We start from the raw sequence: 1,153,433 nt of genomic DNA, 5'->3' as shown, positions 1-1,153,433 counted from the left end.
AATTTCTCCTTCGATTGCCAACTAACCTGGAACATGAAAAATGACTTATCATCAACTTCCTCTCTTGTTCTACATCATGGAATCAGCATGCTGCTTTGCACTCATACTCTTCAAACCCTAGTTTGAGACTTTGCTGCAAAGTTAAAAATGGTCATAAGACCATAGTTATCACAATCAATGTACAAATATATCAAATGATAAATATATTCAATTGTATATCAAAAAACATCGAAAGCAATGTGACAGTGCAGCGGGTGTGTGGTGAGAAATGTGCTTACTACCCTCATACAAGTGATACACAAGTGTGACAATACGTGACCAAGAAAGTGTGTATCAAGTAAGAACAACACTGCTCATTTTATTCTTATGTACAATCAGATTGGGTCCGTAGAACTAGTTAATGATGTTTCAATCCTTTATACAGCTAGAAGGATCATCATCAGGATTCTAAGAATATATGTGTCTGAGAAAAATAGAGAATGGGCACTAATCAAACATTGATGAAGTCATCAATGTGCTCAATTCAGCTGCACTTGTGCAAGGATTGAATAAACTTTGGGCGCATAAAAGCTTACCAGGACGAACTCTTCTACCGGGGCATTTCTTTTCATCTTTGCAGACTTACGGGGATGCTTGCCATCGGTCCTCCCCACTGCCGCTGCCTTTCTCCACCTCAGTGCGCAGCCGCCGAGGGGTGGGGACTATATCCCCCAGGTGCCCCTGCGGCCGGACGCCGCACACGCCGGTTTCACGCCAGGCGGCGCTGAAAAGACCGCTGGAGTTGCGACAGAGCGGGTGCTGTTTGGAACTTTGGGCGCATTAAAGTTTACCAGGACGAACTCTTCTACCGGGGCATTTCTTTTCATCTTTGCAGATTTACGGGGACGCTTGCCATCGGCCCCTCCTGTGGCCGCTGCCTTTCTCCACCTCATTGCGCAGCCGCCGAGGGGGGAGACTACATTCCCCAGGTGCCCCTGTGGCCGGACGCCGCACACGCCGGTTTCGCGCCAGGTGGCGCTGAAAAGACCGCTGAGGTTCCCGCGTCGCGGGACACGCGCGGGCAACGCCGGGCTAAGCCTGGGCAAAGGGCCGACCGTCTGTGGCTGTCCGGGGCCAGAGGAGGCTGGGTTGGGCCACTCTATTGTCATCTTTACTCTCGGACAGTAAGCTTTAAACATATTTGGACTGTAGCATTTGGCTGAAGGGATTTGAAAGCTGGCTAGCATTCTCCGATAGCATACTGATATAAATTTTTATGCTAGGTTTGATTGTTACGTGATTGTTTAATAATTTAAATTGGACTATTACGGTATCTGTTTAATGGCGGCTCGTGCCAGAAGGGGGAAAAGAGTAGGGGTGGGGGGATCCATAAGTGGTACATTGGATAATTTTATTACCAGGGCGACCTCGGTTCTAGAGCATGAAATTGCCCTAACCGAGCGTCGCCTTTCGGTTGAACCAATGTACGTAAGGAGGTCTTCCCAAGGACCATTAATTCTGGCTATTTGCCCAAATCAATCAGAGGGGCACACCAACAGAAATCTCTCCATTAGTGAGGGAGCTAATTCGGAAAATAAGGAAGGAAGCATCCTAGAAATCTCTCGTCCAAATGGAACTAGCCCCCACGCTATAATATATGCCCCTAGTAATAAGGTCTTACCCGTTAGCGCTACCACAGACCTGACAACAAAGATAAACACATATAAGAAGATAGGTACTGCAAATAGGAAACGAGGAGGGGGTGTCCAAAAGGGGAGTTGTCCAAAAATTATAAAAACCGCAAAAACATCACACAATGCAACAGAAGAAGGGGTGGCTATTGTATACACTACACCAACAGTAGAAGCACTGCCACCTACTCCCCATCCACTCCCAACTAGCACCTCGGGAGCTGACCCAACTATTCCCTTGTCACAATTGTTTGATGGTTTTATGTCACAGGTGGAGCAATTAGTAAAGTCTCTAATCTTACCTCTAGTTGAAAGATCAAAACAAATCAGTGAGAGGTTGGAGAGATTCGAAAAGTCCACTGTAGATAATTTCTACACCTTAAAAATGTTGACTGAGCGTATATACAATAGTAGCTCGGCTATTGCAAACGACCAGAAGCCCAAAGTAGCTCTGGCTAACGAGCCGGTACTCCAAGCAACAGACACCTTGACCTCTGTGGCCCCTGTCAACACCGGTTTAACTACCACAATTCCTGGGAAAGGATTAGCTGGTTCTGATAGAGATCCACGGAGACCAGGGAAGGAGACACAGGCAAGGCTAAAAAACACAACAATCTTGCCTAAGGAAACCCTTACCTTGGAAAAAGACATTAATAACACTAATAATATGTTGCAGAAAAAGTCCTGCCTAAAAACTGTTGATTTACCTTACGACTCGGCCCCGTATGTCGTTGTACTAACGGGGGTTCCAGAGCTAAAAAATGATCGAATTGAAACCTACTCTAAGCTTAAAAACAAGGTAACATTCTGGTTAAACGAAAATAGACCACTCCCAAAATACATCAATGGGGAAGTTCTGTTTGCCCTAGGGTAGGTTGGGTGGGGCAAAGGCCAAAGGACATACCTAGGGAGTCTGTCATTGTAAATTTTAGGGACAGGCGTGTAGTTAGCTGCATTTGCGACCAATACCATCCAAGGGGCAGAAGTGGAATTAACACATTTGATTTAAGCTATTTTTATCATCCACCACCAGCACCACGATCGGCCGAAAACGCCCTAGAAATCCAAGAAAGGGGGGCAATGGGAAGCCTTGAGAACAACTTCTGTGTCCTTATTTTTAATCATTTCACGGAGTTATATGGGATGGAAGGTGTTTGACTGAGAGATCAGGAAGTAAATTTATTATTTGCAAAGAAGGGTGCTCTTGTGGGCAACAATAATAAAATGGCTACCGAAAGACCGCAAATGAAGCTAGCTTGGTTTCTTTGCCTCCAGCTGGTCTCCAGACCGCCAGCAAAGAGGGGGAAGGACTCTGAGTTGAGCGATAAGGTCGTTGATGAAACCTTGAATAGCAAATTTTTTACTGGCAGAGGTGGGGAGACAAAAAAAGTGGGCCCAACTCTACTAGAAGTTACTAATACCCCTGACCTGGAAAGAGCAAATCAGGCCAATAAAAACAAAGACGATCCCCTGGCTAGGTCTGAATTGAGCTCTAACTATGAACCCATGACATCAGCACTACTTGGGAATATAAATGCAGAAGGTGGAATTCCGGACCTAAAGAGTATATACTCCATTAAATTGAGGTCCTGGAATATCGCCGGTCTAAAAAAGAATTTGAGCGACCCTCTGTGGCAAGAATACATTGAGAGTGGTGACATTATATTATTTCAAGAAACTTGGGCTGTCAAACCCCATTATAAAATTGGATTTAGATCTTTTAGTGTGTCCGCTTCCAATGTAAACAAAGGAGGACCCTCAGGGGGTCTGGCAATCTGGACAAAAACTACCTTAGGGCTAGATTGTACACACATTGATTCTAATAGCCCAGATATTCTAGGAATAAGGTTCATGGGAGAAAATAAAAGAGAAGTCTGCATTTTAAATGTTTACAGCAGGCCCTCTGCGGCAAATAAAGAGGTAGAGGTCATCGAGCATTTAGATAATATTATCTCAAATTGTGACCAGGAAACTCTGATTATTATCGGGGGAGATTTTAACAGAAAATGTAAACCCATAATTGGTTTAGAAAGTATCTTTGATCAGGAGGACAATGCTAATAATATCCCTGGAATTGAAACTAAAACACCAGTAGCATGCTCAAAGGCCGCAGCTCAGATTTTGCGTTTGACTGCGGCTCACGGATTGCGAGCCTGCAACGGGCGCCTTCCATCTGATAGTCCAAGTAGACCAACTTTTAAGCGGGGCACCTGCTGTAGCCACTTGGACTATATAAGGGTCTCAATTCCACTCTGGCCGATGGCAATAGACCTTGTAGTGGATGAGCGTATCGAAAGTGACCACCTCCCACTCAATCTGAGCATTGATTCTGCATTATTGAACTTGCCCCATAAGGGAGGATTTCCTAGCCAACATACCAACATTGACCCACTGTTGTCTAATAATCGTAGAGCACTGAAGTGGCCAGTGGTATTGGGGAATGAGAACACTTTAAAAAGAATCTACGATCTGTATGTAGACCTTATGTCCCCTTTTGACAATGTCGCAGTGCATGAGATCCCTATTACACGGATCCATGAAAAAATGACTCTGGGACTGGGAGAAATACTAACTAAAGCCACCAAGCCAATGAAAATAGGCCAGAGAAATTTAGTCAAAGGGGATGTTTAGTACGATAAGGCCTGCCGCCTTTCTAAAAAGGAATTAATCGCGGCTACAACATGTAATGATGTGCCAATGCTCAGGGAGAAAAGGAAATTATATAAGGGGACACTTGCAAAGTCAAAAAAACGTTGGGATGGAAACATTTGGTTGGATCTGCTTGAAGCATGCAAAGCAAACGATCAGGTATCCTTTTGGGGAATGATAGCCAGGGGCACCCCCGCTAGGGATACGTTTCTTGATGCCAAAGTGTGGACCTCACACTTTGCAACATTATACCTCCCGATTGGAAACGAGCTCACACTGGATAATCACGAAATAGGATCAGTCCCAAGTGAGATACCTCTGACCTTTAGTATGGCTGAAACTGTTGCAGCCATTAAGGCAACTAAATCCGGGAAAGCACCTGGGCCGGATATGATACCGGGGACCTGTGGAAACACGAAAATATGCTATGGGCTCCATATATAAATTGCGTTTGTAATAACATGGCAAGGGGCGCGCCAATCCAGGAGACATGGCGGGTGCCGAAATAGTAACTATTTTTAAAAAGGGCGACAGAATGAACCCGGCCCATTACAGACCTATTAGCCTGCTTGACATCCTTCAGAAGGTATTTGCACGCCAAGTATTAACTAAGCTAAGTGCTTGGATGGAGGAAACTAGTACTCTAACCAAGTACCAGGCTGGTTTTAGAGGGAAAACTAGCACTGTCGATCAAGTGTTCAGATTTTTATGTATCACCTGGAAGTACATCAATATAAAGAGGGCACATTTGTATGTGGCCTTTGTCGACCTCAGGGCGGCTTTTGACCTTATTTATTTATTTTATTTAATTGCTTATATCGCGCAAGAATCGACCCATGAGGTATCTCCGCGCTTTGCTCGCAAAAGTTCTAAAATATATTGTCTCTGCGGAGCCACATGGAGAATTATGCCATCTGAAACAGGAAAGTTTTTAAGGCCTTCCTAAAACACAAGTGGTTGTCATTGTGTCTTAGGTCAGATGGAAGTTTATTCCACATGGTTGGGCCTATAAATGATAGGGCACGTCCACCTTGTCTGACTTTTTTTACATTGGGGGTTTCCAGTAGGCATTGGTTGCTGGAGCGTAATAAACGTTCAGGTTTATATATCTGAAATTTTTGTGCCAGATATCTGGGGCCTTGCCCATAGAGACATTTGTGCACTAAGCAACAGATTTTAAATGTGACACGTTGTCGTATGGGCAACCAATGAAGATGACTTAACAGAGGTTTGGACGGGGTCCTTGCGGGAGCATTTAGAATTAATCTGGCTGCCGTATTTTGGACCACCTGCAAACGATTTAACGCCTCCTCATTTGCTGATATGAGGAGGCCGTTGCAGTAGTCTAGGCGACTTATCACCAGTGCCTGTACAAGGGTCCTCTTGTGATTGTCAGGCAGCATAGGGAAGATTCGCCTTAACTGGCCAATTGTTCTAAAACAAGCTCCTGTAACATAGTTAGCATGTTCCTTTAAACTCAAGGTCTGATCTAGTTTTACCCCCAAGTTCTTAACAATTGGCTTTGGGCATGGGACGGGTCCAAGATCTAGAGGCCACCAGTCGGGAGACCAGAGCATGCTAGCTTTCCCAAATAGCATTACCTCGGTCTTCCCGACGTTACACTGGAGGCAGTTGGTGGCCATCCAGTGGGACACTGCTCTCATGCCCTTGGCAAATTTGTTCTTCACATCGGGCGTAAGAGAGTTGAAAGGGAAAAGCAGCTGTGTGTCATCAACATATGACACTGGTGTGAACCCAAACCTTCTCACAATCGCTGCAAGGGGGGCCACATACACATTAAATAATGTGGGGCTTAGACATGAGCCCTGTGGCACCCCCTTAGTGAGTACCCTCGAGGTGGAACGATAGGGTCCCACGCTAACAGATTGTGAGCGGCCGGAGAGAAAGCTCTCCAACCAGGACAGTGCCAATCCTCCAATACCCACTCTCTGCAATCGGCCGAGATGAATCTCATGAGACACAGTATCAAAGGCTGCCGACAGGTCTAGCAGCACCAGAATCATCGATCCTCCTCTATCCTGTGACATCTTGATGTTATCAGTCACGGAGAGGAGCGCTGATTCTGTGCTGTAGTTGGGCCTGAACCCGGATTGTGATGGGTCCAGGCCCCCTGTCGCCTCTATGAACCTGGAAACATGGATGTTTACGTGCTTCACGGCCAATTTACCTAAAAAAGGTAGGAGAGAGATGGGACGGAGGTTGGAGAGTTCTGTCCATGGTAAGGCCGTGTTCTTCCGTATTGGGTTCACAACTGCCTCCTTCCACTGCCGAGGGAGCTGGCCTTCTTTAAAAGAAAGGTTTAGAATCTTTTGAATTGTCGGGCAAACAATTTTATTCAAGGTGGCAATAAGTTTAGCTGGTATCAAATCAAGAGGGGATCCTGTTTTCATATTATTAATTAGTGTTTGGGTATCACTATAGCTAATCTCAGGGAAGGTGAGTAGAACACCTCTAGATGTATCAGGAAAATTATTTATACTGGAATACTCCGAATCACTGGGGTATTGGGCAGTGATAATTTTTTAATAAATTATCTCAATTTTGTCCTCAAAAAATTGGGAGATGTTATTGCACAAAAGTTGTGAGAATTCGTCTGGACTTTCACATACAGTTGGTTTAGTGAAAGTGTCTAAGATTTTATACAACTCTCTGGAGGAATTACCAGCCCCCTCTAACTGTGCATTAATGCTATTCTTTCTTGCCTGCTTAATGTTTTTATAGTAAGCAGACATTGCTTTTTGACAGTTGATCTTATTTTCACGGGTGTGAGTTTTCCTCCAGAGTTTTTCCAGCCTCCTACATCTTTGCTTTTCCAATTTTAAGGATTCAGTATACCATATATCCCTCTTGGCCACAGACGGTTGTTTAACTGTTCCTAAAGGGGCCAGATGGTTCACCATGTCAGATAAGGTGGAATCAAATTTAGACACAGCTGATCCAATCTTATCGGAGTCCAGTATTACGGGCTCAATCCAGACTTCCTTCACTGTTTCTACCTTGATTTTATACCAAGGCATTCGTTTAACGGTCGGTATGCTAGAGGGCTTGTTTAGTTTATTTAAACCTTTAAGAGTAAATTCCAGCATACTATGATCTGACCACGTAACTGCTTTAAGATGATGACAATATACCGAGGTGCAATTAGTGAATATTAGGTCCAATGTATGGCCACCCCTGTGGGTGGGCCCGCTATTCTGTAGCTCAAGACCCAATAAGGCCAAGTCGGATATTAAGGTTTTCGTCTCTGGATGGTCCACTTTGTCCACATGAAAGTTGAAGTCTCCCAATAAGATAAACTTTTCTCCAACCTTCATGTGTTGGGCCAGTAATTCCATCAACGCTAAGGTAAAACCAGCATTAGGTCCAGGGGGACGGTAAACTAAGGCTCCCTTCCAGCACTCCTTAGGTCCCAGTACAATTGAGAATATCATGACTTCCATAGTAAGCTGGGTAATCTGTTCTAGAACAATGACTTTAAGATGTTCTTTATGTATAATAGCAGTACCACCCCCAATTTTGTCCAGACGATCCTGCCGTAGGATTTTATATCCAGCAGGGATCCCCAATGTAATAGAAGGGGTAGTATGCGGTTTTAGCCATGTTTCAGTGAGAAAGCTTACCTCGGGCTTAAGGGTGTGGATAAGGTCCCATACTTGTGCCCAGAGGCGCCCAGTGGTCGAGACTGAGAGACCAAGGGGTCCCTGGGAATATTTTTAATCAGATTATTAATCTTCACAAGGCTAATTACGCCAGGGTGCGATGGGGACCAAATGGAGAATTGACTGAGCGCATTGACATAGGGAGAGGCGTGAGGCAAGGATGCGTGTTGGCACCCACACTATTCTCCTTGTATGTCAATGACATGCCGGACACCCTCTTGGGCTGCGAGCATGACTCTCCCAAGTTGGGTGGTGAACATGTGCCGGCATTGTTATTTGCAGATGACACTATTTTAATCTCACAGACACCTGAGGATTACAAAATCTACTTGATGCCTTTCGGTATTATTGTGATGAAAAAGGCTTGGAAGTTAACTCGTCTAAAACTAAGTACATGGCGGTTAATCCTCACAGAAATTTTAAAAGAACACTAACAGTTAATAACAAAATTATCGAGTGTGTGAATAGTTTTAATTACTTGGGTATTACTCTAGACACCAAAATGAACTGAAAATCTCAAGTGGCTAGAAGTAAAACTCTTCTTGTTCAAAATCTAGTCCCAATAGCCAAGAGACACAAGAATAGCTACTGTAAAGCGGTGACCCCCGCACTAGAGCTATATATATTCATAGCTCAATCTGCTTCACTTTATGGGGCTGAATTATGGGGCCACACAGTTAAATGTGCCTTTATGACACACGAAAATATTTTTTTCAGACAAATATTAGCAATCCCAGGGCGCACACCCTTACTGCCACTTACGATTGACCTGAACATACATCGCACCGATGATCCTGCCACTTTGCGACCGTTGCTATATTGGGTACGTCTCTGGGCAACAGATGAACTAGCTGACTACAGAGATGCCCTAAAGGAAGTTATGAAAATAAAAAATATGACTCGCTGCCATGGCTGAACCACATCCAGGATTGGTTTACAAAGCTCGGGCTATACCACTATTGGGCTGACCCCGATTGCCTGACCCTGGGCTGCAAAAAGCTGTTAAAAGAAAGATATTGGGACTATCTTATTAGCTCCACTCTACGGAACCCGAGGGTAGGTTTCTAACTCTTGAGTTCCTTGGTGTGAAAACAGTGAGCAGTTTCGAAGGTTTCATGGATGAGATTTTACCGTACTTAGCGAAGTTCCTATATTTAAAATTTCGCTACGGCATACTGCAAATTAAGGCTAATACTGTTAAATGGGTGCGTAATGTGGATAATACAGGGAAGGAAGTCTTGGCAAAATGTGATTTGTGCACTTTGGGAACAAGAGAGGACGAGGCACATATACTATTTTTGTGTTCAGCTTACACTCAAATAAGGAAGAAATGGATAAAACCTGTTTAATATGTATATATATTGTATTTTTTATTGTCTTTTATGATTGACTAATCGAATAAAGACTTCTTGAACTGAACTGACTGGAAAGCACTTTGTTTGGGACGCTTTGCTGCCTGGAAAGCACTTTGTTTGGGACCGACCTGCCTGTCTGCCTACTGCTCGCGGAACCCGCTCCGCGGGTCCCGCATCGCGCTGTGTCATCTGCAGCTGCCTTAAGGTTGGAGGGTCAGCCGAGGGAAATCTTTGACGGGGCTGCGAGCGGCGTGCGCTCACGGAGGGACTTCAATTCCCAGGAGCGCCCGCCAGCCCGGAGGAGCAACACCTGGGCCGCTCTCCCCGACCCCTCCCACCCTTCCACCGATCATTTTTAAACAGCACTCCCTGGTTAGCGAGTGGGACGCTTTGCTGCCTGGAAAGCACTTTGTTTGGGACGCTTTGCTGCCTGGAAAGCACTTTGTTTGGGACCGACCTGCCTGTCTGCCTACTGCTCGCGGAACCCGCTCCGCGGGTCCCGCATCGCGCTGTGTCATCTGCAGCTGCCTTAAGGTCGGAGGGTCAGCCGAGGGAAATCTTTGACTGGGCTGCGAGCGGCGTGCGCTCACGGAGGGACTTCAATTCCCAGGAGCGCCCGCCAGCCCGGAGGAGCAACACCTGGGCCGCTCTCCCCGACCCCTCCCACCCCTTCCACCTCTTGTGTGCAAGTCCTATTATAGCCAATAGAACTCCCGCAGCGCGGGAGAGCGCGCGGGAGAAGCCCGGGACAAGGGCGGGACCGTCTGTGGCCGTCCGGGGCCGCTGGAGGCCGGGCTGGGCCAGGTTATTAACATTTAGTACTGTTGTTTGTTGCAAGTCTATCCCACTGTTTTTTAATTACTGTTTGTGGGCTTTGTCATGAGCCAGTCTGCCCCCCCTGGTGTAGGCAACTCGGTTCTTGGTCCACTCGACAAATTTTTTTACAAATCCACAAAGGATGTTGATAAGGACCTACTCCTAGCCGAAAGAAGAGCAGAGCGTCGACGTTCAATTGAGCATTTAAAGAGAATTTCAATGCAGTCTCAAACTGTCTTGAATTCTACCCATGATACGGTTGCTCATGGGTTGAGCTCTATTGAGGCCGATGCTACAGACATCAATTTAACCCCAAGTATATTTAGATTCCCAACTATTTCTCCGCTTTGTGTTAATGCTACCAGTGGCGATCACTTGGGTTGCCCGCCTGTTGATCACTCTAGTTTTGTGGAGATTAACATCCCCCCTACTAATCTTATTGATTTGGACTCTCGCTCCATGTTGCCCACCCCTCCTCTGGTTGGTCTAACTTTAGGCGATGGTATATCTTCGAAGAGTGGATGTAATAGTAGAGCCAAGCCTGCTGTGGCCAAAAGGGCTGCGCAATCACCACCAAGGAAAAGAAGGAGGAAGGGAGGGGTAAAAAGAAAAGGATATAGTGGTCGGCCTCCCACACCAGCACCATTACCATCTCAACGGGTAGCTGAACCGGCTCTACCATCCATCGTAGAGCCCATGGCTTTAGACACTCAGGGGTTGGTAACTAATGAACTATGTAGTGAAGGGGTTCAGGAGGTGTCCATTGCCAACTTAGAGAAGCTTATTAAATCGTACATGCTTCCTGTGTTGGAGCGTGTTAGGACACTGGGGGACAAACTGGACCGTTTGCTGGCGACCATCGAACCCATTCATGCTCCTAGCGGGGATAAGGTAATGGGACCCCCTATCTTAACTCATGGTACACCCCAGGTTGCCGCGAACGTAATTAGCTCTACCAATAGAACTATTAAACCTGCTTCCACTAATGAGAATGCTACTACAAAAAATAAAGCATTGGTTCCAGTGGCTAAACACCCCCCAGCAGCAAGTACTGCTAAAACACATTCCAGGGTGGGAGTTAATAACAAACCTTCTGAGAAGGTGGGTGTATCCCAGCAAAGGAATGGGGTGTTTAAACCCGCCTTTCCTACTGGCAAAATAAGCAGACCCCTCCCACATAAGAAAAATGTTGACTTGCCACCGGACTCTACGAACTATGTCATCGTTCTGACGGGTGTGCCCCCAGTTGCAGAAGGGGATAGGGAAAATTATGATAGCCTAAAAAACAAAGTCATCTTCTGGCTGAAAACAAATAGGCCCCTTCCTTCACATCTAAATGGGGACATCGTTACAGTCAGAAGATGTCGGTGGGTAGGGGTACGCCCCAAGGACATAGAGGGGGATATAGTTATTATTAACTTTAGGGACCACAAAGTCGTATCCCACCTCTCCGACTGGTATGTAGGTAATAATGAGGGTGGGATCTAAACGAGGAACCTGACCTATTTTTATCCAGAGACTTTGCTCAATCCATTAGATCAACCCTCAACTACTATTAGCAAAAACACTAATAGCTTCCTTAAATGGACTAATTTTACCCCAAACTTTTATGGCTCTCAGTTCAATCCGGAGGCGCAGTATCGATCTTACATCCAATCAAACTATAATTGTCCTGACCAGGCGCCAGGATGGGCAAAGATCAATACTCAGATTAAGGGCCCTCCAGTTTTACCCGACTCCTTATTCCCCAACAGGCCCCTGTATCCACCGGTTCCCATAACATCTGTTCCTGCACAGATTCAGCAGTACCCAGGTTTTTTCCCAACACATTCCCATCCTAATATGTCTACCCAGCCCAAGGAGTCTTGGAAGATCCCCCTGAGAAATCTATACGATCCATTATCATGGCTGGCGACCAATGATTGACCAGCACTCTCACCGGGGGTGGTTGTCTCTAATCCAGAGTGCAGGAGGGGGGAGGAAGGTCTGGGTACTTTACCTTATGTTGTTGAGAATCCAGTGGACCAAGGTTATCAATCTGTGGAGGGCTGTACTAGTTGTAGGGAAGAGCCGGAGCTATTAACCTTGTTATCTACCCCCATGTACACTACTGAAGTTAATACTCAAGGAGCAAGTTCGGGGCAAACCTGTTTAGTTAGGTCAATGTGTTTAACTATGGACGGTTCGTCTACAGATGCTGTGGGATATGTTGAACCCACCCCCATGTCCAATGAACCTAGCTTAAATGTTATTACTAATATGTGTGACGAACCAAGCGGGAAGGGTACCACTCTGGGATGTTAGAATGTTGCCGGAATTGATTCATGTGCGTGTGTACCTGATTGGGCCGATTTTATACGTCAGGGGGATATCTGGTCGTTCCAGGAGACTTGGGCGACTGAATCTGTCTATTTTCCAGGTTTCCTGAACTTTGACAAACCGGCAGTTAGAGCCCAAAGAGGCAGGGCCATGGGTGGTCTCACCATTTGGGTTCGTCAGGTAGCTGGTGTTTCTGTAAAGGAGGTTTTTATTGATTGTCCGGACATATTGATAATCAGATTGGAACTAAGAAGTGGCCTAAACATACTGCTTGTTAATGTGTATGCAAGAGGCATTGCGGGAGCCCGCGTGTCACCTACTCTCACATGTTTGGATGACTTCCTGGGTTCCACCCAACTAACTGGTCATGTGATAGTGATGGGGGATTTTAACACCTGTTTTGAACCTTTAGGCAGTGAGGGCGGACTATTAACTGATGATGAGGACAGGACATGGGGGATTCCCACTCTTGAGTTACCCCCGATTCCCAAATGGTCTCAAACAGCAACATTTATTAAAGGTTTTTGTCTAAACTGGGGGCTGCGCGCCCTGAATGGACGCACATGCTCCGATAGGGTAGGCAATTTTACTTTCTTTAATGGCAGACACAGTAGTCGCATTGATTATATCTTAGTTGATATTAAAATGTGGCATTTAGTTCTGGACATGACAGTTAAAATTCGTCCAGAAAGTGACCATGAACCGCTCTTAGCGGAACTAAAGGACATGAGTTTTGCAGGGCCGATCGTTCGACAGACCAATCCCGTACAAGAGGCTGTGGTTTTATCTAATGACATGAGGAGGGTGCGATGGCAAAAAGTTTCTGTAGACCTGGAAGCACGTGCCAAGATCAGAAGCCTGGTATCAAATTCCATATTGGAAATTGATAAATGTGAAAATCAGGACACGCTGATTTCATCAATCACGGATATCCATGCCAGCTTGTTTTTGTCACTAAAAACTTTGTTTGTTAAATTTGTGGTCAACAAGGGTAGGGGGATGGTTAAGAAACCAGCTAACTGGTTTAATGATGCCTGCCGTGAGTCCCATAAGTCTCTGTTTATGGCCCTGAAATCTAAAAAACCAGCCTCAATTAAAATCTGTAGGAAGGCGTACAAAGTTGCTAAATATCGGGCCAAAACCGTATGGGACGACGAGCGATGGTGCCTTCTTGCTGAGGCCTGTGGCTCTAGGAATTTCCAACGCTTTTGGCACCTGCTTAGGTGGGGCCAGTCTCAGGACGACCGCCCTAGCCCTGCATCCATTGAACAACAAAAATGGGTGTCATATTTTGAGGAACAATTTAGCCGTCAAGGCCTTACGCAGGTCGCCATTAACTGGCCGATTTCTTTTGACACACTTGTGTTTACGGCGAAAGAGGTAGAGTCTGTCCTGAAAGCCATCCCCAGGGGCAAAGCGCCCGGTCCGGATTTTATCCCAGCGGATCTATTTCAACAAGATCAGGACCTATGGGTACCATACCTAGTGCATTTGGTAAATGCGCTGGCAGTGGGTGCCAGGGTTCCTGAGTCCTGGGCTGGCGCCGAAATTCTGCCCATATTCAAGAAGGGTGATCGGTCGGTTCCTTCGAACTACCGGCCGATCAGCCTAATTGATGCAGTTCAGAAGATCACCGCTCGCCTTGTTCTGTTAAGGGTTCAGGCTTGGATTGAGGAATTTAACATTCTTACTCCTCTCCAAGCAGGGTTTAGACCCTTTGTGAGTACCCTGGACCAGGCGTTTCGCTTCATGCTCCTGCATTGGAAGACGGTTACCTTGGGCAAAGGCAATTTATATGCCGCTTTCGTGGATCTTCGATCCGCGTTCGATCTAGTCCCGAGGGCCGGTCTTTGGAATTGCCTATTGGATATGGGGATGCCTCCCATTTTGGTCCGGCTTACAGTGAATCTCTATGCCCAAACATTCGCATTTGTACGATGGGGTAAACCGGGTGAGGTGACAGAGAAATTTCCAGTGGCTAAGGGTGTCAGGCAAGGTTGTGTTTTGGCACCGACCTTGTTCTCTCTATATATCAATAGAGTTACCAAGTATTTTGACAACTCTTCCACGGATGCTCCAACTTTGGCCGGCATGAGAATCCCCCTGCTCATGTTCGCTGACGATACTCTCTTGCTCTCACGTACCAGGCAGGGCTTGCAGAATGCCCTGTCAAGGTTCGAGAGTTTCTGCAGCGAACATGAGCTGGAGGTGAATGTCTCCAAAACCAAATTTATGGTTTTAAGGGGGAGAAAGTTAATAAATGCCAGGGTCACCTTGGGGGGTATCCCCCTGGAGCAAACAAAACACTTCACCTACCTGGGTGTTACTTTTAGCGACACTCTGAGCTGGACTCACCAGATTGAACTAATGACCATGAAACAGAAACAGTTAGGCGGAGCATTGATAAAAGAGCACAAAGGGTCATTTACTAGGCCAATGTCTCCGCTCATTAAGATCTATGGTGGCAAGGTTCTACCAGCGATTCTTTATGGTGCCGAATTATGGGGTGGCAGTAATCTGGATTCCTTAAAGCATGCGCACAACAAGTTTTTAAGACAGGCAGTAGGGCTTCCTCTGTCGACTCCAATAATCCCCCTCCTCTATATTCTAGGTTGTCATCCGGTGGTAGACCAGGCAAGACTCCGTCCCCTTACTTTCTGGCGCCATTTATGGACTACGCCAGAACTCCATTACTATGCAGAAGCTTGTTTGGAGGTTAAGAATAGCCCTGGTGCCTCTAACATTGGATGGTTTAGAGACCTTAAGTCTACCCTATTGGCCCTCGGTTATGGTGATCTGTGGTCCTCGCCCGACTCAGCCATTTTTCCCTCTAAAAGGGATCTTAAATTTAGTTACTGGAACTGGGTGACCCACAACATGTACATGGAAACTAACTCGTGCAGCCTCACTGGCTTGTTTATTGTACATAAGGAGATACCCAAGCTAGAGGGGTTCTGGGACATTATTACTAAACCCCTGGACCGCAAATTATTTTTTCAATTTAGATGCGGTTCACTTCCCATCGGGGAGTTTACAAGAAAATGGGGAACAGTTAGCTCTGGCTTTTGTCTCAACTGTCAAGGTATCAGGGAAAGCGTAGAGCACCTGTTATATGTGTGCCCCCTATATTCTGCCCCCAGAGTCAAATGGCTAAAGCCTGTGTGCAGGCATCTAGGAACTAGATTGGCTGTCGAAGCCACAAGATTGTTAAAAGTTACCCTGGATCCCCTCATTGTTGTGGGGGTGGCTAAATTTCTCGGGTGGGCATGGGCGCTTAGAAGCAGGTCCATCAAAAACAATTGTATTGTGACCGCATAGTCTTCTGTAACATGCTGATGTTGGTTGTCCATGTGTGTTTATTCTTTTTGTATAATTGTTTAAGAAGCTGATTAGTTTACTACTGATTTAATACCTGTATTAACTGTTTAATATGTATATATATTGTATTTTTTATTGTCTTTTATGATTGACTAATCGAATAAAGACTTCTTGAACTGAACCGGATAAAACCTATTTGTCGCCTTCTGGTCTTTAGGCACCTTTGTGATGCCGAAAGAGTTCTCAGAAGTGAGACTACTCAATCCATTGTCTTTAGTGTAAGTAGATACCTTTTCTCTGTGGAGATAGTGCAAAGGAGAGGGGGTCTTAGATTCTGAGAACATAGAGTTACAGCCTAGTGTATTTGATGTAATACAGTAGCTGGAAATTGAACACAGGGGACACGAATAGGTGTCAGGATTATTTACATATAGTATAGGATAAGGAAGTAATACTGTTTATATTAAGTATGTTTTAAAAATTGATATTTATTGAAAGACATTCGACTGTATTAATTCTAACGAATGGCAAATGCTTTTTTTGGTTTTAACTAGAAAATATGTATTTATTGTTTTAACATTGCAATCGCCTTCGAAGGATCGTTTTAAGGAATAATGAATGTGAAAGTGGGCGTGATCTGGAATTTCTGGGCTCCAAACTGTTTCCTTTTTTTAATTAATGATGTGAATCTTTTATGGTTTTGTTCAACCGAAATAAAGATATTTGACTTGACTTGACTTGAATAAACTGCCTCAGTCATCAGAAATTGCCAGTGTAGTTTGGATGGGATCTAGGGAACTCTGGTAAGGTGAGCGGGCAGATTGGCCCACTTCTAGAATGTAAATAGACCTCTGGAGGCCCTGGCCCAGGAGAAGCAGCCATATTTTGGAGCACACCCAGCCACCTTCACTCAGCTCTCCTTTTAAACAGTATTGGTTGCTGTCCAGGAAGATCTTGCAGTACTCATTTGGAGGCTTCTAGTTCTACGGACCCAATGTAATTGTACATAAGAATAAAATGAGCTGTGTTGTTTCTACTTGATAAACATTCTTGATCACGTATTGTCACATGTGTGTATCACTTGTATGAGAGCACCAAGTCTGTTCATCACTGCACACCCACTGAGTCTTTAGATTGTCTTAAATGTTTCTTATACACAATTAAATTAATCAGTTGATTATTTGAACATTGATTGCAATGTCTATGATCTTGGGACCACTGTTCTCTAAGCATAAGCTTTCCCAGACAACAATTGGGTTCCATTGTTACCAATAACCTAGCAAAGTTAAAAATGGCACTCATTCAGCACAGATGTTAACTCTTTCCAGGGATATATTTCATTGAAAAAGGAAAAGGTTGGGATTTGGCTGTCCGTTTTGCTGATCTTACTCCAACCCATCTCTCTCACAGTGACAACACTGCCACAAACGGTTTTTGATGAGTGTAAAGTGTTAACTGGGATCCCTACAAAAATATTCTTTAATGCTCAACTACCCAAGTACATGCAAGGCATTCTTTCTCAATGAAAAATGTGTGTTTTTTTGCCTCTCTCAAAGCACTTGACCATGCCACCTTCCATTCATTTTGTCCATCCCGCTGCAATAACACACATACAATACCATATTTATTCACATCCAGAGCAACAGTGCATTCTTTACCCTTAATAAAATACTTCAAACATGGCGTTCGCATAATGTCTTGCTTGAGTGACTCCAATGATTTCCTTTGTGTTTTCACCAGCCAAAGTTGTCCTTCCTCAATGGATTCCCCAGCCTCTTCTGTCAGAGTAAAATGTATTTGTAGCATTTCATAACTTTGTTTATTTTAATTACATAGCTTAAGGACATCTGTGTAGTGGTATATTTGAACATATCAAAGACACCTGGAGTTTCCAGCACTAAAAGTAATTTGAATTAGTTGAGTTCATCCCCACAAGACAATGATTTAGAAGTGATAACTCCTTTGCAAAAGAGATTCACTTTTTTCAAATACTTTGGCCAATGAAAACCTCATACTACATCCTTCAGTCCTATGGAGGTTCACCTGCTGAAGGCAAGAAAAGAGTACGAGGATGTATGCTTGTCTTTTTAAAAGCTTAATGTCCAAATTTAATAACAAAAATCTTTACAGAACCCCTTTTAAAACCAACACTCTTTTGTCCTTCAGGATGCACTTGCTAAAACAGGATGTGTGAATACAAAATAGCAAAGTAAAACAAATAGAGTTATCATCATTGCCCTTTAAACCTTGCTTTCTCTGCCAACATTTCTAGTTCCAGCACATAGAAGGGAGCAGGCCCCATTCTCGGGAACGCACGGGGCAGATGAAGACTAGGGCCACAAACTTGGCCTTTGATGTCATTTGTCACAGATGTCCTGGGTTCTATCCTACTATGGCTTTGCATACTGGGTCAAGTTTCGTCTTTTCAGCATTGACTCTCAGAGTAGCGAGGGTGAGCCGCCGTATTTATCTCTGGGAGGTAGTGTGGGGTACAAGAGCTTAGAACTCAATAATGATCCAACAGACACAATAATATAAGGGTCAACCCAGTGCTTGTTTGCTTGAATAGAAGAATGTACTTTAACCTCAAATTCTATACTACTCAACAGGAATCACAAATACCACATTATGATCGTTTGTATGATCCTGCAGTCCCTCTCAAGTACCGCTTCCCTATTCTAAGAGATCTCTAATGTCAACAGTCCCCATGATGATGCTGGCATAGGCATTAACTAGGCACTGGTGTAGACCGCCCGTTAGATGCCCGACTCTCACCCCAGTGTTCACTTGGGCAAAAAGCCTTACTTTTTTCACATTGGATTCCTCAGCATGCTTTTACTCCCACATTTCATTAGCAGGCCAATCCCAAGCTTACGTACGCAATTGTTGATACAGATCTAGTGGTGTGGCAGGGTCAGCTCATGTCCACACTCTTCACAGTGACAGCTTACCATGGCGGTTGCCTTGCTGTGACCTCCTTTTTGAACTGGAATTGCTGGACAGAGTCAGCGGGACAGGACCTGAGTGGCACCACAACATCTGAAGTGGCACGTTCCAACAAGAACACTATGGTCAGACTTGGCCAAGAACCTAGTGGTCACCCCCTTCAAGAAGGCTTCTTGGGGAGGGAAGAGTTTCTTTAGATCAACAGCACGACTTTGGAAAGAATTACCTATTTCCTTAAAAACGGCCCCCTCCCTGCTGACTTTCAGAAAAAGCTTGAAAACCTGGCTATTTACACGAAATGCATACTTCAAAAAACAATAAACTATTCCTCTGCTTTCAGTCCATCTTTTAGTGTCGTCTCTGTCATACTTACCTCCACTCTAACAGCACCAAGACGTCTTCGGGCATTAGTTACCCTTTACAAATTTATTTACATTACATTACATCTTCTGCAGTTTCTTCCCTCCTGGCTCAGTGCAGACGATACTTAGGCAGTGTAGTTGTAGCCTCTGGGCTGATTTGTGAAGTGACTTTGGCTGTTGCGACCTTTCAGGCTGACTAAGCACCCTCTTCTGCAGTGCCATGGCGCCTCTTCTCCGGCACCAGCAACGACAGTTCCTGGACTCAAGGCAAGCTTCCAGATAACAAGGAGGGGCTCATACTTGGCAAAGTCGTGGTGCAGTTCACACCTGAACTACACAGACTGCAGACTCCCATACAGCACAGGACGTTCCTGGCTTTCCTCCAGTGCTTAATTTGTAAAAAAAAGAAGTGCAGGTGCTGACAATTTTGCCAAGGAGGCCACTGCTCATGTCTTCCTCTGGTGAGCCCCACTTTCAGCAATCTGACTGCCTCAGTCTCTATCTTCTAACCTTGATCTGTTGTCTGTCTCCTAAGTCTTTGCTCTAAGCCTCTATCCTCTCACCTCTCTAATTGTTTTCTATCACCTTTGTCACACCCTGTAGTTCTGATTTGCCCTCTATTAATTTGAGCCCTGCCCTTTTCTCTTCACTTTTATCCATTCTCTGTTCTCTCTCCCCTCGATCTTGGCTCTTTACTATCACTCTCTAGTATTATTAGCTGTGTCTCCATTTTACCATTTTTCAGCTTTTTTCCTCTATCCTGTCCTCCACATTCTTTCATTCTATCTTCTCTCTTCTTAATGCTTTCTTCTTCACATCATAGCTGCTTTCTCTTTGTATCTGATTTTCTCTCCTCCTCTTCTTCTACTTTGCTCCATTTTATCTCTCTCCTCTCTTGTTGTTTCTTCTCCTCTTTACTATTGCTGTCTCTCATCTCTAACACTGCTGCCTGTGACCCCTGTCATCAGCCCGTACATGTCACTGCTATTTTCCTGTTGTCATTCCTAAAGAAGCAGAAGATGATGTGTTTTACTTTCTTACCCACACCGAGTGCAAAAATAAAATGTACACCAAATGAAAATGCTTTTTTGCATATATTGATCAGTGCGGTATGACTGGGTTTATTGCGGAACAGGCGGCTGCTTGAGCACAGCAGGTCACGTCACTGCTAGTGCTGCCTGTAATTAGTAGATCCAGGGATGACGATGACATTGGCATCCACTGCTCAGCTTGCTGTGATCCTGCCTGCTACAGCACAGGCATTGTCCCCAGCAGTAATGCTGCCAATGCCGGTAAGTATGGCTGTGGTGCCTACTGGACTCACTCACGTTCAGCAATTACCATGCTGGGGTGCAGCGCACAGATTCTACTGGTGACACCATAGCTCACAAAAGTTGTGTTGGACCTCAGCCACATTGAGCACATTAAGGATAGCAGCAATGCAGGTCTGCCGGATATGATACTTTGGCTACGCAACAAGTGGAAAGTCCTCACTTACTTTCATTTATTCTTCCTCAAGAGCCCTCACTCCCAAGTTCCAAATGCGCTCTTGCAGCTTCCTTGCCTCAACTCCGTCATAAGCCAGGCCCAGCTACAATTATACAATGGGAGGTTTAAGCTCAGGCAGTGGCAGGGTGCAGCAGACTAGGGGAATAGAATGCAAGTCATAGTTTGTCGATGACTTCTTGGATTTGTGATCAGCGAGATGACATCATTACTAACGTGGTGAAACACAATCATGCCTGCCTGGACAGGCATATGCCAACCTGCCTATGAACATTTAACAGCCAGTCACCATGCAATGTATGTTATTCTTTTTATTTTGAATTGAACAATTAATATTGAGATCACCACCTGCATGTTCAGAAATTGTAGCCCCGGCCCTGTGAAAGAAGTGCAGGTGCTGAGCACCTGAAAGCACCTACTCAAATTAAGCACTGCTTTCCTCTACGTGTTATTTACAGCAGAAAGACGTAGGGCTTCTCCTGGACAGTCATCATCATTTCTGAAGCAGTAATTAGGGGTTAACAAAAGAGAAGACACTGCCTTGAAACTTCCTCACATTGGCCAACAGAAACTGCTGTTCCACCTCTGTCCCCTACAATAAACCAAACTGCAGAACTTGGAAAGAAGGATTCAGCAGCCCTTTGCTAACAAGGTTCTCATGTGGGCACAGTTTTACAAAGACATCACACAATGCAGCGCAACAAGCAAAGTTTGTGTTCTGCGTTGCATGAACTGAGAATGCAGAGCAGTGTCCTGTCTACTAAGATGTGGTGCTTTACTGCTCTCCCCTGCGCTGGTGCACTTTGAGCTGCCATGCACAATTGCAGACACTCTTGTGCCTTAGTACAAGGGTGCCTGTGTTGTGGTAAGCATAGTTTGCATACAGACAGGGGTTCCTTCCTGTGCAAAAACTATGCTTTAATGTGCTCCCCTCTTTGTCTGTGTGGTGTAGAATATAGCCACTTGCAATGATTTGAAAATTGGGAGAAATTAAAATATTTCTCCTCGTTATGCCTGCCTCAGGAAGCCACAGGTGTTCCCTATCTACAGTTCGATGTAGAAAGATATTTGCGTCAAAACCTATGGGAATGCCTACGCAACTTCCATTAAATGGTCTCTTGATGCAAAGTCATGGGAGGCAATGCCTTGCACATATTTGTGTTACTTCAAAATCATTGCATTGATTGTAAATCTATACCTAACACTCTACGTCGGGTTTGCGTTAAAAAAGTATTGCACACCTGACACAAAATCTTTGGGAATGTGTGCCTAAATTGTGTAAGGTGGCCCTGTCTCCACTGTACTCACCTCCGTGACTGGATCGCCACACTCTGGCCACAAGAACGCATGCAATACACTGCCACTGTCTGGGAAAGCTGTGTCCAGCCTCCATCTTGTTCCATGCCAAACCATGGTGTACAAAAATGGGTCGCACTGGTACTCCCACTCTACAACAAAAAGAGTCATACGACTAACCATGTGCTGCAAACTCACTGCATATACACACATTCGACATGCAAACAGAATATTTCGGGTATCACAGAACATGGAAATTCACATAACAGGGGACAAACACACGACAGGAACCAGTGTGCTGCTCTATCCTTGATAGAGAGTAAGTAATAGGCCTAATCATACCACTGATTGACAAAACATATTACCCAAGCACCCAGGGTATGGACAGCAGTCCATTTACCATGCAGGCGACAATAACGTTCCAAGGACTGTCGGAAAAGGTCGTAAGTCAACACCACATTTGCCACCGCCATCACCACGCTACACCAGATTTTTCCAAACAATGGGCATATTATCAAGCAACGGCGTTAACATTATCGCCGCTCTAGCGGCAGAAAACTGCGCGATAATGGGCTTGATAATATGCCCTTGTGAATTCTCATAGAAGCCCATGTTCTGGTGTGAACTTGGGCTTCTATGGGAATTCTCTACGTATTACCAAGCCCATTATCGCCGTTTTAGCGGCAGTTTTCTGCCGCTAAAGCGGCGATAATGTTAACGCCGTGCTTGATTGGCATTGATAGTCTGAGAAATAAGGAAAGCTTTGAGGACTTCTCCGGCCTCAGGTTTTAGGAGTGCTGCACTGTGATTCACACCAGGCTGGTGTACGGAAGCGAGACAGCGAGACACGTCATAGTGGCATTGTGAGAGCTTTGCTTACACATTGCCGGAACATTCTGAAACATTCCCTGAGTGGAACGGACTGGTCTCTCGGATCGATGCCCGAAGCGTGTGTAGCCCAAACCTGCGCCTCCTCACGGGATGAATCAACAGAGTGATCCTTCCTTCCGGGATATTTAAATGTAAGAATCGGAGCAGCGGACTCTTTTAAGTCGCATGACAGTTCAGTGGGTTTTTCTGAAGCCGGTGATTTGTGCGTAACCTGTAAATTAACTTCAGTCTGACCAACTTTGCCTTTCATCAGCATCAGTTAATAATATCACTTAATATACTAGACGTAGGGCCATTTTCATATTGAGGTTTCTGCTACATGAATGGTCAAAATGTGAAATGCCAATCAGTGTGGGCTCTAACTCTCTCAAGGGTGTATAGTAAGAGAATGTAAGAGATTGCAGTAGGTGGAAAATAACTTAATTAACTGACGCATATATACACTGGTATTAAATCTCAGCTAGACAACTGATCCCCTGAGTGAGCACTTACCTGCTCTCTGTACGTGATATATATATACATATATATATATGTATATATATATATATATTTTTTTTTTATTACATAAATGAACGAATGACTTTATCGTCTTCAGCCCATGGAAAGACTATGATCGCTCCCCATGCCTCACTGCTTCAGGGTGGCATATAGAGAGTATGGCATGTCATTTTAAGGTTTTGCAATGCACTAAATGCCTCCAGCTGTTGGCTTCAGAGCACGCAGTATTTATTTATTGTGTTGCTTCTGGTGATTTAGTCACAGACCGTTTTAGTAAGATCATATTTTACCTTGAATCTCGTCTGATCAACTTCCCTATCTCTATTCTGGCGGCGCAGGATTCCAGCTGCACTTGTGCCACCGATTGCCACTGAGCAGCTACCTCCCTTTTAGATTTTAGCTTATATTGTGTAGTAGAAAATAGATTTTCATACGTTTCTATGTGGATTTTTGCTTCGCCATCCATCGAAGGGCCAGTTCTAAGTTAAGATGATTCTATGCACACAGTTAAGGGTGCCATCAGTGTGGAGGGCTAAATTACCCTGATAGGCAGGAAATGTGGTACCATTGCTGGGCTGTGGTGTGTTTGTGGGACGGGGCAAAATTGAACTTGAGAAAAGGTGGAAAAAGATCTGTGCACAGGATATATCTTATGGTTGTATTAGGCTGAGTCAGTAACTGAATTAGCCCTGTTTGTCAGGCAGGTAGACCTGAATTTGATTGTTGCAGGAATTGGCTTACAGAACTGCCATAAGTGTTCTCTGGGTGGCTTAAGTATTTTCTGCAACTTAGAGATTTTGATGGGAACTCCCACTTGCACAGCACTTGCCTCATCCTCTTTCAAGAAGACATTGCCCATAACGTGTGTGGTCTTGTATGGTGTCATCAGTAGCAGGTAATACTCTTAAGTTAAGAGGTGGAAATATGTCAGGGCTCGAAGGGAACTCTCCAACAACATTTATTTCCCAGAATAAAGGAGACAAGCTAAGTACAGCCACCACAGTAAGTGCTCAAACCAACTGTCCTTCCTACTAACATTTCACTACTCAAACCAAACACGTTATAAAACCACAAACGCTCATAGAACACTTATACACCACATACACACCCAACTCTCTGCAAAACCACACACCTTGTATGCTATACACAAGGTAAGGTAAAATAGGAATAAAGAATTTACTCCAAAACAAACCCATGAACTGTAGAAGGCATTTTTTTGTCGCATTGAACCTTTTCCTAAGACACCAGGAAATGTAATTCTAAACAAAGCCCCAAAGATGAACATCGCAGAAACAATCCTTCACCTTTTCTTATTAATGGTCTCATCCATTTTAATTTTGTGCACATTCACAGCATGAAAAACTACGACCCACAACTTAAAAGCAAATATAAATCAGCCATCAGAATCTACCACAAAGGTATTAAAGAAACACAGGCTAAGTTATTTGAGGAGAAAATTAAATCGGCCCAGAACTCCTCAAGGGAACTGTATGCGTTAGTCAAGGTCTTAACCTCCCCAGGCCAGGACCTTCACCCCATAGAGTCTTCGGAAGAGAGGTGCAAAGATTTAGCCAACTACTTCTGAAGGGACCACAAGGGGGGAAGATCAGTCAACAGACTCCCTATTAAATTATATCACTCACCTCCCGCTAGTAGAAGCAGAAGAGGTAGAATAATTGATGGCCAAAGTAAAGTCTGGATCACCTCTTGACCCAGCCCCGCCGCACTTCCTTAAAACAGTCACACCTGTCATTCTTCCTTCGCTAATCAAGATCATGAACCAGTCTCTGGAGACGGGTGTTGTCCCTGCAGCCTGGAAACATGTGATACTCAAACCCCTGCTAAAGAAAAACCAATGCAGACTTGGCATAACTAGGAAACTACTGCCCCATATCTTTACTGCCGTTTGTAGGCAAGCTCGTGAAAAAACACTTCAATAAATCCCAGGCTGAGTTCCTTGAAACAAATCACTTGACTCCATCCCACCCAGATGGGATTTCGGGTACAACATAGCACAGAGTCCGCTCTCTTGGCAGTGGTGGATGAACTTAGAATGACATTGGATCAGGGAAACTCGGCAACCCTACTCCTACTGAACCTGAGTGCGGCCTTCGGCACAGTGGACCACCACACCTTGCGAAGCAGACTCTCGACCATCGGGGTACGAGGCATGATGTTACAATGGCTCATCTCTTACCTGGAGGGAAGAACATTCCAAGTCCAGGAAAACTCCACTCTGTCAAAAATAATGTAATTAAAGTGTGGTTTGCCACAGGGCTCCTCGCTGAGCCCCACGCTGTTTAATGTGTATATGGAGCCACTGTCCCAGATAGCCCTCTGCTTTGATATCGCAATGATGTCCTATGCCAACGACATGCAGTTGGTGATCTCTTTAGACCCAAAAACAAACAGGAATGCATGGAAAAAATCATGGAATGGATGACGAAAAGCTGCCTAAAGTTAAACGGGGACAAGACGGAGCTAATGATCCTCGAAAATAGTACAATCTTTAGGCCATCTATAAGATGGCCGGACTGTCTAGGTAGCCCACCTACGCCTAAGGACCACATTATGGGGCAGATCTACAAGGGCTGGCACATCTCTGCAAATCAGCAGGGATGCGCCAGAAAACTTGCAACACGCAAAACTACCCTTGCACCACCACGGATATACCGCATTTACAATGCGGTGCGCCATGGCGCAAGGATAGGCAGATCAGTGTTGTATCTGCCGGCGTAAGGTTAGCGCAGTGCTGGAGTCATGTTGCAAGCATGACGCAACTCGAGCATTGTTCCAAACCAGCCTGTCTTTCACATTGTGCATCATGCCTTAAGCCTGCTTCAAGCAGGCGCAAAGTTTTGACGCAGTGGCGTTGGAAAAGTGATTGAGTGAAATCTTGTAGATTTCACTCAGGCACTTTCCCGAGGCTTTCCTGCGACGCAACGCCCACACTGTGATGTTAAGCCCACATTATGCCTGACGCAGGTATAATGTGCGTAGGGATTTGCGGCTTGACGCATCTCCCTAGAGTTGTAAATCCGTCGCAGCATGGCTTGCTTTGCGCCACCGCTGCGTCACAGAAGTGACTCAGCGGCGGTGCAAATGCATCGCAAGTGCCATGTAAATCTGCCCCACAGAATTTAGGCTTCTGGCTAGAAAAGAACCTCTCAATAATGACCCAAGCGAAGAAAGTCACTGGTACATGCTTTGGACTACTTAGAAGACTTCGCAAAATCTTAGATTGTATTCCAACACAGTTCATGAAGACTGTAGTCCACTCCCTGGTCACATCACGCCTGTATTATGGAAACTCACTATTTCTGGGCGCGCCAAAATATGTGACAAACAAACTCCAGGTAGTCCAGAATACAGCAGCCAGATTATTGTGCAAGGCCCCAGCTCGAGAATCCGCCAAAAAGCTCCTTAATGGGCTAAATTAGCTCCTGGCGGAGATCAGAATCAAGTTTAAGGGATTGATTATAACGCACAGAGCTCTACACAGTAAGGGCCCTAGGAAAATCAGAAATCTGGTATCCCCATATGTCCCAAATAGAAAACTAAGATCGAGTGGAGAAACACTTTTAAAACCAACTTGCAGCCTCTTGCTATTGGTCCATGTAGGACTTCTCATAAATAATTTAAAAGTTCAAAGTCATACGTTGAAGCCAGAGACTTAAGAAACTCAACACGATCTTCTTTGGTTTCCTCCTTTCCTTTTTTTCTGTTTTTTTTTTTTTTTGCAATTTTATTATTTTATTGCGGGTTGATCAGGTTACACGTATATTTGAAAAATGAGAACAACATAAAGGAAAAAAAAAGAAACAGTAGAGAATGCTTCATATGTACAACATGAATTATGCAAAAAAGAGAGCAAAGACATGATATGAGAAAAAAAAAAGAATTATACATTAAGTAAACAACAGTTATTGTCTCATAAAGCTGATAGTCTAGACTGCTGGCCCACTTTCCCCCTCCATCCAACGCTCTACCGGTTCCCAGATTTTAGTTCCCATTGTCCTTCTTTTACGTTCTTTCGTTCTGTATATAGCTCGTTCCACAATATATCTTGCCAACAGACGCCCTCTCCAGGAGGAGAAGGAGGGTGGGTCTGGGCTAATCTAATCTTGAGTCACACATGAACGAAAAATCCCAACAGATATAAATAGTAACTTTTTATGATCGTCTATCATGGATGTAGAGGATATTCCTATCAAAACAAGCTCTGATGTGAGTATTACAGGAGTTCCAAGTATCAAGGAGAGAAAATGTTGGATTTCTGATAGAATTCTACTTAAATGCGGACATGAAAAGAACATATGTACAATGTCCGCTGCATGCAGCCCACTTCTATTACAAACAGTGCCAGCTGAAGAGCCCCATTTTGAGATTTTGGCGGGCGTATAATAGAGATCATATAGCACCATATAATGTTGAGTTCTACTCCTTCCTGAAAGCAGGATAGAGTTAGACATATGGATGGATTCCTCCATCTTAATTGAATTTGATCCCAATTTCTCAGCCCAAAGATTTTGTCTGAAAAGTAGATCATCAGAATGTTGGGAAAACAGCTGATTATAAAAATAACCAATTTTCCTTCTTTGATACATAGAATCAATCAAGGAAATTCGTTGTAACGATATACGTTCTTGCTCGGATAATGAACTGAAATAGCTATGCCACTGTAGGTATTTAAAGTAGTCAATATTCGTGAGTTTAAATTTAATTTGAAGTTCAGTAAATGATATGAATATATTATCGTGTAGAAGATCACTGAGCTGAACGATTCCACAGTTGCGCCATCTTTTCATAGTACTGTCTGTACCCACAAATGGAAAAATATGAAGAGAAGTCAAGGGAGTATATCTCATGATTCTAGGGATATCGAAAATTCGTTTGATGGATTTCCATGCCCTAACAGCAGCTTTTAAGATTTTAAATTTCGTTCTTTTGTAGTAGCTGGGCTCAACAAATTTTAATAAACAACCCTTTGCCTCTTCCCCTAGAACCAGTTCGTATATAGATGGGGAGTGGGAATCTAGAATCGGAGCCTTATCACTGATTATTAAGGGAGAAATTAACTGCAGTACTGATGCCTCCTTGTTTTCTGGAATAGATTATAACCCACTCCATTACAGTATTTACTTTTTTTCTACATATCTAATTTCCATATGTCTAACTGCAGATACAAAAACTTCAGTATTGGCTGTTTTGACAATGACAATGCATACTAGGTTTTAAATACTTTTAGGCCTGTCCTCCGAGAATAGTGTTCAGCCAGGACCATTTCCGGTGCATTGTCCATATGCACACATCTGCCCATGGTTGACTCTCTTGGTCCATGCAGAATGAAGGTGGAAGAACAGTATTTGACATGCTGACGTTAATATAAAATTGTACGAGAAGAAAACTTAGTGAATAATAAGTTTAACAATCAAAACGTCAGAGCCACCTGAAAGAAAAAAAAGTTAAAGCACTGGCTGATATACACTATACACAGCGTAAATATGTCTACAGCACAATGAAACATAATTATATATAACACCTTAATGAATAGATGGGAAGGCCACTGAATTTCACACAAGTATCTGAATGACAGTCTAGATGGATATAAATACAGGTGTGCCTATTACTGAATTTGACAGTCCGTGTCCAAATCACAAGCACATTACTTAGTACATGCATGCCAATAGACCAGATTCAGGCAGGAAATTCTAGATCTTTTTTAAATAAAAGAAAATCGCTTTATTTTATCTGACTACCGTCTGAAATTGCATTTACTTCTATGAAGTCCATGAAAAAATGCTTCCACCCAAGGCTCTAAGTGGGCTGGGTCTCACTGGTGCCTGGAACCGGCAGTTTTTTAAATGGAGGCCTCGAAACGGGTCTCTATCGGGCTCTGTTTTGTGCCCTGGCACAGGTGGTCCATTTTTTCACAGGCTACGGTGACAGCAGGCACATCATGTGCGCCTGCTCACACTTCTCACTAGGGGAGAAGTGATGGCATGACATCATGCCTGGTGAGCATTGGAAGGGAAGAGAAATCATTTAAAGAGAGTCATTTTCTCTTTGGATTTACCTTCTCTTTTTGGAACTCAGGGGCAGCAACAATGTCGTGGTGTCCACGACAATGTTGCTGCCCCTGAGTTTCAAAAAGAGAATCTAAATAATATTGAAAAAGCTTCCACTTAAAGACTTTAAGTGGAAGCTTTTTCAATGTTATTTACAAGCCATAGTTGCTGCTTTTTTATCTTATGCAACTAACAACCATTGACCAAGCCAATAGTCTTGGCTTGTTGTAGGTATGATGTTACTTGTTGTATTATGTATCTGGATGCAATGACAGAAACAGCAAGATATAAGTTGGGCGGCACACTATTCTAAGCACAGATTTTTAGCGTACGTGTTTTTAAGCCACGCCCTTAATTACATTGGCCACGCCCTTATGAGAGACCCCCCAGTTTTTTCATCCCACTTAAAGCCCTGCTTCCACTGATTTGTTTTCAAAATCCACCTCTTTCCTGTTCTATAAGGTTGGCATGAATGTTTAAGAATAGGTGTGTTCCTGTCACTGGCGGCTATTGCGGGGCAGCACCTGCAGCGTGCTTCACTGGTTTGAGGCTGGATAAATCACATTCACAGTGTTGTTGTGAGCGCTCCACCTAAATAAGACAAAGAAGAGGGGGTGGAAGGTCATTATTTTTTCTGTGCCTGCAGACACTTCGAGCTTGCATGGCATTATTCTGGTAAATAGATCCAAGGAGTGTTAAAGTTCACCATTTCAGAGTAGATGCTGCTATTTTCATCTGAATGGCTGTCTTTTACCATCTCACCCACTGGGCTATTTAACCATGATATTTTAAGGACTGTTGTACAATTTTTAGAAACGAACATAAACATACAGGATGTACAAATCGCCTGAAAGAAATAGCCAAACCCTGTATCAATATGCTATGCATTGATGTACTGATATAGGATCAATCGTCACCTACCTCGTGTAATATGCTTTATCATGGGTTCATATATTGCACTGGGACGCTTTCGGAACTGTAGTGCTGTTAGCGCTCTAGTCGACGCACGCACACGCACCCCTACATCTGAATAAATGGGGGCGTGCGCTCGTGCACGTCACTTCCGACTGGCACTGTGTGTATGACTCAGTCGCTACTGCTGCGCGTCTCCACCCCTGCGCAAGCGACTGATCAATCATCAGGCCACCCTCAGGCCCCACACACAGCCACACAACATTGGCGATGAGCGGAGGGGGCCCAACCCTCGCCCGTACACCTGTGACCCGACGGAGCGGTTTGCTCCCTTCCGCGGTGCCTACCGCGTGTGACCCAGCTGCTACACCTGGTCCACAGGAGCCGGCACGCTCCTCCCTGCTGCCTTCCCACCTGCTGGGACGTGACCCTCCTCCCCTCTGCTGCCCCACGGGAGGAGTGCTTGTCACCGCTGGCCACCACTGCACCTTCGGAACACTTACGGCGACAGGTTGCCGTCCACCACGCATCTCGCGTGGTCCGCGAAGCCGCCGCACCCTGCCATTCCTCACGCTTCTCGCGTGTGAAGCGGGAAAACACCCGGCAAAGTCCCACGCATCTCGCGTGCAACGTGTTTTCGGCCTGCTGAGGCCTGGGGAAGCCTGGTGACGCCTGGAGGGGACACTGCTGGAGCTCTGGAGGCCTGGAAAGATACCCTGGAGCGGCCCCGACTCTCCCAATTCTGACCAGCCGCGAGACACGTGGTGCAGACGGAAGACGCTGCGAGAGGAGGGCAAGCCGGGTGAATCCCTGCACAGGTACACGCGCTGCCGTGGCCTTACTAGGGGACTGACCGCACCGGAGGCCTACCCTCTCCTTAATTGGGAGTCGCCACCATGGGGGACGGAGATGCTGTGGCGCCTGTCATCAACATTCCCTTCCAGCACGCGGCTGCCGGGGTACTACCACCTTTCAGCGAAGCGGTCGACCCATCCATGGCCTCGCCATGATGGAAAATTTGGCTGGAAAGGTTAGAAAATTACTTCGTGGTCATGAGGGAGACGGATGACGCAGTGAAAAGGTCCCTACTTCTCCACTACGCAGGGGACGAGATCTTCAGACTTTTCAAACATCTCCCTAACACGGGTGCTGCAGCCAGCTATGCCACCGCTGTTGCCGCCCTCAACGGCCATTTTGATCCCCAATTAAACGTGGACTTTGAGGTATTCAAGTTGGGGCAAGCACGCCAACGGGACGGAGAGTCCATGGACCAGTTCCACAACCGCGTCAGGGAGTTAGCCAGTTCCACCGACGAGGATCAACCAAGGGCCATAAGGAGACAACTTATTCAGGGGTGCCGGGACAAGACGTTGAGAGGCCAAATCCTACGCAAACCAGGGATTTCTCTGGAAGACATTCTCATCCTGGCCAGATCCCACGAGCTCTCAGACGTCAGAGCAACGGCCATGGAACAGGCCCTACACAAAACCCCCGTCAAGACCGAAACTATCAAAGTAGAACGCGCAGACGCCGTGCGGCCCCGGACACGTGGTCAGGCACAGAAAGGTTACCGGAGAAACTCACCTCAGGCCCGCTGTGGATACTGCGGCCATGAACCCCATGCGGCTAAGGACTGCCCGGCCGAGGGACAAACCTGTGGGAACTGCGGGATCCCAAACCACTTCGCGGCAGTCTGCCGCAGGAAGAACCAGTCCAGGAATCCCAAGAAGTCATGGACGCCCACAAAACCCGTCCGCCAGCTGTCGCTAACCGCCCCGCCCCTGGAGAAGACAGAGAAACACTTACCCACGATCTATGACGATTCGGACTCGAAAGATGAGGAGGCATACGTCGTTTCTTTTGCCCGGGAACTTAAGCAGAGACGACGGCCACAACCGACATGCGTGGTGCAAATGGGACAAAATGAGGTGAAAGCCATCATCGACACGGGTGCCACCGTCAATGTCATGGGACTACAACAATTCAACAAGTTACGCCCTCGGCCCGAGGTCCTACGGTCCAAAACGAGAATCTTCGCCTATGGAGCAGATACACCGCTACCTCTCAAGGGAAAGATCGTGATACCTATCCGAGCGGATGAGGCTGAAATAATGGCGACAGTTCACATAATTGACCGGGAAGCCGACACCCTGCTAAGTAGCCACACTGCAGAGGATCTAAAACTAATAGCGTTCGCTAACCGTATCCGAGCCCACCAAGTGGATGAACTGCTGGAACGATTTCCTGAGTTGTTCAAAGGACTAGGGTGCATTAAATGCAACCCCATCAAACTCCATATTGATAAATCCGTCTCCCCCACAGCTCTGCGCCACCGTCGGATACCATTCCACCTCCGCCCGCTGGTGGAGAAGGAACTTGAAAAACTTGAGAACCTTGGTGTCATCGAAAAGGTAACGGGACCCACCCCGTGGGTCTCGCCCATGGTTATTGTTGAGAAGCCCAAGCAACCGGGCGAAATTCGCCTGTGCATTGACATGCGACTGCCAAACACAGCCATCCGGAGGGAAAGACATCTAGCGCCCACGATGGACGACATAGTGGCTGACGTAAATGGATCAAAATGGTTCTCAAAAATCGATCTCAATGCGGGATATCATCAATTACCCCTTGCGGAGGAGAGCCGTTTCATCACGACGTTCAGCACTCATCTCGGCCTCCGGCGTTACAAACGCCTCAACTTTGGTATATCCTCAGCGGCTGAGGTGTTCCAAAACACTATTAGAGAGCTCCTATCTGGGCTGCCAGGGGTTATCAATGTCAGCGACAACATTTTAATCCACTCTGCCACCGCGTCCGAACACTACAAACACCTTCGAGACGTCCTGAAGAGATTGAGCACGTATGGAGCGACACTCCACAAAGACAAATGCCAATTCTTTCAATCATCTATTGAATTCTTTGGCTACGTCTTTAACCAGGAAGGAATTCAGATTGACCCAAGGAAATCCAAATCCATAAAGGACGCCCCAGCGCCAAAGTCACCAACGGAGGTGAGAAGCTTCCTCGGGATGGCCACCTACTGTGGCCGATTCATACCGGGCCTAGCCACCCGAAGCGAACCCCTACGAGCGCTAACCAAAACGGACGCCATGTGGCAGTGGGGCCCAAATGAAAACGAAGCATTCCAGGGCATCAAAGACGCTCTCCTGGAGAACGCCACGCTATCCTACTTCGACCCTGAGAAACGTACCGAGGTGATTGGCGACGCCAGCCCGGTGGGCCTGGGAGCAGTCCTGACCCAGGAGCACGAGCCCGGCCAATGGACAGCACTAGCCTTTGCCAGTAAGGCTTTGACCCCAACCGAGACCAGATACGCCCAAATCGAGCGGGAGGCCCTGGCAATCAAGTGGGCCTGCAGCCACTTTCACCTATACCTACAAGGCCACTCATTCGTCATGGTCACAGACCACCAGCCTTTAGTACCCCTCTTCAAAGTCACCGCCCGCACCCACCACCACGCATTGAGAGGTGGGTGATCCAGCTTCAATCGTATGGAATGGAGGTGGTGTATAGACCAGGAGCCAAAAATCCGGCTGACTATCTGTCGCGCCACCCGCTACCTCAAGAGCCGGCGTCTATTGATGACGACTGTGAGGAATACGCCCAGTGGGTAGCACTCACGTCCTGTCCCCAATGCATGACGATTGCTGAAATCAAGGAAGCGGCTGCTGATGACAACCTGTACATGAGATCACTGGAAGCCGTTCAGGAAGGATCCTGGGCTAACTACCTACACCCTCCTAACACCTGGACAGCAGCAGATAAAGAGGCCCTCACGAAATTCTGGAATGTCCGCCATGAACTCAGCGCCACGGAAGAAGGTGTGCTGTTGAGGGGAACACGTTTGGTGATACTGCAGCGCCTCAGGTACCGAGCCACGCAACTTGCTCACGGTGGCCACCAAGGCACCACGAAAATGAAGGCACGCATGCGGGAGAAGGTGTAGTTCCCCGAACTGGAAGCCATGGTGGAGGATTATGTGAAGAACTGCATGTCCTGCCAACTGACGAGTGATCCCGAGAGACCGGCCCCGATAATCACGGACGAAGCATGCACGCCCCCGTGGACCAAAGTCAGTTTAGATTTCGGGAGCTTCCCGGGGGAAGGACACACACTGGTGGCTATCGACTCGTACTCAAAGTACCCGCTAATCGAGAGAGTCAACTCCACGGCCTTCACGCATGTGGGACCGGCACTAGAAAAACTGCTCTCCATGTTCGGTTACCCGGAAGAGATAAAGAGCGACAACGGACCACCATTCCAGGGAGCGGAGTTCGCCACATTCCTGAAGGCCCGAGGTATCACACACCGGCGCATTACACCTCAGTGGCCGCAAGCCAATGGGGAGGCAGAAAGATTTATGCGGACCCTCAATAAGATGTTCCGGATAGCGGTGGTAGAACAACCGGATCCTGAACAACGACTGCATGACTTCCTACGGGAATACCGAGGAACCCCTCACTGCACCACCCAGAGGAGCCCGTGGACCCTCATGTTCCAAGGCCAACGCAGAGACCTCCTTCCCGGGGGCGGTGCCGGTCTTGAACAATACGGATGAGACTCAGGAACGGAGGCGACAAAACAATCAGCGAGCGAGCCAGCGCCGGAGAGCAACACCACGGCGACTGTGCCAGGGAGCTCAAGTAGTCATACGAAATAGACGCCCTGGAGGGAAGTTCCAGACCTTCTACGAACCGGGCCCATGGACCGTAACAGCCACGAAAGGGACCATGGTGACCGCTAGAAAGTAGGGGGAGGAAGTGTCGAGGAACACCTCCTGGTTCAAAGTAATATCCCCTGGGCCGAGGACAAACCCAGATACTATGGATGTAACCAGTGAATCGCCCAGAGCCATGACACAAGAGGATGAAGGCGACTCATCAGCAGGAACCCGAGAGATGATGCCTCAGTCAGAGTGTGGAGCCCCAGCCATGTCAAACCCCACCAGGGACACACCCCGCACCAGAGAACGCGGCAGAGGCAGCATACCGAGGTACAACCTGCGGCCCAATCCACCCCCAAGTCAGAAGTTAAAGGACTATGCCTGTCAGCTGAGACCCTGAAGCCGTCACCAAGGGACACGCAAGTACAGAGCAGGCAGCATACCGAGGTACAACCTGCGGCCCAATCCACCCCCAAGTCAGAAGTTAAAGGACTATGCCTGTCAGCTGAGACCCTGAAGCCGTCACCAAGGGACACGCAAGTACAGAGCACCGTGCTCAAACTGTGAAATATATTGGGCACATAATGCTTGGACATTGTGGAAAAATTTGTATAGTTGGATAGGGATGTAGTGCTGTTAGCGCTCTAGGCGACGCACGCACACGCACCTCTACATCCGCAGGCCAGGCGTGGCCTGCGGGGCTGAATAAATGGAGGGCGTGCGCTCGTGCACGTCACTTCCGACTGGCACTGTGTGTATGACTCAGTCGCTACTACTGCGCGTCTCCACCCCTGCGCAAGCGACTGATCAATCATCAGGCCACCCTCAGGCCCCACACACAGCCACACAACAGGAACTACTACTGTTCACTTGCTGAACAGTCTCCTATTCATGGGGTTTCTGTAGTAAGAAGGCTCCGGAAATCGTTGAAGTGAGTAATTGTTTTTTATTAATTATTCAACAGCGCCCACAACCAGACGTTCCCGCCGCATACCAGGATTTCCGACAACTGATTAACATTGTCGGAATCCTAGCACACAGCATCAGATCGTGGAACCATATTTAAGACACTACAAAACAAGAGCGAGGCGTCCTCGTGCTCTGGTCCTGGCACGAAGATGCTCGCAATGGCAAAACACTACAACATCTCCCTCTCCTCAAAGGAAAAACAGAAAACGAGAAACCTTTGGTAGGAGTGATGTTAACAGTAAGAAAGCAAATACAACAAGTAAACTACAAAAAGAAATGCAGAATCAAGACAAAACGTAATCATTCAATTTGGAAGGCAATCTTCTACAACAAATTCCCAATTCCAATAGTAAGGAATAGGTGTCAGCAGTGGTCAGAACAGAACCAGGGACAGAGACACATTCCGGACTGGAATATACAATGGGACACCGAGAGGTGGAGGAATCTTCAACGATGGACGCTGTATCATGTGACCACTGAGTCCAATCAGCAGCCTCCAATTCCTGTTTTGACAATTTGAGTAAAGAACCAGCCTGAGAATCGGAAAGGTGTACCAGCGATCTCTTATTCCACCATCCCTTATTACCAAGTAAGGCTGAGCCCCTGCTGACACCTGTGGTAAATAAATAAATAATACCCTATTTTTGACTAGACTTATAGCATAACAGATAGCTCAATAAATAAGAGTCAAGATTCGAGGTAGTAGGAGTTTCTGCAGGTTTATTACAGCATAAGGACAGGATCAGGACAACCTGCATAGGAACAGAATGACAGGGCCCAGCAGGACAACTGGGGCCCAGCAGGGGAAAAGAGGCCCAGCAGCTGCTGGGGCTAGGTCTGGGATGAGCGCGCTAACATTTAATAACATAACATTGACTTATATACATAGCGCAAACACATAGCATTACATTGCAGTAGGCGTAGCAGTGGGTGGAGCAGAAGGCGTGACGCGTAGCAGTCGCGAGAGATAACAGTGAAAGTGGGTGTAACTGGGAGTTCACCTAGACATGTGATGCGAAACGTAACAGAATATGTCATGAATGGGCGGAAACATTTGAGGGGGCTACCTAAGGAGCCGGGACCTCTAACCTAATGGTGCGCGAAAACTAGCAATGACGTATTACTAGGAGAAGCTGGGGGCTACGAACTCTGTGCTAGGAGCAGAGACTAAAGTCTGGAGGGTCGGAGCGACATGTACCTAAACCCTATCTGGTATCTAATGTTTAGGGAACATGTTGATATAAACTAGAAGTCATGAGGGGAAAGGCTAACTTGATTCTAAGACTGGACCATGCATTATTCTACATGTAGTGCGTGAAGAATATTAAATGACCATTAAATACAGTATTTCTCTAACGTGGAGACGAGAAGGCTAGACAATGACGGAAACTATTGATGCAGTTCAGTAGCTTAGGAATGCAGAGGAGGAGGACTGAACTGATAGCAGGAACTATAACATACTTTTGGCAGACTCAGAGGCAGAGCCGGGGTGCACCGGGCACTGCAAGGCAGGAAGTAAGTGAAGGGTCGAGGATACAGGTGGGGGCTGTATCGCTCCTCAGCGAGGCTTTCAGGAGACAGGAGCTGAATCTGTGGTCCGGGCCCTTTTTGAGGCCTGGAAACGGGGACTTTATAATGGAATAACGTGCACACTGAGAAACGTGGCAACATTACTTACATAGGCCTGATATTCGTAGTATTCACGAGGACTGGAAAATAGCATACCAGAGGTGGACACAACTGTAATTGCGTCTTTAATCAGAAATGGGGAATAACATATGCATATTGATCATGCACACATAACATATGATGGATGAGGCGTAGGGACACAGAACATGGCAAAATTTACTTTTCCACATTCCCTCCTTGTCACTACGTTTCCATCAGGAAACATCAATATTCATGATACCGTCTATCATTTCATACAGTACCATTTGCTCGTCTCGAATTGTCTTGGAACGAGATTTAGAACGGGGCTTGGGACTAGGAATACAAGAGGTAGCACACATGCTGCAAATCGCAGGGCCACATTGTATACAGAGGCAGCAGCTAAATATGATCGCTACTGCAATACCTAAAAAGGACAGGACTTTCCAACCCCACGCGGAAATTATATTCCAGAACCAACCGGACCATGTCCAGGTGCCTGGATCTTGGTGTAACAGATGGGCAATTTTATGGAGTCTGGTTATAGCTGAATAAACAGACGGTGCGTTATTTGGAATGAAAATGCAACAACTAGATCCGAGAATTCTACAGGCCCCGCCCCTATCGGCCAGTATGACGTCAAGGACGAGACGATTCTGTAAAACGACAATTCTCATAAAGGATTGCTCTTCAGTTAAGTTACCTAGAGCAGAGGCAGTCTCATCTACTACTGCTTCAAGGGTTCTTGTTAACCTACGGATTAGCTTACTATTTACAACTGTGCCTAAATAAGGGAAAACACCTTTATCTATATCAATGAATTGCTCTGCGGCGGTTTCAGTATAATCGACAATCGGGAGATTTCTCTTGTGTCTAGTGTGTACTAAGAAAGAATTCCTATGATAGTCAGGTGGGGCTAGAAAAACAGGTGGCAGTAGGAAAGCAATGTAACAGGTTCCCTCCCAATCGAGGGGCAGACGGACATATGCAGTTTGACCACAAATAAAATAAGAATGACGTGAAGCTTTGAAAATAGATTTCCCACTGTCACTATACTGGATAACAGTAGTACATTCACTATGACCTATATGTACAGAACCATAACTACGGACACATAATTCGCCTTTGACTGGTAGTACTGAAATAGCGGGTGAGTCTGGAGTAGTATCAGACTGAACATTCAGGACCATGAAATTCGACGAATAATTTCCTAAATTATATACTTCATTTTCTAAATCTAAACCTGTTCTGTGGGGAAGATCTTGCTTGTCTGGAAAACATGTACTGTTAAGAAAAGACATATCTGTTGAGGATGACGTTAACGTGGACCATGCTCCACACGAACCATTGTGTGAGAATGGATAAGGAAAGAGTGGCAGAACTCCCTTCGGTGTCTGGAAAGGGGGGAGTCGACCACACACCCAACAATTAGTGGCATTGCTGGTCTGGTGTGAATAATGTAACATACGGATAAATGTGTTATTACGCATTGCGAGGCGGTATGAATATTCGTGAGGAGGCAGATCACTAAACATGTGTTCTACTGTAGCATGAGCAGACATATTTACATGAGGAACTGGAAAACACAGATAGAAAGCATAGCTGGTGCAGGAAATCATTAGGCTGATGAATAATATGAAACTCAGAAAAACGATACATTTCATTGAGCTTTGACTGACTCTCTCACTATGGGGGTCTATTTTATACATGTCAGAAACAGTCTAACCGTTTCACCTAGGGGAGGACTTATACAATCAAACTGGCTGACTTATTAGACCTGAGCTTTAACTTATACTCCTGTTGCGGAGTTTTCTCTAACAAGGGAGGGGTTGTAATAGTGTCTGGTGCGGGACAGTCCTTTAAAACAATGTTCTGGCAATCCTTCGAATCCTGGGAAATGTTCTCGGAAATGCTTTTGAAGACTGGTTTCGGTCCTTTGAAAAGTTTTACATGAGAAAGGTGGACCCACCCCTTCCTGCCTTCCAACTTGACGGCAGTTCGGGTGGTCAAGAGGACCTGACGTGGCTCCTTCCAACGTGGTTCCAGCGGACTTGATCTGTCAAAATTTCTGATCATCACCAAGGAGCCTGGAACGATCTCGTGCGGTGCCACCTCGGTATTGTCTGGAAATGCGGCGGCAACCTGTGAACGACATGAGTTGAGGGCAGACATCAAGGAAGCTAGGTAATCTGTCAGCATATTACATGAAACATCGGTAATACTTCGGGGTCTAGGAGTACCCCACATGTTAGGGGGGCGGCCGAAAACGACCTCATACGGGGACAGACCTGATCTGGAATGTGCGACCATACGCATATAAAATAAAGCGACTGGCAGAGCTATTAACCAGTCCACACCTTTGTCTTTACAGACTTTTGCTATACGGATTTTCAGAGTCTGATTATGCCTTTCGACTAGTCCAGCTGCTTCTGGATGGCGTACACAATGGAACTTCCACTGGTACCCTAACAACAGGGAAACGTGTCTCATGAGTTCAGATGAGAATGGCTGGCCGTTATCAGAATATACGACCCTAGGGAGTCCATATCTAGGGAAGAATTCACGAACCAACTGCTTGGCAGTGGTCGCGGCTGTGTAATCTGGGACTGGATATGCTTCTGTCCATCTGGACAAAGCGCATACAACTACAAGGACATACTTGAAACCTCGACATCGCTCCATTTGAATATAATCCATCTGGAGGACCTCAAAAGGGTGGTCAGGGGGCTGGAAACCACCTTGTTCCACCGGGACACTTTTACCTGGATTAAACTGACAACATATCATACAGGTACGAACTTTCTGCTTGGCTGCAGCTCGTAAATGCTTGTTGAACCAAATGTTCTGGATACTGTCTAACATAGCTTTTTCTCCTAAATGTGCTGGACTATGTGCGGTATTGATAATGACTTGAACCATAGAATCGGGGAGGAACCATGTGGCTCTACCCTTCGTTAACCATCCTTGATCTGTCTGGACCCCTCCTTGTACAGACCATTTCTTGATTTCATCAGGAGTAGCATGTGACTGGATATCTATGACATCTTGAGTAGGGTCCTTAACTGTCATGCATGTAATCGGATCTGGAGTATGTGTCATATTAACTGGGATGTCTGGAGTCTGTGCTGTACGCTTGGCTGTGCGGTCTGCTAAATCATTACCTTGGGAAATAATGTCAGTAACTTTCGTATGTGCTTTGCATTTCATGATAGCAATAGATGTCGGTAAATGTATGGCATCTAACAGGGCTTGAATAAGGAGACCATGCTGAATCTTGGTTCCATGAGAAGTCATAAAACCTCTCTCCTGCCAGAGCACTCCGAAGTCGTGTACAACTCCGAATGCGTAACGTGAATCTGTGTAAACATTAACTTTCAGGTTTTTGGCATGTATACAGGCTTGTGTCAGAGCAACTAGCTCTGCTGCTTGAGCGGACAGGGTATCAATACGGTGTGTTTCAATAACTTCAGTGTCAGTAGTCACTGCATATGCGGCGACTAGTTCTCCTGTACTAGTTCTCATACATGAACCATCCACATAAAGTGTCAGGTCAGGATCTGGTAACGGAATGTCTGTCAGGTCTTGTCTTGGCTTTGTCGTAATGTTAACTACTTCCACACAATCATGTGTGTCTGGATTTGAACTAACTGATGGTAACAGTGTAGCAGGATTCAGGACGTTGCAGCGTCTAATTTCTATGTGTGGCTGGAACAGTGTCAATTCATAACCTGTTAGACGTGCAATTGTCAAGTGCTGAGTTTGTGTTCGGTTTAAAAGAACTTCTACTGAATGTGGAACTTGTACTGTCAGGGAATGTCCTAGAACTATAGAATCACTTTGTCTGATAGCTAGTGCTGTGGCTGCAACTGACTTGAGGCACGCAGGCAACGCCTGGGCGACTGGATCTAATGTGCTCGAAAAATAAGCACAGGGCTTGTATTGACCTGCTTGATCTTGTGTAAGGACAGATAATGCTGTACCTTCGCGTTCAGTAACGAAAAGTGTAAAAGGCTTACTGTAGTTCGGTGTAGCTAGAACTGGAGCTTGACATAGGGCTTTCTTTAACTCGTTGAAACTAAGTGTATGGTCAGATGTCCAAGGGAGGACAGTCGATACGGCTGCCTCCTGTGTCGTTAACTGTATCAGTGGCTTGGCTAGGAATGCATACTGGGGAATCCATTGTCTACAATAAGAAGTAAGGCCGATAAAGGCACGTACCTCCTTCTGGGTTCTGGGCTGGGGAAGACTCGCTATTAACTGGATACGGTCGGGTGTCAACTGCCTACCCCTCTTGGACAGCAAGTGTCCTAAGTATACCACTTGCTGGACACAGAATTGAAGCTTCGAAGGTGACACCTTGTGCCCCATCTCGGCTAGAAAATACAGAACTGTAAGTGATGCTCGCTCGCAAGCACGTTCAGAACGGGCTGTGATCAGTAGATCATCGACATACTGGAGCAGGGCAGTGTCAGATGGCATGTGAATGTTGTCTAGTTGTCTCTTGAGTGCTTGACTGTAAATACTAGGGCTTTCTGTGAAACCTTGAGGAGCGCGTGTAAACATATAGCTCCTTCCATTTAAACAGAATCCGAAAAGAAACTGGCTGTCTGGATGAATTGGAACACTAAAAAATGCATTCTTGAGGTCAATAACAGTGAAAAACATGGCTTCGGAATCAATGGCTGTTAACAGGGAAGAAATATCTGGGACAACTGGGTACTGAGGAATAATACATTTGTTAAGCTCTCGTAAATCAATCACTAATCGATATACTGGGGGTGCATTTGGATCAGTACGTTTCATGACTGGAATGATCGGAGAATTACACACATTGGAGTCAGTTTCTACAACTACTCCTTGAGCCATGAGCTCGTCAATAATTTTGGATAAGGCTGCTACAGCCTCAGGTGGCAATCTGTACTGCCTGATTCGTGGTAACACTACACCTGGTTTGAGAGTCACACGATGGGGTGTGATTTGCATGTAACCTACATCAGTTGGACCTTGCGCCCATAAATGCTGCGGAACATTAGACAATCTGGAATCAAAATCTCGTAATACATAGTGACCCTTAAAGTCGCGTAGGAACAGACGTATTCCCTCTGGGGAACAGCAAATAACTGCACCTAACTCTTTCAGTGTCTTAATGCCTAATAGATTTTCTGGACATGACTTAGTAAGTAACAGATCAGTAGTACGGGACAATGGACCTACTTCTAGAGTAACTGGCTTAGATATTTCATTAACTATGGGTTTTCCTGAAAATCCAAGGGAAACATTTCTTGAGCCTGAGAGCGGAGCCCCTGGAACTTCGGCGTGACTAATTGTGGTCCTACTTGCCCCTGTATCGATCAAAAACTTTCTGTCTTTCCCTAATACTTGACTATGAACATAGGGACCTTCTTGGTCTACAGGAATCTCGATGAGAGGCAAGCCTACCTCCCTCTCTAGGCTGTTTCATGAATATGACTGGTACTCTGGATACTCAGACTGTGCATACTGGTACATCTGCGATGTAACGTGCTGTGTTGCAGCAATAGGCTGCGGTACTGTAACTGTCTGTGGTGCATTCTGTGACTGAGGAGTCTGTGAAACTTGTTCTTGTCTCGGCGGACGTGGTCTTTCTTTAGTCTTACCAGTAGCTATGTTGTGTTTCAGAACTGCACACTCGTTTATAAAATGACCTGGCTGTTTACAATAATTGCAGTTCCCTTTAACGGGAGCCGCAGGATGACTGGCTTGATTCGGACCTCTCTTCTGACTGTCTTGAGGAATAGACTGTGCAACTAGCACTTTCATTTTCGTGTCTTTCATACGTTTTCTTTCGTGTTCTTGCTCTTCTCTAATTCTATTCTGGTGGTACTGGAGCATCTGGAGCATCTGGGACGGAGTATTTGCTTGCCAGGTGCTTTCGACTTTCAAAACTCGGTTTTTAATTTGTGGACTTGAATTCTCGACTAATTTGGTAACGAAAAGATGAGGGTATGACTCACTACTTGTCTTGAGACCACTGTTAATACTGAAACATTTCTCGAATCTAGAATAAAAATCACTAATATCCTCATCTTGTTTCTGTTTACAGGCTGAGATTGCATCCCAGTCTTCTTTCCTAGTTGTCAATAATCTGGGTAAAACTTGAATCAATAATTCTGGTAATTCTTTACATTTATCTCCAAGACCGGTACCTGGTACTCGTGCCTTGTCTTCAGCTTCTAGAGCTGTCCAATCGATCTTTTTCTCTCCCACCTCCCATTCTTTTTCCTTTAACTTTTCATACACCCCTGCGGGTAGCAGGACCTTTAACATTTTAATGATATCTGGGTACGTGTATTCTCCCATACGGAGCATGTCTTTTAATTCTCTATGGAACCCCGCTGGATCTTTGTCATGACAGGGGATTAATTTCTTCATCTCGAGGAGTTCCATCTTTGTGATTGGAGTGTATACAAACACTCGTTGCATTTCGCCACCCGTTCCTTTAACTGGGTGGACTTCTCGTAACGGATTCTGTCTGTCTATGTAAAACGGTTTACTTTCTGGGGGTGAGACATGAACAAAATGCGGGTTCAAGAACGTTCTATATTTGTGACGCTGTTCTAGAATGACATTAATTAAATCGGTACCTAGACCTCTCCATCTGTACTGGAGTAACTCGTTCAGGATATCATGTAACGGGCCTGGATCAGAATGTTGACCCTCATACAGGGTAATGAGGTGCTGGATCATATACATACCCACCAGTCGCTGCTCGGCTGGGGGCAGTTTCAGGAACATTTGTGCCACTATTTCGTCTGGAAAAGTGGTAGAATCAGTAATCCATCGGACTGCTGATCGGGCTAGTTCTTGTTCATGCATAGTACTTAATTCGCTATAACCGACTCGTGATTTCAGGATGTGATCAGTAGCTTGAAATACTTGTTCTAAAGAGCTTCGTTCTGGTGCTGGATGATGAAACATAGACTTGGGTTCTGGACGTAAATGGCGATCTGGAAATCTGGATTTTCCTACATACGCTATTCTGGCGGAATTCTCGTCTTCCTCTTCCGGATCAGAGACACTTTCTTTCTCGCTTACTTGTGCTGCTTTACGCTGTTCGTGTAACCTTATTATTTCTTTACGAATTTTCTTGTACATACTTTCCATGGCACTAATGGTCTTGTGCTTACCCTCGGCTATATTATCACTCCACCTTGTTAGGATTCTCATTTCGGCGGGATCTTTAGATGGGTAATCTTGTTCTCTTATTAGACAATTGATCAGGAACTTTAATACCATGAGCTGAATCTCGGCTTTCCTTTGAGACATAATCTCGCCAATACTTTCTGGATCATCCCCTGTACGGATGAAACGATATATTCTGTCTAGATCTTCTTTCATATTTGGTAAGGTGACTAGATACTCGGTCACCCTTCTTACGCGTACGGAATATAAAACCATATTATACTCGCCTGGGACTGTGTCATAGACACATTCGGCAAGGGCTTGTCTGATTTCTGTAACAGACTTATTACTTTTAGGAGTACGCTGTGATGCTTGAGCATGTAATTCGAGTGCTGATAAACGCTTGTGTGGCGGTGGGGTTTGAGGAGGACCTCCTCCTGCGGCCCCTATACTAGAATCGTCGACTGACATTCTTCGTGCTTGCAGGGTCGGTAATTGTAACGTGGGCTGAACTTGTATGACAGGCTGACCCGGAGGTACCGTAACAGGTACTCCGGTGTCTGGAGGAACGGGAAGTGCCTGATTTACAGGGACAGGTGGAGTGCGAACTGGATTTGCATATTCTGGAACTGTATCATCCAAATAGGACGAAATAAAAATATCAGCTGCGGTCGGTTTGTGACGTAGCTTGGTCGGAACTAATGGTGGCGGGAAATTACTGGGTGCCTCTGGGGTCGCTTTTGGCAAACCTTCGGCAAGAAGAGGATACATACCCTTAATAAGGGCATGCCTCTGTCTGTCTGACTGTTCGACTTTGACTTGTTCACCTATCTCGATTAATTCTCTTTCTTGAGCTCGTTCTTGGGATTCTCTACTTAACTCTGACTTTCTGACTTCCTTTTCCGTTCTTCTATGCGCTTCCTTACGCCATAACTCGATGGCATCTTTCTGTGACTGTCTGGCTTTCTTTTTCCATAATGCTTCTTCTACTCGCATGATACATTCGGCATCCCATGTACCCGATACGGGCCATCTATACTTTTCTTCTAACTGTTTGGTATACTCTACCCATAAATCTAGATACAATATGGCGCTTATGCCATGTTTCTGATACATAAAGTGACCTGGACTGTCCCTAGGCGGAACAGGAACTGCTGCTTCCAGCAGACCCTTTCTAGTTTTTAACTGACGTAACTTGGAAAAGAGCGGCATTCTAAACTTGAATCGGAACACAATACAATACACGAAAAACAATAACAATTGGGAAAACAATTCAGGCATACCACGACATTGGAAATACATTAAACAATATCATAACATAACAGTTCGAACAGAATACTACCTGAAAATACTGAAAACAGAAACAGAACAGAATTCTCGAGAACGGAACAGACTAGAGTTACTGGATGCACTGCTGTAACAGTACGGAACATACCGGTCCCATAAAGGAACGCATCAAGACCCGTATCCACCTAGGTGAACACTTCGTTTGTGGGCTTGGGTACCACCAACCCACGGACCAGGAGTCAATTTAGACTGACCCTGTCTAGACACTACCCCAGCAATGGTACTCACCGGGCAGCACGGAACGGAAGGCCTCGGACGGGACTGGACTATGACGACGAACTTCGGACTTCGGACATCAGTTACGGGTGGGCCTCCGGATACCTCGGACCTTGGACTCTCGGCTTGGGCTCTGGTCGGGACTCGCCGCGTTCCTCCACCGTCTCGTTCGGATGCTGGACCGCCTCCTCCGTCTCCTCCGTGGGCCTGAGGGATACTTGAAGCAGAAATATCTGCACTTGGCCAGTATGGTTCCGTCACGACTGCAGAGGGTCAGGGGGTCGGCGTGGCTTCACCGACGCGTGGGGAAAGGGCAAGTCCCTATTCGGGCGCCATTATGTGGTAAATAAATAAATAATACCCTATTTTTGACTAGACTTATAGCATAACAGATAGCTCAATAAATAAGAGTCAAGATTCGAGGTAGTAGGAGTTTCTGCAGGTTTATTACAGCATAAGGACAGGATCAGGACAACCTGCATAGGAACAGAATGACAGGGCCCAGCAGGACAACTGGGGCCCAGCAGGGGAAAAGAGGCCCAGCAGCTGCTGGGGCTAGGTCTGGGATGAGCGCGCTAACATTTAATAACATAACATTGACTTATATACATAGCGCAAACACATAGCATTACATTGCAGTAGGCGTAGCAGTGGGTGGAGCAGAAGGCGTGACGCGTAGCAGTCGCGAGAGATAACAGTGAAAGTGGGTGTAACTGGGAGTTCACCTAGACATGTGATGCGAAACGTAACAGAATATGTCATGAATGGGCGGAAACATTTGAGGGGGCTACCTAAGGAGCCGGGACCTCTAACCTAATGGTGCGCGAAAACTAGCAATGACGTATTACTAGGAGAAGCTGGGGGCTACGAACTCTGTGCTAGGAGCAGAGACTAAAGTCTGGAGGGTCGGAGCGACATGTACCTAAACCCTATCTGGTATCTAATGTTTAGGGAACATGTTGATATAAACTAGAAGTCATGAGGGGAAAGGCTAACTTGATTCTAAGACTGGACCATGCATTATTCTACATGTAGTGCGTGAAGAATATTAAATGACCATTAAATACAGTATTTCTCTAACGTGGAGACGAGAAGGCTAGACAATGACGGAAACTATTGATGCAGTTCAGTAGCTTAGGAATGCAGAGGAGGAGGACTGAACTGATAGCAGGAACTATAACATACTTTTGGCAGACTCAGAGGCAGAGCCGGGGTGCACCGGGCACTGCAAGGCAGGAAGTAAGTGAAGGGTCGAGGATACAGGTGGGGGCTGTATCGCTCCTCAGCGAGGCTTTCAGGAGACAGGAGCTGAATCTGTGGTCCGGGCCCTTTTTGAGGCCTGGAAACGGGGACTTTATAATGGAATAACGTGCACACTGAGAAACGTGGCAACATTACTTACATAGGCCTGATATTCGTAGTATTCACGAGGACTGGAAAATAGCATACCAGAGGTGGACACAACTGTAATTGCGTCTTTAATCAGAAATGGGGAATAACATATGCATATTGATCATGCACACATAACATATGATGGATGAGGCGTAGGGACACAGAACATGGCAAAATTTACTTTTCCACACACCAGTGACTTGCACCGGAGGGGAACATTTTGAGAAACCTTTTGACACTTTTTAGGTCGAGGGACATAGCTCTCACAGCGAAGCAGTGAGGGCGGAGTCCCGAAGGATTCATGTTTTTGAGTTAGGGGGCTTTGAACCCGCCTCTCTCCTCCATTCTCCTCCATTGGCTGGCTTCCTAAACGGAGGCCAGCCATTGAAGGAGAAGGGAGTCACTCCAAACAAGCCCTGTCTCTTTTTGATTCGGGGGCGTGTTTTTGGCGTTCTTTCGCCCTGTGATGTCACCCGTCACTCAGAACCCAAAAACACGCCCCAGAATCCGAAATTGTCGGATGTTTGGGGTCGCAATTTTGCTGCTTGAGCAGCTCGAACATGAGGTAACTATCCCTTGTTCTTAATTTGCGCTGTACTTTCACACAAGGCCTAGCTGCCGCTCTATGTGCTTAACATTCAACAGTCTCAGCTATTCGCCGCAGCCGGTCCTCGAGTGCATGCACAAAGCTGGGGCTGTGCCTTCCCCGCGTCGTGTGTGCCGCTCCGCCTCTCATTCTCACCCCTCTGGCTGGCTGGTGAGTGGACCTCGGGCTTTCACCGGGATGGGGAAGGCGTGCGGGCGGGCTCTCTGGGAGCCGTCTTTGTTTCTGCGGTTGACGCCTTCCCCACCTCCATCGGAACGGGCTGAGCGAGCTTCTTCAGGGAATGGGGAGGGCTGTAGTCTTCGTGTCTGATGGGCTGGAGGGGGGAGAAGCTGTAGGCAGGGATGGTGGAGCGACTGGAGGGCCAGAGACGGCGAAGGTTGGAGGGGAGAGAAGCTGTAGGCGGGGATGGTGGACGGGCTGGAGGGAGAGGGAAGCCGAAGCGTGGACGCTAGAGGCTGGTCTGGGGACATGGTGACGAGAGACGGGGAGGCTGGAGGGCTGATGCGGCGGCGGAGGAGCGCTGGCCGGAGGGGTGACCTCGGGCTGCTCCCGGTGTGCTCCAGAGACCTGTCCGCACAGGGTGGCTCTGGCTCGCCTGAGATGAAAGGCCGCCCCGCTGGCCTGCAGCCGGACGTCTGTCCTTTCATGTAGCCACGGGCTGCCTGTGGGCGCGAGGGGGTGTCGGGGGCACAGACGGAGGCTTGTTTAACCTTGTCACTTAGTTTGCCTCTCATTATTCAAAGGCCCTATGATGATGCCCCGCATGGGAGCACCTCTAATTAATTTTAGGAATACTTGGGGGCTCATTGCTCAATCCACTTTAATTCTAAAGTGTTGCTTTCCCTCCCCAGCAAGATATTGATCACTTTCCTCCAGGCCCCTTCACTGCTACCTGGTTTAGGCCTCGGGGCACAGCACGGATCTTGAATAGCCCCCATGACTGGAAGCGCTTTACAAGACACACAGATTCCCAACAATCAATAATCTTGGCACGGTGGCTGTGCAGGGTTTCCACCGAGCTCCACGTCGCTGTCTTGTAGCTTTTATGTGTTATGTCTGTGTGTGTTTGTGCCTGGAGGCTGGCTCTCCCGCTGCCATTGATGCAGCAACAGAGGCTTGTGCAGCTGCTGTCCTCACTGTGCACCTTTGGATGTCAAACAAGCCCATCGGGCTGCTTCTTGTGTGGTACCTTGTGTGCCAGTGAAATGTGCAATGCTGGCGCCTGCCCACAATCAGCTGGCCGACAATGAGTGCAATATTTATCACACCTAAAATCTCCCACACATCAAGGATCGAGTTTTATTGGGTGCAACAAATACAACGCTATAACGATTAGTGTCTGACAAATGGGTCACAACTTGGATTTTGATGCTTACCACACTGACATCCCCAGGGCCCGTTACTTACTATGCATTTCCCAGGTTAACTTCAGCGGGTTTGACCTGAGGGAACCTGTGGAGGCAGCGGTGCTTACCGTACAACTCACACCTGTGAAATGTACTGTACAGTACCAAGAGTCATCACACATCACCCACTGGGCACAGCATTGATCGGGCCCACCAGAATCAGAGCTCCTGTGTTCTCTCTGGCATAGAGGAATACACTGTGTGAGTCCGTGCTGTGTGCATGTTGACTATGAGGCACGTTTTCACTGTTGCTTTCTATGTTGCATTTGTCTTCAGAGTTTGAGAGAGCTTACACTGCCATACATGTCCTCATATGTGGATGAAGCGGGCACTCCTGCCATGTTTTACAGGCCTGTTTGTTTAGTGAGGGGCAGTGTGCTGTCACTGTCTGCTTTGCGAGAAACGTTTGTAGTACTGCTGTGGGTACTTTAACTGATTTCAATGTATGTGTGTGCCTCCATGTATTTAAAACGAGGCTTGCACTACTGCCTGTGTTTAACTTATTCTGTATGTTCACATGTGGGTGCGTGTGTGAGGTAAAGTTGCACTCTGCTGTCCGTGCTGTACCTTTTCTAAGTGTGAGGAAGCTTGCACTGCAGCCTGTGCACTACCTGTTCTGTATGCAGGTGCATCCTTGTATGTGAGAAAGTTTGCATTGCTGCCTGTGCTGCACCTGCTGGGTGAGGGAAGGAAGCTTGATCTATTGCTAGCTGTGATATATTTGTTATCGCTGTACAGAATCACCGAAAGAGAGCGACCCCTGGAGCTGTGCTGCATAGAAAGGGGAAACCACACCACGGAAGTGACTTCACTGAAAGGTTTAGGCCTCCCTCTCCAGATGTAACCACTTCCAACCATCCAACGATAAGGATAGTGCTGGACGGAAGCTGTGTCCAGCCTGGCAGGGGATGCTGCGTCCAAGCTGCTGCCTGCCCAAAGTGTCGCCCTGCGCACGAGGCAGGCAGACCCATTTCCTTTCCTGCTGTGGTTTACAGTAAAGCTTCTGTGAGAGGGAAGCTTTCGCCAGAGCAGCAGCCTATGTTGCGCATATATGACGTGAAGTCAAATCTTGCAATCCTCTTGCCCATTGCCTCTCATTACATCTTTAGAGTATATGCTCCCCTGCACCAAGCCTTGGAGGACCGTCCACGGGCTTCCCTGAGGGTCCGGCGCCCTGATTCTGCCCCATCACGGGCTGTTTCCTCTTATTTGCCTCATATCCCAGGTAAAGTCCCTTCTATTGAATGCCTGTGTTACCCTATCGTATCGTTGCTTTGCTATTCCTTGCATCCCGAACCCGGGTTACTTGAACACTTTCTTCTCTTTTTTTTTTTCTCTGTGTAGCATCTAGTAATCCCCTGAATTGCACTTTTATCGTAAAGATCCCCCTAACCTGAAAACCTCTATGCCCTCCGTCCTTTTGGCACTGATCTCATTGTACCGCTCCTAGGAAATCCATCTCTTTCCTGTTGGCTGGTAAGAGGCTCTATAGATTTTAGATTATCTTCCCCATGGCTTGCGCTGATGTGAATCTTACCGATTTTTTTGTATCACTTTGTCTCCACAGACATTTTGTTTTATCTGCTTAAGTCTACCGCCTTTTTAAGCCCTTCCCCTATCCATCCGTCCCCTACAGGTATGCGCCCATACTCCTGACCGTTCGCCTCACTACCCCTTCTAGTATTCACTTTGTTCTCCCCCATTGCTTATGGTTTACCTCATCTTGTACATTCTTGCTTGCTCTCACTGGTCATTCCCCACGGGATATACGTCTTTCTTTTTCCCCCATCTACCTGAGAGCACCCTCCTCATTTTCCATATGTTTCTACTGGGTTGAATACGTACTCCTATATCTTTTCGTGCACGTCTGTATCTGGCATTGAATCTATTTTGTCTTTCTATTGCTTCTCTCTACCACTTCATTACCTGCGCGCATCCTGCTTCCTGCTCGGACATATTTTCTCGCTGGGTCGGATTGTAAACAAACAGCAGGGGTATTCTTTTAAAGAGAGAAGAAGGACTTCGCACGGTTTAGAGGCAGGGGCCGGCAGGCTTCTGGAAGATTCAGAGTGGGTCTGTGCAGGTGCACTCAACGGCTGTGAGTGGGAAGTTTATAGACGGCAGCTGCCGTAGCAGCGCAGAGTTCAGGGCCCTATGCAGGACAGCAAGGTAAGCGCCAGCAATGCAGCCTCAGGTTGACACCCCCTGCCTATAGAGATGTCCACAGAGCTCAATCTCCTGTCTGCCTAGAAAGCACAATTTTATGCTTCCTTGTACGCTGCCTATTTTGTTTAGGTTAGTAATGAGAGGAAGAAGAATGTAGCGTGAGGGTGTTTGTGGCATTGACTACAGGAATTATGTGGCATGTGAGGACCACATCACGTGGGTAGGTAGACTGTTTTATCTTAACATGTTATTGAGTATCGTGTGCACGTTGGGTTCATCAACATTAATATCTAGCTACTTTTTAATGCATGACGGTATTACTGTCACGAAAGGGCTTGCAATACTGCAGATAGACCTGGAGTGCGACTTGTTTATCCACTTGTGCCAAATGTAAGAATGTTTACCATTAGTTGATGCTGTGCATTTTATTGCCAATTCGCTTCTTCCGCGCGCGCCCACTGCCTGGTGTGCAATCCAGCATCATTCCTGTAATCACGTTTTGTGGTAACAGTGGGCGACTTAATTGATGAAAGGAGCCCACGGTTTTGGTGCGCTGCCACAAGCTGAAATAGTGCTAGGGCTTGAGATACAGAACCGCACTGAAGTAGGCAGCGGTGTTGTCATCCTGTGGGTGGGAGGCTCTGTGTGGGTTGGGAGGCTCTGTGTGGGTTGGGAGGCTCTGTGTGGGTTGGGAGGCTCTGTGTGGGTTGGCAGGCTCTGTGTGGTTTGGCAGGCTCTGTGTGGGTTGGCTGGCTCTGTGTGGTTTGGCTGGCTCTGTGTTAGTTGGCAGGCTCTGTGTGGGTTGGCTGGCGCTGTGTGGGTTGGCTGGCTCTGTGTGGGTTGGCTGGCTCTGTGTGGGTTGGCTGGCTCTGTGTGGGTTGGCTGGCTCTGCTGGGTGGGTGGATGGCGCTGCTCTCTGTGTGTGTGTGACTCGCTGTGTGTGGCTCACTGTGTGTGTGTTGCTCGCTGTGTGTGTGTGTGTGTTGCTCGCTGTGTGTGTGGCTCGCTGTGTGTGTGTGTGTGGCTCGCTGTGTGTGTGTGTGTGTGGCTCGCTGTGTGTGTGTGGCTCGCTGTGTGTGTGTGTGTGGCTCGCTGTGTGTTTGTGTGTGTGGCTCGTTGTGTGTGTGTGTGTGGCTCGCTGTGTGTGTGTGTGGCTCGCTGTGTGTGTGTGGCTTGCTGTGTGTGTGTGGCTCGCTGTGTGTGTGTGGCTCGCTGTGTGTGTGTGTGTGTGTGGGTGTGTGTGTGTGTGGCTCGCTGTGTGTGTGTGTGTGGCTCGCTGTGTGTGTGGGGCTCGCTGTGTGTGTGTGGGGCTCGCTATGTGTGTGCGTGGGGCGCTGTGTGTGTGCGTGGGGCTCTCTGTGTGTGGGGCTCTGTGTCCGCGAATACTCTCTACTACTCTCTAATGCTCACCTATTGCCATTGTAAATGACAATACCATTTGTGGACTGGGGGTTGGTGCGGACCGGAATAACAGGCGTGGAGGCCGTATATATTTTGCTATGGTAGCTGTTTTATTGAATGTTAGTTATCAGGACAGTGAAGAGGGTAGTTGTCTGGAAGCCGTAGAGACCTTCCCGCGCATCAACTGGACAGTGGGGTCTTCGGGGCGTCTTCTGGTCGTCAGGGGGATCCGGTGTAACCTCGGAGGGAACAGAGAGACAGGGCGGTTAGTCCTTTTTGGCTTGGACCGTCGGAGTACTATCGCCAACACCCGGGTTGTGAGGGGACAAAGAAGAACGTGAGGACGGGGACGGTAAAGGAGGGCTCAGAGGGATGGGGGAAGAGATGGGAACGGGGAGAGCGTGCCAACGTGAGTGAGGGGGTACAGGGACTATGGTACAAAGAGATAGGTGCAGTGACGCTACTAAGTATTTATACAGTGCTGTGGTGATCTATCAGTGCAAATTACTTCTATACAGGTATTTACATATATCTACAGAGGGGCACGGAGAAAAGGTAACAGGGTACTCACGTGCCCCGCCGCAGCTCTCCAGCGAGTCGCGGCCGCTCTCCAGCCACCTCCTGAGGACTCCACCACTCCTTGGTCCAGACGTCCTCCGCTTCCTCGTCGTCGCTCCTCACACTCCTTCCGCTCTACTTCTCTGGTCCACTACGCGCTGTCTCCTGCCACGAGTCCGCTACTTGGAACCATCTCCTCTCTTCGTCGCCGGCTTTTCTGCGTCTCGGGCTGCTGTTAGGGGCGGGACTTCCGGGGTCGCAGGAGGTCGCTTCCGGGTCTGGACTTCCGGGGTCGCAGGAAGCCGCTTCCGGGTCAGTGCGCGATCCCGCTGATCGGTCCGTATCCTGCAGGAAGAAAAAGAAAGGAGGTGTCCTGGTCGTCAGGGACGCAGGAGGGTTAGCGTTCATGAAATCCCTGCTCGGGCGCCGCCTTGTCGAGGTGAGGGGCGCCCCCCTTCCACACCATTTATTTATGTTTTTTTTAAAAATGAAAAAAAATGTCATGAGCAATGCTAATAGCTCTACCTTTAATAATGCCAAGACCATTGCATTGTAAATGCTTGTTTAGGATTGTTTATGAGGACCCAATCACCCACTCTCAAATCTGGAGTACTAACATTTTTTGCAGCGCCATTCGCTGACTTCATGAGACTTCGCTTTTGTAAAACTCGTCGAAGTTAATTACTCGTTTTTCCTTGCGCATACAATGAATCCTGTTCGTTTTTCCTTGTGCTAGCAAGCACATACAACGCGGTGGAAATGCGGTGAGAGTGAGCTCGAATTTTGATTTATTTCACTGTGTTCGGCTTCGGAGGCTTCAGCAGCAGAGGCGAGGCTTAGCCTCTTAGGACTCCCTGTGTGTCTGCGCGGAGCTCAGAGGTATTGCAGACTTAGGACGCTGTTACGCGACAGATTGTTTCACACTCTGGCTGCGGCGGTGAGAGGCTTCTCATCGATCCCGGCGTCATCGGCGGGGAAGACCTGGCAGGAACCTTTACGATCGCGGCGGCGGCTGCCGCCATCAGTCAAGAAGAGCTCCCTGTAACTGCAGAGGAGGTGAGGTCAAGAGCCTGGGGACTACTTCTGTAAGGAGGACCAGTCAAGTTGCTGAGGGAAAGGATAAAGATGATGAGGGGCTCTCCAGTGACCAATCTGTTTTGTTAATTCTCCAATCACTGAGTCTGGAGATGAGAAATGGGTTTGGGGTCTCGGAGAAGAACCAACAAGAAATTAAATCATTTTGTGAAAAGCTAGAGGAAAAGTTTGACGCATTAGCTGTTAGAACTAGAATCTACAGTTACAGATCTGAAATCCCTGGCCCTTCAACACACAAAGAAAATCGATGATTTAAGGCAACGTGAGCAGGGGTATGAGGATAAACTAGAATCTATTGAAAATGCTCCGAGGAGAAACAATCTTCGTCTTTTGAAAGTCCCGTAAGGTGCTGAAGGTAGTAACATCACTGAATTTGTAGTTAAACTCATCAAACAAGCTACTGCGGTGGAAGCCTCGGAACAAGACCTTTTTAGAGACATTCAGAGAGTTCACAGGGACCCGTTTAGATTAAATCTGAATAAAACTAGACCAAGAAGGATCTTGATTCACTTTCTGACGTATACTTTAAAGGATGAGATTCTCAACAGGGCTTTAAAACACAGCTCTTTATCGGCAGAGGGGATTACCTTTCAAATTAGGTCATATGTCTCTTCAATTACGGCATCTAGACAGTGGGAACTAGGGAAACTATTAGACCCCTTCAGGCAGTGAGGCGCAACTGCGCAATTGAAATTTCCTGCATCCTTAAAGGTTATGTATAATAACGAAATGAGGGTCTTTAAGAGAGTGGACGAGGCAGAAGCGTATTTGCATTTCATCTCAGAAACAGTTCGTGAGGTAGAGGTGGGGTAACTTCTTCCTATATTTTAGCGTCTTTTTTCATTTTCATTTATACCCCCGTATATATTGACACAGATCTCTTTCTCTGATTTTCTTTCTGCTTTCTGACTTTTTTGTCTTGAGTATTTAGGCTGCGTAGGAAGCACAGGGAAAAGATTAGAAAAGGTAAAAAATAAAAGGAAAGAGGGAAGGGGGAAAGAAGAAGGAAAAAAAAAGTTTTTTTGAGTGTAAATAAGTCATCCGGATATTGGGAGAGGGAGCCTCAAGGCCAGAGTAGGGCCAAGAAGAAGAAGGGGGGTTCTCCAGGGGAGCACTAGGGAGGGGCAGTGGAGGGGAGGGGGATATGGGGAGGATAGGAGCTGGGCACTGGGTGGGGAGCAAGTGGGTAAAAAAAATAAAAAAATCAATTCGCCAATTTAGGTTATCCAACTGAATATACAATCCATTAAGGAAGCAATGTCACAGGCTAGATTAGCCCAGGATATATATCTGAAGGTCTTAACATGGAATCTAAATGGCCTGAGGGTAAAGCATAGAAGGGAGCGGATATCTCAGTATCTGAAAGATGCACCTGAGCAAATTTTTATTCTCTAAGAGACTCATCTCATAGAAAAAGAGTTAAGGGAGTTTTGTAAGAGAAAAACATTGATTCAGGATGTTATATGTACCTCTCAGCAAGCAACTATAGGGGGGTTGCAACTTTGGTTAAAACGCATCCAGCTCTCATAGTAGAAGAGTCCAAGGTAGATAAGAAGGGTAGATGGGCTATAGTGAGGATTAAGTATCATACATATAAACTTACAGTGGCTGGGTACTATGGTCCAAACTTGGATGATTTGCTCCCGCTTAGAGAAATGCTGCAAGAACTTCTAGATTTTAAAGATCCCCTAATTCTAGCGGGAGACTTTAATCTAGTTCTCGACCCCCAAATGGATAAAACATATAAGGATAAATCCATATATAATTCTTAAACAAGATCTCTTTTGGTGAATGCGATGCATCAGATGAGCTGGATGGATATATGGTGGAAAAAATGGGGGACTAAAAAGGAATATACCTTTCATAATAAGAAGCTAGGACACAAAACTAGACTCGACTTTCTTTTGATTGCTGATGAGTTACGGGGTGTTGTGGAAGATGTCAAGCATTTAGGAGGGCACCTTTCAGACCATTCTGACGTTCCTCTAGTTTTGAAGGTCTCTGGTCAGCAGAGATCTAAAAGGTGGACAATAGATCGAAGTATCTTGCTCGAGAGGAAGTGGCAAAAAAATTGTTGCAAGACTCAGAGAGGTTCTTTGAGTTAAATCTAGGAACCACCTCTATTGAAATCGTATGGGACTCTTAGAAAGCATATTTGAGGGGGGTGATTATCGCTGTTCAATCTATGAGGCAAAACAAGGTTAGGGCTACGATAAGTGAAATCGAGGCAAAAATTGCTAAGTTAGAACATGATCTTTTAGCTCAGAATCCATCTGTTGAAACAAGTATCCGGGGGGAGCTTGTAGCTTGCAAATTACAATTAGAAGAGGTTCTCGATGCCAGAGTAAAGAAACGTTGGCAGGCCAGCTCTCTTGCTCACTTTGAATATGGGGAAGCTAGCGGGAAGCTCCTAGCCTGGGAAACAAAAAAAGAACAAAGCAGGAATAGGATTAAAGGAGTCTTGTTCGGTACAATGCGTGAGATCTCAGAGAATGCTTCTGATATTGAGGAAGCCTTTTTTAACCATTTTGAGCAGGTATATAAAGAAGATCTATCTCCGCAGGATAGGTCAATTCAAGCATGGCTCGAACAATATGCATTGTTGAGGATTGAGGATGAGGCATCCAATAATTTAAATGGAAGTATTAGTTTGAATGAAGTGGCTAGTGGGCTAGTGTAATAGAGTCGGGCAAGAGAGGTAAAGCGCCAGGCCCTGACGGCTTTCCAGCTGAACTATATAAGATCTTAGCACCAGTTATTGCCCCGTGATTCATAGGCTCTTCTCCTTTATTTTTGAGGAAGGAGGGAACATCCCCCGTCTTATTCTTAAGCCATCTAAACCAGCAACACAGTGTGATTCTTATAGGCCTATCTCTCTGCTGAATCTTGACTATAAGATTCTTGCCAAGATTTTAGCAGAGATATTAAATGGGGTAGCTGGCAAACTGCTGCATGGTGATCAGAAGGGGTTTGTAAAAGGTCGGAGTATACAAGACCTGACTCAAGCATTAGTGGGAGCAATAGATTTAGCATCTTCTAATAAGTTGCCAATGGCGATTATTACACTCGACGCCACTAAGGCGTCTGACCGCGTAAATTGGGTCTATTTAGCCACGGTATTGGAGAGATGTAATTTGGGTAAGAACTTTTGTAGAACTATTTCTTCTTTTTATCATCATCTCACAGCCAGAGTATTGGTTAATGGTACCCTTTCTGCATCTATAACTATTAAAAGAGGCACGAGACAGGGATGCCCCCTCTCACCTCTGCTCTTCAACTTATATATCGAGCACCTGGCGGAGAAAATAAGGCAAGACATTAATATCGCCCCCTTTAAATACAGAAATTGGGGAAAAAAGTTTCACTCTACGCTGACGATATGATGATCTATACCTCAGATCCAATACAAGCAATCCCGCTAATTTATAGTGCGGCCACTCAGTTTGGTCACATTTCTGGATATCAGATTAACCAGTCAAAGTCTGAATGTATGGTTTGGAATATAGAAGCTGATTTCCCTATTTTAAAACAGGAGATAAGATATCTGGGAATTCAAATTACTCAGGATATTGAACAATTAGCGGACAGAAATCTTGCTAAAATAGACAAAGAAATTGCTGGCACTCTAAAGGCCTGGTCTCTTCTTCCCCTTACTCTAATTGGAAGAGTAAACATTGTAAAAATGATGCTTTTGCCCAAATTATTATTTTTATTTCAGAATATTCCTTTAGCATTCAAGGAAGAGAAGCTAAAGAAAATCCAAGCCAAATTGAATTCTTTTTTATGGGTCTCAAAGGGTATCAAGATCTCATGGAGGAAGCTGCGGAGGAAAAAAAGCAAAGGTGGCTTGTGTGCCCCAGACTTGAAGCTTTATGCCTGGACATTGCTACTTAAGGCAGGGAAAATGCTCTTCGATAAGACAGATGGATTAGAAGCAGGCACAATGTTTAAGGAAATGGTGACAGGAATTCAAGGATTCAAGGGGGATCTCATGGTTTCCTAAAAAAAAAAAAAAAGGTAGTCAATTAATAAAATAAGATATTTAAGGTCATGGGGCAGGAGATCATAAGGTCCAGAAAAGTCTAAACCAACTGGTGTATTCATAACTTTCCATTTTTTATCAGATAAGAGACATTCAGAACATGAATCAATGTAAAATTTTACCTGAGATTCTAGGGATGGCCAACAATAGTACAGCTTAATGATTTGTGAAGTCTTTCAAATCCCTAGATGACCTTGGTGCGCACATTTGATATCAGATCTGAGACTGAACGGGGGAACAAAAAAATCATGCATCATTACCATGCCGTTAACCAGGGATAATTCAGGTGCTACCATGGCAAAAGCTTTCAACTCATTAGGAAGTTTCCTATTTTCTGGCCAACCCTTCACAATATAATCAGTGACAAGCTTGAGATGTTTATCCTTGTTGTATCCATCCAACCAGGATTGTTCAGTAATGCTGGGACAAAGCTTAGCGGCATTAATAGCAGCAACCACACATTCTGTATCTTCTCAATTCTCAACTTCTGAGGGATAATGAAAAGCCATAGGTGAAAGACAATCAGCCCTCAAGTTTTTACCTCCAGAAATGTGTTTGGTTGAAAAATGGAATTCTTGTAATTTCGAAAGCAGCCTAACCAACCTGGCTAATGCTTTGCCAAGCCCACTACTATTAAGTAACTGAGCAAGAGGCTTGTGGTCTGTGAACAATTCGAATTCACAACCCCAAATGTAATTTTTGAACTTCTCAATTGCCAAACACACGCAAGGGACTCAAGTTCAATAGAGCTATAATGAGTCTTGGATAGTTTAAGCATCACTGAAGAAGAGGGTGTTGTGTGCTCTTTTCCTGAAACCCATTGGCCAATAACCACCCCCAACCCCGTGAGACTGGCAGCGACCATTATAAAACACTTTGAAGAATCATGGAAAGGATGTAGGGCAGGTGTTTCCACAATGAGTTTTTTAACTTGATCAAACAAAGACAAAACGTCTTCAGGCCAATAAAGTTTAGAGCCTTTCTGAAGAAGAACACGCAATGGCTCAACAGTTTGTGCATAACCTTTGACAAAACGGGCATAATGTTCTGCTAGGCCTAGGAATGAGCGAAGTGAGTCTTTGTCTTTGGGAGAAGAAGCATGGCTGATGGCTTTGATATGTGACATCTTAGGCTTAATTCCTTCTGGAGTCAAAGTATGGCCTAAATAATCCAATTGCTGTGTGCCAAATGTACATTTGTCGGTACAAAAGGGGGTGGTGATGGACAGAGCATCTGAACCAATCAAACACTCACACCCAGTCAAAAGATCTGGGTTTGATCCATCACCGTTATTTAGCCCACTCTGCCACCCCAGTTCAGACATGGCTATATGCAAATCAGTCTGACCCTGTGCCTCATGGGAACAGTCCAAATGTACATTTGTCAGCCCTGATTGTCATGCCTGACTAGTTTAATTTGGACAAAACTGAAAATAAATTGCTCAAGTGTGTTTCCCAGTCATCAGCATAAACCAAATTATCGTCCTGGTAGGCCTGGACCCCTGGCATGTTCCGAAAAAGATTATCCATCATTTTCTCAAAAATACTGGCCGCAGAGGCCAGGCCAAAAAGAAGTCTAAGGTACTTTTATACACCGAATGGTGTGACAAAAGTGGTGAACTCTTGGGAATCTACTGTTAAAGATATCTGGTGGTAAACTGAACACTGGTTAAAGATTGAGAAAAATGTTGCCCTCCCCAATTGCCTAGAAGTTCGTGAATTTTGGGAAGTGGGTGGCAGTCAATTAAGATGTTTTTAATCAAGGTGCGCAAACTTGCACATAATCTGACCTCTCCAGATTTTTTTCGAACGGTAACAATAGGAGAAACCCATTCTGAAGAGTTACAAGGGGCAATGATACCATGATCACACAAAGACTTGAGAACTGACTTGAGTTCATCCTTCGCACTAAGAGGCAAAGGGCGTACCTTATGAACGAAAGGTTGAGCATTTGATTGAAGTCTAATCTTGTGTTGAAAACATTTAACGGTTCCTAATTCGTTGGAGAAAAGCCTGGGGAATTTATCCAGAACCTTTTTGAGATCAACAGTGTGATCTGTGACAAATAGACAATCAGTTTTGGGATGTGGATCATTCCTAGAGCCAGCGGGACTGTAGCCCTGGCGAGGTTCACCAAGGGTAATTGGGTTGTCAGAGCGTGGAATAAGATGTAGTCTCATTTTGGTGAGATCTTGCCAACCAATGATGTTGCGTCCCTTAAAAGCAACATATACTTTTGTGAAAATGGAGCTCCCTAAGCATTCGAATCTTGAATTGAAATAGCCTAACGTGTCTATCTTAAATTCACCAAATGCTTTGGGATTAATGTCTGTTTGAAATAATGTAATGGATCCTTGCCATTTCTCAAATAACATGACATCTGATAAAATGGTTATGGGAGAACCAGAATCTGCCATGATGGGAATCTCTATTTCCCCAAAGAATGCAGTTCCTATTGGACCTTTAACACAACAAGGAGTAAAATATTTTTACAAAAGCACAAGACTCAGTACAGTGGTACTATAATAGGATTTTACTAAAGATTCTGAACTGGAGCACTGTTTATTGGGTGGGGAAAAGGTTGAGAGCCTATACAAGACTACATATACACAAGAGGTTGTGCAATGGAATCTTCTTGCTGTAGTCTGCAGCGTTCATCTTCATTTGACAACTTCAACTATTGCCAAATACTGCAGGAAACAGTGCTTAATTTGTAAGACAATAAGTGCCGGGGTCAATGCTTAGCTCGGAAGATGTGCATTATTGTCTGTGGCCCTGGATGAAAGTTTGTCGAGGAAAAATATGTAATGGTCCCCAGGGTGCAGTAACTGACCATGCATGGGTGGCTTTTCATATAAAGGGAAAAGAACTCCAAACCCAAAATCAGGACTTTGCCAAAGGCGAGGAGAAGCAGAGCTTGGCAGAAACTATACCAAAACAAGGGAATGTTTTCAACCTGGTAATATGTTTCGATACCTTGAAAATAGTAGATGATAACCATATAGAGTAAGATCTTAGAGACCCTAGATAAGGAAATACCCATCAAAAGTAGAAAAACCCATCAAAGGCCTCTAGCACCTTTGAACTGTTAAAAGTTTTTTATAAAAACATGCAAATGTTAGAAAGGAAATTGTGCAAATTCTACCTAGAAGAGGATAAACAATTATTAAAGAACACCATAAATGAATACAAAAAAGATGTACACAAGTCAAAAGCGAATTACTATACTACAGTAATTCTAGAAGCAACAAATGAGTTTGGGATAAACGAGAGAGTGAATGTAGAGGATATATTGATAGATGTATAGGGTGAGAAATAGGGCAGTGCATTGGAAAGAGTAGTAGAAAGAAGTTTGAGATGAGTCAGAAAGTTGGGCTAGACGATATATTGAGAGAAGGAAGAGTACTAGAGGAATAATAAACAATGGGAACTGTTCATGAAGGATGGAGGGAGAGGAGAATATGGCAAAAGGAGAGGAATAACAGAAGGGAGAGAGGGAGGGGACATAAAAAGGGATAAAGGATAATGTGGATAGAATGGAACCAGTAATGAAAGAATACATGAGGGCATGGTAATTGAGACATGAAAATTGCGACGTGAAAACAGAGAATAAGAACATTTAGTAGGGTGGAGAAAATGTATGAATCGGCAGAGAACTGGATTCAGGGAATTTTTGAATAATGAAAAATCTGAAATGCAGCGAAATTATAGGGCAAACAGAAATAATGGAAAAGCAAAAAACTTTAAGCCTGCAAATCCACAAACATGAATATGGCACATTCCAATATCTGCTGTCTTAGCGACTTTGCCCTATGGCAGAACCACATCATGAAGAGTTACAAAAACATTAGCATAAGAGTTACACTCACTTCAACTTCGGAAAAAGAATGGGTGGTAGTTGCTCTGATTTTTAACAGAAGGAAAAGGAATAACCTTTTCAAAATAATCGGTTTCGAATTTCAGGTTTAAAAATGGTTGAGATTTCATTACCGATTTATTATAACTATAAAAATGGAAGATATAAAGATATAAAAGTGAAAGACACAGGATCCTTTTATCAGATTAAGAATTTTGTAAAAGGTGCTCCTCATGCTCAAATCCATGCACAGTTTATTTTTTTCTGTGTCACTGTGTTACAAACAAACAAGTCACTCTGTAAGATTTCTGAGCCAAGAGATGGTCACGTGCTGCTAACCCGTACCTGTAAACGCCAATCTGTCTTTGGAAAGATTACTTCCTTCCTAGGAAAATAAACCAGGACCTATTGTTTGAATGGCTAACCAGACATGAGTGCTCAGATTAGTAAGTATTATATGGACTCCCTGTTGTACTGGAGGCGCGGGCGTCCACTGGCACACACCGGGCACCGATATCACAGGGGTAGGTTACCTATTGATTTTTACAACTCTGGTAATGTTCCTTCTAGAGAGCGAGATCAGTGTTTTGTCTAGGAGTAGTTTTGACTCGCCATAAAGAGAGGGTTAATATGTCTGCTGCAAAGAATTCTACCGTGCTGATCACTGGTCTGTTTTTTATGTGGATAGCTGAGCGGATTCCTGCTTTTGTCACAGACATACATCCCTTTGTCACTGCAGTTCATAAGATTCAACCCTATTAAAGAACAATGACTGTTATGAACTGTAATTAAAGAGCTGAATGCAAACTGCATAAAATAGGTTAGGACCTTATGTTTTTTTCCCCCAGGGTTTCATGATCTATTCATAATGTTCCTAAAAAGTGTTTGTTTGGGTAGATATACATTCTTATTAGTAAGTCAGCCTTTAACAGTGCTTTAAAACAAATTAAATATATGATAGAGGTGGGCTATGAAGAGATGATGGGCACTTTTGCCATGTGGTCATGAGGGAATCCGAAGAGAAGGTCATGGGTAGGGAGGGTGCTGAAAATGATTGTCACACCGGGCGTCAACAGCACTAAAGCTAGCCCTGGCACCGGCTGTGTGTGTTGTAGGATGTGTTTTACCTCTTCACCACTGCTAATTGTATCATACACAGGCTGACTTCTTTTCTGGCACTTCTGTGGTGGGTGTCAGTCACTCTCCTCACTGGTACTCCTTTTATCATTTCTGCTTGAATCAACATTTGATCAATTAGTTACACGCAGAGGTCTGTAACCGGACCTGAACCCACTGAGAATTCTAACTGGCTACTTACATCATTTTGGTGTTTGCGGATGGAGGGACGAGCAGGGGTAAATGCAAATCTCAGAAGTGGAGGGGGGTAAAGAATGATAGAATATTGAAGGACAATTATTAATATAAAGAGAACTAATTGCACATCTAAATGTTTTCACCCCTACACTTTCTGTTGTGCACAGTGTGGCAATGACGTCTTGCACCTGACAGTGCTTTGGTTCTCTGGCGGCTAGGGGAGCCTGCTATTGGTGTACGCTGGATAACTATCTTTTTCGTCCCATCTTTGCCTCTTCTGGGATTGACTTAGTCAATGCTGTTTGATGCGCCACAGACTTCGGCATAGGATTGAGGCAGTATGAGGCAGATGTTTGTTTTGAACACTCTTGCCGTCCTCTTCCCCCCTTGCCTCTTCCCCCTCTATTCACCATCTCCACCCTAGCCATTTTGTATGAGAGTAATAATGAGGGTACTCACTCAAGAGGTTATCTAATTGAGCAAATCCAACTAGGGAACCCATCAGTGACTAGTCGTGCCACTCGCATATCTGTATCCTTACCACCGCTCTGCAAAGAGATCCAATGTGCCATTATGTATCACTGGGACCCTGCCTCTGGAATCAGTAGCCATTGTGACTTATAAACCAGGGACACACTTAAAACATTTTGAGACGATGTCCGTTTGTGTGTGTGTGTGCTTGCCTCCCTCTTAAAGCATTCCTCAAAGTCTAAGCCCATGTTCTTAATCCTTTGTCCTGGAGACTCCTTGGGCACCTGATGTATGATATTCCAGTAGGTAAATCTTCCAATAATGGGCTGTATCTGTGTAGTTTGCTCCCTAGAATTAGGGTGACCGTTTCAGTCCAGGTCAATTACAGTCCTGAACTTTTCAGCTGCAAATCATTAATTTCAGGTAGTTTATTACAACTGAAGCAAAAAAAAAAAAAAGACTACGACACCCATACTGTCTTAGGCTATTGCATAAAAGTGTAGGACTGGAATCGGTGTTTAATGACCTGGAGCAAGTGGCATTCGATGTGCAGGTCGTCCTCCTGACCTTTACATGCGACCACCTGGTGAACTGCAACAGTGGGATGCTGGTTACTTGAGAGAGGATTGCCATTCAGAAAGATGTTATATAGACGGGCAAGCATAAGGTGTCCTGCACCACTTTTAAGCTCACATTTGTTTTTAAAGACATCTTGTAACAAATGTGTAAAAATTTAAAAGTCTCTGAAAAATACCAAAAAAGTGTATTTCATTAATATGTAGAGCTTTTCACCTTAGTACATCAGGTTCTATCAATGCATTTAGAAGTAGTTTTTAAAAATGAACGTAGAAATGTCATGGCTCTGCCCGCCCTCCCAATACCAATAGTAAACTAAGAGGTAAGTCAGTTGTAATGGGGACCCCTGTGGACCACCTAGGTCATTTATTATACATGGACAACATTATAGTTTATTAAATCAATCCAAGAGTAGGTTTTGTATCGTGAACTAATGTATTTTAAGGGGGTCTTATATGTGATACTGAAGAAAGAAGAGCCAAAGTGAAACAAAACAATTGCTTAGGATCACACACTTTGGTCAAGTGGGGAAGCTGGGACTACACCCAGGATTTCTATTTTCGCATTGTGCAATTCTATTTCATTCCAATTCAGTATTCAAGTTACTTCGTTTTTACATGTGACTCTCCCAAGGTAGCAATAGCAAGCGGAGAAGGCTTCCTCGGAGTGCAGTGGTTCCATGTTTAAATATCGATAACAAAAATATAGTTAACAAAAATATCAAAGTAAAACTATTGATTACAAAAATATCGACTCCCTATACTTAAACAGGTAAGTACAATAAAATCTACTCAAAAATATAGATGTAAAAAATATAGATGTAAAAAATATCGACTTTAAAAAATAACATAACTTAATTAAATTAATTAAATAATATTAATATTAACAAAATAAATTAAATTTATATTTTAACTAATAACAAATAAACTTAATTAAATAAATACAAACACAAAAAATGTGTACATATACATATATTTACTTAAATACATTTTATTAACTATTATCTTTATTTAATTTATAAACTTTAATAATTATATAAACATAAAATAAACACATATAAAACATTTTAAATTAAATATTCTATATTTAATTAACACATTAAACTATTACAAAAAAGACATACATTTATTAACAAAATAAAAACATTAGTAGTTAAAACATTGGATAGCGAAAGGATAAAAATTACTATTCCCACTGCAGTGAGTGCAACAGTAGGGAAAGCGCTGGATAGCGTAGGGGTAAAAATGACTATTCCCACTCCAGTGAGTGCAAGAGTAGGGAAAGCGTTGGATAGCGTAGGGGTAAACATTACTATTCTCACTCCAGAGAGTGCAACAGTAGGGAAAGCGCTGGATAGCGGAGGGGTAAAAATTACTATTCCCACTCCAGTGAGTGTAACAGTAGGGAAAGCGTTGGATAGCGGGAGGGTAAAAATTATTATTCCTACTCCAGTGAGTGCAACAGTAGGGAAAGCGTTGGATAGCGTAGGGGTAAAAATTACTATTCCCACTACAGTGAGCGCAACAGTAGGGAAAGCACTGGATAGCGGTGGGGTAAAAATTACTATTCCCACTCCAGAGAGTGCAACAGTAGGGAAAGCGCTGGATAGCGGAGGGGTAAAAATTACTATTCCCACTCCAGAGAGTGCAACAATAGGGAAAGCGTTGGATAGCGTAGGGTTAAAAATTACTATTCCCACTCCAGAGAGTGCAAACGTAGGGAAAGCGTTGGATAGCGTAGGGGTAAAAATTGCAATTCCCACTCCAGAGAGTGCATCAGTAGGGAAAGTGTTGGATAGCATAGGGGTAAACAATACTATTCCCACTCCAGAGAGTGCAACAGTAGGGATAGCGTTGGATAGCGTAGGGGTAAAAATTACTATTCCCACTCCAGAGAGTGCAACAGTAGGGAAATCATTGGATAGAGTAGGGGTAAAAATTACTATTCCCACTCCAGTAAGTGCAATAGTAGGGAAAGTGCTGGATTCCAAAACAATATAAAAGAAACTATCAAAATTTGTATTAAATTTAATTTCCAATATAAACATAATTAATATATATATTAAAATATATTATTATTAACAAAGATAATAAAAATAATTAATTACACATTATTTATCACTATAATATCCACAAAACACACCTAAAATTAATTACACAAATACATTTAATATTTACTAATTAATTAATGAAAATTAATATATTATTATTGATTAATTATTCAATACAAAATTAATTACTCACCAGCTTTCACACCATATACACATATAAACACCAGAATACACACCTAAAATTAATCACACAATTACAATTAATAATTACTAATTAATTATTGGTAATTAATTAAAAAATATTTAATAATTATTCAATAAAAAATGAATTACTTACCACCCTTCACACCATTTCCACATATAAACTCCACAACACACACCTAAAATTAAACAATTGACATAATTAATTATTAATTGACTAATTGAAATTAATTAACAACTAATTATTAAACTATTATTAATAAATTAACACATTAATTAATCAATTAATTTTATATAATTAAATGACTTCCCACCCTTTCCCCTATAAACCCACAACCCTCTACAGAACTAATAACGCAAAATTAAACATAAAATAAATTAATAACTAGTACAATTCTAAAACATATAATAAAATGACAAACGATTCCCATTAACAACAATAAAATACATAACATTATTAATAAATCAATATTTTTGTAAGATATATTTTTGTAAACAATATTTATTACAACTATATTGTTGTAATCGATATAACTTACCTGTCAGTCGATATTCTTGTCAACTATATTTTTGTTGTCAATATTTCATCCAAACGATATTTCTGCGGCGATATTAATGTCCCACGATATTTCTCCGTTGATATTCCTGCTCTGTACTGGTGCAGTAGAGGGATGGTATTCAGATATGGCATATACCACATTACTGTCACATTGATCACTTTTCTATTTACTTGGGGCTTCACTTCAAGGGCAGCATGGAATAAAACCTTCAAAATAACTAACTGGCTCACTATCCACATCATGTACATTTCTCGCTTACCTTTATGCCCACCTTACACTCCCTCCAAAGTCCCACTACCTCCCTGCTGGCATCAGTGTGGCTCTCAGGCACATTATAGACCATACTTTTTGGCGTGTTGGAAAAAGTTTGCGAATACCCATGACATGGGGGTGGGAGGTGGTCACCCTAGCCAGAATCATGCTTTGTGTTTCATAACTTATTCTTCAGAGACTGTCCATGACAGTTCTTCACTGATCCACCTCAATTTTACAGCAATCAAGGGTAGCATTTCATGGAGGACAGTTTGTATACCTGCATGGCCTGGTCTCTGGCCAAAAGCCAAGTGCTGCAGTTGCGTATGAGATGGGCATTGTTTCCATCCGTGCTTCACAAGGGCATCCTGTAGCAGCACAAGGTACAAGGGCAAAAAACGATTGTGCTGATGATGTTTGTTTACTCTTCCTTTTCCACTTTTTTTAAAATTTACCTCTGGCTAAGACTGTGATATTGCACCAAAAGCCTCAAAAATTGGACTATCAAAAACTACAAGCCACCTTTCCTGAGATTATCAGCTATGTCAGTGCCAAGTTGTGGAGACTCGGCCTGCTATTTTCGTGATTTGACTGGAGAGAAACTGTTAACAAAGAATTGAAAAAATTATAACAAAACGATACTGGAAAACGCTGCAGTTCACAAGAATACTATCTCAAAGGGTCACAGTCAGCCCCACAGCTGTACACAATTAAGAAAAGAAAAGCAGAGTGTCCAACACGGCGTCTGCTAAAGCACACGTGTTTGAGACTCTGTTTTTCTGTACTTAACTGTGCACAGCTGCGGGCTGATTGTGGGCCATTGAGCGAGTATTCATGTTAATTGCAGCACGTGTGCGCTGCAGCTTACAAGAATACTATCTTAAAGAGTCAAATCACGCCGCAGCTGTGCACAATTAAGAAAAGAAAATCAGAGTGTCCAACACGGCGTGTGCTAAAGCACATGTTGTGTATGAGATTCTGTTTATCTTTTCTTAACAGTGCACAGCTGCGGGGCTGATTGTGGGCCTTTGAGTTAGTATTCATGCTAATTACAGCGCATACTGGCTGCAATTAACATGAATACTAACTCAATGGCCCACAATTAGCCCCACAGCGGTGGACTGTAAGGAAAGGAATGCCGCGGTACAAATGGTCTCAGGATGAACGGTCTCAGGATGTGCGAGCTAAATATTGCACACTGCACTTTTGGGGTGACTTCGGTGAACAGTGCTGGTAGGTCTTTTAGACGATCTGCATAAGCCTTGAAAATTACCTATTTTTTTTCATAGAACACACTACTCATTCATCTACTATGGCAGGGGGTTTCTTAGGGGCAAAACTTACCCCTAAATTTGAATCCTATTGGGATATCATTATCAAGCCGACGGATAGGAAGCTCTATTTCAGCTCAGAGCGGGTTCTCTGCCGTTGAAGGCATTGACCTCTAGATGGTCTGAGGCCAGTACCAACAGCTGCCCGGCCTGTGGGAACCATTCAGAAAATCTTGTACATTGTCTTATTGTTTGCCCAGTTTATGCAACTCCGAGGAGGGTTTGGCTTGTACCAATGTGCAAGCTACTGGGCACTAGTAGGAGTTCCGTAGCTGAAAGACTAACATGTACTAGCACTATACCATTTATCTCAATATCAGTAGCTAAATACTTGGGATGGGCATGGGTTTTAAGGCAGAAATTGATCTGTAGCCCATTGATTGTTTCCGAATAATGTATATAATTTATGCCTTTTGACCCTGTCTAGGTTATTTATCAATTGATCTCATCACTTTTTATCTTTATATTAACTGATTTTACCTATTTTATTGTATGAAATTGGATTTTATACTTCTTCTATTTGCTGCTTGTTCATGACTTATTTTATCTTCAACTTTTTACTTGTGTAATTTTTTTTAACTTGGATTCATGTAAGCCTTTTCGAACTATGTTTAACATGCCTTGCTTTTATGAGTTTTAATCTCGAATAAAGCTGTTTCTGACTGACTGGCATAGAACAAACCTTTTTCCAAGAGCAGGACACATGGGGTAGTTACCTTGATGTGATTTGGATCCACATCTGTAACAAAAAGTGTTCCCTTTTTTAACAAATTGTCTAACAGGTTTATTTGTGGAGACAGGATTGACGGAATTAACAATGTCTTGTGCAGGATTTTTTAAAGAGTTGAGAGATTGATCATGTTGAAGAGCTTTGGAGAGGATGATAGATCTCTCAATGCTCTTAGCAATATCAATTGTTTCTTGGAGTGAGGGTTTTTCTGCAACTGAGGAGGCGTTCTTGAATTTTTCTTGAAAAACAAGAGAAGACAAATTTATCATGAATATAAAGGTCAGGATCGGCCTCGAACTCACAGGTTGAAGCTAAGAGTCGCAATTGCGCTATGTATTCCTCAAAGGATTCATCTTCACGTTGTTTTGTCCTAAAGAAATTGTGTCTTTGAAGCATGATGTTAGACTCTTGGTCATAATGTTTCGCTAGGCGAGATAATGCTTCTTTGAAGGCATTCCAATGTTCAGCATCACCAGCTTCTCCAGCAGGTGTGGGGAATTTAGGTAAATTTTCAAAGACATTTTGTGCAGCAAGACCTAAACAACCATACAAAATTGCAACTTTACGTTCAGGAGAAAACTTGACAGCATTGATGGCAACAATGTGGTTCTCAAAAGCTTTTGCCCATTAACGACATAGAATAATGGGTTTGCCAGATTGTTGTAAAAAGGGAGGAGGTTGTGCAAATTGCTGAGAAGTAGCCATAATATTTAATTAGATGACCAATACCATGTGAAGAATGTGATCTGTAAATAAAATTAGAGTTTAAACAACCTATTCACCACCACAATTAGCTTTTAAAAGAGGTGAGGCTGTTACTGATATTCAGAATTCCAGTCACCGACATTTAGAATTCCAGGATACAATTTGTGTAAACACTTGAAGTAAAATGGCAAGGTGAGCCTATCATGTATTTGAAGGGTCAAACAACTAAAATTGTAAATTGTAGAATGAACTTGAAAGGGTGTGCCTGTCACCGCAAGAGCGTGCAGGCTGGATCCTACCTGGGATTGACGAATCAATGGCGTAAGAGAGACAGGTTGGGAAATATCACCCCTGTGTCTTCGTAGCTTTGGGTTACTATAGTAACCATAACAAAGCATGCAAAAAGATGGCAGCCTGCATGTGGACACTTACGCTTACGTGATGAAATGCTGGCGTGAGGAAGCGTCTTGCGTTGCTAGGCGATGGAGCGTTGCAAGGGCATTGACGTCATCAACTTGCAGCCGAAAATGAAGTTCAGGCAGGTCAGGAAACAAAGCAGATAAAACACGAACCGTATGAAAGGTCCTCCGCTATGAGCAGGTGCGTGGAGGAGCGATGAAAGGGTGGCACAAAGGAAGGTTCCAGAAATGTCAAAATTTGGCTGGTGCTGGGAGAGCAGCTTCATCCGCTTGTCGCCAAATGTAGTAAGAATGCTCCGGATATCGTTGAAGTGAGTAAGCTGTTCTTTATTAATTATTCAACAGCACCCACAACCAGATGCTCCCACCGCATACCAGGATCTCTGACAACCGATTAACGTTGTCGGAATCCTGGCACACCTCATTCAGCATCAGATCGTGGAACCATATTTACATGGTCTGTGACTGCCGGCCACCCTCTGCCTTAACACGCAGACTACAGTTACACATTTAACAGACCAACAACAGAATTCTTTGGAAGGCAGGGGGTCTCGAGCCCGAGACCCCCCGGCCGTATTTATTAAAATATGAAACAAAATTAAAATTTAATAAAATAACATTTACATAATTATTAAATGCAAAATTCAGACATTAGATTTACATCCAGTTTAGACAGGTATGGTGGGCTAACCTTAACAAATGTCTAATACAGCATGGTTCCTAACCGAATCTAACATCCTGATAAATTTGCATTTTAATAATTTCTGGTCCTACGGCAAGGTCGCTAACCGGTGTCAGATCCTTTTACCCAGCTACGCTCTCACGTCCGAGATGCGCATGCACGACAAGGGCCCGTTTACCCTCGTGCGCTCCGTGAACTCCATTTAACCATAACAGGAGGGCCCTTACACTCGCGCCCTTAGCGTCATAGTGCATAGTGTATGTGTGGGGTGGCTACCAGCCTGAGGAAAGCGTTGACTCCCCTCCCCTGCACCCAAGCAAGCGGATATCCTGCCCCTGAAGTTCTGGGAGAGACCAGTGGCCCCTCCCCCTGGGCGACCCCTTTTGTGAATGGGGCCGCCCCCACCTAAGGACCTTAAATTGCTGCTCACCGATTATGACCTTACCGCCAGACACACATAATAAATACGACATTACTAAACTAAGAGGGAAAAAGGGCCTAAGAAAAAAGAGTTAATGCAACCGCAATACACACTCCGAAAACATACACTATTAACCTTGCCTGTAAACGTGGAAAAAGGCCTAAGGAGGAAAAACATTATCCCTACGATATTGCATAGCATCACACCGTATACCTACCAGTGTCCTTACCAGAATTCTGCTACCAGGGGATGGATGGTGGGGAAAATTAAAACGGCCCCACGGCGGGGCGAGGAGCAAGCCTGGGAAGCGCGGGCACAAAGAGGCCGCTTCCCGCGCTCCACAGGCTCTTAACCCCTCCTATGCCGCGGCCCCGCCCCTTGACCCGGAAGCGCAAAACTGCCTCCGGGGCAAGGGCGGGACGCGCGAACCAACCAGGATCGGCCAATAGGGGTGGGCCGGGCCCAGCCATGTGTGCGTGGGGGCCGATTGGCCCCCCCTTTTCTCAGGGTCTGTGAATGCCGGCCACCCCCCCGCCTTAACACGCAGACTACAGTTACACATTTAACAGACCAACAACAGAATTCTTTGGAAGGCAGGGGGTCTCGAGCCCGAGACCCCCCGGCCGTATTTAATAAAATATGAAACAAAATTAAAATTTAATAAAATAACATTTACATAATTATTAAATGCAAAATTCAGACATTAGATTTACATCCAGTTTAGACAGGTATGGCGGGCTAACCTTAACAAATGTCTAATACAGCGTGGTTCCTAACCGAATCTAACATCCTGATAAATTTGCATTTTAATAATTTCTGGTCCTACGGCAAGGTCGCTAACCGGTGTCAGATCCTTTTACCCAGCTACGCTCTCACGTCCGAGATGCGCATGCGCGACAAGGGCCCGTTTACCCTCGTGCGCTCCGTGAACTCCATTTAACCATAACAGGATGGCCCTTACACTCGCGCCCTTAGCGTCATAGTGCATAGTGTATGTGTGGGGTGGCTACCAGCCTGAGGAAAGCGTTGACTCCCCTCCCCCGCACCCAAGCAAGCGGATATCCTGCCCCTGAAGTTCTGGGAGAGACCAGTGGCCCCTCCCCCTGGGCGACCCCTTTCGTGAATGGAACCGCCCCCACCTAAAGACCTTAAATTGCTGCTCACCGATTATGACCTTACCGCCACAGGCCAGCATAGTTGACCGACTATCTGGCCCCCCCCAACCGCCTACCCTGAAAGGTCATATCATCCTAATCAAAACCCTCTACCCCTGTTAGATTGTTACCTATCCATAGGGCATTCCCTGACTGTCAAATGGACCCCTAACCTGCAAGTAGAGACCACCCCTTCAACAATTGCCAACCCTTTTTTGTCAGCCGCTCACTGCTGGTCCCCTTCAAGTGAACCCCCCCTGCTAATTTAAATTGCCCCTCTTGGATGCACCCCTGTGGATTATACTGCAACGAGGTGTTTGAAATAATTTCTCCATCCAAGTGTTGATCCTCTTTACCGAGTGATACATCACCGAGTGATTCCGCGCACTAACAGAGTCAACCCCCCCCCCTTTTCCTGCAGCCTGGGAAACCACTGAGACCCCCTATGATGCAGTCTGGGCATTATATTTTGCTAGCCTTCCTGCTACTGCGATTATCCCTTCCACCAGGACCCCCTTGCCCAATTAAACCCAATCGTTGCTACCCGCAAGTCCGATAATGACTGAGGGTGGCGGGGCGTGCCTATCGAGTACCTCACCTTCCCCACTCTGGACGGACAGACCCCAACTTTGGGGTCCCTGTAATTGCTGTGACCGGGGGTATCCTGGCCCTAGACATATACACCCGACTTATGCTGCTGCGCCCGATAAGACGCGGATACCCATTGTCAGAGCAACTAAAAAATTCTACCCGGGTAACTACAGACCCCCCCCCCCAAAAAAAAAAAAGGCTCCCCCTGGCGTATCGTGAAGTCTGCTAACCTCCCACACCTGCCCACTCCGCTCTGGGAAATGTTAAAAGTATGTCTACTTCTTTACCATGGAAGTCCTCCCTTCCCGACAAGTGGTGCTGAGGTGTTGCATAGGCCTACTACTCCTGGGTTTGCCCAGACTAGCAATGCACACCCTTGTGCATCGCCACATCCCTATCGTTGGCCCCACCAATTGGTAACCTATGAATAGACCATGATGACCCTGGTGGCCCTGCGAGCACAGGCGCCGTTACTGTAGAAATACAATTTCCTGATAAGGCAACAACTGCCATTTCATGTGAAGCAACATCCCGCTACATTACCGCGGCCAGCCAAATCTATGACAACACACCAACAGTCAACCCAGTGTTGTCACCTCCGGCGTCCTTGTTCGATCGCCCATCAGATCAGATGTCGTTGCTTGCCATCATCTCCCTGACGTACGCATCCCTTTAGCTGTCCACCTGTTGCAGTTGTTGCGGTGTGAAGTGCTTCACAGATATCCACCATGGACCCGGCCATACATAAATGGAAAAGACAAACACAAACTGTTAGTGTATCTGGCTTCCCGGCGATACTGCAGTATACATGCTTGTCTTACATTGCCCTCACATGCAAAGTCTTAGATAAGATTAGCGCCATCTGCATTCTCATTAAAACTTCCAACTGGGATGTATTCCTATAGGTACTGTATAGATTCCCCTATTCCTGACCCTGGTTTGGTTAATAACTAACTAGCAGCCATCCAACGGTGCAAAAACCGTTATCTGATTAAGCCACACCACGGCACAGAAGCGCGTTATCTGATTAGGTCATAACGCATGCCATCTAATTAGACAAGCGATATTCCTCCAGCCCCTGATAAGGCATACGGAGTTCTCAAAACAAATCAAACCTACAGCGACCTGGGAAATTCCCATAGCCATTGTTTTGATTTCACCGAGAACTTCAGCAAAAGAATGTGCGAACGAGCCCGTTCATATGACATCCTTATTGACGTATATATGTCCATCCTTACGTCAATCTCGGCACCTTTCAGGTATAAATATTACCGACATTGCCTTAAGCAAACACATGCGGTGGTGACGAGATCGGAGCAGCGAGACGTGCTGAGGAGCCCAGCAGAGAGCGAAGCCCACAGACGTTGCCCCGCCTTCCTGACGCGCTGAGAACGAGACGCTGCCTTTCTCCTGCCGAGAAGTCCAGCTCCGGCGCTTCCAAGCAGCCCTCGCAGGCAGCTGGAATATCAAGACCTGGGATAAGAGATACCAGCCCTCCATCATTCTAGATCTCAGGTACAGAACTGAATAACCCCTTGTAGAGAATTCTGGAGTCAGTCCCTTGGCAAAACAAACTTAACTTAAACTGCTACTTATCTACTCCCGCCCACGTATTAGGCTTAGGTCAGGTACATTGGGGTAGGCGTGGTTAGAAGCACCAGTTGAGTACGATTAGTCAAATGTATATATGTATATATCTATTTTATCCATTTTAAAGTATCATATGGCTCAGAAACCATATCAATGCTTTTGCAGTATTATTTTATAATTCTGTCTCTACTGTATGCACTTTACTTAACTATAAGTATTGCAATAATAGCGATTCATTTCTCTTGTATGAGAAAAGAGACTGATCAATAAATAACATATTTTATTGAACCACGCCCATCTCTTATTTCTCTACAAACTGGTGAAACTAAGAATGCACGTACTGACTGAGTAAAATAAGTTGTCTATTGTTTTCACACGACTCTAGAGATACACTCTTGATTAGGGGAGAGCAAAGTTGTCATGTTCTATGGTTGTCAGAAACTAAATCCCTTCTTGTCTACCCAGGGAGGTTAAAATCCTCCTTGTCTATTCGAGAAAGTTTCTAGTGAACTCTAAGCTAGCTGGCAAACACAAAACTTTAAGTCTAATATCGTCGGTAGAAGACCTAGTTAACCTCTGCCCTAGGTCTATACTATTGAAGATATTATTCCAATGCGCAGAGCCTATTGGGATAATAGGAACTACACTACACAACTGTAAGTCTTTAGCATAGCCTCAGTTTGTGTCCCATGTGGCGTGTTTGCATTAGTGTTACGGAGAGGGTGCCCTGCAGAATTACCTTCATTGAAAAATAGTGAAAAATAGTGCCCAGTGTGAAGTGCCGTGACACAGTGCATGGGGTCCCCAGTGAATACAATAGCGCCTTGATGACTCCTTAAGGATGATACACAGTGTGAAGCGCAGTGCCATAGCACATTCATTGTTATTAAAATTCTGCTGCAGACCAGGACATCCCTTTCCTATTCCTGGTTTTCCACCCACGTCTTCAGCATAGGATAAAAGTTTGCAAGGGACGGTCCGTTTGCCAGTGCCGCATCAAAGTCTTTATGCAAAGGATTAGCACAGCCCCAACCATGCCAGGCTGTAAAATGGCACCAGAGCCATTTTTGATCCCCTCTCTGGCTTCTGGTAAATACCACCCCAGCCAACCTGACATGATCACAAGCATCCCCTGACATGTGTTTCACCCTCCTCAGGGAGATATAACCCTGTCCACCCCCGAGTGCACACCGGGCTTAGGTCTAAGCAAAAACCCCGTTCCGAAAGATAATGCTGTATAATATACCAGAAAACCAAAGCAGAAGACTCTGGATAGTTCTCAACAGGGGACAAAAAATATTCCCTTGAAGAATGTGCAATAGAACAATTTAAAACTCAAAGCAAATAGCACAATACATTAAATCAACAACAGTTTTGCAAAAAATGTTTTACAATTTATTAAAATTATACAATGTATTAAAATACCAAGTGGACAAAAGCACCACTTTACACAAATAAAACCAGTTAAAAAAGTGAGACAAATAATCAAAATACATGGGGTTCAAGATTGACCAGCAAAATTGATACAAATAAAAAGGACAGACAACAGTGAGACATCCAATTGTGCAATACTGGGTGTATATTCAAGCTCTATCTAACCCCCATATGTTATGCACAGTCTGTTAATGTGTCAACACAGGTGTCCGAGTTGAAGAATTATACTATGAAATGCGTCGACGCGTTTCGGTGGTACATATGATTTTGGGCCACCTTTGTCAAGACACTAGGTTCTGTCTGTCGAGTTTCTGGGGTCAGTGAGATCACCCTAGGGGATGAATGTACAAGTAATTAAAATATATACAAGTATGGCGTTCAAGTAAATTCAATTATTCATGATATTCCACATGTTTTGGCGGTTGCAATGCAATAACATTTGCGTTTGTTCATTTATATAATTCATGACCCTTCTCTTACTTAGTCCACAAAACTTATGATATCAAATGTGGTGGAAAGCAGTTATATTATTGGGAGGCATATAAACATTTTTTCTTCTCTATGTTTGATCAGTTAATACCAGTTAGAGTAACGTTTGCATTTGATTAGAAAGTCCTATATAGTTCTGCTCACTCTCTTAAACATGTAAAGGGGCTGGTAAAATTAATAAAACCAAGTACCTAAGCATTGCATATCGAGCAAGATCCATGTTCTATATGAGAACAAATTTTCTAATCTCTTTCGCCATGTCCTGTTCGTTAATTTACAAAAGCTAGTAATACTCTTGAACAAATGACAATCCCATCTGTTATATTCTACACGTGTCCCTGACTGACTAGTGGGGCTGACAAACATCCTATCTTAGTTATCAGAACTTGGTATAGTTATTTAGAAATTCGAATTTTGAAACAATCAACATCCCATGCATATCCCTTCTTGAAACATTCTCTATAATTGCCGGATACAAATCCCTATCATATTTCCCAAGGGCTTACTAAAATATAAGGTAATGGAACCATAATGTTCTAATTTGAGTTGCATGTTAATTCGCTCAATGGATCTAAATGTTTAGAGTTAGCAGGTTAAAAGGAGAACAGAGTGAATTTTCTTTCTCAAATAGAGCTAGTTTTAATCTATTTACCTTAAAACTATCCGTTGAGTACGATCAAATGAGGGTCTATTCTGACGTTGTATTTTTCTCAAATATATGAGATTGGCTTCGTTTTTCGTTTTTCTCTCCTAATTATAAGTAGTCCATTTCATTAGTTTGTTGGGTGTCCTGGCAAATACAATTGTCAAAGGTGATTAGAAGTAGGGCTCGACCTGTAATTGTTTTTTGCTCAATTATAAATCATTATTTCATACCTGTAGGATAGGCGTGCTGTGTCTCAAACATCATTCCTTGTCTAATGACGTCTTTTCTCTTTAAGAACTTTTTAAGGAACCAGGGGCGCTTTCGTCATGTCCTCCCGGTGGAAACAGTCATTTCACTAGGGGCCAGAGTAAAGTAAACAGTGGTTTTTAGTGATTAAAGTAATTTAGAAGAGCGGGTTTCTTTAGGATACCTATCGCGAGAAGGACGCTTACCTATTTTGCCGTGGAGAACTGCCTGCTTCTCTGGTTCTGTTCTATCTACTAGTGGTTGTTCAGGGGTCAGTTTAAATATTGTTACCTATATTTTGATTGGTTCAATTTTGGACCAATCAGTAGCTCGTTTTTTAGGCCCCGGAATTTGCATATGACGGCTCGAAATGCCCCGATCTCATTGGACATTGTCTAAGACCCGCGATTGGTCTATCCCTTTTTAGACTTTACCGCTGTTTATTGGCTGCTTGTTTAAACCATTTAAAGAAAGGGAAGGGAGGTGTTTTACTCAGACTCTATAATTTGGTATATGTTGTGATTGTTGGGCTGATTTACAGAAGAAAAACACTATTATCGTGCATGCCACAAATTATGTTAAAGAAGAAAAAGAAAATTTTTATGTTTTCGCTTGCTTCTGAACCGGGAATTATATCTTTGTATTTTAGACACGGTTCATAAATAAAAAGAATTTCTTTGGAAGCTGCAATGAGGAAATCATAAAATAGACTTTCAAAAACAGAGACTATATTTATGTGGAGATAAATATTTTTGTTCTGCTTTATTGTTTAAGATTGGTACTCACATGCACAAATAAATTATGTTAGTGCTATATGCGTTGGGTCCAGTCTTCTCTGATATTCAGCATTTTTTGTATTTATAGGGGAGGTTGTGTGTGGTATTAACTTGAATCAAATAATTTTTTGTTAATGCTGTGTGCATTGGGTCCAGTCTTCTCTGGTATTCAGGCCATTGCGTATAGTGTCTAAGAAACAGATATACCACTGTTCTCTGATTTTCCTAAGTTTGTTGATGTCACCGCCCCGTCTAGTGGTCCTAATCTTTTCAATTATATTCCACTGTATATCGTCACAAGTGTGTTTTTTTTCTTTAAAGTGATCTGTCAGCGGTGCATTGATCTTACTTGTCCTGATAGCAGACTTGTGCTCCAATACTCTTAATCTGAGCTCTCTGCTTGTTTCCCCCACATAACCGAGGTTGTGACCAACAAGTAAATAATGTTTTGACTTCTACAGTTGTTTAAGGTTTTAGAGTAGAGCGTTTATCCTTTGTATTCAATGCTTGAGCCTGTAATGCAGTGCGGGCAAATAGAGCACGTTCCACATTTGTGGCTACCCATTGCTCTCGATCCAGTTAGGGTAGATTGTGTTTCCGCTAGGGGTTTGTAGGTATGCACTAAGTTGCTTCGAAGGGTTTTATTTCTCCGGAAGGAGAACAGAGGTTTGTCTAATTTGTTGTCATTGTCATAATTTATTATGCACCAGTTTCTATACACTATGTTTTTAATTTGATTACTTAAGTGTGAGAATTGGGTAACAAAAACTATCCTATCTAACTTATTTGTATTCTTAGTTTTATTTTGGTCTAATAGGCTATCACGGTTATAGAACCTTGCCCTTTTGAAGGAGTTTTTAATCAATTTATGTGGGTACCCTCTCTCTTTGAGTTTTTTCTTGATGTTTTCTGAATGTTTATAAAAATCTGGCAAATTAGAACAATTCCGCCTTAATCTTAAGAACTCCCCAAAAGGCACGTTATCTTTTTGTGCCTTTGGGTGGTTGCTTGAATAATGTAGAAGGGAATTCTTATCGGTTGGTTTATTAAAGAGCTCTACTTTAAGGCTGCCTTCTTCTTCCTTGATCTTAATGTCGAGGAATTCGACACTCGTATTACTGTGTGTTCCTGTGAACTTCAGGTTGGGGTCTCCAAGGTTAATCCATTCCAGGAAATCAAATAGTTCCTCGCTGGCACCGCTCCAGACGAAGATGATATCGTCTATGTAGCGGTGCCAGCAGGAGACATTTTCAAAAAAAGGAGCTGCCTCGTTGAAAATATGTTTTAATTCAAAATTACCGACATACAGGCATGCCAGACTTGGGGCACAAGTGGCCCCCATGCTGGTGCCCTTGGTCTGGAGATATAGGTCATCCTTAAACAGGAAAAAATTCCGTTTAAGAATTAGGTAGATACAAGACATGATGAAATCGTCTTCACCTCCATGGAGGTCCTCACTTTTTAATATAGATGATATTACTTCCAGGGTGTTATTTTGAGGAATATTGGTGTAGAGAGCTTCTATGTCGAGGGTGACCAAGAACTGGGTCACCCTATTAAACTCTCTACCCTCAAAGACCGATATTGCATGGGAGGTGTCTTTAAGGTATGACCTATTGTAACCGGGCCAAGGGGCCGCTCCCCCTTACACCCCGGAGTGTGCCTAAACTCTGTGACCCCCCCCTCTTCTCTTCGCAGGTGGCCGACTCCACGAATTGGGCCCCGGGGGCGGTCCAGTATAGCTGTGACGAGGAGGACCAGGAATACGGCCCCTTTAACTGGCCCAGCGCAGGTGATGAGGAGGCGGGACTGAGCTTCCCTTTAAATGAAGCACGAAACCAGGACCAGGTGTGTCTATACACCGGAGGAGCGGTCAGAGAGGTGCAGAGCGGAGGAGCGGCGTGGAGCAGAGGATTCGAGTGGAGTGCGGAGAGGGGAGAAGAAGAGACGGAGAGGAGAGGAGTACATCGGAATTGCGGATTGTCTGGAAGAGCGAGTGCAGAGGAGCTCGACGGATCCGCCGGGAGATCTTACACAGCCCGGACCCCGACGGCTAAAAAGGAAACCGCCGAGCAAGAGAACGAAGGGAGAGCGGCCAGGGGAGCACCGAACAGCGGAGAGGAGGAGGACCCACACTACAGAGAGCCAGACGGGCTGCTGAGACAGGCGACCCCCACGATCCCAGGAGGGCACCGGAACCACGATCCGCCCAGCCACTCCCCCGGAGGGGCGTGGCTAACAGAGGTACGGGGTCGGGTCACGGGGTGGTTGAGGTTGGGGAAAGGACGACCGGCTGGCCCATAGTATAACGTGACCCCCTGCACTCCCCTCACTGATCGTAGCAGGAGTAAAGCCCCCAGTTTTCCCTCACTCCCTTTCCCTTTTGTGCTGGCTGGAGACACAGACAGACTTCTCATACCTCCTCTGTTTTCTGTTTCCTCCCCTCGGTGGAGCCTGGGACGAGACATAGCCCGCAGTGCCTGGAAGGAGGAGCCCGACTCGACGCCGGGACCCCGACGGAAACCTCAAGCCTCGGCGAGAAAGAAGCCGGTCCCCGCGACCATTGTTTGTGCGTCCCACCTGTACTGACAGACTGTTCCAAACAATAAAACCCAGTTTGAACCCAACTAAGACTCGCCTCTTGCCTATCCCCACCCAAACTGCCACACCTATCTACTAGTTCTCAACAGGGGCCAGGATGTGTCGGAATATCAGCACCCCAAGGAAGAGGTCATTAGCGGAGAAGTTCCCACGCGTGTTGTACCTATCAGTTCAGTTGATGCCGTTCATAGTAATTCTAAAATTGAGATGAACTTGTGGGATAAAGGCTTTTCCTTCGCGTGGTTCCCCATGTGTCGCTACCTTGGGTGATCCCCGGTGGCCCCAGCAGTTCTACAGGCTCTAGGCTGTGTCTGTATGCCAATCGTGATTCCTATACCCCTTTCTTGATATCTAGTTTGGTAGACCCCTAGGACTCAACGTATATCGTGATTCCTATACCCCTTTCTTGATATCTAGTTTGGTTGACCCCTAGGGCTCAACGTATATTGCGCTACTTTACCGTGTATTCAATAAGATTACTGACTGTAATTTCTTGCCTCTGGCCTCAAAAGGGACTAGAGGGATGTGTTTAGAACAACTACCTATATTTTATATACACACGATGTGGTTCTCCTCTCATCTACTCAATCCTGAGATTGTAGACTGGTAACACTGGCTGATTTACATACCTCCAAGACTTAGCCTGAAGGCTGGTCTCCACAGCTACCACTAGGATAGCTTTCCCATTAGGTAGTCTTTAACCTACCATCAATAAAGGTCGTTTGGACTGGTGCGATGTGCCCTCTAGAATAGTGGCCAGCATATGCCAGGCAACCTTCTCACACTATGCTCACATAATTCCCGCCCCCCCCCCCAAGGACAAATGACGCCACTCCCGCAAGCACCGCAATGGCTACCTGGTCTGGCTAGATCAATGTTTAAGGCATTCTGCACCATCTACCGAGCATCTCAAGGCAAAGGAGTGCCACTACAAACAAAATGTAAGCAATGCCGACAAAACAGGGCTCTTCGCTCAGAGGTAGCACCTCAGATTCTCAACTCAGGTTCCAATAAGAAATCCACTGGAGGATTCAGTTTCCTGCTCCAAGTGGCCAAACCCTGGAATTCCTTGCCACCTCAAAGTCGTTGCATACGGTAAAGCATAACTTGCTGCTGTTGCTGTGTCTAAAGGCCAAGAAACTAACAATCCCCAGCAGAATGTTATTCCCATATTGATGTGAAGGGGGGGGGCCTAAATGACGGTCCCCACCCATAGATCCGAATCATAGCCTGCGTTCTGGACCAGTCAAAGGCAATGATATCCTTATAATCTGGGAACTCCGATCCCGGCCTGTCTTTTTACCACAACCATTAGTAAATTAGTAAGTGTCGTCACAGGACGGGGAAGATGTATCTATTAAGGAACCCGTGACAGTCCCTACCCATAGCTCCGAATCATAGCCTGCAGTATGGAGCCCACAGAGTACCACTCGATGACACTACAAGAGGTAGTCCTACTGCATCATTATTTATGCGCCCGCACCTCGTGTCTGTTCATATAAACAAAGTAACCTCCAACTGATAGCGTAAAGCGCGCCAAGCATTGCACATAAAATGCGGAAGAAAACTGGGAGTGTGTCTCTGAAAGGGGTGTGGCCAATTTAATTAAGGGCATAGTTGAAAATTGCGTAAGCTAGACATCTGAGCTCATTGCAATATTTTCCATCTTTGCAAATAGCCTGGTTATAAAAAGGTATTCAGCAAGCTGACCACTTAGAGTAATGAAAACACAACTATTAGCGCAGATTCTGTCATACCCATGTGCAGAAACCCCCCCTTAGTCACGCTAAATACCCTTCTATCTATTCCATCTGAAAGGCATGAAAATAGAATTGATTCCACGATTTTTAACTTGACCACTCGATGGTAGCGCAGGCAACTAGATATAGCTTCCTGTATGCCGAAACAGAATCCCATTCTTGATTTTCGTCCATGCAACCCTCATTGTTTTCATCCCACATGTGCGTGTGCACACAGAAATACACACACACCCTGTCTCCAGTCCTTCCTGGACATGCACACATGAAAAGCAAGAAAGGAGCTATGGAGCCCTAGTGCACGGTTGTGTTCTGAGATCACAAATGGTGGTACAGATACATATCTACATAGAAAACGGTGAACCCCAGCAATCTTGGGAAATACTGGCACATGCCCCCAAAACAAACACAGAGGTCACCAAAGGCCACTGAGAACCTACACGCCCGTCTCCGTATAAGATGTAACCGCACACACAGGGCAGCACATTCAGAAGCAGTCCACTGCTAAACCCGCTTCCCAGATATACGCATTGTAGAAATCCTAGGAATACCTGTGCACCCAGTTATAATGCTGCAACCCTAATATGCACGGAATCAGTGTCCTGCCTCCATATCTGTGTAAAATGTTCTATGGAACAGACGAGCTGTTCAACGGTAAAGGCTTGGGACGAAGAGGTGATAATTTTCCAATGTACGCAAGTAGCATTTGCACAGCGTAAATCTCGCCAAAAGGCAGTGCAAAGCTGTGCAGGGTAAAAGGGTATCTTTCCTTCCATGCATGAAGATAGAGGGAAGTGGCTCCAACAATATCCCGACTGTGAAAGTAACTTAACTCCCTATTCCATATGAATAGGACGCATTTTCCGTGTCATATAATTAATAATAGAGGAGAGGTTAGATAGATGCTCTCAGTCGCCTATGACCCAACAGTTCACCAATTACAAACTCGTAATTCGGATGGGCTTGTTCAGGTCTTGCCTGTAACACCAGTATCAAATTATTTGCCCTAAGAAACCCTGCTTACACCACTAAAACCAGCAACATTCCTCACGCATTAAACCAATGTTTAAAACGTCACACATAGCAATCTGGAACCTTGGCAGCTATGGTTTTATATAGCGTGAACATGACACATAGAAATCTGAAACCTTGGCAGCTATGGTTTTATATAGCGTGAACATGACCCGAATCGGGTACCAGAGCGCCTTACATAGCACCAGTTACATTTCATAAGGACAAACCTTCAAGTTTTGGAGATTAAGTGAGTTGCCCAGACTCACAGGATGTTCAGCGTCGATACTGAGGCTCGAACCCACATCCCCAGTTCGCAAGTCGAGCGCCCTAGCCGTTATGCCAACACTCTTTTCCATTCGGAATTACAAATACATCCCACGATAACAGCTCCGGAAACCCGCTACCATGGTAGCGTTTCCTACTCGATTTTTCCTTAACGTGCTCCTGCGCTACTGGTGTGAGCACTTTCAAACATTTTTGTCAACCTTGTCGGGCTCTGGGAGCAGATCGCACTACGAGGAAGCATAGCCTCATAATACACTCCACCCACTGAGCCAAACAGTAGCGCGCCGATCACCCACGGCACCACGGCCAATGGCTCACCTTTTTGCCCGCGTCACGTCCACCAAGGAACTCCGTGCTGGATTGACGTTGTCCCCGCTCCGCACAGCACTCCCGAAAACGTCGAGTAGTTCCCGACTTTCAACTGGGCTCTCTCCCCGACTCTTCTTGCGCCGCACTTCCTGATCCTGCTGCAGTGCCCATCTCTCCCGAAAATTCCGCATGCCCCGATCGCGATGACCTGCAGGGGAGAAAAAGAAAAGAAAATTAAAACGGCCCCACGGCGGGGCGAGGAGTGAGCCTGGGAAGCGCGGGCACAAAGAGGCCGCTTCCCGCGCTCCCCAGGCTCTTAACCCCTCCTATGCCGCGGCCCCGCCCCTTGACCCGGAAGCGCAAAACTGCCTCCGGGGCAAGGGCGGGACGCGCGAACCAGCCAGGATCGGCCAATAGGGGGGGGCGGGCCCAGCCATGTGTGCGTGGGGGCTGATTGGCCCCCCCTTTTCTAAACACTACAATACAAGAGCGAGGCATCCTTGTGCTCAGGTCCTGGCATGAGGATGCTCGCAATGGCAAAACACCACAGTTTACTAGCTTGGGTGAGGTTATGTCACGTATTGCAACATTTATTTTCTACCTTTGTTAGCGTTTTAGATGTATATCACAATTCTAGGTGGGGGAGCAAACATTTTTTTTACTGGTGGTTCCCTAGAACAAGATTAACAGGAGGCCAAGCAACAGATATTTCTCTTTTCCATCGATTTGTTTCAGTGCTTGAATATTGCTCCTGTGGGGTCAGGTGTCTTTTTCAGTAATTCAGGTTTCTCACATCAAATATTGTGAAACAACCTCTGCTTCATAGGACATGTTCACCAGCCTCAGAAGGGGGGGGGGCGACGGGGCAGGCCTTGTGACAGGCTAATGGCAAAGTTGTCAGTAAACAGCAAGTTTATCAAGGTAAGTAATTGTAATTGGAGCCTGCATTATGAAATGGACCATGAACATGCTGCCAAGCCCCCTTTGAACTGACTGGCTCTGGGAAGTGGGAGTGCACAGGCCTTGACACCACGAACTATACTCCCAACACAAATGCATCTCCTGTCATGCTGCAAGCAGCAATAGGGCAGTGGTAGTGAGGCAGTACCTGCTGGGTCCTATAATTCACTGTAGCGCCATCTGTGTTGCACCCTGTCTGGAAAAGTAGTGCTATGGAGGCGTAAGGTGCCAGCTCTTGGCTCAGCCTGGAACTTCCACTCTTCTGCAAATGTATATTAGTAAGTAAGTAATTTATTGACCATTTGAATATTTAAAATCTTTACAAAATAACCAACTAAAATCAGCACCCACCCTCCTTGTCTCCCCCCTCCCTCGAGCCATCCATCTGCCTGGACCCCTATTTCCAACAGTTAATCCTTTGTTGCAAGATCCCTTTTTGCAATTGAGCAAGGGGTTGGTTTCATGTTGCACAAGCATTACAATAAAGCCCATTAAAAAAGATGGTCTCTCTCTTCTTTGCCCTTTGAGAATGTGATTGGCAGTTCCTTGTAGTCCATTAAACAGTCTCTACAATTCTGAGAGGGCGTGAGTTCGCACAGCCGTTCTATATGGTAATGCATTTATGAACACTCTTCTAAAGCCTGTCTAATTGAATGTACAAACTTTGCACTCTTCTGAGAATTTTTTTTTTGTTTCCGAGAGACACCAGTCTGACCCCTCCTTGCATGACCTTATGCTATGGGCCCTTAAAATGGGGTGAAGCAACCTTTGTCGTTCGCTGACCAATTTAGGGCAGCAGCATTATAGGTGAAGCCAGGATTCCCTTTGATAGTAGCAAAGCCGATAGAGACTGTACCATCTTCTCGCACCCATGCTAGATTAAACTCTGAGATTTTAAGGGCCGTGAGCCTCATAAAAAGAATTCTCCTGTGAGCTTGGACTCCTAGTGCTTCCCATAGGTATTGTTTGGCTTTCCCCAGAATATAGGATTCATCCAGTGCCGTCATGATGGTGTTGTAGTAGAGTGCAGCTCGTTCCTTTTCATACGAGATGGAGCAGACTTGCCGCTTCATGGCATTTGACCAGGCCTTTTTCGGAATGTCAGGTAGAGATAAACACTCTACTCCGATATTCCGGGCCCCTCATGCTTTGCCCAGCTTGATGTGGGAGGGGAGTCCACATCCCTGAAGATTGTTGCCAAGTGATATTTGAGGGTGTTGTTCGAGGCTTTGAGGACCCTGATGTGATACTTAATTAAGTCCCACTGAAGTGCCAGTTCTTGTCTGCTAAGCCCTACTTCCAATTGTAGCCTGGTGTTCCTTGTGTACCTGGGTGCTTGCAGCACTGTCTTGTAGGCTTTGACCCGAGCGGCAGCTGTGAATTTGTCTAATAGAAATCAATAAAGGGTTCTGGCCCTCAATCAGCAAGGCAAGGCCAATGGAAGAACCACAACAACACAAGAGATGCCAATACTTATACCATTCATAAATTCAATAGACAGAATCACACTGCACTCGTAGTGATCACAACTAAATTAGTTAGAAAAAAGTTTTTTATTTTGAATTTGTTAAATTTTTCACATTTTTCGTTTCAATTTCTATCTTTGATGATTGATCATTAAAATTAAATTATAATCCGAACATTTAATCGGACCAAACAATAAAAATACAAAATACAAAAATACTCAATAACAAACACAAATTACATTCGAATACACCAAATTACAACAAGCCCAAAGCCCCAACAAAATGAAAGAAAAACAAAGAAAGAGTAAGAAAAAACCAAGGGAAAGTGAAAACAAATGCCACAGAATAGGAAGGGGATATACAACTTTCCCAGAGTATGTAGTTAAAAAGTACAGTGTTCTGGTTTGAATTGCCTACAAAGCTTTTTACTAATACATTGCTTTAAACCCAGACACCTATCATTTATTAGCATACTTATTTAGACACAACAGAACAAAGGTCTAGGCGTTTCAAACCCATACATCATTTGTGGGTTTTCAAGAGGACCTGGGGAATGAGCTGAAAAAAATCAAAAGAAAATAAAGGTAAATGAAAAGTGCATGTGTGGCTCATTTAACCTCTCAAACATTCTCATACACCACTATAACAATGAGCACCATATCTACCTTATTTATTCATTGTGACAGCGCCATGGGTGCTTCACAGCTGTTGGTTTTTCCAGCAACTTTATTCCGAAAGAACCAAAAATTATTCATGATGGTGAACCAAGCAAAGGCAAAAGGAAAAACTGCCTTACTTTAACCACTACAAAGAAACCGATCTAACATACCTTCCAGAGATCAACAAACAATCACTTGCTGGCCCAATCCTACTTAGCCAGAAACGTGGCAGGTCAAAGACGAAATCCAGCACACCACTACAAATATAACTAACAAGTGTCAGTCAGTCAATCACTTTTATTCGATTTATAAAAAATCACAAAAAGACACAAAATACACATCATCAAAAGGACAGTAAAATACAATGATAAAATACATGGTTAAAAATGTCATGTTTAGAATGAGCATATTACATTGATTCGATTAAAACAATATTTGTAATTATATCTTACATCGTCAACAATTTCTTGGTGACAATTTATTACATAATGTTAAAAAAGATGCACGGCACGGTCAAAATATAATTGAACTATCTCAGTAATGTGCCGGTGCATCTTTTTTAACATTACGCTTCTTGTTTATACGAACTCCTGCCACTAAAAAGCTTGCTACATGAAAAGTTACGCGTGCACTGGCCAAAAGTTGTAAAAACAAGAGCGCTGGCCTGACCTGTAAGAAGCCTGCTTCTCGGAGAATTGGTAAAATATTTTTTTTTCTGATTAGTGCATAATGTTCGCAAAACATGGAAAATTTTATGTGTCCTGTAATGAGAAGTGATCGCAGTCACAAGGACTTGCGTTAACAGGAGTGTCCCACGTAGCATAGGAGCCCAACAAGAAGTGTATCAAATTTAAACGAAATCTGGTTAAAAGAAAACGGTGAAATGGTTTGTTTACAAAAACTAGGTAGGGTTCAGGGCCTGAAGCGGTGATGAGGGCATAGTTTCTTCTAACTAGCGTTTTTTTCATCTCTATCTCCTCCCGCTCTGCCATAAATAAGTGTATTAATGTAGATTTTATCACCGTAACATCCTCTTTTTTAATACGATCAGGAGAATAGAGAAGCTCTATACGCCCCACATATGATAACATAGATTTTACATAGGCCGGCCATGGGATTCTTTGAGCTCCATCCAAGGCTAGACAATCTTTGAGGATCAGATGGTTTAAAGAGATTTCCTCATTGAGCGAGGTTTTGAGCCAACAGATAACAGGGGCAGATTTTATTTGGTCTGTGACAAACCCGATGCCCAACTCTGAGTGTGTGGTGAAAGTGGGAGTGGACTGGGGGACTGAAAGCAGCGTTCTAAGAAATTTGGTTTCCGCCTTCTGGATGGTATCAGGTTTTGTGTATCCCCAGATTGAGGACCCATAGGTGGCTATAGCCAAACATTTGGCTTTGTAGACTTTAAGAATAGCCTCCATTGGTCGTGACCCCATTCTTTTAACAAAACTCAGGAGGGCTGCAGCAGATCTTACAACTGCAATTGTTTTTAGCTTGTGTTGCATGCCCCAGGTTCCTCTGTCATCGAAAATCACACCCAAATAGGTGAAGGAAGAGACCCTCCGAACTTCTTTCCCTGTACAAGAGAAGATTATAGGTTTCTTATTCCTGCTATTTAGTCCCACAATCATGATCTGGGATTTTTGGGTGTTTATTTTCAAATCTAAAGAGGTCATGAAATCTCCAAAAGAGGCCAGTAGTTTATTGAGGGCCACACCTGTTCGGGCCAGAAGGACCGCGTCGTCCGCGTACAGGAGGACCGGAATGTTGGTCTCCCCTGCACGCGGAACGTCAACTGCCGGGGTAGTAAGCGCTGGCTCAAGTGCATTTATATATAAAGTGAAGAGGAGGGGGGCAAGGATACACCCTTGCCGCACGCCCCTCTCAGATTTAAAAAAGCCAGTACATCTTCCCTCCCGGGTGACTCTGACAGAGGCCTGTAGTCCTCGATGGAGATCAGCTAAGAAGCCTACCAACGCTGGTTCAATACCCATGTCCAAAAGGACCCTCCATAGCCTCGACCTGTTTACCGGTCGAAGGCTGAGGAGAGGTCCATAAAGGCCATATATAAGGCCCCCTTTTTCACTATGGTATATTTACTGATGATCAGGTGCAGATTTAAACATTGATCCAATGTGCTCCTTTTGGACCTGAAACCATACTGGGCGTTGGTCATGGTTCCTCTGCCATCTAACCATGTTGTTATCCTGCCTAGAATGACTCTACCCAATATTTTGACAGCAGAGTCTATTAAGGAAATAGGCCTATAGCAGGTGGGATCGCCCCTTTGGCCCTTTTTAAAAATTGGAATGATTATGGACCTAGCCCAGGACTGAGGAAAGTTATTTTATCTTGCTGAGTTGAAAACGTTTGTCAGAATCTTGGCCCAGAATTTAGGTGCAGACTTATATAAGTCCGCAGGAACCCCATCAGGGCCCGGGGCCTTATTCTTGAGTGTTTCGTTTATAGCTTTTTCTACGTCTTCCTCCTTGAAAGCTTGAATTGGCTCTAAACGAGGGTGGGGAAAGAGCTCCTGTGTGTGGCCAGAGGTAGGCTGGCTGTAAATATTACCAAAGTGGCCAAGCCACTGCTCGTCTGGGATGACACATTCTACATCATGATTCTCCACCCCCGAAAAATAAGGGTGATTAATCACCTCCCAGAATTTGGAACTATCCCGCAAAACTTCATCAGATTGCAGGTCATTCCAGGCTTGTTCTTTGATCTGGTTTTTCCGAGCATGAATAGCGTGTTTATATTTCTTCCTAAGAAGAGCTATATGTGTTCTATTTCTTGGTTTCTCCTTAAGTCCCTTTAAGAGGGCGGAGTGTGCCTTGGTGCAGTTTGTGTCAAACCACCGTTTTCCTCTCTGGCCCCCTGGTTTTGCTTTGACCGTTAGGTTAGTATTTACTTGTTGACATATTGAATTAAAAGCCTCTACTATTCTAGTGTTGGGGGGCAACAGGGTCTAAGCAAATACTGACCTCCTCTTCGACCTTTGCTAAAACCTCTTTTAAAAAAGTGACCTGGGTCACTTTAGACCATTTCAACCTTCTGCCCTGATCTTTGGTTGTCAGATCAGTTACGCATTGCGTCTCAGAAACTTTAAAATCTAGTGACCCCCCTGAACAACCTCTAATATCACGGGGTTATGGTCGCTAAAGGAAGAGTCTTCTACCCTATAACTTAAAATGAAAGGCAAAATAAAAGATGATAAGAAAATATAATCTATGACTGAACCTGTGTCTTTCCCTTTGAACGTTGAGGGTCTAGGACCTGCAGGACAGCAACTTGATTCATAAAGATTAAAAGAGGCCAAAAGGTTCTCCAAAAGGTTCTCCAAGGCTTCCCCACATTTAGTGTGTTCAAAATGTGTGGGGAGCGAAAAGGGTGGCCCTCCTTTGTCTTCCAAGATGCAATCCAAGTGGCAGGGGTGTATATTAAAATCGCCCAAGAGGATAACCTCAAAACTGTTATTTATGGTTCTATAATTATCTAAGAGTTCCTCAAGGGATTCTAGATGTTGGTTTGTACTGACAATTTCGGGGGAGTTATAAAAATTAATAAATAAAATAGTCGGTGAATTAGGCACTAGCAGTTCTACTGCTAGACAATGAGGGGAGCCTGACTCTAGCTGTTTGGCTGTCCCTTTCAAGTTAAGTGAAATTATAAGGATAGACCTCCCTTTGCTCTCCCTGCCACACTTGGTTTAGCAGGGATGCTTAAGTGGGCAAACCCATCTAAGACAAATCTATCAGCTGTATCCCAAGTTTCTTGAAAGGAGATTATATCAAATGATGAAACAAAGCCCAGCCAATTCTCGTCATGGCTCTTGGATCTAGAGCCGGCAATGTTTCCAGCTAAGAATTCTGCATTTATTTTTTAACTAACAAGTGACATGACTCCACTGTTCTTAAAAATCAAATAAATGTTAATTCCGCAGCTGCTAAGAACGGCGTATAGCATACCTGAATGGTGGCGGATTGAATGCGCTCAACTCTTTCAATATGGGTAGTTCAATTCAATCTGTAACCAAAGATGAAAACTGTTTTAGACTAATGATTACCATTACAGGGTACTTAACGAAAAATGTTTGAAAGAGGATAAACCTCGCACTTCTTATTGCCCGTCTTTACCACCAACGCCTTCCGCTCGTCAAAACGGTTGATACCTCCTACAAGGTGGAGTCACCTGTAGTTGAACGCATATGCGTCAGTAGCGTCATCTAACGTCATCAATGGCCGACTTAAATTTAACGTGTCAATCGTTTTGAAACTTTATTGTACCAAGTGGAAGGACCACTTAACAATATTGTCGGGCTAAAGCAGGTTTAGATGATAGCTCTACCATATTGCGTAACCATAGCGGACCTTTGAAATAAGACACCAAATCCATATGCATCAGTGGGGAAACGTTCTCGAAAATTCAAATACCGCAAATTATAACAGGAACTATTATAATGCATTATTCACTGCCGTAGTCTTGTTGCTATAAAGAACCAAGTATATAAAAGAGCGCATCACAGCGCTAAAGCTCAAGACATAGTCAATGCTTGGCATAGTTAAAGGATCGTCGATTCTGGCATTTTTTTAAACCATTATAACTGCCACTCTTTTCAACAAGCAAAGGGTTGATTTCGGCTGGAACAAAGCTTGACTCAGGGGCATTATTTCCTGTGGCACGTGCCGCAAATATAAAAGGAGACTGAAAAGGGTTGGAGCAACGTTAGATATAACGTCTCATAGACCCTAACTAATGTGACACGACTTAGGATGGTGTTAGAGAAAGATGGAATAATTAATTGCGGAGAGACAGCCTTAACAGTAATGCCCAGTGTGTCCTAGGACAGTTTTTTCAATATAAAATTCCAAAGGTTGTCGTACAGGATTCAGTACCCATGGGGGTTTACCATTCACGTATGGCTACAAGAAGATTGTAAAAAGTTCAGTTGACCACTATGCGGTATACCTAAATGAAAAAACATTCAAGTATGGCTTACATGAAGGTTTTTTTGGTAGTTAGACGTTCCAGATGTAGTTGACAGACCAAATGGTCACATTTGGCTTGCAGCGTTTAGGCTTACAAATTGTAACTCTCAGACAATTCATTGAGTCCATAAACAGCAGTATTGTATTTCACAATCAACATAGCTTTCCTCTGTAACAAAGTTCTTTCAATATCCCCTCCGTGAGGATTACTCTCAATTTTGGACAAAATAGTCCACTTGAGGTCATTTATGTCATGATTTTTTAACACCCAGTGATTAACCAGAGGTGCATTGGCCACTGATCTGCTAATTCTTGACAGATGTTGGGTGATTCGCTGACGTGCTTCTTGATTTGTTTTGCCAATGTAGAGTTTCGGACATTGGCATAAAATTCCATACACTACATTTTGTTTTTGCAATTAGTGAACAGATCATGTTTCCATTTTACGTTGTTGAATTCAAAAAGTCCCACACTTATGGTGCCCCGTAATAGGGGGTAGACTTAACTGAGTTCTTAATACATTTCGAATCAATGGCTTCTGTGGTGCAGCGCAAACCATTGAATTACCCTTTACATTTGTCTTTTTTTAGGGCAAACAACATGTCGTATGTATCTTCTGTACAAGATGCCAATTCGGATTAATCACCCTTTTAAGGAAGTTGGTCCGGGAGCAGAATGTTGTAACACATACCATCCGGTCAGTGGCCTGTTTCTTCTTTTTCTCTAACAATACCTCCCTCGGAGTCCACCATGCGTGTTTTAGTGTCTGTTTCAGAAGTTTTTTTAGGGTAACCTGGTGATTTAAGCTTTTCTAAGGGTGTACAACCTTTACAACGCAACTTTTACCACGCAGTGCCTTTACGACGCAACTTTTGCAATGCAAACCATTACAACGCATTGCGCTGGGGGGCGCTCTAGGATAGGGAATATATTTAATTTACTATCCAACACCTTCCCTAGGTATACAACGTTTACAACGCAATTTTTACAACGCACTACCATTACAACGAAACTTTTACAACGCAAAATCCATTACAACGCATGCATTTACAACGCAGTTATTACAACGCATGACACTATAACGCACACCACTACAACGCATACCATTACAACGCAGTCATTACAACGCATACCATTACAACGCATAACTTACCATCCAACACTTACCCTACTGTTGCACCCCCTGGAGTTAGAATAGTAATTTTAACCCCTACACTATCCAACACTTACCCTACTGTTGCACCCCCTGGTGTTAGAATAGTAATTTTAACCCCTACACTATCCAACACTTACCTTATATGCAATGTAGTGTAATGCGTTGTAATGGTATGCGTTGTAAAAGTACTATGCGTTGTAGTGGAATGCGTTGTAAAGGTAGTTTTAAAGTATTCGTTGTAATGGTATGCGTTGTAATGGTGTGCGTTGTAATGGATGTTGCGGTGTAAAAAATGCGTTGTAAAGGTAGGCGTTGTAAAAGTATGCGTTGTAACGTCATACATCCCCTTCCCTACTATCCACGGGGACTGGAGTTTGAATAGTAAATTAAATAAATCACTATCCAGCGCCTAAAAGCACTATGCATTGTAATGGTGTTCGTTGTAAATACCGCGTTGTAAAGGCATGCAATGTAAAAGTATGCGTTGTAACGTCATACATCCTTTCTAAGAGGCTGCCCACATGGAACATATATTCCTCTTTAGTGGAACAATTGCGCTTTATCCTTAAAAACTGTCCAACCGGAAGGTTATCCCGCAAACTACGAAGATGATGGCTTGTATAGTGGAGTGCTTTGTTTCTGTCCGTTGGTTTTATGTGTAGTGAGAGACGTACACTTCAACATCCAAAAATGTAATAATGCTGGGACTTGAATGTAAACTGAAATGAATATCTGGTGTGTGCTGGTTCAACCAGTTGTGGAACATCATTAATTCAGGTAAGGTACCATTCCAAATTAGGAATATTTCGTCGATATAGCAGACAAATGTGGTGATCTGGGTCCAAAACGGGTTATTATTGTAAATTAATCGTTCCTCAAATTGAGCCATGAATAAAACTGCAATTCACGGCGCAAAGGACAGCCCATGGCTGTCCCTTTGATCTGCAGATAATAATCATTTTCAAACCTGAAATGGAACTTGCAAAATTTGCATTAAAAAAGAACTATTATAAACTCACTTGGGACCCTCACTGGACGAGGCATTTTTCAAGCAATATTTCAATTGCATTCAATCCTTCCTCCTGGGGTATTTGGGTATATAAGGATACCACATCCAGAGTTACCAATAATTGGTTTGTTGGTGAAAACTCCACAGTTTGCATCAGATTGAAAAATCAGTTGTATCTTGTCAATAAGATGGTACGTCTGCTAGAAAAGGTTTTAAAAATTTGTCTAAAGCTCCTGGGTAGACAAGGTGGCCATAGTTAATGGCCGGTATTAGTTTTGCCTTGAGGACCATCAGCATAGGGCCTGCTATCGGGCTTGACAGGCGTTGGCTTAAGCGTCTCAGTGTGAGGATTACGCAATTGGTGTTGGAAATTAGATATTTTGTGTGCATTGCAGGAGTAGCCCTCTCAGATAGCCCTATTTGATCGTCTCCCAGTTTCCAAGTAGCTTGCTTTTTTGTGGGGATATTTACCAAATACCATTATCTTTGTTTTGCTCTGATTGACTGTCAAGCAGCTTTCCTTGTTGTACTTTCCAGCTCCCTTAAAGCTCTTTGGAGGCCCCTCTGGTGTGATCCATCACTACTGTATTATCAGCGTACTGGGGGATTGCCAATCTCTTGGACACTAGACTGGCTTCTTTCAGGGCACTCCCCATATCTGCAGTATAGAAATTGAATAATAATGGGGCCAGGACGCAACCCTGCTTTAGGCCATTGTTAGTTTCGATTCTTGATGATAAGGCTGTGGGGATTATTTTTACCTGGATCCAGGTCCCCTCATAGAGATGATTGCTTTCAATAGCTTTGGTGGAATCCCCCAGGCTGTCAGTTTTTCCCCAAAGTCTGCCTCTATCAACTCTGTCAAAGGCTGTGCTTTAATCTATGAAACAGCAGAACAGCAGCGAGTGCCTGTATTTGACCGCTTGTCTAGAGAGATAGGCTGGGGCCATGATGTTGTCCATTGTTGAGCTTTTTTACCCTGAACCCGGTCTGATGGAATGAGAGAATTCCATTATTGTTTGCCCAATCCCCCAACTCTTTCAGTAGTAATTTTGCATAGGCTTTTGCTTCTACATCAAGCAGGGCCATTAGCCTATTGTTGGCAGGATTTGAGGGATCGCCTTTTTTATGGATGGGAAAAATAACTGATCCTTTCCATGATTGTGGTTTTATTGCCGTTGAATAAGCAGGTTTGTATAGAGGGGTAAGAATTGAGGCAAAAAAAGCTTGAGCTGATTTAAATGCCAGGGCTGGAATGCCGTTGGGTCCTGGAACCCCATCATTTCTCATTGTCTTGATCATCCTTGTTATATCTCGTTCTGAGAAGCCGTTGCCCTCAATCGTCTTTGGTCCTACTTACAGTTTGCTCTTAGAGTGGAGTTTCATATTTCCAGGGTCTTCTTGGAAAGAACATACTTGGCAACTGGTAAGTCTCTAGAGTATAATCCCTTTACATACGCTTCCCACTCGTTGCTTGTGATATTGTTCTACCTTTCTCGTAGTTTGGGAGTTCAGACGGTTGTTATATCTATACAGTTTGGCGGTGTTCTTTTCCTTTATCAAGGCAAATACTGTGAGACGTTTCTGTTCCGTATCCTTTCTCTGTACAGCTTTTACCTGTAAGCTGTTCTCAGTAGCGCTATGGGGGCCGTTTCTGGTGATGTTCCTCTTTTCTATTTTACCCTGAGTGGCTTCATGAGGGTGCGCTTACATTGACTCGGGCACTTCAGTACTCGTGGCTTCTTGGGAGATGATGCCTTGTTGGAAAGCATTTTTTTGCAATGGTTTCCCCCCCAGTTTCTGCCATAAATTGTCTGTCAGGGCTTCCCAGTATCCTATCACCCTCGGGTGGGCCTCCCTCAACAAGCATGCTTCCCACTTTGATGCCCACTGCTGTAATTTAGTTCTGAGCTTAGTTGTCCATTTTATTCTTTTATGTGCTCTGAAGCGTTCTTCTCCTGTGGGTTCATCCACTACTTTCTGGAGGTCTGCAGATTCCATTCCCAAGAGGAAGGTAACACATAGAGGCCTATAATCACTTTCCCCTCTGTCGTCAACCATGAAGTTACTCAACTTATTGGCCAACTTCTCATTAGTTAGAATATAGTCAACACTGGATATTTTCTTAAAGTCCAATTTAGGGCACCACGTGGGTGAGCGTAGTTTCTTTGTATGATGAGTCGAGTGGAGTTTAAAGCTTTTAAGAAGAGAGAGCAACAGGCCAGCCTTGTGCATCTTGCTTAGCATGCCTGAGGCCCTTTCCAGTCCTCTTGAATTGAAATCACCAGCGATGATCACATTGTGATGCTCATATTTGAGTAATACTTCTTTCAGTGTGGTGATGAGGAATTCCATACTAGCTTGTGTTAGTGCCTGATTAATATAGCAGTTTATTAACAGCAGGCGAAGCTGCTTACGGATCACCCTGAGCCCCTCAATTGTCATGGATTGCAGGTCTGGAGAATTGGCTCTTATTCCTGTTATTTTGAGTTTACGGGCATGGCTTATAAAGATCGAGAGACCCCCTGATGGCCATGTTTGTGGAAGCCGGATATGAGGGTTGACGATATTGCCCAAGTTTCTTGGCAGCATATGATGTCCCCTTTTGCATGGTAGTCCTGTGTTTCCTTGTTCCCTGCGCTTTTATGTAGCACTGCAATGTGCCATGATTTAAGGGTTAATTCTTGGTGGAGGTCAGTGTTTGGTGGTTGATGTTGATCTTCTCGCCCCACTATTTTCCTTCCTACACAGCCAAAGATTTGTCTCTGGCTAGGAATGCTGTTGCCAGTGATCCTCCCTTGTTGCCTGCGTAGTTTGGCCCATTAGCAGTCTCCACTGATTAACTCTATGAGAGATAGAAATATGTTATTTGGTATACTTGGTCATTCTATAGTGTTTTCCCTCCACGTTCTGTTGTGGTTTGTGCCTTACAGAATTGATGCTGCCCCCTTCCCCTCATTATGAGGTATGAGGACGAGTGGGTATTTCGGTTGGGTGAGTTCTTTTGCATCAATGCACCAGCTAGATAGTTGCTGGGCTACACGAAGAACTGCCCATTTGAGATTTTGTTAACTAAATCCCAGGAGAGTTGAGTCGCCGTGACTATCTCCATGCGCCCTTTTGAACTTTACCCACTCCAGGTTTTCCGATGTAATCTGAGATAAGGATGCGATATGTCCTAAACGTTGAAGGATGTTGGATCTGTTTAGGATGTCATAAAGGCCTTTCATGTGATACCTGTGGGTGAGCATAACCTCATGTATTGTGGGCATTTCCTTGGGGCGTTGTGTGTCCCGTGTTCGCGGGTACCCCCCCAGGGCTCCGGTTACTTGGACCAAGGCTTGGGGGGGGTTTGTTGGGAATTCGCCACTGTTGTTCGCCAACAGTCCTATTTGTGCTTCCAGCCCAGCTGTCTGTTTGCTTCTGCTCCGTCAAAGGGAGTATGGTGTACCCCTTCTGGCCTTTCTGACCCTCCGGTCTCAAAGGGTTATGTGACCTTGTTTGTGTGGAAGCATCCTCCTTTCCCAGGCTAACCCTGTGTGTTGCCACCTGACCTGGGTCTGGTGTTAGCCCTGTTGGTTGTTGGGCTGCCTGATGGCTGCTTTGTTGCATTGGAGCATCTGATTCTTTGGCTTTATCTTCCAAAGTTCCCCAGGTCCTGTTCTGCTGTTTAAAGTTAAGGATTGGGTAAAGTGGCCTTGGATTGCTTTTCCCCTCAGGCCTGTGGCTGTTCAACATCGCCGGCATGATTGATCTTCTTTTCTTTTTTGATCTCTTCATCTGTTTTTTCATCTTTTTCTTTACCCTCCTAGATAAGAGGGCATCTGTCCTTGCTCCGGCTGCCCCCGGGATGGTCTCCTTCAACTCTGCTCCTTCTTTTGTGTCCGGGATTTCCTTGCTGTCGCTCCTGATTGGGGATGCCATAATCTTTGAGCTTCTTCTCTCATCCTCGGAGTCCTTTGACTCTGGGCTCATGGTTGGGCGATGTTCTCCTTTAAGTGCCATTTGGTGTTTGTCCCCTACCATTGGCTTGAGTGTTGTCAATGGTTCCACCTTGCTCTTGGCTAACGCTACTTTGTCCCCCAATATTTCCGGCAGCTCTGCCTACTTTTCTAAAATGTCGACACATGAGCTTGTGTGTGCTATCATGGCCTGATTATGGATGATTGTTGCCTCCAGTTTTGCCAGCGTGTTGCCCTGGGTTCGTCTGGCATCGGGCTATTGATTGAAGGAGATCAATTTGGACCGCCATTTTTGTTGACTGCCAAATAAGAGTGTTTGCTATTGACTTTTGTGCTTCTCTGATGGTTTTCAAATGGCGGTCATCTTCTTGGTCTTTCTGGCCTGTTGGTAGCCGCCCAGATTCCCAAGGTCTTTTGCCTCTTCCCTTCTCTAAATGGGATTTGGGGTAAGGTCCAAGGCCTTTCTATTTTTAGTTCAAATATTTGTAGAAAGGAGTCGTGAGGTTTTCAGGATGAGTCGAGCTGTCGGCAATCAATAGGTGAGGTGGTTGTAACTGATCGAGGGGTGGGTCGCGCTGATTCTTTTCCATCGTTGTTGTCGGCCTTATTCTCATCCTGACGCCAGTGAAACAGGGCTTCAGTCAATAAGAGGCCGTTTGCCACATCAGTTGGCTTCCTGACGATTTCTGAGGGTTTTATATGTGGCCGGGTCCTCCTAGGCACAGTTTCATTGGCCCTTTCATAGCAACCTTTACTGTTCTTCATCTCATTTGCCACTTGACACCCGCAGAGAGGGGGCTGGGCAAGTGCTTTTTTTTCCTGTGCTTCCTGTTCCTGGTCCCCATCTCCGGAAAGTGGGCAGTTTCCTTGCCCAAGAGTGGAGCTTCCAGCGCGAGACGGTTCCATATGCTCTGAGTTGGGCTCCAGTGCTTGGGGGTTGTGTAATGTAGCCTCATCTACCCTTTCAGAGGACTTGTCCAGGATTGGTGGGCTGCCTGATGCTTGAAAGTAATGAGTATTGAGCCCTTGTTGGGGAGGATGTTGGGGGGAGCTCACTGTTGTTGGCTCCTGATTGAGGAACTGAGCCGTAATTCTTGTGACACTTGTTACAGGATGTATGAGCGCGCTCTCTTCTGCTTCCATCCCTTTTTTTACAGTTCGGTCTCCTTTTCAGCAATATTCTTCAGCTCCTGAGTGGGCAAGGTATTGGGATTTTGTCCCCCTTCCTTTTTTGCTCCCTTCTTTGTGCGCTCCTAGCTCACACCAACTTTGCTAAACAGCCCCTTCTGACCCTTCGGGTGAGACAGCACACACCAGTGTTTTCAACTGAAACTGAATGTGTTTGCCTGTTAGCCGTACGTTTGCTTTATGCTGCCACTGATAAGATGCTGTGGAGGCTGGATAAAGGACTGACTGGCAGAAAGGCTACAGGGAGCAGAAGCAGGGTGCCCCTGGCTCCTACAAGCCACACCCAGACTGTCTGGGCCACCTCCATAGGGCTGCCAAAGGGCACTCTCTTGGGGCGGCTCTCTAAGGCCACCACACTCACTCTGAGACCCAGATGATTGTCCCGGGGTTGAGGCAGACAATGGGCAACAGGTAGGCGGGAGCAGTCTATGTCCAACTGACCGGACTGTGTACACTGGGAGAGATGGCGAGAAACTGGGCTGAACCTGAGGCTGGCCCAGTGAGAGGGTGCAACAAGCCGCAAACTGCTCCCCCCCCCACCACCGGTATCCCAACTCCTGCTCACCTGTGGTGGTGCTGGCCGTAGTGCCTGCAATACAGTCGGGACCAACACTGTCACTGAACCCCCCGGAGCTCTCCCCCGCTGCTCCTCCATTGCTGCCACTGACACCCGTGCTATCTCATTCTGTCTTCTACCGCTGTGTTTCCAAGGTGCTCTGGTGCGGTCCAGTGGCTTTTGCATTTCTAAGCACCTCGGCCTCTATGGTCTTCAACCTGCCCGCCCTTCCACTGAACTCCTCACTTTTCTAGGGGTGACTGCGGGAGTGGAGGCGGGTCGCAAGTCTCGGAAAGCGTGATTGTGTGGCGATGTCCGCAGTGTTCCCTCCCCGCCGGCTCAGCTCCCACATGCATTCTTCTGCAAATGTCTGTGACTGCTACTTTATGTATTTCTGTGGTTGAAGTTTTACATAAAACAGTGCATTTTGGATTGTTTCACTTTAGCACCTTAAAATACATCACTGCTTTGAGTGGTCTTTATTAAAATTATTGAACCACATCCTTTCTGCTGTGGTAATTTTTATTAATTATCCAGAGAAAAATTAGTTGTCTTGTTTCACCCTACATAAGAGTTCTATTTTTTAGATGGAGCAACCTTATGGTCTATTATCCCACACACAAGAAAGGTTGCTTGACGGTACTCATCCTGAACTATTTCAAGGAGCTCTCAAATGTGGTAATCACGGAAAGGAAGGCACAGAGCAGAAATTTAATTGCCTAGGGTCACGCTATTAAGCCAAGCTTGGAAGCTGGGCTTGAAACCAGGTTTACTGATTAGACATTGTGCAATTCAGATCCTCGATGGATATCAAATTATTTTCATATTATAACAAACAGGTGGAGAAAGGGTCAGAGAGGTGTTTAAAGACCTTACCTAGGTTATACCCCCGTCAATGAATATTAATAACAAAAAAACCTAGGGGTCTCAAAAGGAGGAATATACTAAAACCTCAATACATACTAGATGTGGAGAAGTGTGGCTCACTAGTTAGAGGAGGCAGACCTGGAAGCAGAGGTCAGCCCGGGACCAGGGTTCAATTCCCGGCTCGGCGGGGTCTTGAGTCCTAAAATGTCCATGGACTCGACAATTCTCACTCCGGTGCCTACTCGATTCACAGGTTCACACTCTGCGACTCTGGGCAATAGCTTGCTTAATCTCCACAACGGCCCCTCGCGGCGGGATGCCTGGCTTTCACCTTGCGGATACCCTGCTGGGGTTATCTCACAGAGGAATACCAGGACGGGTTCCCTAAGCAAGCGCTTAGAAACCGCTTGGTGATTTGCGCTATATAAATTCCTGTACATTTACATTTACATTTAGATCAAATCTAAAAAATACAATGATTATTGAAGTGGAATAAACAATGTTTAAACAGCAGGTGTGTCAGTGATTGTGGATAGAACCCGCTCAGTTCATGGGATACCCATCAAAGTTTTGTATGATCAATTTTATCATCTGGTCATCCCTCGGAGGTAATGGGTCTCTAGATCATTGAGACCAAATATTACCCTGTAGGAGAGCGGGGTCACTGCCCACAAGCACATGATGACCAAATAGATATAGACCAATGGGTAGAAGTGCAGTGCAAACCAAGAGTGTAGTGAGTTAAAATAGGATAGAGAACAACAATAAACAATTGCCTCATGAAATTGAGGTTTAACACTATCCTGATTCATTAAGTTGTGGGCGCTCTGTTGAGGTGAAGTTTTGACATGTCAGAATTCTGAGGTCCCCTTCCCCTCAATAGTGAAGATAATTTTAAGTATTTATTGGCATGACAACACATGGCAGTAATCCCTAGTCCACCCAGCTCCCCAACTGGGACCATGTAATCCTCATAACGTAATTTTAACAAAAAAGAAATCCTTTCTGTGTATTAGTCTTTCTATAAGTGACCAACAGGCCTACACATTTAACTCATTTGGTGTTACTTTTAGGTTTTAAGCAGTTTTTCAACATTAGTACGCCACACTAGAATATCATTTTGGTTACTCTCAAAGTTTTTTATTTAAAATGTTTTTTTTCGTAAAAACTTTTTTTTAAAAAGAAGAACATGTATATTCACAAACTTTATATCACACTTTAAATCATTTAAAAAGTGTGCTCTGTTACACTTATAACTGCTATCTAACAATTCCGGGTTACGGTTTCTAGTTCAGAGTCACACCTGGTTCAAACAATATTTGTGTATTCACATTAAGTAAATCAAAACAATACAATTCATTAATAATTAATAAGTCCTATTTGTCGACGCGTTTCGGTGCGTAGATTGCATTTGTAGCACCTTCCTCAGGACAGACGAAATAATTAAAACAAACGTGATAGCTTCTTTCTAAAAAAGGAAAAAATAAATATAATCAATATATTTTCCTAAGGAGAGTTTTTATTCTAGTTGTGGACTAATTTACCAGTGGTTACTTTTTAATATATTGGGTCCCCTTACTTGAAATTTTAGGGATTTCAGTCCTTGTATTGATCTTTCAGGACTTCTTTATTCCTATATGGCGTTACGCTTCTCCTCGGTAGCACCAAAATCTTATTCTCTTATTGACTTTCTACAAAAAGAAAAGCAGGGAATTATGCACCATGCTGGAGATAATGGTATTGGCTAGTGCATCCATATTTCATAATTTACTCACTTATAGAGATTTTATATATCCCTTTAAAATATGGGTGTCTGTCAAAGCTGGTACTGTTTTCCAGTCTGGCCCACAAGCGTTTGGTGGTATTACTTTACCACATACATTTGATAATGTTACTGCGCCTGTAGACAACACATTGATTGATTAAAGAGTTTTTGGCCTACTTATTTAAGTAGGTTTGGCTTAGAGGAGTAATTTGGCTGATACCCACCTGGCAAATTATTACTCAATGCTTACACTCTGGCTCTTTCTTTCTTGCACCCTCTCCAGTGGTGTCTGCCAACCTATATTTGGAGTGACATAGTGGTGTATTTAAGTATCATCACCTCCATTATTTTCACCATGTTCTAATAACCCTATCTTCTATGCTTCTAGGGCAGTTGGTATGTCATACATACCTTGTTTAGTTGACGGGTTTGGCATTGGTCCAGAGTGCGCCTTGACTTTTTGTTTGGAGCGATAATCTTACTTTGGTCTGTTCTTTTACCTGAAAGGTTAATAGATCATCTTAAGATGGGAACAGAGACGTGTTGATATTTCGTCTGTATATTGCATCTGCCGCCTTAACATGGGCATCTACTGTTTACTTTTCGCCCAATATCTCGCTCTCTTCAAATAAAGCCCCGTAATCCTTCGTTATTATTCCTGGGAGCGGGTCCCTCACCCTTCGCCTGTTCTTTCAGAACATCAAGCCCCAATTTATGTTCATTATTCTCACTGGCGGTAAAAGTTCCCCACTGTTCGCCTACTCTTTCAATGGTGCATGGACTATTACCGTCCTCCTGCTCAAGTAGCGCAGCCACCATCAGCTTTTGCATTACCCGGACTATTACCGTCCTCCTACTCAAGTAGCGCAGCCCCCGTCAGCTTTTACATTCCCCGAACGCTTACCTTCTCATTGCCGGCACCGAGAAAATTGCTTGCGACCGCTTCCTGCTTTGGCTGCTTTCGATTGAGCTGGTTACATTGTATCCGCCTTAAATACCCATGCGCATCCTAAATTGGTTAGCAATTGTCTCGTTGATTGAAGTAAATTGCTTTATTGCGCGGCAAAATTCGGCACCATTTTTGTAGTTTTATTATCCCTATTTGACTACCGTGCCACGAGTTCGAGTCCCCCGTATTCCCGAATCTGACCCTCATTATTTGATTAATTTAATTTTGCAGGGGCATCATGTCCTTGCATTTACTTTATGTCTGTGCCACATTCTCGCCATAGTATTGTTTTGCCAATTATTTTGCGTGTATAGTTGTCGGCGCCCATCTGTTAGCGCCATTTTAGTAGTTCGTGGTGTTTGTTTTGAACTACAGGGTCTCGAGTTCGAGACCGCTGTGGACGCCCAAACTCACTGTGCCACAAGCTGAATTTTATATTTTGGGTAATCTGGGGCCTCATCTCTAGTCTTGTTTACTCTACCTAGCCCTAGCATGAGTTTATTTTTCCTTTGTTTTTTAGAAAAAGAACGAAGTTACCCGTTTTGTCCATACATTATTTTCTAGACAGAACATTAAAGCCACACGTTCGATACCAGTGCATGCCTCGTTTCTCAAATGGATACCAATTATTGCATTTTTATGTGATTTAGCAAATACCATAGTGATGTTAAAACAATGGACAATTCGTATTTACTCAGCAATGCATGTAATTTGCACTGGTATAAAAGGAGTACAGAAGTACATAGTATATATTTCACTTTATACAGACTTAAGTAAAAATATGCCTGGATTAAAAGTATACACTTAATTTGCAGTGGTACAGACAGAGTACAAGAATACATAATATATGTTTCATTTTATACAGACTTCAGTAAAAGTGTACCAGGGTAGAAAGTATACTGTCCTGTGGGGTAATTACCGAATCATTCTATCCCACTCCTCCCGTCCATTTAATCCATGATAGTATGACTTGAATTTGGACATATAGAATTGTTCCCTCTGTTTGCGTTTTTTGTTTAAATCGCCCCCTCTTACTGATATCTTGATCTTTTCCAGTATAAACCACTTGATGTCATCTATACTGTGATTTTGCGCTGTCCAATGATCAACTAGGGGGGCATTCTTTTTTTTATTTCTAACTGCAGAACGATGTTCCGTGAGTCGTAGACGCATTTCGCGGCCCGTCTCACCAATGTAACATTTGTTACAAGGGCACAACACCAGGTACACTACATTGGCAGTGCGACAATTTACGTGTTCGTTCATCCAATGGGTAATGCCCTGCACTTCTAATTTGTCAGTTTTGATAATATTTTTGCAGTGCGAGCAAGAACCACAAGGTAAATTGCCCCTGATGGGGTTGTTACTTACAACGTCTAGTTGTCCTCCTCTTTTTGGTTCTTTGAAGGTTTGTACTAAGTGATTTCTTATGGTCTTATTTCTTCTGTATGCGTATATGGGTTTACTCATAGGTGTTATTCCTACTTTATTTAGTATGGTCCAATTTTTGTTTATCAGATTCTTCACTTTATTACTAAAGCCATTATAGTCATTTACCATAACGATCTGATCATTACAGTTTTTAGGTTTGGACGATGCTTCGAATAAACTGTCACGATTGTAATACTTTGCACGCTTATATGCCTGTTTTATTAAGCGATTTGGGTATCCTCTTTGGGCGAGTTTTGTTTTTAAAATGGCTGCATGTTTTTCATAACTCGCTCTGTCACTGCAATTCCTCCTTATTCTTAGGAATTGACTAAAAGGTATCCCTTCTTTTTGGCACCTCGGGTGATAGCTTTTATGGTGAAGAAGCGTGTTTTGGTCAGTTGGCTTAACAAATAAGTCCACATTGAGGACCCCTTCTTTTTCGTGAATCTTGATATCCAAGAAATCTACTGACACTTGGCTTTTGTTGGAGGTAAACTTCAGGTTTGGATCCCCACAATTTATCCAGTCTAGGAAGGTGTCTAGTTCGTTTTCCTCCCCCTCCCAAATGAAAAAAATGTCATCTATGAAACGTGACCAGCACTTCACGTTTTCAAAAAAAGGACACATTTCATTGTAAATATGCTTTGTCTCGAAATTACCGACATACAGGCATGCCAGGCTGGGAGCACATGTGGCTCCCATACTGGTGCCCTTGATCTGACAATGGTAATCCTGTTTGAATAAAAAGATGTTATTTTTTAGGATTATTTCTATGCATTCTATAATGAAAGTGTCATGCGTGGTTAAATCGCCATTTTCATTACCTAAAATATCCCTCATCATTTTTACAGTGTCTTCTTGCGGGATATTTGTATATAGCGCTTCGATATCGAGGCACACCAACCATTGAGTGTCCTTATTAAATTCTCTCCCTTCAATTTTTGAGATCATATGGGTGGTGTCCTTGATATACGAGGGCAAATTCGTGACCAGTGGCTGAATAAAGTGATCCACGTATTTGCTGAGGGGCTCAGTTAACGAATCGATCCCAGACACTATAGGGCGCATTGGAGGATCCTCCAAACTTTTGTGCACCTTTGGCAGCCCATATAGTGCTGGGACCTTAGGATTCTCATTTATTAAAAACCTATACTCCTCCTCACATATGAGGTTGTCCTCTTTGGCAAAGTTAACAACATCACGAACCTTCTTCTTTAAGTTGTCCCATTCTCTCACGCTGCTTGGTCTATAGTGTAACTCATTGTTTAAAAGTTTCATCATTCTATTCTCGTAGTCTGTGGTGGTTAAAACCACTATACTCCCACCCTTGTCTCCTGGTTTTATCGTGATTTCCTCACAAGATGACAAGGACTTTAATGCCATCCTTTCTTCTTTTGATAGATTGTTTTCTGTCCAAGCCTGTGTGTCTAATAATTTTTCTAGGCCACTGGTTACTGCTTTTTCAAAAGTATCTACCTCTGATCCGACCATCCCAATATTGGGTGTCCATGTAGATGGAGGTTTTAGGCCAGATTTATTTGTGACATCTCTACCATCTTTTCCCATGAAAAACTTCTTAATTCTAATCTTTCTAAAAAGGTCCCTTACATCTCTTTCAATGTTGAATCTGCAGCCTGTTGTGCTGGGAGCAAATCCAAGACCCTTTTCAAGGACACTGGTTTCATGTTCACTAAGTATTTTGTTCGAGAGATTGATTATTGGGGCTTTTGGGGCTATTCCCTCTGCTGTCTGTCTGCACTCTGGGGGTGTGGGATTTCCTCCTATTAATCCCATTCCTTCTGGCTGCGGGTCCGCATATACGGTCTCCGTGTCATTCCTCCTGCCTGTTGGTTGCCCTGACGTCCCCTCCCCCGGGCTCTGAAACCTCGCTGTTGTCTCCTCTGTGTTTGTCCTAAAAAAACTGGTTGGTATTCTCTGATTGTCTGGCCTCCCTGTCTCTCATCAGATCTGTTTCTCTGATCCTGGTGATTATCCCCTTCCGACTCGGAGCTATTGTAAGAGGTATCAGAGAATGTTACATTCTTTTTGTGATACCTATTTCGATTGTAGTTGAAGTGTTTGCCATTGTATTCTGTTGGAGCTGGTTGCTCATAATAGTCTTTTTGGATATAGGGATACACAGTTTCTATTTTGTAATTGGCTATATCTTTCCGCAATTTGTTTGTTTTTTTATTTATCATGTACTCCTGGTATCCGCTAATATCATCCTTGATCTCATCTAGTTTTTTCTTCGCATCGTCCAGCGCTGTGCTGTCATTCAGCTGTTTCTCTAGGGTCTCAATTTCTTCCCTCTATCACCCGAGGTGCCAAAAAGAAGGGATACCTTTTAGTCAATTCCTAAGAATAAGGAGGAATTGCAGTGACAGAGCGAGTTATGAAAAACATGCAGCCATTTTAAAAACAAAACTCGCCCAAAGAGGATACCCAAATCGCTTAATAAAACAGGCATATAAGCGTGCAAAGTATTACAATCGTGACAGTTTATTCGAAGCATCGTCCAAACCTAAAAACTGTAATGATCAGATCGTTATGGTAAATGACTATAATGGCTTTAGTAATAAAGTGAAGAATCTGATAAACAAAAATTGGACCATACTAAATAAAGTAGGAATAACACCTATGAGTAAACCCATATACGCATACAGAAGAAATAAGACCATAAGAAATCACTTAGTACAAACCTTCAAAGAACCAAAAAGAGGAGGACAACTAGACGTTGTAAGTAACAACCCCATCAGGGGCAATTTACCTTGTGGTTCTTGCTCGCACTGCAAAAATATTATCAAAACTGACAAATTAGAAGTGCAGGGCATTACCCATTGGATGAACGAACACGTAAATTGTCGCACTGCCAATGTAGTGTACCTGGTGTTGTGCCCTTGTAACAAATGTTACATTGGTGAGACGGGCCGCGAAATGCGTCTACGACTCACGGAACATCGTTCTGCAGTTAGAAATAAAAAAAAGAATGCCCCCCAGTTGATCATTGGACAGCGCAAAATCACAGTATAGATGACATCAAGTGGTTTATACTGGAAAAGATCAAGATATCAGTAAGAGGGGGCGATTTAAACAAAAAACGCAAACAGAGGGAACAATTCTATATGTCCAAATTCAAGTCATACTATCATGGATTAAATGGACGGGAGGAGTGGGATAGAATGATTCGGTAATTACCCCACAGGACAGTATACTTTCTACCCTGGTACACTTTTACTGAAGTCTGTATAAAATGAAACATATATTATGTATTCTTGTACTCTGTCTGTACCACTGCAAATTAAGTGTATACTTTTAATCCAGGCATATTTTTACTTAAGTCTGTATAAAGTGAAATATATACTATGTACTTCTGTACTCCTTTTATACCAGTGCAAATTACATGTATTGCTGAGTAAATACGAATTGTCCATTGTTTTAACATCACTATGGTATTTGCTAAATCACATAAAAATGCAATAATTGGTATCCATTTGAGAAACGAGGCATGCACTGGTATCGAACGTGTGGCTTTAATGTTCTGTCTAGAAAATAATGTATGGACAAAACGGGTAACTTCGTTCTTTTTCTAAAAAACAAAGGAAAAATAAACTCATGCTAGGGCTAGGTAGAGTAAACAAGACTAGAGATGAGGCCCCAGATTACCCAAAATATAAAATTCAGCTTGTGGCACAGTGAGTTTGGGCGTCCACAGCGGTCTCGAACTCGAGACCCTGTAGTTCAAAACAAACACCACGAACTACTAAAATGGCGCTAACAGATGGGCGCCGACAACTATACACGCAAAATAATTGGCAAAACAATACTATGGCGAGAATGTGGCACAGACATAAAGTAAATGCAAGGACATGATGCCCCTGCAAAATTAAATTAATCAAATAATGAGGGTCAGATTCGGGAATACGGGGGACTCGAACTCGTGGCACGGTAGTCAAATAGGGATAATAAAACTACAAAAATGGTGCCGAATTTTGCCGCGCAATAAAGCAATTTACTTCAATCAACGAGACAATTGCTAACCAATTTAGGATGCGCATGGGTATTTAAGGCGGATACAATGTAACCAGCTCAATCGAAAGCAGCCAAAGCAGGAAGCGGTCGCAAGCAATTTTCTCGGTGCCGGCAATGAGAAGGTAAGCGTTCGGGGAATGTAAAAGCTGACGGGGGCTGCGCTACTTGAGTAGGAGGACGGTAATAGTCCGGGTAATGCAAAAGCTGATGGTGGCTGCGCTACTTGAGCAGGAGGACGGTAATAGTCCATGCACCATTGAAAGAGTAGGCGAACAGTGGGGAACTTTTACCGCCAGTGAGAATAATGAACATAAATTGGGGCTTGATGTTCTGAAAGAACAGGCGAAGGGTGAGGGACCCGCTCCCAGGAATAATAACGAAGGATTACGGGGCTTTATTTGAAGAGAGCGAGATATTGGGCGAAAAGTAAACAGTAGATGCCCATGTTAAGGCGGCAGATGCAATATACAGACGAAATATCAACACGTCTCTGTTCCCATCTTAAGATGATCTATTAACCTTTCAGGTAAAAGAACAGACCAAAGTAAGATTATCGCTCCAAACAAAAAGTCAAGGCGCACTCTGGACCAATGCCAAACCCGTCAACTAAACAAGGTATGTATGACATACCAACTGCCCTAGAAGCATAGAAGATAGGGTTATTAGAACATGGTGAAAATAATGGAGGTGATGATACTTAAATACACCACTATGTCACTCCAAATATAGGTTGGCAGACACCACTGGAGAGGGTGCAAGAAAGAAAGAGCCAGAGTGTAAGCATTGAGTAATAATTTGCCAGGTGGGTATCAGCCAAATTACTCCTCTAAGCCAAACCTACTTAAATAAGTAGGCCAAAAACTCTTTAATCAATCAATGTGTTGTCTACAGGCGCAGTAACATTATCAAATGTATGTGGTAAAGTAATACCACCAAACGCTTGTGGGCCAGACTGGAAAACAGTACCAGCTTTGACAGACACCCATATTTTAAAGGGATATATAAAATCTCTATAAGTGAGTAAATTATGAAATATGGATGCACTAGCCAATACCATTATCTCCAGCATGGTGCATAATTCCCTGCTTTTCTTTTTGTAGAAAGTCAATAAGAGAATAAGATTTTGGTGCTACCGAGGAGAAGCGTAACGCCATATAGGAATAAAGAAGTCCTGAAAGATCAATACAAGGACTGAAATCCCTAAAATTTCAAGTAAGGGGACCCAATATATTAAAAAGTAACCACTGGTAAATTAGTCCACAACTAGAATAAAAACTCTCCTTAGGAAAATATATTGATTATATTTATTTTTTCCTTTTTTAGAAAGAAGCTATCACGTTTGTTTTAATTATTTCGTCTGTCCTGAGGAAGGTGCTACAAATGCAATCTACGCACCGAAACGCGTCGACAAATAGGACTTATTAATTATTAATGAATTGTATTGTTTTGATTTACTTAATGTGAATACACAAATATTGTTTGAACCAGGTGTGACTCTGAACTAGAAACCGTAACCCGGAATTGTTAGATAGCAGTTATAAGTGTAACAGAGCACACTTTTTAAATGATTTAAAGTGTGATATAAAGTTTGTGAATATACATGTTCTTCTTTTTAAAAAAAAGTTTTTACGAAAAAAAACATTTTAAATAAAAAACTTTGAGAGTAACCAAAATGATATTCTAGTGTGGCGTACTAATGTTGAAAAACTGCTTAAAACCTAAAAGTAACACCAAATGAGTTAAATGTGTAGGCCTGTTGGTCACTTATAGAAAGACTAATACACAGAAAGGATTTCTTTTTTGTTAAAATTGTTGATACCCAGTCCTTTCTGGTCCCTGGGAAACTCTCTACCTTTTGAGATCCTCATAACGTAATCCTCACTAGGCAAGATCATAGAACATAGAACTTGGAACAACACAGGGTTCTATAACACATCAAACTAGAAGACACACCAAGTACAACATATTTCCAAGTGTAATCTTCTTGCTGATGTTTCCCTGATTTTATATTATTTAGGATCAGTGAATTACATTATTGTATCCTTAAATGTTTTTCAAGTAGAAGGAAATATCCAGTTCCTGAGTGACCAATATATTTTCTTAGACCTTCTGTCATTGTCCAGTCTATTTATCAGCTACATGCTTTCTGTGAACATTTGGTAGCCAAGAACATTCTGCTGCTTAATTGATGCTAAGCATGGATCATATATTTTAATATGTTTTAATGTCTTAGTTAGTGCTTAATATGTACCGCTGGCACTCATTTGTGGAGACTGGTGTTTTTCCCATCAACATCTTGCATTGACCCAGAACAAACGAAAGGAAGGCAGAAAGGGTGGAAAGAAAAGGAAACAGTGTTAAAAGGAGAAAACATGGATTAAACAAAACCTGCTGGTGGGACATAAAAGGCTTAAATGTACGGTGATGGAAGAAAGAAGAATGAGGTGGAATCCAGAGGATGCAGCTCTGGTATTTGGCAACCTCAGCATTAAGCAGCACTGGTGGTGAGCTTCTATGAACATTTGGCACTTATTTTTACACTGGTCGAATTGTTTGAGAAAAAGTATGGAAGCTATGTCTTACATCATGTCAGCTATAAGTCAATGCAAAAATAATTTGCAGAACGCTCTCTTCTATTAAAATGCTATGAAATTAAAAGTGTGAAATCAATAAGGACTAGCCTATTTCTGACTTTACACAGACTCAAGACTGTAAGACAGGGTACAAACCCTTTTGTTTGTTCATGAAGCCCTCACCCACCAACCTGGTTGGTGGCATGCTTCATCATCGGGCCCACCCAGTGACACCGAGTGTGTCCCGGGTGTGCTTCGACGCCTGAATACAGCGGAGCAGGTATGTTTCTGAGTGTGCAGTGTAGTGAAGTGAAGTGACGTGAAGGTGAAAGTTTAAAAGCTATACAGGGATCCCAGTACCTGAGGGTAAATTATATTTTAATAACTGGGTCACTGTTAGCATTAAAAAAAAAGGCTGTTGAATGTTATAGGAGTGTTAATTAGGGTCTCCTACATCCAGGTGTAGTCTACATGTTTCAGCCAGGCCTTTATGATTAAAACTGGCTTTCCTCAGGACCAAAGTGTGTAGGTGCAAATTACTTAATTTTAAGTGATTGTGTAATTTTGAAAATGTGTAGCACTCGCTAAGGTGCTTACGGAGGCCACAGAGACAACAAGAGGTTCAACGCAGACAGTGACCGAAAGTTTCGGTCCACTCCTCTGCCGGACTACTCCATGGGGCTAATTTGGCAACAAGCCAACTAATGCTCTGAGAGGGAATCCCCCTCACACTGTTGTAATTTGGCAGCGGCTAGACATGCTGTATTCAGCAACTATTGTAACAGTGTGCAAACTCCATTTTGTATTTGTGGCAAACTTTCAATTGATCTTTAAAGCGAGAAAAAACCTTTCCATCTGCTCCCTTACCTTCAAAACGTCCTTCTCATTCCCTCTCAACTGGTTCACTAACTGTGTTTCTCCCACATTTCACTATGTACAGGTTACATATGAGTCATCGAGGGGCGGAGTTTGAACGTGCAGGTTACAAAGAGTGAAATGTGGGCGAAACACAGTTAGTTTTGAAGGTAAGGGAGCAGATGGAAAGGTTTTTTCTCGCTTTAAAGATCAATTGAAAGTTTGCGCATGCAGAGGGATTGTTAAATTCAGTTCAGCATCGACACGTAGGCAGTTTGGTGTACCTTGCATACTCAGGATGAACACATGGGAATGATTAGATTTATTGATGTTTGACGAAATGGAGGGAGGATTACTTAGACATTTATTAAGATGACAGTGGCGGGATACGGTCACAATTAGCGGGAAAACGTTGAAAGCGTGATTAATCAAGTGCTGAGAAATGTGTTTTACATAATTTAAATACATACTATTTTGCTACTGAAATGTTGTTCTTTAATCTTCAATTGTAGAAATATCCCTGACGAAGGGCCTTGGGCCCGAAATGCATTGGGTTATCGTGATGAAATTTATGAAGAATACCGGCATACACTCCTAGCTACCGATTAAGGCTTCGACATGTTTGTAGCGTATGAGGTTACAGTTATGCTAGTATAATGCCTCGCACGTGTCGTTGGAGGAATCCTACATAATGTGAATAATTTGGATGAACCTTTTTGAATAAACTTTGGAACTAACTTGGTTTGAAATGTGGCAAAATTGACATGCTTTCATTACCGCTGTGCGTCCAGGAATGGGGAAAGAGCTTGCCCCATTGTTTCTTGATGGACATTCATAATTTCGTGGCTTCGGGCAGACCACGACTCTGGGCCAGCACGCGAATAAACACAAAATGGACAAAATAATGAAAAAATAGGTGTGCACTTCGTCATTTCCCTTGGATTTACAAGAAACTGGACACTGTTAGCTCCTCCTACTTGTCGACCCTGCATTTTCTGTATGACCTTATATGTCTCGAAACTCAGCACTCTGTGCGTGTACCGCCTTCTTTTGAGCCCCTGTGTGGGTAAAAAAAGGGCCATGCTCTTTCCATTCAGTGTGCTACTTCATACACTTGCCGAAGGGTGCTGTGTGAATATAGTACCACCTCTTGAGGTTAATAAACTCTGTTTTTTCTATTCCAGTTTCTATGCCAACTTCTTCTTATTTGTCTGAGGACTCTGTGCATGAGAAGGGAGAACCCCTAGCTCTGGTAGGCCCTGCTGAGGCTCACCACTACAAATGGGCGCTTCCAACGTGGGACTCATCGGCGACTCGGATGCCCAAAGGAGTGGTCGTGACAAAGGATTGGAATCTCGCCGTGGACGTGATCACTGTCAGAAGAGACCCGAGTCTTGGCATCCAATGCGTTTTTTCCTTTCTTTCCGATTTGGCCATCCAGGTGGTGCCGGTCCTCGACTGAGATCCCTTCTGTTGGCTGGCCGTGGAGTGGCCATTTGGTCGAATTTAGAACTTGGCAGTTGGAATCTGGACGCCCTGCCTGTGATTGGTAAGAACCGTTCTACGGTACTTGCTGTGGGTTTTGGAAGCCTGGGATTGGCAAGGCAGTTTTAGAATACGCTTGCTGTGGCAAATTTTGGTTTGGTATGACTAGTCATGATGTGTATGTGAAAGAGTAATATATGTGTTACAACACACATAGGAAGGTAATGAGGAGATTTTTCTCTAAGATGTGATTTTGTGATTTTAATTTGAACGGCACAACATATTAAAGATACTTTAAGTGCTACTTTGATTATAATACTGCATATTTTGCACTATTTTTGGCATGTTTGCTTTTAGCGCACTTCGTATGATGTGCTGCTTTTGTGGAAATAACCGGTTAAGACTTGAGGAATCGCAGCCGGCTCCCCCAGAGGGGACGCCTAATAGAGATATGTACATAAAATATGGTCTTTCTTCTATAATGTACAGCACATTATGGAGGAAATACACGAGCAAGGATCCTGAGTTACGTTGGTCGATGTATAGGTCATTTGATATGCGAAAGATTGAGTATGTGGAACAGTGTATGTTGGAGCGGAAATCTAGACAAGATATGTTTGAGTGTGTGCGTATGTGGGTGAAGGAAGTACGTGAGCGTGAGAAACGTGAGCAAGCGCTGATTGAGAAAGAGCAACGGAAGAGTGTATGAAAAAGCTCAAGAATTAAGAAAGAAAGAAGTGAAAGAATTGGAAGAAAGACAGGAGAAGGAGCGCAGATTACAGATATCTGGCCAATATGCTGTTCGGCAGCCTCTTTATCTTGTCCTTAATAAACCACAAGATGATTTTTTGTTACTAGATCGTCCTCCCCCTCCGTATGCCGTTCCCTCTGATCCATCCGGCGAAGATGAGGCCTCTGAGATAGATCGAACGAAAACAGACACTCGCTCCATGCTATCGGTCGATCATGCGGCTGAATTAAGAAAGACCGCTCGTCAAGCACTTCATGATACTGTCACTGTTTCTAATATTTTAGATAGTTTACAGGGTTGGCAGGAAAGGGAGCAATTATATTTTACTGAGCATTTTGCTGAAGAAGTTGTAGAGATGTTTCAGAAAGTTTCTGGTGTTTTAGAACCTGATGATGAAATAACCGATTATAAGCAAATACGTAATGGCCTTTTTACTCTCCCCCAGGTGGCTGATACGATAAGGCGATTGTTCAAACTGCGAACTGAGGCGCTTCGTCTGCGAGAGGAGAATCGGAAAGCTAAATCAGATGAACGGACGGGTCCGATCAACAGGAAACAATCATCTATCTTCGGAGCAGATAAGACTAGTATAGTGCATGCAAAGCCTATGCGAGAGGCAGCGCCTTTATATGTTCCTCCTAAAGGTGCGACACCAGTGATGATAAGTCTTCCATTGACGCAAAGGGATATTTTATTTATAATTGGGTATATACTCCCTGGAATAGGGCACTTAAAGCTGCATTGCCTGACCCGCGGAAAAATCCAGCCGCTTTCTATGAGGAAGTTGAGGGAGCCATAAATTCTTGTACCATGACATTAGCTGACATTGATTTATTTTTCGGGCCAATATTACCGCCTGATATGTGGAGGTCTGTGCGGAAAGTTGATGATCAAGCAGCCTATGGGGCAAAATGGGACGATATAGAGATAGAAGATAAGGAAAGAGAACCAGCGAAAAAGCCATGTAGATTGATTTTAGATCTTCCCACTGCGATATTAATTAAGTTAAAAACGATCATTCCCCCTAAAAAGATTGATTGGACTATTTAAGCATTGTGTAAGCAAAAGGCATATGAATCTGTTTCAGATTTCTTTACGCGTTTTGAGAAAGCCTTTCATGATTTTAGTGGTCAGTCACTAATGGACGATACGGGCCGACATTTGTTTGTAGATAAATATGTTACGAATCTATTACTAAGAGTGGCTAGTCGTTTAAAAGCTATTGAAAGCTCTTGGACTACCTCTTCTCTGGCGTCTCTCCTGACGATGGCTCAATATTATGAGCGTCAGGAATTAGAAGCAAAGGGTAGTGAAGATAAGAAGTCTAAGGATTTAAAAACAAAGGTTATGTTATCTCAGGTTTATGGTTCGCCTTCTAGAGGTAAGGATAGAGGTGGACGTGGATTTAATGGTTCTTCTTATACTCGCTCGAATTTGGCTATTGATCAATGCGCGTATTGTAGGAAATTTGGCCATTGGGCTGATGAGTGTCCACTGCTGCGCTCACAACGCTATGCTCGTGGCCGGGGACCAATGAGAAATCGTGCGGGATATTCAGGTCCCAGGGGCAACATGAACGATCGGGCTAGGTTTGATTCTAATGTTGGAAGGACGCTAGAGCGCAGCAGTGAGCAATGAGCTCCAAACGAGTTCCAGATTCACGAGGAGTAGAGGCGGCGGCTGCACCGGTGGACGCTCTGCTCCGCGGCAGGTCTAAGCGGGGATCTTGTTCCACGCAGCATCACCCATCAACCAGCACCCGGCACCTGTTCCGAACCCGATTGCAGGGGAGAGGGCGAGGGTTAGCCGCGGGTTCTGTGGGTGTGCAAAGGTGAAGACAGGAGCCGCGGGCGAGAGCGCCGCGATTGCCTCGTGCAGGGCCGGCACTGCATGTACCACGGAAGTACCGGAAGAATCCCAGGGGTGGCCAAGAAAGGGCTACGAGTGCTGCGAGTGCCACGTGTGCTGTAAGTACTGTTATTTTTTGGGTGCCATGAGTCTTCCTATGCCGTGGTAACCCCCCGACCTCAGAGACTTTTTTCTGATTTCTTATGAGCTGAGCACAGCACAGTGAGCTGAGAGCTGAGAAAGCTCAGTCTAGAAGGAGCTGAGAGCTGAGAAAGCTCAGTTCAGAAAAGATTAAGAAAAGATTAAGAAAAGTAAAGAAAAGATAAAGACTCATCAAGCAGTCTTTAAAGCTAGGTAAGCGCCGCGATTTGAAGGGTGCTGGTGAATTCTTTTAACGCTGCTGGACTAGCGTGAGTACAGCTCTTTTAACGCGACTATTTTTTAACTTAGTTTCTGGGCTCTGTATCTTGCCGGGTTTGTGGTAGGACATACTTGCACATAAAAAGTTAACTGCACCGCTGTTTAGCGGGTTGTTAGTTAATACCTTGGGGTGGGAGCCATCTTGGGGGAGGAAGTGCCGGGTCGGGACGCCATCTTGGTTTACAGGCTAGTTGCTGCCTGACGACCTCGCACGCTCGAGGCTATTTAAGTTGATTACTTTAGGGTCTCTCCCTGCTAGGTAAGCGCCGCGATTTGAAGGGTGCTGGTGAATTCTTTTAACGCTGCTGGACTAGCGCGAGTACAGCGCTTTTAACGCGACTATTTTTTAATTTAGTTTCTGGGCTCTGTATATTGCCGGGTTTGTGGTAGGACATACTTGCACATAAAAAGTTAACTGCACCGCTGTTTAGCGGGTCGTTAGTTGCTACCTTGGGGTGGGAGCCATCTTGGGGGAGGAAGTGCCGGGTCGGGACGCCATCTTGGTTTACAGGCTAGTTGCTGCCTGACGACCTCGCACGCTCGAGGTTATTTAAACCGGCCCCATGCAAGCGCGCAGCGCACGTGCGCAGCGGGCGCGCCATGGGCACGCCGGAGGCTCGCCAGTGGCGAGCCCATCCGTGACCATCCGTGACCATACGGGACCCGGGGCAACGACCCCTGGCCCGCGTGTCATCTACACTAGCGTTGAGTTAGGGGCTATGAATTGCGGCAACATTGCCATCAGCCAGGGATGTGCTGCTATACTTAGACAGGAAGGATTATTGAAAGTCCTCAGTTCCTATCCAGGTCGGAAGGACGCGCCTAAGGTCCGAGGCCTGCGTTATGGTCTCCTCAACACACGCTCCCTTCAACGTCATCACCTAGAGGTTTTCACTCTTCTGGAAGAAGGTGAATTGGATCTCTTAGGAATAACAGAAACGTGGCTAGAAGACTCGTCAATGCCGGATCTCGTAGCTTCTCTACCAGCTGATTTTTGGGCACTCTGCTATAACAGAACGGAAGCCAGGAGAGGGGGAGGTGTAGCCCTTCTGTACAGCTCACGCCTACAGGGCAAAAGGTTTTTGACCGAAAATCTGGCTGGTGCGGAGGTGATGGGTGTTAAGCTGAAGCTGGGGACAGACTGCCTGAGTATTCTACTAGTTTATCGCCCCCCGTGGGCATTGCCGGATTTCCCAGATTTGTTCCTGAGAATGGTCCAGGACATTCGCTCTAGGTACGATAAAGTAGTCATAATGGGTGACTTTAACTACCACTGGGAAAAAGTCCTGAAAGAAGGTCAAGCGCTACAGATTGAGGAGGCGCTAATATCATTAGATTTGGTCCAACAAGTGAAGGGCCCGACCCACATCAAGGGACACACCCTTGACTTGGTCTGGATGACAGTCCCTACGCAAGGTGCGGTAACGGCTCAGCCGTGCGTATGGTCCGATCACCATTTGGTGAGAGGTGAGTTACTAGTGGACAAACAAACAACAACGACCAGGGGAGGGTGGAAGACGGTCAGGAAGTGGAAAAACATTGATGGAGATAAAATGGTAAATCTACTTCGAACTAATCCCCCTTTCAATAACCGGACGGATAATCCAGAGGTCCTTTGTAGGGAACTTATGGATAAACTTACGAAGGCCGTGGATCGGGTGGTACCAATCCGTAGGCTGAACCTAGCGGATAGAGGCCTAGGGGGCCCATGGTATAATGAACCACTTAGAGAGAAGAAACGGGGGCTACGGAAACTGGAAAGAGCCTGGCGCAAGGACTACAGTTCGGACTCCCGGAGCCGATATATACAGGCACTCACTAGCTATAAGCAGGCGATCATAGCTAGGAAGTCCGAGTTTTTTGAGGAGAGGATTGCAACTGCCACGAATCCCCAGAAAGAAGTCTTCCGAGTCCTCACGGAGCTTAGGAAAAATAAGGAACAGACTCCGGAGTTTATTCAGGAAGACTGCCAAAAATTCCAGGACTTTTTTACTAACAAAATTACAGACCTTGTGGCTGAAATCACGGCGACCACCCAGATTGACTGCCCGCCACAGGTTATGCCAGCTAGAATGCCAGTGATAACCCCATTAACTGCCTTACCCTTGATTACAAGGGAGAGGCTGTCTCCTCTTATGGGGCGGGTCAAGTCGGGCTCCAGGTCTGATCCGTGCCCACCTGAAGTATTCAAACTGGCACTCCCTGGTATAGAGGAAGATGTGCTGAGCCTCCTAAACCTATCTTTACAGGTAGGACAAGTGCCTCTTTCCTTCAAAGAAGCCCGGCTGATCCCCCTGCTGAAAAAAACGGGGGCGGACGTGAAATGTCTGAAAAATTTCAGACCAATCTCCCAGCTACCATTCCTGGAGAAAGTGCTGGAGCAACACGTTCTCACTACTCTGTCGAAGCACCTGGAAAGTAACGTCCTGTTAGAGCCGAATCAGGCAGGCTTTCGTGCGAATCATAGCACGGAGCTTGTCATGCTGTCGAATATAGATGAACTGAGGAACAGAGCAGACAAGAAAACTCCGGGTGCCCTGGTGCTGTTGGACCTCTCCGCGGCATTTGACACCGTGTGTCATAAACAACTATTGTCGCGGATGAGGGAGTTCGGCATTCAGGGCACAGCACTTGCATGGTTCACATCCTTTCTTCAAGGGAGGATGCAGAGAGTGCAACTTGGTGACCTGTTTTCCACAGCAACATCGATCACCTGCGGAGTACCGCAAGGGTCTGCTCTGTCACCCCTTCTGTTCAATATCTACCTACAGCCTCTGATTCTAATGCTCAACCAAATGGACTGCCAGGTGTATAACTATGCGGATGACACCCAAATCATCATCCAACTGGATGATGGCCAGGATGCCTTCACAAGACTGTAAAACATTCTGAGAAGCACAGCCAACTGGATGTCCAGGAATTCCCTAAAGATCAATCCGGATAAGACCGAGGTGTTGCCTATTACCATCGCTGGCAACCCTTGGAATGATCAATTTTGGTCTAGGGAGCTGGGTATGCCCCCGGAATCGGCGGCAGTGGTCAAAAGCCTGGGCATCCATGTGGACGGTAAATGGTCCATGAAAAAACAAGTTACGGCTGTAGTCGGCACCTGTGTCGGCCTTCTCCGACAACTCAGGAAAGTCGCCTTGTTGCTATCCTTCTCCACCTTGAGGAGTGCGGTCTCTGCTATGATTTTAGCCAGGCTGGATTATGGCAACTCGTTGTATATAGGATTACCGCAAAGACTCCTTAATAAAATGCAGGTTGTCATGAATGACGCTGCTAGACTCATCTTTAAAAAGCCGAGGAACACGCATGCATCCCCCCTCTTGCGTGAACTACACTGGCTGCCAGTCAATCAAAGGCTAATGTTCAAGGGGCTGTGCATAGTCCATAAAGCCCTTTATGGTAGGGCACCAAGCTACATGAAATCACGCCTGACTCTCTACAGGCCGGGTAGGGCGTTAAGATCTGCAGAAGCTACCCTCCTTGTTCAACCACGCTGTAGACTGGCTACTGTGGGGGGTCGTGCTTTCTCTTACACACTCCCAGCTCTCTGGAATAAATTGCCACTGGAACTGCAGAAAGAAACCAAGCTGCTGCCCTTCCGAAAGAAATTAAAAACTGTGCTCTTTCAGCAAGCGTGGGGTTGCCCCTGATTCGTGACCAGCTGTATCTTTCTTAACCGCCATGCGGACCCTGACAAAGCGCTTAGAGACCCCTGGGTTATAATGCGCTATATAAATCAAATAAATAAATAAATAAATAAATAAATAAATGCACGAGCACAGAATGGGGACTCGTAAATCAGTTTGCTGCTGAAAGGATTACCTTGGATTTTACTGCTTGCGGAACCCGCTTCGCGGGTCCCGCATCGCCTCTGGACTGTCTTTCTTTTTCCTGGGAGTTGCTGTGAGTGTGGACTCGGGCAGGAGGGCTGCGAGCAACGGGCTCAGGACTCGCTTTCCCAGGAGTCCCTGGAACACCCGCGCCCAAAACACCTGGGCTGCTCTCCCTCACCGCCCCGCCCCACTGGAACGAGTTGAAGAACCCCACCCACTGCACTAACGTGGGACTCGTAAATCAGTTTGCTGCTGAAAGGATTACCTTGGATTTTACTGCTTGCGGAACCCGCTTCGCGGGTCCCGCATCGCCTCTGGACTGTCTTTCTTTTTCCTGGGAGTTGCTGTGAGTGTGGACTCGGGCAGGAGGGCTGCGAGCAACGGGCTCAGGACTCGCTTTCCCAGGAGTCCCTGGAACACCCGCGCCCGATACACCTTGGCTGCTCTCCCTCACCGCCCCGCCCCCTCTTCCAACAGGGGGTTGACTTATATATCTAATCTGTGTTTCCCGCCGCGCGGGAGCGCGCGGGAGCGCTCGGGGCTAAGCCTGGGCAAAGGGCGGGCCGTCTGAGGCCGTCCGAGGTCGGCCGTGGTTGGGTTGGGCCAGATTCCCAGGCCCCTGCTTACAGCTATCTATTTTTATTTTTAACTCACTTCTCAGTCAATATGCCTCTTCGCTCTGGAAAAGATCGTTCTGTTACTTTGCAGACGCCTAAAGGGGTGGTTACCGGTCCTTTGGATGCCTTCATCACAAAGGCTACAGGTATACTGGAGAAAGAGATAGCCGACGCAGAGAAAAGACTGTTAATTGGACCTTGTAAATGGGAAGCGTTTATCCTTGGGGCCACTTGCTTCTGTCATAAGCCCATTACCCATACCCCAGCCTGCTCAAAATTCTAATATTATTCCTGTTGTGGTGGATGTTCATTGTGGAGCAGAAGGTCCTTCACTGTTACATTGCAGCGATGACATTGAAAGGTTTGACACACAGGGGAGTGGGGATGAAGATAGTATTTTGTCTAATAGCCCTTCCCTACTAGCCTCTTCTATGAAGATGAATCCCCACATAACAATCAAGATGGTAAAAGGAAGCGAAATAGGGAACATCAGAGAGGGGGTGTATCTAAACTACCTAAAATGGCAATTGACATGTTGACAGCAAACATTCATGATGTAACTAGTGACACTAATAAGACCCCACTTTCTAGTGATCATGATGTTTCTTTTTTAGGTCCTTCAGTGGTTACGAAAGTTTTTCCAAAAAGTATGGGTAGTAGTGATATTGACTTACTTTCCAAAATGGAGGTTCTCTTCAAGACCCTTTTGTTACCGGTCCTGGAAAGAACCAGGCTGATGAATTTAAAATTAGATAGTCTTGAAACTCTTGTTACCACCAACTGTCGCCTACTCAATCAACTGTCGGGCGTCCAAGCTACTCATCAGGCCACTGCCACAGATAGAAACACTAAGACCCAGGGGAATAAATCTACCTCTATTCAGGCTCCTCCATCTGTTAAGCAATCCCATAGTAAACTTCCTGGAGAGGGTCCTATTACTTTGGTGGCCCGCCCACCAATACCTGAGAGGGCTAGTTCTCAACCTAATGGCTCGCTGCAACCAAGGTCCAACATGCCAATCAATATACAGGCTAAGACTGTCAAAAAGGGAGCAACCAAACCTCATCTACCATCTTTAGGGACTCCCAGTGTTGCAGTCGGGCGGAACACCAACACCAATAACAAAATCCATCCTACCCAACCTCCTAGAAAAGTATTGAATAGAGGTCCACCACCGGCGGACTTACCTATAGATGCCAAGCCTTATATTATTGTTCTCACAGGCGTTGCTCCTCTCAGGGAGGGTCATCCAGAATCTCATGATGACCTTATGAACAAAGTCGCCTTTTGGCTAAATAAAAATCGCCCCCTACCACCCACATCTTCAACCAAGGTCCTGACTGTTCGCAGAGTAGATTGAGTGGGCTACTGCAAGAAGGATTTAGAAGGCGATTGTATTCTCATAAACTTTCGAGACCCATGGGTAGTAGACCACATTCGCAGAGAAGCACGCTTTGGGAGGATGGGGGATGTGCAATCCCTGGGCCTGAAATATTTTTAGCCAAAGCGGCCCGGTGTTCCACCCCCCTCACTCTTCCATATGCATAGACATGCAGGGAGGTACACAGCAGAGAGGACACCTAACTCCCCTTTTTATCCCTGTTTGTCTAATCGGTATGATCTATTGTCTAGCCTTGAGGGTATTGATTGACTGCATCATGACCTAGGGCCAGTGTATACACGTTCTATAACCATGAGTACTAAGTTGAAGAGTTATGAGTTAGTTCAGGATACCAATGAGTGTGTTCCTGTAATAGGAAATGATACTGTAAACCCTAATTCATCTGAACAGCTATCGGACATTCCAATGAGACTAGTTACATTTACTGAGGAGGAACTGTGTGACCTGGAGCCTACTCTTTCCCTTAGTTCAATTGATTCATTTAAGGTTCTCTCTTGGAACATAGCGGGGTTATAGGGTCGAGTTGACTCAGCAGACTGGGCAACTTTTATAGATTCCTTTGACATCATTATCTTCCAGGAGAGCTGGGCTCCCGACCCTATACATCGAGTAGGTTATTTGAACTTTTTTAAACCAGCGATTCAGGGCCCTAAGGGGAGAGCCTCGGGAGGACTAGTGGTCTGGGTAAGACAGTCCATTGGGTATAGACCATCTGAACTCACAGTGGCTAGTCCTGACCTTTTAGGGATCACACTCAGTAGGGTAGATAAACAGGACATAATAATTATTAACATATACGCCCGTGGACGGCCAGGTGGTCGTCGGCCCATTATCCTGGAGGATTTTGACCAGTTGCTTGATGAAATAGGTGGGAACAAACTTATTTTCTTAACTGGAGATTTTAATTGTTCATTTGAACCTTTGTTTAGTGTGGGTAAGGATCTGGGGGTCGATGAAGATGCTGTTTGGGGCGTTCCACCACTACTTATGGACAGGGGTGTGAAGGCCACTGAAGCGGCACTCCTCTGGCTAGGGCTGTGTCTTGAACGGGGTTTTAGAGCAGTAAATGGGCGCACACATTCTGATAAGGAAGGAAACCCCACTTTCAATAACGGGGTCTGCGCAAGCAGAATAGACTATATCTTAATTAAAATAGAATTCTGGTCACTAGTGATTGACATGGAGGTAGTAGTACGACCAGAGAGTGACCATAATCCCCTTTCGTTATCCTTGAAGATCGATGGGATTAGAGGTGAACCTCCTAAAAACCTCTGTCTAACGTCTGAAGCCATTCTGACCAATGATAGAAGAAGGGTTAGATGGCCTAGGGTACTTGAAGACCCCTCTATTATAAGTGGTATAGAACAGGAAGCCTCGATGGCTCTTATTAAGATGGAAGCCCTTAATCTTCCCTCTGAGGACTTCACCCAGATCAGTGACCTCCACGAACAATGTTTTTCTAAACTCAAAATTCTATTAACCAAACCGTTCAAACTAAAGAAGGATAAGGTTTTAGAACACCAACATACATGGTACAACAAGAGTTGTAGGGAGGCACATGGTGGTCTGATTAAGGCGATTAAAACTCGTGTCATTAGTGACATTAAAACAGCGCGCCAGTTATACAAAAGAGTACAATGGACCGCTAGGAAAGAATGGGATGAGCAGCTCTGGTTAGAGCTCCATATGGCGTGCCAGTCATCTAATCATATTAGGTTTTGGGAAACCGTTAAGTGGGGTCTTAACCCGGATTCCATAATTCCAGATAACCATGTCTCCCCAGCTGACTGGGTAACTTTTTACTCTTCCCAGTTTAGGGCTATACTCCCTGAGCAATCTACTGAGTATATGAAGTTGGATCTTCCATCTGATAACTCATGCCCTTCCCTAATTTTCACCTATTCAGAGGCAGAGTCAGCCCTTGGTATGGTGCAGTCAGGGAAAGCTCCAGGAATGGACGTAATACCGGCAGATCTCTTTAGAAGTAATCCACATATCTGGGTCCCTTATATAACTATGCTTATCAATGCTATTGCCAAAGGGGCAAGGATTCCGGTCTCCTGGAAAGGGGCGGAGATTTTACCCATTTTTAAAAAAGGTGACCGTTTGGCCCCGGGTAATTACCGCCCGATCAGTTTGATCGACACAATTCAAAAAATAACTGCTAGGATGATCCTTGTAAGAATCCAGGGGTGGATGGATCAGGCTAACATTTTAACACCCATGCAAGCCGGATTTAGATCTGGAACCAGTACAATAGATCAGGTCTTCAGGTTAACCATGTTGTACTGGAAGTTTGTCCAGATAGGTGGAGGAGCGATTTATGCCGCCTTTGTGGATCTTAAGTCGGCCTTCGACCTGGTGCCCAGGGGTAAAATGTGGAATGCTTTAAACTCTATGGGCATGCCGTCTGATCTTCTGAATTTAGTAATCAGATTACATGACGGCAATTTTGCAAGGGTGAGATGGGGGAAGCAAGGGCAGGAGACTGACAGCTTTCCAGTTACACGTGGAGTCCGGCAGGGCTGTGTGCTGGCCCCTACCCTTTTCCTCCTGTTCATCAATCAAGTAGTGGCGTTCTTTGCTAACACCCCAACAGATGCACCTAGTTTGGGAGGAACCAAGTATCCGATGCTTATTTTTGCCGACGATACGTTGTTCTTTTCTAAAACTCGAAAAGGGCTACAGACCGCACTCAATAGATTTGATGAATTCTGCAGGGCTAATGACTTACAAATCAACATTAACAAGACCAAATTTATGGTCTTTAGTAAAAAGCGTCCCATTAAAAGCACAGTTAGTTTGAATGGTGATAGTGTTGAACAAGTCGAGGTAATGAGTTACTTGGGTGTGACTTTAGATTACCGCCTCACTTGGAAACCCCAGATTGAGGCTCTATACTTAAAATTTGCACGCCTCACTGGTTGCTTAATTCAGGAGCATAAGAAATCCCATACTAAAAGTATTGCTCCAGTACTTAAGATCTATGATGCCAAAATCAATGCTGCCATTCTGTATGGTGCTGACCTCTGGGGTTATAAAGATTTACCCCCACATGCATCAACCTATTTAGGAAGTGCAAACGGTGCGAATCGGTAAATTCGGCCGTTTGCACTTCCTAAATACGTTTTTGGGATGCATGAAACAATTAGCTATTTTTTGCATTTCTTAAAAATGCAAATGCAATTAAGGAATCGCATTTGTGCGATTCCTTAAATGCAATGCATCAATTTGTAAAAAATAGCAAATTTTGAAATTGGAAGTGCAAATTAACACGAGGTTGACCCTCGTGTTCATTTGCGAAAATGTTTAAAAAAGCAAAAAAATGCATTTTTTAAACTTGCATGTTACAGACACACATGTCCTTAGGACATGTGTGTGAAACATGCACTTGAAAATACATTTCAGGGGTGCAGGGGGGGTCCTTTGGACCCCCCTCTGCACCCTTGCAATGCATCAACAAATTGCGAGTGCAAAAAAAAAAAATGCAAAACGGCATTGATCCCTATGGGCCTCTAGGCCCATAGGAATCAATGTAATGCCATTCCTTAATTGCGATTCGCAATTAAGGAATCGCAATTTCCGAAAATTAAGAAATCCTAAAAACTTTTAGGATTTCTTGATGCATAGGATTTTGCATTTCCTAAATAGCGATTCCTTAATTTTCGCTATTTAAGAAATGCAAAATCCTAGATTGATGCATGGGGGGTTAATTCTTTTGACCAAAGTCCAAAATAAATTTTTGCAGAATCTGATAAGCCTCCCCAATCCACACCCACGAAACCACTGCTACTAGATCTGGGTGTTAAACCCATCAAAGAGTTAGCACGGTATCGTTCGGTGGCCCTGTGGCGACAGATCTGGACATCTCCAGATCTCAGCTTATTCGCCAGCGAACTTGCCGAGATAAAATCAACATTGGGAGCTTCACAAATTGCATGGCTCAGGGAAGTGAAAACGGTTTTAGAAGAGATGGGCCTCAATCAGTTATGGTTCTGTCCGGGGACTTCTTTGTTCCCCTCCAAACAGGACCTCAAAGATATGTATTGGGCCTCAGCTAAACATTCTCTTGTAATCCAGTCAGACGATTCCATCAGCCTAACTGGCCTCTTCTTGACCCTTAAAGTGACCCCCCTCCTTGGAAACCTATTGGGATGCGATCACAAAGACCCTTGAACGGAAATTATACCATCAATTCCGTGTCGGATCCTTACCCATTAATTCTTTTACATCGAAGTGGTTTGCTAATTCTTGTGATCATTGTCCCTTCTGTCCAACTCAATCGGAGAGCATGGGCCACTTCCTTTTCGCATGCCCAGCGTACCATGTACCCAGACTGAAATGGCTCAGGCCGACCTGTTGCAGTTTAGGAATTAAAGGGAGTGCTGAAGCCCTGAAGATATTCCGAACAAATACCTCTGAGCTGGTTGTGGTAGACCTTGCCAAATTTCTTGGGTGGGCATGGGTTATTCGAACTAGGAAATTAAATGTATCCGAACCTTGAAATGATTTTATCTTTGAAATGATTTTTTTTAAGGAACTGTTGTCAATGTACTTTTATATTGTCTTAGCTTTTTCTGTACTGTTATAAGTCTTTTTTACATTGTTTAATATCCCTTTTAAAAATTGTCTGTAAAGATGGACTTTTTGATAAGAATTTTGTATCGAATGTCGTTGACTTCTGTCTTTTATGATTTTATTATCGAAATAAAGACTTATGAACTGAACTGGGTTCAACACTTTTGATAGGCGTAATCAATACCAAATGTCTGATTATGCGCAGCCTGATTTACATGATTCTGTTTATGCATAGGATTGCGTAGGATGGGGTAAGGAATCAGTTGAAGTTCCAGCACATGTTTGGGTTCTACTGGTCAGTTTCTGGTTCATACGGGAGCTACTCGTAGCGCTCTGTCTAAACAATTGGTTCCGAGGGCTTCCCTGTCTGGCTTAACGATCACATCTATAGGGTTCGATGGAACACCTTCCCTTAGCCCATTGTCACAACCACTTGCATTTCATGTTGATAAATTTGCTGCTCCATGCCCGTTTTGGCTTTCCCCAAATACACCAGATAATATTGTGGGTCTTGATATGCTCAAGTATTTCAGAGCCACAATAAGATGTTCCCCTGAAGGAGTACGTGTGATATTGAATGATAATTACCCTGTGATGAACAGAGTTTGTCTTGTTAAAGAGGATATTGCATTAGCCTCCCTACCTAAAACTTTGTGGGCTACTTCAGATACTGATGTGGGACAGATGGTTATTCCACCGGTACATATTAGTGCAAAGGAGGGAGCTGTGTTACCACGACTGCCCCAATATAGAATTTCACAGGAGGGTGAGGAAGCACTTGCACGAATTGTACAGGATCTCATTGAAGTGGGGGTTGTTGAAGAAGTTCCATTAAATGTCTGTAACAGTCCCATTCTTCCTGTTTTGAAAAAAGATACTGACACTAGGATTTATAGATTTATCATCGACTTGAGAGAGGTAAACAAGATTGTAGTACCACAGTACCCTGTGGTTTCTGACATAAGGACACTACTTACTTTGGTTCCTCCAACAGCAACTACGTTCTCTGTTATAGACTTGAAGAACGCTTTCTTTTCGATCCCTATTCATCCTGATAGCCGATATTTGTTCGGTTTCACTTTCAATATTCGATCGTATAGATTTTGTAGAGCTCCTCAAGGCTATACTGAGAGTCCTAGTATTTACAGTCAAGCACTAAAAAGACTACTAGATTATTTTGTTCTGCTCGAAGGTGTGGCGCTCATACAATATGTCAATGATATTTTGTTGGCAGCTGATACCCCTGAACAATGTGAAAAATGCACGTCAGGGGGGGCGTCAGATCGTTGGGGGACCTGCAGACACTCCGGTCCTCAGTTTGCTTGCTCGCCCTGACTCACGGACCCACGGACACATCACTGGGCAGCTACGCTTTCCCCCGCCGCCGCTCCTGACATCGCGGCCGTGGAGAGGGGGAAGCGAAGGGAGACTACATTGCCCGGCATCCCCTGCTGCTCACGGGGACGCGAATTGCCGCGTCAGGATCCCGCGCCCGGAGGCGCTTAAGAGAGGGCTGCTGCTGCGGCCGAGTGGGGGCGTCAGATTGTTGGGGGACCTGCAGACACTCCGGTCCTCAGTTTGCTTGCTTGCCCTGACTCACGGACCCACGGACACATCACTGGGCAGCTCCGCTTTCCCCCGCCGCCGCTCCTGACATCGCGGCCGCGGAGAGGGGGAAGCGAAGGGAGACTACATTGCCCGGCATCCCCTGCTGCTCACGGGGACGCGAATTGCCGCGTCAGAATCCCGGGCCCGGAGGCGCTGAAGAGAGGGCTGCTGCTCCCGCCTCGTGGGACGCGCCCGGGCAGAGGGCGGGCCATCTGTGGCCGTCCGTGGCAGACCGTGGCAGGGCAGGGCCATATCCCCAACATCGATCACTCCACGGCTATGGTAGGACTGTTCCATATTTAAGGATTGGGTGCAGGACTATGTTCAAGTAGTTCAGCTGGGGGATACCGGATAAACCCTGCTCACTACCAACAAAAGCATATTGACTACACGTGTAACAGTGTATATACCTGCGCCATAGGGAAACGAAAAATAATGGAGGCCGGGGGAGGGGACGGTAAACCCCCAAAAAAACAAAAGGGAAAGAAATCTAGAAAAGCGGTCAGTCATGCGTCTGAAGGTGTAAAGGACCGAATTAATGATCTTGTCGATGAGTGTAAGGCAATCCTCGACGCTGCAGGGCCAGTGTAGAGAGGAGGTCATAAGTGAGAATGGGGGTGATACACAAAGATTACAAGAAGTCACCAATACTCTACCTATAATACCAGCAATGTTCCGGGCCAAAATAAAAAATAAATTTAGGGTCGATAATGATATAGATAATAGGGATTGTTTGATCAGTCATAATAATGATCAGGGGCATGTAGCCGAAAACCAGCAGAGGCTCACGACTTGTGACACTTTACCAACGGCTGCTGTCCCATTGATACGCTGTCATAATAGGTTTACAGTTCTGGCTGACATTCATACTGAGCCTCCTGTCCATCAACTGCTGCCATTAGAAACAGATCCCACCTCCGCTGAAGGACAGATAGCCAATCTGGATGCTGCCTTTAATCTCAGCAGCAGAAAGGGTGCAACAGCGACTGAAGAAGTAATTAATTTAACAAATCTTGTAATTCTTCTTCGTGATGAAATAGAGTCACTAAAATCCCTAGTAAAGAATTTAACCATATTAGTCAGGGGTGAGGGTGAGCGAGGAAGAAAAACTCAAGCAAACTCAACAATAAGTCTGCAAAACTCCTTCCCTCTCAAACGTAAGACCCATCAAGCCCCAGGCAAGGACAAGTGTAGTGACTTAATTGTATCGCACCCCCTTGACCCTAGTAAGACCAGACCTACTATACAGACAAGCCTACAAGAAACACCTATATCTAATGCTCCTAGAGCTAAAGTGAATGTCCCAAAAACCCAACAGAAGCCAAGAAATACGAAAAGAGGACCAATCATAATACCTGGAGTCTGCGAAAAGAATAAAATACCAGCTGTTAATACTCAGGGGAAAAGAGGGATTAGCCATACTAACAAAGGCCACTCCCCTAATAAAATGTATATGACCGGTGTCCCCAAACTCACCAAAGGCAACATGGAGCACCCTGAATCCCTCACAAATAAAGCCATTCACTGGTTGCGACATGTGAGAGGCAGTCGGTCAGTGATAAGGGAAGAGATTTTGCAGGCAAAACGGATTAGCACCCCAAATCATAAATATGATTCCATAGAGCTCACGAAGAAATATGCTTCTCTTGCTGAAAATCTCTTTGCCCTAGAATTTAGGACCAGTGCCCCTGCACAATCAAAGATCCAGCTAAGAAAATCTTGTCCCCAGCTCCAAGAGCAGTTTTCTCAAACCATGGGTGGAGTATGCGAGAGAAACTGCTCAGGACTGGATAGCAATGATTGACATTTAATATATCCAACGAAAGGGACCGGGGCCATAGAGGAGATCGTGAATGATATAGAAATAATGGGGACACCAGAAACAGTGGATGCCATAGACCTGAGTGCTGAATATCCTCCGAAACTTAACATAGATCTAGGTGTAATCTGTGGGGATACTTTCACGACTAGCCCAAATGGAAGATCTGTTGGTGTAGGTGAGCTGGGGCCACCTGCTACCCGGGCTGTATCTTGTCTTAATGGTGTATCTGAGGACACAGGGGATGATATTAGTAAACTAGTCTCCTGGAATATAGCGGGGTTAGGCTCCAAGCAAGACTCTGAGGAATGGAGAAGCTTTATAAATACCTATGATGTGTGTATCTTCCAGGAGACCTGGCTCTGCGAGCCATGTTTTAATGAAGGCTATTTGAATGATCACATCCCAGCATTAAAAGGCGCAAAGGGGCGACCGATGGGTGGCCTTACTATGTGGGTAAGACAGTGTCTAGCGTAATTGACACCAAAAGTAGAGATATTCAACTTATTAGAATCTACCTGGGTTCTCAGGGTTGGCTTGACATTTACAATGTCTACGCCAGGGGTAATAGGGGAGGGAGGTCAGAAGTTTGTGCGGCTTTGGGTTCCCTCCTCGAAATCCACTCGCTAGACAGCAGTGTTGTGATAGCGGGTGATTTAAATAGAACTTTTGAACCCCTGGCTATCCAAGAAGACTGGGCAGGAGATGAGGAGGATAGGCAATGGGGTGTCCCTAAACTACATCTGAAACCTGTCACTCATTGGTCTGAGGACATCATCTCCTTAAATGCAATATGCTACGAAAGTAGCTTGAGGGCATTACATGGAAGGACCTTGAGCGATAAGTCAGGGGCAAATACCTTTGATAACGGGCGATCCAGTAGCCGAATAGACTACGTTTTATGCAGTTTAAAGCTCTGGGGACAAGTGATCGATATGGAGGTAAAATATAGAATAGAAAGCGATCATAATCCGTTATGTGTCAAACACAAATGGTGGGTTCGAAATAGTGTGGGTATGACACATGAGGTAGTTAATGCCCCTTTAACTGTTCCAACCAATGACATGTGTAGGCTAAAATGGGTATACGTAAAGGCTAACCAGCAAACTATAAATAGTATTAATACTCAGGTTGACGAAGCGGTAAAACTCCTTGAACAAGTAAACCTAAATGATCTAGGCAGTGATAAAGCAACCAGTATTCACGAAAACCTTTTCTTAGCTATTAGGGATTATTTCCAGAAACCTGCAAAAAAAAGTTTATGCAAGAAACGCCAAACCAGCGAAGTGGTATAACGCTGAGTGTAGGCAGACTAGAGCAGCTCTAGGAGCCGCGATTAGGGGAAGGGATCTGGTGTCTATTCGCCTTGCTAGAACAGAGTACAGAAAAAGCATAGCCAATGCGAAGAAACAGTGGGACGAGCTCCATTGGCAAGAGCTAAAGGAGGCCAGTGACAAAAAAGACTCAAGGTTATTGTCAAATGGGGCAAGGGGGGTTTATCGGAGCCTCCAGACAACAATGTATCCCAGGAGGACTGGATCAATTACTTTAAGCCACAGTATGCAGACACTCAGCCCAATAATCTGATGGCTGACTACAGGCCTTCCTTTTATAAAGACAATTTATTCTGCAACAGTGAAGTCATGATGGCCCTGAGCACAGTTTCTAATGGCAGAGCCCCGGGATTAGACGGGGTGCCGGCGGACCTTTTCATCAATGATAAGGAGCGCTGGAGCAAATGCATGCTCCTCCTATTGAATGCGGTTGCCCAGGGCGCTAATATACCGGCGTCATGGCAATGCGCAGTTATAATTCCCATCTTCAAGAAAGGAGACAAATTGCAACCAGGAAATTATAGGCCCATAAGCCTAATTGACACCAACCAAAAGGTGATTGGTAGGGTGGTTGTCAACAGACTCTTGGATTGGGACGAAGAGAACAACGCCTTGTCACCATTTCAAGCAGGTTTTCGAAAATTTACTAGCACAATGGACCAGGTCTTCCGCTTCACCCTTTTACAATGGAAGACCGTATTACTGAGGAAGGGCAGCCTGTATGCAGCTTTTGTAGATTTACGGGCTGCTTTTGTTCTCGTCCCAAGGCCTAAACGGTGGCAAGTGTTGAAGAATCTGGGTCTACCAGAAGAACTTTTAACAATGATAATGAGGCTACATGAGGCAAATTTTGCGAGGATTCAGTGGGGAGGACATGGTATGGTCACTCCAGATTTCCCTGTGGAGCGTGGGGTACGTCAAGGATGCTCAATGGCCCCCACGCTGTTCACGCTGTATATTAATGGAGTTGTTTCCCGTATGTTGTCTGAAAACGTGGACGCCCCATCATTGGCTGGTACCAAGATACCGATTTTAATGTTTGCAGACGACACTCTGATTTTATCCAAGACCCCGAGTGGTCTACAGCGCGCCTTAACAATCTTTGATCAATTTTGTAAGGAACATGGACTTGAAATCAATGTGTCCAAAACAAAGCTAATGGCTTTTAATCCATCTCGAGGCCATACATCTCATATTGTTATGAACGATCACCCACTAGAGACTGTTAATGCCTTTACATATTTGGGAATCCAGATATCAAATGACCAAAGATGGACTAAACACATAGATACTGCAACTATAAGACACAGGCAAATAGCAGGTGCACTTGGCTCTGAGCACAGAAAATCTTTAACAAAACCAGTAAAACCTGTGCTCCAGGTGTATGAGGCCAAAGCCCTAGGATCTTCACTTTATGGGGCCGAGCTGTGGGGTTACGAGAACCTTGGGAAATTGCAAATTTCGGAAAATAAGTTCTTCCGACTTATTACTAGCCTCCCCAAGGGTACCCCTTTATTGCCGTTAAGGTACGATCTGGGCAGGAAGGCATTAACTGATTTAGCAAGACTGAGACCTATTATGTACTGGCGCAGACTTTGGACTACACCTGAACTCTTACACTATGCAGAGTGATTTATGGACATAATCAAGGCAGATGTGCTCCACAAAATAGGATGGCTAAAAGAACTTAGAAAAATGTTGGGTGTACTTGGCCTCTATACGCTATGAGAAAATCCAGAGACTGCCTCATTCCCATCAAAGACTAATTTAAAAGAGATCTATTGGGAGAAGGTGGTCGAACGTACCTGGAATGAAACTAGCTCAGAGACTATGGCGGGAACATTTTTGGAAGTAAAGTTTCTTCCCACCCTCGAACCTTATTGGGATGTCATCACTAGCCAGAGGGATAGGAAGCTGCTTTTCCAGATTAGAGCAGGTGCTCTTCCCCTCAGATCTCTAACAGGCAGGTGGGGAGGCCCATCAAATAGTTCTTGTCCATCCTGTGGAGTGCATGATGAAACAATTGGACATTTTTTATTTGCATGCAAATCCTATGCAGAGCCCAGACATATCTGGCTTACCCCATGTGTAAGAATTTAGGTACGACCAGCAGAGCTGTGGCTTTAAGAATTATATGTACTAATTCTTCACTGTTTATAGCCACAGCCACCTCTAAATTTCTCGGCTGGTCATGGTCCATTGGACAAAAGTTTTTAGACAGATGAATTAAGACGAGGTTATTACCAGAGTGTTTACACTGTATTTTATCAGCAAAATTTTAAGTGATAATGTAACTGATGCATTTTTATGAACTTTTTAGCCTCATTTTCAAAAAATATATATGTTTTTTAATGGTTTTTTAATGCTGCTTGTAAAAGCTTTTATGAGTTAATTCTAGAATAAAGCAAAATTGCATTGCTTGCTTTCTTTCCTTGCTTCACATCATCACAAAGTATCAAGGAAAAAATTACAATATTGTAGACCAAAGGTAACCTACTTAGGTCACCTTTTGTCTAAGGAGGGGCGTGCACTCACATCAGGTCGTATTCAGGCAATTTTAGACACACCAGTACCTTCCACACAGAAAGAAGTTCGAGCATTTTTAGGTCTTACTTCCTTTTGTAGGCAATGGATATTAGGATTTTCATACTTTGTTAAACCTTTGTTAGCCCTTTTGACAAAAGACACTCCAATACCCCTTACATGGACAGATGAATGTGAAAAAGCTTTCCAACAGTTACGACAAGCTCTTTGTTCAGCACCAGTGTTAGGTACTCCAGATTACATGAAGCCTTTTACATTGTACGTACACGAGAGAGATGGATGTGCATTGTCGGTTTTAGTACAGACACATGGTGATAAGCTACGTCCTTGTGCCTATTTTTCAGCAGTACTTGATCCTGTTGTTCGAGCGTTGCCTGGATGTTTTCGCTCGGTTGCAGCAACAGCTGTGTCAATACGCCAGAGTGAAGGGATAGTCTTATCACATAAGCTGTTGGTGCTGGTACCCCATGCTGGTGATGCCCTTTTGAATCAAACAAAGACACAGCATTTAACTAGTGCTCGCCTGACAGGATATGAGTTGACGCTGTTAGCTCCTCATATTACACTGAAGAGATGTGTAACACTAAACCCAGCCACGTTGTTGCCATTTCCGGTGACTCAACCTAAGGCGCAAGAAACACATGATTGTATTTTTCTGACTGAGGAACAGACAAAGGGTCCTATTGATTTGCAAGATACGCCCCTTCCAGATGTAGATGGAGAACTGTGGGTTGATGGGTCTTGTCTGAAGTTACCGGATGGTACAACTTCAGCCGCGTATGCAATTACTACGCTTCACACGATAGTGGAGACAGCTCGCATACCACAGAAGTCAGCTCAAGCAGCAGAACTAATAGCTTTGACACAAGCATGTGAGCTTAGTACAGGTTTGCGTGTGAACATTTATACAGATAGCCGCTAAGCTTTTGGAGTGGCGCATGATTTTGGCCTGCTCTGGAAGGAAAGAGGTTTTCTGACATCACATGGAATGCAGATAATGCACGGAGAATTAGTGCATAATCTTTTAACTGCATTAACATATCCAAAGAAAATAGCTATAGTGAAATGTAGTGCACACAGGAAAGTGACTGATAAGGTGGGACAAGGAAATGCTTTTGTAGATCAAGTGGCACATGAGACTTCGATGCAGCCTAACACTACTTCTATGTATGTAGTGAAGTCACAAGCTGAGCGGTGGCACGATGCTAGGAAAGAAGTACTAGAGATACAGAGGACCGCTTCTGATAAAGAAAGAGAGCAATGGTCTAAGGATGGAGAGTTGGATGATGAAGGTGTTGGCGAAACAAACAGATGGACAAATGGAAGTTACCTATAGCTTTTGTACAACCTATGGTTCAGATGGCACATGGGCTAGCACATGTTGGAGCTTCAGCAATAGTGAAATTGCTTACGCAATTTTGGGAGCATCCAGAAATTGCTAGCACAGCTAAGAGAGTAGTGCAGTCCTGCATGATTTGTCTGCAATTCAATCCTGGAAAGGGGACACGAACTCCAGCAGGAGGGTTTGCTACACCGACTGCACCTTTTGAAGTTTTGCAGATGGATTATATTCAGCTTGAACGCTGCAATAACCTGAAGTATGTGTTGGTGGTGGTATGTGCCTTCAGCAAATGGATTGAGGCGTACCATACAAAAGACAATACTGCAATTACTACGGCAAAGGTGCTTTTGAAGGAATTTTCCCCTCGTTATGGTGTTTGTAGACTTTTGTGGAGTGATAACGGACCTCATTTCATAGGGAACGTTATCAAGTATGTCCTGAAAGGATCAGGGATCAAACAAAAATTCCATGCAGTGTTCCACCCGCAATCAGCAGGATTGGTGGAAAGATACAATGCTACCCTGAAGTTGAAATTAGCTAAAATACAAGCTTCTACTTCTCTGACTTGGCCAGATGCACTTCCACTGGCATTGTTGTCTATCAGATCAGTACCTAATTCTCGGACAGGCCTTACTCCTTATAAAATTTTGTTCGGACGTCCCATGAATATATGGGGGGTCCCGAAACCGAGCTCAGTGTACGATGTACCTTGTGTTTTAATGAATGACTATTTGGCACAATTGACTGATAACTTGGTTTCTATTCATCAACAGGTTCGAGAAGCACTCCCTGACCGATCACAGGTGAAGGCCATAATCTCCGACCTGGCGGCTTCATTCTCATCAAGTCCTTTGAGAGGTTGAGCAGTCTGGAGCCAAGGTGGTGTGGTCCCGAGCAGGTCTTGCTTGCAACGAGAACAGCTGTCCGTGTCACCAACCGGAAAAACTGGATCCATGGGATCCATTGTGGGTGAGAAAGGCCGTGCTGTGGTACCTGACGAATCTGAGGAGTTCTTCCCGGACCCAACTGTTTCTGGAGCAAGGAGAAACGATTTGAGGCCAAGGAAGAAGCTTGCAGTTGTGTAATAGTTGTCAGAACGGTCCCTAGGTTAGTCAAACGGAGAGCCGATGAGGCAAGGGGGGGGGTCAGCCCTGCATTAGAGTAGTGACACCCATCTTGGCACGTGGTGAATAAATCAACGGCTGCCTAGGGGGAAGAGTTCTGACAACCTTTTAGTTTCAGGAAGATTAGTTTTGTACATTTGCTCAAATGGAGAAAAAGAAGATTTTCTGTGCTGTAGGGTTCATTGCTGCCTTAGCGATTGCAGCTACAATGACATGGTTTGTTGAAGATGCAACTCCTGTTCGTGAGTTGTTCGCTGTTACTACGCCAGTGCCGAGGAACATTTTTACTTTAATCTCCCATATCAAGAATTGAAACATAGACAGTCTTACGTGAATAACACTTTCATCCAGATGCTACATCATACGCATACTGCTACGAACGCTACAAACTGTTGGATATGCGGAATGATGCAAGCTCATCTTAAGAAGGGGGGAACACCATTTATACCTCTCCCTTTCTCGCACAATGGTTCTTGTCGAGCCTGGTATACTTTGCTTCTTGCAACTAGGAAGCCTACAGTAGGCAGACTGCTTTTCCGGTTGAATAAAGAGTGTCATCAGGACAAAGAAGGCTATCCACAAGCCAATGGAACTATATGGGAATGGGAGGAGTACCGACCGGACAATGCCTCAACGCCCTACATTTTCACAAACACAAGAGACATTGTCGAAAGCGAGAAATTTGTTATCTCTGTAGCTCAAGCACAAGCTGAATTATGTGTACAAAGTATTGGACATATTCCTGTAGGTGCTAGTGATTGTATCACTGTAATAAATATAGATGGTTTGAAAAACAGTACTTTTCTAGCTTCACATAATACATATTTCACATGTGGAAATAGGGGGCATTATCGACTACCAGCTGGATGGTCTGGGGTCTGTTATGTTGCATTTTTATTGCCCCCTGTGTTTTTGGCCCCTGCATCATAATATAAAGATCTTAAACTGCTGAATAATGTGACTATAAATCGCTATAAGAGGGCCTTGTCCACTGATGACGTAGACCAAACCGATACTAGTCTGCAACAATATGTAGATTTAAATTTAGGACTGTTCTTTTTTGTAGGAGCTGCATTAAACAGTAGGAAAGTGCGGCGATTAACCAGAGTTGTGGAAGCCATCACAAATCAAGCTGCTGCAGCTCCAGGGAACCATACCGAAGAATAACAAATTGCTAGGATTGTTGCTTAACAGAACCGAATGGTTCTAGATGATATGTTAGCAGACAGAGGTGGTGCATGTTGCATTATAGGAAGTAGTTGCTGTGTGTTCATACCTGACCACACCCCATCCGTGTATAAAGCAATCAATAAACTTCATAAGATTGCTGCCGACTTACATACCGATAATGGTACCTGGACTTTGCAGGTTGGTTCTGGACTCTAATCTCTGCATGGGGCTGGAAAGTTTTAACTGGCCTCTGTATAATTGTTGCAATTATCTTCACATGCTGCATATGTATTCATTGTGGTCCAATGTTATGTTCTATGTGTCTTACTGCTTGTATACCAGCCAAGAAAGATGTTGCAGAAATGAAATCACAATACATGATAGACAAAGAAATAGCTGAAATGATGAGTATAAATATACAGGATGATTACTTAGACTATCCCAGAAAGTCGAATGTCTTCAGCTAATGCTGAAAGGGTCGCCTGTTGTAATTTGGCAGCGGCTAGATTAAGCATTAGCAGAAGACATGCTGTATTCAGCAACTATTATAACATTGTGCAAACTCCATTTTGTATTTGTGGCAGCCATTTTGTCTGCCACATGTTGCCATGTGCTCATCATGTGCTCTGTCCTACCTTCCTGTTAACTGCTCTTGAAATCTGCCCAGAGACGAGATATATTTAGACCCTTCCTGTTCTGCACATGCTCAGTAGAGCTTGCAGCTGTTGTCAATTTATATCTGTCAGGATGTGTTTACTAGAAACTGGACACTGTTAGCTCCTCCTACTTGTCGACTCTGCATTTTCTGTATGACCTTAAATGTCTCGAAACTCAGCACTCTGTGCTTGTACCGCCTTCTTTTGAGCCCCTGTGTGGGTATAAAAGGGCAATGCTCTTTCCATTCAGTGTGCTACTTCATACAGTTGCCGAAGGGTGCTGTGTGAATATAGTACCACCTCTTGAGGTTAATAAACTCTGTTTTTTCTATTCCAGTTTCTATGCCAACTTCTTCTTATTTGTCTGAGGACTCTATGCATGAGAAGGGAGAACCCCTAGCACTGGTAGGCCCTGCTGAGGCTCACCACTACAACACATGTAAAGCACCTTAGCGAGTCCTACACATTTTCAAAATTACACAATCACTTAAAATTAAGTAATTTGCACCTACACACTTTGGTCCTGAGGAAAGCCAGTTTTAATCATAAAGGTCTGGCTGAAACATGTAGACCACACCTGGATGTAGGAGACCCTAATTAACACTCCTATAACATCCAACAGCCTTTTTTTAATGCTAGCAGTGACCCGGTTATTAAAATATAATTTACGCTCGGGTACTGGGATCCCTGTATAGCTTTTAAACTTTCACCTTCACGTCTCTACACTGCACACTCAGAAACATACCTGCTCCGCTGTATTCAGGCGTCGAAGTACACCCGGGACACACTCGATATCACCTGGTGGGCCCGATGATGAAGCATGCCACCAACCAGGTTGGTTGGTGAGGGCTTCATGAACAAACAAAAGGGTTTGTACCCTGTCTTGAGTCTATGTAAATTCACAAATAGGCTAGTCCTTACTCATTTCACATATAAAACCCTGGGGATACGGACTAGCTGCCTAGTTCTGTCTCTCTCCTTTGATAGTGATATGAAATTAAAAGTGTCATGAGTTCCCCATACATTTGTAATCCTGTGGAAGTTTCTAGCCTCTCGTCACTCCTTTTGCGAACTCGTTCTATAAATGAAATCCCAATCTTTACCAATTTACATCTACCCTGGCTCTCCAAACTTAAATGGAAGCCCTTCCCCCAGATCCATCTTCAGTATAAAACTGGAATTAAAATCCCGCTCAGCTGAAAGCTTTCTTGCTTTAACCCTGGAAAAAGTTAGCAAATCTATTGCCTTCCTCTATCTCTCTTGTTCTGGGTCAAAATCTGATGATGGAAAATAAGGTCCAGTTCCAAAAAATGAGCACTGGTTCCTGTAACCACCTTGTTCATTTAAACACTCCATCATCAGAAGACAGGAAAATAGAGTACAACTAATTACAGCAATCAACATCTTGATACATTTTTACAAGTTCACTTGTAAATTTGGCCCAGATCCTCTGGCAAGCATAGCTATGAACCAGTTTATCAACACAAGCAGGAAAGACAGACAGGCGCCTCTCATGACTTAAGCAGAGATGATGCTTATTGGACAATATTGACTCCAGTCAGAGACCACATGATTACATAAGTGAGTTCTGGAGCCACCTTTCCCCTCGATGAATACACACTAGAATCCACTCTGTATATTTTTAAAAGGCTTTATTAAATATTAGAACATTGGAATGTTCGGAGCTCCATTGAAAACAATGGAGTGCTCCGTGCTTCTAATGGCCAGTAGAAGCCCGGAGCTCCAAAATTCCAAATGTTTGTTCACAGCTGTTGCTGTGAACAAAAGCCCTCATGGAACCAGAGGAAATTTCAGTCCCCTCGGACCCCGTGAGGCCTTTGTTTTACAAATGATAACATTCTGCTCTCTAGTGGCGGAATGTTCTAACCAGGCCCCAGTGCCAGTGCTCTTTCCCTAAAACTGTAACATGTTCATTTGTAATCCAATTGGCAAGGACTTTAGTACCCCTGTACATCCCTGGTAAATGGTACCTATGGTACACAGGGCATGCGTACTAAAGATGGTCCATATGGGCTGCAGCATGTATTATGCCATCCAAAGGGACCCACACAAAAACAGCATCCAGACTGCCATTGTGCGAAGCTTGAAATGGGGCAAGCTATTCTGAAAACACAGCATTGCACACCCCCTGTGTGCAATGCCCAAGTACACTGCATGTCTTATATGCAAGTCACCAATACAGCAGGTCTTAGAGCCCTAAGGCTGGGTGCATCTTATTACATGTGAAGGCAAATCTGCATGAGCAGTTATGCCCCTGTGATGTATTCTTCCATTACTAAGACATTGCAAGTGGTCAGGAAGCCATGTCAAACATATGCACTGGACACTGATCAATACGAGTAACCCTCTACATGCTGGCTTCACTGAAAATGAAGGTGTTTGCTATCAAACATCTCATCTCAATACCTGTATACTGATGCCAGTATCAGATTTATTGTGACATGCACCCAGAGGGCATATTAGAGGTGTCCCCTGTAAACCTACTAGTCCTCTAGTGTTTTGGCTGACTGGTATCATCCAGCCTGCCACCACAGACAAGTTTTTGACCCCGTGTAGGGGCGAGCCCGTGCACTCAGAGGCCAAAAACAGTCCTGCTCTGGCGGAAGGTGTTCACACCTCCTCCAGCAGATATCTAGTGATTTAGAATATCAAGGTAAATGGCTTCAAAGCATCTGCTGCCTTTGATATGTGATCCCTGCTTCCCCCAGACCTTGAGAAGGTCATCTCCTGCCCTGGGGCCCATTTGGCACCAGAGCAGGCGGGAAATTAGCTAGTCAGATGGTGTGTTACACTTGCAGGCTGGGCACACCCCGAAGTTGGGCTACCTGAAGTGGGCAGTCAAAGAAGTGTTTTACCATCTTGGTTTTGGTGAAACTAGGAACTCTAGGTCAGGATTATGCCCACTCCTTGCAAGAAGTGATCCTATCAGGGGTAGGTTGCCCATTGGCTACTACCCTACACTCCCCTAAAAACCCTAAATTCAGCATTTAGATGTCCCCTTATCACCAGACAGACAGATTCATCTAACTGTGAGCAGAAGAAGGATGAAGAAGAGACAACATTGCAAGAACAGAGGGCCTGCACTGAAATTGGTGCCAAACTTTGTCTGGCTGCTGGTACCTCAACAATTGCAAAGACCCGATTTGTCCAAAAGCTGTCCATCCTCCTCTACACTTGGGGGACTGTCCAGCTATTTGCCAATCATTTAGTATCCCCTTTGCAGAGGAGGAGCCATCCTTCTGCATCTGCAGGCTCCGATTGCAGCTGCCCGGTCCCATCGAGCCCACCGAGGGAGCAACATATCAAGAGGAGGTATTTGTGGCTCTGGGAGGTCAGCCCTGTATCTCCATTGAGTTTGAGATGCTAGACCCTCTAGGAGCCTCCTTGCACCAAACCCTGGGTGTCAGAGTACCTGCATCAACCAAGGCTTGTTTGTGTCTAAACCAGACACCATCACAGAGCAAGACTGATCTGCACTTCGAGGGACTACTAGGTTAGTGAGACTAACAATGAGAGTTCGCCAACTGCCTTGTTTTCCCTTCCTCTGCAAAACCGACGGCAACCGTGAGAACCCAAAACGCAAGTGGCCAACCTGCCAAGTCCCTCTGCACTCAAGTCCCACAGCCCAAGTTCATGGAAACTAATCACATCCCCTTGCTTCAGAGACTCCCACGAGCCAAGACCTCATTTGTGTTGTGCAAATACTTTCCCCCAAGTCCCCACTTTCAGCTTTTTTGTTACATGTATCATTGACTTTAAGGGTGTAGCGCTCAAGGCTACCAACCAGTCCAGCCCCTCTGCACCCGGACACACCAGGGCAGGTAAGCCCCAACTGCCGGTGGTTCTTTGAGCATTGCCACCCTACCACCTTGTCCAAAATAATATCCCCATACACCAACTGCAAGTACTATTTTGCTGTATATGTCTTTCCTCCCATAGGATAACAGTACAGCGTTTGAGGCTCATACCTTAAAAAACTTTATTTGACCATTTTACAGTTTTCTTGTAAAATTCCTAACTCTGAAAGTACTTACATGATCTTGGTGTCTAAAACTACATAACAATATGTGTTAATTTTTTTAATTGATCTCAAATTTGTTCTTTAGTGTGTGTCTTATTTAAACACTTTGTGTGTGCAACAAATGCTTAACAGTACCCTCTGATAAGCATAAGCTGCTCGACCACACTACCACAAACAGAGCACTTGGGATTATTAAATTAAGCCCCTGTAAACCAATCAAGGTTGTCTGAACTGTTGGCATGGTGTGCCCCTACTTTGGCACACTACATAAAAAGCCTGGTTCCGACAGCTTACCCCATTTCAAGGCTACAATAGCGTTTGATACCGCTTCTCACAGACAACCGTGAGAGCCCAAAATGCAAGTGGCCAGACTTCCAAGTCCCTCGGCACTCAAGTCCCACAGCCCAAGTTCACGGAAACTTATCGCATCCCCTTGCTCCAGAGACTCCCACAAGCCAAGACCTCATTTGTGTTGTGCAAATACTTTCCCCCAAGTCCCCACTTGCAGCCTTTTTGTTACATGTATCATTGACTTCAAGGGTGTGGCGCTCAAGGCTACCAACCAGTCCAGCACCTCTGCATCTGGACACATCAGGACGGGTAAGCCCAAACTGCCGGTGGTTCCTTGAGCATTGCCCCCCTAGCACATTAAGTCCAAAATGGTATCCCCATACACCAACTGCAAGTACTATTTTGCTGTATAAGTCTTTCCTCCCATAGGAGAACACTACAGCGTTTGAGGCTCATACCTCAAAAACCGGTATTTGACAATTTTATTCTTTTTTTGTAAAGTTCCTAACTCTGAAAGTACTTACAAGATCTTGGTGTCTAAAACTACATAAAAATCTGTGTTATTTTTTTTTAAATTGATCTCAAATTTGTTCTTGAGTTTGTGTCTCATTTAATGACTCTGTGTGTGCAACAAATGCTTAACAGTACCCTCTGATAAGCATAAGCTGCTTGACCACACTACCACAAACAGAGCACTTGGGATTATTAAAGTAGGCCCCTGTAAACCAATGAGGGTTGTCTTGACTTTTTGCATGGTGTGCCCCTACTTTGGCCCACTACATAAAAAGCCAGGTTCCTACAGCTTACCCCATTTCAAGACTACAATAGCATTTGATACCGCTGCTCACAGACAATTTCCGATTTGTAGTTGAAGTTTCAGTAAAGAATCATTCCATGTAAGTCAACCAGGGTCCTGTCCCTCCGTCACGGAGAGACAATATCATCCTGAAACTGTCCATTTGACTAACATAAGGATTCAGGATCAAACAGTAGAGATGCTTGCTAATCTTGATGAGTGTCATCCTGTAGTTTTGTGACTGGAGATGTGTATCAAGATGAGGCGAAACAATTGATGAAAGGAAACCAACATCTGCAGAGCTGTCCTGTGTAACTAACATCACTCCAGGAAGGAGCTAAAAGAAAACAGGTATTTTTATGGTGGGGGAGGTGGAAATTGCCCCTTACACTGCTCCACCCTCTATGCCAAACCCCCTATTCACTAACAGGACACACATGTATGAATGCAGTGCACCACCAGGGTAACAAACGAAGGTTGAATTAGAAATTAATTCTCTAAGATAAAGAAATCCGAACTGTCCATTTGTAGTGGGTAAAACATTTTTATGTGGCCTAAGTGCATACTCCATATGACCCTCAAGGCGTGTATATGGTCCATTATTGTGATTGAAAGCATCATGAAAATTCCTCAATGAAATCACACTTTTCTAAAATCATATTTCTTGGGTGCTGCTGAATTTTATTAGCATTATTCAACGGGGATTGAAATTCCATTTCTTGCTATAAGTCTGCATCCTTTACTTCAGTCTGGTGGCTAATTTCTTGTTACACACTGGTGGTGTCATGTTGACCGTACCGTGAAAAGCGCCTCTCTGGTAGTTTTTTAAAATTAATTAATTAAGACACAATGTGGATTTCTTAGTAATTAAAATACAATGACAATTTAATCAAACCACGTGATCCCCTCCCCACGGACCACTGCCTACTCCTAAAAAATTAAAAGGAAACTTTTCATTTTCCTTTTTTAAATGCATCCAGGGCTGCATTTCCAAATAAAAAAACAGCTTTATTTAAAAAGCAGTCACAGACATGGTGGTCTGCTGATCCAGCAGGCCACCATCCCTTTGAGTGTTAGGCATTCCCAATGGGCCGCAAATTGAGACCTGCCTCATGAATATTAATGAGACTGGTCCCGTCCGACCCATTGGTAATCCCAAACAGTGTAAAACACACTGTTGTACATACCTATTTGCAATTTCCGAATAACGAATTGCACAAATTTGCTATTAGGAAATCGCTAAGCCAAGTCTTTGTACATCTGGCCCCAAATTACCAACAAGCTCCTCCCGTTTGTCCCCACCCCTTCCCTTTAGTAGAATGCAACAATGTGCTCACCATTTTTCAGGCTGATGGATAGTTTTTTTTCTTTATAATTGCATGTTGAAAAACGATCTGAAATCCTTGATAGAGGGGAATGCATCATTGAGTTGACTGTCCAAGATGAGTGAGTACTTTCTTGTAGTCTTGGGGTCTGAGAGCAGAGTCCATGGATCTCCCTTTTAGTTGCTGCTGAGTATGCAAAGGCACCAAATCACCTACAAGCTCCATTCATTTGGTCCCACCCCTTTAACTGTAGCATTAAGCAATGGTGCTGGCTCTGGCCGGGTTTGCCACAGGTCCTGGCCCCAGGACAGGCCCGGTTGCCAGTCCCTTGCTGTGCACGACCAAAGGTCATGCGCAATGTGGGGTTAGATTACAATGGTGATTTTGACACAGGGCCTGCAGACACCACCTCGCCACGCACAGGTGAAGGCCGTGAGTGATGGGGGTTGGTTTTACATATGGTAATAAAATGTTACTTTATGTAAAAAAAAATACTGGAAATTCACTTAAAAACCCAAAGGTCAAAGTAACGTTTTAAGTAGATATGATAAGAAGATCAATTTTTTATTTAAAGAATCCTTAGAAATTCACAAAAAAACAAAAGGTTAAAATAATGTTATAGTTAGGTAAATAAATAAGTTTCAACATTAATGATTTGAAATGCAAGACAGAAATTCACTAGTTATAGTTTTCAAAGCTAACTATAACTTGCGCTCACACCATGCACTGCTAATTGACCTCACATATTACATTACTCATGACATGTTCTTTGACATCATTTATGACATCAGTGACGACTTCTCAAATAAAATAATTGATGACATTACTGATGACATCACTGATGACATTATCCAAACTTCTTGTGTACACATTACTCTATAAACTAGAATGGCATTGGTGGCCTGAAAGTAAGTCCAAAAAAGCTCGGAAAAATATGGAGCATCATTAATGCCTTCACAGATACAACTCCCTTAAGTGCAGCAAGCATGCGTTCTGTGCAGCATTGACCCAATACCATACTCTTCACGGGTAGCCAAGTTCACATTAGCAATCAACCACAGATATATGGGAAGCCCTCATTGCACACAGTGATCTACATATATGCAACTGTTCAGAGAAAGCCATGTTACTCATGATACTCAATGTCGCCAACCCTACATTGAGAAATGAAGTTGATATGGGTAGACAAGTGGGTCATTAAGCAGTGCTTACCCAACGGAGAGAGTTTGCTCTGTACCACACTGTTTGCAGACAGTGAAATTTTCATGAGAAATATACCACAGAGTATTAAAAAGTACTAAGAACAGTGTACACTGTATGCAACCCTTGTCAAAAAAGACACTTTTCACTTGAAATAACCAAGGTCTGAAGGGTCTAAAGATTATACTACCTTCAGCATTCATACGGTGGTGAAAGCTTTACAGATAGCCCATCTTCTGAAGCAAATGAAGCACAGTTACTTAGGTTAGCACTATTATGTAGAAATGTACATGCTGTGACGATGCTGTCTAATACCTCAAGGCGGTTTACATTACATTACTTTGTACGTAGTACATAAACTTGTGTGGAATATACTGAACACAAGTCGTCAACTAAAAAAAAGCAAAAAAGAAAAACCAAAGGTGATGATGGACGGAGCGTTGACAATGCAAACACTCACCCCCAGTCAACTGATCTGGGTTTAATCCATCATGGTTCTTTAGCTCACTCCGCCACCCCAGTTCAGACATGGCCATATGCAAATCAGTCTGACCCTGTGCCTCATGGGAACAGTCCAGCCCGAACTGCCAAGCCATGTCTTCCCTGGACTGGAATCAAGCTTCCCAGGACCAGTTTCTGGCATTACAGCCGTCTTCAGCCGGGCTTGCTTGACTCCAGTGGCAAAGTGAGCAAGGGACTCACGTCTGAGCATACCCTGCCAACTTAGGGCGAACAAAGAAAAACCAAAGGTGATGATGGACGGAGCGTTGACAATGCAAACACTCACCCCCAGTCAACTGATCTGGGTTTAAACCATCACCATTCTTTAGCTCACTCCGCCAGCCAAGTTCAGACATGGCCATTTTGTAGCACAAGTCGTCAACTATCACCTGTACACAGAGTCACTCTTCAATGCAAAGATTATAACATGCTCAATAGCTCCACACACCTAAGATGTATTAGGAGCATACGTATTTTATAAACACTTATACTGATTAGCTGGACACAAGCTGTACAAAAGTAGGTAGAAAGTAATATGGTAGCTACCCGTTACTGTGTAAACTATAAACCAAATAACCACACTCTTTAGATGATTTTATTATTGATATCATTTTAGATGTCATTAGTGATGTCGTAAATGAGGTCACAGCACATGTCACGAGTGATGTAATATATGAGGTCATAAACAGTGCATGGCGGAGGCGCAAATTATAGTTAGCAATGTTAACTATAACTGTTGAATGTGTTTTTTTTGTTAAAAACATTAATGTTCTGAATGACATACTCACCTCACTATGATTACTTTAGCCTTTGTTTTGTTCAGTGAACATTTACCTACTGGTGATTGCCAGTAGGTAGTTATAGTTAGGCGCCGGTTGATCTTCGCAAAATTTTCAAAACTAGTGGGGCACTCTGGTCCGCTCCTATCCTGAAAGTCTTGGGGTGATTCATGAAGCAGGGGCTGAGAAAAAAGGAGATCCCAAAACGTGTTTTCCCCATGCAATTTTCCATAGGAACTGTTCATCGCGGCTACAGCCCGAATTGCTGAACGGAATTACATCAAATTTGGCAAAGAGGTAGTCCTTAGTTCAGACTCGTGCCTTTAACTTAAATGGTGTGAATACGTTCAGTAGTTCCTGAGAAAATCACAATTAAAAGTACATATATATCTTTGGCCACGGTGGATCCGCGCATCCTGAGTGCATCCTAAGCGCACCGTCCCGATCACGCACTGAATTCTAATTTGCTGTCAAGTAGTTGTCAACAACCTAAACCAGGAAGTGTTGGCACCCATTTTGTGCCTCAGTAGAAGCAAGGTTGAAGAAGTCAGTGGAACAAGTTTGCAAAACGTATAAAGGGGCAGTGTAGAAATACTCTGACCCTGTAGACCTGCTTAGAGGGTCCAACAAGTACTCCCAGGGCCCAGTGCGCTCAGGGTACGTGGATCCTGCCATAAAAAAAATACAACGAAGCACGGGCTTTAATAATTAGCCCCGGGGGGCCAATTCCTGGGGGCAAAAGTTAAACATTGTATGGGGTCACAGAGGGGTTCCCTAGCCCCAGGGATCGTGACCCCCCTGGGCTACAACATTAATAGGTGGGGGATGGCTCAACTGCCACCCCCCCAGCAAAATAGATGGGTGGGGGTTCAAAGGCCGCTACCCCCTGGGGCTTTTTCAAAAATGGTTAAGGGGGGCTAAAGGCCCCCCAGCCCTGGGGACCACCACCCCCAGGGCTTTTTATGTTGTGGGAAGGGGGACGCGTGGCCCCCCTCCTGGAGCCCTCGAGAGCCCTGGGGACCGCCACCCCGCAGGGCCAGCTCCTGCAGTGTCCCGGGGTATCCACCCCCTGGACACTGCTGTTTGCTATGGCAGGGCGTGGGGGCATTGGGGCACCCCCCACGGTCCCCAACATTATATATGAGCCCCAAGGAATGGGGTCCCTGGGGGGAATAGAAATTAGTCATAGGTGCTATTTTTTTTTACGGTAAAATTAGGAGTCGTGCACCCAGCGCGGCGCTCAGCGCGGACCCCTGGGTGCACGACTCTAACGCGTCGGGTGTTCGACTCCAAGCAAAAAAAAGTAATATTTTTCAGATATACATGAAGCTTATGTGTTTAGATCTTGGGTGATCTTTATTGGACCAGTTGCATTTTTGACTTTGGCATATATTAGAATAGACAAAGGCAGTTTGGGGGAAAAGTAACATCAATTCTCCAAAGGTGTCCTTCATAAGCATTTCCAGACCTACCCCAGTCAAAGTGCCTAGGTCATTGCCATCACAGTGCACAATTATGAGGTCAGGGTGTTGGAGATGTAAAAAGGATTTAATCAATGGCATCAGTTGGTGCCACTTTAACGCTCTCTGTCCAATCCATTTAATGTCTACATATGGCAAACCTAGGTCTTTGTCAATGGCTCGATTTTCTGCGTACCTTTGCTCCAGAAAATATAGCTGTGTCCCACAATCCACACTCTAAGCATCTTGAAAGGAGGTCTGAATGCACTCAGATGGTCTCTGTAAATGAAATGGCAGTTTGAAAAGTAGGATTTTTCTAAAATGGTGGCTAAGATGCAGTTTTGAAAAAATAATAGAAATGATTGGCTGTTTAAAAACAATCTAGTCTGAAAACTAGGGTGTATGTTTCTGTTTTTTAAAAGCATGTTTCTTATTGGTTAAGAAAAACTGTTTGAATTACATTAGATAAGGTGATATTTTGAAAAGGCAAGCACACCTGCTGTTTGGATTAGCAAAATTGTGTGCTGAACTTGTGACCTTTGTGCTCAGTTGAGTGTTCCATGTACTGTTACCATGGTAACAGGCAGTAAGCAGATTGGGGGTAGGGTTCAAACGTATGTCAATTGGAAAGGGTTGAAATGTGTAACCAATAGAAATGTTTGTTAGCTTTTGAATTAATGTTGGAAGCAATGTGATTTGATATTTACATGCATATGTGTGTAGAATGAGAGGGAAACTTTGCAATTTTTTGGTTTTGCTGAGTAGTGCAGTCTATAGATTCTGAGATTCTAAATAAGAAAATCTGGTGTGTGACTGATATACTTCTTAATCTACAAATCAATTTTAAAGGTAAGTTATTAATTTGTGAGGGATTGTATGTTGTGTTTTTGTTTTTAATACGATTAACGTGTTTCTCCTGGTAAAGTCCAGGGAGTAGTGTTGCTTGTCTAGAATCACATTGTGAGATTTACAAGCCCCTTGCGCCGGCAGTGCATCACGTTGCGTGACACACCGTTGGCGCAGCCTGCTAAGGGATTTTTACAAGCACAGGTAAAGTCACCCTGCGTGACTCAACCTGTGCTTGTAAATATCGCCGCTGTTCACACAACATTTTGCGTGTTAGGGGCGGGACATGGGTGTTGCTGTGGGTATTCCCACGCAACACCCATGTCTACTGATGCATTTCCAGATTTACGAGAAATCGTAAACCTGCAAATGCGTCAGTTAGCTGCGCCACTATAGGGGTGGCATAGTCAAGCAAAAGAGGTGAAATGTTTTCATTTCTCCTAGTTTTTTCTTCTTTCAATCCGTGATGCATTCAACAGCACGTTTTGAAAGAGGAAAGTGCCTGCAGTGATTGTTTTTGTGCAGGAAGGGGCCCCTTCGTTCACAAAAGCAATCTCCACATGGTGCAGGCATCCTTGCACCATGGTGCAAGGGTGCCTGCGCATGGCAGCTGTTTCTGCACTAGAGCAGGGGAGAGCACAGGAATGCGAAATATCATTGTAGATATGTTGCATTCCTGTGCTCTGAAAGTGCCACAGCGTGGCGCAGCTAAAGGGCTTGCAGTGCCGTGCTGCAGCACTTTCTTGTAGATCTGCCCCGTGGAATGTGTGCAGTCATCTCACTTGTTCCAGAGTAGTAAAGGTTTTTCGGTAAAGTGCAAAGGATACTGTTATTTGTCTAGAATCACACTGTGAGTCAGTGTGCATTTGGGAAAATTGTGAGAGAAGCATTTGGATGTTTCATGTGTTTGCAGACATATAAGTGCTTAAACACCTTTATTGTTGTCAAGTTTTCAAGTATCAATTCACCTCCCATATTAAACATGCTTAAGTCTACTTCAGAGCACAAGTAAGGATCCTGCATAAACCGCAATTAGCGAGAGTTTTGCTATCGCTCCTCAAGTGCAGGGTTACCTTGTTAATACAAGCCTATTGTTACACTCCCCTCTTCCATGTTCATTTGTCATAGGAAAAACTACCTTGCCTCTGGGAACGCCTACATTGCAACTCATTGGAGATGCGAGGCGAGCTGTTACCAAACCGGCTACTAAAATGCGTTAATGCATCTTAAAAAATGCAGTGAAATGGCCCTTTGTTAATATGCCCTCAGGTTTGCTATGACAGACCTGGAACCTCGACTCCCACCCTGCCATAGCAAACAGCAGTGTCCCAAGGGTGTTCCCAAGGGCCCTCGACTGCTCCAGAATGGGGGCCTCGCCCTCTCCAACAATATAAAAAGCCCCGGAGGGTGGTGATCACCAGGGCTCAGAGGGACCTTGGAGCCCTCTGAGCCATTTTCTTGAAAGCTCCAAAGAGTAGCGGTCCCCGGGGCTGGAGGGGGCCTTACCCAAGTATTTTACTGGGGGAGAACCTTTGAGCCCCCCCACCCGTTTATTTTGTAGCACAGAGGGATGGTGGTCCCCGGGCTACAGTGCCCCTCTGGACCCCAATCAAATTTTATATTTTAGACCCCGGGATTTGGCCCCCCCAGGTAGCTAATTTTTAAACAAGCACAGGAGCCCGTGCTTTGTTTCTATATTTTTTTACGGAGGATCCATGCACCCTGCGCACATCTTTCCATTTTTAAAAAAAAAACATGCCTTAGGACATGGACTGTTTTAAACTGCTATGAACTATGCATGTAGTGGTCTAATCACCTTTCCAGTTGTGTTTCAGGCCTACAATTCCCCAGTCAGTATACCTACACTGCAGCAAACACTGCTCTTGCAATGCCATAGTGACTCTTTCAGTACTATGTACTAATCCATTCACTAAAGTAAGACTCAACCAGTTATACATTCGCCCTGTGTCTTTCCCTGTACTACTCCAATTATTCATCAGAATCCATGTACTCATGCAGCGAGCCAGGTCTTAGGACATGGACTGCTTCAAACTCCTATGCACTATGCATGTAGTGATCTAATGACCTTCACACTTGTATTTAAGGTCTACAATTTCTCTGTCAGTATCTATAAAGAATGTGTTTGTACAGTAATAGAAAAGTATAATTTATAAAGTTATTAATATACATTTATTTATGTTTATTTTTTACAGATATTGTTTATCATCATTAAAATAAACTTATCATGCCTGAAAAATCAAGAAAGAGAAAAAGTGAGCTAAATGACAGTTACGTGAAGAAAACTCAACAACAAGTATTGGATGAGCAACATAATGTGGCTAAAAAACAAAATCTTCTGGTAAGACTACTAAGGAATTTATTAAAAATCTTTCTATGCCCAGAAAGAATGTTCAGAATATTGAAACCACTGACAATGCTTCAACCAGAAAAAATAATCAAAATAATATTAAAGGGAAAAACACAAATGTACAATCAAAAAATTCGACATATGGTAAAAGAAGACAAAATCAGTATAAAGAAATAAGCAAAAAACTTATTTTATAATAGAGTAGTACATCATTTGCTGAAAGATATGAAGAAATATAAAAAGGATCACTATTTTATAAAAAGAAGAAGCATACTGAATCCATTGTTGAAAAGGCTTTTGCAGTAAAAAGGAAACTATTCATTTTAGTTTTCCGCAGAATTCGATCACTAGATAAACCGATGCATGTAATGAAAGCCAAAAGTAAGAGAAAAAGATTAATTAACATAACTAATTTTTGTGCTGTTTTTTGGGGTGAATTGAAACAGTTTAAGTTCAGAGCCTTTCTTTAATGAAGAGAGAGTTATTTTCAGACCAATGATTTGTTGCATGCAGTTGACACCAGTGGTCGAGCTTATGAGGTTACAAATGGTTGTCCAATTGACAAAGAAAAAATGGTTCCCAGAAATGCCAAAGAAGTGATAGCTGATGAAGTTCTAGGCAGACGTCCTAAAGCCCCAGTGTACACTTCGGATTGCAGTAGTATTTGTAGTGTACGAAAAGAATCTATTGATCTTTTATGTAATTTCTTACGAGAATATAGTAAAAAAAGTGTTAAACAAAAGATTAAGGTGTTGCAAGGACTAGACCCTTGCAGAGTTAGAAGAAATACTGGTTTGCAAGGTCATTCTCTGGCTTGTCTTTCTAGAAAAGTATGTCAAAGTGTTTTTCACCATTTCAGGATGTTAGCATTACATCATACTCGAATGCGGAAGTTAGTTAGAAGATTATATTATGCAAAAAGTCCAGCACTAATGTTAAATGAGTTGAACAATGCTCTTTTGTGTGGATCAGTATCAGATGTGAAGAAGGTTTGTGATGAAATTGAGTTTTGTTACTTTGGTCCTCAACAAGAGACTGCAGAAACTGATACATTAATAGAAGAAAATGTTGATGAGAATGTGGAAAATGCTACTACAGAAATTTTGATGATCAAATTACAAAGTTTAAGGTGATTTCAGGTGAAAGGCCACATTTTTCTTGTATTTGTTGTCAGCGAACTCACTATAAAAATCAGACTAGGACTGTTGATCTGTATTTAAAGAGTGAAAGACAAAATAATGATATGTGGAAGGAATTTGCAACTTATTTGTTGCTAGAAAATTGTTTTGATTTAAGTTCTGATCAGCGTATTTGTAAATATTGTTATAACAAATTAGAAGAAAATAAAATGCCCGCTAGAGCAGTCCATAATAATCTAGAGTTGGTTGCTATTCCTCCAGAGCTGATGGATTTAAATACTTATGAGTCTATTCTCAATCAATGTGTGCACCCGTTTCAGGCTATTGTTCGTATGTAGCCTAAAACAGGTAAATTGCCTCCTTCAGATTTACAAAGAGGATTAAAAGGAAGAGTTGTATATTTACCATTAGATTTAAAGAAAAATATTGAAACTATTGGTGTAGGGAGTGTAGAAAATGAACCACTAGTTATTCTAGTTAATGGCATTCCTACTAAGAGTAAGAAAATCTGGCAGCAGTTAGTGGATGTTAGGAAAGTGCAGAAGGGAACTTTGCATTTGATAAAAAACAATAATTACTATAAAAATATTTATATGGGAGAAGAAGAAATTCCTGCATCTGAATCTAGGACAACAAGATTATTTGCAGAAGATCCAAGATTTCGACAATGTATCCCTTATATATTTCATCTTTTGTTTGAAAGTGACTTGTCTAGGCTTTCATATGCAGTCAATCACATATTGAAAACAGGAGTACATCTGCAAAATGTTTCAGCGAAGGATTTTATGGATAAAGTGCACCAGAGGGATGATCCCTTAGAATCTCCGCTGATTAATCTGATGGCATGTCAGCGTGGCACTAATAAACATTGGTACCATCGTCATGGAGAACTGAAATGTAGGCTACGGAACATAGGAACTCCTACATGGTTCCTTACCCTAAGCTGTGCTGAGTACCCTTGGGATGATTTACTTGAATTTCTTCGAGAGGCAAATTCCAATATAAACAATATTGAATACAAGACACCTGGAGAATTGTACTCTTTGGATCCTGTTAATGTATGCAGGTATTTTAATAATAGATTTGAAGCTACAACGTCTTTCATCCGCAATAAAAAATCCTCCTCTTGGAGAAGTTTTGGATTTCTTATGGAGAAAGTAGTATCAAGCAAGAGGTGCTCCTCATATACATATGCTATTAAGGATCAAGGATGCCCCAAAATTCGGAACAGATTCAGATGATACTGTTTTGTCTTTTATTGAAGAATATGCCACATGTGCTGTACCCAAAAGCACAGAAGAAAAAAACTTAATACAACAAGTCTTACGATTCCAAAGCCATCGTTGTAGAAAATACTGTCGACGAAAGTGCAAGTCTAAGGAAAAGTTTTATACCAAATGTCGTTTTGGTTTTCCACGTCCAGTAATATTCAAAGGAAGAGTGAACAGTTTTATGTCAGCTATGCGACATACCATCACAAGAAAGTCTCCAAAAAATACCTATAATTTAAGAAGAAGCGAAGAGTCAAAATACATAAATGACTACAATCCGACTTTTCTGTCCATGTGGAATGCTAACATGGATATTCAGTACGTTGCGGACAATTCCATTGCTGTTGCTTAATATGTAACGTCCTACATTACAAAATCAGAAAAGACGGAATTGAAAGAAATGTGGGAAGAGATTTCTCACGCGAAGACTCTAAGTAAGAAATTATACAGTTTCAGTTTGAAGATGTTATCCCATTGAGAAATTGGAGCATATGAATGCTCAGATCGGTTATCATCTGCAAGTCTATACTCCAAATCTAGAAGAATAATTTGGGTGAGTCTAGGTCTTGCTGCAATGCAAAATCGGGTACTGAAATCTATTCAAGAAATTGAATATTCAACAGAAAAAGATCCAGAAAGTACAGATATTTTGAAAACGAATATGTTGGATACATATTACCCAAACAGAAGTCATCATCTTAAGAACATGTGTCTCTGTGATGTCCTGCAAAACTACACCATTAAACGGAATACTACAGAGAACATCAATGATGGAAAATATGGAGTGATTGGTTCCGAAGGCTGTTTGGTGAAACAAACAAAAGGAAATTTGATTAATCACAGGAAGCTGAGTTGCGACGCTGCTGATAAAAGGGAATTTTGCTATTTAGCTCTTTTGCAACTGTTCAAACCGTGGCGTTCAGAATTTGAATAACTTGGAGAATTTCAGAGCTATGAAGATTCCTTCAATGCTTGTAAAGATACCATAGAATGCACTGTTTTTGCAAATTATGTGAAAATGTTGAAAGATGAAATTGATCAAGAAGCTACTATTGCAGCTACCATTGCAGCTGAGATTGCTAGAAACAGTTCTCAAGACAGTCAAAGTTCTGCTGCGCTGAGTCAAGATCCACTAGGACAACCAATTGTTGAACATGAAGCAGCAATCGCCATGAATGAGGTGGAAGCAGCAATGCATCAAGCTCAAGAAGATGTAACGGACTTAGCAAACTTGGAAGAACAACTAAATGTTGAACAGAAAGAAATATATCACCAAGTGAGACAACAGATTGAACATGGATTTCTTCATGAAAAGAAAGAATGCACATGCACATCATTTCAACCTATCTGAATGTATGTGAATGGCAAGCTGGAACAGGAAAACGTTTCTTAATTAAAGTAATCAGCAGTTAGCTACAGAAAACAACTGAGTCACATTTGTCTTGTGTTGTAACTGCTCCAACTGGGGTGGCGGTACAAAAGGGGGTGGTGATGGACGGAGCATCTGAACCAATCAAACACTCACACCCAGTCAAAAGATCTGGGTTTGATCCATCACCGTTCTTTAGCCCACTCTGCCACCCCAGTTCAGACATGGCTATATGCAAATCAGACTGACCCTGTGCCTCATGGGAACAGTCCAGCCCGAACTGCCAAGCCATGCCTTCCCTGGACCGGAAACAAGCTTCCGAGGACCGGTTTCTGGCATTCCAACCGTCTTCAGCCCGGCTTGCTTGAATCCAGTAGCAAAGTGAGCAAGGGACTCACGACTGAGCATACCCTGCCACACTTATGGCAGCCAAAGCGGTATAAAAGGGGGTGGTGATGGACGGAGCATCTGAACCAATCAAACACTCACACCCAGTCAAAAGATCTGGGTTTGATCCATCACCATTCTTTAGCCCACTCTGCCACCCCAGTTCAGACATGGCTATATGCAAATCAGTCTGACCCTGTGCCTCATGGGAACAGTCCAGCCCGAACTGCCAAGCCAGGCCTTCCCTGGACCGGAAACAAGCTTCCGAGGACCGGTTTCTGGCATTCCAGCCGTCTTCAGCCCGGCTTGCTTGAATCCAGTAGCAAAGTGAGCAAGGGACTCATGTCTGAGCATACCCTGCCACACTTATTGCGGCCAAAGAGGTACAAAAGGGGGTGGTGATGGACGGAGCATCTGAACCAATCAAACACTCACACCCAGTCAAAAGATCTGGGTTAGATCCCTCACCGTTCTTTAGCCCACTCTGCCACCCCAGTTCAGACATGGCTATATGCAAATCAGTCTGACCCTGTGCCTCCTGGGAACAGTCTAGCCCGAACTGCCAAGCCATGCCTTCCCTGGACCGGAAACAAGCTTCCGAGGACCGGTTTCTGGCATTCCAGCCGTCTTCAGCCCGGCTTGCTTGAATCCAGTAGCAAAGTGAGCAAGGGACTCACGTCTGAGCATACCCTGCCACACTTATGGCGGCCAAAGCGGTACAAAAGGGGGTGGTGATGGACGGAGCATCTGAACCAATCAAACACTCACACCCAGTCAAAAGATATGGATTTGATCCATCACCGTTCTTTAGCCCACTCTGCCACCCCAGTTCAGACATGGCTATATGCAAATCAGTCTGACCCTGTGCCTCATGGGAACAGTCCAGCCCGAACTGCCAAGCCATGCCTTCCCTGGACCGGAAACAAGCTTCCGAGGACCGGTTTCTGGCATTCCAGCCGTCTTCAGCCCGGCTTGCTTGAATCCAGTAGCAAAGTGAGCAAGGGACTCACGTCTGAGCATACCCTGCCACACTTATGACGGCCAAAGCGGTACAAAAGGGGGTGGTGATGGACGGGGCATCTGAACCAATCAAACACTCGCACCCAGTCAAAAGATCTGGGTTTGATCCATCACCGTTCTTTAGCCCACTCTGCCACCCCAGTTTAGACATGGCTATATGCAAATCAGTCTGACCCTGTGCCTCATGGGAACAGTCCAGCCCGAACTGCCAAGCCATGCCTTCCCTGGACCGGAAACAAGCTTCCGAGGACCGGTTTCTGGCATTCCAGCCGTCTTCAGCCCGGCTTGCTTGAATCCAGTAGCAAAGTGAGCAAGGGACTCACGTCAACATTAAAGGAATTACATTACATTGTTTACTGATGCTACCTGTGGAGCATGAAAACAAATTGGAATATCACAAGCTATCTGGAGAAGCTTGTTGTGAAGTTTCAAGAGTGCTGAAGAAAATAAAACTTCTTATTATTGATGAGGTAAGCATGGTCAGCTTGCTTTTGTGCATTTAAGAATGCAGCAAATTCTTAAAACAGAGTACGATGTCTTGTTTGAAGGAAAACATGTCATAGTTTTTGTAGATCTACCGCAACTTATTCCCGTAAAAGGACAACCAGTATTTAAAACACTTGTGCATTAAGACACCAGAAAGTCTCTGGGTAGTGTTGGAAATGTTAACTTTTGGTCATATTTTGAATTCAAGGAACTCATTACAAATATGCGACAGGCAAATGATGTTGATTATGGAACTACTCTTCAAGATATAAGAATTGGAGTACTGACAGAACATGGCAAACAAGCTTTGCAGAGTCGATTACTTTCCAATTTGTTTCCAAATGAAAATATAGTTCCTGAGAAAATATATATTAAAATTGCAGAAAACAAATCTGTAATCTGCTTATTGCCAACACTGCGTGAGTGTTCTATATTCAACTAAAAACTTTTGAAGCTGGAAAATGAAGAAATAATAAAAATGCAAGCTATTGATAAAATAGAGCATGAAGGAATCACTATTATTATGACAAAACATTTGAAAACAAAATTGGATCAATATCTAAAACTGCTGGTTTAGAAAAGAATCTATTTGCATGTAGAAACTGTCGGGTAAATTTAATGCGGAATTTGGATGTATAAAAAGGTTTAGTTAATGGAGCAATGGGCAAAGTTGTGGATTTTGTTAATTATCCAAATAAAGATGGTATTGAGTTTTTAAAAGATTGAAGAAGTAAAACAAATTAGTCGCTGTTCTGTTTGTTTTTTGCTTGTTAAAGATTTATATGTCCGTAGAAAACAGTTTCCAGTTTCTCTGGCATACGCAGTGACTATTCATAAATCTCAAGGTTTAAGTGTAGACAGTGCTTTGGTGAACATTGAAAGTACAGTGTTTAAAGTGGGTATGGCATATGTTGCTTTGTCGCGAGTCAGAATTTTACCTGGTTTGTTTTCCATTGATTTTGATGACACAAAGGTTACTGCAGATGCAAACTGTGTAAAAGAGTATAATAGGTTAAGAAGAGTGTATGCTCCCAATTTAGGTCAATATCCTGTATTTGAAAAGCGTGTAATAGGTCGAAAAAGAAGGTATGAGAATATCTGTAGTAAAGGTATAGAGAAGGAAAAAAACAAGATAATGTTGTGATTGCAACTAATTGGTTATCAGTTTGAAAATAGTTCAGGTGTCAACTGCTATGCTAATGTAGTGGTCAAAGTTTTTTTTTTTCTTGAAGGTTTGCAACAGCAAATTATGGAGAATCTGGAAAAAAGATTTTGTTCCTTGTCGTATTGGGTTTATGAAAAATTGAGAACTGATAAAGGTAAAATACAAAGGGGTCATTTGGATGGCGGGCGGACTAAGTCCGCCCGCCATCCTATCGGTTATTGGGACCGCCTACCATAAGGGCGGGGGTCCCGTGGGGATATTAGGATGCGCCCGCCACTGTGGCGGGCGCATCCTGCATTTTTAGCATTGTGGCGGGCGGTGCTCTCATTGTGGCGGGCGGTGCTCTCAGCACCGCCCGCCACAATGCTAAAAATGCACGTATGCATTTGCATAAACAAAGTGGCAGGCATCGCGCGGTGCCTGCCACTTTGTTTATGCAAATGTGTGTACCCCCCACCTCTCCTTCACTATGGGGGCCCGCAGGGGGCCCCCAAAGTGAAGACCGCATGCCATGGAAAGGCATCTAAACAAGCCCATGCTAATATGGCTGGCGTGTCTATTAGACACCGCCACCATATTAGAGCTTTTCCGCCCCGGTTGCAAGGCGACCGGGGCGGAAAAGCGGTGGACGGTCTTACCGTCCACCGCAGTCCCCCGCCATACTAATATGGCGGGGGTTCATTTAGGTGAGGATGGCGGGCGGATTGCTCCCGCCAGGCCGGCGGTGTCTACCGCCAGCCTGGCGAGGGCAATCCGCCCGCCATCCTAATGGGCCCCAAAGTGTTTGTGATGTTCGTAATCTTTTGGATGTATGTTCTGGTTCTACACAATTTACTCAGAATATCCAACAAGATCCTCAGGAATTTCTAATGTATATGCTTACTATACTGGAAAATGAAGGAATATAAATTGAAAATCTTTTTGGCCTTTGTTATAAATGGGAACATCATTATGAAAATTGTATATATACATGTAGCACTAACATAGACACTGAGAGATTTATATATTTGACATTACCAGACTGTAAATCAGTGTCTTTCAATGAACTAGTTAAAGCAGCAAATCAAAACATGGAGTGTAGCCAATGCAAATCAGAAATGTTATCAACATTATTTATACAAAGATATGGACAATATATAATTTTAAAGATGCAATGTTGTACAGCTGATGGAAGAAAATTAGACACTTTAATAAAACATTTTGTAGCAAGTCAGCTACCAAAATCAGAAGGACTTTAGTAGCAGTAGCAATAATTTTCCATGATGGTCCTTCAACAACATCTGGACATTACACTGCCTATCTAAAATGTGAAAAAGGCTGGACACTTTGTAATGATGCTCAGTTGGTTTTTAAACAACGTTTGCCTAGCAAATTACCAAATTCCTACCTAATATTTTTAAAGCCAAAATTTTAGGAACATAATTCGGCCTCTGAAGAATTTATTAATATGTATTAATACGATTACTATTGGACAATTTCAATATAAAGGATTTCAATAATATCATTTGGCCTTGAGGAAAGGTGTGTCTTTGAATTACGGACATTTTCTTGCACATTGTCTCAGCGTATATTTTTAAAAAACATTAACAATGTTTATAAATTTAAGTTATACCATTTTCTTAGGAGTAAGCATTTTATATATGTGTGATTTGTATTATATGGAATATTATTGAGGATGCAGTCTTGTTTTTTTTTTTAAACAATCTTATTGATTGTTTTTTTTGCTCGCTGTTATGTGATGAATACGACTGAAATCACTGTGTCTAGTGAAATTCAATATATTCTGAGAACAGCAAAAAAGGGAAAGAAAATATTTTGTAAAATGTTAAAATTATGCTGTGTTGTAAAATATATATTATTATATAATATAAATGTATTTTTCTTTTCTTTCACAGATCCTAATTCTAAAATATAAAATGTTCAGCAATTTAGAATATAAAAAACAACTGAATAAATTGTGTAGCATTTTTTATTTCTATTACAGTGAAGGTAAGATTAACTAGGTATTAAAATGCACAAAGGCCTGTGTTTGCACACAGGTGAAGAAATGGGAGATGGACAGAGTAGATCTGCAAGAAGCTACAAACTATTAATACAGTCTTGAAAACACCCAGTTTATACCTATGTAGTTTTAGAATCTCACTGTTATAGGATATCATGTGACAAAAAAAAAAAGATTTGATTGGTTCATAATATTTCCCATTGTACCTATTGAAGAAGCGCAATAATTTCAATCATTCTTCTTTGAGCATCCTTGGAGAGATAGGTCTGTGCTTACCTCATGTCACTCTTATGCAATTTTTCAAACAATGAACTAGCAATATGTTCCTATTGTAATAGTCTGCTAATACCTAAGAACTTATGGGGCAAATTTAGAAGCATCATGTGCCAACAATATGTCGCTTTTTGTAACATAGTTATAGCGCAAAACAGTCTTTCATATTTACTAAGTATGGATGCAAAATCCGTTCTGCTCATGAAATTTGCGAATTTTTGGCAATTTCACGATCTGCGAATCTCACAAAATTGTTGCAAAATTCGCAAATTCGCTCGCGGGCGCATTTTCTTTTTTTTTTTAATGGCCAGCTCACTCAAGGGACCAAAGTTACAGGCACACACGGTCACTGGAGGCAAACCTTCTGGCCCTTTACGCAGCTGCAGTGTAAGAAAGGCACTATACATTTACCCAACGAGGTAGCACTTACTGATTAGCCAGCAGAAAGTACTCCAGTTGAGTAGAGGTATTGCACATGACAAAACGGTGGCATCTTCGTGGATAACTATGCAGGGCAGGATTCATTCTGGCAAGAGGCTCCTGTCACAAAAATTAAACCTCAACAGGAAGCACTTAAAGCAGGTGCCCAAGTTGTAGCTCAAATTCAGTAACGTTTTCATCAGCCCAAAACATTAGTAAGCACGGTCGAGGCTGGGCAAGTGTGCTTTAACCCCATATGTGCCGTCGAAAATTAGCTGTAATACTCGTGGGAGGTCTTTGAATCCATGGGTTTCTCGAGCGCAATCCCCGTGTAGTTCCTGTGATCAGGAGGCTACTTTCTCCTCACCTGCTGCCCTGCTCGCTCTCTGACCCTTTATACACAAGAGGCATGTTGACTCGCATAGCAGCCCCGCACCACACACTAGCGGTATCAAATGTCTTCCCACCCTTTCCCAACTATGATGGACAGCTCACTCAAGGGACCTCGGCGCCTTTTGGCGCGGTGGCAAAGTTACAGGCACACATGGTCAGTGGAGACAAATCATCTGGCCCTTTACGCAGCTACAGTGTAGGAAAAGCACTATACATTTACCCAACGAGATAGCACTTACTGATTAGCCAGCAGAAAGTACTCCAGTTGAGTAGAGGTATTGCACATGACAAAACGGTGGCATCTTCGTGGATAACTATGCAGGGCAGGATTCATTCTGGCAAGAGGCTCCTGTCACAAAAATTAAACCTCAACAGGAAGCACTTAAAGCAGGTGCCCAAGTTGTAGCTCAAATTCAGTAACGTTTTCATCAGCCCAAAACATTAGTAAGCACGGTCGAGGCTGGGCAAGTGTGCTTTAACCCCATATGTGCCGTCGAAAATTAGCTGTAATACTCGAGGGAGGTCTTTGAATCCATGAGTTTCTCGAGCGCAATCCCCGTGTTGTTCCTGTGACCAGGAGGTTGCTTTCTCCTCACCTGCTGCCCTGCTCGCTCTCTGACCCTTTATACACAAGAGGCATGTTGACACGCATAGAAGCCCCGCACCACACACTAGCGGTATCAAACGTCTTCCCGCCCTTTCCCAACTATGGTGGACAGCTCACTCAAGGGACCTTGGCGCCTTTTGGCGTGGTGGCAAAGTTACAGGCACACATGGTCAGTGGAGACAAATCTTCTGGCCCTTTACGCAGCTGCAGTGTAGGAAAAGCACTATACATTTACCCAACGAGGTAGCACTTTCTGATTAGCCAGTAGAAAGTACTCCAGTTGAGTAGAGGTATTGCACATGACAAAACGGTGGCATCTTCGTGGATAACAATGCAGGGCAGGATTCATTCTGGCACGAGGCTCCTGTCACAAAAATTAAACCTCAACAGGAAGCACTTACAGATATAAATAAAGCAGGTGCCCGAGTTGAAGCTCGAATTCAGTAACGTTTTAATCAGCCCAAAACATTAGTGAGCACGGTTGAGGCTGAGCAAGTGTGCTTTAACCCCATATCTGCCGTCGAAAATTAGCTGTAATACTCGAGGGAGGTCTTTGAATCCATGAGTTTCTCTAGCGCAATCCCTGTGTAGTTCCTGTGACCAGGAGGCTACTTTCTCCTCACCTGCTGCCCTGCTCGCTCTCTGACCCTTTATACACAAGAGGCATGTTGACACGCATAGAAGCCCCGCACCACACACTAGCGGTATCAAATGTCTTCCCACCCTTTCCCAACTATGATGGACAGCTCACTCAAGGGACCTCGGCGCCTTTTGGCGCGGTGGCAAAGTTACAGGCACACATGGTCAGTGGAGACAAATCATCTGGTCCTTTACGCAGCTGCAGTGTAGGAAAAGCACTATACATTTACCCAACGAGGGAGCACTTACTGATTAGCCAGTAGAAAGTACTCCAGTTGAGTAGAGGTATTGCACATGACAAAATGGTGGCATCTTCGTGGATAACTATGCAGGGCAGGATTCATTCTGGCACGAGGCTCCTGTCACAAAAATAAAACCTCAACAAGAAGCACTTAAAGCTGGGTGCCCGAGTTGAAGCTCAAATTCAGTAACGTTTTAATCAGCCCAAAACATTAGTAAGCACGGTCGAGGCTGGGCAAGTGTGCTTTAACCCCATATCTGCCGTCGAAAATTAGCTGTAATACTCGAGGGAGGTCTTTGAATCCATGAGTTTCTCGAGCGCAATCCCCGTGTAGTTCCTGTGACCAGGAGGTTGCTTTCTCCTCACCTGCTGCCCTGCTCGCTCTCTGACCCTTTATACACAAGAGGCATGTTGACACGCATAGAAGCCCCGCACCACACACTAGCGGTATCAAACGTCTTCCCGCCCTTTCCCAACTATGATGGACAGCTCACTCAAGGGACCTTGGCGCCTTTTGGCGTGGTGGCAAAGTTACAGGCACACATGGTCAGTGGAGACAAATCTTCTGGCCCTTTACGCAGCTGCAGTGTAGGAAAAGCACTATACATTTACCCAACGAGGTAGCACTTTCTGATTAGCCAGTAGAAAGTACTCCAGTTGAGTAGAGGTATTGCACATGACAAAACGGTGGCATCTTCGTGGATAACAATGCAGGGCAGGATTCATTCTGGCACGAGGCTCCTGTCACAAAAATTAAACCTCAACAGGAAGCACTTACAGATATAAATAAAGCAGGTGCCCGAGTTGAAGCTCGAATTCAGTAACGTTTTAATCAGCCCAAAACATTAGTGAGCACGGTCGAGGCTGAGCAAGTGTGCTTTAACCCCATATCTGCTGTCGAAAATTAGCTGTAATACTCGAGGGAGGTCTTTGAATCCATGAGTTTCTCTAGCGCAATCCCTGTGTAGTTCCTGTGACCAGGGGGCTGCTTTCTCCTCACCTGCTGCCCTGCTCTCTCTCTGACCCTTTATACACAAGAGGCATGTTGACACGCATAGAAGCCCCACAGCACACACTAGCGGTATCAAACGTCTTCCCGCCCTTTCCCAACTATGATGTACCGATCACTCAAGGGACCTCGGCGCCTTTTGGCGCGGTGGCAAAGTTACAGGCACACATGGTCAGTGGAGACAAATCATCTGGCCCTTTAAGCAGCTGCAGTGTAGGAAAAGCACTATACATTTACCCAACGATGTAGCACTTACTGGATTAGCCAGTAGAAAGTATTCCAGTGCAAATCGCAAAAACATCTCCGAGTTCGCAGACAAATTGGCAAATTCGTTGATTTTTGGGTGATTTCGCGCGAATTCGTGGACCGCAGATCCGCAAAATTCGCCCATACTTAATATTTACAAAGAGAGAAAAAGGTACTGTGTGTACCTTTTCTTGTCCATGTAAATATGACCTCATCATACACACCACTTTGCGTTGAAAGGGTGTTCTATAGGTGTTGCTGTGCGTGTTTGCACAGAACACTCATTGAACAAGACACATCTCCAGATTTATCATAAATCATAAATCTGGACATGTGTGTGAGTGCTGCACCATCCTCCAATTGGTATAGCAAGGCACAACAAGGAGAATTATTTTAATTTTTCCTAATTTTTTCTCTTTGTATGCTAAAATGCACAGCATACATTGCAGGAGACAAATACCTTCATAGATTGTTTTTGTGCAGGAAGGTGTGTCTTTTTGCACAAAAACAAACTCCATACGACACAGATATCCTTGCACCATGGTACAAGGGTACCTGTGTCACTACATGGCTGCAGTTTAAGCAGCAGTGCAGAGGGAAGCACAGACGTGCAACATATTTATGTACATATGTTGCATCCCTGTGCTCCGGAAGTACCACAGCATGCTGTAGCTAAAGAGTTTACTGTGTCATGGTGCAGCACTTCCTTATAGTTCTGCACTTATACATTCACCATACTCCACAAATGCATTTTTTCAGTCAATTATGCACTACTCCTACATTCATCTAAACCTTCACACACTAGCATACAAATGTAGGTCGTTTTTAACCAGAGTAGTTAGTTCTGAAAAAAAAAAATTCGTTTTTTCTTTTTTTTCCATTTTTTAACGTTTTTTTAATTAATTTTTTTCTTTTAAAGAAAAAAAAAGTCAACAGGACAAACAAAACCATGAATTTTGAGGGAAAAACCCCCAAAAAACTAGCATCGATGGTTATCGATTGCCCTGCAAACTAGGTCTACCGATAACTCCCCATACCAAATTAAATGATTGCACTTCACGCAGTGCAATTTAACTTTCCCAAATTGGGGACGTATATCAGGTGGTGATGTTGAAGGTGATACCCCAGAGGTACTTGGTATTCCCAGTGGTGGAGGTGCATTTTGGCGCAGTCTTCTGCATTCTTCGTGAGCATAGTTCACAGGATGCAGAGATTGGAGATGTTTGCGCACACTAGCAGTGCCACAGGAGTATTTTTTGTAGGATCTCCTCTGGATAGGACTGCCTGGCAAATCTTGCATGTCACCTTGGTGACATTAACTTTCTTTTGTCCCTCCGGAAAAGTAAAAAATGTCCATACGATGAATGTGTATCTTTCAGGAGGGGGAAGTTCTGGTAGAAATTCTTCAGCAACAGAATGATCAGAATCAGATGATTCTTCCAGTGGTGTAGCCACTTTTCTCTCCAAAAAAGATATTCAGGTCTCCAATGAACAAAAAGTGAGGTTCTTCTCAGGACAGGTCTTCTCCCAAGGAAGGTCTAAGAAGAGTGATTGAAATGGGTGGGGTTCTACAATAGTTAGAATAGGAAGTGTTATGAACCAATCAAATCTCTTTTTTTCTGGTCACATGGGGTCCACGTAGGGTGCGCGCACGCAGCTTGCACCAAGCGCGACTTCGTGAAATTGCATTTAAGTAATATACATTTATTTAAACTAAAACAATATTATTTTTTTGATTAGCTCAGATAATGTCTTGCCTTAATATTTATATTAAATACATATATATATCTTTTTAAACATTAACATTTTTTGTGGAAGTCGCCCACCCACCGCGTTAAATACGTAGATGGTGTCACGGAAAAACACGTGAGCGTCGCGTAGCATAATCCGTATATGTCACGTATGCGCTTGAAGTCGCGTACGGGTCACATAGCAATTGCGCAGGAAAATTCGCACCATCGCACACCCTACGCGGATCCTGCACAACAATCCTAAAATGGCGCCTAGATTCCGCACAATAGTCGAGTAAGGTGCGCTTTCGGTGCGCGACTCCCTCGCCCAAATAAAAAACAAAAACAAGAAAGAAAATATTATAAATATATTTTAAAAAATATATAAAAAATAAAAAATTAATATTTTTAATTTTCATTAAAAAAATATTAAATTAAACATGTGTAATGTAATTTAAAAAATAAGATATCTAAAAATAAATAGATTTAATAAAGTATTTAAACAATATGAAAAAAAATATAACAATTAATACATTTAGAAATATCATTGAAAAAACCTTTGAAATTCACTGAAAAAAATATAGGTTTCAGGCTTGTTATAGTTAGGAACTAGCATTTAAAAAACCTTAGAAATTCACTGAAAAAACCATAGGTTTAAGTGATGTTATAGTTAGCTGGACATTTCACTCGTAAAAAACCATTGAAATTCCTCCGTATTAGTCAGTTGTACTCACTATAACTCGCACGCCTGCAATCCACTGCTGATGATGTCACATATTACATCATTCTTGACCTATGTTTTTTTCAGTGAATATATATATATATATATATATTTTCACTGAAAAAACTATTGGTTTCAGGGGCGTTATAGTTAGTTGGACATTTTACTCATACAAAACCATTGAAGTTCCCCCGTTGTAGTTAGTTCAGCTAACTATCACTTGCACGCCTGCAATGCACTGCTGATGACGTCACATGGTCAGTGACATATCTTATGACATCACTGAGGACATCTCAAATGACATCATTGATGACTTCACTGATGACATCATCCAGTGAATGTTTGTTTTTCTGAAAATTAAATGTTTTATATATCTATATCTCAAGGTCGATGGAAGAATAAATGGGTATATAAATGTCTAAATGGATGATTTTTTTGTAAAATTGATTGTATAATGGACTGACGAGGTGTATCTTAGTGAATATATGGGTTAGTGAGTAATGTTTAAATATGTAAATATCTGTATCAGTCTCTCACTTTGTGTATAAGTGAGTAGCTACATGAGTGTCTATATGGGTTATTACTAGGTTTTTTGAGTATCAGTATGAGTGTCTGAGTGTCTGTATGGTTCGTTGGGGGGTCTTACATAGTGCATAGATACATGAATGAGTGACTCACTGCTTGTATGTTTTGAAGACAGCATGTGTGCAGGACTGTATGGGGCGGGTGAGTGTTTGTAGGGGTGAGTTAGTGAATTAATGACTGTCTCAATAGTGTCTTTATGAGTAACTACATATGTTTTAAACTAGTATATGTGAGTATTGGTGTATATAAGTGAGTATAAGTGCGAGTGAGAGATTGAAAGAGTTCCTGTATAAATTAGTATGTGTTTCTATAAGTCATTGCTAAAGATAGTCAGTATGTGTAAGTTTCTGTAGCAGTAAATGTGGTAATGTGTGTATAATTGTATATGCAATTTAATTAAGCATGGGCGGATTTTGCGGATTGGCAATCCGCGAACTTGCGTATTTACGGATTCGCAATCCGCGAAGATCCGCGAACTCTAGCGGACTTGCGGATTTTTCCGTTTTTTGTGTTGGCGCGTGTTCGCGCCGATTTTGGGACAAGTTCGCAATTGCGAACTTACTTTTCGGCTTGCAACGGCCGCGACTATGTTGTTTCTACGTCTGGTTTATCATCACAGGTTCACAGCACCCTCTGTTTCACCACTGCCACCCTCTGGGACACCCATGCCACCCTCTAGTACATCCTCACAGGCACCTATTAGGTTTATTTATTACTGTAGATTATGGTGGTTGAAAAAAGCTAGCACACCTGCCCTTCTTCAACTGCCATCAATTAATTTGTGTTTCATTAATGTGTCAGTAATTTTGAAAGTTCCAGTCTGGCTGGCACCTGCTTCCTTCCTTATCTGTAATTTGCTTTTTGTTGCAGTGAAATTTTTTTTTTACAGGACCTTTATGGTGCTATTCTATGAGCCTGCTGTTTGGGTCATAGCAGGGTCATAGAATTGTTGCAAACTCTGGAGGGGCCCATCAGGAAGCACTACCTTGAATGTTACTAATGTTAAGTTTGAACTTTTGCACCTGCTCATTGCTTTCATTTTAGCTAAAATCGTTTTTTTTGCAATTTCGCGCGTTATTTGGGGCGCGAATCCGTGCGAGATCGATTTCGGAAGCCGCGAATACGTGCGAATACAAAATTGTTTTTGTTGCGACGTGTATATTCGAGTGATCTTGCGCGTGTTCGCGAGGCGCTTCTAGCTATTCGTTTGCCAAGTTACCCTATCGGTCGTACACGGGCGCGGCCATCTTGTTGGCGTGACGTAATTCCGTTTCCGCCCGCTATGTGTAATCTCGCAAAGTGTGCTGCTCGCGAGTACAAGTTCGCGCGTACTCGCAAGGAAAATCTCGCGCAAACTTACCCACGCGGTCGTGAACGGGCGCGGCCATCTTGTTTCTCATTCATTGCTATGGTTCTGGGCATGCTTTCTCTATCCTCTCTCAATCTCTGCCATCCTTTGCTTGTTTGAAGTTTTTTTGATCTAATTTTACTTATTATCTAACCCTCTATTTTTCTAGCTCTATATTTTTGTGTTTTCTGCAGCTTTTAGTTACTTTTAAACTACTTTTTTAAACTCTTTTATTTTCTTCTTCACTATTCTATTTCTTCTTTATCATTTAAGTTTATTTCTGCCCAGACCATGGTAAAGGGAGCCGGGAAGCACCCTGAGAAGGGGAAGGGTCCCGCACCCCGTGCCCGGCTCCCGTGCGGGCGTTTAAGGGGGGAGCAAGTGGTCCCGAGGGAGATCTTTAGCGCGGAGGAAGTGGCGGCACTGATCTTCCATGTCCAGCGCCGCCTCCCCAAGACGATCCTGGGAGGCGGCAAGATCGCGACCGGCTATGGCATCCGGGAGCGCCGCCAGCGGTGGGAGAAGGTGTGCCGGGCCATGTACAAGATCTCTGGGGTCCGGCGCACATATAACCAGGCCACCCACCGCTGGACCGATGTCATGGACCGGGAGCGGGACTTGCTGGACGCGCTCGGCGTAGAGGTCCCCGGGCTTGGTGAGTAGTAGTAGTAGTACATTTACTACTCTGTTTTATCCTGCTCTGTTATTTGCAAATCTTTGTTCTTTACCAAGAGCAATAATGCTGCCGATTACATTGAGGTAAATTATATTTCAAAATCTTCTATGCATTTCATTTTCAGGTGCACTGCTCTCCTTCTCAGTAGCCTTGCTTGCTACTATGCTTCTTTGTTTTGTATGTTGTGTTCAGAAGCATTTCATTGGCCTGAGAAATTATGTATCAGTGTACTGTAAAGAAAAGAACTGCGTAATGCTAGACAGTAAGGGTCATATTTTCAATTACCGGCGCATCCCTGCAAAGTAGCAGGGATGCGGCAGTAATTGTGTGCCATGCCACCACCACCCATTGGCCCAAAACGTCACAGAAGCCTTACGCATCTGTGCCGTAAAGGCAGCGCATTGCTGGAGTTGCGTGCCAACGATGGCGCAGCTCCAGCAATGCTCTGGGGTACCCTATCTCCCCAATGCTGCATCAAGCCGTACGTCGGCTTCAAGCGCGCAGGGTTTGAGTCATGCATCATTGTCATAAAAATGACTGATTGACATCTTGTAGATTTCCCTCAGCCACTTTTAGGATTCGTTCCTGCGCAGGTACGCCCTCCCTTGCGCCGGAACGCCCCCTGATGGCGCAGGGCTTTACAACGTGATGCATCGCCCATATGCCCATATGTGTTTTTTTTTTAATATATACGCCGCACCAACACCATGGCGAGTCTTTTGTTCTGCCGCTGCGTCAGAAAAGGCACGCAACAATGGAGGAAAATCAGCCGCAACTTCCGCAAGGGACTTATAAATCAGCCCCAACAGACTGAAGTCCAGTGTCCTTCCTTTAGACAGTCACATGGCTATCAGAAGAAATAGTGGCGGTGGTGGCGGGGGGATTGATAGTTTGAGTATTCACTGATCTGCAAGCAGGATGGACTTTGTCTGTCACGTGTTGTGCACTACTGCCTGCAGTGCCAGGCCTAGGCAAACCTCTTTAGTAGTCTGTTTATTGAGTTACATAGGAACTTTCTAAGTCAACGTTCCGCAAATCAGGCAATACGAATAACGTAGTATACCACATGAGATAGATCCCGTGGAATAGTTGTCTATCTATTTGCTATTTTTCCAAAATATGTTGTTATTGTTCTTTTGAAATGTTTGATTTGGTTGAAAAATCTCATCCATGTTTTATGGTTTTTCTTTCTTTCATGTTGTACATCAGCTCCCCCCAAGGGCAAGAGGACACAGGAGGAGGGTGCTGAGGATGCAGGCCAGGATCGGGCAGGCGAGGGCTCCTTTGCTGGCCCCAGTAAGTTTACATTTTACTAAACAGTACCTATTTTTTCCTAGCGTTCCTCATTCGATTTTTTCTAAATCGTCTTTGATCTTCTTGTAGACTGGATATAAATTCTTATCCTGCCTCGAATATGACTCCCTGTGGTATTACTAGACTATTCTTATTAGTCTGTCTGTGTAGCTAACTAAGATTGGACATTTGGCAATTCCATTGGACTCCCATTATATTCAGCAATACCTCTATGCACTGTCTCCTTACTGACTAGATAGTGTGGCAGAGTCATTCAGCTCCCGAAGTCACCGATTATAGATCCCCAATGATCTCTAGATTATCGTACACAGGACAAGAGAGTAGTACGGAGTCACAGCACAGTCAAGAAGTGTCAGAGGCACTCATGCTTGCAAAAATTCCAAAACCTTTAGCTCATCCACTCTAGTCTAGAGGAACAAAAACCACAGAGTCTATTTAAGTGTAAAAGCTTTATTAAAAGTAAACACATTTATTGAAATCTACTTTGTCATAAAACTATTTAACTGTAAACGGAAAAGTGGTTAGTGCTGACGATTAATTGGACACATTTCTTGTGGTCGAGCCGAACTCTCACCTACTTTGAACTTGATCCTGGTCGTGTTCTTAGGACTCAGGAGTCAAGCTTCTGTCTGTTAGGAGAAAAAGTGGTGCGTGTTAAAAATCAAAAGCAAGCATTCATCAGTTGTGCATAAAAGTGCAGCAAGACAACAGCCTTCCCTGGAAAATGGGACATTTTTACTATGGAGTAGACAGTCACAAATTATTACATTGTATTCTGTTTTTTTAACATTTCTCCTAGACCAAATATTATATAGTAGTGAGTGGTGTATTCTAACTTTCTTAAATGTACTTTGTAGGTGTAACATCTGGTGACGGGGCCAGCGCGGAGGTGGCTGATGTGTTGGACTTGGACTCGGAGGCCTCTGGGGAGGATGCGGCGGTAGAAGAGCTGGTGGCCGTTCCTGTGGGGGATCAAACGGTGGTGGCGGAAACAGGTAAGCTATATATTCCTTACTTATTGAGATTGAAGACTGCATAGTGTGCTTTCTGCACGGGTGTATTACAATTACAAATCAACCAGGTAGTAGCCTCCTCGAAATGTACTTCGACTTAGCTGTGAAGTTTTTGGTGAGAAGAATCCCAATAAGTTCTTAGACGAACGTGATGGATGGGATGAACGAAAAGCGAAAGAAGGGTGTAAGTAAGTGGGACGCGAACTTGTATGATGGCTGGCAAAGAAGAACGATATGTGTTTGCTTGGACCCAGAGGTGGCTGGGAAGGAAAGAATATGGTATGGTGCATGGCTGGGTCAATGATGAAGCAAGGATGGGTGGAAGGACAGCAGCCTGGGTGGGTGAAACAGAAACTGTATGTGTGCGTATACTTTGAATGAATGGATGCCTGGAGCATGGTATTCTCTGACTCTTACATAGCAAATGTGTATCTAGAGAGAGTAGATGGTCGCCAGGTGAAGTAAGTGTTACCTTGAAGAGCATGTACCACCGCACCCGCACGTCCGTCCCAGTGCAGGGAAGGCAAGGAAAAGAAATTGTAAATGTGTCCAATACTACCATGAATAGTAGCAGTACTTTGTATTGCGTTTGCATTCACAGCATATATCTGGTTATTACGGTGGACACTCCGTACCTCTCTTAATAACTTTAGTTTACTTGTAGTACGTCATTCATGTGTGGGTGTATCACTGTGTTCACTCAATATTAAGCAAAGCACCTAAAGTCATCTCATCTGTCATTAAATACGTCCCATGTGAAGTGATAGATAATCAAATTAGTTAGCTTCTTCAGTTTCCTTTTCTAGTACTCATTTGCACTGTAGGGTGAAAGGTAAATTAATTAAGCAGTAGCCCTTGTAACAGAGTATTCTCAGTGCCACCCGTAATAGAAAAGTAATAGCTTCACCACCTGCATGTACTGGACCGGTACAGTAACGCAAGTCTGTCTCCATCATCATGGTGTGCAACTTTTTTTCTCGGGTGCAACTTCACTGTGCTGTGTCCATGTCATTCTGCCGGCTTGCATAAGATAACGTACCCATTTCCCTAAACAAGAGAGAAGAAGAAGAATAAGACTGGTGTACTGTCATAGTCGACTGTAATGGAAGTCCATAGTGGTCGTAGAATTAGTTCATTAAACTACCACTACTGTTAGAGCAAGGATGCAGAAGTGGGAGGGTTACATAGATACTGTCCTCAATAGTTATGTACTGTGCTTTCAATTTGCTACTTGTACTCTGTGACCCAACTTTCGGCTCAATCACTTTGTGTTATTAATAAGGAGCATTGGTTACAGACTATGTCTTTCTTTCTTCATATAGTTGCTCCTTCCAAATCAACAACAAGGAGGGAGCAGGCTAGATTGGCCCGGCAACGGAGGCTGGAGGCCACAGTCGCCGAGTATCGGCGGCTGGTGGCCCTGGAGGAGGAGGAGGACACGCAGTCGAGCGGGGCAACATCTTCGACTGTGACCACTGCATCCTCCTCCGTGACTAAACCAGCGGGACCGAGCCGGGCTAAGAAAGCCGACCGCCACCGCCAAGCACCCGAAACACCAGCTGCCCCCCACAGGAGCTGCAAGGAACGCCAACACCGCCTACGAGTCCGCATGTCCAACCTGGAGCAGGAGGTCCTGAGGTATAAGACCTTGGTTAAGGGCCTCCGCTCCGAGCTTGCCACCCTCCGCAAGGAGTATGATGCCCATGCCGCATCATGCACCAGCACCAGCACCCTCCAGTAGTGGAGTGTCCCTTGCCCTTTTTTTATAGACTTTTGGGGGGTGGGATTTGGGAGTTGGGATCGTTTTGGGACGTTTCAGAGACAATCGTTGGGGTTAGGGTGGGTGAGGGAGATTATTTTGTTAGGGATAAATAAATATATTTTTCAACTACTTTATCTGACCAGACCTGTTTTTTACTGCTTTTCAGTCTGGTGGGTGGGGGGCAGGGGTGTAACAGTAACTTTGTTTTCCTGACCAGTCGTAGGACTTTAGTAGTACAACCGTCAAACTCTTGTCTACTCCGAAATAATACTCCATTATACTACCTCCCACCAAACGCTTATCTTACCTGTAATTTGTGTTAGAAATTAGGGCTAGGCCCAGGGCTGGCTCCAGGTGAAATGGGGATTAACGTTGTCATTCCTGGGCGGGTGACATTTCCTCATTGCGGTGTTACTAGTGGTGTGACACAGTGGCAGTTGCATGCCTATGGAAAAAAAGAAAACGAAACCTTGTTTGTACTCCTTACTGTAGCATTACAACGGTTACGGTACGATCGAGAAAATAGCAGGTGACAGTACACTAGAACAGTGCCATAATGTAGCCTAACAAATGGTAAAGTATTGCAAGTATAACTAGTACTTGCGTTGAATTTATTTGACATTGGCTACTACTACTAGAAGATATAGTACTGAAGCTGAGTAAGTCTAGAAGATATCCTCGTATTCCTTCACCAGCCTGTTGCTGCTATCACCTTATCCTCCCCAGCAAGTGTGTGGAATTATTGATGTCATTTTAGTCAGACATCAAGCAAAACAACACAGCCCGGGGGAAGAGGGTTAGGGTTTGTAAAATGGATGGGAATGGGGGTTTCTTTTTGGGTAGGTTTTGTTGAGAGAAGAAAAAAAAAGCAGAGCATGGACAAACAATAATTGAAGATACAGAGTTTACAGACAATCTTTGGTTACAAAGTAAAGGTAAGCACATGCAGTCACACTCATAGAATAAAAGACAACAATGGATACTGTATCTGTATTGCGTATGTTGTTGGAGTTGTCCTGTTGAAATTGGTAAGTAAGTTGCATGCAGCAAACAATTCCTCTTATTGGCGGCACTCCTCCATTCCAGCTGACGCTTCGTCCATCAATGTGGTGGTGACCACTGACAGAAGAGACACCCTGTCCACTGCCTGCCTGGCGGATGTTGACTGAAACCCGGCCTGTAATTATTGAACGGAAAACAGGAAGTGCTATTACAATACCACTGATAAATAAATAAAAGGTATGTACGCTGTGTGGTTCAAAAAGTCACACTTTGATTTCCCTAATAGACAGTACAATATTTTTGAAATTACGTGCTCTGTCTGAGTCACCTTTTTAAGGATCAATAAGTATGGCCAAAATATTATAGCGGATCTTTCCCCTCAAGGTGGGTGTACTACTGTGTTTTAGAACAAAATTTGACCTTCCCAGCAATGCTCCCACCAAGACCCTTACTAAAGCCAGTCGCAAAAATGTAGAAGAACCCAATCATATCTCCAAAAACGATGCCTAGCAGAAAAATGGTTACAAAACGTACTTTGAAAGTAACAGTAGACCCAAATACAGACCGTGGATTGTATTCAAACCACTTGCCTGCAAGCAAAAGTATCCATAGCCAGCATCGCTCCAACAGTGCTCTACAACAACAGAACCGCGTTGCAATAGAACCCCCCTAAACACATGCAATCCTGCTGCTAGGGCTAACCCTAACGAACCCTAACTTACAAAAAGTGCCAAAACTGGTGTTTCCTTATGGATTTTGTCCAACTAACTTCTAGCCGGTATTAGACCTTCCCAGGAATGCCCCAGGCAAGACCCGCCAACCCACCCGCAAAAAAACACCCGACACAACACCACCAAACAGCGAAAAAGCTAAATCTCATACTTACAATGTCTCTCGGCCTTCGGTCCAAACGCGGCGCTGTGCAGCTAGGTCGTCATCATCATCATCAATCATCATAACTCCTGTTTTCCACCACGGATTTCCTGAAAAGCAAATGCAATCAAGATTAGACTGTCGCAGCAGTGCTTCGACAGAGACCCCGGCCGCAACCCACCCACGAACAGCAGGAAGCCCCCCAAAACGCTACATTGAGCAAGATGTCTGAAGAAATGGCAAAAAAAAGGCTGTTCCTTATGGATTTTGTCCAAAACACTTGTATCCGGTATTAGACCTTCCCAGGAATGCCCCAGGCAAGACCCGCCGGCGCCAACCCACCCGCAAAAAAACACGCGACACAACACCACCAAACAGCGAAAAAGCTAAATCTCATACTTACAATGTCTCTCGGCCTTCGGTCCAAACGCGGCGCTGTGCAGCTAGGTCGTCATCATCATCAATCATCATAACTCCTGTTTTCCACCACGGATGTCCTGAAAAGCAAATGCAATCAAGATTAGACTGTCGCAGCAGTGCTTCGACAGAGACCCCGGCCGCAACCCACCCACGAACAGCAGGAAGCCCCCCAAAAGGCTACATTGAGCAAGATGTCTGAAGAAATGGCAAAAAAAAGGCTGTTCCTTATGGATTTTGTCCAAAACACTTGTATCCGGTATTAGACCTTCCCAGGAATGCCCCAGGCAAGACCCGCCGGCGCCAACCCACCCGCAAAAAAACACCCGACAACACCCCCAAACAGCGAAAAAGCTAAATCTCATACTTACAATGTCTCTCGGCCTTCGGTCCAAACGCGGCGCTGTGCAGCTAGGTCGTCATCATCATCAATCATCATAACTCCTGTTTTCCACCACGGATTTCCTGAAAAGCAAATGCAATCAAGATTAGACTGTCGCAGCAGTGCTTCGACAGAGACCCCGGCCGCAACCCACCCACGAACAGCAGGAAGCCCCCCAAAAGGCTACATTGAGCAAGATGTCTGAAGAAATGGCAAAAAAAAGGCTGTTCCTTATGGATTTTGTCCAAAACACTTGTATCCGGTATTAGACCTTCCCAGGAATGCCCCAGGCAAGACCCGCCGGCGCCAACCCACCCGCAAAAAAACACCCGACAACACCCCCAAACAGCGAAAAAGCTAAATCTCATACTTACAATATCTCTCGGCCTTCGGTCCAAAGTAACGCGCTGTGCAGCTAGGTCATCATCAATCATCATAACTCCTGTTTTCCACCACGGATTTCCTGAAAAGCAAATGCAATCAAGATTAGACTGTCGCAGCAGTGCTTCGACAGACACCAAAAATTACACACAAACCCCCGGAACCCCGCCAAAGAGCACCTCAAAGGCAAGCAAGTCAGCAAAAACGGCAAGAAATTTCCACCTCATATTTGGTCCAAAACACTTTTGTCCATTATTAGAGCTTCACAGCAATGGGCCCAAAACCGTCAACTCACCCGCAAAGAAGTACAACACCCCCACAAGTGCTGAGTCTTTCTTCATTGTGCGTAATCCAGCACTCTGCTTGGAGGGAAATCGCAGTCTGGAGGAGGAGGATAGAGGAGCATGTTCTTCAGAACTTGTGAACCTGAGGAATGTAGACTGCGGCACCTTCAAATCAATAAGCAAACAAGTGAAGACAGTTCTGATGATGGTCTTGTTTTTGGGATTAGGTGATTAAAGTTTGAATTAAATTAACTGTGCAAAACAAAGAAAGAGAGACACAAAGCACACAGGAATAAAAGTGAATAAGGACGAAAAAGAAAGTTCTTGATTGATTGTCTCATTTTCAGGGCTCGGTGTCAGGGAATAAGAACAAGATTTCGTCATCATACTCTGCGAATTCAGGCTGGATGAGGTCAGTGGCACCGAACAGAGAAAAAATCCCCTCATCTACGTTGCTGTCCTCATCGTCTTCATGTGGCGTGCTTTCTCGCACTTTGTAATCTGGTGGTATGAGGTGCTGATTCATCTTGATCATTGTCAGCCGCTCCACATTTTTGGGCGATAGGCGGCTCCGTTTGGCAGTTACAATGCCACCAGCAGCACTGAAAACACGTTCAGAAGACACACTTGCGAGTGGGCAAGACAAATAGTTTATAGCCAGGTTGTAGAGCTGTGGCCACAATTGTTTTTTGCCATGCCAATACTGCAATGGCTCCTCATTAAGAAAGACCACTGTTGAGTCATTCAGATAGTCCTGCACCATCGACTCAAGGTCATCAACTGTTCCTCCACTTTGCTTACTTTTTGCTGTGCCTGTGACATTTTTTAGAGAACCATACCCCATCAAACTTAGCCAATCCTCCTCCCCAGCCACTGTTAGTGTTGTCATTGTGTGTGGTGCAGATGATCCAGTTGCCGGTGTCTTTAACGGCTGAGAGGTCACTTGTGCCCCAGCCACAGGTGCAGAAGTGGATTCTTGTGACTGCGGATGGCCTGCTGATGCTGATGCTGATGTACTGGCTTCTCCTTCAATAACCTGCCGTTCTTTTTCAAACCTCTTGGCTGACCAGGCTAACCAATGTTTGTACTTTTGAACATCTGCATCAGCGAAAGGAAAGAATGCGTTGTCTGCCAGCGCCTTTTTGTAGCGTGGATCCAGAATAGTAGCACAAATGTAATGCTGATCTGAGTTGATGTTTTTAAGACGTTCATCACCACGTAGGCGATGTAATAATTTCTCAGACAAAATGAAATGGGTTTTTTTTTTTTCATCTTTTTCAAACTCAGAAGAAACCGCCATCAGTTGGTGCTCCAGTATGCACAACAATGGGATAGCTTTTCCCAAATTACAGTCCTCCTGGCTGACTGCACGCGTGAAGAACTCAAAAGGACGAAGCATGTCTGTCAGGCTTTTAACTATGGCCCATTGCGCCTTACTCATCCGCAGGTCCTCCTTCTGAGATGTAGCCTCTGTCAAGAAATAGTGATCGAGTACCGTATACTGCTCATGCAGACGCTCAAGCATGTAGAAGGTTGAGTTCCAACGTGTTGCCACCTCCTGGATGAGTGCTTTCACTGGCATTCCACGTTGAAGTAGCAGTCTCCGCAGATGCTTCCGGGCCTTAAAAGAATGGCTGAAATGGTTGCACATTTTGCGGCAGGTGGCCATTACCTCGAACGCTGGACTCTCTTTATCACTCAAGAATTTTTGAACTACCAGGTTGATACAGTGCGCCAAACACGGCACTCTAACATGGTGACCCTGTGACATGGCCTTAACTACATTGGCGCCATTATCCGTGGAAACATAACCAATCTTGCGTTTTAGGGGGGATAGCATTGACAACACCTTTTTGTCAAACTCTTCCAAAAGGTTTTCTGCTGTGTGACTTTTCTCCAAGGCAAACATGGCTAGTGTTGCATGTTTCCGAGCAGCTTTGAAAACTTGGTCTGGGTCAACACCTGCGTTTAGCTTTGCTATAACACCTGAAAAAGAGACCCAGTGTGCAGTGATGCACATGTAATCATCGCCTGGGCCACTGGTCCACATGTCTGTTGTCAGATGTATTGTGTGAACAGCACTCTTCTGCAAAGCTGCCCCAATCGCCTGCAGCACATCTTCATGTAGTGCTGGAACCGCAACTCTGGCAAAATAGAACCGGCTCGGAACCTTCCATTTAGGGCAGAGCGTTGCAACTAATTCAAGAAAACCTACCGCTTCTACAAAAGAAAAAGGTAGAAGGTCCACAGCTAGCATTTTAGCCAGCTTAGTGTTATACAGACGCGTCAGTGGGTGGTTGCGTTCATATGGCACGTCTGAAGTAAGCATTGTTCTAATGTTGGCCTGGACCAAGCATTTACGGGCTGATAATGACTTCGTTGACCCAATTTTGCTCGCTGGTGAACTTTTGTGCGTTGGTGTCTCACTCGCTCCAACACTCTTAGTGTGCCTCACATTGGGTGTGCTGCTGAGAGGGGTACTGGGTGTAAGGGAAGTGTTTGACACGTCTTCTTCCTGCTCGTCAACATCAGATGAAACATCAACGTTTCCTTGATTTTGGCCTTTCTTGATCGCAGCTAGGTGCGCAAACCATTGGACACCGTGCTTTCTGTCAAGATGACCACTCTGGCCGCCGGTACCATAGTTGCTACCTGGCTTACCACGACTAACTGCAAGCTTACAAAGGGTACAAATGGCAAACCTTGGATTTTTGGGACAAACAGTAAAGAAGTCCCAAACTGGGGACTTGAAGTGTCTGTGGGACCTGGAGGAGGCGGCGATACTGGTGGTGGTGGTGGTCATGAAGCTAATGCCAGATGAAGTGGAGGATCTGGATTGGCCAACTTTTGTACGTTTTCCACTTTCACCGCCACTAATTAAGGTCGAGGTTGACGCAGGTCTCTTCTTGCCAGAAAGAAATATGGAAGCGGGACGAGTTGGTGTACTACTTAACTCCAATGATTGTGGTGTTTCCACTGCCTCCTCATCGACAACATCATCATCATCATCATCACGCGCAGCAGCTCTTCGGGCTAGGGTCAAAATGTCTGTTTGCTGCATGCCCGCTGGGGCTGCAGTGACCTTTATGATGACTGGGTCGTCGTTGGCAGAGTCTTCATCAGCAGCAGTATCCGCCACTTCTTGTTGAGCCTCATCACACTCCATAAGTCTGAGACTTTGGACGAGCTTCCTTTTACGCTTAAGTACCTTTGTTGGATCATGGTGTGCCTCACTCTCAGACGGCTGTGGTGCTGGTTCCCAAGTTTGATCCGTATCATCAGAAGGAGGTGTGCTTGAAGAGGATGTAGACACCACCCTTGATCTCTTCCTTGCTAGGGTTGTGGAAGACAATGAAGGATCATCAGGAGGAGTGGCTTCCTCAAATGATACCTCGCCTTGATTGTCGATTTCCTGATGTGCCCCTACTTCGGGAGGAACAACTATTGTGGGCACTTGTTGTGACCCTCCATGCACCTCTGCATGCGCATCTCCTTGCGCTGCCTCTCCTTCCACATGTACTTGGGCTTGTACTTGCACATGTGATTGTTGTTGCCGCTGTGGTTGTTCAACACTCGTCAGATGAGCTACAACAACCTGTGTTGATTGAGGGACATTGCTGCTGCTTTCTTGCGATGAGCCAACATCACTGGTCGATGGTGATTGAAGAAGTATACTGGCTGCCTCTGCAGCACTCAAGGGCTTGGACTTAAGTTGGCGTGGTGGTGGTGGTGGCACTGAGCCCAATGGAGCGGGGGTGCTGCTGCCAGCTTGGTCCCCAGCAGATCCCGCTGCAGCTGCTGCAGGCATACTTTTTTTTTTACTCACAAAAAAAGGGGCGGGCGGCACACCAGTGTCCTTGGTAACTTGCTTCTTCTGCTCCTTACTGGCACCTTTCTTGCTAGAGGAGCTACGGGTTACTTTTTTTGGGGCCATCTTCTTCAGAGCAGGTCAGCAGGCAGCAGTTGCACGAGTTGCAGAGGGTTCTGTGTCCAGACGTGACGTCGCGTGACGTTATGCTGCACACACCGCTGCAGGACTTCTTCCTGGCACTGGTGGTTCTATTGAGTCTTCTTGTGCACCTAAAAGCAATGGAAGACAGAGGAACATCAGTTCAGTTATACACCCCAAAAAATCGACAAAACACAGAAAAATGAGCACAATCCCATGCCATCCATGATGTTTACATTGAAGACACCCCACAGAAAGACTAGGGACATGCAAGTATGCAACACTCACTACCCCTGGGCATAAGGGATGAAAAGTAGGCAAAATAAGTGCAGGCCTCAGACACTGCCTCTCCTCAAAATGGCCCCCTTACACCCCAAGCACATGTTGCCTGTACCAGCCAGCACTCAAGATGGCCACCACCACCACCCACATGGCCAGTCCACATCAACAGTACACCCCCAAAAAACAGAAAAACAGCCAGAAATCACCACAATCCAATGCCATCCATGATGTTTACATCAAAGAGAGTGAGACAACACCACAGGCACACTCAGTCCATGCACCACCACCACCCCTGGGCAAGCAAAAGGCCACACCAGCAGCCCCCCAAAAACGACAAAAAACAATAAAATAAGCACAATCCCAGCCCATCCATGGCCTCAATTATGTTTAAATTCAAGAAGACACCCCACAGAAAGACTAGGCCCATGCAACACTCACCACCCCTGGGCAAAGGGCCACACCAGCAGGCCCAAAAAAACGACAAAAAACAATAAAATCTGCACAATCCCAGCCCATCCATGGCCTCAATGGTGTTTAAATTCAAGAAGACACCCCACAGAAAGACTAGGCCCATGCAACACTCACCACCCCTGGGCAAAGGGCCACACCAGCAGGCCCAAAAAAACGACAAAAACCAATAAAATCTGCACATTCCCAGTCCATCCATGACCTCAATGGTGTTTAAATTCAAGAAGACACCCCTCAGAAACACTAGGCCCATGCAACACTCACTACCCCTGGGCATAAGGGATGAAAAGTAGGCAAAATAAGTGCAGGCCTCAGACACTGCCTCTCCTCAAAATGGCCCCCTTACACCCCAAGCACATGTTGCCTGTACCAGCCAGCACTCAAGATGGCCACCACCACCACCCACATGGCCAGTCCACATCAACAGTACACCCCCAAAAAACAGAAAAACTGCCAGAAATCACCACAATCCAATGCCATCCATGATGTTTACATCAAAAAGAGTGAGACAACACCACAGGCACACTCAGTCCATGCACCACCACCACCCCTGGGCAAGCAAAAGGCCACACCAGCAGCCCCCCAAAAACGACAAAAAACAATAAAATAAGCACAATCCCAGCCCATCCATGGCCTCAATTATGTTTAAATTCAAGAAGACACCCCACAGAAAGACTAGGCCCATGCAACACTCACCACCCCTGGGCAAAGGGCCACACCAGCAGGCCCAAAAAAACGACAAAAAACAATAAAATCTGCACAATCCCAGCCCATCCATGGCCTCAATGGTGTTTAAATTCAAGAAGACACCCCACAGAAAGACTAGGCCCATGCAACACTCACCACCCCTGGGCAAAGGGCCACACCAGCAGGCCCAAAAAAACGACCAAAAACAATAAAATCTGCACAATCCCAGCCCATCCATGGCCTCAATGGTGTTTAAATTCAAGAAGACACCCCACAGAAAGACTAGGCCCATGCAACACTCACCACCCCTGGGCAAAGGGCCACACCAGCAGGCCCAAAAAAACGACAAAAAACAATAAAATCTGCACAATCCCAGCCCATCCATGGCCTCAATGGTGTTTAAATTCAAGAAGACACCCCTCAGAAACACTAGGCCCATGCAACACTCACTACCCCTGGGCATAAGGGATGAAAAGTAGGCAAAATAAGTGCAGGCCTCAGACACTGCCTCTCCTCAAAATGGCCCCCTTACACCCCAAGCACATGTTGCCTGTACCAGCCAGCACTCAAGATGGCCACCACCACCACCACCCACATGGCCAGTCCACATCAACAGTACACCCCCAAAAAACAGAAAAACAGCCAGAAATCACCACAATCCAATGCCATCCATGATGTTTACATCAAAGAGAGTGAGACAACACCACAGGCACACTCAGTCCATGCACCACCACCACCCCTGGGCAAGCAAAAGGCCACACCAGCAGCCCCCCAAAAACGACAAAAAACAATAAAATAAGCACAATCCCAGCCCATCCATGGCCTCAATTATGTTTAAATTCAAGAAGACACCCCACAGAAAGACTAGGCCCATGCAACACTCACCACCCCTGGGCAAAGGGCCACACCAGCAGGCCCAAAAAAACGACAAAAAACAATAAAATCTGCACAATCCCAGCCCATCCATGGCCTCAATGGTGTTTAAATTCAAGAAGACACCCCACAGAAAGACTAGGCCCATGCAACACTCACCACCCCTGGGCAAAGGGCCACACCAGCAGGCCCAAAAAAACGACAAAAAACAATAAAATCTGCACAATCCCAGCCCATCCATGGCCTCAATGGTGTTTAAATTCAAGAAGACACCCCTCAGAAACACTAGGCCCATGCAACACTCACTACCCCTGGGCATAAGGGATGAAAAGTAGGCAAAATAAGTGCAGGCCTCAGACACTGCCTCTCCTCAAAATGGCCCCCTTACACCCCAAGCACATGTTGCCTGTACCAGCCAGCACTCAAGATGGCCACCACCACCACCCACATGGCCAGACCACATCAACAGTACACCCCCAAAAAACAGAAAAACAGCCAGAAATCACCACAATCCAATGCCATCCATGATGTTTACATCAAAGAGAGTGAGACAACACCACAGGCACACTCAGTCCATGCACCACCACCACCCCTGGGCAAGCAAAAGGCCACACCAGCAGCCCCCCAAAAAACAATAAAATAAGCACAATCCCAGCCCATCCATGGCCTCAATTATGTTTAAATTCAAGAAGACACCCCACAGAAAGACTAGGCCCATGCAACACTCACCACCCCTGGGCAAAGGGCCACACCAGCAGGCCCAAAAAAACGACAAAAAACAATAAAATCTGCACAATCCCAGCCCATCCATGGCCTCAATGGTGTTTAAATTCAACAAAACAGTTGTATCATGCACCCATAACCAACCCTGGTCCTACTGGATACTGTGGCTACCCACAATATAATTTATTTAATTTTCTGAAAAAGTTCCAAAATTGTACTTGCAGCAACTGTAATGCCCCAAACAAACTTACTTGTGAAAGTTGATTTCTAATCCAAAAGTGATCCAAAGACAGTCAAAAAGGCCTCAAATCCAAATATCCAGCAGCACCCACAAAAAGTAATCCTTCCAGCTCCAGATCCAAATGAAAGTGACCAGGAGATGGACAAAGCACTGGGAGGAGCCTGCTGGACAGGAACAGGAAGTTGGAGACTGTGGGGCACTTCCTTCCTTCCCCCCCCCCCAAAATGGACTCCTTGCAAAAAAAAAGGCCATGCAAATGTCAACCTGAGGAGTGATTCTGATAAAAATCATAATTTTCTGAAGGTTTATCCTGTTTGCTGGTGATTTTCTTGTGCGAAATTGCAAAATCTCTATTTCGCAAGTGCGAGATTGTTCCTTTCCGCCGCAACTACATGTTCGCAATTGCGAACTCTCGCGAGGTGTGCTGTGCAAGGTGGCAAGCCGCGAGTACGTATTCGCGGGCGACAAACTCCCGCGGGAACACGCAGCAAGATCTAAAATGGCGCGTCACTCGCAAAGAAAAACAACTCGGCAAACGCTAAAATGATGGAAAGTGAACGCCGTGCACCACGCCGCGCGCCGCAACCAAGCAAAAAATCCGCCGCGAGCGGATTCACGGATTTTCGACAAATTCGCGAGCGTTCGCGGATTGCGGATTTGCCGAAAATCCGAAAAATCCGCGAGCGGAGCGGATTTTACGCCCATGCTTAAATTTAATGGATGTTTGATACTTTGTTTGCATGTGTGACTATGTGTGTGAGTTACTGTATGGATGAGTGTCATTGTGTAACAGGATGTATAGGTGTATGAGTACATATGATGAGTGAGTACATGTATCAGTGACTGTATAGGACTGTTGGTGAATGAGTGGATGTGTGTGTATCTTGGATTTACTAAATAGGTGTGTTATAAGTGGTATTGGTATGTTCACTGTTTTGAAAATGTTAGTTTCTATTTTTGAGTGTGTGTATCAAAGTTTATATAAGGGTGAGAGGAGGTCTGCCACTCTATCACAAGGATGATGTCATCAGTGATGTCATCAGTGATGTAATTTGAGATGTCATTAGTGATGTTATGAGTGATGTCACTGACCATGTCATGGTGATGTAATATGTGACGTCATCAGCAGTGCATTGCGGTGGCGCGAGTTATAGTTAGCTAAACTAACTATAACGGGGGAATTTCAATGGTTTTGTACGAGTGAAATGTCCAACTAACTATAACCCCCCTAAAACCTATGCTTTTTTCAGTGAATTTCTATGGTTTTTAAAATGCTAATTCCTAACTATAACGTGCCTAAAACCTATGGTTATTTAAGTGAAAAAAAATATATATATGTACATATATATATATATATATATATGTATATATATATATATATATATACATATATATATATATATTACCTACTGGCGACAGCCAGTAGGTATATATAGTTAGGATTGTTTTCCATAGGGAAATCGCAACATTCTATTGGAAATAGCCCAATGACAGAATGTCCCAGAGTGTTCTAAAGAACAACTAGAGCGCTAACAGTCATCAGCGATGTCATTTGAGATGTCATCAGTGATGTCACAGACCATGTCATGAATGATCTAATATGTGACATCATCAGCAGTGGATTGCGGGTGCGCAAAATATAGTTAGTACAACTAACTATATAGGAGCAATTTCATTGGTTTTGTATGAGTAAAATGTCCAGCTAACTATAACACCACTAAAACGTATAGTTTTTTGAGTGAATTTCAAAGGTTTTTTAAAAACTAATTCCTAACTATATAACTCCTGAAACCTATGGTTTTTTCAGTGAATTTCAATGGTTTTTTTTAAATGCTAATTCCTAACTATATAAGGCCTGAAACCTATGGTTTTTTCAGTGAATATATATATATATACACACACACACACACATATATATATACCAGTAGGTAGTTATAACCAAGTTCCCATAGGAAGAATTCCTTTTGTTTTGCTTATAACTTTGCGGTCGTTTGATGAATCTTCATGAAATTTTCAAAACAAATTCTTTGTTCATATCAGCTCCTATGTTGAAAGTTTGGAGGTGATTCATCAAGAGGGGGCTGAGACAAAAGGGGGTCCCAAAACGTGTTTTCTCCATGTTAATTTCTATAGGAAACTTTAGACAATGCTACAGGTCGAACGGGTGAACGGAATTACCCCAAATTTGGCAGGGAGAAGGGTCTTGGTCTGGAAAGCATGCTTTTGTTTATTTGGTATAAATGTGTTCAGTAGTTTTGGAGAAATATCGAAATTTACAGATATCGATATTTGGAAATTCTGTCATCTGAATGGCTGAGGCATTACAAGCACAAGCGTGCTGCTTATTGGCTGCGAGCGGTTGGAACTAGGAAGTGTTGGCCGCCATTTTGTGATTCCATTGAAGCGAGTAAGGGGAAAAAGGGTGAAAAGAGTAGCAAAGAGGAGGGTAGGAGCGCTGTGAGCTCTGTAGGGTGGTTAGGGTGTGCTATAGAGGGAGTGTGAAGCTAAGTATTTACCCTTAACGGTGTTAAAGTGGTGGTTTGCCCAGAGTGAGATGGTGGTGAGGTGAGGTGCCGGTAAACTCGGGGATGAAAGCTTGCGCCTAAACCGTGAGCTGAGTGCTGTAAACTGATGTGCTGTGGGTGCTGTAGTATACTGGCCGAAGCGAAGTATTTACCGTTACCGGTCTGAAAGTGCTGTTTAGCCTATAGTGAGATGGTGCTGAGGTGAGGTACCGGTAAACTCGGGGATGAAAACGTGCACCTAAACTGTGAGCTGAGTGCTGTAAACTGATGTGCTCTGAGCACTGTAGCATACTGGCCACTGTAGCATCGCTGTGCAGGTGGTGTTAGTATGCATTTAGACTTTAGCGGGAGTGGGAAGCAAACTACTAACTGGTACCGCTCTGAAGACTCGGGGATGAAACTGTGAGTCTAAGTCGTGAGCTGATTGCTGTAAAGTGATGTGCTTTGGGCGCTGTAGGATACTGGTCACAGTACCCACCTGTGTAAGTAGTGTTAGTATGCGTTTATACTATACAGGGAGTGGGAAGCGAATTACTCACCCCTACTGGTCTGAAGACTCAAATGACGTGTTTTAGCAAGCAGGAATAAAGAAATATTCATGAAGAATATAATGTAGAATGTTGCAATGCCACAGAAGACAAATTGTGAAATCAGGTGTGTGTAATAAAGCGATGGAGTTAGAAAGTTATATAAAAAGTGTCTTTATTTAAGTGCCATAAATTGACCCACTGGTGCAATAGCTAAGGCATCCAGCTGAGGCAAACTCTAAACTGTTCTGCTGCATTCCAACATAAGCTACTGTATCAGTGAATTCCACATTACATGTTACAGTTCCATGTGACATCAACAATACCTGTTAGAGTTGAATGACTCTAAATTCTATAAGGAAAATAAAGGTAGGATATGATTACCACATGTATCCTTTAAGAAAGAAAGAAAAAAAAAGATTTTGCAAATTGTAATCATCACTTTTTTCAGGTACCTTGGTACTGCTTTTTTGTAGCACACAATTATCAACACTAGAACAGCCAGGAATCTGTTGTACAGTAGATTCAATCTGGTGCGTGTCAGAATTGGTAAAAGTTCTACCCACATTGGAACTTTGAGGAGGCATACAAACATTGCGCTTCTGAGAAGCACATTCAGTAGCCTTCTGGTCAAACTATAAATTATTGTCTTCTGCTCTTTCAAAAAAAAATGCTTGTGCAGCGAGCTAAGGCATCGAGCTGAGGCAAACTCCAACCGCTTCTGCTGTATTCAAACCGAAGCTCCTGCATCAGTGAATTCCACATTACATGTTACAGTTCCATGTGACATGAACAATAGCTATTAGACATGAATGACTAAATTGTATAATGAAATTAAAGGTAGGATACGATTACCACACTGTGCCAACCAGTTCCTAAACAATGTTGTATTTTTTTATCTTGATCGCCAGCTTGTGAGCACAGGTTGAGGAAGAGTACATTTGTGTGAAAGGGCTTTGTAGATAACAGGCAGGCAGAGAGACGTATGTACAAAGAATAGACACGGTTTCAAAATGGATGTCGGGTTTAGGCTAATTTAGCAAGTAAATAGCGTATTTGCATAGGCCATACATCACCGATCCCTGGTTAGAGTGGAGACATAAGGGGCAATAATGAAAACAGACTTCAAATGCGTGAGCATACTTAGAAAGTTATTATATGAAAATAATTCAATTTAAGTGTATTAAAAAAATGTAAAGGAAAAAGTCAAAATAATTGGAAAAAATCAATCCAAGAATAACGTGAATATCTTACAAGTCTTGGAGATTGCAGTCCGGAAGGTCTTCAGCGGCTTGAGATGCGTAATGTTCCAACAGGTCATTGTTGCCATCGTGTGAGAAAAGGTAAGCAATCCAATTCATATCCTCGAAGGGACAGTAATGTTCCTCGGATGATGAAGCGGCAATTTGAATTGGCAGGCAATCTGCGATGTTGTCAAAGGTCACACGTTGCAGGAGATCTTTCGCCGCTGCGCAGAGATACCATTTCGCCACAATACTTTTTGTGTTGCATCCGCCATTGCTCCACTGCCTGAACAATCAAGTTCATGGTTTTCAAGATACTCCATTACCTGCTGGATATCAGGAGTGATTGTTGGGAAGTTGGCAAGGCATATATCCATTCGCCAGTTGAATGGGCAAGTTTTGCAATAAAAAGATGTTTGCACGCAGATTGCATATGTGTAAATAAATGCCATGTTGTAGCTGGCTCCGATAATAGATAGATGCAGGTAGCCGAAAAGTTATTCCATTTTTTGACAGTATTGATGTAGCTTCGCGTAGAGGCGTATACTGTCAGACATGGTTGTTAGCACAGGGAGCGCAGCCATTTTTTACATGCAAAAAGTAGTAGTAGGATGGCCGCAAAGAGAGCGAGAATTATGGGCACTGTTCCTGTTATTCCATAGATGATCGAATAAATGAAGTCTGGTATTATACCAAAAACAGTTTGAAAGAGTGTGAGAAGGCCGGAGGAGACCGTGTTAAAAAAGTGTGCCAGGCCTTGAGTTTGAGATGTGTTGAAAATTGTGTAACAATTCACAAAGTGTAATGGGAGGTTTGTATTTAAAAGGGACTGTATTTTACTTGAAGTTTGTGTTATCTGCAGTGAATACATTTATTTTGCAGAAGTGAGGGACACTTCTGTTCTGAACAAAAGCTGTTCCACTTTGGTTAGTTTAATGAAATCTGTTTTCAAAGTATGTTTTGAAGGTCAAGTTGAAGTTTGGGAGTTGTTTTGTGTGGGTGGGAATAGACATTGCCACAGGAATTTACTCAGTTTGAAACAGTAAGGGCAGACGGTATGCCATCTCATATTCCAGAGGAGTGCATGTTATTGAGAAGCAGATAAGTGCTGTTAGAAAGCTGTGTGAATGTTGGGCTGATTGTGGGAGTTGGCGTGGTTTTATGAAAGCACGCAAGATTGGGGGCTGTAAGCTTAGAAGCGTTGTGCAGTTGGACATTCTTGGATAGTAATGAATGAGTGCCATTCTGGTCGCACTTTTCACCTGTGAGGAAAAAGTTCTGTATCCTCTTTAAGACAGCGATATGTAAATGGGAGAAAGCACTGCTCGTGAATAAACGCACTACACAAACCAAACATGGAATGGCATCTCTGCCACACAATGTAGAATGCGGGAAGAGATGGGAGCAAAGTGTGTGCAAAGATGGGAAGTGATTCTCGGTTATAAAAGTATACAATGCAAAGTGTTGAGGGGATGTGCAGGACAGACTTGAGTATGCAGAGCACCGACATGTACATGTGAACACACACTTATGGTCTATTGAGTGAAGTAGACAGTGGACGCAACCCTGATAGTACAGTCAGTAGGGAAGATTACGAAAAGATAGCGTGTATGTGCCCCCTCCCCCTCAAATCTTTAGCGTAGTGGGCTGGCTCGGCATACGCAAGGCTAGCGTAGGGGTATAAATAAAAGGCATGTTTCTGTGGGTGTGGTTTTGCTCAGGAATGGCAAACGTGTCTGCCAGGTCTGCGCAATTTACACCGCCATGAGGTTGACCCCGTGAGCGAAGGTGGCTACGTGAATGATGCTCTCAGCCTGCTGGTATCCAGAAACTGTCATGGCCACTGCAATGCACATATGCCCCATAGTTCACCTTTCGCTACTGCATTATGTGAAATCGGGCCCACCACGTGCCGGCGGAAGCTCCTGGGCTGAGGTCTGGGAGGTCGGAAGGTTCCTAAGATCAATGCTGGCTACCGCAACACAGGCACACAGCGCCCAGCCTGAGGCCCAGCACCGTGGAGTGCTCTGTACACTACTAACACAGTAGTTTAACAGGTACCAACTGTGGAACGGTGTCTTGATCGCATAATGGACGATGTTAGAACTGCATCTGAGAGTGGATATGAAGGTACTCCCTTCGACCAGGTGCAACCAACTCTAGGTCCCAACAGTGGAACGGTGTTTTGATCCCACAATGGACGATGTTAGAACTGCATCTGAGAGTGGAGATGAAGGTACTCCCTTCGACCAGGTGCAACCAACTCTAGGTCCCAACAGTGGAACGGTGTCTTGATCCACAAAGGACAATGTCCGATATTACCTGTTGCTTGGTTTTCATAGAACTCTGTTCATTGAGGTGCATCACACTCTGTGCTTCCGTAGTTAACTGCTGCACATGATTATTGGGCTTGGCTGACTGTCAGAACCCCAAGGACTTAATGATCAAGTAATTTCCACCCTCCAGTGGAAATCACGCAAGAAAGACAATGTGCATTTTCCTTTGCGAAATAATTGGAAAATACTGGTTCACGAAATGAACCTCAAGATGGCCGCCGCTAGTGGTTGCGGGTTGGCGGTCTAGTGGTTTGCCGATTTCCAGGTGCTTCAGGTGATGAGAAGCGCGCAAATGCCAACCGCCGCGCACTTCACCAGAAAATTCGCCGAGACTAGTCAAGTATTTCGGAGTTTCCTGAAAGAGTATCAAGAGTGAGTTAGAATCGTAACTTTGTTGCACTTTCGAAGTTCGAAGAGAGAGAGAGGAGGTGTTTCGAGTGTTAGTAATTCTAACCTTCAAGAAGAAGTTATCAGTAAAACGAATTCCTTCTTCAGTCGTCACGAGGCCTCCACCGGTAGCAGTCACCCAGAGAGAGAGAGAAACTACACAGCAGCTACAAAAGACAAGAAATGAAGATTCAGATAAGTCACTGAATTTGAAGCAATATGTGTACCCTGTAGTTATATTTGGTTACAGTCTATCTTGAGCAAGATACGCAAAGCACTTACCTGAGTTGGAAGTTCACGATAATTTCCTGAAAGAGAAGAAGAAGAAGAAATATTAAAATACAATTATAGAACTAGGATAGGTAAATATACACTAATAGAGTAGAGTAGAGTACAAACACTGAGAATAGAATAATAGTAGTTTACTAATAGGTAAATAGGCACATATAAATAGAGTTAGGAAGCAGAAACAAGAAGAACTTACCAAACTGAACAATGGATGATGTACAGATATAAAACTTATAATAGAGGTAAGAGTCCTTAATTTTAGGAGTTGCAGGGTGAACAAAGGAAAATATTAGAAGTTAATAATTACTCTTGTTACATAGGTTAATACAGAAAGGATAAGAAAAAAAAACCAAAAAGACGTAAGAGAAGAGAAGCACATCTCTAGATAAATTAGGTAAAGACGTCCACAGAGTAGAAATAAGCTAGAATAGGGTAGTGTAGGAATTTGAAGAGTAATTAATCTGCTATCGTTATTTAGGTTTCTCTGAATTCGAGTCTGCAGGTCGGACTAGACAAGAGGAAGAGTTCCAGAGCAGTCTCTTCTACCATTTTCTTATTTTATCCACTCCCCCTTCCCCCTGGAGGGTTCAAGAGAGTTAAATTCTAAAACGGGCTCTAGGGAATCTTTTAGAGGGAGTTGGGAACTATCTTCAAGACATACAAGCAAGTTAACAGAAGAGAGAATAGAGAATCATTCACTTCTGCTCCTGTGCAATTTCACAGTGGTAAGAATTCACTTTAGCCTCTGACACTGACGCAGTCGCTGGACTACACCGCGGTACAGCAAGTCCGAACAGTGAAACCGGGTCTTGATTCTATGATTGAGGATGTCAGAAGTTAAAGTCTGTGATAATTTCTGTGTACCCCCTCTGACCAGGTGCAACCAACAGTAGGTCCCAACAGTGGAATGGTGTCTTGATCCCACAATGGACGATGTTAGAACTGCATCTGAGAGTGTAGATGAACACAATATCCTTTTAGTATACTTTCTTGAAGAATTTTCTTTAGATGTCTTATAGGTTCACTACAATGACCAAATTCATCTTGCTAGTCCAAAGGAACACTGAATAGTCTACACTGTGGACAGCAAAAATGGCTATTCGAATTGTTTTGATTTATTTATTGCTGCGTTTTCTGTGATTTATGTTGTTGTATTTTGTGAAGAGGAAGTGAGAAACAGTATTCATGGTTGTCTGTGTGAGTACTGCCTTCAATTAACACTGCAGACTGCAGTGTTCACAATTCAGATTGAGGTCTGCGAGGTCGGAAGGTTCCTGAGATCAACGCTGGCTACCATGACACAGGCACACAGCGCCCTGCCTGAGGCCCAGCACAGTGGAGTGCTCTGTACACTACTAAGACAGTAGTCCAACAGGTACCAACAGTGGAACAGTGTCTTGATCGCATAATGGACGATGTTAGAACTGCATCTGAGAGTGGAGATGAAGGTACTCCCTTTGACCAGGTGCAACTAACTCTAGGTCCCAACGTGTGGAACGGTGTCTTGATCCCACAATGGACGATGTTAGAACTGCATCTGAGAGTGGAGATGAAGGTACTCCCTTTGACTAGGTGCAACCAACTCTAGGTCTCAACAGTGGAACAGTATTGCTTGGTTTTCATAGAACTCCGTCCGTTGAGGTGCCTCACACTCTGTACTTCCGTAGTTAACTGCTGCACATGATTATTGGGCTTGGCTGACAGCAGTCGCTGGACTACACCGCAGTACAGCAAGTCCGAACAGTGAAACCGGGTCTTGATTCTATGATTGAGGATGTCAGAAGTTAAAGTCTGTGATCATTTCTGTGTACCCCCTCTGACCAGGTGCAACCAACTGCAGGTCCCAACAGTGGAACGGTGTCTTGATCCCACAATGGACAGTGTTAGAACTGCATCTGAGAGTGGAGATGAAGGTACTCCCTTCGACCAGGTGCAACCTACTCTAGGTCCCAACAGTGGAACGGTGTCTTGACCCCACAATGGAAGATGTCCGATATTACTTGTTGCTTGGTTTTCATGAAACTCCCTACTTTGAGGTGCATCAGACTCTGTGCTTGCGTAGCTAACTGTTGCACATGATTATTGTGCTTGGTTGACACCAGTCTGTGGAGTACACCTCGGTACAGCAGGTCCGAACAGTGAAACAAGGTCTTGATTCTATGACTGAGGATGTCAGAAGTTCAAGTCTGTGATTATTTCTGTGTACCTCTCCGATTTGGTGCAACCAACTCCATGCTTTAGAATTCAACGGTACGTGGCTGTGAGGCGTTAATGAATAGTGCCTCTGGCCTACACTGTGGTCAGCAGGGCTCACAATTTAGATCGAGTGGTGATTGTTTAATTACAGAATCCAGTGGTCAAGTAACTAGAACTTCTATTGAAATATACACAATATCCTTTTAGTATACTTGCTTAAAGAATTTTTTTAGATGTCTTATAGGTTTACTACAATGACCAAATTCATCTTGCAAGTCCAAAGGAACACTGCTAGTCTACACTGTGGACAGCAGAAATGGCTATTTGAATTGTTTTGATTTATTTATTGCAGAGTTTTCTGTAATTTATTTTGTTGTATTTTGTGAGGAGGAAGTGAGAAAAAGTATTCATGGTTGTTTGTGTGAGTAATGACTTCAATTAACACTGCAGACTGCAGTGTTCATGATTCAGATCGTGTCGGTATTGTAGATGACGCAGTCCTGTAGGAAAAGACATTGCTCCAGTGCGCTCTGTCTGCACCATGCATACGTATCATTACAGGCTCCGCACGCACTTTTTGTTGCTTTGCTTCTGACAAAAAGGGGAGCTCAAGTGCACGTTACATAGCTGTGGGCCCTTGCTGACCGCTCTCTTTTGCCTACACTGCAGACAGAAGTGTTCGCAATTCAGATCGAGAGGTGATTGTTTAATGACAGAATCCAGTAGTCAAGTAACTACAACGTCTATTGCAATATACACATTATCATTTTAGTATACTTGCTTGTAGACAATTTTTTAGATGACTTATAGGTTTAGTACAATGACCAAATGTATCTTGCAAGTGCAAAGGAACACTGAATAGTCTACACTGTGGACAGCAGAAATCGGAATTCAAATTGCTTTGATTTATTTATTGCGGAGTTTTCTGAAATTCATGTTGTTGTGTTTTATGAAGAGGAAGTAAGAAAAAGTATTTGTGAATGTCTGTGTGAGTACTGCCTTCAATTTACACTGCAGACAGCGGTGTTCACAATTCAGATTGAGTTGGTATTGTAGATGAGGTAGTCCTGTAGGAAAAGACGTTGCTGCTGTGCGCTTTGTCCGCACCACGCATACGCATCATCGCAGGCTCCGGACACGCTTTTTGTTGCTTCTCGTATGACAAACTGTAGCTCAAGTCCACCTTACATAGCTGTGAGCACTTGCTCACTGTTCTCTCTGGCCTACACTGCAGACGGCAGTGTTCATAATTCAGATCGAGTCGCTATTGTAGATGACCCAGTCCTGTAGGAAAAGACATTGCTCCAGTGCGCTCCGTCCGCACCATGCATACGCATCATTGCAGGCTCCGCATATGTTTTTTTTGTTGCTTTGCGTATGACAAACTGGGCAGCTAAAGTCAATATCACATGGCTGTGGGCACCAGCTGAACGCTCTCTCTGGCCTACACTGCAGACAGCAGTGTTCACATTTGAGATTGAGTCGGTATTGTAGATGACGCAGTCCTGTAGGAAAAGACATTGCTGCAGTACACTCTGTCTGCACCACTCATACGCATCATGGCTGGGTCCATACAATGCTTTTTGGTTGCTTCGCGTACTGCAAACTGTGAAGCTCAAGTCAATGCCACGTGGCCGTGGGCCTTTGCTGACCACTCTGTCTGGCTTACACTGCAGACAGCAGTGTTCACAATTCAGATTGAGTCGCTTTTGCAGATGATGCGGTGTTGAGGGCAACAGATATTGCTCCTAGTACGGCCCGCCCGTAGCACGCATCATCGCTTGCTGTGCACATGCTGAATGCTTTTGATGTGTCTATGTGAGTGCACTAGAACTGATGGAGCGTTTATGATATAATCTTTTTGTGTATTATTTCAGATCTATTGATTGTGTCCCAGTATACCGCAGGTTGTGGTTCTTTTACTGTAGACTTTTTTCTGTATTATTTCACATCTACTCTCCCTACCTTACTGCAGCACAAATTATGGATTCTTTTAATATTGAATCTCTGTGTGTGATCCAAAGATTACTGTTGTAGTTGATGCTAGCAGCAACCATTCCCTCAGGGCTGCTTTAAACTCACCCCACACGCATCCAACACAGTCGTCACTGGATATGTGTAGTTGGTAATAAAAAGGAGTCGAGCGCACGTGTCCGTACCCACTTCCACTATCTATCTGTGTGTTCATTATCTATGCATGATACTGCCTCTGGGCCATAGTACATTACATTGTACTGTGGACAGCGTATGCAACCATGTTACCTCCGGTAGTGGAGAAAACTTTGGTTATGTAACTTTTAGGTGTATGGATATCACAGGTGGGAGGCTACTTTACAAAGTATGAATATTGATGAAGATGAGGGTTGCATGTTTTGTGTAGTGTAAGATATGTGTACATTGCAAAAAGTTTAGAAAAAAGCTCTCTAAGCAGAACAGGTGTGTCTCATCAAATGCAGTACAGAAATTGACTAAAATGGGTGACGTTTTCCAACTGTTACAATGGGAAATGTTATGAACTAATGAAATGCTTCTTTCTATGGTCACATAGCAATCGCGCACTCAGTGCGCAAGGAGACTGCACCCAACGTGATTTTGAGAAAATATATTTACTATAATATATGTTTATTACATTTAGAAATATATAAATGTTTAAAATATTTTTCATTATCGTTTGCTCTCATATACACTTATTTAGATATAGTTTTGGGACAAAAAAAATGAGGCAATGGCATATGCGTTGCGACACCGTACATCTATGACGTAACACAGGCTGTGGCAGCGTGCACTCGTCATATACGCAACACGAAGCGGGCGCGACCTTATACATATATGACGTAATCGCGCAGCTTGTGCGTGCGTACCCGTTGCATACCAAAGTAGCAGCTGGCGTGACCTCATATGTTCGAGGTAGTACCGTTGCTGCAACGTTTCCCAGTGTTTTTCGCTGATCGCAACCACCGTATTGCGGCCCTTGTTTTCCTGCCTAAAGTGGCTACCAGCGAAGAGCTGTTTGATGATGGGATTTCCCTTCACCTGGATATACTATAGATCCAGCAGTGTCTTTTACTATACAAGCCTTCTTGTTATTAATTGGTGATTCCGCTGATACTTAGACCTCTATGTGACACTCTGAAGATTTGAATCTGAACATCTTTGCAATTAGACGGTGATGGTGTTGGACTCCATATTTGTTGGTCGAGTTCTGCAATTATTCGACTAGCTGTGGCCTGTATACAGACGGCTTCAAAGCCTTGCTAACATATTTTGCCGGATGGAAACACATCCTATGAGCAGTATTTTTCTATGTCCTCCTCAGCCCATGGAGGCATTTGACTCCACCTTCATCCAGTGGCCCTTGTTTTCATCCAGTGGCCCTTGTTTTCCTGCCTAAAGTGGCTATCAGCGAAGAGCTGTTTGATGATGGGATTTCCCTTCACCTGGATATACTATAGATCCAGCAGTGTCTTTTACTATACAAGCCTTCTTCTTATTAATTGGTGATTCCGCCGATCCTTAGACCTCTATATGACACTCCAAAGATTTGAATCTGAACATCTTTGCAATTAGAAGGTGGCGGTATTGGACTCCATATTTTTGGGTTGAGTTCTGCAATTATTTGACTAGCTGTGGCCTGTATACAGACGGCTTCAAAGCCTTACTAAAATATTTTGCCAGACGGGAACACAGCCTATAAGCAGTATTTTTCTATGTCCTCCTCAGCCCATGGAGGCATTTGACTCCACCTTCATCCAGTGCCCTGAAGAAGTTCTGCACTAGGACAAAACGCGTGGGCTGTACTGTGTGTTGAGTCATTACAACCGGACTCTATTTTCTATGTAAAATGAAAATGGAATAAATAGAAAAAACTGAAGAATCCTCTCTCTTTGCCTATTGGATATGGACTTTATAATTGTTCTTATTGATCTACTTTTGTTGTGTGGTGCACCTGTGCTTTTGGTTCATATGTATATGTTGTTACGCGGGACGCTTTGCCACAAACCCGTCGGATACGAAATGCGCATCATTTAAATGTGGTGCATAGGATTCGTGTGCAGATCGAGCTTGGTAGACTACCAGTGCAGGACTGTAGTTTTCTCCCCACCCCAAAAAAAATTATATACATATTTTTGAGGGAAGATATAAAACATTACATAATTTTTAAAGTTAAAAAAAAGGATAATAGAGTTGCAAAATATTCAAACTAATTAGAAAAATTATAGGTTTTATAAATATTAAAATATGAAATTAACATTTAAAAAACCTTCGGAATTCACTAAAAAAACATAGATTTTACTGACGTTATAGGTAAGAAAAAGACTAATATAAAAGCAGAGAAATTCACTAGTTATAATTAGTTGAGCTAATTATAACTTGCACGCCCGCAATGCACTGCTGATGACGTCTCATATTACATCACTCATAACATGGTCAGTGACATCACTGATGACATCTCAAATGACATCACTGATGACATCATCCATGTGATAATCTGATGCACATACTCATGCTCTAATATAAACTTTGATACACCCAATCTAAAATACAGACTACTATTTTTGAAACCGTACACACAACAATGCCAGACGCTACATACCATCGACTGTTTCTAGGTCTATACACACATTCTGTGACTTATACATGCAGTTACTCATCAATACAGTATTATAATATGAACTCATACACCTATACATACAGCCACACTCATCCATAGAGTTTCTCACACACTTAGTCAGTCATGCAAAGATTGCATTATCTACTCATTTACTCATGTATACAGTTATACACACCAACTGAGTTATTTATACACACACCACATCACTTATTTATGCAGATACTAACACATACTTTATACACCCACTCTTCAAATAACTTACTCTCATGTATAGTCATTTATATACTCCAACACTCACATATACTGCCATATGTAGTTACTCACACATATACCACTGAGACATTCATTCACTCACCAACACACCCATACACACACTCACACACCCATACAGCCCTTCACAGATGCACTCTTGAACCCATACATTAGAATCATTTAGGAAAAAACTTAAAACACACCTTTTTATGCTGTCATAAACTTAGCCTACCCTCCCTTCCAAAGATGTATTTCCAGAGCAAACTGTCCAGTGCAAGCAAAAAGCGCAGAGATATCCCTTCGGGAATTGACTCAGGCGTTTTACAAGCATATAAATAAATAAATACACCCAGTGAATCACTCACACATCTATGCACAAAGTCACACCCCTCACCCACCCACACAGACACTCAGGCACCCATACAGATACTCAGACAACAAATCAATAACCCATATAGACACTCATGTAGCTACTCACCAACCCATGCAGCCGCTTACACACCAACTTAGAGATTAATACAGACTTGCACACAGTTTAGTCACTAACCCATTGTGGAGGGGAAACACCACTCACCTCAAAGGGGCGGCACCTGAATGGGGATACCATGGCAGCGAAATATATTCGGCCTCCACGCCTGTTATTCCGGTCTGCACCAACCCCCAGTCCACGCCCATGCATTCAGTAAGACACGTTCAATCACTCACTTATACAGTCAGTCACACACCTACTAAATAATCCCCTTAGGCCCTTTTAAATCCACCCATTCTTCAATACACCTTGGCATAGATATATATGCAAAATATTTAAACTTTGCAGAAATACCCATTTACTGGATGATGTATTCGGTGATGTCGTTTGAGATGTCATCAGTGATGTCACTGACCATGTCATGAATGATGTAATATGTGACGTCATCAGCAGTGCATTGCGGGCACGTGAGTTATAGTTAGCTCAACTAACTATAACTGGGGAATTTCTCTAGTTTTATATGAGTCAAATGTCCAACTAACTATATCGTCCCTGAAACCTATCTTTTTTCAGTGATATATATATATATATATATATATATATATATATATATATATATATATATATATATATATATATATATATATTATAGCAGTTGTGGATTGTGTTTAAGGATTACTGTTAGTATGCGAGTTCAGAAAACATGTTCATCTACAGTTTTGTGAAAAGTGAGACTGTTACTTTTGTTATGCCTAAAATAATGTCAGTGAACCCAGGCATTTTATACTGCAGAGTAGCAGAGTCTGGTGAATTGACCTTAATGTTATCTCTTTTGTGCTTCTCTTTTCAGAAGTTGAAATGCTATACAGCACAATCTCAGATGGACTTGAAGTCTGCCAACTAGAACTAGTTCAGGATTCCAGGCGGAGTGCCAGGAGAATACAGGAACCGGGATCAATGCAGGTAAGAGTAAATCTAAATAGCAACCATGTTCTAGCACAGAGGTAAAATGGCAAGCAAACAGCTGACGAAAGGGCATGGTTTGAATACAGCAACTCCCAAGATGCCTGCCCAAGTTTTGCAAGACTTTACAATCTTACACAATCCTGTATAAAAGTCCTGTAGCAGTCTTACAAAACCTCATTACCATGCACAAGTCTCTCAAATTCTCTCTTCTAGACTTCGAGATCCTGTGCAAGTCCCATAAGAGGTAGAATCCTTGCAAGACTTAAACAATGAAGACCACTAAAGGCCTGTGAGTGCACAAGCATCAGGTCAGGACTCCAGATTACAAATTAAGGGCTCAGGGGTCAGGACAAATCTGGGTCCAGGGACACCGGGTAACACTACGATTGTCGAAGACTAAAAGATGGATCCTCTTTTGCAGGTAGCGCGGGACACCGAGGCAGACCATGTAATAGGCTTTTTGGGGATGTGGTAGAGCTTTGCCCAAGCAAAGTTATGAGGATGCACATGGACAGAATAGAGGCAGACTGCTCAGGCCATAACAGTCCCATCACAATTGCAAAACCATTGTTGCAGTCTGTCACTCTCAAAATGTGCTCCCTTGAGCTACCAAATTGCAATAATCTTTAGAATCCTTTAGGCATATTCTCCCTTGTACACTTGCCCACAGCCATAAGTGGGTTTTTCTTCACCTTCCGAATGCATGGTTCCTTAATCTGATCCTTTGCCTGTCAGTGCGAGTCCCAATCTCGCTCCCTTAACCCTTAGCAGTCCATGCTCCTCCCTTTTGTTTGCCTTGCAGTTCTGATCAAAACAACTCTCCCAATGAATGTTGATTAATCATATTCTGCTACCATATTAAAAGGTTAATAGATATAGCTATTAATGTCTCATAAGCCTAGAGGATCTCTAACAGAGATGGTCTGAAGGCAAAATTCCAGCCAGTTATCCCACTCCTGATCTAACAATGCTAGAAGGTCACTGTGTCATAATGTACCGCTTCTGAATTTTGACACTTCCGATTCCCAGCTACCTGCTAACAAAGCACACATCTATTTCCATCTGCATTATCCGATCCAATTATTTGTTGTCCATGCAATCTTAGTGCCAAGGGACTATGGTCAGGGTCCCCCAGAGGAACCACCTGCAGATCTGCTAACCTACCCCAAGAGTTAAAGAAGGCGGAGGTGGAGGCAGAGTCAATCATTTGAGTTTCAGTATTCATAATATACATCAGGTTCGAAAGATTATCTCCTATTGACTATTTTTTAACCATAATGAATAAGCAGTGATAGAACTACAAGAGTATCTCTATCTGTCACAGATGCAAACACTAATGAGACTGAATTTCTAAATACTCCTCTTCAGTTCCCATATTCCCATCCAGAAAGTTGGCATTAAACATCACATTCCATTAATTATTTCATAGGTGTTATCTCACCTGAATGTATGTAGTCTTGCATGCCTGCATGAATGCAGGAATACTATTGCACATTGAAGGCCAGATTTACTAAGAGTTTGCAGGTTCGCACCAGCGAAACGGTAAGAGGTATTTTATGCTGGAAATGTGCCCTTTTCTCAGATCAAGTAGCACTGTCCTTTTTTGCACCTCTATGCATCAATGAGGCATTGCTTGGTGTAACCGTGGCAAATCAGAGCAAGCAGCCACAGTTTTTCAATCAAAGGCCAATCTACTAACCCTGCACATAGGGAGGATGCTTTAGGCATTTTATTTCACTTAACTGGCATGCAAAGGTTGCACCTAAAATGTAGTTCTCTTGGTAGTCAAAGCAGAAACCTAATCCAAACTTATAAGCTTTGCCTCTACCAAAGGAACTAGTTGGTGGAGGAGAGTCTCCCCCCTGCCAGCAGGGTAACAAAAAAGAAAAAGAATATTATATATTCTGTACAAACAGTAATGGCCGGTGTCAGAGGAGAGGAGCGGGCGGGGGGAGAGGGCAGAAGAACACAGGGAAAAAAACTTACCTGCTGCCTGCAGCTTGCCACATCGCTGTCTTCTGCTCCTTGTGGTTCCACTGCAAGGTAGAGGATCCCAGCCTTCCCTGCGACCAATCCTGAAGCTGCTTCTCATACTTGTGAGCAGCTTCAGGATTGGCCTGAGCACCGAGGATTTGCGCTCCCAGGGAGACCCGGAGCCTGTGCTTTGCTGTCTCCAATCTCTGGCAGCTGGCCAAACCGTCAAGTGGATTGATAACTGTGCATACCACTCCCATGGGTGCCTGTTATCCCTCTGGCCCCGCCCCCCAAGTCTCCAGGAAAACATAAAACGATAACAAACCCAGGTTTATATTGTTTTTGCCTCTACAGTAAAGCCTGTAGCGTGTAGAGCAATTACATGGTTCTGTGTATTTCTACTGCATCTTCTACTGATTTTCATGTTATTGGTCATATTCTCATCCTCGTAAAGACTGATATTATCAGCCGAAGAAAAATGTCACATACCCAGCAATCCCACACTTCCGCTAAGTACCTGGTATGTCTATTGGGTGTGAGAAAGGATATCATTCTTTTGTGATCTCCCCACTTTTTCCCTGTCTGCTTTTTGCCGGCTTAGCTCACTTTTCCCCTATATTGTGAAAGGTGCATTGGTTTCACATCATTGACTTATTTACATTTCTTAGGCCTTACTAAAAAGCACAAGAAATGCACCAATGGCTTGGAATTTAAATGTCACACATGGGCTGCAGTGGGCATTGATACCACCTACATATCTGACAAAGTGAAAAGCTTTGGGAAGTACCATAATGTTCTGGCTGGGCTATAAATTAAAAGGAAAGCGGTAATGCATGGCAAGTAAAAGTGCCTTTGCCATGTAGGAAAACATATTTTCCGTATATTAACGAAGTCACCCCAAAATTATGCCTGGTAATTTTACAGGTCAGAGTGCTCAGTATATAAAAATGGCTTATTCGATACTGGAAAAGTATTACCTTTCAAGTTGCAATCTCCAAAAAGCGTTTTAACTGTGTAGTTAAAGGTGCATTTACCATGCACAGACCTACCTATCAATACATTAATTATTTCATATCTCCACCTGGTAAAATGCTAGAATACAAGTAAAAGTGATTTTCCTGTAGTTGCAAAAATCTAATTAATTGGTGGTAGTAGAATTGTGATATCTTTATTGGAAAAGTAACTTTAGTGTACTTTGTACTGCATGAGGGTAAACCAGTTGAGAAACGATTTGCCTCCTCTGGACCCTACTCCAAAGGCCCAATCCACATTTTTACACATTGTATGGCATCTGAGCCCACAAAGGTAGGGGTGTTGACAAGTTTTCACCTAGCTAGGATTAGCGCACCAGGAAAGGCACTGGACAGCTTTCACGGGTCTTCCTTTGGCTTGGAACTGTCAAATGGATATATGACGTTATAACGCATACTTTTACAACGCATACCTTTACAACGAAATTTTTACAACGCAAATACTATTACAACGCATGTATTTACAACGCATGTTTTTACAACGCAGGTACCTTTACAACGCATACCAATACAACGTAAGTATTGGTAAGTATATATTAATTTTTTAATTGTAAATTAATTGAAATTAATATAATTTAATATAATGAAATTTAATTTAATTTAATTAATTTAATTTAAATTTAATTTTACTTTATTTTTACCCTGTACCCCTGTACCCCAAAAACCCAAAACTGACCCTGAACCCTAAAAATACCCCTTTACCCAAAAACCCAACACTGACCCTGAATCCTAAAAATACCCCTTTACCCAAAAACCCGAAACTGACCCTGAACCCTAAAAATACCCCTTTACCCAAAAACCCAAAACTGACCCTGAACCCTAAAAATACCCCTTTACCCAAAAACCCAAAACTGACCCTGAACCCTAAAAATACCCCTTTACCCAAAAACCCAAAACTGACCCTGAACCCTAAAAATACCCCTTTACCCAAAAACCCAAAACTGACCCTAACCCCTAAAAATACCCCTTTACCCAAAAACCCAAAACTGACCCTGAACCCTAAAAATACCCCTTTACCCAAAAACCCAAAACTGACCCTGAATCCTAAAAATACCCCTTTACCCAAAAACCCAAAACTGACCCTGAACCCTAAAAATACCCCTTTACCCAAAAACCCAAAACTTACCCTGAACCCTAAAAATACCCCTTTACCCAAAAACCCAAACATATAACATTTTAATTATAATTATATACTTACCAATACTTACGTTGTAATGGTATGCGTTGTAAAGGTACCTACATTGTAAAAACATGCGTTGTAAATACATGCGTTGTAATCGTTTTTGCGTTGTAAAAGTTTCGTTGTAATGGTAGTGCGTTGTAAAAGTTGCGTTATAAAGATTGTATACCCTGTCAAATGGGTCTGTCAGAAACAGCTACCATTCATTCCCAGTGAAGTGTGACCCCCAGTTTATTGTGGTCACACCCACTAAATCCCCTAAGCCCCAGAAGACAATTACACTTCTTTTGTAGAACAGAAGATCCAGGAAATGTATCTCACTCCACCCTAATTAAGTTCAGCTTGAGTGAAAAGGAGTGCTTAGAGAAAGACAAACCTGTTAAAGAATCTCTCATTCACAGGTGGTACGCATAGAGTAGTGCCCTAAACCCCTGACATCAGTCCACACAAACAGTAGTTGGTAGTTTATGATATATTTATTTAAATACACTATGAGCCTCATTTATGGGGATTTGGAGTAGGGCAGCTGACTAACTCACCTTGCTGTACTTCCCTACATCAAAGTGAAAAGGGAGGAATGCACTGTATTCATGTCCTGTACCCCCGCACTGATGCTGTTTTGGCAGCCTATTGCCAACGCAGGCACCCTTGCACCATGGTGCAAGGGTGCCTGTGTTGTTGGCAGGATTGTTTTTGTGCAAGTTGGGGTACCTTCCTGCACGAAAACTATCCTGGGAGGCTATTTCCGCTTTCTATGTCTGCTGCACAATGCAGCACCCATGGAAATAGGAAACGACTAGGAGAAATAAAGTGTTTTCTCCTTATTGCGCCTCCCCTAAGAGGCGCAATGTTTTGGTGCATTTCCAGGTTTACATGGTCTTGTAAATTTGGGGAAATGTCGAAAATCCATGGGTGTTGTGTGGTAACACCACCGCAGTGCCCATGGAACGCTTCCTTAGCACAGAGTAAGGCAAAGCTGCAATTTGCGCTGCCTTGCCTTAGTCATATCTATGAGGCCATGCAAAGCCATCAAACTGGCTCTGCAAGGCCTCATAAATATGACTTTGTGGTTTGCCCCACCGATGCGTCACATTAATTGACACTACAGAAGCCCAAGGGACTGATAAATATGCCTTCATGTGTCTAAGAAACATTTGCATTAGAATGATTGTAAATATTACAAACAGCTCAGAAGCAATCTATGTATATTAGGGCAAAGGTTGAATATGTCTCAAATTTGTTTCATCACACATCCTGGCACTACTAGTGTTACCATAGTAGGTTGTAACCAGTCTTCTTATGTTATAGTTGAATACATTTTAGTTCTTTTGTAATATTCCAAGTCATGCAGTGCAGCCGCGGTCCGTGCAGGTAACAGCGGTGGGGCGGTGGGGACATGTAAGGGATGATGCAGAGGACAAATGTATTATTTATTTAATTTTCCCTCTGCACCGTCCCTCGGAATACCCCCTTATACCGTCCAACCGCTGTTACCTGCACAGACCGTGGCTGATGCAGTGTCTCCCGCATATCTTGTGGCACCTTCAGGCTGGAAATCAGAACCCCATTGTCCAGTACCTCCTTCAACAACCCACCCTATACCAGTACCTTCTATATCTTTCTTAGGGATGATGTTCAATAGAGTGAGGTGGACCAGTTCATGCTTGGCTCCTGTATAGATATATGATATTCAAGCAGTTCATTTTGTCCAAAGGTGTGAAACTGAGAGGAAGCTACTGCTACTTGCCTTCCTTCTTCCTAAAGGATGGAATACACAAGGTCATCCATTGACCAGGATAAGGGGGCAGGACCACAAGCCCTAGCACAGCTCGCGGCAGCCGCCGCCCAGGCCAATTATGTCATGCCAGGTGGTGCGTTATTAATCTGCTTCGGGCTCCCGCAGTGCAGAAGCTGCTTTGGGCTCCTGCAGTGCGGGACGCCCGTTGACGAGGACAAGGGGGTCCGTCCACAAGCCTCAGCATAGCTTGCGGCAGCCACGCCCACTCCAGGAGGCACGTTCTTAAGCGGATTTGGGCTCCCGCAGCGCGGGAGGCACCCAGGAACGTGCCTAGGCAAAGAGCGCACACTTCTGCACCCGTCAAGGGCCGACAGAGGCTGGGCTAGGTCAGGTCTCTTGGTTTATAACAACGACTAAGGTACTGTTTTTTTCCATTCCCTTTTTTAATAAATACTTTGCATTTTTAATGCACCGTGACGGCGGCCGTTTATAAGCTGAGTGACCACCTTGTTGGTTTTAAAGAGCCTGTGTAAACCCACTGTTGAGACTCATCATCATCAGTTAGTCTTTATTCAAAAATTTTCAATCATAATAAACACAGTACAACCATAAAAAGTGTCATAAAATATCCCCCTAAAATCATACAATACTTCACAAAATTTAAAATCAACATTATCGAAAAATTCCTAACAGTTACTTAAAGGAAATAACTATAAAATTGAATCCATATAAAATCATTTTTCTACAAATTCTATCATGGGGATGCCCACTTACCAGTGGGCATGATCAAGTAGTGGATGTAGTTCCTAGAGCAACCTCCAGATTTTTTATTCGCAGTACCCAGGTCCAGCTAAGAAATTTCACCATGGCAATAACAATGTCTGTACGAGTGTTTGTTACCAGGATATGCAAAGATATGCAAAGCTGTCATACATGATCTGGTATCAAGATTGGAACACAACGGCTTAAGCCACCTGCGACGCGGACCCTTGTATGCTGGGCACACGAATAATACATGGGCTATCGACTCTACCAGGGATGGGCACGTGGGACAGTTAATATCTAGAGCCTTATTCCATTTTGCCATAAAGGGTCTTACCGGAAGGGTGCCCACTCTAAGTTGATGATACTAGGGGGTGACACAAACATCTGGTCCCCCACCTGGTGGCCCAAGGACTTAGGTAGATGCCCAGGATCATCAGAAAAAGTGAAGAATTTGGGCTTCACTCTTGACATGAATTTATCATTTGAAGCCCAAGCCAGTAAGTTGTCTTCAACACTCTGGTATATTCTAAAAATGATAAAAAAATTACTTCCATATCTACCACAGGATTCACGTAAAACAGTAGTAACAGCATTAGCTTTGGCGAGACTGGATTACGGAAACGGTTTATATGCCGGAGCTAGGACAAAAGTTATAGACAAATTACAACGTCTACAAAATGCAGCAGCCAGACTGGTTCTAGGCATACCTAAATTTGAGCAGATTAGCCATAAACTAAAGACTTTGCATTGGCTGCCAATTGCAAAGAGGGTGAAATTTAACCCCTTCTATGCTAATGACAAGGTCAGCTCGTCATGCAGTACACTGGACCTGTGCTTATGACGAGCTGACATTGTCATGAACAATAGGCTTTTAGGACTTTCAGCGCAGGGGGGGAATTGCCTTAGCAGGCAAGGTGTTAAAGCACTATGCCTGACCTATAAGGCATTTCAGGGAAAAGGACCACAATTTTTGAAATATCATCTGAAACAATATGAACCAACGAGATCTCTGAGATCCGGCCAACTGAAGCTAATTACCGTTCCCAGATTTAGACGAGCAAGCTGGGGCAGTAGAAGCTTCCTTGTACACGCAGCACGCACCTGGAATCAGCTACCTCTTGCCATAAAAACCTGCCCATCTTTAGAATCCTTTAGAAAGGAAGTTAAAACATGGCTATTCTCTGCATAACTTTAGACACCGCTCAAGGAATGGAAGGATTTATCATAGCGCCAAGACGCCCGCGGGCATTCGCGCGCTTTACAAATCGACAAATCAAATCAAATCAAATGATATAGTTTCCTATCACCTGGTTTTGTGATAAGTTTCCAATAGGCTTCTGCTTCCGTTCAAGTTTGTGCTCCAGGAAAATACCTGTAAGGGAGCTACTGCATACCATCAACAGGGTATTCTTACTAATCATATCCCAAAAGAGTACTTTATACTCATTTTTGTAGGGAAATAAGTTCCCTATTGGGTCTTCCCACAGGTGGCTAAGCCCCATATCATCAAGATTGCCCTTAATCTTCTGCAGCCATTTAGTTTTTGAAAGATAAATCGGCTTTCCTAATATACATTAGTGCGTTGGCATAAGGTGCCAACTCGGGTGTTGTTCAAAGCCTCCTCCAGTACGCTAAGGGTCTAAATCCCGCAACCTTATCAAATGAGGTAGAGCCTAAGTCTTACAGCAGGGGCTTAATGGGTGTTGATTGAGGGAGGGTGGTTAGTGATCTCAAAAACTTATTTTGTGCAAGAACTAGGGGAGATAAGTTTTTGAACCCCCAAAGCTCTGCACCATATATTATAGGTGCTCTGGTTTTCCCATTATAGATCGTTAGAGCCGACCCCACCGGTTTAGTATATGAAAATCGGTGTTCTTTTAATAGGGCTCCTGCTAACTGATTGTGCTTAAGAACTAGGGCTTCTAACTGGAATTTCCAGTTCATACTCCTACCCATAGTTAGTCCTAGGTATGTAAAGGTATTCTATTTGTTCCAAACGTGCATTATTCATTTCAACTCTGCCTTTAATAGAATTATGTTTGTCCAACACCATGAACTTGGTCTTGTCAACATTAACTACAAGTTCATGGTTGTTGCAAAAATCAGTAAATCTATCAAGGGCGCGTTGCAGACCAGATTGAGTTTTAGACAAGATTAAAGTGTCGTTTGCAAACTATAAAAGTGGAACCTTTGAACCAACTAGAGTTGTAGCATCGGTTGGAAAATTAGTGTAATATATGATGACCTTATTTATAAACAAGGAGAATAGGGTAGGGGCAAGAACACACCCTTGCCGCACTCCCTTATTAACTGGAAAGCGATCAGTTAATTCACCCTGTTGCCCCCACCGTACCCGGGCATAATTCGCCTCATGCAATTTAATGATAAAACCTAGGATTTCTAATGGCATCCCATCCTCCTTTAGGGAATCCCATAGCTTATGACGAGGCACTAAATCGAATGCTGATTTTAAATCAACAAATGCTGCATATAGGGTCCCCCCTGCTAAAATCACTGTACTCCAATAAATCATCATAAATCTAAAAACTTGGTCGATGGTGCTGACGTGGGGTCGAAAGCCCGCTTGATAGGTAGATAATATATTCTGATCTATTACCCATTCATTAACTCTACCTAGCACAAGTCTAGCCACAATTTTCTGTAGAGTATCAATTAGGCTTATTGGCCTGTAATTGCTAGGACAGGCAGGATCACTCTTTTTATATATGGGAATAATTTCGACCCCACAGCAAGTGTCAGGTATTGGAGCACCTCTGGCCAAGGCATTTATGATTATATGGATGTATTTAGTCCAATTCTTCCTATCTTGTTTGTAAATATCAGCCGGGATACAATCCGGGCCAGGTGCCATCCCTGCTGGAACCCCATCCAAAACCCTTTCTATCTCCCCTGTATCAAATGTTAAAACAGCCTCAGTAGTAAACTCAAGATATTCAATTGAAGTACTTTCCGGGGAAGCAAATTGGGCTTGATAGTGCTCTACCCAGATATCAGGTGGTACATTGTTAACTAGTGTGGGCCTGATCTCCACTACTCCATTTAACTAATTGCCAGAATTTAATCCAATTCTTCCCATTACTGGCGTTAGTTAAATTTAACAAAACACACAAGTTGATTTGCCGGAATGTTGCACAATGGCAAAACATTCAACCCCAGTCACAGATCTGGGTTTAATCCATCGTTATTTTGCTCACCAAGCCACCCCAGTTCAGACTGTGGGTGAATGTTTTGCCATTGTGCAACATTCCGTCCATCATCTTGTGTGTTTTGCTGTTCACCCTATGTGGGAAGGGTATGCCCAGACGTGGGTCCCATGCTCACTAAGCCAATGGAGTCAAGCTATCCTGGCTGAAGACGGCTGATAGCCAGAAACCGGTCCCAGGATGCTTGATTCCGGTCCAGGGAAGACATGGCTTGGCAGTTCGGGCTGGACTGTTCCCATGAGGCACAGGGTCAAGACTGATTTGCATATGGCCATGTCTGAACTGGGGTGGCTTGGTGAGCAAAATACCTATGGATTAAACCCAGATCTGTGACGGGGGGTGAATGTTTTGCCATTGTGCAACATTCCGTCCATCATCTTGTGTGTTTTGCTGTTCACCCTATGTGGGAGGGGTATTCCCAGACGTGGGTCCCATGCTCACTAAGCCACTGGAGTCAAGCTATCCTGCCTGAAGACCGCTGATAGCCAGAAACCGGTCCTAGAATGCTTGATTCCGGTCCAGGGAAGACATGGCTTGGCAGTTCGGGCTGGACTGTTCCCAAGAGGCACAGGGTCAAGACTGATTTGCATATGGCCATGTCTGAACTGGGGTGGCTTGGTGAGCAAAATAACGATGGATTAAACCCAGATCTGTGACGGGGGGTGAATGTTTTGCCATTGTGCAACATTCCGTCCATCATCTTGTGTGTTTTGTTAGTTAAATTTACTCATCTATTCTCATCAAAGTCCTTCTTCGCCTTCATTTGTGCTTTTTTATAATTTGCCCTTGCTGTTTTGACCTATTGGGGTACTCCCGTATTAACTGCATGTGAGAGCTGCCTAAATGCGTCCCCGCATACCTCATCATACCATTTGGCCGATTTTTTTATTGTATGCCTATGTGGTCTCCTATTTTTTGTAAAGAAGGTCTTCAGTTTAGCGAATATTTCTTCATGAACTTTCATGAGGCCCAAAAAGGAATCATATGGGTGACTGAGGAAGAACGCAGTAATAATGTTTCTTCAGTAATTGACTTAATCTGCTTTAAGGTGCTTCCATCTTCTTATACTACTGCCCATTTAACCCGTTGGCAATCTTGTGACATGATTACTTCGCCTATTGCGGTTTCCATGCCAGCCCTCGGGGCTCCAATCCCTTCCTTACTAAAGTTAGTAGTAGGGGATCATGATCACTCTCCGGTCTATGCTGGACCAACATGTCCACAAGTCTGGGCCAAAGCTCTATACTAATGAGGAAGTAATCTATTCTACCACTACTTATCCCATTTGAAAAGGTGTTAGTACCTTTCATGTCTGAATGGGATCTCCCATTGACAGCCCCAAGCCCCCTCCCGAGGGATAAACTTTTCAAATGTAACGCCGCCTCTGTCCATTTATTAATTGGTGGCAGCGATAAAGATGGTATCCCCCAGTTCAGATCTTCCTCCATACTAAGACTATTGTCATCTAGGCCTAGGGGCTCGAAAGTGCAGTTTAGATCACCTGCAATCACCAGGAAATTTAAGCCATCTAAGTCATTTATGAATGTGTCCAAGAGGGAAATAGTTGGTGATGCTTTCCCACCCGCAATCCCTCTCGCATACACTTTAAATAATATCAAATCTGGCTCGCCCTCTGAGCAAACCTTGATGGGAAGGATATTAGTGCTATCTATTGGTAATTCCTCTATTTGAAACGTTAACTGTTGCTTGACCCAAGTGATCAGTCCCCCACTAGGTCTCCCCTTGCCATTTGCGATTGCTGCTTTACCAAAAGCCAGATAGCCTGGGCGACTGATCATATTTACAGACCATGTCTCCTGAAAGGCAATAAAATCATACCCCTCAATAAAACTTGACCAATCAGAAGACAGGGTTTTGGAAAGCAAGCCGGAAATATTCCAAGATAGTAGGGAGATTAGAGAGGGGTGTAAACCCTCAAAATTTACAGAATATGATGAAATCTCCATGCACGCCTGTCTCTTTGCCTCCATGTGATGCATTTCTACCTTGGGACCCAGTAAAAGAGTTGGTTGGCTATCTTGATGCTCTACCAGAGCCAGGGTAGGTGTTTGTAGTCAATCGCATAGATCTAAGTTGGATAATGGGGAAAATCTATTGGACAAAAGAAGCGCTATTTATCTTTGTGCTGATCTAAAGGGTGCCCATGATTGTCTTGCCATCCCTTGACAGTTCAGCTCGTTGGAAGAATAGGGCTCAGGTTTATAAACCCTAGTGGTAAAATAGAGACTTTGTCCGAATATCTTCCTAGATGCCGGCCCAAATTGTCCAACAAATATCTCGTTATATATTTGTTGTTAAAATTAACAACTACACAATCACCATTCCCTTCCTTCCTAGAGGAACCAATCCATGGTGTACATCTAGCCATGATCATATGCTATTAACACCCTCCTCCCAAATCACAACGTCCTTAAGTTGTGTATTAAACCAATGCAAAGCTTTAAGTAATAGTTGTTCAGTAGTTTCAATCTGACCTTCCCGCAAACGTGGGACATTCCTCAAGACAACCACTAGAGAAGCAGCTGCCGGAGGAAGGTGGAGGGCCAAAGAATCGGCTTTGCCAGCAATATGTCCCGAACCTCTGCATCCATGAAGTCCAGAGGATGTACTATCTCGTCTGGCTGAAGCACAGCTTTTACTAATTTTATCCTTAGGTGCATTATTCGTTGTTGTTACAGCTATCGCACTTCTATTCCCCGGAGAACTCATAATGGACTGGGCAAATTCGCTTGACATGTTCCCTGATTCAGCGTCGATTCCATATGATAGGGCTGGTCTTTTGTGTGTTAGCTACAATTGCATCGGTAGGCCGCCTGGGAACAATTGGTTTAGTTACTTGCAAAGTAGAAGGCTTGGGATTGACTGTGACCGAGACTGGGACTGTATTCCCCAGATGACTGGATAAGTTTGCAACATTGGGCTTAGGTTGAACAAGAAGGCCTTCAAGGACAGAAAAAACAGTCTTGGCCTGAGATTCAGCGTTAGTTAGTCGTTCCTCAATCCTGCTCAGTCTGTAGGTAATGGGAGTTAGTAGTGTTGATAATAAGTTTTCAAGTCTTCGCCACATTTCCTCATTAGAATTTGTGCTAGATCCACCTATAGAGTCAAAATTAAAATTCAGCGCAGACGAAAGCAGCATTGTCCAAAGTGCTGCGCTCGTCTACTGTGGCACTTCCTCCATTTTTGTGAATCCTTGGCACTTTGGCAGTAGAAAGCCACAGTGGGCCTCCTCCCCTCTTCCTCTTTACTGCGGGGTCAAGAATAGGTTGTCTGGTTTTGTTTTTGATTTTAGTCATAGATCTAACTGAGGTTCGTTGGGGCATACTGGCGACAGTCTCAATTGCAGCTACTGGTGATTTTACAGTGCCCTCCGATAACCCGGTTGGCAGGGCCGGACTGGGAACTGAAAGCAGCCCTGGCAAATTTTGAGAGACCAGCCCCCATCCGGCGTGTAGCGAGCGAGCGCAGCGAGCGAGCCCGACCACTACTAGGGGGGTTTGGGGGGGTTCTCCCCCCACGAAAATTTTAGAAAAAGACAGACCAAAATGGTGAATTTTACGGCAGTATAAACATTCAAAGCACAGTAAATAGTACATGGTGACCTTAAAGAGCACCAGGTTACCCACCCAGTCATATGTACCCATAGTCATTCTTTCATAGAGCACCAAAAATAGACACAAGTAGTGAATCGGACAGAACAAAGTAAAAGTGAGACCAGACCCCACATGGTGTGTAGCAAGCAAGTGCAGTGAGCAACCACCACTAGGGAGAGTTTGGGGGGTTGTCCCCCCAAGAAAATACTGGAGATCGAAAGGCCAAAACAAAGCATTTTTCAACACATTTTTCTTTACATATTAGATTGTATTAACTTTTAAAGCATAGTAAAGGATTACCTTATGGAGCACCAGGATACCCAGTTATAAATCACAGACATTCCTAAGAGCCTCCAGGTCACGGAGGCCAGAAACTATGGAAATAGCACACATAAGCACCAAGCCCAGAAAGCATGGAAACGGCATACATAAGCACCGAGGTTGCCAGAGGCATGGAAATGTCTCACATGGCACCCTAGCCAGAAAGCATGAACAATTCACACAAAGGCACCCAGGCTAGTGGCACTGGAACACTTTTTAGAGTGTGGGTGCTGCCATCAATGTAGCCTGTACATCAATGAAGTCATGGGATTTTGAAAAATTCAAGAATTACACAAATAACAAGGGTAGCAATTCAGCCATGCCTATTCCGGGACATATACAACTTAAAAGTATATGCCAAACCATTTAAATACACTGCACGCAGCACTCTGCCTTATGGAAAGGGCTTGCACTAGTGGTGACGTCCTGGTGACGTATGTAGTAAAAGGGAATATTTTTAGACCTGGCAAAAGGTTCCTTTTGCCAGGTCAAAATGGCAGTTTTACAACTGCACAGGCAGACTGCAATGACAGGCCCTGGCCTTGACACATGTTTAAATAGGCTACTTACATGGGTAGCACATTAAGTGTTGCACGCCCACTAGCAGCATTTAATTTACAATCCCTGGGAACATGTAGAGCCACATTTCTAGGGACTTACAAGTAAATTAAATTTGCCCATTGGGTGTTAGCCAATTTTACTATTTTTAAAGAAAAGAGCACAAGCACTTTAGCATTGGTTAGTGGTGGTAAAGTTCACTGAGCCCTAAGAGCCAACAAAAATGGCCTATTTTGCTGTAATAAAGCAGATCAAACATGAATTTAATTTCACACTCACCAGGCTGCATGGGACTTTACATATCGAGCCATCCATGGTAATTGGTAAATCAGTTGTGAAGTGACTTCACAACTGATTTACCAATTACAATGGATTGATATGTTTTGTGTTGTGTACACCCTGTATGAGTCGTGCCAATTTGATGCCCTATTGAGCAGGGGCTCTGATTGCTGACATTGTGCACCACTTGCCTGCTCTGAAAATTAGCCACAATGTCACAGGGTAAATTTGAGACGGGCCCCCCCTCACAGAGGAGCTGCAGCGACAGCCCGGGATTTCCCAAAGTCCATGCGCTCCACCAGAAATACCCCACAAAGCCTTCAGCACCGTGAGCAATGGGCCAGCTCCCGGCGGGCCGGCCTCCACCCACAGACCGGGCCGGCCGCACTGTGGCTGACAGACACCTACCAGCCAGCGGCTAATTCCACGTTCGGGGTCACACCCACAGTGAGTGAGAGGGCTCAAAAGACAACAAGGGGAGGCCATTGTCTGCCCACCAATGTGGCCTAGAGAGGAGGAGATGGACAGAGATAAATGGAAGGGTAGACGCAATGGTACAAGGGACAGATGGGTGGATGTATTGAGGTATGGATGGGTGGCTTGATGGATAGATGGATTAGGTAGGTAGTCATGTAGGAAGATAGACAAACAGATGAAGAGACTCCAGCACCACCAATAAAATGTAACTTTAAATGTGGATAGACACTAACATTTACATTTAAATGTAGATAGACAGACGGACAGACAGACAGAAAGACAGGCTGACTGACTCCGTAGAATACATAGCATGGAAATGACTGTATATGCATACAACAGAGTATATCGAAGAAAGAACGTGTGAAATCAATATTAAGGAAGAATTTAAAAAAGAGGGAGTAAACGAAGTTAAACGGAGTAAAATCACGTCTTGACAAATCAATGCATAGTATGTTACTAGAGAGACAACACAGATCACACGAACAGACCAGCCTCTAACACAGAGAGGGAGGCACGCAGGATGTCTTTATGGAGGTAACTGGGAAAATATGTGTTCCTAAACAGTCAGACCCCAGTGTTTAAAAACAGACTAACTGGTGTTTACTCTGAGCACATCTTCAAAGCATGAGTGTGACTCAAGCAAGACACATCATCACATTTAATTAAGGTCATCAAACATATGCCCTTAAAACTACAACTAGAGCAGTTCTCCTTGTGGCCTGCTTGGCGTGAACGCGGGTGCCTTGAGCACCCGCACCACCAACAAGGTTTTAAAGCGCTATATTTTGGTAATGCAATAAGAAATTGTGTTATTGGCATTTTGCTCCATTTTTGTTCTCACTTCTCAGGCCCCATTCAAAGTGCGGATAATGGACTCTGCTTCCTTTGCCCTCACAAAACAACTTCAGCTGTATCTGCCGTGTGTGCCGCTTGCCTGGTGATCAGTCCCAGGTTCTGAGTACTGTACAGACACGGATGGGCGCAGACAGACTTGCCTTTGGCGTCCCTTCAGTACTTCAAAATTTAAAACAGGAAGAAATTGGTGCAGGGTGAGAGGCTATCTTCCAACTGACTTTCAATTGCCACTCACTCCAAATTCCCTCCCCATTCTAAATTCCAAAAATAAACACATTCATTCTCGCTTTCCCTTTTCCAGTTAGGCAACATTCCATCGACAACTCAACTCAAACCTACAATTCTCATCATAAAAATGACGTGCTTTGGCTCTTGGTTATGCACAGATATAGATTTGGAGCTCAGGCAGGGTTGGACTGGAAGATGTTTAAATCAGCTCCAAACTACAGGGGGTCACAACTGTAATTGGGATATGCGGCTATGTGCAGGTCATGGGAGCCCATCCTGCTTTGAAAGCAGCCATCTAGCCTGTAGTCTATTTGGAAAAGAGTGGTTCTGTGTTCAGCTCAGCCCGGGCTCAGAATATTATCCTACAGGCCGTTTGTACTTATGAGCACAGTCAGTTCCCTGTAATCTGAGGGTCTGAGTGGTCGCCTATACTGTGCTTTTAATCTGCGCAGTGAGCCTGGGGAAGCGCTAACCACACTGGATGCTCTGACTGACAGCCATAAATTACTTCATTAGTCCCTATGTAGTGCAGAGCAGTGATAACAAAAATCTGATAGTTTATTTTTTTTCAGCTAAGTAGTGCACAAGGCCTACATAGTTGATTGAGGAAATAGAGAAGTGGCTGCTATGGATTGTTTGTGTGTAGGGATGTGACCAGAGGGAGAAGCTACAGCATATATGTATTGCTATGGCAGCTTTAGTTGGTGATTCTACATTTAGAAATGCAAATAGGGTGAATGTGAACACCTGGAAAGAAACACAGTCCTGACTCAGCAGGAAAGCATCCCCAAATGACTTTAATGGAGTCCAAGCTAGTTGCCAGTTTTCAGTTAGTAGTGAGTACAGTATGGCAACAATCCAAGCCCAAGCCTCATTAGAATGCGCGAATACGACGCTGTGTCCTGCTCCAAGTCTGACCTCATACCCTAGAGCCAGGAGGCCAGGCCAGCCAGTGCAGCCACCACTTCCCCGAACAGTCGCCGGTAGCTTCCTATTGGCAGCCTCGAACTCAGAGGATAGCATGCATCTGTGGATGTGCCTGGAGTCCACAAGAGATAAAAAGAGGCACTCTTTGGTGAAAAGGATGAGGATTTTGGACTGAAATGCCTTACTAAAACCCCACAGTAAGGCCGTGTAAGGTGCAGGGCGCTCTGAAACATGTACAACCCCTTTTACTATAGACTCCCAATGGGAGTTTAATTCAAAAGAAGCCATAATGTCGTTTATTTGGGAGCAAAAAATGCTAATTTGCCGTTGCTTGTGGTTCAATTTGCAGAGTGCCCCTGTTTGTCCAGTGAGGGTATGGGGTGTAGGGGGGGTTTTAGGAGTCAAGTGGCCCGTCTAGTGCTATCTTGAAGACACAGTCTCTACGGCCATCTTCACAACCCCGATATGCAGACAGTCCGGTCTCAGCCAGTGGGCCCCACACCATTCTGCTGTGAACTGTCATCATATTACAGACATAAACATGCTGTAAAACGCGTCCAATCATTTTACTAGTAAAGTGAGATAGCTCAGTGTGTTGAGCGTCTGCGGCAGGAATCTGTGCTTAAGCTGCGGATTTCCAACGAGGCCGGCCTTCATTCGCCCAAAATGAGCTCCTGCGCTGCGTTGCAAAGTTCACCCTGGTGCAAACCTTTATAAAGATCATGTCACTGGCCTCACAGACAGACTATTAAAAAACAAATGAGAGCATGTTGTTTGAGCATGTGGGCACAAGTTCCCTCTGATTATGGTTTAGATTACTTTAATTTAAGGTGTTTCAGTAGAGATTAATTTGACCAACTCTAAAGAGTTCAAATGGGCATGGCTCTGTTCAGAGAATGGGTAATAGAAAGCAATGACTGCATGTGAAACAAGACCCTGACGGCGTGAATTTTCAATTTTACCAACGAAGAATAGTTTATATTCTCAAAGCTCTTTGGAGAGCATACCACTATATTCCAAGAGGACACTATGCTATCACCGAACTGAACAATAGGTAATAACAAAACCTGAGGGTTTCTGCCAGAGACGCTAAAGTTACTGTAACAGGTTTTCATTGAGCACAAAGAGTGGAAAAACTATGGCATAGAAACCAGACCAAAGTAGACTCTGTACCCTGATACTTATAAAATGTATTCGCAAACTGGTCGGTAGCAATGCAAGACCATGCATTCATCTGGATCACTGAACCGTGGCAGCAGATTTTCCCAGCTCTTAGAAAAGCTCAGTTGCAATATTGGGAATTTATTACAAACATTTATACACTGGCAAGAGCTGAGCCATTTTTCAAGCTAATGGCTACCCCAACAAAAACGCAGAATAGAACACACGGTTAAAAATCACACTTTCAAAGGGATACAATATCTTATTAGAGGAGACAGTCCCCTCCAAGCAAACATGTGAAAAACAAAAATGGCAAAAACAAGATAAACTCATCAGTATGATATGGTGTGTGCCTATAAATGTTGGTATCTATTGGTATGTTCAAAGCAATACGCACATGAAAATGTAGAAAAACAAGAATCGAACCGGACTGCTATGTGGGCAAAGTCAAGAAATATACATGCGGGTGGTCAATCATCAAAGATAATCTCAACAGTACCGATAATGCTCACTGTGTTTCTAAGCACTGGAAAGTGCATGATGCATGATTTCTGTTTGACTTGACAGAGATTGGCCTGAACTTGAACCAAGAAGAATTTAAAATATTACATGTCCAGTCATGGAGGTATTACCGAGCCTCCGCTGTCCGCCCTAAGCATGGTTACCATAGCTGCCAAGGTTTTAGATTGCTATGTGTGACATTTTCATCATTTCCGTGTAACTATGAGTGACATTTCAACGACTATGAGTGACACTTTCTCGCAAGCTTAAGTCAAGTAATAAAGATGATGGAAGCATATAAATATCAGAAATTACACCCATTTCACCAAAGAGAAACTTTAAGAAGATCATAATATTACTGCAAAGCGCCTGGCATATTGTCTTTTGATGGGCCCAGGTAGTTACACCTACAAGCATATATGCATTCTCTGAATATTGTCAGTATTATGAAGCGTCAGGTTGTTACTAAAAGCATCAAACGTGGCCCAAATGGTGGTGCATGTGAGACACCACTTTGCATCAGCTGGCAAAAATCATTCCACAATTGCGCCTTCCAACACCATCAAGGAGCAAAATAGTTATACAAATAGATATACACTGGATATATTTCATTCAAAAGCAAACAATTAGCCCTGGTATAATATATAGCAGTAAGAAAGAGGTTGAAACAAATAAAGATGTTGGAGTGTGCGGTACATATCCTGCTTACACAGGAGATGATTTATGTTTGCCCAGTCACAAGAAGTAAGAAGCGTAATTTCCTCTGTGTGTCTGCTGATGAATATATGTGTGAATCAGTTCAAAACATGAATGCGATCACTGGGAGGTTTAGTTATTGTAGAAACATAAATGCTACTAGCAGTGTTAACCGGGCTCCCAATCTTTCATTTGAGCAGCGCAACAATCATTTTAATTAAATGCGGAGCACATTGGCCCAGCAGCAAATGACAGGCCACATGCAAGAGCCCAGGGCCTACAAAGAATTGTTTTTTGCTCAGGGCGACTGGGGCTGCAGTTAAGCTCTTCTCTTCGCAATGGTTGTCACAAATGTGTACCGAAATCCGCTTAACTCTAATTTCAATGTACCCTCCCATCCAACATGCAGTCTACCTCACGTTTTCTCCCTGTAGCATTCTGCATACACAAGCACCCAAGAGGAGCAAGCGCCGAAGATAGCCACCTTCCACGCTATAATCTTGCCATGTTTTACACCTTCAGTCGTTTCCATCAGCCAGCCAATTCTTCTGTTAAAGTAGTAACCGAAACAAAGAAATGTTTTTGAATACGATAGATAACCTGGCTCTGTGTGTTACATGTTCGCTTCTGTCATCAATGTTAAACTTATGGATCGGATGTTTGAGTACTGACGCATGGTCAAAACATCCAATGCCATTGTGGTAGATAAAGGTAGCGTCTGTCTTTTTAGAGATACGAGACTGACAACTACAGAAACAAGCAGTTCTTGAAACATTCACGCAAATAGAGGTGGAAAGAGTTATGACTGGCCATCTTGTTTTACTGGACAGTCCAGTACATTAAGCCGTGTAACAGTGCTTCGGATTAGCAGTAATTCTGCAAATGAGTATACCAGCACTCACTCGTGGGTCTGAGACCTGGCCCAAACAGGATGTGTGAGCCCCCAACACACTGGTGCCTAGTGTTGTCGCAGTTGGGCAGGCAGACAAAAAACAGAGCACCGAGATTGACAGCCAAATCAATCTGGAGAACACCATATCAGGACTCGGGCCACTCTCTGTGACACGACTGATGTCACCCGGCCCAACAAAAGGGATCATGATAGGCCTCAGCGCAACAGTTAGTCACGGACCCACCCACCTGTATCTCGGTGATAGAGCACTGAGTGACACAGACGGCAAGCAGCTGCGCCCTGATCGCGTGCTCCTAGGCATTGGTGATTTAATTTGTGTTAACACTAACAGTCTGGGGTAGCAAATGGCTGGTAAACAACTGTCTACTTACTATTGAATGATCTTTAAGGCCAGCGTGACTGGCGCGTCAGCAACTCATTCAATCCACCTTAGGCTTTCTTAATGAGTCCTGGCTGGCTGACTCTCAGATTCCATTACTACTTTTACTCTCGGCCCGGTTTCGCGACCGCAGCGCAGTGGATTTATTTAGGATTTATGTTGTGAGCACTGCACTGCTCTCACTCAGGAAATCCACTGAGCTGCGGTCGCAGAACCGGGCCGGGGCCTAAGTAATCACCATCAATCAGGCTTTTACTTTTTTTGTAATTCCGGTCCGGGTCCCGACGCCTCCAGCCCAGTCCCAAGACCCCTGCAGACAGTGCCTCACCTGCGGGCGCTGGGCGGCAGATACATTGGGAAATAATTAAAGAAGTGCCTCCAGGTTCTGATACTCCAGCCTCTCTCTCTCTGGAGTAGTTAGTGGCCGTGGCCTCCTCTCTCTGCCTCGCAGTCACGCGCAGCAGACCTCACCCTAAAGGTGAATGTTTACCGCCACGGTGAAATGACATCACTGCGCGCTGCGTGCAGGCAGCCAATCAGCTAGTGGCAATGCGTGCCGGTGGATTTTTTTAATAATAAATGTAGTCCTCCTGGCAGTGGCTAGAAATAACATTTTGGTGACATAACATGCAGCATCATGGACACGGACGGCACCAGCAGCTGCTGCATTTTATGCAGAGAAATGTGCTTGTTTGCTCGTCGGTCACGTCGCCCTCACCGTCCAAATCGGCCTCTGCAACAAAACCGGCCCCCTATCAGAAAACCGGCCCCCACACCATCCAGCCGACCGGGGGATTGCCCGGTGCCCGGCATTGTCAGTCCGGGCCTGCCGGTTGGTGTAGGTATGAGGTCGCCCCCCTCATTATTGTTCGTGGTCATAATAGGGTTTAAAACAGGATGATCTAGGGTGCGGGCTTTGGCGATAGTACCCAGGGACGATCTTTTGGTTAGTTGCGGATCAAGTGATAGACGGCGCTCTATTATCGATGTCTCTTTTTCCAGAACTGAGGTTGCCCTCAGTATAAATTGGTCTAGAGTCCCTGCCACACTACTTCCATGTAGTGCACCTGTCCTCTTCCCCTCTCGCTTGCTCATCTTTATTAATGGGTCAAAGCCCAGATAGTCAACTGTATTCAGAGATATTAAGTACAAGATTTAGTAGTTAACAGGACTAACCTTACGATGTGATCAGGGTTAGAGGGGGGCCCAGCCCGGCCTCGTCCGGTCTCCGACGGGCTCAGACGGGCCCGCCCTTGGCCCGGGCTTTGCCTGGCACGTGCCCACGCGCATTCCTTGAAGCGGGAGGGGCGTGCAGTATTACAGTCCCCGCTGCTGCAGGCACAGGTGAGGCCAATCGGTATCAGGCTCTCAGGCTCCCTGGGACTTGGAGTCCCTCGTTGCACCAGGCGTCCACCAGCAGTGTCAGTGAACCTCGAAGCAACTCAATACCTGGTTGACTTAAGTTGTTGAGATCAATTGTGAGGTTGTATATACATACTATACCTCTGTGATTCTCTATTTTTTTTAACTGTAATTGTATAAGGCCAGTAGTTATGGGAAGAAGGAAAATTACTGTTGGGGCTACAGATAGTGAAACTGTAAATACTATAGACTCCTTTTTAACTAGGGCAGCTAACGTTATTTCAAAGGAGATAGCCTTACTGAGAGGAGGCTCTCTCTGCAAACCAGGAAATTAACTCAGGATTTGATTTTAATGGACAATTACAAGAATGAAGGGGTAACATCTGGTCCCGTTTCACCGCCTGCTGCAATATATTCTACAGAGCTCTTTAACGCCAAGGCTGGCCAGTTATCAGCGGAAGATGGCACTGTCCTGGGGTCCAATTGAAAGGAAGTGGACTGGAGGGAGAAGAGCTCCTCCTATTGCAGTATAAACCTGCATCAGCCATTATTGTTCCTGAACAATTTTCACATATTTTCTTTCCCAGGTTGGAATCTTTGTTTAATATGCTGGGAGCCCCTATTCTGTTACGGTTGGAAGGCATAGAGAAAAAAGCTCAGTTCCTTTTCCCTGCCAGCATCTGGGTCTCAATCCTCCGACATGGAGCCCGCAGGGATCAGTCGTGCGAATAGGCTCACATCCGCTGGTCTGACTAGCATAGGGGTGCCCCCAGTTGTGATTAGTAGCCCAAAGCAGGTGACTCAAAATATGCCACTGACGCAGGGGGAAGTCCAAGGGTCTGGGATTACCCATGCCTTTAACAACTCGGATATTACCATTCAGGCAGCCCATATGCAAGGGGTACGATCAATAAAAGAGAGTACAACCCATACATCTACCATGAATAGATCCCTAGTGGCTCAAATAGGAAACTCAAGTCCCTTCAGCTGCCCCCTGAATCAGCACCGCTAGATGCAATTTTACTGGGAATATCGCCAATCACACAAGGTTCTAAAGAATCCACACTGGATCTTATGCATAAGGTCACTCATTGGTGTGACACTATCGCAGTAAATGGGCAACATCTGTCTCCCCATATTATTATGGCCAGAAGAGTGGGCTGGCTGGCTCACCGGGTAAAGAAAAATGTAGAGGGGGACATCCAGCTCACGCTAAAGCGCTTGTTGAGTACCATTTTATGCAAAACTCCAAAACATCAATCAAGGTTGACTCCCTTCAGCATTTCTGTCCCACTAACATCCTCTGACCACATCAGACAGCCTGTTTTTAGGCCAGTAAGGACTGCTCAGGATGACAGTGACAGATTTGCACTCCCCTTAGCTAACAGATTCAAACCTCTGCTAAGTTCAGATTGATTAGATGGCATTGATTGACCACTGTTTGCTCGGGATGGATTGCAGGACCCAAGGCCTGTGGGTCAGGTGGGTAATGTACCCATCTTAACCCCCCCCCCCCCCACCCCCCCCAAGCTAGCACCTATTTTCCCTCCAAGCCAGTCCTTAATATCCCAGGTCCTTCTTGCCTGAAAATTCTGTCATGGAATATAGCCGGACTAAGGTCTAAAAGAGATGATGTGCTTCGGCAGAGGTCCCTTTCACATTGCTTTACAGGAAACATGGGATACCACCATTTTTCTGAATGGTTTCACCTCGTTTTTTAAATGTGCACTAACTTCAACAGAGGGCAGAGCAAAGGGAGGCCTTCTTCTAGCCTCACCTAAATTCTCCTGTAAATCTAAAATGGCAGATTGTCACTTATCTCACTTGTTAACAGTCGAGTTGTTGTTTAAGAATAATCTGCCACTGTTGGTTATACATTTTTATAATTCTTTTACTAGAAATCATGATACTAAACACCTAGGTGCATTAGAGGGGTTTCCTGTACATTACTGGGTGATTTTGATATTCATCAATGTCATCTTGAATGTATTCCCGTAAAGGATCATGTTTAAGCACCCGGAATCAGGCCATCTCATAGAAGACTCCTCACAGTTAACAATCTGTCCTGCCTAGAACAAACAGGAGTGAATGTTCTCGTTCCCACCCATACAGCAGGGGTTTTTCTAGTATTAACGATTTCATAATGCTCTCTGTACCACCTTTAGCATCTGCAGTCCACAAGCTGAGGGTCTCCTGGAGTAGCCATAGTGACCACAATCCATTATTGCTTAAATTGGTCTACACATTTCGCCCACATGAAGGAGCAGGCACGCATATTTCAAATTCTATCAGCAGCACAAAAGATCAAGCTTGTAGACTGAAGTGGGAGAAGGTGATACCGGACATCTTTCTTGACAATCTCTATGCAGAGTGAGCAGTTGAGATTTCACTCTGTTTGAACACGAGAGCGCAGGATAAAATTGTTTTAGATGCTTTTGATAAATTAACCAAGCTAATAGTTTAACTATCAAGAGCAGCTCTAAATGAGTTAAGGAGAAAAGTTGGTTTGATGGTACTTGCTCGAAGACACATAGGAATTTAATGCGGGCACTAAAACATATCCGAAGGGACGAGGCCGGAGTTAGGGCTTCCAGAAGGGCATATAAGCTTACAATCCAACAGAGGAAGAAGTCCATCAGGTAACAGGCTTGGGAGGCCTTGGTCAGGCCAGTGTACTGTCAGAAAGTACAAAGTTCTGGGAAGTGGTCAACAGCCCCTTTTTCTGATTCAGCCAACTTAAGAACATATTGTACCATAGATGGGTCCAACACTTTGAAGGGATGTATAGTGGTGGTGATCTAGGGAGGTCTGATGTACGATGGGACATTGATACAGCTACTGTTCTATTGCATTACAATACAGACAAGGTACACAAATCCATCCTGGCCACAGCTGGTGGGAAAGCACCAGGTCTGGATTGCAACAAGGGAATAATCTGTACTGACTTGTGCACAGGATATGAGTGACAACTCATCACAGCCTGCTCAGGACACTCCTAATCTGATAAATCTGACTGCTGGAAGAAGACCCATGGACTACTGTGTTGCATAAACACAGTCTCTGGCTAAGCACTACAAGGTTTGTTTTCACACCCATGGGTGACCATAGTGAACTTGGCTCAATGCACCAGTCCTTGCATGTGAAAAACGGGTTATTGTAGCCCTGCAGGATCCTACCCAATGCATTGCTGCATTGGTGCCACCGCTTTTCTGTTACTAACAGTCCCTAAGCAGGGATTCAGGGATGCGCAGGGTATTTGAGAAGCCCTATTTCATTCTTTACAATATCTCTCACACACTGCACTAAAAAAAGACACTTTACCTAAAAAACATTTATTTCAAAAGTCTCAACCTGTTGCTTTGTACATCTAGAATTAGAATAACCACTCAGAATATTATTAAAACAGAACAAATGCATGTTGCGAAAAATGAAAAAGAATGAACATTTCTACCATAGCTAAAATGTCATCAGCTGCCTAACTCCCTAAAACTACTCTGTGCTCTACACTGGAAGCGCATGGAGCAGGGTAACTTGTGAGTTTCTTAGGAACTGTCCTGCATACCTGTTTACAGCAAAATACACTGTAGTTATCAGCCTTCAGAAGAGACTGTTCCTGAGAAAGGCAAACTCCTCACAGGCTTGGCTCGATATCAGCTTTCTATGCAGAACAAGATGCGACAACATGATGGCAGTCTGTCAAGATCTTCTGGCAATATCTTGTGTGATAATTTCAGGTGAAAGACCTTCTTACAAAGGGATCAGGCACCAGGTCTTTTACATTGTATCTTATTTGAAGTTGGAATTTCTGACATAACCTTAGGAATATCTGACATAATCTGTGTGCATCAAGATGCTAGTCTTATATGCATTCTTATAAAAAACGGAGGTAAAAACATAAGGCAAAAAAACTTCCATTCAGACTACACTGTTCATGTCATTGGTTTTTGCCTGACCTTGAAATAGACTGGTATTGTAGCAGATGTTTTATCAAGGTCATTGTCTGTGCATCAAGTGTCTTATCAATGTCATTGTCTGAATGACTTGACACTTTCACAGGTTCTTGGAAAGATAAGGACAGACAACATCCGCGTCAAAGGCAATCATGTTGATGATTATTCAAAAATAGAGAAAATGGGGTCTCGGCCTGCCCAAGATGGAGTCTGGCCTTATGGACTTTACATCACCTAACTTCAGCTGGTAACCATAGAATGAAACTCCTCTCCAATAGTTAAGTGGTTGGCAGGAAGAGGGACACAAACTTAGAAGAACTCCAGATTCCAAGAAGGCCCAACTGACCAATGAGGCTGTACCCTACACAATTGTTAGCAGGTGAGAAACCTGGGGGCATATTCACTAAGAAATCATGCAGCACAGCAAGTCACCTGTCTGAGCTGCGTGATAGGGACAGAGCAGGAATGCACTGTATCTAACATTATATGACACATTCCTGTATTTTCCCCGCGCGGACGCAGAAAGTGCCGCCTAGCACCAATTCAGGCACCCTTTCACCATGGTGCAAGGTTTCCAGCGTTGTAAACAGGATTTCTTGTGCGGGAAGGGACCTGGCCAGCTGTATCTAACTTTGAGTGACCTTCACTGGAGTCAGGTTTAGATCTTGCCCTGCTGGAGGATGTTGCGCATCAAAACTTGGATTAAGACCCAAGGGAAAATCTTTTACCATTGTGTCCTGCTTGGCCTATCCACCCATTGCTCCTTCATACTTGTCCTGAAATCATGCCTAGATCCCAGTCAACTGTGAATTGAACATTTTGGTATGTTAGGGTACGTAGTATGTATGCAAAACAACATGAGCCTGCAGGTGTCTTGGGGCTATAAAAGTGAAATACATGGGCGATGCTGAGATCCTTAGGAAGAGTGTAACAGGGAAGAGCAGCAATAAAGAAGATGATTTACTTTCATATGAGGATTTTTTGATATGTGGAATATTTAGAATATTAGCAGAAGAGAAGCACACATTACGATTGGACGTATATTTTTAGAATTTAAAAATGAGAAAGAAAAGGGGCAATTCTGGATAAACACTTGTAAACAAAACATTAGTGTTATCAATAGGATGTTTTTGTGGATGAGCAACCAGTGAAGTCTGTATAAAATGGATTTTGCAGAAGACAATTGAAGAGCTGGGAAGACAAATCTAGCTGCCTGGCTTTGAACAACTTGAAGTTGGTGAATAGGAATCTCAAGATTTAAAGAATTACAATAATCTATACTAGAGCCTATATTAGCTGAAATTGCAGGCCCTATACCTTCTTAAGAGAAAAAAACAAAGAACAGATCTAAAGTTGCGAAAATCTCGTGAGCATGATGATACTACAGCTGAGATAAGGGTGTCCATTTTAAGTGTTGAATCAAGCTTGACCCCAATACCCTTGACTATTGACTTTGCATGAGAAAATGGAATTAATGCCTAGGGCCAGGTAGAAGCAACCAACAGCTATTGCTTCAGTTTTATATAGGTTTTTAAGTCAGCATTGCAAAGGCACTCCATTAAGGCATCATGGCAAATGACTAGGCCATTTAGATGGAAAATTGGCAGTGTATCAACTGCGTAGGTGTAAAAAGAGCAACACTTCCTAACTAGTTGGGCAAAGAAGAATACACACATGTTAAATAGTTAGGGTGACACTCTGAAGCGCTGAGGGACTACATACAGAGCAGCAAGGGTTCACTTAAAAATTGCTAGTACTGCTCTAACTTAACACACATTTCTCTGAGTAGCTGCCTGTTGCTTGTGACATAGTCAGCAGGGCTTTCTCTTAGGACGGTGGGGAGACCCGACTAGGATGTCTTTATTTAGTTGGTAATGGCACCCACTTTCCAAATTGATAACCCACCTTCTGACATTGGGTATTGTATGGTGACAGCAAAGGGACAAAACTGCAACCATCTGTAGTTAATGTGAACTTGACTTGGGTAATAGAAGACTTTTTTGGGCATACGGTCACGGAACACGCAAGGAAACCTACCAACTCGGCATTTCTGAAAATAGAGATAAAGGGTCATCAAGGAGGAAAATTTAAGGAGGCACAATACCTAAAGATAGGTATTGTGATGAGATGCAACGAAGAAACACCCTGCCCATAGTTTCGGTGATGGCAAGGACTCTCCTGATAATATGGTTTGGTTCGAGGGACCAGGCTCCAGGTCCTTGGTTCTACAGCGTCTATTCAAGGAAACTGAACAATGCCTAACTTCTTTGGTCCTTGGGTAGGAAAAGTATGGTGGAGTTTGATACTTTGATATTACTCGCAAAGTCTGAGTGCAGGGGTAGTTAAATAGCTAGATGAGAAAGAGAGTTAGAAGAAACAGTCATTTAAGGGGTTACATGGTCAAGACTCACTTAAAGATATTCTTACGTTGGGGAAGAACACTCCAGGTAACAGAGTGGTCAATGTAGTGGCAAAATGGCCACCTTTTGTATTGGATGTGCAATTGCGGTCGATAAGACCGTTCAGAAAGATTACAGAAGACGTGTCATAGCGAAATGGAGGGAGGGCAATTGTCAGATTAGTATGGAACACACTCCCTGAATCCACAGAAGTTACACAGACAATGGCAATGATGCTCAGTTTAGTGGAATAGGGAGATTGGTGTATACTCTATATCGAGCCCTTAAACAAGACACAGTTGGTACCAGTGTCAACATAAGGTTTTTGGGGGCCATGGGCAAGAAATATTTTCGGGGTCCCTCTTTGGAACAAATTAGAATTTTAATTATCCATTTTCTCCTACTTAAATCACCATGATGCTAAATAATAATAAATTATATGTTAATAACTTAGAGAAATAGACCCCTCGGAATGTAGGTGGCCCTGGGCAATTGTCCACTTTGCCTATGCCTTAAAACGTTTCTGATTGGTAGAGAAGGCGTAGCCAAAGTCAAATTGATGGCGGATTGCCTAGAACTGATTTCAGAAAATTAATGGGATAAACCTTGCAGGTGAAAAAGTTATCAAGTAACACCAAGTTCAAATGTATTCAATGTAATTACTTACATAGCACCTATTTAACTCTACAAAAGCTGAGTAAAATGTACCCTGAGTGAGCTCTCATGAGACAATCTTGGATTATCAAGATCCAACGTTAACGTCCTGCGTATGACATAGAGCTGCCTGTGCATACAGGCCTTTTCATCAGAGGTTATTTTGAGGTTGTGCACAATTTCAGCTGAACTGGCACTGAAACAGTGCACATTAGGAATAGTCCATGAAAGGAACACGGAAAAAATACAATTGCGGCCTGGGGCTGTTCTGGCCTAAAGACGCATAGTTAATCAATGGCTACTGTCTCAAGGACCGGGGCTTTGTCTCTGCTGGAGAAGGAACATGTTTAATGGGCTACAGCAGAAGAGAGCCAAATAAAAAAGTGACGAAAGATGAGAAATTCACTGAAGATGTGCTTGACTGGGTAGGATTTAGGAAATGTCAGGTCCCCAGATACCTGTCAACCATGACCTCAAGGGGAGCATCTGCTGAGTCAATAATGCCAGAAGAACAGGTGTTCTAACCATTATAGTTTTCTGCAGTGTAGGCGAAGGGAATGCTAATAATACTCTTGAAAAACTTGGGGTCTTATTTATGAGTCCCTTGTGACACTTTTGCGCTGCCGTTGTGTCACTTTTCGTGACTCAGCGGCAGTGTAAATAATGCGCCACATTGCACCATATTTACAAAGCGTCGCATCTAGGGAGATGTGTCACTTTGTAAAGACCTGCGCCACATTCTACCTGCTTCAGGTACAATGTATGCAGGGTGGGCGTTCCCGCGCAAGAAAGCCTCGTAGAAGTGGCGTAGTGAAATCTATCAGATTTGACTACGCCACTTGTAGTACGCAATGTTTCAAAATCGTACGCCTGCCTCAGAGCAGGCGTAAGGGTGACTCAGTGCAATAGGTATAGGCCTCCATCATGCATTGCTGGAGTTGAGTCATGCTCACGGCACAACTCCATTAATGCATGAGTTTTGTACCAGCAGATACGTCAGGATTCCTGACACCTCTGTCAATCCTTGTGAAGCACCGTACAGTAAATACAGCGCATCCATGATGTCACAAGTAGGTCGCAGTGAAAAGTGTCACATCGCCGTTGTATCGCAGCTACGCAACACTTTTCTTAAATGAAGCCCCTGGGATAAAGTCGAGGGGAAAACATATGTTGTGGAGAGAACAATGTCATTGTTGGAAAACATATAGCTGCTCAAAGAGTGGAAGGTGAAAGTCTGTCAGTCCTGTTTAATATGTAAATGTATGTGAGATCAGTGGTTAAGGTGTTTGCTATACAAGCTACTGGTAGTTGAATTAACTTGTTAAACAAGGTGAAGCAATCAAAATATTTTTTTTGAAGTGTCAAAAAGTGATTGCAAGGGTAAACCAAAAAGTTAAAAACGTCATATGTCAGTCTCAATTCACATACTGCGTAGTGCGTAAAGTAGCTCTGCAGTAGTACCTCCAAGTACTACAAAATGATATTCACAAACCGATATGCGCAGACCTCCTGCTCTGCCTGCACTATATTCCCTATGTGGAGGTCTCTGCCAAAGTGGTGGGATTCTCGGCACGCATAAGCCAGATTTAGGTGTAAATGGGAAAGGAACAAGTGGGAGTGGTTTGAAAATGGGTGACATTTTTAAAATGGGAGTGGTTTAGGGAGGAATAGTGAGGGGTTTAGGGAGGAACATGCCAATACGCACACAGGTCCACAAAAGATTATGACCATTGCTATCCTTAGATCCATGGTGCGAGAACTGGTACCCAAAATCAAAACTAAGAAGAAAATTCAAGCCCCTTTAAATGAAAACAAGATTGCAATGGGAAATAAGTCAACTTGGTTTCTTTAAAAACATTTGCCCTAGGAGAGCCTGTATTTGTGGTGAATCATCCTTCTTTGTGGTTATAATCAGACACACCCACTCGCCGATATTTGAATCCTGAAATGTTCACAGTTTACTTGCTATGTTTTTGTCGTGCAGCTCAGTCATAGAGGAAATCCCTCAGATAGTAATTGGGGGTGGAAGGTAATGATAAATGGCCTTAAAATTGCGTAATTTGGCTAATGAATGATAATGGTGTTGGACTAACCAAAATATTCACTATGCTTCATTTCTAGGTATAGATCCTGGATTTGGATGCCTGCAGGATGAGCGTGTGGAATCTTACAGTCTGTTTAACACTCCTGCTGGTGGGTGTGGTCCTATGCAGTGCAGTAGATAGCCGGAAACACCGTGCAGCAGCACGCAAGACAGAACAACCTAAAACGTTGAATGGGAAGAGAAAAATGTGGTACTACAGTATGCCTGTCTGGATGCAACCCAGTACTCGCTGGGGTAGGACAACCACCTAAGGGCTTGCCTGCACCTCTCTGGAATTACAGCACCATCTCCTGTTGCCTTGTGGGCCTTTTTAATAGTAATAGTTAGAACTGGTGCTTTCTTTTAAGGCTACAAGGCTGCTCCAGGCCTAGTCCTGGAGGGTTCTGGCAGACCTGAGACACCTCTGCACCCACCTTCTGCCTCCTGCTCTCAGTTGTTGATGCTCACCAACCACTTCCATCCTCTCTTGCTCCTTTTCCTTTTTTTTCCTACAACAATCTCTTGTAGCTAGAAAATGCAAATGGACGTTCTCTGATAAAAGCATAGAATAAACTTGTAATAAATATTCTTAAAATATACTGATGCCAGGCCTTTGATATTGTTTAACCACATCGCTGCGACGGCTATTCCGCCGCAGCGCTAAGGGGGGTTGAGCTGTGCTTATGACGGAGCGGTTCCGTCATGGCCCCGCCCACTCAATAGAACGCCCAGCGCAGGCGCGGAATCCACGCCGCGCAAGCACGGCGGCCGGGCCATGACGGAACCGCTCCGTCATCAGCACAGCGCCACCGCAGATGATGACGGAGCGGTTCCGTCATCAGCACGGAAAGGGTTAAAGAGAGTCTTTGTTTACCACTTAGCTGACAGGAACACATTTTGAACGCTCCTCCTTTGAGCAACCAGTGGCATCAGATCTTTTTGTGCTAATTCCAACAACAAAAAATCCCTACACTCACTTCTCTCCAACAGAGCACACATCACACCTACAAATCAGATTATGGGCTATTTTATAATATTGGAATTTGTATAGTGCCTTACACCACTTTCTGCAGTCTTGGTATTGATCTAAAATGGCTCTTAAAATTTAATTGTTGACTGGAGTCTCCTTTGGTTTGTAATGGCCTAAACACACACAAATGCTTAAGTTGGGCTGTAATGAAGCTTCAGCAATATGTATTGCTATGCAAAACATACAAATAAGGTAATTATTAATTCATAAGTAGCCCTTGACCCCTGGTCACTGCACTACTCTCCTGCTGCTGCTGACAGGTCAGTCAGCCTGGCAACTATGCTTCCTGACACCACTGCCCCCAGTTAAAGCCCCGCCTCCACAGGTCTGCTTTGCCTTAATTTCTGTGATTTACTTAGGAGAACTGGATAATTTACTAGGTCACTTGCCTAATCTCTAATTTCAGGTTCTGTTATTCTATTGGTTATTTTTAGTGCCAGTAAAGAATTCCATTGGCCTAATTAAGCAGACTTTGTGGTATTACAAGTGGTATTACTTTGGCAAGTGGTATTAATTAGGCTCACTTAGGGGCTCATTTGGATCTCCACCGCCCGTATGGCAGTGGCGATCCGCCGGCTAAAAACAACCGCCCGTTCCCAAATACTCCCCGCCAGATTACCATGGCGGAAGGGACACCGGCGGATGTAAAGACCATCCGCCGGTTTTCCGCCTGGTCATCGAGTCGACTGGGCGGAAAAGCAGCTAACATGGTGGCGGTGTCTGGGAGATACCGCCATCCATATTAGCATGTGTGCGGGTTTCTGCCATTGGGGGCCTGTTGCGGGCCCCCAGGGACTCTGGGGGTGGTGGGTGCACATGGGGGGTACCTATGGTACCCCCAACAGTTCCATGCACAACATGGCAGGCACCGCGCGGTGCCTGCCATGTTGTGCATGGAAGGGCACGACATGCCTTCCTGACATCGTGGCGGGCAGTGCTGAGTGCACCGCCTGCCACAATGTCAGGAATGCAGGATGCGCCCGCCACTGTGGCGGACGCATCCTAATGGCCCACACGGGAACCCCTCCCTTATGGCGGGCGGTCCCATTTTACGACAGGATGGCGGGCGAATCCTAATGGGGCGCCTAGTCTTTCACAGGGATTTCGCTCAAGGTCACTGCCTTTGCTCTATCTTTGCCCTGCCCGTTCCTATTGTTTTTTCATGCTCCGTCACTGATCCCGCTCCCCTGCCCTCTCACCTCCCCGACAGTCCTTCCCACTCCCCAGGACTACTTATGGAGGCTGCTGTGTGGACGAGCCACCGGCATGCCAAAGGCAAGCCCATCAGCGCTCATCTGCACCTAGACCACGCCCAGCTCCAGAACCCCTGGTACTCCTCAGACACTACTACACCACGAGGAGCTCTCAGCCCTGAACCCCAAATGCTGCAACAACAACTGCATCACTTCCTCCCCGAGATCAACCAAAGTACCCTTCACAATCCATCACTGCTGTTTCTCATGCAACACAGGACCACCTGCCCGAATAGGACCCCGCATCACTTCCACACAGAACACCACGGACTACCAAAACTCAGTCCGATGCATCTTACTCAAAGGTGACTCCCTCCGCAAACATGTCACAAAAATATGGGACACAATCACCACCCTCTCCCCGGACGTCGCCTTCACCTACCCCTGACCTCATCATCTCTTCAACCCTAACCACCCCAATAAGTTTACCAACTCACCAATATCCTCAACACCTTCATCTACACCAAAACCTTCCTAGATAGCTAAAACACAGCGAAATCAAACCCCTCCTATAGAAACTGTTGGACCTGGCTTTTACCTCAGGTTTATCCCCAGATTTTTTGCTTTGTGGCCTTCTGCTTCTGACCTTTTTTTGTTGGTTTTATGACTCTGGGCACTTTACCACAGCTGATCAGTGCTAAAGTGCATATTCTCTCCTTGTAAATTGTATGTATGGATTGGTGTTTCCATAATTGGTTGATTTGATTTACTAGTCAGTGCCTAGTACAGTGCACTGTGTGTACCCAGGGCCTGTAAAGCAAATGCTGCTAGTGGGCCTGCAGCACTGATTGTGCCACAGCATTAAGCAGCCTGTAAATGTAACTCAGGCCTGCAATTGTAGAACCTGTGTGCCGTTTAGTGCTGCCATGTCGACTTGGCAAGTGCACCCACTTGCCAATCCTTAACCTTCCCTTTTCTTATGTTAGTCACCCCTATTGTAGGCCCAAGGTACCCCTGTGGGCAGGGTGCAGTGTATGTGAAAGGTAGGACATGCCTGATGAGTGTGGTATGTCCTTATAGTGAAATACTGCCAATTTCGTTTTTCACTAGTGAATGGCTATCTGTTCCCATAGGTAGAATGAGGTTTTTGCTTATATTATCTTAGAAGCATAACTGTTCCTGGGAACCAGATGGGAGAATAAAGTTTAGTATGCCTGAACGCAGGGGGGTCGATTCAGATTCTGGAAAAACCGCTCCAAATAGCTGTACAGAGCGTTTTTCCTGTACGAATCGTACCCTGCAACGTCCCCCGTACGTACGACGAAGTACGATTCGTACCAGGAGCTGGACTCCGTACGAATCGTACAGAGACCATACGAATCAAATCCGCGTACAAGCCTCCCTCGGAACCCACTGTACACGACATCCGTACGGTTCGCGGCTGGTTTTTCCGACCCAGCAAGTACGATTCGTGTCGGGTACACACCGTACGACGCTTTTTCTACGAGAGCCGAAAACATCCCGAGAAGCAGAGTTCGCCTCGAAACAGGTATGGAACAGCCGCCCCGGGTACGGTCCGTACACCACATGATTGCAGGGGAACACACCATACCCCTGCGATCATGGGGTGTACAGACTGTGCGGTGTGTATGTGATTGTGTGCTTTTACGTACGAATCGCCCTTACCTGACGTGGACCGTGCGAATCGCATCCTCATACCCCGGTCCGGATCGTACTCGTCGGGTCGTACGGCATGTTTACGATTCGTACGGAGAGGGCTCCAGATACGAATCATAAACGTTTTTTTTCCAGGATCGGAATCGACCCCCGTATGTTAAAATGCATCCTTTAGTGAGGGTGATTTTAACATTCTGTGTTTGAAAATACCACTTTTAGAAAGTAGGTATTTTTTGTTTAGCCACCAGCCTGCCTCTGCTAGAATGTGTATTGACTGTCTGGCTTTGGAGTAACAGGGGCTGGGGATGTGCAGTGGCTCCAGAGAGTCTGGATGAGTTAGCGCTAGGCTGAATACGCCTGGTCTGCATTTGGAGTGGTGAGAGGAGTAGCACCTACACCTGAATAGGGCTGTTCCTGCCTATCACAATGATGAATCCGCCTCCCTGTGGTGTGTCCAGAGCCAGCGCTCACACTGACAATGGAGGTTGTTGTGCACTTGCAAAGTGCCCCCAGAACTCGTTTGGACTGGGAACAGAGCCCTGGGCCAGGAGAGAACAAAGAGATTTACTGTATAAAAAGAGGTGCCTAGACTTTAGGATCACTGCTGAACTAAGGAACCTGCCAGGAAGAAGGACCGGGAAAGCTGGAGGAGTAGTACTGCCCCTGTGCTGTGTGCTGTTGGGGTTGGCCTGCAGTGGTTGCTTCTGTCTTGGGCAGGGAAAAGACTGGGCTGTGCCTTCATCATCCTGCTGTTAGAGTTTTTTTCCAAGGGCTTGAAGTAGAGTTTGCCTCCTGTTGAAAGTCTCAGGGCTAGAAAATATTTCAAAGATCACTTCTGAGAATCAAGCGGAACCTTTGCCAAGGAGAAGAGCCTGAGAAGCTGAGGAGGAATTCTGCCCCTGTGCGGTTTGCTGTCTGGGGTTGGCCTGCAGTGGCTACTTGCTGCCAAGGAAAGGAGAAAGTACTTTGCTGTTTGCTGTGTCCCCTGCTTGAGGAAGATCTCCACGGGCTTGAAACTGAGCTTGCCTCCTGTTCTGAAGTTAAGGGACACAAAGACTTCACCACCAGCTCCCCTGAACTTCCCTGCTGAGAGTTCTGACCTGCTGAGAGGTGCCTGTTGTTGTTTTGGACCTCTGGAGGTTGTTTCCTGCGGGGAGCTGGGAAAAGTAACGCAACTTCGAGAAGCGTGACACTTCAGCACCTGTTTCCGACGCATCGCCAAAGAAATCATTAGAGCACCTGCCCGCGGCTCGAGAAATTGCGGCACAGTGCATCAAAAGCACCGATCTCTGGAGTACGAGATCACCACACTGATTCCGACGCAAGGCCTGCTGTGCGGCTGCAAGAACCCACACATCATCACGGATCGTCTCATCACATTGAGGCGCCAAGTCTGTCGCATCATTAGGAGACGCTCTAAGAAACCGACGCATCACCTCCCCACGCAGTAAGAAACCAAGACGTTACCGCCTCTCCATTGGGGAACCAACGCATCACCTCCCCTGCGCAGCAGTAAGGAACAGATGCATCACCTCCTCCATAGCAAGGAACTGACGCATTACCTTCCCCAAGTGTAAGGAACAGACGCATCACCTTCCCTGCGACCCTTTTTGTTTGTGTGCGTGGCACATCCAAGGTACTTTGTGTGAAAAGTGTTGCAACTGCAATTTGCTTTAAACTAAACTATTTCTACCATTTGAAAAATATTATGGATTTTTGTTGTTTGGTCTTGCTTGGTTTAGATAAAGATTACTTATTTTTCTAAACTGGTGTGGTATCCATTTGTTGTGTTTTTACTATATAACTGAATGAGTTCTCAAATGTTTTACACAATGCCTCTGAGATAAGCCTGTCTGATTGTGCCAAGCTACCAAGGGAGTGAGCAGGGGTTATTTTAGGAGTGTATCCCCCTTGCCCTGACTAGAAGCAAGGGTCCCTATTTTGTCAAAGGTACCTACCTCTGCCAACTAAAGACCCTCATTTTTAACAGAAACCATCCACCGAACCCAACAACCTCAAAAACTAATGACCGATCTCCATGCTCCCCAACCCAGCAAAAGTACTTGAGAAGGCCATGAGCCAACAGCTCACCAAACACCTTGAGCACAGCCACCTACTCGAGATCTCACAGTCTGGATTCCACTACAATCACAGCACAGAGAGACTGCACTGATCACGGCCACAGCTTTCAACACTATCTTCCACCACACCTTCACTGACAGCAAAGGCATCCAGCAGAATGCCTTGAAATGGATCACCTCATGCCTCATAGGATGCACAAAGAGCATCCAACTGTCCCCTTCAACTCTGCCCCCAATAACCTCATCTGCGGCATACCCCATTGATCATCCTTCAGACCCAACCTCTTGAACATCTGCATGTCTCCCCTCAGAGATATCCTCAGATCCCACAGATTCAACATAATCTCCTATGCCGACGACACCCAACTAATCCTCTCGCTCACCGAAGGCCCCGCCAACACCGGAATCAACTTCTGCAAAGCAATGACTAAAGTAGCTAATTGGATGAGAGACAACTGCCTTCAACTGAACTCGGACAAAACAGAAGTGCTGATATTCAGGTAGAACACCACTGCATGGGACCACACCTGGTGGCCAGTAGAACTCGGACCAACACCCGCACCAACAAACCATCCGCGCAACCTGGCCATAATCTTTGACATCCAACTGATCATTAAACACCAAATCAACGCAGTCACCTCCTCCTGCTGCCACACCCTTCACGTGCTCTGGAACACCTTCAGATGGATCCCACTCGACACATGAAGGACCGCTACTTAGGCACTTGTCACCAGCCGCCTCGACTAGGGCAACACCCTCTATGCATGAATTTCCACCCATCTCCTCAGAAGACTCCAGACCATACAGAACACCACAGCCAGACTGGACCCCCCAAATGGACCCACATCACCCCATACCTCAGAAACCTCCCCTGGCTCCCAGTTCAGAAGAGATGCCAGTTCAAGATCCTCACACATGCCTACAAAGCCCTACACAAACAGGGTCTGTCCTACTTAAACCATTGACTGAAATGCCATCAGTCCTCAAGACTCCTGGGTTCCACCTCACTTGCCCTTAGCCACACCCTTCTGCCTTAGCTGCAGTGGGGGGCCACTCCTTCTCCCACAGGGCAGCCAAGACCTGGAATGGTCTACCCCTCTACCTCCGGACTGCACCCACCCTGGAGGATTTCAAAATGAAACTCAAGACCTGACCTTTTGACTAAGCTTCAGCAGCTTCAGTGTCCAGATAGCCCCAGGGGTGACAGCGACGGACTGATTTATAAAAAATATTGCAAAAAGATCACATGTCTAAGCTCTCCTCTGTTAGGGATCTTGAGAATGGATAGATGCCAGGGCACATGTCCTTGAAAAATAGGGTGCCTAGTCTAAATATTGAGTTTTAAATATCGACCTACAGTAATATCGAGTTGTAAATATCGTAGGGACAGAATATCGAAATCAAGAATATTGACGACCAGAATATTGACCTGAAGGTAAGACACATTGTTTTTGTTAATATCGAGATTAGTAACATCAATAGCAAAAATATCAATGTTACTAATAGCGATATTAATATTAGTGTTATGTATTTTAATATGTATTTATATGTTTATGTTTATATTTTTTGTTAAGTATTGTACTGGTTTTTAAATATACGTATAACATTTTTAGAAGTTAGTAATGTTTTTTTAAGTTAATTATGCGTATTAGTACCATAGCGGGTTGTGGGTTTATAGGGGATTAGGGTGGGAAGTAATTTAATAGTAATTAAGTGATTATTTATTTTAAATATTGGTATTGATAATTAATTTATTGTTAAATAATTATTAACTGGTAATTAATTTGCATTAATTGGTAAATAATTTGTATTAATTAATTAATTGGTAATTATATGAAATGTGTTCATTTATGATTGGAGTTTATAGGGGAATAGGGTGGGAAAATGTAATTCTAATTAAGTAATTATAAATTGTATTGTTGGGTATTGATAGTTAATTTATTGTTAATTAATTATTAATTGGCAATGCATTTTTCATAATTATAATTTTTAGTTTGTGAAATTATTTATTGTTCATTAATTATTAATTGATCATTGTTAATAAATATTATTTATTGGTATTTATCAATAATTTATTGTTACTTAATTATTCATTGGCAAATACTTTTTAAGAATTATTGTTTTTTGGTATTGACAATTAATTTATTGTTAATTTTTATTTGGTGATTCATTTTTAATCATTGATATTTATTGGTATTTATCAATAATTTAATAGTTAATTAATTATTATTTGGTAATTATTTTGTATTAATTATTTATTAGTATTGCTAATTAATGTATTGTTATTTAATAATTAAATCATTATTTATTTTTTAAAAATCTTTTAATTATTTGTTTGTTATTTTTACCACTACGCTATCCAACATTTTCCCCACTGTAGCACTCACTGGAGTGGGAATAGTAATTTTTACCCCTACAACATCAAACATCCTTCCCTACTGATGCACTCATTGAAGTGGCATTAGTATTTTTAACCCCTACGCTATCCAACACTTTCCCTACTAGGGCACTCTCTGGAGTGGGAATAGTAAGTTTTACCCCTACACTATCCAACACTTCACCTACTATTGCACTCTTGGAGTGGGAATAGTCATTTTTACCCCTACGCTGTCCAACACTTTCCCTACTGTTGCACTCTCTGGAGTGGGAATAGTAATTTTTACCCCTGTGCTATCCAACACTTTCCCTACTTTTGCACTCTCTGGAGTTGGAATAGTAATTGTTATCCCTACACTATCCATTATTTACTATTTTAGATAATGTAGTGTATAATTTATTTTATATATTTTTTAAATTTGTTATATATATATTTTATATTTTTTTACATTATTGTTGTACGTGTATGTTTGTATTTATAATTTTTTTAATGTTTTTTAACAATTTATAAGTTATTACAATAAATATTTATAAATATTATTAAGTAAGTATATATATTATATTTTATATGTATATGTTTAATTTATTTTTACATTAAGGGGTCGATTCTGATCCGGTAAAAAGCACTCCGAATCGCCGTACGGAGTGTTTTTTCCCTGTACGAATCGTACCTGTAAACGTCCCGTACGTACGGCGAAGTACAATTCGTACCAGGAGCCGTACTCCGTACGAGTCGTACAAGACACTGTACGACTCTAATCTCCGTACGATTCTCCCTCGGAACCCGCTGTACGCGACATCTGTACGGTTCGTGACTGGTTTTTACGACCCAGCAAGTACGATACGTGTCGGGTACGCACCGTACGACCCTTTTTCTTCGGGAGCCGAAAACAGCCGTAAAAGCAGAGTTCACGCCGAAACAGATACGGAACGGCCCCCCCGGGTACGGTGCGTACCCCCCATGATCGCAGGGGTATGCACCGTACCCCTGCGATCATGGGGTGTACAAGCCGTACCCCCATTGTACGATCGTTGTACGAGCCGTACCCCATGTACGATTGGTGTACGAGCTGTACCCCCATTGTACGATCGTTGTATGAGCCGTACCCCCATCGTACGATCAGTGTACGAGCCGTACCCCCATTGTACGATCGGTGTACGAGCCGTACCCCCATTGTACGATGGGCATACGGCTCGTACACCGATCGTACAATGGTGGTACGGCTCGTACACCGATCGTACACCCATCGTACAATGGGGTACAGCTCGTACACCAATCTACATGGGGTACGGCTCGTACACCCCATGATGGCACGGGTACGGTGCGTACCCCAGCGATTATGCTGGGTACGGACCGTACGGTGTGTATGTGTTTGTGTGCTTTTCCGTACAACTCGCCCTTACCTGACGTGGACCGTACGAATTGCGTCCTCATACCCCGGTCCGGATCGTACTCGTCGGGTCTTACGGCATGTGCACGAGTCGTACGGTATGTGTACGAGTCGTACGGTTCACGGATTCAGCCTTGCAATACGTACGGATCGCGACGATTCGGACGGATTCACGTAATACGGATCGTACTTCGCAACTCGGACGGACGGGTACGATTCGTACGGAGAGGGCTCCGGATACAAATCGTACGGACGTTTTTTTTCCCGAATAGGAATCGACCCCTATATGTATTAGTGATAATTTTAAACATTTTAAAATATTTTCAACTATGTTTCTTTTAATTATATGTATTATTTACTTTATTTTACACTATTTATTAAACAATTATAAAAAAACGATATTTTTACAGAATATTTTTTTTATATATTTTTACTTACCATAATGTAGATAGGACTTCAATATTGTTGAGATCGATATTTTCCCTCCGATATTTTTGACGTCGATATTTCTGTAGTCGATATTCTGTCAGTGATTTGAAAAATAGAAGTGGGGTTGGAAGGTGCACAAATTTGCAAAGGTAATGTGCCATGAAATGACTTCACAACTCTTTCATAAAAATTAATTGTATTGGACTATAGTATAGTCCTCACTTGGAATTGATAATAGTGGCTCTGCAGTTTTGGTTAAGTCTCTCATTCCATAAAAAGAGTTTTTTTTTGGGACTGCTTATAAATTTGACCCATTCAACAAATCTACAAGGAATTTGGCAAACAACTGACACACCTGGCTAAATTTTGAATGGAATGTGAAGTTTTCTGCAGATTTCCTCTAGAGGTGGGGGCTTCCACGAAGAGGTAATAAGATTAAAATATTTGAGCTTTACATTTTTGCTATCATAGGAATTGTAGTCTCCACTACAGAACGTAATTTCATGAAACATGACATGAAACTAGAACTTTTATTTTTCATTTTTTTACTCAAAATATGAGTTTTACACCTATTCATTATGTAATTTTGAAATATTTATGTTACAAAAAGGTCCTTGAAGGACTAAATTATACCTAAGAGTAAGGAACAAACAGTTCACCAGATTGCATGCAAAGGCATTGGCAAATGAACACTGTTTTTTCCTCCTTTAACTTTAACACCCCACTCCCCCCTCCCCTCCTTTATCAATGAATCTACAGAAATTGTAAAAGACAGCGAAAAATGTAGGATCAGTTCCAGTATCTCAGATTTGGTGCATGTCAATAAGGGTAATAGCAAATCAAGGACTGTATGCCCCTCCTTTTTGCTTTGAACATCCTTAAACGATCTGCAGAAAACATGACACACAAAAAGTAAGCTAAACACACTAATGGGCATATTTACATGGGGGATTACACCACCGGAACGTCACTATTTTTGACGTTCCGGTGGAGCAATGCCCTGCACCATATTTATAAAGTAGCGTAAAGCCACTTTTTGTGGCATAACGTTGCTTTGTAAATATAGTACCCTTTCATGCAGGTATTTGTGTGAAAGTGGTGTGCAACGGGTGTTGCTGTGGGGGTTCAACCGCGATACCCATTGCTTTTTGTGTACCTTCCTGCACATAAACAATCATTAAATAATGACAATCTGCATCTTCTATGTGTGTTGCAGAATACAGCACACATAGAAGGAGCAAATTGCCATTATTGATTGTTCACGTGCAGGAAAGGACACCTTCCTGCACATAAACAATCATTCCCTGCAATGCAGGCACCCTTTCACTATGCTCCATATTGTTGTAAATACGGCACATCCCTGCGTTCTGGAAACAGTGGAGTGTGGCACAGCAAAATTTGCCTCAGCAACATGATCCATGGCCCTAAAACTATAAGCACATATAAATGCAACTGTTCAATGTATTATAAAAGACAGTGGTTGGTAGTGTCTATGTAGTTATGGTTAAGTCTCACTTTCCAGTGGAAGTACCTTTTTGGCTCATTATAACTTTGGTGTCATTTGCTAATTCTATGCAGAATCTGCCAAACGATTAGTGAATCTGGAAAAGTATTGATTAGTATAGTGCAAACCTGTCAATGCAGAGAAGCGTTAAAGCAGAAACAAGATAAAAAAATAAGAGTTTTCTATTTTAGCTCCTATAGATATTTTGGTTCTCCGCTCCAGCAAATTGTTCTTAACTTTCCTCAAAATAGGTTTTGTTTGTTGTTTGGTGTACATGCATTATATAGTTTTTGAAAAAAATGCTCTACATAAAGGTGTTAAGTGAACTACAAAGGGTAAAATTATGGAAATGTATTGACCGTTAACTCATGGCTCTTCAATAGATCTGGATCCACAGAGGATTTGCAGGACCATATTTTACAAATAAATTAATCCAATTGGATGAGGGGACATTTTATCTTTTTGTGTGCTTTGGGATCCATATGTTCTTTGAATATATTCTAATCTGGATCCTGTAATTGGTTGGGCTCAACTGAAAACATCTGTCACATCAGCTATTGCCACAAAGAAGGGACAAGGGGCTTTTGAGAAGGTCCAGCATAAATGCCCCAGAGGAAGTCTAGAGAAAAAGGTTATGCTGTTCTTATGAAGTGAGAGTCAGACAAAGGGAGTACAAGCCAACCCGACCAGAGTGGTTCAAAGTTGGGAATCCATTATATTGGATTGTAATGCCCTCACACACACCATGCTTCATTATCGGGCTGCTCCTCGTCAGGTCGGCGTGAGGGGCCTAGTGTGTGTAGATGAACATGTGTGTTAAGCGCTCTTATTAGTAGTTTCAGCACTACCAGGTACTTGACTAGTTAGTTGTATGGTTGATGTGAGTGTGCAGCCACGTCACCATCTTAATTTTGAGTTGTCTCTTGGCAAGAAACATGTTGATCTATCACTAATAAGAGCGCTTAACTTGAGAAATAACCTTAGCCCAGCGCCTTATTTATTCCTTTTACTTAGGGTAGGAGACCCACTGATTACAGTTGTCGTCGTTGGTACTCCCAGCCCTATTTTACAACACACACGTTCATCTACACACACTAGGCCCCTCACCCCCACTTCACCTAACGGCTTTTGGAAAAAGATCTCCGCTAAAGTGCCCCAACTATAGAGAGCCCATCAGGTATTGCACTGCCGACCTGACGGGGAGCAGCCCGATGATGAAGCATGACACCCTACTGGGTGTGTGAGGGCATTATAATCCAATATAATGGATTCCCAACTTTTAACCACTCTGGTCGTGTTGGCTTGTACTCCCTTTGTTTGACTTCTTCTTCATAGGAACAGCATAACCTTTTCCTCAAGTATATGAGAAGTCCCTGAAGGGCAGAAGCAGCCCTCCTTACAAGGCACACATTTTGATTTAGGTGGTGCTGATGAGCCTACAGATTAACAAATCAAGTAAGCCACTGTGTTAACTTGGATTCATAGCCATTGATTTACAACCTGGATCAGGTGAGGTTTAAAAAAGAAAAAAAATCCATGTTTTTTGAGGGGGAAGCAGATTTGTGAAATATGCAAAAATGCATGCAAGGCCCTGTGCCCTCCCCCTGTGCATACCTGACAGACATACCCAGCAGTTATACGCCCATGCGGTACACAGGAAGTGGAACAGGACCTCAACGCAAGCCAAAGTCTACAACAACACCCACTATGTTCAGTCAAAGGCCATGTGCACAGTTCATTATCACATTGGAATCAGCATGCAGTATATCACAAAAACTGAAATAACTTTCTTAAAGGTAAGTTATGACGACCCTAGCTCATGAGTAACACTATTCTACAAACAATCCCAAAAATTGACCTACGAAATACTGTTGAAATGAAGTTATGTTTACAATTTTCAGTCAAGTAGCCACTGAAATCCACAAGTTATGGTTAGCTGTGCAAACTATAACTCACACCCCTACCAAGGACAGCCTGTAAAATCACACACAACATTACTAATGACATATAAAACAACATCCTCAATTACATAAATGATAACAACTCAAATGAGATAATTGATCACAACATTTATGAGTCAGTGATGTTGTCTTTGGGGATTTTATGTGTGATGTCATCAATATAGTAATTTGAGATATCATTGGTGATGTTGTATATAGCTAGGAATAATTGGTGAATTTCTGGTGTCATAATACACCATCAGGCCAAAGGCTGAATGATTTGTAACTGTCAGATGTTTACCAAGATAGCAATGTAAGACCATATCACACATGTTATCTGTTATGTATTTTTATATTAAACATTTATTTTGGGATTGTTGGTTCGTGAAAAACATTTTTCAAACACACAAATAATCATTGAAAAGAGTAAATAAAATATTGAGCTATAATGTTAAGTTGTCTCCAATAAAAAGAGGAGAATAATAGTTATGGATTTACCACACTTGCCACATAATTTGCTCTTTCAGTTGCAGATTTTAATAATAAATGTTCTTTTTAACTCAAATCAATCAAAACACTACTGCCTTCGAACGTTTGCAGAATAATTTAGTAAACCCTGGCACATATTTTGGGCCTCTATTCCTAGTTAGCCCAATAATGGTGAAACTCTTCTAACTGATTTGAGGGTGGACATTAGGATGAAGAAATCCATTTGTCACAGGGACTCATAAAAATATTTTCCATATTTTAAGTGTCACTGTGAAATGTGGGGTTTTATATTACCATTTTGTGCAGTGCACAGTCTGTATTTGCAGTACATAATGTATGTCTATGGACCCTAAGTGAGATAGTGTTTATATAGTCAGAGACCACAGGAATTGGCTTATATGAGCACAAAAGCACAAAGACGTCCCTAGGAGTCAGTAGACATACATTACATATCTAAATAGTGCAGTACACATTTCCTCAATGAGACCCCATAATGTTAATTTTTCATGTCAAAATGCATACACTCTGAACTCTATGAATTATTGAAGTAAAAGGGGCGCTAGGTGGCGCACTGGTGAATGGCAGCCTCTTTGTAAGGCTCCCACAACCTGGCGACCGATATCCTCTCATTGATCCTCTTATCGGCATGTAATCAGGCTGCAACTGCCCTCGCCTGTTCAAGGAAGTCAGCGGAGGCTCCGGTGCGAGTTTGAAGCGGATTGGACGCTGTGCGCCGCCGGTAGAGACGTCCTGACGGGCAGCGGGGATTGCAGCTGGAGGCACCAGCGGACTCGAACGGCCTGACTGGTGACGTGAGGCCGGGGCTTGGTGGGCGCCAACTAGGCCCTGTAAGGCGCGAAAACGCCGGAGGACCACGAAAACTCGGCGGGGGAGGACGGCGGACCCGATTTTCCCTGCACGGGACGTCGCTGCCTGTAGCGCAGGTACTATCCTGTCTTTCCTGCTCCCTGAAGGTGGCTGCCGGCTCTCTGCCTGTCACTGCTGGACCGGCGCGGCATACCTCTGCGGGGAGCGGCTCCCACCTCTGCCGTCTCCCCACCAAGACTACCGGCCAGCTCTGGGTGAGTGTCCTGCTGTCCTCAGACCCTCTGGGGGCCCGACTCGCGTAACCCTCGCTGCAGGGCCACCCCCGCTGGACGACTGCACCGCGTATGACTGGCCTTTCCCTGAGGTCTCATCGCCGGCGGCCATAACCACCGCTCCGGCCATAGCGCTTCATTCTGACCCTGCGCCTGAACACTGGGGTGCGTGGACTGCTGGCTGGGGACTAGAGCGGACAAATCCTACTATAATATAATCCTCCCGCCCTGGCATTGTGGGGGACATATGCTCACTACACGGATTGCTCAGAAGAGCCTGGCTTAGATACTATGCAACGTATGTGCCTGGGGTACGCTTGGTCGTAGCACATAGCGGTGGTGCATATTCCCGCGGTCTTCGGCAATCTGGGCCCGCACCTCTGGCACACCTGCTCCTTGCTTCTGCTCGGCACGTACTCCTGCATGACAGCCGCCTCTCCTGCGAAGGCTGACCTTTCTGTGGTAGGCTCCAGAGTGTCGCACGGAGGGACGGCTGCATCGTTGTGCTCCCGGAGGACTGCTGAGTTTCTGCGCCGGGGGGGCGCGGTGTGCCTGGACACAACGACAGTCGCCTACCTTTCTCTGCTGCCCGTGGCCCCCTCATCCCCAACACGTGCGCAAGTGCTGCCACATATTGGAACGCGGCTGGTGAGTGGGAGCTCCACGGCCTGATCTGCTGACCAGCGGGATTGCATAGACGGTGCGACTCTCCCTGTCTTCCGAATTACGGATTCACCTGTCTTTGCTGGGCCGCTAGGATGGGTCGACCTGACACACGGCAACCGAAGCTTACGTTTGATGCAGCAAAAAAGACGAATCGTACCAGCCCGGACTCTCAGAAACAGATGGAGGTCAACAATCCCTCTGATAACCAAGCGACCACCTCCACGGATACCCAGGAACTCCTTCGTGAAATGCGCCAGGGATTCGCGACCATCGCAGACAAGATGGACAGGATGTCGTCCCGTATGGATGCTGTAGTCCACAAATTGGAGGTCCATGAAGGGAGGTTGACGGAAGTGGAACAGCGGGTGTCGGATGTCGAGGACACCTCCGGACAGCATACAACGCGTCTAGCTCGGATGGATAATTTATTGCGCACCATAGCGGCTAAGAACGAGGATTTAGAAGCGAGAAGCCGGCGTAATAATGTACGCATAGTAGGGATTCCGGAGTCCACCAATGTGGGTAGAATGGAGGAATATGTGGAACGCCTGTTGAGGACTGCAGTGGGGTCGGAAGCATTCTCCCCCCAGTTCATAGTGGAGAGGGCGCACAGATCCCTGGGTCCGGTGCCCAAGCCGGGCATGAAACCAAGACCTATCATAGCCCGTCTATTGAACTACAGGGACAGAGATGCGGCCTTGCGAGCAGCTCGATCTTCCAAAAAACTAGTGTGTGATGGTAACGAATTCACCATCTATCCTGACTTCACACCCATGGTGCAGGAAGAGCGGTGCAAATTTCTGGACGTTAAAGCGAAACTTCGGGCCCTACAAATTGACTATGCTTTACTCTATCCGGCCAGACTGCGAATCACTTATCAGGCACTCCAAAAGTTCTTCACGAACCCGCAACAGGTTGAGGACTTCATTAAGCAAGTGAAACGCTCAGCACACCAGCGCAGGGAGGAGGCGGAAGATCCAGCTCGCGGAGACGACCGGCTTGAAGATGATGATCACTGACCCTGCTGCATCTGCACCGTTGGGTGTTGCGGGGGATCCTGTATGTGAGTACCGATGTAGAGTACGCAGAGAGATGAGGTCTGGGGTTACGGCCCATCTATCTCCCCCTTCTTGATGACTTGGGCGAGGGCTGAGGCCTGGGACATGCTGAAACTGTACTGCGTCGCCAGGTACCCCCCTCTCCCCCGACAGCTGAGGTTGGTCTGCCATGGGCAGCTGGTGGAGAAGAGGGGTTGTTGTGTTGCCACCTAGAATGGTCCCTAACGGGTATTACCCTTGCTGTTGTTGTTGTTGTAGCAGGGATTGTTCCTATCCCTGGTTATTGAGGGAGGTGGGGTGGGTTGGGGAGGGAGCTAGCACTGGCGAGTTGGGGTTGCCTCTGTGGGAAGAGGGAGGGGTCTGGGGGAATGTTTGGTTGGTACGTGATCTGTATGAAGTTTTGATACACAAGCAAAAGGCCACAGTCATTTACTTGAGGGAAGTGATCTGGTTTATAGCTATTTACGCTATGCGATTGGGGAGTATGCACCGGACATTTTTACAGCACAGCCAATTGAACCAATATGGGTGTGGGGCCTGATACTAGATGTACTTTTCTATCCTGGAATGTACGAGGACTAAAAGATGCGCGTAAGCGTCGACAATTGTTGGCCTATTGGGATAGACACGATGTGCAGGTGATTATGTTACAAGAAACTCATATTCCCCCATTAACGACTTCTACATTTGGTGCGAGATGGGCGGGGGTGAGAGTTTTCTCAAATTTCTCCTCATATGCTAGAGGTACTGCTATTCTCATTCACCGTAATCTCCCATTCACGCTGCAGGGGCAACAAACTGATAAAGAGGGTAGATATGTCATTGTCTGGGGGAGGCTGGGAGGGGAGACGGTTACTATTGCCAACTGCTATGCTCCCAATGTTGACGACCCTCATTTCTTCACCCGAATCTGGGGAGGTATAATGGATATCGGCTCCAGGTATCTGGTTTGGGGCGGAGATCTTAACGTGGCCTTACACCCGAGAATGGACAGAGCAGATGGATGCTCCACATACCATACTAAGGCGAGGGACTCCCTTGAGGGGATAGTTGATGAGGGAGGGTTGATTGATAGTTGGAGACACTTACATCCTGATTTGCTGGAGGGCACACACTTTACGTCCTACACGGGCACGTGGGCTAGACTAGATTACATCTTTGTGTCCCAAAATTTAGCCCCGAGTATTCTCACTTCTCGACATTTACCCAGAACACATTCCGATCACTGCCCTGTTTTCCTATCTTTAGATATGCCTGGCTTTCACAAACCACGTCCACCCTGGCGACTACATCCCAACATCCTGATTGACACTGTCTTCTGCGAAGAACTTAGAATCGACATAGCAGATTTCTTCCCCCGAAACAAGGACACGGTGGATAGTGTGGAAACGGTGTGGGAGGCATTTAAGGTCACGGTACGGGGGTGGTGTATAGCTAAAAGCTCGGGGGTGCTAAAAGATATACGACGAACACTTTCCAGATTGGAAGAGGAGCTCAGAGCTTTGGAAACTCGTATGGCGCAGGGGATAGATGGGGAGGCACACAGCACGTTCAGAACTAAACTATCGGAGTACGAAGCGGAAGCGCAGAGAGAGGTGCATTTCAAGGGGAAACACTGGCGAGCCCGTGCTTATAATGAGGGAGGGAGACCAGGTAAAGCGTTGGCCATGGCAGTGAGGATGGCACGAGGTTCTAACACTATCTTGGAACTAACTGCAGCGGATGGGGAGGTACACAAAGACAATGATGGTATACTCAACACACTCCAGGCACACTACGAACAGTTATATACCTCACGAGCCGCTGGGGAGTTTGATCTGGACGGCTATCTGGGGGATGTAGCACTTTGCTGGATCAGTGATGTCCACAGGCAGTTTCTGGGGGCACAACTCGAGCTGGAGGAGGTGCGAGATGCCATAATGTCCCTGAGCAACGGGAAAGCACCGGGTCACGATGGTCTCCCCGCGGAGTTTGATAAATGCTACGTGGAGATTATGGCTCCGGTGCTACGTGAGGTATTCAATGATGCAATGGAAGTGGGGGTACTCCCGAGATCTATGCGAGAAGTAATTATAACAGCTTTACTTAAACCTGGGAAGGTTGCCACACAATGTGACTCATATCGCCCTCTGTCCTTATTGAATTGCGACGCCAAAATTCTGCCGAAGGTACTTGCGACCAGACTTTCCTTACTTATGACCACGATTATTTTGCCTGACCAGTCTGGCTTTGTCCCCACGAGATCCACCTCGCATAACCTCCGTACGGTATTCTCCCTCATTCAAACGGTGCACCCAGAGATTCCCCTTGCCGGGGTTTTTTTGGATGCCTCAAAGGCATTCGATTCTGTGGAATGGGGATTCCTCTTTGCGGTCTTGCAAAAGATGGGATTTCCCCCTGTCTTTGTGGCCTGGGTACGGTTGCTCTATACATCCCCAATGGCGAGAGTGCTTGCGAATGGTCAACTTACTGCCGCATTCGCGATAACGAGGGGGACCCGACAGGGGTGCCCCCTTTCCCCATTACTCTTCGCGGTGGCAATTGAACCATTGGCCTGTCGTATCCGACAGCTCCACAAACCCAGCGCCTTCAATTGCTTTCAGCGCCAACTCTCAATTTCGCTGTATGCCGATGATGTCACACTGTACGTTAAGGATCCCCAGACTAATCTTAATTCGCTATTGCGGGAGTTCGTTACCTTCGGATGCCTTTCAGGTGTCGCTATTAATTGGAACAAATCCCAGCTTTTCCCGCTGACACCTGCAGTCACTGAATTCTCGCTCGATTACCCGCTTGAGTGGTGCACTTCAGAACTACGCTACCTCGGGATACAGATCTCGAGAGACAAGGGGGAGACGTTACGGATGAACTACGGAGTGGCCATCACCACACTGACAGATTCGGTGTCGCGGTGGATCAAACTGCCCTTGTCTATGGCGGCGAGGATCTCCCTTGTAAAAATGGTGGTACTACCGCGTTTCTTGTATATGTTCCTTAATATTCCCTATCACCCAGGCGCATACTTTTTTAAAACCTTACGCTCGGAACTTATCCGACTGGTGTGGGGGTTAGGCAGGCTCGGCTCCGTTGGGCAGTATTGACGCAACCCTATGGAGCTGGGGGTTTTGATGTCCCGGACTTCGAAATGTACTATTTAACTGCTCAAGCGCACTACCTATACCATTGGTTGCGCCCAACTGCTTTCATGCCACAAGTGGCAGCGGAGGACTGGATAGCGCACCCACTGCCGTTGGAGGGAGTAGTACACGCCCCCACAGCCGCACTAGAGATGCACTCTAACACGGTTTCCTGCACGATAGAGGCATGGCACAAAATAGGGACACGATTGCAAACCCCGTTACTTTCTACGACCCGTATGCCACTATCCTACCACCCACAGATAACGCTCTTACGCGAGGTGGGATTCCAACGAATGTGCAGGAGGTTGGGGGTGGGGGTGTGGGGGGATCTATTCCGTGATGGGAAGTTCCGCTCTCGAGATGACTTTTTTGGAGATAGAGCGTATACCCCTCTGGAACTCTTCTACTACCTACGGCTCAGGGAAGGCTTGAGAGCCCTATTACCTGATTATCCTCATGAACCCCCCAGCCTAGCCCCGCTCACTGTAGTGCTGAATAGCCTTGATGGTGCACACCTGGTTTCTAAACTCTATAAGTGCATTCGCGAGGAATTACCTGTGGTGGCTAGTGCGGCTAGAGCGCATTGGGCAGGAGATTTTGGAAGTGATATCACAGATGCACAATGGAAATACTGCTGTGATTTGTCGGGAGAGGTGATGTCTAGCTGTCGCTTTAAAATCATACATTACAAATTCCTCCATAGGTTGTACTACACTCCAGCTAGGAAGTTTCGGTTCGGGCTCGCCGACTCGGACAGGTGTGAGCGATGCAGACGGGAAGGAGCGGACTTCTTCCATTTATCATGGACCTGCCCGCAAGTGCGGGAATACTGGACACGGGTCTGTGAGGGCCTATCCCACATGATAGGTGCTGCGCTGCCGCCAGAGCCGATGTTGTTCCTTCTAGGCTACACTGCGCAGATAGCACGGACAGTTAGGAAGTTCACTAATGTAGCACTACTATTAGCATGGAGACATTTAGCCTGTAGATGGGGCCGGGGCCGCGCTCCTAAGTTTAAGGTTTGGATGCATGATATGTTATACTGTTAGGAGCAGTATGGTGTGTTTTCGGAACTGGTACCTCTGCGCTCGAGACCGGTGGACATCTGGGGCCCCCTGCAGGCCTACCTTCTCGCTAACACATCGCAAGGGGAGGATGACTCTGACAATGCCGACACATCACACACACAGATTATCTAACTGGCTTGTTCTCATTTCACACTTCCTGGCCTGTGCTGGGAGGGGTATATTGGAGGATTGTTGCATTGTTAGGGATATATCCGGTATGGAGATTCCTCTCCGGAGACAATGTATTATTTGATTGATGGACTACCTTTGAAATTGTGCTGCATGCCTTGAATCGTTGTTTTTTCAGGTGCTATCTACCGCCACTGCATTGCCTTGCCCTCCCTGGCTATCCTACCATGCTACCTACTTGCATCGTCCTCACTGGTAGAACTGCATCGTTGTTTAACTAATGTGTAATGCCTCTATCCCCTTGCATTCCCTTCTGCAGCTGAGAACTACCGATTCTGGAATGACATGTCACACCTTCTTGACTACACACCTTCCTCAATTTCTCCCCTGCAGCTATGATCTGATGTGAATGTATTACTTCGCTCGTGTATTGCTGATGGATGACCCTCACTGTACTCCCTGGGTCTGTGAGCTCCATGTCTATGATTGCTATAATGCATGTGTATCGCTGCCGGCCTTGTATGGTTGTAGGCACACTGCTGTGTATGACTGCTTGAATGTTAATAAAAGTTTATAATCCAAAAAAAAAAAAAAAAAAAATTATTGAAGTAAATGCCTGCTGCTTGCAAATTCATGTGTGGTCAAGATGGATAGATGATGTGTAGAGTTTGTCGTTTCTTGTGTTGTGTTGTTGAATTATTGCACTGTTGGTTGGTTGAGTTAAGGTAATGCCTTGAGCAGATTTGGTTAGTTTTGTTGTTATGAGCTGTTATATAATGTTGTTTTGATTTCATAATGTGTTCATGCTTTCTTGTTGTTGTTTGTGTTGTGCTGTTAAGTTGATTTTATTGTCCTCGTATTATATTTTGTGTAGTTGTGCTGTGTTTGTTCTATTTTTCCTCTCTGTTAAGTAAAGTTATATAGTGGTGTTATATAGGTCATATTGTTTTAATGAGTTGTGCATTTGCTGTGCTGTTATGATCCTTTTGTTTTGTTGTTTTTTTTTTAGCTGTTAACATGTTCTGTTGAGGTAGGATGTGTTACTGTGGTATGTTTTTGTAGAATATAGGCTATGTTTTTGCAGATACATATCATAGCATTGGTAACTGACGCTTATGTGGATGCATGACAGTTGTCACACTAGAATACGTGTGTTGTATTGCAGTCAATACAAATTTGTAGTTTTGTGTGTGGATTGGTGCATGATGGTTGCCGTTTGGGCATATAATATGTCATAGGTATTGGTGGTGGCTGTGTAATGTTGGCTACACAGACCTATATTGCTGGCTTCACGGCCCTGCTGTACAAAAATAACCTTAACTCCAACTGTGTTGTCAATTACGAATGCATAAATTGAGATGTGTTTGAGAGAATTGTTGATTATTCTTATACGTTTCTAAAAGGAAACATGATGATGTGACTACAATCAAAGGGAGCCTGCCTTGTGTGTTTTTTAAACTAGCCATTTGTGCTGGGAATCCTTCCCGGTGAATACCTAGGTGGGACAGGAGTCCCAGAGATCCAGCGTACCTGCCCTGCACCTACACCTGCACCAGTGATTGCCGCTACTACCCTGGGAATGGACTGCAAGCCCCAGGGTGCAACTCTTTTTGTACAGGTGCCACGAGTGAGGCGGACTCACTTCTCTTTCCATCGCGCATAAAGTGCTGCCCCCCCTGTGGAAAAGTAAATTTTGCCATGTTCTGTGTCTCTACGTGTCATCCATCATATGTTATGTGTGCATGACCAATATGCATATGTTACTCCCCATGTCCGATTTAATGACGCAATTACAAGTTGTGTCCTCCTCTAGTATGTCATTTCCCAGTCCCCATGAGTAATATGAGTATCAGGCCTATGTAAAGTAATGTTGCCACGTTTCCCATTGTGCACGTTATTCTATTATAAAGTCCCCGTTTCCAGGCCTCAACAGGGCCCGGACATCAGATTCAGCTCCTGTCTCCTGAAGCCTCGCTGAGGAGCGATACAGCCCCCACCTGTATCCTCGACCCTTCACTTACTTCCTGCCTCGCAGTGCCCGGTGCAGCTTGGCTCTGCCTCTGAGTCTGCCAAGACTATGTTATGATTCCAGCTATCAGTTTAGTCCTCCTTCTCTGCATTCCTAAGCTACTGAACTACATCAATAGTTTCCGTCATTGTCTAGCCTATGCGGCTCCATGTTAGGAGAAATACTGTATTTAATGGTCATTTAATATTCTTCATCCCGCACTATATGTAGAATAAATGCATGCTCCAGTCTTAGAGTCAGTTAGCTTTTCCCCTCATGACTTCTAGTTTATATCAACATGTTCCCTAAACATCAGATACTAGATAGGGTTTAGGTACATGTCGCTTCGACCCTCCAGACTTTAGTCTCTGCTCCTAGCACAGAGTTCATAGCCCCCAGCTTCTCCTCGTAACACGTCATTGCCAGTTTGCGCGCACCACCAGGTTAGAGGCCCCGGCTCCTTAGGTAGCCCCCTCCTATGTTTCCGCCCATTCATGACATATTCTGTTACGTTTGCATCACATGTCTGAGTTACACCTTCTTTTTACTCTTATCTTTCGCGACTGCTACGCGTCACGCCTTCTGCTCCACCCACTGCTACGCCTACTGCAATGTAATGCTATGTGTTTGCGTTATGTATATATGCTCATGTATTGTTATTAAAAATCAGCGCGCTCATCCCAGACCCAGCCCCAGCAGCTGCTGGGCCCTGTCATCCTATTCCTATGCAGGTTGTCCTGTTCCTGTCCTTATGCCATATTAAACCTGCAAAAACTCCCACTACCTCGAATCTTGACTCTTATTTATTGAGCTATCTGTTATGATATATGTCTAGTCAAAAATAGGGTATTATTTATTTATTTACCACATAATGGCGCCCGAATAGGGACTTGCCCTTTCCCCACGCGTCGGTGAAGCCACGCCGACCCCCTGACCCTCTGCAGTCGTGACGGAACTCTTCTGCGCAGTGGCAGATATTTCTGCTCAAGTATCCCTCAGGCCCACGGAGGAGACGGAGGAGGCGGTCCAGCATCCAGACGAGACGGTGGAGGAACGCGGCGAGTCCCGACCAGAGCCCAAGCCAAGAGTCCAAGGTCCGAGGTATCCGGAGGTCCGCCCGTAACTGAAGTCCGAAGTCCGAAGTTCGTCGTCATCGTCGTAGCAGTCCAGTCCAGTCCGAGGCTTTCCGTTCTTGCTGCCCGGTGAGTACCGTTACTGGGGTGGTATCTAGACAGGGTCAATTTAATTGACTCTGGTCTGTGGGTTGGTGGTACACAGTCCCACAAACGAAGTGTCCACTTCGGTGGATGCGGGTCCTGACGTGTCTCTTTAAGAGACCGGTAAGTTTCGTACTGTTTCAGCAGTGCATCTAGTTTCTGTTCTAGTCAGTTCTGTTCTCGAGAAATTTCAAGTATTTTCAGGTGGTATTCTGTTCGAACTGTTATTCATAATGTTCTTCATGTATTTTAATGTTGTGGTATGAGTGCGACGTGATTTCGTGTTTTCATTGTGTATTGTATTATGTCCAGATTATAGTCCAGTCATGCCGCTCTTCTCAAAATTACGTCAGTTAAAAACTAGAAAGGGTCTGCTGGAAGCAGCAGTTCCCGTCCCGCCCAGGGACAGTCCAGGTCACTTTATGTATCAGAAGCATGGCATAAGCGCCATATTGTATCTAGATTTATGGGTAGAGTATACCAAACAGTTAGAAGAAAAGTATAGATGGCCCGTATCGGGTACATGGGATGCCGAATGCATCATGCGAGTAGAAGAAGCATTATGGAAAAAGAAAGCCAGACAGTCACAGAAAGATGCCATCGAGTTATGGCGCAAAGAAGCTCATAAAAGAACCGAAAAAGAAATCAGAAAGACAGAACTAAGTAGAGAATCCCAAGAACGAGCCCAAGAAAGAGAATTAATCGAGATAGGTGAACGAGTTAGAACTGAGCAATCAGACAGACAGAGGAATGCCCTCATTAAGGGTATGTATCCTCTTCTTGCTGAGGGCTTGCCAAAAGCGACCCCAGAGGCATCCAGTAATTTCCCGCCACCATTAGTTCCGACCAAGCTACGTCACAAACCGACCGCAGCTGATATTTTTATTTCGTCCTATCTGGACGACACAGTCCCCGAATATGCAAATCCTGTTCGCGCTCCGCCAGTCCCTGAAAATCAGGTAATTCCTGCTCCTCCAGACACCGGGGTGCCCTTAACAGCCCCCCCGGGTCAGCCCGCCATACAAGTCCAGCCCACGTTACAATTACCGACCCTGCCAGGACGGAAAGCATCAGTTGATGATTCTAGTTTAGGGGCCGCAGGAGGAGGTCTTCCTCAAACCCCGCCGCCATACAAGCGTTTATCAGCACTCGAATTACATGCTCAAGCATCACAGCGTACTCCTAAAAGTAATAAGTCTGTTGCAGAGATCAGGCAAACCCTTGGCGAATGTGTTTATGACCCAGTTCCAGGCGAGTTTAATATGGTTTTATATTCCGTACGCGTAAGGAGAGTGACCGAGTATCTAGTCACCCTGCCGAATATGAAAGAAGATCTAGACAGGATATATCGTTTCATCCGTACAGGGGATGACCCACAAAGTATTAGTGATGCCATGTCTCAAAGGAAAGCCGAGATTCAGCGCATGATATTAAAGTTCTTAATTAACTGTCTAATAAGAGAACAGGATTACCCGTCTAAAGACCCGGAAGAAATGAAAACTCTAACAAAGTGGAGTGATAATATAGCCGAAGGAAAGCACAATACCATTGGTGCCATGGAAAGTATGTACAAGAAAATCCGTAGAGAGATAATAAAGATACACGAACAGCGTAAAGCAGCACAAGTAAGCGAGAAAGAAAGTATCTCTGATCCTGAAGAGGAAGACGACGAGAATACCGCCAGAATAGCGTATGTAGGAAAACCTAGATTTCCAGATCGCCATTTACGTCTAGAACACAAGTCTATTTTCCATCATCCAGCACCAGAACAAGGTTCCCTAGAACAAGTATTTCAAGCTACCGATCACATTCTGAAATCACGAATCGGTTATAGTGAGTTAAGTACCATGCATGAACAGGAACTAGTCCGATCAGCAGTCCGATGGATTACTGATTCTACCACTTTTCCAGACGAAATAGTGGCACAAATGTTTCTGAAAATGCCCCCAGCCGAGCAGCGACTGGTGGGTATGTATATGATTCAGCACCTCATTACTCTGTATGAGGGTCAACATTCTGATCCAGGCCCGTTACATGATATCCTGAACGAGTTACTCCAGTACAAATGGAGAGGTCTAGGTACCGATTTAATTAGTGTCATTCTAGAACAACGCCACAAATATAGAACATTCTTGAACCCGCATTTTGTTCATGTCTCACCCCCAGAAAGTAAATCATTCTATATAGACAGACAGAATCCGTTACGAGAAGTCCACCCAGTCAGAGGAGCGGGTGGCGAAATGCAACGAGTGTTTGTATACACTCCGATCACAAAGATGGAACTCCTCGAAATGAAGAAATTAATTCCCTGTCATGACAAAGATCCAGCAGGGTTCCATAGAGAATTAAAAGACATGCTCCGTATGGGAGAATACACTTACCCAGATATCATTAAAATGTTAAAGGTTCTGCTACCCGCAGGGGTGTATGAAAAGCTAAAGGAAAAAGAATGGGAGGTGGGAGAGAAAAAGATAGATTGGGCAGTCCTAGAAGCAGAAGATAAGATACGTGTACCAGGTACTGGTCTTGGAGAGAAATGTAAAGAATTACCAGAATTATTGATTCAAGTTTTACCCAGATTATTAACAACGAGAAAAGAAGACTGGGATGCAATCTCAGCCTGTAAACAGAAACAAGATGAAGATATTAGTGATTTTTATTCTAGGTTTGAAAAGTGCTTTAGTATCAACAGTGGTCTCAAGACAAGTAGTGAGTCATACCCTCACCTTTTCGTTACCAAATTAGTCGAGAATTCAAGTCCACCAATTAAAAACCGAGTTCTGAAAGTCGAAAGTACCTGGCAAGCAAATACTCCGTCCCAGATGCTCCAGATGCTCCAGTACCACCAGAATAGAATCAGGGAAGAGCAAGAACACGAGAGAAAACGTATGAAAGACACGAAAATGAAAGTGCTAGTTGCACAATCTGTTCCTCAAGACAGTCAGAAGAGGGGTCCGAATCAAGTCAGTCATCCTGCAGCTCCCGTTAAAGGGAACTGCAATTATTGTAAACAGCCAGGTCATTTTATAAATGAGTGTGCAGTTCTGAAACACAACATAGCTACTGGTAAGACCAAAGAAAGACCACGTCCGCCTAGACAAGAGCAAGTTTCACAGACTCTTCAGCCACAGAATGCACAACAGACAGTTACAGTACCGCAGCCTATTGCTGCAACACAGCATGTTACATCGCAGATGTACCAGTATGCACAGTCTGAGTATCCAGAGTACCAGCCATATTCATGAAACAGCCTAGAGAGGGAGGTAGGCTTGCCTCTCATCGAGATACCTGTAGATCAAGAAGGTCCCTATGTTCACAGTCAAGTATTAGGGAAAGACAGAAAGTTTTTGATTGATACAGGGGCAAGTAGGACCACAATTAGTCATGCCGAAGTTCCAGGGGCTCCGCTCTCAGGCTCAAGAAATGTTTCCCTTGGATTTTCAGGAAAGCCTATCGTTAATGAGATTTCAAAGCCAGTCACTCTAGAAGTAGGTCCATTGTCCCGCACTACTGATCTGTTACTTACTAAGTCATGTCCAGAAAATCTATTAGGCATTAAGACACTGAAAGAGTTAGGTGCAGTTATATGTTGTTCCCCAGAGGGAATACGATTGTTCCTACGTGACTTTAAGGGTCACTATGTATTACGAGATTTTGATTCCAGACTGTCTAAAGTTCCGCAGCATTTATGGGCGCAAGGTCCAACTGATGTAGGTTACATGCAAATCACACCCCATCGTGTGACTCTCAAACCAGGTGTAGTGTTACCACGAATCAGGCAGTATAGATTGCCACCTGAGGCTGTAGCAGCCTTATCCAAAATTATTGACGAGCTCATGGCTCAAGGAGTAGTTGTAGAAACTGACTCCAATGTATGTAACTCTCCGATCATTCCAGTCATGAAACGTACTGATCCAAATGCACCCCCAGTATATCGATTAGTGATTGATTTACGGGAACTTAATAAATGTATTATTCCACAGTACCCAGTTGTCCCAGATATCTCTTCCCTATTGACAGCCATTGATTCCGAAGCCATGTTCTTTACAGTAATCGACCTCAAGAACGCATTTTTTAGTGTTCCCATCCATCCAGACAGCCAGTTTCTTTTCGGATTTTGTTTAAATGGAAGGAGCTATATGTTTACACGAGCTCCTCAAGGTTTCACAGAAAGCCCTAGTATTTACAGTCAAGCACTTAAGAGACAACTAGATAATATTCACATGCCAACTGACACTGCCCTGCTCCAGTATGTCGATGATCTACTGATCACAGCCCGTTCTGAACGTGCTTGCGAGCGAGCATCCCTGACGGTTCTGTATTTTCTAGCCGAGATGGGGCACAAGGTGTCCCCTTCGAAGCTTCAATTCTGTGTCCAGCAAGTGGTCTACTTAGGACACTTACTGTCCAAGAGGGGTAGGCAGTTGACACCAGACCGTATCCAGTTAATAGCGAGTCTTCCCCAGCCCAGGACCCAGAAGGAGGTACGTGCCTTTATCGGCCTTACTTCTTATTGTAGACAATGGATTCCCCAGTATGCATTTCTAGCCAAGCCACTGATACAGTTAACGACACAGGAGGCAGCCGTATCGACTGTTCTCCCTTGGACATCTGAACATACACTTAGTTTCAACGAGTTAAAGAAAGCTTTATGCCAAGCTCCAGTTCTAGCTACACCGAACTACAGTAAGCCTTTTACACTTTTCGTTACTGAACGTGAAGGTACAGCATTATCTGTTCTTACACAAGATCAAGCAGGACAATACAAGCCTTGTGCTTATTTTTCTAGTACACTAGATCCTGTAGCCCAGGCTCTGCCTGCGTGCCTCAAGTCAGTTGCAGCCACAGCACTAGCTATCAGACAAAGTGATTCCATAGTCTTAGGACATACCTTGACAGTACAAGTCCCACACTCCGTGGAAGTTCTTTTAAACCGAACACAAACACAGCACTTGACAATTGCACGTTTAACAGGTTATGAATTGACACTGTTTCAGCCACACATAGATATTAGACGCTGCAACATCCTGAATCCTGCTACACTGTTACCATCAGTTAATTCAAATCCAGCCACACATGATTGCGTGGAAGTAGTTAACATTACGACAAAGCCAAGACAAGATCTGACAGATATTCCGTTACCAGACCCTGACCTGACACTTTATGTGGATGGTTCATGTATGAGGACTAGTACAGGAGAACTAGTAGCCGCGTATGCAGTGACTACTGACACCGAAGTTATTGAGACACACCGTATTGATACCCTGTCCGCTCAAGCAGCAGAGCTAGTTGCTCTGACACAAGCCTGTATACACGCCAAGAACCTGAAAGTTAATGTTTACACAGATTCACGTTACGCATTTGGAGTTGTACACGACTTTGGAGTGCTCTGGCAGGAGAGAGGTTTCATGACTTCTCATGGAACCAAGATTCAGCATGGTTTCCTTATCCAAGCTCTGTTAGATGCAATACATTTACCGACATCTATCGCTATCATGAAATGCAAAGCACATACGAAAGCTACTGACATTATTTCCCAAGGTAATGATCTAGCAGATCGCACAGCCAAGCTTACAGCACAGACTCTAGACAGTCCAGTTAACATGACACACACTCCAGATCTGACTACATGTATGACAGTTAAGGACCCTACACAAGATGTCATAGATATCCAGTTACATGCTACTCCCGATGAAATCAAGAAATGGTCTGAACAAGGAGGGGTCCGGACAGATCAAGGATGGTTAACAAAGGGTAGGACCGCATGGTTTCTCCCCGACTCTATGGTTCAAGTCATCATTAATACCGCACATAGTCCAGCACATTTAGGAGAAAAAGCAATGTTAGACAGTATCCAGAACATTTGGTTCAACAAGCATTTACGAGCTGCAGCCAAGCAGAAAGTCCGTACCTGTATGATATGTTGTCAGTTTAATCCAGGTAAAAGTGTCCCGGTGGAACAAGGTGGTTTCCAGCCTCCTGACCACCCTTTTGAGGTCCTCCAGATGGATTATATTCAGATGGAGCGATGTCGAGGTTTCAAGTATGTTCTTGTAGTTGTATGCGCTTTGTCCAGATGGACAGAAGCATATCCAGTCCCAGATTACACAGCCGCGACCACTGCCAAGCAGTTGGTTCGTGAGTTTTTCCCTCGATATGGACTCCCTAGAGTCGTATATTCTGATAACGGTCAGCCATTCTCATCTGAGTTGATGAAGCACGTTTCCCTGTTGTTAGGGTACCAGTGGAAGTTTCATTGTGTACGCCATCCTGAAGCAGCCGGTCTAGTCGAGAGACATAATCAGACTCTGAAAATTCGAATTGCCAAAATATGTAAAGATAAGGGTGTGGACTGGCTAGTAGCTCTGCCAGTTGCTTTGTTTTATATGCGCATGGTCGCACATTCCAGATCAGGTCTGTCCCCGTATGAGGTCGTATTCGGCCGCCCCCCTAACATGTGGGGTACTCCTAGACCCCGAAGTATTACTGATGTTTCATGTAATATGCTGACAGATTACCTAGCTTCCTTGATGTCTGCCCTCAACTCATGTCGTTCACAGGTTGCCGCCACATTTCCAGACAATACCGAGGTGGCACCGCATGAAATCGTTCCAGGTTCGATGGTGCTCGTACGTAACTTCGACAGATCAAGTCCGCTGGAGCCACGTTGGAAGGAGCCCCGTCAGGTCCTCCTCACCACCCGTACAGCTGTGAAATTGGAAGGACGCCGCGGCTGGGTGCACCTTTCGCACGTCAAGAAATTCTACGGATTGAAACCGGTCTCTAAGAACATTTCCCAGGATATCAAGACTTGTCAAAACATTGTTCCTAAGGACTGTCCCGCAAATGACATTGATACAACCCCTCCCCTGTTAGAGAAAACTCCGCAGCAGGAGTATAAACAGAAATTAAGGTCTAGTAAAATAAGTCAGCCAGTTTGATTGTCTAAGTCCTCCCCTAGGTGAAACGGTTAGACTGTTTCTGACATGTATAAAATAGACCCCCATAGTGAGAGAGTTAGTCAAAACTCAATCCGATGTATCGTTTTTCTAAGTTTCATATTATTTCTCAGCCTTTTGATTTCCTGCACTAGTTACGCATTTTTCCTGTGTTTTCCAGTTCCTCATGTAAATAAGCCTTCTAATGTTACAGTAGAGCACACGTTTAGTGATCTGCCTCCTCACGAATATTCATACCGCCTCGCTATGCATAACAATACATTTATCCGCATGTTGCATTATTCACACCAGACCAGCAATGCCACTAATTGTTGGGTGTGTGGTCGACTCCCCCCTTTCCAGACGTCAAAGGGAGTTCTGCCACTTTTTCCTTATCCTTTTTCACATAATGGTTCGTGTGGAGCATGGTCCACGTTAACGTCATCCTCAACAGACATGTCTTTTCTTAACAGCACATGTTTCCCAGACAAGCAAGGTTTCCCCCACAGAACAGGTTTAGATCTAGAAAATGAAGTGTATAATTTAGGTAATTATTCGTCGAATTTCATGGTCCTGAATGTTCAGTCTGATACTACTCCAGACTCACCTGCTATTTCAGTATTACCAGTCAAAGGCGAATTATGTGTCCGTAATTATGGTTCTGTACACGTAGGACATAGTGATTGTACTACTATTGTCAAGTATAGTGACAGTGGGAAATCTATTTTTAAAGCTTCACGTCATTCTTATTTTGTTTGTGGTCAAACCGCATATGTTCGTCTGCCCCTCGATTGGGAGGGAACCTGTTACATTGCCTTCCTACTGCCACCTGTTTTCCTAGCCCCACCTGACTACCATAGGAATTCCTTCCTAGTACATACTAGACACAAGAGAAATCTCCCGATTGTCGATTATACTGAAACTGCTGCAGAGCAATTCATTGATATTGATAAAGGTGTGTTCCCTTATTTAGGTACAGTTGTAAACAGTAAGCTAATCCGTAGGTTAACAAGAACCCTTGAAGCTGTAGTAGATGAGACTGCCTCCGCTCTAGGTAACTTAACCGAAGAGCAATCCTTTATGAGAATTGTTGTGCTCCAGAATCGTCTCGTCCTTGACGTCATACTGGCCGATAGGGGCGGGGCCTGTAGAGTCATCGGATCCAGTTGTTGCATTTTCATTCCAAATAACGCGCCGTCTGTTTATTCAGCTATAACCAGACTTCATAAAATTGCCCATCTATTACACCAGGATCCAGGCACCTGGACATGGTCCGGTTGGTTCTGGAATATAATTTCCGCCTGGGGATGGAAAGTCCTGTCCTTTCTAGGTATCGCAGTAGCGATCATATTCAGCTGCTGCCTCTGTATACAATGTGGCCCTGCGATTTGCGGCATGTGTGCTACCTCTTGTATTCCTAGTCCCAAGCCCCGTTCTAAATCCCGTTCCAAGACAATTCGAGATGAACAAATGGTACTGTATGAAATGATAGATGGTATCATGAATATTGATGTTTCCTGATGGAAACGTAGTGACAAGGAGGGAATGTGGAAAAGTAAATTTTGCCATGTTCTGTGTCTCTACGTGTCATCCATCATATGTTATGTGTGCATGACCAATATGCATATGTTACTCCCCATGTCCGATTTAATGACGCAATTACAAGTTGTGTCCTCCTCTAGTATGTCATTTCCCAGTCCCCATGAGTAATATGAGTATCAGGCCTATGTAAAGTAATGTTGCCACGTTTCTCAGTGTGCACGTTATTCTATTATAAAGTCCCCGTTTCCAGGCCTCAACAGGGCCCGGACATCAGATTCAGCTCCTGTCTCCTGAAGCCTCGCTGAGGAGCGATACAGCCCCCACCTGTATCCTCGACCCTTCACTTACTTCCTGCCTCGCAGTGCCCGGTGCAGCTTGGCTCTGCCTCTGAGTCTGCCAAGACTATGTTATGATTCCAGCTATCAGTTTAGTCCTCCTTCTCTGCATTCCTAAGCTACTGAACTACATCAATAGTTTCCGTCATTGTCTAGCCTATGCGGCTCCATGTTAGGAGAAATACTGTATTTAATGGTCATTTAATATTCTTCATCCCGCACTATATGTAGAATAAATGCATGCTCCAGTCTTAGAGTCAGTTAGCTTTTCCCCTCATGACTTCTAGTTTATATCAACATGTTCCCTAAACATCAGATACTAGATAGGGTTTAGGTACATGTCGCTCCGACCCTCCAGACTTTAGTCTCTGCTCCTAGCACAGAGTTCATAGCCCCCAGCTTCTCCTCGTAACACGTCATTGCCAGTTTGCGCGCACCACCAGGTTAGAGGCCCCGGCTCCTTAGGTAGCCCCCTCCTATGTTTCCGCCCATTCATGACATATTCTGTTACGTTTGCATCACATGTCTGAGTTACACCTTCTTTTTACTCTTATCTTTCGCGACTGCTACGCGTCACGCCTTCTGCTCCACCCACTGCTACGCCTACTGCAATGTAATGCTATGTGTTTGCGTTATGTATATATGCTCATGTATTGTTATTAAAAATCAGCGCGCTCATCCCAGACCCAGCCCCAGCAGCTGCTGGGCCCTGTCATCCTATTCCTATGCAGGTTGTCCTGTTCCTGTCCTTATGCCATATTAAACCTGCAAAAACTCCCACTACCTCGAATCTTGACTCTTATTTATTGAGCTATCTGTTATGATATATGTCTAGTCAAAAATAGGGTATTATTTATTTATTTACCACACCCCCCCCCACGGCGCGGGCCGCGACCGGGCCACGCTCGGGCGAAGCCCGGGCCAAGGGCGGGCCTGTCTGAGCTCATCGGAGACCGAAGGAGTCTGGGTCGGGCCAGGTTATTTGACATTTATCAGCTAAATTTTTTTGTTAAGAACGTGTTGGCCTTACGTTGGTAATGGATTGAATTGTAATATAATCTTGTTCACGTAGGGTGCTTTGCTATGAGTAAACACAAGTCACTAACAGGGAAGGGGGTTGTGGCAACATTGGACGCCTTCCTGACATTGGCAGAGTCTGCATTAATTCATCAAATTGCGCTAACTGAACGAAGACTCTAGCTTAAGCCATTAACAGCCCCCCACTTGCCATTCCTCACACAGGAGCCAAACATAGCCCATGTGACAAATCCTGAGGTATCCACGTCGTTCCACTCCCCACAAACAGATCAAGAAAATCCTAAGACACCTATGGCTTTGGAGACACTTCTCAATGTAAATATACTCAATGTTGCAACTAGAGGTCAAAATGCGAGAAACACTCAAGCTAAGAGCACTGCTCCTCATGTAAGAAAGAAAAAGGGGCAGCGCTCCATTAGGCATAAAACACCTGAAGCCACCATGCGGGTGAGAGAGCTGGATCAGCATTCCATACCACCACCAATGCTAGCTTAGGTAGTAGTGGCCAGACAGTTTTTGAGGGGCATGGTGGATAAATATGGAGGAGATAGTTTCAAATTAATTACAGCCTTTACATATAATGATGACTAGCATAGAGGGGAGGCTAATTAGCTCGGAAAACCGCTTAAACCTCCCCACTTGTAGCGAGTTTTAAAGGCCCTTTATGCAGTTTTAATGCCTCTCCCGCCATTATGACTGGTGATTGCGGCTTAAAACACCCCCAGGTAAATCTTCCGACTAGTAACCCGTTGTCCCATCAAGAATCGATCCATCAAGCTTCATCAGGCAATCCAGTACAAGCTAACTCTGGAGCGCAGAAGGGGCTCATGCGCTAGCAACTCGTCAAAAGGGTTCTCACTTCAGACAGGATGGATTTTGTGGTAATGATAATATCAGACCCGAACCCAGATGGTCAACAGAAGGCCAAGAGGGCTCTATAATGGGATTGGGGAATGTGGTCAATCAAGGTTGGGTACTCAAAAGTCTGTATGGTCCACAGGGCCTAAATGTATTGCTTCTCCCATCGGAAGCTACCCCGTACACAGTAGTCTTGACAAATGTCCCTACGTTGACATCAGGAGAGATCGAACAGTAGCCTACCTAATAAAGCCCTGCACTTTTAAGCAGGAAAACAGGTTTGAATATTCAACTTTTTTCCAAATTCAATGGCTCTGAGGATTGGGTGGTTTGGATTGTCTAATAAATCTTTGCCCGGTGATTGTTTAGTACTGTCCTTTAAAACCCCATCCTTAGTTCGCTTAATTCTAGATAGGGTGGGAAATTGGCCGGTCAGAAGTAAAGGGATAAGTGTGGTTCCTTTGGGCTTCTTTCACCAACCCCCCAGATTACAACAGAATCCCCCAGGGTAGGGTTTTTGCTTAGGACAATTCCTGCATAGCTATACTGTACTAACTTACAATTATTTTGAACCCCTTAACAAACTGGAAGATATCAATTTGACTGACTCCCTCTTCCTATGGTTTCCGGGAGCTGATTGCCCCGCCCGCCTCCTGGAGGATTTTTGTCACCGCGCCGTGAATTCAATGAATTGATGAAAATGGACTGATCTGACTTTGCGCTCGTGAGCACCCTGGCCTGGGGACCCTGGACCAGAGCGTCCCCTTATCTTCTTTTTTTCTATTACTTATTGGAGCCTGAGGAGCCCTTTTGTGCATCAATTGCTTATTGTCTTTTTGATACCTTGTGTTGAGCTGGTCTCAACAGATTCTTGATTGTTCTGCTTATTTATCTGGATGACCCACACTAAGGTAGTTCTCCTATTGTGTCCCACATATGCATCTGGTCGCCCTGATGAAGGTGTAACCCACATTGGGTAAGACACCGAAACGCGCGTTGGTGCTGAATAACCTTGTGCTTCCGGATCTAGCTACAATCTCCGACCAAGAGAACGCACAAGAGTACTTTGTCAACACTAACCATTTGTATAGGACCCTCTAGCACTGTGGAATCTTTTTGATCTGTTTGTTGTTAAATTGTTTCTGAGTGTTTTGGATGTATGGGTATGTATGTATTGCCAGATGAGTGCTTACTATGAATGTTTGACTGTGGGACCATTTTATATGTTTTAATGGTATCATCATATTTATGCCCTATGTCTCTGTTTTGCAAATTTTGATAAACTATATCAATGCCAATAATAATAATATTTTTTTTATATATTGTGTAAAAGAAATCCTTTCAACCTTTATTTTGAAAAATTATTGAATGCTAGCTTAACGATGTTTTGACTAATTAGTGACCCTTACGGGCACTGTTTATATTATCCGTAGACAGGTTGGTTCCTTTTGATTGTTATTGGTCCCTCTTCCCAGCACTCAGATTCAAGTGGCAGATTGCAAACGGGCCGTGAAGAGGGGTGTTCAGTTCAGGGCGCAAGCAGAGAGAACCTGACTTTGTAGGGAGTAATAACGATCAAGTTTTGCTGGCTCAGTGTTCAGATCAAATGGCATATGGTATTAGCCCACGGGTGTTAAGTGGCATCGATCAGCATATTTCCCCAGTTGCACTGCCCAGAAGTCCCTTGCAATACCCTGTAGACCCTACATGGAGGATTACCTCATGGAATATCGTGGGGCTGCGCTCTAAAATCCAAGACCCGGCCTGGTGTGAGGTTTTAGCACGTGTCGACATAATGTAGCAAGGTTTCACATGCAAAGTGACTTGTTCATACTCAACCCCCTCGATAATAATATTAATGTACTAACTAACATGTTTTTTCTTATTAATATTGCATTACACGACATATTAGATATCTAGGGGAAGCTTGCCAATGTGGTTTTACTAACTATAATCCGCTTACACTAAAATGGCAGCTGCTACGCAGCATTTTCTACTGCGCATGCGTCTGTCATGCCCACGTGACATGCTTGGTGGGATAACATTTGCTTCTGCGCAATAGAACTAAGATGGCTGTTAAGTGTTCTAATGTGCAAGAAGCTTGCATCGCTGCTTTGCTAAGCTGTTTGTTTTTGATTAATATCTAACGCAATAGTTAAAATAAAATAATGGGAATAGAGTAGAAAGAAATGGTATACAGTGCATTAATTTATTCTGTGTTTCTAAAACTGTTTCTTTTCTATTGTTACATGTTTTCAAAACTATGGGCCTAAATGCTTTGCTGAACTCCATCTTTGGAGAAACTGCACCTGTGCGACAAATGTCCTGAAGCCACAGAAGCTGTAGCCTTGAATCATGGCCAAGACGGACATGGAAGGCAGAGAAGAGTGAACTCCTTGCCTTGCCAGAGGAAGCTAAATTGATTAAATTGTTTAAAAATTATCATTGATACATTTCACTACCGGGAGGAATAAAGAACATGGGTAGATAAAGTTATGGGAGGGAACAGCTTGAAAACATGATTGACAAGTTGCTTCTAGAAAAGTATGGTGTGATGGCTCCTCCTCGTTCTTTGTCCAATAAAATTGTGGGATACAGACATTTGCAACATTTTGATGTGGTACACTGGCCTGAAAAATAGTATAACTAGGGTAGGCTTAGTTAGTTAGTTTGTCCGACTTGTCCGAATAGCTGACCTGTCACTAACCCAATGCACTCAATAGGTAATCGGGAGCAGAGTTGCTGGCGGAGCACACTGTCAGAAGATTCGATAACCCAATCGGGGTTCTGGGGAGGAGATTGATGACCCAATCGGGGTTCGACTGTTAGCTGCAGAGAGGGTTTACAACGCTGGCGTTTTGAACTTTAACTGTGGTGCTGGTCTTAGCCTGTGGTGGTCCTATTCTGATCCGATTTGGTCCGTAACCTGTCCTGATTCTGGCTTGCACCTGTTCTTTTCTGCTGGCACCTGTACTTTGGGATTCTATTTCTTTGACTCAGCCTATGACCAGGGTATTTCATCACACCGAAATAGGTAACTATTAAGTGTGGGTTTGTCATTGTACTGTTTTCCCTTTTTCTCTTACCCACCCTCTGTTCAAATGCTTAACGAAAATTTCTCTACAAGTTATTGCAAAAGTTGTTTTTAAAATATGCATTAGTCTAAACAGAATAAGAAATTAATTTGAGTTTCATGTTTTATAAGTCTTTCAAAGATTTACTTAGATAAAGATTTTAAACCTTTCCCGAGTTTGTGGTTATTTATGAAATGCTAAATGTTATTATTGCTACCTATTTTCTCTCTAACTCCTTTGATCCTTTAAGACTTTAGGTATCGGTGACTTGGATTGGTAAAATAAATGAAATAAAAATCCAAATGGTAAAAACCCCAATTGATTTGAGTGTCGGTTTACCTGTTTAATGTATATATAATCATGTGGGCCCAGGTGAGTATGTTGAGCAGGTGAGCCTGCGCTCTGTCAGTAAATTTGGTAGCAGAGGATGGTTAAGGATTAGTGTAGATAGGTAGTTAGTAACCAAAACTGTTTATACCTGTTTTTATGTTTTGTCTGGAAACCCCGGGGGCAGAATAACAGGTGGCAAATGGAAGCCATTCTGTAGTGAGGTCACTTGTTTGAGGTAGTAAGTGCATGGTTAGGTAAAACTGGAAGCACTGATTTAGGGATTTTTTCTGTATAAATATGTGAATAATTGATAGCAAAGAGTTCGCTAGTAAATCTTTGGTGTGATATCACCTAGAAAGGGTCACACTGGAGGAGTAGCAGGTTCTTCTGAGCTTGATTGACAGCAAAGGGGTTTGTTGGTGAAACTTTGGCCTTGCATAACCTAGAAAGGGTAAGCCCGAGGGAGTAACAGGTTCTCCGATGCTTGCGTGAAAGGCAGACGGAAGGGATCTACTTGTAGTGTATGAAGATTAAACGGAAGGGAGTTACTCGCAGTGAATATAAATCATTCTTTTCTTTGGAAATAGTTACTCGGACACAGTGGCAAATGTTTTTATGTTGTTAATTAATGAAAATGAGCATTTAAAATAAATGCGGCGCTGCGCTGACGTCACTCAGAGCCGCGCTGGTATTGGTTAATACAGCGGGTGTTTAGCTAAGGTAATTTTGTAAAGGAGGGGTGAGTACAGGAGCGTGAGAACTTGTCTCACGGAAAAAAGCCGCTTAACCATCGGTTAAAAATATTTTGGATTCTAATTGTTGATTGGTCATTGAAAATAAGAAACGTTTTGGTATTGGAGGTTTTTTGTAAACAAACTGAGTGTCATTATGAAGTAAAAGCGAAATAAAATCTAAGCAGCATTTAGATCCAGAATTCATAGGATATATACCAGATAGAAAATATCTAGGTTTTGCTAAAGACCAGATGATAAGAGGGAGACCTTATATCATGTATGAAGGCAAAAGAAAAATGACATTTGTCAAGAAAGTTGAACATTTCTTTAAAAAGGATAAACTGATTAAAACCAGAGAAGGGATTATTATTCCACCATCGAATACACCCGCATCATACATGATGGTTTAAAGGGGCTACTATACTTGCATATGGATAGAAAACTGGATAGAATACACAAAAGATGATGGAATTTTGGCATTTCCAGAAAATGGTACCTTTAATGGTAGAGTTTTGTGCAATTTAAGAGCACGCATGAATGAATTAGATCCAAGACCTAGGTTAACCCAATATGAGGCATTGGAGGAATAGGAAACAGAAGCTTTTGAGCGAGACAGATCTAGAAGTGATAAAAGTATTAGTACATTTTATCCTAAATTTCCTAAAGAGACCAGAGATAAGCAGATGAAACAATGGAGACAGTCCATGCTGGTGGAAGGATTATATCCTGTCCGAGCATTAGAAGAACAAACAGGGAGTAAAAGTACTGAGGAAAATGTTTTTTTTATGACAAATGCTGATATGGAAGATGATTACTTGGAGGATTTATGAATGAAAGATCCGCCACCTTGTAATGAGGAGCAGAATCAGACAAATGCTAGTGCTCCGTTTTTAAAGCCACCTTTAGTTCCACAAGTGTTACATGAGGCATCATTAGAAAAAGTGCTGCAGGAAAAGGAACGAGAAGCAATAATTAAGCAAAGGAATGAGTTAATTCAGAAAATTACACAGTTAAATATCAGTCCTGAAGCCTTGACAATTCCGGTGACTATAGGTCCAGTTGTTCCTTTATATGGAGAAAAACAGACTAGCCCCAGACCTCCTGTTTTAACTACACCTGTAGTACAGCCTAGGAAAGAAACATTAATAGTGGATGACCAAGCAAGTGAATGTGGATCAGAAATTTCTTTGATGCATTTACCTATAAGAGAACCAGTAAGTAGCTCAGCTAGGAAAACTACACCTGTAAATACTAGAGAAGTGCAAATAGAAACCTCTTCAGGTACGAGAAGTGCAACTGTAGTTACTCCAGAAGAAATTGAAAGATGGTCCCGAGAAATAGAAAAACCAAAATCACAGTCAAAGACATTGGATATTTTTAAATTAAGAGTTGAATTAAAAGAAATGATTGCTGGGAATGTGGGATTAGATCGATTGAATGCCTTAAATGAAGATGAATTGTTGTTTATATGTCGAAGTATTACTCAAAATACAAAAACATTTCATGAAAAATTAACGAGTTTAGCAAGTGAAATGGGGATTGACATTGGTAAATCAAAAGTGTTACAGAAACGATATCAAGTTAAATTTTCTGACAAAGATTTAGAAAATATGAATGTGTCAGGTCGTAAAGTACAAATAAAAGAACTGTTATCATTGTTGCAAAAACGGGGTGACATAGACAGATGGAAAGCTAGATGGTTAAAGAAAAAGGAAGAAGCTCAAGGGAAAAGCACTGTATCAGAATATATGTTGAAAGAAACTGAAAAAGTAGAAAGGCTGTGTCCAATGAGAGAAGTACCAGGTGGAGGTTATGTGCATGTTCCATGGTCCCGACAAGATATATTGTCATTTACAAATGAATTTCCAAAACTCAGACAGAAACCTGTAGATTGGTACAGACAGGTTGAGAGATTTGTAAAGGTTTCAAAAGTGTTATTAAAAGATCTAGATGGGTTATTTTACATCGTTGTTCCTGTTAATTTATGGACAGAATGTAAAATTGCAGTAAACTGGCCAAATGATGAGAATCCTAGAGACCCGAAAACAGGAGCACTATCAGACGAGGTGATGAGGAAGCATAATCAGGTTATACTGTATTTGAAAGGGAAAGTACCTCCAAAAGAAACAGACTGGACTAGAATAGATAGAACTACTCAGAATAAAGCTGAATCTGTGCATGCATATTATGAACATCTTTTGCAAGTTTTTAAACAGTATAGTGGTTTAGAAAATATTGACACCAAAGATATGAGGCATTTTATCTATCGGTTTGTGTCTGGATTAAGACCAGAAATTTCACAATGGATTAAGGATAATAAAATCTGTTGACAGGCCAAACCTGTAGATGAAGAACTTAAATATACAAAATATTGTGAAGACGAATTGGATAATAAACGAAAGAATTTGGAAGAAAAAGTGATGTGGGCACAGGTAAAATTAGCAGAGCAACAAGAACTTCAATTGAAAAACATTCAGACCCAAGGAGATGGAAATGGTAATAAACCTACAGCTAAATTTAATCGAAAAGAAGCTAAGAAAAAATGTCCTTGTCATGGGTACGGCAAGTTGGGGCATTGGAAGATCGAGTGTAAGGATGTGCTAAATAATATTAATAATTTGAATCCACAGACCAAAATGAGGTATCGAAAAGGCAGCAAAAACAGGTAATACAAAATCAGTTACCATTGGCACCTATGCCAAACCCTGGGAGTCAACCAGCATACAGTATAGATACCACAAGTTAGGAAGGAAGTAGTAAAAGGGACACAGTGACACCCCAATTTCTTTTGAGCGACTCATACTTTGATAAAGATAGTTTCTGACGGTGCCTGAGGGGGTAAGACAAGGAGTGCGAACTTGGCACATCCTTGCAGGTAGATCAGTCAGGTCCATACATTGAGGGAAAAGTTGAAGGAAATTATGTTACCTTTTTGTTGGATAGTGGCGCTACCCGTTCTACTGTGAGAACAGCAGACGTTCCAAACCTACCCCTCTCGGGAGAAGCGATCCAAGTAGTGGGCGTTTCTAATAAACAAATTAGTACCCCAGTTACAGAACCAATGAAAGTTAAAATAGGCAATTTTAAAGAAATGTACACGTTTGTTGTATGTGACTTCAGTCCTGTAAATCTATTAGGCAGGGATTTGTTGTGCAAAATGAATTGCACTATATTTTGTACACCAACTGGTGGTGAAATTCAAACTCCAGATGAATATGGAATTTATAAAATTATGCTAGCAAAACAAGAAACTGAAAAACAAAAGTTTACCATAGAAGACTTACCAAAAGAATTACAACATACAGTAGATCCTACAGTGTGGGATTTCACAGGAAAACATGTAGGATTAATGGCAAATGTTGACCCAGTAAAAGTGACAGTAAAAGAAGGTGCAGTTTATCCAAATATTCGACAGTACAAAATGAGCCCAGAAATAAAAGCAGAAGTCGCACTAGAAATAAAACGTCTAGTCGAAGCAGGAATTTTGCAGGAAATAATGAGCAGTCCATGTAATTCACCCATAATCGGCATCAAGAAACCAAGCGGAAAATACATGGTCGTACAGGACCTCCGCAAAATAAATAAAAATATCGTCCCATGTTGTCCAGTTGTGCCAAACCCTGCTGTGATTTTATATCTAATACCATGGGCAGCAGGCTGGTTCGTGGTAATTGACCTTTGCCACGCATTTGTCTCAATACCACTGCACCCGGATAGTAAGTATCTTTTCTCGTTCAAATTCGATGAACATATCTATGTTTGGAATCACGTCCCTCAGGGGTACACAGAAAGTCCATCGATCTTTAATCAGATCTTGAAAAAATGTCTTTAATCTTTGATATTGCCCGGACAATCAGCCCTGGTGCAGTATATAGATGACCTACTGGTGGCATCTAAGAATCGAAAAGACTGTGTTACTGATACAATTGCTTTGTTGAATCATTTAGGAAAAGGTGGACACAAAGTATCACCAGAAAAATGGCATTATTGTACTACATCAGTGAAATATCTGGGGCACCAGATAGAGAGAGGTGTCAGAAGGGTTACCTCTGAAAGAATCAGAATAATTCAAAACATGAATCTACCTCAAACACAGAAAGAAATCAGAATGTTTCTTGGAGTTGTAGGTTACTGCAGGCAATGGATTGTGGAATTTGCAGTCTTAGCAAAACCATTAATACAAATGACAAGGACAAGAGCAAAAGACCCAGTAAAATGGGATGATGAAAGCGGTAACTGGACATAATATCGACTACATAATATCGAATGGACAAAATATCGACGGAAAAATATCGACATTAACAAAATATCGACTATAGGAATATCGTTGAAAAAAATATCGACTGCAAAAATGACCCAAAAATATCGAATACAAAAATATCGACTTAAAAATATCGACTAGACAAAATATCGAAATATAGTGAAAGTAAAAAATATCGAGAAAATGTTAGAAAATATTGATTTTATAAAATAATATATATATAATATATAAATAAATAGTACCAAATGTTTAGGAGCGGGTTGTGGGTTTATAGGGGAATAGGGTGGGAAGTAATTTAATAATAATTAATTAGTTAATATATGTGTGGTAATTGTTTTAATTAGATTGTAATTGGTAATTAATTAATATTAATTAGTTAATTGTTTAATTGATTAATTAGCATATAATTTAATTGATTAATTGATTATTAATAATTAATATTTTAAAAAAATAATTTGTATATGATTTTCATTGATACATTGGTTATTAATTAATAATAATTAGTGATTTATTGTATTAATGTTTAGGAGCGGGTTGTGGGTTTATAGGGGAATAGGGTGGGAAGTAATTTATTAATAATTAATTAGTTAATATATGTGTGGTAATTGTTTTAATTAGATTATAATTGGTAATTAATTAATATTAATTAGTTAATTGTTTAATTGATTAATTAGCATATAATTTAATTGATTAATTGATTAATTGATTATTATTAATTAATATTTTACAAAATATTTTGTATATGATTTTCATTGATACATTGGTTATTAATTAATAATAATTAGTGATTTATTGTATTAAGAATTAGTATATTATTTACATTTATTAATTGCTAACACATTAATTATAATTAGTTAATGATGTCATTAATATATTGCATATCATTTAAATAAATTAATTGGTAATTAATTTATAATAATGACTTAATTACATTAATTGTATACATTTAAATGTAATGTGTTAATTAATGTTGATGTTAATTAATTAATTGGAATTAAACAATATTAATTAATCTAAATTATTATTATAGGTAATGTGATAATATATTTTATAATAGTTTTTTGAAAAAAATTTGTTTTTTTTATATATTTATGTTTAATGTTGTGTTCATTATTATTTATAGTGTTCTGGCTTAGTTTCATATTTTTTGTTATAGGTTAATTGTTTAGGGTTCAGGGTAATTTTGGTAGTCGTGAGTGAAGGTGTATTTAGTGGGATTTGGGAATTTTTTAAGTTTGTGGGTAAATGGGTATTTTTGAGGTTGAGGGTCAGTTTTCTGTTCTTGTGTAAAGGGCTATTTGTAGAGTTCAGGGTCAGTTTTCAGTTTGTGGGAAAAGGAGTATTTGTAGGGTTCAGGGTCAGTTTTCAGTTTGTGGGTGAAGGGCTATTTGTAGGGTTCAGGGTCAGTTTTCAGTTTGTGGGTAAAGGGGTATTTGTAGTGTTCAGGGTTAGTTTTCAGTTTGTGGGTAAAGGGGTATTTGTAGGGTTCTGGGTCAGTTTTCAGTTTGTTGGGAAAGGAGTATTTGTAGGGTTCAGGGTCAGTTTTCAGTTTGTGGGTGTAGGGGTATTTGTAGGGTTCAGGGTCAGTTTTCAGTTTGTTGGGAAAGGAGTATTTGTAGCGTTCAGGGTCAGTTTTCAGTTTGTGGTTGTAGGGGTATTTGTAGGGTTCAGGGTCAGTTTTCAGTTTGTGGGTAAAGGGGTATTTGTAGAGTTCAGGGTCAGTTTTCAGTTTGTGGTTGTAGGGGTATTTGTAGGGTTCTGGGTCAGTTTTCAGTTTGTGGGTAAAGGGGTATTTGTAGAGTTCAGGGTCAGTTTTCAGTTTGTTGGGAAAGGAGTATTTGTAGGGTTCAGGGTCAGTTTTCAGTTTGTTGGGAAAGGGGTATTTGTAGGGTTCAGGGTCAGTTTTTAATTTGTGGGTAAAGGGGTATTTGTAGGGTTCAGGGTCAGTTTTCAGTTTGTGGGTAAAGGGGTATTTGTAGAGTTCAGGGTCAGTTTTCAGTTTGTTGGGAAAGGAGTATTTGTAGGGTTCAGGGTCAGTTTTTAGTTTGTGGGTAAAGGGGTATTTGTAGGGTTCAGGGTCAGTTTTCAGTTTGTGGGTAAAGGAGTATTTGTAGGGTTCTGGGTCAGTTTTTAGTTTGTGGGTAAAGGGGTATTTGTAGGGTTCAGGGTCAGTTTTCAGTTTGTGGGTAAAGGGGTATTTGTAGGGTTCAGGGTCAGTTTTCAGTTTGTGGGTAAAGGGGTATTTGTAGGGTTCAGGGTCAGTTTTCAGTTTGTTGATAAAGGGGTATTTGTAGTGTTCTGGGTCAGTTTTGGCCTTTAGGGTCAAGGGGTCTTTTTAGTATTTTGGGACAGTTTTGGGTATTTTAGAGTGCTGATGTATAGTTTAACTTAACAGTGATACATTAAATTTATCACACGAAAATAGATATTATTATAACTTTACATTAGTACACTTTATTTAGATAAAAACTATTTATGTATTAGCATGTTTCCAGACAGTAGCTAGAGTGGAGTTGGAATTCTAATTATTAATTGGTTGGTGTCCAGCACCATCAGTAATATTACCAACACTGGAGTTGGATTAATAAAAATACATTGGTTAGTCTCCACCACATTTTATGGTATTACCTTGAGTGTAGTAGGAATAGTAAAATAATTTTTGTTAGTGTCCTGCAGCTTCTATGATTTTAGATTGACTGGAGTAGTAACAATACATATAAAATTGGTCAGTGTGCAGCACATTTGTATACATTTGTTCATTACTGTATATTAATAATAAAAAATTATGCAACATAGATGTTTTCAAATCAGTTTATTAAACAATTTTTAATTTTTTTATTGTGTACTACAATAAAATCAAAAACAAATATAACATCACATTTTTTTTAACTTTTATTATTCACACAATAACATCTTTACATTTATATACATGTGGTCAATGTAAACAATAATTTGGATTACTAGATTCTTTCAGTAAATTTTACATATTCCCATCAGTCATTTACAATTTAAAGTATTTATATAGAAATACATTAAACAATGATTTGTTATATATTTCTTACATTAATATTTAATAATGTTAATATTAAATATTAATATAATAAAATATATAATACATATTTCTTTGTAACAAGTAACATGACTATTATTACATTTCTTAGGATAAATTGAAATACCAAAATAAATTTTCTTGGTGTATATTTCACACAATGTTGTTTTTACATAAAACATATAAATCGCTTTGGTTGTAAAGTTTATAATTGTATAGGGAAACAATATGTTTAATTATAATATCTGGTATTTATCAAATATTAGTAAAGCAATTATATAATTTTGTTATAATTAGAAATAATTATATATTTTTTTTTAATAATTAATAAAAATAATAATTATTTTAATAATTATTATTATTATTAATTAATAAACATAAACATTCATTGATTATTAACAAAAATATATATATTCACAGATAAAATAGAGACTTTTTTCAGGGCATTCTTTATATACTAAATGGTTCTACTTGTTATATTAATAACAATAAATAAGTTATATTATTTATCATTATTAATTATTCCCATAAACATTTATAATGTTTTATAAAAATTATACACAAAATTATTCTTATAAATATACAGAATAACTAAATATTTACATCTTTTATTCAAAGTTTTACATAATTATTTTATATTATTAATATATAATACATATTATATATTAATTAATATTAAATATATTATTTTTTGTTAATAAAGGAAAATTGTCATGAGTATAGTGTATTAATTTGTTACATTATACATGTGTATGTATTATATATTTTTTATTTCACATTGTTTATTCTATTATCCTTTTACACAAATGGGTTAAGGGGACTACTTTTTTACCGCGTAAGGTTATTGCGCTCCATTCAGGACTGGAGAAGCTCGCGGTTGGGAGTTGCTTCGCTTGGAGAGAGGTAAGGTTATTTTGTAATACTAATTATAAGTAAGTGGTCATGTTTGAGGGTGTAATCAAACTCTGTAGTGTTTTTTGGTGTATGTATTATTAGTTTAAGTAGCGTTTGGGTGAAAAGTCTGCGTTATAGATGTGTCGTGCTTTTTTTCCTTCAAGTCTAATTTTAATTGTTCGGAAATGTCTTCTTACATGGTTAATGTTAATTGTTAGTATATTTACTAATGTGAAGGGGGTATTTGTGGGTGGCTTTCGTTATGTATGTTATTTTACAGGTTTCGGTTCCTCGCATGAAAACTACATGGAAGGAAGCGTGTTTTTTAACGGAGAAACAAATGTTTAAGTTATTATGCTTATATTTTGACTTTTATCTCCTATTTTTCGTGTTTGCCTGGAGCGGTTTTTTCACTTTTTAAACCTTTTTCGGGTTTTTTGGAGGGTTTCGAATCGGATTGATACTTTGATATGCGTGACCGTTTTTTTAAAATTGTGTGTATATAACTTTAAATCCTAACGTGTACACACTACTGTTTTCGGGATTTCCTGGAGCGTTTTTTTACGTTTTACAATTTATTTTCGGGTTTTTGAGGGTTTCCCATATTGGAATAGTAAGATATTGGATTGGATTGTATGGATTGATTTTTCCTTGATTGCGTCTCTTAATTCCCAACATTTTTTGTATTTATTTTACAATTTTGATTGGGTGGGAAATGTCGATTTCTAATGTTATGTGTATGTTATAAAAAATTATAAACATTGCATATTTGTTACGAATTTTTTTACATATTTTTTAAAAGTTTGTCAAACAAATATGTTTTATTTATAATTCATTATATATGTTTATGACATGTGATTTTTATTAGTATTGTAAGAAGACATTCGTATATTTACTTGACATTTTTATAGAAGACTTTTTGCTATTATTGCCAGGTATTCTAAACCTCTAGTTGTAGGGTATAATGTGACTTGACTTTGAAGTAGTCGGAACATTTGTTGGGTTTGTTTAGTGAGTTTGGGCCCTATTTGTGACACTGATTGTTCCATTCTTAGTTCCTGATAGCTTTGTTCTTTTTTCAAAGCTTCAAGAAGGTTGTGGAATGTGGGTTTGCCTCTGTTTGTAGTTGCTTGGAAAGCATTATGCCACCCTTCAACACTGTTGTTGGTTTTCGCCTCTTGGTTTAAAGTACTGAGATAGACATTCCACCAAGGGATTTGGAATTTGGGCTGGCGTCGATGTCCTGATCTGTGTAACCTTCCCACCCAAGTGTCTTCAAAATAGTCTAGCAATGGTGTTAGCTTATCCTCATTCCTCTTATAATATGCGCTGTCAATTAATAAATTGTAATGTTCAGCAACATCTGTAACAGGGACGTAGGCCAGGGCTATTAACTTTTTAACTTGATAGGCAAAGGTGCTATCTGTAGAGTATAGTACACTTAAAGTAGATTTTTGGAGATGCCTCCATATACTCTGATTAAAATGATAATAGCAACCCTGGATTGCTGTGTGGGGAAATGTTCTCAAAATGCTATTTATCATAGCTAATTCGAAATCAATAATTATTTTTTCGGGAAAATAATTATTGATTTCCGTTTTGAGAACATTTTAAATTTCGGTGTAGGTTGTTTGCTGTTTGTTGGGTAGCAAACAGTAAATGAAAGGTATGTTAGAATGATGGTATAAACCGTGGATGGAATACAGTTGGTAAAAAGGTTTTGGGCAGGGTTTAAATGTTCCATCCATCATCCATTGGGGACACTGTTGGATTTTTCGTAAATTACTTGCAGTTGCAAACATAATTATTCTGTTTGTACTGCTTTCATTATCAAAAAGAATAAATTTATCTTTATTGTGTGTGATGGCCATTTCGGGTGAAATAATAATTTCTTCAAAACAAGTTGGGTTGGGTTGGGTTGTGCTAGTGAGTCGTTTGGTGCGTGCAATTGTGCGTTTCAGGGAATCAATAGAGGGTAGTTGCCCTGAAGCATGGTTAGGGATTTTTACCAGTTCTTCTTTAAGTATTTGGGTGGTGGGTTTGTCACTTTGTGTGCTAGCACTTTTAATACTTTCTAAGGCATCTCTAATTTCAATTTCGGTGACATTTGGGGGATGATTATGTTCTCTAGTAAATAGCACATTAGTTTCCTTGGTAGTGGCCCTCCCATAACATTTGTTGGAGTAATATTGTGTACACTTCCAAAAAACCTTTCTACCACTTTGTCTCTCCTGATTATACACATAACCCATGTAGCATAATAGCAATTTATTTTTCTGAGACATGACAAATTCTGCACCTTCAGTCATTTTGATTTACTTGTTCTAGGAAAGAGTAGAAAGAAACAAAATCAGTACACATCTTTTTACTTATGTGGTGCTAACATCATTAGTGATGCATTTATACTTACAGTTAATCAAAGTAGTAGTCACAGAAGCAGAAATGTCTTTTGAATGATGTTCTTGTATGTATGTCTTTATTTGCTGTTGGTATGAAAATATAGAAAAACAACGTTAATGTTTATATATAACAAATGTATTTCCTACTCAAAAGCAGTTGTCATTTTTGTCTACTAGTGCATTTGATGTAAACATTACATATACTTACTTGTTTAAATAGTAGAATAGTAGTAATTGCTGGAGTTCATCAATTTAGTACAGGTATGATCTGTAGAGTAGATAGAAGAAATAAAAGCAAAATATTATAATTTTAATACTGAACCGTTTGGAAATGTAACAGATTTAAACGTATACTAACTTCTAAATATGTCGTTTTCTTTGTTGTAGGTAGAATAGCTGTATGATGTATTCAGAATATCTGTAGAGGAAATATAAAATAGATAAGATGTTGTTAAGAACATAGACTGTGTTATTTTAGGCAGTTTTAGAGAAATGATAAATATACTTACATTTTTTACAAGGCGATTCTTCTATATTGGTATATTTTGTGTAGTATGTTTTCATATGATATGTAGAATAGATGTATGATGTTTTCTGAATATCTGTAGAGGCAATTTAAAATAAATAACATGGTGTTAAGAATATAGTTAGCGTTTTTTGTGCCAACATTTTAGCAAATAACAATTATACTTACTTTTTTCTGAAGGGTAATTTTTGTGTTTTGCTATAGTTGATCTTGGATTTTTCAAATGATCTATAGGGAAGATGTAAAAAGCAAGATATGTTGTTTAAAAATGTGCATTAATGAAATTGGCCGTTTTATAACAAACACATCTATACTTACATGTGTAATTAGGTTAGTTTTATCGTTTTTGCTGTAGAAATAGCACCATTTCTGTATATCTGTAAATATAATGTCAATGAAAAATAAATACTCTTGTAAATTAGTGTTTAAACAAAGCAGTTGGTGTGTAACAGAGAATTATTATATACTTACTATCTGATTTTGCACATGAAGAAATATGACCATGTAATAGGAATTGTGTTGGAGTAGTTTCTATCAGAAAAGTAGGAAGACATGAAAATAAAATAAGTCTAAGAGTTAGGAGATGTAAGGAAAATAGTGCACTTCTAATGTAGTTTTCTACTAAAATGCTGTGTTACTTAATTGATTAATTAGCTAGTAAGCTGGATCTTTAAAGATGTTTATTCTGCAACAAAATCTTCAAAGTGTTGGCATCTACTTTCCAGATAGGTAGCAGCAACAAATGGTAGAATGCATGTAGCCCTTTTATAGTATATGTGTTATGTGTGCTTTGATTTGATTGGTTGTAGGATGTAAGGAAGCATAGTATAGGCTAGTTTGAATTTTTTTAAGTTAATTGGAGTGTTTGTTGATGTGAGAATGGTGGTATGTGGTTGTTCCCGCATTAAAGCAGGTTCGTGTTTAAATGAAATATATTTATATGTGAAAATAAGTAATGAAAATGTTAGTTAAATGCAAAGAATAATAGAAAATGATAAAATGCATGTAATAGAATGTATAGTAAATGTGGATTAATAGTAATTTTATGTAAGAAACAGGTATTATATGTGAAAAGTTTTTTTTACAGAGAAATGACTTTTATTGATGATAAAGATGGTATTTTAGAAAGAAAAGTGTGCAAACATGAACTCGATATTATTTTTTTAACGATATTGTGGTAGTCTATATTTTTGTAGTCGATATTTTTGTAGTGTTAGGGCTAATTTCATGTCCAACGATATAATTGTAGTCGATATTTTTTTAAGCGATATTTATGTTTTCGATATAGTTAGTACTCGATATTTTTTAGTCGATATTTTTGTAGTTTGTGTAATAAGTATAGTAAGTCGATATTTTTGTTCTCGATAATTTGTCAACGATATTTTGGTAAGTCGATAATGTGTCCGTCGATAATATTTCAGTGATCCGATGAAAGCATGTCATCTTTTCTAAAGTTACGATATTGTCTGTGTTCAGCTCCAGCATTAAGGATGCCTGACTATACAAAAGATTTTGCATTGTTTTGTGACACACGAGACAATTGTGCACTTTCAGTTCTGACTCAGACTCATGGTCTGATGAGACGACCTGTTGCATATTTTTCCTCTATTCTGGATCCAGTGGCAGCAGCATTGCCAGGATGTCTGAAAGCAGTAGCAGCAACTTGTGCGAGTCTTGAGCAAAGTGATTCTATTATCATGGGACTTCCAGTAACAGTGTATGTCCCACATGCAGTTGTGATTTTACTAACTAGGACTAAAACTCAGTATTTAACACTAAGGGGCCGATTATGATAGCGGTTTTCCCGCATCCTCCGGGCCGGCGGAAGTCACCGCTGGCCCGGAGGATCCGGGAAAATCGCTGCGGAGCCTCCAAAGAGCCACCGCCAAATTAGGATGGCTGGTGGGTCTTGAATTCCGTCCGCAGCTTTTCCGCCGCGGTCGCCTTCTGACCGCGGCGGAAAAGCACTAACATGGCTGGCGGTGTCTATCAGACACCGCCAGCCATATTAGGATGGAGGGAATCACATGCTTTTCCGCGGCGGCTTTTCCGCCATGAAAAAGCATACGGACATTCACTTCGGGGGCCCGTTGCGGGCCCCCTGGGTGAAGGGGGGTGGGGGTGCACATGGGGGGTACTTATGGTACCCCCCTGCCTTTGCGTGCACGAAGCGGCAGGCACCACGCGGTGCCTGCCGCTTTGTGCATGCAAATGCACTGCTTTCATTTTTTACATTGCGGTGGGTGCTGCTTCAACCAGCACCCGCCGCAATGTAAAAAATACAGGATGTGACCGCCGGGGTGGCGGTCACATCCTAATTGCCATGGAGGGACCACCGCTGCCCATGCGGACTGTCCCTCTTACTCAGGGTTTGCCATCATAATAGGGCCCCCAGTCGGCTGACTAAGTATGAACGAATTGTTGGAGGTGCAGAGAATGTGACAATTGCTAGATGTAATATTCTGAACCCAGCAACATTGTTACCTGAATCGCAATTTGCAGAAGTCAAAAATTAAATCGGACATAATTGTATTGATCTTACAGAATATTGTACTAAACCACGCCCAGACATAAGAGAAGAGCCACTAATACATTCAGAACATGAGCTATTTGTAGATGGCTCATGTATGCAACATGAGGAAGGAGGTTTGAGAGCTGCTTATGCAGTTCGCACTCTATGGGGTCCAGTTGAAGCATCATATTTACCTGGAGTAAAATCTGCACAGGTAGCAGAATTAATTGCGTTGACAAAAGCTTGTAAATTTGGGAAAAATCTGAAAGTGACTATTTTTACTGATAGCCAATATGGCTATGGAGTTGTGCCTGATTTTGGTCAACTATGGATGCAAAGAGAGTTTCTGATTTCATCAGGTACTCCAATTAAAGATGGAAATTTTGTGAAAGATTTACTAAAAGCAAATCAATTACCAGAAACAGTAGCTGTGGTCAAGTGTGCTGCTCACCAATCTGGCAATGACATAGTGACATTGACAGACTACAGGGGCTGTCCAACCACCCTGAACCAGGGACAATCGATTATTACACCCAACAAGAGGTTCAGGTGAAAAACTAAAAATCCACAATACGACAATAAACATCAAAGAAATAAAGAAAGCGGGTGAAGAAGCCTATATGTAAACATTGACACATTTACAAAAGCGATTATAATTTAATATACATATACTTTGTTTAAAAAGATTCCAGACAAGGGAGACAATAACGCTCAAAAAAGGGAGATGTTGGCAAACAAAACAAACAATTCACATGCCATACAAGTGGCTAACAGACAAACATTATATATACAAGAAGGAACAACAAAAGCAAAATAATGTGTCCTTTGTAGATTATGGCCACAAAAAGCGTCAACGGCGTTTCAACCGCTGGATAACTAGGCGGTCATCATCAGGACAAGGAGTTATTTTGAGCGTTAAGTTTCTTAATGTAAAACAGGCCAGTCGTGAATAGAATGGCACATGGATAGAGAGTCCATGTGCCATGTGACTTCAGATGCACACACCGCTATGTGTGCATCTGAGGAATTATAACTGCTGATTCATTGGGTAGATTGGTTGGCACAACTATAGGTCACCCACCTCCTTCACTTATTCGGAGATGCCGTCAGGCAGTAATCACACGCCTAAACTGCAAAACATAGGACTGCTCCAATCATTGATTATTCGGAAGCTGGACTCTCTATCCAAGTGCCATTCTATTCACGACTGGCCTGTTTTACATTAAAAACTTAACGCTCAAAATAACTCCTTGTCCTGATGATGACCGCCTAGTTATCCAGCAGTAGAAACGCCGTCGACGCTTTTTGTGGCCATAATCTACAAAGGACACATTATTTTGCTTTTGTTGTTCCTTCTTGTATATATAATGTTTATCTGTTAGCCACTTGTATGGCATGTGAATTGTTTTTTTTTTTGCCAACATCTACCTTTTTTGAGCGTTATTGTCTCCCTTGTCTGGAATCTTTTTAAACAAAGTATATGTATAATAAATTATAATCGCTTCTGTAAATTTGTCAATGTGTACATAGAGGCTTCTTCACCCGCTTTCTTTATTTCTTTGATGTTTATTGTCGTATTGAGGATTTTTAGTTTTTCACCTGAACCTCTTGTTGGGTGTAATAAATGACAAAGTGACAGCAGGTAACCAATATGCTGACCAACTAGCTCAATATTGTGCCAAGAATAAAATGGCCATAAACACAAAAATTGAACCAAAAAGAAACATCTGCCAACTTATGTTGCTTGAGAAAGGGAAAACGTGGGAAGAAGTGAGAGATTTGAAAAAAAATAGGATGTCAGAGAAGGGCTGAAGATGGTGTCATTGTTTACCTTGATGGGAGGCCTGTGTTGCCAAACTGTATGCTTGATTCTATGGCTAGGATGTATCATGGTGATCCTCATCTAGGGTGAGATGCTATGGTAAGACTATTCAGACAAACTTGGTTCAATGCAAAGTTCAAGAACGTTGCAGAGAGTCTTTGCCATAGGTGTTTGGTATGTCAACAAATGAATCCTGGGAAAAGAACTGTGGTTTTGACAGGAAAGATTGGAAAGATAGAAGGTCCATTTATTCGACTTCAGATTGATTTCATTCAGTTACCCCCTTGCAGAGGAATAAAGTATGTCCTTGTCATTGTCTGCCTATTTTCAAAATGGGTGGAAGTTTACCCTACACGTAGAAATGATAGCATCACAGTAGCCAAACTATTACTTAGAGAGCTTATACCACGTTTCGGTTTTCCAGTAACGATTGAATCAGACCGAGGAAGACATTTCAATAATGAAATAATTGGTCTAATTTGTGAAGCATTTAAAATTGAGCAAAAGCTGCACTGTGCATACCGCCCAGAGGCTTCTGGAGTGGTAGAACAACTGAATGGCACAATCAAATCAAGATTGGGAAAGATTTATGAATCAACTCGATTAGAATTGCCAGATGCTTTACCTCTTGTTCTGATGGGACTCAGAAGCATTCCAGACATTAAAACAGGCTTGAGTCCTCATGAAATACTCATGGGAAGAGCAATGAGGCAGGCATGGGTGCCAGGACATAAGTTGATAAATATATCTGATGACTTAGTACTAGAGTACTGCAAAGAACTGGCTGACCAAGTGCATTCTATCTCTCACCAGGTTGGAAAAGACGCTGTCACCAGGCAAACAACTCAAGCACACAATCTGATTCCAGGTGACTGGGTTGTAATAAAAGAACATACACGAGAATCTTGTCTAGCTCCAAGGTGGGGAAAACCAACACAAGTGATATTGGTTACCACTACAGCAGTAAAGTGTACAGGAGTTCCGAATTGGATCCACGCCAGCCATACAAAAAGAGTGTCTGAACCTGATGAAATGGAAGCTGAAGGTTGTGCAGCTGAGGGGTCTCGAGAAAGTGATTTCAAAGTAGTTGATGATGAACAACCGAGCACCAGTCAGGATGAATGGATTCCAGTGATTGACATTCCTGCAGATGTTTTGAGAACCAGATGCCAGACCTATTTAGTTAGACAAAGTGATAATGAGGATGAGATGGGAATAGAAGAACGTACTCAAGTTACACAAATCAAAATCAAAAGTAATTCTTAGGAGGAACAGATAAGGAAAGATCAATATACTCAGACATTCCAAATAGCTGTCACAGTTGCAGAGTCTGAAAAGGGACGGATAGGTAAAAGGGCGAAGGCTCAGGAAGAAGAGCAAGAGATCGAGATACCTGAGCAGGATCAGATAGATGTAGATAAATGTGTTCAGGAAGAAGGAAAAAAACCAAATCAAAGTCAATTGCAGCACATACCTGAACAAGGCCATATTACTATCCAGGCAGAAGAAACAGAAGAAAGACCTGGACCAAGTCAGATAGAGCGGGATACAGATAAGGAAGCTATACAAATTGTGCCACAACTGAATGAGAACAAAAGAACAATTGAAGAAAAACAAAGCATAGTGCCAGCTAAAAGACTTAGAAAAGGAGATAGTTGGCCTGGTTTTGTTAAGTAACTAACATTTTGTCTTAAATCAATAAATGAAGAACCAGAGCAAGTAAACGAAATATCAAACTTAGCTTTCCACAGAACAACCAAAAAGAAAAAGTCTGAGATTGAAAAGACTGAATTATAAGTTCAGAGGTCCTGAATGGACTTATGTCATTCTTGAAGATCTTGAAAAATTAGAACTGAGTGATGATGATGATGATGAATTAGTTGATGAACCAACAGATGAAGAAGTAAGACCAATTTGAAAATTTCACAGGTTGAAATTCTGTGAAAAAGTCACAAAGAGGGGCTAAGTCTACCTAATCGAAAAATGGCTGATCATACTATTAATGGTAAACCGAAAAGAAATTGCTTAAAAACATACTGTATAATATGCACATTTAGTATAGTAATAATACTTATAATATGGTTAGGACTGACAGTAGCTATTCCTTATCTAATGAATAAAAGTGAAAAAAATGATACTAACATTCATGAGAAGATAGATGCACCTGAAACATTAGACACACATGGAAATATAGACAATGTCAGGCAGCAAAGAATAGAAGTAGAAGCATCAGAGGAGGAAGGATTGCATTACGATAAAATTAAAAATAGAAAACATTTGAATGTATTTGCAAATCTATTAGTACACTATGTAGAGGCAATGGAAATAAGCGATTGCTACGTATGTATGGAGCTACCATTGGCTGTAGCGAAAGGCGTCTCTTATGATCATTTGCCCCTGACTTATGGTATTTCATGTAGTATTTTAGCAAGCTTATTTTACAAGAGAGGACCCTTACAATATTATTATTCTAATTTAGATGTGATTTTCTCTGAACTTCCTATCCATAGTAACCTGAATTCCGTACATAGTAAAGGTAACATAGCTCGTTATATGGGAGAATAGTCTCTGACAATAGGTACAATAGATATAGCTGAAGCACACACAAATATTTTAACATGCATTTTACATGAAGAAGAAAATATATTTTTGAATGTAGTTGAGAAAAGGAGAGAGGATTTCCAAAGAAAGCTACAGAACAGAAACGAAAGATTCCTAAATGGGCAGAAAATAAAGAGTACACCTTGAATGGCATAACCCATGCTGCTATGTTGCTGGACTTTGAAAAGAATGGGAAACTCTGTCTCCACAGGGAACAAGTTAATATAACAATATATTCATTGGTTCCAGTGAATGTGAACACAATTATAAAATAATTGGGGGTTGGGGTTTCAAAGATGGAACTGAACCGGTGTTTCCTGGAATTTATTATATCTGTGGGAACAAAGCGTATTACAAATTGCCTGATCATTGGTATGGGAGTTGCTATTTTAGAATAGTATTCCCAAAAGTATACCATATAAATAGAATCACTGGAAGTAATGAAGATACTAATGGACTAATACGTAGTAAAAGAGCTAGTATAGCAGAAATTGTAGGTGACATATTTAGTGCATTGATACCTTCAGTGGGAGTGGTTTTAAATACTCAAAGAATTTGCAAATTACTCAAAGAATTTGACAGTGGTAGATCGATTATTGCCAGACACTGCTGGAGGTTTCTTAATGATTAATACATAATTAGTTGCGGTAAGATCAATGGTTTTACAAAATCGACTTGCTCTTGATACATTGTTGGCAAAAGAGGGCGGAGTCTGTAGAATGCTGAAAGCGCAACATTGCTGCACTTACATACCTGACAAAAGTATAGAACTGAAAGGGTATGTAAGGAATATTACATATTTAGAAAAATAACTTTAACCACTGGAGGTTGATAGTGCATGGAAAAGACTAACAGATGGTCTTTTCTCTATAGGTAGTTGGTTTTCTAATGTAGGGAAACGTTGTGTAGGTAAAATACTCATGCCAATGGTGGGAATAGCCTTAATGATTTCAGGGATAATAATTTGTTGTAGATGTCGCAAACATAAAAAGACATATGCAATAAATAAAATGGGAAAGAAAAGAAATATCAATAAAATAGAATTAGAAGAATATAATAGACATTTATACAAAAAAATGAAAAGAATATTGAGAGAAAAATTGAAGAAATTCAGATGGGTGAAGTGTAAAAGTTGTCATCTGTTTCATTAATTAGTGATGATATAAAATATCATCAAAGAGGGGATTGATGGAGCAAGGTTTCACACGTAAAGTGACTTTTTCATACTCAACACTCTCGATAATAATATTAATGTACTAACTAACATGTTTTGTCTTATTAATATTGCATTACACGACATATTAGATATCTAGGGGAAACTTGCCAATGTGCTTTTACTAACTATAATCCGCTTGCACCAAAATGGCTGCTGCTACGCGGGATTTTCTACTGCGCATGCGTCTGTCATGCTCACGTGACATGCTTGGTGGGAAAACGTTTGCTTCTGCGCAATAAAACTAAGATAGCTGTTATGTGTCCTAATATGCAAGAAGCTTGCATCGCTGCTTTGCTAAGCTGTTTGTTTTTGCTTAATATCTAACAAAATAGTTAAAATAAAATAATGGGAATAGAGTAGAAAGAAATGGTAAACAGTGCATTCATGTATTCTGTGTTTCTAAAACTGTTTCTTTTCTATTTTTACATGTTATCAAAACTATGGGCCTAAATGCTTTGCTGAACTCCATCTTTGGAGAAACTGCGCCTGTGCGACAAATGTCCTAAAGCCACAGAAGCTGTAGCCTTGAATCATGGCCAAGACAAACATGGAAGGCTGAGAAGAGTGAACTCCTTTCCTTGCCAGAGGAAGCTGAATTGATTAAATTGTTTAAAAATGATCATTGATACATTTCACTACTGGGAGGAATAAAGAACATGGGTAGATAAAGTTATGGGAGGGAACAGCTTGAAAACATGATTGACAAGTTGCTTCTAGAAAAGTATGGTGTGATGGCGCCTCCTCGTTCTTTGTCCAATAAAATTGGGGGATACAGACATTTGCAACATTTTGATGTGGTACACTGGCCTGAAAAATAGTATAACTAGGGTAGGCTTAGTTAGTTAGTTTATCCGACTTGTCCAAATAGCTGACCTGTCACTAACCCAATGCACTAAATAGGTTATCGGGAGCAGAGTTGCTGGCGGGGCACACTGTCAGAAGATTCGATAACCCAATCGGGGTTCTGGGGAGGAGATCGATGACCCAATCGGGGTTCGACTGTTAGCTGCAGAGAGGGTTTACAACGCTGGTGTTTTGAACTTTAACTGTGGTGCTGGTCTTAGCCTGTGGTGGCCCTATTCTGATCCGATTTGGTCCGTAACCTGTCCTGATTCTGGCTTGCACCTGATCTTTTCTGCTGGCACCTGTAATTTGGAATTCTATTTCTTTGACTCAGCCAATGGCCAGGGTTGGTCATCACACCGAAATAGGTAACTATTAAGGGGCCGATTCCGATTCGGGAAAAACAGCTCCGAATAGCCGTTCGGAGCGTTTTTCCCGTACGAATCGTACCCTGCAACGTCCCCCGTACGTACGACGAAGTACGATTCGTACCAGGAGCCCTACTCCGCACGAGTCGTACAGAGACCATACGACTCTAATCTCCATACGATTCTCCCTCGGAACCCGCTGTACGCGACATCTGTACGGTTCGCGGCTGGTTTTTACGACCCAGCAAGTACGATACGTGTACGACCCTTTTTCTACGAGAGCTGAAAACAGCCGTAAAAGCAGAGTTCGCACTGAAACCAGAACGGAACGGCTCCCCCGGGTACGGTGTGTACCCCCCATGATCGCAGGTGTACGGTGCGTACCCCTGCGATCATGGGGTGTACGCACCGTACCCCATGTACGATAGGTGCACGCACCGTACCCCATGTACAATGGGTACACCCATCGTACATGGGGTACGGTGCGTACATCCAGCGTACATGGGGTACGGTGCGTACACCCATCGTACATGGGGTACGGTGCATACACCTCATGATCGCAGGGGTATGCACCGTACCCCTGCGATCATGGGAGGTACGGACCGTACGGTGTGTATGTGTTTGTGTGCTTTTCCGTACGACTCGCCCTTATCTGACGTGGACCGTACGAATTGCGTCCTCATACCTCGGTCCGGATCGTACTCGTCGGGTCGTACAGCATGTGTACGAGACGTATGGCATGTGTACGAGTCGTACGGTTCACGGTTTCAGCCTTGCAATACGTACGGATCGAGACGATTCGGACAGATTCACGGAATACGGATCGTACTACGCGACTCGGACGGACGGGTACGATTTGTACGGAGAGGCCTCCGGATACAAATCGTACGGACGTTTTTTTACCCGAATCGGCATCGACCCCTAAGTGTGGGTTTGTAATTGTACTTTTTTCCCTTTTTCTCTTACCCACCCTCTGTTCAAATGCTTAACGACAATTTCTCTCCAAGTTATTGCAAATGTTGTTTTTAAAATCTGCATTAGTCTAAACAGAATAAGACATTAATTTGAGTTTCATGTTTTATAAGTCTTTCAAAGATTTACTTAGATAAAGATTTTAAACCTTTCCCGAGTTTGTGGTTATTTATGAAATGCTAAATGTTATTATTGCTGCCTATTTTCTCTCTAACTCCTTTGAGCCTTTAAGACTTTAGGTATCGGTGACTTGGATTGGTAAGATAAATGGAATAAAAACCCAAATGGTAAAAACGCCAATTGATTTGAGTGTAGGTGTACCTGTTTAATGTATATATAATCATATGGGCCCAGGTGAGTATGTTGAGCAGGTGAGCCTGCGCTCTATCAGACATATTTGGTCTACAGGAAACATGGTGTTTAGATCCCATTCATATTAACAGTTTAAGACGTTCAACACCTGTGCGGTTAAGGGTCTAGAGGGTAGACCCAAGGGCGGACTCTGCACATATATTTCTAATACTTTGGTGACAGAAAGTATAGCCTTTCATGGGGGGGGTACTATCATATACTGGAACTCTCTTTGAGTCCAGTCCATTCTATGGTCCTGGTGAATTTTTATAATAATGCTCCACCGGGGGAGCTGGCCATGGTAACTAGGAAATCAATTGGGGTATTAACTGACATCCGTAATGTGGGTACCAAAGATTGTATGACAATTTTGATGGGGGCTTTCAACTCTAAGTTGTGAAATCATGTTGATAGCAGAATATGTGGATTTGAGAACGATGCTGGGGATATAACTCACACTTTTGTCTCACTTTGACGGGCGATTTGTTTAATGAGCTCTTATTTTCTAACGATTTGGGCTTTTTAAATGATTTTCTAACTCCCCCTATACCTATGCCTAGTACTTTTAATGGCAGAGGGTTAACATCTACCATTGATTTTATGATAGTTTCATGTACATTCGCACAGAGGGTGCTTTCCTTCACCGTCTGGGACAATGCAATGAACAACCACTTCCAGCTATGTCTTGAGGTTACGTGCTCCTCTTAGAAATGGGAATGTCAAAAAAAAGTACCCGTTACTAGGCAACTTTGAATTGAGCAGTGTAAATGGTTACACCATACGGTGGTCTAAAGTCGTTCCCGACGAGTTGGTTATGAAATTAATTAAGAACTGCAAATTGGCTTTTGATAACTGTCTGTGTGAGACATCTTCTTCTGATAGCTTTGTTCACTCTTTTGTTGCTATAGGTAATGAGGTTAGGAGTCTACTAACTGCTAAACATCGCAAAAAGCGCAAAGAGCATGAGTGGTTTGACAAAAAGTGCACCCTAGCCCACTCAAATTTGAAATAGGAGTTGCATAGGCAACCTAGATCCCCCAAATGGGTTAGACGGGTCAGGAGCAGAGTATAAGCAGGCCATCTTGGATAAGAAATATATCCTTCGGCAGGAAGCTTGGGACACACTCCACACAGCGGCCTTACAAAAAGATAGCGTGGGATTTGGGAGAGCAGTAAGGGCTCCCTTCTTACAAGAGGGAGATGGCCCGTCTATTGAGATTGCGATATCTGAGGATGTTAGGGTCAATCATTTCTCCAAGGTGTATAACGGGCAAGAATATTTAGATTCCCAATCATCCGTAACTCCTCCAGCTCAGCTTGATAAGATAGAGTTGCAGGTTACCCTGGATGAAGTGCTCAGAGCCCTTAGTCGTAGTCTAGGGGGCAAGGCCCCAGGTCCAGATGGAGTGCCTGTCGACCTATTTAAATCTAAAATGTCACTTCGGGGCCCCATAATAATATAAGTTATAAATGCTAGTGTTAGGACGTCGACACCAAAAACCTGAATAGAATCTATCATCATTCCAATTTTTAAGAAGGGGGACCGCCATGACCGGGGTGTTATAGGCCGATCTCTTTCAATTATAAAGGTGGCAGGAAGTGTGGTTCTGGAACGTCTGGAACACTGGGCAGAAGACAAAAAGGTAATTCTTGACTTACAGGATGGCTTTCGAGAAGGCCTAGGCACTATAGAGCAAAGCTTAAACTTAGCTATCTTTATAGGTAAATATATACGAGCAAAAAAGGGCTGTTTGTACTTTGCGTTCGTGGACCTTACCGCAGCCTTCGATTCTGTACAGCATGGAAGATTGTCGAAGATCCTATGATATGATATGATATGAAAAGCATTTGTAAAGCGCAGCGTACACTATACAGTTTCTTGGCGCTGGGGAGAGTGACGAAAGCAACAGGCGGAGGGGTAAGAGGGGGGTGAAGGTACGGCAAGAGTGAGGGCAAAAAGGCACAGAGGGAGCTGAGAAGAGAAGGAAGTTAGATATAGTTGTACGCCGAACGGAAAAGGTGGGTCTTGAGAAAGGATCTAAAGTGGGAGTAAGGCGAGGCCGATCTTATGTCCAGGGGAAGGGAGTTACAGAAAGATGGAGCCAGGAACGAGAACCTTAGGCCGCCCCATTTCTTGCGCTTGACTTTGGGGACTTTAAGAAGAGCCAGGTGAGCTGAGCGCAGGTTACGAGAGGGAACATATGGGTGAATGAGAGAGGAAATGAACGGAGGGCCCTAAATCCTAGTAGATTTAGGGGTTGATTCAAATACCATAGCCCTTTTGCAAAGTGTATACAGGGAGACTCTGCTAGTGTTCGCTATGGCCAGGGTGGGGAACGTACTGGTTCATTCCCCATCAAGAGAGGGGTCAGGCAGGGCTGTGTCCTGGCCCCCTTCCTTTTTAGTCTATATATAAACGGCCTTGGCAAAGTATTGCTTAATGAGGGTATAGATTTCCCTTAAATTGGAGGGCAATCTTTTCCAGCCCTCCTTTATGCGGACAATGCGGTCCTAATGGCGCGTACACAAAATGGTTTGCAAAGGGCCCTGGAAACTTTTAATGCCTTTATGAAAGACCTAGGTTTTAGCGTTAATGTCTCCAAGGGCCGTATGTATGAAACAAAATTTTGTTCGCAAACGGCTAAATTCGCAGAATTTCGGCATTTGCGATCGCAATTCAGGTAAGTGGGATGTAACAGCCTCGCAAAATAAGGAATCGCAAAATAGCAATTCCCTATTTTGGGATTGCAACTTCAAGTTGGTGGTAATTTGCGATTTCTTTGAAAAATGCACTTTTTTGCATTTTTCAAAGTGCCATGTGGCACACATACATGCCCTTAGGGATCTATGAATCGTAAAGACTATAATGATGAAGTTCTATCCCAATTGGGAGATAGTAGATACTATGAGAGAATAAGCTCTAATCCCTTAGAAATGATTAAGAATAAAATAAATATGAAGCTTAAGGGATGGTATGAGAACTGTCTTTTAGATCACGATGAGTATCTATTTCTAAAAATTGACTCCCCAAGAGCCCCATGTATGTACTGCCTACCCAAGATACATAAGAACAGACAAAAACCACCAGGGAGACCAATAATCTCAGGCATAGGGGGACCAACTGAGAAACTATCTCAATTCATAGACTCATACCTTAGGCCTTATGTGCAAAACCTACCTTCTCATATTGAGGACACGAAACATGTTCTTAACACAATGAATGATGTAATGTGGGAGAATGACATGATCCTAGCTACACTAGATGTAGTATCTCTCTATTCCAATATAGACCATGAGAAAGGAATACGAGCTATTGAAAGTTTTTTAAACAGTAGACCAGTGGAATATCTGAACCATACATCTATGCTACTTGAGATGACAAAAATGGTATTAGAAAATAATTATTTTCTTTTTGAATCTACCTGGTACAAACAAAAGATTGGGACTGCGATGGGTTCTAAATTTGCTCCGTCCTTCGCGAACCTCTTTATGGGGAGACTGGAGGCGGAGCTTATTTGGGGCCCTAAAGGCAGTCAATGGATCGACCACATATATTATTGGGGTAGATTCATTGATGACTGCTTGCTATTCTGGAGAGGTACATCAGATGAACTAGACTCTTTTTTTGAGTATTTGAATACAAATGATTTGAACATGTCATTCACTACTCATTACAGTAAAGATAAACTGACTTTTCTAGATATTGAATTGTTTGTGGAAAATAACAAACTGGGCAGCCGTATGTTTCGTAAAGAGACCAGCTGCAATGCATTACTTAGAGCAGACAGTTGCCACCCAAAAAGCCAAATCAATTCAATCCCCTATGGGGAAATGATTAGAGCAAGGAGGAACTGCTCTAAAGATGAAGATTTTCATATAAATGTAAAAGATATGGCTAAAAGATTTAAAAATAGAGGATACTCAGATACTGTGATCACCAAAGCGGCTCGAAGAGCCCATAAACTACAGAGAGACGACACATTGAAACCTAAGAGTAAATCTGAGGTCTCGAAAAACAATCAGAAAATTCCAATGATTACCAACTTCGGTAGAGGTAGTTATAAACTTTTTAACATCATGAGTAAATACTGGCAAATGCTCATCTCTGATAAAGATCTGAAGCCCTTTTTAATGGAGCGTCCGAGTATAACGTACAGAAAAGGAATGTCCCTAGCTAATATTGTGAGCCCAAGCTATCCAAAACCAATAACACCAGCGAGCCAAAGCGACTGGCTCCGTACTTGTCCGAAAGGTTTCTATCATTGTGGTAATTGTAGCTCATTCAGATGGGCAATGAGGAAAGTACAAACATTTGAATACAACAATACTGGTACATTTCGTATTGAATCTTTTATCAACTGTGAAACACCGTATGTCATTTATATTATTGTTTGCCTATGTGGTAAAATATACGTAGGAAGCACAGTAAGGAAACTTAAAGACCGCATGATTGAACACTATCGTGCACTTAAGAATGGTGACACAAGGTATCCAATTGCCTCACACCTGATACAAAATGGGAATGACTCTGAAAAGCATAAATTTCTGTACCATGGTATAGAACAAGTGGCATCAGATAGACGGGGAGGAAACAGACTACTCAATTTAAGACGTAAAGAGGCAAGATGGATTATGGTCCTTAGAGCAGTTGAAGATGGACTCAACATAGATTCTGAGCTCCAATACTACTTGGGTGAACATTAAGAATATGATTAAAAGTATCCGTGAATAGAAACTATTTCTTTAAGTTTAGAATCTGTTACATATTGTCTGAAAAAAAGCACATTATGAATTTCGCTATGATGTGTGGATGCTTCAAATGTTATTGCTATGACCCCTCCTGCTGTTGTAACTAATATCTTATTATAATTAGAAACTGTAATGGAATGATAGGAGATAGCTGAAACTCTGACACTGACAATCACCTCTGTGAAAACTTTAAATTACTTATATTCTCTAATTTATGAAAATCTAGAATCTCTTTTCTTTGTATTCCATAGCAATTCAAAAATATGGCATATCAATATTAATATACTCTATAGAGATTAGTCATTGATCTACATAGATAGACCCACTACTCTAATATGGTGGAACAAGATCATGCACTTCGCTAGTAGGTTCTGGCAACCGAGGCTATTTTAGACAGAGTAAACATAAACAGCCACAATTATATTATTATATCTGCGTAACGGATAATATAATTTCTTTTACAAGGTTAAAACGATAAATTAGCGATATTGGCTACTCACTCATAATGTAAATAATATACGAATTTAAAAAATAAATTAATTAATGTAACTCTGTATCGGCAGTATAAGTAAAAAATTGAGATTATATCCGCCTTTACATTAATTTCTATTGCTGTGTATCAAATCGCGGTACTACTTACACAAGATGGCGGCCCTAATCAGTAGTACGCGGCATCGACTAAATTCTAAATCACTTATTTAAGATGGCGCTTAAGATAGACGCCGGTAATACTGAACACGGGAGGATGTAAGAAAAGATATATACTCTTACAAGGTGAGCGCTATTGTATTAAAAGCTGTAGAATTTTAAATACAACGTAGCATACAGATCTACAGATCGACTTTTCAAACTGTTTCTTTATAGACTCTGACAAAGAAATACGAGATAACGCATTGATAAAAGATATACGCGAGCAAAACACAGGAGGATGTAGGAAAAGATATATACTCTTACACGGTGAGCGCTACTGTATTAAAAGTTGTAAAATTTTAAAATACAACGTAGAATATAGATCTACAGTTCGACTTTTCAAACTATCTCTTTATAGACTCTGACAAAGAAATACGAGATAACGCGTTGATAAAAGATATACGCGAGCCAAAGATATACGATACACAAGACTTTGCGGTTTGATCGGTAAGCGATACTTTACGGTACAACTAAAAAGATACGGAAAACACAGAGGACATAGACCTAAAGTCACGTCCTTTTATTTTTACAGAACCTGCAAGAGAAACGCAATATAAAATTAAAAAAGAGCTCGAAGGATTACTTTACTGAATGGACAACGTGAATAATAGAGAGGTAATATAGTACCACTTGTACCTATATAGCGATAGAGTGATTAATCTAGAGAACGAGTTAAATGATTCTGAGTAGAATCTTTAACATATATACCTAGTGGGAAGCTGCTCTCATTTATGTTCTATACATTTATGTTCTACTAGTTGAACATATATTATAATTATCAGTAACATCTATTAGATGAAGTTTAAATGCCGGTGATTCTTAGGACAGAGCTAAGAGTTTCCTTATATCATTCCAGAGATCTTAACTGTTGAGAAAATACTTTTCCTGAAAAAATTACAGATTGGAAATAACGGAAGATAAACTGTTTAACCTAGGTAATACAAATATTTGTCCTTTATGTATGGCGATAGACCCGAATGCTTTTGTTGTGCACTGTTACTTGACACCGGGAGTCACACTTAATTTATTTTAAAGGCACTAATGTATTGGGAACTATGTGCTTCTACTCTCACTTAGGAGGTGCTAGATTAATTAACATTAATACTCTTCTACATCATGAGAGGTGTATGTAGTTTTACAAAAAGTTTATATTTTGCTTTTTGGCTTGCAGCCCTGATGAAGTTGTTTTTACAACGAAACACGTGTTGGCTGATCTGATTACAAAGCTGATCTGACTACAAAGAATATTGTGAATCTGACGAAAGAATAATTGAATCGTGTGAAGTTGAGTTGAGAAGAAAACACGGATCGACTTATACCAGGACTCTGGTGTCTTACTGGTTAATGGACAATATACGGACTTTGTGACTATAGTGTATGAAAGTGTAAACATTATACACACTTTTTGATTGCTCGGCAGGAACTTTGAATTATTTTAATTGCCTGGAATCGGGGAATTAGTTGGGGAGTTAGGTAACCTTCCTATTCTGCCTAGTAGCAATCAGAGTAACTTGTGAACCTAACAGAGCCAAAATCATTTGCAGTGCGCCCTATCACCTGTTACCTATTTTTTGTCTTGTTAATTAGGTTGGGTTGCCGCTTGTGGCTTGTAATAACCATGAATCGTGAGCAAGAAGCGCAAGATCTATTTAAAAACTTAAGTATAGGCTCCTCTATAAATATAGCGGTAGCCTCTACAACACACACCAAACAAGAGGGTCTTAGAGCCAAATTTGTTAAACTTGAAAGGCTGAAAATAGCGGAACTTAATAAATGGTGGGATGCTGTGACACTAAAACAGTACCTAACCACTAACCGAATCCCGAGAGGATTGAGATCGACCATTATACCAGCTTATGAAGATCTGGAACCAGACTTACTAGATAAATGGGAGCACGAATTAACTAATAGTTCGTGTAATCTGATAAGAATCCTTATTGATAATGCAGAACGTAAAATAGCGAAATTATTGATAGAAATACAAACAATTGAAGATGAAATAAAACAGTTAAACTTACCAGAAGCAACCATTAAAAACTATAACAAATTAGATGAGATATTGGCGAATTTACAGGCAGACATCAAGAGGAGAAAAGCACGTAAGATAAAGAGGGATGAACAAGATTATCTGACGGGTAGAGTATTTACCTTTGCCCGTAAATTTGACTATCTATTCCCTAAAGGGCAAGGAAAGACTAGAACTACTACTCCCTTGAGTTCGGCTGTTAATACATCTACAAGTAGCCTATCTACTAATGATGATAATACTGAGGCTCCCATTGTCCATAGTGGAGATAGTTTAACTTCCAACAATAATTTTTTAGTGGAAGTTCAAAGAATCAGAAAAACCAACCGGAATATAGGAGAGAGATATGGCAACAATCAAATGGGAAGACAAGAAGGGGGAGACGTGGCAAACGCAGGAGAAGTGGCCCCAGGGATGAAAGAGAGACTGAGATCATGGAGGAAGTGACTACAGGAACCAATGAGATTGAGGTAATCAACCTTTCATCTATAGAATTGTCTGAAAGTATGACTAATATACTTAAGAAAGGTTTTGGATTTTGTCCTACTAAAAACACAGATTGGTATGCTACTAAGATTGATTTGTACAAATTTGTTCGTCTACTAAAGCTTAAAAAATTATTTTCCAACAAAGATGACATTGTGGCTAAAACTATCAATAAACCTGTTTTGAGTGAACTCACTATCCAAGAACTTTATGATACAAAACTACTGTTATCCCTAACGGAATCAGAAGAAGACCCAATAACCATGAATTCTCTTTTACATGATCTTGAGAAAAACCCAAGCTTAACATCTAGGAGTGGTTTTAAAGAGAAATCTAAGTGGACACCCCAGCTATCCACGGGTAATGTGGTAGATGCTTTTTATAAATCTGTTAATCTGGAGATAGACAATCTGATCAAAAGGGATCACCAGCATAAAAGAATTTTTCCAGACAATTTAAAAATGGATGAAAGGGAAGCATTACGTAAACGTACAGATCATTCAGAACTTATGATTCGTAGAGCTGATAAAAGGTGGCAACATTGTTGTTATGAATCGTAAAGACTATAATGATGAAGTTCTATCCCAATTGGGAGATAGTAGATACTATGAGAGAATAAGCTCTAATCCCTTAGAAATGATTAAGAATAAAATAAATATGAAGCTTAAGGGATGGTATGAGAACTGTCTTTTAGATCGCGATGAGTATCTATTTCTAAAAATTGACTCCCCAAGAGCCCCATGTATGTACTGCCTACCCAAGATACATAAGAACAGACAAAAACCACCAGGGAGACCAATAATCTCAGGCATAGGGGGACCAACTGAGAAACTATCTCAATTCATAGACTCATACCTTAGGCCTTATGTGCAAAACCTACCTTCTCATATTGAGGACACGAAACATGTTCTTAACACAATGAATGATGTAATGTGGGAGAATGACATGATCCTAGCTACACTAGATGTAGTATCTCTCTATTCCAATATAGACCATGAGAAAGGAATACGAGCTATTGAAAGTTTTTTAAACAGTAGTCCAGTGGAATATCTGAACCATACATCTATGCTACTTGAGATGACAAAAATGGTATTAGAAAATAATTATTTTCTTTTTGAATCTACCTGGTACAAACAAAAGATTGGGACTGCGATGGGTTCTAAATTTGCTCCGTCCTTCGCGAACCTCTTTATGGGGAGACTGGAGGCGGAGCTTATTTGGGGCCCTAAAGGCAGTGAATGGATCGACCACATATATTATTGGGGTAGATTCATTGATGACTGCTTGCTATTCTGGAGAGGTACATCAGATGAACTAGACTCTTTTTTTGAGTATTTGAATACAAATGATTTGAACATGTCATTCACTACTCATTACAGTAAAGATAAACTGACTTTTCTAGATATTGAATTGTTTGTGGAAAATAACAAACTGGGCAGCCGTATGTTTCGTAAAGAGACCAGCTGCAATGCATTACTTAGAGCAGACAGTTGCCACCCAAAAAGCCAAATCAATTCAATCCCCTATGGGGAAATGATTAGAGCAAGGAGGAACTGCTCTAAAGATGAAGATTTTCATATAAATGTAAAAGATATGGCTAAAAGATTTAAAAATAGAGGATACTCAGATACTGTGATCACCAAAGCGGCTCGAAGAGCCCATAAACTACAGAGAGACGACACATTGAAACCTAAGAGTAAATCTGAGGTCTCGAAAAACAATCAGAAAATTCCAATGATTACCAACTTCGGTAGAGGTAGTTATAAACTTTTTAACATCATGAGTAAATACTGGCAAATGCTCATCTCTGATAAAGATCTGAAGCCCTTTTTAACGGAGCGTCCGAGTATAACGTACAGAAAAGGAATGTCCCTAGCTAATATTGTGAGCCCAAGCTATCCAAAACCAATAACACCAGCGAGCCAAAGCGACTGGCTCCGTACTTGTCCGAAAGGTTTCTATCATTGTGGTAATTGTAGCTCATGCAGATGGGCAATGAGGAAAGTACAAACATTTGAATACAACAATACTGGTACATTTCGTATTGAATCTTTTATCAACTGTGAAACACCGTATGTCATTTATATTATTGTTTGCCTATGTGGTAAAATATACGTAGGAAGCACAGTAAGGAAACTTAAAGACCGCATGATTGAACACTATCGTGCACTTAAGAATGGTGACACAAGGTATCCAATTGCCTCACACCTGATACAAAATGGGAATGACTCTGAAAAGCATAAATTTCTGTACCATGGTATAGAACAAGTGGCATCAGATAGACGGGGAGGAAACAGACTACTCAATTTAAGACGTAAAGAGGCAAGATGGATTATGGTCCTTAGAGCAGTTGAAGATGGACTCAACATAGATTCTGAGCTCCAATACTACTTGGGTGAACATTAAGAATATGATTAAAAGTATCCGTGAATAGAAACTATTTCTTTAAGTTGAGAATCTGTTACATATCATCTGAAAAAAGCACATTATGAATTTCGCTATGATGTGTGGATGCTTCAAATGTAATTGCTATGACCCCTCCTGCTGTTGTAACTAATATCTTATTATAATTAGAAACTGTAATGGAATGATAGGAGGTACCTGAAACTCTGACACTGACAATCACCTCTGTGAAAACTTTAAATTACTTATATTCTCTAATTTATGAAAATCTAGAATCTCTTTTCTTTGTATTCCATAGCAATTCAAAAATATGGCATATCAATATTAATATACTCTATAGAGATTAGTCATTGATCTACATAGATAGACCCACTACTCTAATATGGTGGAACAAGATCATGCACTTCGCTAGTAGGTTCTGGCAACCGAGGCTATTTTAGATAGAGTAAACATAAACAGCCACAATTATATTATTATATCTGCGAAACGGATAATATAATTTCTTTTACAAGGTTAAAACGATAAATTAGCGATATTGGCAACTCACTCATAATGTAAATATTATACGAATTTAAAAAATAAATTAATTAATGTAACTCTGTATCGGCAGTATAAGTAAAAAATTTAGATTATATCCGCCTTTACATTAATTTCTATTGCTGTGTATCAAATCGCGGTACTACTTACACAAGATGGCGGCCCTAATCAGTAGTACGCGGCATCGACTAAATTCTAAATCACTTATTTAAGATGGCGCTTAAGATAGACGCCGGTAATACTGAACACGGGAGGATGTAAGAAAAGATATATACTCTTACAAGGTGAGCGCTATTGTATTAAAAGCTGTAGAATTTTAAATACAACGTAGCATACAGATCTACAGATCGACTTTTCAAACTGTTTCTTTATAGACTCTGACAAAGAAATACGAGATAACGCATTGATAAAAGATATACGCGAGCAAAACACAGGAGGATGTAGGAAAAGATATATACTCTTACACGGTGAGCGCTACTGTATTAAAAGTTGTAAAATTTTAAAATACAACGTAGAATATAGATCTACAGTTCGACTTTTCAAACTATCTCTTTATAGACTCTGACAAAGAAATACGAGATAACGCGTTGATAAAAGATATACGCGAGCCAAAGATATACGATACACAAGACTTTGCGGTTTGATCGGTAAGCGATACTTTACGGTACAACTAAAAAGATACGGAAAACACAGAGGACATAGACCTAAAGTCACGTCCTTTTATTTTTACAGAACCTGCAAGAGAAACGCAATATAAAATTAAAAAAGAGCTCGAAGGATTACTTTACTGAATGGACAACGTGAATAATAGAGAGGTAATATAGTACCACTTGTACCTATATAGCGATAGAGTGATTAATCTAGAGAACGAGTTAAATGATTCTGAGTAGAATCTTTAACATATATACCTAGTGGGAAGCTGCTCTCATTTATGTTCTATACATTTATGTTCTACTAGTTGAACATATATTATAATTATCAGTAACATCTATTAGATGAAGTTTAAATGCCGGTGATTCTTAGGACAGAGCTAAGAGTTTCCTTATATCATTCCAGAGATCTTAACTGTTGAGAAAATACTTTTCCTGAAAAAATTACAGATTGGAAATAACGGAAGATAAACTGTTTAACCTAGGTAATACAAATATTTGTCCTTTATGTATGGCGATAGACCCAAATGCTTTTGTTGTGCACTGTTACTTGACACCGGGAGTCACACTTAATTTATTTTAAAGGCACTAATGTATTGGGAACTATGTGCTTCTACTCTCACTTAGGAGGTGCTAGATTAATTAACATTAATACTCTTCTACATCATGAGAGGTGTATGTAGTTTTACAAAAAGTTTATATTTTGCTTTTTGGCTTGCAGCCCTGATGAAGTTGTTTTTACAACGAAACACGTGTTGGCTGATCTGATTACAAGGCTGATCTGACTACAAAGAATATTGTGAATCTGACGAAAGAATAATTGAATCGTGTGAAGTTGAGTTGAGAATAAACACGGATCGACTTATACCAGGACTCTGGTGTCTTACTGGTTAATGGACAATATACGGACTTTGTGACTATAGTGTATGAAAGTGTAAACATTATACACACTTTTTGATTGCTCGGCAGGAACTTTGAATTATTTTAATTGCCTGGAATCGGGGAATTAGTTGGGGAGTTAGGTAACCTTCCTATTCTGCCTAGTAGCAATCAGAGTAACTTGTGAACCTAACAGAGCCAAAATCATTTGCAGTGCGCCCTATCACCTGTTACCTATTTTTTGTCTTGTTAATTAGGTTGGGTTGCCGCTTGTGGCTTGTAATAACCATGAATCGTGAGCAAGAAGCGCAAGATCTATTTAAAAACTTAAGTATAGGCTCCTCTATAAATATAGCGGTAGCCTCTACAACACACACCAAACAAGAGGGTCTTAGAGCCAAATTTGTTAAACTTGAAAGGCTGAAAATAGCGGAACTTAATAAATGGTGGGATGCTGTGACACTAAAACAGTACCTAACCATTAACCGAATCCCGAGAGGATTGAGATCGACCATTATACCAGCTTATGAAGATCTGGAACCAGACTTACTAGATAAATGGGAGCACGAATTAACTACTAGTTCGTGTAATCTGATAAGAATCCTTATTGATAATGCAGAACGTAAAATAGCGAAATTATTGATAGAAATACAAACAATTGAAGATGAAATAAAACAGTTAAACTTACCAGAAGCAACCATTAAAAACTATAACAAATTAGATGAGATATTGGCGAATTTACAGGCAGACATCAAGAGGAGAAAAGCACGTAAGATAAAGAGGGATGAACAAGATTATCTGACGGGTAGAGTATTTACCTTTGCCCGTAAATTTGACTATCTATTCCCTAAAGGGCAAGGAAAGACTAGAACTACTACTCCCTTGAGTTCGGCTGTTAATACATCTACAAGTAGCCTATCTACTAATGATGATAATACTGAGGCTCCCATTGTCCATAGTGGAGATAGTTTAACTTCCAACAATAATTTTTTAGTGGAAGTTCAAAGAATCAGAAAAACCAACCGGAATATAGGAGAGAGATATGGCAACAATCAAATGGGAAGACAAGAAGGGGGAGACGTGGCAAACGCAGGAGAAGTGGCCCCAGGGATGAAAGAGAGACTGAGATCATGGAGGAAGTGACTACAGGAACCAATGAGATTGAGGTAATCAACCTTTCATCTATAGAATTGTCTGAAAGTATGACTAATATACTTAAGAAAGGTTTTGGATTTTGTCCTACTAAAAACACAGATTGGTATGCTACTAAGATTGATTTGTACAAATTTGTTCGTCTACTAAAGCTTAAAAAATTCTTTTCCAACAAAGATGACATTGTGGCTAAAACTATCAATAAACCTGTTTTGAGTGAACTCACTATCCAAGAACTTTATGATACAAAACTACTGTTATCCCTAACGGAATCAGAAGAAGACCCAATAACCATGAATTCTCTTTTACATGATCTTGAGATAAACCCAAGCTTAACATCTAGGAGTGGTTTTAAAGAGAAATCTAAGTGGACACCCCAGCTATCCACGGGTAATGTGGTAGATGCTTTTTATAAATCTGTTAATCTGGAGATAGACAATCTGATCAAAAGGGATCACCAGCATAAAAGAATTTTTCCAGACAATTTAAAAATGGATGAAAGGGAAGCATTACGTAAACGTACAGATCATTCAGAACTTATGATTCGTAGAGCTGATAAAAGGTGGCAACATTGTTGTTATGAATCGTAAAGACTATAATGATGAAGTTCTATCCCAATTGGGAGATAGTAGATACTATGAGAGAATAAGCTCTAATCCCTTAGAAATGATTAAGAATAAAATAAATATGAAGCTTAAGGGATGGTATGAGAACTGTCTTTTAGATCACGATGAGTATCTATTTCTAAAAATTGACTCCCCAAGAGCCCCATGTATGTACTGCCTACCCAAGATACATAAGAACAGACAAAAACCACCAGGGAGACCAATAATCTCAGGCATAGGGGGACCAACTGAGAAACTATCTCAATTCATAGACTCATACCTTAGGCCTTATGTGCAAAACCTACCTTCTCATATTGAGGACACGAAACATGTTCTTAACACAATGAATGATGTAATGTGGGAGAATGACATGATCCTAGCTACACTAGATGTAGTATCTCTCTATTCCAATATAGACCATGAGAAAGGAATACGAGCTATTGAAAGTTTTTTAAACAGTAGACCAGTGGAATATCTGAACCATACATCTATGCTACTTGAGATGACAAAAATGGTATTAGAAAATAATTATTTTCTTTTTGAATCTACCTGGTACAAACAAAAGATTGGGACTGCGATGGGTTCTAAATTTGCTCCGTCCTTCGTGAACCTCTTTATGGGGAGACTGGAGGCGGAGTTTATTTGGGGCCCTAAAGGCAGTCAATGGATCGACCACATATATTATTGGGGTAGATTCATTGATGACTGCTTGCTATTCTGGAGAGGTACATCAGATGAACTAGACTCTTTTTTTGAGTATTTGAATACAAATGATTTGAACATGTCATTCACTACTCATTACAGTAAAGATAAACTGACTTTTCTAGATATTGAATTGTTTGTGGAAAATAACAAACTGGGCAGCCGTATGTTTCGTAAAGAGACCAGCTGCAATGCATTACTTAGAGCAGACAGTTGCCACCCAAAAAGCCAAATCAATTCAATCCCCTATGGGGAAATGATTAGAGCAAGGAGGAACTGCTCTAAAGATGAAGATATTCATATAAATGTAAAAGATATGGCTAAAAGATTTAAAAATAGAGGATACTCAGATACTGTGATCACCAAAGCGGCTCGAAGAGCCCATAAACTACAGAGAGACGACAAATTGAAACCTAAGAGTAAATCTGAGGTCTCGAAAAACAATCAGAAAATTCCAATGATTACCAACTTCGGTAGAGGTAGTTATAAACTTTTTAACATCATGAGTAAATACTGGCAAATGCTCATCTCTGATAAAGATCTGAAGCCCTTTTTAACGGAGCGTCCGAGTATAACGTACAGAAAAGGAATGTCCCTAGCTAATATTGTGAGCCCAAGCTATCCAAAACCAATAACACCAGCGAGCCAAAGCGACTGGCTCCGTACTTGTCCGAAAGGTTTCTATCATTGTGGTAATTGTAGCTCATGCAGATGGGCAATGAGGAAAGTACAAACATTTGAATACAACAATACTGGTACATTTCGTATTGAATCTTTTATCAACTGTGAAACACCGTATGTCATTTATATTATTGTTTGCCTATGTGGTAAAATATACGTAGGAAGCACAGTAAGGAAACTTAAAGACCGCATGATTGAACACTATCGTGCACTTAAGAATGGTGACACAAGGTATCCAATTGCCTCACACCTGATACAAAATGGGAATGACTCTGAAAAGCATAAATTTCTGTACCATGGTATAGAACAAGTGGCATCAGATAGACGGGGAGGAAACAGACTACTCAATTTAAGACGTAAAGAGGCAAGATGGATTATGGTCCTTAGAGCAGTTGAAGATGGACTCAACATATTTATTTATTTATTTATTTTTTACACTTATATGGCGCTCAGCTACCCAAAAAGGGTTTCCCGGCGCCTATGACATGTGAGGGAGCAAAGCCATATGGCGATCTGGTTTAGCATAGCTGTTTCTGGAAGAGCCAGGTTTTTATGCTCTTTCTAAACCTGCCGTAGATTTCTTCTTTTCGTATGTGTGGAGGGAGTGAGTTCCACAGAATGGGTCCTTTGACAGCGAAGGATCTTCCTCCCATTCTTGTCAGCCTGAACCTAGGGACTGTGAATTTTGCTGCTGTTTGCGAGCGCAGATTTCTTGCTGGTAAATAGGGAGTGGCTAGAGATTGCAAGTATTTTGGTGCAGTTTTTGATTTTATCCTGAACATATAGGTCAGGGCCTTGAAACTGATACGATTCTCCACCCTGAGCCAGTGCAGATCATTTAGATGTTTTGACACCCTGGCGGTTTTTGGTATTTTGCACAGGAGTCTAGCGGCTGAGTTTTGAACTATCTGTAGCCGTTTGATGACTGCCTGGTTTGCGCTCAGGTAGAGAATATTGCCGTAGTCAATACGCGAAGTAATCAGTGCGTTGACTACGGTCTTTTGGGTGGCATAGATTCTGAGCTCCAATACTACTTGGGTGAACATTAAGAATATGATTAAAAGTATCCGTGAATAGAAACTATTTCTTTAAGTTGAGAATCTGTTACATATCGTCTGAAAAAAGCACATTATGAATTTCGCTATGATGTGTGGATGCTTCAAATGTTATTGCTATGACCCCTCCTGCTGTTGTAACTAATATCTTATTATAATTAGAAACTGTAATGGAATGATAGGAGGTACCTGAAACTCTGACACTGACAATCACCTCTGTGAAAACTTTAAATTACTTATATTCTCTAATTTATGAAAATCTAGAATCTCTTTTCTTTGTATTCCATAGCAATTCAAAAATATGGCATATCAATATTAATATACTCTATAGAGATTAGTCATTGATCTACATAGATAGACCCACTACTCTAATATGGTGGAACAAGATCATGCACTTCGCTAGTAGGTTCTGGCAACCGAGGCTATTTTAGATAGAGTAAACATAAACAGCCACAATTATATTATTATATCTGCGTAACGGATAATATAATTTCTTTTACAAGGTTAAAACGATAAATTAGCGATATTGGCAACTCACTCATAATGTAAATAATATACGAATTTAAAAAATAAATTAATTAATGTAAATCTGTATCGGCAGTATAAGTAAAAAATTGAGATTATATCCGCCTTTACATTAATTTCTATTGCTGTGTATCAAATCGCGGTACTACTTACACAAGATGGCGGCCCTAATCAGTAGTACGCGGCATCGACTAAATTCTAAATCACTTATTTAAGATGGCGCTTAAGATAGACGCCGGTAATACTGAACACGGGAGGATGTAAGAAAAGATATATACTCTTACAAGGTGAGCGCTATTGTATTAAAAGCTGTAGAATTTTAAATACAACGTAGCATACAGATCTACAGATCGACTTTTCAAACTGTTTCTTTATAGACTCTGACAAAGAAATACGAGATAACGCATTGATAAAAGATATACGCGAGCAAAACACAGGAGGATGTAGGAAAAGATATATACTCTTACACGGTGAGCGCTACTGTATTAAAAGTTGTAAAATTTTAAAATACAACGTAGAATATAGATCTACAGTTCGACTTTTCAAACTATCTCTTTAAAGACTCTGACAAAGAAATACGAGATAACGCGTTGATAAAAGATATACGCGAGCCAAAGATATACGATACACAAGACTTTGCGGTTTGATCGGTAAGCGATACTTTACGGTACAACTAAAAAGATACGGACAACACAGAGGACATAGACCTAAAGTCACGTCCTTTTATTTTTACAGAACCTGCAAGAGAAACGCAATATAAAATTAAAAAAGAGCTCGAAGGATTACTTTACTGAATGGACAACGTGAATAATAGAGAGGTAATATAGTACCACTTGTACCTATATAGCGATAGAGTGATTAATCTAGAGAACGAGTTAAATGATTCTGAGTAGAATCTTTAACATATATACCTAGTGGGAAGCTGCTCTCATTTATGTTCTATACATTTATGTTCTACTAGTTGAACATATATTATAATTATCAGTAACATCTATTAGATGAAGTTTAAATGCCGTGATTCTTAGGACAGAGCTAAGAGTTTCCTTATATCATTCCAGAGATCTTAACTGTTGAGAAAATACTTTTCCTGAAAAAATTACAGATTGGAAATAACGGAAGATAAACTGTTTAACCTAGGTAATACAAATATTTGTCCTTTATGTATGGCGATAGACCCGAATGCTTTTGTTGTGCACTGTTACTTGACACCGGGAGTCACACTTAATTTATTTTAAAGGCACTAATGTATTGGGAACTATGTGCTTCTACTCTCACTTAGGAGGTGCTAGATTAATTAACATTAATACTCTTCTACATCATGAGAGGTGTATGTAGTTTTACAAAAAGTTTATATTTTGCTTTTTGGCTTGCAGCCCTGATGAAGTTGTTTTTACAACGAAACACGTGTTGGCTGATCTGATTACAAGGCTGATCTGACTACAAAGAATATTGTGAATCTGACGAAAGAATAATTGAATCGTGTGAAGTTGAGTTGAGAATAAACATGGATCGACTTATACCAGGACTCTGGTGTCTTACTGGTTAATGGACAATATACGGACTTTGTGACTATAGTGTATGAAAGTGTAAACATTATACACACTTTTTGATTGCTCGGCAGGAACTTTGAATTATTTTAATTGCCTGGAATCGGGGAATTAGTTGGGGAGTTAGGTAACCTTCCTGTTCTGCCTAGTAGCAATCAGAGTAACTTGTGAACCTAACAGAGCCAAAATCATTTGCAGTGCGCCCTATCACCTGTTACCTATTTTTTGTCTTGCTTTTCATTTGCACATGGATAATATATAATTTTTGGCTTATTATAGTTTGATTGTGCATCAACTGTTCATAAACTTGCTTTCGTATGATTTATAATGCCTTATACAAATAAGTAAAAGTTTAAAAATATGCTGAAAGGAGAATGTTTGACTTCTGAGGAGATTCAGTTCAGGCAAGCAGAGTTGTAAATATTCCTAGAGAATGCCAGGCTCATCAGAGACAGTTTGCCCTTATTGGCTTGCTGGAACACCAAAACTAAACACAAAGACTGACAGCAACCTTCTAGAAGAGGCCATGGCAAGAAACTCAAATAGACACTTTTAGTGCTTAAGCAGCTTAGCTAGGGGCTAGAAAGGAGGGGAAAGTGAGCAAATATTGGTTCCATCATTCTATGAAATTAACTTCTGAAACAACTGTTACAGAGAATATTCTTAACATAATGAGAACAATGTAATATATTAATGTATAGAGACATACCCCACATCTAAATATATTGTGGAACGTATACATACACATGTAAAGACAATATACTTATACAATTTTATCTATAAAGAACAAATCCCACTATATGAACACCATTATGTACAAACATGGATTATTATTTACACCTGAAAATATTTGCATGTGTGTTGTACATACATAAAAATATATGGGTAATTATTTTTATATCTAAATACGTTGTTAAGCACCTACATGTACCTTCCCTATAATCATATTGACATACAGTGATATGGTATTATTTATCATATAAAAAAACAACACACAAACCCATATGCTATCACTATAATCTATATAATATGACATATGTTTATATGTTAAGCATAAACATATAATTATCGAATCTATTCAAATATATGTCTTTTTTGAAGACCAAAAAAGATATATGTACCTGCATACACCATGTATACATTACATTTAATAATATTTTTGTACAAATAATTGATCCTATATCTCTACAGCCATTTGTACCTGTAATATTTACATGGTCAAACATACACAGGTACACTGGTCTATGTTGAGCATAATTATACATACAGTGGTTGTATTTATTTTTAATTATGTATGGAAGTATGATGGTCGGTGTGTTGGCATATGGTACTATTTATATGGACTTCTGATGAATGTTCTGATGTATGATGGTGTGTGTGTTGACATACACTGGGTTGTTGGAGGTATGATGTTGGTTGTGTTAATACTCTCTATTTATTTGGAGTATGATGGCTGTTGTGTTAGCAAATGATGGCCTACAGTTTTGGTTGCCTGCAAGTATGATGGTGGATGTGTTGGTGCATGATGTTAGTTGTGTGTATGACCATTTGTTGGGAATAGTGATGATGACGTTGGAGTATGATGGTGGTGTGTTAGCATAAGATGGTGGTGAGGTTGCCATATGATGTTGGCTGTGTAGCTATAAGATTGTGGGTGTGTTGGTGCATTTTGGGTTTGTGAATCTTTGATAGTGGGTATTTGGACCTAGAATGCTGCCTGTGTTGATGTCTGATGGTGAATGTCTTGGTGTAAAATGTTAGATGTATAGACAAATGGTTGTGGGTTTGCTGGCCCATGACTATAAGTGTGTTGACGTATGGCAATGGGTTTGTTAGCACATGACAGTAGGTGTGTTGATATAGGTTAGAGAGTGGGCTGATTTATGATGTAGGTGGTGTGCCTGTATGGTGTACTGGCATATGTTGGTTATGTGGATATATGGTGTGGGTATACTACCTATGAAGGTGGTTGTGTGGATATATGAGGTGAATGGCAGGCTGTATGATGTTGGTGGTTGTGTGATAGTGGGTGTGCTGGTGTATGATGTTGGTTCGGTGGAGGTATCATGGTGGGTGTTTCCCCATCTTCCTTCACCCACCGCGTGTACTCAACTACTGTGTTATTAACTTTGATGGTTTTAATCTACCCGAATAAAGTTAAACTTGACTTGACTTGACTACTTTGTCCCTGGATGTGGGCCCCACACCTTCTGCCACATGCCTGTGTGCTCTCCATCTCCTCTCTATCCTCTCTATGTGCCTCGCTCCTCTTCATTTCCTATATGCAGCCTGTGTATTCTGCCATGTGTCAGCTATGAAGCCCTTGGTGCCCCTCTGTGTGTCTCCCTCACCACTGCAACTACTCTCCAGGAAATCTGCCTTTTATACATGGTTGTCCCAGATTGGTCACTTTAACTGGACCCAATTTTTGTTTGCTGGCTTTAAAACTCTGTGCATTTTACCCCTGCTAACCAGTAGTAAAGAGCATGTGCTCCTCCTTTAAACATGGTCAGAGATACTGGAATTATGCAATTGTGCGGCCGCTGCGATTTCTGCATAATTGTAGATTCGCCACATTTGCCACATAAACCATCATTTGTCACATAATCTGCAGATTTGAACAAAAAAAGCATTTTCGTTCCAGTTCAAAAGTTACAAAAAATTGTAGCAACATGTGTTGCCGCACAGTGGAAAGCCCTTAGCAAAGCAGGACTGGTCACCTTTCTGTTGTACAATAAAGAGTGTTTACAGTAGTTGGATAATGAGTGTGTACTTGCTAGGAAGGAGATAAGGAAAATAGGAAGGGCAAGGCGATCGGACGGATCCATGTTAAAATATTGATGAAAAAAATATCGATGTAAAAATATCGATAACACAAATATCACCTCCCTATACTTAAAAAGGTAAGTACAGTAATATCCACTCAAAAATATTGATGTAAAAAATAAAGATGTAAAAAATATCGACCTTAAAAAATAACATAACTTAAATTAAATTAATTAAATATTATTAACAAATTAAATTAATTTTAATATATATTTTAACTAATTATAACAAATAAACTACATTTTATTATAAATACAAAAAAGTGTACATATACATATATTTACTTCAATACATTTTATTAACTATAAACTTTATTTAATTTATAAACTTTATTAATTATATAAAAATAAAATAAAAACATACATCAATAATTACAAATAAATAAAAGTATTTAATATATTCTATATTTAATTAACACATTAGACTATAAAAAAAAATAATAGGTACATTTAATAACAAAATAAAAACATTAATAGTTAAAACATTAGATAGCAGGAGGGTAAAAATTACTATTCCCACTCCAGTGAGTGCAACAGTAGGGAAAGCGCTGGATAGCGTAGGGGTAAAAATTACTATTCCCATTCCAGTGAATGCAACAGTAGGGAAAGCGCTGGATAGCATAGAGGTAAAATTTACTATTCCCACTCCAGAGAGTGCAACAGGAGGGAAAGCGCTGGATAGCGTAGGGGTAAAAATTACTATTCCCGCTCCAGTGAGTGCAATAGTAGGGAAAGCGCTGGATAGCGTAGGGGTACAATTTACTATTCCCACTCCAGTGAGCGCAACAGTAGGGAAAGCGCTGAATAGCGTAGGGGTAAAATTTACTATTCCCACTCCAGTGAGTGCAACAGTAGGGAAAGCGCTGGATAGCGTAGGGATAAAATTTAATATTCCCACTCCAGTGAGTGCAACAGTAGGGAAAGCGCTGGATAGCATAGGGGTAACATTTACTATTCCCACTCCAGTGAGTGCAGCAGTAGGGAAAGGGCTGGATAGCATTGGGGTAAAATTAATGATTCCCACTCCAGTGAGTGCAACCGTAGGGAAAGCGCTGGATAGCCTAGGGGTAAAAATTACTATTCCCACTCCAATGAGTGCAACAGTAGGGAAAGCGCAGAATAACGGAGGGGTAAAAAGTACGATTCCCACTCCAGTGAGTGCAACAGTAGGGAAAGCGCAGGATCCCAAAACAATAAAAAATTAAAATATCAACATTTTCAATAAATTTAATTTCTAATTTTAACATAATTAATATATAAATATATGATTATTAACAAAGATAAAAAAATAATTATAATTATTTAGCACTACACAATCCACAACAAATACCTATAATTAATTACACAATTACATTTAATAGTTACTAATTAATGAATACAAATTAATTTTTTATTATTTATTAATTAAACAATTAATTAATTACCAGCTTTCACACCATTTACACATATATACACCACACCACACATCTAAAATTCATTACACAATTACAATTAATAATTACTAATTAATTATTTAAAATTAATTTATTATTTATTAATTAAACAATTAATTACTTACCAGCTTTCATACCATTTACACATATATACACCACAACACACACCTAAAATGAATTACACAATTACAATTAATAACGACTAAATAATTAATAGAAATTAATTTTAAACTATTTAATAATTAATCAATAAAAAATTAGTTAATTACCACCCTTTACACCATTCACATATATAAACACCACAACACACACCTAAAATAAATTATACAATTAACATACTTAATTATTAATAAACTAATTGAAATAAATTAACAACTAATTATTAAACTGTAATTAATTGATAAACTAACACATTAATTAATAAATTAATTTTACATAATTAAATTACTGCCCATCCTATTCCCCTATAAACCCGCAACCCGCTAGGGAACTAATAACGCCAAATTAAACTTAAAATAAATTAATAAGTAGAAAAATTCTAAAACATATAATAAAATGACAAACAATTCTTATTAAAACACTAAAATACATAACATTATTAAAAAAATCGATATTTTAGTAAACTATATTTCTGTAAACGAAATTTATTAGACCAATATTTTTGTAAGCAATATTACTTACCTGTCAGGCAATATTCTTGTCATCTATATTTTTGTGGTCGATATTTCTTTCAAACGATATTTCTGCGGCAATATTTTTGTCCCACGATATTTCCCCGTCGATATTCCTGCTCTGCACCAATCAGACAGCCATGTAAAGACAATTGATATCTACCGCTGTAAGAAAAGGGATTATGATGGTCTGGTGGTGAGACAGAAGCAGGCTTTATTTCCGTCGAATTAAGATCTGATGATTAGGACACTTCAGGAAAAGGACATGAGGAAGTTCTGAAAGTTGGTCCAGAAAGGATGCTATATGGCTGCCCCACTGGTAAGATGCATGGTGTCAGAATGAGATTGGGTAGCTTATTTAACTAATATTTACAAGCCAAGGGAGTCAATGGTGAGGAAGTGCTGGCCAATTCTGGGGGTGGAAGTTTTGAGGTAATTTTCGATTCAATCTACTGCCAAGTTCATAACCTCGCTAAATTTAACTAAGACAGCTGTACCAGATAACTTGCCAGCAATTGTTATTAAGTCATACCCCTGTGGTGGGCATGATTCTTATTCAAAGCTTTTATACACATAACCAAAACTGGGATCGTTCCTCTGAGTTGGAGGGTCACTATAATTAAACCCATACACATAAAGGTGCTATGAACGACCCAGGTAATTATTGGCTGATGAGACTGTTAGATGTAGGTGCAAAACTGTACTCTAAAGTAATATCAAGGGCTTTAAATAACTGGATAGAGGGAAACTGAATTATTCCCATGGAGCAGGGAGGCTTTAAAGCTGGGCATTCAACAATAGATAATTGTTTCAGTTTATGGGCTTTGGGGCAGAAGGCAAAGGAAACAACTGAAAAAGTATTCTTTTGTTTTGTAGATTTTAGCTCAGCGTTCGGACTGGTTGATCGTAGTATACTTTAGGCTAAATTAACACCACAGGGTATTCCAAATTGGTTAATAGCAATTCTGCAGGAATCGCATACCAGGAACTGGGCCCAAGTGGAGCTTAATCTAGATGGGGCCCTCTTGGGGAGAATCCCGTTGGGAAATGGGTTAAGGCAGGGCTGTGTCCTAGAGCCCACATTGTTTTCTTTGTTCTTAGCCGACCTTCCGGGAGAGTTGGCAGCAGCTCATTCGTTTTCCCCAAAAATGGGAGGTAGACATGTGTTTTGCCTACTCTACACAGATGATTTGGCAATTCTGGATGTTACTCAAGTAGGCCTGCAAAGAAAGTTGAATAAATGTAACCATTATTGTGAGGCTACTAAATTGAAAGTAAACATAGGAAAAATCAAAATAATCAGGTTTGGGAAAAAAGTAAACTGCCAGTTAGGCAATTGTAGGGTAGAGGTTGTGTCCTCTTATAAGTATCTGGGTATGGAGATTACTAGTCAGCGGAGTTGTACCTTGCATAAAGAATTGGTGGAGAAGAGGGCACTAGCCACGACAAGGGTACTTGTTCATTTTAAAAAGACTTAAGGTGGTCCTTCTTGGACCCCCCTTTTAACAGTTTATAATGTTCTCCACGGATTGCATCTACAGGGCTGAGTTACAAGCCATAAGTATGGCTGGAAGTTGGAAGAGGTGTGAAAGTAAATGTTTGAAAACATTGTTGGCTCTCCCCAAAGGTGCAATGTCCCAGGCGATAAGATTAGAAGGAAATTTGCAGGCCTGCAATTTCTTAGCCTATAAAACTACTTTGTGGTCGATTCCGATCTGGTAAAAAGCGCTCCGAATCGTCGTACGGAGCATTTTTCCCCCGTACGAATCGTACATGTAAACGTCCCGTACGTACGACGAAGTACGATTCGTACCAGGAGCCGTACTCCGTATGAGTCGTACAAGACACTATATGACTCTAATCTCCGTACGATTCTCCCTCGGAACCCGCTGTACGCGACATCTGTATGGTTCGCTGCTGGTTTTTACGACCCAGCAAGTACGATACGTGTCGGGTACGCACCGTACAACCCTTTTTCTACGGGAGCTGAAAACAGCCGTAAAAGCAGAGTTTGCGCCGAAATGGTATGGTGCGTACCCCCCATGATCGCAGGGGTACGCACCGTACCCCTGCGATCATGGGGTGTACGAGCCGTACCCCCATTGTGCGATCGGTGTACGAGCTGTACCCCATTGTATGATCGGTGTACGAGCCATACCCCATGTACGATCGGTGTACGAGCCGTATCCCATGTACAATTGGTGTACGAGCCGTACACCCATCGTACAATGGGGGTACGGCTCGTACACCCATCGTACAATGGGGGTACGGCTCGTACACCGATCGTACATGGGGTACGGCTCGTACACCGATCGTACATGGGGTACGGCTCGTACACCGATCGTACAATGGGGGGTATGGCTCGTACACCGATCGTACAATGGGGGTACGGCTCGTACACCGATCGTACAATAGGGGTACGGCTCGTACACCCCATGATCGCAGGGATACGGTGCGTACCCCTGCGATTATGGGGGGTACGGACCGTACGGTGTGTATGTGTTTGTGTGCTTTTCCGTACGACTCGCCCTTACCTGACGTGGACCGTACGAATCGCGTCCTCATACCCTGGTCCGGATCGTACTCATCGGGTCGTACGGCATGTGTACGAGTCGTACGGTATGTGTACAAGTCGTACGGTTCACGGTTTCAGCCTTGCAATACGTACGGATCGCGACGATTCGGACGGATTCACGGAATACGGATCGTACTTCGCGACTTGGACGGACGGGTACGATTCGTACGGAGAGGGCTCCGGATACAAATCGTACGGATGGTTTTTTCCCCGAATCGGAATCGACCCCTATATGTTTAGGTATAAACTTTGGGTCCCAAATGCACAGAAGATATCAGCCTTCTGTGCCATTGAAATAGGAAATAGTGAATGACAGTGGGCTAAGAAGGTAAAGAAAAGATTAGAAGCCATCGCAGGACCCCTAAAATTAGAATTAAAAATATGAATGCATTTCCGTATTTATCTGCACTTCCAGACGCCCGGCTACGATTAGCACCATTAAAATATCAAGTAGCATTTATTGTGCGTTATGTAAGAGCTGAGAAATGTGACGTTTTTTTAGACCAAGAGAATAATTGCAAATGTGGATTGCCTATTTGAAACTTCAATGTTCATGTTTTAATTGATTGCTGTCATTTTTATAGGCTTTGTTCCTTGATTTTAAAACCTTTTAAAAAAAAATATAACATAAATTGCTGCTACGATGCACTTGCACTTTTGTTAAAAATTGCATTTTTTGATGTGGCTTGTGCACTGGCAAAAGTTCTAAAAATATGTTTGGATTAGTGTCCCAATGTGTTTAGGTGGTAGGGGTATGGAGATTTTAGTTTGAATAACGATGAATTGGTATTTATACGGTTGTATATACATATAAAGGGGTCGATTCCGATTCTGTAAAATCCCCTACGAATAGCCGTACGGAGCATTTTTCCCGTACGAATCGTACACCTTCAACGTCCCCGTAAGTACGATGAAGTATGATCCGAACCCACAGCAGATCTCCATACGAATCGTACGAAAGATCATACGACTTAAAAATAAGTACAAATCGCATTTGGAACACGCAGTACGCGATGTCAGTACGGATCGAAGCAGCTTTTTCTGACCCAGCAAGTACGATTCGTTACGACAACACTCCATACGACTCTTTTTCTACGGGAGTGTAAAACATCCGTAAAAGCAGATTTCGACTTGAACCGCGTGCAAAACGGACCCCCCCCCCGGGTACGCGAGTACACCCCATGATTGCAGGGGTAGGATGCATCGGGTTACGGTGCATAGGGGTACGGTGCGAAGGGGTACGGTGCATTGGGGTACGGTGCGTAGGGGTACTGTGCGTAGGGGTACAGTGCATCAGGGTACAGTACGTAGGGGTACGGTGTGTAGGGGTATGGTGCATAGGTATACGGTACGTAGGGGTACAGAGCATAGGGGTATGGTGCGTACCCCCATGATTGCAGGGGTATGGTACGTATGTGAATGTGTGGCTCTCCGTACAAATTGCTCATACGACATTTTCCGTACGAATCCCGTTCTCGGTCCCCGGTCCGGATCGTACTTGTTGGGTCGTACAGCATGTTTACGATTCATACGGTTCACCAAGAGGGTCCTGTGTCATACGGATTTTCCCTTGGTTTTCGTACAGTTCGCAAAGATTCAGTCGTATTTTTTTCCTACGGATCGTACTACGCGATTCGGACGGATTTGTAAGATTCGTACAGAAACGGCTACGAATTCGAATTGTTGTACGGATTAGTTTCCCGAATCGGAATCGACCCCAAAATGTTATCTGATTTTAAAATGTTTTTTTAAAGACTGTGTTTAAACATGAACAAAAACTATCCTCCACCTTTCTGTTGCTTATTGCTATTTTTGGGTGTTAAACTGGTAGTAATGAGGTCCAACCAATGCCCAAACAATGTTATTAAGTTTAAAAATGCTGTAATAATGATTTATTACTATTGAAAAATGTGCCACATTATGCAGCATAATTTGCCTTTTCTTCCTGCATAATTTACTAAATCCTGCTGCATAATTTGCCCTCTCCTGACACATAAATCCAGTGACCATGAACAAGGTTGTGTTGGCATATTCATACATGGTATATTTAATGGGCCTATTGTAGGAGAGTAGGGTCTGCTTCCTATGGTTACCCTCACTCTTTGCTGTGATTCTCTGGTTTTTCAACTTTACTGTGGCTGTTCTCTCTCTAAATTGATACCATGTACTTTAGGGACATACCAGATTGGTTACTGGGTCACCCTTGTGAGCCCCTGTATAGTGTACCATAGGTACCCAGGGCATAGGGCACCCTAGGCCTACCAGGGGCTACAGCATGTATTGTGCCACCCCTGGTTAGCCTTCCAAACTGACACCACAGGTCTGTTCTTAAAGCCTGAGTAAGGTGGTGTAATCACCCCTTACTTAGAAATAGTATACCTATATCTATATACCTATATAGACACATGTTGACCTATAAGCCACTCCTATAGCACACCTCGACAATCCTGGAGGTAGAGTGCTTGGTTTTATGTGAGAGGGTGTCCAAGCATGAGCTGAGCCCCTCTGCAGCTTTCGGAACCATCTCCTTATAGCTGTTCTATGATATAGCCATATCATATACTCTTAAGTGCATTATAATCCGCGCGGTTAATACTAACTTTGGTTTGGCTTTATCAAAACATGTCGTGTAAGGTGTCAAACACTTTAGTATACTACGCCCCCCACCCGTTCTGGCGACGGGGGTAGCATTTCACCCTTCTAGAGGGAGAAGACATGTAGTTACTAGTTTACCCCGTTTAAGTTAAACAGAGCCTCAGCATCACAACATGGATGCTGCTGCCACAGACACGAGTCTGCCCTCTTGCTGCTGGACGAAACTCCAGCAGGGGAGGCCTGGACAATAGGTTTCCTGTCCAGGAAGGGGCTGGCACCTCCCCAGACAGGCTCTTAGTGTATTGGGGAAGGGAGGGCTGCATTCAGTGAATGCTTTCCGGACACTGCCGGGGGCACAAAAGGTGCTCCATGCATTTCCAAGTTCAAACCAGTTACTGGGGCACTCAGCCCCAGCTCTGGCACGAAACTGGACAATGGAGAAGGGGTGTAACCACCCCCACCCCAGGTACACCCATAGGAGGGACCTTAGAGTTAGTCCAACCCCTAAACGTACTGTAAGTATAGAACCCCAGTCCCTAGGACTTTAGATTACCCTGGACGAAATTCTGCAACATATATCCTGGACCTTCGACATTCCATTTCGACTGGAAGATGGAAGAAATCTCCCTTGTGGTCAAGGAGTGACCACCTAAAAATGTCCTCTTTTTCACTATAGCTTTAAGTATAAACGCTTTTCTAGTTTGTTTGATTTAGGAGTGAAACCTGGTATAGAATGACATCTAATAATATAAAGGTCCTGTCATGGAACGTTAACGGACTGCGATGCCCCCGTAGACAGAGGCTCATTATGAAATATCTGGAGCAATCCTCCGCACAGGTTATCCTTCTACAAGAGACCCACTTGAGTTATCTTGAATCTAGAGTTATTTTCAGTAAATATAAGTGGGTGGAGAGCTTTTGTTGCTCTGAACAAACAATGCACAGTAAGGGAGTAGCGGTTTTGTTTAGATCTAACCTAGGAAGCGCCATAAAGGCTACGTTAACTGACCTGACGCAGGTAGTGATAGGGGGGGTGGAACTTGCCATAGTGTCTTACTACGGCCCTAACATTGATGACCCAGCATGTCTCCTTAGAGTGCAGGCCAAACTTGTAGAAGTCACTGTTCCAATAATAATTGGTGGGGACTTTAATGTCCTCCTCAACCCCTCCAAAGATAGGTCTAACCTTGCTGGTATGTGGCAGCTCAGCGTACGCGCCGGACGATGATTGACATGATGCATGAGCTTCGGTTAGTAGATCTATGGAGCTCGAAGAAGGAGGGTGAACCAGGTTTCACTTTTTTTAGTAAAAAGTATGGCCATTCCTCTAGACTGGATGTAGATATCTCTATTTTGCCATCTATTTTATCCGATCATGCTCCAATAACTTTTTTGTATCAAAGTGGGAATCTGAAAGCTGCCCCAAGGTGGACACTGAAAAGTGCAATGTTATCAAATGAGGAGTTAACAAGAATCATCAAAATATCGACTGTGGAGTACTTCACCGAGAATGTGGGTTCAACATCCCTTGAGTATGTTTGGGATGCGTTTAAGGCCCATATCAGGGGAGTGCTTTATAGTTGGATATGTTCCAAAAACAGGGAAGAGATGTCAGAACTTAAAAAGGTGGAGTTGGAGATATCCAGGCTAGAGAAGGTAAAATCCAGCTGTCTATCAGATCAATTGCCACAAGTTCTTAAGGATTTGGAGTACCATCCCTTGGCCTATAGGGATATATTAGATCAAAAACTACGAGCCCAATGGGCAGTTCATAAAATGGAAAATTATGAATATGGCGAAAAGGCAGGAGACACCCTTGCACGGAAGATCAAAGTTGATAGAGCGAGGAACAACATCAATAAGTTAAATGTAGATGAGAGTGGTACGACATCTTGTCTTCAGGAGGATATGCAGAGGTGTCTCCTGTCTCTATTCTAAAGCTATATAAGGAAGACAGGGCTCCTTCTACAGACTCAATCCATGATTGGCTTAAAAGTAAAGCTTTATCTAGTTTGTTAAGGGAAGGCCGGGACCTGGTAGAAGGCCCAATTTCTGACAAAGAAATAAAGAGCTGTCTAAAGAAGATTACAAATAATAAGGCGGCCGGGACAGATGCACTTCCGGGGAAGGTGTATAAGATTTTGGAAAATGTTATAGTGCCCAGACTCAGAGAGCTGTTTAATTGTATCTATAGCTCTGAAGGCAGGATCCCCCCCTTCATGGAAAGAAGCAATAATAGTACTAATTCTGAAGCCCGGTAAAGACCCCCTTAGAGCTGACTCGTATAGACCAATCTCCCTGCTGAATGCAGATTATAAGATCTTTACTAGCATTCTGGCAGGGAGGTTGATTAATGAAGACCAAAAGGGCTTCCTGCCAGGAAGGTACATCCAGGAGCAAATTTTACAATTAATTGGGTGTATTGATCTGGCGGTGGCGCGGTCGGAACCCTTGACGGTGGCTGCTTATGACGCCGCCAAGGCGTTTGATTGTGTTAGTTGGTTGTATCTTTGGGAGACCTTAAAAGTAATGGGCTTTGGTACACTGTTTATCGATACACTAACTAGGTGTTATGAGGGGGCCTCTGCCGTTATTCTTCTTAATGGCCTATTGACATTGAGTTTTAACATTCAAAGGGGAACACGACAGGGGTGTTCCATTTCACCCCTGCTGTTTGATATCTATATAGAGCCCCTGGCCGGAGCCTTGAGACTTGACAAACAGATCACTCCATTTCAGGTATCTGACTATAAATGTAAGCTGGCCCTCTACGCTGATGACCTGCTGGTATATACCAACAACCCAGCAGAGGTGTTCCCCAGGGTGGAGGACACCTTGGTTGAGTTTGGCCTGTACTCTGGATACTCGGTCAATCCCTCTAAGACTGAGATTATGTGCTGGGGCGTTGAAGGCTATTCTGGGAGGCACTGTGGGGAGTTTAGGTATTTGGGGGTCACTTTAACTCACCATATAGAGGACATCCCCATGACAAACCTGAAGAAAGTGTCTGAAGAAATTGATCATCTCATTTGAAATGACAGAATCTCCCCCTTACTATCTTCGGCAGGGTAAGCCTAGTTAAAATGGTTATCCTGCCAAAGTTGACGTATCTGTTTGGGGCTGTTCCACTTGACTTTCCCGGACATTTTTTGGGAAAAATCCAAAGCAAGATAGGGAGCTTTATATGAGCCAACAAAAATTCCAGGTTATCTTGGAAGAAGTTAAAACAAAGGTTAGTTAAAGGAGGCCTTGCGCTCCCTGATGTCTTTCTTTACTCCCTGGCCTTTCAGTTTAAAAATATTCGCTGCCTTCTCTCTAGCCCTCCTGGTTCTAACTGATCTTGAACACCATGGTTCACTTTGAGGGATGTAGTATTGGGTTTTTATATACATTTGGCGCTCCCAGATTTTTCAAAAAGGTACGATTAAAAGTAATACGGTTAGCCCTCAGGATATGACAAAATTTGAAAATGTAGAGGGGAATAAGATATTATTCTGATTTTGCCCCTATCTGGGACTCCCCAGGGCTCCCCGCCTGCCTGAATGATATCTTGGCTATCTCGATTAGGAGGGTGGGAATTGCTATCTGGTCCGATTTGATATCTTCGGATGGAGTCCATCCATGGGATGTGCTAAGGGAAAAAATAGGGGACTCCTTCTCCCGCTTCAAATATTTGCAAATATGTTCCTGGTTTGCTGCTGAGAGTGACTTTATAGGTGGAAACTGGGAGATCAAGAACACACTCCAAATGTAAACCCCATAAAAAAGGAGGTAGGGCTATGGTACAGGGCTTCAATTGATGCAGAAAATCTAGATCTTCCTCCTCCCTACATAGTATGGAACTCATCATCCCTGGAAAATGCCTCCGTTTTTTTTTTCCCTTCATAATTTATATAAGTACGTTAAGTTAGCTTCTTTAAAGAGGAATCATTTTTTTGTGGTGAATAGATTATACTACACACCATAAAAGATTGCTAGATTTGCTCCAAACTCAGCTCCGAAGTGCCCAAGGTGTGGTCTAGTGGAGGCGGACGATTTACATATGTTCTTTGAATGTGTACATCTAAGGGTCTTTTGGGAGAATGTTGAGAGGGCATTGGAGGGAATTTTTAAAGTTAAAATTAGTCCTAATTTGCCTTTAGTTGTTTTTGGTATTGAAAATAACCCTACTAATCAAATGTCTAACAAATCGATTGGTTTACTCCTCTGCTTGATATTAGTGGCCCGCGGAGAGATCTGCAGGTTGTGGAAAGACCCCCGAGCCACCGCACTATGAGACCTGGCTGAGAGCAGTATTGAGTATGGCGAGACTGGACCAAGGGGAGGGGAATATCTGGGTACCATTAATTATCTGGGGTACATAAATGAGGTTGGTTTAACCTCCTACGGTCCAATGATTACACCAAGCCTCGCACAAAAGAAGCTGGCCTGGTCGGCCTAATAGTGAATGCAAGAGCTTGGACCCAGGGCGCCCAGCTTGGAAGTGGATCCTTATGCGAAAATTGCAGATGCTTAAGGTGAAATGAGGACAAAAAAATAAATTAAAAAACATTTTAAAAAAAGGAGTGACCACCCTGTCCAAACAGGCACCAACAGCATCTTTGCTAGTCTGCATTTTCGAGGCTCCTGTCGGACCCCAAAGAATCTGTGACACAGGACATGGACTTCCAGACATCTCTGACACTGACCTGTGATCCCAGCAAAGCTGAGACCTGTGGCGGACACGAGAGACGTGGGGCCAGAACTCCTGGACATGCTGCCTTTTGCTACCTGCATCGACTTCCCAAGGTATCCCGAAGTTGTGCATTGGGGCGCTTGAAGCCCCAGCCCTGAGCACCTTTTGCACTGAAGTTCAGAGGCCCACACTCCACGAGTGTCCCGTGGGCCCGCTTTGTACATTCCCGCTTGATGCGTCTTCACGGTTCCTAGTCCGTTGGCTAGTGAGCCCCTAAGAAGACCAACCTTTGATTTAACTTGCTTTCCTGGTTGCTTCAGGATTGCTCCAACTTTCCTGCAAAGGAGAAGTTTCTCAGACCTTGCTGGTCTGCACCAAAGCCAATCTTGACATCCTGCGTGGGTTGCGTTTGCCAAAACTTGTTGGGTCCAATCCGGATACTGACACCGCAGCCAACTAGATCCTTTGTGGGACAGCTCGAATCCAGCTCCTGGTCATCGTTGACACCTCCTGGACCTCGTGCCTGAAGAGACAAAATACACCTTTTCACTTGAAATCACCCGACATCTGGTGGCAACTTTCTATCGCCGCCCTGGTCACTGGCTAGTGGCCCAGACTCTGTCTCCTCTGCTTTCAGGTTCTTCACATCTCCGATCAACCCTTGGATCCACCCGGACACTTTTCCTCTGGTCGCCTGCAGCACTTCTTTGCAGCTCTCCATTGGAGTCGACGACAAAACCCGACACGAAAAGACACCTATGCACCCGGCTTCCCTGGGTGAGGTAATACGAGTACTCCGGTGCTCCCGTGGGTATTGACTCTCCAAGTGTCCTAATCTAAAAGGGTTTCATCGTAGTTCACCTCCTTGTACCCTTAATCTTTAAAATTGTAACTTGTTCGTTTCCCATAGAGAGTCAATGTTAACCCTTGGCTGTGTTTAGACACTGCACGTGTCTCCCGTGGGCCTCCTACATCCTAACCTTTGGTTGTTCTGCATAGCCTCAGCGATTTCATAGGCTCCGGGCCTGCTTTCTAACTCTCACATGGTTCTTATACCACTATTTTAGTATATGGTTTGTGAGGCCCCTAGGGCAAAACATATACTGTGCAACTTATCGTATGCTAATTAAGTTCCTTGTATTGTACTTTTATCTCTGACCTCTAAAGAGTGCAGAGGGGTTGTGTTTAGAATAAATACATATATATTTGATATATACCTTGTGTGGTGTGCTTTCATTTGGTACTCAAGAGATTATAAATGGTAAAACAACTTGCTTAACTCGTCTCCAAGTCTTAGCCTGAAGGCTGCTCTCCACAGCTACCACTAGGATAGCTTTCTATAATGTTGACTTTATAACCGACCGTCAATAAGGGTCGATTAGACTGGTGCAAGGTGCCCACTAGAATAGTGGACATCATATACAAGGCTAAATTCTCACACCTGTAAGTCCCTGGTATATGGTGAACAAAGTGAACCAAGGGCTTCAATTTTAAATGCCACTAGGATACTGCAACACCTATTGCGCCACTCACTACAGTGGCAAAGAAAACATGGCTTCAGGCCTACCCTATGTAGCTTGACCGCTGTAATTCAACCTGTTAAAATGACCCTTTTTGACAGGTAAAAGCCTCCCTTTTAAATATTAGTGAGTTACTCCTATGTAAGCCTTGTAGACCACATGGTAAAGTGCATGATACTTAAATGTGGGGCATATGGAAAAATATAATTACCGTTTCCCAACAGTAAAATGGCCCACAAAGCTATTTTCAATGTTGCATGGCTGGCTGTAATATGTACAAAACCAAAGTATAACTTAAAATACTAATACTCCATCTTGAAAATAGGACCAGTGAAAAAAATCATTAAAATGCTATTTTTTAGAGTTATTAAAGATCCAACTCAAAGATACCGTCAGATTTGTAATAAATGTTAAAGAAAAATAGCCTTTAGAAAGTTTCTCTTTACCTGCCTGAATTGTCAGAAGGCTAATTAGCATAAGCCTCTCTCAGCTGTCAGCCTTTACACAGCCTTGAATAGCATTGAAGAAAGTGTGAAATGCCTCCCAGGAGCAAACAATCAGCTGACTTGAATAGGCAGAGATGACTCATCTGAACTCAATAGAATATTCAGAGTGGAGGTTGTAGGCCTCCTTTTGATAGTATAGTGTCAAATCCTGCTTCACAGGCCTGTTGACCCACGTGTAATACTCAGGGAGCACATGAAAGGGAAAGAACAAGATGCCAAGGCAATTCTTGTGGATCCCCTGTTTGGTTGCTAAAGGACTCTGTTTTGTCCTACCAGACTTCGGTCTCTGGCTTTGTTGTTGGGGATACAGTGCCTACCTCAAACTGAGTCTAATGTTAGATGTGGGAGGACACTCCCCAAACACACCCACTCCTTATAGCTCAAATTTAGTGTGGATAAAGACTTTGCCATCTTGGGAAATGCCCTCACACATGGCATTTAAGGTCTGTTTGTAGTAAGGCAAACAGGAGCTACTGACAAAAACGGGTAGGGTTGCCCCTGGGAAATTTACCCTGTTGATTAAGGAGTATCCATGAGTCACCCCCACCCACTAGCTTGTTCCAGGCATCAATGAGGCATCCAAAAGCATCCTCTTCAGAACACTTTCTGGACCTGCGGAAGGTCAGAAGAGAACTGGACCTGCTGTTGGTGACCTGAACAGAGCCCCAAAGAACTGGACCGCTCCCTTTAATACCCAGGACAAAGAAGTGGTCTCCAAAAGTCAGTTGCTGACCTCCTCTGTGGCTATAGGGAGACAACAAGAAGCTGAAAAGGCCTTTTCCTAGAAGTACCCAGCTGACCCATGGCAACCAGACCTGGACTATACCCTGCGGTTGGACTCTGCCTGAAACTGTGGTAGTCTCTAAGTGCCCTTCTGAGGTCCTGGATGGCTTTGGAAGTGTACTACTGTGGTTGATTGGGCCCTGAAAAACGAACGGCCTGGTTAGAGTTCGGTGGGCGGGTTATTCCACCTCAAATGTGAACGATATCCCGCCTGCCGTATTGCAAGTACGTTATATCCAATGGCACTTGTAATACAGTAGAGAGGATATGAATGTATGATGTTACAATGCATACATTTACAACACATGCCTTTACAACGCAGTTTTTGCATTGCAACTTCCTTTACAACGCATACATTTACATCGCATACCACTACAACAAATTTTTTAAAACTACATTTACAACGCATTCCATTACATCATATCGTACCTTTATAATGCATACCATTACAACGCATACCATTAGATTGCATTTAAGGTAAGGGTTGGCTAGTGTAGGGGTGCTATGCGTTGTAGTGGTAATCGTTGTAATGACATGTGATGTAATGCCTGCGTTGTAGTTGCATGCATTGTAGTGTCATGCATTGTAGTGACATGCAATGTAATAGATGCGTTGTAGTGACATGCGTTGTAAAGGATGTTGCGATGTAATGACTGCATTGTAAATGTAGTGCGATGTAATGACTGCGTTGTAAAGGTTGTTTCCCACAGGATAGCCATCGCGTTTGTTATGGAGTCATTCATCTGCTGAACTACAAATCAGTTGCAAAAACAACAGTTGATGGATAGAATGCAGAATAATGTCATACATCCACCCCAGTACAGAGATCAGGGCCTAAATCCATAGTTTCTTTGTTCACCATGCCATTCCAGTTTGAACACAGCCACATGCAAATCAGCCTTGACCCTGTGTCTCATGGGAACAGTCCAGCCCGAACTGCCAACCCAGGTCCTCCCTGGACTGAAAACAAGCATCCCTAGGACTGGTTTCTGGGTTTCAACCCTCTTCAGCCAGTATAGCTTGATTCCAGTGACATGGAGAGCACGGGACCCATGTCTGGGCATACCCGTCCCACTCGGGGGGACAAATACAAAAACTACAGTTGATGGACAGAATGCAGAACAATGTCATACATTCACCCCAGTACAGAAATCTGGGCCTAAATCCATTGTTTTTTGCTCAGCATGCCATTCCAGTTTGAAACCCAGCCATATGCAAATCAGCCTTGACCCTGTGCCTCATGGGAACAGTCCAGCCCGAACTGCCAAGCCAGGTTCTCCCTGGACTGGAAACAAGCATCATAGGACCGGTTTGGGGGTTTCACCCATCTTCAGCCACGATAGCTTGATTCCAGTGGCATGGAGAGCACGGGACCCACGTCTGGGCATACCCGTCCCACTCGGTGTGACAAATGCAAAAACAAAACTTGATGGACAGAATGCAGACCAATGTCATGCATTCACCCCAGTACAATCACTGCCTAAATCCAGCATTTTTTGCTCACCATGCCATTCCAGCTTGAACCCAGCCATATGCAAACCAGCCTTGACCCTGTGCCTCATGGGAACAGTCCAGCCCGAACTGCACAGGGTGAAGACTGATTTGCATATGGCTGGGTCCAAACTGAGGTGGTGTAGTGGGCAAAAGAACAATGGATTTAACCCAGATCTTTTGACTGGTGGATAATGTTTGCATTGTCAGCATTCCGTTCATCATTTGTTTGCTGTAAGAACTACAAATCAGGACCTGAGTAAGTCAGTCAGTCAAAATTCCTTTATTCGATAACTTAATATCAAAAAAGACATGGTACAATCAATAACAGTTAAACACTCAGTTAAAAAGTGTGAAATATAAATATTAAAAATACATAATAACATTTCATTTTATACAATATTACAAGGTTTAGATACATACATAGTGACAATGTTAAAACTATTAGAAAAAAGGGACTGCTGTATGGTAATACAAGAACCTATAGCCATTTTATCTAATGGAATTAAAATATTCTACTCAGGGACACTTAGTGTTTGCGCTAGGATGTTGTGCTTTTTCCTAATACGAATAGCAGCAACCAGGAAATTTGCAACATGAAACATTATTCGAGGTGTATTTAATTGCTGTAAAAACACAAGTGCTGGCCTCACCTGTGTAAAACCAACCTCTCTCAGGATTGGGAATAAAAACTTCCTTCTACATTCCTGATAAAAGTCGCAAAACATAAAAAAATGTAGTGTATCTTGAGTAGAAAAGTTATCGCATTTACAGGGATCAGCCTGGTCTGGGGGCACCAAGTACGATAGGATCCCAAGGCATAGTGTATCAGATTGAAGCGGAATCTGATCAGGAGGTACCAATGGTACGGGATGTTCACTGTTGTCAAATAGGGTTCGGGGCCTACACAACTAACCAAAGCATAGTTGGCTCTTACCATTGGTTTCACTAGTTCGATCACCTCTCGCTCCAGTGATAACAGGTCCAACATAGTGGTTTTTGTCAGTGCGATGTCCTTTTTAGTTATAGTTTCAGGTGCGGAGAAAAGGTCCGCACGCCCAATTTTTTGGAAGCCAGATTTTATATAGGCCAACCATGGGATTCTATTGGCTTTATCCAGCATAAGACAGTGTTTTAATATAGTGTGGTTTAGTGAAATTTCCTCATTTAACCAGATCTTTAACCAGTATATCAATGGGGCAGTTTTGATCTGGTCGGTAACATATCTGACTCCCAGTTCAGTATGGGTAGAGAAAGTAGGAGTAGACTGGGGGACAGAGAGGACCCCTCTCAGAAATGTATTCTCAATTAGCTGGATTTTATTCTGAGCTGTGTAGCCACAAATTCCACAACCATATGTTGCCACTGTCAGGCATTTGGCTTTATAAACCATTAGGATTGCTTCTACAGGTCTAGCCCCCAGTTTTTTTGTGAGCCCTGTGAGTCCTGAAATAGTCCTTGCAAACGCCACACAACGGCTATTATTTTGTGGGCGCCAGGTTCCCTTTTCATCGAATACAACCCCCAAGTAGGGGAAAGTAGGAACCCTACAGACCTTTTCCCCGCTACAAGAAAAAGTCTTAGTTCTAGTATTCCGAATAGCCCTCCCCGTAATCAATACTTGAGATTTTTTGGCATTGATTTTTAGGTCCAGACTCTGCATAAAACTACCAAAAGCATTCAGCAGCTTCTGAAGGCCTACCCCAGTACGTGCCAGAAGTACAGCATCATCCGCGTACAGGAGAACTGGTATAGCCAGTTCCCCTATACGCGGAATGTCCGGGGAGATCTTGGCAAGATGGGACTCAAGGGCGTTTATATATAATGTAAACAACAGGGGAGCCATAATGCACCCCTGTCTGACCCCCCTATCTGACCTAAAGTGTCTTGTGCAGCGTCCCTGAGAATTAACTCGGATTTTTGCCGAGAGATCGGAATGAAGAACAGCTAAAAAATGCACCGAAGAAGCATCAATTCCCATGTCTTAAAGTATATTCCAAAGTTTTGTTCTATTGACGAGATCAAACGCGGAGGAGAGGTCCATAAACCCCATATAAAGTGAGCCCTCCTTGGCCACAGTATACTTGCTAATTAGGAGGTGAAGGTTTAGACACTGGTCGATGGTACTCAATCAAAGAAATGGGTCTGTAGCATGCGGAGTCCAGCCTAGCACCCTTTTTAAAGACTGGTATAATTACTGAAGTGGCCCACGTGTCTGGTAAATCATCTGGGTCAATACAATTAAAAACGTGAGTTAAAATTTTTGATCATAAATTCGGAGCTGTTCTAAACAAATCCGCTGGCACTCCATCTGGCCCGGGGGCCTTATTTTTAGACATTTCTTCTATGGCCCTTTCAACTTCATAGACCTCAAAATTTAAAAGGGGGAGATCACTACCAGCCGGCTTATATCGAGGGAATTGGCCATTTCCTGGAAAACTATAGATATTTTCAAAATGAACTATCCATGCCTCATCTGCAATATTACAGTCCAAGGAGGGGTTATCGCCATTTGAGAACAGTGGCTGATTTACTGTAGCCCAAAATTTCCCACTATCTTTCAATACTTCTGTCGAGAGAAGTTTGGACCATGGTTCCTCCTGCAGCTCCTTTTTTCTTTCTGATAGCGCTTGTTTATAGATTGCTCTACAGGAGGCTATAAGCCCCCTGTCTCTGGGGATTGTCTTCAAGGCTTTTAGGAGAGCAGCGTGGGACTGAGAACATTTTTTATTGAACCATCTCCTACCAGTCTGCTGTTTACACTTTCCTTTAATTTGTAGATTTTCATTAACTTGTACACAGATGTTATTAAAAGCACTTATGATGTCAAAGCTCCCAGAATCAGCATCTAAGCAGGTGTTAATCTCCTGCTCTATACTAGGTAAGAGTTCTCTCAAAAGGTTTTCAGAAACCACTTTTGCCCACTTCAATTTTCTCCCCTGATCTTTTAGGATGACCTCCCTCACCACACTGTGGGATGTATGTCTGAAAGTGAGGGAGCCCCCTCGGATTAGTTCAATTATCACAGGATTATGGTCACTAAAAACCGAGACCTCTGTAAGGTATCTAAAAACTTGAGACAAAACAGACGAAGTTAAAAATACATAATCTATGATTGTACCTTTGTCTTTACCCTTAAATGTTGGGATCCTATTTTCAACCTCCACACATCCTGACTCATATAAATTCCAATTCGCCAGAAAGAATTCTAATTCCTCTCCCTGCTTTGAGTTTTCGAAGTGAGACAGTGCGGAGAACGGGGGGCCTTCATAATCCCCACTCCCACAATGATTATCACACGGATGGATGTTTAGGTCTCCCATCAAGAAAATTTAAAAGGAATATTGCTTTAAACTGTAATTAAAAAGAAATTGCTCAATTGAGACTAAATTATTATCCACTTCCATGGAATTGTATACATTGATAAAAAGAACCTTTTTTATATCAGATAGTGATAGTTCCACAACAAGACTATTAATCCCTCCTGAATCGAGTTGTGTAAGAGAACCCTTCATCTCCAAGGAAAACAAGCTAATCAAACCACCTTTCGCCCTCCCAGCAGCACTCTTTCTAGCTGGAGTGAAAAAGTGACTATACCCATCCAGGGAAAAGCAGTTTTGAAGGTCCCAGGTCTCTTGTAGGGATATAATATCAAATGATTTTAGATATGCTATCCATATCGGATCTCCCATTTTAGCCCTTACGCCAGCTATGTTCCAACTCAACATGCGACAGGGTAATGATGGGGCCCCCTCAGCCACCCTCTGTTCTTGGTGGGTAATTAGTCAATCGTTTTCATTCAATCCTGAGAGTGGATGAATACGATTCGTCAGTGTGCATCCCAAGGGATTTAAGTTCTCATTAGTTGTACTTGCAGCCTCTGATATAATCCCTTCTTGTAGCACAGACTGTGGACCCCCCCTCATAAGTGTAGGCAATGCTATTGGCAGAGCCTGTATAGCTACAACTGGGGCAGGTACAACAGCTGGAATCCGAGCGTTGTTCACATACCCTCCGGCTGTCACCGGTGAGAGCCATGCGTTTTTCCCGACCCTTCCTTCTCTTACAGGTTGTAATCCCCTAAGGCCAGGGCTAGTCACAGGTTGTGGTTTACCATGTGCCCTCACTGCTGGAGCAGGGAGGAGGCATGCCCTATTTTGAGGTGATGGGTAGAAGTAGCCGAGGGGAAGCGGCCTGATGCCTGGGGAAGACAAATTAGAACCGTCCCAGAACAGACGCTCCGCTATGTGATAGTCTTTAAAATTAATCACCACACAGTCCCCTTTAAGTGTTTTTCTATTTGAGCCTACCCATCTTACTCTTCTAACCATATTTATATTGGCAGCTATATCCATATCCCCACTACAATACTTTTTGCACCAAAGTTTAGTTTGCTCCATTAGGTCTAAGGTGCTTTCATACTCATTTTTTTTCAATGGGGAAACCCCTGTCAGCACAGCCACTAAAGGAGCGGCTTGAGGCGGTAGATGGACGTTGAATTTACACGGCTGTTCATCTAGTTCATTTGTATGATATCTAGTGTATGCCAGTGTTTAGCTGCCCTGACTGGCTTGTTTATTACCTCCCTGAAGATGGTTTCCAGTTGATGTCACATGGGGGTGCTCTATTTTCCCACCAATTGCAGCGGGTCTTTCAGTTAGCTCTTGTTGTTCCCTTGGGGAAGCACTTTGCAGGAGATTCCCATGCCTACTCAAAAGGTTGCGATATTCTTGGGTGGCAGAATCTAGAGCTTTACATTTCTTTAAGAGGTCTGCTACACACGTGTTTAATACATCCACAATATCCTTCGCAATTTTAGTCAATACTGGTTCTAGGTGTAAATTGATGAGCCCTTCAATTTTGTTGCTCAGTCTATTAATCAGTTCATCCTCCAGAGTTTCAGTTAAAGTGTCAAGGTGCTTAGTCTTTTTGTTACATTTCTTCGAAGGATTAACCCTCTTACACAATTCGGAAGATGTAATCAGTGTGTTCTCCTGGGGTAAAGAGGGGGTCTGTTCGCCATGTGTTTGGTCCTCTATATCCAGCAACACTGTACTAGGGCCCAGTTCAGAGTCAGGAGGAATAAGCGTTTGAACAGCTTCAAGCTCCTGGGACACCCCCTCTAGGGTGACACCCCCTTCTTCAGTCACTAGTGATGTTAAGCCGAGTTCTTTTTCGGCGTTCGCAATCTCCTTTGAAATCACACCCACGGCGAAGGTCAGATAAGAAATTATTGTGTCTGCTTTGCGTGGTATCTTGGCTTTGTTACTTTCTTGACCCCCATTAAATAGTTGTTTGTGCTTACCCATAGCAGGATCTTAGGGGGTTGGCCCGTCCCGTCCCTCGTCGTCCCCGGACAGCCACAGATGGCCCGCCCTTTGCCCGGGCTTAGCCCGCGCGCAGCCCGCACGCATCCCCGAGGCGGGAGAGAGTTGTTCCCTAAATGGGAGTGACGATATGGGGGGCGGAGCCTCTGCAGCGGTTTTGGCCCTGCGGTCTCCTGGGCCTCAGTGCTCAGCCTGTTTGTGTGTTCTTGCCCCACCAACGTTGCGCCCTTCCAAGCGGGCGAAGCGTCTCCCGCAGAGCGGGAGACGCGAGCAGTATTTGATTCCCCCGGTGAAAAGGGGGTGGAGCCTCTGCAGCGGTGTTGGCCCTGCGGTCTCCTGGGCCTCACTGCTCAGCCTGTTTGTGTGTTCTTGCCCCACCAACGTTGCGCCCTTCCAAGCGGGCGAGGCGTCTCCCGCGGAGCGGGAGGCGCGAGCAGTATTTGATTCCCCCGGTGAAAAGGGGGCGGAGCCTCTGCAGCGGTGTTGGCCCTGCGGTCTCCTGGGCCTCAGTGCTCAGCCTGTTTGTGTGTTCTTGCCCCACCAACGTTGCGCCCTTCCAAGCAGTATTTGATTCCCCCGGTGAAAAGGGGGCGGAGCCTCTGCAGCGGTGTTGGCCCTGCGGTCTCCTGGGCCTCAGTGCTCAGCCTGTTTGTGTGTTCTTGCCCCACCAACGTTGCTCCCTTCCAAGCAGGCGAAGTATCTCTTATTTAACTGTGCAATGCGGTGGTTATCGCTGAGAACTGAGTTCCTTGTCAACCTTGTAACGATAACATTAGCACTATTTGTGGTTCTCACTCCTCCTTCAACAGTCAGCACTTCGTCCAAAGGCTTGGCATTATCCTATACTGAATATACATGCAGCAATAACAGGGGAGGCATCACACTTCACAAGCGAGGTCCGAATTCCAGTTCCACACAGGTGAGCTCCAACTAAAGGATTGATCTGAGCTGAGGCTGAGGCACAGTTCTGCTCCGTACTTGTCGTGGGCATGGATCCGCTACTGGCGCCTCTGAGCAACTCGAGCACTGAGGCACCGTTCTGCTGTTGCTGGGGCTGCGTGACTATGCTTCTCCCCTTCCCCTCCACCTGAGTCAGAAGGTACCGGGATGAAACTGGTTGGTGTATCCCACCCATTAACCATTATGGTTAGTATGAAATTGAGCCTTGGTTCCAAAATGTTATTCTGTTTTTCTAACTTATTTTGGGATTTTTCTTGTTTTTTCTTGTTACTTTATTACTACTATTAGTACTGTGTCAGACCTGGCATCATTGGCGTGAGTCTCCCTTCCATTTTTGACGGATTTCCTTCTCTGTTTTGATATGTTTTTGCTGGTTATATGCTTTGGGCACTGTGCCACTGCTAATCAGTGCCACAGTGCAAGTGCTCCCTATGTTAAATTGATGTTCTAATTGGTGATTCCATGATTGGGTTATTTGATTCACCTGTCAGCCCCTAGTACAGTGCACCATGTGTGCCCACGGCTTGTAAATCAAATGCTGCTGGTGGGCTGCAAAACACACAAGATGATGGACGGGCTTGCAGCACTGGTTGTGCAACCCACAGGAGCAGCTTATAAAGTGTGTCTCAGGCCTGCCATTGCAAGGCCTATGGGTAGTCTAGTACTGCCATGTCGACTTGGCAAGTGCACCCACTTGCCAGTCCCTAAACCTTCCCTTTGCTTCATGTTAGACACCCCTATGGTAGGCCCAAGGGCAGGGTGCATTGTAAGTATAAGGTAGGACATGCTCTGATGTATGTAGCATGTCCTAATAGTGAATTACAGCCATTTTCCTTTTTCACTATTGAAGGCTACCTGTTCTCCATAGGCTAGAATGGGCAGTTAGATTATTACATTCTTATAATCCTAACTGACTCAGGAAAGATGCTAGAAATTCGAATTTAGTATGCCTGAACTCAGAATAATAAAATACATCTTTTAGTAAAGTTGGTTTTAATATTCTGTGTTTGAAAATACCTCTTTTATAAAGTAGGTATTTTCTTGCCTAACTGTCCTGGCCTGCCTCTGCTAGGTTGTGCATTCCTTGTCTGGGTTTGTGAGTGACAGGGCTGGGCGTTCCAGGAGACAGGCTGGGGCAGCCCAGTGGTGAATAGAGAGATCTGCATTTAGATGGGAGGGAGGAGTTGCACCTGGGACCTGGATAGGCCTAGGCCTTCCCTCTACAATGCTGGATCCACCTCCTGTGGCTTATCTGATGTCTCTGCCGTGCACTGTTAAAGGAGAGAAGAAATCTTGTCAACAAAGTGCTCCAGAGCTGTATCTTCCCTCCCCTGTGCTGCCCCCACCTCCTGTGGGGCGACTGATGTCTCTGCCCAGGACAGTGAAAGGAAGAAGAGAGTCATGTAAACAAAGTGCAAAGTGCTCAGGAACTGGTTTGGACTAGGCAGAGGCCTCTCTGCCTTCAGAGAACAAAGGATTTTGGGGTATAAATATTGGGACCCTGATCCCAAGAAAATAGATCACTTCTGGAAGAAGAAACCTTTTGCCAAGGAGAAGAACCAAGGAAGCTGCAGGAGTTTGACTGCCCCTCTGCCAGTGTGCTGTTTGCTGGGTTGGCCTGCAGTGGTTGCTTCATTGCCAAGGAAAGGAGAAGGAACTTTTTAAGGACTTTCATCACTTACAGAATATTCTCCAAGGGCTTGAACTGTGCTTGCCTCCTACTGAAGTCTCAGGGACAAAAGACTTCATCTCCAGCTCCCCTCTGAATTTCCTTGCTAGGAATTCTCAACTCCAGACATTTGCGCTTTGCTGGGAGCTGGAAGCGCAACGCATTGAGAGGAAGCGTGTCGCCGCCGCAGCTGAAATCGTCGCATCGCCGGAGAAGCGAGCCTTTGCTGCATCTCCCTAGAAGCTTGTGTTCATCGAAGCTGCCTGCTGTCGCATCACCGGAGAAGCATGATTCCATTGAGAGAGTGGCCATCGCATCACCGGGGAGCATGTCGCAGGCCCTGTCACGGCTCCAAAGTCGTCGCAAGGCTGCCAGGGCGTCTACGCATCATCATTACATCGCCGCATCAAGGGCGCCATCTTCTCGCATCGCAACTGGATCATCGCATCGCATCAAGGCGCCATCTTGCGTACCACAACTGGCCCGCAGGCCGAGAAGCTATGCATCACCTCCCCACCGGTAAGGATTACAACGCATCCCCTACGCTGCGCAAGCATTGAGGCACGACTAGGGGTGGGCGGCCAGCAACGCTCCGTGCACGGAGTGCACGGAGTGCCGTCTCCTACGCATTTTGCGTAGCGGGCGTAGCCAGGCGGCACTACGCGCGCTCCGCAGACGTTGCGTAGCCGGCCGCCACCCGCCTCCCTCCCACCCTCCCTAAATACATAAATAAAAGTATAAAAAGCTTTCAAAAACACTTACCTTGTCTGCCGCGTCCCCGGGGCTCCCTCTCGCCGTCCCGCGCCGCCATTTCGGATCCTAATGCGCATGCGCGGGCGGCCGCGCATGCGCATTTCTCATGAGGAATGCGCATGCGCGGCTGCCCGCGCATGCGCATTAGGATCCGAATCGGTGGCGGCGCGAATCGCGGGACGGCGAGAGGGAGCCCCGGGGACACGGCAGACAAGGTAAGTGTTTTTAAAAGCTTTTTATACTTTTATATATGTATTTAGGGAGGGCGGGAGGGAGGCGGGCGGCGCGGAGTGGGGCTACTCGGAGTGCGCGGGTGGGCGTAGTTGTGTGCCCACTTCGCGTAGCTCCGCGGAGCCCCACTCCACACACTACGCCCAGGGTTAGGCACGACGCATCCCCCCTTTTTGCCAGCCTTTTGTTTACTTTGCGTTACGCATCCAGGTACTTTGCTGAGAACTTTGTTGCATTCATTATTAACTTGAAATAAGTAACTTTGATCATGTTTAAAGCAATCTTAAGTGTAGTATTGTTGATTTTTGTCATTTGTGGTCTTGTGTTTAAGTCTATCTAAAGAATACTTATTTTTATAAAACCTGTGTGGTGTCCATCTGTAGTGTTTTCACTGTATCATTGTGTATATTCACAAATGCTTAACACACTGCCTCTGAGATAAACCTGTCTGCTCGTGCCAAGCTACCAAGGGGGTGAGCAGGGGTTATTAAGGAGTGTAATCCCCTTATCCTGACTTAGAAGTAAGGATCCCTATTTGGACAAAGGTGAATACCATTGCCAACTAGAGACCCCCAGATCTAACATTCTGCATAAATACTTTGCACATCGTCTTCAAGTTAAGCCTGCCTGCTCTATACCATATTATTTACAACAAGGGGTGGTGATGGACAGAGTCTCTGAATTAAGCAGAGTACTCTCACCCAGTCAAGAGATCAGGGCTAGATCCAACACCGTTTTTTAGCTCATTGCACCATCCCAGTTTCAGAACCTGGCTGTATGCAAATTAGTCTGTCCCTGGCCCAGTGCATCATGGGAACAGGGCAGACCAGACTACAAAAGCCAATTCTTACACTGGGAAGGAAACAAGCTTCCGGGGACCGGTTTCTGGCATTACAGCCGTCTTCGGCCCGGCTTGCTTGAATCCTGATGGTGCAATGAGCAAGGGACTCACATCTGAGTATACCCTTCCACGCTTAGGGTGGACAAAATTATTTACAACAAGGGGTGGTGATGGACAGAGTCTCTGAATTAAGCAGAGTACTCTCACCCAGTCAAGAGATCAGGGCTAGATCCAACACCGTTTTTTAGCTCATTGCACCATCCCAGTTTCAGAACCTGGCTGTATGCAAATTAGTCTGTCCCTGGCCCAGTGCATCATGGGAACAGGGCAGACCAGACTACAAAAGCCAATTCTTACACTGGGAAGGAAACAAGCTTCCGGGGACCGGTTTCTGGCATTACAGCCGTCTTCGGCCCGGCTTGCTTGAATCCTGATGGTGCAATGAGCAAGGGACTCACATCTGAGTATACCCTTCCACGCTTAGGGTGGACAAAATTATTTACAACAAGGGGTGGGTCCCTCACCACCCCTTGTTGTAAATAATTTTGGCCACCCTAAGCGTGGAAGGGTATACTCAGACATGAGTCCCTTGCTCATTGCACCATCAGGATTCAAGCAAGCCGGGCCGAAGACGGCCGTAATGCCAGAAACCGGTCCCCGGAAGCTTGTTTCCTTCCCAGTGTAAGAATTGGCTTTTGTAGTTTGGTTTGCCCTGTTCCCATCATGCACTGGGACAGGAACAGACTAATTTGCATACAGCCAGGTTCTGAAACTGGGATGGTGCAATGAGCTAAAAAACGGTGTTGGATCTAGCCCTGATCTCTTGACTGGGTGAGAGTATTCTGCTTAATTCAGAGACTCTGTCCCTCACCACCCCTTGTTGTAAATAATTTTGTCCACCCTAAGCGTGGAAGGGTATACTCAGACATGAGTCCCTTGTTCATTGCACCATCAGGATTCAAGCAAGCCGGGCCGAAGACGGCTGTAATGCCAGAAACCGGTCCCCGGAAGCTTGTTTCCTTCCCAGTGTAAGAATTGGCTTTTGTAGTTTGGTTTGCCTGTTCCCATCATGCACTGGGACAGGAACAGACTAATTTGCATACAGACAGGTTCTGAAACTGGGATGGTGCAATGAGCTAAAAAACGGTGTTGGATCTAGCCCTGATCTCTTGACTGGGTGAGAGTATTCTGCTTAATTCAGAGACTCTGTCCCTCACCACCCCTTGTTGTAAATAATGCTCTATACCATAGCTACCAGGGGTTAAGCTCAAGTTAATTTAGTGGCTTTAGGTATTCACCCTGCCAAGGTCTGTGGTAATTGGGTACTCACCCCATCCACTAATCACCCCGTGGCACAGTTACTAAATTTTTAACCAACACAGGAAATAACAAGGGGAAATAAAGATATTTCTCCTTGTTATGCCTCACAGGAGAATGTGTAGCATTTTAATGCATTCTCAGGTTTACAAGACTTTCTTGATTTGAGAAAGCACCAAAATCTATGGGTGGATGTATGGGAACGCCCATGCTTCTCATATGAAACGCCTCCCAAGTTGAAATGTAACGTAACGCAGTGCAAGCAGCTGTTTTAGGTTATATTTGTTTACAAAGCTACGCAAGGCCACGCAAATCAAAATCTGCTTGGCTGGTAAATATTACCAAAGTCTTTGTGTTGTCAAAAAAAATCACAAATGCTTCATTAATATGGGCCGTAATTTCTTACAGTACTGAACAAAATGAGCTCTTCCTTAGGCAGTTACATGCAAGAGAGGCAGGCATGAGAGGGAGCTAGATGATTGTGGGAGCCTGGGATGATTCTCTTTGTGATCTAGGGCACTAGATCCATCTCCAGTTATAGGAGGAGTTGCTGGAAGCTCTGCCAGCCAGTGGTGTTTTCAGGATATAGTCTGTGATAGCCTCACTCTTTGCTGCTATTTCTGTTTCTATTGCGACTCACATCGAGTTGCTGCAGAAGGCTCAACTGTGAGCAGCTGGCCTGGTATATGATGTCCACTAATGTAAGTGCGCTCCTTGCACCAGTCCAGACAACCCTTATGGTGATTTAAGAGGTCTTAGACAACCTTAGAAAGCTCTCTAAGTAGTAGCTGTGGAGAGCAGCCTTCAGGCTTCGTCTTGTAGGAGTGTAGATCAGCTTGTTTTACCAGAATGTAATCTTATAGAATAGATTAAATACAAAAGAACCACACAAAGTATGTATAAAAATATGTATTTATTATATAACACTATCTAGTACGTTACAGTATCTCCCACACAGAGATAGGCACAAAGCACACAATACTTTAGCAAAGGAATCACAGTAAATAGCAGTAATACAAAGTGGGCCCCAGGGGGGGCCCAAACAATATACTTAGAAAGTAGTATAAGAACCACGACTTGAGTCAAGACAATGTCAAGAGGACGTTGAATTGCTGGGCACCAACAGAACCACCCAAGGTAAGCAGCTAGGGACCCCACGGAGAGCGTGTGCAGTGTGTGAACATGACCGCATGCTCTGATCAAGTCTATGTGCAAGTCGCGGTTAGATTTTTAAATATTAGGGAACCTTCCCAGTGGACCCTGAAGAAACCCAGTGGAAGACAGAAAGTTGGAGAGCCATCCCACCCATGGATACCGTGGTACCCAAGTTACCTATCCCAGGGAGCGGGGTGCAGAGGTGTGAATAGGCGTGGGAAACGGCAGTAGAACCCAATGGAGAACTTCAGGAAAGTGCTGCTGCTGCTGGGAGAGGAGAAAGTGTCCAGAGGAATCCAAATGTGGATTCTTGATGAGGAGTACCTGAAAGCAGAGGGGACAGAGTCTATCTTACTCAGGGGTGACCAGGAGACTTGGAAGACGAATGCCCTCCGATGTTGGGTGCTTCAGGAAAGATGAAGGTGACCTTGACTTTGCAGCTGCGAGGACCGGGCGAGACTGAGGACAACCAGAATATGGATATGAGCTGTCCAACAAAGTATCTCGAATGCTGATGGGTCGGTGTCCGGTGGGGCACCAACAAGCCTTGGCAAATGCAACCCATGCAGGAAGTTAAGAAGGTGCACGGTTGGGACCAGCAAGGTCCAGGAGACTCACCACAAGCAGGGGAGCCAGGGGAGGCCCCAGGCAATCAGAGGAGCCCAAAAGAAACAACTGTGACCCTCAAGTGGACCCACAGGCCAGAGGCACAGGAGTCACAAGAGGAACTCAAGCAGCTCACCAAAAAATGCAGGCCACAATGCACACGATGTGGTGTGGCTGACTAATCTTGTCACTAGAGGTGCTCGAGATTGGGGCTACTTGGAGCCCGAAGATCTAGAAGAGATGGTAGAGCAGGCCTTCGGGACCGGGGGAAACCACCACCTGTGTTGCAGAGGGGCTCAGGATCTGCAGACCCAGTCAACTTAGTTGTGGTGCCTGCGAATGCAGGGGTGTGAGTCCTTCACTCCAAGGGAGATTACGGTGGTAGTCCTTGATGAATCACAGGCCTTGGAAGGTTTCTGTATAAATTAATGGCACAGACAATGCAGCAGACTGGAAGGGAGATGAAGTCAGGCCCAAATGAAGTCCATCAAAGTCCAGAGTGCCCAGACGGTAGAAGTGCAGTGGTTTCAGTTCTGAATCTTATCCCACAATGAATCTAGGGACCTACACCCAGGTAAGCCAAGACGTACCCTAAGGAGAGGGTTGGGGGAAGATTCAGGGGGCACTCCAAAGGGAAGGTCTGGACAGGGGGAGGTTACTCTTATGGCCTTTGTCCAGTTTCGCATGCACCAGAGCAGGGCCAACGGCTCCCAATACTGGTTTGAACTGGACTATGCACAGGGACACCAAATGTGCCCCTCAAGAAGACTTTCAGGTGCTGGCAAGCGTGCCCACCCAGTCCTAATACACTAAATACTATATGGGAGGTGTTCACATCTCCCTGTGACAGGATGACTATTGTTCTACCTTCACCTTCTCGAGCTTGAAATGTGTCTCTGGTCAGCTGCAGCAATTTTGTGCTGTCCAGGACTAGAGGGCTGGTACCAGGAACACTGAGAGCCTAACAGAGGGCTCTTCCAGTGCTTGGAATCATACCTCCAACACCGTTTATGGTGTGGGGGTATGACTCCAACATGTTTGATACCAAACAAGATAGGATTTGTTGCAGCCATTTTCGAGAAGGTCATCACACGATTACGCAGTGCCACTCTATATAGTATATGGCTGTTTCACTGACAACCCGGGAGAATGGACTCTGTAGGCTGCAGGGTTGTCCTGCTCATGCAGGTGCACCCTCTCACTTAGAACCAAGCACCCTGCCTTCAGGATTGTAAAGACCTGCTATAGGGGTGACTTAAAGGTTTTAAGTACAGTGACCCTTGGATATAGTAAACCTATATCTTTAGTAAGTGTTGCATGCAACAACTTACACAGGCTGGAATGACAGGCCTGTAGTTCCATTTTGAATTGTCGCTCATGGGCGGCATAATACATGCTGCAGCCCATGGGAGACCTCTGGGGTACCTATGCCCTGGGTACATGGTTACCATATACTAGGGACTGACAAGGGTACTCCAGTAGCGAATCTGGGATGTTCCTAAGTACTGGACACAATATTTTAGGGAGAAAGCAGAGAGACTGAAGTCCTGATTAGCAGGATCCCAGTCAGACTGGTCAAAAACAGCATCACATCAAGCAAAAAGTGGAGGTAACCATAAGAAGCAGATCCTACTTTCCTACATCAAGTTTCTGGAATTACAGACCTATTTACATGAAATGGACTCCTTGCAAAGACTCCTCATGATGACAGTCACTGAATGGCTAACATTGCGTGGACATGTATGTATGTTTCTGAATGGTGGATTTTAAAAATGATGGGATCCTGCCATGTGCACTGGAAATTGCAAATGTTACTTACAGGGGACTGATCAGCATTTCTGAAGGTGTAGCTGAAAGTCAGGCTTCATGTTAGCCAAGTTTAAGCATACAATAGAAACCAAATTACCTCCTTATGCTTCTCAGCATGTATGTGGCACTTTTCAACGACCTAACCAGCAGATCTAGACATGATTGACCTACATAGGTAGAGAAAGTAAGAACAATGAAGTGCCATTGTTAGGAGTTTGCCAAAAAGCATTGTGAGGGAAGTAACATCGGTCAGACTTTAATAAAACAACTTGCAGAGAATTTTCTGGGTCCTAGACTAGACAATTTTTTGAAAATGTGGTTAAAATTGTGCATCAAAAGCATATTCAAATGGAGTACCAACCAAAACATGATAAGCTACAACCCCTATTTGTAGGTCAGTCACATTTTTTGCCTTATCACCCCCATTGTTTGACTGCTACGGATGGTTACTGACTCCTAATGTGCCCTGGGCTCTGGTAACCAAGCCTGAGCCAGTGTCCTGTTCAAAAGGTATATAGCCATTGCAGTTTGTTCAGAAAACCTACCTGTAAGTCCCGAGTACATGGTAGGGCATGTAGGTTTAGAGGGCTCAGTAAACTTAATGCTTTTAAGTGTGCACGTCTGTGGTGTCTGGCATCATTTAAAGGTCAGCCCTGCCTTTCAGACTGGTTTTAAAATAAAACTGTGTACAAATTCGACTTTGGGATCAAAAGTACTTCCAAAGTCTAAAACTACCTTTTCATCACATATAAGTCATCCCTAAAGTCTGCCCTAGGTGCCCCAAGGGTAGGGTGCCGTGTAATAAAAAGCAAGGAAATTATAAAAGATGTTTTAAAGCCCTGGTGGAAAAAACAGCCAACATCGTTTTCCCCATTGTAGTGCTGCTAGCTCCATAGGCTAACGTGGGAAGGCTTTATTACATTTTTTTAAAGTATGACCTTTGCCAGAAGTGAGCGGACAAAATAATTCAAAGTAACAAAATAATTGTTACAATAAATCCAACAACTTGCCAAGGTCAAAATTATTATAACTAATACAGGAACGTCATTTTGGGACTTGCTTTCCTGAAGTTAGCTAAAACAGCCCCGTAGCAGCCTCTTCTGATTGGCCAGCCTTTGACAACCTGAGCAAAGCTGCTCCATGATTAGATGTGAAGATGCCTGGGGCTAAAACAATGCAGCCATCTGGCGGGAGGAGATCTGCAGCCTGCAGATGCCAAGACAAGAAGGTGGCTGTGGAGATAAACTGTTCTTCAAAGGCAGTTGCTCAGCTATTACAGGAGCCAGGCCTACCCCCACTTCTTGATTGCAGCCCAGTTCAGAGTCCCTCTAATTAGATTATGAGAGGGGCTAAGAGGGTAGTGTAGGGAAAAGTTAGCCTTATTTGTGGGTTGGGTAAGCCAGACCTGAACTTCAAGGATAGATTCATTCCATTTTGATTTTTGTTGTGATGTGCAGTCTGGGACAGAACTTTGCCACCCTTCCCCGGAAGTGGTCATAAAAGCGGGTGGCAACTTGAACACCATTGGTTGGGGTGCCCCCCTCTTTCCAGTCCAAAATATTGAATAAATATGGGAAAGCTACATTGCATCTCAGAACCCTTCATGAAAACATCTGGAGAAGAATGCTAGCCATTTTGAACCTTTGGACTGCACAAGAGAGTACTGCACTCAGAAGGGGTTGGCCTGCTGCACTCTCAAGGCTTCACAACAAGAGGACTTTGCCTGCCTTAAAAGTCAAATGAGTGGACTCCCTGATTAGCAACAGGTAGAAAAGAGCATGAAGAAGCTACCTGCAACATCCACAATAAGTCCAGCTAACCAGTTTCACCTGGATTTTACTTGGATTAACAAAGTGCATTGTAGGATTTATAGTCCCAGACCCCAAGAGGGAAACAGAGCTTCTGAACCCTTGGTTGGTGCTATTGGAGCCCTCTGTACCCTTAAGGAACCTTTCAGAGGAAGATCTGAAAGTTTCAGAACTTTCTGTCAACTTTTGGGAAAATGCTCCATGAGAAGACCAGCATCAATGATGAGAGTCAAGCCGGCGATTTAGAACCAGTACTCGGCCTGACAGAGCAGCTTTGCCATGCTGAAAACTCCAGAGACCCTCGCTGTCAGCACTGAAGACAAAGATCTCCAGGGTTCACCGAGCATGGAGAAGTGCAGGCAGAGGCCTAAAATCAACAAGACCGAGATTGAGGCTCTGAGGGATATAGGATCCGGTGTTGCCATGGTGGTTTACAAACTGCTTTCCCCAGAGCAGATCCTAACTGATGTATTTTACCAGATTACCTATGCAGACAGCAGAACCAAGTTCCATCCCATGGAAATGGAGAGCTGGGAATGGGGGGGTGACTGGCCCTAAGAAGATAGTTACGTCTCCTGCCCTCCCAGTAGGGTGTCTACTGGGAAATGATCTTGAAGCTTCTGATTGGTCTGGGGTGTCCATGTGCAGATGCTGGATCTCCCTGAGTGGGTATGTGCTGTGACTAGGTCACAGACTGCACATCAGGGAAGTGCTGGACATTTGGACCCTTGAAAAATGGGCCAAGTCTCCAGAAACCAGTGAGTGAAAAGGGCACAGGGGCTATTGAGCAAGTCCAGACAGCTCAGGAGGAATCCTACCCTGAGGGGGAGGATCTAGCCTCTGAGGGAGGGACTCCATCCCTGCAAGATCTGTCCAACTTGGCAGAGTTGCAAGGAGCCAGTGGACCCACCAGAGAAGAGCTGTTCAAGGAGAAAAGGATTGTCCCACTCTTGAGAGCCTGAGGCAGACTGTCTCCAAGCAAGAGCAATGGTGGTGTCAGTGGATTCCATGGGGTCTACTGGGAGGATGGAATTCTCTATACTGAGGCAAGGGGCCCCAAATCAGGGGCAACCAGGAGAGTGGTGGTCCCCCAGAAGTATAGAGAGCTTCTCCTCACCTTGAGCCATAACATCCCCTTGGCAGGATATCTGAGTCTGATGAAGACCTGGAATAGGCTTATCAACCATTTCTATTGGCCCAACATATCTGTCAAAGTAAAGGAGTTCTGTAGCTCCGGTGCCACCTATCAGGCTAGTAGAGAGACAGGGGGAAAGACAAAGGATCCCTTGATGCTACTGCCAGTGGTTGGGATTCACTTTGAGCTGGATGGGATTCACGTTGTTGGCCCCCTAGACCCACCAACTGTCTCAGAGAACCAATATATCTTGATGGTAGAGGACCATGCCACCAGACATCCAGAGGCAATACCACTCAGAACAATCACTGCTCCCACAGTGGCCAGATCACCACTTGGTATCTTCACCAGAGTGTGTTTTTCAAAGGAGGTGGTCTCAGATGGGGGGCTAACTTTATTTCCACCTATCTGGAGGTGATGTGGGATGAATGTGGTGTCAACTACAAGTTCACAACCCCATATCATCCGTAGACCAATGGTCTGGTGGATAGAAAGTTTCAACAAGACCCTGAAGGGCATGATCATTGGCTTGTCTGACAAGTTCAGGAGGAGATGGGATGTTCTCCTCCCATGCCTGCTGTTTGCTTACAGGGAGTTTCCACAGAAAGAGGTTGGTTTTAGCCCTGTTGATTTACTGTTTAGGCACCCTGGAAGAGGGCCATTGTGTTTGGTGAGAGAAACTTGGGAAAAGCCTCTCGAGCAACCCAAAGAGAATGTGCGGGATGAGGTTCTGTGAATTCTGAACCCGTGGGTTCCAATTTGTGTATGGCAGCCATTTTGTGGTTGCCCTCCCATAGGCCGATGACTGTGGCTGAACTAGTCTTTTAAGGACATGTACACCTTAGCTCGAGTTCATGCTGACTCCTGTTTGACCTGAGTGAACTGACCCTGTTGCCTGAAGCTGACCTTGTTAGGCCAGTTCCTTGCCCAGTAGCTGATCAAGATTGAGGATCAAAGCACAGGACATTGTAGAGTTTGGTATGCACACACACACCCCTTATCCTGCTTCTTATCTGTTTTCTGTTTCTTCTTTTATGGTCTATTTACGATATGGGTTGTGGTCCTTCTTATTATGGGTTTGTCCGGCTTGTCTAAAGAAGAATGTTGGGTTTGTTCAATGATTGATTATGGGCTTGCAAAATCAAGGACTGCTCCTTACTTTTATGCTGAGTTTTGTAACCCTGAGCATATATAAGGCCTCTGTTCTCTGTACTCTGCAGACTACCTCATTCAGTTGCTACGGCTTCTGTGTGACGTGGCCTCACTTATTAAATTTAATAAAGATGTCTTTTCATATTTTCAGCTTCTGTGCCAAGTTCTTTTTTCTATTAGTAAGTATTCCCTGAGAATGAAGACTATAGTTCTTCAAATGGCGCGGCCAACTTGGGCCTCATCAGAGAAGTGACTATCTGTGGGAGTGATCTTGTCAGAGGACTGAAATCTACTGAGGAGGACAGAACAGGATTCTACTAAGGAGGTACACTGTGCACAGGGATTCTGGAGATTCTTTGTTTCAGCAGCCCAGTATATTTCTGATCTTCCTGATTTTGATCCTCCACATGATGTCACTCCTGACTGAGAACCTTTTTTGGTGTGAGTATTCTAAAAAAGACCATTAGGTCATGTAGAACTTGACAGTTAAAATTTGGATAACCTTTTGATTAGTAAGAATAGGAAGTACAAGTGGGTCGCTACAACGACTTTGTTTGGTTTCTTGGTTTTGATTTGGTTATTGCAATTACCAAAGCCGAGGGGTTGGTTTCTTGGTTTTGATTTGGTTATTGCAATTACCAAAGCCGAGGGGCTCGTATATTTGCGAGTATATCGTTTTTGATAACCCCTTGAAGTTTGAAGCTAGATTAGTGAGCTATAAGATGCCTGGTCTTAGCAAATTTAGGACTGTAACTTTGGAATTTTGGAATTTGTGTTGGCCAACTTTGGATTTGTATAGGTTTGTATATGCGAATTGCAATTTGTGTAGACAGGTAATGAGGAGAATTTTCTCTATTTGGTTTAGTTGAACGGTGCACGTACGAAAAGTACCTTAAACACTATATTGATTATAATATTGTATATTTTGCAATATTTTTGCCATGCCTGTTCTCTAAGCTCACATGGAAAAATGTGTTGCTTTTTCTTGGCGGTACCATAGTGTGATGTGAAATTATTTAGCCGGCTCTCCTAGAAGGAATACTTAAATAGGTTTAAGTATACAAACATATTTCTTCCTTGGTGATTTTGTATCCCCAGGGAATTAAAATATGACATAATACAAAACAAGGATCCTTTGTTCTGCTCAATGTTATGAATGAAGATATGCAGAGCGATTTTTGGTGTTCTGCTAGCCAAAGCTAGTGAATGGAGTGTATTTTCGTTTCTTGGACATACATCAGTCTGTTGGGCTGTTTTTGCAGTCTTTTGGAACACAATTGAGAAGCGTTTCTTGTAAATATGACTTACAACTAGTATTTACAAATGGTTTGGTTTAAGTACAGTCTGTAGGCTGTCCTTTGTTTTTGTTCTGAGTATTGGTTTGTGGGTTAAATGTGTGTTTAAATGTCTAAGTGGTTTTCCCATTAGTGCAATTTCTGTAAATGAATAGCGATGGCGCTATTCACGAAATAAATGTCTAAAGCGCGGCGTATTGTGTGTCCTGAGTGTTTGACCCCCTTTCTGTTTATGTCTGAAATGAGCTCAATGTCTGTTCGTGGTTTTTCTTGATGTTTTCAGTCTATTAAGCAAAATGTCTAAATGTTTAAAAACATAAAATTAAAATTCACATTCACTAGGAATGAAAAAAGCCTCAAAAACGAAAATGTTGTGTTATTTAGAAAAATAAACTTACAGCATTTTCCTTAGATACATTGCATTAGATATTAACAGGCAAACACAACATCTGAATACATTGGACCTTGCTGTATTGCACACGCATTTTGAAACTTGAAATGTCTTAGTTTTAGTTTTAAATAGACAGCCACCGTGCTTATGTTACAAACATTGAGAGACAAGCTAAATAAACAGGAATATTTATTCAGCCAGGACTTTGCCCTTAGTTGCATGGGTGAATCTTTGCATTTCAGAATGTTGTTTTAAAAAGGTTCCAAAACTAAGGTTCATTATTTTGTATTATAGGAAGACGTTTCAATTAAGGGTTTTCCTCTCTTTAAGCATTTTTGTAAGCATATTCTTGGGTCTGTTGCTAAATAAAAGTTGTCCTTTTAGAAAGAAAAAATGTGGCGCCAAATTTTGTCATGTTTTAAGTTAGGCTTTTGTGCTTAGGTTTATAAATGAATGCGTCTAAAATGATAGGCAAGGGATGCAGCTTGCTTTTATATGTGGTATTATCAAAAATGATTGGGTTTATTAAAAATAATTATTAATTATGAAAAATAATTATTAAACATAAGTGCTACAAAATTCGTATTTTACTATTCATGAAGCTTAATGCTCATACTGTGACCTCCTAGCATTATAATTTAATTTGAGTTGTGTTGCACTGCATAATGAGTACATTAGCATATGACATCTCACTTAGCGCAGGCGTAAAAACTCATTTTTCTAAGGATTTACATGAGATATGTCTAATGTCTAATATCTGTAATGTGTAAAGAATATTCTGAGGATGATTAATATGTAACATACTTATAGGATATTTATTTTTTAAGTACCCCAAATATCCAAGTCGAATTTGGGTATTTTTGCCATTTAAAATAGCTTTAAAGTGCCTTAGGCTTCAGTAAAAGCATACATTTAGGTATAATAAAAATGTTCAGGTTGTTCCCATTTGGGGTTTGCTTTAAATGGCTCAGTGAGCCAATGTGTTTGGTGCAGAGCATACATTTAAGGTTGATGAAATGAGTACCATTGCAACAAGCATTTGTTCTAAAACTGGTATGTGTGTTATTAGGTTCACAGTAAATGTTGTTTAATAAATTTGAGAATAGAGACCATTTTTTTTTAGCCCTTAAAAAGGAGAAATTATTTTTCAAAATAGAGTGAATTGTTGCAGGAATTAGGAAGGCCTTTTGTCTTTGGCAACTCCACAGTGAGCAGAAGCTGTGGGCTAGGAGAGCTGCAGAGGCTTCTCAAGTCGCGCTGAGGTGTTATCTTTAGTTTCCCTGTAAACAATGGAAGGAGGCTGTCATGTTGACATTTGTGACCTTTTAAATTAGGGCCTTGTCCCTGTGAAGTGCAGAATGACCTTGCTAAACAGGCCTCTAAAGGGAGGGTTTCTGGTTTCTCCATAAGAACATCAATAAAATTAAAGAACTTAATTCCAAAGGGAAAAAAAAAAGGTTTCTTTGAAAGTCCCAACATCATGTTAAATGCTCTGCAGAACTGATACATTTGTATTTCTGCTCTAAAAAAATAATGTCTGCTAGTTGCTTTTATTTGACAGAAAATGGAGAACTGCATTAAGTCTTAGACAGAAAATAAGACAAAGCTTTTTATTGAAATTTTGAAGGCTACATGCCTAAGGGAGAACGATTTGCCAATTAAGAATTATTTTTTACAGTGGAGATTGTGGCACAAGGCTAACATGGAGTGTCAGTGAAAGAATTTTACTTTTGGAAAGTTAAAATGGCTTAATGTTGCAAGCTGACTGACAAGATGGTAACAGTTTAGTTATGGACATTTATTTTTGTGTCTGTAATGTGTATCATGTTTTGTCTTCTAATTACAAGTTATAAAGGATATTTGTTTGTTATGAGAAATGTCTCTTTTGTATGTTGTGTATTTTTTCTTTCTGCTTCTGCTCACAGATCATTCATGGATTGTTCTGGGTGATTTTAAGGCTGACAAGACACGTGAGTTTGGTTGGTTGAAAAGAGATGTGTTTTTGCGTAATTTCTTTGAAAAGAAATGTTTGTGCATTTTACATATTCTTGCATTTTATCCTTCTATGAATTATTCCTGCTGGTCCTGTGTGTCAGAAGTGACACACAGTAAGTTGCATTTGACAGCCAAATCTCCACTACCTGGTCATCTGCTGTCAAAAAGGAGGGTGAGGATTTTAAACCTGACAAATTAAGCAGACCCGAACATTGTTAGTACATGACCTGGTGTTGTGCGTCACCGCTCATTTATATATGCTATTCTTTTGTCTATGCTTTTTGTGCTTGATATACAGCAAGTATATCTGATGGCTTGACATGTGCGTTTTGTGCATTTTTTATTTTTTTGCATGGTTTCTGTTTTATGTTGCTGCTTCTGATACTATTACAAGTTTACCTATGTTGTGAAGGGATATACATGATGATGTGTATCCTGCACAACAGTTGGGTAGATTTTCTCTGACACTAAATTTCACAGATAGACAACACTTCATCAGTGTATGTCAAATTTGGCCATAATGGTATTTGAAGAAAAGTAAAATAAAATAAATATACAGGATTAAAGTGTGTCACTTGCTGTTAGTCATGCTACTGCCCCCCCTTCCCTTAAGGAACAGGCAGCCCTAAATTTATGTCTCCTGATTGGACGTAAGGATACATTATAGATTTGTGACGCTTGTACATGGTGACCTAATTTCTATATTACATTAGTCAGTTTTGTTCTGCTTCCAAAGTAGTATATGGTTTTGTACCATAAAGGAAACAAGGTTTCATTTTTTTTTTCCTGAAGAAGGAACTGGAACATTTAGCTGAGATTACCGTATATCGTGTAGCGGCCAGCGGTAGAGCTAACATTTGTGAACTATTCTGATTTTGTGGATCACCCCCCACTTTTGGTGTTGTGTCACATGCTTGACTATCACCCAAGTAATTTCTTGATCTTCCTATAGATTTTTCTTTTGTTGCTTCTCCCCTGATTGATGTCACATCGTGCCTAGTAATTGGGGATTTTAGCTGTGACCTAGTCCCATTTCTCTTTTCCATATTCCTTTCACCAGTTAGCCTTCTTTCATTTTTTTTATTATTGTATTAGGTTCACACTTCCGGATTGCAGTAATGTACTAGGAACCCCATATTATGTATAATTCTCTTTTGTATGACCAGATTGTTTTTTAAGAATTTTCTCTAGGCCTACTTCGATATTTTTCAGTCTGACCATCATGGTAGTGAAGGACTGGTTAACTGACTCAATGCTATTATAAGACAAGTTTCCACATTTGATCATTAGCTTGTGTGTTGCATAGTGCACCTGATGCACAGTTATTAAAAGGGAGGTATCTACATTTCCCTGATAATCTGTATTATGCGATTTTTCTTTTGAGATGTTCTAGATATGGAATTTAGGAATACCAAGACTTAATCATGTCGCTATCTGCCCTTAGATGGTGGAGGATATGGTCTCACACGGAAACCCAATTGAAGAGCCTAGAGGCACTGTTTTGCCTACTGCCTTTGTCTTTGTATTGCCTTTGAGAAATGACAGTGTATTCTAGACCAGAATTGTCCCATGGCGTATGGCCACTCCTTTGAAGATTGCAGGCCACCTGCTTGCAGTCCCCTTGTTATACAATGAACTGTTTAAAGCATCGCACTTGCTCCATCAGATGGCATTGGACATCACAGAACCAGAATTTCAGTGCAAAAGAGCGAAAGAGAAGGATTCCTGTTGTTTTGAGGCTTCAGTTTTCCACCTGTCATGTGCTGGTAACCTCTGACAGTGTGCAGTTCCTTGAACCCCTTGGCCTGAGTTTTGGCCACACAACCCCTTTTCCTTTTCTCCAACGGAAGTGCAGTGCACCGGAGGATCCAAGATTGGAAAAAGGCACTACATAATGGTTCCATGAAAGAGCAGCCTGAGCGTTCTCTGACACTGAGTAATGAGTGTTGGAGCCTGAGAATGTAGACCCGGATCTGCATAAGATGATCTGTGCCCTTGATCAATGAAGAGCACACTATCTGTAGTGCCTGCCGCAGAGGAGAGATATTGGTGCACTGCCTTGAGACATTGAGACTTTCAAGTGAGCTGTGAGTGTTTGCCAGTAGGGCACTCCAACCGATACTGAAAAACACTATTTTTCATGGGAGGCCTGAATCAAGAGGCCCATGCAACAATGGGAGAAGATTTGATGGACGATAGAAGCCTGCCAGAGAGGCTTTTGAACGCACTCTGAGCATAGTTGGTTTCACAAGTGGTTTCCGTGTGATTGCATTAAATGGGTTTTAGGAGACTGATTCTTATTGTTTTACTGGCATTGTTTTAAAGTAGTATTCTGTTTAGTAAAAGCAGAATAAAATCCATTCTTTGTCGAAGAGTATCCCCTTTTCACCTCAGAGCATTGATGAGGATCACCACTGTATCACCTGAACATATAATAAGTTACTGAAATGCATAGGAGCCATAAAAATGTTACTAGATAATTTTAGGATTTGCTTTCTGCTTAGGGTTGTGAAAAATTATAATTTTGTTTGTAATAGTGGTCATTACTTTCTCCTGTTGTCTATATGTTCTTAATAACGTGTTTTCTAGTGGTTTTAAGCATGACGTCTTTTGTGGGTTGGATTGTTTTTGCTACCCAATTGACATCTGTACCCACCTCCCAACCTATGTCTCTTCCTACTGCTACTTCTTTGCATTCTTTCCATACTTTACCTGAACATGAACTGGTTAGGAGGTTAGAATTTACTAATAATTCCTTTGTACAGCTTCTGCATCAACACCAGTTAGTAGTGAACACCACTAATTGTTGGGTGTGTGGTCTTATGCCACATACTACAGATAGAGGTATTCCCTATTTGGTTCTGCCATTTAGTTACAATGGGTCTGTATGGGCATATCAGACGATGTTTATTTATGCCAACGAAGTCTATCCCTTGCGTTCCATGAAAGATAACTCGAGTAATAATGCCTTAGTGAAGGGAATAACGGATAATATTGATATCGATTCAGATACAGACTGAGTGATTGCCTATGTAAGGGCAAAAGGAGGGTCTGAAGTTCTGTGAATTCTGAACCCGTGGGTTTCAATTTGTGTATGGCAGCCATTTTGTGGTTGCCCTCACATAGGCCGATGACTGTGGCTGAACTAGTCTTTTAAGGACATGTACACCTTAGCTCGAGTTCATGCTGACTCCTGTTTGACCTGAGTGAACTGACCCTGTTGCCTGAAGCTGACCTTGTTAGGCCAGTTCCTTGCCCAGTAGCTGATCAAGATTGAGGATCAAAGCACAGGACATTGTAGAGTTTGGTATGCACACACACACACCCCTTATCCTGTTTCTTATCTGTTTTCTGTTTCTTCTTTTATGGTCTATTTACGATATGGGTTGTGGTCCTTCTTATTATGGGTTTGTCCGGCTTGTCTAAAGAAGAATGTTGGGTTTGTTCAATGATTGATTATGAGCTTGCAAAAGCAAGGACTGCCCCTTACTTTTATGCTGAGTTTTGTAACCCTGAGCATATATAAGGCCTTTGTTCTCTGTACTCTGCAGACTACCTCATTCAGTTGCTACGGCTTCTGTGTGACGTGGCCTCACTTATTAAATTTAATAAAGATGTCTTTTAATATTTTCAGCTTCTGTGCCAAGTTCTTTTTTCTATTAGTAAGTATTCCCTGAGAATGAAGACTACAGTTCTTCAGGGAGTATATGTTAGGCCTGTGGTCTCGCATGGCAGAGTACATGAGCAGAGCAAACAGCAACCTGGAGGCCACCCAAGAGCTCATGAAGCTCTGGTATCACCAGAAGGCTGCTATTCCTAATTATCAACCAGGACATTTGGTGTGGGTTTTGGAGCCTATGGCCCCTAGGACCCTCCAATACAAATGGACTGGCCCTAGTCAATTTTGGTGACAAGGGATGGAGTCACCTACTTGGTGGACTATGGAACTCCCAGGAATCCCACAGGGTCCAGCATGTTAACAGACTGAAACCCCACCAAGACAGGGCAAAAATGACCATGCAGATGGTCACTGATGAAAAAGCAGCGAAGGAGAGTGAGCCTTTGCCAGACCCCCTCTCCACCAATGTACAAGATGGGTCAGTGAAGGGAGTTGTACTCTCTCCCAAGTTGACAGACCAGCAGCAAACATACTGCAGAAAAGTGTTAATGCAGTTTGTTAGGCTGTTTTCCTTGACCCCTGGGATCATTACTTGGTGTGTCCATTATGTTGACATTAGTGACAGCCTACCAGTCAAAAACAAGCTGTACAGGTTGGCTGACCAGTTCAGAGCTAGCATTATGGCTGATGTAGCCAAGTTGCTGGATTTGGGGATAATTGAGACATCTGACATTCCATGGGCCAGTCCAGTGGACTGGTACCTAAACCTAACCCCTAAGGGGGGAGAAATAATGAAGGTTTTATGTGGACTACAGATGTTTGAATGCAGTCATCAAGACTGACACTCACCCCATACCTAGAGCTGATGAGCTTATTGATAGATTGTGGGCTGCATACTACCTGAGTACATTTGATCTGACCTTAGGTCAATGGGAGTTTGCCATAAATCCAGGAGCAAAGGAGAGTTCAGCATTTTCCACTCCAGATGGCCACTTCAGTTTAAGGTGATGCCTTTTGGTTTGAAGAATGTCCCTGACACTTTCCAAAGGTTGGTGAACAGAGTCCTGTCCGGGTTGGAAACAGTGGGCCCGATTCACAAAGCCAATCTGAGACAAAAGCCTAACTTTACGACTTTTGGTATTCACAGCGGTCATTTATGAGTGCTGTTTGGCTGGAATCTTTGGCTCAAGCCGTACTTTCAGGCTCGGGACAGAATCTCCGGCTTGGGCCGGATGAAGTGTAATCAATGGGCTGGAACACAATTTTTACAAAAAGGAACATAGGGAGGTGAGATAAATTGCAGAGGAAGTCATGTAAATCAGATTGAGCAGGGAAAAGGGCAGTCAGACACTGCATTAGATCACAGAAAAGTTTGCTCCTTTGCATCATGGTACATGCAGTCCACAATTTGTGCTCCCCTCAGTGTTGGCTGTAGTGTTACACCACACTCAGTGTTGACTGTAGTATTACACCAAACTATAGGAGATTTGTTTGGAACTATGGGACCATTGAGGCTCCCTGACAGAACTCACCTCTAAAAAACAGCCCGAAAATGTAATTTGGACCCTGGAGTGTCAGAAGGTCTATGACTCTGTGCAGCGCCTCTGTGGAATGCACACCCTCTTAAGATTCGAACTGAACCCAGCCACTCGAAGTTTCGTAAGCTTCTTAAAACCTTTCTCTTTCCTCAGGATTCCTAATTCGGCATTCCCCTCACAGTATTCTCTGCTCTATTAGCGGTGGGACGCTCCCGGGTAACCACGCGCTTTACAAATTTGCTTCTATTCTATTCTATTCTACATTCTGAAAGGCGGTATGTGTTCAGGACCAGTGTTACTGGGCACCTGACTACACAAAGGAATTTGAGGTGCCAACAGATGCTTTAGAACAAGGGATTAGGGCAGTATTGGCAGACGTGAACGAGGAGGACCAGGATCAGCTAGTCATATTTATTAGCAGGCAACTACTCCCCAGAAAGCAACGGTGGAGTGCCATTGAGAGGGAAGCCTTTACTGTGGTCTGGTCTCTGAAGAAGCTGAGACCATTCCTGTGTGTTTCTCACTTTTGTGTTCAAACTGAACACAGACCTCTCAGATGGCTCATGCAGATGAGGGGACAAATCCTCAACTGTTAAGGTGGTCCATTTCACAGTGGAACACAGACCTGGAACTGCCCATGCCAATGCAGATGGACTTTCCAGGGTTTAACACTTAGCTGACGAGGACTACCAGGGTTTAGGTTAGTTACCCATCACCTTTCATCAGGGGTGTAGAAAAGTAATTTTTGTTGCCTTTATCACCCATTTATTGCCCAATACTGGTAGTTACTGACTCTGGATGTGCCCAAAGCTCTGCTAACCAGGCCCAAGGCCAGTGCTCTGTTTAAAAGGTCTGCGGTAATAGGTGTCATTACAATTGGTAAAGACAACCTACCTGTAAGTTCCTACTATATGTAGGACATGTCGGTTTATAGACCCAAGTGGACTTAATTCATGTACACCTGCACTGATGTGGTGTCTGGTGTCATTTTAAAGCCAGTCCTATCTTTCAGACTGGTTTTAAAATTAGACAGTGCCCAAAATCGACTTTGGGCTCAAAAATACTTCAAAGTCTAAAACTACCATTTTTTTTACATATGTCCCTCCTAAGTTCTCCCCTAAGTGCCCCAAGGGCATGGGGCCTTAATATTTAATAGCAGCAGGGATATTATAAATGATGTGTTATATGCCCTTTTAAGGGAAAAACAGCCAAAGTCATTCCCCCATTGTAGTGCTGCTTCCTCCAAAGGCGAACATGGGAAGGTTTTTATTAAACTTTAATAAAGTCTAACGTAAAAAAAAGTAGCAGGTATATTATAAAAGATGTTTTATATGTCCTGGTAAGGGAAAAACAGCCAAAGTAATTTCCCCCCATTGTAGTGCTGCTTCCTCCATATCCTAACACGGGAAGGTTTCATTAAACTTTAATGAAGTCTAACTTTTGGCAGGAGTAAGCTAGCGACATAATTTAAAGAATCAAAATATTAGTTACAATAAATCCAACAACTTGCAATGGTTGAATTTATTATAACTCTTGCAGGAAAGAGGGTTTAAAACGTACTTTCCTGAAGTTATGTAAAACATCCGTGTAGCAGCATCTTCCTATTGGACAGCCTTTGACAGTCCGAGTGTGAGAAGTTGGCCTGGTATATGCTGTCCACTAGTTATAGTGGGCACCTTGTACCAGTCCAAACAGCCCCTTAGAGGTGATAGGTTAAAGACAACCTTATTTGAAAGCTATCCTAGTGGTAGCTATGGAGAGCAGCCTTCAGGCTAAGTCTTGAAGGCATGTGAAGCAGCTTGTTTTACCAGTCTATAATCTCTTGAATGGCTAAATGAAAGGACAACCACACCGGGTATATATATATATATATATATATATATATATATATATATATATATATATATATATATATATATAATGTATCAAATATATGCATTTATTCTAATTACACTCTGCTAGTTTCTTTATGAGGCTATAGGTAAAAGAACATACGTTACACTTAATATCACACAGTAAATTAGCACAGTATACGTTTAGCCCTAGGAGTGTACCAAACCATATATTAAGAAAGTGGCATAAGAACCACGACTTGACTAGACACAAGGTCTAGAGCCTGTAGAATCGTTGGGGCCACCCAAGGTAGTGACACAGGGGACCCACGAAAGACGCGTGCAGCGTGAGAACACAGCCGCGAATCACCGTTAGCTTCTATGGGGAAAGTCGCTTTTGGAAATTTAAAGATTAAGGATACTTAGGAGAGGACTTTGAGCAAACCCCTTTAGACTTAGGGGGTTCTAGGGCCAACACCCAAGGGAGCACCAGAGTACTCAAGTTGCCTCACCTAGGGAAGCCGGGTGCATAGGTGTCTTTTAGTGTCGGGAATCGTAGTTGATTTCAATGGCGATCTGCTGCAAAGTGCTGCTGCCATCGAAGTAGAAAGTGTCCGGTGTGATCCAAGCATGGATCGAAGATGAGAAGAACCTGAAAGCAGAGGGGACAGAGTCTGGGTCACTTGCCAGTGACCAGGGGCACGATGGACGAATGCCCATGGATGTTGGGTGATTTCAGGTTGACGAGGTGAAGTTTGACTCTGCAGCCACGAGGACCAGGAGGCATCAATGACAACCAGGAGCTGAGTTCAAGCTGTCCCACAAAGGATATCGAGTGCTGCAGTGTCAGTGACCAGATGTGACCCAACAAGCCTTGGCAACAGCAACCCATTCAGAGAGTGAAGAAATGCTTTGGTGCATACCAGCAAGGTCTGAGGGACTCACCAAGTGGTGGAGTGTCAGGGCACATCTCGAGCAACTAGAAAAAACCACAGAAAGTCAAAGTTGCCTTCTCAGGGGCTCACCAGTCAATGGACCAGGGATCGCAAAGGTATCTCAAGTGAAAACACAAAGGGACGGATCACGGAACACTCGTGGAGTTTAGGCCAGCAGTCTTTGGCGGAAAAGGTGCTCTGGGTCTGGACTACAAGTAACCCAATGCACAGCCTCAAGGAACGTCGAGAAGCTAATGCACTTGCAAATGTGCATGGTGTCCAGGGGTTCCGGTTCCATGGTACTCACAAGGGATGTGAGTCCCAGCTTTGCTGGAGACTCAGGTTGACCTCAGAGAAGTCTGGAAATCTAACTCCTGGGCTGCAATTACTTCGGAGTCCGGCGGAAGCTTCAGAGATGCAGACCAGTCAGAGGCGTCTTTGGTGCCTGCCAAGCAAGGGAGTAACTCCTTTACTCCAAGGTATATTCTTCAGTCATCTAGTCGTGTAGATCATCAAAGTTCTAGGATATCTGTAGCAGAGTTTTGTCCAGGTGTATTCTAAAGTCCTGTAGCCAGGGGTTCCTTTCGTATACCCAAGGAAGGGGTCGGACATACTCTGGGGACCCACCTATGAGAGGGTTTGGAAAGAGGGGTGGATATGCCCATTTCCTTTATCCAGTTTCACTCCAGATCAGGGGCTGTAGCCCCTGCAACTGGTTTGAACTGGGCTATGCACAGGGACACCAAATGTGCCCCCAGTTCAGACTTCAAAGCACTCTTGGAGTGGACCCATCCAGCCCCAATACACTAAAGTCTGTCTGGGAGGTGGTTACACCTCCCTCTGACAGTAGAACTATTGTCCAGGCCTCCCCTGCCGGAGTTTAGTCCAACATCAGGAGGCCAGACTCGTGTCTGTGGCTGCAGCATCCCTTTTGTGATGCCAGGCCTCTTTTAAACTGGTACCAGGTATACTAGTGTGTACATGTCTCTTCCTCTAGAAGGGTGGAATTCTACCCCTGCCACCAGGACTGGTGGGGGGGGGGTAGGATTCCAAAGTGTTTGACACCAAACACGACATGTTTCTGTGCAGCCATTCCAAAGTTAGCATTTGCAGCGAGGTTATAATGCACTAAAGAGTATATGGCCTGGCTGCATCACAGAACAGCCCCAGAGAATAGGTTCCGAAGGCTGCAGAGGGGCCCTGCTCATGCATGGGCACCCTCTCACACAAAACTCAGCACCTCAAGATTGATACGGCCTGCCATGAGGGTGACTGATAGGTTTATATGGGACGTGATTTAAGGTAGATATAGGTAACCTATATCTAAGTAAGGGGTGCATGCACCACCTTACCTAGGCTGCAGTAGCAGTCCTGAGGTGTCATTTTACAAGGCTTCCCAGGGGTGGCATAATACATGCTACAGCCCCTGGTAGGCCTCTGGGGTACCTATGCCCTAGGTACCTAAAGTATACTAGGGACTCATAAGGGTACCCCAGTAACCAACCTGGAGTGTACCTAAAGTACTTGGAATCAATTTAGAGAGGAAGCAGCTAGGCTGGGGTCCTGGATAGCAGGGTCCCAGACAGGCTAAAGTCGAAAAACAGTGAAACATCAGCAAAACGTGGGGTAACCATAAGAGCAGATCTTACTCTCCTACACTGAGCCAAGCTGCTTCCTGATTAGGTGTGAAGAGGTCAGGGACTGAAACAATGCAGCCATCTAGCGGGAGGAGATCTGCTGCCCGCAGATGCCAGGACAGGAAGGGGGCTGGGAGATAAACTGGTCTTCAAAGAGAGAAGCCCAGATAGCACAGGAACCTGGAATACCCCAATTGCTTGGCCCCCAACCCCCCAGAACGAGTCCCTCTTATTAGATTAGGAAAGGGGCTGGAAGAGGAGGGTAGGGAAACATCAGCCACGCATATGGGTTGGGTTAGCCAGACCTGAACTCCAAGGATAGATTTTCTCCATTTTTATTTTGTTGCGATGTGCATTCTGGGACAGAAATATGCCCCAATTCTCTGGAAGTATTCAGAACTGAGGGTGGCAACTTGAACCCCATTGGTTTGAAGTGCTCCTTTCTTGCCATGGAATAAATATGGGAGAGCGGCAATGCACCTCAGATCCCTGCCTGAAAACATCTGGAGAAGAAGGACTGCCCTGCTGGACCCTTGGATTGCACAAGAGAGGGCTACACTCAAAAGGACTACCTCTGCTGCACTCTAAAGTTTTCACAACAAGAGGCCATTTCCTGTCTTAAAAGATAAAGGAGTTGACTCCCTGATAAGCAACAGGTAGAAAAGTGCTGGTAGAAGCTACCTGCAACATCCACAATAAGGACAACTCCAGTTGACCAGCTTTACTTAGGTTTTTCTTGGATTGACTATTTGCATTGTGGGACTTGGAGTCTCAGATCCCAGGAGGTAACCCAGAACTTCTGAGCCCTTGGCTGGTTACGTTGGATCGTTCTCAACCGTTGAGAAACCTTCCAGAGGAAGATCTGAAAGTTTGGGATCTTTTGTCAATCTTTGGGAAAAATGCTCCATGAGAAGGCGCATTGACAACGAGAGTCAAGCCAGTGACATCAACCGCGACTCGACCTGACTGCGCAGGTTTGCCACGCTGAAAGCTCCAGAGCTCCTCACCGTTGATGACAAAGACAAAGCTCACCAAGGTATCATGATGCAGCAGGTTGGTATCGTTGAATGAAAATCTGGATCTGAGGACCCAATTGCTTGACGTCAAGAGAAAAAGCTAAAAAAAAGTGACAGTCAGAAGGTAAAAATCATAGCCGACCCAGGCTCCATCGCGGTCAGCCTGAATCTTTCACTTTGCCCCGATCCAGCATGAACAGTTTGCTGTGTGTGGCGCTTGTCACTTTTAGGTGCTAAAAAGCACATTTTCTTTATTTAAATTTTAAAAATCCTTCTATAGCCTGTTCCCTACATTGGCTTTTTGTCATTTTGGTGTCATTATAAAGATAAGAATATTCTCTATATTACTAAAGTGGTGTTTGATTCTTATTTAATTTTGCCTTTTACCTTGGTGATATTAAATGATTTACCAATGTATCCCCCCAGTTAAGCCTGACTGCCCATCAGCCAAGCTACCAAGGGTTGAGCAAGGATTAATTTATTGAGACTTGACTAGGACTTATTTGTAATTGTGGTGTCATTACTAGTTGTAGGCACCTACCTGCACTTACTAATATACCACCATCCAACATTACTTGAAAGCTACCTTCACCTTTCTGTTTGTTTCTCTAGCTCTCATTTTGCTTTTGTCTATCTCTCTTCTCTCTCATCTCCCTTTGTCTGATAATCTCTGTCCCCTCTGCATCTCTTACCCGTTTCCTCACTACCCCTTCCTGTTTACTCCTGCACCTACAAATGTTCTCCTTGGTTTCTCTTTTATTTATTCTCCTTTCCTTTTCTTTGCCTTTCTTTCTCGCCCTCACTCTCTCATTCTTTGTTTTTCTTCTTCTTTATCAAGTCTCTTAGAACCTAGCACTACTTCTGTTTTGCCTTTAGTTTCCCTCGTAATATGACCATTCAATTCCTAGCCTCTCAGCTGTCATGGTTAAATAATGCTGGTAATATGCAGTTTTCTGTGCAGTCTGTCAGACCAATCTGTTTCTAAGTACTCCAAGGATCCATTCTCAAACCAATTTGTGCATGCAAATTGAATTTGCAATTGGCTTGATTTACATGTACAAGGTATTCACAAACAGTGACCTTACAACTGTTAATCCTTTTTCATATGTGTAATATTTTTCTATAAATGTGCAATATTATGAATGAGTAAATCAAATGATGGTGTAGAAAATTGACGTTTGAGGGTGATGATTTTTTAATGTTTACTAACTTTTTTCCAACCTATACCCACTCTAGAAACGATCTAAGCATTACTCATATAAGGTGCCAGGGAGAATTCTGTTTCAAAGATGGGAACAGGCCTGGAACACCTCCAAAGATAGGGTGACATATGAAAACTGGTCTTTCCATTAAATAAATAATTTCCCTATGGACAAACACACTACTGAAAAAAAGGAGAAAACAAAGTTAATAATTATTTTAAAAAGGCATTGTGTCTGTGCTTTTTATTTTAACATGCTATTTCTCTTATTTCCTTGGTCAATGATTGAATATGAGCAGGACATTGGTGGCGCTTTTAAAATTATCTCCTGCTTAGAGGAAAAGATAGCAAAAGACACACAATTGATGGACGGAATGCGGAACAAATCAAAACATTCACCCCCACTCAAGAGATCTGGGTTAAATCCATCATTCTTTTGTTCACCATGCCACCCCTGTTTAGACCTAGCCATATGCAAATCAGTCTTGACCCATTGCCTCATGGGAACAGTCCAGCCCGAACTGCCGAGCCAGGTCCTCCCTGGACCGGAAACAAGCATCCCAGGACCGGTTTACTGGGGTGAATGCTTGACACTGTTCTGCATTCTGTCCATCAATTCTTTTTTTTGCATTTGCACCCCGAGTGGGACTGGTATGCCCAGACGTGGGTCCTGGGCTCTCCATCCACTGGAGTCAAGCTATCCTGGCTGATGAGGGCTGAAAGCCCAAAACTGGTCCTAGGATGCTTGTGTCCAGTCCAGTGAGGACCTTGCCTGGCAGTTCGGGCTGGACTGTTACCACTGGGGCAGGGTCAAGACTGATTTGCATATGGCTGGGTCCAAACTGGAATGGCATGGTGAGCACAAAAACGATGGATTTAGGCCCAGATCTCTGTACTGGGGTGAATGCATGACATTGTTCTGCATTCTGTCCATCAATTCTTCTTTTTGTAGATGAAAAGATAATCAGGAGCATTAGAGAGGAGTAATTCTTACTTTTTTGGTGTTTATCGTATGCTTTAAAAGGTTTCCACTGCCCCCTCCCTCTTGACCAACTGTGAACTGTCTTGTGTTGGCGTCTTTGCCCTCATGCTTGGGAGGTACACGCTTTTGCACTGTGGGGAGGTAGACATTCATTGACTTTGACTGTGGCGCTAATCGCTTTCTTATTCATGTATTGTGATGCGCCTATACCATCCTATGTGAAAGGTACGCCTAGTGACTTTGCACACCAACTCTGTCTTCACTACCAGACACATCATACATCATCAGCATATTATCTGCTTCCTTATAATAGAAACTGAGGAGCGACATCCTGGATTTTAATCTGACTTTATGTCAAACAATGTGTTTCATTTGATGCCAGTATGTAATGTTTTTCTGACCAGTCCACCTGCGCGTTTTCCATCCTTCAAGTAAGGCACCCGCCGGCGTGTATGTTTATTTGACCTTCCCCTTTGAAATTAGCTTTAAACATTAGCTTTTGACTCTAGGGTCCTTTGGAGGTATAGACCACGCTATGGTTTTTGCTCCTTTAACTACAGTACAGTCTCTAACTCACGTTAGGCGTATTTAGGCTTTTTTCCCTCTCGTTGACCACGCATCCAGCGTGAGACGGCGGGCGTGCGCGCAGCGTCCCTTGAGGATTGCTTTTTAAACTGCGCTGTCTGCTCCTAAAGCCGCTTTCTACTTTCCGGATTTACGGCCCCTTCCCCCAGGACAACAGATGAATTGATCCCGCAAGTATCTCATCTTTCTCTGTGATACACCCCGGATTGTTACTCTACCCGTACCTAACTCCCTGTGCTCGGGTGGAGTGGTTGGCTAATCGTGGGTCTCCTTTCCTAGGATTACGGCATGATTTATTGTGTTTAGGCGGCTCTTTGAAATGAAGTCGCAATGAGGAAGGTGACTTATTGAGCCCATCCCTCGTGAGTTGATTTTCACCTTTGGTTTCCATCTCGGCCACTGTGCACTCCCGGTTGTTTTGATTTGTTTCTAATCGCTGCCTTGCATTTCTGTTTATTACAATCCCCGCTGCAGGCATTGATGTACTTTTTCTCCCGCGAATTATTTGAATTGATTTCCTTTCTCCAGGACCCGTGTGTGATTACATGACTCACTGTATTTTAATTTTAATTTTCTCTTTCCACCACCAGGTATTCTAGCTTTGTGGATCCTGTGTGGCCATTTTTTTTAGTCTGATTTTTCTTTTTGAATGTTTCCGGCTCTAGGAAGTCTGCAGCCCCTCCCCTTCCCCTGTCCTGAGGAAGACCCTCCTTTAAGGTCCTAACATTACCTATCTTGTTGTGGGGTTGAAATGTCGACCACTGGTCCACCTGCCAGCCTCTACCCTGAGCGTGATTTATACTGCAATCCTAGAAGCATGGCATAATGTGATTTATGTACATTAATTGTTTATGTGCCTGGCTCTGTTTGGAAGCCAGGTTTAGAAACTGTTGCGATTAAGGTTGCCTGACCTTCACTATACCACTTCCCGAATCCTGCACTAATCTCCTCTCACAGACACCTCCCTTCCCTCACCCTATTGGGGCACTTTTCATTTTATGATGATAACATGAATTGTGTGTATAATATATTTTACTTGGGCGCATTGTGATTAAATTACAATGCACCCTTAAATTGATCTCATTTGTTTTCTATTTCTCACACTTAGTTTTGTCTGTTGTGTATTAACAGTGTTCTGTGACCCCTTCCCTTTGTACTTAAAAGGAATTGCAGTTTGTTTAAATGCATATAATTTTCTCAATAAACTGGGCTTCAGAGTAGCGTGCTACTCGCCGAAAAAGCACTTCAATACCCCATCAGGGATACCAAGCGCTATATAAATGCAAACCTTTTTCCCTCTTCCATCCCTCCACTATCCTTCTCAATCCAAATAACTGACTAACATATCCACCACTCAAATTACTTTTATATTTCACTATACTAATTTACCACTTCCCCTTTATGGGTTCCGGAGTAGAGTCCTACTCACTGAAAAAGCACTTTGACACCTCGTCAGGGGTAGTAAGCACTATATAAATACAATTACATTACAATACAATACCAGCTGACTAGGTGAGTTGGGAGGGGGAGGGCTGGGCCACTTCCACGCCCACTGCCCAGAAAACAGGTGAGCTTGGGTCTGGATGTTGAGTTGAATGGCTTGTCAAAAGAGAAACAATTGTGTTGCAGTGAGCCCGCTAGACGCCAGTACCTGGTACCACTTAATCTGCTGCACCAATGATAGTCATCCCTGTAGAAACTGTTTCGTACAATACACGTTACGTTTTGAAGATAATGCAAAGGTGAACGGGACCAGGCATCAATTGCCTTTTCTAGCCACAAGAGGGAGACAGAGTTCAGCTGATCGGCGGGGGAGCACTCCGACCTACTAGGTCCCAAGTCAGTGAAAGCACCTCAGACTCTGTGAGAAGCACGCATTACTCATGATAGAAGCCACAGGATATGAGCAAGAACTGGAAAGTAATTAACTATTAATTCTTTCTCTGACTGTTATGGCCATCTCTCTCCTGCCACCGCCTCTGAAGGCTAAGATGCTGGAAGGAGCAGGTGGCCCGGACAGGAAAGAGTGCCAGCAGGCTGTGGCCGCAAGAGAAACTCCCACGTCACAGAGCTGAGGGGGACTCTGCTGCCACCACACACACACCCTGCTCTGGAGGGCTAAGACAAGCGGCTCGCGGCTGTAAAATGGTGCAAGCTCGCCCTTCGCGTTGAGGCCGACCAATTAGGGAGCAAAGGCACGCCATGGCTGGTAAGTCCCAAAGTTCCTCTTTGGTTCAGCTCTGTTTTTTTCCATGCTGTTGAATTGAGTGCACATCCGTCCATCGGTGTGCATTATTGCAGGCAGTGCTTTAAATGGGCTGGTACTGAACGGTACTGAGTACCGCCACTTTTTTATTTTAAGAGGGGGAGTACTTGCCCTTCTCATGAGAGACATAATACTTCTAATTGGAGAGGGGGTGTTGGGCTCCGGGTACCTTCACTTTTATTCTGAAAAGACGGGTCTGCTCTACGATCGTGCAGTGTCCTTTTAACGGGTCTACTATGTTTTTAATGGGACAGTACTCGGACGTATCTGTAGAATTACCATCGGAGATGCAAGTAATAGAACAACAGTACCGGAACTTCTCTGTAGATCTTCTGTCTGCTATATATCTAATGAGATAGTACTGGGACTTCTCTGCATATCCGCCGACTGCTATTTTCTTTTGTAGATCTGTCGTGCTCTAGACTCAGTGCGACAGTACTGGAACTTCTCTGTAGATCTACCGACTGCTATTTATTTAGTGAGACAGTACTGAAACAACTCTGTGCATCTGCCATCTGCTATACATTTAATGCGACAGTACTGTGACGTCTCTGTAGATCTGGCGTTTGCTATACATTTAATGGGACAGAGCTGGGACTTCTCTCTACATCTACCATCTGCTGTACATTTATTGGGACAGTGCTGAGACTTCTCTCTAGATCTACCGACTGCTGTGCCTTTAATGAGACAGCATTGAAACAACTGTGTTGATCTACCGTATGATTTACATTTAATGAGTCAGTACTGGGACTTCTATGTAGGTATAGCGTCAGCTGTACATTAAAGGGACAGTACTGGCACTTTTCTGAAGATCTTCAGGCTGCTATAGAGTTAATTGGACAGTAATGGAACATCTCTATAGATTTGCTGTCTGCTAAGCATTTAATGGGACAGTACTGTAATTTTTCTGCAGATCTGCTATACATTTAACAAGACAGTATTCAGACTTTTCTGCATATCTGTCATCTGTTAGCTATTTAATGGGTCAGTACTGGGCCTTCTCCGTAGATCTAGTGTCTGCTGTACATTTAATGGGACAGTACAGCCATGTCTTCTTGGACTGCTATACATTTAATGGACAATACTGGAAAGTATCTCTAGATCTGCTGTCTGCTATATATTTAATGAGACAGTACTGGCACTTCCCCGTACATCTGCTGTTTGTGATATATATTTGATGAAACAGTAGTAGAATTTTTTTGCAGATCTACCTCCTTCTATGCATTTAATGGGACATTACTGAGACTTCTCTGTAGATCTACCGTCTGCTATGCGTTTAATGGGACAGTACTGAGACTGCTCTGTAGATCTACCGTCTGCTATACATTTAATGGGACATTAATGAGACTTCTCTGTAGATCTACCGCCTGCTATTCGTTTAATGGGACAGTACTAACACTCGTCTGTAGATATACTGTCTGCCATGCATATAATGGGACAGTGTTGGGACTTCTCTGTAGATCCACCGTATGCTATGCATTTAAAGGGACAGTAATATGATTTCTCTGCAGATCTACCGTCTGCTATGCATTTAATGTGACAGTACTGGAACTTCTCTGTAGATCTACTCTCTGCTATACATTTAATGGGACAGTGTTGGGACTTCTCTGTAGATCTTCCACCTGGTATACATTTAATGGGGCAGTACTGTCTGGAACTTCTCTGTAGATCTACCCTTAGGCGCACATTTAATGGGACAGTAAGTACTGATGCTCCTCTGAAGATGTCATTTGTTTTTTAAATGGGACCGGGCTGGCACTTCTTAACGGGGCTGTTTGATGGACCAGCACTGACACTTCTCAGAAGGTCTCCGTGCAGTTCATGTGGCAGGACTGGCACCGCTCAGCAAAGACGGGGGACTTTTAAATGACCTGCATCATCCTATGGAATAACAAGTTCATAGTAAACTTTCCAGAATTTGCCCTTAACCCCTTCGACGCTCATGACGAGCTGGGCTCGTCATGAGGTAGCCTCCTCGCACGCTCATGACGAGCCCAGCTCGTCACGTAAAGTGCGGTTTCGCAAAACCCAGCGTACGGGCGGAATTCCGCCCGCACGCATGCGGTTAAACACATTTGTGTATATTTGGAGAAGCGTGGCTCAATGGTTAGAACGGCAGACCCTGATGCAGAGGTCTGGCCCGGGACCAGGGTTCAATTCCCGCCTCGGCGGGTCTTGGGCTCAAAAATTCCACGGACCTGATAATTCTTGCCTCGGTGCCTATTCTAATCATGGGTCCCACTCTGCAACTCTGGGCAATAGCTTGCTTAATCTCCTCAACGGCCCCAACAGTGCTGGGATGCCTGGCTTCACCTTGAGGGTGCCCAGGAGTGGACATTTCACAGGGAAAAGCCAGGAAGGGTTCCACAGTGGTATGCGTTACAGCGCTAGGACACCCATGGGTATTAGTATGCTTTACAAGTACAAATTACAATTATATTTAACGCACAGATCAGGACTGCCGTAGGGTTAATTCGAGAGAACTGGTACTTCTGGGTAAAGATGAGGCAAGCAGTTCTCAGTGAGACTGCGATCTGCCAAATGTGACCCTACCAGGGTCGGATTGGGAGAGAAAATAGGCCCCGGGACCAAAATAAAAGTCGGCCCCATTAGTAAATCAGATAGCTATGCTATGTTGCCCTTGTTTACAAACTGGGACAGTTTTCAACTCCTAAAGACATCCATAGAATTATTTTGCAGGTTATGGAAAACTGCATGGATTTGATCTTGCTGATTGCAATGTTTGTGGTAATATCAGCGAAATAAGCAGTAGAAACTGGCTCAGCAGACCTTAAAACAGACCAACAAACAGCCAGAAAACTGGCCAAGACACTGACCTGTCCGACCAGTCCTCCTGGGAGTGCCAGATTGCTCTATGGGCCAGTCCGACCCTGTTGCTACTCAGCAGCGTAGATGTATGTTAGAGCCAGTACTTTGCCTTAGGGGTGCTGTGCGCTTAATTGGGCGGTATTGGCCCTTTTCAGCATTGCTGGTGTTATGCTTTTATAGTGTTGATGCTGCCACTTCTCAGTAAGGTTTCTGTAAGGTATCTTTAATACAGCAGCGCAGTGCATTCTCATCCTGGCTGTTACATGTCTATTAGTGTTGTACTGGCGCTTCTCAGTAGTGTAATCAAGTTTTTAATAGGGCACTACTGACACTTCTGAGCATAATGTTGGAGCTGTTTGTTTTTTTGCAGAGTTTTATATAGCGCGAACTAGACCCGAACCGAATCAGGTATCAGAGCGCTTTACATAGCACCAGTTACGTTACATGAGGACGGACACACATTCATTTTAGGCACGGGAAGATTAAGTGATTTGCCCAGAATCACAGGAGGTTTTCTGGCGTCGTTACCGAGACTCGAACCCAGATCCCCAGGTCCGAGGTCGAGCGCCCTAGCCGTTAGGCCAACTCCTCTCCCCAGGAGCTGTGGGACAGAAAGTACGGGCAGGACTTTCAGGGGTAGCTGGTAGCCTTTGAGAGTGGTGGGGCGAGCGAAGTGCCCCACTGCTTCCCAAAAAACAAAATAAAACAACCCCTCCCTCCAAAAGCCTAAATAAAAACAATTCAGCTGTGGTTTCTTCATGAGAGCGGGTGAGCGTCTCCCCCTCCCCCTGCTGCGAGCCACACTTAGGTTCCAATTATGATGTTGGGTGGAAAGCCTCCTCCTGGCAGTCAGAATCTCCTCGACTGTGTTGGTACAATATGCCCGACCGATTACTATGCTCTCTTTTGGAAGGTAAACCGCACGGTCACTCTGAATCTGTACTGACTGGCTCTCAAAGTATTCAAGTCAGTCGGTACCGCATCGTACACCCCTATGGCCAGCCTTTCCAACCTTGGGATTATGATGTTGGTTTCCAACAGCTTTTCCCTGTTGGCCATATGTGACACTAAAAGGCAGTCGTGAAGTGGCTTTGGAGACCCCTAGCAGGGCCCCCTTCATCCTGCGGCCTCCAGTTGGGGGGCTAAGGGGTACCTAAGGGACCCCCTGTCAAACCCTACAATGTGGTGCAGGCACAGTGGGATGCCTGCGACAGGGTGCAGGGTTTTACATACACTCCCCATAGGAGCCTGTGTTGTCAGGCAGAACACAAGCTCCCATAGGAAACAATAGGAATCCGACTGAATAGTCACATGATAATCAGGTGGGCGGAACCACCGACCTAGATTCGGTCGGTCCCAGTTCAGAGTTAGTGTCAGGCGGAAAGTTTCTGCTGACATTGTAATCGGCCCATAAATGTGATGAATAAAATAGCAATGAAATGATTTCGTTGTTTTATTTTTCACCGAGGCATGCCACAGCCGCCAGCGTGCACCTGAGCCGGGAGAAATGCGGGGCGTGTCCTCTGCTGCCGATTGGCAGCATAGAGGATTAGAGCAGTGGCTGACTGGACATTCCAAAGTGAGCATGTCAGTTTGGCAAGCTGGCTTACGACAGCCAGCCTGACATGCGCACTTTGGAGTTCTCCAACCCAGCTGTCTTAGACAGCAGGATGGAGAACAAGCACAGGTCCCCAGAAGGAGAGCAGTGTTTGAATTGGTTAGGGGAGTTCTTTGTGCATCTAACTAACTACAAAGTAAAACATAATCACTACACCTACATGCATTACAAATTTCTAATCTATAAAATAAAATAAAATGGTAACCACCCATGGACTGCGCAATCTCCTCTGTGTTCTTCTGCAGTCTGATGCACAAACAGCTCCCCTTAACCAATCCAGATGCTGCTCTCATGCTGTTAACCAACACGAGAGAAGAGCCAGGATTGGATGGAGCAGGTTTGCTGGGTGCTCTTTCTGGCCCTGAAGGTCTTTGCTTGTTCTCCACCCAGCTGTCTAAGACAGCTGGATTGGAGAGCTACAAAGTGCATATGTCAGGCTGGCCATCGTAATCCAGCCAGCCAAACTGAGAAGCTCACATTGGATCATCCAGTCAGCCACTGCTCTAGTTCTCTATGCTGCCGACCGGCAGCAGAGGATATGACTCACATTTCTCCTGCTTCAGGGGCAGACTGATGGCTGTGGCGCACTTCAGTGAAAAATACTATGCCAATGAAATAATTTCATTGACATTTTATTTTTCACATTTAGGGCAGCTCGCAGTGGGTTTGGTGGAAGGCGACGCTCCCCCACCCTCATGAAGAAACCATCACTGACTACATTTAGTGAACACCAGCTCTTCAAATGTCGTCCAAGCCAGTAGGGGCCGGCATTGCTCCTAGGTGTAGATGCGGGCGCGAGGGGTCATGGGGGTGTCACAGGGGTGTCACGGGGGTGAGGGGGTTGCGTGGGGTGTCGCAGGAAAAAGAAATAAAATGAAACTTACCTTTCCGTCGGGTCCCACGTCTTCTTTGCACCTGCTCTCCTGCCTCCGACAGGAACCAGAAGCAGGCAGCCAGGCTCCCTCCCCTAAGCCAATCACAACACTGTAATTGCAGTGTTGTGATTGATCGGGCCGGCACCCAGCCAGGGGTTCGTGGGGTGGCCATGTTCTCCATGCAGGCTGCAATGCAGCCTGCATAGAGGAGGGCAGAGTGTGCATGACTGGTTTGGGCGGCCTGAAAGGGCCGACCAAACAGTCTTTGTGCACTCAGGAGTGGGCAAACCACTCCTCCCCTGCCCTGCTCAAAGAGCAGAGCAACACCACCCACCCGCCTGCCCACAATTCCCAAAGTAAACATAAAATGGTAATAAGATAATAGCGAATGGAGAGGTGCACTGGCATAAGTCCAATAAAGAGTCCCATTTGTATAATAAGACACCACATGTTTATTCTTCTTTTACTTAGGTCCAAATAACAAAATCCAGCGAATGTGTTTAGAACTTCATCAGGGCTTAGAAGTGTAGCATATAATGTATGAAACCAGTACCGATAGTTCCATCGAATATCAGAAAGATAAATCGAAAAGCCAATTTGAACTGTGTCATCAGTCTCCACAGTCGTGTTCATAGTAGAAGGTAATGTGCAATCGCCACAGGAAGCTTGATAAGTATCCTTGTCTGTAATCTCTATGGTCCCAATAAGTTAAAAGCCCTTGGTGCCATTTCTCTATTAAAAGGGGCCCGCCCATGAGTATGAGAACAGATTATTGGTTGAAATGGGCCATGTGATAGCAAACTATGTACCAAACTGCGGCCTTTTTTAAAACTAAGGTTTGATACATCGTTTCCTATCACCTGGTCCATTTCAACCAATGATCTGTTCTCATACTCATGGCACGCCGCTTTTAATGGAGCAATGGCGCCCGGGGCTTTTAATTTACTGGGACCATAGGGATTACAGATATGGACACTTATCAAGGTTCCTGTGGTGATTGCACGTTACCTTATACTATGATCGCATGACAGTGGAGACTGATGAAGTTCATATTGACTTTTCGATTTATCTTTTTGATATTGGATAGAACTATCTGTACTTGTTCTATACATTATACGCTACACTTCTATGCTCTGATGAAGTTCTAAACTCTGTTAGAACGTAACACGTTGTCCAGATTTTGTTATTTGGACCGAAGAAAATACAAAATAAACATGTGGTGTCTAATTATACATATTAGACTTTTATTGGAAGCATGTCAGTGCACCTCTCCATTTGCTATTATCTTCATATACTGCTGGCCAGTGATACCTTACAGCTGCAGATACCGGATGAGTAGTGCACAGAACCCTATTGATCTTGTACACTGTGTTAACGAGGTGCTTTCTCTCCTGTCTGCCATTGTACAAAATGGTAATAACAAAAAATTATTACCATTTTATGTTTTGGCTTTCTCGAACTGAGAGAAAGCAGTGGGACGACGCTCCTTTGCCCTGGTCGAGGAGCCGCCCCTGGTCCAAACGATTCTTTGGGGTTCCAGGCACTGTTTAGAGACGCCCGCATTATACAAGGCAGCGCATCCATTCCCTTATTGTGCACACACGTCTGTCTCACGGAGCCTGGGAAGTACATGAAATCCGGGGAATACCCGAGTTATTAAGAGGTGCAGACATTATTAGGAAGCAGTGACACTTTAATGAAATGCAGGCATCGTATAAGCAATACAGGCATTCAAGGCAGGTTGGCCATTCTTGAAGAGTGGAGGGGTTGCTAAAGGTGTGCTGTTACTCCAAGTGAGAGCAGCCACTCTTAGAGAGTACACAGACGGCTTAGGGAGCATAGGGTTTGTAAGGAGTCGGAGGATTCTTATGCTGTACAGTCATTCCTAATGAATACAGTCATCATTACAAGTACAGGAATTCTTAAGGGATTCTGGAATTCTAGGAAGATTAGGATACAGAGTACAAACATTCTTAGGAAGTACTGGCGTTGTTAGGGCGTGCAGACAAAGTACAGTCCTCCAGGAGCACAAGCATCCATAGTGAGTACAAACATTCGAGGAGGTGCAGCTGTTATTCGGAACTGCAGTCATTTATTTATTTATTTATTTTCAAAGTTTTATATAGCGCGAACAAGATCCTTACAGATATCAGAGCGCTTTACTCTGCCTCACTACTATTATGTATACGTATTATTATGGGCATTTTAGTGCAAGTGGTTGGCGATGGTGAGCACTAGCAGTGATTTTTATGGTTTGGCAGCGCAGCTGTCGCTAAACAATTATGTGAAAATCACCAGGAGAAAGGTTTTGGCTCCGCCCGCATGTGGGGATCAGGAGTACATGTTTTGATTGGGCAGAAGCTGTGGGCTTCCACAAAAAAAAGTTATTGGACTCCACACAACTTTGATCATTTTGTTTATTTATCCAGCTGCCCCAGCTTGACATTTTAGTGGCACACCCATGATATTGTAATGCTATTGAGTGTCTTAGATAACTAGATAATATATGGTGCTTTTCTTTGGCAGCAGCACAAACAGGAGGGCAGCAGTCTACTTGATATGCTTCCCATTGCCACACAACATTCCTTAAAAGCCAGACCTATTGGCATTGCCAATGCTGGTTGAGGACTGGAGCTTTTTGTTTGTCATCAGACTTTGACACCAATCAAGAACAAACTAGATAGAATGGGAGAGAAAAGGTAAAAGAGAAACATGTGACAAAGGGAGAAAGCAGGGATGAGGAAGAATATGCAACAGTGAGATGAAGAGGCAGAAAGTGAAGGATGATGGAAGAGAGAGGCATGAGGAGGCAGAAAGAAAAGGCAACCTGGTATTTGGCAGAGCTGGTTCTGGGCCCCTAAATAAAACGTGGGGCACCAGCCCTATTTTCTAATGTACAAATTAAGTTTTGGCTTAGCAGCATTCTGAGGAAGTCCAGATATTTGCTATACATCCCTCTATGTGGACTAGTACATCAGATATATTTTTTTAAATCATTTCTGTTCATGGTTTTGGTACTATATTATTATTTGTTTCCTCTATAGCGCAGTTTGTAAGGCGCGTCTGCGGACTGCACAGTCATCAGCAGACCAAGAGGTCCAGTTTAATTGAAATAGTAAAGAAAAGGGAAAAACATAAACTTTTGCTGCATATATTTGTTTTATTTCATGTACTTGATTAACGCACAAATCTGTTCAGAAGGAACACAGAGTGCAGTGCACAATAACAGAGCAACTGATACAGTAGTCACTAACGCAGATTTTAAAAGACAGCAGCACAAATAAGTATAAAGAAGAGAATATCGTGAAAATAAAACGTGGAAAACCCAAAGAAAACTCTCTTACCAAACCTGACTCTGACCCCCACCGCCACCTCATGCCATCCTTTTTCGGAACAGCAAATAACACAACAGTGTAGAAAATACTCAGGCATTCGAGGCGCCACTTTTAGGTTTTCTAAGGGAGGTGGCCTTGATGTGCCAGGTGTGTCCAGATGTGGGTTCCATTCTGTGCCACAGGAATCAGGCTACAATACACCTCACTGATGAGGCCCAGCAAGGCCTCACCACTCTGGGGTTGCTTGTGTTCCAGTCTAGAGGGGGCGTGACATGTCAGTTCCTGCTAGACTGTTTAGGTCGAGCATTCAAGACCTCTTGTATATACTTTACTATATACTTATATGTGTATGTACTTTGTGGGCTCTGGAGATCAGCCTTAGGACTTGTCTGCTTCCGCTTAATGACTTTTTTTCTGTTCAACTGCCTCTATATAACTGTCTTGATAGAAAACGACCAGTAGAGGTCAGTAAAATACCAGAATTGCTTTCTGCTGAGGGACTATTTTTTATTTTTCTGGCAACTGCCTCTACTTAACTTTCTCGATAGAAAACGACCAGAAGAGGTCAGTAAAATACCAGAATCACTTTAGCATTCTCTAGATTCCAGTCCATAGAAATTGTCTTCCACAAGCACCCGTAGAGAATAATATTTTTTTCAAATCTTGTATTTTCAGTGATACGACCACAGAAGGCCCTGATTTTATAATAAAAAACAGCTTTGGGCTATACCATTGCCAGCTGAAAGGCAATATTTCTATCCATGTGTTCCCATACCTGGCGTGTCACGCAGTTTGGTGCTTACTTTCCCTCCATGATAAAGAACAGTAGATGTTTCAGCACCCAGGCTAGTGTGCGGCATAGCTAAATACATATAAGGTCCCAAAGGCGAGAACGATAGTATTGCAAATGCTTTTTTACAGGAGCGGGAGCTAAGCTGCTTTGTTTTTTTGTTTGTTCCTGTGTAAGGTGGCACTGTGGGAAAAAAACATAAGGCCTGGAATGCGACCTTGAGTAATTACCAATGACTGCGATTAATTCACGTATTCCGTCTATCACTACTTTGTTGTTTTCAAGCAGCAAACATGACAGTCCCTATTTGGAAATAGAAAGGCCTTTATTTTATAATAGGGAAGGTGCAGTGACACTCAAAGACTATTCTAGAAATGCAGCTGCCCGGAAGAAACAACCTTTCTTCGGTTTCAAAAGAGGTGTGATGATTTTCAGTTCTCCAGACAAAATATTACTGGTAAACACAGAGAAAAAAGCCAATTTCTCATGTCTTTTGTAGTGATTCAGTACCAACGCTAGGTAGTCATTTGTCACTCTATATTGTTTCAGCGGTCGGTCTTACAATTAATAAATAAAATATTCACATAATGCAAAAACAATTAAAACTACGACCCCACAACCAATGTCTTCAGCCAATAAAATCTAGACTGGCATATAGTCAGTATACAACTCATTACCGCCAGCCTATCACAGTGCAAATGCTTCATAAACATAAGAATAAAATAGTATAATTTGATTTCCCTCTAAAAATTATTTCAATAGAATTTATCAAATTAAAATTACAAGCACAAGGCGAGATTCCCTCCCTTTTCATCGTTACATATCTCCACTGTCAATATGTGTACCTCAAATACATTAACCCCTCCCCTGCTGGTGACGGAACCACTCCGTCATCAGCTGCGGTCGTACTGTGCTGATGACGGAGCGGTTCCGTCACGGCTCGCTCGGAGCGCCTGCGCAGCGCGGATTCCGCGCCTGCGCTGAGCGTTCCGTTGAGCAGGCGGGGCCGTGACGGAACTGCTCCGCCATGAGCATAGCGCAACCGCGGCTGGTGACGGAGCAGTTCCGTCACCAGCATGTGCCCGCCGCGCGCCCGCCCCGCCCCCTTAGCACTGCGGCGGAATAGCCGCCGCAGTGAAGGGGTTAAAATAGATGATGTAGTGTTCGTCTGGCAATAATCGCAGCATGGATTAACTAGGTTATGTACAAATTTAAAAGTATTTCTCCACTAATCCAGTATGCAGCTAGGTGACAATGCAAGGTATACTCATACTGCTAAATGAGGCAATGGTACTTTATTAGAGGTATACTGTCAACTGCAGCCAATCAGATCTACTCATCTCCCCCGGGTCAGTTTTTAATGGCGGCTAATGTCTCTTTCATGCACGGCCAAACTGGCCATAAGAGTTAGGGCATTGAGTTGAAGTTAAGTTAATCATCTGTCCTAAAGCAGAACGATAATACAGACCTAATAGATAAAATCTCGCCCAATCTGAACAATGGCTGAAGCCATCTTTTGCGTGCTTGTGCAAGAGGTGATCCTACCCGCCAATCGGGCTGTCACAAACTTCCCATTCCTTGGCACGCCATTCACATTTAACAAGATATTCTGGTGGGCAGGACTCCCAATCTGAACTTAATGTAGAACTTGCGTTTCTGTTTAGAATAAATCAAATCTAAATATAGCTTCCTACCCGGGCACTGCCTACCTTCGAAATAATTAATAATCTAAAATGCTACCTGTCTTTAATGGGGCGAGCTTCATTTTAGTGTAGAATAACGCTCCTTTAGAAGTCCTGCAGTATCCCATCCTACCGTGCTTGGATCAGTCCATAGATCCGCCACTTGCAGCGCGTTCAGGGTCTCATTTATGAAAAGTGTCACATCGCTGGGGAAAAAAAGCGATGCAACACTTTTTATAGTGGCATCCTTGCAACACCATAGATGCACCATATTCACACTGTGGCGCTAAATGTTACATGGATTACACAGATATGCCAGGAATCCTGACATATTTGGTGGCGCAGTATTTACGCATTGCTGGAGTGTGTCTGTAAACTGTCGGAACTCTATCAATATGTCATTACACATTGGGCGAGTTCCATGTAAAAGGCCCTGCATCACTCCTTATGCATCCTTGAAGCAGGCATAAGGATTGTGCTAGAGTCAAGTCATAGGAGTGGCACAGTGAAATCTTATGGACTTTGTAAAAAGGGCGCTGTGTGATGTGTCATAAAGGTTGGCACCATGAAAAGTGTTGCATCGCTGTTTTTCTACAGCAATGCAATACTTTTCATAAATGAGGCCCTCAATGTTCTTTTCACATAGCTGACCAACTCCTCCGGCTTGAACTATCGAACATATCAACCTCTTTCAAGGATTTTAGATACATTGTTTCCATCAGATTCTCACTAATCTAATCCAGTATAACACTGGTTTTAAAGCTGCTTGTCGGTCATTGCCATAAACCCAAGCACTGCATAAAGTGCTAATAGAGGGGGTACCTGACCCTACTCTTATCAAAGCCCTCAAGAAGATATTTCCTGCTATTTGCAAATGGCGTAAACTCCGTATCCCTACAGCTCGGCCCCATAGAGCGCATCAGCTATTGATTTCTGTTAATAAATTCGAAGAATGGCGTTGATACTTTGTGCTCCTGCCTTGTGTCTGTATTTTAGAACTGCCTCAGAAGACTGTGTCAAAACGGTGCATGCTTCAGTATCTGGCCCCTCCAACCTAGGGGTTCTGTAAACCATATCCCCATATAATCCTATTGTTTAACACACTCAAAATGCTTCTCTTAAGTCAGGGGACAGTTTTCACACAAAGCTCTTCGTCTTATTGCAATTTTTCTTGCAATTATATGCAATGCATTTTCCGTTTGGGCCAGTAGGACTGCATCATCAGCGAAAAGCAAAATCGGGAACTTATGCCCAGCAATAATAGGTGTGTCGAAAGGTTCTTCCATTAGTTTAACTACGACATAATTTAAAGAGAGGACTAAAATGTTGGAGGGCTAACACACAGCCCTATTTACACCTTTTCCAACATGGAATAACCCACTGCATTTACCACCCGGGCCGTACCTGACTCTAGCTATATTGTTAGTATAGGGTGTCAATAATGCTTGCACAATATGGCCCCTTGCTCTGCCAGTTATCCCCATAACATTTTCCGATCCATAAGGTTGAATGCTGATATCAGATCAATGCTAGGTAGTCGCGTAAGACTGACCGATGTTACTTTATGGAAGCAACATCTCTGTTTGGGTCTCAGCCTTGCTAAATCATGAAACTGTAGTGTAGTTCCTATATACCCAATAGGCTCTGCGCAGTGGAATAGTATATCCTATAGATTTGACGTAGGACTGAAGTCGACTAGGTCTCCACCGAATATACTAGACTTAATTGTGAGTGCCAGCTAGCTCAGAGATCACTAGAAACTTTCTCGAATACACAAGAAGGGATTCGTTTCTGATAACCGCATAAAAATCACAACTTTGTTTCCCAAGAATAAGAAATCTATCTCTAGAGTCGCCGAAACAATAGATAGTTATTTTACTCAGTCAATCGTGCATGCTTCATTTCACCAGAGGTGCAGAGAAAATAGAGAGGCGGGCGTTTTCAATAAAAGGATTTATTGAACAGTCTTCTTTCTCATGCAGAGGAAATGAACTATTACAATCGTGATACTGGTTGCAAAGTACAATGCGTACAGTATGAAGAGTATTATAAAATAATACAGTAAAAGCATGATATGGTTTCTAAACCATAAAATACATAGAATACATACATTAATGAATAAAGACTAAAAGTAATCAACTGGTGCTTCTAAAATACGCCTACCCCGGTGTACCTAACCTAGGTCTAGTACAAGGGAAGAAGTAAGTGAGGTGTAGCTTAGTTTCAGTATTCTTTTGCCAAGAATCTAATCCAAGAATTCTTTAAGGGTCTAATCAGCTCCGTACCTTGGTTTTAGAATGAAAGAGGTCTGGTATCTCTCTCTCAGGACTCGATTTCCCAACAACCCGCAAGGGTAGGTTGGAAACACTGGAGCTGAATTTCTCGGCAAGAGAAAAGACAGCGTCTCTCAGTGCGTCTGCTGGAGGGTCGGCTTCCTTTGGCACTTGCTGCAGCAGGACGTCGGGCAAGTAGATAGTCGAACAGCTCCAAACCACAGTGTGTGTGCTTGGACAAATGTGGGCATATTTATACCTTGAAGGTGCTGAGTTTGACGTAAGGTTGGACATAATCACGTCATCAAAGACTCAGTTCTTAGAAAACTCCATGAGTTAGTAGATAAATCAATATTCATGCAAGGGGAAGTCCCTGACTGCTGAAGGCGGGTTTTTCCAAGAAATCGTTGTAGATTTTCGGAACTAGTGGAAGTAGCCAAGCCTCATTAGGACTACTTAAGCTATGTCTTAATATGGTTATGATTTCTATGCCTATATAAGGATAGGGTGATTTATACCTATATATGGGCATGAATCTGGAAAATTACACTAGGGTCCTAAATTCATATGCAACAAAACATTCACTATTTAGGGAACATACAGAGGAGTAGACTCCTTGTGAGCCACGTATACTTACAGAAAGATGCAAATTTGTTGTTAGATAAACAGTATGATATCAAATCCCAGCCTTAAGTGGCAACCAACACAAATTAAACAAAAAACAAAGGGTTCAGATTGGAGCCTGTGATGCAAGGCAAGAAGTGAGAACCAACGCCTATATTTTTGATTCCCTAGCACCAATCAAGCAACCTTTATGATTATGGTTTTAAAGGTTGAAACACACACTTACTGCTGCTGACTAACAGAACAATGTAAAGTTAAAACCATGGTACAAAACCAAAGCCTGCACAGCAGACTAGTGGGTGCCCCCAGACAAGAAGAGCTTAACTCACCTAATAAAACACAATTAGAACAGTTCAAGTGGATTGTGCTTGTCTAATGAGATCACAGTGAAAACTTATTATGGAAAAGAAAACTGAGTGACTATGCATAGGAACCTAAGGTGGAGCAAGTTTTTCCACTGTTAAACATAGCCACAACTGAACATAGAAATAACAATCCTAGGCGCAAACACAAAAAAGTAAGTCGCGGTTGCACTATACCGAAAGCTAGTAGAGGCCACCCGGGCTTGAATATACAAAATACATTTTTACTAAGGGGTGAGCATCATTTCTAAATCGCATTTTTAATTTACGTTCAATGTCATCTGAATTGTAATGGATGGAGACATCAAACCCTTCCACTGGATCTTTGAAAAAGTTCTATTAAAGATTGAAACCCATTAGCGACCAGATGCACCCCTGGTGGACCCCACCATTAGGGGCAAAGAGGGCCATCTGGAGAACCCCAGCTGGGCAGATAAAATCTATCACAAAAGCCCTCATTACGAATTTCCAGGAGCAGTATCTATAGTGGATAGCGGTCCGAACATTTACACATTTTCTGTTCTCCTGGGCCCAGAAATTCTGGGTCTTCAACCTCCAGAGCCAATAATCCTGAGCCTGCAGACGATCTACCCAGAGCCTTGTGAGGAGCTGCGAGAGTTTTGGGTAGCCGCTGTGTCCGGCCCCTTCCTGACCTTATCCTTTGGCATGGGGGAGCAGAAGAAGCTCCCCTCAGCTAAATTGAAAGAAACTCTAACCTTCCCCCATCCCGCGTACCCTTTTACCATCCCTCACCAAGGAAAAAACAATTCAAAATGTACCACTTGTTCTAAGTGGGGGTAAATGTGTATGAATTTAAGCCTGTTGTACCCCTGAAAGGCGAAAAACAGGTGGAATTGGACCTGGTAATCCCGGATCTCCATGTTATATCCATTCTGTGAGAATAACTTCTAATACCAATTATCTCACAGGAAGATGCTGGACAGGATCATACATTTCTAGCAACTGTATCTCCTCATGAAGATAATTGGAAACTTAGGATTAGAGCTTTAAACCATTCTGGCACTGTGCTCCTTCAAACCCATATGTGCAATGAATCCCCATTTGGACCAGTGTGTTAAAAGATGTAAAGCGATGTACCATAAGCAAGCAAACTCCTTCCCCAACATTATCCTGGAGGATGCTGCGGCCCATGATTTGGAAGCTAGCTGTCTGGGCACTGTAGAGGGGCTGAAGGGCAAACAATGTAGAATTAAGTTCAGGCTATGTAGGGTTGTGATGAGTAATCTGACTTTTTTGATTTCACTTTTCATAATCACTCAGAACCGCCTTCTCAAATACCTACGTGTTAGAAACATGGGACCTTGCTCAGGCAATATTAGACCAAGGTCTCGGCTTAGCGAGATAATCACTATCATCATGCTCAATCCTCTCAAAGAATCCTTTGAGAAGGATATTTCTAAGTAAGGTATATCTAGATTAACTTAGGAAAATTAGGATCAGGATGATGTTGTGACGTACAAGACATCTGACAGCAAATTGTGGTGCATTAAGTTTGCATTCAGAGCTTGGTTTAAGCTGTCACTGTCCCGCTACCTAGGGCTCTACAATAAAATATAAACTTCTCTTTTTATTCTCTCCTTTCCCTCTAAGCAGGCTTCCACCTGTGTAAAGCCATAATTTAGCTGGTTCACACCAGATGGACAGTTAGATGAATGTCCACTTTACTAAGCGTAGGTAAGTGTTTTAGGCTTGTCAGAAGTAGTCTTTCTTTCTTTTAGAAAAAGGTGGCTTAAGTTTTTTTGTAATACAATCCAGGAATGAGAAGGTTGCAGATCTCCTATTCAGAAGATCCCCCAATCTTTCCTATCTTTCCAAATCACAGCAAAAGTTACTATTCTGTTTATAACCATCACCTAGAATATGGAGCTCATGAAGAAAGTTGATGGTATTAGGGGAAGTGGCGAGCGGGCTTGCTTCTTCCCTAGCCAATAAGAGAAATGGGCGCATGCAGATAAAGCCAGATGATTCATTTGCATTTCTTGCATTGTCCAAATAGTCATTTTAAGTTTGTTTTTTAAGCATAAATTATTAGATTCAGTGTGCATGGTTGTAGGAAGACTGTTTCAATGATAAGCAATCAGGAAGCAAAAGGAGTGACCTCCCATAGGAAAATTTATGGTTTCAAGGATCTTTAGAATCTACACTGACGATGGGAGCAGGGAGCTCAGAGGGTTATAGCTGGTGAGACAAGTCTATTTGAAGGCAGGGCAAGTCTCTAGAAGTACTTAATGAGCAATGCATAGGGTTCTGAATAGAATACACATGTTTAAGGGTAGCCCTCTAAGGTTGGCCAAGTGGAGCGATTCAGAAAAAGTGTGGGCAGGAATGGAGGATGTACTTAGAACATGTTGTGCATTTTGGATGGAGGATGGAGACAGACCTAGTTACAAGGAATTGCAGTAATGACTGATTGAACCACTGCCTTGTGGCAGTGAAGAGGGGGACATTGAATGACCTACCTGAGGTAACATTTGAATTAGTCAGAGATTCCATCTAAATCGCCTGAAAGACAACCACAATCTGCATGTCATTGATGTAGGACATTAGCAGGAAACCAAAGAGGCAATTATGCCAGCTAAAGGATGTTAAAAATGGTTGTGCTGAAGGAAGAGTCATTGGGCAGCCACAGAAGGCAGGTTTAGTTTTATAAAGAAAGGGCGGAGGTGCACTGACTCGAGCAATCCTTAAAAAGATGGAGATTTATTGCAGAGCGATATCATGGATGCTGATAAAAGACAGCAATTTAATGAGGATAGGAAGGGAGACACTGTTAAGTGCAGCACTTAAGTTAACAGGTATGACTGCTGCACATCCTTCTCTTTCCAGTACCAGGCGAAGGGAATGGGTCATTCATAAGGAATAAGAAAACAGCTTCTGTTTCATGCCAAAGTTTAAATCCAGCCTGGAGATTATACAGAAGGTTGTCATATTAAATGAATTTAGAAATTTGAGTATTGACATCCTTCTCTATGATTTTACAGGGAAAGTTAACGAGGAAATAAGGGGCATATGTACAAGAAGTTAACGCTGCCTTAGCTGCACTTTTCCAATGGTTTTGTGGCAAGATTTGTATCGCCTTATGTACAAGCTGCCACTAACCTCGGTTAACAGCAGTTTTCCAGCGAAAACGTCCATTCTAAAAATCACCACTTCTGCTAGCTATAATGACATGCAAGGGAGGTATTCTCTTGCAAAAACGGCCGCTAACCCCACTTCGCGATATTTACAAGGATATTCATGAACTTTGGAGGACCCAAAAAACTGCAGCTAACTGCAGTTAGAGGCAGCTTTTTAAGAACAGAAAATAGCTGGTCTTAAAAATGGAGATAACACTGGGGGCCTCTTTTCAGCAGGTTTTAGTGCTGGATAGCGCTGTAAGAAATGTTGCTGCGGTGCCCTGCAGCAAAACTACAGGGCAGGAATGCGCACCATCAATAAGATAGTGCACATTCCTGGGCCTCAGTCATGAAAAGTGTTGCAGCGCTGTGACAAGACAGCGTTGCAATACTTTTCACTATCCCTTCTTGTGACACCATGGATGCGCTGTATTCATTGGACAGCACTGAATCCTGACCTATCTGTCTGCGCTAAAGTCACGCATTGCTGCAGTCGTGTCACAACCATGACACAACTCCAGCAATGCATGGGGCCAGCCTATCCCTGTGGTACTGCGTCACCCTTATGCCTACCTGATGGCAGGCATAAGGTACTGACCCAGTGCCGTTCTTGAGGGGTGTCAGCGCAGTTGGAAATCCATCGGTGGCAGTTGCGCTCTGCAGTGTCATCATCTGTAAGCGTTGGTGGAGTGGTGGTGCTGAGGGAGATGACGAGAAGTTCTTCGGTGGCCTTGATCCAGCTGCAAGGGGGGGCGATGATGGTGGTGGGGTACGGTGGGCATGGTGAAGATGTGATGTATACAATGATGGTTGGTCCAGGAGAGTCTGGTAGTGTGGCTGTAGTTGAAGTTCCCGCTGGCGGAGGAGACAAGCTCAACGTGTGTCCTGCTATGTGGCATGCTGTGGTTAAATGCTGCTTGAGTCTGATGTTGGGGAGCTTTCCCAGGTGGGGGTGGTGGTCTGGTCACTAGGGTTGTCCAGGTGGAACTTGAGTTTACCAAGTAGGATGTTGTCAGTGGATGGGAGAGCCTGGGGTGCAATGAGGTCTACAATGGTATCGCAAAATGGGGGTCCATGGCCCGGGGGGGCCTGCAGATGAGGGTGCTGCAGAGGATGGGCTTGTGGTTGGGCCAGATCTGAAAGTTGAGGTGTTCTATGGTCACCGTTGGGCCATTAGAGTGTGTGGTCAGTCGGGGTGTGCTTCTATATGTCAATCAATCAATCAATCAGGTCATTTGTAGAGCGCACTACTCACCCGTAGGGTCTCAAGGCGCTGGGAGGGGGGGGGGTGCCGCTACTGCTCGAACAGCCAGGTCTTGAGCTTCTTCCTGAAGGAGAGGTGGTCTTGGGTCAGGCGCAGATTGGTCGGAAGTGAGTTCCAGGTCTTGGCGGCCAGGTAGGAGAAGGATCTTCCTCCTGTTGTCGCTCTTCGGATGCGGGGGACGGCGGCGAGGGCGTGGTTGGTTGATCTGAGGAGGCGCTTGGGAGTGTAGAAGTTGATCCGGTTGTTGAGGTAGCTTGGGCCATGGTCGTGTAGGGCTTTGTGCGCGTGGGTGAGGAGCCGGAAGGTGATTCTCTTGTTGACCGGGAGCCAGTGCAGATCTCTCAGGTGTCCGGAGATGTGGCTGCGTCGGGGGATGTCGAGGATGAGTCTCGCCGAGGCGTTCTGGATCCGCTGGAGTCTCTTCTGGAGTTTGGCAGTGGTTCCGGCGTAGAGGGCGTTGCCGTAGTCCAGTCGGCTGGTGACGAGGGCTTGGGTCACCGTCTTCCTCGTCTCGGTGGGGATCCACCGGAAGATCTTACGTAGCATGCGCAGGATGTTGAAGCATGACGAGGAGACGGCGTTGACTTGTCTGGTCATGGAGAGGGAGGAGTCCAGGATGAAGCCCAGGTTGCGTGCGTGGTCCGTCGGTTTGGGTGCGGTGCCCAGGGCGGGGGGCCACCAGGAGTCGTCCCAGGCGGAGGGCGTGGAGCCCAGGATGAGGACCTCCGTCTTGTCTGAGTTCAGTTTCAGGCGGCTGGTCGTCATCCATTCGGCTACGTCTCTCATCCCTTCGTGCAGGTTGGCTCTGGCGGTGGCGGGGTCGTTGGTCAGGGAGAGGATCAGCTGGGTGTCGTCAGCGTAGGAGATGATGTTGAGGTTGTGTTGGCGTGCGATGGTCGCGAGGGGGCTCATGTAGACGTTGAAGAGGGTGGGGCTCAGTGAGGATCCTTGAGGGACGCCGCATATGTGATGGCAATGCCTCCTCCTGGACGGTCTGGGTGGTCCTCCGGGGTGATTTAGTAGCAGTCAGTGATGGCAATGATGATGTCTGGTCAGGAACAGAGGTTGGTCCTGGCAGGTGATGTGGCGTCCAGGTTTGATGGCGAGGAGGGTGCTGGCGTTGTAGCTGTGGAGTGTCCGAGAGGAAGGGCGCTTTGTGCTGAGCACGTTCCAGGGGCAGATGGACACAGACGGGCTTGCCTTTGGCACAGGAGATGTCCATTACATCTCAGGCATTACATCATAATGCCTTTACAACGCAACCCCAACAACGCAGGAGCATTTACATTGCATTCGATCACAACACGTTGTGAGTTCAGTAATGGGATATTTTTAAGTTTTAGGGTGGGTGTTAGAAATTGGATTTCTGGTTGGCTAGGGCTTGCGCCTCAGCCAGGCAGAAACCACCACTCTAGTCAGGGCAAGGGAGTTACACGCCAAAGATAACCCCTGCTCACCCACTTGGTAGCTTGGCACGAGCAGTCAGGCTTACCCAGGAGGCAATGTGTAAAGCATTTGTGCAACCCACACAGCAACAACATACTAGGCACACCAAAAAAGGAACTCCACACAAGGTTATATCAAAAATAACCTTTATATTATCATAAAACACCTTAGAATAGTAATCACACCATATAAACGGTGTTAATTGGCACAATATTTACAGGGGATTATATACACATGACAGGGCCACTTGGACAACTGTCAGAACTCTCACTTAGTAAAGATAGTAAATGGAGAACATATAATAAACATAGAACACAACCAGTAATTACTCGCAAACACTGTACTCAGCATCATCCTGTAACATAAACCATATTATGCACAGTACCACATTTAGGTGTGAAATACATTCTGCGCCCACCTCACCAACATAAACACATTATGCAATCCTTCCCATAAGTCTTAACACATTAGACCATAACCTCCTAAGCATAACTCACAGGCAGATAACCTAATACCTAAACCACAGTAGAGAATAACTCAAACATAACACAGTATGCAAAACCTCATGATCATAAAACCACATTTAGAGGCATAAAACAGAGAGCGTAAATCATAGTATATAAATCTCATTTCCTAGCACCACATCCATCACATTAGGGCCTGGCGCCCTACAAACCTAACAGTCCCCCTGGCCAGCTGGCTCAAAATGCCCTATTTCCCAAGTGTCAGGGCGGCTGCCAATGCAGCAGAATCCATGTGTGCAATTGCGCAGACCTGAACATTGCAGTTGGCACTAAGTGCTGCACAGCTGTGAAAGTACAGGGCTTAAAGGCGGGCACTCAGCCGCAGAGCTCCTCAGCAGCACAGGCCCACAACAGCGATAGTGATGATTTTTGTAGTACGGCAAATGCGGGGACTCAGCGGCCACAGCTGCAGCGGCCCACAATGGCAATAGCGATAATTCTTGTAGGACGGCACATGCGGGCACTCAGTGGCCACAGCTCCGCAGCTCCTCAGCTGCAGCGGCCCACAATAGCGATAGCGATGATTCTCATAGGATGGCAAATGGTGGCACTCAGCGGCCACAGCTCCACAGCTGCAGCGGCCCACAATAGCAATAGCGATGATTCTCATAGGGCGGCAAATGTGGGCACTCAGCAGCCACAGCTCCCCAGCTGCAGCAGCCCACAATAGCGATAGCGATGAATTTGTTACCACAGGCAAATGCGGGCTCTCAGCGGCAACAGCTCCTCAGCTGCGGCAGCCCACAATAGCGATAATGATGACTTTGGTACCACAGGCAAATGTGGGCTCTCAGCGGCAACAGCTCCTCAGCTGCGGCGGCCCACAATAGCAATAATGATGACTTTCAGCCTGCGTTCCCCGCAGTAGAACCAGAGGCTCTGGAATTCTCAACAGAGGCCGATGGGTGAAGTCTAAAGTCCCTGAGACTTCAGCAGGATGCAAGCTCAAATCAGGCCCTTGGGTAGTAGCTTCAGCAAGATGGATGAAAGTTTCAAAGTCCTTTCCCTCTAGTTACACGGACAGAGGTTTGTCTTGGCATCCAGAAGTAGCATGTTCTTCCTTCAGGAAAGAATTAAAATATAGCGCTCACAAGGCGCACAGAGCCATAGCTCCAAAAGCAAAAGTCCTCAGCAATCAAGGGGGCAATGCAGGGCCCAGGGAGGCAAGCCCTCGTGGCAGTTCCTCCTGGGCCCCAGGAGCACCATGCCCCAGCAGGATCCAGAACAGCACATCATCCTAGAAGAACAACATGGAACTGAACAATTTCATGGGGTCACAGTCACTTTGCTTATACCACTAAAAGACTTTGTTCTCAAAAGTCACAAGTCACTGAACCCAGCCAGAACCAGTTTGGGGTGGTCCTGGAGCACTTTGTTTACAAGGCTGCATCATGCCTTTCAGGAAGAGAGGGTCTGCCATCAGATGCACAGTGGGAGGTGGAGCCATCATTCACCTTGCCAGACACAGCCCTGCTCAGATCAAAGGGTCACCCCTCCCCATACTCCAACTGCAGAGCTCTCTCTTCACTCCACGTCTGGCTCAGCCTGCCCTGTCCCTCCAAAACCAGACATGCAATTCACATCAGGCAGGCGGATACATAGCACACAGAAATGCCAACTTCTAAAAGTGGTATTTCTCACATAGTCATAATGAATCTACGTACACCATTGCACAGCATTTATTCTCACAATTTCATTCATACCAGACTAGACCATACTGCTCCTCTCATAACAGGATTTACCACTGACACACTCTGAGAAGGGAATCCCCTATGAATTCCTATGAGAGGGCAGGCCACTCTCACTTACTGTAACACAGAGCGCACACACTTTACACTGGACCACAGTGCTAAAGGGCCCAGAGGCATAAAACCACTAACAATACACAAAGGAAAAGGCTGGGAGAAATTTAATAAGTTTAGGGGTTAACCTGCAAAAAGGGCCAAGTCCAACAGTGGGTATGGGTTTTGGGTGTTGGAGATGAAAATTGGGGTGGATTATGGGGTAACATTTGAAATGTGGGTGTGTTTTGGGATCAATTATGAAAATTGGGGTGTGCATTTGGATCAAATATGAATTTTAGGGTGTGTTTTAGTGCTCAAAGATGAATTTTAGGGTTCAGGGTTGCTTTGGGGTGCAAGGGTTAGTTTTAGGGTTGCACTCACTGAAGTGGGAATAGTAATATTTACATCTCTGCTATCAAACATCTTCCCTACTATTGCAATATGTCTAGTATGAGTATGCTTTGTAATGGAGAGCGATGTAATGGTATGCATCGTAACTTCATATATACCTTTGGCACACCAGTGGTACGCCCGCTGCGCATGTCCGCACAGCGTCGCTATTGAGAAGTGCTGCGGGGGGACTGGACAGCTGGGAGGTGGGAAACACAGAAAAGGACACTGGATGGATCGTGGATGCGGGGTGTGAGTGTGTGCGGGTGTTGTAAATATTTAAATTAAAGAAATCTTACCTCGAGGCCGGGTCCCGTGTCTTTGTTGCTCCTGCTCTCCTGAGTCTGCTTTCAGGAACAGGAAGTAGGCAGCCTGGTTCCCTCCCCTAAGCCAATCACAACGCTGCCATGCGGCGTTGGGATTGGTCATTGGGGTCGGTACTAGGCGTTCAGCCATGGGCTGGAGGGGTGGGCATTTACTCCATGCAGGCTGTAATGCAGCCTGCATTGCAAACAGGAAGGGCGCATGGCTACTTAGGCCGGCCTGAGTCGGCTGACCAAACAGTCATTGCGCACTTGAATAGGCATGCTAGTCTGCCCCTGCCCTGCTCCGTGAGTGGAGCTGTCCTACCCACCCTCCTGTCAGCAAAGGAAACATAGCACGATTACATCAGGAAGTTATCATCATGTGATGATTTTTCCTCTTCTTGCACTGCTTTAAAGCAGTTGGGTGACGCTCTTTCATCATAGCGGATGAGCCGCCTCTGGGGATGCGTCAGCTACACGTACTAGGTCTGGGCAACCCGACCCCCGGGCCTCTTCCGCTATTGTCAGGATCCCTAACACCTTAGATTTAAATTCTACAAATGTCTGTGACCAGAAAGACTCTTGCGGTATTAAAGGGCTGAAGACTGGACAACAGTGGTCGAGTTGGTGGCATTTGCGCAACTGCAAGATGGCCGCTAAGGTGCTGAGGTCAGTGGTCTAGTCTTTTTACAGATCCTGAGTGAGGCTGATGTGACGCGCGCACACCTGAGGTATTGCGCACTTCACTGAAGCATTTACCCGAAGAGGTCGAGTCTTAGTGCTCCCATAGAATTTGCAGTATAGATTCCCAGAGAGTATTAGAGTTTCGGAGCAAGGACAGGAAGGATTGAGGTATAGATAACGTATTCAGAGTTGTCAACATATCCAGAGTCCGTGTTGGAGATAGAGGGAGAGAGAGACAACCTCGACGTGTCTACGGAGCTTCGCTCATTCTTCTGAGGCAGAGACTGGCGGAGCTTCATTTCTACCACATCAATAATCAGACTGAGAGCTAAGTACCAGAAAGCGAGCTTTCTTTTGGAACTAATGTAGATAATAGTTTTATTCTGTTTAATGAATCGTCAGAGCTGACAAGAGACTGTGAACTTACCTTTTCTTTAATATTTACGATGTATTCCAGCCTGTGAAAAGAAGAAAGCGAAAAATAAACGACAAGAGACGTCGGTTAAGGCAGCGCAGGGAGCAACACATTCATAGAGAGGAAACGATAGTGAAGAAAACTTACCTGAGATATATTCCGTGTGGTTACACGCTAAGGAGAAAAAGAAAAGAACGCAGCATTAAAATACTGAGATCAATAGAACACTTAATAGAAGGAAATCAATAAAGTTAATACCAGACAAGAATAAGCATAAGGAAAAATCCTTCCTAAATACCTGGTAGGTCACAGAATTGAAAAGAAACATTAATAAGAATATAGGGAGGAACTAGGTGACTGACTCCATTCTTAAATGTCTTGCAGATGTAACACCCAAACTTCATATTAAATCAGAAAGACGACATCAGGCATATAAGAGAGGCAAGGTGCTAAGAACTGTGGGTAGGTAGTCATACATAGGAAAATGAAATAGGAAATAAGGTACTAGAGTAGAGTAGTGAAGGGAAACATATAATTGTTGTGTGCTTAGTTTCCTCTGTGTCTTCGATAGGCTGAGAAAAGCTGAAGAAGAGTAACAGACGGAAATTAGAAGGTTCTGGACCTGTCTCTTGTTGTTCTTTATTATTTTATCCACTTTTCCCCCTTCCCCCTCGCTGATCAGTTAGCGGCAAGATCCTTTCTGGCCCTGAGTGATTGGTAGTGGGAGTCGGGAAGTTAGCAGCTTCTGTACCCGTGCAAGAATTACAGACAGAGCAGGAAATATTAAAGGTGAGCTCTGACAGAGTGAAGTTCCCACGTCTTTAATCTTGCACCTGAGGGATTGAATTTGCAGACCTTAGGGTCGGTCTTAGAGGCAATTCAGAAGGAACTAGTAGCGGTAAAAGAAGAGAATCAAAGTTTAAAGCAGGAGGTCATGAATTCAAGAAAAGAGACTGCAGAATTAGCACAGAGAATAAGGCAACGATATCTAGTTGGAAGGGAGGGTCCGACAACATCCATGGGAGACTTAAATAAGTTAACAACGCAGGTTATACATTCCTTGTCACCAGTTATACCTTTGGCAGCACCAGAGAGATTCAGTGGGGATCCACAAAAAGCGCAGATATTCATCACGCAATGCTCACTCCATTTTATGTGTCGCCCTTCTATCTTCCCTGATGCGCAATCTAAAGTAGCCTTTATTCTATCGTATTTCAGTGGAGATGCGGTGGCATGGCCGATGCCGATAGTTTCACGAGATGATCCATTGTTGCAGAATTTTGACGAGTTCAAAAAAGAATTTCTGAGAATCTTTGATCTAAGACGAATCTCTCAAGCAGTGGATAATGAGTTGTTAGAACTGAAGCAGGGAAATAGAGAGTTAGTGGCTTATCTAGCTCAGTTCAACAAACTTATAATGGAAACCGATTGGCCAGAAAGCAAGAGAACTGCGATTTTTTATCGAGGTCTGCGCGACGAATTGAAAGACGGGTTGGCTCAGATACCGAACCGACCCACTGAGATATCTGCTCTTATAGATCTGGTCTTAGAATTGGATTTCCGGCAAGCGGAGCGGAGAGGAGAGAGGAAGCAAGAGTACAGAGGTACAGTCCCATGGTTTGATAGAGCCAAGACTGAAGTTTGGAAAGGCGCAGACAGCCCCTCTGGAGCAGAACCGATGCAAATTGGAACGATTCGGGGTCCACTTACAAAAGAAGAAAAAGAGAAAAGGCGAGTCAGTAATTTATGTATGTACTCTGGTTCCAGTGGACATTTTGTACGGAACTGTCCGAAGAAGCCAAAAGGTTCATTTAAGCCGAAGGAAAACTCGCAGCACCACCTGTAGAAGGAGTTGTGTAGGTGGATGGGAATCAAAGCTGCACAAGAACATCGGTTGGCGAATACCTTGCAGTCTTCCTCACTGCATTTGATTCTATCTATGACGGCAAAATTTCGTCAAGAAACTATGAATGGAGTAGCGGTTATGGTGGACTCAGGGGCAACGGGCAATTTTTGTAACCTGAAATTCGCGGCAAGAATTGGATTGCAAGCAATCGCCATGGTTAAGAGTGAACCAGTGAGAGCCATTGACGGAACAAATTTGTCATCAGGGCCTATAGTAAGTCACACTGAACTGGTAGAGTTGATCCGTGAGGATGGGCATAGAGAAGCGATACACTTTAATTTGATCGATGCCCCCCAGTTTCAACTCATCTTGGGACTTCCATGGCTCACGGAGCATAATTGATAGAAGGGGCGATCTCAGAGGGCCAGGTTGTAATCACCCAACCACCCCAGGACCCACCTCTCCCACAGATCTTGCCGAGTCTTATCGTGAGGTCCTCACCGGGGAGGACTTCGAGTCTAGGATCGTACACACTGAGCTCACACCACACTTACGAACAGACACCACAACGTTGAATTTCAATGACAAGTTCTTTATATGCAGTAAAAAGACGGAAGCACTCTTATTTACAGAAAGGATCGAGGAATAACAGAGTCTCTGAGGATTCGGGAAGAGGGAAGCGGGACAGTCTTTAGCCTTTGGGCCAGTACGATGCGTACCCTACGCACAGCTCTCAATCCTCGAGCCGGGGGATACGGGATGATGGTGCTACTGGCTGCTTCACTCACGTCGAGTCGGCTCGGGTCGTGATGGTGGTTTCGATGGTCCAGCCGGACCATAGTACTCCTCGAGCCGCGACGAGGTCAGCAGGGCTCGGTCCGGAGAAAGTCTTGAGGAGCCGCGACAGCGTCAGCAGGCTCAGGTGGTCGCTAGTTCAAGCTCGAGCCGCGACAGCGTCAGCAGGGCTCCGAGGTCTTAGAGAGGACGAGCCGCGACAGCGTCAGCAGGGCTCCAATGGTTGCAGGTTCAGCTCGAGCCGCGACAGCGTCAGCAGGGCTCCGAGGTCTTAGAGAGGACGAGCCGCGACAGCGTCAGCAGGGCTCCGATGGTTGCAGGTTCAGCTCGAGCCGCGACAGCGTCAGCAGGGCTCCGAGGTCTTTAGAGAGGATGAGCCGCGACAGCGTCAGCAGGGCTCCGATGGTCTTAGAGTTCAGCTCGAGCCGCGACAGCGTCAGCAGGGCTCAGGTGGTTCAGTTCCGTGTTGCGAAGAGGGAGCCGCGACAGCGTCAGCAGGGCTCAAGGATGCGAGGTTGAGTTCGTCTCAGGGTCAGCCGCGATCAGATCAGCAGGGCTTCAGGTCCAAGATACAACTGCCCGCTAGTTGTCGAGCGGGCCCAGATATAGTCCATTGGTCCTTTGATGTCCGGACCCTCGCAGGCGGAGGTCTCATGCCCTGGGGGCTGGTCGTTGGCGAGGTCCGGCGGTTGGCTCTTTGATCCTTTGACGATGGGTCCCAGACGCCAGCGGGTCTGGAGCCAGCACTGGGGGAGGCCAGAGGTGTGAACAAACTGGCCCACAAGGGAAGGCCAGAGGTGTGACAGATACCGGTCTCTCAGGGGAGGCCGGAGGTGCCATCGAAACTCCCTGGCTTATCTCACTCGGGGAGCCCTTTACCCCCCAGCCGGGACTGGCGCGCCTTTGGAGTCTGGGTTTCGCTGGGGCCGGGGTCACGCTAGGCCCAGGGAGACAGGGATCTCGGAAAGGGAAAATGGCTGCCGGGCCTTGTGGGCCATGCAATGGTCAGGCGCTCGGAGCCGGGAGTGGGACGGGATAGTCAGGCCTGGTCGTGGGTTACGAGGGTCGGGGCTTATTGGGAGTAGGACGACCAGGCTCGGGGGCAGGTTACGCTAACGGGGAGGCTACGCAGGGGACTCAGGTGACAGGCCTGCGCTCGCAGGGTGTGGAGGGACAGCAGCGGACCGCGCCACGAGGCCGGGTCCAACAATAATCCTTCAATTAATTGGAATAACAGAATGATCGAAATGAATTCAGCATATTGTAGAGAGAATTGTTTTGGAAGCTTACAAGAAACAAGTAAACAGAATCCGGCTCATGCCTTATGTTCGGCAGAAGTCTCAGTGTGTGTAATCAATACACAATCAATACCACCGGAATACCAGGATTTGGAGGATGTGTTCAATGAGCAGGAAGCTGAGCAATTACCGCCCCATCGAGTCTATGACTGCAAGATAGATCTGGAACCGGGGGCGAATTTGCCATGCAGTCGTGTGTACGCCCTGACAGAACAAGAACACCATCACTTGCGAGAGTACCTTGACAAGTATTTAGCCAACGGGTTTATACGTCCTTCCCAATCTCTAGTGTCTTCGCCCCTATTTTTCATGCCCAAGAAGGAGCAGGGGGAGTTAAGAACGTGTATCGACTATCGAACTATAAACAGAATAACGAAAAAGAATAGATATCCTCTTCCCCTTATTTCTGTTCTATTGGATCAAATCAAGGGAGCACAGATATTTACGAAGTTGGATTTAAGAGGAGCTTGTCACCTTATTTGAGTTAGAGAGGGTAATGAGTGGAAGACGGCCTTCAGGACTCGCTTTGGGTTATTTGAATACCAAGTGATGTCCTTCGGGTTGTGCAACGCTCCTGCAGCGTTTCAACACTTTATCAATGAGGTACTTAGCAAATTCATTGATCAATGCGCAATTGTGTACATTGATGACATCTTAATTTACTCAGTTGATACACAAGCACATCAGACACAAGTTCAAGGAGTTCTTCAGAAGCTTCGAGAGAACAGATTATTTGTTAAATTGGAGAAATGTGCTTTTAGTGTTACCAAGGTGGAATTTTTGGGCTTCGTGATTTCGCCGTCAGGAATCCATATGGATAGACAGAAGATTCAGGCAGTTCTTGAATGGAAGTCACCGACCAGTGTCAAAGAAGTCCAAGCGTTCATAGGATTTGCAAACTTGTATGGAAGATTTATTGGAGAATTCTCTCGACGAATACTACCTTTGACGCGCCTATTGAAAAAAGGAGCACGATTCGAATGGTCTGAAGAAGCAGAGCAAGCCTTCAAGGACTTGAAGTGTGAATTCACTTCCGCGCCGATCCTTCTTCATGCTGACCCAATGGAGCCCTTTTATGTTGAAACAGATGCTTCGGATTTTGCAGTTGGAGGAGTACTTTCTCCAAGGAACAAGGAAACCGGCCAATTACATCCAGTGGCCTACCGGTCTAGAAAATTGACGCCAGCTGAAATCAACTATACATGTACGGAAAAAGAGTTGTTGGCAATAAAGGACGCCTTCAAGGAGTGGAGACATTACCTCATGGGAGCTCATCATGTGGTAACAGTTTACACAGATCATCGCAATTTAAAGTTCCTGAAATCTGCCAGAACTCTGCCACCGCGACAACTTCGTTAGTCGCTATATTTCGCTGATTACGATTTTGTAATAACTTATCGCCTGGGAACTCAAAACGGAAAGGCAGACGCCTTGTCCAGAATGGGAACAGGAGAAGAGAAGAATTCAATCAGTACTCAAGCGATCATACCAGATTCTAAAATTATCTGCGCTACTGATATTCTGGAATTCAAAGAGCAAATAGTTCAAGCCTTAACCCCTGATGAGATGCAAGAATGGGCTCAGCAAGGAGATGGAAGAGAAATCCTTGATGATTTACCTTACAAAGAAGGTGCATTGTATTTGCCAACTACAGCATTGCAGAAGCAAGCCTTGCGGGAATGTCATGATCATCGGTTAGCTGGGCACAAGGGAGAACTCAAGACTGCAGATCTAATTAAAAGAAAATATTGGTGGCCGCAAATGAATAAGGATATTGAACAATATGTTAAAACCTGCGAGATATGCGCTCAGGGAAAATCAGAATGCACGCTCCCCAGGGACTATTGTAACCTTTGCCCATTCCTCCCCATCCTTGGCACACGATCACTTTAGACTTGATAACAGATTTACCATCTTGTCATGGGGTAAACACAATTCTAGTGGTGGTAGATGCATACACAAAGATGACACATTTCTTGGGTTTAAAGGGAATTCCAACAGCAAAACAGTTGGCAAGTCATTTTAGTACACAGATTGTGAGGTTGCATGGAATTCCTAAAGGTATAATATCGGATCGTGGTACTAAATTTGTCTCACATTTCTGGAGAGCCTTTATGAAAGGGTTAGGAGTAGAAACACGTTATTCCATCAGTTTCCATCCGGAAACAGACGGGCAAACTGGAAGGGTGAATCAAGAGTTGGAACAATATCTACGATTGTTCTCCTTGAAACAGGATGGTGAATGGCCGGACTATTTATGGACTGCAGAATTTGCTCACAATAATGCTAAGAACGTGTCCACCGGTTATTCTCAATTCTATTTAAATTACTGTAGGCATCCAAATTCCACAGTACAAGATGTTGAGCTTTCAGTCCCAGCAGTTAAGGATTTGGTGTCTCATTTGAGTTCAGTACATGAATCGGCATCGAAAAACTTGGAACAGGCTACTGAAAGTTATAAGAGGTATGCTGATAAAAAGAGAAAGACACCTCCCCCTTTAGTGATAGGAGATGAAGTCTGGTTGAATACCAAGAATCTGAGATTAAAGGGAAACCGAAAGTTTCAACCACGATTCATTGGTCCGTACCCTATTGCTGAGCAGGTTAATCCAGTGATTTATAAATTGACATTACCATCAAAACTCAAGATTCACCCAGTGTTACACGTTTCCCTATTGAAGAAATCAGCTCCAAATCTGAGAAAAGGACCAGTTCCACAACCAATTCAGTTAGACACAGTGGTGGAGTTTAAGGTCAAAGAAATGTTAGACTCAAAATTTGTTAGAGGGAACTTGTACTATCTCGTTGATTGGAAGGGTTACGGTCCGGAGGAGCGATCTTGGGAGTTAGATTCGGATGTTCACGCTCCTAGACTGATAAAACTTTTCTATCAACGCTATCCTACTAAACCAAGAGTGAGAGGACCATCTTTGGTGGGGGGTACTGTCAGGATCCCTAACACCTTAGATTTAAATTCTACAAATGTCTGTGACCAGAAAGACTCTTGCGGTATTAAAGGGCTGAAGACTGGACATCAGTGGTCAAGTTGGTGGCATTTGCGCAACTGCAAGATGGCCGCTAAGGTGCTGAGGTCAGTGGTCTAGTCTTTTTACAGATCCTGAGTGAGGCTGATGTGAGGCGCACACACCTGAGGTATTGCACACTTCACTGAAGCGTTTCCCCGAAGAGGTCGAGTCTTAGTGCGCCATTAGAATTTGAAGTATAGATTCCCAGAGAGTATTAGAGTTTCGGAGCAAGGACAGGAAGAATTGAGGTATAGATAACGTATTCGGAGTTTTCAACGTATCCAGAGTCCGTGTTGGAGATAGAGGGAGAGAGAGACAACCTCGACATGTCTACGGAGCTTCGCTCATTCTTCTGAGGCAGAGACTGGCGGAGCTTCATTTCTACCACATCAATAATCAGACTGAGAGCTAAGTGACAGAAAGAGAGCTTTCTTTTGGAACTAACGTAGATAATAGTTTTATTCTGTTTAATGAATCGTCAGAGCTGACAAAAGACTGTGAACTTACCTTTTCTTTAATATTTACGATGTATTCCAACCTGTGAAAAGAGGAAAGCGAAAAATAAGCGACAAGAGACGTCGGTTAAGGCAGCGCAGGGAGCAACACATTCATAGAGAGGAAACGATAGTGAAGAAAACTTACCTGAGATATATTCCGTGTGGTTACACGCTAAGGAGAAAAAGAAAAGAAGGCAGCATTAAAATACTGAGATCAATAGTATCTCAGTAGAAGAAAATCGATAAAGTTGAAACAGACAAGAATAAGCATAAGGAAAAATCCTTCCTAAATACCTGGTAGGTCACAGAATTGAAAAGAAACATTAATAAGAATATAGGGAGGAACTAGGTGACTGACTCCATTCTTAAATGTCTTGCAGATGTAACACCCAAACTTCATATTAAATCAGAAAGACGACATCAGGCATAGAAGAGAGGCAAGGTGCTAAGAACTGTGGGTAGGTAGTCATACATAGGAAAATGAAATAGGAAATGAGGTACTAGAGTAGAGTAGTGAAGGGAAACATATAATTGTTGTGTGCTTAGTTTCCTAGGTGTCTTCGATAGGCTGAGAAAAGCTGAAGAAGAGTAACAGACGGAAATTAGAAGGTTCTGGACCTGTCTCTTCTTGTTCTTTATTATTTTATCCACTTTTCCCCTTCCCCCTCGCTGATCAGTTAGCGCCAAGATCCTTTCTGGCCCTGAGTGATTGGTAGTGGGAGTCGGGAAGTTAGCAGCTTCTGTTCCCGTGCAAGAATTACAGACAGAGCAGGAAATATTAAAGGTGACCTCTGACAGCTATGCATTCCACCTTCTCCTTACCAAGACATTGACACCATGGCCCAATCCACTGCACTCTCTCCAAATCTGTGACTCAGCCAGCAGGAGCCCCAGCCAGGTGGGATTTAACAAGCCTGGGTACAGCAGTCACCGGCAAGTCCACTGGTGAACCTCCTGATGCAGTTGATGCAGCAGGGCCCCTTTAGGCGTGAAGTTGCAGCGCTCCCACCACACAAGTTCGGCACAGCTCAGGGGCCTCACCCTCCACAGCATCCGGCCAGCGCAAAATCATCCAACCTGTGATGCAGAGAGGTGCCTCCCATGGTTGGTAATCATCTCTGTGCACCCCGGTGTAGCGGTGGATCATAGTATGCGATGCATACCTCCCTACGTTGGAGCGCAGGAGCGCCTCTACCATTCACTGCTCCAAGGGGCTCAAGGCGGTCTTCTCACACAGGCCAGCAACATGTCTCAATGCAACCTGTCAGACTTCACCACCAGGTACGGACGATCGCCGCAACTTAATGTCTACCGCCACGGCTCATCGACTCCACAGCTCCTCCACATCCCACTCCTGGCTCCAGACGCAGGTCCAGCAAGGAATCCAGTCTCTAGACGCAAATCCAGTTGGGCATCCAGGCTCCAGATGCAAGTCCAGCAAGGCATCCAGGCTCCAGGCGCAGGTCCTGCGAGGCATTCAGGCTCCCATACTGGTCATCCTAGATGTTAGGTGCCTTGAGGGGGTTGTTGATGTGTGCTGCACTTGGCCCTGGTTGCGCCCTTCTGCATTTCATTGTGTTTTTTGCCTATGTTCTGTTGGAGGTCGACTGATAGACTATTTTTTCCAATAGAGGCAAAAAAAATCTCACGTTGGGCTGACTAACATGCGTTTTTTCACCGCTAATGGGCCTTTCATTGGTTTTCCCCCGCTAACGCCGGAATTCCTATCGCCATCAAGCTAATGTTAGTGGCAGTTTTCGCCGCCAATCCCTGAAGCTATCACCGTGTAGTCACGGCTTGTAAGTACGATGATAACATGGCGATAGTTTTATTGGGTACACAGCGGTAAAAAAACTGCTGCTAACTAACGTTTGCGATAGTTTTTGCCATGTCCTTGTAAATATGGCCCTAAGTCTATAGTAGTAGGTTTCTTTAGAAATTGTACCATCTGAGCAGATACACATTATAAAAGCACTTGATTGGTGGATAAGCAGAAGTTACATATTTCCATTAGCACAGAGCTAATGTATTAATAACCTTTGATAAATATCTGGGGGAAGAGTCAGATTTCAAAGTGCTAACAATGGGCTTGTTTTTATGACTTGTGACAGAGAGATAATAGGAGAAAAGGGACTTCTCCGTACAGGAACAATCAAGGTGTGGTCCAGGATCAATAGGAATTAAATGTCAAGATTATGAATAATGTCTTAATAAACCTTATTAGGAAGAAATCTGATGCCTATATAAGGGGAAGCCGTTGAAGCAGGTTCCATTGTTTCTTTTTTTACCTATGCTTAACGTTTTTTGGAATTGGTAGTTGGTTTCTAAGTTGCGGGTGAGAAGAAGGTAGTTTTAGCTTTACATTATCATTTTTGTAGATTGTAATGGCAAACCATAGACTGCCCTAGTATTGTTATCCGCATTTTTTTGGCATGCACTTTCTAGAGTTTTGCAGTGTTATTTAACGATAGTGAGTCTGTTGGTATATTAAGGAGCAGATCGGGAGGATTGAAAGGAGCGTGATATTGAAAAGTTGCCACAGTGTTGAGAGTGGAATCTATTCAAGAGTGGTACATTTTGATGTTCACCTCCATCTCAATGTTGAAGCAATCATAAGGGAGGGAAAGAGAGTGCTCTTTAGTCTTGTTGACAAAATCTAGGCCCGTTGAAGAGGGGTAGAAGTGGTAGAGTGGAATAGATTAGTCCAATCCGTGGGAGTGAAGAGATTGTTAGGAACTACTAGAAGATCTGATAAGGGGAAAGCATAGGTATAGAGATATAGATTGGAGATTCTGGTACAAAGGTAGGCTTGAGTATATGTCCAGCCAGAAGAGTAGGAAGCTCAATATATTGTCTAAATGCTTGGAGAAGAAAAGCAAAATAAGAGTAAGCTTGGTGTCAGGTTTGTGTGGTTGAGCAACCCATATATTGAATTGCCTTAGATGAAACTATGGGGAATCTGAAGAAAATAAGCATTACAAAAGCTGCCAAGGGATTAATAAAATTGGAGGCAGGGCTTAGAAGATTGCAAACTGGACTGATTTTGGTATGAAGTAACAAAGATTTAGCAGAGTTAAGAAGATCAACATCAAAAAGAGAGAGATACTTTGGGCCCGATTCCGATGTCGGACGGACCGGAGTTCGTCTGACATCGGCCAGGAACTGTAAACGAACGGCCTCCTGTCGTCGGTTACAGACCTGCAAGTAGGATGCGAACGAACCCTGTTTGGTCGCATGTCATTCAATGGGAGCATACATTCTGAATGGAATGCATGCTCTCAATGAAAGAGCAGGGTTGCAGTTCATCCCTGCACCCCGTGGCAGGCACCTCAAGGTGCCTTCCACTGGGTGCAGGGATCAACGGGGGGCACCGTAGGTGCCCCCTAGACCACCATTCAGCAGCCTCGCATCCATGGGAGCCCTGGTGGGGGGCTCCAAAGACAATTTCCTATTGCCTTTTTGTGCCAGAAAGACCAGCACAAAAAGGCAGAGGAAAATTGCCATCGTACTCCACTGGCCAGAAAGAGCCGGCTGGGGGAGTACTGAAGGGTTTCCGGATGGCTGACGGGCTCACCGAGCCTGTCGTAAGCATACGGACAACCGAGTTGGATTCCTTTCCATCAGAAAGGCTCGATCAGAAAGGAATCCAAACTGCACAATCTGACGCGGGCAGGTGGGCACTGACCAACGGTCGGAGGCCTTCCTGCCCTCATCAGAATCGGCACCTTAGAGTATCTTGAAAAACCAGAGTGAGGCGACCACAAGGTTTGCAGCTGCGATACTGTCAGAGTATTATGTAACCAGGTGGCACGATGATATCAATGGCAGGGCCAGAAAAATCACATAGCCATGTCACCTTAAGAAAGACAAGCATTGGTAAAGCTGATAGATAATGCATCTTGTTTTGCCAATGTAGGCATAATGGTTTTTCCATGGTATTTTGCTGATCTCGTTCAGCATCAGCAGAAAGAAAAATGGTTATTGCCTATGCGAATCAGCATCAGCAAATACAAATTACAGTGATGTATACAAGTGCATGCATCATTACGCAAGTGCATGTGTACATCATGGTGAAACAGCAGCTTGAGCGTAATGATGTATATATGTGCATGCTTCTCCACTCCTGTGCATGTACTGGTCATGACACCATCATCATTTTTTTAATGTTTACAGTACAAAGTCTTGCAGTGGTAAGCTAATAAATATAAATAAAATATGCACTAAACCGCATTTTCAGAAACAACTTGCCCAGGAGCAAATTGCACTTCCTGGGCCCTCCAAAAAGGTAAAACAAAATTGTGCGGTGTGGAACAATGGAGGAGCGGAAGGAAGGATCAAGTAAAGCGCTCCACTACAAAACACCAAGGTATTTAGCCCAGAAAATCGAGATATCAGGGGGAAGCAGACCAGCTAGGAGTGCCAAGGAGATGCTACTGAAACCACCCATCTTTCAGAAGAAGAAAACGTATGACAGAGCGTTCTCCAGAGCAGCCCCCAGAATCTGGAACTCACTTCCTCCATTCATTAGAAAAATTCCAAACACGGCAACATTCAAGAGGGAAGTGAAGATCTTCTTAATGAACAAATTCCTCTCTTAAACTAGACTTTCCTCTGTACCACTCTGGGTCCTTTAGGTAAGTAAATAAGTACATTTTTTATTGTTTTTAGGTTAATAAACACCGTTACAAAAAATGCATTTAAAAACCACAAGAGAAATTAAAAGAAAACTTTAAAAGCAAGAATTTTGGTTAAAAAGAGTGTCAAAGGTAAAGAACAGTAAAAAAGCGGGTGGGGCATATTGTTCATGGTGGCTTGATCTAAGCCCGAGGTTTCCTCTTATCCAAGTGCCTGGATTGTTCGTTTCTGTTCTGCTAGTTTCAGGAATTTCACCAGCTTCCCGTTTATTGGCGGGAGACCAGGATCGAAAAAGGCAAGGACGGCTTGTCTGCGTGTGCGGACTCCTAGTACGTTAAAGGCTGTTTTCAACAGGGCTGCTCTTTCCTCAGTCATCCTCGGACAAGTGCATAGTAGATGTTCTAAGTCTTCGAACCCTGTACCGCAAAGCCGGCATTTGGTCCTGTAGTTCAGTCTCAGCCACGGTGGTAGGTGAGGAATGGCAGGTAGGATCCCTAGCCTATATTTTAAAAAGGCTTCTTTACTTTTCCGGCCATACCCCAGACCAAAATATGCTTGGAGCCCCGGAGTTTTGTTTGTGCACAGGGTCATCCAGGCATGGCGCCTTTGAGAAAACGTGGCTTTGTCCTCGACATGCGAGTGTCTCTTTAAGCTCTTGTTCACTGTGTGCTTGAATTGCACGTGCGATAGAGGAGTTTCCCATAGCTCTTTCAGTCCTGTGATGGTCAGGGACTCCTCTAAGTATTTTTTCGCCGGCATTCTAGCTGAACTAGTCATGTCTTGCCAGAGCTGTCGGTTCAAGGTGTTTTCTGGAGAGTGCTTTAATTTATGCCAGCACTTAATGTAAGACCCTCTTCGTGCAAGCGTTTGGCATGTCAGGCCAAATTCTAGCCGAATCTGGGCTTGCGAAGTATAGGATGGCAAATTGAAGAGAAGTCTATAGGCCTTTGAAATAGTTGTGTCCAGAAATTTTGCGTCAGTTCCTCTTAGGGCCTCGCTGCCATAGGTAATTGATGTCTCTATTTTGATTTTAGCTACTCGAAGTAGTGGCAGTAGAGTCTCACCGCTCAAGTTGGATTTTAGCTGTTTCAGTGTTGGGGTTATTAGCATGCCTTTCCTCTTGATGGCCTCTAGTTGGTTTAGGAAGCAGCCGCCTTTGTCGACTAGGATCCCAAGATATTTGTATTCAGAGCAGTTTGAAGTTACTTTTGTGCCAAGCGACCAAGCATGCGACTTTTTGTTCCCAGTTATGGATAGAACTTTTGTCTTGCTGATGTTCACTTCTAGCAGGTTTTCGGCGGCATAACCATGAAGCGTGTTAATAAGATTTTGAAGACCAACTTTCGTGTGGCTGACCAAGTCCACATCGTCAGCGTAGGATATGCTGGGCAGCGCTTTGCCCCCTAACCGGGGGGCGTGGGAATTGCAAGCCTCTAGGGCGGGTGGCAGGTCAGCTGTGAATAGATTGAAAAGGGTTGGAGCTAACACGCACCCCTGCTTTAGGCTCTTTGTGGTGGGAATACGCCTAGAGAGGTGCGAGTCATTCCCAAGCTTTACCTGGACCCTAGGTTTGTGTACAATTCAATCAGGAGGCTTAGTAGAGGCGAGGGGATCCCCCAGGAGGCCAGTTTTCGCCAGAGGATTCCTCGGTTGACATTGTCAAAAGCTGCCTTGAAGTCCACAAAGCAGAGGTGGAGAGCCTGTTTGGTCACCCTAGCCTTGTCAATGAGTAACGAAATGGCCATCAGGTTAGTTGTTGTTCCCATGTCTTTGCAAAATCCCGTTTGGCTGGATGGTATTAAGCTTAGGTTTGCAGCCCATTCTCGCAGCTGGGTCAATAGGAGGCCTGCAAAGTATTTAGCCTCAATGTCAAGGAGTGCAATCAGGCGGTAGTTTTTTGGGAGTATTCTATCCCCCGCCTTGTAAATCGGTGAAATGATTGAGCCCCTCCATGAGGCAGGAAGGCGCCCAGAGTTATTGATGGACGAATAGAGGGGGATCAACATCTCAGCCCAGTATTCCGGTTCGAGTTTAAAGAGGGCCGGCGGAATACCGCTAGGCCCAGCTGCGCCGTCTTTCCTACCTTTGGAAATTAATTTCCTAATTTGGGCCGCAGAAGGTACAAGTTTGACATCTTCATATGGTGAGCATATTTGAGGTTGTCGGCCATCCCAAAGATTATGAGGCTCACTTTGTTTGCCATCCTGATGATTGAAGTGTTCGTCAATAAATGATTCCCAAGACGATTTCGTTATATAGGATGTTATGCCATTGTTTTTCGGATTTAACAATTTGTTTATAATCGACCAAAACTGGGCGCTGTTGTTGCCCTTGGAAGCATGGTGGAGTTTAGCCCAGAAGTCTTCTTCATTAGTTCTTTTGATTGCCCATTTCAGTTTTCTAAGATCAGCACAATGCTTATGGAGCTGTGCTAGAAGAGTTCCATCCCCCGGGTTTTTCTTCAACAGTCTTAAACATTTATTAATCGCTTTTTTGTGGGATTTCATGGCCAGTTTCTGGGTGTCAGAGATCTTCCTTGTGACACCAGGTACAAGAGCTGGAAAATGCCGTACAGTTGTTGAATAATTGTTTGCAAACTCAGTCGTGAATTCTTCCCAACCTGCTACTGTGTTGCTCGAAGGATAGTTTGAGGAGTTCAGTTGGATTTTTGCAGCTTGAAGTACCTCCACAGTGTTTGCTATTGAAGTTTTGATTCGTTTAAGGTTGATGGTGTGACTATCCTGCGGACCTATTGCGTTTGGAAGAATAGCATCAAGAAGAGCACCTAGACTGACTTCTTGAGGGCGATGATCGCTGTCGCCCTTGTCCCCTAAATTGAAGCCCAAAACGTGATGAAATAGCGTGAGGGAGACTAACGTGAAATCAATTGAAGAGATTGTCTTGCCTGAGGTGAATGTGGCCACAGATGGTAAATCATCCGGGAATCTTCCATTTAAGACCCTTAGGCCCATGTGTTCCAGATCTTCCAGTAGTGCCTTTGCAGACTTGGATGCCTTGCATTGACTGCTAAATGATTGGGATGGTATATTCCAGTAGTACGACTGGGCCTGAATGTCACTGTTAACGGAAGACCCTAAGATGCATTGATTAAAATCTCCAGACATAATTAGATTTGGTGATGTTCTAGTTGTCATAACGTAATGTAAGTGGTCCATTAGGAGTTTCGCCTCCTGCCTCTTCTTTTTAGGGTTGATGTAGATGTTGGTCAGCTGGACCTCTTTCTTCTTGCCCCCAAAGTTAAGTGCTAACTCTACTGTATTTATGGCTGAGGAATTTGTGGTGAGTGTCCGCGCATAGCCGATAGTTGATATTTTAAGGTAAGTTGCTAGGCCTCCTGACGGCCGACCATACTTGCTTTTCCTTGTAGCTGGGGAATGATGGCAGGTGTAGCCCTTTAGATGAATCTGCTCTTCCAACCATGTTTCCTGGAGGAGGATGATGTCGAACGATTTAACGTATTATAGGAAGTCAGTGTCTACTACTTTGTTATAAAGCCCATTAATATTCCATGAGCATAGTTCCATATACGGTGCATCCGTGCGCATATCTGGCTCTATTGGATATCCTTGTCATTGAGGATTGGCTTGTGAGTTACATATCCTGAAGAGCCGATGTTCAATTGTACGGTGCATATTGGTGAACCTTGAATTGTTTTCCATGGGTATCGCCTCGGCTGCTGTAGTAGAGCGACCCAGGGCGCCCCTCAGCACGGACCTTGTCGTTGCAATTGTATTGGGCGGTCGCTGCTTGGGCCTCTCGAGCACGGGCAACGGGTATCCTGTGTTGTGGTGGGCAGCTGTATTGATCCCCCATACTTTAAGGAGACCTTGCTCTTTGAAAATTTTATTAGCGATTTCAGGGGAAATCCATGTGGCTTTTGTCGCCTCATTCCCATCCAACCTGTCAGTGCTTATGAATTCTATGGAGAGAAGGTCCGCTGAAGATAAGTCCTTTAGTGCTGGTATAGTGCTAAGTAGCCGTAGTAAGTTCCCTCTGTTCAGGATGTCAAATGGTCCCTTAGATTTATACTCAGGAGTAAAGAGGATGCTGGTAGGGAGCTCATTTGGATCGGACGGCAGAGGAACTAGCTGATTTTTTGGGACTTGAGACCTTGAATTGTTGTAGTCAGAGTGAGGCAGGATTTCAATAGGATTCTCTCCAGAGGTAAAAGTTATTGAAACAGGCACAGAAGGAGCTGCGGTGATGCATGCAATGGTGGGTAAAAGCTTTGTTTGAGGGCTCAGGAGCCGTGGTTCCGCCATTTCTTGGGGACGGGACCTTACAAAGGTGGACGTGGTTGATTCGTCCCGTGCAGGATCCGAGTTCTGAGTTGACTGTACCGCTGCAGGTTCAGATGTTCGCAGTAGAGTAAGGGGGCTTTCATCAGTCACTTTGCAAAGGTCATGCTTATCCGACTTTTGTTGAATTCCAGTCTTCCCGCCAGGTGAGACCCTGCCGTCCTCCAACATGGAAGCTGTTGTGCTTGCCTTTGCGTGCACTCCGTTGGGGGAAAGTCTGGGGCCCATAGGAGGTGGGTCCCTTCTGACATTGCTTGCTGTATTAGGACTCCTGACCTGCTGCTCAGATATTTTTACTGACTGAAAGAGTGGATAAACTTCTGGCATACTTGTTATAGTTTGTTTTTTCCGGCCTTTCCTTTTTAGCTATCGCCGCCCTTTCGCATTGAGGGGTAGCTTGCTGGTCATTGGAGGGGAAGTGGAACAAAATGTTGTGTGAACCGATTCCGGTGCCAGACACCGTGATGGCGACAGTGGTGAGACTTTGTCGGAGGTGCTTGATGTAGTTGACCCGCCTATTGGTGCTACGTGGAAGGCTGTTTCGCCGCGGTTGGTACACTGGGGCCTTGCGTTTGTCCCTTTTGGCATCCCTTCAATTAAGCAGGATTCGATTTCTGGAAGTGCTGCAAGTTTGTCGATAATGGGGCCGCAGCTGCATGCCAACTTTGCCTCCTGCTGGGCTCTAGTGATTAGCGCGTTTAATTGGCCGAGTTTGTCGTCTATCCGCCCTACAAAAACAGCCAGGGTATCGAGTAGAGTCAGCTGTAGGTCCATTTTGTCAGATTGGAAATGGAGAGTGTGAACGGTTCGTTGCATTGTGTTGAGCAGGAGGTCCCACGTGTTTGACACTTCTGTTACTTGTGGTCCTGTTGGTGGCCCCTTATCGGTGTCCTCTTTTTTGGGAGTTAAAGACTGTGAAGAGTTCGGCAAAGACGTTGAATTTGAGAAGGCACCCTCCCGAATTGTGCTCAGTCTGGAGGCCTGGATTTTATTAGTTGGATCCGCTATTGGCGAAGATGGATTCGTGCATGTAGGTGGAGTGTATGCGGCAGCTAGATCGGCCCATTCTTGTGAGCCCAAGTTGGTTGTGTTGGCAAGGCCGTCTCTCCCAAGGTTTGGTGTGTTTGCCACATCCTACTTGCTGTGATCTGACTGATCTTTTACTGCTCCTTCTGGGGGCTGAGAGTGGGGTCTTATACTATCCAGTTGGACCAGATGACCTTTGTCTGCAATCGGGAGGCTGTTTGGGTTGCCTGTGTCATCGCTGCTCGGGGCTTCTTGCCATTGATAGAGCTCCGCGCCGCTTCTAGGGGGAAAATAGTGCAAAGAATGATTTTGTAACTGACTGATTGCACATGGGGATGAGGCTGCTGGTGCCGGTGGAAAGTTTGAATCCGTGACAGAGGAGGGTAGATGAAAGACAGGCATAGCCCCCGAGTCATCTGCTAGGGGTGGTGATAGTCTGCAAGTGGCCTTGTTGGGGAGCTTGCATTCAGCCAAGGCCCCTGTTGCACCCACTGTCACTGGACTCAATGCTGGAAGGCTGGTCAATGTGGAAGCGTGAGTTGGAGTACAGCTGGCATGCTGCAAAGATTAAACTGGTTGCAGGTCCCCCAGGGATAGGGGAAGAAGTGAATCCTGGAGGCCCTGGATTTTGCCACTGGACGAAAAGATAGTGGAGAAGGGATCTTTCAGGAATTAAATTTAGATGTGATTTTTGGTTGTCGAAGAGTGGGAGGAGGGATCGCAATTGGTGAGACTTGATCACTGGACGCTCCAAGTTCTCCTTGGGATGCTACCCAACTCCCACTGACTTCTTTGACGATTTCTGTTTCGTTGATGCTCAATGTGGTCTCCAGCTTTGTCTTTGACTTAGTTATTGATTTGAGCTTCGGCTTGCTTTCGAGGTGGACCCTTTTCTTGCCTGACCTAATATTGAGTCTGCTGGACCACTGCGAGGGTGTCAGAGGTAGCCGCGCACCCCTCCCAAGGCAATAAGGGGTCAGAATATTATGGTGCTGGCTATCCTATGGGTCGCTTGTCTTTATCCTTACTTTCTTCCACCACTTACTTACTGCGCGCCCTAACTGCAGGGTCTTTGCTTGCTAGTACTGAAAGGGTGCGGCTCACCTCCCCGTTTCCCGAATCCTGTTATCAGTCACAGGCTCTTCTATCTGCGGTGGCGCGCCATACCCCTGGAGTTCAATTCGGGCAACTTCCCCTAAAGTCACCCCAGAGTCCTCATAGAGGGGTGCTCGGAGGTGCTCTAGGCGCTCTAAAATATCGAACAGTCTCCGGTGCTTAGCAAATATCAACGCAGGAGGCACGTAGTGGATAATGGGGGTCTTCGGCCTGCACCGCACAATGTCCTGGTCAGTCCTACTCAGTCCTGCTTGATGCAGCACAGGACGGCTACCGCTACGACTCCTGCGGTTCCAAGCAGCCCAGGCAGCCCAAGCGGGCCCCCGGTCCCCGATGGTCTACCGGCTAGCTCCCCCCGCAGTTGCAGATTTCGGTTGCCAGTTGCCGGTTGCCGGAGCCGGAGCTGATCCCCCTTATCTCACATGGCTATCACAGCTCTGTCACTGCGGGGGAGGGGGAGGGGGAGGCTGCCGTGGGCCTCCGTGAGCAACAGTAAACACCCCGAGCCTCAGCAGGGGCAGGTCAGCGGGGCCTTCCCTACAGCTTTCACAGCAGGCAGAGTCCCCCCTAAGCTGTCGCAGCAGGCAGTAAGCAGGCAGGTGGGCAGTATAATGAGCCGGTAGCCTGTTAGCCCTATTAGCCCTGTTAGCCCGGCTTCTCTGCAGTTTTTTTTTTTTTTTTTTTGGGGGGTTAAAGACTTTTATTCAGAGTTGCAAGTTAGCACACCGCTATTCAGCCAACAACCCGGAGGCAGGCAGCATCAATAGGTTCAATTAGACCTCATCATGCGGTCTCATGTCGTATATACTTGCACACATCCTACAACATTTATGTATGTAAAATAAAGAAAGAAGAGAAACAAAGAAACAAACACATTTAACTAAACCAACAGCTTCTGTGTTTCGGTATGTCAATCTTGTCAGCACATGGAGTATCGTGTCACCATCACTGGAGCGAGCCCATAAGTTCCCGTCTAAGAAGAGGGGGGGGGCGGGGACAACAAGGCCGACGCTGTCATCGCACCCCACCTGCGGGACATCATCAACACCTCCTTCGACATCGCCACCTTCCCGGAGAGCTGGAAGCACGCCGAACTCAGCGCTCTACTCAAGAAACCATCAGCAGACCCAACCGACCTCAAGAACTACCGCCCCATCTCGCTGCTCCCGTTTCCGGCCAAAGTCATCGAGAAGACCGTCAACAAGCAACTGGCCGCCTTCCTCGAGACGAACGGTTCCCTCGACCTCTCGCAGTCTGGCTTCCGGGCCAACCACAGCACCGAGACCGCCCTGATCGCAGCTACCGATGACATCCGAGCCCTGCTCGACAACGGAGAAACAGCGGCCCTCATCCTCCTGGACCTCTCCGCGGCCTTCGACACTGTCTGCCACCGTACCCTAGTACAGCGCCTCAGCAACGTCGGAATCCAGGAGAAGACACTGGAGTGGATCACCTCCTTCCTCGCCAGAAGGACACAGAGAGTCCGCCTCCCCCCGTTCAGATCGGAGGCCACCGAAGTCATCTGCGGCGTTCCTCAAGGCTCCTCGCTCAGCCCAACACTCTTCAACGTCTACATGAGCCCCCTCGCAGCCATCGCACGCCAGCACAACCTGAACATCATCTCCTACGCCGACGACACCCAGCTGATCCTCTCCCTCACTAACGACCCCGCCACCGCCAGAGCCAACCTGCACGAAGGGATGACAGACGTAGCCAAATGGATGTCGAACAGCCGCCTGAAACTGAACTCGGACAAGACGGAAGTCCTCATCCTGGGATCCTCACCCTCCGCCTGGGACGACTCCTGGTGGCCCCCCGTCCTGGGCAGCGCACCCAAACCAACAGACCACGCACGCAACCTGGGCTTCATCCTGGACTCCTCCCTCTCCATGACCAGACAAGTCAACGCCGTCTCCTCGTCGTGCTTCAACATCCTGCGCATGCTACGTAAGATCTTCCGATGGATCCCCACCGAGACTAGGAAGACGGTCACCCAGGCCCTCGTCACCAGCCGTCTGGACTACGGCAACTCCCTCTACGCCGGAACCACTGCCAAACTCCAGAAGAGACTCCAGCGGATCCAGAACACCTCAGCACGACTCATCCTGGACATCCCCCGCCGCAGCCACATTTCCGGACACCTGAGAGACCTGCACTGGCTCCCGGTCAACAAGAGAATCACCTTCCGGCTCCTCACCCACGCACACAAAGCCCTACACAACCAAGGACCAGGATACCTCAACAGCCACCTCAACTTCTACGCTCCCAAACACCAGCTTCGATCGACCAGCCACGCCCTCGCCGCCGTCCCCCGCATCCGAAGAGCCACCACAGGAGGAAGGTCCTTCTCCTACCTGGCCGCCAAGACTTGGAACTCCCTTCCGACCTACCTCCGCCTGACCCAGGACCACCTCGCCTTCAGGAAGCAGCTCAAGACCTGGCTGTTCAAGCAGTAGCGGACCCCCTCCCCCCAGCGCCTTGAGACCCTCCGGGTGAGTAGCGCGCTATATAAATGCTCTGATTGATTGATTGATTGGAGGGGGAGGTGACATATTAGGCATTCCACATCAGGCATCCCACCCAGCCATCCACACGCATTCATGGGGCTAGGGCCCACTCCATCACAGCGTCATTTGTTCTACTGTTCGCCAGTCATAGCGCCATAGCATTCAGACTCCCGCGTTCCGGCCACCTACAATCCCAATTCGCTCTCACCACCACACTGTCCACACTTACTCAACCATCTCGTCTCCAGCCAGCAAGGTCGTCAGGGGTTGCCAGATATCAGCAGGTCTGGATCTCAGTGGTAGGAGTTCCCAGTATGTAGTCAGTTGATCCCGACAGTATAGTGCCGAGTTAATCCAGCCCATTACCCTCGGAGCACCCTCTTGTTTCCAATGTAGTGCAATCTGTCTCTTCGCCAGTAGCAGCAACATAGCGATCAATTTCCTTGAGGCACTGGGTATATCGGACACCAATCCCAGCAGTGCCATCAGTGGATCGGGAGGCAACGGTTCTCCAAGTATTTGTCCCAACTTTGAAAACACCTCTACCCAATACCGCTGTACTGGAGTGCATGTCCACGTGAGATGGAAGAAATCTGCATCTACTGCACCACAACGCCAGCAGCGAGATTCAGCTATTAATCCCATTTTGAAGAGCTGCGCCGGTGTGCGGTATAGTCTATGCAGAAAATTAAAGTGTATTAATCTCAGCCTGTAATTGGGCGACAGGTTTTCTAACTGATTGCAGCAGAACGTCCATTGTTTGTCCGTTATGCTTAGTCCTGTCTCCGCTTCCCATTGCGCTTTCGAACCGGGTCGTATCCACGGCGCCGTGTCTTGTGTTATTTTATAGATCCTGGTAATCAGTTTATTCGGGGATTTGTTCGCTAGTATGTCCTCCAGTGCCGAGAGCGACGGCGGTACTGCCGGGAACATCGGGTATCTGGCCTTACATGCCGCTCTGAGCTGATAATAGAGGGGCAATTCAGATGCCATAGGCACCTACGAATTGCAGATGTCTCCCAGCTCTACAAATGTGTCATCCGGGTACAGGTCACTTGCAACCAAAAGCCCGCTTTTACGTGCCCTTTCAGATATCGCCGCGTCCTCTAAGGGACTCAGTAGCGGATTACCGTCCAGCGGCATGGATGGAGCATATAGTTCAGTAATGTCCGCCCGTTTTGCTATGTTTTGCAAGGCCCACCTCACTGTTTCAACCGTGTTCACATCATCCGGCGAACGTTTGTATTTTTGGTAGACCGTCTTTGTGAAGGGGGTGGGTGACGACACGTCTGTCTCGATCGCCACGTGAGGTTGATACGGGATCGGGTGTTGCCAGAAATGCAGGTATTGGGCCTGGGCACAGTACGCATATAGCTCAAAATCTGGAGCTGCCAGACCTCCCTGTCGAAAAGGAAGCGTCAGTACCTTCCACTGTATTCTGGGTTGTTTGCCCGCCCACACTAAATCCAAAAGCGCGGAGCGTATGCACTTAAAAAAAGATAGTGTAAGTGGCAGAGATATGTTCGCAAATAAATATAAAAATTTTGGTAGTACAACCATTTTAGTTATGGCTATCCGGCCCGTCATTGACAGCGGTAAGGTGACCCATTTCTTCACCTTGGTCTCGAGCCATTCCACTGCCGTGCCATAGTTTAATAGCCACAGGTCCTGTATCGAGAGGCTAATGTGGATCCCCAGGTATTTTACCTCTTCCGTCACCCAAGTTATGGGGAATTCGGTATGACACTGTACCGTTCCGTCCGTCAGTGGCAGTATCGTAGATTTAGTCCAGTTAATGTTAATGCCCGTCAAGCCACCATACCGCACTAGTTCTCGCATGAGGGGGTCGAAATTGTCGGCTGGGTTTTGCATAAAGATTGTCACGTCATCGGCATACAAGGACACTAACAACCCTCTGGATGTGAACCCTATACTACGCTGGGTGTGGTGTTGCCGTAGTCTCACCGCGAGCGGTTCTGTGGCGATGGCGAATAGCAGTGGCGATAGGGGGCAGCCTTGCCTGGTCCCTCTAGAAATACTGATAGCCTGCGAGATCTGCCCATTTACCTTTACTTTCGCCGTGGGACAGTTGTAAAGGATGCAAATTTTCTGAATAAATAGCCTACTGAATCCCATTCTCGTGAACAGTGCTTGCAGAAATTTCCATTCGAGAGAGTCAAATGCCTTGGTGGCATCTAGCAAGGCAGCTGCAGCCTGGACCTTCGGGTCCAGGTAGTGAAGCAGACCAAATAATGTGCGTAGATTGTGCGAGGTCGATCGACCCGTCACAAATCCCGACTGATCCGACAGCGCTATTTGGGGCAGCATTGGTTTCAAACGTTCCGCCAAGAGTTTAGCGTAAATCTTGGCGTCTAGGTTTATCAGCGAGAGCGGCCTGTACGAATCCGGGCTCGTGGGATCTTTGTCCGGTTTTAGAAGTGTGATTATCATGGCCTCACGGAGCGATGGGGGAAGGATCCCAGTTTCGATCGCTTCCATGTACATCTCATGTAACCTGGGGACAAGGATATCAGCGTATTCTTTATAGAAGGATGCCGTAAGACCATCAGGTCCCGGCGCTTTACCCGATGGCATGCCAGCTATGGTCGTCCGTATGTCATCTTGCGTTATCGGCAAGTCCATGTATTCACGTGCCCGGTTGTTGAACCACGCCAGTGCAATTGTGTCAAGGTATTCCGTTATTACCTCGTCCTCCGGTTGTAGTTTAGAGGCGTACAGGTCCTCATAATAGGCTGCCATAGTGTGTAAGATATCACTTGGTGTCCTGACAGACTCGCCAGTCGCAACCGTAAGTTCCAAAATATATTCCGCACCCCTGGGCTTTCGAAGCATCGTGGCCAGCGTCCTACCAGGGCGGTCCCCCTCCCCATATCTCCGAGCCTGAGCGTATTTATGTAAGAACTTCACTTCTCTCTCAGCTTCCTCCTGATACTGAGTGAGTTTCGTCCTGAATGCCGCCCGGGTACCAGCAGTAGGCAACCTAGTAAGCTCAACCTCTAGAGCCGCCAATTCTTTTTCTAGCGTATCTAGTGTGTTTATGGACCGTAGCACTCCCGTTTTTAGTGCCATACAGTGTCCCCTCGTCACAGCCTTGCAGGCCTCCCAAAGCGTACCAGGCGATTCCACAGTCCCTTCATTGAACTCAAAAAATTCTTCTAGCTTAACTCTCAGTTCTTCCTTGAACACCTGATCTAGTAAGGCCTGCGACGGAAATCTCCAGCTAAATGGCTGTGCGTATTGTGCGGGGGTGGCCAACGTCACTCCCACCGAAGCGTGGTCCGACAGTGATCTTGGTAAGTGTACCGCTGCCAATACCGAAGCATGTAAGTCCCTGGACAGCAGCCAGTAGTCCAGCCACGACCAGGCGGCCCTGTGGGCCGTGATGCAAGTGCCCGCCCGCGCATGGGGGTGCAGTTGCCGCCATGAGTCAACCAGGGACGCCTCCAGGATAATGCCTCCCAGTGCCTCAGCTGCCCTTGGGTGGTCTTCCTGGGCAGCGCCCTGTCGATCTACCGCGTCGGACAGCACTACGTTGAAATCACCCGCCCATAGTATTGCTGCATCACCAAAGTGACGCATTTTATCCCACAGATTCTCATAGAAAGCAGGGTTATCATCATTTGGGCCATAGACATTCACCAGCAACAACTGCACTCCACACAACATTCCCAGAATCAATGCGTATCTCCCGTCCTCATCCTTCAGCACCCGTTGTGTCACCCAGTGTAGGCCTCGTCGGATCAAGACTGCCACCCCCCTGGCATAATTCGAGTATGGGGCATGTATCACTTCCCCCATCTAGTGTGTTTGAGTTGCGGGGCTTCCGCGGAACTTAAGTGCGTTTCTTGAAGCATGCAAATATCTACATTCTTCCGTGATAAGTAGGCATGTACCAATCTCGCCTTCCTCCTGTCATTCATCCCCCTCACATTCCAAGACAAGCATGTTATGGACGGTAACCTGGGCTTCCCATCTGAGGCATTAAGCTCCCCAATCGTTAAGCAATCTCCAACGACCATAGTAATACCAATAGATGAAGGTGCAATCGGTTTGGTAGAGCGCTCGATGCATTACGGTCACAGCTCCAAGGCTCCCAGTTTATCGCAACATTGTCAGTGACTATCAAATAGAAGATCTTCGGTGACATATTTAACACATAGCTTTCACAGGTTAACAGTTCAAACCAAACAGACCCAGGCCCCATCCCACCCTCCCCACCCGCTCCAACCCCCCAATTAGGTCGTGCATTCATCCCCCCCAGTACCAACTCAACAGAACCAAGTACCAACAACGATAGATGGTCTAACCATGTTTTGGGATACATCCCTTGGGGTGCGCAGGTATGTGCCCTCTAACCCTGTACTTTTGACAGGGCGATCGAGCGCAACTCTGACTCTGTGCGCTACAGGGCCCATCGTGCCCCAAGCCAAGCGGATCAACGATTATCTAGTAGCAGAGATCTGGATTAGTCAGTAATAAGTACAACACCTCCCCGCTTAAGTGGTTAGCGCCCCATCTCCCCCGGTGGCATGTTCACGTTTTCCCTCCCTCAAGTAAGGGTCCCAGCGGCGCCATATTCAATAACATAGGATATTATTCGACATCACTTAGCTGGTCAGTGTCCCCACGCTTTTCGGCCTCAGTCTGCCCCCTCTGTTCTTTAGCAAGCTGTTTGGCAAATTTCAATGCCGCTTTGGCGTCCGTGAAGAAGGTGGGTTTACCCGGCCCCTGCACCCTCAGCTTCGCCGGGTAGATCAAGGAGTATTTCGTGCCTGTTTGTTGGAACACCTTTTTTGCGGGCAAAAATTCCCGCCTGGTTGATTGTACTTGGAGCGTGAAATCAGGGTACATTGCTATCCGGTTCCCTTTGTATTGCAAATCTGCTATGTTGCGTGCCAGTCGCAGTATCGTGTCCCTGTCTCTATAGTTTAGAATGCGTGCAAGGATTGTCCTTGGTGGAGCTCCCGGCTTGGGCACTGGTCCCAACATGCGGTGTGCCCTTTCCACCAGAAACATTGGGGATAGATCCTCTCCAAACAGATCTTTCATCAGCTGCTCAACGTAGCGTTCCATACTTGCAATGTCCGTCGATTCCGCCACTCCCGTGATGCGTACGTTGTTTCTTCTGGACCTCGCTTCCAAATCTTCATTCTTCATTTGGATCAGGGAGAGCACTTTGTCCATTCCTCGCAGCTTCTTGTCAAGGTCCGATTGGCATTGCTCCATTTCCGTTACACGCGTTTCCAGTACCCCGACAACTCCTTCCTGCTTGTCCATTCTTCTCGTCATACTGTCCATCCTTGCAGCCAGAGCGTCCATCTTACCATCTATGCCTTGCAGACTCGATTTGAGATCTTGAAGCATGGCCTTAATGTCGTCCGCTGGCAGCACAGGCCGGGTTTCCCCCGAAGGTTCCTGATCCGGCGCTTCATTGCTCGGCGACTTCTTGGTCGTCTTATCAAAAGTGATTTTGGGCTGTCGCGTGTCCGGCTTGCCCATGGCGACGTCCGGTCTCGTCGCGCTCCTAACTGCTGCCCGGGAGCACCGTGTTTCCAACCTGAGCAATTGAATTGGCAGCGGTCGTGGCGTTTGAAAACTGCGTGTCTCGTTATTGTGCCAGGCGCCAGCAACGTGGTCCGGCGTAGGGATCGGCCTCACTCGCCAATAGGCAACTGCACAGCAAAGTCGCTTTCGGCACTGCGGTGGTCGACCTCAGGGCGCCCAAGGCTGTATTTCCATACAAATCAACAGCGTCATTCACTACAGGCGATCAAAAGGAAAATTGTTTGTCAGTCTACACCTCCAACTGCCTTAGCTACAGTACGCAGAATTCTGGACAAAATGGCGGTCCGCGCCCGCCACCCACCACTGGCAATCTTCTGCAATGTTCATGGACGTGGGTCTATGAGTGCCACACGTTTCAGAGCCCTACGCCTCCCAGCGGTCGCAGTCGCAGTCAGGCAGCTTACCGGGTGTCCCACTGCCTCCTTGCCGGCGATCGGGTACCCCTTCCTCGTCTTCCGCTGCGGCCGCGCGTCTGCAACCCCGCGCAGCGCGGCTCCTCGCCACTATCTCCTCGGGCGCCTTTGTCCCAGCGCCCGGAGCAGGTGTGTGCGTTGACGCCGCCACCACCAGGTCCCGTCCCCAGCGAGCGGGCCAGGTCCTCCAGTCGCCGAACCAGGCGGCACTTTCAGCAGGCGCTGAGCTGGGCACGCAGTCACTTCCGGCCGGCTAGCTCCGGCGCAAGATCCCGGCGCCACACGCCGCAGCAGGACCCACAGCGCAGGCAGGCCGGGAAGGCAGTTCTCACCGTGGGCTGGGGCGCAGTGTCACCAATCCCTCACGTAGTAAGGTGGGGATACTCCGCTTGCGCAAAGGGCACGAGACCCGAGACCCAGGTGCAGTGAAAAACGGATTTATGGCGGATTATTCTGCTCGATCGGCGGAGCTACGCTCTCAGGCAGCCATCCCGCTCGGCAGTCAAGCCACGCCCCGGCTTCTCTGCAGTTGCTGTTTGTTGGTTGCTGAGACCGGGACGGGCAGGGCCCCCCTTCCCTCACACGGCTCACGTGGCTCGCAGCTCAGCTGCTGTGGCTTCAGATGTTCAGGAGCCACGGAGGGGTAGGTGTCGCAGTGAACCTCCGCAGCTTCAGCTTCAGCGGACCAGGTGAGCTCCGTAGGCTTCCGCAGTTTCCTGCAGTTTTCCGCAGTTTCCAGCGGTGTCCGGCGGGGGTTTCACCGGGCAAAAAGGTTTTCACGGCAGGCAAGTAATGATGAAAAAGCCGGCAGCAAGACAGCCCGTTTGCCGCGTTGACCTGTATTGCCAGCCTGGAATGGCGTTCTAGCACTTCTGTCTCTCTCTAGCTCCCTCTAGAAGTGGTCCTTTAGGTAGAACTTAATGGAAATACAAATCGGGACCATTCGGAGAGGATAAGGGGTACACCTCTGTACATTAAACAGATACTAAATGTGTTTCTGTTGAAACAGCTAAGAAAGACATATATCGGAATCTAACTTATTTTAACAATACTATACATTTTGCTTTCTAATTGTAACACATGTAACTGTGAAGCGCTCTGATACCCTTGGGTCATATTCGCGCTATACAAAACTCTATAAATAAAATTAAATTAAATAAATGCCCAGACAAGAAGTGACAATGAATGGGCAAGGGCAAAGGAGCAACTACAAGGTAAATAAAAAGAAAGCCAAATGGAGGGGGTGGAAGAAGCAAGAGACAAGTTTGGGGCTGGGAAATCAACACGGAAGGTCTTGATTTGACAGCAGAAGCAGCATATGGGGTGTGGAAGAGAGCAAGAAAACACATGCATTCCAATGGAGTGCTAAGAGCAAAAGAAAAAAGTAGTTCTCCTAATATAAGCGGCGGAGGGATACAAACCGTCAAGTGCATGGTGAAGAAGCTACGCACCAGTGGAAGGAAAAACATAAGAATCGGAAGGAAAACCATTGAATAACAGCAAGCAAATGCATAGTTGCCGGGACAGTCCCATTTTTGCAGGGACAGTCCTGACAAGTTGGAAACTGTACCAGGTAATATTGTTACAGAAACGGTTCCTCTTTATTACACACTAGCAGCCCTTCCCGACGTTGTCCAGGTATGAAATAGAATGTGTGTAATGTGTGTATTTGGCAAGGGCAATTTATTTTAAAATCTCGCGGTAGACAACATTTTTTGTTTCATTAGAATAGGGACGGAGAAGGCCCAGCTGCAGCCCTGGTTGATGTTAGCAGGCCAGTGTAATTGGTGTAGTGTGCAAAAGGAGGGGTCAAGAAGAGCACAATCCTACGAACAAGTAAGATTAAGTGACTTGTTAATCGCTGTAGTTTGAACAAAAAATAGTAACATGAGTCCAATTCCAAGTGTCATGGAGTCTTCATGCTTGGACAGGATAACAGAACAAAAAGTTCATTTTGTAATTTCATTTATTTAGAGTTCCGTCATGAAAATAATTATAGCATCAACCAGAAACAGCCAACACGTGGTTCGTTGGTACCAGCAATCAGTACCATGACTTTCTCAAGGCTAAGCAAATGATAGTGACCGTAATGAGTCGAGGCTTTCTATGTGGAATAAAATTCTGACTCTGGTGTCAAAAACCAAAATTGTGTACAATAAGGATGAGCACCGGGACACTGTCTCCTAAGAGTAGTCAGACATCGGACACAGTTGTCTTGAAAGAGGAAAAGTCCCACCCTGGCTGGTGATTACACTGGAGATTAGGATTGGTAATCATCCACACAATAAAACATGATTGATGTCACAAAATTGAAATATGGTATTGTGAACCCGAAAGTAATCAGACAAGAGCCCCGACAAGGAATAGGAAGGACAACAGTCACAGATAGAGAACTGGTGTCAGTCTAAGTCAACAATTTCAAATAGACAAGCCGCAGGGTATCTACGGACTGAAGTAAAGCCACAGATTGTCTAGAGGCTGTAAGTGAGCAAAGAGTTCCGCATGGTAACGCGACCAAGAAAACCAGAGTGTAATTGGTGTAGTGCTCCGCCGCCTGAGTCCGGCTACAGCCCTGGTTGATGTTAGCAGGCGCGTGTAATGTCGTTGAATGAGAAAGTTATCAGCCGCGGGTAAATCCGTTTAATGAGAGATTTGAGTGACAGCGAGTAGGAGAGGCTGCAGTAATTGTCCCCGCAGACTCGCTCATTTGCGTGTTCCCCCGCTTGAGGCCCAGATGCAGGCCTGTTTGATGTTAGCAGGCGTGTGTTCCCCCGCTTGAGGCCCAGCTGCAGCCCTGGCTGATGTTATCAGGCGCGTGTAATTAGTGTACTGATCTGCCGCCTGATTCCGGCTAGAGCCTTGGTTGATGGTAGCAGGCGCGTGTAATTTTGTTGAATGAGAGAGTTCAGTAACAGCGCGCAGGAGAGGCTGCAGTAACGTTACTTACCAGGCCTCCAGGTGAACGCGATTGTCACACCCCCAGCACACGGCCACAGCAGACGATCTTCTAATTAATGTACGACCCACATGGCATGAAGGGCGGAACGTAGCACACGCCCCCAGTGTTTCTCACGCCCCCACCGTGCCCCTTGATGCGGCGCAATTGCGTTCACATGGCATGAAGGCCGGACACACGCCCCCCAGCTTTTCTCACGCCCCCAGCGTGTCACGCCCCCAGCGTGCCCCTTGATGCTGCGCAGCAACATAATTGGCGCTGGTATGTACGACTCACATGGCATGAAGGGCGGACACACGCCCCCAGCGTTTGTCAAGCCCCCAGCGTTTGTCATGCCCCCAGCACACGCCCACAGCCCACGATGTGATGGCCGTACTACACGCTCTCAGCGTTAGTCACGCCCCCAGCCCAAGCCCACAGCACAACGCAGACATGTCCACAAGGGACTACTTTGCTGGCACGGTTCTTTTACCTTTTAAATGTATAGAGGAGTTGGCCTAGCGGCTAAGGCGCTCGACCTCGGATCTGGGGATCTGGGTTTGAGTCTTGGTAATGACGCCAACATCCTGTGATTCTGGGAAAATCACTTAATCTCCCTGTGCCTAACAAAAATGAATGCGTGTCATCATGTAACGTAACTGGTGCTATGTAAAGCGCTCTGATACCTAATTCAGTTTGGGTCAAGTTTGCGCTATATAAAACTCTGCACATTGTTTTTTAAAAACAATTTAAAATATGGTGGCCGTCTGCATAGCCTATGTCCTTCTGCTGCAACTGCCCTTTCCAACGCTGTATTGGGTGTTGTGATTGGTGCTGTGGTTACTGAGATTACCCGCCTCAAAGGTTTGGGCTTTCTCTTTATAATATTAGTATGGACAGGTACGCAAAGAAGAATTTTGTATCTGCAGCAGCCCTGTGCTGCAAAGTTTCCAGGCAATTTTCATATGTTGACAACTATGCAAATGACATTGACAGGAACACCAACCAATGGTCATGAATGGACTGACCAAAAGCCCACTGTACGATCTGGTTATTATCCACAACAGGTCTTTCGACAACAGAGAGCTAAAGCTGGAACAGTTATCTACAGAATAAGTCTTTCATAGCCAGAGTTTATCTTTCCTGACCAGGTATGAGGCAGCAGAGCAATTTTTTTCAACTTCAATTATCCTCGTTTTTCTATAGGACTGATGCCCTACCCCGTTACATCTGTACTGACCCTTGGGTACTGAGCTGCTGGTCCATTTATTGCAGTTGTACCTGCCTCTTATTGAGTTTGTCCTAATGTATAGTGGGTGCATATACATTTGTGGTAATGCGTCAATGTGTTTCTGCTCCTAGAAAGCTAATAGGCTAGGCCTTTATCAAGATGAATGAAATTGTGTAGGTAAAGAAGTGTTCGCGGTCATTTTAAATTGACCTTTGAATGATTGAAATATGCACATAGGTAGAAGAATTAATAACCCAACTATAGAGAATTTGTAAGAGGATTGTGGATTCAATCAAGTTGTTAGGAGAAGGACCAGCTTCCACGGGAGCGAAGAAGAATCCCTCCACCTCCAGGACACAGAAGCAAGAATGCGAAAAGTATCACACACTCCTGTCTACTGTCCCCTAAAAGTATGAGGGAATTTACCCAAGGAGTGTCCACCACTCTCCTCATACGAGGGGTCAACGGGTAAGAGAAGGCGTCTCAGGTGATAGTCCAGGCTAGGAAACAAAACAAAGTCATACACTGTAATAAGCCCACCGTTACTCTGACCACAATTAATGAAACATTGACATGTGAGATTAATCCAGTTAATCTTACCCCAACTGCAGGTCAGGCGTACCTTAATGATGAGTTCAGGAAGCAGGGGAAGGCCGGAGGCCCAGGAATAGGCCAGGATAAGCAGGACTCACCACACACCAGAGACAAACAAATGAATACAGGGAGTGAGGTGCACCGACGGGCTGCACGGGGGCATGTGCAGCGGATCAGTACACACTCAGGAGGCGAGACACCCGGCCCCTAGGGAGCACCAGGGCGGAGCGCTCACTCTCAAAAGGGTCACAGATAACAGTGAAAGTAAAGGAATGAATCCAGCCCCAAAGCGGGAAGAAAAGAAATACAACGAGCAGAAAACGCCCGCAAAATGCGTGAGCTTTGGTAGGGTCGTCACAAAGCGCTTGCTCGCGTATATACAGAGAAATGCCGAAGACCGGCAGCCACTCACACAGAGCATACACAGGGCAGAATCCAGCTGAGCAATGAGGCAGCTTCAAGTTTAGGCTGGGGGAATTCTCCAAAACAACCGGAGGGTCCGTAAAACGCATGGGAGACGCGAGCAGGAACCAGGAAGTGGAGAGGGGGGCGTGGTCACGGGGAAGTAAGCCAAGCAACGGCTGTTGTTTGCCGCTCCTCCTTATTCGTGTTAGGGAGCGTCCACAAATGATCCTGCACACAAGTTTTAGGGTTAGGGGATAAATATCGGACCACTAGTAATCGCACATGTCAAGGCTTCTAAACCCTAACACAAGTGTCATAATTTGTGGCAGGTTAATATCTTCACTTTACTTCCAATTGAAAGGTTAGTCTGCAAGTTACAGCTGAAACAGATAAATTATTGTATAATTTATGGGTAGTCATCTATTAACATCACTTGCCATCTTATTGAGAACAGATCACAAATTACAAATAGGCAACCTTAATTGACAAAAGGGAGTTTGTTCGATGGGTGCCTGTGAGGGCAAAAAGAAAAGGGCCTGGCTTCTGTGCAGCCAATTAATAAAAAAAAAACGAGTGTGCTGCACTTTCTCATATGAGTCGCCATTTTAAGGGAGAGGGGGGTGCAGATTTTGTCTCTTTACATCCCTCTAATGAAAGTGGGAGGACCATTGCTAGCTGTTGTTGTAAAAGCTTTATTTCGATACGTAAATATCTTAAAAGCAATACATTACAAAATACAATTTCAGGGCTTATAATGACATACAGTTATAATTCATAAAACAATCAGATAAAAGGAGCAATAAATAATTAAAATAGGATTAAATTGAGATGGAAAGCCTTTTTGCACGTATCATCCAAGCCCATTTTAAAAATTTGGAGACAGCACAGACAATAAAGGGGGATGTATCGGTCATTAAAATGCGGAGGGCCACCAGATGCTGTCTTGTGCCCAGGAGCCTGCATAGAGGTAGTAGCTAGCGTTTCCTTGGGGCACGGTAGTCAGGACATTCAAAAAAGAAATGTGCCACCGTCTCAACCCTTGTCAAACACACCGCACAGAAAGCTGAGGGCTGGGAGATGGAAGATCTCCACCTGGACACCAAGTCGGCCAAGGGTAAGGTACCCACTCTGAGTTTGAAATAAAGAGCCCTGTCCAGGGGAATGGAAATTAAGTCCAAGTAGGGCTCATAGGCTACCACATCTTTGATTCTCAGGAATGCTGCGGTCGAATTGCAGTGGCGAGGATTGCGAATAAGTTTGGTGGCTACCCAATCCCAATATATCTTCTTCAGGGTGGCTTTTGGAGGGGCAGAATGAGTAGCCCAGCATTCTTCCAAGCCCAACTCCACTAAAAGGCTCTTAATGTCTCTTAGCCATTTGATTCGATGCCAATTTTCCATTGCAATTACCTCAGACAGACCTGCTGCGTAGGAGGTTAGTTCCGGAACCCTCCACAGGCGGGCCCACAACAGCAGAGGCCGCAATCGCGCCTGGTCCATGATCGATTTGCAACCCATGTCGAGCAGCACTGGGACTGTCGGTGTACTTGATGGGAGTAGCAAGAGTTCTTTCAGGAATTTGCTTTCTGCCTTGCCCAGTACCTCCAGGTTTGTGGAACCCCACAACTCCGCCCCATACAAAGCCACTGCCACCCCTCTGGCTTTGTAAATATCTATAGCTGGGGAGATACAATGTTTAGGGGAAGAACGATGTTCCCTGAGAATGGCACCAGTCACCCTTTTGAGATTAAGCAACATCTTGTGGATGTGTGGGGTCCAACTCATGGAGTTACTGAGGCGAATCCCCAAATAGTCAAACTCAAGGACCCTCTCCAGCGGGACGGAGTTTAAAATCGGAGGTGGCCCTAATTTTTTGGGCGGGTTCATAGTCAGGAATTTGGTCTTATCAACGTTAATTATAAGACCCCTAAAGGAACAGAACTCCTGGAAGCGGGTAAGGAGCTTTTCGAGACCCTGCGGTGTTTTAGCGATGAGCAAGGTATCATCGGCAAAAAGCAGAGTGGGGATCCGTGTGCCCGCCAGGGACGGAGCATCTGCAGGTTCCTTGAGCAGATGCTCAACCACACCATTCACATATAATGAAAAAAGTGTGGGAGCCAGCACACAACCCTGGCGGACACCCCTTTGCACTGGGATTCTGTTGGTTATCTTCCCATTCTTGCCCCACCGCACCTGTGCATAGTTATCAGAGTGAAGTTTAACAAGAAGCGACAGGATGTAGGCGGGAAGACCCAACCCCTCCAAAACCCTCCATAGCTCCTCCCTTGGCACTAGGTCAAAGGCAGTCTTCAGGTCAATGAAGGCCAAATAAAGACTGCCCTTGCCCAGCACCACCACCTTCCAGTACAGGAGGGTCAACCTGAATGCTTGTTCTATCGTCCCCGTCCCTGAGCGAAAACCCGCCTGGAAGTCTGACAGTATCTTATGCTCCTCAGCCCATTGGAGTACCCTCCCCAAAATCGCCTTCCCTGCCACCTTTTGGGAAGAGTCAATTAGGCTGATTGGCCTGTAGTTGGCGGGGTTGTCCCGACACCCCTTTTTAAATATCGGGACAACCTCCGCCCCCTTCCAGGAATCAGGTACCAGTGCGCCCCTCATGATTGCGTTTAATAACGTGGCGACCAATTTACCCCATGCCTTTGAATTGGCACGAAGCAAATCACCGGGTATCCCGTCCAGCCCCGCAGCCTTTAGTGGGACCAGGGACTTAATTACTGCTTCCACCTCCCTCTCAGTGAAGTCGTCCATGTCACTGACCATTGTATCGTTCTCCAAGGAAAAGGAATCGCTAAGAGTCCCTACAGGATGAGAATACAGGGCCTCAAAGTGAGTATACCAGAGCTGAGCAGGGATGTTACAAGTAACAAGTGACCCATCTGGCCTACTCTTGTTCCTAATCAGACTCCAAAAGCCCCTTGCATCCTTTCCCTTACTTGCAACCAAAAGATTTTCCCAGAACTTCTCCTCCCACTCCTTTTTCGCCGCCTTTATGGTCCGAGAATAGTCCTTCCTGGCTGTTCTAACAGCTATTGGGGACTTGGATTTGACGGCCTCTATCAGGGCCGTTTTCTGGGACCTGCATTTAGTTGTGTACCAACCCTGTTTTGTCCAGGGATCTTTCCTGTTGGACATACCCCGGGCGCCGCTGGGTGAAACAAAGAGTTTGCCCAGTGCCCCGGTTAGGGCACAAAAGACCTGCGTGACCTCCTTGGGTGCACTAGGCAATAGGGTCAAATTACTCTGAGCCTCAGCCAGCAGCGCCCCTATGGTAGAAAGTTTCTCACTGGACAGAGCGATCTTGGGCCATTTTAACCGCCTCCCACAGTTCGATACATTGAGCCTCTGGGTATTAGGTGCCGGCAAGGGTTGTTGGGACCTGACCTTATCCCTTAGCCACCCTGGAGACAGACCGAGAGACAGGAGATTATGATCGCTATCAGTGCTCTCAATAATGTTCATGTCGCTCAGGGTGCCCCATAAACATACATCAAGAAGGATATAATCTATTCTTGATGTATGATTGGGCCTATTATATGTATGTGCACCCTGCAAGTCAGATTTGGACCTCCCGTTTACCGCCCTCAGATCAAATTCCAAATGTAGTGCATTGATCTGTAACGCCACTTGCGTCCACTTCTTAATAGGGGGCAGAACCAGGGCCGGAATTCCCCTTCTTGCATCCTCCTCCTCCATGCCTAACATATCATCAAGGCCCAGGGGCTCGAACGTACAGTTAAAGTCGCCCGCCACTATAGTGCTCGAGTTCCTTGGCCGTTGTCTTAGCAGGTCTTCCAGAAGTGCAATGGTGGCCGATTGTACTCCCCCACCATTGCTAGCTGTCTCACATGGTGTCCACCTGCTGGCAACTAGGTCACTCTGCATTTCAACACAAATTCTGCCACCCTTTTTAGGTTTCCCTCTTCCCAGAGATTACAGGAAATGGTTTTAAGCTAAAGGACGGCGTGTTCTTTCCTCCAGAGTAGTACGGATAAAGTATATGGACGTGGTTTAAAAATGTAGACTCTTCTAATCTAGAGTAAACTGGGTTGGAATTGTTTTGGCACTGATAATTGAGAAGTGAGACCGGTTTTGACCGAGATGTATCTCCACTTGGCACATGGGACATTTGTCTGCTCCGATTCTCATTTTCAAAACAAGTAACAATGGTGAAACAATTGTGAGATTTGTTGTTCATTGGTGCAATCTGGAGAAGGCAAGAGAGAGAGAGAGGGACTGGCTTCTTGCTGTCTGTGGGCCAGCGAATGTCACACCTTTGTTGGAGCTCAGGAAATCATTAGCAGCTGTGACTCACAATCTTTACAAAGCTTGAAGGTCTGGCCTTAAAGCAGGCTATGAGCCCCACATGATTCCAGCTTGATATTTTAGACCATGTCATTAAGTAGATTTTCTCTTACTCATCACCTTACTTATCTAATGAGGTCTCCTGACCTCCAGTCAGGCGCCCTCAGAAAGCCAGATGTCTGTAATTTCGTTTTTTTTCGTTTTCTGTTAATTGGAACTCCACCCCTGTTGTTATGGTGTAGATGAGTCCAGCTTCCCATCGGGCATTCTGACACATTTAAGTCAGAACGCAAGAAGTAACCCACAGAGAAAAAGGCTGCAGAAGGACAGACAGAAGGTGGCAAGCAAGACAACTCAAGTAATCCAAAGTTATCTTAACATTACTACATTGCTTCCTTCCTCAATATCTTTCTTTTCTAATCTGGATTGCTGCATGGGAATAGCCACAGGAAGGGTGCTTGGGGTGGGACCCCCCGAAATTTCCGGCTTGATACGTGGATCTGGGAAGCCTCGTCGGGTCTGCTATGTCTTTTTTGTGTTTTTTCTCCCTATCTGATGCTAATAGGCAACATTTTACTCTTGTTCTCATTTCAATGAGAGAAGAGGTTTTACCTTGTTCATTTTTAGTACTGGGTTGACAGCAGAGCTGTCGCCAGACATTATTTAAACCGCCTGAAAAACCTTTCAGGAGTACTAAAGAAATGGGCTTTGACTACACCCGAATGTAGACAGGAGTATATGTTTTAGTGGACTGAAGGTGTGTGCTTCTACAGAAAAAGTGCTTACCCCAATCATTTGGTTATCAAGTCAGAGCTCTCCATCAAATCTAGCTGTTGTGCTACACCAGAGCTTGGCCTTTCGGTAAAACACATGCCACCTTAATGATATATGTCTCCTAGATAATTAGATAATGATGGCTTTCTTTCTTGTCTGGGAGCAGTGCAGATGGGAGGAGGACAGCCTCGGGTACTGTGCTGCTGTAGTACAGTTCCAGCCACCTCACACTTCCTTTTCCACCATCATCGTCCGAAAAACCTTACTTAACATGGAACTCCTAGAGAGAATAACGTTTTTTTCTTTCTAATACCTAGTTGAAAGATTTATGAGCTGCAAACACTTTACCTAAGGTCCTTGTCTACCAACAGTTAATATAATCATTGATTTTAATTTATAATATATTTTAAACAAATACAGTACTTATATATTATATCCAATTTATGTCAAATGTAATATATTTACATCTTAAATTAAGTTAGCTTAATTTAATTTATCATACTGCAATTTCAAAATACTCTTCCCTCAACGCTAAAAACCCTTACTGCTGCATAACAATACCTTTCCCTGAACCCTACAACCCCCCAACCCTATCGTTCCCTAAACCCTAAAAAACCCCTAACTATCCGTTAATGCATTCTATCCCTGAAAACTCTAACTACTCCTAAAAGCTATCCTTCCTTGAGCCCTAAAAAAGCCCTTGAAACTCCTTAAAGGTACCTATTCCTGAACACCACTTAATGCTGCCCTTCCCTGAACCCTATAAACCCTTACTACTTCTTAACGCTTCCTATTCCTGACCCCTAAAGAACTTTACTACCCCTTAACACTAGCCATCCATGAACCCTAAAAAAAAACCCTATGGCACCTTAACCTCACCCTTCCCCAAACCTGAACCCTACAAATGCTTACTACCCTTTAACGCTACCCTTCCCTAAACCCTAGAAACTCCTTGATGCCACTTAACACTACTTGTCCCCAAACCCTAAAATACCCTTTCTAGCCAATAACGCTAAGCTCCTGTGAATCCTAAAAAACCCTTACTTTTCCTAAATGATATCCTTCCCTGAAACCTACAAACCCCCCAACTCTACCCTTCCCTGAAACCGTCAAGACCCTTTCTATACTGTTATGCTACTTAACTCTAAAATATCTCACTAACCCTTAACGTTAGTGAGATATAAGCTTAAAACCCTTTACTACCACTTAAATATACCTATTCCTGAACTCTAAAAACTCTTACCACACCTTAATGCCACTCTGCCCTGAACCATAGAAAGCTATTACTACTCTTTTCTGAATCCTTCAAACACCTTACTACCCCTTAACGCTCAATTGGAGACTGCCTGCTGGAAGCAGGGGAACCTAAGGGTGGAATTCTGGGAATAATTGGGACTCAAATCACTGATTACCCCTGTAATTTCTCATCTATAAAGTGAACCCTTTTATTTCTAAGGCCACTTCCCTCCCTACAGTTATCAGTGGCCCTGGTATCGAGAACTTTAGAAAGGAGTTACCCGTTAATATCAGGGACATTATTTTTAGGCCTCTCAAAACCCCTTTTGGAGGGCCACATTGCACGCAGGGTATACTGGGCCTAACTGTGTTGGTTGAGGCCCTTTAGTCCTGATGCCCTGGAGCCTGACTTACTATGGATCCTAAGCAACTGCAGCAAGTATCCTTTCTGCACTGTACTCTCAGGAGTAGCTGTGGATGAGCAGTCAAAGGCTCCCTCAGGGGAAACTGTAGATACAGGTAAGTGAACACAACTCATAACTCAAAGTGCACACAGTACGAACAATAAGAAGTATTTTTTTTTACTCTACACACGCAAAGGTATAACGACATTCATGGGCGGTAACACATTTTCCTTAAGGTCAGGGCACTAGTCATTGTCAGGCAAATCGCGGTCCAACCCTCATTCTTGGAATGTGGATGAGGTTATTCTCTATTCGCTGCTGGACGCACTCAGGGAATGCGTACTATTTATTTATTTATTTTATTTATTTTGAAAGTTTTATATAGCGCGAACAAGATCTTTGCAGATATCAGAGCGCTTCACAGCCGAAAAGAACAACGTGTGAATAAATGACAATTGGGGTGGGGGAGGTACATGTGGGAGCATAGTCAGCCAGATATATCAATAATGATACAAGTACAAATAATTGTTAGCGTAAACCCATAGGCAGGTCAATAACACGAGTAAATACAGAATGCAAAAAAATCAGTGGAACTGAGTGGTACAGCGTCTGTAAATAACATCCCCAGTAATGATTCAAGTGTATTTAGCCATGAGGATAGCTTTTACTTCTCTCTTAAAAAGTATGGTAGAGGAGATGAGCCTTATTTCAGGGGGGAGTGAGTTCCAGATCCTGGGTGCCATTCCTGAGAAAGAGCGTTTGTACGTTTTTTCCTTGCGGAATCTTTGGGGCTTTAGCAAGAGATTGTTTGTGCCTCTGGTGTTTCTGGAGCCTCCAGAAATCGTCAGCTTCTGGGCGAGGTATCCGGGTGAGCTCAGGTGGACAGCCTTGTGCGTCATGCAGGCGATTTTCAGATGTATTCTGGCTTCAAAAGGCAGCCAGTTCAGGGCTTTCAGGTCAGGGGAAATGTGTGAGTGTTTTTTTGATCCGGTGATGAGTCTCGCTGCGGCGTTTAGAGAAGCTCTTAAGGGCGCCGTAGTAGTTAGGGGGAGACCGCATAGGGCGATACTGCCGTAATCTATTCAAGGGATGACTAGCGCTTGTACAGCAGTTTGGAAATCTTTGGCTGGAAGGAAGGGTTTGAGTTTCCTTAATGTATTGATCTGGTAGTTCTCCCCCTTAGTTGCTTTGTTGATGTGTTCCTGCATGTTGAGGTTGGTATCAAGTGTTATGCCTCGCGATTTTGCTGAGTCCAGGATGGTGGGATGAACATTGAGTGCGGTTAGGTGTTTAAGCCAGATTTGAGTGGTAGTGATCTTCGCAGGAGGTGAGATCAAGAGGAACTCTGTTTTAAGAGCATTGAGTTTAAGATGATTAGCGGCCAGCCATGATTGGGTGCTTCTAATCGTTGAATTCAAGAGCATAATGTCTTTGGGTGATTGTAGTTTGAGATAAAGTTGGGTGTCATCGGCGTACATGTGAAACTGAACATTGGATGCTTGTAGCAAGGTGGTGAGAGGTTCCATAACTAGGTTAAACAAAGTTGGGGATAGGGCGGATCCTTGTGGGACGCCTAGCGATACCGGTATTGGAGCAGACATCAAGTTGTTACTCTTGAATTTCTGCGATCTGTTGTGTAGAAAGGATGAGAACCATTTGAGTACAGTTCCAGATATACCCATTCTTGTCTTTAATAGATCGAGTAAGTTCTCGTGTTTGACGGTGTCAAATGCAGAAGAGAGATCAAGAAGGATAAGGAGGCAGGTATCATTTTGATCTAGGATTTGGAGGGCGTCGTCAATTATGTGAGTCATAGCAGTTTCTGTACTATGGTCCGCTCTGATTCCTGATTGGTGAGGGTTGAGTAGATCAAACTGATTAATGTGCTTAGTCAATTGAGTTTGTGCGCAATTTTCCAACATTTTGGCAAGAGTCGGAATATTGGTAATGGGACGGTAATTATTTAGATCAGAGGGGTCGGCTGTAGGTTTCTTTAGTAGAGGTGTGACTTGTCCAACTTTGAGGGAGTCGGGGAGGGTCCCTTGTTGAAGTGAGCTGTTGATAATTTTAGTCCAGAGTGGGAGGAGCGACGGGGTAAGGTCTTTGACAGCGTTGGCAGGAAGGGGGTCCGTGAGGTGATTGGCTGGTTTCACGGTGCTGAGCAGTCTGCCAATTTCATCTTCCGAGTAGGTGACAAAGGATGACCATGTAGCATTGTTTTTTGGTTCAGTGGGTGCTGTGCAGAGGGGTTTGGGGTAGAGACTTACGTCAATGAGGAGATCGTTCCTTATGTTGTCTGTTTTTTGGATAAAGAAAGAGGCGAAGTCTTCACAGGAGGGAGATTCGCCCACATTGCTGAGTTGTTGGGGTTGTTCCTTGGATTGTGATCTGATTAGCTCAAACAGCTTTCGCGGACGATTTTTGGCTTGGTCGAGCTGACGGCTGAAAAAATCTGATTTTGAGAGTTTTATTTTCCTGAAGTAGGCATTTCTCTTTTTCTTCAGAGTTTTTAAGTGCAGTGCGGAGGGAGCTGATCTCCAGGTGCGCTCTGCCATTCGCATGGCCCATCTGTCGTCATTGAGACTCCCGTCGTACCAAGGATTGGACATTTTTGTGGATGCTCTTTTTAGCTGCATAGGTGCAGCTTCATTGACTATAGAGGTCATAGCGTTGAGATAGTGATCCGTCAAGGATTGGACATCAGTAACGCCAATAGGAGGAAGTAAAAGATTGCAGCTGTTGGGGGGTAGAGAGTTTGGGTTGAGTTTTTTCAGGTCTCTTTTCCAGACTTCCAGGGCTTGACGGATTGAACCGTGTTAAATTTGACTTTTTCGTTGATGAAGAATGTGACAATATGATGATCAGACCAGTCACAGGGTTGGATAGAATCAAGTTGGATAGAGTCCTCTTTGGCGATGATAAGGTCGATGATCGAGCCCTTCTCATGGGTCGGGCTGTTGCATATTTGGGTGAGGTCAAGGGCGTCGAGGAAGTTTTTAAGACTATTTACCACCGCGTCATTATGATCGTTCCAGTGGAGGTTGAAGTCACCAAGGTATATTTGAATGAGTTGTCGCCCTGAATTGGTTGTGATCAAATCCATGATTTGTTGCGAGAAAGTAAGGTTGTCCCCTGGTGGGTGGTAAATGCCGTGAAGAGAGCATATCGGTTTGCCCTCGCTGATGATGTCGAGGCAGATGTATTCACAGGAGGATGGGGAGGGTAGGGAGGGAGAGGTTACTTTCATGACAGAGAGGTTACTCCTGTGTATACACGCGATTCCACCACCTTTTTGACCCACCCTGTCTAGTCTAGTGATGTGGTAATTGGGGGGAACCAGTATGTCCAATATAGGTGTAGAAGATTCAGTTAGCCAGGTTTCAGTCATGATGATTAGGTCAAGGTCCAGTGATAAGATGAGATCAGCGATTGCAGAGGAGTGCCTAGAGGCCGATCTGCAGTTGAGGAGAGTGCATTTGAGACGGGGTGTGTCAGGGGTGTGAAGGAGTTCTAGAGAGAGGGGGACTTTTCTCAGGTTACTAGGGATAGAAATTCTGTTGTTTTGCGTGGGGGATCTAAGGGGATTTGGCTGAATCATTGGAATGGCGCGGAGGGTGGAGGGTATGTTGTTAAGGGGAGCTGTGTCGTAGGAGCGGAGGAGGGTGGCTGTGTCAAGGTCCGATAGTGTGTTGCAGGAGCGATGGGGACGGTTTTCACGATTGCGAACAGGGATTGAGGTCCAGTGTAGGGGGCGTTGAGTGCTGGAGTCAGCCGACCGGGTAGAGGTCCTGTTAGGAAGGGTGGTGCTGGTGAAGGCGGGTGAGGGGTGTCTGGGGTGTGTGCAGAGTAATCGTTTGATGATGTGGATGTCTTGTTTGAGCTTGAGGAGGGTGGTTGGTGAGGAGTGACTGGAATGCGTGCAGAGTTGTTGTTTGATGATGTGAATGTCTTCTTTTAGCTGGAGGAGGGAGGCCGTAACGTAGTCTAGTGTGGGATTTGTGATGGTGTTGGGGAATGATGGGTTGGAGGAGGATGACATAGGGTGGAGGTTGGTGGTCTGGAGGAGGGTATTGGTGTTAGGTGGGGAATGCATGGTGGAGGATGGGCATGTGTTAGTAGTGATGGGGGCGCTTGTAGGGAAGTGGGGGGTGAGAGTGGGGGGGTGGGATTGTATGTAGTTCTTTTTTGAGGAGGCGGAGTTGAAATGATAGAGGCAAGATCAGTAACGTTAGTTAATGGGTGGAAATGGGGGCTGAGAATGGGGGGGGATAAAGGGTGGGGTTTGTCTGTGTGCGTGTTGGTATGGTGCTGAACTCCGTTAGGCGGATTGTGGGTGGGAGCTGCGGTGTCATGAGTGAAAAGAATGGGAATGTGGGCTGGTGAAAGGGGGGAGGGGGTACGGTTGGTGGATGTGGGTGAAGGGTCTATGCCTGTGGTTGAGGGGTGTGAGGTCGCACCGTAGGTGTCGGTGGTAGGTGAGAGGTGCGTGTTGTTTTGGGGCTGAGGTATGTTAGAAGCGTTGTTGTTGGGGGCTGTGATGTCAGGGGAGAGAGGAATGGGAGTGTTATGAATGGAAGTCACTGTGATGGTGGGAGGGGAGAGGGTGCGGTTGGTGTATGTCGGTGAGAGATCTAAGTCCGTGATTGAGGAGTGTGAGGTGTTTGCCGTAGGTGGGTGGATGCTGCCGGTGCCGGTTGTAGAGGAGAGGTGCGTGTCGTTTAGGGACTGAGCTGGGTAAGCATCGTCATGGTTGGTGTCTGTGAGGTCAAGGGTGATCGGACTGAGAGTGCTATGAGTGGGGGTCCGTGGATTGGATAGGTGCTGTAAGAAAATGGGGAACAGGTTGTCTAGTAGTTCCAGGTTCCTGTCTGTGGATTGGATTAGGACAGTCCCATTGTTATAGATAATGATGGAGGTTCTGCCTGGGAAGAGATGGGATGGTGTGATGGAGAGTGTTCGGCCATGAGCAGTTTTCCTGGAATTAGATACGGTGAGTAAAGAGAGGAACGTATTTCTCCATTGAGCTCTGCGTGCAGTGTGGAAGATGATGTCGATGTTTACGGCCCCATTGACCGGTGAGAAGTAGGTGTCTGCAAAGGGCGTTTCAGGGTGGGACCTCAGTAAGTTGTGCTTAAAGCGTTTAGCAGCTTTTTTGGTGAGTGTGGGTGGGTAGTTGATTCTGTAAGTGTGCTTGCCGATGAGCTCCATGTTGGGGTGAAGGAGTCGGTAGGAGTGGGAGGTGTGGGAGGGTGCCCAGTAGTTGCCAGTTGCATGGAATGAAGGTGACACTAGTGGGTAGCCAAAGTGTGTGTGGTAGAAGTCAGTGTAAACGGGGATAAGAACTGTAGTGGGTGCGCGTTGCACAGTTGTAGGGTGTACAATAAAGATATACAGGAGCAGAATACAAACACATAACTAATATCCAATTGCATGGAACAACAGTGACATTAATGAGCAGCCAAAGTATATGAGGTAGTAATAGGTACATGCAAGAATAAATAAAACTTGAAATGGGAGCAGGTTACCTAAATATAGCAGGTCTATATGAGCAATTAGTCGGTGGATTACAGTGAAGTCGAAGTGGGTTACAAACATGTACAGAATAAGGTATAGGTATGATACTGATGATATACTAATCTGCATTACAGATGCCGACGGTAAAATACCTGAAACAAAAGTAACACTAGCAAGTAGTCAAAAAGGGTGCTCCAAGATAGATGAGGTACATGAATCAGTAGCAAAATAGAGTTGCAGCAAAAGTTATATCCTGTATAACAATAGTGATTAGTCAAGAATAAATGAGGTACCTGAATCAGTAGCAAAATACTCAGATAAGAATCAAAATAATCAGTAGCAAAATACAATTGCAGCCAAAATTATATGAGACCTAAAGTGACACTAGTGAGCAACTAAAATATATGAGGTAGCAATTGATGCATAGAGGTGAAGAAAAAGTGGGATGTGCAGGAAACCATTAGGAGTATGGACATAAAATACCACCGTAAGAGGCAGACACCCTGTCCTAATCTTGCGTGTAAACATATGATGCAAATATATGAGGTAGCGTCGGTGCATTACAGTTGTAGAAAAAGTGAGATGTGCAAGATACAACTAGGCATATATATACATAAAGTACCACTGTAGTAAGGCAGACATTTTAACGTGAGGAATGACTAGTCCATGATGGTCGCCAAGGATAGACAGTCTAAGATGGCCGAACCGCTAGGGGAGATAGAGAAATTAGTCCTCTGTCTGCTGCTATTACTTTGAGCACAGGGAAGGGCAGTTTCACTTTCCGTTAGAGCAGGCACTGATCATAGCATGCTGAGAGGGAGGCTTATCTCTACTTCTGGTGGACTTGTGCGGAGGAGTTGAGCTGAAGAGCCTCATGGACATCAGAGGCATCAGTGGGATTTATTGCTACAGTTTAATGGCCCCAGCCATTTTGAACAAAGGAGAGAGTTTAGGATGTGAGCAGGCGGGTGGGGTGAAATAAATACCTTGTATAGCAGCTGCACCGTGTGCATGTTGAGTTTGCCAGCAGAGAATGTCCTGTTACTGTTGCAATGTTAAATCCAAGTATATCACAGTGTATTATAAGTGTATACCGGGCGGGAGGGGGGCCTCTCTCTCAGCCCTCCGATGTCTCTGACCCTCCAGCCTCCGGCGTTAGCCAGCCGCGTCTGACCCTCCAGCCTCCGGCGTTAGCCAGCCGCGTCTGAGGTCTGTGGTGTGGGCTGATCGCTTCCCTTCTGCCGTGGAGCGGGCGAGAGGGGGGGGCCTCTCCCAGCCCTTTACTAGTAGGCCAAACTGAAGAGTTCCCCTTTGACTCCTTTAGTAATTAGTCAATAGTGTCTATGGTTCAGTAGCACCATTTGCAGCAGGTCCAGTGCCAGTCTTACCCTCTCCGGCAGTGAAGAAGCGTTCAGCAGTGCCGTGAGGGTCCTCTCCGTGGGCGGTCCCTAGTCCTTTTTTAGCAGTGCTGCCAGTTCATTCCAGTGATCTGAGCTGCTCCCGCTCAGCAAACATAAGGTAAGTCACTCTTCTCTCCAGGAGGGGGGTGGGGGGGGGGGGGTGGAATACAATCCTTCAGCTTCCGACTGGAGCCCAGAAAGGGTTTGACTTCTCGGTCAGGCTCCTTGTGATTCTCAGGAAATCTGTCAGGTGCAGGACTCACTGTGCAGGCTTGGCCTCCCAGTCACAGCCGCTATCCTTCTATCCGGGCAGCAACCAGACTCTTTCAGTGCTATCGCCCTCACCATGGCGGCACCTCTTGGCATACGGGGCCACTGATAAAGGCAGACACATGTCCAAATGTTCCTGCTCCAATAAGTTCAATTGTGGCTCCCTAGGGCATAGGTCACATCAATGAGGCAATACAAGCCTAACACTCTGTGCTCCTTTCGCAGCTCAGATCACAGCAGCCCTCTCCTGACATACAGGGGTCGCCAGACCATCCTTGACAGCGCACATAGGCAATGACCTTATCAGTATGCACCCATTCTTCTCACACCACGCTCAGGGAGTCCTCTTAGTAGGGCTCTCTTGTGGACTTTGCTCCCTCCAACTCTCTCATATTCCTCACAGGGCACACTGGTCTTGGCAAGCAGACAGGCACTGCTACTCCAGGATCCAGGGCAGGTGGTCTTGGTTTCATTGGTTGATGTCCCTTCACCCAGCAGGGAAACTAGCAGGCCTTGGCCCCCAGTCCTGGTCACAGGCAGAAGTCTTGCAGAACCCCCCTTCAAATACAGGCCATTTGGGTGCTTGGCAGATGACATATTTTGGGGTCTCAGCCTCCCCTTCTTATAGTGCTATTCCAGAAACCAAATTAGACTTCGGATCTGAGTCTTTGAAGTTTTATATTGGGGTTCTACTTCTTTGGAAGTGTAAATTTTTCCTTTTCTTCTTACCTCTTGAAAGGCTGTCTGTCACAGAATAAGGGACTCCAAAGCTGATTGTCTCACAACATAGTTCATGAGAGTGATATGTGCATCAAAAGATTAATCATGGGCTCCTAGTCCTACTCTTTATATTGCCCTTATCAGCCCCATCTCCTTTCCTGACATGAGTTCAGACCCCTTCCTTATGATCAATCACTGAATAAAAGAGCAATCTTTTCAAGTGTAAAGGGGGAGTCCCTCCCTACTGTGTGTATCTCACCAAGTTCACAGGAATTCAGCAATACACAAGTCAGTCTTCCCAAAATGGAACCCAGGGTCCTCTGTGTAATGTACATTGCAGGCACACTTGCAGTCCGCGTACTTCCACAGCACATATGTTCCCCAGTACAGTTACCTCAGTGCATTGTGCCACTAAAGACACACCTGCCTTCAGTGCACACATTCAGTCTGCGCCTAATTATCAGTACTGTAGCTTTTCTTTATTGTACCAGTGTGTGCTATTTTTAGACATACAATATGCCAGCACACACACTCACTGTAGGAAAGTGCACATTCTTTGCATGGCTACCCCCATTTTTGCCTGACATCTGTTGCAACTCGACTTGATGTGCCCTGGGTCCCTGCCAATCAGGCTCCTAGGGCCTGTGTTCTTTCCCAAAATTGTACCTTTGGATCCACAATTGGCACATCCCTGGCCTCAGGCAAGCCCCTTGTAAAAGGTACCATTAGTACCAAGGGCATTGTGACCAAGGAAGGCCTCTGTGGGCTGAAGCACTTATTTAGCCACCCTTAGAGACCCTGCACCTTGACCCATAATCAGCCGCGGTCAGTAGTGGGAGTACCTGCCGGGCGGTGACGTGGGGAAGCGTAGGGGCAGGGTGGGGGGTAGTAAACTATGGATTACGGAGGTTTACAGGTAAGTAAACATATAAATAAATAAAACGAATTTCGATGCGTGCACTGCATTCCCAAATGCGATGCAGTGCGTGCAACAAAATTTGTTTTATTTATTTATATGTTTGGCTCTATAAATGAACCATAAGTATGCTTTTTTGTATGCTTACCTAATTGGTCTGGATGCTCTCTCTGAGTGTGTGACATCAGCCTTGTTTGAGTGAATACAATAAATGCATAACACACCCTTCTGATAAGCTTAGATGCTCGACCACACTACCAAAAATTGAGCTGTTAGTGATTATCTAATGTAGCCTCTGCTATACCTCCGGGGACCTACTGGACTCTGTGCACACTATACTTTACTTTTGTTTAGTATATGCAGAGCCAAATTCCTATACTCACCATGTGCGCCCTGCACAGAACTTCACCCTTCCTTTATTGTATTTCACACTAGCATACATACAGCCAGCACATGCTTCCATTCCGCATGCACTGCATAGCATTACATCTCTCAAGTGATGTATTCCTCGCTGGCATACATACAGCCAGGACATGCACTAGCCACACATAGACTACACAGTACTGCTCTATCCCCTCTACTGTATCCTTTCCAGGCACACAAACATCTAGCGCAGAGTCACTACTCCTGCTCTGTACATCCCTCCACATCTACCTGATGGAGGGGAGACCAAGGGTGAGTTGATCACACAACAGTGGAACTTTTAAAAAAGTGAGTAAGCCTGTAGGCCTCACTCCATTGAAAGACGGTAAAAAGAACCTTTTCACTACTACTGATCACTACACAGTATGCTGCCTCAACTACGCTGGTGCTGCTTGTTTCCTGGTGAAGGCGGTAGCTTTTCACCCCTATGACAGTAGCGCTTTGGTAGCACCCAGTCTAACAAGACCGGAATGTGCGAGACTGGCCTATGTCATGGTGCAAATACATGATCCATGTTTACCTATGACAAACAATCAGCATTAGGGATCTCGATAACAAGGCCTTTAGTGTCATGAAGCAACATGAAAAAGCTTATCTCTTTAACTGGCTAAAAGAATGTTTTAGGGCATCTGCGGAAGCAAGTTCAGGAATTCATTCTGCTTTTTATGTATACTAGACCTGAATGGAGTCATTTACAGAATGTCATATGTGTTGCTGCTATACCACAATTTGTAATGCTGTTACCAATCAATCAGGGGCTTGTGGTGCGTGGCTACTCAATGGTAAGGGTCTCAAGGTGCTGTGGGAGGGGTGCTGCTAGACGGACTGGGTGGAGGATCATTCGAAGAGCCAAGACTTGAGGTCCTTCCTGCATTGGGCCAGAGACGCTGATTGCCTGAGGTGTTTCAGGTCTTGACGACGAGGTAGGAGAACGATTTTCCTCAGGTTCTGGTCTTTTGGATCTTGAGGATGGAGGCAAGGGCAATTTGGGCAGATCGGAGCTGTCTGGTGGGTACATGGAAGGTGAGGCGGTGGTTCAGGTACGCTGGTCCTTCGTCTTGTAGGGCCTTGTAGGCATGAGTGAGGAGCTGAAATGTGATTCTCGTGTTGACTGGAAACCAGTGAAGTTGTTGGAGTTTTTGCGTGATGTAGCTGAGGCAGGGGATGTTGAGGGTCAGTCTGGCAGCAACGTTTTGGATGTTCTGGAGTTGCTTAAGCTCTTTATGGGTGGCACTGGTGTAGAGTGTGTTTGCCATTGTCGAGTCTGCTGGTGATGAATGCGTGGGTGACCGTCCTTCTGGATTCTGTGGGGATCCATCTAAATGTCTTTTGGAGCAGGCAGAACATGTGGAAGCACGCTGAGGAAACTGCCTTGATATGGCGGTTCATTGTGAGTGAGGAGTTCATTATGATGCCAAGGGTGTGTACGTGGTCCGTTGGGGTGAGGGTTACAATTCAAAGTTAGACTCTATCTAAATACTAAGGGGCATATTACGATGGTGGTTGAAACGCCTCCGACCACCATCATCGGTTTCTGTTCCGACCGGCTGATTATTAATCAGGCGGTCGGCAATTAAAACCGGCCGGTCATTGTGGCTGGCTCCTTGAGCCCGTCGGCCAGTCATAGGCCGGCCCATAATCCCAAAGGGTGGCCTTTCTGCCCTTGAGATTATGACACTCAGTTTCCAGCAGGCTTTCCATGCCGGACTTTCCGCCATAGAAAGCCTGTTGTAGAATGACTATGGGTGCCCCTAGCAGGGTCCCCCTTACTTGACGGCCTCCAGTTGGTGGCCGTGCCCCTGTTAAGTCCTGCACCCCGTGGCAGGCACCTTGAAGTGCCTGCCATGGGATTAACACCACCTCCCATTTCCCTTTGGGAGCATGTACTACAGCCAGTTCATAGCCATAACAGATGCTCCCATAGGGAAATGTTAGAATGCGATAGAAAAGTGTTCGATTGCATCCTTATCAGGTGGTTGGGACCGCCGACGGGAGGTCGGTCAGTCCTGTTTCCGAGATGGTGCCGCCCGACATTGTTATAGGCCCCTAAAGGTCTAGAACACTTTGAGTATAGTTGTTGCTATGGTTTCTAAATCTAAGGGCCAGATTTCGAGTCTGGCGTTCTTCTGACTGCCAGATTTGAGGTGGCGGTCCACCGCCTGCCACATTATGACTTTGAAACTCATTGCGGCAGAGGGCCATCGGCTGCACCACAGAACACTCATTCCCTGGCAGTGACACAGCTGCCTCACAGTGTAAGATGCTAAGTGGGACTGGCAGAGTCCTGCTGAGCATATTACATGTTCCACCACCGCCAGCCATTTCATGGCGGGAACCTCGCCATGAAAAGGCTTTTGATGGAGGAACAAAGGGGGCCCTACAGGGCCCTCATAGGCCCCTGCCATGGAATGCATTTGGGCGGGGAGCAACATGTGCCCCGCCTGTCTATTGTCCCCCAAATGCTGTGCTGGAACTTTTTTCCGTTCCCATTGCGTTGCCTGTTTTTCAGGTGCTACCATGGAAAAGGCGAAGGACCATCCACCCTACACGAGTTCAACTCACAGCTGTTCCGGCAGAGAGTCGGCGCAACTGCACAAACCTCGCAATCACCCCACATTCTTTTCCCCCAAAGCATTCAATAGAAATGAAACAAAACAGCAAACTAAATCTTAAACTTTATTTAAAATTTGAAATATCTGCAATATGTCCAAAAATATATGTACAACAAGTAATTATGATATGACATAATAAAACTATTTCAAACTTTATAAAAATGTAGCTAAAGAAATATCCTACAAAAATATAAAATTACTAAACAAATCTACCACAATCTTCAAAACATAGAAATAAAAACTCATATTTTTCCTAATTCAAAAACCACAATTATAAATAACAATTCCCACCCACTTTAAATAATTAAAAACGACTTATAGTTTCATAGCCACAGTCTTTGATCCAAACAACAATTAAGAAACACCAATCCCTGTAAATTCATTTTTTATTGTAAAACACCCCCAAAGAAATGGAAAAATACAACTGTTCAAAAATAAATCCACCAATATAATCCTCTGAAGTTTACAGCCATAAAGAACCCGAAAAATAGATTAAAAAAAGAAACTCTCCTGGAAAACCCAAAAATAAAGGAAAAGTAAAATAATTATTAGAGTCTAATAAACTAATACATATTTCCTTAAAAAAAAATTATCAATGCGACCTCCTTGGAGCTCCCAATTAGGAACAAATCCACCTGGTTAAAAAAAAAAACACACAAATCCCTCCTGCACATGCATATACTAATAATACTGTACATTACACTTAAAAACAACTACAGTAACTCAACATATCCTTATCTACCCATAACTGATATTTTACAACACTACGGGCCACATTCTGATGTCGTTCGGAGGCAACTCCCAATTCACAAACTCCCATAGAGAATTGAGAGGTTCTGGAATTCTCTGCACTGTGTGGCAGGCACCTCACAGGGCCTGCCACCCGGTGTAGGGATTTACAGGGGGGATCAGGCCCACAACTGTAGGCCGCGGGCCCCCCAAAGTCGTTTTCTGACAGGCTTTCCATGTCGGAAAGCCTGTCGGAAACTGACATCATAATCCCGACTGTGAAAACGCCGTCCGTTAGAGATTATGTGTGGCTTACTGGCTTCAGACTGGCCAATGGTCTCCTTGAGCCTGTCAGAAGCCAATCGATTTGACCGGCCGGTTTACATCCTGACCGCCGACATTTTAATTCAGCGGTCAAAATGTAAACCAACGATGCCAGTCGGTAAGCATCCGACGAGCGGTCAGAGGCTTACTGACCGACATCGTAATAAAGCCCAATATAGCACTAAACATACGGCATCTTAATGTTACTCCACATATTATTACTTACGCTCTACACCATGTTACAACATCCACAAAACACAATACAAACCCTATACAATACCTAACTGCCTCCTACCTACTCTTAAATTACCTTAAAAATAATACAAATTAAACTTAACTGATACAACACAGCTTCGAACCACAAGCTTCTCCCTCCAATGGCGCCTAAATAATGACAGGGATAAAAAATCCACTTCAACCTCCCCCCAGTGCCTAGAGACCCTCACGGGTGAGTAGTGCGCTGCACAAATACCTGATTGATTGAACCCCAAAAAATGGCTGCCTAATTAAAATAGAAAAAATACAATTTCCTATTGCAGTCATTGTAAAACAATCTATACTAATATAATAAAGAGAGAGCCCAAACCTTTGAGGCGGGTAATCCCAGGAACCACAGCCCCAATCACAACACCCAATACAGCATTGGAAAGGACAGCTGCAGCAGATGGACATAGGCTATACAGCTGGCCACCATATACATTCGAAGGGTAAAAGAACCTTAGGGGCAAAGTAGTCCCTTGTGGGCGTGGGCATTCTGCTCGGGACGTTGTGCTGGGGGCATGTGCGTGTGTGTTGTGGTGGGGCCGTGGCCATACAGCGATGGGCGCGGCATTCGCTACGTGTTAGTACTTCCTTGTGGCCGGGTGCGTTATGCTGGGGGCGGAAATCAGGTAAAACAAGCGTTTGCTGGGATCCGGTGTGGGCATGTGGGGGCGTGGCCAACGCTACGTGTTAGTACTTCCTTGTGGCCGTGTGCGTTGTGCTGGGTGCGGAAATCTGGGGGCGGGAATCAGGTAAATGCTAGGGGCGGAAATCAGGTAAAAAAAGGGTTTGCAGGTGGGGGCGTGGCCAACACTACGTGTTAGTACTTCCTTGTAGCCGTGTGCGTTGTGCTGGGGGCAGAAATCAGGTAAAACAAGCATGTGCATTGTGCTGGGGGCAGAAATCTGGGGGGCGGAAATCAGGTAAAACAAGCGTTTACAGGGCTCTGTTGTGGGCATGTGGGGGCTAGGCCATACAGCAATTGGCGCGGCATTCAACGGGCATTCGGCAAAAAGGGGGCGCGGAAATCCTGCAAAACAAGCGTTCACAGGACTCCGTTGTGGGCGTGTGTATACCCGGAAAACGTCGGGACGGGCTGCTGGTAAATAAAAATGTAGAATATATTATATTATTTTTTTTTAAATGTTATACAGATGTTTCAAAAACTTGAACAATATATAGTAATGAATATTATAATATACATAATATTGTTTAATATGTTTTAAAAATAATTTTCTTATTTTGTTAAATAAATATTTAAAAAACAACAATTGAAAATGATGAAACCTAAAACAAAAAGATAAATATGTATAACAAATGTATATCACGATTACATTTTAACACAATTTTTCTACTTATATATTAAATAATAGTAATTAAAAATATATTATTTAATATTAAAACATTTATGTATAAAAATAAATGCAAAGTGATGTATTGCAATCTTTGTAAAATATATATTAAATAATAATGTATACAATAAATAATTAATCAATATATATTAAAAATAATGTCAAAAATATTTAAAAAATGAATGTAAACAGTTCAAAATAGATACTTAGGCCCTCATTAGGATGTCGGTCAAAATTGCTTTAGAACAAAATCGATGCGGAATCGGGACCGACCGATCTCCAGTCGGCGGTCCCAACCGCATTATTACCATGCGACCGAACATGGGGGCCTATTAGGATTGCGGTTTTTCCGCATCCTCCGGGCCGGCGGAAGCCACCGCCGGCCCAGAGGATGCGGAAAAACCGCAGCGGACCCACCAGAGACCCACCGCCACATTACGATGGCTGGTGGGTCCTAGTTTCCGTCCGCAGCTATTCCGCCGCGGTTGGCTTACAACCGCGGCGGAAAAGCTCTAATATGGTGGCGGTGTCTCTCAGACACCGTCCACCATATTAGGAAATGCTTGAAAAGATGCTTTTCCGCGGCGGATTTTCCGCCGTGGAAAAGCATGTGGAACTTCACTGCGGGGGCCTGTTGAGGGCCCCCTAGGTGAAGGGGGGTGGGGGGTGCACATGGGGGGTACCTATGGTACCCCCCTGCATTTGTATGCAGAGATCGGCAGGCACCACGCAGTGCCTGCCGCTTTCTGCATACAAATGCAAAGTATGCATTTTTAACATTGCGGCGGGTGCAGCTTGAAGCAGCACCCGCCGCAATGTTAAGGATAGAGGATGTGACCGCCACCCTGGCGGTCACATCCTAATCTTCACGGGGGGAACGCCGCTGCCCATGCGGACGTTCCCCCCTACTCTATGGTGGCGGACGGACTCAGGTCCGTCCGCCATCATAATCGGCCCCATGGTGTGGTTGCAGACTCCCATTTCTCCATGGGAACTTGTGCGGTGGTCTGAAACCAGCCGCAACACAAGCTCCTAAACAGAAATGGGAGTTTGTGTAAATCCCTGGACCCTCTAGCACAGTGGTTCCCAAACTTGTGACCCCTGAGGACTCCTATTGAGTCACTACTGGAAGCTGAGGACCCCCAAACAATTTGTACGATTTAAATTTCAAATATTAAAACAGTTGTTTGAAAAAAGAAAACACACTTGTGTACACCAAACAAATACTCGAATCTCTAAAGATCTTAATATTGTACATAGGAAGAATTAGCAAAATCAAAAACTTTTAATGGAATGGTTAGTGCTGCATCTCGGCGACTATCTTTTCAATATTTGGTTCTAATTCGCAGAATGAGGCTCCTGCCAGGGCTAGACTGGAAATCCAATGCAGCCCTGGCAAATGTTGCCCGCTGCAATGTTAAAAATGCAGAGGGGTACCACAGGTACCCCCCATGTCCATCCCCCCTCTCGCCTTCACCATGGGGGCCCACAGGGGACCCAAAGTAAAGACCGCATGCCTTTCCGTGCCGCCACGGAAAGGTATCTGCATGAGGCCATCCTATTATGGCTGGCGGTGTCTTCCAGACACCGCCAGCCATATGAACCCTTTTCCGCCCCAGCCGCAAGGCGACCGGGGCGTAAAAGCGGCGGACGGTGTTTACGTCCGCCGTGGTCCAGTCCGCCATTGTAATATGGCAGGGGGGGGAATAGGTGGCGGACGGTCACGGATGTCGGGCAGATCGCCACCGCCTGCATGGCGGTGGCGATCCGTCCGCCATCCTAATCGGCCCCTGAGTGCAGTGAGTGAGCCGAGCCACTGCAAAGCAAACTTTGAGGGGTGCTCCCACCAAGAAAATATGGGGGAAAATGGTGCATTCTGCAATACATTTGTCATTATATATTGAATTGTATTTGCTTTTAAAGCATAGTAAATGATAACCTCACTATGCACCAATAGAACTATCTTTTTGGGGCTCTTCTATGAATCCTCACTATCACCCTCAAACAAAGTGCCTCTCTTCCCTCAATAGCCCCGCTGTCACATGTATTTCATTTGTTTTATAGCAACTCTCATACACGTGTAGGTGTCAGAGCACTTTACATCACACACATACAGTGACAATAAATCGTACATGTGTAAATCAGTGTATAGAAAATGTTTTGTTACATAATGCAAAGGGGACATTCACATGTCATCCATATAGGTGAGCATTTTTTCAGAGTGCTTGGTCTGGAAAAGCATCAAATCTTGATTCAGAATGTAACATAGTGGTTAGTTTTTACTTTAATTATAACAATTTAATTCTACCCAAACAAACCTTTTTGGCAATGTGAGAATTGTTAAATGCTGGGGAAAAAAGATAGCATACTAACGTGTACCATGCATTTTGCATGCTGCTGTTTGATGGCAGGTCATATCTGCAGGTGCTGGATTATGATTGTACCACCAAGTGGGTCACCCAGGTGACCCCCTTGCAAAACCAGGTCGTTTTGTGTTAGGTAATTTTGATGCCTCAACAATACATTTTGGGCCCTTGCCTGTCGCAGGTACTTGGCCCACTCACACAATTGAGGTACCATTTGTATCTGGAGACATGGGGGAACGCTGGGTGGTACGATCTTTATGGCAGCCCAGTGATCGCACAACTTTCCCATGCCGAATTTAAGAAAAATTTGATTTTTTTCAGCTAAATTTGAGGTTTGCAGGGGATTCTGGGTAGGAAAGATGTAGGGGTTCCATGCAAGCCATACCTCCCTGGACTTTCCAAGGCGTCTAGTTTTTAGAAATGTGCGGGTTTGATAGGTTTTCCTAGATGGCCGCTGATCCCAGGGCCTAAAACTCAGGTGACACCCCTTGGAAAATCAGGAAGTTTTGTGATAGGTAATTTTGATGTCTCCACAATACGTTTTGGGTCCTTGCCTGTTGCAGGTACTTGGCCCACCCAGACGAGTGAGGAGCTATTGTTATCAGGACACCTGGGGGAATGCTGGGTGGTAGGAAATTTGTGTCTGTCTGGTTATCCCACAACGTTCCCACACAGAAATTTGAGAAAATTGCGATTTATTTCAGCTAAAATGTGGTGTGTCCATATTGTGTTTTGGCCCGTTTCCTGGCACGGATACTTAGACCATCCACACAAGTGAGGTACCATTTTTATCGGGAGAGTTTGGAGAATGCTGGGGTCATGGAAGTTTGTTGATCCACACAGATTTCAGAACTTTCCATCACAGAAATGTGAAGAAAATGTGTTTGTTTTACAAAGTTTGAGGTTTGCAAGGGATTCTGGTTAACAGAGCCTGGTGAGAGCCACACAAGTCACCCTACCCTGGATTACCCTGGGTGTCTAGTTTGAAAAAATGTATAGGTTTGCTAGGTTTCCCTAGCTTCCGGCAGAGCTAAGGTTCAAAATCCACAGCTAGGCACTTGCGAAAAAGCGTCAGTTTTCACTATATAAATGTGGTGTATTCACGGTGCGTTTTGCCCCGTTTCCTGCAGCGGGCACTAGGCCTACCCACACAAGTGAGGTACCATTTTTATCGGAAGACTTAGGTAAATGCGGGGTGGGTGGAATTTTGTGGATCCACACAGATTCCAGAACTTTCCACCTCAGAAATGTAAGTAAAATGTATTTTCTTTTCTCAAAATCTGAGGTTTGCAAGGGATTCTGGGTAACAGAACCTGGTGAGAGCCACACATGTTACCCTAACCTGGATTCCCCTGGTTGTCTAGTTTTAAAAAATGGATAGGTTTGCTAGGTTTCCCTAGGTGCCAGCAGAGCTAAGGTTCAAAATCCACAGCTAAGCACTTTGGGAAAAAAGGGTCAGTTTTCACAGTAAAAATGTGGTGTGTCCACATTGTGTTTTGGCCCATTTCCTGTTGTGGGCACTAGGCCTACCCACACAAGTGAGGTACCATTTATATTGGAAGACTTTGGGGAATGTGGAGTGGGTGGAATTTTGTGGATCCACGCAGATTCCAGAAATTTCCATCCCCGAAATATGAGGAAAATGTGTTTATTTTTACTATGTTTGAGGTTTGCACTGGATTCTGGATAACAGAACCTGTTGAGAGCCACATAAGTCACCCTCTCCTGGATTTCCCTGGGTATCTAGTATCAAACAATATATAGGTATGCTAGGTTTCCCTAGATGCCGGCAGAGCTAGGGTTCAAAATCCACAGCTAGGCACTTGGCAAAAAAGGGGTCCGTTTTCACTGTAAAAATATGGTGTATCCACGTTGCATTTTAGTCCATTTCCTGTCTCACGCACAAAGCCTATCTACACAATCTAGGTATCATTGTTATAAAAAGACTTTGGTGAATGTAGGGTGGGTAGAATTTTGTGGATCCACACAGATTCCAGAACTTCCATCACAGAAATACGAGGAAAATTTGTTTTTGTGACAAAGTTTGAGGTTTGAAAGGAATTCTGGATGACAAAACCTGGTGAAAGCCATACAGGTCACCCCATTCTGGACTCTCCCGGGTATCTAGTTTTCAAAATGTATAGTTTTGCTAGTTTTCCCTAGGTGCTGGCTGAGCAAGGGTTTAAAATCCACAGCTAGGAACTTTGCCAAAAAAGAGATCAGTTTTCACTGTTAAAATGCGGTATATGCACATTGTGTTCTGACCTGTATCCTGTTGCGGGCACTAGGCCTACCTACACAAGTGAGGTGCCATTTATATTGGGAGACTTAGGTAAATGTGGGTTGGGTGGGATTTTGTGGCTCCATGTAGATTCCAGAACTTTCCATCACAGAAATGTGAGGAAAATGTGTTTTTTCACAAAGTTTGATGTTGGCAAGGGATTCTGGGTAACAGAACCTGGTGAGAGCCACACAAGTCACCCTATCCTGGATTACCCTGGGTGTCTAGTTTGAAAAAATGTATAGGTTTGCTAGGTTTCCCTAGCTGCCGGCAGAGCTAAGGTTAAAAAAACCACAGCCAATCACTTTGCAAAAAAAGGGTCAGTTTTCACTGTAAAAATGTGCTGTGTTCACATTGTGTTTTTGCCCGTTTCCTGTCGTGGGCACTTGGCCTACCCACATAAGTGAGGTAACATTTCTATTGGGGGACTTTGGGGAATGTGGAGTAGGTGGAATGTTGTGGATCCACGCAGATTCCAAACCTTTCCATCACAGAAATATGAGACTTTTTTTTTACAAAGTTTGAGGTTTGCACTAGATTCTGGATAACAGAACATGTTGAGAGCCACACAAGTCACCCTCTCCTGGATTCCCCTGGGTGTCTAATTTAAAAAAATGTATAGGTTTGCTAGGTTTCCCTAGGGTCAGTTTTCCCTGTAAAAATATGATGTGCTCATTTCCTGTCTCACGCACTAAGCCTATCCAAACAAGTGAGGTATCATTTTTATCGAAAGACTTTGGGTAATTCAGGGCGGATGGAATTTTGCGGATCCATGCAGATTCCAGAACTTCCATCACAGAAATGCAAGGAAAATGTGTTATTTGTGACAAAGTTTGAGGTTTGTAAGGAATTCTGGGTAACAAAACGTGGTGAAAGCCACACAAGTCACCCCATCCTGGACTTCCCTGGGTATTTAGTTTGTTTTCAAAATGTATAGGTTTGCTAGGTTTCTATAGGTGCTGTCAGAGCTAGGGTTCAAACTGCACAGCTAGGCACTTTGTAAAAAAAGGGTCACATTTCACAGTAAAAATGTGGTGGGTCCACGTTGCATATTGGCCTGTTTCCTGTCGCGGGCACTAGGCCTACCCACACAAGTGAGGTACCATTTTTATTGGGAGACTTTGGTGAATGCGGGGTAGGTGGGATTTTGTGGCTCCGTGTAGTTTCCAGAACTTTCCATCACAGAAATGTGAGGAAAATGTGTTTCTTCACAAAGTTTGATGTTGGCAAGGGATTCTGGGTAACAGAACCTGGTGAGAGCCACACAAGTCACCCTATCCTGGATTACCCTGGGTGTCTAGTTTGAAAAAATGTATAGGTTTGCTAGGTTTCCCTAGCTGCCGGCAGAGCTAAGGTTAAAAAAACCACAGCCAAGCACTTTGCAAAAAAAGGGTCAGTTTTCACTGTAAAAATGTGCTGTGTTCACATTGTGTTTTTGCCCGTTTCCTGTCGTGGGCACTTGGCCTACCCACATAAGTGAGGTAACATTTCTATTGGGGGACTTTGGGGAATGTGGAGTAGGTGGAATGTTGTGGATCCACGCAGATTCCAAACCTTTCCATCACAGAAATATGAGACTTTTTTTTTACAAAGTTTGAGGTTTGCACTAGATTCTGGATAACAGAACATGTTGAGAGCCACACAAGTCACCCTCTCCTGGATTCCCCTGGGTGTCTAATTTAAAAAAATGTATAGGTTTGCTAGGTTTCCCTAGGGTCAGTTTTCCCTGTAAAAATATGATGTGCTCATTTCCTGTCTCACGCACTAAGCCTATCCAAACAAGTGAGGTATCATTTTTATCGAAAGACTTTGGGTAATTCAGGGCGGATGGAATTTTGCGGATCCATGCAGATTCCAGAACTTCCATCACAGAAATGCAAGGAAAATGTGTTATTTGTGACAAAGTTTGAGGTTTGTAAGGAATTCTGGGTAACAAAACATGGTGAAAGCCACACAAGTCACCCCATCCTGGACTTCCCTGGGTATTTAGTTTGTTTTCAAAATGTATAGGTTTGCTAGGTTTCCATAGGTGCTGTCAGAGCTAGGGTTCAAACTGCACAGCTAGGCACTTTGTAAAAAAAGGGTCACATTTCACAGTAAAAATGTGGTGGGTCCACGTTGCATTTTGGCCTGTTTCCTGTCGCGGGCACTAGGCCTACCCACACAAGTGAGGTACCATTTTTATTGGGAGACTTTGGTGAATGCGGGGTAGGTGGGATTTTGTGGCTCCGTGTAGTTTCCAGAGCTTTCCATCACAGAAATGTGAGGAAAATGTGTTTGGTTTTTTGTACAAAGTTTGAGGTTGGCAAGGGATTCTGGGTAACAGAAACTGGAAAGAGCCACACAAGTCACACCATCCTGGATTCCCCTGGTTGTCTAGTTTCTAAAAATGTATAGGTTTGCTAGGTTTCCCTAAATGCTGACAGAGTTGGGGTTCAAACTCCACATCTAGGTACTTTGCATAAAAAGGGTCACATTTCACTGTATGAAAAATGTGGTGGGTACACTGGGGAATGCAGGGAGGGTGGAATTTCGGGAATCCAATCAGATTCCATATCTTTCCATCAACAAGTGTGAGGAAAATGTGTTTTATTTTTACAAAGTTTGAGGTTTACAAGGGATTCTGGGTAACAGAACCTGGTGGGAGCCACACAAGTCACCACATCCTGGGTTCCCCTTAGTGTCTAGTTTTCAGAAATGTACAGGTTTGCTAGGTTTCCCTAGGTGCCAGTTGAGCTAGGGTTAAAAATCCACAGGTAGGCACTTTGCAAAAAAAGGATCTGTTTTCACTATAAAAAATGTGGTGTGTCGACGTTGTGTTTTGGGCCATATCCTGCTGCGGGCACTAGGCCTACCCAAACAAGTGAAGTACAATTTTTTATCGGGAGACTTAGGGTAACACAGAATTGTAGAGCAACTGTTATTACCCATTGAATTTCTAGGCATGTCTGCCTTCCAAATAAAAGAAAATGTGTAAAAAAGAAGCCACTTTGAAGAATGTCCTATAATTTACATGCTATGGGTATCGACAATTTTGTAGATGTACAAATACCTATGGCTCCTAAGCTGCATATTTTGTTCCCATTTCAGAAATACATAGGTGTCCTTGATACCTATTTTTTACTCTTTATATTTTACCAAATTAATTGCTATTTACCCGGTACGCAATGAAAAACCATTGCAAAATGCAGCTCAGTTATTGGCTCTGGGTTCCTAGGGTTCTTGGTGACTCTACAAGTCCTATATATGCCCAGAACCAAAAGGGTCAAGCAGATGTAACGGTATATTGCTTTAAAAAATCTCTCATACTTAGAAGAACTTACAGGTGGAAATGTTGGCATAAATGGCTGATTTTTTCAAAACGTTTTCAATATTTCTTACTTTCAACTGTTAGTTTCTAAAAAAAACTTGAAGAATCTACACAAGTGACTCCTTGCTAAATTTAGAATTTTGGCTACTTTTCAGAAATGTACAGCTTTCCGGGATCCATTATTGATTTCACACCCCTTTCTAACACTAACTGGAAGGAGGTTGTAAGCACAAAAAGTAGCAAAAATAGGCTATGTCCCAGTGAAATGCCAAAACTGTGTAGAAAAGTTTGTTTTTCTGACAAAAGTCTGCTTGGCCCTGAAAGCTGGGAAGATAGTGATTTCAGCACCACAATCCTTTGTTGATACCATTTGCAGGTAAAAAAACAGATACTTTCTTCTGCAGCACTTTTTCTCCATTCATTTTTTTTTTTTAGCAGTGGTGGCTGGTGAACTCTGAAAACGGTGAGTCAATACTGCCTGACCCATGTTGAAACAAGCAAGCGAAGCAGGATGACTTAACCTCTTGCAGTACCCATCCTTAAAAAGTAGGATAACCGGCAGGATGTAGGATTATTAACGTGCACAGAGTAGTTTCAGTTTATCACTCACATCAGAAATTCTCTCTAAAAGCAAGGCTGAGTTGGGAGTAGCAGAGGGACCCCTTGGCAGGGCAGTAAATTATATGGTTGAATGGAGTCTGATCTTTGGACGTGTACTAGGACTCCTGGGTCTGTATGGGAGTCATAAGCCAAAAAAGTACATATTTTATGTTGGGAGAACAGCAGAACATGGAGAGTGCATAGAGAAGCCACAACAAGATGATGACATCATCTGAAGATGGATACACAGTATAATAAAAAAAAATGGAAAAAAAGCTTCCCGCGTAAAAGCAAATCCTGTTAAGTTTCCTAAGTGTGGGTCAGCTATCTAGCATTACAACTGCATTATAGATAATGTGCGGCAGGATAAAAAATTCATTGTTGTTTCAGACTAAAAATTAAACTAATATAATTTTCACCCTGAAATGCTGTTTATCTGTGTAGATAGCAAAATCATTTCAAGCGAAATACAGCAGAGATGACACTCTAGAAAAGTAGTCATGTTAGAATGGATCATTAGGCAACATATTTTTATGGCAAAGCGAGCATCCTTTGTCTCTGACGTGTACTAGAATTGATCTCATCTTGTTGATATGATCATCTTCCCAAGCCCTTGGAACAACCTGGGGAATTTATTAATAATGTCTGGATTGTCACTGACCCGCCGTTTGCAAGCTTAGGAGGCAGTCAGCCTCTGGGCCTTCAATTACATGGATGAATGCTGGTACGGACACAGTCTTGTGCCTGAGTGTTGTCGGGAACTTCCCCAGGCAAGGAAGAGGCTCCTTGGATATCCAGGTGAATACCCGAACATGGGCAGGACTCAGGGGAGGTTGTGGCTTCATCCTTTCATACTCAGTCACAGGAATGTAATTCAAGGACGCTCCGCTGTCCAACACAAATTTGGTTGCGTGGTTCCCCACACTGATGTCCAAACGGGGATATTTCTTGAGCTGGTCAGGATCTGCGATCATGTTCACATATTCAACAGTGTATTCAGATTCTCTTGACACTGATCTAGAGTCTCTAGATAACGATCTCCTTAACCATTGAGATCTTCGTGATTTCCGACTGGAATGTGACGAGCCCGATGATGACTTCGGCCTGTCCTGAACCGCTTTTACATGATGTCTTCTGATGTCAGAGCGAGATGGCCTCGGCACTTCACTCCGTCTCTCCTTTTGATAATCTCCGCACATTGCCTCGAAATGGTTCGTCCATCTACATTTTCGGCATCGTTGACCCATGGCAGGGCATGCGTCGACATGCGGATAGTCATATCCACACCTATAGCACCTCTTTGATCTCTCTGGTTTCCTTTCTCTTCAACCTGGGTCACGCCTCCTATACTCAGTATGTCGATGACGGGACACCTGCCGGGGCATCCACTGCTTTTCCCTCGATCGTCGGCGACCGCTGCTGGCCTGTACTCGACACACTTGCTCTCGGCTTTCAGTTCTACCAGTCTCAATGTTCTTGGCATGTTCCTCCGCCTGGTCATACACACGAGTCATTTCCTCAATGTCATCTAGCTCGTGGCGTTTCCTCAACAGTCGCCTTCGGAGCGTCTCAGAGTGACAGCCATCAATGATTTGCGATCTGATGGCGTCATCCGTTGAAAAAGTGTCAAACTCACAATGTCTAGATAATCGACGCAGTCTCGTGATGAATGTGCTCATGGCTTCTTCTTTTCCTTGGCGTGCTTGATGAAACGCATGTCGTTCATAATCTACATTTCGCTTGTGTAGGAATTTCTTGTTTAGAGCTTCTCGCACTTTGCCATAATCTCCAGCATCTGCCGTAGGAAGATCTTTAATTATTTTGCTGATTTCTCTACCAGCAAGGTTGCGAAGGGCGATCAGTTTGTCCTCATCTTCCGTCACTTTGGACCCTTTGATGTAGTCCTCAAAGTCTTCAAACCACTCCTGCCATCTGGGGCCCATGCTCTCCCCAGTGGTCAGGGCTAAGGGTTCTGGGGGCCGCAGATGTGACACCCTCGTTATGAGTTTGACCTCATTCCGTTGTGGGGAGGTGGACGGAGTCACCATGGTGTCGGCACACCCTTTTCTTGTTTTATATATATTTTTTTCTTTTAGCTTGGCACGTGCTTGTTTGTTATTTGGCCTGTTCGTTGGCTTGTGCTTATTTGCTATTTCTTGATTGCTTTTGCACATGCTTGTTTGGTTGCTGACTGTATAATGCACCAATGCTTGCTTATCACTGAACTGCCTGACTTCACGATGGCGGTTCACACATTACACATGAATGTCTCTTTGGCTTGCCTGACTTGCAAATGGCCGCCCACTTGACACTCTCATTCTCCACGAGGTCTGGCTTCACTCATTTCTCAGCTTACTCGGTCTCACTGGGCACTCACCGAGGATTTTGACTCCGGACACCAGGAATTACGCACCACAGCTCCCACTTCCAGGCCACTTACACCTTCCAGGTAGGCTAGGAGCAGACTTTGATGCCTCCCGTCCGCGGCGTGCCGTTTCTCACGCATTGGGAGTGAGACCCAAAGGCGGCAAAGTCGGCGTTTTCTTTCTGGCGCCTCCGCGGGGTCACTCACTTCTTCGGGTACTCCCGTCTTCCTTCGGGGCACTTCAGGAGGGCTGGGGTGGGCTCCCAGTTCCCTTTTATCGGCACAGCCGGCGGGCACACTTGCGACTTTTCTTTTTCGCGCGAACAGTGCGTTCAGTGCCGGAGAGGCAGCGCTTCAGTCACGCTGCTCAGGAGGGGGCTCTACACGATCGCCTGATCGCGGAGCGGCTCATCCACCGCTGGCCTAGAGCTGTAGGCGGCAGCGTCGTGGGACACAGACGGCGCAACCGCGACCACGTCTTTGCTGGTGTCCGGGACAGGGTCGTTCTTGATTCAGCAGGGATGGCACGTCACCTCATCCCACCCTCGTCGCCAGTTGTCATATCGTGACATGAATAATGACAGACTCGTTGTATATGTTTAAGATATGCTGAGCTTTATTAACACGTCTTCTCTAGTCCCTGTCCCTGCTCTATCTGCCCTTTCCTGTCCAGCCTCCTCCTCTTCCCCTCGACACCTCTAGCTCCACCCACTCAACTACTAGACTGCTGACTCTCTCACACGCAGCACTAGCTCTGTCATCTGTTTACTTTTCAGTTTGATCACGGAGTGCTGTTTGTGCCTGCCTGGAAATTGAACTTATTCTCTGAATTGCTGGCTGCAAGTAGTAATGCATCCAGCAGCTCCTTGACACAGTTCTTTAACAGCGGCAAAGGACATCTGTTTTCCAGTCTAGTCCACAAGCACTAACGTGAGCTGATAAAGACACACAGCCCTTTGCGCGCACACACACATTCAGTTACTGCCCTTTGGTGTGTTTATTTCGACCCTCTGTATGGCTTGGTAGCAGTCGCTTTGAGCCCTGGCTAAGTCACACTCAGGGCCTCCTTCTCTGGTGCTCAGGTCTCGCTCTGAGGCCATCCCCTGCTCGTTCCTAACTACTTGTCGTCCGTGCTGCCTTTTAATAATTAATCAATGGCATACCTTGTCTCTGCAGTGTAATTGTCTAATCCCCATGTTTTCACAGATGTCCCTTCAGCTACCACGCGTTTTGCAGTAAAAGTTAAAGCATCACTATCACACAAATCCTGCCGGAGTCCGAGGCTCTGATGGGAGGTTAGATGAGGAAGGTAGTGTCCTCTCTGCACCGTTTCCTCTGGTATTATCTGTTCTCCGTGGTGCACTGTCCGAATATTTTTGTGGGAGGGTGGTGGAACGTTTACAATGTTTTCCGAGGCGCCCTGGAAAGTTTGATGATTTGGACCTAGACTGCACTGCCAGAGTGAAGGGGCGAGGAAGAGCGACGCGGGCAGCAATGCCACAAAGGACATTTTTTAATGTATTACACGGACACAATTGTGTTGAAACTCACGCACATACAATGGTGCAGGCACACATAACATAGACATGCTTTCAGTCATGAACACAATGTGAAACTTACCTGAGGTAGTTCTTAACACGCACATCACGAACCATGACTCCCAACAGCCCAAGTGCCCAGATTCAAAACACAGGGTGCAGGAGTGAGGCTCATAACCTTAAGCCCAATCAGTAGCTCAAATAGGACGGGAGATTGTCCTTTTCCATTACCGTGGCTTCTGATGGGGAATAAGGGCGCATGACTGACAGGCCCCTATTTACCATTATCTGACATGTTGCACTGCCTTCCACTAGTGCAGCATGTCAGATATGTACTGCTTCTGTGAAAGGACGGGCTGCAACAGCCAACACCTTATACATGTGCAATACAGTCCTGAGAGCCCTCTTCTGGTGCAGGGTAATATTACTGCTTTTACATGTAAGCAAACGATCGGTGAGATCGTTTCATTCATGTAAAAGCTGTAATATCGTAGCAATTAGATACAGAGTGAAACGTTAGGGTTTAGGGGGTCACCACCCTTTTCCCCCTATGTAGGAGCTGCCACTGAAATTCAGATGTATTTTGGCTAATTTCTGGGTCCCCTCTAGGGGACTCCACAAACCCTAGTAACCTTTAAAATCCCCATGATGTTGGAAGAAAAGGACAAAAATTTGGCGTGGGTACCTTATGTGGACAAAAAGTTACAGGGCCTAATCGTGAACTACCCCAAATAGTCAATAAAGCTTGGCACGGGGGGGGAGGAGTAGAGGCAAAAGGGTTAAGGCAGGGAAGGTGCTGGACACTATACATAGAGGGGCTTATTTACACACCCCTTGCACCACTGGTGCGTCACTTTTAGCATGGAAAAATGTGAATCACTGGCGGCGCAAGTGGCTTGTAAATAAGCCTTATATAATGTACTATTCCCACTGCAAACTACTTCAGTGTCTAGCACGTTCCTTGACCTGATGCAAATTGGATTGGGGATAGTAGATTATGTATGTTTAGTATCCAGCACCTTCCCTGCTTTAAGGTAGTTTGGGGTGGGAATAGTAAATTATATATGTTTAGTGTCCTGCATTTTCCCTGTTCTAAACATATATATAATTTACTATTCACACTCCAAACTACCTTAAAGCAGGGAAGGTGCTGGATACTAAACATATATAATCTACTATTCCGACTCCAATTTGCATCAGGTCAATGAAGGTGCTAGACACTAAAAAACATAATTTACTATTCCCACTGCAATAAAGCTAAAGTGAAAGAAAGATACACTACATAAATCATATCTAATAAACTATTAACACACACATATATCTTAACTCAGTAAAATTAGTAAAAACTAAGCATACATTTTTATATATTAATACTACAATATACCTTAAATTAGGGTATAATTTCATCATTAAATCTACACAATTAATTATTACCACACCAATGTAGCTTAAACCAGTGGTAAACAGTAAACAATAGTTACTTATTGTAACTTACCAAATATAAATAATGTTAATGTAGAAATTTAAAAGAGATCATACATAATGTACTAATAAATATTCCATAATAACTCATCTCTACAAAATAAACAATACGTTTTTTAAAAATAAATTAGAATTCTCTCTCCAAAAGTAGAGCTTAATCACAATGGCAGGGAGACCGCCAACAACAGCCTGCCAGTGGCGGTCTTGAAGTAATTTTCAACAACTTCGTCGCCTGCCACATTTGGATGGGGCGGCTGTGTGGCGGTCGGAAAGACCGATCGCCACAAATCCACAGGATCAAGGAGCCTGTCAGTCCATCGGAGGCAGAGTAATGCTTATAATGGTGGCAGTGCCAACTTGGCACCACCGTAGGCATTATGACTTTCCTTTCTGCCGGCCCTTTCATGGTAGTGAGCCCGCCATGAAAAGGTTGGTGGAAAGGGACATTGGGGGCCCATGCAGGCCCCCCTTACTCCCTGGCTCACAGACATGGGACCTGGGGGGCATCCATGGTGTCTTCCTACATATCCCTGCAGGGATATGTGTGGGGTGTCTCTTTTGTATTGTGGCAGGTGCTGCAAAGCGCAGCACTTGCTGGAATACAAAACATGGGCAATGCGACGGCCTCGGTGACGGTCGCATCATAATTAGCCCTGTGGGACCGCCCCATGTATGTGGTCGACTAAAATTGAAATATTTTAATATAAAATGTAAATACACTTTTTTATTTAAAATATCAACTAAACTTAACACAACCTTATTAACCAAACACAACAACATTTCACTTACTATTCTACATTTAATTTGTTTTACATTACACATTTTCAAAAATGATTCAACCAACAATACATTTATTTAATTTGTTTTCTTTTTAATTTTTACATTTACATAATTTAAAAAATAAATTATAAATACATTTAAATATAAATACATCCTAAATGTGCATTCTATGATAAATACCGTATTTTCCACCAATTCATTTTATTGAAATTTATTTTTCTAAAATATTTTATTTTTCTAAACAAAAAAATCGAATATATACTTACCAATTAAATATAACGGTAAAAAAAATAAAGTAAATTGTCTACAAAACAAACTTAAAAAATACAAATACATTCTTCAAAAAAAGCTACACCGTAAACATTTTTTAAAATACACAAAGAAATATCAATTAAAAACAACAACCAAAAACAAAATAAATATATTTAAATATTAGCCTCTGATTTATTTTTATGCATTATTTAACTTACAAACATTTCAAACAAAATTATCAATATTTTAGTAAACTACACTAAAAAAATATTTTTAAATAAAATACATTAGAAATTAAACCACCCATTTTTCTCAAAACTCAAAACAAATAAAATTCCACCATCTCACATTCCTTGTATATATTTTTCTCTAGCAATTTTTTTTATAAATTCCTCAATAATTGTAAAACCTACACGCCAAAATCAAATACGAAAAAGAATTGACATTTTTTAGATAATGTTTTTCTTTTAAAAATATTTAACTCATAAATACAAAATTAACAAACCAATTTAAATTCTTTTCAAAATGTTAAACAATGTAATTTCAATTGTTTTTCAATTACATTTAAAAAAAAAATATTTTCTCCCCACCCTTATCCCCTAGAACCACACACTCCACTCCTAAATTGTATTAAAATCTATCAGTCAAAAAAAAAAAAAAGAGTTTCCCCTTTGGCCTCTGCAATATCCAGTAACGATATCACTTGTCTAATGTTATCCGTAGTTCCTCGGCCTGAAATAAAGCCATGTTGCCCTGGCGATACTAATTTGGCTATAATTTTCTGCAGCCTATTTGCTAAAACTTTTGAATAAATCTTTGCATCCAAATTTATTAATGCGATGGGACGATATGAAACAGGTAGCTCTGCTGCTTTCCCCTTCTTTGGGAAAATTATTATATCAGTTTCCTGCCAGGAAATAGGTATGATACCCCGATACTGTACATCCAGGAATAAATTGTGTAGTAATGAAGCCAGTTCTGCCTGCAACATCTTATAAATTTCAATCAGGATTTTATCCGGGCCCGAGGCTTTTCCAGAAGATAGGGAAGCTATTGCAGTTATTATTTCTTCCAATGTAAATTCCTCTTCCAATTCTAGTTTCATTTTTTCCTCGATCTTACTCATTCCTATATCCCTTACCTCACTTAGGGGCCGAATCCGATCTGGGTCGTAAAGCACTCCGACCGATCCGGATCCGGGGTATTTTCTGACCGATCCGGACTCCTGCAGTCCGACCGAGAAAATACAATGCGGCCGTATGCCGTCGGACTCAGTTCGGTCGGACTCCCATAGAAGTCAATGGGAGCCGGTCCTACGACGCGTACATGGGCTCCCATTGACTGAATGGGTACGTCATGGGCAAGTGCGCCCCCTACAGTGGGTACACATTGTTGCCTTCAGCACTGTACCTGCCTGTGTTGGGGAGACCCATGGGTCTCCCCCTGTGTCCGTGTCATAAGGCTGCGGGTAACAGGAGGTCCGACGCGGACCCCCGAAGTCCGACTCCGGGAGCTATTGCGAGCCGGATGCTCCGACTCGATTGGCTGTCCGAATCGAGCATCTTACTAGCTCGGTCGTGAAACGTCTTCATTGCGCACCATGGTTTGCTTGTGACCGAGTCATACGGATTGGTTCAGACCCGGAAACGTTTCGGATGGAAATTTCGTGCTTGTTAGCATCGTACTTTGATGTCCGGACCCGTGTACGACTCGGACGGAAATCCAGCCTCCGAATCGGATCCGCTAATGCCGAACCCGATTCGGTGCCCTTCCGACCGAGATCGCAATCAGCCCCTTAATGATTGGGATTAGTCTATCTGATCATCTTGATATAGTTTTTGATAAAACTGCTCAAAAACCCCTATACTTTTATCCATAGTTGTCTCAAGCTGACCCTCAGTATTCTGTATTTTTTTTATATTGTTTCTAATACCTCTCTGCCTAGTACGGAGAGCCAATAATTTACCTGCCTTTTCCCCATATCCGTACATTTCCTTCTGATGTGCCTGGTATGTCTGAGCAGCCTGTACCTGAAATAGTTTATTTATTTCTGCTTTGGTAATTGCTATTTTAATCCACAGTTCACTTAGTGCCTCCGGCCCTGCTTCTGCAATCTGTTCAGTGTGCATTATCTATAATTGGGCCAAGTTTGTCATTAAAATGTTATCCATATTTTGCCGCTGTTTCCTCTGATATCCTACATAATGTATTTCTTCCCCACGTAATCCTGCTTTAAAAGCATTCCATAAAAATAATCCTCGGGGCACTATATCTATTCATATTAAAATATTCTTGAGCCCATCTTTTAATATGACACTTAAATGCTTCTTCTACTAATAATTTGCGATCAAATGACCATTGTCGCATTTGCGATCTTTTTAAATCTTGCCCGTCTATTTCCAATTGCAATGGTTTGTGGTCTGAAAAAATTTGGGGTAGTTTACTTATTTCCATTCTTTCCAACATCAAAGTGGAAACCATAAAGTAATGGCGTGCATATTTTTGGTGTGGATGTGAATAATATGTGTATCAGGGATCGTTGGTGTTTTTATATACCCAGGCATCTGACAACCCATGCGTTTCTTGACATGCTTTTGGGGCCTGGCGGACCTGTGGTTTCCTGCCTATATACTGGGAGGAATCCTGTCGAAAAACCCCATGATGTATAGTGACGTCTCCCCATACTATTAATGGAGTTGGTCAAGCAGCCAGCTCAACCGCAAGGTCCTGCCAAATTTTAGGATTGTCTTGGTTAGAGACATAAACAGTAACTATTGTGACCCCTGTTTCTAATGTAGCAATGGCCCATCTGCCCCATTTATCCGCCAGGGTACATTTCACACATCCTACATTATTCCGCATAAATATTGCAACTCCTCTTATCGTTGTCATTTGTGATGAACATATTATCATTTCGTAGCCCCTTATCTGTAGATATTTTTTTATTGGCCCATGAAATGTGGGTCTCCTGTAAACATATCATTTCTGCGTTCCAGAACCGTAAAATCTCATATACCCTATTTATTTTTTCCCTATTAATCAGCCCTCCAACATTTACCGAGCAAACCCATATTTTATCCATTCCAGTTTATTAGAGTCCACCATCTAAATTGACCATTTTCAAAATTCTTTGTTCTTTTTTCCCCCTTTATTTTCATCTACCTTGCTTGATTTTTCCCCCTTTTATCCCTTTCCAAGCCCAACTCTCTTTCCCACCCTCCCTGCCCCCCAATCTCTCCCCACCCTCCACTACCCTCCCACCTTAGAAGCTTCCAGACATAGGTCTGGCTTAAGATGAAAATGAAGCCTCATCCCCAATCCTTTACCCCCCCCCCCACTCTTCTTTCCGTGCATCAAAAACAATAACATTTGTTATAATTATTATATCAGTCCACAATTAAATATAACACACATCCGACACCCACCCTGATAGACCTCAACTTAGAAAGTGTTGAGCTTAGACAGTGTATTATTTGCCAATTCATAGCTTTCCCTTATTACTTATTTAATTTGTTTAGGAATTCCTTAGCTTTAACTTCCGAAGTAAAAACTTTCAATTTAGCTGGGTTCATAAGATAAGCTTTCATGCCTTCCTCTTGAAACTGATTTATCATCTGTCGTAGGCGCCAGAGCCTCGCTACTGTGACATGGCGAAAATCAGGGCGTGTCAAAAATTCCAAACCATCTATTTGACATTTCTTATCTGGTCTCGCTTTTTCAAATATAGCCTGCCTAAGAAGATAATTACTGAAGTATACTAGAACAGGTCTAGGCGTGCCATTGGTTCCACTATGTTGCTTGGCTATTAATGGAATTCGGTGGGCTCTCTGAATTTCTGCGCCCTGTTCCAGCCCGTAACCTCAGGGAAGGCCTTTACCAATATATCAACCATAAAGAGGTGCATGTCTGTCCCCCCTTGTCTTCTGGAATGCCCAAAAATTGTTCCTTCGCTGGCGATTTTCTTGGTCTTCCGTCTCCCACTGAATGTCGGCTAATCTTGCCTCATGTGATTCGGATTGTGCTTGAACTGTTGCGAGGTTTGTCTCCAGATTTTCTGTTCTCGTCTCCAGCATCGAAAGCCAATCCAAAATCTCCCCACATACCTTAGCAATTTCTCGGACTGACACCTGGATCTTTTGTATAGCTGTTTGTGTTCGCCTATTCTCTAGTTTACTTTCCTCGCGATGAGCTAACACCGATTGCAATATGGTGTCGAAGGTTTCTCCATTTCTCCAATAAGTTGATTAGTAGGCATGTAGTCCCAATTTAATTCTTGTGTTTCATGTCCTCCTTCAAGATCAAGGAGAATGGGTATCTGGCTACCCTTCCTTCTGATTCTGGCAGAGTCTTGACCAGTAGTATCCAATTTGCTCTCTGACTCACTCTCTTCTCCACTTGAGCTCAGCATCATCCACTGATGTTGTATTATCGGATAAAGAATAGAAGGGTTCTGACATTTCCCTCTCTATATCAGTCATCTGCAGTCTATAAGCAACCAATCGATGTTTACTTGCTTTAGTGGGATTATTAGCCTTAGACCCCTGCTGCTTCATACTTTCTTTAACAACAAGGGGTGGTGATGGACAGAGTTTCTGAATTAAGCAGAATACTCTCACCCAGTCAAGAGATCAGGGCTAGATCCAACACCGTTTTTTAGCTCACTGCACCATCCCAGTTCAGAACCTGGCTATATGTAAATTAGTCTGTTCCTGTCCCAGTGCATGATGGGAACAGGGCAAGCCAAACTACCAAGCCAATTCTTACACTGGGAAGGAAACAAGCTTCCGGGGACCGGTTTCTGGCATTTCAGCCGTCGTCGGCCCGGCTTGCTTGAATCCTGATGGTGCAATGAGCAAGGGACTCACATCTGAGTATACCCTTCCACGCTTATGGTGGACAAAATATTTAACAACAAGGGGTGGTGATGGACAGAGTTTCTGAATTAAGCAGAATACTCTCACCCAGTCAAGAGATCAGGGCTAGATCCAACACCGTTTTTTAGCTCACTGCACCATCCCAGTTCAGAACCTGGCTATATGCAAATTAGTCTGTTCCTGTCCCAGTGCATGATGGGGACAGGGCAAACCAAACTACCAAGCCAATTCTTACACTGGGAAGGAAACAAGCTTCTGGGGACCGGTTTCTGGCATTTCAGCCGTCGTCGGCCCGGCTTGCTTGAATCCTGAAGGTGCAATGAGCAAGGGACTCACATCTGAGTATACCCTTCCACGCTTATGGTGGACAAAATATTTAACAACAAGGGGTGGTGATGGACAGAGTTTCTGAATTAAGCAGAATACTCTCACCCAGTCAAGAGATCAGGGCTAGATCCAACACCGTTTTTTAGCTCACTGCACCATCCCAGTTCAGAACCTGGCTGTTTCTTATTCCAATTTTTAGGCTTGACGCTACTCTTAGTTTTTTTTTAGTAGCCTCCATAATGGGAATCGCCCCCTTTTTTTGTTCCTGCTTCCTTACAACATTCGCAGGACATACCACACGTGATGATATTCTTTCTTTAGTTGGCTGTAGCTCCGGCCTTACCGCAACATCAACATCAACAGCAATAGTGTTATCCTGAGTCGCGTGAGGATTCTCCAGCCGACTCAGTTCCCCGCCTTGTTCAGCATTGTCCTCTGCTTTAACAACCTCTGTGGGCTCTACAATTTCCAGATTATTAGGCACTACAAGTACAAGGCTGTCACTCCCCGGCATCTGTTCACTCTGGATCATGGGGTACATCAGCTATAAGATCTTTCTCTAACTGTCCCAAAGCTACCCTAGCCAGTTCTTGTGCATTTACCTGTGAAGTTGATCCTCGGAGGGGGGGTGACACGTCTCCAGTCAGTCCTTGATCCGGCCTTTCATCGCCTTGCAGACCCTTGCCTGCCACATTGGGTTCTTCACTCCTGAGAACAGTTCCGCTATCGTCGGGCCAGGTTTACGCTGGTAGTTCGTTTCACCTTTTCCTTTTTTCTCAGTGGGCTCTTTCTGGATTACAGTCTGCCCGTAGTGTCCCTGTTGCCACGGAGCTCCTCCCGGCGTTCCGCAAACCTCTGTAAAGGTTTCTGCAGCTGAACTCTCCACGCCGACCGCTGCCTTACCGCAGGTCAAAACCGCTGCGGAACCCTTCGGCTTCATACCAGCGAGTGTACCTCTGTATACCTCAGCGGTGTACCAGCAGCTCGTGCAGAACTCAGGTTGCTGCGTCCCATATATCCTCTGACAGGTACGTCTCAGATCCTGTTCCTGCTGCCTCAGTGCCACAAAGCAGGGAGGAGTACAGTGGCAGGTATTTTCTTGCAGCAAGCCCATCAAGCTATCGAAAATCGTCTTTAGCATTCTGTTGGTGGTGGATACATTTCAGCCTGCAGGGCGGGTATTCACAATGGATCAGGGTGCTAGCATCGTTAGCGGTGCCTTGGCGTTGCCCAAGCCAGCCTCCATCTTGCTTCCCCTGTAATCTTTTTGGATGCCAAAAAGGCTTTTGACCGCGTGGCTTGGCAATTTCTATGAGATGCGCTACTGGAACGAGGGTTTGGCCAGCATATTATAACAGCTATTCGTGCGATGTACTATAGACCTATAGCCAAACTACAAATTATGGGAAATGCATCAGGAGCTATAAAAGTAGCTAGGGGGACAAGGCAAGGCTGCCCATGTTCCCCAATTCTTTTTGCCATCTACTTAGACCCATTTATTAAACAGCTACTTCTGAATCCCAAAATGAAACCAATAATAACCAGTGGCTATGAAACTAAAATACTGGCCTATGTGGATGACATTGCCATCACTACGTCCCAGCCAGGGGTAGCAATCAAAGATATTGAAAGGATGGCGGGAGAATTTGGACATAGATCTGGATATCTACTAAATAAAGGCAAGACACAGATAATCTGCTCAAAGCAATGTAATATTCAAGTTCAACACCAAGTTGAATCAGCAGTATATTTGGGGGTTAAGATAGGAGCTGATTTGGATAATATATGGCCAAATAATCTTGAGCAAATGCTGGATGAAATGGGTATGGATTTAAGACAGATAGGTAAAATTCCGCTAACTATAGTCGGGAGGATTAATGTACTGAAAATGTTTCCAAAAATACTATACCTATTCAGCTCTATCTCCTTGGAACTGCTAGCTATAGCTAGTCAGAAAATGGAGGCAATGTCCTCAAATGTTGTATGGCAGTATAAAAAAATTAGATGATCCTTAAAGTTTCTAACACTTCCACAAGACAGAGGTGGTTGGGCAGCTGCAAATCTGCTATTTTATTACTGGGCAGTGGTCTTGCAACAGATGGGACCTCTCCTAATGGATAGGTCTATAAGAGAAAATGATTTACCTTCAATCTATCATCTAGCTATTGACAATGAAGCCTCAGGTCTGTTTTTGAGGGAAATAGAACCTAGCTATTATAAAAAAAACAATTCAAATGCATAAAAGCTGCCTGGAGGGTGTGGATGAAAGTAAAAAAAAGTATTGAAAATCCCAAGGTATAATAGATATACCCCATTATGGGGATCATCGCTGTTTCCAGTAGGATTGGATGATTGCATGGCGAGAGGGTGGGAAAGTGCAGGTGTTGATAAAATTGGTCATTTATATAATGGGAAATCAGAGATTATAACATTTTCGGATTTGGTTAAACAAAAGGGGTCAGCTGAATGATCCCAATTTAAATATATTCAAATTTGGAGCTGCTTGAAGACACTGCCACAAGGGACTTTTAATCATGACACTATACCAGTATTAAAAATGGCGTATCGGGGGAAGGCACGGATTTGGGATAACTAAAATATTTTGTTGGGGAATCTTCTTGATGACATGGAAAAAAATGAGACTAAATGGGCAGAAAAACTTGAAGATGAACAAATAGATTTAGATGGATCATTGGAACTGGCAATTTTTTTTTCTTTCAGCAAATCTTAAATCCCAACATTATAAAACTATAATTACTTTGTACTATACGCCCGCAAAGCTATTTATTTGGTCAAAGCGTGAAAACGATAAATGCCCTAGGTGTCAGGCTAGCCCAGCAGATATAATACATATGTTTTCCACATGTAGCAAACTGACACGCCTAAAACCTGGTATAGAGGAATTTTGGTTACAAACAATAAAAAAATTAATTTAACCTTACACACTAAAGCTATTTGGATATGATAATCAACTGGGTCTATCTTCATCGCAAATAGATTTTCTATTTATAACAGTGGCAGTAGCTAGATTACTTATTGCTACAGCTTGGAAGGATATTGAAGCACCTATGTATCTAGCTTGGTTCTATCGACTTCTGAATGTATACAGTCAGCAGATGACAATATATGAGATTAAGGGGTGACGAGCCAAGGAGAAAGGTTATAAGATCTGGGCTCCTATGATAAGATGGCTTGAACATAGGAGGTAAAGAGGTGTTATAGAGGGCTTCGATAAATAACACTGCAGAATAATGTATATATTGTTTATAGAATTTGGGTAGTGAATATGGAATGATGAACTTGCTCTATGATTGATTTGCTTTTTCTCTGTTCCAAGACCACTAAGATATGTATATGATATGTATGAAATATGAAATAAGTATGAAATGCCAAAGGGTTGGTATGTCCTCACTAGCATGATCAATGCTGGTGTGGCCACCTAAAAGGCTGTAAATATTACCCAAAGAAAAAAGATTTAATACTATACAATTTATTTTCAATATGTTTTAAATTACACCCAACCCTTATCCCCTATAAACCCAACATCCCTCTACTAAAATAATTGACTGAACACAAAATTAAAAAAAATAAAAATATTTTTTATGACTTATAAAAAACACATTAAACGTATTCTAACTAAAATATCGATATTTTGAATGATATTTAGAATTTTTATATTTTTGAACCTAATTTCGATATTCTTGACCTCGATCTTACATACCACGATATTTTTGTTACACAATATTTATGTCCCATGATATTTTTTATTCAACCTTCTATCTAAATATTATTCTAAATACCCCCAAAGCAGTATGTCCATAAATGCTAAAATACACCAAATAATATTACATGACTATTCTACATTTTTCATAATAACGACCTATCTACGTAAGGCAAATTTCCCCTCTTAGGTCTGGCTTGAGAAGTGAATGTGATAAACATTTTTGCATACAATGCATGCAAACAACATTTGTGAAAATATGTATTTACATTTGTTGATACATAAAAGCCAGACATATTTGGCTTGTTTTCATTGGGAATGTAATGACATATTGTAACTGATTTATTAAAAAAGTAGTACATTGGCACCCTCAGACATATTCCTATAAATGGGTGCATATTTACTAACTTTTGGAATTCACAAACATTATCAGTGGGAGGCTTGGAAAGGTGTGTCAGCTGCAGGTTTCAGGTTTCCTTGCATACTACTTGCAGCCTTGTGAAATTTTGGCCCTGTGACTTTTTGGACGTTATTATTTCCAAAATGCAGATTGTATACGCAGAACATTTACTCACTGTGAGAGGCTGCTTTAAAGTTCCACTTTTTTTCTCCAAGGAAACAAAATTGCTGTGATGAAATCCTGCCACTTCCCACCCCCAAGTCCCACAAAATAGTGGGGCTTTCTATTTCTCTTCCCACCTTAGAAGCACATCTCTGACAGTTTCCAAGGAAGTAAAGGACAGAGAGTAGTTAGTAAATTCCCCACAAACTCACAAGTTGGTGGGTCAAACTCACATGGCAAGTCATAACTGATCTACTTGCTCCCCACTTGTTGCATATGCTTTACTGCTGAACAATTACTATAAGTTGTGAATGCTAGGTATTCTTTGGTATATAATTAACAAGCATAAATGGAGACATTTTCGGTCACAATTTGGCTTTGTGAATTCTGCTGACAATGTCAATATATTATGGAATGGAGGGGCGCAGATTAATTTTCAATAGTCCTCTATTCTGCTTTTGTGGTAGGTTGTGTAGTGTAACATTGAACAGTAGGGCAATAGTAAAAACAACCCTAAATAAAGTTTCCTGAGATGCAACAGGAGTGCCCACCCACTTTCTGCAGTGCCAAGGCAATTTGGTATTACCGAAGGGGCCACTAAAGCTTGTGCATTCATTTCTGTAATACAGATTGTGCTGTGCCAAATGTGCGGTACAAAAGGAGGTGGTGATGGACGGAGCATCTGAACCAATCAAACACCCACACCCAGTCAACAGATCTGGGTTTAATCCATCACCGTTCTTTAGTCCACTCTGCCACCCCAGTTCAGACATGGCCATATGCAAATCAGTCTGGCCCTGTGCCTCATGGGAACAGTCCAGCCCGAACTGCCAAGCCATGCCTTCCCTGGACCGGATTCAAGAACGGTGATGGATTAAACCCAGATCTGTTGACTGGGTGTGAGTGTTTGATTAGTTCAGATGCTCCGTCCATCACCACCCCCTTTTGCACCACTTTGTGCCAAATGTGCAGCATCACAACCCTAAAGATGTGCTCCATCATTTGCATGGGGGAGTGACCACAGGCAAATGAGAAAAGCATTTTCCCTCTATGCCCATGCCCTTTTAAGGACTTGGGGCAGAGGGAAAAGCCAGTAAGGAAAAGAGATGGCACATGGTCATTGAGTTCTCCAAGTGCACCCCAAGACCATGAGAAAATAGGCCCCATTGACCTCCCAGGCATACTGCTGAAGGCAGCCGCAATCACTCACTACATCTAGCTGCAGGGTAATCTGTGCCCCCTTTGTAAGCATCCTGGGTTGCCACCTGCACTGTTAACAATAGAGTGTCTGCTACAAACAGCCAGTGTGCCTTTCACTAATGCATATCAGTGCATTATCTGTAATAGAGTTCACTATCCCTGTCTGCAACTGACACCCGTATTTAAAGGTGAACCGCAGCACAAATAGGGTCAATACTGCCCCTGCTAATTTTAATGCTTCATATTGCAGAGCTAGACTGGGACTAAAAGCTGCCCTTGAAAAGGTGTTATTCTCAGTGCCTTACTGTAATGAACGAGTACAGCCAGAATCGAATCCTGTTCAGGAAGGTTTGGGTTATACTTTAAAAAATCTGAAACTAATTCATTTGACAGCAAAATTTTCCCAAAATATTTATTGGATACAAAGCTATGTGTACAACAAAAATATATTCTGAAAACTGCGAGCTCTCAACAGTGCAGTTCCTCTTGGTCATCTGCCCCCTCCACCTTTCTGCCCACCACTTTGCTAGTTGGTTAATTTGAGATTCACACCCCCCTGAATCTCACTAAGATTTTCCCCTGCATTCCAGCAACTCACAGTAGGGTTGTGACAGCCAGTTACAGAAAAAGTAACAGAAACCTAAGAAATCTGCAACACCTGTCCACTTCATTGACTAACAAATGTGCAATAAGAGCAAAAGGATTCCGAAACAGGGAGACTCACATAAGCTGCCCCTTCACGTGCCATCAACAGCAGTAATGAGAAATGAGCGCAGAAGAAGATTCTCAAGTGGTAGTATAACTCAACAAAGAGATCCCAATTACCCATGAGTTTGTCATCCCCTGGTAGATTGGCTTTACAATACGGAACCCTGCCTTTAACCCACCAAAGCATGGGCAGCAAAGTTAGGGTTGTTTGAGAGAAAGACCCCTAGTCAACTGTTCAGATTACGTTCTGAACAGGCAGACACAGAACAAATAAGAAAGAGAACCACAAAGTCTGGAACTAACCATAAAAACGAAGTATTCCAGAACCACCTCCAAAGTATCCAAAACTGTCAACCCCAGAACCTCAGAAAGAACCACCTCCTAATGCTGATGAGCAGGTAACAAAACCTTTAGTTAAAAATGTGTCCAAGGAAAGAGAGCAAGAGAGTTGTTGATTATTTTTCAACACATATCAATACCCTTGGTCACCCAGCCGATGAAGAAAAATTACTGCAATCAAAAATATGATCTTTTAGATAAGAAGATAACACTTCATGCATTAAAGAAACATACAGGGATTACACTGCTGTACCCATACAATTTAGGGTAGATCCAAGGCAGTAACGAGAATCAGAGGTTGAGTCAAAGGCAAACATTTTGTAGCCGACAGGTAACCCTATGGGTGAAACTCCTCCAGTTCACTCTACATTAGCAATCTCAATCTATAAGGGGATAACAATACAAGAACGAAGCACCATTCCTAGGGCATCAGGAGTGTAAGACAGACAATGATGTGGGTAAGCTTTACTGGTGGAAGAATGCTGGAAAGTAGGGCAGCTACAACAAGCTCCCTGAAACCCCCCCCCCCCGCCCCCCCCCCCCAGACACATCATAAGGAGAAGTTGGGGCCTCAAAAGGACCGAAGACCAAAGTGGCTAGCTGACACCGTCAACCTAGGGAATAAAAAGCGTCTGTCCCAGAATTCACCATCTACAGAAATCATGGAAGTAGCCAAAACAGTAGAGGGTCAAATCAGTATTGTTAGACATGGGGTTTCTGGTTGTCAGAGTATGCACCATGTACAAGCAGGATTCACCATTCTAGTCAGGGTAAGATAGATACACACTAAAAGATAACCAGTGCTCACCTTCTGGTAGCTTGGCACAGAGCAGTCAGGCTTATCTAAAGAGGCAATGTGTAAAGTATTTGTGCAATGCAGTAACACAATGAAAGAACCATAAAAATACTCCACACAGAGTTAGAAAAAAAGATATACTTTTATGGGGAAAAGAAGACCAAAAAGTCAAAAATTCAATAAGTAGTGCCAGAGTTATGAATTTTTAAAGTTAAAATCAAAAAAGGAGTGCTTAGAAGCAAATAGTGCTTAGGGTTCACTTGAGGTCACACTGAACCGGGCAAAATACAAAGTTCAGACCTACCACAATGAAGGGCAGGCTGGCTATAGGACTCAAGAAAGTCCTGCTGAAAAAGTACCTTGGATGGAGCCAGCATCGACGACTTGATGCATCAGTTCAGATCTGTACTGGTGATGAAGGCTTCATCGAAAAAGAACCCCTTTACGATGCATGTTCTCTGTCATTGGCGAGCAGTGCTGTCTGTCATCAATGAGTCTCACAGTCCATTGAAGCTATGTCGTCAATCGGCTCCTGCATCGGCATCAGAGGTCAATGAGTTGCTTCCGATCTGCATAAATTCATCACTGCGCTGATTTTGATGGTTCTGGACAGCAAAGGTCACCTTTCAAGGGCCCAGAGCAGGTTTTGCTACCCTTAGCAGGGCAGGACTCACAGATGGCAGAGTACAGGTGATGTTGCAGGGTTGAAGGAAGTATTTAATGGCCCTAAGACTTGAAGGGCAGGGGCAAGCCAGTAAGCCCTCTGAGTCACTCTGGGGTCAAGTGAGATGGGTCCAGTCCTTGTTCTCAGTAGAACAGATTTCAGCAGGCATCAGAACAGAAAAGCAGAAAAGCAGTTCTTCCAGAGCAGCTGTCAAGCAAAGTGGCAATCCTTGTAGCACAGAAGTCTTTACTCCTGGCAGAGTTCTTACAGGTCCAGTAGTGTACTATCTTGGTATGGTTAGAGGCCCCGTACTTATACCCAGTTGTGCCGTTGAAGTCGGGGTGACTTCAAAGCAGGCCCTTGAAGCGCACAGGTCCCCCTTTATTCTCAGCCCTGGATCCAGACTATCGGTAGGTGGCAATTAGCCATTTGTGTGAGAAACAGAACATTGCATATTTAGGGGTGTCAGCTCCCCCTCTCTCTTCCTGCCCAGGAAGGACTGTCAGAATTCAAATGATTGCAATGAGTTCTCTGTCACACCAACCATTCCTTTGTTTGCGGTTGCCTAGAGGGACTGCACAAAGTGAAGCGGTCACCCACCCCAGAAGAGCAGAGAATTGTCCACTTTCTAAAAGTGGCATTTCTAAAATACTAATGTTAAATCCAACTTTCTCAGTAAAGATGATTTATCATTACCATTTCAAAGCTATGAAACATGATGCAGCTACTCCTTTCTAATCAGGAATTACAGCTTAAAAGTGTATCAAGGAATTCCCAATGCTAGCCTATGGGATGAGTAGGCTTACAGTAGAGAAAAATGAGTTTAGCTGTTTGTCACTAACAGGACATCTAAAACATAATAGTACATTGTCCTACCTTTTTCTTACACAGCACCCTGCCCTTAGGGCTTTCTAGGGTCTACTTTAGGGTGACATTTATAATAAAAGGGGAGTTTAAGGCTTGACAAGACGTTTTAAACCCCAAGTCGAAGTGGCAGTAAACTCCACACTCAGGCCTTGCACTGGTAGGCCTGAGAAAGGTATGAAAGGCTACTTGTATAAGGGGGCACAATCAGTGTTGCATACCCACTAGTAGCATTTAGGTGGCAGGCCCTGGGAATGTGGTATAGGGGTCCTATAAATAAATGTGCTAATTGGGGATACATCAATGACACCATGTTTAGGGGAGAAGCGCATGCACTTTAGCACTGCTTAGCAGTCCCAAGGCCTAGAAAAAGATACAGCAAAAAGAGGAGGCATACAGGAAAAAAGTTTGGGGGAAGACCGCCTTAAGAATGATAGGTCTAGCATGTATACAAAGAGGTCCACATGGAGGTTACTAAAACCCTAGTAGATCATCTTTCGGGCCCTGCTGCAAAGACAAGGGTTCTAAATCACTGGGAACTAGTGGCTCAGGTAATCTGACACAATGTTGTCTGCACCTCTAATATAAGCAGCCCTCAGTAACACCTGATAAATCTCTGCACATGCAGATATAATTTGAGCCATAAACCCCAAAGGGTCTTGGAGCCTCACTGATTATTCACTTAGGCTTTGGTACTCTATTGCCTGTCCAGACAACCAAAGCCAAGCTGCACACAGAATCTGCAAACACCAACAAATCTTTCCAAACTGCTTTGAGTTCCCTCAAGTTGAAGGACAAAATAAGATCCCCCAGAGTCTGATTTCAATCTGTAGCAACGGCATCCGTATTATGGATAGAAGGAGTTTGGTGGATTCAACTTCATCCCTTTCTTCAGGGTGTTTTTACACAACAACCACCGGAGACAATGGAAAATGGGCTGGCCACCAAGACAGGAAGAGAGAAACCCTAGGAAAGCAGTGAGCCATGATGTGAAGAGAATTAGCTTCATGTGAAACCTCACCCGGGGAACCATGCAGATAGTGGTTGGTAATTGATGGTGAAGCCAGAGCTAGAACCTCACAAGAAAAAACTTTCACCAGAAGATGGAAATAAAACCTCTGCAGTCATAACCTATAGGCAGCTGGACAAAACACAGACTCTCCAGTAGTCTTTAATGCGGCTGAGTGAAATCCACAGTCTGAAAGAAAGAAAGGGAGAGAGATAGAGACAGAAACAGAAAGATATAGAGAGAGAGGCACGGAGGGAGGAAAAAAGAGAGAGAGAGAGAAAGAGACAGGCAGAAATGCAAATGAGACTTGACTTCATTGATCAACAAACCATGTGATCACAGTATATCTCTAAGGCATTCTGTATCTCTGTTTTATGGCTCACAGTTGGGGCGTGAATCTGTTATTTGTTGAAGTAGGTGTGGTCCTAAGTCCCCACCACATGAAGTGGACCTGAGGCCAAAGGGGAAATGCAGTTAACTCAAAATGCTGACCATATACGTCAATTCTGAGTTACCTCTAAAAATTGTGATAAATCAGTTCAATACAATGAGCATCTGGCATTTTGAGAATAGTCCTTGAATCTCTTAGATGGACTGTTGGGATTTCCTGCTAGAGAGTTTGCATCTTCAAGTGAATCCCTGGGATGAACATGCTGTACCTCTTTAGACCCACCCCAAAGTAAAACTCAAATATTATTTTTATAGCAGAAGACTTTAGAGAAAACCTTGATCCCTAATCCTCTCATGACAGTGAAGTCAGGTCTAGAATCTCAGCTGCCAAGATCATTTTTTCAGATTCCCAGGCCAAAGAGTTTGCAAAAAAATTCAAAGTCCAGAGGCGGACACAGAAACTTGATCCTGTATCTGTTGGAGGCAATATCTATCACCCACAAATCCATTGCTGTAGATTTTCAGATCTCTTAAAAAATCCTGTTCAGGACCATCACCAGGCTCTTTGAACACCGTATCGCTGCATGATCAGGATGGAGAAGGATTATGCTGCACCACCTGCCATGAAAATTCAGACTTTCAATAGCAAGACTGGAAACCAGTTCAGGAAGCCATGTGAGGAAACCAGAGGTAACATAAAGACACTGACTTCAACCTGGCTCTTCAGATTGCCAGGCATACATCCCAAAGTTGAATGCCTTCCTCACCATTTTGTCCAGCTCAGTGCAAAGGGAATATGAGGCAACAAATTTTTCCGTGCATCGTCAGTGTGCCATTATCTTGCCCAGATGTTCTGATCACCAGGCATCTTGGTACTACTTGTGAAGCTAGATCTTTATAAGTGTCAATCGCAATGTCAGGCTTGTATTCCATCTTTTGCTCCATGACCACTGGCAAGTCGGAGCTGGTTGCCTTCCATGCATATCATCATACCATTGGAAAAAGTTATGGTTCATCATCATGGTCAGGTACACAGAATGAATATAGGTTCCGAGAAAACAATTCACCTTGTCATATGATCTCTTAAGAGAAGCCTCTCCCTTACTGATGCGCTGCACCAATAGGAGTAAAATCTTCCACTGCCCTCTGTCCTGTCACCAGGTTAGGAAGCATGGAATCCACAGACACAATATATTCCATACAACTCTCAAGCCCCAGGCCTCTAACAGCACCACGCCCCTCAAGGAATGATGAACAGGCAAAGAGAAGTTGACGCTGCATTATATCTATCAAACCTGCTGTGTCAAACAAGAAGGACATTGAAATGTTTTCTGTTATGGACTAAAACCACTATTATTGGTCCTTAGACACACACCACTGCCTCACTTACCAACTTTCAGCATTCCTCAAGAAGAGAAGAGGAGCACATCCTCCTGCAATCCAGAGCAGTTGGAACAGCCTTATCAGCAACTGCCTTGAGTGCTTAAGACGAAGCAAGAAGAGCTGGGTCAGCAAAAGAAGATCATCTTCTGAAGAGTTACCTCACCTGGGAGAGGGGAGAGGCCTAACTGGAGACAGACTGTGCCCTTCATCGTCAACCCTTTGCCATCTTACAAAACTTCAACACCTGAAAAGAAATGTCACAGCATGTAGCACACCTTTGATTTAAGAAATCAGGAAGACCATAGCATAAAGCAAGATGGGAAACATCTATTACAACGCAGGCATTACAACGTAGTGCCTTTACAATGCAGCCAGTACCGTGACGTTACAACGAGTTCCATTACAACGGAAGTCATTACAATGACTTGCTTTAGGGAATACTGTGTTAGAATGGTGTTGGATTTTAAGCCCAGCACCTTCCCTACTGAGACACTAACTGGAGTTGGAATACTAATTAAAACTCTCCCAAAGTCCAGCGCATCCCTAAAGCAAGCTGTTGTAATGACCTGCATTGTAATGGAACTCATGGTAACAACACAGTCGTGATATTGACTACATTGTTAAGCCATGCGTTGTTTTAGAATGCATGATAACAGATGCTATTCAATTAAAATCAGTACAAGCTTCCAAAAGCACACTTATCCAACTCTTAATCACCTACATAACTGAAGCTCTAGAACCAGTTGTTAGAAATGGGGGTCTCTAGCTGCCAGTGGTGTGCACCCTCACCACGTAGGGACACTTCCTTCTAATCAAGGTAGGGGAGTTACACCCCCAAGGTAACCCCTCGTTACTTATAGGTTTACTCTATCTAAGGGTCACTGCACTTAAAACCTTTAAGTCACCCATAGAGCAGACCTTTACAATCCTGAAGGCAGGGTGCTTTGTTCTAAGTGAGTGGGTGCCTCTGCATGAGCAGGACACCCCTGCAGCCTACAGAGTACATTCTCCCGAGTTGTTAGTGAAGCAGCTATATATAACTATAGAGGGCCATTACGCGACAGCGTGATGACCCACTCTAAAACAGCTGAAACAAACCCTATTGTGTTTAGTGTCAAACATGTTGGAATCCTACCCCACATTGGTAACCAGTGTGGGAGGTATGATACCACCCCTCAGAAGCAACCTTCCTGGCGTTCCTGGTGTTCCCAGTGCCAGCCTTCTAGCTCTGGACAGCACAAAATGGTTGCTGCCAACCAGAGACACATTTCCGCCCTCCTGCTGCTGAGCCAAGCTCGAGCAGGGGAAGACAGAACAAGAGGCATCTTGTCACAGGGACGTGTGACTAGCATCCAGACAGGATTTAGTGTATTAGGGCTGGTTGGGTCCTGAAAGTCTGCATGAGGGGCACATTTGGTGTCGCTGTGCCAGTTAAAACCAGTCTTGGGAGCCGTTGGTTTTCCCTATGGCACAAAACTGGACAAAGGACATCGGAGTAACCTCCCCCCTGTCCAGACCCTCCCTTGGGTGGGTCCCCTGAATATTTCCAACCCTCTCCTGTGGGTACTTAAGGGCCTACCTGGCTGTAGGACCTTAGTTTAATTTTGGACAAGTTTCAGAACTGAAATCACTGCACTTCGACCATCTGGGCACTCTGGACTTCGCTGGAATTCGTTTGGGCCTGACTTTGTCTCCTTCTCAGTCTGCTGCATCATCTATGTGTGTGCACCATACATGATCTGTGTAGGACCCGTGGAGCAGCCAAGACACCTGGTGATAATCTCCTTTGAAGTGAAGGAGTCACTCCCCTGCATTCACAGGCACCGCAACGCTGCTGACCGGTCTGCTGATCCCAAGCTTCTATGGACTCCGAAAGGCTCAGCAACACAGGAGGTGGGTTTCTATGTCCCTTGAGGCCCGAGCTGCCCTCTCACCGAGTTTGAGGTCAGAATCCGACATGGGGGCTGCAATACCCAAACCACTGTGCACTTTTGCAAGTGCATGTACTTGTTGGCAATCCTGTGACAAGTGCTAAGTGGGGTTTAGACACGCACCGTTGAGTAAATCAAAAGTTGAATTGCTGGAAAGTTGTCGCGTGCAGACCAGGGCTTCGCTGTCTGTACAAATCAGCGTTGGAATCAAAACAATATCGCAATCTCCCAATGGGAGTTGTCCCCCAGTGCACCGCGTTATAGATACCCAAAGGTATGATGAAGTTCAAAACAAAGACCAAGTTAGTTCCAAATCAATTTGTAATTGTATTAAATCATCTCTTCATTACAAATTTCTTGCTTTTCGTCAATGCAATACTCTTCATTATTTGAAATTCAAATTATATATCCAAAATTAATTGTTTCCATATCCCTATGCATTTCGGGCTTGTCCAGCCCTTCATCAGGGGATTAATCTATGAGAAAAAATAAAAACTGACTGATATCAGAAATGATATCTGCTATACAAACTTTCACATTATAAGCAGTAAAAAAACGACTGTTGTTAAAGTGTCAAATCGATATCGATACATGTTCGTACATTCCAGTGATGACCTTAATATTATCCCTATGAGTGATAAACTAAATAGTGCAACAGAATCTAGAGGGCCGCCACCAAACCACAGTTGTTAGCATCGTCTAAGAACAATCCATTTAAGTGCGGTTCGGTAAAGATAAATGTCTGATTTCAGGTGCACTGTGAGTCGCGTGGGCGTTTTGAAGAAAATACAACCACCACCACATAAAATAAACCAGTCGTGTCCAACTCTTGATGCCAAGTAAAAAGTCTAAATTGCCAGAGATACTCACTGAAAGCATGTAACCGAGACGCTATGAATCACAGCTCTCCATTCGCGCTAGAAGTTCACGCTGGTGTAAATATTAAAAGCACGAAGGTGCATTCGTGTGTAAACAACGACGACGGACAGTGTACTCATCCACACAATGGGGGCCATTTTGGAGCAGTGAGTGAATGAAAACAAACGGGTGCCATGATGGAAGGGTAAAAACACATACGAAACGAAAGTTGCATTCATGCTGGAACAATAAAGTAAATGTGAAAACACCTCGGGAACCCCGTAGTAAGTGCCATATATAAAAGGAAATGTATGAAGAAAAGTGACATATGAAAACGTGCCAATACGATTATACATGACAGTGCAAAATGATAATGGGATAAACAACATGATCAATCTCATTAAAGATAACATAGAAATTCCATGCGATCATTCAGCCCTGTAGGCTGCATCGTGCTCAGGTACCGTATCCAAAAGTTCTCTCGTTGAAGTAATTTATGTTTTGGGTTCATGCCCTCCTGGTTGACAACATTCTCCAAGATCATGAATTGTAGCTGGGCTACATTGTGTCTATATTCTGGAAAGTGCATTGCCACAGTTGATTTAGTATCAGCAGTTCTTATGTTACTCTTGTGTTCCAAAATTCTAGTTCTTATTTTTCATTCTGTGTGGCCAACATAGCACAAGCCACATGGGCACTTCAGTAGATAGATCACGTTGGGTGTATTGCATGTGGCGTTGACCTTCAGTTTAATTTTGTAACCTTTCATGGGATGATATAAAATGTTACCCTTGATGACATTATTGCAGTTGCTGCAATTGTAGCAAGGCTGAAGTCCTTTGTATTTGACAGTTGAACTGATGATCCTAGGGTGTGTCAACAGTTCTTTAATGTTGACACCACGTGTGTAGGCAAAAATCGTTTTTTGTTCAAATAATCCTTTAAAATCAGATTCCTTACTCAAAAGCGACCAATGTTTCAATATCATGTTATGATATTTGTTGCTCAGTGTTGAATGTTTAGACACCACTGTCATACGTTTTTGTTGTTCTTTGGGTTTAGATCTGAGTAAATCTTCTCTTTTCATGGATTCACACTTAGATTTAGCATTGTTCACTATATCATCTGGATATCCTCGTTCTCTGAATCTTTGACACATGATGTTCATTTGCATTTTACAGTCCATGTCATTCGAGACAATGCGTTTGATTCTCATCAGTTGAGACAAAGGTAGATTGTTCCTGAGATTCTGCCTGTGAAAACTAGTATAATGCAGAGTACTGTTGCGATCAGTCTCTTTTCGATATACTGTCGTTCGGAATTTCAGATTCTCTAATGTTACTTGTACATCAAGATAATTGATGGTGTGACAAGTACATTGGGCTCCAAGTAGCCCCAATCTCCAGCAACCTTTCTTACAAAGATCTTAAACTACCTCACACCGTGTGCTCCGTGTGCTCCGTGGCCTGTTGTTTTGTAAAGCTGCCCAAGGTCCTATCACGACTCCTGTGCCTCTGGCCTGTGGGTTCAATTGAGGGTCAACCTCATTGGGCTCTCCTGATTGCTCAGGCCTGCTCTAACTCTCCTGCTTGTTGTGAGTCTCCTGGACATTGTCCTCACTCGAGTCATGGTTCTCATACTACTTTTTAGTATATGGTTCGGTCCCCCCCAGGGGCCGCTGTGTATTAGTGCTATTTACTGTCATTCCTTTGCTTTAGTATTGTGTGCTTTGTGTCTAGCTCTGTGTAGGAGATACTGTAACATACTAGGTAGTGATATATAATAAATACATATTTTTTATAACTACTGTGTGGTTTTCTTTTCATTTAATCTATACTATAAAATTGCATTCTGGTAAAACAAGCTGCTTTACACTCCTTCAAGACTAAGCCTGAAGGCTGCTCTCCACAGCTACCACTTGGATAGCTTTCTAAGGTTGTCAGAGACCTCTTAAATTGCCATAAGGTTTGTCTGGACTGGTGCAGGGTGACCACTTACACTAGTGGACAACATATACCAGGCCAGCCTCTCACACCAGGGGAATGAAGGTGTCAGTTCTGCTGCACGCAGGAGAAGTGTTGCATTGATTCCTTACTGCAAGGAGAAACAATGTGTTGATTTCCAGACATGGCTCCTTACTGCGTATCCATGCAGTGGAAACTTGGCACACAAGTGCGATGCTTGAGCAAATTCAGGCGTTGTGGGTTGATGAGATGGCAATGCAGGTGCTGTGTCAATTTCCACAGGCACAGACAGGTGATGCGCCAATTCCTTCAACTGCACAGCGGGGTATGCGTCGAAGTTGGTGCGGGGGGTCTCAGATGTCAGATACTCAAATGCTCTGGACTCGGGCTGCAGCGGTTCATCTGGCCACAAACAGGCGCTGCATTGATTTTTCAGCCATATAGTGGCAATGCATCTATTTCAACAACACAGCAAGCTTGCAGCAGGAATAATGGCACTGGAAGGGCAATGCATGGATTTTAGGTTCTTGAAGCAGCAAAAAACTTCCAAGGGCCCAGAACTGGACATGGCATCACTTGGCAGGTCAGAAATCCCAGCAGAGGAGTTCAGGGGGATGCAGATGAAGTCTTTGATGGCCCTGAGGCTTCCAACAGGAGGCAAGCACCCACAGGCCCTTGGAAAACCTTGCCAGGTTGACATGGCAGTTTAAAACTGCACTGGCAGGTCTGAGACTGGGTTACAAGGCTACTTATGTGGGTAGCATTTAATTTACAGGCCCTGGGCACACACAGTGCACTTCACTAGGTACTTTAATTGTTTATTACACCGCCGCTTGTGCGGGCCCGGTTCTGGGGTTGCTGAGGGTTTTCTTTAGCAACCTAAAGCCATCTTGAGAAGGGCTTTGACGCTCTTCCAGCGCCATCTTGGGTGTACCGGAGGGTAGGTCTGCTCCCCACCTGGAGGGACTATTTAAACCTGTCCTCCGAGCGCAGCGGGATCGCGCAGCGGGTCGGCCTCCGCTTTGCCGGAGTCTTGCCAGAGTCCTGCCCGTCTGCACCCGTCAGCGTCCCGGAGGCGGCGGAGCGGTGCAGAACTCTGGCTTGGAGAGGAGAATGATTTGCTATTCTCCCATGACTCTACGCTCCCTTCAACCTACTCCCTGCGCGTGTCGATCTGTTTTCCCTGGGCGGTATAGGGGTAAGCATCGCTGCCCTGTCTGTGGCTGGTCACCTACTTTTGCTCCCTCCCCCTTCCATCGGTTAGCCGAGGGTCGTGTGAAGCACCTGTGCCTATTGCTGAATACACAGTCAGTAGGTAGGCATGCCCTTGACATTTATGATCTCTTGGTCAGGGAAAAACCTTTATGCCTACTTCTGACGGAAACTTGGCTGGGGGAGTCGTCCAACCCGGACATTCCTACGGCCATTCCATCAGATTATAACATCTTCCGCCAGGATAGAGCTAAGGGAAGGGGTGGCGGAGTGGCGGTCGTGGTCAAGAAAAGCGTCCCATGTTCTATCCTCCCTATGGAGATCATTGCTGGCTCTGAGTCCCTTGCCTTTGCTATCAGGCTGACCCCCCATCAAGCCCTAAAGGGCCTGCTGGTTTATAGACCCCCTGGATCGGTGGGTTCCTTCTTTGAGGACCTCCAGGAGGCACTATCCATACTGGCCTTGTCTGCTCAGCATTGTTTGCTGGCAGGTGATTTTAATTTTCACCTGGACATTGTGGGGGACGTGAATTCAAACAAATTGTTTGATATCACCACCCCTTTGGGTCTTGCTCCTGAGTTGTCGGTCCCCACACATGATCAGGGACATACACTAGATCAGGTGTTTTCTTCTGTTCCCTTAGTGGACACAGAACTTCTCCCGGTACTCTGGTCTGACCACAGACTGGGCAGATTTTTCATACAAGGGAGTGACCATGTATCTAGCAGCACTCCGGCTCAGCCTGGAGTAGCCTCTAGGGCACTACATAAAGTCACGCCTGATTTGCTAGCGCGGGCGTTTGCTGACCATCCATGTCCTATTGTGGGTGATTTGGACCTGGACACTGAGGCCCTGCAGGCGTGGCTGATAGAGAGGTTGGATGACCTGGCCCCTGTAAGAGCTCCTCGATCAGTGGGTGAGCGGCAGTCTGCGCCGTGGTTTACGGGGGCGTTGCGTATTGAACGCAGCCAGTGTAAGGTGGCGGAAAGGGCTTGGCGTTCTCAGTATGGGGGGGAGGCCAGACTCACCTATAGGTTGGCGGTCAAAGCGTACCATCGTAACATTCTGTGCGCTAAAAAAAAGAGTACTTCGCCAGGAGGATCGAGGTGGCCTCCAACTCCTGTAAGGAGATTTTCACCGTGGTGAGGGAGTTTACTGCCCCCAGATCCAATCTACAGCAAGCAGTCCCATCTGAGGCCTGGGTCTGTGACCTGGCTAGGTTTTTTACTGATAAAATCAGATTGATCCAGGCCTCCTTCTCTACCGAGTCTGCGGAGGGGGACGTTAGCACCGGGGTGGGGCGAGCACCATTGGCTACCCAAGAGGCTTTGTTGGCGGAGTTCCCGCCGGTCTCCTCTGATGCTTCCCTCTCACTTCTGGCTAGTCTCAAGTCTGGGTCGCCATTAGATCCCTGCCCTGCCAAATTTTTGGCCAGGATGGCGCTGCTGATGAACCCCCTGGTGAATCCTCTCCTGAATTCATCCTTGAGAGAGGGGAGGCTCCCTTTGCCCTGGAAAAGGGCGATGGTGATCCCCCTCCTCAAAAAGCCGGGACTGGATACCGGGGTTCTGGCTAATTATCGGCCAATTTCTCTTCTTCCGGCCCTTGCGAAGCTTACAGAGAAGCACGTGCACGGCGTACTCTCGGGCTTCCTTGAATCAAATGATCTACTGCATCCCTCGCAATCCGGCTTTCGGCCTAACCTGAGCACGGAGACGGCACTTCTTGAGGTGTCTGAGGTCATCCGCGAGACACTGGATGCAGGTGGGAAGGCCGTGCTTGTCATGCTGGACTTGTCGGCGGCCTTCGACACCGTCCCCCACGAGGCTTTACTCACCAGACTCTATGACATCGGTCTGAGGGGGACGGTGTTCAAATGGTTTACATCGTTTCTGGAGGACCGTCGACAAACGGTCTGGGCCTCTTCAAGCTCCGCTGAGATGCCGCCACTGGGAGTCGGAGTTCCACAGGGCTCTGTGTTGAGCCCGACTCTTTTTAACATCTTTATGACCCCTTTGGCGGCACTTGTGGAGGCCTCGGGGGCCCAGATCGTGTCCTATGCGGATGACACGCAGTTTCTCTTCACCTGCAAGAAAGATCAGCCATTTGATGGGGAGAGCATCCGGGGATGTCTGAAGAAGGTCTTTGACTGGTTCCAGCAGAATGGTCTCAAGGCCAACTCCAGTATATCGGAGGTTCTGCTTTTTGGTTGTGCTTCGGAACCGGAATGGCGGGAGTGGTGGCCAGCGGACATGTGTCCCCCCGCCCAGTCATCTGTGACTGCCAAAAATCTGGGAGTCAAGGTTGATAATAACCTTACGTTCAGATCGCACATTCTTGGTCTGACGGGCACCTGTTTTGGCATCCTTAAGATGCTCCGGAAGTTCCTACCCCTGCTTAAAGAGGAGCATAGAAAGATCACTGTCCAAGCTCTAATAGGATCTAGACTGGACTATGCTAACGCTCTTTATTTAGGACTTCCGGATTATCTGGTCCAAAGGTTGCAAGTGGCGCAGAACTCTGCGGCTCGTGCCATTTTCGGCCTTCACAGGCGGGCAAGAACATCTGGGGTGCTTCAGTCTCTTCACTGGCTCCCCATCCGAAAGCGGATAATGTTTAAAACCTTGACGCTGGTGCATAAGGCACTCTCTGGTTCCAGAGCAAAGTATCTGCAGCGTAGACTGGCCCTCTATCGTCCGGCCCGCTCTTTGCGGTCGGAATCTTTGTTCATGGCCGTGGTTCCCCGGGTGAGGAAGGCTCGCACTGGGGGTCGTTCTTTTAGCCTTAAGGCTCCCCAGCTGTGGAACTCTCTGCCCCTTGCTCTACGCAGTATTCCCAGCCTGATCCTGTTCAGGAAAAGCCTGAAGACCTGGCTTTTTAACCTTTAGGTTGTTTTCTTTTCTTTTTTATGTTTTCCCCGCTGGTCACTGTTATGTTTTTTAACTGCTGAGTCGCCCTCATAAAGCGCCAGGACACTCTTGTTGAGTAGCCGTGCGCTATATAAATAAAAGTTTAACATAACATAACTTACTAGTAAATCAAATACAGTCAAAAATACAGGAGGTAGAGGCATAAAGACAGGGGAAAACACGCCAAGGATGCCAGGTGTAACACCAATAGTATGCATTCTCTTGACATCGTACGTGGATGACCTGTTAAATCCAAACGCTGTATGCAGGACTTCAAGTGTGGTGAACAGGAGTCCTCAAAAACATGTAAACAATGATGTTGACTGGCAATGGAAAAGTTCCTACCCAAGGTCATACCCTGGCCTTCTCATTAAGAACCTTGCAGTATATGACAAAATGTGTGTTGAAGGACAAACAAAATATAACGCTGGATGTGAAGGATCCTTCCATGCTTGTAGTAGCTATTTATTTATTAATGTATACATTTTTATATAGCACAGACATTACTTAAAGATGACAGAGCGCTTTACAGTAGAATTTAGATAAGGTCAAAATTAGAAAATAGCTCCAATAATTAAAAAAGCAGTTACCAGAATTACAATTGTTCAAGGACGTAAGTAGTGTAGATTGTAGCAAAGAACAAGTTGCCCTCTTATACAGTCTAATGAAATGGAGACAGTGCAAAGGAGGGCAATGGACCGGGGCTAAGCCATAGAGGTAGTAGAGCACGTTCCCACTGGAAAGGTAATCTAAGATGTTATTTACTAAAATGTCTTGAAGGGGGAATTCTTCCAGCTCCATTTTGAAGCGTATTTATCCTAATAGAAGTCGGGAAAGACTATATAAGGAAGCCAGGCCACATTACATAAGCAAGGTTAAGAGGAAGAAACGAGGAACCACTGTACTTTCTGGACTGCCTATCTAGCATGTCATGCCATGCCATCCCTCCTCTTTCTGAACAAGCCTGATGGCTCGAGTCTAGCTCAAAATGCTACGTCCCAGCAGGTCCAATGCAAGCTTACATCATTAAGAGGCTGAAAAATTGAGTGTAATTATGATGGGTAATAGCTACTTCAGTTAGTAGTAGCAAAGGACAATTCAGTTTTCAAGATCTAAAAAAAATTAGAAAGTATACATTAAAACTGCATGTTTGTGATGTGTACATTTCACTTACAAGGTAAACAAAACAGCATTTCAATATGTCTTTCAACGTTGCCCATAATAGATTTGACAACTCTCCAAGTCAAAGACTATTCTGAAAATAGTTTTAATCTCTCCAGTGAACTCCAATTAAATACCTGTCAGGCCCACTGCCCTGAACCTAACCATATCTTGGGGCACCAGTCCAACACGTGAATCGATTCATTCTTCAGGTTGTCAGAAGTCCTGCCCCATCAATCACAATGGCTATTGCCCTTTTGCAAGTGCCTGTCTCAGACATAGACAAGCAAACAGGGACAAACATAAGCAACTTGGGCACTATAGTGAAAAAAAGTTAATTTTTAGTTGAAGTGGATAGAAGTCGTCTTCAAGTACTAATAGTTCTACTTCTTACAACGTTGAAGTAGGTCTCAGTAATTTAAAACTGAACTCAAACCATGGTAGCTGTAGCACAGAGCAGATAGGCTTAACCTAGTAGAAATGTGTAAAGCATTTATCAGAACCAAAATAATAAAAATGTTGAAGACAAAACACAATAAAAACCCCACTGCAATTTATAAAAAAGAGCTAAATTTAATGAGCAAATAGATACCAAAACAAAATCAGACATAAGAAATCAGAGATATGAATTTTCACAGTTTCAGATGTTTCTAGCACCAAAAAGCTCAAAGGTGTGTATCTAGTCAAGCTAGACCGGGTCAAAATCTAGCGTTAATGCTGACTGCCAAGGAGCATAGGTCAGATACAGGGACCTTGTTAGGTCTGGTGAAAAGTTGTACCTTCTGACTTAGAAACTTCTATGAAAGTTGAAAATACTCTGTGGGGCAAGGCAGCAGGCAGTGGCCGAGATCGGTTCCACAAGGCTGGATAACCGTTGGACAAAGTCCTGCTGAAGTCATTGACTTTTTGTGGGAAAATTCAGAGTTGGAGAAATTTTTAAAAAATTGCGTCCAAGGAGGGACCTTCGCCGGGCCAACACTTTTGGCACCTCCACCGGATGAGGATTTCTACCTTCAGACTTTGAAACTTTTTTGGAGGTCAGGATCCTTTCAGTGGGGCAAACCAGAAAGTTGAGTCCGATCCGCAGTGCGATGTCGGCAGCTCCAGCTCTGTGGAAATCCGGTGGTTGCATCTAGTTCTTTTGAATGCTTAGAAATGTTTCTACGTCTCACTTTTAGAGTTAGGCTAGAGGAATAAGCTCTGACACTTCTACAAGGGAAAATGACCTTAGGGACACCACTTGAGGATCAGCACTCACTCCAGGGGAAGCTGTCAGGAGGATCCAGGGCAAGTCCAGTTGGAACTGGTCAGCTGGGCTGTTCAGGAAGGTGGGCATTGTGCAGCTTTTGAGTCCCTCTAGCTTAACAAGAAGCAGGTCAACTAGTCCTTGAAATACAGTCTTGGAGTGGCATTTCTGTCCACAGGTTACAGTATGGGAAGTCCTCTTTCTGAACTCCAAAAGAGGGTTAAGCGGGTGCGGTCTTTCTCCTGTCCTCCTCAGGTCCAGCAGTGTTCTGAAGAAGGTATTCAAGGGTGCCACTTTTATGTCTGCCTGACATTTGTAGGTGGGGTAAACTTCCTGTCCAATAGGGAAAAGGATTTCAGGGATGACCCTAACCCCTTTGGCATCATTTCTAGGGGTTTGACCCTAAACAATCCCACAGTGCCCGGCTCTGTCAAAATCCAAAAGAGCAGAATCTTTTTTTCCCTGGTCAGAGCTCGGGGCACACCACTGAGGTGTGGCAAGGAAAATGAGGAACTCTCCTTGCAAACCAGTTCTGGAATTGATTCTACCCCCACTGGGATTGGTTCCAATTAGGGCACATAGGCAATGGTATGGGCAGGCCTATGCATGAGTTACACCTTCCTGTGACAGAGGATGGCAATTTGAAATTGGTGGATACATCCCCGGGGCACACATGTCAAATTCACCAAAAATTCAGTGGTAGTGGAAGTGAAATCACATGTCCTTTTTCTGCAATGACATCACAGTAAGTGGCATTGCCTCTATCAGCTTTCGCCCACTTCTGTCTTACTCCCTCATCCGTCTCTTTCTCCCCTGCCTCTGTATCATCGCTCTACTCTTCCCCTATCTCCCCACCTCACAGCAGTTGTTATTTCTTTCTCACCTGTCTATTTATCACTGGTTTCTCATTTATCTCACCTTTTTTCTTATTTATCTTATTAGATCTTCTCTTTCACCTCTGTCCCCTCATTCTCCGAGTTATCTCCACAGCAGTCTGCCTCTTTATCATCTCCCCCTCTCTCTAGTTCTTTGAAATTTCTCTTTATGATCTGTCTGCCACCTTTCTCTTCGCTGTCTCTCTCTCCATCACTTCTTTCTCGCACCTTTCCCACCCTCTCTTTCTGTCACTTCTACTGTCTCCTAATCACCCGTTGTTATTACCTGTGTCTTTCCCTTCAGGTGTTAAAGTCTAGTCACAGCTGGTCTTCTCTTTGTCTGTCACCTGTCTCTTTACTATCGCTCTTGCACATACAAACACATACAGATACCTGTCTTTATCTTTCTGTCACTGATCTGCCACTCTACAGTGTCCTCCTCCTGTCTTCTTTCTGCTTCCCCTGGTCATCTTCTCCTATTTCACTCTCTCTCCCATTCTGTCTCTAACTTTCTTCTTTCTCTCATCTGTCTCATACACTGAGTTTTTCTCTCCCCATACGTGCTCAAGACAATCAAAAGACACGGAGACGCCATTTTACCTCGGCCCTCTCCAATAAGAAAATAAATGAACTATATTTCAAAATCGTTGCTTTATGCCATGAGGTGGTTTTTCATGCCTTCCTGAACTGCAACATAGCTAAGGTGCACGTCATAGTAGAACGCCCAGCACACGAATAATGGTGCCATTGTCAAGTTTCGCATGGAAACATTTTGTTTCACAGTAGCTGAGTGTTGCACTCCTGAAAACATTTATTCTCCTAAACAGTCTATCTTAATAATTGCTGGCTAAACAATTCTCATGAGCTCCCTGTTTAATTTGTGTTGCTAACACTGCCTTTAGGACACCGGATGTGAGGGGTCGCAAAGGCAGTGCCAGAGGTAGCAGGGGGCAAGTCAGGGGTTGCAGCTGCGTTGGCAGCCCCTAAATGACATCCATGCCCCCAGGCCATCCTGTCAGGCGGAGGACACTTTTGTTCTCTGTCCTTAGAGCCATTCACACCTTGCAGCAAGCTGTTACGTGACAGGTGGGGATCAGCTCTGTAAAGGCAGGCTACTAGAGGCTTTATGTAGGAAAATGGCAACCATCTGAAAGTGTGATTTAAAAAAATAGTAGTTATTTATAATCAAACTAGACCAACAGAATGGATTTTAAATTCCTAATAATTAGAGTCCTTTACCATGATTCTACCTATTCCCAAACTGAAGTTAGACATTAAAAGCTGTTATAATGTAACCTAGAACCTTGCTCCAGGGAAAAACAACTGGAGATTTTTCACTGCCAGTACATGTAAAACTTAAGTTTACACGTCCTACTTTTTATAACCATCCAGCCGGCAGTATGGGCATTTAGGGATGGTTTTAAAGGTGACTTATATATAGAAAAGAAAGGACTAAGCCTGTAAAATGGGTGATTTTAAAATATTGAAATGGCAGTTTTAAAACTGCTATGCTTGGCGCTTGTGGCACCCCTAGAGTCATGGTTTACATGGTCACTTTAGTGGTGGCACAATAATTGCTGCAGGCCACTAGTACCATTTAGCTTACAGACCCTGGGAAGATAGGATACCATATACTAGAGACTTACAGGTAAGTTAAAATGCCAATCAGGGATTAGCAGACAATTGTACACATGTTTTACTGGTCAGAGCACATGCACTGGGCAATAGACCGCAGCGCCTCAGTGTTTAGAGACCCTACACCTGCAAGAACGTTGAGAACAAATGGAGGGGTGCACTACCCCAGTGACTAGTTTCCGTAACAATAAATGGTCAATTTTTTCTCTTTTAAGGGAAAAAAAACGTTCTTTATTTGAAAATCCAACAAGTATGTGCAAAAAGCCTCAGCCAACGCGTTTCGTTCAAAGGAACTGAACTTCGTCATTTTTTTTGGGCTTTTTATATGTGTTTGTATCATGTTTATAGTCTGTGCTTTTTGCATGTCATTGGCTGCCTTCCTAGGCAATGACCCCCACCTGGGGTGCGCTGCATCTCTGACGGCTGGTTTCGTCCAATAACTGTATACTGTTTTTAACAATTTTATGTGGGTAAATATGTCTACTGAGTCCCTTTCCTGCCTGCCTTGGCAATGACCCCACCCGGGGTGCACATCATTGTTAATGTTTGGTTATGTCTAGTAACTGTACATTGCTTTTAAGAATTGTATGTTGGTTTAATATGTCTACTGAGTCCCTTTTCTGTGCCCTTGTATTTATATGTGTGTATTTATATTTTCTATGTTATACTTCCTTTCAGCCCTGACGAAGTTCAATTCCTTTGAACGAAACGCGTTGGCTGAGGCTTGTTGCACATACTTGTTCGATTTTCAAATAAAGAACGTTTTTTCACTTAAAAAAGAGGAGGGCGAAAGCACAAAAAATACATTTTCTTACTCATATGAAGATGGTCTGTCTGTACAGTATTTATTAGCCGCTTTGTGTCACGCTTTAAAACGTACACAACACGAATTTGAACTATCCAGATCACTGGTTGTACACTCAGAAACCACTGGTGAATACCCATGTACCCGGTCCCAAGGTGAAAGCACACAGAGCGCATGCACTGAAGGAGCGCCTATAGATTGCACAACAATTTAATATTTAAAGAAATCAAGTATTCATTACACTTGCCTGCTTCTCTCCACTGAAGACTTTCTTTCTGTATAACTTGAAACTGGTAGCTGTAACAGAGACCGCAAAAAATAATGGTCAAGCAGCCAACAAGGGTCTTCCTTTATTTTGTCCATGACGACATTTCTGTGAATTTAAGTGTTTTACCACAAAAGGCCCTAACTCAACAATGTTTGTCTTTCTAAAATATTGAATAATTTATGGTTCGATGGCTCTGCCTATTTGTTCATTAGTTGCAGCCCCGACCCGAAGAAAAACTCAAACCACAAATTGGCCCAAATCCATACATAGGTAGCTCGCATTAGATTTGGGACAGTTTTAGAAGTGTATGATCTGGCTGTCAGTATTACGGGTCATGTTAATGATATATGGCCATAGCTGTTTGTTTCAGGCAATATTGTCAACGTTGTGAATGCACACGTTGAGGTATCTGTGTGGGTTGGGCTGTCTGTCCTTCAGCCTGGAGTACATGCTATAAACGTGGACAGCTGAACTGCACACGGTGCAGCAAACACTTGGGTAAACATCGTCCTTTTACAGGTGCAGGAAAAGGGCGCTGTTCCCACACACTCTTGGCAGATACGAACTGAAGTAAATAAGTGCGTCAATGAGCTGCGCAGTTTCCCCCATGCTTAGTAGCGTATCAGATGTTCTCTTGCGCGAACTGTCCTTCACCCGAGTCCCCCTCTGCCCCGCCATTAACGGTTTCGTCCCCCACATCCTCCCAGCAAAAGTTGTGCTCGTCGCATCCTTTGGCGTGAGGAGGGTCCAGCGAGTGTGAGGCAGAACCTGAAGGCATGCTGACCGTTGTGTATATTGCACCATATAGAATAACGTAGGCCAGGCATGGGGTTATTTTGTAAATATATATATATTCACTGAAAAAACCATAGGTTATAGACCATATATAGTTAGGAATTTGCATTTACAAAACCTTGAAAATTCACTGAAAAAACCATAGGTTAGAGACCATATATAGTTAGCTGGACATTTTATTGACATAAAACCAATGAAATTCCATATATAGTTAGTTGCACTAACTATATATCGCGCACCCGCAATCCACTGCTGATGATGTCACATATTACATCATTCATGACATGGTCAGTGACATCACTGATGACATCACTGATGACATCTCAAATGACATCACTGATGACATCACTGATGACATCTCAAATGACATCACTGATGACATCATCTAGTGTCTGTGTGTTTTTGTAAAGTTTAAATATGTTTTACATATTGAAGAATGAGTGGATGTATGGAAGACTGAGTGTGTGTGTGGCTGGCTGGGAGGTGTGTGACTCTGTGCATATCAATGTGTACTTGTATCAGTGATTGTATAAGAGAGTAAGTATGTGTTAGTATGTGTTAGTATATGTGTGAAAAAGTATGGTGTTCTGTGTTTAACTGTATAGATGAGGAAATCGAAGTGTGATTGATTCTTCACAGGACTGACTAGGTGTATGAGTGCATATGATAGTGTTGTAATAATGAGTGACTGTATGTATGAGTGATTGTATGGGTGAATGAGTGAATGTGTGTGTAGACGTAGGAATCAGTGAGTGCGTATGTAGTAACTGGTATTGGTGTGTCATGATGTCATCAGTGATGTCATTTGAGATGTCATCAGTGATGTCATTTGAGATGTCATCAGTGATGTCATCAGTGATGTCACTGAAGTATGGTGTTCTGTGTTTAACTGTATAGATGAGGAAATGGAAGTGTGATTGATTCTTTACAGGACTGACTAGGTGTGTGAGTAACTCCATGGATGAGTGGCAGTGTGTGAGTGTCTGCATAGGTGTATGAGTGCATATGATAGTGTTGTATTAATGAGTGACTGTATGTATGAGTGATTGTATGGGTGAATGAGTGAATGTGTGTGTAGACGTAGGAATCAGTGAGTGCGTATGTAGTAACTGGTATTGGTGTGTCATGATGTCATCAGTGATGTCATGTGAGATGTCATCAGTGATGTCATTTGAGATGTCATCAGTGATGTCATCAGTGATGTCACTGACCATGTCATGAATGATGTAATATGTGACATCATCAGCAGTGGATTGCGGGTGCGCGATATATAGTTAGTGCAACTAACTATATATGGAATTTCATTGGTTTTATGTCAATAAAATGTCCAGCTAACTATATATGGTCTCTAACCTATGGTTTTTTCAGTGAATTTTCAAGGTTTTGTAAATGCAAATTCCTAACTATATATGGTCTATAACCTATGGTTTTTTCAGTGAATTTCATTGGTTTTTTAAAAGCTAATATCTATAGCTGTAAAATATATTCTTTATTACGTGACGTATCACGTAGCCACGTGAGACGCCTCATGACACGTCGTATAACCGTGACGAATCGGCTCTGCAGCGCAAACAAAACCCGTAACGTAAGCGTGCCGGAGCACGCTTACAGATATATATATTTTTTTTAACCTTAATTAGACAAAATCCACACGTGCACATATCTTGAGGCCTTGCAAAGGCACATCAAACAAACAGTCCCTACAATTTTGCCAAGTTTGCTGGAAATCTATTCCCTTCAATTTTTTTTACTGTTTCTCTTGGTTTTCCCCTTGTTACGCTTACCGGGACGCTACCCGGTACGTGAACCGGACGCTCCAAAAACACAAGATGGCGGACTCCCGTTACGCTGCCGGTTAGCTGCCCGGTTCGCGTACCGGGAAGCGCCTCTACCGCGAAAAATCGCGGGGGACTTTAATATCCCCCTCATCAATCCTAGGGGGTCAGGAGGGGTTTACCTTGCCCCCTTTCCTTTATTTCCCCCTTCTTTTTTCACCACATCTTGTCTCTCGAACCTACCGAGAGACAAGATGGCGGCCGCTCCGGACTGTTTACAATGTTGACAGCTACGCTGCCGGTTAGCTGCCCGGTTAGCTGCCCGGTTCGCGTACCGGGACGCGCCTCTACGGCGTAAAATCGCAAAATGTTTTTATTTTTTTTATTTTTTGCCCCGCGGGGCACTTTAATATCCCCCTCATCAATCCTAGGGGGTCAGGAGGGGTCTACCTTGCCCCCTTTCCTTCATTTCCCCCTTCGTTTTTCACCACATCTTGTCTCTCGATCCTACCGAGAGACAAGATGGTGGCCGCTCCGGACTGTTTAGAATGTTGACAGACACCGGAGAGCCAATCAGCTTCGCTTCGCGAAGTTCCGTTACGCGTCAGGTACGCGAACCGGGGCGCTAACCGGAGCGCTGTCACAGATATATATATTTTTTTAAACATTAATTTCTCAAAATCCACTGGAGCACATATATTGAGACATAGCAAAGGCACGTCGGGCAAACCATATCTACAATTTTGCCAAGTTTCATGTAAATCTATTCAGCCGTTCGAGCTAAAAGTGAGTCCAACCGCCCTATGGAAAAATGAATGTGAAAAACGTGTTTTGGGACCCCCCTTTTTTCTTGGCCCCCCCTTGACGAAACCCACCCAAATTGTCAGGGGCTGCTCAGAAACAAAATGTGCCATTTTCCTGAAAATGTCAGCCACTTCCGTCCACAAACGCCAAAGTTATTAGACATAGAATTTTCAGAAATCCCATAGAGAAAAAATCCTAACTATATATACCCACTGGCTATCGCCAGTAGGTAATATACATATATAAACATATATAATCTGCATATCTATATAAATATAAATGCATGCATACATATACATATATGCATACATATGCATGTTATTTACATGAAAGTTTTAAAAACACTAATAAAAGCAAAGCTAAAAAGCCACCTCATTACAAACAGAATGGCTTTAACTTAAACGAGGGCGAGATCTATTGCATTTTCAATGCTTGTTTACTTTGGTTCTATCAAGAAGGCATTCAGATGTGTCACACATTTGCCATAAATTCTGAATGTTAGCACTCTAGTTGCTCATTAGATCACTGTAGTAAAGCTAGTGCTCACCAGGGAAGTCTGCTGCTAATCATGGTTTGCAGCCATTTTCCCGCATTTTTTATCCCGCAGACTTTCAGTCCGCATACCATTATCCCGCAAGGTCATTGACCTCGCATACCATTATCCCGCATTTTTTCAAAACGCATGTGCATTTATCGCGCATGGCTTTACAAAGAATTACGTTTTAAAGGCATGTATGGTAAATGCATTTGCGTTGTGAAAACCACGATGACGAGAGAGGTAAGTGGGTTTGTGTTAATTTTTTCGTGGGTTAGTGATTGTGTAGTGTAGTGTTGTGTAGTGTAGTGTTGTGTTAGTGTAGTGTAGAGTTGTGGTGGTTGTTTAGTGTAGGGTCATGCTGGGGGTAGTGTTTTAGGGTTTAGGGTTGTGTTGTAGTGTTTGCGTAGTGTAGGGTCATGCTGGGGGTAGTGTTTTAGGGTTTTGGGTAGTGTTGTAGTGTTTGCGTAGTGTAGGGTCATGCTGGGGGTAGTGTTTTAGGGTTTTGGGTAGTGTTGTAGTGTTTGCGTAGTGTAGGGTCATGCTGGGGGTAGTGTTTTAGGGTTTAGGGTAGTGTTGTAGTGTTTGCGTAGTGTAGGGTCATGCTGGGGGGTAGTGTTTTAGGGTTTAGGGTAGTGTTGTAGTGTTTGCGTAGTGTAGGGTCATGCTGGGTGTAGTGTTTTAGGGTTTAGGGTAGTGTTGTAGTGTTTGCGTAGTGTAGGGTCATGCTGGGGGTAGTGTTTAGGGTTTAGGGTAGTGTTGTAGTGTTTGCGTAGGGTAGGGTCATGCGGGGGGTTGTGTTTTAGGGTTTAGGGTAGTGTTGTAGTGTTTGCGTAGTGTAGGGTCATGCTGGGGTGTAGTGTTTTAGGGTTTTGGGTAGTGTTGTAGTGTTTGCGTAGTGTAGGGTCATGCTGGGGGTAGTGTTTTAGGGTTTAGGGTAGTGTTGTAATGTTTGCGTAGTGTAGGGTCATGCTGGGGGTAGTGTTTTAGGGTTTAGGGTAGTGTTGTAGTGTTTGCGTAGTGTAGGGTCATGCTGGGGTGTAGTGTTTTAGGGTTTTGGGTAGTGTTGTAGTGTTTGCGTAGTGTAGGGTCATGCTGGGGGTAGTGTTTTAGGGTTTAGGGTAGTGTTGTAGTGTTTGCGTAGTGTAGGGTCATGCTGGGGGTAGTGTTTTAGGGTTTAGGGTAGTGTTGTAGTGTTTGTGTAGTGTAGGGTCATGCTGGGGGTAGTGTTTTAGGGTTTAGGGTAGTTTAGTTGTTTAGTGTATGCTAAAGGCATATTCGTTCTAAAAGTTTTCGTTATTTTAATTTGCGGCCTAATAGTACATGCAGGATTTTTTTTGCGGACTGATGGTATGCGGGATTTCGTCATATATTCGCTAATCATACTTTCTATGGCAAAATGAACCCCCTCATTTTGTTCCTTTTTAAATTAAATGTTTTAAGAGTTACCGCTTTATTCCAATCAAGATAGCTTCAGGTGTGCCATACCTTTGTAATAAGTAGGACTGTTAGCACTCTAGTTGTTCTTTAGAACACTCTGGGACATTCTGTCATTGGGCTATAGTTGGGCTACATCTGGCTGATATTTGGGCTACATTTGTTTTTTTTTGTCTCTGGTGGCCATCTTTGGGCTACATTGGGCTACATTGGGCTACATTGGGCTACATTGGGCTACATTTGGGCTCCAACATATATATAGCCCAATGTAGCCCAATATATATTTTTCAAAGGTAATTTTCGTAAAAACCACTGGAGCCTATATCTTGAGACATAGCAAAGGCACATCGGGCTACCAGTCCCTACAATTTTGCCAAGTTTGGTGTAAATCCATTCAGCCGTTCGGGCTAAAAGTGAGGCCAACCGCCCTATGGAAAATTGCATGGGAAAAACATGTTTTGGGACCCCCCTTTTTTCTCGGCCCCCCCTTGACGAAACCCCCCCAAATTTTCAGGGGCTGCTCAGAAACAAAATGTTCCATTTTCCTGAAAATTTCAGCCAATTCTGTCCTCAAACGCCAAAGTTATTCGACATAGAATTTTCAAAAATCCCATAGGAAAAAAATCCTAACTATATATACCTACTGGCTATCGCCAGTAGGTAATATATATATATATATATATATATATATATATATATATATATATATATATATATATATATATATATATATATATATATATATATATATATATATATATATATATATATAACTGCAGCCAGGCGGGCAACTAGAGCCAAATTTCGGGGGGGTGAAAATTATTTTTGGGGGTCTAATTCTTCCAGCCGTAACCAGAGTGGCTTTAAGAAAGGGTGAAAACATAACAAAAGCATCACTTACAAGTAAACGGTCTTTTAAAGACCTGTGAAGAACTCGGGTGCGGCTGCAATTAGACGTCGCCAGCCGCGAAGCTGTCTCAGCCCGGGCTGACGCACTTGTTGGGGGGGGGGGGGGATAACTGAGGAATGCACCAACTTGAGTGCTCCCTACATCCTGGATTCTGTAATTTACCGAATCGGTATGTTAAGAATTCGATATTTTACCGAATCCTTAAATTACCGATTCGGTAAAATACCGAATCCCCAAAAAATGCCAACTACATCTAAAAAGCCCAATACCGGTCGGTAACGGCTGAAATTCGGTAATTTCGGCCGTTACCGACCGGTATTGGGCGACCTACATCTGGCCCAAAATGTTGATCAAGTGACTTTTGATAAGGGTTTTGGACTGGCTCAAAGTGAAGGTGAGCCTGAGGGCAGCCATTACATGTTAGCTCCAGTACGGGTTTGCCCACATCTTGGTGTCTTCAGTTGCTAGGAGGGTTGTTAGGCTTAATAACAAGGCGCTCTTCCTATTCTTTGGCTTTATAATATATAGTCCAGGATTTGACACAATGTAAGCAACTGCTATCATACCGTTAATTATGTTTATTGTTTATCTTGGGTCAGTGTATTTGTACTCATACAGAGGTGGTCATTACATTTTCTGATATTCCTCAAAATCTGATTTTATGCAGTAAAAGAAGTCACCCCCAGTATACATTGCGACAGTGGTCTTGCCTTCATCTTCGTGGTGTGAAATCTCAGTGAAGGGAAACTTTTACTCACTCCTGTCTAGCCTCTTCCTGTTTCCATCTGCCGAACATGAATGTGGTTTGTTGACCCTCCCATCTTCTTCTTTTACGTAATTATGGTGTGGTGTACATAGCTACATCTACTTTTGGAAGCCGTGGTAGACTACTGTCTTTTGCTGCAAATAGGGGAATAAATTGCCAATTTGTCATACTTATTGCACCTTCATTGATAGCACAATTGCATTTGTGCAGAGGATCAAACCCCTCATGAGAAGCAAAAGCTCTCTATTGAATGCGTAGCAGCTACACAGTGGGAGAGTGCTGGCTTGGGAGAGAGTTGTATTTGGAGTGCTATATAAGCTGGTAGCAGTTTGGGGTTGTGCTTGGGTGCCCAGAGTGGAGCTCTGATTCTGTCTTGGGGCACAGTGCTTAGTGTGGTGGTGGGAAGATGTGTGAGAGAACGCAAGCACTTAACAGTAGTCAGGTGGTGTGAGTTACTGCAAAGGTCCCTTATGATTTTTTAGGATGACTGTTGAACCATCAGTACACATGTTGTGCTGTATCAGCAGTAAAGACAGAGGCTCTGTATGATCTTGGAGGAACTGTCATGGTGATGAATGGAACAAGAGGCCCACAGGAAAGTGTTTGATGCTTTAAAGTGTCCAACTGGGAAGCTCTTATGGGGATGAGAGATGGATGTGTAGAGTGGTACAGGGATTCTGCACATACACAGAACTATGCATAGGATTATGGGACCTCAGTGTATAGGGACTGTGCCTTCCTACCACCTTAGTGCCCAAGAGCCCAGAACCGACTAGCTATAGTGCCTCACTTGCTCTCCTACTCACAAATGGAGAAACCAATGATTAGACACCCTCTAGAGCACAACACTTCTGGATCTCTCAGGAATTTCAGTAACACGACACTCCTTTTTGCTCACACTCTCGTACTTGTCCACAATAAGATCTGAAAGAGACACTAAGATAGTTTAAAATATTTATTTTAACTAATGTGCTCTAAATTGCAGTATATGTGCCACATCAATATTTTTAGAACAAAAGGATGCTATGGAAAAACCACAGCCTCCATGGAGCACAGCTAAGGACAAAATTGTCTCAAAAAAGTACACAAACACTTGTGTGTTCTAATATACTCTATTAGAACAGACTTAATCAATAATACATTACTTCAGTAAAAATTAACAAATGTGTAGAATTAATTCCAGCAAAATCAAAATCCTGTGTTAAAGAAGTAGATTTTCCTAGTATAAACAGAAAAACAATAACTGAATTCAGCTTCACATATATACAATAGGTTTCCAATGACGATCCTTGTCAGCAATACATTAGCACAGACAATCCCAATGCATTTCGTGTTCAGTCGGAACCCTTCTTCAGGGGATAAGAATCATCACAACTAACTTGGTAGAATCTGATGTGTCCTCCATGGGAATCTACAACACAACAATTATAAGCGTTTCACGCATTATATATTAAACTGGTCAGTTGTGTGTTTTAAAACAATATATTAGGTGAATAGGATTGGCACTCAGAGGTGAAAGGAAGGAAGAAGGGTGGATAAACAATCAGGCGTGTGGGCATGCTGTCCTCTGTGTGGCAAAGAGTGCACGTGAACTGAGATCCAATAACATAAACCAAATAGTGCACCCATTTCCAAACGCTGTCAAAAACTGCAGAACCTTATTACTATTCCTACAGAGATGACATGACTCCCCAGTCTACAATAGAATGGTAACAGTAAACTCTTACCCTTCGCGTAGAGGAGAAATAGGGTATGTCACTATAAAGCACATGCCAACGTTTGTTTATTGAGCTCCCAGGAAAATGTAATAAAAGTTATGAAATTACACAGTCAGAAATGCATCCACAGTGAGTCTTACCCGACACTGCGGCAAACTTGATGAAAACCAATGCTCCCGTTACTTAAATCCATTCTATCAGATGTCCAACAATGCAGCGTTACACTAAAAGACATTACACAATGAAATTAGCGCCGGGAAATCCCAGAGCGGAACATTAGAGTATTTCAGCAAGAGGCAACCGGAAGAGGTCTTACCCGACTCCACGGGCAACAGATAGTACAGCGAAACTTCCAGTATGCCCGATATGTACTGTCTGTAAAAACGTGAGGGAATTAGTATAAAGTCTTTTAGAAGGACATTACGAAAGCTGTGAAGTAAACGCGCGACGTCGCGTTCCTTACTGTGGCTGCAAGTGCCTAATGAACACAAACTCCTCGCTCCTAGTTCGCAATCAACGTCCGTAGCCGTGGTACGTAACAGTACCCAGCATGCTGAGCATTTTTAAAGGGACAACATGTGCAACACACTGAATACATTTAAAAAGACATCCCAACACTATCGTAGGGATTCAAAATTTGCAAACATTCGTGACAAGAATTTTCAATTCTATTAAGGACTAGGAGGCGAGGATTATGCTAGTCTCATTTCTTTATTGAAATGCCCAGCAGCCAAGTAAAAAACTACATTACCCAGAAACACTTGGGTAACAACCATAGAGTCTCGTAGTATAAATAAGCATACAGACAATACCACATCCTCTTTCTTTGGTGAGGAGAATCCAGGAAACAGTAAAAGAGATCGAAACAGTCAATGCAACAGCAAAGGCAGTCCATGGAAAAGATGTCAGCTGAGAACCCAAACAGCCGAAGGCAGAACAGGAACAATCTTCAGAGAAGAAAAACAGGCACTCCTATGTTGAACCGGAGAGACATCACTTTGGATCAGAGCCTGAAAAGAGACACAAAGCCGTAATACACGTCCAGTATAACAGGAACATGTCAAAACAAGGGTGGGAAAAAATAAGGCAATAGATACAGTGGAAAACAGAATAATGCATAAACAAGTGTCAGTATACACAATGTACAATCCATGGGTGGGATAATCCTCGCCTCCTAGTCCTTAATAGAATTGAAAATTCTTGTCACGAATGTTTGCAAATTTTGAATTCTATTGCAGGATTTGCAAACATTCGTGACAAGAATTTTGAATTCTATTGCAGGGGTTGGCGAGCGAGGGGGCGGAGTCAAGATGGCGGGTTGAACGCCGCCGAGTGGAGACGCTGTATGTGTGGTCTGCTCCTGGTAACTAACTGGGGATAACTAACGAAGATACGAATTTCGTTAATGTAATTCTAACGGAGAACGGAGAGCGGAGGAGAACGGAGGACGGAGTGGGAGAGGAAAAGAGAGGAAGATTTAATTTGCTCTCTAGCGATTGCCGGTTTGCACTTACGTATCGAGCAGGAAGATCAGCTGGTGACTGGCGTTGGGTGTTTGGCGCTCGGCGGGATCAATGTTGTGGAAGCTGCTGCAGCACGGCAGGAGCTTGCTTCGCTCCCGGAGCCGAGCAGTAAGCTTCACTCGCACTACACCGCCCTCCGCCTTCTCGATCAGCTGGGCGTTCCGAACGCTGATTCAGGGCGCACACCTGAGTGCTTTTCCAACACGACTGCAAAGACTGCAAAGACTGCAGAGACGGGCTGGGACGGCAGAGTCGGCGGAATTGACAGAAGCTGCGCTGCACGAGTCGATGTCCTCACGGCAGACCAGATCCAGGAAGACCGCTTTGGTGCCTAAAAACATACCTACAGGTACTATGACTGCGGTGGCTGTAGGGGTAACGGTGGTAAGCACCCTGGGGGATAAGAATGAGACGAGTAAAACACCTTCAAGTGGGTCTACTAACCCCGGCTCGAACACCCAGGGGGCTAACAATGGAGCTAAAAAAATAGAAAGCGATGTCAGTAAGAACTTGTGCCCTCGGAAGATAGTTGATGCCACAGCTGCTGCAAAGGGGAACACTAGGGACGTGTTAAGTGTGGACCCTAGATTAACAGAGATGCTCCCTGCCGGTAAAGATAAGAAGAACGAGAATGCTAAAGGTGATAAAAATAAAAATAAAAATGAAGAAATGTATACGAGAAATAAAGAACTTGGCGTGGTACACGTACAGGTAGAGAAGAGTACACAGGAACCCACTCAGGATATTGGGCTTACTACTGAGAGACGTGGAGGCAAGAAAGGATCGGATAAAGTATCTATAGATAAGGGGCCTACAAATTCTGTAACTAAGGAAACTAAGGAAGCTAAGGGAACTAGTGGAGTGAAGCTGGCCCAGATGAGCGAGACTGGGAGCAATGAAGAGTCTGATTTAGTCAATAAACCACTACAGTTGGAACAAGATCAATTGGGAGGCTCCGAGATTTCTAACGCTAGTAATAATACATGTGTAAAGAATGATAAACACAAGCCACGAGAAAAGGAGGGAGAAGGTAGGTGCGATTTAGGTCAGGAAACTGGAACTAAATCGGATGAAGACTCAAATGTTGACTACGAGGAGATTTCGGAAGAAGAAGAGGGGCTCAATGAGACTCCTAAAGTGATAACTAATAAGAAATTGGTACTTAAGAAAGCTAAGAGAAAGGTTAAGACAAAACAAAAAATCCTCCTATTAAAAGCAACAGGTAAAGAAAGGGTCGAAAACAAAAGAAGTCGCTTAAAGGATGACAGCCCTTTGCGAAGATGGATGGAAGCTAAAGGCGGAGTAAAGAATATGGCCTTAAGACTCTCGGGGGCCAGCCCGGACGAGCTCAACGGGCAGCTGAGTAAAACTCAAGAGGATAAATTAAGTAACAATACAAGCATAAACGTAGTTAGACTTATGGATCCCTTAATCGACTTGAACGACTTGAACGTAAATGTGCTACCTTTGAGTCAAGAGGTTTCTAGTAGTAAGACCATAGTCTTTGAAGAGGAGAATAATGACTTAAATGCTGTGACACATTCAGAAACTCCTGGTGTCTCTTCTATTTTCATTGATATTCTAGATACCTATAAGCTGCAAACTAAAACTATATCAAATGAGTTTGAGAAGTCAAGTATGGAACAGAATCTTGAGCTGTCAAAATCAATTAGCGAGGATACAAATGTAGCCGAAGAAACTATAGTATCCAGTTTGAGGAGAACACAGATACAACTAGATCAAATTGATTATAATTCTGAAGATAGTCGAGAAAAAGTAGTGGAATCAGATTCTCCGGTTGAAGTGCCATTAGGCACGTATCGAAATCTGCAAGAAACAATACCCGGAGGGACTATAGTACAAGCGGGAAACTCTTCTCCGCCATGCTCTTCCGGTACTTCCAATTTTATACCACCAAAAGGCATCTCAATGGAGGCAATTATGCAGACTTTGATAGATCAGAGGGCTGAGAGTCAACAACAATACCTCCAACTAAGAGAGGATAATAATAAAATACAAGGAACCATGAGGGACATTTGTCAAAATCTCGGTGGAATAAGTAAAGAAATAGAAGATATTAAAACACGAATAGTGGAGGTGGAAGAAGATGTTATTCATGCCTCTTCAACTATTAAACAGAATACTTCTAGGGTGACTCTTCTGGAAACCAAAGTGGAAGAGTTGGAAAATAGGGCCCGAAGACAAAATCTTAGATTATTTGGAATACCGGAAGGTATTGAGGGGTCAGACCCGAGAGCTTTTGTGGTCAAACTTTTCCAGAGGGCCTTCGTTGATCTTGCGGATTGGGATTGGGACTCTCAACTCCAAAGAGTACACAGACTTCCGATAGTTCAAAGGAATACTAACAGCAAGTTCCCAAGACCTTTTTTGATTTATTTCGGCAATTTTCTTTTACGTCAAGCAGTTGCACTAAAAGCAAAACCAAATAACCCTGTAACGGTTGATAACTTCACTTTCTTTGTGAAGTCTGATTTAACTAAAGGAACTATGGATAAACGGTGGGAACTCAGGAAATTAATTGATGCCTTTAAAAACATAGGATGCTTGGCCTATCTGCAAGAACCTGCTCGCCTTAAAGTCATTAGGGATGGACAAGTGGCCTTTTTCACCGATCCTTTATCTGCGGAACAATGCTTGGAAAAATTCTCATGTGATAATGAAAGAAGAAAGCAAAAAGAAAAAGAAAATTAGTGCTTTACCTTTACCTTTTTTTCCTCCCCTTTTTTTTTTTTTTTCCCCTTTCTTCTTTTCCTCCTCTATGTAGAGCGATATTTGACAATATTTTATAAAGGGAGTTGAATATAGATACTAAAGGTACTATATGTTTGATTCAACTTAGGGTTGAGCAACCACTCATGCATGCTTCTTCACAGAGCTGCCACTCCAGCGGCAGCAACGCTAGAGGGGAGCTCCCCCCCTAGGAACGGGGTGTTACAAGGGAGGGGGTGGGGTTGCCACAAGGGCAACGGTGGCAACGGGAGTCGGGGGTGGGGGGTGGTGACAAAAAGGAAAAATGTGTTTGCAAGTTTGGACGTTTTATTTTTGTTTAAGGAAAGTAGGAACGTAATGCTAATGAACGTTAAAACATGGAGGTATATGGTGTATAAGAACAATATTAAATAAATGCTTAAGATAAGAATTTTATGTTGGAATGTAGATGGCCTAAATAACAAAAGTAAGAGAAATCTAGTAAAAGAAGAGATTAAAATGTATAACCCTAACATAGTGCTGTTGTCAGAAACTCATATAAAATATCAAGATAAGAAATTGCTAACACAACTAGGTTATGATCTGGTTATCTGTACCTCATTGAATGAGACCATAAGGGGGGTTGCTATTTTAAAACAAAGATCACTTCAATTGGATATAATGAAGACTGCCACAGATAATAGAGGCAGATGGGTAATCGCACAGATTCAAGGTGCTAGAGTTAAATTAGTATTCTGTGTGGTATACGGCCCAAATATTGATACGCCTAAAATCTATGAAGATTTAAGTTTAGAGCTATTAGAATGGGATGGGGAAATTATTATTGCTGGAGACTTTAATTGTGTGATGGATTATAAAAGGGATTCTACGGGGCCTATGAATTATAAGAGAATGTGCAAAGTTAGAACTGCGATTTTAGAATTAGCCAGATTAAATAATATTAGAGACATATGGCGGTCTAAACATCCAAAAGTGCCAGGTTTTACTTATTATTCTGCCCCGCATAGATCATGTTCTAGGATTGACATGATATGGGCCTCTGAACATATTTTAGAAAATTGTACGATCGAAATCTGCCCCAAAATAACATCAGATCATAATCCTCTTCTTATGGAAATTAACATTGTTAATCAGAATGTAAAACTAAGAAAATTTACTTTTCCCAGACACTTATTGGTTGATCCAGCTTTTATTACACTAATTAAAAATCACATACAGGAATTTATTATGTTAAATACTAATACAGCGAGTATTAATACTGTATGGGATACTTGTAAGTGTAGCATCAGGGGTTGTGTCCAACAGTATGTATATAGGCTTAATGCAGAAAATCGCATTAAGAATAATGATATGACAGTTAAACTACTAGATTTGGAATCGCAACTGGCTGAAGCAACATTACAATTAAAAAATGATATTGATCTGATTAGAACACAACTAGCAGGGTTACAAGCTGGACTTAGAAAAACGTTAAGGGAAAGATACGCGGTTAGATTACACAAATACAAATTAGATCAATATGAAGGCGGCGATTGCATTGGAAAAATATTAGCTTTCAAAACCGCTGATAGGAAAGCGAAAACTAGAATTAAAGAAATAATGGGGTCAGATTTAGTGTTATACGGGCAAGAAGATCAAATTTTAGCTCAATTTGTTAAATTTTACCAACATTTATACACCCCAGAGGAGCTACCGAGCAAATCAAATATTGAAAAATATCTTGATCAACATTTAAGCTCAACGCAAGAACTTAAACATGAAACAATTCAACATCTGAATTCAAATATTACTATTGAGGAGATTAAAATAGCTATCGATCATATACCCTTAGGTAAGGCAGTTGGGGAAGATTGCATACCAGGAGAAGTATATAAACTTTGTTACCAGGAGTTGGCTCCATTACTACAAACAGTTATTAACTCTATTATTGTTTCCAAACAAGCTCCTTCTTCTTGGAAACTCGCTAAAATTATATTTTTTTTGAAAAAGGGGAAGCCAGAAAAAGAGTGTGGATCGTACCGGCCCATATCTCTACTAAATTCCGATGTAAAAATTTTTGCTAAGATTCTAGCTAATCGGCTAGCGCCCCATATGCCAGATATTGTTAATTCCCAACAACATGGCTTTGTAATAGGTAGAGATACCACGATGCATGTTAATACTTCCATAACTGCCTTGGATGTTGCAGAAACTACAAACACCCCACTCGGTATGATAATGTTAGATGCGGAAAAGGCATTTGACCGAGTGGGGTGGGAATATCTATGGACAGTATTAAGAAAAATGGGAATAAATGGCCCTTACTTAGACTGGGTTATGTCAATTTATGATGAACCACGGGCGGTGATTAGCTACGGAGGCACAGATTCTAACAACTTTAAGATTTCTAGAGGTACTAGGCAGGGATGCCCCCTTTCACCATTATTATTTGCTTTATCCTTAGAACCTTTTTTAAATGCTTTAAATGCCCAAACAAATATAATACCCGCTCAACATGGGGACATAACCCTTAAATTAACAGCTTTTGCGGATGATATTGCAATATATACTTCGGATGTGTGTAAGGCTATGCCAGCAATTATAGAGGAAGCTCATAAGTATGGGGAAATCTCTGGGTATAAATTAAATGTTAACAAAACCCAAATTATACTTAATTACACCCCGGCTGCATGTAACTATAAGATCTGCAAAGAAGCTGTATATCTTGGTATTAAGCTTATGGTTAAAGTGGAGAAAATTGTTGAAATAAACTATGGGGCATTTCTCAAAGAGACAACTGCGAGCTTTAAAAAATGGCATAAGATACCTCTGAGTTTACTAGGGAGGTTAAATCTGATTAAAATGAAAATTTTACCTAAGCTACTCTATCTGTGTAGAGCTATACCACTACTGCCAAATAAGTTGTTTTTTAAGAAATTGGATGGTATCTGTAGCAGCTTTATCTGGGGGTATAAAAAGGCACGGAGGGCGGTCAAATTTTTGACATTACCTATTTCTAAGGGGGGACTTACTTTTCCGGATTTTAATCTCTACTTTTTAGCTACTTTTTTTCTGCGTATTAGGAGCTTATTAAAGAGTACTCCTTCTTTATTTTTTCATCAATATATGCTGGGGGCAGATGCCAACCAATTTCTATTACGGGTTCATGACCCTAATTACTTTAAAAGAGTAAAATTTAAGACGGCTAAACATGCTATCAGAATTTGGAACAAAATCCTGCACATTAGTAAATGCTCATTTTATAACGCTGAGCTGAGACTATGGAATAACCCTGGCCTTCCTGGCATTTTTTCGGATGGTTTGGGCAATCGGTGGATGAGACTAGGTATATATACACTAGGAGACATGTATGGTAGTAATGGTTTGATGGATTTTGAGAATTTAAAAATTACGAATGGGCTCACTGATGATATGTACTTTAAATATAGACAACTTAGAGATTTTTTTTGTAATAAATTGAAGTTAGTGGAAGTTGGACAATCTGAAATTCTTGAGGGTATTTACTCAGAAAAAACCAAATCATTGATTAAATGGGGATATCAATGGCTTATTAAGGAGAAGGCTGAAAACACCACTCAAATTGCAGCTAAATGGTCTCGTAGATTAGACCAAAACATTAATTCGGCTCACATTGGTAATGCTCTAACCCATCTAAACGATTTAGTTCACTCTTCCAACTTGAAAATGCAACTATATAGGACAGTTACGGAGCTTTATTACACGCCTCAAAGGATATCTAGCTGGTCACAAGGTAGCTCCTTGACCGATAAATCCAAGTGTGCTAAATGTGATACTGCCGCGGCTGGTATTGAACATATGAACATATGTTATTTTACTGCCCCGTACTCTCTAATTTTTGGAATCGTATATCTTACTATCTTCAATTTTTTCAAATAAGCTCTTTGGATTTTACGGTACAATGGGTTTTGTTAGATATTCAAGATAGGAACTGTCCCAATAAAGATCTTTTAACAATTTTGCTAGCATGTGCTAGATTAATTATAGCTAGGGTCTGGATCTCTAAAGAACCCCCCAGGGTAGCAGATTGGCTAACTCTTGTATACGAAATTAGAACTATGGAGTTTTCTCTAGCTAAGCTTAGAGGCCCTAAAGCCCTATTGAAAAAAGAAAAGATTTGGAAGAATTTTTTTGTTGGCCAAGAGTCGTGATTAGGCTTAATCTGTAGAAACAATGTGAAGTTTGATTTACGAAATACTGTACAATGTTTTTTATTCCTTAATGCTATGAATATATAACTGTATGTTAATTATGGAATTGATCTGCTATGAATTTTGTCACTTCTTGCAAACAATAAAAACGTTAAAAAAAAAAAAAAAAAAAAAGAATTCTATTGCAGGACAGGAGGCTCCGATTATGCTTGTTCAAAGCTCCTCCAACACCACAGAAGCAACCGTAGGTACAGGCTTAAAGTAAAAGGTCTTAAACACAGAATCAGTCGACCAATCAGCAGCCTTCATAATGTCACCCAAGGTGACCCCCAAAGAAAAAGCCTTAGAGGCCATGGCCCCAAGAGCAGAATGAGCACCAAAAACAGAAACATCAATACCTGCCTCTCCCATAAGCCACCGTACCCAGCGAGCCAATGTAGCAGGGGTAACGGGGCGGAAAGGCTTCAACAATGCAATCAACAATTGACCTTGCATATCAGAACGAAGATTAGAAGTACTTACCTCATAAGTTTTAAGACATTGGACCACACAAAGGTTGGGACGAGCCGGAAAAGAAGGGTAAGAGATAATCTCAGTATTAGTTTTGGTGCGCCTGGAAAGGCGAAATGTAACCCCTTCCGGAGTAAAACTCCGTCCAGCAAGATCCAAGGCATGAACATCCGAAATCCGTTTGCAAGAAAGCAAACATAGCAACATGGTAAGCTTGGCCGAAAGTTGTTTGCGAGACAGCAAGGCATTTACAGGCCAGGCTTCCAAAAAACGTAAAACAACTGAAACGTCCCATAAAGCAACATATTTGGGACGCGGAGGAACAGCCATACGAACACCTTTAAGGATCTTGGACACCAGAGGATGCTCCCCCACAGGTTTACCATCAATAGGAACATGGCCCGCCGAAATAGCAGAGCGGAAATTGTTGATGGTACGGTACGCCAAGCCAGAGGCAGAATACAGAGATGCCAAAAAATTGACAATCAAAGAGACATCAGCCGATGTCGGATCAACTTGCCGTTGAGCACACCAATCACTCCAACGTTTCCATGAACCTCTGTAACGTTTGTGAGTAGCCGGGGCCCAGGCGTTGCTGAGGAGTCTGGTAGCGTCCGTCGAAAGGCCTGGCAGTGCCCAACGGTCCCCGAAATCCGCCACGCCAGGAGAAGGAGAGAGCCTGACTGAACTAGAGGATGCGGATTCAGAAGCGGATCTAACAGGAGATTCCGCTTCCGAGGCAGAAGAAATGGCAATGCGCAAGTCATTTCCAGCAGAACAGGGAACCACGGTTGAGCTCGCCACAGAGGAGTGATCAGAATCAGCTCCGCCTGGAAACGTGTTACGTAGGCCAGAACCCTGGGGATCATCATAAACGGGGGAAACGCATAACAGAGGGAGGTCGGCCACGGCTGAAGGAACGCATCCGTCGCCAGAGCCTCCGGATCCGGTCTCCAACTGAAGAACCGGGGAAGTTGGGCATTGAGCCGGGACGCAAAGAGGTCGATCTGACAAGGACCCCAAGTCCGTTGAAGTTGTCGAAACACCCGCGGATGGAGTCTCCAATCGCTGAAGTCCCTCAGGTATCTGGAGTTCCAATCCGCCACAACATTGCGACAACCCGGAAGGTATTCCGCAATAACAGTGATCTTGTTGTGCAGACAGTAATGCCAAAACTCTTTGGCGATCTCCGCCAACAACCTCGAACGAGTCCCTCCGAGTTTGTTGATGTAACGGACTGCCGATACATTGTCCATTCGGAAAAGTATACAGCAGCGGGACTGAAGCGGAGATAGACATTTGATCGCGAACGATCCCGCCAGTAACTCCAAACAATTGATGTGGAGAGAAAGTTCCTGGGGGGACCACCGGCCCCCCGTCGTGACCGAGCCGCAGCGGGCCCCCCAGCCCCACTGACTGGCATCCGACTCGATCACAATCTCCGGAGAAGACCCGAAGAGGGCTCTGCCGTTCCATGCTTCCATGTGAGTTAACCACCACTTCATTTCCGACTTCGCCTCCTCCGACAGAGGGATGTGGTCGGAATAACGAAGGCCCTTCCGAAGATGTTGAATCTTCAGGCGCTGCAACGCTCGATAATGCAGCGGAGCCGGAAAGATTGCTTGCAGAGAAGACGCTAAAAGACCGACAACTCGTGCCAACGATCTCAATGACACCGTCGGACTTGAGACAACAGAAGTCAATTCCCTCTTGATGTATCGAATCTTCTGACGAGGTAACAGAAGTTGGCAAGAGAGGGAATTGATTTGGAACCCCAAGAAATCTATCACCTGAGCAGGTTGAAGTACAGATTTGGGAACATTGACCAAAAAACCCAGAGACTGAAGAAGATCGATGGTCCATGACAGATGAGTCATAAGCTTGATAGGACAGTCCGCCAGCAGGAGGATGTCGTCTAAATAAATGATCAAGCGAACCCCGCGACAGCGGAGGGACTCCACAACCGGACGCAACAGTTTCGTGAAGCACCACGGTGCTGACGAAAGGCCGAAGGGAAGGACCCGATACTGATACCAAATCCCCAGCCACTGGAACTGAAGAAAGCGGCAATGGGGCGGAAAAATCGGAACAGAGAGGTAAGCATCCTTGAGGTCTAGACGGACCATCCAATCCCGTTCCCTCAGGAGATCCCGCAACAGATGGATGCCCTCCATCTTGAAGTGGCGGTATACTATTCCCGCATTGAACTCCTTCAGATTGAGGACCAACCTCGATCCCCCTCCCTTCTTGTCCACCAGGAAGATTGAGCTGGCAAAGCCTCGAGGATGGCGAACTGTCGGCACAATCGCCCCTTTCTGCTCCAGTGACCGGAGTTCTTCTGTGATGAACTCTTGACTTTGCTTTGAGAAGCGGAGAGGAAAGGGAGGATGGGACTGACGAACAGGCTGATAGAATTCTAGCTTGAAGCCCTGAACCGTTTCCAGCACCCATGCATCGCTGGAGATTGAGCGCCAGTTCTCTAGAAAAAGGCGGATCCTGCCCCCCAGAACAACACTGCATGCAGGAAGTATTCTCACCTGAAGTGGCGGAATCGTGATATCCGCCGGAGGAGCCACCAGAACGTCCTTTTTTATACTGGCCACGTCCTTTCCGTGATGGATAGAAATTGGATCGTTGGGTGTATCCTGAGTCCTGACGGCCACCTCGTTGGGACTGAAAGCCCCTCTGGGAGGGCTGCTGCTGACCACGGCCGGTAGAACGTCCCCCTCTGCCGGCCCTGTTGAAAACCGGACGTAAGGTCCGGCGAAGAGAAGCCTGTGCCTTATCCAGGCCACTGAAAGTATTGACGAAATTGGTCAATTCCTTTAAAAAGGGTTGGCCGAAAAGCAGACCTTGGGCCGCAGGGCCAGACTCCGACGTTGCCAGTTCGGCCAACTTAGGGTCCAGTTTGAGCAGGATGGAACGGCGCCTCTCGCTAGAGAGCGCGCAGTTGGCATTGCCCAACTGGCAAATGGCGCGTTGGGCCCATTCAATGAGTTCATCAGGGTCAACCATCCTGTTGGTACTTTTTGCCAAAAAACCAAGATCTAACATTTTGGTGAGTGGACCCAAGAGATCTAACACTTTGTCTTGACAGGCACGCCACGACCTGTCGAGACCCTTCTTGGGATCCTTCGCAAACTTGCGTAAATAGGTCATCATGGTGGGATCCACCTCAGGAGTCTCAGCCAGATGCTCAGCAAGGTCGGGCCGAGGGCATTCAGAACGGAGGCGGGCACGTACCTCCTTCTCGAATGGCCGACGGATGTGTTGCTGAACGTATTCCGTAACCGCTGGGGACGGAAGCCATGCCGTGGACTGGGGATGAATGATGTCGGCAGGCTCGAAAGTGAGAACTGGAGGGTGAGAAGGTGCGTCCACGAAATGTTCCTTGCATTTCTTCTTCTTTGGAGGGGGAGGAGCGGGATCGGAAGACGAAGAGGACTGGTGATCGTCACTCTCGTCATCCTCTATAATAGTAGGATGTTTAGAAGAAGTCAAAGACTGCGCCAACTTTTGAAAGTCCGAAGCATGCGGATTATTCGGAGATGAAGAAGAGGATTTCTTGGTCTTAGGGACCCAACCCTGCAGTTGGGCATATTTGGTCAAGTGCCGCTTCAGATGCGTAATGGCACGCACTAGGGCTGCATTCATGGAGTGCTGGACTCCTCTATCCAGTGCCTCCACAAGATCCTGCTCCAAGAGTGCAGGAGCCTCGTCGTCATACTCAGCGTCCTCCTCATAATTATAGTAATCACTCATTGTTCACGTGGAACGTGAATATATATGCCCACAAAATGAGGAAGGTGAATATATAATGCCAAAGGCAAAAGTCACAGGGGAGTGAAAAAACCCTCACAGCAAGCCACACAGCAGAATAAACTACTGGCAAACAACAGCAATAGAGAGTGGAGGGAGGGCTCGCTGGCACACAAAAAACGTCACTCTAGGCAAAGCCTATGCTTATTATTACAGCCGGAGTCTTTTTGTAGGCTCCGGCGTCAAAAGGGTCAAAATTTGGAAGCTCTGTGGGCGTTAACGTCGTAAAGACGCTCGTCACTGAAGCTCCGGTGACAGAAGACACACGGAGCGCCGGAAATGCAGCAACGCGCATGCGCGAGCACCGGCAGCCTCCCAAAAGCAGGACAGCCCGCGCGAGCAGCGCGAGGCAGCCAAGACCCTGAAACTCCACTCCACAACCATGAAAGGACACAGGCACAAAGCGCCCAGTCCTCGGGAGGAGTACACTCGCTCCCAGCCGCGTCACGCCCACAGAAGAAACGGACACTCGAAAACGAACAACGCGGCAAAACGCGCAAGCAGAGCGCAATATGAAGCATGCACAAAGCGGCAAATAAATGCAGAATAATAAACCACAGCAATTAGAACAATAACAAGGTAAGAGCACTTAACTGGCTGCGGAGCAGCAAAGAAAGAGGATGTGGTATTGTCTGTATGCTTATTTATACTACAAGACTCTATGGTTGTTACCCAAGTGTTTCTGGGTAATGTAGTTTTTTACTTGGCTGCTGGGCATTTCAATAAAGAAATGAGACTAGCATAATCGGAGCCTCCTGTCCTGCAATAGAATTCAACAAACTTTAACGTGCCCTTAGTGCTTAACAATGAATCAAAAGATAACATGCAACCTGAATTCAGGCTGCCAACTAGAACGCGAAGATGAACAGGCCACAAGAATAATTATAATAAGGAATTATTCTTATATTAAAAAATGCCAATCTGTTATAAAAAGGGGTTAAACAAATGTGATACCACCGATGTACATAACAAGGAGTAATGAAGATAGCGAGCGGGTTCAGTAGAGAGCAAACGCACCCTGGGTTCAGTCTACCAAAAAGTAAACAAAAGCGATCCAACCTAGAGGCTTCAGCTTATGCCGATCTGTAAGTAAAATGGGTTGATCAGATGTAATGGTGCCGATATATATCACAAGAAATAATAAAGATAGCGTAGGGGTTCAGTAAAGAACAAACGCACCCTGGGTTCAGTCTGCCAACCGGTGGGCAAAAGTGATCGAGCTATATAAACAATCATCGTAAGAACGCCAGTGTGGTAATATCCAGAAGGAAAAGAAGTGAGCCGTCACCTAGAAAAATCAAAGCATTGCCAGGAGGCTACAGCTTATGTAGAAGACAAAAAGGAGATGTAAAGTGAAAAAGATGTGTACTGTATCGTTGTAATACGAACAGGATAAATGGGCAGAGAGAGTGAGTGCAAATCCTTTACAAAAGTCTGTAGATAGAAATGGAATTAATATAAATTCAAAGAAAACACAGTAGCTCATAGTGATCATTGAGCCCCCCAGGAATCACTGTACCCAATACTTTTATCCAGTGTGTCTCCCTACGCGCCAGAGCAGTGTTAGCATCTATTCCTGAACTCAAAGCTACCTGTTCCAAGATAGTAAACCTCAATTGTGGGATGGTGTGTGAGGCCTGCAACCAGGGGGCAACCAGTGGAGAGCTAATATTTTTATTCCGGATCCTACTCTTATTCTCTACCATGCGCGTTTTAACTTTGCGGCTCGTTCTACCAACATAAACCAATCCGCATGGGCAATTAATCGCAAATATCACTCCCTCTGTGTTGCAGTCTGAAGTATGATACAGTTTTATCTTTCTACCTGTATGTGGATGCGTAAATATATCTCCTACAATTACATTTCCACATTGTCCACAATTGTGGCATTTCCTCATTCCCTTTGTAATCTGTTTCTCAACACTAGCAGTGGGTTTCAACATTTCACGTAGATTTTTGGGTCTGTTATGCGCAAATATCGGAGAGTCATGAAAAAGATTAACAAAATCCGGTACTTGATCTATGATTTCCCAACGTTTTCTAATTATATTTTTGATCTGAGAAGCTTGTGTCGAATGCTTTAAGACGAAGACTTCACGAGTTTTAGGTTGTTTCTCAGCTGGCTTTAACAAGTCTTCTCTTGTTCTTAAAGCTACCTTCTGCTCTGCCTTTATCAAAGTCTGATCCGGATAACCTCTAGTTTTATATCGCATCAGTTGGTCGCGCATCAGGTTTGTACAAGCTTCAGCATCTGATGTAATCCTCTTAATTCTTTTGAGTTGGGACACTGGTAGATGTTGTTTAAGAGAATATGGATGTGTGCTTGAGAAATGCAGCGCATTATTAACATCTGTAGGTTTCCTGTAAATTGATGTCATCAGACCTAAATCTGTTTTGCAAATTTCTATATCCAAAAAATGAATTTTCTCATTGTGAATATCATAAGTAAATTGAATTCTTCGATTAAAGCTGTTTAATTCACAATACACTCCTCCAGTAGTGCCCTTGATCCCTTCCAGATGACAAGTATGTCATCAATATATTGCAAAAATACTACTGCGTTATCAATCCATTTCGAATTTGTCAGAATGTGGTTATGTTCAAAGTGAGCCATGAAAGTGTTGTTTTTAGCATTGCAGTAAGGCCATATTTTATGAAGGGAGATGTCATTATACAAAGACTATGGAAAAAGGACTACAGTGCCTACGCTCCCTCCCTTTGGTAAGAAGAAGTATTATTATATAATAGAAGATCTCTGGGCTGTGTCAGCAGACCCCATACCTCAGGCCATAGATCGTTTTTGTACATCACATGTGCATGTTGCTCTTCTCCCTGGAACGGTCCCTCTCCGAGTGTGTGTTACCTAAGCATGCATCCCCATATCAAGGTATGAGTCTCCAGCAAAAACAGCGGCATTGGTATGTTTTGTTTAGGTGCTAGGGCCTGACCAGAACAGAATAACATGGGGCAGTGTTTATCGACCTTGCTCACCTTGTTGGATTGCAGAGTAGGGAAAACGTTGGACTCAGGAGAGGTACAAGATCATTGTCCAGGAGATAGAGAATGGGGCGGCAACAGGGACTGCCACCGCCCTAACATCTGGATATGCGAGCGATTGTTCTCTGGAAGTGTTCCCGGAGATGGATGCACTTATCTTGGAACAGCTGATGGATAAAATTAAATCTGGCTCCCCAGCTGACCCATGTCCACCTGAGATCTTTCGCATCGCGCGTCCTCTATTAGAGGATTGTATTATCTCTCTCCTCAATAGATCGCTAGACATGGGATATCTGCCGAGTGAACTTAAGGAGGCGCGGGTAAGACCCTTATTGAAAAAACCGGGGTCGGATCCTGCTGTGTTAAAGAATTACAGACCCATCTCCCAGCTACCCTTTCTCTCAAAAATCCTTGAGCAGCATGTGCTACAGTCCCTGTCCTGCTATCTGGAATCATACCACCTACTCCATGATAGGCAGGCGGGTTTTCGAGCCCATCACAGCACCGAGTTGGTGATGCTCTCGGTGCTGGATGAATTAAGAGGTAGGGCTGACTGTAAGAAAGCGAGCGCCCTGATTTTATTAGATCTATCAGCGGCGTTCGATACCGTCAGCCACACCTTGCTCTTGGATAGACTAAAGAACTTTGAGATTAAGGGCCTGGCTTTTCAGTGGCTGGAATCCTTCCTTACAGGAAGGACCCAAAAGATACAACTGGGGGACGAAAAATCTGAGGTGGGGTTTCTAGAGTGTGGGGTACCACAGGGGTCTGCCCTGTCCCCGATTCTATTTAATCTGTACCTGCAACCACTGATTGCCTCGTTGGCTGCGATGAACTGTAAAGTCTTTAACTATGCGGATGATACGCAGTTGCTGCTAAGTATAAATGACACCACGGCTGCGCAACTCCAATCCCAGAACATCTTGAGGTTCACGGTGCAATGGATGACGGATAACCTTTTAAAAGTCAATCCTGACAAAACTGAGATCTTGGTTATCCCATCCACTTCTTCACCTTGGAGTGATCTCTACTGGCCTATGGAGTTGGGCCCTGCCCCAAAACCAAGCCTGGCCGTAAAAAGCTTGGGGATTAGGTTGGACGCTGACCTGTCGATGGCTCCTCAGATCTCGTCGGTGGTAGGCAGCTGTACTAATATCATTCGGCAACTGCGGAAGTTATCCCCTATCCTCTCACAGCCCATGATGCGATCAATAGTAGCCGCCACCATCATCTCCAGAATTGATTATGGGAATGCTCTCTATCTTGGCCTACCAAAAACTCTTACCAACAGGCTCCAGGTCCTAATGAACGATGCTTCCCGATTGATCTTTAGACTTCCGAGGAGGTCTAAAGCCACTCCTTTATTACAAAGCCTACACTGGCTTCCAATTAAAGAAAGAGTGGAATTTAAGAATTTGTGTACAGCTCACAAGGCAATTTATGGAAAGGCTCCGGCCTACATCAAGGAGCGCCTGCAGCTGTATTGTCCGGTGAGAACGCTTCGGTCTTCGGACTCGCAGCTGCTGACCTGTTCTCGCTATAGGCTAGCGATGAAGGGAGGGAGAGCCTTCTCAGTGTTGGTTCCCCAATTGTGGAACAGCTTGCCTGGAGGGCTGCGCGAGGAAGGAAACCTCTTAAGATTTAGAAAGAGCCTAAAAACGCTACTGTTCAGGAGAAGCCTGAGCATGGCATAATTCAGTGTTGCTTTCTGCTCTGACTCTGCTTTGTTATTGTCCTGTGCCATCTTTTCCTGGCGCTTAGAGACCTGCAGGTGATTAGGCGCGGTATAAAATTAAAATAACAATAACAATAACAATAACAATAACAATGTTCAGACTGAACTTCAGGAACAAGCATAGAACAAGCACAGCAGGGAGTTCTCATGTGAAAGGCATAAACAGAGTCTTGCAAAAATAAAGACTTGTAGTAACGTGCACAAAAGCAGCATTATGGCTACTGGGATCATGCTAACTTAAAGATGTCGACAATGCCCCTAGTGACCATGTGAAAAGAGGTGTTATATCAAAGTCATACAAGGTGCCAATCATTATTGGATGGCATTAGATTCTAATGTTTTACCTTTCAAGGTAAATTATGGTGGATTGTTGTGTGAACTGGCTATTAGTACAGAACAGATTGGTTTAGGAGGGTTGATGGTGGCTCACTGCATGTATAGGGATTGTGGTTTTTTTCTGATTTATGGTAATCCAGACTCAAGAGTTCTATGGGTCGAATGTGGGTTGAGAGGCAATCATCAGTCCAGACTAATTATAGCTAGCCATGACCTAGCTTTTATCTGGACAGCCAGAAGTATAAGTCCAGTAAAATGGCTGCATTGATTACAGTCCACAGTGGGAGATCCTATTTTAGTGGTGCTGCTGTTCTCTTTGAAACTGACTTCTTTCCTGTGCCGGCCAAGAAGTCCTCTTGCGAAGAGTTATTTATTCAGACCTCATCTGTTCTCCGGTTTTGAGGAGCAGTCACCAATTTTAATCTGCATCGTTAGTTCAGAAAAATCCAAGTGTTTATTTCCTTAAGGATCTTCAGACGGTCATGTGTGCTTAGTAGCTTGGTAGGTAAAGAGTTCCAAAATGTTCCTGCCTGCTCTAAGAATGATGTCCCACCAATAGTCTTTTTCTTCTAGGGGGGATGGTTAGACAAGGTGTGGGTCTTTAGCGGAGAAAATCAACATATTTACCAACTAGTTATTAATTCTGAGCAATGGTGTATTGAAAAATGATGCCTCGCCCAAACCCCATCCTCCCCCTCTCCCCTCGACCTCCCTGTAGAACGTGGCAAGGGGCCCTCTGCGGCTCCCATACGTCACAGGTATTCAAAGCCTTGGGCTAAAATACCCCCTGCGCCGCATGGGACAGTGTAACCCCTTTTCCTGAAAGAAATGTGGTGCTGGTATTTGCATCTTGGCAAACTCACAAAAGGCCAGCACTTTGTGAGAGTGGCCGAAAGGGCTGGGGAATAGTCAGCTGCTGCCAGGAAATATCCCGATTGGCCAAACAACCAGTCCTCCTCCGCTGTAAATTAATTTTCTGCTAATTTGGGATATTACTGAGCAATGTGCTTTAAAGAATATGTGGAAGGAATGGACCAATGTTATTATCATTTTATAATCAGATTATCATGAGTCATGCCAGCGAGGGAGCCACGAAACCGAGGGACGTTAATTAAATGACTTTACAGAGGACCATGAATATATGCCTTTCTAGACCTAGTCATTTCTTCATTAAGAAATACAAGGCTATATTTCGACAATTAGTTTTTTTGTGTTTCTCTCCACCTCATTCCTCCGTCTCTTGTGTTTTTCTTTTTTATTTTAGGGCTGGGCGTTTTTTGTAGCCATTGTAAGAGAATCCTTGGATACATCCATGTTTTCTCGGGTGAACAACGCTAACTGCTGTGGTATCTTTCAGCCGTCCACAGGCCCCTGCGAGGCTATTCCCAGCCTGCACTGCCCTAGCTTTACCGGGGCTAGTCAGAAAAAAGGTGGGAGGTGCATGAGCAAAGGGGCACAGGACAGGAGTGACATGAGCCTTGGGGATCAGTAGGAAGGGCACGAGCAGGGCCAGACGAGGACATGAGGAAGGAGATAAATGGGTGATCAAGAGAGTAGCTTGGAAGTTCAAATACTCTCCACTTTAACCCAAACCTCTAGAGACACTGAACGAGCAAAGCAATCACCCGACTCTTCCTAGAATAGTTCCTATCATCCTTACATCATCCATTCATTCTCCCACCCTTCCCTCCCGAAGTACACCTTTCAGTCCTACCATCCTTCATCCATCTGTACTAACGGAGCCACCCGGCCCGTTCATGCCCGCAGTCACGCACACACGTACACAGGCACGCACGCATCCCTACACCGCCGAGGGCGGGCTAGCCCCGGGGTATAAATAAATGGGCGCGAGACCGCTCGGGGTCTTCAGCCTGTAGCCATAGTCAGCATCTGGTGTGTGTTCCTACACTTGTGTAGATAAGGCCCCACTTTGCGGCCTAGGCATTTCCCATAGCCCCAGAGTCCCGGCACCACATTGGCGACGAGGCGGGTCTGCCCACGCCTCGCCGCGATCGCCACTACCGCTTACATCTTGCGGTGCTCGCGCCTCGGCGTTTGAGCCTGGTGGTCGCGGCACCCCGGGAAGTGTCACCCCACGAACCTGCCTGGCTGCCGTTGCACCCGCAGGCCACGGCGAGGACTGTGCCGCCCTGCTGCCTGTCGACGCGTTCCGTGCGGCGCCCAGGTAAGCCCTCACCCGCCGGGAGGCTTGGATGTCTGCTTTGCGGCGTGCAACGCCATCGCGCATCGGCGCCCCTGCCGGCCCTGCGCACCGTCTCCCGCGGCGCTCCTGAGAGAGCTGCCCGCGCATCGCCATCAGTGCACGTCGGTGCCTGGAGCAAGTCCCGCGTCCCGCGTGAAGGAGAAGGGGGGGCCACATCTCGCTCAGCCCCCGCCGGCAACGTTACAGCGGACGCCCTGAGGGTGTGGAGGCAACGATTGGTATCAGTAAGGCCTACCACGTGGCACAGGTCCTTGGAAGCGTGCACCCCCAGCAGTGGGGTCTTTCAGCAACGTCACCCCACCCATTGAAACCACAGAAGGCCTCTCGCACAGATAATACCTGCAGGTGGCTGACACGCGCATACCAGTCATGAGCCAAACAGCCCCTGTTGATGGCGCCGGGGCCCCCGCCGCACAAGCCCCACAAGTCGCGGTGCCCCAGAACGCGGCCGCGCTCCCGGTCAACGTTGGCGGCCCTGGGCCTCCCGCAGCTGCGCCGCCTGCACACATCGGCCATGGAGTAGCCGCCCCCCTGCCGCCCTTCAGCGAGCTCTCGGACCCCTTCACTGCAGCGGCGCGATGGCGGCTGTGGATTGGTCGACTGGACCACTACTTCGTCGGCGTAAGAGAGACGGACAGCAAAGTCAAGAGGTCCCTACTCATGTGTTATGGCGGTGACGAGCTATACGAGCTGTTTGAGACTCTGCCGGACAGGGGTGACGCTCATGATTACGACGCCGCCGTAGCAGCACTGAATCGCTACTTCGACCCGCGTGTCAACCCAGACTATGAGTGGTTTAAACTGCTCCAGGCGCGCCAGGGCGAGACTGAGTCGATTGATTCCTACTACGCGCGCCTCCGAAAACTTGCTACGGCCTGCGAACTACCTGACCAGAGAGCGGAACTCCGGGCGCAACTGATTCAAGGGTGCAGGTCCGTTCAGCTACGACGCCTCATCCTCCGGCAACCGCGAATCTCACTAGATGAGATACTGATATTGGCCCGCTCCCACGAACTATCCAACGCACGTGCTGATGAGATGGAAGCAGCGCTGCACCGGCCTGGGATGGCGCCCCGGATGCCAGCAATCAAGGAGGAGCACCTCGACATGATACACAAACGTCCCCAGTCAGGAAGAGGGAACATCAGGACAACGCCGCAGCCATCATGCAGAAACTGTGGAATGGAGCACCACGCCAGCGGGAAATGCTTCGCCAAAGGCAAGACATGCTCGAATTGTGGAAAACAGAACCATTTCGCGAAGGTGGGCCGGAGTGGTGCCAACCGCCGCTCAAACAATTACGGCGCCAGGGGAGCAGCTCGCGGAGTTCACCAACTAACGCTTGAAGACCCTGGACCGTGCAGCGACCCTTCGCGTGCAGCATTCAGCCTAGAAGATGACGACGAGGTGTACTTTGTCTCTTTCGTTGGCAGACATGGCGCCAGACGACGGCCGCCACCGATGTGCGACGTGCAGATCGCAGGATCCCCAGTGCAAGCCCTGATAGACACCGGGGCGTCGGTCAATGTCATGGACAGCATTCAATATGACCGCCTGTCCCCTCGGCCATCCCTATCACCGTCCAACGCCAGGATATACACATATGACAGCGATGATCCACTACCCCTACGCGGAGTCATCGATGTGGTTGTCGCCAGCAACGGCCATCAAGTGAAAACGAAATTCCACGTCACCGGGGGAAAACGTGGCACGCTACTCAGCTGCCACACTGCCGAAGACCTTCAACTGGTGTTTTTCGCCAATCAAGTGCACGAGCTGCACGCGGATTTGATGCTCAAAGACTTTCCCGCTCTCTTTCGCGGGCTGGGCTGCCTCAAAGGCAAGACGTTCAAGTTGCACATTGACAAGACCATTAGACCAACGGCGCTGAGACACTGGCGGGTGCCATTTCACCTGCGACCGCAGGTGGAAGAGGAGCTGCGGAAGCTCGAGGAGCTAGGCGTGATTGAAAAGGTATCGGGCCCAACGCCCTGGGTCTCACCCCTGGTGGTTGCACCGAAACCCAAACAACCCGGCGCCATTCGCTTGTGTGTGGACATGCGCCTCCCGAACAAGGCCGTCAAACGGGAAAGACATCTCACTCCCACGATGGACGACATAGTCGCGGACCTGAATGGGGCAAGGTGGTTTTCAAAGTTAGATCTCAACGCAGGATACCACCAGCTGGAACTCCACCCGGACAGCCGCAACATAACAACCTTCTCCACACACGTCGGACTACGGCGTTACAAACGGCTCAGTTTTGGCGTCTCGTCGGCAGCTGAGGTCTTTCAAAATGCGATCAAAGAGACACTCTCCGGCTTGACGGGGGTCATCAACCTTAGCGATGACATCCTTGTATTTTCTAAGACCCTGGAGGAGCACCATGCCCACCTCTGGGCCACCCTGCAACGTCTGACAGACCATGGCCTCACCCTACACCGTGCCAAGTGTTCCTTCTACCAGGAATCAGTTGAATTCTTTGGGTACATCTTCTCGCGTGACGGACTGCGCGTCGACCCGAAGAAAGCGGAAGCCATTCGTGCAGCACCGAGACCCACATCGGCCACGGAAGTCAGGAGCTTTTTGGGAATGGCGACGTACTGTGGACGCTTTATCCCCAACTTCGCCTCCCTTGCCGAGCCCCTGCGATCACTGACTAAAACCGGCCAGCCCTGGACATGGTCTGCGAAGGAAGACGGTGCGTTCTCTGCAGTCAAGGATGCCCTGATTGACGACAAAGTCATGGCATACCTCCGCCCGCACTGGCGCACTGAAGTCGTGGTCGACGCCAGCCCTGTCGTATTGGGGGTGGTGCTCATGCAGGAGACCGAAGCGCACGAATGGGTTCCCACCGCGTATGCCAGCCGTGCCCTCACGGCCACGGAAATGCGCTACGCACAGATTGAGCGCGAGGCCCTGGCAATCAAATGGGCCTGTCACCATTTCCACTTATACCTGTACGGCCACGAATTCAAGGTCGTCACAGACCACAAGCCATTGGTGCCTCTGTTCGCAGGGACGAACCGGCTCGCGCCCCCGAGAATAGAACGATGGGCGGTCCAGCTACAAACATATCGGTTTGAGGTCATCTTCCGGCCGGTGGCCGACAACCCTGCGGACTTCCTGTCCCGGTACCCGAAGGACGCCACCCCCGTGGCGGATCAAGAAGACACCAAAGAAGTGGAAGAGTTCGTGCGCATGTTGTCGCAGGATGCCTGTCCAGAAGCCCTCACAAGAGAGGACATTGGGAAGGCAACGGAAGAGGACGAATGCCTGCGTCGAGTGAAAGCAACACTAGCGGATCGCAGCTGGAAGCACTTCCTGGATGGAGCTAGCGCCCTCACACCAGCTGAGAAAACATTTCGTCAACAGATATGGAATGCGCAGAGTGAACTCAGCGAGGGCCCCCACGGGATAATACTGAGAGGCACTGTCATTGTGATCCCCTCTAGTCTGCAGAGTGAAGTAGTGCGACTCGCACATCAAGGCCACCAAGTGGTATCCAAAGCAAAAGCTCGCCTGCGTAACAAAGTGTGGTTCCCCGGCATGGACCTGGCTGTCGAGGAAGAGGTGCACAACTGTCACTCCTGCAACATCACAGGCCAGGACCCGGCCCCTCACCCGGTCATCACCGGGGAACCCTGCAGCGAACCATGGACAAAACTGAGTATCGACTTCGGGTCGTTTCCAGATGGAAGACATACCCTGGTACTGATAGACTCTCACTCACGTTTTCCGGTGGTCGAGATAGTGCCGTCGACGGCATTCTCACATGTCAAAACAGCCCTGGACCGAACATTCGCCCTGCTGGGACTGCCCTCCGAGATAAGGTCAGACAACGGACCGCCATTTCAGGGCAAAGAATTCCAGACCTACTTAGAAACAAGAGGCATTCACCATAGAAAGATCACGCCTCAGTGGCCGCAGGCGAATGGAGAGGTCGAGAGATTCATGCGCCCGCTAAACCGGGCCCTTCAAATCGGAGTGGAAAGAGGTGAACCAGCAGAGGAATGTCTGTCGCAATTTCTGAGTGCGTACCGCCAAACGCCACACTGCACCACGAAATGTGCACCAGCGCACCTGATGTTTAAGAAGGTCTCGAGAGACTGTGTGCCGACAGTTCCCTCCTGGCGCCCGCCAAACTTGGACCAAAACGCAACACAGCTGCGGAGACAACGGACAAACGAACGAGCCAGCCGGTCGAGGAGAGCTGCCTCCAGGACCCTGGTGGTCGGAGATCGAGTAATCCTGAAGCACCGACACCACAATTGGAAGTACCTCACTGCATACGAACCGGAAGTGTGGGAAGTTGTCAACGTGAGGGGCACCATGGTATCCGCAGCCAGAGGTAACAGAGCGGTGACGCGAAATATATCCTGGTTCAAGCGTGCCACAGGGAGCAAAGAATATGAGGAGTCAGCATCGGTGGAGGGAGATAGCATGGCAGGAGGTCAGGCCCCCTGCGAAACACCGCCGAGCCAGAGGAGGGAGGATAGCCCTCGTGCGAGACCGGAGCAAGAAGCAACCGAGAGTGGCGAAAGAACAACAAGCCCACACCAGGATCCAGCACCAGAGGCCAGGGAGAGTGGAGAGAGTCAGCGGAGTCTGAGATACAACCTCAGGCCGAACCCCACCCCAAGCCAACGGCTAAAGGACTATGCCTGGACAGTGGGCCCGCGACATTCGCCCCCCATGAAATGAACTATGCATTTGTGAGTTTGGAGGGATGTACTAACGGAGCCACCTGGCCCGTTCATACCCGCAGTCACGCACACACGTACACACGCACGCACGCATCCCTACACCCCGAGGGCGGGCTAGCCCCGGGGTATAAATAAATGGGCGCGAGACCGCTCGGGGACTTCGGCCCATAGCCATAGTCAGCGTCTGGTGTGTGTTCCTACACTTGTGTAGATAAGGCCCCACTTTGCGGCCTAGGCATTTCCCATAGCCCCAGAGTCCCAGCACCACACCATCCTTTCAGAATCCCAACCACGATTGGGATTCCATCTATCCATCCGTTCACACATTCATTCCTTCTTTCAACCATCCACCCACTCTCTCACCTTTCCCTCGTTCCATCCATCCAGTGTTGTTTTGTTCGCAAATCAATCTATCCATTCATCCTTTCTCCATTTTGTCCATACACCCAACCATTCACCAATCCATCCATCCATCCACCCATCCATCCATCCATCCATCCATCCATCCATCCATCCATCCATCCTTTCACCCGTTCTGTCATACTTTCATCATTCCTGTGATCCAGAATTGTACAAACAAGTTATTCGTTCTTTTTACCCTACTCTCCTTACTTTCATTTTTCAATTTGCCTTTCCTTACCTTGACTCTTTTTTTCTTCTCCTTTTCTACGTACCATAATTCTTTCTTTTTTCGCATTATTTTTTTTTGTTTACCTTCCTCTTCCCCATATTTTCTATTTGATGCTCTGTTCTTTTTGGAAGCTCCCATCATTTCCCCCACATCCCAGCTCTATAATTCTATTCAATTCGAGCCTTTTCTAAGCTTTGTCTGCAGCCTTCAGATAGAAGTGACCAATATATAACGAATCAACTTTCAGTAGGACCCAAATCACCAGATGATCTGCAAAAACGGAATATAGACAGGTTGTTTAGAGGTCAGAAAAATTAAATAAACATAGGCTCAATTGGGTGATATTTTCTTTATTAGCGGATAGTCCTTTCTTTATCAACAGAAAAAAAAGTCAACAAGTGTTTCGCGACTAATATGTGATGTAACTCTCGCTTCTTCAGGGCCAACTCATTAATTATTCAAAACGGCTAAACAAATGGCAACAGTTTGCGAACCAAAGGGACTGGAATTCAAGAAAAAAGTGACAAAATAAATAACAACAAGCATTGGCATAGCCAATAGGTCTCGCATTTGGGAACTTATAAGTCTTTAGCCATGCAACAGTTGGTGTTGTTGCACCAAGGATATTCTGCTGCCTATCTAAATACTTATAGGGTCCAAAAAGCAAGACCTATTGGCTATGCCAATGCTTGCTTGCTTTTTGTTGCTGTTTTGTTTAAGTTGCCAGACCTACAATAGCTGGACATGGTTTTGTTAACAGTTCTTTGCATCAAATGAACTCGTTTTCATTGCTCTGAATGATGTTTCCATTCTGGTTGTAGGAAGCACTCATTCCCGGGGGCCTAGCTGTGCGCATGCGCCGAACTTTGCAAATGAGAAAAAGCCTGGTGCAGGCGCAATTTACAAATGTGGAGTGCGTGAGCCCCAGGCAGCATGACTCACTTAAACAGGAGTTCATGCACTGCACCTGCATACTCAGCATGGTTTAAGGAAACTCGACTCACTCCTTCCCAGGCATCGAACACATATTTACCAAGAAACTCTGAGAAGAGCCTGCCTGCTGCACTGACGGCTGGTGGTGTGTGTGCCTGGTGAAAGCGTACACTGATGGCTGGTGGTGTGTGTGCCCAGTGAAAGCGTGCACCAACTGCTGGTGGTGTGTGCGCCTGGTGAAAGCGTGCACTGACAGCTGGTGGTGTGTACCTGGTGGAAGCATGCACCGACGGCTGGTAGTGTGTGGCGGCTGGTAGTGTGTGTGCCTGGTGAAAGTCTGCACCGCTGGCTGGTGGTGTGTGTGCCTGGTGAAAGCGTGCACTGACAGCTGGTGGTGTGTGTGCCTGGTGGAAGGGTGCACTGATGGCTGGTGGTGTGTGTGCCTGGTGGAAGCGTGCACTGATGGCTGGTGGTGTGTGCCTGGTGGAAGCGTGCACTGACTGCTGGTGGTGTTTGTGCCTGGTGGAAGCGTGCACTGACAGCTGGTGGTGTGTGTGCCCGGTGGAAGCATGCACTGACGGCTGGTGGTGGTGTGTGCCTGGTGAAAGCGTGCACTGACGGCTGGTGGTGTCTGTGCCTGGTGGAAGTGTGCACTGACAGCTGGTGGTGTGTGTGCCTGTTGGAAGCATGCACTGATGGCTGGTGGTGTGTGTGCCTGGTGAAAGTGTGCCCTGACGGCTGGTGGTGCGTGTGCCCAGCGAAAGCGTGCACCGATGGCTGGTGGTGTGTGTGCCTGGTGAAAGCGCGCACTGACGACTGGTGGTTTTTGCATGGTGGAAGCGTGCACCGATGGCTGGTAGTGTGTGTCGGCTGGTAGTGTTTGTGCCTGGTGAAAGTGTGCACTGATGGCTGGTGGTGTGTGTACCTGATGGAAGCGTGCACTGATGGCTGGTGGTGTGTGTGCCTGGTGGAAGCGTGCACTGACAGCTAGTGGTGTGTGTGCCTGGTGAAAGCGTGCACTGATGGCTGGTGGTGTGTGCCTGGTGGAAGCGTGCACTGACTGCTGGTGGTGTGTGTGCCTGCTGGAAGTGTGCACTGATGGCTGGTGGTGTGTGTACCTGCTGGAAGCGTGCACTAAAGGCTGATGGTGTGTGTGCCTGGTGGAAGCGTGCACTGATGGCTGGTGGTGTGTGTGCCTGGTGAAAGTGTGCACTGATGGCTGGTGGTGTGTGTGCCTGGTGAAAGCATGCCCTGACAGCTGGTGGTGTGTGTGCCCGGTGAAAGCGTGCACTGACAGCTGGTGGTGTGTGTGCATGGCGGAAGCGTGCACTGATGGCTGCTGGTGTGTGCCTGGTGGAAGCGTGCACTGACGGCTGATGGTGTGTGTGCCTGGTGGAAGTGTGCACTGACAGCTAGCGGTGTGTGTGCCCAGTGAAAGCATGCACTGAAGGCTGGTGGTGTGTGTGCCTGGTGGAAGCGTGCACTGGCGGATGGTGGTGCGTGTGCCCGGTGGAAGCGTGCACTGAAGGCTGGTGGTGTGTGTGCCCGGTGAAAGCATGCACTGAAGGCTGGTGGTGTGTGTGCCTGGTGGAAGCGTGCACTGATGGCTGGTGGTGTGTGCCTGGTGGAAGTGTGCACTGATGGCTGGCGTTGTGTGTGCCTGGTTTAAGCATGCACTGATGGCTGGTGGTGTGTGTGCCTGATAGAAGCGTGCACTGACGGCAGGTGGTGTGTATGCCTGGTGGAAGCGTGCACCGATGGCTGGTGGTGTGTGTGCCTGGTGGAAGCATGCACTGACAGCTGGTGGTGTGTGTGCCTGGTTTAAGCGTGCACTGAAGGCTGGTGGTGTATGTGCCTGGTGGAAGCGTGCACTGGCGGCTGGTGGTGTGTGTGCCTGGTGGAAGCGTGCACTTATGGCTGATGGTGTGTATGCCTGGTGGAAGCGTGCACTGACGGCTGGTTGTGTTTTTGCCTGGTGGAAGCGTGCACTGACGGCTGGTTGTGTTTTTGCCTAGTGGAAGCGTGCACTGATGGCTGGTGGTCTGTGTGGCTGGTGGATGCGTGCACTGATGGCTGGTGGTCTGTGTGGCTGGTGGAAGCGTGCACTGATGGCTGGTGGTGAGTGTGCCTGGTGAAAGCGTGCACTTACGACTGATGGTGTGTATGCCTAGTGGAAGCGTGCACTGACAGCTGGTGGTGTGTATGCCTGGTGGAAGCGTGCACCGACGGCTGGTGGTGTGTATGCCTGGTGGTAGCGTGCACTGACGGCTGGTTGTGTTTTTGCCTGGTGGAAGCGTGCACTGACGGCTGATTGTGTTTTTGCCTGGTGGAAGCATGCACTGACGGCTGGTGGTCTGTGTGGCTGGTGGAAGCGTGCACTGACGGCTGGTGGTCTGTGTGGCTGGTGGAAGCGTGCACTGATGGCTGGAGGTGAGTGTGCCTGGTGGAAGCGTGCACTGACGGCTGGTGGTGTGTGTGCCTGGTGGAAGCGTGCACTGACGGCTGGTGGTGTGTGTGCCTGGTGAAAGCGTGCACTGACGACTGATGGTGTGTGTGCCTGGTGGAAGCGTGCACCGACGGCTGGTGGTGTGTGTGCCTGGTGGAAGCGTGCACTGACAGCTGGTGGTGTGTGTGCCTGGTGAAAGCGTGCACTGAAGGCTGGTGGTGTATGTGCCTGGTGGAAGCGTGCACTGGCGGCTGGTGGTGTGTGTGCCTGGTGGAAGCGTGCACTGAAGGCTGGTGGTGTATGTGCCTGGTGGAAGCGTGCACTGGCGGCTGGTGGTGTGTGTGCCTGGTGGAAGCGTGCGCTGACGGCTGGTGGTGTGGAGCATTCACAGTGATAGAAGACACAAATTAAACTGACGAAGAGGAGGGCAAGAAGAGAGGGAGAGTGCGAGCAGAGGAGCATGATTCACAGCTAGAAGTCACAAATGAAGCTGACCAGGAGGGAGGGGGAAAAGGAGGGGTGTAGTACAAGCAGAGGAGCCTGATTACAGCAATAAAAGCATAGATGGCAGCTGTGCACGTGCACAAGCTTGTGAACGCAAGCTGTAGGCCAGCAAAAGCCTCTGGTGGCACTTTTAAAAGCCACTTACTAAATGTCTCGAAGAGACAGTGCATGCGCTGTCTCAGGCGAGACCGACAAAGGAAAAACATAAAATTACTGTCAATGTTTTCTTAGCGCCTGGGAAGTTGTGCGCTACAAATGTTTCTTGAAGTCCCATCAAGCTCTTTACTACCCTCCTTTTTCTTAATTCACCAGATTATCTGGTCAATGGCTACACCCATTAAGCTGCCAAGCAGTGCGTTTACAATGCCACTGGGAGTTGCACAAGCGGACACAGGTGGGGAATCAACAACTAGCTAATGAGGGGCATTCGTGGAGAGGGTAGCAGATGAAACACAAACATCAAGTCAGTATGGGCGGCTGTCACACTGAAGGTATGGTGAGGGAGGCACAGGGCGGTGAATTCAACCTTCACAAGAGCAATGAAAAAGAGGTACTGGAGGCAGAGACTGTAGGCTGAGAGGCACAGGGGTTTGAATCACAGGGGGGCACAGAGAGGATGGGAGGCACAGTAGGGCACATATGTGCATTGGAAGTACAGTGGGGCACAGCAGATGCTAGCTCTAAGTGCAACGGGTATGCTCAACCATGGGCCGTGTGCCCACTGTGCTACGTCCATCAATTATGTGTCTCTGCCACTCGGTATAGGTATGGGGGCAAGATGGCAGAGGGCTTGGGGCAATTTTGGAACAGCACAGCAATAGCTGTAGAGATATGGCTAAAGAGGCATAGTGGCAGGGCGGCACAGGGGTTTTAATTATGTGTATTTATTTATTGTTTTGACAGTTGTTCCTAGCATGAGCTAGACCCATGGGGTATCAGAGTGCTTCACACAACAAATTAGGAATTTTAGAAATATATAGCGACACAGATATGTGGTTGAGAGTACACTGGGCCCTCACTGACCGATCACACAGATTAGCCAATCAGATTGTAGTTGTACCACAGGCTTTTACCGGATAGTATAACTGTGAGTAATTGTGGGAGGAGGGAGTAAGTGCCTCATGGAAGGAGATGGCATTCCAAGAGTAGGTTTCTGAGCTTCATTTTGGGCCAGTCATAGGAGGGTCTTGTCCTTGTGTCAGGTAGGATGAAGTTCCAAAGTGTAGGATTTGTGGCCAAAAAAGATTGCTTAATCTTTTTGGATTTTTTCAGGTTTCTAATTTCGAGGAGGAATGATATTGTGCTTCTTAGACATTGCTGCCACCTAAGATTTGTAGCTTCCTTGCTAGAGAGCTTGGGATGACCTTGTGAACCTCTGTGTTTGTGTGATGCAGGCTAGTTTGAAATTGTTATACAGTTTGATGGAAGCCGGTTCAGGGGTATTAGGATGTGACCTACATGGTCACATTTCCTAGCTCTAGAGACCAGCCTGGCAGCAGCATGCAATGTAGCTTTGAAGAGGGCGTGGTGTATTTTGGGGATTCTAACTAAGCGATTGATTCCGATGTAGTTTGGAAGGGCTCTGACTCGGATTCGTGTTTGCCAAAACCGATCCGGAGCCCTTGTTTCCGACCGATTCAGACACACTTCTGAACAGCCAAGTACGATGCCTGGAAACCATTTGGGCTGACCACATCGGTTACGAAAGGCATTCAAGCAGGTCAAACCATTCTGGAGCTGATTCGTACAGCTCTAGGGACTCGGGTTCCGAGCGAGTGAGTACGATGACCGATTCGGACAGCCTTTCCGATTCGGTTTGCACGGAACAAAAAGGCTGCCAGAATAGGTCTTTGGAGGCCCACAGCAGGTCCCACTTCACCCAGGGCCCTCCAAATTGGGCCATGGGACCCTTCTCTCCCACTATGGACATTGTGGCAGGCACCATGGGGTGCCCGCCACCCGGTGCACGTGTTTCCCCAGCCAACCCTTTCTTCAATGGGTACCTCTGTTCGCATTCGGAACACAGGCTCCCATAGAAGTTGACGAACACAGGCTCCCATAGAAGTTGATGCGAGTCAACCAGACTTTAACCCAGATCGCTTGACTGGGGGTGAGTGTTTGAAAAGTTTCAGCACTCTGTCCATCATTTAGTTGTGTTTGCTATGTGAGCCCTAAGTGGCCATGGGTATGCCCATACGTGGGTCCCTTGCTTGCTGTGCCACTGGATTCAAGCTAGCCTGGCTGATGAGGGGTGATACCCTGAAACCGGTCCCAGGATGCTTGTTTCTTGTCAAGAGAGGACCTGGCCTGGCAGTTTGGGCTGGACTATTCCCATGGGGAGCAGGTTCAAGACTGATTTGCATATGACTGGGTCCAAACTGTGGTGGCATGGTGAGGAAAAGAACAATGGATTTAACCCAGATCTCTTGAATGGGGGTGAGTGTTTGAATAGTTTCAGCACTCCGTCCATCATCTTGTTGTGTTTCCTACATTTGATAGCATCTTTTATAATCACTGCTGCTCCTCCTTCTGTTCTGTCTGTCCTGTCTTTTGGTACCAGTATGTCTATTGCTGGTTGAAAGGTTTCATTAAGCTAGTGTTCATTAAGAAGGTGATGTCTAGGTTGTGTTAAAAAATCAGATCTGCTATTTCTAAGTGACGTTATACAGCTGTTATGTAGGAAGCATTTTAGTGAAGATTGCAGCAGATGTGTTTGGGAGCCTAGTAGGTTCAATCTCTAACAGTCTGTTCTGGCTTATGACTTTAGTTAGGGTAGACTGGTGTTTCTTCTTTCTGCTTCTGATAGTGGGGCACCTCCTTGGTTGTCACTGGCTATATTCGGTCTGTAATAAATAGTATGGAGTTCTTCATTGTTATTTCTGAAGAGTGGAGGGTTGGTTCTCCTTAACTTGTGCCTCCTTGTTGCAAGGAGTCTTCGACATGTGTTCTGTGGGCTGCATTGTTTGCCTATGTGAATATTTTCTGCTGTTTGTCAGGAGTGATGCTGTGATTGGCAATTGTGTGCCTGAATTGTTTGCCCAAGTAAGGTTGTTGGTTTTGAATTCAACCTATTCCAAGTGGTGAAAGTGTGTGGGGTCTCTACTATTGGGTGGTGAGGTTGCATGTTAGGGTTTAAAGGGGGAGAGGTGGGTTAGGGTGACTGAGGTCAGTGCATCATTGTGGGAGATAGGAGGAAGGAGGAGTTGCAGTGGGTGTTGTTTGAGATGTGTGTACGGTTGATTGTGTTATGGCATCTTAGGGGCAGTGACTCCTGTTGGTATTGCTAAGGTGATGTGAGACTAAGGGGGGGCAGGATGAAAGAGACAGTTATTCTGAGCTGTGGATGATGACATTTGTGGGACTCTAGGTTATGGCTTTTAAGAGCCTGTATCATGAAAGCTTCCCCCTAGGGGAGACGTCCCCTCACTGCACAGCTTGTTCTCCAGATGAGTGGAGTGATCCCATTCAAAACGCTTTAAACCAAAAATGATCAGACAATTGAATGTATAATTATTTCTTCATAAATTCTTTTCATAAATTCTTTTCAAAAAGAAGAAATTATGGGACTGCTACAGGAGCCAGTGTGTACCCCTTGTGCTACCACTGGGGTTCAAGGGACCAAAAACTGAAAATAAGAAGAATATGGTGGGGTTACAGGCAGTTGGCTGCTCACAGGGGTTTGTCCAGCTGTAGGTGTTGGACACAGAGGCAATCCCATGGCTGTGCATGGCTGGGTTGGCTGCCAGTGCCCTCCATCCAACCCAACATGCGCAAGGCTGAACATGGGGGTTCGGCACAGGATCTGGTCTACTAGTTCTGCCTCCCGCACAACCAAAGGCCATGAGCAGAGAGTAGGCTGCCAGAAGGGGGTTGGCCCAGTCCCTGTGGCAAACTCCCCTGCAGGTGCCAAACACCCAGTGCTCATGTCCTCCATCTGTGTGCTACGGTTGGCCTGTACGACCGGACAGCCAGCTATTGACATGTGCAGCCAGTTGAGTTGCCCCTGCCTCAACCCCCATAGGTGGAAAAGCCGGGTTTTAAGGTCCTCCAAATCCAGTTTGTTTCCAAGTTGATCTGTGGTTGCTAGTATGGTGAGTTTAGCTAGACTGAGTTGTTGTGTCGTGTCTTGGAAGGCCACTATGTGGCTGGAGAGATCCTTTGGAACCTGACTAGGTGCGGGTTACTGAAAATTGCATTTAAGGTCCTGCAATGTATCTGAGATTGCGGAAGAGCTGTTCTGGGTTGTGTGTGCCTAGGCCAGCAGGGATTGTTCTGGGGTGGGATACAACGTTCATCAAACCATGTAGCCAGGCCACCAAGGAATGCCAAAAAAACAATTGATGAACTGAATGCTGAATAATGTCAACCATTCAATCCAGTTCAGAGCTCTAGGCCTAAATCCATTGTTTTTTTGCTCTCCCATGCCGTTCCAGCTTAAACCCGGGCATATGCCAAATCAGTCCTGACTCTGCTCCCCTTGGGAACAGTCCAGCCTGAACTGCCGGCCAGGTCCTCCCTGGACCCGAAACATGCATCCTGAGACTGGTTTCAGGGTAATACCCCTCATTAGTCAGGCTAGGGTCACTTCAGTGGCATGGAGAGCCCTGGACCAACATCTGGGTTTACCCGTCCCACTCGGGGTGACAAATGCAAAAAGAACAGTTGATGAACAGAATGCAGAATAATGTCAAACATTTCCCCCAGTACAGAGATATGGTCCTAAATCTATTTTGTTTTTGTTCTCCATGCCTTCCAGCTTGAACCCAACCATATGCAAATCAGTCTTGACCCTACTCCCAATGGGAACAGTCCAGCCCGAACTGCCAGGCCCTCTCGGGTCCAGAAACAAGCATCCTGTGACCGATTTCAGGGTGTTACCCCTCATCAGCCGGGCTAGCTTGACTACAGTGGCAAAGAGAGCATAGGACCTACATCTGGGTATACCCGTCCCACTCAGGGAGACAAATGCAAAAAGAACAATTGATGGCCAGAATGCTGAATGTCAAACATTCACCCCAGTATGACGATCTGGGCCTAATTCCATTGTTGTGTTGTTTCCCATGCCATTACAGTCTAAACCAAGACATATGCCAATCAGTCTTGACCCTGCTCTTCATGGGGGCTTGCTGACTTGCAAACACAAGGAGATGATGGACGGAGTGCTGAAACCTTTCAGACACTCAACCACAGTCACAGATCTGGGTTGAATCCATCATCGTTCTTTAGCTCACTTCGCCCCCCCAGTTTGGACCCAGCCATATGCAAATCAGTCTTAACCCTGTGCCTCATGGGAACAGTCCAGTCTGAGCTGCCAGGCCAGGTCCTCCCTGGACCGGAAACAAGAATCCTTGGACCTGTTTCAGGGTATTACCCCTCATCAGCCAGCAGGATAGCTTGACTCCATTGGCATGGAGAGCACAGGACCCACGTCTGGGCATACACGTTCCACTGTGGGTCACAAATGCAAAAAGATGAACAAAAGAACAATGGATTGAACCCAGATCTCTTGACTTGGGGTGAATGTTTGATTTGATCTGAATTCCATCCATCATTTGCATGTATTTTGCTTTCTTGCCTTAAGTGCACTAGGTATGCCCAAACGTGGGTCCCGGGCTCACTGTGCCACTGGATTCAAGCTAGCCTGGCTGATATGGGGTGATACTCCAAAACTGGTCCCAAGATGCTTGTTTCTGGTCCAGGGAGGACCAGCTTGGCAGGTCAGGCTGAACTGTTTCCATAAGGAGCAGGATCAAGAGTGATTTGCATATGGCTGGGTCTAAACTAGGGTGGCATGGTGAGCAAAAGAACAATAGATTTAACCCAAATATATTGCCTGGGGTTGAAGGTTTGATTTGTTCTGCATTCTGTCCATCGTTCTTTTGTCTGTTGCCAGGTCACCAAGGATGCATTGGTTGGAAAATTGAGTAAGAAGTTTGAAACTGAGTCTAAGAAGGTGTTTGGGAATGTTTATTGCTAGGTAGTGGTGTGTAAGCAAGGAAAAAGTTATAGGAAAATGGTGGGGGTAGGTCTGCAGATTACAAGGAGGGCATTGCAGCCCTGTAAGGAAACATCCTCAGCTTTGGTGAAATTTGTTGTTGCCTTAAACATGACAGCTAAGCCACCTCCTTTTTTGCCTATGGAATTTTGTATCACAGTTTAATACCCGGATAGGACAGCTTCATGCAATACTGGTGCTATGTCTTCTGCCAGCCATGATTCAAGTTCAAGTTCAAAAGCTTTTATTCGATTTGTACATACAAATCATACAAGCATAATAAAATACATAATTTATAATATTAAATCACCATATAGACACAAATAAGAAAAGGAGTAGGAAATGTGCAAACGGCTAGTGTGCAACAGTTAAAAATTATTCTTTCCCTTTAAAATCAACAAACTGTTACGACAATACAAAGCATTCATAGGTGTACAGACAGGAAATCGAAAAGGTTTACTTGATAGGCAATTTCCTGGCAGCTGTACATTTCGGTAAAATAATTCCGGTAAAATGATTCTGGACATTTTTAGACTAGCATAAAATGATTTAAAAGTAAAAGAAAGGGGAGACCATACAGTACATACTGTGGACATCAATGAGTAAAATTATACCTTAATTACAAAGATTGATATAAAACTTGGAAACATACATATACAGACAGGGATGTAAAAGGTAATAGCAGCATAATACAATTCCTGGCAGCTGTATAACATGGGTACAGACAGGTACGTATAAAAGATTTTACAGTACAATACTTTTCCTGGCAGCTGTACACTTCAAAATGTAGGTGGCCAAAAAGAAACAAATATCCTCATTCTCCAGTGAGGATAATAGTGTCAATGCAGTTTTTGTGGTACGGATATTATACTTTATAAGAATCGGTTTAAGGTATTTTACCCTAAGGAAATGAAAAAATTTACAAAAAAGTAAAAAATGGCAACAACTCTGGCGAGAAGTACTGTCACACGGGCAGAGTGTCTCTGATCTGGCTTTCGGGTTTGGGAATGCAACCAGATGGTGAACAATACCCAGTCTGACACGGGTTAATACATATTGGTGAGAGGGACGAGTCACGTACACAAGGTAAGGTTGAAACCCCGAGGTTAAATTCAGATCCTTGTAAAATTTCACGGTGGTTACATTACCAAATATTTTATCACGCCCTGCCTTTTGAAAATTTAGAAACGTTGTCTTAATTTCTTTTTTGGGAATAGAAACAACCTCTTCTGGCTCAAGAAACACATCGATATTAAAAAGAAGAAGATACCAGCGGTGAATGTATCTCAACCACTGTATGCGTGAAGAGTGGTCCAAACCTATACAGTCAAGAATAATATCTTGAGTGAATCGAGTCTCTGGCTTAGCCCAAATAGAACGCCACAATAAAAGTGGCCGAACTGCTGCCAAGTCAGAAATAAACTCGACCCCGACCTCTTCGTGGATCAGTTGGACAGAGGCAGAAGGGGGGACACATAACAACCTCCTTAAAAACTTGTTTTCATCCTTTTGTAAGGATGTGCCCTCACTATGGCCCCATACGCCTGCCCCATACAGAGCAGAAGAGACACAACAAACATTATATATATTCATCATGTCTGGAATGCTTCTTGAGCCAAGTTTGGAAGCAAATCGAAAAATACTGCTAGTGGACCGCAGCATTTTTAATCTAATGGAGTCAAATTCAGAGGTCCAAGTCCCACTGTTGTTGTATGTAATTCCCAAATAGCAAAAGGATTTAACATGTGTCAATTTATCTTTATCCAGAAAAAAGGTATGCTTTGACTGTTTTGCTGCCTGACCGCATGACATAACATACGTCTTAGATTTATTCACTCGAAGCCTCCTAATTTGGATAAACTGCATAAAACTATCAATTAAACGCTGGAGGCCAATCTGTGTACGAGATAAAAGAACAGCGTCATCCGCATAAAGTAATAGCGGGACGGGTTTTCCTCCAATCAAGGGAGCGTCTGCTGGGATGTCAACCAAAGAACGGTCAACACCATTAATGAAGAGGGAAAATAAAAGAGGGGCCAAAACACATCCCTGGCGTATGCCCCGTGAGACTTTAAAAAAAGGGGTGCATTCGCCTAGGGTGCCATAGCGGACTTTACAGGAGAGTTTTTCATAAAGTCTAGCTAGGAAATGGACGATTTCCCTCGGTGCCCCTGCTTCAAGCAAAACCTCCCAAAGAATAGCATGGTTAACCAAATCAAAAGCGCTGCTCAAATCAGCAAAACATAAAAAGAGGTTGCCATTTTTAGCCACAGTATATTTGTTAATTAAAAGGTCCAAATTTACACATTGATCCAATGTGCCCAAGCCTTTCCGGAAACCATATTGGACTCTAGTTAAAATATTTGAATCAGTTGCCCAATTTTCTAGCCTTTTGAGCAAAATCCTACTCATTACCTTTACAGAGGCGTCCAACAAGGAAATTGGCCGATAATTGGAAGCCTCTGATTTATTACCTTTCTTATGTAAGGGAATAATGACTGATTGACCCCAAGAAGAAGGGAAATTAGTTTCTGCCGCACAATTGAATATCCTCACCAGGATGGGAGCCCACAAATCTGGTTCATCTTTGTATAAATCCAGCGGGACCCCATCAGGGCCAGGGGCCTTGCCTCCTTTGCTGTTAGAGATTCCTTCATGGCTTTCTTCTAATGTTATTCCCAAAGGGAGAGGTAGCCAAGAGGTAAACTCAGGAGACGGTGACTCAAGGGATAACCCTTCTGGATTGAAGATTTTAGAAAAGTGACTGACCCAATCGCTGCATGCAACATATGATGTTAATTCTGGAACATCTTCTTTATTGAGAAAAGGACTATTAATTGTTTCCCAATAAAGTTTGCAGTTTTTGGTCTCGGCTGCTTCTTTCAACTTATCCCACGCCTCAGTCTGTAATACCTTTTTCCTGTTATTAATTGCTGTTTTATATCTAGACCTGAGGTGTTTTATTCCCTCGTTATCACGTGGTTTAGTACCTAAAGCGTTCTTGAGTTCTCGGAGGGCAAGTATACAGGGTTTGTCAAACCACCCCTGCTTCGGACCACTATTGGATATCGGGGCCTTAGTAAAAATACCATCAATAATACTATTAATGGAGACAAAGTGTAGTAATAAGCAACCAAGGTCACTTTCTTTATCTAGACAGGAACTAATTTGGTTTTTACAACTGGTAAGAACCTCCTTCTGCTTGGCCTTGGAATTAGTTCCAGTCCATCTAATCCTTAGACCCTTCGGTCTGATGGGTACTAGGTCAGTAGAACACTTTTCACCTGAAGCTGATGGGGTACCATGCCCTAGGAGGGTAACACGAATGCTGTTATGGTCACTGAGACTTTCTTCATTTACATACAAGTTAGTAAAGTCTCCACTACTAGACAAAAGAATATGATCTATAAATGACCCTGCGTCCCTTCCTGTAAAGGTGGGGCATGTTATTGCCTGATTATTTATGTTACAGTTTAACAGGGTCAAGTCTAGTGTAACTAGCATGTTGTTTAATGTAGAACCGTAACTGCAGTGTGGGAAGTGGAGAAAATCCTCCCTCGCTCCCGGCCCCCCCCAATGACTGCTCATAGCCGCTCCAAAACCACAGATATTCCCATTGGACAAATGGCAGGGCTGTAAGTTAAAATCCCCTGCCCAAATAACCTCAGCCTTTCTTTTCGAAATGCCCATGGCCTTGGCAATTTCCTTTTCCAGGGGTGGTAAAATATCTCCTCTAGTGGCATCAAAAATATTGTTGTAGAAATTTACTACAACTAGGTCAATACTCTTACTGCACTCCACCCTTACTACCTGACTGTGGGTCCCAACTGTCGTACTACTTCTAACTGTACAATTACACAGCTTGCTAGACAAAAGCATCAAAAGGCCCCCCTTGGCCCTGCCCGAGCTGGATTTAGTAGCTTTAAGGCAGTGAGATGTGTACCCTTCAATATTGATATGGTCCAAACACCACGTTTCCTGGAGGAGGATTAGATCTAATCCCTCCCCAATAAACCTGGTCCAGAAGGGTGAACCTATTTTACTGGCAAGGCCAGCAATATTCCAGGAAATAAGAGAAAGTCCCGCAGGCTTACCAGTGTCGACGACAGTAGCCGACTCTGGCTGGATTACACAAGGTGAGGTAGGACTATCTTCCTGGAGGTTGATATCTGGGCCTAGTCTGGGGGTGACGGTAGATGTACAAGCATCAGGACTATCCCTAGTTAATGTATGCGAAAGTGGTATTGACGATGCCGCTATTGGGGATTCAAGAAGTGTGGGGAAAGGTATGGCTGGAAAAACACTCTCCATATCCTTCTTGGTGGTAGTGAGGTTTGAATCTGAAGCTTTAATAAAGCTGAGTCAGTCTACCTCATCTAACACACCATATCTGTTAGGATGAGCGAATTGTGAATACGAGGGATCAAGAGGAGGAGGCAAGTCCTGCCATGATTGTTGCCACTGGGGTTTAACAGATTGTGGGAGCTGAAAAGGTTGCTGCCACTGATGAGCAGACTGATATAAAGGTGGTGGATAATGAGGAGGTTGTTGCCACTGAAGACTAACATGGTGTGGAAGAAAAGATGAAAGATGTGGTGGTTGCTGCCAAGGTTTGATGGTATGTTGCGGGGGATACACAGACCCTCTATTACTTGGGAAAGTAGGGCGAGAAGGATTTGGTCTTGGTGGTATGGGAAGAAAGTAGGACAAAGGGAGTGGATTAATTTGGGTAGCAGGACCGCTGTTGGGTGTATTACATATGTAGCTGGCTGCCCCTATATCCCTAAAGTTAACTGTAATTACGTCCCCTACTATTGTTTTCTTACTCCTGCCCACCCAGTCCCCTCTACGCACAGTAAGAATTTCACCACTCATATTACTAGGTAAAGGTTTGTGTAAGTGGAGCCACTGGGCGCATTTATTTCTTAACTCTACAAAGGTTTCTTTTACTCCCTCCTTCAGTGGGGGAACAGCTGTCAACACAACCACAAAAGGGGAGACTTCTGGTGGCAGGCTGATTGACTTAAAGCGTGCCTGCTTTGGCTTAAAGCCTTCAGGCTTGTTTGTAGAGAGAGGAACTGAAGGGTTGATAGACTTTCCTGCGACATCTTTTGCTTGTGAGGTAGTAGTTTTATTTCCATCAACAGAATGTTGATAGGCCGAAGTAGAACCCACCACCTTCGGAGTAGATAGGGGTGGGGGTTGGATAGAGTTATTCCCTGTTTGGGACAGATGTAGTGTAGCTGGATCCCTGGAAACTATAGTTATTTGTGCATTATTTGATGCATCTTTAGAAAGCTGGACACAAGATAAGCATTTGGGGACTGCTTCTTTGATCCCTTGCGGCTGAACAGACCCTGGCCCATTCGTCTTATTAGGCCATTTCGAGTGCATTAATGACGTGAGTCTGTCAAGTTTTGAAATTAAAGGCTTAATTTGTGCTGCTATTGTGGCCTCAAGGTCCAGTTTAAGATCTGTTACCATATTTTGAACCCAGCAGGGTATACCTGGCGCCAATTGCGGGGTAGGTGATATCAGGTTATGATTCCTGACTTTAACTTTAGGTTTTTCCTTAGTCTTGCTCTTGGACGTAACCTTTAGAGGGACAGTAACCCTTCCCCCAGAATCAATAAGTACAGGAGCTGTTTCCATATCAGTTGGCCCATCTAGACTCGGCTCCGCTTTGCCGGGTGACTGACAGGCTTCTAGGTCTGGGGTAGCCTCAAAATCGACATAAGACGGATCCGAGTCAGATTGGGTAACTGACAGATCGACAGCATTCGGTACAGTGAATGCGCCAGCGGTGGGCAAGGATAAGGGTAAGGAACAGTTATTCAAGGGCTGCTGGGAGGGTGATTTAGCATTTGCAAGAGAACCCAAAGACGAGCGCTTAGCGTTCGCGAGATCCAGGGAGACTCTTTTTTCCAGCAATACAATGCTTTTGTCGATGGTCTCATTCACCCGTGAAATAAAGAGATCTATGGGTCCAGTCACCTGTGCTACCGCCGTGGCTCTTTTAGTACAGCTTCTAGTTCTGTTGCGCATGGCTGACATCTGTGACGCAAGGGCAGTAGAGTATGGTGATATAACTGGGAGGCGGCCACCAGTGTTTGAGGAAGAGATAGAAAACACAGTTCCGCCTACCTTGTCGATGAATTCAGGGCGATAAGGCAGGGGTTCAGGGCCAGGGCCGTCCTCTGCCGTCCTTGAACGGCCTTAAACGGCCCGCTCTTTGCCCGGTCTTCGCCCCGGCCTTAGCCCCGCGCGCATCCCGCGTGCGCGTTGCTCTCACTGCCTATCGGGGGGAAGAGCGGAAGAAGGGGGCGGGAAGAGGACCAGCTGCGGCCGATCAGCGCCGCTAAGCACGCTGGTCCTCGCAGTCCCGCCTCTGTCCTTGGGGTCAGCTACAGTGTCCCTGGAAGCGCGTTGGTGCTCCTATGCACAGTGTAGACCCAGGAAGTGGCTCCTCAGCAAGGTCTCTTGCCTGCGAGCCGCACCCGCGAAGCGGGGGCCGCGAGGCGTTGCAGGGTGTAGCAGAGTGGCCAGAAAGGTGGACGGCAAGCAGACGAACAGACAAAGGACACCCAGCAAGGTTGGTGTTCAATCCCAAGATGCTCTCACTCCGTGGCGATTTTAACTGGAGGAGGGGGCGGGAAGAGGACCAGCTGCGGCCGATCAGCGCCGCTAAGCACGCTGGTCCTCGCAGTCCCGCCTCTGTCCTTGGGGTCAGCTACAGTGTCCCTGGAAGCGCGTTGGTGCTCCTATGCACAGTGTAGACCCAGGAAGTGGCTCCTCAGCAAGGTCTCTTGCCTGCGAGCCGCACCCGCGAAGCGGGGGCCGCGAGGCGTTGCAGGGTGTAGCAGAGTGGCCAGAAAGGTGGACGGCAAGTAGACGAACAGACAAAGGACACCCAGCAAGGTTGGTGTTCAATCCCAGCCATGATTCATTTATGAAGAGTAAGTCAGGGTCTGTATTTGTCAATAGATTGCAGGTGCAGTGCCTGTTTTTGGAAATGGAACTATCATTTATTAGTAGGTGGTTTAAAGAATATGATTGTGTGCTGCTGGAGAATGAGTATTGTCTTTGAAGTTGTAGGTAGTATGCTATTAGTGATGCTGTTAACTACAGCAGTACATAAAATATGTTGTTTGCCTGTGTTGTTATCCTTGTCCAGCAGGATTCAAATATATTTTATTGGGTATGTGTGTGTGAGTAGTGTGGAGGCTGGTTGAAATTGAGGTGATGGGTTGTGAAGTTGTTTTTGAAAGCAAGCCTTGTTTTACTATTTACAAGGATATGTGAGGTTATGAAGAGTGGCATGGAGTTCTTTCCTTTTGGGTATATTGAAGGTGGATGGTGTATGGGAGGGGGTGGGGGTAGTGGTGAAACATGAGGGTCTAGTTTTATGGCTCAGAATTCTGCAATGGATGATAGTAAGTGTTGTTGTATATTTGTAGAGTGAGAGGTTTGTGATGATGTTGCGTGGAAACTGAGGTAGAGTTGGGTGACAATGCATGTTGTTTGTGTTGGCATGAAGAGCAGAGTGGATGCTTGTATTTTGGGATGGGTGGGAGCTTTTAATTGTATGTTTTGGTGCGGTAGTATTATCTGATATTAGTTTAGTGACTTGAGATGTAGGATTTGAATCTGAAGGACTGGGGAGATGTGGGTGTTGAAGGAAAGGTGGCTTGGGATTGGGTTTTGGATGAGAGTCTCTGTGGTGCGTGACAGCAGATAAACAGGAGTTTACTGTAGAAGGCAGGGTGAGGCGGGAAGAAATTAAGCTGCAGTAGGATGGGCAGCAAGTAAACTGGAGACTGCTTTGGTAGAGCGGAAGTGAAATAAGATGACTGCAGGAGGAAGGATCTACAGTGCATTCTACATGAAGTGAAACTGTGTGAAGCCACACCTTTCAATCTCTGTGTAACCTATGACACTGTTACAATCCCAGAAATGTTTTACATTTTTCCTGCAACACTTTTTAAACCTAGCTAATCAGACATCTTGCATTGAAATTGTGTGCCAGACCCTATTCCACATGGACTCAAATAGGTTAAAATATAGAGGGAAGAATGTGAACAAAATAAACGTGGACTGGGGTAATGAATACAAGCTGGGAGATCAACAATGATTTATTCGGAAAAGGAGGGAATGGCGATAATGTGAAATCACGGGTGGAGAACACAGAATAAGGATCGGGATTCAGACATTGGAAGAATACAACGGTAAGGATGAACGTCTTTCCCTCTGCAGACAGCTATGCCATCCTTCTACATCCTTCATCTTTCAGGCTGATCCAGAGGGTATATGTACAAGCTCCTATCGCCACAGGAACGTCACTTTTTATGAAATTCGTGTTTTGATAGGGGCTTCTCCTTATTTACAAGGCAGCGTAAGCCACTTGTAAATAAGGCCCCCTTTCATGCTATGCTTAAGGGAAAGGGGTTAGCAATGGGTGTTGCTGTGGGTGTTCCACCACAACACCCATTGATTCTGATGCTTCCTCCTATTTACGAGGGAGGCATAAATAGGAGGCAGCTTCAGAATTTGGACAAGGGAAAACCTGGTCTTACCCTGGCGCAACGTGAAGAAATGTTTCATTTCTTCTAGTTTTTCCTGTTTTCATGTGTGCTGCATTGTGCAGCACACGTGAAAACAGCAAAAGGCCAATGATTGTTTATGTACTGGAAGGTCTCCCTTCCTGCACATAAACAATCATTTCTTTTAAATGCTATTTTGCAACTTCTGTGTGTGTTGCAATAAGCAGCACACATAGAAGTTATAAAACGGCATGGCATTGTTTATGTGCGGGAAGGGGGACCTTCCTGCACATAAACAATCTTCCTGTGCACGCAGAGTCCAGTGCTTAATTTGTGTCAGTGTTTTCCGGTGCTTGACACCGCACTTAATTATCAGGGCCGGGTCTACACACAATGCAGCACTTGATTTTGATAGCGCTGCCCTGCACAGAGTGTTACTGTTACTGTTGCTTTTGTCATTTAACTTGAAGTAACGTAACAGTAACACTGACTAACTACACAAACTGCCAGGAAGGGTAAGACTTGGAAAGCAGCCCAACTATCATCATCTTCATCATGAGTCATTATGAGACTCGGCCTTAGAAAAACTTAAAGACAGTGTGCTGCTCCTTGAGTTGAATGTGAAAGTGAAACAAACAGAATGGACTCCGGATCGTCGCGCAATGCTGGGGGTGCACGTGTGTGTGTGTGTGTGTGTGTGGGGGGGGGGGGGGTTACTGTGAAATAGTGCTAGGAAGAGGGTACTGAGTGAGTGAAGTGACATCACTGGCCGAGTGCCTGCTACAGTACCACTGCCTCGCCTGGGACGGTGTGCTAGCCTAGAGCAGTGTTCTTCTGCTGTGCCGCGGCGAAATTAAAAAAACGTCCGGGAAGGGTTCGGGAAGGCGCCAGGCAGGAAGCATCACGCGGGGCCCAGTCCCTACTCCCGCCTAACGGTTATGGAACCACTGAGGCAGTCAATAAGGAAGTGAGTGTACCGGCCTCACTAGTACAGCACAGGTAAATTAACTTAAGTACTAAGTTAAGTAGTAGACAGTAGCCATAATGCCCAGAATATGATATGGGGTGGATTTTGGTTCTGCGGGTGGGCTAGGGGCTGTGCGGCAGCATGTGCAGATTTTTTCCAGATTGCCATGCTCCAGGATACCCGCACGCACACCACACAGCAGGTCTCATCCGTTCAAGGCAAGCCACAGCCAGTTACTGAGCAATACCAGGCCCACTCCTGCCTAACGGTTACGGAAGCAGTCGGTCAATAAAGGGAGGCAGTGAGTGCAGTGTGTGCCCCGGCCGGCTCCTGGCCCACCACGAGTACAGCAGGTAAATTAAGTACTGACTAAGCCTAAGTTAAGTCGATACCATGCCAAACCAATACTGTTTGGTGTTTTTTAGTGTGGTGGCATGACGGTCGTCAGGTCAACGTTGTGGTGGTAGCTGAGTCTGGGTCCACAAAATTTGCTGATCATGGGTATGATGCAGACTGATGCACTCTGTGCACTGCCTGGCCTAGTAGCCACCACCAGCCGTGCACTTCTATCATGATAGGGGCTGGCCCGGCTCGCTTGGGTTAAGTTAAAGTCCTACTTGCCTGGACCCTGCCCTTGAGATATTGTCCCTCCCCTGCTTCAGAGGACTGGGCTGAATCTGTGGAGGCTGCTAAAAAACGGGCTCGCAGTCCTGGAATGCCCGCTCTCAGCCCAGGGATTGCAGCAGGGAAGCTGTAAATCAAATTTTTAAAAGTAGCTAAAGTCTGTTTACTCGTGGGTTTGGGATTACCGATTACTTCAACTTCTAAACCTAACCCCGCCCCTGGCCTCAGAACATACGGTCTTGTAGACCATAAATTAACTACTAGTCCCATAATGCTTGGTGCAGTTGTCAGCAAAACTGAGGAATAGCAAGCTGACGCTTACTTGTACCATTATTCCAAAAATCCATGAATATAATACACTGGTCACGTGAGATGTCAGGCATAGAGGATGATTGTGTGGTGCACTGGTGCTGGGAAGAGAAGGAAGCACCATCTTGAACCTGGCATAGGATAGGATTGTAACTTTTAGTGGGATGCGCAGCCGCAGGCATAGCAATATTGACTCTATGGCCACAAATCCTTTGTGGATGCAAACGGGATTATAATTGTACGCAAATCATGGGAGCTAATTGCACGTTCACTATTCGTTTTTTTCTATTTAATTGTGTCACAGCGCTATCTATTGAGCGTCCCTGCCGAGACTCGAACCTGGTGACCCAGCGCCAATGTTGGCAGCTCTGGCCCTTATGACTTTCATTTCTATTAGTGCAGCCGTGCACTGCACTATTCACCTCTACACCTTCATGAATTGTGTGTTACTGTGAGCTTTGCTGAGCAGGAGAGGAACCACATGTTTGCATGGGGGTCTGGGACTGGACTCTGTAGGGCAATGAGCTCCACCTTGCACACAAATGACTTGTGTTCCTGTAAGCTCCAACGTGCAGAGCTAACTCCGAAATCTGTGCAATTGTCTTGTGTTACTAGCAGATGTGCAATTTCCTCCCACAAAATGCAATATAATCATGATAAGGCCCGAAGTCTGTCTGAATCTTCACTGTGTACTGCGTGTGCAAGCCTCAGACATACGTTTTCATTTATGTAGTGCACACCACACACTAAAATGTCAGTTACTACTTTATTCATGCCCCCTAGTACCACACCATGGCACACTGCTGTTATGCACGTAGTTACCTGTTAATTTATCTCAGGATTAGCCTGTCAAAGGGAGAAGAATGGAACTTATACTGCAAATCATAACATAAAGTATACATAAGAACTTGAAAGCGCACATTTAGCCAAGGGTAACTTGGAGCTGAACAACAGATCGTTATAGTTACCCAGCTCAATGGTACTCATTGTATCGACCTCAGAACGATGAAAGGCATGGGACCTGCCAGGATTTGAACCTGTGGCCACACAGACAGGAAATTAGAACCTCTAACTGTGGTAGATGACGACGCCCATGGCTCTATTCATTGACTGCCATTTGAGCAGTTGAAAGTTTTAGTATTAATCCACATAATTAGGCTTGCATTAAAAGTCAGTGAGACTGAGGAATTATCTTCACTCTCTTTTGAATGAGAGATTAATCACAGACCGCGAATTAAAAAATGGTCAATTTATGCGCCCACTTTCATCCAAATAAGGAGCGAAGCTGAGCTCCTGTTTCAGGTCTGACTCCAGATATTATTCATGGATGTGTACCTTCTTTTTGCTGTCCTAGAAATCTTGTCTTCTGAACTGCTGATTCAGTTTATTTACTTGCTAAATGCTAAATCTTCTAATGATAACATTCCACATTTTGTGTTATATGGCTGTGTAGGCACACACAGATGCCATTCAAAAACCTGACATGCCTCATGCCTGTTTTAATCTGTCAAAATAAAGAAACATTTTTATAGCCAAGACATGATTCCAACTTTAAAACGTGCAGCTAAAAGTCAGCATGTTTCTGGTAACTGTTTCTCCAAAAGCCCACCTTTCTCTTTGCATAGCTTATTTGGGGCTCTCTCATCATGCCCTTTGTACCCAAATCTAACTGCTCCCTTCAGGTCGTACTTGCATCAAAGACTAGTAAAATGACATCGACCCCTGGGCATTTCTATGACTGTGTGGTTTGTCACTTAATTCTGGTAATACTCCTGTCATTAGAAAAGCCAGATGACGCAATACAATTATAAGCATATCACTGATTTATTTATTCGAAGTACTAGCAGTATATTTTATTGGTTGTGAACACCACCATAAAGAAGCTTATTTTTTTGAAAGAGATGTGTAAAATAGCTGCCTTTAAAAGCATAAGCTTATTCAGTACGGTAAAACAGAAAATGACAGTTTGCGATATGTGCTAAGCATTCTGATACCCCAGTATTGTCCTTTCCCCAAATCAGCACATAGAGCACTGAAATATTCCCTTTTTAATGCATTAGTGATTTTAGCTAATTTATTCCCAAATTGTGCTTAAATGCACTTTTGATTTAATCTTTTGTACAAAAGTTTCACAGGGCATGGGAACCTCCTACCAAAATCTTACTATGAGGATGGCTCCTTTGCTGAAATTCAGATCAGGTGTTACATCTGACTTTTTAGCAGTGTCAGTTGAAGATGTGGGTGGAGCTAATAGAGTAAGTGGGTGGAGCCAGTTGGGGAAGTGGGTGGAGCCAAAGAAGCGTAGGTGTGGCCTCCGACAAACATTTGACCACCTGCATTTTATATTTTACAAATTAAGCACTGACGCAGACACCCTTGCATTATGGTGCAAGGGTGCCTGCGTTGGTGCTAGGCTGCTAAGTGTAGCGTCAGCGCAGGAGGAGAAACAGGGCTGCACCATATTCTTGTAAATATGGTGCAGCATGCGTTTCAGAAGTGGTAGAGAGAGGCATTAAGCCAGGAAGGCTAATGCCTCACTCCTCTACTTCCCTTGTACATATGCCCCAGAGTTTCTTCTCCTGATAGAGGGAGACCTTCAAGCAACTGCGCCAGGTTCATGTTGCTTTTTGTTGCTCGGCCGTGCTGCACAAAGCTCTTCTGGACTTTCGAATGTACATAACTTGAACAAGAAGGGGACTGTGGGCAAGCCCTATAGCAGACAAATGCTGCAAGGTGCTGAAGGATGACTCAAGCAAGGCACACTCTGTATTGGATCCTTCTGAGAAGGGTACATTAAGTACTATACTTTAGGTAAATGGAAATGGCAGAAGTGTAGTATTTGATGTTAAAAAAATCAAATTACTTACACTCATATAAGAAGGTGGCTACTGCCCCCATCACCAGGTTATAGGAAAACTGACAGCTAAGATTATAAACACTGACAGAGTCCTTTTTATTGATTCCCCTGGGTGAGCAATCTGATGAGCCTCTGTTTAATGCGCTCGTTCCCCAATAAGTGGGTTCTTTGGGGCATATTATCAAGACAGGCGATAAAATTATCGCCGTTTTAGCGGCAGAAAACGGCCGCTAAAACCGCGATAATGGGCTTGATAAAATGCTCTATGGAATTCCAATTGAAGCCCATGTTAGATGTCCTTCACATCTAACATAGGCTTCAATTGGAATTCCATAGAGCATATTATCAAGCCCATTATCGCCGTTTTAGCGGCCTTTTCTGCCACTAAAAAGGTGATAATTTTATCGCCTGTCTTGATAATATGCCCCTTTGTCCTCTAGTGCTGGTGTTTAGGCGTATGTGTGGCATGCCTTAAGGCTTTCTGTGGTATGAACTGCCTGCAGAAGCAGATGGCGTGTCAACGTGCAGTGTGGGGCCATACTCACACTGGCTTGCCACCCCCCTCAGGAAGACTGACTCACAAAGTACTCTTCCTCAGAAAAATCTTAATTAAACGGCCATGGGTTTAAGTCACTTATGCGTGGTCCAGTCACCATCCTTTGACCCTGTTAGCAGCTGTGTCGCGCGGCTCTCGCCCCTGGTGTGTTCTGCCAAGAACAGTGACATTTAAGCCTAATGTAAGTATATTATTCTTTGAACATATTTGGCTCCTGTAATTAATAAACATGAATGGTTGTGATAGGCTTAACGAAATAGCTAGTTCAATCCATGTGTATAAAATACTGGTAACTTGCAGTATTTAAGTTCATTAAATGATTCAATTTGATTTAATGCAGACTTTTTTTTAGCGTTCCAAGCAAACCTGTCTTTGTTGCATGACATAAAATTAAATTTGATTTGGTTAACAAATGTCATTGTGCTATGAACATAAATAACTCGAACGTTTCCCTCCTTGAAATTAAATAAGCGTGTGTGTTTCTAGAATATTATTTCATAACTGTTGTTTGCTCATGTAGAACATTTCTAGCAGAATTGCTTTGGAAAAAATTAATGATTTGAGAGCGCAGACTTAGATAATTATCAGCTGATCGGTAAAAACATTATAATCTTTGAGGCAGTGTTCAGAACCAATAATTGAAGACTGTACTTCCCATTCACCGTGACACGTGCCTCTATCAGCATGTGTGACATGTGGTTTCTTGACCTATGCTTGTGATTACAGCTCAATTAATCTTTACAACTTCTGAAATACCTTTCAAGTTTCTTGACACTTGTTCAGGGAGCATCAAATGTCTTGTTAGTCAATACCTTTTGATTTTACTAAAACGATATGCATGGGGGTTTATACTTACATGGCCTTTGAGCCTGCCTGTTCATCCATTGGTCTGTTGTGTTATTTACATTCCAAACCCATCCACTATATCATACAGCATGGTGCAGTGGGTCTGACCACTGAAGCCATTGGCTAACTTCACTGTGAGTTGAGGGCATTCTACTCCTTCACAAGGAGAACATCCTCACACGAGGTAGTAACCTCTAGGGAAGTGATTACTATGGAAATGTTTACTTTTGGAGACCAAAACATATTTTGCTTAGAGCCAGTGCTTTAATTTTATTTGAGCGAGTGCCCTGCAGCTCCCTGAAAAGTATAATTTTAGAAAAACATAATGACAAAACAAAACAAGCACTGGCAAAGCAAAAAGATTGCCAGCCAATGCCAGATCTATTTTGATAAGACTTGTCCACAGTGTACTTTTAGTTTAACTGAGTCAAAAAGTTGGGACCTGAGTATTTTTAAACTTAGTCCGCCTTCTTTCTGTACAAGAGGACAGCAATACAATCCCACGTCACTAAGAACGTTTGAATCTTAACCGAAATAGAGGCCTAGTCTAAATTGAAACTAATTACGTCCCATATAATGAACCTGTAAAGTCTGGGCATTGATATGGCAATGCAAATTGTGCATTGAAAACTCTTGTATCTCGGAAATTCCTGCTTGGGAAGTACAACACAAATGTCCCTGTTATCAGAATAGATTAAAGACCCCGAAAATATATATTAACAATCTCCCAAAATAATGTTTAAAACCACATTTGAAACATAGACACACACTAATAAATTAGTTAGCATTGTCTATGCATTTCTATACCAATGTACATATGTATTTCCTCGTGCTAAGTAGTCATGTGGCACTGTATCCTTTTTGCAACTCTTCCTTCCCTAAGGAATGTACAGGTGTATACACGGACAGATACACAATTATTTCCATAAATCCCAACAAGTGTCAATGTTAGGTTTGCAGCTTGCTCCTTGTGAGCCAGTTCCATTTTTTCCCCACCTTATTTTGTCAGTGATTTCATGGTGCTTTGCATTACACATCAGGCGTACTCTAACTCGGGTTATTGGTTTCACTTCTTTCCCTGATCTTCTAGGTATTCGGAAAGCTCCCCTCCAGTCCCACTGCCACTCAGAACCATGTTTTGTGCTGATTGATTTGTGCATTTCGTATTTGGAATAAAACAACAGCAATAGCTGCTCTTGGGTGGCTCACAGTACTCCCACAGGGCCATTTTGTCTCTTTACTCATTTTGGGGCATATTATCAAGAAAGGGCGATACATTATCGCTGCTTTTACCGGCAGGAAACTGCAGCTAAAGCGGCGATAATGGGCTTGATAATATGCCCTTGTGAATTCCCATAGAAGCACAGGTTAACACCAGAACCTGGGCTTCTATGGGAATTCACAAGGGCATATTATCAAGCCCATTATCGCCGCTTTAGCGGCAGTTTCCTGCCAATAAAAGCGGCGATAATGTAGCGCCCTTTCTTGATAATATGGCCCGACGTAATAGAATTAGGACCTGATTAGAGTTTGGCGGACCGGTACTCGGAGACACACGTGATGGATATTCTGTCCGCCTTATTACAAGAGCATTAGGATAATAACGCACTTGTTATAAGGGGGACAGGGTATCCGTCACATTTGTGAAAGCTGTACCCGTCCGCCAAACTCTAAATCAGTCCCTTATTATCACCTAGCATCCTGGCTATTCATTTTACATCCTCAAAAATTTGAGAAACTCAGGTCAGCATTTGTAATTCAAAGGGGTTAGACACATACCAATGGGACAGATGCATTAATCCATGGAGTAATCTCGTTTAGTGAGCATGAAATATTGATATAGAGTGCTACATTACAATTTGCCTTAAAAAGCTTATTTGAAACTGAGGAAAACGGTGTAAAATGTCAGGAAGAAGGTTGAATAAGATAACTAAGGGCCTGATTTAGATCTTGGTGGACGAGTTACTCTGTCGCAATGGTGCCGGATACCCCGTCCACTGACATATATATCCCATATGATATAATGGGATTTATATTTCGGTGGACCGGATATCCATCACTGTTGTGACGAAGTATCTCGTCTGCTGAGATCTAAATCAGGCTTAAGTGTTTGTGCGTTTACTAAATACGGGTTGGGGATCATTAAAATGACTACAAACAAGATTTCAAAACTTTCTGCATCAATGAAATAAAATGTTTGGTAATTCAGATTGAACAAATGTCCTGTTTTGGTGAAATAACGTATAATGCTTCTACTTGTTTTTAATGTCCTGTATAATCAGAACAGATGGTTGCCGTTGCTGGAGGAGTAATTGGTGGAGTCCTACTATTGGTCCTTGTAGGGGTTGCAGCCTACATCATTTGGAAGAGGGTATGCACCTCACCCGCATACGAGGAACTCTTCAATGTGGTCTCTCCGGCTTACTCAGAAACCAGCATCATCGACCAGACAGTGACCCAGCCTTCTTCAGCTGTTCAGCAACAGCAGTCCAGGTGAATATGCTGCTAGTGGTATGGTCTTGTGTGGTATGGCCTGTCATTGCTTAGTATGGTTTGGTATGATATAGTATGGAATGGTATGGGGGAAACAGCCATTACAACAAAACTTTTAAAAACGCCATTACAACGCATGCCATCACAACGCAAATGCCATCACAACGCAATGCCATTACAGCGCTTGTCATTGCAACGCATATGCCTTTACAATGCATGCCTACCAATGAATGGTAAAGGCATATGTGTTTTACCTGTAAGTATAAGGTAAGTATTTAGGGGCAGATTTACAAGCCCCTTGCGCCACCGGTGTGTTACTTTTTGTGACGCACCGGTGGCACATTTTACCGCCCCATTTTTATAGGGAGAGAAAAAGCCACCCTGCGTGGCTTTTCCTGTCCTTGTAAATATGGCCCCTGTGCATGCAGCACTTTGCGTGAAAGGGGAGTTCCATGGGTGTTGCAGTGGGTATTCCCACGAGACACCCATGGACCCTGAGAAAATTCCAGATTTATGGGAAATCGTAAACCGGAAATATATCTGAATGCTACGCCTCCCCAGGGAAGGCGTAGGGAGGCGCAACGAGGAGAAATGTATCCATTTCTCCTCGCTTTTTCCCTCTTTCTATGTGTCCTGCATTCTGCAGCACACATAGTACGAGGAATTCACCTCTGGTGATTGTTTATGTACAGGAAGGTGTCCCCGGGATGGTGTTCCTTCCTGCACATAGACAATCATTAAACAAATGACGTTTTGCAAGTTCTATGTGTGCTAATGCAGCACACATAGAAGATGTAAAAATCCATTCCAGATAGTTTATGTGCAGGAAGGGGACCCTTCCTGCACATAAACAATCATCCACGTGATGCAAGCATCCTTGTACCATGGTGCAAGGGTGCCAATTGTGCGCCAGCGCAGGGGAAAGCACAGAGATGCAACATATCGTAAATATGTTGCATTCCTGTGCTTTGAAAGTGCTGCAACGTGGCAACACCAAAGGGCTTGCGATGCCGCGCTACGGCACATTGTTGCAAATGAGGCCCATAGGGCTCAGGGTGAGTTTGGGTAGTTTTAAGGTTTAGGGTGGGTAGAGTTTTTGAGGTGCCAAGTGTAATTTTAGGATTCAGGTTGGGTATGGGTTTTGGAGTGACAAGGGTAATTTAGGGTTCAGGGGGGGTTTAGGGTTTGGGGTAGCAAGGGTAATTTTAGTGTCCAGGGCGGGAATGGGTTTTGGGGTGGTGAGGGCAATTTTAGTGTTTAGGGTGGGTATAGGTTTTTGGGTGGCAAGGGTAATTTTAGGGTTCAGTGTGGGGAAAGGGTAATTTTAGGTTTCAGGATGGGTATGGGGTGGAAAGGGTAATTTTAGGGTTAATGTTGGGTAAGGGTTTTGGGGTGGCAACAGTAATTTTAGGGTTCAGGGTGGGTATGGGTTTTCGGGTGGCTAGGGTAATTTTAGTGTTGAGGGTGAGTATGGGTTTTTGGGTGGCAAGGGGCATTTTAGGTTTCAGGATGGGTATGGGTATGGGTTTTGGGGTGGCAAAAATAACTTTAGGGTTCAGAGTTGCTTTGGGGTGGCAACTGTAATTTTAGGGTTCGGGTGTGTGTGGGTTTTTGTGTGGCAAGGGTATCTTTAGGGTTCAGAGTGGGTATGGGTTTTGGGGTGGCAAGGGTAATTTTAGGATGAGTATGGATTTTGGAGTGCCAAGGGTAATTTTAGGGTGGGTATGGGTTTTGGGCTGGCACGGGTGATTTTAGGTTTCAGGGTGAGTATGGGTTTTTGGGGTGCTAAGGGTAATTTTATGTTTCAGGATGGGTATGGGAGTGCAGGGGTAATTTTAGGGTTCAGGGTGGGTTTGTGTTTTGGGGAGGCAAGGGCTATTTTAGGGTTAGGGTGGGTATCGGTTTTGGAGTAGCAAGGGTAATTTTAATGTTTAGGGTGGGTATAGGTTTTGAGGTGCCAAGCGTAATTTTAGAGTTCAGGGTGGGTATGGGTTTTTTTGGTGGCAAGGGTAATTTTAGGGTTCAGGGTGGGTGTGGGGTTTGGGATGGCAAGGGTTATTTTAGGGTTAACAGTTGGTATGTGTTTTGGGGTGTCAAGGGGAATTTTAGGATTCAGGGTGAATATGGGTTATGGAGTGGAAAGGGTACTTTTAGGGTTCAAGGTGGGTATTTGGTGTTGGCCATAAAGGGTGATGGACAGGAGGTGGCAGCGAGGTTTCAAAGTGGGTTGATCGCTATCGGTGAGTGGATGGCAAAAAATTGCTTGAAGCTCAATTCCGATAAAACGGAGGTGGTTATCTTTGGCAACTTGTTGCCAGTCTGGTCTGTAGCTTGGTGGCCATCGGCTCTAGGCACTCCTCCCTGCCCCACCGCTAAGGTCAGAAACCTAGGAGTAACATTCGACGACCAGCTTAACTTTCTGGCTCATGCAAATAAGGTGGCAGCTAACGCCCACTTCAAACTCAAAATGATAAGAAAAATGTTACCTTATCTACCAGACTCGGCCGCCAAGACGTTAGTCACCTCCTTGGTCTTGACATCTCTAGACTATTGCAATGGTCTTTTGCTCAATGCACAAAACAGAGTAACCAAAAAACTACAGACTGTGCAGAACGCGGCGGCACGCGTGCTGTCCAAAAAACCTAAATTTGCACCCATCTCAGATACTCTGAAAAGCTACCATTGGCTAACTATCCAAAATAGGATAAAGTTCAAATCACTGTGCATAGTTTACAAAACACTGCAGGACCAAGGACCGCGTTTCCTTAAAGAACAACTAATTCCCTATAATCCGCCCAGAACACTCAGATCCACCTCACTTAACCAATTGGTGGTACAACGTAGCAGAACAGTTTCTTGGGGTGACCGCCGCTTCTCAGTTGCGGCCCCTAAAATCTGGAACACCCTGCCACACCACTTAAAAACAAGCCCCTCGCTCCTTCAGTTTAGGAAAAAACTGAAGACTTGGTTATTTAACCAGTAAATCAAGCTTCTGGATCACCTGTTCAGGGAGAGACATTTTTGCAGATAGCGCCGAGACGCCCACGGGTAATTGTATGCGCTTTATAAATGCCATTAAATAAAAAAAAAAAAATTAAAAAAAATATGGGATTTTAGGTGTCAAGGGTCATTTTAGGGTTCAGGGTTGGTATGGGTTATGGAGTGGTAAGGGTCATTTTAGGGTTCAGGGTGGGTATGCGTTTTGGGATGGCAAGGGTAATTTTAGGGTTCACAGTGGGTATAGGTTTTGGGATGTCAAGGGTAATTTTAGGGTTGAGGGTGGGTATGGGTTTTGGGATAGCACGAGTAATTTTAGGGTTCACACTGGGTATGGGTTTTAGGGTGTCAAGGGTAATTTTAGGGTTCAGGGTGGGTATGCGTTTTGGGATGGCAAGAGTAATTTTAGGGTTCACAGTGGGTATAGGTTTTGGGATGTCAAGGGTAATTTTAGGGTGAGGGTGGGTATGGGTTTTGGGATGGCGCAAGTAATTTTAGGGATCACACTGAGTATGGGTTCTGGGGTGTCAAGGGTAAATTTAGGGTTCAGGGCGGGTATGGGTTATGGCGTGGTAAGGGTGATTTTAGTGTTCAGGGTGGGTAAGGGTTTTGGGATGACAATGATAATTTAGGGTTCATGGTGGGTTTGGGTTTTGGGATGGTAGGGTTAATTGTAGGGATTGGGATGGGATTTGGTTTGGTTGAGGGTGGGTATGGGTTTTGGGGAGGCAAGGGTAATTTTAGGGTTCAGGGTGGGCATGAGTTTTGGGGTGGCAAGGGTCATTTTAGGTTTCAGGATGGGTATGGGTTTTGGGGTGGCAAGGATCATTTTAGGGTTCAGTGTGGCTTTGGGGTGGCAACTGTAATTTTAGGGTTCAGGGTGTGTGGGTCTTTTTGTGTGGGAATGGTAACTTTAGGGTTCAGGGTGGGTATGGGTTTTGGGGTGGCAAGGGTAGTTTTAGGGTGAGTATGTGTTTTGGGGCGCCATGAATAATTTTAGGGTGGTTTGGTTGAGGGTGGGTATGGGTGGGTATATGGGTTTTGGAAAGGCAAGGGTAATTTTAGGGTTCAGGGTGGGCATGAGTTTTGGGGTGGCAAGGGTCATTTTAGGTTTCAGGATGGGTATGGGTTTTGGGGTGGCAAGGATCATTTTAGGGTTCAGTGTGGCTTTGGGGTGGCAACTGTAATTTTAGGGTTCAGGGTGTGGGTTTTTGGTGTCAAGGCTAATATTAGGGTTCAGGGTGGGTATGGGTTTTGGGGTGGCAAGGGTAACTTCAGGGTTCAGGGTAGGTATGGGTTTTTGGGGTGGCAAGGGAAATATTAGGGTTCAGTGTGGGTATTAATTTTTGGATGGCAAGGGCAATTTTAGGGTTTAGGGTGGGTATGGGTTTTGGGGAGGCAAGGGTAATTTTAGGTTTCAGGGTGGGTATGGGTTTTGGGGTGGCAAGGGTAGTTTTAGGGTGAGTATGTGTTTTGGGGCGCCATGAGTAATTTTAGGGTGGGCATGGGGTTTGGGGTGGTAAGCATAATTTTAGGTTCAGGGTGGGTATGGGTTTTGGGGTGGCAAGTGTAATTTTAGTGTTCCGGTGGGTTGGGTTTTGGGATGGTAGGTGTGGCTTAAGGGTACACTGTGGGTATTGTTTTTGGGGTGGCATGGTTAATTTTAAGGTACAGGTTACTTAATTGTTTTGGGGAGGCAACTGGGTGGGTATGGGTTTTTTATGTCAAGGCTAATATTAGGGTTCATGGTGGGTAGGGGTTTTGGGGTGGCAAGGGTAACTTCAGGGTTCAGGGTAGGTATGGGTCTTTGGGGTGGCAAGGGAAATATTAGGGTTCAGTGTGGGTATGAATTTTTGGATGGCAAGGGCAGTTTTAGGGTTTAGAGTGGGTATGGGTTTTGGGGAGGCAAGGGTAATTTTAGGTTTCAGGGTGGGTATGGGTTTTGGGGTGTCAAGGTTAATTTTAGGTTTCAGGATGGGTATGGGGTTTGGGGTGGAAAGGGTAATTTTAGGGTTCAGGTGACTTTGGGGTGACAAGTGTAATTTTAGGTTTCAGGGTGGGTATGCATTTTGGGGTGGCGAGCGTAATTTTAGGGTTCAGGGTAGGTATGGGTTTTGGGGGCTGCAAGTTTAATTTGACAGTTCAGGATGGGTATGGGTTTGGGGGTGGCTGTGGTAATTTTAGGTTTCAGGGCGGGTCTGGGTTATGGAGTGGTAAGGCGAATTTTAGGGTTCAGGGTGGGTATTGGGTTTGGGGTGGTAAGGGTAATTTTAGGGTCCAGGTTTGGCAAGGGTTTTGGAGTGACAAGGTTAGTTTAGGTAAATGGCCCGGTTACGTTTTTTGGGTGTAAAATTTTAGTTTTCAGGGTGGGTATGGGTTTTGGGGTGATTAGGGTCATTTTAGGGTTCAGGGTGGGTTTGGGTTTTGGGGAGGCAAAGGTAAATTTTAGGCTCAGGGTGTGTATTGGTTTTGGGGTAGTGAGGGTAGTTATAGGGTTCTGGATGGATATAGTTTTTTTGGTGGCAAGGCTAACATTAGGGTTCAGGGTGGGTATGGGTTTTGGGGTGGAAAGGGTAATTTTAGGGTTCAGGGTAGGTATGGGGTTTTGGGGTGGCATGGGAAATTTTAGAGTTCAGGGTGGGTATAAGGTTTTGGATGAAAGGATAATTTTAGGGACCAAGGTAGGTAAGGGTTTTGGAGTGAGAGAGAGAGAGAGAGAGAGAGAGAGAGAGAGAGAGAGAGAGAAATAATGTTTATTTAGACCATAGTCTTTAAAACCATACACAGCTTTTGGATCCTCATAGTGATAACATAATAAAAGACATTTTTCATTTTAACACAATTTACAAAAAATATAAATCCATAAAATTCTCAACCATAAATTCTCACTTTTGAGAGAACATTTTAAAAAGTTTTAAAATCAACATCCCTTTTTTAATTTCTCCTTTATGAAGTCGTGTATTGCTTCGAAAACTTCCCTAAAGCGATTATAATATCTAGGGATGTCATATCCATAAGGAGACAAGCCGCTTGAGCACGTGAATTCACCTTATATTTTAAAAATATTGGACGTAAAAGTACTTTCCGTATCACTAAAATCAATGTGCAATCAAGCAGTATGTGCAAAATATAATTTCTTACTCCTAGGCCACATTTACAAATACCATCCATTTGGATCAATGCTGCTTTTATTTTTCCTTCCGACTTCCAAGGGTTAATACCCACACGAACCCGTAGGAATTTGTGTCTTAGCCATTTATTGGGCAAAAAATCCAAGTATGGAAACCGGTCCTCCCTTTCCCATGCGCTCCTTACCCAGTTAACCGATCTTTTCTCCCTCAAATAGTCAAGGTCTTGCTATCTAGAGTATTGGAGCCCTTGTTCTCTAAGCATTCTCTTAGTAAAGACTATGTCCAGGGATGACTGCGAAAGGCTTAAATTTAGATACGCTGCTACGGTCTGAAGAGTTTTCCTTACACCCCGTGCCCAACCAAGGCTGCTTGTTAGGATTTCCTCTCTGCACCATGTTGAAACCTTTTGCATGCCATCTGGCTCCTGGCGTTTCCAGAATCTTAGTATCAACATTTGGGTCTTTACATTCCAGGCTATTAGTCCTACCTTCATTCTGATTGCTTGAATCATGGTACTATTTGGTAAAGACAGCAGAATTTTAAAAATCTTTTCTTCTTCACGATCCAACACCCTTTTGCCACTCAAATAGAGCACTTCTTCACCATTCAGAACTTGCGGGGGGATCATAGCTTCAAATGCATTTAACATGGGTCTATGTGAGATGTCGCCGTATTCTTTGTTACATTTTTTCAGACCGCAGACTGACGAAAAGGCTTTTGCAGCTTGTGCCTCCAAGTGAGTACCCCACTTCAGTGCACTATCAAACCAAAGGCCTAGGTATTTATATTCGCTTACAATTTCTAATTTATCTTGTCGTAAAAACCAATTAAAATTTTTATTTTTAACTCTCTTCCCAAATCGTAAGACCTTTGTTTTTTCCATGTTTACAATTAAAAACGTTTTATTACAGTAATTTTTAAACACATTTAATTTTCTTTGGAGTCCCTTTTCGGTTTGGTCAAGGATCACAAGGTCGTCGGCGTATAAAAGACACAGCACTTTATTTCTGTTAATACGCGGACTTTTTCAATTTCTAGCACTGCAGGGAGATCTGTTAGAAAAATTGAAAAAAGTAGGGGTGCCAACACGCACCCCTAAGACCGTTCTTTACAGGTATTTTATGAGGTAGTGACCCCTTTGTATCTCTAATGACCTGAGCCCAGTTGTCCCTGTGTAACTCTTTTAAAATGATCAAGATACCATCCGGTATTACATAATTTTCCAGGACTTCCCAAAGGCTATTACCATCCACAGAATCAAAAGCCGCCCTGAAATCGACAAAGCAACAAAGCAGTTTGCCATTTTGCTCTAGCGATTTCCTGGCCAACGCCCACAGGGCAAAGCAATGATCTATTTTAGAGTGACCTTCTTTAAACCCTCCTTGTTCAACTGGAACAATAGATCCCTGGTCTACCCAATCTTTTAATTTACCTAATAGTATTTTTGCAAAGATCTTTTCTCCTATATCTAACAGGTTAATGAGTCTGTAATTCTTAGGGGCATATACAATCTTCCCTAGTTCTAAGATTACTAAAAACATCCTCGAGAAGAATTCTGCCCCCCAGGACTGGTTTGAATTTATTATCTGGGCTGGTAGGTTGTCTGGGCCTGCTGCTCTTGTTAAGTTCAAAGTCCTTATTGTACTAAGAACATTAGCTAATGAGCAATCTGGTTTTAAGTTCTCTACTAGGCCACTCCAATCTCTTGGACTCTCCTCTCCAATCTCCCGCTCCGGAGAATATAATTCCTGTAGATAATCTTCCCATGCCCCCTCTCCCACTACACAATTCATTGTGGCAACAGAAGATTCTGTAGCTGATTTTATTAGCATCCAGAACTGACGAATATTCTTAGATTCTATTGCCTTCAATAATTTTCCCCAACATAATTCTTTGTGGGCCCTTTGGCATTATGGATAAGTGAGGTATATTCTCTCTTTAATTTGGCGAGATTTTCAGCCCTAGCCTGGTCACATTGTTTGCGTAAACTAAGTTCTTCTCTCCTTAGTTCTTTTTTCTTATTTAAGCAATCTATATTAAACCAATTTCCTTGTTTGGCCTGCCTCCTTTCTTTATCCTTGGGTGCCCTTATATCTATTCTTAATTCTATACTGATACATTTAACTACTTGGTCTATTTTGTTAACATACCATAATAAGTCTCGCCCGCTCACGCATCCTAACCTAATATTTTGTTGCAGACTAGTTAACCTTTCTATAAATACATCCGATAGCCGGGTAGTTATCCGCTTCGGACATTCCATCTCTTGTAAGATGACTTTGTCTCAAGCAACCTGGGGGATATTACCAACTCTAATTTTATTAGGTTATGGTCACTACATTCCGAAGGGCTAATCCTAAAATGTGATACTAATTCAAGGTTCCGTGCTAGCTTGAAAACATAATCAACAGGGCAATTTTGAGTCCCATATTTAAAAGATTTCTTTGCTGGGCAATCTTGAGCTTGCTTGCCATTTAAGCAGAAAAGACTTTTTAACGCTGGATAATTTCCCAGCTTAGCAGCATCGGTTGATATTATATTTTCGGAGAACTCTGCTTTTTTTTATGTCATATGAATCCAGAATTTCTGTATACCAAAGGTCTAACAATTTTGGGCTTAGTTTATGATTAAAATCTCCCACCAACAAAATTAAATCAGTCCCATATTTATCACGTAATGAATCCAAGTCATTCTTAAACTGACCCAATTTAATCCCATATTCTTCCTGTGAGCCCCATTGCATATAAACATTTAAGATCAATATATTTTCATATTTTTTGTCAACAAACGTTGTCGATATCCTACAGGCCAAAAGCCACTTACATGTCACAGGTAACTGGGATACCCTAATCACTAAGTTTGTTGACAGTAAAATCAAAGAGCCACCTGCAGCGCGGCCAGAGCTAGACTTTATCGCTGGATGATGGATTTGTCGAGACCCTGCGCTCTCCTGGCTTGACGCTGGGAGGAAGGAATGCAAGTCCCAGGGGGCAAGAGCACCGCCCGCACCTGAGGCTGGTTTCACCAAGGACACACGCTACTTCTTGCCGTTCCTGCTTTGCGGGAGCTGCTGTGCTCTCCTGGATTGACGCTTGGAGGCGGGACTGCAAGTCCCAGGGGGCAAGAGCACCGCCCGCACCTGAGGCTGGTTTCACCGAGGACACAGGCTACTTCTTGCCGCTCCCGCTTCGCAGGAGCCACTGTGCTCCCCTGGATTGACACTTGAAGGAGGGACTGCAAGTCCCAGGGGGCAAGAGCACCACTTGCGCCTGAGGCTGGTTTCACCGTAGACACATGCTACTTCTTGCCGCTCCCGCTTCGCGGAAACCTCTGCGCTCTCCTGGATTGACGCTTGGAGGAGGGACTGCAAGTCCCAGGTGGCAAGAGCACCGCCCGCACCTGAGACTGGTCTCACTGAGGACTACACTCTACGCTATCCATTTGTACACCACTCCACTCCACTCTTCGATATTATACTGTACGCAACTTTAATCCTAGCCTCACTACTGTATACTATTGCACTCTACCCCACTACACTGTATGTCACTAGTAGTTTTGGAGTGATAAGGGTGATTTAGGGTTCAGGGTGGGTTTGGGGATTTCAAGGATATTTGTAGGGTTCAGGTGGGTGATGGTTTTGGAGTGGCAGGGGCAATTTTAGGGTTCAGGGTGGTATTAGTTTTGGGCTGTCAAGGGTCATTTTAGGTTTCAGGATGGGTATGGGTGTTGGGGTGGAAATGGTATTTTTAGGGTTCAGGTGACTTTGGGCTGGCAAGGGTAATTTTAGGGTTCAGGGTGGGTACGGGGTGGCAAGTGTAGATTCGCGGTTCACGTTGTGTATGGGTTTTGGGGTGGCAGGGGTAATTTTAGGATTTAGGGTATATATGGGTTTTGGGGTTGCAAGGGTAATTTGAGGGTTCAGGTTGGGTATGGGTTTGGGGGTGGGAATGATAATTTTAGGGTTGAGGGTGGATATGGGTTATGGAATGGTAAAGGTAATTTTAGGGTTGAGGGTGGGTATGGGGTTTGGGTTGGTAAGGGTAAGTTTAGGGTACAGATTGGGTAAGGGTTTTGGAGTGAGAAGGGTAAATTAGGGTTCAGGGAGGGTTAATGTTTTGGGGTGTCAAGGGTAATTTTGGGATTCCGGGTGGGTATGGGTTTTGGGGTAGAAAGGGTAATTTTAGTGTTCAGGGTGGGTAATGGTTTTAGGGTGACAAGGGTAATTTAGGGTTCAGGGTGGGTTTGGGTTTCGGGATGGTAGGCGTAACTTTAGGGCTCACAGTGGACATTGGTTTTGGGGTGCCAAGGGTTATGTTAGGGTTCATTGTGGGTATGGGTTTTGGGGTGGCAAAGGTAATTTTAGGGTTCAAGTTGGGATTTGGTTTTGGGGTGGCAAGGTTAAGTTTAGGGCGCATGGTAGTTATGGGTTTCGGAATGGCAAGGGTAATTTTAGAGGTTCACGGTGGGTAAGGGGTTTGGGTGTCAAGTGTAATTTTAGGGTTACGGGTAGGTTTGGATTTTGGGATGGTAGGGGTAGCTTTAGGGTTCACTGTGGGTATTGGTTTTGGGGTGGCATGGGTAATTTTAAGGTTCAGGTTGGGTAAGGGTTTTGGGGAGGCAACAGTAGTTTTAGGATTCAGGGTGGGTGTGGGTTTTTTGTTGGCAAGGCTAATGTTAGGGTTCAGGGTGGGTATGGGTTTTGAGGTGGCAAGGGTCATTTTAGGGGTCAGGGTAGGCATGGGGTTTTGGAGTGGGAAGGGAAATTTTAGCGTTCAGGATGGGTATGGCTTTTGCTGTGGCAAATTTTAATTTGAGGGTTCAGGTTGGGTATGTGGTTGAGGGTGGCAATGGTAATTTTAGCGTTCAGGGTGCGTATGAGTTTGGGGGTGACAACTGTAATATTAGGGTTCAGGGCGGGTATGGGTTTTGGGTGGCAAGGGTGTAACTGTAGGGTTCAGGGTAGGTGTCGGTTTTGAGGTGGCAAGGGTAACTTTAGGTTTCACAGTGGGTATGGGTTTTGGGATGGAAAGGGTAATTTTAGGGGTCAGGGTGGGTATGGTTTTGGGGTCACAAGGTTAATTTTAGTGTCTAGGGTGGGTAAGGTTTTTGGGGTGATAAGTGTATTTTAGGGTTCAGGGTGGATTTGGGTTTTGGATTGTCAAGTGTAATTTTAGGGTTCAGGGTGGGTATGGGTTTTGGGGTGGCAATGGTAATTTGAGCGTTCACGGTGGGTAAGGGTTTTGGGTGGCAGTAGGAATTTTAGGGTACTGTGTGGCTTTGGGTTTTGGGATGGTTGGGGTAACTTTAGGGTTCACTGTGGGTATTGGTTTGGGGTGGCATGGGTAATTGTAAGGTTCAGGTTTGGGTAAGGGTTTTGGGGAGGCAAGGGTAGTTTTAGGGTTGGTATTTTTTTTGGTGGGAAGGCTACTATTAGGTTTCAGGGTGGGTATGGGTTTTGGGGTGGCAAGGGTAATTTTAGGGTTCAGGGCATGTATGGGGTGTTGGCGTGGCAAGGGAAATTTTAGGGTTCAGGGTGGGTATGAGTTTTTGGATGGCAAGGGTAATTTTAGGGTCCAGGGTGGGTAAGGGTTTTGGAGTGACAAATGTAATTTAGCGTATAGGGTGGCTTTGGGTTTTGAGGTGTCAAGGTTAATTTTAGGGTTCAGGGTGGGTATGGGTTTTGGGGTGGAATGGGTAATTTTAGGGTTCAGAATGGGTATGAGTTTTGGTGTGGAAAGGGTAATTTTAGGGTTCAGGGTTACTGGCGTGGCAAGGGTAATTTTAGGGTTCAGGGTGGGTATGGGATTTGGGGTGACAAGGGTCATTTTAGGGTTCACTGTGTATATGGGTTTTGGAGTGGCAAGGGTAAATTTAAGGTTCAGGGTGGGCATGGGTTTTGGGCTGGCAAGTCTAATTTTAGTGTTCAGGGTTGATAAGGGTTTTTGGGGTGGCCACGGTAGTTTTAGGGTTTAGGGTTGGTATGGGTTTTTGGGTGACAAGGGTATTTTGAGGGTTCAGGTTATGTATGTGTTTCGGGGTGGCAATGGGTATGGGTTTCATGGTGCAAAGTGTCATTTTAGGTTTCAGGGTGGGTATGGGTTTTCAAGTGGCAAAGATCATTTAGGTTTTAGGGTAGGTATGGGTTTTGGGATGGTAGGGGTAACTTAAGGGTTCACGGTGGGTATTGGTTTTGGGGTGCAAGGGTTATTTTAAGGCTCAGTTTGGGTAAGGGTTTTGGGGTGGCAAGGGTAATTTAAGGATTCAGGGTGAGTATGTGTTTTTGGGTGCCAAAGATATTTTTAGGGTTCAGGGTGCGTATGGGTTTTGGAATGGTAGTGGTAATTTTAGCGTTCAGGATGGGTATGGGTTTGGGGGTTACAACGGTAATATTAGGGTTCATGGTTGGTATGGGTTTTTGGGTGGCAAGGGTAATTTTAGTGTTTAAGAGTGCGTGTGGGTTTTGAGGTGGCAAGGGTAATTTTAGGGTTCAGGGTTGGTATTGATTTTGGGGTAGCAAGGGTAATTGTAGGGTTTAGGGTGAGCATGGGCTTTGGGGCGCCAAGTGTAATTTTAAGGTTCAGGGTAGATATGGATTTTGGGGTAGGAAGAATAATGTTAGGGCTCAGGGTGGGTATTTGTTTTGGGATGGTAGGAGTAACTTTAGAGTTCACGGTGGGTATTGGTTTTGGGGTGCCAAGTGTCATTTTAAGGTTCAGGTTAGGAATGGGTTTTGGGGTGACAAAGGTAATTTTAGGGTTTAGGATAGGTATGGGGTTTGGAGTGCAAGGGAAATTTTAGGGTACAGGGTGGGTATGAGTTTTTGGACAGCAAGGCTAATTTTAGGGTCCTGAGTTGGTAAGGGTTTTGGAGTGACATGGGTCATTTATAGTTCAGGGTGGGTTTGGGTTTTGGGGTGTCAAGGGTAATTTTTTGTTTCAGGATGGGTGTGGGCTTTGGGATGGCAAGGGTCATTTTTAGGGTTTGGGGTGGCATTGGGGTGGCAGGGGTAATTTTAGGTGTCAGGGTGGGTATGGGTTGTGGGGTGGAAAGGATAATTTCAAGGTTCAGGGTGGGTATGCATTTTGGGATAGCGAGTGTAAATTCAGGGTTCAGGGTGGGTATGGGTTTTGGGGTGGGTAGGGCAGTTTGAAGGTTCAGGTTGGGGATGGGTTTGGTGTGGCAACAGTCATTTTAGGGTTTATGGTGGGTTTGGGTTTTGGGGTGGCAAGTGTAATTTTAGCGTTCGGGGTGGGTATGGGTTTTCAAGTGCCAATGATAATTTTAGGGTTAAGGGTGGTTATGGTTTTGAGATGGTAGGGGTAACTTTAGGGTTCACTGGGAGTATTGGTTTTAGGGTGGAAAGGGTCATTTTAAGGTTCAGCTCGGGTAAGGGTTTTGGGGAGGCAAGGGTAATTTTAGGGGGCAGGGTAGTTATGGGTTTTGCGTGGCAAGGTAAATTGTAGGGTCCAGGGTAGGTATTGTTTTGGGGTGCCGAGAGTAATTTTAGGGTTCAGAGTGCGTATGCGTTTTTAGATGGCAGGGATACTTTTAGCGTTCAGGGTGGGTAAGGGTTTGGGATGGTAGTGGTCATTTTTGGGTTCAGGGTGGGTATGGGTTTGGGAGTAACAACAGAAATATTAGGTTTCAGGGTGGGTAAGGGTTTTTGAGTGGAAAGGGACATTTTAGGGTTTATGGTGAGTATGGGGTTTGGGGTGGTAATCATAATATTAGGTTTTAATATGGGTAAGTGTTTTGGGGTGGGAAGGGTAATTTTAGAGTGGTTATGGGTTAAGCCGTTAGGGGTTGTGGGCTTTTAAGGAAATATGTATATATATATACATATATATATATATATATATATATATATATATGTATATATATGTGTGTGTGTATGTGTGTGTATTACCTACTGGCTGTCGCCAGTAGGTAGTTATAGTTAGGACCTCAATATCCATAGGAAATCCGCAACATTCTATTTGGAATAACTTTGGCACCGGTTGATGAATCTTCGCGAAATTTTCAAAACTGGTGGCCAACTCCGGTCCTCTCCTATCCTGAAAGTCTCGGGGTGATTCGTCAAGGGGGGCTGAGAATATTTCCATAGGGACCTTTAATCGCAGTTACAGCCTGAACTGCTGAACGGAATTATACCGAAATTGGCAGAAAGTTAGACCTTGGTTGAGAGTCGTGCCTTTTTGTTAAATGGTGTAAATCTCTTCAGTAGGTTTTTAGATATTAAAGGAAAAAATACATATATATCTGGGTGGAGCCTAACCACACATCTCATCGTGAGATCTGATTGGCTGTCAGCACTTCATCCAAGTAGTGTTGGCAGCTATCTTGGGACCAATATACATGATAGCACCTCATTAAAAGCATTAGAGTTAGTAGAAGGTTTTAGGACTTTAGTTACATTATCATTTGTTGATGGTACCACACTCATTTTAGGAATTGTGGTGTGTTCTAAGGTGATTTTACCATGTGAAAAAGCCTTCTGCTGGGATATCATGAATCATGTTTGAGAGAAAACTATTTTCTCATGCTTTTCCCACAGAAGTTTGGAAGATGGTCTATACGCTACACTGAGAGCATATTTTCTGTAAATTCACATTATCTTTCTCAGTCATGTGAGAATGAAGTCTGACATTCTCAGTAAAACATGTACATCCAACAAGGGCAAAGACTGTAAGTTGATTCTTTTGTGTTCTACTGCAGCTTCCCAGAGTGTTCTAAAGAGCAACTAGAGCGCTAACAGTCCTACTTTTGACAAAGGTATTGTCACAATGTTAATGGCTACTTACATGGAACCACTAACCTCTGAGAGATGTTGTCAAGGACTGTCCGGGACTATGTGGGGAACACAGTCAGGGACTTGGACAAGGACTGGGAACTGGGTAGAAGACGTACACAGAAAGGAGGAGTACAGTGCTGCCCAGGATCATACAGGGAGTCAGAGGAGAAAGAGGGATCCAAAGGGGAAGCATGTACAAGTGAACAAGATGGGTAAGACTCAGAAAGGAAGGGCACTCACAAGTTAATTTAGCATTCAGACTAACTACACCCAGCACGGACGTGCAAGACATATATATATATTACAACATTAACAATAAAGGGGGTGTGGGGTAAAGCACTCAGGAGCTCCACATGGTAAGACTGAAGCCCAGTAAGTTTCTTACCCGCAATTGCTGTTACAGATACTGACTGCAAATACCCACATGTAGGATATGCATGCAAAGGCAGGGTCTGTGGAGCTTATACCTATAGTGATGTTATAAATGTAACTCAAAGACAAAACTCACAGTGAACAAGAAACACCACCTAGGTAGTCAGCTGAGCCCAGGGATCCTGGCGATCAAACAGGAAGGCGCAAGGCAGTAACAGCAAAGGGGTAGAACTAAACACAAGCACAATAGACAAGGAGCTAGCAATGAGGAGTGCTTAACAGGAAAGGAAGGAAATGACGGGGCACACTTGGCAGAAAGCAGGTAACAAACATACAAGGTAACAGAAGTAAGACAGCAGAATAGAAAGGTAGCAGACTAGAACTGGAACCAAGGAAATGGGAAGCAAGGCAGGGACTGGAAACGGATATACAGAAGGGGAGGCTACAAGGGTATACTAGAATAGTGCAGGTTAAGGAATCAAGAAAACAACGTAGCAGAGAAGGCAGTGCTGGGGCAGGAACAAGAAGTGAGCTAAGGCTCAGGAGTCAAGGCAGCACTGCAGACATTGCTGGTTCAGGAACAGGGAACTACCAAAGCTTCAGGAGTCAAGGTAGCACTGCAGGCAGTGCTAGTTCAGGAACAAGGAAATTACTAGAGCTTAGGAGTCAAGGTAGCACTGCAGGCAATACTGGTTCAAGGAAACAGGACATAGCTACAGCTCAGGAAACAAGGAGTCAAGAGAGCACTGCAAGCAGTGCAAATCAGGAACAAGAAATAGCTAAGCCCAGGAACAAAGAATAACTATAGCTCAGGAACTCAGGAAACAAGGTAGCACTGCAGGCCGTGCTAATTCAGGTACAGGGAATAGCTATAGCTCAGGAACTCAGGAAATAAGGTAGTAATGCAAGCAGTGCTAATTCAGGAGAAGGGAAACTGCTGCAGTTCAGGAACAAGGAATAATAAGGCTATGGGGTCAGGGTAGCACTGCAGGCAGTGCTAATTCAGGAACAGGGAAAACAGCAGCAGGTCAGGAACAAGGCATCATTAAAGCTCAGGAAACACTGGAAACAAGAATAGCAAAAGCTCAGGGAACTCTGGAACCAAGGATTGGTCTCACCGGTAAACAGCTACAATGACCAACCTTTGCCTGAAGGGAGCTGGGGCTTAAAAGAGCTCACAGTAATCACATGCAGCTGGTGTGAGCAGGCTAGCAGCAGCCAGCCACAGGTGAGCTGAATTCCTCCTCCCATCCTTGGCCTGCAGGGGTGGAGACAAAGCAGTGAGCAGGGAATTCTGGGTAATGGAGTTTCAGGCATGAGTAGGCTGGCTTTAAGTCTAAGCAGGCTGGCTTTCACAAAACCCGGCATGGATTGGGATTGGATGTCAATTTCCAAATAGTGTCCAAATGGCTGGAAGTCAAGATATGCATGCAGGGGAGTGTCAGGAAGCATATTAGAACACTGGAGAGTCCCACAGTTCATCCCCCTGGTGGTGGACACGAGAACATAGGGAGCGAATCGTGACAGTACTCCCCCTCCAAAGACCGTCTCCCGGAGTCTGGAACTGGATCTAAAGCCTTTGCTCCTAAGAATTAAGTCAATTCCCATCATAGATTCAGTGCACGCTATCAGAGGACTGAAGGTAAATTGTGACGTTCTGGAGAGTTGGATAATACTCTGTAAATTAACAGCAGTATTGAAGGTAGAACTTGAAGAGTCCAAATCCAGTGACAAGGGCTTAGAAGCCTGCATTAAATGTGTTTGAAGTCCTGATGATGACAGGCTAGAGTAGCACTCTGAAAACAAAGGCTGATTGACTGTAGGGTCAAAACGTTGGCACAGTAGAGGCTCAAGTCCAGAAGGCAGAGAGCCTGGAAGCTCTGCTGCAGAAGGCAGGGAGCCTGGAAGCTTGCTGCAGGAGGCAGGGAACCTGGAAGCTCTGCTGCAGGAGGCAGGGAGCCTGGAAGCGCTGCTGCAGGAGGCAGGGAGCCTGGAAGCTCTGGTGCAGGAGGCAGGCGGCCTGCAGGAACTGGTGCTGGAGGCAGGCGACCTGCAGGTACTGGTGCTGGAGGCAGGCGGCCTGCAGGTACTGGTGCTGGAGGCAGGCGGCCTGCAGGTACTGGTGCTGGAGGCAGGCGGCCTGCAGGTACTGGTGCTAGAGGCAGGCGGCCTGCAGGTACTGGTGCTGGAGGCAGGCAGCCTGCAGGTACTGGTGCTGTAGACATGCTCTTTGGAAGCTCTGGCTCCATAAACAGGCTTTTAGGAGGCGTCGGGTCTATAAGCAAACTGGTTGGAGGCTCAGTAGGCAGGCAGACTGCAGGCTGAAGTTCTGTAGGTAGGCAGGCTGAGGACTCAGGCTCTGAAGGAAGGTAGTCTGGAGGCCCTGGTACTGATGGCAGGAAGACTGCAGGCTCGGGCTCAGATGGCAGGAAGGCTGCAGGCTGAAGTTCAGGAGGCAGCAGGCCGGCTGAGGACTCTGACGACTCTGAAAGCAGACAAACTGATGGCAGAGAGGCACAAGGATGACAGTCTTTAAATTCTGAAAATGGCGATTGCCCTTGAACATCCCTATTGGCAATAGTGAAATCTTCACAGTTCCGTGGCCCATTAAAACATACTGAAGTGCTTTCTTCGGGATGGCTAAGAATACTGCTTATTTTAGAGTCTCTGTTGATCAGACTTCCTTTACTTTTTAGCACTTCACATCTCTTAGTCAGAGGAAGTAGGTCGGAGACTTCATGGTCATGAGAGATTTGTCCAATTCCTTCTGCATTATAAGGTGGTACAGATGCATCGGAGCAGAGAGCATTGGCCTCCCAAAAACATTGACAAACAGACTTCAGGTCGTAATGAATGACGCCGCACGACTGATCTTCGGAGTACCCAGACGAACAAAGGCCTCCCCTCTACTCCAAAATCTTCATTGGCTCCCTGTTAAAGAGAGGGTTGAGTTTAAGAGCCTCTGTATAGCGCATAAGGCGATTTATGGCCATGCGCCGGCATATATTAAAGCCCGTCTGGAAGTATACAGTCCGAAGAGAACACTTAGATCATCGGATTCTCAGCAACTGGTTTGCCCCCGCTATAAATTAGTGACCAAGGGAGGGAGAGCCTTCTCTGTTTTGGCCCCTCAGTTATGGAACAAGCTGCCTGAGGGGCTACGCAGGGAGGTGAATCTCCTACGGTTCAGGAAATCCCTGAAAACACTGTTGTTCAGAAGAGTCCTGACCGCAATGTAGGCCTGTAGTGGTGTCTCTCGGAGGAGTGAAGCTAAGTTATTGTAACAACATCTATTTCCAATGCGCTTAGAGGCCTGTAGGTGATTGAGCGCGTTACAAATCTAAACTAACAATAACAATAACAATTATCATTTCTGGACTTTTCGATTTGTGTTGTGCTTGAAGGCAAGGGAGCAAACAAGGGGTCAGGAGTTTGTATCTTGCCTGGGATTTGGGGTTCCTCAAAACTGGAGGGACACATCTCAGATGTAGCACCTAGATGTAATGTAGCACTAGAAGACAAAACAGGGGAGTTAAAAAATTCAGAATTCAAACAAATACTTTCTTTAACTGCCCTTTCAGACATGGTACTATGGCTGTTCTGAGTGGAATCTGAGGGATCTGCCACTGTATTGTTCACACTACCCCTGGACCAGCTCTGAGGGGAACGCAAAAGAGAGCGCAAGGCTTCATTCTCCATTTCTAAGAAGGCTAACAGAGGTGGGACAGTTGTTTTCTACAGGGTTTTTAGATTCCCACTTGAACTCTGGGTTGTAATTTTTTAACAGAGTCTGAAACATTTTATTCTCTCGTTCTAATTCAAGAATCTTAGATGAAAACATATCCTGCGAGGACTGCAAATCTTTCTCTATAAGGACAGTGGCAGACTTGGCAACTTCACAAGCAACAGAGCTATACCTTGGATTTTGTTCAAGGTGGCTATTAGCCTCCTGTGTTCTAGTAGGTCTTTTCTCTCTTTTGTTGAACTGATTATTGTTTACTTTGAATGTGGGATTTAACAAGGTCCCTTTAGTATCCGGCACTGTGATTTTTACTGGACTACAAGACTGGGTAACATTATGTGAATGGAAAACAGAGGTTATGAAATGGATCTGCTCTTTCTTTGGTTGTGTGGATGAACATTGTATTTTACAACCACTGTCAGCAGACATGCGAGAATCAGAATTCTTGTTCAGCAAACTGAGTAAGGTATTATTTTCCTTTTGCAATTCTGACACAGACATTGAATCTGGATCAGAACAGAAGAGCAAGTCAGGATCTGGCAAAGAGGTGTTTGAGAGCCAATGAGTAAAATATTCAGAACGTAAATGTCCATTTTTCATTAGAGGATTAATTGTTTCAGGACTAGGGTGAACATTTTCAAACTGGAAAGTAGACACTAAATATCTCTCATTGGTGAACACTGGGGAACTGCCCTGAACAAACTTAAATGATGCACTGGTGTGTCTCTTTCTTAAACCTCTCATTATGACACACTTAATATTTGCACACACACATGAAACAGAAAAAGGTAGCTAACTGAATGCAAAGAAACCTCAGAAGAGACCCTGGAAATGTGGGTTGGTCATTCTGTCAGGGACTGTCCGGCACTATGTGGGGAACACAGTCAGGGACTTGGACAAGGACTGGGAACTGGGTAGAAGACGTACACAGAAAGGAGGAGTACAGTGCTGCCCAGGATCATACAGGGAGTCAGAGGAGAAAGAGGGATCCAAAGGGGAAGCCTGTACAAGTGAACAAGATGGGTAAGACTCAGAAAGGAAGGGCACTCACAAGGCAATTTAGCATTCAGACTAACTACACCCAGGACGGACGTGCAAGACATATATATATTACAACATTAACAATAAAGGGGGTGTGGGGTAAAGCACTCAGGAGCTCCACATGGTAAGACTGAAGCCCAGTAAGTTTCTTACCCACAATTGCTGTTACAGATACTGACTGCAAATACCCACATGTAGGATATGCATGCAAAGGCAGGGTCTGTGGAGCTTATACCTATAGTGATGTTATAAATGTAACTCAAAGACAAAACTCACAGTGAACAAGAAACACCACCTAGGTAGTCAGCTGAGCCCAGGGATCCTGGCGATCAAACAGGAAGGCGCAAGGCAGTAACAGCAAAGGGGTAGAACTAAACACAAGCACAATACACAAGGAGCTAGCAATGAGGAGTGCTTAACAGGAAAGGAAGGAAATGACGGGGCACACTTGGCAGAAAGCAGGTAACAAACATACAAGGTAACAGAAGTAAGACAGCAGAATAGAAAGGCAGCAGACTAGAACTGGAACCAAGGAAATGGGAAGCAAGGCAGGGACTGGAAACGGATATACAGAAGGGGAGGCTACAAGGGTATACTAGAATAGTGCAGGTTAAGGAATCAAGAAAACAACGTAGCAGAGAAGGCAGTGCTGGGGCAGGAACAAGAAGTGAGCTAAGGCTCAGGAGTCAAGACAGCACTGCAGACATTGCTGGTTCAGGAACAGGGAACTACCAAAGCTTCAGGAGTCAAGGTAGCACTGCAGGCAGTGCTAGTTCAGGAACAAGGAAATTACTAGAGCTTAGGAGTCAAGGTAGCACTGCAGGCAATACTGGTTCAAGGAAACTGGACATAGCTACAGCTCAGGAAACAAGGAGTCAAGAGAGCACTGCAAGCAGTGCAAATCAGGAACAAGAAATAGCTAAGCCCAGGAACAAAGAATAACTATAGCTCGGGAACTCAGGAAACAAGGTAGCACTGCAGGCACTGCTAATTCAGGTACAGGGAATAGCTATAGCTCAGGAACTCAGGAAACAAGGTAGTACTGCAAGCAGTGCTAATTCAGGAGAAGGGAAACTGCTGCAGTTCAGGAACAAGGAATAATAAGGCTATGGGGTCAGGGTAGCACTGCAGGCAGTGGTAATTCCGGAACAGGGAAAACAGCAGCAGGTCAGGAACAAGGCATAATTAAAGCTCAGGAAACACTGGAAACAAGAATAGCAAAAGCTCAGGGAACTCTGGAACCAAGGATTGGTCTCACCGGTAAACAGCTACAATGACCAACCTTTGCCTGAAGGGAGCTGGGGCTTAAAAGAGCTCACAGTAATCACATGCAGCTGGTGTGAGCAGGCTAGCAGCAGCCAGCCACAGGTGAGCTGAATTCCTCCTCCCATCCTTGGCCTGCAGGGGTGGAGACAAAGCAGTGAGCAGGGAATTCTGGGTAATGGAGTTTCAGGCATGAGTAGGCTGGCTTTAAGTCTAAGCAGGCTGGCTTTCACAAAACCCGGCATGGATTGGGATTGGATGTCAATTTCCAAATAGTGTCCAAATGGTTGGAAGTCAAGATATGCATGCAGGGGAGTGTCAGGAAGCATATTAGAACACTGGAGAGTCCCACAGTTCAGCCCCCTGGTGGTGGACACGAGAACATAGGGAGCGAATCGTGACAGTTGTCAGCAGGAACGATGGACAGAAGTGATCCCCCCTTCTTCTCCAGGACTCACAACACACAGAGTGAAGCAAACACTGCTATGTATCTATGCCCCCCGGGGAAAAGGGAAGTGGATAAAATAATAAACTCTGCCAAAGAGAGACGTCTGGGAATGAGTTCGGTTGTCATCCACCTGCACTCACGCAGAACGCTAAGAGTCGTCTAACCCCAGAGGTACTGCAGACAAGAAATGACAAGAAACCTTTGGTTAGGGACCCATTAAGCACACAGGGGCATGATAATAGACATTCAGTCATGTACATACTAACATGTTTGGCAGTTTCTTGAAATCAGGAAATAACTCTCTTTATGTTTGATCGTGCAGACCAAGATCATCAAGCAAGGCGTAAATGGTAAAACTCAAAATCAGCAAGGTAAAACAAATAAAACTCAAAATCAGCAAGGCAAACAGGAAAAGCAAAATCAGCAAGGTAAACGCAAACAACACGTCTTCCGTGTTTGCTGAGCTCCAAGAACGTCAAGGAACTTTACAGCGTGTACCGGTACCGAAGTATCCAAGGCAAAGTATCTGGTACAGTATCTCAGTGTAAATAATACAGTCCCAAGAAAGACTCGTGTGACGGAGACGGCAAGCACGCTCCTGCGCGGGTCTCACAAACGTCACAGAGTCTCGGAACCACCCGTCTCACAATTGCGGGTAAGAAAACAAAAGTGACTGGGAGCGATGTTACAGTTTTTGAATTGCGGCTCTTAGGGAGGTAGCTGGAGGAACGGAGACAGCGCAACAGCGCCTACCCCCCGATCCTGGCCGAGAAAATACCTGGGAAATGCTTGAAGGAGTTCACGATGGCTTCTGTACTCGATCTCAGGAAATCCGGATTGACAAGCCCTGATCGGTGGCCTCGGAAGGGCTTTGTAGGCATGGGACTGCCGTGCCGTCACTCACGGCGCCTCTGGGCATTGTAGTTCCGCGTACACCAGGCTCCCTCTGGTGGAAGTTTGAGGTTATGACCCCACCTGACGGAAAGGACACAGGCTTTCGTTCCCCTACCTTTCGGGGCACCCATCGTAATCGCTACAGGTATGGCACACCTGAAGCCATCTTGATTGGAATAAAATAGTAATTCTTAAAACATTTAATTTAAAAAGGAACAAAATGAGGGGGTTCATTTTGCCATAGAAAGTATAATTAGTACTGCAGAAAGAAAAATTAGGGCACATTTTGCGTGACTTCTCAAACCTTCTTCTATTTCATAAAAAAATTCTGACATGCAGACTGAAACATGCACTTTGAATACCAGGAGCAGACTTCCCTGGTGAGCAGTAGCTTTACTACAGTGATCTAATGTACAACTAGAGTGCTAAAATTCAGAATTTATGGCAAATGTGTGACACATCTGAATGCCTTCTTGATGGAACCAAAGTAAACAAGCAATGAAAATGCAATAGGTCTTGCCCTCGTTTAAGTTAAGTTAAAGCAATTCTGTTTGTAATTAGGTGGCTTTTTAGCTTTGCTTTTATTAGTGTTTTTCAAAATTTCATGTACAGAGTATGCATATGTATGCATATATGTATATGTATATGCATGCATGCATTTATATTTGTATTTATATTGATATTCAGATTATATATATGTATATATATATGTATATATATATTCACTGAAAAAAACATAGGTTTTACACACGTTATAGTTAGGAAGTAGCATTTACAAAACCTATGAAATTCACTGAAAAAACCATAGGTTTGACACCAGTTATAGTTAGCTGGAAATTTTACTGATATAAAACCAATGAAATTCCACGTTATAGTTAGTTGGACTCACTATAACTTGCGCGTGTAATGCACTGCTGATGACGTCACATATTACATCACTCATGACATCACTGATGACACCATCCTTGTGACACAGTGACAGACCTCCTTTCACTGTAATCTAACCCTTGAAACGCATATTCAAAAATAGAAACTAAAATGTTCAAAAAAATGGAGATACTCATACCAGTTACAACAACCAATTCAATAATTCCACCATCTATATACACATGCACTAATTCACCAACAGTTCTATATAGTCACTCATACATATATTCACTAATCATATGTAGTGATACACCTACACATCCTGTTACACACCGACAGTCATCCAAAAGTTATTCACACACATACTCACACATGCAAATAAACTATTGAACATCCATTTATTTGCATAAACAGCTATACACACACTACCACTTTACTTCTAAGGAAACTTACACATACTTACTCTCTTAAAAATCACGTATAGAAACACATACTAATTAAAACAGGAACTCTTACAATACCTCACTCTCACATATAGTCACTTATATACATCAATATTCACATATACTACATTAAAACATATGTAGTTACTGATAAAGACACTAATAAGACAGTCATTCACTCACTAACACAGACATATGCACACTAATCCACCCATACAGTCCTGCACATATGCTGTCTTCAAAACACATACAAACAGAGACTCAGTCATTCTTGCATCTATGTACTAAGTAATACTCCCACCAAAGCATGCAAACACTCATACTGATACTAAGAAAAACATCTAATAACCTATATACATACACATGTATTTACTCATCAACCCATGCAGCCACTTATACACAAAGTGAAACACTAATACATATATTTAAATATTTAAGCATTACTCAGTAATATATGTATTCACTAAGATATTCAATAATATATACATATGTAACACATATTTATTTTTCAGAAAGACACACATTCACTGGATGGTGTCATCAGTGATGTCATGAGTGATGTAATATGTGACGTCATCAGCAGTGCATTACACGCGCAAGTTATAGTGAGTCCAACTAACTATAACGTGGAATTTCATTGGTTTTATATCAGTAAAATTTCCAGCTAACTATAACTGGTGTCAAACCTATGTTTTTTTCAGTAAATTTCATAGGTTTTGTAAATGCTACTTCCTAACTATAACGTGTGTAAAACCTATGGTTTTTTCAGTGAATTTCATTGGTTTTTAAAATGCTAATTCAGAAATATCTCGTGTATACAACCTATACTTTTGTCAATAAAGTTCTGGCAATATTTTTTTCGGAAACAAGCCGTTTTCTTCACTGTTCAAGTTGCATAGAGACTCCTTGTAAAGCGATACAGAATTAGAAAGTCTGTACCTTGCCTTTTTTTCAACGCATTAAAATTTGTCTGTAAATAAAAATAGCCTTTCTAAACTTTTGTGCGCGACCCGGTGTGCGCACTCTCGGCAACAGTTCTCAATAAAATGGATAGCGCATTTCCAGGCTTTCGTGCGCGACCGTGTGCGCACACCCACCTATATATTTCGTGAAAACTTTGCAATCTGAACTTATTGAATTTCTTCATAGACCCATCAAAGAACTTATAATACGTCAAACAGACTAAACCTAGGCTTCTTTTTTAATATTATGAAAATTTTCATTAAATGGAGCCGAATGTCTTTTTTAACTTTCGTGTGTGACCGAATGTACACACCTTGGTATTTTAAAAAAATATATAAAAGGTTTTATACTTTAACAATTGTATGCTTGAATCGAGCTCAAAAGATATATTAAATCCGAATATGTTTGAATTTACTTCTTTTCACGTTTTGAAACTTCGCTGAATTAGACCGCTACTTCCAAATGACGTACGTGACTAGATACTATCACCGCGTACACGTCCTGAGACGCGCATGTGAAGTCATGTGACTTGAAAACAACACTTCCAATTGGTTCTTAGTAGTTTCTATTCTGCAATTTACACGGAGGACTCCACCCACTTCCCTCACTATCTTTTGTACTCTCAAAAGAGAACAACGTTCAACACCCTTCGGAAGACTTTGCTGAAATGGCTGCCGCCCCGCATTCATCTTCCGAATCTGAAGGAAATGAGCGACTACCTTTAAAAAGAAAAAAGGAATCTTTTATTTTGAAATTTTTTACTTATCCTGAAGAATTAAAGAAAGTAAATGCGCCAAAAGTTACCTGCACGATATGCAATTCGGTTCTCTCAAGAGGAAATCCAAGAAAAAAATATTCCTTTTCCATACATACCATGATGCGGCATGTCAAACAAGTGCACCCTGTGGAATTTGCAAAGGCATCGACAAGAGCCCTGGCCACGCTATTACCATCAGAGGTGGCCAGCACATCTTCTGGTGGACGACCTGTATCTCCATCGAGTGCTGTGATGGACTTGAGACCATATCTTGCAAAGGTGCACATGAAATGCAACGAGTGTGGAGAAATTCTTCTGTACGGAGAGCAGAGCCTCATTCTTACTAAACTAAAAATTGAGAGTCATAAATGCCCCGAGAAAAGATAAATTTCTTCATTTCATTTAAAAAACAACATAACAGTCGTTTAAAAAAAAAAAAAAAAAAAAGTTCTTTTCAGAACTAACTCATTGTACCAAAAACAGCTCCAGGAGCATATTATAAAGGGCGTTTATCTCCCCGTTTTTGGCTTTCGATCGTGCGCGACCGTGTGCGCGCACCCGCCGATATATTTCGGGAAAACTTCGCGATTGTAACTTATTAAATTTCTTCATAGACCCATCATAGAACTTATACTACTCAGAAGATATATTCAATCCGGATGTGTTTAGATTTACTCCTTTTCACGTTTTGAAACTTCCCTGAATTAGACCGCTACTTCCAAACAGATACTATCACCGCGTACACGTCCTGAGACGCGCATGTGAAGTCATGTGACTTGAAAACAACACTTCCAATTGGTTCCTAGTAGTTTCTATGCTGCGTCAATACCTACGCCTGCTTCAAACACATGCACAGTTTTGAAACAGGATGGGCCTGAAAGTCACTGAGTGAAATATTATACATTACAGTCAGCCACTTTCAAGACGCATTCCTTCAGAGGAACACTTACCGTTTATTAGAGGTAGATCGTCCGACTCCACCGGAGGACACCCCTAATAAAAAAGACATATATATAAAATGCGGACTAGCCGCTGTATCGTACTAGCAAACTTTAACTTAAAAATCGTTAGAGAAAACAAAAGGAATCGAACAAAATCAGTAGGCCACTGATAGGATCTCTTTTTGACCTTGCTAAAATAGAAACATTAGGAACAACCCCTCATGAGAAATATGAAACTAGTGAGAGAAACCGAGCTCGACGCCATCTTGCCCCCTTTTAGGCCCCATCACGAACATAGATAGCCCCACATAGCAAAACGTGATCTTATCGCCTGCCCAACTTCAGATCTGACCCCCCCCCTTTTGATCTCATGTCCTATCGGAATGTCTGGCTGTAGATTACAATCACATGTTACATTTGGGAGGGGAAACGACATCAGAGCGACAAATATTAGAAATATACCACACGACAGCAAAATAACAGGTTAAAACGTTTTTATTCTTGAACAAAAATATATTAAAACAACTATGGAGAACCATTACGCGAATAGTCCGGAGGCGACACCACGCGCCAAGGCCTGTCCCCAGGATGAACCAAGGGATCCGTTCCTGGGGCCGTGGCAAAGAGCAGCCGGCCGCCATCGGCCGGAGAAGGCATGGGCCCGACCCGAGATGTAGTTGTGGTCCCATTCTCTTCCTCTTTCGGCGCCTTGCAGGCCACGAGGGGGGGATGTCTTGCATATGCCTCCGACCGCCCCCCCTCTCTTCATCGCCTGGTCCGGCCATAACAAATGTCAGCAAGACGCCGTGGGGTGCACTGGGAGGGAGAGGCGGCGCGGACGATCCTCTTTCGGCGCCTTGCAGGCCACGAGGGGGGGATGTCTTGCATATGCCTCCGACCCCCCCCCTCTCTTCATCGCCTGGTCCGGCCATAACAAATGTCAGCAAGACGCCGTGGGGTGCACTGGGAGGGAGAGGCGGCGCGGACGAGCCTCTCCCGCCTCCCCACGTGGAGGCCCCTCAGCTGCACCCCCAAAGCTCCACGCACCCGTCAAAGGACTCGTCCACTCTTGCGGTGCAGCGACGCTCCACGCACCCGTCAAAGGACTCGTCCACTCTTGCGGTGCAGCGACGCTCCATGCTCCCGGCAAAGGACTCGTCCACTGTGGCGGTGCAACGATGCTTCGCCCGACAGGCTTGAGTCCATCAGCTCCTGCAACCCAGTGACTGCCGGTGGTTGCAGATCTATGCTTTCAAAATGCTGCCAACAATATTTTCTGAATGGCGTAGCCACGAGACGTTGGCGCTCTCATGCTGACGCCAGCCTCAGTTTGAATGACCAACAATCCGGGGCGCGGAGCGGGTAACGTAAGCATAACAGGTCATATGACTTGTTAATAAAGCTTTTCATTGGTTTAGAAATATTTTTATGAGCATATTTGACTATTTTATTAAAAACACTACACATAACCTGTTTTTCAAGTTATGTTTAATTTTAAATGAAACGGTTTACATTTTCACTTTTTATTTCCAGTACATTTTAAAAATAAATGTTTATAGTTCCATATGCTGAAGCACGTCAGCTTCCCACCCTATGTCATACAATTCTGACAAATCGGCATCCTCATCATGTTCTTCATCATCCTCAGGATTTAATTCATCTAAGGGATCCACTTCCACTGACGTTTCAATGACAAGTTCAACGATAAGATCGAGATCAACGGATTGCTTATTATCACTCATGGTTAATGTTGTCGTTATCTTTAAAGAAAGAGAGCAACAATGAGATGTTGCAGAGTAAGAGACAAATCTCAGAGACTATAATAGTAAATTTTTTTAACAAGAGTAACATTTTGCAGCTATTATTTAGCCATGTCCAGCGATGCTGAGGAGGTGAGTCCTATGTCCAAGTTTTCAGTGAACAGGACTCATCTCTTTTTAACCTTGGATAAGCCTCACCAAAACTGTGTCCCCTGCTCATACTTAAATGTAAAGGGGCAGATTTATGTTAACTGGCGCATCCCCAGAGATGCACCAGTTAATGTGCACTGCTGCTCTGCCACCCATGGTGTGCCGCATTTACAATGTGGAGCACCATTGAGCAAAAACAACACAGATGAGTCACGCACCTGTGCCGCAAAAGCAGCACATTGCAGGAATCACGTCGTAAGCACGACATGTCTACTCCAATGCACAGGAGCAAGCCACACATTTCATGGTGCATCACTCCTTATGCCTGTTTCAAACAGGCGTAAGGATTTGATTCAGGAATGCTATAAAGCTGACTCAGTGAAATCTTCTAAATTTCACTGTGTTAGTTTTACAGGGCTTTCATGCAAATGAATGCCCACCTGCAACAAAACGCCTATATGAAACCTGACGCAGGTTTCATGTGGTGTAGAAAATGAAAATGTATATGTACATAAGCGGCATTCATTTGTGTTCACCCTCACCACTGTTGGAGTTAAAGCGAAAGTCACGGCACAGTGGCCCCGCCATCTTGCCCCCTTTTAGGCCCCATCACGAACATAGATAGCCCCACATAGCAAAACGTGATCTTATCGCCTGCCCAACTTCAGATCTGACCCCCCCCCTTTTGCTCTCATGTCCTGTCGGAATGTCCGGCTGTAGATTACAATCACATGTTACATTTGGGAGGGGAAACGACATCAGAGCGACAAATATTAGAAATATACCACACGACAGCAAAATAACAGGTTAAAACGTTTTTATTCTTGAAAAAAAAAAAATTAAAACAACTATTTACATGACAAACGGCCGCAGCAACAAATGCACAATGCATTTCCCGGTCTACTTGACGCCGTCCCTGTCCCTCCTTCCCCAAAGTAGCAATGTTGGGCTTCTTTTGGGCTGCTTTCTAGTAGGGTTTTTGAGCGTCAGAAAGTCTACAAAAGCCGTCGGCAACGGCCTGGGCTGGAGAACCATTACGTGAATAGTCCGGAGGCGACACCACTCGCCAAGGCCTGTCCCCAGGATGAACCAAGGGATCCGTTCCTGGGGCCGTGGCAAAGAGCGGCCGGCCGCCATCGGCCAGAGAAGGCATGGACCCTACCCGAGATGTAGTTGTCTTCCCATTCTCTTCTTTTTTCAGCGCCTTGCAGGCCACGAGGGGGGAATGTCGTGCATATGCCTCCGACCCCCCCCCCTCTCTTCATCGCCTGGTCCGGCCATAACAAATGTCAGCAAGACGCCGTGGGGTGCACTGGGAGGGAGAGGCGGCGCGGACGAGCCTCTCCCGCCTCCCCAGGTGGAGGCCCCTCAGCTGCACCCCCAACGATCCACGCACCTGGCAAAGGGTTCGTCCACTGTGGCGATATAGGGACGCTCCACGAGCCCAGCAAAGGGTTCGCATACTGTGGCGGTATAGGGACGCTCCACGAGCCCAGCAAAGGACTCGCCCACTGTTGCGGTACAGCGACGCTCCACTCACCCAGCAGGGTCTCGTCCACTGTGGCGGTGCAACGATGCTTCGCCCGACAGGCTTGAGTCCATCTGCTCCTGCAACCCAGTGACTGCCGGTGGTTGCAGATCTCCTAAAAATGGCGGTCGACTTTGCAGGAATGGGCCTGGCGTGAAAAGTTGGCCTGGTCGCCTGTTAACCAGAAAATGGGCCCCTGTCTTTCCTTTCAAAATGCTGCCAACAATATTATATCAGACTCTGCATCGGTACTTACTTATAAATGCAGAAACAACTCAATTAACACAAGGGCTCTTTTCAGAGCCACCTTATATCAAAGCACTCAAACTTCTGCTTTATCTCCATTTTAACACTTTTGTAAATAGTTGTGCGCGCCCGAGTGCGCGCACCCCGCAACTTTTTTCGGAAAAAAAAAAATATATATTTTCGCGTTTAAGGTCCTTACTGCACACCCTGAGAAAACCTACGCAGCAAAACAATCTCTACCTTCACCCCTTTCCATGTTCCAACGCTTTGAAACGAGAATATATTTACTCGCGCGCACCCCGCAATTTAAAAAAATATATATATATATATTTTCGCCTTTAAGGGCTTTACTGCACACCCTGAGAGAACCTACGCAGCAAAACAATCTCTACCTTCTCCCCTTTCCATGTTCTAACGCTTTGAAACGAGAATATATTTACTCGCGCGCACCCCGCAACTTTTTTCGAAAAAAAAAAATATATATATTTTCGCGTTTAAGGTCCTTACTGCACACCCTGAGAAAACCTACGCAGCAAAACAATCTCTACCTTCTCCCCTTTCCATGTTCCAACGCTTTGAAATGACAATATATTTACTCGCAGTGACAAAATGGCGGTCAACACGTCCTGATTTCCTTCGAATCGAACGTTAACAGACGTCACGCAGCAAAAAAAAATTCCGCGCGCGCGCAGCCGCTTGAGTGCGCGCACCCGTCCGCGCTTATAGATATATAATTGACTTTAACTTTAATTTTCTCAACAACTACTGAACGGATTTACACCATTCCACAAAAAGCGTAATCTGCGAGCCGGACTCTACAGTTTTGCCAAATTTCTTATAAATCCGTTCAGCCGTTCGACCTGTAGCCGTGTCTAAATGTCCTATGGAAAATAACATGGAGAAAACATGTTTTGGGACCCCCCTTTTATCTCAGCCCCCACTTCACCAATCCCCCCCAAATTTTCAGGGAAGGAGCGCAGCGGACCGAGCCATCTTCTTTGAGAAATTCGCAAAGATTCACCCACCAGGGCCAAAGTTAATCCAAATAGAATGTTGACGATTTCCTATGGAAACTAGGTCCTAACTATAACTACCTACTGGCGACCGCCAGTAGGTAATATATATATATATATATATATATATACGCAATACCTTGCAGCGCTCCACCATTCCAGTGAAATAACAAGGCATGGACCTTCTTTGCAGTATACCGTTTATTGCCCAACAAACAGCTCAGCCATGACGCGTTTCGGCCGTCCCTGCGGCCTTGGTCACATGACGATACATTTTTTTCAACCCAATTTAAAGTGCTAATGCATCACATGTCAACAGTAGACATAGAGAAATTACTACCGGTATACATACCCTTGCTGGATTTAGGTAACACTGTCACAGTTTCTATCTGTATAAATACAGTTAATCATTCGCACAATCGACAGTTGGTAATTCACTACCATCAAAAATAAGTTCATATTACGAACAAGCGCATCCCAATATTACCGTAACTCTTATTCTGTCTACACATATAGTTTATATCCCATAACCTAATATTTTATACTAAATCTATATGACATGTGTTTGAAAAAGGAGATATCTAAAGAATAAACGTGCTCACCCTAACGTGTTTGAATTATATAATCATACTAAAGAAAATAATTTTTTCACTCATAATAGAGTGCACAGGAGTTGTTGTACGCATGATATTGGTCACTAAATACCAAAATTGAATTGCAATTAAAATTAAATCTATATATACACATATATGCAATTACTTAACTGTTACCTGAATTTAATGTTTATCAAATCCAAGAATATACACTTTATATGATATATAGGAGGATCCCCTTCTATAAACAAGTTAAAGTGACTTGGTGCTATAGTGCATTGAAGGTAAAGTGACTCATGCTTTCTTTAAAAAGAAAATTAATTAATGAAACACCCAAAAGTATCATGATGACACTGATGAAGTTTCTGTTCTTTGTTCATTGTTACTCTGGGACTTTCGGGGGAAGAGGATACAGTTACTTCTTAATTAGCATCAGGGGCAGCGTTAAAACAGGAAAATCAATACAGTAAATAACTTATTTGATTGGCTATGTATCCCTATTCAATTCATCTATACAGAACCATGGTTCATAATAAAAACAGATAAAAGAATACTATTGCAATGTAAGAACAAGCCCAATGTATAAAAAAGGATATCGGTGACATAATAAAACCAAACAATCTAAAATACATATGGATAAAACTACCCTAATGTTTAGAGGTCGGCTTATATTAACTATAGATCACCTATTGTATATTGTTGCACGCCGGTATAATTTCAAACTCCTCTAGTAGTTTTAAAGGTAAATGAGGAAATAAATATATATTCGGTACAAAATATGTGCAAAATACGCAATTTAATATCCTAATCTTAAAGCTTATTCTCAACAAATTTGGAGTGATACATGCCTAAATCTTCCTTTATGAATCCCTAAGTGGCCTTCCTTATAGATATGTATGGAGGTCTTCCGTAGTATTTAGACCTCCAGGCCACATAGAATCAAATTCTAGAATGTAATTTGTCTCAGTTCTTCGCATGTTGGCCTCCCTATCCCCTCCTCTCTTTGTCAATGGGATAGACTCAATTGCATAGTATTTTAATCCTTGAGGCTTACTATTGTGACATGCCTCAAAGTGTCTAGCAACTGGGTAATTTTGATCTTTATTTGTTATTGCACGCAAATGTTGCAGGATTCTTTTATGAACCGGCAACTTGGTGCTGCCAACGTACTTAAAATGACATTCACATTCTAAAACATATATACAATATTCGGTTTTACATGTAAGCAATTGTTTGATTTCTCGAGTTGCCTTAGGGATGACCGTAGTATATTGTTTAGTATTCACCCCCATGTTGACACGCTTTACATGCAAAGCACTTATAAAATCCCCTACTTGTGGGTCTACTAGGCTCTTTCTTCAGGCATTCCTGACTTTTCTTAGTTAGAATTGTGCCCAAACTCATACCTTTACGATACGTTATGGACGGATTGGCGGGCATCAATTCACCTATAGTAGGGTCATCTTGTATAAAGTGCCAATTGTGTCTGACTATATTTCTTAATTCCCTTTCTTGCTTGGAATAAGTCAGAACTAACCGAACTGTGTTAGTATCCACACTCTGGATTCTTTTGTCTTTGGGGATATATTTAAGGAGATCACTTCTAGCTTTTTGTCGGGACTTTCTGATAGCGGTTTCCACTGTTCTAGTGCTGTATATATGTATGTATATATATATATACATACATATATAGAAATGCATATGCATATATATGCATATATATATGTGCATATGTGTGCATGTAGAGAGAGGTAGAGAGGTAGAGGTGTAGAGGCAGAGGAGTAGAGGTAGTGGTAGAGAGGTAGACTTAGAGAGGTAGAGAGAGAGGTAGACAGAGGTAGAGGTAGAGAGTAGAGGATGAGTAATAGAGAGTAGAGAGTAGAGAGTAGAGAGTGAGTATTAGAGAGTAGTCGAGAGTAGTAGAGAGAGTAGCAGAGTGACTAGTAGAGAGTAGTAGAGAGTGAGTAGTAGAGAGTGAGTAGTAGAGAGTAGTAGAGAGTAGTAGAGAGTGAGTAGTAGAGAGTAGTGGAGTAGTAGAGAGTGAGTAGTAGAGTGAGTAGTAGAGAGTAGTGGAGAAGTAGAGAGTGAGTAGTAGAGAGTAGTAGAGAGTGAGTAGTAGAGTGAGTAGTAGAGAGTAGTAGAGAGTGAGTAGGAGAGTGAGTGGTAGAGAGTAGTAGAGAGCGAGTAGTAGAGAGCAAGTAGTAGAGAGTGTGTAGAAGAGAGTGAGTAGTAGAGAACAATAGAGAGTAAGTAGTAGAGAGACTAGTAGAGAGAGTAGTAGAGAGTAGTAGAGTAGTAGAGAGTGAGTAGTAGAGTGAGAAGTAGAGAGTAGTAGAGAGTGAGTAGTAGAGTGTGAGTAGCGGAGAGTGAGTAGTAGAGAGTAGTGGAGAGCACATAGTAGAGAGTGAGTAGTAGAGTGAGTAGTAGAGAGTGAGTAGTAGAGAGTACTAGAGAGAGAGTAGTAGTGAGTAGTAGAGAGTAGTAGAGTGAGTAGTAGAGAGTGAGTAGAAGAGAGAGAGTAGTAGAGAGTGAGTAGTAGAGTAGTAGAGAGTGAGTGGTAGAGAGCAGTAGAGAGTAGTAGAGTGAGTAGTAGAGAGTATTAGAGAATGAGTAGTAGAGAGAGTAGTAAAGTAGTAAAGAGTGAGAAGTAGTAGAGAGTAGTAGAGAGTGAGTAGTAGAGAGTAGTAGAGAGTAGTAGAGAGTGAGTAAGAGAGTGAGTGGTAGAGAGTAGTAGAGAGCGAGTAGTAGAGAGCAAGTAGTAGAGAGTGTGTAGAAGAGAGTGAGTAGTAGAGAACAGTAGAGAGTAAGTAGTAGAGAGACTAGTAGAGAGTGAGTAGAGAGAGTAGTAGAGAGTAGTAGAGTAGTAGAGAGTGAGTAGTAGAGTGAGAAGTAGAGAGTAGTAGAGAGTGAGTAGTAGAGTGTGAGTAGCGGAGAGTGAGTAGTAGAGAGTAGTAGAGAGCACATAGAGAGTGAGTAGTAGAGAGAGTAGTAGAGAGTGAGTAGTAGAGAGTACTAGAGAGAGTAGTAGTGAGTAGTAGAGAGTAGTAGAGTGAGTAGTAGAGAGTGAGTAGAAGAGAGAGAGTAGTAGAGAGTGAGTAGTAGAGTAGTAGAGAGTGAGTGGTAGAGAGCAGTAGAGAGTAGTAGAGTGAGTAGTAGAGAGTATTAGAGAATGAGTAGTAGAGAGAGTAGTAAAGTAGTAGAGAGTGAGAAGTAGAGAGTGAGTAGTAGAGAGTGAGTAGTAGAGAGTGAGTAGTACAGAGAGTAATAGAGAGTAGTAGAGTAGTAGAGAGTGAGTAGTAGAGAGTGAGCAGTAGAGAGTAGCAGAGAGCGAGTAGTAGAGAGTGAGTAGTAGAGAGTGAGTAGTAGAGAGTAGTAGAGAGCGAGTAGTAGAGAGTAGTAGAGAGTGAGTAGTAGAGAGTGAGTAGTAGAGTGTGAATAGTAGAGAGTGAGTAGTAGAGAGAGAGTAGTAGAGAGTGAGTAGTAGAGTAGTACAGTGAGTAGTAGAGAGTGAGTAGGAGAGAGTGAGTAGTAGAGAGAAGTAGAGATTGAGTATTAGAGAGTGAGTGATAGAGAGTAGTAGAGAGTAGTAGAGTAAGTAGTAGAGTAGTCAGTCAGTGTCAGTCATTCAGTGTCAGTCAGTCAGTCAGTGTCAGTCAGTCAGTCAGTCAGTGTCAGTCAATCAGTGTCAGTCAGTGTCAGTCAATCAGTGTCAGTCAGTCCGTTTCAGTCATTCAGTGCCAGTCAGAGTCAGTTAGCCAATCAGTGTCAGACAGTCAGTCAGTGTCATTCAATCAGTGTCAGTCAGTGTCAGTCAGTCAGTGTCAATCAATCAGTGTCAGTCAGTGTCAATCAACCAGTGTCAGTCAGTGTCAGTGAATCAGTGTCAGTCAGTGACAATCAGTCAATGTCAGTCAGTCAGTGTCAGTCAGTCAATCATTGTCAGCCAGAGCAGCTCTGCTGACCTGGTTCTCTGGCTCTAAAGCAACTCTGCTGACCTGGTTCTCTGGTTCCAAAGCAGGTCTGCTGACTTAGTTCTCTCCCTCTAAAGCAGCTCTGTTGACCTGGTTTCTTTGGCTTTACAGCAGGTCAGCTGACCTGGTTCTCTGGCTCTAGAGCAGCTCTGCTTACCTAGTTCTTAGGCTACAGAGCAGCTCTGCTGATCTGGTTCTCTGGCTCTACAACAGCACTGCTGACCTGGTTCTCTGGCTGGAGAGTGAAGAACCGGGGTTTAAGCCAGCGGCGTCAGGGGCACGCCTGAGATCTTCGAGTTCACCTGTCTTGGTATTCAAAGACACAGAATACTTCTGGATAGCGTCAGAGACCAAGTTTATTAGCTGCAGCTAGGAACAGTGATCCTAGAAATACATCACAGTGTAAATTCTCAGGAGACTGCTCATTTTACTAAGACGAGACGTCTCCTTTTATACCCAATATTCACATTATAAATGTACAACCACTGCACAAAATTCTAACCAATAAGATACATTTTCAAACAAAGTATAACATAGCAAAAACTCAATTTTACAGTATCCCAACCCAAAAGTTAAATATTAGGAATGTCCCAAATTCAATCTCCACAAGCCGGACAAACCTATAATTGAAAGCATAACCCATGTAATGAAGAAACATAAACAAAGAAACAGTAACAGATGCTGAACAAGATAAGGCATGTGCAAGGAAACTAAAAAGTTAACGATGTCCTGAACATTGATTGGCAATCTCAGATAAAGATCGATCAGGGAAATTGGCTTTGCGAGGTCAGTTTCAGGTGAAGAGGTCAGTTTCTTACAGTTCATTTCAGAGTCAAAAAGAAACCTAGTTAATGTATACATGAACTAAGAAGGCCAGGCCACTTTGTTCGTCAGGTTACCTTTACAGGCCTACGTGAGGGCAACGCAAAATGGTGGCACAGAACAAAATGGAGTCAGACTCGAGAATTACAGAACCTCAGACCCTCCTTTTGCCATTACGTAGGCAATAACCTAAGACTCATATTAAGCTGAATCTAGGTCTATATTGATATTCATTAGGTCATCAAAGTGTTGCTGTAGCATCATTTTATTATTCTCTACTTCTCTCGGGACAGGTCTCCAAACACACATAGTAGCACAAAGACTACAAATGGCGGGACCACACTGGATGCAAAGACAACAAGAGAAAAGGATGGCTAAAACCGTACCAAGAAATGTCAGAATCTTACATCCCCATTTGGACAGCAGTCCCCGAAACCATCCCGTCAATGACCAGTCTCCTTCGTCTACATGGATAGACTTAGAGATCTTATGCAACCTAGAGATGGCTTGGTACACTGTAGGGGCATTATCTGGTATGTAAACACAGCAACTGGATCCGATCAATTTACATGCCCCTCCTCGATATGCACGTATGATGTCTAATACCATACGGTTCTGTAAAGTCATAAGGCGGTCCGCTTGAAGCTCAGCTGTAACATTACTAAGAGCACCTGCTGTCTCATTAATAGTAGCTTCAACAACGCGGACAAGCTGTTGAATATGCCTACTATTGATCATAGGACCCCAAAAGGGCAAGAAGCCCTTGAAGAAATCTCCTACTTTGTGTGCTGCAGTATCTTTCTGATTGAAGACACCTCTACCATATCCCGACTATGATAGTCTGAAGCAGTAGTGTATGTAGGGGGAAGCAAAAATGCCACATAACATGTTCCTGAAAAATCAGGTGGCAACCATGTGTAGGCTCTGTCATGACAAACAAAATATGTGCCTTTAGCTGGCACAAATGGTGGAGAAGTCCGGGATAAATAGACATAGGTTTGAGCACACACACTCTTACCTAGTGAGCTTTCGGATTCCGACCAGTACCTTGCAGACAAAAATGGCCTCGGTGGGGTACAATCCAAATAGGGGGAGACCTTTTTCGTCTCTCCTTCTCTGTCAAGCTGGTACTATATCCAGTCACGTTCCAACCAACATAAGCCTGCACCTCATCCTTAGGGATAGTATTATATGCATCAATATCTCGGATCATATCTACTATTCCCCTTATCAAGGCACTATTGCTGGAGTTATCTTTATGGGAACGTAAGGGGCGTACCTCATTTGCATAGATAAACATGGTCTGAAAAGCCCACACAGACCCATTAAAAGAAAAAGGCAAAACCAAATATGGCATACCTTTATCTGTCGTATGAGGCATAAGACCACAAACCCAACAATTAGTGGTATTTACTACTATCTTATGCTGATGCAACAACTGTATGAACGAGTTGTTGACAAATTCTGATCTCCTTGTTTGTTCATGTTCAGGCAACGTATAAAACTGGTGCAAAGAAACAGTCGTGAAAGAAAGCATAGGTTGGGAGGTGGGTGCAGATGTCTGTTGTGTAACATAGACAATCCAACCCACACAAGCTAATGTGATACTTAAAAACATCAAAAAGCACAATATTATAAAACATTTGCTATATATCAATGTACAAAATCTTGTCTTAAGATCTATTCTCTCAACATCTCTTTCAGTTACAACAGACTCCATCCTCTAACGTGCTGCTCGCGGAAGTTTTCCTTCTTCACTCAAGTGCGCGTCCAGGCGTCCTAGACGTCCCTAGAACCGCAGACCTTTCGTCAATACGTCCCTTAAGTCTTATACCGCGACCCTGCAGCTGAACCCGGATGGTGGCTCAAAAAAGAAAAAAGAAAAATAGTCTCTTGTCTGAAAGAGTGTAATTCACAAAAAAATTCTGATTTTATTTGTCCTTTTTAGACCTTAAGTTGTAGCATTCTTTACCAGGCACAGTTTGATCCTGAAGGAGTGTCTCTGGATGCGCAGTATCAAATCTCAAACACGGCGGCACAACTTCTTGCAAGACTTCATTATATGCACATTCTGACTGAGTCCATTCCAGATGTGCATCGCTAAAAGGTACAAATCTTGGAACCCTTTCACTCTCGGAATCGGCAACACCTTCCCGGACCCACTTATCGTACGGTAAGGGCAAAGGTATCTTCTTGCAATGGGTACCATGTACCCAGTTTTTCTTGCCGAACACCTTAATAGAAATCCGAATTGATAACAGGACTTGGTATGGACCGGTCCATCTTGGTTCCAAGTTCTTTGACCTCTGGAAATTCCTGGTTAGAATCCAGTCACCAGGTTGAATCGTGTGGCCTGCGTCTACAGAAACTGAAGGCAAAGTGTCATGGACCTGTTGGTGAAGCACACGCAATTTAGCAGTCATATCATGTAGTTAACCAACATAGAGTACTCGATATCACTGTACTTCTTAGGCCTCGGCACATCCCAGACATTCGCCGGGCGTCCAAAAACAATCTCGTATGGGCTAAGTCCCACGCGAGAATGTACTGTCGTTCTCGTGGACAAAAATGCCAATGGTAAGGCATCGGGCCATGTAAGACCAGAGCTCGCTTGCACCTTGGCCAACTTCAGCTTCAGAGTGCCATTATAGCACTCAACCAGGCCTGCTGACTGGGGGTGATTCGCAGCGTGAAATTTCTGTTTGATACCCAGACCCGCACATACTTTCTTCATAATCTGACCCACAAATTCACTTCCATTATGACTCCATACCATCCTCGGCAAACCATATGTGGGAAAGAATTCTTTGAGCAAAACCTTGGCTGTAGACAAGGCAGTATTATCCTTTAGGGGGTAGGCCTCTATCCATCTGGAAAAGGCACAAACAACCACAAGAACATACTTCAAGTTATTGCATCTTTCCATATGAATGTAGTCTATCTGCAGCACCTCGAACGGATACGTTGGAGGAGCAAAATGACCCGCTGGAGTTGGGGTTGCCTTTCCAGGATTACGCATCAAGCAAATCATGCAGTGTTTAACCAAATTCTCAGCACACTTAGGAATTCCACCATTCTGCCATACTGGAGCCAACAACTTACATATCCCTTTTAAACTAATGTGAGCCAGCCCATGAGCCATAGTAACCACCGGAAGCACATATGCATCCGGCAACAACTATCGCCGGTGCTCTGACAACTCAACCCAACAGCCTGTCGAATCCAACATTCCCGTAGTCTCTCTCCACATACTCAATTCTTTCTCAGTAGCTTCTGCCTGAATCATCTTCACACTTTCTGTTGTATCTTCACATATTCCTCCTTCCACAACCCATCTGGCAGGACCTGCAACATACATCCGACTCGTCACATCTTTTGCTGTTTCTCTTGCTACTTCATCTGCAAACGCATTCCCTCGACCCACATCATCCGTAACCACCTTATGCGCACTACACTTTACTATCGCAATTTGGGTCGGCAAAGTAAATGATTTAAGAAGTTCCTTCACTAATTGTCCATGCTGAATTTTTGTACCATGGGAAGTAAGAAATCCTCTCTCTTTCCACAAACCACCAAACCTGTGAGCCACGCCAAATGCGTATTGGCTATCAGTAAAAACATTCACTCTCTTTCCTTTTGACAACACACACGCTCTAGTCAATGCTATCAACTCCGCTGCCTGCGCTGAATTCTGTGCAATACGTGCTGTTTCAACAATCGTGTGCAAAGTTGTGTCAGCATATGCTGCAGTCGTCTCTCCATTCGGAAGCTTAAAGCTCGAACCATCTACCCATAGGGTACCATCAGGATTCGAAAGAGGAGTAGCTTTCAGATCAAGTCTACCCTTCATTTCCTCCTCTGTCCGGAGAAAACAGTCATGCTGTTCCGGAGCATCTGTCTCTACAAAAATTGGCAACAATGTAGCTGGATTCAATGTGTTGCACCGCTTGATGTGCACATGGCTAGCCAAAAGCGTCAACTCATAACCTGACAAACGTGCACTGGTAATATGTTGAGTCTTTGTTCTATTCAATAGGGTATCCACTGCATGTGGGACCATCACAATCAAAGTATTATCCAATACCAAACCAGCAGACTGTCAGATAGAAACAGCCGCTGCCGCTGTAGCTCTTAGACAACTAGGCAACGCCCTAGCTACCGGATCTAAAGTGGCTGAAAAATACTCACAAGGGCGCTGCTTGTCTCCAAATTGTTGCGTCAACACTGACCACGCACAACCTTCTCTCTCGTGTACATAAAGTGTAAAAGGTTTACTATAGTCGGGGGTACCCAACACCGGAGCAGAACACAATGCATCACGCAATTCAGAAAAACTCTTCTGACATTCGTCAGACCAAGGAAGAGGGTGTGGTGTGTCCTTAAGAGTAAGTGCCAACAAAGGTTTCGCTAGCAAAGAAAAATTTGGAATCCACTGTCTACAATACGAGGTGATACCTAAGAAGGCACGCACCTCTCTCTGTGTGCATGGCACAGTCATTTGGGCAATCGCTTGAATACGCTCTGGGGTCAATCGTCTTCCCTTCTTCGACAAGAGATGACCTAAGTAGGTCATTTCTTGTCGGCAACACTGCAACTTCGAAGGTGACACTTTATGATGAAGGTCAGACAGGTGTCGCAACAAAGAAAGAGTAACTTCTTTACAAATCTCTTCATCATCAGCAGCAACCAACAGATCATCAATATACTGGATAAGAGTAGCACCAGAAGGCAATGCAAAAGTATCAAGCTGAGTTTTCAAAGCCTGACTATAAATGGAGGCACTCTCACAATAACCTTGAGGAGCGCTTTTAAACCGGAGACTGCGGCCTCCTAAAGAGAAGCCAAAAATATCCCTACTTTCCTCAGCAATCGGAATACTGAAGAAAGCGTTCTTCAGATCAATAACAGAAAACCAAGCAGCTGAGGCAGGGATCTTAGTCAATAAAGCAGTAATGTCTGGGACAACAGGAAACTGTGGCACAACAATCTTATTGACCTCTCGAAGGTCGATCACAAACCGATACACAGGTGGCTGAGAAGAGTTAGTACGCTTAAGGACAGGCAGAACAGGACTATTACACACATTACCTCTCGTTTTTTCAACCACACCTTTCTCAACCAAATCATAGATAATCGCTAAAAGAGCTCTTTCGCCATCACTGGAAATTTTGTACTGAGGAATGCGAGGTAATTTAGCATTCGACTTAAGGGTAACAACGTAGGGTGGAATCTGCAAGAGACCAACATCATTAGGACCTGTAGCCCAAAGTGTATCAGTGAGAGAACGCAGTTCCAGTGGAAGGCGATCCTTAGACAGATACATCGGGGAAATCACTTTCTTACCCACCGTAAGATGTACTCCCAAAGGAGAACAATGTAATGTTGCATGCAATCTTTTCAACAAGTCCAAACCCAACAAATTCTCGCCACAACCAGTCGTTAGAATAAGGGGAGCCTCCAATTCACAAGGATCAATAGAAAGGAGCAAGGGACAAGAAACCGGGTTATGAACTGGGGCGCCAGAAAATCCTACCGAAACATTTAGTCAAGCCAGACAAGGGTGCGCCAGGGAGTTTAGAGTGCATGATAGAACTCTTTGCTGCACCAGTATCCAAAAGAAAAGGTTCTGCCACACCTGATGTAATCACTTCAACATAAGGTCCACTCTGGTCTACTGGAACTGACACTACTCCCTCCCTTTGTCCATGGCTGTCCTAACGATCATTAAAACCAGCACTCTCACTTCCAACACAATAATCATCAGTGTAGTACTGAGTAAACTGGACGGTCGGAACATTCTGTTGATCAAAATAATTTATAGAATTCTGAGGGGAAAAGGAACGTTCATTCTGGGGAAACGTACCATGTCCCTTACCCCTAGGTACTTGTTGGAAACCACCACGGCCTCTCAGACCAGACATACCATTCGCACGCTGTAGCAAGATCGGGCAACTATTCTTGAAGTGACCTTCCTCTTTACAATAAGCAAACTGATTAGGGCCTAGCGGGAGTCGCGAAGCAAAAGACTCAGGCTTCTGCAACAGTTTCTGAAACTGTGGGGGTTGCTGAAACTGGCGCTGATTAGGGCGAGGCGGATAAGCCTGCTGCAGAAGAACTTTCGTTTTTAATTCTCTAGTCTTCTTCTCTACTTTATCCTTCTCATCTTTATCTCTATTCTCATAGTATTGTGCAGTAGCCAATATCTGGGCCGAAGAAGAAACAGCCCATGAACTCTCAGAGTCCTTTAACTTATTAGAAAGTTCAGGAAGTAAATTAAAAACAAACTTATCTACAAACAACCTCTGACCACCCTCTGTACTCATGTCCTGACCACTATGATCAATGAATGTTTCCTCAAACCTAGTGAAGAAATCAGACACACACTCATCTTTCTTTTGTCTGCATGCTGCTAACTTGTCCCAATTCACTCACCAAAGGAGGCATCATAGTTTTCATTAAATTAATAATCCTACCAGGTAGTTCTGCAACTAAGGGTTCAGGTTTGGCACCTCCTACTTGCTGACCATCTGCAGCAGTAATATAAACCCACGTATCTCCTAACTCTGGCGCGTGATCCTCATGACGGATCTTCGCGCACAAGGGTTGAGGAACTACATTACCCATCAACATATCTATGTCAGCTAAATTCATAACACACGCATCAACTGTCTGAGACAACTCCTTGTAATAACCAGCAGGATTTTTACGGGGGTCAGGCAAGGTCTGCTTAAGAGCCAAGACCTCAGCTCTCTTCCAAGGGACATGCACCCACACTCGCTGAAAATGAGCCGGTGCAGCCACAATACCATGAGCGGCATCAGCCACAACTGCCTCTCTCTATACAGGGAGAACCTCTCTCATAGGATACTGCTTCACTTTTCTCCTAAGGGAAGGGTCAGGTTCGAACAATGACTCAGGTGGAAGTCTAGACCTAACAGTGAGTAGTGTCTCTACCGCTTCCTCAACATCGGAACCCACTATCATTCCTTTAGCAAATTCAGACTGAACATTAATTAATTCCAGTGGAATTGAACCCAACTCATTATCTTCCCATTCCTGACGAAGGAAGGTACACATGACATCAAAAACATACTTTTGTTTTGGTTTCTCCCACTGTAGGAAGATATCCATAACCACTTGTGGACCGTACTTGGAGGCATTCGAAACCCATCTACGAGCAAGGAGATCTAACACTGCCCGCTCTTCGGGACCAGGAAGCTGACTACGTCTCTGCTTACGTTCAGAAACAGGGGTCATATTCAGTGACCCAAAGAAAGGAGACAAAAGACTAGTGACAGTCTCAGTCATTCGTTGCCGAGCAGAAGGAGAAGAAGTTGACATGAGGACAGGAGACAAAGTGTTTTGAGGCAAGAGAGACGTAGGGACAGAAATAAGAGAAGTCGAAGATAAAGGAGTGTAAAGCAAAGGAGTTTGAGGCAAGGCTGGTGGCAAAGCTGGCGGCCCTGGAGGGGGCTGCGCCGCGGGAGGAAGAACCACCTGTGAAGCAACAGGTGGCGGAACAACAACAGGGGGTTGAACGACAACAAGGGGTGCAACAACTGGAGGTAACGTAGGTGCAGTAGCACCCTGCACATAAGGGGGTGGTAATCTCAGTAAATGTGACATCAAAGGATCCTTTTCAGGGTCTTCGGTCACATTTGAAAGGGGAGGTGGCAAAGCCGGGTAACATTTGTCAATGGCCATACAATGTTGTCTATCTGACACTTCAATCGCACGATCTTCTTCATCTTCCTTAAACTGCCTAGCAGCTTGCATTACCGACAAATTCTTTTCCTTCCTATCTCTCTTAGCTTGCTTAATTTCTCGCTGTTTGGCTTCCTTATGCCAAAGGCGGAAAAAGTCAAACATCGCCGGCCGGGCTTTCTTCTTAAATAGCGCAACTTCTAGGTTATCTAAAACATCTGATTCAAAACTACCATGTTGGGGCCATCGTAAAACACCATCTTTCCTTGTATAACGGACCCATACTTCATTAAAGGTAATGGGACCCACACCATGCTTTGAATAGAGCTCATAAGTTGGAGTTCCAACCGGAGGTACCGGACACGAGTCCTCCAATCGGGAATCCTTATTACAACTACAACAAAACCATTTCCTAATTTTGCCAAAACCAGGCATCTTTAGCTAACTAGTCTTGCTTCAAACTTCAAGGGGTTATCAAAAATGATACACTCGTAAATATACAAACCCCTCGGCTTCGACTATTGCAATGGCCGAATCAAAACCAAGAAACAAAGCAAAGTCGTGGGAGCGACCCACTTATACTTAACCAAAATGTCTGTCACGCCACCAGAAGACCGTCTAACGTCTCGCCTTACAAATCATCACAAGAGGGTCCAAGACAGGGCGACAGTCAGGGCAGCAGTCCTACGCAGCCGTCGGAAAGGGGAAGCCTCGCAGAAAAAACCTTCGGTCCACGTCGACATGCAGGGGTCAATGAAGTGGCGGCCGTCCACGAGAATTTCCTCACGGGGCTCCTCACAATCTTCGGGCTTGGACCAGTACCGCTGAAGTCGCCCCACGTTGGGTGTCAGTTGAAGAACCGGGGTTTAACCCAGCGGCGTCAGGGGCACGCCTAAGATCTTCAAGTTCACCTGTCTTGGTATTCAAAGAGACGGAATACTTCTGGATGGTGTCAGAGACCAAGTTTATTAGCTGCAGCTAGTAACAGTGATCCTAGAAATACATCACGGTGTAAATTCTCAGGAGACTGCTCATTTTAGTAAGGCGGGACGTCTCCTTTTATACCCAATATTCACATTATAAATGTATACCCACTACACAAATTTCTAGCCAATAAGATACATTTTCAAACAAAGTATCACATAGCAAAAACTCAATTTACAGTATCCCAACCCAAAAGTTAATTATTAGGAAAGTCCCAAATTCAATCTCCACAAGCCGGACAAACCTATAATTGAAAGCATAACCCATGTAATGAAGAAACATAAAAAAGAAACAGTAACAGATGCTGAACAAGATAAGGCATGTGCAAAGAAACTAAAAAGTTAACGATGTCCTGAACATTGATTGGCAATCTCAGATAAAGATCGATCAGGGAAATTGGCTTTGCGAGGTCAGTTTCAGGTGAAGAGGTCAGTTTCTTACAGTTCATTTCAGAGTCAAAAAGAAACCTAGTTAATGTATACATGAACTAAGAAGGCCAGGCCACTTTGTTCGCCAGGTTACCTTTACAGGCCTACGTGAGGGCAACACAAAATGGTGGCACAGAACAAAATGAAGTCAGACTCGAGAATTACAGAACCTCAAGAGCAGCTCTCCTGACCCGGTTCTATGGCTCTAAAGCAGTTCTGCTGACATGGTTGTCTGGCTCTAGAGCAGTTCTGCTGACCTGGTTCTCTGGCTGTAAAGCAGCTCTGCTGACCCGGTTCTATGGCTCTAAAGCAGTTCTGCTGACATGGTTGTCTGGCTCTAGAGCAGTTCTGCTGACCTGGTCTCTCCCTCTAGAGCAGCTCTTCTGACCTGTTTCTCTGGCTCTACAGAAGCTCTGCTGACCTGGTTCTCTGGCTCTAGAGCAGCTCTGCCGACCTAGTTCTTAGTCTCTAGAGCAGCTCTGCTGACCTGGTTCTCTGGCTCTACAACAGCTCTGCTGACCTGGTTTTCTAGCTCTAAAGCAGCTCTGCTGACCCGGTTCTATGGCTCTAAAGCAGTTCTGCTGACCTGGTTCTCTGGCTCTAGAGCAGCTCTGCTGACCTGGTCCATTGACTCTAAAGCAGCTCTGCTGACCTGGTTCTCTCCCTCTAAAGCAGCTCTGCTGACCTAGTTCTCAGGCTCTAAAGCAGCTCTGCTGACCTGGTTCTCTCCCTCTAAAGAGCGCTGCTGTCCTGGTTCTCTGGCTCTAAAGTAGTTCTGCTGACCTGGTTCTCTGCCTCTAGAGAAGCTCTGCTGACCTGCTTCTATGGCTCTAAAGCAGCTCTGCTGACCTGGTTCTCTGGCTCTAGAGAGGCTCTGCTGACCTGGTTCTCTGCCTCTACAGCAGCTCTGCTGACCTGGTTTTCGGCCTCTAGAGCAGCTCTGCTGACCTGGGTCTCTGGCTCTAGAGCAGCTCTGCTGATCTGGGTCTCTGGTTCTAGAGCAGCTCTGCTGACCTGCTTCTTAGGCTCTAGAGCAGCTCTGCTGACCTGGTTCTCTGCGCTCACTATGTACGCACCTGACTTCGTGAAAATATATTTAAAAATAATATAGGTTTATTATAAGTGCAAATATATTATTTATATGAATATCTTAGATAATCTTTTGCCCTAATATGTATATTAAAGACACATACATATCATTTTGGAACATACATTTTTTTTGCGGGAGTCGTGCACCCAGCGTGCCCCAGCACATATTTGACGTCACGCGGGATCCACCACCGTGCAAGCGTCTCGCACCGTAATGCGCATGACTCGCGAATGCGTGGGAGCTGGAGTCGCGCACTGGTCACATACCAATCGCGCAGATCACGTAATATTAAATGTATATGATGTAACTGAAAAACACGCAGCCGTCGCACACCGTACGTAAGTTAAGTACAATACCAGCTATTCTAATGAGTATTTTGAATGAAAGGAAACATTTTAAGTCAGAACCTATGTCTAGTACGCGTACCTGAGCAACCGCCCCCTAGTTATAGTGGCAGAACAGCAGCAAGAATATATTGCAGAGATAGTCGCTCAGTATTACAGGAGAAAATCACAATAGCCAGAAGATGACAGAGCTCCCACCACAGCCAATTGATCAGACATTGGAGAAGGATCTTGATCTAAATGAACCTATGATCTCGCGCTAACTAAGCACAGAAAAAACATGCTAGGAAGGCAAGGAAGAATCACCAATGCATAGTGAAAGAAGTGCCTGGCAGCAACAGACTATTTCCTATCTTGGAGGCTAGGTATGAACAAAGGCCCACATGCATCAAGCATTTTTGGAGTCGCAAACGGTGCGATTCCTTAAAATCGGCCGTTTGCGATTCCAAAAGTGCTTTTTGGGATGCATGAAGCAATTTTAGAATTCGTAACTTTTTTACGAGTTCTAACATTGCGATTGCTTTTAAGAAGTCGCAAATGTGCGATTTCTTTAAAGCAATGCATCATTACTTTTAAAAGTGCGAAATTGCAATTAGGGTGTTAAATTTACCGAGTAGTTGAACCACTCGGTAAATGTGGAAAAAGTGTTTAAAATGCTGAAAATGCTTTTTTTTCAACATTCATGTTACAGACACACATGTACATCGCAAACAACGGCAGACAGGAACAATAACTTCTTTAAGACATCCTAAAACGACCCAGTCCAAGCTGGGCCTCACAAAAGAATGCCACATGATAAGAAGGTGAAGCATTCCCAGCAAAACATCCGAGGATCAGATGCAGAAAGGCGGGTGGCTCGAGAAAAACTGCAAGCTGAATCTAATTCTGCGCAGAATCATCATTCCTGTTCAGCAAACAATGGAAGAGATAATGTAAGACATAACAGAAGAGAATCCACCCAAGAGCAATCAGCCTGTGGGCAAGTAATCATGTTAACAAGCAGTAATCATCATAAGAAATCACACAAAGTCACATAGCCGAGTGAGCAGGATGGTTACCAAGATGATAACATTCAGATTAAAAGGATAGTCATTAACATCAAAATGCAAAGAGAGAACAGTCCTAGATATAGAGCAGTCCTAAAAACATGCAAGGCCGAACCTGCCACTGAGACACATCTTGAGACTTCACTAACTACATGTTCTCTGCAAAAAGAGAGCCTAAATCAGCAAATTCTCCTAAAACTACTATATGTTTTACAAGGCCGGCAGGACATCCTCAATAGAGGAAATATAATGAGATTACTTGCTGAAATTCCCAGTCTGAAGCACCCATCAGTTTTGTTGTCGGATACATTTCTTTCTAATGAGGATTATAAGCAACCTGATCAAATCCTCACCACATGGAGAACCAAAGAAATCGCCTTTTCAATTATGAATGTCAATCAACAATTTTAAACATGGGGCATGATAATATCAAAATACTCAAAGCCATGTTATCCTCTTCCTCCGTTGCTGCTGGCCACGAGACCAAGCATGGAACTGAGAACAACTCCTGTGTATGCAGTTCTACAGAGCGCCTGTGGTACAACAACTAAAAAGGAACAAGTAAACAGTTAAGTGATGTGAACCTGGAGCCAAGAAAAGAGTGACTCCCCAAACAACGGTTTAGCGAGCTCCAGGATGTCTCAATAAATTCCTCTTCTGGAACATCACGAAGGTAAAAGCTGTACTTCAAGACGGTGTCCCCCACCAAATTGGGGGAAATATGAAATCATTACTCTACAGGAGACTTGGATAACTGAACCTATCCACTTGGTATGCTACACACTTCATCATGTTAAGCCCACAAGATCACATCAATTTGGGAGACCAAAGGGGGGCTTACAGTTTATGCACCAATAGCATTAAACATCACCTCGGAGCAACTTTCTTCCTCAGTCTCCGGCTTACAAATAATTAAGTTCAATATCTGGCATAAATGATGGACACCAACAGTATTGCTCTTGAATAGCTATGCATACCATATTGCACAGGGAAAGGCTGTTCTGTTCAAATAACTGTGAGGGCGTGGCCAACAGCCATACATGGTGGCCGCAGCTTGTTCGAGCTCCGGTGGCCCTCGGCCAACTTACTCCCATAAATCAGTTTGTATATTCGCAATGTGGCCAATGTAAGGCTCCTTGGAACCGTAAGAACTCCCTGAGTGGCCAGCGGAACCTGAGGACCAAGAATCCAGCGGCTCAAGTAAAAGATGAAAACTGTGGCCTGCTCGAGACGCAGCAGCCCCGGTCAGGAAGAGAGAGAAGCCAGCGGGCCGCAGAGAGGAAACTCTGTGTCTCGTTCCCCGTGTGTCACAGAAGCCCACATTACCCGGACCGGCGACTCAAGAGGGACCAGAGCAGTCCACCCCCTCGGTCGAGTCAGATCCCAGGAACCCCGAGACAGCAGGAGAAGGGGAAGACATCGGCGGCCAGAGCAGGCGCGGATTGTGATGAGGCTCGAGTGCGGCTTCAGAGTCCTGCAGTGGTGAGGTGCTGGCCAGCAAGCCCCGGCCGTCCCCTAGAGCAGCAAATTGATGGAGAACAAGGGAGAGCAACTGGCACTGAAGGGCAAATACGCTCTTGCAGCAGAGAAATAGAAGCCCCGGGATTGACATCAGACTTGCCCAGAGGAGCTGGTGAGTCTTGAAGCTTCTGGGGTGGGGGCGTCTCTCTGACAGGCAATATTGGGAGTGTCATTCCAGTTAACACTCCCCAGCCATAATCTTAAACCCTTCCCCCCGAGGGCGAACAAAGGAGACACCAGGGAAGAATCAATCACCTACACAATCACTGGGCAGGGCCCCACCAAAAGGGCCGGTTAAACTAGTAAGGTGACCCACAGACCTCACCTCACTGAAAGCATGAATGAAACAGTGCACAACTGAGCACCAGAGGAGCAACCAAAGGTAGTGAGAAACCCAACAGGCCACAGGAGTGCCCACCAACACACTGGTAGGCGGCCGTGAATACCATGCTCCATCCATCCACTACACAGTCAAATACACGGTGCAACACCCCACTGAAGAGCAAGTCTTCACAAGCCACAGTGGTGATAAAATGTTTGGGGCCAAAGGCTCTAAATCAGCCCACCAGACCGAAACGGAGAGGTACACCCACACCAGAACTAAGATGCCCGAGATTGCATCAGAGACCAAACAGTCGGCAGAGGCTCAGCCCCCCTCTGTCGCTCATGACTCCCCAACTCTACAAGACATCATGGCAGCTATACAGGGAGCTTTGAAGGGCAAAATAGACTCCATACCAACCAAAATGACATTAATGCACGCAGAACTGAGAAAGACGGTGCACGTATGAAAGATACAGAAGACTACAAAAACACACTCGAACAGACGCCAATTCATTACAATGCCAAGTCTGGAAGCTGTAGGCGCTGTGACAACTTTGCAGACGAGGATGGAAGATCCCGTGGGGTGCTCTTGCCACAATACTATTTGCATAATTGGAGTGCCAGAACCCGTGGAGGTCTCGGCGGTGGACCTTTTCGTGGAAGAATTTATACTAAAACACCTACAACCCAAGGGTCTGTCCAACTACTTTTCAGTGGAGTGTGCCCATTGAGTCCCGGGAGCCCCGCCATGCCCGGGTGCTCACCTATCCCCCATCATAGCTTGCATTTTCAATTACAGGGACCACAACGTAATTCTACAGATGGCGTGAAGTGTGCCACCAGTAAGATGAGTCAACAGTATCCTAACCTTCTTTCCGGACTTCACTCAATAAGTGCAACAAGTGAGTCACTCCTTTATAGAAGGTTAAAAAGTCCTGAGAGATCGGAACATGACATATGCAATGCTTTTTCTAGCTAACTTCTGTGTGGTGGCGGAGGACAAGATGTGGTTTTTTCGACAACTCAGAGGAGGTATGGCGGTGGTTAGACATGTGGACACCCGTCACGTCAAGAAATCCCGTACAAAGAGTTAATATTGTTGGACCAGTCTAAACGCTAATGACAAGAGAGGAACACCACAAGGAGACCTCAAGGATAAAACGGAGCATCTGGAAGGTGTGTCCAAGGTGTCCCCAGCAGGGTGCCGATAGACAGTAACCTCTGCAGTTTACCATGAAGAGCCTGGGCTGGCGGATCGCCTGGAGCGGACGGCCCTGCTGAGCGGCCCCTCAGTGATGAACAGCCCGGCAAAACTGGTAACAAAATTTGGACAGGAACTTTGTCCACTAATTATTGCAACATTAGTTATGTGACCTGGAAGGGGTAGCAGCAGAGTGGGGCCTCTGTACCACACCTCCCACATATTAAGTTACACTTGGAGACTCATAGGCACGCTGCATAGTTGGGGGGGCGGGCAGTTGAAAGTGCATTGATAATGTTTTTTGCAGCAGTGATGGTTTCTCCATTTTAATTGGTCCAACAGGGTGGTATGGGGCGTCCCTGCCTAGGCATCAAGAAGATGGAACTATCGGGGAACTTGGGGGAGGTAACCGGAGTAGGTAAGATAAAGAGTCTCCATGGAATCCAAAAACAGTTTTAAACTCCTCACCTGGGAGATAAAATTAAAAGAGGGCTGGTGCTGCAATACTTGAAAAGACACTCACCGTACGTGGTCTTGCTTCAAGAGACACACCTCAAAGATACTAAATATGGTGCCATGAATAGATGGATGTGCAGGTTGGTAGCTCATGCGCGATATACGCGAGCTCTAGAGGGGTGGGAATTCTGCTCCGAAAATTCATTCCCATTTATAATACAACAAATCACACACAACACACATTGGTGCTATGTGGCAGTCACAGGTCATTGGGAAGGACAAATATTTAACATACTCTTGTTGTATATACCCTCGAGACTTCACACCCAAGTCCTGCCAGAGTTTAGAGCACTCCTCCTCCTCCTCCCTGAGGGTTAACTGATACTCGACTGAGACTGTAACGCAATTCATTCAGCCTTCAGCCTTCAGAAATATTTGTCACGGGGTTCCGCAAGGATCGGCTATTAGCCCAATCCTATTTAACATTTATCTGAGCCCTCTGATTAAAACCATCCGTTCCCACAATGTGAAGGTAGTAAACTATGCTGAGGATACTCAGATAATCCTATCTTTGGATGGAACCCACTCTAACGCTCTAGAAGATTTTCATGCATGTATGCAGAATACTGCGCAGTGGTTACGTGATAATTCCTTACAATTCAATTCGGGCAAGACCGAAATTTTACACTGCGCAGTTGGGAAGGCTGCCCGGCCTCTTCCTTGTAACTTCTGGCCTTTGGATACTTCCACCCCCCTGATGCCATCTACGACGGTGCGGAACCTGGGTGTCATGTTTAACACCAACCTGTCATTGGAGACTCAAGTGAACAAGACAGTGGGGTGCTGTTTTGGCCTCATGTAGGCCCTAAGGAAGATTCTTCCATTGCTCCCAGCGATGGCTAGATCCTTGATCATTCAAGGCGTTATTTTGAGTATACTTGAGTACTGTAACGCCTTACTATTAGAATCTCCTAAATATTTAATCCAGAGATTGCAGCGTGTTCAGAACACAGCAGCAAAATTTGCCCTATCTAGACCACGGGGCTCTTCTGCCTCATTGTGCTTAGCAGATCTACATTGGCTTCCGGTGCACCAAAGAATACTCTTCAAATCATTGTGTATCGGATTCAGGGCACTGCATGGATTTGGCCCTAGGCCACTGCAGAAGAAAATGGTCTGGTACACACCCACCCGGAGTCTCTCCTCCTCCTCTGCCTACCTGGCTAGTGTACCTAGGTTTCACAAGGCCAGACTGGGTGGAAGATCCTTCAGTTTCGCGGCTGCAAAACTTTGGAATGAGCTTCCGCTGGAAACTCGGCAATGCAGTACTCTGTCCCTGTTTAGGAAAAAAATTAAAACATGGCTGTTCCCGAGAAATTAATTCAGTTGGCCCGTAACATTGCTCTTGTTGGCTGTATTTCTTCTTTAGCCATTTCTCCTGTCCCTGCTGGTCTGCATCTCACGTTTCTTCTAGCGCCAGGGTACCCGTAAGGTGTTTGTTGCGCTCTATAAATACCATATACAATACAATACATACATACAATACAATCCTTAATCCAGAACAGGATCGCGGGCCCACAGGATTTGAGATCCACCTGGCTTGCCCAAGTAGATTTTCTAATGGCATTCAGGCTTGCTGATGTTTGGAGAGCCCGCAATCTCACAGTACGCCAATACACTTTTCACTCAGTAGCTCATGGTAGTCTATCTCATATAGACTATCTCCTTACACTAACCCACCAACTCCCCTGTTTGCATGAGGCATATCACTTAGCCCGGGGCATCTCATACCACTTCTGTGTGCGTATGTGACATATGGATACAACCCCCCAGGCCAGGAACATATGGGAGGGATTAATTCCTGGTACCTCAAACTACCTGATATCTGCGTGAAATTGTTAGAGTCCACGGACCACTATACAGCGGAAAACGAGGGAACAATGGGCTCAGACATAGTACTGTGGAAGGCATACAAATCCATCATAAGAGGGCAGGGTATTTCCTTTATAGTGGGCAAAAATAAAGAACAATGATCTCACCTAGAGGCGCTAGAGCAAGAGATCCTGGAACACAAGGTCCGCTTGAGCTCCAACACTGAAGGTTCGATGCAATATCGCCTAGGATATAGGGAAGTGGCAGATGAGGCAGCTAAGAGTCAACATCATGCAACATAGCACCGGCTCTATGAAGTGGGTGACAAGTAGGGCAAGATGTTAGCTTGGATTAACAGATGCCAAGCAAAGTCCAGGTGGGTGTTTGACATCAAAATACCTTATGGAACTGTAGTAAGGGCTAGACAGGGCACAGCAACTTCCTTTACGGATTACTATGAGAGGCTGTGTACCCGTCCTCCACAGCCACCATTAAGGAGTCAAGGAAACTGTTGGCCAACCTTAAGGTGCTGGGTCTCAATGGGGAAGACAAAGACCATCTTGAACTGGAACTTACGAATAGCAAAATCGCTCAAGCAGTGTGGAACCTGGGTCCTGGGAAGGCTAAAGGCCTGAACGGCCTACCCATTGATTTCTCCCAATGACGGCTGCAAAAATATCACCCATTAGTGGTGATACACAAAAAAGGCAAGCCTCTGGTATAATGCACCGCATACAGATGATATCACTACTAAATGCAGAAGTGAAAAGTCTGGCCAAACTATTGGCCACCCTCCTGACCCAAGTAATACGATTATTGATGCACCATGACCAATCTGGCTTCTTGCCAGATAGAAACACCACTCTCAATTTGCGATGCCCATACGGTGTACTGGGCAGGGTACCTACCACCCGGGAAGACACCACAGAGGTGTCGCTAAACGCACAAATGGACTGTGACACAGTGGAGTGGCCATTCATGTTAGCAGTCCTGGAGAGACAGGGATTTGGCCTTCATTTTCTGGCATGGGTAAAACTCTTGTACTCAGAACCCTTAGCACAAGTAACGGTAAACGTAGCAACCTCCAAATTTTTGTTGCTACACAGGGGTACATGGCAGGGATGTCCCCTTTCTCCACTGATTTTTGCGCTAGGGCTTGAACCGCTGGTGATATGGATAAGAGGAGATCCATTGATTACAGGATTACGATTAAACAAGGAATGGGAAGACAGGATCTTCCTGTGCACTGATGAAATCTTACTGTACATAGAAAACCCAAGCGCCCCACCCCACAGGCTCTTGCACACATTCGACCTGTATCGTAAATATTCAGGCTATACCATTAATTGGGGTAAATCCCTAATCTACATTCCCCAGAGACTGCGCAGTGAAGGTGGTCACAGAGGGCTTCTGTTACCTTGGAATAAACATAACTAAAGACCCTAACGTCTTCTATGATCTAAATTTGTAACCCCCACTGAGCCACTTAAAGAGCGACACACATCATTGGAGATCTCTATCACTCTTTGGTAGATCGGCTCTTTTCCAGATGATGGCTCGCCCCCGCTTTCTATGGGTCCTTCAGAACTCACTTTATCTGGTGCCTAATTCGTATTTCCAATTAGTGGATGGCGTGATTCGCTCCCTCCTCTGGGAGGGGGGTCCCCCAGGATCCGTCTCCCAAAACTAGCTAGAAGCTGGTACAACAGCAGTATAGCGCTCCCGGCAATCCAGAAATACTACTGGATGACCCAGCTCATTGTAATCATCCACTGCGTTCACCTACCCCCTGATGAGCCGGCGTAGAGAATGGACTGCCTCAATATGCAGCTGGGCAGTTATCTTACAGCAAGATACGGAGGAGTGAAGATTACGGTGTTGCCCAGCCCACCGTCAGTCATGGTACATATCTGGCAAGAAGTGTCGACAAGCCTAGGCTGGCGTAATAAAATCACACGAGTGACCCAGCTCCGGGACTCAGCAAAGCTGGGCCTCCTCGCAAAACAGCGACACTTCAAAAAGTCAGACCTGATTTGCATCTCAAGGGTGGGAGACCTGTGGGTGAAAGGGGAAAGTAATTCCCTTCACGGACCTCCAGAGAGACTACCAATTGGCGTATTCTGAAGTCGTTTGATATTTTCAGATCAGCCAGGCACTGAGGGGAGAGTTGCCAAGAGGGGAGGAACGTCCGGAATCCTCCCCTCTGGAAAATATACTACTGGACGATTTCGGCAAAAGGAGCAATATCTCTCACATACCTTAATATTCTTAATAACATCCTGGAACTCCTGTCCACACTCAGAAAGCGCTGGAAAGCTGACCTCGCTGACCTAGAGGATGACAAATAGCAGGAGGCTCTGGCCTCCCCTAGTGAGGTAGCCATTAGATCCCAGCTCTAACTAGTACAGCTCAAGATTCTACACAGAACATATTTCACCTGCAGCACACAGGTCAAAAGGGGGAGGTCTAAGTTCGGACTATGCCCGAGGGGATGTGAACAAGAGGGCACCTTTTTTCACATGATGTACAGGACTATTGGGATAGGGTGATGACCTGCATCCAGAGTTTGTGTAATATAACAGTGTCTGGTTCGCCTAAGTGGTGTTTACTGAACATATGGGTTAAGATAGATTTCAACAGTAAAGAACCACTCTGGGTGACGTTGGGGTTAGTGGTGGCCAAAAAAAAACATTGCTATGCAATTGAGGGCTTTTTAAAGGAAACAAGGGAACCCAAAGGTAATACACTAGGGACCTTGGGTAAGTAATTGTTACTAAATACAGGGGTCCCTAGACAATGGTTATACGTAGGGTGATTAACATAAGCTAAATAGACAGTATGTTCTTTGTCCAGCTGGACAGAATTTATTGAAGCAATGCTTTTTAGTCTGAGAAATATTTAAGTGGAGCGCAACCTGTGACCCACACATACAAAATAGGAAACCAAATAGGAGGGAGGGGGTTCAGGCGAGGAGAGGAAAGGTCTGTTTTTCAGTGATCAGTAAACAGACTTGATTGTGCATTAGTACCATTGTGCATTACATTAACAATATCAAGTGCCATATGGAACATAGGTGTCGACGTTTCGATCCCTTAACTCAAATACATGGGATCATCTTCAGGACAGTACAAATGAACATGCCTGTATTAGAGCAAAAGAATTGCAACTGGAGGGCCGTGTAATTGTACTTCCAGTAATAGCGTGCAGGATCGAACAGTGTGTGGGTCTGGCAACGAATGATGCCGGACGTTTTTAGGTCAATTTTGGGCAAGTACCCAGCGGTTTCAACAGTCTGGAACCTTTTTAGATGGTTAAATTTCAATTTGTAAAGGGCCATCAATGATAGCGCAATTCGGCGGGACCGTGTAATATGGGCTGTCTGCAGGGATCGGGTACAATGCTCTTTAGATGTGGTTAGATGTGCAGGATATCTAACCTGGGCTTCTGTTGGAATTCCGTAACTCATATTAGCAAGCCCATTATCGCCGTTTTAGCAGCAGTTTCCTGCCGCTAAAACAGTGATAATTGTAAAGAGGTTCTTGCTAATATGCCCCCCGGGCCTCATGTATTGGTGATAAAAACAGATTAACTAGCTGTGCCCATGCCTGAATTTTCCTTCATTCTTACGACAAACTGAAACCAGCCTCATATTTAACTGTGACATTTTCGGCAAAAATAAAGAGAACATTTATGGCAATTCGATTTGGCACACTAACATCCTTGGCAGGAATCTATGACAGAATATCGACAGACAACATATCGACCTACAAAACATCGATGCTGGAATATCGAAGGCAAGTATATCGATATCCTATCTACAACATGGTAAGTACAAAAATATCGAAACAAAAATATCGATTTTAAAAATATCGTAATTAAAAATATCGTTTTATATCTGTTAAAATATAATGTGTAAAATAATACTTATGAATAAAATAAACATAGTTAAAAATATTTACCAATGTTTAAAATTAATAAATAATAGATATATAATAATATAACATTAATTAAACACGTATGTGAAATATATATATTATATTTACTCAATATTAAATTTTAATAATTACTTTAATTACTTATAAATTATTTAAAAATACTATAAATTACAAATACATCTCCACACATAAAATAATTACATAAAAAAGTAAATAATTATTTTTAATAAATTAAAAAAATGAAATATACTTTAAATATTTTTAAAATTAGTAACATAATACATTATCTAAATTCATTAAAAACATTGGATAGTGTAAAACGTAAAATTACTATTCCCACTCCAGAAAATGCAAAATTAAGGAAAATATTGTATAGCATGGAAATAAAAATTACTATTACCACTCCAGAGAGTGAAACAGTAAAGAAAACATTGGATAGCGTAGAAGTAAAAATTACTATTCCAACTCTAGAGAGTGAAACAGTAGGGAAGGTGCTGGATAGCGTAGGGATAAAAATTACTATTCCAACTCCAGAGAGTGAAACAGTAGGGAAAGCGCTGGATCACGTAGGGGTAAAAATTACTATTCCAACTCCAGAGAGTGAAACAGTAGGGAAAGCGCTGGATAGCGTAGGAGTAAAAATTACTATTCCCACTCCAGAGAGTGCAACAGTAGGGAATGCGTTGGATAGTGTAGTGGTAAAAATTACTATTCCAACTCCAGTGAGTGCAACAGTAGGGAATGCGTTGGATAGCGTAGGGGTAAAAATTACTATTCCAACTCCAGAGAGTGAAACAATAGGGAAAGCACTGGATAGCGTAGGGGTAAAAATTACTATTCCAACTCCAGAGAGTGAAACAGTAGGGAAAGCATTGGATAGCGTAGGGGTAAACATTACTATTCAAACTCCAGAGAGTGAAACAGTAGGGAAAGCGCTGGATAGCGTAGGGGTAAAAATTACTATTCCAAATCCAGAGAGTGCAACTGTAGTGAAAGCGTTGGATAGCGGGTGGGTAATAATTACTATTCCCACTCCAGAGACTGCAACAGTACGGAAAGCATTGGATAGCGTAGGGGTAAAAATTACTATTCCAACTCCAGAGAGTGCAACAGTAGGGAAAGCGTTGGATAGCGGGTGAGTAAAAATTACTATTCCCACTCCAGAGAGTGCAACAGTAGGGAAAGCGTTAGATAGCGTAGGGGTAAAAATTACTATTCCAACTCCAGTGAGTGCAACAGTAGGGAAGGCGTTGGATAGCGTAGGGGTAAACATTACTATTCAAACTCCAGAGAGTGAAACAGTAGGGAATGCGCTGGATAGCGTAGGGGTAAAAATTACTATTCCAACTCCAGAGAGTGCAACTGTTGTGAAAGCGTTGGATAGCGGATGGGTAATAATTACAAATTAGATCTTTTGACTGGGTGTGAGTGTTTGATTGGTTCAGATGCTCCGTCCATCACCACCCCCTTTTGTACCGGTATAGATATAGTGGCAGGAATATATTAAAAAAAAATGACGGGCAAAATGGATTGTGCATAATCATTTTTACTTATTTATTAGTGATCTGGGCACTAAGAGCAATCAGCCACTTTACTGATGACTACTACTGACAAATAAAGGGGATTTTACTGTCTGTTAATTTTTGGAAACTGAGATGTTTTGATGGTTGTATTCTCCATTAATTATGTACAAAGACTTTAGTCTGCGATGAGACTGGATTATGTGAATTTGGGGGCATATTATCAAGACAGGTGATAAAATTATCGCCACTTTAGCAGCAGAAAACTGCCGCTAAAACGGCGATAATGGGCTTGATAATATGCTCTATGGAATTCCAATTGTAGCCCATGTTATATGTGAAGGACATCTAACATGGGCTTCAATTGGAATTCCATAGTGCATATTATCAAGCCCATTATTGCCGTTTTAACGGCAGTTTTCTGCTGCTAAAGCGGCGATAATTTTATCACCTGTCTTGATAATATGCCCCTTGGGGTTTTAATCTTGTACTATATTTTATATGTTTCTATATTTGTAGCAACATTGTTACAGTTTTTATTGAACTAAACAATAAAGATATTTGTACCATGTTTTATCACATTTAGGGAGTGATCCTTGCTAGATTAACCTTTACCAGTGACGAGGCCCCTCCAGCTAAAGGTGGACGCAGAACTGTTGGGGGAGCTCCTAAATAAGACAAAACAATACAGTAACTGACTACTCTCCACATACAAACAAACAATGAAAATATCAGAAGTAATATCAAAGCCCCCATTACTGATGGGCCAGGAATACTGATGCAATATTCCTGCACGCTGGAATACTGCAGTATTTCAGGTCTCCCTCCCCCACGAATCTGGCAAACCGCAGCTGAATACTGTCGTAATGCCACATTTTCGGCCCATTCTAGATCAATAAGTTGACTAGCTTTTAGGTGATAAAAATGTCCATCGTGGCTTCTACTGGACATGGGGCATTCCCGCAGTCCCTGTAATTTCTCCTTTGGCTAGAGACCTATGGCACTTTAGTTGAAATCTCACTGTAAGTAATCGGAGGTCAGTAAAATGCCTTCTTGGTGTACCCTTGGCGCAACAATATCATCACCGACAGAAATCAAGACTCATCTTTGCCACAGGAAAAGGGAACTTCTGGATTAAACAAGTGCAATGGGATAAGCTTATTTTGATATTTTAGGCAGCAAGTGACATGGCGATAAAGAGTGAGGCCTAAGCACAGGGGACATTTCCTGCTACCCCAGAGTGAGCTTTGCCTTACAGAAAGAACTCTGGCAAGTCCAGACACTGAGAGAAGTGAAACTCAATTTATCTACGTCCGGGAACCTTTCCTCATTGTAGAACGCTTGCCTTATATGTGGAAAAACATTTTACATGTGTTTGTTCAAGTTAGGTAGATGGTAAACAACGATTTCCACAAATCTTTTATCCTGCATACCATAACAACGCAAATACCATTACTCCGCAATGCCATTACAACGCATGGCATTACATTTTATATGCTTTTACCACGCGTGCTTTTACAACGAGGGGGCATATTAGCAAGAACCTCGTTAAATTATTGCCGCTAAAACGGTGATAATGGGCTTGCTTATATGCGTTATAGAATTCCAATAGAAGCCCAGGTTAGATGTGCAGGATATCTAACCTGGGCTTCCATTGGAATTCTATAACGCATATTAGCAAGCCCAGTATCGCCGTTTTAGCTGCAGTTTTGTGCTGCTAAAACAGAGATAATTTTAACGAGGTTCTTGCTAATATGCCCCAATATTCGTTGTAAATGTAAATGTAGTTGAGCTTATATAGCGCACAGCTACCCGCAGTGGGTTTCCCGGCGCTTGCTTAGGGAACCCTTCCTGGTATTCCCCTGTGAGATAGCAGGGTATCCACAAGGTGAAAGTCAGGCATCCCACCGCGAGGGGCCGTTGTGGAGATTAAGCAAGCTATTGCCCAGAGTCGCAGAGTGTGAACCCGTGAGTCGAGGAGGCACCGGGGCGAGAATTATCGAGTCCGTGTAATTTTTAGCCCAAGACCCGCCGAGGCGGGGAATTGAACCCTGGTCCAGGACCGATCTCAGCTTCTGGGTCTGCTGCCTCTAACCCCTGAGCCACACTTCTCCAGACTAAATGCGTGAATGGTAAAAGCACATGTTTTTTAAATGTAAGTATAAGGTAAGTATAGCGTTTGGGGTATAGGGATATATGTTATGGGGGTTCAGGGGTAATTTTAGAGTTATGTGTATGTTTGGGTTTGGGGGTACTGGGGTATTTTTAGAGTTTAGGGTGCATTTAAAGTTTTGGGGTGCAGGGGTGCATTTAAAGTTTTGGGTTCAGGGTGCATTTAGGTTTTGTGGTGCAGGGGGATTTTTGGTGTTGATGGTGCGTTTAAGGTTTTGAGGTGCAGGGGTAATTTTGGAGTTCAGGGTGCATTTAGGTTTTGGGGTGCAGGGGTAATTTTAGGGGTCAGGGTGGATTAGGGTGGAGGGGGGATTTTTAGGATTCAGGGGGCATTTAAGGATTTGGGGTGCATGGGTATTTTTAGGGTACAGGATATGTTTAGGTTTTGGGGTGCTGGGGTAATTTTAGGGGTTCAGGGTGGGTTAGGGTTTTGGGGTGTAGTGGATCATTTTAAAGTTCAGGGTGCGTTTAAGGATTTAGGGTGCAGGGGTATTTTTTGGGTTAAGGATGCGTTTAGGTTTTGGGGTGCAGGGGTAATTTTGGGGTTCAGGGTGTGTTTAGGTTTTGGGGTGCAGGGATAATTTTGGGGTTTGGGGTGCGTTTAAGGTTTTGGGGTGCAGGGGAGTTTTTGGGGTACAGGGTGCATTTAGGTTTTGGGATGCTGGGGTAATTTTAGGGGTTCAGGGTGGGTTGGTGTAGTGCATAATTTTAAGGTTCAGGGTGTGTTTAAGGATTTGGGGTGCAGGGGTATTTTTGGGGTTCAGGGTGCTTTTAGGTTTTGGGGTGCAGTGGTAATTTTGGGGTTCAGGGTGTGTTTAAGGTTTTGGGGTGCAGAGGAATTTTTGGGGTACAGGGTGCGTTTAGGTTTTGAGGTGATGGGTAATTTTAGGGGTTCAGGGTGGGTTGGTGTAGTGGATAATTTTAAGGTTCAGGGTGTGTTTAGGTTTTGGGGTGCAGGGGTAATTTTGGGATGCAGGGTGCGTTTAGGTTTTGGGGTGCAGGAGTAATTTTGGGGTGCAGGGTGCGTTTAGGTTTTGGGGTGGAGGGGTATTTTTGGGGTTCAGGGTGCATTTAAGGTTTTGGGTTGCAGGGGAATTTTTGGGATTCAGGGTGCGTTTAGGGTTATATATATATATATATATATATATATATATATATATATATATAAATTAAATGTATTAAAAAATATATAAATACATAAACAAATATATATATATCGATATTACCTACTGGCGGTCGCCAGTAGGTATATATAGTTAGGATTTTTTCTCTATGGGATTTTTGAAAATTCTATGTCTAATAACTTTGGCGTTTGTGGACGGAATTGGCTGAAATTTTCAGGAAAATGGCACATTTTGTTTCTGAGCAGCCCTTGAAAATTTGGGGGGGGTTCGTCAAGGGGGGGCCGAGAAAAAAGGGGGGTCCCAAAACGTGTTTTTAACATTGAGTTTTCCATAGGGCGGTTGGCCTCACTTTTAGCCCGAACGGCTGAATGGATTTGCACGAAACTTGGCAAAATTGTAGGGACTGGTAGCCCGATGTGCCTTTTGTAGGTCTCAATATATGTGCTACAGTGGATTTTGAGAAATTAACGTTTAAAAAAAGATATATATCTGTAAGCGCGCTCTGGGCAGCGCTCCAGGACGCGTACTTTTCGCGCAACGGAGCTTTGTGAAGCGAAGCTGATTGGTTCTCCGGCGTCTGTCAACATTCCAAACAGTCCATAGCGGCCGGCATCTTGTCTCTCGGTAGGATCGAGAGACAAGAGGAGGCGAAAGCGAAGGGGCAAATGACCATAAGGGGGAATAGTAGATCCTCGCTGACCCCCTAGGTTTGATGTGGAGGTTTTAAAAGGGCCCCGCGGGGCAAAAAAAATAAATAATAATAATAATCGAACGGCTGAATGGATTTGCACGAAACTTGGTAAAATATTAGGGACTGGTAGCCCGATGTGCCTTTGCTAGGTCTCAATATATGTGCTCCAGTGGATTTTGAGAAATTAACGTTCAAAAAAAGATATATATCTGTAACAGCGCTCCGCTTCGCGTAACGGAGGTTTGCGAAGCTGATTGGTCATTCTGTCACTGGGCTATAGTTGGGCTACATCTGGCTGATATTTGGGCTACATTTGTTTTTTTTCGTCTCTGGAGGCCATCTTTGGGCTACATTGGGCTTCATTGGGCTACATTGGGCTACATTTGGGCTCCAACATATATATAGGCCAATGTAGCCCAATATATATTTTTCAAAGTTAATTTTCGTAAAAACCACTGGAGCATATATCTTGAAACATAGCAAAGGCACATCGGGCTACCAGTCCCTACAATTTTGCCAAGTTTCGTGGAAATCCATTCAGCCGTTCGAGCTAAAAGTGAGTCCAACCGCCCTATGGAAATGAAGGAAATGAATGGGTAATTTGTAATTAGCAAATAGCTCATCGCAAACTAGGAATGGTAAAGAATCGCTATTTATTCCTTAAAGTTCGCTATTTAGGAAATGCAAAAAACTTTGATGATACATATGGCGGTTCATCTCTAACAAGATAAGAAGCATAGGGATAGATTTATGATGACTGGCGCATCACCAGGGATGTGTTAGTCATTCTGTGCCGCTGTTCCGTCACCTATGGTGTGCTGCATTTACAATGCGGCGCATCATGGGGCAAAAACAGCACAGATGCGTGATGTATCTGTGCCGTAAAGGTGGCGCATTGCTGGAGTTGTATCGCAAGTGTGATGAAGCTCCAGCAAGGGTCGGGGGTGCCCCTGTCGCAGGGTTTCGGTTCTCACACAGAACTGTGGACAGAGGATTGGAACCTCGGCGAATTAGGGTGTCCCAAAACTCACCTTAGTAATCAAAAACCCCTTAGCAAGCTAGGTACAGTGTCACATTGGATATAACAAACTCTCAATGTTTAGACAATCCAGAATATGAACTTATAGTACCTCAGGATACGTGGAACTCATGAACAGTCGGTCGTTATATATTTCTTAGAAACCAGAACATGGAGTTAAGAAGAACACATGTGTATTTGAAATGTTTATTTACTAATGCCGTCTTCTCAGGCGTAGTATCTTAGATAATACAAGTACACATATTATCAGTAGCAAAATTACCAGCATAGTTACTAGTACATAAAAAGCGAATGGTGATAGTATGTTAACATGCTGTAAATGAATAAGAGTTAGCAACACTTATAAGCAGCCGCGGGCCGTGGAGGGAGTTACGGTGGGGCAGGGAGGCGGGGAGGGGGAGGGGCAGGGTGGAGAGGGCTCCACCCTGCTTCTCCCCCTCCCCGCCTCCCTGCCTCACCGTAACTCCCTCCACGGCCCGCGGCTGCTTATATCTCACCCTCCCTAATACACATATTATATTATTTGCTAAGAAGGTCTCTTTGTGTTGGTTTAGGGCGTGCCCATACTTTAGTGTCTTAGATTTGAAGGAATCACATCAGCATACACCAGCTCTCTCTTCATGTGAACCGCATCAAGTGTTGTGTATGTGTGTTCGGCAAAGCAATATAAAACCCGCCTCATGCCCAGAATTGGCAGAAGTTGCACTTATGTTATGAGTATGAAGTCGTGGAGATCAGACCTCATAACAATTCTGTATCGTGTTGTTCTTGAAACTTTAGCACTCGCTGTACAGATATAGTTTAACAAGCAAAGCAGATAGTAGAGCAATAACATATTATTCTCATGTAAACCACGATGAACTACTAGGTTGAAAGCTAAAGCAACAACTAAGTGTCGTGTGCAGAAGTTGCAAAAAAGGAAAAATGGCGTTTAAACCGGTAATGAGCCCATGCTAATTTAACACGGTGTAAAGATATCCAGGACCTAGATGACACCTCCCCATGATCCGGAAACGAACTGAATAAGATAATAGAAGTGCCATCTCATGAGAGCAGATTGCAAGTTTATATGTGGACGGTCCGCAAGGTAAAGCATTAAAAACTAGGAAAATTTAATGCTAAAGAAAAATAAAACAGCCAAGTACTTTATCGAGTCTTAAGCCAATAGGCAAGGTAAATAATAAAAACTTGACAAATAAGTCAATGAATTGTCAATGAAATGCTAGTACTCAGCATATCAAACATGAAAAAGGTCTATGACATAACTGTGTATGCAAAATAAGCTGCAACAGCCTCCAATAGGAAGTCACCGTCTTCATCCGAAAACAGTTCAGCCATCCAATTTAAAAGCGGAAAAGAACATACGTGCTCTCCCAGCACCGGATCCTCTATCACCATCAGAGGACAGCTCGGTGGGTTTTCAAGAAAGCTCTGTTCCAAGAAAGACTGTGTTGCCGCCAGTAAATTCCAGGGACCAATTAGTCCATGCATCAATGCCACAGCCATAATCCTTTCGCCAGGACAAACCAACTCGTGAGTAATGATAGGAGTCATCAGCTGATTAAAGTCGACGTCAGGAGAAACCGGTCCGCAGAGACACAAATCAATGGCCCAATCGAAATCACAGGTCAGGCAGTGAAATACAGGCTGGTCACAGGTGAAGTAGGAGAATCGAAAAGATAATCCATATGCCGTGCTTAATATCGCCAACGGCATTGTGCCATAATATTCTAGCATGCGATTGCGGAACAGTGTCAGCAGCTGCAGGTCGGGAGGTTGCATAGGAGGGACATCCATATTTAAAAATGTAAAAAAGCACAAGAGCGTCCGCTGGTAATGCAAGTAAAAATGGCAATTCTCGAAGCAGAGTGGAAAAAATAGAATGAAAGAAAGCAGGGATGACTCCAAAGATTTTCTCAAATGAAGTCACGAGACCACTGGTAACAACTTTAAAAAAGTGCGCCAGGGCCTTTGTGGAGGATGCGTTAAAGATAGTCCGAAACATCTTGCTGAAATGGAAAGGCAAATCTGAATTGAGAAGGGTCTGCACCTCTGTACGGGTGTTCGCTATGTGAAGCACGAAAGTTTCACGGGCCGAACTCAAGGCCACCTCTCTCTGAGACAAAAGAGCTCTTATTCTTGCCATGCCGTTGAAATCTGCTCCCAAGGTTGGTATTTGTGGCGAGATTGAAAACTCCCTATGTTCATGTGTGGGAGGAAATAGAACATTTCTGCAGCAAATAACCCGTTCACTTACTGTTACGATAAAAGGAATACTTTTAATTAACCCAGAACAATCTTCATTATTGAGCATCAAGTAACTACCATTTTCCAACAACTTGAACGTGGGGATGATAGCAGGAACTGGCGTGCCTTGCAACACGCAAGCCATATTTGGTCGGTGTTTGTTGCATGAACCGTGTAACTGTATGTGCCTACACATTAGTGAATGATCTGGCGTCTCAGTGCAAGCGGGAACGAAGAAAAAAAAATATTTAAAAAAAAAATATTAATAAACATATAAAATATATTTTTGGATTTAAAGAAGAATACATTTTACAGCTACAGATATTAGCTTTTAAAAAACCAATGAAATTCACTGAAAAAACCATAGGTTATAGACCATATATAGTTAGGAATTAGCATTTACAAAACCTTGAAAATTCACTGAAAAAACCATAGGTTATAGACCATATATAGTTAGGAATTAGCATTTAGAAAACCTTATTTTACTCACACAAAACCATTGAAATTCCATATATAGTTAGTTGCACTAACTATATATCGCGCACCCGCAATCCACTGCTGATCATGTCACATATTACATCATTCATGACATGGTCAGTGACATCACTGATGACATCACTGATGACATCTCAAATGACATCACTGATGAGATCACTGATGACATCTCATTTGACATCAATGACCACATCACTGATGATATCATTCATGTGACAATACAATGCATCTCCTCACATTTTAATATAACCTCTGTTTCACCCAGTGTTAAATACAGAGTATAATTTTTGAAACCATTGACACACCAATACTAGTTACTACATACGTACTCACTGATTCCTACGTCTACACACACATTCACTCATTCACCCATACAATCATTCATACATACAATCACTCATCTTTACAACACTATCATATGCACTCATACACCTATACAGACACTCACACTCTGCCACTCATCCATGGAGTTACTCACACACCTAGTCAGTCCTGTAAAGAATCAATCACACTTCCATTTTCTTGTCTATACAGTTAAACATAGAGCACCTTACATTTTCAAACATATACTAACACATACTTACTTTCTTATACAATCATTGATACAAGTACACATTGATCTGCACAGAGTCACACACCTCCCAGCCAGCCACACACACACTCAGTCTCCCATACAAATACTTGGACAATCAATCAATAACCCATATAGTTAATCATATAGCTACTGATCAACACATGCAGCAGTTTACAGAACAACAGACATAATGATGCACAAATTAAGACAGTTTAGTCACTAACCCATGCACTCAGTGAGACACATTTAATCACTCACTCATACATTCAGTCATGCACCTACTAAATCCTTCGTCCAGACACTTATACATCTACTCATTCTTCAATATGTAAAACATATTTAAACTTTACAGAAACACACAGTCACTGGATGATGTCATCAGTGATCTCATCAGTGATGTCATTTAAGATGTCATCAGTGATGTCATCAGTGATGTCACTGACCATGTCATGAATGATGTAATATGTGACATGATCAGCAGTGGATTGCGGGTGCGCGATATATAGTTAGTGCAACTAACTATATATGGAATTTCAATGGTTTTGTGTGAGTAAAATAAGGTTTTCTAAATGCTAATTCCTAACTATATATGGTCTATAACCTATGGTTTTTTCAGTGAATTTTCAAGGTTTTGTAAATGCTAATTCCTAACTATATATGGTCTATAACCTATGGTTTTTTCAGTGAATATTATATATATATATATGTGTTCCTATATCCTGTAGACTGTGTGGCTCTGAGAAGGAGGATGTTATTCATTTGGAAGTGGTTGCTTGCTGCCGTTTGGACCCACACCACTCTAACTGTCCTGCTGCTGGGTTGTGTTTCGCCGCTGCTCCTCGCCGCACCCGCTCCGCGGGTGCCGCTTCGCGGTTGAAGAAGGGAGAGGCGAACTGCGCGCTGCACCTGGGAGGCGCCTGGAAGCTCAATCTCGCCGGCGCTAAGCAGGGACTCAGAAGACCAGGAGTCCCTGCTTCCCCAGACCGGACGCGCCCACCTTCTGACACGCCCCCGCCTGTCCAGGAGCAAAAGGCGCGTGTGTGCAGTAGCCGCTGGGATTCACCTGGAAGTGGTTGCTTGCTGCCGTTTGGACCCACGCCACTCTAACTGTCCTGCTGCTGGGTTGTGTTTCGCCGCTGCTCCTCGCCGCACCCGCTCCGCGGGTGCCGCTTCGCGGTTGAAGAAGGGAGAGGCGAACTGCGCGCTGCACCTGGGAGGCGCCTGGAAGCTCAATCTTGCCGGCGCTAAGCAGGGACTCAGAAGACCAGGAGTCCCTGCTTCCCCAGACCGGACGCGCCCACCTTCTGACACGCCCCCGCCTGCAACGCCCTCCATTTAACAATCTGCCTGGCACTTAGCGGGACGCGAGCGGGACGCCGAGCGAAGCCCGAGCAAAGGGCGGGCCGTCTGTGGCCGTCCGGGGCAGGAGGAGGCAGGGCAGGGCCATCCCCCTTACACCCACCTTACAGGTCTCAATTCGTGGTGCCTCACTGTGGGGCCGGAATCCAGCATGTCAACTCGCTCCGGTAAGGCCTTGAGGGGTGGCGGTGAAAGTGCCCCTGGGGGCTCTATGTTCGGGTCTATGGACAAATTCCTCACTAGGGTGGCGGCTGTCATCGACAATGAACTCGCCATATCAGAACGGCGCCTTTCTTTTGACTTTCCCCCCTCTAAAAGCCCATCTCCAGCAATAGTGTTGTCCTCACAAAACTCCATTTCCCCTGCATCTTTGCCTGGGGACCTACCTGGGGATTCTTACATTGCACCATTAGAGGGTGGTATAGATGGGGTAGAAAGCTCGCAGACTGGTAACCACTCCACTAGCCCTTGTGTCGTGCTTATAGAGCCCTGCACCGAGTCTTCCATAGCATGCCCTCCTGGCATTCAGTACCAACACTGCTCTGAGGCTCCTGCTCTTGACCCACAACCTCCGCCTAAGATTCGACCTAACCAGGGGCTTAACAAAAGGAAAGGGAAAAGGGCAATTTACATTCGAAAGGGCTGTCCATCCACGATTACTAAGCATTCCAGGTACCCGCCCCAGAGGGGTCTTTCCCCCCCGGGTGCTGTAGGACCTGTATCTTCAGGGATTCCTATTTCCGCTCCAATTGTAGTTGACACAGTACTACCTTCCCTGCTGGTCCCATCAGCGCCTGACCTAGCCAATGTGGGTCCCTCTCTGGAGTCGATCGAGAAGCTGGTCAGGTCTCTTTTGGTACCACTTACTGACCAAGTCAAGAGGTTGGGGGATAGGCTCGACTGCTTTGAACAGGTTACCAGGGATAATTTTTTCACCCTGAAAACCCTGTTCAAACTTCAGCCAAAGCTCAGTGAGGATAAGACAGACAGGATAGATAAGACCAATAGGTTAGAGGTTCCAGTGAGACCCCCCTCGGGAGAACAGTTGACGCAGCCGCCCAAGCGACCAGTCCTTGGGAACACTATCTCGGTTGCTCCGCAGAATGGCCCTAGGCAGACAAGGCCGAATGTCTCCACCCATGCTGCCCAAGTGCATGCTATCCCTCCCCCAGTAGTAACTACCTCGGTGCCTATTCAAGGCCCAAGGCAACATCAGAAGGGAGGGACGGGCCCAAGTTCGCAACCTGGGGCCGTTTTACCTGTTACAACTGGCGGCATAGCATCAACTCCTAAGGTTATACCTATCCCCGTCCCACCCATAAACCCTTCTCCTTCAGGTCCTCCTCAGAATATCAAACGAAAGTGCCCCCCAGTTAACCTCCCCCCTGAGTGCCACCCGTACGTTGTTATTCTTACCAAAGTCCCCCCTATTAGGAGCACCCAGCAGGAAAACCATCAGGCACTTAAGAACAAGGTCATCCACTGGCTGAAAGCCAACAGGCCCTTGCCTCCGGGAGTGGATGGTATAATTATTGGTGTACGCAGGGTGGGATGGATTGGAAACGGGAAAAAATCTCTTGAAGGGGATTGCGTGGTGGTAAATTTCCAAGATGCTAGGGTTGCCCATCTGATATGCTCCCAAGGTCAACCCACGGTTGGAACGGGTATCGACGTAGTCGACTTGACATTCTTTTACCCCCGGTCCATTACGACCACTTCCTCCTTCCACCTTGGACAACCCACCTACATTAGCAGTCCTGGGGGCCAATTTTCTGTGGAGAACACCGTCCACGGCCTTTCTTCCCCGGGAGTTTTCCCACAGCGGCTATTCCTAGCTCCAGTGATACCGAACTGGGGACCCTGGAGTTGCTGACTCAGTAATGTTCCCGGGGAGGTCCCTGTGGCTTCAAGCCCTGTTGTTGAACCAACACCTCACTTTAAAACCAATGGCTCCTCATCCTCATCGCAAATTCAGGCTACGGCCGAGCTTGTAGAAGAGAAAGGGGAGACTGGGGCATCCTTTAACCTTCTGGTTAGTCCCCCTGGTGTGGGAACTGTGGACTTATCGCTCCCTGTCGAGGATTGTAGCATTGCGGCTGTAACGGACCCCCAGATTAGGGTTTTCAGCTGGAATGTGGCGGGCCTCGAGAGGAAGCTAGCGCTGCCGGACTGGAACGAGCTTGTGGAGAAATACTCCATATGCCTGTTCCAGGAAACCTGGAGTCGGGTGCCCCTACACAAGGCGGGTTATTCCACCCACTTTTTGCCGGCAGTATATAGTGCAACTGGTAGGGGCCGCCCTTCGGGTGGCCTACTAATCTGGGTAGCCACAGAACTCAATTGCAGGGTGGTGGAGCGGGACACTAATTGCCCGGATCTCCTTAATATATTGCTGAGAAATTCCCAGGGCCGAGTCATTTTAAACATTTTTAACATCTACGCCCGTGGCACAAAGGGGGGTAGAGAATCCCCAGTAATAGCCTGTCTGGAAGCCCAGCTCCGCTTATCTCTTCACAGGTCTTGTACCTTGTTGGCGGGTGACCTGAATTGCACTTTTGAGCCCCTGGACCTTGAAATCCTAACAGACCAAGAGGAATATGACAGTGGGTGGGGGATTCCGCCCCTCGAGCTTAGTCCTATTAAAAAGTGGACAGAAGTGGCCCTCCAGATCAACTCACTAGCTATGGAGTTTGGTCTTAGAGCTGCCAACGGCAGGACTAGGTCCGACAAAGCAGGGGCCCACACCTACAACAGGCCAGGGCATATGTCACGGATTGATTATTTTCTCCTTGACATACACCTGTGGAGCTCGGTGGAGGACATGGTGATTGTACCATCTGTAGAGAGTGATCACAATCTCCTGTCCCTCACCTTGTCCTACAGGTGTCTTAATAGCACTGCGAGTAGATCTCCTTGTAACCCCGCCCCGGACCCGTCAGTGGTTACAAACTGTGGACGACGGCTAAAGTGGGCGAAGCTGGCACTTTCAGAGGAGAAAACTTCTGCCATTAGGCAGCTCCTTGTCTCAGCCCTAGTCAATCTTGACCCCCAAGAGGAAGGGCTGATGGAGGTGGCACCCAGGTTCTGTGTTATAACTCAGGCCATTAGCGACCTCTTTGTAGTTCCAGCTTATTCGAGTAGAAGGAAACCAAGCTCACGATCGGGCCAGGGCTGGTACAATCAGAAGTGTAGGGAGGCGAAGTCACTTCTCATTGAGGCAGTCAAGTCCAAATTACCGTTATTCATTTAATTTGTGTATGCCACTTATTTGGAGGAAACAAAGCATGTATTCTACTATTGAAAAATATGTTTAATGCCAAGAGCATTCGATCCTGCAGGACGGTGATAATAAATGAACTCTATCCAACAGATCCTCTGCCCAACTGTAAGATGATGAAATATTTGACTTTAAATTAAAAAGCAATTCAGTCTACATTCAAATCATCTGTGAGGTAACTTCTAGCTGGGTGGTGGTGCACAAGACCCCAGGCTGGTATAGATAAGTGTGGCAGGGTATGCTCAGACGTGAGTCCCTTGCTCACTTTGCCACTGGATTCAAGCAAACCTGGCTGAAGACGGCTGGAATGCCAGAAACCGGTCTTCGGAAGCTTGTTTCCGGTCCTGGGAAGACATGGCTTGGCAATTCGGGCTGGACTGTTCCCATGAGGCACAGGGTCAGACTGATTTGCATATAGCCATGTCTGAACTGGGGTAGCATAGTGGGCCAAAGAACGGTGATGGATCAAACCCAGATCTTTTGACTGGGTGTGAGTGTTTGATTGGTTCAGATGCTCGGTTCATCACCACCCCCTTTTGTACCGGTATAGATATAAAGGCAGGAATATATAAAAAAAATATTACGGGCAAAATGGATTGTGCATAATCATTTTTACTTATTTATTAGTGATCTGGGCACTAAGAGCAATCAGCCACTTTACTGATGACTACTACTGACAAGTAAAGGGGATTTTACTGTCTGTTAATTTTTGGAAACTGAGATGTTTTGATGGTTGTATTCTCCATTAATTATGTACAAAGACTTTAGTCTGCAATGAGACTGGATTATGTGAATTTGGGGGCATATTATCAAGACAGGTGATAAAATTATCGCCGCTTTAGCAGCAGAAAACTGCCGCTAAAACGGCGATAATGGGCTTGATAATATGCTCTATGGAATTCCAATTGTAGCCCATGTTATATGTGAAGGACATCTAACATGGGCTTCAATTGGAATTCCATAGTGCATATTATCAAGCCCATTATCGCCGTTTTAGCTGCAGTTTTCTGCTGCTAAAGCGGCGATAATTTTATCACCTGTCTTGATAATATGCCCCTTGGGGTTTTAATCTTGTACTATATTTTATATGTTTCTATATTTGTAGCAACATTGTTACAGTTGTTATTGAACTAAACAATAAAGATATTTGTTCCATGTTTTATCACATTTAGGGAGTGACCCTTGCTAGATTAACCTTTACCAGTGACGAGGCCCCTCCAGCTAAAGGTGGACCCTGAACTGTTGGGGGGGCTCCTAAATAAGACAAAACAATACAATACAGTTACTGACTACTCTCCACATACCTACACACAATGAAAATATCAGAAGTAATATCAAAGCCCCCATTACTGATGGGCCAGGAATCCTGATGCAGTATTCCTGCACGCTGGAATACTGCAGTATTCCAGGTCTCCCTCCCGCAAAGGTGTACTGAGAAACGGTGAATTCTTCAGGAATCTGGCAAACCGCATCTGAATACTGTAGTAATTCTACATTTTCGGCCCATTCTAGATCAATAAGTTGACTAGCTTTTAGGTGATAAAAATGTCCATCGTGGCTTCTACCGGACATAGGGCATCCCCGCAGTCCTTGTAATTTCTCGTTTGGCTAGAGACTGATGGCACCTTAGTTGAAATCTCACTGTAAGTAATCGGAGGTCAGTAAAATGCCTTCTTGGTGTACCCTTGGCGCAACAATATCATCACCGATAGAAATCAAGATTCGTCTTTGCCACAGGAAAAGGGAACTTCAGGAATAAACAAGTGCAATGGGATAAGCTGATTTTGATATTTTAGACAGCAAGTGACGTGGCAATATAGATTGAGGCCTAAGCACAGGGGACATTTCCTGCTACCCCAGAGTGAGCTTTGTCTTAGAGAAAGAACTCTGGCAAGTCCAGACACTGAGAGAAGTGAAACTCAATTTATCTACGTCCAGGAACCTTTCCTCATTGTAGAACGCTTGCCTTATATGTGGAAAAACATTTTACATGTGTTTGTTCAAGTTAGGTAGATGGTAAACAACGATTACCACGAATCTTTTATCCTGCATACCATAACAACGCAAATACCATTACTCCGCAATGCCATTACAACGCATGGCATTACATTTTATATGCTTTTACCACGCGTGCTTTTACAACGAGGGGGCATATTAGCAAGAACCTCGTTAAAATTATCGCAGTTTTAGCGGCAGGAAACTGCTGCTAAAACGGCGATACTGGGCTTGCTAATATGCGTTATAGAATTCCAATAGAACCCAGGTTAGATGTGCAGGACATCTAACCTGGGCTTCTATTGGAATTCTATAACGCATATTAGCAAGCCCATTATCGCCGTTTTAGCGGCAGTTTTGTGCCGCTAAAATGGCGATAATTTTAAAAAGGTTCTTGTAATATGCCCCGAAATTCGTTGCAAATGCATGAGTGGTAAAAGCGCATGTTTTTTAAATGTAAGTATAAGGTAAGTATAGAGTTTGGGGTATAGGGGTATATGTTTTGGTGGTTCAGGGGTAATTTTAGAGTTATGTGTATGTTTGGGTTTTGGGGTACTGGGGTATTTTTAGAGTTCAGGGTGCATTTAAGGTTTTGGGGTGCAGGGGTATTTTTTGGGTTCCGGGTGCATTTAGGTTTTGGGGTGCAGGGGTATTTTTGGGGTTTAGGGTGCATTTAGGTTTTGGGTGCAGGGGTAATTTTAGGGGTCAGGGTGGATTAGGGTTGAGGGAGAATTTTTAGGGTTCAGGGTGTGTTTAAGGATATGGGGTGCATGGGTATTTTTGGGGTACAGGGTATGTTTAAGTTTTGGGGTGCTGGGGTAATTTTAGGGGTTCAGGGTGGGTTAGGGTCTTGGGGTGTAGTGGATAATTTTAAAGTTCAGGGTGTGTTTAAGAATTTGGGATGCAGGGGCATATTTTGGGTTAAGGATGAATTTAGGTTTTGGGGTGCAGGGGTAATTTTGGGGTTCAGGTGTGGTAAATAAATAAATAATACCTCTCTTTTTGACTAGACATATATCATAACAGATAGCTCAATAAATAAGAGTCAAGATTCGAGGTAGTAGGAGTTTTGCAGGTTTAATACAGCATAAGGACAGGAACAGGATAACCTGCATAGGAATAGGATGGCAGGGCCCAGCAGCTGCTGGGGCTGGGTCTGGGATGAGCGCGCTGACTTTTAATAACAATACATGAGCATATATACATAACGCAAACACATAGCATTACATTGCAGTAGGCGTAGCAGTGGGTGGAGCAGAAGGCGTGACGCGTAGCAGTCGCGAAAGATAAGGGCGAAAAGAGGTGTAACAGGGCGTATACATAGACATGTGATGCAAACGTAACAGAATATGTCATGAATGGGGCGGAAACCATGGAGGGGGCTACCTAAGGAGCCGGGACCTCTAACCTGATGGTGCGCGCAAACTAGCAATGACGTATCACTAGGAGAAGCTGGGGGCTATGAACTCTGTGCTAGGAGCAGAGACTGAAGTCTGGAGAGTCAGGGCGACATGTACCTAAACAGTATCTAGTATCTGATGTTTAGAGAACATGTTGATATAAACTAGAAGTTAGGAGAGGAAAGGCTGACTTGATTCTAAGACTGGACCATGCATTATTCTACATGTAGTGCGTGATGAAGAATATTAAATGACCATTAAATGCAGTATTTCTCTAACGTGGAGACGTGAAGGCTAGACAATGACGGAAACTATTGATGCAGTTCAGTAGCTTAGGAATGCAGAGAAGGAGGACTGAACTGATAACTGGAATCATAACATATTCTTGGCAGACTCAGAGACTGAGCCAGGCTGAACCGGGCACTGCGAGGCAGGAAGTAAGTGAAGGGTCGAGGATACAGGTGGGGGCTGTATGGCTCCTCAGCGAGGCTTCAGGAGACAAGAGCTGAATCTGGTGTCCAGGCCCTTTTGAGGCCTAGAAACGGGCACTTTATAATAGAATAACGTGCACACTGAGAAACGTGGCAACGTAGCTTTACATAGGCCTGATATTCGTAGTATTCACGAGGACTGGAAACTGGCATACTAGAGGTGGACACAACTGTAATTGCGTCATTAATCGAACATGGGGAATGCATATGCATATTTAATCATGCACACATAACATATGATGGATGACATGTAGGGACACAGAACATGGCAAAATTTACTTTTCCACATTCCCTCCTTGTCACTACGTTTCCATCAGGAAACATCAATATTCATGATACCATCTATCATTTCATACAGTATCATTTGCTCGTCTCGAATTATCCTGGAACGGGATTTAGAACGGGGCTTGGGACTAGGAATACAAGAGGTAGCACAAATGCCGCAAATCGCAGGGCCACATTGTATACAGAGGCAGCAGCTAAATATGATCGCTACTGCAATACCTAGAAAGAACAATATTTTCCATCCCCATGCGGAAATTATATTCCAGAACCAACCGGACCATGTCCAGGTGCCTGGATCTTGGTGTATCAGATGGGCAATTTTATGGAGTCTGGTTATAGCTGAATAAACAGACGGCGCGTTATTTGGAATGAAAATGCAGCAACTAGATCCGATGACTCTACAGGCCCCGCCCCTATCGGCCAGTATGACGTCAAGGACGAGACGATTCTGTAAAACGACAAATCTCATAGCAGATTGCTCTTCGGTTAAGTTACCTAGAGCAGAGGCAGTCTCATTGACTAATGCTTCAAGGGTTCTGGTTAACCTACGGATCAGTTTACTATTCTGGATAGGTCCTATAAAGAAGAAGAAACCTCTGTTGAAATCTGTATACTGTTCTAGAGCAGTTTCAGTATAATCGACAATTGGGGACTCCCTTCTATGTCTAATGTGTACTAGATGTGTATCTCTATGATAATCAGGTGGGGCTAGGAAAACTGGTGGCAGTAGGAAGGCAATGTAACAGGTTCCCTCCCAATCGAGGGGCAGACGAACATATGCGGTTTGACCACAAATAAAATAAGAATGACGTGAAGCTTTAAAGATAGATTTCCCACTGTCACTATACTTGACAATAGTAGTACAATCACTATGTCCTACGTGTATGGAACCCTTATTTCGGACACATAATTCGCCTTTGACTGGTAGTACTGAAATAGCAGGTAAGTCTGGAGTAGTATCAGACTGAACATTCAGGACCATAAAATTCGACGAATAATTACCTAAATTATACACTTCATTTTCTAGATCTAAACCTGTTCTGTGGGGAAGACCTTGCTTGTCTGGAAAACATGTACTGTTAAGAAAAGACATATCTGTTGAGGATGACGTTAACGTGGACCATGCTCCACACGAACCATTATGTGAGAATGGATAAGGAAAAAGTGGCAGAACTCCCTTCGGTGTCTGGAAAGGGGGGAGTCGACCACACACCCAACAATTAGTGGTATTGCTGGACTGGTGTGAGTAATGTAACATGCGGATGAATGAGTTATTTCGCATAGCGAGGCGGTAAGAGAGTTCATGAGGAGGCAGATCACTAAACGTGTGCTCTACTGTAGCATTAGCAGACTTATTTACATGAAGAACTGGGAAATACAAGAAAAATGCATAACTGGTGCAGGAAATCATAATGCTGAGAAACAATATGAAACATAGAAAAACGATACATCGGATTGAGTTTTGACTAACTCTCTCACTATGGGGGTCTATTTTATACATGTCAGAAACAGTCTAACCGTTTCACCTAGGGGAGGACTTAGACAATCAAACTGACTGACTTATTTTACTAGACCGGAGTTTTAGCTTGTACTCCTGTTGCGGAGTTTTCTCTAACAGGGGAGGGGTTGTAGCAATGTCTTTTGCGGGACAGTCCTTGAGAACAATATTTTGGCAATCCTTCAAATCCTGGGAAATGTTCTTTAAGACGGGTTTCAGTCCATTAAAAAGTTTAACATGAGAAAGGTGTACCCAGCCTTTGCGTCCTTCCAACTTCACGGCTGTACGGGTGGTGAGGAGGACCTGTCGGGGCTCTTTCCAACGAGGCTCCAGCGGACTTGATCTGTCAAAGTTGCGGACCATCACCATGGATCCTGGAACGATTTCGTGCGGTGCCACCTCGGTATTGTCTGGAAATGCGGCGGCAACCTGTGAACGACATGAGTTGAGGGCAGACATCAAGGAAGCTAGGTAATCTGTCAGCATATTACTTGAAACATCGGTAATACTTTGGGGTCTAGGAGTACCCCACATGTTAGGGGGGCGGCCGAAAACGACCTCATACGGGGACAGACCTGATCTGGAATGTGCGACTATGCGCATATAAAATAAAGCGACTGGCAGAGCTACTAGCCAGTCCACACCTTTTTCTTTACACACTTTTGCAATACGGATTTTCAGGGTCTGGTTATGTCTCTCTACGAGACCGGCTGCTTCAGGATGGCGTACACAATGAAACTTCCACTGGTACCCTAGCAAAAGGGAAACATGCTTCATGAGTTCGGATGAGAATGGCTGACCGTTATCAGAATATACGACTCTAGGGAGTCCATAACGAGGGAAGAACTCACGAACCAACTGCTTGGCAGTGGTCGCGGCTGTGTAATCTGGGACTGGATATGCTTCTGTCCACCTGGACAAAGCGCATACAACTACAAGGACATACTTGAAACCTCGACATCGCTCCATCTGAATATAATCCATCTGGAGGACTTCAAAAGGGTGGTCAGGGGGCTGGAATCCACCTTGTTCCACCGGGACACTTTTACCTGGATTAAACTGACAACATATCATACAGGTACGGACTTTCTGCTTGGCTGCAGCTCGTAAATGCTTGTTGAACCAAATGTTCTGGATACTGTCTAACATAGCTTTTTCTCCTAAATGTGCTGGACTATGTGCGGTATTAATAATGACTTGAACCATAGAGTCGGGGAGAAACCATGTGGCTCTACCCTTCGTTAACCATCCTTGATCTGTCTGGACCCCTCCTTGTTCGGACCATTTCTTGATTTCTTCGGGAGTAGCGTGTAACTGTATGTCTATGACATCTTGTGTAGGGTCCTTAACTGTCATACATGTAGTCGGATCTGGAGTATGTGTCTGTGTCGGATTAACTTGAATGTCTGGAGTCTGTGCTGTAAGCTTGGCTGTGCGATCTGCTAGATCATTACCTTGGGAAATAATGTCAGTAACTTTCGTATGTGCTTTGCACTTCATGATAGCAATAGATGTCGGTAAATGTATTGCGTCTAACAGAGCTTGAATAAGGAGACCATGCTGAATCTTGGTTCCATGAGAAGTCATGAAACCTCTCTCCTGCCAGAGCACTCCGAAGTCGTGTACAACTCCAAATGCGTAGCGTGAATCTGTGTAAACATTAACTTTCAAGTTCTTGGCGTGTATGCAGGCTTGTGTCAGAGCAACTAGCTCTGCTGCTTGAGCGGACAGGGTGTCAATACGGTGTGTTTCAATAACTTCGCTGTCAGTAGTCACTGCATACGCGGCGACTAGTTCTCCTGTACTAGTTCTCATACATGAACCGTCCACATAAAGTGTCAGGTCGGGGTCTGGTAACGGAGTATCCGTCAGATCTTGTCTTGGCTTTGTCGTAATGTTAACTACTTCCACGCAATCATGTGTGGCTGGATTTGAAGTAACCGATGGTAACAATGTAGCAGGATTTAAAATGTTGCAGCGTCTGATTTCTATGTGTGGCTGGAACAGTGTCAATTCATAACCTGTTAAACGTGCAATTGTCAAGTGCTGAGTTTGTGTTCGGTTTAAAAGAACTTCCACAGAATGTGGAACTTGTACTGTCAAGGTATGTCCTAAGACTATGGAATCACTTTGTCTGATAGCTAGTGCTGTGGCTGCAACTGACTTGAGGCACGCAGGCAGAGCCTGGGCTACAGGATCTAATGTGCTCGAAAAATAAGCACAGGGCTTGTATTGTCCTGCTTGATCTTGTGTGAGAACAGATAATGCTGTACCTTCACGTTCAGTAACGAAAAGTGTAAAAGGCTTACTGTAGTTCGGTGTCGCTAGAACTGGAGCTTCGCATAGGGCTTTCTTTAACTCATTGAAACTAAGTGTATGTTCAGATGTCCAAGGGAGGAGAGTCGATACGGCTGCCTCCTGTGTCGTTAACTGTATCAGTGGCTTGGCTAGAAATGCATACTGGGGAATCCATTGTCTGCAGTAAGAAGTAAGGCCAATAAAAGCACGTACCTCCTTCTGGGTCTTGGGCTGAGGAAGACTCGCTATTAACTGGATACGGTCTGGTGTCAACTGCCTACCCCTCTTGGACAGTAAGTGTCCTAAGTAGACCACTTGCTGGACACAGAATTGAAGCTTAGAAGGGGACACCTTGTGCCCCATCTCGGCCAGAAAATACAAAACTGTAAGGGATGCTTGCTCGCAAGCACGTTCAGAACGGGCTGTGATCAGTAGATCATCGACATACTGGAGCAGGGCAGTGTCAGTTGGCATGTGAATGTTGTCTAGTTGTCTCTTGAGTGCTTGACTGTAAATACTAGGACTTTCTGTGAAACCTTGAGGAGCTCGTGTAAACATATAGCTCCTTCCATTTAAACAAAATCCGAAAAGGAACTGGCTGTCTGGATGAATAGGGACACTGAAAAATGCGTTCTTGAGGTCGATTACAGTGAAGAACGTGGCTTCGGAATCAATGGCCGTCAATAGGGAAGAGATATCTGGGACAACTGGGTACTGAGGAATAATACATTTATTAAGCTCTCGTAGGTCAATCACTAATCGATATACTGGGGGTGCATTTGGATCAGTACGTTTCATGACTGGAATGATCGGAGAATTACATACATTGGAGTCAGTTTCTACAACCACTCCTTGAGCCATGAGCTCGTCAATAATTTTGGATAAGGCTGCTACAGCCTCAGGTGGCAATCTGTACTGTCTGATTCGTGGTAACACTACACCTGGCTTGAGAGTCACACGATAGGGTGTGATTTGCATGTAACCTACATCAGTTGGACCTTGCGCCCATAAGTGCTGCGGAACATTAGACAGTCTTGAATCAAAATCTCGTAATACATAGTGACCCTTGAAGTCACGTAGGAACAATCGTATTCCCTCTGGGGAACAGCATATAACTGCACCTAACTCTTTCAGTGTCTTAATGCCTAATAGGTTTTCTGGACATGACTTAGTAAGTAACAGATCAGTAGTGCGGGACAATGGACCTACTTCTAGAGTAACTGGCTTTGATATCTCATTTACGATAGGTTTTCCTGAAAATCCAAGGGAAACATTTCTTGAGCCTGAGAGCGGAGCCCCTGGAACTTCGGCGTGACTAATTGTGGTCCTACTTGCCCCTGTATCGATCAAAAACTTTCTGTCTTTCCCTAATACTTGACTGTGAACATAGGGACCTTCTTGATCTACAGGTATCTCGATGAGAGGCAAGCCTACCTCCCTCTCTAGGCTGTTTCATGAATATTGCTGATACTCTGGATACTCAGACTGTGCATACTGGTACATCTGCTGTGTAACGTGCTGTGTTGCAGCAATAGGCTGCGGTGCGGTAACTGTCTGTGGTGCATTCTGTGGCTGAGGAGTCTGTGAAACTTGTTCTTGTCTAGGCGGACGTGGTCTTTCTTTAGTCTTACCAGTAGCTATGTTGTGTTTCAGAACTGCACACTCATTTATAAAATGACCTGGCTGTTTACAATAATTGCAGTTCCCTTTAACGGGAGCTGCAGGATGACTGGCTTGATTCGGACCCCTCTTCTGACTGTCTTGAGGAACAGATTGTGCAACTAGTACTTTCATTTTCGTGTCTTTCATACGTTTTCTCTCGTGTTCTTGCTCTTCTCTGATTCTATTCTGGTGGTATTGAAGCATCTGCAACATCTGGGACGGGGTATTAGCTTGCCAGGTACTTTCGACTTTCAAAACTCGATTTTTAATTTGTGGACTTGAATTCTCGACTAATTTAGTAACAAAAAGGTGAGGGTATGACTCACTACTCGTCTTGAGGCCACTGTTGATGCTAAAACATTTTTCAAATCTAGAATAAAAATCACTAATATCCTCATCTTGCTTTTGTTTACAGGCTGAGATTGCATCCCAGTCTTCTTTTCTAGTTGTCAATAATCTGGGTAAAACTTGTATTAATAATTCTGGTAATTCTTTACATTTATCTCCAAGACCGATACCTGGTACTCGTGCCTTGTCTTCAGCTTCTAGAACTGCCCAATCGATCTTTTTCTCTCCCACCTCCCATTCTTTTTCCTTGAGCTTTTCATACACCCCTGCGGGCAGCAGAACCTTTAACATTTTAATTATATCTGGATACGTGTATTCTCCCATACGGAGCATGTCTTTTAATTCTCTATGGAACCCTGCTGGATCTTTGTCATGACAGGGAATTAATTTCTTCATCTCAAGAAGTTCCATCTTTGTTATTGGAGTGTAAACAAACACTCGCTGCATTTCGCCACCCGTTCCTTTAACTGGGTGGACTTCTCGTAACGGATTCTGTCTCTCCATGTAAAATGGTTTACTTTCTGGGGGTGAGACATGAACAAAATGCGGATTCAAAAACGTTCTATATTTGTGGCGCTGTTCTAGAATGACACTAATTAAATCGGTACCTAGACCTTTCCATCTATACTGGAGTAACTCGTTCAGGATATCATGTAACGGGCCTGGATCAGAGTGCTGACCCTCATACAATGTGATGAGGTGCTGAATCATATACATACCCACCAGTCGCTGCTCGGCTGGGGGCAATTTCAGAAACATTTGTGCCACTATTTCGTCTGGAAAAGTGGTAGAATCAGTAATCCATCGGACTGCTGATCGGGCTAGTTCTTGTTCATGCATGGTACTTAACTCACTGTAACCGATTCGTGATTTCAGAATGTGATCGGTAGCTTGGAATACTTGTTCTAAAGAACCTTGTTCTGGTGCTGGAGAATGAGAAATAGACTTGTGTTCTAGGCGTAAATGGCGATCTGGAAATCTAGATTTTCCTACATACGCTATTCTGGCGGGATTCTCGTCGTCTACCTCTTCAGTATCAGAGTTACTTTCTTTCTCGCTTACTTGTGCTGCTTTACGTTGTTCGTGTATCTTTATTATTTCTCTACGGATTTTCTTGTACATACTCTCCATAGCACCGACGGTCTTGTGCTTACCCTCGGCTATATTATCACTCCACCTTGTCAGGGTTCTCATTTCGGCCGGATCTTTAGACGGGTAATCTTGTTCTCTTATTAGACAATTGATCAGAAACTTTAATATCATGAGCTGGATCTCGGCTTTCCTTTGAGACATGGCCTCGCTAATACTTTCTGGATCATCCCCTGTACGGATGAAACTATATATTCTGTCTAGATCTTCTTTCATATTCGGTAAGGTGACTAGATACTCGGCCACCTTTCTTACGCGGAATGAATATAAAACCATATTATCCTCGCCTGGGACTGGATCATAGCCGCATTCGGCAAGGGATTTTCTTATTTCTGCTACAGTCTGATGTCTGGGCGTACGCTGTGACGCTTGTGCATGTAATTCGGCTGTCGTTAAACGCTTGTGTGGCGGCGGGGTTTGAGGAGTACCTTCCCCTGCGGCCCCTAAACTGGAGTCTAGGTCTACTGAGGCTCTTCGTCCTGGCAGAGTGGGAAATGGAAATGCAGGCTGGACTTGTATGGCGGGCTGGACCGGGGGTACCGTAACAGGTACTCCGGTGTCTGGAGAAGCGGGAAGTGCCTGATTTACAGGGACTGGCGGAGCGCGAACAGGATTTGCATATTCTGGGACTGTGTCGTCCAAATAGGACGAAATAAAAATATCAGCTGCGGTCTGTTTGTGACGTAGTTTGGTCGGAACTAATGGTGGCGGGAAATTACTGGATGCCTCTGGGGTCGCTTTTGGCAAGCCCTCGGCAAGGAGAGGATACATACCCCTAATAAGGGCATGCCTCTGTCTGTCTGACTGTTCGGCTTTGACTTGTTCACCTATCTCGATTAGTTCTTTTTCTTGTGCTCGTTCTAAGGATTCTCTACTTAATTCTGACTTTCTGATTTCCTTTTCAGTTCTTTTATGAGCTTCTTTGCGCCATAACTCGATGGCATCTTTCTGTGACTGTCTGGCTTTCTTTTTCCATAATGCTTCTTCTACTCGCATGATGCATTCGGCATCCCATGTACCCGATACGGGCCATCTATACTTTTCTTCTAACTGTTTGGTATACTCTACCCATAAATCTAGATACAATATGGCGCTTATGCCATGCTTCTGATACATAAAGTGACCTGGACTGTCCCTCGGCGGAACAGGAACTGCTTCTTCTAACAAACCCTTTCTAGTTCTTAGCTGACGTAATCTCGAAAAGAGAGACATTGTAAACTTGAATCGGAACACAATACAATACACGAGGAACAATAACAATTGGGAAAACAATTCAGGCATACCACGACATTGGAAATACATTGAACAACATCATAACATAACAGTTCGGACAGAATATTACCTGGAATACTGAGAACAGAAACACAAGAATTTCTCGAGAACGGAACAGACTAGAGTTACTGGATGCACTGCTGAAACAGTACGGAACATACCGGTCCCATAAAGGGACGCATCAAGACCCGTATCCACCTAGGTGAACACTTCGTTTGTGAGTCTGTGTACCACCAACCCACGGACCAGAGTCAATTTAGATTGACCCTGTCTAGATACTACCCCAGTAATGGTACTCACCGGGCAGCAAGAACGGAAAGCCTCGTACTGGACTGGACTGCTACGACGACGGACGACGAACTTCGGACTTCAGTTACGGGTGGGCCTCCGGATACCTCGGACCTTGGACTCTTGGCTTGGGCTCTGGTCGGGACTCGCCGCGTTCCTCCACCGTCTCGTTTGGATGCTGGACCGCCTCCTCCGTCTCCTCCGTGGGCCTGAGGGATACTTGAAGCAGAAATATCTGCCGGTGCACAGAAGAGTTCCGTCACGACTGCAGAGGGTCAGGGGGTCGGCGTGGCTTCACCGACGCGTGGGGAAAGGGCAAGTCCCTGTTCGGGCGCCATTATGTGGTAAATAAATAAATAATACCTCTCTTTTTGACTAGACATATATCATAACAGATAGCTCAATAAATAAGAGTCAAGATTCGAGGTAGTAGGAGTTTTGCAGGTTTAATACAGCATAAGGACAGGAACAGGATAACCTGCATAGGAATAGGATGGCAGGGCCCAGCAGCTGCTGGGGCTGGGTCTGGGATGAGCGCGCTGACTTTTAATAACAATACATGAGCATATATACATAACGCAAACACATAGCATTACATTGCAGTAGGCGTAGCAGTGGGTGGAGCAGAAGGCGTGACGCGTAGCAGTCGCGAAAGATAAGGGCGAAAAGAGGTGTAACAGGGCGTATACATAGACATGTGATGCAAACGTAACAGAATATGTCATGAATGGGGCGGAAACCATGGAGGGGGCTACCTAAGGAGCCGGGACCTCTAACCTGATGGTGCGCGCAAACTAGCAATGACGTATCACTAGGAGAAGCTGGGGGCTATGAACTCTGTGCTAGGAGCAGAGACTGAAGTCTGGAGAGTCAGGGCGACATGTACCTAAACAGTATCTAGTATCTGATGTTTAGAGAACATGTTGATATAAACTAGAAGTTAGGAGAGGAAAGGCTGACTTGATTCTAAGACTGGACCATGCATTATTCTACATGTAGTGTGTGATGAAGAATATTAAATGACCATTAAATGCAGTATTTCTCTAACGTGGAGACGTGAAAGCTAGACAATGACGGAAACTATTGATGCAGTTCAGTAGCTTAGGAATGCAGAGAAGGAGGACTGAACTGATAACTGGAATCATAACATATTCTTGGCAGACTCAGAGACTGAGCCAGGCTGAACCGGGCACTGCGAGGCAGGAAGTAAGTGAAGGGTCGAGGATACAGGTGGGGGCTGTATGGCTCCTCAGCGAGGCTTCAGGAGACAAGAGCTGAATCTGGTGTCCAGGCCCTTTTGAGGCCTAGAAACGGGGACTTTATAATAGAATAACGTGCACACTGAGAAACGTGGCAACGTAGCTTTACATAGGCCTGATATTCGTAGTATTCACGAGGACTGGAAACTGGCATACTAGAGGTGGACACAACTGTAATTGCGTCATTAATCGAACATGGGGAATGCATATGCATATTTAATCATGCACACATAACATATGATGGATGACATGTAGGGACACAGAACATGGCAAAATTTACTTTTCCACACAGGGTGTGTTTAGGTTTTGGGGTGCAGGGGTAATTTTGGGGTTCAAGGTGTGTTTCAGGTTTTGGGGTGCAGGGGAGTTTTTGGGGTTCAGGGTGCATTTAGGTTTTGGGTTGCATGAGTAATTTTAGGGGTTCAGGGTGGGTTGGTGTAGCGGATAATTTTAAGGTTCAGGGTGTGTTTAAGGATTTGGGGTGCAGGGGTATTTTTGGGGTTCAGGGTATGTTTAGTTTTTGGGGTGCAAAGGTAATTTTGGGATTCTGGGGTGTTTAGATTTTAAGGTGCAGGAGTAATTTTGGGGTTCAGGGTACGTTTAGGATTTGAGGTGCATTGGTATTTTTGGGGTTCAGGGTGCTTTTAGGTTTTGGGGTGCAGGGGTAATTTTGGGGTTCAGGGTGCGTTTAAGGTTTTGGGGTGCAGAGGGATTTTTGGGGTACAGGGTGCGTTTAGGTTTTGGGGTGATGGGGTAATTTTAGGGGTTCAGGGTGGGTTGGTGTAGTGGAAAATTTTAAGGTTCAGGGTGTGCTTAAGGATTTGGGGTGCAGGGGTAATTTTGGGATGCAGGGTGCGTTTAGGTTTTGGGGTGCAGGAGTAATTTTGGGGTTCAGGGTGCGTTTAGGTTTTGAGGTGCAGGGGTATTTTTGGGATTCAGGGTGCGTTTAGGTTTTGGGGTGCAGGGGTATTTTTGGGGTTCAGGGTGCGTTTAAGGTTTTGGGGTGCAGGGGAATTTTTAGGATTCAGGTTGCGTTTAGGGTTTTTTATATATAGATATATATATATATCTATTCTTTACCACACCAAACTTTTCCATTCAAAGAAGGCGCTGACTCCGTGAATCTTAGTTCAAAACGTTTATTCCATGTTCAGTTGCTGCTCAGACGCGTTTCGGCGGCTTGCTCCCGCCTTGCTCACTAACTATCTATATATATAAATTAAATTTATAAAAAAAATATATAAATACATAAATATATATATATATATATATATATATATATATATATATATATATATATATATATATATATATATATATCTCGGAAACAAGAAGAAGCAAAACTGCCGTCCCGGGTCCCCAGGAAAACAGACAACTCCACGAATCCAGTATCAGGCAAGGTTTTTTATTAAGCAACGCTTAACAGAGAGAGAAAACTGACGCCTTTCGGGCGGGTGCCCTTGATCACAGTCAATTAGAAACCCCTCACACCTGAACTTTTAAGCTGCATGTGCATACCATGTGACACCTATAAACACGGAAGACATACTATCATTACGTATACTTTGGCATAAGTTCGGGAAAAGGGGAAAAGACACATGATGTTAACGTGGCTTAAGCTTCCCTGACACAAAAAAAGTTAATAACTGAATGAATTCAAATACAATGGTGGCACGAATTCTAACCGCATGAATGCTTAGTGCCACATATTTATAACTGTTTTACAAGGGCAAGAAAAAAATCTTCACTTATGTATATCGTCAGTACAAAAGTAAATTGGATAAAGTAAATACCATTGTTCCATCACATACTGACCAAACTTATACTAAATATGTTGACACAATTAATAATCATTATCTATACAGGAATATACATATAACTATAAATATAAATGTCACTCATATATGTACATATTATTGTCGTCTATTTACTATATATACAAACGACCATGTATCATATGTACATCTGTGTTGGAAATACTATGTTCAGTGGATATTATCTTGATACTCAATAAATACTGTACAAATATATACAAATATACATAAAAATCAAACAATTCATGCCCTGTTTGTAAGTAGGTGGGGACATCGTTATATAGTGATGGCAACCCCACCTAAATGTACTTAATGAGGGGACATCAAAATAATGATGGCAGCCCCTGATTTCCCAAACAAGTCTCCTACGTCTAATAGTATGTTTACCCCAAAAAAAATAATGGGATTGTGTGCCCAACATCTAATGAGTAACATTATGCAAAAGGAAACATAAATGAACAAAATCATTAAATATTGTTTCACTTTGAATATGGTAGTTGTGCATGTATCATACACCAACATACAGTAATGGTAGGTTTAATTCAAAGTTCAAACGTGAAATATATACATGGGGCGAAGTGAAGGAAAAGTAAATCAACTTACTAATAAACAGAAAAGGGGGTGTGCAAAATGACTAGTTTTATTTAATGAGTCAGTATAGTGACCTAAGAGGGGAGGCGGGCTACACTGATAAACCTCTAGGCAAAAAATATAGTGCCAAATAGCACTAGATGTCACATCAAGGCTAATGTATACATAGTATAGTGACTTATAAAAAATGATATAGGTCCTCAGTGGTGTTGAGACCATTCGGGACCTTGGTGTCTAGCTCTAATATCATTCTAGATTCCAGTTGGCGAAGTAACTTATCTCTGTCTCCTCCTCTACGAGGACGGGACACAGAGGTAAGAACATAGTAGCTGAGACATTCCAAATTGTTACTGTGCACACTTTTAAAATGTCTCGCCACCGGGTAGGCATTGTCGTTGTTTACAATTGCTCGGAGATGCTGCAAAATCCTGACGTGCACCGCAAGCCGAGTACTCCCAACGTACCTCAGGCCGCAAGCGCACATCAGGACATAAACAGCAAACTCCGTTCTGCAATCGTATTTGCCTTTAATTTTGACAGGCGTAGGGCTGAAGGGAGTCATGTAAGTACTGGTGTTTACACCAAACTTACATGCCCGGCAACTGGAGCATTTGAAAAAGCCCTGACGTTGCGAGAACCAAGTTTTCTGTTTGAGGATTTCGGGAAATGCATTGGTGACATGATTACGGAGAGTCGGCCCTCTCCTGAAGGTGATTCTAGGATTGTCAGGGAGGTCAGATGCTATAACATTGTCTGTTTGTAAGATTGGCCAACTTTTGGTAAGGATTGATCTAATTTTCCTATTCTGGCAACTGTATGGTGTAATGAATCTTAATTCAGACTGTTCAGGGCTTGTTTCGGTGGTTGGACTGCCACTATTCTGCTGTAGAAGGCATTCCCTAGATTTTTTGTTGACCTTTTGAACTGCCCTCTTTAAAATGTCAGCATGATACCCTCTCCTTCTGAATCTACTTAATGCTTCAGTGGTGCATCTCTCCAATTCATCCTCACTGCTGCAGATTCTTTTTAGACGGAGCAGTTCTCCATAGGGGATGTTTTCTATTGTGTGCTGCGGATGGGCACTGCTGGCATGCAAAGTTGCATTGCCAGCAGTGGTCTTTCTATGAAGGGTAGTTGCAATTTTGCCAGATTTGTGATATACCCTCACATCTAGAAAATCAACTGATTGTTCACTGATATGATGAGTGAATTTCAAATTATAATCATTGTCATTAAGTTGATCAATAAACGCAAGTGCACTAGAAACATCTCCTCTCCAAATTAAAAACACATCATCTATAAATCTTACCCACATCTGGACATGTTCCTTAAAAATCTCTTGATGCGTTCCCATGAGGACCTGCCTCTCCCAAAACCCCACGTGAAGACACGCGTAGCTTGGGGAGAAGCAGGCCCCCATTGCCACCCCTCTCTGCTGCAGATATATATCCTTGCCAAACATAAAGAAATTATGATTGAGACTCCATGCTGTCAATGAGATGAGCATTTTGCTATGGTTGTAACAATCAACCGGCCTTGTCCCTAGAAAGAACTCCAGGGCCTTCAAACCTTTCTGATGTTCAATGCTCGTATACAGAGCCTCAATGTCTAGCGTAATTAGCAGAGAGTTATCTGTCCAGGTGGTATTATGGATTTTATTCAAAAAGTGTCCCGTATCTTTGATATATGTAGGTAATTCGACCACCAAAGGTTGCAGAAAGTGGTCTATATACTGAGCAAGGTGTTCACCCATACTGTCTATAGCTGATATAATCGGCCGTCCTGGTACGGGTGTTACTTCCTTGTGGACTTTAGGTATTAGATAAAAACGTGCCATGCTGGGTAATTCGACATGCAGGAATTTAAATTCTTGAATGGAGATTAAACCCTCCCTTTTGTACTGGAGGAGGAGTTTTCTCAATTTATCCCTTGCCTTGTCGTACATTTTGACATCTGTTTTTATATAGCATGATGAATCCGATAACTGTTTGGTAGCTTCAGCAATATATTGTTCTTGTGGCCATATGACAATATTGCCGCCCTTATCGGAGCTACACACTATATTGCGATAGTCGTTTTTTAATCTAGATACCAAGTCCCAGTATTGTTTTTCTTTATCTTGTTTGATCCTGCCACGGTGTTTGACCTGGTGGTGTAACTTCTTCAAATCTGATATTACCACATCATGAAATGAATCTATTGCATCCTTAGGCATGATGGGCATAAATGTAGATGATGGTTTAAATGGGCTTGATCCTGCTCCCATCTGTGGGATTTCAGCAGTTCTTAGTTCTTCCTGAGTCGATATGTTGCCATCCATGTCATTCGTGCCTTGATCCAACTGGCAAAGAGTGAGTAAACCTCTTACGTCACTGGCTTGGAGATTAGAAGTGGATGGTGTAGCTGAGTTCGATTCCGATGTACATGGATTCTGCTTGATTTTAAAGAATTTAGATAGCTTAAGTTTTCGGATATAGCGGAATATGTCTATTCTTGTGGTTGAATAATTAAAGTCCGTGAGAGGACAATAAGTTAAACCAAGACTGAGTAATTGCTGTTCCGCTATTGTTAAAGCTTGGGATGAGAGATTAATTATTGTTTTCTCGTTTGATTTTTCTTCTTGTGCCAGAATTTTTTCTTTTTGTTGTTGTTTCTTGCATCTGTTTTTTCGGCGTCGCTCTTTCCTGCGGCGGTTGATTCTGGCCCTTTTTTCTGCTGCTTTTGTGGCTGCTTGCGTGGACGCAAGGTTTGCAGTCGGGCGTTGACTAAAAAATCAATTTCTTCGCCCAAATCAAGCACCGTTAATGGCTCATCCCCATCTTCACCGGTTGTTGAATTATCACTGTAGATACTGCTCAAATTGGAGTTAGAGTCACTTGTACTGGGTGAGTGCTCTCTTGGTTGCTCTCTTGTATTGGATTGGCTCGAGGACGCTCCCCCATCAATTGGCGGCAGTGCCTTGTTTTGATTGATTTTCAAGCGTTTTGCATCCTCGAACTTGCGTGCAAACGTGTAAATTTTACCATGCTCGTAATCGTCTTTATCACGGGCAAATTTCCACGCTTTGCGAGTTTTTATTTTTTCCTCATGTCCATTGACTCTCTCCTGAATTTCCTTTCTTAATGTGGTAATTAAATCATTTGGTTCAAACTTGAGCAGTTCCTCATTGATTGTCGCTAATTCTTTTAGCAAAATATCACGGTCTATCAGCATATTCTATTAAAATGAGGATTAGGTTTTTTGAGGCCTCCAAATTGCTTTTCCCCCATTTTTTCAGCATTTCTGGGTGGGGTTTCTCGTAATTAGGTGCCAATAATATGCGTAAGCCTCGTGGAACACGTTCTTCCGCTATGTACATTGTCAATGATTTGTGTTCCCACCATTTGGTGACCTCACTTTTCATCACTTTTTCCAAGCGTTTCATGAGTGCCTTTATTTTCGTTTCATCCGATGGGGGTTGTGATTGTATAACCCCCGATGTACCAGCTGTATTAGAAGCTCCTCTTTGAGGAATTTTCGGCAGGTTGGTAAATAGTAAAAGCGAAGCCGCCTCCCGCCCCTTAACTGTGTCTTCCGACATCTCGAGTTCAGTCTCTGTTAACAAGCGTATATGCTTCAGTTTCTGGAATGCAGTGAGGACGATATAATTACACCGCCCTCCCACAAAATGCCTTTTTCCTCCTCACCGCCAAGAATGTTCACTCACCGCCTCTAGGGAAGCCCTCCACGCTATGCCGACAGCAGCTTACTCGCTCGTGGTGTTCAGAATGCTACACTTCACGGGCTTCCTTCAGCGCTCGGCGTTTGTGGGCGGGTAAATGCTTTTCTTTCCCAGCAAGGCGCGTTACTTCATCAAGGCAGGGTCCGTCATCAAATTCCTGTTCGCACAGAGAGCCAGACCTGGTTGACGACGTCGGACACTTTGAAGGAGTGGATTCGTTGCGGAAGCAACCACCTTCCGCGGAATAAATCTCGGAAACAAGAAGAAGCAAAACTGCCGTCCCGGGTCCCCAGGAAAACAGACAACTCCACGAATCCAGTATCAGGCAAGGTTTTTTATTAAGCAACGCTTAACAGAGAGAGAAAACTGACGCGTTTCGGGCGGGTGCCCTTGATCACAGTCAATTAGAAACCCCTCACACCTGAACTTTTAAGCTGCATGTGCATACCATGTGACACCTATAAACACGGAAGACATACTATCATTACGTATACTTTGGCATAAGTTCGGGAAAAGGGGAAAAGACACATGATGTTAACGTGGCTTAAGCTTCCCTGACACAAAAAAAGTTAATAACTGAATGAATTCAAATACAATGGTGGCACGAATTCTAACCGCATGAATGCTTAGTGCCACATATTTATAACTGTTTTACAAGGGCAAGAAAAAAATCTTCACTTATGTATATCGTCAGTACAAAAGTAAATTGGATAAAGTAAATACCATTGTTCCATCACATACTGACCAAACTTATACTAAATATGTTGACACAATTAATAATCATTATCTATACAGGAATATACATATAACTATAAATATAAATGTCACTCATATATGTACATATATATATATATTCACTGAAAAAACCATAGGTTTCACACCAGTTATAGTTAGGAATAAGCATTAAAAAAAACTATTAAATTCACTGAAAAAACTATAGGTTTTACACCAGTTATAGTTAGCTGGAAGTTTTACTCGCATAAAACCATTGAAATTTCCACGTTATAGTTAGTTGGACTCACTATAACTTGCGCGTGCAATGCACTGCTGATGACGTCACATATTACATCACTCATGACATGGTCAGTGACATCACTCATGACATCACTGATGACACCATCCAGTGAATGTGTCTATTTTAAAAAAATAATTATGTATTATATATGTATATGTAAAAGTTGATGGAAGAATAAATGTTTAAATAAGTGTTTACATGGATGTTTTTTTTAAATACATATATTAGAGAGTAATGTTTAAATATGTAAATATATGTATTAGTGTTTCACTTTGTGTGGCTGCATGGGTTGCTGAGTAGCTACACGTCTATGTATATGGGTTATTAGATGTTTTTCTTAGTATCAGTATGAGTGTTTGTATGGTTTGGTGGGGGTATTACTTAGCACATAGATGCATGAATGACTGACTCTCTCTTTGTATGTGTTTTGAAGACAGCATATGTGCAGGACTGTATGGGTGGATGAGTGTGTATATGTGTGTGTTAGTGAGTGAATGACTGTCTCACTAATGTTTTTATCAGTAACTACATATGTTTTAATCTAGTATATGTGAATATTGATGTATATAAGTGAGTATATGTGAGAGTGAGGGATTGTAAGAGTTCCTGTTTAAATTAGTATGTGTTTCTATAAGTGATTGTTTAAGAGAGTAAGTATGTGTAAGTTTTTCCTTAGAAGTAAAGCGGTAGTGTGTGTATAGCTGTATATGCAAATAAATGGATGTTCAATAGTTTATTTGCATGTGTGAGTATGTGTGTGAGTAACTTTTGGATGCCTGTTGTTGTGTAACAGGATGCATAGGTGTATCACTACATATGATGAGTGAGTATATGTATGAGTGACTATATAGAACTGTTGGTGAATGAGTGGATATGTATATAGATGGTGGAATTATTGAATTGGTTGTTGTAAGTGGTATGGGTATCTCCATTTTTTTGAAAATTTTAGTTTCTATTTTTGAATATGTGTTTCAAGGGTTACATTACAGTGAAAGGAGGTCTCTTACTCTGTCACAAGGATGGTGTCATCAGTGATGTCATGAGTGATGTCACTGACCATGTCATGAGTGATGTAATATGTGACGTCATCAGCAGTGCATTGCACGCGCAAGTTATAGTGAGTCCAACTAACTATAACGTGGGAATTTCAATGGTTTTATGCAAGTAAAACTTCCAGCTAACTATAACTGGTGTAAAACCGATGGTTTTTTCAGTGAATTTAATAGGTTTTTTTAATGCTAATTCCTAACTATAACTGGTGTGAAACCTATGGTTTTTTCAGTGAATTTCAATGGTTTTTTAATAGCAAATCTTTATAGGTATAAAAAATAATAAATTTTAAAACGAATTTTATATTGTATATTGTATAACTATGTCAATTTTTTTTATTTTTTTTAACCCAGGGGTGCTCCCGGGGCGCGTACCGGTGAACGCATGGGTAAGCGCAATGTTACGGCGCGCCCCGGGGCGCGTACCGGGGAGCATCCCGTTAGCGCTATTCTCGCGAACGAAAACAACATTGTGACGTTTCGCGTAACCGCGTGAAACGTCATATGACGCACTGCGTAAGCGCACCCGGAAGCACGCGAGCGCATACGATCGCGCAACGTCCTGACGCGCTTACGCCGCGCGCCCTGGAGCGCGACTATGGGCGCACCCCGGGGCGCGTAGCGTAAGCGCGTCGGGTCATGTGACCTGAAAATAACACTTTTCATTGGTTGCTAAAATTTTTTTTATAAAGAATGAAATCCCCACCCATTTCCTTCACTTCTTCTTTCACTTTTGTGACTGAAAGACCTGCCTGTTTTGCTGTCGGTTCTTTGTTGGATATCTTGGATTATCATGGCTGCCAGACCATCCAGCAGTGAAGATGACTCCAATGAATTCATCGATGAAGAGCCTCCTCAGCCAAAATACAAAGAACATTTCATCTGGAATTTTTTTTCCATACCTGATCACCAGAAGAAGGTAAATGCTCCAAAAGTGGAGTGCAGGATCTGTCACACAGTCCTGTCACGGGGTAACCCCAATAAAAGATATTCTTTTGGGAACTCCACAATGATTCGCCATGTGGAGAGAAGGCACCCCCAGAATTTTGCCCGGGAAAGTGTCAGGGCTCTGGCACAAAAGGTTCCCAGTGATGGGGCCTCTACATCAACCGGAGGACGAACACCATCGGTGAGGGGGAGATCACATGAGCAGGTTCCGAACATTCAGCCTGCATTTAACAAACGCGCCCTTAAATGCAGATACTGTGATCAGCTACTTTCCTGTGGGGAGCAAAGTGTTCTGCTCATGGTTCGAGCATTGGAGAACAATCATTGCCGTTACCAGCCCTAATTTTTTATTTATTTTTTTTGTTGCTCCTGTTGAGCAGTTTCCATTCCCTGTTTTTGTTGTAGTTCTAAAAAAAGAAAAAAGAAGAAAAAAAAAGTTCTTTTCAGAACTACCTCCAATTCTCATCAAAGAGCTATATTCTTAAAGAAATGAAAAAGAGTAAGTGAAGTGGAGTGCATTGATAAATGAAAGGAAAATGAGTAAGAAAGAACAGAAAAGTATGAGAGGAGAAAGGAAGTGAAGTAGGGGGACTGAAAGAAGGTGAGTGTTGGGAACGAAAGTAAGGAGAAGGAGAGTGAACATGGGGAATGTGGGTATTCAAACAAAATGTAGAAAAGGAACGGGGTGTGGAAGGGTAAGAAAAGATGCATTGCTGGAGTTGCATCATTTTTGTGACACTCTCCAGCAATGCATCACTTTTGCGCTTACAGATACGTCTGAAATACTGACGTATCTAAAAGTACTTGCGACATAATACGTCATATATTTAATATGACGCATGAGTAGTAGACTGAAGGCCTCATTTATGAGGCCATGCGTCACTTTTACGCCACCGGTGCTGTTAAAAATGCACCTTATTCAGTCATATTTACAAAGTGACGCATCTAGGTAGATGCATCACTTTGTAAACCCCTGCGCCACATTATACCTACGTCAGGTGTAATGTATGCAAAAGGGACGTATTGACGCAAGAAAGGGTCGTAGAGGTGACGCAGTAAAATCTATGAGATATCACTATGTCACTTTTCTGACGCTGTTGCGTCCAAATCTTGCGCCTGTTTCACAGCAGGCGTAAGACTGGTGCAGGCCCTTTCACATGGGGCATGACCCCATGTGAAAGGATGCATTGCTGGAGTTGCATCATTTTTGTGACACACTCCAGCAATGCATCACTTTTGCGCTTACAGATACGTCTGAAATACTGACGTATCTAAAAGTACTTGCGACATAATACGTCATATATTTAATATGACGCATGAGTAGAAGAATGAAGGCCTCATTTATGAGGCCATGCGTCACTTTTACGCCACCGGTGCGTCACTTTTTGTGACGCACCAGTGCTGTTAAAAATGCACCTTATTCAGTCATATTTACAAAGTGACACATCTAGGTACATGCATCACTTTGTAAACCCCTGCGCCACATTCTACCTACGTCAGGTGTAATGTATGTAAAAGGGACATATTGACGCAAGAAAGGGTCATAGAGGTGACGCAGTAAAATCTATGAGATATCACTACGTCACTTTTATGACGCTGTTGCGTCCAAATCTTGCGCCTGTTTCACAGCAGGCGTAAGACTGGTGCAGGCCCTTTCACATGGGGCCTAGCCCCATGTGAAAGGATGCATTGCTGGAGTTGCATCATTTTTGTGACACTCTCCAGCAATGCATCACTTTTGCGCTTACAGATACGTCTGAAATACTGACGTATCTAAAAGTACTTGCGACATAATACGTCATATATTTAATATGACGCATGAGTAGAAAACTGAAGGCCTCATTTATGAGGCCATGCGTCACTTTTACGCCACCGGTGCGTCACTTTTTGTGACGCACCAGTGCTGTTAAAAATGCACCTTATTCAGTCATATTTACAAAGTGACACATCTAGGTAGATGCATCACTTTGTAAACCCCTGCGCCACATTATACCTACGTCAGGTGTAATGTGTGCAAAAGGGACGTATTGACGCAAGAAAGGGTCGTAGAGGTGACGCAGTAAAATCTATGAGATATCACTACGTCACTTTTATGACGCTGTTGCGTCCAAATCTTGCGCCTGTTTCACAGCAGGCGTAAGACTGATGCAGGCCCTTTCACATGGGGCCTGGCCCCTTGTGAAAGGATGCATTCCTGGAGTTGCATCATTTTTGTGACAGACTCCAGCAATGCATCACTTTTGCGCTTACAGATACGTCTGAAATACTGACGTATCTAAAAGTACTTGCGACATAATACGTCATATATTTAATATGACGCATGAGTAGAAGACTGAAGGCCTCATTTATGAGGCCATGCGTCACTTTTACGCCACCGGTGCGTCACTTTTTGTGACGCACCAGTGCTGTTAAAAATGCACCTTATTCAGTCATATTTACAAAGTGACGCATCTAGGTAGATGCGTCACTTTGTAAACCCCTGCGCCACATTATACCTACGTCAGGTGTAATGTATGCAAAATGGGTATATTGACGCAAGAAAGGGTCGTAGAGGTGACGCAGTGAATGAACGGGGTTTTCCCCATGCTACGCTCCCCGGTACGCTCCCCGGTGCGCGTACCGGGCGCTCCCCCCGCGAAAACCGAATTTTTTATTTTTATTTTTTTTTTTTACCCGATGGACCCTTTTATGGCTTCCACATCAAACCTAGGGGGTATGGGGGGGTCTACCCTGCCCCTTTTTGATTATTTCCCCTTTGTTTTTACCACCTCTTGTGTCTCGATCCTACCGAGACACAAGATGGCAGCCGCTCCGGACTGTTTCGAATGTTTACAGACACCCGAGAGCCAATCAGCTTTCCGTGCGCAAGTCGCGTGGCGCGCCCGGAGCGCTCCCCGGTGCGCGTACCGGGGCGCGGCTATAGATATATAAAACATTTTGAACCTAAATTACTCAAAATCCTCTGGAGCACATATCTTGAGACATAGCAAAGGGCTACCAGTCCCTACAATTTTGCCAAGTTTGGTGAAAATCCATTCAGCTGTTCGAGCTAAAAGTGCGACTGACCGTCCTATGGAAATTAACATGGGGAAAACACGTTTTGGGACCCCCCTTTTATCTCAGCCCCCGCTTGACGAATCCCCCCCAAACCTTTAGGAAAGGACCGGAGCGCCGCGAAGCAAAGTTGCTGAAAATTTCAGGCAGATTCCTCCACCGGCGCCAAAGTTATTCCAAATAGAATGTTACGATTTCCCTATGGAAATCAATCCTAACTATAACTACCTACTGGCGACCGCCAGTAGGTTGTAGGATATATATATATATATATATATATATATATATATATATATATATATATATATATATATATATATATATATATATATATATATATGTTTACACAGTTAAAGACTTCACCATGCATGAATTTGCGTTGTAAAGGCATGCATGGTAAAGTCATATGAGGAGTGAAAGTTTGCGAGGTAATGATACCGCAGAGAAATTGCATTTTCGTTGTGAAAAATGCGGAGTAATGGTATGCGGAATAAAAGTATGAGGGCTAATGTTGTATATTCTAGGTAGATATTTTGCGATATCTTTTGTTCACGTTGAGCTACTCATTATAATACAAAACGTTTACTCTGTCACTTTACATGGCTGTCAGTTTTGGCTGTGATGAAGGACGGTGTTCTATTTGTGGGCGACCTTAGAGCTATGATTCTGCCTTATGCTTTCTGCCTGGGAGCCTATAAAGGACAGCATAGGCAGCATACATTGGCTTTACTGAGCTGGTGTCACACTGTGTTGAGGATACTGCTGTCTCTTTCTCCTTGCAGTAACAGTACGGGAAAGTGTATTTATTGATGGCTGAGATCGTTGAGGTACCTTTCAGTTTTAAGGCTAGCTCAGTGGCTAAATTGTGCAGGCTTCAAGGTAATTAGTTTCAAGGTTGTTTATTAGTTGGGTTGTATGTTTCCTACTGTAGCACAAGAAGGTGGCTTTGCACCTGGGACATTGCAAGACGAGCCCCTGACAAGGTAATTGGCTCCCATGCCCTCAAGTACAACGCATATGCCAACATCACTTCTTGGTGTTGAGCCGGCTCAGGTGACGGATTGCCATTGGTTTCTTTGCAAGCAAGATCATCACACTTTATTACTTCCCCTTAACCCCAAACTCTATTACTTCTCCTTAATGCCAACACCTCTTAATGTATGATGATGAGGCTCTTATGTGACTTGCAGCTCTTCCAGGTAATCCCATACATCTGGCCTTACGTCTCAGTCTTCCACATTCACCCTTCCTCAGGCCGTCTCTCTTAACTGCCTCTCTCTGCAGCTCACCCCATTTTCAGCTCCCCTAGTCTCATGATCTTTCTTCTTAGTCCTCCTCACTTAACTTACCTTTATTCTCAGCTCTCTCCTTTAAACCTACCTCTTTTGTAAGTCCTCCTTTCATCATCTGTCTTTCTTCAGCATCTCCCCTTCCTAGTGCATGACCTCACTGCCTTCTCTCTAATGTTCCTTGTGTCCTGTCTTTGTTTTATCCTCCTGTTCCACCGTGTCCGCTTCCCTCCCACCAGTCTGTCTCTTAGTCATGCTCAGGTCCCCTATCATCTGTCCAAATTATTGGGCATGAGAACCACAATCTCTGGGGGCATGGTCTCCAGTGGAGGACACACTTACGGCAAGTTTGGCATTGTGGTGGTGGGAATTGGCTGATAGGGAAGGATGCAGAGAGTTGATGCTCAGGGTATTTGTGTGATGCTGGTTAGATAGAGGTGAATTGGAGTGTAAGATGTGGGAATGTATCTGAGACGTAGTCTCCAGGCAAGTGAAGTTCTTTGTTTCCCTGGGTACTCTTGGGCAAGCCGATTCGTGTAGATTATAGAGAAGATGGGTAGGTGTAGGTTATAGCGAACAATATATGATATGGAGTGTATAGTTTATAGAGATGCTTAGGCCATGCCTCACTCACATTTCTCTTAGGTGACAGAGGTACCTAAATATTGTGGGCCCAGACAATGTCCGGACCCATACATGGTCTTCTCCTGATCTGCATGGGGCATGATCCATCATCCTTCAAGGCCACTCCCTTTGGGAGACGTGTCAAAGTTCTAACTTCTGTAGAACAGAGATGGCCCAAATACAGAAACACCATTGCATCTGTAAAACTCTGAAATGCTGTGATGAGGAACATTTTAAATAGTCTGGCTACATACTGCAGACAGACAGACAAGTATGAACCTCACCAAATCATTAATGGTATGTCATGTTATGTTTAACTGCACTTCATATGGCGCAGCAAATCACGCCCATAGATGTATCTCAGTGCTTCCCAAGTACAGGGGCAGCAGATTGATTAAAATAGCCATGACTCTCCTAGCACTTACAGCGCCAACGACAGCCTCGCAACTCAGGACGTTTGCCTTGTGTTGGGAACTACCTGTCCCATCTGCCCCAGTGCTCAGAGGCACCACCACCTTGCCACAGCTGAGAGGGGGAGCAGCAGGACTCCCTTAGTGCTCATATCGACAACGACTGCCTCGCAGTGAGGAATGCACATGGGCAGAGCACAAGCCAAGGGAGGGCCAGTCGGCGCCCCTCAGAGCCCGGAGGAGGCTGGGCTGGGCCACCTCTCTTTGGTTTTCCTTTTGGAAGTACCCTTTCTTCTCTTATTCATATTGTACTGTGACTGACTGTCTCCTGTGATATGGGCAAAAGGAAAGCTGTAGTAGGCCCTTCTGGCTGCACTCTCTTGTAAAAGGCTCCTGTATTGACAGGACGTTGGGGGAGGTCATGGGAGTTATTAGCACCAAAATCGCTTAAACTGAAAGGACACTTTCTCTTAATTCTGGTGTGTCCCTAGTTGTTGATGCATTGACAACACCTTGCAATATAACAGCACTATCGCCCACCATTGTTCCTTCTGTGTGTACTAAGTTTGTATCTCACACCATATCCATAGCTTCAGAAAACCCCCAGCCCTCTGCAAATGTTAACAGCATAAGTGGCACCTCGAAATTAAACCGTGGAGGCAGCTAGCCAAACTTGTTCGTCCATCTGGCCTCCAAGCCAGGTACAACTGCCATCATTGCGCATGTAAGGCAAAGAGGGCACACCTGCATATCAACCCCTAGGATATCACAATTATTGAAGGATTGTAGCACCAAAGTTAAGGAACTCCTTCTATCTGAGCTTTCTACTTTATCGACCGTCTAAATGTAATTGAGCATGAACTGACCGTTGTTACGCAGCTGCAGTTTTACCTGCACCAGTTTCGCGCTTGGCACCTAAGGTAGCTCAGGGCTAGGCTAATGGTCAGGTTAATTCTTCCAACACATTAGGTCCAATGATATCTCAGAGGCCTCCAGCGAGCAGATAGTGTCCTGACTCTATTATCTATGCTTCTGAGTGGAATTCTGCTGTTGTCTCCCTCCTGCCTCCTCCCTTTCCTCCATCAGGCTAAACCCTGCATCATCCCCAGGGACTAAAGTCCCCAGAATTTTCCATTGTCGAACGAATTGAAAATGGTGGATCACCCTTTAACCTCAATCAACCAGTGGTGAATCTCCCTCCAGCCTCTTATCCCTCTGAGGTAATTCTAACCGGAGTTCCTTCCTTGCACAAGGATCAGAGATAGACACATGAAGAACTCTTTAACAAAACTCTGGATTGGCTTGTGCAGTTCAGAGACTTCTCTTTTGCAAGTAACATTTTATTTACTCGCAGGGTTGGTTGGATTGGGTCTAGACCGGTAATGCGGCGGATGCGGCAATTGTTTTATTATTAATTTTAGATCCCCACTACTGGTGCAGAGTTTTCTCTTTGGGTGTCTGAGCAAAGCGGTAGCCAGGAGCAACATTGATTTATTACCCTTAGGATATTTTTTACAAACCATGGGGCAGATTTACAAGCCCCTTGCGCCACTTTTGCATCATTTTTAACAGGGGGAAAATGACGCAAAAGTGGTGCAAGGGACTTGTAAATTTGCCCCCGTGTTCTCAATCCCTGTTGGCCTTGAAACAGAAGTCACTAAAGGTTTGCAATTCGCAAGTGCCCGATCGAGCTAACCCCATTTCCATGTGTAATTCTGATATTTTTAATGTATGGACCTCAAATGGTTTTGATATCTCAGCAGGTATGGACTGACTCTCTAACATCATACAGGCCGTTCCCTCGAATTCTAGTGTAATGGGGAATGGCACAATGGCGGTCAACCTTTTACCTGCTAATGATCACTTAGTAACTGCCCCCCTTGTAGCAGATTTTTCTTCTTTTAGTGATTAACCTAGGCAGCTTGATACCCAACCAGAAGGTTCTTTTTCCATGGCGGTGGGAGCTGACCACTGTTTTTCCTTGCTGAGCTGGAATGTTGAAGGTATTAAAGATAAGATTATCCTGCATGGATCGATTTCGTTGTGTCATGATTTTGTACGCTTGCAGGAAACTTGGGCAATTACCCCCATCTCATGCCCTGGGTTTACCTATTATTCATGCCCAACAATTCACTCTTACTGTGGTAGAGCCAGTGGGGGACTTCCCATATGGGTCCAACTGAACCTTAAAGTGGAAATCAGAGTGCTTAATACCAAGAGGTCTGCATTTCAAGCACCGCTCATAAACGATATTTTTAGTTCGTATCATTTCTATCTGATTACGTTTTATAATAATGCCTTTGTATGCTGTGACTGTGTTCATTATTTGCAGTTCTTTACTTTTCTTTCAGGTTTGAGGTCCTTCAGGGGGTGGGTTTACGCTCAGCCATCCATCTCGTAGTTGTGGATATCAATGCTAAGTTAACTGCCCTTCGTGAGGTTTTGGGATGTGATGATCAAGCTGTCCCTGTAGGACAGATGGATGGTAGAGAAGGAACTTGGGAATTTTATTTTGGATTTTGATCTCGTCAATCTGATTTACCTGAGCAATGGAGATGGTCCTCGAACGGCCTCCTTCAAGGGAGTGATGATGAGCCTCGATCATATTTTCTCTATCAGAACTTTTTCTTCATGGGTTTCCCGGGGCTATATAAAGGAGATAAAGTGGGGGGACCATAACACATTGATTGTTGAAGGTAATTTCCCTGTGAGCAAGGCCAAAACTCTAGCTACCTCCATGGCGATCACCCAGCACTCTAATGATGGCTTGAGGCTAATCTGGCAGTTGAAGGATCCTGTAACTACACTTGGCCAACTTCTAAAGAACCATCAGAAATTATTTCAAGGTTGTTTGGGAGACTGGTGCAGTGGTGTCCTGCTGGTCCATTAGGAAGCCCTTAGCTCTTGCATCAGAAACCATCTACTGAAGCCTAGTCAGGGTAAACAAGAGTGCCCGTGCTGGCTCGATACTCACTACTCAGTGGCTATTCATTACTTGAGGAAAGCGATCTTGGTTGTCTCTATAGATGGTGAGGAGATTAGGGCACCAAATTTAAACTAATGCGAGGAATGTTTAAAAAGGAATGGGAAAAGCTGGCACAGGCACCTACCCAGCACAATAGTAACTTATTCTGGGTCCTGGTGAGTAGGATTAGACACAAGGATGCCCCAGCAAACTCCCTCTTATCTTATAATGTGTCTGGTTCCGACTGTGTCCAACATTTTTGTACCTTATTGCAGAGGATAAGGGATTGAAGGGCTGTCTAAGGGATAAAATGAGAAATACTGGGCCCTTGAATCTTACTTTGCAGGAAGTGGTACCTGCCATAAAGAAAAGTCCTGGTAAATTTCTCCTGGACCAGATAGGATTTCCATGGACCTTAAAAATGTAAAGTCAACTTCTGGGGCTCTTGCTGACCAATGCTTTCAACAATTCCTTTTGTCACCAGATCCCTAATTCTTTGTGGGTGTCCACCATTGTCCTCACCTTCATAAAAGGTGATAGGAACGTGCCTAAATGCTATTGTCCAATCTTCCTTACTCAATAGCAGCACCTTGATACTAAGCCTGGGTGGAGTTCATGGAGTACCGCTATATGGAACTCCGCAAAGTGACAAAAATACTCCGTTACGTGGAGTTCCGCTAGCGGCAGAGTGCGTTTAGGTCATGTTGTTTGCAGTGATTTTGAGCGCCGGATGTGTATCCCAAGCTGTAAAATCATTGCAAATGGCACCATGTGCAGCGCAAGAGGGCTCAGCTTCCTCTCTGCTGCTCAAGTAGATTTTCCACTCGAGCAGGAGCTCTCCCAACGCGAACGGAAGGTTTCTCAATGTGAGTCATCGCGACCTGCCCCGACTACTCGCATTGAGAAACCCAACTGCCCACCTTGTGAAATCTGGCCAGGAGGTTGATTGTCCTTGCTGCTGCTCACCAACTTGACCTTGGCGAGCGCAAGCATGGAAAATTCTAGCCAGGAGAGCAACTGAGAACAAAACCTCACTCCGCAGAGGTTTTAGGATCGCTGCATGCTCCACGGATCGCGGAGTGTGGAAAACTCAGCAAACTTCTCAAACGGAGCAGAGTTCGCCACCCAGGGTTACTTAAGACTCTCACGAGTGAGTTGCTGTGCTTCACAAGCCCCTGATTGACTGAATAATTGAATAGCACTGTCAGGATTGCGGTTACAGCGGTATTTAGCCATCTAAGAGATTAGATTGTTCAGAACAAGGTCCTGTGACCTTTCCAATTTGGTTTCCATACAGCGCTGGGTACCGTGGATTAGTGCCTCAATCCACATTTGATTCTTGGCAAATACACTGTTGCAAAGCACTGTCCTCTGTACCTGGCCTTTATGGAGTTGTCCATACATTTAACTGTGTAAATAGAGCTAAATTGTGGTCAGTGCTGTTGGAAATGGGTTGGATATTGCTTTGGCAATTTTTTTTTCTACTATGCATGAGGATTTTACAGCCATGGTAAGATTTGGTCCTGTGGGCAAAATGTCAGACTCTTTTATGCTGGCCAGAGAGGTGCGCCAAGGAGGCATCCTAGCTCCATTACTGTTTATTCTCTACATAAAAAAGGAGCTCCTGCTTGACAAGAGTAGCCATGAATTTGCCAAGAATACAGAATATGGACTCCAAGAGCTTTACGAATCCTCGTCGAGGCTTTCGTGGCTTTTATGAGCAATCTTGGCTTAACCACCAACTTTGGGAGGTCGCACATTATGGTATCCAACACAGGTAAGAAGGGAGCCTCTACACTCCATGTCAATAGGCAAATCTTAATAAGTGGTAACAACTTTTGTTACCTTGGCGTTGTTTTTGGCTCATCAGGTTCGTGGCATTCTCAGGTTACATCAGCAAGACTGGTATTAAGTAGGTCGGCTGGGGCAACTCGGAAGGGCTCAACAGCACCATTTTAAACAATTTACAATGCACAATGCATCACTGCAGCTTTTTATGGAGCAGGAGTCTGGGGCTATTCAAATCCTCTAGCCATGCAATTAGAGAGGTACAGTATCTGCAAGCGCTTGCTTCATATTTCGCCTACTAGCTCTCATTTTATCATCCATTTAAATCTTAATCTCAATTTTATCACACATAACATTCAATTGGTCTCATTAAGGCTCTGGGTCAATCTATAGACTAACGTGGAGGCCAGTTTATGTAGGGAAATAATACAGGACTATTTCAACCTTGCACTATTCCTTGGTTGAGTTATGTTTCCAGAATGTTTAATGAGATAGGATTGTCTTCCATGTTCCACGCATTTTGCACTATATGTCAATCCGATAAGATAAAGGTTAAGCTGAGATTCAATGAGTTCAGCCTTTTGTGAAGACTGCACTCTGACGGCCTCATTTATGAGGTTTTGTCGTTGGGTAGCAAAAGAAAAGGGTAGGAATGCGCTGTATCTATCAGATACGGAGCATTCCTGTCCTTTTCCCCCTGCACGGCACACAATGGGCTTGCCATGCACCAATGCAGGCACCTTTGCCCCATGCAAGGGTCTCTGCATTGCAGGAATGATTATTTTTGTGCAAGAAGGGAAACATTCTTGCACAAAAACAATCACAAGAGGAAATCAAGATGTTACTCCTTGTTGTGCCTCCCTTATGCCTCCCCTGGGGAGCAGTAAGCTTTTGGCACTGCCTTAGAGTTCTGACTTCTCGTAAATCTAGGCAGTGTCAAAAAGCCATGGATGTTGGTGGAAATGACCCCAGCAACACCCATTGCATGACCCTTTAATGCAGAAAACTTTGTTAAAGGGAATGATATTTACGAGTCAGCATAAAGGCAAAAAAATGTGTCTTAGTGCCGCCTCATAATTATGGAGCAGACTCCTGCACTACGGACCGTCACAAAAAGTGACGTACCGGCTGCACAAGGGTCATCATAAAAGAGGGCCTGAGTCTAGTAAAAACTCAGTCAGGGAATTTTTAGCACTTAGTCTGTCTGAGATATCAGTAATCTATGCCTACCTCTTTCAATGTGGGAGAAGTCGCTCTAGTTTCGCTTCAAGGCGGGTTCGGTATGGCACCTTCTTTGTTTTTGGGAAAGTGCCCATAGGTTTGGAACGTGCGCTCAGGCCTTTCCTTGATCGACAGGTCCTCAACCCAAACTTTGATGAACTTTTTGTTCTTCTGTAAATTTTATAGAGCTCTGTTTGTTATCTATCTGAAACCGGGTTACTAGGTTTTAGGAAGTGTTGTGAAGCATTATTCTATCTACAGCATTGATGTGCTTCAGAGTTTCCTCTTTCCTTAAGGTGGCAGTTAGGGGCAGGACATCCATGAAAGGCTGTGCTAGGAATTTATTATCAGTGGGCGTAGCTTGAACGCATAAAGTAGGTTAAAATAAGTCCTACCTGTTTACCTGCGATTGTGCTCACATTTGTATATCTAGTATAGTTACCTTTAAATAGTTGTCATTGATTTTTAGAATATTTTGCTGTGGTCCAGATTTTATTTTATTATTTTTCATGGTTTATGCAAAGCTGAATAAAGATGGCTTTGACAGACGAACCTGCCACCGAATCTTGAAGTGTGGATACAGTGAATATTTAGCAAGGCCTTGTCCTTGGATCCAAGATTTCTGACAGGAAGATAATAGCTGAGTTTCCTCTGCAGGTAATTAAGGCCTTTTCCCGTCAGTGAGAACCATACAAACAACAACAGTCATGACATAACCCCAAAACCGCCATTTAGTGGGATTAAGAAATTACATAATTTAATGACTAAGGGCCTGATTTAGATCCAGGTTGACTGGATCTAATAGGGTGTAATGGGTTTTATATTTTGGTTGACGGGATATCCATCACCGTTGTGATGGAGTAACCCACCCATCCACCAAGATCTAAATTAGGCTCTAAGGGTGTTCATAACTCCCAAACCCGCTATTTAGTGGAATAAAGAAATTACATAATTTTATGACTAAGAGGCTTCTCTTCCAATGCACCATTCTCATGCTAGTAAACGTAGAGTCTGCTGCTTTCCATCTGCAGAAGTGGTGCAGGCTCCACCCCGACCTAACTGTGTATGTTAAGGAGTAAGCGGAGGAAGCACATGATAGGCCAATCTGGTTTGTTCACACTTTGCAATACAACAGTGTAACATTCCAAATAACATAGCTGCACTGGCATGAAGGATTGTTTTGGCTGGCCGTCTACTCCTACTTAGCTAATGACATGAACCAGTGCTTAATTTGTAGAAGAATAAGTGGTAGTGCCCAAAGCTTTGGTCAGAAGCCGTGGCCGACACTGATGCACAGAATTCCAATGTTGTGTAGTCTGGAATCCACCTTACACCACTTTAACCGACTTCTAGAGACTCCCAGACCCTTTATCTCTCTCTCTTGCAGGTAACTGCTTTCTCCTGTTGAAACGATATTTCTGTCTTTCTTTTTCTCATTCTTTCTCACCTGTCTGTTTTCCTTCTCTTGCGGAAATTCTGGGTCAGGGCCCCACGGGAATTACTGGCTCAAATTAAGCACTGGCAGGAACTTTAACACAGCCATTGGGGATGTAGGGGATACATAGGCTTTCCTGTTTTCCGATTCTATTTTTGGTAAATTCTAGTGTTTTTTTTCAGTGTTTTCAAGTGATTTCAGTACCTTACAAAACTAAGGTTATCATTGAGTGCACCATTTAAAACAACAGAAACTGTTTTTCCGGTGTTTATGGAATGTTTTGCTTTTATTATTGCGTGTTTTATGCATGATAGCACATTGTATATAGACAGTGTATATATAGTGTATATGAGATCCAAATACATTTTTGCAAATGTAACTTGTTGTAGTACACCATACAATAATTCTTCAGTAAGGCCCACATGCATCAATGTTAGTAATTGCGATTTCTTATTTGCGATTTTTAAGGAATCGCAAATAAGGAATCGCAATTGTCTATTCATGATTATTTTCGCATTTTTTTTGCGATTTGCAAAAAATCGCATTTTTTTGCGATTCGCACACAAATTCTTATTTGCGAATTCGCATATTGCTAATTCGCATTTTGCGAATTTGCATATTGCGAAAAAACGACACATGATGAATTCCTCCACTCTGATTGCCAGGAAGCCAGTAAGGCAATCACTGACACATGGGAACTGGTTTGACTGAAGCTCTGGCAGTTGGTCTCTGAGGCTGTTGTGAAAGGTTGCTGCTGCAGTCTGTGTTCTTCACTGTTAAGGAGACATTGAGATGGAAAACCAAGAAGAGGAGGGGCCCTCAAGAAAAAGGAAAATAAGGTTTTCAGAGAAGGAACTTGAAATCCTTATTGAAGAGGTGACTGACAGGCATGATCAACTTTTTGGCAAGTTGTCACATAAGGTGCCTGATGCTGTTAAAAGAAATGTGTGGCTTAACATAAAATCCAAGGTGAATGCGGTTGGTGTGGCCCACCGTGAAATCAGCAACTTACAGAAAAGGTGGTACGACTTGCGTAGTCGCGCAAAGGAGAAGATTGCGTCAAGAGTGAAATCGGCAAATAAAACAGGAGGTGGTCCCCCCAAAGACATACCCACAACCCCTTTGGAAGACCTTGTGGAAGGGACACTTTTGACTGAGGCAGTTGTGGGTGTCATGAACATAGACACGTCTGATCTCATTACCCCTTCTGAAGGTAAGTCTTAATATAAGTTGTAAGACAAGTAAACTGTTTGAAATACTTGTGTCCTTTGCCAAAGTGAACATAGGGAAAGCATGTTTTTCAAAACACCATTTACTAATTCCATTACATAATCTGAAGTTGCCAGCTCCAGAGTAGTAAACTAATCATGCTTTAAGCAATGCATCTTGGGAACTGTAGTTTCTATCTTTAAGTAGTAGGGTAAAAGTCATATTTGTAACTTTGACTGAGACACAGAGTCAATTTAATGTAAATGAAACAATGTCTTGCAAACAATTAGTCATAAAGTAACTTTATTTTAAATGAAAAATTTTCAAAGCAATATCTAAAGTAAAGATATGTTAGCACTTTTTCAAACAGAATTGCTTCAAGAATTAATTAAACAAGATTTGCGGGATTTCAGTACCCTAGAAATCCATGTAAATGAAGAGGTTAATAATCCAAGTACTTTCACTGCTAATCTGCCAGTGAATGAAAGGAAAAGAGTACGCCAGTTACTACAAACTGATTCAGAGGAGGGTAACAGTCAAACTAATCCAGTGACAAGACCTGAACCAACACCAACAGTCACCAATGCAAGGCCTAGTAGGCGAAGGAGGCAAAGTCAATTTTATAAACGGCGTCCTAGAACATCAAACTTTGCCACATTTGAGGAGGGATCCAGCACTGGCAGTGTTGTTGAGGACAAAATCTTGAAGATACAGCGCCTGCAAGGCAAAGATGTTAGAATTATTAAAGGCAAAATAGCACATATGTCTAAACAACTTGGTGGCATTCACAGCACTATGAATAGGATGGTTGAGGCTTTGAAACATGGCCATGAGGCAACTGCTGAGAAACTTGACAGGATTGCTAATTCAATGGAATCAATGTGCACTGTAATAAAAATGCAACATAAGGAAAGTGTGAATAGGCACCTGAGGCTAATGACCTGCTTACATGGTCAGAACAGACAGTTGTCACGTATTTCTACTTGTGCAGCCAAAATGTGCAAACAAAATGTTGTCATGCAGGAAAAAATGAATGATGTTTTTGTTGAAATTTCAAGGGGAATGGTGAGAGGGAATGAATTAGGACATGCTTCAAACAGTAGTGACCCACCAGGGATTACTTTTTCAAATTTTGACAGTGTTGTGGGTGGTCAAAGTGTAGACCCACCTGATGGTGCCATTGCTGGGACAGGACGTAGTAATAGAAATCTGAACGAAGGTTGCCTAATGGTTTTGGAGAAAGATAAACATGCTGCGAAGGCTTTAGGTGTGCGTGGGCGTAAAAAGAGACATGAAAACAATGTATTTCCCATGCATGACTTTTTGAAGAATGTTGCATGTACCAAAAATTTAATATTTACAAGATCATCTACCATTAAACATGTCAATTATTAATTTTGTTAATGGCTGAAAAAACATTTCTGAAAGCACATCATCTTATGTTGGTTGAAAGAAATAAAAATGATTAAGGCAAAAACACAAATAAAGCCTTGTACCTTTCTCAGAAATAATTCTGTGTAATCTCAGCTCTTCTTCTCCTTCCTTCTGCTGCTTCTGGACCATGTTGTCTGGCTGGGGGTTGCTGTGGTTCATTGTCATTTGGTGGTAAAACATCTTCTTCCAAATGTATGCCTCTCTCTGTTGCCATGTTGTGTAGCATTGCGCATGCAGCAACTATTTTACAGCATATTTTGGGATTATACTGTAAAGTTCCACCAGTCTTATGCAGTATGCGGAACCTTGATTTAAGAACACCAAAGGTTCTCTCAATGACATTACGAGTTGATTTGTTAGCTTGATTGTAATGTTGCTCCTTTCTACTTGCTGGGTTGAGGTATGGAGTCAAAATGTAAGACCTAACACCATAGGCACTGTCACCTTTCAAAAAACATAGATATATAAATGACATTACTAAAACAGTGAAAGTGTATGGAGTATAATAATTGAATGACAATTAAATATCAATATTTACCTAGCAAATAACCATCTCCAAACTGTCCAGCAAGAAGTCTTGCATGTATTGCGCTGTGCTTAAAGATGTATGAATCATGGGCACTGCCAGGGTAACTAGCCACTATGTCACTAATAATGGTCTTTGAGTTACATATCACTTGAATATTCAGTGAGTGGAAACATTTCCTGTTACGGAATATATACTCATTTTCTGAGGGCGGACAAATAGGTACATGTGTCCCATCCACACAGCCTATTACATGTGGGAATTGTGCCATACTATAAAAATCTACTTTAGTTTTCAGCAAATCCTGTTGAGAAGTTGGAAACTTTATGTACTTCCTGATTCTATGCAACATAGCATCCAAAAAAGCATTAAAAAATCTTGAAAGGGAGCTCTGGGAGACACCGCCAGCAATAGCTACAACTCCCTGAAAAGAACCAGAAGCTAGAAGGTGTAGACAACACAGGACTTGGACATGAGTAGGTATTGCATTTGTCCTGCGAGTCTCCCTTTGCAAAATGGGATCTAAATCTAAAATTAAGTTACCAGTAAGCCGGTACCTATCATAAATCTCATCATCAGTTTGCCCAAGCAAGGTGATGCGTACTCTAAAAATTCTCTCTTGTATCTGCCTTCTCCTCCATCCTGCGGCTACTCTCAATCTGTGGCGGCGAGCCAAGAAGAAAAGTGCTGCCATTGTGCAATGCTCCTGGAAGTTCTGTGAAGCCCATCAAAAGAGAGAACTTGAAAGACCCCTGCCTTATATACTGTAGCTGCCAATCAGCAAGGCACTTAAAACATGTGTTCTGCCCTAAAGAGCAGTGGAGGTGGATGAGAGATTGAAAACATATATGACTCTCTGATTTTCACACCCAACTGCATTTAAACTGTTAACATCATATTTTTCCAAATAGAAATGTGTTTTGAAAAAGCAGCATAAATCTATAATTACATATGTACAACTTTAACCAACCTACATTTCAAAATTAACAATTGTGTTGTGTATGGAAGGGACAATTTGTTCAGGACATCCCTCCTGTTACATCTTACATTTAAAAAACCATTGTGTGCATGTGTGCGGTCAGAAACCATCAGCCTATGTCATATTATGACATGTCAGATCGGTTTAATTGAATCAAATTGAAATCTGGCATTTAGAAAGGCTTCTTCAACTTCTCTAAAGGCCCACAACAGCTGTTTCCCTGAAGAACACAAGTTTCCCAATGGCTGCGAAAACTTACCACCACCTCTGACTTCTTATTTTTGGAAATGCAATTTGCAAATTTCTTTGTAATCGCAAATTGCCAAATTTTGATGCATTGGAAAATTTCACACACAAATGCGATTCGCATCAACTGCGAGACATTTAAGAAATCGCACATGTAATTACGATTTCTTAAAATGCGAAAAACCATAAAAACAATCATGCATCTCAAAAAGATAGATTGCATTCTCAAACGGGTGAATTGTGCGCATAACACCGATTGCGAATACAATCTACTTTGATGCATGTGGGCCTAAGTCTTTGGTCATGTGCGCTCGCTCTTTCCTTCCCATATCAACTTTTTTTTCTGTGAAAAGGCTCTCTTAACATTGGTGTGAGAAGTTGGCCTGGCATATGCTGTCCACTATTCCAGTGGGCACATTGCACTAGTCCAAACGACCCTTATTGATGGTAGGTTTAAAGACAACCTATACAGAAAACTATCCTAGTGGTATCTGTGGAGAGCGCCCTTCAGGCTAAGTCTTGAAGGAATGTAAAGCAGCTTGTTTTACCAGTCTATAATCTCATGAATGACCAAATGAAAGGAGAACCACAGCAGGTATATATATGAAATATCTGTATTTATTCTAAACACATCCCTCTAATCTCTTTATGAGGCTAGAGGCAAATGTACACTCAGTAAACTTATTTAGGACACAGTAAATTAGCACAGTATACGTTGAGCCCTAGGGGCGTACCAAACCATATACTAAGAAAGGTGTATTAGAACATCGACTGACATAGATACAAGCCTAGAGCCTTTAGAACCGCTTGGGCCACCAGGAACCACCCAAGGTACTGACACAGGGGACCCATGGGGGACGCGTGCAGTGTCTTAACACAGCCGTGAATCACCATTAACTACTATGGGGAAAGTCGCGGTTGGAAAATTACAGATTAAGGACACTTAGAAGAGGACTTGGAGCAAACCCCTTTAGAACTAGGAGGTTCTAGAGTCACCACCCACGGGAGCACTGGAGTACTCAAGTTACCTCACCCAGGGAAGCCGGGTGCATAGGTGTTTATTCGTGTCGGGATTCGTCGTCGATTACAATGGCGAGCTGCTGAAAAGTGCTGCAGGCGACCAAGTGGAAAGAGTCCGGGTTGATCTAAGGGTGGATCAGAGATCTGAAGAACCTGAAAGCAGAGGGGACAGAGTCTGGGTTACTTGCCAGTGACCAGTGAGGCGATGAGAAGATGCCAACCAATGTTGGGTGATATCAGGTGAAGAAGGTGAAGTTTGACTCTTCAGCCACAAGGACCAGGAGGTGTTGAGGACAACCAGGAGCTGGATTCGAGCTGTCCCACAAAGGATGTCGAGTGCTGCGGTGTCGGTTTCCGGATTGGACCCAACAAGCCTTGGCAACAGCAACCTACGCAGAAAGTAAAGATTGGCTTTGGTGCCGACCAGCAACGTCTGAGGGACTAACCCTTTGGAGGGAAGTCAGGGCATATCTACAGCAACCAGGAAAGCCCAAGAAACAAAAGAGTTACCTTTGTGGGGACCCACCAGTCAACAGACCAGGGATTGCAAAGGAGCCTCAAGCGAAAATGCTAGAAGGGGGTCCACGGAATACTCGTAGAGTGTAGGCCCACAATCTTCAATGCAGATGGTGCTCGGGGCTTCGACTACAAGTAGGCCAATGCACAACTTCAGAAAAGCTCGGGAAGTTGATGTACTTGCAAATGTGCATGGTGTATAGGAGTTCCGGTCCCACGTCACTCATGAGGGCTGCGGGTCTCAGCTTTGCTGGTATCTCGTGTCGGCCTCTGAGAAGTCTGGAAGTCTATGTCCTGAGTCGCAAATCCTTTGGGATCCAGTGGGAGCCTTGGAAATGCAGACCAGCAAGATGATTCTTTGGTGCCTGTTTGAACAAGGGAGTCACTCTTTGACCCCAAGGGAGATTCTTCAGTCTTCTAGTCGATGTAGAATGTCGAAGTTCCAGGATACATGTTGCAGAGTTTCGTCCAGGTGTAATCTGAAGTCCTAAGGACTGGGTTCCTATACCTATACTAAGATAGGGGGTTGGACATACTCTGGGGACCCACCTATGGGAGGATCTAGGGAGGGGGTGGCTACACCTCTTTCCCTTTGTCCAGTTTCATGCCAGAGCAGGGGCTGAGTGCCACTGCAACCGGTTTGAACTGGGATATGCACAGGGACACCAAGTGTGCCCCCAGCACTGTCTGAAAAGCATTCTATGAATGCACCCACCCAGACCCAATACACTAAAGCCTGTCTGGGAGGTGGTTACACCTCCCTGTGACAGGAAACCTATTGTCCAGGCCTTCCCTGCTAGAGTTTTGTCCAGCAGCAGGAGATCAGACCTGTGTCTGTGGCTGCAGCATCCATTTTGTAAAGCCGGGGCTCTTTTAACTATTACCAATCAATCAATCAATCACAGCATTTTTATAGCGCACTACTCACCCGAAGGGTCTCAAGGCGCTAGGGAGGGGGGGTCCGCTACTGCTCGAACAGCCAGGTCTTGAGTTGCTTCCTGAAGGCGAGGTGGTCCTGGGTCCGGCGGAGGTGGGTCGGGAGGGAGTTCCATGTCTTGGCGGCGAGGTAGGAGAAGGACCGTCCTCCTGTGGTGGCTCTTCGGATGCGGGGGACGGCGGCGAGGGCGTTGTTGGTCGATCGAAGCTGGCGTTTGGGAGCGTAGAAGTTGAGGCGGCTGTTGAGGTATCCCGGGCCTTGGTTGTGTAGGGCTTTGTGTGCGTGGGTGAGGAGTCGGAAGGTGATTCTCTTGTTGACCGGGAGCCAGTGCAGGTCTCTCAGGTGTCCGGAGATGTGGCTGCGACGGGGTATGTCCAGGATGAGACGTGCTGAGGCGTTCTGGATCCGCTGGAGCCTCTTCTGGAGTTTGGCGGTGGTACCGGCGTAGAGGGAGTTGCCGTAGTCCAGACGGCTGGTGACGAGGGCCTGGGTGACCGTCTTCCTGGTCTCGGTGGGGATCCACCGGAAGATCTTACGTAGCATGCGCAGGATGTTGAAGCACGACGAGGAGACGGCGTTGACTTGTCTGGTCATGGAGAGGGAGGAGTCCAGGATGAAGCCCAAGTTGCGTGCGTGGTCGGTTGGCTTGGGTGCGGTGCCCAGGGCTGGGGGCCACCAGGAGTCGTCACAGGCGGAGGGTGAGGATCCCAGGATGAGGACTTCCGTCTTGTCCGAGTTCAGTTTCAGGCGGCTGTTCTTCATCCATTCGGCTACCTCTTTCATCCCTTCGTGTATGTTGTCTCTGGCGGTGGCGGGGTCGTTGGTGAGGGAGAGGATCAGCTGGGTGTCGTCGGCGTAGGAGATGATGTTGAGGTTGTGCTGGTGTGCGATGTCTGCGAGGGGGCCCATGTAGACGTTGAAGAGGGTTGGACTGAGCGAGGAGCCTTGAGGGACGCCGCAGATGACTTCGGTGGCTTCCGATCTGAACGGAGGGAGGCGGATTCTCTGTGTTCTTCCGGCGAGGAAGGAGATGATCCACTCCAGTGCCTTCTCCTGGACTCCGACGTTGCTGAGGCGCTGTACTAGGGTACGGTGGCAGACAGTGTCGAAGGCCGCGGAGAGGTCTAGGAGGATGAGGGCCGCTGTTTCTCCGTTGTCGAGCAGGGCACAGATGTTATCGGTGGCTGCGATCAGGGCGGTCTCGGTGCTGTGGTTTGCCCGGAAGCCAGACTGCGAGGGGTCGAGGGATCCGTTAGTCTCGAGGAAGGCAGCCAGCTGCTTGTTGACGGTCTTCTCGATGACTTTTGCAGGAAACGGGAGCAGCGAGATGGGGCGGTAGTTCTTGAGGTCGGTGGGGTCGGCTGATGGCTTCTTGAGTAGGGCGCTGAGTTCGGCGTGCTTCCAGCTCTCCGGGAAGGTAGCGGTGTCGAAGGAGGTGTTGATGATGTCCCGCAGGTGGGGTGCGATGACAGCGTCGGCCTTGTTGAAGACGTGGTGAGGGCAGGGGTCGGTCGGAGATCCGGAGTGGATGGAGTTCATCGTGCGGATGGTGTCTTCGGTGTTGATCGGAGTCCAGGCGCGGAGGGTGGTGGTGGGGGGCGGGGGTTCGGTCGTCGCGTGCGTCGGTTGAGTGCTGAAGCTGTTGTGTATGTCCGCGATCTTGTTGTGGAAGTAGGAGGCGAGGGAGTTGCAGAGGTCTTGCGAAGGGGTGATGTCGTTGTTTCCGGCGTTGGGGTTGGAGAGCTCTTTGACGATGTTGAAGAGTTCCTTGCTGTTGTGTGCGTTTTTGTCCAGTCGTTCCTTAAATGCGGTTTTCTTGGTGGCGCGGATGAGTTGGTGGTGCTTTTGGGTGGCGAGCTTGAGGGCAGCCATGTTGTCCGGGGTTGGGTCTCTGCGCCAGGTTCTCTCGAGGGCTCGGCCGTTCTTCTTGGAGTTCTTGAGTTCGTCGGTGAACCATGGGGCTTTCTTGCTGCCGGGTCTGCTGGGCGGGGTCCTCAGGGGGGCGAGGTCATCTGCGCAGTCGCTGATCCACTTGGTGAGGTTGGTGGCCGCCTGGCTTGGGTTCGGTGTGCAGGTGGGAGGGTTCATGCTCAGGGAGGTCGCGAGTTGGTCGGCTGTGATCTTGTTCCAGCTTCTGCGTGCAACCTGTTGCTGGTGGTGGTGGATCGTGGTCCTTCTGAAGCTGAAGTGGACGCAGCTGTGATCCGTCCAGTGGAGTCCGGTGGCGTGGCTAAAGGCGATGTCCTTGCTGGATGAGAAGACGGGGTCGAGTGTGTGCCCGGCGTAGTGGGTGGGGGTGGTCACCAGCTGCTTGAGACCGAGGTTGGCGAGGTTGTCCAGCAGGGTGGTGGTGTTGCGGTCGTTGTTGTTCTCCAGGTGGAAGTTGAGGTCCCCGAGGAGGATGTAGTCAGCGGAGCAGAGGGCGTGCGGGCTGATGAAGTCGGCGATGTCTTCGCTGAATTGTGTGCGTGGTCCCGGGGGTCTGTAGATGAGGGTGCCTCTGAGGGTGGTCTTGGGGTTGATGTGGACCTGGAAGTGAAGGTGCTCGGCGGGTGTGAGGGTGTCATCGGTGTTGGTCGAGATGCGGATGGTGTTCCTGTGGATGATGGCGATGCCTCCTCCTGTGTTGTTGATGCGGTCCCTTCGGATGATCTTGTAGCCGTCTGGGATGGCGATGGCGATGTCGGGCGCTGAGGAGGCGTTCATCCAGGTTTCCGTGAAGAAGGCGACGTCTGGGGCTGTGGAGTCGAGCAGGTTCCAAATCTCGATGGCGTGCTTGTGGACGGAGCGGGTGTTGAGCAGGATGCATTTCAGGTGGCTGTGGCTGTTGCTCGTCTTGGTCTTGGTCGGTGCTGGTGTAGTGGAGGTCTGGATGCAGGTGAACTTGCAGGTGTTGCAGCAGAAGGGTCCGTGGGTGCGTCTCGGGGTGGCTCGGTAGCACCCCGGGGTTCTTCCGGCGTTGTGTGCGTAGAGTTCGGTGGCGTCGTAGGTCCGGCGGGTGGGCTGGGGTCTGCGGGGGCCAGGGGTCCTGGCACTGGGCGCGGTCCAGGCGCAGACGGGCGCAGACGGGCTTACCTTTGGCGCACCTTCGGCGCTCATTCGGTGCTCCCGCTGCGCGCGTCCGCTGCGCGGTCGCTCTGGGGGCGTCATAAGAAGGGGGACGGGGGCGGGTCTGCTGGGCTGGGCGAGCGGCTGGGCCAATGGGCCGGTGGTGGGCGGGCCGCAGGGGGCCAGCGGCGGGAAAAGTGGCGAGCGGGCGGCTCAGCAGTGGCTGGGCCGCTCGGGGGTGCTGGGTGGGCGACGGTGTCGGTGGCGGCAGGCAGGAGGCTGGCAAGGAGGCTGGCTGGCTAGCAGGATCAGCAGGCGAGGGAGCAAGGGGGTGACCCGGCCTCGAGAGGCACAGTGGCACAGTACCGGTTAGGTAAATGTGTACATATCTTCTCTCTCTAGAAGGGTGAAATTCTACCTCTGCCACCAGAACTGGCGGGGGGCAGGATTCCAAAGTGTTTGACACCAAACAAGACATGTTTCCATGCAGCCATTTCAAAGTTAGCATTAACCGCGAGGTTATAATGCACTTAAGAGTATATGGTCTGGCTGAATCACAGAATAGCTACAGAGAATAGATTCCGAAAGCTGCAGAGGGGTCCTGCTCATGAATGGGCACCGTCTCACACAAACCCAAGCACTCTGCCTTCAAGATTGATAAGGCCTGTCATAGGAGTGACTTATAGGTTTATATGTGTCAGAGATATAAGGTAGATATAGGTAACCTATATCTTAGTAAGGGGTGCACGCACCACCTTACCCAGGCTGCAGTAGCAGACCTGTGGTGCCATTTTGGAAGGCTTCCCAGGGGTGGCATAATACATGCTTCAGACCCTGGTGTTCCTCTGGGGTACCTATGCCCTTAGTACCTAAGGTACCATATACTAGAGACTCACAAGAGTAACCCAGTAACCAATCTGGAGTGTACCTAATGACATGCAATCAATTTAGAGAGGAAGCAGCTAGGCTGGGGTCCTGGTTAGTAGGGCCACAGCCAGACTAAAGTCGAAAAACAGTGAAACACCCAAAAAAAGTGGGGGTAACCATAGTAAGCAGATCCTACTGTCCTACAATTGGCACTTGAGAAGGACAACTGCAAAACTGCTAGTACACAATTTGTTGACTCTGGCCATTTACATAGCTTTCCATGCCAATACTGGTGCACTTGAAGATTGCAATTCTCAGGGCAGACTCTGCAACATTTGCATTGAACTGGGCGCTTATGCTGTCAGAGTTATTTAAGAGGTCAAAAATGAAACAGCACTTTTGAAACTGAAGAGGAAATTCCCTTTATAGAAGGGATCTAGAACGTGTACAGAGTACCACAGTAAAGGTTCATTGACTTCAAATGCCATGGTTGGCGAATGTACATTTCTATGCATTATTGCAAGCCATTTCTCATACATTGTAAAATAAAAGTTCCTGAATTGGTCTTCCACATTGCTTTACTTTCCAAGTGGCAAGTACTCTAACATGGAACATGTTGCAGTGCCAGAGTCACTAAAGGTGTCGCCCATCCTACTCTCAAATAGATGTTTTACATCTACACCAATTATGCTGAAGACTAGGCATACAAGGGTGTTTTCAGGCTCTAGTTTTTTTTAGTATGTCCACTACAGCAGTTATATTTTCCTGTAAAAATCGAAGAATGAGGTAGAGTGTACTTTTTTCACATCAGTATTATTATGCGACCAAAGATCCTCACACTTCTTACCTTTGGCACCATCACTCAGCAAAAGGTCTGTAAACGGTCACCACGTGAATCATATAGCATTTATAGCCCCTTTGACTGAGAACCATCATCTAAGTGACACAGTTGGAATGACTCTTTCTTTGATGCCACACAAAGCATGAAATGAGAAGTATTTGCATTTTAGTTCCTGTGGATAACAAAACAGTGCACCAGAATGGACTAAAAAGTCAATAGCATTCTTCATTAACTCTGAAGATTGTAAAGATGCTTGCAGCATACCATCTAACAAACAGCAAGCATCTCTTACAGGGAAGGGTCAGGTATCGATTTTGACAGGTCATCACACAACAATTTCAAATACGTAGCTGAATCACTGCAAATACAAACAATATCATTCCAATCTTTATTGAACTTGGAAAGAACCTTTTTTGCAGTGCATTCCAAGTGATACTGCATTCCATGTTTTCCAAAAGTCTGGTGTCATGTTTTCACCACTATCCCAGATGCTTGGTGATAGCACTCTTTTTACATATATTTTTCACTATACCTTGCATTGAGTGTTTAGAGCCTGAGGTGTTGGCAATTCACCTACTATCAATACTGACTCACTAGAAACTGGGGGCTGTTGTATCAAGGGTTTTTACCCATGTCTGTGGGTAAATGTGATGACACATATTAGGAAATATTCCCAGCCATTTTAGCTATCAGTGAAAGAATCCAGAGTAGCCAAAATATCAAATATGATTGTGATATTTCCCGATTCTGTGCAGTTTATAAAATAATTAAACAAGACCTAAACCATGCTTCTAAACCCGGTATCTTCAGACCAAAGACCACAAGACTGAAAAAGCAAAAGGAAGAAGAAACAATATTTTAGTGACATCACTAAACAGCAAAACTTAAGCAGAATAATGTTAGCCCAGTATTTCTTGCTGCCAGTTTGTATAACAAAGTTATATTGTATTGGCTCCTTCGGGAAGAAAACAATGACTTGCACTTTCCTTTTTCTTTCTTTGAATGGCATTTAGTTTGTGGTTGTGCAGGTGTTTTTTCAGTGTTTATATGTTTTCACTGGTGAGGGCTATTTTCCTTTCAGTGGTGTTTAATCAGTTATTATAGGTTTAAACCTAAAACCAGACAGCCTAGGTATACAAGAGCAGGGGCTTTGTGTGCATCTACTAATGGATGCAAGGGCAATGGGGATCTACTTTTCAAGCGCACCCTACTAATGTAGTGGCGTCTCTAGAAGTTAGTTTTAGGGAGAGCACAGATAAAACTAGTGCGTCTGACTACACACACATGCACACACACACACACACATGTATTATTGATACATACACATGCATACCCATACATAGTCATATGTAAACATTTTAAGTAACGAAAACACTGCTTGAAATAAGGGTGGCGGGACAAATTAAGGTGTGTGGCAAGGTGCAGTGTCAGTTTGTTACAGCATCTCCTCCTAGTACATTATGCAGATGTGGTGGGGCACAAGGGGCAGCGATTGGGGCCAGGACAAATTGAGCTGGGGCATGTGCCTCATCTGGCCCAACCCTACAGACACCCTTGAGTAATTAGCTAAACATTGTTTTGCTTCAAAAGCAAAATCAGGCAGTGGTAAAGCCAATAGGTCTCTCTTTTGGAACATAATGGCTTTGCCAATAGGTTTCGCAATATGTTACTGTATATGAATTGAATATTTTAGGGAAGTAATGACTTAATACTTTTAACCCCTTCCACGCTCATGACGAGCTGGGCTCGTCATGAGGTAGCCTCCTCGCACGCTCATGACGAGCCCAGCTCGTCATGTAACATGCACTTTACAAATTCTCAGCGTGCGGGCGGAATTCCGCCCGCACGCATGAGGTTAACCTTTGTTAATTCTCCGTGCTTTAAAGCATTTGTGTGTTGCAAGTGGAAGTGATTTTACTAAGTATTAGCAAAGCCATGACAGCTCAGCTCTAAAAGGCTGAGCTAATGGGGTTTCCAATGCTTGAATGGTACATGTGGGCTGAGTCGCATTTAGATGTTTGGGTGAGGTCTGGTTGTGGGAGGATGCTCATAATGAGGCACAATCAAGAACTCTGTAGATGAGGCTGAAAGCAATGTGAGTTAATGCTCAGATTACATGCTCATCCAGTCAGTGGCCTCTCACCAGTGCACACAGAGTGATGGTCACATATTACTATTTGCAATGACAAATTCTAACTTAAAGGGCAGGATCACATCTGATCTTATGTGTCAGAGGGGCGAGTCATGTGCCTTAGTGAAATGAAGCCAAGGTCCTGATCTCTTTAAGTTCCTAGGCCGTGGCTGAAGGTTCAGGGCCTGTTGGTGCTACCTCGCCTCTTTAGAAGTGGAACTACATCATTAGTTCCTTAGCAAAGATGATACGAAAGTTGTGCAGGTCATTTTGCTCCCTGCAAAAGAGATCCAAATATCCTCAGGTTCTGTGGGAGTCAAGTTCAAAAGGAGAAACACAGGTGACAGACAGCAACGTGGGTGGGGTGCCAGGTGAGACAGAAGCAATTGAAAGGGTGGATCCAAAATCGTGGACGATGCGGTGAGGAAAGGAAAACAGAAGGCAAGGAAGCAAACTAACAAGCGAACTACAGGGACAAATGCACAACAAGCACAGAGGGTGGGAGGGTGGGGAAAAAGATCAAATAACAAGGAGGGCGAGGCAAAGCAAATGGCAATAAAGGGCGAGAGCACGGGTGTAGGAAAGTACCCTTTTTGGATGGTCACCCCTGCACACAGTTTTTGCTCTGGATGCTGGGGTTTTAGAGCTGAACGTGCACTGGGACATGCTAACTATGCTCCAGTGCCAGTGCACTTTCCCTCAAAAAAGTAATGTGAATTGGTACATCCAATTGGCAAGATACTTTAACCTCCCTTATAAGTCGGCCGGGCGGCACAGACATTTTTATTTGGTCCCTGGGTTCCTCAGAGTCCTTCCGCTGACAGGTGCCAGGGCATCCCAAGCTGGCCCCTTTAATGTTTTTTAAAAATACTTCAGGACACAGGGACCGAGTCTTTGGGTCCACTAATGGCATCCGCAATATTTTTCTTGAAGTTGGTCCCACTGTAATATAAAGGTCGACAGGAAAAAATCTCTCTCGGGGAATTCGAGGCCCTTATTTTGAAATGTATGGTACTGTTGGACTCCCATGGGACCAACTGTCCACATATCACTATTATTTTAACCACTTCATGACCACCTCAAGTATCTATTTAAACACAAATTTTTCGAAAACGCATAAATGTTTTTACACCAAATAAGGAAAAGCACACTTTCGGAGTAATGTTTAACTTTCTGCCAAAATTGAAGTAGTTCCGTTCTGCCATTTTTTCTCTATCACTTCCCAAATTTTCCTATTGGAATCCATATGGGAAAATTATGCTTTGGTACAACCCTATTTTTCTTGGTCCTTGTTTGAAGGACCACTCCGAACCTTTTTATGAAGGAGCTGAGGTGAATTACTTTTTTGGGGGAAAGTTTCCTAAAGATGTATCAAATGGTGCCAAAGATATTAGAGAAACAAACAAACGTTATTCCTATACATACCTAACTATAACTATACAACAGCAACCCCCACCATATAATATATATTTATCAATTAATTTGAAGCTGTGCAGCCAGGTGCATCTTTATTTCACCTGATGTAATGCTGAATCAGGAAATGAGGTGTGACCATGTCCATCTGTGCTCCCTTCTTCCTGCCAGGTCACAACATCGACAAAAGTAATGCCCAATAGGAAGCATTATAGCTCAGAGCTTCAGACAGCGGTTGAGGTGATTATGAAGACTGAAGAGTTTTCACTGCACAGCACATGCTGAAAGGGCTCAAACTCTGTTGTATGTGTCCTGGTGCACAGAAAAATACTCAGGTAAATTTGTCAAAACCCAGTTACTGGAATAGAGTCCCAACCTATAAATACCTACCAGTACCAGAACAAGGCATGTCCTGCCTCTACTCCAGCGCTGATAAAAACCAAAACATTGATAGTATGGAAAGGTGCACATCAGATAAAGCAGTAAGGGGCATATTTATCTGAGAGTTGAGCTACCCTTACACCATGCAACGGGGGCACCAGAGCGACGCAACTACTAAGTTAGATTTATTATGCAACACAAGGCCACCTTGCATGGTCCTGAGTGGCTTGATATTTCTATAGTAATGTAACGCAGCACAAATCACTGCATTTCATTACTCTGCCCCAGGGAGTATTTTTGTGGGTGGAGCGTAGATGTTCCCACGCATCCACCAACAGATTTTGGTGTGTTCCCAGATTTACAATTACTGGTACAACTGGGAATGTGTCAATATGCTACGTCTTCCTAGGTGAGGTGTAACAAGGATACATATCTTCATTTCTCCTTGGTTTTTTCTCTTTTTATTTGTGCTACATTCTGCAGGACACAAAGAAAGAGAAAAATGCCTCAGGGGATTGTTTTTGTGCAGGAAGGTATCTCTTCCTGCTCAAAAACAATCCTGCTTGGGGGTGTGGCTAGCTGCCGACCGAGATGGCGGTGTAGTCAGAGAGCTCCGGGGAACCATTGGCCCTTCTCATCTATCAGCATATTAATCCAGCAATAATTATATCTCAAAGGGCGGATCCCGAGGTCCAGGACAGAGCGGCATAGACTGACGTAAGTCCAAAACTGCTCTGGAGCCAGGAACGGCCGAAAACAGGGAGTGCAAGTCGAAGGCCTACGAAGCCCACATAAACCGCGGCCTATAGTAGCTTGAGGCCTGTGGCGGATACGGAAGAGAGACGGAGTCCAGTGAATCGGAGAGCGCTCAGCCCTGCATCGGCTGAGAGAGGAGCACCCTAGCCTATGTAACAGAAAGCAGAGACATTAGCGGTGGAGGCGGGACTGGAGTTCCGAACAGCGCGAGGGTAGAAATCGGCGCCAAGGACGAGTTGAGCCCACCGCGAAACGGAGCACGAGATAACGGCAAGTTCGGCGCAAGGTGAGACGCCATTCCTACCGGCACGCTGGCGATGTGCGGTGGCCTCCCCCCCCTGCAGATGAGAAACGAGTGGCACGGGACGAACCGGGTCTTCCTGCGGCCTAAATGAAAGGCAGTGACCGGGACCAACAGTGAGAAAAAAGCCTGAGGGGGGCAGAGTGTGTGGATCTCCAGAAGCGGCAGAACCGGCCATAATTGAGAGACTAGGATAAAGTGAGCCTGGAAAGTGCCTAGGGACATCAAGGATTTGAGTGGCCAGCGGGGGCAGGCGGGAACAGAGACGAAGCAGGGGGGATGCCCAACACCGACGACACAACTAGGAGCCTGGGCACGAAGGTGCTGCCGGGGACAAAAGGACGTCTGATCGGACAGCACACTCTGCGCATTCGGCCGGAGCAAGCATAGCGAAGGTGGACATGGTCGGGATACCGGACACACCCCCCACTCCCCCCTCATACGAGAGAGTACCGGGGTGCGAGGTGGACCAACGGGCGCACCATTTAAGCATTAAGGCGCACTTAGACGCGCAACCCTGATACATCCAGCCAGTGTTAGAACACGGCGGCCCAGGACCAGCAAGAACCCAAGTGGGAGGTTACCGCCTACTAGGAATAGCCGGCGGACTAAAATTGTGGCTCACGCCGACCGTGGTGTCTTATGAAATACTGGGGTCAACACCTACTAACTTACAGAACCGGAACACAATTGTGGAACAGTAAAGGAACGCTTGGCGGCTTCACCTACCAGCGGGACCACCATGGCGGGCAGGGGACCTAGAAATCAGACGACGCAGGTGAAATTGGACAAATATGCCTACGATAAAAGCTTCCCGCACCTGACTAAAGGTCTCCAATCCACGGGGAAAACACCAGACGACGAGGGGGCAAAAAAAGTTACGCTGGAGGACATTATAAAAGCGTTATCAAGCGTCCAAGCAACGGTAGCGACAATCTCAACAGATGTATCACTGCTGCGAGCGGACTTCCACAAAATGACTGAACGGATTAAAGAAGTGGAGGTGGTCACCAAGTCTCTGGTGGAGGACACATCGGAACTGCAAACTGCTGTGGCCCGAATCGAGGCAGAAAACAAGTCACTGAGGGAAAAGCTGGATGATCAGGAAGGACGCTCAAGGAGGAACAACGTACGCATACTTGGGATTCACGAAAGCGAGGGCGCTCAAGCCATGAACCTATACGTAGAAGAACTCATCAAGACTAGATTGCAGCCCAAGGGATTGTCCAGTTTCTTCTCAGTAGAGAGAGCACACAGAGTTCCCGGTGGTAAACTGAAACCAGGAGCGGCGCAGAGACCAGTGTTGGCCAGGCTATTCAACTTCCGAGATAGGGATGTGATCCTACAAACGGCAAGGATTTCCCCACCAATTTGAATACACAACTCAACGATTGCATTCTTTCCTGATTACACGGCGGAGGTCTCCCGTCGCAGGAGATGCTTCATGGAAGTCAAAAAGGCACTAAGAGCACAAGAACTACCCAACTCCATGTTGTTCCCGGTGCGGCTCAGAATAGTGGTTGATGGGAAGACGTGGTTCTTTGATACACCGGAAGCTGCTCATGACTGGCTGGAGGGATGGAGACAAGTGGAAGGCCCCCGTCGTGGAGGCAGAAATCACCGCCGTCAGATGGAAGCCGAATATTCCGGTTCTCAAGCATCAAGACGTGAGGATCCAAACCGCTCACCAGGACCAGGGACTGAAGGACTCGAACATGGGCCGAACTCCTGAATAACCGGCTCCCGAGATACGTACTATAAGCAGGAACAATAAGGTTGGGCCGCCTATGGACACTGGACTGAGGCAGACCTTGGAGAGCAGGAAGGGCTGCTGTTTCTACGGGACCTTTACCCCGACACGCAAGTACTATGTTTGGGTGCGGGAAAAAGCACTCTGCTAAGTTGGGGTGGCGGGCGGTTGCAAGTCTGTTAAGCAGGGAGGCAGGGAGGGGGGAAGGGATGGAGGGTAAAGTTATTGGTTATTTGTTCTTTTGGTTTGTGGCGGCGGGGACACATCACGAGCTAGATTAGTTAGCAGGTACATTACTGTCTTCATGCAGCGGCGCTTCCTTATAACTAAGCAGGTAATCTATGGCGCTGGATTCGAAACTTAGCGGCACCGGTGGACTGCATCTCGAGACCCCGATAGCTCCCTTGAGGATAGTGACATGGAATGTAAGGGTACTAGGAGACAAAATAAAGAGGGGTTTAGTATTACAGGCCCTGAAAAGACATAGCCCAACACTGGTACTACTGCAGGAAACCCACCTTACAGGAAAGGCATGCAAGGCTTTAGACAGGTGGGGGTACAAAATGGCGGCACACTAAGAGTTCTCCTCGGGATCAAGGGGAACGGGCATCCTAGTGAAGAAAACTTCTCCACTCATAATACTACAGAGTAAGGTAGATGACCAAGGAAGTTTTTTTGGCGATACAGGGACAGTGGTAGGTCAAATTAATAAATAAAGTATCAGTTTATGTACCTCCGGCGCTCCAATCAGTGGCACTGCCGGCACTGGGAGAGTTTATTCTAGCCCTCCCAGAAGGCGACCTTATCATAGGAGGAGATTTTAACACAACAATAGACACGAGTAAGGATAGATTCCCTGCACGACCTCAGACAACCGGCCCCTCCCGGATCCAGGGTTTCTTGGAGGCAATGGGTTTAGTGGATGTTTGGAGACTTATGCACCCCGCAGCTTGTCAATACACGTACCATTCTACAGTACACAACAGTCTATCGCAAATAGATTTCTTTCTGATGTTGGGCGCCAGACTACAATATGTCGAGGAAATAGACATAAAACCCAGGGGCATCTCAGATCACTCCCCGGTGGTACTGACTCTCTCTTGCCGGGAGAAATTGCGTAAGAGATTATATCCTATCTACCCTAACTACCTTAAGATTCCCAGTGTTAGGAGGGAACTTAAGAAAACTACCAAACATTACTTTGAGGTAAACACAGCGTCAGTAGAATCGCCGTCGATAGTTTGGGAAGCATACAAAGCGGTCCTCAGGGGCCAAGCTATAGCCACTATTACTGGATATAAACAGTCACAGCAGCGAGAGATGGCTGAACTGGAATTGGCTTTGCAGGCTGCAGATAAGGCACACATGGCAGACCCCTCACCAGACACGACACACTCCCTGAACATATGTCAGCAACGATATAGGGAATACCTAAAAAAATCGAACTGTAGACAATATCACGGCAACAGCGCACAAAATATACGACATAGGCGACAAAGCAGGTAAAATGCTGGCTTGGTTAGATAAAAGAGGGGAGGGCTCAAAGGGAATACCCCAGTTACAATCAAGGGATGGGACACTCCATACACACCCTGAAGAAATAGTATACACATTGGCGGAATATTTCAGGGAGGTCTACACCTCAAACCAAGAATTGTCGGAGGCCGAGGTAATGGACTCGCTCAGGCATCTAAAGGCACAGACACTGACGCCTGAGGCTCCTTGGAACTAGAGGCAGAACTGACGACTGATGAAATACAAACAGCAATTCGCTCGGTTCAATCTGAGAAAGCGCTGGGCCCCAACGGGATTCCCATAGAATGGTATAAACTTATGACCAAGATTATACGCACGCCCCTGTTGGAGATGTACCAAGAAAGTTTGGTAAGCGCAGAACTCCCATTGGATCAACGAATCGCAACAATAGTGGTGATTCCAAAGCCCGGTAAACCCCAGATGGAGTGCACCTCATACCGCCCGATATCACTGCTAAATGCAGAAGCTAAAATCTTGGCCAAGCTTTTAGCTAATAGATTGATGTCCCATCTCCCACAGTTGATTCACCCTGACCAGTCGGGTTTCTTGCCGAATAGGAACACAGCCCTCAAACTTAGACGAGTGCATGGTGTACTGGCCAGGGCCGAGATGTTAGCGGAGCCAGCTGTGATACTGTCGTTGGACGCGAAAATGGCATTTGACATGGTCGAATGGCAGTATGTTTTTGCTGTCCTGTCCCATATTGGTTTTGGCCAAAAATTTAGAGCTTGGATACGACTTTTATACACCAAGCCCTTGGCTCGGGTTGTGGCTAATTGCCACATATCCCACACAATACAATTCACGAGGGGGACGCGCCAGGGGTGTTCCCTGTCTCCGTTACTGTTCGCAATGGTACTGGAACCACTGGCAACATTGATCAGGACGAACATGTTGTTGAAGGGCATTAGCTGTAGGTAGGGATGGGAAGATCGTCTTTCGCTTTATGCTGATGACATGTTGGTGTATCTGATGGACCCAGAACGCAGCATACCAGAGTTCCTTACAATTTGTGATACTTTCGGAAAAGTGTCGGGATACACAATAAATTGGTCCAAATCGGTACTCTACGCCCTGAAAGGACCGGAGCCCTTACTTCCAGCTGACTACCCGCTTGTATTAGTAGGGGACTCCTTCAAGTATCTAAGAATTCACATTACTAGGGACACGACAGGCTTCTTCGCGAAAAATCTGGCCCCGCCTGTAGAGCGTTTGAGGCGCGATGTTGCACACAGTTCGTCTTTGCCCCTAACGCTCCTGGGTAGAGCAGCGTTGTACAAAATGATGGCACTGCCAAGATTTCTTTACGCATTAGACAATACGCACTACCCAATTGCACCCCGGTATTTCAAACAAATAGTGGTGCTAGTCTCGACCCTTCTGTGGGGTAACCGCCCAGCGAGGATAGCACAAATCAAGCTCTAAAGAGATTGGTTTGACGGCGGGATTGCGCTACCAAACTTGCAACTATATTATTGGGCGACCCAACTCAAAACCCTGAATCACTGGATTCACGCGTCGCAAGATGATCTAGCTTTTAAGGCGGACAGGGCACAATTAGACATGAATAACATGTTGGTAGTGCTCTACAACAGAGGCCTCGCGGCAAAACTGGAACGGCCCACAAAACAAACAAAAAGCTGTGGTACATGGCACAAGCGAAGCTGGGTTGGAAAGGGATAATAACTAAACTTACCTCACTGTGGGACACCAAGGCGTTGGGACATCTGAGACGTAGTAAGGGCTTCACACAGTGGGATAATATTGGTATCTCCACAGTGGGAGACTTATGGGATAAAGGGACGATAATCCCATTTACACGGCTTCAACAACAATATGAACTGGGCCCGACAGAAACTTATAGATACAGACAAATAAGACATGCGTTATTGGCGGCACTTCCGCCGGGCACCGACGTCCCGGAGGCCGCGCCGCTGAAGGACCGTCTACTCACTGACTACATGCAAAAGCGAGCAACATTACTTACGTATCGAAAATTAATTAACAACATGCCAGACCCCACAATCACATTGCGGGCGAAGTGGGCGGCAGAGGTGGGGGATATGGATGATACGGAATGGATAGTGGCCCTGGCATTCCCTAAGGAAGTCGGTATTTCGGCCAAGCTTAGATTGGTGCAGCTTAAAATCCTCCATCGCATATACTATACCAGAACCACCCTACACAAGATACATAGGGCACAGCACCCATTTTGCCTCCGAGGGTGTGGGGAGGAAGGTACCTTCTTCCACACTATGTGGGAGTGTCCAGCAATAACAGAATATTGGCGACAGGTGCTACGTACGGTGTCACAAACGCTGGAAATATCTCTATTGCCAGAACCACGAAAATGTCTCCTAAATATATGGGATCCTAATGATCTCACCCGACATGGACAGATTTGGGTAACACTAGGACTCACGGTTGCTAAAAGGGATATAGCGCAGAAATGGGGGCCGACCGACCTGCCCACGCTGGCAACATGGTGTAGGAACATGGACCTTACAATGATAGCAGAACGCACAGTATATGCGAGCAGAGGAAACCCGCGCAAATGGAACAAAATATGAACGGCATGGAATTCATTCCGAGGAGACCTATGTGAACCATTACCGGAACCTGATGTAGATAGCACAGACGAGGAGGATGAGGGGGATTAAGAAGGGAAAGATATGAGAGATTGTAAATTAAATTCAGGAAATGTAATGTACTAATGCTATTATAAGGATTGTATATCGGAATATGTATAACTGAATCGATGTGAAATCACTGACTGGTCATTGTCACGATTGTTATTATGATGTTGGTTTAACAAAATATTAAAAAGAAGGAAAAAAAAGTACTCTCTAAATTAAATAAAACCTAGATAAGGCCTTAAAAAACAAAAACAAAAACGATCCTGCTTACAGCACAGGCACTCTTGCATTATGGTGCATAGGTGCCTGCGTTGAAGCCAGGCAGTACATTGGGAGACAGTGCAAGGAAATGACAGGGATGAGCTGTATAATATAAAATATGGCGTAATCCGGCCATTTACCTATCACGCAGGGCAGCCAGGTGTCTTGCTGCACTGCATGATTTCTTTTTTAAATAGACTGCACGACGTTGGAAGCAGCTCACTTTGCACAACACTGCATATCAGTTTGTTAATGGTGCTTTCTGAAAATGTCATTATGAGGCTCTGCTTACATTCTAGTAGTGTTTTTATTGCCTGGCTTGACATCGCAGTTCTTGCCAAACAGTTACGTTAGCTCTGTCCACATGTTTGCAGTCAGGAGTATATGTTTTGACTGGGTAGAAGGTGGGTGCTTCCACATAAAAAGTGCTTGCCCTCCACACAGCTGTGATCATTTTGTTTATTTATCCAGCTGCTTTACCTTGAGCTTTCAGGGGCACCCATATGCCATTGGAAATCTATTAATGTGTCTTATATAGGTAGATATTTTATGTTATTTTTCTCTGGCAGCAGCACAGATGGGAGGAGGTCAGTCATTAACCCAGATCAATGTTTAGGTCAAGCGTGACAGTGCAACTGTCTCCTGACCTTTTAACCTACACTAGTATTATTCTACAGCACTTCGCTTATACAGAAAAGTATATCTATTCTCATGCTATTTATTATTATTATGACTACTAATATTTATTAACCTCTTCTGTGCGTTGGAAGCCCCCGGCCATCTGACGTCACAGTGGGCTTGTGCGGAGGACGGCAAGGGGCTGTCCAAACCGCACACGAGGAATTTTCCAGCACCACAGGGGAATTCTAGCCACAGCGAAGCGGTTAATGTTGCATATTACCATAACATATTCTTTTAAAGCCAAACCTTTGGGCACTGCCAATGTTTGTTTACATTTGTGTTGTTCCCTTTGCGGTGGACGTCACTGGTGACTGGTCAAACGACACAAAGACCTCACTGTGCAGCTCCATATTTAGCATTTACTTTCTGGTTTTGTGAACTCGTTAAGAAAGGTTCAGTAGGATTTTTAAATTTTCTTTCTGAATGAGGATAGATGTGAGAAAGATTTGCGGAAATAATTGGCTGATGATTGTAGTCTTTAAAATGTACTATTCATAGAAGGGAATTGAGAAAATTGATACTGTCACAGTACATGTGAAAGAAGATTCTGATATTCATGTTGGACAATAGGAGAGATTTGATGGTATGATCCTGTTATCAGCATCTGGTGAGAAAGACCCACCTCTTGGGAGGACAACATAAATGGTTCCACCTCCAGTGAAACACTGAAGACCTTGATGTAAGTGATGCTGATCTGTGCCTCATGCAGGTCTCCAGAGACCTAATGGAGGCATTAGAACACTGACAGTGCTGCTCACTTGTCAACTGTGAATCTGCACAAACCTACGGTGACTGGGAAATGAAGGGTGCATTGACATCAGCTCTCACTGGACCCTTGTCACTGTGGCACTACTTCTCTGCACTCAACTGCATTATTTCCAATATCGAAACACAGTTAGGGAAAGAGTTGCTAGGGGAAATGGGGAGGATGGCCAAGTTGGTCTTTTTAGCTCTGGTGTCCGCCAAGATCTTTTAATTGTAATAAAAATATAAATATGCTATACTTACATATGAGGGTTTCAGCCGGCCCTCTTCATCCAATGTTGGTCTGTTCTTAACCGTGCATTAGCACTGCAGACATAACATCACCTTCACAGGTTATCTCAGGTTCAACCGAACCCTCCTGCACTGAGTAATGCAATAGTTTCAGACAATGCCTTTAGGATTATTTATAACATATTCCTGGTTACAGCGAACTGCTCATTACAGACAATTCCACATAATGAATAGCCTTGAGAAAGCCCCAGGCCTGTACGGCAATAAAGAGATGAAACAAGTGTTTGCAGACCTTTTTTGTTGTATATAGCACACATATTGAACTAAAACTCATAAGAAATAAACTACCACTAACGTAATGTAGAACTTGATTATACGTGTTCAAGTGAATATTAGTAATTAATCTCAGAAATGTGGGGGTGTAGCCCGGGCCAAGATGGCGGACACGATTTAGGATCGCTCCCAGACCTCCTCCGCAATCCAGCTTAATCCTGGTGGTCGAGACTGCTGTACACGTCCTAACTGTGGTGGTTGATTTGTGGTGCTCCCCTCTCCTGGGTCCTCGATTGCCGGTGCTCGCTCACAGCCCCTTGGTGATGTCAGAGTATTGGCGGAGTCCACTTAGCTGTGCTGCGAAGCACCCGAACGGGGGTTGCGGGCCTAGCGGCACCATCCCAAAGTTCCAGTACCCTTGGGTTGCATGAGCTGTGTAGTCCCCCTGCATCATGTCTCATCCTGCCACAGCAGGCTGTCGACAGCCACGGGGCTGCAATATGAAGCCCTGGGCTTGTGGAATCATTTTGGAAGCCAGGGGCGCCCGAACTCCATGAGTCCTGGATTGGCGTGCAGGTAAGCCCCTGACCAACTGCCATATCGGGGTAAGAAGTGGCATGGCAGGCGGTGCAGTCCCCTTACACAGAGGCCCCGAGAGCCTCAGATAGAGGGGGGAAAGGTGGCCACTCCCACAGTGCAGTGGGTGGAGGGGCCATGTGGAAGTCAGGGGTCCTGTCCGAGTTTGCTGGCTGGGAGGAGTAGGATGGAATAGACTGCTCGGCTGCTTGTGCTTTTGGATTATGAGTGGGCTGGCCGAGAGAAGGCCTTTCTGAAGCCCTATGCCTCACGGGCACTGTGAATACTACTGGGCTCAACTACAAAAAGAGCTGCACAGGCCATGGGCTGCGCCTCACATGCCCCTACGTGGCTGTGGGGGCCGCCCGCTAAAACGGACAAAGGTGGAGCTTCATGGGCCCACGCTTACAGCCTTTCAGTTATGGCCCTGTCTACCCGTGCCTCCTCTACAGATCCCCAGGCAAGTGGACCGGGGCTAAGACCTAGAATGAACATGCTCTTTTAACAAATATTCCCTCTGTAGAAGGGGTGCACTAGATAATAAAATAAGGTCAAGCTTCTGCCCGCGAACTGACAGACTCTTCCATTGATGCCTCACAGTCCCTGTCCTAATCCTCTGGGCACTTTTGTGCCAGCCTGGTTGAGGGGGGTCCTTATATTGTATTCTTGGACTGGACTCTTGTGCCGAGTGGGGCTGTATCCCAGGTGTTCTGGCCAGCTGCTTGTCCTGCTCCTAAGGATCCCAGGGCAAGCGGTCCTGAGCGCAGTCAGTTCTATTGAGAATCCTTAGGGGCCATTTCTGCAGGCTGCAAACTGGTTGGCTGGTGTGAACGTGCTGCCTTCCCGAACCTGATAAATCCCTCTTTCTGCTGTGGATGCTGGTGCCTGTGCCTTGCTGTGTATGGTTGCCATGGGGAAGGATAATGGCCCATCATCTGGGTCTCAACCAAAGATTTCCAGCTTCGCCATGTTTCCCCAGACTCGGCTAGACAGCAGGCGGCTTGTCCCCCGGGCGCCAAGCCCTCTTCCACCACTGATGTGGCCCAATTTCTTTAAGCTATCCAGACCTTCCAAGAAGCGCTCGAAACAAAGATTGGTGAGGTAAGAGTAGATGTTGCCCTTCTTCGCCAGAATCTCCACAATGTAGCTGGGAGGGTCAATAAGGTGGAGGGCAGACTTTCTAATATTGAAGATGACTCCGACGACCTAAGGACAAAGGTGACCGCCCTGACCACCACAATCCATGTCCTGGAGGCAAGGGCAGGGGATGGAGAAATCCTTTCTAGTCAGTACAACCTTTGCCTTGCGGGGTTCCAGTAAGGGGCTGAGTCCCCCTGCCCCGAATGATTCATAGAAACTTGTATTAAGTCCTGGCTACTGGACTGGGCTCTTTCCCCCTGGTTTGTGGTGGAGCGGGCTCACTGGGCCCTGGCTCAAAGACCTCCACCGGGTGCACCTCCACACCCCATCATTGCCAGAATCTTAAACTAAGAGACAGAGATATTATCCTGCGCCATGCAGGCACTCGGAAGCTCACCATCCAGTCAACCCATGTTCTGATCTTCCCGGATTACATGAGGGCAGTTCTGAAACAACGCAAATCCTTTGAGGAGATAAAGCTGAAACAGATAGCAATGGCTCTGCAATATATTCTGCTCTTTCTTTTAAAACTGAAGGTGATCTTTCACTCTCGTACATAATTTTTTGACACACCGGAGGAGGCCTAGGAATGGTCGGCTGAAAAAAGGGCACTTAAATGTCATCCTTCTGGTGCATTTTCCAGAGAGGGTCCAGAGCCATCTACTGTTGTGGCCATGCCGCCCTGACTGCACCAGCGTACCAGGTTCAGACCGGACGAAGTTCTCGCAAACTGTCACCTGCATCCTTAGACACCGAGCCTGGAGGCTCCAGGGGGTAGGGATAGATACCCTTCTGCTCCACATCCTGATGATGACTTGGGATCAATAAATGCCGTGCTGCTGGCGGCAAGGGCCCCAAAGGGGGAAGGGGTAACATGCCTCTAGACCATCATCACATTTGACTGCTGGCCCAGGGTTCAGGGCATTTGACAACTGCTGGTGTACTACTTTGAGAAGGACCACCTTGAATACACTACACTGTATATTGTGTTTGTTGTAGGGGGATGGGGCGACAAGTGTGGGGTGGGGAGATGTTTTTTTTGTTTTGTGTTTATCTTTATTAGCTTATTGTGTACAGCACACACCCGGCCCTACTTGCTCCACTGCGAAATGCTGTGCCACCAATCAATATTCATGTCCACTTATGACTCCTACGGCTAATCTTCAACTCCTTTCCTGGAACGTTAGTGGCCTTCTCAACTGCATAAAGAATAAGGCTATGCTTCGCTTTATCAAGCCGCACTCACCAAACGTAGTACTCCTTCGCTCCTTATCCAGGCGGTGTCCACCCCCTTGCATAGCCTTTAACAAAGACTGCAGGTGGGTCTATGATGGAGGGCTCGGGGTGGTGGATATCCAACTATATTATTTGGCGTCCCAGCTTCTAGTGATAAATGACTGGATGAATGGTAGTCGCAGTGTCCCAGCATACCAACTGGAGTTGGCCAATCTGGGGCATGATAATGTGATGCACATCCAATATGGCTGTCCCATCCCATCCCAGACTGTAGATGTCATCAAAGTGATTTTCCTCACCTGGAGGGTGGCCAATAGGTTTGTGGGCTTGGACAAGAAGTAAACCCAACAAACACATCTATGGAGGGGCCGTTGGCTTAGGCACACGGCACAGCTGGAGGGCTTCAGGAGTTGGGACTTGCTCGGGTTCACAACACTTGGATATAGATGGAGCAGGCAACACTTACGCTCCTTTCAAGAACTACAGATAACTTTTACACACTCATGCATGCAATTCCATCAATATCTGCAAATCCATCATGCAGTTATGGTATACCATACTGAGCTCCATGACCCTGGCCGAAGGGTTATTTCCCAGATCTATCGCTTTTGGTGAGTAGTATACCAGAGATCCTGAAATATTTCAACACCGAAGGGAGCAGTGGGTGGAAGGATTTAAAGTCACAGAATGGCGCGAGGCCTGTATGGCCCCACCCAAGATTGTCATACCAGCGCACCTGTGGCTAATACAGTTACACTACCTACACATGACCTACTTTACACCACAACGGCTCTGTCGAGCTGAACACAGACTCTCACTGCACCCAATGCTCACTCCTTAACGCCGACTTCTTTCACACGGTGTGGCAGTGTCTGCCTGTGGCGTACTATTGGGCATGTGTAGCTCAGTCTTTATCCCAGGTGTAAGTTATTATATTGACACCTCAACTGACACTGTTGGGTCTTGAAATTGGGGGTGCCCGGGGAGACCGAATGCTTGTGAGCCTAGCAACTGTAATTGTAAAGCGGGACATTGCACATAAGTGGAAACACCAACAATCCATGACAGTGTTGGAATGGAGAACTGGTTTGGACTGGTGTGCCAAGCAGGAGGACTTTATTAATGTTGCTAGGATTTGTCCCCACAAATTCACAAAGATGTGTGGCAAATGGGGGGTCTACTATGGACTTTCGATACTATCTGAAGGCACAGCGCTTTTTGAACATGATACGATTTAATTACATAGAGGGGTGGGCGCAAACAGTTCGGGTTCTTTCCTTTACCGTGCAACGTGAATGTCAAATACGGAAAAGTTAATATCCAGTTTAACTACTGGCCCTGCCTGTTGATAAGCAATACCTGCGAGCCTTATCAATTGCTTATCTCAGTTTACTCCTAACCAGAGATAGCAAACTACTTTTGACAGAAAACACACCACGAGGTCCAAGCAAGCTGTTAGTTTTGCAATAGAGTAGCAGAGGTAGGCAACCGTATTCTCTTGCGAGACGTCTAGACTGGAACCTCAAAAATATGTCTATTCATTTTATCTAATTTCCTTCATGATTTTCCTTCGACTTCTATTTTTCCTTTCCTTTCCTTTCCTGTTTTCTAATTTCTTTTTTCTATACGTTTTCTCATATTCATCATGCCTAATCACATTTTTCTATTTGTGTTTTTTTTTGCTCTGGTTGGATGAATGCCTGCCTCAAAGTATAGATAAGCAATGATGTTTACACTATGTAAAATTAGATTCCAAAGCTTTAATGTAGATTGACGTTCCTAAAGAGCCTGAATAATAAGTACATTTCAAAAGAACTTTGTAGTTAGAAATTTCCATGCTAAAGGGAATACATAGATCGCTAGAGGACTTAACTAATCCTCTACAGAGAAATAAAGGTTCAAATCTTTAGAGGACTTAAGACGTAAGGGCCTACGATGTAGAGCCAACGGGATAGCTCAGTGAGTTGAACACTCGCTGATGACAAATGCAGGGATCTGGAGGGCTTGAGTTTGAATCGCAGCAAGGCAGAATCACCTTCCATCCTGCAGATCTCAGTAAACGGAGCTTGCTAAAGTTAATTGCATCATTTGGCAACAGCAGAAGTGCAGTGTAAGGCACTATTTAAACAAGCATTGGCAATGCCAATTGGTCCCGCTTAGCTATGTTCAGCAAGCGACTCAATCCGCTTTTGCCAAACCCTGAGCAGCTATGTTAAAGTGCTAGAAACCAATGTAAGATTAGCTTTCTGTACTTTCAATATGGCCACTGCACTTTATGATGCAATGTGCATTGCATCATCACCTGCGTTGGCGCAGTAGAAAGACTATCATCATGTGCATTGGCACAGTTGAGGCACGTATAGAAAGAAATGTTTTCTCTGCTTTTTAAGTTTTTAACATAGCTGCTGGCAGTCGGGGATCATCAAAGGGATATATCCAAGGGGTCCTGAAGAGCAACATCTGGTGCATTGGCTAGTTCATAGAGAACGCATGATGGAAGTTTGTTCTAAAAAAGAAAAAGCATGCACTACGATGAACAGATAAAAAAAAACATAAAGTAGTTCCATATTATCAAGAGCAGAAGGCTACAATACAGCAACCAATCACAAATATGGTGAAAAGACCATGGCTCCAGGTTGAGGGACAAACATAGTAGAGACAAAAAAGCAACAAATCACAATCACAGAATTGCAAGTGACAATATAGCTGTCCAATAGGTTAGGAAAAATTGGCTAGCAAAGTATACGATACAATGTTGCCTGCAATGCACAGACAAAGCTGCCATAGCGAGACTACAAAAGCAAGCCATTACTATGTCTTTCATTTTTCCAAGGGACATAAAACAAACCTGGTTAATTATAAACCTTAACAGAGGTATGCAATAAGAAATCAGCATTTTTTACCAGTATTGAAAAGCAAAAAATATGATTACGATTATTATCATTCATATTATTGTCATTATTTCCCCTTTAATATTATGAGTCTAACAGAAGCAAAAGGATTTTTTTAAATTGTTCTGCTGTTATTTCTATAACTGAAAAAAATGTCGTTGGTCGGTGTGGAAGTCATCAAACTCCTATCGCTATTCGCCACCGCTGCTGTTTTTTGCAGTTGTGGGACAATGAGTTTGACTTTCCAGTTTGCAGCTCCTGGGCATGTCCGTTCCGGATTTTTTAAAGTTGTGCTGACATGATTGAAACACATTCTTCTTCTAATAGTTTGTGCTGAACAGTTTTGTTTTTATTCTCAGGAATAAAAGTGTGCCCTTCATTGTACCCCCGAAATTTCACGGGCGAGACTGGGTGGATCTGAAGAACGGAGAGCGGATTCAAGATGACTGTGAGCCCTACGTCGCCCCCGAGATCATGCCACGGTCTTCCTTCCACGCTCTGGGTAAGTAATGCATGTGTGATGTGCCATGTCCAAGGCTGTTAGGGTTTCATGGCACAGTATTAACATGTGTCACTAAAGTTTTTGGGGCGCTGCAACATCCGCCCCAAGGCCATGTAACACAAACTATGAACTAGTGTAATAAAACAGCACAACCATTTTGCACTATTTTCCTGCTTGTGTATGGTGGACCAAACAGTTTTTCCTCAAGTCAAAACTACAGACAGGTGTTTGTCTCGGGGCAAAAACAAGAAAATGAGTTGTGGAACCATTATTAAACACGTATAACACATTTGTTGCTTGGTTATCATCTTACACATATCTATAGAGTTGCTTTTTTTTATTTCCAAGAATTTTATTGAGATTTTTGCTTGAAACAAACATAAACCAAACAAAGGATAAAACAACCAAATACAGAGGAGGCATACTTTGCATGAGGTGTCTGGAAAAACCCAAGCTTACACAAGAAAAAAGTAAATCATACATGAAACACACCTGGCAGAGGAGGATCAGTAGCGTAGGATTGTGATAAAACACATGCATTACAAGTGACTATGTTAAGACATTATAAAGAAATAACGCTCCAAATGTGACATTTACAGACATACTTAAGAACGTACCACAGTTGATTAAGAAAGCATTTAAAGACACTATATAAAGAAAAAAGCACACAGATCTTGAAGTATTGTTGGAGGGTGGGAGCAAGAGTGACATGTGCGCACTGCTCGTGGTACCGTAGGGGGAAGAGGTAGCAAATATTTGACTGACAAGTGGAGGAGAAAGTAAGGTGTATATTCAGGGTGAGGACTCGTGGGAGTTCAATGTTAGGGAAGTAGGTGTCAAGCTTCTCCCATGTGATTTTCAAGGGGCGTACTGTAAGGCAACGTTGTCAGCGCCTCTTATATGTGTAATTCAGTTGAGCCAGGACTTGAAGGAGGTGGCCGCAGTGGATTTCAACTTGGTAGGGATGGACCTACATGCTGCTGTTAGCAGAATATCTAGTAGTAGAGCATCGTTAGGGCAGGTTAGGCAAGGGTCAAGAAACCCCATACTGATAGTTTGGAATTTGCGTTTAATCTGTAAGTCAAAAAGTGACGAGAGAAACCCGTATACTCTGTCCTACAACGTATTGATAGTGCTGCAGGAGGAGAGCATGTGGTAAATAGCCAGCTTCTTTATTACATTTCCAACAAGTTGAGTCATCTTAAAGCCTAACTTTATGGAGGCAGGAAGATGTCCTAAACATGTCTATGCTGGAGCCATACCTTAGAATGGGAGAGTGCTGGTATTACATTATGAGTAACGACCGGTTTCCATATCGAGTTCCAGTCCTCTTGGCAAATAGAGTTATTTTTGTTCCTTTTCGTTGTATGCCCCTGTTTAAACGTGTGGAGGTTGGTTGTAATAGTTTATAGAAGTGAAGACCTGGTCGCCCCATCTGTTGGCAACAACAATCAATTTAGGAAGGGAGGGGTCTTGGGAATCTAGATTGGGCTCAGATATACAGGATTTATGTTTAAGAAAATCGTAAAAATCCATGTTTTCTAGGTTAAATTGAATCTATAGTTCTCTAAAGGAGAGTGGGTTGGTTTTTGGGCCTTATTGTGACAAAAAGTGGATCCCTTTAGAGGAACAAGTTTTCCAATAAAGTGGAGTGCCCTTTATCCCAAATAGCGTGATATTCCATAGAGAAACCATGTTAGAGTACTTTATCGGAACTTTCAGGTTTGCGTCTAGTATTACCAAAGCCTTTTTGATGTTTTGGAAAATTTGTTTCGCCGGTAAGGAGGGTTTATGTTTAGTGGAGAGTAGCATAATGGGATGAGAATCTTCTAGAATTGCTCTTTTGACTAGAAGCCAAGCTGGAGTGTAGTCCTGTGGAGGATAAAACCACATGTAGCAGTTTAGCTTGAATGCTGTTTGGTAGGTTCTGAGGTTTTCAAGGGTTTCTCCTCAAGGGAGGTGGGGAGATTTAGGTTTTTGAAGGAGGTCCTGGGACGTTTATTTTGCCAGATAAAGGCATATAAAACTTTGTCTAGTCTACTGTGGAAGTCATCTGAAAGGGATAGTAGGAGCATGGATCTAAGGTAATTTACTATAGGTCTTATTATCGTTTTTATGGCATCCACTCTAGATAATGAATTTAGGATTCCAGCCGTCGAAAGTTTTGAACTTTCTGTAGGTTCATCTTCTCATTGGGCTTGGGGTATCCATTAGTTCTGCATGCAATTCTATCCCTAGATATGTTAGGTCACCAGATTGCCATGCAAGGCTGGGGTTTCCTATGACTTCATTAGAGCAGATTTTAATTAGGCCTTTCACTTCCGAATTGTGTATTGAGGTTGTATTCTATGCTATGCTAGGGATTTGTAAAGCACATGGCTACCCAACGGCCTCCCATCATTGAAGATCATGTCCGTCACAGAGGTTCAGGCAAGCCACTCATTCAAAAAGATATGTTTTGAGCAGTTACCTAAATATTATGTTTCTTCCTCGGTCATCCTCAGGGATAAAGGCTGCGAGTTCCGGAGCCGTGGTGCCAGGTAGTTGAACGAATACCCTCCACTCCTGGATTTCTTTATTTTTGATAGTGAAGAGTATATGGTCTGCAGAGCGTAATCATTTTTGGGGTTATAGGTAGTTAGCTGCCACTGAATCAGAGAAGAAATTTTATTTTAAATCACTCGGTGGGCGAAACAGGGGGATTTACATTTGATTCTCTTGAGAACCATCAGACAATGTAACCCTGCCAGAGCGGTCAAAACAGAGTGATGCTTTGGAATCTTTAACAGAATGAGGGCTGCAGAATTCTGAACAATTGAAAGGCGCTTGATCACATATAGAGGGCTTCCCAGGTAGACTGAGTTGGCATAATCAAGGCGGGAGAGCACTAGGCTGTAAACTATTGTTCTTTGAGTGGCCTGAGGTAGCCAGCTCAAAACCTTCCTTAAGGTCCTGAGTAGACCAAAGCAGCTGGCAGCTAGTTTCTTAACTTGGACCTCCATGGTAAGATGGCAATCGATCCAAAAACACAGACTTTTTATTTCAGTTTCTTGGGGAGGAGGGGGGTAAATCTCCTAAATAGTTAGGCCTTGTAATTCATTTCAGAGGGAGGGGTTGGTGCCACCCACCAACACCTCAGTCTTGTCTCCATTAAGTTTAAGACTGTTACTGGATATCTAGTCTGTGACATCTCTGAGAGAATTGATAATCTGGGTGGTGTGAGCTGTTGGGTCAGGTGATAGAGAGGTGGTAATTTGGTTATCATCCGCATATGATACAATTGAAACACCATGTCCCATTATGATGTCTGCCAGTGGTTGAACATAAACATTAAAAAGGGTGGGACTTAAGGATGAGCTCTGTGGCACCCCATTATCCAAGGTGAGCCTTTTCGAGCAGAATATTTCCTCCCAAACCTGAAAACTTTTATTCTGTAGAAATGAGGCTTTAACCATTTAAGGGTATTAACCACTATACCAGCTTCTTCCGGTCTCCTGATAAATGTCTAATGAGACACTGTATCGAATGCAGCACTTAGATTGAGAAGTATAAATGCTGCTGACCCATTCACATCTAAAATCAATTTGAGTTCATGAGTAACGGCTAGCAGAGCCGTCTTGGTGCTGTTGCCTGCTCGGAAACCTATTTGGGTGTAATAGAGAATTCCTTTTTTCCCAAAGAATGAGGATAGGTTTTTAATAATGAATTGATCTGCAATTTTACCGATGTGGAAGCAGGGAGATTGGTCTGTAGCTTTCTGGAATTAATGGAGTGTTTTAGAAAAAGTGGTTTTACCATTGCATGTTTCCATGCCTGCGGTACTTCACTGCTTTTGAAATAATTGATTATGTTCGCCAGAACAGGACAAATAACTTTTCCCGTCTTTCCGAAGAATACTGTGGGGTGTGGAGTCCAAAGTTTAACCTGACTTAATTGATTTGCGTAGGCTTTCTATATCTTAGGTTTTAATTTTTGAGAAGGAGGTCAAATGCACCTTAACCTTCTCTCTCTCGGGAGAAGAGGTATCCTTAGGATTTTGAAATACTCTGGCAGATTTGCTCAATTTTTATTAACTTTCTATAAAAAGAAAGTGGCACAAATATTGCATCTGGCTTCAGATGGTGTTGATCCTACTAACTAAGTAGGATGCTTCATAAATGAATTTACAATTTTAAAAAGTTATTTTACTGAGTTGACTGAATTACGAAACGTTGTACTATAAAAGCTATCCTAGCTTTCCTGATAGCATAATGGTATTTTTTTTACTGTGTCCTTGTAAACTTTTTTACTGGCTGTGTCAAAGTGTTTTCTCCAAATTATCTCCTTGCTCTTAGATTCTTTTTTTTTAATGAGTAGCTCATTGGTGAAGAAAGGGGCCCACGATGACATGCAATTGTTTTTCTGAATTATTTTAGGAATTATTTGCTCTAAAGAGTTTTCTATTCAGTCTTTGCATATAGAATGCATCTAGTCCATATCTCATATGAAGTAGGAACAGAGCTGGAAAGTAGGCATTTCCAATTATACTAATCTGGTTTAGCCAAGTTTCGACGCAGCCTAGTAGGTGTAGGTTTACTTCCGATTTTGTTTAGTTAAAAAGGGATAATGTGATGATCCGACCAGTACAGAAGGATTTGGGTGCTTGTCCTTAACTCAGAAACGTTTGAAAATATATACGACGATCCAGGAGGTGCCCTTTTGAATGTGAGGGCTGCAGAACTCTCTAGTGAGCTGGTTAGCCTCTACGTTTTGAATTAGATTGTTTGCATTTGCCGGGAAACCAGAGCATAATTCTCAATTGTATTAATAAATGCTTCAATGGATGGGCGAGCATTATCTGTCATATTCAAAATGTTGTCCATGTACGCCTCTACCTTAATTATGACATCATTTGAATTAACGCCGGATATTCTGGATATTTTAGAGGAGCAGCTAACTAAAGAGGGGAAGAGAGGACATCTCTGTCTAGTGCCCTTCTCTAATTTGAAAGATGAAGAGACAAGGCCTCCTGATCTCACTCTAGTGCTGGAGGTACTGTACAGGGGCATTACTATTTTGATAACGTCATTTCTAAGGTTGTATTTTGCTAAGGTTTCATTGAGAAAGACCTACAAGACTTTATCAAATGCCTTTTTGACATTTATTGTGATGGACACCATTTCAGAGGGCAATGTTTTGGCTCTTTCTAGTACATGACAAGGTAGTCGGGTATTATCATTGACATTTGACCTTTCATAAAGCCTACCTGAGATCCACTAATCAGTTTAGGTAGGAGGAACTGTTCTAGGCATTTGGACAAGATTTTGGTATATATATCTTGGCATCTAAATTAATTAGGGAGAGAGGCCTGTAGTTTTTTTGCTAGGTTTAGGTCTTTACCGTCCTTTGGGATTAAAATATTGAGGCTTCACTTACTGTTCCAGATGTGGAAACAAATTCAGCAAAATGGTGTAAAAGGTCCACAATTATGGGGATAAATGAGGGTGCAAATGTTTTGTAAAAAATGTCTCTTAAGCCAGCCGGGCCTCAGTCTTTGCTTGATTTAAGGGATTTAATTGCTAGTTGTATTTCTTCTACACTGAGGGAAGAGTTAAGTTTCACTCTGTCTGCCTGGGACAGTTGTGATAGATTTAGGTTGCCTACATAGTATCTGCAGGACTCGGATAAGATCTGAGAGTCAGCCGGGTATAAAGATTCGTAGGATTCTTTGAACTTGTCTAGAATCTTTAAGGGATCTATTTGTATGTTACTCAGTTTATTTTTGATGCAGTTAAATTGCTTTTAGTTTTGTTTATGTTTAAGATAGGATGCAAGCATTTTCCCTACACTATTTGCCTCACAGAGTTTCAGGCCCTTGAATTTGCTAATCCAGACCACTGCCTTCTCAATTAATTGTCTGCAGTATTCATATTATTTGTCCATTTAAAGTGTGAGGGTGCTGGAGTCAAGATTTGCGATGTGGAGAACCTCAAGTTTCTTAATTTCATTTTCCAGGGTGCCTATCTTATTGTTAGGTTCTTAACTTAGTTTCACTTGAATATCTATTAATGTGCCCCTAATTGTAGGTTTTAATGTGTCCCAAAAGGTAGGTATCGCAATATCAAGTGAGTTATTTTCTTTGATATAATTAAGGATAGTCATTTCTATGTACAATGTGTGGCCGTCATCTTATATTGACTCTTCATTAAAATGCCAAATGCTATTTTTGGTTTGGTGTTAGTCCCTGTGATTGTCAAAGATATACAAGAATGGTCTGATATTAGTCAGGAGAGTATGTCAGTCTGGTCAATGAGGTGAGTGTGGGCATTCGATGTGAGTAAGTAGTCAATTCTCGAATATGAGGAGTGTGGGAGTGAGAAGAAGGTGTAATCCTTGGTGTCAGGGTGTTGCAGTCTTTAACAGTCCTTCAAAATGAATCTGGTGCAGCTATTTAACAAGGACTTGTGACATTTTGAAGAGTGGCAAAGGGATTTCGATTGTCTGTCTGGAGGTAAATTAAAGGGGACATTAAAATCTCCAGCCACTTTCATTATTTCATCACCAGGAATATTTTTAGGGAGTCCCAGAAGTCTGGCACATCAGCATTTGGGACATAAAGGTAGAGGAGGTAAATGTATTTTCAGTTCTGGCTGAGTTTTGTGTAAGCTAGTCCACCCTCCTCATCATTTTGATGAGATATTAGAGTGAGATTTGAGTTCTTTGAGATAATCGTTATGACCCCATTATTTTTACTTATAGCGGGGAAACAAATGCCTTCACTTGCCCATCTATTGTTAAGTAAGGCAGCTTCTCTCTGGCCAATTTTAGTTTCTTGGAGTGGTATAAGATCTCCCTTAAGGTTAAAAGGGTAGTTCTCAATTTGTTTATTCTTGACTGGGTGTTTAAGGCCTTTACCTTTCAGTGACGCAATTTTCAGATTTTGTACTAAGGTTGGGTTCGTTATCATGCGATTGACGGTGACTGATTAAGTTTAGCGTGTCAAGATCATCAAGTTGTGGGGAGACTGAGATGCAGTGTGTCACAAGAGGTGAGTGGTGTATAGCTTGTGTCCTATGCTCACTATGGCATTGAACACTGTTTAAACAAGGTTTGAGTCGTGCATACTGAGCGTAAATTAGGTTTAAAATGAGCCATACTTCGCTGTCTACATAATCCTTGGTGCAGTAAAAATAATCCAAGAAACCAATACAGGTACTAAACATACGGAAACATCAGAAAACAAACGGAAGACAAACCCACAAAAAAGACCCCAAACTTTCCCCTACACCCTACCCTTCCCACTGACAAGAGGTAAATTTGAGGAGACAACAGAAAGACGCCAGCCCTTGGCCTTCAGAGCAGTGAATACATATCAACTTGAAAGGTAATCAAAAGGACAACCTTTGGTCATAAGTGAATTAGGTATGAAGAACACTCTTGCATATGAGCATCCTTTGAAGGCACTACGGGTAACTTATAGGGTAGACTTCCATGTTAGTTGGACTATGTTGCATAGCGGAAAAACCGGTGTGAGGAAACAAGTGATTTGTAAGAACATGATATTACGTGCATTCTCTGGAATGTAATGTGGTGCAGGTGTAGGTCTAGGTATGGGTGTGTGTCACAGGCTTATGAAAAGATTTGATATAAGCATGAGCAGTTTTTGACAGAGGTTATGTATTAAGAAGTTCTAAAGTAAACAACCCGAGTGATCAGAAGGATCAGTGAACAGTGAAAGGTAATATGGAAAGTAGACATATAAAGTTTGTAACTAAGCTACTAACAGTCAACAATAGAGAGTGTGTTAACCTCCAATCAACATGTTGTCATATAGACAAGATAAGACAAATAGATCAGATTCTTATCCATAGCGAGAATGGAAAAAGTTCTAGCTAGAGTTGCGTGTGCATTAGAATCTCCGGAACATCAGATTTTTCTTTTATTAGAACATGAGAGTTGGGCTTCCATATCATGATCATCCCGTTCTTCTAAGAATGTAGAGATGTCATTTGCATCTGAGAAGATATGGTGTCTACCATCCACCTGAATACTGAATCTTGCTGGGCCAGCAAATGAGAATAGTAGGTTCAACTTTCTAAGACGAGGTTGTAAAGCCAAGAAACCTTTCCTCCCTTCGACTGTTGACTTTAAATAGTCCTGGAAAATGTATATTTTATGGCCATTCCAGAAGATATTATTATGCTTGCGCATGTAGCCGAAGATCAGTTCTGTGTACTGGAAGCTGAGCAGTTTGCCGATGATCTGACGAGTTGTTGATTTGTTTGCTGGTTTGAATGAAGGAAAACAGTGGGCAGATTCAAGTTCAAATTCTTTGGTGAAGGCTAGGCCGGTGGCTTGTGGAAGCCATTTTTCCAGGAATGTGATGCAGAAGGTTTCAGAGTCCTCTCAACCCTCCAAGATACAAAAGATTTGCAGGTTGCCTCTGCTGTTCATGTCTTCCACCTCCGCAACCTCTTTGTGAAGGGTTGTCATGGACGTTCGGAGTATTTTGAGTTCTTTTTCTGATTTGGATGATGCGCTTTCACAATGTTGATTCGTTATTCTGCATCTGAGAGCTTGTTGCTAATGTTACTGATGTTCGCTCTTACAGTGCTTAGTTCTAATTGCATCACATCCGTATTTGTTTTATGGATATTGTTTGATTATGGACGTCAGCCAGTTTTTTTAAAATCATGGTGGTGTTAATGCCCGTTGTTCCTTTTATCAGCGAATCTGGAGGTGGGTTATCAACCTTGGATCATTTTTGTGATGATTTGAGGTATTTTTCTGCCATGATTTAGGCCTCAGCAGTTTCACAACTGTAAAAGTGGTAGAAAGGCTCAGGGTTACCAGACTATTGTGCCAAATGGTTCAAAAAAGAGGCTAGGAGTGCGTAGAGGGAGGCAGAGTGGCCAGCAAGAGAAGTGATCTGCTGTCTAAGTTTAGCCTCACTGTGTCTGAGAAGGGTCAGTGAGATTTTATTGTATTTGCTTCGCCACTTGTTGTTCTGCATAGCAGTATGGTTTATCTACAAGATTTCAAAGTTACTGAAGTGTGAAACTATTACTCACACATCCTTTGACCAACATGTCAATATCCGTGGCGGATTCCAACCCTGCATTAACGTCCCAGGTACAAGAACAGTGTCAACAGTATCAGCGGTTGGAATCGAACTATGGGAGTAGGGTAGTAATTGTTTTAGGCCTTCGTGCTGAAAATCAGGCCAGGGTGACTACAGGTAATGCTCTCTGTGGTGCCATATTAGGGTCAGGCGTACCGGCATGTCGAAATGGCGGGTTACAGCGGTGTAGTTGCGTCGCCGGTGGCAGGACGATGCTGGTGCGTGTGATATGCTGAACAGTGCCGCAGTAAGGGAGTGAAAAAAGTTGACAGATAAAAATAAACCATTTTGGCTTCAAAAATCATGAGTCCGCCCATTGTAAAATCTGCTTGCAGGCCTGTAACTATAGAGCAGGAGTTTCAGTGGCAGCAGACAGAATGATATCCAGATTACTAAAATAATGGTTATATTTTGATAGTAAACCTGTCTAGGGAGACCAGGAGTGTTTTTTCCTTATTTGAAATAGGGTCCATGGGGCCCATATTATTCTACTGTCTGTCTGCATTGACAGTGTTTAGCGATCTCTTCCCAAAAATCGGCATTCATTACCTAACACGTGTCATTGCATTAAGATATTGTCTGTGAGGTCTCTCTTTTTGTAAATGAACACAAGCTTACTTTAATTTCCCTATGACCATTTATATTCTGCAACAGCAGGACCACTTGGGTTTAGATTTCATCAGCTTAGTCACCAGCTGTTCCTTTCCATTCAGATAGCCCTACTCATCTTTGCTTGTCTGTATCAATTTTGAATAAATTCCCACTTTATCCTCTTTGTTCAGATGGTGCATACTCCAACCTACTTCAGAGACTAATCACTTAAATTCCTCCTTATTATACTTACAGCCAGAAGCATGTTCCACACCAATCCCACTTTAAATAAATACCACCTACATCTTGTTTCTTCCTTCCACTTTTCCCTCTCATGTATGGGATGTTTTGTTCCCATGTTTCTGCCTTGAGTTCTTATTGTACTCTTATTTACATTACCCTGCATTTCCTCCTGCTTCCCGTAGTTGCTTTCCCTCCCCACTGCCATCTTTGGTACCACTTTTAGAAATTCTCAAAAATAAAGCCTTTGCACTTTCCCACCACAATTAGGCTGTACAGCTCCATAAGTGCTTCTTTGCACCTCTCTCAGGAATCCCTGTTAACTGATCGCATGTTTACTGTTTTGCCACTTTGGGTTGTCTTGAAATTCTCAGTGCTTTCACCTAGTCAATCATTAATGTATAGAGTGACTTATCCTCCTTGAGGGTGTCCAGGCGCTGGGTTTCTGGGCTTAGTCAAAGAGCCAGGTCTTGAGTTTCTTCCTGAATTCCGGCAGCAAGGGTGATTTTGGGATGTGGAGGGCATTCTAGGACTTGGGAGCGAGGTGAGAGAAGGAGCGTCCTCCACTGTAGCTTCAACGAATGCGCAGAGTATGTGCTAGGGCAAGGGAGGTGGAGCAAAGGTTTCTGGATGGTTGGTGGAAGTTCAGGCAGTGGTTCATGTACCCTGGTCTTTGGTCATTTAGGGCATTGTAGGTAGCTTGAATTGGCATCTTTTCTGGATGGTGAGCTAGTGGAGGGTCTGGGTGAAGTGGGCCTGTTTGTTAAGGTTCAGGATGAGTCCGACTGCTGAGTCCTGTATCGCCTGGAGCCTTCTTATGAGTTTGATGGTGGTGTCTGCGTACAATGTGTTGCCGTATTTGAGATGGATGGTGATTAGGGCTTGCGTGGCTGTTTCCCTCATGCTTGTGGGGAGCCATTTGAAGATTCTTCAGATCATGCAGAGAGTGTTGGAGGCCGAGGAGACAGTGTTGATCTGGGGTTTAATGGTGAGTTTGCTGTCCAGGATGAGGACAAGGTTGTGGTCGTGGTCTTTTGGAGTGGGGGTTGGTTCGAGTCCCACAGGCCACCAGGTTTCATTCCAGAGGGAGGTATGGCTGCCAGAGATCAGCAATTCGGTATTGTAGATGTTGAGCTTCAGGCAGTTGTCCTTCATCCAGACTGCGACGTTCTTCATGCAGTTGCGGAAGTTGGTCTTTGTTGTAGTGGGGTCTGCTGAGAGCGAGAGGATGAGCACGGTGTCATTGGTGTAGGATATGATGCTGATATCAGGGGTTCTGATGATGTTGGCTAGCAGCGTCATGTAGATGTTGAAGAGGGGGGCTGACGGATGAACCTTGGAGGATGCCACACATGGTGCTCTTGGATTGCGAGGTTAGGTGGGGAAGCGGATTCTCTGTGTGCGTTCCAGGAGGAATTATGCCATCCATTTTAGTGTGTCTCATTTGATTCCAATCTGGTGCAGTCCTTTGATGAGTGTGGGGTGGGAAATGGGGTTGAAGGATTTGGAGAGGTTGAGAAGTATCAGGGAGGCCAATAATCCTCTGTAGAGTAGGTTGCGGATGTCATCAGTGATGACAATCAGGGCAGTCGTGATGCTGTGGTTGGCTCTGAAACCTGATTGGGAGGGGTCTAGCATGTTGTTTCTCTCCAGGTGTTTGGTGAGCAGAAGGTTGATGGCCTTCTGCAGGACTTTGTTGGGAAACAGGAGTAGTACGATGGGGCGGTAATTCTGAAGATAACTGGGGTCTGCAGAGGGTTTCTTGAGGAGAGGTCTGACAGCGTGTGTGAGAAGTTGGCCTGGTATATGCTGTGCACTAATTAAAGTGAGCACCTTGCAAAAGTCCAAACAACCCTTATGGTGATTTCAGAGGTCAAAGATAACCTTATAAAGCTATCCAAGTGGTAGCTGTGGAGAGCAGCCTTCAGGCTTAGTCTTGAAGGAATGATAAGCAGCTTGTTTTTATCAGAATGCAACCTTATAGTATTGGTTAAATGAAAGTAGAACCACACAGTAGTTATAAAAATAAGTATTTATTAATATAACACTCTCTGGTATGACACAGTATCTCCTACACGGAGATAATCATAAGGCATATAATACTTAAGCACAGAAATGATTGGAAATAGCATGAATACACAGTGGGCCCCGGGTGGGGGGGACAAAACTATAAACTAAAATAGTAGAATAAGAACCACGACTCGGGTCAAGACAGTGTCTAGAGTACGTAGAATCGCTGGGACCCCAAGGAACCACCCAAGGTGAGTAAGTAGAGACCCCACTGAGGAAGGATTCAGTGTTGGTAACATGACCGCATGCTCCGTACAATTCTATGGGTAAATCGCGGTTGAAGTTCTAGAGTTTAAGGACCCTTCCCAGTGGACTTTGAAGAAACGTTGTGGAAGTTAGGAGGTTGGAGAACCACCCCACCCGTGGATACAGATGTACCCAAGTTACCTATCCCAGGGGAGCCGGGTGCAGAGGTCAGAAGTGGCGTCGGAAACCGCCGTCAAACCCAATGGAGGTCTTAGAAGAAGAGCCGCTGCTGGAAGGAAGAAAAGTGTCCATTGGAATCCAAAGGTGGATTCTTGTTGAAGAGTATCGGAAGCTGAGAGGAGGGGATCCCAGTGTATTGAGGAAATGATTACATATACTTTAAATGCAATTAATCAACAACAAATGTTTCTATCCACACAGTTTAATTCACAGTGGGATAAAGTATATCCGATATACATCATGTAAAAAACAATCAACTGTATTATACGTCATACAGTGCCCCAGGAAGGGAGAAGGAACGTGATAGTGAGGAGATCGTGAAGTGGTGGGATTAAGTGACAGTAAAATCAATCTTTAAAGCACTTATTCATGCTATCAACAAAGTAGCAACAACTTGCATGCAGCATAGTGTTATTATTCAAAGAAAGGCATACGACACAGAGTAACGTGTATATACAAATTGTTGGAGTGAAGTTGCCACAGTAAGAACAAACAGTCGACGTTTCGACCCTCTTGTGGTTGCAGGATCGATTAACCTTGCTGTGGGGTCTTCATCAGGACCATAAGGGGAGAGTTGGGGCAAAGGACCAAAGATCCGCGTGTCATCGGTCTGGGGTCTGGCAAATTGATAGGATGGAATCTGGTGGCGTGGCGCTGCATCAACTGCTAGCGTCTTGTTAGAAGGATCGGTAATTTCATAGATCCGTCTTCGAGAGTCGAGATGAGTTCGGTCCAAGTGACTTGCTAAGGCTCCGTGTGCCTTAGCAAGTCGACTGTTTGTTCTTACTGTGGCAACTTCACTCCAACAATTTGTATATACACGTTACTCTGTGTCGTATGCCTTTCTTTGAATAATAACACTATGCTGCATGCAAGTTGTTGCTACTTTGTTGATAGCATGAATAAGTGCTTTAAAGATTGATTTTACTGTCACTTAATCCCACCACTTCACGATCTCCTCACGATCACGTTCCTTCTCCCTTCCTGGGGCACTGTATGACGTATAATACAGTTGATTGTTTTTTACATGATGTATATCGGATATACTTTATCCCACTGTGAATTAAACTGTGTGGATAGAAACATTTGTTGTTGATTAATTGCATTTAAAGTATATGTAATCATTTCCTCAATACACTGGGACCCCCTCCTCTCAGCATCTATTCAACCCAGGTCCCAGTGACGTATATGGGTAAACCCCCCCTTGTTCATAATCGAAGAGTATCGGAAAGCAGAGGAGGCAGAGTCTGGATCACTCAAGAGTGACCACGGGCTAGCTTGATGAATGCCCACCAATGTCGGGTGCTTCAGGTGCGTTGATGGAGGTCTTCACTCTGCAGCTACGGGGACCAGAAGATGTAATGGACAACCATGAGCTGGCTATGAGCTGTCCCACAAAGAATGTCGGGTGCTGAGGGGTCGGTGTCTGGAGGGAGCACCAAAAAGCCCTGGCAAACGCAACCCAAGCAGAAGGTCAAGGATCCATACGGTTTGGAACAGCAAGGTCCAGGAGACTCACTAAAGCGAGGGGAGTAAGGGCACACATGGAGCAATCAGGGGAGCCCAAGAAAGGTAAAGTTGACCCTCAAATGGACCCAAAGGCCGGAGGCACAGGAGTCGTGAGAGGACCTCAAGCGATTTCGCCAAACACCAGCCCACGGTGCACTCGGTGCAAGGAGTCCAGAGTTCTTGGTAGAAAATGGTGCCAGAAGTTGGGGCTACTCAGAGCCCAATGCACTTGTTCAGAAAACACTAACAAGCATATGCACTTGCAATGTATGCAGTGCACAGGGATTCAGGTTTTGCAGCCCCCACAAGGGAATCTGACCTCAAACTTGGTGAGAGGGCAGCTCGGACCTCAAAGGATATAGAATCTCATGATCTGTGTTGCTGAAGTCTATGGACTCTGTAGGAGCTCAGGGTCAGCAGACCGGACAGCAGTGTTACGGTGACTGTGAATGCAGGGGAGTGACTCCTTCGCTCCAAGGGAGATATCTTCAGTTGTCCTCAATGCTCCACAGGTCCTGCATGGTGCCTGTGTGGTGCACGGGCACAGACGATGTTTCCGACTGAGAAGGAGATGAAGTCGGGCCCAAACGAAGTCCAGCAAAGTCCAGAGTGTCCAGACGGTCGAAGTTCAGTGGTTTCTGGTTCTGAATCTTGTCCACGTCGAATCTAGGGTCCTACAAGCCCTTTTGTACCCACTGGAGAGGGTTGGACACATTCAGGTGACTCTTCCATGGGGGAGGGTCAGGCCAATGGGGAGGTTATTCCCCTGTCCTTTGTCCAGTTTCACACCAGAGCTGGAGCCAATGGCTCCCAGGATTGGTTTGAACTGGACTATGCTCAGGGATGCCAAATGTGCCCCTCATGCAGACTTTCAGTCGCCTGCAAGCGCACCCACCCAGGCCTAATACACTAAATCTTGTCTTGGAGGTGGTCACACCTCCCTGTGACAGGATGCCTATTGTTCTGCCTTCCCCTGCTCTGGCTTGGCTCAGCAGCAGGAGGGCATAAATGTGTCTCTGGTCGGCAGTAACCATATTGTTCTGTCTGGGACTAGAAGGCTGGTACCGGGAATACCAGGGGCCCCACAAATATCGCTTCTGAAGGGTGGGATCCTACCTCCCACGATGGTTGCCAGTGTGGGGGTAGGATTCCACCATGTTTGATACCAAACACAATAGGGTATGTCTAAGCCGTTTTAGAGTTGGTCATCACGTGGTCACATAATGCCACTCTATATGTCGTAAATGGTTGATTTACTAACAACCCGGGAGAATGGACTCCGTAGGCTGCAGGGGTGTTCTGCTCCTGCAGTGGCACCCTCTCACTTAGAACCAAGCACCCTCCCTTAAGGATTATTAAGGCCTGCTATAGGGGTGTCTGATAGGTTTTAAGTGTAGTGAACCTTAGATATAGTAAACCTATATCTTAAGTAAGTGATGCATGCACCAACTTACACACGCTGCAATGGCAGGCCTGTAGTTCCATTTTGTATGGCCTCTCATGGGTGGCATAATACATGCTTCAGCCCATGGAAGGCCTCTGGGGTAACTATGCCCTGGGTACATGGGTACCATTTACTAGGGACTGACAAGGGTACCACAGTTTCCAATCTGGAGTGTACCTAAGTACATAACATAGCAGTGTAGAGAGAAAGCAGATAGACTGGGGTCCTGATTAGCAGGTTCCCAGTCAGACTAGTAAAAAACAGTATTACATTCAACAAAGAGTGGGGGTAACAATACGAAGAAGATCCTACTTTCTTACAGCATGTTTTCATATGTCTGAAAAGGTGGCTTTGGCAATGGTAATGGATGTGTTGAGGATGGTGGTGAGTTGTTGGCTGATCTCATCGCTTCCTGGGTTGTAAAAGCGATGGGAGCATGGGTAAGGGTGTACTTCTGAGTAGATGGAGTTCATTCTGGCTGTTGTGTCCCGTATGTTGAGTTGTTCCCATACAGTGAGATGGTGGTCGGGGAGCTTCTGTAGGAGGTGAGGCTGAGAAAGTGGGGGGCTGAGCGTTGGGGTCGATGTTCCTGTAGATGGTGAATAGCTTGTTGTAGAAGTGATTTGCTAGAGCGTCACAGAGTTCCTGTCACAGAGGGATGGAGTTCTCAGTGGCTGCTGGGAAGGAGAAATCTCTGTCGATGATTGTGAGAAGTTGGCCTGATGTGCAGTGCTCACTATTCTAGTGATCACTATATATCAGTCCAAACAACCCTTATTGATGATTGGTTGTAAGTCAACCTTATAGACCAGCTATCCTAGTAGCATGGATACGAGCAGTCTAAGGCTAAGACTCTAGAGGGCGTGTTAAGCCAGCTGTTTTACCATCACATTACCCCTTGAACACCCAGTGAAAGGACACCACACAAGTGTTATGAAAATAAACAGTGTATTTATTAGAATCACAACAACCCTGTACTCTTTATGAGGACAGGGTGCTAGGCACACAACAAAACTCTTACGAAAATACTTAAGTTAGCACGGTATACACAAATGCCCGAGGGGCACGAAAAACCATATACTTTAAAAGTGGAATGCGAAATTACTAGCAGGTAAGTACAGTACTAATAGGCTTTGGAATCGCTAGGACTTGACTATAGAATCGTTAGATTACTTCTAGGAGACCTAGGGGACTCGGGTGCAGAGTGTGCACTCTCACGCGGGATGCGGGACAAAGTCTATGGGAGCTAGTAAAGGCAAAGTTAGTGTTCACGGGCGAACCCGACCTGGTAGGGAGAAAACGACAGTGGATCCTGACCCTTGGATAGTGAGGCTATGCTGGGACACCGAAGTGCCGAAGTTACCTAGCCCAGGGGCTGCAGCTGCATAGGTCTCAAAAGACGTCGGGAATCCTCGTTGCCGGACCAGGAGCCTGGAAGAAAGATGCTGGCAGGCGACCAGTGAAGATTGTTCGAGTTGATCCAAGCCTGGATCTGGAAGAAGGATGACACCTGAAAGCAGAGGGGACCAAGTTCGTGACTACTAGCCAGTAGTCAGTGGGCACCAGGAGGGCACCGGATGGTAGTCACCTCGACTAGGTGAGTGGGCGACGCTGGCTCTGCAGATCTCACGGACCAGGAGGCGTTGTCGGCGACCAGGATGGAGAGGCGAGCTGTCCCACGATGGATGAAGCTGTCGGCGTCGAAGTTACCCAGGATTGGGCAACAAGCCTTGGCTAATTCAAGCCCACGCGGTGGACTCAAAATGGCGTCTTGAGTGGACCAGGAGGGTCCGGGGTGCTCCTCTTCTGGAAGGGAGCAAGGGCCAGTCTGGAGCAACCAGACCAGCAGCAGAAATGTCGTCGGGTGTCGTTCAGAAGGCCACAAGCCAGCGGGCTAGTAGCCAAACAACGCAGTGAGCAGCAAAAAGCAGAAGGGCCCCACGCCGATCGTGGAGATGCTGGGGGGCTGCTCTTCGGTGCTGGAGCTGCTCAGGGTTGGGGCTTCTCGGACCCCAAAGCACTCACCAGGAAATTACTCGGCGGGCTTGCTGTGCAGAAGTCGTGCAGTCTTGAAGATGGCCGGTTCCTCGAGGTCTCGTCGCACCCACGGTTCTCAGCTTGGCTGTAGAGGTGGGTAGAGGTCAGAGGTGCCAGGGAAGCCGGTTCTCGTCGAGCTGGTCAGTCGGATTCCGGAGGAAGGACGTGCAGCAGACCGCAGTGTTCTTGGATGGTGCCTGCGGATGCAGGGTGACTACTCCTTAGCCACAAGGGAGAAATCTTAGGAAGAAGTCTTGAGTTCCTTTCGTAGAAAGTAGTTTCAGGATTCAAAGATGATCTGATTTGGAAGGGGGCCAGTCCCTACCTTTATCTGGGAAAAGGGGGCTGGCACGCGACTAAGTCCTGCCCTATGGGTGGGACCAGGAGGGGGGTGGTTACACCCACTTCCTTGGCGGGCTTTTCCCCAGCACAGGGTCTGGAGTGTCCCTGGAACTGGTTAAAGCCAGCCTATGCACAGTGAGCACCGGGGTGCCACGAGCAGTCACCTTCCTCTGTAGCCCTGCCTACCTACAATACACAAAATCCTGTCTGGGACGGTGCTGGCACCGCCCCTGGCAGGAAACCCTTTGTCCTTATCTCCTGCTCTGGGAGGACTCCCAGCAGCAGGAGGGCAGACTTGTGTCTCGGTGGCAGCATCCATTTTGTGGAGCTGAGGCTATGTTTGACTTTAACCGGGGTTACAGGCTACATGCATGTCGTGTCCCTCTAGAAGGGTGGAATGCTAACCCCGTCGCCAGAATTGGCGAGGGGTTAGTATTCCAATTCGTATGACACCTTACTCGACATGTTTTGATAAAGCGATACCAGAGTTGGCATTTAACCGCGAGGATTATAATGCACTTAAGAGTACATGGTATGCGATATCATGGAAACGGCTAAGGGATAGATCCCGAAAGCCGCAGACAGGCTCAGCTCATGCCAGAGCACTATCTCACATGATTCCAAGCACTCTGCCTTCAGGATTGTTAAGGCCTGCCATAGGAGTGACTGATAGGAGATCTGTGTGTCCATTTTAGGGTTAGATATAGGTATACTATATCTAAAGCAAAGGGTGAGTACACCACCTTGCCCCAGCTGTCGTGCAGCCAGTTGTGTCAGTTTAGTTAGTCAGCCCAGGGGTGGCATAATACATGCTTCAGCCCCTGGGAGACTTCTGGGTACACCTCAGCCCTGGGTACAGGGACTTGGAGAGGGCCCAGTGCCAATTCAGTACCTAAGTACAATTTGGATAGAGAGAACAGCTAGGCTGTGGGTCTGATTAGCAGGCCCACAGCCAGGGAAAGTCGTAAACCAGTGCAGCAAAAAGCAAAAATCTGGGTGATCATAGGATTGCAGACCCTACTCTCCTACAGGACCCCCCCCAAACTTTGGGACAATAAACTAACCTTGACCAGGTGAGTCTTCTTGCTCCAAGTGGAAATACCTGGAGAGCCCATCAGCGTTGCTGTGATCAGTACCAGGTCTATGCTCCACTGTAAAATCCATCCCCTGTAGGGAAATGGACCACCTAAGCAGTTTGGGGTTTTCACCCTTCATCTGATTTAGCCACAAGAGGGGCTTATGGTCTGTCTGAATGGTGAAGTGAGTGCCAAACAAGTAGGCCCTCAGCTTCTTCAGGGCCCAGACCACAGCAAAGGCCTCCCTCTCAATAGCTGACCAATTTTTCTCTCTGGGTGTCAACCTTCTACTAACGAAAGCAATAGGCTGATCATTACCATCAAAATTCAGTTGAGACAGAACAGCCCCCACACCCAACTCAGAAGCATCTGTTTGGACAATGAATGGCTTGGAGTAATCTGGACTCTTTAGGATAGGTGCTGTGCACATGGCCTGCTTTAGGTCATTGAATGCTTTCTGACAGCTTGCTGTCCACTGAACTTTCTTTGGCATCTTTTTGCTTGTCAGGTCATTAAGAGGGGTCACTATGGACCCATAATTTCTGACAAACTTCCTATAGTACCCAGTCAGGCCCAAGAAAGCTCGAACTTGAGTCTGGGTGATTGGAGGAGTCCAGTCCTTGATGGCCTGTATCTTACTCTCCAGTGGCTGAACCTGGCCCCCACCTACAAGGTGGCCCAGGTATACAACCTGTGTCTGCCCTATCTGGCACTTTGTGGCCTTGATAGTGAGGCCTGCCTTTTGCAGAGCCTCTAACACTTTCCTCAGGTGGACCAGGTGATCCTCCCAGGTGGAGCTAAAGACAGCAATATCATCAAGATATGCTGCACAGAAGTCATCCAGCCCAGTGAGGACTTGATTCACCAACCTTTGGAAGGTGGCAGGTGCATTTTTCAAACCAAAGGGCATTACCACAAACTGATAATGCCCACCAGGGGTAGAAAATACTGTCTTGGGTTTGGCCTCCTCAGCTAACCTGATTTGCCAATACCCAGCTGTCAAATCAAATGTACTTAAGAATTTGGCAGAAGCCAATTTATCTATAAGTTCATCTGCTCTTGGAATTGGGTGGGCATCAGTCTTAGTGACTGCATTGAGGCCTCTGTAGTCTACGCAAAACCTCATCTCTCTCTTACCACCCTGGGTGTGAGGCTTTGGCACTAGAACTACTGGGCTAGCCCAAGGGTTATCTGAGGGCTCAATGACTCCCAGCTCCAACATTTTCTGCACTTCAGTTTTGATGCAGTCTCTAACATGATCAGGCTGTCTGTAGATTTTACTCTTGACAGGCAGACTGTTTCCAGTGTCAACATCATGGGTACACCAATCAGTTTGGCTGGGTGTCAGAGAGAACATATGTCTGTAGGATTGCAGGACTTGCCTGCAATCCTGTTGCTGATGTTCAGTGAGGCTGCCACAAAAGACAACACCATCAACTGATCCATCATCAGGATTCTGAGTGAGCAGGTCTGGGAGAGGGTCACTCTCTTCCTCCTGTCCCTCATCTGTGGCCATGAGCAAGCTCATGTCCTTCCTGTCAACATATGCCTTGAGCCTGTTAACATGGAGCACTCTGAGAGGGCTCCTGGGAGTTCCAAGGTCCACCAAGTAGGTAACCTCTCCCTTTTGCTCAATGATGGTGTGGGGCCCAGACCATTTGTCTTTCAGAGCTGCAGGGGCCACTGGCTCCAGCACCCACACCTTCTGTCCTGGCTGGTACACAGTCAGAACAGCCTTTTGGTCATGCCAAGCTTTTTGAAGTTCTTGGCTGGCCTCAAGGTTTTTGGATGCCTTCTCCATATACTCAGCCATCCTGGAGCGGAGACCAAGTACATAGTCCACTATGTTGGTTGCAGGCTTTTTGAGAGGTCTCTCCCATCCTTCCTTCACCAAACACAGGGGTCCCCTTACAGGATGCCCATACAGAAGCTCAAAAGGGCTGTAGCCAACCCCCTTCTGTGGGACCTCTCTGTAAGCAAACAAGAGGCAGGGGATCAGGACATCCCATCTTCTCCTAAGAGTTTCAGGTAGTCCATGAATCATCCCTTTCAGGGTCCTGTTGAATCTCTCAACAAGCCCATTGCATTGTGGGTGGTAGGGTGTGGTGAACTTGTAGTTCACACCACACTCCTTCCACATTGCAGTCAGATATCCTGACATGAAGTTTGTACCTCTGTCAGAAACGACCTCCTTTGGAAAACCCACTCTGGAGAACACTCCAACTAGGGCTCTTGCCACCACAGGAGCTGTGGTGGTCCTCAGGGGAATAGCTTCAGGATACCTGGTGGCATGGTCCACCACCACCACCAGTATAAACTTGTGCCCTGATGCTGTCTGGGGTTCCATTGGACCAACAATGTCAATCCCCACTCTTTCAAAGGGAACCCCCACCACAGGTAGTGGTATGAGGGGGGCCTTTGTTGTGCCACCTGATTTACCACTGGCTTGGCAAGTGACACAGGAGCGACAAAACTCCTTGGTATTCTCATTCATATGGGGCCAGTGAAAGTGTGAGACAAGCCTGTCCCAAGTCTTTGTCTGACCTAAATGACCTGCAAGGGGAATTTCATGGGCCAAGGTGAGAAGGAAACCTCTCAGAGACAAGGGGATGACCAGCCTCCTGGTTGCACCAGGCTTGGGGTCTCTTGACTCAGAGTACAGGAGTCCATCTTCCCAGTATACCCTGTGGGCACCTGTGGCATTCCCTGCAGCCTCAGCAGCAGCCTGCTGTCTGAGGGGTTCAGGGGAAGGGCAGCTCAACTGTTCCTTCCCCAGGTCTGCTCTGGAGGGTCCCCCTGAGCCCAGAAACTCAACTTGATCAAGTTCAAGCTCTTTAGGCTCAGTTTCCCTCAGCTCTTTCAGATCAGCCTCCTCAGAGACTTGATCCTCAACCTGGGGCAAGGGGGAAGGCAAAGCCTTACCCTTACTGCTCTTCTTCTTGGAAGGTGTCTGGTCCATAATTTCAGGATCCAGCACCTGTTCAGTGGGGCATCTTCTGGCCTGTGACCTAGTCACAGCAAGCACATGTGCTGGCAAGCCTAACATCTCCATGTGAGTCCTCTGCTCCACTTCTGACCATTGTGATGACTCCAAATCATTGCCCAACAAACAATCAACTGGGAGGTCTGAACTGACTACAACTTTCTTTTGTCCCTTCACTCCACCCCAGGAGAAAGCCACAATTGCCACACTATGACTAGTAGTGACATTGCTGGCATTGGTCACCAGGAAATCAGTACCTGGCATGATCTGTCCAGGGTCCACAAAGTTAGGTGTCACCATGGTGACACTGGCACAAGTGTACCTATAGGCCTGAGACATTTTGCCATTAATCAAAGGCGTCTGCCTGTATTTGCCCAAAGTATTGGGACTTATCTCAGGGGACATATCCATATCCCCTGTACAGACAAGGACAGCCTGAGTGAGTGTGCCAACTAAGTTGTCAGACCCCTCAGTACCCAAGGTTAACCCAACTAATGCCTTGGGAGGTACACTACCACTACTGACTGTACTAGGGGGTGCAGTTGCCTTAGGGGCTGTAGTGGCAGGAGTTTGTCCTCCTCTTTTGGTGCACTCACTAAACCAGTGAGATTTACTTTTGCAGTACTGGCACCACCTTTTTGACTGGCCTTCTTGAGTCTTCTTCTTCTGGGAAGCCTGACCCCCACCCTCTTTGGTTTGTTGGGGACCTGGAGAAGACTTCTGGTCATTTTGTTCATTCTTAACATTACCCTTCTGGTCTGCTTTCTTCTGACCACCCTGGTTCTGGTTCTGGTTCTGCTTGATCCTTGTCCTGACCCATTTGTCTGCCTTCTTTCCCAATTCTTGGGGAGAGGTCAGATCTGAATCAACAAGGTGCTGGTGCAGCAACTGGTTCTGACAATTCTTTAAAATTTGTTCTCTCATCATTAGATTATACAATCCTGTGTAATCTGTAACCTTGCTACCCAGCAGCCAGCCCTCCAAAGCCTTAGTGGCACAATCCACAAAGTCAGACCAGTCCTGAGACTGAGTTTTCTGGGTGTCTCTGAACAGCAACCTGTACTGTTCAGTGGTTAAACCAAACCCATCAACCAGTGTATTCTTCAGGACCTGGTAATTGTTAGCATCCTCTACTCTTGTAGTGAGGAGCTTATCTCTACCTTTACCATCAAAGGAGAGCCACAGTATAGCTGCCCACTGACTCTGGGGAATGCACTGCACAGTGCAGGCCCTCTCCAGAGCAGCCATCCATTTCTGGATATCATCCCCTTGCTTAAAGGGGGGCACTATTTTAGTCAGGTGTTTAGTATCTAAACCCTTCTCTCTATCTCTTGGGAGATTGCTGCCACCAGTGGGTGCTAACCCACTCATCTGCTGCTCTCTAGCAAAGGCAAGCTTCTCTTTGGCCAGGGCAAGTTCTTCCCTTTCAATCCTCAGTTCAGCTTGTCTCATCCTAGCCTCATGCTCCCTTCTCTGAGGGGAAGGAAATCTCCTCTCTGGAGGATTCCTTCTCCCCTGAGAAGAGGCATTAGAGTGCAGAGATCTATTGGAGTCCCTAGAAAGAGATCTATCTCTCCTAACTCCAAGGTTAGGCCCACTTAGGGTTAGTACTGGGGGTCCCCCAGATCCTAGCCCAAGTAAGTCTAAGTTGGCCCTGGTTAGCCTTCTGACTACCTCAAGACCTTTGTCTACCTCATCCCCAGAGAGTTCCTCCTGATCATCCTCTCCCTCAACTGCTGTGGCAGTGTTGGGGAGGTCTGGATCCCCAGAGGTTCCCTCTAAGGCTGGCATATTCTCATGTAACTGAGAAATCTTTTTGGCATCATATGTCTCTAAGAGACCTATCAGAAAGGGAATGGTGGGGTTAGACCCCTGCTTCAGTTTCCTGGAGACACAGATCTGTCTCATCTCCTGGAAGCTGAGAGCTGCATATCTTGAAGTGACCTGTGGAGGGTCAACACTGACCAGGGGAGTCTCAGTAGATTCTCCCTGGGTAGACATGCTTTTCTAGTGAGGTGTAAGTGGTGCACTTACCTACACTATATGTTTGCCTACTGATCCCTTGCTAGAGTTGTAGTTTAGGGTGTGCTAGGCCCTAGGAGCTACAACAGCTGGTTCAGTAGAACTCAGAGTATTCTAAGCTAAGTTATATGTACCTTTAGTACTTATGTGATCTTTCACAAGATATTCTTAGGATATGTGTGGTAAAACAACAGCAAGCTCAAATCCCAACCGCTGCTCACCAATGTGAGAAGTTGGCCTGATGTGCAGTGCTCACTATTCTAGTGATCACTATATATCAGTCCAAACAACCCTTATTGATGATTGGTTGTAAGTCAACCTTATAGACCAGCTATCCTAGTAGCATGGATACGAGCAGTCTAAGGCTAAGACTCTAGAGGGCGTGTTAAGCCAGCTGTTTTACCATCACATTACCCCTTGAACACCCAGTGAAAGGACACCACACAAGTGTTATGAAAATAAACAGTGTATTTATTAGAATCACAACAACCCTGTACTCTTTATGAGGACAGGGTGCTAGGCACACAACAAAACTCTTACGAAAATACTTAAGTTAGCACGGTATACACAAATGCCCGAGGGGCACGAAAATCCATATACTTTAAAAGTGGAATGCGAAATTACTAGGAGGTAAGTACAGTACTAATAGGCTTTGGAATCGCTAGGACTTGACTATAGAATCGTTAGATTACTTCTAGGAGACCTAGGGGACTCGGGTGCAGAGTGTGCACTCTCACGCGGGATGCGGGACAAAGTCTATGGGAGCTAGTAAAGGCAAAGTTAGTGTTCACGGGCGAACCCGACCTGGTAGGGAGAAAACGACAGTGGATCCTGACCCTTGGATAGTGAGGCTATGCTGGGACACCGAAGTGCCGAAGTTACCTAGCCCAGGGGCTGCAGCTGCATAGGTCTCAAAAGACGTCGGGAATCCTCGTTGCCGGACCAGGAGCCTGGAAGAAAGATGCTGGCAGGCGACCAGTGAAGATTGTTCGAGTTGATCCAAGCCTGGATCTGGAAGAAGGATGACACCTGAAAGCAGAGGGGACCAAGTTCGTGACTACTAGCCAGTAGTCAGTGGGCACCAGGAGGGCACCGGATGGTAGTCACCTCGACTAGGTGAGTGGGCGACGCTGGCTCTGCAGATCTCACGGACCAGGAGGCGTTGTCGGCGACCAGGATGGAGAGGCGAGCTGTCCCACGATGGATGAAGCTGTCGGCGTCGAAGTTACCCAGGATTGGGCAACAAGCCTTGGCTAATTCAAGCCCACGCGGTGGACTCAAAATGGCGTCTTGAGTGGACCAGGAGGGTCCGGGGTGCTCCAATTCTGGAAGGGAGCAAGGGCCAGTCTGGAGCAACCAGACCAGCAGCAGAAATGTCATCGGGCGTCGTTCAGAAGGCCACAAGCCAGCGGGCTAGTAGCCAAACAACGCGGTGAGCAGCAAAAAGCAGAAGGGCCCCACGCCGATCGTGGAGATGCTGGGGGGCTGCTCTTCGGTGCTGGAGCTGCTCAGGGTTGGGGCTTCTCGGACCCCAAAGCACTCACCAGGAAATTACTCGGCGGGCTTGCTGTGCAGAAGTCGTGCAGTCTTGAAGATGGCCGGTCCCTCGAGGTCTCGTCGCACCCACCGTTCTCAGCTTGGCTGTAGAGGTGGGTAGAGGTCAGAGGTGCCAGGGAAGCCGGTTCTCGTCGAGCTGGTCAGTCGGATTCCGGAGGAAGGACGTGCAGCAGACCGCAGTGTTCTTGGATGGTGCCTGCGGATGCAGGGTGACTACTCCTTAGCCACAAGGGAGAAATCTTAGGAAGAAGTCTTGAGTTCCTTTCGTAGAAAGTAGTTTCAGGATTCAAAGATGATCTGATTTGGAAGGGGGCCAGTCCCTACCTTTATCTGGGAAAAGGGGGCTGGCACGCGACTAAGTCCTGCCCTATGGGTGGGACCAGGAGGGGGGTGGTTACACCCACTTCCTTGGCGGGCTTTTCCCCAGCACAGGGTCTGGAGTGTCCCTGGAACTGGTTCAAGCCAGCCTATGCACAGTGAGCACCGGGGTGCCACGTGCAGTCACCTTCCTCTGTAGCCCTGCCTACCTACAATACACAAAATCCTGTCTGGGACGGTGCTGGCACCGCCCCTGGCAGGAAACCCTTTGTCCTTACCTCCTGCTCTGGGAGGACTCCCAGCAGCAGGAGGGCAGACTTGTGTCTCGGTGGCAGCATCCATTTTGTGGAGCTGAGGCTATGTTTGACTTTAACCGGGGTTACAGGCTACATGCATGTCGTGTCCCTCTAGAAGGGTGGAATGCTAACCCCGTCGCCAGAATTGGCGAGGGGTTAGTATTCCAATTCGTATGACACCTTACTCGACATGTTTTGATAAAGCGATACCAGAGTTGGCATTTAACCGCGAGGATTATAATGCACTTAAGAGTATATGGTATGCGATATCATGGAAACGGCTAAGGGATAGATCCCGAAAGCCGCAGACAGGCTCAGCTCATGCCAGAGCACTATCTCACACGATTCCAAGCACTCTGCCTTCAGGATTGTTAAGGCCTGCCATAGGAGTGACTGATAGGAGATCTGTGTGTCCATTTTAGGGTTAGATATAGGTATACTATATCTAAAGCAAAGGGTGAGTACACCACCTTGCCCCAGCTGTCGTGCAGCCAGTTGTGTCAGTTTAGTTAGTCAGCCCAGGGGTGGCATAATACATGCTTCAGCCCCTGGGAGACTTCTGGGTACACCTCAGCCCTGGGTACAGGGACTTGGAGAGGGCCCAGTGTCAATTCAGTACCTGAGTACAATTTGGATAGAGAGAACAGCTAGGCTGTGGGTCTGATTAGCAGGCCCACAGCCAGGGAAAGTCGTAAACCAGTGCAGCAAAAAGCAAAAATCTGGGTGATCATAGGATTGCAGACCCTACTCTCCTACAATGATGAAGAATTTCTTGGTGTACTTGGCGCTAGACTCGATCCGGTCTGTAAGGGCCTCCTTTTTTACTTCTTTGAGTTGTAGGTGGTATTTGTGAGGGCTGACATGAAGGTGACTTGCTCTATGTCATCTCTGCAGGTGCGCCATCTTGTATCTAGTTGTTTGCAACTGTGGTTCATTGCTCTGAGTTAGGGCATGTACCAGCTGGCTTGTTTGGTGGATCTACAAGTTTTGGCTGGCTTGATGGGGGTGACCCAGTCTGTGGCATTGGTGATCGAGGTGTTAAAGTTCTCGACTGCCTGTTTTAGGATGGTTGCGCTGTCGGACTGGGTGGTGTTGAGGCCGTCTATCACTTTACTCCAGCTGTGGAAGGAGGTGTTGGGAGAGTAAGGGGTGGTGCGAGGTGGTCCTGTGATGTTAATATGGACGATGGAGTGATTGGTCCAGGTTAGTTCCATGATATGGCGGTATTTGACTCTTTTGCTGGACATGAAAATAGGGTCTAGTGTGTTCCTACTCTGTGTGTGGGGTATGTGACCAGCTGGGTGAGGCTGATGTTGTCCATTCATTCAAGGAGGTTGGTAGAGTTCGTGTCTGGGGGTGTGTCCAGGTGAAAGTTGAGATCTCAGAGGAAGATTTAGTGTTTGGCTTCAATGGCGAGTTGGGCTACGAAGTCTGTGAGGGTGTTACAGAGGCCAGTTTGTGGTCCTAGGGGTCTATAGGCAAGGGCGCCTTTGATGGTAGTTTTGTTGTCAGTGTGGAGTTGGAAATTCAGGAGTTCCATGATCGGCGTGGTTTTGTCTTCGCTGGTGGTGCAGCGGTTTGGTTCTTTGTGGATGATGGCAATGCCACCTCTGTGTTAGTTGGTGCAGTCCCGAAGTTTTATCTTGTAGCCGTTGGGTGGCACAGTGACAATGTAGGGGCCGAAGCGGGGTTGAGCCATATCTCTGTGATGAAGATCTCGTCAGGGGCGAGGGTGGAGATGGTGTCCCAGACTTTAGTGGCGCGTTTTCAGAGCGATCTGGCGCTGATCAGGAGGCATCGAGAGGTTCTGGGGAGGTGTTGGCCGGCAAGTTGGGGGTGGTGCGGGTTTCTGCGATGGCGGACAGTCCTAGGTTGCGGGTGAACTGGCATTGGTGGCAAGTGAACGGTCCTGCTGTGGAGCAAGGAGATGCGAGGCAGCAGTTGTGATGTACAGGGTCCAAGACTCTGAGATTTGTTGTGGAGTACCTGTGGGTGTTCGGAGTGCCAGGGTGCAGGAGCAGACGGGCTTACCTTTGGCAAGCCTTCAGCACGCCGAAAATGCAGCCATGCTGCGGCCTCCATTAAGTTGCCCCTGGGAGGGTGCTGGAGAAGCAGGCAGCGGGAAGCAGGTGCCGGGAAGTGGGTGGCGGGAAAAGCTGGAGACAAAACAATGTTGTGCCAAGGGCTGCGGGAACCCAAAAACTGAAGAAATGCTGGAAAAAAGAATGATCAGAGCTCACCGACTGGCAGGCTGCCTAGGACTGGCCAGCACTGGGCAGGAACAGCCTTAGCAGCAGTGCAGGAGGAGTGGGCACTGACTGTAGCGAGGGGGTGCTGCTCAATTGTGCCATGCTGCGGCTTCCATTAAGTAGGGCCTGGGAGGGGTACTGGGGAGGCGGGTGGCGGGAAGCAGGTGGTGGGAAAATGGGAGGTAAAACAGCACAGTAGTGCAAAGGTCTGCGAGAACCCAAAACTGAAGAAATGCGGTGAAAAAGAATGATCAGAGCTCACTGACTGGCAAGCTGCCTAGGACTGACCAGCACTGGGCAGGAACAGCCTTAGCAGCAGTGCAGGAGGAGGGGGCACTGACTGTAGCGAGGGGAACAGGTGAAGGTCTGCTCTCATCTCTTTCTGCTTGACCCTTCCCAGATATTTGTATTTGCTTTTCACTTTTTTATTGATATTGTCTGTGGTTAATGATTTGGGGCATGCACTAGGCTCCTTCATAATTCTTTGTTAGGTGATCTCTCCTCTATTGAGGCCAGTCCAAAACAGACCTTTCCACCTCCATACGACCTTTTATTTGGTAAGCAATAATAGCAGACATTTTGCATTCATAGCCCGCAGGTGTATTATGATTTCTTCAAAGAACCAGCTTTGTTATTGGACGATTAACAAATATCCCATAAAAGGTTGTGCTTCCTATGTAGAACTGGCTTTCTCCTGGACTAGTAGAGGATTGAAAACCTTATCCAAAACTAGTTTTAAAAAGTCTACATGTTTCATGTACTTGCAAATGGTTTAGTATTCCTTGAACAGTGAATTGAGGTGACTACTAACACTCACTTTTGCTCCCTTGAAACTTTCTCTCTTAGGCTCTTTTGTCTTGGGCGCCGTCAACCCGGATTTGTACAAATTTACCGAAGACAGCAACGAGGGGGACTTCCCAGAGGGCAATGTAGGCCGGCTGTGGTTCGCCATGGAGTACGAGCAGGAAGCTGAGAGGTTGCTGGTATCCTTAATCAAGGCGAGGAACTTGCACCCTCCCTCGGACACCTGCAGCCCCCTGGTGAAACTCTACCTGCTGCCCGATGAACGGCGGTACCTGCAGTCTAAGGTCCGGCGCAAAACCCTCAACCCACAGTTTGATGAGAACTTCGTTTTCCAGGTAAAGCGCTACATGGGTGCAGTGAAGACCAAGGGAAGGCTGAGAGGAACAGGTTACCTGTGGTTATGAGATAGGATTTATTTCAACAAAGATTTTTAAAGTGGGGTTAGGGAGCATAATGTTCAGATGACCTAAGGCATGCAGACAAATCATATACAACACACCCTGAAACCACAATGCAGAGCAGTGCACGAGCAGATGATTAGAAAGCCATGGTTAATTACCCTGAACAGCAACCGAAAATGCTTAGTTATTCAGAGGGAAATGTAGTGAAAAACAGAAATGAGAGTAAATATGGGACAACCTATCAAAGCTGCCCACAGCTACAGCACTTGAAGTCTCACTCATTGGAGTGACTCACTTTCGGACAGTTTCACTTTAGATTAGCTTCAGAAGCTCTTTTATTTTAATTGCTTTTCACAGATTGATGACAATATCTCTTAGTTTAAAGTTCTAGGTTGTGATAGAAAACAGTCCAGCCATAGGTATCCTTAATCCTGTGATTGTTTGACCATAATGTCTCTGAGCTTGTGGTTTTGAAGTCAGGATGGTTGCCGAGTATTCCACTACATACGATTTGTTTTTTTAAACCAGCCATAACCTACCAAAACAGGTTTTGCTAGTTTTTGTGGCGATTGATGTGTCGTCTCACCTGCACACTGCCTGTAGGAAAGGTTTGTGGTTGCATCATTGAGAGATAGAGAGAGATAAGAATGTTTATTTATACCATAGTCTTTAAAACGGATCACTGAAATAATATCGACTGACAAAATATTGACTACCCAAAATATCGAGGAAAAAATATCTACAGACAAAATATTGAGTTTGTATGTACAAACAGGTAAGTACAAAAATATCGAGTACAAAATATCGTTTACAAAAATATAGTTTTAAAAAATATCGACTTTATTAAAAACAGTGTTAAATTAAATTAAAATTAATTACTAAAATATACTTAAAAATACTTAAATTAAATTATAATAATTAAATATTTAATTAAAGTTATAAAAAAATTAACAATCATATTTGTTAAAACATATATATATATTAACATAATATAATTAAATAATATCCAATATTATTAACGTACAATAGCAAAATGTAAAAAATACTATTCCCACTCCAGTGGGTGAAACAGTGAGGAAAGCGTTGGATAGCGTAGGGGTAAAAAATACTATTCCCACTGCAGTGGGTGCAACAGTAGGGAAAGCGTTGGATTGCCAATACTGATGCCCCAAAATTGACTGGCAACAGGGTGCCTGCAATTATGTTTGCGGACGACACCCTGCTGCTATCTAAAACTCCGATGGGCATACAGAGAGTGCTTGATGGCTTTCTAGATTTCTGCACAGAAAGGGGCCTCGAAATCAACCCCCAAAAAACCAAATTCATGATCCTAAATCCCAAGTTTTCAAAGCGTCCAAATCCTCTACTCGGTTCAGTACGTTTGGAAAGGGTTCAAACCATAGAGTATTTGGGGGTAACCCTAAACCAAAACCTGACGTGGGGGGCACATCAGATTAAAGCTAATATGAAGTTGGCCCAGAAGGCGGGGGAATTATAAGAATTGCGTCCAAGTCAACCTTCCGCCCCCTGACCCCCGCTATCCAAATTTACAAAATGCAGGCGTGGGGGGGGGGGTGTAATCTACGGGGGAGAGATGTGGGGCCATACTTCATCCTCTAAACTGCAGATGACGGAAAATAAATTCATAAGGCAACTGACCGCCCTCCCACCAAGTACCCCACTCCTGCCCTTGAGATTGGACCTGGCCTTGAGACCCATCACAGAAGAACTAGGGCTTAAACCCCTAGCATTCTGGCGTCGCATTTGGAGCAGTCAAGATCTTATCTCTTATCGATCCGAGCTTCAGGAATTTTTAACTTTACCCAATGCCACCAAGACCCCCTGGTTAAATTACATTAGGACAATGTGTGAGACCCTTGGAATACCAGAACTGTGGTTACAACCAGAAAGCACAAGCACCAGGATCCAGAGGAAAGCGCTATCCAGAGCATACTATGACAAAATGCTTACCCGAGCCCTGGCCAGTGCGCGAGAGGGATCTTTGACACATCGTTTTATTGTAATTAAAGACTCATATAACCTTGAAAGTGTCTTGGATGGAATGGCTCCAGTTTTAACAAGAAAATTATTCCTGCAATGGAGGTATGGGACTCTTCCTCTAAAGACTTTCACCAAAGCATGGGCAGGTCAGTCTTCCATTGAGATCTGCCCTGCTTGTGCCCACACAAAAGAAAATGAAGCACATGTCATCTTTTTCTGTCAAGCCTACCGTAAAATCAGACGATTCTGGCTGGTCCCATTGCTTAAAAACCTGGGATTTAGAACATTTCTTCCTGCATTCAGAGTTTTAAAGACTGATTTATCCCCGCCAACGGTGTTTGCTCTGGCAAAATTTTTAACAGCGATGTGGCATGCTAGATCCAGGTATATAAAACTGGCAGGAGACTCTTGAAAATCCCTCGTTGTTTGATACATTGTTATTTGGTTTTATCACTCCTTTTTAAAATTTTTATATAATGTGTTTATTGTATATCTTTTATGATCAATCGATCGAAATAAAGATTTGAAAAAAATATATATATACTTAAAAATACTTAAATTAAATTATAATAATTAAATATTTAATTAAAGTTATAAAAAAAATTAACAATCATATTTGTTAAAACATATATATATATTAACATAATATAATTAAATAATATCCAATATTATTAATCGTACAATAGCAAAATGTAAAAAATACTATTCCCACTCCAGTGGGTGCAACAGTGAGGAAAGCGTTGGATAGCATAGGGGTAAAAAATACTATTCCCACTCCAGTGGGTGCAACAGTAGGGAAAGCGTTGGATAGCGTAGCGGTTAAAATTACTATTCCCACTTCAAATAGTGCAACAGTAGGGAAAGCCTTGGATAGCGTAGGGGTTTAAATTACTATTCCCACTCCAAAGAGTGCAACAGTAGGGAAAGCGTTGGATAGCGTAGGGGTTTAAATTACTATTCCCACTCCAAAGAGTGCAACAGTAAGGAAAGCGTTGGATAGCGTAGGGGTAAAAATTACTATTCCCACTCCAGTGGGTGCAACAGTAGGGAAAGCGTTGGATAGCGTAGGGGTTTAAATTACTATTCCCACTCCAAAGAGTGCAACAGTAGGGAAAGCGTTGGATAGCGTAGGGGTTTAAATTACTATTCCCACTCCAAAGAGTGCAGCAGTAGGGAAAGCATTGGATAGCGTAGAGGTAAAAATTACTATTCCCACTCCAGTGGGTGCAACAGTAGGAAAATCGTTGGATAGCGTAGGGGTACAAATTACTATTCCCACTCCAATGGGTGCAACAGTAGGGAAAGCGTTGGATAGCGTAGGGGTAAAAATTACTATTCCCACTCCAGTGGGTGCAACAGTAGGGAAAGCGTTATATAGCGTAGGGGTTAAAATTACTATTCCCACTCCAGTGAGTGCAACAGTAGGGAAAGTGTTGGATAGCGTAGGGGTTAAAATTACTATTCCCACTCCAGTGAGTGCAACAGTAGGGAAAGCATTGGATAGCGTAGAGGTAACATTTACTATTCCCACTCCAGTGGGTGCAACAGTAGCAAAATTAAATACTTCATATATTATATCAATAAATATAAATTATATGTATCAAAAATTAATTAAAAGTAATTACGAATTTAATATAATATAATAATTAATCAATTAAAATTAAATTTAATTATTACAATTATTTAATTATTAATACAAATTAATTACAAATTAACAAATAATAATGTAACATTTAAAAATTAATTTAAAATAAATTCAAATTACATTCAATAAATAGAATTAGATTTATTTAATTAATTATAAATACATTACTTCCCATCCTATTCCCCTATAAACCCACAACCCACTACAGAAAAATACATTATTAAATTGACATAATTAGCAATTAATCAATTAAATAAAAATTAATTAGCAATTCTAATTTAATTAATTACCCATAAAACAATCAATTAACAATTAATTCTACAATACCATTAAATATATTTGCATATTTAATTAATTATAAATAAATTACTTCCCACCCAATTCCCCTATAAACCCACAACCCGCTACAGAAAATAAATTAGAAAAATTAACATCATTAACAATTAACAATTAATTTCAATTAATTGCCAATTAAATTTCAATTAATTACCAAATAAAAATTAATTAACAAATAATTAAAAATGAATAACAATAAATAATAATAATAGGGAGTCTTATAAAGCGCCTGGTTACGCGCCCCGGCGTGTCCCCGCGCTATGGTGAGATGGCTACAACAGGATCCAAAAGAAGGGAGGACTGAACCAACTACTGGACATATAAGTAGGTTTTAAGTTTAGACCGAAACCTGGTCTCCGAGGGCTCCAGACGCAGTTCTAGCGGTAATTAGTTCCATTTGAACGCTGCCAAGTACCTAAACGATCTTCCCCCCATGCGCGCTTTTTTTACCTTGGGAATTTTCACCAGTCCCGACCCCGCAGATCTTAAGGCACGGGACGGTTGGTAGCGCGCTACCAAGCTCTGGAGCGGTTGTGGCGCCCTGCCATTCAAAATGCGATGGCAGGTACAGAGTGCCTTATACTCCACTCTGCTCCTCACCGGGAGCCAGTGGAGAGTTTGAAGTGCCATTTTTGAAGATGCTCTCTTGGGTAGCCTCAGGATCAGGCGTGCCGCAGCATTCTGCAATACCTGAAGGCGACCAATGCTCTTCTCTGGCGCCCCCAGATACAACAGATTCCCATAATCCAGTCTAGCGGTCACCAATGCATGCACCAGTGTCTTGCGTGCTTCAATTGGTAGGAGCTCCAGTACTTTCCTCAATGTTTTCAAGACACCGAAGCAAACACCGACCACGTGACTGATTTGGGATCCAAAGGTGAGACCTGCATCGAACCATACTCCCAGGTTCCTGGCTTCCTGGCAGGGTGTCGGTGCCATCCCTAGGCAGGATGGCCACCACGCCGACGACCACGCCGACTGGCCTCCCCCCACTATGAGCACCTCAGTCTTGCCGCCGTTCAGCCTCAGACAATTGGTGGACATCCAACCAGCAAGATCTTGCATGCATGTTCTGAAATTGTCCGCGGCAAGACAAGGAGCACACGATAGGGAGATGACCAGCTGCGTGTCGTCGGCGTAGGACACTATTCGTAGGCCATAGCTCTCCACAATAGTCGCAACAGGGGCAACATATAGATTAAATAAAGTTGGGCTCAGGGACGAGCCCTGGGGCACGCCCTGGCCTAGAGTGACCACTCTGGAATAACTGTCCCCTTGCCTGACTTGAAATCCACGATCTGCCAAGAAGGACTGGATCCATCTCAGCGCTGCACCTGATATTCCCCCTTTATTCAGACACTGTAGCAAGGTGGAATGTGCTACAGTGTCGAAAGCAGCGCTGAGGTCCAATAGGATAAGGGCCATAGTTTGTCCCTCATCTGCACCCTGCCTCAGGGTCTCAGTTGCCATGAGTAGGGCTGACTCCGTTGAGTGGCGGGGCCTGAAGCCGAACTGAGTGTCATGTAGTAAGTTCGCTTCCTCCACATGTTGCATCAGCTGGCCATTCACCACCTTCTCAGCCACTTTGGACATATAGGGCAACAGAGAAATTGGTCGAAGATTTTCTAAAGTCTCAAAGCTAATGTTTGGATTCTTTCGGAGGGGGAGCACGACTGCTTGTTTCCAGCCACTAGGCAGCAAGCTGGTCCTAAAGGAAAGATCAAGGATATGCCTTATATAGGGTTCCAGAACCCCTAGACTGTCCCCAAGCCATCTAGGTGACATAGGGTCATGAGTAGAGCCCGACTTCACCGATCTACAAATCCCGATTAGCTCTTCAGGGGAGGGGTGAGGAAGTGGGTTTGGCCCATTTCCTGCTCTGATGGTTCATAGGTGCCTGATTAGGCCCTTTAGTGTCTGAGAAATATATCGCAAACGGTACAAGGAAATGGTCCGTCCAGGGAAACGGTACTACCGGAAATACCTCAACTTCTCCCCAGTTCGCAAATATAGGGTCCAGCAAATGACCCCGTTGATGGGTGGGGGTTAGGACTTTCAATTCTAACTGCAAGGCCTGGATTTCTTTGCGAAACTCCTCGACTCCTCTGTCTGCCGGGCAGTTCAAATGAATGTTGAGATCCCCCAACACCATGAACTTATCCCTCCTCAAAGCAGTCTCCGTGATACCTTCCACTAGGCTCTCCGTGAACTTGGTATAGGGCCCAGGTGGTCTATAAATAAGGTAGTCCAAGATGTTGTTTGAAAATAATAGCAATTCCCCCTCCTTTCCCAACAGGCCTATCTTGCTTCACCATCGAATAATTCTCGGGCATTGCCTCAATGATGTCTGGGTCAGAATGTGTGTCCAGCCACGTTTCAGTGAGGAACAGCAGGTCAAATTGCTTATCCGTGAGCAGATGAACAACATCAAGCCTATGCTTACGCAATGACCTCACGTTCAGCAATCCACATGATAGGTTAGCTCGTTCACATGTGCCCTCAGTACCAGTTATAAATCGATACTGACAGCATCCACATCCTGCTTTTTCTCCCACCTCTATGCTATGTAAACATACGTTGGGGATATCTGTGCGGAGGCTAAGAAGTCGATCTCTGGTCCAGAGAATTCTACCTCCTGGACCAGGGGGTGTCGCCCTAGCCCGCGGCAGGCCGCGGACGGGCGCAGACGGGCTTAACTTAGGCACAATAATTAATTATTATTAAATTACTTCCCACCCTATTCCCCTATAAACCCACAACCCGCTACAGAATTAAATAACGCAAAAATTAAAAAATACACATTTCATTAATTATTATTATTTATAACATAAATACACACTTTTCACACATATAATAACATAAAAAAACACTATAAAAAATTAAATATTATTAAAAATTAGATAATTTTAATAACATATATTATATACTTTGATATTTTAACTGTCTATATTTTTAACAGTCGATATTACTTTACTTACCCTTAAAAACGATATTTTTGCTGTCTATATTCTGTCCAGTCGATATTTTGTCCAGTCGATATTTAAAACTCGATATTATGTCCAGTCGATATTTTGAAGTCGATATTTCGACTGTTCACCCTTTAAAACCATAGACAAACTTTGGAATCCACATAGCGATAACATAGTTAAAACACAATTCATTTGAACTCAATTTACAAAATTATAAACCCATAAAATTCTCAATGTTAACAGTACTTCAAAAACGTTTTAAAATCAGCTTCCTTCTTTTAGTTTCTCCTTTACAAAGTCCTGTGTCGCTTTCAAGAACTTGCCCAAAGCAATTGTAATTTCTAGGGATGACATATCCGCAAGGAGACTAGCCGCTTGAGCATATGAGTGCACCTTATATTTTAAAAATATTGGACATAAAAATACTTTCCGTATTGCTAAAATCAATGTGCAATCAAGCAATATATGCAGAATGTAATTTCTTACTCCTAGGCCACATGTACAAATACCGTCCGCTTGGATCAGTGCTGCATTTATTTTCCCTTCTATCTTCCAAGGGTTAATACCCACACGGGCCGTAGGATTTCATGTCTTAGCCATTTATTCTGTAAAAAATCCAAATATAGAAACCGGGCCTCCTTTTCCCATGCACTCCTTACCCAGTTAATTAGATTTTTCACCCTCAAATAATCAAGATCCTGTGATCTAGAGTATTGGAGCCCTTGATCCCTAAGCATTTTCTCTGTACAGACTATGTCCAGGGAAGGGTGCAAAAGGCTCAACTCTAGGTGCCCGGCTACAGTCAGGAGGGTTTTCCTGACATCCCGTGCCCAACCAAGACTACTAGTTTGGATTTCCTCTCGGCACCATGTTGAGACCTTTTGTACGCTGCCTAGCTCCTGGCATTTACAAAATCTTAATAAAGACATTTGGGTCTTTATATTCCAGGCTGTTAGTCCTGCCTTCATCCTGATAGCTTGGATCATGGTACTATTTGGTAAAGACAGCAGTACTTTAAAAATCTTTCCTTCTTCACGATCCCACCCTCTCTTTCCACTCAAATAGAGAACTTGCGGGGGATCATAGCTTAAAATGCATTTAACATGGATCTCTGTGACTTATCGCCATATTCTTGGTTACATTTTTTCAGGCCACTAACTGACGAGATGGCTTTTGCAGCTTGTGCCGTCAAATGGGTATCCCACTTCAATGCACTATCAATCCAAAGGCATAGATATTTATATTAATTTACTATTTCTAATTTATCTTGTCCTAGAAACCGATTAAAAATGTTATTTTTTTAAAACTCTTCCCAAATTTTAAGACCTTTGTTTTTTCCATATTAACAATTAAAAACGTGTTATCACAGTAATTTTTAAACACATTTAATTTTCTTTGGAGTCCCATTTCCGTTTGGTCAAGGATCACCAGATCATCAGCGTATAAAAGAAAAGGCACTTTATTTCTATTCATATGCGGTCTTGCACTTCTTTCTATTTCTAGCACTGCAGGAAGATCAGCTAGAAAAATTGAAAAGAGCAGGGGTGCCAAAATGCACCCCTGTCTAAGGCCATTCTTTACCGGTATTTTGTGAGTTAGTGACCCCTTTGTATCTCTTATGACTTGGGCCCAGTTGCCACTGTGTAACTCTTATAAAATATTCAAAATGCCCTCCGGTATTTAATATTTTTCCAGGACTTCCCAGAGGCTATTACGGTCCAGAGAATCAAAAGCCGCCCGGAAATCGACAAAGCAGCTGAACAGTTTACCATTTTGCTCTATCGATTTCCTGGCCAATGCCCACAGGGCAAAGCGATGATCTATAGTGGAGTGACTTTCTTTAAACCCTCCTTGTTCGACTGGCACAATAGATCGCTGCTCTACCCAATCTTTTAATTTACTTAATATTATTTTCGCAAAGATCTTTTCTCCTATAACTAACATGCTAATAAATCTGTAATTCTTTGGGGCATGTACGTCCCCTTTCTTGTGAATCGGCCTAATTATTGCACCCTTCCAATTTATGGGAATCTTCCCTTGTTCTAAGATTACTAGAAACATCTTAGAGAAGAATTCTGCCCACCAGGTCTGATTTGAGTTTATTATTAGGGCTGGTAGGTTGTCTGGGCCTGCTGCTCTTGTTACGTTCAAAGTCCTTATTGTACTAAGCACATTAACTGTAGAGCAATCTGATTTTAGATTCTCCACTAGGCCTCTCCAGTCCCTTGATCTCTCCTCTCCAATTTCCCTCCTTGGGGAAAATAGTTCCTGTAGATAGTCTACCCAGGCCCCCTCTTCCACTACACAATTCATTTGGGCAATAGAAGGTTCTGTAACTGATTTAATTAGCATCCAGAACTGACGGGTATTCGTAGATCCTATTGCCTCCAATAATTTACCCCAGCATGTTTCTTTATGAATCCTTTTAGCATTACGAAGTAGTGAGGTATATTCTCTCTTTATTTTGGCGAGATTTTCGGCCCTAGCCGGGTCAAAATTTTTACATAGGCTACGCTCTTCTCTCCTTAGTTCTCTTTTCTTATTTAGACAATCTATATTAAACCAATTTCCATGTTTGGACTGCATCTTTTCTTTATCCCTGGATGCCCTTCCATCTATTCTTAATTATATACTTATACATTTGACTACTTGATCTAATTTACTAACATACCATGATAAATTGTGGCCGCTCACACATCTTAACTTAATGTTACTTTGCAGTCTAGTTAACCTTTCTATAAATATATCCGATAACCGGGTAGTTATCCGGTTCGGATAATCCATCTCTTGTGGATTGACTTTGTCACAGTCAGCCTGTGGGGATATTACCAACTCTAATTTTGGTAAATGATGGTCACTACATTCCGATGGGCTAATCCTAAAATCTGTTACTAGTTCAAAGTTCAATGCCAGCATGAAAACATAATCAATAGGGCAATTTTGAGTCCCATATTTGAAGGTTTTCTTTGCCGGACGGTCTTGAGCTAGCCTGCCGTTCAAGCAGAAAAGGCTTTTTGACGCTAGAAAATTTCCCAGCTGAGCAGCATCAGTCGGTATTATATTTTCATAAAACTCTGCTTTTTTTAATGTTATATGAATCCAAAATTTCTTTGTACCAAAGATCTAACTGTTTTGGGTTTAATTTGTGGTTAAAATCTCCCACCAACAAAATTAAATCCGTCCCATACTTATCGCTAAATGAATCCAAATCATTCTTAAAATGTCCCAATTCGACCCCATAATCTTCCTGTGAGCCCCATTGCATATAAACATTTAGGATCAACATATTTTCCTATTTTTTATCAGCAAATGTTGTAGATATCCTACAGCCCACAAGCCACTTACACGTCACAAGTACCTGGGATAACCTACTCACTATTTTTGTAGATAGTAAAATCAATAAGCCACCTGCAGCGCGGCCAGATCTAGATTTTATTGCTGGACGGTGGATTTGTCGAAACCCTTCAATTACAGGGGGTTCTCCACAAAGCCAGGTCTCTTGTATACAGATGATCTTGTTGTTTTCCGCGAGCTCTATTAAAAATTCATGCTTTAACTGTGTTCCGAGACCATTTATGTTCCAAGAGACCAATTTTATGCCATGTGGCTTCCCCGCTACCTATTCCACATCACTCAGTGGCCCGTTAAGTTTGGTTCCCTCCATATAACGCTGAGAATGGCCTGCAGGGCTTATGCTACAACTCCAGTTCTTCCAGGCGTTCGTCAGGTCTGAGTTATTTATTACTATATTAAAGTTTTCCAACCCTTGGTCCGCTTCCCTTCCTGGTAGCTTCACTTGGCTCTTTCCTAGGCCCGCATGGAAACGTAGGAAGGTTTTCTGTTGCGGAACTCTATATTCTAATGCAACCTCTTCTTTGGGCACGAGTCTGATCCCTTCTTTACGTATCTCATTCTCTGCCTTTATTATTGCCAATATAACCAGGTCAGAGTAGAGCTGTACCCTAGTAAACTCCTTACCATCACAGGATGTTTGAAATCCCACCTGCCGAAGATCTTTAGATCCTATTCCTTTTAGGTTTGGGCAGTGGGCAAATGAGTTAAGTAAGTGGATCTATTTAAATAAGAACTCTTCTTCATTTTTTCCCCACCCCTTCCAATTTTCACTTGTTCAAAGCAAAGCCACTTATTCCCTTTGTCCTCCTCCCTTCAATTGAGTATTAGTTCTAGCCCCTTCCTCTGAGTTAATACCCCGGTATAACTTATCTTTAGGGAAACCATAAGACCAGGTGTTCTCGCTACCTTGAGAGGCATATAGTTTACATATTTTAACTCCTTATCCTCGTAGTTTTGCTTCCTATTACAAGTCTCCTTTTTTACTAGCAACCTTGTTGATTTCTCTGCACTTATTCTTGTTATTCTTGATTCTCTCTCTGTTTTAGGGGGTTCAAACTTAGGTACTTGTTCAAGTACTCCTATTCGTTCCATGTGCCCCCTTCTCTTTTTCATTGCTCTTGATTTACCATTTCTTTGTACATTACTTCCTACCAATCCCACCTGTTGTGACAAACCATAGCTTATATAATCACACCTTCTTTTTACCAGCATCGGCCACCTTGAGATATAAACTTCATGATTAGTACTTGGTAATTCAGCATCATGGTTAACCATCGGGGGGTCAACATTTCCAACATTCTCCTCCCCCTCCTTCACCAGGGCTATAGATACAGAGTCAGAGATAGTTCTTAACATTAAAGGCATTTACCCCCTAATGCAATGTAATTCTCCCTCAATTTTAAAGAAATACATTTTCTGTGCTTTTAAAATGTCAAGGTTTAACATAGTTACTTCCAACAAGCCTTGGAGTGATTTTTTCAGCATTAAAATTAGCCCCATCATTGAGAAAACGGGAGATTCCGAAGATTTCATATTCATATCCAAGGATTGATTTTCACCATTAGTATCGCCAATATTACCCACATATGCTGATCCCTTGGCTCCGTGTAAAGCCGGACTTCCTATTCCATTTAAGCTTCCATCTGATGTTTGGGCTACTTCTTCATTTTGCCTTAAACCTGCGCTTTCTGCATAATCAGACATCTGTAATAGCAGTTGCGGAGATGAGGAAAGTCGACATGACATTATTGCCCCCTTTTGGCCTATCAACGACTGTACCGATTGATTGGCCTGGTTTAGCGTCTACCGTGCGTTCATCAAAGAATGAGGAGGAGCCCCCTTTCCACGATTCATCCCCTTCTTCAGTAGCCGGGGATTTAGCAAGGGAAAATACCCTTTTAAAGTGCTTTCCTACAAAGTCTTTAAGGGAGTTTAATGCTATACCTCCCTTACTTCCTCCTTGTAGTGGTTCTTTAATGGCATTCCATTTTTTCCTTAGAACACGTTTAGATTTGGGCCCTACCCCAGGGCAATTCAAATTCTCCCCAGATATTTTTGGGTCTCCTGTAGAAGTCTTTTCTTTCTGTACTGGTCTAAATGTGCTTTTATTTCTCTGAGGGGGCATTTAAACACTTCAGATTATACTTTTTCTATGATATTAATAATCCACTCTGTATTTTCCCCAAAACCAGACCCCGGTTTATTAAACACAGTCCTTAGGACGGGGGCGTGGATGGTACGTGATACTGTTAACAAATAAAAGCTTTTTTGTCACTTACCTCTGTTGTGCCTTTAGCTTGTAATTTTGCCGTGCGCTGTGCCCTGCTTGACCCTAATTTCCAGTACAGCAAACAACAATGGTGAGCAGAGTTCCTCCTTAAGCACCCTCACCAGATAGCTAATGTGAGATTTGTGCAGGTATAGAGTTTATCTGGAGTTAAATCTGGAGTTGAATGGATTATATTGGGCCCAAGAGAGCCTCTTCCTCCTACTGGCTCTGTCGGGATGTTCTTACTTGTTCTCTGCAGCACTTGAGCCACACACTCTCCTCTCCCCTCCCCTCCCACCTTACTTCATGCCCGCCGAACCTCTCTGGGCAGGCGCTCAGGCGGGGGGGCCCCACTGCGCTTGGATAGCGCGAAGTTCAACTTCTTTAGGGAGAGAGAGTTACGGGCTGCGACTGATGAGGAATGAATACACTCGCCAATTTTCTTTCACGAATAAACGTGGCGGCTTCGGACGCAGCTCCAGGCTAAGGCTCACTCTCTCTCGCCTTGCCTCGTCTGTCCGTCAATCCACAGCACGTCGCGGGTCACGGGGTCACGCACACAATGCTGCAGCAGTACGGCAACAACAGAGCGGGCACTTGGTTGCATCATTGTTTAACTGAAAAATTAAACGTTGCGTAATCGTTATTTCTCTAAAAAATTGTTTTTCAAAAATGCATTTATTTCTTTCGTGTCAGTTTTTTTGGTAAGACAATTAGGATAGATAAGTTAAGATAGGCGTATTTGATAGACCTCAGTCAATTATGTTTTCCTCCCGTTGCCTTTTTTGAATTAAGAGAGAGGACTGGAGTGCATGCCAGATTTCTTGACACTGAAGGGTTGACGCCTTAACAATTTTGGTCTAGATAGAGTAACTTGTCACTCCTTGGCTCCCGCCTCCAGAAACCTCCAACTACCTGAGTAAAAAGTGGATATACGGCCTTTTATGGTTACCCTTGGCTTGAACAGGACCAAAGGCATTAGAGAATTTTTCAATGAGTCAATTATTGTAACAAAGAGCAAATGAATGTTGCAGAGGTAACCAGTATCAAAACTAAAAAAATAAAGAACAAAGGAGTTCAGGCATAATATTTATACTCGGTATATACATAGTAAATACGTAAACACTGTTATACAGGCACAAAGGAAAAGCAGCGTTGTTGATATGCAAGGCTTTAAATGGGATGAAAAAGGAGGGGGAGCTCTAAAACCGCGTGGCCTCAGAACAATATCTAAGAAGCCTCCAATAGAGCCTGCCCTCTGTAACCAATGGCATGGCCTAATTGGCTAATAGAATCCTCCTCTTCATAGATTCACAAATAGATTCTTACTGGACAAAAATGAACACAACCAGTAGGCAACAAGATATTCATTTAGCAGTTTATATAGCTCGAATACATTGGGCCAAAAGCGATAAAACACTTGACAATTTAAATTTAAACTTTAAGACTGTTTGCTTCACTCTAGCAAACTAAATGCCCACAAAGCCTAAATTGCTATTTCGATTGGAATGACAGAGTATCTTAAGCTCCGGTACACTAATTGTAAACAACAGTATCCTCAGTAGGGCTTGATTGCTGTGTCAGAAAGGACTCTTCTGGTGGTGATGTTTGGCAGCTCAAGCGCATGACTGGCAAGCAGATACAGTTTTCTTCAGCCAGAAAACTACAGAAAAAGGTTTTATATAGCGTCCTGGCACAATGTCTTTTTAGGTCTCGCCTAGCGAATGCTGCGCATGCGCTACTTCGCCTTGGCGATACTCTATTGTTGTGGCTTTTGCTAGTGAGAAGACAGAAACCATGTGCGCGCACGGACATCCGATGTGCATGCGCATTGCGTCTCCTCTGCTTCACACGCTCCCACCAGCGCGCCCGCATGGTGTCTCCTCTCTGGCTCCCACCGCGTGGTCACACGCGCATCCTGCGCTTCCACTTTCCGTCCCCCGTCGGCTCCATGGGGACAGCTTCTTTGAGCTTCTGCTGAGACTTTCACTTTTCTTCAGAGCGCGTGGTGGTGGGGCGTCATACACTTTATCCTTTGTGAGCACACTAAGGGCATGCTCAGAACTCACTGCTGGGGCGGTCACCACTGATCACTGACTTCGGGGGCTGTCGTGTTTTCTTCTGCAAACTCACTACAAGGACGTCAATTTTTGTGCCAACTCGCTGCAAGAGAGGTCACTTTTCCACCACTGGCCAGAGTGCCTTACCCGCTTCTATTACCCTGGTGTGGGACTGCCTGTCACTTTCACATGTGAGTGATGCCATGAGTTGACGACTCGCACGTAGGGGAAAGGGTGATGCATGCTGTATTTATCATCCGGAATAGTCATGAGATGCTGAGTGTGAACGGCCAGAGGTGCCAGGGACTCGGAGAGTGCACAGAGTTCACCCAGGACCGCCTTCTCTCCGATGTTCAAGTATGTGCCGATCTCAGCTGTTTGAAGACAACTGGCGGCTATTCACTGCCCTCACACACCCACCTGCTGCCACAGTTCCATGCTTTGCAGGCGAGGAATAGTCTGCCTTCTGCCGGCGTTGTCTGACTTGGCGGGATGTGTATGTGCCTAGTGTCTTTGGTGACGCCTGCACTACCCCCACCTCCAGGCCCTAGATCTACTCAGCTGCCTCTTTGTGCGCTTGTTAGACTATAGTGCCTAGTTTCTGTTTCTCTTCTACTGCCCTGTACATTGGACCCATCTCTGCCTCTCTTTTCCAGATGTGGGGATTTCTTGCGACCATAGCTCTTCCTCTCCTTCTTGCGGGTTCTTTGACCAACTGTCGCCCCTCTCAACAATCTATTTTATTTACAGAGCGCTTGATTACTGGAAGTCTTTTTGGTGCTCTTCTCCTTAGGCACACCTGTTCTCCTTAGCAATATGACTCGGGTATGTTTTTCTCCTCCCGACCTGTGACTGTCCCTGCACTTCCAATGATACTCTTTCCTCTTAGTCTGTTCCCTTGTCATGCACCTTTTCAAAGAACAAATAATTCCAAATAACATTCATTATTAAAAAGATGTCCCTTCCATATGAAGGGAAATAAAGAATAATGAAAAATATCACCAGCAACTATAAATAGTGAAAAAGTGTTCCATCAGCGATCAAGAGAAAGTTAAACCTTTCATCATAAAAGCCTAATAGTAAAAATTTTACTTTTTAAAAAAAAGGGAATTACCGAAAGAAAAAATATTGAAAATAAAATACAACCTACTATTTTACCTTGACAAAGGGGAAAATGAAAATTTATTAAAAATTGACACCAGTGAGAATTTATAATGATGAATCATTTTTAAAAGCCATTAGGTAACAAAATCATTGAAATAGCCATTATGAAGAACAAAAAGAATAAATTGTAAAACTTTGTGTGTATTGCATCTGTGGGATGTGATTAAAACTTGAATCCAGCAGGTTTTAGGGGGATGGGTACACCTGTCAAGAAAGTCTCACTAGACCGCAGCCAGCACCTCACAACTCTGTGCAGCAATGCAAAAAAATGCTTCGCACGAATGGTGAACACTCTCAAAGGGTCAAAGTTTACAGATCAGGTTTTATATGAGCGTAGCAAACTGTGGGGGCAAGTGTCCCAACTGGTGCCTCCTGCGCACAAGCACCAGCTTTACATTCATAGGAGAGCGCTCTGTCATCTCCCTTCCTGCTCCTGGTTTCTTACTTAAATTAGTCCACCCCTATTTTTGGGCTATGTGGAGTAGGACCTTTAACCTTATTAAGAACTACCTTAAATCTGCAGAGCCTGCATTAGTTCACTATAGGTTCCATAAGCTTTAACGTTCAGTGTTTGTGGGCAGCTTGACTGTCCAGCAAAGGAGTATGTACTTCATCAGACTCTTTTCTTGTCCTATTTACTGCTCCAGGATAAAGAAGAGTGTGTGCTTTACAAGCCAGGTTCTGTTTTTTCAGGCGCAGCTGAAATTTGACCTGGTGAACATTTTAGCATCTGAAAAATCAAGTGTGTGCTTGTGCAGAGGTACTTCATGCAAATCTGCTGTTACATTAATTGCCACCCAGAACATAAGTACAAACTACAGTGAATACAGAAAATAGCACTAAGCATGGAAGGGAATGGGAGCTGGCTTGTATGTAGGACACATTTATTTATGGCCTTTACACATGTTGGAGCACATGTTACACCTATATTCACAAAAGGCAAAACAGTATATTAACAAGCATTTGCAATGCAACAGGTCTCGCATTTACGCAAGTGTGAGCTATTGGCATTGTAAATGACAATGCCTTTTATTTATGTTTTTGTTTTTGAAACATAAATAAAAAGCATTGTCATTTACAATGCCAACAGCTTAAGCTCGCGTAAATGCGAGACCTATTGCATTGCTAATGCTTGTTTTATTTTAACACGGCTCAGCCCTGGCAGACCCTGGAACACTTAGAATACTACTGATATGGACACTGCCGGGGAATTGGGTAATCGATGGACAGGGTAGTGACAAGGGTCCCCCTGGTTTTACTGACAGATTTAGCTAAATATTCAAGTGTATTTACCCCCAAACGTTCACTAAAAGCAAGTCATTTTTAAAGCTACATTTAAGTCAGCTACCGTGGTGCATCACTGCAAGAGCTGATCTGGATGGAACTTTGTGTCCTGAATGTGGTTTTGAAATGAGACAGATTTGCCACCTTGGGGCCTTTATGGAAGGCAGTGTTGCCTGCATGGTGTACAGTCATAACCCCTGTCCTGCATGCCCAAACTGTGAGTATCTGTTAGCCTGATTTTCTTTAATTTTTGTCGCTTAACCTCTTATCCAGTGTGGGCATGAAGGCATAGTCCTGTCCTTGACTTATGATGGGTTCTGGACTTGTTCCGGACCCAGAAGGGCACACATTAACCCTCATGGTGACAGCAGGACTACTGTACTTGTCACAGGTTTCATAAGTGTAACACAGTGGTGGCAACATACCTTGCTTCGTAGTTAATATTGTCTGGCCATGCCTTTTTACCTGCATCCTGCAAATAAAAGACAATAACCTATTCAATCTAAGTTCTACTACTAACGGTAACCCCGGAATCCTAGTGCCAGGGTCTTGTGTGTCTGGAAATATGCTGTGCGCTATTGGAGATGGTATAGAGTTCATGGGGACCTAAGTAAATCAGAGTGGCACAGGCCTGTGTGTTCCATTTGGAAACCACCTGGACTGTTCATGGGCACAAAATGGAGGTGAGGTTGCTTTCCCACACAGTTTAAGTGTATTTCTGACTTTCCTGTGACTGGAGGGAGGGAGCCCAGATTCTGAAGTGGGAAAAGAAGAGACAGGCATCCCGTTAGAAATTGGAATAGGTGCTTTCTGATACAGAGGCCATCTGAATGGCCTTCACGAGACAGCCATTTGGGGGAAGCAGGTATAACTTTTGTCAGGGTGTGAAGGTCCCTAAGAAGTGGAGCGGCCATTGTATCTTTTCCTCATCACTGTCAGATGGGACTGTTGATAGTTAAAGTGCACAGCCACCTTCTTGTGTTATGCTCATCATCATCATTACCAAGGCACCTGAGTCAAGTGTGGCCAATTGGCTGGCCTAATTGAAGCTGGGATAGACACCTTTTTTCACACCACCCACTGTGTGCTTGTGGCCCCAGGTAGCATGACTGTGACTCTCCTGACTCCGTGGTGTGGGGTCTCAACCGGCAAAAATTAAAGACTGCACACCAGTGGTGACTGCCAAAGTATCCATTGTGAATACCGAACCAAACACTGCCCCAAGAGTGCGCTCGTGAAAGCACTACTCCAAAGACCGAGGCCCTCACCTTGATATACCATGTGCCCTTCTCAGCACCTGCTAGCCGTACTTCCAAACAACTCAGGGCCCGATTGGACTACTGCCATTATGTCTCAGCAAAGCCCCAAGAAAGGAGTTCTTTTGGCTTGAGCCCTGCACCTGGAGCAGAAGAATGGCAACTAACTCTAGTGAGGGAGGCTCCAGCATGATGACAGACTCTCTGGAGTCAGGGACCAGGACTCGCCAAATCCGCAAGTCCCACTTATGCTGACTATCCACCGGAGACCAGTAGAGGGTCAACACAAGAGGTGCCTGCTTCTGCTATGACGCTCCAGAGACTCACTGTCCGAAATCCAGATGCACATCTGCAGCAGGACTGCTGTGTGCCATTCTCGTAGTCCCACCCAACTCTAGTGAACCTGTGACCTGGCGGAAGGCTCAATGATGTCCAGCACCATACAAAGATGTAACAGGTGAAAGACTATCTGAGCCCCATAGACTAAAAGAGACTTTATGGTAAAAAAGATAGGGGAGAGTTCTGCCTCTAAATCCAGAGGCTATAAATAAATAAATACCAGTATTTGTAAAGAGCAAACAATTACCGTTGGGGGCCGTCGGGGAGATTAAGCAAGCTATTGCCCAGAGGCACATGGTGCTGGGCTAACCTGCCCCCGGGGATCGAACCGTGAGCCCCGGTGTGCCGGAGTCAGCCGCCCTGGCCACCGCACCACACCTCTTGCACCGCAAGAAACGCTAAGATCCCAGAGATGGAGGGACAGGTGGAGTGGGTAGACTGCCTAGATGGCACTCCACTGACTTGACCAGCTATCAGCTCCACTGATAGCTGGGCAGGTATCACACTTGCTGGAGTCTGGTTAGGTATAACACTCCAGTGAGTGCTTGTGTCTCAGCCTGACAGGAATTGTGGTTACTAGTTGAGAAGGGCTTCAAATCCCTCAACCAGTAACTCCATTTTCAACAGGTCTGAACACACCTCTGCGCCTCTGGAACAGGATAACCACCAGCTCCATGCCAGCCATTTGATTCAACATTTAGTAGGTCCGATCAAAAAATTGGTCATGCACAAACCAGCCAGTGTTTTGCAACTGCACTGCTAAACAGTATCATCCCATATCTGGAACCTGTTGACCTCCCTCTTTATATCTGCATTGTAGTGTGCTCAGTGTGACACCTCAATCTCATACTGCCCATAGTAGGAGGCTACGCGACTGTCACTAAATTTACTCAGTATTAAACACAAGCAGCACTGAAAGAGATGAAAACACCTCAATAGCAGTTTTATCTTGGATACTGCACTTTACCCGCCACCACAGTCTTACAACATTCTATCACCCACAATAATATTACCCCTTGGGTGATTTCACCCCACCATCTCCTTGTTTATCAAAGGGCTGTGACATGGAGGTGACCGGTTCAAGTACTGAATGCTACAAATAAGAATTTCCAAAGTTCTCAAGTTTCCCATCTCCATGTATAAGTAGCTCATCTAGTTCAAGAATGTTCTAGAACTTGTAGTCCTAGGTTTATAATGAATTAGAACAATCTCAGCATGCAATGAAAAATCCTGAATGAGAATAGCTGCTCACACAATAAAATGGATAACTTGACACCTCTGGCATTTCATCCTGTCAGTTTTTACGTCTCACCTAGACAGCGCATGCGATGTCTCGAAGAGATGTGTTGTGTTCTATCTGTAAGTTTACATGCTTCCCATCTCCTACCATTGGTAAACTTCAGAGTCGCCCTCATTTTCTTTGATGCCATTTGTTTGGCCCTCCCACAGCTCATGGACCAAGTACATGTCTCCTTACACTGCTCACGGTTTGCGGATTTTTTTCTTTGTTTTTAATCACTCCATAGGAGTACTTGTGTTTTCAAGCCGTCTCCCTTGTACACATAGACACCTACCACTAAAATGCATACTTATGTACATAAACAAATGCATTTCTGAAAAAGTTGTTAAAACACTAACAGCTTTTTTTTCATGATCCGATGATGATGGAGCGCTCGTTTCGTCGTCCATCTTGCCCTAGGGCAAACACAAGCCTATGGTATTGGAGTGCTTTAAGTGCTCACCAGTTACATTACACAATGACACATTCATTGTCATAGGCAGGGGGAAGCATAAGCGATTTGCCCAGAATCACAAATTGTTCAGCCAACCCAGAGATCTGAACCTGGTTTGCCGGCTCCCCTGTCGGCATCTCTGGCTGTTGCCCCATATCCTCACTTCACTTCAAAGCTCCTCAAATATTTCTCACTACCACTTCCACATTTGTTCAGCAAGACCTCGTCAACATCAAACAAGCATTTGCAAAGCCAACAGATCTCGGCAATGCCTAAGCTATTGGTCTTGTCAATGTGAATGTCTTTTAGCCATGTTGTCTAGCAACACATCTGCCACACTTCCAAGGGTCCAAGACTAGGGTGGCACCACTTGGGGGGACAAGACTCACAGCAAACTGAGTCCAGGTGCTGGGTTCGCGATGGTTGGAGCTTGTTCTGTCTCTGAGGCTTTTGATTAGGAGGCCATCCAACTGGCCTTGGAATCACTCTGGTGGACCTCGGTTCAAGATGCTGGTCTAGTTCTCCACTCAGGCAGCAGGCCAACAGAGTAGCAACCCTTCTGGCAGAGCGGCACAGCAGACTTTCATAGGTCCAGAGGTGTACTTCAGAGTTGGGTTTCAGGTTTCAATATTTATAGCTGGTACCCACTGTGAAGTAGGAGAAGATTCTGGAGGTTTCCACCCCAAAGGTGTTTTACATTTCTTTCCTCCCTGCCCTGGCCCCAAATTGTCTGGGGTTAGAATAGACTAGTGTCAAACTCTTTGTGAGTGTGCTCAGGCAGAGCCTTTGTCATATGCAAGTGTGGTAGGTGACAGCTCCTCCCCTTCATTAACTCAGAGATTGCCCATCCCTACTGACACCTATAATTACCTTATCTCACTGTCTGGGAGCAATACACAAAGACCAACTATCAGCTACACCTAGTCATGTCACTCAGGATACAGGCAGCAGACACCAAATGGTTATGAGAAGAAAATGTTAACTTTCTAAAAGTGGCATTTTCAGAACATTGATTTAAAATATGACTTTACCATTAAAGAGGGCTTTAAATTACAATTCTTTAGACACCAAACTTGAAATTACTATCAGCTCCCAGTTGAAAGCTATCATTTAATAATTGTAATATGTTAACTCAATGTTTTCCCATGGGAAAGGCAGGCCTTGCAGGAATGAAAAATAAATGTAGGAGTTTTCACTACCAGGACATGCAAAACTTAAAAGTACATATCCCAGGCATGGCTAACCATCATGGCTGCAAGAATGTAATCCGTACAAGCTCCACAACATTTGCCTATAAAATGGAGGTAACAGGTGTCTATTTACAAATTCATCCTGCCCTCGTCAACAGCAGAAGATGTAGAGTGGGGGGAGACGAGTGAGCAGTAAATTAACCCCCTTCGGTGGTGCTGAGGAGTGACTGTACAGCAGCTGATACTGCGGGGCTGCCACTTGCCGCGAGACCTGTGTGAATGCAGAGGCCTGCTGTATCTGAATGAGCCATCAGAGGCAGCCCCTCCTATGCTGCGGACCACAGGGGGCTCCTGACTCCATTGCCAACTGGAGTAAGTACCGCTCTTCCCCCTCCTCCGATACAAGGCTGCACTGTGGAGCCGGAAACCCATGACTCTGACATGGGCACGGAGCAGCCGGAGATCTGCGGGCCCTCCTTCGTTCTCCCCACCACCTCCTGCATGATTTAGGCTACTGAGGAGGGAGCTGACATGGCCCTGATGGGGTCCACACTGCAACCCATGGAAAGACTGGGAACCCTGAATGGGCCTGAAGCCAAAACTCAAAATGGAGGCTGCGCCTTGCTGTTCTCGGGAGCAGAGGTACTTCATCATGACGAGAGTGCTATAACACCAAAGACAATTCTCACTAGAATACATTCAGGATGTTTGTAGAGGTTATCAGTTGAGCAGATTTATTATACAGTATTGTATACACCCCATATGTAGGAATGAGTGTTGCCACATCAGACCAGAATGGACCATTAGTTTCATAGGCTCCTATCTGGGCATCACCTTGAGACACTTTCAAAAATAGGGAAGTAGCACATACAGCGGGCCCAGGAGAAGTGAGGAGATCTGCTGTGCCTAGGCATAATGTCTGAAACAATCCCAGCCTTGCCACAGACCATGGAGGAAGCCATTTAGTTCATACATTAGAACCCAGCGCCCTCCCTTGGGTGCCCTCAAACGTCACTGACAAACAGCATCACAAATCCAGCATCTTAGCTGTGAGAAGATTTTCGTGTGGCCCCGGGGAAGTGGGGAGCCTCTGGTGACCTGCAGGCTTTCCACCACTCACACCAGCGTTCACCAGACTGATTGCCGCATTACAAAGGGAGGCGGTCAAACCCCAAGGAAATCGATGATGCATTTCCAGAATGCCCTGTGATGTTGGGAGGGGCCCACGAGTCAGACACAATGGCAGCCACAGCATGCAATTCTATGAGATGCCAGAGCTTCCCTTGGCAGGGATCAGTTTGAACACTAGTGGTATGATGGGTGGCAAGGCGCATTATTCCCTACATCCTAGGGACAGTCCAAGAAGGTGTTAGAGCCATATTACCGCTCCGCTGGCAGATACTTTGCCTGTGACTGCCTGCCCACTCCCTGCAAACTAAAAGCTCTTCAGCAGAGCCCAATATGCCAGTGGTATCCCTCAAATTGTTTGCCTCCCGCTGCCACTTTCACCACCATCGTCACAAACACTTAGTGCCTCCCATCCTGGGGGTCCCACCCCTGGGCAATATTGGCAGCCTGAGGTCGCTTAGCACTTCATGATCACCTGACGTTGGGGTAAGTAAGAATTGCAGACCCAGGCCTAATCTTGACTCTCTGGGAGACACTTGAAAGTGCCTTGAAGTCTTCATTTGCCAATCTTCCCCTCCCATCATCAACAACACTTTTCATGACTCCCAAAAAGCCTCAAACAAATAGAGTGTCAAGCTATTTCCAACAGACAGAAGCACAAGACTTACGCTCACCACATCCTCAGAAGGCAAAATAGATTTACCTAAGGTGGATCTCCTATCTTCCCTTTAGGACTTTACCAATGAATTATTTGAAGAACTTAAAGCCTACCTTGCTACTTTTCTGGAAGCTGTCTATTCTGATTTCACCTCAAAGTTCACCATTTTTCAACAAGACATGGATTCCATTAGGGCAAGGACCCTGGACCTCGATATCACCTGCCAAACCCTGACACAATGAATGGACACCTCAGAGAGCAACTTCATGCTGTGCTTTTACAGTACAAGGACCCGAACAACATAAGGCTAAGGAACTTGGACGAGGGAGCCGAGGGCCCAGATTTGGAGGCATTTGTAACAAGGCTTTCTCTGAACTGCTAATAGAAAGTGGCCCTAGAGTCAAGTTGGACTGCGTCCACAGAGTAGGCCTCGTGAGCCATGGCAAGAGGAAACACATGAAAACGCTTGGCAAAGCTGCACTCTTTAAGTTAAAAGAGGCCATCCTGCAGGTGGCAAGGAAGGTGGAAGAGGAATGTCATGCTCGGTGTTCCAGGACATCACCCCGGCAACAATTGCCCAGAGACTACACTTCAGACCAGTTACTGACAAATTGCGCCATGACAACATCAAGTACAGATGGACTTACTCATTTGGCCTGGCTTTCACCTACCAGAACAAAGCACACCAATTCACTGCTCTTCCGGACACAGCAGCCCTGCCCAGGGTGAAGATATCCAACAGACCACCCTCAAGGCCCCATGGAGAAGCCATCCACAAGCTCTGGGACTGGGAAAGATCTTGTACAATGGCTCCCACAACGATGTCCCCAGTGGCAGGGGAGGCATGGGCCACCTAGCTGAGATGGATATTCCAACCTATGCCCTAACAGGATGATTGTGCTGATGCAATGACCTACTCTTATGCACCTGTATTGTCCTAATTCTGCCTGTTATTCATTCATTTTTACAGCAGACCGCACTGGGGAAAATGTTATTTTTTTACTTATACTATATCTGTTACACTAAGATTTAACATTTTCTACACTTTGAGCATCTGCCAACTATTCTCTGTTTCTGTTGTATCTCTAGTTATCTTGGCTATAAGATGCTTTTGCTCAAATGTTTTATGTAGTTCTTGACTTACACGTATTAAGGCCATACATTGGCTTGTTATTCAAGTATGGGAAACCATGCTCCCACATGTCTTTATTATGTTTTTATTGAGGTATTAGGAGGGGGACAGGGGTACTGGGGGAGACTAGGGAAGTGGCTACCCCGGAAGATGCTGCATGGCTGAGGGGGGGGGGTGGACACCTTGAAAAGCGACTGACCACCTATCACTACAGTGGTGTTGACTACACTGATGTGGAACATCAAAGGGCTATATCTCCAGCCAAAAGGCATACATTGTGGAATACTTGTTAGATAAGAGACACAACATAGTGGCACTGCAAGAGACCCACCTCAAATGCAGTGGCCAACGAAGGCTGCACCATAAAGCCTACCCTGTGATTTACCACTCCTCATAAAACATAACGGGGTGGCCCTTCCCTCCACTCCTGCTTAAATTCCAACCCCTGGGAAGTAAAACAGACAACGAGGGCAGAAAACTACTAGTGAAAGGGAAAATCTTGGGCAAGATGTGCACCGTGGATACCGTTTATGCCCCAAATTCTTTGCAGACCACTTTTCTCCAATCGTTTTTCACTTGTTTTTTTTTTTGCAGAAGGTGACATTATACTCATGGGGGCTTTAATCTTACCTCGGACCCATTTCTTGATAGTAAACACCCACAACGGGCTGACACAGGGACTTTCACAAAAGCGCTCAAACACTCAGATCATTGATTGATGCTTGGCGTACAACACACCCTACCACAAGGGACTACACTTTCTTTTCCCACTCTCATCGCTCTTACTCACAGCTGGACAGCACGTTCGTCAGCCAATCTTTAGAGCAGACCATCTTGGAGAAAAACTTCCACCCGATCGTGCTGTCTGACCATGCACCTGTTGAATTGACATTGGAGTGGGGGGCCCTACACAGTCACAGTCCTTCAAGGGAAATTGAAAGCAATATATACAAACAAAGCGCAATTCACCTTACTACGCCTTAAACAAATGTCATACTAAAGAGGGGATATGGTGAGCGCTCATTTGGCATGTCAGTTGCGTATCAAACATGAGAAGGACTACATTAGTCGTATTCACAAAGAGACAGGGGAAGTAGCTGCATCTGAGGCCGATAAAGCAAAAGCCTTCCATGATTTATTTAAAACCTAGATACCTCTGGGGGTCCTTCAAGAAGGCCCCAATGGATTACTTGGAGGAGTGTGGAGTTGCCCCAGGTGTCTTAAGACCAGAAAGAGTGGGCTGGAGAGCTTGATTGGGGCGGACGAAGTCCGAATGGCAATAAATGCTCTCAAGGTAGGTACGCAAATCCCCAGGACCCGATGGGTTTACAGCAAGATGTAACAAATTCTTCAATGTCGAATTAGTTCCCCACCTCATCCCTTGGTTTAAACACATGGCATACGTTAGACAGGTTACTTCCACAATGAGTGCTGCACTTATTTCAGGTATTCCTAAATCAGGGAAAGAACAACCAAAACTATGCCTTTTATAGACCTATAGCCCTAACTAACTTGAACGTAAAAATGTACACTAAGATCATAGCCACCAGACTTGAGGGCATTCTCTCTTTTTTGATTCACCAGGGCTAATAAAACTTCATCCAAGGGAGACAAACACATGACAACCTGAGAAGAGTGGTCCACCTGGCCGCAAAGGCAACCAGAAAACAGATCCCAGACATTCTTGTGGTATTTGATGCTGAAAAGGCCTTTGACCGGGTAGACTGGTCCTTTCTTTTTCCTACTTTCCGCAAGTTTGGCATTAGTGAATGTTTCATAGCCATGGTCCAAGTGGACTATGTGAAACCTCTAACTCGAGTGGTGGTTAATGGGGTGGGCTAAGATTTCTTTACAGTAGAACACAGTACACGCAAGGGATGCCCGCACTCCCCACTTTTATTTGCGCTCAGTATAGAACCACTAGCTGCCAAAATAAGGGCCACGGCAGTGATCCCGGGTATTCCCATTAACTCCATGGACAACAAAATATTGCTTCTTGCAGATGATGTGTTGCTCTCTGTTACTTCCCTTTCCACATCAATGATGGCCCTACAACACCAATTGGCCAGCTATCAATCTATGGCAGACTATCGCAAAAATCTACACAAATCCTTCCTCCTCTACCGCTGCCTGTGCCAGAGATGGAGGCACTAGTGACCATAACTCCCTTTCAGTGGGTGAAAAAAACATCACTTATTTGGGGATCAAAATCACCCATAGGATCTCTGATCTATATCACTCTCACTTTCCCCTATTTCTTCACCAGCTTATAATAAACCTTAAAAACCTTAAAGTGTGGGCCCCATGTACCTCTCGTGGCTGCATCACATTAATGCAGTCAAAATGATGGAATTGCCATGAATATTATACCTCTTTCAAGGCCTTCCGATCGACTTGCCCCAGGAATCTTCTCAGAATTCCATTCTCTAGTAATCTGTATTTATCTGGCAAGAACATAGGGCCTGCTTTCCCTATAAACAACTGAGATTACCAAAAGAGGCACATGGACTGGCCCTTCCAGATTTCCATCTGTATTACAAGGCAGTGCAGCTGCGGGTAATCTCTGAGAGGGCTCCAAGGGAATCTGACAAACATTGGCTCTATTTATTTATTTATTTATTTTTTTTAAAAGACCTTTATTGTTGGAAATATACAGTACACAGCATTCGGGCCAGCCGCACATCAGTAAAATCGCAGCACATGCATTGAAAGAACACAGCCACAGGGCCGAGAACCCGGGGGTCCGGCGGCGTTTAAATGATCGATTCCGAAGTTCGTAATCGTGTGAACATTCAGCAATGCAATAATGCAACGTGAAAATAACGACTGTAAGTCAGTAGGTCTTCGTTTTCACTTATATGCATAAAATCAAACCAAAGAAAAACTTAGTGCTATGGAAGTACTCAGCAGCGACAATCTGTAAGCCATGGCCCGCCATAACACTTGTAAGGCACACAAAGGATAATAAGATAGCCCGTTCCCTAGAAGGGCGCGGGATTGCGTTAAGGAGGGATGATGTTGCACAGCACCTCAAGTGTGGCAGTCATTGGGGAGTATATAACATGGTCAACTTGTTAGGGATGTCCGGCATCCATAGTCGTAGCTGGGTAGAATTACCTCAGCCCTGACAGGTATTCTTTAAGACCCCAAGACGCAGCGCGTATGAAAAGCAGCAGGGAAGAATGTGGTCTAGGGGTGTGGGGAACCAAAAGGTCGATAACATTTATAACAACAACTTGGGAAACGCACATGAAAGGAAGAGGGGGAGTGGGATGGAGGTAGCCATGTGGTGGGCAGCCGCGGGCCGTGGAGGGAGTTACGGTGGGGCAGGGAGGCGGGGAGGGGGCGGGGCAGGGTGGAGAGGGCTAAAAACCGGCACCTGGATAATTACAGGTAAGTAAACAATTTGATTAATAAAACGAATTTCGTAGTGCGCACTGCATCGCATTTTGCGATGCAGTGCGCGCTACGAAATTCGTTTTATTATTTAAATTGTTTACTTACCTGTAATTATCCAGGTGCCGGTTTTTAGCCCTCTCCACCCTGCCCCGCCCCCTCCCCGCCTCCCTGCCCCACCGTAACTCCCTCCACGGCCCGCGGCTGGTGGTGGGAGGGGATGTATCATCCATATGTCGGTAGCTAATCAGCGGGCGGGGTAGCGCGGGGAGCGCAGGAGGGGGTTCGCTTGCGTGTCAGGTGCATAAGGGTGACTCCCAGCGCGAGAGTGTGGCAGTTGTGTCAGGATAGTATTGTTCCGTATGCAGTCAGCAGTAAGACCCCTAGCTATGGCAGTGTGTGTGGGGACATGGGTGTGGGAAAGACTACATAACCGTCAACACTAAACAGTCGGGTACGTAGCATACAGTGGCTAAGACCCGGGGGTCCTAGAGGCAGCAAGCAGTGTAGCAGCAGCCACGTCGCAATATCACAGCAGGACCAGGGAGGGGGAGAAAAAGGGACAGGAAGAAGACCCGTCCACGGAATCAAACAGCCCCTGCTGTTCTCATTAGCTGTGGAACCCCTGGCCGAAATACTTAGGTCCCGAGGGGAGGAATGGGGTATACCGATGGCAGATGGCCTACATGCGGTATCGTTTTATGCCGACGATCTTCTCCTTTATGTGAAAGACCTCAGTCATGTTCCGGAGTCCCTCACTGACATTTTTGGCACTTTTGAGGAGATGTCGGGCTTGAGGGTCAACTGGGCTAAATCGGGAGCCTACTCCTTTGATCCGAATACACCAGAAAGGGAGATACGCATTAGTGGTGTGAGCCTGCAGTGGTATCCCACGATGTTCCGGTATCTAGGGATACATATCTACCGGGAACCTGCAGATATACTAGACGGGAATCTGCTGCGGGCGATTGCATCCATCCGTTCACAGATTGGATTCTGGAAAACACTGCCACTGAACGTTCCTAGTCGTGTGGCACTGACGAAAATGATCGTCCTGCCACGTCTCCTATACTACTTTGCTAATATTCCAACGTACGTCCCCAACCGGGTGTTTCGGGACCTCGAAGCCTTATTGCGAGACCTACTCTGGAACAAAGGCCGCCCACGCATCGCCCTGGCGAAGCTATATATGCCGACCGAAGCGGGAGGACTAGCTGTCCCCCATCTGGTGCCTCTCCGCACAGGTATCGGGTCAGATAGGAGAGCACCAGTGCGGACGCGGACAGTAGGCCCGTGGTACAAAAGGCCAACCATGGTCAAGTAGTCGTCACCTAGTCCAAATTTGTCCATGACCGCTCGGAGGTAGGGCCATTCCACGGAATCAAACGCCTTCTCCAGATCTAGTACCAGACATCCAGCGCGCGGCCACTGTCGTGGAGCGTATTCCTGAAGTCGGAACAGACGGCGGATATTATGGGAAGTGTGGCGCGTCGGCACAAACCCGTTTTGGTCCTGGTGCACCAGTGTGGGTACCAAAGGGGCCAGTCTACGAGCGAGCGAGGAGGCAAGTATTTTATAGTCCGTGTTTAGGAGAGCTAGAGGGCGGTAGGATCCCATCAGCTCACCATCCTTGCCAGGTTTGAGCAGTGACACGAGGGTAGCCTCATTAAGCGTCGGGGGCAAGTAAAAATCGTCCGTCGCTGCCACGTACATCTTCACCAGTTGGGGAATAAGGACGTCAGAGGCAGCCTTGTAAAATTCGGCCGGCAGGCCATCCGGTCCCGGAGACTTGCCATTTGAAAGATTGAATATGGTGTCACGGAGCTCCTCGTGGCCTAGGGGTGCTCCAAGGTCATCCTGCTGCTCAGCCGTTAATACGGGCAGAGGTACTGGTAGGAGATATTCGGCTATGTCAGACATCGAGGCGCGTAGACGGGAACGATATAGCCCCGAGTAGTGACTGGTGAACGCCTCATGTATGTGACGTTGGGTGTAGAGTAACCCACCTCCCTCCGCCTGAATCGCCGAGATGGGAGACGAGCGGTTCTCCTGTGCGATCAGCCAGGTTAACAGCTTACCAGGCCTGTCACCCTGACGATGCATGCGGGCAGAATGTGCCGCAAAGTTAATGGCAAACACAACAATGATGGACAGAATGTGGATCAATGTCACACATTCACCCCAGTCCAAAGATCTGGGCCCAAATCCATCGTTTTTCCACTCCACACCACCCTGGGTTAGACAATGGCGATATGCAAATCAGCACTGACCCTGTGCCCCATGGGAACAGTCCAGTCCGACGTGAGTCCCAGGCACTCCACACCACTGGAATCAAGCTAGCCGGGCTGAAGAGAGGTGTTACCTCGAAACCGGGCCGGTCCTCGGATGCTTGTTTCCGTTCTGGGAAGGACATGGCTTTTGTAGTTCGGACTGGACTGTTCCCATGGGGCACAGGGTCAGCGCTGATTTGCATATCGCCATTGTCTAACCCAGGGTGGTGTGGAGTGGAAAAACGATGGATTTGGGCCCAGATCTTTGGACTGGGGTGAATGTGTGACATTGATCCACATTCTGTCCATCATTGTTGTGTTTGCAGTTACCGCTCTAAGTGTACTGGGGATGCTCAGACGTGAGTCCCAGGCACTCCACACCACTGGAATCAAGCTAGCCGGGCTGAAGAGAGGTGTTACCTCGAAACCGGGCCGGTCCTCGGATGCTTGTTTCCGTTCTGGGAAGGACATGGCTTTTGTAGTTCGGACTGGACTGTTCCCATGGGGCACAGGGTCAGCGCTGATTTGCATATCGCCATTGTCTAACCCAGGGTGGTGTGGAGTGGAAAAACGATGGATTTGGGCCCAGATCTTTGAACTGGGGTGAATGTGTGACATTGATCCACATTCTGTCCATCATTGTTGTGTTTGCAGTTACCGCTCTAAGTGTACTGGGGATGCTCAGACGTGAGTCCCAGGCACTCTACACCACTGGAATCAAGCTAGCCGGGCTGAAGAGAGGTGTTACCTCGAAACCGGGCCGGTCCTCGGATGCTTGTTTCCGTTCTGGGAAGGACATGGCTTTTGTAGTTCGGACTGGACTGTTCCCATGGGGCACAGGGTCAGCGCTGATTTGCATATCGCCATTGTCTAACCCAGGGTGGTGTGGAGTGGAAAAACGATGGATTTGGGCCCAGATCTTTGGACTGGGGTGAATGTGTGACATTGATCCACATTCTGTCCATCATTGTTGTGTTTGCAGTTACCGCTCTAAGTGTACTGGGGATGCTCAGACGTGAGTCCCAGGCACTCCACACCACTGGAATCAAGCTAGCCGGGCTGAAGAGAGGTGTTACCTCGAAACCGGGCCGGTCCTCGGATGCTTGTTTCCGTTCTGGGAAGGACATGGCTTTTGTAGTTCGGACTGGACTGTTCCCATGGGGCACAGGGTCAGCGCTGATTTGCATATCGCCATTGTCTAACCCAGGGTGGTGTGGAGTGGAAAAACGATGGATTTGGGCCCAGATCTTTGGACTGGGGTGAATGTGTGACATTGATCCACATTCTGTCCATCATTGTTGTGTTTGCAGTTACCGCTCTAAGTGTACTGGGGATGCTCAGACGTGAGTCCCAGGCACTCCACACCACTGGAATCAAGCTAGCCAGGCTGAAGAGAGGTGTTACCTCGAAACCGGGCCGGTCCTCGGATGCTTGTTTCCGTTCTGGGAAGGACATGGCTTTTGTAGTTCGGACTGGACTGTTCCCATGGGGCACAGGGTCAGCGCTGATTTGCATATCGCCATTGTCTAACTCAGGGTGGTGTGGAGTGGAAAAACGATGGATTTGGGCCCAGATCTTTGGACTGGGGTGAATGTGTGACATTGATCCACATTCTGTCCATCATTGTTGTGTTTGCAGCAAAGTTAATGGTGCGTAAACGTTCTAGGAGGCGATCATGGTCCGCCCTGGCCTCCGTAAGCCGAGCGTCCGCATCCCCCTCCGTAGCGCTCTCGAAGGCTAGTAACTCAGTCTCAATACGCGTCAGCCCGGTTTCCAGTTGTCTCTTAATGTGACCCTGTGTACCCAAACAGAGTCCCCGGGTCACTACCTTGAAGGCGTCCCACTCGATCTGGGGGGAGGACGCTGTGTCAGCATTAAGTTAAAAGTATTGGGCTGTCTGTGTGAGTAGGGATTCACGAAAGGTCACATCCAGCAAGAGGTCTGGTTGCAGGCGCCAAGTGGGGATAGGTGGGTGCGGGTTCTCCCAAGCAATCGCTAGTGTATGTGGGTTATGGTCCGAGTGTGTGCGGCCCATATACTGGGTGTCTTTGACTAGTGGGAGAAGTTCAGTAGAGATCATGTACCTGTCTAACCGGACGTGTAGTGCATGGGCCCCAGACCAGTAGGAGTACGTCCGTGTAGTGGGGTTGTGAGCTCTCCATGCATCACGGAGGTCCCATCGCATGGCCCAGTTTAGGAGAGCTTTCGCAGCGGTGTGTGTCAGGGCTGTGGCCGTGGGTGCGGTTGATCAGTCAAGGTTGATATCTAGGATGCAGTTGTAGTCGCCCCCAAGTAGCCACGGGATTCCATGCCAAGGCGCCAGTTTCGTGGAGAGGCCATCAAAGAATTTACCCTGGTCAATGTTAGGGGAGTATATAGAGGCGATCACGACAGGGCATCCATCGAGTCTGCCCCGGGCAATCACGTATCTGCCCTCTATGTCAATCTGTGTGTCCATACCCGCCCACGGGGTGCCCGGCCGAATCCATATGAGTGTCCCCCTAGCAAAGGAGGAATACTCAGTAGCGTAAAGTTGCCCGCGCCATCTGCGGCGCAGTGCATGTATTTCTGGTGCGTTCAAATGTGTTCCTGTAATAGTGCTACGTGAAACTTGTGACGTTTCAAGTAGGAATAGACTTGGTAGCGTCTTGATGGTGTGTGCATGCCCCTGACATTCCAGGTGCAAATCCTGATTTCAGCCATAATCACAGTGTTGGCGCAGAGCGCCCGCCCCATCCGCCCTCCACCCCTCTGGTGTACATCTCCCTAGGCCCCCCCAGCCCTCCCCCTTCGCTCAATCCAAACATAGGCACCTGTTCATAAAGGAAAAGGGTGGGTAAACTTCCAAGGGTAAGGGTAGGGGAAAAAGCAGAATGCTCAAACAATGCAAAACAGTAACAAATACCATAAGGTCGGCCACGGAACATGTCACCGTCCAAACACACCAAAGAGGCAAAAGTTCAATAATCAAGTCTAGGGGGTGTCATGTGCCAAGCACAGTATCGGTGGTGCAAATAGATAAAAGGAGGGGCCCTATGCCGATTGTGCCGTGTATTCAAAATCTGCATCCGGGGAACCATTGCCTCCCCCGCGTCGCACGGATCTCCGCCGGGCCAATAATGCAGGGGGAGTGCAAGCAGTTCTCAGTCCCCAACTCCTCAGTAGAGACCAGTCTCAAGATGGGAGGGGCGGCAATCATGGAGGAGAGGCGGGGAAGAAAAGTGCAGTACAGTACAGTTCCACCACCTCCTTACCTGTACAGTGTCTACTAGTCCGGGAGGCACACTCACTGTGGGAAGGTCACTCCATCCAGCACCAGAGCAGTGAGAGTCGTTCAGCGTGACAACCAGCAGACAAAGTGTCTAGCGGCCGTCACGTCCTCGGCCCCATCTCCTGCACTCCGGCAGGGTCCGTTTGCGGTGACTAATTGTCTTCAGTGAAGCATGTCCGCCGTTTGCGGTGTAACTTCCGGCAGTTCCACGGATACCTGGGAGTCCGGAAGGCCATAAATGGCGTCATCATCGCTGGGGATTGTCTGTGGGCCGTCTTCCAGAATAAGCTTCCGATGAGGGCGAATTGCTCACTTGAGAGACTCTCCGGAGTGCATCCCGTTGTTCTTGGATTATCTGATCCGCTGGCGGGGAGTGTTGCGATATTCCCTCCGGGTGGAGGGCCTGTTGGCCTCTGTTTCTGCGGCGGCAGCGTGGCCCGCGTGAGCGCGGCCGCGCCTCACTGCCCTGCGCCTGTCTGGGCGTCGTGTCCGTACCGCTGTCCAGCCACTCGCCGACCTCTTCTGGAGTGTTAAAAAAGTAGGTTTTGTCCCGTGCCACCACTCTCAGTTTTGCAGGAAAGAGGAGAGAATATTTCAGGCCAGCAGTGCGGAGATGCCGTTTTGCCTCCAAGAAGTCATGTCGTTGACGTTGCACTTGGACAGTGTAGTCCGGAAAAAACATTATTGTAGCATTGTCTATACGGATTTCACCAAGTCGTCTGGTTTCCCGTAACACCGTGTCCCTGTCTCTATAGTTCAATATCCGGAAAAGGAGCGGCCTCGGGTTAGTGCCTGTGGTGTGGGATCTCGTAGGAACTCGGTGGGCCCTCTCCACCACAAAGTATGGTGAAAGCGTACCTTCAGGTAGCAGGTCTCTGAGCCAGTCCTCCACACGTTGGGCAGGTTGAGTCCCTTCCCATTTTTCCGGGACCCCTACGAGCCTGATGTTGTTGCGTCTCGCCCTCCCTTCCGCGTCCTCAGCACGGTCCTCCAGGAATTCTACTCTGTGCAGGAGGTCCTGTACCTGCCTATCCGTCTGGGTGACTTTGGGTTCAAGTTCTTTGACCGCCCCCTCCAGTGTCTTAGTCCGATCAGTTAGCTTCCTGTGGTCGTCTCGCAGGTGCGTGAGATCGATGGCAACACTGTCTATTTTGGACTCCAGCGATGTTCTGGTCAGCTGGAGTGACTGTTCCATGCGCTCCATGGCTGCTAGCACGCTGTCTCGCGGCCACTTGATCGGCAGCCATCTTGCCCTGCGATTTTTCCGATTTACCCTTTGGCGGGGCACCTCCAGTCCCAGTGCGGGTCCGCACCCCTCCGGACATGTGCAGGGTCGCCCAGTGGACAGTTCAGACTGCGCAGCAGAGGAGGAACACTTCGTCCAGCGAGCGACTCAGGCAATGGCCGCAATTGATAGTTCTTCCCACGGTATCACCAGTTCCCACGCGAGCGGGCAATCTGCGCCTACACCTCCGTGTGTTCCAGGTCGTTGGGTAGGATGGAACAGTAGCACACGCTGCCGGTGTGACTGGCAAGGGCTGTCAAGTAGGACCTCGTCTCTCTTTGAAGCAGGGTCACTGCTTTGTGCAGGGTGTAACGAGGATCAAGGGCCAGGACAGTGTGCAGGCTCTCTGGGTCCGTGTCCGGAAAGGCAGGGAGGCAAGGAGGCAGGGCAACGTCTTCTGTGGGCCGCGTCTGAGGGCCCAGGCCCCAGGTCCAACCCACGGCCTGTCGTGTCGTGTTCCACCGGTCGGGCAGTAGCCAGCCCCGCAGGTGGCCTGTGGAAGAGTCCGGCGCAGGGCGGGCCGCCGCAGGTCTTCGGCACAGGGAGCGGTTAATTCGCCGCACGTGCGTGTGCGTCGGTCAATACACTTATTCGGGCAGCGTCGTCGCAGGCCGAGCAGGAGGTGTGCAATGCGCCAACAGCGCCAGCAGGTGTTCAGCGGACCCCTCGCGCATGGCGCCGGTGTTCTCCTTGGGCTCCCTGCAGCATCCGCCGCGGCAGCGTGGGTAAGCGAGGAGGGGTCTTACTGGGTAGGTCCGATCTCTTGGCAAGGTTCAGGGGGGGGGCCCGCCAACCGGCCCCACCGCCCCACCGGTATGCCGCCGGTGATGGCACAGGAGCTGCGGCGTCTTCAGGTGCGGCGTCAGGGGGCCAGGCAGGCGCGCCCCCCGCCCGGGTCGACAGTAGCGCGGCAGCCGCGGGACCGGGGCCAGGCGCTCGCCGGTCTCCTACGTCCGGTCCTTCACTGGTGACCAGTAGCGAGGTGGAGAGGGGTGCAGGGTTGCCAGAGGACTCCAGTGAGTTAGTGTTTGCTGGCCGGGCGGCCGCGCCTGCAAGGGCGTGCGGTCAGGATGAGGCCTGGGCGCCGGGCCCGATCTGCGTCCTCGCGTAGTACGCCCGCCGCGCGGGAAGCACCAAGTCCCGCTGGAGGGCCGTAGGACAGGCCGGTGCTGACCGCTCCGGGTCTCCGGAACCAAAGTCGGCGAGGATGCCGAATATTGCGTCCGGAAGGTCCGCCTGCAATTTCGGGCGGCAATGGTCAATTATGGCGGAGAATCGGCCCAGGGAAGGGGAGCTTAACACGGAGCTCTACCCTAGTGCGACCTCCGCCATTGCGTGCCCCCTGACAAACATTGGCTCTATATGGACAGAGCAATAGTTGGCCGAAATGTGTGGGATGTCTTATGGAGACCAAAACCTGACAGACCCCTCCGATGCTTACCTACGCACGCCTACCTCAAACACTCTTAAAGTATGGGACATTGTGACGAGGGTACCAGGATGGACTACTTTCCCCTCTCTTTACACTCCCATTCACTTTAACCCTGCCTTCCCACCTGCCTTAACACCAGGCCCCTTTGATTGATGGAGAGAGGGAGGTTGCCTCACTGTCTCCGACCTATTCCATGGATGGGACATTCTGACCTTTAAACACTGCCAACGTGATTTTGCTTTACCGGAGGCTGAACAATATCACTATACTCAACTGAAACACTGGGTCCTCCACCCTGAAATGCATTTAGATGCCACTAGAAATCTTTCCCTAATCAAAACATTTGTACGGCATGGGGAAAGTACCAAGGACTCTATCTCTTTCCTTTATGTTCACCTACTTGAGAACCTTCCCTCAGCCATGCCACAACGTGTACAATTTTGGAATAATATCCTTGACAATCCCATATTAGCGTAACAATGGCAGAAACTTTGGAAAAACATCCCCAGGTTTAATCACTCTCTCAGGCTCAGAGAAGCCCATTATAAACTTCTGTTTGATTGGTACCTCCGCCCAACCAAATAAAAAAAAATCTACCCTAATACATCTGATCTGTGCTGGTAGGTATATGGGCTTTCTGGTGACATCGGACACATTTGGTGGGATTGTCTAATCATCCGGCTCTTTTGGGCAGAAATCCTAGTGCAAATTAAAACTGTATTGGGCTATCCCACCCAATCTACACTGTGCTTTGCTCTGTTGACTTTACGGGGCAATACCTTGCAATGCCAAACCTCGTGCGGCTGCTCTATTAAGTGGCTCTGTTTGGGGGCTGCCAAGAAGGTCTTGGCGGCAGCCTGGAGCACTCCCATTGCACCCTCACTATCACAATGGCATGCCAGACTTTGGCAAGCGATAACAATGAAAAGAATGGCAGACATTCTGCAAGATTAAATATCAATGGGGGCCATTGGTCGCATTCCTGTCAGAGGGTCTGCACAAAAACTGCACAAAAGCACTTCACCTCTTTTAATTCTGATCCTCCTGGGAGGCTTGAGGGTCCTACCCTGGTGCCAAAGGCTTCGCCAACCCGCTCCCATCTAAAGGCATGCTTTGCGATCTTACTTCACTCACTCATGAATTATTGTTTGGGGTTTTTATCGTTTGTCCTGTTCTTTTTTCGGGGGAGGGAAATGTTGGTCACAGCAGTAGCTTCTTGTAATGTCAGTCTATTGACATTGTTGTATTTCACCATGACTATTAGATTAATGAACTCATGATTATCCAGCAACTGTTTATATCATTTGCCTCCTGATGTAATGCTTGATGACTTCTTCCAACTGCAGTATGTTTGTATGATACTGAGCTTTATAAATATTCAATAAATAAAGTTTGACAAAAAAAAGTACATGCCCAACTTTTTAAATACACTTCACCCTGTCCTTAGGGCTATTTAGGGCCTACCCTAGGGGTGACATGTATATATTAAAAAGGAAGGTTTAGGCCTGGCAAAAGGGTAATTTTGACATGTCAAAATGGCTATTTAAACTGCACCCACAGGCCGCAATGACAGACCAGAGACATATTGAAAAGGTAACTTAAGTGAGGGCACAATCAGTGCTGCAGGCCCACTAGTAGCATTTAATTTACAGGCCGTGGGTACATGTAGTACCACTTTAGCAGGGGCTTATAAGTAAATTAAATGTGCCAATTGGGTGTAAGCCAATTTTACCATCTTTAGTATAAAATGTTTTTATTGAGCAATTGCAACAAGACAGAATTACAGTAATGCTAAAGGAGGGTCGCGAGCCAATCCGAGGACCGACAGGCGATTCAGCATACAGGGAGGTTACCAAATCAAGCCCGTATCAAGCAGAAGCAGAATTATACACAGCAAGCCGCCTACAACCCAGTATGGGCCGGCCGCGTCATAAACATAGTAAAGCTAGAAAGCGACTCCCTTATTCCGCACTAATTGTCCCGGTAATAAGGCCTAGATCCCATAACAATGCTACGCTGCGCAGGTCCAACCCACCTACCTTCTAGCACCCCCCCTCGCCAAAGCGTCCCCGGGACCCTCGAAGGCGCGTCGCACACTCCTTAGCACTGGCTAGCTGTGGTAAAGTGCAAAGAGTCGTAATGTTAACCAAAAGGAGATCAGCAAACATGGAGGAGATAGGCAAAAAGTTTGGGGAAGACCACTCAAAGGCTATCAGGTTTAACAATACCTAATGAAAGTAGCACAATATTGCTACTGAGATGCAGGGTCAAAACATCATTAGTACCGAATGTCCCCTTATGGGTACTTTCTGTAGTTTGACAAGCAACATAAAATATAGAGGGCATCATTTTGTTGGCTTTAGGACTCTGTGCACTTTACATATGAAAACCAGTGCTAAGGTGTTTGTACTATCTCCTTTCAACATAGTAAAGTTGGCTTAGACCCAATTGGCACATTTAATTTACTTGTAAATCCCTAGTAAAGTGGCACTACATCTACCCAGGGCCAGGAAATGAATTGCTACTACTGGGTCTGCAGCACTTACTGGTCTTCCCTGTCCTGCAAAATAAGCAACCCAGGACAGGTTCTTATGGGCTCATCAGTCAGGTATAGTTTGATACCAGTGGCACAGTGAGCACTGATACACGTCTGGGCATTCCGGTCACACTTAGGATTTCAAATACAAAAGCAACAACCTGGCCTGCCAGTTCGGGCTGGTATGCTTCCATTGGCTGATTTACATATGGCCGGGTACAAACTGAGGTGGCACTGTGAGCGAAAAAAGATGGATTAGGATGTGGCCCGAGCTATTGCCAGTGGGTGAGATTAATTCAAGCATTCCATTCATCACTTTGTTTTCTAATGCGCTGAATCCAAAAATGTCAATGTGATCTTTCTTCATCTGACATGGTCCTTCCCAAATATAACTACTACTGGGGAAAGGTGGCGTTAGGACAGTATAAATGTAACCTTAAAATTAACACAGGAGGCATGTTTACACTGGATACTTGTTGTGCGCAACATTGACTCTACTCTTAAATCTTGAGCACGCTTGGACCGCATTGTCCTTAGGAAACACGTTATTTGTTACTTATTCAAACAAACTTCTTCTAGAGATATGTTTATAAATCTTTAGGCGTGCCTCCAACATCAGCACTACACCCACCGCCCTAGGCACCCCACTCACCTCCACGGACCAGGCCCGGAATCTCAGCATCATACTCGACTCCTCCTTCACCATGACCTGACAGATCAACGCCGTTCCCACTACTAGTTTCAACACCCTCCGCATCCTCCGCAAGACCTTCAAGTGGATCCCCCCCCCAAAGCCAGAAAGACCGTCACCCATGTACTCATAACCAGCAGACTGGACTACGGAAACGCCCTCTATGCTGGAATCAACAAATCCGTGCTACACAAACACCAGACCATCCAGAACACCGCAGCCAGACTAGTCTTCCGCATCCCACGACATGAGCACATCACCTAACACCTGCGAGACCTCCACTGACTCCCCTTCGAGTAGAGAGTAACCGTCACGCAACTCACCCATACACAAATCCCTCCACAACATCAGACCCAAATACCTCAACGAAAGAGCCTCCTTTCAGTACCCAAAAGGAACCTCCACTCCCCCAACCTTGCCCTGTCAGAAACCTTGCGCATTTGCAGAACCAGAGCAGGTGGAAGACCCTTCACCTACATCGCGGCCAAAGACTGGAATGAGCTCCCAGTCAACATCAGATGCTCCCCCTCTTTGCACACCTTCAGGAAGACCCTCAAGACCTGGATCTTCGGCTGAACCAGAGCTTCACCCCCCTGCCCCTAGCGCCTTGAGACCGTCACGGGTGAGTAGCGCGCTTTTAAACACCTGATTATTTGATTGATTGTAGTAGTAAGCAATTATCCAGCAAAAAAATATGTTTTTTTCTTGAAGTTACCAGATAATTCCAAGTCACCCAGGATGCAGTCCTCCAGTCTTGGGATTTAGATTTCAACCTAATGCATTCGGGGGGTTGTAGGCCTGGTTCACTTCAGCTGATCACACAACTGAAAGAAATTATTTGTCAAAGAAAAGTCCATGGCTGGAGAGTTGCGTTACTCGTGCAATGGAATCGCATATTAATCTTACATTTGCGGAACATCTTACAGCCGAAGTTGGCAGGCGTTTGAAGAATGACAATTCTTTGAAAATGGCGCTAGAAGATTCTAGAAAGGGCCTGCCCTTAGTGTATGCCCTGCATAGATTTTGTTTCACGTTGGCACCATTGAGTGAAATAATCGGAGTGATAGACGAATCAGTAGAATGGCAGTAAGATGTGTTTTTTCCTCAAATTTGAAGAAAATGTAAGTTAAATTAATCAAATGGAAAAGATTTATCAGGAATCAATAGTACGTGTAAATGGCCTATGTTTTCTGCGTAGTAACCTAAAAGTTGTTTTTTTTAAAAAGGGCATAATCCGAGCAGGAATGCAATAATTGAGTAATAATAGTCGCATATTTTGCGGAGGCGCTTTAACCCCTTCGCTGCTAGGCCTTTTCCCCTCCTGTGCTAAGGCTTTTTTTGGCGTTTTGGAGTAGTGCGCACTTAGGCCCTTGTAACTTTTTGACCACATAAGGTATCCACGCCAAATTTGCGTCCTTTTCTTCCAACATCATGTGGATTCTAAAGGTGCCCAGGGTTTGTGGATTCCCCTGGAGGGGTCCCAGAAATTAACCAAAATATAGTGATTTTTTTGTTTTTTTCAGAAAAATGGGAAAAACGGGCTGCAAATGAAAGCCTCTGGGTTTTTCCCTGAAAATGATATCAAAAAAGGGTTTGTGGGGCTGAAATCTCAATTTTCTCAGCTTTTAGGGAATGACAGTCTTTTGTCAGAGAACCGAAAGTTTTCACTCAGTTTTGGCATTTTTCTGGGACATAGCCTATTTTTGCTATTTTTAGAGCTTTCCACCTCCTTCCAGTTAATGGTAGAAATGAGTTTGAAAGCAATAATGGATCCTGGAAAGCTTTACATTTTCGAAAAGTAGACAAAATTCTGAATTCAGAAAGGGGTCATTTGTCTGAATCCATGAAGATTTCGTTATAGAAACTAACAGTTAGATATTGGAATAATTGAAAATTTGTTGAAAAAAACAGCCTTTTGTCTCAACGTTTTCACCTATAACTTTTTCTAATTTTGACAACTCTTGGAAAGCAATATACCGTTACATCCGTTAGACCTTCCTGGTTGTGGGGATATATAGGACTTGTAGTTTCACCAAGAACCCGACGAACCCAGATCCAAAAACTGAGCAGCAACTTGCAATGGTATTTTTTCATTTACTGGGTATAGAGCACTTTGTCTTGGAGAATGTATACATGGAATAATCTGTATGAAAGACACCTATGTATTTCTGAATTGGGTACAAATTATAGAGTTCAGAAACAGTATATAATTGCACATTTTCAAAATTGGGAATACTCATACTAGCATGAGAATTATTGGTCATTTTTCAAAAAGATTTTTTTTTACACAATGTCTTTCATTGAAAGGGAGAAATGCATGAAAGCTCAATTGGTAATAACAGTTGATTTACAAATCTGAATTACCCCAAGTGTCTCAATAAAAACGGTACCTCACTTGTGTGGGTCGGCCTTGTGCCTGCGACAGGAAACGGCGCAAAATGCAACGTGGTCACACCTAAATTTTGCAGTTACAAATTGACCCTTTTTTGGCAAAGTGCATACCTGTAGTTTTTGCACCCTAGCTCTGCCGGCACCTAGGGAAACCTAGCAAACCTATACATTTTTGAAAAGTAGACACCCAGGGGAATTCAGGATGGGGTGACTCGACTGCCTACCACCAGGTTTTGTTACCCAGAATTCCTTGCAAAGCTAAGATTTTGACAAAAAAACACATTTTCCTCACATTTCTGTGGTGGAAAGTTCTGGAATCTGCGTGGATCAACATATTTCCACCCACCCAGCGTTCCCCCAGGTCTCCCAATAAAAACGGTACCTCACTTGTGTGGGTCGGCCTTGTGCCTATGACAGGAAACGGCACAAAATGCAACGTGGTCGCACCTCAATTTCCCAGTGAAATCTTGCGCTCTTTGAACAAAGAGACTACCTTTTGTTATTGAGCCCTAGCTCAGCCGGCACCTAGGGAAACCTAGCAAACCTATATATTTTTGAAAAGTAGACACCCAGGGGAATTCAGGATGGGTGACTCGACTGCCTATCACCAGGTTTTGTTACCCAGAATCCCTTGCAAAGCTAAGTATTTGACAAAAAAAACACATTTTCCTCACATTTCTGTGGTGGAAAGTTCTGGAATCTGCGTGGGTCAACAAATTTCCATCCACCCATCGTTCCCCCAGGTCTCCCGATAAAAACGGTACCTCACTTGCGTGGGTAGGCATAGTGGCTGCGACACGAAACAGCGCAAAACGCAACATGGTCGCACCTCAATTTCCCAGTGAAATTTAGCACGTTTTGGACAAAAAGACTACCTTTTGCGCCGTAGCTCTGCCAGCACCTAGGGAAACCTAGCAAACCTATACATTTTTGAAAACTAGACACCCAGGGAAATTCAGTATGGGGTGACTCGTCTGCCTACCCCCAGGTTTTGTTACCCAGAATCCCTTGCAAACCTAAAAATTTGACAAAAAAACACACATTTTCATCACATTTCTGTGGTGGAAAGTTCTGGAATCTGCGTGGATCAACAAATTTCCACCCACCCAGCGTGCCCCCAGGTCTCCCGAAAAAAATGGTACCTCACTTGCGTGGGTAGGCATAGTGGCTGCGACATGAAACAGTGCAAAACGCAGCATGGTCGCACCTCAATTTCCCAGTGAAATTTAGCACGTTTTGGACAAAAAGACTACCTTTTGTTTTTGCGCCATAGCTCTGCCAGCACCTAGGGAAACCTAGCAAACCTATACATTTTTGAAAACTAGACACCCAGGGGAATTCAGGATGGGGTGACTCGTCTGCCTACCCCCAGGTTTTGTTACCCAGAATCCCTTGCAAACATAAAAATTTGACCAAAAAAAACACATTTTCCTCACATTTCTGTGGTAGAAAGTTCTGGAATCTGCGTGGATCAGCAAATTTCCACCCACCCAGCGTGCCCCCAGGTCTCCCAAAAACAATGGTACCTCACTTGCATGGGTAGGCATAGTGGCTGCGACATGAAACAGCGCAAAACGCAGCATGGTCGCACCTCAATTTCCCAGTAAAATTTAGCACGTTTTGGACAAAAAGACTACCTTTTGTTTTTGCGCCGTAGCTCTGCCAGCACCTAGGGAAACCTAGCAAACCTATACATTTCTGAAAACTAGACACCCAGGGGAATTCAGGATGGGGTGACTTGTCTGCCTACCCCCAGGTTTTGTTACCCAGAATCCCTTGCAAACATAAACATTTGACCAAAAAAACACATTTTCGTCACATTTCTGTGGTGGAAAGTTCTGGAATCTGCGTGGATCAACAAATTTCCACCCACCCAGCGGGACCCAAGGTCTCCCGAAAAAAATTGTACCTCACTTGCGTGGGTAGGCATAGTGGCTGCGACATGAAACAGCGCAAAACGCAGCATGGTCGCACCTCAATTTCCCAGTGAAATTTAGCACGTTTTGGACAAAAAGACTACCTTTTGTTTTTGCGCCGTAGCTCTGCCAGCACCTAGGGAAACCTAGCAACCCAATAAATTTTTGAAAACTAGACACCCAGGGGAATTCTGGATGGGGTGACTCGTCTGCCTACCCCCAGGTTTTGTTACCCAGAATCCCTTGCAAACATAAAAATTTGACCAAAAAAACACATTTTCCTCACATTTCTGTGGTGGAAAGTTCTGGAAGCTGCGTGGATCAACAAATTTCCACCCACCCAGCGTGCCCCCAGGTCTCTTGAAAAAAATGGTACCTCACTTGCGTGGGTAGGCATAGTGGCTGCGACATGAAACAGCGCAAAACGCAGCATGGTCGCACCTCAATTTCCCAGTGAAATTTAGCACGTTTTGGACAAAAAGACTACCTTTTGTTTTTGCGCCGTAGCTCTGCCAGCACCTAGGGAAACCTAGCAAACCTATACATTTTTTAACACTAGACACCCAGGGGAATTCAGGATTGGGTGACTCGTCTGCCTACTCCCAGGTTCTGTTACCCAGAATCCCTTGCAAACATAAAAATTTGACAAACAAAAAAACACATTTTCCTCACATTTCTGTGGTGGAACATTCTGGAATCTGTGTGGATCAACAAATTTCCACCCACCCAGCGTGCCCCCAGGTCTCCCGAAAAAAATGGTACCCCACTTGCGTGGGTAGGCATAGTGGCTGCGACATGAAACAGCGCAATACGCAACATGGTCGCACCTCAATTTCCCAGTGAAATTTAGCACGTTTTGGACAAAAAGACTACCTTTTGTTTTTGCGCCGTAGCTCTGCCAGCACCTAGGGAAACCTAGCAAACCTATACATTTTTGAAAACTAGACACCCAGGGGAATTCAGGATGGGGTGACTCATCTGCCTACCCCCAGGTTTTGTTACCCAGAATCCCTTGCAAACATAAAAATTTGACCAAAAAAACAAATTTTCCTCACATTTCTGTGGTGGAAAGTTCTGGAATCTGCGTGGATCAACAAATTTCCATGCACCCAGCGTGCCCCCAGGTCTCCCAAAAAAAATGGTACCTCACTTGCGTGGGTAGGAATAGTGGCTGCGACATGAAACAGCGCAAAATGCAGCATGGTCGCACCTCAATTTCCCAGTGAAATTTAGCACGTTTTGGACAAAAAGACTACCTTTTGTTTTTGCGCCGTAGCTCTGCCAGCACCTAGGGAAACCTAGAAAACCTATACATTTTTGAAAACTAGACACCCAGGGAAATTCAGGATGGGGTGACTCGTCTGCCTACCCCCAGGTTCTGTTACCCAGAATCCCTTGCAAACATAAAAATTTGACCAAGAAAATACATTTTCCTCACATTTCTGTGGTGGAAAGTTCTGGAATCTGCGTGGATCAACAAATTTCCACCCACCCAGCGTGCCCCCAGGTCTCCCGAAAAAAATGGTACCTCACTTGCGTGGGTAGGCATAGTGGCTGCGACATGAAACAGCGCAATACGCAACATGGTCGCACCTCAATTTCCCAGTGAAATTTAGCACGTTTTGGACAAAAAGACTACCTTTTGTTTTTGCGCCGTAGCTCTGCCAGCACCTAGGGAAACCTAGCAAACCTATACATTTTTGAAAACTAGACACCCAGGGGAATGTAGGATGGGGTGACTCGTCTGCCTACCCCCAGGTTTTGTTACCCAGAATCCCTTGCAAACATAACAATTTGATAAAAAAAAACATTTTCTTCACATTTCTGTGGTGGAAAGTTCTGGAATCTGCGTGGATCAACAAATTTCCACCCACCCAGCGTCCCCCCAGGTCTCCCGAAAAAAAATGGTACCTCACTTGCGTGGGTAGGCATAGTGGCTGCGACATGAAACAGCGCAATAAGCAACACGGTCGCACCTCAATTTCCCAGTGAAATTTAGCATGTTTTGGACAAAAAGACTACCTTTTGTTTTTGCCCCGTAACTCTGCCAGCACCTAGGGAAACCTAGCAAACCTATACATTTTTGAAAACTAGACACCCAGGGGAATTTAGGATGGGGTGACTGGTCTGCCTACCCCCAGGTTTTGTTACCCAGAATCCCTTGCAAACCTAAAAATTTGACAAAAAAAACACATTTTCTTCACATTTCTGTGGTGGAAAGTTCTGGAATCTGCGTGGATCAACAAATTTTTACCCACCCAGCGTTCCCCCAGGTCTCCCGAAAAAAATGGTACCTCACTTGCGTGGGTAGGCATAGTGGCTGCGACATGAAACAGCGCAATACGCAACATGGCTGCACCTCAATTTCCCAGTGAAATCTAGCACGTTTTGGCCAAAAAGACTACCTTTTGTTTTGGCGCCGTAGCTCTGCCAGCACCTAGGGAAACCTAGCAAACCTATACATTTTTGAAAACTAGACACCCAGGGGAATTCAGGATCGGGTGCCTCGACTGCCTCCCACCAGGTTCTGTTACCCAGAATCCCTTGCAAACCGAAAGGTTTGACCAAAAAAACACATTTTCGTCTCATTTCTGTGGCGGAAAGTTCTGAAATCTGCGTGGATCCACAAAATTCCACCCACCCAGCGTTCCCCTAGGTCTCCTGAAAAAAAAGGGTACCTCACTTGCGTGGATAGACATAGTGGCTGCAACAGGAAACGGTTCAAATCGTACGGTGGTGAATTTACATTACCCTATTTCAAAACTACCTTGATTTGGGGGGGGGCATCTGAGTTTGTGGCCCGGGGCTCGGTGGTATTCTTTGCAAAGTAGCAAACCCAAACAGTTCTGAAAACTAGACACCCGGGGGAGTCCAGGGAGGTATAGCATGCATGGGTCCCCCAATGTTTTCCTACCCACAACTCCTTGCAAACCTTAAAATTAGGTAAAAATAGCACTTTTCCAAACTTTTTGGCGTGGGATCGCCGTGCCGGCAAAAATGTCCTACCACCCAGCGTTCCCCTCGTTCTCCCGAATAAAAGGATACCTCACTTGTGTGGGTGCCCCAAAGCTGAACACGCCAAAAATGAATTTTGAAAAAAGTAGTATTTAGTAGTATTTAAGTTTTACAAATTAAGCCCCCCAGCCTAAGTCACATGCCTTGGGCCCACCCACACAAGTGAGGTATCATTTTACTCGGGAGAACAAGGGAAACGCTGGGTGGTAGGACATTTGTGCCGGCAGCGAGATCCCACCCAAAAAAGTACGGAAAAGTGGGTTTTTTGACCAAAATGTAAGGTTTGCAGGGGTTTCTGGGTAGGAAAACATTGGGGGACCCACGCATGCCATACCTCCCTGGACTCCCCCGGGTGTCTAGTTCTCAGAACTGTTTGGGTTTGGTAGTTTGCAAAGATGCCCGCCAAGCCCCGGGCCAAAAGCTCAGGTGACCCCCTCAAAAAATAAGATTGTTTGGCTAAAGGAAATTTTTTGGTCTCCACAGTAAGAATTGGGCCTTTTCCTAAAGCAGCCACTATGCCTACCCACGCAAGTGAGGTACCATTTTTATCGGGAGACCTTGGGGAACGCTGGGTGGGAGGTAATTTGTGTGAGCCCAGTGATGCCACGCTTTCCCACACTAAAACGTGTGAAAACATTGATTTTTTCCAGCTAAAAATGAGGTTTGCAAGGGATTCTGGGTAAAGGAATGTTGGAGGATCCACGCAAGCCATACCTCCTTGGAAGCCCCCGGGTGTCTACTTTTCAGAAATGTGTGGGTTTGGTAGGTTTCCCTAGATGGCTGTCTCACACGGGGCCAAAAACCCAGGTAACCCCTCTTGCAAAAGCTAGTGGACTTGACATTGTCACCATTGTCAAATTCACCAGCTTTTGCAAGAGGGGTTATCTGGGTTTCTGGCCCCGTGCGAGACAGTAATCTATGGAAACCTACCAAACCCACACATTTCTGAAAAGTAGACACCCGGGGGCTTCCAAGGAGGTATGGCTTGCGTGGATCCTCCAACGTTCCTTAATCCCAGAATCCCTTGCAAACCTCATTTTTAGCTGGAAAAAATCCATTTTTTCACATGTTTTAGTGTGGGAAAGCGTGGCATCACTCGGCTCACACAAATTACCTCCCACCCAGCGTGTCCCCAGGTCTCCCGATAAAAACGGTACCTCACTTGCGTGGGTAGCCATAGTGGCTGCAACAGGAAAAGGTCCAAATCGTACGGTGGTGAATTCAAAATACCCTGAAGCAATATAACTTTGATTTTTGGGGGGGGGCACCTGAGTTTGTGGCCCGGGGCTCGGTGGTATTCTTTGCAAAGTAGCAAACCCAAACAGTTCTGAAAACTAGACACCCGGGGGAGTCCAGGGAGGTATGGCATGCGTGGGTCCCCCAATGTTTTCCTACCCAGAACTCCTTGCAAACCTTAAAATTAGGTAAAAATAGCACTTTTCCAAACTTTTTGGCGTGGGATCGCCGTGCCGGCAAAAATGTCCTAGCACCCAGCGTTCCCCTTGCTCTCTCGAGTAAAAGGATACCTCACTTGTGTGGGTGCCCCAAAGCAGAACACGCCAAAAATGAATTTTGAAAAAAGTAGTATTTAGTAGTATTTAAGTTTTACAAATTAAGCCCCTCAGTGTGGAAAAGTAAATTTTGCCATGTTATATGTGCCTACGTGTTCCCCATCCTATGTTATCTGTGCATGATCGATATGCATATGTATCCCCTATGATCGATTAAAGACGCAATTCCAGTTGTGTCCAACTCTAGTATGCCAGTTTCCAGTCATCATGAAAGCTACGAGTATTAGGCCTATGTAAACCAATGTTGCCACATTTCACAGTGTGCACGTTAATTCAGTAAAAGTCCCCGTTTCTAGGCCTCAAAAAGGGCCCGGACACCAGATTCAGCTCCTGTCTCCTGAACCCTCTCCGAGGAGCGATACAGCCCCCACCTGTATCCCTGACCCTTCACATACTTCCTGCCTCACAGTGCCCGGCTCGGCCTGGCTCTGCCTCCCAGTCTGCCAAGAGAATGTTATGCTTCTAGTTATCAGTCCAGCCCTCCTTCTCTGCATTCCTAAGCTACTGAATCGCATCAATAGTTTCAGTCATAGTCTAGCCTTTATGTCTCCATGTAAGAGAAATACTGTATTAATGTTCATAGAATATTCCTCGCCCCGCAATACATGTAGAATAATGCATGCACCAGTCTTAGAGTCAAGTAGCCTTTACCCTGATAACTTTTGGATTCTATCAACATGTTCTCTAAACACCAGATACCAGATAGGTTTTAGGTACATGTCGCTCTGACTTCGCAGACTTTAGTCTCCTCTTCTAGCGCAGAAGTCATAGCCCCCAGTTCTCCCTGGTAACACGTCATTGCCAGTTTGCGCGCACCACTAGGTTAGAGGTCCCGGCTCCTCAGGTAGTCCCCTCCATGTTTCCGCCCCATTCATGACATATTCTGTTACGTTTGCATCACATGTCTATGTACACGCCTCTTGTTACACCCACTTACTGCCTTATCTTTCGCGACTGCTACGAAACCACACCTACTGCTACGCCTACTGTATTGAATGTAATGTGTTTTGTTTAACTATATATACTGTGCACTGTTATTAAAAGTTGTCCATTATTCCCATTCCTGCCCCCGGCAGCTGCCATCCTATTCCCGTGCAGGTTGTCCTGTTCCTGTCCTTTATGCTTTATTAAAACCTGCAAACTCCAGCTACCTCGAATCTTGACTCTTATTTATTGAGCTACCCGTTTATTGATTATTCTGAAAAATAGAACCGGTATTTAATTATTTATTTACCACATAATGGCGCCCGAACAGGGACTTGCCCTTTCCCCACGCGCCGGCGAAGCCACGCAAGCCCCCTGACCCTCTGCAGCCGTGACGGAACCATACCGTGCACGTGCAGATATTTCTGCTTCAAGTATCCCTCAGGCTCACGGAGGAGACGGAGGTTGCGGTCCAGCATCCAGACGAGGCGGTGGAGGAACGCGGCGAGTCCCGACCAGAGCCCAAGCCGAGAGTCCAAGGTCCGAGGTATCCGGAGGCCCACCTGTAACTGAAGTCCGAAGTTCGTCCGTCCGTCGTCGTAGCAGTCCAGTCCAGTCCGAGGCCTTCCGTTCTTGCTGCCCGGTGAGTACCGTTGCTGGGGTAGTATCTAGACAGGGTCAATTAATTTGTCTCTGGTCCGTGGGTTTGGGTACACAGATCCAACACGAAGTGTCCACCTAGGTGGATGCGGGTCCTGACGTGTATCTTTATGGGACCGGTAAGTTTCGTACTGTTTTAGCAGTGCATCTAGTCATTCCAGTAAGTTCTGTTCTCGAGAAATTCATGTGTTTCTGTTCTCAGTATTCCAGGTAGTATTCTGTTCGAACTGTTATTTTAAATGTTATTTCATGTATTTTCAATGTCGTGGTATGAGTGATCTGTTTTCAAGTTATTATTGTGTTTAATGTGTATTGTATTGTGTCTAGATTCCAGTCTAAATCATGCCTCTGTTCTCTAAGTTACATCAGTTAAAAACTAGAAAAGGTCTGCTCGAGGAAGCAGTCCCTGTCCCGCCTAGGGACAGTCCAGGTCATTTTATGTATCATAAGCATGGCTTAAGTGCCATAATATATCTAGATTTATGGTCTGATTATACCAGACATCTCGAAGAGAAATATAGATGGCCTGTATCAGGCACATGGGATGCCGAGTGCATCATGCGAGTAGAAGAAGAATTATGGAAAAAGAAAGCCAGACAGTCACAGAAAGATGCCATCGAGTTATGGCGCAAAGAATCTCATAAAAGAACCGAAAAAGAAATCAGAAAAGCAGAATTAAGTAGAGAATCCTCAGAAAGAGCCCAAGAAAGGGAATTAATCGAAATAGGTGAACGAGTTAAAGCCGAACAGTCAGACAGACAGAGAACTGCCCTTATTAAGGGTATGTATCCTCTTCTTGCCGAGGGCTTGCCAAAAGCAACCCCGGAGGCATCCAGTAATTTCCCGCCATCACTGGTTCCGACTAAGCTACGTCACAAACCGACCGCAGCTGATATTTTTCTCTCGTCCTACTTGGACGACACAGTCCCCGAATATGCTAATCCTGTTCCGCCAGCTCCCGTAAATAATGTAATTCCTGTTCCTCCAGCCACCGGGGCACCCGTTGCAGCACCTGTTACAGTTCCCCCGGTCCAGCCCACAGTACAAGTACCCGCTACATCAGTCACTCTCCCAGCCCGTACAGTACCCACCGACGATTCCAGTTTAGGAGCCGCGGGGGGAGGTTCTCCTCGTACCCCGCCTCAACACAGACGTATGACGCTACATGAGCTAGCGTTACAGCGTACACCCAAACTCCAGTCAGTTGCAGATATCAAGCGAGCACTTACCGAATGCCGTTATGATCCAGTCCCAGGCGATGATGACATGGTCTTGTATTCATTGCGTGTAAGACGGGTGACCGAGTATTTGGACACCCTGCCGAATATGAAAAGTTATTTAGACAGAATATATCATTTCATCCGTACAGGAAGAGATCCAGAAAGTATTGGCGACACCATGGTCCAAAGAAAAGTCGAGATTCAGCTCATGATTTTAAAGTTTTTAATTAATTGTTTAATAAGAGAACAAGATTATCCAGGAAAAGATTCAGAAGAAATGAAAGTTCTGACCAGGTGGAGTGACCATATAGCCGAGGGAAGACACAAGACACAGAACAGTATAGAGAGTATGTACAAGAAAATCCGTAAAGAAATAATAAAGTTACACGAGAAACGAGAAGCAACACAAGCAACCGAGAAAGAAAATGACTCTTCTATTGAAGAGGTAGACGACGAGAATCCCACTAGAATAGCGTATGTAGGTAGAACTAGACTTTCCGACCAACATTCACGTCTAGACTACAAGAAAACTGTTCCTTCTCTAGTACCAGAACAGTGTTCTCTAGAAAAAGTATTCCAAGCTACCGATAAAATTCTGAAATCACGAATAGGTTATAGTGAACTTAGTACTATGCATGAACAAGAACTAGCCCGATCAGCAGTCCGATGGGCTACTGATTCTACCACTTTTCCAGACGAAATAGTGGCACAAATGTTTCTGAAACTGCCCCCAGCCGAGCAGCGACTGGTGGGTATGTATATGATCCAGCACCTCATCACTCTGTATGAGGGTCAACATTCAGATCCAGGTCCGTTACATGATGTATTAAACGAGTTACTACAGTATAGATGGAGAGGTCTAGGTACCGATTTAATTAGTATCATTCTAGAACAGCGCCACAAATACCGAACGTTCCTGAATCCGCATTTTGTTCATGTCCCACCCCCCGAAAGTAAACCATTCTACATAGACAGACAGCATCCGTTACGAGAAGTGCACCCAGTTAGGACAGCGGGTGGTGATCTAGAACGAGTATTTGTTTACACCCCGATTACCAAGATGGAACTCTTAGAGATGAAAAAGTTAATTCCCTGTCATGATAAAGATCCAGCAGGGTTCCACCGTGAATTAAAAGACATGCTCCGTATGGGAGAATACACGTATCCTGATATCATTAAAATGTTAAAGGTCCTGTTGCCTGCGGGCATATATGAAAAGCTCAAGGGAAAAGAATGGGAGGTGGGAGAGAAAAAGATAGATTGGACGGCTTTAGAAGCTGAAGACAAAACACGTGTACCAGGTACCGGTCTAGGAGATAAATGTAAAGAATTACCTGAGTTATTGATACAAGTTTTGCCAAGGTTACTAGCCACGAAAAAGGAAGATTGGGATGCAATCTCAGCCTGTAAACAGAAACAAGATGAAGATACTAGTGATTTTTATTCCAGATTCGAGAAATGTTTTATTATTAACAGTGGTCTGAAGACGAGTAGCGAGTCATACCCTCATCTTTTTGTTACTAAACTAGTCGAGAATTCAAGTCCACAAGTTAAAAACCGAGTATTGAAAGTCGAAAGTACCTGGCAAGGTAATACCCCGTCCCAGATGTTACAGATGCTCCAGTATCACCAGAACAGAATCAGGGAAGAGCAAGAACATGAAAGGAGACGTATGAAAGACACGAAAATGAAAGTATTAGTTGCACAATCTGTTCCTCAAGACAGTCAGAAGAGGGGTACGAATCAAGCCAGTCATCCTGCAGTTCCTGTTAAAGGGACCTGCAATTACTGTAAACAGCCAGGTCATTTTATAAACGAGTGTGCAGTTCTGAAACACAACATAGCTACTGGTAAAACTAAAGAAAGACCACGTCCGCCTAGACAAGAACAAGTTTCACAGACTTCTCAGTCACCACAGAATGCACAACAGACAGTTCCAGTACCGCAGCCTATCGCTGCAACACAGCATGTTACACAGCAGATGTACCAGTATGCACAGTCCGAGTATCCAGAGTACCAGCAGTATTCATGAAACAGCCTAGAGAGGGAGGTAGGCTTGCCTCTCATCGAGATACCTGTAGATCAAGAGGGTCCCTACGTTCACAGTCAAGTATTGGGGAAAGACAGAAAGTTTCTGATTGATACAGGGGCAAGTAGGACTACTATCAGTCATGACGAGGTTCCAGGGGCTCCGCTCTCAGGCTCAAGAAATGTTTCCCTTGGATTTTCAGGAAAGCCAATAGTTAATGAAATTTCGAAACCAGTTACTCTAGAAGTAGGTCCATTGTCCCGAACTACTGATTTGTTACTTACTAAAGCATGTCCAGAAAATTTGTTAGGCATTAAAACGTTAAAAGAATTAGGTGCAGTTATATGCTGCTCCCCAGAAGGAGTCCGATTGTTTTTACGTGACTTTAAAGGTCACTATGTATTGCGAGATTTTGATCCAAGATTACTGAATGTCCCACAGCATTTATGGGCGCAAGGTCCAACTGATGTAGGTTTTATGCAAATCACACCCCATCGTGTGACTCTCAAGCAAGGTATAGTTTTGCCACGAATCCGACAGTACAAATTGCCACCTGAGGCTGTAGCAGCCTTATCTAAAATTATTGACGAGCTTATTGTTCAAGGAGTGGTTGTAGAAACTGACTCCAATGTATGTAATTCTCCTATCATTCCAGTCATGAAACGTACTGATCCAAATGCACCTCCAGTATATCGATTAGTGATTGACCTTCGAGAACTTAATAAATGTATTATTCCCCAGTACCCAGTAGTTCCAGATATTTCTTCCCTATTGACAGCCATTGATTCTGAAGCCACGTTCTTTACTGTCATCGACCTCAAGAACGCATTTTTCAGTGTTCCCATTCATCTAGACAGCCAGTACCTTTTCGGATTTTGTTTAAATGGAAGGAGCTATAAATTTACACGAGCTCCTCAAGGTTTCACAGAAAGTCCTAGCATTTACAGTCAAGCACTCAAGAGACAACTAGACAATATTCACATGGCAACTGACACTGCCCTGCTCCAGTATGTCGATGATCTACTGATCACCGCCCGTTCTGAACGTGACTGCGAACGTGCGTCACTTACAGTCCTGTATTTCCTAGCCGAGATGGGACACAAGGTGTCCCCTTCGAAGCTTCAATTCTGTGTCCAGCAAGTGGTCTACTTAGGACACTTACTGTCCAAGAGGGGTAGGCAGTTGACACCTGACCGTATCCAGTTAATAGCGAGTCTTCCTCAGCCCAAGACCCAGAAAGAGGTACGAGCTTTTATTGGCCTCACTTCCTATTGCAGACAATGGATTCCTCAGTATGCATTTCTAGCTAAGCCACTGATACAGTTAACGACACAGGAGGCAGCCGTATCAACTGTCCTCCCTTGGACCCAGGAACATACACTTGTTTTTAAAGAGTTAAAGAAAGCCTTATGCCAAGCACCTGTTCTAGCAACACCGAACTACAGTAAGCCTTTTACACTTTTTGTTACAGAACGTAATGGTACTGCATTATCTGTTCTCACACAAGATCAAGCAGGACAATACAAGCCCTGTGCTTATTTTTCTAGCACATTAGATCCAGTAGCCCAGGCTCTGCCTGCGTGCCTCAAGTCAGTTGCAGCCACAGCACTAGCTATCAGACAAAGTGATTCTATAGTGTTAGGACACTCCCTGACAGTACAAGTCCCACACTCCGTGGAAGTTCTTTTAAACCGAACACAGACCCAGCACTTGACAATTGCACGTTTAACAGGTTATGAACTGACACTGTTCCAGCCACACATAGAAATCAGACGCTGCAACGTTCTAAATCCTGCTACACTGTTACCGTCAGTTACTTCAAATCCTGCCACACATGACTGTGTGGAAGTTGTTAACACCATGACAAAGCCAAGACAAGACTTGACAGATATTCCATTACCTGATCCCGACCTGACACTTTATGTGGATGGCTTTTTTAAGAAACAATGGGGACCCAACAGATAGCTAAGTACCATGGGTATAACAACGTTATAGTGAACAGAAGGTCCTTAGCTTATTTCAGAATCAAAAACACAATACTGTATAGAAACACAATGGAAAACTATACGTTATAAAATTTCCAAACCCAGCCGGGAGAGGAGTTTATTTTATAAAGAAGCAATGTTCAATCCAACAATACAAACGTAATCACAAGACACAAGCCTGTGCCGTACATAAAAGAAGGAAAAAGAAAAATAGAATAAGGGTGAAAGCGGTGTCTATCAGGCATAGAGCGAGAGCAAAGACAGGGCACTGTTGATAGGTAAAAAAATCAATAACAGTATCGCCTGGAGTGGAATATAAACAATCTTATTGGTCAATATTGTAAATATGAACCCACTCATGGGTGTCGACGTTTCGATCCCTATTGCTCAATTAGATACATGGGATCATCATCAGGACATTCGTAATGAACAAGACATGCCTGATTGTAAGGAAGCCTGTTTAGGAGAAACGAAGAGAAACAGAGATATTTCAAACAACTTAAGAGTAGTTCGCAGACGTATGCCAACTATGTATCGAATTCGCAGTGTGTGACCGAGTGCACGGTGTTTGTGACTTAATCAAGCATAAAATAACAACATTTACATACTCCTCGGAATCGCAGTGACGTGCGTGAAGGGCTGCGAGGATCAGTCGTGACGTGATGGTGAGCAATTCAATTTCTAGTCTACTGGGTACAAGGATTACTAACGTGAAGTGTCGGTAACAGGTTCAGAAGTTGCGTGACTAAGGGCGAGTAGCAGATTGGGGATAGCCTGTGGATTATAAGTCACATTAACCGTAACAGGTTCAGAAGTTGCGTGACTAAGGGCGAGTAGCAGAATGGGGATAGCCTATGGATTATAAGTCACATTAACCGTAACATGGGAGGTGTGCCACCCCTCGAGGATATAATCCGAACGAGGTCCTGCTATAAAGGGAGTCAACAAGGTTATGAATTCCCTGATTCACAAAGTTTCCAATTAATAATACTAATCAAGACCACGTACCACGCAGTGAAATGTCGTGGAGGTCTCTTCGGGGGTCCGGAAGAATTTTGTAATGGAGAATAATTACAAAGTTTATTGTTTTTCAACCGCAAGGGATGGCGCTGAAAACAGAAACGGGGATTTAGTATCAGGCTAAAGGAGTGCTGTAAATTAGGGCGGCAATGTGCGGAAGGGTCTTGCTTACCTTGATGTGCTCATCAGGGGAGACGGATAAGGAGTTAAAAAGTTACCGTGTAGGCAGCAGAGGCCGTACACGTGGGGTGCCAACAATGTGGCTTTCCGACGCTGTAAAGGCAAGGGGCAAAAATCAGTACATGCCACAGGGCGGGCCACGAGCGGACATAGAGGAAGCTCCGCAGTTACTTACTTAGTCCAGATGAGGACTCGTCTTTCCCGTGGCTTCTCGGTCGGTGCCGAATGCAAGTCAGTGGACTGCGATCACGCGCCGAGTTGTAAACAGCCGCGCTGGTCACATGACCTTCACTGCGTGTGCCATACTTGAGAGGCGAGTTGTCTACTGTGGGGGCCATCTTGAAATGGATAGCTGCGCAGGCTAGTGGTGCCAGTGAGTGGGAGTGCAGGGGCAAATAGGCGGTGATGGTGCCAATGTGACATTAGAAACGGTGAATAATATTTAATAAAACCAACATCAATTCACTTCCAGGAGGTCACATTTCTTGTCTTCCAATCAGTCGATCATTTCAACATGGAGTATTCATTGCGCAACAATAACCATACAGAAAGGTCATTCCATTACTGTTTCATCTTATAGAGTCATTTTTATTTGTGCAATCAAAGCAACGTGGTCCAGTCCTCACTTCGATTCAACCCTGTCTGAATGGTATTGAATTGAATGATGGATTTCAATTCCTCCCGATTTAGTAACTGCTGTAGGTTGCCACCCCTTTGTGGTAGTTTGATGGATTTCAGGACTGTCCATTGGAGGTCGTCCGCTGTATGCTTCATGCTGGCATAATGTTCAACCAAGGGGGCATTAGGAGTGCTACACCTAATGCGGCTTCGATGTTGACTTATTCTGGTCCTTATTTTTTTAGTAGTTTGGCCCACGTACATCAGAGGGCAAGGACATAAAATTGCATAAATCAAATTGTGACTATTACAGTTTGTGAAGTCTCTCAATTCAATTGTGATGTTATTGTGACTAAACGTGCGCCCCTCAAGTGTCAAATCACAAACAATACAATGTCCACATTTTACATGGCCCCTCAGCGGGGGCAGGCCCCAGTTTGACTCAATCGTACCTGTCGGGGGTGGCGAAGGCAGGGCAGCTCGAACCAAATGGTCTTTTATATTTCTACTCTTCTTGAAAGCAAACAAAGGTTTATCAAACGTTAGCTGGCCTGAGTTTAGGGTTGGCCAGTAACGTAGAATTGTTTTACGTATTTTGTCAGAGACTGGGGAAAAAGTTGTGACACAGGCAATCCTACCTGCGCTAGGCCTAGTCTTGGGTTGGAGGAGAACCTCTCTGGGACAATACCATGCACGTTTCGAGGCATTCCGCACTATCCTGTTTGGATACCCTCTTGATTTTAGTTTTGAGCACAGGACTCCTGCCTCTTTGAAGTAATCAATTTTAGCGGAGCAATTCCTTCTAATCCGAAGGAACTGTGAATAGGGAAGTGAGTCTTTCAGGGCTTTTGGGTGATTACTATTGTACCTGAGTAATGTATTTCGCTCGGTCGGTTTCCTATAGAGGCGAGTGAGTAACTCCCCTGTCTCATGATAAATCATGAGATCCAAGAATGGTATCTCTGTTTTGTGACTTGAGAGAGTGAACTGCAGATTGTCGCAATTGTTGTTCAACCAGTGTAGGAACGAATTCAAACCTTCTCTCTCCGAATTCCAAATTAAAAAAATGTCATCTATGTACCGGCGCCAAATCCCAATGCTGGTTCTAAATGGATTTGTGTCAGCTAGGATTGTACCTGTCTCAAGCGCATCCATGTAAAGAATGGCCAGATGGGGAGCAAAAATCGCTCCCATTGAGCATCCCTTTATCTGTTGGTAGAAGGTCCCATCAAAGATAAAGAAGTTTTTTGTAAGACAGAGTTCTAGCAATTGCAAAACGAACAATGTCGGTACCCTATGTGGTCTAGGTCTGGAATCAAGTATTTTTTCAATGACCCGTAGAGCCGCTCCCTGAGGAATATTAGTGTAGAGCGACTCTACGTCCAATGTGCATAGTGTTTGGTTATTAGGATCAAAGGGCTGGTGTTCCACAAGATTGATCATTTCCATGCTATCACGGACATAACAGCACGTCGAAGGCACAAAGTCCTTAATAAAAAAGTCCACATAGGACCCTAATGGTTCCAAAATAGAGCCGCAGGCAGACACTATAGGTCGGCCTGGTGGGTTCACACTATCTTTATGAACCTTGGGGAGGGTGTAGATGACCGGAAGACGAGGACACTTAACATTAAGGAAATTGAATTCCCTCTTGCTAAGAAAACCCTCATCCCTGGCAGCCGTGGTGATCTGTTTTATCAGGCCTTGGATTTCAACTGTTGGGTTGCGGCCAAGTCTCAAGTAATGTTCCCTGTTACTCAGTTGTCGGTTGATCTCGTTTTTGTAGGTATCAATATTTTGCAGGACAATGCCACCACCCTTATCAGCGCTCTTAATGATTAAGTTAGTATTACCTTTGAGTGAGTCTATTGCCTCCTTCTCGGTCTTTGAAATATTGTAAGGAATGTATATCCTCTTCCTTCCCAGAAACTCAAGCTCTTTGAGAATAAGCTTCTCAAACGTAATGATCTCAGGCGGAATCATGCTCGCCGTTGGTAGGAAAGTGGAGGGGGGGGCAAATGGGGTGTTACGGTTTAGGTCAGGCGCAGGGTGCAATTGAAAGAATGCTTTCAGCCGTACCAATCTGAAAAAACGAAGTAACTCTGTTTGCAACTCCATAAAATTAGGGCGAACAGTGGGGACAAAGGAGAGTCCTTTCTTCAGAAGTTCCAATTCAGAGTGCTGCAAAATATGGTTAGACAAATTAAAAATAGGCAATGTTTCAGTCAAATTCTCTGTTGTGGGTATTACCACTGATAAAAATTGTTGCGGGTCCTCCGCTCCCCTGGGGCGTTGAACCATGTTCTGGGTTTCTTGGCCCTCCCCCTCTGTGGGGTTCCTGGCTGGCCTCTGGCTAAAAAATTGCCTTGTGCACCACCACGCCCCCTACCTCGGTTGCTGCCTCCCTCACCTGGATCTGAGTTGTCAGATGAGTCTTCTGAGGTGTCTGAGAAACCAACTATGTTCTGTCGTTTATTGAAACGGCCCCAGGGCCTATTCTGAGGGTTGAAGTATGGTCTGTTGGTGTAAAACTCTTTATTCAAGTATGGATAATTTGTCTCAGTGCTATAATTTCTGATATCCTTTTTAACTTTATTTGCTTTTTTGTTCTGTTCAATACGACAGTAATCAGCTATTGTTTTCTCTACTTGTTCCAGCAATTTTTTACACTCAGCTGTGGGGTCAGAGTCATTAATTTGTTTTAGTAAATCAGCAATTTCAATCTCAAGGGTTTTTAATGTCTCTGTCGCAATATCTATGCCAAGCGCCAACCACTGCCTTGAGCATGTGGTCCCAATATGGCTGAAGTTGGTAATGTATTTAGGATTATCCGTAAAGATCCCAGGGATATTACGCACTTGTAGACCAAGTGGGATTACTCCGGATTTAAGGTAATCAGTTAGCATTAATATCATCAATTTTAATCTAACCTGCTTTTTTTGCAGCTTTTCTAGCTGTTCTGGAAGACTGGACGTTGCAGATGTTGGAGCATCTGGGGTTTCTGATAAGAGTGACGGTAACGTGCATAAATGCTTGATATGGTCTATCGAGTACAGAGGGGCATGGTCTGACATCTCCTAAGGCTAAAACAAGGAAAGAAAAGTAATTTCAGGAATATACAAGTGTGTGTACAAGGACACTAGGAAGGTCGACCTCGGTGCCGAGGTAAATTGAGTTTAGAACAACCCTGCAATCCTGGTGATTGCGCTATAGCTTTTTTAAGAAACAAGGGGGACCCAACAGATAGCTAAGTACCATGGGTATAACAACGTTATAGTGAACAGAAGGTCCTTAGCTTATTTCAGAATCAAAAACACAATACTGTATAGAAACACAATGGAAAACTATACGTTTTCTTAGCAAGAGGGAATTCAATTTCCTTAATGTTAAGTGTCCTCGTCTTCCGGTCATCTACACCCTCCCCAAGGTTCATAAAGATAGTGTGAACCCACCAGGCCGACCTATAGTGTCTGCCTGCGGCTCTATTTTGGAACCATTAGGGTCCTATGTGGACTTTTTTATTAAGGACTTTGTGCCTTCGACGTGCTGTTATGTCCGTGATAGCATGGAAATGATCAATCTTGTGGAACACCAGCCCTTTGATCCTAATAACCAAACACTATGCACATTGGACGTAGAGTCGCTCTACACTAATATTCCTCAGGGAGCGGCTCTACGGGTCATTGAAAAAATACTTGATTCCAGACCTAGACCACATAGGGTACCGACATTGTTCGTTTTGCAATTGCTAGAACTCTGTCTTACAAAAAACTTCTTTATCTTTGATGGGACCTTCTACCAACAGATAAAGGGATGCTCAATGGGAGCGATTTTTGCTCCCCATCTGGCCATTCTTTACATGGATGCGCTTGAGACAGGTACAATCCTAGCTGACACAAATCCATTTAGAACCAGCATTGGGATTTGGCGCCGGTACATAGATGACATTTTTTTAATTTGGAATTCGGAGAGAGAAGGTTTGAATTCGTTCCTACACTGGTTGAACAACAATTGCGACAATCTGCAGTTCACTCTCTCAAGTCACAAAACAGAGATACCATTCTTGGATCTCATGATTTATCATGAGACAGGGGAGTTACTCACTCGCCTCTATAGGAAACCGACCGAGCGAAATACATTACTCAGGTACAATAGTAATCACCCAAAAGCCCTGAAAGACTCACTTCCCTATTCACAGTTCCTTCGGATTAGAAGGAATTGCTCCGCTAAAATTGATTACTTCAAAGAGGCAGGAGTCCTGTGCTCAAAACTAAAATCAACAGGGTATCCAAACAGGATAGTGCGGAATGCCTCGAAACGTGCATGGTATTGTCCCAGAGAGGTTCTCCTCCAACCCAAGACTAGGCCTAGCGCAGGTAGGATTGCCTGTGTCACAACTTTTTCCCCAGTCTCTGACAAAATACGTAAAACAATTCTACGTTACTGGCCAACCCTAAACTCAGGCCAGCTAACGTTTGATAAACCTTTGTTTGCTTTCAAGAAGAGTAGAAATATAAAAGACCATTTGGTTCGAGCTGCCCTGCCTTCGCCACCCCCGACAGGTACGATTGAGTCAAACTGGGGCCTGCCCCCGCTGAGGGGCCATGTAAAATGTGGACATTGTATTGTTTGTGATTTGACACTTGAGGGGCGCACGTTTAGTCACAATAACATCACAATTGAATTGAGAGACTTCACAAACTGTAATAGTCACAATTTGATTTATGCAATTTTATGTCCTTGCCCTCTGATGTACGTGGGCCAAACTACTCAAAAAATAAGGACCAGAATAAGTCAACATCGAAGCCGCATTAGGTGTAGCACTCCTAATGCCCCCTTGGTTGAACATTATGCCAGCATGAAGCATACAGCGGACGACCTCCAATGGACAGTCCTGAAATCCATCAAACTACCACAAAGGGGTGGCAACCTACAGCAGTTACTAAATCGGGAGGAATTGAAATCCATCATTCAATTCAATACCATTCAGACAGGGTTGAATCGAAGTGAGGACTGGACCACGTTGCTTTGATTGAACAAATAAAAATGACTCTATAAGATGAAACAGTAATGGAATGACCTTTCTGTATGGTTATTGTTGCGCAATGAATACTCCATGTTGAAATGATCGACTGATTGGAAGACAAGAAATGTGACCTCCTGGAAGTGAATTGATGTTGGTTTTATTAAATATTATTCACCGTTTCTAATGTCACATTGGCACCATCACCGCCTATTTGCCCCTGCACTCCCACTCACTGGCACCACTAGCCCGCGCAGCTATCCATTTCAAGATGGCCCCCACAGTAGACAACTCGCCTCTCAAGTATGGCACACGCAGTGAAGGTCATGTGACCAGCGCGGCTGTTTACAACTCGGCGCGCGCTCGCAGTCCACTGACTTGCATTCGGCACCGACCGAGAAGCCACGGGAAAGACGAGTCCTCATCTGGACTAAGTAAGTAACTGCGGAGCTTCCTCTATGTCCGCTCGTGGCCCGCCCTGTGGCATGTACTGATTTTTGCCCCTTGCCTTTACAGCGTCGGAAAGCCACATTGTTGGCACCCCACGTGTACGGCCTCTGCTGCCTACACGGTAACTTTTTAACTCCTTATCCGTCTCCCCTGATGAGCACATCAAGGTAAGCAAGACCCTTCCGCATATTGAAACCCCAGATGCTCCAACATCTGCAACGTCCAGTCTTCCAGAACAGCTAGAAAAGCTGCAAAAAAAGCAGGTTAGATTAAAATTGATGATATTAATGCTAACTGATTACCTTAAATCCGGAGTAATCCCACTTGGTCTACAAGTGCGTAATATCCCTGGGATCTTTACGGATAATCCTAAATACATTACCAACTTCAGCCATATTGGGACCACATGCTCAAGGCAGTGGTTGGCGCTTGGCATAGATATTGCGACAGAGACATTAAAAACCCTTGAGATTGAAATTGCTGATTTACTAAAACAAATTAATGACTCTGACCCCACAGCTGAGTGTAAAAAATTGCTGGAACAAGTAGAGAAAACAATAGCTGATTACTGTCGTATTGAACAGAACAAAAAAGCAAATAAAGTTAAAAAGGATATCAGAAATTATAGCACTGAGACAAATTATCCATACTTGAATAAAGAGTTTTACACCAACAGACCATACTTCAACCCTCAGAATAGGCCCTGGGGCCGTTTCAATAAACGACAGAACATAGTTGGTTTCTCAGACACCTCAGAAGACTCATCTGACAACTCAGATCCAGGTGAGGGAGGCAGCAACCGAGGTAGGGGGCGTGGTGGTGCACAAGGCAATTTTTTAGCCAGAGGCCAGCCAGGAACCCCACAGAGGGGGAGGGCCAAGAAACCCAGAACATGGTTCAACGCCCCAGGGGAGCGGAGGACCCGCAACAATTTTTATCAGTGGTAATACCCACAACAGAGAATTTGACTGAAACATTGCCTATTTTTAATTTGTCTAACCATATTTTGCAGCACTCTGAATTGGAACTTCTGAAGAAAGGACTCTCCTTTGTCCCCACTGTTCGCCCTAATTTTATGGAGTTGCAAACAGAGTTACTTCGTTTTTTCAGATTGGTACGGCTGAAAGCATTCTTTCAATTGCACCCTGCGCCTGACCTAAACCGTAACACCCCATTTGCCCCCCCCTCCACTTTCCTACCAACGGCGAGCATGATTCCGCCTGAGATCATTACGTTTGAGAAGCTTATTCTCAAAGAGCTTGAGTTTCTGGGAAGGAAGAGGATATACATTCCTTACAATATTTCAAAGACCGAGAAGGAGGCAATAGACTCACTCAAAGGTAATACTAACTTAATCATTAAGAGCGCTGATAAGGGTGGTGGCATTGTCCTGCAAAATATTGATACCTACAAAAACGAGATCAACCGACAACTGAGTAACAGGGAACATTACTTGAGACTTGGCCGCAACCCAACAGTTGAAATCCAAGGCCTGATAAAACAGATCACCACGGCTGCCAGGGATGAGGGTTTTCTTAGCAAGAGGGAATTCAATTTCCTTAATGTTAAGTGTCCTCGTCTTCCGGTCATCTACACCCTCCCCAAGGTTCATAAAGATAGTGTGAACCCACCAGGCCGACCTATAGTGTCTGCCTGCGGCTCTATTTTGGAACCATTAGGGTCCTATGTGGACTTTTTTATTAAGGACTTTGTGCCTTCGACGTGCTGTTATGTCCGTGATAGCATGGAAATGATCAATCTTGTGGAACACCAGCCCTTTGATCCTAATAACCAAACACTATGCACATTGGACGTAGAGTCGCTCTACACTAATATTCCTCAGGGAGCGGCTCTACGGGTCATTGAAAAAATACTTGATTCCAGACCTAGACCACATAGGGTACCGACATTGTTCGTTTTGCAATTGCTAGAACTCTGTCTTACAAAAAACTTCTTTATCTTTGATGGGACCTTCTACCAACAGATAAAGGGATGCTCAATGGGAGCGATTTTTGCTCCCCATCTGGCCATTCTTTACATGGATGCGCTTGAGACAGGTACAATCCTAGCTGACACAAATCCATTTAGAACCAGCATTGGGATTTGGCGCCGGTACATAGATGACATTTTTTTAATTTGGAATTCGGAGAGAGAAGGTTTGAATTCGTTCCTACACTGGTTGAACAACAATTGCGACAATCTGCAGTTCACTCTCTCAAGTCACAAAACAGAGATACCATTCTTGGATCTCATGATTTATCATGAGACAGGGGAGTTACTCACTCGCCTCTATAGGAAACCGACCGAGCGAAATACATTACTCAGGTACAATAGTAATCACCCAAAAGCCCTGAAAGACTCACTTCCCTATTCACAGTTCCTTCAGATTAGAAGGAATTGCTCCGCTAAAATTGATTACTTCAAAGAGGCAGGAGTCCTGTGCTCAAAACTAAAATCAAGAGGGTATCCAAACAGGATAGTGCGGAATGCCTCGAAACGTGCATGGTATTGTCCCAGAGAGGTTCTCCTCCAACCCAAGACTAGGCCTAGCGCAGGTAGGATTGCCTGTGTCACAACTTTTTCCCCAGTCTCTGACAAAATACGTAAAACAATTCTACGTTACTGGCCAACCCTAAACTCAGGCCAGCTAACGTTTGATAAACCTTTGTTTGCTTTCAAGAAGAGTAGAAATATAAAAGACCATTTGGTTCGAGCTGCCCTGCCTTCGCCACCCCCGACAGGTACGATTGAGTCAAACTGGGGCCTGCCCCCGCTGAGGGGCCATGTAAAATGTGGACATTGTATTGTTTGTGATTTGACACTTGAGGGGCGCACGTTTAGTCACAATAACATCACAATTGAATTGAGAGACTTCACAAACTGTAATAGTCACAATTTGATTTATGCAATTTTATGTCCTTGCCCTCTGATGTACGTGGGCCAAACTACTCAAAAAATAAGGACCAGAATAAGTCAACATCGAAGCCGCATTAGGTGTAGCACTCCTAATGCCCCCTTGGTTGAACATTATGCCAGCATGAAGCATACAGCGGACGACCTCAAATGGACAGTCCTGAAATCCATCAAACTACCACAAAGGGGTGGCAACCTACAGCAGTTACTAAATCGGGAGGAATTGAAATCCATCATTCAATTCAATACCATTCAGACAGGGTTGAATCGAAGTGAGGACTGGACCACGTTGCTTTGATTGAACAAATAAAAATGACTCTATAAGATGAAACAGTAATGGAATTACCTTTCTGTATGGTTATTGTTGCGCAATGAATACTCCATGTTGAAATGATCGACTGATTGGAAGATAAGAAATGTGACCTCCTGGAAGTGAATTGATGTTGGTTTTATTAAATATTATTCACCGTTTCTAATGTCACATTGGCACCATCACCGCCTATTTGCCCCTGCACTCCCACTCACTGGCACCACTAGCCCGCGCAGCTATCCATTTCAAGATGGCCCCCACAGTAGACAACTCGCCTCTCAAGTATGGCACACGCAGTGAAGGTCATGTGACCAGCGCGGCTGTTTACAACTCGGCGCGTGATCGCAGTCCACTGACTTGCATTCGGCACCGACCGAGAAGCCACGGGAAAGACGAGTCCTCATCTGGACTAAGTAAGTAACTGCGGAGCTTCCTCTATGTCCGCTCGTGGCCCGCCCTGTGGCATGTACTGATTTTTGCCCCTTGCCTTTACAGCGTCGGAAAGCCACATTGTTGGCACCCCACGTGTACGGCCTCTGCTGCCTACACGGTAACTTTTTAACTCCTTATCCGTCTCCCCTGATGAGCACATCAAGGTAAGCAAGACCCTTCCGCACATTGCCGCCCTAATTTACAGCACTCCTTTAGCCTGATACTAAATCCCCGTTTCTGTTTTCAGCGCCATCCCTTGCGGTTGAAAAACAATAAACTTTGTAATTATTCTCCATTACAAAATTCTTCCGGACCCCCGAAGAGACCTCCACGACATTTCACTGCGTGGTACGTGGTCATGATTAGTATTATTAATTGGAAACTTTGTGAATCAGGGAATTCATAACCTTGTTGACTCCCTTTATAGCAGGACCTCGTTCGGATTATATCCTCGAGGGGTGGCACACCTCCCATGTTACGGTTAATGTGACTTATAATCCATAGGCTATCCCCATTCTGCTACTCGCCCTTAGTCACGCAACTTCTGAACCTGTTACGGTTAATGTGACTTATAATCCACAGGCTATCCCCAATCTGCTACTCGCCCTTAGTCACGCAACTTCTGAACCTGTTACCGACACTTCACGTTAGTAATCCTTGTACCCAGTAGACTAGAAATTGAATTGCTCACCATCACGTCACGACTGATCCTCGCAGCCCTTCACGCACGTCACTGCGATTCCGAGGAGTATGTAAATGTTGTTATTTTATGCTTGATTAAGTCACAAACACCGTGCACTCGGTCACACACTGCGAATTCGATACATAGTTGGCATACGTCTGCGAACTACTCTTAAGTTGTTTGAAATATCTCTGTTTCTCTTCGTTTCTCCTAAACAGGCTTCCTTACAATCAGGCATGTCTTGTTCATTACGAATGTCCTGATGATGATCCCATGTATCTAATTGAGCAATAGGGATCGAAACGTCGACACCCATGAGTGGGTTCATATTTACAATATTGACCAATAAGATTGTTTATATTCCACTCCAGGCGATACTGTTATTGATTTTTTTACCTATCAACAGTGCCCTGTCTTTGCTCTCGCTCTATGCCTGATAGACACCGCTTTCACCCTTATTCTATTTTTCTTTTTCCTTCTTTTATGTACGGCACAGGCTTGTGTCTTGTGATTACGTTTGTATTGTTGGATTGAACATTGCTTCTTTATAAAATAAACTCCTCTCCCGGCTGGGTTTGGAAATTTTATAACGTATAGTTTTCCATTGTGTTTCTATACAGTATTGTGTTTTTGATTCTGAAATAAGCTAAGGACTTTATGTGGATGGTTCATGTATGAGAACGAGTACGGGAGAACTAGTAGCCGCGTATGCAGTGACTACTGAAACCGAAGTTATAGAGACACACCGTATTGACACCCTGTCTGCTCAAGCAGCAGAGCTAGTCGCTCTGACCCAAGCCTGCATACGTGCCAAGAACCTGAAAGTAAACATATACACAGATTCACGTTATGCATTCGGAGTCGTTCACGACTTTGGAGTGCTCTGGCAAGAAAGAGGTTTTATGACTTCTCATGGAACCAAGATTCAGCATGGTCTTCTCATTCAAGCTCTGTTAGATGCAATCCATTTACCGACAGCTATCGCTATCATGAAGTGCAAGGCACATACGAAAGTCACTGACATCATTTCCCAAGGTAACGATCTAGCAGATCGAACAGCCAAGCTCACAGCTCAGACTCCAGACATTCCAGTTAACACGACACTGACACACCCTCCAGACCAGACTACTTGTATGACAGTTAAGGACCCTACACAAGATGTCATAGACATACAGTCACATGCTACTTCCGAAGAAATCAAGAAATGGTCTGAACAAGGAGGGGTCGAGACAGATCAGGGATGGGTGACGAAGGGAAAAGCCACATGGTTTCTCCCCGACTCTATGGTTCAAGTCATTATCAATACCGCGCATAGTCCTGCACATTTAGGAGAAAAAGCTATGTTAGACAGTATCCAGAACATTTGGTTCAACAAGCACTTACGAGCTGCAGCCAAGCAGAAAGTCCGCACCTGTATGATATGTTGCCAGTTCAATCCAGGTAAAAGTGTCCCGGTGGAACAAGGTGGATTCCAACCTCCTGACCACCCTTTTGAAGTCCTCCAGATGGATTATATCCAGATGGAGCGATGTCGAGGTTTCAAGTATGTCCTCGTAGTTGTATGCACTTTGTCCAGGTGGACAGAAGCATATCCAGTTCCAGATTACACAGCTGCGACCACTGCCAAGCAGCTGGTTCGTGAATTCTTTCCCCGTTATGGACTCCCTAGGGTCGTGTATTCAGATAACGGCCAGCCATTCTCATCTGAGTTAATGAAACATGTTTCCCTTCTGTTAGGGTACCAGTGGAAGTTCCATTGTGTGCGCCATCCTGAAGCAGCCGGTCTCGTAGAGAGACATAACCAGACATTAAAAATCCGAATTGCCAAAGTTTGTAAAGAGAAAGGTGTGGACTGGCTAGTAGCTCTGCCAGTTGCCCTATTTTATATGCGCATGGTTGCACATTCCAGATCAGGTCTGTCCCCGTATGAGGTCGTATTCGGCCGCCCCCCAAACATGTGGGGTACACCTAGACCCCGCAGTATTACAGATGTTTCCAGTAATATGCTGACAGATTACCTAGCTTCCTTGATGTCTGCCCTACACTCTTGTCGTTCACAGGTTGCCGCCGCATTTCCAGACAATACCGAGGTGAAACCGCATGAAATCGTTCCAGGAAACTTCGTATTGGTCCGCAATTTTGATCGTTCAAGTCCACTGGAGCCTCGTTGGAAGGAGCCACGACTAGTTCTTCTGACCACCCGCACGGCCGTGAAGTTGGAGGGCCGCAAAGGCTGGGTACATATGTCCCACATCAAGAAATTCCATGGATTGCGTATAAAAACATTTGCCAAGAACATTTCTAAGGACTGCCTAAAAATTGACTGTGAATTCAAGCCTCCCCTGTTAGAGGAAACTCCGCAGCAGGAGTATAAAAAGAAACTCAGGTCTAGTAAAATAAGTCAGCCAGTTTAATTGTCTAAGTCCCTCTCGGGTGAAACGGTTAGACAGGTTTCTGATATGTATGAGATAGACCCCCACAGTGAGAGAGTTAGTCAAAACTCTATAAGATGTATTGTTATTCTAAGTTTCTTATTGTTTCTAAGTCTTATGGTTACCTGCACAAGTTATGCATTACATTTATGTTTTCCAATTTCTCATATAAATAAGTATTCTAATGCTACAGTAGAGCACACATTTAGTGATCTGCCTCCTCACGAGCTATCCTATCGTCTTGCTATGCGAAATAACACGTTTATTAGAATGTTACACTATTCACACCAGACCAGCAATGCCACTAATTGTTGGGTGTGTGGTCGACTCCCCCCTTTCCAGACACCGAAGGGAGTTCTGCCACTTTTTCCTTATCAATTTTCACATAATGGTTCATGTGGAGCATGGTCCACGTTAACGTCATCCTCAACTGACATGTCCCTTCTGAATAGAACATGTTTTCCAGACAAGCAAGGTCTCACCCATAGAACAGGGTTAGATCTAGAAAATGAAGTGTATGATTTAGGTAATTATTCTTCGAATTTCATGGTCCTAAATGTTCAGTCCGATACTACTCCAGATTTGCCTGCTATTTCAGTACTACCAGTCAAAGGCGAATTATGTGTCAGAAAGAATGGTTCCGCACATGTAGGACATAGTGATTGTACTACTATTGTCAAATATAGTGACAGTGGGAAATCTATTTTCAAAGCCTCACGTCATTCTTATTTTGTTTGTGGTCAGACCGCATATGTTCGTCTGCCCCTTGATTGGGATGGAACATGTTACATTGCCTTCCTACTGCCACCAGTTTTTCTAGCCCCATCTGATTATCATAGAAACACACTTCTAGTACACATTAGACATAGAAGGGAGATCGAGTCCCCGATTGTCGATCAAACTGAAACTGCTCTAGAACAGTATACAGACTTCAATAGAGGTTTCTTCTTCTTTATAGGACCTATCCAGAATAGTAAGTTAATACGTAGGTTAACCAGAACCCTTGAAGCAGTAGTGAATGAGACTACTTCTGCTCTAGGTAACTTAACCGAAGAGCAATCTGCTATGAGATTTGTCGTGCTCCAAAATCGTCTCGTTCTTGACGTCATACTGGCCGATAGAGGAGGAGCATGTAGAGTCATCGGATCTAGTTGTTGCATTTTCATTCCTAATAACGCGCCGTCTGTTTATTCAGCTATAACCAGACTTCATAAAATTGCCCATCAGTTACACCAGAATCCAGGCACCTGGACATGGTCCGGTTGGCTCTGGAGTATTATTTCTGCCTGGGGATGGAAAGTATTGTCATTTCTAGGTATAGCAGTAATGATCATATTCAGTTGCTGCCTATGTATACAATGTGGCCCTGCGATTTGCGGCATTTGCGCTACCTCTTGTATTCCTAGTCCTAGTCCTAAGTCCCGTTCCAAGTCAATTCGAGACGAGCAAATGATGCTATATGAAATGATAGATGGTATCATGAATATTGATGTTTCCTGATGGAAACGTAGGGCACAAGGAGGGAATGTGGAAAAGTAAATTTTGCCATGTTATATGTGCCTACGTGTTCCCCATCCTATGTTATCTGTGCATGATCGATATGCATATGTATCCCCTATGATCGATTAAAGATGCAATTCCAGTTGTGTCCAACTCTAGTATGCCAGTTTCCAGTCATCATGAAAGCTACGAGTATTAGGCCTATGTAAACCAATGTTGCCACATTTCACAGTGTGCACGTTAATTCAGTAAAAGTCCCCGTTTCTAGGCCTCAAAAAGGGCCCGGACACCAGATTCAGCTCCTGTCTCCTGAACCCTCTCCGAGGAGCGATACAGCCCCCACCTGTATCCCTGACCCTTCACATACTTCCTGCCTCACAGTGCCCGGCTCGGCCTGGCTCTGCCTCCCAGTCTGCCAAGAGAATGTTATGCTTCTAGTTATCAGTCCAGCCCTCCTTCTCTGCATTCCTAAGCTACTGAATCGCATCAATAGTTTCAGTCATAGTCTAGCCTTTATGTCTCCATGTAAGAGAAATACTGCATTAATGTTCATAGAATATTCCTCGCCCCGCAATACATGTAGAATAATGCATGCACCAGTCTTAGAGTCAAGTAGCCTTTACCCTGATAACTTTTGGATTCTATCAACATGTTCTCTAAACACCAGATACCAGATAGGTTTTAGGTACATGTCGCTCTGACTTCGCAGACTTTAGTCTCCTCTTCTAGCGCAGAAGTCATAGCCCCCAGTTCTCCCTGGTAACACGTCATTGCCAGTTTGCGCGCACCACTAGGTTAGAGGTCCCGGCTCCTCAGGTAGTCCCCTCCATGTTTCCGCCCCATTCATGACATATTCTGTTACGTTTGCATCACATGTCTATGTACACGCCTCTTGTTACACCCACTTACTGCCTTATCTTTCGCGACTGCTACGAAACCACACCTACTGCTACGCCTACTGTATTGAATGTAATGTGTTTTGTTTAACTATATATACTGTGCACTGTTATTAAAAGTTGTCCATTATTCCCATTCCTGCCCCCGGCAGCTGCCATCCTATTCCCGTGCAGGTTGTCCTGTTCCTGTCCTTTATGCTTTATTAAAACCTGCAAACTCCAGCTACCTCGAATCTTGACTCTTATTTATTGAGCTACCCGTTTATTGATTATTCTGAAAAATAGAACCGGTATTTAATTATTTATTTACCACATCAGCCTGAGTCACATGCCTTGGGCCCACCCACACAAGTGAGGTATCATTTTACTCGGGAGAACAAGGGAAACGCTGGGTGGTAGGACATTTGTGCCGGCAGCGAGATCCCCCCCAAAAAAGTACGGAAAAGTGGGGTTTTTGACCAAAATTTAAGGTTTGCAGGGGTTTCTGGGTAGGAAAACATTGGGGGACCCACGCATGCCATACCTCCCTGGACTCCCCCGGGTGTCTAGTTCTCAGAACTGTTTGGGTTTGGTAGTTTGCAAAGATGCCCGCCAAGCCCCGGGCCAAAAGCTCAGGTGACCCCCTCCAAAAATAAGATTGTTTGGCTAAAGGAAATTTTTTGGTCTTCACAGTAAGAATTGGGCCTTTTCCTAAAGCAGCCACTATGCCTACCCACGCAAGTGAGGTATAATTTTTATCGGGAGACCTTGGGGAACGCTGGGTGGGAGGTAATTTGTGTGAGCCCAGTTATGCCACGCTTTCCCACACTAAAACGTGTGAAAACATTGATTTTTTCCAGCTAAAAATGAGGTTTGCAAGGGATTCTGGGTAAAGGAACGTTGGAGGATCCACGCAAGCCATACCTCCTTAAAAGCCCCCGGGTGTCTACTTTTCAGAAATGTGTGAGTTTGGTAGGTTTCCCTAGATGGCTGTCTCGCACGGGGCCAAAACCCCAGGTAACCCCTCTTGCAAAAGCTAGTGGACTTGACATTGTCGCCATTGTCAAATTTACCAGCTTTTGCAAGAGGGGTTACCTGGGTTTCTGGCCCCGTGCGAGACAGCCATCTATGGAAACCTACCAAACCCACACATTTCTGAAAAGTAGACACCCGGGGGCTTCCAAGGAGGTATGGCTTGCGGGGATCCTCCAACGTTCCTTTACCCAGAATCCCTTGCAAACCTCATTTTTAGCTGGAAAAAATCAATTTTTTCACATGTTTTAGTGTGGGAAAGCGTGGCATCACTGGGCTCACACAAATTACCTCCCACCCAGCGTGCCCCCAGGTCTCCCGATAAAAACAGTACCTCACTTGCGTGTGTAGCCATAGTGGCTGCAACAGGAAAAGGTCCAAATCATACGGTGGTGAATTCAAAATACCCTGAAGCAATATAACTTTGATTTTTGGGGGGGGGGGCACCTGAGTTTTTGGCCCGGGGCTGGGTGGTATTCTTTGGAAAGTAGCAAACCCAAACAGTTCTAAAAACTAGACAGCCGGGAGAGTCCAGGGAGGTATGGCATGCGTGGGTCCCCCAATGTTTTCCTAACCAGAACTCCTTGCAAACCTTAAAATTAGGTAAAAATTGCACTTTTCAAACCTTTTTGGCGTGGGATCGCCGTGCCGGCAAAAATGTCCTACCACCCAGCGTTCCCCTTGTTCTCCCGAGTAAAATAATACCACACCTTAACAGAGTTACACAAAAGTAAAACATTCAAGCATGGCTATCTATTCCTCAAAGACACACACATACAGGTTGGATTTGGCACGAGGGCGAGTGATGGTTCAGTACATAAAATTTTATTAACAAGATATTTCAAAAAAATGAAATGCTCTGTCAATAAATAAATGCATAAAAACTGAACGAGTGACTCGCAACTCGTGAGCTGTAAAGCCACGACAAGGCACCAACCGTTTTACAGGCCATTCCCGCACCTTTCATACCTGATACAAACCAGACCATTGACACCATCCGAATGGAAAAGCAACACATAACAACAATCACAATAAGGGACAAGGTACACCCTACTGCAGAAAGAGAAAAAAAACAATTATTACTGCACACCCATCTAATCCGCAAGCACACACACATACTGGTTGGATTTGGCACGAGGGTGAGTGATGATTCAGTACATACAATTGTATACGCAAGTAATTTCACAAAAATGAAATACACTGTGTATAATTGAAAGTATGATAAACTGAACCACTGACTCACAGCTCGTGAGCTGTAAAGCCACGTCAAGGCACCAACCTCTTTACAGGCCATTCATACACCTTTCGTACGCGTGACATATACAAAACATTCACACCGCCAGCGGCGGACCCATCACATTTCAACACTCACACCAGCAAACAGCGCCATTCAAGGGCCCATCACTTTCACACGCCCACATTTCTGACACTGCAACTACACAAAATGATGGACTGTGTGGAGTGTCACTCAACTAGCAGTGTGTGTAGTGACCAACAGAAAGTAACTACTCACACACCGCCTGCCGAGCGCCAGTCCACCCACACCACCATCCAAGCACCAGACCATGCACACCGCCAGCCAAACACCAAACAGCGCACACCGACAGCCAAGTACCACTCCACACACACCACCAGCCAAGCATCGCTCCACGCACACCACCAGCCAAGCGCCACTCCACAAACACAACACCAGCCAAGCACCACTCCGTGCATAGACAGCCAAGTACCACTCCACGCACACCGTCCAGCCAAGCGCCACTCCACACACACCGCCAGCCAAGCACCACTCCAGACACACCGCCAGCCAAGCACCACTCCGTGCACAGACAGCCAAGTACCACTCCATGCACACCACCAGCCAAGCGCCCCTCCACACACACCACCAGCCAAGCGCCACTCCACAAACACAACACCAGCCAAGCACCACTCCGTGCACAGACAGCCAAGTACCACTCCACGCACACCACCAGCCAAGCGCCACTCCACACACACGACCAGCCAAGCGCCAATCAACACACACCACCAGCCAAGCACAACTCCACACACACCGCCAGCCAAGCACAACTCCAAGAACACCACCAGCCAAAGACAAATCCAAACACAACACCAGGCAAGCGCAAGAGCACGCACACCGCCAACCAAACACCAGACCAGGCACACCGCCAGTCAAGCACCAGTCCGCAGACACCGCCAGACAAGCACCAGTCCACAGATACCGGCAGCCAAGCGCCAAACCATGCACACAGTCAGACAATGGACACTACACGCAAACCAACATCATACTTTAGTTTTTTTTTTAAATAAAAGAGAAACAAAAATAAATTGCAAATTGATACAAATCTACTAACTCGACAACTAAATCTAAAAAGACTACACAAATACAAACTTTGAAACTGAACAATAAGTTTTACAGAATAAAGACCAACCAGTTCACTTTACCACTCATTGATACTCCCAAAAATTCTTTTGCGTGTGGTACAATCTAAAACAAGCAGGTACACACAGCCCGGGGTTTGAAGGGCAGTCAGGGCAGTACATGCGAACCTCCTTCCGCAAACCTCTTCGCCAACAGACTCTACATCTCCGACTGGGAAAGTCTTTTGAGGTTGTAGGAGGAATTGTATCAGGAAAGTGGCGATCTTTCAATCTGGCAACATCCTCCACCACTCCAACTCTAGGAACACTTGCCTGTTCCACTAAAACAAGGCTGCCTATTACAGACTCCTGAAACTTTACAAAAGACAACTTTGACTGGGGACAAGATTTCTGGAACACAATAAAAGCATTAAAGGTTAAAGTAAAGTAAAGGTTAAAGGTAAAGTGGAAAAGATGGATAGCCAACTTCTTGTACCAAATGTAAGCCTTACGAAGAGCAGCATACGGTTCCAACCTCTGATCAACTCTGTCAACACCACCCATGTACTTATTGTAGTCCAGTATGCACACAGGTTTGCGCACTTCTGCAACCTGACCCCAAACAGTCCGCGGTTCAGTGCTTTCATCATGTATTGTAGTCAACATGTAGACATCTCTCCTGTCTGTAAACTTCACAGCTAGAAGCTCCTCACAACGCAATGCACTGCACTGTCCCCGAGCAAGCTTTTGACAAACAAGTTCTTTTGGGAAACCTTTACGGTTTGAGCGGATTGTGCCACAAGCAACAGTGTCCACTTTGGCCAATTCCCTGAACAACCGCACACCAGTGTAGAAGTTATCGACATACAAATGATGGCCTTTGTTAAACAATCCACGACCAAGTTCCCACACAATTTTCTCAGTCACTCCAAAAGTCGACGGACAACCAGGGGGGTTAATCCTGGATTCCTTACCAGTGTACACCCTGAAATTAGAGACATATCCAGTCTCACTGTCACACAGCATATACAGTTTGATTCCATAGCGTGCCCTCTTACTAGGAATGTATTGCCGAAATACCAAGCGGCCCTTTAACAACAGCAAAGACTCATCCACTGCAATTTCTTTCCCAGGATAAAAGATCTCAGAAAATCGATCAACCAAATGATCAATGACAGGCCGAATCTTGAAAAGACGGTCACAATCAGGGTGATCTCGTGGCAAAGCAAGACTATTGTCAACAAAATGCACCATCCGAAGCAGAAGCAAATACCTATCACGACTCATGACTGCCGGAAATATAGCTGTTGCCATCAAGGGACTAGTAGACCAATATGAAGCCATTGATGGTTTCCTAAGCAAGCCCATCAAAAAAGTTAAACCCAAAAACTTTTTCATCTCCTCCAAATTTGTGGGAGTCCACCGGGTAGCTCTAGCGTGTGGCTTAAGGCTGGCACTGTTAACCCTCAAAAAAATTTCAGCATACAAATTAGTCTGCTCTACAATCTCTGCCAAAAACACATCATCCATAAACAACTTGAAAAAATCAATAGGCAAAAAGTTTTCAGTGTTCACCCTACACCCTGGAACACCAGTAAATTCAGGCAATGCCGGCTGCACCATGCCTGGTGCAACCCAGAGGTCAGAACTTTCATCGTCAAGTCTTGCAGCCGCAGGCCGCCGCCCAGCTGCCTCTTGTCTCACTACACCAACTGGAAGTCTAGCAGCCCCAGGCTGCATCCCAGATGTCTCTTGCCGCACTATTGGCACATCAATGTCCTCCGCAACCACAGGCACAACAATGTCCTCCCAAACCGTAACCACAGCAATGTCCTCCCCAACCACAGGCACATCATCCACACCAAAAGTAGCTTCATCAGCACTCAAAGTGTCTTCATCATCAGATGAAGCCATGTGTAGAGAAAACTCACTACCTGAATCTTCACCTCCCACCTCTGGCTCAGAATCAGAGTCAGACTCTGGACCATGGTCAGAGGAAGAATCAAAAAGCATTCCAACAACTTGCTGAGCAGTAATCCGGCGGCTAGCCATTATCCTTACAAATAAAGGAGTCTGCACAAACAACTCAACAACCCCAACACTGCGCAAAGTAAGATACAAAATGTAAGACTTTTTCACAAAAAACTATATTTAGAAAAAATATACAATTCACTTACAAGACACAACTACACTCACCAGCACCTACTCTGCAAAGACACAGCAAATAGGCAACGATATCCCACTAGAAAGAAGAAAAAAATCTTACATCTACAGAAGGACACATCAAAAACAAATGCAAAACATGTTTTACAATCACAACAAACAGAAACAAAACATACTCGTATTACTACACACTTTGCAAAATAAACAATTACATTACAATTGAACAAAAAAAAGGTCTCTTACCAAACACATGCAACTACAGAAACAGCAGAACAACAGAACCACCAGTAACAGAACCGCACACTGCAACAATCTAAAGAGAAAAAAAACCAATACACATTAGAAGAAACACAAACAACACACATTACAACAGGCTATGTCACAGGGTATGTCACAAATGGGGTGTCTGTCCCCAAGGGGGGAAGATTATAAATCATTATAAACGTGGGCCCCCTGGAAGCAACCCTACAGAGGGCAGAAAAAAACAGCCAATCTGCCCCCAGGGGGGGGCAGAAAAGTCTATAAAAAAATTAGGGCCACTAGGAAGCGACCCTTCCCCAAGGGGTCGCTTCCTTTTCAAATCCAAACAAATCCCTGGTGACTAGTGGGCTTTTCTGCCCCCCCCCCTGGGTGCAGATCAGCCAAAAAAAAACGCAGATCTGCCCCAGGGGGGGCAGAAAAGTCTGAAAAATATTACATCCCCCTAAGGAAGCGACCCTTGCCCAAGGGGTCGCTTCCTTTATAAATATAAATCAATCCCTGGTGTCTAGTGGGCTTTTCTGCCCCCCCTGGGTCCAGATGCGGCCCAAAAAAACGGCCGATCTGCCCCCAGGGGGGGCAGAAAAGTCTAAAAAAATATTAGGGCCACTAGGAAGCGACCCTTCCCCAAGTGGTCGCTTCCTTTTCAAATAAAAAACAAATCCCTGGTGACTAGTGGGCTTTTCTGCTCCCCCTGGGTGCAGATCGGCCGAAAAAACGTCCGATCTGCCCCAGGGGGGGCAGAAAAGTCTGAAAAATAATATGGCCCAAAAAGGAAGCGACCCTTGCCCAAGGGGTCGCTTCCTGCACAAAAAAACAATCACAAACAGAATCCCTGGTGTCTAGTGGGGCATTCCTGGTGCACGATCGCGACGCTGTGCGCGATCGTGCACCAGGAATGCCCTGCATTGGGACATCAGGGGAGAGGAAACACAGTTTCCTCCCCCCGATGCCTCAAGGCACCGAAAACCGCCCCCCCCGCCCCACCGGAGCACAAAACACGCACCTCTTTGCTGGACGCGATGGAAAGAAATGGCTTCCAGCGCGTCCAGCGCTTCCTGACGACGTCGGCGCGCGCTGTGCGCGCTGACGTCACCAGGAAGCGTGGGAGGGCCGGGGGGTGGCAGCGGAAAGTCTTCCGCTGCCACCCCTGCAAAAAAACACAAGATCGCTGCTCAGGGGGGGGGGGAGCGCCAGCGCTCCCCCCCAGGGCTGTACTGTTGACGGAACGGTTCCGTCATCAGCACAGCCCAACCGATGCTGATGACGGAACCGCTCCGTCATCAGCCTCGAAGGGGTTAAAGAAACTTGTTTAACTGGTTTCCACAGATTTTAACACATGAAAGAAATACTCTGAAAAGTTTTGAAATAAGTATCCTTCAGGCTTACCCCAGATTTTGGGGACTTTGTATTCACCTGTCACAAATCTTACAAACAAGTTTTTCAGCTAAGATGTTTAACGTGATGCATTTTTAAGATTGTTCTTCCAGCAGGGCCCTTAAGGTATCATTGACCCCTTTGTCTTATTTGAACTGCAGCAGGGGCTGTTGCTAGGAGCCCAGCTCTTCAGCAGAGAGCTATTTCCCTACATACATAAGGTACACTAGAAAATAAGTAATTTTTTAAACGATTCCATGTTTGCCGTAAGAAGATTCTGTTTTCGAAGAATGGGGAGCAGACCAAAGGGGAAAGTTCCCACGATCTCAGAGCCCAGAACGGAATATGTAAGGAAACAAAATATTACTTCGCAAGCCTCAAATCAAACCACTTATTCCCGTTAGAAAAAAACTGAAAAATATCTTGAAATACACAATTACAGACAAACACCTCAGATATCTCTCCATATATAAATAATGTCAATTTCTGAAACCAAAACTTTATTAATAAGTCAAAACGATTAATTCAAATATCAGGCCACATTTGTCAGGTAGTATTTTTCTCTATGTAACTGAAATATTAAAACCAAATAACAGGCGGTTTTGCATGGCCGTTAATTCACCAAAATGCCATGGGTAGGAAGTGGCATCACACACCAGTTAGCCTTTACTTTGACTGACAAACACATGCTTAAACGTACACACACACACATTCACGCACTCTCAGATAAACACACTCCCCTACAAGCATGCATATAATATACATTTAAAATCATTTTGTACTCATCGTAACTGTCAGATAGGGTCATATTCCAGCGAATTAATCTGCTTTGTTTTTAACACTAATAGTGAATAATATTATTCACCATTTGTGTAATAACATTTTAACAGGAAAAGGGAGCACCAGTCGACGTGCATTAGGGTGAGCTGCTCCTGTGTTACAGGCACTGATTTTGCCACCTCTATGGGCAGGAGTCGCAAAAGCAGTGCCAGGGGTAGCAAAGGACAAGCCAGGGGCTATAGCTGCGATCCCTAAATTACGTCCTTATGGTTTTGTGGGAACAACACATAGCAAACAGTTCAAGGGTATAGCGAGTCTAGCGCACAGTCTCAATATCCTGATGCCAGTCGCTCAATGGTGGGCACGTGGCTCTTAGTGTGAACGCATTTCCCTATAGATACTGAAATACATTAGGCTCTTCGTACAGTTGAATCTGAGGGAGCATTTCCGTGCTTCACAGCTGAGACCAGGAATTTACTAAAAACACAGCAAATAAGTGGTGTTTACACTAATGATATACGATGACTGATGTCAAGTTTTCACTGTCTCTTCTACAGGTATTTAGCACTATATTAAAAATATATCCATCAGCACTCATCATTTTTTGTTTCTGTCCAAATACAATACATACGTTTTCACATGTGTACTATGCTCAGTGTTATTTGACTTAAAGAAGAAGGTATGTTTTATTTTTTAGTTCAGTTTGACACATGGGTGGTTTCAAATCTAGTTCCCAGTCCTGAGGCGATTCCTCAATCATACGGGTCGAAACGCGTCCACACCGTATATGGAGGCATAAGGCATCCTTTTAAAATCTTCTTCTGGAGTGTATGTGAAGGATTATAATAATAAAAACGTTAACCGTGGCCCTCCGTAGAATTAACTTTGTGTCCCGAGGGGGTCGGGACGTTCGGGGTTTCAGCTACTGAGCTTGGACTGACTGGAGGTGTTGGGGTGAAGAGAAACACTGGGGCCTTGAGTAAAGGTTTCAGGGAAGGCTTTATTGGTATATATGTCTTTTTCATTAAGGGTGTTGCTCGCTCTCTCGTATGCACCCCTTTTTCCTTTCTAAAGCGAACGCGGTAGGCCTCTTGATCTAGACCTAAATGATCCAGGATGACCATCTTAATGGTCGCATATGGTGTAGTACCTAGGGGGTTAGCGGCCTGATACGCTGATTGGGCTTCTCCTGTGAGGAGAGGGACTAGAAAGAAAGGCCATTTTTCTTCGGGCCAGCTCATTGCACGGGCGGCCCTTTCAAAGTTTAAGAGGAAGGCGTCCGGGTCCTCGCCATGCACATATTTTTGGAGGGCCACCCCGGTGGGATGGGGGTTATGCAGACGCGCCTCTCCGGGGATGACCTGGGTGGGAGGCGGCACATTCCTAAGGCTCTCTAGCTGGGCCGTAATGGTAGTCGTGAACAGTTCTCGGTCTGCCTGTGCTGAGGTTAGTTGACTTTCCACGGCCCACTCCAATTTTTCTTGGCCTTTGATTATGTGCTCAATAAGGGCCTCCATCTTTTTGTTACAGACGGATGGTGGAGGGGATCCCACTTCTGACACCAGTTGTCCCGAGGGGGTCGGGACGTTCGGGGTTTCAGCTACTGAGCTTGGACTGACTGGAGGTGTCGGGGTGAAGAGAAACACTGGCACCTTGAGTAAAGGTTTCAGGGAAGTCTTTATTGGTATATATGTCTTTTTCATTAAGGGTGTTGCTCGCTCTCTCGTATGCACTGCAGGGTCCAAAGGAAAAGTAGCTTGCTCCAGCTTGGCTATTCCAGGTAAGAGGACGGGGACCGTTGAGCTCCGGAAGGGGACGTCCCTCCACTCCGTTTTCCGCTCCGGTACCGAAAATAAAGAAAACTTGAGTCAGATAATTGCGTGGTTCAGGGAACACTCTTAAGGGCCGGGAGTGAGGGAACCAACGGTGTTAAGGTGCACGCTTCTAAAACAAAGGGTGTGGTAGGAGTGCACGTGAACGGACTGGGTACTTTACAAAGGGCTGTACAATATCTATACACGGGGCTGACTCCTCCGCCCGACCCAACCCGCTACCCGGCCCCATACCTCTTGTAGCCACGCTCCTTCCGTGGGAACGTGGCGGGGCGAAGCGTAGAAACGTTGGCCTCCTGGAGTGTCGCTCCCGGTCTCTTTCGGTTCTGGATACCGCCGTTCTTCGTCCTCGTTGTCAGCTACCTCCAGGGAAACGCCGTCCGTCCCGTCTCTCTCACTTCCTCGTTTTGACGTCTTGACGCTGTCGAGGGGCGGGGGTCTCCTCCTCTTGGTCCGAGATCTTAAAGGGGCAATGCGTGTTGGTAACGTCCGGCCAGCCCGACTCGGGATCCTCGTTCCAAGGACAAGGTGGCAGCTGTGGGGAAAAGGGGCAAGGTGAGAGTGGGGTGGCGGACCACCAGTCCGTTGGGGTAGTCATAGTTACATTCGGTCCGCACGCCCCGTCACACTTTGTTTTTCACCTAAGTTCCCCATGGTATTTGAAAAAATGTATAGTGTAATCCATGATTAAAAAAATGATCAATGTCATATTATAAGGACATATGCAACTGGTATGTGATACTCCTCTGACTTGAAGAAATCTTTTTGCTATTTATTTCATACTGTTATTACTTACTGTTGACAGGGCACTTGCACATAACCTTCACTTATTATTGCTTCCCTTTTCTATGAACTATTGTTCTTTTGTGTATGATCCTAATGTTCTGATGAAAATAATGACCTATTATTAGGAAGAGTGTCCAGACTTATTTGTTTAGGGAAACCCTGGTTATAGTCTAATACACTGGTCTGGTGCGTTTCTGGGATTTCAGTAGCTAGCAGAGCTTTCTCTAGAAGCGCTAAGAGACCTGCAGGTGATTATGCGCTATATAAGCTACAATTAACATAACATAAGTTAAATAACTGAAAAATGATGGGTAAACGATTACTGTAATTATGAAATGATTGGTGTTTTCTCTTGATCTGTTCATATGGTACAAACAGGTATCCATGCGAGGTATTTCTTCCTGTGTTTAGAGTTACGCTGGGAGAAGGAGGAGGGCTATACTACCGTGATAAGCTTCATGGTCCATACATGTAGCCCCAAACACAGCTCCCGCAGCTGCACAGCGCGGCCCAGGTTATCCTTGATGTTGTGCAGCAGTTGCTGGGACTCGCTCTCTAGGCGCCGGGTGTATAACAGTAGCGGCTCTTGGAGGGAGTGCCGCGGGCGGTGGGGCAGGGTGGGGGTAGTAAACCCCAACTCGTGGTCGACTGGAGTAATGTAAATAAATAAATAAATAAAACAAATTTCATTGTCAGCGCTGTAATGCCAAATGCCTAGATCATCCATGGAGTTTCCTATGATGACGCAGGAAGTTCATCTGATACATCTCACATTTAGGGGGATGACTGGTCACCTTCCAATGCTTCAGTCGGGGCTCAAGTACTTCAGGTTCACCACGGCGGCGTTCCCTCTTTGCATAAGTGAAACCAGGTGACTACCCTTGCTCATCACAGCAAGCTCCACTTCTGACATGTGGGGTTGCTAGTTAACTTACTGCGCACACAGATTATAGCCCAATCGTTACAGCAGTGATGTACTCCTCAGGGTGGCTTCCTATGGCATCTGCGGTCGCCAACATTATTCTTCAAACTGGCTGTAGCCTGATCGGCACCCTGATGCAGTTATTCACAGTGGCCCCTCTGACATACATTCTTCACAGTGGCCCCCTTTGCCTGCGGCCCCATGTTTGGAGAAATGGCTAACTTCATAGCAACCCCTGTATGGCATACAGGCTCACCGACTTGTGTCTTCACACAGATGCCACCGCCATTGGTGCAGCTGTCACTTCCTCACCCCTGGCTAGTGGTATCCACCTACCAGGATCTCATAGCTAGACCTCACTCCCTCTAAGCATTCTTCTTTTCCCAACAGGGCACACTGATCTTGGCAAGCAGGCAGGCACCGGTGTTTATGGCCCCGGGGCAGGTGGTCTTGGATTTCCCTGTGTGATTTCCCCTCACCCAGCTGGGAGTCTGGCAACCCTTCGGCCGCAGTCCTGGTCACAGTATTAATAATAATAAAAATAATTATAATAATAATAACAATAATAATAATATTAATGAGTGTCCATGAAAGTGTTATTGTACTTTACATAGAATTGCGATAATATCGTACTCACCTGGCATCTCACTGATCCATTGGTTTGGATAACCCTCTGACATCATAGTGCTCTTTTAGATTACTTAATCCACTGACACCACAAAGACTCCTTTGTTTTACACAATCTTATTTGTATTTACAGGCATATTGGGCAGTGTAAATAAAGGTAATTACTGACTCATACTTTGTTTTAACATGTTCCATCCCAAATGGCTGGCATTTCTAGAGGCAAGTTATCTGTGTGTGTGTGTATGTGTGTCTGTGTGTGTGTATGAGGTTAATGGTATCAGGCAGGACGTGGCCAGTGACCTTGTTCTCTGTGTTATCACAGAACTCTGTAGTAGCTTGCCACAACTGATACAGCTACGGTTCTATTTATAGTGAAACTTAAAACACAGCTGTTGGCAAGTTTAACAATCTCATGCAAGGGAGTACAAAGAAGGCAAACAATGTTCAACATTGGCCCCCAGAGAGCTTGAATCCCCCTCTGTACCTGTTTAGCAATTGCAAGCCAATGCAGAGGAACAGACGGCCGCATGACAGTCTTCTATTGCCAAACTTCAAAACTTCAAAAGGAGCAACCTAGAGAAGGAAGAATCCCGCTATGCGTGTTTTGCTCCCTCAATTCCCCTGCCTCTACTCTGCAGTGCAGCTCCCCCAACTTCTGGTTCTCCTACTTCCTTACACCTTCCTTTCTCTCGTTCATGTGCTTCTTCTACTGAAGAAGTGGTAAAGAGTACTACAAGGGACAGAGATAGATGCAAGGGAGAAGTACAGGAGTAATATTGGAATTCTGAGCAAAATGCATACACTGGTTGCAAGAAATTGGGTTACTGGTTAAGGAGGGGTGAAACCCTTCTCAAGCAGTAACCACAATTCTTCTCAGGTGAAACACAAGTAACCTCCAAATTGAAAGTGCAAGATGTGCAAGCTGTGCAAATGAGCAGGGGTGTAGTGCTGATCACCAACATGCCAGATCTCTACTTTTCCGGTGTTTTGATCACTGGGAACTTTTTCTGATTGCTTGGAGCTGGACATCTGTGTGTTTTTACTGAAGGCCATCTCTGGTGTCTTTCGATACCATTATGCAGTCCTTGGCGCATAGATTTCGTTCCTCGCCCCGTGTCGCTCTCCTGGTGACGCGTTTCGCTGACATCGGATGTCTTGCCTGTTCCCTGTGGTTCCATTTCCTCCTCCCCCTTTGCCTGATTCCACTCCTGATCGTGTTCCCACACCCTCCTTCCTTGAAGCAGCACCGACCAACTACAGTTTAGTTCCGCTGCTCAGTGTTATCTACTCATTTAGGGACTACTTTCTTGTTTATTTTCCACCACCAGCTGCCGAGTTTGAAAGTGTTGGCTTTAATGTAATGTTCTGTGATTGTGGGCGAATCACTTCATCTGCTGGGAGGAGCCTTACCGGGACACGTTGGAAGGTTGTTGCTGCGGCGGAGCCCGCCGTTTCTTTTGCTTTGCCGGCCACTTCGCCACCTCTCACCGCCCCCGCTTCGCGGGGGCCGCTCGTGGGCCATTGAACTTTGCTGTGGTTGTCGGATTCTGCCTGGACCCCAAGGACTGTGGAGCAGCCAGGAATCACCCGCCCTACACTCAGGACAGAGGCGGGACTGCGAGGACCAGCCTGCTCAGCGGCGCTGATCGGCCGCAGCTGGTCCTCTTCCCGCCCCCTCCTGTGTCTCCTCCTTAACTTTGGGTAACTCCAACGCGCACGTGGGACGCGCGCGTGACGCAGCACGGGCTAAGCCCGGGCAAAGGGCGGGCCCTCTGTGGCCCTCAGAGGCCTGAGGAGGACGGGACAGGGCTACCCCCCTTGGCTCTTAAGAGAAGGTAACGAAAGACATCTGGTTTCTCCTTGGCTTTCCGCTTATGTGGAAAAGTAAATTTTGCCATGTTCTGTGTCCCTACGCCTCATCCATCATATGTTATGTGTGCATGACCAATATGCATATGTTATTCCCCATGTCCGATTAATGACGCAATTACAGTTGTGTCCACCTCTAGTATGCTAGTTTCCAGTCCTCGTGAATACTACGAATATCAGGCCTATGTAAAGTTACGTTGCCACGTTTCTCAGTATGCACGTTATTCCATTATAAAGTCCCCGTTTCCAGGCCTCAAAAGGGCCCGGACCCTAGATTCAGCTCCTGTCTCCTGAAGCCTCGCTGAGGAGCGATACAGCCCCCACCTGTATCCTCGACCCTTCACTTACTTCCTGCCTCGCAGTGCCCGGTGCAGCCTGGCTCTGCCTCTGAGTCTGCCAAGAGTATGTTATGATCCCAGCTATCAGTTTGGTCCTCCTTCTCTGCATTCCTAAGCTACTGAACTGCATCAATAGTTTCCGTCATTGTCTAGCCTTCTCGTCTCCATGTTAGAGAAATACTGTATTTAATGGTCATTTAGTATTCTTCATCACGCACTACATGTAGAATAATGCATGGTCCAGTCTTAGAAGCAAGTTAGCCTTTCCCCTCCTGACTTCTAGTGATATCAACATGTTCCCTAAACATCAGATACCAGATAGGGTTTAGGTACATGTCGCTCCGACCCTCCAGACTTTAGTCTCTGCTCCTAGCACAGAGTTCATAGCCCCCATCTTCTCCTAGTAATACGTCATTGCCAGTTTGCGTGCACCACCAGGTTAGAGGTCCCGGCTCCTTAGGTAGCCCCCTCCTATGTTTCCGCCCCATTCATGACATATTCTGTTACGTTTGCACCACATGTCTATGTATACGCCCAGTTACACCTACTTTTACTGCTATCTTCCGCGACTGCTACGCGTCACGCCTTCTGCTCCACCCACTGCTACGCCTACTGCAATGTAATGCTATGTGTTCGCGCTATGTATATATGCCCGTGTATTGTTATTAAATGTTAGCGCGCTCATCCCAGACCCAGCCCCGGCAGCTGCCGGGCCACTCTAAGCCCTGCCATTCTGTTCCTATGCAGGTTGTCCTGATCCTGTCCTTTATGCTGTAATAAACCTGCAGAAACTCCTACTACCTCGAATCTTGACTCTTATTTATTGAGCTATCTGTTATGCTATATGCCCAGTCAAAAATAGGGTATTATTTATTTATTTACCACATAATGGCGCCCGAATAGGGACTTGCCCTTTCCCCACGCGTCGGTGAAGCCACGCCGACCCCCTGACCCTCTGCAGTCGTGACGGAACCATACCGTGCACTGGCAGATATTTCTGCTCCAAGTATCCCTCAGGCCCACGGAGGAGACGGAGGAGGCGGTCCAGCATCCGAACGAGACGGTGGAGGAACGCGGCGAGTCCCGACCAGAGCCCAAGCCGAGAGTCCAAGGTCCGAGGTATCCGGAGGCCCACCCGTAACTGAAGTCCGAAGTTCGTCGTCGTAGCAGTCCAGTCCCGTCCAAGGCCTTCCGTTCCGTGCTGCCCGGTGAGTACCATTGCTGGGGTAGTATCTAGACAGGACCAATCTAAATTGACTCCTGGTCCGTGGGTTGGTGGTACCCAGACTCACAAACGAAGTGTTCACCTAGGTGGATACGGGTCTTGATGCGTTCCTTTATGGGACCGGTATGTTCCGTACTGTTACAGCAGTGCATCCAGTAACTCTAGTCTGTTCCGTTCTCGAGAAAATCTGTTCTGTTTCTGTTCTCAGTATTTTCAGGTAATATTCTGTTCGAACTGTTATGTTATGATATTGTTTAATGTAATTCCAATGTCGTGGTATGCCTGAATTGTTTTCCCAATTGTTATTGTTCTTCGTGTATTGTATTGTGTTCCGATTCAAGTTTACAATGCCGCTCTTTTCAAGATTACGTCAGCTAAAAACTAGAAAGGGTTTATTAGAAGAAGCAGTTCCTGTTCCGCCTAGGGACAGTCCAGGTCACTTTATGTATCAGAAACATGGCATAAGCGCCATATTGTATCTAGATTTATGGGTAGAGTATACCAAACAGTTAGAAGAAAAGTATAGATGGCCCGTATCGGGTACATGGGATGCCGAATGTATCATGCGAGTAGAAGAAGCATTATGGAAAAAGAAAGCCAGACAGTCACAGAAAGATGCCATCGAGTTATGGCGTAAAGAAGCTTATAAAAGAACGGAAAAGGAAGTCAGAAAGTCAGAGTTAAGTAGAGAATCCCAAGAACGAGCCCAAGAAAGAGAATTAATCGAGATAGGTGAACGAGTCAAAGCCGAACAGTCAGACAGACAGAGGCATGCCCTCATTAAGGGTATGTATCCTCTTCTTGCCGAGGGCTTGCCAAAAGCGACCCCAGAGGCATCCAGTAATTTCCCGCTACCATTACTTCCGACCAAGCTACGTCACAAACAGACCGCAGCTGATATTTTTATTTCGTCCTACTTGGACGACACAGTCCCAGAATATGCAAATCCTGTTCGCGCTCCGCCAGTCCCTGTAAATCAGGCACTTCCCGCTCCTCCAGACACCGGAGTACCTGTTACGGTACCCCCGGTCCAGCCCGCCATACAAGTCCAGCCTACACTTCCATTTCCCACTCTGCCAGGACGTAGAGCCTCAGTAGACGACTCCAGTTTAGGGGCTGCAGGAGGAGGTCCTCCTCAAACCCCGCCGCCACACAAGCGTTTAACGTTAGCCGAATTACATGCACAAGCATCACAGCGTACGCCTAGGTATCAGTCTGTTGCAGAAATAAGAAAATCCCTTGCCGAATGTTGCTATGATCCAGTCCCAGGCGAGGATAATATGGTTTTATATTCATTTCGCGTAAGAAAGGTGGCCGAGTATCTAGTCACCTTACCGAATATGAAGGAAGATCTAGACAGAATATATCGTTTCATCCGTACAGGGGATGATCCAGAAAGTATTAGCGAGACTATGTCTCAAAGGAAAGCCGAGATCCAGCTCATGATATTAAAGTTCCTGATCAATTGTCTAATAAGAGAACAAGATTACCCGTCTAAAGATTCCGCCGAAATGAGAATCCTGACAAGGTGGAGTGATAATATAGCCGAGGGTAAGCACAAGACCGTCGGTGCTATGGAGAGTATGTACAAGAAAATCCGTAAAGAGATAATAAAGATACACGAACAGCGTAAAGCAGCACAAGTAAGCGAGAAAGAAAGTATCTCTGATCCCGAAGAAGAAGAGGACGAGAATCCCGCCAGAATAGCGTATGTAGGAAAATCTAGATTTCCAGATCGCCATTTACGCCTAGAACACAAGTCTATTTTTCATCATTCAGCACCAGAACAAGGTTCTCTAGAACAAGTATTTCAAGCTACCGATCACATTCTGAAATCACGAATCGGTTATAGTGAGTTAAGTACCATGCATGAACAAGAACTAGCCCGATCAGCAGTCCGATGGATTACTGATTCTACCACTTTTCCAGACGAAATAGTGGCACAAATGTTCCTGAAATTGCCCCCAGCCGAGCAGCGACTGGTGGGTATGTATATGATTCAGCACCTCATTACTCTGTATGAGGGTCAACACTCTGATCCAGGCCCGTTACATGATATCCAGTACAAATGGAGAGGTCTAGGTACCGATTTAATTAGTGTCATTCTAGAACAGCGTCACAAATATAGAACGTTCTTGAACCCGCATTTTGTTCATGTCTCACCCCCAGAAAGTAAATCATTCTACATAGACCGACAGAATCCGTTACGAGAAGTCCACCCAGTCAGAGGGACGGGTGGCGAAATGCAACGAGTGTTTGTATACACTCCAATATCAAAGATGGAACTTCTTGAAATGAAGAAATTAATTCCCTGTCATGACAAAGATCCAGCAGGGTTCCATAGAGAATTAAAAGACATGCTCCGTATGGGAGAATACACTTTTCCACATTATATATCGATTAGTGATTGATTTACGAGAGCTTAATAAATGTATTATTCCTCAGTACCCAGTAGTCCCAGACATCTCTTCCCTATTAACAGCCATTGATTCTGAAGCCACGTTCTTCACTGTCATAGACCTCAAGAATGCATTTTTTAGTGTTCCTATTCATCCAGACAGCCAGTTTCTTTTCGGATTTTGTTTAAATGGAAGGAGCTATATGTTCACACGCGCTCCTCAAGGTTTCACAGAAAGCCCTAGTATTTACAGTCAAGCACTCAAGAGACAACTAGACAACATTCATATGCCAACTGACACTGCCCTGCTCCAGTATGTCGATGATCTACTGATCACAGCCCGTTCTGAACGTGCTTGCGAGCGAGCATCACTTACAGTCTTGTATTTTCTAGCCGAGATGGGGCACAAGGTGTCACCTTCGAAGCTTCAATTCTGTGTCCAGCAAGTGGTATACTTAGGACACTTGCTGTCCAAGAGGGGTAGGCAGTTGACACCCGACCGTATCCAGTTAATAGCGAGTCTTTCCCAGCCCAGAACCCAGAAGGAGGTACGCGCCTTTATCGGCCTTACTTCTTATTGTAGGCAATGGATTCCCCAGTATGCATTTCTAGCCAAGCCACTGATACAGTTAACGACACAGGAGGCAGCCGTATCGACTGTCCTCCCTTGGACATCTGAACACACACTTAGTTTCAACGAGTTAAAGAAAGCCCTATGCCAAGCTCCAGTTCTAGCTACACCGAACTACAGTAAGCCTTTTACACTTTTCGTTACTGAACGTGAAGGTACAGCATTATCTGTTCTTACACAAGATCAAGCAGGACAATACAAGCCCTGTGCTTATTTTTCGAGCACATTAGATCCAGTCGCCCAGGCGTTGCCTGCATGCCTCAAGTCAGTTGCAGCCACCGCACTAGCTATCAGACAAAGTGATTCCATAGTTTTAGGACATTCCCTGACAGTACAAGTCCCACATTCCGTGGAAGTTCTTTTAAACCGAACACAAACTCAGCATTTGACAATTGCACGTTTAACAGGTTATGAATTGACACTGTTCCAGCCACACATAGAAATTAGACGCTGCAACGTTCTGAATCCTGCTACACTGTTACCATCAGTCAGTTTGAACCCTGACCCACATGACTGTGAGGAAGTAGTTAACATTACGACAAAGCCAAGACAAGACCTGACAGACATTCCGTTACCAGATCCTGACCTGACACTTTATGTGGATGGTTCATGTATGAGAACTAGTACAGGAGAATTAGTCGCCGCGTATGCAGTGACTACTGACACCGAAGTTATTGAAACACACCGTATTGATACCCTGTCCGCTCAAGCAGCAGAGCTAGTTGCTCTGACACAAGCCTGTATACACGCCAAGAACCTGAAAGTTAATGTTTACACAGATTCACGTTACGCATTCGGAGTTGTACACGACTTCGGAGTGCTCTGGCAGGAGAGAGGTTTCATGACTTCTCATGGAACCAAGATTCAGCATGGTCTCCTTATTCAAGCTCTGTTAGATGCAATACATTTACCGACATCCATTGCTATCATGAAATGTAAAGCACATACGAAAGTTACTGACATTATTTCCCAAGGTAATGATCTAGCAGATCGCACAGCCAAGCTTACAGCACAGACTCTAGACATTCCAGTTAATCAGACACATACTCCAGATCCGACTACATGCATGACAGTTAAGGACCCTACTCAAGATGTCATAGATATCCAGTTACATGCTACTCCCGAAGAAATCAAGAAATGGTCTGAACAAGGAGGGGTCCAGACAGATCAAGGATGGTTAACGAAGGGTAGAGCCACATGGTTTCTCCCCGACTCTATGGTTCAAGTCATTATCAATACCGCACATAGTCCAGCACATTTAGGAGAAAAAGCTATGTTAGACAGTATCCAGAACATTTGGTTCAACAAGCATTTACGAGCTGCAGCCAAGCAGAAAGTCCGTACCTGTATGATATGTTGTCAGTTTAATCCAGGTAAAAGTGTCCCGGTGGAACAAGGTGGTTTCCAGCCCCCTGACCACCCTTTTGAGGTCCTCCAGATGGATTATATTCAAATGGAGCGATGTCGAGGTTTCAAGTATGTCCTTGTAGTTGTATGCGCTTTGTCCAGATGGACAGAAGCATATCCAGTCCCAGATTACACAGCCGCGACCACTGCCAAGCAGTTGGTTCGTGAATTGTTCCCTAGGTATGGACTCCCTAGAGTCGTATATTCTGATAACGGTCAGCCATTTTCCTCAGAGTTAATGAAGCACGTTTCCCTGTTGTTAGGGTACCAGTGGAAGTTCCATTGTGTACGCCATCCCGAAGCAGCCGGTCTCGTAGAGAGACATAATCAGACTCTGAAAATCCGAATTGCAAAAGTCTGTAAAGAAAAAGGTGTGGACTGGCTAGTAGCTCTGCCAGTTGCTTTGTTTTATATGCGCATGGTTGCACATTCCAGATCAGGTCTGTCCCCGTATGAGGTCGTATTCGGCCGCCCCCCTAACATGTGGGGTACTCCTAGACCCCGAAGTATTACCGATGTTTCATGTAATATGCTGACAGATTACCTAGCTTCCTTGATGTCTGCCCTCAACTCATGTCGTTCACAGGTTGCTGCCGCCTTTCCAGACAACACCGAGGTGGCACCGCATGAAATCGTTCCAGGTTCCCTTGTGATGGTCCGAAATTTTGACAGATCAAGTCCGCTGGAGCCTCGTTGGAAAGAGCCACGTCAGGTCCTCTTGACCACCCGTACTGCCGTCAAGCTGGAAGGCAGGAAGGGGTGGGTCCACCTTTCTCATGTAAAACTTTTCAATGGATTGAAACCGGTTTCTAAAAACATTTCCAAGGAGTCCCAGGATTTTAAAGACTGCCAAGACATTGTTTTAAAGGACTGTCCCGCAAAAGACATTGTTACAACCCCTTCCCTGTTAGAGAAAACTCCGCAACAGGAGTATAAGTTAAAGCTCAGGTCTAGTAAAATAAGTCAGTCAGTTTGATTGTATAAGTCCTCCCCTAGGTGAAACGGTTAGATTGTTTCTGACATGTATAAAATAGACCCCCATAGTGAGAGAGTCAGTCAAAGTTCAATCAGATGTATCGTTTTTCTAAGTTTCATATTATTCATCAGCATAATGATTTCCTGCACCAGCTACGCACTTTTCCTGTGTTTCTCAGTTTCTCATGTAAATAAGTCTGCTAATGCTACAGTAGAGCACACGTTTAGTGATCTGCCTCCTCACGAATATTCTTACCGCCTCGCTATGCGTAACAACACATTTATCCGTATGTTACATTATTCACACCAGACCAGCAATGCCACTAATTGTTGGGTGTGTGGTCGACTCCCCCCTTTCCAGACACCGAAGGGAGTTCTGCCACTCTTTCCTTATCCTTTTTCACATAATGGTTCGTGTGGAGCATGGTCCACGTTAACGTCATCCGCAACAGATATGTCTTTTCTTAACAGTACATGTTTCCCAGACAAGCAAGGTTTCCCCCACAGAACAGGTTTAGATCTAGAAAATGAAGTGTATAATTTAGGTAATTATTCGTCGAATTTCATGGTCCTGAATGTTCAGTCTGATACTACTCCAGACTCACCTGCTATTTCAGTACTACCAGTCAAAGGCGAATTATGTGTCCGTAGTTATGGTTCTGTACACGTAGGACATAGTGAATGTACTACTATTGTCAAGTATAGTGACAGTGGGAAATCTATTTTTAAAGCCTCACGTCATTCTTATTTTGTTTGTGGTCAAACCGCATATGTTCGTCTGCCCCTCGATTGGGAGGGAACCTGTTACATTGCCTTCCTACTGCCACCTGTTTTCCTAGCCCCACCTGACTACCATAGGAATTCCTTCCTAGTACATACTAGACACAAGAGAAATCTCCCGATTGTCGATTATACTGAAACTGCCGCAGAACAATTCATTGATATAGATAAAGGTGTTTTCCCTTATCTAGGTACAGTTGTAAATAGTAAGCTAATCCGTAGGTTAACAAGAACCCTTGAAGCAGTAGTAGATGAGACTGCCTCCGCTCTAGGTAACTTAACTGAAGAGCAATCCTTTATGAGAATTGTCGTTTTACAGAATCGTCTCGTCCTTGACGTCATACTGGCCGATAGGGGCGGGGCCTGTAGAGTCCTCGGATCTAGTTGTTGCATTTTCATTCCTAATAACGCGCCGTCTGTTTATTCAGCTATAACCAGACTCCATAAAATTGCCCATCTGTTACATCAAGATCCAGGCACCTGGACATGGTCCGGTTGGTTCTGGAATATAATTTCCGCATGGGGATGGAAAGTCCTGTCCTTTCTAAGTATAGCAGTAGCGATCATATTTAGCTGCTGCCTCTGTATACAATGTGGCCCTGCGATTTGCAGCATGTGTGCTACCTCTTGTATTCTTAGTCCTAAGCCCCGTTCTAAGTCCCGTTCCAAGATAATTCGAGACGAGCAAATGGTACTGTATGAAATGATAGACGGTATCATGAATATTGATGTTTCCTGATGGAAACGTAGTGACAAGGAGGGAATGTGGAAAAGTAAATTTTGCCATGTTCTGTGTCCCTACGCCTCATCCATCATATGTTATGTGTGCATGACCAATATGCATATGTTATTCCCCATGTCCGATTAATGACGCAATTACAGTTGTGTCCACCTCTAGTATGCTAGTTTCCAGTCCTCGTGAATACTACGAATATCAGGCCTATGTAAAGTTACGTTGCCACGTTTCTCAGTATGCACGTTATTCCATTATAAAGTCCCCGTTTCCAGGCCTCAAAAGGGCCCGGACCCTAGATTCAGCTCCTGTCTCCTGAAGCCTCGCTGAGGAGCGATACAGCCCCCACCTGTATCCTCGACCCTTCACTTACTTCCTGCCTCGCAGTGCCCGGTGCAGCCTGGCTCTGCCTCTGAGTCTGCCAAGAGTATGTTATGATCCCAGCTATCAGTTTGGTCCTCCTTCTCTGCATTCCTAAGCTACTGAACTGCATCAATAGTTTCCGTCATTGTCTAGCCTTCTCGTCTCCATGTTAGAGAAATACTGTATTTAATGGTCATTTAGTATTCTTCATCACGCACTACATGTAGAATAATGCATGGTCCAGTCTTAGAAGCAAGTTAGCCTTTCCCCTCCTGACTTCTAGTGATATCAACATGTTCCCTAAACATCAGATACCAGATAGGGTTTAGGTACATGTCGCTCCGACCCTCCAGACTTTAGTCTCTGCTCCTAGCACAGAGTTCATAGCCCCCAGCTTCTCCTAGTAATACGTCATTGCCAGTTTGCGTGCACCACCAGGTTAGAGGTCCCGGCTCCTTAGGTAGCCCCCTCCTATGTTTCCGCCCCATTCATGACATATTCTGTTACGTTTGCACCACATGTCTATGTATACGCCCAGTTACACCTACTTTTACTGCTATCTTCCGCGACTGCTACGCGTCACGCCTTCTGCTCCACCCACTGCTACGCCTACTGCAATGTAATGCTATGTGTTCGCGCTATGTATATATGCCCGTGTATTGTTATTAAATGTTAGCGCGCTCATCCCAGACCCAGCCCTGGCAGCTGCCGGGCCACTCTAAGCCCTGCCATTCTGTTCCTATGCAGGTTGTCCTGATCCTGTCCTTTATGCTGTAATAAACCTGCAGAAACTCCTACTACCTCGAATCTTGACTCTTATTTATTGAGCTATCTGTTATGCTATATGCCTAGTCAAAAATAGGGTATTATTTATTTATTTACCACACTTACTGACTTTGCCCTACTCAAGGACATTTTTCCTTCCAACGCGTACGATTTGTCGATAACTAACTAATATGTTACATTCAAATCACACCATGACTCGCAAGGGGGATAAAATCAATAGTACAACATTGTCCATTGTTAGAGAAGTTGTTAAAGGCATATCCCATCAGCCTATGCAAACAGCAGACACAGAGCACGTTTTTACATGGTTAGATGATTTAAACAGCCTGTGTAAAACTAAACACGTTTTAGTGGATTCACCGCTTGTCGTCAAAAGCTCCTGCCTATTACCTGATTTTGTTAGCCCTTTGCAACCCCTCCCATTATCCATAAACGTCAATATTGAAAACACCCAAAGGATTGCATCTCCCCAATTCTTATCTGCTAAAAGGAAACATATTGGGGCTAATCACACTGGGAAACAACCAAAATTCCCAAAATTGTGTTCAAGCCCCACAGTCCCAGTTAGTAATTCTTCCACGACTCCAGAGGCTGCTGAGAAGTTAGTCGTCCTAGCATCTCCTACACAGCTGGATCTATTATCCCTTATTGAACAACTGGTCAGCTCTATTATATCACCACTAATCGAAAAAATAAACACACTTGGGGACAGGCTGACTGGATTGGAGGAAACTATCAAGTCAAACCTGCTAGTCAATAAATCCTTTATAATACCTAATTGTTCCCACCCATCAACTACCCCCAAAGACCCCAAGCCAATTACGCAAGACAAAAGGGCTACAACCCAATCAATAGTCGCTAATGCACCAGCCCCAATAGCCCGCAAAACTTCTTCTAAAGTCGTTTTGCTACAGCGAACTGCTCCTAGAGCACAGTATAATAAAGTTACCCCTACCCAACTCCCACCTGAGGCAGCTCCCTTTGTATGTGTCCTCGCGGGAGTACCATCGCTTACAGCTGGGAAAACCGAGAGACAACATGATCTGTTGAACAAGGTTAAATTTTGGCTGTCAAAAAATAGACCCCTGCCACCTAACTTTGAGGGTACAATCATGAGCGTCAGAAGGGTGGGCTGGCTGGGTTCCCTCCCAAAAGACATCGATGGTGACCTAGTACTCGTTAGATTTAGGCAGAGGTACATTGTCCCATATCTGCGTACGTGTCCACCCCAAGATGGAAACGGCCCAATCTCCGTCTGGGATTTGCATGATTTTTACCCTAGAATGCCGTGCATCCCCACATCTAGCCTAAAGGTAGGCTGCAACCTGTAAATGGGCAGAGGTCTCCTTGTACCAAGCGGCCGTAGCTTTCCCAGCTATACCAGACAGGAAACATTGCTTTATAGTCCTAAGTATTGGAATCCCTACTAATTACTGTTTGATTTAACCCCAACCTACGAAAATACACTGTAATTAAGATTATGTGTTATTGTATGTATGTTTTTATCTATTTTAATTGTACGCTTTTATGATTTTAAACCAAAATCGAATAAAGCTATACTGACTGACTGACCTCCAAATTAAACTATGCTTAACCCTCTGTAGGCATGGTACAAAAGCAGTCAGGTTTTACCTAGAGGCAATGTATGAAGTATTATTCAGCACAAAACAGTAATAAAGTGAAAACATAACACAAGGAAAATTCCACTTTGATTTACAAAACTCTAGTAAAATGTAATACATTATTTGACTCCACAATGACACAAATCAAGTCAGTAGAACTGGAGTTATTCAATTTTAAAGTTTTTGTAGAAATGAAATGGTAAGAAGCAAAAAGCACCATTAGGGTTACCTGGTCACGTCAGAGCAAGTCCAAGTCACAAGTTCAGGATAACAGTGATGGAGCTTGGGCTGGATACATGACTGAGTTCAGTATACTGAAAAGTTCTGTATGGCCTGGGCATTTAAGAGTGCAGGTCAGCATCGAGGAGCCATCGACAAGGAGCTGTGAAGTGAGGTCTGGCGTTGAGATGCATCACGCAGTGGTGGAACTGATAACAATCACCAAAGAGCTGGGATGCGAGGCCTGGCGTGGGAATGTGTCCCACAGCGGCAGAGTTTAAGGAGCCATTAAAATGAGCTTGACATGTGAGTTCCTGCGACATCATCGACAAAGCCAGTGGGGCTTTTGGAGACTTGTGCTGCGATGCGTCAGCACAGGGGGCGAGATTCATCGATGTGGACCGGTGTCAGTGTCAGGCTGTGTCGGTGTCAATGAAGCTATGGAGGCTTGTGAGGACTTGTGCTGAGCTAAGATACATCAGTGTCGAAGATAAGCTGCTACGTGTTGGGGCGGAGTTGATTGCTGACTGTGTTGTGCTACGCCGAGATGCGTAAAGTTGTGTCAACATCGAAGAACACTTTTACATCCCTGTGGCTTGAACATGGGGTTAGCTGATTGAACATTGGAGGTTCCGTGGAGTATTGGGTCCACACAGGTAGACTGGATTCAGCAGGGCAGCTCACAGCAGGAGACTAATCCCAGTACAGCAACTGCAGGCCTTGTGCAACAAAGCAGTCCTTGGTCAGCAAGCAGGTGAGTAGGGCAGACTTCAAAGCTGGGCAGTCCTTCTTCCTGGCAGAGGTCCAGAAGTGATCTGAAAAGTTGGATTGGAGAGCTCACTATTTATACTTGATGTTCACTTTGAAATATGAGAATCTTCTAGAGTCCTTCCTCTACCAAGGTGTCTCGAATTTCCTGCCTCCCTTCCCTCAGCTTGTCTGGGGACACAAATCATTAATGTGAAACCCTTTGTGAGTCTTTGTGATGTACAAGTGTTGTAGGTGACATCTCCGCCTCCTCATCCTGAGAGGGATAGCCCATCCTGACAACACCTATTCCCCCCTTAATCTCACTATCTGGAAGTAATCCACAAAGACCAACAGCCAGTTATACCTAGTCATGTGACTCAGGACACAAGCTGCAGGTACCAAATGGCTAGGACAAGAAAATGTCAGCTTTCTAAGAGTAAAACCAAAGGGGATTATGGACGGAGTGTTGAACATTGCAAGCACTCACCCCCAGTCAACTGATCTGGGTTTAATCCTTCATCATTCTTTAGCTCACTCCACCATCCCCAGTTCAGACATGGCCATATGTAAATCAGTCTGACCCTGTGCCTCATCCCCTTTGGTTTTTCTGAATCGGTTTCTCTGGAATGAATCGGCTGCCGGAATCTGTCATTGGGGGCCCGTAGCAGGACCTTCTTCACCCGAGGCCTTCCGAATCGGTCCCGTGAGGGTACACAAGGGACCCCCCTTTCTAAGCATGCACACTGTGGCAGGCACCATGGGGTGCCTGCACAGGGCGCACGATTTCCCCAACCACCCCTTTGTTCAAAAGGAGCCTGTGTTCTCGTTTGGAACACAGGCTCCCATTGAAGTCAATGGGAGTCTGACCGAATCGTATCCAGAAGCATCCAGATGCATCGTTCTCACTTGGTCGGAATCCCCCGATCCGAGACATCCGGAAATCATTCCATAACCGATTCAGTCGGACTGATTTCTGAACGAGATCAGAATCGAGCCATAGTGTAATATATTCGTAAAGCCAATTCTTTTTTTATGCTTAAACCCTTTGGTTCACAGGTTTCCCTCCTCACAATGTATTAAGACTGTTTCTCTCTCAATAGATTTTCACTGTCTCCACCTCTTATGTCTCTCAGAATTCTTTCTTTTCCAAAAAAGCATAGAATTGTTTTTATGTCCCTTGTGTTTATGCATGAAATGTCGTTCCACATCACAGCTAGGTTGCTTAAAGATAACACGGAATTTTATGTCACAAATGTCTATGCCCCTAATACCAGTGACTTAAGTTTCTGGACAAATCTCTCTAAACAAATTGAAACTATTCCCGATTCGGCTGTACATATCCTGGCAGGTGATTTTAATTTACCCCTTGATCCAGCTCTCGATAGGGATTCCAGGTGTGCCTTTCGTAGTAATAAATCCCACAAAGCCTTTACTAACCTTTGCACTCGCTTTCACTTAGTAGATTCATGGCGATTGCAGAACCCTACGGGGAGAGAATATACATTCTACTCCTCTCCTCACGATTCATACTCTCGTATCGATTATCTCCATAGCACACAGAATGGCATCCCCAGAATAGAAGAAACAACGATAGAAACTAGGGTCATATCTGACCACTCGTGTATCTCATTATCCATCTCTAATGTGAGACCGTCTACTCGTCAATCTGTTTGGCGGCTAAATGAGGAGGTATTAGAGAAAGAACAGCATCGGGCAGCCATAGAATCTGCAATCAAAATGTACCTGGAACACAATAAGAGAGGGGACACTTCTGACCTTACCCGCTGAGAAGCCTTGAAAAGTACAATCAGGGGAGCTATTATCAAAATCAGATCAGCCATGAATAAAGAACACAATAAGGCCCTAGAAATCTTGGAAAGAGAGATACCTACTCTAGAAAACAAACATCTGATAGATCGGGATGGTGCTACACTAAATGAGTTGGCCAATAGGAAATATGAATACAATAAAATTATAAGTAGAAGAGCAGGGGTCTGGTTAGATAGGAGAAAAAAGTTTAAGCTCTGTGAATCAAACAAGGCGGGCAAGAGCCTAGCCGCATACTTAAAATTCAAGGTGCAGAAAAACACAATTAACTCCATTATAGATCAATCCGGTGTGGCCCACTCAGACCCTGAAAAGATTGCCGAAATATTTAAGGACTTTTATGAAAATCTTTATGCAAAAAATAAAGAAGTAGACGAGGCCAAAATCCAAGATTACTTAGAGGAGTGTGACCTGCCATCGCTCTCCTCTGATGAGCAATCGGACCTTAATAGCCCAATCTCGAGCTTGGAAATAGAGAAAGCAAAAAATGTGGGACACCCTAATGGGTTTAGTGCTAAATTCTATAAGTGCTTCCCTTCTCTCTTATCACAACCACTCTTACACCTGTTTCAGGAACTCAATGACATGGGGGAACTAAAGGGCACACTGTCTGAAGCTATTATTGCCGTCTTGCCCAAGGAGGGGAAAGAGCCAACACTCCCTAAAAACTACAGGCCTATCTCCCTTAATAGTGGTAGGTAATAACGGGGTAAACCCTTTTCTCACCGACCTGGGTTAGCATATAGGTACAAAAAAGTGGTCGGTTACATAACATGTTCTGGAAATGAAATCATTGTTCAATTATAGAGGTACACACATGCACTACGTAACATTGAAAATGAATTTAATTCAGCAGGAATTCTTAGTATCCAGTACTTTCATAAGTATTATATTTCATTTCATACAATACAACTTCTGAAAATTTCAATCAAAATCGTGCTCGGTGAGTGTCAAAGAAAGGGGGGGATTTCAGTGGGATGGGGTGTGGTTGGAAAAGAATAAGGGACAAAGAAAAGGAATTGTGTCCTGTCAACAATTCTATCTCATTCCGAGATCATTTCTAGTCAATGATAGATCAAACAAGGTTCCCTATATACACTATACACGGGAGCCATATATGGCTAACTTTGCTGAGGCGTGTATGTATAGAGGTGGTGTTGTCGACGTTTCGACCCCTATGGTAAGGGCGGGTAGTTCCTCAGTCTAGGGTCTTCATCAGGACATTAAAATCAGTGACATTGAGCACCTACGGAAACAGAGATGTATGTCGCTTAGTAAAATGAATTAAAAGGGGGGCAACACTCAATGTCCCACATGCACGGTGTACCTACATCTATATACAGGCGTGTAGAGGAAGTCACACCTCAGTTGAGACTTGCGCCTTCAGTGTTCTGCGGGGAGAATAAATTGAATTTAGAAAATATTAGGTCTGTCACGGCGGGATACTGTGGCCACACCAAAAGGGACCCAACTTACTGGATTATTCAGTCGTCAGGAGTCCTATGACACTTAGTAGATTCCCAGATTCCCGAAACGTTAAATCTGTGGATAAACAAAACCATGCGTCTAAGCACCAGTTTGAGGATTGACCAGCATATCGGACTAAGTTGGGAGACATACGCTTCAAGATGCACCAGACTTACTTGAAAGCCTTCTGATTATCTCAATACGTGGGTGCGGCAAACGTCCAACATCCACTGGAGGAATTAATCACGGGTAGTGTGTGGGTTTCTTACACCAACTGCAAGAACAGAAGAATTCAATGTATTCCAGACTCAATGTGGCTATAGTCCAAAGTAGTCACAATGATCGCTACCATTCCCAAGTTGTGATAATCATTTACATTGAAGTAAAAACAGCCCTTCTCCGTTAAATTCATTGTGCTTAAGCTAGCGTGACAGCCAAAGAAATGCTATATTCTCGAAACTCCTAGGACTGCGCATTTTGGTCGTATTCAATCTTACCCATAACATACAGATTGTTGCCAATCCACCTTCTAAAGGCGTGTTACTATATAAATTTCATCGAGAAAAGTTAGCCCGTGTGCGGGGCACAATATGCGCATCTCGAGCCCTCCCATTGATAAGGCATGATCATTAATAATTCTAGAAGGCAATCATGGAAATGGTGAGCTCATGCGCTAGGCATCGCACATTGCGAGCCCTCGGGTGCGGCCTCCGCTTACAACCTACCTGTGGTCCTGCAGGCTCAGTCTCTAAACAGTGACCACCGGCACCTACTCGCCGTCTGTAACATAGCCCGAGCTTGCTGGGGGGAGTGTCTAAGGGGCGTAACCTGGCACCTCGCGGTGCCGCCGCTAACTGCCTGTGCATGCAGCATTTCCGTAGCGCGCATGTGCGCTACGAGAAATACTACTTTGGACACAGGAGCGGATCCCGGAGAGCGCACCTTCGGGGGATGGCTTCAATGGTGCCGTCATTAGCCAGTTTCAGTGGTCAAAGACCAGAGGACAGGGATATAAATCGTGTTGGGCAGAAAAGTGAATTCTGTGACAGCCCATGGCTAGGGATGAACTGCAATGTCAATGTCAGGCCTCCATTCCTGATAGTCATAGCGATGGTTTCAACAGAGGCGGACTCCTCTTCAACCCTGGAGGGATATTATAAAACACTTTGTGCCCAATCTTACTAAGCAAAGTTAATTCATGGATTGATATAGTATAAACATCATAATACACTACCTTGTGTGGAAGGACCTAATACCCACGATATAAATTAAATTAAGGTACTTGTCCTAGTGGATTTCGCAACATTCTCACACATGGTTCTGATTCATGCTAATACTTGATAAGTGCTACAGCTTAGCACAATGATAGAGTATTCTTATAACTACACACAACTCTAAAACATTGTCTTTGATCACATGCAGTGTGAACATCATAGCACCCTTCCTTGTATGGAGGGACCTGACACAAACGACACACATTGAGGTACTGGTCATATTAGATGTCGCAACATTCTCAACCATGGTTCTAATTCATTGCTCATACTTGGTAAGTGCTTCAGCTTTGCACAATGATGGATATTCATGTAACCTCAAGCAACATTTGTTACATAAAATTGTCTTTGATACCATGTATAATGCATTCTCAAATATTAGGGGTCAGATGTCAGTCCCGCTAATTGCGAATAGGTCGCATCCAGTTCATTCAGACCATTGTCCACAGTGTCCAAAGTGTACATCCATTTACACTCCCTCATATTCAGAAGTGAATTCAGATCACCCCCTATTGGTCCGATCATAATTTTCTCCACCACTAGCCATTTAAAGGATTCTGGAGTATGGGCTTGGGACACAAAATGTTCCACCAGGGGGGAACCCGGTGTTTGACACCTTATCCTGCTACAATGCTGGAGAAGCGTTTTTTGACGTGTTGTTTTGTCTGGCCAATATACACTAAGTCGCACGGACATATGATGGCATAGATCACGTCACTTGTATTGCAATTCGTCATAGATTTCAAAGTCACCGTGTGGTTCCGATAGTTCCAGATCTTAGTTTCCAAAGTCTGTGGGCAAGCTTTACACTTAGTGCATTTAAAGTGCCCCACCACTTGGGGAAGATTCCAGATGCTTTGTAGGGTAGCGGGGGCTGGACTTTCTAGATAGGAGCAAACCACTTTATCCCTGACGTTTTTGGCTTTTTTGAATGCATGCATGGGAGGTTGTTCCTGGTTAATGACATCTGATACCATGTTCCAATGTTTGTTCACTGCCTTCTTGATCAGGTTACTTTTTGTGCAGAATGTAGTCACACAGATAATCCTATCTGGGTCCGTGAGGCGTTCTCTGGGTACAAGTAGATCTTCCCTAGGGCTGAACCATGCCCTCTTTCTGGCCCTTGTCACCAATCGTCGCGGGTAACCTCTTTCCATCAGTCTCTTGATCAGGATGTCTGACTCCAAAAAGTAGTCTTCTTTAAGCGAGCAATTTCTCCTCACCCGGAGGAACTGGCCAAACGGTAGATTGTCGCGTAGGCTTCTTGAGTGGTGGCTCGAGTACCTCAAAAGGCTGTTTCTTTCCGCAGGCTTCCGGAAGAGAGTGGTGTACAGGTGGCCATTCCGGACCTTTATACTAATGTCTAGAAAATCAATAGAGGTCCTGCTCATGCTCATCGTGAATTGGATGTCCTGGGATTGGGTATTCAGCCATGTAAGGAATGTGTTCAGTTCAACCTCATTTCCAGTCCACAGCATCAGCACATCGTCGATATACCGTCTCCACATCCAGATGTTATTCTCATATGGGTTGCTGTCTGTTAGGATGTAGTCTCGTTCGTATTCTGCCATGTACAATATGGCTAGGTCCGGAGCAAAGGCTGCCCCCATCGCTACACCCTTGCTCTGGAAAAAGAATTCATCCTGGAATACGAAGAAATTCTTCTTCATTGCCACCTCCAAGAGCTCAATGATGAAGCCCGTTGGTACCTGAGTGGGTTGAATTCTTCTATCGAGTGCCCTTCTCATTGCCTCCAGTGCTGGGTCTTGGGGGATGCTCGTATATAGTGACACTATATCAAGCGTTGCCAATAGTTGTTTCTCTTGGTCAAAAGCAATGTCATCCACTTGATTAATAATCTGCATGGTATCCCGGACATAGGTGGGGCTCACCACTGCTAGAGGTTTAAGGAAGGTGTCTATGTATTTGCATAGGGGTTCCAGCAAGGATCCACAACCCGATACAATGGGGCGACCCGGTGGCTTTGCCATGTTCTTGTGAATCTTCGGCAGCGTGTAAATTGTTGGAATACGTGGCTGCGCAACATTCAAATACTCATATTCCTTTAGACTCAGGAATCCTGCATCTTTGCCTCTTCCTGTGATCTCTTGGATCTGTCTCCTGATCTCCCTCGTGGGGTTGGTGCTACTCACAGTATAGCTCACCCCATCCCGAAGTTGGGAATAAATTTCATCTTTATAGTGTTGGACATCTTGTAGGACTATCGCCCCCCCTTGTCTGCAGGTTTAATCACTAGAAGTTTGTTGTTCCTCAAATTATCCAGGGCTAACCTCTCGCCTTGCGTAATGTTATGTTTGACATATGTGCGTGTGGTACAGATATTCATCACATCTCTCATCACCATGTTTTCATAGGCGAGGATCCTATGTGGAGTTTGGTGAGCTTTGGGTGTGAAAGTTGAAGGGGGTCGTAGTCCGGTCACTGAGGTTGTAGTCGGGGTTGGTGAATCCAAGAAGAAATGTTTAAGTCTGATTTTGCGAAAGAACCGAGTCATCTCAGATCGTATGTTGAATTGGTTAGGGTGGGACGTGGGCACAAATGATAATCCCTTATTTAACACACTGGACTCCTCCGGTGTCAAGACATGTCGAGAGAGATTCACTATTGGGCTGGATTGTCTCACCATCTGTAAGTCTTGCGTCTCGTGTTGATTTCTCCATGGCCCTCTGGTTGAAAACGGACCTGTTTCTGTGGGTTCTCTTGGGGGTGTCCACCTTCCCATTGTCGTTGCGTGTTTCCACCTCTTGCTCGAGTTGGCCACGTCTGTCCTCTGCCTCTGTTCGGGTAATTGCCTCTCCCTCGGGGTGGTCGCCATGGATTCCCCCCTAAAAAAGGGTGCCATTCTGGTTGAGGTTGATACCACTGGTCCTGGTAGTTGTCGTAGGAGGTAGGGCCCTGCGCGCCAGAGTCGCTGCCTGAGCTGTAAGATGAATCTGAGAAATTGGTGAATTTTCTCCTGCCCCGGTACCCGCCTCTTCCCCTGTTGGTAAACCTTCCTTGGGTGTCTTGGTTATAATAGTCTTCAGCCAAATACGGATAGGTCTTCTTTTTGTCGTAGTTCGCTCTGTCCTTACTCAGTTTGTCAAGTTTTTTAGATTGGGCTTCAACATCAAAATCATCCAAGGTTTTTTCAAGTTTCTCTAGTGTGTCCCTTGCGTTAGCAAATGCACTATGGCTCTTGATCTCGGCCTTGAGTGCGTCAATCTCCTTCATGAGAGCTTCAACTTGTATTTTTGCTGTGTCAATGCCCAACACCATCCAGTGGCGTGAGCAGGTGTTGGCCACAAAACTAAATCCCTCCTTGAATTTGGGATTATCTACAAAAATCGCTGGTTCATTCCTGACTTGGAGTCCTGTGGGTATTATATTAGCTTGAAGATACTGCGTCAGTGCGTATCCATGGAGTCTGGTACGGACCAATTTCTTCTCAAGCCTTTCTAATTTAACGATCTTTTCATTGAGTGATTGGTCCAACAATGTAGTTTTGTTGGATAGAAATACCTGACCTGTATCCCCTCCCAGAAGATTTTGAATATATTCTTCAGTATATGACAGGGTTTCACGGTCACTCATGATATACCCTACTTAGTGAATTAAAAATGGAAACCCTCGCAGGTGTGCACCTGCCCTTGAGAGTGGTAGGTAATAACGGGGTAAACCCTTTTCTCACCGACCTGGGTTAGCATATAGGTACAAAAAAGTGGTCGGTTACATAACATGTTCTGGAAATGAAATCATTGTTCAATTATAGAGGTACACACATGCACTACGTAACATTGAAAATGAATTTAATTCAGCAGGAATTCTTAGTATCCAGTACTTTCATAAGTATTATATTTCATTTCATACAATACAACTTCTGAAAATTTCAATCAAAATCGTGCTCGGTGAGTGTCAAAGAAAGGGGGGGATTTCAGTGGGATGGGGTGTGGTTGGAAAAGAATAAGGGACAAAGAAAAGGAATTGTGTCCTGTCAACAATTCTATCTCATTCCGAGATCATTTCTAGTCAATGATAGATCAAACAAGGTTCCCTATATACACTATACACGGGAGCCATATATGGCTAACTTTGCTGAGGCGTGTATGTATAGAGGTGGTGTTGTCGACGTTTCGACCCCTATGGTAAGGGCGGGTAGTTCCTCAGTCTAGGGTCTTCATCAGGACATTAAAATCAGTGACATTGAGCACCTACGGAAACAGAGATGTATGTCGCTTAGTAAAATGAATTAAAAGGGGGGCAACACTCAATGTCCCACATGCACGGTGTACCTACATCTATATACAGGCGTGTAGAGGAAGTCACACCTCAGTTGAGACTTGCGCCTTCAGTGTTCTGCGGGGAGAATAAATTGAATTTAGAAAATATTAGGTCTGTCACGGCGGGATACTGTGGCCACACCAAAAGGGACCCAACTTACTGGATTATTCAGTCGTCATGAGTCCTATGACACTTAGTAGATTCCCAGATTCCCGAAACGTTAAATCTGTGGATAAACAAAACCATGCGTCTAAGCACCAGTTTGAGGATTGACCAGCATATCGGACTAAGTTGGGAGACATACGCTTCAAGATGCACCAGACTTACTTGAAAGCCTTCTGATTATCTCAATACGTGGGTGCGGCAAACGTCCAACATCCACTGGAGGAATTAATCACGGGTAGTGTGTGGGTTTCTTACACCAACTGCAAGAACAGAAGAATTCAATGTATTCCAGACTCAATGTGGCTATAGTCCAAAGTAGTCACAATGATCGCTACCATTCCCAAGTTGTGATAATCATTTACATTGAAGTAAAAACAGCCCTTCTCCGTTAAATTCATTGTGCTTAAGCTAGCGTGACAGCCAAAGAAATGCTATATTCTCGAAACTCCTAGGACTGCGCATTTTGGTCGTATTCAATCTTACCCATAACATACAGATTGTTGCCAATCCACCTTCTAAAGGCGTGTTACTATATAAAATTCATATAGTAACCTGATCAAGAAGGCAGTGAACAAACATTGGAACATGGTATCAGATGTCATTAACCAGGAACAACCTCCCATGCATGCATTCAAAAAAGCCAAAAACGTCAGGGATAAAGTGGTTTGCTCCTATCTAGAAAGTCCAGCCCCCGCTACCCTACAAAGCATCTGGAATCTTCCCCAAGTGGTGGGGCACTTTAAATGCACTAAGTGTAAAGCTTGCCCACAGACTTTGGAAACTAAGATCTGGAACTATCGGAACCACACGGTGACTTTGAAATCTATGACGAATTGCAATACAAGTGACGTGATCTATGCCATCATATGTCCGTGCGACTTAGTGTATATTGGCCAGACAAAACAACACGTCAAAAAACGCATTCTCCAGCATTGTAGCAGGATAAGGTGTCAAACACCGGGTTCCCCCCTGGTGGAACATTTTGTGTCCCAAGCCCATACTCCAGAATCCTTTAAATGGCTAGTGGTGGAGAAAATTATGATCGGACCAAGAGGGGGTGATCTGAATTCACTTCTGAATATGAGGGAGTGTAAATGGATGTACACTTTGGACACTGTGGACAATGGTCTGAATGAACTGGATGCGACCTATTCGCAATTAGCGGGACTGACATCTGACCCCTAATATTTGAGAATGCATTATACATGGTATCAAAGACAATTTTATGTAACAAATGTTGCTTGAGGTTACATGAATATCCATCATTGTGCAAAGCTGAAGCACTTACCAAGTATGAGCAATGAATTAGAACCATGGTTGAGAATGTTGCGACATTTAATATGACCAGTACCTCAATGTGTGTCGGTTGTGTCAGGTCCCTCCATACAAGGAAGGGTGCTATGATGTTCACACTGCATGTGATCAAAGACAATGTTTTAGAGTTGTGTGTAGTTATAAGAATACTCTATCATTGTGCTAAGCTGTAGCACTTATCAAGTATTAGCATGAATCAGAACCATGTGTGAGAATGTTGCGAAATCCACTAGGACAAGTACCTTAATTTAATTTATATCGTGGGTATTAGGTCCTTCCACACAAGGTAGTGTATTATGATGTTTATACTATATCAATCCATGAATTAACTTTGCTTAATAAGATTGGGCACAAAGTGTTTTATAATATCCCTCCAGGGTTGAAGAGGAGTCCGCCTCTGTTGAAACCATCGCTATGACTATCAGGAATGGAGGCCTGACATTGACATTGCAGTTCATCCCTAGCCATGGGCTGTCACAGAATTCACTTTTCTGCCCAACACGATTTATATCCCTGTCCTCTGGTCTTTGACCACTGAAACTGGCTAATGACGGCACCATTGAAGCCATCCCCCGAAGGTGCGCTCTCCGGGATCCGCTCCTGTGTCCAAAGTAGTATTTCTCGTAGCGCACATGCGCGCTACGGAAACGCTGCATGCACAGGCAGTTAGCGGCGGCACCGCGAGGTGCCAGGTTACGCCCCTTAGACACTCCCCCCAGCAAGCTCGGGCTATGTTACAGACGGCGAGTAGGTGCCGGTGGTCACTGTTTAGAGACTGAGCCTGCAGGACCACAGGTAGGTTGTAAGCGGAGGCCGCACCCGAGGGCTCGCAATGTGCGATGCCTAGCGCATGAGCTCACCATTTCCATGATTGCCTTCTAGAATTATTAATGATCATGCCTTATCAATGGGAGGGCTCGAGATGCGCATATTGTGCCCCGCACACGGGCTAACTTTTCTCGATGAAATTTATATAGTAACACGCCTTTAGAAGGTGGATTGGCAACAATCTGTATGTTATGGGTAAGATTGAATACGACCAAAATGCGCAGTCCTAGGAGTTTCGAGAATATAGCATTTCTTTGGCTGTCACGCTAGCTTAAGCACAATGAATTTAACGGAGAAGGGCTGTTTTTACTTCAATGTAAATGATTATCACAACTTGGGAATGGTAGCGATCATTGTGACTACTTTGGACTATAGCCACATTGAGTCTGGAATACATTGAATTCTTCTGTTCTTGCAGTTGGTGTAAGAAACCCACACACTACCCGTGATTAATTCCTCCAGTGGATGTTGGACGTTTGCCGCACCCACGTATTGAGATAATCAGAAGGCTTTCAAGTAAGTCTGGTGCATCTTGAAGCGTATGTCTCCCAACTTAGTCCGATATGCTGGTCAATCCTCAAACTGGTGCTTAGACGCATGGTTTTGTTTATCCACAGATTTAACGTTTCGGGAATCTGGGAATCTACTAAGTGTCATAGGACTCCTGACGACTGAATAATCCAGTAAGTTGGGTCCCTTTTGGTGTGGCCACAGTATCCCGCCGTGACAGACCTAATATTTTCTAAATTCAATTTATTCTCCCCGCAGAACACTGAAGGCGCAAGTCTCAACTGAGGTGTGACTTCCTCTACACGCCTGTATATAGATGTAGGTACACCGTGCATGTGGGACATTGAGTGTTGCCCCCCTTTTAATTCATTTTACTAAGCGACATACATCTCTGTTTCCGTAGGTGCTCAATGTCACTGATTTTAATGTCCTGATGAAGACCCTAGACTGAGGAACTACCCGCCCTTACCATAGGGGTCGAAACGTCGACAACACCACCTCTATACATACACGCCTCAGCAAAGTTAGCCATATATGGCTCCCGTGTATAGTGTATATAGGGAACCTTGTTTGATCTATCATTGACTAGAAATGATCTCGGAATGAGATAGAATTGTTGACAGGACACAATTCCTTTTCTTTGTCCCTTATTCTTTTCCAACCACACCCCATCCCACTGAAATCCCCCCCTTTCTTTGACACTCTCCGAGCACGATTTTGATTGAAATTTTCAGAAGTTGTATTGTATGAAATGAAATATAATACTTATGAAAGTACTGGATACTAAGAATTCCTGCTGAATTAAATTCATTTTCAATGTTACGTAGTGCATGTGTGTACCTCTATAATTGAACAATGATTTCATTTCCAGAACATGTTATGTAACCGACCACTTTTTTGTACCTATCTCCCTTAATAACCATGATTGTAAGCTTTTAGCCATGATCCTGGCCAACCGTCTTCAGCAAGTCCTTCCCAAGCTTATCCACCCCTCACAAGCAGGCTTTTTAAAACACAGGCTGTCCAGTGACAATACCAGAATATTGGCACATGTACTTGAGAAGGCGAAACTCATTAACACCCCCACAGCAGCGATAATGCTTGACGCCGAAAAGACTTTCGATAAAGTGGACTGGACGTATCTAGAGGCAGTGTTAAATACATTTAATCTGGGGAAGACCTTTACGAGATTGGTAATGTCTGTCTATTTCTGCCCTTCGGCCAGAGTAAGAGCGGGGGGATCGTTCTCCTCATCTTTTCGACTTCAACAAGGAACCAGACAAGGGCGCCCCCTCTCCCCCTCATTATTTTTACTAGCAATTGAATCATTCCTTCACCATATACGGAATAATGGTGGCATTTCGAGTATACCCTTTATTGGATGCACGATAAAGCTAACCGCATATGCAGACGATGTTTTGGTTGTTTCGGAGAAAGATGAAGAGGCTATACCTGCCCTCATGTCCACTATTGACGAGTTCTAGAGGGTATCAGGGTATAAATTAAACAAAGATAAAACCGAAGTTAAACTTTTGAATAATCTGGGCAACAAGGATATATTGGGTAATTCCGGCCTAACTTGGCAACTGGACTGCTTCAGGTACCTAGGGTTAGACTTTGATAAGGACTTAAGCTCCACGTTAAAAATTAACGAAAATCTGACACTAAAATAAATCTCCACACTGCTAGATGGGTGGTCACTCAAGTACCTCTCATGGTGGAGCAGGGCTGAAACCCTGAAAATCATCGTGACTCCGCTGATAAATTACTTGGCAAGTATGCTACCAATGACTTTTACGGAAGACTTTTTAAATAAGGTCGATAAGCTTTTTGGTACTTTTCTCTGGCAAGGGAAGAAACCCAGGATATCAATGACAAAGCTACAGTTAGCTAAAGAAAAAGGCGGCCTGGGTCTCCCCAACTTCAGAAATTATCAGACAGCGTTCCTTTGAAAACAAGGAGCACACTGGCTGGCTGCGAACTCAGCCTATACCCCGCTATGGTTGGACATTGAGAAATCGCTCATCGATACTGTCCCCCTCCCTGCCCTGCTTACTATGGACCTCTCCCACCTGGCTCATTCCAAATACATCCTGCTTAACACAAGACACGCCCTTTTAAGACTTGATCAGTCCCACACACCCAACTTAAAACTCAAAAAATCTACAATGGTGGCCTTGTGGCAGAATCCCTCCCTTAAGATTGAGGGGAAACCTCTTCACTGGAAATCTTGGTCTGAGAAAGGCATCAACCTGGTGAGTGACCTATTTGACGGGGCATGTCCTTTACTGTTCTCCTCGCTCCAGGCTCTACATAATCTAGCACCTATAGACTTTTATGACTTCCTGAAGTTGAAAGTCCTACTCTCGACGTGCCCTTTCAAACCCTATGTTCCGTGGCTTCTGAATCAAATACCACGCATCATGACTGCTGGTCATTTTGTCTCTAAGGTGTATAAACTCCTCCTTCCTCTACCCAGGAAATCACATAAGCCTAACGAACTTAAATGGGAATCGGAGCCCAACTCTACAGGCTTAGCGTTTGATTGGGACATGATTCATAACACTGCCTTCTCGAATAAAATCTCCCCAATCCTTTCCCAAACCAAGTACATGTTGCTAATTAGAACGTATTGGACGCAGGATAGGCTTTTTAAACTCCGCTTGAGAGATAGTCCTAACTGCTGGAACTGTAACTCAGAAGTCGGGGATCTGGCTCATATGCTTTTTAACTGTTCCTCTCTAAAGCTATACTGGGGGGAAATCTTTGATTGCATAGAACACATATTTGGCTTTAAACCTGAAAGGGAATTCATATATGTTATACTAGGCGTTCTCGTTCCGAACCTACCCAACGCATATGACACCCAACTGCTTGACCTATTGCTCACTCTGGCCTGTAAAGTAGTATTATGTAAGTGGAAGAACGCCTCAGAAGTGTCTTTTAAAATCTGGCAAGATTGGTTATCCTTTTTAAAAGGAGCTGATAACCCTGCATTGCATTCCTCCCCCTGGCACACATCCCATAAGAAGCTCTGGAGTTCTCTCGATGCATCATCATTCACATTTGATCCCCCGTGATGTGCGTATGTCCCCAGCGTGCAATCCGATAGTGCATACTATTTTATTATGTTGTAGAATAGTATATATTATGTATTATTTATTGGCCTGGTGGACGTGACAACGCCCGTCCCCATGTAACACAGTTTGCGCTTAATTACACATAGCACTGGACCTAACTGGAGATCTCGGAACCTCGACAAAGACAGCCTGTACGTAGCATTCATTCTATATGTAACAACTGATCGAACCGTTTTTTTCTGATGTCGGACCTACTTGATTGCTTTATTTGCTTTGTTCCCCCCCCCTTTTAGTGCACATTATGTATCTCTCTGTAACATCATGTGATTGTGTATTATCCTGCCTTAGCTTCTTTTATTTATGACATCGCATGCAATTCATTTTATGTATTTGTTGATTTTGTGTCTATTTCTTTGCATATTTTCTTTTCAATAAAAATGATTTGAATTTAAAAAAAAAAGAAATGTCGTTCCACTGGAAAAGATCTGTCATTGTTTAAGGTAGTGCTTAAATGCTCCAATATTCCTTTCTTTACCACAAAAACAGTGGAGCCTAAATAACCTGTGAATTGTAGGTTTAAAAGTAACAGAAGAATTGGCTCATGGCATTTCAAGTTATAATAGAAGATTAAAATTATAAAGATTTTGTTTTTTAATGTCTATCAATGTTCTTGAATGCTAAAAGAGATTAAATGCACCTAGAGATTCTTTGCGCATAATACAAAGTAAAATAAAATAAAATAAAAGTGGAGGGGAGGGGAGCAACATGGTAAAAAGAATAGAACTAGACACCAGTGTCCTTGGTAGCAACTGCATCCAACGGCTGGCTCAACCTCCTTCTCTTTGGATTGTTCTCTATTAATGTAATTTCAGGCATACTTATATTCAGAAATTCCTGCCAAAATATTCAGCTTCGAGTCAGTTACAACCAAGAGATTAGACATGTCATGCACCTTTCCAAAAACAAATTCCCAAACGAACGCAGATTAGGACAAGATGCAAAGACATGAACAGGGCTTGTCCCCTTGAGTCCACAGAGGAAAACATAGATCCTCCATTTGTAACTTCATAACAAAAGGCAAAGAGGTGATGAGGAATATTGTACAGATCATTGATACATTTAAAATGATGCACCTTAATATGCAACACATTCAGAGCCGATTGCGCCAGGATGTTGCTACGCCTCAAGTCGCACGCTGTTACTTCTGTGTTGAATAGTTGACTTCACATATTCGCTCTTGGCTGAAATGGAAAAACCGAATGGTGCTGAGAGAAGAAATATATTACCTTATAGACCCGTCCAATATTTCTTTTACGTGGAATTTTCAAAATGAACTCCAATAAGAAGTTATCCAGACACCCTATCTTGTCTTCCTTAAGGCTAGAAATGAAGTGTTGTAACTGGAGATATCTATCAATACAGGTATGAGGAAGAGAGAACTGTTGCTATAAGTTCCCAAAAGAGAGAACATCTCCCTCGAACAAAAGACCCAAGATAAAAAGTTTGGCCTTCTTCCAGTTCTGCTGAAGGATGGCATGAATTCAGGAGGGTAGATTGGGAATATATCCTAAATATGTAAGCTGGTTAACAGCGGTAATACCAGATAATATACGCTTGAGGGATTCCCAAATAGGATGGAAGACTTTTAAAGTGTTAAACTGGATTCTCTTAAAGTACAGTGTAGCCACAAAACGGACACCAGGGGCAATTGATTCACCTAATAGCAGGAAATCCATAAACATATGCCCTTGTTCCCAGGCCCCCACCCCAAAAGCAACAAAGTTGTGAAAAGAATTAGGCCAAATAGTAAAACCACAAGGCCGGGAACGGAACCCTGCCTGCCTCCTTAGACTGTTGAAGGAACTGAATCTTACAGCAAGACTTACAATAACACCATATGAACCTATGCCATGAAGCCTCAATCTTAGTAAAAAAAGACCACTGGAAGAAAGAGAGGAATGCAAGGGAAGAGATAAAGATACCATGGGACTATGATCATCTTAATAAGATGACAGCAGCGGATCAGGCCCACATGAAGACCATTCCATTTATTAAGGACATTAGCTATATGTTGATAAAGCTCCACTAGTTGTCTTTTACTATCTATGCAATGTGAACAGATAGGGTTACCCCTTGATACACCACCGACTGTACCTATCTTTCATCCGGACTGTGGGGAATCACATTAGACAAGATCTGAATCTTATCTGAATTCAGCTTATAGCCGGAAACTTCTCCGAATGATTGAGCCACAGCCAATACTGCACATAGGACACTAATCAGGATTGGGGTAAGAATGGCCACATCATCAGCATAAGCAAGAACTTTAACTTCGTACCTATGTATCCCAAGGGATGGACCTCTTGCAACCGTTTGAGGAATTGGAGGAAGGGCTCTATATATAAAGCAAATAGCTTTAGAGAGAGCGGGCACCCCTGCCTAGTATCATGGGAGAGGAAATAGAATCTGAGAGCAAACCCACACATTGGATCGTGGCTTTAAGGCCGGAATAGAGGCAATGGATTTTGGAGAGAAAGACAGAGCCTAAGCCCACGGTATTCATCACACAGGAAGGGCCAGGAGACCCCGGTCGAAGGCCTTCACATCATCCCCACTGTAGGCGGCCGTCTACAGAGCCTAAATTGTCATATTGACATCAGATGTTGTGTTACAACCTGGAATAAAGCCATGCTGGTTTAGATCAACCCGCTCCGAGATAATTAGGGACAGTTGATTTACGAGCTCTCATGTGTAAATCTTGGAGTCAGCATTGATTATGGATATTGAGCAATATGACCCTCAAGATATGGAATCTTTTCCCTTTTTTGGGAAACATGATGATACTGGGTTTCTTCCAGAGATAAACAGACCACTGAGCACCAGGCCAGAATCTGTGAGAAAATGGCATAAAATGCCAATGGGATCTGATCTGGACCAGAGGCCTTCCCTTTGGCAAGGGAGCTGACGGTGTTTTTACCGCCAAAAGAGTTAGAGGTACTGCTAGTTTTGAGCTCCGAATATGGCTAACCTTATGGTGGAAGTACAGCCTAACAAATCGGAGAATATCTTTGGCGGAGGAGGAGCAATCATCTTGATAAAGGTTTTGGTAAAACTGTCGAAAGACGTCTCTGATAGCCAGGGGGTCAGCTATAAACTCACCATTCTCTTCCCTAATCTGCTGAATGGTGTTTGAAGAGAGTTATCCCATACTCTAAAGGAGAAAATTCGCCTAATTTCTATTCTATTTTCAAAGCTGACCATTTGCCTTGCTCGCTTATTTTTAAATGCCTGATCCCAAATTAATTTCCTGAGGGAGGCTCTGAGGGGGATAGACTCCTCCAGAAGCCTCTCAGCCTGAGGCCCATCTTTCTAGATGATGCTATATCCCAGATTGTATTTGAAAGAGCTAAGAGTCAGTTGAGCAGCCGTTTCCTCCGTCATTGTCATCATCCGCTGACGAGAAACAAATTGAAGAGTATGACAATGACATGAAGCATTAAGGACATCCCGGACCACCTGAAGTGGTGCCTAGCCATTATTAAACTCCAGAAATGCACCTTTAAATATGCAGAACTACAATGCTTTGAGAATAACACGTGCACTCCAACGCACAATATCCCACTAACCTGGTAACATGAAGGCTCCATGGGAACAAAGAGAATTTCCCCACACTTCCCAATAACAGCTTCCAAACGAGATATGAGTTATTCTTGATTAAGAACACAGTTCAGGGGGAAAAAAGGGGAAGAGAATAACCACTATTCCCTCAACTCTTCCCCTTGTAGGTATAACAGGTCCCTCCCAAAAATGATGCAAGGACACAGACAACTGAAAGGGAAATTAGAACACTGTCAGACCCTCATCTCTAAAACTCATAGAGGCGAACACGTTCAATCACAGTGCATGTCTGAAACTAAGAAGATTCCACTTACCAAGCAATTCTCCCAGTAGCACTCTAGTAAGTGTGTAGAGTTAACAGCACTCTACATCCAAAGGAATGGTAATTACTTCTTTACCAACACGTAAAATAAAAAATCATCCAAAAAAGGGAGGGTATTAAATGGCAGTAATAGTGAAGATTCAATAAATCAATGGCATCAGCATATATGCAGGACATCACAGTCAGGGAAAAACCAGAATGATGAGGGAAACATACAAGTTTCAACTGTAGCTGCTACAATAAAGGAATCTGGAATGCCTCCTTCAACACCGCCACCTTCCCGGAGAGCTGAAAGCACGCCGAGATCAGCGCCCTCCTGAAGAAACCTACAGCGGACCCCACCGATCTCAAAAACTTCCGCCCCATCTCGCTCCTCCCTTTTCCTGCTAAAGTCATCGAGAAGATCGTCAACAGACAGCTGACCGCTTTCCTCGAGACGAACGGATCCCTCGACCCCTCGCAGTCCGGCTTCAGAGCCAACCACAGCACCGAGACCGCCCTCATCGCAGCCACCGACGACATCCGGACCCTGCTCGACAAGGGGGAAACAGTGTCCCTCATACTCCTGGACCTCTCTGCTGCGTTCGACACGGTCTGCCACCGCACCCTAGTCCAGCGCCTCAGCAACATCGGTATCCAAGAGAAGGCACTGGAGTGGATCATCTCGTTCCTCGCCGGAAGAACACAGAGTCCGCCTCCCCCCGTTTCGCTCCGAGGCCACCGAAGTCATCTGCGGCGTCCCGCAAGGATCTTCACTCAGCCCCACCCTCTTCAACATCTACATGAAACCTCTCGCAGCCATCGCACGCCAGCACAACCTCAACATCATCTCTTACGCCGATGACACCCAGCTGATCCTCTCCCTCACCAGAGACCCCGACACCGCCAGAACCTGCCTACACGAAGGGATGAAAGACGTCACCGAGTGGATGAAGGACAGCCGCCTTAAACTGAACTCGGACAAGACGGAAGTCCTCATCCTGGGATCTTCGCCCTCCGCCTGGGATGACTCCTGGTGGCCCCCAGCCCTGGGCACCACACCCAAGCCAACCGACCACGCACGCAACCTGGGCTTCATCCTGGACCCCTCCCTCTCGATGACCAGACAAGTCAACGCCGTCTCCTCATCGTGCTTCAACACCCTGCGTATGCTTCGCAAGATCTTCCGCTGGATCCCGACCGAGACCAGGAAGACTGTCACCCAGGCACTCGTCACCAGCCGACTGGACTACGGAAACGCCCTCTACACCGGAACCACAGCCAAGCTACAGAAAAGACTCCAGCGCATCCAGAACGCCTCCGCCCGACTCATCCTGGATGTCCCCCGACGCAGCCACATCTCCAGCCACCTGAGGAACCTGCACTGGCTCCCCGTCGACAAGAGGATCACGTTCCGGCTCCTCACCCACGCACACAAGTCTCTCCACGACCTGGGCCCCAAGTACCTCAACGACCGCCTGACCTTCTACACGCCCACCCGCCAGCTACGGTCCACCAGCCTCGCCCTCGCAGCCGTACCACGCATCCGAAGAGCCACCGCCGGAGGAAGATCCTTCTCTTACCTGGCTGCCAAGACTTGGAACTCCCTCCCCATCCACCTTCGGCTGACCCAGGACCATCTCGCCTTCAGGAAACAACTCAAGACCTGGCTGTTCGAGCAGTAGCATACCCCTCCCCCCAAGCGCCTTGAGACCCTCCCGGGTGAGTAGTGCGCTATACAAATGGCATGATTGATTGATTGATTGGAACAAAATAGGAGAGTAAGGGATACAATGTATCTATTACCCCACGTCTCCTGGCAAGGAGCGATGATGTAGAGAATCTCGCATCTGGCAAGATAAAATGTTTCAGTCTACCCGTGTCCCCTGGTATAAAACAATGAGATACAATGTTGCCAGTATCTCTAGGCTGCAGGCACGTAATGGCGAGTCTAGCGGGATACTTAGTATCAAACATGACCCAGAGTTGGCAAGGGAAGGTCAAGCTAAGTCAGCCCACAGTAGCTGAGAAACAACGAGGAAAAGGGGGATTTAGGAGTCACACAAGTATACCAAAAATTCGGCCAGAAACTAATGAAACAGCGCAATTTCATAACACAAGGCAGATGGGAAATGAACTCAGGGGGACATGGAAACCAGTCAGAGTAGGAAGCCAAGCGAGGTCTCTCTCCTCCGATGCTAAGATAAACTTGCAAGGGAGCTTGTACAAATGCCTCTTCTGGTCTCCAGGAGTACAAGTAAGGAAGTCTCAATAAAAAGAGATACCCCTTATACCAGACATGCACTGAGGAACTAAATTATGTTCCACATCACAGAACACGTGGCCTGATTTCTGACAGTTCTCCCTCCCAAAGGTCTAGTTGTGGGCCTGGTTTAGTAGGATGTATGGCATGCAATCTAAGTATTAGCCTGGGTGCATGGACGTTTTCTGCATGTTCCCAGAATCTGTCTTCAGGAGTAAACCCCACCCAATCTATTAGGTATTGTAGTTTTCCTCTATATCTGCGGGAATCAAGGATGCGTTTCACTTCATACTCCACTTCTCCTTCTATCTTGATGGGAGGGGGAGATACTTCGGGTTCTAAGGAAAGGGTATAGGCTTTTAATAAAGAAGTGTGGAAGACAGGATGTATGCGAAGTTCATCAGGTAGGCTCAGTTTCATGGTAACAGGTGCCAAGAATTTGACAACAGGATAAGGTCCTATATACTGGGGCCGTAAATTTCTAGGTCCTGCTTACCTCAAATTCTTAGTAGATAGCCATGCTTTATCACCTATTTGGTACTCAGGAGCTGGTTGGTGATGTTTGTCAGCTTGCTGTATCATGGTGTTTTTGGCCTTTTGTAATTCTTGTGTGGCCTTTTGCCATATTTTCAGAAGGGATTCTTGGTGGTTTTTGACAGCAGGGATCTCCTCTAATTGTTAAGGCAAGGGGCAAGGCAAAAATCTAAGATGATGCCCATGTACGAAATAAAAGGGTGAGATACCAGTGGACGAGTGTGAGTTATTATTGTAGGCAAACTCTGCCAAAGGAAGAGCCTGTACCCAATCACTTGTGATAGTGGTTAGGAGACAACATAAGTAGTGTTCAAGTGTCTGATTTGTTCATTCAGTTTGTCCATCTGTTTGAGGATGGTTTGCTGTGGATAACCTGTGATCAATACCATGAGCCTTACATGTTCCTTGCCAGATCCGAGACACAAATTGAACTTCTCTGTCGGATGTAATAACAGTAGGAAGAGCATGTAATCGTAGTATTTGTTCTATGAAGGTTTGTGCTACTTCCTTGGAAGAGGGAATCTTTTTTAGGGTGTAAATTGTGTCATATTAGTGAGCATATCTACAACAACATACATGTTGTTGTACCCTTGTGATCTCGGTAGTTCGGTTATAAAATCCATGCCAATGGAGTGCCATGGTATAGAGGGAATTGGGGTAGGTCTTAACAATCCAGTAGGGGCAATGTGAGAAATATTTTGTCTAGCGCAAACAGGTCATGACTTTACAAATGCTAAGTTGTCTTTAGCCATTCCATCCCACCAGAACAACCTGTGACAGGTTTGCAGGGCTTTTTCTCCTCCTGGAAGCCCTGCCAATGAACTACTGTGACACCACCGGCTGATCTGCAATTGCAACTCAGTAGTGGGTACCAACAGTTGCTCATCATGGTAATATAATCCATTAGAAATGTTGTTTAATGGCTTCTTTAACCATTCAGGAGGAGGGATTACAGCACAAGATTCTACTAAATGTTCTAGGAATGAAGGGTTCTCCTTATCGCCTATCCCAACGATTTTGTGGCAGGGTACAACGGGCGGACTGTTTTCAGTATGTACTTTCTTTCTTTCTTTCTTTCTTTCTTTCTTTCTTTCTTTCTTTCTTAGAGTTTTATATAGCGTGAACCTGACCCAAATTGGGTATCAGAGCGCTTTACATAGCACCAGTTGCTTTACATGAGAACACATTTATTGTTAGGCACAGGGAGATTAAGTGATTTGCCCAGAATTACAGGATGTTTAGCGTCCTTAGAGAGACCCGAACCCAGTTTCCCAGATTCGAGGTCGACCGACCTAGCCATCTATGCCTATTCTAGACAGAGCGTCGGCTTGACCATGTTGGGGTCCAGGACGGTAAGTGATCACAAAATCATATTCACTGAAGAACATGAACCATTTCTTTTGCCGCGGAGAAATGGCTCTAGCGGAACTGAAAAATTGCTGGTTTCTATGATCCGAGTAGATAGTGATTGTGTGTGCCGTGCCCAGAAAATAATGTCTCCATTCTTGAAAGCCGAGTTTTATAGCCAGTAACTCACGTTCAACAGTGGTATAATTCTGCTCTACCAGTGAGAAGAGTCTTAGAAAAGTAAGCAACTTGATGTAAACAACCAGTCTGTTGGTCTCTCTGGGACAATACCCATCCCACTGCATATTGAGATGCATCTGCCTCAACATAGTATGGCTGCGTGTTATCTGCATGTTTAACTATGGAGGCGGTTGCAAATCTTTCTTTCATTTTAACAAAAGCCTCTTCTGCGGCTGTCGTTCATGCAAACTTAACCCCTTTGCGGAGCAGACGTGTGATAGGGGTATTGATCTCAGAGAAGTGATTGATAAACCTCCTATAAAAATTAGCAAAGCAAATAAAGGACTGCACTTCTTTTACAGAACTAGGACTAGGCCATTGCAACAGAGAATATACTTTTTTGGGATCCATATGAATACCTTCGGGAGAGATCACAAAACCCAGAAAGTCTACTTGGGTGACGTGAAAAGCGCTTTTATCTAGTTTAGAGAACAACTGGTTTTATTTCAGCTTCTGTAGAATCTTTTTTGCATGACTCACATGTGCTTGCTCAGATTGGGAGAAGATCAATATATTGTCAATATAGACAATAACAATAAAGTCCAGGTATTCCCTCAATATCTCGTTAGCAAAAAATTGAAAGGCCGCTGAGGCGTTACAGAGATAGAATGTAATTGCACAGTACTCATAGAGACCGAATTTGGTTCTGAATGTGGTTTTCCATTTGTCTCCTTCTTTTATCTGGATTTAATGATTGGCCCCTTGAAGATCTAACTTTGTAAATATCTTTGCTCCACGTATCAGATCTAATAAGACTGAAATAAGAGGGTGGGGGTATTTATTCTTGATTGTCACACGATTGAACGCGCAATAGTCCAGGCAGGCACGTAATTCCCCTTCCCGTCTAGGAATAAATAATAAGGGAGAGGAAACCGGAGAGGTAGAATGTCTGATAAATCCTTTATCCAACATTTCAGAAATATACGTCTTTAGGTATTCCGTCTCAGGATCTGTTAGGGCATATACTGTACTCACTGGGAGTTCTGCTCCTGGCATCAAGTCTATCCGACAATCGTAACTTCGATGGGTTGGTAAGGCAGTTACCTTAACCTTATCAAAGACTTCCTTGTAGTCCTCATATATTGATTGTACACTGAGGGTTTTACCAGACGTATTAAGGACACAGAAAAGAGCGCTTTTCTAATCACTTGCTTCTTTTTAGAAGTGCAACATACAACGCAAGGATTTCAGAGTAACTTTTCTAGATGCCCAATCTACATGGGGGTTGTGGATTTGCAGCCAGAGAACCCCAAGAATGGCTCAGGAACTAGGTGTGTTGATTAGATCAAATCGAAGGTATTCTGAGTGACCGTTGTCACGTACCATGATGATATCAGGGGTATGATACGTAATCAATCCTGAAGACAATTCTGTTCCATCCACCACTCTCACCGGTTAGAGATGGAGTTTAGGTACAACAGGTATCCTTAATTCTTGAGCCAATTTAATAGCTAAAAAGTTTCCTGTGTCCCCAGAATCCAACAAAATAGACAGAGCCTTTCTGCTCTGTGAAGAAATGATTACGGTTACTGATAAGGTGAAATGCTTAGGTACCGTAGCCCCTATATTGGAAAGAAACTGGGAGTACTGAGGAGGTAAACAACTTGAAGAACCGGTCTCATGTACCTTCAAGTTCTTCAGTTTTCCTACGGTGCCATACTGTAGTCTGTTCCTACTACAGCCTTAACAGAAGCACAAGGTTTTACAGCACACTCTCTTGCAAAATGTCCGCTTTTCTCTGCAGTATAAACACAAATTGAGCTTGCGTCTTTTCTCTTTCCCCTCTTCAGATAGGGGACCTCTAACACCCCCTATTTGCATGGTTTCACAGCTATCCTTGTTGTCCTTACTCTCCTTTCTGTCACTCTTTACTACTAAGAAGCGAGAGAGTGTATGCATGATTTCTCCCCTCACGTTTCACTCAATCTATGATCCAGTTTAACCACAAGACCAATGAAAGTGGAGCAGTCCTCTGGTGGATCCACTATCTGAGAAAGGAGGTTTTGAAATTTGTCACGGAAGCCCACTATAAAATAGAGAAGTCCTCTTTTCTTCGGGCCAATGTGTTTCTGTGACCAATCTGTTGAAAGACGTAATATATGTGAGAAAATCCTTACAGCCCCGTTTCAAACTTAGCAACTCGTTCTCGCTTGCCTGCGTAAAGGTATGCTTTGCAAAAAGGCTCTGCATTTTCTCCTGAAACAGGGTCAAATCATAAAGCAACGGGTCATTGTTCTCTACCAGGGACACCGCCCAATTAGCTATATTTCCAGTTAAATGGGAAATGACAAAGGCTACTTTAGTGGCATCATCAGGAAAAGAGGAGGACTAACAAAGAAATTGTAACCTACACTGATTCCTAAATGTACTGTATTTAGTGCTCTCACCATTGAGCCTTGCTGGCATGGCTAGGGGGACTGGACTAAGTGTGTGGACTGTGAAGTGGACAGGGGGAAGGGTCCCTTCTTCTTTGGTCATAGTGCTAGTAGTAGAGGATGGAACTGTAAAGTATGCAGGCTGAATATAGCTCTTCTTACTCTTATGAATGGGCCCTGCTGCTCTGGTATCTGTTGAGGCTTGATTTCTAACCTGAACCAACTCTGCATGAAGCCGCTGGTTTTCGGTTCTTAACCTTCCTACTTCGGACTGCAAATCTACAAAGGCTGCTGCAAGTTCCTCTAATGAGGGGCTTTGTAATGTAGACTGTAGGGGGACGTTCATGGGAGAACACGTCCCCTCGGGATTCATCCTCACTCGGGTGGAATAATATTTTGTGTGGCTTGGCTTTCTGTAATGCACAAGATCCCACTAACCTGGTAACATGCAGGTTCTATGGGAACAAAGAGAATTTCCCCAAAACAGATTCCAAACGAGATATGAGTTATTCTCGATTAAGAACACAGTTCATAGGCAGATAAGGGAAAGAGAATAACCACCTTTCACTCCACTCTTCTCCTTGTAGGTATAACAGGTTACTCCAAGAGATGATGCAAGGACAGCAACAACTGAAAGGGAAATTAGAACGCTATCAGACACTTATCTCTAAAACTCACAGAGGCTAACACGTTCAATCACAGTGCATGTCTGATACTAAGAAGATGCCACTTACCAAGCAATTCTCCCAGGAGCACTTTGGTAAGTGTGTGGAGTTAACAGCACTCTCCATCCAAAGGGCTGGTAATTACTTCTTTACCAACAAGTAAAATAAAAAGTCATCCAAAAAAGGCAGGGTATTAAATGGCAGTAATAGAGACGATTCAATAAATCAATGGCATCAACATATATGAAGGACATCACAGTCAAGGAAATACCAGAATGAGGAGGGAAAAATACAAGTTTCACCTGTGGCTGCTACAATAAAGGAACCAGTAACAAACTAGGAGAGAAAGGGATTCAATGTATCTATTACCGCACGTCTGCCAGCAAGGAGCGATGATGTAAAGAATCTCGCTTCTGGAGAGATACAATGTTTTAGTCTTCCCATGTCTGCCCCCATAGAACAACGAGATACAATGTTGCCAGTGTCTCTATGCTGCAGACAGGTAATGGCGCGTCTTGTCTTTCTCGAGTATAGTGGGATACTTAGTATCAAAAAATTTCCCAGAGTTGGCAAGGGAAGGTCAGGCTAAGTCAGCCCACAGAAGACAAGGATGCCAAAAACTCAGCCAGAAACAAAGGAAACAGCGCAAATTCATAACACAAGGCAGACAGAAAATGAAGGGGGACATACAAACCAGTCAGGGTAGGAAGCCAAGCCAGATCTCCCTCCTCTGATGCAGAGATACATTTGCAAGGGAGTGTAGGAAGGTGGATATCTGACTATGGTTACCCCCAAACTTTTTGCCTGGTGTTTAGCTGGTTTTTGACATAGTTGGCCTGGGATCCTGCGATTCAGGGCCCCAGGCTAATTGCTCTCTCCTTAAAATGGACTCCATGTACCTTAGGTACATACACAATTGGAACTGGTTCACCTTATTGGCCCCTGTAACAGTGTACCCAGGTACCCAGGGCATAGGTGCTTCCAAGGCCTACCAGGGGCTGCAGCATGTATTATGCCACCCCTGGCCTGGGCTCCATATTTCACACAACTGGCTGATCACTCAGCTGGGGTAAGTCGGTGTAACCACCCCTTACTTAGGTGTAGTATGCCTATACCTAACCTAAAATGGACACATATGTTCCTATCAGTCACTCCTATGGAAGGCCTCATCAATCCTGGAGGCAGAGTGCTTGGAAATATGTGAGATGGTGCTCTGGCATGAGCTGAGCCTGTCTGCAGCTTTCGGAACCATGTCCTTTAGCTGTTTCATGATATTGCCATACCATATACTCTTAAGTGCATTATGAACCTCGCGGTTAAATGCTATCTTAGGTTTGGCTTTATCAAAACATGTCGAGTAAGGTGTCATACGAATTGGAATACTACCCCCTCGCCAGTTCTGGCGACGGGGGTAGCATTCCACCCTTCTAGAGGGACACGACATGTACCTAGCCTGAACCCTGGTTAAAGTTAAACAGAGCCTTATCATCACAAAATGGATGCTGCCACCACAGACACAAGTCTGACCTCCTGCTGCTGGGAGTCCTTCCAGCGAGGGCAGCTTGGACAAAGGGTTTCCTGCCTGGGGAGGTGCTAGCACCACTCCAGACAGGATTTTGTGTATTGGGTAGGACAGGGCTGAAAAGAAACAGACATGCCTGGGGCACACAAGGTGTCCCTGTGCATAGGCCAGTTCAAACCGGTGCTGGGGCTTTCCAGCCCCAGTCCTGGCGTGAAACTGGACAAAGGAAAGGGGGTGTAACCACCCCCCTTCCTGGTTCCAGCCAGAGGAGGGACCTAGTAGGTGATCCGGCCCCCCAGATTCGAATAAGAGTGGGAGCTGTGTCCTGAGACTTCAGATCATCCTGAATCAACTTGAAATATAGAAGAAGACTGGACTTCGACATTCTGCTGCACAGAAGACGGAAGAGAATCTCCCTTGTGGCCAAGGAGTGACCACCCTGTGAACACAGGCACCAACCAGCAACTCGACATCTGCTTTGCCGCCGCCTCCCGCCGGAGCCCGAGCCCAGAGCCTGACAAGACCCAGACTCCCAGACTTCTCACCGCCCGATCCACAGTCCCTGCAAAGAAGGGACCCGTGGAGGCACCGAGAGACGTGGGACGGGATATCTTGGAAGACCCCCGAGACGCTGACTGCTCAGCATCAGAGGCACCCTCGATGCTGTGCTTTGGGGTTTGAGAAGCCCTAACCTCGAGCAGCCCTTGCACCAAAGATCAGCCCCCCAGCATCTCCACGATCTGCGTGGGGCCCTTTTGCACTGTGCCACTCGACGCGCCATCCCGGCCACTTGCCACATGGCTAGCGGCCATCTTGGCGACAAAACCTACAACTTTCACTGCAGGTCTGGTTGTGCCAGACTTGCCCTTGCTCCTGTGAAAAGGAGCACCCGCTCTGACCTTGCTGGTCCGAGTGACAAGCCTTTCTTGATTCCTGCGTGGCTTGCATTAGCCAAGGCCTGTTTGCTTCTATCAAGTCGCCGACACCGCCAACAGCGAGAAGCCTGCGTGGGACAGCTTGTGACCGACTCCTGGACGACTTCGACCCCTCGTGTCCACATGGCTGCAGAGAGAAGCTACACCTTGACGCCTGTTTGGACCCGACATCGCCTGGTTCCACTCTGGTTCCACGGTAGTCACTGGCTAGTGACTTTGAACATTGTCCCCTCTGCTTTCAGGTCTTCACCTCTTCAGATCCACCCTTGGATCCACCGGAACTCTTCACATCGAGCCGCCTGCAGCATCTTCAGCTCCAAGCACCATCGACCTGCGTGACGAAACCCGACACTACTTCGACCCTATGCACCCGCTTCCTGTGGGTGAGGTAACTCAGCTCCGCCGGTGTTCCCACACTGGTACACACCTCTAGTGTCTGTATCTCAAGTTTCAACTTTCTAGGTCACTCGGAAGGTTCCTTTATAACTAACTTTGTACTTTTTACGCACCATTGACATTGCATTGGTAAAGCGTGCACTTTCCGCACTGCTCCCGAGTCCCGCGGGCCTTTCCTGACTTCTTCACTGCTAGTCCCGAACAGCTCCAGCGATTCCCCAGGCCCTAGGCCTCTTCACTTTCCCCATAGTGGTTCTTATACCACTATTTTAGTATATGGTTTAGGTGGCCCCTAGGGCTCATCCATATTGTGCAACTTTTATGTATTTAAACTGTGTTTTGTTTTAACGCATTTGCTTCTGTGCTCATAAAGAGTATCAGGGATATTTGTAGTAATAAATCTATATATATTTTCAATATATATCTGTGTGGTGTCCTTTCATTTGGTATTCAAGGGATTGTGTATGGTAAAACAGCTTGCTTCACATGCCTTTACAGAGTTTAGCCTAAGACTGCTTAGTCCATGCTACCCCTAGGATAGCTTGTCTATAAGGTTGACTTTACAACCTGCACCATAAGGGTTGCTTGGCATGATACAAGGTGATCACTAGAACTAGTGAGCATCATATATCAGGCCAACTTCTCACATTGGTGAGCAGCGGATTGGGATTTGAGCTTGCTGTTGTTTTACCATTACAATCTTTGAAAATATCATTTGAAAGATCATACAGGTACCTGATAGGTACACTAAAACAAGACTAGATATACTTAAGTTCTACTGAACTTAGTTGTTGTAGAGGATAGGGAGTAGCACACCCTGACTACAACTACTAGATAGGTTTTGTAGGAAAACACCAGTGTAGGTAGATTGCAACACATCCACCACACTAGAGCAATGTCTGGAGCAGAGGGATCCACTGGACTCATCTCTGTTGAGAGTGACCCTCCAAGGGCACCATCCAAATTTGCTACCTTTCCATTTAAGAAACTGAGGCAACTGTGTTCCATGAGAGGAATCAAAACAGGTCCTTCTCCTACAGCAGGACACCTCAGAGAGCTTTTAGACCAGTCTGAAGCTCTAAGGGACTCCAAACCAGGCCCCTCAGGGACTGGGGATGGAGGATCCCCCACTGAAGATGATAACTCTGATGCCCCTGCCCCTGTAGTTCAGGTAGATGAGGAAAACCAGACCCCTGGGAATACTCAGCCTGAGGAAGAAGAAGAGGAGGAGGAGGAGGAAGAGAGTGAATCTGATGATGGGACTAGCCAGGTGTCAGTCAGCAGGCTTAACCAGGCTAACTTAAGCTTATTTGGGACTGAAGGTGGGTCCAACCCATTCAGACCCCCAAATGGACTTAACCAGGAGCATAGGAGGAGGAGGAATCACTCAGGTGAATCCAATACTTCCCATGTTTCTAGAGGTTCTCATGGCAACTCCAGAAGGGAGTTGACTAGCCCTCAGAGAAGGGAACATGAGGCCAAAATGAGAGAGGCTGAACTTAGGATCCAGAGACAAGAGTTAGAAGTTGCCCTGGCCAAAGAGAAACTTGCTAGAGCAAGGCAGCCTAGAGAGAGTGGGTTAGAACCCACTGGTGGCAGCACTATCCTTAAGGATAAAGACAGGTCCTATGACAATAGAAACCTGAGTAAGATTGTGCCCCCCTACAAAGCTGGGGATGATATCCACAAGTGGATGACTGCACTTGAGAGAGCTTGCAAAGTACAGCAGGTTCCTCAGGAGCAGTGGGCAGCAATCTTGTGGCTCTCCTTTGAAGGTAGAGGCAGAGACAGACTCCTCACAGTTAGTGATGGGGATTCTAGAAACTACCAGGTCCTGAAGAGTGCTCTGATTGATGGGTTAGGCTTAACCACTGAACAGTACAGGTTAATGTTCAGAGACACCCAGAAGACACAGACTCAGGACTGGTCTGAATTTGTTGAATGTGCCACTAAGGCTCTGGAGGGCTGGTTGCTGGGAAGTAAGGTTACTGACTATACAGGATTGTATAATTTAATTATGAGAGAGCAAATCTTAAGTAATTGTCAAAATCAGCTTCTACATCAGCACCTGGTTGACTCTGATCTGACCTCCCCACAAGAATTGGGTAGGAGGGCAGACAAATGGGTCAGAACCAGGATCAGGCCTAAGAACCAGGGTGGTGACCAAAAGAAAGAGACTACCAAGCCTCAAGAGAAGGGTGGGGATAAAAGTAAGGAAAAGACTTCCCCAGGGCCCCAAAACTCCAAGGATGGGGGTGGGTCCAAAGACACTTCTTCAACCCAGAAAAAGCCTTATTGTCATGTCTGTAAACAGGTTGGGCATTACAAAACAGACAGCTGTTGTCCCAAGAATGGCAATAAAGAGAATATACCTCCAAAGCCAGCTCCAACACCTCCTGTTACTGCCAGCAGTAATCCCCCAGGAAGTGGGAGCACACCCAGGAATCTGGGTGGGTTTACTTTTGGAGGACAGGTGGATTCTGGCCTAACCAGGTCCCCTACCTCAGATACTCTTGTCTATGAGACTGGCATGGGGTTTGCCAATTTCACTGCTTGCCCAAACACTTTGAGCAAGTATAGACAGGAGCCCCTCATCAATGGCTTGAAAGTTGAGGCCTTTAGAGATACAGGGGCTAGCATCACCATGTTGGCTGAATGTCTAGTCCCCTCAAGGCAACTTTTACCTGATGCCACATATCAGGTGACAAACATTGATGGAATAGAAACCAATCACCCCATGGCAGTAGTAAATCTTAGCTGGGGAGGTGTCACTGGCCCAAAGAGAGTGGCAGTGTCATCAAACTTGCCTGTAGATTGTCTACTGGGGAATGATTTAGAAATCTCAGCCTGGGCTGAGGTGGAACAAGAAACCCATTCTAGAATGGTAAATCTCCATGGAAAGGTTAGTGGGGCTGTGATGGCTACAGCCCCAATCCAAGATGTCCTCCCTGAAAAGGTTGGTAGGGCTGAGCAAACCTCAGCCCCATCTTTAGCTAACTTCCCTCCTGAAAAGATTAGCAGGGCTGTGATGGTAACAGCCCATACCCAAACTGAGTCTCCTCCTGAAAATGTTGATGGGGCTGTGAAGGCCACAGCCCAAACTCAAACTGATACATGTGTTGTGAAGCCTGAAAAGATGGATCACTCCACACAAACAGAGAGCATTGGGGAGGAAGAGAAATCTCCCTCCCACCAGACTTTAGGAAAGGATCAGCCTCCTCAGGGAACTGATCTTACCCCTGATGAAGGAACTGCCCCAGAGGTAGTCAGGCCTAGCCTGACAGAGCCTCTGATGTCAGTGGACCCTTCTCAGGTGGGACCCAGTCTGGAGCAGGTAACCTGCCCCTCTCTACCATGTCTCAGTCAGCCCAGGGCTGCAGAGGACAAGAAGGACAGTGAGCCCCAAAGGGCCCCCTGTCAAATAAAGCACCCCCATCAACAGATTGGGGGCACCGAAACTAGTAGCCCTAGTGAGGTAAAAACTTTAAAAACTCCTGAGGGAGCCCCCTTAAAAGTAGTTAGGGACCTCCCACAGATGGATCCTGTTGGGCACAGCCAAACCTGGGACCCCAAGGCCCCAAACCTGACCTGTCCCTCCAGTAAGCCAACAAGAGGGACCCAGCCTCCAGCTTTAGGTAGCCAGAGGTTGACCCTGAGAGCACAGTGCAACTCAGTCAAAGAAAGAAAGGCACACATGGTGGACAGTGATTGGAGGAAGCTGAGTCCTACAGAGGGATCTCACTTCAGTACTCCATCCCAACACCAGCCTTTAACTTTGCAAAGACACACCACAGGTAGAGATCCCTATGGTGGAGACCCTCAGATACCCTTAGGGTGAGGGATTGCTTAGTGGACCATGAGACAGGGGGTAACCAAGCCAGAGCTGGTACTTCCTTATATGGCCACTAATATAGACTTACCTGGTCAAGGATAGCCTTATCTCCTTTCGTTTGGGGGGGGGGGGTTATGTAGGAAGGTGGATATCTGACTATGGTTACCCCCAAACTTTTTGCCTGGTGTTTAGCTGGTTTTTGACATAGTTGGCCTGGGATCCTGCTATTCAGGGCCCCAGGCTAATTGCTCTCTCCTTAAAATGGACTCCATGTACCTTAGGTACATACACAATTGGAACTGGTTCACCTTATTGGCCCCTGTAACAGTGTACCCAGGTACCCAGGGCATAGGTGCTTCCAAGGCCTACCAGGGGCTGCAGCATGTATTATGCCACCCCTGGCCTGGCCTCCATATTTGACACAACTGGCTGATCACTCAGCTGGGGTAAGTCGGTGTAACCACCCCTTACTTAGGTGTAGTATGCCTATACCTAACCTAAAATGGACACATATGTTCCTATCAGTCACTCCTATGGAAGGCCTCATCAATCCTGGAGGCAGAGTGCTTGGAAATATGTGAGATGGTGCTCTGGCATGAGCTGAGCCTGTCTGCAGCTTTCGGAACCATGTCCTTTAGCTGTTTCATGATATTGCCATACCATATACTCTTAAGTGCATTATGAACCTCGCGGTTAAATGCTATCTTAGGTTTGGCTTTATCAAAACATGTCGAGTAAGGTGTCATACGAATTGGAATACTACCCCCTCGCCAGTTCTGGCGACGGGGGTAGCATTCCACCCTTCTAGAGGGACACGACATGTACCTAGCCTGAACCCCGGTTAAAGTTAAACAGAGCCTTAGCATCACAAAATGGATGCTGCCACCACAGACAAAGTCTGACCTCCTGCTGCTGGGAGTCCTTCCAGCGAGGGCAGCTTGGACAAAGGGTTTCCTGCCTGGGGAGGTGCTAGCACCACTCCAGACAGGATTTTGTGTATTGGGTAGGACAGGGCTGAAAAGAAACAGACATGCCTGGGGCACACAAGGTGTCCCTGTGCATAGGCCAGTTCAAACCGGTGCTGGGGCTTTCCAGCCCCAGTCCTGGCGTGAAACTGGACAAAGGAAAGGGGGTGTAACCACCCCCCTTCCTGGTTCCACCCAGAGGAGGGACCTAGTAGGTGATCCGGCCCCCCAGATTCGAATAAGAGTGGGAGCTGTGTCCTGAGACTTCAGATCATCCTGAATCAACTTGAAATAAAGAAGAAGACTGGACTTCGACATTCTGCTGCACAGAAGACGGAAGAGAATCTCCCTTGTGGCCAAGGAGTGACCACCCTGTGAACACAGGCACCAACCAGCAACTCGACGTCTGCTTTGCCGCCGCCTCCCGCCGGAGCCCGAGCCTAGAGCCTGACAAGACCTAGACTGCCAGACTTCTCACCGCCCGATCCACAGTCCCTGCAAAGAAGGGACCCGTGGAGGCACCGAGAGACGTGGGACCGGACATCTTGGAAGACCCCCGAGACGCTGACTGCGCAGCATCAGAGGCACCCTCGATGCTGTGCTTTGGGGTTTGAGAAGCCCTAACCTCGAGCAGCCCTTGCACCAAAGATCAGCCCCCCAGCATCTCCACGATCTGCGTGGGGCTCTTTTGCACCGTGCCACTTGACGCGCCATCCCGGCCACTTGCCACGTGGCTAGCGGCCATCTTGGCAACGAAACCTACAACTTTCACTGCAGGTCTGGTTGTTCCAGACTTGCCCTTGCTCCTGTGAAAAGGAGCACCCGCTCTAACCTTGCTGGTCCGAGTGACAAGCCTTTCTTGATTCCTGCGTGGCTTGCATTAGCCAAGGCCTGTTTGCTTCTATCAAGTCGCCGACACCGCCAACAGCGAGAAGCCTGCGTGGGACAGCTCGTGACTGACTCCTGGACGTCTTCGACCCCTCGTGTCCACGTGGCTGCAGAGAGAAGCTACACCTCGACGCCTGTTTGCACCCGACATCGCCTGGTTCCACTCTGGTTCCACGGTAGTCACTGGCTAGTGACTTTGAACATTGTCCCCTCTGCTTTCAGGTCTTCACCTCTTCAGATCCACCCTTGGATCCACCGGAACTCTTCACATCGAGCCGCCTGCAGCATCTTCAGCTCCAAGCACCATCGACCTGCGTGACGAAACCCGACACTACTTCGACCCTATGCACCCGCTTCCTGTGGGTGAGGTAACTCAGCTCCGCCGGTGTTCCCACACTGGTACACACCTCTAGTGTCTGTGTCTCAAGTTTCAGCTTTCTAGGTCACTCGGAAGGTTCCTTTATAACTAACTTTGTACTTTTTACGCACCATTGACATTGCATTGGTAAAGCGTGCACTTTCCGCACTGCTCCCGAGTCCCGCGGGCCTTTCCCGACTTCTTCACTGCTAGTCCCGAACAGCTCCAGCGATTCCCCAGGCCCTAGGCCTCTTCACTTTCCCCATAGTGGTTCTTATACCACTATTTTAGTATATGGTTTAGGTGGCCCCTAGGGCTCATCCATATTGTGCAACTTTTATGTATTTAAACTGTGTTTTGTTTTAACGCATTTGCTTCTGTGCTCATAAAGAGTATCAGGGATATTTGTAGTAATAAATCTATATATATTTTCAATATATATCTGTGTGGTGTCCTTTCATTTGGTATTCAAGGGATTGTGTATGGTAAAACAGCTTGCTTCACATGCCTTTACAGAGTTTAGCCTAAGACTGCTTAGTCCATGCTACCCCTAGGATAGCTTGTCTATAAGGTTGACTTTACAACCTGCACCATAAGGGTTGCTTGGCATGATACAAGGTGATCACTAGAACTAGTGAGCATCATATATCAGGCCAACTTCTCACAGGGAACATGTACAAATGCCTCTTCTAGTCTCCAGGAGTACAAGTAAGGGAGTCTCAACAAAAAGAAATACTCCTTATACCAGACATGCACTGAGGAACTAAATTATGTTCCACATCACAGAGCACGTGGCCTGATTCCTGACAGTGCACTACAATTGCAAGAGTGCTGTAGGTCAACCCTCTTATTAGTGTTTAAATTTGTTAACCTTCCCCAGTCTTTTAATACATCAATTGAGAATAGAAAAGGAACATCTTTTTGGGCTTTTTTTTTTTTACGGTGACAAGCACAGCCTAGAATATATTTACTTCTAAGTTTGCAGGTAATGGCAAGCCTCAATAATCCAAAGGAGACCATCATTGATATTTCAATGCCATTTTTTCATTGTTGCTATGACTTATTGTTGCATCCAAGGAAGAAATATTCAGAGTCCAGTGATAATTAGAAGTAAGATTTATTCTCAAAGAAAATACAGCGCTCCTGATCTAACAGAGTGTCTATCTAGTTCAGCCTCCTGTCTCCAACTGCTGAGAAGAAGAAGCTTCAGAGATAACATTCTATGTTGCCAGGTAAGAGAGTGAATAAAATGCATGCATATCTAACCTGAACATTCAATGACTAAACTTATAAGGAAAGAAGAATGTAACACATCTTCTCTCCTATAACATAAAACAAGAAAACAAAGCTAAAATGAGAAAGACAAAAAGTACTAAACATTGTTAATAAAATAAATAAGGTTAAGTAATATAGTCTTTAAGATAGTTAGGTCTAAAATTTAGTCTTGCACCCACTTGTGATTTTAAAACATTAGGATAAGAGGATAAATCTTGTACATGTAGAGGATAAATCATGTACATGTTGATGTTGTACTTGTTCGTCACAAAATTTCTCTATGAGATACTATATCACTTGACGTGCTCACTACCTCTGAAACAGGCTCAAAAGAAGAATTCACATTTATGTCAAATGAACCATCAAGCAAATGAGAATTTGATTTCCGACAATGCTCGTTTAAATTTCCATGTTTAATCTTAGCAATATTCCTTTTACTCCACAATTTTCCAGCTGTGACCATAACAGCATGTTTTCCCACTTTAACAATTTTAGTTTCAGGGTAAAATCTAGAACCCTTTACCTTGAATGGTCTTCTGACTCTGACTTTATCACCAACATTAAACATCTCTTCCTTAATATGTTTACTCTCATCATACCTGAGTTTAGATTTAATCTGAGAGTGTCTGACATTAGATCAATCTAAATCTATAGAAGGAACATTATCATTGGAATTAATGTTTGACATAGCCCAATTTGGAGAGAGTTCATTGAAAGACTATCTACCCCTTAGCATGGCAAACGGAGTAACACATGTGGTCGAATGTGGAGTATTATTGTAAGACCAAATCCTGTCTCCTACTACATCTTGTACATGTAATCTAGAAGAAGAAGCTAGTTGTATTGACTCCTTTCATATCCTGTTAACCCTCTCTACTAAACCATTTCCTTGTGCACTGTAAAGTGCAGTTGTAAGATGTTTAATCCCAAAATTTTGTAAATAACTTCTCATATCATGTGACACAAATCGAACTCCATTATTAGACACCAACAAGGAAGGTATCCCCTCAAAACTAAAGAGTTGTATGAGGAATCTAATAACATTTTCCGTGTTGGGATCCTTCATAAATTCATAAGAGACCCACTTAGAATGATAGTCAACCACAGTTAAAATATACCTGAAACATTGTTTGAGTCCCCCAAAAGGACCAATAAAATCAATGCCAAGTTTCTCCCAGGGACTACGAGGCAAGTCCACCCGACATAAAGGAGTGTTGGTAGTATGAAGGGACTTTTCTTCATGAACACATTCAGTACAATTACTTATAGATGTTTCCACCAGAATATCCATTCCAGGCCACCAGTAATATAACCTCAGTTTTTCTTGGTGCTAGTAATTCCACCCTGACCTTTATGAGCCAAAGAAATACGTTTATTCCTAATGGAGAGTGGAGGAATAAGAAATGAACCTCTCGTGATAAGATCACCTTCAACACTCAACTCATCTCTTATTTTGGAAAATGGAAGAATCTCTGTATCAATTTAGTTTTCTCTAGGCCAACCTTTAAAAATAATTTTTTTAAGAATGACTTGACAATTATCAGAAGTAGAAGCTTGCAACCAATCAGAATGTGATATGGTGTCGTTAGTCAATGTCAGTCCATCAATCATCAAAATTACTTTATTCGGCATAAAACAATACCATAAAAAGTACAGTGTTAAAAAACATCACAATCATTTTAAAACCAGGCTAAAAATCTATGTATAATCAATTCATGAAATGAAATTAGTTCTCCACAATAATCGTCTCAAGGGCTAACTTGGAGTGTCCTGAATTAAGGTGATTCGGCGAGGCATTCAATGACAAATTACATTTAAAATATGAAAAGTTAAAGCACAGATGAATAATTCACATGTTCCTAAAGGAGTGCCCTCCCTTCTCCTAATAAGCAGATATTAAAAGACAAAAACATTTCCCCCTCGCCTCTGGTGGTTTTGAGTTTCACGGCCAATCTTAAGAAATTTACTGTGCAAAAAGAGTGTTAGGGGCTCTGCAGACAATTTCAGGAACAGTAGGGCTACCTTTGTCTGTTTAAACCTGGCGTTCTTTAAAATGCTTTTTAAAAATAGGTTCCTAGGATAAGCATAAAAGGAACATAATAAAACAAAGTGAAGCGTATCCTGTGGAGACCGTTGGTCGCAGCCGCATGGACCCTTCATCTCTATTAGCGATGTGTTTCCTGCGGGAATTGCCAAAATGTGGTGGAGGAAATTTAACCTAAAACGGGTCATGAGAAATCTGTCCTGAGGGTTGTGAATATAGGACAGGTATGGTTCAATGCCCAAACACGATTTGGCTAGCTGGTGAGCTCTCACCGATGGTTTGGCCAGCTCCCTGTCTTCCCTTAATGCTGCTACAGTCTTTAGAAATTCCGTCTTAATGAGGCCCTTGTCCCGGGGTAACAGTTTTGACGGGATGGGGAAATATTCAGCGTAGCCCAAACCCATCAGTGTTTCCCTAACATATTTAAGCCAGGGAATATTCCAACCCCGATCCCAGGCCATGCAGTCCATTAATATCTGCCTGCTTAGCAAAGCTTGCGGGTTTGTCCATATTTTGATCCAGCATGTGAGGGGTTTGAGTTGCAACCTGTCACCAATGTGGGTGAGACCCAATTCCTCATGTACAATATGGGAAGATGTAAGCTGGGGAACTTTCAATACCCGTCTCAAATATTTATTTTCTTCTGTTTGAAGCTTTTGTGGGTCGATAAAGCCCCAAACCTCGCTGCCATATAGAACTTTGGCACAGCATACAGAGCTATACAATTTCAATATTTGCTCCGGGGACCAACGGCCTAGCCTTTTTGCGAAATTCATAATTGCCCCTACAGAGCTAATTAATGTATTGCATTTCGCATCTGTTAAGGCTTTAAAACTGAGGCAGCTATCAAATAAGATACCCAGATAAGAAAATGCCTGCACTTTTTCCAAACTATGAGTGCTTATTGTATAATTAGATTTCCTAGTTCGTGTTTTTCTCATTTCCATAATATATGATTTGGCGAGATTGGGTGACAATTCTAAACTTTCCATATAACGTACAAAGCAGTCTAAAAGGCACTGGAGTCCACGTGCGGTGCGTGCCAAAAGCACTGCATCGTCCGCGTAAAGCAACACGGGAATCCCTCTCCTTCCTATCTGGGGACAATCCACCCCTAAGGCTCCAAGCGCCTGGGCTAAACCATTTATATATAGGGTGAATAGGAAGGGTGCCAGAATACAACCCTGCCTCACTCCCCTTGAACATGGGAAGGGGTCGGTGGTACTTCCCTCATCATCATATCTGACCTGGGCAGAAGTGTTCTGGTGCAATGCTCTTAAGATGTTTATCAGTCCCGGATCAACTCCCAGAGCCCCCAATAATTCCCACAGTTTCTTACGATTTACCCGGTCAAAAGCTGCCATCAAGTCCATGAACGCCAGGTACACTGTCCCCTCACTAGCCACAGTGTACTTGGCTACCAGGAGATATAAATTGAGGCATTGGTCGAAGGTGGAGCGGCCATACCTGAACCCATACTGGGTATCAGTAATGATATTTTGTTCATCTGCCCAATCGATTAAGAATGGCCCTCCCTAACACTTTTGCTGTCACGTCAATAAGTGAGATGGGCCGATAACATTGTGGGTTATTCCTATTACCCTTTTTAAATTTCGGAACTATTGTGGCCGTGGACCAGGACGCTGGCATCCTTGTCTCCAATGCTGCATTTATTACCCTGGTTAGTATGGGCGCCCAGAGTTCTGTCTGGCTCATAAGAAGATCTGGGGGATCCCGTCTAGGCCCGGAGCCTTATTCCGTGTCAGCCCCTCAATGCCTGCCTTTATCTCTCCCAGAGAAAAAATTGTCTGGGATGGGCTCAAAGTTTCTACTTCTGCTGGGGTCAAATCCTCAGTACTACTGTAATTATAAAGGCCCTGGAAGTGCTCAAGCCAGGTTTCTGGTAGAATGTGACATGCCAGCTGAAGTTTATTTGAGTCCTGGAAACAGGGATCATTGATAACTGTCCAGAAAGAGGTTGAGTCCTTTACCTTGGCCGCTTCTCTCAAGTTCTCCCAGGCCTGATTCTGCAGTGAGATCTTGCAGCATTTCAATGTCTTTATGTACCGCGCCCTACAGCTTGACACCTTCATCTTGTTTTTGGGTACGATTTTTAGGGCTGACTTCAGTTCCCTCAGAGCGGTAGAACATTGATGATTAAACCACCTAGGGGTGTCCAGATCCTTGTTTATCTTTCTGCTCCTAAGCAGGCCATCAATTTGTTGGGCCACACCCTCAAATGCTTTGATCAGGTCTATCCCCTCCACTTCTAGATCTAGACACTTCCAAACCTGCTGTTCACTCTGTGTCAATAACGTTCTATAAAATGCTTTGCCATCAATATTGATCCATCTTAGTCTCCTACCCTGATCGGTAGCTTTAATTGAGCCTCCGACCACCCTTCGGCAAAAATGATCGATCGGGTTTGGGTCCCTAATGGACAAAACCAAAGGGTTATGATCACTAAAAATACTGACCTCTATATTAAAACTTGTTATCCAACACTTTAACGTGTGGGTGACAAAAATAAAATCAATGATGGAGTCCCTTCCCCTACCTTTAAAGGTTGGATTGACCGGCCTATTCTTCCCCACTCTGATCAGATCCATGGTATGTGTAAGGGCATGTGTGCCCAGGACCTTACTCAGCACCCTTCCTTCTCTTGAGTGTTCCAGATGCCAGCTCTCTACCATTGGACAAGACGACCATTTCCCCCCACTAATTTTTAGGAAGGGGCACGGGTGGCAATTAAAGTCACCCGCTAATACCAGCTGGGAACTAATTACCCCTTGCTCGTCTATTCCTGCCAACCGAACTCTCAGTTCAGTCAAGCTTAATAAGGACTGTTCCACGGTAATGGCATTATAAAAGTTGACAAGAGTTAGATTAATACCCTTGTTACGATACCTAATCTCCAACAAACTGTCCGAATCCCAACCCAAATCCACCCATCTCCCTTGTAGTCTCAGATCCACATAAGTGGTCAGACCACCTATTGCTCGCCCCGAGACTGCCTTGCGTGCAGGTACAAAAAACATTTTATATCCTTCTAGGGCAGGGACATTGCTATTTAACTCCCATGTTTCCTGTAGGCAGATGATGTGATATTTCTTTATATAAGCTAGCCAGTTATGTTTTTTAATTTTGCATGACAATCCTGCTATATACCAGGAGATTATTTTAATGTCTCTGGATGTTTGGCAGCCTGGATTTTCAGGCCTAGGACATGTGTACATTCTGGGGGGCTTACCAGATTCACTGGCATTTCCCACTATGCCCGTCCCACTATGCTCCCCGTCTCCCACAGGAAGAATGGGATCGCTTAAGATTGTTATGCCTGACCCTCCTAAGGCTCCAAGAGGGGGCAGACTTTTCCGTGTGACACGATTTTCGATTGACAACCCGTATGTCAGTCAGTCTATTTAATTTAGGGCTGAAACACTATGAAGAGGTGTGTACCAGTTGGATAGCGGAACTGTCCAACCCTCCCAATGTGGTCCGGCTATATTCCGCCTATAATCACCTTAGTTTTTCACACGCATTGTGTCCCTATTGAAAAAACCCAGGGGGAGCATACTGATACTTGACCCACCCTCACCGTGGTATGGGCCCCTGCGTTGTTTAGAGAGAAGGTCTCTTACTAACTCTGGGTACCTTAAATTTAGTATCACGCAGTCTCCTGGGAAACTCTTCCCACTGTTTCCAATCCAGGACACCCTCCTTGCCATTAAAATGTGCCTGTGATGTTGGATATTAAAGCCTGTGTTTTTGACCAGCCAGTGATCAGTCGTGTTAATCAGGGTTCTCTGGGTTTCTTCTTTATCGTCCCTGCAGGCCGAGACCTCTGTCAAGACCACTGTACAGGGACACGATGCTGGCGGCAGATCTAAAGTTGGCAGACCCTGAGTGCTCTGTACAAGGTCCGCTGAAATTGGCTCTATTTCAATGTCTATGGCCACTCTTACCTCAAAGTGCTTGGGGGCTGTATTTGAGTTGAGGTTATAGGCTGGCCTAACACTATTTGGGCCTAAGTCATTACCATTAATGCTTCCCACCATAGGCCCCTTGTTTATGGCCTCATTTGCTCGTTCAGGCTGTCCACAGTCATGAGTCCCCCCCGATCCCTCATTGCTCGTAGCTTGCTTAGGGCGTGGTACAACCTCTAATGCCCCCGCCCCAAGCCCCGTAGTTGTGGAGGACACACTGCTGCCTTGTACGAGTAGCAAGGAAAGTTTCCCTTCAATCACCTTCATTTTCTCATGCACAGGCCCCAAGTGGGTAATTAACATTGATTCCAACTTTGACCACAGTACATTTTCTACTCCCTGATTCAATTCCATCTTCCCACAATTTTGACACTGTAAATTGGCTGTAGGCACCCCTGCATCTTTAACCCTACTCGTTATTGCTGCCCCTCTCTGTTTTGGTTTGGGTCTCGCCGGGTGTTGCCCCACTCCCCTAGTTCTAGTACCCGAGACCATGGAGTCAGCTGAAGGCGAGGCCATCTGTGTGGAGCCCATAGATTTTAGGGCCTTCTTTGATTGTGTAATCATCTCCACGCCTGCCTTAGGCGTAGTTCCTAAGCCTGGTCGGTCCATGACTGGGACCAGCTTCCCTTCCCCTGTCCCTGCCCCGTCGGGTGGCCAAGAGATTAGGTTGAATGCCCCCCTGCATCTTTAACCCTACTCGTTATTGCTGCCCCTCTCTGTTTTGGTTTGGGTCTCGCCGGGTGTTGCCCCACTCCCCTAGTTCTAGTACCCGAGACCATGGAGTCAGCTGAAGGCGAGGCCATCTGTGTGGAGCCCATAGATTTTAGGGCCTTCTTTGATTGTGTAATCACCTCCACGCCTGCCTTAGGCGTAGTTCCTAAGCCGGGTCGGTCTGTGACTGGGACCAGCTTCCCTTCCCCTGTCCCTGCCCCGTCGGGTGGCAAAGAGATTAGGTCAAATGCCCCTCCGACTCTTCTATAGTGATCTGTAACTGACTTAGGTCAGTAATAGACACATTAGTGGGATGTATTGGCATATCCACCCACTGTGACAGGGGGGTGGCATGAACTAGGGCGCTTGTGCTTTTACTGGGAGTTAAATTCGGTTGACCTGGGGGTTCCCCACATTGGGAGATTTACACGTGGCTATAGTTTCCATAGATGATCGCTTATGGGCTAGAATTGTGTCTAGCGAGAGTCGCTTCTCCGTCAGCTGAATTTCGTGAATTAGCAACAACTCTGCTCTTGTGAGAAAGGCGTATAAAGTCCCCTTTACCCCGCCCCCCACCGCAGAAGTTGTCACCTTACGCTTACTCATGCTGGTAGGTATAGAGGAAACAAAAATGTGTTTGAGCTTGTATTACACTCAACAGAAATAAAAAATGGAATCAGGGGAAAAAACAGTACAGGTTGGCGCCCTAAAAACTGCTGGCATTGAAGTGTGCCTCTGTCCCTTGGTCCATGAGTGTCCTATTGCCTAAAATCGTAAAACAGCCCACCTGATTCTGGGTACTAAAATACGGGACAGCTGAGCAGTGTTTACAGACCAGTCCAAGATGCTTCCTCCCAGTATCCTCCAGTCCAACAGAGGTGGGGGACTCCTGCTGCAAACACAAGGGGGTTGGCCCAACCCAGCCTCTTTCGGCCTTCGACGGGTGTGGAAGGGCCCGCCCTTGGCCCGGGCTTTGCCCGGGTAGTGCCCGGGCACGCCCGCGCGCGTCCTGCACTGTGGAAGACGCGAGGCTGATTTAAGCGCCTCCGGGCGCTTTGTGATGATGCAGGAGGTGTGCGCCGCTCAGGGTTGCTGGAAGTTGTAGTCCCTGGAGCCCCAGAACCTCTGTCCCATGCGGCGAGAGAGCCCGTAGAAAATCCACCTCAGGGAACTCTTGGCAAGCGGGTCGGCTCCCCGACACAGGCAGAGCAGTGGCAGAAACAATTTCGAAAGAATCCCCATCAATCAAATTAATGACAATTTCTTCGTCATCCAAAAGGGTAACAACATTGTTGTCATTAATGGGGCATCGAGAAAGAAAATCTGCTTTAAAATTCTTACCCCCAGAAATGTGTTTCATAAAAAAATTAAAATCATATAGCTTGGCAAATAGGCGAACTAATCTGGGACTGGCATTTTTAAAACCTTATCATTCCAAATGAAAATCAAAAGCTTATGATCAGAAACTAAGACAAATTTTCTCCCCCAAACATATGTTCAAAAATGTTTAGCACCCCAAACACAGGCTAAAGCCTCCTTTTTAAAAAAAAAATTATTTTATTTAAAAAAAAATATTTAATAGATATCAGGTGTATACAAAAATAATTTTCCAATTAAAACAGATGTTCCAATGCAATACCAATCAATCTATAAAAAATGTAACAACAGTTCATCATAAAAATACATGAATACGCCATGATCAAATATGGGTCCGAATTTTCCGAGGAGCTAAAGCCTCATTTTCAATGGTGCTATAGTTTTTCTCCGATGCAGAAAGCCTCCGGGAAGCAAAGGCAACTATATTTTCAGAGCCCTCAACCATTTGACTGAGAACAGCTCCTATGCCCACATTGCTGGCATCTACAGTAATGAAAGAAATCAAATCTTCATTGAAAGGTTTGAGCGCAGGAACATGAATTATTAATTCCTTTAAGCGTTCAAAAGAATCTTGTTGTTCTTTGCCCCACATAAATTTAACATTACTTCTAGTCAAATTCCTTAGAGGTTCACTGATTAAAGCAAAATTTTGTACGAAGCGAGAATAACATTCGGTCAAACCTAAAAACGATCTTAATTGGTCTTTGTCTGATGGTTGAGCACACTCCTTAATGGCTTTTAACAAATCTTGTTTGGGACTGATTCCAGAATCAGAAATTACATGACCTAAATATTCTACACTGTCAAGCATGAATTAAAATTTTTCTTTTTTGACTGTCATGCCAAATTTGCTTAAAATGCCCAAAACTTGATCTAAAATGCTTAAATGCTCTTCAACTGAATTAGAGGAAATTAAGATGTCATCTCGATAAGCCAAAACATTTTTAACATCACCAAAAAGTTGGAACATGAGCTTTTGAAAGGCGGAAGCTGCTGAAGCTAACCCGAAGGGCATCCTCAAAAATCTGTATGCTCCAAAGGGTATGTTAAAGGTGGTCAAATCTTTTGAATCCTCATAAAGCTCAATTTGATGGTACGCCGCTTTTAAATGTATAGTAAAGAACATGTTTGTCCCTTTCAATTGTGCCAACATATCTTGTATGCGCGGCAGTGGAAAACAATCAATTTGTATGTTCTTATTCAAAGATCTAAAATCTATGCATACCCTAATTTTGTCACAATGTTTTTTAAGTGCGACGACAATTGTAGATACCCAAAGTGAAGAATCAACTCGTTCAATGACACCATCTGCACACAATTGTTGAAGATGAATGTTCAATTTGTCTCTGATACTTAATGGCACATGTCTAACTTTGTGGATGACTGGAATAGCATACGGTTTCAATATGATTTTGTGTTGGAATCCTTTGACTGAGCCAAGTTTGTCATGAAAAACAGACTTGTGCTTGTCATGAATGGTCACCAATGAAGAGTTTTCAGACTGTACTATAGCAACAGTGGAAAAATCTTCTAGAGAAATGGGGTTATCTGTGCAAGGTCTTAAGATCATGCGAAACTTACCTTGGTCTTTCCAACCAAGTATATTGTATCCCTTTTTCGCTACATAAACTTTAGAATTAATAACACGTTCCTTGAAGTTGATATCACCAGTAAAATAACCCATCATATCTATTTTTTGACCTCCAAAGGCCACTGTACGAATATCTGGAGGAAGTAATGTAGTATCTTTCCACTCTTTAAAGAAAAATTCGTCTGAAAGAATGGTAACAGGTGACCTTGAATCTACAGTGACTTTTGGACTTATATCACCAATTTTTGCGTCACAAATGGGATCGCCCTTATTAACTACATCTATCGAATCAACCATGTCTACAGACAAAAAAAAAATTGTTAACAGTGGTACTGCAGGGATTTCCTAAATTAGATTCCACAGGTTCTATAAACATCACTTTAGCTTAAAATTTGCAAACAGAGGTAAGATGTTCTGTTTTCTTACAGTTAGTACATGTTTTGTTAATAGCAGGACAATTAGGAGCATTCGCTAAATGAGATGTAGAACCACACCTGAAGCATTGATGAGATTTGTCTGATTTTTTCCACTCATGTCTACCACTAGGTGTTTTTTACATTGATCTATTGCAGATTGTGTTGGCATCTGAGGAGTAACCTTGTTTACAGCTTCAATGGAAGTGTTTTTCAAATTACCCAATTCTCCTGAAGCGGAAACAGATCTCTCAATACCTCTGGCAATTTCTAATGTTTCAATAAGTGAGGAATTCCTGCAGCACAATATTCTTTCATGCACTTTATCATTATAGCAATTCACTACTATTTGATCTCTTAAGTATTGGTCAATGGGCCCTTCAAATTCACATGAAGCAGCTAGAACTCTTAGTTCAGCAAAAAATGTATCAATACTTTCTTGTTCACGTTATTTACGCGTATACGAATTTGTGCCTTTCAACAATTATGCTTGGCTCATCTTTAAAGTGTTTTTCCAGTCTTAAGACAGCTTCAGTGAATTCATTCCATCCATCAGATGGGGGACGAACAATAGGAGGTTGATGGCCAAAGATCCCTTGTCCTTCATTACCTAAGGAATTGTAGAACATTGAATTTTTCCTCACAAGTGAAAAATCTAAACCATCAATAGCTATTATATAGCTGTTGAAAGATTTGTACCATTGTGTCCATTTAATTTTAGGTGTTCCAGGTTCTGGTAGAAAAGGAGAAGGAAGGACAGCAGTTTGAGTAGCCATAGTGTAACACTTGTAAAGACTTAAAAGAAAAAGGACTAGAGTAAGAAGGGTTTGGAAAATAACATGATATAATAGGATAGAATGTAAAATAAAGATATATTGTAAAAAGGTTTAAAAATATGAATATGATAACACATGGATATAAAATATACTTCATTGCTGGAGAAACATCAAGTCAGGTTATTTATCAATGAGTAATAATGAATAGGTGTGCACATCACCATGCTCAAAGATGTTAAAAGGGTGTGCACGTCACCGCGCTGAAATACCTGAAAATGATGAGAAGGAGTGGTGTGCGCCTCACCGCGCTTTGAATAATATTAAATGCTTCAAGGTGCTGAAAGAAGCACAATGGTGTAGATCCGCTTTTGAGAGAGTAATGGTGTGCGCGTCATTGCGCAAAAGTGAAAATGAGCTCTGTGAAAAATGGTGTGTGCATCACCGCGCAATAGTGAAGAACCGCTTTGTCTTCAGTTTCGTCTTCAGTTATCGTCTCCTTGTCAATTGACGAAATACGTTAAGATGCGGAGAAATGCGTCAGAAGCTGCATATACGTAATGACGTTAGAGACGGAGATGATGGAGTCTCTAAACGTGGTGAAGAATGTCATTAGGGACGGAGATAATAAAGTCTCTGAACGTGGTGTAGAATGTCTCAAGAATGGAGCCTCGTCGAGATGTTGTTGTGGAATGGCAAGGCTTCACGAGACAGTAAGGCAGTAAGCACAGAATTCAAAATGGCGATTTGAAAGTAAATAGCCGCTCGAGAGGTTATTCCAATTTTCAGCGGTATTGTATAGAAAATAAACAAAAGTAGGTTAAAACGTTTCAAGAGTTGTTAAGCTAGATCAAATCGCTCGAAAGGACAATCCTGTCTTCAGCAAAATAGTAGAAATAATGAAGTAATTTTGAAGTAAAACGATCCAGAGTGCAGTACAGCAGTTTTAGCAAGTAGTTAGTGAAGTGAAGATTCTGGACGTCCTGAAGTTCAGAAAAACTAACAGGAAGGTTAAGATGATAATACTATCATAAGGTGTAGAGAAGACACTGAAGAATTTATGTTAGATATAAATAAAATTCAAAACATTTAGAATTAGTGGGTTCTTTGAAGAGCTGTATAAGTCACCTCGTCGGCAAATTTATGTTGCATCCAAGGAAGAAATATTCAGAGTCCAGTGAGAATTAGAAGTAAGATTTATTCTCAAAGAAAATACAGCACTCCTGATCTAACAGAGTGTCTATCTTGTTCAGCCTCCTGTCTCCAACTGCTGAGAAGTAGAAGCTTCAGAGATAACATTATATGTTGGCAGGTAACAGAGAGAATAAAATACATCCATATCTAACCTGAACATTCAATGACTAAACTTATAAGGAAAGAAGAATGTAACACATATTCCACCCTCCTACCATGCTCAAGAGTTTCAGGGGGTTTTTAATTCCCCCATCTGCCCAATGGTAAGGGAGGACGTTCTCTACCAACTAACAACAGTGCATATAACTGTCGTCCTCATGTAGGCATTTCACTTTTTTATACTGGATGGTTCTCCTATGTTATGACTACTGCAATCTAGTGCAGGTTGGTTTGTTATTGGTGCTGGGCTCGACCTTTAGCAAGGTCTTACTCTGAAGATATTTCTTGCGTTGAGGGAATGAGTTTAAGGACTGCATAGCCATCTAAACCGAGGAATGTTCAATGCTTTTAAGATTCCCTGAAGTAGGCACTACACAACAAGAACAGTTAACCTTGCCTACGTTTTTCTGTGAACGTATCTATAGCTTAATATGTGTTTATAATACCTATATGTTCACTGCAACAACACCTGGACACCCACAAGGTATGGATAATCAACACTCTATGTGTGCATGATCAATTCAGGATGAACAATCACTAAGAGACAGATGCTGGAGCATCCACTACAGCCCCCAAGAAAGCTGCGGCCTGTCATAAGCAATCAATCAATTGGCAGGAATGGCAATTGTTTGGCTGACAACATATTTACACAAATGTGCACTGATAAAAGATGCACAGCAATGAAATTTCTCTTTTGTTGGTAGGCATGAATTGAGGGAGGAATAATATGTGATATGCTTTGACCCTACAATGCTCAGAGAAGACTCGTTAAAAAACAATGCAGTATTCCTTCTGACGGCCCAAATAAATTCAGCAACACAAGCCAAAAGGCAGCAAATTAAAAGAGGAGAATGTTGTAGTCTGTGCCCCCTTTATGTTGTTTGTTTATGGCCTTTATTTTATATTTCTTGTCTATGGTGTGTCCCTTTTTGTTCTCACTGTGTCTATGTTGTATATTGTCCTTGTACTGGTTGGTTGTGTGTCTCTTACCAGCTATGTCCTGGTACAAGAAGTATGTTTGTACCCCAGTTAGCCTGCAAAACTGGAAGATGGTTGAACCTGAACATATATGTCCAGTATTCAGTGTATGAAGAAGGTGAGTTTTGGGTGATATTTGGGAGGATGTTCGGTTGTCTAAGGCTGTAATTGATTCTGCTTTGGAATCAAGTGGTTCTTACAGAGACCTAACGTTGGATTATGTGGAAATCTAAGTGGATGATGGAGTAAGCAAAAGTGGAAGGGTTATTAGAAAACCTTTGCATCAAAATGATTATAACATGAAGCAGTCATTGTAAGTGCTCTGCTGTAGCAGCTTCATTCTATCCCTTCCATTTTGTTTTTGTTTTGTTGAAAAAGATGTGTTGTAGTGTGTGTTTGTCCTTGTGTTTATTATTGTTTAAGGACATTACCTTTCCCTCCCCACATGTGCCCCGTCATGTTTCCGCTGTCTCCTCCCAGCATGCGCCCACAGACAGTGTTCCATGAAGGAATCTGTATAGAAATGATCATTGGCAGTTTGGGTGGTTTTGCAACGCTTTTTGGTTCGCCGTCTGGGTGCTGTGGAGCTGCAATAAAGAGCAGAAGCTACAACTCGTCTCTGACCATCATGTATACGAAAAGCAGTACTGTGGGTCATATTGTGACATCAGAGTGAGCCTGATATGTTATTTTAGGCTCGCTCTAATAAATCAGATAATGGTACTGGACTGACATCAGCAGTGTCTGGAGTCAGTTGTTATTAGGGTGAAGAATATATGAAAATTCCAGTCAGTGTTTTATTATAACTGCATATTATTCACCTAATGTCTACAAACGGTGATATAATTGGAAATACATGCTCTTTCTTCTCTAGGTCTCTAGCAAAACGCTACATCAACGAACGCTAAAGTTCTCATTCTTCCATGTGGACAAAATGAAGAAGCATCATCCACTGGGACATGTCATATTCCCGCTGAAGAACGAAACTCTCATTGGAGACAGCAGGCTGGTGCTCTGGAGGGACCTAGAAACAGAAAACCTTGAGGTGAGAAGCCAGCCCATCAGAGGACGCATCTAAAATGATATAGCGAGTAGAGCACATAGAAACGCAGTGACTCATAGTGATTTAAGAGTGGAGGCGGCTTGAAAGGGTTGCCATCTTTTCTGAATCGCAATGCAATTGTAGTGTAGTTCCTATTATCCCAATAGGCTCTGCACATTGGAATAATACCTTCAATAGTATAGGCCTAGACCAGACGTTAACTAGGTCTTCTATTGTCGATATTAGACTTAAAGTTTTGGGTTTGCCAGCTAGCTCAGAGTTCACTAGAAACTTTCTCGAATAGGCAAGGAGGAGTTGAACCTCCCTGGATAGACAAGAAGGGATTTAGTTTCTGACAACCATAGAACATGACAACTTTGCTCTCCCCTAATCAAGAGTGTATCTCTAGAGTCGTGTGAAAACAAAAGACAACTTATTTTACTCAGTCAGTACGTGCATTCTTAGTTTCACCAGATTGTAGAGAAAAGGAAGAGACGGGCGTGTTCAATAAAAGATGGTATTTATTGATCAGTCTCTTTTCTCATACAAGAGAAATGGATCGATATTATCGCAATACTTATGGTTAAGTAAAGTGCATACAATAAAAGCAGAAGTATAAAATAATACTGTAAAAACATTTATATGGTTTCTAAGCCATAAGGTGGTTTAAAATTGATAAAATAGATATATACATACATACATTTGACTAATCGTACTCAACTGGTGTTTTCTAACTACGCCTACCCCGGTGTACCTGACCTAAGCCTAATACGTGGGCGGGAATAGAAAGTAGCAGTTTAAGTTAAGTTTGTTTTGCCAAGTGACTGACTCAAGAATTCTCTGCGAGGGGTTATTCAGTTCTGTACCTGGAATCTAGGATGAATGAGGGATGGTATCTCTCGTCTCTGGTCTCGATATTCCAGGCTGCCTGCGAGGGCTACCCGAAAGCGCCGGAGCTGGAGGAAGGCGGGGCTGCGCCAGCGGGGTCTGCTCTGCTCTGGGCTTCGGCAAGTCTGGCTGCTCCGATCTCGTCACCACCGCGTGTGTTTGCTTAAGGCAATACCAGTAATATTTATACCTGTAAGGTGCCGAGATTGACGTAAGGATGGACATAGATACGTCAATAAGGATGTCATACGACTTGGTCGTTAGCACATTCTTTTGCTGAAGTTCTCGATGAAATCAAAACAATGGCCGCAGGGTTTTCCTAGGTTGTCATAGGTTTGATTTGTTTTGAGAACTCCGTATGCCTTATCAGGGGCTGGAGGAATATCGCTTGTCTAATTAGATGGCAAGCGTTATGACCTAATCAGATAACACGTTCCTGTGCCGTGGTGTGGCTTAATCAGATAACGGTTTCTGCATCATGGGATGGCTGCTAGTTAACTTGTTAACCAGAACAGGATCAGGAATAGGGGGATCGATACAGAACCTATAGGAATACATCACACCCACTCCACGCTATCTATGGCCATATTTACGAATCTAGGCATAGTAAAACATACTGTAGAGTATTGTGTATACCTTATCACCCCAAAATACATATATGCATTTCGAATTTATCTAATATACGAAAAAATAGTCACATGTATTATATGCACTCAAGCTGTAGAATAATGCCAAAGTAATCAAGCATATGTATACATTATTACTAATCGAATATGAGAATTACACATGAAATGGCTCTTAATACAGAAGAAAAAGTTCGAGACCATTCCATCATAGAATAAAATAATTATGAACATACCAGCGGGCAGCTAATGTCTATAAAGTATCTAAAAATAGAAATTTTAGTTCTCTGAGAATAGTTCTTACTTTAAGCAGAAGATAAGTGTCCCGAAAAATCGTAAAAATATATTGGGGCTGTTGAAAAAATTGCTGTCCGTGAACTGGAGGGAAAATTGTTCATGGTATTTTATTATTAAAGTTGAAGGCCAAATTCAGGGTGTTGGGAACGCCGTGTGCTAGCTTGCTCAAAAGTCTCTATTTCTGCTCTGGTGAGAACATCATATCATTTAGACTGTCGAAAAATCTGTCAACAGCTTCCTGGGAGAGTTCCACTAACTCGGAAAAAGTTGTAACCATGCATTCGTGTGCATGATTGTCTCCACTGACGTTTTGATTAGTATTGCTGACAGAAGGTCATACCTGATCGATGCTGCTTTCATCTTGAACTTCACTACCCCTTAATCGTAGCGGTGAAGTCTCCACGAATGCCGTCATCAGAATTGGCAGCCGTTGAGGGCAGCACAAAGTATGAGCTGTTATCGGACCCAACAATGTTTCTGCATCCATAGGCGCATCCGATTGTAGAGTCAGACAGGTGTCCAACACGCATTCTTCTCCGCACAGCAAGCACCTTAATACAGGTAAAACACATCGATGCCACATTGGTCGAAATGAAAGAAACCAAGTCATGTTCAGGTCTCTAAGCCGGGATAGTCCCAGGATTTTTGATATCCGGTCCCGGTATCCAATGGCTCGGATTGTTTCTTCCCTTGTCGCAGGTGTTTTGTCTGTGACACGGTTTGCCATAACGAAATATTAGGACCAAGAATAGGATTCCTGCAATTAGTCCCAAAATGAGGGGAAGTCCGCCAAAAATCGAATGGACGAAGTCTGGAAAAATACCCAGTATGGCTTTGAATGGTGTTAATGCCATTGAGAATACTGTCTTAAATACTTTTGAGACTCCACTGGTATCAGAAATATTTAAGATTTCATTCAGGATTTCTGCGAAATGTATGGGGGAATTAGTTGATAACAATGAGTGAATCTCTGCAGTCGTCCTTGCGACTAGGAGATCATATGTTTCTTTTGATGACGTGAGTCTGGTCAGCGTCTGAAGAAGCACTGTTTTCATTCTGCTTAAAGTGTCTATTCTAATAGAAGTAATTTTCAAGTTGGGCCATGCCCTTGCCTCCCTGTCTGGAAAGGAGCTGGGGAACAATGAGTGTCCACAGCACTTGACCTTCGCAGTCGTAGTTACGAGATAAGGAGTCCCGGGCATAAGACTACAGCATCTGCGATCCACAATTAGAATGTAACTCCCATTATAGAGTCTTTTAAAGAATGGTTCTATCTCTGTTGCAGGTGCGCCTAGCTGGTGACATGAAAGGTTATTTGAGTTCCCTTCACAGGCTCCATGCAAACTAATTCCATTACACAGAAGTGTACCGCTTAGTGACATCGCACAATCATTGCCACTAAGAAACACTTTCTGTCCTTTATTACTGACACATGCATGTGAATAGGGTAAGTTCCATGTTGACTTACTGTACCCTTTTCCCAATTTTTCGTACATGCCAGCCTGTATATATTTTTGGCAGTATTGAAACCTGAAGGTTGATATTGGAATATTAATTATCCCATGTATTATCCATTCACTGACAAGTCGTTCTGACATTGTCACTGGTAATCTCTCGAGTTTCTCAATGCTCAGGATTGTATAATCATAACCCTTCTGTGCCATACTGATTTGTTTATCAGTAAGGTTAAAGATATTGAATAGTGACGTTGTGTTGATTAAACGCCAAGGCACATAGCCTGAACGCAGATTTTGTAACGTCCAGCCAAGCTGTACAATAGAACGCAATTGAGACTGACCGTGTTGTAACAACAGTAAGTCTTGCGATAATATGTCGATTGCTGAAGACACAATGCTGTCCAAAGAAAAAATTCTGGAGGACAGAGTCATTAACCCATTGTCCACTACAGAAAGTGATTTTTCCAAATTAATACGGTCAATTTCCCGTATACTTTCTGCTGTCTCAATTTGAGTCACCTTCCAGGCCTCGTTGTAAGCTGCATATACAGAGGCTGCTATGAAGCGTTTTTGACGCTGTTTGCGCGGTCCCATAATGAAATCACGCAAGTCAGCACCATCAGTAAGTAAAGTTAGGTGTTGCTTAATTTCTGTCAGTGTGGAAGTTTGTAGCCATTGAAGGCATAATTTGCCCACACTGTAGGTAGTTATTATCCCTGGGTGTTGTCTTTGGGAATATCTAGGGTCTGGCCTGGTCAATGTGAACCCCTGTGTTTTGTTCAGGAATCTATCTTGACAGTTATTAGTATCTGTGGGCCAGATTAACCATTGTTTCCAATCAGGATTTGTTCTGTTTTGGTTTAATACATAGTTTATATCTATCCCTTCATCTGTAGAGCTATTGCTGTCCATTGTTGGCTTTGGAATAGACGGTTTATTTAAGTCTTTGATTTTGGCTAAGCCAAGACAGGTAGTTTGTTGAACAGTGTCATTCAAAAATATAATTTGTTCTGGGATCATGCAGGCTCTAAACAATGATCCTATACCTTGTACTTGCCATTCTTTTGTACCCCAAACACTTTTTACTTCAACATTTTTGTCCCAATAATCAAAACCAAAAGTATTCATTTGTTCAAAAAATGAGTCTGAATATATCATTTTTGTGTTTGTTATCATGATCTTTGTCCCTGTCTTATTTGACAATTTGAAATAAAATGTTTCAGCATTACTTGTGTTGAACCCTGAAAAGTATGAATATTTGTCGTAAAAGGTTCTTGAGCTTCCTTTTGGAGGGGTTGCACAATGTTCCCATTGATTATAAATTAAAACATTTCTAGGTTGTGCCGATTTATGTAGAAAATGGTTACCATAGTGGTTGTAACAGTACATACTATCATAATTTGTCGAACCCTGCAAATAATCATGTTTGGTAAATTTAGCAGACATCACTAAGTCAGACATCATATCATTTATGTTTTCAAAGTCCCAATCATCAGCAAATGAGCTTGGTTTTACAAAGTCACTTAACGAGATCTTGATTTGGTGTGGATATTTCAGGATTTCAACCGGACCATAAATTTCGTAGTCAGTATTGTCCCATGCTACCCCACCTGGTATAGGATTGGCTGTGAAGTTGACTGAAGAAAGTTCTCTTTTCTCGACGTGTGAAGATGTGTGTGGCTTGAGGATCAAGTTGATTTTCTGACTTGCTGTGTCCATTTTAGCATATTTTCCCTCAATGAAGCGTCCCAAAGTTAGTACCATGATGAGCCAAAGTATGAGGATAAATGCACCAAAGCCCACCCAAAATTCAATCCATGGAGAAATCAGATAGGTTTCTTTCAGGTGTTTCAAAAGTTCCTTAGCTTTATTTTTAAATGTTTTTGTTGATGGCTGTGTCTTTGATTCACTTAGGTCTTCAGAGGAATCATCGAAGTTTATGAAGTAGCCGGATGCAGTTCTGTCAATTGTTCCAATTGCTTCAGGATTACTGTTTCTTGCATATTCGTTTGTTACTTCATTGTAGGTCGGTGTGTCTCTACTAAATGTTTTTATTTGGGTTTTTAGAGGTCTGAGTTCCAATGCATTGTTGCATAGTCCTTGTTGTTGTTCTGTAGGCGTTTCGAATGTGATTAGCCTCTTAGTTTGGACCTCTGTATTTGTAGCAAACCTTGGTGTTCTGCTACTTATCGGGAGTCCACTTGGCCTACTGTTTGTTTTTGTTAATAGAGGTCTTAGTTTACCTCCGCGCCACACTTCTTTTGTAATCTCACATGTGGGGTTGTATGCTTGTTCTCCCCAAACGGAGGGTTGAGCATGTCCGTCTGTATAGATTACACAAGCGTACTGTCGTAAAGGCAGAATGTCGATTGGCAGAGGGAATATTCTTTCATATTCTAGATTTTTTAATTCCTCTAGTTCTGGATCAAAGTAGTAGTATACTTTGTCCGTTGTAATTGAATTCACCCATTGTATCCATTCCGGATTCAACGCTGTTGTTGGTAAATTACACAGTGTTGTTAATGCCTCAAAGGCTGATTCTGCTGTTCTGACTGTGATACGTCTACCGTCAGCTTTATCTTTTTCTCTAGCTATTGCGGTTTGAACTGCATGAATAATGTTTTCTTTAATGCTGAATTTCTTTTCAGCTTCTGTGTACAAGTGTGATTTGAATGCAATTGGTACCTTTTCTCCCTCGTTAGAGGTCAGGTATGTGAATCCGCATCTTCCTGGGATGACTCGAATCACAAGATTGCGTGTGTTATCATGTGTTTCTAATTTTGTTTTAATTAACATGTCTGTTTGTAAGGATCTCAGAATTTGTGTGTGTATTTGAGTCCAATTGTTTTTTTTTTAAATCTGGTTTTATTAGATCATAAAGGGGTTTGACCCTTTCTGCGTAATTTGCAATGTATGTTCTTCCGAAATTTAGGAAGCCTAGAATTGACTGTAGGTTTTTTAGTGTTCTAGGTGCTTGGAGTACGGCACATTTCTCTAGGAAATTGTCAGCCAGGCTTTTGCCTTCACTTGATAATTCATATCCTAAGAACAGGACTGTTAGATGGGCAATTCTAGATTTTTTAAAGTTGAATTTGTAACCCTCTGCTGCGAACCCAAGTATTATGGTGTTCACTTTCTTCAAGTGAGTATCCAAGTCATCATCTGTTAGGTATATGTCGTCGACATAAGATAATGCCTCTTCATCATATGTTTGTAATAATTCTGTTACTCTCGCTGAGAATAATCCTGGGCTGTTCTTGAACCCTTGGGGTAACCGACAGAATTGATTTTGAGCGCCATTTATTGAGAACGCGGACAATTATCTGCTCTCTGGTGCTATATTTTGACAGAAGAATCCATTAGAGATGTCTAATGTTGTTTTGTATTTTTTGCGCACTATGTTATTCATTAGTGCTGCACTATGCGAGTTTTGCACTGCAAAAGTTTTGCAACATGAGTTAAGGTGTCTGTAATCCAAAACTAGACGATATGAATTGTCTGGTTTGGAGACAGGAAACAAAGGGTTGTTCATTTGTGAGGTGCAAGTTTCAATCACCCCCTGGTATTCTAATTGGTCTAGGATTTCTTTTACCTGTTTTTTAGCTTCTTGCTTAATTGGGTACTGTCTTTGTGCAGTAGGTTGTGTTTTTAACTGGATTTTGTGAGGAGGAGAATCCTCATCCCATCCTACGTGATTTTTATATAAAGCAGGAGCTTGAGCTACTGCCCACTTTCTAGCAAGTGTGTATTTTTTATGAATTGGGATATGATTTGAGAAGGCAGGCATAATTATTTCTTTGCCATGAGGGCAGTCCCTGACAAACTCTGGTGGCCAGTCTTTTTCAGCTAGAAGGATGTCATAGCCCTTGGAGAGATTATCCCAAAATAGTCCCCTTATTTTTCTAGTCTTATCCCCCTCTATACGTAATGTTATTTCATATATTTTGTGAGGTTTGCTAACTCTGGTGTCTGCAGTTTCCACTTGAAGGTATTCATTCGTGTCCACTGTCTCCAGATGATTCATAAGGACTTTGCGGGCTATGCTCACTTCTGCTGCGCTGTCTAGCATTGTCTGAGCCCATTCTCCGTTTTTCAGTTGTGTCCTCAGTATTCTCGGCATTGTTGAATACTTTAATACTGGCTACCTTCTTTTTTGGAAATTGTAATTTCTTATTTGGATGAGCAGGTTCCTTGTCTTTGGACTTGACGTGCCCTTCCCTGGGTTCCGATCGTCCTCTTCTTTCCGATTTCTGCGAGGAAGTCTGAAAAGATTGAGAGGGACGTGTATCAAAATCTTGATATCTATCCGGTTTCTTTATATTATCCCTATTTCTAAGGTTGTATTTTTTCCCAGAGGGCTCACTTTGGGGAGACTTGGGTCCTTGGTCCGGAGATCTTTCTCTCCGCCGAGGAGACCTTCCTCTGGACTGGAATCTCTTTTCTTTTGGATTGGATTGTTTGTTTCCATCCCAGTTCTTCTTTTGGCTGTTTAGATTATTTTTAATAAATATTTTTTCAGGACTTTCAATCAGTTGGGGTTTTACTGGTATTCCACCTAAACTATCTCTACCCAGTTCCTCATAGGATTTTTCTATAATTCTGGCAATTTCAGCTGGTTGGTCTGCTATATCTGTTTCTTTTAACCTTTGGCGGATCGCCACGTTTGCTGCTTCTCCCTTTATGTTGGCTAGTAATATAGCCGAGACCTGCTTGAAGTCTTTCAGTAATTTCATACCAAGAGTTAAAGCGGGTTCTGGACCGTATTCATCTTGAATTTGTTTTAGCACATCTGGTATTACCGAGATGGATGGAACACCATGCGTTTTTGTGTAGATGGAAGCAAAGACTGTACCCCAAGTGTCACAGTCCTCCACGTGTGGTGTGATTCCCATTGGAAGACAGATAGTCAGAATCCTGTGTTTATCCACAGGAGTGGTGTCTGGAAACACCGCCTCTATTTGGGTGATTTTTTGTGCTAACCAGAATGGTATTTGTTCCCTTTTAGCTGGTACCTTACCTAGGCAGGACTGTATGTTCTGTGGTGTAATTTTATTTGTGTTCCCCTGATGAGGGGTCAGCTGTGGAATTTTGATTGCTGGTTGGATTGTTGAAGTCCACATTACATATTGGACTAATTGTCTATGTACTTTTATTAATTGTTTTAGTTGTACTAAAACATCTGCTGCAGACATTCTTTCGATGTCTGGATGTGGTGTGTATCCGGCTAGGACCGGCCACGTTGCTCCTGGTCTACCTAATGGACCGAGCCTGGTGATGTGATTGTTGTGTTTTAGGGCGCCATTAAACAAGAGCAGGTGCTCTTGAAATTTAAGTGGTACTTCCACCTCCTCGAATGGAGTGTACTCATTAGGAGGTTCCTCTGTTTTGTAATAGTGGAAGACCTTTGTTACAGCGTTTGCTGCTGGAAAGTGTATCCATGAATAGAACACCTCTGTCTGCCGATATTCGTGTGCCTCTATTACGAATATGACTGTGCCACCTCTAGGTGTCAGTCCATTTTCTATAAGTTTTAAAGTTATAGATTTCCTTATGTTGACCGCGATGAGTATTATATCCGGGTCTGCTTCTTGCATAGTATTATCAGCTGCTATGAGTTCAGCTGCTACTCTAGCTGTCTCTCTTTCTTCTTCAGTATCTGACATTCTACTGTCAGGAAGGTTATTTTGTTTGTTTGCAGATCAGGTTTCTTATGGAAACAGAGATTAGATGCACAATATTTTGGAACAGTGTATCCTTCAACGTTGACTAAACCAAGAACCATACATAGGAGTTTCCTCCTGCCAGGTTTGGCGGATATGACCTTTCACCCACTCCAGACGTCTTTGGAGTATTATGGGAAAAAAGGGGTCTGAGTGAAAAAGCACGACTGAGTTACTCTAATGTCTTGCGTTAGTTTTATCGCCTTTCCAAACGTTTGGGCGCCATGTAGTGTAGTTCCTATTATCCCAATAGGCTCTGCGCATTGGAATAATACCTTCAATAGTATAGGCCTAGACCAGACGTTAACTAGGTCTTCTATTGTCGATATTAGACTTAAAGTTTTGGGTTTGCCAGCTAGCTCAGAGTTCACTAGAAACTTTCTCGAATAGGCAAGGAGGAGTTGAACCTCCCTGGATAGACAAGAAGGGATTTAGTTTCTGACAACCATAGAACATGACAACTTTGCTCTCCCCTAATCAAGAGTGTATCTCTAGAGTCGTGTGAAAACAAAAGACAACTTATTTTACTCAGTCAGTACGTGCATTCTTAGTTTCACCAGATTGTAGAGAAAAGGAAGAGACGGGCGTGTTCAATAAAAGATGGTATTTATTGATCAGTCTCTTTTCTCATACAAGAGAAATGGATCGATATTATCGCAATACTTATGGTTAAGTAAAGTGCATACAATAAAAGCAGAAGTATAAAATAATACTGTAAAAACATTTATATGGTTTCTAAGCCATAAGGTGGTTTAAAATTGATAAAATAGATATATACATACATACATTTGACTAATCGTACTCAACTGGTGTTTTCTAACTACGCCTACCCCGGTGTACCTGACCTAAGCCTAATACGTGGGCGGGAATAGAAAGTAGCAGTTTAAGTTAAGTTTGTTTTGCCAAGTGACTGACTCAAGAATTCTCTGCGAGGGGTTATTCAGTTCTGTACCTGGAATCTAGGATGAATGAGGGATGGTATCTCTCGTCTCTGGTCTCGATATTCCAGGCTGCCTGCGAGGGCTACCCGAAAGCGCCGGAGCTGGATTTCTCGGCAGGAGAAAGCAGCGTCTCGTTCTCAGCGCGTCAGGAAGGCGGGGCTGCGCCAGCGGGGTCTGCTCTGCTCTGGGCTTCGGCAAGTCTGGCTGCTCCGATCTCGTCACCACCGCGTGTGTTTGCTTAAGGCAATACCGGTAATATTTATACCTGTAAGGTGACGAGATTGAGGTAAGGATGGACATAGATACGTCAATAAGGATGTCATACGACTTGGTCGTTAGCACATTCTTTTGCTGAAGTTCTCGATGAAATCAAAACAATGGCCGCAGGGTTTTTCCTAGGTTGTCATAGGTTTGATTTGTTTTGAGAACTCCGTATGCCTTATCAGGGGCTGGAGGAATATCGCTTGTCTAATTAGATGGCAAGCGTTATGACCTAATCAGATAACACGTTCCTGTGCCGTGGTGTGGCTTAATCAGATAACGGTTTCTGCATCATGGGATGGCTGCTAGTTAACTTGTTAACCAGAACAGGGTCAGGAATAGGGGGATCGATACAGAACCTATAGGAATACATCACACAATCAGTTGTTTGCGACTGCAGCCACGGTCGCAAATAATTGATAGGGTACCACCACCTCAAAGGACATTGCATCCTTTCTTAGAGTCGTCGGACTGAGGGACAGCTTCCATTTTGTGAATGTGGGCTGTTGGCATTTTAAGGCGTAGCAATCAGTAGAGACGACCTGTGAATGTCAGTAACATAATGCATATGCAATTGTTTTCTAATTTCAGCTCCCTGTCCCCTGGAATAAAAACAAAACAACTCTAGATATTCTGTGAGTGTGAGTGCAGAGATGGAGGTCGGCTGTCCCTCACGTTCTCACAGTTCTGCATTTGCAGCTAAATCACTATGATACACACTTCGATATCTGCATACTTTATTGTGGGAGAGGTGTGGCGCCGCGGCCAGGGCGACTGACGCTGGAATCTGGGGATCAGGGTTCGCTCCCCGGCTCAGGCGGCAGGTTAGCCCATCACCATGTGACTCTGGGCAATAGCTTGCTTAATCTTCCCGACGGCCCCCAGCGCCTAGAGACCCTAACGAGTGATTGTGCGCTATACAAATGTGGATTATTATTATTATTATTATAGTAATGTGACAAGATTTATTAAATAATACTAAATGGTCATCTTGCACCTCAACTGTTTTGTATACCCATTACCGTAAAATGAGGGTTGATCTGCAATGCAGCTGCTGTTCAAAAACACAACTGGTTTGCGACACAATCTTTGTACATGGAGCCCTTAGTCACAGACTTCACCTTGGCTGACTGCAGAATCAAAATGGCAAATTCATAAAGGTATTGCACAAAAATCAGACTTAAACTAAACAGTAGTTTCTTTTAGACATGCATAGTTGACCAGATTTTACTGTTTATTTCTATGCAATTTCGGAGTAAGTAAACATTGATTGACACACTAGTATGTCGAATGACGGTGTATACCCTTTCCTGAAACCTTCATGGGCATAATGCACTCAATGTGTACTTCAGGCAGCAAATATTGTATCTTATGATTTTTTTTAATGAAATCAAATACAAGTATGTATTCATATTGTATCACAGTACAATTGTTTAATCCTTACGAATAATATTTTTTGAAACTATGTTGCACCCTTTCCTAAATATTGTTGTAATTCGTAATTAGCACTTCATATTAGATGTCATGGTCCGTAAGCCATATTTCACAGAGAGCACACTGCCTCACTCTGCTACTACACCTCCTTAACTAGGTGCGCTAGTTTTAGATTGGGAGATAATAGCACCCTACTACAGTAAATGCACTGCGCACAGTGCAGCTGCGAACTTGTGCCTACACTGTGAATAGCGCATTAATGAAAGGTGAACTGACCGTGCCACCAGTCTGCCTTTCAACGCATGTGGAGACGCAGCCGCACTTTCGAAGGAGAGCAGTTAAGCCCTGCAGTCTTGTGCAGTGAGCGCCTACTTCCGTGTGCAGAGAATGCCTGGGGTGCGGATGTCAGTGCCACCTTTTCTAAAGTGGCTCTCTAGGGGATGCACTGATTGTGTTCCAACTCTTTTATGGCTCACAATCAGTGCACCCTGTTACAGCCTCTTGGTCACCGACAGCACATTCGCAATGGCAGAGGAGCAGTGCACCACCTGCTCAGAGCCAGCAGCTGAAAAAAACCCCAATATTTTATTATCAGTTTATTTTTCAGATGGTCGCTGAGCCAGTGTAGGGAGGGGCGCGGCTGGGCCATGGGAGGAAAGAGTGGAATGCACTTCGAAGTGTGCATGTCTGTTTGGCCAGCCATTTTAGGCCGGTCAAACAAACATGCGCAGTTAGGTTTCTCCAACCCACTGTATTGCACAGCCAGGTGGAAGAAACAGCACAGATTCCGCTTGTTTGAGCGAGTGTTAAACCAGCCCACTCAGTTCATTCCCTGTGCTGCTCTTATACCATGAGAGCAGCACAGGGATTGCAGTTTCTGACGCTGTCCTAGTGCCTATTGGGACCAGGAAGCAAAGGAACACTGAGGTGCGAGGAGGTGCAAGGCAGCTTAAGATACGTTTTTTTTTTATTAGTATAACTTCCCGCGCTACTGCTTCCGTGCTCCCCCCTCCACCCATCCTACCACTTTTTGTTTTTGTTGGCCATCACTGCTCTTGCTATTGCACCCAAGTAGTGGAATGGTCGTTGTAGGCACTTAGCATAGCTCCTAGATGCAGGGATAGCACCTAGAAGCAGGGAAAACACCCTGGAACAGCCAGGGGTAGCCAGTTTCCCAGGATATATCTCAATGTAATTATCAATCTCACTGCCTCGAAAAGTTAACAGTGTTGTAAGAAGGTGTTTTGAATGATGTCTCAGCAAAGCATGCCTAAGACACACAGGCCCGGATACTCAAAGGTCCCTTTTTTAATGCAAACCCAACTCTAAACCTGTTTTTGGATTACCAAACCATATCAGACAAAGCTGTATTCGGCCAAAATGGCCACAAACATCAATAAAAACATACAATGGTTTTAAAAACTCTTAAATAAATATTCATTTAAATTTACTTACAATTAGCTATATAATTCAGTATCATGAACGAGCTGAGTTTCATGCTATGCCATAAAATAAATCGATTAATGTTGAGAAACAAACCAACGCAAGTTGGTATTTGTGTTGGTTTGTATGGAAAAGTATAGCCAAGCAGAGCGAAATGCTGCTTTGCATTACTTTGCGTCACATGGAGGTTACAGGGGTGGTACAGGGTGTTCCCATGCAATCAACTATGCCTTTTGATGCTAAATCCTATCTACTAACATTAGCAGACAGGGTTTAGTGCCTAAACTTAACGCTGCTGGCAATCAGGCGTTAAAAGGGGAAAAGTTGTAATTTCTAATTGCTTTTCAGACTTTTCATGCATGCTGTATTGTGCAGCACACATACAAAGTACGAAAAGCTTTGAAGTGTGTCTCCACATCAAGAAACGTACCCTTTCAGTACAAAACCTGTGGTAGACTCAGGCACACACCCTAGGTATATGGAGCTAAGGTGTGTGCCTGGCTCACGGCAACTCAAGGCTGCACCAGTGCTATGGAGAGGGAAGGAGAGTGCCATATCTCTATGAATATGGCACTCTCCTACTCTCTCACTGTCATGCAACGCTGTGCAGCCTCATTGGGTGCTGCGCTGAGTTGCCCGACAGCTATGAGAATCTGGGCCACAGAGCTGTTTGGTACTGTGCCCTTAGATAACCTTAGATAGGATGGACCACGGGAGTGGCAGGGACTAGGAAAATATTCTAGTTTCATAAACATAACTTTCATGTGTCCATGCACTGCTGAAGCTTGATGGATCACAATGTCACAGGATGGCGGTTTCCATTCTCTGGATGCTACACTGCTGGAGACAGCGTTGGTAACCAGAACTAGACAGTAATCATTGCAAATAAGGGCAACAACACCTGCAAGGACATGTGACGAATGGAAAAGTTCAGTGAAGTGATAGAAAGTTCCTGAAATGACACTTGAAAGATTATTATCTATAGAAGACAGGGGAACTCACACTTAGGGCATCATTAGGAAAGTCCGCCCGCCATTCTCACGGTGAAAGGGATCGCCCACAGTAAGGGCGGAGGTCCCGTGGAGGCAATTAGGATGCGCCTTTACAACAGATTTATGAAGCTATGCAAAGCCACTTTGCGTGGCTCTGAGTGGCTTTATAAATCTGAAGTAGTGCAGCGCAAATCCCTGCATTGCACTACTTTGCCCTGGATAGGCATTCCATGGCACGTGTTCCCACAAAACTCCCATGGATTTTGACGCACTCCCAGAATTACAAGAACTTGTAACCCTGCAAATTTGCCAAAATCGCACGCCTTCCCTGGGGAGGTGTAACGAAGAGAAATATCTTTATTTTTCCTTGTTACTTCCTTTTTCTATGTGTGCTGCAATCTGCAGCACACAAAGAAAGATGAATTTACCTCCCAGAATTGTTTTTGTGTAGGTAGGTGGCCCTTCCTGCACAAAAACAATCCTGTCTGCAATGCAGGTGCCTGCGTTGGCGCCAGGCTGCCAAAACGGCGCCAGCACAGTGACAAGGACAGTAATGTGTTGTATTCTTTTAAATACGGCACATTCCTGCTTTTTCCCTGTGGCAAGGTGAGTTGCTAAGCAGTGCTGCATCCCTTTTTAGGTCGAGGGACCTATAAACTGCGAAGCAGCTTCCGGTCCGGAGATCTTATGTTGTATAGTAGGGCAGTTTAGACCCGCCTCTCAGCTCCGTTCGCTTCCATTGGCTGGCTTCCTAAACGGAGGCCAGCCATTGGAAGAGAAGGGAGTCCCTCCAAACAAGCCCCGTCTTTTTCGGATTTGGGGGCGTAAGTTTTGCTGTTCTTTAGACAGTGACGTCGTCCGTCACTCAGGACAGCAAAACACGCCCCCGAATTCGAAATTTTCGTAAGCTTTGTGGCCGCCATTGTTGCCCAGCCGGTGCCGAGTACGGTGATGCCGCGCACATGCTCCGGCACAAACGGCGGATGGGGCTTCCGCCCAGCGCCTCGGAGCCCAGCTGCAGTCTTTTCCGCCCACACGCGATGCAAGGAGAAGCAAATTGCTCCTGCCGCTTCCTTGCACACACGCTGTGCTGATTCAGAGGCTATCGGCTCCTGCCGAAAACTAGAGCCGCTTCCTCTGCTCTGGCGCGGACACGGGCAGTCAGGTAAGTTTTCTTAAAATGTATTTTTAACCCCCCCCGCGCGAGTCCCGTCCCCCTCCCTGCGCGAGTCCCGTCCCTCCTCCCCCCGAGTCCCGTCCCCCCTCCCCCCGAGACCCCCCCTCCCCCCGCGAGTATTGTGAGGCGGGACTGGACATCCATCCTCTTGTACACGTTTTAGTGTGGCTCCTGCACTCCGTGCCAGCCCTCCAGGACACTGCGATTCCGTGTTGCACAGTGCCTCTTCTCCTGCTCCCCATCACAGTGTTACCCCCTGCTCACCAGCCGACAAAGACCCTTTCATTGAGCTCTCCCTGCAGGCAGCTCCGCTTGGTGGCTTTTCTGCTAAAAGAAAGAGTTTCATTTAAAGCCAAGGAAACCGGACCCGCTGCTCTCCCGGGGTAAAACCGCACAAACACGCAGCCCCGCTCGCTGCACTGGTTTTTGTTAGGCACGTGGAGATTAGATCGACGCCTGTCGACAAAACAAGTACGAAAGATGGAAATCCTTAATTTTAATTTATTCTTCAACGTTTATTAAAATTCAGTTTGTTCAAGCCATCCAGTTCCCGACTTTAGATTCCCGTTTGCTATGAATGGAGCCAGCCTCACAAATCCATATTTCGTAATTAATCGCTTTTTCGCGGCTCACGGCGCATCCTGCTTCAACTTCATGAATGACAAAGCCTTCTGGGTGTGTAGTGGCCCGAATTATTGACTCTCTACCTTGTGAGAAAACATAGACTCCATACATATATACCTTGAGGATGTTGTATGCCCTGAAAAACCGATTATTGAAAGAAAATCGTGTTGGTTGGTTGAAGGAATTTTAGAAATATGGCTTTATTGTGAGGGCTGTCCCTGCTCTTCATCCTTGGTGGTTGCTGCGGCGCGCGGGGTCTCAGGGCAGAGGTCCCCGGTCTTGGAGCCACTCGTAGGTTCTGAAGCCCCTCGGGCAGCAGGTGGGTGTAGGGGCCGTGGGGGGTGCAAAGGCGGCCGCTTTGGAGTTCACAGGCTGTGCCATGCCTGCTGGCGGTGCTTGGGGGGCTGAGAGTGGTGTGTCCCCTGAAGGGTCGGTCTGTCGTCTGCTGTCTGTAGTAGGTCAGATTTTAGGCAGTCAGAGACCCCGTCTTTGCTGCCGTGTGTCGCCTGTAGTGTCTATCTGATATTGTGTGTCAGTTGTAGTGTGTGGGATGTAGTGTGTCGGCTGTAGTGTGTCGTGTATTATGTGACAGATATACTGTGTTGCATATACTGTATAGTGTGTTAGTTGTAGGATATGATCTGTAGTGTGGCAGTGAGAGTGTTAACTGGCTGTAGTTTCAGTCTGTAGTGTGTAAACGGTAATGTCTAAGGTGTGGAGTGTGGACAAGTGTGGCAGGTGAAGTATTTTGCTGTTGTGTTGCGTGTGTAGGGCACACACTCTAGCACCTCAGCTGCAGGATGTTGAATTTGATGCCTTCATTAGGATGGGGGTAAGATGGGGTTGAACTATTTGGGATACTAATGAGTTGCCTGTATTTGGGAAGCTAGGAAGTACTAAAAATGAGCAGCGAGGGTTTCCATATCATGATTTAGGGTGAAAACATTTTGTACACTTTTATAATTCCCACTTGGAAATAACATCTATCTTATCCACCTGAAATGGGTGACAGGCGGAGCCAGCCCTGCTTGACTTTGATCCTGTGACCTACAAATTACACAATGATTTCGGGAGTGGGCGCAGTAACCTATCTCCCAGTTGACACGTTTTCAAACTAACCCTGGAAGCTCTGAATTTGACTGGTCTGTGTTCGTCCGTGAATAGGCAAGGCAGTTCACATTCCCGTACAGGACAGTCACTGCAGACATTTACAGTGGAATCCGTTGAATGCCTTGCCAACCGCTCGATAAGTGCTGCCTGTCAGGAACGCTGACACATTCATGCCTATTGTTCTTGCCTATTGTTTTTCCCATTGCATTTTTTATTCGTATGCACTAGTAAGGACATTTTCAAAACACTCCTCCTGACACCCTGGCTGTCAAGAGCAGAGCGCTAAGCAATGAGGCCCATTCGCATTCTCTTACTTTAGTGACTCCGGTGCAAAGAAGGGGAGGCTGTGGGCAGCACAGGTGGGACATTTTGGTCCTGTGTTGTAAGTCACGGGCAGGAGCCAGAAAGCCTAGGATGCGATTGACCCGTCACTTCCGCTCCCTATGTTGTGATGACCAGAGGCCACTTAGTGTAGGCAGCGACTACTGTTGCCTCTTTTCAAGTGACCATCGCGGCATGGGGTCCGGGTTGAGGCATCATCACTCTAGATTGAAATCAAACAATAATCACACCCACACACGCAGCCCCTTAACCTTGGGGGATTTGGGGTTGTTAAGTTTCCCATGGTGGAGCGGGGGTAATAGCATAACACAATAAATGATTTCAATGACAGATTTGCTCTCTATCCATTACTTTTCAGGACAGCACTGAGGTGATGGGCTGCAAGCCTTATCTTACAAGGACCTTCACACCGAGTTGGAGGCCTAGGCCCACAGTTTACCGGTTTAGGGCATGGGGCTGTAGCCACTGGTCTCACATCATGCGGCTCTTTTGGCAGCCTGTTGTGCGTGTGTGTGGGGGGGGGAGGGATCCTTTCATTTGGCAATGTAAATGACAATGCTATTTATTTATGATTTAAAAATAAAAAAAATGTCATGAGCAATGCCAATAGCTCTACCTTTAATAATGCTGAGACCATTGCATTGTAAATGCTTGTTCCCCCTTCATCGCTATCGTATCCCTTCAACTCCGATCTTAGCACTGACACATTCCAAAAGGACAGGCCCTCCCTCCCACTCGCTGGCTCCCCCTGTAGGGCATGGCTGGTTATCAGCCGCTCTGGTGCATCTTCAGGTACCCGAAATCGAAATGTATAATTCTATTCATGGCAGACTCTGTACTAGAATCAGCTGCCTAACCAGTGATGTGGTTTTATGTCTTCTAACATTGTGACATATTCGCCTCATCTCCCGCGTTTCTTTCTTTCCAAGGAGAGCCAGTCACTTTCTTTCTCTGGTTTCCGCTCGATTTTCTTCTACATACTGGATGCTCCATTTCCTTCTCCATCATGGGTGTAGGATGACCATTGCCAGGCACTATTATTAATTGATATGTACAATGCTGCAGTGGAGATGGTTCTATGACCCTCACACCCCCTCACCCTTACCCTCACCCTCACACCCCCTCACTCACCCTCTCTCACCCTCACACACACTCACTCACCCTCACCCCCTCACCCTCACACCCCCACACTCCCTCACTCACCCACACACCCTCACTCACCATCACACCCTCACACACCCCACTCTCACACACCCTCACCCTCACACACCCTCCCCCTCAAACCCCCTCAACCTCACACCCCCTCACCCTCACATACCCTCACCCTCACACACCCTCACACACCCCCTCACCCTTACCCTCACACCCCCCACCCTCACACACCCTCACTCACCCTCTCACCCCCTCAGCACCACCACATTATCACTCAGCATCACCACATTATCAATCAGCACCACCACAGCACCACTCAGCACCACCACAGCACACCACAGCACCACTCAGCAGCACCACTCAGCAGCACCACTCAGCAGCACCACTCAGCAGCACCACTCAGCACCACCACTCAGCACCACCACAGCACCACTCAGCACCACCACAGCACCACCACAGCACCACTCAGCACCACTCAGCACCACCACAGCATCACTCAGCAGCACCACCACAGCATCACTCAGCAGCACCACTCAGCACCACCACATTACCACTCAGCACCACCACAGCACCACTCAGCACCACCACAGCACCACTCAGCACCACCACAGCACCACTCAGCACCACCACAGCACCACTCAGCACCACCCCAGCATCACTCAGCACCATCCCAGTATCACTCAGCACACCACTCAGCATCACCACAGCACCACTCAGCACCACCACAGCACCCCTCAGCGCCACCCCAGCATCAATCTGCGCAACCATTCAACAACAACTGGTTCAAATATGTTCTCTTAATGTTTCAAGCTTTATTACAAATGTCACAAAAAGATGTTAATATTTCACTTCTGTTCTTGGATTTTCGTCACAATAAAATACACTGAACATAATCTTCACAAAAGTTATTTACAAAAGTTTAAGCTATTGCCATTATAAATTAAAATCACTTTTATTTAAGTATTAATTATTTTTAAAAAATTGGGGGGCGCTAGAGGGCGCACAAGCGGAATGGCTGCCTAAGCGCGCAGCTCCCGCTCCTTGGATAACAATCCTTCATATATCCTTTGCCACGGAGTGCCTACTCGGCTGACTTATACATAATCTGCAGCAGGGCGTCTTCTCCCACACTCGACCCAAGTCTGGGACCGCGACGAGTATCGGGGCCGGAGTTGCGAGCCTCCGAATATTCACCGGCTACTACTCTGGAGCTGTTGGGCGAGTGCGGCCGGCTACAGCGGTCTGCGCAACACCGAGGATTGCCACGAGGGACTAGGCCGCCGATCAGCGCGGCCGGCAGATTGCTTGTCAGGATTTTAACGGCGATCTCTCCACGGAGGTAGGAGGCTGCCTTTCTCGCCCATGCGCCCCCCCCTCTGTTGCTGCTATTCCCGCCGCTGAGGCTGAGCACTAGTGGACGCCGCGGGACGGCCGGGACATCCTTAGGGCCTACGGAAGGGCCTCCATCCCACTGGTGCTCTCGGCGGGGCGGTACAGATCTACGAGCTGCCTGGGGGGGAGACAGATGTCGGGCCTGGGCCCCCGCGACTGAGTGAGCTGCCGCATCGGCCTTTGGCCGCTCCTGAGCTTCTGCCTTGCACTCGGCTCTGGCGAGCCACTGCTTACCGCCACACCAACGGGATCTGCGTGCGTCAGGGCCTGGTCCCCCCCCCTCCACCCTCGAACTGCCTTAGCCTGATCCTTCCTGCAGAGACTGTGTTGAGCGGGGGGGGCCTGAGATTGCACCCCCGGGGAACGCACTCCACCAAAGACACTCTTCCCGGCGGGGGCTCAGCCATCCCTCAAGCCTCCTTATCTGGGACTTCTATGACGCCATTGCATCGCGACAACGGCGGAGGCAAGATGGCGACCGTGTGAGACGGTCGGGAAGCAGCTCGTGTGAGGAGGAGCGCTATGGAGGATTAAGGCTCCGTATTTTCCCCACAAAATCGGAATTGGATGTGACAACTGAAGTTCGAGTCTCCTATAACGTTTGACAGAGGAGAGCAGGTGGAAAAGAAGAGTTATCAGAGGGAGCGCGGCTGGATGAAACTGACCTGCAGTTTGCCGCTGAAGCGGCTGCTCCTGGAGATCGCGCAGCTGACACGGCGGTTCGGAGGCAGAGCTGTCAGCGGACCACAAGCGGGGGCGGCGGAGCTCGCGGAGTTTGTATTCAGCCTGGAAGCCTCGCGGAGTTTGGCTTGGAGGCGGCGAACTCGGCAGAGAAGGAAGCTCTACGAGAAACAAGGGAAGGCAGTTTCAAATCTACCGTGTGGCGAAAAGGGGCAGTCAAGGAGTGCTCTGGAGGGCATCGGAGCTCTGCAGATTGAGGCGGAGACAGAGACTATTGAAAACGGTGATCTCCCGACCGGTAAGGAGACATTTGGGCCAGAGGAGAGGCGGAGGGCAATAATGGCTCCTAAGCAGAGCGCCAGTACGAAGGCGGCTGCTAGGAGGAAGGCAGCAGCAGAGCTAGCGGAGGCATCGGATATTGATGGCAGTAAGGGGAAAAAACAAGGGTCCCCTCAAGTTAAAAAATCAGTACAGCAGGGCGCCAGTAAAGGAAACCCGGATAACGTGGGTACTATCCCAATATCGGATATTTTTCAAAAGTTGAATAAGACCAAGGACATAAAAGAACATAAGGAAGATAATATACAGGCTGTCCCTGCTGCCCCTGCTACCCCTGCTGCCCCCGATGCCCTTGTTGATGGTAATGAGGTGGCAACTTCGGGCACTACAGTGGAAGAGCCCGCCGAGCAACCAAATACAGTAATAATGGGGGAAGGTGATCATCAAATGGAGATGACAGTAGGAGCTCAGTTGGGGGATAGTAATTTACTTCAACCTGGCTTAGAAAAAATTCTGGAAGACAATACGGGGGGAAGTAGTTGCAGTAAAAAAGAGGCACTGAGTGAGGCATTTTTTTCAGTATCTGAAGGCGGTGAATGGTCGGAGGATGGAGAAGACAGTTTGGGACAGGAAACCAGTGACATAGAGACTGGTAGCGATTTAGAACCCGAGGAAAGTAGCCCCCCCAATACAGCAGTAAAAATGGTGGGGAGAGCGAAAGCTTCTAATCAAAGTAAAGATGTATCACAACTGAATGCCTCAGCAGATAGCCCAGAAGGAGACTCTGCACAAATGTCACTCTTGGAGGTCATTCACCAGGAGATACTGGCTCACAGAGAAGAATCACGGCAAGAAAGTCGGAGATCACAGGCGGCGGTTAGAAAAATGCAAGGGGCGGTGAGGAAACTTACTAAGGCCTGTGTGAACCTGGGGGAACGAGTGACCAATTTGGAAGAGAGAGTGGTATCTACAGAAGCTGATGCCGCAGCAGCAGTTGATAAAGTTGACACTCAGGCAAAAAATCTTACGGACATCCAATGGAAATTGGAGTCGTTAGAGAACAGATCGAGGCAAAATAACCTGCGCGTCCTGGGAATTCCGGAGGGGGCTGAGGGGACAGACATGAAAGGTTTCATTGTTAAACTGTTCTCCTCCGCCTTCATAGAACTGAAAGACTGGGATTTTGATAGGGAAATTCAGAGAGCGCATCGCACCCCATCCAATATCTACAAAAAGGCTAAAGAGGGGGATAAACCTAGGGCGATATTAATTTTTTTGGGTAATTTTAACCTAAAACAAGCAATCTCTGAGAGGGCAAGGCCTGACAAAAAAAAAACAGTAGATGAGTATACCTTTTTTGTCCGTCCGGACTTTTGTCACATTACAGTTGAGAGGCGTTGGAGGCTGCGACAAATGATAAAACCTTTTCAGGACAAGGGTATGCAGGCATATCTGATTAATCCTGCCCAGCTGAAAGTAATCCAGGGCGGGAAAGTATTTTATTTCTCCTCAGAGATTAAAGCTAAAGAGTTCCTGCAGTCATAGATGGAGTACAGGGAATGCTAAATTGTACTAGGAAATTTGCTTAATGAACTACTGAAATATTTTTAGGGGGAGTGTTCAACTTTTGGGTGAGATGTTTTCATTGAGGGGTGAAAGGGGGAAAAAAAAAATGGGGAAACTAAAAAAAAAAAAAAAAAAGGGGAAGGGAAAAACATAAGAAGGTGAGGGGTCTAGATAAAGCATAAAAGGTTGAAGCGTGATCTCTTCTCCTCACACTAAGCTGCAACCATCACGTGCACAGACCCAAGGTCTGAGCGCCTCTATTCAAGCGGGGGGGGTGAGGGGAGGCCCTAGATTGGAGCCTCGGAGGGGGAGGGTGAGAGTGCAGAGGGAGGAGTGGGTGGGGGTGGGGGTGGGGAGGGAAGGGGGGGTGAAAATAATGAAAAAAAAATTTGAGATGGAAAGGAATAATTTTCAGGTTGATATCAGGTATCTGGATATGAATTTTTGGGAGAAAAGTAAACTTGCAAAATATGCCAGACATTAGAATATGTAGTATAAATGCTGGGGGGTTAAATGACTGGAAGAAAAGGCAGAGAATGAGTCATCTGGTGAGATCGAATAATATTGACATAGTTTGTGTTCAGGAAACCCATATTCCCTGGAATAATAGGAAGGTATTAGAACTGTATGGGTTTACCTTGATCGGATGTTCCACCCAGACAACAATGACAAGAGGAGTGGCTATATTAGCTAAGAATCATCTAGGCAGTGCTAAACGCATAAAAACGGATGGTTCGGGTAGATGGATTTTAGCGGAAATGAGTATGGGGTTTACATTATGTGTAATATATGGTCCAAATGAGGATGATCCTACTATGTTCGACAAATTAGAGGAGGAATTGGCTAACTGGACAGCCCCAATGATAGTATGTGGGGACATGAATATTTCTGTGGATTGGCAACTGGGGACTACCTTTACAGGTCGCAAACGTAAAGTTAATACAGCGATCAGCTCCATGTTACAATCCCATGGCCTGCTTGATGTATGGGGAGAAAAGATGCCAGGTGATCGTGGTTACACGTACTTTTCTCATCCAGCACAAAAGTATTCCAAGCTGGATTATTTTTTTATTACACAAGAGGAGATAGGCAAGGTAAATATTCAGAAATTGCCGAGAGTAATTTCTGATCATAATCCTTTGATACTTGATTATAAAGTTCCCAGTGTAGGTAGGAAAACATCCAGATGGACTTTTGAGAGAAAGTTATTAAATGATGAAAGGTTCTTAAAATATATGAAAAGATGGACAAAAGAATTCTTTGATTGCAACAGGTATAGTGCCTCCAGGAATGGGGTTTGGGAGTCGTTCAAAGCCGCATTAAGGGGGGAGACGATTAGTTGTTCATCGAGAATCAGGAAAGAGGACAAAATCAAGATAGATAAACTTACAGCAGATCTGGCAGAAAAAGAGAGATACCACATTGATGAAATAATAACTGGTAAGGATAGTAGTGAGACCATAAGAAATATGGCCAGGATTAAGGGGGACCTTTTAAAACTAATTACCCAAAAGGAGATTTGTGAATATCAGACTCAAAGAGCTAGGCGTTATGAGACAGGGGAACAAGCTGGGAGAGCATTAGCATTGCGCATAAGACAGGATCTGAACAGAAAAAAAATTAGTAAGATGAAATTTAATGGGAGAGAGTATAATGACCCAAAATCTATAGTACAGGTGTTTCAAGAGTTTTATCAAAAGCTTTACGATCATGAGCCAGGGAGGGTGTCCCATAGACAAGATCAATTTCCCATAACACCTAGGGTTGGGGAGGATGATAGAGATCGATTAGAAGCGAGCATAACAAGCGAGGAGATAATGAATGCTTTAAGTGAACTGGCATTGGGCAAAGCAGCTGGCCCAGATGGAATTCCAATCGAGGTTTACAGGGCTCTGAGTGAAGAAATTCTCCCAGTTTTTGTGGATCTTTTTAATGGAGTTATATGTTCAGGTGTTATCCCTGATACGTGGAAGCAGACTAACATTGTGGTATTTCACAAAAAGGGGAAGCCAGAGGATAATCCGGGGTCATATAGGCCAATTTCATTGATAAATACAGATGCGAAATTATATTCAAAAGTTTGGGCTAAGAGACTAGGAGGGATTATAGGTCATCTAGTGTCACCCTGGCAGCATGGGTTCGTCCCTGGGCGAGGTACCACCGAACATACGGCTAGGGCTATTACATTATTCGATGCTGTTACGGCTGCCGGGAGTGACATGGCTATGATTTTATTGGATGCCGAGAAGGCGTTCGATCGGGTGGTATGGAATTTTATGTGGGAGGTGTTGGAGAAAAGGGGTTTCGGAGAAAACTGTAGGAAAGGTATCAGGGCCATGTATGTGAATCCGGTGGCTAGAATTACCACCATGGGGCTCCAATCAGAGGAGATATCGATTAAAAGGGGCACACGTCAGGGTTGCCCGTGTTCACCCATTTTGTTTGCCCTATACATAGATCCTCTGATCAGGAAAATTGTGGCGACGGAGAGAATTTCCCCTGTGATATCTCACGGTCATACTACTAAGATTTTAGCATATGCAGATGATCTAGCAATAGTTACAAATAAACCGGATACTGCAATACAAGAATTAAACAACTTGGCTCAGCACTTTGGTATATATTCAGGATACAAACTTAATACTGATAAAACAATAATAATTTGCACAAAGAACATTCCGAAAAAAGATCAAAGATATGTTGATGCGGCGATTTATTTAGGAATTAAAATCCATGCTGATGTGGGTAAAATAACTCAGGAAAATTATTTGCCAGTATTAGTGGAGATTGAGAAAGAACTAAAGAGGATTGACGTCTTACATCTCTCCCTGATGGGACGAGTTAATGTGCTCAAGATGACAATGTTTCCAAAATTGTTGTATTTATTCCGGGCTATCCCGCTGCTAATTGATGAATCCTTGATGAAAAAAATGGACTCAGTTTTTTCTAAATTTCTTTGGCAATACGGGAAAGTTAGAAGGTCATTGGCTAAATTGTCATTACCAATAGAGAGAGGAGGGCTAGCAGCTCCTAATCTAAGGTTATATCATTGGGTATGTCTACTGTTACATATGAAACACCTACTTTGTTTTAATATATTTGATGATTCCCCTAGGGTTCCTACAATATACGAATTGGCAGTTGGTGAAAAAGCCAATGGAATTTTAACTCGGGAAGTGAGTGCTCAATTTTTTAAGAGGAGCAAAAGTAAGGTTATGCTAGGTGTATGGGGGGTCTGGAAGTTAATCTTGAAATTTCTTAAAATCCCTAAAATCAATGGAATTATAGACCTGTGGGAGTCAACCCCATTCATACATCTGGGACAGAATAGAAATAGTGCTCTCTGGAAAAGGTTGGGTATTCAGTATTTGGGGGATGTTATGAATAAGGAAGAGATGTTGGGATTTGAGACCCTACAGCAAAGATATGGTATCTCAGCGAATCACTGGATGTTGTACAACCAGTTAGAACAATCGGTGAAATCCATAAGACCCAAGATCTCTATTCAGGAGGTTAATCCGATTGTTCAATACGTAAGGAATGGGGGTAGGAAGATTAAAATAGGTTATGGATTCCTGTTACAGGCCATGGAAGATGATGTTGTACAGGTGGAAAATGCTTGGGCTATTAAAATCGGGGACCCAAATGTGGATGTGGATTATGCATTGGCATTGAATAAGAAAATTTTAAGAGCAACTAACCTAAAAGCTCAACATTATAAGATGATTTTTAATTTATACTACACACCTGCGAAACTGTATCAATGGGGAAAAAGGGATACGGACAGATGTCCAAGATGTGATCAAGGCCCAGCAGATTTAATCCATATGTTTTACTCTTGTCCAAATTTAAAACCGATCTTAACTGAAATGGAGAAGTTTTTATCGGGGCTGCTAGAGGGCCAAATTCTTCTATCCCCAACGACTGTTTTAATTGGCAGGGATGAAAATCTTAATATTACTCAGGATGCGGAAGCCTTTGTATTTTTGTGTGTTGCAGTATTAAGAATTTTAATAGCGGCAGCCTGGAAAGATCCAATAGCACCTTCATTCCAGATATGGTTAACTAGATTGCTTGGGATTCATAATATCGAGGATTGTCTGTATAACTTTAAGGGACCAAAGAAGAAAGATCTTGGGAAAAAAATTTGGGCACCCCTTAGTAAATGGAGGGAATCAAGAGGATGAAATGGAGTATATGTAAATTTAATAATAAGAAGCTAGTGTGTAGCTAGATATTGACCTTTTTAATTCTCCATGTATATTGACATTTTTTTATTTATTTATTTTTTTTTTTTAAACCTCCATGCATATTTCTATGTTTTTACCCAGCTGATAATCTATACCTGTGTATGTATGCTTTCTGTTTTTTCTTTTTGTATTCTAATCCATCTCATTAATAAAAATATGTAAAAAAAAAAGGAAAAAAAAAAGGAAGTTTGTAAGTAGAACTATGAAACATAAAAGCAGTCACATTTTTTAAATAAACAGTCATATCATTGACACTGTAAAAAAGAAAAAAAAAAAAAAAAAAGACGCCATTGCATCGCGAGGCGGCGCCGAGGGGTAGGGTTCTGGTGCCAACTGCTCCTGGGCATTGTCGCCCCCCTCGCCAACAGAGCATCTAGAGACAGCGTGGACCCGCCGGAGCCCCGTACCTCCCCTGCTTGGTCCCTTGCTAGTCTGCTGGAGAGTTGTTCCTGCCCGGCGGCCACTGTACCCTATTCTCTGGCAATACCTTTCCTGCGTGGCAATCCGGGGAGCTACCACATTCCACAGTGCCCGAGTGCTGAGCCCAATCGCCACTATGGTGCCGCCTGAGAACCGCCAAACTAAGCTCAGTTTTGATAGCGCAAGAAAGGGCGCGAAATCAACGCAGCTGGATCCTGAGCCTAGTGTATCGTCCCCAAAGGCTACCATCTCTCCTACCAAAGACGTTGATCTTACTAACCTGATACAGGAGATGAGGCAGGGCTTTGCCACGGTGGTAGAAAAGGTTGATGGAGTCACTGCTCGGCTGGATGCGCTGGTGCACAAAGTTGACCGCCACGAAGAACGTATCACAGCTGCGGAGCAACGCATTTCTGACACTTCGGATGTTGCCTCGACCCACACCACGCAACTGACCAGGATGGATAATCTGCTCAGGGTCATAGCGGCTAAAAATGAGGAGTTGGAAGCCCGCAGCCGCCGGAACAACATACGAGTCACCAATGTGCCGGAATCCACGGACACGGGCAGGATGGAATTGTACATCGAGAAATTGCTCAAGGGCTCAATTGGTGAGGACGCTTTCTCGCCCCAGTTCATCGTGGAGAGGGCCCACCGCTCCTTGGCACCTATGCCCAAGCCTGGACTACCACCGCGGCCTATTATTGCTCGGCTGCTGAACTACCGGGATCGGGACACTGCACTTAGGGCGGCTCGATCTCAGAGGTCGCTGCAGTATAATGGTATCACTTTCTCCATTTACCCAGACTTTACACCAATGGTTCAGGAGGAGCGGCGCAAGTTTCTCCCGGTAAAGAAAAAGTTGCGAGAGGCCCAGATAGACTATGCGCTCCTGTACCCTGCGAAGTTGCGAGTTACGCACCAGGGTAAGCAAAGGTTCTTCACCAACCCGCAGAAAGTGGAAGACTTTCTTAAATCACTCCGGAGGGCACGCAGGGAGGACCGAGAAGCCGTGGAAGAACATGCGAATGCAGACTTGTCTCCGGCGCTACACGATGACTAACTGCCGACATGCGCTACACCACGCGCATTATCTGCACTGGGCTGTATTTTCTCTATAGATTGGAGCGCAGACATGGGGGAATTTGTGGAAGATGGACCTGCATGGACTCTGCACCCCAGTGGTAATGTAAACCAAGGACCTCTCTCCTAGCCCTAGTCTCCACCGAGGGCGGCATAGTGAAGGAGCTAGGGACCAGGGGGTGGCTGTGCGTACTCTGTGTCTTACCCCTACTGGGTGATCCCCTTTGACTTGCTGATGTTTTCGTTGTTGATGTTGCTCGAGTTGGGGGGGGATGGGGGTGGGTTGCTGGGTGGGGATGCTTGGCTGCTGGCATGATTGGGATGCTGGGGTGGGTGGGGGGGAGGGGGTTCTAAGAGGCATTCATCTACTGGACTATATGCGTGGACTTTGGTTTGGTGTGTGCGCTGCTGCTGGTGGGGCGGGGGTGGCTCTTTCATGCTGCCAATTCTGGCACTACTGTGCTTCTGATTTTTCTCTCGATGGCTGATATGACTGCGAACACGCAATTGACCTGCTTATCCTGGAATGTTCGAGGGTTGAACGATGCCAAAAAATGTCGGAATGTCATTGCCTACCTGAATAGACATCATGTACAAGTTGCCATGTTGCAGGAAACACACCTATCACCACAAGGCGGAACCTCCTTCGCGAGTAGGTGGGCTGGGGACCGCACTTTTTCCTCATATTCAACCTATTCGAGGGGGGTTACCATCCTTATTGCCCGCAAGATCCCATTTCAGAAGTTTGGAGAGCTGACCGATAGGGAAGGCCGCTATGCATTGTTATGGGGCAGGATAGGCCGTGACACATACACATTTGTGACCACATATGCACCAAATATCGACACACCTGCTTTTTTTACCATTTTATGGGGCAAGGTTTTGTCTGTTGGGTCACGGCACATCGTCTGGGGTGGGGATTTTAATCTAGCACTAGCGCCTCAACTAGATAGAGCGGATGGCGTTTGCTCCTACAAGCCTAGGGCACGGGAGGCACTGGAGGGAATCATTGAAGAGGGCGAACTGTTGGACACCTGGAGACACTTGCACCCCCTTGGGAGGGAAGGCACACACTTTACGTCACACACCGGAACTTGGGTACGTCTAGATTATATTTTTATTACCAGGGGTGTGGCTGCGGAGCTGGTGGGGGTTTCTCACCTACCGAGAACATATTCTGATCACAGTCCTGTCCTATTACACTTCCGCACACCAGGGTGGGATAGCCCGCAACCGCAGTGGAGACTCCGCCCTGACATCCTCCTTGACAGCCTGTTTCGCACTGAACTGGGGGAAGAGATAACAGACTTCTTCGCTAGAAATAAGGGGTCAGTAGATTCGGTCGAGCACATATGGGAGGCATTCAAGGTCACTATTAGGGGTTATTGCATCTCCAAAAGCCATGGTGTACTGCGTGCTATCCTCAATTCCATCAGCACGTTGGAAAAGGAGCTGCGGGCTTTGGAACTCCGCATGGTGTCTGAAACTAGCCCTGGACTCTATGCCACCTTCCGGGAGACACTGTCTAGGTATGAGGAGGAGGCTGCAAGGGAGGCAAAATTCCAGGGTAAACACTGGCAAGCCCGCAAGTACTGCGAGGGAGATAGGCCCGGGAAAGCACTTGCCGCACTCACGCAACCATCGCAAGCGCATAACACCATATTGGAACTCACCGACACTTCTGGCACTACTGTTAGGGATTCGGATGCGCTACTTACTACGTTTGTGGCGCATTACCACTCACTCTACACCTCCACAACGGGACTCAGCGCGTCTTATTCTGAATACCTCAATGATGTGGCACTGTGTTGGCTTGGCGACGGAGATAGGGCATTCCTGGCGGCACCTTTCGAACTGGATGAGGTCCGTGAGGCCATCATGTCCCTCAGGAATGGCAAGGCCCCGGGACTCGATGGCATACCCGCCGAGTTCTACAAAGCCTACATTGATATCATGGCCCCAGTGCTCCGCGAGGTCTTCTCGGAATCCCTGTGCGATGGGGTGCTTCCTTGTTCTATGCGTGAGGTGGTGATCACTTAACTCCTGAAGCCAGATAAGGACCCCAAATCCTGCAATTCTTATCGCCCACTCTCCCTCTTAAATTGTGATGTAAAAATACCTCGCCAAGGTCTTAGCTACCCTGCTGTCGCTACTAATGACCAGCCTTGTACTGCCTGATCAATCAGGGTTTGTGGCGGGCAGATCCACTTCACACAACCTCCGCACGCTCTTCCCTTTGCTCCGCACGGTTCACCCTGATACACCTGTGGCGGCTGTGTTCCTCGACGCGACTAAAGCTTTTGACTCTGTCGAGTGGCCATACCTGTTCTCGGTTCTAGCCAGCATGGGTTTCCCCAAATTGTTCATATCCTGGGTCCGCCTACTCTACACCCGCCCCACGGCGAGGGTACTGATCAATGGCCGCCTATCACAGCCTATCGCAATCACCAGAGGCACACGGCAGGGATGCCCACTCTCCCCCCTTTTGTTCGCCATAGCGGTTGAACCTCTTGCCTGTCGATTGCGTCAGCTGCACCGTGGCGGAGCGGTGCAGTGCTTACAGCGTCAAATTGATGTGTCCCTATATGCGGATGACATCACGCTGTATGTTAAGCATCCTGAGACATACCTTAATCCCTTACTCAGAGAATTTGTTCTGTTCGGCGGGGTGTCAGGTGTTCACATTAACTGGTCCAAGTCGCAATTTTTCCCTTTAACTGAGGCAGTGACTGATTTTCCTCTTGATTATCCACTCGAATGGTGTCGAACTGACCTTCGATACTTGGGAATCCGCATCTCTCGCGACAAGGACGAGACGTTGCGATCCAATTACTGGGTGGCGATAACTAAGCTGACTGCCTCCGTAGATCGCTGGGTTACTCTGCCGCTCTCCATGGCCGGGAGGGTGTCACTCATAAAAATGGTGGTACTCCCCCGCTTTCTCTACCTCTTTCTCAATATACCTTACTTCCCTGGAGCTTTTTTTTTCAGAACTCTGAAGACGGAGTTGCGCAGGCTCGTCTGGGGAGGCAAAAGTCCCCGGCTCAAATGGTCCACGCTCACCCTCCCCTACGACAGGGGTGGTTTCGATATCCCTGATTTTGAAGCCTACTACCAATGTGCGCAGGTGCATTTCGCCTACCACTGGATGACTCCTACCCCCTTCATGCCGCACATAGCGGTGGAGGACTGGATAGTGCATCCTCTCCCACTCAATGGGTTGCTCCACTGCCCTGAATCATCCATAACTACGCCAGACACATCGGTTTCATGTACCTTAGATGCGTGGCGTCGCATGGCCAAGGGCTTGTCTTGTAAATTACTCTACTCGCCCAAGCTGCCGCTTACTTATCACCCTAATCTCACTCTCTTGTGGGAACCAGGTTTCCGCAAACTCTGTGCTAAGATACATATTTCCTGCTGGGGTGACTTGTTCTCCGGTGGTTGTTTTAAGTCGGCGGATCTCTTCTTTGCGTCGCAAGAACACACTCCTCTCGAGCTCTTTTACTATATACGGCTACATGCAGGGATGTGAGACATCCTACCCGAGTTTCCCGCCGAGCCCGAAGTTCTGCCTCCGCTACATTTTTTACTGTGTTCGCAGGACGGAGCCCATCTAGTCTCCGGACTCTACCGCCAGCTAAGGGGGGCTGCTCCGATGCCGGAATCCAATGCCCGACTGCGCTGGTCTGCCGAGCTTGCTACTGACATTTCGGACGAGCAATGGCGTCATTGCTGTGCGCTCACCTCCCGCATCTCTTCCAGTAGTAGATTGAAGATAATCCACTATAAATTCCTACAGCGGGTGTACTACACACCGGTGAGGAAACAACGATTTGGCCTGGCGGAGGATGCTCGCTGTGAGCGCTGCCGCGCCGATGGTGCCGACTTTCTCCACTTGGCATGGGAATGTCCCCAGGTGGCATGCTACTGGCAACAAGTAACGGATGCTCTCGCGGAGATGGTGGAGGAGACAGTGCCCATGGATCCACTGGTGACCCTCCTTGGGGACACGATGCGGCTTCCTAGGTCTTGCCGGAAATTTGTTGATACCGCGCTTCTATTGGCCAAAAGGCGCGTGGCGTGTCGCTGGGGCAGGGGCAGAGCGCCCAAATTTAAGGAATGGCTGGCGGACTTAACTCACTGCCAAGACCAGCATGCCACATTTGCTGAACTATTGCCCATCTCGAGTCGGCCCAGTGACATTTGGGATCCACTAGTGCGCTATCTGCTCGCACGATCGGATGAAGTGGATCCGATGGAAGACCAACCTACCATGGATTAGTGCTCTGCTCGTATCCCGGACCTGACCGTAGACCCTACTTCTGCACATGCATTCCTTCCTCTATACGATCCTTGTGGGGACCCTCTCTCCTTTGGTAGCAAAGTTGCTACCCGCCCTCCCAGACCCTCACACGATGCTTGCTATTACGGCTATACCCCCTTGGATAGCCTATCACTCCTCCTTACTTGTGCATTGACACCCTATGTCTTACCCGCCATATGCTACTACACCCTCTGTCAGACGACACTCCAATGCTCCCTACACGTCACTATTTCCGTCTATTTGCGGCTTTATTGATGGGACAGCTGTGATGTGGGTACAATTGTAGGCACGCCTCTGCTCACCTGGTATGCCACACCAGATCACCACCACTTATCCTGCTATGTAGATATGAATAGCCTCTGAGTTACTGTATCGTTGGGATGTTCTGTTGAGCTCTTCTGTTCCTCACAAAAAAAAAACTTCCAAAAAAAAAAACATTGTTCTCCTGCTGCTCATCCTTAATTGCCTTGCAACACCGGCTGTGTAAATACCTTTTTCCACCTATATGCAATGCCGCCGGACCTCCGGGATGCCGGCCTTAGGGCTGTGTAAATTTCGTCTCCTTCTGCTGCCGGCCTCCGGGTTGTAGGCGAAATAAGCTGTGTATTACGTTTCCTCTTATGCAATAAAGCAGATTTGAACTCCAAAAAAAAAAAAAAAAAAAATTATTATTTAAAAAAATTTAAAAGCCATTGTAATTTGTAATATCAATACATCTAAGTCACGTAAACACAAAACATGTTGCATTACAAATGCTATAGGTGTCACATTTGCGAAAGTTATAACTATTGGCATTGTAAATGAAAAAGCTATTAATTTAGCTATTTTCAAAACCAACACATAAATAAAAAAAAATTGTCATTTACAAGACCAATAGCTCAAACTTTCCTAATGCGAGACCTATTGCATTGCAAATGCTTGTTGTTATTATGTCCCGTTGTGTCTGGGCTTTGAAAACTCAAGCAAATGGACAGAAATCGCCCGCCTGTCCAAGACCTGCAATGCCTGTAGTACAATGCAGATTCAAAGGCATAGAGTTCCCTCTTTTGCATGTGGCCACTCACTCATGCGATTAACAGAATGCCATATTGTGATAACATCGGTGCACATCTCGCACCCGTGCAATCCTTAATACAGGAGGGCCCCTTCTGTAATACTAAATTGCTATGGGAGCACAATGAATATGCGTAAATACGTGGGGAAGTCCCAGGTATTTAATTGTAACCATGCCTTCCGTAAATGTTTGTGAATTATTAGAAATTGAACTACTTCTGTAGGGATAACATTTGCATGACATGTCTTTGGTCAGTCTTCTTATATTGTGCTAGTAAATCCTTTTCATAATTCCCAGTAGAAATGTACTCCTATTGCACTTTTATGTAGTAGTACAACACTTTGGTGTTACACCTGTTTTCTGGCATACCTTTTTTTCTTCTGCTACCAAAATATCAAGAGGTGTTGTCCATACTCTCCTGCTATGATAGACCTAGAACTGCACAGATATAGCAGCGGTAATACTCATGGTGTCAATGAGCTTCTCACTTTGCCAGAAGGCTCCTGCTTAGATAGCCAGGGTGGCTGATGCAGTCTAGTGATTGCTGTCAGATTACTGATGTTAAGTCTCAACAGCTCTATCCACCACTGTTTCATTAGTATAGACAGAGTTGAACTGGGGCAGAAAATAGGACCCGGAACCAAATTAAAAGGTGCCCACAATAGTGAATGAGATACTAAAAACGTGGCCACTGTTTGAAAATTGGGGTGGTTTTGAATTTATAACGGCATGTTGTGTAAATATTTGGCAAGGTATGTGAAGCTATATGCATTTGTGCTGTCTACTGGCAATGTGTGTTTTAATATCAGGGAAATCAACTGCAAAAACTGAACCACAGACCATAAAACAGGCCCACAAACTGACCTATGAGATCAGCCCATTGTACACTGCCTAATTGTCCTATTAGCCAGTCCGACTCTGCTCATGGACTGTGCTATCAATTGCTATTCAGTCTCTTAAGATGCACGACCCACCACTGTGGTTTACAGAATGGGGTGGAGGCTCATTAGGACTGGGCAGGACAGGACCTTGGAGTCTGATCCAATGAACCTTTGATGAAATGAAAATGTTTTTGCTATTTTGTCCGTGCATTGTTCCTCATAAGTTAGCATTCGCGGAACCCTTTGATGTTTAGTCGCCATTTTGAATCATGCTCCTGATGGCTTCTTGTCTCCTCGAGACCATGGGTTGTGGAAGGTATCATTTCTGCAAGGTTAGGCCTTGCTTTGCTAATGAATACATTGTTCTTATTAGTGCATACCGTTCCCACTAGATAGATGCCTTCTCCCACCAGTCTAGTGGCAGGCACAGACAGAGTGACCTAGGGTATAAGATACTGTGTGCCCGGGCTCAGAGTCGAAACTCATCCTACTGTACTTCTTTGTTTAGCTGCACCTGCTTGGAAAATTCCATTATGGCCGTGCCTTCCTTGGTTCTGAAATGTACATAATGAATCCCAATGTTGGTTGAAGTCAGTCCTCTCTGCAGCACCTTTAAGTGACTGGGCAGACGGGGCTCCACTCGAGTGCATCTGAGTAAACATATACTTGGTTTGTATTTGCTACTGTCTGACCGACTCTTCATTTGGTATGGAAGGCTGAGAGGTGGTAGTGAGTGACCCTGGTGACCCTAAACAGGCCACTGCTTTCAGCTGGTGCCCGAACAGGGACTCCTTCTGATGAGTGACTCATCCCCTCCCTTGGACGGGTGGGGAGGTCGGGGCCATCGTTGGGTTGGATGGATGGATCAGGATGCATGAGCAGAGTTAGTGTACTCGCAGCTGCCCCTTCTGTCCTGCCGGAGGGTGTCTCGCCCAGTGGGCATCCCGACTGGAGTCCTGAACGGTGAAACCCTTGGATCTGACCGTTTGGTCTGAAGAGTCAGCAGTGGAGAATAACATTGTTTGACCTGTATATGTCAGGTGAGTTTCTTTTGGTTCTTTGTGGATATGGTACCATTTTGGTTTGTATTTAGTGGGGTCTGAGGACCGACTTTGGGTAAAAGTGTTTGTAAATACTTTGCCATTGAATTGTATTTTGTAGTATGTGAGTTGTACTATTATAGTACTACGCATATGCTACAACTTCCAGTTTGTGAATAGGCCCTTTAAAGGTTACTACTGCCCTAAAGGTGACAAAGCAGTAATAAATATACTCCAGCCCAGCCATGCTGTAAGTCTAGCACCACACATGCCACTCACAGGTACTGTAACCCACACTCCTATTGAAAATAATGGAGTCAGGTACTAGATATATCACATCATATGAAATAATGGTAAAGTCATCAACTAAATAGGTTTTTAAATTAGGTGTGAATGTTTGCCTTTAGTTTCAATACTCGGATTATAAAGAAAAAAGCTCTAACTATGAATTATTTCCCGTAATTTATAGTTGTGAATTCATTTGCGGGATATTTAGCTTCCTTAAACAAACAAAAAGTTAAACACAACATTTTAGCTCAGAACTGGTAAAAACACTTTCACAATGACACTGCTATTCTTAGACCATCAATCAGCACACCTGAAAAGCTCACCCTTTCAGGCCTATCCTTGTTGAAAGCCTCTACCAATTAAAAAAACAATACAAAAGCAGAACCTGTCAGAAAAAAGTTACACCAACCCTCATTTTACTTTATTTCTTTTCTTTATATGTCTTTTTAAACCTACCCTATTGTGTCAATGTACTCTATGATAAAAGCATATTTTAAAATGCATGTTTTCAATTTCCTTAAAATGCCCTTTGCATTTAAAATTTGATTTACAACACATTGTTTATACATTTATAATACACTCCTGCACATTACATTTTAGCACAGTATCACATAAAACAGTTGTATTTCTCAAAACATTAAGAGACCTAAAAATCTATTAAAAAATAATCCTCTAAATAAAAAAATCCTAATTATATATAGGCATATATATAAAAGTGTTGGCACTTTCTGGCACTGTGCCAATCCTATGCTGAAAAACTCTGTTAGATAAACAGCCATTAGAACTGATTTAGTGTGTTGATGGTGTGTAGTAGGGTGCTCCACTAGAAGCTGATATATATATATATATATATTACCTACTGGCGGTCGCCAGTAGGTATATATAGTTAGGATTTTTTCTCTATGGGATTTTTGAAAATTCTATGTCTAATAACTTTGGCGTTTGTGGACGGAATTGGCAGAAATTTTCAGGAAAATTGAACATTTTGTTTCTGAGCAGCCCCTGGAAATTTGGGGGGGGTTCGTCAAGGGGGGGCCGAGAAAAAAGGGGGGTCCCAAAACGCGTTTTTCCAATGTTAATTTCCATAGGGCGGTTGGCCTCACTTTTAGCCCGAACGGCTGAATGGATTTGCACGAAACTTGGCAAAATTGTAGGGACTGGTAGCCCGATGTGCCTTTGCTAGGTCTCAATATATGTGCTCCAGTGGATTTTGAGAAATTAACGTTCAAAAAAAGATATATATCTGTAACAGCGGACCGGGCAGCGCTCCGGTTCGCGTACTTTTCGCGTTACGGAGCTTTGTGAAGCGAAGCTGATTGGTTCTCCGGCGTCTGTAAACATTCCAAACAGTCCGTAGCGGCCGCCATCTTGTCTCTCGGTAGGATCGAGAGACAAGAGGAGGCCAAAGCAAAGGGGCAAATGACCATAAGGGGGCATAGTAGATCCTCCCTGACCCCCTAGGTTTGATGTGGAGGTTTTAAAAGGGCCCCGCGGGGCAAAAAAAATAAAAATAAATAATAATCGAACGGCTGAATGGATTTGTACAAAACTTGGCAAAATTGTAGGTACTGGTAGCCCGATGTGCCTTTGCTATGTCTCAATATATGTGCTCCAGTGGATTTTGAGAAATTAATGTTCAAAAAAAGATATATATCTGTGACAGCGGACCGGGCAGCGCTCCGCTTCGCGTACTTTTCGCGTTACGGAGCTTTGTGAAGCGAAGCTGATTGGTTCTCCGGCGTCTGTAAACATTCCAAACAGTCCGTAGCGGCCGCCATCTTGTCTCTCGGTAGGATCGAGAGACAAGAGGAGGCCAAAGCGAAGGGGCAAATGACCATAAGGGGGCATAGTAGATCCTCCCTGACCCCCTAGGTTTGATGTACCATTTTTGCCAAGTTTGGTGTAAATCCGTTCAGCCAATCAGGCTGTAGACGTATCTAAATGTCCTATGGAAAATTGCATGGGGAAAACACATTTGAAAGTGTTGAAATTTAGAACCAATTAAAATGTTACTTTGGTTTTGTATTTGTGTGTGATGAAAGTTAATTGGTTATGTATATATCTAAAATGAGAGGAAACCACAGCCATTTTGTGATACTACTGTCTGAGGTACATTTGTGAGGAATTTTTGGTGCTCAATTTCTGGTGTTTGATTTACACAGTACTAACACTTCTCCTACTTTCAAAAAGGTAAGTTGTTAATTTGTAAGGGGAACTATGTTGTACACTTTAAGATAATTTGAAAAATGTTTTCTGTTATTTATTTACAGTCCTTCTGTTATACTAAATACTTGATAAAGTTAGTTTTATATTATGTATTACTAAAAACGATAAATGAAAGTGATTATTTTTTTCTGCAATTTATAGCAAGAAATTTCAAAATAAAATGGATCTCAATGAAGAGACCGTGGCAATTTCTTTTGAATTATCCACTACATTTATTGAAATTGACAGCACCAATAATGAAATATTCTCACAAGGAGGAGATGACTTGAATGATTTTTTTGATCAATCTCTTGACGGCGAATTTATCGAATGTTTGGAGACCATAGAGTTACAAGAATCATCATTGCAGACTTTTCATGAGGAGATTCCTGATGAGATGATTGAAGAGGAAATCCCTGATGAGGACATGTTACTAGTTCTTTCAAATTATGAAAATTCAGAAGAATAAATTTATATTTAGAAATCAAAAATTGTTTGAGACATTATTCATTTTTATTTTTAATTTATGAGGTTGTAGCGAAGTGATTGTAGTATAAAATGAGACTTATAGTATAGAGTGCAACATTTTTATGTTACATAGTAAGTTTACTCATATTTACTTCCCTTCTCCCACTATATTATCTCCAATGTGTATTTGACATCTCTTCTTCATCTCCGGCCTCCTTTCTCTCACTGTCTGTCTCTGATGCATCCTATCGCTGCCATTTTGTGTAATTATAGAAGAGAGTAAAATAAAATAGTTCAGAACGTGAAAAGGGGGCAAAGTAGAGTACCCCTCACCCCCTAGGCCTTCTCAGGCGGTCCCAAAAGGATCAGTTCCTGCTTTCCTGAGAGATTATGGGATGAGTTCCATATACCACAATAACTTGCATTACAACATGCAAGATATTTATCTCCTATTACCAACTTTTGGAGATATTCGCGCTAAGCGCGAATATCTCCAAAAACTAACACCTGCCCTGAGCAGTTCTTAGCCATGTTATCCAATGGGAGGTGGATAACATGGCTAAGAGCATTAGCTCGGTAATGCATGAATATCGCTGCCTTTTCAGCGATATTCATGCATTGCGGCCGTTTTTTATCGCATTTGCGATAAACCTTGATAATAGCAAGGTTTATCTGCGATAATTTCTGACGATGCTTAGCGGTAAAAAATTCGTTGCTAAGCATCGTTAGCGATAAATATCGCTTAACTTTGGTAATATGCCCCAACGTCTGTTAACGTTCGATTCGAAGGAAATCAGGAAGTGTTGAAAAACATTGTCTGCGCCATCTTGCCTTTTTTCAAATGCCACACTTTTGTCGTGCACGGCAGCCATTTTAGATGCCTTGACCAGACCCACTCTCTGCACGCTGTCGATCCGTAGCATGGCTCCCCACCCTCGCAAGCATCTCCCCCAGGCACTGGTCACCCCCGCTCTCTGTCTTATGCATGGGCAATAAACCTCCCCCCATCTGCGCTGCTCTTCCCTGAGAATCACACTCTGTGCCTGCCCGACACCTCCCTTTCGCCCTATTCACTACCGCACCCTCTGACACTCCTCTTCCTCTGTGTCCGATTGTCCAGGCCGGTCCCAGGCTATCAGCTAGCCCTGCAGATGTAGTTTATGGCCCCAGCTGTAAAGAATCACCCCTCTTCAAAGGAGTTATAGTAGATCAAGGCCCACACCCGATGAGATCCGTCACACCACACGCGTTCCTACTATCTGAAAACCATCCTGTATTGTGATTGGGGAGGGGACCGAGCCTGAAGCGGAAGATTCCAGGGATGACTCTTTGTACATCAAAGTTTTTACAATTATGTGTCACATTAAAAATATATAGCACTCCAACAAAGTAGTAGGAATATAAAACTTTAATAACTTATAAATATATACAACAAAACAAAAACAGTAAAAACATTTAAACATTTTTAGGGAAAAAGAAGGAACAATGGTCAGTAGCGGTCGGTTGTGCGAATAGTCTCAAGGCAGCACAACGTCCAGATTTCTGGACGGCACCCAGGTGATGTTGCCTGGGTGCCGCACTGATTTGGGTTTCCGGCGTGGGGCGTCCCGGGGGGTGAGTCGTCAGTAGCGGTCTGTTGTGCGAATAGTTCCAAGGCAGCAGAACGTGCTGAAATGTGGATGGCACCAAGGTGATGTCCAGTAAGTTGCCGCCCTCCGAATAACGGCGTGGGGCGCCCCGGGGGGGGGGGACGGGGGAGGCAGTCCAAAGTTCCGTTAAAAGGGCAAAGGAAAGGATTGGTGGTTTGAACCATCAGTCAAAAAGGGGAGGGGGTGCAACAATTTTTCCTACCGGGTCACACTGTGCTTTCACCGGAACTGATCCGAACTGTGGTCTGCAGGATTCTAGTCATTCAAACTGAGGCTGGCGCCAGCATGGGAGCGCCGACGTCCCGCGGCTACAGTTTCATCACTCCACGGGCGATCATGGCAGTCATTCCCCATCGGGGGTGTCTGCGGGGGTCGGGGACTCCCGCGGCTCCTCTAGAATCTTCAAGGTCGTGGAGGACTACGGTGGTGGAGTCAACCAGTGACCGGGCCATTTCTTTATGCTGGGCCCGCTCTTGCCAGGTCGACCGCCATTTTGAGAGTTCGGTAGCTACCGGCGATCGCGGGGTCAAATGAGCGGACGGGCTCCACCCTGCCGGGCGAGACGTTGCAGCATCGCCACAGTGGAAGAACCCTTTTCCAGGCGCCTGGAGCGCTGAGGGTGCAGCTGGGAAGCCTCCACCTGGGGAGGCGGGAGAGGCCTGTTCGCACCGTCTCTCCCACCCAGTGCACCCCACGGCGTCTCGCTTGACATTTGTTATGGCCGGACCAGGCGATGAGGACGAGGGGGGGGGGTCGGAGGCATGTGCAAGACATCCCCCCCCAGTGTTGTCGCAGCCATTATAAAAGAAAGAAGAAATGTCCCGTCCGTCTTTGGGCCGGACCTCCGGTGGATGGCGGCCGGACGCCCTTTGCTCTGGCCCCATGAACGGGTTCCTTGGCTCATCCGGTGGGGCAGGCCTTGGCGTGTGGTGCCTCTCCTGGGCCTTTCGTGCAGTGGCCTCTCCACTCCCAGGCCCTCCATGGATGCTGGCCCAGACTGGGAAAGAGAGAGAGTCAACCTGCAATTCTCCAGTGTTACCGCCACCGCGGCCGGATCCCGTCGGCCTCGGCCTCTGGTTGATGGTGGCCGGACTGGGAGAGAGAGGGGAGGGTCGAGGACACAGACATTCCCCCCCCTTGCAACTCTCCAGGGTTGTCGTAGCAATCCCCCTGGCCGGGTCCCATTGGCCTCGGCCTTTCCTCCGGCTACACCCTACGTGATGATCTTCTGCCGACGGTTGGCAGCAGGACCCGCCTTATATGTGTTGCTTCCGGCTGGGCGTAGCCGCAAACCTGTTGCACTTTGGAAGTTTCCAGAATGGGGCGGATGTCTGCTGACTTGTATCTTTCCCAGTTTGCCGTTATTTGGCCGTGGCAGGCGGTGGGACAGACACGTTTTGGGGCAGTGAGGGGTGATGAAGCCTCGTTGCCTTGTGGCCGTTGCAATGTCACACTTGGTTTCTCTTACTGTTTTCAGGTTTCTTATTACGGGCTTACTTCTAACGTTTCTTGTTTCTAGGACAATAATAGGTTTTATCATTACGTATTGTTATCGTTTCTTTGTTTGTTATTTAATAAAAAGTTCATCAGTGGCCTACTGATTTTCGTTTTCCTATTCCTTTCTTTCCAGGTTGTTTCATGCTAAAGTTTCTGTTAACAGGATACAGTGATCACTTCGTTATTATTGCATATGTCCTTTTCACTAGGGGTGCTCTCTGGTCGGGCCAGATGACCTATCTCTAGTAAATGGTCCGGGTGAAACAGGTGCATCAATCAGTGGGGAGTAGATAGGCATGACAGATTACAACGGGGGAGAAAGGTCCGCATTACCTACCCTTTCACTACTTGCAAAGATTTTCCTACGTTTATTTGCAAACAGGGAATACCTCCAAAAAGAACCAATTCCCAAACAGTCAATGTTCGAGCAAACAATCAATCAATGAGGAACGAAATAGGCACGACGTGTTAAAGGTTTGCGTTACCTACCCTTCACTATCTGCAAAGGGAGAGAGAATATTCCTATTCTTCCCCGTTTGCAGGCAGAGAAGATCCTTAAGAGAACCAACTTCGAACAATTCAATGCTCGATTCAAACAATCAACAAGGGGTACTGTGAACACAAATGAACGCCGCTTATGTACATACACATTGCTATTTTCAACAGGTTGTTCCTAATGTTTCTATTTTAGCGAGGTCAAAAAGAGATCCCATTAGTGGCCTACTGATTTTGCTCGATTCCTTTTGTTTTTTTACACGATTTTTCGCTATCTGCAAAGACTAAACAGAGTATTGCGACTCTGTGCTTGTTTGTAAATAGAGAATGAACCAAAGAGAACCAATTCTAAAACAGTAAATGCTTGGATAACAATCAATCAAATGGAGAGAGAAGCAGGCACGACGGATTACAACGGCGGCAAAGGCCTGCGTTAACTACCCTTCACTATCTGCAAAGAGAGAGTACTCCTAATAGAAATGAGGGGGGGGGGGCAGCATTGAAAGCAGATCAGTGTGCATAAACACGAAAATGTTTTTTCTTACCACGTACTTGACAATCGACAGCTTATGATATTTGCTATTAAAAAACCATTGAAATTCACTGAAAAAACCATAGGTTATAGACCATATATAGTTAGGAATTAGCATTTACAAAACCTTGAAAATTCACTGAAAAAACCATAGGTTATAGACCATATATAGTTAGGAATTAGCATTTAAAAAACCTTATTTTACTCACACAAAACCATTGAAATTCCATATATAGTTAGTTGTACTAACTATATATCGCGCACCCGCAATCCACTGCTGATCATGTCACATATTACATCATTCATGACATGGTCAGTGACATCACTGATGACATCACTGATGACATCTCAAATGACATCACTGATGACATCTCAAATGATATCACTGATGACATCACTGATGACATCTCATTTGACATTACTGATCACATCACTGATGACATCATTCATGTGATAATACGATGAACCTCTTCAGACTCTAATATAACCTTAGATACACTCAGTGTAAACACAGACTCACAGATTGTCATTCATCCATGAAGTTACACACACACACCTAGTCAGTCATGCAAACAATCAATCACACCTCCATTTTCCCAACTATACAGTTATACACACCTTACTTATTCAAACATATACTAAAACATATTTACTCTCTTATACAATCCTGGATACAAGTTCACAATGATGCATACAGCCACTCACACATTCACTGGCTCTTATGCACAGTTATTTATATATGTCAAGTCTCACATGTACTGTGTTTTACATATGTACTTACTTTGACATGTAGCACTGAGATATCCATTCACTCACCAATACACTGATGCACACAGTCAACCGCCCATACAGCTGTTTCCACATGCACTTTTGAACCCATACATCTAGTGAATCAACTGCTCACACATCTATGCACAGAGTCATACACCTCCCAGCCACCCACACATACACTCAGTCTCCCATACAAATACTTGGGCAACCAATCAATAACCCATATAGTTACTCATATAGCTACTGAACAACACATGCAGCAGTTTTCAGAACAACAGACATAATGATGCACAAATTAAGACAGTTTAGTCACTAACCCATGCACTCAGTGAGACACATTTAATCACTCACTCATACAGTCAGTCATGCACCTACTAAATCCTTCATCCAGACACTTATACATCCACTCAAGACATATTTTAACTTTACAGAAAAATACAGTCACTGGATGTTGTCATCAGTGATGTCATCAGTGATGTCATTTGAGATGTCATCAGTGATGTCATCAGTGATGTCATTTGAGATGTCATCAGTGATGTCATCAGTGATGTCATTTGAGATGTCATCAGTGATGTCATCAGTGATGTCACTGACCATGTCATGAATGATGTAATATGTGACATGATCAGCAGTGGATTGCGGGTGCGCGATATATAGTTAGTACAACTAACTATATATGGAATTTCAATGGTTTTGTGTGAGTAAAATAAGGTTTTTTAAATGCTAATTCCTAACTATATATGGTCTATAACCTATGTTTTTTTCAGTGAATATATATATATATATACACACACACTGAAAAAACCACAGGTTTCAGGGACGTTATAGTTAGTTGGTCATATCACTCGTACAAAACCAGAGAGATTTGGCCGTTATAGTTAGTTGTGCTAACTATAACTCGCGCCCCCGCAATGCACTGCTGATGACATCACATATTACATCACTCATGACATGGTCAGTGACATCACTGATGACATCACTGATGACATCTCAAATGACATCATTGATGATATCACTGATGACATCATCCAGTGACTGTGTGTTTCTGTAAAGTATAAATATGTTATATATATATATATTCACTGAAAAAACCATAGGTTATAGACCATATATAGTTAGGAATTAGCATTTAAAAAACCTTATTTTACTCACACAAAACCATTGAAATTCCATATATAGTTAGTTGCACTAACTATATATCGCGCACCCGCAATCCACTGCTGATCATGTCACATATTACATCATTCATGACATGGTCAGTGACATCACTGATGACATCACTGATGACATCTCAAATGACATCACTGATGAGATCACTGATGACATCTCATTTGACATCAATGACCACATCACTGATGATATCATTCATGTGACAATACAATGCATCTCCTCACATTTTAATATAACCTCTGTTTCACCCAGTGTTAAATACAGAGTATAATTTTTGAAACCATTGACACACCAATACTAGTTACTACATACGTACTCACTGATTCCTACGTCTACACTGTGGTAGTTGGTAATATCCTTGATTTGTGTCTATGTAAGTGTAATGTATAATCAAACTGTAAAACATGCTTATGTCACAGTTAGAATCCAGTGATGTAACTTAGAATGTTCGAGCTTTGTGTGTTGTGGGGAGAAGGCGGTTGGTTTCTGGAGAGTCGGGACGTTTGCCCAGCTGCTCCGGTGGGTCTATGGTTTGAAGAATTTTCACCGCTGATTGTTTGTCCAGGCTTCCTCCCAGTGAGGAAGACAACAATGATATTTTGGATGAACATGAATGTGTAGTGGCACTGGTCGATGCTGTGAGTACGTTTGAATCAGGCATTTCAGAGGAAAATTGGATTGAGGCCATGGACAAGGATCTTGTACTCAATAGAGTTAAAATTTTTGTAGGTAATGGTTGGCCTCCTATTAGGAATTTGGAAGAGTGTTTAAGGAGTTTTGCCCAGGTTGCTGATGAGCTTAGCATTGAAGGGAATATTTTGTTGCGTCAACACTTGTTTATTCCTCCTGATGGTTTAAGGAGTAAACTCATCAAGCTTGCTCATGTTGGTCATCCTGGTGTTTCTGGTACCAAGAAGATTCTCAAGAACCACTATTGGTGGCCTGGCATGGATGCTGGTATTGAGAAGGTTATTGACAACTGTTCCGTTTGTGTCAGAGCAGATAAGCACTGGAAGGTTTCAACCCAACCTTTGTCTATTAAAGAAGGAGCTGTTGGTCCTTGGGATAGAATCTCTATTGATTTTTCTGGCCCCTTTGAATGTCTTGGAAGGGAGAGAAGATTCTCCATTGTACTGATTGATAATTTTTCCAAATGGATATATTACACCTTTGTGGAACATCCCAATACTGACTCTGTCATAGATTTTTTGAATTTTGTTTTCAGTTTGGAGGGTGCTCCAAATTTCATTTTATCGGACAATGGGGTACAATTTGTTTCCAGGAAAATGAAAGGGTTTTTGGAAAAGTTCGGAGTAAAGTCTGAAACCACTCCTTTGTATTGTCCCAGGGCCAATGGCCAAGTTGAAAGGGCCAATAGATTTATTAAGGAGGGCATTCAGGCTGCCTTAGAGAGCAAGTTGGATGTTTTGCAATTCTTGAAGGAGAAATTATGGAGTTACCACATCACTCCAAATTCCTCCACGGGTTTTTCTCCCTATCTACTGATGAGAGGCAGACAAGCTAAATCTGTCTTAAGGCCCAACTTTGTTAAAGATGTTGAGGAGGAAGTTAACATGAAAGTTATCATTGATGAAGTCAAACAAAACATTCTAGAGTCTCGCATTGCTGGTAAAAGTTATCATGATGCTTCTCTCAAGTCCAAAGATAAATGCATCAAGGTTGGTGATTGGGTACGTGTGGTGAAACCTACTTTATCTTGCAAAGGTTCTTCCAAATTTTCCAATCCGTCTCAGGTTGAAAAGGTAACTGAGTCTGCTGTTCTGCTGGCTGAGAAGGGTTGGTGGAGCAAGGGTTCAGTTATTCTTCTTAAACCTGGGCAAGAACGTTTTTTTGCCAAAGATGAGGATGGTGGTTGCACTTGGAATGATCTTGATTGTGGAGAGAAGTTTCATGCTGCTGATGTGTTTCATGCTGCAGATGTGTTCTCTGATGACTCTGCTCACGATGCTGGCACTGGAAATGTTGTTTCTTCAGAGAGTTCCAGTGTTTGTGAGGGTGGTTCCAATATTCAGGAGTCTATTGAAATATCTCCTCAGGTTGATCATTTACCCCTCAAGAGGATTCCTAAAGTTCCTAAGAAATTTGACGATTACATCTTGGATGTTTGATTTATCTCATTCTGTTACTTTTGTAAAAAGAGACATGTGGTAGTTGGTAATATCCTTGATTTGTGTCTATGTAAGTGTAATGTATAATCAAACTGTAAAACATGCTTATGTCACAGTTAGAATCCAGTGATGTAACTTAGAATGTTCGAGCTTTGTGTGTTGTGGGGAGAAGGCGGTTGGTTTCTGGAGAGTCGGGACGTTTGCCCAGCTGCTCCGGTGGGTCTATGGTTTGAAGAATTAATAAACCATTATTTGACCACATTATCCGCCTCATCTCTATCTTTACATACACACACATTCACTCATTCACCCATACAATCATTCATACATACAATCACTCATCTTTACAACACTATCATATGCACTCATACACCTATACAGACACTCAGACTCTGCCACTCATCCATGGAGTTACTCACACACCTAGTCAGTCCTGTAAAGAATCAATCACACTTCCATTTTCTTGTCTATACAGTTAAACATAGAGCACCTTACATTTTCAAACATATACTAACACATACTTACTTTCTTATACAATCATTGATACAAGTACACATTGATCTGCACAGAGTCACACACCTCCCAGCCAGCCACACACACACACTCAGTCTCCCATACAAATACTTGGACAATCAATCAATAACCCATATAGTTAATCATATAGCTACTGATCAACACATGCAGCAGTTTACAGAACAACAGACATAATGATGCACAAATTAAGACAGTTTAGTCACTAACCCATGCACTCAGTGAGACACATTTAATCACTCACTCATACATTCAGTCATGCACCTACTAAATCCTTCGTCCAGACACTTATACATCTACTCATTCTTCAATATGTAAAACATATTTAAACTTTACAGAAACACACAGTCACTGGATGATGTCATCAGTGATCTCATCAGTGATGTCATTTGAGATGTCATCAGTGATGTCATCAGTGATGTCACTGACCATGTCATGAATGATGTAATATGTGACATGATCAGCAGTGGGTTGCGGGTGCGCGATATATAGTTAGTGCAACTAACTATATATGGAATTTCAATGGTTTTGTGTGAGTAAAATAAGGTTTTTTAAATGCTAATTCCTAACTATATATGGTCTATAACCTATGGTTTTTTCAGTGAATTTTCAAGGTTTTGTAAATGCTAATTCCTAACTATATATGGTCTATAACCTATGGTTTTTTCAGTGAATTTCAATGGTTTTTTAATAGCAAATATCATAAGCTGTCGAATGTCAAGTACGTGGTAAGTGAAAACATTTTCGTGTTTATGCACACTGATCTGCTTTGAATGGTGCCCCCCCCCCCTCATTTCTATTAGGAGTACTCTCTCTTTGCACATAGTGAAGGGTAGTTAACGCAGGCCTTTGCCCCCGTTGTAATACGTCGTGCCTGCTTCTCTCTCCATTTCATTGATTGTTATCCAAGTATTTACTGTTTTAGAATTGGTTCTCTTTGGTTCATTCTCTATTTACAAACAAACACAGAGTCGCAATACTCTGTTTAGTCTTCGCAGATAACGAAAAATCGTGTAAAAAAAAAAGAAAAGGAATCGAGCAAAATCAGTAGGCCACTAATGGGATCTCTTTTTGACCTCGCTAAAATAGAAACATTAGGAACAACCCCTCATGACAAATACAAAAGAGATGAACTGAACTCCACACAATGATGGCTGCAAAACAGCTTGGCTCCGCCACCCACCCCGCCCAAAATAACGATAAAGAGCGGCTGCCATGATTGGTTGCGGAATGGCCACGACGGAGCTACGAAATGGTGCTGCTCTCATGCTAACCCCAGCTTCAGTCTGAATATCCAGAAACACTGTAGACTACCAATTCGATCAGTTCCGGTAGCGCCCCAATGTAACCCGGTAGAGAAGAACTAGCCCTCCCCTCTTTGACTGATGGTTCTTGTTGCCTGTCCCTTCTGTTGTCATTTAACAGAACTATTTAGCCTGCTGAAAGGGGTTGTGTTCCAACCGCTGGTTGGTGGAGACATTTTGACTATATTCTGGACCTGCGTTGTCGCGTAATGCGTCATATGACGCGCCGCGTTAGCGCATCCGGAAGTCATCCGGGGCGCGCAGCGCGTAACGTAAGCATAACAAGTCATGTGACTTGTTAATAAAACTTTTCATTGGTTCATTTTACTTTTCTTATTCTAATGATGAAAGGCTTGGTCATATGACCTAAAAATTACGCTTTTTATTACTTCCGAACATTATTTTTTCTTAAATATATGTTATAATGTTCCAGGCTAATGTACTTTCCCGGAAAATTTACAACTGTCCTGCAAGTAAAATATATTCTTTTTTCGAGAAAAAGAGCGTTTCTTCGTCCCATGACGGAGCCGTTGAGCAAAAGAGGGTCGACCTGCTGTCTTAGTCGCCGATACGCCTGAATATGAGATTCTTATCGATCACTTTATGTTGCAGGAGTAGAAAACACAACAGCCCTTGACCATTTATCTTTACTGCGTTCCTTCGAATTATACCTTTTACCCTTCATGTAATTGGTCTGCTTTATTTCACTTGCCTTTTACTGATTCTAAAACAGTGACTATTATTAAAAACTTTACCAATGTATATACTACTACCATGTTTTCTTTTAAAAACCTTTATTGTGAAAATTTCATTATACAAATACGAGCCTATAACCACGTGGGCCGGCCACGGAGCAAACTGTAATCGTATATGATGAGTAGACATTTACACTGTAGAGGAACGTAACGGGCGGGCCATTAGGTTGCAAGAACTAAGGTGTCTAACAGTTACGGAATCGGTGGACGTACATTTTATAATTAAAATACGACAGGGCCAGTTACAATAAAATTATCTAGATATACATTTGCGGGCAAGTACCATCGGTGACGTTAATTCGAACTTTCAATAGTACAGTAATCAATAACACATCAGAACTTAATATCAATAGGGATGTCGAAATATTCAATCAATTCTCGTCCCCGCCCGCCATGTGCTTCAAAACTGCATACGTATCTCGTGATTTCAAGGTTCTGCAACCAGTACACAACAAGGAGTTACGAGTCCCATTTATTCCGGCGCCATTTTGGGCGAGGACAGGCAGGTCCAGGATATAGTCAAAATGTCTCTACCAACCATCGACTATGATGATGTTCATATGCTGTATTTATTAGAGTAACACTCATCTGTCCACATGAAATTAATTTGCCACAATCTAAACATGTCATTTTAATCTTTCCAAAGTTCTTCTAAATATTTGGGACCGTTCCCCTTGCCTCTGATGCTGTCAGTGCCACTTCTTTGATGAATGTACTAGCAGGTCAAGGGTTCTCCTCCAAATCTCTCTTTTATGCAGCACTATAATTAATTGGTGCCACCTCTCCATATGACGATGCATGGTATAGTTACCATAACTATATATTTTTTCGGTTCCTCTGGAGAGTTCATCGTGGCAGATGAAGCGTGTAATGTACCGGGCATTTACCTTTTTTTGCATGTACAGGAAAGGAAAAAAAAATCGAGCGTCCAAGTTCTAAGGTGTCCCAGGGCCATTTTAGTGGACCAGGCCCAAATCCAAAGAACAGGCCGCCATTTTGAGAGTCCTGTTGCAGCCGCCTGTCGCTGTAGCATCAAGAGCAGCCGAAACTCAGCTGAATGGCAACTGAAACGGTAAAGGGGCGCCCCACTACAGCAGACGAGCCTCCACCTAGGAAGGCCCGTTCACGCCGCCTCCCCCCCCCCCCCTTCGGGCACCCCACGCCGTTATTCGGAGCAGTATTGTAGGATGGCCACACCAGTGCGGCAACTTGCTAGACATCACCTCGGTGGTAACCGAATCTCAACGCCTTGTGGTGTCTTCTATTCAGAAAACATTGTTATGCTGCCTTCGACCTATTCGCCGCAAGTGCGCACACAACTCAACTGCATAGCTTCCTAGACACCACCTCGGTGCCATCCGGATCTTGGAATCTCAGCGCCTTTTGGTGTCTTCTCTTCAGAAAATATTGTTGCGCTGCCTTTGGCCCCATTCGCACATCGGTCCGCTACTGACGCCATCTCACAGGCTAATGGGGCGCCCCACGCCGACTTTCAGCATTGTAGGATGACCACACCAGTACAGCAACTTGCTAGACATCACCTCGGTGCCATCCGAATCTCGGCGCCCCACTGCAGATGAAGTGCCTCTCAACTATGAAACCACCACGGTGACATCCGGATCTTGGCGCGTTGTGCTGCCTTCGGCCTATTCGCACATCGGTCCGCTACTGACGCCATCTCACAGGCTAATGGGGCGCCCCACGCCGACTTTCAGCATTGTAGGATGACCACACCAGTACAGCAACTTGCTAGACATCACCTCGGTGCCATCCGGATCTTGGCATCTCAACGCCTAGTGGTATCTTCCATACAGAAAATATTGTTGCGCTGCCTTTGACCCCATTAGCACATCGGTCCGCAACTTAGACATCACCTCGGTGCCATCCGGATCTTGGCATCTCAGCGCCTTGTGGTGTCTTCTATTCCGAAAATATTGTTGCGCTGCCTTTGGCCCCATTCGCACATCGGTCCGCTACTGCCGCCATCTCACAGGCCAACGGGGCGCCCCACGCCGACTTTCAACATTGTAGGATGGCCACACCAGTGCGGCAACTTACTAGACACCACCTCGGTGCCATCCGGATCTTGGCGCGTTGTGCTGCCTTCGGCCTATTCGCACATCGGTCCGCTACTGACGCAAACTCACAGGCCAACGGGGCGCCCCACGCCGACTTTCAGCATTGTAGGATGGCCACACCAGTGCTGCAACTTGCTGGACACCACCTCGATGCCATCCGGATCCTGGCGCGTTGTATTGCCTTCGGCCTATTCGCACATCGGTCCGCTACTGACGCCGCCTCACGTGCCAACGTATTTTCTCCGCATTTTATACCCTATGCCGCATAACAGGTCATGTGACTTGTTTATAAAACTTTTCATTGGTTCATTTTACTTTTGGTTTCCTAATGATGGAAGGCTTGATCATATGACCTAAAAACAACACTTTTCATTGGATGAAAACTTTTTTTTTTTCCCAAACGATGAAAGCCCCACCTTGTTTCTGGATGTTTCAGACTGAAGCTGGCTTCAGCATGAGAGCACCACCATCTCGTAGCTCCGTCGTGGTCATTCCGCGAGCAATCATGGCAACCGCTCCCCACCAGAAGCCTACAGGAGTCGGGGGCCCCCAAAACTTTTGATAAATCCTCAAGGCGGAGGGGACGCTTTCGAGAATGGGGTCCAAGACCTAGCAGACAAGCGTCCGATTTCCAAGGTGTCCCAGGGCCATTTCAGTGGACCAGGCCCAAAAAGGAAACAGCCTGCCGCCATTTTGAGAGTCCTGTGACAGCCGCCTATCGCTGCACCGCAAGAGTGGGCGCAACTCAGCTGAATTGCGGCTTTTGACACAGTGGACCAAAAACGGACGGAATGGCAACTGAAACGGTAAAGGGGCGCCCCACTACAACAGATGACACTCCACCTGGAGAGGCCCGTTCACGCCGCCTCCCCCGGGGCGCCCCACGCCGTTATTCGGAGCAGCATTGTAGGATACCAAAACCAGTGCGGCAACTTACTGGACATCACCTTGGTGCCATCGTTCTGCTGCCTTGGAACTATTCGCACAACAGTTTGCTACTGATGACCCACCCCCCGCGACGCCCCACGCCAGAAATCTGGACGTTGTGCTGCGTTGGGACTTTTCGCACAGCCGACCGCTACTTCGTTGTTTTTCCCTAAAAATGTTTATATGTTATTACTGTTTTTGTTTTCTTGTATATATTTATAAGTTATTAAAGTTTTATAATCTTACTACTTTGTTGGAGTGCTATATATTTTTAATGTGACACATAATTGTAAAAACTTTGATGTACAAAGAGTCATCCCTGGAATCTTCCGCTTCAGGCTCGGTCCCCTCCCCAATCACAATACAGGATGGTTTTCAGATAATAGGAACGCGTCTGCTGTGACGGATCTCATCGAGTGTGGGCCTTGATCTACTATAACTCCTTTGAAGAGGGGTGATTCTTTACAGCTGGGGCCATAAACTACATCTGCAGGGCTAGCTGATACCCTAGGACCGGCCTGGACAATCGGACACAGAGGAAAAGGAGTGTCAGAGGGTGCGGTAGTGAATAGGGCGAAAGGGAGGTGTCGGGCGGGCACAGGGTGTGATTCTCAGGGAAGAGCAGCGCAGATGGGGGGTGGTTTATTACCCATGCATAAGACAGAGAGCGGGGGTGACCACTGCCTGGGGGAGATGCTTGCGAGGGTGGGGAGTCATGCTAAGGATCGACAGCGTGCACAGAGTGGGTCTGGTCAAGGCATCTAAAATGACTGCCGTGCACGACAAAAGTGTGGCATTTGAAAAAAGGCAAGATGGCGCAGACAATGTTTTTCAACACTTCCTGATTTCCTTCGAATCGAACGTTAACAGACATTGGGGCATATTACCAAAGTTAAGCGATATTTATCCCTAACGATGCTTAGCAACGATTTTTTTACCGCTAAGCATCGTCAGAAATTATCGCAGATAAACCTTGCTATTATCAAGGTTTATCGCAAATACGATAAAAAACGACCGCAATGCATTCATATCGCTGAAAACTCAGCGATATTCATGAATTACCGAGCTAATGCTCTTAGCCATGTTATCCACCTCCCATTGGATAACATGCCTTAGAACTGCTCAGGGCAGGTGCTAGCTTTTGGAGATATTTGCGCTTATCGCGAATATTTCCAAAAGTTGATAATAGGAGATAGCGATGTTAGCGACTGTTTCCAGTCGCTAACATCTTGGCATGCCCACTTTGCATGTCATTAGTGATAAATATCACTCACATGCAAAGTGGGGCCCAAGATGGTCGCTATCTCCTACTAGCCGTCGCTAACTGGTGTTAGCAACAGCTAGGTAATACAGATATAATGTTATCTCCGCGAAGCGGAGCGCTGTTACAGATATATATCTTTTTTTGAACGTTAATTTCTCAAAATCCACTGGAGCACATATATTGAGACCTAGCAAAGGCACATCGGACTACCAGTCCCTACAATTTTGCCAAGTTTCGTGCAAATCCATTTAGCCGTTCGATTATTATTATTTTATTTTTTTTTGCCTCGCGGGGCCCTTTTAAAACCTCCACATCAAACCTAAGAGGTCAAGGAGGATCTACTATGCCCCCTTATGGTCATTTGCCCCTTCGCTTTGGCCTCCTCTTGTCTCTCGATCCTACCGAGAGACAAGATGGCGGCCGCTACGGACTGTTTGGAATGTTTACAGACGCCGGAGAACCAATCAGCTTCGCAAACCTCAGTTACGCGAAGCGGAGCGCTGTTACAGATATATATCTTTTTTTGAACGTTAATTTCTCAAAATCCACTGGAGCACATATATTGAGACCTAGCAAAGGCACATCGGGCTACCAGTCCCTAATATTTTACCAAGTTTCGTGCAAATCCATTCAGCCGTTCGATTATTATTATTATTTTTTTTTTTTGCACCGCGGGGCCCTTTTAAAACCTCCACATCAAACCTAGGGGTCAGCGAGGATCTACTATGCCCCCTTATGGTCATTTGCCCCTTCGCTTTGGCCTCCTCTTGTCTCTCGATCCTACCGAGAGACAAGATGGCGGCCGCTACGGACTGTTTGGAATGTTTACAGACGCCGGAGAACCAATCAGCTTCGCTTCACAAAGCTCCGTTGCGCGAAAAGTACGCGAACTGGAGCGCTGCCCGGTCCGCTGTTACAGATATATATCTTTTTTTGAACGTTAATTTCTCAAAATCCACTGAAGCACATATATTGAGACCTACAAAAGGCACATCGGGCTACCAGTCCCTACAATTTTGCCAAGTTTCGTGCAAATCCATTCAGCCGTTCGGGCTAAAAGTGAGGCCAACCGCCCTATGGAAAACTCAATGTTAAAAACACGTTTTGGGACCCCCCTTTTTTCTCGGCCCCCCCTTGACGAACCCCCCCCAAATTTTCAAGGGCTGCTCAGAAACAAAATGTGCCATTTTCCTGAAAATTTCAGCCAATTCCGTCCACAAACGCCAAAGTTATTAGACATAGAATTTTCAAAAATCCCATAGAGAAAAAATCCTAACTATATATACCTACTGGCGACCGCCAGTAGGTAATATATATATATATATATATATATATATATATATATACATACACACACACCAAGGTGTATTGAAGAATGAATGGGAGTATTTGTGTCTGAATGTATGATTTAGTAGGTGTGTGACTGACTGTATAAGTGAGTAATTAAATGTGTCTTACCTAAAGCATGGGTTAGTGACTAGACTGTGTGAATGTCTGTATCAGTCTGTCAGCTGCATGGGTTCGTGAGTAGCTACATGAGTGTCTATATGGGTTATTGATTGGTTGTCTGAGTATCTGTATGGGTGCCTGAGTGTCTGTGTGGGTGGGTGGGGGTGTGTGTGACTCTGTACATAGATGTGTGAGTGGGTGATTCACTGGGTGTAAGGCTTTAAGAGTGCATATGTGAAGGGCTGTATGTGTGGGCGAGTGTTTGTTTGGGTGTGTTGGTGAGTGAATGGAGTGGGAATGTGAGTCATACATGTGTGAGTAACTACATATGTGAAAGGCAGTATATGTGAGTGTTGGACTATATAAACGACTATATGTGAGAGTGAGTGATTGTGAGAGTGACTGTATGGATGAGTGTGTGCTTGGGTCAGTGATTGTTTAAGAGAGTAAGTATGTGTTAGTTTCTGTATGAATATGTGAGGTGGTGTGTGTCTAACTATATAGGTGAGTAAATGGGAGTGTGATTGATTTTTTGCAAGACTGACTAGTGGGTGAGTAACTATGGGTGAGTGGAATCTGTACAGGGTGTATGGGTGTATGGGTGAGTGAGTATCTGTACAGGTGTATGAGTGCATATTTCGGTGGCTATATTGATGAGTGACTATGTGTATGAGTGACTATAGGTGAGTGGATGTGTGTGTAGACCTATGAATCAGTGAGTGAGCATGTAGTAACTGGTATTGGTGTGGCTATGGTTTCGAGAATGGTAGTCTGTTTTATAGAGGGGGTGTATCACATGTTATATTAATGTGTGAGGAGGTGCATCAGATGATCACGTGGATGATGTCATCAGTGATGCCATTTGAGATATCATCACATCAGTGATGTCACTGACCATGTCATGAGTGATGTAACATGTGACGTCATCAGCAGTGCATTGCAGGGCGCGAGTTATAGTTAGCACAACTAACTATACCAGCCGATTTCTCTGGTTTTGTAGGAGTGAAATGTCCAACTAACTATAACGTCCCTGAAACCTATAGTTTATTCAATGAATTTCAATGTTTTTTTCAAATGATAATTCCTAACTGTAATGCCCCTGAAACCTATGGTGTTAATATACACACACTATCCCTAAATAAAGTTCTAGTGATTATAGCTCCTTTCCATTCACAGCTCATTTGAGATGTCATGAGTGATATAACTGACCATGTCATGAATTATGTAATGTCTGAGGTCATAAGCGGTACATTGCAGGGGCGTAAGGTATAGTTAGCTCAGGTAACTATAACTGTTGAATTTCACTATTGTGTATGAGTGAAATCTGAGTCTAACTATATTGTCCTTGTAATCTTTCTTTTTTTCAGCAAATTTCTAGTTTTTTAAAAAGTTAAGTAAGATTCATATCACAACGCATGGGGGGGTTGGAAGCAAGGCCTGGCCTGGCATTGTGCTGCCCCCACGCAAGCTTGCTGCTCCCACCTCCCCTCCTCCTAGCAATCCATTGTCCAAGTCCATGTCCCTGCTACATTATTACAGCCCTGTGTGGCTATTGTTCTACCACTGGCCTTCCCACCTTCTCTGAACAGTTAGCTTGCGGCGCCCCATCAATTCCTCCCTATCCTCTGTTGTCTGAATCCATCCACTAGCCTCCTCCCTCCGGCCTTGCATGGTCTGGTGTGCTGCCACTACCCTCCATTTAGCATGAATTCCCAGTCCACTCCTCCTGCCATCCATTGCCCAATTCTATAACCTGCCATTGCCCTCCTGCTTAGCCTTTGTGCCTAGATTGCTGTCCCTACTCTCCTTCCCCCTGCCTTCCGATATCTGTGTGCATGCCCCTGCTCCATCCCTTTTGCCCACCATGTTCCATGGACCTTCCCCTCCTTTCTACTCTGAGTGTTCTGTTGAGCTGCCACTCCCCTCCCACCTGCCTGGCATTGTCAGTTGACTGTAACCTGTCCCTGCCACTTCTACCCTGCCTGTCCATGTTCCATGCCCCTATCCTCTTCCTCCTGTCCTCCATGGTCCATTTCACTGCATCACCCTTCTGCCCCCCTGGTCTGTTGTGCTGCAACTGCTCCTCCTGCCTGCCCCTTGTGACTTGTTGTGAGGCCTCTTCCCCTGAACACTCTTGTCTGTGCTCAGTTCCTACCCCTCCCTTCTATCCTTCATTGTCCTTTGTCCATGCCCCTGCCCCCTCCTTCTTGCCCATCATGGCCATTGTGCTGCTATTAACCAGCCTGCTTGCCATGCATGGTCTTCTGTGTTGCCACGGCCCCTCCCACCTTCCCTGTGTGGTCGGCTGGCTGCCCCTGACCCCCTCCCACCTTCCCTCCATGGTCTGTGTGTATGCCATTATAGTCTCACTGTTGCTCTCCATGGTGTGTCTTGCTTCCAGTACCCATCCTGCCTGACCTCTATGGTCAGCTTGCTGCTCCTGCCCTGTCCCCTTGCCCCCTGCCCTCTGTTTTCCATGTGCAGACGCCATTCCCTCCCTTCTGGCTTGCCTGTTCCATTGTAATGCCCCTGATCCCTCCCTCCTGCCCTTTATGGTCCGTTATGCTGCAGCTTTCTCTCCTGTATGTTCATTATGGTCAGCTAGCTGCCATTGCCTCTTTCCCCTCTGTTCTCTGTTGTCCATGTGATGGTCCTGTCCCCTCTCTATTGCTTTCTATGGATTGTTGTGCTGCATTCCTGTCCCGCATGCCCTGTGTGGTGTATTGTGCTACTGCAGACCCTGATGCCTGCCCTGTATGGCCAGGTTGGTGCACCTCTCCATGTCCCTCCTGTCCACTGTTATCTGAGTCCATGTCCCTACCCCAATTCCTCCTGCCTTCCATGATGCAATGTACCATAGGGAAATTTTGAAAAAAAACTGGGGTATTGATTTTTCCCGATGACATACATTGAAAAAGAAGAGATTGTAGACAGGAGACAGATCAAATAAAGTCCATTTGGTGTTAAAAAATTGGGCGTTTCCTGGCTGAATCAGGTATGTTGGCATGTATGGTTGTAGTACCATTGCCTCTTCCTTCTGCCCACAATGGTCTATTATATTGCCACAGCCTCTCATGCCTGTCCTGCATTGCTGGTTTGATGCCCCTGCCCCCCTTTCCACTGCCCTCCATAGTCTGTTGTGCTGCCACTGCCCTTCCTGCCTGCCCAGTGTGGTCAAATTGGTGCCTCTGCACCCTCCTACTTGCCTTTAATTGTCTGAGGAGTCTGTGCCCCTGGGCTCTGCCTCTCAACAGTATCCTAATGAACAACTAGATTGCTAACATTCTATATTTATTACAAAGGTGTGGCACGCCTGTTGTCATCTTTATGTAATCAAAACTGTAATACCTAGAGCATTTCCTTTAACAATTACAATGATGTGAGGGTCTTATTTTCATCAAAATTATGGATAGTGCTCTAAAAAACTAAAATGAGGACATATTTTCTGAGTTTTCAAATAGCGACAGAGCACTTTTAAATTATTTGTTATCTCTTTTTTTTTCAGTTGACCACTTGATTAAATGTTGCACTTAGGGGAGAGGATATGGTGTTACTTCCAGAGCGGCAGACTTTGTAACTGGGGAACCAGGTTGGAGTTTCTGCTTCAGCTCGACATTCTGTGATTCTGGTCAATTCACTTAATCTCCCCATGTGTACAACCAAAATTAATTTGTCCTTGTGTGATGTAACCAATGCTCATGTAAAGCACTCCAATATCTGACCAGTCTACACTATATAAAACTGCAAAAATACAAATTATAAAACGTGTTTTGCGCACTTCTGTCATTGGCCTACATGTGGGCTACATCTGGGTGATATTTGTACTACATTTGGGCTCCTCTGTCTCTGGTGGCCATCCTGGGAGACTTATTTGTTAAGTTTCCTAATTTCCTCATTTACTGCAGTCTCCTCAGTAGGAAATGCTTTCAGTTTTTTCCTTGGTTCCACCAAGAAGGCATTCAGATTGTCACACATTTTTATTAGATCACTGTAGTAAAGCTACTGCTCACCAGGGAAGTCTGCTGCTGGTATTGAAAGTGCATGTTTTAGTCTGCATGTCAGAATTTTTTAATGAAATAGAAGAGGATTTGAGAAGTCACTCAAAATGTGCCCTCATTTTTCTTTCTTCAACACTAATCATAATTTCTATGTCAAAATGAACCCCCTCATTGTGTTCCTTTTTAAATTAAATATTTTAAGTGTTACCAGTTTATTCCAATCAAGATGGCTTCAGATGTACCAATGTTAGCGCTCTAGTTGTTCTTTAGAACACTATGGAACATTCTGTCATTGGGCTATGTGTGGGCTACATCTGGAAGATATTTGTGCTACATTTAGGCTCTTTAGTCTCTGGTGGCCATCCCGGGAGATTTATTTGTTATACATTTTCTGAATTTCCTCATTTACTGCAGTCTCCTCAGTAGGAAATACTTTCAGTTTTTTACTTTGATTCCATTAAGAAGGCATTCAGATGTGTCACATATTTGTCATAATTTCAGAATGTTAGCACTCTAGTTGCTCATTAGATTGTAGTAAATCTACTGCTCACCAGGGAAGTCTACTGCTGGTATTCAAAGTGCATGTTTCAGTCTGCATGTCAGAATTTTAAATGAAATGGAAGAGGATTTGAGAAGTCAAAGTGTGCCTTAAATTTTCTTTCTGCAGCACTAATCATAATTTCTATGGCAAAATGAACCTTCTCATTGTTTTCCTTTGCAAATTAAATAATTTATGTTTTACAACTTTATTTCAATCAAGAGGGTTTCAGGTGTGCCATACTTTTCTCATAAGTAAGACTGTTAGCGCTCTAGTTGTTCTTTAGAACACTCCGGGACATTCTGTCATTGGGCTATACGTGGGCTACATCTGGGTGACATTTATGCTACATTTGGGCCTATTTTGTCTCTGGTGGCCATCTTGGGAGACGTATTTGTTATGAAGCTTCCTAATTTCCTCATTTACTACAGTCTCCTCAGTAGGAAATACTTTTAGTTTTTTACTTTGATTCCATCAAGAAGGCATTCAGAAGTGTCACACATTTGCCATCATTTCAGAATGTTAGCACTCTAGTTGCTCATTAGATCACTGTAGTAAAGCTAATGCTCACCAGGGAAGTCTACTGCTGGTATTCAAAGTGCATGTTTCAGTCTGCATGTCAGAATTTTTTAATGAAATGGAAGAGGATTTGAGAAGTCAAAATGTGCCCTATTTTTTCTTTCTGCAGCACTAACCATAATTTCTATGGCAAAATGAACCTCCTCATTTTTTTCCTTTGCAGATTAAATGTTTAAGTGTTACCACTTTATTCCAATCAAGATGGCTTCAGGTGTGCCATACTTTTGACATTAGTAAGACTGTTAGCACTCTAGTTGTTCTTTAGAACACTCTGGGACATTCTGTCATTGGCCTATACGTGGGCTACATCTGGGTGATATTTGTGCTACATTTAGGCTCATTTGTCTCTGGTGGCCATCTTGGGAGACATTTGCTATGAAGGTTCCTAATTTCCTCATTTACTACAGTCTCCTCAGTAGGAAATACTTTCAGTTTCTTACTTTGATTCCATCAAGAAGGCATTCAAATGTGTCACACATTTGCCATAATTTCAGAATGTTAGCAATCTAGTTGCTCATTAGATCACTGTAGTAAGGCTACTGCTCACCAGGGAAGTCTGGTGCTGGTATTGAAAGTCCATGTTTCAGTCTGCATGTCAGAATTTTTAAATGAAATAGAAGAATATTTGAGAAGTCACTCAACATCTGCCCTAATTTTTCTTTCTGCAGCACTAATCATAATTTCTAGGGCAAAATGAACCTCTCATTTTGTTCCTTTTTAAATTAAATGTTTTAAGAGTTACTTCTTTATTCCAATCAAGATGGCTTCAGGCGTGCAATACTTTTGTCATAAGTAAGACTGTTAGCGCTCTAGTTGTTCTTTAAAACACGCTGGGAAGCTGCAGTAGAACAGCAAGGAATCAACTGACAGTCTCTGCTCTTGTTGGATGTACATGTTTTACTGAGAATGCCAGACTTCATTCTCACATGACTGAGAAAGATAATCTGAATTTACAGAAAATATGCTCTCATCTTAGCTTCTAGTTCACCTTCCAAACCTCTATGGAAAAAGTATGAGCAAATAGTTTTATCTCAAACATGATTCATGACATCCCAGCAGAAGGCTTTTTCACAGGACAAAATCACCTTCGAACACACCACAATTCCTAAAATTAGTATGGTACCATCAACAAATGATTTTTAATGTAACTAAAGTCTTATCACCCTTTATATGTTTATACGCAGCCCCCCTCCCCAATAATACATTTTAAAAAAATCAAAATCACGCAAAGGCCGGCGCCGGGGGATGGGGTCCCCAGGGCCATAAATGGCCTGAGGAGGGGGGCCACGAAGCCCCCCTCCTAATTTATTTAAAAAAAAAACCACTGGTCGTGCCCCAGGGGATTGGGTCCCCGGGGCCTAATATGGCCTTGGGCGGGGGTCCATGCGGCCCCCCTTCGATTTTTTTAAATAAATAAAAAAAATAGGGGTCAGGCCCTGGGGGATGGGGTCCCTAGGGCCCATAAAATAGGAAAGGGAGGGGGGGCCCACACCCCTTCTTTAAAAATAAAAAAGACTGGCATCGTCGAGGCCCCGCCCCTCCCAGCAACACTCTGCAAATGCGCCCTGTGGCGCATTTTAAGTTGGAGAATTAATTCCCCTTCAATACTAGAGGTCCCTGTGGGGCCAACTATCCTACCAGGTACCGCCAGTAAGCTCCACAAGGCTGCGTTGCAGAGAGGTGGTCCAGGCCACACCCCCTTTTACACCTCTCTGCAACGCAGCTCTGTGGCGCCTACTGGAGGTACCTAAAACAATATCCTCTGAGCACACCCACAGTTCAATCAAGTAATTCCAACGTGTATATGGCAAGTAACTCCAATCCTCAGGAGTCGGTTCAAAATAATATAATCTCCAAAGTCAATGCAAACAAAAGTCCACTTTCTGTATAAGAAGTCCTTATAATTTGTTTCACAAGTTGATTACACCAGCCATAATTTATTTCACAAGTTGATTACACCAGCCAACACGTGTTTCGTCGTGTATATGTTTCACTAGCTACAACGCTAGGTGTGGCAGTTGCTTTCTGCTTGGAACCACGGGGTTGTCTAATTAAGTAATCAAAGCGCTTAGCAAAGGTGAAAACGCGGCCCGCTTTATAATCATTCTCATCTCTTTGCAGCTTCCGTGCCTTCCTACGCTTTATATCTGCCTGGAGATCTGTTAGGAAGTTATCCAAAATAGTGTAATTTTTCATAATCACTTCTGGTTGGTTAAGTTCTTTAATTTCCTCCTCTAATTTATGTATCTCTTCGAGCAATTTCTTAATCTTCCTCTCTGCATTCTCTATAAGAATGTTAATAAGATTTCTGGAGGAATTTGTGAGCTCTCGCTCCCAATTTGCTAACAGGTCTGGTTCCAGGTTTTCGTATGTGGGCATGATTTGAGACCTCAAGCCCCTAGGTATTCTATTAAGCAGAAGATACTGTTTCAATGTAGCTGCGTCCCACCACTTGTTAAGCTCCTGTCTTTTCAAATTCTCCAATCTTTTGAATTTCTCCTTCAGACCCTCCGTCTTAGCAGGTGTCGGTGCATTGACTGTCTTGCCTTGCTTTTTCCCTGTCTTGAGATTATTAAATAACTCCTGTGCTTCCTGATCTCTATTCATTATAAAGATAGGTATAACGTACCCTCCCGGTGGCAGCTCCAAGTTGCAAAAAAGTTCAATTAAGAAGTGGATACCAACCTATTATGGGCGCACTACCTTAACATCAGGGTACAAAATATAATTATTAGTAGTAATCACTAAGGTGCTTCAAGAGGAATGATGCGTATCCAACATCAACTGGCTTCATGTGAAGCAATACTGAAAACAATATCCTCTGAGCACACCCACAGTTCAATCAAGTAATTCCAACGTGTATATGGCAAGTAACTCCAATCCTCAGGAGTCGGGTTCTTTCTCTTTCGTTTTACACTGGGTGCTTATTAAGACTGGAATGGCTTTCTGTTATTTCATTTTTCTCACTTCAAACTCTTCACTCTGCAGGCCTTTTATCTTAATGGTTGGCGATTGGTACTATTTCACATCTAATTTTAGTTACATGAAAATATTTTTTACTGATAGTAGGAAATGTTTTGTTTGATTACAGCCCTGAAGAAGTCGAGGTACAATATATACACGACGAAACACGTGTTGGCTGGTGTAATCAACTTGTGAAATAAATTATGGCTGGTGTAATCAACTTGTGAAACAAATTATAAGGACTTCTTATACAGAAAGTGGACTTTTGTTTGCATTGACTTTGGAGATTATATTATTTTGAACCGACTCCTGAGGATTGGAGTTACTTGCCATATACACGTTGGAATTACTTGATTGAACTGTGGGTGTGCTCAGAGGATATTGTTTTCAGTATTGCTTCACATGAAGCCAGTTGATGTTGGATACGCATCATTCCTCTTGAAGCACCTTAGTGATTACTACTAATAATTATATTTTGTACCCTGATGTTAAGGTAGTGCGCCCATAATAGGTTGGTATCCACTTCTTACTGGAGGTACCTGGTGGGCTAGTTGGCCCCCAAGGACACCAGGAGCTGTCCCACTGCTTGGGACAGCTCCTGGTGGGCCCCTGCCCTTAGAAACCCACCCACCCCGACGGACCACACCCGGAACCTCTGCATCATTCTAAACTCCTCCCTCACCATCACCCACCAGATCAAAGCCGTCCATCTACCTGCTTCAACTCCGTCCGCTTCCTCCGCAAGACCTTCAAGTGGATCCCCCACAAATACAGAAAGACCATCACCCAGGCACCCGTTACTAGCAGACTAGTCAACGGTACCGCCCTCTACTCCGGAATCAACAAAAACCTGCTACACAAGCTCCAAACCATCCATAGCACTGCAGCCAGACTCGTACTTTGAACCCACGACACAAGTATATGACCAAGCACCTACGAGACTTCTCCACTGGCTCCCCATCGAGAAGAGAGTGACCTTCAAGCTACTCACCCACGCCTACAAATCCCATCACAATGGACCCAAATACCGCACTGAAAGAGTCTCCTTCCACATACCCAGAAGGAACCTCCGCTCCACCGACCTCCCCTTGACAGAGACCCCATGCATCTGCAGAACCAGAGCAGGCGGAAGAGCCTTCTCCTACGTCGCAGCAAAGACTTGGAACGATCTTCCAGTCAATATCAGACTCTCCCCCTCTCTGCACAACTTCAGGAAGAACCTCAAGACCTGGCTTTTCGACTGATCTGTTGCTGCACCCCCCCCCCCAGCACCTTGAGAACCTCTCGGGTAAGAAGCGCGCTTTATAAACCCCCTGATTGATTATAGAACTTGCAAGACCCCAACCAATTTTTTCATTCTTTCAACAACATCTGCAGAGACACAGCTCTTGTGTTTTCTCTCTTCTTGTCTGTATTTTGTTTGGAGTTTTTTTACATCAACAGAAAATGGCTTCTTCTGATCCTGCAGAAGAAGAAGAAGAGTTGGAGAACCAGTAAAAGAAAGGTACAAGAGTATTGAATGGTCCTTTTTCTCCATTCCTGCTGGTGACAAGAAAGTGAACGCATGTAAGGTGACGTGCACAATCTGCGACAAGGTCCTCTCACGTGGATCAGAAAAGAAATACTCATGTGGGAAATGTTCAATGCTTAACCCCTTCCATGCTGCCGCGATTCTGCTCCTGTGCTGAAGATTTCAGCGCGGGTGCGGTCATGACGGCCCCCAGCCGTCATCAGCACACGAGCACTGTAGTGCATGACGGCTGGGGGCCGTCATCAGCATGCAAGGGGTTAAACACCTCAAAACGATACATCCACAGTGTTTTGCGAGAGAACAACATGGTTGAGGCCTTCAAAAACAGGGATCGAAAGACAACCAAGTTGCAGGGCCAAGTATGTCATCTGGGACCAGATGTAGGTAGCCCTTTACCGGTCGGTAACGGCCGAAAATCGGTATTTACCGGTATTGAGCAATTGGGATATAGGAAAGCGAAAATCGTTAGAATCGGTAAATTTACCGAATCGGTAAAGTTACCGAATCGGTAAAATACCGAATCAGAAAAATTACCGAATCGGTAAATTTACCCAATCGCAACGGTTTGCGAATTGGTAAATTTACCGATTCGGTAAATTTACCGAATCGGTAAAGTAACCGATTCGGTAAAATACCGATTCAGTAAATAAGAAGTGGTAAAAATGAATATTGAGATGTAGGGAAGCTCTTAAATACCGAATTTGCTTGAAATTCGGTATTTAAGAGTCGGTATTTACCATGGATTGAAATCAGGTGGTAACCAGGTGCAGCCTATAAAAAAAGACCCAAAATGCAATTCTTCTTGCACAATGGCGGCATTTTATGTCATTGCAAGACGGCTACGGCTACAGGAGGAAGGAGAGAGGGAATGGCAGAGAGAGGAGCAGGTCTATAGACAGAGGGTCACCTTGTTCATGCTCACAGAGGCAGAGATACTCCAGAGGTACAGGTTGGCCCCAGACACCATCACGGACCTCATCAGGGACCTCCACCCACTGTTGGAGCATACTACCCAAGGGCACACGCTATTCCACCCCACGTGCAGGTGCTGTGCAGCCTACACCTGCTTGCGTCTGGGAGCTACCAGAGCGTGGTTGCTGCGGTAGGTGGAGTGACCCGGAGCAGCCTGTCAAGGTTGTTCCACAATTTCCTTGAAGCCATGTTTACAGAGGATGGACCATTACATATCTTTTCCTGCAACCCATGCGGAACTGGTCCAAACAAAATCTGACTTTTACCAGATGGCTCGATTCCCCAATATAATTGGCTGCATAGATGGCTCGCACATTCCTATTTGTCCCCCTGCTGCCACCGAATATATTTACAGGAATAGGAAGTCCACCCACACCATCAATGTGCAGGTGATTTGCAATGCAAAGTGCGCCATCACTGACCTTGTGGCAAAATTCCCTGGGAGTACCCACGACTCCTATATATTTCAAAACAGCGGCATCTATGCACGGCTGACTGCAGGGGAATTTGGTGAAGGATACCTCCTAGGTAAGACACAGTGTCCGACCCCCATAACACCAATTGCAGTAAGAAGTACATGTATGCATGTGAGTAATGTATTCCCATTTACTTTTAGGAGACAGTGCATATGCCCTCCGCTCCTTCATACTCACCCCCTACCTCAACCCCTCAACACCCAGCCAAAGGAGATATAACCGGGCCCACAAGAGCACAAGGAATGTCGTGGAGCGTACCTTTGGTATCTGGAAAAGCAGGTTCAGATGCTTGCACAAGAGCGGAGGTGCAAGGCAGTATACCCCCATCACCTGCTGTAAGATCATTGCTGCGTGTGCTATGTTGCACATCCTTGCTGTGAAGAAGGGCACTGAGGTGGAGTTGTCAGACTATGAGGATCATGACGATGACATTGCTGTGCCAGAAACACAACCTGCTGGAGTGTCAACACCAAGTGATGGTAGATACAGATGTGAGGAGATTACACGCAACTATTTCTGAGTAAGTAATGAGACACAGACAGGTTGTGTATGAGAACAACGTAATTTAATGTTGCCACAACGTTCAAGCACTGAAGTGCAACAAAATAAACATTATAAACGTGGGGACTGTATGTCCCGGGTTACTTCACCCATGACCGGTAATGTCACTTGCGCCCGCGCTTCCCTGAGCCACTAGGATGTGGGTCACTGTGTTCGGCATGCCCTGCAGCCTCAGCTGGGCACCTGCTACTCCTCCGTGGCTCCACTACAGCGCTTGCCATGCTGCTCCGGCTACTACTGTCGTCAGCCTCTGCCATGTCCAGGGCAGGATTCTGTGCAGTATGTGAAATCAGCATAGCCTCTCTCTAGTGCACTTGTGATTCTGGCCATGCCCCTGGTGACCTCAGCCGTGTCCTGTGTCAAGGCCTCCTGCATATGTATTCCCCTACGGCATAGCAGGGATGTGGCAGTGGCCAGACGATTGATGGCTGTATTGTGGACACGGGCCTCCCTGCGCCTTGTGTGTTCCAGACTGTCTAGTTTGGAGCAGAGCTGTTAGATAGAGTTGCTCATCTGCTGCATCCCTGCTGCAATGTCCGCATTTGTTTTTGCAACCTCCTTATTGGACTCAACAATGTCACTCATGCCCTTCCCCATGTCTCCTATTTTCTCATTCAGGACTCGGAATTGGTGATGGCAGGCTTGGATGGATTTACCCTGCATCCTTTGTATGCGCACCATGCTCCCCTCAAGCCCACGGAACACAGTGTCATCTCCACGCCCACCTGCACTGCTGGGTCTGCGTTGTCTTCTGCGCGCTGTGACTGGCTCATTGGTGGACTGCAGTGCTGCAGAACTCGCATCTACAGTGACTTGAGCCTCACCCTCTGCTGCCTCCATTACTGGTAGTGGGGCCACGACACGCCTCCTGGCTGGTGGGGTTGCAGGAGTGGACAGGAACAGTGATGGGGAGGTTTCTGGTGAGAATACCAAGGAAGGGGATTGTGAAAGCTGTGGGGAGTGCGGCACCTCTGGGGTCTGTACAGTCTCCTCTTCATGCGCGCTGCCAGTCGTGTCACCCTCCTCCTGCAAGGCTTGTACTTGGCTTCTCCCTGCTTCCTCACTCTCCTCCCTCGCAGGTGCAGTCCCTTCTGTCTCTGTGGGTCGACTGCCTGATTTTGCCCCTAGGTATAAATAAGCATATATCAACTGAGTGCTACTGTGTCACAGTCACTACAATAAATGCTATACACATTTCACTTTCATTTATCTGCATTACTTTCAGTGACTTGCTGATGTCTGCGCAGTTACATTAGCTGACTACATTTCCCATTATGCATTGCTCCTGTATAGTGCTGGCAGTACTGGACTGGGGTTGGCTTGTCCACAAAGGGTAAAGGGAAGCAGGTTGGTATGGGGTGTCATGCTGCGCATGCGTCTTACCTTTTTTTGTTGCTCTGGCTGAGCTGTCCACATCTCCAAGTCCCAAGACGCTGTCTGCCTCGATGGTTGAGGCTACCAACTCCTCCAGGTCAGTCAGGGGGGGCGCTGGGTTCCTGCCTCCACCGGTGACACCAGACTGCTTGTGTATTTCTGACATCTTCTTCTTGGTGAGGCTCCGGATGTCATAAAACCTTTTTTTTAAATCCTCAATATTCCTGGGTGTGACTCCCACTGCATTAACTTTTTCTGCAATTGCCAGCCAGATTTTTCGTTTGGCAAACTCAGGAACAGTGAGGGAGTGCCTGCCAAAAAGTGTGTTGTGCAGTCGCACTACCTCCTCCACAAGTACCTGCAGGTCCATGCTGCTGAACTTTATTTTCCTCTTTCTTTCTGCCTTCTGACTTTCACTGCTGCTTGCCATGTTTGCTGTTGGTAAACCTTCAAATACAACTCTCCCTGCTGCTCTGTGTCTCTGCTCAGCTCTGACTGCCTCTCCAGAACCTTCTAATTAGTTGCAGCTGCCTGGGTAGCCACTTCCTGGAAGGGAGGGGGAGGGTGATAGCACCTGATTGGCTGTTTTCTTAAGTTTCACTTTTGCTTGCTTTCCGATTCGGAATTTACCGAATCGGTATTTACCGATTCGGTATTTACCGATTTGGTATTTCCCATTCATTCCTAGGGATGAATAGGAAATACCGATTCGGTAAATACCGATTCGGTAAATACCGATTCGGTAAATTCCGAATGTCCGATACCGAATTTTACCGATTCGGTAAATAATACCGATTTTTTCCCTACATCTCATTTACCGATTCTTGATTACCAAATCGGTAAAAATCGGTATTTAAGAATCGGTAAATGACAATTACCTACATCTGGCCCCTGGTTCTTTCACTACTGCAAGACCCCATATTGCACCTGAATTCGCTGGACTGGAGCAGCGTTGTATAAAATGTAAAAACGTTCTTTCCTATGGAGAGCAATCGGTGGCTGCTATCGTGGTTGCTGTTAAAAACCACCATTGTTACATTTTTGTATTTTTTCATTTTAACAATGACTTCCCAATTGCAAAATGTTTTAAATGTTTTCGCCTTTCATTATGTTAATTTTTTCATTTTATTTTTAAAAACCACCCTAAAAATACAAAAAAGACAAAAAATTATACAAGAAAAAAATAGTTCTTATTAGAACCGCGGATTTGGTTGAAAATATACAAATTTGTATGTGTTTTATGAATTGCGGCAAGTGTAATATATGGAGAAGTGCATGTGTGGTTGTATGAGTGCATGTGTAGTGCCTGGGTGATTGGAAAAGTGCATGGGTACTGACTGGGTGATTGCATGAGTGCAGGGGTAGTGTCTGAGTGATTGAAGGAGTGCATGGGTAATGTCTGGTTGATTGCATGAGTACAAGGGTAGTGCCTGGGTGATCAGAGCAGTGCAAGGGTAGTGCCTGGGTGATTATATAAGTGCATGGGTAGTGGCTGGGTGATTGAAGGAGTGCATGGGTAATGCCTATGTGATTGCATGAGTGCAGGGATAATGTGTGGGTGATTGGGGAAGTACATGGGTACTACCTGAGTGATTGAAGGAGTGCATGAGTAATGCCTGGGTGATTGCATGTGCACAGGGTTAATGTCTGGATGATTGGAGGAGTGGATGGGTACTACCTGGGTGGTTGAATGAGTACATGGGCAATGCCTGGGTGATTGTATGAGTGCAGGGGTACTGCCTGGGTGATTGGAAAAGTGTACAGGTAGTACCAGGATGATTGGAGGACAGACTGCATGGTTAGTGCTTGGGTGATTGCATGAGTGCAGCAGAAATGACTGAGTGCATGTATGAGTGCATGCAAAGTGCCTGAGTGATTGCATGAGTGCATGAGTAGTGTTTGGGTGATTGGAGGAGTACATAGTTAGTGCCTGAGTGATTGCATGAGTGCAGGGGTAGTGCCTGGATGATTGAATGAGTGCATAGCTAGTGCATGTATGACTTTATATGTGTATGGGTACTGGCTGGGTGATTGGAGGAACACATGGGTAATGCTTGGGTGATTGTATGAGTGCAGGGGTAGTGCCTGGGTGATTAGAGGTGTGCATAGGTAGTACCTGGGTGATTTTATAAGTGCATGGGTACTATCTGAGTAATTGAAGGAGTGCATGGGTAATGCCTAGGTGATTGCATGAGTAGAGGGGTAATGTCTGGGTGATTGCATGAGTGCTGAGGTAATGTCTGGGTAGTTGCATGAGTGTAGGGGTAGTGTCTGGGTGATTGGAGGAGTGCATAGGTAGGCCTGGGGTGATTTTTATAAGTGCATGAGTACTGGCTGGCTGATTGGAGGAGTGCATGAATAGTGTCTCTGTGATTGCATAAGTGTATGGGGTAGTGTCTGGATGATTGGAGGAGTGCATAGGTCGTGCCTGGGTGATTTTATAGGTGCATGGGTACTGGCTGGGTGATTGGAGGAGTGCATGGATAGTGCCTGGGTGATTATAGGAGTGCAAGAGTAGTGCCTGGGTTATTGCATGAGTGAATATCTAGTGCCTGGGTGACTGCATGAGTGCTGGGGTAGTGCCTGGGCTATTGCATGAGTGCACAGGTAGTGCCTGGGTTATGTTATAACAGTATGGGTACTGGCTGGGTGATTGGAGTAGTGTGTGGGTAATGTCTGGGTACATGGAGGAGTGCAGGAGTAGTGCCTGGGTGATTGCATGAGTGCATAGGTAGTGCCTGGGTTATTTTATAACAGTATGGGTACTGGCTGGGTGATTGGAGTAGTGTGTGGGTAATGTCTGGGTACAGGGAGGAGTGCATGAGTAATGCCTGGGTGATTGCATGTGTACAGGGTTAATGTCTGGATGATTGGAGGAGTGGATGGGTACTGCCTGGGTGATTGAATGAGTACATGGGTAATGCCTGGGTGATTGCATGAGTGCAGGGGTAGTGCCTGGGTGATTGGAAGAGTGTACAGGTAGTACCTGGATGATTGGAGGAAAGACTGCATAGTTAGTGCTTGGGTGATTGCATGAGTGCAGCATAAGTGCCTGAGTGCATGTATGAGTGCATGCAAAGTGCCTGAGTGATTGCATGAGTGCATGAGTAGTGTTTGGGTGATTGGAGGAGTATATAGTTAGTGCCTGGGTGATTGCATGAGTGCAGGGGTAGTGCCTGGATGATTGAATGAGTGCATAGCTAGTGCCTGCATGACTTTATAGTACAAGTGGAGAAGCGTGGCTCAGTGGTTAGAGGCGGCAGACCCGGAAGCTGAGATCAACCGTGGACCAGGGTTCGATTCCCCGCCTCGGCGGGTCTCGGGCCCAAAATTCCACGGACTTGACAATTCTTGCTCTGGTGCCTACTCAACTCACGGGGTCACACTCTGCGACTCTGGGCAATAGCTTGCTTAATCTCCACTACGGCCCCTCGCGGCGGGATGCCTGGCTTTCACCTTGTGGACACCCTGCCGGGGTTTCTCACAGGGGAATACCAGGACGGGTTCCCTAAGCAAGCGCCGGGACGCTTACGGGCAGCTGTGCGCTTTACAAGTCCAACACATTTACATTTACATTTACATATGTGTATGGGTACTGGCTGGGTGATTGGAGGAACACATGGGTAATGCTTGGGTGATTGTATGAGTGCAGGGGTAGTGCCTGGGTGATTAGAGGTGTGCATAGGTAGTACCTGGGTGATTTTATAAGTGCATGGGTACTATCTGAGTTATTGAAGGAGTGCATGGGTAATGCCTAGGTGGTTGCATGAGTACAGGGGTAATGTCTGGGTGATTGCATGAGTGCTGGGGTAATGTCTGGGTAGTTGCATGAGTGTAGGGGTAGTGTCTGGGTGATTGGAGGAGTGCATAGGTAGGCCCTGGGTGATTTTATAAGTGCATGAGTACTGGCTGGCTGATTGGAGGAGTGCATGAATAGTGTCTCTGTGATTGCATAAGTGTATGGGGTAGTGTCTGGATGATTGGAGGAGTGCATAGGTAGTGCCTGGGTGATTTTATAGGTGCATGGGTACTGGCTGGGTGATTGGAGGAGTGCATGGATAGTGCCTGGGTGATTATAGGAGTGCAAGAGTAGTGCCTGGGTTATTGCATGAGTGAATATCTAGTGCCTGGGTGACTGCATGAGTGCTGGGGTAGTGCCTGGGCTATTGCATGAGTGGATAGGTAGTGCCTGGGTGATTGCATGAGTGCAGAAGTAGTGCCTGGGTGATTGCATGAGTGCACAGGTAGTGCCTGGGTTATGTTATAACAGTATGGGTACTGGCTGGGTGATTGGAGTAGTGTGTGGGTAATGTCTGGGTACATGGAGGAGTGCAGGAGTAGTGCCTGGGTGATTGCATGAGTGCATAGGTAGTGCCTGGGTTATTTTATAACAGTATGGGTACTGGCTGGGTGATTGGAGTAGTGTGTGGGTAATGTCTGGGTACAGGGAGGAGTGCATGAGTAATGCCTGGGTGATTGCATGTGTACAGGGTTAATGTCTGGATGATTGGAGGAGTGGATGGGTACTGCCTGGGTGATTGAATGAGTACATGGGTAATGCCTGGGTGATTGCATGAGTGCAGGGGTAGTGCCTGGGTGATTGGAAGAGTGTACAGGTAGTACCTGGATGATTGGAGGACAGACTGCATAGTTAGTGCTTGGGTGATTGCATGAGTGCAGCATAAGTGCCTGAGTGCATGTATGAGTGCATGCAAAGTGCCTGAGTGATTGCATGAGTGCATGAGTAGTGTTTGGGTGATTGGAGGAGTATATAGTTAGTGCCTGGGTGATTGCATGAGTGCAGGGGTAGTGCCTGGATGATTGAATGAGTGCATATCTAGTGCCTGCATGACTTTATATGTGTATGGGTACTGGCTGGGTGATTGGAGGAACACATGGGTAATGCTTGGGTGATTGTATGAGTGCAGGGGTAGTGCCTGGGTGATTAGAGGTGTGCATAGGTAGTACCTGGGTGATTTTATAAGTGCATGGGTACTATCTGAGTTATTGAAGGAGTGCATGGGTAATGCCTAGGTGGTTGCATGAGTACAGGGGTAATGTCTGGGTGATTGCATGAGTGCTGGGGTAATGTCTGGGTAGTTGCATGAGTGTAGGGGTAGTGTCTGGGTGATTGGAGGAGTGCATAGGTAGGCCCTGGGTGATTTTATAAGTGCATGAGTACTGGCTGGCTGATTGGAGGAGTGCATGAATAGTGTCTCTGTGATTGCATAAGTGTATGGGGTAGTGTCTGGATGATTGGAGGAGTGCATAGGTAGTGCCTGGGTGATTTTATAGGTGCATGGGTACTGGCTGGGTGATTGGAGGAGTGCATGGATAGTGCCTGGGTGATTATAGGAGTGCAAGAGTAGTGCCTGGGTTATTGCATGAGTGAATATCTAGTGCCTGGGTGACTGCATGAGTGCTGGGGTAGTGCCTGGGCTATTGCATGAGTGGATAGGTAGTGCCTGGGTGATTGCATGAGTGCAGAAGTAGTGCCTGGGTGATTGCATGAGTGCACAGGTAGTGCCTGGGTTATGTTATAACAGTATGGGTACTGGCTGGGTGATTGGAGTAGTGTGTGGGTAATGTCTGGGTACATGGAGGAGTGCAGGAGTAGTGCCTGGGTGATTGCATGAGTGCATAGGTAGTGCCTGGGTTATTTTATAACAGTATGGGTACTGGCTGGGTGATTGGAGTAGTGTGTGGGTAATGTCTGGGTACAGGGAGGAGTGCATGAGTAATGCCTGGGTGATTGCATGTGTACAGGGTTAATGTCTGGATGATTGGAGGAGTGGATGGGTACTGCCTGGGTGATTGAATGAGTACATGGGTAATGCCTGGGTGATTGCATGAGTGCAGGGGTAGTGCCTGGGTGATTGGAAGAGTGTACAGGTAGTACCTGGATGATTGGAGGACAGACTGCATAGTTAGTGCTTGGGTGATTGCATGAGTGCAGCATAAGTGCCTGAGTGCATGTATGAGTGCATGCAAAGTGCCTGAGTGATTGCATGAGTGCATGAGTAGTGTTTGGGTGATTGGAGGAGTATATAGTTAGTGCCTGGGTGATTGCATGAGTGCAGGGGTAGTGCCTGGATGATTGAATGAGTGCATAGCTAGTGCCTGCATGACTTTATATGTGTATGGGTACTGGCTGGGTGATTGGAGGAACACATGGGTAATGCTTGGGTGATTGTATGAGTGCAGGGGTAGTGCCTGGGTGATTAGAGGTGTGCATAGGTAGTACCTGGGTGATTTTATAAGTGCATGGGTACTATCTGAGTTATTGAAGGAGTGCATGGGTAATGCCTAGGTGGTTGCATGAGTACAGGGGTAATGTCTGGGTGATTGCATGAGTGCTGGGGTAATGTCTGGGTAGTTGCATGAGTGTAGGGGTAGTGTCTGGGTGATTGGAGGAGTGCATAGGTAGGCCCTGGGTGATTTTATAAGTGCATGAGTACTGGCTGGCTGATTGGAGGAGTGCATGGATAGTGTCTCTATGATTGCATGAGTGTATGAGGTTGTGTCTGGATGATTGGAGGAGTGCATAGGTAGTGCCTGGGTGATTTTATAGGTGCATGGGTACTGGCTGGGTGATTGGAGGAGTGCATGGATAGTGCCTGGGTGATTAAAGGAGTGCAAGAGTAGTGCCTGGGTTATTGCATGAGTGCATATCTAGTGCCTGGGTGACTGCATGAGTGCTGGGGTAGTGCCTGGGCTATTGCATGAGTGGATAGGTAGTGCCTGGGTGATTGCATGAGTGCAGTAGTAGTGCCTGGGTTATTTTATAACAGTATGGGTACTGGCTGGGTGATTGGAGTAGTGTGTGGGTAATGTCTGGGTACATGGAGGAGTGCAGGAGTAGTGCCTGGGTGATTGCATGAGTGCATAGGTAGTGCCTGGATGATTTTATAAGTGTATGGGTACTGGCTGGGTGATTGGAAGAGTGCTTAGGTAATGCCTGTGTATATGGAGGAGTCCATGAGTAGTGCCTGGGTGATTACATAAGTGCATAGGTAGTGCCTGGGTGATTTTATATGTGCAAGGGTAGTGGCTTGGTGATTGAAGGAGTGCAAGGGTAGTGCCTGGGTTATTGCATTAGTGCATAGGTAGTGCCTGGGTTATTGTATGAGTTCAGGTGTAGTGCCTGGGTGATTAGAGGAGTGCAGGGATAGTACGTAGGTGAATATATAAGTGCGTGGGTAGTGGCTGGGTGATTGAAGTAGTGCATGGGTAATGCCTGGGTGATTGCATGAGTGCAGGGGTAGGTCCTGGGTTATTGCATGAGTGGATAGTTAGTGCCTTGGTGATTGCATGAGTGCAGGAATAGTGCATGGGTGATTGTATGAGTGCATAGGTAGTACCTGTGTGATTTTATAACTGTATGGGTACTGGCTGGGTGATTAGAATAGTGCTGGGTACTGCCTGGGTGCATGGAGGAGTGCATGAGTAGTGCCTGGGTGATTTTATAGGTGCATGGGTACTGGCTGGGTGATTGGAGGAGTGCATGGATAGTGCCTGGGTGATTAAAGGAGTGCAAGAGTAGTGCCTGGGTTATTGCATGAGTGCATATCTAGTGCCTGGGTGACTGCATGAGTGCTGGGGTAGTGCCTGGGCTATTGCATGAGTGGATAGGTAGTGCCTGGGTGATTGCATGAGTGCAGTAGTTGTGCCTGGGTTATTTTATAACAGTATGGGTACTGGCTGGGTGATTGGAGTAGTGTGTGGGTAATGTCTGGGTACATGGAGGAGTGCAGGAGTAGTGCCTGGGTGATTGCATGAGTGCATAGGTAGTGCCTGGATGATTTTATAAGTGTATGGGTACTGGCTGGGTGATTGGAAGAGTGCTTAGGTAATGCCTGTGTATATGGAGGAGTCCATGAGTAGTGCCTGGGTGATTACATAAGTGCATAGGTAGTGCCTGGGTGATTTTATATGTGCAAGGGTAGTGGCTTGGTGATTGAAGGAGTGCAAGGGTAGTGCCTGGGTTATTGCATTAGTGCATAGGTAGTGCCTGGGTTATTGTATGAGTTCAGGTGTAGTGCCTGGGTGATTAGAGGAGTGCAGGGATAGTACGTAGGTGAATATATAAGTGCGTGGGTAGTGGCTGGGTGATTGAAGTAGTGCATGGGTAATGCCTGGGTGATTGCATGAGTGCAGGGGTAGGTCCTGGGTTATTGCATGAGTGGATAGTTAGTGCCTGGGTGATTGCATGAGTGCAGGAATAGTGCATGGGTGATTGTATGAGTGCATAGGTAGTACCTGTGTGATTTTATAACTGTATGGGTACTGGCTGGGTGATTAGAATAGTGCTGGGTACTGCCTGGGTGCATGGAGGAGTGCATGAGTAGTGCCTGGGTGGTTTTATAAGTGTATGGGTACTGGTTGTGTGATTGGCGGAGTGCATGGGGAATGTATGGGTGCATGGAGGAATGCAGGAGTAGTGCCTAGGTGATTGCATAAGTGCATAGGTAATGTCTGGGTACTTTTATAAGTGTATGGGTAATGGCTGGGATATTGGAAATGTGCTTGGGTAATACCTAGGTGCATGGAGAAGTGCATGAGTAGTGCCTGGGTGATTGCATGAGTGCATAGGTAGTGCCTGGGTGATTTTATAAGTGCATGGGTAGTGGCTAGGTGATTGGAGGAGTGCAAGGGTAGTGACTGGGTTATTGCATGAGTGTGTAGGTAGTGCCTGGTTGATTGTATGAGTATAGGGGCAGTGTCTGGGTGATTGGCAGAGTGCAAGGGTAGGGTGTGGGTGATTATATAAGTGCATGGGTAGTGGGAGGGTGATTGAAGAAGTGCATGGGTAATGCCTGGGTGATTGCATGAGTGCAGGAGTAATGTGTGGGTTATTGGAGGAGTGCATGTGTAAAGCCTGAGTGATTGAAGGAGTGCACCAGTAATGCCTGGATGATTGCATGTGTTCAGGATTGATGTTTAGGTGATTTGCGGAGTGGATTGGTACTGCCTGAGTGATTGAAGGAGTACATGGGTAATGCCTGGGTGATAGCATGAGGGCAGGGGTAGTGCCTGTGTGATTGGAAGAATGCACGGGTTGTGCCTTGATCATTGGCAGACTGCATGGGTAGTGCTTGTGTGATTGCATGAGTACAGCAGAAGTGTCTGAGTGCATGTATGAGTGCCCAGGTAGTGACTGAGTGATTGCATGAGTAGTGTTTGGGTGATTGGAGGACTGCATGACTAGTGCCTAGGTTATTGCATGAGTTCAGGGGTAGTGCCTGGGTGATTGGAAGAATGCATGGGTAGTGTCTGGATGATTGGAGCCTGGGTGGGTAGTGATTGGGTGATTGCATGAGTACAGCAGACGTGTCTGTGTATGTATGAGTGCCTGGGTAGAGCCTGAGTGCATGAGCAGTGTTTGGGTGATTGGAGAACTGCATGGGTAGTGCCTGGGTTATTGCATGAGTTCATAGATAGTGCCAGGGTGATTGAGTGCAGGGATAGTGCCTGGGTGATTGCATGAGTATATAGGTAGTGCCTGGGTGATTTTATAAGTGGATGGGTATTGGCTGGGTAATTTGTGGAAAGCATGGGTAATGCCTGGGTGATTGCATGAGTGCAGGGGTAGTGCCTGGGTGATTAGAGGAGTGCATAGGTAGTACCTGGGTGATTTTATAAGTGCATGGGTACTGCCTGAGTGATTTAAGGAGTGCATGGATAAGGCCTGTGTGATTGAAGGAGTGTACAAGTAATGCCTGGGTGATTGCATGAGTGCAGGGGTAATGTTTGAGTGATTTGCGGAGTGGATTGGTTCTGCCTGAGTGACTGAAGGAGTACATTGGTAATGCCGGGGTGATTGCATGAGTGCAGGGGTAGTGCCTGGGCAATTGGAAGAATGCACAGGTAGGGTCTGGATCATTGGAAGACTGCATGGGTAGTGCTTGGGTGATTGCATGAGTACAGCAGAAGTGTCTGAGCACATGTATGAGTGCCTGGGTAGTGCCTGAGTGATTGCATGAGTAGTGTTTGGGTGATTGGAGGACTGCATGGGTAGTCCCTAGGTTAATGCAAGAGTTCAGGGGTAGTGCCTGGGTGATTGTAAGAATGCATGGGTAGTGCCTGGATGATTGGAAGACTGGATGGGTGATGATTGGGTGATTGCAGGAGTACAGCAGAAGTGTCTGTGTATGTATGAGTGCCTGGGTAGAGCCTGAGTGCATGAGCAGTGTTTGGGTGATTGGAGAACTGCATGGGAAGTGCCTGGGTTATTGCATTAGTGCATAGGTAGTGCCAGGGTGATTGTATAAGTGGATGGGTACTGGCTGGGTGATTTGTGGAATGCATGGGTAATGCCTGGGTGATTGCATGAGTGCAGGGGTAGTGCCTGGGTGATTGCATGAGTGTATAGGTAGTGCCTGGGTGATTTTATGAGTGGATGGGTACTGGCTGGGTGATTTGTGGAATGCATGGGTAATGCTTAGGTGATTGCATGCGTGCAGGGGTAGTGCATGGGTGATTAGAGGAGTGCATAGGTAGTGCCTAGGTTATTTTATAAGTGCATGGGTACTGCCTGAGTGATTGAAGGAGTGCATGGGTAATGCCTAGGTTATTGCATGAGTGTAAGGGTTATGCCTGGGTGATTGCATGATTGCAGCAGAAGTGCCTGAGTACATGTATGAGTGCATGGGTAGTGTGTGAGTGATTGCATGAGTACATGGGTATTGCCTGAGTGATTATACCAATATATGGATAGTGCCTAGCTAAATTGAATAAGTGTGGAAATAGTGCCTTACTGCATAGATGAGTACATAGGTAGTGTTTGAAGGAATGGATGAGTGCAGTAAAAGTGGCTCTAAACATTATTTCACATTATCATGCTTATTACATTATTTTTACTTATCTTTATTACTAATGTAGATACAAAACTCAGTTGAACTATTTTACAGTAGTTTTGTTGTAAACTGAATTTCAAATCTTTTCAAACTTCACCATTACCTTCTGTAAAAAAGAAGAAAAACTGTTATCGAATATAATATTATAGTTTTAATAACACAACATCATTTTTGAATTACATAACATTTTCAGCTTCCCTTTTTTGCTGTTCTAAGATTCTACTGAAATTCACCAGAGAGGTCAATGTAGATCATCATACAACGGGGGAGAGAAAAAACAATCAACAAGATTGTAAAAATAAAACAAATCAGCATTAAGCACTATGTAGATCATATATGTAACTATGTGCTTACCTATTTACAGTTTCAAAATTACATTCTTCAAATACATTAAGTCTTTTATTTCTCTCAAGTACATTTTGTAAAGTGTAAACTCTAATTTACATTTCGTATAATATAAAGAAGAAATATATAAACTACTTGTTTCTAAACACAATTTTCCAAATGCAATATGAATTAGCACAAACAATAATCCAAACACTAATTGTTCACATCTTCCCAAAAGGCTGAATAATTTTTCCAAATCTTTTGCATTGAAAATATCCAAAATAAACTCGTTAATTTGTGTTCACATCTTCCCAATGGGCCTAATGATGTTTTCAAAACTTTGGCATCCATAATATCAGATATGAATTTGGTAATTGGTAAGGCAACCTAAATTTGAATTCCAAATGTGCATCATTGCTCTGTGTTCATCCTTTATTGCACTTTAAATACACAGTATAGTGTCCAAATTTGGTAGTAGGTCCATCATGGAAAATAATAGCCACTGCTTTAAAAGTTCTTCCTGAAATTGATACTTGCCTTGCCACCACATTTTGCTTTCCAATTTTCTTCCATTTACCTACAACATTGTAGCATTAAATGAATTTTTTTCCAAATGTTTCTATATATTGTTGACAACATTTTTAATTTAGAATGAGAGCATTCCATATCTTGATTCGCTGTGTTTACTAATTTGTTAAAAGACACTGATTTGCACTCTGGTATCGCCAAGTATATGAATCATTCAGTGTCTATTTCAGTGATAGAATAAAATGAACACTCTTCACTTTTAAGATACCATCTGTAACTCAGTTCAAACACATTTTCAATTTCTATTCCTTCATTTTCCAAGACTCCAAGCATAAACATAAGAAATTCTTGTACATCTTGTTGTATATTCAATGTAAATTTCAATGAACCAGTACATACAGCTAAAATATTTTGAATGCCAGAAACAGTATGGATTTTAGTTCCATCAGTTACCAACTTAAAAAAATATAATGTAGTAAAGAACAGAATCTTTTTTCTCAATTTTCCATAATTTCATGATGAAGATCTTCTAGAGAAGGACAACATTCACAGTTACATTAGCATAGCAGTTGATGCCTGTACTATTTTCTAACTGGTATCCTACAATATCATCAACAGTGTCCATTTTCATTTTCTTTACAGCTTCAATATTCTCTTGAATTGTTTTCTTTTTTGAATCTCAGTTGAATGTTTGTCATATTTCCGTTTTGGACACACTGCACATTTATCATATACAGGATATTCACCTAAGTTAGGAACATAAAGTTTTCTTGACCGATTGTACTCCCAATTGTATTCTCTTACACAATTTGTATCAGCACTAATCTTTTTCTCACCAAAAACAATCAAATACAAACCAGCTAATGTTCTTACTCGAGACAATGCAAAAGTATGCCGTATCTTTAAATACTGTACTTCCAAGGAAACTGTTTTCTATGAACATACAAATCTTTTACAAGCAAAAAATGAACAGCACAATGTCCAATCTGTTTTACCTCTTCAATCTGATCAAATTTAATATTCAAAAATTCAAATCCATCTGTTTTGAAAATTTACAAAATCAACAACTTTTCCCATTGCTCCATTTACTACACCCTCTTCTACATTCAAATTATGCTGTAAAATTACCTGTAAGTTTACACATACATATAAAGTCTTTTCTAAACTTGCAGTCTTAGACACCGACTTTTCCAAAGAATCCTATTTTGACTGTAATTTCTCTGAGAGAAGAATAGTAACTCCTTTGTGTTCCATTTTATCTATAGCTTCCATTTTCACTATTGGTTATTTTTCCAATTTCAAACGTATTTGATTGAATGTAGAACACTCTTGCAGTGTAGGCATTAGGCAAACTATAGACTATTTTCTCCAATTTTTTTTTGTTCATTATTTCAGGTGCTATGTTTTCATTTGTAAACAAGTTTGTTAAAGCTTCTTTGCCATGTTTTGTCAAAACACCAAGTCTTATATCTTGAAGAATGTTTCCAAAATCTTCATCACTTGATTGTCACATATTCTTAATAAATACTTTAAAATCAAAATGAGATCAAATGTTTACATTTCAATGCTTCCCAAAGATTTCCTAGTGTCTTCATGGACAAGTGTTTTCAAAAACAGGTTCTCCTTTTACAGGAGTAAGTTGTAGTAGGTCGCCAAATACAATTACATATTTTCCTCCAAATAGAACATCATAATCTGTATTTAAAATCTGTTGCATTCTTAAGTGTACAAATAGAAGCATTAAGTTTGAGACCATGCTCACCTCATCAATGATTAGAAGTTACATTTTCTTTAGTACTCTTGAAACTTTATAACAAGCTTCCCCAGATAGCTTATGATATTCCAATTTATTTTCATGTTCAACTGGTATCATGAGTAATCGATGTAACGTTAATGTTGTGAGCTTCTAATCCAGTCGGAGCTGTTACAACACAGGATAAATGTGATTCAGTCGTTTTGTGTAGATAACTGGTCAAAACTTTCATTAAGAAACTTTTTCCTGTCCCAGCTCGACCACAGATGTACATTCAAAGAGGTTTAAATGATGTGCGTTGGCATTCTTTTTTTAATTCCGTAAACCATCCTGTATCTGTTGTGTCACTTGCTGACATATTTCTTTTGTTCATAATTTAGTTCTTCGAAGTTTCCCAACTCAATAATATCCTGTTGTGCTTGTTGCATTGTCGTTTCTACTTCATTCATGGCTATTTCTTCATTTTCAATAATTGGTTGTCCTAGAGGATCTTGACTTAGTGGAGCAGAACTTTGACTATCTTGAGAACTGTCTCTAGCTATTTCAGCTGCCATAGTAGTTTCTTGTTCAATCTCTTCATTTAATATTTGTAGATAAGTAGGAAAAATTGTGCATTGAATGTTATATTTATCTGCATTAAAAGAATCTTCATAGCAGTCAAAATATCCAAGTAATTCCATTTCACTATGCCAAGGGTTGAATAGTTGCAGAAGTGCTAAATAGAACAATTCCCTTTTATCTAGAGTTTTGCAACTGAGTTTTCTGTGGTTGATAAGATTTTCTTTGGCATGTTTTACCAAACATCCACACATCCAATGACTGCATATTTTTCTTTATTTATATTTTCTGTAACATTTCTCTTGAAGCCGTAATGTTGCAGTACTTCATAGAGACATATGTATTCCAGATGTGGACTCCTTTTGGGATAATATGTATCGAACATATTTGTTTTAACAATATCTGTACTTTCTGGTTCACTCAATGCTAAGTATTCAATTTCTTGTAGTGATTTCAATACTCACTTTCTTGTTGCAGCAAGACCTAATGATTCCTCTTGACTTTGAATATAAACTGGCAGAGCTCAACCGATCCGAACCTTCATAGGATCCAATCTCTCGATGGGAAAGCATTTTCAAACTAAAGCTGTACAATTTGTCACTAAGGGCCATATGTATCAAGCCTTATTCCTGTTTGCAAATGGGCAGATTCTCAGAATCAGCCAGTTTGCGAATTGGAAAAAGCCTTTTGGGATGTATCATCGCAAAATAGAGATTTGCAAAATTTACGATTTTCTAAATTGCGATTCCTTAAATGCAATTCTGGAAGCACCTGAAATTTGCTGTTTGGCCTTAAAAATTGCAAATTACCCCCAACTGCAAATTGGTGGTTATTTGCGATTTTCTTTAAAAAAACACTTTTTTGATTTTTTAAAAGTGGCGTATGGGCATGCATGTGCACAAGATGTGCACACATGCATATTTCAGGTGTGCAACAGGGTATCCTTTTGGCACCCTTGCAACCTTGAAATTGCATTCTCATTTTGTGATTCTCTAATTGGTAATCGCAAAGTGAGAATGTCTTCCCATTCATTCCTATGGGCCTCCTAGCCCATAGGAATGAATGGGAAGGTATTCTTTAATTGCAAATCTCAATTTGCAGTTCGCAAATAAGGAATATGTAGGATTAGAATTTTTTTTAGCAAATACTACATACATTGCATTTTGCAATTATCTCATTGCGATTCGCTAAAAATTGCAATTTGAGAATTGTAAAACTTTTTTTGATACATATGGCCCTAAGACTCTTCTCTTGTGAAATTTCTTCTCACATTTCTTGCAACTCTGTCTTTTCAGATTTTGTTATATATGACGTAACATAACTTTCAACAGCAATTGAATTATCTGCAACATACTGGATATCCATCTTTGCATTTCACATTGTCAAAATCACTGAATTGTAGTCATTAATATACTTTGAAACTCCAGTTCTTTTTATGTTGTATGCATTCTTTTGAGTTCTCTGAGTTATATAATGCCTTACTGCTGACATAAAATTATTGACTCTTCCTTTTGAAATTATTAGACTTGGTAATCCAAAACGACATTTTGTATAACATTTTCCCTTTGACTTGTATTTTCGTCGATATTATTTTCCACATTGATGACTTTGAAACCGTAAAACTTGTTGTCTCAAGCTGTTTTCCCCTCCTTTTTTTGGAATGGCACAGGTAGCATAGTCTTCAATGAAAGACAAAACAGTTTCATCAGAATCGGTTCCAAATGTAGGTACATACTTGATCCATAATAGCATGTGTATATGAGGAGCACCTCTGGCTAGGTACTCCATTCTACAAAAGAAACCAGTAACTTCTCGAAGAGGTGGATTATTTTTATTGCAGATAAAAGACATCATAGCTTGAAACCTATGATTAAAATATCTGCACACATTTACAGGACCCAAGGAACATACGGCCACATGCATCAACGTTGCTGTTTGCAATTTCTTAATTGCGAAAATTAAGGAATCGCAATTAAGAAATCGCAAAGGGCTATGCATCAAGAAATCGCAATTTATTTTGCGATTTCTTAATTTTCCTTAATTGCGATTCACAATTTGCGAATCGCAATTAAGGAATCCCTTTCCATTGATTCCTATGGGCTTTAATATGTCATTTTTTTCTTTCTGATTGGTTGTACAACTTTTCTTTCTCTTTTCCACATTTTGAAAATTCATTACATTGTTTAAAAGACTTTTGACAAATTCCTTAGTTCTCTTACCAGAAGTCTTTTTCTTCAATGTCACATTTTGTACTTTCTTGCCATACTCTATCTTTATTACTAATAATGGTGAATATCCGAAAAAAAGAGTAGTTTAAATAATTTCTAAAAATAATTTTATATTATTGAAATAATTATATTCAAATATTCTCATCTATAAATAAATAACTATTTTTAATTGCATTGCAAAGCTATGTCAGATACTGCACAATTCCTACAATTACAAAACATCACAACCTTCACAATAGAATCACAGAGCACAACTAAAGGATTTTTCTACTGCTACCCCAAAAAAAATGTAAGGTGCAGTCTGTCAAGTTTTAAGGCATGCATGGTCTTTTGATTGAGGTATATCTCTACTTGCACATGTATTCTCATATGTGGCCTACATTTGAGGATGCTTTACATATAAAACAGAAGTATACATATATTTGTAATGCTTTTATATATGGTGCACTAGCAAAAGGTACAGACTAATGCATGCACGGTTTCAGGAAGATGGTGAGACTTACAGCAGAAACATGTGAAAGGTTGCTGCTTTGCTTTTGGCTATACTCAATACCTAACTATTGCCTCTTTCTGTATCCTTCTTCCCTCTTTCCGCACTTCTCTTGTCTCTTTCTGCACCCTCTTGAATGTTTCTGTACCTCTTTTGTCTGTTTCTGCAACTTTCTTGCCCCTTTTTGTACCCCTCTTGGTTCTTTCTGTACCCCTGTTGCTTCTTTCTGCACCCTTCTTCCTTCTTTGTGTACCTCTGTTGCCTCTTTCTGTATCCCTCTTGCCTCTTTCTGCACGTATTTTGCTTCTTTCTGCCTTACTCTTGCCTCTTTCTGCAGCTCTGTTGCTTGTTTGTGTACTTCTCTTGCTTCTCTCTGTATCTCTCTTGCTTCTTTCTGCACCTCTCTTGCCTCTTTCTGTACCCTTCTTCCCTCTTTGTGTACCTCTGTTGCCTCTTTAAACACTCTTTCTGTACTTCTTTTGCTTCCTTCTGCCCTACTCTTGCCTCTTTCTACAATATTCTTGTTTCTTTCTGCAGCTCTGTTGCTTCTTTCTGTACCTCTCTTGCTTCTTTCAGCACTCCTGTTGCCTCTTCCTGCACCCTTCTCCCCTCTTTGTGTACCTCTGTTGCCTCTTTCTGCACCCCTCTTTCCTCTTTCTGTACTTCTTTTGCTTCTTTCTGCCCTACTCTTGCCTCTTTCCACAGCCTTCTTGCCTCTTTCTGCATCTCTGTTGTTTCTTTTTGCAGTGCTCTTGCTTCTTTCTGCACATCTCATGTACATTTCTGCACCCCGCTTGCCTACTTCTGCACCTCTGTTGGTTCTTTCTGTACTGCTCTTCCTTCTTTATGTACCTCTGTTGCCTGTATCTGCAACTCTCTTGCCTCTTTCTGCATCCCTCTTGCCTCTTTCTGTACCTCTGTTGCTTCTTTTTGAACTTCTCTTGCTTTTTTCTGCACATCTTGTTGGGTTCCGCTTCCAATGCCAGTAACACTGCGGGAACGTAGTATGGCCCAATCCGCTACCACAGCCCAAGTGCCACTCATATGATAAAACACAATGAGTAAACAAATGAGCACTGGGGAGAGGGTGGGAAAGAAAACAAGGGAAAGGGACTTCTTCTACCCCAGTCGAAACTTCCAGACTGCCTCCACGTATCTGCACCTATAAAACAAGGCACAGCATTACACCTCTGCTATACGACTTGTAACACACCCCTCCACCTTAAACCATGACCATGCCATATCCATGAACTAATGAACTCCTTACCCCTATTGGAAGCTGGTTGCGTCTCGTGAAGGAGTCCATACAGCAAATACTGATCTTCAATGGGGAATCCAAAATAGGTTTCAGGATGACAGGTAACAAAACTCCCAACCCATCTCAGAATAGAATGAAGGGGGAAAAAGTCAACTCTGTTGACAGAAAAAAAAAACTTACTTTGCTTTGCGTTATATACAACAAGGACTAGGGACGGAGGCGACAACACGGCAAAGGAAAGGGTTTTCCAGAACGCAATCCTTGTTCTGGCTCCGGAAATACGCCCAATTGTGGCACAACGATGAGGAAAGAGTCCAGAATATCGCGGAAGTAGGTCGCATAATTTGTGCGCGTCACAGCGCGCCTCTCGATACTGACTGCAGCAAGGTCTCTATTCCCCGTAATCCCAATGCCCGATGAGGGAGCTGGATAGGTAGTGCATGGGTGATTGGAGGAGGGTATAGGTTGTGCTTGGGTGATTTTAAACCTGCATGGATAGTGCCTGGGTTATTGAAGGAGTGCATGCGTAGAGGATGAGTGTTTGCATAAGTGCAAGGGTAGTGGCTGGCTGAGTGAAGGACCGCATACATAGTACCTCAGTGCATGGATGAGTCCATCAGTAGTGCCTGGGTGATTGGAGACTTACAGCTGAGACATGTGATGGGCTGCTGCTCTATATTTGACTAAGCCCAACATCCTGAGTAGTAGCCGAATAGTGAGGTTTATGACATGGTGTACACATTTGCACTATAGCTTCACCATTCTGTAACTACTCAGGGTGTTGGACCTACCCAAATATAAAGTTTCAAACCTACACATGAGTCTGTTATAAATCTCACCATATTCCTGAAAGCATGTATGCATGTGTATGTACCTTTTACTAGTACTTCCATATGTAAAAGAAACATACAAATAGAGATATATCTACGTTTTATACATCTACCATCTTCAGATACAAAAACACATATGAGAATACATATGCAAGTAGAAACATACACCAATCACAAGAACATGCACACCTTAAAATTTGAGAAACCGCACTTCACATTTCAAACAGACACCTACATTTATGCCTCATAATTTAAATGTACCTTTTCACACACTCATACAAACTAGCCTAATCACTAATCTGTTTCCTAAAATGCCTTAAAGCTAACGTTTGTGCTGCTGCTTCAGCATTCTGCAACTACTGAGGATGTTGGGCCTAGCCAAATATAAAGCAGCAGTCTATTACATGACTCAGCTATAAGTCTCACAATATTCCTGAAAGCATGTATGCATATGTGTCTACCTTTTGAAATCATCATCATATATGAAAGAAATAAACAAATAGACTGTACTTTACATTTGAAATAGACACCTACATTTCTAATGTGTATTTCAAGTGTACCTTTCACCAGACTCATAGAAAGTAGCCTAATCATAATCCCTCTAGCAACATGTCTTAAAACTCACTTTTGTGCTGCTGCTTCACCATTCTACGAATATTGGGCCTAGCTAAATATAAAGCAGCAACCTATCACATGTGTCTACAATAACTCTAACCATATTCCTAAAAGCATGCATTCTTGTATCTGTACCTATTGCCAAAAGCATAAAACATATCAGAATACATTTGCAAGTAGAAACATAACCACACTTACAAGACCATAAAGGCCTTAAAACTTGACAGACCACACTTATCATTTCAAACACACACTTATATTTATGCGGCATAGTTCAAGAGAACTTTTACACAAACTCTTATAAAGTACCATAATCACTAATTCCTCTCCCAACATATCTTAAACATCACTTTTCTACTGCTGCTGCTTCACTATTCTACTACTAGTCAGGTATTGAGCATTGCTAACAGCAAAGCCACCCTTCACTTATCTTTTTTGAAAGTTTCCCATATTTCTAAAAGCATGTATGTATAATTCTGTACCTTTTCCTAGTATCAGCATATGTAAAAGAAACATAAAAATAGATCTATACCTGTATTTTTATAAATCTAGCCGCTTCACAGGCATAACACAAATGAAAATACATCTGCAAGTACAGACATACCTCAGTCACTAAACCATGCAGATCTTAAAACTTAAGTGGCTGCACTTATCATGTCAAATAGATACCTAAAATCTTGTGATATATTTCAACCACACCTTTCAACAGACTCATGCTAAATAGCCTAATCACTAATTCCTCTGCCAACATGTTTTAAACCACAGTTTTGAACTGCAGCTTCACCATTCTGCAACTACTTATGGAATTAGACCTAGACAAATGTAAACTAGCAACCCTTCACATGACTCTGAAGTAAATCTCACCATATTCTTAAAAGTGTACATGCATATGTCTGTACCTTTTTCTAGCAGCATCATATATAAAAGAAATATACAGATAGATGTGCACCTGTGCTTTATTCGTCTATCATCTTCAGATGCATAACACGTACCATAATACATGTGCAAGTAGCGACAAACCTCAGTCACAACACCATCCATAGCTTAAAACTTCACAGACTACACTTCCAATTTCAAACAGACACTGAAAATTAGGCAGTATATATTTAACGTAGCTTTCCGCACACTTATACAAATTACTTTAATAACTAATCTGTCTTTCGAACATGTCTTAAACCTCACTTTTGTGCTGCAGCTTTACCATTCTACAACTACTTAGAATGTTACATCTAGCCAAATACAAAGCAGGAACCCTTCACAGGTCTCTGATGTAAGTCTCACCATATTCCTGAAAGCATGCATGCATATGTCTGTACCGTTTCTAGCAGCAGCATATATGAAAGAAATATACAAATAGATGCAAACATGTGTTTTATACATCTAGCATCTTCAGATACATAACACATATCAGAATATATCTCCTAGTAGAGACTTTCCTAAACCACAACACTATGCACACCTGAAATATTCACAGAACACACTTCCAATTTCAAGCAAACACCAAAAACTATGCGGCATATTTCAACTGTACCTCTCTAGAGACTTATAAAAAGTAGCCTAATCACTAATACCTAATGTCAACATCTTCTAAACCAAACATTTGTGCTGCATCTTCACCAATGTACTCCTACTCACAGTCTTGAGCCTACCACATAGAAAGCAACAACGCCTCTTTGCTATACATCATGCACCTTAAAATGTATAAGACATATGAAAATACATATACAAGTAGAGACATACTTCAGTCACAAATCCATGCACACCTTAAAACTTGACAGACTCCACTTCCAGTTTGAAAGCAATACCTAAAATCATGTGGTATACTTCAATTGTACATTTCCACACACTAAAACAAACTACAATAATCACTAATCCATCTTCCAATATACGCATATTACTATACAGAATCTATTTCAAACAACAGTTAAGTCCAATAAGACAAACTATAATACACATCTCTACATTTAATAATATATTTCAAACATCACCGTTCTTGAATAATTTTTAAAGTTTAAAAATGAAGCTAATACATAATACACCTCACCAATTTATAACTCACCTTCCAAATAGATTTGTAGAATATGAAATATTAGAAACTCATAAAAGATTTTGTTATGCACACAATGAATGTAATGCACCGCTCTCAACAAGATATAACCAGTAACAGCAAACTTTCCCTCTCGTTCTCCACACAAATAAATGTAAGTAACAAATCACATTAATTCCTATATAATTTCAAATTGTACAACACATTTCTATTGGTTAGACATACTAACCCTTACCAACTAACTTCTAAAAGTGCCCAAACTGGTTCTGCAATTTTCTAGAGTCGCGACTCCACTGTGCACCACCGTGATGGACCCGAGAATCCATACAGGAGTTCAAAAATATATTACTAATAATAATAGTACTATTTTTTAAGAACGCACCACTTCTAAACCTAGTACTGACTTGGGAAATCTTACTTTAATACCATATCACGTATATATGAATTACAATTCCATATTTTAAAACTAAAGCAGGGGTGTGGAATTTAATAAAACATCTATTTATCCATGGGGCAAGTTGTTTCATAAATCTACTTGTCCTATAACAAAATCCACTTGTCCTTTTGGTGCCATGTAGTGCAGCAACTAATTATGGCAGCACTCTTATTATAATTATATAAGAGCTCTGATATAGCCTCTCTTATTATGCCAGGGTTTGTACCATAGTAATGTTTGAATACTTGCAATCCCCTTATGTTGCCATGTTTCCACAGATCTACATACTGGGGCTAACGGTAGCAATAAGCAATAGTTCCAGGGTTAGAATGCCCTTTTGAGTCTGTGCAAACCTACTAACTTGCATGTTTTAAGGGTCATCAACTCTTTTCAAATCTTTTCCCATACTGAGAAAGGTTGGAAATTTACTCTTGACAATGGCACATGTAAACCTTCTTCCAGAGTTGGGGAAAAAAGTGGTTGGAGGGAAAGTGAACTTGCAAACACTTTCGCATGAGCAAATCTACACATGCAAATTTGCTCATGCTAAAATGCAGTTCACAAATATTTTCTAGGAGTACTATTTCTTGTCCTACTTCTGCAAATAATTGTGAAGTCACGTAAGCCGTATACCCGCAGTTGATGCAAGGACATATACCATGGATGCACTTTTGCGACTTTCTTCAATAATTGGGCCCCAATTTGGTTTGCCGTGGATCATAACCTTTTGCGTTTATTAAAATTCTGTCTCTCTCTGTATTGGCTGGCTTCATTGCAAGTTTCACAAGGAGCCTATTGGCACACAAAGTAGTTTTGTTCAGGGCCAGTAACTACTGTGGCAGTGTGTGCTTTTTGAGACCAAAAACAATTTTTGCTTTTGCCAATGTTTGCTATAATGGCAAGGGTCCGGCAGCTCCCACACCAATAAGGTTTTACAAAAACCATGCCAAAACAAGTCACGCATTGACAAAACAAAAAAGCTGACTACCAATTTCAGACCTACTGTCTTTGCCAAGGCTTGTTTATTTTTGTTTCCCATAATCTTATTGAAACTGGTCACACTGATTTTCTATTATGAATATTTTGGGGAAGTACGAGCATGCATCAATACATGTTACTACATGATGCTGCAAAAAAATGGTACCTTTATAGTAGTTTAGCTAGAAAAAAAATCCCCTGCTTTCATTTTTTTATCATCATTTTCTTGTGAAAGCAAAGAATAATCCAAATTTTCTTTCAAGCTTCTGCAAATATTTGCATCAAATCAGAGAGCATTCTGGGAGCATTATACCATAGCCTCATATTGCTAAGCTTTGAAAACCTGTGTACACATTTTTATTCTGAAACCACTATCCGTAGTAACGTCAGAGCTTACAACATTAACGTAGAGCACTTACTCTAATAATAAAGGCTTTCAATTAATGAACCATAAATACAAGTTGGACCAGCATTATCATATGGATTAAGATATTACCTTAACTGCAGACAGTGCCCTTCTCTGATCCAAAATGTGGTACTGCAAACTGGCAGCCAAAGGGTTTGTGCTGCAGGGGGTTGGGCCTACTTGTCCCAAGGACAAAATACCCATGAAAACGTAATGCCCTTGACCCCAAACAATATGTTCCGGGCATCGGGCTATAGGAATTTCACATCCCTGTAAAGATAAGATTCAACCCTTCCCCCATTCTACTTAATGCCAGTTTCCATAGTAACAGTTTCGGCAACATTCAACTGAAGGGGCATGTCACAAATTTACCATATTTTCAAGTTCAGCACACAAGGTTACAAATGCAAACAGCAGGTCTGGTTGACTTTTTCTAGATATTGCCTTATCCTATCTACTGTACCTTTCAAACATTTTTTAATAACAAATAAGAAACATGCTTTTTAAGGAAAGTAACATGCACCCAATTCTCTACTTTTTTTAAAACAGCATCATGTCCACCATTTTAGATACCTCTCATTCTATCAACTGACTACCTCAGCTACAGACATCTTTTCATTACTTCCAGACATCCCTTCAAGATGCTTACAGTACGGATTTTTTGGGCACAGCTATGTTTTCTGGTTAAAAAGGTATGGTAAATGCAGAGGTATTGACAAAGACCTAGCTTTGCAAAATATGGATATTAAATGGATTGCACAGAGAGGATTAAAGTGGCACCAATTGCTGCCTTTAGTTAAATCCTTTTTGCATCTCCAACCCCCCTGACCTCATGATTGTGCACTGAGGTGGCAATGACCTAGGCACATTGATTGACTGGGGTAGGTCTGGAAATGTTAATGAAACACACCTTTGCACAATTGATGTTGCTTTTACCTCAAACTGTCTTTGTATACTCTAATATATGCCAAAGACAGAAATGGAAGGGGTCAAATCAATTCTGTCCACAGATTGAGAAAGCTGGCAAGAATGTCAATAAAGCTGTTTCTGCGTACCTCAGAGGGCTCCATCTATAAAGACAATATATGTTTGGATATGGATGACATTTACAGAAGTGATGAAGTACACTTCACAGATCATGGGAACGGAGTCTTTCTCAACAACCTAAAGCTGTACATCCACACTTACATGTAGCTACAACAAACTCGTAATGAAAACAAGGGCTCTTTATAGAGCCACCCTATAACACAATAGTGAATCTTATTCTTATTCAAACATACATAAAAAATTAAGGATTCGCGAATCTGTCACGTATCTGCCAAAGCATGAATTCAATGTACTACAACACAATACACTTTTCAGGTTTAACTATTAATTTTTAATTTTAGATATTTTCACTAACTCTATCAATTTTAATCTTATCATTAACTTCAATCACACTACCTCTTTAAAACAACTTCACAAATGCAACACTACCTTCTAAATGATATACTACAAAATCTTTTATTTGAGGTGAATTTGCAAATCCAATGCAATGTTACACGAGGGGGCCGCGCTGAGAATCGTATTGGTATCGCGACTCCATAATAGAAAGAAAAAAAATGCCCCTTCCATTATTTGGTATTCCCCCAGAGACCCCATCACCGGGGCATTACCTCTGTTATCTTTTTTAATACTAAGGGACAGGCACAGGGCCATGTGCCCCCCCTTCTCTGTGCCACTATTGGCCCCGGGGACCCCACCCCCGGGGCCTTGCCAGCATTCATTTATTTATTTATTTTAGAGGGGGCCTTCGGTCCCCCCCTCCTGAGGCCAATAATGGCCCCAAGAACCCCATCCCCCAGGGTATTGCCTCTTTTTTATTTAAACAATAGAGTATGGGAGGGGGCATCATGGCCCCCTTCCCTGGGCCACTATTAACCCCGGGAACCCCATCCTTGGAGCCAGGCCACACATTAGAGACCTAGGGGGCAGCCCCAATGCCCCTGTGGTCCCAGCTGGCTCCCCGCCTCCTGCAGGAGCCCGCATTGGTTTTGGACAAGGGGAGCTGCTGACATGCAGCTCCCCTTGTCCAAAAGCAACACTGCTTCACTTCATGGAAGCAAGAGCAGGTTTCCTGCTCTCGCTTCCATGAAGCGATACATAGTTTGCAATGACAAGGCGGGAGACGTGCTCCCACCCTATCATTGCAAACTGCAATGTCCCAAGGGTGGGTATCTCAGGACATTACCGGGCCGGATCTGGGGGTTGGCAGTCCCCAAGGCCATGAAGAGCTTTGCTTCGTGTGCAAAGCCCTGGGGAGCTGGTGGTCCACGGGGCCAGGTGTCCGCAACATACCCCCATACCCCCAAACTTAATGTACAAATGCCCCAGGGAGGTGGTGGTCCCTGGGGCAGTGTGGGGGGCCTGCAAGGCCCCTCACACATATTAGAAATGCCCCAAGGAGGTGGCGTAAACCCAGGGCAATGTGGGGGAGCGGGAGCCCCCCACACCTTTAATTTAAAAAAAAGCCCAGGGATGTGACGGTCCCTGGGGCTGTGGGGGACAGCGTGCCCCTGCATGTAATTAATATAGCCCTGGGGAGGTGGCGGTCCCCAGGGCTGTGAGGGCCTCTGCAGGACCCCCGCATAAATATTAACAAATACTCCTGGGACCTGGGCCACCCGGGGGCTCATTAAAACGAAGCACGGGAGAACGCATTTTGGGACCCCGCCTTTTTTCTCGGCCCCCGCTTGACGAATCACCCAGAAACTTTCAAGACCGGAGCTGAGTGTAGCGCAGATTAGTTTTGAACATTTCGCGAGAATTCATCAAACGGCGCCAAAGATATTGGCAAATCAAAAAATAATTTTCCTTTGGAAACTAGGTCCTAACTATAACTACCTACTGGTGACTGATATATATATATATATATATATATATATATATATATATATATACCTTCTAAAATGGTTTAAATACTGAAGAAGAATTGGCAATTCATTTGGGATAAGTGCTGATGTCTTTATGCGTTGCTAATTACCTGTGCAACTGCCATACAATCATTCAGGTATCCTGTCTAGTTTTGATGAGAAGACTGTATGAGTACATAAACACATAAATTCAATGAGAGAGTTGGGGATCGCTGTTCAACGTACATGAGACTCCTGTAATCTGTATATAGATATATGAAGCATCAATTTTGAGGCACAATTTTTATTTTTTAAGGCACTTTTTTCTATTATTTGGAAGGTGCAAATTTGATAAGAATTCTGTAAATTGGAGGTCAGTGTCTTGATTATGCCCATCCAGGGCTCAATAATGGTGTGTGTTTTGGAACATGAGGTAGCCCTCTAAATGTAGCAATTGACTTATGATTGAATATAATCATTATTGACAGCTTCAAAATGAATTTGATGCACATTGTGCCCATGCAGGGATTAATAATGAATAATAATTTTCAACAATATTTTTCTGTAATAATTTTTTGTCATCATGAGTTACCGCCTTCAAGGAGGAATAGATTGTCAAATGAATTAATTGTTCCAAAATGCGTGCAACAATCACTGATTATAATGAAATTTTTGCACTTTTTATTATTAATTATTGTTCTTTATTTGGTATCATTTGGAAGGTGTGAAGCTTGATAAGAATTCCACACCCCGGGGCTGCGGGGGAGCCGTGAGCCCCCACAAATATTTTATCAAAGCCTCGGGGGTGGCAGTCCCCGAGGCTGCTGGGGTCCCCCTGGCCCCCCCGCATTTTTATTTCTGCATGCCCCCGGGACTTGGCCCACCCGGGGGATTAATTAAACAAAGCACTGGGTCATTTATTAACATTTTTCGCCAGATTCGCGCACCCAGCGTGAATTCGGCTGATTAAAAAAAAAAATTGGGGCCCTGAGGGTCCTTGTGGGACCCCCTGAGCAGGCCTAGGGGGTCAGAGTGTTTCTACTCTGCCCCCTTTTCTTGTTTTTTGTGGGTTTTTTTCTCTTTTTCTTCTGCCTCGGTTACCAAGGCACAAGATGGCTGCCAACACTTCCTGGTTTGGAGTGTTAACAGCCAATTAGAATACAGCTTGTGGTCGGGAGAGTGCGCGGCTCCTCCATGCCTCTAAATATCAAAACTTTTATTTTTGGGTTTTTCAGCAACTACTGAAAGGATTTACACCATTTAAAAAAGCATGCTTTCTGAAGCAAGCACTACCTTTTTGCCAAATTTGGTGAAATTCCGTTCAGCAGTTTCAGCTGTAGCTGTTTCTAAAGTTTCCTATGGAAATGCATTTTTTGACCTCTTTTTTTTAAAATTTCTTAAGAACTACTGAACGGATTCACACCATTTAACAAAAAGAGTTCTTTCTGAAACAAGGGCTACCTTTTTGTAAAATTTGGTGTAATTCCGTTCAGCAGTTCGAGCTGTAGCTGTGTCTAAAGTTTCCTATGGGAATAAAAATGGAGAAAACACGTTTTGGGACCTCCTTTTTTTTCTCGGCCCCCGCTTGCCGAATCACCCCGAAACTTTCAAGATAGAACCTGACCGGAGCGGGCCATAAGTCTTGAAAATTTCGCGAAGACTCATCAACAGGCACCAAAGTTATTGGGAAAAGAAAAAACGCTTTTTGAATAGAAACAAGGTCCTAACTATAACCACCTACTGGCCAGTAGGTAATATATATCCAAGTGGTCAAGGTCACAGGAGGTGACCGAAACGTGTAATGACTTGTTTGTGCGGGTAATATAAAAGATTTTCACACATATTTTACCGAAGTCCATTTATCCGAAGAAAGTGGATGGACTTGGGAAGTTTTGTGGCATATATATACATCACTGAAAAAACAAAGGTTAAAGTAAAGCTATAGTTTGGTGAATATGTCATTGATAAAAAATAAAGTTTTCAACAACAAAAAACTGAAATTCACCGGTTATGGCTAGCAGTGCTAACTATAGCTTGCGGCCCTGCCGTGTACTGCTTATGACCTCACATATGACATCACTCATGACATTTTCTATGACATAATTTAAGACATCTCAAATGACATCTTTGATGACATCACTGATGACATCATACAATTAGTGTGCTAGTTTGTTTTATGGTTTATATAGTGACGGGTATGTACCATATTACTTGTCTACCGAATTTTGTACAGCTTGGGTCCAGTTAATGGCTGTGTTTACAAAACACACCTGTTCCTAATGCACCCTAGGTGTAGAGGTATTGAACATGTTATACATTTTTGTATTTAAAAGTAACTCTGTGTGTGGGCGACAGTTGACTTGTGTTCATTATGTTCCACACAAGTATTTTGGTTCTACAGACAATGTTTTAAACAGGAGTAAGATTTACATAGTAAATAATATTTGTAAGTAGCCTTGAGATATTAGACAGAAATGTGTCAGCATGAAAGTTTCTACATAGCTTAGAAGACTGTGTGCACCAGTTCCTAACTAATATACATATGATTGTTTTTGCGGAAAAGATGGGCTATCTGAAAAGTTTTCTCAACAGTATGAAGGATGCAGGTAGTAGGATGTTTAACACCATCAGAACTTGGTTATTTGTTAGCAAATAGTGTCTTTTTGACAACTGTTGCATAGAGTGTACACTGTCCTAAGTATACACTTTTTAATACTCTGTGGTTTGTTTCATATGAAAGTTTCACTGTTTCCAAACAGTGAGGCATAAAGTAAACTCTCTATAAAGTAACCACTGATTACAGTACCCTTTAGTCAACTAAAAACAACTTTATTTCTCAATGTAGGTTCGATGAGTTTAAGAGTTTGAGACAAATAAAAGCTGTCTGGAGAAGGTAATTTGTTTTTGAACTGACACTTACTATGTTTAGGAACTTGGCTTTCTCTGAACAGTTGTATACTGATTTAACACCGTACTTAATGAGGGTTTCCTATATGTCTGTGGTTGATTGTTAATGTGAACTATGTTAGCAGTAAAGTGTATGGTATATATTTAATATTTCACATAATGCTGCTTTGTACACCAAGGGAGTTGAATCTGTGATGGCAGTAATGATGGCTGATATTCTCCTGAGCTATTTTGTACTTACTGTGAGGCCTCTAATGCCATAGTAATTTAGAGACCAATATGAGGGAAAACAAAGCTTGGATGATGTCATCACTGATGTAATTAGTGATGTCATATTAGAGGCCGTCAGCAGTGCATGGCAAAGTGCAAGTTATAGTTAGGCTGCTAACTATAACTGGTACATTTAAGTGTTTTCTTTAGGTCACAGCGTTAATGCTATCACTGACATATTCACGTAACTATAACATTACTTTAACCTTTGTTTTTTTCAGTGAATTTCTAGGTTTAAAGAAAAAGATCCTTTTATCACACCTAACTATACTGTTACTTTAACTTTTGTTTTCAGTGAATTTCTAGTTTTTTTTAACGTAAAGTAATACTTAATTATAATACTAAATACTACCCCCCACTGTGCACATACTTCCGCTGTGCATGGAACGGGGTTGACCATACAGCCAACCCCACGCTGCGGACAGCCTTTGGCCTTGCCCATTAGGTGGTTGGCCAGTGGCCCTGGTGCTCGAGACTCCATCCCCAAGGGCCATTTTTTTAAGTAAAGGGGGAGGGGGAGCCACATTGTCTACCTCCCCATGCTCTTATTTGCCCCAGGGACCCATCCTCCAAGTCCACTCAATTAAATAAAGGGGCAGGGGGCTGTGTGGCCCACCTCCCCAAGGCTTCTTAGGCCCTGGTGACCCCACCCCACACAGCCACTCTTTTAAAAAAGGGGAAGGGCGCAAGTGGCCCCCCTCACAATTACTATTTTGCCCCTGGGGGGGCCTATCTTCCTGGGGCCTGGTGTAATTTTCATGGAGCGAGATCCACGCAGGCCATTTATTTCAACCCTAGGGACCCCATCCCCAGGGTCCACTCATTTAAATAAAGGGATGGGGCTGAGCAGCCTACCTCCCCAAGACTTCTTAGGCACTGGTGACCCCATCCCACACAGCCACTCTAAAAACAGGGAAGAGGCACATGTGTCCCCCTACCAAGGACTATTTTGGCCCTAGGGACCCCATCCCCTGGAGCCTGGTGTAATTCTTATGGGGAGAAGGCCACTTTTCCTTGACCAATTTTGGCTCTGGTACCCCATCCTCCAGGCCCAGTGCACTTTTCAGGTGGAAGAAGTCATGAAGCCTCCCTCCATGAGCCAATCTTGGCCCTGGGGACCCCATCCCCTGGGTCCCAAAGGCATATTTATGGAGTAGGAGCGCACATGTATCCCCTCCTCAGCAGGTATAACAGTGTGGCTTATTTTTACATCTTGGACTTAAATATTCTGGATTTATAATGAAATGATCATCAAGACTATAAATTTGAGAATCAAAGCACTTATCAAGATTTCCAGTATGACTTACACCTGGCCTAGGGAAACTTGAGCCCTGTCTATCTGCTGCCCTCTCCTGCATACACTCCCCTTACCCTCTCAGCTCTATCCTGTTCTTTTTCTCTGCCCGTATCTTTCTGGCCCCCTTGCGCTCTTCATCTTTCTCTTTTTTTATTCACTCTTCCCTTCTCTATTTACTCTTGGCTGTACCTGCAGTCAGTGTTGTAAGCAGAGGCCGAGCCACATATTGCCAGCTTTAGAAGTGGCTTTTTTACCTTGGGTCTATGAAGGAGGGAGAATAGACCACTAATCTCATGCTATCCATACCTAGTACCCACATGTGCAAGAGGTGTGTGCAGCACTGCGGTCAAATGGCTGTACAGTTAGACATGCACAGTAAGGCACTTTATCATGTGCACTGTCACTGGAGGAATGGAACAAAGCCAGCGTTGTCATGTTATTCTATTTAACTTATACCTCGTGGGGTGGCCAAGTAACATGGCCACTGGACGTGAGCTGTGCAGCACCCAGCTGGCCCGCCGCATAAGCCTTAAATGATCCTGAAGCCTGGACCCACCGCTTAACCCAGAACGCAGCATTGCGACCAGCGTCTCTCTATACGTTGGGGTGGCTGCTATGGGCCTAGAAGACCGAGAATTAATGACTTCTGGAGCGGGTTCAACTAGGCCCTGGAAAAGGTTGAGCCTTGTGATGCAGCAACGGCCCAGGAATCGGGTGACGGTGATCCAGGTAGCTGGGGAGCCCCGAGGCTGGAGGCGATCTGTGTCCTTCACCCGTCTAATCATGCTGACATTCTTCCCTCCCAACCCCCTGAGGTGCGGAGGAAACGGTTGTGGCAGGGGTGTGCTCCCTGCTTAGGTGATGACTCGCTACACCGGTGCGGCTGCAGTCGATTGGTGCTGGGCTTAGGATTCAATGGGAGTGGGCGCAGCCCTTTTGGAAAGAGTTCTGCCCAGGAGATTTGCGGCGAGCTGATGCTGTCTGGCGAGCAGCGATCGCAGACCTGACGGCAAGATCAATATCACTGGGTGTTTCCTGTGAAGCGGCTTGACCCGCCAACGCACCGGGAGCTCTGTGTGGCCTAGCTGGGTGCACACGCTGTCTGTGGGGAGCCGTCCGTTGTGTTGCCAACTGGGCATTGGGGATTTGGGCTCCACGGCTCCTGGAGCGCTGCTGTGGTTGGTGAGACCGGCACCTGGGGGATTTCTCTGCAGCTACATCGGCTAGTCTGTCGAGCCATTGCTGACTGCCCTCCCCCTGATTACTGAGCCACTGGGGCACCTGGGGGCCCTATAAAGTGTTAGCTAGGCCTCATCTGGAGCCGTGAGGTATTGCTCCGCTGTCCTGGGGGATTTTTCTCGACTCCGTGATTGGACCCACTGGCCCTTGTGTGTTTGTTGGCCCATGGCACCAGGTTGTGGCCTCCCTCTGTGGTAACTATTGGGGGTGGAGGGGAGTACATCCCTTATTGACCCCTGCTTTGCGTAAGGTGGACTGGCAGCAGGGTGCAGAATCCGTAGCAGAGGTGGTGAGCTTGGATTGCTCCCCTGCGTGCACCGGGTGTTTGGAGTGGTGGGTGCACAGTCTAAATATCGAATTTTATATATCGACCTACAAAAATATCGAGCTGGAAATAACGAAGGTATAGAATATCGAGGTCAAGAATATCGTTGGACAGAATATCGACCCTAAGGTAAGTAATATTGATTTTTTTATATCGATGTAAGTAATATCGAAGTTAGTAATATCGATGGCATATATATCGATGTAACTAATCTCGATGTTACTAATATCGATATTTGTATTATTGGTATGTATTTTATTATGTATGTTTAATATGTTTTTGTTAAGTATTTACATTGTTTTAAATTACATGTGTACTATTTTTATATATTAATAATGTTATTTTTGAGTAAATGTTATGTTTTAGTAACAGAGCAGGTTGTGGGTTTATAGGGGAATAGGGTGGGAAGTAATTTAAGTATACTAAATTAATTATTAATTTTTAGGAATTATAAATTAATTGTCATTAATTTTTGTTTTTATTTCTGTAGTGGGTTGTGGGTTTATAGGGGAATTGGGTGAGAAGTAATTTAATTGTAATTAATTAATGATTTTTATTTATTTATTGGTATGGATAAATATTTTATTTATAATTAAGTATTAATTTGCAGTTAATTATTTTAATTTATAACTACTTTTTGTAATTGGTAATTAATGTTTTTAATTTTTAATTAATTGTTTAATTGGTAACTAATGTTTTTAATTGATAAATAATTGTTTTTATTGGTAATTAATGTTTTTAATTGGTAAATAATTTTTTAATTTGGTAATTCATTTTTTAATTGGTAAATCAGTGTGTTAATTGGCAATTAATATTTTTAATTGGTAATTAATTTTTATTATTTGGAAATTATTTTTAATTAATTGGTAACGAATGTTTCATAAAAAGTATTAGTTGGTAAGAAAAATAATTTTATTTTTTAATAACTTTTAATTTTGAATTAATTTTAAATCATTCATATTTTTTTGTAATTAAAATATTTTATTGTTTATTATTTATTATTTGGTGACTAATATTTATCAATTAATATTTATTGGCATGTATTGCCAATTTATTGTTAATTAATTATTCAATTGTAATTGCTTTTAATAATTATTGTTTTTTAAATGATGTAATTGTATTTAAAAATTTCATTATTCATTATTTTAAATACAAAAATTATTTATAAGTATGCTATATTTAAATTCTACGCTATCCAACGTTTTCCTTACCGTTTCACTCCCTGGAGTTGGAATAGTAATTTTTATCCGTACGCTATCCGACGCTTTCCCTACTGTAGCACCCTCTGGAGTTGAAATAGTAATTGTTACCCCTACGCTATCCAATGCTTTCCCTACGGTTGCACCCTCTGGAGTTGGAATAGTAATTTTTACCCCTACGCTATCCAACACTTTCCCTACTGTTGCACCCTCTGGAGTTAGAATAGTAATTTTTACCCCTACGCTATCCAACGCTTTCCCTACTGTTGCCCCCTCTGGAGTTGGAATTTTAATTTTTACCTCTACGCTATCCAACGCTTTCCCTACTGTAGCACTCTTTTGAATTGGAATAGTAATTTTTACCCCTACGCTATCCAACGCTTTACCTACTGTTACACCCTCTGGAGTTGGAATAGTAATTTTTACCTCTACGCTATCCAATGCTTTCCCTACTGTAGTAGTCTTTGGAGTTGGAATTGTAATTTTTACCCCTACGCTATCCAATGCATTACCTACTGTTACACCCTCTGGAGTTGGAATAATAATTTTTACCCCTACGCTATCCAACGCTTTCCCTACTGTTCCAACCTCTGGAGTTGGAATAGTAATTTTTACTCCTGCGCTATCAAACGCTTTCCCTACTGTTGCCCCCTCTGGAGTTGGAATAGTAATTTGTATCTCTACGATATTCAACGCTTTCCCTACAGTAGCACTCTTTGGAGTTGGAATAGTAATTTTTACCCCCTACACTCTCAAACGCTTTCCCTACTTTAGCACCCTCTGGAGTTGGAATAGTAATTTTTACCCCTACACTATCCAATGTTTTCCCTACTTTTGTCCCCTCTGGAGTTGGAATAGTACGTTTTTACCACTACGCTATGCAACGCTTTTCTTACCGTGGCACCCTTTGGAGTTGGAATAGTAATTTTTACCCCAACGCTATCCAACACTTTCCTTAATGTTGCACCCTCTGGAGTTGGAATATTAATTTTTACCCCTACGCTATCCAATGTTTTCGCTATTGTTGCCCCCTCTGGAGTTGGAATAGTAATTTTTACCCCTACGCTATCCAACTCTTTCCCTACTGTAGCACCCAATGTTATCATTATTGTAGTTTTTTGGGGACTTTGAATAGTACTATTATTTATTCAGCTATTTAATAGTTTTATCATTATTTTTGATAATGTAGAGTAATATTAATTTAAAAAATATTGAAAATATATTTAATTTTCTTAATGTATTAAATATAAATATTTACTTTTTATTTATGTTATTGTTTTATGTTTAGATGTATTTGTAATTTATAATATTTTTATATAATTTATGAGTTATTAAAATCATTATTAAAACGTATTAAGTAAGTATATATTATATATTTTATGTACATGTTTAATTAATGTTATATTATTGTATATGGATTATTTATTAATTTTAAACATTATTAAATATTTTTAACTATGTTTATTTGTTGATAAGTATTATTTACTTTATTTTACAATATTTTAATTACAAAAAAACCCGATATTTTTAATTACGATATTTTTAACATCGATATTTTGTTCCCGATATTTTTGTACTTACTATGTTGTAGATAGGATGTTGATATTCTTGCCTTCCATATTCCAGCGTTGATTTTTCTGTAAGTTGATATTTTGTTTGTCGATATTTTGTCAGTGATTCGGAGTGGTGTGCGAAGAAGACGAGCAATGAACACCTGTGCTTTGCTCTGTGAGTAATATGCACAAGTGTGCCCCTGCCCTGACCATCAGGGAGACCATTGATCACCCCTGCTGAATTGTAAGTTTGTTTATTGATTGGTGTGGTGTTGGATGCAATTTGGTGTGCACTTGGAATGAGCTGAGACTCTGGCCAACTGCGGTCCTACGGCACATTGAGGGTTTGCGGCTTTTGGCCAGTATAGGAGGTTGGACATTAAGAAGCACAGCAGTCAGAACCTGCGAGGCCCCCCATGCTGTATTGGAATTCTCACTGGAAATAAGTTTTGCGGCCTGATCAGAGGCGGCACACGCGGGGGAGTATAGACATAGCGAGAGCCGTGCACAGACTGGCATAGGGCCGTTGCACACCCAATACAAAAATGGGCAAGGATAAGGCCTCTTGTGCAGGGGCATCGAACACTATCACGCAGTACACCACCCCGTGCAATCCGCCATAGCGAATCACGCGCCAAATAACATGAACAGATGAAGAAGAAGCGGCGGTGAAGCGGAACCGAAGAGGTCACGGTGGTAAAGGTCGGCTGAGCGGTTTCTGGAACGGTGGATAATAACACAGCTGTGTCCCTCGGGCCTATCTGATGTGTTTGCCATGGAGAGGGCCCACAGGGCACTGGTCCCCCTGCCACCGCCGGGGGCACCCCTACATGCCTTCATCGCAAAAAATCTAAACTATAGAGACAGAGACTGTATCCTCAGGGTCGCCAATTATTATACCAAGCAAGTGCAGGTACAAAGGAAATTGTTTATAGGTGCAAAAAGAAAATTAAGGGTCTTGAACCTGCAATAGATGCTGCTATACCCTGCTAAACTGATGGCTGATGTGCAGTGCAAGGCCCACTTCTTCAGAGTCCTGGGGAGGTATGGGAATGGCTTGAGATATGGGGAGGTGCGCTTCCACAGCGAGAACCTCGGACCTGGACCAAGAAATGGGGCACTGTACTGCTCTAAGAGACTCGCCCGGGGAGGGGAGCAGAGGGCCCTACGGCAGTGAGCACTGCACAGACAAGGATTACAGTTGGGAGTGACGGAACACTCAAAGTGAATACAGATGTCGTGCCCACCTTGAAAGCCCCCGATCTGGGGGTTGATGATCAGTCACAGTGGCCAAGTGTGTCCACAAATATGGTCCCGGAAACCCTACCTGGACAGGAGGGGAATTTCTGAGGAGCAATTTATTTTGAGAACTCATAACAACCTTTAAACTGTAACGTTTGTGAGGTCCCGCTGTCTAACTCTACACTGCGCACAGGCCCAAATCCACTAATAGGGCAAGACCTGTTTAGCATGTATAGGTGGGGGCTCAAAAATATAAAGTACTACTAGTCACATGAAGATCTTAACATGGGGCATTGTCACCTGCTTAGACTGAATTGTTGGGGTTCGGGTTGGTGGATCCAGATTCTGACGTTTTGGGAGGCATGTGAGTGTTTAGCCCCAGTTGGGCGATATAGTGGGATGCGTGTGACCTGGTACAACATAGGTGTAGGCCCCCCTTTTGGATGTCCCTGAAGTTCCACTTTCCCCCTGACCTACCATTCCCTGTAATGTAATGTATGTAACTGATCTGTACTTTGTCTCTCCCCTGCTTCCCTTCCCTGACATGATTTATATAATTTACTGTATTGTTCTTTTTGCTCCTCCCTCCTCGCTCGGACTGATATCCTATTGTACTGTATTTTTTTTTGCCTTGTTTGTTTATCACTTTCAATAAAAATATTTTTTTTTCTTTTAAACATAGGGGTAGGCATTTTGGATGATAACTGTTGTTCTACAAATGTCCGTGGGTGGGGGGAAGGGTGTTGTTGTTTTTTACAAATTCTTAGACTTGGTTTTTTACAATGGTGTGCATACCGGTGGCTTTCACACAGGTGGTCAGGGCTTGGGATTGACCTAATGGCGAGACCAACTTTCTGTGGGGGCTGAGTATAGGTTTCTGACCTGGAAAGTCTGGGGCTAGGCATGGGCACCAAAAGACACATGGTTTTAACTTTTCTTAAGCGCCATCACATATCTATCGCTTGCCTTCAGGAAACACACTTAGATGATAACCGCGCTGATAGGATAGCTTAGAAGTGGCGGGCCAGATTCATCACGCCTCCTTTTCTACATACGCACGGGGCACCATGATATGGGTGGCACCTTGTATTCCCTTCACACCAATGTATAGCAAATCTGATGTGAACGGGTGTTATGTTATATTGCGAGGTTTGTTAGATGGCAGAAAAATTGTTATCGTAAATGTATATGCACCAAACAAGGATCACCTTGCGTTCTTTCAGGCCATTCAGGAACTCTTGTCTAACAAATTAGACGTCCCATACACATGGACGGGAGACTTCAATTGTGTCCTAGATTTAACCCTCAATAGATATCTCCTCAAGGCAGGAACAACACCCAGAATGTCTCAGATGCTTAGGAAGGTCATGCTGGACCTGGCTTCCTATGACGTGTGGAGCAAGACCACAATACGCTGCCACTCTTCCTGTGCCATTCACACACCCATGGAACACAAAGTAGACTGGATAGGGTTCTGGTGTCAAGAAAGCCAGAATTTCTGGATGTAGAGGTGACCCACTTGGCGCGCTTTCTGTCTGATCATTCCCCGGTGCGATGTTTGACTAGGTGGGGGTCGCCCATATTAAGCCAGAGGCGTTGGCGATTTCCGGCCAATCTACTTCAGGGTGAGGTTGGGAGAACTGCAATATCTAAAAGAGTAACAGACTATTTGTCAACAAATTGCAGCGGTCCCTCTGGGAGGGCTACCGAGTGGGAGGCTTTAAAGGCTGTAACTCATGATGCGTGCATGGGATTGGACTGTGGGGTGCGGCGGCAGCTGCTTGGAAAGCTGGATAGAGTGGAGAAAGCTTTCACCAACATACAGGTGGGGAAAACCTGACGGACATAGAGTTAGGCACAAAGAAAAGGACACCGCTAAAGTGCATTGCCCAGGGAGTTCCACAGGGATCGGCTCTTAGCCCCACTTTATTTAATCTTTATGTCCAGCCGCTAGCTGTTGTCGCCATGCGTGGGAACCTTTCCATCGTATCCTACGCAGACGACACTCAGCTGGCGGTTGCTATCAGTGGGGCTTCCGATCTTGAGGCAGTCAAGTTCCGTGAGGGACTTATATCCGTGGCCCACTGGATGAATGACAATTTCCTACAATTAAACGCCAAGAAAACTGAGGTGCTTATTGTGGGGAAACAATCACATTTGTGGGGCGATAACTGGTGGCCGCATGAGCTCGGACCTACTCCTACCCCGTTGCTGAAGTTAAAAACCTTGGGGTATGGTTTGACTCACAATTGAGTTTTTCCACCCATACTAAAAAGACTGCAGCAGCATGTTTTGGGCTTCTACGTCAGCTTCGGTCCACCTTTAAATATTTTGACGCTCCCACTCGACAACTCATTGTGCAAGCCATGATATTGTCTAAATTAGACTATGCTAGCTCTCTTTTTCTTGGAGTCAATCAGGCTGAACTCTCTCGTCTCCAACGTGTCCAGAACGCTGCCGCCAGGGCCCTGGTTGGCTTACCCAAATTCTGCTCAGCTAGGAAAACCATTTATAATCTCCACTGGCTTCCGGTGGCACAGAAGATAAAGTTTAAATCATTGACCTTGACATTCAAAATTCTTAAATTGTCATCCCCTCAGATTCTGGAGCATCTTATTTCCCCTTATGTTCCAACTCGCTCTCTGAGGTCCTCTGCTCTCCACCTTACCATAGTGCCCCGCTTTAAGAGATCTAGGATTGGCGGACGCTCTTTCCGAGTTCTTGCCGCCAAACTATGGAATTCCCTGCCTGTTCAGATTCGTGCTATCGATGGGCTCCTTGCCTTTAGGAAGGCTGTTAAAACCTTTCTTTTCCCCTTAGCCCCTTAGTTCTGCTGTGTTGTGTTCTGTCTCTCACCTTGTCCGGTTTTATGTTCTGTACTAGCGCCAGGACGCCCCTTTGCTGGGGCATCTGTGCGCTTTATAAATCCGGATAACATAACATAACATAACATTTGGGATAGGCTGGGCAAGTACACATTGACGAGTTATCGCCAACGTCTACATGCCGAGGGTGACAAATCAGGCCGTCTCTTGGCATGGATACTCTGTAGAGAGCGAGCTCCTCCATCTGTTACCACACTGAGGGCTGAGGAGGGAATCTGGTGCACACCAGGGCTGGTATCCTAGAGGTATTTTAGCACCATCTACAGAAGATATACACTGCTGATCCTGGTGTGACAACCGAGGGGTGTGCCCCCGTTGTTGGGTGTTTGGCACTCCGACGGCTCTCACCCGCAGTGGTCAAGGAACTGTTATATTACATATAGGTACTATAATATTGGCCTCAGTAAACTCGTTACCCGTCATCTATATTTTCTCCCTACATTACACTTGTCACAGTTTACAGGGACTGACCTTTTACCTAGATATTTCACTGCATTTAGAACACGGGTTTTCCCTAGTTCGAAATCCCATACACAGCAGGACTACCATCTCCTGTATATAATCTATGTACAAAGTTCAGGCCCGACGTCATCCTTAGACGGACACAGTAACACAGCAAGGTAGGACCCCTGGGGAGACCTATGGGTATATATACATCACATCTTGCTAATATAGCTGTTGGAGACCGAGACTTACCGGCCAACACACTGATCAGAGACGCTGAGGTTCCTGCATGCAGATGCTCCAGCTCGCAGTGGTCTCATATCCCTCTGGGTGTTCAGCTCGAGAACAGGACGGGGTCCCACAGTCTCACTTAAGGTAATCGGGTTGACTAGATCCTAGAGGACTTGTTGGCTTAACACCTACACCCATGCTAAGTACATTTAGGTACATCTAGATAGGGAGGCATCATAGGAGTATGCATCTTTTATCATGTGTTTTATATACTTGAATGTATTCATGATTTTAGTAAGATGGTAGAACTATACCATCCTTTTACTTTCATAGTGCTCTTAATCATTTATATCTTATACTGTCTAACGGTTGTTGCAGCACATCAATTCTACACCAGAATACCAACTGTTCAATAAATGATTATTGAAAACGCCCAGCTTGTTTTATTCGGTGTATCTCTCTGAGATAAACTAAGTAAGCACGAGTAACTGAGCTAAAAGTAGTATATTGGTTCCACGGTCCAGAGAAATCAGGATTGCCATGCTATGAAGTTGCCAGAAACTATTCTCTCCTTGGTAAGAGAAGATTATAGTGGCACTGTGAGATAGCTGATACAGAAAGGCTAACATGCCCGGTGGGGATGATCAGAGTTCGTCTGACACCAATCCTACAGTGTATGTTATCTAAATGTGCAGATCCTGTATATTTTCTATAGGAACTACACAATAGAACTTCCGAAGAAGTTCAGGAAGCACTATGAGCTATGCCCGGAACTAAGGCTCCAGGGTCCGATGGGTTTCCAGTGGCCTTTTTACAGGCCTATTCTTGTCAGCTTGTTCAACCCTTACCGCAAGTGTATGAAAAGGCTTTTGAAGCAGGGGTATTGCCCCCGTCTCTGTGCGAAGGGGAAATTGTTATGCTTCTCAAGCCAGGTTGGAATGACCAGGACTGATCATCATACGCCCCCTGACGATGATAAATTCAGATGTAAAATTCTGTGCAAAGTCCTGCATGCTCCATTGCCCCCACAAATGGTGCACTTGGTTCATGAAGACCAATGTGGTTTTATACCAACACGTAATACAGGTATGATTATTAGGAGGCTAAGACATGTTTTGCATGACGTACGGCATAGGAGCGATGATCTGGCTCTGGTCTCCATAGACTTGGAGAAAGTATTTGATTCTGTGGATTGGGGGTACCTCTTGGAGGTGCTTAGGGTGGCTAGAACACCGCAGAGTATTAGCCCAAAACGCTATTGGTAGCACGCTTGTTTTTATTGGGAAAGCAGTTTCTTTAAAACTTTTTCTCTCTCTGTATGCTAGTGTTACATGGGGCTTGGGTATAGGGGGATTGTGACGCTGAATTTTATCGCTGAAACCAGTTTTTAGCCTTTTTAAAATAAACAATAATAAGCCCCCTCACTTGCACCTTAAAACAATTTTGCATCTCGCTGTTAAGCTGGGATTATCCTGCCGATATCTGCACTTCCTAGTCGTCGCCCTCTTGGATTGCAGCTAGTGGTTGGCTGCTAAGCATACGCCTCCCTATTTAGGAAGGGTGATGCAAGCGTGCAGCGGGCGCGCCGATGGCGCACTGGAGGCGCGCCAGAGGCAAGCCTGTCTGCGCCCGTCCCTGCTCCGATTGCGCTCAGCGCCAGCAACGCTGCTAGTTCCACTCAAGGTCACGGCAGAATATGCTACTCCGGGGAAAAACTTCTTAATATAGGTAGGAGGGATGCTAGAGGGTCACAGGTTGCTATGGTCAATAATGATATTGACATTGTCATTTACATTGTTATTGATACTGACCAGACCAAGGATAGGCGAAAGTTTGGCCTGATTAACAGCAGGTCCTTGGTGAAGCACCACCAAGAAGTGTCAACTATGCTAGAATGCATTGACCTAGATGCCCTGTTTTTAACTGCAACCTGGACTAGTACCAACTCCTCTGTAGAGCTAGGATTCGCTTGTCCAGAAAGCTATAACATTTTTCATAAACCCAGGCCATCTGGGAGTGGAAAAAGAAAGAAAGAAAGAAAGAAAGAAAAATTGGATTTTACTCCATTACATGTCAATGGTGTCGAAGGCATTGAATGATTAGGCTTTTCACTGCAAGAGGCAAGAGGGAAAGTACTAACAGGAATAGTATGTTACAGACCACGGGGTCTAAACACCCGTTATCAAGTCCTGTTTGACACCCTCGCTAACCTGACTTTAACACACCCAAGGATGGTTATATTGGGGGACTTCAATCTCTGGGATAATGGGAATCTAGGACCCCCTCTGAGAGATTTGAGGCAATCTTGTGAAAGCCTTAATCTACACCAACTGGTACAACAGCCAACCCAGCAGGTAGGACAAGTCTTAGACCTTCTTTTTGCTAACCGGAGCAAAACAGAGGTGATTGATGTACTGCCCCAAAGTTGGATCGATCATTCTCTAATCCACTTTAGGATAACACTGCCCAGACTAGCTAATAACACAAATCGGTTAGTAACTTACCGTAAGGGAAGAGAATGGGTCAAGCTAATAAAAAATAGACAATACCCGACATTTCCAGAACAGAATCTTTTTGCCTCTAACAATTCAGTAGAAGAAAATTATCAAATCTACTGCAACTATATAAATTGTACTTTGGATCAGACTGTCCTGGTAAAAAGACTGAAGATCAGAAAGAAACGCTCAGCCCCTTGGTATAGCGAGGAGCTAAAATCTATGCGGAAAAAATGCAAACAGGCTGAGAGGAAATGGAGAAGGTCGTATGTAGACTCAGGTAAAAAAGAACTGAAATTGTTGCAGGCTTCGTATAAGGAAGCTATATCTAAAGCCAAAGCAGAGTATTACGCTAAAACCATCCTGCAAGCACCTAATAGTACTAAAGTGCTTTTTAATATTATTAAGGACCTATTCAATGTAGCCTGTATGGGTAATAATGTGAATGCAAAGCAGAAGCTCTACGATGATATTGCTGCCCACTTTGAAGAGAAAATTATTAAAATTGTGGGGGGTTTTAACCCCAACAATAACAGTTGCCTGGATGAGGAAGACGAACCATCTCAGACACTAGCAGAAGAGCCACAGATAGAAATACCTCATAGTTGTCAGCCATCTGTTCTAGAATGTTTTCAATCTCTTACAGAGGATACATTTAACAGCCTTACTCAAAGCGTATCCTCGGGCTCCCCCTGGAACCTCTTCCACATGGGATATGGAAGGACTTTCGACTAGAATTATTCCCTTGGTTGCGGCAGATCTGCTGTCAGTCATTGGAAGAAGGAATGGTTCCAGAAGACTGGAAGCAGGCAGTGGTGACCCCGCTGCTTAAGAAACCATCTCTGGATCCTAAACGTCCAACGGGTTTTAGACCAATCTCTCTCCTGCCATACCCAGTAAAAATCCTGAATAGGGCAGTTAGCAAATCCCTCTCCCTATATCTGGAAGAAAACCATCAGCTAGATAAGGACCAGTTTGGGTTCCGACCAGGTCTTGGAACTGAAACGACCCTAGTGACCGTATTGGACAACCTGAGAATGCAAGCCGACAATGGTAATCCATCTGTACTAGTGTTAGTAGACATGTTGGCCGCATTCGACACGGTGAATCACATAATACTGCTGGAAAGACTGGCTAATGTAGGAGTGAAAGGACCGGCACTGAAGTGGCTGCAATCATACTTAACGGGTAGACAACAGGTAGTGACCATTTCACCGTTCACTTCCACAAAGACCCCGGTGCCACAGGGCTCTGCAATAAGCCCCATTCTATTCAACATATACTTGCGCCTTTTGATCCCTATTATTAAGTCTTTTGAAATTGATTGTCAATTATGCGGACGACACCCAACAGGTGTTTTCCATGAAAGGAACTCAAACAGTAACCATGGACACATTTCAGGAGTCTATGCAACAGACCTCTAATTGGCTAAGGACAAACTCCCTGCAATTTAATGGAGAAAAACAGGGTTGTGTACTGCTCCATGACTAAAATGTCTTTGCACCTGCCGTTGGAGTTCAGACTCACCCCTAAGGATAAACCACTGGTTACAGTAAGAACAGTGCATAACCTAGGGGTCTTAGTGGACGATAATCTTCAATTGGAGTCACAAGCCAATAAAATGGTGAGTATTTGTTTCTCTTTGCTAAGAGCGCTACGCCAGATCCTTCCACTACTGCCTAGCACCACCAGACCTCTCGTAGTGAGGAGTATAATCCCGAGCAGACTGGACTTCTGCAACTCTCTGTATCTGGGACCACCTCAATCAATATTTCAGAATCTGTAGAGAATCCAGTCTGTAGCAGCAAAACTGGTGTTCAATCGGCTGCGTAGGTCTTCAACGGTGGCGGCTTTAAAAGATCTACATTGGCTGCCCATCAAGGAGAGAATTGTATTCAAGTCTCTATGCATTGTGTTCAGAGCAGTACATGGTCTGGGGCCACTGCCTATGCATGAGAAATTCACCTGGAATAATCCTGGGAGAAATATTTGCTCCTCCAGTGCAAGTCTGGTAACTACCACTAGATTTAAGAAGACCAGGATGGGGGGAAGAGCATTTGGTGTAGCGGCCTCACGTCTCTGGAATGATTTACCTTTGAATATTAGACAAACTGTAGTGTATTTATCTAGGGACCTGTATCGATACTCCTATTTCTGACCCTTGCCCAGTTATAAATCACTAATATCCATACAACGGCACAGAAACCCGTTTCATAAATTAGTCATAGCGCATGCTGTCACATTAAGCAAGCACTATTCCTCCAGCCCCCTAGAAAGCACACCGAGTTCTTAAACAAATCCAAGCCTCGAGCAACCTGGGAAATCCCTGCCTGCCATGTTTTGATTTAGTCCAAGAACTCCTGTAAAGCACTGCAAGAACGCTCAGTTCTTAGTGACATCCTTATTGACGTCTTATGTCCACCCTTACGTCAAACCCAGCACCTCTCAGGTATAAATATACCAACGCTGTCCTAAGCAGAGACACGGTGGTGATGAACCTGGAGCAGTGACTACTTGCCGGAGAGCCCAGCTGATGCGAGAGCCCACGGACGCTGCCCCTCCCCTTTTGACGCGCTGAGGAAGACGCTGTCTCTTCTCTTGCCGAGAAATCCAGCCTCCAGCGTTTCCAGCCCACCTTCGCGGGTGACTGGGATACCGAATCCTGAGAAAGAGATACCAGACCTCCAGCCTTCTAAATCCCAGGTACTGAACTGACTAAACCCTTATAGAGAATTCTTGAGTCAGATTCTTGGCAAAACAAACTTAACTTAAACTGCTACTTACTTACTCCCTCCCATGTATTAGGCTTAGGTCAGGTACACCGGGGTAGGCGTAGTTAGAAGCACCAGTTGAGTACGATTAGTCAATATAGATATGTATGTATATCTTTTATCCATTTTAAAGTATCATATGGCTAAGAAACCATATCAATGCTTTTACAGTATTATTTCATGATCCTGCTTTTACTGTATGCACTTTACTTAACTATAAGTATTGCAATTGTAGCGATTCATTTCTCTTGTATGAGAAAACAGACTGATCAATAAATAACACCTTTTATTGAAAACGCCTGTCTCTCCTTTTCTCTGCAATCTGGTGAAACTAAGTATGCACGTATTGACTGAGTAAAATAGCTGTCTTTTGTTTTCACACGACTCTAGAGATACACTCTTGATCAGGGAGAGCAAAGTTGTCATGTTCTATGGTTGTCAGAAACTAAATCACTTCTTGTCTATCCAGGGAGGTTAAAATCCTCCTCGCCTATTCGAGAAAGTTTCTAGTGAACTCTGAGCTAGCTGGCACACAAAACTTAAGTCTAATATTGTCAGTAGAAGACCTAGTTAACCTCTGTCCTACGTCTATACTATTGAAGATATTATTCCAATGTGCAGAGCCTATTGGGAATATAGGAACTACACTACATGGCGCCCAACGGTTTGGTAAGGCGATAAATCTAACGCAAGACATTAGAGTAACTCAGTCGTGCTTTTTCACACAGACCCTTTCTCCCGTAAATACTCCAAAGATGTCTGGAGTGGGTCAAAGGTTAAAATCCGCCAGAACTTAGTAGAAAGAGATTTCTATGTATAGTTTTTGGTTTATTCAACGTTGAAGGATACAGGGTTCCAAAATATTGTGCACCTAATCTTTGTTTCCTTGAAAACCTGATCTGCAACAAAAAACCTTCTTGTCAGTAAAATGTCAGACAATGAAGAAGAAAGGGAGGCAGTTAGAATAGCAGCTCAACTCCTAGCGGGTGACACAAGTCTCCTACAGCAAGACCCGGGTGCAATACTCATCCCGGTCAGCATAAGAAAAACTATAACTCTTAAGCTAATAGAAAATGGACTAACATCAAGAGGTGGTACAGTCATATTCGTAATTGAGGCAAATGAATATCGGCAGACAGAGGTATTCTATTCATGGATAAACTTTCCAGCAGCAAACGCTGTCACACATGAGTTCCACTATTACAAAATAGAGGAACCACCGGATGAGTACACTCCTTTCGAGGAGGTGGAAATCCCATTAAAATACCAAGAGCACCTGCTCTGGTTTAAAGGCGCCCTAAAACATAATAATCACATCACCAGGCTCGGTCCACTAGGTAGACCAGGAGCAACGTGGCCTGTTCTAGCCGGTTACACACCACATCCAGACATTGAGAAAATGTCTATACCAGAACTTCTAGTCCAACTAAAAGTACTAATTAAAATACACAGACAATTAGTCCAATATGTAATGCGGACTTCGACAGCCCAACCAGCTACTAAAATTCCACAGCTGACCCCTCATCAGGGGAACACAAATAAAATCACACCACAGAACATACAGTCATGTCTAGGTAAAGTACCTGCAAAACGGGAACAAACTCCATTCTGGTTAGCACAAAAAATCACTCAAATAGAGGCGGTATTTCCGGATACTACCCCTACTGAGAAGCACAGAATTCTGACTATCTGTCTTCCAATGGGGATCGCACCACATGTGGAGGACTGTGATACTTGGGGCACAGTCTTTGCTTCCATTTACACAAAAACACATGGTGTTCCGTCCATGGCGGTAATACCAGACGTACTAAGACAGATTCAAAATGAATACGGTCCAGAACCTGCTTTAACTCTGGGTATGAAATTACTGAAAGACTTCAAGCAGGTCTCAGCTATATTACTAGCCAACATAAAAGGGGAAGCAGCATCTGCAGCGATCCGCCAGAAGTTGAAAGAAACAGATATAGCAGAACAACCATTTGAACTTGCCAGAATCATAGAAAAATCCTATGAAGAACTAGGAAGAGATAGTTTGGGTGGGAAACCAGTGAAACCCCAACTAACTGAAAATCCTGAAAAGGTATTTATTAAAAACAATTTAACCGCTCCAAAAAAGAGCTGGCATGGAAATAAACAATCCACTCCCAAAGAAAAAAGATTCCAGTCCAGAGGAAGGTCTCCTCGGCGGAGAGAAAGATCTCCAGACCAAGGACACAAGTCTCCCCAGAGGGAGCCCTCTGAGAAAAAATACAACCTTAGAAATAGGGATAATTTGAAGAAACCTGATAGATATCAAGATATTGATACACGTCCATCTCGATCTTTTCAGACTTCCTCGCAGAAATCGGAAAGAAGAGGACAGTCAGAACAAAGGGAAGAGCACTTCAAGTACAAAAACAAGGAACCTGTTCATCAAAGTAAAAAGTTACAATTTCCAAAGAAGAAGGTAGCCAGTATTAAAGTAATCAAACATGCCGAGGATCCTGAGGACACAGCTGAAAAACGGAGAGTGGGCTCAGACAATGCTAGACAGCGCAGCAGAAGTGAGCATAGCTCGCAAGATCCTGATTAATCATCTGGAGACAGTGGACACGAATGAATACATTCAAGTGGAAACTGCAGACACCAGAGTTAGCAAACCTCATAAAATATACGAAATAACATTACGTATAGAGGGAGATAAGACTAGGAAAATAAGGGGTCTATTTTGGGATAACCTCTCCAAAGGCTATGACATCCTTTTAGCTGAAAAAGACTGGCCACCAGAGTTTGTCAGGGAGTGTCCTCATGGCGAAGAAATGATTATGCCTGCCTTCTCAAATCACATTCCAATACATAAAAAATATACACTTGCAAGAAAGTGGGCAGTAGCCCAAGCTCCTGCATTATATAAAAACCATGTAGGATGGGATGAGGACTCACCTCCTCACAAAATCCAGTTAAAATCTCAACCAACTGCACAAAGGCAGTACCCAATTAAACAAGAACGCTGAAAAACTTACAATCAATTCTAGGTTTCCTGAATTTCGGTAGAACGTACATTATAAATTATGCAGAGAGGGTTAAACCTCTCTATGACCTAATAAGACCAGATTTTAAAACAATCAATTGGACTCAAAAACACACAGAAATTTTGAGATCATTACAAACAGACACGTTAACTAAAACAAAATTGCAAACACGCGATAACACACGCAACCTTGTAATCCGAGTCATCCCAGGAAGATGCGGATTCACATACCTGACCTCTAATGAGGGAGAAACGGTACCAATAGCATACAAATCTCATTTGTACACAGAAGCTGAAAAAACATTCAGCATTAAGGAAAACATTGTTCATGCGGTTCAAACAGCTGTAGCAAGAGAAAGAGACCAAGCTGACGGCAGACGTATTACAGTCAGAACAGCAGAATCAGCCTTTGAGGCATTAACAAGCCCATGTAATTTACCTACTATGGCATTAAATCCAAAATGGATACAATGGGAAAATTCTCTTGCAACAGACAAAGTGAAATACTATTTTGACCCGGAAATTAAATAAATTAAAAAATATAGAATATGAAAGAGAATACCCTCTGCCAATCGACATTCTGCCCATACGACAGTACGCTTGTGTAATATATACTGACGGATATGCACAACCCTCGGTTTGGGGAAAACAAGCCTATAACGCCACATGCGAGATTGTAAAAAACGTGCGGCGCGGAGAAAAATTAAGACCTCTGTTAACGAAAACACACTCAGTGGAAAGTAATTCAGAACAACAAACTGAAATAATAGCGTTTAAAATGGCGCTAGATAATGCCGATCGCGAACTCCCGACACTAATAGTGTGCGATTCATATTACTGCGTCAAATCATACAATAACAATTTACAGAAATGGATTCTAAACGGTTACAAAGATGACACAGGTGCCACAATTAAGCAAAAATCGCTTTGGGAACAAGTAGTTCTTTTACAGAAAGAACTACCAAAGACTCACGTGATACATTCACTGAGTCATGAACGTGATGGCATTCACGTTGCAGGGAATTCATTGGCTGAAACAGCCCGAGCGGAAGCAACTAAATCGGCTTCCGTAGCTACAAAAAAGCGTTCGAAAAAATACATTGACGGGGAAACAATGCTGGCGGTGAAAACGTCATCAAAAGGCGACTGCTCAGCGCTACCCATCACCTATCCACTCAATTATACATACATAATCGATGCAAACTCCGTTCCTTTTGCTCAAATCCCTGGAGTGGGGGATAGAGTAATTCCAAACACGAACAGGAGAATATTGTTAATAGCAGACGCACATATGGGTGAGGGTCTTAGACACCTTAAACTAAAGGCTTCTCTGGAAGAATTGCAATCCACATACTGGTGGCCAGGAATGAGCCTGCAACATCACATATTTGCAAAAAACTGTCCAAACTGCAACAGAGATCGCAGTGGCGACCGAGACGGTGTTTTGCCATGGCGTTTCGCTCAAGATGGGATTAAACAATAAATATATAAAACCCAGTATGAATAATGCGTCATATTAACATATAGAGGCTATCATCACTTAAAATGTAGACCCCAGCTCTCGGCTGACGTCTGAACTGTTATAAAAAGATTTGCGAGTCTATAATGGCATATACGCAAGAGGCATGCTACATTCTGACCATTGTCCTGCCTTTAGCTCTCGAGCTTATGGGGGGGGCATGGCCAGCATGGGCATTGCATTACGGGACTCTTATCACTTCCTTCCTGAGGGAAATGGGATGGTGTAAAGAAAAAACCAAGGCATAGAGCAATCTATAACGGCAAAGGTATTAGGTTCGGGGTCTGGGTGGGTCAAACATTTAATAAGTGTCCAACGTAGTCTTAATAATCAGCCAAGAAATCCTCTGGGAGGTCTCAGTCCGTACGAACTATTGTTTGGGACTAGAATGTTGATCCAGGACCTCGATAGTCAAACTTCAGTGGTTAATGAAAAATGATTTGATATCAAAGATCGTTTGGCTATTTTACAGGACTTAAACGAAAAAAGAAAAGACCTGAGTAACATAAAATTGAAACAACAGCCAACAACCACTGAAGAAAAACCACCTGTCCCAGCAAGGCCTGTCTGGATTCCAAAAATCGGGGATCTGGTCAGAGAGAAGATCGCGGTAAAGAAGGAATTTGGACCTTCTTACAGAAAAGCAGTACCTGTCTTGGCTATCAACGGGACAAGATCAATTGTATTACCGCCCCTTGCTGGTAAAAAGGAGAACCGAGTTGCATCCATCGACCTGGTTAAACCACAATCATGTGGCCGATAATAAGTAGTAGGCCAAGTGGACTCCCAAGAAATAGCAGAACACCAAAGTTTGCTACAAACATAGAGGTTCAAACTGAGAGACTAATCACATTTGAAAAACCTACAGTAAATCAACAAGGACTATGCAACAAAGCCATGGAATTAAACCTCTTGAAACCCAAATCCAAATCTTACATCAAGAAACACCAGTCTACAATGATGTAACCACAGACTATGGTAATGAAACAAAGAGAATTCCAAAAACAAAAAGGAATCCAGAAGCAATTGAAACAATTGACAGAACAGCATCAGGCTACTTCATCAACTTCGATGATTTTTCTGAGGATCCGAGTGAACCTGAGGAACAGCCAACATCAACAACAACTTTTAAAGACAAGGCAAAAAAACTCTTTCATCACCTAGGAGAAACTTATCTGAATTCTCCATGGATTGAATTTTGGGTGGCACAAGGTGTATTTTTCCTAATACTTTGGCTCATCATGGTATTATACTTGGGACATTTCATTGAGGGAAAATATGTTACAATGGACACAGCAAGTCAGAATATCAACTTGGTCCTGAAACCACACAAGTCTTCACACATCGAGAAAAGAGAACTTTCTTCAGTAAACTTCACAGCCAATCCTATATCCGGTGGGGTAGCATGGGACAAAACTGATTACGAAATCTATGGCCCGGTCGAGCTCTTGAAGTATCCTCATCAATTTAAGGTTTCATTAAGTGACTTTGTAAAACCGAGCACATTCGCGGATGATTGGGACTTTAAAAGTATTAAAGAAATGATGTCAGATCTAGTGATGTCAGCTAAATTTACAGAACATGATTATTTACAGGGCTCATCTAATTATGACCAGATGTACTGTTACAACCACTATAGTAACCATTATCTGCATAAATCTGCTCAACCTAGAAATGTTTTAAATTATAACCAATGGGAACATTGTGCAACTCCGCCAAAAGGAAGCTCGAAAACATTCTATGAGAAATTTCCATACTTCTCAGGGTTTAACACAAGTGATGCAGAAACTTTTTATTTCAAACTGTTAAATAAGACAGGAATGAAAACCATGCTTACAAATACAAAATTAATCTATTCAGAATCATTTTTTGACAAAATGAATACATTCGGTTTTGATTTCTGGAACAATAATATTGAAACGAAAACAATCTGGGGTACAAAAGATTGGCAAGTGCAAGGTACAGATTCCTTATTTAGAGCCTGCATGATCCCAGAACAAATTATATTCTTGAATGACATAATTCAACAGACAACCTGTCTTGGCTTAGCCAAAATAAAAGACTTGAACAAACCGTCTACTCCAAAACCAACACCTGACAGTAATAGCACTACAGATGTTGAGATAGACGTATCCCAAAACAGAACACATCCTGATTGGAAGAAATGGTTGATCTGGCCCACAGACACAAATAACTGTCAAGATAGATTCCTGAACAAAATACAGGGGTTAAAAATGTCCAGGCCAGACCCTAGATACTCCCAGAGACAACATCCAGGGATTGTAACTACATACACTGTAGGGAAACTCTGCCTCGAATGGCTACAGACATCCACACTGGCAGAAATTAAGCAACACTTGACTTTACTTAAAGAAGGTGCTGACTTGCATGATTTCATTATGGGACCACGCAAACAGCGTCAAAAACGTTTTATAGCGGCCTCTATATATGCAGCTTACAACGAAGCTTGGAAAGTAACTCAAATTAAGACAGCAGAGAAAATACGGGAAATTGACCCAGTTAATTTCTGTTGTGGACAATGGGTTATTGACTCTGTCTTCCAGAATATATTCACTGGACAGCATTGTATCATCTGCAATCGATATAATAGAGCAAGACTTACTGATGTTGCAACACGGTCAGTCCCAATTACGTTCTATTGTACAGCTTGGCTGGACGTTACAAAATCTGCGTTCAGGCTACGTGCCTTGGCGTTTAATCAACACAACGTCATTATTCAATATCTTTACCCTTACTGATACACAAATCAGCTTGGCACAGAAGGGTGCAGAATATACAATTCTGAGCATTGAAAAACATGAGAGATTACCATTGACAATGTCAGAACGACCTGTCATTGAATGGATAATACATGGGATAATAACTATTCCGATAACGACTTTCCAATTTCGATACTGCCAAAAATATATACAGGCAGGCCAGTATGAAAGGTTGGGTAAAGGATACATTAAGTTAACATGGAACCTACCTTATACACACACATGTTATAGTGAAAAAGGACAGAGTGTATTTCTTAGTGGTAACATTTGTGAAAAATCACTAAGTGGTATACTTCTGTGTCAGGGTATAAGTTTACATGGGGCCTGTGAAGGGACTTCAAATAACCTTTCATGTCACCAGCTCGGCACACCTGCAACGCGAATAGAGCCATTCTTTAGACGGCTTTCTAACGGGAGCTACATTCTAATTGTGAATCACAGATGTTGTGGCTTGCTGCCAGGAAAACCTTATCTAGTAAGCGTGAGTTCCATGTTCACTTGCTGTGAGCAAGTATTGTATCCAAACGACACTCCAGACAGGGAGGGAAAAATTTGGCCCAGTTTGAAAATCTCTTCTATTCGAATTGATACTTTAAGCAGAATGAAGACTGTGCTCCTACAGACACCAGTTCATTTGACGTCATCAAAAGAAACGTATGATCTCCAAGTTGCAAGGACAACGGAAGAGATACATGCATTGTTATCGACAAATTGCCCCCTACACTTCGCAGAAATGCTAAGCGAAATATTAAACATTTCGGATACGAATGGTATCGCGAGTGTATTTAAGACCGTTTTTTCGGGACTGTTAACCCCATTCAAAGCAGTCCTGGGTATATTTCCCAATTTTGTCCATTCTGTCTTTGGCGGACTTCCACTCCTGTTGGGACTCGTAGCAGGCATCTTATTTTTGCTACTCCTGCTTCGTTATGGCAAGCCATGTCACAGACAAGACTCCAACAACAATGGAAGAAACGATCCTAGCTATACGCTATCGGGACCGCATAACTAAAGTCCTTGGATTAGCCCGGCTAAGAGATCTGAATATGACCTGGTTTCTTTCGTTCAGACCCATATGGCAGAATTGTGTCTTACCTGTATTGAGGTGCATGCTATGCGGCGAAGAATGCGTGTTGGACACCGGTCTTACACAAAAAGACAAAAGGAGGGGTAGAGGGTCCGAGGGGAAATTGTTTTTATAGACCAACTAGTACCTAGTCCCCCAACTTAACAATAAAACACACGGGAGGTACTACCAGTCTGAATTAAATGAACCTGTTGGAACCTAATAGTGTCCCACATTCATACTGAGACCACAGAGTTGATCCAGAAAAGTAACATTGTTAAGCCAGAAGACAGTGAGAAGGAGAAGATACAGAGTCTGAAGAACTGGAAAAAGTAGTGGAAAAAGTACCCATCAGCCCACTCAAAAGTGGAAACTCGTCATCTGGGATGTTTTTGTTAGAGAATGGTGTCCTGTAGGCTCCTCCTCAGAGAAAATCTGAGGCTACCTAATTGCGGACCCAGTGGTCAAGCATTCAACCAGAAGATGACAGTTTGTGAGCGGAAGGGGCAAAGGTTGCAGTGCTCAAAAGAAGAGAAAGGAAGAAAAAATAATCTTCGTGATTAAAAATACCTACTTTGATGTCATAAGAACAAACTTTATTGGGTCTGACCATCAATGCGGTATCATTAAAAGCAGTATAATGATAGCATGCAAGGAATTGCTATCCACCATGTGTGTTATTTGGTCAACATGTTTCAGCCTTAAACGGCTTTCGTCAGGACCTATGATGTACTACTGCAACACTTACTTAATGTGATGTGAGAAGTGATCTACACCCACTCTTCAATTTCTAAGAGAAAATTGGTGTACCTTCTCCCTAGTTGAAGGGAGAGAAAACCTCACCTCACCTGGCAACTGCTCAGGGTAAAAGGAGGCCACGCACTCTCCGTCGTTGCCTCGGGGAAGAAACTGAGTAACTGTCTTACACTACAATCAGAAGTACCATTGGATACAGATACTTTGTTGGGTCCAGTAAAGGCTCATGCATCGTGCTGTCCCCAGCGGCTACCTATCCTGATGACGGCATTCGTGGAGACTTCACCACTACGATTGAAGGGTAGTGAAGTACAACATGAGAGCAGCATCAACCAGGTACGACCTTCAGTAAGCAATACTGATCGAAACATCACTGAAAGCGAACACGCGCACGACTGCATGGTAGCGACATTTTCCAACTTGGTCGAACTTTCACCTGAAGTGGTAAACTGCTTTTTTGAAAATCTGTCTGACATGATGTTTTCCCCCGAACAGAAAGAATAACTTTAAGCAATCGAGCACACAGCGTTCCCTGAACTCTGAATTTGGCCTTCAGCTTTAATAAACAGAGCTACTTAGACAATTTGGAACTATTTTTCTTCTTCCCCTGAAAACAAAAACTTTTTTCGAATTCCAAAATATTTACCTTTTTTTTTGGCACTCGTCCTCTGCTTAAAGTAGAACTATTCTTAGAGAACAGAGCTTCTATTTTTAGGAACTCTAGAGACAATACCTTACCTCAGCCTCTAGCATATTTACAAGTAATTGTATTTATATGTGATGAAGTGGTCTCGCACTTTTTCTTCTGTATTAAGAACCATTTCATGTGTTATTTTCGCAAATCATTCATGCTGATATAAAATGTGCATCCTTTTTGAATAATTACACTGCTTGAATGCATACAGTACCTGTACTCATTTTCGTGTATTTCGAATATGCCATTTTTCAAATGCAAAAAATGTATTTTGGGGTGGTTCGGTATACACATGCACTATTAGTTATGTTTACTATTGCTTAGTTTAGTAAATATGGACATGTTTACTATTGCTTAGGTTAGTAAATATGGACATGAATTCGTGGAGTGGGTGTAGTGTATTTATCTAGGGACCTGTATCGATACTCCTATTTCTGACCCTTGCCCAGTTATAAATCACTAATATCCATACAACGGCACAGAAACCCGTTTCATAAATTGGTCATAGCGCATGCTGTCACATTAAGCAAGCACTATTCCTCCAGCCCCCTAGAAAGCACACCGAGTTCTTAAACAAATCCAAGCCTTGAGCAACCTGGGAAATCCCCGCCTGCCATGTTTTGATTTAGTCCAAGAACTCCTGCAAAGCACTGCAAGAACGCTCAGTTCTTAGTGACATCCTTATTGACGTCTTATGTCCATCCTTATGTCAAACCCAGCACCTCTCAGGTATAAATATACCAACGCTGTCCTAAGCAGAGACACGGTGGTGATGAACCTGGAGCAGTGACTACTTGCCGGAGAGCCCAGCTGATGCGAGAGCCCACGGACGCTGCCCCTCCCCTTTTGACGCGCTGAGGAAGACGCTGTCTCTTCTCTTGCCGAGAAATCCAGCCTCCAGCGTTTCCAGCCCACCTTCGCGGGTGACTGGGATACCGAGTCCTGAGAAAGAGATACCAGACCTCCAGCCTTCTAAATCCCAGGTACTGAACTGACTAAACCCTTATAGAGAATTCTTGAGTCAGATTCTTGGCAAAACAAACGTAACTTAAACTGCTACTTACTTACTCCCTCCCATGTATTAGGCTTAGGTCAGGTACACCGGGGTAGGCGTAGTTAGAAGCACCAGTTGAGTACGATTAGTCAATATATATATGTATGTATATCTTTTATCCATTTTAAAGTATCATATGGCTAAGAAATCATATCAATGCTTTTACAGTATTAATTCATGATCCTGCTTTTACTGTATGCACTTTACTTAACTATAAGTATTGCAATTGTAGCGATTCATTTCTCTTGTATGAGAAAAGAGACTGATCAATAAATAACACCTTTTATTGAAAACGCCCGTCTCTCCTTTTCTCTGCAATCTGGTGAAACTAAGTATGCACGTATTGACTGAGTAAAATAGCTGTCTTTTGTTTTCACATGACTCTAGAGATACACTCTTGATCAGGGAGAGCAAAGTTGTCATGTTCTATGGTTGTCAGAAACTAAATCCCTTCTTGTCTATCCAGGGAGGTTAAAATCCTCCTCTCCTATTCGAGAAAGTTTCTAGTGAACTCTGAGCTAGCTGGCACTCAAAACTTAAGTCTAATATCGTCAGTAGAAGACCTAGTTAACCTCTGTCCTACGTCTATACTATTGAAGATATTATTCCAATGCGCAGAGCCTTTTGGGAATATAGGAACTACACTACAAAACCAACTCTCCTCTTCCTTTCAGAAAAAGTTTAAAGACCTGGCTCTTCCCTAGGGATTAGTAAAATGGGCCCTCTAAAGCTTGCAAATAGGCTTTTTGTTTTGCCAGTACCATCTTGGTAAGTCGCAGCGCCAGGATACCCGTAGGGTGACAGTTTTGCGCTATATAAGTTTACAATACAATACAATGTGGCCCATGGTTCAGAAGGTGGGTACAGATCTTATATGCACCGCCCAGTGCCAGGGTCCCGGTGGGGCACAGTAGGTCGAGCTAATGGCTTCTCTGCCAGGCCTGTCCACTTTCTCCACTGCTGTTTGCACTAGCTATAGAACCCCTGGCAATGTGGGTGCATAGAGATTTGGGTCCTTGGGACATCAGGGTCGGCGAGACCTTCCACATCATATTATTGTGCACCGACCACGCTGTATTCAATGTCTTCTCACCACTGGAGGCTATTCCGAGGCTACTACTGGTCTTGGATGAGTTTGGTGGTTGCTCAGGGTTACGTCAAAACAAAACAAAATCATTGTTATTTCCCCTGGTTCGTTTGGTGAGCTGTCCTGCAGATACACTCCCTAGAGTTGGCTTACGTTGGCCACACGCTAATCTGTTGCTCGGTCCCCTGCTGATGGGTGACTTTTCCACTAGCTCATCATTGCTGAAATCACTACTATTTTAAATAGACATTTTGCAATTTAATCCTGTTTTAATCGTGCTCAACTGTGCTGCTTTTAAAACTGTGCTGATAACTGCTACCTTGAATTTGAAATTGACTTTGCTGTGGGAGGGCGGGATTCGAACCCTACTTAGTGAGTTCAAACACTGACACGAGCGCCGCCATCTTGATGTGTGAGTGCTCCAGCTGTTTAGCTCTGGCAAATAAAAGTTGTGCAACTAAATATTGGTAAGGCATCGAGCTACTACAACCATGTTGCAATTAACCCTGAAAGAACCATTTCAAGTGTACACACAGTAAATGGGTGGTTTCTTATAACAACGGTGGGACTAACCTGGGGAGGGAAGATAATGTAGACAGGAGTTACAGAACGGGCTCCCTGATTAGCCAAGATGGACATTTCAAAGCACTTTTACTCAACACAAATTCTTTAAGAAAGCATGAACGGTATGTTTTTGAGTTGTTGCGAGAGTCCACCTGAACATAATGTTTCTGACAGAAATATGGCTTACCGAGGTCTCTAACCCCATCATTGCTACTGCCATTCCCTCAGGATATCAGATCCTGAGGAAGGATTGTGCAGGGGGCAAGGGTGGTGGAGTTGCAATTATATTTAAAACAGACATCTCCTGCAACATAGTCGCTATAGGAGAACTGGAAGGGGTGGAATGCTTAGGCTTTCATTGTGTATTATCAGCACATCAACCCCTGGCCTGAGTCTTATTATATAGGCCCCCTGGGCCAGCTGGGAATATCCTCAAATCCGTCAATGAGTCAATCTCACCCCTAGTCCCCAAGTACAAGCACTTCCTAGTACTGGGTGACTTCAATATTCATATGGTCAAACCGGCAGAGCAGGAGACCATCTCACTGATTGAGTCCCTTGCCATTTTCAATCTGTCCCCTTATGTTTGTCACACCACCCATGATAAGGGTCACACCCTCAATCAGATTTTTTCTAATGTAGAGTTCCAAATAGATGTGCCTTTACCTTTAGTAAGGTCAGATCATTACCTGATAGGTTATAAGGTGTATAGGTTGGTAAGATGCCCTCAATCTTACGTGAAGCAGTGAGCAATTACCTCAAGACCATTCCATCTAATCATTCCAGCATCCCTGAGCGAAGCACTAGTCCTTCACCCACTTTCATTCGGTGGCAATCCGGAGAGGGATGCTCTCTGTTTGGAGAACTGGTTGCAGCAACTTTCCCAGGCGCTTGCTCCCAGTTCCACCCGCTCTTCGAAGTCAGATAGAGTTTTGGCCCCATGTTTCAATAAAGCTCTTAGACCGAGCAAAAGCAATTGCAAACGTCTGGAAAGAGGATGGCGTAAAAATTGTAACTTAGAGGACAAAGAAATCTGTAAACAAGCCTTAAAAGTCCATCACAATAAAATGTATGAGGCAAAAAAAAAAATTCTCTTCCAAAATTGAGTCATCTGGTAATAAAAGCAAGGACATTTTCAAAATTGTGAAAGACTTTTCTTCACTGAATGCCGCTGCCAGGCCTTTTACTCCTACTATGGAATGTACAAGCCAACTTGCCTCATACTTCCATGACAAAATCAAAACTATTCAAGACTCTTTGCGGAGACCCTCCCGGTTGAGGGATGGAGCACCGAATCGCTAACACCTGGAGCTCCCGTGGAGGGCCCATGTCTAATGCAGTTTCCCCCTCTTCTAATAGAGACTTCCCTGGAGATTATGAAAGGCCTTAAATCAGGCTCCCCCACGGACCCTTGCCCTGACAAAGTGCTGGCCTCAGTGGCCGAGGTAACCACTAAGAAGGGGGCCCCTGAAGACGAATGATAGGCTGGTTGAACAGGGGAGAACAACCAAATTAGTACTAAAGAGATCAACCTGCCTATATATAGAATACACTGTGCCCACTAGGGTCACTAAATAATCAACAATGCTGGGCTAACATATAAATATTTCTCACAATAAAAATCCAAAAAATACGTTTTTACAAAATTTCTAAATATTTTATTTTTGATATTAGCATTCATATGATTTATCAAAATTAGCAAAAACAAAGATAAAGACATATATATACTATATATAGAATACACACCAGACATATAGATATAAATCAGGTCCCACACTTACGCACTCATAACCAGCACTCATTAAAAATTCCAGAAATATATATACACAGACATAACTTCCAATCAAAAACTTTATAACAACAACCAGATCAATGAGATTACAAGACAAGTGGGGTTCCAATACAGCCAACTGATGTTAATATGAAAGGCTCTCGTGCATTGTCTTGGTTGGTGGTTGTAGCTAGATCCGGACACACAAGGTTATTCAGCGCCAACACGTGTTTTGGTGTCTGACCCAATGCGGGTTACACCTTCATCAGGGCGACACAGATACATTATGTGGGACACAAACGAAGAGACCTTACTTGTGGATGGTCCAACCAGATAAATAGAAAAGGCCACAAAATGTTGAGACCAGCTCAACAAAGGGTATCAATAAATAATGCAAAAAGTGGGCATAAATGGGCTCCTTAGGCTCCAAAGAATTTCGAAAAGCAACAAGAGCAAGTGGGCACTAGGGTCCAGGGTCCATGGGTCAATGTGCACATCAGCACTTAGTCAGGTAAATCCATTTAAATCAATGATGGAGACAAACAGCGCATGGCAACGGTTCTCCAGGTGGCGGGTGGGGCAGTCGGCTCCCTGATTCCTTTAGCTAATTCCGTTAGATATTCTTTGGAGCCTAAGGAGCCCGTTTATGCACCCTTTTTGCGTTATTTATTGATACCCTTTGTTGAGCTGGTCTCTACATTTTGCAGCTTTTTCTATTTATCTGGTTGGACAATCTATTTTTGGTGCTTGTTAGAGAACAACTAATGGGTAAAGAAAACTATATTTTTTATGTAGCCTAGATGGCCTCTACATACTACATCTACATACACTACTTTTCATATACCTTATAGACATCGCTCCTTAACATATGGTGAGTGTAGAAGGGATCATCTTGGTCCTGAAGAAGAAGCCAGGGGAGAGCTTCGAAACATGTAGACAGACATAGGAGGGACAGATCCTTACAGGCAATATACCTCCCACCTTATTTCCCCTCTTTTAAAAATTCCAGTTCAAAGGAATATTAAACTTTTTTAGTCCAAAGAGCCAGGTATTTTTTAATTCACTCTCTCATTCACTCCTGACCCTTCCACTCACGCTCCTACATGACACATAGTTTTGTCTTTTTAAAAATAGTGCTCCCGCATAGTCGTAGGTCGCAGCACGACCCGTACCGTAGCGGGCTGGAAGACCCCTGTGATGAAGCATGACACCAAGGGCCCTTTTGGTGTGTGAGGGGTATTTTAACAAAACTGTGTATTTTTCCCACCACTGTAGGAAACACACTTAGTCAGGAAAGACACAAATCTAGAACTATCTGAGGGTGGAGCTCTATGTTTGGTACCTATTGACTTGAGGAGGACGTATCCACCTCCACTGCTCCTATGAGTAGAACTTCTTCACTCCCCCTTTTGTTTTTTTGGCATGAAAATTCAGAGCCAAGAGTAGAACCAGGAGTTCTTTTTCTTTGTGCAGCAGATGTTCTGACAAAGGTATGAATAATTCTTCTCTTGAGAATAGAATGAATCATTTTGTGACTGATGCCATGGAGGCAGAGAGGGAAAAGAAGAAAAATAAACTTCATCACCACAAAAGAGTGATTCTTTTTTCTAATCACACTTCTCTTCTCCCGATAAAGCTGGTCCATCTTCGAAAAGGAAATATATCAGTAGAAGAAGTGAAGCACATTCTTGATCACCTGTGGGAGAATTTGAGATTTCCACAAGCTGACAAAAGAGAACAAGATGTTTTGGTCCATTTTCTCAGAGTGAAAGACCATTTTCTACAGCTCTTCCATAACAAAATACGTTCGCCGAGCCTCCCAATGAAAGGGCAATTGAAGGCCAGGAAGGTATGCTTGTTAAATACAGGATTTCCTATTAATGGATAGGGAACTTTCAATTTCTGCATCTAAAAAAGAGAAGTAGCACAAAATGTTCTGTCTGAAGCGATGGACACTCCTCAAAGCGTGATGACTCTAATGAGGAACAAAGGACTTAGAGTAATGGAATTACCAGTAAATTACTTGAGCATTCCACTTCCTCAGTCCATAAGCAATCTACCTGCCACCACACAACAATGGTATCCCCTAATATCCATGCTCAGCCGATCAACTGGATGTTTTATAATCTCAATTTTGTTTGTGCTGGATCCTACCTTTGTCTGGAACACACTAACTGCATCTTAGAAAAGCCTTATGTTTTTCAAACTGTAACACACTTTGAGAAACTCAAGCTTTCAACCAGAATTGAAACAAAAATCTGTCTTTCATATTCCTACCTGCAATGCTACCATATTTTAAGATCCTCCGCTTGCAGGACGGCAGCCTCACCTATAGGTCACCCTTTGATAGCGTAAGCGCTGTATACATAACATGCCATATGACATCATTATTGAAAATATACACATTTTAATTAGAAAATGTATTGATAGCTGCATTAAGACACAGACTTGATGAAGTATGCCATGATATCTTATGTTATGTTCAGTTAACTGTGTGGCATCATGACTGTAACTAACACTCTTATTTCAGCCACCATCTGAGTTTGGAGATGTCCAGTTTTCTTTGAGCTACAATGATTACCTTGGACGCCTCACTGTGGTTGTACTGCGAGCAAAGGGGCTGCAGCTCCAGGAGGAAAGAAATGCTGTCAGTGAGTGTAAACGTACTCTTCTGAGATAAAACTGTGATCCTTGTCTGAACGAAAAGATGCTAATTTGTGCCATATTATCTTTGTGTATCGGGTATGAGGGAGAAGGGGTGCTGAGCTTCCTACCTTACCGCCCATATCCTCTGAGTGCTTTGTACCCTTGACCCTCGGAAGTTGACTACCAAATATTGGACTTGAGAGGAGTGAAGGTCCCATCTGTTGATGTGGCTAAACATCATCAACAAACTACTGTAGAAAGGTGACAAATGAGACCAGTAATGAAATGTGGGCAGGCATAACCATGCAAAACTAATTGTGGTTGGGCCTGGACCCCTATGACTTCTAAGTCCTTTTTACTCATCAAGGTCCTTGTGCTATGGGTCCAATTGAGGCTTAGTCTGTGGCCCACAATTCACAAACAGATTTCAGCAGTTACCAATGAATCCAGTGTGCTCTATTAAAACATTTATGCAGGATTTCAAGAGGCATGAAGAAAATAGTTATGAGTTTTATACTCCAATCTAAAAGACTAGACAATGCACCCTACATGAACACACTGAAAAACAAACCCTGTACTATGAAGGGTTACATTAGGGTCATGCAATAACTCCGAATGACGTACCTTCCTCTGATTTCATTGAATATTCTAATTAGTTCTTCCCACTTATTTTTTTAGGTATTGTGACCAACTTTAACAATGCTGGTTACTTCATCACAGGCCCAAGTTTTAGTATGACGAGATCTAAAGACCCTTTGCACCATGTAAGTCTGAGAAGTGTGTCAAAGCAAAAGTGTAGGGGTGGCATTGGCCATTATACCAGTTGCCTTTCTATGGGACTGTATCCACCAGTCCTTAAACTGGGCCTGATTGCTGCAGATTTGCATAAATGCACCATTAGAAAGCTCTACAGATGACTTTAAAGGCTAGGAGCAGGAGGTGGACAGCCCTGACTGTATGGCTATATCCAGGACTTGTAAACAACGGCATTGTTGGCCACTTATGTTTAAAAATTCAGCTCTTGGGCACTGTCATTTTATAAGCGTAGACCTCTTTGTGATACTCCTCTTTGTGTCTGTTTGGTTCTCTTTATGTTTTGGCCCCCTTCCCTAGCTGCTTATCTGAGGTACTGAACCAATGAAGGCTGCAACTCAGATGAGGAACCAGCGTGGTGTTGCGGATGGTGGTGCTGCAGTAAAGAAGGAATTGACAACTACATCAAGGAAGTGCCTTATTCTTGCTTTAGTGATCCCACTCCGGCTGCGAGTGAAACAGCAACATTAGACACCATACAGGCGGGACTACAATTGAGTGGGTTATCCAAGACTTTTCATAAAATTTGTGTAGCATGGTTTCATAGGCTTTTCTGGGAGAAGCCAATGTTTATAGGCATGCATCCTTTCAGATGAGCATGGGCCATGCCTGCCTACATTATCTTTGATGTCCATGGCCACATCTTCTTTATCCCAAAGTGTATACAGTCCTGTACTCCCTATGTTCAGCTGCAATTTTACAGGAGTGGCTGAATTTCAACTCAGAGAAGTATTTGTTCCAGTGGCTTTTTTCCTAATGTGTATGAGGGGGCACAGGCTGGAAAAAAAGTTGTCATGGTTTTGGCATGTGTATGGTGGAATTGCTTCCTAGCACTTTCAGGAGTCCAGTAACTTTTCATTGTTGTGTGTCTATTTAGATACCGTATGTAGGTTTCCCGATTTATGCCCTTATATAGGCCCAATTCACATTGCCCTTATTTAGGCATAGAAATCCAACCCTTATTTAGGCATTACCCATGCTAACCAAATACAGGCATGGTCCCCTACATCAGACCATACACGTCACAACGAGTTCTTGGAAAACCAGACTCTTAAGCCTTTAGGACTTCCACTGCTTAGATTATTGATTTCCCCAAGAACTCATTTATTATGCATGAACATGTATTCCTTAGGGGTTAATTCATGACGTTCCTCTGCTCAACTTTTATATCAATACTGGCGTTCCTAAACAACTTCAAGGTATAAATATACCTTCACTTGCCATGGTAAAGCACGGTTCGGCTGCATACTCTGCTACGCGGCTCACCACGGCAAGTTCAGAAGGAATTCGAGTCCCCACCTGACGCACTGACCAGGCGCTGTCATCCTCTTCACAGAGAATCCAGCTCTAGTGTTTCTGACTCCTCTTGTTGGGTGTTAGAGATAAAGACCCGGAAAGAGAGTCCAACCTCTCTCATTCTAAGGTATGGAGCAGACTAGAACCTTGAGGGACTCTTGGCAAAACTAAACTATAGCTATGATTTCTACAAATGGGCAGTGAGGTCTCTACTGTGCAAGTTCTTATGGATTAGGTATCTCTATTTTCTATTCTTTATGGTTTGCATCAAGGGAATCTAAATAGCCACTACCCCCAGCTGTCAATTCGCAACTGCTAGCAGTTGCCTAAAGTACAAATTAAGGGCCCTATTAGGATGGCGGACGGACCTGCGTCCGTCCGCCACCCCAGAGGTGGAGGGACCGCCCGCAGGGGCAGCGGCGGTCCCTCCGTGCAAATTAGGATGTGACCGCCACCCTGGTGGTCACATCCTGTATTTTTAACATTGCGGCGGGTGCTGCTTGAAGCCGCACCCGCCGCAAGGTTTAAAAAATGCATGTTTACCTTTGCATGCACGAAGCGGCAGGCACCGAGTGGTGCCTGCCGCTTCGTGCACGCAAAGGCAGGGGGGTACCATAGGTACCCCTCATGTGCAACCACCACCCCCCCCTTTACCGCTGGGGGCCCGCAACGGGCCCCCAAACAAAAGTCAGTTTGCCTTTCCACGCATAGAACTGCAGACATCCTAATATGCCTGGCGGTGTCTGATAGACACCGCCAGACATGTTAGAGCTTTTCCGCCGCGGTCGGAAGGCTACCGTGGCGGAAAAGCGGCAGACGGTCTTCCTGACCCCCCAGCCATCCTAATCTGGCGGGGGGTCTTTGAAGGCTCCGCAGCAGTTTTTTCGCATCCTCCGGGCCGGTGGACACTTCCGCCGGCCCGGAGGATGCGGAAAACCGCAATCCTAATCGGCCCCTTAGTTAAGATTCCCTGAGCAGATTGTGTATCGCTATATTATACAATAAAGTTTCCGATCATGAATTCAAAAAAAGAAGTTGAATAGCATTCAATATGAGTCCGTGGTTTTTTATTTTCGTATTTCTGCGACTTTCCACAAAGACTTGTTAAACATATTCTCCACTTCCGAATAATGCAATCAATACAGCCAACACGCGTGTTTCGTCTATGGAAAATTGTCCAAAAGACTTTATCAGGGCTATAGTAATTAATTTCTTACAACCTTCTCACTAGTATTCACCGTTGTCAAAAAAACGAATCCAAATTAAATCAGATCTCCAATAATTCTCGCAATCCAAAACTCAATTTATGGCACAGTGGCGTCACAATCGCTCTGGTTCATATGCGCCGGGAGCCTCAATTCTGGGAGACAGGGACTGACAGCCTGGAAAAATAATATAGGATGTGGATGTTCGGCCACTGTGCCATAAATTGAGTAGGCAGCAAGTGTGTTGGGCTACTGGGCTATTGGCAGTGTTTGATAATAGGTATATAGGGGGGAGGGTGCACACTGCATCTCATCCCAGCACAGTTCACTGCATTGCATTCAGGTAAAAGTAGTACGCTTACTTCAAAGTTACTGCAGTGTTGTTATCTCTAGATTTGTATTTCTGGGTATAACCCTTCATCAGTGGTGAGCAGAAGTGGTAGCGAGCAGAGAAAAGTCTTCTGGGGTTGCTGAAATGGGTTTTCTGGTTCATCAAGGGTATGCACCTAAGTCAAGCAGAACCCACCACTCTAGTTCCAGCAAGGGAGTTACACACCCAAGATAGCCACAGCTCATCCCCTTAGTAGCTTGGCATGAGCAGTCAGGCTTATCCCAGAGGCAATGTGTAAAGCGTTTGTGTAACATACTAACACCAGTGACACAATAAATTCACCACAAAAGAGACACCAGACAGGATTATATAAAAATGCTGTATATATTGGGGTGAATGTATGACATTGTTCTACATTCTGTCCATCAACTGTGTTTTTTGCAATTTTCACCCCGAGTGGGCTGGGTATGCTCAGATGTGAGTCCCAGGCTCTCCACACCACTGGAGTCAAGCTATCCAGGCTGAATGAAGGCTGATAGCCAGAAACCGGTCCTTGGATGCTTGATTCCGGTCTGGGAAAGATATGGCTTGGTAGTTCGGACTGGACTGTTCCCATGAGGCACAGGGTCAGAGCTGATTTTCATATAGCCAGTGTCTAACCCAGTGTGGTGTGGAGTGCAAAAAAACGATGGATTTAGGCCCAGGTCTTTGTACTGGGGCGAATGTATGACATTGTTCTACATTCTGTCCATCAACTGGGTTTTTTGCAATTTTCACCCCGAGTGGGCTGGGTATGCTCAGACGTGAGTCCCAGGCTCTCCACACTACTGGAGTCAAGCTATCCAGGCTGAATGAAGGCTGATAGCCAGAAACCGGTCCTTGGATGCTTGATTCCGGTCTGGGAAAGATATCGCTTGGTAGTTTGGACTGGACTGTTCCCATGAGGCACATGGTCAGAGCTGATTTGCATGTAGTCAGTGTCTAACCCAGGGTGGTGTGGAGTGCAAAAAAACCGATGGATTTAGGCCCAGATCTTTGTACTAGGGTGAATGTATGACATTGTTCTACATTCTGTCCATCAACTGTGTTTTTTGCAATTTTCACCCCGAGTGAGCTGGGTATGCTCAGACGTGAGTCCCAGGCTCTCCACACCACTGGAGTCAAGCTATCCAGGCTGAATGAAGGCTGATAGCCAGAAACCGGTCCTTGGATGCTTGATTCCGGTCTGGGAAAGATATGGCTTGGTAGTTCGGACTGGACTGTTCCCATGAGGCACAGGGTCAGAGCTGATTTGCATATAGCCAGTGTCTAACCCAGGGTGGTGTGGAGTGCAGAAAAACGATGGATTTAGGCCCAGATCTTTGTACTGGGGTGAATGTATGACATTGTTCTACATTCTGTCCATCAACTGTGTTTTTTGCAATTTTCACCCTGAGTGGGCTGGGTATGCTCAGATGTGAGTCCCAGGCTCTCCACACCACTGGAGTCAAGCTATCCAGGCTGAATGAAGGCTGATAGCCAGAAACCGGTCCTTGGATGCTTGATTCCGGTCTGCGAAAGATATGGCTTGGTAGTTTGGACTGGACTGTTCCCATGAGGCACAGGGTCAGAGCTGATTTGCATGTAGCCAGTGTCTAACCCAGGGTGGTGTGGAGTGCAAAAAAACGATGGATTTAGGCCCAGATCTTTGTACTGGGGTGAATGTATGACATTGTTCTACATTCTGTCCATCAACTGTGTTTTTTGCAATTTTCACCCCGAGTGAGCTGGGTATGCTCAGACGTGAGTCCCAGGCTCTCCACACCACTGGAGTCAAGCTATCCAGGCTGAATGAAGGCTGATAGCCAGAAACCGGTCCTTGGATGCTTGATTCCGGTCTGGGAAAGATATGGCTTGGTAGTTCGGACTGGACTGTTCCCATGAGGCACAGGGTCAGAGCTGATTTGCATATAGCCAGTGTCTAACCCAGGGTGGTGTGGAGTGCAAAAAAACAATGGATTTAGGCCCAGATCTTTGTACTGGGGTGAATGTATGACATTGTTCTACATTCGTCCATCAACTGTGTTTTTGCAATTTTCACCCCGAGTGGGCTGGGTACGCTCAGACGTGAGTCCCAGGCTCTCCACACCACTGAAGGCAAGCTATCCAGGCTGAATGAAGGTTGATAGCCAGAAACCGGTCCTTGGATGCTTGATTCCGGTCTGGGAAAGATATGGCTTGGTAGTTCAGACTGGACTGTTCCCATGAGGCACAGGGTCAGAGCTGATTTGCATATAGCCAGTATCTAACCCAGGGTGGTGTGGAGTGCAAAAAAACGATGGATTTAGGCCCAGATCTTTGTACTGGGATGAATGTATGACATTGTTCTACATTCTGTCCATCAACTGTGTTTTTTGCAATTTTCACCCCGAGTGGGCTGGGTATGCTCAGACGTGAGTCCCAGGCTCTCCACACCACTGGAGTCAAGCTATCCAGGCTGAATGAAGGCTGATAGCCAGAAACCGGTCCTTGGATGCTTGATTCCGGTCTGGGAAAGATATGGCTTGGTAGTTCGGACTGGACTGTTCCCATGAGGCACAGGGTCAGAGCTGATTTGCATATAGCCAGTGTGTAACCCAGGGTGGTGTGGAGTGCAAAAAACGATGGATTTAGGCCCAGATCTTTGTACTGGGGTGAATGTATGACATTGTTCTACATTCTGTCCATCAACTGTGTTTTTTGCAATATATTGTGCACATAACATATACCCAAACAACATGACCCAATAATCACTTTGCCAACTAGGCAATTGTCAAAACATCACAATTAGTGCAATATGATAAAAGCTTATATGTTGCACACGTCATGATAACACCATTACCTTACATAGTAAGCCGATCCTGAACCAGTACTCATTATCCTGACAAAGCAGGCGTCCAAGTTACATACATCTTATAATATCAGGGTATACAAATGCAGTAGCTAGGTTAGGGCTAACACACAAAATCACCCAATATCACCAGTAATTCAGGGATTGCTAACTAATACCTTAAGCATAATGTGTAGTGCACCTGCACTCCTATTAAACGGTAGAGAGTCAGAAAATATCCCCACGCTGGCACAGAAGTACCTGTGTTTCTCCTATTGCAAGTACAGTGATTTTTGTAATGCCCCTGTGATAGAAGCCACATGCAGCAATTTCCAAGTGCAGGAGAAAACCTTGTGATCTCAACAAAGCACTTCTACCACACTAGTTACAGTAAGTTTCAGTCCTCTCCTCTGGAATTCGGCAAGTTCCTAACAGGGGGGCTTTGTGGAGGTCTTCCCATGTGCTGCCGAAGATCAAGAAATACCCCCAGGTATATGAAGACGTGGGGGGTGGTAACTACTACCACCTTCTGTGGGGCAACCTCGCTAGGTCCCAGTGTGTGTCAACCTATGGCAGCTGCTCACCAGCAGCTGCACAGTACCTTTCATGGTGCTCTCTCTGGGGCCCTTGGGACGCCTGCGGACCGGACAGGCATCTGGAAGGTCTCAGGATGCTGCGGGGAGGTTGAGTGCAGCACCCCCGACACTCCGCTCTTGAGAATGCGGATGTCGGATAAGGATGCTCTCCTTAAATACTGTGGAAATTTGCGGCCTCCCTGCCTGAGGGTCCGTGTTGAGAGAATTCCTTTTTGTGGCTGTGAAGCATCTGGCAGGCCTCAAAGATGTTCAGTGCATCTTAAAGCAGGACAACAGGACGGACTGAGAAAGCCAGAGGCTCCTATGCTGGTGCAGAGAAGCAGTACAGCGCTACACACACACTGGAGTGAGGGACGCAGCAGTTTCTCCTCCATGTCTCTTGGCTGCACTCTTGAGAAATGGTGCTCGTGTTGAGATCCCTTTAGACCTGCTGGCAGGCTGCATGTGACGGCAGAAGGCCAGGGTCACAAAGGTGCGGATGTACCCAAAGCACCATACTCATAGGGGGAATTCAGCAAGCCAGGCTCGCAACAGTGCGAGAATTGCCCATATTTACCACTCTCAGGCACCAGCTGTTAATTAGAAGGGCCCCCAAAGCAGAGCCCTGGTGCTTGATGACCAGTGTGGGAGAGTTAGATCCAGGTAACTCATAAGGTCTTTCATGTTCCTGTAACCTCTGGAAAGGACAGGGCATCAAGACCTTGGAAAAACTCTGGGGATGTAGTAGTCCCTGCAGCTGGGCAGAGGTCAGCGGGTAGCAGGGTGGCTCACACATGCAGAGCAGCAGTTCCTGGAAATAGTCAGCACAGTAAAATGGCAATCATTTAACACAGCAACTTTACTCCAGCTCAGAATCCTTCAGGTCAAGTAGTGTACTCTAAATGTGGGGTCAGAGCCCCTGTACTTATACTAAAAATGTATTTGATGTGGAGGAAACTTCAAAACAACTTCTGAAGTGCACACCACCCCTTTTCAATCCCAGCCCTGGCTCCAAATACACTACAGGGGGGTGGAGACAGCACTGTGAGAGGACAGGCACAGCCCTATTCAGGCATCAGTGACAACTCCTCACACCACTTTAGCTCAGGAAGACCCATCAGCCTGGTGATGGGTCTTCAGGATATGGGGGAGCACACTTCATCTCCCTTTTTGTGAATGTCTAGAATGAATGCACAGACAGCCCTTGTCAGTGTAAACCAGACGTTGATTGGAGTCAGGCTGCAAAGCACAAAGAGTCATAAGCACATAGAAATGTCCACTTTCTGAAAGTGGCATTTCTAAAATAGTAATGAAAAATCCACGTACGCCAATAAGCCGGATTTATCCCTACTATTCCAAACATACCAAACATGGCAACGCTACTTCTTTCAGATCAGGAGTTACCACTGAAAAACATATCAGGAAATTCATAACGCAAACCTATGAGAGGAACAGGTCTCAGAGCAGTGACAAACCAAATAGGCTGTTTGTCACTAACAGGACATGCCACATAATAAAGGCACATTTCCTATCTTTTACCTACACAGCACCCTGCCCGTAGGGCTACCTAGGGCCTACCTTAGGGGTGCCCTATATGTAGTAAAAGGGGAGTTAAGGCTTGGCAAGTAGTCTTAATTGCAAACTCAATTCAGGAATAAACTGCAAATACAGGCCCTGCAATGGCTGAGGCATGAGACAGGTTTGAAAGACTACTTCTGTGGGTGGCACAATCTGTGCTGCAGGCCCACTAGTAGCATTTAATTGACATGCCTTGGGAATGTAGGATACCACTGTACAAGGGACTTACAGGTAAATTGAATATGCCAAACAGGTGTAAGCCAATCATCCCAAATTAAAAGGAGAGAGCACATGCACTTAAGCACTGGTTAGCAGTAGTAGGGTGCCCAAAGTCCTAAAGTAAAAAAAAGAGGGTCAGAAAAACAGGAGGAAGAAGGCAAAAGGTTTGGGGATAACCCTGCAAAAAGGGCCAGGTCCGACAAAGAATAATAATATCGTACTTGCTTACACAACCATTGTGATGAGCAAATATGTACAATATTAAGTGGTGTCCTTGGTTAATACAAACATAATTTTGAGTGTGAAACATCATCCATGCAAATACCACAGGACATTTCAGTACTAACTCGGGCTGTGTCACATAAGCCCAACAAATGCTAAAGCAACAGCATATTGTGATGTGAGACTCATGTAGAACAATGCTTATGACAGCCATGTATCAAGTTAAATGCAGTGTGATTACAGAGTTAGCGGGCAAGATGTGCATTTTTCAAGCATAGTGACTTCTAAATAAGCTATATTTGTGAAGTCGGCGTTCGTGTACCATAATGCATTTCAACGGTAACTCACATTTGAGCTCTGACAACTTAATGAGCTAGAATGTATCGGACGTTCGCGCTAAGGCACAAAATGTATGCAGTGCGGGCGCCTCACAGTATTTATATAGAGAGCCAGCCATCTTTATTCAGTGGTTTGTTGTTTTGTCATCAGGGGCGGCGTTAACACTGGTGGCGCCCTGTGTGACAATGTTTGCTGGCACCCCCAATGACCTTCTCTGCCACAGATTCCCTCACTTGCACACTTTAACAGTGCCCCTCTGAGGTACTGGGTTTTTAAGAACCGGCACAGAACCGGTAACCCAGCGGTGTCAGGGAATCAACACCCAGAGACCTCGGGTTCTTCCTGATTCAGACCTACAGAAACTCAGAGTCTTCTAGGTGAAGTCAAAGATTCGTTTATTGGCTGCAACCAAGGTAACAGGGTCCTAGAAGTACAATACGGGTATATTCTCAGGAGACTGCACACTTTCACGAAGTCAGGCTTCTCTCTTTATACATGATATTCGGCCTTGGGCAAACATTCTTCGAATTCGTGGTATGTCATTTATAGTTACTGGTTACAAAAAGAAAAGCAGAGTCATGATGACATGTACATATTTCACGTCGTGCTGCCCATAACAAATCATCCGGCAAGGCCCAACATTTCATCAGATATCGCTGGACCCCCAATAAAAACGGTCACCTCCCCATCATAAAGCAAGTGAAGAAAAGGAGTGGAGAAAAGATGTGAGCGAGATATGGCAGGTGTGCGCGCTGAAATGGTTTTATGGCTGGTTGAGCCTAGATGCTATCTTGCTCGGCCACTGGGAGGGAACTGACCTAACGAGTTCGGCCTGGGGCAATGGTTCTAACTTGTACTGAGGTCAGGGAGAAGTCGATTAAGGAGTATGTGTCCTTGTGGAATCAAATTCAACTGGATTAAGGCCTATGTAGAGGGCAACATTTAAATGGGAGCCAAGGGTTCAGAATGTAAATGACGATTTCAAGGTGAAATCGTCACTCGAACACACCGAAAATTCATGTACATGATGTACTCGTCATTCTCGGTCTTTTGATACCAAATTCGTCATATTTCGACGAAGTTTTATTTCTCGAGTCCAGAACTTTTATACGAATCCAGATTTTCAGAACCTCACCTCAAGTCTCCATAACCACTGTCTCTCATATTCAATTAGTTTTATATCACCACTCATACCAGTGAAAGGTGTCAGAGCACTTTACAACACATACATATTGCACAGAGACAATCTTATGAGTGTAAATCAGAGTATAGGAAAATGTTACATCAGACAGGACTACATGGTGTAGTGTAGGAGTGACATGTCATTGATACTGGTAGGCAATATAGTTTAATAATCCTTATTCTGAAAAAGCACAAATTCAGAATTTAAAATGTAACACCATTGTTAGGGGTTCTCTTTAATAATAAGAATTTTTCTCTATCTTACATATACCTTGCAGTTTGCATGCAGTTCTTTGATGACAGTCAATAGCTCAATGTTCTATATTAGGATTTTGAATTTTAAACAACATGTAACAGAAGAAGCTCTCTTACAGAAGCTGTAACCCACTGACCAATTGTCATTATATGCACTTTGTGATCTACATGGTACACGGATGAGTCAAAATTTCAACCAGACAAACCGCTGGTGTCTTTCAAGGAAGACGATTAATCACCGGAGTTATCTTGACATTTTAATGGATGCCTGAAAATTCCTGGAGGCCAGGAACGCAGCAGTGGGTTCTTTTAAAATGGTAATAAACTTGCAAAAAAGACGCCCCCACCCCAAGTCAGCGCCCGTTGCGGTGGCACCGGTCGCTCACATTTTACAATTTTATTTCCGCTCAATATAACATGCAGAATGGACCAGTGGGTCAGCCCAGTTCAGCCACTGACAAGTGAAGGCATTCTGCTCATTTACACAGAGCATATCCGCACACAATGTAGTTTCAATCAGTGCCAGGAACTACTATGACAATTCTCACTTCTTTAGACCAAAGATTTTTTTGTTCCTTTTAGCCAATGTTGTTCTATTTGTTTTTTATAAGAGCTAGAGCCTAGCAGCCTCCCCAGCATTAACGTTTTATTAAAAAAAAAGTGAAAAAACCCACATCTATTGGTTTTGCCAGTGTTTGTTTCATCTATAGAAACAGATCATACCGTTGAGAGCATCTTGGTATGAACATACCAGTTTCCAAGTCCCACGCTGTAGCAACGACAACAGCCTGAACAAAGGTTGCCCATTGCATTTTTTGTATTAATTGCAACTTGAACCCGGGCACCATTATGTCAGTTGCACTCCCAAGGGATGCGGTCGTCTGCAGAAGGAAGGAAACAAGATACCAGATGTTATTCACATTTCCTCAGGCCAAGAACCTGGACTTTAAATTAATAAAAGCCCATCGCCACTGTTTCATGTCATGCTACCAGCTGCACGGTCTCTGTCAAAGACGGCTTGAAGCATGGAGTCTGGACTTTCTCAGTCATCAACAGTCTGCTCGGCAGACGACATTCATACTGAAAGTAGTCTACAGGGACGTTCAGATGCAATTAATACACGATTTAGATGCAGTTTTTTTTACCTGTTTGTCCCCTGCATTCATTTGAGCTCTCTAGGATGCCAGATTATCTGTACATTGTTGTGCATCAGTGCGTGCACGAGGGCACACGCCGGCCGCTATTGACGTGAGTGCCGTCTCAAATTTACCAACTTGTGCAGTAGCCACCACACAGATCTGTGTTTGGGTATCAGTGGCAGACAACAGTTTGGTGTATTTTATGCTTTCCTTCATCGTATTTTTCCTAGAGGAATGAAGGACAACTTTGTCTCTCACAATTTACTTCAACCCCCGACACCGCTTTAGCAGCTGCAGTAGCGGTGAGTTTTTTATGGGCGTCTTTTCTGCACCTTGGCAAGTAAGAGATCCTAACTAACTTAAAGGAAGAAATTAGGGTAGCTTGCTAGAAAAGGGGGAGAAAGATGGACGAGTGGATGCACGAGTGGGTGAAAGGATGGATGAGTGGGAGAAAGTATGGGTGGGTGTAAGTATGAGTGGGAGGGTGGGTGAAAGGATGTGTAGAAGGGTGGATGAGTGGGTGAAAGTATGGGTATGTGTAAGTATGAGTGGGTGGGTGGGTGAAATGATGTGTAGATGAGTGGGTGAAAGTATAGGTGGGTGTAAGTATGAGTGGGTGGGTGGGTGAAATGATGTGTAGATGAGTGGGTGAAAGTATAGGTGGGTGTAAGTATGAGTGGGTGGGTGGGTGAAAGGATGTGTAGAAGGATGGATGAGTGGGTAAAAGGATGGATGAGTGTGTGAAAGGATTGCTGGATGAGTGGGTGAAAAGACGTGTGGGTGAGAGAATGGATGGCTGTGTGGGTGAATGAGTGAGTGAAGCAATGTGTAGATAGGTGGATGAAAGGATGGCAGAGTAAATGAAATCTGAGAGGATGGATTGGTGGGGGAAAGTATGACAAAGTAAATGGAAATCTGAGAGAAGGGAAGGATGGATGGATCAGTGGGTAAAAGTATAGTAGAGTAAATATAAATGTGAGTGGCTAGATGGATGGCATTGCAAATGAAAATCTGAGAGGATGGATGGATGGATGAATGAATGGACAAAAGGAACACGTGATGGCTGAAAGACTTTATTGATGGATGGGTAAGTCTAATGATGTAGGTATGAGTGAATAAATGTATGAATGCATGCATGCATAGATAGTGGATGTGTGAACAGATGGATGGGTGCATTGGATAGACAATGGATGGATGGAATGGAGAAAGGTTGAATGAATGATGGATAAAAGAATGAATGCATGACAGAATGTAAAGCTGAAGTGGTGGATTTGAGCAGGTAGATGAAGGGTGAAAGGATGATGGATAGGTGCTTGGATGGAAGTGATAAGGGATTCCTTCTAGGGAGGTTCGGGTTCACTTGCATCGCGTGCTTTATGCTGTCAGATCCTTGATCCAAGTGGGGGGAATTTTAATTTTCTGGCTATTCCCTTGCCAGTGATTCTCGTTTTCTATGCCCAACTCTCATCAACAATTTTTCAGCGCCTGTTACAAGCATTTTAAACAGGCATTGGGAAAGCACGTTTATTTTTATTTATGAATTCATTAACAGCAACGTAACAGTTTCATCGTAAAAGTTGTACATCGCATCTGTGACAGTACATAAGTCAATGAGTAATACATTATTTATTTTTAAAGTTAATTTTACTGATTGATCATGCTAAAATATGCTTAAGTCTGGATAAAACTGGCAAGGACAACATGCTGTACACAATGCACGCAAATGTGAAGAGCCCATGGTGACCAGTGCACAAATGTCACTTTGCAGCATGTAACCTAGTACTAGTGGTACCGGTGTAAATTTCCATATCCACCGCTCCTGTCTTTTCCATGGGTAGATCTCCATACATATATGTTTATTACTTAGTAGTAAATGTGGGAGGTGTCGGGGAGTGTCTGTAAAATGAAGAACAATTGCTACAAAATAAGAGGTGTATAGGGGGAGGGTTAGGAGGGGATAAAGGTGGGACTTGGTAATCAAAACACCTGCTCACAAAAGATTAAGACCACTGACACTCTCACACTACCCATCCTCAGTTACTACAGCTCAAAAAGCAACAAAGGAGACGTAAATGTGCTCTAGCCTACCTTTAGAATAAGTCAAGCAATACGTCCAGCGCAACACATTGTAAACTCATAGGTACTCCAATACATTCCTATAGAAGATAATGGATACAGAGACTTAAAATAACACCCCAGAAGAACTAATGTTAACATAATTACATTATTTTTACTTTTAAACTATATACCCATACATACATATATATGTTATTGTTGTCAGTGTTAAAGTTATATTACATTTCATTTTAAATATATTTAATTAAAGAAATGACTTAAAGATAAACTTTGAGGCTTTTATTTAAAACAAAATAATTTTAAATTAATAACGAACATAACTCTTACTAGAATTCACTAAATATTGCACAAAAATATAATTGTAGTAATGCTAGGATGTTTTTAAATGTTAAAAATAACATTTATACATTAATATATTGAAATTATTTAATTATTTATTGAACATTTAATTTTTTGAGTTAAACTGCTGTAACATTTTATTTGATTAGTTCTGTCATTAATAATTCATGTAAGTAATTTACTTACATTTAATTGTATTGTACAAAAAAATTGTAAAAATATTTTTCTAAGAATTAATACTATTGATGATTTTTTCTTCTATAATAGATTCAAATGCAGATTTCTCCACTCCTGCCCACAGGGATGGAGACTTTTAGGTTTACACTTAGGCATACATGTAGGAATATTGAATAGCAAAAGAATTAGTAAGCCTACATGTCCAAAGATGTTTTGTGAATAGGGCAATGGTGTTTAGGAGTAGACAGAAAGTCAGAAAGAAGTGGATCACATGTTGCAGGGTGCTGTGCAGCATCATACGGTGTTGGAAATACAGCTGAGGGCTAGATTGTTTATTGACTTTTACCATTAATTTATATAATTTTCTGTTTTTCGTGTTTAGCTATCCTACTTGATGGAAATAGAGGTGAAAAGTGCCAAGGGAGATTAAATAAAGTTTGAGCTGCAAAGTCCAGAACCTTTTCTAGTCGAGTCTAGCAGTAATTAGGTAAACCCAACAGGAGAGTATTCCAGTAATCCATTCGGCTGAAAACAGCAAGTTGGTGAGAAGGTTTTTACCTGAAAGTGCCTAGATTCTTCTATCCATTAAGTCACTCATCCATCCACCAATGCACTCAATTGTGGAGTTTTTCATATAGCGTGAACTAGACCCAGAGGTATCAGAGCTCTTTACATGAGCATCAGTTACGTTACAAACAGACACATTCATTTTTGTTAGGCACAGGGAGATTAAGTGATTTGCCAGGAATCGCAGAATGTTGAGTATCCCTGCTGAGACTCGAACCCGGTTCCCCAACTCCGAGGTTGACTACCCTAGCCGTTACGCCACATTCTCTCCCAAAATCCTCAATCACTCATCATTGATGCACTCACTGATTCATTCTTTCACCATGGATCCATTCAGAATCCATCCCATTGAATTATTCTTTCATTTACCAAATCACAGATTGGCAATACCACACACACAAACTTCACAATCAATGAAGAGGCACTTTAACAGACAGACCTTCAGGATTTTCTGAACATTTGTGAGAGATTTGAGAGGACTTTTGGTGTAAGGGGTGGTAACTGCTTCCAAAAATGTGTGACTGCTAGTCTGTGAGAGTACCTCCGGTGTACATAAATGTCAGAGTGCTGTTGGTGGTTTGAGACTTCTACTATGAGTGGGCTATGAGTATGCTGTCAGGAGTGTAATTGCTAGTCTGAGTCAGTGAGATAGGTCTGCCGGAGCGGGGATTCCTGTATCTCAATCATCGAGTATAATCTTTAAATACCCCTACCATTGGTCATATGGACCTTTGCAAGTCAACAAGGAAAGATGATGAGCAATTATTTACATCAGACACCATAAACAGTGAAGTCCAATTGGGGCTTCCCAAGAATTGATTAAGAGATTTAGTATGGATTTAAAGGGGTTTATTACCAAACTAAATCAAGTCAAATTATTTATTTAGTATTTATTAGGTATTAATATTGGTCATCCTAGGGGGGGGCGTGGTCTGGCAGCGACCAAAATGACCGCCTAATCTTGAACCGCTCCGGAGGCGATCCTGTCAACCCCCAATATCCGACATTGATCCGCTGTCTGCGCGGCATCTGATGCCGGAATCGAGTAGCCCTTCTCCTCTGACGCTTACTGTTCCCTCCCCGGTGAGAAACCGAGCCCGGGTGCCGGAGATCCAGGACTCGACGTTTTGAGGCCTTGCGTCACAGAACCAGCGGCGGACCACCGGCCTCGCGTGCAGAGAGGCGTGAGGTGGGAGCGCTGCACAGTGGTTGGGGGCGGCGCCTGACATCGGGGACCCCCGGACCGCGGATTGCGGCACCTTCTACCACCCGGATTTCGGTGTGGACTGGGCCCGGGCAGCAGCGGCTGTGGAACCGGGAGGCGACCTGTCTGAGCCCCCGGTGAGTGGACTTGACTGCCGGTAACGCTGTTGGCGCCCTGCGGCCTGCGCCTCCGATCAGGACTCCTGCGGGGCTCCTACACGCCCGCGCTGGGGCGGCGGAAGTGGTGTGGGCTCCACCAGAGTTGCGGGAGGCCCTGCACACGTTAGGAGCCTGCAAGCAGTGTGAAGTGGGGCCCTGACCTCAGGTCTGCGCTGAAACTCAGCGGCCTTGCGCGGGGATGCCGGCGGGGGGCCCCTGCCCTCCCGGCCCCGGGGTAAGAGGCGGTGCACCAGAGGGGCGGATGCGGCTGGCCCTTCAGCACCTGTGGCCTATGACTGGGGGTCCCCAGTGAAGAGTAGACAGGGGTCCGGATTAGCCCGACGAGGCCCAGTGAGTGGACCGTCTCGTGGCGTGGTGCGCTGATCACGGCAATGAACCCCTGGGACTAAGCCCCTGTCTGTGCGGCTGGCCACGTGGAGGTGGACTGGACGGCAATCTCCTGCTCATATCTGGCTGATGGTGGGGCTTGCTGGACGGGGGGGCCCCCTTTACTGAGGACGGATGCACTGACCGGACCCTCTTCTGTGACTCAACTTGCCGGACGGGGGGGCCTGCTTTTTCAGGCGTAAAGATCCATATCGGCTGCAGTGGCTGGCCACACACGACTGGACCAGGAGAACCGGTTCGGCCCTACCTGGGTGGCGATCTGGTGGAGTAACGTGTGAGTGACCGTCTGCCATCATCTGTGATCATGCGGGGCAAGAAGAACACGACGCCTCAAGCTAATACGATGGACAATTACACGGCGGGTCCAGCTGGTGACGACTTGCCCCACCCTGCGCCATCGGAGGAGCCCCGTGAGCCGTCCCTCTCCTCCATTATGCAGGTCATTCAATCCCTGGGCACCACGCTGGAGTCCAAAATCGACAAAATGTCCATCGAGTTAACGCTTCAGAGGGCTGATCTGAACAAGACGTCAGAGAAAGCTACACAGAACGCGGCTGCTATCACAGATTTACAGGGGACTACCAAGTTGCTGCAGCAACAGGTCCAACGGCTCACGCACCAGCATCAACAGATGGTGGCTCGGCTGGAGGACCAAGAGGGGAGAGCCCGAAGGAACAACCTTAGAGTGGTGCGCGTGCCGGAAAAAATGGAGGGGGCTAGCGTAGAGCTGTTTCTAGAGGACCTTATCTTGAACACTCTTAAACCCAAAAGGCTATCTAAATTCTTCGTCATAGAGCGGGCGCACAGGGCGCCGGTCCCGCCTCCGCGCCCGGGGCTCCCACCGCGGACCATTATTGCGTGAGTCCTCAACTACCGCGACCGGGACGCAATCCTGCAGGCGGCATGGCGGCACTGAGTTTTTGCGGGTGGAGGACGCCACGATCCGTTTCTTTCTGGACTTCACGCTCAAGGTCCAGCAGGAGCGCAGATCGTTTGACGCAGTAAAGAGGAAGCTGCGGGAGTGCGGCCTTCGCTACATGATGTTCTTCCCGGCACGGCCCAAAGTGCTGGCAGAGGGCAAATCCTTCTTCTTCATCACCCCAGAGGAGGCACACACCTGGCTGGAGGGGCGCGGGCAGCGTCGGATAGGCCCGGATGGTGAGGGCAGTTGGAGGACTTCGGCCCCCCGGTCTCCGGCCTCCTCTGCGGGGACACCGAGGGACATGGGCCAGCACCGCGATGATCTGTCCCCGGGGGCGCGGAGGCGGGCCCGCAGCCTCTCAGCGTCTCCGGCTCTGGAGTGAGGAGTCGGACTATTTCAACTTGGACTGGCGAGCTCCTATGGACATGTAATGTATGATGACACTGTTAATGCTTGCCGTAACCATGATTGCTCCTCATTTTGCTCTCTCATGCAGGGGAGTTGATGGGCTTGCTTTGTGCAGGGGTCCTGTAAGTATCGGATTTGCGGGGACTACTGACTGGTGCTGGCTATTCGCCCTTACCCTAGCGGGCGGGCACAAACTTAAGACGCAACATATCAACATTTTATCCTGGAATGTGAACGGCCTGCAGAATAAAATCAAACGGACGGTTGTCCTGTAGTACCTCCGCAGACATGCTCCTGATGTTGTCCTCCTACAGGAGACCCATCTGTTGGGGAATCGCTGCAGGTCTTTGGACAGATTCGGGTATACCCTCCGTGCACACTCTGGTTTTACGACAGGCTCAAGGGGTGTCAGGATACTTATAAAAAACTCACTGCCGTTGGTTCTGGGACAAAGTTGGTTTGATCCCCTGGGTCGCTATGTGGCACTAGCTGCACATTGGGAGGGCCGCCCTCTGATCTTCTGCTCACTCTACATACCCCCAAGGTTGCACACGTCCACTCTGCCGGATATGGGGCAGTTGTTGCTGGACTTGCCTCCGGGGACGTTAATACTGGGCGGAGATATGAATGATGTGATGGCCAGAGACTTGGATAGGTCGTCACCCTTGCTGGGTGGGGGGGGGGACTCGCCACCTCAGGGACTTTACGCAAGCAATGGGTCTCCTTGATCTATGGCGAACACATAACCCACACCTCAGACAGTACACGCACCTATCGGCGGCCCATGGGTCCTCCTCTAGGATTGACTATATTTTCACGCGCGCAGACAGCATGAACCTGTTCCGAGATGGACACCTTCTGGCCAGGGGAATTTCAGACCATGCACCGGTGGGGGTCCAGTTGTTGGGTCCCACTCGAGACTGGAGCGTCCCCCCTCAGCTTGACTCTTTTCTCTTTAAAGATAAGGACTTTCAGGAGCGCTTTGGGGGGAGAGTGGATCAATATTTTACTGAGAACGTAGGCTCCATGGAATCCCCTGGGATAGCGTGGGAGGCCTACAAAACCGTGGCGAGGGATTTTGTACAAGCCGAGGTAGGGCGGAGGCGTAAAGTTAAATGTGCTCAGGTGGAGTGTTTAGAGGCGGAGATTATGGCTTTGAACAATGAGACAGGGCTCACCCCGGACCAGGAATGAGTTAGACTGCATAGGGTGCGCCTGCTTAGCAAAGAAGTGAGGGATCTCCAGATGGACCAGGCACGGGCACACGCACTAGCCACCCAGCGCAGAGTGTATGACATGGGTGATAAGGCGAACAGAATGATTGCCTGGTTGGAAAGGAGAGACCGGGACCGTAGCTGGGTACCGAATATAGAGCACCCAGATGGATCGGTGAGTACCACCAGTAGGGCCATAGCGGAGGACTTTGCATGCTATTATGAAGAGGTCTACCGCTCCCACACGTCTCGTAATGGCCAAGACTGTCGCGACTTCCTTGCCCCCTTGCAACTTCCGGTCCTGGAAGCGGTGGACAGGGATGTGCTGGAGGCTGAAATCACAGTCAAGGAAGTAGAAGAGGCCATGGGGGATTTACAGACGGGGAAGGCCCCGGGACCCAATGGGTTTCCGGCGGAGGCATTGGGCTGTGTGGCGAGCCACATTGCACCGCATCTATGCAATATGCTCCTTGAGGCGCGTGACGTGGGTCACCTCTCGCGGGATTTGTGCCTGGCCACGATCGTGGTGATCCACAAGGCGGGAAAACCGCGTGGTGTCTGTAGCTCCTACAGGCCTATCTCCCTCCTCAATTATGAGACGAAGGTTCTTGGCAAAATCCTAGCTACACGCCTGGGGCGGTGAGCCAGTCGCTGGTCCACCCGGACCAGTTGGGCTTCATGCCTCACCGGAACATGAGACTGTTTGGGGTCCTACAGACACACGCACTGGGTGAGGATGGACCCGGGGGTGTGGGAGATAGCAATGGATGGTGGTTAGGAAGAGCATATCTCGCTCTACCCCGATGACATCCTGCTATACACCCGGAGGCCGGCGGAATCGATTCAGCGTCTCATGACTATACTATGTACTTTTGGGGAATATTCCGGATACCAGATCAACTGGAGTAAATCCCTCGGCTATGTTCTGACGGGACCCCAGCAGCCTGTGGTGGTGGGATGTGAGGGCCTGGTGTGGCAGGAGGCATTTCGCTACCTCAGGATATGGATTAAGCCGACGGCCTCGGAGTTCCTCCGGCTTAACGTACAGCCACAACTTGACCGCCTGCACGGCGACGTGCAACACTGGCGCACCCTGCCGGTCTCCCTCATGGAGAGAGCGATACTTTTCAAAATGATGGCCTTGCCACGGCTGCTATACGTGCTGCAGAGCTCCCCCTTCTCGATCCCGGACCAGGTTTTTAAAACGGTGAAAGCGGAGCAACGCTCCCTTCTGTGGAGCGGTGGCTGCCCGCGGATTGCCCTTGGTAAGCTGCAACGCGGTCCCTATGAGAGGGGGCTGGCGATCCCTGACATCCACCTCTACTACTGGGCGGCTCAGCTGGCCAACGTTAATGGCTGGGTTTTTGCCCCGCAGGAGGAACCGGCGTATCGGGTGGATCGGGCAGCCATGGTGTGGGTACCTATCTGGCGGCCCTTTACTCTGGGACACGGCGTAGTTTGCCCTTACCATCCCAGACAGCGGTGGTGGTCCAAATTTGGAAGCGGGCGACGAAGTTGCTCGGCTGGGAGAAGAAGCTTACGACTCAGACGCCCCTATGGAAGGGGGATTTCCTGAGGGAAGTAGTTAAACTCCGCGATTTGCATAACTGGAGCCTCATTGGCATAGACTTATTGGGCGATGTCTGGAAGAGGGGGCAAGTGGTGGAATTCGCGGCTTTGCAGTCCGAATTCCAGATGGGGAATGGCGAATTTCTCCACTACCAGCAACTCGCGCATGCCATAAACTCACACTTATCGCAGGGGGACCAGCTACCTGAGTATGCCCCACTTGAAGACAGACTGCTTCTAGACACAATGATTGATAAGGCCATCTCGCTCACCTACAAGAAGTTAATCAATAACCTCCCAGGTACACTCGGGCCACTGCGGGGAAAAGTGGGAAGCTGATTTGGGTTTGGTTGAAGATGACGATTGGAGCGAAGCCTTACAGTGCCCCAGGGAAGTAGCGATTCTGGCAAGATTCTGTCTGGTACAGCTTCGTATACTCCATAGGTCTTACACCCCACGCACGGTGCAATTTAAAATGGGATACGCGACATCACGCTTCTGCCTGAGAGGCTGCGGGTATGAGGGGACATTCTTCCACATCCTCTGGGATTGCCCCAAAATTCGCTCCTACTGGGTCAGGTTGAAAGACATAATGGAGGAGGTGGTTGGGGCGGAGGTGCCGCTGGAGGCCAGGTGGCATATATTAGGAGTCACGGGGGAGATGTTACATGGCCCAAGGGAGAAAAGGTGTGGTTGGCCTTTGCGAGCATGGTGGCTAAGAGAAATATCGCACGTCTCTGGGGGAGTGACCTACTGCCAACAATAGAGGAAGGGGAGCGGGACTTGGACTGGTGCCAGAGGGCGGAGAAGGTCATATATAACAGTAGGGGCTGCTCCAAAAAATGGGAAAAGATCTGGCAGGGCTGGAGAAGGTATAGGGGAGAGTGGATGGACGTCTCGGGGGATGAGTAGAGAGGCCCTGCCAAATCGGGCATCGCCCATGATATGTCTGTGCTCCCTCCTTACAGGGAGGCTATGGTTTTAGGCTCGGCTTCGGGCTGCATTTTTAGAGGAGGGTTGAGGAAGGAGGGGGAGTCAGGAGGGTAGGTGGTTAGCTGAGCAGGGGTCGGACTGAAGACCGAAGTTAGGCTAGAGGGTACACTGAACTGGAGGTGGAACATCCCAATAACCGTTAATGATTGGACTGATGTGATTTTTACACTGTAAGCTAATTCTGCGCTTACACTGCTCCTAAGTGTGTATGATGATGGATCTGTTTTTCTTTCAATAAAAAGATGTTTAAAAAAAAAATTATTGGTCATCCTTGTTACGAATTCAAATAATCCATTAGTCAAAATTTCAAAACAAGATAAAATAATTCATTAGCAATAATTACAAGTAAAATAGAAAAAATGAAATCAGTGTGTTCCTTAAAGCGAAATCACAAATTTAAATTAATGGGGTTCTAGGCACAAATGGCACTTATCTTCAAGAGGCAAGGTAAAATGTCACTTCCAGAAACCCAAAGAAAGGGCTGTGATTAGAGAATAAGAATGCATAGGCAAGAAACCTTAGCACTCAAACAAGGAATTTTTCAAACGCTGGAAAATAAGTCTGTTGCAGCAGAAATAAGGGGTCGAAAACAATGCTGTGATAACGAAGGGTTTATTGTTCCCAAAACATGTCTCCTACAGGAAGCCAGGCTATCAGTGTGAAAGGGAGGTGTGTCTGTCTTGAATCCAATGCCCGGACCTCGTCTCACTCCACCGGATCTTCGACTGATTGCAGACCAGGTAGGCTCCCAGGATTCGAGGAAAAAAAAGGGGGGGGGTAAGGGTGCTGAACTGACTGTGTTGATGGGAGGGAAGTGAAGGGACACCACAAACCGTGACGCACGTCTAATGAAAAAATTTGAAGGTGCTTAGTGCAGGGTGCAAGCAAGGGATACAGCGAGGGACCCTATTTAATCCACGGGGTTCTACCTCCTCCCGACCCAACCCAAAAACCGTTTCCATACCTGGGATAACCACCCTCCTCCGTGAGCGTGACCGGGCGAAGCGCAATGCCGTTGGCCTCCTGGCTTTCCTGGGGCTCCTTATGACTCCTCGGCATGGCTCTGCTCTCTTTTCAGCGACTTTCTTCCTCCTCTGTACGTGGCGTTTTCCAGTTCTCCTCCTTCCTCCTCACTGGTGATTCCACACACTGACGTTAGGGATTCCCTCCTCCTTATTGGGCCTGGTGCGTAGACATCATCAGTGGGTTGGGTTTCTCCAGGAGGGCTTCCCCAGTTAAAGGCGCCGCCTTGGAAATAAGTTGTTGCCTCCAGCATGGGATAGGTGGGAACGTTCCAATCATCCTGCTGTAAGGAGACAAGAGGGGCAGTGCGGGGTGTCAGAGTCCACCATTCTGTATTCTGTTAGTTTTAAGCCCCTGGCAACCCCGTCTCGTCACACACCTCTCCACCAGGATTCTCCCTATCAGCGAGAGGAAAAACCCAGGACAGGTAATCAGCACTCCCGTTGTCCCTTCCTTTCTGGTGTTTAATTTCGAACGAAAATGGCTGCAAGGATAACAACCAACGTGGGACCCTCGGGGTATGTGTCATGTTCCTACACATCCATTGTAGAGGAGCATGGTCTGTATACAGTGTGAAACGACGACCCGCAAGGTAATATATGAGGTTGCCTATGGCCCACTTTACAGCTAAACACTCCACCTCTATGGTGGGGTACTTGATTTCTCTGGGGAATAGCTTCCTACTTATGTATAGAACCGGGTGTTCTACCCCATCATCTGTAAGCTGGGACAATACGGCCCAACCCCATAATTCGAGGCATCAGTGTGCAGTATGAATGTTGTACTGAAATCTGGTGAAGACAGCACTGGGCTAGTCATGATGGTCTTGTTAAGCATCTGGAAGGCTTCCAACATCTGTTTGGTTGGGTGTAGCAAGCTTTGGGGTCTCACGTTATTACCTAGGGTGTCTGTTAAAGGGGATGCTATCTCTGAAAACTGAGGTATGAAGCAGCGGTAATACCCTAATAAGCCTAGAAAAGCCCTCATTTCCCTTCTATTGGTGGGGAAGGGAGTCTCTGCAATGGCCCACACTTTCTCTGTCCGGGGGGCTATCACTCCATGTCTCAACACATAACCAAGGTATTTGACTTTTTGGTACGCGACCTCAGACTTATTTGAGTTTATGTGTAACCCGGCATGTTCAAAGGCTTGTAGGATGGTCTCTAGATGTTCCAGGTGGGCTGCCCATGTACTTCTGTATATCACAATGTCATCAAGGTATGCAGAACAAAAATCTTGATGGTTTTGGAGTACCATATTCATAAGCCGTTGGAATGTGGCGGGTGCTCCATGCAAGCCGAAGGGGAGTACCGTAAACTCATAGAGACCCTTGGAGGTGGAAAAAGCGTTCCTATCCTGGGGATAGGATAGGCATCAAAAGAAGAAATGGCACTCAGGGCCCTGAAGTCCATGCAGAATCGTGTAGAGCCATCTGATTTGGGAACCATAACAATTGGGGGTGACCAATCACTTTTTGATGGTCTAATAACCCCCAGTTGCAGCATGTCCTGTATTTCCTTCCTGTCGGCCGCCCTTTTTGCGGCCGGGATACTGTCCGGTCTTTGTTTTATAATTTTTCCAGAAGGTGTCTCTATGCAATGTTCTGCCAAAGTCGTGCTTCCGGGGGTGACGGAGAACAGGGAAGAAAAATGAGCCAAGGTTTTGAAGAGGGCGGACGATCTCCTACTGACAGGTCTTCCTTGACAACGAGTTGGTCTAAGGTGGTTAGGGTGGGTGAGGTAGAGGGCAAGTTTAGGTGTGCGGTTTTGGGTAACGGGCCCAGTCACTTCTTTAGAAGGTTTACGTGATACGATTGTTTCCGGGTAGGCGTTATCTGCACCTTTTTCGTGGAGGAGGGAAGAAGTACCAGGACCCAGTAGTCCAGGGACAAAGTCCTCTATTTCTTTTTCTTGTCGTAAAAGGATTTTTGTTTTTTTCTACTACGTTCTAAATGGGAATGGGCCAGGTCTCTCAGCTTCCCTATATTTGTCTTGAGTTGCTGGGTATATTCCAACACCCCTCGGGTTTTGTCTAGTTCTTCCTTCTCCCAAGAGTCCGTCATTTCGAGAAACGACCTTGGTTATCTCCCGTAAAGCATTTTAAGGGATGAACAGCCCAAACTACTCTGGACCTGGGATAGGATTACGTAGAGGGCAAGGGGTAGGAGTTGGTCCTATTCTTTGCCCTCTACTGCGAGCATCTTCTTCAGGGTGGTCTTCAGGGTCCCGTTGTACCTCTTGATGAGGCCATTCATTTGAGGATGGTAAACGGAGGTCTTTATATGCCGGAGATCCAAGGTATGACATACTTCCTTCATAAGTCGAAAGACAAACGGGGTGCCTTGATCTGTTAATATTTCCTTCAGGAAACCTACCCTGGAAAAGAGTCTATGAATCTGTTTGTGATGTTACGGGTAGTGGGGGCTCTAAAGGGGAAGGCCTCTCGGTACCTTGTTGCATAGTCTACAATCACAAGGGCATATTGGTTCCCTTTTTGTGTTTTGGGTAGGGGGCCTATTAGGTCCATCCCTACCCTCTCAAATGGGTTACCTACTACTGGCAAAGGCTGTAAGGGGACTGCTGGGGGTCGGTGTATATTTTTCTTCTGGCAAACCTCACAGGTTTGACAGTGGGTCTTGATGTCCTTGTACACCCCAGGCCAATAAAAGTGTCTTAACCCATTTTGCGTTGTCTTTTTCAGCCCCTGTGTGCCCCGCGGTCAGGTGGGAGTGAGAGAAAACAATATTTGTTCCCTAAAAGTCATGGGGACGAGTAGTTGGGTGGGTCTTCTAAGTTGCCCTTACCGTACAGTAATCCTTCCTTGATAAAGAAATGTGGATAGGTGGGAGACGGGTTGTCTTGGTTTTGGTGGGCGTGTTCCCAAGCATCTTATAAGGTTCTATCATTGGCTTGAGCAAACCTAAAGCTTCGGTCTAGAAGCCATGGTACCGGGGTTATGAGGTCAGGCAAAGGTGTCTCTGTGTTTTCTATGCCCATTCTAAGGTACAAGTAAAAAAATTCTGGGTTGTGAGTCCCAATTATTAATTCTTCAGGCAGGGAATTCAGAACCCCCACCCGGGGGAGAACCTTGAGGGGGGTGAAGAGTCACAGATGAGGTTTCCTTGTATAACTGACTGTCTGACACCTGAGTCTAACAGTGCCTTTACTACCCTCCCATTCACCTGTACACTTACATAAAATGTGCTTCCCATCTCGGGAGTGTATAGAATGGATTTCGGGACATAACCCACTTCAATGGGTTTCTCCGTTGGTTTGCATCTTGGGCACAGGCGAGCGATATGGCCCCAGTCCCCATAGTCAAAACACTGTGGGCTCCTGAAGGTTGGCATCTCAGGTTTTTGTGGCTTCACTTTAGCCGGTTCGGTTAAGGGACGTTGTTTCCTCTCAAACTTCATGGGGATGGCTCGGCTTGTTTTTTCGACCTCCCAAACGGGGTTTTGGGGTTGGGCTTTTGAAAAGGTCGTAGCCATGTCGATGGCTTGTTCTGCAGTGAGGTGGGGGGTGCTGTTTTAACCATCTCTGTGTATTGAAGGGGAGTGCATCAAGGAATTGTTCAAGATATATATGGTTCATGATCTCTTCCATCGTGCTTACATTGGGCTTCAACCACTTGTCGGCGGCCATTTTGAGACGAAAAAAAAATGTTTTGGGGTTTTCCCCTGGTGCGCCTTTCTCCCTCCTGAACCGTACCCTGTATGCCTCCGCATCAAGGCCCAAATGATCAAAAAGTATGTCTTTTATCTCTGCGTATGGTGTGTCTCCGGTAGCGTTTGCCACCTTCTACTCTGCCTGGGCCTCCCCTGTCAACAGGGGGGCCAAAAAGAATGGCCACTTCTCTTCAGGCCACCCACTTGCTCGAGCGGCACATTCAAAATTTAGCAAAAACGCATCAGGGTCCTCCCCTGCCACGTACTTCTGTAGGGAGACCCCGGAAGGACCGTGGGGTGTGCCTTATGTTTCCCTCTGAACATGGGCCGCTGGCTCTGTTATATGTTTTTGTAGTCCCTCTATTTGGGCGGAAATCATATCTTTAAAGATGTCCCGGTCGGCCTGGGCTGATGTCATCTGCCGTTCCAACTTGTCTTGGCCTTTCACGAGGTGCTGAATGAGTGCATCCTTTCTCTCTGCCTTGACAGGTACTGGCACTGCTGCGCACGCGCTGCTGCTGGCGCTTATGCATTTTTAACTTGCCCTGTTTGGTATTTGATTTAATCATTTTATTTCTTCTTTCCCCTGCTTTTAAGCGGGATCAGGCTGGGCCTCGCTCCCCTCCCTCCCTCTTACCGCATTTAAAAGGCTATTTCATCGCCGTTTTGGCGAGTCCGGGTCCCGGGGGTTGTCCTGCCTAGGAGCCATCTTGGTTTGGGCTCCTCATTCCATCGACGGGTGCCATCTTGGAGCGTCCTCGCGCTCGCGCTGGGCTTGGATCGCCTATTTAAGGCGGATTCATTTACATCTCTGCCTTGACAGGTACTGGCACTGCTGCGCACGCGCTGCTGCTGGCGCTTATGCATTTTTAACTTGCCCTGTTTGGTATTTGATTTAATCATTTTATTTCTTCTTTCCCCTGCTTTTAAGCAGGATCAGGCTGGGCCTCGCTCCCCTCCCTCCCTCTTACCGCATTTAAAAGGCTATTTCATCGCCGTTTTGGCGAGTCCGGGTCCCGGGGGTTGTCCTGCCTAGGAGCCATCTTGGTTTGGGCTCCTCATTCCATCGACGGGCGCCATCTTGGAGCGTCCTCGCGCTCGCGCTGGGCTTGGATCGCCTTTTTAAGGCGGATTCATTTACATCTCTGCCTTGACAGGTACTGGCACTGCTGCGCACGCGCTGCTGCTGGCGCTTATGCATTTTTAACTTGCCCTGTTTGGTATTTGATTTAATCATTTTATTTCTTCTTTCCCCTGCTTTTAAGCGGGATCAGGCTGGGCCTCGCTCCCCTCCCTCCCTCTTACCGCATTTAAAAGGCTATTTCATCGCCGTTTTGGCGAGTCCGCGTCCCGGGGGTTGTCCTGCCTAGGAGCCATCTTGGTTTGGGCTCCTCATTCCATCGACGGGCGCCATCTTGGAGCGTCCTCGCGCTCGCGCTGGGCTTGGATCGCCTTTTTAAGGTGGATTCATTTACATCTCTGCCTTGACAGGTACTGGCACTGCTGCGCACGCGCTGCTGCTGGCGCTTATGCATTTTTAACTTGCCCTGTTTGGTATTTGATTTAATCATTTTATTTCTTCTTTCCCCTGCTTTTAAGCGGGATCAGGCTGGGCCTCGCTCCCCTCCCTCCCTCTTACCGCATTTAAAAGGCTATTTCATCATCGCCGTTTTGGCGAGTCCGGGTCCCGGGGGTTGTCCTGCCTAGGAGCCATCTTGGTTTGGGCTCCTCATTCCATCGACAGGCGCCATCTTGGAGCGTCCTCGCGCTCGCGCTGGGCTTGGATCGCCTATTTAATGCTCTCCTCTCCCGCGCAGCGGGACGCGCAGAAGGGGCGCCGTCGCTTAGCCGGAGTCGTGCCAGAGTCCTGCCCGTCTGCGCCCGTCAGCGACGAGGAAGCGCGAGACGTGGCAGGGCTCTGTTCACTAGCTGCTATAACATCATGCAGGCTCCACTACTGCTCCATTACAATCGGGCAGACTTGTTAGCCATTGGGAACAGGGCTAAGGTCTGCTCTTGTGATCTGGTGGACCCTTTAATCGGCCCATACACCTGCGCATGTAATGGTTGGTCAGTAGCTAGACCGACTAAAATCCGCTCTTTGGAGGCTATCACTCCGCCCATACGTAAGCTTACTCCGGATTGTGGGCTCCGGATTTGGAGTTTGAACGTGAGGTCGCTGGTCAAACATCACCAGTTTATACATGACCTCATCGAAAAAGAAGGCCCCGATCTTTTTTTTCTTACCGAGACCTGGCTCCAGGACTCTGATGTCGCCATCTTGAACCTCACTTTTCCCTCAGAATATACGATCTTTACTCTGAATCGGACTACGAGAGGAGGTGGTATTGCTATGGCGGTAAAATCTTGCTTTCCGGCTGAGTGGAAAGCACTTAAGTTACCTGCCTGTGAAAGTGCCCTTTTTAAAGTAGCCTTTAGCCATCATTTCACTTTTAGTGGCATTCTTATCTATCGCCCACCAGGCAATGATACAGTCTTCAGATCTCCTCTTGCCGATACTGTAAGTTCCTTAGCGCCCGGATGTGCTAATTTTAACATCATGGGTGACCTCAATATTCACTTTGATAATAGGTCATCCATAGCCATCAACACCTTACTCGCGGATCTGGAAGCTCTCCAACTGGTCCAGCTTGTGTCATCTCCCACTCATACTGGAGGACATATCCTTGATCCATTTTTTACCACGATCGAGAGGGTGAAGGTGTCTGACCCGATATCGGTAGGATGGACTGATCATTTGCTGGTGGAAGTGTCTTGTCTTATCCATGATAAGCCATTTAAACCGGTGGATAGACTGGTTCTTAAAAGGCACTGGCACAAGCTTAAATTGGAGGATTTCTATAGGCTATTAGAGCGGAATCCCTTGAGCCCTCTTCTGAGTGTGGAGCATGGCTATCAAATGTTTTCCACATGGATCTCTGATGCTCTCGATTTCCTTATACCCTTGCGCTGGTCGAAAGGCTATTCTAAAGTACCAAGCCCATGGTATAATGAGTCCCTTGCCGAGCAAAAAAAATCCTGCCGGAAAGCGGAAAGGAATTGGAGGAGATCTTATGATCCGGCTTTGAAAATTGCATACTTTGCCCAACTTAGAGCTTATCACAGAGCAATATGTAGAACTCGGGCCGAATTTTATGCTCGGGAATTTCAAGCCAGTACTAATCCCTCCAAATTAATATTTAAGGTCTTAAAAGACCTTATGAATAAGAGAGCTACCTCGGTAGAGATCTGCACTGACTCCCACTGCAAGAACTTGGCAGTTTTTTTCTTGGAGAAAGTGCAGAATATATACCGGGGGTTTGACGTGTGTCGGCCGGATCCAGTGTTAGCTGACCCTATTTCCGTGGATCATGAGACCTTGACCTTCCTTCCTGATTTGTCTCTGGAGGCTTTTAACAAACTTAGCCTCAAGATCAAATCAGGTTCTCCTCTGGATCCGCTGAAGCCAGCCCTCATTAGTATGCTCTCTCCGCTGTGCCGTGGTCCGATACTGACTCTTATCAATCTGTCATTATCGACTGGAACAGTCCCTTCCTCTTGGAAGCAGGCGGTGGTTACCCCAGTTCTGAAAAAGGCTAATTTAGATCCGCTCCTGCCTGAGAACTACCGCCCTATATCTCTTCTGCCCTGGACTGCTAAAGTCACCGAGGCTCATGTCAATTCCATTCTATCTGACCATCTTGCCCGCAACCAGATACTGGACTCTAGTCAAAATGGCTTCCGCCCTGGACACAGTACCGAGAACGCTCTGCTCCATATTATCGAGAATTTACGCCTGGTGCTTGACTCCGGGCGTACGGCAGCGCTCCTTTTATTAGATCTGAGCGCTGCCTTCGATACTGTGTCCCATCGCATACTGATTCAACGCCTAGAGGAAGCCGGAGTCGCGGGAACCGCTCTTCAGTGGTTTCGATCTTTTCTATCAGATCGAACCTTTAGAGTGGCTATACCACCTTGCCAGTCCACTATCCACCCCTTGGATCTGGGAGTCCCACAGGGCTCCTCGTTGAGTCCCACTCTGTTCAACTTATATGTGAAACCGCTGGCTGTGGTCGTCAAACAGTGGGGTTTGACGATGACCTCATATGCTGACGACACACAGCTAGCGGTGACACTGAGTGGAGACCCTGATGTGGAGGCTCCCAGATTCCGAGCCGGACTTGTAGCAGTAGCCAATTGGCTACGTACCAATTGTTTACAATTGAATGCCACTAAGACTGAAGTGATGGTCCTAGGAAAACATGCTGAGCTATGGGGAGATCAGTGGTGGCCTCCAGAACTGGGTGTCAGTCCTATACCGGCAACAGAAGTGAAAAACTTAGGGATCTGGCTGGATCCTGCGCTCACCTTCACTGGGCATACGAAGAAGGTTGCAGCCACATGTTACGGTATATTGCGAGGCATAAGGCCGGTTCTTAAATACTTTGACCCTCCTACTCGGCAGCTCGTAGTCCAAGCCTCAATACTATCTCGGCTGGACTATGGAAGCGCGCTGATGTTAGGGGTCAACCAGGCTGAGGTATCCAGACTCCAGAGGGTGCAAAATGCCGCGGTGTGGGCCATTGTTGGTCTTCCCAGACATTGCTCTGTCTCCGGCACTATTTTTGTCCCCATTGGCTGCCGGTCAGACAGAGGATTAAGTTTAAAGCACTCTGTCTGGCTTTTAAAATCTTGAATCTTTCCTCACCGCCGGCTCTTGTTAATCTACTCACTCCATACATACCTCTGAGATCCTTAAGATCAGAGGCTCTGCATCTGGCGATCTGCCCTCGGTTTAAACTCAGCAGAATGGGTGGTCGCTCCTTTCGGGTGCTAGCCGCGGGACTATGGAACTCGCTTCCAGTGCACATCCGAGCTCTGAATGATTTGTCTATCTTCAGGCGTACTATTAAAACGTTCCTGTTCTCTGCTTCTGAATAGCTGTTCTTTTTTATTCTGCATGTTATGTTATAGTACCTATCTGAGCGCCTGGACGCCCCTTTGCTGGGGCATCAGCGCGCTATAAAAATATAATTAACATAACATCATGTGAGTACTGATGGACGTTGTTATGCCCGCATTCTCCACCAGTTTTTGCGGGCGGAAATAAAGGGTCGAAAACTATGCTGTGATAACAAAGTTTTTATTGTTCCCAAAACACGTCTCCTACGGGAAGCCAGTTAATCAGCATGAAAGGGAGGTGTGTCAGTCTTGCATCCAACGCCCAGACCTCATCTCACTCTACCGGATCTTCTACTCGTCCAGTAGGCTCCCAGGATTCGAGGAAAAAGAAGAAATAAAAAATGGGGGTAAGGGTGCTGAACTGACTGTGTTGATGGGAGGGAAGTGAAGGGACACCCCAAACCATGACGCACGTCTAAGGAAAAAATGTGAAGGTGCTAAGGGCTGGGTGCATGCAGGGGATACAGCAAGGGATCCGGTTTAATCCACGGGGTTCTCCCTCCTCCCGACCCAACCCAAAAACCTTTCCCGTACCTGGGATGGCCGGGCGAAGCGTGGTGCCGTTAGCCTCCTGGCTCTCCTGGGGCTCCTTATGACTCCTCAGCATGGCTCTGCTCTCTTTCCAGCAACTTTCTTCCTCCTCAGTAAGTGGCGTTTTCCGGTTCTCCTCCTTCCTCCTCACTGGTGATTCTGCACACCGGCGTTAGGGATTCCCTCCTCCTTATTGGGCCTGGTGCATAGACGTCATCAGTGGGTTGGGTTTCTCCAGGAGGGCTTCCCCAGTTAAAGGCGTTGCTTTGGAAATACGTTGTTGCCTTCGACATGGGATAGGTGGGAATGTTCCAATCATCCTGCTTTAGGAGACAAGAGGGGCAGTGCGGGGTGTCACAGTCCACCAGTCTGTATTCTGTTTGTTTTCAGCCCCTGACAACCCCCCTCGTCACATAGTCTCAGTTCAAAATTAACTGACATCTCAAAGGTGTGCTTCCTAAGTATTACAGCAAGCTCTCCATGCCTATTCTCGGGATGAGTGAGAAAGGGAAGCCCTCGGAAAAATGGAGGTCTCTCTGGTAAGGGCTTTAAAAGTGCTCTCTCTAATTAATCTAAGGAAACCTCACTAACATAATTCTACCAGATATCAATAGCAGCAAATCTTGCATTCCACACAAACCAATCAGTTTCAAGCAAATTGTGGGATAGTGAATTTCTTACTTCTCAACTCACTATGCAATCATGTCCATGTTTGGTTACTTTGATCAAATCTTGTGGCTCAGACAGTTATTTCCATTTCCTCTCCTCCAGTGAGAACCTCACTATCAGTTGCCCACTACATAACAATTGCCTATTAACAGAAGGTTTCTGGAAAATGTCAGCATCTGCAATGAAAACAGAAAAACATCTAGTGCAAAAAACAATAGTTTAATGTGAAAAACAAGTCTCTTATCCCTAACGTGTAAACTCAACATTTAACATGGCATCAGTGATTAGGCTAACTTCAACCGATATATTATGTTTCTTCATTTGTGTGTTTTTAATGCCTACATGTGATAACCCATTACAAATTTCTTCATTAGGGGCCCGATTATGATGGCGGTTTTCCAGCATCCTCCTGGCCGGCGGAAGCCACCGCCGGCCCGGAGGATGCGGGAAAACCGCTGCAGACTGAAAAAGACCCCCCACCAGATTAGGATGGCTGGGGGATCGTTTTGCAGTCCGCAGCTTTTCCGCCACGGTCGCCTTCCGACCGCGGCGGAAAAGCTATAACATGGCTGGCGGTGTCTATCAGACACCACCAGCCATATTATGATGGAGTAGAAGGTATGCTTTTCCACTGCGGCTTTTCTGCCGTGGAAAAGCATACGGACCTTCACTTCGGGGGCCCGTTGCGGGCCCCCTGGGTGAAGGGAGGGTGGGGGGTGCACATGGGGGGTACCTATGGTACCCCCCTGCATTTGTATACAGAAATCGGCAGGCACCGCACGGTGCCTGCCGCTTTCTGCATACAAATGCAATCTATGCATTTTTACCATTGCGGCGGTTGCAGCTTGAAGCCGCACCCGCCGCAATGGTAAACATAGAGGATGTGACCGCCAGGGTGGCGGTCACATCCTAATTGCACAGGAGGGAACTCCACAGGCCATGCGGAGGTTCCCTCCTACTCTATGGTGGCGGACGGACTCAGGTCCGTCCGCCATCATAATCGGCCCCTTTGTGTGCGTGTATTATTCAGCATTGAAGTATTGCACTTTTCAATAAAACTAGCAAATAAGGAAATTCGCTCTATCAATTCCACCCGCTGATGGCTAGAATAGTCATCACATTTTATCGCAAACAAATTTTTTAGATGCTCCTCCTCCCTTTGCAGAATAATCTATATTAGCCTTCAAATGTATTTTCACAGCTACTTATCCCCTTGTGCCTTTTTCTAATGTGATTTCTTCTCTAGTAAATTACGAAAAAAGTGATGCCACGGTATTTTATTCAGGAAGATTGTTTCTCAAGACCAACACTATTAATTATCTGTCTCGTCACAACATGAATTGAATGGTATATATCTGTCATCAAATATAACATTCATCCAATGGTTATTACCAACAAATACAACTACAAATAATAAAGGAAAAACACAACAAAACAAATAATCTGATTTGTAAATTATTTTTAAAGATCCTTTTTCATTTTATACATTATTAGTACAAATCAGCCAACCAAACAATATTCAATCTTGTGAGGAATGACGTTTCAAAATCCAAAAACCAAGTATTTTATCCAAGATCCAAGAGGTCAAAATGTCTTATTGTTGTGGACCCTTGATCCAAGGGTTGTGTAAGAAGCCCAATAATTTATTTACAAGGGAAAAAATGGCAGTGTCTTTTCTTGGCCTGATTTCCTTTTCGAACACCAAAATAATATGGAGCATACGAAGCCAAACAGGTTTTTGTGGCTTCAAAACCAAATGATGCTCCTGGGGAATATATCCACACAATCTCCAAATCAAAACAGGTGTCGAAATTAATGATCACTGTCGACGCGTTTCGGCCTTTCAAACAGTTTTAGGCCTCATCAGGACACAGGGCAACAAAATTCATATAAGTGATCCTCATGACTGAAGATTTAAAAAATCCGATTGCCTCTGGTTTGCTTTCGACTCTAACCAACTCTAGTAAAAGCATAACATTTTCCATTCTTTCATTGGTCTAATTTCACTCTGGGATATGCCATTTTCTTTTCATACTCCTTTTCCTCCTTTTTCCATGCATTCTTCAAAACATCTTCCTGATTCTTGTTTTATGAAACATGAGAGTTTTCCTTTCCTCTAAAACTTGGATATATTTATTTTCTAATAGTTTCATTGAGCACGTCAAATTTTATTCATATGCCTTAACGGTGTCTATCTTCGGAGGGGACCTAAAAGCTGTCTCCTTCTCTTTAGCTTGTGATTGAGGATTCATTGTTTCGTGAAGAGGGAAATCAGAATGGATGAAATCATAATTGGGAAAAAAATATTCAAAATTATTCTGTCTATGAAATAAACTAAGCAATATACTACATGTAACTGCACATGAAAATGGAATACGGTGGTAGGCCACATCCTCAGTAGCTGAAGCAGGCAAGTGTGCACACATATAACAATCCTTAGCATCTAAAGCATGTGTGTATTCTTGAAAAAATCTACAATAAACATTTAAAGTGAATCCCCCCTGAAGCATCTATAAATAAAGGCTTTCATTTTCTCTCATCTACTGTATGTTTCAGGTGATATAGGTGCAGGTATTGATCTAAGTATTTCTATCTTGGGGTGATACTCATACCAACTAACAGGACTATGAGTACTAACATAATAATGGATAATGTAACAGCAATCACTACTATACATCTAGCTTTGGTAACGAAACATGTTTGTCTACAGTCAGACCTTCAGTAGAAGGTAGCAGTAGGCAAACCACATTTTTTGCGTTTGTTTCTACTTGTGCAAAATCTTCAAAACTTTTGGTTGTTATTCTTTGGTTAATATACTCAGCTTATATACAACAGTCTTCATGAGGCATCCCTAGCCCTATTCTGTCTTCTTCTAAAGAAATGGCAGCCCTACTCTTCTACTGCAGCCTTGGTCTTAGGAAATTCTTCTTAATTCGTTTTATTGGTTTTTTTTAAGCAATGATAGTTATGTTCATTCATCAGCTGTCATAGTCCTATTCAGTAGTTTGGTTCAAACAGTTCATAGAACAAAGGATCATTTATTGTTGAATCAAACCAGACAGTTCTCAAATGTTGATCTTAATTAGGATTTTTTTTCAAAAGTTTGAATCATATGCTAGGATAACATGGCATTTCCAGAAGGTTCAGTGATTCTGCTTTCAGGTCATTCTGATCATATGCCGCCATATTAGGCGCACTATCTGTATAATAGGTTCTTTCAGGTGGTGAATAGCTATGACAAGTTACTCTTGCTCTCGTATATCTCCTAGGTGTCTGTTGATCTTCTTCTTTGTCACTCATACCACTAAATTCTGTTTCTTTAATGACGCTTTGTGGTATACGTTTAACTGCCACACTAGAATTTAAATGTCTCCTACTCCTAGGCCATTCCTTCTTCATTTGAAATCTCTCACTCCTCACACTTGTTCCTTCACCAGGGTCATTCAGTTGCACCAGTGGTGATTCTGCAGCTACGCCTCTCTCAGGTCTCAAATCTCCATCTTCAGGGGATACCTCCTCACTGCTTTGCAGAATATCAGGAGCCTTAACAGGAAAGGAATTCTGGTGGATGTCACCCCCTGTGGTCTTTCAGGGTATACAGACCCTAGAGGTTTCGGATGTGGCCCAAATGTCACTACCTCTTCAAGTGTGTACCTCACCCTCTGGGTGTATGAGGCATGAATCCATTTGGGTATCCTCCACTTTTCACAGCAGTGTTGGTAATCTGGATCACCTTTTAGGACCCCTTCCACCTTGGCTCTAAACTGTATTCTTGAATTTTCTTTTTTATTAGGACCCAATCTCCTGGGCTAAGATCATGGCACTTCTCTTGACTTAGAATGGGAGAAGCAACTCCAACCTGGAGGAAGACAAAATGCACCACATCAGCCAATCCCTTGCAGTAGTCGAGAATAATGTTTTCTGTGATATTTAGAAGCACTTTTGCAAGCACAGCAGGTACTTGCATGACACGTCCCATGTGTATTTTGTGTGGTGATAATCCTGTTCTTCTATCAGGAGTGCTTCAGAGACTCATCAACACTAAGGGCAAAGCTTCTGGCTATTTTAGAGAAGTAGATGCGCATACCTTGACTAAACAAGATTTCCGCGAGCCATTAAATTGCTTGACAATTCCTGAAGCTTCTGGTCGGTAACAACCATGCAATTTCTGTTCCACATGTAGGGCCATGCACAGCATTCCAAGGATCTCATTACTATGAGATCCTCGGTCTGACTCCATAGAAACGAGGGATCTGAACCTCGGTATGAGTTCTTGCAACAGCAATTTCACTACAGTGAGACTGTCATTCCTCCATGTTGTGTAGGCTTCCACCCATGGGAGAAAATGCACTTTTTTACCAGAATATAGCTCAACCCATTACAAACAGGCATTTCAAAATCCAAATTCATTCTGTTAAATGGTCCTCCTTATCTAGCTATAAGACTGTGCCAAGTAAGTAATTTCCTCACCCCTAAGGCACCCTCATTGTGAATTGTCAGAGGCAAAGCTCCCTTTCTCAAACATAGGGAATTGTTAAATGGTTTCTGATTCAGGTTTCCTCTAAGTGCTTGCTTGATTCATATTAAATCTGGCATTACCATTGTTCTGTGGAGCACCAGAGCTTGCAAGATCTGCATTATTAGGGGTTGTAACTGATTTGGTGTTTGCATTCAGTGAACTTGGACCTGACCTGGGACATTCTGCATTTGAGTTGGATTCACAATTTGCATTTGCCCATTACCACTTACTCTGTTAGGGTTCTCTTAGCATTCCTGCTCCCAATGCCCAAGCTTGTTACAGTAATGACAAGAAGTCGATCTCTTAAATGCCGCAATATCTACCCCTGAATTTGGATCAACCAGAACACCTCTACCTCTTCCTTGTGGAACACCAACTCTACCTTGCACTGTATGACTTCCACTCTGGTAACTGACACCTTGCATTCGACCAACATTCCCTACATGAGGCTGATTGTGAAACCCTTTCTGTGCCATCTTTGTCTGCGCTAGGGTATATTTCTTTTTAAGCCTTATCAGCTTCATCTCCTGTTCATCGCTAAAGTACTTAGCATACCTTAGGATCTCATCTTAAGGTTTTATCCTTCATGAAATCACAATCTGTTGTATGTGCATAGTGATCTCTAGATGCAACCCATAAATGAACTGAGATACAAAACTTATCATAGCTCCCATTTTGGAATATTCTTGTCCACTGTAAAGTTTCAAATATCTGTAACAACTGTTAATACAAAGCATGAACTGATTATTTATCTTTCTTAGTTGTTGTCAGCCGTGGTCGGTAGGGGAGTACCTGGCGGGGCGGTGATGTGGGGAGGGGGAGGGGCAGGGTGGGGGTTAGTAATGTATGGATAATGGAGGTTTGCAGGTAAGTAAACATTTAAATAAATCAAACGAATTTCGTTGCGCGCACTGCATTGCATTTGGGGCTGCAGTGCGCACAACGAAATTCATTTGATTTATTTAAATGTTTACTTACCTACAAACCTCCATTATCCATACATTACTAACCCCCACCCTGCCCCTCCCCCTCCCCACATCACCGCCACGGTAGGTACTCCCCTGCGGCTGGTTGTTCTATTGATTTTCAACCAATCAATACCCCTTGCTGGAAACTTTTTCTTCAAGAAAGTATTCATCTCATTGTACTTTACTATCACCGTAGGCGAAGGTGCATGGATATGTGAATCCCATGGAGGCTCTGTACGTGGCGATTGTATGGCTATCTTACAATCAGCTGATAAATCACTCTGTACCACAATGTTGAAAAGGTTAGTCAGATCTGTCCACAAAAGCTTCATAATTTTCATAAACGTATCAACATGTCTACACCATTGAGCAGGATTCTCTCATAGTTTAGGTAAGTTGTTCATGAATGTAACAAGATCACCTTGACTCCACAGCACATGAACATACCCTCCATCTGGTATCTCCCGCATAGAGAACAATAAAGCCTCATCCTCATCTGAGGGTACTGTAGGCAGTATGCAATACAAAAGGGGATAATGGACGGAGCGCTTGAGCAAATCAAACACTCACCCCCAGTCAACTGATCTGGGTTTAATCCATCACCATTCTTTAGCCCACTCAGCCACCCCATTTCAGACATGGCTATATGCAAATCAGTCTGACCCTGTGCCTTATGGGAACAGTCCAGCCCAAACTGCCAAGCCATGTCTTCCATGGACCGGAAACAAGCATCCTGGGACCGGTTTCGGATTCATAATCCTCATCAGCCAGGCTATCTTGAATCCAGTGGCCAAGTGAGCAAGGGACTCATGTCTGAGCATACCCTGCCACACTTAGGGCGAACAAAGCGATACAAAAGGGGATAATGGACGGAGCGCTTGAGCAAATCAAACACTCACCCCCAGTCAACTGATCTGGGTTTAATCCATCACCATTCTTTAGCCCACTCAGCCACCCCATTTCAGACATGGCTATATGCAAATCAGTCTGACCCTGTGCCTTATGGGAACAGTCCAGCCCGAACTGCCAAGCCATGTCTTCCATGGACCGGAAACAAGCATCCTGGGACCGGTTTCGGATTCATAATCCTCATCAGCCAGGCTATCTTGAATCCAGTGGCCAAGTGAGCAAGGGACTCACATCTGAGCATACCCTGCCACACTTAGGGCGAACAAAGCGATACAAAAGGGGATAATGGACGGAGCGCTTGAGCAAATCAAACACTCACCCCCAGTCAACTGATCTGGGTTTAATCCATCACCATTCTTTAGCCCACTCAGCCACCCCATTTCAGTCATGGCTATATGCAAATCAGTCTGACCTTGTGCCTTATGGGAACAGTCCAGCCCGAACTGCCAAGCCATGTCTTCCATGGACCGGAAACAAGCATCCTGGGACCGGTTTCGGATTCATAATCCTCATCAGCCAGGCTATCTTGAATCCAGTGGCCAAGTGAGCAAGGGACTCACGTCTGAGCATACCCTGCCACACTTAGGGCGAACAAAGCGATACAAAAGTGGATAATGGACGGAGCGCTTGAGCAAATCAAACACTCACCCCCAGTCAACTGATCTGGGGTTAATCTATCACCATTCTTTAGCCCACTCAGCCACCCCATTTCAGACATGGCTATATGCAAATCAGTCTGACCCTGTGCCTTATGGGAACAGTCCAGCCCGAACTGCCAAGCCATGTCTTCCATGGACCGGAAACAAGCATCCTGGGACCGGTTTCGGATTCATAATCCTCATCAGCCAGGCTATCTTGAATCCAGTGGCCAAGTGAGCAAGGGACTCACGTCTGAGCATACCCTGCCACACTTAGGGCGAACAAAGCGACACAAAAGGGGATAATGGACGGAGCGCTTGAGCAAATCAAACACTCACCCCCAGTCAACTGATCTGGGTTTAATCCATCGCCATTCTTTAGCCCACTCAGCCACCCCATTTCAGACATGGCTATATGCAAATCAGTCTGACCCTGTGCCTTATGGGAACAGTCCAGCCCGAACTGCCAAGCCATGTCTTCCATGGACCGGAAACAAGCATCCTGGGACTGGTTTCGGATTCATAATCCTCATCACCCAGGCTATCTTGAATCCAGTGGCCAAGTGAGCAAGGGACTCACGTCTGAGCATACCCTGCCACACTTAGGGCGAACAAAGCGATACAAAAGGGGATAATGACGGAGCGCTTGAGCAAATCAAACACTCACCCCCAGTCAACTGATCTGGGTTTAATCCATCACCATTCTTTAGCCCACTCAGCCACCCCATTTCAGACATGGCTATATGCAAATCAGTCTGACCCTGTGCCTTATGGGAACAGTCCAGCCCGAACTGCCAAGCCATGTCTTCCATGGACCGGAAACAAGCATCCTGGGACCGGTTTCGGACTCGTAATCCTCATCAGCCAGGCTATCTTGAATCCAGTGGCCAAGTGAGCAAGGGACTCACGTCTGAGCATACCCTGCCACACTTAGGGCGAACAAAGCGATACAAAAGGGGATAATGGACGGAGCGCTTGAGCAAATCAAACACTCACCCCCAGTCAACTAATCTGGGTTTAATCCATCACCATTCTTTAGCCCACTCAGCCACCCCATTTCAGACATGGCTATATGCAAATCAGTCTGACCCTGTGCCTTATGGGAACAGTCCAGCCCGAACTGCCAAGCCATGTCTTCCATGGACCGAAAATAAGCATCCTGGGACCGGTTTCGGATTCATAATCCTCATCAGCCAGGCTATCTTGATTCCAGTGGCCAAGTGAGCAAGGGACTCACGTCTGAGCATACCCTGCCACACTTAGGGCGAACAAAGCGATACAAAAGGGGATAATGGACGGAGCGCTTGAGCAAATCAAACACTCACCCCCAGTCAACTGATCTGGGTTTAATCCATCACCATTCTTTAGCCCACTCAGCCACCCCATTTCAGACATGGCTATATGCAAATCAGTCTGACCCTGTGCCTTATGGGAACAGTCCAGCCCGAACTGCCAAGCCATGTCTTCCATGGACCGGAAACAAGCATCCTGGGACCGGTTTCGGATTCATAATCCTCATCAGCCAGGCTATCTTGAATCCAGTGGCCAAGTGAGCAAGGGACTCACGTCTGAGCATACCCTGCCACACTTAGGGCGAACAAAGCGATACAAAAGGGGATAATGACGGAGCGCTTGAGCAAATCAAACACTCACCCCCAGTCAACTGATCTGGGTTTAATCCATCACCATTCTTTAGCCCACTCAGCCACCCCATTTCAGACATGGCTATATGCAAATCAGTCTGACCCTGTGCCTTATGGGAACAGTCCAGCCCGAACTGCCAAGCCATGTCTTCCATGGACCGGAAACAAGCATCCTGGGACCGGTTTCGGACTCATAATCCTCATCAGCCAGGCTATCTTGAATCCAGTGGCCAAGTGAGCAAGGGACTCACGTCTGAGCATACCCTGCCACACTTAGGGCGAACAAAGCGATACAAAAGGGGATAATGGACGGAGCGCTTGAGCAAATCAAACACTCACCCCCAGTCAACTGATCTGGGTTTAATCCATCACCATTCTTTAGCCCACTCATCCACCCCATTTCAGACATGGCTATATGCAAATCAGTCTGACCCTGTGCCTTATGGGAACAGTCCAGCCCGAACTGCCAAGCCATTTCTTCCATGGACCGGAAACAAGCATCCTGGGACCGGTTTCGGATTCATAATCCTCATCAGCCAGGCTATCTTGAATCCAGTGGCCAAGTGAGCAAGGGATTCACGTCTGAGCATACCCTGCCACACTTAGGGCGAACAAAGCGATACAAAAGGGGATAATGGACGGAGCGCTTGAGCAAATCAAACACTCACCCCCAGTCAACTGATCTGGGTTTAATCCATTACCATTCTTTAGCCCACTCAGCCACCCCATTTCAGACATGGCTATATGCAAATCAGTCTGACCCTGTGCCTTATGGGAACAGTCCAGCCCGAACTGCCAAGCCATGTCTTCCATGGACCGGAAACAAGCATCCTGGGACCGGTTTCGGATTCATAATCCTCATCAGCCAGGCTATCTTGAATCCAGTGGCCAAGTGAGCAAGGGACTCACGTCTGAGCATACCCTGCCACACTTAGGGCGAACAAAGCGATACAAAAGGGGATAATGGACGGAGCGCTTGAGCAAATCAAACACTCACCCCAGTCAACTGATCTGGGTTTAATCCATCACCATTCATTAGCCCACTCAGCCACCCCATTTCAGACATGGCTATATGCAAATCAGTCTGACCCTGTGCCTTATGGGAACAGTCCAGCCCGAACTGCCAAGCCATGTCTTCCACGGACCGGAAACAAGCATCCTGGGACCGGGTTCGGATTCATAATCCTCATCAGCCAGGCTATCTTGAATCCAGTGGCCAGGTGAGCAAGGGACTCACGTCTGAGCATACCCTGCCACACTTAGGGCGAACAAAGCGATACAAAAGGGGATAATGGACGGAGCGCTTGAGCAAATCAAACACTCACCCCCAGTCAACTAATCTGGGTTTAATCCATCACCATTCTTTAGCCCACTCAGCCACCCCATTTCAGACATGGCTATATGCAAATCAGTCTGACCCTGTGCCTTATGGGAACAGTCCAGCCCGAACTGCCAAGCCTTGTCTTCCATGGACCGGAAACAAGCATCCTGGGACCGGTTTCGGATTCATAATCCTCATCAGCCAGGCTATCTTGAATCCAGTGGCCAAGTGAGCAAGGGACTCACGTCTGAGCATACCCTGCCACACTTAGGGCGAACAAAGCGATACAAAAGGGGATAATGGACGGAGCGCTTGAGCAAATCAAACACTCACCCCCAGTCAACTGATCTGGGTTTAATCCATCACCATTCTTTAGCCCACTCAGCCACCCCATTTCAGACATGGCTATATGCAAATCAGTCTGACCCTGTGCCTTATGGGAACAGTCCAGCCCGAACTGCCAAGCCATGTCTTCCATGGACCGGAAACAAGCATCCTGGGACCGGTTTCGGATTCATAATCCTCATCAGCCAGGCTATCTTGAATCCAGTGGCCAAGTGAGCAAGGGACTCACGTCTGAGTATACCCTGCCACACTTAGGGCGAACAAAGCGATACAAAAGGGGATAATGGACGGAGCGCTTGAGCAAATCAAACACTCACCCCCAGTCAACTGATCTCTGTTTAATCCATCACCATTCTTTAGCCCACTCAGCCACCCCATTTCAGACATGGCTATATGCAAATCAGTCTGACCCTGTGCCTTATGGGGACAGTCCAGCCCGAACTGCCAAGCCATGCCTTCCATGGACCGGAAACAAGCATCCTGGGACCGGTTTCGGATTCATAATCCTCATCAGCCAGGCTATCTTGAATCCAGTGGCCAAGTGAGCAAGGGACTCACGTCTGAGCATACCCTGCCACACTTAGGGCGAACAAAGCGATACAAAAGGGGATAATGGACGGAGCGCTTGAGCAAATCAAACACTCACCCCCAGTCAACTGATCTGGGTTTAATCCATCACCATTCTTTAGCCCACTCAGCCACCCCATTTCAGACATGGCTATATGCAAATCAGTCTGACCCTGTGCCTTATGGAAACAGTCCAGCCCGAACTGCCAAGCCATGTCTTCCATGGACCGGAAACAAGCATCCTGGGACCGGTTTCGGATTCATAATCCTCATCAGCCAGGCTATCTTGAATCCAGTGGCCAAGTGAGCAAGGGACTCACGTCTGAGCATACCCTGCCACACTTAGGGCGAACAAAGCGATACAAAAGGGGATAATGGACGGAGCGCTTGAGCAAATCAAACGCTCACCCCCAGTCAACTGATCTGGGTTTAATCCATCACCATTCTTTAGCCCACTCAGCCACTCCATTTCAGACATGGCTATATGCAAATCAGTCTGACCCTGTGCCTTATGGGAACAGTCCAGCCCGAACTGCCAAGCCATGTCTTCCATGGACCGGAAACAAGCATCCTGGGACCGGTTTCGGATTCATAATCCTCATCAGCCAGGCTATCTTGAATCCAGTGGCCAAGTGAGCAAGGGACTCACGTCTGAGCATACCCTGCCACACTTAGGGCGAACAAAGCGATACAAAAGGGGATAATGGACGGAGCGCTTGAGCAAATCAAACACTCACCCCCAGTCAACTGATCTGGGTTTAATCCATCACCATTCTTTAGCCCACTCAGCCACCCCATTTCAGACATGGCTATATGCAAATCAGTCTGACCCTGTGCCTTATGGGAACAGTCCAGCCCGAACTGCCAAGCCATGTCTTCCATGGACCGGAAACAAGCATCCTGGGACCGGTTTCGGATTCATAATCCTCATCAGCCAGGCTATCTTGAATCCAGTGGCCAAGTGAGCAAGGGACTCACGTCTGAGCATACCCTGCCACACTTAGGGCGAACAAAGCGATACAAAAGGGGATAATGACGGAGCGCTTGAGCAAATCAAACACTCACCCCCAGTCAACTGATCTGGGTTTAATCCATCACCATTCTTTAGCCCACTCAGCCACCCCATTTCAGACATGGCTATATGCAAATCAGTCTGACCCTGTGCCTTATGGGAACAGTCCAGCCCGAACTGCCAAGCCATGTCTTCCATGGACCGGAAACAAGCATCCTGGGACCGGTTTCGGACTCATAATCCTCATCAGCCAGGCTATCTTGAATCCAGTGGCCAAGTGAGCAAGGGACTCACGTCTGAGCATACCCTGCCACACTTAGGGCGAACAAAGCGATACAAAAGGGGATAATGGACGGAGCGCTTGAGCAAATCAAACACTCACCCCCAGTCAACTGATCTGGGTTTAATCCATCACCATTCTTTAGCCCACTCATCCACCCCATTTCAGACATGGCTATATGCAAATCAGTCTGACCCTGTGCCTTATGGGAACAGTCCAGCCCGAACTGCCAAGCCATTTCTTCCATGGACCGGAAACAAGCATCCTGGGACCGGTTTCGGATTCATAATCCTCATCAGCCAGGCTATCTTGAATCCAGTGGCCAAGTGAGCAAGGGATTCACGTCTGAGCATACCCTGCCACACTTAGGGCGAACAAAGCGATACAAAAGGGGATAATGGACGGAGCGCTTGAGCAAATCAAACACTCACCCCCAGTCAACTGATCTGGGTTTAATCCATTACCATTCTTTAGCCCACTCAGCCACCCCATTTCAGACATGGCTATATGCAAATCAGTCTGACCCTGTGCCTTATGGGAACAGTCCAGCCCGAACTGCCAAGCCATGTCTTCCATGGACCGGAAACAAGCATCCTGGGACCGGTTTCGGATTCATAATCCTCATCAGCCAGGCTATCTTGAATCCAGTGGCCAAGTGAGCAAGGGACTCACGTCTGAGCATACCCTGCCACACTTAGGGCGAACAAAGCGATACAAAAGGGGATAATGGACGGAGCGCTTGAGCAAATCAAACACTCACCCCAGTCAACTGATCTGGGTTTAATCCATCACCATTCATTAGCCCACTCAGCCACCCCATTTCAGACATGGCTATATGCAAATCAGTCTGACCCTGTGCCTTATGGGAACAGTCCAGCCCGAACTGCCAAGCCATGTCTTCCACGGACCGGAAACAAGCATCCTGGGACCGGGTTCGGATTCATAATCCTCATCAGCCAGGCTATCTTGAATCCAGTGGCCAGGTGAGCAAGGGACTCACGTCTGAGCATACCCTGCCACACTTAGGGCGAACAAAGCGATACAAAAGGGGATAATGGACGGAGCGCTTGAGCAAATCAAACACTCACCCCCAGTCAACTAATCTGGGTTTAATCCATCACCATTCTTTAGCCCACTCAGCCACCCCATTTCAGACATGGCTATATGCAAATCAGTCTGACCCTGTGCCTTATGGGAACAGTCCAGCCCGAACTGCCAAGCCTTGTCTTCCATGGACCGGAAACAAGCATCCTGGGACCGGTTTCGGATTCATAATCCTCATCAGCCAGGCTATCTTGAATCCAGTGGCCAAGTGAGCAAGGGACTCACGTCTGAGCATACCCTGCCACACTTAGGGCGAACAAAGCGATACAAAAGGGGATAATGGACGGAGCGCTTGAGCAAATCAAACACTCACCCCCAGTCAACTGATCTGGGTTTAATCCATCACCATTCTTTAGCCCACTCAGCCACCCCATTTCAGACATGGCTATATGCAAATCAGTCTGACCCTGTGCCTTATGGGAACAGTCCAGCCCGAACTGCCAAGCCATGTCTTCCATGGACCGGAAACAAGCATCCTGGGACCGGTTTCGGATTCATAATCCTCATCAGCCAGGCTATCTTGAATCCAGTGGCCAAGTGAGCAAGGGACTCACGTCTGAGTATACCCTGCCACACTTAGGGCGAACAAAGCGATACAAAAGGGGATAATGGACGGAGCGCTTGAGCAAATCAAACACTCACCCCCAGTCAACTGATCTCTGTTTAATCCATCACCATTCTTTAGCCCACTCAGCCACCCCATTTCAGACATGGCTATATGCAAATCAGTCTGACCCTGTGCCTTATGGGGACAGTCCAGCCCGAACTGCCAAGCCATGCCTTCCATGGACCGGAAACAAGCATCCTGGGACCGGTTTCGGATTCATAATCCTCATCAGCCAGGCTATCTTGAATCCAGTGGCCAAGTGAGCAAGGGACTCACGTCTGAGCATACCCTGCCACACTTAGGGCGAACAAAGCGATACAAAAGGGGATAATGGACGGAGCGCTTGAGCAAATCAAACACTCACCCCCAGTCAACTGATCTGGGTTTAATCCATCACCATTCTTTAGCCCACTCAGCCACCCCATTTCAGACATGGCTATATGCAAATCAGTCTGACCCTGTGCCTTATGGAAACAGTCCAGCCCGAACTGCCAAGCCATGTCTTCCATGGACCGGAAACAAGCATCCTGGGACCGGTTTCGGATTCATAATCCTCATCAGCCAGGCTATCTTGAATCCAGTGGCCAAGTGAGCAAGGGACTCACGTCTGAGCATACCCTGCCACACTTAGGGCGAACAAAGCGATACAAAAGGGGATAATGGACGGAGCGCTTGAGCAAATCAAACGCTCACCCCCAGTCAACTGATCTGGGTTTAATCCATCACCATTCTTTAGCCCACTCAGCCACTCCATTTCAGACATGGCTATATGCAAATCAGTCTGACCCTGTGCCTTATGGGAACAGTCCAGCCCGAACTGCCAAGCCACGTCTTCCATGGACCGGAAACAAACATCCTGGGACCGGTTTCGGATTCATAATCCTCATCAGCCAGGCTATCTTGAATCCAGTGGCCAAGTCAGCAAGGGACTCACGTCTGAGCATACCCTGCCACACTTAGGGCGAACAAAGCGATACAAAAGGGGATAATGGACGGAGCGTTTGAGCAAATCAAACACTCACCCCCAGTCAACTGATCTGGGTTTAATCCATCACCATTCTTTAGCCCACTCAGCCACCCCATTTCAGACATGGCTATATGCAAATCAGTCTGACCCTGTGCCTTATGGGAACAGTCCAGCCCGAACTGCCAAGCCATGTCTTCCATGGACCGGAAACAAGCATCCTGGGACCGGTTTCGGATTCATAATCCTCATCAGCCAGGCTATCTTGAATCCAGTGGCCAAGTCAGCAAGGGACTCACGTCTGAGCATACCCTGCCACACTTAGGGCGAACAAAGCGATACAAAAAGGGTATAATGGACGTGGCGCTTGAGCAAATCAAACACTCACCCCCAGTCAACTGATCTGGGTTTAATCCATCACCATTCTTTAGCCCACTCAGCCACCCCATTTCAGACATGGCTATATGCAAATCAGTCTGACCCTGTGCCTTATGGGAACAGTCCAGCCCGAACTGCCAAGCCATGTCTTCCATGGACCGGAAACAAGCATCCTGGGACCGGTTTCGGATTCATAATCCTCATCAGCCAGGCTATCTTGAATCCAGTGGCCAAGTCAGCAAGGGACTCACGTCTGAGCATACCCTGCCACACTTAGGGCAAACAAAGCGATACAAAAGGGGATAATGGATGGTCCCAGGATGCTTGTTTCCGGTCCATGGAAGACATGGCTTGGCAGTTCGGGCTGGACTGTTCCCATGAGGCACAGGGTCAGACTGATTTGCATATAGCCATGTCTGAGAAGGGGTGGCTGAGTGGGCTAAAGAATGGTGATGGATTAAACCCAGATCAGTTGACTGGGGGTGAGTGTTTGATTGGCTCAAACGCTCCGTCCATCATCCCCTTTTGTATCGCTTTGTTCGCCCTAAGTGTGGCAGGGTATGCTCAGACGTGAGTCCCTTGCTCACTTGGCCACTGGATTCAAGTTAGCTGGCTGATGAGGATTATGAATCAGAAACCGGTCCCAGGATGCTTGTTTCCGGTCCATGGAAGACATGGCTTGGCAGTTCGGGCTGGACTGTTCATATGAGGCACAGGGTCAGGCTGATTTGCATATAGCCATGTCTGAAATGGGGTGGCTGAGTGTGCTAAAGAATGGTGGTGGATTAAACCCAGATCAGTTGACTGGGGGTGAGTGTTTGATTGACTCAAACGCTCCGTCCATCATCCCCTTTTGTATCGCTTTGTTCGCCCTAAGTGTGGCAGGGTATGCTCAGACGTGAGTCCCTTGCTCACTTGGCCACTGGATTCAAGATAGCCTGGCTGATGAGGATTATGAATCCGAAACCGGTCCCAGGATGCTTGTTTCCGGTCCATGGAAGACATGGCTTGGCAATTTGGGCTGGACTGTTCCCATGAGGCACAGGGTCAGACTGATTTGCTTATAGCCATGTCTGAAATGAGGTGGCTGAGTGGGCTAAAGAATGGTGATGGATTAAACCCAGATCAGTTGACTGGGGGTGAGTGTTTGATAGGCTCAAACGCTCCGTCCATCATCCCCTTTTGTATCGCTTTGTTCGCCCTAAGTGTGGCAGGGTATGCTCAGACGTGAGTCCCTTGCTCACTTGGCCACTGGATTCAAGATAGCCTGGCTGATGAGGATTATGAATCCCAAACCGGTCCCAGGATGGTTGTTTCCGGTCCATGGAAGACATGGCTTGGCAGTTCGGGCTGGACTGTTCCCATGAGGCACAGGTTCAGACTGATTTGCATATAGCCATGTCTGAAATGGGGTGGCTGAGTGGGCTAAAGAATGGTGATGGATTAAACCCAGATCAGTTGACTGGGGGTGAGTGTTTGATTGGCTCAAACGCTCCGTCCATCATCCCCTTTTGCATCGCTTTGTTCGCCCTAAGTGTGGCAGGGTATGCTCAGACGTGAGTCCCTTGCTCACTTGGCCACTGGATTCAAGATAGCCTGACTGATGAGGATTATGAATCCGAAACCGGTCCCAGGATGCTTGTTTCCGGTCCATGGAAGACATGGCTTGGCAGTTCGGGCTGGACTGTTCCCATGAGGCACAGGGTCAGACTGATTTGCATATAGCCATGTCTGAAATGGGGTGGCTGAGTGGGCTAAAGAATGGTGATGGATTAAACCCAGATCAGTTGACTGGGGGTGAGTGTTTGATTGGCTCAAACGCTCCGTCCATCATCCCCTTTTGTATCGCTTTGTTCGCCCTAAGTGTGGCAGGGTATGCTCAGACGTGAGTCCCTTGCTCACTTGGCCACTGGATTCAAGATAGCCTGGCTGATGAGGATTATGAATCCGAAACCGGTCCCAGGATGCTTGTTTCCGGTCCATGGAAGACATGGCTTGGCCGTTCGGGCTGGACTGTTCCCATGAGGCACAGGGTCAGACTGATTTGCATATAGCCATGTCTGAAATGGGGTGGCTGAGTGGGCTAAAGAATGGTGATGGATTAAACCCAGATTAGTTGACTGGGGGTGAGTGTTTGATTGGCTCAAACGCTCCGTCCATCATCCCCTTTTGTATCGCTTTGTTCGCCCTAAGTGTGGCAGGGTATGCTCAGACGGGAGTCCCTTGCTCACTTGGCCACTGGATTCAAGATAGCCTGGCTGATGAGGATTATGAATCCGAAACCGGTCCCAGGATGCTTGTTTCCGGTCCATGGAAGACATGGCTTGGCAGTTCGGGCTGGACTGTTCCCATGAGGCACAGGGTCAGACTGATTTGCATATAGCCATGTCTGAAATGGGGTGGCTGAGTGGGCTAAAGAACGGTGATGGATTAAACCCAGATCAGTTGACTGGGGGTGAGTGTTTGATTGGCTCAAACGCTCCGTCCATCATCCCCTTTTGTATCGCTTTGTTCGCCCTAAGTGTGGCAGGGTATGCTCAGACGTGAGTCCCTTGCTCACTTGGCCACTGGATTCAAGATAGCCTGGCTGATGAGGATTATGAATCCGAAACCGGTCCCAGGATGCTTGTTTCTGGTCCATGGAAGACATGGCTTGGCAGTTCGGGCTGGACTGTTCCCATGAGGCACAGGGTCAGACTGATTTGCATATAGCCATGTCTGAAATGGGGTGGCTGAGTGTGCTAAAAAATGGTGATGGATTAAACCCAGATCAGTTGACTGGGGGTGAGTGTTTGATTGGCTCAAACGCTCCGTCCATCATCCCCTTTTGTATCGCACTGTAGGCAGTATACCATTTACCTCTACAGTGTCTGGTTGCTAATTTTTCTTTTCCTGCTTTTTCGCCCATTTGCCCTCTAATCTGGAAAACTCGCTCCACTTCCAAAACCTTTTAACCAGTCCATTCCTGATGATTGCATAGTGACAGCGCCTGTTTTGTGGCAGCTTCTGTTTTTAACTACCCGTTTTGTATCTGATTTAAAAATTTGTTTTTAGAGTTATTCCCTGGTCTTACCTGCCTGGCCTCGCATACCCCCACCTCTGCCATCACACCTGCACTGTAATTGTGGTAAATCACCGCGTTTTGCGGGTCCTTCGCCCCTGACTCGCGGCGGCCATCTTGGGTGAGTGGGTCCCAGCGCGCCAGCAAGTCCTCTCTCCATTTCGTTTGGAGACTACTTAGGAAGGCTAGATTGAGCAGCGCGCCCTATTCCAGCGCGAGCGCTATCCATGCAGCGCCTGTTTTGTGGCAGCTTCTGTTTTTAACTACCCGTTTTGTATCTGATTTAAACATTTGTTTTGGAGTTATTCCCTAGTCTTACCTGCCTGGCCTCGCATACCCCCACCTCTGCCATCACACCTGCACTGTAATTGTGGTAAATCACCGCGTTTTGCGGGTCCTTCGCCCCTGACTCGCGGCGGCCATCTTGGGTGAGTGGGTCCCAGCGCGCCAGCAAGTCCTCTCTCCATTTAGTTTGGAGACTACTTAGGTAGCCATGCTTACGCGCAGCGGCCACGCGCAGCGGGGACGCCGGACTGACGCCGGAGTTACGCCAGAGTTTAGCCCGTCTGTGCCCGTCCAGGCCCAGACGGGCCCAGGGCTGGTCGCTATGCCCGCCCCCCTGGAACCGCGTTATACTCGTATTGGGTATAGGAGGGAGGAACTTATGTCTTGGCGGTCTTCGAAACCCCCCACATGTAAATATGTCCACGAGGGTGGACAACCGTTCCTGCCTTGCGGGACATGTACTGTGGGTCTGGGTCCGACCCCTGATAAATTGGTGCTTTCTATAGCTTTGTTGAATTGTCGGTCTCTACCCAGTCATGCCACAGAAATTAACTCCCTTATTTTGGACCACAAGCTGGATGTGTTATTTTTAACAGAGACCTGGATTTCCTCCTGCTCGGGCCCGACATGGTTAGAGCTCTCCCATCTGGCTTTCTTATTACACACTTTGATAGGCCTGTGGGGAGGGGAGGAGGAATTGCCATCCTTTATAGGGACTCGCTCGTTTGTAAGGTTCAGGACGGAGGGATGAGCGACTGCGAGAGCTGTCAGTTCTCTCTTCGCCTGTCACCCACTGCGTCTCTGACGGGCCTTCTGATCTATCGTCCACCCGGGACCTTGGGAAATTTTCTTAACTCCTTCCTAGAATCAGCCGCGCTCCTTGCCTCTTCCACTGGTAACTTTGTAGCTTTGGGGGATCTCAACATCCACTTCGATGACCCTTCCAACTCCCTGGGAGTAGACCTGCAAGGCGATCTCAAAGCCTTTGGGATCAACTTGGCTAATTCGGGTGCTACACATGGGAAGGGTCACTTGTTAGACCCTATATTTTCAAACTCTGTTTGCCTTAAAGCACCTCCAGCGCTGGCTCTGCCTTGGACAGACCATTTTATGGTGCCTGCCCAGTGGCAGTTTGATGTCCCAGTTGCATCGGCCCCCAGGGTATACACCGTGGAAAGAGCCTGGTCCAGGCTCCCAGTGGATACCTGGGCGGTACATCTGGAGGCGTCCCGGCCTCCCCTTGGGTCCAATCCATTAGTTGCCAATGAGAAATTAAACATCTGGCTCACCAATTCGCTTGATGCTCTCCTCCCCAAGAAGAAACAACTCACCAGGGGTAAGAGAGTGGGATCTGCGCCCTGGTACACATTGGAGCTGAGAACTTTGAGGAAGGGCTGCAAGAGGTTGGAGCGGACCTGGAGGAAAGATTGGAGCGAAACGAGCCGGAGAGAATATCGGGCGGCTCTTAGTACCTACAAATCTGCTATTCGGGTAGCTAAATCTGTGTTCTTTGAGGAGAGAATAGGCTCTGCAGCCAACTCCTCAAAAGAATCGTTTAGGGTCATCAAAGAACTCCTTAAAACTCCCGAACCTCAGGTCATTCACGATGACCCCCGTGAGAAATGCTCCGAACTTGCCTCCTTCTTTAAAACCAAAATAGATAACATCTTGGCATCTCTCCCTCGGCTAGCCGAGGAGACCCCCTCTTGTGGTAACCCAGAGTCTCAGCCCAGGGTGCGGCCAGCGGGGTTGGTTTCTTTAGGCCCTGTTACTGTGGAAGAAGTTCTCACAGTTCTGATGACCATGAAAAGTGGTTCCCCTAAAGACCCTGCACCTATGAAATATCTTAAGCAGGTAGCCCCCACCATCGGTGGCCCAGTGACGGATTTGATAAATTTATCTTTTACCCAAGGAGTGGTGCCCCCTAGCTGGAAGGGAGCGGTTGTCAAGGCTCTCTTGAAGAAGCCTAACTTGGACCCCGCTGACCTTGCCAACTTTAGGCCTATTTCCCTGCTCCCCGGCCTTAGCAAGGTGGCGGAGAAGTTGGTGAATCGTCGCCTCTCGGGCTTCCTGGAGTCCAACTCCCTTCTGGGTGACTCCCAAACGGGCTTTCGCCCCGGTCAGGGGACAGATACTGCCCTGCTGGCAGTCGTGGAGAATGCCAGGAGCATTTTGGATTCAGGGGGATTGGTGGCAGTGATCCTCCTGGACCTCAGTGCGGCATTTGACACCGTAGACCATCAGGTGCTTCTCCAACGCTTGTCGGGGGTGGGGGTCTCTGGGATGGCCCTGAAGTGGTTTGCGTCCTTTTTGGATGGCCGGACGTTTGAGGTGTGGGAAGGCCACGAGAAATCATCATCGGTCCCTCTCCAGTGTGGTGTGCCACAGGGCTCATCGTTGAGCCCTACTTTATTTAACATTTATATGGCCCCCCTGGAGAGTGTGATACTGCCCCTGGGTATCAAGATTATCAGCTATGCTGACGATACTCAGCTGGTGGTAGGGCTTCCCCAGTCAGCTTACCATCCCGACCGGCTGCACACGTGTTTGGATAAGATCTTCACGTGGATGTGTAGCTCAGCACTCAAGCTTAACGGCTCCAAAACGGAACTGATGATGCTGGGGAATTCCCCTCCCTCCTTATCTCCGAGCAGCTGGCCTAGCTGCCTGGGAGCGGCTCCCACCCCCAAACAGGAGATCAAGAGCTTGGGGGTGTGGTTGGAGCAGGACCTTTCTTTTAAGACACACGCTAAAAAGACCGCAGGCGTGTGCTTCGGTCTGCTCCGATCAGCCCGGAAGATCTTACCTCTCCTCCCAGTGGCCTCTAGGAGGTTACTCATCCAGGGGCTTATCATCTCTCGGCTGGACTTTAGTAACGCGTTGTTTCTGGGGGCTCCAGAGTCCACCCTAAATAAACTGCAGCAAGTGCAGAATGCGGCCGCTAGGCTCCTGATGGACCTTCCCAGGCGTCAGTCTGCCCGACCTGCGCTGAAGGCGCTGCACTGGCTCCCTGTTAGGGAGAGGGTGAAATTCAAGGCACTTTGTGTGGCCCATAAAATCTTGCAGGGGAAAGGCCCACCTATCCTACGGGACATGGTTCAATCATATAAGGCTTCCCGTTCCCTCCGTTCAGACCATCAACATCTGCTGCAGGTCATGAGGGTAAGGAAGGTAAGAACTGGTGGCAGAAGATTTTCCATCAACGTGGCCATCTTGTGGAACTCCCTTCCTCTGCACTTGCGCTCGGAAAGAAGCTTCTTACGCTTTTGCAAGCTGTTAAAAACCCACCTGTTTCCTGCTTAATTCCTGTGTCGCGTGTCATGGCGTCTCTCTCTGGATAAGCGCGGGGATGCCCAAGGGTAACCAGGCGCGGTATAACACTCCTTAATAATAATAATAATAATAATAACAGTCACCTCATCATCTAACTGTGCCATGAAACTTTTCAGTAAGGGAATGCTCTTAGAGAGATCTACTTTGTATTTCTCTGCAAGTTCTGATATTTTTTTCATGTGTAATAGCTGCATGCCTAGTAAGTTCCTTACTCAGAGATATCAGTTCATTTTTCTGGTATTAATTTAAATGTGAAATGTCTAAACATCTCCTAATGATTTCCTCAAGTTCCACCTCCAATTTCCGTACATCTAGGGTTCTTACCTTTTCTTGATTTGTGGCAGGTGTTTCTGTACCTCCTGTTTCCCCTATTCATAGGAGTTCCTTCAAATCAAGAAGACAACAACTGATTATCGAATGGTCCCATTTCCTCCTCAACAATTGGAGTTGTAAAGTAGGAACATTTTGAGGTGGGGTGCAGTTTTGCAATGTCAGCATAAACTCTATTGCAGCTACTCCACCTACAGCTCCTGGAATAGCAGGATTAGGAGCAATGTTTTTTGGTGTAGATATAACAGGAACTGCTAATGTCAGAGCTGATATAAATTACAGAGTATTTAAAATATCACCCCTGATATCACTATCAGTATCAGTTTTCCTGGCAGTATCATAATCTTCATTTTCCTGCTTTCAATTCTTTTTAGATGATTCAGAAAAGGGGGTGGTGATGAACAGAGTGTCTGAATTAAGCAGACCACTCTTACCCAGTCCAAAGATCAGGGCTTGATCCATCACCGTTATTTAGCTCACTGCCCCATCCCAGCTCAGAACCTGGCTACATGCAAATTAGTCTGTCCCTGGCCCAGTGCATCATGGGAACAGGACAGACCAAACTACCAAGCCAATTCTTCACCAGAAAGGAGACAAGCTTCCGGGGACCGGTTTCTGCCATTCCAGGCGTCGTCGGCCCGGCTTGCTTGAATCCTGATGGAGCAGTGAGCAAGGGACTCATGTGTGAGTATACCCTTCCACGCTTATGGTGGACAAAATGATTCAGAAAAGGGGGTGGTGATGAACAGAGTGTCTGAATTAAGCAGACCACTCTTACCCAGTCCAAAGATCAGGGCTTGATCCAACACCGTTATTTAGTTCACTGCCCCATCCCAGCTCAGAACCTGGCTATATGCAAATTAGTCTGTCCCTGCCCCAGTGCATCATGGGAACAGGGCAGACCAAACTACCAAGCCAATTCTTCACCAGAAAGGAGACAAGCTTCCGGGGACCGGTTTCTGCCATTCCAGGCGTCGTCGGCCCGGCTTGCTTGAATCCTGATGGAGCAGTGAGCAAGGGACTCATGTCTGAGTATACCCTTCCACGCTTATGGTGGACAAAATGATTCAGAAAAGGGGGTGGTGATGAACAGAGTGTCTGAATTAAGCAGACCACTCTTAGCCAGTCCAAAGATCAGGGCTTGATCCAACACCGTTATTTAGCTCACTGCCCCATCCCAGCTCAGAACCTGGCTATATGCAAATGGCACTGGGACAGGAACAGACTAGTTTGCATATAGCCAAGTTCTGAGCTGGGATGGTGCAGTGAGCTAAGAAACGGTGATGGATCAAGCCCTGATCTTTGGACTGGGTAAGAGTGGTCTGCTTAATTCAGGCACTCTGTTCATCACCACCCCCCTTTCTGAATCATTTTGTCCACCATAAGCGTGGAAGGGTATACTCAGATGTGAGTCCCTTGCTCATTGCACCATCAGGATTCAAGCAAGCCGGGCCGACGACGCCTGAAATGGCAGAAACCGGTCCCCGGAAGCTTGTTTCCTTCCCAGTACAAGAATTGGCTTGGTAGTTTGGTTTGCCCTGTTCCCATCATGCACTGGGACAGGAACAGACTAATTTGCATATAGCCAAGTTCTGAGCTGGGATGGTGCAGTGAGCTAAAAAACGGTGATGGATCAAGCCCTGATCTTTGGACTGGGTAAGAGTGGTCTGCTTAATTCAGGCACTCTGTTCATCACCACCCCCTTTTCTGAATCATTTTGTCCACCATAAGCGTGGAAGGGTATACTCAGATGTGAGTCCCTTGCTCATTGCACCATCAGGATTCAAGCAAGCCGGGCCGACGACGCCTGAAATGGCAGAAACCGGTCCCCGGAAGCTTGTTTCCTTCCCAGTACAAGAATTGGCTTGGTAGTTTGGTTTGCCCTGTTCCCATCATGCACTGGGACAGGAACAGACTTATTTGCATATAGCCAAGTTCTGAGCTGGGATGGTGCAGTGAGCTAAAAAACGGTGATGGATCAAACCCTGATCTTTGGACTGGGTAAGAGTGGTCTGCTTAATTCAGGCACTCTGTTCATCACCACCCCCTTTTCTGAATCATTTTGTCCACCATAAGCGTGGAAGGGTATACTCAGATGTGAGTCCCTTGCTCATTGCACCATCAGGATTCAAGCAAGCCGGGCCGACGACGCCTGAAATGGCAGAAACCGGTCCCCGGAAGCTTGTTTCCTTCCCAGTACAAGAATTGGCTAGGTAGTTTGGTTTGCCCTGTTCCCATCATGCACTGGGACAGGAAGAGACTAATTTGCATATAGCCAAGTTCTGAGCTGGGATGGTGCAGTGAGCTAAAAAACGGTGATGGATCAAGCCCTGATCTTTGGACTGGGTAAGAGTGGTCTGCTTAATTCAGGCACTCTGTTCATCACCACCCCCTTTTCTGAATCATTTTGTCCACCATAAGCGTGGAAGGGTATACTCAGATGTGAGTCCCTTGCTCATTGCACCATCAGGATTCAAGCAAGCCGGGCCGACGACGCCTGAAATGGCAGAAACCGGTCCCCGGAAGCTTGTTTCCTTCCCAGTACAAGAATTGGCTTGGTAGTTTGGTTTGCCCTGTTCCCATCATGCACTGGGACAGGAACAGACTAATTTGCATATAGCCAAGTTCTGAGCTGGGATGGTGCAGTGAGCTAAAAAACGGTGATGGATCAAGCCCTGATCTTTGGACTGGGTAAGAGTGGTCTGCTTAATTCAGGCACTCTGTTCATCACCACCCCCTTTTCTGAATCATTTTGTCCACCATAAGCGTGGAAGGGTATACTCAGATGTGAGTCCCTTGCTCATTGCACCATCAGGATTCAAGCAAGCCGGGCCGACGACGCCTGAAATGGCAGAAACCGGTCCCCGGAAGCTTGTTTCCTTCCCAGTACAAGAATTGGCTTGGTAGTTTGGTTTGCCCTGTTCCCATCATGCACTGGGACAGGAACAGACTAATTTGCATATAGCCAAGTTCTGAGCTGGGATGGTGCAGTGAGCTAAAAAACGGTGATGGATCAAGCCCTGATCTTTGGACTGGGTAAGAGTGGTCTGCTTAATTCAGGCACTCTGTTCATCACCACCCCCTTTTCTGAATCATTCAATTCTTTTTAGGCTTTTCTGTTGTCAATGCTGGACACATTCTAACTCCCTCAACTATGCATTTCCTCCATCTATGCTGTTCTTCATTCCATTTAGCATCAACGCAATGACGTTGTGCTGTTTTTGCTCTATTGCAATACCTTTCTTTGTCTTTGGTATGTGCTGCATGTTCCCAAGCATTTAATGCTTGATATTGTGCAGGTCTAAGGAGTGGCTTCATCTCATTTAATAGTCTCCTGAAATTTTCAATAACTTTTAAATCAAAAGTACCATACTGTAGAAATCTTAATGCTCCTTCCTTTTCAGTGATCTTGTGCCATTGACGAAGCCACAAACATGTATGAAGCCCTATGCTTCTCACATTTAATGACCTGGAATACCTTCTAGTGGAGCTTCCTTGACCTTATGGCAGGAACTCACTCATCACCTCTCATTAGATCTCAAAGGGCTCTAAAACACTTTTTTTTTTTTTTTTTTAAAACCTTTATTGAAAGACAGGTATAAGTACAAGCGCTGGCCCACAACCACAGGGGCCGGCCGCAAAGTCAGGAGAGTCGAAAAAATAAAGCAATGTATACGACAGGATAAATACAGGATGGAAGCAAAAAAGCCATGACATCGCCCGCGCCAGGATAAAGAGGTTTCATTTTACATTTTACATTAATAAAGGAGGCAGCAACCATATCTACCAGCGCGTCATGCAACATATACCAAGAAGAAAAATGGGGGGGGGGCGGGAGGGAACAACCCCCCACGCAGGCAGACGACCACAGTAGAGCAGAGCCCAAAGACCTCACACGCCCATAACAGGCGCGAAATAGACAAAGAATACCAACAAACGAATAAAGTGGACGCCATACGTACAGCCCACCCACCCCGAAAAGGGAGAAAGTGCAGACGCTTACGAAACAAAGGAATAAACACCAAGGGACACAGCCCACCCCCTGAAAAAAGGCAAAAAGGGACCATAGAATAAAACAAACTAAAACAACAAACACCCCCCCACCCTACATCACTGTAATGGCTACGGTCTACCCCACTAAACAGCGTGCCTGTCGCCCAGAGTCACCCGAAATATAGAAAGAAGAAAGGGAATAATAACAAGGAAAGAGAGGGAACAAGAAAGAAGGGAGAAGAAAGAGAGAAAGAGAGGAGAGGAGCCAGCGAACGAGACATAAAACACCACCCCCCCCGCAACAATAATGCAAAAAACAGGATGTAGAAAACACTGCAGCGTGAAAACAGGAGGAGGATCAATTCCAGGCAACCCGGTTCCCACCAGTCACCAATACACCTTCCACCCCTGGTTCAGGACAAGCAGCAAACAGTAAGGCAAATACAGAAGTGAAGCATTAATCAACAGCGGTCAAATAATCTGGACGCAAGAAACAATCCCAAACCCCGGTCCATCAGCCCAGCAGCCAACAACAGGAGAAGCACCCTAGCCCTGACCCGAACGTGGATATACCCCCAGATGCGCTTCCCAAGAGAGGCCCGCCCACCGCAGAACAAAGGAGCAAAATGGCGAGAGGAAAGACGACAACAATATGGGAGCACAAAATGGCCACGGTGAATCACCAGGGAGTCCGTCAAGTATAGCAGAATGGTCCATAATAACACCAGGAGCACACGACGTTGTAGGCAGTGTAGGCAAGAGGCACAGTGCAGGAGGAGAAGGCAGCCGCAGCACCACAGACAGTTCTCGAGGCACACACGATAAAGAGTCCGGCCACAATGTTGCACTCTTCACTGAAAGGGGAAACAAAGTATCTCGGGCGGAGTCGTCAAGCTGGTGATCTTGGGCGGCAGCAAAATCGACAGCGAGCTCAGATGTATAGCAGGCAGGAGAAAGCGCTGTCGCCCCATCCATGGAAGGTGGTGGCAGGCGGCAGCTTTGCAAACCCGGATCATTAGCGCCCCACCTCTGCGTAGACGCCATGTCGTCCAGCTTGTCCCCCAAGTCCCGGTAGCAATGGCGCACATTTGCACGGAGGATGCACAGGGCTGCCAGGACAGTGCCAAGGGTAATCTTAGGCTGTAGTCCCTGGACCTCATGTCCCCGGGGAATCTCTCGAGTGTCGGGCTCTCCTGTAGACAGGGCAACACTGGTCGCTGGCGTGGACGGGCGCCTCACCTCACAAAACATGGCGGCGTACAGAGCCATTGTGACCAATCTCCACGACGTTCACCGGGCCAAGGAGAGAACCAGCGCACCCCCTTTTAGTCGCCGGCGGAGCATCCTGCGCCGCGCCCAAGAGACATTCCGTGCAGTTCAAGCGCCCCTCGGCAATCCCGGGCAGCGAGGCGTGGGGTCAATAAGCTACATGCGACCCAAAATGGCCGGACAGTCCTCTCCCCGTACCCTCCGCCTCGAACAAAGGCTCCGTTCCGATGGGGATCTGCAGCTCCGTGCGCGCCGCCCTCTCTCCGTCCGCCTCGCGTCAGAATAGGTGGCTGGGCTCGGGCAGCGCCTCGCAAGGGTCTCGTCGGTGTCTCAGCAGCCAGCGCCAACGGAGCTCTCCGGCCGGCAGCAGGTCTCAGGGGCACGGCAGGAGGAGCCCACGGAAGCGGGGTCCGGGGCCGTGAGCTAGGAGGCAAATATCTTCGGCTGCCGGGCAGGCCGAGGGTCCGGGAAAGCGCCGCCGGGATCAGCGCCGCTTCGCACACAATCTACAATCGATTGCGCCAGGATTAAAATCAGGATGCCAGCGCGGCAAGAAAGGACTGGCGGACTCTAAAACACTTCTTGATTACAACAATTCAACAATAAAATGAGCAATGTCAATTCAATTCTTTTTCAATTATTTTGTTCAAATCACAATCTCCATACAGATCAATATGCGCACCGAGTCTCAGCACAATCCTTTCTTTCGTAAACCTATCACAACGACACACCTACCAACCCCAGCGGGGCTATATGCACCAATTGACCTATACCAGCACTGTACTCTCTTACGCAATTCTCACTCCTCGCAGCAGTTCACACTCCTTCACATTTTTTAGACACTAAGGGCCATATGTAGGTAAACGGAGAATACCGAATCCTTAATACCGAATTTTACCGAATCGGTATTAAGCATTCGGTAAACGCGATGTAGATAAAAATTCGTTAAAGTTTACCGATTCGTTATGAATCGGTATTAAATACCAAATCCGGACAAATCGGTAAAAAATGAGAAGCAAATACTGAATCGGTGTTACAGAATCCATTACCGAATCGGAAATACCGATTCGGTAATTCAAAAAATCGTAATTTGGTGAATCAGCCAATCCTGAATCACCCAATTACCTCCCAAACAGGAAGTGGCCACACCCAGCCAGGTGCACAGGACCTGGAGCTCACAGTGAGGCAGGCAGGCAGGCAGGTGAGCTGAGGAGCCAGCAGCAAAACTGCCACACAGCCTCAAGCAGGACTGAAAAGCTACAACAAGCATTGAAATGGCAAGCCAGGACAGGGAGAAGGAGGGAGGCGACAGAAAGAGAAAACTCAAGTTCAGTGACAAGGAGCTGGAGGTCCTGATCCAGGATGTCAGCCAAGAGCACCACAAGCTCTTTGGAGCCCAGTCCCACCAAGTGCCAGAGTCACAGAAGAGGCAAATCTGGAGTGGCATCAGGGACAAAATCAATGCCATAGGTGTGACCCAGCGCACCATAGAGGACATCAGGAAGAGGTGGTACGACCTCAGGAAGACAGCCAAGCTGAGAATGGCAGAGAGACAGAGGCAGGCTGGAAAAACAGGAGGGAAAAACAGAGCCCCAGTACCAACACCACTTGAACTGATGGTTGAATCCACCATACAGCAGGAGAGTGTTATTGGCGTGGGAGACGCCGACAGCTCCGCCAGAGCAGCTAGAAAACAAGGTAAAAGCATGCCCAGCATGCTGTGCTACCCCCTCCCCAACCCCAATCCCCATAGTGGCAAAGGGGCTCCCACTCCACCCCATGTCTTATTGGATACCTGCAATGCATTATGGGTGATGTAGTCAGAGGGAACACATGAATAGGGCAGTCAGGCTAGCAAACACAATAGCATGGTAAAGTAATTGGCAACGTCAGGACAACCACTGTGCTCTGTAGGCATGTTGTTTAATGTAATTTCATGGAAGACAGAGCAGTGAGTATATCTACATTTGTGTCATTACAGGCGAGTCATCTCGCAGCGCAGCAGAGAGCAGCCGAGCTAAGTCAGCCAGGCCAGAAGGGAGGCAAAATGAAGACGTCAGCAGGCCTGCAGGGACCACAAGCTCGGCGACATCACAGCCATCTATTCCACCACCACAGCCATCACCACAGCGCCAGGGAAGTCCGCAATCCCCTCTCACACAGTCCCCACTGCGAAGATCACCAACACCCATACCCCCACAGTCAGGCAGGAGGCATGCCGTGGCCACCCTCCAGCAGATGGAGGAGTCAGATGAGGAGGGCAGAGGGGGCGAACAAAGTCCCATAGGGGAAAGATCCAACAGGGAGAGGTCTAGTTCTGCATCCGAGGGTGCCCACATCTCATCCAGACGCCGCAGGGCAAGGCCGGACAGTCCAGAGGCAGCCGAGCAGGGTGACAGTGTGTTTGCTGGACTGGAAGGCAACATGCTGAAGGTCCAGCGCCTGCGATGGAGAGAGATGAAGTCAATGCACAGGGAGGTGGAACACAAACAAGCATATGCACAGGATGGAGAAGGGCATCAGTGCTATGGTGGAGAACATGAGTGCAGGAATGGAAAGAGTAGCTACTTCGGTGGACAACCTCTGCAGCCAGCTTGAGCAGGACCGTCTACCCAGGCGCAGGGAGAGACAGAGGCTCCAGGCCTATACCAAGTCGGTGAACCGGCTGGCCACTTCAACATCACTGATGTGTCGCAGGTCCATCGCCATGCAGGAGGAGATGGCGCATTGCAGCAGGGATGTGGCCAGGGGGATGGTGTCCATGACCTCAGTGCTAGAGCAAATGCAGAATGCTAAGGCCGCCACAATGGAAGGAGGGGGGGACAGTGAGGAGGCCACCAGCCGTGGTAGCATCACGCCCTCACCCACCGAGTTCAGAAGGCGTAGTGAACGTAACGTGCCTTCACATGAACAGCCCGACACACCAGACATTGTTGATAGGGAACGGTCACGGGCAGCGCGTGGCTGCAAGAAGTAAGGACCTATGGCTGTTACCATGCATGAGATGGGTGAAGTAACCCATGTCCAATTGGACATTGCTCATATTACTGGGGGTGTGCCTAATAAACACCTTAAAATGTAACTTTAACTGGCTCTGTGTCGTTACTCACTCAGTAGTAGTTTGCCGTTATCTCTGCCCGTCTCTGTCTCCCATCATGTTCAATAGCAACGCCTGCTGCGCCGGGCTCTGGCTGAGGGTTGTCCTCGTCCTCGTCATCTGAGTCAGTCAGTTCCACTGCTGTTCCTTTTTTGATGGCCAGATTGTGTAGCATTGCACATGTAGCAATTATCTTGCAACATTTGATGGGGCTGTACAGACGTGCACCTCCAGTTTTGTGGAGGCAACGGAATCTGCTTTTGAGCAATCCAAATGTGCGCTCCACCACGTTGCGTGTGCTCCTATGTGCCACATTGTATCTCCTCTCCCTTGGGGTTGCTGGGTTGAGATATGGTGTGAGTAGATACGGCCAGAGGGCATATGCGCTGTCACCTATGTACAGATGTAAGTGGCATTAATTTGTGTGATCATTTGCTTTAGCCAGGGTGTACATCAGGGTGTGTCACATTTACTTACCTAGTATGTATCCGTCTCCAAATTCACCTGCAAGCAGACGTGTATGGATGCCACTGTTCCGGAAGATGTACGCGTCGTGGCTACTCCCGGGGAATTTGGCCACGATGTCAGTAATTATGAACTTGGCATTACATATCACCTGTACATTGATGGAGTGGGTGGATTTGTGGTTCCTGTATATGTATTCACTAGCTGTAGGTGGGCAGATGGGTATATGGGTCCCATCGATGCAGCCGATGACGTGTGGAAAGTGTGCCATTTGGTAGAACTCCAGCTTGGTCCTCTGCAGCTCCGCCTGTGTACTGGGGAAGGAAATGTAGTGTTCCATTCTGTCCTTCATGGCATCTAGGAAGGTGGTGAAGAAACGGGATAAACAGCTCTGTGACACTCCACCCACTGCAGCTATCACACCCTGGAAACTTCCTGATGCAAGGAGGTGCAGGCAGCAGAGTACCTGGACATGGGTGGGGACAGCGTGGGCCCTTGGTGTCTGATGCTCCAGATAGGGTTTTAGGTCCCGTATTAGGTCCAGGATGGTCTCAGGGTGCAGTCTGTATCTTTCATGAATTTCTGCTTCTGTCAATTGGAACAATGTGATGCGCAATCTGTACACCTGCTCCTCCCGTCTCCAGATCCTTACTCCTGCTGCTCTCAAGCGTAGCCGCCTTGCAATGAGGTAGAGGCCCGCCATTGTGTTCCCACTGATGCATTTTGGGCCTGTTTTTAAGCACTGCACCTGATTACCACATGCTCCAGATAAGTGGTAAATACCGAATCGTTATTACCGAATCTGGTCATATTCGGTAATACCGAGGTTTGCTACATCGCATTTTTGGGGATTATTCCGATTCGTTATTTCCGATTCGTTATTCTTTGTTTCGGTAATTTTGATTCGGAAAATAAGTAATCGGTACCGATTCGGTTTTAACGAATCAATTCGGTATTACGTACATCTCACATGGCTAATTACCGGACGGTAACTACGAAAACTGGCCTTTTTCGGTGTTACCGACCGGTATTTGGCCACCTACATATGACCCTAAATTTCACAACTTTAGGCAAGCACAACAAACAGAAAATCCATGTCTGCTCTACTGTAGAATTTAAAATAGTTCATTCCAACAGATGTTGGCCAAAAATAACACTTTCAAATTTCATACACAAAGATGAAATCTTGACAGTTCAGACCGTTCTTCCCACTAGTCACTTTTCCTGCCATTTCCTTTCCTCCTGGTGAGAACATCACTATCAGCTTTCTATTATATAACAAATGCCTATTCACTAGCTAACAAAAGGCTTCTGGAAAACAACAGCATTTGCAGTGGAAAGAGAAAATCATCTTATGCAACAAACATCAGTTTAATGTGAAAAACAAGCCACTTATCCCTAATGTGTAAAGTCAACATTTAACATGGCATCAGTAGTCAGGCTAACTTTAGTCAATAGATTATGTTACTTCATTTGTGTGTTTGTAATGCCTAAGTTTACAACCTACTACAAATGTTTGCATTATTTGTGCGTGTATTATTCTCGCCTGAAGTTTTGCTCTTTTCCGTTAAATGAGTTACATTTGCAGATAAGGATATTCACTCCATCAGTGTTGTCAATAGTGTGGCATTCCTAGTGTGTTTGGTGTGTGGGAGTGCCGTCAGTTGTTTCAAATAGGTAATAAGTGAGTGTTGGGTGAGCAGAAGGTCGTGGTTGACTTCTAATCTGTTAGGAGTTTAAGAAGGCTTCTGCTGTGTTACTACTTCTCTATGGGAGTGTTTTGAGTAGTTCAAGACTCCTTATATTTTAGGGGAGTTTCTAAGTGGAGTATTCATCTTCTAGTTGTGAGACTTGATGGTCTCCTATTCACCAAGCCATGCACAAATCACGGACTCCTACATCATGTGCATAACCGCTTGAGTTTACTGTCATCACTAAGCCCAGTTACACCAGGGCCCTTCCACCGACCCCCCTATTAATCCTAGACACTCACCCTTTGCTCAGGGACCATGCCCCTAACCTCACATAAACAGCTTTACAACTGTCTCTAGCAGCTGCACTCCCCAGCTGATGCTGGGCCCAGTGCACAAACACTGTGCAGGGCTCATGTGAGGTACAGTGAGCTTGACAGGAAACAGCTAACTCAGCATCAGGTAGGATCACTGTACCACATATGTGCTGATAGAGTGGCATAAAGTAAATTGAGAAGCCCCACTGCAGAAGGTATTGAGGCTCAAATGTGGAGACCACTTGATTAACAATGTAAAAACTCCATTCTACTGTATTTGCCAGAGGGTTCACAACATAAAGCACATCCTTCAATATTTTCAGAGTTCACAGTGTAAAGCCACTTTCCATTGTCTTTGTCAGCAACATCACAATGTAAAAACCCTTTCTAATTGTAAATGTCATGGATGTACACCTTGTAAAGCCCTTGTCAAGTGTATTTGACATGAGTTCTGCATTAACAATGTTCCTATCAGTAATGAGCAGAGACATCTTCATTGGTGGGGGGGATGTTTAACATAAGAACGGAGTCAAAGCTCCTTCTCTGTACTTGTTGATGGAATTACACAGTGTTTCGTAATCATAAAGATGTCTCCTACCAGACCTAAAAATGCCACCTTTGGTGAGCTTTAACATAGTTTGCCTGTTTTATAACACTATCTTGGGAATTTTCTGCCTGCAGGTGCTGTGTATGTCAAAGCATCCCTAATGAATCACAACAAATTCATCAAATGCAAAAGGACAACAGAGGTGCTCGGCACTCCTAACCCAGTTTACAACGAGACCTTCAGCTTCAAAGTGGACCCTGTGGAGCTAGATACAGCGAGCCTCAGTCTGTCACTCCTACAGAACACAGAGGGAGATAGTAGGTGTCAAGGATTTTTTTTATAAAATGACATAGTGCCTTAACCTATTTTGTGTATATTGTTTCAGCTTCCTGATGTCATGAGGGTGACATTCGGCCAGTCCTGATTTTCCAGACTACAGCACCTGGAATGGCGGGACTTGAAGTTTCAGTTTTACCACTATATTAATCTACAAGTATACATGTCCTATTCTGCTTGGCATCAGTGAAGGTCACCCTAATGATACTTGACAAGGAACCCCTTATGGCCTCGCTTTGCCACACCCCCGTCACTATTTTTAATTATGCGGAAGATCTTCAATTGATCTTTCCTGTGGACTCCTCCCCTTCTTCTTGTACCAACTTTCAATCCACCATGCTTGTGATCTCGGAGTGGATGCACTACAGTCAGCTAAAGCTTAATCCGAACAAGACGGAGTTGGTGTTGATGGGTGGGCCAGCCAACCCTTGGAATGCCAGGTTTTGACTGTTTTTTCATTCGTCTAAACATCAACACGTCTCGCCCCTGTTGAACAGATTGCACTGGCTCCCTGTGGCCTACCGCTGTTTGTTTAAACTTGGCTGTATTGTTTTTAAAGCCCTCATTGGCCAAGCTCCTGCTTTTATTACATCTAGTCTTCAGCGCTATACTCCATCTAGAGATCGCCGGTCCATTTCCCACAACCTGCTCACGATCCCAAGGTATAAACGCAAAAAACATGGAGGTCTATGTTTTTCTTTTCTGGCCCCCACTCTGTGGAACTCTCTCCCTATTCACATCAGACTCTGCCTCCGGTATGACTGCTTTCGTAAATTACTCAAGACTCACCTTTTCAAGCTAGCCTACTGAGTTAATCTGCAGCACTGCCCTCCCCGCAATTGTTTTGAGCGCCATGAAACCGTCTGGTGAACGTGCGCGGTATAAATGTTTTTAACATAACATAACAACCAACTTACTGCTATGGGCACTATAAGTGATGGTTAATTTTCTATGTATCACACTGTCTCTTACATGCAATCATGCCTACACATCACTACTCAAAGGCAGCGGCGGCTGGCACAGGTAAGCTTGGTAAGGCAGGGTAGGGAGCTGTGGAGGGGAAGCCGAAAGACAACGGAATAGGTATTTTTTATTAATTTAATTATACCTATTCCATTGTTTGTTGACTTCCCCCCACTCCCACCCACCTCAGCCCCCGCCCCAATGTGTTTACACGTGCTAGCCACTGCTGCAAATGAAAGTGTTATGCCAGGTACATAATTCAGAAGGTCCAAAGACAGGTCAAGCTTTCTCTTAGCCTTCCATTACTGTGTGTCTCTGCGGGACCGATTTACAAAAGTAATCTGAGTAAAGTTACGATTCCTAACTTTACTACTCCTAAATGCCTTTTGTGCATACCGAAAGTCATAAAATTAGGATTTTGTCTCAGATTACTTTTGTGAATCAGGCCCTCCATTTTTACAAATTGTCTTTGGACAAAAAATGCTCTGCACTTGTTTATTCCCGTTTTCAAAGCTACAAATATTTTACCAGATAAGAATTCAGAGACATGCAACTTTATTGCATTAAAATTTGGACTAGGCCCTCCATTTGTGAAGATTTCCATTTCGTGTGAGAAACTTAGTCCGTTTTGATCTTTGCTTCATCGAAATTCAGCATTGCATAGGGTCAAACATTCTAAGATTACAAAAGAAGAAAGACCAAACGTCAAATGCATACGACAAACATAGGGTCCATGGGGAACATAATTATGATTAGTTTAATACTCAGTGGTGGATTTAGAGTCAAATGTTAAAGAAAGAGAAAGAAAGAAAGAAAGAAAGAACAATTTTGATATAAAATAAAGGAGAACCATAATTTGGTATGCACAATCAATGAGCTAATGGAGAGCACTAAATACAATTAGTTAAGCATCAAAGGACGGCTGTAGGACCACCAAGTGAAACAAAGGATATTTAAAAAAATAAAGTTAAAGTATCATCCAAATTTCTAAAATTTGAAATGGTATGGAGGGATAAACAAATATATTACAGACTTTTATTTTGCATAAGGAGATCATTAGTCCTTTTTTTAATAGAGTGGTGGGAGTGGCAGGGGTTGGTGGGGAGGGGAATAGGATCCCAATATAATTATCAGGTGTGAGCTTTTATTTTACGGGGATAATCCAGTATGTGTCCTTCCCCACATTCCAGGTATCTCAGAATCTGTTGTTGATTTCTATTCTGAAAGGCAGCACTTTTTAGCTTGCTAAAATAATGGATCCTGCACTTCTTGGCCATCTTGGATAAAAGCCAGGTTAAAGTCGTATCCCTGACTGCCTCTCCAGTATTGCATATTTCAGCCTTGAGCACTATGGAAATAATGACACTATCCTTGTTGCATCAAGTAAAGGTTTCAGTAATGTAAAATTGAGCTCAACCCCCTTAGCTATGGCAGAGAGCAGACAGGCTTACCTTAAGAAAATGTGTAAAGCATTCAGAAGTACTAAAATACAACACAATAAAAATCCCACCGCAATACAAACAGAAAATATTTTAATGAACTAGATGACACCAAATAACAAAAATCCAATAAGGGGAACAGTAGATATACATTTTTCAAGTTGTAGATAAACATATTGCTATAAAGCGCAAAGCGCCAACAGGTGGTCGTGCTAGACCGGGACAAGGGTAAAGTTTAAGGCCGACCTTGATGGAGCGTGGATCAGATACATATACCAGGTTCGTCCCATTCAGAAATTTTTATTTCTGACTTAGTCTCTGAAATGGAAGTAAAAAATCTTCAGCAGGACAAGGCAGCAGACTGTTGCCAAGACGGGTGAGAAGGATTAGCCATCAGGCAAAGTCCCAGTTAAACAGAATAAAGTTTAATTTGCAGTGGGTTTTAAACAAGAAGGAACTGCCCCTCTTCCCATCCTGTTTGAAAGTCACTGCAGTGCATATCTCTCGGTGTCCCTACATACTCTACAGTAATTACTGCAGAGTATGCAAAGGTGCCCAGGGTGTGTACCTTAGTGGTTGTTAAAAGAGTAACGGAGAATCAACAGATTCTTCTGATTCCACCGGCATAATTCATTATTCCGCCTAGGCCTATTTATGTGCTGCATAAATACTTTACACATTACCTCTAAGTTAAGCCTGACTGCTGTTGTGCAAAGCTACCAGAGGGTTAAACACAGGTTAATTCAGTGACATTTTGTGTTTCACCCTGATGAGGATTGTGGTGGTTGTATTAAGTAGGGGTTCACCCCCTCAAACAGCAACCCAATTGCTCACAAGAAGCCATTGTAGAATTTTGTAGCAGACTTTGTTTGGATGACAGGTATTTTTAAAATATTTCCAGTTGTATAATCACCGAGCATATCCAATATTAAGAATAGTTACATTTCAATATTAAAAAATTATCAAGCAGTTTGAGGGAAGAATGTGGATTTTTGAATGTGGAACAATAAGCTGCAAACTTCGCAAATATAATATGATTTGTGCAAAGCAAGACTACCCTTACAAGTGGAAAGTGTAAGGCACTCAGTAACAATCTAGAATATGTATTTCCGCAAATAAAAGATGAAAACATTCACTCATTCGTTTATTGAATAAAAAATTCTTACAAAAAACAGGGAAAAACTGAAAACAGAAATTAAACTATGATAAAGCCAACATTTTTAACAAAGCCACACGATGCAGGATTAGTAGGAGAAAGTAGTACATAACCATCTTTCACACAGAGACTTCGTTTTTTATTCAACAGAGGCACATAATTAAAACTTCTCATGACTCATAATACCTAAAGAGTGTTGGGGATTAACATTATGCACTGTCCTATTTCATCCGGAACGGGACAATTGGAAAGAAGAGTGAGGATTTTTTGCGATTGATTTTATATTTTGCCATTCTGAAACATATAAAAAAAATTCTAGACTATTATAAAAATGTCACCTCTTGAGTTTCACACATAAGATCACGTCATCTGCGCAAAGCTTCACCTTTGACATTCTCTTTAGGATCCGGATTTTGCAATATCAGGCGCTCATCAGGCACAGCCATCAGAAAAAATCTCCATTGGCTCCCTGTACAATCTAGGATTGACTTTAAGGCATTGTGTCTCACCCATCGTGCTGTGCATGGACTTGGGGCAAAAGATCTTGGCTCCCTTGTGTCCCTCTATGTCCCGGGTAGAGATCTTCGATCTGCAAACAAAAACTTCCTCGCAGTTCCCTGAATCTGGAAGGTTAGATGGGGTGGGAAGGCCTTCTTTGCCCTGGTCCCAAGGTTGTGGAACATCCTCCCTGTCGAACTTAGGGATCAACCTTCGCATCCCCTCTTCCGGAAGGCCTTGAAGACCTGGCTATTCAGGAAAGCTTACCACTAGGCATCATCTCCCTCACACATCAGACTGTTTTTTACCATCCTCAGCGCCTTGACGCCCTTGGGCAAAGTTGCGCTATACAAGAACCAAGTCAGTCAGTCAGTCATATCAGAGATATATATTGCAGTGAGCATTCATCATAAATTACGCATTAAAATGTTCAATACAGATATAATTTCATAATATAGAAATACAATAAATACACAGGGTATCACATCTTATGATGAAAAAAATATAATCAAAACAGAGAATAGTATAAATGCAGTTGACTTAAAACCAGATACAAAAAAGATGAGTGGAATAGTTCATATAGTGCCTGCAATAAGGTAGGGGGGAAAGCTTAACTTATTTGATCATTTCCCTTTCAAACTACCCCTACTTCAGATTGAAAATATTGTCTCCAGAATTTTTCAAATTTCCTGGCTCCCCCGGTTCGTATTGCATATAGCTGTTCACTAGTTCTAACTCGTCTCATTTTTTCTAGCCAACCCTGCATTGCATCTGTGTTCACCAATTTTGGAACAAGAAGGATCGAGCTAGGGCTGTTGCAATATATTCTAATTTGACCCACTTGTTGGGCAGGCCCAGTCCCGGGTCATACCCCAAGACTCTGAGACAAGTAGTTGGAGCCAGATTGACCTTCCCCACACCTAATAAATACTGAAATATTTCAGTCCAGAATCCCTATACAGATGAGCAGTGGCTGAGCACATGCGTCCAGTTTTGCTGGGGAGTGCCCTATACACCGGGGACAATAACCTGGGAGGGCAGGTTTAATATATGTTAACAACGCTGGGGTTCTATACAAAATCCATTTAGAAAAGAAAAGCATCCGTCGCCAATTGGCCCCTCTTAACACAATAAAGTTTAATATATTGAATTCTTTCCACATTTTGGGCTAGATGTAGGTAAATCAGATTTACCGCTTCATAAATACCGAATTTTACCGATTTGGTATTCATGAATCGGTAAATCTGATGTAGGTATTCATTCTGTAAAATTCGGTATTTACCGATTCTGTAATTACAGAATCGGTATTTGCCATTGATTCCTATGGGCCTTGAGGCCCATAGGAATCAATGCCAAATACCGATTCGGTAATTAAAGAATTGGTAAAAATACCGAATTGCCAAGGGGGACAGGGTGTCACTTTGACACCCTGTAGCACCCCAGTTTTTGCCTTGTGTGCAATGTGACACACATACGTGCCCTTAGGGCATGTCTGTGTGTCACATGGCATAGGTGTACATGCACAGATGTGCATGTACACTGGAATTCGGTATTTTATAGGATTTTAATAGGATTGGGTGGTAAATACCGACTCCTAAAGGGCCTGTGGCACTCTTTGAAGTGCCAGCTACATCTGGAATTACAGAATCGGTATATTTACCGATTCGGTAATTTACCGACTCTGTATATTTACCGAATCGGTAAATTTACAGATTCTGTAATTCTGAGGCCCCCTACATTTCAATACCCAAATACAGGTCAGTAAAGGCCTTCCTACATCTGGCCCCTTGTCTGTTATTTCAAGATGATCCATGTTCATCCAATTTTTAATCAGTTTTTGGGTGGATTCAGGGCCATTACACACTAAAAGCATTTTTTTTCGATTCCTGTGGCCTTTTCAAAACCCCTTCATCACTTAAAGCAGACGCCACCTCTCTGCTGCAAAGGTTCTTATCATTTAAAATGCCAATTAGCACTTGCTCCAGAAACTGAAGAAAGTTTAGTAATCACACAACTGTAAATACATGTTTATGCTCTATTTAATTCAACACTCTACTTTCTCCTTCCCAATGGTAAATATATTATTTAGCATAAATGAATGCCCTTGTGTATATACATGGCTTTATATTTGCAAATAAGCATTTTAGGAGGCCATTCTTAAAATGGTGCTTGGTATGCATGTCTTTCCATTTCTTAAATATACCTGACTCCATTCGCTGCCAAGCTTTAATTGTAAGGTAGCTTCAAAATCCTTGCCTTTGTAAGTCTTTTGGTGAGATTGCACCGTGACCTAGCATCTGACCAAACAAAACATAATTAGAAACTGATATTAGAGAAGCGTCAAGCAGTATAATGGAAGTAAGTGTCTAGGAGTGCGGCTGAAGGGCCGTGCCTTTGACACTTGCTTGTTTGAGCTTCATTGGCCATGTTGTGGAAAATGACTTTTATTCTTAGTCTTTGGGACAGGTCTTAGCTCAGAAAGATATTAAAACAAGCATTTGCAATGCAATAGGTCTCGCATTAGAAAAGTTGAGCTATTGGTATTGTAAATGACAAATTTTGTATTTATGTGTTGGTTTTGAAAATAGCGAAATTAATAGCTTTGTCATTTACAATGCTAATAGGTATAGCTTTCGCAAATGTGACACCTATAGCATTTGTAATGCAATATGTGTTTTATTTACGTGACTTACATGTATTAATATTACAAATAAATGGCTTTTATTTATTATTTAATAATTAATACTTAAATAAAAGTTATTGTAATTTATAATGGCAATAGCTTAAAGTTTTGTAAATAACTTTTGTGAAGATTATGTTCAGTGTATTTTATTGTGATGAAAATCCAAGAATAGATGTGAAATATTAACATATTTTTTGTGACATTTATAATAAAGCTTGAAACATTGAGAGAACATATTTGAACTAGTTGTTGTTGAATGGTTGCACAGATTGATGCTGTGGTGGCGCGGAGTGATGTTGTGGTGCCCCTGAGTGATTCTGTGGTGGTGCGGAGTGATGTTGTGGTGATGTGATATATAGAGTGAGGGCGATAGATAGATAGAGAAAGGGCGATAGAGTGGGGGCGATAGATAAATAGAGTGAGGGTGATAGATAGATAGATAGATTGATAGAGTGAGGGCGATAGATAGAGTGAGGGCGATAGATAGATATAATTATGTGGCACTGAGTGGTATTGTGTGGAGTGTGTGTGTTGCATTCAGTAAAGTGTAATTATGGGGCGTGAAATTATGTAGCACTGAGTGGTATTTGGATTGTATGTTGCATTGAGTGCAGTGTAATTATGTGGCGTGTAATTATGTGGCACTGAGTTGTATTTGGAGTGTATGTTGCATTGAGTGCAGTGTAATTATGTGGCGTGTAACTATGTTGCACTGAGTGGTATTTGGAGTGTATTGTTGCATCGAGTGCAGTGTAATTATGTGGCGTGTAATTATGTGGCACTGAGTGATATTTGGAGTGTATGTTGCATTGCGTGCAGTGTAATTATGTGCCGTGTAATTATGTGGCACTGAGTGGTATTTGGAGTGTATGTTGCATTGAGTGCAGTGTAATTATGTGGCGTGTAATTATGTGGCACTGAGTGGTATTTGGAGTGTATGTAGCATTGAGTGCAGTGTATTTATGTGGCGTGTAATTATGTGGCACTGAGTTGTATTTGGAGTGTATGTTGCATTGAGTGCAGTGTAATTATGTGGCGTGTAACTGTGTGGCACTGAGTGGTATTTGGAGTGTATTGTTGCATTGAGTGCAGCGTAATTATGCGGCGTGTAATTATGTGGCACTGAGTGATATTTGGAGTGTATGTTGCATTGCGTGCAGTGTAATTATGTGGCGTGTAATTATGTGGCACTGAGTGGTATTTGGAGTGTATGTTGCATTGAGTGCAGTGTAATTATGTGGCGTGTAATTATGTGGCACTGAGTGGTATTTGGAGTGTGATGTTGCATTGAGTGCAGTGTAATTATGTGGTGCGTAATTATGTGGCACTGAGTGATATTTGGAGTGTATGTTGCATTGCATGCAGTGTAATTATGTGGCGTGTAATTATGTGCACTGAGTAGTATTTGGAGTGTATGTTGCATTGAGCGCAGTGTAATTATGTAGCATATAATTATGTGGCACTGAGTGGTATTGTCTGGAGTGTATGTTGTATTTAGTAGCGTGTAATTATGTGGCGTGTAATTATGTGGCACTGAGTGGTATTTGGAGTGTATGTTGCATTTAGTGCAGTGTAATTATGTGGCATTGAGTGGTATTTGGAGTGTATGTAGCATTGAGTGCAGTGTAATTATGTGGCACTGAGTGGTATTTGGAGTGTATGTTGCATTGCGTGCAGTGTAATTATGTGGCGTGTAATTATGTGGCACTGAGTGGTATTTGGAGTGTATGTTGCATTGAGTGCAGTGTAATTATGTGCCACTGAGTGGTATTTGGAGTGTATGTTGCATTGCGTGCAGTGTAATTATGTGGCGTGTAATTATGTGGCACTGAGTGGTATTTGGAGTGTATGTTGCATTGAGTGCAGTGTAATTATGTGGCGTGTAATTATGTGGCACTGAGTGGTATTTGGAGTGTATTGTTGCATTGAGTGCAGTGTAATTATGTGGTGTGTAATTATGTGGCACTGAGTGATATTTGGAGTGTATGTTGCATTGCGTGCAGTGTAATTATGTGGCGTGTAATTATGTACAATGAGTAGTATGTTGAGTGTATGTTGCATTGAGCGCAGTGTAATTATGTAGCATATAATTATGTGGCACTGAGTGGTATTGTCTGGAGTGTATGTTGTATTTAGTAGAGTGTAATTATGTGGCGTGTAATTATGTGGCACTGAGTGGTATTTGGAGTGTATGTTGCATTTAGTGCAGTGTAATTATGTGGCATTGAGTGGTATTTGGAGTGTATGCTGTGGTGTTTCAGAGGGATGCTGTGGTGTTTCAGAGTGATGCTGTGGTGTTTCAGAGTGATGCTGTGGTGTTTCAGAGTGATGCTGTCATTACCTTAATGGTCTGTCCGACAGACTATAAAAGCAAAATCTGCAGTGCACGGGGGTCTGTACATGCGATATGATATCTATGTATTTTTATCCTGAGGGGTATTTTGTAATTGTATTATGATGGGTGGTAGACACAATGTGGTCTGTGGATATTAACGATCAGGCACCATCCCTGCACATCCTCCCAGGCTGGCAGCCCCCACAGAGATAAGCCCAGCAAAAACATTAATAAACAATTGTGGACTGGCAGTCTATGCTGAGTGCTACAGAATAATTACTACTATTGGGTGTTGTCAACGGGTGAAGAATGGTAGATAAAGGAGGGTGGGACCAGTGAAAGGATGGATGTTGTTAGTGAATGCGGTCTATGGGTACCAAAGATTATCGATATGTCCAGCCTACTCACCCAGGCCAGAAGTCTGTAGAGCATCCCCTTAATGTTGACTGTGGTTAATAGTTTGTTTTCAATGGGTGCAGGATACAGGATGACTCATGACATTAGTGATGAATGGAGGATGCCATCTTTGGATGCTGGGTGATGTAAGTAAGTGTTTTGGTGTCTCCAAGTGATGTGATTAGGTATGCTATGGTTAGTGAGTGCCAGGTAAAGGGTTCAATCTGTAACATGCAGGATGCTGTGAGAAGGTACTGGTGGTCTATGAAGGTGATGGGGAATAGGAAGGGACGGTTGTTTATGGAGACGAACAACAATGCAGGATGATGATGCATTATGTCTGATGGCATAGAGTACAGTAACTCAATCAATGATTGCTGCCCTTAAGTGAAGTGTATGAGGTGCAGTTTGGTCAGTGCGCCCTGATACACGGCGATGCCGGTTTGGTGTTGTATTCTGTTGCCAGTGATTGATGCCTGCTGCATTGTGTGGTCTGTGGCGGCTGGATACAGGGTGCTGTCAATGATGATACAGCAAGTAGTTTCTGTGAGTCGAAAGTGGGAATGGGCAATGTCTGGAGTGTTGGGTAGCAAATGGAGCGAGGACAGTAGTTTCTCGATAGAGGGTGACTGTGTAGTGGGCAGTTGGTGCTGGGAGCGAGAAGCTCTGAGGCAGGATGCGTTGGATGCTGGAAGTTGTCAGTGACTGACGCCTGTATCTAAAATGTGAAGCAAAGTTTGCGAGCAGGATGGTGGATGACACTTGCGAGGTTGTGCTGGCTTTGGCAGTTGGGCGAAGTCTGTGGGTTTGTTTGTAATAGTTGGTGACACATGTTTTTTGGTGGGTGGAAGCTAAAGGCTGGTGTTGCCAGGGTCGGACCTCAGTAGAAAGGGAGGGGTTCAGCGCACTCACCCGGGCTGGTAGCCCCCGCAGGAGCCCCCGTGGGCTGACCGTGGCCCGCACTGTCTCTTCCTCGCCCTCCACCAGCTCTATGGCGGTCCGCAGGCTGCGTTGCTTGCTAGAGCGCCGGTGCTTCCAGCACAGATAGCCCAGCAGGCCGCTTAGGACCACAACCAGGCTGATGTTGTAGTAGCCAGCCATGTAAACGGGTGCCAGCAGTGCCAACAAAGCTCTGCGCAGCTGCAGGAAGCACGGGTGGAAGGAAGCTGGGGGGGCATGGCAGTCTGAGGACAAGGGGTGGGAGGGGGGGCATTGTGGAGAGACTGGGAGAAGAGACACGGGGGGGCTGTGTGGGATTCAGAGCCGCCGGGGCAGCTGGTGAGACAGGAAGTATGAGACAAGGGGGCCCCGGGCTGCAGGGGAGGGGGGGCTTGAGGGAGCGTGATATCTCACCCACAGCAAGGACATTACCCAGAGGCCTTAGAGCGCTTTACAGGACAAACAACTGCAAACAAGAGCTATAAGCGACACGCAGGGCGCCGCTCGCAGCCAGGGGGCCCCTCAAGAGTTGATCGTTTTTCAGTATCGATCAATTTCCCCCTCTCTCTGGGCCTGATTGAGGAACGCAGCGATCAGACAGGTAATCAAGGAGCCCTCCCCTGTGGAGTGCGCCCGACCCTGTGAGAATGAAGAGCAGAGTCACCCGCAGGGCGCAGGACAAAAGAGAGAATGAGGGCTCAGATCACCCAGGGTGAGGGGAAGGCACCGAGGTGAATGAAAGGGGCACGAGAGCGCCAGGTGTGAGCACAGCAGCCAAACACGTGGTGCATGAAGAGGAGCACAGCTTATTTATTTATTAATTTTATGCGTTTTTATACAGCGCGGACTTTACCCGAAGGTGTCAGAGGCTTCACAATAGGAACAGGAATGAAACATGAGGAGAAAATTACAAGTGAGCAAATTACAAGAGCAAACGTTAAGTTACATGAGGCAAAAGTGACAATTAAGAGCAAAAAAAATACACGAGGTAGCAAACAGTGGATTACAGGAGGAAAAAGTGACGTGTGCATGTTACAGAAGCGAACAAAGTACAATTAAAGGTAATATACTGCAATTTTCTGTGGAGGAGAGTGGCTTTAGTGGAGAGACGTCTATAATAGCAACATTGGTGTAAACGTGGACATGATTATTCCGTGAGGGGAGATTAATCACAGACTTCAAAACCTGTACCGGACACTCAAGAAGGAGAATGTGCCTAGAAGCAAAGATGTCAAAGCCAAAGCAAAGCTTTTCATGGAGACAGAGAGAACCATAATGGATCCAAAAGGCTCACCAGAGCCTGTAGTTGCAAACACTGTGAGCCTGTCATTTTGAAGCAGCTGGATAAACCGAGCGGGCCGCTTAAGCAAAAAAAACGGAAGTCAGGCACTTTTGCCTGAGACGGGGGCGGGGCCTGCAATCCGGCAGGAAGTCCCGCCCGCCGCCGCCGAGGAAGAAGTGGAGCCGGCCGACTGATGGCCTCTCCGCAGCCCGGGGCTCCCAGGTGCTGGAGGGAGCCCTGGAAGTGAAGTCCTGCCCCCTGGTACCAGCGCTGCCGTAGATGAGACACTGAACACGCCGAAAGAGCCCGGTAAGTGGTGGGGTGGGGGTGGGGGTGGGGGTGGGGGTGGGGGGGGTGGTGGACGCGCGTGTGTCTGTTCGAATGTGTCTGCGTGTGTGCGCATGGGTTTGCGTGTGTGTATGCAGTGTGTGTATGCAGTGTGTGTGTGCCTGTGTATGGCTGTGTATGTGCGCATGCGTGAGTGTAGAGTGTTTGCGCAAGGGAATGAGGCAGGAGAGGGGCACGGCGCCGTGCGCGCTCACGAGGTCAAAACTGAGCAGATCTGCGCTCGTGCACCCTCTCCTGTCCACATTCCCAAAAACGGGTAGCAATAGTTGTCGAAGCACACTGCAATCAATGCTTACGCATTGAATGCAGGTCGTGCTTCGACCTAAAATAGGTGCTGGGGGGGGCATGGTCAAGATGGCGACAGAGTAAGACGTGTTTCTGAGTCCCTCCGGCGCCGCCAACAACTTAGCATTGTTTAAAGCTTCAAATTTGATTCGCTTTACCATCTCACCCGCAGCGGAGTGCCCCGGGGCGGCATAGCGAGGTCCGGCACGGTGACCTGCCCGGCAGAACTGCTTGAATCGCTGCGGCAACCGAGACGCGAGGCCTGCGGAGGAGTGGCCTGGGAAGCATCGGCCTGGATTGAGCGAGTGCCCCGGGAGCATCGCGACCGGGCGACTATCGGAGGACGGCAAGTAGGCGTGGTTCCTGGGCCGCCCGACGGTGAGGCTGCCCCGCTGCACAGCGACCCCTCGCTCCGCCGAGCTACGTTGACCCCTGCTCCGGGGAGACGCCCGTACCGCAGCGTGGACACGGATGCATCTAGCAGGCAAGGCCGGGGATCGGCGGCCTGCTGGGGGAGGGGCAGAGGCCTAGCGGTGCATTCCTCGCCCGCTTCCCGCCCGGTCTTTCTGGCGGGTCGGTGACCCTTTGCAGCGGGTGATTTGGAGTGGCTGCTTGGACCTGGGGGAGGCTCTGACTTGGGGCAGTCCCCGGCTGTAGGGTCCCCGAGCTCCCTTTGTCCCCCGGCGGAGTGCTTGAGTGGGCCATTACCGGGACACAGCCATTGCCTGATTCGGTGGTCGGGAGGGCTACTGGCCACGGAGCCTTCGACTAGAGGCAGGAGGGACGCCTCAGGAGCCATTGGCGGTCCCTGGAGGAATGCGCAGGCCGGTCCCGTCTGAGCATTGCTTTGCCCACAGACGCCTCGAGCCCAGGATTGGGGGCCTTTGCCCACGAGCCCCGGTGGAGTTGGGAGCGGAGTACCGATGCCGACTGGAGCAGAGGGGAGGCCACTGAGCCCCGCTACGAAAAGCTTGGGCTTCTGATCCTACACGTATTGCCCTTCCCCTGGGGCCGGAGCTGGTGGCGGTGATCACCCGTGGCACGAGCCCTCCGAGGTGAGCTCTCGACGGGCCGGTCCTGGTCCGGAGGCCTTCACCAGCCTACGGTGCGGCCGGGACTCACAAGGGCCGGTTCTACAGACTCGTGCGAGGAGAGGGAAGAGAAGGAGCCACTGAGGGATTGCGGCCTGCTCCCGGGTCCGTTCTGCGCGTGGAGAGTTGCCTGGTCTGAGCCGCACTTCTTGTGATCTAGTGTGGCCCCTGGGCTTGGCGCGGACTCCTGGGCGTGCACGCTGGACCCGAGCGGCGCTGTACGGCCACACCACCTGGGACGATCTTTGCTGCACCGGTGCTGGCCCCTATCAACGCGGCGACGGCGGAGGAGCCCTGGGACGAGCAGCGGCAACCCACATTCCCGATTGGGAATCATAGCTACCGCGCCATCAAGAAGGAGTGCGGCCGGCGTAGGCGCGATGACTACCAAACAGCGTAAGGAGAAGCCGGGCAAAGACGCTCCCCCGAAAGGGAATCAACAGGCGGCATCTCCCGGACCCAGCATCTCACCTAAACCGAGGGATGATGAGGCACCCGCCACTAAGGCCTTCATGCTGGAACTTTTCTCTGCCTTTAAGGAGGACATCTCTGAACTCCGCTCCCAGCTGGCTTCGGACCTTCGAGAGGTGAGGAGAGACGTGGATGGCATCAGAGAGCGAGTGGCTACATTGGAGGACCACGACCTGGAGTTGGCGGGCGACGTGCACCAGCTCCAGCAGGATGTGATCCGGCTCACTGAGCAGAATTTAGACCTCCAGGCCCATGCGGAGGATTTGGAGAACCGTTCACGCCGGAACAACATCCGCATCCAGGCTGTGCCCTGGGACGGCGAAGCTGGAGTCTTGAGGGGATATGTGGAAGCACTCTTCTTGCAAATCCTGGGAGAGGAGGACATAAGCGAGATCCGGATGGACAGGGTCCACAGAGTCAGATTGCCAAGGCGCGGTGGGGCCCCTCCCCCCGATATCCTGGTATGCGTCCATGACTTTCAACTGAAGGAACGCATACTTCGAAAGGCCCGGGAGACTCCCTCCTTGCAATTCCGGAGCCATCATCCTCAACTGTACCAGGACCTGGCGGCATCAACACTTCAAAAGAGGCGGGAGTTTCGACCTGTGACCACCTTCTTGCGTGAACAAAATGTGTACTACTCCTGGGGTCATCCCTTTCGACTGATCTTCAGATGGCAAAACAGATTGGTGATCAGATCCCTGCAGGCAGCCAAAGATCTCCTGGGCCTGGAAGACTCTGCCCCCTCCCTGAGCGCTGGAAGCTCCCCGTCGAGAAGGAGGCGACACTCCCCGTCCTGGCACAGAGTGGGACAAGAGACTGCACCGAGGAGGCCCGATCCTACCACTAGTCTGCAGGAAAGAGGCGCAGCGGTGGCCTCCGTGGCGTCGGTGACGGAGGTTCCGTCGCAAGATAGCTCTGGGGCGGCCTGAGCCCTGGATTGACGACTAGAAGGCGCCGGAGGGACCCCTCCTCTTCAGGTACCGTGGGTATTATTGTACTTTTGGGAAGACACCCCGGTACGAGACCTTGGGGGCACGCTCGATGGTGCCCTGACCGCCACCCCTTGGGGAGTCCTATAGACTTCCACATAATGGGACTGTCAGGATCGTTGTTCTTTCTTGTGTTTCTCTTTCTTCTTGTTGCCTCCTTCTGTTCTCCTGGTTCTAGAGCGGAACTCCCACTTCTTGGGAGGAGGAAGGTTTCTTGGGGGGTTGTTGGGGGTACTGGGAGGGCTAGGACTGGGGGGGGTGGTGACCTGGATGTATGGTTCGATGTAGCTTTTGCTTTCTGGGATGCTGTATGCCTGTATTTTGCTTGTTCTGACCTGGGCCCGAAGGCTCTATGTGCTTTCCATTCTGACTGCGCGGTATTGTTGGTTCCGTTGGGTTGGTCTGCCGATGCGCTTGTAAACAAGGTGGCAGGGAGGATTCTATGGCTGATCCGAATGGGGTCAATGCGGGTGGTGGGGTTGGAGGGGGGAGGGGGAGGGTTGGAGAGCAGACGGTTGGATTGTGTTTCCTTGGTGTGTGGGCCCCATGGGTTGACTTGCTGGGGTGTACTAATGCAGACTGCCCTGGGGCGGCTCCGGGCGGGGGAGGCGGAGGGGTCCATTGGCAGTATGCAGGTAGCGGGGGTAAAGTCACTGCCTTGTAATGCCTCTTAGTATTGGCACGTGGAATGTGAAGGGCTTGAACTCCCCGCAAAAACGCCAAAAGGTGTGGAAATATCTGAATGATCACCAACTGGATGTGGTGGGTCTCCAGGAGACTCACCTGGCACGGAGAGATGAGCTCCGCCTCAAACATAAGAATTTCCCCCTTATTTACAGATCGTCTGGCTCCACGAAACACAGGGGGGTGGCCCTTCTCTTCCATTCATCCCTTCACTTTCAGCCTATGGGGGTGCACAGCGACAAGGATGGCAGTTGGTTGATGGTCAAGGGTCTGGTGTGTGGTATATTGTGCACCTTGGTGGTGCTGTATGCCTCTAATGCTGGACAAAATGGGTTTCTCCAGGACCTGCTGCGGAGGGTGGCAGATTTTGTGGAGGGAGACCTGTTCCTGTTGGGGGACTTTAATCTGATTTGGAGTAGGGAAATGGATAGCTCTCATCATCAGAGGTCCACTGCTGGCTTGTTCTCCACCGAAACACAACGGCTGCTAGGGGACTTGGGATTGGTTGATGGCTGGTGCTCCCTACACCCCCACTCTCGGGACTACACCTTCTTCTCCCATGTACACCACTCCTATTCCCGCCTGGACCACATTTTCTTGAGTCAAGCCCTTAGAGGAGATGTCAACGACTCCAGTATATTCCCGCTCTCTGTTTCTGACCACAGCTTGCTGGTGCTCGGGCTACAATGGTCTGCAAAGGGTGATGGACAGCGCAAGTGGTACTTTCCGGCCTCCCTTGTTCGGGACGAACCCTCCTGCAAGGAACTGCGGAAAGCCATCCGGGACTTTTTTACTCTCAATCCCGTGTCTGACACCTCCGTCTTCACCACCTGGGACGCCTTTAAGGCGTCCATGAGGGGCACCTGCTTGGCCCTCAATGCTCACCTCAACAAGTTGCGGCGGAAAGAGCGTGAGGAGCTGGAGGAAGAACTCGCTGCTCTTGAACAGGCGCATAAACTGAATCCTTCCCGGTTGACCCTTCGCCCGTTGACTGCGGTAAGGGGGACGCTTAGGGCCCATTACAACAACAGGGCGGAGTTTACCCTGCTTCGACTACGGCACCTCTCCTACTCCCAGGGGAACAAGGTGGGGAGACACCTGGCCCACCAGCTTCGGGATAAGAGGGAAAAGGACTACATAGGAGGTATCCGAGACGCGGCGGGGACTCTGCAGCATAGGGACGAGGCCAAAGCCGATCTCTTTGGACGCTTCTATGCCGCACTCTATACAGGTGAGGCCTTAGACTCTAGGGATCAACGGGACTATTTAGGTGGTCTGCCCTTACCTCAAGTATCCACGGAGTGGAATGAATTACTAGCTGCCCCAATCACTAGAGCAGAAGTTCTAGATGGCATCAAAGCGCTGAAACTCCATAAGGCCCCTGGGCCAGATGGCTATACCGCTCTTTTCTACCAGATGTTCGCAACGGAGGTGAGCGACTTCTTAGTCACTCTTTTTAACACCATGGTGGAGGCCGGGGAAACGTCCGGATCAATGGCGGAGGCCGTGATTTCGATTATCCCCAAATCAGGGAAGGACCCGACTAAATGCTCCTCATATCGCCCGATAGCTCTCCTTAATGTAGACGCCAAATTGTACTCCTCCATCATCGCTAGTAGGCTCCAAGATTTGCTACCGGCGCTCATTCACCCAGACCAATCCGGGTTCATTAAGGTTTGCCAGACCCACGATAATACGAGAAGGGTTATCCACCTGATTGAGAAGGCTAACAGATTCCGAATACCAGCAGTCCTGGTGGGTCTCGATGCGGAGAAAGCCTTTGATCGGGTGGACTGGGGCTTCCTGTTTCACACCCTGACCGCCTTCGGCTTCTCGGCTAAATTTCTCACGATGATTAGAGCGAATTACAACAGCCCCCGTTCTAGAGTAGCGGTAAATGGCCACTTATCGGCATTTTTCCCGCACTCCTGAGGCACCAGACATGGCTGCCCTCTCTCCCCCCTACTCTTCGCCCTGAGTATTGAACCATTGGCACTAGCGGTGCGGGAGCATGAGGAGATACGGGGTCTCCCCTTTACTGGGGAACAACACAAAATTACCCTATTTGCTGATGATGTTCTTTCGTCTGTTATGGATCCGGCTCACTCTCTCCCACACGTCCAGAAGGTGTTACTGAGCTTTGAGGAGGTGGCAGGTTTCAAAGTAAATTACGATAAATCGTATGTTCTAAATCTGACACTCTCCTCAGCGGAGGTGGACAATATGCGGCCACTCACCCCGCTGCCATGGGCCTCCCACTCCATCCTGTACCTAGGGGTCCGGCTGACGCCCTCGATAGGTATTTTATACTCTGCGAACTTCCCCCCGTTGCTGGCGCAGGCACGGGCGGACCTGGATCACTGGAAACCAAAATATATTTTGTGGCTGGGTAGAATACACGCGCTCAAAATGGTCCTCCTGCCCAAGTTTTTATACCTTTTTCAGGCACTCCCTATACCGATGGATGTGGACTTCTTCCGGCGCCTGAAAACCCAGATGCTCCGCTTTATCTGGCAGGGGGGGCGGGCGCGATTCTCCTTTGCTACTCTGCGGAGGCCGCAGAGGGAAGGGGGAGTGGGCCTCCCCGATATGCACCTATACTACAAAGCTGCGCAGTTACGGGTTTTAGTGGAATGGTCCCAGCAATTTTTGGAAAAACACTGGCTGCACATGGACAGAAGCGTGGCGGGGAGATCAATCTGGGATCTGGCGTGGAAACCTAAGAAGGATAGGCCCAAGAACGCATACATCAGTACCCCCACCGGCACCACCCTGAAGGTTTGGGATACAGTGTCTAGTGATGAGCGCTGGACTACGTTCCCATCCCCCTTCACACCAATACACTTTAACCCGGCCTTCCCACCGGCGTTGCATGAAGGCCCTTTCGAGGTATGGAGGGAGGGAGGCTGTAGGGCTCTTACTCACCTGTTTCATGGCTATACCCCGCTTACCTTTGCAAACTGTATGCGGACTATGGAGTCCCACCCTCCGAGAGATTCCGCCACCTCCAACTGCTTCATTGGGCCACGTCCCCAGTTATCAATGATGCGGCCACGAGGCCCCCCTCTCCCTTTGAGGCCTTCATCTTACGGACCACTACCATGAGGGGCGTTATCTCCTTTCTTTATAACCTACTGCTTACTTTCGCCGTGTCGCCTCACCCCCGGTATATGGGACATTGGGAGGAACTCCTCGGACGAGACATTTCTAACGGGGAGTGGTCATGCCTGTGGCGGGACATTGCTGCACATAATCATTCGCTGGACTTGAGGGAGGCCCATCTTAAAACTCTCATGGACTGGTATCTGTACCCGTCCAAGCTACATCGCATCTTTCCGTCCTCCTCGGACAGATGCTGGAAAGGCTGTGGTTTGCTGGGGGATTTCCGCGATATCTGGTGGGACTGCCCGATCATCCGCCCATACTGGGAAGAGATCCTGTCCCATATCAAAGGAATCCTTGGTTACCCAATAGCTGACTCAATGGCCCATGTACTGCTGGGTCTTCGAGACCCGGCGCTTGAACACCAGACCCGAGCGGACAAAAAGATCTTGTGGCTGTGTATCGGGGCTGCCAAACTTACTCTGGCTGCGGCCTGGAAAAAAACGGAGGCCCCAGCAATTTCCCGGTGGCATGCGAAGTTGTGGCAACTGCTGAGCATGGAACGGGTGGCGGACATCTTCCTGGGCGATTTCAAGAATTTTATTTTCCGCTGGGGACCCTTGGTCCGCTTCCTCTCAAAGGGTTTGCCATCTGCAGTATGCCCGTCTACGGTGCGAGCTCTCCATCTATTTCAGGTATGAATGAGAATCAGGTTGAATGAATGACTGCACTTTGTCACCACCACCAGAGGGGGTGGGAAGGGTGGGGGTAAATTCTTTATTGGTTTGTTTCTTGCGGCACTCTCGATGAAGAATGAAGCGTGTAAGGCACCGACACAGCAGGCGGAGTGTTTAGTTCTTCTATTCCGACCTCACAGAGCGTACCACCCATCGAGATCCTGAACTGTGACCAGCTTGGTCTTGCACTTAACTGTCCTATTGCATCATTGCACTGCTGTCCGAATTGAATGGTGGTCGCTCTTTAGGACTCTTCACCCTTGTTTTCAGCCTCTACTTATGCCCCCTGTGTGGGAAGTTGTGCGAGATTGTCGCTTTTTTCTTCCTTCTGTTTTCTCTGATAAAACAAATGAAGATTTAAAAAAAAAAAAAGTGCTGCTTTGTGCATGTGTTTCATTTTTAGGTCCAGCCTCAGGCATTGCTTTAGCAATGCTTGTTTGGGGAGATTATAGTAAGGCTTTCAAAAGTGTACCCAAACTGCGGATTAGGTACAGTTCATGTGAGCCGGGCGCATGCACATCGCACACCATTTGGGAGCCTGTGCGCCTCGGCATCAGACTTCAAAGGAATCCGCTCCCCCACTCCCGCATCAGACTTCAAAGGAATGCACTCTCCCGCCCCAGCCACAGCAATGCCGAGAGCTTGTTTTTCTCGTGGCACTGTTGCTTTCACTCGCTCTCTTTCTCCCCCCCACCAAGCATGTCTCTGTCTTGCTGCCCCCGCCCCACACCCCTCCATACCATCACTACTGGACACGTGCTTTTACTCGCTCCCTTTCTCCTCCCACCCAGCATGTCTCTGTCTTGCTTCCCCCACCCCACTCCCCTCCATATCGTCACCACTGAACTTGTGCTTTCACTTGCTCCCTTTCTCCTCCCACCCAGCTTGTCTCTGTCTTGCTGCCCCCGCCCCACACCTCCCCCACCGTCACCGCTGGTTTAAAAGGTAGGCTCCTTTCAGCGTTTTATAAAAGTTCTGAATCTGTGCTTCAGCAAACCTGCATCAATGACAATCAGTGTGTACCATGGCTGTAATATCTCTTGCTGTTGTTCCGATGCCCCTTTCAATTGTGGGCTTTGCAGACATATATTTTAATGCTCGTTTTTACAGCACAGAGGCACTTTACAAAAGTACTTACGCTCATGCTCCAGTGCAGTATCATCATTGTATTTATTCATGTGCCAAACATTATTCCCATTTTGCTACATTGCAACAGCCTCTATGTATTTACTGGTATATGGGGCGCATCCCAAGAATATAGCAAGCAATGCTCATTTGCAAGCAGTAACACATTCACTCACAGCAGTAAACACCCCAGCCAGCCAGCATGTAGCTACGAGCTCCAGAAAGTACAGACCTGAATCCAAAAAACTTGAGGTGTAAGCAGGCGCACTCCAGCACAAACAACAAATTTAGGGCATACACAGTATCTGGTATTGCATGAATCAAGTTCTAGTCCTGACTGGTCTGATCACACTGAGTGATCCTGGGCAAATGCACAACAGTTGTCGTGCTTTCACTCGCTCCCTTTCACCTCCCACCCAGCATGTCTCTGTCTTGCTGCCCCCGCCTCACACCTCTGCCCACCGTCACCGCTGGTTTAAAAAGTAGTCTCCTTTCAGCGTTTTATAAAAGTTTTGAATCTGTGCTTCAGCAAACCTGCATCAATGACAATCAGTTGTGTACCTTGGCTGTAATATCTCTTGCTGTTGTTCTGATGCCCCTTTCAATTGTGGGCTTTGCAGACATATATTTTAATGCTCATTTTTACAGCACAGAGGCACTTTACAAAAGTACTTACGCTCATGCTCCAGTGCAGTATCGTCATTGTATATATTCATGTGCCAAACATTATTCCCATTTTGCTACATTGCAACTGCCTCTATGTATTTACTTCTATATGGGGCACATCCCAAGAATATAACAAAAACAAAACTAAAAGCCATTGTCATTTACAATGCCAATAGCTCAAATTCGCGTAAATGCGAGACCTATTGGCTATGCCAATGCTTGTTTTTCTTTTTGTCGTGAAAGACATGGCTTGAATATGAAACATACACATAATGAATGTGGAGCAATGCAATACTATTTTCTTTACATATTTTCACAGTACATGTATACACCAGGTAGATACAACACAGGAAATTGTGGCATACAAGAAATTCCTGTACAGCATATTTCCTGCAAGACTATAGACTCAACTTCTCCATCATGAGCTCTTAAGTTACGCTCAATATATCCACCTATATCAATTCTGCAAATTCCACAATCGATAATTCCAGGCCCAACCCATCAGTAGGACCCCTAACCCTATAGGTTGATCCAATCTGCCCAGGGCCAATGAATATCTGTCATATATTGGGGACTAAGGGGCCCCTCATCACATTCTGCAGGGGGACTCATCTTTTTGCATTATGTCACTGTGCTGGACTTTCCAGACTTGTCTTTGTTGCTGCAGGAGTAGGGACCTCAGGCCTCACTGCAGGCCAGTCCTTCCCAGCCCCTGTAACACCAGAGGAAGAGTAGAAAATGCTTCCCCCTGGCAGGTAAAAGCACCCTCATACCAGTCTCACACCTCTCCTGCTACGTTCATGGTTTTGAAACCGTACTAAGCTTTCATGCCATCCAAAGCTGATGGTCAATAAATGATCCTTGTAATGGCAATTGAACTTGCAGTGCCATAGTTGTAAAAATATTTTAATTAATCAGTAAATGTTAAAAATTGGGTTCTTGGTTCACTAGGGTGTGAGCCCTGAGCCATGCATTAACCACAATCATAATCAGAGTAAGGCTCCAGCAAACCCCAAATTAAAAGAATTCTCAATCTCTGGTAGATTTTTCAGAGCAGTCAGGCTTACCTTGAAGGCAATGTGCAAACTATTTGTGCAACACGTAAAACAGTAAAATCAGTGAGAATGCCACCCAAAAAAATCCCACATCACTTTAGAAACATAGAGAATATTTTAATTTAAAAAAAAGATCAAAACATAAAAAAATCGAATAAGTAGAACTTGAGTCATGAATTTTCAAAGATAAACTGCAAAATAGCTCTTGGAAGCAATAAGCACTTACTTGGGATATCTGGATGCGCTGGACTGGGACAGTCAAAAGTTCAGGCCGACCACGATGAAGCGTGGGCTGTGTACAGGGACAGGGACCAAGGTTGGCCCGCTGAACAAAAGTACCTTGATCGTGGATGCCTCTACGTCAAGGAATGCGTGGTGGAGTCAAAGCAATGTGTTATATATGGGATTCCAGAAGTAATTGGGAGAACTCTTTACTCTTTTGTTTTAGGGCAGATACCCTTAAACTCATGTTTACCAGTTGGGTTCTAACATTACCTCAAACTAAGAACATGACTGTACAACGGTACATCAAAACAATCAATGATGCATTTTTTATTCTTCTGTGGTTTTTATAAACTTTTTTCCCAGAAGTTTTTAGTAAACTTGTTGAAAGCAAGAAATATTAGACATTGTAGTAGAACCTATTATTATCTTACACAACTACAGGACTAAGAAACACATCTGTATGTGGGGCTTTATCTTCGTACAGTCATCTGCTCACGGGAATCAATGCTCTTTTAAGATAATTTGGCTACATCATTAAGCCCACAATGTGGAATAGAGGTTTCATAAATTGCTGCTCGTGCCTCATTCAGGCCTATTAATTGACTCTGTTTTAGAAGCTTAATATTTTTATGTAAATTGAATTAATGTATTTTATCAACTTGCATTGTACTGTTTCTGTTGTTTGTGTGCTTTTATGGTTGTTCGCAGCCGAATAAAGATTTTAAGATGACATGATTGAAAATCAAGATCGTGTATAGCTAGTGTTCATTATATTACTTCTCACCATTCCCCCAGTAAATCTGTACTCATTAGTTATTCAGCGCATTAAGTGAGCTGCAATCAAATTCTGGCCAGTTGCTGTTTTGAGTTGATTAATTACTTTTGGCCTAGCAAAAATATTTTTTACATACTTGGAACTTTAAGAACACGTTAGGATCTAATGCAAGAAAACTGTATTTGGTAATCATACCTTTCACAATGCTGCCATGCTGATCATCATGTATTTCTTTACCTGCCTTTCTTCTTCTCAGAAAGCCATCTGCTTGGTCGTGTCGTTGTTGGTCCATTCATGTACACCCGTGGAAAAGAGCTGGAACATTGGAATGAAATGCTAAATAAGCCCAAAGAAATGGTGAAGAGGTGGCATGCCCTCAGCCGCATTAACACCTGAATCAAGGAACCAATATCTGGTTGCACATCTTTGGGTGGAACTTTGCCTGTACATCTGATACACTGGTCTACTAACACCATTTTATTTTTCATTTAGGGCAGATGTGACACATTGAGTGTCTTGGAGAGTGTATTTGCTTCTGGTTCTTCATCTAATGTTTCCAGAATGAATCCAGACAATATGCCATAGTTCATGTGGCAAAGAAATTGTGAGATCCAAAACTTATCTGTTGGTTAAAAATATCTTTACTAAGATAAGATGTATTAACGGCACCATCATATTAGAGAGTAGCCACAAAGACCAACTGCACAGACAGGCTTCATATGATGACATACATACATTGTCTTTCTCTTATTCAAGAACAAGTACCAATCAATTGAATGTTTTATTATCAAACATGCTCAGAAATTTACAACATAAACTTATCTTTCATAGGACAGGCGTAAAGTAATCATCAGTAAGAGAATCAGGTCCACATGTTCATGATAGAAAGTTAAGTGTTATTAAATAAAGATTTGTATTTTAAGTCTTTTCTACTTGATAGACCTAAAAAGCTGATTGCTATTGTTTTTTTAATGTACTTCACTAAGAACAAATATTAAACATGAGTCTTCAGACACAGAGGACAAGCGTATAACAAGCAATTGGCTATCGCTACCCTCCTCCACCAATGCTAAGCCCTTTACCTGCACCTTTCCTTAAGAGTATTCAAAGAAAGATTCACGGGGTTTGGTACCAGCTAAGATTTTAACACAGGATCAAACCCTTCACCTTTAAGGCAACTGCTGCCACACTTTTCAAGCTCTGATTCTCTGAAGCATGAGCTAAAACAGTGTCTGTCTCATAGGGCTCCTTAACTCCACACTAGCCCCATAAAGGATATCCTCATTCTGCCACATCACCCAAGACTGGACAACTGAAGCTACCACATTACAAGCCTAGTCTCCCTGCTTATCTCTAGTTCAAACCAGTTTGCATGAAATATTAGGTTATTACGATCAGCTACGAACTATCACCTATGGATCAGCTTAACTCTCCCTTTTTGACAGAAAACGTACCAAGACCTAACAAAAACCAATGAGACTGGAGATCCGAAAGCTTCATAATGAAAACAGAGAAATTTAGCCTTCAAAGGGTATGCCTCCATATTCAGAAGCAACCTGCTCAATTATCTGACACTGCCCACTACAATCCTTTCCTTCACAAAAGAACAAAGACATTCTTTTTCCTCGATAACTGTGTAACTCGGCTTCCCCAACTGCCCTGACTCTTCTCCTTGGTACTGTGGCCTACCCTGACTTCTCATCAAATTCTAGCCCTCTATTCTATGTGTAAGTTTGTATGCATCTTCTACTTGCAACCGTATCTTACTCCGTGTTGTCATGTGACCATCCATCTCTGCTTCTGAAAACGTAATGTACGGGCATGGATCCTTGCGCTATGAAAAATGTCTCGCTGTCCCTCAGTGCTAGTCTTGTGGTTTTGTAATACCATAAAAAAAGGAAAAGAAATTTAATGCTGTTTGTTGTTTCTCTTTTTTTTTTTTTTGGGAAAAACAAGGGGGACCCAATTGGTAGCTGCGGACCATGGGTATTAGTTATTACAAAAGACAAGGGTCCAAAGCTTAAAGGGATAGTATACTTAGATTATATAGACCACAATAGGCTACTATATGTTTTTCCACACCCAGCCGGGTAGGAAATTTATTTATAAGTTAATTCAATTGTTTTTAGGTTTAGAATACATTTTTTACACACATAATTTCTGCTGTAAGGCACAATCCTGCGCCGTACTCGGAGGTGGGAAATAGAAAGGGAAAGAACAAGAATAGGGTAAATGAAGAGAAAAGGTACTTCAGGCAATAGAGAGGTGAGCAGTCTGGGCACTGTGAAAGTCGAGAAATAGCAGTGTTTTTCCAGAGTAGAACATACAAACAATGATAACAATGGTCAACAGTTTGTCTACTAAGAAAGGTCGACGTTTCGATCCCGCGCTCTAATTACAAGGGATCATCATCAGGATTTAAACATAGTAATTGCCTGGTAAAATACCAATTATGCCTGTTAGGGAAAAAACAGGAGAAAAGACCAAAGAATAATCAGTTTGGATTATGAGATGTCAGCTAGGCCACGTTTTTAACATTCGGAATCGCAGTGTATGGTTGCAAGCAAGGTGACATTCAACCAGTACGATGAAAAGTAAACGAAATTTATACAATCGGATTCGCAGTGATGAACTGTGATTTGTGACGTGCCACTAATGCTCTTACATACAGGGGCGGGTGACTAAAAAGTGGATGTGTACTGTAAACTTCTCCAGGGATTGTGCTATAATCTTATCCCGATAGGGGGAGGGAGATTAACCATTCAAGCCAAAAGTAAGCGGCTCTACAATACAACTTATTGTGCAATTAAGAGAGACGGTGTCCAGAAGTGCAGCATCGGGGGCTATGCTCGATCTAGTTACGAGGATGTGCTGGTAAACTGTGCGTTATGTACAATTTATGCGCAGCAATTATACCTCAATGTGGGCTCTACGAGGCCTCTGGGTACTCGTGATAAGATTGTATTCATCGGGGGCTGCCAGGAATGCCCGGGGCAGAGGCTGCTGGGGACACTAAAATAGAATAAAGGACAGTGAGGTAAAAAATTATATTGGGCTAGTTAATAACAACCAGAGGAGGTAATTAGGCGCATACCCTAATTGGGGTGCCCGTGTGTCCTGTTCCTCTGAAGATATAGATGCAGGATCGACAGCTGTTAAATGAAAACGGCCTGCTGAGGAAAAAGGCATCCACAATTAAAGGAGTACACAGTGCCGTGGGGCCGGCAGGCCATGGGGTATTATTGTTGTTTCTCATCATCACATTATTTTCCTTATTGATTAACAAGCTTGCTATGGAGTATACTTCACTAAGTTATATCCCATGTGTTTTTTTTCAATATATTTAATTGGGTGCCTGTTTGTATAGTTAACTATGTGTGAATTAAGAATTAACCAATCAGAAACAAGTAAGTAGAGGACAAAATTATAGATATGTATTTAGCTCAGAAATGGTTAAAATTTAATTTTGGTCCTTATTGTACTACGTAGTCGGGCATTTGATCTCAAAATATAAGGTCAATGGTGTGAAGGGATCACTGACACAATATCAACGTAAACAATATAGTTTGACACAAATATTGTGTTAAAAAATATGGTTTCCAAAATATCATGTCCCTATATTTATTTATAATTGTAAGTACAAAAATATCGGGAAAAACATATCGCTAACATTAATGTTGTCCAAAAAAATATTTTTTAAATCGATTTTGTTTACTATAGATAGAGTTTCAAGTAGTAAATGTTGAATGCTTTAATATACAGATCTAATATAAAGTAAATTAAATAGATTACACTAATATTAAATACAATTATAAATATATAATCATACAAACACATATGAATGCATACATTTATATATATGTTGTGTTTATATAACTATATATCGCTATAGTTATTGCAACATAATTAATAAAATTATATATTCTACATTCTCATTACTGTAATAATAAAACAAGTATATAATATATATATTATATATATATTATATATATATATATATATATATTAAATCCACAGGTTGCTTGAAAAGCACACAAGACGCACTCAGGAAATTGCAGCAAAAAGGGTTTATTATCCAGACAACACGCTACGCGTTTCGACAAATGTTTGTCTTGATCACACGTGAAAACCCCCTACTGGTCACAATGTAAAGTACATTTCGAACATGGCATTTCATCAACACGAAGGAAGGAAAACACAAGTAGTCCTACTGACAGTAGGAAGTAGAACAAGCCGCCATTTTAGAGTGGTGAAAATTCACCCCTTCACCCCATCATAGGACAGTACCTACTAAACTGGGAAATAATGCAGCAAAGATAATGCAGCAAAAATAATGCAGCAAAAATAGTAATGCAGCGAAAATAAATGTAAAATTGTAGAGGACTAGTGCCCACACGACTAAACAATTATTGAGTCATAATAGTACTCAATAGAGAACAGCATAATGTTTTCACTAAGCATATTTCGGCGGCTAAAACCACGGATCATAGGCAGGTCTAGTGCCATGCCTTGATAGTCCAAAGAAAAGTCCTTCAAACAGAAGTAAGAAATGTATATACATCAGTCAGCAGGGAGAGTGCAAAGAAATCATAAATAGTGAAAATTCTACTTTCATACTCGTTGTAGTGTCATTCATCCAATTTTCATATGGTCGAAGACCGTGACTATAGAAGTGACAGGATTGAACACAGGAGATCTTCATAACATCCTGAAAAATACACATAAAACATACAGTTAAAATCAATTAAAATCTATGCAAACCTTTAAAGGAAAACATAAATCATTATATTTTAACTTGTTCATTCTACACAGCTTCTTCTGAAATTATACGTACAGATTCTGGACAGGGGGGGGGAGAAACAAAAAAGAATCTATCCCACATGCAGATGGGTAGCAAGCTCCTCATCCCAATTGTGCCCTCCGGTAAACTTTGTCTCGAGGTCCATGATCCAGCGTGTTTCCTTCTTCCTCAACGCTAGCTCACTGTTACCTCCTGTTCTCCCAATATTGACCTGCTCTACCACAAAAAATCTAAGCAACGAGTTGTCTGAGTGGTGGAATTCCCTAAAGTGCTTGGCAATGGGATAGTGACTGTCAATATGGGTGATGGCCCTAAGATGTTCCAATACTCTCTTTTTGGCAGTACATGTAGTGCTCCCCACATACCTTTTATTGCACGGGCACTCAAGTATATAGACAACATGCGTGGTGGTACATGTGAGGAATTGTTGAATCAGTTTTGGTTCCTTACTCCCTGGTATGTTGATATGCTTAACCATGATGCTATTGGCGCATGCTTTGCAATGCCCGCAAGGGTAGAACCCCTTAAGACCTTGAGCATGTCTTTTGTTTTCAGTTATATCGCCTTTGATGAGCATATCCCTTAGATTTCTGCCTCGTCTATAAGTGATATGGGGTCTGTCAGTGAGAAGAGGACCTACAATGTTGTCACTACGCAGGATTTTCCAATTATTGGCAAGTATTTTGCGGACTTTGTCAGATTTCTGATTAAAAGTAGTTATGACTCTCAAGTTATTCTCCGGGTCAGTGTCCGTACCTGAGGATGTTGGACTGAGAGTTTTAAATCTATCAACACCAGAGACTTTTTGAACAGCTTTATTGAGTACGCCTTCAGGGTACCCTCTTTCTCTGAATCTTTTTAACATACAATCTCTTTCAACTAGAAAAGTGGACTCATCGCTACAATTTCTCTTAGCCCTGAGAAGCTCACCGTACGGAATGCTCCATTTAAGAGGGTCCGGGTGTGCGCTAAGGGCATGGAGGAGGGTGTTCCCTGCGGTGTCCTTTCTGTGTAATTTGGACGTGAGCTTCCCATTGATAACTTCTAATTCTGTGTCGAGAAATTCCACACGTTTCTCATGAATATTATGAGTGAGATGTATGTTATAAGAATTCAAATTCAATTTCTCAATAAACGTGATAGCTGCGTCGCGCGTGCCCTGCCATACGACGAAAAGATCGTCGATATATCTTATCCAGGTAGTGACTTTTTCAAAATATTTCTTGAGGTCATTGTCCAATCGAATTTCTTCCTCCCACTTCCCTAGGAACAAATTCGCGAAACTGGGCGCGAATGCTGAACCCATGGCCGCGCCACGTACTTGCTTGTATATTGCTCCATCAAACATGAAGATATTGTTCCTGAGACAAATCTTCATCATATCGATGAGCATGTGGGTATGGTCAAGGAAGCAATTGTCCTTCTGTCTAAGGAAATACAAACTGGCTTCCACTCCCTGCTGACTGATGTATATACATTTCTTACTTCTGTTTGGAAGGACTTTTCTTTGGACTGTCAAGGCATGGCACTAGACCTGCCTATGATCCGTGGTTTTAGCCGCCGAAATATGCTTAGTGAAAACATTATGCTGTTCTCTATTGACTACTATTATGACTCAATAATTGTTTAGTCGTGTGGGCACTAGTCCTCTACAATTTTACATTTATTTTCGCTGCATTACTATTTTTGCTGCAATATCTTTGCTGCATTATTTCCCAGTTTAGTAGGTACTGTCCTATGATGGGGTGAATTTTCACCACTCTAAAATGGCGGCTTGTTCTACTTCCTACTGTCAGTAGGACTACTTGTGTTTTCCATCCTTTGTGTTGATGAAATGCCATGTTCGAAATGTACTTTACACTGTGACCAGTAGGGGGTTTTCACGTGTGATCAAGACAAACATTTGTTGAAACGCGTAGCGTGTTGTCTGGATAATAAATCCGTTTTGCTGCAATTTCCTGAGTGCGTCTTGTGTGCTTTTCAAGCAACCTGTGGATTTAATTAAACTTTCGGCTTGCGTGGTTCGCCGAATTTTGGACGCCACCTGACTCGGGAGTAAGGATCCCGGAAGAACCCCTTGTGACTATATATATATATATATATATATATATATATATATATATATATATATATATTCCCAAAGTTGCCTCTGAGCTCAAAAACGCTACTCCACACGAGGACAGCTCAACAGAACTTTATTTCAAAAACCGGTTCACCTTCCCACAAGTTCAACAGTCCCTGACGCGTTTCGATGCGCATGCATCTTATTCATAGGGCGGGGCAAGCAGCAAAAACACGGAATCAAATTCCAGCTTACTCCCATATATAGCATCCACCTTTCAGTAAGCAGCATGCTGGGTGCTGTAGTCTTTAATATCTCCCCTCCAGTGGGGTCCGTGTCCGTGCCAATGTTAAAACACCCCCAATATTTTCCACAGTGTAAAGCCCTCCAGTGGGCCTCAGAAAATGCTCCGGTTTCACAATGAAGGTTCCTCATGTGCTGAAAGGCGGCTGCCGTTCATCAACAGCCACACAGACCTGTTTTCAGTAGCCAGGCGGTGCAATTTTCCACGGCCGAGGCCGCCGCGTCGAAACATTCCCAAAGTTGCCTCTGAGCTCAAAAACGCTACTCCACACGAGGACAGCTCAACAGAACTTTATTTCAAAAACCGGTTCACCTTCCCACAAGTTCAACAGTCCCTGACGCGTTTCGATGCGCATGCATCTTATTCATAGGGCGGGGCAAGCAGCAAAAACACGGAATCAAATTCCAGCTTACTCCCATATATAGCATCCACCTTTCAGTAAGCAGCATGCTGGGTGCTGTAGTCTTTAATATCTCCCCTCCAGTGGGGTCCGTGTCCGTGCCAATGTTAAAACACCCCCAATATTTTCCACAGTGTAAAGCCCTCCAGTGGGCCTCAGAAAATGCTCCGGTTTCACAATGAAGGTTCCTCATGTGCTGAAAGGCGGCTGCCGTTCATCAACAGCCACACAGACCTGTTTTCAGTAGCCAGGCGGTGCAATTTTCCACGGCCGAGGCCGCCGCGTCGAAACATTCCCAAAGTTGCCTCTGAGCTCAAAAACGCTACTCCAAACATTGTTTTGCAGATTGACGGAGAGCACACAGCGATCCACTTGGAAATAAGGAATTGCACTACAAAAACCAGCATGCCACTGATGTGGCCACGCCTATTTGAGCGGGTGAATTTTTGTTTAAGAGGAGTGCAATTGAACTGCTGTGTTCCTTCGTTGCACAGATGCCCGCAGACCCTGAGGAAGTGATTCGATTCATGAAACGCGTTGGGCAGGACTAGTATGCGAGGCGCTACAGCTGGCTGTATTTTGGTTTCCTTCGTTGAATAAATGATGGGATGATTTTACCTACTTGTTTTGTGGCGTCCTTACAGCAGGCAAACCTTGAGTTTGAGATGTTTGCGGCCCCGCCTGAGCCGCGAGGATAGCCCAGCTGCACGCAGTGCAGTCCTCTGCAGCGCCATTCGACGCTGTGGGTCCAGGAACAAGTTGGCCCACGGAGGATTGTGAATGCAAAACAGTCACCTGCAGTTAGCACCGCAACCCACTGGGGACTTATTGTTTTGCAGATTGACGGAGAGCACACAGCGATCCACTTGGAAATAAGGAATTGCACTACAAAAACCAGCATGCCACTGATGTGGCCACGCCTATTTGGGCGGGTGAATTTTTGTTTAAGAGGAGTGCAATTGAACTGCTGTGTTCCTTCGTTGCACAGATGCCCGCAGCCCCTGAGGAAGTGATTTGATTCATGAAACGCGTTGTGCAGGACTAGTATGCGAGGCGCTACAGCTGGCTGTATTTTGGTTTCCTTCGTTGAATAAATGATGGGATGATTTTACCTACTTGTTTTGTGGCGTCCTTACAGCAGGCAAACCTTGAGTTTGATATATAGATATTACCTACTGGCGGTCGCCAGTAGGTATATATAGTTAGGATTTTTTCCCTATGGGATTTTTGAAAATTCTATGTCTAATAACTTTGGCGTTTGTGGACGGAATTGCCTGAAATTTTCAGGAAAATGGCACATTTTGTTTCTGAGCAGCCCTTGAAAATTTGGGGGGGGTTCGTCAAGGGGGGTCCGAGAAAAAAGGGGGGTCCCAAAACGTGTTTTTAACATTGAGTTTTCCATAGGGCGGTTGGCCTCACTTTTAGCCCGAACGGCTGAATGGATTTGCACGAAACTTGGCAAAATTGTAGGGACTGGTAGCCCGATGTGCCTTTTGTAGGTCTCAATATATGTGCTTCAGTGGATTTTGAGAAATTAACGTTCAAAAAAAGATATATATCTGTAACAGCGGACCGGGCAGCGCTCCAGTTCGCGTACTTTTCGCGCAACGGAGCTTTGTGAAGCGAAGCTGATTGGTTCTCCGGCGTCTGTAAACATTCCAAACAGTCCGTAGCGGCCGCCATCTTGTCTCTCGGTAGGATCGAGAGACAAGAGGAGGCCAAAGCGAAGGGGCAAATGACCATAAGGGGGCATAGTAGATCCTCGCTGACCCCCTAGGTTTGATGTGGAGGTTTTAAAAGGGCCCCGCGGGGCAAAAAAAAAAAATTATAATAATAATCGAACGGCTGAATGGATTTGCACGAAACTTGGTAAAATATTAGGGACTGGTAGCCCGATGTGCCTTTGCTAGGTCTCAATATATGTGCTCCAGTGGATTTTGAGAAATTAACGTTCAAAAAAAGATATATATCTGTAACAGCGCTCCGCTTCGCGTAACGGAGGTTTGCGAACCTGATTGGTTCTCCGGCGTCTGTAAACATTGCAAACAGTCCGTAGCGGCCGCCATCTTGTCTCTCGGTAGGATCGAGAGACAAGAGGAGGCCAAAGCGAAGGGGCAAATGACCATAAGGGGGCATAGTAGATCCTCCTTGACCTCTTAGGTTTGATGTGGAGGTTTTAAAAGGGCCCCGCGAGGCAAAAAAAATAAATAATAATAATAATCGAACGGCTGAATGGATTTGCACGAAACTTGGCAAAATTGTAGGGACTGGTAGTCCGATGTGCCTTTGCTAGGTCTCAATATATGTGCTCCAGTGGATTTTGAGAAATTAACGTTCAAAAAAAGATATATATCTGTAACAGCGCTCCGCTTCGCGGAGATAAAATTATATCTGTATTACCTAGCTGTTGCGAACACCAGTTAGCGACGGCTAGTAGGAGATAGCGACCATCTTGGGCCCCACTTTGCATGTGAGTGATATTTATCACTAATGACATGCAAAGTGGGCATGCCAAGATGTTAGCGACTGGAAACAGTCGCTAACATCGCTATCTCCTATTATCAACTTTTGGAAATATTCGCGATAAGCGCGAATATCTCCAAAAGCTAGCACCTGCCCTGAGCAGTTCTAAGGCATGTTATCCAATGGGAGGTGGATAACATGGCTAAGAGCATTAGCTCGGTAATGCATGAATATCGCTGAGTTTTCAGCGATATTAATGCATTGCGGTCGTTTTTTATCGTATTTGCGATAAACCTTGATAATAGCAAGGTTTATCTGCGATAATTTCTGACGATGCTTAGCGGTAAAAAAATCGTTGCTAAGCATCGTTAGGGATAAATATCGCTTAACTTTGGTAATATGCCCCAACGTCTGTTAACGTTCGATTCGAAGGAAATCAGGAAGTGTTGAAAAACATTGTCTGCGCCATCTTGCCTTTTTTCAAATGCCACACTTTTGTCGTGCACGGCAGTCATTTTAGATGCCTTGACCAGACCCACTCTGTGCACGCTGTCGATCCTTAGCATGACTCCCCACCCTCGCAAGCATCTCCCCCAGGCAGTGGTCACCCCCGCTCTCTGTCTTATGCATGGGTAATAAACCACCCCCCATCTGCGCTGCTCTTCCCTGAGAATCACACCCTGTGCCCGCCCGACACCTCCCTTTCGCCCTATTCACTACCGCACCCTCTGACACTCCTTTTCCTCTGTGTCCGATTGTCCAGGCCGGTCCTAGGGTATCAGCTAGCCCTGCAGATGTAGTTTATGGCCCCAGCTGTAAAGAATCACCCCTCTTCAAAGGAGTTATAGTAGATCAAGGCCCACACTCGATGAGATCCGTCACAGCAGACGCGTTCCTATTATCTGAAAACCATCCTGTATTGTGATTGGGGAGGGGACCGAGCCTGAAGCGGAAGATTCCAGGGATGACTCTTTGTACATCAAAGTTTTTACAATTATGTGTCACATTAAAAATATATAGCACTCCAACAAAGTAGTAAGATCATAAAACTTTAATAACTTATAAATATATACAAGAAAACAAAAACAGTAATAACATATAAACATTTTTAGGGAAAAACAACGAAGTAGCGGTCGGCTGTGCCAATAGTCCCAACGCAGCACAACGTCCAGATTTCTGGCGTGGGGCGTCGCGGGGGGTGGGTCATCAGTAGCAAACTGTTGTGCGAATAGTTCCAAGGCAGCAGAACGATGGCACCAAGGTGATGTCCAGTAAGTTGCCGCACTGGTTTTGGTATCCTACAATGCTGCTCCGAATAACGGCGTGGGGCGCCCCGGGGGAGGCGGCGTGAACGGGCCTCTCCAGGTGGAGTGTCATCTGTTGTAGTGGGGCGCCCCTTTACCGTTTCAGTTGCCATTCCGTCCGTTTTGGTCCACTGTGTCAAAAGCCGCAATTCAGCCGAGTTGCGCCCACTCTTGCGGTGCAGCGATAGGCGGCTGTCACAGGACTCTCAAAATGGCGGCAGGCTCTTTCCTTTTTGGGCCTGATCCACTGAAATGGCCCTGGGACACCTTGGAAATCGGACGCTTGTCTGCTAGGTCTTGGACCCCATTCTCGAAAGCGTCCCCTCCGCCTTGAGGATTTATCAAAAGTTTTGGGGGCCCCCGACTCCTGTAGGCTTCTGGTGGGGAGCGGTTGCCATGATTGCTCGCGGAATGACCACGACGGAGCTACGAGATGGTGGTGCTCTCATGCTGAAGCCAGCTTCAGTCTGAAACATCCAGAAACAAGGTGGGGCTTTCATCGTTTGGGAAAAAAAAAAAGTTTTCATCCAATGAAAAGTGTTGTTTTTAGGTCATATGATCAAGCCTTCCATCATTAGGAAACCAAAAGTAAAATGAACCAATGAAAAGTTTTATAAACAAGTCACATGACCTGTTATGCGGCATAGGGTATAAAATGCGGAGAAAATACGTTGGCACGTGAGGCGGCATCAGTAGCGGACCGATGTGCGAATAGGCCGAAGGCAATACAACGCGCCAAGATCCGGATGGCACCGAGGTGGTGTCCAGCAAGTTGCAGCACTGGTGTGGCCATCCTACAATGCTGAAAGTCGGCGTGGGGCGCCCCGTTGGCCTGTGAGTTTGCATCAGTAGCGGACCGATGTGCGAATAGGCCGAAGGCAGCACAACGCGCCAAGATCCGGATGGCACCGAGGTGGTGTCTAGTAAGTTGCCGCACTGGTGTGGCCATCCTACAATGTTGAAAGTCGGCGTGGTGCGCCCCGTTGGCCTGTGAGATGGCGGCAGTAGCGGACCGATGTGCGAATGGGGCCAAAGGCAGCGCAACAATATTTTCGGAATAGAAGACACCACAAGGCGCTGAGATGCCAAGATCCGGATGGCACCGAGGTGGTGTCTAGCAAGTTGTGGCACTGGTGTGGCCATCCTACAATGGTAAAAGTCGGCGTGGGGCGCCCTGTTGGCCTGTGAGATGGTGTCAGTAGCGGACTGATGTGCGAATGGGGCCAAAGGCAGCGCAACAATATTTTCTGACTGACACCACAAGGCGCTGAGATGCCAAGATCCGGATGGCACCGAGGTGATGTCTAAGTTGCGGACCGATGTGCAAATGGGGTCAAAGGCAGCGCAACAATATTTTCTGTATGGAAGATACCACTAGGCGTTGAGATGCCAAGATCCGGATGGCACCGAGGTGATGTCTAGCAAGTTGCTGTACTGGTGTGGTCATCCTACAATGCTGAAAGTCGGCGTGGGGCGCCCCATTAGCCTGTGAGATGGCGTCAGTAGCGGACCGATGTGCGAATAGGCCGAAGGCAGCACAACGCGCCAAGATCCGGATGTCACCGTGGTGGTTTCATAGTTGAGAGGCACTTCATCTGCAGTGGGGCGCCGAGATCCGGATGGCACCGAGGTGATGTCTAGCAAGTTGCTGTACTGGTGTGGTCATCCTGCAATGCTGAAAGTCGGCGTGGGGCGCCCCATTAGCCTGTGAGATGGCGTCAGTAGCGGACCGATGTGCGAATGGGGCCAAAGGCAGCGCAACAATATTTTCTGAAGAGAAGACACCAAAAGGCGCTGAGATTCCAAGATCCGGATGGCACCGAGGTGGTGTCTAGCAAGCTATGCAGTTGAGTTGTGTGCGCACTTGCGGCGAATAGGTCGAAGGCAGCATAACAATGTTTTCTGAATAGAAGACACCACAAGGCGTTGAGATTCGGTTACCACCGAGGTGATGTCTAGCAAGTTGCCGCACTGGTGTGGCCATCCTACAATACTGCTCCGAATAACGGCGTGGGGTGCCCGAAGGGGGGGGGGGAGGCGGCGTGAACGGGCCTTCCTAGGTGGAGGCTCGTCTGCTGTAGTGGGGCGCCCCTTTACCGTTTCAGTTGCCATTCAGCTGAGTTTCGGCTGCTCTTGATGCTACAGCGACAGGCGGCTGCAACAGGACTCTCAAAATGGCGGCCTGTTCTTTGGATTTGGGCCTGGTCCACTAAAATGGCCCTGGGACACCTTAGAACTCGGACGCTCGATTTTTTTTTCCTTTCCTGTACATGCAAAAAAAGGTAAATGCCCGGTACGTTACACGCTTCATCTGCCACGATGAACTCTCCAGAGGAACCGAAAAAATATATAGTTATGGTAACTATACCATGCATCGTCATATGGAGAGGTGGCACCAATTAATTATAGTGCTGCATAAAAGAGAGATTTGGAGGAGAACCCCTGACCTGCTAGTACATTCATCAAAGAAGCGGCACTGACAGCATCAGAGGCAAGGGAAACGGTCCCAAATATTTAGAAGAACTTTGGAAAGATTAAAATGACATGTTTAGATTGTGGCAAATTAATTTCATGTGGACAGATGAGTGTTACTCTAATAAATACAGCATATGAACATCATCATAGTCGATGGTTGGTAGAGACATTTTGACTATATCCTGGACCTGCCCGTCCTCGCCCAAAATGGCGCCGGACTAAATGGGACTCGTAACTCCTTGTTGTGTACTGGTTGCAGAACCTTGAAATCACGAGATACGTATGCAGTTTTGAAGCACATGGCGGGCGGGGACGAGAATTGATTGAATATTTTGACATCCCTATTGATATTAAGTTCTGATGTGTTATTGATTACTGTACTATTGAAAGTTCGAATTAACGTCACCCATGGTACTTGCCCGCAAATGTATATCTAGATAATTTTATTGTAACTGGCCCTGTCGTATTTTAATTATAAAATGTACGTCCACCGATTCCGTAACTGTTAGACACCTTAGTTCTTGCAACCTAATGGCCCGCCAGTTACGTTCCTCTACAGTGTAAATGTCTACTCATCATATACGATTACAGTTTGCTCCGTGGCTGGCCCACGTGGTTATAGGCTCGTATTTGTATAATGAAATTTTCACAATAAAGGTTTTTAAAAGAAAACATGGTAGTAGTATATACATTGGTAAAGTTTTTAATAATAGTCACTGTTTTAGAATCAGTAAAAGGCAAGTGAAATAAAGCAGACCAATTACATGAAGGGTAAAAGGTATAATTCGAAGGAACGCAGTAAAGATAAATGGTCAAGGGCTGTTGTGTTTTCTACTCCTGCAACATAAAGTGATCGATAAGAATCTCATATTCAGGCGTATCGGCGACTAAGACAGCAGGTCGACCCTCTTTTGCTCAACGGCTCCGTCATGGGACGAAGAAACGCTCTTTTTCTCGAAAAAAGAATATATTTTACTTGCAGGACAGTTGTAAATTTTCCGGGAAAGTACATTAGCCTGGAACATGATAACATATATTTAAGAAAAAATAATGTTCGGAAGTAATAAAAAGCGTAATTTTTAGGTCATATGACCAAGCCTTTCATCATTAGAATAAGAAAAGTAAAATGAACCAATGAAAAGTTTTATTAACAAGTCACATGACTTGTTATGCTTACGTTACGCGCTGCGCGCCCCGGATGACTTCCGGATGCGCTAACGCGGCGCGTCATATGACGCATTACGCGACAACGCAGGTCCAGAATATAGTCAAAATGTCTCCACCAACCAGCGGTTGGAACACAACCCCTTTCAGCAGGCTAAATAGTTCTGTTAAATGACAACAGAAGGGACAGGCAACAAGAACCATCAGTCAAAGAGGGGAGGGCTAGTTCTTCTCTACCGGGTTACATTGGGGCGCTACCGGAACTGATCGAATTGGTAGTCTACAGTGTTTCTGGATATTCAGACTGAAGCTGGGGTTAGCATGAGAGCAGCACCATTTCGTAGCTCCGTCGTGGCCATTCCGCAACCAATCATGGCAGCCGCTCTTTATCGTTATTTTGGGCGGGGTGGGTGGCGGAGCCAAGCTGTTTTGCAGCCATCATTGTGTGGAGTTCAGTTCATCTCACTAGTTTTGTATTTGTCATGAGGGGTTGTTCCTAATGTTTCTATTTTAGCGAGGTCAAAAAGAGATCCCATTAGTGGCCTACTGATTTTGCTCGATTCCTTTTCTTTTTTACACGATTTTTCGTTATCTGCGAAGACTAAACAGAGTATTGCGACTCTGTGTTTGTTTGTAAATAGAGAATGAACCAAAGAGAACCAATTCTAAAACAGTAAATACTTGGATAACAATCAATCAAATGGAGAGAGAAGCAGGCACGACGTATTACAACGGGGGCAAAGGCCTGCGTTAACTACCCTTCACTATGTGCAAAGAGAGAGTGCTCCTAATAGAAATGAGGGGGGGGGCACCATTCAAAGCAGATCAGTGTGCATAAACACGAAAATGTTTTCACTTACCACGTACTTGACATTCGACAGCTTATGATATTTGCTATTAAAAAACCATTGAAATTCACTGAAAAAACCATAGGTTATAGACCATATATAGTTAGGAATTAGCATTTACAAAACCTTGAAAATTCACTGAAAAAACCATAGGTTATAGACCATATATAGTTAGGAATTAGCATTTAAAAAACCTTATTTTACTCACACAAAACCATTGAAATTCCATATATAGTTAGTTGCACTAACTATATATCGCGCACCCGCAATCCACTGCTGATCATGTCACATATTACATCATTCATGACATGGTCAGTGACATCACTGATGACATCACTGATGACATCATCCAGTGACTGTGTGTTTCTGTAAAGTTTAAATATGTTTTACATATTGAAGAATGAGTAGATGTATAAGTGTCTGGACGAAGGATTTAGTAGGTGCATGACTGAATGTATGAGTGAGTGATTAAATGTGTCTCACTGAGTGCATGGGTTAGTGACTAAACTGTCTTAATTTGTGCATCATTATGTCTGTTGTTCTGTAAACTGCTGCATGTGTTGATCAGTAGCTATATGATTAACTATATGGGTTATTGATTGATTGTCCAAGTATTTGTATGGGAGACTGAGTGTGTGTGTGGCTGGCTGGGAGGTGTGTGACTCTGTGCAGATCAATGTGTACTTGTATCAATGATTGTATAAGAAAGTAAGTATGTGTTAGTATATGTTTGAAAATGTAAGGTGCTCTATGTTTAACTGTATAGACAAGAAAATGGAAGTGTGATTGATTCTTTACAGGACTGACTAGGTGTGTGAGTAACTCCATGGATGAGTGGCAGAGTGTGAGTGTCTGTATAGGTGTATGAGTGCATATGATAGTGTTGTAAAGATGAGTGATTGTATGTATGAATGATTGTATGGGTGAATGAGTGAATGTGTGTGTAGACGTAGGAATCAGTGAGTACGTATGTAGTAACTAGTATTGGTGTGTCAATGGTTTCAAAAATTATACTCTGTATTTAACACTGGGTGAAACAGAGGTTATATTAAAATGTGAGGAGATGCATTGTATTGTCACATGAATGATATCATCAGTGATGTGGTCATTGATGTCAAATGAGATGTCATCAGTGATCTCATCAGTGATGTCATTTGAGATGTCATCAGTGATGTCATCAGTGATGTCACTGACCATGTCATGAATGATGTAATATGTGACATGATCAGCAGTGGATTGCGGGTGCGCGATATATAGTTAGTGCAACTAACTATATATGGAATTTCAATGGTTTTGTGTGAGTAAAATAAGGTTTTTTAAATGCTAATTCCTAACTATATATGGTCTATAACCTATGGTTTTTTCAGTGAATATATATATATATATATATATATATATATATATATATATATATATGTATATGTATATATATATATATATATATATATATATATATATATATATATATATCCTACTGGCGGTCGCCAGTAGGTAGTTATAGTTAGGACCTAGTTTCCATAGGAAATCCGCAACATTCTATTGGGAATAACTTTGGCGCTGGTTGAGGAATTTGCTTGTAATATTCCAAAATTTTGGCCAGCTCCGCTGCGCTCCTTCCCTGAAAGTCGCGGGTAGATTCGTCAAGCGGGGGCCGAGAAAATAGGGGGGTCCCAAAACGTGTTTTCCCCATGTTCATTTCCATAGGACCTTTAGACACGGCTACAGACCGAACCGCTGAACGGAATTACACCAAACTTGGCAAAATGGTAGAGTCTGGTACGCAGATCACGCTTTTGGATAAATAGTGCAAATCCCTCCAGTAGTTCCTGAGAAAATTAAAGTTGAAATCAATTATATATCCATAAGCGCGCACCGTGCGTGCACCTTGCCGTGCACAAGCTTCATGCTGATTGGCTGCCACTGTCTGTCAACACTCCAAAACAGAAATGAATGGCAGCCATCTTGTGCCTCAGTAGACTGAGGCACAAGAAAGCAGAAAAAAAGTGTAGAACTCAAAAAGGGGGCAGGGTAGAAGCACCCTGACCCCCTAGGCCTGCTCAGGGGGTCCCACAGGGAACCCCAAGGCGAAAAGAAAAAAAAACGAAAAATCGTGGGGGAACCCCTGAGCAGGCCTAGGGGGTCAGGGTGCTTCTACCCTGCCCCCTTTTTGAGTTCTAAAACTTCTCGAGCACGAGCTGCATGCTCATTGGCTTTCAACACTTCAAACCAGGAAGTGTTGGCAGCCATCTTGTGCTCGGAAGACCGAGGCACAAGAAAGCAGAAAAACAAACATGAAGAACACAAAAAGGGGGCAGGGTAGAAGCACCCTGACCCCATAGGCCTGCTCATGGGGTCCCATAAGGACCCCCAAGGCCAAAAATGTTTTTTTTTAAAAAACGGTATGTTTATTTAAAAATTACCCCCCGGGGGACCAAATTGTGGGGGCATAGTGATAAAGAAGTGTGGGGGGTGCCCAATCCCCCCACACTGCCCCGGGGACCGCCGCCCTCCGGGGCAAAGCAACGCAGCCCCCTGGCGCATACTGGAGGCTCCTGGTGGGCTAGTTGCCTCCCAGGGAATTATTTCCCCCTCTGCAAACGCGCCCGTGGGCTGCGCTGCAGAGCGGTGTAAAAAAGGGTGTGGCCTCATTACACCTCTCTGCAATGCAGCCCCCTGGGAAATACTGGAGGTTCCTGGTGGGCTAGTTGGCCCCCAGGGACCCCCAGTATGCAAGGGGAATTAGTTCCCCCTCTGCAAACGCGTCAGGGGGCTGCATTGCAGAGAGGTGTACAAACATTTTTTATCAATTTATATTAAAAATATGTAATGTAATTTAAAAAATAATATATCTAAAAATAAAAAATTTATAATAATATAGTAAATCAGTATAAAAAACGATAACAATTATTACAATAAAAAAATTTCATTTACAAAACCATTGAAATTCACTGAAAAAACCATAGGTTACAGCCACGTTATAGTTAGGAATTAGCATTTAAAAAACCTTTGAAATTCACTGAAAAAAACGTAGGTTTTACACACGTTATAGTTAGGAATTAGTATTTAAAAAACCTTTGAAATTCACTGAAAAAAACGTAGGTTTTACACGTTATAGTTAGGAAGTAGCATTTACAAAACCTTTGAAATTCACTGAAAAAAACGTAGGTTTGACACATGTTATAGTTAACTGGACATTTCACTCATATAAATCCATTGAAATTCCCCCGTTATAGTTAGTTCAGCTAACTATAACTCGCGCGCCCGCAATGCACTGCTGATGACGTCACATATTACATCACTCATGACATGGTCAGTGACATCACTCATCATTTCACTCATGACATCTCAAATGACATCACTGATGACATCACTGATGACATCATCCTTGTGGAAGAGTGGCAGATCTTCTCTCACCCTAATATAACTTTTATTACACACATTCAAAAATAGAAAATAACATTTTCAATACAATAGACATACCAATGCCACTTACAACACACCTATTTAGTAATTCCAAGATCTATACACACATCCACTCATTCAACAACAGACATATACAGTCACTCATACATGTACTCACTCATCATATGTACTCCTACACTGATACATCCTGATCATCCTGTTACACACCGACACTCATCCATAGAGTTACTCACAGATTACTCATATGTACTAGTTTTAAACATATGTACTTACTCACAAATACACTATTAAAACAGTCATTCATTCACTAACACACCCATATATACACTCATCCACCTATATAGCTACTCACCACACACACTCATCCACCCATACAGTCCTGCACATATGCTGCCTTCAACACATACAAGCAGTAAGTCACTCATTCATGCATCTATGCATTACGTAAGACCTCCCAACGAAGCATACAGACACTCAAACACTCAGACACTCCTACTGATAATCAAACAAACAATAACCTATATAGACACTCATGTATCACTCATATAGCTACTCACCAACACATGCAGCCACTTATACAGAAAGTGAGAGACTGATACAGAAATGTATATATTTAAACATTACTCACTAACCCATGTATTCATTAAGATACACTTAATCAGTCAGTTATACAATCTATTTTTCACCAAAAAAGCAGCCATTTATACACTTATATACCCATTTCTTCTTCCATCAACCTTCAGATATACATATATAAAACATATTTAATTTTCAGAAAAACACCCATTCACTGGATGATGTCATCAGTGATGTCATGAGTGATGTCACTGACCATGTCATGAGTGATGTAATATGAGACGTCATCAGCAGTGCATTGCGGGCGCGCGAGTTATAGTTAGCTGAACTAACTATAACGGGGGAATTTCAATGGTTTTATATGAGTGAAATGTCCAGCTAACTATAACATGTGTCAAACCTACAGTTTTTTCAGTGAATTTCAAAGGTTTTGTAAATGCTACTTCCTAACTATAACGTGTGTAAAACCTACGTTTTTTTCAGTGAATATATATATATATATATATATATATATATATATATATATATATATATATATATATATTCACTTAAAAAAACATAGGTTTCAGGCCTTATATAGTTAGGAATTACCCTTACATGCGCGAGCGAGTTTCTGATTGGCTGGCAGTCGACTGTCAACATTCCAAACTGTCCAAACAAGGAAGTGTTAAAACATATTTAAACTTTACAGAAACACACAGTCACTGGATGATGTCATCAGTGATGTCATCAATGATGTCAAATGAGATGTCATAGTGATGTCACTGACCATGTCATGAATGATGTAATATGTGACATCATCAACAGTGGATTGCGGGTGCGCGAAATATAGTTAGTACAACTAACTATATAGGAGCAATTTCAATGATTTTTTAAATGCTAATTCCTAACTATATAAGGCCTGAAACCTATGGTTTTTTAAGTGAATTTGCAAGGTTTTTAAAATGCTAATTCCTAACTATATAAGGCCTGAAACCTATGGTTCTTTAAGTGAATTTGCAAGGTTTTTTAAATGCTAATTCCTAACTATATAAGGCTTGAAACCTATGGTTTTTTAAGTGAATTTGCAAGGTTTTTTAAATGCTAATTCCTAACTATATAAGGCTTGAAACCTATGTTTTTTTCAGTGAATTTGCACGTTTTTTAAATGCTAATTCCTAACTAAAGAGGCGTGAAACCTATATTTTTTTTTCAATAAATTTCAAAGGTTTTGTAAATGCTAATTCTATTAGCGCATAACGTTTACATATGTTATTATCCTTCTGGGACCACCTGAGCAGCCATCTTGTTTCTCAGGAGAAGTGAGGCACAAGAGAGCACAAAACAAGAGTGGAAAACGCGAAAAGGGGGCAGGGTTGAGACCCCCTGACCCCCTAGTTTTTTTTTTTTTTAAATCGCGGGGTACGCGTACTGTACGCGTACGGTGCGCGTACCCAGCGATTTATTTTTTTGCCCTTGGGGGTCCTTTTGGGACCCCCTGAGAAGGGCTAGAGGGTTGGGGGATCTCTACCCTGCCCCCTTTTCATGTTTTCCACTCTTGTTTTGGGCGCTCTTGTGCCTCAGTTCTCCTGAAAAACAAGATGGTGGCCAACACTTCCTGGTTTGGACAGTTTGGAATGTTGACAGTCGACTGCCAGCAATCAGAAACTTGCTCGCGCACGTAAGGGTACGCGCACGTACGCGTACGGTACGCGTACCGTACGCGTACGGTGCGCGTACGATGAGCGCATATAGATATATAATTTGCTCAAATTCAATTTTCTCAACAACTACTAGAGGGATTTTCACCAAATATAGAAAAGGCACTACTGCATACCTGTCCCTACCATTTTGCCAAGTTTGGTGTAATTCCGTTCAGCCGTTCGGGCTGTAGCCGTGTCTAAAGGTCCCATAGAAAATGCCATTTGAAAATTTTCAAATTCAATTTTCTCAAGAACTACTGGAGGGATTTTCACCAAACATAGCAAAGGCACATCTGCATGCCAGGCCCTACCATTTTGCCAAGTTTGGTGTAATTCCATTCAGCCGTTCGGGCTGTAGCCGTGTCTAAAGGTCCCTATGGAAATTAACATGTTTTGGGACCCCCCTTTCGGCCCCCGCTTGACGAATCCCCCCGAAACTTTCAGGGAAGGAGCGGAGCTGGCCAAAATTCTGGAAAATTACACACAGATTCCTCAATCAGCGCGAACGTTATTCCCAATAGAATGTTGAGCGCATATAGATATATAATTTGCTCAAATTCAAATTCTCAACAACTACTGGAGGGATTTTCACCAAATATAGAAAAGGCACTACTGCATACCTGTCCCTACCATTTTGCCAATTTGGTGTACTTCCGTTTAGCCGTTCGGGCTGTAGCCGTGTCTAAAGGTCCCATAGAAAATGCCATTTGAAAAATTTCAAATTCAATTTTCTCAAGAACTACTGGAGGGATTTACACCAAACATACAAAAGGCACTGCTGCATACCAGTCCCTACCATTTTGCCAAATCTGGTGTAATTCGGTTCAGCCGTTCGCGCTGTAGCCTTGTCAGAATGCTCCTATGGAAATTAACATGGGGAAAACACGTTTTGGGACCCCCCTTTTTTCTTGGCCCCCGCTTGACAAATCCCCCCGAAACTTTCAGGGAAGGAGCGGGGTGGAGCGAGGCAAATTTAAGGAAAATTACAGGCAGATCCCTCAATCGGCGCCAAAGTTATTCCCAATAGAATGTTTGGAATTTCCTATGGTAACTAGGTCCTAACTATATATACCTACTGGCGACCGCCAGTAGGTAATTTATATATATATATATATATATATATATATATATATTCTTCCACCAAAGTGATCCTTCGACTCCGTGCGCTCGACAGCGGGTGCTCTGCAAGGGGGCCGGATCCCAATTCACAATTTTCCACCAAAGATGCGGCACTCAGGGTTTATGTTAAACAATTCAGGTTTATTTCTCCAGCTCGGACCAACGCGTTTCAGCCATGACAGGCTTTGTTCACGGTGAACAAAGCCTGTCATGGCTGAAACGCATTGGTCGGAGCTGGAGAAATAAACCTGAATTGTTTAACATAAACCCTGAGTGCCTCATCTTTGGTGAAAAATATATATATTATATATATATATATATAATGCATCAACAATGAAGCCATAAATAATCGAATTAATTCAATAACAATATATAAATAGATATATTAATTAATGTAGATGATAAATTAAATATTACAAATTTAAAACCCCAAGAAACACATTTGCAAAAAATACTTTAAAGAGTAGGGAAAGTGTTGGACTTTGGTAAATTCAATTTACTATTCCCACTCCAGTCTGTACAACAGTAGGAAAAGCATTGGACTTTGGTGAGTTTAAATTTACTATTCCCACTCCAGTCTGTATAACAGTAAGGAATGCGTTGGCCTTCGAAGGGATAAGATTTACTGTTCCCACTCCATGCTGTGCAACAGTAGGGAAAGCATTGGACTTCAGAGGTGTTTAATTTACTATTCCCACTCCATTCTAAGCAACAGTAGGCAAAACATCCGACTTTGGAGTGGTAAGATTTGCCATTTCCACTACAGTTTGTACAACAGTAGGAGAAGCGTTGGAGCTCCGGGGGATAAAATGTACTATTCCCACTCCAGTCTGTGCAACAGTAGGGAAAGCGTTGGACTTCAGAGGGGGATGATTTACTATTCCCACTCCAGTCTAGACAGCAGTAGGGAAAGTATTGGATTTCGAAGAGGTGTACAACGGCGGTGAAAGCGTTGGACTTCAGAGGGGTAAAATTCACTATTCCCACTCATGACTGTGCTAAAGGAGGGAAAGTGTTGGATTTCAGAGGGGTACGATTTACTGTTCCTACTCCAGTCTGTGCTACAGTAAGGAAAATGTTGGACATCGGAGGGGTTACATTTAATTTTCCCAGTCCAGTCCATGCAACAGTGGGAAAAGCATTGGAATTCAGAGGGGTATGATTTACTATTTCCCCACCTCTCTGTGCAACAGTAGGGAAAGGTTTGGACATCAGAGGGGTTAAATTTACTATTCCCACTCCAGTCTGTACAACAGTAGGAAATGCATTGGCCTTCAGAGCAGTAAGATATACTATTTCCACTCCATGCTGTATAACAGTAGGGAAAGCATTGGACGTCCGAGGGGTTTAAAATGAACTATTCCCACTCCGGTCTATGCAATAATAGGGAAGCATTGGACTTCAGAGGGGATAAATTAACTATTTCAATTTCAGTCTGCACAACAGTAGGGAAAGCATTGGAGGTTGAAGGGTATAAATGTACTATTCCCCTTCCAGTCTGTACAACAGTAGGGAAAGTTTTGGAGTTTGAACGGGAATGATTTACTATTCCCACTCCAGTCTGTGCTACAGTTGGGGAAGTGGTTGACTTGGGAGGGGTTACATTTACTATTCCCACTCCAGTCTATGTAACAGTAGAAACATTGTTGCACCTCAGAGAGGTACCATTTATTTTTCCCACTACAGAATATGCAACAATAAGGAATGCATTGGAATTCTGAGGGGTTACATTTTCTACTCCCACTCCAATCTGTATGTCAGCGGCGAAAGCGTTGGACTTCAGAGGGGGAAAATGTACTATTCCCACTTATGAATGTGCTACCGGAGGGAAACTGTTGGACTTCAAGGGGTAATATTTACTATTCCTACTCCAGTTTGTGCTACAGTAGGGAAAGCGTTGGATTTTGAAAGGGTAAGATTTAGTCTTGCCTCTCCAGTCTGTACTACAGTAGGGAAAGTGTTGGACTTCAGCGAGGTTAAATTTACTATTTCCACTCTAGTCTATTCAACAGTAGGAACATCGTTGGAATTTGGAAGGGTTAAGTTTACTATTCCCACTCCAATCTGTACAACAGCAGGGAAAGCATTGGACTTCGGAGGAGTAAGATTTACTATTCCCACTTATGACTCTGCTACAGAAGGGAACGTTTTGGACACCGGAGGGGTAAATTATGTTATTCCCACTCCAGTCTGTGCTACAATAGGGAAAGTGTTGCACATTGGGGGGGTTACATTTACAATTCCCAGACCAGTCCATGCAACAGTGGGAAAAACATTGGACTTAGGAGAGGTAATACTTAGTATTCCCAATCCAGTCTGCAAAGCAGTAGGGAAAAGCATTGGAGTTTGGAGGGGTAGAATTTACTATTCCCACTCCAGTCTGTACAACAGTAAGGAAGGCATTAGACTTCAGAAAGAGAAGATTTGCTATTCCCACTCCAATCTATGCAACAGTAGGGAAAACGTTGGACTTTGGAGGGGTATGATATACTATTCCCACTCCAGTCTGTGCTACAGTATGGAAAGTGTTGGAATTCAGTTGGGTAAGCTTTACTATTGGCACTCTAGTCTGTGCTACAGTAGGGAAAGTGTTGGACATCAGAAAGGTTACATTTATTATTCCCACCCCAGTCTGAGCAAGAGTAGGATAAGTACTTCACTTTAGGCACATACATATTAGAATAATCCTAATAATGTATTTGAAAAAAATACAACTCTTAATTTCAAACAATATTAATTTACATAAAAATATCTATGATGAAACATAAAGACCAACAATTAAACAATTTACATAATTAATAAGCAATTTAATAATGAATTATCATTTTAAAATAATGTTTAAGTAATTATTACTTAATTAAATGTTCACCCTATACCTCTACAAACCTAGCAGCCCACACCTAAAATATATCTAAACAAATAAGCATAACACAATGTAGGTAATTAATAACCAATTAAATGATAAATTTATTAAGATTTTTAAATGAATTACTTAATAAACCTCCCACCCTATACCCCTACAAACCCAGCAGCCCACACCTTAAACATGACAAGAATCTATAATTATTACAAAATATACATAATTATTAATTGATTTAAATATTAATAAAAATGACTCATGAAATGTAATTATTACTTAATTAACTCCCTCCCTATTCCCATGCAAACCTAGCAACCTGCACCTAAAATGAAGCTAAAATAATTCAATATGACACTATACAAAATTAATATCAATCACATACTTACTTAAAAATTATTAATTAATCATAAATAATTATTACTTAATTCACTACCCACCCTATCCCCGCACAAATCCAACAACACACTACAATGCTAGAAATTACTATTAGCAATGAAATAAGAAAATTTAAATCACTTAAGATTGCAAACTAAATTTAAAAAAATATTAACAATTATACAAACAATAATAACACATAAAATTGATATGTGTACTAAGACACATAAAAATAATCAAAAAACGACATTATTGGAAATAATATTAAAAACAACAACAAACTTAACAACGATCTTACTTACCTAAAACATTTATATTCTTGACAATGATATTTCTGTATCACAATATTTTTTCCAATTTTTCCATCTCCCGATATTGAAAACTCAATATTTTTTCCAAATATTGGTGTGAAGATCTTTAGTTAACCTTGCCCACTCCCTATGACCACACAAAATATCTCTACCCATATTTTGAAGCACCTAGATTACTCCATACTGGTCCACCATAGCAAAAGTTTCACTGATCCCTTTCATCAATAACTAATGCCTGCTGTAGGGCAATTGCTTGATCATGGAACACTTCAATCCAGTGTAAATATAGTGCCCAACAACCTCACTAAATTATGTTATGTTGAAAATATAACTCAACACTATGGGGCTAATTACGATGTCAGTCGGGAAGGCTCTAGACGTAATTCAGTTAGTCTGAATCCGCTTCAGAAACCTTGTTTCCGACTGAGTCAGAAACATTTCTGACCGCCCGATTGCGATGGTCGGAAACCGTTCGGACCGTCCGAATCGCGTCTGAACAACATTTGGAGACACCAAGTCAGTTGGAGCCAACTGGTACGTCTCTACGGACCGTGTTTCCGACCGAGCAAATATGATGTCGGAGTCAGGCAGCCTTTGCGAATGGATCTGTCTGACAGGATCAGCTGTCAGAATCCAACTTTGGTGGGCTGTATCAGGACTCCTTCACCAGGACGCCTCTGGTTGGGGCCCCGTGGGGGTACCCATGGGTCCCCTCTTTACAACCATGCACAGAGTGGCAGGCATCATGGGGTGCCCACCACAGGGTGCAACGTTTTCCACGCCCACCCCTTTTTTCAATGGGAGCCTGTGTAGTAAACGGAACACAGTCAGTCCCATTGAAGTCAATGGGAGTACAACCGAATGGTGTTCAGAACCATCGTAATAGGTCGGTCGGACTGCCCGAACTGAGTCGGTTGGAAACCATTCCAAAACCGAGTCGGTCGGAATACTTTCCGATTGACATTGTAATCGCCCCCTATATGTCAATTGTAAAAAATTCTCACTATATGAATCAACCTAATGGTCCATTATTTGAAATCAAAGCATATTTTGAAGGCCAAGCATACATCATCAACTGAAGTCAATGCGTTTCATTCCTAGGGAACTTCTTCAGAGCAATATTAAAGATACAAACAACAAACAATTTATAAACAAGGCATACACCATCAATTAAAAACATATAAAGGTTTTACATTAAAATACTATTTCAAAAAAGTAACCAATCATTGGTTATAATGATACCATTGCATTAAACAAGCAATACTAATCTCATATTATCAGGCAACAGAATATACCAGTTTATTTTCATCAATTCGATATAGTAATCTAACAACGCTAGACAAAATACAAAGCAAGAAGCTGGAAAGATCCAATTCAAACCTTGATTCACAATCTTAATGTGAGATAACTGTTGTTCCTAAAAAGGTTAGGGGTTCATTACGATGGCGGATGGACTGAAGTCTGTCCGCCATTGTATCGGGGACTGCGACCGCCTGCCTACAAGGCGGCATGGTCCCACATTGCGACTGCCACGACGGCGGTCGCAATGCCCATACTTTACATTGCCGCGAGTGCTGCTTGCTGCAGCACCTGCCGCAGTGTCAAAACGGGACATTTTCAATATCCCTGCACTACGAGGAAGGCACCATGCGGTGCCAGCCACATGGTGCAGGGATATGTGAGGGGACACCATAGGTGCCCCCCAACACCCAAAGAAATGTGCCAGGGGAGCAGGGGGGTCCACTGCGGGCCCCCAATGTCCATCCCTGCCAGCCTTTCCATTGCGAGTGAAACTCCATGGAAAGGCTGGTGGGGAGGGACATCCTAATACCTACGACAGGCACCACCACCAATGCAGGCATTGGGAAGCACTCTGCCACACCGGCAGGCTAGAGGAGCCAGTCCGATGCGTGGTGGTTGGAGTTTCCGACTGCCATGGAATCGCCAGCCAACGTAATGATGGTGGGCGGGAAATGGCCTTCCGATGGCAGTGAGACTGCCACCGACAGCCTGTTGGTGGTGGTGTCACCATCATCATAATGACCCCCTTAGTTATATATTCATTTTATTCGTAATCATAACAATCATACAATACACCATTACTTAATTTGTAAATGAATTTCATGCAGCACCACAGCACCCCATCACCTGATTTGCTCAGACTGCAGTATTTTTTCATGTAGAAAGTTACTCCTGAAACCAGAGCCATACACAGAAAAAAGAAACTCACATAATATAATACAGTGAAACTTAACATGTTATAATTCATATTATTGTCAATTTGTTTCACATCAAATGTACTCCTTAAAGGATCATAAGTCCTAAGCTCCATGAAGTATATGTCTAATTTGTAAGTGTTGGTCATGATCATTGAAACGATCTTCACCTCACAATCCCAATAATCATAAAATTTAAAGTTGGTATTAAATGAACTAGTCATTTTGTGCAATGAATAAAACATCTTACATTCATATTACCTCTTTTGTAGCACCCTTATCATATATAGTTAGTTTATTTACATGCATATTTAATTCAAACCATTGCATGACATGAACCATAACTGTGAAAATGTGACCTTATACCATTGTGGGAACTGTACCTAGTTCCTAAACACCACACATGTATGCAAATAACATTAAAATCTCAAACAAAAAGTTCAGTGTAGCAAAGTGTGTGTGCTAAGAAATATGGTGCATACTGTGCAAAGGAGCAACACCAATTGGTGACTTTCTATCTGAAGTTCATAGGCCACTGTACACATTCCATTTGCGGAAAAGTAAAACTTGTAAGTTAATGATAAACAATTAATATACTTAAAGTCCTTACATTTTCCAACAGTAACAAAGAGATAAGGGGGTTTCCAGCTATTCATTACACTAAGACCTAATGTACAGCAGTTTGGATTGTAATCAATTTCAAGGAAGTGCAACAATATGCTGTAAGGCACATCCATTTTAGTGAACAAAAGAAAAACAGTGACTGTAAAGGCATACAATGATGTTCCCAATTTTGTAAAAGGTAATGAGAAATAGGGGCCTTCATCCTTTCAAACATGTTTAATCTGCTCCAACTTCACCCTATGAAAGCACAGTGGCAGGAAAAGCAAAACCATAAAATGGTTTTGTATCAATATTATTATTGGAGGAGACCATTATACTGTTTGAAATGTAATGTCATTCATAAACTAACACTTTCAAACATAAACATAAATTGAGACGCCCAAATATAGGTGTTCAATGGAGTATATATTTGCCAATGGAAAGAAGTCGCTATTAAGACGCCAAGTTCCCTGTAGCAAAGACTGTAGAAATGAATCCATAAATTGGTCCATATTTTCTATTGGTGAGCCATTTCCAGAATTATAGAGCCTTCCAGGCAGAAGTCTACCTCATTAATGAAACCTTAGTAAAACCTTGCTATGAGGATATCGCCTTGAGTGCAATTTCATATTCCATATTGTAAAGTAAGTCACAGCCCTACCATTCGGTTCCCTGGCATTGCTTATCCTTTTTACATTAGGTATAAGGTTTTGCTGCAGTTTTTCATAGTGCCGTTTCAAGAGTGATCTTGAAGCTGTCTGAATATTTCTGGAAATGGCTCCCCAACAGAAATTCTGGCACAAATGTGGATACATTTATACAGTCTTTGGTTCAGAATCTTCTAATATGTTTTTTCACTTTAGATACCATCTGGCTGTATACCTGTATAAAGTTATAGGGTGAAATGTAGGCAAAGATACATTAGTTATACAAACATGATTGAAGCCCCAATCATCACTCAGGGCATGATTATGAGTCTGGCGGTTCATGGAGCTCCAGACTTGCGGGAGCGCACCAGTGGCGGTCTTCTGACTGGGCCCTATTACAATTAGGGTAGTCGGACTGCCATTGGTGCGCCACAGCCGCCAGGGAACCTGGCGGTGTTGCGGCAGATTTGAAGCCGCAATATGCATCCTGGGAGCTGGAATTACGAGTTTCCGGTCTGCCACGGTTTTCATGGCATGTCCTCCTCCACCAAAACCGTGGCAGAGAGGAAACAAATGGGGCCCTACGGAGCATCCTTGTGCCTCTGGGCCATGGGGTGCATGCAGGGGGTCACAACAAGTAACCCCTGGGTGCATGCAGGGGCACCCTCTCATTCAGAATCAAGCACCCTGCCTTCAGGATTGTTAAGGCCTGCTATATGGGTGACTTATCGGTTTTAAGTGCAGTGACCCCTAGATATAGGAAACCTATCTAAATTAAGATGTGCATGCACCATCTTACACAGGCTGCAATGGCATATCTGTAGTTCCATTTTGCATGACCTCTCATGGGTGGCATAATGCATGCTTTAGCCATGGGAGGCCTCTGGGGTACCTAGGCCATAGGTACATGGGTACCATATACAAGGGACTGACAAGGGTACCCTAGTATCCAATCTGGAGTGTACCTAAGTACATGACATAACATTTTAGGGAGAAAGCAGATAGAATGCTAATCAGGATCCCAGTCAGACTAGTATAAAACAGTGTAACATGAAGCAAAAAGTGGGGGTAACCATAAGAAGCAGATCCTACTTTCCTACACAACCCCCCCATGTAAGGAGATGACAGTAACGTTGCCCGGTTGAGTCTTCATTTTCCATGTGGAAATATCTGGAGAATTCATCTGCATTGGCATGGTTACTCCCAGGTCTATGTTCCACGGTATAGTCCATTAACTCAAAACTTTAGGGTTTTTACCCTTCATCTGTTGTGCCATAGGAGGGGTTTATGGCCTATATGAACAATGAAGTGAGTGCCAAACAGGTGTGGCCTCAGCATCTTCAGGGCCCAGACCATAGCAAAGGCTTCCCTCTCTATACCTGACCAACGTTTCTCTCTGGGGGTCAACCGTCTGCTGATAAAAGCTACTGGTTGTTCCTGACCCTCTGCATTAAGTTGTGACAACACAGCCCCTACCCCATCTCAGATGAATATGTTTGGACAATAAATTGCTTGGAGTAGTCTGGACTCTGCAGAATCGGAGCAGTGCACATGGCCTGCTTGAGATCATGAAATGCCTTCTGACAGCTAATTGTCCATTGCACCTTCTTGGGCATTCTCTTTGATGCTAGATCATTCAAGGGAGTCACTATACACCCATATTGTTTAACACATCTCCTTTAATAACCAGACAGGCCCAATAAAGCTCTGATCTGAGTCTGGGTAGTGGGAGCAACCCAGTCCATTATGGTTTGGATTTTGCTGTGTACAGGTTGAACCTGACCTCCACCCACAAGGTGGGCCAGGTACACAACCTTGCTCTGCCCTATCTGGCACTTAGTGGCCTTGATAGTGAGGCCATCTCTTTGCAGACCCTCCAAAACATTCTTAAGGGGGACCAGGTGATCCTCCCAGGTGGAGCTAAATACAGCTATATCATCAAGATATGCTGTACTATAGGCTTCCAGGCCTGTAAGGACTTTTTTCACCAGCCTCCTTTGGAATGTGTCATGTGCATTCTTCAAAACCAAGGGGCATTACCATAAATTGGCAATGCCCACTAGGGGTTGAAAATGCTGTTTATGGTTTGGCATCCTCAGCTAGTCTGATTTGCCAATAGCCAGCAGTGAGGTCAAATATGCTCAAGAACTTGGCTGAGGTCGAAGTGTCAATAAGTTCATCTGCCCTAGGAATTGGATGACGATCAGTCCTAGTGACTGCATTGAGTTCCCTGTAGCCAACACAAAACCTCATCTTTCTCTTACCACGCTCACGCTGGGTGTGATGTTTTTGTACCAAGACCACTGGACTAGCCCAAGGGCTATCTGAGGGCTCAATTACTCCCGACTCTAGCATCTTTTGGAACTCAGTCCTGATGCAATCTCTGACATGGTCAGGCTGCCTCTTAATCTTATTTTTAACAGGTTGAACAGACTTTTACCTGTGTCCACTTCATGGGTACACCAGATGGTCTGACAAAGAGTCAGAGAGAACATGTGTACATGTGTCTGTATTGATTGAGGACCTTCCTACAATCAATTTGTTGCTGGTCAGTGAGGCTGGCTGCCAAAGCTACACCATCAACAGGTCCATCATCAGGGTTCTGGGAGAGTAGGTCAGGGAGTGAGTCACCCTCTTCCTCCTGTCCCTCATCAGTTGCCATGAGCAAGCCCATCTCAGCCTTGTCAATGTATGGCCTGAGCCTGTTCATATGGAGCACCCTGTGGGGGCTACTGGGAGTCCCAAGGTCCACCAGGTAGGTGAGCTATCCCTTCTGCTCAAGAATGGTATGGGGTCCACTCCACCTATCTTGGAGAGCTGCTGGGGCCACAGGCTCCAACACCCACACATTCAGTCCTGGCTGATAAACAGTCAGCACAGCCTTTTGGTCATGCCAAGCTTTTTGCAATTCTTGACTTGCCTCAACGTTTTTACTTGCTTTCTTCATGTACTCAGCCATCCTCGGGCGGAGACCAAGTACATAGTTCACTATATCTTGTTAGGGAGGTTTGACAGGTAACTCCCATCTCTCTTTCACCAAACACAAGGGACCCCTAACTGGATGCCCAAACAAAAGTTCAAAAGGACTGTAGCCAACCCCCTTTTGTGGGCCATCTCTGTAGGCAAAGAGAAGGCTGGGCAACAGGACATCCCATTTCCACCTAAGCTTTTCTAGGAAGTCCATGATCATGCCCTTGAGGGTTTTGTTGAACCTTTCAACTAACCCATTGCATTATGGGCGATAGGGTTTGGTGAACTTGTAGTTCACTCCATACTCCTTCCACATTGCAGTGATATAACTTAACATGACATTTGTACCTCTGTCAGTTACGACCTCCTGAGGGAAACCCACTCTGGAAAAAATACCCAGGAGGGCCCTGGCCACCACTGTAGCTGTGTATCTAAGGTATCTAAGGGATATAGTCACTGGATACATAGTGGCATGGTCCACCACCACTAGAATGTAACTGTGTCCAGATGCAATAGGAGGGTTCATGGGACCAATGATATCAATCCCAACCCTCTCAAAGGGAACACCCACAACAGGTAGTGGTATGAGGGTGACCTTTGTGGTACCACCTGACTTACTAATGGCTTAACAGGTGGTACAAGAGCGACAAAACTCCTTGGTGTCTACTGACATGTGAAGCCAGTGAAAGTGAGGGACAAGCCTGTCCCAAGTCTTACTTTGGCCTAGGTGTCCTGCTAAGGGGATATCATGTGCTAGGGTGAGTAGGAAGCCCCTAAACCTCAGAGGTATGACCAACCTCCTGGTGGCCCTAGGCTTGGGGTCTGTACACTCTGAGTATAAGAGTCCATCATCCCAAAAGATCTTGTGATATCCACTGACATTTCCAGCAGCCTCAGCAGCAGCTTGCTGTCTAAGGGGTTAAAAAAGGGGCAGGTTTGCTGCTCCAAACTCAAGTCTGCCCTGAAAGGCCCCCTGTCCCCAAGAACTCAATTTGATCAGGTTCCAGTTCATCTGAGACAGTTTCTTCCCCGGGACTGAGGTCATCTCCCTCAAGAGACTGATCCTCACACTAAGTCTGGGGGAAGACATATCATCGGCTGACAGTGAATCAAATAACCCAATCATGGAATAACCAATCAGTACATTGATTTAACATGGAGAGCACTTGCACTGTGGCACTGATTAGCAGTGGCACAGTGCCCAAATCATAAATCCAGCAAAAACATGTCAAAACAGAGGAGGCAATCCGTCAAAAATGGAAGGGAGACTCAAGCCAATGATGTCAGGTCTCACACATACATAAATAACACAGGCTAAAATACTCAACTGGTGCTTCTAAAATACGCCTACCCCATTGTACCTAACTTAAATTAAATCTAGTATGAGGGAAGAAGTACGTATGGTATTTAGCATAGGTTTAGTTTTGCCAAGAATTTGCCAAAGGTTTCTCTAGGTTCCAATCAGCTCCATATCTTAGAATGAAGGAGGTCTGGTATCTCTGTCTCAGGACTCGATTTCCCAATACCCCGCAAGGGAGTCAGAAATACTGTAGCTGGATTTCTCGGCAGAGGAGGGTAGCTTCCTGATCAGTGTGTCAGCTGGAGAGTCGGCTTCCTTTGGCACTTGCTGTAGCAAGCTGCGTCGGGCAAGTAGGTCGTCGAACTGCACCGAACCACACCATGCTTTGCCATAGCAAGTGAAGGTATATTTATAACTTGAAGCTGTTTAGGAATGCCATCTTTGACGTAAAGTCGGGCATATGAACGTCATGAATGAACCCCTAGGGAATAGTTGTTCATTGTAAAATAACTGAGTTCTTGGAGAAATCAATATTCAAGCAAGGGGAAGTGTCTAACGGCTTAAGCTAGTTTTCCAAGAAATCCCTGTGACGTGGATGAACGGATGGAAGTTGCCATGCCTGTATTTGGGTAGCATGGGCTATGCCTAAATAAGGGCTTGATTTCTATGCCTATATAAGGGCAATGTGAATTGAACCTATATAAGGGCATGAATCGGGAAAATTCATTCGGAATCTAAAACGCCATACAACACAACTTGTGGTTCATTGTGCAAACTTTGAATCTCTAAACCCATTCTGGCCCTAATAGTGGAGGTGTTTGTTATAAGACTGGACACACTAAAGCAAATCACACACAATGAATGTGGGGAATTCTTGATCCGTATTCTGTAGTGCCTGTATCAGGGCTTTTAGTTTAGCCAGTTGTGCTGTGCAATGTCCTTGAGACTGCGTCTGTGTATTGCGAGGACGGAACTTGCTTTCCTGCACATGCAGAGCTGTATTGCTGTTTACTTCCTACAGCAGGCTGGGCTGATCCATTAATATAAATGAGAATTAGCCCATTGTATCCAATTGTGGATGCAGTGCTTTTGCGTTTAGAACACTTACCTTGGTAACAGCCTCTAAGGTTTGTACTAGAGTCATGACTATTGTGTGTTTCCCCTGAACTAGTGCTCTTTCTCTCACTACAGCAGTTTGTACTGCTGTCGGTATTTCCTCTGTGGATGCTAAATGCATTTCCACGTTTGTGTACAAATGAGATTTATATGCTATGGGTACCATTCCGCCTTCTTTGAAGGTGTGGTAAGTGTACGCTGATTGACCCATGCCCACAGGGATCACCAAATTTGTGTTATTTACAAGTGTGTGTCAATGTTTGGAAGATATCATGTCAGCTTGCACGGAACCGAGAATTTTTTTGTGCTCCTGTGTCCAACACTGAACTGAAAATCAGGTCTGATTAGGACATAGAAAGGTTTATTCATTTTTGCATAATCCAAAATATATGTTCTGCCAACATTTAGAATCCTAAAATCAATTGTAAACATTTCAAAGAGATGGAGAAACGCACATTTTTTCCCTAAACAATTAGCTTCCAGGCTTTTTTCTTCACTTAATAGCTTATATCCCAAACATAGGACAGTGAGGTGGACAACTGTAATAAATGAGCCACTCTTGTAATTTTGGCACCCTATGATGGCCCTTACCACCACCATTTTAATTGACTTTAGTGTGTTCCTTAATGTAGGATGGTCCTGCATTTGCCTGCTTCTCTTCTGTTCTGTAATCTTGCTCTCTTTCAGTGGGAGCTGTTACGGAGTGGAACAGTCTTGCCAAGAGCAGAGCGTGTGGGATGTGTATTTGAAGGTGTGCAGTTGTGCAGCAATGTGTATTGTATCGTGCATTGGTGAGAATTATGAGTTCTTACTATTGGCTTTGACCATTCTGTTTTCTGACTTTACCTTGCTTTATGGCAGTGCTGACTATTGGCTTTGACATGCTCTCATGTCATCTTGCTTTTCAATTCAATCTAGCTTTGGGCTTTTCTGTGTGCATGGCTTAACTAACTCCATTTTCATGACTGAAGCCATTTTCTGCACATGGTCCGTCTGGAAGCCATGGCCAAGGCCTGATCAACCGATGCCGTGACCTTGGAGCAGACTGGTACGGGCTGTAATGAGAATGAGGGGGCGAGGCTTGCTAGAAGCTTTGTTATGTTTGGATTTGTATTAAAAGGGGGAGCCTCCACTGGTCTGGTGGAAGTTTGGGAGTTTGGATTCCGAGTGAGGGCAGACATATCTATCTAGGATTGAAACCTGATTGCTGAGCTCTGATCCCCAGCTGTGTGAAGACTTCCCCCGGCCAGAAGTGGGCAGTGTATGCATCAGGTGATGTATTGTTTTTTGTGATTATTGCCATTGTGATGTGAGCCAGTGGCTGTTATCAATTGACGTGTTTTCTTTGTAGTGTGGGAGGTGCACATCCAGAGTGATCCTCTACTCTGTATATATATCTTTCTGATCTCTTGCAGGACGTCCAGTGTATCTTATCTTATATCAGTTATTGCTTGTTTATTAATCAGTATTATAGTTTGCTCAGTTATTGATTCATGCCTTTAGATTATACATTTGCTACATATATTTCAATCTAATGCATTTGGTATCTGAAACAGCCTTTGTTAAGAAAGTATTATGTAATAAACCCCAAGCCTTATTCTAAAAGTGATCGAGTCTTTGCATTTTGTTAAATAAAACTCCTTTTCAAAAGCTGTTTGTTTTAGGTTGAAGTCTTGCTGTGCCAGGGGTGGTAAGACATGCTCAAAAGTATATATTATTCAAAGGTGCAATGGTATATTTGCCTCCCAGCTGGGAGTGCAGTGATTGGGTGTGGCTTATTGGTGAGAAGCCACATTCAAAACAGCAACTTGAGATTTTTTTAAGTTAAATTTGAAGCCCACATTGGCGAACTCCAAAATTATGTTCTTCACCCTGTTCAAGTGATCCAATAACTCATCGTCCGTTAGGTAAATTTAATCTACATAGGACAATGCCTTAACTCTGTTACTCATGCTGAGAACAACCCCCATTATGCTCATACCCTTGGTGCATTCTACAAAATTGGCTTTCAGAGCTGAGGACCGAGAATGCTGTCAAATATCTGTTTCCAGACGCTATATTTTTTGGGCCAGAAGAAACTATTCAAGATACCTAGGGGTCTATTAGGATACCGGTCGGAAAACCACCCCGACCGCCATGGTAGCGGAAATCAACCACCCGCCGGTACCGTGGAAAAACCGGCGGTACAATTAGGATCAACAACCCCAAAAATCCAACCGCGGCGGAACGAGGCAACGAAACACCGCCCGTAGTGGGCGGAAAAGGCCAAATTCCTTCCGTGGCAGTTCAATTTGCAGCAGAAAATCACCAAACCACCGCCAAGACAGCGGAGAGACCAAATGGGAAATTGGGATATCCCTGATGTGACCGCGGTACCTTCCGCTGTCTCCAACCTCTTCGGTCGCAAACATTGAAGAATGGGAGAGCCGGCGGAAGAGCTGTAGCATAGCCACCGCTGCGGGCGCTCCATGACAAAGATGGCGGTTGACAGAAAAAACTCACAACAAGACCATAAAGTGCACATAGCAAACTAACCCTGCCCCCAAAAACACCTAACATACCCCAATGGCACAGCCACATGGCAAATACAAATCACAGGACAACCCACACAACACACCTGACAGCAATATCCCATTTTGACACACCCACATAGCTGAGTATAAAACCAGCCCCTTCCCTGACCACAATCCTTGCAACACTCCAGAAGTGAAGGGACATACAGCACAGCTGAAAGGAGAGGCAAATAAACACATCATCACTACTCACACCACACACAGCACCACCACCACTTCCACACATGCAACTCCATCCCCTCTGCACATCACACACCATACACATCACCCCCACCCCCACCCCCACCCCTTACACCCCCGCACCTCTAACCCCTCTGCACATCACACACCATGGCACCACAGAAAATGCTCAAATTCACAGGTAGTGAGTTGACAGTCATGGGAGATTAGATAATCAGAGTAGAACCACAAGTGTTTGGTAGCCTGGTCCAACAGACTCCATTAGCCACAAGGCCCACGTCTCTTGGATAGCGAAGATGTCATGGGTCTTTTGCAGGCCTGAGGTTAAACGTTCTGTTTTCTCCTTTGTTAGACCCCGGATGTTCCAGGAGCATATGTTTAAATAGTGAGCCTTCTCGTCATGAGTCTTCTGCAGGCCTGAAGTTAAACGTTCTGTTTTCTCCTTTGTTAGACCCCAGGTGTTCAAGGAGCATATTTTTGAATGATGAACCTTCTCGAGAATGGACTTGTTATCTTGCGTGGGAATCGACGCACTACCCTAGCGCCTGGGAGAGCCAAGACCAGTCTTGGGATTTATGCGGTTTTAGTATGCATTAGCGTGGGCCTCCTGCTGTAGAGGCAATTACTTGAAGTGGATTCTCGATCCATGAAGATGTTTTTGGTTCCTGTCGGAGGACCCGCAGCATCTGAGATGGCAGTATTAAATGCTTTTCTCGTTGTAAGCCTGGTCTGATTTTGGCGGTCATTATGGCGTCGGGTTTTTTTTTTTTTTTAAACGGGTAGTTGGTAAGGATGTAGGGGCTAGCCTGGATGCCCCATTCATTCAGTTGTTTTATGTTCTTCATCAACATTGCCCCCCGTTCTGGGTTTAAGAAGGTTACCAATGTGGGCTCATTTCTTTGTCCCAAAGCGGGATCTATGAAGGCCACTGTCTCAATATCAATTGAATTCACACTTTCTAAGCCTGGCAGGTGTGAACATAACTTTAGGATATTGCCTCTATTTAGAATGTCCCATTGTCCCTGGGATTCGTACTCCGGGTATAGCAGTATTTTTCTGTGCTGATGTTGTCCTGGATGGGGCTCTTGGTGCAGCAGAACCTGGTTGAGACTGGGTACAACGGGGTCAGCAGGATCATTGCCAGGGAACTCCGAGTTGTTTTGTGTACTTGATTTTATGATTAGTGGGCGGTCCCTTCTTAATGGGTCATTTCCTATTGAAGATTCTTTGGGGGGGACGTCCTATTGCCAGTGCTGGTCGCGTCCATAATTGCTTTATGGCGATTCTCTTCCTCTTCTAATTGTAGCAATGGAGTTTCCTCAGTGGTTGTTCTTGGTTTTAGACTTGATTCCCGAGTAATAGGATTATGTGTTTCAACAACTGTGAGAAGGGGGCTTTTATCAGAGAGTTTAATGAAATTATCATGTTGCTTCTGGCAATTGCCGGGAGGCTTGTGGGCTGATAGAGGCTGCACATCGGTTAATGGGGTTTCCAGGTTTTCAGTTTTGAGTATTTGAGGTGCAGCTGGTTTTTCGGCCAGGTTAATCAGGTCAGTGGATGATTCACCCGTATTTGTTCCGAGCCATTGTGTTAGCGCATTGCCCTTTTTCTTTGCTTTGTTTAATTTTTTTAGTTTCTTCCTATTCTTTCTGGACAGAAAATTTCCTGCCTGTGAATCTTGATTGATCTTGGTTATAGGAATACGGTGGCTTGGTGGGGTTGGTGTGCGTACTTCAGTGTTGGGTTGCGTAGTTGTTTTTGCAGCATTCAATGTGTGTAAGGGGGGATTGAAGACAGGGTCCAGAGGTACTAGGGAAGGCTGTTCAAGGCGGTTGTTTAGTGCGACTTTGTGCGGAGGCTGTTCCAATTGAAGACTGATGCTATTGTCATTAAAACAGTATAAGTTGTTAGAGATTGATTCTAATGGTCTGTGGGTTTCCGGAATTTGAAGTTGGATGGGGGGAGTACTAAGACTCTGTGATCTAGGTTGGGTTTTTAGCCTCAGGTTTTCTATTAGTGTAGACATTATTTCGGGTAGTGTTTCAAGTTTTTTTAATAGAGGCTCACATATAGAGCTGCTTTGAGCGTGATTTGGGTGAGCGGTTGCATTTGCAGTTGGTTCCAAGCTCGGGTTCACGTCAAAGGCATCGTTAAGGGCCACATTTTTGTTAGCTCTTCGTATTAGCGAATTTAGTTGCTCTAGTTTTAAATCTATTCCCATTATAGAGTCGGCAACTAATTGTAAAATGGATATCTGGGTGTCGAGTTTATCGGCATGCATGTGAGCAACACTATTCATGGCACTCAGAGCTCGGTTGGTGACTGCCAGAAGTCCTTCGATTTTAAGCATTCCTAGATTGGATTGGGAGACCTCATGCCCAGGATCCATTGCGAGGGGATTTTTTCCAGTGAGATAATTGTGGTCCAGGGATGAATTGATGTGTGTGTTATTTTGTTCCTTTGGATTGTTTTTATTAAAACTTGTGGTAAAACTACAGTCTTTGGTGCCAGCATTGAGGCTACTGCTGGTTGCTGGTGGCACTTTTAATGGGCTTACTTTGGTTGGCACCTCGAGCAGAACATTGTTTCTGGGTAAGGCGAAGACTGGTACCCCACAGAAAAACGGAGTAGATGTTTGTGACGGAAAATCAAAGCTATGTGTTTGGGGAGAGGTGTTCGAAGGGCCATTCAGTGGGCTTATTGCGTCTTTACGCGCTAGTCCAGGTTTCAATGGTGAAGGTCTTGAGGCCCTGGTTGGAGGATTGATTGATGAAACCCAGATTATAGAGTCGTCGTTGCCGCGTGCGTGCTTTCATCTTTGTAGTTACGATTTCTGTTTTCCGGCTCGAGAGTGAGGCGTTCTTTCTCAAACTCAGAGACACTGGCTAGGCTCTTAGTGGGCGGTAAGGCAAAAGGAGCTGGCACTACTAAAGTGCGAAGGTTTTCAGGTGATTTGGTGGTGCTTGGCTGAATTGACTGGAGCTTGGGGGGAAACAGGGGTAGTGTTGAATCAGAGGGAGGACGTCTTGATGGAGGTTTTTCCAACTCCGCGGTGGTAGGGATAGTTGTGGTCTTGCATTGAATAAATATTTCGGGATAGAGCGAAATCAGGCTAGGGGAAGCTGATGAGATTGTTATTTGTTGGGGGGATTTTGCATTCAAGTCACGTTGGGTGGGGGTGAGGGACGGATTGATTTAATTTGCTGATCCGAAGAAAGTGCTCTCTGATATTGGCGCAGCTTTTATTTTTGATTTTTGATGGGTGTTGCGGACGTACAGATTGCGTGTGAGTAATAGACATTTTGTCGCCCTTTAAAAGTCCCAATGAGGGCTTTGGGGGGCTCTCGTCCGCCTCTTCTGTCCGCTACAGGTGCAATTGGCGGGGAGAAGATTGAAGGCTCCGACCTGCCTCTTGTGGATATAGCAGTTTAGACTTCTAACGCTTGGCGGATTTATGGCGACGGTGAGTATTTTGTAATTGAAGACTGCTCCTAGTGCGCATCGTTGCTGGGAGAAGAGGGAGCCGTGTCTTGTTTCTAATTATTGGAGGTATTTAAGAAAGATGTTTAAGGGGTATTTAAAATGTTGAAATATTGATGCTTCCCACGGTTTTTGAAGATTTCTGGCAATTACAGATGATTTCTTATAATTTATGGAGATTTTTCTGGTGCTCGGGTGCTTTGAAAAGGAGCTTTTTATGGAGTACCGGGCCTTTCTAGTGGGGATAACCTGGTAAATCGCAAAAGCGAAATATAAGCGAGCGGAGCGCACAGGGGCGGGCCTCGGGCAGAGTTTGACCTAGTCAGCCCTGCCAGGCTCACCGCCCCCCGGCTCTTACTTGGCAGCCGCCTCTAATGACGGCGGCGCTCGCGGTCCCAAGACCCTGGACTCACCTCACTTTGTGGCTCTGTGGTCTGGCTTGGAGCACAAAAGCCTCTAGTGCGACACCTGGACTCCAGGGCACCAAAGAAGCTCCAAGAAATCTCTCAGCAGCCTCAGTAGTCTCTCGGCAACTTGCAGGCAACTTACAGACTTGCGGGGCTCCCCCCCCCTGTCACCGAAGGTACAAGGAGCTGGAACTGGTTGCTGATTGCCGCTGGACTCTCGCCTCTTCGCGCCTATCGCCTCGCACCCCCACGTCTTAGTTCCATCTATTCCAAGGGATTCAGAGGGATTACAGAGCCTGTTGTACTTTGCCCCCGTTCCCCCGTGCCCCCACAGATCCGGGCGGGCGGGGCTGCCTCTCGATGCCTCGGGGTCAAGGACGCAAAGACGGGTAGTGCTTAACGATGACCCCGGTATCCCTAGATATTATAAAGGTTTTGTGGGGCTTGAGAGGACTTACGGAGGCTTGCGTAGCAAACTCACAGGCACAGTACAATGAAGCCACGGGCGGTCAGCCGCCGCACCTCCTCCGCAGTCTGTGGTCCGTGGTCCAGCTCAGCTCAGCTCAGCTGTCGAGTCGAGCACAGCACAACTCTGCACAGATGAGAACGGGCAGCGGGGTCCAGGCAGGGGAGGGGTGCTACAGTACTACAGCTTCCGTAGTTTTCAGCGGGGCTCTGACGGGACTTAAAACGGCTTTCGCGGCTTCCACGGCTTCCGCGACTCCCGCGAATCCCACGGCAAGGAGGAGGGAGCAATGGCCCAGTAGCCGAAGCTGGTGACCGGAGCCGGTAGCTCGTTTCTGCAGCAGCAGCAGTTCGGCCTGTTCGAAATGGCGTTCTGGCATTTCTGGCGCTCTGTGGCTTGCAGCTCTCTGGCACACTCTAGTGGGCGGCAGGATTTGCCATCACCTCCCCCACAGGCACACCATCACGTCAGACAGGTGGGTTTTGCAGATAGTCCGAAGGGGCTACTCCCTCCCCTTCGAGGCTACCCCTCCAGCCATGCCACCGCAATACCGCTGCATGTCTGAGAATCAGCTGGCCCTTCTCCAGCAGGAATGTACGTCTCTGTTGGCCAAGGGAGCCATTGAGAGCGTTCCTGTCCCAGAAGTAGGCTGTGGTTGTTATTCCCACTACTTTTTGCTCCCCAAGAAGGAAAAGTGCCTGCATCCTATCTTGGATCTCAGGAACGTCAACCGCTTCCTCCGGATGTAGAAGTTCAAAATGTTGACGCTCGCTCAGGTCTGGTCTACGCTCGACCCAGAAGAGTGGATGGTAGTGTTGGACTTGCAGGACACTTATTTTTACATCCCCATCCTGCCAGCTCACCGGAGATACCTGTGGTTCACGGTAGGCTACGAGCATTTTCAATTTACCGTGCTCCCCTTTGGCCTTACCAGCGCCCATTGGGTGTTCATGAAAGTGATGCCGGTGGTCGCAGCTCATCTGCGCCGTTCAGAGATTTCAGTCTTTCCCTATCTTAACGACTGCCTGGGGCGAGCCCGCCTTCAACAGCCGGTCGTCTCCCACCTCCAGACTACGGCAGACCTCTTGCACATTGATGGAGAACCCCAGCAAATGCAGAAGTCAAACTTGATTCCCCCTCAGAAGCTCCTCTTCATCGGAGCGGTTCTGGACACAATGCTGTTTCGGGTCTATTCTCCCGAACAGTGAGTCGGGGATATTCAGGCTATGATTCCGATCTTTCAGCCTCTATCCCAGGTTTCAGTCAGAATGACCCTGAAGCTGCTGAGCCTCATGGCCTCCTGCATCCTGGTGGCCGATCATGCCAGGTGGCATGTGGGCTCTGCAGTGGGACCTGAAGTTCCAGTGGGCGCAGCATCAGGGGAATCTGTCCGGTTGCTTCCAGATCTCAGAGGGCACTGCACGACAATTGCAGTGGCGGCTCACGAACCAGGATTGGGTCAACGGCAGATCCCACTCCATTCCCCATCCAGAACACACAGTGGTGATGGACGCATCCCTTCTGGGATGGGGCGGCCACATGGGGGAGGCGGAGATCCGAGACCTCTTGTCTCCGGCGGAGTCCCGGCTCCGCATCAACCTTCTGCAGCTTTGGGCGATTTGTGTTGCACCCAAAGCATTCCTTCCCTCTGTCCGGGGAACAGTAGTGCAGGTGTTCACAGACAACACCACCGCCATATGATACTGCAAAAAACAGGGCCAGTGGGGTTGTGGACCCTATTTCAGGAGGCCCTCTACCTCTGGACATGGCTGGAACATCAGGGCACATCTATTGTGGTACAACACCTGGAAGGTTTACTGAATGCCAGGGCCCAAGAACTCAGTCGCAGGTGCATGATGGATCACGAATGGCGTCTTCACTCGGGGTTGGTGCAAGGTCTCTTCCAACAGTGGGGAGAGCCTTGGTTCTATTCGCCACCGAAGAGAACGTGCAATGTCAGCATTTCTGCGTGTTGGAATTTCCAAGGCAGCACTCGCTAGCCGATGCTTTTCGTCACGAGTGGAGTTGCGGTCTGTTGTACGCCTTTACGCCTATACCACTTCTGCCCAGAGTGCTGAAGAAGATCAGGCACGAACGGGCCCAAGTCATTCTTCTGGCTCCGGATTGGGCACAAAGAGTCTGGTATCCCGAGCTGCTCAACATGGCCATCGATCTTCCGATCAGACTGACTCTTCAGGAGGATCTTCTGTTACAGCAGCAGGAGACGGTCCTCCACCCGACCCTGTCCAGTCTTCATCTACTTGCATTTTACGACCTGCCTCCCGAAGTCTGTGACATAATCTTGGCAGCCAGGCGTTCCTCCACTATGACGGTATACGCCTGCCAGTGGAACAAATTTGTGGCATGGTGCACAGCAAAGGCTTTCTGCCCCTCTTTCTGAGGTTCTCTTGTTCCTCCTCTCTTTGGCCCAGCATGGCTCTGCTCTGGGCACTATTAAGGGCTATCTCTCGGCCATCTCTGCCTTCCTTCGGCATCCACATCAGCCTTCTCTTTTCAAGTCCCCGGTAGTCAATCGTTTTAACTCATCTATTTCATCCTATTCATTTCGTTATGCCTCAGTGGGACTTGAAGCTGGTTTTGACTTATTTAATGTGTGCTTTCTTTGAGCCGCTTCATAGCTGTCCTTTGAGGCTTTAAACTCTTAAAAAAGCATTCTTCATTGCCATCTGCCAGAAGTGTGAGTGAGCGCCTTGCTCTTTCATCTAAGCCTCCTTTCATGTCTGTCCATCCGAACAAGGTAGTTTACAGAACTCTTCCATCCTTCCTGCCCAAGGTTGTCACTGCCTTTCACATCGGGCAGACCATCACTTTGCCCACCTTATTTCCGCCTCCGCATCCTTTGAAAGAGGAAGAGCGGCTACACCGACTGGTGCGATCCAGATAAAAGGAAAGTGCAAGTTTTGGTTCCAAACAGTTCCAGGTGGATGACAAGCTCTTTGTTGGGTACGTGGGTGCCAAGAAACGTTGGGCCGTACACAAACAGACTATCTCCCGGTCGTTTTGTGTGTCAAAGCCTGCTATTCTTTGGTCAAGAAGGAGCCTCCAGTGGGGGTGCGCGCCCATTCCACCAGGGTAACGGCAGCAACTACTGCTCTGGGTTGAGGTGTTCCTTCGAATGAGATCTGTCAGGCAGCTATGTGAGCTTTGTTGCATACTTTTACGAAACACTACTGTGTTGACAGTCCAGTCCAAAGAGATGGCTTTTTTGGCTGTTCAGTTCTCCAGGACTTTCTGGTGTGATCTTGGTTCGCAGACCCACCTCTGGGGTTGGTATTGCTGGGGTATCTATTCTAAGGTTAGGAATCTATAACTGTGTTACTTTCAAATGAACAAGTTACTTACCTTCAGTAATGATATATCTCTAAGAAACATTAGTTAGTTACAGATTCCTTACCGCCCCACCCATCCTCCCAGTTCTGCGAACTGATTTCTAGGGTTAAGGATATCCTTTCAGGACCCTAATTTTGCGCACCAGTGGTCAGTGTCTTGCATGGCTCTGTGTTTCTGATGTGGAAAGTCCTGTACAGACTGCCGTTGGTGCGCGAGGGAGGTGTCCAAGTAGTTACCGCGACGTCATCCCAGTGACACAACGCCAAAGAAAGTCCAGTGGATAGACAGGGTGGGAACTATGAGCAAGGACGGGTGAGGGCAAAGGTCAATAGCTGGAAAGAGGAGAAGAGTAGAGAGGAGGGGTGAAGGGGGTATGGAGAAGAGGAGAAGGCAAAAAAGTCCAGTAGAGAGAGACAGGAGAATTTGCCTAAAGACCGGCTGGGTAGGTGATGGGCTATGGATTTCCCTCCTTGACCATCTCCCCTTTGGCTCGCGAAGTAGCTCCACCGGGTGTCCGTCAAAATGGCAAGGTCTCAGCTGCCGATGGAAAGATCTCAGGGTCAAATGACATGGAGAGTGAGCAGGAGCAGGCTCGGTTTTGGAGTGCCCCGGTGCCTAAGGAGTCCCCGCGGCGGTAGTCAGGACTGGCCCCAGTAACCATCTTGGGGACAGGCACTACAGCAAACTCCACCTCTGCCTGAAATGCAAGCATTGTGAAAGGCAGATGGGAGGGGGCGAAGAAATCACGGTAGCCTTTCCAGCAGAAGACATGGGCCTAGGTCCAGCAAATTGTTGGGCCAGGAATCCGAAGGTGTAACAGGTACTCACTGTGGACGGTGAAGGTTCAGCTGAGCGTCGGATGCAACAACCAGCTCCCCAACTGCAGCGACGGTGTGCATTGTAAGTAGGGCACCGTTATGGCGCTGATTGAAATAGCGCGGGTGGCGGTCACCATCATAGGGTCAGGCAGGATCGTGGCTGATGGATAATTTACAGGTAGATAATTTAGTAATAGGAATGTATGAACTTTGAGCCCACTGAAAAGAACTAAGAATCCACATATGGCTGGCTGACTGAGATATGCTGGTACTTTAAAGGAAGGAACAATACATCCTACCACATCTGAGCTTACTGCAGATCAAACAAGCTCATAATCATGCAAAAGTATTGTGGATGGAGGTTCCGGCACGAGAACAATGACCCTTAACAAAGGACTGTCATGATAGCTAAAAAAGACGTGCAACGAAGCGCTTCACATATAGAGCAATCGTAGAAACACAAGCTCTGAACACGCACTTGAAATTTACTACACAGCACTCCCAGCAGAAATAGTTGATCTATGACATCCTCACATGGCCACCATAGCAAGGTCAGGCACTGACCAGCTATAAGACAACAGAAGCTTGAATGGCCCCGCTTCGAAAAGCTCCATACATTTGCCCTCACTGCAGCCAAACAAACTCCTTTCTTGCTTAAGTCAGTACCCTCGAAGCCGGCAAGATAGATCCCACCACACTCACGTTGTCGCCATTTTTGAGTCAGGCCGAATCAATTAACAGATCACCACAAACCTCACATCATGCCTGTAACGATATAAATACCTCATCGGAGGGTGTAGAGATACGAAAACTCATAGGACCGATGTGTGGCATGGTAATCCGGGTCCTAGATGGGTCATTAAGGACCTCCGAATAGAAGACGTTCGCAATCCAACATTTTGAGCCGTCGGTTTCTAAACACAGCAAAGTTATTGGCGATGATTACTCCGGCATCAGCAGTTTAAAAGTAGCAGCTACAACACCCACAGGAGCAGCACTAAAACAGGATCTGAAGCTTGATTCTCCGATGCTCCACTAATTCCTTAGCCTCTGGAATTCAAGCGTTATGTCTTCGGAATTGACAGAGTGCATTGGGCTGCAGAAATCACAGGCATTCTTCAAAATGGGCCAGTCCTAATGAAGGACTTCGAATGGGTCATCTGTCATTATTTTTTCCTTCCTGGGGCCACCATTTGAGGCATGGTAGTCCTGGAAGGAAGGAAAATGTTCAGGTGCAGGGGAAGCACATTCACTATAATGTTGCACAATTTTATTGTTTCATTGTGCTGGGCCGGCACAAACAATGAAAATGCACCCTTTGCATAATACAGACACAGAAACTTAATTTCTAACAGAACCCATATAAAAATAATTCAGATCTTGCCACAAGGGATTACAATGCTGGCCTTGCTGCAAGTCTGCAAGATGGGAAAGCAGGACTTTCAGAATACAAGATGCAAAGCTATGGATCTCACCACATATAGAGAGTAGATCCCAACAACAGCTTCTCAAGTTTAGAAAAGCCTGAAAAACCTGCCTCTTCTTGCATTTAAAACTGTCTCAAGTCCTCCACTTCCAAGCTAATAGACACTTATGGAGTTGTGTTCCACAACGAACATAAATACAATATTGATCCATGTTTTTATTTCCAATGAAAATTCTGTGCTGCTACTTTGTAAAAACATTTAACAATACAATCATCCACGTATGTTTTACAGTGTACAGTTTAGGATTTGGAACAGAAGTCAATTTAATGGGGACAGTACTTTGGATTTGAACATGGAATGAACTCATGAGAACTTATGCTTTTTTTTCTAAATAGAGAAGAAATACACATTAATGTGTTTGCTTAAAAGTTGAGAGGGGCAGAGAAGATGTTTTTTCTTAAATTGTAAATTGGTAAGTAAATTAACACTCAGGTCTACTGTAGTATGTTACGCAGCAAGCCTGCCCCTTTTTTACCGACCAAACTGTTGCTGCCAATGTAGCCAAGAAACTCTGAGGCCTGCCTTCTGGGAATGAATCAGGCATTGTGGGGGGAGGGGGTGCTTGAAATATACACAAGGACAAAGAAGAAGTGAAAGAGGGAAGGTCGCCATAGAATGTTTCTGTTCACTATAAAATGGACAAGCCATTGAAATACTGATATTTGACCTTGGCCTGATTAGTCAGCAGGGACATTCTCATTGGATACATCAATACATGCTAAGATGCCGCCAGCAGATATGGACCAGATTTGTTAATATTTTCCAGTCCTACACATTGATTCTTGCAGGATCATAAGTGTCCCAGATGAAGTATTGGGTCCGATGTACCAGTCCCAAAAGTGGTTGCAATTTACAGCCGTCTTTTGCGATCAGAAACTTATTTTTAGAACCAACCTGTATACTAACTGGTCGGTTCCCAAAATATGAAATCAGAGTGGGTTGCAGTCCGACTTACCCAAATAATTTTATTGAGGTAAATTAGGTAAATTGCGAATCGCTCTTATTGGCCACAGTCGCATGGATCGCTATCAGCTGCAGCTGTTCTGCCCGGCCCTCATCTGCCTGCATCCTTCAGTGGGAGAGAGCAAAAGGGTCTTTAAAAAAAGATAACATCTCTCCTGAGACTCCCAGCCCCTTTCCCACCGCAAAAGAAAAAGCTGCTGCAACATATACCAACATATACCATCTGCTCCAACTTGGAGCCTCCGGGCAGGTGGTAAATGTTTGTTGATTTGGGCCACATGTGGAATTAGACCCGTTATGCCGGGGGCCGCACCTCATTTCCTATTCTGGGCAAACTAAGGGGCATATCATCAACAAATTGCGATAAATTATGGCTAAGTGCCGTTGGTGTTTTTTTTTATCGCCGGCGAAGTCCTGTTTTTATCGTCACGCTAGCGACGTATTATCAACGCACCACTACCCAGCAATAGCTAGCAATACCGGCGCTAGTGGATGGCGATGAATCCAGAGCACCGGCGATAAAAAAAACTCAAGCTAGCGTGAGAAAAGTCACGATGGGCCAATTATCTCCAACAAGCATTTGCAATGCAATAGGTCTCGCAGCATTAAAGTTTGAGTTATTGCCATTGTATATGACAATGTGTTGTATTACATTTTTAACAAAGTCTGTATTGGTGTATAAAGATGATTTGCAAGATGATAGCTGTTGCAAAATATTAAGCAATGTTGGCAATAATATTATATTATAATAATATTGCAAGTTACTGTTGTACTTATAAGCAGTTTGGTAGCGCATAGTGATGTTGTGGTGCCCCTGAGTGATGCTGTGGTGAAAGGATAGATAGTGAGGGCGATAGATAGATAGAGGAAGGGCGAAAGATAGATAGAGGGAGGGCGAAAGATAGATAGAGGGAGGGCGAAAGATAGATAGAGGGAGGGCGAAAGAGAGGGAGGGCGAGAGAGAGATAGAGGGAGGGCGAAAGAGAGGGAGGGCGAGAGAGAGATAGAGGGAGGGCGAGAGAGAGATAGAGGGAGGGGGAGAGAGATAGAGGGAGGGGAAGAGAGAGAGAGAGGGAGGGCGAAACATAGACAGAGCGAGGGCGAGAGATATAGAGGGAGGGGGAGAGAGAGATAGAGGGAGGGGGAGAGAGAGATAGAGGGAGGGGGAGAGAGAGATAGAGGGAGGGCGAGAGAGAGATAGAGGGAGGACAAGAGAGAGATAGAGGGTGTGTGAGGGATGGAGTGTGGGGCGAGGGATGGAGTGTGGGGCGAGGGATGGAGTGTGGGGCGAGGGATGGAGTGTGGGGCGAGGGATGGAGTGTGGGGCGAGACTGTCTGAGATTTTTAAACATCGCCAGCTTGTGTGAAAAACCGGTCTCTACCTATCCTATAGATTAAAGGTTTTTTTGTACATGTTAAACACAGGTGCAAAATTAAAATTGCACACTTGTTAATTTAAACAAATGTACTCGTTCGTTCAGTGCAGCTTTAAAGGTACCCTACCTGCCCCAAAGGGCATTACTTGACCCACTGGCACTTTGGAGGCGAGGAGAGTCTGGAAATGTATTGGTGCAGGTAAGTACCGTAGAGATTATGCCCCGGGCTCTGGTGCAAACATGGAAAACGGGCCCTGCGACTTCTCGGGCGGGAGTAAAATGAGCGATTGTCAGGGTTTAATGCGCCGCTTGGGACCCGGTGCCACTGCACCTGCTGCACCAGTGGTCGCTGCGCCTCTGAGTGATACCGAGAGGATGAGGCGCAAGGGCCGTTGGCTGGGAAGCAGGGCTGCGCCATCCCGAGGGTGGTGGGTGTCAGGTTAGCAGAGGTGAGGGGCCGTTTGTAAGCAGGGCAGGTGAGAGATGGTGGTTGCAAGCAGGGTAGGGCAGAGGTGCCGTTTGTAAGCAGGGCAAGTGAGAGTTGGTGGTTGTAAGCAGGGTAGCGAAGAGAGGTCCATTGTTGAAGGCAGGGGAGAGGAGGTGGTTGGAAGCAGGGGAGATGAGGTGGTTGGAAGCAGAGGAGAGGGGCTGGTTGTTGTACACAGGGAAGGGGGGGTGGATGTACGCAGAGGAGAGGGGCCGATTATAAGCAGAGCAGGCAAGATCCAATCTCTGGAGCCAAGGACAAAACTGGTGATCGGGAGGAGCAGTCAGAATCTAGACCCTTCAGATTTCTGAAGGGTAAGAAGTCAGATATGCATGGCAGGTCAAAAACCCTAGTAGGCGATAGTGCATGTGTGTGCGTGTGTCTTACACATTGAGGAATTTGAGCCACAGTTTGGTGAGACAGGAGGTTAGCTCCTCACAGCAGCGACAATTAACTGGTCATTGCAGTGTTTTACTCTTGGAACAAGCGAGAGAGGAGAGGTCACCATTCCCAATGCAAGACGATTAGATACAGAACCACAGACAAGGTGATCAGAAGACCAACAATAAGCGGTGTCAATAATGATATTTGATTAATTGTGTTTTTGGTACCAGTCTAGTGCTATCCAGTGACCGGATGTCCTTAAATGCTCTTTCAACATTTATAACTATGATATCACGCTTTTCCCTGGAGGTAGCTAGGCAGTTCATTCTAGGCCTCCTCTGTAACTGTGCCCCCAGTTATTGTGAAAATATATTTATTTTTTTAACTATGTAAATCTGCTAATTCTCCCATGAATATGCATCACAGTGTGTTTATGTTCAACATAACCTAACTACACAGACAACCGTGGGTTTCACATTTAAAACAGATTTACTTTTGTATGACATGGTTTTACTTTCACAAGGCAACAGATGTGCATTGCCCTCTCAATGCCCTTTTAGACGTCCACTTACGTTCAAAATAGAAAAATTAAAGACCAAACAAATTAAGGTATAGCGCAAGTCTAATTGCACATATAAACCTAAAAATTCTAAATTCTATATTTGTAAAGCGCGACTTATCACCCATAAGGTTACCCAGGCACTGGGGGCCGTCCGAGAGATTAAGGGCCAGATGTAGGTAATTTTATTTTACCACCTCTTAAATACCGAATCATACCGATTCGGTATTTAAGAAGTGGTAAAATAGAAGTACCGAGATGTAGGTAAATCCAGATGTGCATTTACCGAATCGGTAAAATTCGGTATTTACCGATTCGGTAAATACCGACCAGTAATGCCCATTCATTCCTATGGGCTTTGAAGCCCATAGGAATGAATGGGCATTACCGATTCGGTAATTACCGAATCGGTAAATACCGAATTTCACAAGGGTGCAGGGGGTGTCACTTTGACACCCTCTAGCACCCCCAAAACAGGTTCGGGTGCCATGTGGCAGGCATACCTGCCCTAAGGGCAGGTCTGCCTGTCATATGGCACAGGTGTGCATGCACACATGTGCATGCACACCGGAATCGGTATTTTACCATCAAATAGGATTTGATGGTAAAATACCGATTCGGTAAGGCTTGTGGGACTCAGAAGAGTCCCACCTACATCTCAATTTTACAGATTCGGTAAAAATACCGACTCGGTATTTTACAGAATCGGTAAATTTACCGATCGGTAAATTTACTGAATCTGTAAAATATTGGCACCTACATCTCGAAAACCAATTACCGGTCGGTAACGGCCGAAATCGACCGTTACCGACCGGTAATTGGCGACCTACATCTGGCCCTAAGTGAGTTATTGCCCAGTCACATGATGCTGAGCTGCTGCTGGCAGTCAAACCTTGAGCACCACGCTCCAGAGTCAGTTGCTCTGGCCGCTGTGCCACACCTCTCCCTCGAAAATAAATGCAGAAATAAGGTTTTTCTCAGAAAGTGTCATGCACCCTAAAAGCAAATATTGATGTTATGGCTAGCTAAGGGACATCAGTTACACTTAGTAATTGTCCAGTAGCCCTACACTCAATGGCCTAGGAGCTCGATCGCCCTATGTTTAACTGGAAAGTCAACAGAGAATAGCTCACTTAGTGGATGTGTTTATCCCGTAAAGTAAGATTCACTGGCACATAAATCCCGGCACTAAAATTCCCACCAGTATGTATACTAACAGGTTATACAGTTATAATTTTGGACTCCTCTGAAGAACCCGTGGAGTCTGTCAACACATCCGGCCTGAGGATGTTAACATGCACCTGTAAATGTAAATGTAAATGTTTTTGTACTTGTATAGCGCACAGCTACCCGCAGTGGGTTTCCCGGCGCTTGTACGAATACCGCAAGGGAACCCTTCCTGGCTTTCCCTGTGAAGTGTCCACTCCTGGGCACCACCATGGTGCAGACCAGGCATCCCTCGCGTTGTAGGGGCCGTTGTGGAGACTAAGCAAGCTATTGCCCAGAGTTGCAGCGTGGGACCCATGATCAGAATAGGCACTGAGGCAAGAATATCCGGTCAGGGGAATTAATGAGCCCGAGACCCGCCGAGGCGGGAATCGAACCCTGGTCCCTGGCCAGAGCTCTGCATCAAGGTCTGCCTGCTCTAACCATTGAGCCACACTTCTCCACCTGGGTGGAACAAAAGACTGCACAACCACACTACAGACGGATATAAGATATGAGGAAACTATAGGCTATAACAAATTTGGTGTAGGATGCTGGAATCTATTTTATGGGAGCCAACTCCACTATTTAAGGCCTGGAGTATCATAGGTATGTACCGTGATCAGACAACGTTTCTGTGTGAGGTAAATCTATGTAATCTGAGTAACAGAATGACAAATCTGCAGACAGACAGCACATGCTGGTGAAATATGGCATAGCTTGGGCTATACAGGGGGGTCAAGCAAAACCTCCAAATCAACTGTTTTTGTACAAGACCATTACTAATTGGGCAGGGCCAATGCCTTGGGAGGGCTGACTACACCAGTTAATGCATAAATAAGCGTAGTGTGCTGTTCTGTCACACCACCTTGTTCAGAGTCAAAATGGGGGTCAGTATCACCAATTGGTCCTGGAAGGCCCCGTTCTTGGGATGAAGTTGCCCTGACTTGCTGGGGTGGCATGCTACATCATCAGGCTTGCTCCTCGTGGAGTGGGCACTGCAAAACCCAGCGAGCCCCCAAAGGTGGGGCTCTTTAGCAAAGATCTTTTTACCTGAGCCTGGCCTGGTGTTTTCCACGGCACAAGTGAATACCCTTCCATGTTAGCTGAAGGGGTGAGGTAGTAGATCGGGTGATGGTGTGGTTAAAATTGACTACGGGCAAACCTGTATTCTATACGTTTTATTCCTGACGAATATCCCTGCCAAGTTTAAAAGAAAAACGTAAACCAAGAGAGCATAGTAATGAGCCCTTGGCATCATGTTTCATCCCCTAGTTCCCGGAGGGTTCAAGGCATTTCTTTGGGGCAAACCTGTATTCTATTGGGTTAGGTTTTAGCACTAATCCTGTATGTAGAGTGCCATCACATTGTGTCTTAAGTTGCAAAACGTATGTGATAAACAAAAGTAACTATTACAACTTAAAAGAATTCCATTGTGCCCCAATTTGGTCAGAATGTAAGGACCCTTAGGACCGGAAAGGTACAATTTGATGGCACTTTACGTACAGAAATGGTACGGAAACTTAACCCAGGAGACTAGGAGTTACACCACCTTTGGTCCTGAAGAAATGACTTTGACTCTGTGCAACCAGGGTATGAAACATGTTTATGTCTGTTCATCCTCTCTCCACCCTGACGTTTCTTACCAAGGAGTCCCTGACCAGCCTGGCTGGGCGGGTGAAATCTGGCTCACCAGCTGACCCTTGCCCACCCAAGATCTTTAAGCTGGCCTTCCCGGGAATTGAGGCTGAGGTGCTTTCCCTCCTCAATCGTTCCCTGGTACCAGGGCTTGTCCCTGCCAATTTTAAGCAAGCCCGGGTCATCCCACTATTAAAGAAATCTGGCTCAGACCCTAAGAATCTAAGCCTTTTCCACATTGATTCCCCCGGTGTGGAACAGCCTCCCGGTTAACTTATGCAAGGAAGTGAACCTCCTCCTCTTTAGGAAAAAGCTGAAGACTGTGCTTTTCTCAGAAGCTTGGGGCCCAATTTAAGCCGGCCTGCCCATTCCATCGAGTCCAGGTGTGCCCTCTGCAGCGCTTAGAGTCCTCTGGGTGATAATGCGCTTTTTAAATTTAAATTACAATTTATGACACAGTGAAACCAAGGGCTCCTTACTATGCCCACTTGGTTCACGGTTTGTTTTTAAATTGGGCATAGAAATTCGCTAGGAATAAGAAGTATAGAATAGGGATTGCCCAGACCTAATTTTAACACCACCACCGCTCCCTTCAACCTGCACTGAAGGACATTCACATGCACCATGGCAAACGCCAGGCCAGGATAAAGTAAAAAGATACCCGCTAGAGTTCTGCTTTTGGAGGCCTGCTGTGTACTGCAGTGCCTGCTCAGTGAGGTGCAAGCCTGGTGATGAAACATGCCACCTAGGTGGGGGAGAGTGATTGCATCCCAAGAATGGGACCATCCATTACCAATTGGTGATCCTGACTGCACCATTTCGACTCAGAATACAGTGTCATGGAAGAACAGCACACTACACTTATTTATGGATTTATCCCTTGTAAGATGTGCCGTTTTACCCCTCTTTGGTTATTTAATTATACCTGTTAATGGACATGTTGCTGAGCACGTGGGAGATAACAATATCAGCATTGGCCATGTAGCAGTTAACTGTATTAGAGGAAGCCTTCAGCCTCACAAATTAAGCGAGGGACTCAGTTTGAAATCAGTTAAAACTCGGACTCCAACAAATGTCACACCTGGTAATAAAGGCTATACCTTTAAACCGGATGTGGCTCGTAAGTTCATGAGTGCAAAATGGACCAATCAGCACGCGCTATGTAATGAACACAAAAGTTAAACCATACACAAGAATAATACATTTCCATAGTTGATCTCGGCAGCTGTCTCCACTATGCACTTAGTGAAATATTTGATCCGCTGCTGAGAACTCTGAAAACCTGCGAACTCTCCCATACCCGTTTTAAGGAAACATGGAAAACCGCGCTGGCGCAATAATGTGTTGGGTCAAAAGAAAATAGGATGTGCACTTTTTGGATGAAAAGCTCTGAACATACATTTGAGCTTTGAAGGTGCAAGACAGCACGAGAATTGGGATTGGAGGGCACCATAGGGTGTTCGGGCTACGGGGGATGTTAGAGTCGAAACGCTACCGCCCGCTGCGCACAGCTCCTTCTGCATCAGCACTGTGCATTAGGATTGGCTGTGGCAAATACTTTTGCCCTGGGAGAGATCTAAATAATGAAGGATCAGTGAACCTAGTGTTTGCGCTTGTATTCCAGGTGGGAGCTTTGGTGGCGACAGTGTCCGCATGTCAGTTGGGAAAGGTGGCAGTGTTTGTGCATAGCCTGGTGGTCATATTGTTTATACCACTCTTTTTTCGCGCTGAAGGGAAGTGTGTTGTACGCTGCTGTGTGTAGTGGCCTGTACAATGATGGGGTGTGTAGTGGCTTGTGAAATGATGGGGGGCATGGTACTGGCCCACCCCCTCCTTGCTGGCTGTTCTACCTTTGCGCAGCTCGCGCTCCCACACGGTGACGATGAGTGGAGAGTGCTTCCTGTGGTGGATGAGCCAAAGGGACAACGTCTTCACGCTCTGCTGTGAGTTGCTGAGCTCCGACAGCTTCTTCTCCAGCGCGCCTCTGAAAACGCGGACATGCTTCCTCCCTTGCCCGGCGCCAACGCGCGGGCGGCGGGGTCCGTGAGTGCGCAGACCCTGCTGGGGTTCTCCCAGACTTTCTCTGCACAGGCAGAACGACGCCCGAGGCTGTAGCGCCAACTGTTCCTCTCCCTCGCCCCCCTACCCGCAGGCGCACGCCCGCCGCTGCCAGGTTACAGCCCGCTGACGACTACGTAAGACGCCGGTACCAGTAGATATGGCGGCGGAGCCGGGGAAAGCGGCAGTGACGTCACAGGCGAACTCTCCTGTCTGCTGCGCCAAGGCAGCCCAGCTCGTGTCTGCCGCCCGGGAGACTGCTGCCGCTCGGAGGAACTTCAAATACTGTCCGATGAAACGAATGAGCCGAACATTTTTCTTAGCTAAAATTCCGTTTTGGGGTGAGGCAGACAGCCATATGTAGGGTGACCAGGTGTCCCGGATTTGCCGGGACAGTCCCCATTTTCCACCAGCTGTCCCGGCAGATTTCTAGAAATTTAGCTCAAGTCCCGGTTTTCAGAGAGGGTCGACTGAAAACGGTAGGAGCCCGGTGAGTTGGGGGGGGATGTGTGTGTGTGCGTGCGTCTGTCTGTGTGTGTGTGTATTGTCTGTGCCTGTGTGTGTGCCTGCCTGTGCCTGAGTGTGTGCCTGCCTGTGCCTCCGTGTGTGCCTGCCTGCGTGTGCATGTGTTGTGAACAGCCGGCCGGGATCGGAGCGCGTGACCTGATCCGATTCCGGCCGGCTGCGTGTGCGTAACAGTCTGTTGTCTCTGCCTAGTCCTTGAAAGGGAAAAGGACTGAAATGATTACAATAGATCGCTTTGCGACAGCAGGGGCTTTCGCCCCTGCAATCGCAGGCACGACCTAAAAACGGCTTGCATATTGCTATCAGGCCTGCATTGTTCAGGCTGGAAGCAGGAAAATGCACCATAAAAGGCCTCCCAGCAGGGAAAAAACAAAAACAAAATGGAGAACACAGCAGAGAGCAGGAGAGACATGGTTGGTGGCTCAGCACTGGTCCCAGCTTCCTCCAACACCCCAGCAAGTCAGGAGGAGCAGAGAGAGAGCCAGGGGAAGGCCAAGAGGAAGAGGAGCCCCAGGTTCAGCCACCAAGAAAATCAGGTCCTGTGTGCCCTGGTTGATGAACAGCTCCTGCTGATGTTCAGCCAACGGACAGTGCCATTGTCAAGGAAAAAAGATATTTGGGATGACATCACGGCGAAAGTCAATGCTGTGGGAGAGAGCAAGAGGAGGACAGTGGATGAGGTAAAGAAGCGCTGGAATGACAGCAAGAAGAATACTAAGGAGAAGATAGCAGCCAACATGACGGCAGCAATGGCGACTGGAAGTGGTAGTCCAGGGCCCCTGCTGGAGCTGGATGAGCAGGAGGAAATGGTGGCCCAAGTCATCACTGAGGAAACGGTGGTCGGAGTGTCGGGTCGGGACACTGCTGAATGTGAGCAGACACAACCACAGGGTGAGTACAAACTATGGAGTGGGTGGACGGGGGTGGATGGGCACAATGGCACACATTTACAATGTATAGCGTTGCATACCCACAATTACTGTGGTTCAGTTCCCAGATAGCCCTGTGTATGGTGGCATGGGCGCACATCACCTCATCCAACCTAAACATTACAAATCACATATTGCCGGACACATTGACATTGAAATGTGCTCTGAAAAGTCAGCAAAACACAGTCCAGGTACAACATCAGACCACTAAATATGTTGTAGTGTAGTTCCTATATTCCCAATAGGCTCTGCGCATTGGAATAATAGTCCTACGTCAAATATATAGGATATGAGGTCAACTAGGTCTCAATTTAGTTTAATATATTTGATAGTGTGTGCACTAGCTAACTCAGAGGTCACTAGAAACTTTCTCGAATACACAAGAAGGGATTCGTTTCTGACAACCTCATAAACATGACAACTTTGTTTTCCAAGAATAGGAATATATCTCTCTGAGTGAAATACTTATCTATTGTTTCCGTGACTCTGTCAATCGTGTATGCTTCGTTTCAACAGAGTTGCAGAGAAATAGTGAGACGGGCGTTTTCAATAAAAGGGTTTATTGAACAGTCTTCTTTCTCATGCAAGAGAAGTGAACTGCTACAATCGTAATGCAGACTGCAAAGTATAATGCGTAGAGCGAGAATAGTATTAGAAACCATTCAATGCTCTTACATTATTATTTTATAAGCCATAAGCCATATAAAAATAAAATAACCTTGACTAAAATACTCAACTGGTGCTTCTAAAATACGCCTACCCCAATGTACCTAACCTAAGTCTAGTACGAGGGAAGAAGTAAGTATTGTGTAGCATAGGTTTAGTTGTTTTTGCCAAAAATCTACCAAAGGTTTCTCTAGGTTCTAATCAGCTCCATACCTTGGTGTAGAATGAAGGAGGTCTGGTATTTCTGTTTCGGGATTCGATTTCCCAACACCGCGCAAGAGGAGCCGGAAACACTGGAGCTGAATTCTTGGCAGGAGAAAAGCAGCTGCTTGATCAGTGCGTCAGCTGGAGAGTCGGCTTCCTTCTGCACTTGCTGTAGTGAGCTGCGTCGGGCAAGTAGGTCTTCGAACTACTCCGAACCACCGGATCTTGCTAGAGCAAGTGAAGGTATATTTATACCTTGAAGGTGTTTAGGAATTGCCATAGTTTGACGTAAAGTCTGGCATATGAACGTCAGGAAAGAACCCCTAGGGAATAGTTGTTCTTTGTAAAGTAACTGAGTGCTTGGACAAATCAATATTCCAGCAAGGGGAAGTTCCTTAACTGCTTAAGCTGGTTTTCCAAGAATTCGTTGTGACGTTAGTATCGGTGGAAGTAGCCATGCCTGTATTTAGGTAGCATGGGCTATGTCTAAATAAGGTATCTGAAAGAAACAGGTTAGTGTCAGATTCCTTACCTTAGAATATCCCCAGGCGTCAGACTGGATTCGGAAAGTTTTGGCTAGCAGTACCCCTGCGCGTCGGTAGGCGTTGTCTGCGGCTCCGCGTCCGTCGTCGAAGTCGTTGGCGCCGGGATGATGTTGTCGGAGTACTTAGACGCCGCACTCGCGCGCTGACGTCAGTTTTTCTTTTTTCCGCGCCAGCAAGCGCAGATCCGGAAAAAGCAGTACTTCTTAGTCACTTTTTGACTAACTTATTCGATCCTTTTTGGATCCTTTTTCGAGTGGGTAGACTCTCGGTGCTGATAGGGATGCCCGGGTTCAAACCCTGTGCTGATTGTAACCGCCTGATGTCAGCTACCGACCCCCACCGTCGATGCCTTTATTGCCTTGGGGCCGACCACGACCACAAGTTGTGCCCCGACTACCGGGACTTGAAGTCGAGCAGTCCCGTAAGCACCTCGAGCTCCGGCAGTCGGCCCGTGCTGTTCGCGGTCCCGGTCGAGGAGGAGGTCGAAGGACCGGTCACGGGGCCACAGTCCTCGCAGCTCGGCGAGTCGACACCATTCGTCAGGCTCCAAGTCCTCAGGTAAGAGGCACAAGAAGTCGAAGAGATGACATCGCTCTTCCGACTCCCCCCTCCCCCCCCCCTCCCCGACGCTCGCGCGATGCGGCCGGGGGTTCAGGCGGCTCCGCCGCAGGTGCCGTGGCCAGCTCCATACCCGCCAGTCTCTGGGCTGAACGCGGCGCCGGAGGAGATCGATGCCTTCCACATGGCCATGAGGGTCGCTCTCTCCTCCGTCGGGTCCCGCTGTGGAGCCTTTGGGCCCCTCAGCCCGTCTGGGAGCACAAGCGGGCCGGGGGCTTCGGTCCCGGTGCCGTCGGGTGCTTCGGCCCCGGTGCCGTCGGGTGCTTTGGCCCCGGTGCCGTCGGGTGCTTCGGCTCCAGTGCCGTCGGGTGCTTCGGCCCCGGTGCCGTCGATGACTTTGGTCCCGATGCCACGGGGCCCCACTCGATCTGGGTCTGGATGCGGGTCGCCGCTGGTTGACCTTACGACCCCTCCGCCAGCGCCGACCCCCAGGGTGTCGCCCTCGTCATCCCCGGTCCCTCCCTCG

General features: G+C 44.7%; 2 protein-coding genes across 5 annotated transcripts; both read left to right on the top strand.

Annotated features, from left to right (window-relative positions):
• The first annotated feature begins 22,819 nt into the window (after positions 1-22,819).
• LOC144753407 (uncharacterized) lies at positions 22,820-234,049 on the top strand. 3 transcript variants are annotated; one of them, XM_078641106.1, is made up of 5 exons: positions 22,820-22,939; positions 94,103-94,209; positions 115,040-115,404; positions 202,068-202,180; positions 233,491-234,049. In XM_078641106.1, the coding sequence occupies exons 3-5, from the start codon at positions 115,137-115,139 to the stop codon at positions 233,494-233,496; spliced, it is 387 nt and encodes a 128-aa protein (XP_078497232.1). In that variant the 5' UTR covers positions 22,820-22,939; positions 94,103-94,209; positions 115,040-115,136; the 3' UTR covers positions 233,497-234,049. The 3 variants fall into 3 exon arrangements, 2 of the variants coding, with proteins under 2 accessions (XP_078497232.1, XP_078497233.1); XR_013594343.1 differs by lacking the exon at positions 115,040-115,404; XM_078641107.1 differs by lacking the exon at positions 94,103-94,209.
• Positions 234,050-369,903: 135,854 nt separating this feature from the next.
• On the top strand, positions 369,904-1,093,950 carry LOC144754950 (synaptotagmin-15-like). Of its 2 annotated transcripts, none has more exons than XM_078643310.1 (8): positions 369,904-370,369; positions 555,909-556,114; positions 695,060-695,202; positions 724,309-724,601; positions 872,801-872,971; positions 1,002,798-1,002,918; positions 1,069,580-1,069,762; positions 1,093,285-1,093,950. In XM_078643310.1, the coding sequence occupies exons 2-8, from the start codon at positions 555,909-555,911 to the stop codon at positions 1,093,422-1,093,424; spliced, it is 1,257 nt and encodes a 418-aa protein (XP_078499436.1). In that variant the 5' UTR covers positions 369,904-370,369; the 3' UTR covers positions 1,093,425-1,093,950. The 2 variants fall into 2 exon arrangements, with proteins under 2 accessions (XP_078499436.1, XP_078499435.1); XM_078643309.1 differs by having other exon boundaries at positions 555,904-556,114.
• The last annotated feature ends 59,483 nt before the right edge of the window (positions 1,093,951-1,153,433 follow it).

Source organism: Lissotriton helveticus, chromosome 5_1 (assembly GCF_964261635.1).
Source record: "Lissotriton helveticus chromosome 5_1, aLisHel1.1, whole genome shotgun sequence".
Classification (NCBI taxonomy): Eukaryota; Metazoa; Chordata; class Amphibia; order Caudata; family Salamandridae; genus Lissotriton; species Lissotriton helveticus.
Note: the sequence above shows the minus strand (reverse complement) of the source record. Positions and strands in the feature narration are given on the sequence as shown.

Excerpts from the sequence above, each read along its gene's own strand:
- LOC144754950 (XM_078643309.1), top strand. Across the intron at positions 724,602-872,800 it reads ATGAGAACTTCGTTTTCCAG|GTCTCTAGCAAAACGCTACA; the intron begins GTAAAGCGCTAC and ends TTTCTTCTCTAG. Across the intron at positions 1,069,763-1,093,284 it reads ACAGAACACAGAGGGAGATA|AAAGCCATCTGCTTGGTCGT; the intron begins GTAGGTGTCAAG and ends TCTTCTTCTCAG.
- LOC144753407 (XM_078641107.1), top strand. The coding sequence starts at position 115,137 with ATGGGCGCTTCCAACGTGGGACTCATCGGCGACTCGGATGCCCAAAGG. Across the intron at positions 115,405-202,067 it reads GGACGCCCTGCCTGTGATTG|AAGTTGAAATGCTATACAGC; the intron begins GTAAGAACCGTT and ends TTCTCTTTTCAG.